General features: G+C 46.0%; 3 protein-coding genes across 9 annotated transcripts in view; 1 reads left to right on the plus strand and 2 right to left on the minus strand.

The window, feature by feature from the left end:
• Nucleotides 1-135,619: 135,619 nt before the first annotated feature.
• On the minus strand, nt 135,620-765,932 carry LOC139266646 (fibrocystin-like). The gene is given in 58 exon segments (XM_070884234.1): nt 135,620-136,164; nt 150,082-150,228; nt 168,606-168,696; nt 172,579-172,717; nt 193,366-194,419; nt 255,672-255,770; nt 257,519-257,993; nt 281,166-281,293; nt 331,711-331,756; nt 331,758-331,878; nt 337,871-338,039; nt 344,157-345,038; nt 356,932-357,087; nt 396,243-396,397; nt 399,365-399,452; nt 402,264-402,377; nt 407,501-407,638; nt 412,187-412,315; nt 413,622-413,714; nt 420,427-420,622; nt 429,296-429,473; nt 432,288-432,537; nt 442,737-442,875; nt 446,090-446,224; nt 448,786-448,891; nt 450,602-450,714; nt 452,818-452,951; nt 469,376-469,501; nt 477,538-477,732; nt 477,864-477,961; nt 481,950-482,010; nt 482,851-483,005; nt 486,143-486,350; nt 499,741-499,953; nt 568,166-568,322; nt 615,882-616,038; nt 616,233-616,458; nt 622,227-622,637; nt 629,702-629,776; nt 643,707-644,297; nt 644,415-645,329; nt 653,815-654,006; nt 661,074-661,212; nt 667,278-667,348; nt 669,688-669,960; nt 672,306-672,401; nt 674,246-674,375; nt 686,135-686,319; nt 688,606-688,763; nt 697,706-697,844; nt 708,510-708,682; nt 712,664-712,794; nt 740,841-740,930; nt 742,138-742,413; nt 760,839-760,953; nt 762,931-763,075; nt 765,417-765,518; nt 765,896-765,932. Coding segments are annotated over 58 exon segments (12,060 nt in total).
• A 294,617-nt stretch (nt 765,933-1,060,549) lies between these two features.
• Nucleotides 1,060,550-1,140,783, minus strand: eif2b4 (eukaryotic translation initiation factor 2B, subunit 4 delta). Its single transcript, XM_070885435.1, has 13 exons — nt 1,140,676-1,140,783; nt 1,138,006-1,138,037; nt 1,088,612-1,088,750; nt 1,087,364-1,087,558; nt 1,085,877-1,085,959; nt 1,082,442-1,082,533; nt 1,080,321-1,080,435; nt 1,070,315-1,070,391; nt 1,069,105-1,069,207; nt 1,065,349-1,065,476; nt 1,064,588-1,064,762; nt 1,062,852-1,063,032; nt 1,060,550-1,060,855 (listed from the first exon to the last, which is right to left on the minus strand). The coding sequence occupies exons 1-13, from the start codon at nt 1,140,740-1,140,742 to the stop codon at nt 1,060,659-1,060,661; spliced, it is 1,584 nt and encodes a 527-aa protein (XP_070741536.1). The 5' UTR covers nt 1,140,743-1,140,783; the 3' UTR covers nt 1,060,550-1,060,658.
• Nucleotides 1,140,784-1,143,237: 2,454 nt separating this feature from the next.
• Nucleotides 1,143,238-1,153,433, plus strand: part of snx17 (sorting nexin 17) — an 86,154-nt gene continuing 75,958 nt past the window's right edge. For 4 of the 7 annotated variants that reach the window (XM_070885448.1, XM_070885454.1, XM_070885452.1 and 1 more), the window contains exon 1: nt 1,143,238-1,143,575. In XM_070885448.1, the coding sequence (XP_070741549.1) occupies nt 1,143,516-1,143,575 (60 nt within the window). In that variant the 5' untranslated portion in view covers nt 1,143,238-1,143,515. The remainder of the gene's footprint in view (nt 1,143,576-1,153,433) is intronic. The other 3 variants (XM_070885447.1, XM_070885451.1, XM_070885449.1) reach the window with 3 other exon arrangements.

Genomic DNA, 1,153,433 nt, shown 5'->3' on the forward strand with positions numbered 1-1,153,433 from the left:
ATACTGCGTGCAGTTTTGGTTTTCATATTTACAAAAGGATATACTTGCTTTGGAGGCAGTTCAAAGAAGGTTCACTAAGTTGATTCCGGGGATGAGGGGGTTGGCTAATGAGGAAAGGTTGAGTAGGTTGGGCCTCTACTCACTGGAATTCAAAAGAATGTGATCATACAAGATTATGAGGGAGCTTGACAAGGTGGATACAGAGAGGATGTTTCCACTGATGGGGGAGACTAGAACTAGAGGGCACGATCTTAAAATAAGGGGCCGCCCATTTAAAACTGAGATGAGGAGAAATTTCTTCTCTCAGAGGGTTATAAATCTGTGGAATTCGCTGCCTCAGAGAGCTGTGGAAGCTGGGACATTGAATAAATTTAAGACAGAAATAGACAAATTCTTAAACGATAAGGAGATAAGGGATTATGGGGAGTGAGCAGGGAAGTGGAGCTGAATCCATGATCAGATCAGCCATGAGCTTATTGAATGGCGGAGCAGGCTCGAGAGGCCGTATAGCCTACTCCTGTTCCTATTTCTTATATTCTTATGTTCTTGTCCAGGGCCTCGGCGTGGATCTTGATGACTGGGGAGCAGTGCTGTGTGGCGAGGACAGGCTGGTGGAAGACCTAAACAGATGTTTAGCGTAAGGCCCATGATTTCGTATGCCTCAGTAAATACGTCGACTATGTCCTGGAATTCAGCCTCTGTATGTGCGCAGACGCAGGCATCGTCCGTGTTGTGTTCCTAACACAGATGAGACTGCACACAGGGAGGTTAAAGTAACAGTGACCTCAGTCTTTATTAAGACACTCCAGAGTGAGGAACAGGCCTTAGGGGGCCGCTGAAATACAGTGCTCCCAAGGGATGCTGGCATCCTTTGGGACTTCAGGGGATGCACTCCCTGGTGGCGGAACATGGAAGTGCATGCTTTACAGATACACAACATCACTCCCCGCCAAAGTCAAAGTGAAAACTATTTACAAGGTGAGGCAGTCGGGAGCCTTTCTTTCCCTGGTGGACCGCCTCGGTACAAATGTCTGTTCTGGTGTGTTGGCTGTGCCCTCGCTGGGCTGGCGTGTTGTTGGCCCTGCAGGGCTGCTGGGTGAGCCTGGCCTTGCTGGGCTGTTGGGCGTGATGGGTTCAATTTCCTGGTCCGGGGTGGTGTCGTTGATCCTTTGAGTGTGTGTTGTGGGCTCGAAAAAGGTGGTGTCTGCTGTGAGTTGTTCAGGGCAGTCTGTGAACCGCAGCCTCGTTTGGTCCAGGTGCTTTCTGAAAATTTGTCCATTGTCTAGTTTGACTACAAACACCCTACTCCCTTCTTTAGCTATCACCGTGCCCGCGATCCACTTGGGACCATGTCCATAGTTCAGCACATACACAGGGTCATTCAGATCAATTTTCCGTGACACAGTGGCGCGACCATCGTTTACATTTTGTTGCTGCCGCCTGCTCTCTACCTGATCATGCAGGTTGGGGTGAACCAGTGAGAGTCTGGTTTTAAGTGTCCTTTTTATGAGTAGCTCAGCCGGGGGCACCCCTGTGAACGAGTGGGGTCTCGTGCGGTAGCTGAGCAGTACTCGGGACAGGTGGGTTTGGAGTGAGCCTTCTGTGACTCGTTTAAGGCTCTGTTTGATGGTTTGCACTGCCCGCTCTGCCTGCCCATTGGAGGCTGGTTTAAACGGGGCCGAGGTGACATGTTTGATCCCATTGCGGGTCATGAATTCTTTAAATTCAGCACTGGTGAAACAGGGCCCGTTGTCACTGACCAGTATGTCAGGCAGGCCGTGGGTGGCAAACATGGCCCTCAGGCTTTCAATGGTGGCGGTGGTGGTACTTTCCGACATTATTTCACATTCAATCCATTTTGAAAAAGTATCCACCACCACCAGGAACATTTTACCGTTGAAATGCAAGAGCTAATCAAGTCATTCCAGTGGCGATAGGACAAGCTGTCCATTCAGGCAGACTGCCTGTTGTGGGGTAACCGCATAGTGCTACCCAAAAAGGGCAGGGAGAGGTTCATCTCGGATCTCCATAGCACACACCCGGTATAGTCTGGAGCATGGTCTGGAGGGCCAGGACCACAAACTTAGTGGTGCCTTTCTGGGCGCGTTGCTCAACTGAGCACACACGCTGCATTGCCGTACACAGGACTCAAGTAAGAGTCGATACCGGGCCACCACACGTGGGATCTGGCTATCGCCTTCATTATTACTATACTCTGGTATGTGCTGTGGAGATCCGAGATGAATGTCTCCCTGCCCTTTTTGGGTAGCACTATGCGGTTACCCCACAACAGGCAGTCTGCCTGAATGGACAGCTCGTCCTATCGCCACTGGAACGGCTTGATTAGCTTTTGCATTTCAACGGGGATGCTGACCCAGCTCCCATGCAGTACATAGTTTTTTTACTAGGGACAGCAGAGGATCTTGGCTGGTCCAAGTCCTAATCTGGCGGGCCATGACAGGTGATTTATCATTTTCAAACACGTCCATGACCATCAACAAGTCTGCGGGCTGCACCACCATCAACAAGTTTGCAGGCTGCGCCATTTCCACCCCCGTGGTGGGCAATGGTAGCCAACTGAGAGCATCCACACAGTTCTCGTTGCCTGGCCTGTGGTGGATGGTATAGTTATACGCAGATAGCACAAGTGCCCATCGTTGTATGCGTGCTGAGGCATTAGTATTTATCCACTTGTTTTCAGCGAACAGGGATATGAGGGGCTTGTGATCGGTTTCCAGCTCAAATTTGAGGCCAAACAGGTACTGATGCATTTTCTTTACCCCGAACACACACGCTAATGCCTCTTTCTCAATCATGCTGTCGGCCCTCTCGGCCTTAGACAAGCTCCTGGAAGCATAAGCGACAGGTTGCAACTTCCCCGCAACGTTAGCTTGTTGTAATACACACCCGAATCCATACGACGACGCATCACATGCTAGCACGAGTCTTTTACACAGGTTATATAATGCAAGCAGCTTGTTGGAACATAAAATGTTTCTGGCTTTCTCAAAAGCAATTACTTGTTTTTTTTCCCCATACCCAGTTCTCACCTTTACGCAATAACACATGTAGGGGCTCTAAGAAGGTCTTAACCCCGGTAGGAAGTTACCAAAATAGTTGAGGAGTCCCAGGAACGACCGCAGTTCCGTGACATTCTGTGGCCTGGGTGCGTTCCTGATCGCTTCTGTCTTGGTGTCTGTGGGTCGAATGCCGTCCGTCGCGATCTTTCTCCCCAAAAATTCCACTTCTGTTGCCATGAAGATGCATTTCGACCTCTTCAGCCGCAGCCCTATACGATCCAGTCGCTGGAGGACCTCCTCCAGGTTTTGTGGGTGCTCGACGGTGTCCTGACCCATGACCAATATGTCGTCCTGAAAAACCACCATGTGTGGTACCGACTTGAGTAGGCTCTCCATGTTTCTCTGGAAGATCGCTGCAGCCGACCAAATTCCAAACGGGCATTTGTTGTAGATAAACAGTCCCTTGTGCGTGTTGATGCAGGTGAGGCCCTTCGAAGACTCCTCCAGCTCCTGCGAGATGTAGACCGAAGTCAGGTCGAGCTTGGTGAACGTCTTGCTTCCTGTCAGCGTCGCAAATAGGTCGTCTGCCTTAGGTAGCGGGTATTGGTCCGGTAGCGAGAAACAATTAATAGTTACTTTATAATCACCACAAATCCTGACCGTGCCATCATTTTTGAGTACTGGAACAATCGGGCTGGCCCACTCGCTGAATTCCACTGGATAGATGATGCCTTCGCGTTGCAGCCTGTCCAGCTCGATTTCCACTCTCTCCCTCATCATGTGAGGTACCGGTCGCGCCTTGTGGTGAATGGGTCGTGCCTCTGGGACCAAGTGGATCCGCACCTTCACCCTGGAAAAGTTTCCAATGCCTGGCTCAAGAAGGGAAGGAAATTTGTTGAGAACCTGGGTATATGAGGCCTCATTGACATGTGATAGCGCTCGGATGTCATCCCAGTTCCAGCGGATTTTGCCCAGCCAGCTCCTTCCAAGCAGTGTGGGGCTATCGCCCGGGACAATCCAGAGTGGCAGTTCATGCACCTTGCCCTCATAGGTGACCTTGACCGTGGCGCTGCCCAGGACAGTGATAAGCTCTTTGGTGTACGTTCTCAGTTTTGTGTGGATGGGGCTCAGGGCTGGTCTGAGTGCCTTGTTGCACCACAGTCTCTCAAACATCTTTTTACTCATGATGGATTGGCTAGCGTCAGTGTCCAGTTCCATGGCTACGGGTAAGCCACGTTTAGCATTATAGGTGGACATTTCGTCAAAAATGTGTGCACCCCATATACTTCAGCATCTGCCTTCTCTCTCTGAGGCTCAAAATTGCTTTGATCCACCATGGACCGATCTTCCTCTGCCACATGGTGGTTAGCAGGTTTTGCAGAGCTTGCAGCTCATCTGCAAGCTCGTTGGAGGTGCCCCATTGTTCCACAGCTCTTGCTAACATACCCTTTGAAGCGGCATGAATAGGCTGAATGGGGGCCTCCACAATACCAACAAGGTGTGAATTGCCTTGCATTCATCCTTTGTTGCGGACTCTGAGTCATCTGGGTCACCTGAGGCCTGCTGGCAGTTGCAGATTCGTGGTTTCTGCCCTGTACATTTCTGCTCGCAAACACATTCCAGTTAATTTATGAACATTGCTCGCACTTGTGTGCTGATGAGAGATTTGTTTGGTGTTATCACTGGTGGACATAAACGCCTGTGCTATCGCAAAGGCCTCACTGAGGGTCGGTGTCTCTACAGTCAAAAGTTTTTGTAGGATGGTCTCGTGGCCAATGCCCAGTACAAAAAAGCCTCTGAGCATTTGCTCCAGGTAGCCATCAAACTCACATTGTCCTGCAAGTCACCTTAGCTCGGCGACGTAGCTCACCACTTCCTGACCTTCAGATTGCTGGTACGTATAGAACCGATACCTCACCATCAGCATGCTCTCCCTCGGGTTAAGATGCTCCCGAACCAGTGTACACAGCTCCTCATATGACTTATCTGTGGATTTCACCAGAGCCAGAAGTTTCTTCATGAGGCTGTAGGTCGGTGCCCCGCAGACCGTGAGGAGGACCGCTCTTCTTTTTGCAGCGCTTCCTTCTCCGTCCAGCTCGTTGGCTACAAAGTACTAGTCTAGCCGTTCGACATAAGCTTCCCAATCCTCACCCTCTGAGAACTTCTCCAGGATGCCCACAGTTTGCTGCTTCTTTGCATTGGATTCGTGTACTCGTCGCCAGTTGTTGTGTTCCTAATACAGATGAGACTGCACTCAGGGAGGTTAAAGTAACAGTGACCTCAGTCTTTATTAAGACACTCCAGAGTGAGTAACAGGCCTTAGGGGCCGGCTTATATGCAGTGCTGCCAAGGGATGCTGGGACCCCTTGGGATTTCAGGGGATGCGCTCCCTGGTGGCGGAACATGGGTGTGCATGCTTTATAGATACACAACAGTCCACATACTGTAGCTCGACGACAGTGGTGGATGGAATGTCAACAACCTGAAAGGTTAACTCTGTTTCTTTCTCCACAGATGCTGCCTGACCTGCTGAGCATTTCCAGCATTTTCGGTTTTTATTTCAGATTTCCGTTTTTCAGATTTCCAGCATCAGCAGTATTGTACTTTTGTATTAGATTCTCTCTTGTTGCAGATATGCAACTTATGGCACTTGTGTGCGGAGATTGTTACTTGCCACTTATCAACCCAAGCCTGTTGCATGCGGGCACAGATTGCTTCATTATCTGAGGAGTTGCAAATGGAACTGAACACTGCAATCATCAGTGAACATCCCCATTTCTGATCTTATAAGAACATAAGAAATAAGAGCAGGAGTAGGCCATTCGGCTCCTCAAGCCTGCTCTGCCATTCAATAAGATCATGAAGATCCACTTTTCTGCACTCTCATCTCACCTCTGAAATTCAGCTCTTTCACCTATGTTTGGACCGAGACTGTAATAAGGGTTGGAGCTGAGTGGTCCTGGCGGAACCCAAACTGAGTATTGGTGAGCAGGTTATTGGTGAGTAAGTGATGCTTAATAGCACTGTCGATGACACCTTCCATCACTTTACTGGTGATTGAGAGTAGGCTTATGGGGTGGTAATTTGCTTGATTGGAATAGTCCTACTACTTGTGGATAGGACGTAACTGGGCATAGAAACATAGAAACATAAAAAATAGGTGCAGGAGTAGGCCATTCGGCCCTTTTCCACTTTGATAGGTAGATGCCAGTGTTGTAACTGTACTGGAACAGCTTGGCTAGAGGCTAGCAGCTAGTTCTGGAGCACAAATCTTCAGGCCAGGATGTTGTCGGGGCTTGTAACCTTTGCTATATACAGTGCGCTCAGCCATTTCTTGATATGGAGTGAATTGAATTGGCTGAGGGAGGACTGGCATCTGTGATGGTGTGGACCTTAGGAGGAGGGTGAGATGGATCATTCATTTATACATCTTTTCCATTCCAGTCGATAGAGAGGAAATTTTGTGTGGGGAGGAAAATATATGACCCACCCCCCGCTACCACCCATTTTCTTACCAATGGGAAGAGATACAATTGACGCTTAAACTTCTGAGAGCCGAAATTGCCCCTTTCTGCCTGTGGTCACCCGAAAGCGGTGGCTATGGGTCAGTGCGGACTGGCTGACATTTGCAGCATTGCCCTGAAGAGTTTTTCCAGCGGTCTAGATATCTGCCCCACTTCCCCCACTTCTGCCCCGCTCCTGCAGATGCATCGTTAACGATGTCATCAAATCAAGCACTGCCTTGGACCCGCCTCGGAAACTAAATTCAGCTCAAATTGTCTCCAGGCTGCCTGTCGGTGCAAACGACAGGTTTTTGGGTCGGTAAGACTGCTTGCTCAAGACCGCCAGCGGCATTTAAAGGCGTGTTGCGTTTAGCAGCATTCTTGTTCGGGGAGATTATTTCAGACTTTTTCAACCATTGCAAGTAGCCTTGTTGACAGCGGGATTGAGTTATAGTGGTACAGGCTCTTCATACTCTACAAAAGAGAACTGTGATTGAGGAGGCTGGGCTTGTGGAGGAAAACTAACCGGGGTCAGTGCTGGCAGCAGAACGCCTCCTGCACATTGTGCACGCCAGGGAGGCACGTAGGAGAAGGTGACGCCGGCTCCAATGGCTGCAGAGACAGCGGGCAAGATTTATTAGACCAGAAATAATGGATCCACAAAACATACACATTATCAATTCACACCCTTGTGCATTTCCTTATAACCCCTCTTACACAAACCTATTCTGGAACTATGCCGCAGTATCTCCCCTGTGGTTGCATCATGGCTCTGGGAAGGCTGCTGTGTTTCAGATGTAGAAGGTACAGATAGGACGCCCTCGATCAGCTCTGGTCCTGGAAGGATCAGCTGCAGACTGGGCCGCATCCTCCTCAGTGCCTTCAGTCGGAAGTGGCTGTCGTAATTCCATGGTTGGCAGCAATGGCGGAGTGGCAGGTCTCGGCTTAGGACTGCTGTGATCCTGAGAAAGCACATCAGGATCCTGGTCCAATGAGCCTGCACCATTCCCCCAGGGCAGCAACTCACCATCACCACCAATCTGCTGGAGCACAGCTCGGTGGGGTAACACGATACTGGAATGTCCCTCGTGGACCGCGGTGGACCCAGCCGTGATGGCAGCAGTCAGATCTCGCATGGTATCCAGCCGAGACTGCATGAGAGCAGACACAGTCACGATGCCACCAGAGACGACAGCAGTAAGACGCTCTGTGGCCTGTTGCCCAGAGTGCATGAGAGCATTCTGAGCTTCCAGGGCAGTGGCCATCCTCTCCAGAGCAGCACTCAGATGTTCGTTCCCTCACTTTTGTGCTGTAATGGCAGCTGCCACATCGCCCACCACATGCAGCATCACAGCTGGATCCGCATGGTCTCTCTGGGAGTCCACCATCACCTGCACACTGGCAATGATGGTGCGCGCAGAGCTGGCCACATTGCAGGAGGTGGACTCCTCCATGCTCCTGACCACTTTCGACAGACTCTCGGGTACTCTTGCCATTTCCCCCAACATCTGGGAATGCATGGCCTCCACCCTTCTTTAATAAGCCCCAACATCGATGGGCTCATCTGAGTCCTTTTCAGCAGAACTCGCGTGTGGATTCACCACCCGGAAAGATGACACCCGAGGTTGCCTTGACCCTTGGCCATGCTGCAGCCTGCCAGGCCCCGGTACATCACCCAGTGCAGACCTCTCTGCTAAATCTAACTGACCCAACCGCGTAATCCAGTATCTGAGCTGGTGCGGTGAGTGTAGGAAGCAGTGACGCAGTGCTGGCAGCAGAGTTCCCCTCTTCATCATCCTCATCGGACATGCCGCCAATGTCTGCACTCAGCTCAAGGGTCTTATCCTGACTCTGGCTCGCACTCGGCTCAAGGGCCTCACTGGCTCACATTTGCCTCAATGGTGTCTGTCGGTCTTGCTCTGGTTCACAAACCGGATCTGATCTTCAATCATAAATGGCACAGGGGTCCCGTCAGGGTGAGGTAGGGCATTGCACCATGCAGCAAGCAACTTGCACACAATCATAAGCAATTAACTGGTAGGCGATTGGACTTTCAGGGAGAGTTGGCATTAAAGGAAGGCCTTCACTTACCGATGCTGCCCCCAGTGGGATCCACACTTCCACCAGCCACAGGGAATGCAACATGTGGGCCCACTAGCCGCTGCACCCTCTCTTCTATATCAGTCAGTTGCTGGATATCAGCTTCGCCCCCACCAGTCCTCTGTTGTTCCAAACGGTTGTGGGAGACCCTGGCCTGCAAAGCAAAGAAGGATTGCTGAGTAGCAGTGGCATGAGGCCTCGGCAATTAGTGCAAGTGTGTAACTCTCACATGAAAGAGACGCTCCATTGCGAGTATGCACACATAGATATACATGCCTCCCCACACAATCAAATGGAACTTCAGTGACTATATAGTGAAGGTAGGAAATAAGAGGTGAAGGAGAAGCTCGCAGATGGAAGCTCAGTAGTTGGGGGAACATATACTCACTTTCATCAGTTGAATTATGTCATCCAGCCTTTTGCGGCATTGGGTGGCGGTGCGGTCATGAATGGAGGTTCCCGATACCTCCACAGTGATCTCTCTCAATGCATTGACCAAGACGGCGTGACTGAGTCAGCCTGTGTCTGGATAGAGAGCGCGTCTCCTTCCCTCCACAGCTTGGAGCAGGGTCTCAAGTTCAACATCCGAGAAGCGGCCGGCCCTCCTTAGACCTCTTGCATTAGCCATTCCTTCGCAAGGATCAGCGACAAACTCAGTGCTCAGGGACTAGCTGCAAACCATGCCCTTTGAGAAGGCCGGGGTGCAGCTGCCTCGTTATCAGTAAATGGCCATCAGCTGAGTTTCGCGGACTAATCGGCCAGTCTGCACCCACACTACTGCAAAAAGCCCATTCCCGCCACCAATTCCGCAATGCTCCTTTTTTTTTAGCAAAATTGCTAAAGTTCCTTCTAATGGCCGCCGCATCCATTGCGCCGATAATGCACGGCAAAAGGCAATAGGTGCGCCTCGTTTTGGGTGGTGAGCAATTTTGGCCCCATGAAGCCTCCCTTTATAATTAGAACCTTTCATTCATCTGTCGAGAAAAGGAAAAGTAAGACAGGCAGGCAGAATGGTAATCTGAATAACAAACCACACTGTAAAGATTCACTCAATTCCAAAAAACCTAAACCCCAAAAAGAATGCACAGCACTACTACCCAGGACAAATGAGGAAGGTGATGCACCTACCTTTATTGCAATCATTCTTCTTTTTATACCTACCAAAATGGGGGGGGGGAAAGTTTGTTCAAAATTGTAAAATAAACAGGAATATCTTTTTTCCTTCTTTGCTGACATTTTTGGGGCTTTTTCTAAGAATGTAAGGCCCTGAAATTCCAAGGGGATTTCCCGATCTCCCACCGAAACGTCAGCAAAGCCGATGTCAGAGTGGGAGATCAGTAGAAGCCCTATGGAACCTCAGGGTCTAAATATCTGGCATGAGATTAGAGCATTTAGCTCATCAAGCTTGCTCCATTCAGAGTTTATGTATAATTGTTCTTTTATACACTTCCTAAGCACTATCAGTACCGGTTAAAATTTGGATATTTTACTCTCAGATTTATCGGGAAGACCCTGAATTACTGAACTTTTATAGTAAAAGGTTTCATAGGCACCTCATTACGACTTGTATTCATTATGAGTGAACATGGCTTGCTCACAATGGAATAATTACTATGATTTCAAAGAGATGCAGGGTTGGAAGAAACTTCCTCACTTATTCATGTTATTAAGTGCTCAATCTGGGTTATCATCTGACTGGCTGATTGGCACTATGGCAACATTTCCCTTTGATCACCCAGCCAGCATAGGCGTTTTTAACAGAGAAACACATTAATTGCCATTGTCTAGATGCAGTTGATGCTTTTCAATTTAGAACAGCTGTTAAAACAGATTGTGAACAACAGTGTAGTGGAAATAAGCATTAAGTGGGGCCGAAATTGCCCTCCGCCTGAAATGGAGTGGTTGCACCACCATGGTAATAAGATTGAAATTGCCCTTTTTTTGGTCATAAATGGAGTGGAATCTGAATTCCCGGTGGTAATGGCTGTTTTCAGTGGTGTGGTGTTTGCACTGATAAAATCCCCTCTTATCCATTTGATTCAAAACCATCTTGCTCCCTGGCCTTCTTAAAGGGCAAGTTTTGCGGCTGTGCCTTCAATTCGTCTAGACCTTTCTTTGCACAGGCTGGCCACTGCTCTGGAAGCTCAGAATGCTCCCATGCACTCTGGGCAACAGGGAGCGGAGCCTCAGATGGCTTCCAGAGTGGCTGCTGCCATGCAGTGTCAGCTGCAGGCTGCTGTTACCCAGCATCGGGCTCCGCTGCAGGCTGCCTGCTGGGCTGCTCGCCCATTATCTGCTGGAGGGGGTCGGCGAACCTGGCTCTCCTCCTTGGGGGAGGCCCTTGCTGAGAGGCTTCGTGTGCCAGCTCTCTTGCTTGCCCTCTGTGGCCATCTCCCTGGCCCTCTCCATCATGCTCCATAATGATGTCTGCAGTCCTTGCCCGCTGCCTCTGCATCCCTTTTCCCCGACGCTGCCTCCCCCTCAGTGCCTCGTTGGCATGCACAATGCACAGGAGGTGTTGGCCTGCAAGCACTGCCCCCGTCTCAAGACCCTCCACAAGCGCAGCCTCCTCGAAGTGGCCTCCCCCTTCTACAGCTGGAAGGCACCTCCAGCACTCGGCAAGCAGTGCACACTGAGGACAGCAGTGCAAATATATAGAAAACAACGGATTTTAAAAGCGGAAAAAAACTCCTCAGGCCGATTAATAATTCGACGTAGAGAGATACTTTAAAAAGAAATAAAGGTGCGAATTCACTCCAGTGGTCTCTCCCCCCCCCCCCCCCCCCCGGCCCCCAATGATCGCCCCCGCAGCCGGCATGAAATTCAGTTCCATCAACAAGCCTTTAAGAGGCTCCGGCGGTGTCCATCTGCAATGTTGCAACACCGGAAAAAAGCAATTCCTGGATCCGCCGAGTGGCCGCACGGCTTCAGAAGGGGAACCTCGTTTCCTTCCTGGGACCTCGGTGGTGCGCGGAGCAATGACGCACTGAGTGCTGTCAATCACCGCCGCGGAAGTGAAGGGGAAGAGGTGTGGTGTTGCAGACCGCTACAAGACCGCGTCAGGGAAATTGCGATGTCGGCGGATATTTGACGGGAGCTCGTTGGCCACTGGACTCTGCAGCATAGCTGTCGGGTTGAGGGGGTAAGGGCCAATTTTTAGAGGGGCATTTTCGGCCCCAATGAGTGATTTATTTCACTACTGTAAGAATAAAAGTGCTCAGTAATAAAATTGATTCTGTGTATGTATAAATGTTGAAAGTGTCGACTATACGAAAAGACAGTTGTGAAAGATTCAAAATGGAAGCTCACAGACCTCCAGCATAGTGTTTGTGTATTGTCGTAATTGGAAAACCATTAACTTAATCAAGGGATGGCTGGGCCAGTCCAGCAGACACATGGATGAGGAGAGCCAATAAGGAACTGCTGTTTTGGATCGATAATAATAGATCCAGTTTCGGGATCTGGATGAATGTTAAATAAGAGACAAGACAAATGAAATAAAGATAAAACACCGTTTACTTGAGAGAAAAGAAACATAATACAGTTTACGAAGAAAAGAGAAGTATGATAAGCTCACAAGGTTGTGAGCAACAAAGCTCACAACCTTCGACCCATCGGGATTCCGCAACGACGGCTGGTCAGGAATCTTGGGGGAACCCAGCACCACTCCCGAATCACGGTCCAAGGTGAAGTTCAAAGAGCTACTGGACAGTTCCGTTCCTTTATACTATTGAACAAACATGGGTGCATGTGGCTTATGGCCAACTCCTAACCTGTAAGGCCCCAGCTGTTCTTCCACAAAGCATGAGACCTCGAGGCGCCGATCGTCCCATAAACAAGATGGTGTGCGCATCAAGGTCTCTCTCTCTCTCTGCATCAACAACATTCCACGAGGCATGAAGCAGAAAACACACTGTAAATGTCGGAATATCATAATTAACCCTATGTGATTAACCCTATACAATACAATCCACCCTTGATATTTCGACATTCTAAGTAACATAATCGAGTTGAAGGCGTAATGCATCAGTTACATGTTGAGTATGCGCAAGCAATGCCCGCAATCTACACCAAAGAATACATACAAGCAGTAATATCAGTGATAACGCGACGAGTAAAACAACGATAGGATGTATTAACTGCTTCAAAGCGGCGGATGTTTTTGGGGACCATCCGTAAAAGATGTCCCACCAATGGTGTGCCGTAAGGTCAGTGACCGTTGTCGCAACTCTGACCAAGGTGCCTTCACTGTAACTCATAGCAACTTGCAGAGTATGAAGAGTATGCCCTCGTTTGCTCAATTCGTCAGTGACCTTTTGGTTATCTTTTAGAAATTGAGCTAAACGAGTTAGGTCTACAGTGGGAGGAAGGTTATTAATGCCTAGGACGGTGCGATGGCGCACAACATGAAAGTCACATATGGTATACACATCTTTAAAGCAAGCATTTAGAGGAGGATCTTTACGGGCGCCGTCAAGATAAATGGAATAGACACTAGTAATACAAACATGATTCTGTCCGATTTCATGTAAAATTGTATCATTGTATGGTACAAGTGTCCAAATACATGTTCCCGCTGTATGCTGTAGGGAGCATGGTTCAAACACAGGTGTGTCCGAAAGGCCATATTTGACAATCTTGAGCTTGGTGAGTTCTATTGTTAGCATCAATCCATCCACCCTTGAACTCGGGTACCCACAGATTTTGGCCATACAGGTGGGGAAGCACCATAAACTGGCACCAAATGTTAGTTTTTGTGATATTGACTATTCTCATTGTAAAGTTACACCCCTGGTCATCACAATGTGTATGTTGCATATCAGGTTTTACCCCTAGATTTCTATTGCCGAAGTGCAATATTTTGCTCCAACTATTTGCATGCCGTGACATGGCAATACATTCTAACTCGGCCCTTAATAGTTGCCGGGTTACTTCTTCAAACATGCATTGTGTGTGATGACCTAATTCTTGTTGTCGCTCGATGACACTCCCTATCTCTTGAGTAGTTTTATCTATGTGTTCCCACCGCATTACGTCCGACAGCCGACTAGAAAACATCTGTCCTGTGAGCCCTCTGTCCCATGCATTTCGTAATCGAATTGCATCTCCACTGAGTCTCCCTATCTTTTGTATTTTGTTTTGTAAGGTCTCGATATCCATAGAGTTTAATTACAAGTGTCAGACGGCTTGTCTGCATACCGGACTTGTAGTGTGAGATTTAATATGGGTGGGGATGTAAGCACAGGTGTACATGTAGAGTGTAGCCGTTGCAAATGATCCATGGGGCTCTTAGAATGCTTAACTAGACGCATTGACCAAAAGTGGCCCATAATCCCCCTACCAGTGATTACGGAAGCATTTGTACATCCATACCATAGAGACGCATTTAACTTAATTTTGTCTGACATAGTGTCATTGCTTGACGTAATGTTGCGGGCCTAACTCCTTAACCATGTGACGTTGTGCAATAACGACACATTGGAGTGCACATTGCATATCATTGTCATATCTTTTTGCCACTTGATTGATAACGTGATGTTGGCCCCCGTGCTTACTGTTAATAGCACCTATCCTGGGCCTCCCCAGTACCCGCATGCATCACAAGTGACGCTCCAGTGTCCTATAATGCAGGCTTGCCGGAAAAATTGTCTTGCGTACAATCAGTGTTAGCTAACCGCCAACCTATACGGCCATCCCATGCTGTGTTTGAGGATGGAAATAGCACAGTCACAGATAACGAGACACAGAGACTTGCCAGCACGAGTTGGTAAGTCGCCATTTTGGGCAGAATTCCTGTGGGAGGAAGCATAAGTATATTAATTCAGCCCCGTTTAGTCAATTTACCTTTGTCAACACAGAGAGGAATATCTTGACCAGTCAGGAGCACCCAATAAGTGTTTCCTTTTCCTTTCGCTAAGATTTCCCCTGCTTGTAAGGGTTTCTGGGGGTACTGCACCCACACTTTTCCTCCTTCACAAACTGTGTCCTGAGTCTGATTTTCTTTTTCAATAGTAGGGACACTAACTTTGCCTAACATGTGGCTTATGGGAGTTCCCCCCCGCAATGGTCGGTGATTCAGATTGCGCACTGCTTGTGGTAAGACCTTTAACCACCCTTGCAATGTGTTAGTGGGAGTTAATATTTTCATCTGTTGCTTAAGTAGTCCATTCATGCGTTCTATTAACACTGCAGCTTGCGGATAGTAAGGTATGTGAAACATCCAATAGATCCCGTTGTCTACCGCACTGTTGCACTGTTTGACCTGTGAAGTGTGACCCATTATCCGACTGTACTTTTGCTGGCTCACCGTAGTATGTGATTAAATTCTGCAGTCCTTTAATCGTACTTTGTTGATTCGCTTTAGTCACTGGATAAGCTATCAAAAGTCCAGAATAGGTATCAACAGCAGTGAGCAAATATTGGAACTGTTGTTGCAATGGTAAAGGTCCTACATAATCAACTTGCCATATTTGTGCTGGTTGAGTCCCTCTCTTAATATGGTTGTCATTGTACGGGAAAATGCTTCACCTTTTGACAAATTTCACAGGTGTTTATGATCTGTTTAACACCGTCCATAGTGAAATGTAACCCCCCATTTCGTGCCCATTGTGTCATACGCTGAATGCCCAAATGTCCAGATTTGTGGTGGGCCCACTTGCCTATCCCATATTCTTCCTCTTCCGCCTCTTTGACAGCCCATACCTGGGCTATATTATCAACGGTGTTATTATATTCAGAGGTCTTTTGAAGTGTTTTTCATGTGAGCGTCCACATGATATACAGTTATTTTCATCTTCTGGGCTTTGGACCATATTTGTTCCCATAGGTGCTTTCCCCACAAGTCTTTCCCAGTTATTTGCCAGTTATGTTCATGCCAGTTTCGCATCCAGCTTGCCATGCCATTGGCTACTGCCCATGAGTCAGTATATATGTGTACTTGTTGCTGTTTCTCTTCTAACGCAAGTTCTGCTAGCTGGCTGGAGCCTCCCACGCCCTCATCATGCACAATTGTCTGGGTTTTTGGATTGAAGGCAGTGGCTCGCCATCTCCGAAGGCCATTTCGCCAGACCGCTGAGCCATCTGTGAACCAGGTATGGCTACGTCCTTCAGGTGTTAACTGTTCAAAAGACACGCCCCAGGAGATCGGTGACTCTTTGGTTAAATTGACAGACGAATGCGTAAGTTCACTCTCAGCTGTTTGTGGGTATTCAGCCACATGCTCATGTAGTCGGGTGATTCCTTCTTTTCCTTTACGTGCTCTGTCTGCGATATACCATTTCCAGCGCACTATGGAACTTTGCTGCGCTCGCCCGACCTTGTGTGTCTCATTTTCTGAGAGAACCCAGGATAATATGGGTAGGTCTGGTCTTAAACTGACTTTGTCGTCCCCTGTCTGTCCTTCTGTTTCTGTTAGGGCCCAATAACATGCTAATAATTGTTTCTCACATGGGGTGTAATGAGTCGCAGCATCTGTCAATTTTCTAGACCAGAACCCTAACGGTATACGAGTGCCATGTTGAACCTGCCACAAACTCCATACTGCAGTATCATTGGTAACAGATACCTGTAGCTCAAAAGGCTTCCCAGGCACTCGCAGGGCTAGGGGTAAAGCTTGAGCTACGGCTTCTTTGGCTGCATCAAAAACCACCTGCTGTTCCTTTTCCCACTCGAGGTGGGCCTTTTTTTCGTGTTACGGCATACAGTGGTTTTACTAACATCGTGAGGTGAGGTATGTGTCTCCTCCAGTAACCCAGTAGTCCCACAAAGCGTTGTGTCTCAGTTTTATTCGTGGGGGTGGCCATTTCTTGAATTTTATTCTTCACAGGCTCAGGTACGATGCACTCACCCCGAGACCATTGGGTCCCCAGAAACTGGACAGTCTGGCTAGGGCCCTGCACCTTCTTCGGATTTATCTCCCAGCCCCTGTCTCGCATGTGTTGGACTAAAGTAGCTAGGACTTCTGACACCACTGCCTCGGTGGGACCCCTTATTAGTGCATCATCGATGGAGTGTGCCAGTGAGACATTAGGAGCCAACATGCACATGTCCAGGTCCCGGGCCACCAATCCGTGGCATAGGGTAGGGCTATGTAGGTAACCTTGAGATAGGCGTTTAAACATGTATTGCCTCCCTTCCCAAGTGAATGCAAACTGGTCCTGGGATTCTTCTGCTATTGGAATGGAGAAAAAGGCATTGGCCAGGTCGATTACCGCATACCACTCCGCACCTTCTTCAGACAGTCATTCTGTTATAGTTACTACATCTGGGACAGCGGTTGCCAGGGCAAGGGCAAATTTGTTTAGTTGTCAGTAGTCCACAGTCATCCTCCAACTTTTGTCGGGTTTCTGCACAGGCCAAACAGGGCTATTGTAGTGGGACACCGCATGTCTAATGATACCCGCCTCGAAAAGCCCTTGTATGTTTCCCCTATTTCTTTGTGTCCCCCAGGTATTCAGTACTGTTTCATAGTCACTATACGCAATGGCCATGGTATTACCACTGGTTCCCACTTTGCTTTCCCTGCAATCACAGTGATCGCCCGTATCCCGAATGAGAATCGCCCGAACGAGGTGTTGTGTGTGGTTCCCTTTAAAAGGTCCATCCCAATAATACGTTCCTTTACTGCCGATATTAAGACCGTTACCCAGCGCGGAGGCCCATTTCCCAACGCCATTCTGATAGTTGTTCGGACAGCTGGCGTTTCTGCCCCTCTGAACCCATTAATCACCATACGGGTTCCTGTGTGTTTCCTAGGATTTCCATGGATAATAGTAACTTCTGCACCTGTGTCCAGTAATGCAACATCTCTTTGTATGTTTCCCCCCGCCAATGTATCGTAATCGGAATGCGTGGCCTCAGGTCCCCGGGAGCTTGGGTTGATGTGGTTCTAACAGGGAGTACTCCCGGATCCCGGCCACACTCCTAGTCGAGGGGATTACTAGCCTTCCACAGCTCTTCTACGTTGGAGTATAGGCTAGCGGGAGGTGGTTTCTCTGCATCCGCAGACTTATCGCTATCCGACTTAGTCTCCCTTACCTCCCTCCTTTCACCCTTCCCTGTTCCTGGGACACAGTGTTGCTTCCACATAGAATACATCGCTCCTGTTGGAATTTCATAAATTTTTTCCTTGGGGACCCCTGCCTTCAGTAAAGCCGCGAACATGTCCCTCCTGAGCACATGGCAGACCTCCTGCTGAAGACCAGCCGAAACAACAGGCCATGTGTTCAGCCAGCCAGCCAGAGGAAAGTGACATATACCTTTTTATAAATAATTATTGAAACATTGTATCTGTTGTAACTAAGTAAGATCCGTAGAATAGCCGATGAATGCTGATAAATGTGCATGTGTGTGTGTTTTAATAAATTGTTCCGAATTGTTTTAAAAGAATCAGTCTTACTGTCAATTTAATACCAGATTTAGAAATCTTACAAATTGGTGGAGAATGCGGACATCTGGCGAGACAGCTTTTTGATGATTCTTTTGAACAATTGGAAATTTTAGCAGTTGCGATTCTAACCTGTGTTGCGAAGTATAATTATAAATAATTAAACGGATCGGGAGAGTTGTGTCTTCGGAGCAGTTGTCTCGATAGTTGTAACTTTTAAAATGGGAACCCACCAGTAGTTATATTCAAAAGACACAGGATGAAGTGATCGATCATGAACAGAAAGCCAACAATAAAAAGAAATGTTGATGTAGTTTATCCGGAGAAGTTGGCCCAAAAGTTCCCAATACAAGACCTAAAAGAATTAAAGGCACAGGCACGATAATTCCACAAGGGTCAACCTGTGTCCTTCGGGGAACAGGTGGCATTTATCCAGGAGAGAGTAGATAAAGGAGAGCTAAGGCCAAAACGGGCAAACAATCTCGTGGCATTCAGCGCATTTTATTGTGCCCGGAGAGATGCGGAATTAATGAGGCAGAAGGCCAAAGTGATACAAAATTTAAAAGAATTGCAAGTAAAAGAGATTCAACCAAAAGAGAGATTGAAGGTATAAAACAACAAAAGGAAGAAGGCCTCCAACTTGTGAAACAGTTAAAAGAGGGAGAAATGACAGTAGTTAAGACAAGAAATTGGTCAATTAAACCACAGTATTAGGCAATTAGAAAGAAGGGCTGAACAGGCAGCTTCATTGCTACAACAACAAAGCCTCTCAAATTTAAATGCCACAGCATCTGTTGTTGAAGCAAATGAAAACAAATTAGAGTTAAAAATATATAAATAGGAAAACTTGGGGCTCCAGTAAAGAGATAGAAAATGCTAGGGGCGCATTAAGGGACGTAATTAAGAAGCCACATAGGGAGGCAGATCACTCCCAGTGCCAACTAGAAATAGCGAGGCTAAAAAGTAAGTTGGGGAGCAGCATACATAACATAAGAACATAACAATTAGGAACAGGAGTAGGCCATCTAGCCCCTCGAGCCTGCTCCCCCATTCAACAAGATCATGGCTGATCTGGCCGTGGACTCAGCTCCATTTACCCGCCCACTCCCCGTAACCCTTAATTCCCCTATTGGTTAAAAATCTATCTATCTGTGACTTGAATACATTCAATGAGCTAGCCTCAACTGCTTCCTTGGGCAGAGAATTCCACAGACTCACAACCCTCTGGGAGAAGAAATTCCTTCTCAACTAGGTTTTAAATTGGCTCCCCCATATTTTGAGGCTGTGCCCCCAAGTTCTAGTCTCCCCGACCAGTGGAAACAACCTCTCTGCCTCTATCTTGTCTATCCCTTTCATTATTTTAAATGTTTCAATAAGATCACCCCTCATCCTTCTGAACTCCAACGAGTAAAGACCCAATCTACTCAATCTATCATCATAAGGTAACACCCTCTCATCAGGTCCTGGTATCAGCAGTAACACAGGGAGCCATAACAGAGACAGCAGAAGGAGACAAGGGGGAGACAGATTGGGAAGAGGAAGTTAGTCAGCATAATCCACTGGGTGGTGGTGCAGGATGGGATACCTTGGAGGCACAAGAGCCAATCGTAGCCATAGTAACCACTTCTTTACGATGTCGAGGAGGCGGGAGCTCAGAGCAGCGCCAGTCTGGGGATTTCGGGAGGCCTATAAAGGCCAGCAGGAGATCGAGCAGTCAGTCGAGGAGGCCTATCGGTGCAGCTGCAGCAGGAAGGAAAAAAAGAAGTAGAAAGAAATCGAAAGGTGACGTCACAGCCAAGGGGATAAGTGATTGGCTGGTGATTGGGAAGTAGTTTTGCTTTTTCTTTTCTATATCAGTAAGTAACATTTAACATTGTTGTTGCCAAATTAAGTTAATCTAAGGGTTAAGTCATGGCAGGACAGCTCGGACACGTGTTATGCTCCTTCTGTACTATGTGGGAAGTCAGGGACGCTTCCGGTGTCCCTGATGACTACGTGTGCAGGAAGTGTATCCACCTCCAGCTCCTGACAGACTGCATTGCGGCACTGGAGCTGCAGGTGGATTCACTCTGGAGCATCCACGATGCTGAGAATGACGTTAAAAGCATGTTTAGCGAGTTGGTCTCACTGCAGTTAAAGGGTACACAGCCAGGTAGTAAATGGGTGACCAACAGGAAGAGCAGTGCAAGGAAGGTAGTGCAGGGGTCCCATGCGGTCATCCCCCTGCAAAACAGATACACCGCTTTGGGTACTGTTAAGGGGGATGACTCATCAGGGGAGGGCAGCAGCAGCCAGGTTCATGGCACCGTGGGTGGCTCTGCTGCACAGGAGGGCAGAAAAAATACTGGGAGAGCTATAGTGATAGGGGGATTCGATTGTAAGGGGAATAGATAGGCGTTTCTGCGGCCGCAACCAAGACTCCAGGATGGTATGTTGCCTCTCTGGTGCAAGGGTCAAGGATGTCTCGGAGCTGGTGCAGAAAATTCTGAAAAGGGAGGGTGAACAGCCAGTTGTCGTGGTGCACATAGGTACCAACGATATAGGTAAAAAATGGGATGAGGTCCTACGATACGAATTTAGGGAGCTAGGTGCTAAATTAAAAAGTAGGACCTCAAAAGTAGTAATCTCAGGATTGCTACCAGTGCCACGTGCTAGTCAGAGTAGGAAACGCAGGATAGCCCAGATGAATACGTGGCTTGAGGAGTGGTGCAAAAGGGAGGGATTCAAATTCTTGGGACATTGGAACCGGTTCTGGGGGAGGTGGGACCAGTACAAACCGGACAGTCTGCACCTGGGCAGGACCGGAACCAATGTCCTCCGGGGAGTGTTTGCTAGTACTGTTGGGGAGGAGTGAAATTAACATGGCAGGGGGATCGGAACCAATGCAGGGAGACAGAGGGAAATAAAATGGAGGCAGAAGCAAAAGATAGAAAGGAGAATAGTAAAAGTGGAGGGCAGAGAAACCCAAGGCAAAAAACAAAAAGGGCCACAATACAGCAAAATTCTAAAGGGGCAAAGTGTGTTAAAAAGACAATCCTGAAGGCTCTGTGCCTCAAAGCGAGGAGTATTCGGAATAAGGTGGACGAATTAACTGCGCAGACAGCAGTTAACGGATATGATGTAATTGCCATCACGGAGACATGGCTCCAGGGTGACCAAGGCTGGGAACTCAACATCCAGGGGTATTCAACATTGAGGAAGGATAGGCAGAGAGGAAAAGGAGGTGGGCTGGTGTTGCTGGTTAAAGAGGAAATTAATGCAATAGTAAGGAGGGACATTAGCCTGGATGATGTGGAATCGGTATGGGTGGAGCTGCGGAATACCAAAGGGCAGAAAACGCTAGTGGGAATTGTGTACAGACCACCAAACAGTAGTAGTGAGGTTGGGGACAGCATCAAACAAGAAATAAGGGATGTGTGCAATAAAGGTACAGCAGTTATCATGGGCGACTTTAATCTACATATTGATTGGGCTAACCAACCTGGTAGCAATGCGGTGGAGGAGGATTTCCTGGTGTGTATTAGGGATGGTTTTCTCCACCAATATGTCGAGGAACCAAATAGAGAACTGGCCATCCTAGACTGTGTGATGTGTAATGAGAAGGGACTAATTCACAATCTTGTTGTGCGAGGCCCCTTGGGGAAGAGTGACCATAATATGGTAGAATTCTTAATTAAGATGGAGAGTGACGCAGTTAATTCGGAAACTAGGGTCCTGAACTTAAGGAAAGGTAACTTCGACGGTATGAGACATGAATTGGCTAGGATAGACTGAAAAGGATACTGTAAGGGTTGATGGTGGATAAGCAATGGCAAACATTTAAAGATCACATGGATGAACTTCAGCAATTGTACATCCCTGTGTGGAGTAAAAATAAATGGGGAAGGTGGCTCAACCGTGGCTAACAAGGGAAATTAAGGATAGTGTTCAAACCAAGGAAGAAGCATATAAATTGTTTAGAAAAAGTAACAAACCTGAGGACTGGGAGAAATTTAGAATTCAACAGAGGAGGACTAAGGATTTAATTAAGAGGGGGAAAATAGAGTATGAGAGGAAGCTTGCAAGGAACATAAAAGCTGACTGAAAAAGCTTCTATAAATATGTGAAGAGAAAAAGATTAGTGAAGACAAATGTAGGTCCCTTGCAGTCGGATTCAGCTGAATTTATAATGGGGAACAAAGAAATGGCAGACCAATTGAACAAATACTTTGGTTCTGTCTTCAAGAAGGATAACACAAATAACCTTCTGAATGTACTAGGGAACAGTGGGTCTAGTGAGAAGGAGGAACTGAAGGATATCCTTATTAGGCGGGAAATTGTGTTCGGGAAATTGATGGGATTGAAGGCTGATAACTCCCCGTGGCCTGATAGTCTGCATCCCAGAGTACTTAAGGAAGTGGCCCTAGAAATAGTGGATGCATTGGTGATCATTTTCCAACAGTCTATCGACTCTGGATCAGTTCCTATGGACTGGAGGGTAGCTAATGTAACACCACTTTTTAAAAAAGGAGGGAGAGAGAAAACAGGTAATTATAGACCGGTTAGCCTGACATCAATAGTGGGGAAATGTTGGAATCAATTATTAAGGATGAAATAGCAGCGCATTTGGAAAGCAGTGACAGGATCGGTCCAAGTCAGCATGGATTTATGAAAGGGAAATCATGATTGACAAATCTTCTGGAATTTTATGAAGATGTAACTAGCAGAGTGGACAAGGGAGAATGAATAGATGTGGTGTATTTGGAATTTCAAAAGGATTTTGACAAGGTCCCGCACAAGAGATTGGTTTGCAAAATCAAAGCGCATGGTATTGGGGTAATGTACTGACATGGATAGAGAACTAGTTGGCAGACAGGAAGCAGAGAGTCAGGATAAACGAGTCCTTTTCAGAATGGCAGGCTGTGACTAGTGGAGTGCCGCAGGTCTCAGTGCTGGGACCCCAGCTCTTTAAAATATACGATTTGGATGAAGGAATTGAGTGTAATATCTCCAAGTTTGCAGATGACACTAAACTGGGTGGCGGTGGGAGCTGTGAGGAGGACGCTAAGAGGCTGCAGGGTGACTTGGACAGGTTAGGTGAGTGGACAAATGCATGGCAGATGCAGTATAATGTGGATAAATGTGAGGTTATCCACTTAGGGGGCAAAAATGCAAAGGCAGAATATTATCTGAATGGCGGCAGATTAGGAAAAGGGGAGGTGCAACGAGACCTGGGTGTCATGGTTCATCAGTCATTGAAGGTTGGCATGCAGGTACAGCAGGCGGTGAAGAAGGCAAATGGTATGTTGGCCTTCATAGCTAGGGGATTTGAGTATAGGAGCAGTGAGGTCTTACTGCAGTTGTATAGCAGTTGGTGAGGTCTCACCTGGAATATTGTGTTCAGTTTTGGTCTCCTAATCTGAGGAAGGACATTCTTGCTATTGAGGGAGTGCAGCGAAGGTTCACCTGACTAATTCCAGGAATGGCTGGACTGACATATGAGGAGAGACTGGATCAACTGGGCCTTTATTCACTGGAGTTAGAAACATAGAAACATAGAAAGAAGGATGCGAGGGTATCTCATAGAAACGGATAATATTCTGATGGGACTGGACAGGTTAGATGCGGGAAGAATGTTGCCGATGTTGGGGAGGTCCAGAACCAGGGGACATAGTCTTAGGATAAGGGGTAGGCCATTTAGGACTGAGATGAGGAGAAACTTCTTCACTCAGAGAGTTGTTAACCTGTGGAATTCCCTGCCACAGAGAGTTGTTGATGTCAGTTCATTGGATATATTGAAGAGGGAGTTAGATATGGCCCTTACGGCTAAGGGGATCAAGGGTTATGGAGAGAAAGCAGGAAACGGGTTCTGAGGGAATGATCAGCCATGATCTTATTGAATGGCGGTGCAGGCTCAAAGGGCCGAATGGCCTACTCCTGCACCCATTTTCTATGTTTCTATGCTTCTAATGTGCACGGTCATATCACCAATAAGCCTACTGACTCACGGCCCATTTCTGGTGCTGACGCCACAGCATGTAGCCACGAGTTGGGGCCCATTAATGATGGGGACAACCCATTGGAAGTTAATAGGAGGTGGGCAAATTTCAGAAGGCTTCACGCCGAGTTGGAGGAAAGAGACTTAACATGAGTCCTCCTATTGGCCTGATCCAGTTCCGTAAAAGATAACCTGCCAGACGCAGTCCTCCAGCCTGCCGCAGCGGCCGATGCACTGATGACCAAGATCCAAAACCATTTAGGGATCCAAAACTTGAACTTAGTGGCTCTGTTTAATCAGATCAAGCAGCACCCAGAAGAGACCCCTTGAGCGTTCAGTAATTGCCTGTACGATATCTATCAACGTACGCAGAGCCAGGCACCCACAAATGCTACAGTAGGAAAGAATCAGGAACAATTTAAATCGATGTTCCTGACCCAACTCCACTCTTTAGTTAAAACCACCCTTGGCATAGCCATGAGGTCCACCAATCAGTGAACAGATATAGAGACCAGTGCTCAAATAGCCTGGGAGATGGTAAAAGACCAGTTAAAGGCGAAGTCACCACCCACTGCGAATAAACCAGTGTCAATGGTGGGGGGATCTCGAAACTACCCCTTTAAGGGGCGGTGCTTTAATTATAAGAAGGAAGGCCACCTAGCAAAAGACTGCAGCAGACCCAGACCAGCACCGAACCATGATGCAATGCATAGTTATCTCCCGAGGGACAAATCCAAGCCCTCTGGGACAAATCACACCGATCAGATCAATTGATTTGTGGCCACCAAATTGAGGAAGTCAAAAAGACAATTTTAAAAGTACATAGACAAGAAAGTACGTCGCTTTGTATACAAGATGGGAGACTCAGTAATGATTCCACATTATGGGAACAAGAAGTTGCCTTTGAGCCCAGGTGGTGGGGACCGCATAAAATTATAGACCGATTGAACCCCGCGGTTTATTTGATTCAGTTATCGGGGGAAAAGGGTGTTAAGTACAAGAAGTGGTTTCACATTAATCAGTTTAAAAACTGCCAAAGAGTAAATACTGCACTGATCTTGTTTACCACAGACCATGTTACGGATCCTCACGATTGTCAGGATGACACTGGTCACGACCGAAGCCGAGGGAAGATGGAGAAGTGGGAACTGCAACATGACTCACGGACATCATCAATCATCAATGTGCTTTGAGAAGCGACGGTGCACTGAAGATATGGGAAGGGGAGAGTCTCCGCTGGAGATGTTGTTGTATTATAGTAAATCCTCTACGTGTGGCCTACACCTTAAGAGGTGGGGACTAAGTCAGGCCATCCACTTTTCTCTCCCTCTCTCTCTCTCTCTAAGTTTAAAACCCATAAAAAGCAGAGCTATCAGAACCCTCTCAATGTTTATGATGTGAGTCCTGAGGAGATAACCCATATGAGCAGTCAATAAGGATATTTCCCCCTCAAGGTGGGGAATTTGTAAGAATAAAAGTGTTCAGTAATAAAATTGATTCTGTGTATGTAAAAGTGTTGAAAGTGTAGACTATACAAAAAGACAGTTTTGAAAGAGTCAAAATGGAAGCTCACAGAACTCCAGCATGGTGTTTGTGTATTGTCTTAATTGGAAAGCCATTAACTTAATCAAGGGATTGCTGGGCCAGTCCAGCAGACACATGCGTGAGGAGAGCGAGTAAGGAACTGCCCTGGAACCAAGGTCCAATCCTGAGGCTTTTGGAGGAACAATGGATTTATGGGATATAACAACCCAAGCACAGACTGCTCTATCTCTTTCCATCTCTCCTGAGCACATGGCAGACCTTCTGCTGAAGGCCAGTCGAAACAGCAGGCCATGTGTTCAACCAGCCAAAGGAAAGTGACGTATACCTTTTTATAAATCATTATTGAAACATTGTATCTGTTGTAACTAAATAAAATCCGTAGGATAGCCGATGACAGCTGATAAATGTGCATGGGTGTGTGTTTTAATAAACTGTTCCGAATTGTTTTAAAAGAATCAGTCTTACTGTCAATTTAATACCAGAGGTTTAGAAATCTTACAATATGCAATGACCATAGTTAATATGGTATTGTCAGACTCATGAGGTAAGTAAGTGTGCCAAAGTCCCGTTGTATGAAATAAGACTTTTGGTTCCATGAATACTGTTTCTGGATGCTCCATTCATCTTTGAAAACATAAATATTTTGAATGTTGTAGTGGCAGTAGCAAGTTCCAACTCCTACTCTGCTCAGATCCAATCTCATTCCTGATGCAGTGGAGAAGTGATGCTTCTTTGGCACAGGAGGAAAGGAAACATCACATTTGGAATCTTCGATGGCTCACATTTGTATTTTTCGACATTGATACTGACCTTGGCTAGCGCACTTGGCTGCAGGGGATCTTTGGCTCAGTAAGTGAACAAAACAAGGGGAAAAAGATGGTAACTTGCCTCATAATGGAAGTGCTTTTTGTTACAGTTTGTCTTCAGAAAGGATATTGCCTGTGTTGCAGAAATTCCAATATACATAGGAAAATGGTACTTAAATTGGGTGTGCAGAGAAAGTCCCTTGGTGGATGTGCAATGCCCAGAAAAGTGGCGTTTTTGCAGTATGAATATGAATTAGCTATGAAACAAACAAAATATATTGACAGTATTATTGAACAAAATAGAACCAACAATTACAATGGGGGTGAATTTCCTCATCACTTTTAGTGTATTTACGGTGCTGGATTGGTACAAGAATATTTTTTAAGTGCGGAAATTTGGGTGCCACTTGTGCACCTTTAAAATGTTTCCCATGAGTTGCCTCGTGCTTTTAGAGCTTTCTCATGATCCACTTGCTAAATTCCCACTGACGTCATTTGCATATGTCAGAGTGCGAGCCAGTGGATTCTGGGCTTGCACTACGATTGTACGCTGAGAAATGTAGACTGAGATTTGAGGCGCAGCCGATACCAGGATCAGCAGAAGACAGGAGTTGGTGAGTTTGAAGTGATTTCTGCAGCTTGGGAAAACTTTTTAAACCTTTTCTTTGGAATTGTTTTCTACAATGACCTGCACTTAATTCTGACTGCTTCTTATGGTGCCAGCGCATCAGAAGAATTTCGGATCACCCACCACTTACCCACAGTCAGGAGCAGGTATGGCATTCACTATGGGCATATTGTATGCCATTATCATGGAGGAGCAGGAGCAGCACAGGATGGAGCAAAGGAGACAAAGGCAGCATTTACTGCAAGAAGCACAACACATGTCATCACTAAAGTCTTTTCTACTGTGGAACAAAATCTATCTTTGAGACACATCAAACTAATGATACTGATGCTTAGATGGTGTTCTTGGTGGCATATTTACTGTTTTGGATGCCCCCAAAAGTTCGTCAACATCCCCTGCCTGCTACACAATAACATGCAGGGTGTGATCCTTACCAACGGATCCATTACAGACCCAATCCACGTCCGGACCGGGGTCAAACAGGGCTGCGTCATCACCCCAACCCTCTTCCCAATCTTCCTCACTGCCATGCTCCACCTCACAGTCAACTAGTGGAATTAAACTACAGAACCAGTGGGAATCTGTTCAACCTTCGCCGTCTCCAGGCCAGGTCCAAGGCCACCCCAACCTCTGTCGTCGAGCTACAGTACGTGGACTACGCCTGCATCTGTACACATACAGAGGCTGAACTTCAGGACATAGTCAATGTATTTACTGAGGTGTAGGAAAGCATAGGCCTGAGGCTAAACCTCTAAGACAAAGGTTCTCCACCAGCCTGTCCTTGCCACACAGCACTGCTCCCTCCCCACCCCCCAGCCCCCCCCCCCCCACCCCACTCATCAAGATCCATGGCGTGGCCCTGGATAACGTGGAACATTTCTCATACCTCAGGAGCCTCTTATCAAAAAGAGCAGACATTGACGATGAGATCCAACACCACCTTCAGTGCGCCAATGCAGCCTTTGGTCGCCCGAGGAAAAGTGTTCAAAGACCAGGCCCTCAAATCTGCCACCAAGCTCATGGTCTACAGGGCTGTAGTAATACCCGCCCTCCTGTATGGCTTCGAGACATGGACCATGTACAGTAGACACCAAGTTGTTGGAGAAATATCACCAACGATGTCTCTGTAAGATCATACAAATCCCCTGGGAGGCCAGACACACCAACATTAGCATCCTCGACCAGGCCAACATCCCCAGCATCGAAGCACTGACCACACTTGATCAGCCCCGCTGGGCAGGTCACATTGTCCGCATGCCAGACACGAGACTTCTAAAGCAAGCGCTCTACTCGGAACTCCTTCACAGCAAACGAGCCAAAAGTGGGGAGAGGAAAAGTTACAAGAACACCATCAAACCCTCCCTGATAAAGTGCAACATCCCCACTGACTCCTTGGAGTCCCTGGCCAAAGACCGCCCTAAGTGGAGGAAGTGCATCCATGAGGCCACTGAGCACCTCAAGTCTCATTGCCGAGTGCGTGCAGAAATCAAGCGCAGGCAGCGGAAAGAGGATGCGGCAAATCTGTCCCACCCTCCCATACCCTCAACGATTGTCTGTCCCACCTGTGACAGAGTCTGTGGCTCTCGTATTGGAATGTTCAGCCTTCTAAGGACTCATTTTAAGAGTGGAAGCAAGTCTTCCTCGATTCCAAGGGACTGCCTATGATGATGTCCTTGGTGTAATGGGTGATAATTGCAGATGCTAGATCATACCAGGACATCCCTTGAGGGTTTCCCTGATGGGCTACCATACCCGACGAAATACAAGCCAGCCAATTACCGCCCCATCTACTCTCAATCATCAGCAAAATAGTGGAAGACGTCGTCGACAATGCCAGCAATCAGTTCATAGACTGTATCCGGGATAGTTTCTTTGAACAGTATGTTGCGGAACTAACCAGGGAGCAGGCTACCTTAGATCTGGTTTTGTGTAATGAGACAGGATTAATAAATGATCTCCTAGTAAAGGATCCTCAAGGAATGAGTGACCATAACATGGTTGAGTTTCAAATTCAGTTGGAGGGTGAGAAAGTTGTATCTCAAACCAGCATACTAAGCTTAAATAAAGGAGATTACAAAGCTATGAAGGCAGAGTTGGCTAAAGTGGACTGGGAAAATAGATTACAAAGTATGGGATGGTTGATGAGCAGTGGCAGACATTTAAGGAGATATTTCATAACTCGCAACAAAAATATATCTCAATAAGAAGGAAAGACTGTAAGAGAAGGGATAACCATCTGTGGCTAACTAAGGAAATAAGGGATGGTATCAAATTAAAAACAAGGGCATACAATGTGGCCAAGACTAGTGGGAGGCCAGAGGATTGGGAAACTGTTAAAAGCCAGCAAAGAACGACTAAAATATGATAGAGAGGGAACATAATTTATGAAAGTAAACTCGCACGAAATATAAAAACAGATAGTGAGAGTTTCTACAGGTACATAAAAAGAAAAAGAGTGGCTAAAGTAAATGTTGGTCCCATAGAGGATGAGACTGGAGAATTAATAATGGAGAACAGAGAAATGGCAGAGACATTGAACAAATATTTTGTATCGGTCTTCATGGTAGATGGCATCAAAAAACATCCCAATAGTGGAGGGGCTATGGGGAGGAAGGAACTTAATATAATCACTATCACTAATGAAGTAGTACTCGGTAAAATTAATGGGACTAAAGGCAGACAAGTCCCCTGGACCTGAGGGCTTACATCCTAGGGCTTAAAAGAAGTGGCTGCAGAGATAGTGGATGCATTGGTTGTAATATACCAAAATTCCCTGGATTCTGGACGGTCCCAGCAGATTGGAAAACTGCAAATGTAATGCCCCTGTTTAAAAAGGAGACAGACAAAAAGCAGGAAATTATAAACCAGTTAGCCTAACCTCTGTCATTGGGAAAATGCTGGAATCCATTACTAAGGATGCAGTAGCGGAACATTTAGAAAAGCATAATTCAATCAAGCAGAGTCAGCATGGTTTTATGAAAGGGAAATCATGTTTGACAAATTTGCTGGAGTTCTTTGAGGATGTAACGAGCAGGGTGGATAAGGGGGAACCAGTGGACGTGGTGTATTTGGATTTCCAGAAGGCATTTGATAAGATGCCACATAAAAGGTTACTGCACAAGATAAAAGTTCATGGGGTGGGGGTAATATATTAGCATGGATAGAGGATTGACTAACAGAAAACAGAGTCGGGAAAAATGGGTCATTTTCCGGTTGGCAAAAAGTAACTAGTGGGGTGCCGCAGGGATCGGTGCTGGGGCCTCAACTATTTACAATCTATATTAATGACTTGGATGATGGGACCGAGTGTAATGTAGCCAAGTTTGCTGATTATACAAAGATGGGTGGGAGAGCAAATTATGAGGAGGACACAAAAAATCTGCAAAGGGATATAGACAGGCTAAGTGAATGGGCAAAAATTTGGCAGACAGAATATAATGTGGGAAAATGTGAGGTTATCCACTTTGGCAGAAAAAATAGAAAAGCAAATGATAATTTAAATGGAGGAAAATTGCAAAGTTCAGCAGTACAGAAGGACCTGGGGGTCCTTGTGCATGAAACACAAAAAGTTAGTATGCAGGTACAGCAAGTAATCAAGAAGGCAAATAGAATGTTGGTCTTTATTGCAAGGGGGATGGAGTATAAAAACAGAGCTGTACTGCTACAACTGTACAGGGTATTGGTGAGGCCGCACCTAGAGTACTGCATGCAGTTTTGGTCTCCGTATTTAAGAAAGGATATACTTTCATTGGAGGCTGTTCAGAGAAGGTTCACTTGGTTGATTCCGGAGATGAGAGGGTTGACTTATGAATGTAGGTTGGGCCTATACTCATTGGAGTTCAGAAGAATGAGAGGTGATCTTATTGAAACATATAAGATAATGAGGGGGCTCAGCAAGATGGATGCAGAGAGGATATTTCCACTCATAGGGGAAACTAAAACTAGGGGACATAGTCTCAGAATAAGGGGCCGTCAATTTAAAGCTGAAATGAGGAGGAATTTCTTCTCTCAGAGGGTTGTAAATCTATGGAATTCTCTGCTCCAGAGAGCTGTGGAGGCTGGGTCATTGAATGTATTTAAGGCAGAGATAGACAGAGTTTTGAGCGATAAGGGAATAAAGGGTTATGGGGAGTGGGCAGGGAAGTGGAAATGAGTCCTTGATCAGATCAGCCATGATCTTATTAAATGGTGGAGCAGGCTTGAGGAGCCAGGTGGCCTACTCCTGCTCCTATTTCTTATGTTCTTATGTTATGTTCAATCGGCATTTACCCACCAATAACCTGCTCACTGATGCACAGGTTGGGTTTTTCCAGAACCAGTCAGCCCCAGACATTATTGCAGCCCTGGACAACATGAACAAAAAAGCTGAATTCCAGAGGTGAGGTAAGAGTGACTGCCCTTGACATCAAAGCAGCATTTGATCAAATGTGGCATCAAGGAGACCTAGCAAAATTGAAGTCAATGGGGAACAGGGGGAAAACTCTCCACTGGCTGGAGTCATACCTAGCACAAAGGAAGATGGTTGTGGTGGTTGGGTGGTCAATCATTGCTGCAGGAGTTCCACAAGGCAGTGTCCTAGGCCCAACCATCTTCAGCTGCTTCATCAATGACCTTCCCTCCATCATAAAGTCAGAAGTGGGGATGTTCGTTGATGATTGCACAGTGTTCAGTTCCAATCACAACTCCTCAGATAATGAAGCAATCCATGCAGTCCTCATGCAGCAAGACCTTAATGACATTCAGGCTTGGGCTGATGTATGGCGTGAATGTTACTTGCCACTTAAGTGCCAGGCAATGACTATCTCCAACAAGCAAGTATGTAACCATCGCCCCTTGACATTTAATGGCATTACCATCGCTGAATCCCCCACCATCAACATCCTGGTGGACCCCATTGACCAGAAACTTAACTGGACCAGCCACATAAATACTGTAGCATCAAGAGCAGGTCAGAGGCTGGGTATTCTGCAGCGAGTTTCTAACCTCCTGACTCCCCAAAGCCTTTCCACCATCTATAAGGCACAAATCAGGAGTGTGATGGAATACACTACAATTGCTTAGCTGAGTGCTGCTCCAACAACACTCAAGAAACTTGACACCATCCAGGACAAAGCAGCCCACTGGATTGACACCCCATCCACCACCTTCAACATTCACTCCCTCCATCACCGACATAAGGTGGCTGCAGTGTGCACCATCTACAAAATGTGCTACAGCAACTCATCAAGGCTTCTTCAGCAGCATCTCCCAAATTTGCGAACACTATCACCTAGAATAACAAGGGCAGCAGGCGCATGGGAACACCATCACCTGAATGTTCCCTTCCAAGTTGCGCACCATCCTGACTTGGAAATATATCTCCGATCCTTCATCGTCATTGGGTGAATATCCTGGAACTCCCGCCCTAACAGCACTGTGGGAGTACCTTCACCAGAGAGCTGCAGCAGTTCAAGAAGGTGGCTCACCACCACCTTCTCAAGGGCAATTAGGGATGGGCACATCCCAGGAATGAATAAAACATTCTTTTAAATCCCATCCGTTTTTGCGATTAAAATTCCCCCGCAGAGTCTAAACTAGGAATTATAATGCAGGAAGTATAAATTAGGTTTATATCACGTACAGAAAGTGAAATAAAGATTGGGAAAGAAAGATGTGATTAAGAGAGAGAAGTAAAAGAGACCGACAGAAAAAGTAAAAACAAATATTTAAATTCTTGTATTGTTAAATCTCCAACACATTACATTCTGAAGTAATGAGACTCTAAACTTGTAAAATTAAATTTTCAAGGCTAGAGATATTGTTTGGCAGTAATTATGCTGTTAGAAAATCAGTTACACCTGAATGCACCAGTCCTAACTTTTTCTGCTCTATTTAGTGGGAAACTGGTGCGTAAGTACAGCAACTTCATGCCCTTATATGGATTTCAATGCAGAGTCTATCGGAGATATACTGTTATAGTGTAGCCTGTGGACAAACTCGAATAGCGACCTCTTGATTCCTTGTTTAACTGCGCATGTGCAGACTCCAGAAGTTGCTGTCCAATTTACTCCATAATAACAGTGAGTGCTGAAAGCCTCTCCGGTATTCTCAACACAAAATCTGGGCCATTGTATCTGTGATTGACTTAATATATCTGTGGAAGACTGAATGGCAAATTGTAGTGATCTCCTCAGTGAAAACCTGGAATGTGACCTTAAAAGCAATGGATAATGTAGTGCCTACAGTGGAGGTGAGTTGTAAGCTATGGATTGAGGTGCTGCATGTGGCATAAATCAGTGAAGGCTTTCTTCAATAAAGAGCAATCTCCACAAGCACTGTTCCAGTGACAACATGGAGGAAAACTGCAAATGTAACGCCCCTATTTAAAACAGGAGGCAGACAAAATGCAGGAACTATAGACCAGTTAGCCTAACATCTGTGATTGGGAAAATGTTGGAGTCCATTATTAATGAAGCAGTAGCAGGACATTTGGAAAAACATATTCGGTCAGGCAGAGACAGTATGGATTTATGAAATGGAAGTCATGTTTGCCAAATTTGCTGGAATTCTTTGAGGATGTAACGAATAGTGTGGATAAAGGGGAACCAGTGGATGTGGTGTATTTGGACTTCCAGAAAGCATTTGACAAGGTGCCACATGAAAGGATATGGTACAAGATAAAAGTTCACGGGGTTGGGGGTAATATATTAGCATGGATAGAGGATTGGCTAACGAACAGAAAACAGAGAGTCAGGATAAATGGTACATTCTCTGGCTGGCAACCAGTAACTAGTAGGGTGCTGCAGGGATCAGTGCTGGGAGCCCAACTATTTACAATCTATATTAACGACTTGGAAGAAGGGACTGAGTGTAACATAGCCAAGTTTGTTGATGAAACAAAGATGGGAGGGAAAGCAATGTGTGAGGAGGACACACAAAATCTACAAAAGGACATAGACAGGCTAAGTGAGTGGGCAAAAAACTGGCAGATGGAGTATAATGTTGGAAAGTGTGTGGTCATGCACTTTGGCAGAAAAAAAAAATCAAAGAGCAAGTTATTATTTAAATGGAGAAAGATTGTAAAGTGCTGCAGTACAGCAGGACCTGGGGGTACTTGTGCATGAAACACAAAAGGTTAGTATGCAGGTACAGCAAGTGATCAGGAAGGCCAATGGAATCTTGACCTTTATTGCAAAGGAAATGGAGTATAAAAGCAGGGAAGTCTTGCTACAGTTGTACAGGGTATTGGTGAGGCCACACCTGGAATACTGCGTGCAGTTTTGGTTTCCATATTTACGAAAGGATATACTTGTTTTGGAGGCAGTTCAGAGAAGGTTCACTAGGTTGATTCCAGAGATGAGGGGGTTGACTTATGAGGAAAGGTTGAGTAGGTTGGGCCTCTACTCATTGGAATTCAGAAGATTGAGAGATGATCTTATCGAAACGCATGTGAGCCTCTACCTGACTATTCTGATACGGATGTATCAGCAGGTTGGTGCCATGTATCTATGAGGCTGCCTGAGCAACTGCAACAACAACTTGCATTTATATAGCACCTTTAAAACGTCTAAAGGTGCTTCACATGAACATTATCAGGCAAAATTTGACACCGAGGCATATAAGGAGATATTAGGATAGATGACCAAATGTTTGGTCAAAAAGGTAGGTTTTAAAGAGCGTCATAAAGGAGGAGCGAGAGATAGAGAGGCGAAGAGATTTAGGAAGGGAATTCCAGAGTTTAGGGCCTAGGCAGCTGATGGTGGGGTAATGAAAATTTGGGATGCACAATAGGCCGGAATTGGAGGAGAGCAGAGATCTCGGAGGGTTGTAGGGCTGGAGAAGGTTGCAGAGATAAAACTTTAAAATCGAACATTGCCAGTTCGGGAGCTAATGTAGGTCAGCAGTAAATGCGTGAATGGGACTTGGTGCGAGTTCGGATATGAGCAACACAATTTTGGATGACCTCAAGTTTATGTAGGGTGGGAGATGGGAGGCCAACCAGGAGAGCATTGAAATAGTCTGGTTTGGAGGTAACAAAGGCATGGATGAGTGTTTCACCAGCAGATGAGCTGAGGCAGGTTTTATGGATGTGGAAATAAGTGGTCTTGGTGATGGAGCAGATATGTTGTTGGAATCTCATCTCGGGGTCAAATATAAGCTTGCAAACAGTCCAATGCTCCATTGTATCTTCCAAAAAGCAAAGACATAAGAGAATTTCCAATTGAATACCATTTTATCTCAAATGGGGGCGATGGGAATAGCAGCCCCACAGCAATAGCATAAATTCAGATGGGAAATTATTTGGCATCAACAAAAAGAACAAAACGAAACCATCGAAGTTGAGTCAGAAATAACTGAGCTGCCAATCTTACAAAACATCACTGCTGGTTTCTTTAAATGTGCCACTCCTTTTCTGCAGTGCCTAGAAACCCTGGATGTCCATTTAATATGGACAAGAGTATGATCTGGTACAAATGTGGCAAAAATGATGGAAAATGGGGCATCTGGCCTTCACAAATCATTACAGCTTCATTTGGATGGAGCCACCCAAAAATGGGTAGCTGCTTTCCCAGCCCAACCAAAATGCTGTGAGAAAATGGAGTGGGCACCAACGTGGGCAAGGTTCCAGTGGAACAGACACCCATTTTCCACTCTAGGCAGCCCATTTTATGCATCTACAAAGGCCGGCTTAGAGTGGAAAGTCCAAGCTTTTGTGTTTCTGGCACTTGCAGTTCGAGAGTGCCAACAGCAATCAAACATTTGTAATTACTTTATCTCAACTGTGTAACAAGTTTTTTTCTGGCTTGTGCAATGGTGCTAATAACATTGAGGCTGAGGCTATTTTCCATGGCATAAAACGTGCTTATTAGTTAAGCAGGCAATTTCACTTGCGGAATAAAAAATTATACATCATTTCATAGCTGTCTGCTGTGAACCCTCTCCATATCCCACGGTCATTCCTCTCAACATGATAATTCAGTGTAATGAATTTAAAAATAATGGATTTTCACATGGCTGTGGTGCTGCATTCTGGAACATGTTTCAAACCTTCCTGGAAGCTGTTCAACATAACACTGGCAGTATTTGTCCATTATTCTTCCTTTTGGGGAATTTCACTTTTACTAATGCTACTGAAGACAGACACACACATACAGACTTATTTTTTAAAAATCTAGAAAATGTTTCAAGGCTTTGCTCACAATGCACATGCTTAGCCTGCATGAACAGAATCATAGCTCTGGACAAAATATCAAATCCAAGCCTTGGTTTTTATAGAGGATGAGGCTTTCAAAAGTAATTTATTGTAAGGAAAGCACTTTGGGTATCCTTAGACAAAAGCAAAATACTGCGGATGCTAGAATCTGGACTAAAAACAGAAATTGCTGGAAATCTCAGCAGGTCAGTCAGCATCTGTGGAGAGGAGGCAGAGTTAACGTTTCGGGTCGATGACCCTTCATCAGAACCCTTGGGTAACCTTAGGTTGTGAAACGCACGATATAAATACAAGTTCTTTCTTCCTTTCTTTACCTATGAACATGTCAACATGAAATAAATAAAATATTTACAACTTTTAAGTATTAAGAGTAAAAATATATGTAGATGCTTGATGATGGCAGCTAGAACCTTGCATTGCCACAACAATGATAGAACTTGTGATCATCAGAAATGGATCTACTAACTGACCAGGAATAATTGGCTCTTGAATGAGGTACACAGGGGTTCTTATAGCATCAGTGGAATTGTTCCAATAGGAGTCAATTGAGGGGAGAATGGGAAAAGGGAGCAAATCAGATGTAAAATTAAGAAATAAAAATATTTTTCCTCTTGCACTGTACTCGGGCAAGCCAATATGCACAAGGGCAGGGACAAGACATGCTGCCCTAACGTCATCAGTTGAATGACATTATCAAATTATGTCAGGCACACTTTTCTGTCACAATATTTCCACCATACTATTTCCATCATACTATTTCCATTTTGTCTATTTGTTATACTTACCACTGAATTACCTTCTGAATTTTTTCAGGCTAAATCACAGCCCATTGATTCTATTTTTATCACCAAGGCAGACACATGAGGTCTGTGCAAATCAGGCCTCTCACTAGCCCCAATAGCCTGTCTCCTCCCCACATAATGTGACATATCCCCTCCCATTGCCCACACTCACTGGTCACATCATCCAAAAGCAGCCGAACGTTGTGACCCCAGCTGTAACTTTGGGAACTTCTCCCCAGTATTTTCACACTCTGCAACTATACTCTCCCTGTTCCCAGATGTACCATCGATTCCAGGTACCAGTAGTTGGTTTACTACTCTAAAACTTCACTATGCACCTTCCATCATTCCTAGTCTCCAGGACCTTCCTTCCATTGCTCCCAGATTCCAGAATCCACCGTTAAATACTCCTAGTCCGTGAAATTCCTCCCATATCATTCTCACTGTATTTAACACCATTTTCAAATGCTCCAACCATCCATCACTCCCATCTCAGTGGTCCAACACTGCCCAATATTGCTACACCATACCGTATTCCATAATGACCTTCTCATTACTTTCACACCCTGCTCCCAGTTCTCTCAGATCACCCTATCAGCACGACCAATCACATAATCTCTTGCCCCCATAGTACTACAGTTGGACCTCTCTGGTCTGCACCTTTGGGACCTGACTGGTGCTGGACCAGAGAATTTCCCAAACCACGGGAGGTCAACTGGTGACATAGAAACATAGAAACATAAAAATTAGGTGCAGGAGCAGGCCATTCGGCCCCTCGAGCCTGCACCCCCATTCAATAAGATCATGACTGATCATTCAACCTCAGTATCCCTTTCCTGCTTTCTCTCCATACCCCTTGATCCCTTTGGCCGTAAGGGCCATATCTAACTCCCTTTTGAATATATCTAACGAACTGGCCTCAATAACTTTCTGCGGTAGAGAATTCCACAGGTTAACCATTCTCTGGGTGAAGAAGTTTCTCCTCATCTCGGTCCTAACTGGCTTACCCCTTATTCTTAGACTGTGACCCCTGGTTCTGGAACTCCCCCAACATCGGGAACATTCTTGCTGCCTCTAACCTGTCCAATCCCATCAGAATTTTATATGTTTCTATGAGATCCCCTCTCATTCTTCTAAACTCCAGTGGATACAAGCCCAGTTGATCCAGTCTCTCTTCATGGGGCCAAGTTTTGGCCTGAGTTGCTCCTGTTTTTTTGGAGCAACTGGTTTAGAATGGAGTATCTTACAAATTTGAATTCTCGGCATTTAGTTTGCTCCAGTTCTAGTCAGTTAGAACAGTTTCACTTTGGAACAGAATTTTTTTTCAAAAGGGCGTGTCCGGCCACTTACACCTGTTTTCAAAGTTTAGGCAGTGAAAACTTACTCCAAACTAACTTAGAATGGAGTAAGTGAAGATTTTTGTACGCTCGAAAAAACCTTGTCTACACTTTAGAAAATCAGGCGTAGGTTACAAATTAGGCGTAGGGAATGGGGGTGGGGTTTAAAGGGAAGTTTACAAACATTAAACACTTCAGTTTTACAAATAAAGAGCCATCATCAATAATAAATGATAAAAAATCAATAAATCAACCAATAAATCAATTTAAAAAAATTAATAAAAAATAAAAAAATTTAAAAATCAATAAATAAAACATTTTCTACTTACCGACTGCAGCACCGGGAGTCCTCCAACAGCGTGCTGGGACAGCCCCCCTCCCCCTAGTGTGTCTCTGTCAGTGTCTCTATCTCTCTGTCTGTCTGTCTGTGTATGTGTTTCTGACAGCGAGGGGAGGGGGAGAAGGGGAGAAGGGGCGGTGGGAGGAGAAGAAGGGGAGTGGGAGGAGGGGTGGGGGGGAGAAGGGCGGTGGGGGTGGGGGGAGAGGAGGGGGTGGGGGGGAGGAGTGGGAGGAGGTGGGGGGTGAGGGGTGGGAGGAGGAGAGGAGGGGGGAGAAGGGGGTGGGGTGGGGAGAAGAGGAGGGGGAGGGGGTGGGGGGAGGAGGAGGAGGAGGGGGGAGGAGGAGGAGGAGGGGGGGAGGGGGTGGGGGGAGGAGGAGGAGGAGGGGTTGGGGGTGGGAGGAGGAGAGGAGGTGCGAGGAGAAGGGGGGAGAAAAAGGGGGAGGGGGGAGAGAGAAGGGGGGAGAAGAAGGGGGGAGAGGGGGAGAGAGAGGGGTGAGAAGAAGGGGGGAGGGGGGAGAGAGAGGGGGAGAAGGGGGAGAAGAAGGAGAGGGGGAGAAAGGGGGGAGAGAGAGGGGAGAAGGGGGGAGAAGGGGGGAGAGGGGGAGAAGGGGGGAGAAGGGAGAGGGGGTGAGGGGGAGAGAGGGGAAGGGGAGAGGGGGAGAGGTGAGAGGGGGAGGATTGGGGGATGGGGGGAAGGGAGAGGGGGAGAGGGGGGAAGGGGGAGAGGGGGGAAGGGGGAGAAGGTGGGAAGGGGTGAAGGGGAGAGGGGGGGAAGGGGGAGAGGGGGGAGGGGGAGAGGGGGAGAGGGGGGAAGAGGGAGAGGGGGAAAGGGGAAGGGGGAGGGAGGGAAGGGGAAGGGAAAGGTGGAGAGGGGGAAAGGGAAGGGGCGAAGGGGGAAGGGGGAAAGGGGGAAGGGGGAAGGGGAGAGGGGGGGAGGGGAGAGGGGGAGAAACATAGAAACATAGAAAATAGGTGCAGGAGTAGGCCATTCAGCCCTTCTAGCCTGCACCGCCATTCAATGAGTTCATGGCTGAACATGCAACTTCAGTACCCCATTCCTGCTTTCTCGCCATACCCCTTAATCCCCCGAGTAGTAAGGACTTCATCTAACTCCCTTTTGAATATATTTAGTGAATTGGCCTCAACTACTTTCTGTGGTTGAGAATTCTACAGGTTCACCACTCTCTGGGTGAAGAAGTTTCTCCTCATCTCAGTCCTAAATGGCTTACCCCTTATCCTTAGACTGTGACCCCTGGTTCTGGACTTCCCCAACATTGGGAACATTCTTCCTGCATCTAACCTGTCTAAACCCGTCAGAATTTTAAACGTTTCTATGAGGTCCCCTCTCATTTTTCTGAACTCCAGTGAATACAAGCCCAGTTGATCCAGTCTTTCTTGATAGGTCAGTCCCACCATCCCGGGAATCAGTCTGGTGAATCTTCGCTGCACTCCCTCAATAGCAAGAATGTCCTTCCTCAAGTTAGGAGATCAAAACTGTACACAATACTCCAGGTGTGGCCTCACCAAGGCCCTGTACAACTGTAGCAACACCTCCCTGCCCCTGTACTCAAATCCCCTCGCTATGAAGGCCAACATGCCATTTGCTTTCTTAACTGCCTGCTGTACCTGCATGCCAGCCTTCAATGACTGATGTACCATGACACCCAGGTCTCGTTGCACCTCCCCTTTTCCTAATCTGTCACCATTCAGATAATAGTCTGTCTCTCTGTTTTTACCACCAAAGTGGATAACCTCACATTTATCCACATTATACTTCATCTGCCATTCATTTGCCCACTCACCTAACCTATCCAAGTCACTCTGCAGCCTCATAGCATCCTCCTCGCATCTCACACTGCCACCCAACTTAGTGTCATCCGCAAATTTGGAGATACTACATTTAATCCCCCCGTCTAAATCATTAATGTACAATGTAAACAGCTGGGGCCCCAGCACTGAATCTTGCGGTACCCCACTAGTCACTGCCTGCCATTCTGAAAAGTACCCATTTACTCCTACTCTTTGCTTCCTGTCTGACAACCAGTTCTCAATCCACGTCAGCACACTACCCCCAATCCCATGTGCTTTAACTTTGCACATTAATCTCTTGTGTGGGACCTTGTTGAAAGCCTTCTGAAAGTCCAAATATACCACATCAACTGGTTCTCCTTTGTCCACTTTACTGGAAACATCCTCAAAAAATTCCAGAAGATTTGTCAAGCATGATTTCCCTTTCACAAATCCATGCTGACTTGGACCTATCATGTCACCATTTTCCAAATGCGCTGCTATGACATCCCTAATAATTGATTCCATCATTTTACCCACTACTGAGGTCAGGCTGACCGGTCTATAATTCGCTGTTTTCTCTCTCCCTCCTTTTTTAAAAAGTGGGGATACATTGGCTACCCTCCACTCGATAGGAACTGATCCAGAGTCAATGGAATGTTGGAAAATGACTGTCAATGCATCCGCTATTTCCAAGGCCACCTCCTTAAGTTCTCTGGAATGCAGTCCATCAGGCCCTGGGGATTTATTGGCCTTCAATCCCATCAATTTCCCCAACACAATTTCCCGACTAATAAATATTTCCCTCAGTTCCTCCTCCTTACTAGACCCTCTGACCCCTTTTATATCCGGAAGGTTGTTTGTGTCCTCCTTAGTGAATACCGAACCAAAGTACTTGTTCAATTGGTCTGCCATTTCTTTGTTCCCCGTTATGACTTCCCCTGATTCTGACTGCAGGGGACCTACATTTGTCTTTACTAATCTTTTTCTCTTTACATACCTATAGAAACTTTTGCAATCCGCCTTAATGTTCCTTGCAAGCTTCTTCTCGTACTCCATTTTCCCTGCCCTAATCAAACCCTTTGTCCTCCTCTGCTGAGTTCTAAATTTCTCCCAGTCCCCGGGTTCGCTGCTATTTCTGGCCAATTTGTATGCCACTTCCTTGGCTTTAATACTATCCCTGATTTCCCTAGATAGCCACGGTTGAGCCACCTTCCCTTTTTTATTTTTACGCCAGACAGGAATGTACAATTGTTGTAGTTCATCCATGCGGTCTCTAAATGTCTGCCTTTGCCCATCCACAGTCAACCCCTTAAGTATCCTTCGCCAATCTATCCTAGCCAATTCACGCCTCATACCTTCAAATTTACCCTTCTTTAAGTTCTGGACCATGGTCTCTGAATTAATTGTTTCATTCTCCATCCTAATGCAGAATTCCACCATATTATGGTCACTCTTCCCCAAGGGGCCTCGCACAATGAGATTGCTAATTAATCCGCTCTCATTACACAACACCCAGTCTAAGAAGGGGGGAGAGGGGGAGAAGAGGGGGGAGAAGAGGGGGAGAAGGGGGGGAGAATTGGGGGAGAGGGGGAGATGGGGGGAGAGGGGGAGTAGGAGAGGGGGAGAAGGAGAGGGGGGGAATGAGAGGGGGAGAAGGAGAGGGGGAGAAGGAGAGGGGGAGAAGGAGAGGGGGAGAAGGAGAGGGGGAGAGTGGGAGAAGGAGAAGGGGGGGAGAAGGGGCGAAGGAGAAGGGGAGAAGGAGAAGGGGAGAAGGAGGGAAGGGGTGAGAGAGGGGGAGGAGGGGGAGAAGGGGGAGAAGAGGGAGGAAGGGGGAGGAGAGGGGGGAAGGGGAGGAGGGGGGAGAGGGGGAGAGGGCGAGGAGAGAGGGGGAGGAGAGAGGGGGGAAGGGGAGGAGAGGGGGAAGGGGGAGAGAGGAAGTAGAGGGGGGAGGGGGGGTGGGGGAGGAGAGCGGGGAGGAGAGGGGGAGGAGAGGGGGGAAGGGGGGGGAAGGGGGGAAGGGGTGAAGGAGAGGGTGGAGAGGGGGGTAGGAGAGGTGGGAAGGGGGGCAGAGTGGGAGAAAGAGAGGGAGAGAGGGGGAGAAGGGGGGTAGAGAGAGAGGGGGAGAATGGGGGGAGAGAGGGGGAGAAGGGGGGGAGAGAGAGGAGAGAGAGAGGGGGGAGAGAGGGGGAGAGAGGGGGAGAGAGGGGGAGAGAGGGGGAGAAGGGGAGAAGAGGGGGAGAAGGGGAGAAGGGGGGAGGGGAGAAGGGGAGAAGGGGGAAGAGGAGAGGAGGGGGGAGAATGAGGGGAGAATGGGGAGTGGGGGGGAGGGGGGAGAAGGGGGGAGAGGGGAGATGGGGAGAAGGGGGGGAGATGGGGAGAAGGGAGAGAGGTGGGAAAGGGGGAGAAGGAGGCTGAACAGCCGGGCCTCAGACTTTGGGCTGGATTTACAGGTAGGTGGCGTCGGGTCTCTGGGGGTGGTCGCGGAGGTCCGGGGGGGTGGGGGGAGTAGTCGCAGAGGTCCGGGGAGGGGAAGTCGCGGCGGTCTTCGGGTGGGGGGAAGGGGGAGTCGCGGAGGGGAGGAGGAGTGGAAGTCACGAGGTCCGGGGGCGGGGGAAAGAGAGTCGTGGAGGTCGGGTCGTCGGGGGGGTCGTGGAGGTCCGGGGGGGGGATGGGGAGTCGCGGAGGTCCGGGGGGGAGTGGGGAGAAAGAGAATCGCGGAGGTCCGGGGAGGGGGGGTAGTCGCGGATGTCCGGGGAGGGGGGGGAGAGAGAGTTGCGGAGGTCGGGTCGCCGGGGGGGTCACGGAGGTCCGGGGGGAGGGGAGGAGAGTGAGTCGCGGAGGTCGGGTCGCCGGGGGAGTCGTGGAGGTCCGGGGCAGTGGGGGGGAGTCGCGGAGGTCCTGGGGGGGGGATGGAGAGAGAGAGTAGCGGAGGTCGGGTCGCCGGGGGGGGTCGTGGAGGTCCGGGGGGGTCGTCGAGGTCCGGGGGGGGAGGGGGGAGAAAGAGAGTCGTGGAGGTCCGGGAGTGGGGGGGGAGAGAGAGAGAGTAGTGGAGGTCGGGTCGCCGGGGGGGTCGTGGAGGTTCGGGGGGGAGGGGAGTCGCGGAGGTCAGGGAGGGGGGGGGGGAGTCATGGAGGTTGGGTCGCCGGGGGGGGTCACGGAGATCCGGGAGGAGGGGAGGAGAGAGAGTAGCGGAGGTCTGGGTGGGGGGTGGGGGAGCGGAGGTCGGGTCGCCGGTGGTGGGGGTGGGGGAGAGCGGGGGTTGGGTCGGGTCCGGTCGGGTGGGAGGAGCCTTATCCACGCAGTCCCAGTGAGGCCATTCGGTCAGGGCTAGGGGCTGCGTGCTTCGGGCCCCTCCCACAGTTTAGGGCGCCTGGAGCTACTGCACATGCGTGCCCACTGTAGCGCGCATGTGCAGAGGTCCGGCACTGTTTTCAGCGAAGGGACCTGGCTCCGTCCCCAACAGCTCATGCTGCACCGCGCCCAGCTCCAGAGGACCTGCAGGGAGCCGGAGAATAGGTAAGGTTTTTTTAGGTGCACCTTCTGGCGCGAAAAACAGGCGTCCAGGTCCGGACTGCGCCATTTTAGGCGCGGCCCAAAACTTGGGCGCCATATGTCAGTTCTGCTCCGATACTCAAATCCTCTAGTTATGAAGGCCAACATGCCATTTGCCTTCTTCACCGCCTGCTGTACTTGCATGCCAGATTTCAATGACTGATGTACCATGACACCCAAGTCCCATTGCACCTCCCCTTTTCCTAATCTGTCACCATTCAGATAATATTCTTTCTTCCTGTTTTTGCCACCAAAGTGGATAACCTCACATTTATCCACATTATACTGCATCTGCCATGCATTTGCCCACTCACCTAACCTATCCAAGTCACCCTGCAGCCTCTTAGCATCCAGCTCACACCGCCATCCAGCTTAGTGTCATCTGCAAACTTAGAGATATTACATTCAATTCCTTCATCTAAATCATTGATGTAGATTGTAAATAGCTGGGGTCCCAGCACTGAACCCTGCAGCACCCCACTGGTCACTGCCTACCATTCTAAAAAGGACCAGTTTATTCCGACTCTCTGCTTCCTTTCTGCCAACCAGTTCTCTATCCACATCAATTCATTACTCCCAATACCATGTGCTTTAATTTTGCACACCAATCTCTTGTGTGGGACCTTTTCAAAAGCCTTTTGTAAGTCCAAATACACCACATCCACTGGTTCTCCCTTGTATATTCTACTAATTACATCCTCAAAAAATTCTAGAAGATTTGTCAAGCATGATTTCCCTTTCATAAATCCATGCTGACTTGGACCGATCCTGTCACTGCTTTCCAAATGCGCTGCTATTTCATCTTTAATAATTGATTCCAACATTTTCCCCACAACGCGGCTGTCAACAACCCAGATGTGTTCTGCGCATGATCAACAACGCGGGACACCACCCACGCCGGGACTGATGCCAGACCAGGGATGTTTCCGGACTAAAGAGTCCCGAACTGGAGAGGTGCAACCTGTACTACATGCCTCCTATGTATCTGCAACTTGCAGCATTTCATGTATCTTGGATTTTAACCAAAGGTAAGATATACATTGAGTACATTGCTAAAAACAAAATCATAATCAAGGCCATTGATTTAGAATTTCTGTATAATTTGAATCTGAAAATAATCCTCCCAAAGAAAAGACTATCTCACTTACTCAATCACAGTAAATTATTGGTGCAGATTATATTTTACATTATATAGTGTAAAACAGAATACTTTTCAATTCATTGCACGCAACACTATGAGACCTGCTAGTATAATATAATAAATTCTTGCATATACGGCACTCTTCCCATAAGTGCAATACTTAGTTCCTGTAACACTTCCACGTTATTCTCTCTGTCACTCTTTCTCCATCAAAGTGTCAAACTGAAAGTAAAACAGCAGCAAATTAAAACTGAACAGGATATGTATAAGTCAAAAGCAAGGATATTGGCTAGAAAACTACCAATGAGAAACTATTAATGGCTTATGAAAGCAACCAATCCTGAATGAGTCGGAAGAACCCACCAATGGAACAAAGGAGATGACAAACCAATAATATTGCTAAAAATAAATTGGAATACTTTTGCGTGCCAATTTTTATTCTGTGACCTAGAAATTATTATTCAGCGAGCGATCCCTGGGCCTGAATGGATAGGCCTGAGGCACAAATAATATTGGGCCTCGGGATTCATTATCATCAAACCAGAGAATGGCGGACACCTAATGGGCATCCTCAGGCTGGAGAAGAGGACTCAAAGATCGGGTTGCTGCGAGGCCAGCAGTGGCCCTCAGTTAAGTCATTCAAGGGGACTAGGAAGGGGGACGGGCAGGAAGGGAGGTGGCGGGGTGATCAGGGGATGGAGCTGTGGCAATCGGGAGGTGGTAGATGTGGCCGGCAGTGGCCTGTGTAGTTTTAATGTGGGGTCGGGAGGAGCTGGAGCGCTCTTCCTGGCTCCACATTCAGGTAAGTATATTTTAAACACTTACCTTGTTAGTTGCAACATGCAGAGGTCCCTTTAAGGACCACCTTTTAGGCCGCATGTGGCACCTGGTTTTCCTGAACAAAGCTGGCTGGTGCCAACTGCATTCATAAAAACCCCAAATTGCCCTGTATTTGAATTTCAAAGGGCCTAATCCTTGTTTCAGGTGCAGGCCCCAGATGCCTATTTTTTGGTCTGCACCAATACGGCAGGTAGCTGGTAATCAGCGTGCACCTGGTATCTACCATATTTGAGGCATGGGAGGCAGTTTAGTGTGCAAAAATATTAGACCAAGAGAAAACTGCAAGCTTTTGTTGCTTGTTATTCCAACATTAGCTTGGATGTGCACTTAAAGTGTTGTAACCTACAGGGCTACGGACCAAGAGCTGGGAAGTGGGATTAGGTTGGATAGCTCTTGGTCGGCCGGCGCAGACACTATGCGCCAAAATGGCCTCCTTCCGTGCTGTAAATTTCTATGACTCTATGGGGCCGAAATCCATCACCTCACCGCCTGCTGCCGACTGCCACCCACTGCCGCTGACATTCCTCCTGCAGATCCGCCCAGTGCCACTTTGGAGGTGGCCTGGAGCAGGCAGGAGGGGAGAGCCACGGGAACCACCTGCTGACCTCAGCGAATGGCCGAGTGGCGCAACTGACCTCCCGCCCAGCGAGCTCCCACATTCCTGCGGGTGGGAGTCGGCGGGACTCGGCGGCAGAACAGGACCGCTGCGAGGAGGCTGGTCTGTCCCCGACGGTAAGTTTGAAGAACCTGAAAAAAAGGTAAGTGAACATTTTTTTTACATTTTTCAACAGCAACTTATCTGGATGGAGTCCCCTGAAGGTCTTCGGCTAATTTTAAAACATTTTTCCTGTTGATATTTTTTTTCAGGTCTTCGTCCCTCCGTGGGCCCGACTCCATCCTCAGCGGCACTTGGGCAGCAAGCATCTCTGCCGCCGAGAATGAGCGCTCCCTCCCACTGCCACCCAGGTTGGCGGTGTACGTTGTCCATTTGCCGCCCGCCGACCTTCGAGAGACCTCGGTGATGAATATCCCACCCAGAGTACCGTCCGGTACCTCGGCGGCCATCGGCGGCACTTTGGGCGGCACTTGGGCGGGCAGAGGCCTTGATGAAAATCGGCCCCTATGATCGGCCTTAATCCATTGATTTTAATTGAGTTAATGGCAGCTCTAAGATAATGACAATCAGAAAATCTAGGTCTTACTGTCAAGGCTCGCACATGAAGAATGGCCACATGGCTGTAGAATCTACTCCAGTGAGCTTGGGCATCTCCAGGAGAGGTGGGGAGGTGGGGGCATGATTGGAAAAAAGTTGCCCTTCTCGCCTCAGACCTGATTGAAGTCCTATCCTCATCGGTACAGCGTTCCAACTTTGTGTTCAGATAACATTTGACGAGAGACCACAAAAATGGATTTTCAGTGTTGAAACTCAGTTAGTCTTCTGCTTTTATAGCTATTTTAGCGAGGAGACATTCAACACAGCAACTCCAAACAGTGGGTTACTTTTCAAGCTTCAAAATACCTAACTCACATGACCAAAACCAGACACACATAATTTGCCTTGAAGGAAGCCACATACAAAGCTTAAATGGAGTTCCACGTCCCATACCAGGCACTTGTGCCTAATTTAAGTAAACCCTTTTTTTAATCCAGAACACTATTTAAGCAAGAACCCTTTTAGCCATAGCACACAGCACTTTGGTGGAATTAATGCCACACTCGCCCCATTTCTGGCCTAAATACCAGAGGAACATTGATTTTGTTTGATTACCAGCACAGGAAAGTGAACACATTTGCCCAGGGGAGAACATAGGACATTAGTTTTGAAGCTGCAATTTATCCTTAATTTTTTAAGTTAATTCCTACTGAGGGAATGTTCAAGATGACAGCCAGTTATCCACCAGTAATAGCCTATTTAGCAACATAAATTTAACAAATCTACATTTGCAGTTGATATTTAAGTGAAAGGGTAAACAAGGCACAGATGGAGCAGTGGAGTGCAGTGAAAAAGCAAGAAGGAGAAAAGAAAGCAAAGACAGAAGCAAAGACGAAAGAGAGAAAGGACAGGAGATCAAAGGAAGAAAGCAAAAGTAAAAAGAAAAGAGAAAAAAGAAGATAAATGGAAATCTGTGACCGGGAACACAGATCTTATTTGTTTGCAAGTCCCTGCTGAAAATGTAGAATGAACTTATTCATTAGTAAAATCACATCAGTGGCAGTTACTCCATGTTAGTGAGTTTACATGTAACAAGATCAGTAATACTCATATCAGTACACAAAGGGCTTTTCCTGTGTGATGAACGAGCTGCCTTGTGAAAGATGATAGTTTGATTGTTTTTGCACAAAACTGATCAGCATTTTAATTTCTTTCCCCAGTGTTTATTGCCAGTTGTCTGCCTTGCCCTGCTTGTAAAAACTCCACTAAATGGAAATGAATAAATGTAATTACTGTGGGTGACAGTGGCAGTCTGTGTGGTTTTTCATATCAGCCAGGCTGAAGTTAATCTAATCTGAAGTGAGTGCATGTTGCTGTGTGAAAGCACTGACATAAAGCAGCCGACTTGGCAGTGGCATGGTGGAACAGAAAGGCCCTGCTTCCCAGCACAGATCGTGTGTGATCTGATTGGCTAAAACCTTAGTCACTCATCCTGCTGTGTTTCCTGTTCCAGTTGAACCATGTGACCATGTTTTTCCTGTATCACATGGCACGGATGCAGTTTTATATTGTCTTGATAAAACTTTATTCTATACTTACCTCAGAGTGAATCTTCCAATGCTCATTTCATTTCAACTCTCAAAAATCAACTGATCTTTGATAATACTAAATCTCGAAGTTTTATTTATGTGTTTGGTCTCCCCAATGTAGAGGACACTGCATCGTGAGCAGTGAATTTTGCTATTGTATAACTAAAACTACATAGCTTTAAAAGTAGCAAATTCATATTTATAAAAATAACAGCGGTGTAATATTTACATATTTTATTTTGTTTTTGATAGTGTACAGGAAGACGTTTAAATTACACTGGAATATTTTTTCAAATACAAAGTCCATGGAGTGAGTTTCACTCATTTTTTTTTCTCAGCTAGAGTTGCAATGACTGCAGCTGCATGCTATTGAATTTTAGTTCAATATTGATGGCAAAAATTATTAAACTCCTACAGGAACAATTTTGCTAACTGATGAAAAGGCCCAAATTTTGACTAAAAATAAACACCATGGAAAAAAAAGTAGAAACTGGAAAATGGAAGTTGCATGCAAAGTTAACAAAGTTGTCATAGAAACATAGGGCCCAAGTTTCCACATGATTTGCGCCTGATTTTTAGGAGCAACTGGTGGAGAACGGACTATCTTAGAAATCGCAATTCTCCACATTTTTTTTTCTGCAGTTCTAGTCAGGTAGAACAGTTCTACTTTGGAACAGAATTTTTTCTTCAAAAGGGGGCGTGTCCGGCCACTGGCGCCTGATTTCAAAGTTTCCACAGTGAAAACGTACTCCAAACTAACTTAGAATGGAGCAAGTGAAGATTTTTGTAGAACTGAAAAAACCTGTTCAACACATTAAAAAATCAGGCACAGGTTACAAATTAGGTGTAGGGAACGAGGTGGGGGAGGAGGAAGAGTAGTCATTAAATTCTATAATAAATCCTTATTTATACTTCTACAAATATTATACAAATAAATCCAACCTGAATAAACATTTATAAGCAAAGAAAAGATTAAATAAACCATCTTCCTACCTGTGTAAAAGTGCTTCAGGCAGGCCTTTCGGGACCGAAGACTGAACGGGCCGGCCCGAGACTTCGGGCAGGGCCCGTCCCCAGCACCAGATTTACAGGTAGGTGGCGTTGGGTCGGGTCGGGGAGGTTCGGTTCGGGGGGGAGGGAGGGAGAGAGAGTGGGGGAGGGAGGGAGGGAGGGAGGGAGAGAGACGGGGGGAGGGAGGGAGGGAGAGAGAGGGGGGGAGGGGGAGGTCAGGTCGGGCAGGGGGAGGTCAGGTCGGGGAGGGGGAGGTCAGGTCGGATTCAGTCCGGGGGCAGGGGCGGGGGGGGCGGCGGGAGCGCGGGTCGGGTCGGGTCAAGTCGGGGGGGGGGGAGCGGGAGCAGGAGCGCGGGTCGGGTCAAGTCGGGGGGGGGGGCGGAGCGGGAGCGGGAGTCGGGTCGGGTCGGTTCGGGTCGGGGGGCGGGAGCGCGGGTCGGGTCGGGTCCAGTCGGCGGGGGGGGGGCGGAGCGGGAACGGGAGTCGGGTCGGGTCGGTTCGGGTCGGGGGGCGGGAGCGCGGGTCGGGTCGGGTCCAGTCGGGGGGGGGGCGGAGCGGGAGTGGGACCGGGAGTCGGGTTGGGTCCAGTCCGGGGAGGGGGGGGAGCGGGAATCGGGTCGGGTCCAGTCCGGGGGTGGGGGAGAGCGGGTGTCGGGTCCCGTCTGGAGGCGGGGGGGGAGGCGCAGGTGTCGTGTCTGGTCGGGGGTGGGGGGGGGGAAGCAGGAGCTGGCCGTGGGAGGAGCCTTATTCACGCAGCCCCAGTGAGGCCATTTGGCCAGGACTAGGGGCTGCGTGCTTCGGGCCCCACCCACACAGTTTCGGGCGCCTGGAGCGACTGCACTTGTGTGCCCACTGTAGCGCGCATGTGCAGAGGTCCCGGCATTGTTTTCAGCGCAGGGACCTGGCTCCGCCCCCCCACAGCTGTGCCAGAGGACCTGCAGGGAGGTGGAGAATATGGAGGATTTTTTTTGGCGCACTTTGTGGCGCGAAAAACGGGCGTCCAGGTCGGGATTGCGCCATTCTAGGCGCGTGTGGAAACTTGGGCCCATAGAATCATAGAAAATAGGTGCAGGAGTAGGCCATTCGGCCTTTCGAGCCTGCACCGCCATTCAATGAGTTCATGGCTGAACATGCAACTTCAGTACACCATTCCTGCTTTCTCGCCATACCCCTTGATCCCCCTAGTAGTAAGGACTTCATCTAACTTCTTTTTGAATGTATTTAGTGAATTGGCCTCAACAACTTTCTGGGGTAGAGAATTTCACAGGTTCACCACTCTCTGGGTGAAGAAGTTTCTCTTCATCTCGGTCCTAAATGGCTTACCTCTTATCCTTAGACTGTGACCCCTGGTTCTGGACTTCCCCAACATTGGGAACATTCTTCCTGCATCTAACCTGTCTAAACCCATCAGAATTTTAAACGTTTCTATAAGGTCCTCTCTCATTCTTCTGAACTCCAGTGAATACAAGCCCAGTCGATCCAGTCTTTCTTGATAGGTCAGTCCCACCATCCCGGGAATCAGTCTGGTGAATCTTCGCTGCACTCCCTCAATAGCAAGAATGTCCTTCCTCAAGTTAGGAGACCAAAACTGTACACAATACTCCAGGTGTGGCCTCACCAAGGCCCTGTACAAGTGCAGTAAGACCTCCCGGCTCCTATACTCAAATCCTCTCGCTATGAAGGCCAACATGCCATTTGCTTTCTTAACCGCCTGCTGTACCTGCATGCCAACCTTCAATGACTGATGTACCATGACACCCAGGTCTCGTTGCACCTCCCCTTTTCCTAATCTGTCACCATTCAGATAACAGTCTGTCTCTCTGTTTTTACCACCAAAGTGGATAACCTCACATTTATCCACATTATACTCTATCTGCCATGCCACGTCAAGTTGAACAGTGCTCGTGCAACACCTTTCTGCAAAAAGATAAAAATACATCAGAAGAATGTGAGATGGTTAAAATTCTGATGATTTCTTTAGAATAAAATAGAATTGGTCTAAGTTGGATTGATTTAAAATGTAATTCTTAAATCATCCTCAATATGCTCATTCTCCTAAACTTCAGTAAAGGTATAGCATCCTCCAAGGCCTCTATGTCCCTGTTGTTTTTGCTGCGACAGTGCTCTCTGAACGCTGTCTATTATTCAGAACAGTTGAAGCACTTATTGCTGGTAATCATATTTTAGCAGGAGCCTTGGGGTAGATTAGGTCTTGAAAGTGATCTTGTGAACACACATCTGGAGGCAGCCTTCCGCCTCTGAATGGCATCTCCATTCTGATTCCAGCATCACTTAGTCCAAAAAAGCAGTAATAAAATGGTACAAATCAGATTTTCAAGTAAATAACGCTGATTCAGTGCAATCAACAATGGCTGCAATGCAAACATATGAAAAGTGCTCCAAGCACTAATATGTGTCTACCCTGCATCATGTCACAAAATTCAATCTCATTTCATTTGGCTAGTACAGAAACTGTATCTGTTGATTTAGCTGCCCCTCACATCTTTTTACCACTTGTATTTAATGTAATAGTTCTGAAGCTAGCCATATAACATCATCATGGCCACACCTACTTTCCGTCCAATCCCCCTTCCAAGTGGTTCTTTGACCACAATGTTGATGATCCTCTCATTAGAAATTCCACGTAAACAATCATGATATTACAGCTCCAAAGAATGAACAATTAGGCAATTGAGCTAGTTAAACATTTACACCTGTTGTATAAATTCTGCAAATTTGTAGTAAACACATTGCTGCATTTCAATGAGTAATGTCCACACAGCAAACCCCCTGCATTGCTTTCACTACTGCCAATTACTGCCCCATTTTGATCTGAAGTGTGGAACTGATTTGTAATCAAGGCTTTTACATTTAAGGCCTTTAAGTGGTGCTCAGTCACTGAGCTAAAAGTTTTAATTAGTTCCATGATCAGAAATAAAACTCTGCTAGATCATGCCATGTGAGATAATTAGCTGGGGTGAATGTCATAGCTTACATTGCTAGTGAAGTGCCAGTCCATGTTATCTAAGTTATATTGTACATTACTTTTAATTCAACAGCACTAGTTGACTAAACTATAATTTAGCTCAACTTTTAGCAAGAAGATCCAGGACTATGAGGAGAGCATGGGGATTCGTTTTAGATTGTTTTGGTATAGACCTGGCACTCAGAAATGATGGACCGAGTGGTCTCCTTCTTTCTTGTAAACTTCTATGTTTGGCACTATACCAATCAGCAAGTACAAATCATAAAGCTAAAATGCAAAGGGCTAGAAATTCGTTTTTGGTCATAGCGGGTATTTTTCCGGCAAAAAATATTGCAGCGACTCCGCTATGATTTTGAGGCCTAACATTCATGAAAAAATGCGCCCAGTGATAAAAATCGGCATTGCACTCGGATTCGTGGTGCAAACCATAAATTTTCTGCAACTTTTCTCCGAGGCCAATACTGCTGTGAGTTGGGCCTAGGGAGGGGGGAAACCACCAAAAAATAAAATTCCAAAAAGCAAAAAATTAAAAATTACAGAACATTCACAATTACAGAACATTCTAACAAATGACTGCAAAAGAATAAAAAAATAAAAAATTTAACTTACCTTTTTTGCAGGTCATACAGGCTGTTCCAAGGGCTGCAATGCAGGTTTTTCCCGGAAGTTTTTTTCCTTATCTACGGGTGACCACTGAGCCAAATATCGTGTGAAAGCACTTTTTCCAGTCGTGCACGCCGGTGGTCCGCGCCCCTGCGGTATTTCAAAACTGTAAGCGTAAGACTTCAGGGAATTTCCCGCTGCACCGTTTTCCGCCCAAAACGGCGAAATATCGCCAAATACCCGGCGCGAGGTTGGGGAATTTCCAGCCCTATATGTCTAAAATAAGTAGTCAGCAACTTCTACTCATAAAAAGGATAGGGTAAGAACAATTTTTTAAATAACAAACATTCAATGTTGGAGTAAGGTTTATAACACATAAAATTACACATTTTACCATAGCATGATAACAGTTGGCTCAAACATTGTTTTTTGTGTCTTTGAGTATTTTCATTAATATTTTTATTTACTGAGCTTAGAATCTCTGAAAAGCATTAGTTTTACATAACTTAAGAACATAAGAATTAGGAACAGGAGTAGGCCATCTAGCCCCTCGAGCCTGCTCCCCCATTCAACAAGATCATGGCTGATCTGGCCATGGACTCAGCTCCACTTACCCACCCGCTCCCCGTAACCCTTAATTCCCTTATTGGTTAAAAATCTATCTATCTGTGACTTGAATACATTCAATGAGCTAGCCTCAACTGCTTCCTTGGGCAGAGAATTCCACAAATTTACAACCCTCTGGGAGAAGAAATTCCTTCTCAACTCGGTTTTAAATTGGCTCCCCCGTATTTTGAGGCGGTGCCCCCTAGTTCTAGTCTTCCCGACCAGTGGAAACAACCTCTCTGCCTCTATCTTGTCTATCCCTTTCATTATTTTAAATGTTTCTATAAGATCACCCCTCATCCTTCTGAACTCCAACGAGTAAAGACCCAGTCTACTCAATCTATCATCATAAGGTAACCCCCTCATCTCCGGAATCAGCCTAGTGAATCGTCTCTGTACCTCCTCCAAAGCCAGTATATCCTTCCTTAAGTAAGGTGACCAAAACTGCATGCAGTACTCCAGGTGCGGCCTTACCAATACCCTAAATAGTTGCAGCAGGACCTCTCTGCTTTTGTACTCCATCCCTCTCGCAATGAAGGCCAACATTCTATTCGCTTTCCTGATTACCTGCTGCACCTGCAAACTAACTTTTTGGGATTCATGCACAAGGACCAATTGTGCAGCAGTAGAGGCGTGTCCTGCTCAGTTGGAGCTGTGAGCAGTGAGGGAAGCAGCTAGCAACCTGTGCTCCTGCCTGGAGAGCCCTGAGACCAGCCCAGGAACAGAAGGAAGGAAGGGGCTTCACTACAACTTCTATCCAGAGGGAGAGGAGGAGAAAGCAGAAAACATTTAAACATCTTTATCATTTCTGCAAAGAGTTGGAGAGAGGGGGAAAAACCACAACAACCATCCAGTGTGGAAGGAGGGAGACTCAACAATTCTACAGGTGGGTGTGGGTGCATTTCCCCAAACAGACTTTGTTGTATCGGTGGGGGGAGGAAAGAAGACCACTGAGGGCCGGAACATCGCGGGGGGTGTGTGTGTGTGTGGTAGTGTGCGTGTTGGCCGTGCTTACAACTAGGGCCCCCCCCCACAATTGGAACCCCCCCCACCCCCCACATTTGCCTAGCCTGGGATAGCTGGAGCTACCAGGCTGAAGATTGTTATTAATCACCCAATTAAAGATCGTTAGGAGTGCCTGGTGGCTCCAGCTACCCCAGGTGAAGACATCTTCTCCCCCCACCTGAAGACCACCTCAAAGACTTTTGTGTTTTGCCATCTGGGGAGTGCACCCACCCACAGCTGCGAGGAGAGACCTGCCCTCGCAGCCCCCCCCCCTTCCCACCCCCCTCTCTCTTTTCTCTGCTACTCTGTTTCTCCCCTCTCTCTCTGAGAACCCTTTCCTTCCAAATTTAAAAAAAAAAACAATTAAGACAACTGAGCAGAGGGAGCAAGGCCTCTCCCCAATTGTCAACGAGGGGAGAGGTGCCTCGTTAAGGGCTCCTCTGCTCAGTGAACATAAGAGGCCATTAAAGACCATTAAGGCCTGTGACTTTGGGGTGGGTGTAGCCCTTAAAGGGACCCCGTGATGGCGACCCCATCCACGCCGGTGGCAGGGCCAGCAAGGACGTATGCGCAGGCGGTGTCCACATCCACGGCACCTCCTGCGCCACCCGCTGCCCTGCCACCATTCAGACTTATAACCAGGAAACACGGGGTCAAGAGCTACACTCACCCCACAATGAGCATTGAGGAGTGCGTGCGGGCGATGGCTGGGGTAGTCGGCCCCTCGGCCATTGTCGCAGCCTCCAAGATGTCTGGGAAGGCCGTGTTCTTCCTGGGGTCGGAGCGGGCGGTGTCCCTGGCCCTTGAAAAGGGGCTCACGGTGGGCGGGACGTTCCTGCCGGTGGACCCTCTCGAGGCCACCGCGCAGAGGGTCATCGTTTCAAACGTCCCGCCCTTTGTTTCCGCTGAGCTCCTCCTCCCTCACCTACAACAACTGGGGGAGGTAAGGTCAGGGATCAACCCCATACCGCTCGGCCTCAGGGAGAACAGCCTGCGCCACGTGTTCTCCTTCCGCCGCCAGCTCTTTGTCCGGCTGGCGCGGGAGGAGACGACGGAAGGTCATTTTAATGTGGTGCACGAGGGGACTGCCTACCGCGTCTTCTGGACGTCGGACGGCGTGCGGTGCCATGCCTGCAGGGAGGTGGGGCACGTTCGCAAGAACTGCCCCGCCTCCAAGGCCGCCAAACCACCGAAGGCGGCCAAGGCTGGCGCCGCCGCCACCCCTCCCCCTAGTTGCGTCCGCGTGCCGGGAGCCATGGGTGCGCGGGCATCGTCGGAGGCCTTTGTTTTCAGGGCCTCCGGCGGGGGGGAGGGAGAGCGTCCGACCGGAAAGAAGGCGCGGAAGAAGACAAAACATCAAGAGGCGGGTCCCCTCAGTGCGCCGGATAATTTGACCACCGCGCTCAGCCCAACCCCGTCACCGGCGAGCGCGGGGTGCCCCGAGCCCGTGCCCGAGCCCTTGAACAACACCACAGAGGGGCCCGGGCGCGGGCAAGAAAAGGAAAAGGGGGGGGCGGAGCGGGAGGCCTCGGCAGACATGGAGGTCTCCCTGACTCCGCGCGCCCCCAGGAACAAAAAGAGGCACCGCCCCAATGACGCGGAGGGGGAACAACATCCCTCCGCGGAGGAGTCGGTGCCCGCCGCGTGTCCCGCGTCCCCCACCAGCGCCCCCAAATTGCGCTGCAGGCGCGAGGAGTCTTTCCCCGGGGAGGGTGAGACAGTTGAGGCTGCCCAGCCTCTGCCTCCCGGGGATGGAGTGGAAGATCTGCCTGTCGTGGGGGGCGTGGGGACCGCGGAGGAATGCGTAGCCGCCGGGCCGGGCGTCCTGGGGACTGAGGCGGGCGAGGCCGAAAAGGCCGAACCTGAGCCCGCCCAGCTATTACCCAACTTCCCCCGGGAGTTGCTCGACCCGGCAGAGAATGAAACAAATAATTATGACACTGTAGATGCTGGGCCGGGGGGTGGCAGCGGGGAGGGGGAGGAACACCCACCCTCGCCCCTTACTTTGGAGCTGGAGCACTTGGAGGGCCTGGGGATTTCCTATGGCCGGGTCTCTCCTTGTTCTCCGGTTCCTGGGGCGGAGGGGGAACCCCTTCCGCTGTCATTTCCCGACCCGGCACCATTTTTAAAAGAGCCCAGTGGGGACTCCTCTGCCGACGATCCTGGGGGTGGGATCGGGGCAGTGCCAGGGCCGGTTGGAGCGGCCGGTTCATTTGCCGTACCTTGTGCGGTCGATGGGCCGGCTGCTGGCGGCCACCTCCCGGAGGAGGACGGGGACTCGGTGGGGGACGCGGGTGAAGACCTAGAGACCACCGCCAGGGAGGCGGTGGATCTGCTCGCGGCCGCCGCTGAGGCCCTCCTCGTTCCTGCAAAGGAACTCCGGGACTTTTTGGCCCAGAGCCGGGGTCGCCGCGACCAAGCCCGACTGGCCCTGGAAAAATGGTCCGAGCCGGAGCTGATCAAGGGGTCCGTCCGCGCCGCCGTTAAAACCTTGGCCGCGGGCGGGCCCTTGACAAAGGAGCAGCACCTTGAGCTGCGCGAGCTCGAGGGACTCCTCGCTGGGCTGCGGAGGGAGCGGAGTTCAACAAAAGACTTCGCTCCCTCCCCCACAATAGGTTAAGGTAGAGGTTGCACTATGCTTTTGCCATGAAGATAACCATAGCCAGCCTCAACATCAACGGCGGCAGAGGGGCACGCCGTAGATTTGACAATTTTTCGCTCCTGCGGGAGGGGAAATATGCGGTGTGCTTCCTGCAAGAAACCCACACCGTTCCGGGAGACGAAGCCACGTGGCTCCTGGAATGGCAAGGAGAGGTCCGCATGAGCCACCTCACCGCCATTTCAAGTGGGGTGGCCATCTTGCTGGGCCCGCATTTTCAGCCGGAGATCTTGGGGGTCGAGGAGCCCGTGCCAGGCCGCTTGCTGCACGTAACGGTTCGCCTGGGGGACGTGCCGCTCCATCTCGTGAACGTGTACGCCCCTCATCCCGGCCCGCAGCAGACGCGCTTCTTTGAAGAGGTGTCCGCTCTTCTTGGCTCCGTCGACGTCGGCGACTGCATTGTCCTCGGGGGGGATTTTAACTGCACCCTCGAGGCGAGGGACCGCTCCGGTGCCCCGCAGTGCATGACGGCGATGGAGAAGTTGAGGGACCTGGTCGGGTCCTTCGACTTGGTGGACGTCTGGCGAAATCTCCACCCCGACTCCAGCGCCTTTACTTGGGTGAGGCCTGGAGTTGGATGGTCTAGAGTCGACCGCCTTTACGTGTCTCGGGCGTACGTTTCCTGCGTCCCGGCGGCCTCCATGCGGCCGGTGCCGTGCTCGGACCACCACCTGGTGTGGGCGGAGCTCGCTTCGCTCCGCGCGAGGACGGGGTCCGCGTACTGGCACTTTAACAACCGGCTGCTGGAGGACGTGCGGTTCCAGGACTCGTTCCGTCGATTCTGGTCCGACTGGAGAAGGAAGCAGGGGGGCTTCCCCTCCTTGAGGCTATGGTGGGACGTGGGCAAGGCTCACGTCCGCGTCTTCTGTCAAGAGTACGCGAGGGGGTCGACCAAGAGGCGGGCGGCCAGAGTCGGGCGCCTAGAAAAAGAGGTGCTCGACCTGGAAGCCCGTCTCGGTCAAGTCGTCCAGGACCCGGCCCTGCGGACGGTGTACGAAGCGAAGAAGGCCGCGCTGAAGGACCTGCAGCTCGTCGGGTCCCGAGGCGCGTTCGTGAGGTCGCGGATCCGGTTCCTGCGGGATCTGGACCGCGGCTCCCCCTTCTTCTACTCGCTGGAAAAAAGGCAGAGTGTCCGTAAGCAGCTCTTGACGCTGCTGGCCGACGACGGCTCTCTCGTCTCGGATCCGGAGGGCGTCAACAACAGGGTCCGTGAATATTACGGGGCTCTGTTCTCTCCGGATCCGTCCAGCGAGGAAGCGCGTAGAGTTTTGTGGGAGGACCTGCCGAAGGTCAGCCCGGAGGGCGCCGAAAATCTGGAAGCTCCGCTAAGCCTGGCGGAGCTGACCGGTGCCCTCGCCCGGCTCTCGAGGGGAAAATCCCCGGGGCTGGACGGGCTGACCGTGGAGTTCCACAGGGCGTTCTGGGACGTCCTGGGGAGCGACTACGCGCGGGTCCTGGGGGAAAGTCTGGCGACCGGGGAGATGCCCCTCTCTTGGCGCAGGGCAGTCATCGTCCTGCTGCCTAAGAAGGGCGATCTCCGCCTCCTTAAGAACTGGCGCCCGGTCTCCCTCCTCAGCACGGACTACAAAATCTTCGCCAGGGCGATGTCTGCTCGCCTTGGTGCCGTGCTGGACCACATGATCCACCCCGACCAGTCATACACGGTCCCGGGCCGGACAATCCACGACAACATCCATCTGGTCCGGGACCTCATCCATTGCTCCCAGGAGGCTGGTCTGTCGGTCGCCTTCCTATCCCTCGACCAAGAGAAGGCGTTCGACAGGGTGGATCACGACTATCTGCTCGGAACTCTGCGCGCTTTCGGGTTCGGGACGCATTTCGTCGCCCGGATCCGACTTTTGTACGCCGCCGCGGAGTGTCTGATTAAGGTTAACGGGTCCTTGACGGCGCCCCTTCGCTTTAGGAGAGGGGTGCGCCAGGGATGCCCCATGTCCGGCCAGTTATACGCCGTTTGCGTGGAGCCTTTCCTGCGCCTCTTGCGGACGAGGTTGACGGGACTGGCTCTGCAAGGGCCGGGCGTGGAGGTCGTCCTCTCGGCTTACGCCGATGACGTGCTCCTCGCGGTAGAGGATCCCGCTGACCTGCGGAGGATGCGTGAGTGCCAGGAGATTTACTCGGCCGCGTCCTCCGCCAGGATCAACTGGGAGAAATGTTCCGGACTCCTGGTGGGTCAGTGGCGGGTGGACTCCCTGCCGGAGGAGCTCAGGCCTTTTGCCTGGAGCACGACCCATCTCCTCTATCTGGGAGTCTACCTTAGCCCCGACGAGGAAGCCTGGCCGGCGAACTGGCAGGAGCTGGAGGCCAAGGTCGCCGCTCGCCTAGGGCGCTGGACAGGACTGCTCCGAGTGCTGTCCTACAGGGGTCGAGCGCTAGTCATAAACCAGCTGGTGGCCGCAATGCTGTGGTACCGGCTGGTCACTTTGACCCCTCCCCCTGCGTTTGTCGCCAAGATACAGAAGAAGCTGGTGGACTTCTTCTGGAACAACAGGAAGCACTGGGTCTCTGTCGCGGTCTTGAATCTCCCGCTTGAGGAGGGCGGTCAGTCGTTGGTGTGCGTCAGCGCCCAGCTCGCGACTTTCCGTCTTCAGACCCTGCAGAGATACCTTTACGTCGAGCCCCCTCCTAGGTGGTGTGCTCTGGCGAGGTATTTCTTCCGCCAGCAGCTCGACCTCAATTATGACACGCAGCTCCTGTTTGTGAACTTGGGGGGTGCCAGGACCGCCCTCCGGGAGCTGCCTGTCTTTTACAGGGAACTCATCAGGGTCTGGAACAAAGTCTCCACCAAGCGCAGCTCTCCGCCGGCTGGAGTGGCGGCCGTCCTGCAGGAGCCGCTGCTCGGGAATCCGTACCTCCACGGCCGAGGCTTCATGTGGCGGTCGGAAGAGAGGGCTGTGGCTGGTGAGGTGACCAGGGTCAGGGACCTGCTCGATGGCGGAGGAGCGGGCTGGATGGCGCCAGTCACGCTGGCGCGGCGCCTAAATTCTGCCAACGTCCGCCGCGCGGCCGATGCCATCGAGTCGCTAAAAACAGCTCTGGGCCCTGACTCCGTTAGGTGTATCGAGGAGGCTCAAGCACGTGGGGAGATCCCGTCCGAACTGACCCCCGTCCGGACGGAATTCCTCATCGGCGCCAAACCCCGGAACCTCCCTCGGGGGCCGGCGCCTCACAACTTGAGCCGCCTCGGGGAAATCCCCTCCGTGCCTTTCAGTTCCGCGCGGAGGGGTTTCCTGTACGGGCTGCTCCTGCACACCCTCAACTTTGCCATCCTCGCCGGCCGTCCGGACACGCCATGGCGTACCATCTTGCCGTCCGGAGGAGGCGGGGGTCCCCGATGGAGGGCACTCTACGCAGGGGTCCTCCCACTATTCATCGGGGACTTGGCCTGGAGGGTGGTGCATGGAGCAGTGCCGTGCAACAAATTTTTAAGCCGGTTCACGGACTCCCAAGCCGCCTGCAATTTCTGCGGTCTGGAGGAGTCCGTGTTCCATGTTTTTATTGAATGCACAAGGTTGCAGCCCCTGTTCCACTATTTGAAGGGGCTGCTCCTGAAATTCTGGCTGCACTTCAGTCCCACTCTCCTGATCTTTGGGCACCCTGTGCGGAGGGGAGCGGGTAGGTCCGAGGGCCTCCTCGTAGGACTGCTCCTGGGCACGGCCAAGGGTGCCATCAGCCGGTCCAGGCAGCGGGCGGTCGAGGGGGTCGTTCAACCTGACTGCCTGCCTCTCTTCCGCTCTTACATCCGATCCAGGGTGTCCTTGGAGATGGAGCACGCGGTGTCCACCGGTACGCTCGCGGCCTTCCGCGAGAGGTGGGCACCGGAGGGACTGGAGTGCATCATCACGCCCGGCAACCAAATTTTAATTTGATTTTACGTTTTAAAGTTTAATTTGTTTTAATTGCCGGTGTTTTTAGTGTCCCCCTCTCCTTTTATAGGGGGCACTGGAAAAATTTGATTTTAGCGCCCCAAAAAAAAAACCAAAAACCAAAAAAAAAAAGGGGCTTGAAAATGTCTGCTGTGTCACCCAGGTCGGGTGGCACAGTTTAATGTTGTTTATGTTTTGCAGGTAGACTCCTAAAAGAGTTTCATGCACAAGGACCAATTGTGCAGCAGTAGAGGCGTGTCCTGCTCAGTTGGAGCTGTGAGCAGTGAGGGAAGCAGCTAGCAACCTGTGCTCCTGCCTGGAGAGCCCTGAGACCAGCCCAGGAATAGAAGGAAGGAAGGGGCTTCACCTACAACTTTATCCAGAGGGAGAGGAGGAGAAAGCAGAAAACTTTTACAACTTTATCATTTCTGCAAAGAGTTGGAGAGAGGGGGAAAAACCACCAACAACCATCCAGTGTGGAAGGAGGGAGACTCAACTACTCTACAGGTGGGTGTGGGTGCATTTCCCCAAACAGACTTTGTTGTATCGGTGGGGGGAGGAAAGAAGACCACTGAGGGCCGGAACATCGCGGGGGGTGTGTGTGTGTGTGGTAGTGTGCGTGGGGGCCGTGCTTACAACTAGGCCCCCCCCCACAATTGGAACCCCCCCACCCCCTCCACATTTGCCTCGCCTGGGATAGCTGGAGCTACCAGGCTGAAGATTCTTTAATCACCCAATTAGAGATCGTTTGGGATTGTGTGCCTGGTGGCTCTAGCTACCCCAGGTGAAGACGTCTTCTCCCCCCACCTGAAGACCACCCCAAAGACTGTTTTTTTGTGTGTTTTGCCATCTGGGGAGTGCACCCACCCACAGCTGCGAGGGGAGACCTGCCCTCGCAGCCCCCCCCCCTTCCCACCCCCCTCTCTCTTTCTCCGTTACCATCTGTTTCTCCCCTCTCTCTCTGAGAACCCTTTCCTTCCGAATTTTTTAAAAAACAAACAATTTAAGACAACTGAGCAGAGGGAGCAAGGCCCCTCCCCAATTGCCAACTAGGGGAGAGGTGTGCCTCATTAAGGGCTCCTCTGCTCAGTCATTATACAAGAGGCCAATTAAGACCATTAAGGCCTGTGACTTTGGGGTGGGTGTAGCCCTTAAAGGGACCCCGTGATGGCGACCCCATCCACGCCGGTGGCAGGGCCAGCAAGGACGTATGCGCAGGTGGCAACCGCTTCCACGGCCCCTCCTGCGCCACCCGCTGCCCTGCCACCATTTAGGTTAATTACGAAAAAACACGGGGTCAAGAGCTACACTCACCCCACAATGACCATCGAGGAGTGCGTGCGGGCGATGGCTGGGGTAGTCGGCCCCTCGGCCATTGTCGCAGCCTCCAAGATGTCTGGGAAGGCCGTGTTCTTCCTGGGGTCGGAGCGGGCGGTGTCCCTGGCCCTTGAAAAGGGGCTCACGGTGGGCGGGACGTTCCTGCCGGTGGACCCTCTCGAGGCCACCGCGCAGAGGGTCATCGTGTCAAACGTCCCGCCCTTTGTTTCCGCTGAGCTCCTCCTCCCTCACCTACACCAACTGGGGGAGGTAAGGTCAGGGATCAACCCCATACCGCTCGGCCTCAGGGAGAACGGCCTGCGCCACGTGTTCTCCTTCCGCCGCCAGCTCTTTGTCCGGCTGGCGCGGGAGGAGACGACGGAAGGTCATTTTAATGTGGTGCACGAGGGGACTGCCTACCGCGTCTTCTGGACGTCGGACGGCGTGCGGTGCCATGCCTGCAGGGAGGTGGGGCACGTTCGCAAGAACTGCCCCGCCTCCAAGGCCGCCAAACCACCGAAGGCGGCCAAGGCTGGCGCCGCCGCCACCCCTCCCCCTAGTTGCGTCCGCGTGCCGGGAGCCATGGGTGCGCGGGCATCGTCGGAGGCCTTTGTTTTCAGGGCCTCCGGCGGGGGGGAGGGAGAGCGTCCGACCGGAAAGAAGGCGCGGAAGAAGACAAAACATCAAGAGGCGGGTCCCCTCAGTGCGCCGGATAATTTGACCACCGCGCTCAGCCCAACCCCGTCACCGGCGAGCGCGGGGTGCCCCGAGCCCGTGCCCGAGCCCTTGAACAACACCACAGAGGGGCCCGGGCGCGGGCAAGAAAAGGAAAAGGGGGGGGCGGAGCGGGAGGCCTCGGCAGACATGGAGGTCTCCCTGACTCCGCGCGCCCCCAGGAACAAAAAGAGGCACCGCCCCAATGAGGCGGAGGGGGAACAACATCCCTCCGCGGAGGAGTCGGTGCCCGCCGCGTGTCCCGCGTCCCCCACCAGCGCCCCCAAATTGCGCTGCAGGCGCGAGGAGTCTTTCCCCGGGGAGGGTGAGACAGTTGAGGCTGCCCAGCCTCTGCCTCCCGGGGATGGAGTGGAAGATCTGCCTGTCGTGGGGGGCGTGGGGACCGCGGAGGAATGCGTAGCCGCCGGGCCGGGCGTCCCGGGGACTGAGGCGGGCGAGGCCGAAAAGGCCGAACCTGAGCCCGCCCAGCTATTACCCAACTTCCCCCGGGAGTCGCTCGACCCGGCAGAAAAACAATTTGTTGATTTTAATGAAACTGTAGATGCTGGGCCGGGGGGTGGCAGCGGGGAGGGGGAGGAACACCCACCCTCGCCCCTTACTTTGGAGCTGGAGCGCTTGGAGGGCCTGGGGATTTTCTATGGCCGGGTCTCTCCTTGTTCTCCGGTTCCTGGGGCGGAGGGGGAACCCCTTCCGCTGTCATTTCCCGACCCAGCACCATTTTTAAAAGAGCCCAGTGGGGACTCCTCTGCCGACGATCCTGGGGGTGGGATCGGGGCAGTGCCAGGGCCGGTTGGAGCGGCCGGTTCATTTGCCGTACCTTGTGCGGTCGATGGGCCGGCTGCTGGCGGCCACCTCCCGGAGGAGGACGGGGACTCGGTGGGGGACGCGGGTGAAGACCTAGAGACCACCGCCAGTGAGGCGGTGGATCTGCTCGCGGCCGCCGCTGAGGCCCTCCTCGTTCCTGCAAAGGAACTCCGGGACTTTTTGGCCCAGAGCCGGGGTCGCCGCGACCAAGCCCGACTGGCCCTGGAAAAATGGTCCGAGCCGGAGCTGATCAAGGGGTCCGTCCGCGCCGCCGTTAAAACCTTGGCCGCGGGCGGGCCCTTGACAAAGGAGCAGCACCTTGAGCTGCGCGAGCTCGAGGGACTCCTCGCTGGGCTGCGGAGGGAGCGGAGTTCAACAAAAGACTCCGCTCCCTCCCCCACAATAGGTTAAGGTAGAGGTTGCACTATGCTTTTGCCATGAAGATAACCATAGCCAGCCTCAACATCAACGGCGGCAGAGGGGCACGCCGTAGATTTGACAATTTTTCGCTCCTGCGGGAGGGGAAATATGCGGTGTGCTTCCTGCAAGAAACCCACACCGTTCCGGGAGACGAAGCCACGTGGCTCCTGGAATGGCAAGGAGAGGTCCGCATGAGCCACCTCACCGCCATTTCTAGTGGGGTGGCCATCTTGCTGGGCCCGCATTTTCAGCCGGAGATCTTGGGGGTCGAGGAGCCCGTGCCAGGCCGCTTGCTGCACGTAACGGTTCGCCTGGGGGACGTGCCGCTCCATCTCGTGAACGTGTACGCCCCTCATCCCGGCCCGCAGCAAACGCGCTTCTTTGAAGAGGTGTCCGCTCTTCTTGGCTCCGTCGACGTCGGCGACTGCATTGTCCTCGGGGGGGATTTTAACTGCACCCTCGAGGCGAGGGACCGCTCCGGTGCCCCGCAGTGCATGACGGCGATGGAGAAGTTGAGGGACCTGGTCGGGTCCTTCGACTTGGTGGACGTCTGGCGAAATCTCCACCCCGACTCCAGCGCCTTTACTTGGGTGAGGCCTGGAGTTGGATGGTCTAGAGTCGACCGCCTTTACGTGTCTCGGGCGTACGTTTCCTGCGTCCCGGCGGCCTCCATGCGGCCGGTGCCGTGTTCGGACCACCACCTGGTGTGGGCGGAGCTCGCTTCGCTCCGCGCGAGGACGGGGTCCGCGTACTGGCACTTTAACAACCGGCTGCTGGAGGACGTGCGGTTCCAGGACTCGTTCCGTCGATTCTGGTCCGACTGGAGAAGGAAGCAGGGGGGCTTCCCCTCCTTGAGGCTATGGTGGGACGTGGGCAAGGCTCACGTCCGCGTCTTCTGTCAAGAGTACGCGAGGGGGTCGACCAAGAGGCGGGCGGCCAGAGTCGGGCGCCTAGAAAAAGAGGTGCTCGACCTGGAAGCCCGTCTCGGTCAAGTCGTCCAGGACCCGGCCCTGCGGACGGTGTACGAAGCGAAGAAGGCCGCGCTGAAGGACCTGCAGCTCGTCGGGTCCCGAGGCGCGTTCGTGAGGTCGCGGATCCGGTTCCTGCGGGATCTGGACCGCGGCTCCCCCTTCTTCTACTCGCTGGAAAAAAGGCAGAGTGTCCGTAAGCAGCTCTTGACGCTGCTGGCCGACGACGGCTCTCTCGTCTCGGATCCGGAGGGCGTCAACAACAGGGTCCGTGAATATTACGGGGCTCTGTTCTCTCCGGATCCGTCCAGCGAGGAAGCGCGTAGAGTTTTGTGGGAGGACCTGCCGAAGGTCAGCCCGGAGGGCGCTGAAAATCTAGAAGCTCCGCTAAGCCTGGCGGAGCTGACCGGTGCCCTCGCCCGGCTCTCGAGGGGAAAATCCCCAGGGCTGGACGGGCTGACCGTGGAGTTCCACAGGGCGTTCTGGGACGTCCTGGGGGGCGACTACGCGCGGGTCCTGGGGGAAAGTCTGGCGACCGGGGAGATGCCCCTCTCTTGGCGCAGGGCAGTCATCGTCCTGCTGCCTAAGAAGGGCGATCTCCGCCTCCTTAAGAACTGGCGCCCGGTCTCCCTCCTCAGCACGGACTACAAAATCTTCGCCAGGGCGATGTCTGCTCGCCTTGGTGCCGTGCTGGACCACATGATCCACCCCGACCAGTCATACACGGTCCCGGGCCGGACGATCCACGACAACATCCATCTGGTCCGGGACCTCATCCATTGCTCCCAGGAGGCTGGTCTGTCGGTCGCCTTCCTATCCCTCGACCAAGAGAAGGCGTTCGACAGGGTGGATCACGACTATCTGCTCGGAACTCTGCGCGCTTTCGGGTTCGGGACGCATTTCGTCGCCCGGATCCGACTTTTGTACGCCGCCGCGGAGTGTCTGATTAAGGTTAACGGGTCCTTGACGGCGCCCCTTCGCTTTAGGAGAGGGGTGCGCCAGGGATGCCCCATGTCCGGCCAGTTATACGCCGTTTGCGTGGAGCCTTTCCTGCGCCTCTTGCGGACGAGGTTGACGGGACTGGCTCTGCAAGGGCCGGGCGTGGAGGTCGTCCTCTCGGCTTACGCCGATGACGTGCTCCTCGCGGTAGAGGATCCCGCTGACCTGCGGAGGATGCGTGAGTGCCAGGAGATTTACTCGGCCGCGTCCTCCGCCAGGATCAACTGGGAGAAATGTTCCGGACTCCTGGTGGGTCAGTGGCGGGTGGACTCCCTGCCGGAGGAGCTCAGGCCTTTTGCCTGGAGCACGACCCATCTCCTCTATCTGGGAGTCTACCTTAGCCCCGACGAGGAAGCCTGGCCGGCGAACTGGCAGGAGCTGGAGGCCAAGGTCGCCGCTCGCCTAGGGCGCTGGACAGGACTGCTCCGAGTGCTGTCCTACAGGGGTCGAGCGCTAGTCATAAACCAGCTGGTGGCCGCAATGCTGTGGTACCGGCTGGTCACTTTGACCCCTCCCCCTGCGTTTGTCGCCAAGATACAGAAGAAGCTGGTGGACTTCTTCTGGAACAACAGGAAGCACTGGGTCTCTGTCGCGGTCTTGAGTCTCCCGCTTGAGGAGGGCGGTCAGTCGTTGGTGTGCGTCAGCGCCCAGCTCGCGACTTTCCGTCTTCAGACCCTGCAGAGATACCTTTACGTCGAGCCCCCTCCTAGGTGGTGTGCTCTGGCGAGGTATTTCTTCCGCCAGCAGCTCGACCTCAATTATGACACGCAGCTCCTGTTTGTGAACTTGGGGGGTGCCAGGACCGCCCTCCGGGAGCTGCCTGTCTTTTACAGGGAACTCATCAGGGTCTGGAACAAAGTCTCCACCAAGCGCAGCTCTCCGCCGGCTGGAGTGGCGGCCGTCCTGCAGGAGCCGCTGCTCGGGAATCCGTACCTCCACGGCCGAGGCTTCATGTGGCGGTCGGAAGAGAGGGCTGTGGCTGGTGAGGTGACCAGGGTCAGGGACCTGCTCGATGGCGGAGGAGCGGGCTGGATGGCGCCAGTCACGCTGGCGCGGCGCCTAAATTCTGCCAACGTCCGCCGCGCGGCCGATGCCATCGAGTCGCTAAAAACAGCTCTGGGCCCTGACTCCGTTAGGTGTATCGAGGAGGCTCAAGCACGTGGGGAGATCCCGTCCGAACTGACCCCCGTCCGGACGGAATTCCTCATCGGCGCCAAACCCCGGAACCTCCCTCGGGGGCCGGCGCCTCACAACTTGAGCCGCCTCGGGGAAATCCCCTCCGTGCCTTTCAGTTCCGCGCGGAGGGGTTTCCTGTACGGGCTGCTCCTGCACACCCTCAACTTTGCCATCCTCGCCGGCCGTCCGGACACGCCATGGCGCACCATCTTGCCGGCCGGAGGAGGCGGGGGTCCCCGATGGAGGGCACTCTACGCAGGGGTCCTCCCACTATTCATCGGGGACTTGGCCTGGAGGGTGGTGCACGGAGCAGTGCCGTGCAACAAATTTTTAAGCCGGTTCACGGACTCCCAGGCCGCCTGCAATTTCTGCGGTCTGGAGGAGTCCGTGTTCCATGTTTTTATTGAGTGCACAAGGTTGCAGCCCCTGTTCCATTATTTGAAGGGGCTGCTCCTGAAATTCTGGCTGCACTTCAGTCCCACTCTCCTGATCTTTGGGCACCCTGTGCGGAGGGGAGCGGGTAGGTCCGAAGGCCTCCTCGTAGGACTGCTCCTGGGCACGGCCAAGGGTGCCATCAGCCGGTCCAGGCAGCGGGCGGTCGAGGGGGTCGTTCAACCTGACTGCCTGCCTCTCTTCCGCTCTTACATCCGGTCCAGGGTGTCCTTGGAGATGGAGCACGCGGTGTCCACCGGTACGCTCGCGGCCTTCCGCGAGAGGTGGGCACCGGAGGGACTGGAGTGCATCATCACGCCCGGCAACCAAATTTTAATTTGATTTTACGTTTTAAAGTTAATTTGTTTTAATTGCCGGTGCTTTTAGTGTCCCCTTCCCTTTTATAGGGGGCACTGGGGAAAAATTGTGATTTTAGTGCCCAAAAAAAAAAAAAACAAAAAAAAAAAAGAAAAAACAAAAAAAAAACACAAAAAAAGGGGGGAAAAAAATGGGCCTTGTAAATGTCTGGAGTGTCACCCAGGTCGGGTGGCACAGTTTAATGTTTATGTTTTCGCAGGTAGACTCTAAAAGAGTTTCATGCACAAGGACCAATTGTGCAGCAGTAGAGGCGTGTCCTGCTCAGTTGGAGCTGTGAGCAGTGAGGGAAGCAGCAAGCAACTTGAGCTCCTGCCTGGAGAGCCCTGAGACCAGCCCAGGAACAGAAGGAAGGAAGGGGTTTCACTACAACTTCTAACCAGAGGGAGAGGAGGAAAAAGCAGAAAACTTTAAAACAACTTCATCATTTCTGCAAGGAGTTGGAGAGAGGGGGAAAAGACCAACAATATCCAGTGTGGAAGGAGGGAGACCCAACATTCTACAGGTGGGTGTGGGTGCATTTCCCCAAACAGACTTTGTTGTATCGGTGGGGGGAGGAAAGAAGACCACTGAGGGCCGGAACATCGCGGGGGGTGTGTGTGTGTGTGGTAGTGTGCGTGGGGGCTGTGCTTACAACTAGGCCCCCCCCACAATTGGAACCCCCCCCACCCCCCACATTTGCCTAGCCTGGGATAGCTGGAGCTACCAGGCTGAAGATTGTTATTAATCACCCAATTAAAGATCGTTAGGAGTGCCTGGTGGCTCCAGCTACCCCAGGTGAAGACATCTTCTCCCCCCACCTGAAGACCACCCCAAGGACTTTTGTGTTTTTGCCATCTGGGGAGTGCACCCACCCACAGCTGCGAGGGGAGACCTGCCCTCGCAGCCCCCCCCCCTTCCCACCCCCCTCTCTCTTTCTCTGCTACTCTGTTTCTCCCCTCTCTCTCTGAGAACCCTTTCCTTCCAAATTTTAAAAAAAAACCAATTAAGACAACTGAGCAGAGGGAGCAAGGCCTCTCCCCAATTGTCAACGAGGGGAGAGGTGCCTCGTTAAGGGCTCCTCTGCTCAGTGAACATAAGAGGCCATTAAAGACCATTAAGGCCTGTGACTTTGGGGTGGGTGTAGCCCTTAAAGGGACCCCGTGATGGCGACCCCATCCACGCCGGTGGCAGGGCCAGCAAGGACGTATGCGCAGGTGGCAACCGCTTCCACAGCACCTCCTGCGCCACCCGCTGCCCTGCCACCATTTAGATTAATTACTAGAAAACACGGGGTCAAGAGCTACACTCACCCCACAATGAGCATTGAGGAGTGCGTGCGGGCGATGGCTGGGGTAGTCGGCCCCTCGGCCATTGTCGCAGCCTCCAAGATGTCTGGGAAGGCTGTTTTCTTCCTGGGGTCGGAGCGGGCGGTGTCCCTGGCCCTCGAAAAGGGGCTCACGGTGGGCGGGACGTTCCTGCCGGTGGATCCTCTCGAGGCCACCGCGCAGAGGGTCATCGTGTCGAACGTCCCGCCCTTTGTTCCCGCTGAGCTCCTCCTCCCTCACCTACAACAACTGGGGGAGGTAAGGTCAGGGATCAACCCCATACCGCTCGGCCTCAGGGAGAACAGCCTGCGCCACGTGTTCTCCTTCCGCCGCCAGCTCTTTGTCCGGCTGGCGCGGGAGGACGTGACAGAAGGGCACTTTAATGTGGTGCACGAGGGGACTGCCTACCGCGTCTTCTGGACGTCGGACGGCGTGCGGTGCCATGCCTGCAGGGAGGTGGGGCATGTTCGTAAGAACTGCCCCGCCTCCAAGGCCGCCAAACCACCGAAGGCGGCCAAGGCTGGCGCTGCCGCCACCCCTCCCCCTAGTTGCGTCCGCGTGCCGGGAGCCATGGGTGCGCGGGCATCGTCGGAGGCCTTTGTTTTCAGGGCCTCCGGCGGGGGGGAGGGAGAGCGTCCGAGCGGAAAGAAGGCGCGGAAGAAGGAGAAACATCTAGAGGCGGGTCCCCTCGGTGCGCCGGAAAGTCTGACCACCGCGCTCAGCCCAACCCAGTCACCGGCGAGCGCGGGGTGCCCCGAGCCCGTGCCCGGGCCCTTGAATACCACCACAGAGGGGCCCAGGCGCGGGCAAGAAAAGGAAAAGGGGGGGGCGGAGCGGGAGGCCTCGGCAGACATGGAGGTCTCCCTGACTCCGCGCGCCCCCAGGAACAAAAAGAGGCACCGCCCCAATGAGGCGGAGGGGGAACAACATCCCTCCGCGGAGGAGTCGGTGCCCGCCGCGTGTCCCGCGTCCCCCACCAGCGCCCCCAAATTGCGCTGCAGGCGCGAGGAGTCTTTCCCCGGGGAGGGTGAGACAGTTGAGGCTGCCCAGCCTCTGCCTCCCGGGGATGGACTGGAAGATCTGCCTGTCGTGGGGGGCGTGGGGACCGCGGAGGAATGCGTAGCCGCCGGGCCGGGCGTCCCGGGGACTGAGGCGGGCGAGGCCGAAAAGGCCGAACCTGAGCCCGCCCAGCTATTACCCAACTTCCCCCGGGAGTTGCTCGACCCGGCAGAGAATGAAACAAATAATTATGACACTGTAGATGCTGGGCCGGGGGGTGGCAGCGGGGAGGGGGAGGAACACCCACCCTCGCCCCTTACTTTGGAGCTGGAGCGCTTGGAGGGCCTGGGGATTTTCTATGGCCGGGTCTCTCCTTGTTCTCCGGTTCCTGGGGCGGAGGGGGAACCCCTTCCGCTGTCATTTCCCGACCCAGCACCATTTTTAAAAGAGCCCAGTGGGGACTCCTCTGCCGACGATCCTGGGGGTGGGATCGGGGCAGTGCCAGGGCCGGTTGGAGCGGCCGGTTCATTTGCCGTACCTTGTGCGGTCGATGGGCCGGCTGCTGGCGGCCACCTCCCGGAGGAGGACGGGGACTCGGTGGGGGACGCGGGTGAAGACCTAGAGACCACCGCCAGGGAGGCGGTGGATCTGCTCGCGGCCGCCGCTGAGGCCCTCCTCGTTCCTGCAAAGGAACTCCGGGACTTTTTGGCCCAGAGCCGGGGTCGCCGCGACCAAGCCCGACTGGCCCTGGAAAAATGGTCCGAGCCGGAGCTGATCAAGGGGTCTGTCCGCGCCGCCGTTAAAACCTTGGCCGCGGGCGGGCCCTTGACAAAGGAGCAGCACCTTGAGCTGCGCGAGCTCGAGGGACTCCTCGCTGGGCTGCGGAGGGAGCGGAGTTCAACAAAAGACTCCGCTCCCTCCCCCACAATAGGTTAAGGTAGAGGTTGCACTATGCTTTTGCCATGAAGATAACCATAGCCAGCCTCAACATCAACGGCGGCAGAGGGGCACGCCGTAGATTTGACAATTTTTCGCTCCTGCGGGAGGGGAAATATGCGGTGTGCTTCCTGCAAGAAACCCACACCGTTCCGGGAGACGAAGCCACGTGGCTCCTGGAATGGCAAGGAGAGGTCCGCATGAGCCACCTCACCGCCATTTCTAGTGGGGTGGCCATCTTGCTGGGCCCGCATTTTCAGCCGGAGATCTTGGGGGTCGAGGAGCCCGTGCCAGGCCGCTTGCTGCACGTAACGGTTCGCCTGGGGGACGTGCCGCTCCATCTCGTGAACGTGTACGCCCCTCATCCCGGCCCGCAGCAAACGCGCTTCTTTGAAGAGGTGTCCGCTCTTCTTGGCTCCGTCGACGTCGGCGACTGCATTGTCCTCGGGGGGGATTTTAACTGCACCCTCGAGGCGAGGGACCGCTCCGGTGCCCCGCAGTGCATGACGGCGATGGAGAAGTTGAGGGACCTGGTCGGGTCCTTCGACTTGGTGGACGTCTGGCGAAATCTCCACCCCGACTCCAGCGCCTTTACTTGGGTGAGGCCTGGAGTTGGATGGTCTAGAGTCGACCGCCTTTACGTGTCTCGGGCGTACGTTTCCTGCGTCCCGGCGGCCTCCATGCGGCCGGTGCCGTGTTCGGACCACCACCTGGTGTGGGCGGAGCTCGCTTCGCTCCGCGCGAGGACGGGGTCCGCGTACTGGCACTTTAACAACCGGCTGCTGGAGGACGTGCGGTTCCAGGACTCGTTCCGTCGATTCTGGTCCGACTGGAGAAGGAAGCGGGGGGGCTTCCCCTCCTTGAGGCTATGGTGGGACGTGGGCAAGGCTCACGTCCGCGTCTTCTGTCAAGAGTACGCGAGGGGGTCGACCAAGAGGCGGGCGGCCAGAGTCGGGCGCCTAGAAAAAGAGGTGCTCGACCTGGAAGCCCGTCTCGGTCAAGTCGTCCAGGACCCGGCCCTGCGGACGGTGTACGAAGCGAAGAAGGCCGCGCTGAAGGACCTGCAGCTCGTCGGGTCCCGAGGCGCGTTCGTGAGGTCGCGGATCCGGTTCCTGCGGGATCTGGACCGCGGCTCCCCCTTCTTCTACTCGCTGGAAAAAAGGCAGAGTGTCCGTAAGCAGCTCTTGACGCTGCTGGCCGACGACGGCTCTCTCGTCTCGGATCCGGAGGGCGTCAACAACAGGGTCCGTGAATATTACGGGGCTCTGTTCTCTCCGGATCCGTCCAGCGAGGAAGCGCGTAGAGTTTTGTGGGAGGACCTGCCGAAGGTCAGCCCGGAGGGCGCCGAAAATCTGGAAGCTCCGCTAAGCCTGGCGGAGCTGACCGGTGCCCTCGCCCGGCTCTCGAGGGGAAAATCCCCGGGGCTGGACGGGCTGACCGTGGAGTTCCACAGGGCGTTCTGGGACGTCCTGGGGAGCGACTACGCGCGGGTCCTGGGGGAAAGTCTGGCGACCGGGGAGATGCCCCTCTCTTGGCGCAGGGCAGTCATCGTCCTGCTGCCTAAGAAGGGCGATCTCCGCCTCCTTAAGAACTGGCGCCCGGTCTCCCTCCTCAGCACGGACTACAAAATCTTCGCCAGGGCGATGTCTGCTCGCCTTGGTGCCGTGCTGGACCACATGATTCACCCCGACCAGTCATACACGGTCCCGGGCCGGACGATCCACGACAACATCCATCTGGTCCGGGACCTCATCCATTGCTCCCAGGAGGCTGGTCTGTCGGTCGCCTTCCTATCCCTCGACCAAGAGAAGGCGTTCGACAGGGTGGATCACGACTATCTGCTCGGAACTCTGCGCGCTTTCGGGTTCGGGACGCATTTCGTCGCCCGGATCCGACTTTTGTACGCCGCCGCGGAGTGTCTGATTAAGGTTAACGGGTCCTTGACGGCGCCCCTTCGCTTTAGGAGAGGGGTGCGCCAGGGATGCCCCATGTCCGGCCAGTTATACGCCGTTTGCGTGGAGCCTTTCCTGCGCCTCTTGCGGACGAGGTTGACGGGACTGGCTCTGCAAGGGCCGGGCGTGGAGGTCGTCCTCTCGGCTTACGCCGATGACGTGCTCCTCGCGGTAGAGGATCCCGCTGACCTGCGGAGGATGCGTGAGTGCCAGGAGATTTACTCGGCCGCGTCCTCCGCCAGGATCAACTGGGAGAAATGTTCCGGACTCCTGGTGGGTCAGTGGCGGGTGGACTCCCTGCCGGAGGAGCTCAGGCCTTTTGCCTGGAGCACGACCCATCTCCTCTATCTGGGAGTCTACCTTAGCCCCGACGAGGAAGCCTGGCCGGCGAACTGGCAGGAGCTGGAGGCCAAGGTCGCCGCTCGCCTAGGGCGCTGGACAGGACTGCTCCGAGTGCTGTCCTACAGGGGTCGAGCGCTAGTCATAAACCAGCTGGTGGCCGCAATGCTGTGGTACCGGCTGGTCACTTTGACCCCTCCCCCTGCGTTTGTCGCCAAGATACAGAAGAAGCTGGTGGACTTCTTCTGGAACAACAGGAAGCACTGGGTCTCTGTCGCGGTCTTGAGTCTCCCGCTTGAGGAGGGCGGTCAGTCGTTGGTGTGCGTCAGCGCCCAGCTCGCGACTTTCCGTCTTCAGACCCTGCAGAGATACCTTTACGTCGAGCCCCCTCCTAGGTGGTGTGCTCTGGCGAGGTATTTCTTCCGCCAGCAGCTCGACCTCAATTATGACACGCAGCTCCTGTTTGTGAACTTGGGGGGTGCCAGGACCGCCCTCCGGGAGCTGCCTGTCTTTTACAGGGAACTCATCAGGGTCTGGAACAAAGTCTCCACCAAGCGCAGCTCTCCGCCGGCTGGAGTGGCGGCCGTCCTGCAGGAACCGCTGCTCGGGAATCCGTACCTCCACGGCCGAGGCTTCATGTGGCGGTCGGAAGAGAGGGCTGTGGCTGGTGAGGTGACCAGGGTCAGGGACCTGCTCGATGGCGGAGGAGCGGGCTGGATGGCGCCAGTCACGCTGGCGCGGCGCCTAAATTCTGCCAACGTCCGCCGCGCGGCCGATGCCATCGAGTCGCTAAAAACAGCTCTGGGCCCTGACTCCGTTAGGTGTATCGAGGAGGCTCAAGCACGTGGGGAGATCCCGTCCGAACTGACCCCCGTCCGGACGGAATTCCTCATCGGCGCCAAACCCCGGAACCTCCCTCGGGGACCGGCGCCTCACAACTTGAGCCGCCTCGGGGAAATCCCCTCCGTGCCTTTCAGTTCCGCGCGGAGGGGTTTCCTGTACGGGCTGCTCCTGCACACCCTCAACTTTGCCATCCTCGCCGGCCGTCCGGACACGCCATGGCGTACCATCTTGCCGTCCGGAGGAGGCGGGGGTCCCCGATGGAGGGCACTCTACGCAGGGGTCCTCCCACTATTCATCGGGGACTTGGCCTGGAGGGTGGTGCACGGAGCAGTGCCGTGCAACAAATTTTTAAGCCGGTTCACGGACTCCCAAGCCGCCTGCAATTTCTGCGGTCTGGAGGAGTCCGTGTTCCATGTTTTTATTGAATGCACAAGGTTGCAGCCCCTGTTCCACTATTTGAAGGGGCTGCTCCTGAAATTCTGGCTGCACTTCAGTCCCACTCTCCTGATCTTTGGGCACCCTGTGCGGAGGGGAGCGGGTAGGTCCGAGGGCCTCCTCGTAGGACTGCTCCTGGGCACGGCCAAGGGTGCCATCAGCCGGTCCAGGCAGCGGGCGGTCGAGGGGGTCGTTCAACCTGACTGCCTGCCTCTCTTCCGCTCTTACATCCGATCCAGGGTGTCCTTGGAGATGGAGCACGCGGTGTCCACCGGTACGCTCGCGGCCTTCCGCGAGAGGTGGGCACCGGAGGGACTGGAGTGCATCATCACGCCCGGCAACCAAATTTTAATTTGATTTTACGTTTTAAAGTTTAATTTGTTTTAATTGCCGGTGTTTTTAGTGTCCCCCTCTCCTTTTATAGGGGGCACTGGAAAAATTTGATTTTAGCGCCCCCAAAAAAAAAAAAAAAAAAAAAAAAAAAAAAAAAAAAAAAAAAAAAAAAGGGGCTTGAAAATGTCTGCTGTGTCACCCAGGTCGGGTGGCACAGTTTAATGTTGTTTATGTTTTGCAGGTAGACTCCTAAAAGAGTTTCATGCACAAGGACCAATTGTGCAGCAGTAGAGGCGTGTCCTGCTCAGTTGGAGCTGTGAGCAGTGAGGGAAGCAGCAAGCAACTTGAGCTCCTGCCTAGGGAGCCCTGAGACCAGCCCAGGAAGAGAAGGAAGGAAGGGGCTTCACCATCACTTCTATCCAGAGGGAGAGGAGGAGAACAGAAAACTTTGCAACAACTTCATCATTCTGCAAGGAGTTGGAGAGAGGGGGAAAAGACAAACAACATCCAGTGTGGAAGGAGGGAGACTCAACATTTCTACAGGTGGGTGTTGGTGCATTTCCCCAAAAGACTTTGTTGTTTCGGTGGGGGGAGGAAAGAAGACCACTGAGGGCCGGAACATCGCGGGGGGTGTGTGTGTGTGTGGTAGTGTGCGTGGGGGCTGTGCTTACAACTAGGCCCCCCCCACAATTGGAACCCCCCCCACCCCCCACATTTGCCTAGCCTGGGATAGCTGGAGCTACCAGGCTGAAGATTGTTGTTTTTCTTAAATCACCCAATTAAAGATCGTTAGGAGTGCCTGGTGGCTCCAGCTACCCCAGGTGAAGACATCTTCTCCCCGTACCTGAAGACCACCCCAAAGACTTTTGTGTTTTGCCATCTGGGGAGTGCACCCACCCACAGCTGCGAGGGGAGACCTGCCCTCGCAACCCCCCCCCCCTTCCCACCCCCCTCTCTCTTTCTCTGCTACTCTGTTTCTCCCCTCTCTCTCTGAGAGCCCTTCCTTCCAAATTTAATTTAAAAAAAAACATTTAAGACAACTGAGCAGAGGGAGCAAGGCCCCTCCCCAATTGCCAACTAGGGGAGAGGTACCTCATTAAGGGCTCCTCTGCTCAGTCAATCTACAAGAGGCCTAATAAAGACCATTAAGGCCTGTGACTTTGGGGTGGGTGTAGCCCTTAAAGGGACCCCGTGATGGCGACCCCATCCACGCCGGTGGCAGGGCCAGCAAGGTCGTATGCGCAGGCGGTGTCCACATCCACGGCACCTCCTGCGCCAGCCGCTGCCCTGCCACCTTTCAGACTAATAACAAAAAAACACGGGGTCAAGAGCTACACTCACCCCACAATGAGCATCGAGGAGTGCGTGCGGGCGATGGCTGGGGTAGTCGGCCCCTCGGCCATTGTCGCAGCCTCCAAGATGTCTGGGAAGGCCGTGTTCTTCCTGGGGTCGGAGCGGGCGGTGTCCCTGGCCCTTGAAAAGGGGCTCACGGTGGGCGGGACGTTCCTGCCGGTGGACCCTCTCGAGGCCACCGCGCAGAGGGTCATCATTTCAAACGTCCCGCCCTTTGTTCCCGCTGAGCTCCTCCTCCCTCACCTACACCAACTGGGGGAGGTAAGGTCGGGGATCAACCCCATACCGCTCGGCCTCAGGGAGAACAGCCTGCGCCACGTGTTCTCCTTCCGCCGCCAGCTCTTTGTCCGGCTGGCGCGGGAGGAGACGACGGAGGGGAACTTTAATGTGGTGCACGAGGGGACTGCCTACCGCGTCTTCTGGACGTCGGACGGCGTGCGGTGCCATGCCTGTAGGGAGGTGGGGCATGTTCGTAAGAACTGCCCCGCCTCCAAGGCCGCCAAACCACCGAAGGCGGCCAAGGCTGGCACCGCCGCCACCCCTCCCCCTAGTTGCGTCCGCGTGCCGGGAGCCATGGGTGCGCGGGCATCGTCGGAGGCCTTTGTTTTCAGGGCCTCCGGCGGGGGGGAGGGAGAGCGTCCGACCGGAAAGAAGGCGCGGAAGAAGGCGAAACATCTCGAGGCGGGTCCCCTCGGTGCGCCGGAAAGTCTGACCACCGCGCTCAGCCCAACCCAGTCACCGGCGAGCGCGGGGTGCCCCGAGCCCGTGCCCGGGCCCTTGAATACCACCACAGAGGGGCCCAGGCGCGGGCAAGAAAAGGAAAAGGGGGGGGCGGAGCGGGAGGCCTCGGCAGACATGGAGGTCTCCCTGACTCCGCGCGCCCCCAGGAACAAAAAGAGGCACCGCCCCAATGAGGCGGAGGGGGAACAACATCCCTCCGCGGAGGAGGCGGTGCCCGCCGCGTGTCCCGCGTCCCCCACCAGCGCCCCCAAATTGCGCTGCAGGCGCGAGGAGTCTTTCCCCGGGGAGGGTGAGACAGTTGAGGCTGCCCCGCCTCTGCCTCCCGGGGATGGAGTGGAAGATCTGCCTGTCGTGGGGGGCGTGGGGACCGCGGAGGAATGCGTAGCCGCCGGGCCGGGCGTCCCGGGGACTGAGGCGGGCGAGGCCGAAAAGGCCGAACCTGAGCCCGCCCAGCTATTACCCAACTTCCCCCGGGATTTGCTCGACCCGGCAGAGAATGAAACAAATAATTATGACACTGTAGATGCTGGGCCGGGGGGTGGCAGCGGGGAGGGGGAGGAACACCCACCCTCGCCCCTTACTTTGGAGCTGGAGCACTTGGAGGGCCTGGGGATTTCCTATGGCCGGGTCTCTCCTTGTTCTCCGGTTCCTGGGGCGGAGGGGGAACCCCTTCCGCTGTCATTTCCCGACCCAGCACCATTTTTAAAAGAGCCCAGTGGGGACTCCTCTGCCGACGATCCTGGGGGTGGGATCGGGGCAGTGCCAGGGCCGGTTGGAGCGGCCGGTTCATTTGCCGTACCTTGTGCGGTCGATGGGCCGGCTGCTGGCGGCCACCTCCCGGAGGAGGACGGGGACTCGGTGGGGGACGCGGGTGAAGACCTAGAGACCACCGCCAGGGAGGCGGTGGATCTGCTCGCGGCCGCCGCTGAGGCCCTCCTCGTTCCTGCAAAGGAACTCCGGGACTTTTTGGCCCAGAGCCGGGGTCGCCGCGACCAAGCCCGACTGGCCCTGGAAAAATGGTCCGAGCCGGAGCTGATCAAGGGGTCCGTCCGCGCCGCCGTTAAAACCTTGGCCGCGGGCGGGCCCTTGACAAAGGAGCAGCACCTTGAGCTGCGCGAGCTCGAGGGACTCCTCGCTGGGCTGCGGAGGGAGCGGAGTTCAACAAAAGACTCCGCTCCCTCCCCCACAATAGGTTAAGGTAGAGGTTGCACTATGCTTTTGCCATGAAGATAACCATAGCCAGCCTCAACATCAACGGCGGCAGAGGGGCACGCCGTAGATTTGACAATTTTTCGCTCCTGCGGGAGGGGAAATATGCGGTGTGCTTCCTGCAAGAAACCCACACCGTTCCGGGAGACGAAGCCACGTGGCTCCTGGAATGGCAAGGAGAGGTCCGCATGAGCCACCTCACCGCCATTTCTAGTGGGGTGGCCATCTTGCTGGGCCCGCATTTTCAGCCGGAGATCTTGGGGGTCGAGGAGCCCGTGCCAGGCCGCTTGCTGCACGTAACGGTTCGCCTGGGGGACGTGCCGCTCCATCTCGTGAACGTGTACGCCCCTCATCCCGGCCCGCAGCAAACGCGCTTCTTTGAAGAGGTGTCCGCTCTTCTTGGCTCCGTCGACGTCGGCGACTGCATTGTCCTCGGGGGGGATTTTAACTGCACCCTCGAGGCGAGGGACCGCTCCGGTGCCCCGCAGTGCATGACGGCGATGGAGAAGTTGAGGGACCTGGTCGGGTCCTTCGACTTGGTGGACGTCTGGCGAAATCTCCACCCCGACTCCAGCGCCTTTACTTGGGTGAGGCCTGGAGTTGGATGGTCTAGAGTCGACCGCCTTTACGTGTCTCGGGCGTACGTTTCCTGCGTCCCGGCGGCCTCCATGCGGCCGGTGCCGTGTTCGGACCACCACCTGGTGTGGGCGGAGCTCGCTTCGCTCCGCGCGGGGACGGGGTCCGCGTACTGGCACTTTAACAACCGGCTGCTGGAGGACGTGCGGTTCCAGGACTCGTTCCGTCGATTCTGGTCCGACTGGAGAAGGAAGCAGGGGGGCTTCCCCTCCTTGAGGCTATGGTGGGACGTGGGCAAGGCTCACGTCCGCGTCTTCTGTCAAGAGTACGCGAGGGGGTCGACCAAGAGGCGGGCGGCCAGAGTCGGGCGCCTAGAAAAAGAGGTGCTCGACCTGGAAGCCCGTCTCGGTCAAGTCGTCCAGGACCCGGCCCTGCGGACGGTGTACGAAGCGAAGAAGGCCGCGCTGAAGGACCTGCAGCTCGTCGGGTCCCGAGGCGCGTTCGTGAGGTCGCGGATCCGGTTCCTGCGGGATCTGGACCGCGGCTCCCCCTTCTTCTACTCGCTGGAAAAAAGGCAGAGTGTCCGTAAGCAGCTCTTGACGCTGCTGGCCGACGACGGCTCTCTCGTCTCGGATCCGGAGGGCGTCAACAACAGGGTCCGTGAATATTACGGGGCTCTGTTCTCTCCGGATCCGTCCAGCGAGGAAGCGCGTAGAGTTTTGTGGGAGGACCTGCCGAAGGTCGGCCCGGAGGGCGCCGAAAATCTGGAAGCTCCGCTAAGCCTGGCGGAGCTGACCGGTGCCCTCGCCCGGCTCTCGAGGGGAAAATCCCCGGGGCTGGACGGGCTGACCGTGGAGTTCCACAGGGCGTTCTGGGACGTCCTGGGGAGCGACTACGCGCGGGTCCTGGGGGAAAGTCTGGCGACCGGGGAGATGCCCCTCTCTTGGCGCAGGGCAGTCATCGTCCTGCTGCCTAAGAAGGGCGATCTCCGCCTCCTTAAGAACTGGCGCCCGGTCTCCCTCCTCAGCACGGACTACAAAATCTTCGCCAGGGCGATGTCTGCTCGCCTTGGTGCCGTGCTGGACCACATGATCCACCCCGACCAGTCATACACGGTCCCGGGCCGGACAATCCACGACAACATCCATCTGGTCCGGGACCTTATCCATTGTTCCCAGGAGGCTGGTCTGTCGGTCGCCTTCCTATCCCTCGACCAAGAGAAGGCGTTCGACAGGGTGGATCACGACTATCTGCTCGGAACTCTGCGCGCTTTCGGGTTCGGGACGCATTTCGTCGCCCGGATCCGACTTTTGTACGCCGCCGCGGAGTGTCTGATTAAGGTTAACGGGTCCTTGACGGCGCCCCTTCGCTTTAGGAGAGGGGTGCGCCAGGGATGCCCCATGTCCGGCCAGTTATACGCCGTTTGCGTGGAGCCTTTCCTGCGCCTCTTGCGGACGAGGTTGACGGGACTGGCTCTGCAAGGGCCGGGCGTGGAGGTCGTCCTCTCGGCTTACGCCGATGACGTGCTCCTCGCGGTAGAGGATCCCGCTGACCTGCGGAGGATGCGTGAGTGCCAGGAGATTTACTCGGCCGCGTCCTCCGCCAGGATCAACTGGGAGAAATGTTCCGGACTCCTGGTGGGTCAGTGGCGGGTGGACTCCCTGCCGGAGGAGCTCAGGCCTTTTGCCTGGAGCACGACCCATCTCCTCTATCTGGGAGTCTACCTTAGCCCCGACGAGGAAGCCTGGCCGGCGAACTGGCAGGAGCTGGAGGCCAAGGTCGCCGCTCGCCTAGGGCGCTGGACAGGACTGCTCCGAGTGCTGTCCTACAGGGGTCGAGCGCTAGTCATAAACCAGCTGGTGGCCGCAATGCTATGGTACCGGCTGGTCACTTTGACCCCTCCCCCTGCGTTTGTCGCCAAGATACAGAAGAAGCTGGTGGATTTCTTCTGGAACAACAGGAAGCACTGGGTCTCTGTCGCGGTCTTGAGTCTCCCGCTTGAGGAGGGCGGTCAGTCGTTGGTGTGCGTCAGCGCCCAGCTCGCGACTTTCCGTCTTCAGACCCTGCAGAGATACCTTTACGTCGAGCCCCCTCCTAGGTGGTGTGCTCTGGCGAGGTATTTCTTCCGCCAGCAGCTCGACCTCAATTATGACACGCAGCTCCTGTTTGTGAACTTGGGGGGTGCCAGGACCGCCCTCCGGGAGCTGCCTGTCTTTTACAGGGAACTCATCAGGGTCTGGAACAAAGTCTCCACCAAGCGCAGCTCTCCGCCGGCTGGAGTGGCGGCCGTCCTGCAGGAGCCGCTGCTCGGGAATCCGTACCTCCACGGCCGAGGCTTCATGTGGCGGTCGGAAGAGAGGGCTGTGGCTGGTGAGGTGACCAGGGTCAGGGACCTGCTCGATGGCGGAGGAGCGGGCTGGATGGCGCCAGTCACGCTGGCGCGGCGCCTAAATTCTGCCAACGTCCGCCACGCGGCCGATGCCATCGAGTCGCTAAAAACAGCTCTGGGCCCTGACTCCGTTAGGTGCATCGAGGAGGCTCAAGCACGTGGGGAGATCCCGTCCGAACTGACCCCCGTCCGGACGGAATTCCTCATCGGCGCCAAACCCCGGAACCTCCCTCGGGGGCCGGCGCCTCACAACTTGAGCCGCCTCGGGGAAATCCCCTCCGTGCCTTTCAGTTCCGCGCGGAGGGGTTTCCTGTACGGGCTGCTCCTGCACACCCTCAACTTTGCCATCCTCGCCGGCCGTCCGGACACGCCATGGCGTACCATCTTGCCGTCCGGAGGAGGCGGGGGTCCCCGATGGAGGGCACTCTACGCAGGGGTCCTCCCACTATTCATCGGGGACTTGGCCTGGAGGGTGGTGCACGGAGCAGTGCCGTGCAACAAATTTTTAAGCCGGTTCACGGACTCCCAGGCCGCCTGCAATTTCTGCGGTCTGGAGGAGTCCGTGTTCCATGTTTTTATTGAGTGCACGAGGTTGCAGCCCCTGTTCCATTATTTGAAGGGGCTGCTCCTGAAATTCTGGCTGCACTTCAGTCCCACCCTCCTGATCTTTGGGCACCCTGTGCGGAGGGGAGCGGGTAGGTCCGAAGGCCTCCTCGTAGGACTGCTCCTGGGCACGGCCAAGGGTGCCATCAGCCGGTCCAGGCAGCGGGCGGTCGAGGGGGTCGTTCAACCTGACTGCCTGCCTCTCTTCCGCTCTTACATCCGGTCCAGGGTGTCCTTGGAGATGGAGCACGCGGTGTCCACCGGTACGCTCGCGGCCTTCCGCGAGAGGTGGGCACCGGAGGGACTGGAGTGCATCATCACGCCCGGCAACCAAATTTTAATTTGATTTTACGTTTTAAAGTTTAATTTGTTTTAATTGCCGGTGCTTTTAGTGTCCCCTTCCCTTTTATAGGGGGCACTGGGGAAAAATTGTGATTTTAGTGCCCAAAAAAAAAAAAACCAAAAAAAAAGAAAAACACAAAAAAAAAACAAAAAAAAAGGGGGGGAAAAAAAGGGCCTTGTAAATGTCTGGAGTGTCACCCAGGTTGGGTGGCACCGTTATTGTTTTATGTTTTCACAGGTAGACTCTAAAAGAGTTTCATGCACAAGGACCAATTGTGCAGCAGTAGAGGCGTGTCCTGCTCAGTTGGAGCTGTGAGCAGTGAGGGAAGCAGCAAGCAACTTGAGCTCCTGCCTAGGGAGCCCTGAGACCAGCCCAGGAAGAGAAGGAAGGAAGGGGCTTCACCATCACTTCTATCCAGAGGGAGAGGAGGAGAACAGAAAACTTTGCAACAACTTCATCATTCTGCAAGGAGTTGGAGAGAGGGGGAAAAGACAAACAACATCCAGTGTGGAAGGAGGGAGACTCAACATTTCTACAGGTGGGTGTTGGTGCATTTCCCCAAAAGACTTTGTTGTTTCGGTGGGGGGAGGAAAGAAGACCACTGAGGGCCGGAACATCGCGGGGGGTGTGTGTGTGTGTGGTAGTGTGCGTGGGGGCTGTGCTTACAACTAGGCCCCCCCCACAATTGGAACCCCCCCCACCCCCCACATTTGCCTAGCCTGGGATAGCTGGAGCTACCAGGCTGAAGATTGTTGTTTTTCTTAAATCACCCAATTAAAGATCGTTAGGAGTGCCTGGTGGCTCCAGCTACCCCAGGTGAAGACATCTTCTCCCCGTACCTGAAGACCACCCCAAAGACTTTTGTGTTTTGCCATCTGGGGAGTGCACCCACCCACAGCTGCGAGGGGAGACCTGCCCTCGCAACCCCCCCCCCCTTCCCACCCCCCTCTCTCTTTCTCTGCTACTCTGTTTCTCCCCTCTCTCTCTGAGAGCCCTTCCTTCCAAATTTAATTTAAAAAAAAACATTTAAGACAACTGAGCAGAGGGAGCAAGGCCCCTCCCCAATTGCCAACTAGGGGAGAGGTACCTCATTAAGGGCTCCTCTGCTCAGTCAATCTACAAGAGGCCTAATAAAGACCATTAAGGCCTGTGACTTTGGGGTGGGTGTAGCCCTTAAAGGGACCCCGTGATGGCGACCCCATCCACGCCGGTGGCAGGGCCAGCAAGGTCGTATGCGCAGGCGGTGTCCACATCCACGGCACCTCCTGCGCCAGCCGCTGCCCTGCCACCTTTCAGACTAATAACAAAAAAACACGGGGTCAAGAGCTACACTCACCCCACAATGAGCATCGAGGAGTGCGTGCGGGCGATGGCTGGGGTAGTCGGCCCCTCGGCCATTGTCGCAGCCTCCAAGATGTCTGGGAAGGCCGTGTTCTTCCTGGGGTCGGAGCGGGCGGTGTCCCTGGCCCTTGAAAAGGGGCTCACGGTGGGCGGGACGTTCCTGCCGGTGGACCCTCTCGAGGCCACCGCGCAGAGGGTCATCATTTCAAACGTCCCGCCCTTTGTTCCCGCTGAGCTCCTCCTCCCTCACCTACACCAACTGGGGGAGGTAAGGTCGGGGATCAACCCCATACCGCTCGGCCTCAGGGAGAACAGCCTGCGCCACGTGTTCTCCTTCCGCCGCCAGCTCTTTGTCCGGCTGGCGCGGGAGGAGACGACGGAGGGGAACTTTAATGTGGTGCACGAGGGGACTGCCTACCGCGTCTTCTGGACGTCGGACGGCGTGCGGTGCCATGCCTGTAGGGAGGTGGGGCATGTTCGTAAGAACTGCCCCGCCTCCAAGGCCGCCAAACCACCGAAGGCGGCCAAGGCTGGCACCGCCGCCACCCCTCCCCCTAGTTGCGTCCGCGTGCCGGGAGCCATGGGTGCGCGGGCATCGTCGGAGGCCTTTGTTTTCAGGGCCTCCGGCGGGGGGGAGGGAGAGCGTCCGACCGGAAAGAAGGCGCGGAAGAAGGCGAAACATCTCGAGGCGGGTCCCCTCGGTGCGCCGGAAAGTCTGACCACCGCGCTCAGCCCAACCCAGTCACCGGCGAGCGCGGGGTGCCCCGAGCCCGTGCCCGGGCCCTTGAATACCACCACAGAGGGGCCCGGGCGCGGGCAAGAAAAGGAAAAGGGGGGGGCGGAGCGGGAGGCCTCGGCAGACATGGAGGTCTCCCTGACTCCGCGCGCCCCCAGGAACAAAAAGAGGCACCGCCCCAATGAGGCGGAGGGGGAACAACATCCCTCCGCGGAGGAGGCGGTGCCCGCCGCGTGTCCCGCGTCCCCCACCAGCGCCCCCAAATTGCGCTGCAGGCGCGAGGAGTCTTTCCCCGGGGAGGGTGAGACAGTTGAGGCTGCCCCGCCTCTGCCTCCCGGGGATGGAGTGGAAGATCTGCCTGTCGTGGGGGGCGTGGGGACCGCGGAGGAATGCGTAGCCGCCGGGCCGGGCGTCCCGGGGACTGAGGCGGGCGAGGCCGAAAAGGCCGAACCTGAGCCCGCCCAGCTATTACCCAACTTCCCCCGGGATTTGCTCGACCCGGCAGAGAATGAAACAAATAATTATGACACTGTAGATGCTGGGCCGGGGGGTGGCAGCGGGGAGGGGGAGGAACACCCACCCTCGCCCCTTACTTTGGAGCTGGAGCACTTGGAGGGCCTGGGGATTTCCTATGGCCGGGTCTCTCCTTGTTCTCCGGTTCCTGGGGCGGAGGGGGAACCCCTTCCGCTGTCATTTCCCGACCCAGCACCATTTTTAAAAGAGCCCAGTGGGGACTCCTCTGCCGACGATCCTGGGGGTGGGATCGGGGCAGTGCCAGGGCCGGTTGGAGCGGCCGGTTCATTTGCCGTACCTTGTGCGGTCGATGGGCCGGCTGCTGGCGGCCACCTCCCGGAGGAGGACGGGGACTCGGTGGGGGACGCGGGTGAAGACCTAGAGACCACCGCCAGGGAGGCGGTGGATCTGCTCGCGGCCGCCGCTGAGGCCCTCCTCGTTCCTGCAAAGGAACTCCGGGACTTTTTGGCCCAGAGCCGGGGTCGCCGCGACCAAGCCCGACTGGCCCTGGAAAAATGGTCCGAGCCGGAGCTGATCAAGGGGTCCGTCCGCGCCGCCGTTAAAACCTTGGCCGCGGGCGGGCCCTTGACAAAGGAGCAGCACCTTGAGCTGCGCGAGCTCGAGGGACTCCTCGCTGGGCTGCGGAGGGAGCGGAGTTCAACAAAAGACTCCGCTCCCTCCCCCACAATAGGTTAAGGTAGAGGTTGCACTATGCTTTTGTCATGAAGATAACCATAGCCAGCCTCAACATCAACGGCGGCAGAGGGGCACGCCGTAGATTTGACAATTTTTCGCTCCTGCGGGAGGGGAAATATGCGGTGTGCTTCCTGCAAGAAACCCACACCGTTCCGGGAGACGAAGCCACGTGGCTCCTGGAATGGCAAGGAGAGGTCCGCATGAGCCACCTCACCGCCATTTCTAGTGGGGTGGCCATCTTGCTGGGCCCGCATTTTCAGCCGGAGATCTTGGGGGTCGAGGAGCCCGTGCCAGGCCGCTTGCTGCACGTAACGGTTCGCCTGGGGGACGTGCCGCTCCATCTCGTGAACGTGTACGCCCCTCATCCCGGCCCGCAGCAAACGCGCTTCTTTGAAGAGGTGTCCGCTCTTCTTGGCTCCGTCGACGTCGGCGACTGCATTGTCCTCGGGGGGGATTTTAACTGCACCCTCGAGGCGAGGGACCGCTCCGGTGCCCCGCAGTGCATGACGGCGATGGAGAAGTTGAGGGACCTGGTCGGGTCCTTCGACTTGGTGGACGTCTGGCGAAATCTCCACCCCGACTCCAGCGCCTTTACTTGGGTGAGGCCTGGAGTTGGATGGTCTAGAGTCGACCGCCTTTACGTGTCTCGGGCGTACGTTTCCTGCGTCCCGGCGGCCTCCATGCGGCCGGTGCCGTGTTCGGACCACCACCTGGTGTGGGCGGAGCTCGCTTCGCTCCGCGCGAGGACGGGGTCCGCGTACTGGCACTTTAACAACCGGCTGCTGGAGGACGTGCGGTTCCAGGACTCGTTCCGTCGATTCTGGTCCGACTGGAGAAGGAAGCAGGGGGGCTTCCCCTCCTTGAGGCTATGGTGGGACGTGGGCAAGGCTCACGTCCGCGTCTTCTGTCAAGAGTACGCGAGGGGGTCGACCAAGAGGCGGGCGGCCAGAGTCGGGCGCCTAGAAAAAGAGGTGCTCGACCTGGAAGCCCGTCTCGGTCAAGTCGTCCAGGACCCGGCCCTGCGGACGGTGTACGAAGCGAAGAAGGCCGCGCTGAAGGACCTGCAGCTCGTCGGGTCCCGAGGCGCGTTCGTGAGGTCGCGGATCCGGTTCCTGCGGGATCTGGACCGCGGCTCCCCCTTCTTCTACTCGCTGGAAAAAAGGCAGAGTGTCCGTAAGCAGCTCTTGACGCTGCTGGCCGACGACGGCTCTCTCGTCTCGGATCCGGAGGGCGTCAACAACAGGGTCCGTGAATATTACGGGGCTCTGTTCTCTCCGGATCCGTCCAGCGAGGAAGCGCGTAGAGTTTTGTGGGAGGACCTGCCGAAGGTCAGCCCGGAGGGCGCCGAAAATCTGGAAGCTCCGCTAAGCCTGGCGGAGCTGACCGGTGCCCTCGCCCGGCTCTCGAGGGGAAAATCCCCGGGGCTGGACGGGCTGACCGTGGAGTTCCACAGGGCGTTCTGGGACGTCCTGGGGAGCGACTACGCGCGGGTCCTGGGGGAAAGTCTGGCGACCGGGGAGATGCCCCTCTCTTGGCGCAGGGCAGTCATCATCCTGCTGCCTAAGAAGGGCGATCTCCGCCTCCTTAAGAACTGGCGCCCGGTCTCCCTCCTCAGCACGGACTACAAAATCTTCGCCAGGGCGATGTCTGCTCGCCTTGGTGCCGTGCTGGACCACATGATCCACCCCGACCAGTCATACACGGTCCCGGGCCGGACGATCCACGACAACATCCATCTGGTCCGGGACCTCATCCATTGCTCCCAGGAGGCTGGTCTGTCGGTCGCCTTCCTATCCCTCGACCAAGAGAAGGCGTTCGACAGGGTGGATCACGACTATCTGCTCGGAACTCTGCGCGCTTTCGGGTTCGGGACGCATTTCGTCGCCCGGATCCGACTTTTGTACGCCGCCGCGGAGTGTCTGATTAAGGTTAACGGGTCCTTGACGGCGCCCCTTCGCTTTAGGAGAGGGGTGCGCCAGGGATGCCCCATGTCCGGCCAGTTATACGCCGTTTGCGTGGAGCCTTTCCTGCGCCTCTTGCGGACGAGGTTGACGGGACTGGCTCTGCAAGGGCCGGGCGTGGAGGTCGTCCTCTCGGCTTACGCCGATGACGTGCTCCTCGCGGTAGAGGATCCCGCTGACCTGCGGAGGATGCGTGAGTGCCAGGAGATTTACTCGGCCGCGTCCTCCGCCAGGATCAACTGGGAGAAATGTTCCGGACTCCTGGTGGGTCAGTGGCGGGTGGACTCCCTGCCGGAGGAGCTCAGGCCTTTTGCCTGGAGCACGACCCATCTCCTCTATCTGGGAGTCTACCTTAGCCCCGACGAGGAAGCCTGGCCGGCGAACTGGCAGGAGCTGGAGGCCAAGGTCGCCGCTCGCCTAGGGCGCTGGACAGGACTGCTCCGAGTGCTGTCCTACAGGGGTCGAGCGCTAGTCATAAACCAGCTGGTGGCCGCAATGCTGTGGTACCGGCTGGTCACTTTGACCCCTCCCCCTGCGTTTGTCGCCAAGATACAGAAGAAGCTGGTGGACTTCTTCTGGAACAACAGGAAGCACTGGGTCTCTGCCGCGGTCTTGAGTCTCCCGCTTGAGGAGGGCGGTCAGTCGTTGGTGTGCGTCAGCGCCCAGCTCGCGACTTTCCGTCTTCAGACCCTGCAGAGATACCTTTACGTCGAGCCCCCTCCTAGGTGGTGTGCTCTGGCGAGGTATTTCTTCCGCCAGCAGCTCGACCTCAATTATGACACGCAGCTCCTGTTTGTGAACTTGGGGGGTGCCAGGACCGCCCTCCGGGAGCTGCCTGTCTTTTACAGGGAACTCATCAGGGTCTGGAACAAAGTCTCCACCAAGCGCAGCTCTCCGCCGGCTGGAGTGGCGGCCGTCCTGCAGGAACCGCTGCTCGGGAATCCGTACCTCCACGGCCGAGGCTTCATGTGGCGGTCGGAAGAGAGGGCTGTGGCTGGTGAGGTGACCAGGGTCAGGGACCTGCTCGATGGCGGAGGAGCGAGCTGGATGGCGCCAGTCACGCTGGCGCGGCGCCTAAATTCTGCCAACGTCCGCCGCGCGGCCGATGCCATCGAGTCGCTAAAAACAGCTCTGGGCCCTGACTCCGTTAGGTGTATCGAGGAGGCTCAAGCACGTGGGGAGATCCCGTCCGAACTGACCCCCGTCCGGACGGAATTCCTCATCGGCGCCAAACCCCGGAACCTCCCTCGGGGGCCGGCGCCTCACAACTTGAGCCGCCTCGGGGAAATCCCCTCCGTGCCTTTCAGTTCCGCGCGGAGGGGTTTCCTGTACGGGCTGCTCCTGCACACCCTCAACTTTGCCATCCTCGCCGGCCGTCCGGACACGCCATGGCGTACCATCTTGCCGTCCGGAGGAGGCGGGGGTCCCCGATGGAGGGCACTCTACGCAGGGGTCCTCCCACTATTCATCGGGGACTTGGCCTGGAGGGTGGTGCACGGAGCAGTGCCGTGCAACAAATTTTTAAGCCGGTTCACGGACTCCCAGGCCGCCTGCAATTTCTGCGGTCTGGAGGAGTCCGTGTTCCATGTTTTTATGGAATGCACGAGGTTGCAGCCCCTGTTTTATTATTTGAAGGGGCTGCTCCTGAAATTCTGGCTGCACTTCAGTCCCACTCTCCTGATCTTTGGGCACCCTGTGCGGAGGGGAGCGGGTAGGTCCGAAGGCCTCCTCGTAGGACTGCTCCTGGGCACGGCCAAGGGTGCCATCAGCCGGTCCAGGCAGCGGGCGGTCGAGGGGGTCGTTCAACCTGACTGCCTGCCTCTCTTCCGCTCTTACATCCGGTCCAGGGTGTCCTTGGAGATGGAGCACGCGGTGTCCACCGGTACGCTCGCGGCCTTCCGCGAGAGGTGGGCACCGGAGGGACTGGAGTGCATCATCACGCCCGGCAACCAAATTTTAATTTGATTTTACGTTTTAAAGTTTAATTTGTTTTAATTGCCGGTGCTTTTAGTGTCCCCCTCCCCTTTTATAGGGGGCACTGGGAGAATTTGATTTTAGCGCCCCAAAAAAAAAAAAAACACAAAAAAAATAATAAAGAAAAAAGGGGCCTTGTAAATGTCTTGTGTGTGTCATCCAGGTCGGGTGGCACGGATACATGTTTTATGTTTTTGCAGGTGAACTCCAAAAAGAGTTTCATGCACAAGGACCAATTGTGCAGCAGTGGAGGCGTGTCCTGCTCAGTTGGAGCTGTGAGCAGTGAGTGGAGCAGCTTGCAACTTGAGCTCCTGCCTGGAGAGCCCTGAGACCAGCCCAGGAGGAGAAGGAAGGAAGGGGCTTCAACACAACTTTTATCCAGAGGGAGAGGAGGAAGCAGAAAACTTTTAAACAACTTTACCATTTCTGCAAGGAGTTGGAGAGAGGGGGAAAAGGCCAACAACATCCAGTGTGGAAGGAGGGAGACTCTACATTCTACAGGTGGGTGTGGGTGCATTTCCCCAAACAGACTTTGTTGTATCGGTAGGGGGAGGAAAGAAGACCACTGAGGGCCGGAACATCGCGGGGGGTGTGTGTGTGTGTGGTAGTGTGCGTGGGGGCCGTGCTTACAACTGGGCCCCCCCCCACAATTGGAACCCCCCCCACCCCCCCCACCCCCCCCACCCCCCCCACATTTGCCTAGCCTGGGATAGCTGGAGCTACCAGGCTGAAGATTCTTTAATCACCCAATTGAAGATCGTTAGGAGTGCCTGGTGGCTCCAGCTACCCCAGGTGAAGACATCTTCTCCCCCCACCTGAAGACCACCTCAAAGACTTTTGTGTTTTGCCATCTGGGGAGTGCACCCACCCACAGCTGCGAGGAGAGACCTGCCCTCGCAGCCCCCCCCCTCCTTCCCACCCCCCTCTCTCTTTTCTCTGCTACTCTGTTTCGCCCCTCTCTCTCTGAGAACCCTTTCCTTCCAAATTTAAAAAAAAAAAACAATTAAGACAACTGAGCAGAGGGAGCAAGGCCTCTCCCCAATTGTCAACGAGGGGAGAGGTGCCTCGTTAAGGGCTCCTCTGCTCAGTTAAATACACGAGGCCATTAAAGACCATTAAGGCCTGTGACTTTGGGGTGGGTGTAGCCCTTAAAGGGACCCCGTGATGGCGACCCCATCCACGCCGGTGGCAGGGCCAGCAAGGACGTATGCGCAGGTGGCAACCGCTTCCACAGCACCTCCTGCGCCACCCGCTGCCCTGCCACCATTTACACTCATAACAAAAAAACACGGGGTCAGGAGCTACACTCACCCCACAATGAGCATCGAGGAGTGCGTGCGGGCGATGGCTGGGGTAGTCGGCCCCTCGGCCATTGTCGCAGCCTCCAAGATGTCTGGGAAGGCTGTTTTCTTCCTGGGGTCGGAGCGGGCGGTGTCCCTGGCCCTCGAAAAGGGGCTCACGGTGGGCGGGACGTTCCTGCCGGTGGATCCTCTCGAGGCCACCGCGCAGGGGGTCATCGTGTCGAACGTCCCGCCCTTTGTTCCCGCTGGGCTCCTCCTCCCTCACCTACAACAACTGGGGGAGGTAAGGTCGGGGATCAACCCCATACCGCTCGGCCTCAGGGAGAACAGCCTGCGCCACGTGTTCTCCTTCCGCCGCCAGCTCTTTGTCCGGCTGGCGCGGGAGGACGTGACAGAAGGGCACTTTAATGTGGTGCACGAGGGGACTGCCTACCGCGTCTTCTGGACGTCGGACGGCGTGCGGTGCCATGCCTGCAGGGAGGTGGGGCACGTTCGCAAGAACTGCCCCGCCTCCAAGGCCGCCAAACCACCGAAGGCGGCCATAGCTGGCGCCGCCGCCACCCCTCCCCCTAGTTGCGTCCGCGTGCCGGGAGCCATGGGTGCGCGGGCATCGTCGGAGGCCTTTGTTTTCAGGGCCTCCGGCGGGGGGGAGGGAGAGCGTCCGAGCGGAAAGAAGGCGCGGAAGAAGGAGAAACATCTAGAGGCGGGTCCCCTCGGTGCGCCGGAAAGTTTGACCACCGCGCTCAGCCCAACCCAGTCACCGGCGAGCGCGGGGTGCCCCGAGCCCGTGCCCGGGCCCTTGAATAATACCACAGAGGGGCCCAGGCGCGGGCAAGAAAAGGAAAAGGGGGGGGCGGAGCGGGAGGCCTCGGCAGACATGGAGGTCTCCCTGACTCCGCGCGCCCCCAGGAACAAAAAGAGGCACCGCCCCAATGAGGCGGAGGGGGAACAACATCCCTCCGCGGAGGAGGCGGTGCCCGCCGCGTGTCCCGCGTCCCCCACCAGCGCCCCCAAATTGCGCTGCAGGCGCGAGGAGTCTTTCCCCGGGGAGGGTGAGGCAGTCGAGGCTGCCCAGCCGCTGCCTCCTGGGGAGGGCGTGGAAGATCTGCCTGTCGTGGGGGGCGTGGGGCCAGTGGAAGAATGCGTAGCCGCCGGGTCGAGCGTCCCGGGGACCGAGGCGGGCGAGGCCGAAAAGGCCGAACCTGAGCCCGCCCGGCTATTATCCAACTTCCCCCGGGAGTCGCTCGACCCGGCAGAAATACAAACAAACAACTATGACACTGTAGATGCTGGACCGGGGGGTGGCAGCGGGGAGGGGGAGGAACACCCACCCTCGCCCCTTACTTTGGAGCTGGAGCACTTGGAGGGCCTGGGGATTTCCTATGGCCGGGTCTCTCCTTGTTCTCCGGTTCCTGGGGCGGAGGGGGAACCCCTTCCGCTGTCATTTCCCGACCCAGCACCATTTTTAAAAGAGCCCAGTGGGGACTCCTCTGCCGACGATCCTGGGGGTGGGATCGGGGCAGTGCCAGGGCCGGTTGGAGCGGCCGGTTCATTTGCCGTACCTTGTGCGGTCGATGGGCTGGCTGCTGGCGGCCACCTCCCGGAGGAGGACGGGGACTCGGTGGGGGACGCGGGTGAAGACCTAGAGACCACCGCCAGTGAGGCGGTGGATCTGCTCGCGGCCGCCGCTGAGGCCCTCCTCATTCCTGCAAAGGAACTCCGGGACTTTTTGGCCCAGAGCCGGGGTCGCCGCGACCAAGCCCGACTGGCCCTGGAAAAATGGTCCGAGCCAGAGCTGATCAAGGGGTCTGTCCGCGCCGCCGTTAAAACCCTGGCCGCGGGCGGGCCCTTGACAAAGGAGCAGCACCTTGAGCTGCGCGAGCTCGAGGGACTCCTCGCTGGGCTGCGGAGGGAGCGGAGTTCAACAAAAGACTCCGCTCCCTCCCCCACAATAGGTTAAGGTAGAGGTTGCACTATGCTTTTGCCATGAAGATAACCATAGCCAGCCTCAACATCAACGGCGGCAGAGGGGCACGCCGTAGATTTGACAATTTTTCGCTCCTGCGGGAGGGGAAATATGCGGTGTGCTTCCTGCAAGAAACCCACACCGTTCCGGGAGACGAAGCCACGTGGCTCCTGGAATGGCAAGGAGAGGTCCGCATGAGCCACCTCACCGCCATTTCTAGTGGGGTGGCCATCTTGCTGGGCCCGCATTTTCAGCCGGAGATCTTGGGGGTCGAGGAGCCCGTGCCAGGCCGCTTGCTGCACGTAACGGTTCGCCTGGGGGACGTGCCGCTCCATCTCGTGAACGTGTACGCCCCTCATCCCGGCCCGCGGCAAACGCGCTTCTTTGAAGAGGTGTCCGCTCTTCTTGGCTCCGTCGACGTCGGCGACTGCATTGTCCTCGGGGGGGATTTTAACTGCACCCTCGAGGCGAGGGACCGCTCCGGTGCCCCGCAGTGCATGACGGCGATGGAGAAGTTGAGGGACCTGGTCGGGTCCTTCGACTTGGTGGACGTCTGGCGAAATCTCCACCCCGACTCCAGCGCCTTTACTTGGGTGAGGCCTGGAGTTGGATGGTCCAGAGTCGACCGCCTTTACGTGTCTCGGGCGTACGTTTCCTGCGTCCCGGCGGCCTCCATGCGGCCGGTGCCGTGTTCGGACCACCACCTGGTGTGGGCGGAGCTCGCTTCGCTCCGCGCGAGGACGGGGTCCGCGTACTGGCACTTTAACAACCGGCTGCTGGAGGACGTGCGGTTCCAGGACTCGTTCCGTCGATTCTGGTCCGACTGGAGAAGGAAGCAGGGGGGCTTCCCCTCCTTGAGGCTATGGTGGGACGTGGGCAAGGCTCACGTCCGCGTCTTCTGTCAAGAGTACGCGAGGGGGTCGACCAAGAGGCGGGCGGCCAGAGTCGGGCGCCTAGAAAAAGAGGTGCTCGACCTGGAAGCCCGTCTCGGTCAAGTCGTCCAGGACCCGGCCCTGCGGACGGTGTACGAAGCGAAGAAGGCCGCGCTGAAGGACCTGCAGCTCGTCGGGTCCCGAGGCGCGTTCGTGAGGTCGCGGATCCGGTTCCTGCGGGATCTGGACCGCGGCTCCCCCTTCTTCTACTCGCTGGAAAAAAGGCAGAGTGTCCGTAAGCAGCTCTTGACGCTGCTGGCCGACGACGGCTCTCTCGTCTCGGATCCGGAGGGCGTCAACAACAGGGTCCGTGAATATTACGGGGCTCTGTTCTCTCCGGATCCGTCCAGCGAGGAAGCGCGTAGAGTTTTGTGGGAGGACCTGCCGAAGGTCGGCCCGGAGGGCGCCGAAAATCTGGAAGCTCCGCTAAGCCTGGCGGAGCTGACCGGTGCCCTCGCCCGGCTCTCGAGGGGAAAATCCCCGGGGCTGGACGGGCTGACCGTGGAGTTCCACAGGGCGTTCTGGGACGTCCTGGGGAGCGACTACGCGCGGGTCCTGGGGGAAAGTCTGGCGACCGGGGAGATGCCCCTCTCTTGGCGCAGGGCAGTCATCGTCCTGCTGCCTAAGAAGGGCGATCTCCGCCTTCTTAAGAACTGGCGCCCGGTCTCCCTCCTCAGCACGGACTACAAAATCTTCGCCAGGGCGATGTCTGCTCGCCTTGGTGCCGTGCTGGACCACATGATCCACCCCGACCAGTCATACACGGTCCCGGGCCGGACAATCCACGATAACATCCATCTGGTCCGAGACCTCATCCATTGTTCCCAGGAGGCTGGTCTGTCGGTCGCCTTCCTATCCCTCGACCAAGAGAAGGCGTTCGACAGGGTGGATCACGACTATCTGCTCGGAACTCTGCGCGCTTTCGGGTTCGGGACGCATTTCGTCGCCCGGATCCGACTTTTGTACGCCGCCGCGGAGTGTCTGATTAAGGTTAACGGGTCCTTGACGGCGCCCCTTCGCTTTAGGAGAGGGGTGCGCCAGGGATGCCCCATGTCCGGCCAGTTATACGCCGTTTGCGTGGAGCCTTTCCTGCGCCTCTTGCGGACGAGGTTGACGGGACTGGCTCTGCAAGGGCCGGGCGTGGAGGTCGTCCTCTCGGCTTACGCCGATGACGTGCTCCTCGCGGTAGAGGATCCCGCTGACCTGCGGAGGATGCGTGAGTGCCAGGAGATTTACTCGGCCGCGTCCTCCGCCAGGATCAACTGGGAGAAATGTTCCGGACTCCTGGTGGGTCAGTGGCGGGTGGACTCCCTGCCGGAGGAGCTCAGGCCTTTTGCCTGGAGCACGACCCATCTCCTCTATCTGGGAGTCTACCTTAGCCCCGACGAGGGAGCCTGGCCGGCGAACTGGCAGGAGCTGGAGGCCAAGGTCGCCGCTCGCCTAGGGCGCTGGACAGGACTGCTCCGAGTGCTGTCCTACAGGGGTCGAGCGCTAGTCATAAACCAGCTGGTGGCCGCAATGCTGTGGTACCGGCTGGTCACTTTGACCCCTCCCCCTGCGTTTGTCGCCAAGATACAGAAGAAGCTGGTGGACTTCTTCTGGAACAACAGGAAGCACTGGGTCTCTGCCGCGGTCTTGAGTCTCCCGCTTGAGGAGGGCGGTCAGTCGTTGGTGTGCGTCAGCGCCCAGCTCGCGACTTTCCGTCTTCAGACCCTGCAGAGATACCTTTACGTCGAGCCCCCTCCTAGGTGGTGTGCTCTGGCGAGGTATTTCTTCCGCCAGCAGCTCGACCTCAATTATGACACGCAGCTCCTGTTTGTGAACTTGGGGGGTGCCAGGACCGCCCTCCGGGAGCTGCCTGTCTTTTACAGGGAACTCATCAGGGTCTGGAACAAAGTCTCCACCAAGCGCAGCTCTCCACCGGCTGGAGTGGCGGCCGTCCTGCAGGAGCCGCTGCTCGGGAATCCGTACCTCCACGGCCGAGGCTTTATGTGGCGGTCGGAAGAGAGGGCTGTGGCTGGTGAGGTGACCAGGGTCAGGGACCTGCTCGATGGCGGAGGAGCGGGCTGGATGGCGCCAGTCACGCTGGCGCGGCGCCTAAATTCTGCCAACGTCCGCCACGCGGCCGATGCCATCGAGTCGCTAAAAACAGCTCTGGGCCCTGACTCCGTTAGGTGTATCGAGGAGGCTCAGGCACGTGGGGAGATCCCGTCCGAACTGACCCCCGTCCGGACGGAATTCTTCATCGGCGCCAAACCCCGGAACCTCCCTCGGGGGCCGGCGCCTCACAACTTGAGCCGCCTCGGGGAAATCCCCTCCGTGCCTTTCAGTTCCGCGCGGAGGGGTTTCCTGTACGGGCTGCTCCTGCACACCCTCAACTTTGCCATCCTCGCCGGCCGTCCGGACACGCCATGGCGTACCATCTTGCCGTCCGGAGGAGGCGGGGGTCCCCGATGGAGGGCACTCTACGCAGGGGTCCTCCCACTATTCATCGGGGACTTGGCCTGGAGGGTGGTGCACGGAGCAGTGCCGTGCAACAAATTTTTAAGCCGGTTCACGGACTCCCAGGCCGCCTGCAATTTCTGCGGTCTGGAGGAGTCCGTGTTCCATGTTTTTATGGAGTGCACAAGGTTGCAGCCCCTGTTCCACTATTTGAAGGGGCTGCTCCTGAAATTCTGGCTGCACTTCAGTCCCACTCTCCTGATCTTTGGGCACCCTGTGCGGAGGGGAGCGGGTAGGTCCGAAGGCCTCCTCGTAGGACTGCTCCTGGGCACGGCCAAGGGTGCCATCAGCCGGTCCAGGCAGCGGGCGGTCGAGGGGGTCGTTCAACCTGACTGCCTGCCTCTCTTCCGCTCTTACATCCGGTCCAGGGTGTCCTTGGAGATGGAGCACGCGGTGTCCACCGGTACGCTCGCGGCCTTCCGCGAGAGGTGGGCACCGGAGGGACTGGAGTGCATCATCACGCCCGGCAACCAAATTTTAATTTGATTTTACGTTTTAAAGTTTAATTTGTTTTAATTGCCGGTGCTTTTAGTGTCCCCCTCTCCTTTTATAGGGGGCACTGGAAAAAGGAAAAATTTGATTTTAGTGCCCCAAAAAAAAAAAAAAAAAAAAAAAAAAAAAAAAAAAAAAAAAACCACAAAAAAAAATAAATAAAAAAGGGGCCTTGTAAATGTCTTGTGTGTGTCATCCAGGTCGGGTGGCACGGATACATGTTTTATGTTTTTGCAGTTTAACTCAAAAGAGTTTCATGCACAAGGACCCCCAGGTCCCTCTGCACCGCAGCATGTTGTAATTTCTCCCCATTCAAATAATATTCCCTTTTACTGTTTTTTTTCCAAGGTGGATGACCTCACACTTTCCGACATTGTATTCCATCTGCCAAACCTTAGCCCATTCGCTTAACCTATCTAAATCTCTTTGCAGTCTCTCTGTGTCCTCTACACAACCCGCTTTCCCACTAATCTTTGTGTCATCTGCAAATTTTGTTACACTACACTCCGTCCCCTCTTCCAGGTCATCTATGTATATTGTAAACAGTTGTGGTCCCAGCACTGATCCCTGTGGCACACCACTAACCACCGATTTCCAACCCGAAAAGGACCCATTTATCCCGACTCTCTGCTTTCTGTTCGCCAGCCAATTCTCTATCCATGCTAATACATTTCCTCTGACTCCACGTACCTCTATCTTCTGCAGTAACCTTTTGTGTGGCACCTTATCGAATGCCTTTTGGAAATCTAAATACACCACATCCATCGGTACACCTCGATCCACCATGCTTGTTATATCCTCAAAGAATTCCAGTAAATTAGTTAATCATGATTTCCCCTTCATGAATCCATGTTGCGTCTGCTTGATTGCACTATTCCTATCTAGATGGCCCGCTATTTCTTCTTTAATGATAGTTTCAAGCATTTTCCCCACTACAGATGTTAAACTAACCGGCCTATAGTTACCTGCCTTTTGTCTGCCCCCTTTTTTAAACAGAGGCATTACATTAGCTGCTTTCCAATCCGATGGTACCTCCCCAGAGTCCAGAGAATTTTGGTAGATTATAACGAATGCATCTGCTATAACTTCCGCCATCTCTTTTAATACCCTGGGATTCATCAGGACCAGGGGACTTGTCTACCTTGAGTCCCATTAGTCTGTCCAGCACTACCCCCCTAGTGATAGTGATTGTCTCAAGGTCCTCCCTTCCCACATTCCTGTGGCCTGCAATTTTTGGCATGGTTTTTGTGTCTTCCACTGTGAAGACCGAAGCAAAATAATTGTTTAAAGTCTCAGCCATTTCCACATTTCCCATTATTAAATCCCCCTTCTCATCTTCTAAACCAACATTTACTTTAGTCACTCTTTCCGTTTTATATATCTGTAAAAGCTTTTACTATCTGTTTTAATGTCTTGCGCAAGTTTATCTTCGTAATCTATCTTTCCTTTCTTTATTGCTTTTTTAGTCATTCTTTGCTGTTGTTTAAAATGTTCCCAATTTTCTAGTTTCCCACTAACCTTGGCCACCTTATATGCATTGGTCTTTGAGTTGATACTCTCTTTTAGTTCCTTGGTTATCCACGGCTGGTTATCCCTTCTCTTACCACCCTTCTTTTTCGCTGGAATATATTTTTGTTGCGCACTATGAAAGAGCTCCTTAAAAGTCCTCCACTGTTCCTCAATTGTGCCACCGTTTAGTCTGTGTTTCCAGTCTACTTTAGCCAACTCTGCCCTCATCCCACTGTAGTCCCCTTTGTTTAAGCATAGTACGCTCGTTTCTGACACAACTTCCTCACCCTCAATCTGTATTACAAATTCAACTCTACTGTGATCACTCATTCCGAGAGGATCTTTTACTAGGAGATCGTTTATTATTCCTGTCTCATTACACAGGACCAGATCTAAAATAGCTTGCTCCCTTGTAGGTTCTGTAACATACTGTTCAAAGAAACAATCCCGTATGCATTCTATAAATTCCTCCTCCAGGCTACCCTGTGCAATTTGAGTTGACCAATCGATATGTAGGTTAAAATCCCCCATGACTACTACCGTTCCTTTTTCACATGCCTCCATCATTCCCTTGATTATTGCCCGCCCCACCGTGAAGTTATTATTTGGGGCCTATAAACTACGCCCACCAGTGACTTTTTCCCCTGACTATCTCTAATCTCCACCCACAATGATTCAACATTTTGTTCATTGAGTTAATATTCTTTCCATGACTATCAGGGTCAACTAAAGACCATAACAAATTTAGTTTCCTGCAAGCTACAATTTATGGCTTATAAATTGGGCCACTTATCGCCACGAATTACTGTCGCGATACATCGAGAATTGCTGGCCGCCACTCTGGCACCGTTCTCTTGCATGGGACTTAGTGGCCGCAATTTTGCTGAGGGCCAGCAAATGCAGATACCAGAGCTGGCCCTGGAAATGTAAATGAGGAGAGGGTGACGCGTACGCCGACTTAATGTCATCTCAGCAAACTTTGACATTAATTAGTCCCCAGAGCCTATTTTTTGGTCCTGCCAGCACCACCATTTTCGGCAACTTTTAACATCCAGCCATAGTGGCACTGACAGCTTTTGTGGCGGTCAAAATTTCTCGGCCTATATGTGTCTCCACTGTGGAATAATCAAACAGAATGCATCAGTATGATTCTCTCAAGAGATAACAACTGTTAAGTATGAATAAAGAGTCTGACCAGATACTTTGAGCTCAAAGTAAAGTGTGACCTTAGTCTTTTATTACAGGTCTCCAGAGTGCCTCTCCAGCCTGTGAGGCCTCCTTAAGTACAGGTGCTCCCAAGGGATTGTGGGTCCCTTAGGACTCCAGGAGATGAGCCCACTAATAGTTACACACGGTATTTACAGGTTTACATATATAACAACACTCCCCCCCACCCAAAAGTCGATAGTGTAACTATTTACAAGGTGAGTCGATCTGGGGCCTTTCTTTCCCTGGTTGATCGTCTTGGTGCAAATGCTGGTTTTGGCGAGTCATTTGTTGGGCCCTCGCTGGGCTGCTGTGCAGCTGGCCTTGTTGGGCTGCCTGGTGTGGTGAGTCCTGCTGGGCTGCTGTGTGTGATGGGTTCTGCTTCGTGGTCAACCGCGGTTGTGTGTGTTAGGGGGTCAAAAAAGGTAGGGTCTAATGTGGGTTGCTCAGGATAATCCGTGAATCTGAGTTTGGTTTGGTCCAAGTGTTTCCTGTAGATTAATCCATTTGAAAATTTGATCCGAAACACCCTACTCCCCTCTTTGGCCACAACAGTGTCGGGAAGCCACTTGGGACCTTTTCCATAATTCAACACAAGTACAGGATCATTGAACCCAATTTCGCATGACACATTTGCGCTATCATGATATGTACTTTGTTAAAGTCGCCTGATCTCTACCTGTTTGTGTAGATCAGGGTGGACAAACGAGAGCCTTGTCTTAAGTGCCCTTTTCATGAGCGGTTCAGCGGGTGGAATCCCAGTGAGCGAGTAGGGTCTCGTGCATTAACTAAGCAGGACTCGGGATAGGTGAGTCTGCAGTGAGCCTTCAATTACCCTCTTCAAGCTCTGCTTGATTGTTTGCACTGCTCTCTCTGCCTGACCGTTGGATGCTGGTTTGAACGGGGCAGATGTAACATGTTTGATCCCATTGTGGGTCATGAACTCTTTGAACTCGGCACTGGTGAAACATGGCCCGTTGTCGCTCACAAGGACATCAGGCAGGCCGTGCGTGGCAAACATGGCCCGCAGACTTTCAGTGTGGCAGCGGACATGCTTTCCGACATTATCTCACATTCAATCCATTTGGAGTAAGCATCTACAACCACATTTTACCCAAGAACAGGCCTGCATAGTCGACATGGACCCTAGACCACGGTTTGGAGGGCCAAGACCATAAACTTAGTAACGCCTCGCTGGGTGCTTTGCTTAACTGTGAATATGTGTTACATTTGTGCACGCAGGACTCTAAGTCCACATCGATACCGGGCCACCACACGTGGGATCTGGCTATCGCTTTCATCATTACAATGCCTGGGTGAGTACTGTGGAGAACACTAATAAAAGTGTCCCTGCCCTTTTTGGGTACCACTACTCGATTACCCCACAGATGCCCGTATAGACATTTCATCTTTGTGCCGCTAGTACGGCATTATCTCTTCCTGCATTTCTAATGGGACACTAGACCAGCTCCCGTAAAGCACACAGTTTTTTACTAAGGACAGTAAGGGGTCCTGACTCGTCCAGGTTCTAATCTGTCGGGCGGTAACAGGTGATTGCTCACTCTCGAAAGCTTCCATTACCTTAACTAGATCTGCGGGCTGTGCCATTTCCACCCCCGTGGTGGGCAATGGCAGCCTACTGAGAGCAGCGGCACAGTTTTCTGTGCCTGGCCTGTGACGGATGGCATAGTTGTATGTGGACAACATGAGGGCCCGGATACGGGCCAATGCATTTGTATTTATTCCCTTACTTTCAGAAAAGAGGAATATCAGTGGCTTATGGTCAGTTTCCAATTCAAATTTGAGCCCAAACAGATATTGATGCATTTTCTTTACCCCATAAACACACGCTAACGCTTCTTTTTCAATCATGCTGTAGGCCCTCTCAGCCTTAGACAGACTTCTGGATGCTTAAGCAACTAGTTGCAATTTCCCAGATTCATTAGCTTGTTGCAATACACACTCGACACCGTATGACGACGCATCACATGCTAGTAACAAACGCTTACATGGCTCATACAACACAAGCAATTTGTTTGAGCATAAAAGTCTTCTGGCTTTTATAAAGGCATTTTCTTCACTTTTACCCCATACCCATTCATCGCCTTTACACAGTAAGGCGTGCAGTGGTTCTAACAGTGTGCTGAGACCTGGTAAGAAGTTACCAAAGTAGTTCAGGAGTCGTAGAAACGACCGCAGCTCCGTCATGTTCTGTGGCCTTGGTGCGTTCTTGATTGCCTCCGTCTTTGAATCGGTGGGCCTGATGCTGTCCGCCGCAATTCTTCTCCCCAGGAACTCCACTTCAGGTGCCAGGAAAACGCATCTCGATTGTTTTAACTGAGCCCCACGCGGTTGAGCCGACTATGAACCTCCTCCAGGTTCTGCAGATGCTTGACTGTATCCCGACCTGTAACCAAGATGTCATCCTGGAAGACCACGGTGCGCGGGACTGACTTCAGTAAGCTTTCCATGTTTCTCTGGAATATCGCCGCGGTTGATCGAATCCCAAACGGGCATCTGTTGTAAATGAAGAGACATTTGTGCTTGTTGATGCAGGTGAGGCCCTTCGATGAGTCCTCCAGCTCCTGTATCATGTCGGCCGAGGTCAAGTCCAGCTTTGTTAAAGTCTTTCCTCATGCCAGCGTCGCAAAAAGATCATCTTCCTTTGGTAGTGGGTATTGATCCTGCAGGGAGAAATGATTGATAGTTACTTTGTAATCACCATAGATTCTGACGGTACCGTCTCCCTTGAGGACAGGAACAATCGGACTGGCCGACTTGTTAAAGTCGATAGGCAAAATGATGCCCTCTCGTTGCAGCCGGTCCAGCTCGATCTGCACCCTCGCTCTCATCATGTACGGTACTGCTCTCGCCTTGTGCTGGATGGGTTGCACCCCCGGAATTCGGTGGATCTGCACTTTTGCTCCTTGGAACTTTCCGATGCCTGGTTCGAATAGTGAGGGGAAATTGTTTAAATCCTGGGTACACTAAGTGTCGTCGACGGGCAAGAGTGCTCAGACATCGTCCCAGTTCCAGTGTATCTTTCCCAGCCAGCTCCTGCCGAGCAGCGTGGGACCATTGCCTGGTACCACCCAGAGTGGTAACTTGTACACCGCTCCATCATAGGATACCTTTACAGTAGCACTGCCTATTACGGGAATCAGTTCCTTTGTGTAAGTTCTCAGTTTAGTGCGAATGGGAGTCAGGACTGGCCTTGAAGCCTTGCTGCACCACAATTTATCGAAAGTCTTTTTGCTCATAATGGACTGGCTCGTGCCCGTGTCCAGCTCCATTGACACCGGGAGTCCATTTAATTCAACCGTCAGCATTATCGGGGGACACTTTGTGGTAAATGTGTGCACCCCATATATCTCTGCCGCCTCGGTCTGAGGCTCTGGTTTATCATCATCCGCCGTGGATCTGTCCTCTTCTGCAACATGGTGGTTTGCAGGATTAGCAGGGTTTGCAGCTCGCCTGCACATATGTTGGAGGTGTCCCATTGTTCCACAGCCCTTGCAAACATATCCTTTGAAGTGACATGAATGGAAACGATGATCTCCCCTGCAGCGCCAACAAGCTGTTAATGGCCTTGCGTTCACCACCCTTGATGGTGGACTCTGAGACATCTGCGGACGTGCAGCTGCAGGCATGTGAGGCCTGCCCCCTACTTTGCGATTCGAAAACAACATTACTTTGTTCACAGTACATGTGGCAGCACTTGTGTGCTGAGAGATTTGCTTGGTATTGTCACTGGTGGCCATGAATGCCTGGGCTATCACTATGGCTTTACTCAAAGTTGGGGTCTCTACAGTTAAAAGTTTGTGAAGTATCACTTCATGGCCAATGCCAAGTACAAGGAAGTCCCTGAGCATGTGCTCCAAATGTCCTTCAAATTTGCAATGTCCTGCAAGGTATCTTAGCTCGGCGACACAGCTCACCACTTCCTGGCCTTTAGAACTTTTGTAGGTGTAGAACCGATACCTCGCCATTAGAACACTTTCCTTCAGGTTCAGATGCTCCCGGACCAGTGTGCACAAATCATCGTATGATTTCTCTGTGGGTTTCGCTGGAGCAAGCAGATTTTTTAAGAGGCCATATGTTGGTGCCCCGCAAACAGTGAGGAGAATCGCCCTTCGTTTGACAGTGTTCGCTTCTCCTTCCAGCTCGTTGGCCACAAAGTATTGGTCGAGTCGCTTCACGAAGGTTTTCCAATCATGTCCCTCCAAAAATTTCTCCAAGATGCCCACTGTTCTCTGCATCGTTGGGTTCGTCATCTGTACCTCGTCGCCAGTTGTTATGTATGAAAAAACATCTGACCAGATACTGTGAACTCTAAGTAAAGTGTGACCTTAGTCTTTTATTACAGTTCTCCAGAGTGCCTCTCCAGCCTGTGAGGCTTCCTTAAGTACAGGTGCTTCTAAGGGATTGAGGGATCCCTTGGGACACCAGGGGGTGAGCCCTCTGGTGGTTACACACGGTATTTACAGGTTTACATATATAACAACAACGTCTGTCTTTCTTCAGATTATTGCTTGTTTTTGCAAATAACTTCCAAACAAACTAAAATGATGGGAATGTAGATGTGCAAATGCTAGCTGAGGTTACATCAGGATAGTATGCTTCTCCTATTGTACCCTTTGTCATTAGTGAACCATATGATGAAACCCTCATGTTGCTCCTTTGACTGAAAGTGTCATGGGAGCTCTGTTCCTCCGCAAACCATTCTGACATCTCCTCCTTTCCTTGGCCTCTAGATGTGCCACAGCAAAAGGAAGACACAGACCATTTAGCATCCAGCAATGCCAGCACTTTGTTGCATGAACTTTCATTCATACTATCCTTCCCAAGCACCAGCCAAAGCATCTGCCAGAGTTCATAACATGGTTTCCCCAGCAGAGGCATTGATGAATATTTATTTTAATTATAACATTTCCTCACTGCTAGGGTAGTGTCTGCTGTAACTCAGTTGAAAGCACTCTTGCCTCAGAAGGCTGTGGATTCAAATCCCACTCCAGGGACTTGAGCACCAAATCTAGGCTGACACTCCAGTGCAGTGCTGAGGAAGTGCTGCACCGTTGGACGTGCCATATTTCAGATGAGGCGTTAAACCCTGTCTGCCCTCTCAGGCGGATGTAAAAGATCCTATGGCACTATTTCGAGGAAGAGCAAAGGTGTCCTGGCCAATATTTATCCCTTAACCAACATGAGAAAACAGATGATCTAGTCATTACCACATTGCTGTTTGAGGGTGCTTGTGTGCAAATTGGCTGCCATGTTGCCTACATTACAACGGTGACTACACTTCAAAACTACTTAATTGGCTGTAAAGTGCATTGGAACATCCTGAAGATTTGAAAGGTGCTATATAAATGCAAGTCTTACTTTGTTTCTAGGGAAACCCTTTTAAAGAAATTTACATGCTCCTGTTGCTGTGAGCATATCCCGAGTCTCTACATACCATGCCTTGCTGAAACTGAAAATGCCAAGCTTGAAAATGTGGAAAATGGTTATGGGGTATGGAAGGAGTAGAAGGTGAATGCTGGAGTTTGAGAAGAATGGGGAATGTTGGGATATCAGAGTGCTGGTATAGCAGTTCTGACATTGTGGAAGCATAGGGTGATGGTGCGGGAGTAGTGGGAAGGGGTGGTACTGGTGACATGGGGGTTCCAAGTCATGGTAGTACCGGGAAGGAAGTCAGGGTATGGGAGCATCAGGAGTTGTGTGGAAGCATTGGATTAAGTATGAGGGTCTGGAAGAACTGGAAGGGGTGATCTGTGGAATCTGACAGCAGTTGGGAAAGGGACAGGACTGAGACAGGTTCTTAAATATTTAAAAAACTTCAAGCCAGTTCCCACTGACAACGCAATGATCAGGGCTTAGTCCAAGGTATAAGAACATAAGAATATAGAAATAGGAGCAGGAGTAGGCCACCTGGCCCCTCGAGCCTGCTCTGCCATTTAATATCATGGCTGATCTGATCATGGACTCAGCTCCACTTCCCTGCCCGCTCCCCATAACCCTTTATTCCCTTATCGCTCAAAAATCTGTCTATCTCCGCCTTAAATATATTCAATGACCCAGCCTCCATAACTCTCTAGGGCAGAGAATTCGACAGATTTAAAACCATCTGAGAGAAGAAATTCCTCCTCATCTCAGTTTTAAATGGGCGGCCCCTTATTCTTTGCCTCCTAGTTTTAGTTTCCCCTATGAGTGGAAATATCAAATTTGTCGATCCCCTCAAAGGGGCAGAAATCCTGGCCTCCCCGGGTCCGTACAGAATTTCTACGGACCCGGGAAGGAACGGCAAAAGCTGGTTTTCAGATCCTCCGCATCTCGGGAGCGAGGACATTCGCATGAGCAAGATTGCAGGATTTACCTATATCTTGCCCAGCAAATGACGTCAAAACTCTTGTGCCTGATAAAAGCAGGTGCATAGCTTACTTTTACAGGTATAAGAGTTTTAAAACACACAAAAACATTGTAAAATCAAATTTTAAAATCACATTTTATTGTTATAAACCCTCCCCACTATGGTAAGTTTATTTTAAACCATAATTTAAAAAACCTTTTTAAAAGTCAGAACAATAGATTTTTTTTAAATACATAAATAACTTTAATTTAAATTAATAAAAATATGTTGTGCATTTTTTCTTTCTTTTATTATTAGTTGTGTGTATTTTGGGGGCTGTTTCTCATTTATAATAATGGGAATTCCAACTTACGGAGTTCCCATTATTATGAATGAGAATATACTATACCTGATTGGCTGCCCAGAGCCATGTGACTCCAGCTCCAGGCCTGCGCACGCTCCGACGTGCATGTGCTGTGATGTGCAGTCAGGGAAGGTCTCAGGACCTGGATCTCGCGTGGGCGCAGCAGCTTCAGGTAGGTGCGCTTCTTTTTTCTAGAATCCAGTCGAATGCCCAAGGGAAGGAGAAACCGGGATTTCTGGGCCATTATCTTATATGGTTCAATAAGATCACCTCTCATTCTTCTGAACTCCAACAGGAGGGAAGACTTTGGGGCTGTAGCGTCAGGACCAGTGGGAACTCAATGATCTGTTGGGGTGGGGGTGGTGCAGGTGGCAGCAGGATGGCATGGGAAACCCTTGATGGAATCCCATCCCCAACACACAAAAGCTGCATTCCTGTAAAAAATGGGAACCAACTATAGGAATCTTAAGCACTTTGAGCGCTTTTAAAAAGCATTAATAACCTATCATACTTTTTAAACTGCTCAAAGCACTTAAAAAATTTAAAACTATCTTTTGCTTCTCACAGCTAGAACTTGCACCAGGACTGAGGATTAAGAGGCGCAAACAGAGTGGGTTTAGATATTGTGGCTCTGCAAGAACACCACCACCCACCTTTGAGATGTCAGTTAGGATGACTCTCATACAGCACCACAGTGCCACCTACCTTGGAGACAGAAGAACAGAAGCTGGGGAACACAAGCAAACATAAGCAAACTGAAAAGGTGAATTCTAACATGACAGAACATGTGACAGAAAAGCATAACAGAAATGGTGCGACTGGAAAAACATGAAGGGAACAGACATGACAGTAACAGGACGTGTACACTACATGCAAGACTTTTAATATATCATGGATTGTTGGGACCAACAGTTTATCTCCTTAACCAGGATTTAAGGATTGAGAAATACACAGAGAAAGGACTGAGAAAGAGAATTAATTAGAGTGGGTGAATGCAATGTTAAATCAGGAACAGAAAGTGAAATAGAGAGGGAAAGAAAGATTAGATTAAGAGAAAAAAAAGACAGAATGGAAAAGTAAGATTAAAAAAATATATATTTGACATTTTTAAATCTCCAACAATTCACTACCTGAAGTAATGAGACGCCACACTTTTAATTGTTCACTTTCTGGGCCAAAGAGATTAATAGGCAGTCATTAACAAATATTATGTCTTTAAAAAGCTACTTACACTATTAATTACGAGACTTAACTTTCTGTGGTGAATTTAATGTTAATTAATATTTAAATGCAGCAGCTTTGTAAAATTCACAGGGAGGTTGAGGGCGATATGTTGTTTTCATAAAGCAAGCGGTGGAGCAGTGTAAAATCAACAAGCAACTTGTGGCGATTTACAATTCATGGGTATCTCTTCCTTACCACAAGTTGCTGGCCAATTTGTACAGTAATAATGACAAGCGTCATTCACACACCATTATTTTTTCAACAAATTCCAGCACAATTTTATCGTTGTGGGATGTTGGCATTATATAATTGCATTCATTATAATTATTGTTGTAGGTCAGCATAGGAAGCTAGGAGGAGTATGGAGTTGGAAGCCCGAAGTAACAAGGTCAGCGCTGTGGAAAGAAAGAAAGAAAGAAGGAAGTTGAAAGTTTATCCATGACATATTTTTACTTCTGAAAAATATTACCATTAAAACAAATTCAAATTACTTGAAATATTACAGCAGTAAATAAATTGTCATTTATTTAATGCAGTCACAGGTGCAATTGCAAAAAATCTCCTCAGCAATTACTGCCTGAAGTATTACAAATGGCTAATCTGACCCATGCTAGTATACTAAACACTGCCTGATAGTAGACCAAGGAACTTCCTGCTAGTTTACTACAACCAGCTCAACTTTAGTTAATTCAGTTAATTCAGCAACAGAAGTTTTAGAAATAATAAAGTTGGACTCACAAATTTTTGAGCTAATTGTTAAATTGGTTGGTTCATAAGTGGCAACAAATAAAAAATTCACTTATCGGTTTTATAATGGTTACTCATTGCTGCTAGGTAGATTATGCTATCTGCCCAGTAAATGGTTTTGATTAATTCACATAGTCAATAATATATTTGAGCCAATCAACATGGTTAACAGAGCCAATCACAATTTTTTGCGATACAGCCATGTTACACTTTTGAGATGTGAAGCCTTTCAGAATTGTGGCACTATGGACACACACCAGACACAATGCTTTTTAATTTCTAGTGAATCTGCTATAGTGCTCACATTAAGTGAGAAGATGCATTATTGTATAAGGACAGGAACATAAAAGCATGTATTAAGGAATGCTGGTGTGTTATTTTTAGGCTATGTATTTTTGAAGCGATTGCTAGGGTAATTTACAAATATGTCTGCAGTTCACAATCTTGGGTTAGTTTGATTGACAAGTCAATTAACAAGTTGGAGACAGAGGAGAGAACAGGCAGGCAAAGAGAGGTCAGAGCTCTGGGCAAGTAGGGCATGAATTTGGTGGGTGAACATCTGGGAGGAGCTAAGTCTGATGCCGAGAGCAAGAGCTGGGGCAGGCTTCCTGAGTCCCAAGGTTCCACAATAGCAAGAATGGACAGATTGGAGGAGAGGAAGCAGGTGAGTACCAAAGATGTCCACAGTTCATGGAAGTGGTAAAAGGATAATTAAATATAAAGGTATTTTACATTAAATTAAACTAAAACTTACTTGCTAGCAGTGGGAAATCAAAGTTATATGAATGAAAGAAAACCTATCTGCAGAGAATATGGCATATGAGAACTTGAAAGATAAATACAGAAAGTAAACAACATTTGTCTGCCGCACTAACTGGAGGATTGGAACTGGGAGACAGAGTCACCTAGCACTGGGAGGACTGGAAGGTAAGTTGAAGTATATATACCATACAGTCTACTATAGGTTAAAGTAATACCCAGGTGTGACCCAGGTTAAAGTAATACCCAGGTGTGACCCAGGTTAAAGTAATACCCAGGTGTGACCGATGTTAAAGTAATACCCAGGTGTGACCCAGGTTAAAGTAATACCCAGGTGTGACCCAGGTTAAAGTAATACCCAGGTGTGACACCTTAGGCAGGCCAGAAAGGCATGACAAAAGTAACATTACACAAAAATTATGACATTGGAATAAAATGTGAACTGAAGAGAGAGAGAGATGTGCGTATATGGCATGCAGAAAGATATTAGAATATAACTCTTTTGGTCCCCTATGAGAAGCAACTAATAAAAGTAATTGGCAGAGCACAGGCCGAGATACACTTGTACTTGTAAGTTCCAAACGTTTCTGATTGGTCATAAGTGATGTAATAGTTGGTTTTATTTATACAAGCCTCAAAATATATTAGCATACCAGACGAGCCGTCCCACTTCCTCTTGTTGCAGAAGCTCAGCTACAAACGCTAAAGCCAAACAAGTGCTTTCACATCCAAGAGAAGATAAAAAAAATCAATCAATGCATGGAAAATCTTAACATGGCTCTCTCTTTTTTAAATGATTAGAAGATGAAAGTAGTTAGCCTCATTTGCCGTGGCCCAGTGGAACATCTCTTTCACTGATACAGTTGTTATCAACAGCAATTCATTTATAGATCAAATAGCTTGACAGGTAGGACAAGCTGAGGATCACTATACTGCCTTCAGGCAGCCTGGAGCAAAGCAAGGTTTCCCTGTATGATTCCTGCTATAAGGCCTACCTGCCTCTCTCTCATCAAGACCTTTTACTCTGAGTTATAGTGTAGCAGATATAATAAAAGAAAAGAAGAGAAATCTGTTTCCATTTTGCCTAGGGCCTAATTTGGACGGAGGATTTGATTTGCCAGATTCGGTTAGTATCTGGATTGATCCACGGCGGTGCGAGGGTCGCTTAATAAAATTTACATTTCATTGCCTTACTCGACTCCAATTGCCTGTCACAAGATGAATGAGGATTTTGTTCAGAGGAGGAAATATTAAATTTAAAAGGCAGCAGTATCTCTTATTTGCAGGCCATGTTTGCAAAATGAAATCTATACTACTTCAATATTATGTTAGCCTTGTAGCAAGGATCCTTCTATTTGTATTCTTTATGACAACATCACTTGATCGATTACCAGCAGATCTTCCAGTGATCTATAACCGGCAGATACTTCAAAGTTATTAAAATGAACAAAAAAAACATGCATTATTTTTTTTTAATGTCTTACCGATAAAATTTTTTGGTTGTCCCTACATTTTTTATATTGTTTTTACTGGAAGCTCTGCATAAGGGAATCTCTGATGTGTAGTCTTTTTTTCTGTTCAATGAACAAATATTACAAAATAAACCAATGTATTTGTTGCTGTTGATTGCAATTTTCTCATGTGTTTATTGTGCCCACATGGCAAATGTTATCACAGTGACACACAGTCTAAGTAATACATAGCTACATTCTGCCTGCTGCCAAACATGGTCACTCCTATTAAGATATATGTATCAGAATATCAACAAACCAAATACATTGATATCTCAATCTACTTCCCACTTAAATAAATGCAACTTTTTACTTTCTTGTTTTGGGTAAATTGCTGTGTTTATAACAGCGTCCCTTTACTGTATCTACTGCAGCAATCACCCATTGAATGAGGAATGGCCAGTTGACTCATCAAGTCACCTCCTTCCACAGGCCATGTGCAGTCTGCCGATCATGCATTGCATCTCATCTTCTGAGGAAATGCTCTGCATAAAACCTCTCTGATTCACTGAGATAATCAGGCAAGACATCAGCACATTCCACCTTCTTCACATCTCCACTATTCACCCCTGGTCTGGTCCTGCCCACCAACATCATTGCATCCCACAGGGGATTTGATGATCATCTTCCAAATGTATGCTTACCCTCCAATCCCTTTCCCAACCAGATATTTGTCCAGCTCTTTTTTAAATGAACTAATGTCAGTAGAATGCCCTGCTTGTCATTATTCTTTGCCATCCATTAACAGATTAAATACTGGACAAAATTGAGAAATTACCTAAAGAAGTTGACGCAAACATAAGAAAGACAGATACGTGACTTAGTTTACAGTTCCAGCTACATCCCACATTGCAGATGACTCAAATACACCTGCTGGGAATATCTTAACAGCATATATCTCCAGATTTCCTCATCCATTTATACTACCATCCACAGTCATCATCATCATAAACCAGTCTCTCGGAATCGAGGAAGACTTGCTTCCATAGAAACATAGAAACATAGAAAATAGGTGCAGGAGTAGGCCATTCGGACCCTCGAGCCCGCACCGCCATTCAATGAGAACATGCAACTTCAGTACCCCATTCCTGCTTTCTCGCCATACCCCTTCATGCCCCTAGTAGTAAGGATTACATCTAACTCCTTTTTGAATGTATTTAGTGAATTGACCTCAACAACTTTCTGTGGTAGAGAATTCCACAGGTTCACCACTCTCTGGGTGAAGAAGTTTCTCCTCATCTCGGTCCTAAATGGCTTACCCTTTATCCTTAGACTGTGACCCCTGATTCTGGATTCCCCAACATTGGGAACATTCTTCCTGCATCTAACCTGTCTAAACCCGTCAGAATTTTAAACGTTTCAATGAGATCCCCTCTCATTCTTCTGAACTCCAGTGAATACAAGCCCAGTTGATCCAGTCTTTCTTGATATGTCAGTCCCGCCATCCTGGGAATCAGTCTGGTGAACCTTCGCTGCACTCCCTCAATAGCAAGAATGTCTTTCCTCAAGTTAGGAGACCAAAACTGTACACAATACTCCAGGTGTGGCCTCACCAAGGCCCTGTACAACTGTAGTAACACCTCCCTGCTCCTGTACTTAAATCCCCTCGCTATGAAGGCCAACATGCCATTTGCTTTCTTAACCGCCTGCTGTACCTGCAGCCAACCTTCAATGACTGCTGTACCATGACACCCAGGTCTCGTTGGACCTCCTCTTTTCCTAATCTGTCACCATTCAGATAATAGTCTGTCTCTCTGTTTTTACCACCAAAGTGGATAACCTCATATTTATCCACATTATACTTCATCTGCCATGCATTTGCCCACTCACCTAACCATTCCAAGTCACTCTGCAGCCTTATAGCATCCACCTCGCAGCTCACACTGCCTCCCAACTTAGTGTCATCCGCAAATTTGGAGATACTACATTTAATCCCCTCGTCTAAATCATTAATGTACAGTGTAAACAGCTGGGGCCCCAGCACAGAACCTTGCGGTACCCCACTAGTCACTGCCTGCCATTCTGAAAAGTACCTATTTACTCCTACTCTTTGCTTCCTGTCTGCCAACCAGTTCTCAATCCACGTCAGCACACTACCCCCAATCCCATGTGCTTTAACTTTGCACATTAATCTCTTGTGTGGGAACTTGTCGAAAGCCTTCTGAAAGTCCAAATACACCACATCAATTGGTTCTCCCTTGTCCAATCGACTGGAAACATCCTCAAAAAATTCCAGAAGATTTGTCAAGCATGATTTCCCTTTCACAAATCCATGCTGACTTGGACCTATCATGTCACCTCTTTCCAAATGCGCTGCTATGACATCCTTAACAATTGATTCCATCATTTTACCCACTACCGATGTCAGGCTGACCGGTCTATAATTCCCTGTTTTCTCTCTCCCTCCTTTTTTAAAAAGTGTGGTTACATTTATCTACCCTGCACTCCATAGGAACTGATCCAGAGTCTATGGAATGTTGGAAAATCACTGTCAATACATTCGCTATTTCCAAGGCCACCTCCTTAAGTACTCTGGGATGCAGACTATCAGGCCCTGGGGATTTATCGGCCTTCAATCCCATCAATTTCCCGACTAATAAGGATTTCCCTCAGTTCCTACTTCTTACTAGACACTCTGACCCTTTATATATCCGGAAGGTTGTTGTTGTCCTCCTTAGTGAATACCAAACCAAAGTACTTGTTCAATTGGTCTGCCATTTCTTTGTTCCCCATTATGACTTCCCCTGATTCTGACTGCAGGGGACCAACGTTTGTCTTTACTGACATTTTTCTCTTTACATATCTATAGAAGCTTTTGCAGTCCGTTTTAATGTTCCCTGCAAGCTTCCTCTCGTACTCTATTTTACCTGCCCTAATCAAATCCTTTGTCCTCCTCGGCTGAGTTCTAAATTTCTCCCAGTCCCCGGGTTCGCTGCTATTTCTGGCCAATTTGTATGCCACTTCCTTGGCTTTAATACTATCCCTGATTTCCCTTGATAGCCACAGTGAAGCCACCTTCCCTTTTTTATTTTTACGCCAGACAGGGTGTATAATTGTTGTAGTTCATCCATGTGGTCTCTAAATGTCTGCCATTGCTCATCCACTGTCAACCCCTTAAGTATCATTCGCCAATCTATCCTAGCCAATTCACGCCTCATACCTTCAAAGTTACCCTTCTTTAAGTTCTGGACCATGGTCTCTGAATTAACTGTTTCATTCTCCATCCTAATGTAAAATTCCACCATATTATGATCACTCTTCCTCAAGGGGCCTCGCACAACGAGATTGCTAATTAATCCTCTCTCATTGCACAACACCCAGACTAAGATGGCCTCCCTCCTAGTTGGTTCCTCGACATATTGGTCTAGAAAATCATCCCTTATACACTCCAGGAACTCCTCCTCCACCGTATTTCTTCCTGTTTGATTAGCCCAATCTTTATGCTTATTAAAATCATCCATGATAACTGCTGCACCTTTATTGCATGCATTCCTAATTTCCTGTTTGATGCCCTCCCCAACATCACTACTACTGTTTGGAGGTCTGTACACAACTCCCACTGACGTTTTTTGCCCTTTGGTGTTCTGCAGCTGCACCCATCATTCCACATCATCCAAGCTAATGTCCTTCCGAACTATTGCATTAATCTCCTCTTTAACCAGCAATGCTACCCCACCTCCTTTTCCTTTTATTTTATCCTTCCTGAATGTTGAATACCCTTGGATGTTGAGTTCCCAGCCCTGATTATCCTGGAGCCACGTCTCTGTAATCCCAATCACATCATATCTGTTAACATCTATTTGCACAGTTAATTCATCCACCTTATTACAGATACTCCTTGCATTAAGACACAAAGCCTTCAAGCTTGTTTTTTTAACACCCTTTGTCCTTTTAGAATTATGATGTAGTGTGGACCTTTTTGTTTCTTGCCTTTGTTTACTCGGCCTCCCATTATTACTTTTTACCTTTCTACCATCTGTTTCTGACTCCATATTACTTCGCCCTGTCTCGCTGCATAGGTTCCCATCCCCCTGCCATATTAGTTTAAACACTCCCGAACTGCATTCGCAAATGTTACCCCCAGGACATAAGTTCCAGTCCTGCCCAACTGCAGACCATCCCTTTTGTACAGGTCCCACTTCCCCCAGAACTGGTTCCAATGTCCCAGGAATTTGAATCTCTCCCTCTTGCACCTCTGCTCAAGCTATGTATTTATTCTAACTATCCTGCTCCCTCTACTCTGATTAGCATGTGGCACTGGTAGCAATCCAGAGATTACTACCTTTGAGGTCCTACTTTTTAATTTAACTCCTAGCTCCCTAAATTCAGCTTGTAGGACCTCTTCCTGCTTCTTACCTATATCGTTGGTACCTACATGTACCACGACAACTGGCTGTTCACCCTCCCTCTCTAGAATGCTCTGCAGCCGCTCTGAGACATCCTTGACCCTTGCACCAGGGAGGCAACATACCATCCTGGAGTCTCGGTTGCGGCCGCAGAAACTCCTATCTATTCCCCTTACAATAGAGTCCCCTATCACTATAGCTCTCCCACCCTTTTTCCCTCCCTTCTGTGCAGCAGAGCCACCCATGGTGCCATGAACCTGGCGGCTGGTGCCTTCCCCTGGTAAGTCAGCTCCCCCAACAGTATCCAAAATGGTATATCTGTTTTGGAGGGGGATAACCGCAGGGGCCTCCTGCACTACCTTCCTGCTCTTGCCTTGTCTCTTGGTCACCCATTCACTATCTGTCCTAACCCTTACCTGCGGTGTGACCAACTCACTAAATGTGATATCCACAACATTCTCAGCATCGCGCATGCTCCACAGTGAGTCCTTCCGCAGCTCAAGTGCTGTCATGCGTCCTGAAGTGAGTTATTTGGTGGTCGAACAGTCCAATACAAGAGCCACATGCTCTGTCACAGGTGGGGCAGATAGTCATTGAGGAAGGAGTTAATGGGACTGGTTTGCCACACGCTCTTTCCGCTGCCTGCGCTTGATTTCTGCATCATCTCAGCGATGAGACTCGAGGTGCTCAGCGTCCTCCCGGATGCACTTCCTCTACTTGGGGCAGTCTTTGGCCAGGGTCTCCCAGGTGTCAGAGGGGATGTTGCACTTTATCATAGAAACTAGAAACATAGAAAATAGATGCAGGAGTAGGCCATTCGGCCCTTCTAGCCTGCACCGCCATTCAATGAGTTCATGGCTGAACATGCAACTTCAGTACCCCATTCCTGCTTTCTCGCCATACCCCTTGATCCCCCTAGTAGTAAGGACTTCATCTAACTCCTTTTTGAATATATTTAGTGAATTGGCCTCAACAACTTTCTGTGGGCGAGAATTCCACAGGTTCACCAGTCTCTGGGTGAAGAAGTTCCTCCTCATCTCGGTCCTAAATGGCTTACCCCTTATCCTTAGACTGTGTCCCCTGGTTCTGGACTTCCCCAACATTGGGAACATTCTTCCTGCATCGAACCTGTCTAACCCCGTCAGAATTTTAAACGTTTCTATGAGGTCCCCTCTCATTCTTCTGAACTCCAGTGATTACAGTTGATCCAGTCTTTCTTGATAGGTCAGTCCAGCCATCCCGGGAATCAGTCTGGTGAACCTTCGCTGCACTCCCTCAATAGCAAGAATGTCCTTCCTCAGGTTAGGAGACCAAAACTGTACACAATACTCCAGGTGTGGCCTCACCAAGGCCCTGTACAACTGTAGCAACACCTCCCTGCCCCTGTACACAAATCCCATTGCTATGAAGGCCAACATGCCATTTGCTTTCTTAACCGCCTGCTGTACCTGCATGCCAACCTTCAATGATTGATGTACCATGACACCCAGGTCTTTTTGCACCTCCCCTTTTCCTAATCTGTCACCATTCAGATAATAGTCTGTCTCTCTGTTTTTACCACCAAAGTGGATAACCTCACATTTATCCACATTATACTTCATCTGCCATGCATTTGCCCACTCACCTGACCTATCCAAGTCACTCTGCAGCCTCATAGCATCCTCCTCGCAGCTCACACTGCCACCCAACTTAGTGTCATCCGCAAATTTGGAGATACTACATTTAATCCCCTCGTCTAAATCATTAATGTACAGTGTAAACAGCTGGGGCCCCAGCACAGAACCTTGCGGTACCCCACTAGTCACTGCCTGCCATTCTGAAAAGTACCCATTTACTCCTACTCTTTGCTTCCTGTCTGACAACCAGTTCTCAATCCATGTCAACACACTACCCCCAATCCCATGTGCTTTAACTTTGCACATTAATCTCTTGTGTGGGACCTTGTCAAAAGCCTTCTGAAAGTCCAAATATACCACATCAACTGATTCTCCCTTGTCCACTCTACTGGAAACATCCTCAAAAAATTCCAGAAGATTTGTCAAGCATGATTTCCCTTTCACAAATCCATGCTGACTTGGACCTATCATGTCACCTCTTTCCAAATGCACTGCTATGACATCCTTAATAATTGATTCCATCATTTTACCCACTACCGATGTCAGGCTGACCAGTCTATAATTCCCTGTTTTCTCTCTCCCTCCTTTTTTAAAAAGTGGGGTTACATTGGCTACCCTCCACTCCATAGTAACTGATCCAGAGTCAATGGAATGTTGCAAAATGACTGTCAATACATCCACTATTTTGAAGGCCACCTCCTTAAGTACTCTGGGATGCAGTCCATCAGGCCCTGGGGATTTATCGGCCTTCAATCCCATCAATTTCCCCAACACAATTTCCCGACTAATAAGGATTTCCCTCAGTTCCTCCTCCTTAGTAGACCCTCCGACCCCTTTTATATCCGGAAGGTTGTTTGTGTCCTCCTTAGTGAATACCAAACCAAAGTACTTGTTCAATTGGTCTGCCATTTCTTTGTCCCCCTTATGACTTCCCCTGATTCTGACTGCAGGGGACCTACGTTTGTCTTTTCTAACATTTTTCTCTTTACATATCTATAGACACTTTTGCAATCCATCTTAATGTTCCCTGCAAGCTTCTTCTCGTACTCCATTTTCCTTGCCCTAATCAAACCCTTTGTCCTCCTCTGCTGAATTCTAAATTTCTCCCAGTCCCCAGGTTCGCTGCTATTTCTGGCCAGTTTGTATGCCACTTCCTTGGCTTTAATACTGTCCCTGATTTCCCTTGATAGCCATGGTTGAGCCACCTTCCCTTTTTTATTTTTACGCCAGACAGGAATGTACAATTGTTGTAGTTCATCCATGCGGTCTCTAAATGTCTGCCATTGCCCATCCACAGTCAACACCTTAAGTATCATTCGCCAATCTATCCTAGCCAATTCACGCCTCATACCTTCAAAGATAGCCTTCTTTAAGTTCTGGACTATGGTCTCTGAATTAACTGTTTCATTCTCCATCCTAATGCAGAATTCCACCATATTATGGTCACTCTTCCCCAAGGGGCCTCGCACAATGAGATTGCTAATTAATCCTCTCTCATTACACAACACCCAGTCTAAGATGGCCTCCCCCCTAGTTGGTTCCTCGACAGATTGGTCTAAAAAACCATCCATTATGCACTCCAGGAAATCCTCCTCCACCGTATTGCTTCCAGTTTAGTTAGCCCAATCTATGTGCATATTAAAGTCACCCATTATAACTGCTGCACCATTATTGCATGCACCCCTAATTTCCTGTTTGATGCCCTCCCCAACATCACTACTACTGTTTGAAGGTCTGTACACAACTCCCACTCACGTTTTTTGCCCTTTGGTGTTCTGCAGCTCTACCCATATAGATTCCACATCATCCAAGCTAATGTCCTTCCTAACTATTGCCTTAATCTCCTCCTTAACCAGCAATGCTACCCTACCTCCTTTTCCTTTTATTCTATCCTGCCTGAATGTTGAATACCCCTGGATGTTGAGTTCCCAGCCCTGATCATCCTGGAGCCACGTCTCCGTAATCCCAATCACATCATATTTGTTAACATCTATTTGCACAGTTAATTCACCCACCTTATTGCGGATGCTCCTTGCATTAAGACACAAAGCCTTCAGGCTTGTTTTTTTAACACTCTTTGTCCTTTTAGAATTTTGCTGTACAATGGCCCTTTTTGTTCTTTGCCTTGGGTTTCTCTGCCCTCCACTTTTCCTCATCTCCTTTCTGTCTTTTGCTTTTGCCTCCTTTTTGTTTCCCTCTGTCTCCCTGCATTGGTTCCCATCCTCCTGCCATATTAGTTTAACTCCTCCCCAAGTTCAGGGAGGCTTTGAGGGTGTCCTTGTAACATTTCCTCTGCCCATCTTTGGCTTGTTTGCCATGAAGGAGTTCTGAGTCGAGCACGTGCTTTGGGAGTCTCGTGTCTGGCATGCGAACTATGTGGCCTGCCCAGCAGAGCTGATCAAGTGTGGTCAGTGCTTCGATGCTGGATATGTTGGCCTGGTCGAGGACACTAATGTTGGTGTGTCTGTCCTCCCATAGGATTTGTAGGATCTTACGGAGACATCGTTGGTGGTATTTTTCCAGCGACTTGAGGTGTCTACTGTCCATGGTCCATGTTTCTGAGTCATACCGGAGGGCGGGTATTACTACAGCACTGTAGACCATGAGCTTGGTGGCATCATTGACATCAACATCGCCCCAAAGCGAAGGGGGCAGCAGTAGCAGTGCCACAAAAAAGTCACTGCCGGGGCACTTAAAGACCCAGCTAAGAGAGCCCTATACAGTCAGCACCTCACTGCTAATCGAGTGTGCTTGATGACCCCGAGACGCAGAACGCCCACAGTGCTTGGTCTGCCCTCCAGGCCTCCATAACCAGTGCCTGCAAAGAGACGCTCGGTCATTCGACCAGGAAACACCAGAATTGGTTTGATGAGAATGATCAGGAGATCCAAGAGCTAATAGATCGCAAATACAGGGCATTTCTGAGCCTGAAGCAACAACCCAACTCCAGAGCAGCAAAGCAGCATTACAGACTCCTCAAGGCTGAGGTCCAATAAAAAATCTGGGAACTAAAGAACAGGTGGTGGATGGAGAATGCACAGGAGATACAGCAGCTGGCCGACAGCCATGATGTGCGAGGATTCTTCACCGCAGACAAGACCAGCTACAGTCCAAACACCCAAGGTCCCACCCCACTGCTGGCCAAGACTGGGGAAACACTCATCAAAGACAGCGAGGCAGTCAGGGCCCGCTGGTAGGAGCACTTCGAAGATCTCCTCAACCAAGACTCTGCCTTTGACTCGAGTGTTCTTGATTCCATTCCGCAGCATGCTACTCGCCACTAACTCAGTAAAACCCCAACACTGCACAAGGTAGAAAAAGCCATAAGACAGCTTCAGAACAACAAGGCTTCGGGAGCAGATGGAATCCCTGCTGAGGCACTGAAGTATCGTGGAGAGGCACGAATAAATGACCTCCTCTCTCTCATCTGGAGGGAGGAGAGCATGCCGGGAGATCTCAGAGATGCAGTGATTGTGACCATCTTTAAAAAAGGGGACAATTCCGACTGCGGCAACAGAGAGGAATCTCCCTGTTATCAGCCACTGGGAAAGTCGTCGCTAGAGTTCTCCTCAACCGTCTTCTCCCTGTGGCTGAGGAGCTCCTCCCGGGATCACAGTGTGGATTTTGTCTTCTTCGGGGCACAGCGGACATGATTTTTGCAGGGTGACAGCTGCAGGAAAAATGCAGGGAACAGCGCCAGCCCTTATACATGGCCTTCTTCGGCCTTACAAAGGCCTTTGACACTGTCAACCGCGAGGGTCTATGGAGCATCCTCCTCCGTTTCGGATGCCCCCAAAAGTACATCACCATCCACCACCCACAGTAATACCTTGACCAATATCATTTACACAAGGCTTAATTTCAAATAAATTTATCGTCTCAATCTTGACTCAAAAATGCAGAAGACTGCATTTTGGACATTTGAAAGAAAAACAAAAAGTGCTGGAAGGACTTAGCAGGTCCGTCAGAACCTGTGGAGAGAACAGATAAGTTAACCTTTCAGGTGTGAACCCTTCATAAGTTCTAGTCTTGCAATTTCAAATTTTCTGATTTTGGGTTTAAAAATACAGGTAAAATTAACTGTGAGCAAATGGATATTATTTGGTGTCAAAAATTAAACAAAATTTTTTTAAACAGAAAACTTCAGATTTAATCAACAAAACAAATTAGAAGGAACAAATACAATAATTTAAGTAAATAATAAATGCTTACAATTATCTTCTGAAAGGGTATGTTAAAAGAAGTTGATGTGCATCATTAGCTGTATTCTCAGTACCTTCAGCCTGAGTGAACTTTTCTCAGTTACCTATATACATGATGCAGCTGAATGCATCCTGTATTGATGCTGCCTATCGGTATGGAGAAATAATATAATGCACCCTGGACTATAGAGGCTAGCATCTGCCTGTGTCACACCAGAATTATAATATGCTCAATGCAATGGACAAGGTCAAGCTAAGTGTTAGCATTCTCGTCTCTGGATCAGAAGGTTGTCGGCCTCACTCCAGCACTTGAGCACTTAATCGAGTCTGTTACTTCTGTGCGGTGCTAAGGGAGCTCTGAATTATCAGACGATCCACCATCCAGATGAGACAAGGTCCCATGTGCGCACTGCCCTGGTATCACAGCAACCCTAACTGATTTCCAGGTTCACACAGGGAAAGTTCCAAGTAGGAATCCCACGAGAAAAAGGAGCCCACCATTACTGATGATGGAAAATACCGGAAGAAGGAAAGAAGAAGAGAGAAGGGAGAAGAAGAAGAACTTTAGCCTTGGCAAAGAATGAGAGCTAAAAATGTAAGTCCATTGTGTCAAAATAATTAGATATTATCCCTCCAGTTGAGCACATCACATCGGGGCCATTACCACTTCTACCCTGGTCCTTCCATCACCTTCATTGAAGTGGCCCTGGGGAACAGGAACCCTAAAAAATGTGGAAGGGATTGTTAGTCGTGGTCCTGGGGGGTGCAGAGGATGGGGTGGGGGTGGTAGACAAGGAGACAAATATTAACATCAGCGTGGGGAGGCAGTGATATAAGAACATAAGAATTAGGAGCAGGAGTAGGCCATTTGTCCCCTCGAGTATGCTCCGCCATTTAATATCATGGCTGATCTGATCATGGACTCAGCTACTCTTCCCTGCCCACTCCCCATAAACCTTTACTCCCTTATCGCTCAAAAATCTGTCTATCTCCGCCTTAAATATATTCAATGACCCAGCCTCCACAGCTCTCTGGGGCAGGGAATTCCATAGGTTTACAACCCTCTGAGAGAAGAAATTCCTCCTCATCTCAGTTTTAAATTCTGAGACTACGCCCCCTAGTTTTAGTTTCCTCTATGAGTGGAAATATCTTCTCTGCATCCACCTTGTCGAGCCTCCTCATTATCTTATTTGTTTCAATAAGATCACCTCTCATTCTTCTGAACTCCAATGAGTATAAGCCCAACCTACTCAGCTTATCTTCATAAGTCAACACCCTCATCTCCGGAATCAACCTAGTGTCCCATTTATTCTGACTCTCTGTTTTCTGTTAGTTAGCTAATCCTCTATCCATGCTAATATATTACCCCCAACTCCATGAACTTTTATCTTGCAGTAACCTTTTATGTGGCACCTTATTGAGTACCTTCTGGAAATCCAAATACACCACATCCATTGATGCCCCCTTATCCATCCTACTCGTTACATCCTCAAAGAACTCCAGCAAATTTGTCAAACATGATTTCCCTTTCAAAAAACCATGCTGACTCTGCTTGATTGAATTTATGCTTTTCCAAATGTCCCGTAATGGACTCCAGCATTTTCCCAACGACAGATGTTCGGCTAACTGGTCTATTGTTTCCTGCTTTTTGTCTGTCTCCTTTTTTAAAAAGGGGTGTTACATTTGCGGTTTTCCAATCTGCTGGGACCGCCCCAGAATCCGGGAGATTTTGGTAGATTACAACCAAAGCATCCATTATCTTTGCAGCCACTTCTTTTAAGACCCTAGGATGCAGGCAATCAGATCCAGAGGACTTGTCTGTCTTTAGTCCCATTATTTTACCGAGTACCCCTTCTTTAGTGATAGTGATTGTATTAAGTTCCTTCTCCCAATAGCCCCTTGATTATCCACTATTGGGATGTTTTATGTCTTCTACTGTGAAGACCGATACAAAATATTTGTTCAAAGCCTCTGCCATTTCCCTGTTCCCCATTATTAATTCCCCAGTCTCATCCTCTAAGGGACCAACATTTACTTTAGCCACTCTTTTCCTTTTTATGTACCTGTTACTATCTGTTTTTATATTTCATGCTCTATTTTCCCATCATTTCCACCACAATCCCAGTGGATTTAGGGTGTGATCAGGGAGGAAAATCCAGCTCTTTGTGTCATTATGCATAGTAAGCAGGGGATCCCCATGGAAACATTTTTCCCTCAATCAGTGAGCCCTTCATGGATGCTTTGAAGAAGCTTAATAAGTTTGAAGAACATTACAGAACCCTGAGATATTTCTGCCACATCTGCGCCTGCTCGTGCCATACCCTGGCTGCTGAGCATTTCTTTTTGAGTGACTAGACAGCCACCACTGAGGAGTGTAACGCCAACCATCAAGGTTCTTTTCAGTTGATCTCCGAGCCAGCCTAATCTGGAAATGAGACACTTGTATAAATTGGAGCCCCAGTAGCTGCAGGCAAAGCATTCATGAGAGAAATTGAATCTCTGTCCTCTGGACTCCCCATGGAAGCTGCTGAAGCTCTTACTTGCTCCATGTTGGACTGCAGGTGTATGATACCTTTGTACATTGCTGCAAGCATGTCACTGCTGCAAATCTGTTGTAGCTCCGACACCCTACTTGATAGGCCGGAGAAGCAACAGATGTGCAACAGTGACATCCTTGTAAGAGTAATTTGACACTTGACCAACATTCTCCCTAAGCTGCGTGGGCACGTGAGTATGTGGCTTCGCAAGGATCGGAGGTCCCGCACAGGCCGCTCACCAGCTGTTCTATTGGAAAAGATACCACGCATACATAGTTGGGTAGCAAATTTAAAGAGATCGTGCACCTAAAATTCAAATTAGAGTGGGACATTTCACATGACACATGGTAAGTGTAACATGCTTGGGAGAAACAGGTGATTTTGGACCGATATTTCCCAAAGATTTCCACCACTGGCGGGTTTTCACCGCATCATGTCTGGATCTATTGTAGACTAACTGATAGTGCTCGATTACCATGATTGGTCAATAACTGCATTGTTGTTGTATCTCACAATGTACTAGATGGATCTTGGTCTTTTTTCATCCAGCAATTCTTATGCTGCGGGGTGTTCAGAACATTCTCAAATGACTGCATGAAAGACTTTTTTCTTATTAATAAGCTTCCCAGCCCTGTAAGGTAAGAATCTGGGACCTCTGCAAGACAGAAACCTGTTGGTCTGGCCCTCCATTCAGTAGGTGTCTGTTCCTCTACTGTTGTGTCCTTCTCACTAATGCTGGGAACTTCAACAGGTTCTCATTCCTGACTGACTAAGTGAATTCCCTCGGTGAATGCATCTGACCTGGTGCAAACAGAAGTGTGTGGCAGCTGCTTGTGTGATTTCCTGATGCCCTCTGGTGCCGCTATAAAGAGAGAAAAGAAATGTGTGCTGCCATGGTGCCTGTATGAAATAGCTGGGCAAAGAGTTCCTGGACAAAGACATTCCGCACCCTGGTGCTGTTGATCAGAATGAGCATGGATCTCAGTGAGTGAGTTTGAAGGTGGAGTTAAAAGATTAATTACATACATTTGCCAATTAGTATCACAAACCAGTTTGGTTTGGTGCAGTATCATGTAAATGTTGGGTATGACATTAGGAGCATTTTCAAGTGGCAGCAACAAAGTTCGACTTGCATCATTAATGTCATAGAATCATATAAGAAAATTTCACTCATCCCATACTTTCAGTGGGGAGCTATATTTGAAGGGAGCATGTTGTTGTTTTTGGGTTCATACATAAGGTATATTTCTTTGGTTTAGTGTTAGTGACCACTCCAGTAAGTGGATCTCAAATCGTTTATGAACCAGAATATGTTTTTGCCTGCCCAGCCCCCAGGTAAATGTATCAAGGTCCCAGGATCAAACAGCGAATTCTTGCCACTGTATTCTGGACTATTATATGCTGTCACATGTCCTTGTCCTTGATGGGCATATTCAACATACACTCTATCAGACCGAGGGTCAGATTCTAAACCAAGAGATGAATTTATTTAGCATAGAACAGGTATACGAACAGTATTCATTGCAAACTGTAGCCCAGAAGTTCCGCGATCCAAAGTGAGGAGTGGGAGGGAAGAGCTGCAGTGAGGAGGACTTCTGATGGGAGTGGGGGGTGGCGGGGGGAAGTAATTTGGGCAGATTATGAATCCACTGGGTTTTCACGCCATTGAGGATAAGTACTGTTTTTTCACTCAGTAGGGTGGGTGCTTCTTATGCTTGTCCTGTTGCACCCCTGAATAATGTAAGCCTATCTGTAAGCGTTCCTAGGCTACTCCAGGAATTCCACCTAGAGTGGACCGGTGGTTCAAATACTTGAAAAATGGGAAAGGCAATTTCAACAATAAAACCCCAAAAAGGTTATTTTTATCTTGCTGCATTGATGTCAACACCTGTGCCAACTTGAAAGTGATTGTTAATCTTAATTGAAATATAATGGGACAGCACCTAAATTGACATACCCTGTAGTATTATTTTTTTGTCGAGTTGAGTCGAATATCTGGCAGCAAACCCTGAAGTTTTATTAAAGACATACTGAATAACAACTCATTTGAAAGCTCTTCATCCACCCGTGCAAGTAGGTGAGTTAAAAATAGGTTCCCATCAAATGCTGGACACTTAACTTATCACAGCTGATACAGCAGCAGTGTAGAGAAAAGCATTCAGCACACAGTGCAGTGCTGCAGGTGTGTTGCAAAGGAGGATTATTGGAACAGATTTATTATGCAGCAGTAAAGGAAAACCCTGTTGTCAAAATGAATTTAAAACTCGAGATTTATGTTACTAATATCCTTATTAGTCGGGAAATTGTGTTGGGGAAATTGCTGGGATTGAAGGCCGATAAATCCCCAGGGCCTGATGGACTGCATCCCAGAGGACTTAAGGAGGTGGCCTTGGAAATAGCGGATGCATTAACAGTCATTTTCCAACATTCCATTGAATCTGGATCAGTTCCTATCGAGTGGAGGGTAGTCAATGTAACCCCACTTTTTAAAAAAGGAGGGAGAGAGAAAACAGGGAATTATAGACTGGTCAGCCTGACCTCAGTAGTGGGTAAAATGATGAATCAATTATTAAGGATGTCATAGCAGCGCATTTGGAAAGAGATGCAAGTCAGCATGGATTTGTGAAAGGGAAATCATGCTTGACAAATCTTCTGGAATTTTTTGAGGATGTTTCCAGTAGAGTGGACAAGGGTGAACCAGTTGATGTGGTATATTTGGACTTTCAGAAGGCTTTCGACAAGGTCCCACACAAGAGATTAATGTGCAAAGTTAAAGCACATGGGATTGGGGGTAGTGTGCTGACATGGATTGAGAACTGGTTGTCAGACAGGAAGCAAAGAGTAGGAGTAAATGGGTACTTTTCAGAATGGCAGGCAGTGACTAGTGGGGTACCGCAAGGTTCTGTGCTGGGGCCCCAGCTGTTTACACTGTACATTAATGATTTAGACGAGGGGATTAAATGTAGTATCTCCAAATTTGCGGATGACACTAAGTTGGGTGGCAGTGTGAGCTGCAAGGAGGATGCTATGAGGCTGCAGAGTGACTTGGATAGGTTAGGTGAGTGGGCAAATGCATGGCAGATGAAGTATAATGTGGATAAATGTGAGGTTATCCACTTTGGTGGTAAAAACAGAGAGACAGACTATTATCTGAATGGTGACAGATTAGGAAAAGGGGAGGTGCAACAAGACCTGGGTGTCATGGTACATCAGTCATTGAAGGTTGGCATGCAGGTATAGCAGGCGGTTAAGAAAGTAAATGGCATGTTGGCCTTCATAGCGAGGGGATTTGAGTACAGGGACAGGGAGGTGTTGCTACAGTTGTACAGGGCCTTGGTGAGGCCACACCTGGAGTATTGTTTACAGTTTTGGTCTCCTAACTTGAGGAAGGACATTCTTGCTATTGAGGGAGTGCAGCGAAGGTTCACCAGACTGATTCCCGGGATGGTGGGACTGACCTATCAAGAAAGACTGGATCAACTGGGCTTGTATTCACTGGAGTTCAGAAGAATGAGAGGGGACCTCATAGAAACGTTTAAAATTCTGACGGGTTTAGACAGGTTAGATGCAGGAAGAATGTTCCCAATGTTGGGGAAGTCCAGAACCAGGGGTCACAGTCTAAGGATAAGGGGTAAGCCATTTAGAACTGAGATGAGGAGAAACTTCTTCATCCAGAGCATGGTGAACCTGTGGAATTCTCTACCACAGAAAGTTGTTGAGGCCAATTCACTAAATATATTCAAAAAGGAGTTAGATGAAGTCCTTACTACTAGGGGGATCAAGGGGTATGGCGAGAAAGCAGGAATGGGGAACTGAAGTGCATGTTCAGCCATGAAGGGCCGAATGGCCGACTCCTGCACCTATTTTCTATGTTTCTATGTTAATATACCGGACTTTGATTTTTTTGTCAGATTACAGTTACATTTCGGATTCGGGGGGCCTTATGAGTGTGAGTGATGGAAGATCTGTATCCCTCGCTGGGTTCACCCATTCAGCTCTGCTGTTTTGGGGGTGCCCTTCTTGGAGGTGAGGTTCATCCCCACAGTGGTGGAGGGTCAGAAGGAGCTCTTGCATCCCTCCTGATGCCAGCTAGCTCAGAGTAACCAAGGTCAAAGGGCTCGGGAGTAGGCCACTGGCAACGCAAGATCTGGAGAGGCCATAGGGAAGCAAAAAGGAAGAAGAAAATCAGCTGTTTATTTACACATAATTCCAAGTCAAAAATGAGGGGAGGGTTGCAGTAGCATTTCTGCACAAAGGAGAAAACATGAACATTAGTCACATAATTTCATATTTTTTAAGAAGATGTTTCAGACTGAAAGAGACAATTTCAGATCCTGGAAGTTTTCTGGCTTTTCTTTTACTATACTCTGCAAAAACAATTGATGGACAAATTTAAAAACTAGGCAATACATGACAATCCCTGGAGTTAAACACTGCAATCATTTGATTCTCTCCCGCGTGATTATTGAAAGTATATTTCAAGCAAATAACAAAATATCTGGGGTTTGAAATTGCTCGAGGGTTCTGACAGTTTCTGGCCGTAATTCCAGCAGGGGATGGGTGGAACCACTTGGAAACAGCAGAGACCCAGTCGAGCCAAGTCTCTGCCATTTCCGAGAGTTTTTGACTTGCCTGGTAAGGAGCGGAATCTCGGCCCACTCCTTACAAGGCAAACAATATCAAGGTGGTAGAGCTCAGGACAGTGACTCCGTACATTGGGAGTTCCCACTCTAGTGGCTCAGTTGGGACCCGGTGTGCCTGTGATGCTGTGGTGCAAGCGGAAACTAGTATTTCCAGGCCCTGAGTACCCGTAAAGGGACCGCTGGAGGCCGCTCAAACCACCTCCCACACCCTTCCCGCCCCCAAAAAATTGTGAAATGTACTTTTTTTGAAATCAGGTGGAGTAGGAGTGTTCTTACGGGTTCCTCCAAACAACTGTTGCTTGCTGCCCCTCTCTCGATTGCCTCCTCCCGACCCGCACGTACCTGTGGGTCTCTGTGCTGGCTGAAATTGGTTAGGCCCTGGCAGATGAGCTGTGTCAGGGTGCTTCATTGATGTCTGAAACTCTCCTGAATTATGCTGATGAAGCCTGAGGACAAATTTAGGATGGTCCTTAATATGCCCTTACTATACAGTATAAATGCACACGAGGCCCATACTTGAGAGAAGATCATTCTGTGACCAGTTATCTTTATTACCAAGACTTCAAGAGACAGACGGTGGGTGGAGCTTCCCCTTTTATACCGGAAGGTCCAGGTTAGGAGTGTCTCCCACAAGTTCGCCCCCTGTGGTCAGTGTTCTCAAGGTATACAACTTAGGTCAGCTTATATATGGGTTACAATGACAGTTGAATACATGATATCACCTCCCCCCCAAAGTCTTATTTGGATCACAGGTTAAGTCTCTCTGGTGGTTTACACTCTCTTGTAGAGCGCCTGATTTGGGGCTCCGGTTGTTGGGCGCTGGCCTTAGTGTCTGCTGTTGGCGGTGCCTCAGGCCTGTCCGGACTGCCCACAGGGACTGGGCTCTCCTCCACTTGGTTCCGGTGTTCGGTAAACTGTGGTGGAGTAAACTCTACATCGTGTTCTTCCTCTGCTTCTTCTATGGGGTTGCTGAACCTCCTTTTAGTTTGATCTATGTGTTTGCGGCAGATTTGTCCATTGGTAAGTTGAACAACCAAAACCCTATTCCCCTCTTTGGTAATCACAGTGCCTGCAAGCCATTTGGGCCCTGCAGCATAATTAAGGACAAAAACAGGGTCATTGACATCAATACATCGCGCCCTCGCATTCCTGTCATGGTAGTCACATTGTGACAGACGCCTGCTCTCAATAATTTCTTTCATGGTAGGGTGTATAAGGGGTAACCTGGTTTTGAGCGTCCTTTTCATAAGCAGCTCTGTGGGTGGAACCTGTGTGAGTGAGTGTGGTCGGGATCTATTGGTCAACAGGAGGCGTGATAAGCGGCTTTGTAGGAAACCTCCTTGGATTCTGAGCATCCCCTGTTTGATTATCTGCACTGCTTGTTCCGCCTGGCGGTTTGAGGCCGGCTTGAACGGTGCTGTTCTGACATGGTTGATTCCATTGCCTGCCATGAAGTCCTGGAATTCAGTGCTTGTGAAGCATGGGCCATTGTCGCTGACCAAGATGTTCAGTAGACCATGGGCGGTGAACATTACCCGTAGACTTTCTACCGTGGCAGAGGATGTGCTTGAATTTAAAATGGCACAATCAATCCATTTGGAGTAGGCGTCTACTACAACCAAAAACATTTTTCCCATGAAAGGACCTGCGTAGTCCACATGGATGCATGACCATGGCTTGGCGGGCCAGGACCAGTGTCTAAGGGGGGGCTTCCCTGGGTGCGTTTCACAACTGAGCACACATGTTGCACCTGCGAACACAAAGTTCCAGGTCTGCATCTATCCCCGACCACAAACGTGTGACCTGGCAATTGCCTTCATCATGACAATGCCCGGGTGCTCATTGTGAAGTTCTCTGATAAACACCTCTCTGCCCTTCTGGGGCATGACTACTCGGTTTCCCCACAGTAGGCAATCGGCCTGAATCAAGAGTTCATCTTGCACCTATGAAACGGTTTAAACTCCTCAGGGCATGCCCCGTACGTGGCTGCCCATTCAGGACACGTTTCTTAACTAAAGACAGTAGCGGGTCTTTATTTGTCCAGACTTTAATCTGACCGGCTGTCACAGGTGAGCCTTCGCTGTCGAAAGCTTCAACAGCCATGACCATCTCAGCATCATGCTCAGTTGTCCCCTCAGTGGTGGCTAGTGGGAGCCTGCTGAGTGCATCGACAGTTTTCAGTGCACGGTCTGTGCCGAATTGTGTAGTCATAGGCGGCTAACGTAAGTGCCCACTTGTGTATGCGGGCCGATGCATTCGCATTTATGGCCTTGTTATCGGCCAAAAGGGATGTTAGGGATTTGTGATCTGTCTCCAGCTCAAATTTCCTGCCATACAGGTACTGGTGCGTTTTTTTTACTGCATATACACATGCTAGCGCTTCCTTTTCTACCATCCCGTAGCCCCTTTCTGCCTGGGACAAACTTCTGGAGGCATAAGCTACTGGCTGCATCTGACCATTGGCATACACATGCTGCAACACACAACCGACCCCATAGGACGACGCATCACACGTTAAAACTAGTTTCTTACACGGGTCATATAACGTTAACAGTTTGTTGGAGCATAACAAATTGCATGCTCTATCAAAAGCCCTTTCCTGGCTGTCCCCCCAGACCCAATCACGACCTTTGCATCGGAGCACGTGTAGCAGTTCTAACAGCATGCTCAATTTGGGAAGAAAGTTGCCAAAATAGTTCAGGAGCCCCAGGAACAAAAGCAGTGCCGTCGTGTTACGGGGTCTGGGTGCTCTCTGGATCGCTTCCGTTTTGGACGCAGTAGGTCTGATCCCGTCTGCTGCTACCCTCCTCCCCAGGAATTCTACCTCTCGAGCTAAGAAGACACACTTTGCCTTTTTCAGTCGCAGCCCTACCCGGTCCAGTCTGCGTAGCACCTTCTCCAGGTTGTGGAGGTGTTCTTCAGTATCATGACCCGTGATGAGGATGTTGTCTTGAAAAACCACCGTCCTTGGAATCGACTTGAGGAGGCTTTCCATATTTCGCTGAAAGATCGCGGCGGCCGAACGAATCCCGAACGGACATCTGTTGTACTCAAACTACCCCTTGTGTGTCGTGATGGTGGTCAGCTTCTTCGACTCGCTCGCCAGCTCCTGGGTCATGTAAGCTGAGGTCAGGTCCAATTTTGAAAAAAGTTTGCCACCGGATAGCATCGCAAAGAGGTCCTCCACTCTCGATAGCGGGTACTGGTCTTGGAGTGACAACCAATTGATGGTAGCCTTGTAATTGCCACATATCCTGACCGACACATCCGCCTTGAGCACCGGCATGATCGGGCTCGCCCAGTCACTGAATGCCTTCCCTCAGCAGGCAGTCTAATTCGCATCCTATCTTTCCCCGCATCACGTACGGCACCGCTCTGGCCTTGTGGTGTACTGGCCTGGCGTCCGGGTTTATGTGAATCACTACCTTGGTCCGCATGAAAATGCCGATGCCGGGTTGAAATAAAGAGACAAATTTGTCCAGGACCTGTGAGCATGATATTCGCTCCACAGAAGAAATTGCATCGACATCGCCCCAGTTCCAGTTCATGACAGCAAGACAACTCCTCCCCAGTAGTGCGGGACCGTCCCCCGGGACAATCCAGAGTGGCAACCTGTTCTCCGAATCTTTGTGGATTATGACTACTGTGGCACTGCCTAGCACCGGAATGATCTCCTTTGTTTATGTCCGTAGCAGTGCATCAATCGGCAATAATTTTGGCCTCCTAGCCTTAGACACCCACAACCTTTCAAACTGTTTGATACTCATCAGGGACTGGCTGGCCCCCTTGTCCAGCTCTATTAATACTGGGATGCCATTGAGTAGCACTTTCATCATTATCGGTGGCGTCTTGGAATATGAACTGCATATGTGCTCCACATGAACTCACTGAACTTCAGCTTCCAGCGAGTTCCCCCAGTATTCATTTGGCCTCGTAGGGCTTACAGCGGGCCCGTCCTCCTCGTACATCAACCTGGCTGCAGGCTTCCTGCACATATGCGCCAAGTGACCACTGATGTTGCAGTTTCTGCAGGTATATTGGCAAGCTCTGGCTGGGTGTTTGCCTCCACACCTCCAGCATGAGCCGGAGGCCCTATTGTTGGAAACAAAAGGTCTATTACAAGTCGCTCGTACAAGACTGTCTCTGTAACTGTCCTTAATTGCACCATTAACAGGTGTTGATGGCCCCATTACTAGCCGCATTGTCCATTACAATGGCATGAATCGCCGTTCAGCTAGCCATTGTCTCTGTTGAATTCCCCCTTTGGGTCCGATTGCCCTTGTCTGCCGAGAGAACTGTGTGGCGCATTAACAATGTTGACTCCCTGGTCGTTTGCCGCATTTGAGCCAAGATTTTTGCCATAAATCATTCTTGTCTCTTCCTCCCCTGAGATAATTGTCTGGGCTATCAGAGCCACCGCTTCCAAGGTCAAGTCTTTGGTCTCAATCAGTTTCCTGAAAACCCCAGCATGCCCGATGCTCTTAATAAAAAAGTCTTGCAGCATCTCCGCTCTGCATGCATCTGTGAACTTACATAGGCTCGCCAGTCGCCGGAGGTCTGCCACGAAGTCTGGAACGCTTTGCCCTTCTCGCCGCCGGTGCGTGTAAAACCGATGTCTCACCAGGTGCATGCTGCTCGCCGGTTTAAGGTGTTCCCCATCAACTTACTGAGCTCTTCAAACGTCTTGTCCGCCGGCTTCTCTGGCACTAGAAGGTCCTTCATCAGGGAGTACGTTCTGGATCCACAAACCGTCAGGAGATGAGCCCTGCGTTTGTCGGCCGAATCCTGTCCCAACCATTCCTTAGTGACAAAACTTTGCTGTAGTCTCTCAATAAAATCGTCCCAATCATCACCAACACAGTACCTCTCTTCTGTGCTGCTAATGGCCATGCTCGCGTGGTTTAAATCCCAGTTTCTTGTTGCCATTAAAATGTCCTTACTATACAGTTTAAATGCACACGAGGCCCATACTTGAGAGAAGATCACTCTGTGACCAGTTACCTTTATTACCAAGACCTCAAGAGACAGACAGTGGGTGGAGCTTCCCCTTTAATACTGGAAAGTCCAGGTTAGGAGTGTTCTCAAGGTGTACAACTTAGGTTAGTTGAATACATGACAGTCCTTGCAACTCAGTATTCTAGCGGGCTCTCGCTATATATCGCCAGAATCAAACTCAGTTTGGGGCACGAATGAATTTAGGGCCTACAGTCTCAAGTGAAGTTTCAAAAATGTTGTCTCCCTTACTGGAGACTCGGGTGAACACATTCCATTGAAGAAGGGGATGTTTTAAGCTCCATTCAAATGTGCCTTTATGATGAGTCGAGCAAGAATAGCTTTGTTTTATCTATAGAAATATTAATTATTTGGACCATCCAGACCTCCTTAAAATCTTGGCAGTGGTTTTCATGACTTGTGGAATATAAACTTAGCAGCTGCTAAGTTTATTTTTCATTTTATTTTACAGTCATTTTTTCAGTCAAAAAAATCTCTAAGCGGCTGTATAAATTATTAGCTCATAATCAGGGAACATAAAACAACCCTGCACTCGAGATTTTACAGTGCACAGCAGCAATGTTTATAGAATCATAGAATGGTTACAGCACGGAAGAAGGCCATTTGGCCCATCGAGCCCGTGCCAACTCTCAACTAGCCCTACTCCCCGGCCCTGTCCCTGTAGCCCTGCAATTTTTTTTCCTTCAGATACTTATCGAACTCTCTTTTGAAAGATAAAATAGAGTCTGCCTCCACCACCCTTTCAGGCAGTGCATTCCAGATCTTAACCACTCGCTGCGTAAAAAAGTTTTTCTTCTGTCGCCTTTGGTTCTTTTGCCAATCACCTTAAATCTGTATCCTCTGGTTCTCGACCCTTCTGCCAATAGGAACAGTTTCTCTCTATCTCCTCGATCCAGACCCTGCATGATTTTGAGCACCTCCATCAAATTTCTATCAATCTTCTCTGCTCCGAAGAGAACAACCTCAGCTTCTCCAGTCAATCCATGTAACCGAAGTCCCACATTCCTGGAATCATTCTTGTAAATCTTTTCTGCACCCACTCTAAAGCCTTCACATCCTTCCTAAAGTGTCGTGCCCAGAATTGGACACAGTAGTCCAGTAGGTGCCGAACCAGTATTTTATACAGGTTCATCATAATTTCCATGTTATTTACTCTATACTTCTATTTATGAAGCCCAGGAACCCGTAAGTCTTTTTAACTGCTTTCTCAACCTGCCCTGCCACCTTCAACGATTTATGCACACATATCCCCAGGTCTCTCTGTTCGTGCACTCCCTTTAGGATTGTACCATTTAGTTTACTTATTCAATATTTACATCAATGCAACTTGTATAATAGATTAAAATATGGGATTTTTTTTATGCAGCGGAATATATAGTAACTTTTCTCCCATCATTTGCATAAACCTGTTAGTTTGAATGGTAGCATACTAAAGTAAAAGGAATATTTTGGTTTACATGTGTGCAGTATAAATAGAACGTACATTAACAGCGGGACGTTTAAAAACAATTCCTGCTCATGAAGTGGTCCTCCCTGTTCCTAATACACTCATGGGTAATTCAGACCGATGCTGCTCTGCAGGATACTTATTTTGTAAAACCACTGCTCATTAGCATACAGCTGTTTAGCATTCCCTGTGCCTGCGTAAATCTCTGGTGCACTGGCATTTCTTCAGCATGAGAGCTGAACTGTAATTTCCAGCTGATTGCCTTCCACAGGGGCATTTGTGCACTGCGGCTACAGCTTTAAATGCTCTTCCACAAATACCCAGCAATCTTCCTGTATTTTCAGCTTGTCCGTGAGCCAGTCGAAATGCTGTTTTCAACACTTCCCCGGCCAGCTATGCTTGCTAAAGTGTCATGAATGCTTATCGCTAACATTAATCAAAGCTGCGTTTAGATCTGCTGTTCTCTATTACCTTTTAAAATCAATCTCCTACAGTATTCATTGACCTGCGTCTGACATATGTGTCCATTATCAGTAAAGCTGCTGCATGGCTGCAAACATTTTGCTGAATGTGATAAAAAGAAAATCAAAGTATAATTTTAAAAATAGGCTTATGTTATCATATAACATATTTATAAAATATTTACATATATGCTGGTTAATTTTTCAACATTTTATTTCCATCATTTGAAGCCTCTTTCCTTTCCCAGGATTCACGACCAAGTCCCAGAGGCACCCTGATCCCTAGAGGTGAGGCTGAAAATATCAGAATCTGTTTCTGAAGTGTTCTCCGCCTGATGCCCAGTGTTACTGATTTCATTACACATTTCCTGGCAATGTAGCAATCTTTTATCTTTAATGCTGAAGAGCAGTAAGTCATGTCTGTCCACCTCGGCCCTTTCTGAATAACACTGCAACTGTTGGTCACTGTTAAAGGCATCCAGGTCTTTCACGCAGAGTTGCTGTGGGTCCTTCGAGCTGTACCTAGGCCTCATGTCATTATAACCCAGTGGGCATTGGCTCTCCTTTCTAACCTTTGGGCTACTTATGGCCTGCTTTTTACTGGAGCCATGTTTTCCAAAATGGCGGGATCCTGCACTTTGGTTCCCTCGGATGCCTGAGGATTCACAACTCCCAGTCAAGATGGTTTTAGAAGTCGTTTCTCCTAATTGATGCTTTCCTTTACCGCTGAACTCCCGCAGTTCCCTTGCGATATCATTAGCTGGCATTCTGTCCCATTCTCTACTGTCCTGGTAATCTGCAAGAACAACAATCCAGTTTAGTACCAATACATATTTAATATTGTGTGCTCAGTACTCAAGGTGGTTCTAATTATAGGTTATTTACTGATGCGAGGCTGATAATAGCATAGCAGGTCCATTTCTGAATTTACAGTGGATTGTTTAATGTTGAATGTTGTTGTTGTAAATCAATTATACAAGGTTAAAGTTTGATAACTTTTTAACATATTTGACTCTTGAAATCAATGCTTAAAAATAGTTTATTTATGTGCATGGCACACATTTTCAGATAGTTAAGTCCTAAAAATTCAAAATAGATATTTATGAAATATATTCAGACAAAGAATTCTATATAGTTGGAATGAAAGCAAAGTGGTTTGTTTGATAGCATTCTCTGCTTCAGTCAAAAATTACTGGAGTAAAGGTCAGAAGACATATTGATTAGCATACTGCATTTTTGCCTCAGGGACCTTGGTACAAATTCAAACCAAACGGTAAAGTGAACCTTCTCTTTGCCAGCTGTAATATTTCTTTTGAAAAATGAGTTGCGGCAGTTTCATCCCAGGTCTTGGCGACTGTGGGTCAACACCACAAAACTGCCTTCCATTCTTCACAAAGCAGTGGTGACAACTGAAGAAACAATGAGGACAAGTGATAAAGGAAATGGAAGACTCCATACTGAAATTACGACAGAGTTAAGGAACCCTCCAGTGCCTAAGCATGTAATGTAGTCTGACATTTCAGTGCAGTACTGAGGAATTGCTGAGACATTCCAGCCTAGAAATTCGATGGCACTGCGCCTATTTTATAGGTGTAAAACAGATGCCTAAGGGTCCAATATAGTACAAGGCGTGAACACGCTTATTCCACGCCAGAAGTGCACTACCGCTGTATTGGATTAGGTCTGCTCAGTAGGTTTCCAGGGTGCTCATCTGCAACCAGTAGGATTATTGCATATGCAGATCAGAAGCCTAATGCCTGCTTTAGACCCCTTTCCCAAATGGGTCTGCAAATGATCATGTTGCGCTCAGTTGTGTTTAGGCGCTCAGTGGTCCTTATAGGGATTGGTGGAGGCTGCCACCCAAAATATTGTGAAACGTGTAATGAATTTCGAGTAGCACTTGGTTGCCAGCTGGCACTCAGCTAGGTGCAAGATCTGATGTTGCGGGTGGGGAGGGGGTGTCATGGAACGGAATGGTGGGAGGGGTAAGTCTAGGACAGGGGAGGCCTAAGCTTTGCTTTTGGGTCCTCTCGGCTCCACAAACGAATGGCCTCTTCTACTTCTGATTCTCGTCTGACTTAAATTCACCTGGCATAGAAAGCCACAGCGGTTTCCTCACTCAGATTGGAGATAAAAAATCGGGCACGCCCTCAGTTCCCAATCTGCACATTTAAAGAAGGACCCTCGCCAGCTGCAAGCCAGTGCCTTTGCTGCTGCTCAGAAGAGCAGGTTGAAATTGAAAACTGAGGGATCCAAGCGGGACATCAGCGGATAAGTCATCTCGTTGATTTTAACTCGCTATCCACCGGTAGGGTTAAAATCAACACCTTCATATGAATTTGGCATACATTTGCAAAATAATTTAAAAACACTTGTTCATAAGTGATACATTTTGGTAGGAAGAACGAGGACAGGCAATAAGAACCAATTGGTACAATTTTAAAGGGGGCGGGTGCAGGAACAGAGGGATCTGAGGATGTATGTACACAAAGGTGGCAGGGCAAGCTGAGAAGGCCGTTAAAAAAAGCATATGGGATTCTTGGTTTTATTAATAGAGGAATAGGGTACAAAAACAAGGATGTCATGCTAAACCTTTATAAAACATTGGGCAAGGGCTGGATTTTCGGGTCGTTTGTGCTCCGGGTTTCGCAGGTTTTGACCCATGGCAAAAAATGGGATGGAGAGCTCTATTGCGTCCAGTTGCGATCCTCCGGTCAGGTTTTGCGATGGTGCTTAGAAGCACTCCTTGCGACACCAGCAGAAGTTTCGACTTGCACCTGACCCGTACACCCCGAAACGTGCCCCGCGATGACCGCCAGGGAAAACACAGCGGTCCAGGCCGACCGGCGCGGTGAGGTGGATAAACTGAAAAAAAGGTAAGTTCCAGTGTTTATTCTTTTATTTTTTTTTCAGCGATTTGTGTTGTAAGGGTATGGGCAATGTTTTTTGAATGTTTTTGTGAATTATTTGGTTGGGGGGGTTTCCCCTCCCAAGGCCTCTCTCGGAGCATTCCCGGCCCCGCAGTTTGTTGGTGAGGTTCCCGTTTTTGCGCCGCGAACGTCGTACAATGCCTCCCTTTGCGCTGCGGCCCAGATGACAAAAATTACTCCACACAGCGCAAACGTTAATCAGGTTATAAATTTTCCGGCCCGCCTCGCCCCGAAAACGGCAAAGCCGAAAATTCAACCCTAGTTCTGCACCAGCTGGAGTACTGTGTTCAATTCTGGGCACCACACTTTAGGAAGGTGTCAAGGCCTTCGAGAGGGTGCAGAAGAGATTTAGTAGAATGGTACCAGGGATGAAAGATTTCAGTTATGTGATGAAACATAGACATAGACATAGAAAATAGGTGCAGGAGCAGGCCATTCAGCCCTTCTAGCCTGCACCGCCATTCAATGAGTTCATGGCTGAACATGAAACTTCAGTACCCCATTCCTGCTTTCTCGCCATACCCCTTGATCCTCCGAGTAGTAAGGACTTCATCTAACTCCCTTTTGAATATATTTAGTGAATTGGCCTCAACTACTTTCTGTGGTAGAGAATTCTACAGGTTCACCACTCTCTGGGTGAAGATGTTTCTCCTCATCTCAGTCCTAAATGGCTTACCCCTTATCCTTAGACTGTGACCCCTGGTTCTGGACTTCCCCAACATTGGGAACATTCTTCCTGCATCTAACCTGTCTAAACCCGTCAGAATTTTAAACGTTTCTATGAGGTCCCCTCTCATTCTTCTGAACTCCAGTGAATACAAGCCCAGTTGATCCAGTCTTTCTTGATAGGTCAGTCCCACCATCCCTGGAATCAGTCTGGTAAATCTTCGCTGCACTCCCTCAAAAGCAAGAATGTCCTTCCTCAAGTTAGGAGACCAAAACTGTACACAATACTCCAGGTGTGGCCTCACCAAGGCCCTGTACAACTGTAGCAACACCTCCCTGCCCCTGTACTCAAATCCCCTCGCTATGAAGGCTAACATGCCATTTGCTTTCTTAACCGCCTGCTGTACCTGCATGCCAACCTTCAATGACTGATGTACCATGACACCCAGGTCTTGTTGCACCTTCCCTTTTCCTAATCTGTCACCATTCAGATAATAGTCTGTCTCTCTGTTTTTACCACCAAAGTGGATAACCTCACATTTATCCACATTATACTTCATCTGCCATTCATTTGCCCACTCACCTAACCTATCCAAGTCGCTCTGCAGCCTCATAGCATCCTCCTCGCAGCTCACACTGCCACCCAACTTAGTGTCATTCGCAAATTTGGAGATACTACATTTAATCCCCTCGTCTAAATCATTAATGTACAATATAAACAGCTGGGGCCCCAGTACAGAACCTTGCGGTACCCCACTAGTCACTGCCTGCCATTCTGAAAAGTACCCATTTACTCCTACTCTTTGCTTCCTGTCTGACAACCAGTTCTCAATCCACGTCAGCACACTACCCCCAATCCCATGTGCTTTAACTTTGCACATTAATCTCTTGTGTGGGACCTTGTCGAAAGCCTTCTGAAAGTCCAAATATACCACATCAACTGGTTCGCCTTTGTCCACTTTACTGGAAACATCCTCAAAAAATTCCAGAAGATTTGTCAAGCATGATTTCCCTTTCACAAATCCATGCTGACTTGGACCTATCATGTCATCATTTTCCAAATGCGCTGCTATGACATCCTTAATAATTGATTCCATCATTTTACCCACTACTGAGGTCAGGCTGACCGGTCTATAATTCCCTGTTTTCTCTCTCCCTCCTTTTTTAAAAAGTGGGTTTACATTGGCTACCCTCCACTCGATAGGAACTGATCCAGAGTCAATGGAATGTTGGAAAATGACTGTCAATGCATCTGCTATTTCCAAGGCCAACTCCTTAAGTACTCTGGGATGCAGTCCATCAGGCCCTGGGGATTTATCGGCCTTCAATCCCATCAATTTCCCCACACAATTTCCCGACTAATAAAGATTTCCCTCAGTTCCTCCTCCTTACTAGACCCTCTGACCCCTTTTATATCTGGAAGGTTATGAGACTGAAGAAGCTGGGTTTGTTCTTCTTAAAGCAGAGAAGGTTAAGAGGAGATTTAATAGAGGTGTTCAAAATCATGAATGGTTTTTATAGAGTAATTAAAGAGAAACTGTTTCTAGTGGCAGAAGGGTCAGTAACCAGAGGACACAGATTTAAGGCAATTGGCAAAAGAACCGTAGGCAACACAAGGAAACATTTTTATTTATACAGTGAGTTGTTGCGATCTGGAATGCACTGCCTGAAAGGGTGGAAGCAGATTCAATAGTAACATTCAAAAGAGAATTGAATAAGTACTTGAAAGGAATGAAATTACAGGGCTATGGGGAAAAAGCAGAGGAGTGGTATTAATTGAAAAGCTCTACCAGTTAGCTGGTACAGGCACGATGGGCAGAATGGCCTCCTTCTGTGCTGTATCATTCTACCATTCTAAGTCCATTTTTATGCTGTATGTTTTATACTATTATGTTACTAAGCTGCTGCACAATAGAAATTTTTAAAATCTTCAGACCATGCTGCTGTGCAATTTTTCCATTTCTTTATATTTTCATCTGACTCCAAGGGTGCTTTTACACTAAATCTGTAGCTTTGCTGCAAAGTGAAACCCATTCATCTCGATTCTGCAGTTATAGTGTAAAATCTGAACCCAGGGTTAGCGATCAATTTGAAACCAGAATGATGCACGGCGAGACTCCATGGAGGAGGGAGTCTGATTTAAGCTCCACATTGTAATATCGGTGTGAGGCTGAAACCACTTTGTGCTGTAGCTAAACGTGTTGTGTAAATGAATTCTAAGAAAAAAGGGTTTTACTTTGGAGGGTGAGTGGATTTTTCCTCACTGTCTTTATTTTCAGATTATGCAAATGTGATCCCAATAAATTTGGCTAGATTAATGATTTGGGCTATCCCAAATGAGCATTGATTAAGATACTGTACAAGCCTTTACTTAACTACCAATCATAAGCCTTCATGCCAGCTGGTAAAACATTCCAAGGAACAAAAGGAACTCCTGCTCTCTAAAAGAAAAGCTAGGCCCAAAAATGTATAAAATAAATTCACTGTCAATATACTTTTCTGTGTATCTTCATCACAGCACAGAAAGGGAAGAGTTAGTTGTCCAACAGTCAATCAAAGTGGCTGACTCCTAAGATGCCCTTGTAGGTGTCTGGAAGGTTTCTGTGGCATACAAATCGAGCACAGTGATGATCCTAACTTCCATCATTAACGCATTGCAGATGGTTAACCGCCTTCTATGACCAGATGGAATAGCTCAGATCATCATATCATCATCATCATAGGCGGACCCTTGAAACGAGGATGACTTCCTTCCACGCCAAAAACAGAACGAGTTCACAGGTGTTTTAATGAAGGGTGGAAGATGCCTGTGCGTGAATTTTTTTAACGTGGGGTGGCCGTTGCACACCAGCCACCACATGGGCTTGACAGAGTTAGGTCTTGGTCCAGTGACAAGGATTACCCAAGACAACTGGAGACCAGCTCTGCTGCACGGACCTAGTGCGCACACGTATCGCAATGTGGGCTGGCCCGTGCTGTCCCTGGGTCTCCGGCCCCAAACTCGCACCTCCCCTGGGCTCCGATCACGTCCCTCTACAGTCTCTCACCGGTCCTGCTGTACCTGCCCAGGTTCCAATCACTGACCTGGATCTTGATGACATCACTCTTCACAGCCATCGCCCTCCTGCACCAGCTCGCGTTGTACCTTGAAGTAGCCTTCACGCTGCCCATGGCCGCCGCTCGCCACTCCTTTTATGGCCCCGACCTGCTGCTGATGTTCCCTCGCAGGTCGGGGCCTTAGGTCGAGTAGCAAGGCTCTCTTGGCTCGTAGATGATGGTTTCTTCTCTCCGTTCCAGATGGAATGCTCGGTCCTTATGTCTGGAGTCGATCACATTGCGTCAACTTCACCGTCCTGTCCTCCGCCATTACACAGCTCAGATGCAGCCTCACTGGTGAGCCTAAGCCTTCTCATGCGCTGCTCTTGTGCCATGCCCATGTAGCTACCTGTTGCAATAGACCCATTAACTGGCCAGGTCTCAGTTCAATGATGAAAACAGTCAAATTCTCCAGTCACTTTCTCCCCATGCACACAACTCTACATTTTTGCTAAAATTTACAGAGAGGAATGTTGGGTTCTGGATATTACTGAAAAGATTTTGCTCATAAAGTAGAAGTATTCTGATCATAAAGGTCTTACCGATATTTGAGATGGTTGTTTATTAAACATAACAGTATTAGATTTTTACATACTGCTAGCTATTTGTATCTTTTTTTACAGCCCTTTGATACCTTCGCATCATTATATTACTGCCCCCTGTTTATTAAAAGTCTAGAGCTACAACCAAATTAGTATTTAATTTAGCTTTCCTTTCTTTTCATAATTGAATTAAGGGACTTACTACAGGGGATACAATCCACTTGACAGCAAACATCCACTGACAATGCCCCCTCCCTCAAACACACACACACAAAACTTTTCAGTGTGTAAATGCCTGAATCAGCAGCTTACTCTTCTGTCACAACTCGGCTCAATTCATTATTTATTGGGATGCACCAATCAACATTCAGCCTGTCAGCTACATTGTTGAAATGAAAGGAATCTATGTAAAGGTGCTGGGGGAAATCTGTAGTCTCCAGACATGAGTTTTCAGACTGTGGCCTGTCAGCGAACAGCAACATTCAAGGCAGACATCAGACAGAATGGACCTCTTTGATCTGAACCCTCAGCAGGGAGCTTAGATCTCTGTACAGTTTGAAAATCTAAATGAAGTTTCAAGAGATATGTGTTCAAGACCAAAAGATGGAACTCCAGGCTATAGAGGCTGTAAGGAATTAAGGTATTTCATGAAAAATAATTCATACCTATACAGTAAATCACATTCCAGCACACAAGGGACCAATCAACCAATCACATTATGTGAAATGCTTCATGTCACAGGTAGTTTTTTTCCCCCATTAAATACAAAAAATGACTTAACACTGAGACCTACGAGACTGTGGAGCATTTCACCTGTGGTGACTGGTTAAGTAACCTTTATTCAACAATGACTTGACAATAGTTTCAACACTCTTGGGACCAGATTTCCAAAACATGTCCCAGAATTTGCAACACAAGCACTTCCGTTGAGAAAATAGGTCAGTGTGAGTTACTTTCAGCAGAATTACATTAGAATTAAACTTGTGCAGTCCTGAGAAATCATTGCCTTTAAAGGTCATAAGGGCACGGCATTCACATCCCAAACAAAGCTACAAGAGAAGCTTGCAACTGGTTGGCAAGTTTCAGAAGTCAGGGGTATTTTTTTATTTATCGTCGAAGACACCCCGGAGAGGACCACCAGGGAGTCCAACAGAAATGATGTATGCAATGTAACACCAAAGAAGTAAGAATAAAAAATAGCCTCGCTGGCCTACAAATCCTTTAATAACTAGCCTTTCAGTAGTCAGCATCTATTTTACCTTCTCAAAGTAATAAAGTCCATTATGTGACACCAAACTTGTCATTATAATCTGTTATGCTGCTGGAACCCCATCATTCAGTTCAAACAGCTTTTGTTGGCCTGTAACAGATTCCATCATTGAAGCAGCTCATAGGAGGGAAGGGACCAATACAGAGTGTTAGTGCACTGTTCTTTCACTTCTAATGAAGGATTGAGATTCAGGCTCGACTACGTGACAGGCTGTCTTTCTCCCTTTACTACTCTCGCCGACCACTTTTACGGGGCACGACTAAATGTGTTCCAACAAGTACAAAATTGTCATTAAATTGTTATGTATTTATGATTATGCAATTCCTCTCCCCCATACCTGCCCCCTCCTTCCCACCCCCTTTTGAAAGACCACATGGAACAGGAGAGCAAATCAGTTTGTCTTGAAATCCTACTTGTATTTGCCACATTATAAATCTGGTGCTGTGGAGAGGAGAGAAGCAGTGAAATTTCATTTAAACATTTCTTACATTTATATCGCGGTTTTCATGTCCTCAGGAAGTTCCCAAAGCACTTCATGACAAATGAATTGCTTTTCAACTATTGTAATGCAGGCAAATACAACAGACAATTTTTACAGAGTAAGGTGTTGTTCTCATACTCTATTTATTTGTTACAGTTCACGATGGACATTACGACCCTGCGGGAGCTATTCACAGTTGCTGTGTTCATTCTGGTTCATGCCGGTTTGGGACACCATATTGGGTTGTATAAAAGCACAGTTAAGTTAAGTTACATTACTCCTGGCTCAGTTTGTCAGTTATTTACACGTACACAACATAATTTGGCGACAAGGATGACTAAAAATAACCTCCTACCCTGCCCCCCGCCCCCCCCCCCCAATCTTTCCTCTCCACACCCAGGGACCTTCCAATTCCATGGCCAAGATGGATAAAAAGTTTTTCTACGTACATCACGGCGAGTGGGTTAGACAGTGACAACGTAACACCAGCTCGCCGCCATGCAATACTTATCCACTGCCTCAGAGTCCTACAATAAAATGGTGAGCGCCCGAGAGAACTATTTTGGAACAAAGAAAAGTACCTTGATGGAGAGATCCCAATTTCATAAAAGGGGGCAAGGGAATGGTGAACCAATCAAACAGTACATCATTTCATTAACTGAACTGACCACCATGTGTAACTTTGGATCAATTACAGAGGAAATAATCAGGGATCAAATGATTGCGAAAACACCGATCCCCCACATTCAGGAACGCTTGCTATTGGAGGATGATAAATTGTCATTGGATAAAGCAACTAATTTGGCCATCCAAATTGAATCAGTGCTTTCCGATTCAAAAGTGATCAGATCCCCTGCTCCCCCTGTGCAACAGACTGCAGCTACAGCCCATGTGCAAGGCGTTCGTCCAAAGCGGAAATCACAGCAGAGACCCAGGGATAGTAATAAGCCACCCACTACAGATCGCGGGCTTAACTTTGACTATTTTAACTTTGGGGACAAATCACACTCAGCAAAGAGTCTTAACTGCCCTGCACGTGGGAAGAAATGCTCTGCATGTGGGGAAATGAGCCATTTTTCTAGTGTCTGTCGCTCATCGCAGCATATTCGACATGTGGACAACCCCGAAAGTGATGACCCCATGGTTTTCACTGTTAGTGACATTTTGCACATTGGTTCAGGCAAATTCAAGGAATGTGAGTTAAACATTGACGGCACACCCTGCTGCCTCCTCATTGACCTTGGAGCCAAAGTCTCCAAATTGAGCGAGTTTGTGTATGAAACCCACTTCACGCACTGTCAACTGCAGCCCACAACTTCCATTCTACATGCGTACTCCAACTCCAAAATTGAGGTACTTAGGGTAATATCTGTCCCGATATACTACAAGGACATAACGTTGGAGAACTAATCCTTTTATATCGCGAAGGGACGAAGCCTCATGGATGTTGATCTTTCTGACAAGCTTGGGTTCAAAGTTTACGACGCAACAGGCACACCTGTGTACACGGTAGACTTTGACAAGCAGTATCCCTCAATCTTAACAGGGTTTGGAGTGACAACAAAATTCTGCCATTGTTCCCGCGTTGACCCTTCCGTTAGACCGGTTACGCAGCGACTTTGCCATCTCCCATTCGCAGTTCGCGACCAAGTATCAGCAGAATTAACACGACTCAAATCTCAGGGAATCATTGAGAGCATCGACTCCTCACCCTGGATCTTGAACTTAGTCATTGCTTGGCATAAAAATGGGGAGATCCGCCTGTGCATCGAACTGAAAGAGGTCAACAAGGCCCTCATCCCCGACAAGTACCCTCTTCCTACCATCGGCGAACTATCTTCAGAATTCCACGGCTCAACAGTTTTTATGAAACTCGATATGTGCCACAGTTACCTGCAAATACCCCGAGCGGAGGACAGCAAACCGCTCACGGCATTCACAACGCATGATGGTCTGTATCAGTATCGACACATGCCCTACGGACTATCTTCTGCACCAAGTGCATTTCAGTAGATTGTCACTACTATGCTAGCAGACATAGAAGGAGTTCTCAATCGACTTGACGATATCGTCGTCCATGGATGGACAATGGAAGAACATGACCAGCGACTTCACACAGTTATAGCTAGACTTGCTACACATAACATTACACTTAATGCCGATAAGTGTACATTCGCTGCTGGAGAAATAAACTTTCTGGGCTACAGAGTCACAGCACAAGCTCTCAACATTGATGTGATCCAGCGAATGCAGGAGGCTACCAACGTCAAAGAACTTTCATTATTTCTCTGCATTTGCAACTTCTATCTGAAGTTCAGCCTGCACTACACACACATTGCTGAACTACTTCACAAGTTGCTGCACAGGGACATCCCTTGGGAATGGACAGAGTCCCAGCCTCAGGCATTCACCACACTTAAGGAGAAAATCACAGCCCCTCCTATCCTCGCGCACTTTGATCCGAATGCCACTACGTACGTTACCACGGATGCATCAGGCACCACCATGGATGCTGTGATCTTGCAATGGATTGACGGCCTGGAATGCCTAGTAGCCTTCGCCTCTCGCACACTCTTGTCTTCAGAACGTAAATACTCTACAGGGGAACACGAAACACTCGCTTGCATCTACGCGTGTGAACGCTGGCACATCTACCTCTATGGCAGGAAATTTACCCTCCGTATGGATCACCAAGCGCTAACTACGTTACTGGCTACAACTGGATCTGGGCACAGACCACTATGAATCAGCCGATGGTCAGATCACCTTCATCAGTATTGCTTTGATGTACAGTACATCGCTGGCAGTCACAACCACGTAACTGACATGCTCAGCCGCTCGACACCTGTTTCGGACTCTGGTGCTGACTTGTTCACAGATGACAACACATATGTCAGGTTGATCATCACTCAGTCCATCAGAAACCTTGTCTTCTGCGACAAACTCAAAACCGAATCACAAAGTGATGCTACGCTCCAGCATGTGTGTCACTTCTTCCAGACTGAGTGGCCTCCGGAAGAGCTGAAAAACTTCCACAGACTTGGTGATGAATTTTCTGTTTGGAACGATGGCTGCCAAGCTCGTGGTGATAGAGCAGTAATTCCAAAGTTGCTTCAACAGCGCATTCTCTCTTTGGCACACGATGGACACTCTGGCATTGTCCACCTGAAGCAGAGATGTCGCGATTCAGTATGGTGGCCTGGGATTGACACTCACATCAAGGAGTTTGTCTCACACTGCAAAGCATGCAGTTTGAGCGAAAAAGCCACAAACATCCGACCAGTGCCAATGAAGCCCATTCCATGGCCACAAAGACCATGGCAACAACTTCAGTTGGATATCTTCGGTCCAGTTGAAGCAGCTCCACAGCACCAGCGTTTCCTTGTTGTAGTACATGACCTGCATTCCAAATGGCCCGAAATTGCTACAACAAGTTCAGTGATCTCATCAACGATCGTCACTATTCTGCAGCATATGTTCACAAGGTGGGGCCTCCCAGAGGTCATAATCACTGACAATGGACCACAGTTTGTGTCCGACCAGTTTGCGGATTTCCTCAATCATCATGCTATCGAGCATCGCCCTACTGCTCAGTACAATCCTCAAAGCAACGGAGATGTTGAGTGATTTAACCGCGTCATCAAAGAGGGTTGAAGGTCAACCTCACAGCGGGCCAAACATTCGACGAAGCAGTTCAAACCATTCTCCGCACATACCGTTCGACAAAGCACTCGCTAACGGGACAGACACCCACTGAGTTCATGATTGGGCGGAATCTTTGCTGGCTACTGAACATTCTGAAACCTCCAGCCAAACCTAGCGTGAAGATAACCACATTCGCATCCCAGATTTCTGTTACCAACGAAAAGCGAAGTCATACACTGACACAAAATGACGCGTTCAAAAGCCCCAACTGAAGAACAGAGATTGGGTCAGCACCCAAACCGTAGTCATAAGCTTGCATCTTCACTTTCGCCTCCAAAACAGATCGGATGAGAGTTCAGCACTCACACCTATGAGTTTAATGATGGAACTCGATGGAACGCTCATAGATTGATCCCAATTCACAAGCCAACAGATCAGCAGGATGGAACCGAGGCACCATTCTGTTTCCCAACTGAAAACCTCGATCAAACACAGCAAGCTCCACGCCAGTTTCAGCGTATCAGAACAGGGCCTGGCTATCTCAAGGACTTTGTCAGTATATAGATTGTGGTTTTAAAAAGAGGAGATATATGTTATGTTCATACTCTATTTGTTTGTTACAGCTCACTGGATGGGCATTAGGATTCCACGGGAGCTATTCATAGTTGCTGTACTCATAGTAGTTCATGCCGACTTGGCACACCATTTTGAGTTATATAAAAGCACAGTTAAGTTAAGTTACATCTCTCCTGGCTCAGTTTGTCAGTTATTTATGCGTACACAACATAAAGTCCCACACACATCAAATGAGATGAATGTACAGGGCAAGGCAGCAGGAAAACTCCATGTTCTTTTTCAAATGGGATATTTCACATCCTCCTGAATAGGATTTTGATGAGCTGACATTTACTGAGCATGGAAAATGGGAGGCCAATCAGGAGAGCATTGGAATAGTTGTTGGGAAATGACATAGGCATGCATGAGATTTCAGTGAAAGATGGGTTGAGGTAGGGGTAGCAGCAGGTGATGTTATGAAGCTGGAAATAGGTGGTCTTCCTTATGGAGAAAATATAGAGTTAGAACCTCAGCTCAGGGTCAAACAGGACTCTGAGGTTGCAAGCAATCCAGTTCAGCCCGAGACAGTAGCTGGGGAGGAGGATGAAATCTTTGGCAAGGGTATAGAGTTTGTTGACAAGATGATGTCTTGGGTTTTTCCAATGCTTAACCAGAGGAAATTGCAGCTCATCCAAGACTGGAGGTCAGACAAGCAATCTGACAGCATAGATGCAGTTGGGGGATGGGGTCAAGAGGTGGTGGAGAAGTGTAGTTCATGTGGAAGCTGACCCTGCATGATATTGTCAAGGGCCAGCATGTAGATGAGAAAGCGGAGGTGGGCAAGGATGAATCCTTGGAGGACGTCTGAGGTAATAGTGTGGGGGTGGGAAGAGCAGCCATTGGTAGAGATGCTCTAACTACAGTCAGATACGTAAGAATAGAACCAAGTAAGGGCAGTCCCACTTACAGAGGAGGGGTGTTGAAGGAGGATGGTGTGGTCAACATTGCTGCATTGAAGTCAAGGAAGGATAATGCATCACAGGCACAGTCACAGAGAGTGTTATTCGGTGCTGTGGATAGAGCAGTACCTGATTGGAGGGATTCAAACAGGGAGATGTGCCCGGATCTGTGAGCTAACGTTCAAGGAAAGGGAAGGGAAGTTAGAGATAGTTTGCAAAGACAGAGAGGTGAAGGATGGTTTTATTTCTGGAAGGGGGGTGATGACAGCAGTTTTGAAAGGGACGGGGAATAAAACTGAGGAGAGGAAACTCATTTACATTTACTGGTATGTCAGATTTTCTTCCCCAAATGTAAAACACTCTGCTTCAAAGTGACATTTCACTTAAAGACCAATCCTACCACAAATAACATTCACATACATTTAGCAGATTTGTGTATTAGCCTACACTGGACTTAAACTCATGACTTGGGATGGGAGTACTCATGGGTCACTGATATGTATCTGGTTCCCCATTTAGGGTAATATTTCAGTTATCCACCTTTAAACTATGACCACCAATCTTCTCACCTGTCTCTTCTGATGTCCCAAGATCATTTTCATCCTCCTCTTCAACGCGGAGTGGGTGGATATGAGGGAGGTGATGCTGAACCCTGGTCCTGGACACTTTACTACTTTCTTCATTTTCAGTGGCATCAAACCGCTCCACCTTTACCTCTGGGTGAGAAAGATTGTTAAAGAGATAGGACTTTGACTGTCAGCTCAATAGCTAATGGAGAAAGGCATTCTTTTTATATTTATTACATATTGCAATCATTTTCTTTAAATAATCTGATGGGAAATTATAGCTCCTCAGAATACATGCTGCATGGAACAACCAACATGTACTCAGTGGGAAATGTTTCACTGAGAATGGCACTGATAATCATTCTAAAGGTTAACTATTAAGTGAAAGCTCCAAATGTGTTACTTAGATAAAGGTCACATTCTATGGATTATGATGATATAGTTCTGAAAAGTGGATGAAGTACCTAATAATGTTGCCCTGTAAGCTTGCTGTAGGAGAGATTGATAGACTGTGCTGCTTCACCATCAGAATATTCTCAATTAGTAAGAATGGGGAAATACTTTTGATTGGAGAGGCTCCCTTAAGCCTACAACTTTTGACAAGGATTCTTCTGTTCCTATAATAATTTTAGATTCAAACCAGATGTACCATTATTTTCAAAAATATGCCCTCACCCCTTCCCCACCACTTTCAGCCAGGCGGGAAAGGGTGGAGGAATCTGTTTGATTATGCAACAAGTTGGCTTTGCAATATACAGATCTAAGCCAGAAATGACTGAGTTTTGTGAAGATCCGTGTACAGACGGTTGGAGTTGTTAAGAATGTGATTTCCGTTTGTATCATAGACTCTTAAGACGTGACGTTCATTGCATATTTTACCCTATTTTCGCCATTCATTGTTTTTCTTTTCATGTTTCATGAAGGGAAATCATGTACAGAGTCAAGCTGTGCTACCCTCATGCATCTCCTTGTAACTGATGATTTAATTGGGTAATATGTGGGAACGGTTCACCTGGCTGTTATCTTGGATGCAGGATAATCCATGACACAGGAGGGTGGCACTAAAGCAGGTTAAAAATAATAGAAATAAAGGAAAATATAAATTGTAAAAAAAACATGACAAATGCTTAGTTCAATGAAATAAATTATTGTAATTGGGTGAAACTGGTAAGCATTCAGTTAACTTGTTTTTGCACGGTCCAAATGATCAAAACTACTGCTTATTCTTATAGTAATTATCATAGATTCTCTACCCTTTTGCCCAATTTTCTGCATCTTTCTGTCTTTTCTTGCAAAGCAACTAATTTCCCCCCATCTTCGAGATGCAGATGAACTGGAAATGGGGCGATGTCAATGCAATTTCTTCTGTGGAGCGAGTATCATGCTCACAGGTCCTGGACAAATTTGACTCATTATTTTAACCCGGCATTAGCACCTTCATGGCGGCCAAGGTAGTGATCCACATAAACTCGGACGCCAGGCCAGTACACCACAAGGCCAGAGCGGTGCCGTACATGATGCGAGAAAAGATAGAATGCGAATTGGACCGCCTGCTGAGGGAAAGCATCATCTCGCCAGTCGAATTCAGTGACTGGGCGAGCCCGATCGTGCCGGTGCTCAAGGCGGATGGGTTGGTCAGGATATGTGGCGATTACAAGGCCACCATCAATCGGGTGTCACTCCAAGACCAGTACCTGCTACCGAAAGCGGAGGACCTGTTTGCGACGCTGTCCGGTGGGAAAATTTTTTCAAAATTGGATCTGACCTCAGCTTACATGATCCAGGAGCTGGTGAATGAGTCGAAGAAGCTGACCACCATCACGACACACAAGGGGTAGTTTGAGTATAACAGACGTCCGTTCGGGATTTGTTCGACCGCCGTGATCTTTCAGCGAAATATGGAAAGCCTCCTCAAGTCAATTCCAAGGACGGTGGTTTTTCAAGACAACATCCTCATCACGGGTCGCGATACTGAAGAACACCTCCACAACCTGGAGGAGATGCTACGCAGACTGGACCGGGTAGGGCTGCGACTGAAAAAGGCGAAGTGCGTCTTCTTAGCTCCAGAGGTAGAATTCCTGGGGAGGTGGGCAGCAGCAGACGAGATCAGACCTACTGCGTCCAAAACGGAGGCGATCCAGAGAGCACCCAGACCCCATAACACGACGGAGCTGCATTCGTTCCTAGAGCTCCTGAACTATTTTGGTAACTTTCTTCCCAAATTGAGCACGCTGCTAGAGCCCCTTCACGTGCTCCTACACAAAGGTTGCGAATGGGTCTGGGGGGGACAGTCAGGAAAGGGCTTTTAATAGAGCACGCAATTTGTTATGTTCCAACACTCTGTTGACACTATACGACCCAAGTAAGAAACTTGTGTTAACGTGCGATGCATCGTCCTATGGTGTCGGGTGTGTGTTGCAGCATGTCAATGTCAAGAGTCAGTTACAGCCGGTAGCTTATGCCTCCAGAAGTCTGTCCCAGGCAGAAAGGGGCTATGGGATAGTAGAAAAGGAAGCGCTAGCATGTGTATATGCAGTAAAAAAAAATGCACCAGTACCTGTTTGGCAGGAAATTTGAGCTGGAGACAGATCACAAACGCCTAACGTCCCTTTTGGCCGACATCAAGGCCATAAATGCGAATGCATCGGCCCGCATACAGAGGTAGGCACTTATGTTAGCCGCCTATGACTACACAATTCGGCACAGACCGGGAACTGAAAACTGCGCTGATGCACTTAGCAGGCTCCCACTAGCCACCACTGAGGGGGCAACTGAGCATGATGCTGAGATGGTCATGGCTGTTGAAGCTTTTGAAAGTGAAGGCTTACCTGTGACAGCCGGTCAGATTAAAGTCTAGACAAATAAAGACCCGCTACTGTCTTTAGTTAAGAAATATGTCCTGAATGGGGACTGAGCAGCCACGTACGGGGCATGCCCTGAGGAATTTGAACCGTTTCATAGGCGCAAGGATGAACTCTTGATTCAGGCCAATTGCCTACTGTCGGGAAACCGAGTAGTCATGCCCCAGATGGGCAGAGAGGTATTTATCAGAGAACTTCACAATGAGCACCCGGGCATTGTCATGATAAAGGCAATTGCCAGGTCACACGTTTGGTGGCCAGGGATAGATGCAGACCTGGAACTTTGTGTTCGCAGATGCAACACATATGCTCAGCTGGGCAACACACCCAGGGAATCCCCCCTTAGCCCCTGGTCCTGGCCCGCCAAGCCATGGTCACGCATCCATGTGGACTACGCAGGTCCTTTCATGGGAAAAATGTTTTTGGTTGTAGTAGACGCCTACTCCAAATGGATTTAGTGTGCCATTTTAAATTCAAACACATCCTCTGCCACGGTAGAAAGTCTAAGGGCAATGTTCGCCGCCCATGGTCTAACCGGCTGTCTTGGTCAGCGACAATGGCCCGCGCTTCACAAGCACTGAATTCCAGGACTTCATGGCAGGCAATGGAATCAACCATTTCAGAACGGCTCCGTTCAAGCCGGCCTCAAATGTGCAGGCGGAATGAGCAGTGCAGATAATCAAACAGGGGATGCTCAGAATACAAGGGGGTTCCCTACAAAGCCGCTTATCACGCCTCCTGTTGGCCAATAGATCCCGACCACACTCGCTCACAGGGATTCCACCCGCAGAGCTGCTAATGAAAAGGACGCTCAATACCAGGTTATCTCTTATGCACCCCACCATGAAAGAAATTGTTGAGAGCAGGCGTCAGTCACAATGTGACTATCAGGCCAGCACCCAACAACTGGAGCCCCAACTCAAGCGGTCTACAAGGGAGCGTAAACCACCAGAGAGACTTAACCTGTGATCCCAATAAGACTTTGGGGAGGAGGTGATGTCACGTATTCAACTATCATTGTAACCCATGTATAAGCTGACCTAAGTTGTCCACCTTGAGAACATTGACCACAAGGGGCAAACTTGTGGGAGACACACCTAACCTGAACTTTCAGGTATAAAAGGGGAAGCTCCACCCACCTCCATCACTTGAGGTCTTGGTAATAAAGGTAACTGGTCACAGAGTGACCTTCTCTCAAGTATGGGCCTCGTGTGCATTTATACTGTATAGCAAGGCCGAGCGAATCCCAAAAGGGCATCTGTAGTATATGAACAGTCCTTTGTGCATGTTGATGCACGTCAATTTTTTTGAAGGTTCAGCCAGCTCCTGCGTCATATAAGCAGAGGTTAGATCAAGCTTGATGAACGACTTCCCCCCTGCTAGCTTTGCGAATAGGTCATCTGCTTTGGGTAGTGGATACTGGTCCTGTAACAAGACTCAGTTTATCCTGACCTTATAGTCCCCGCAGATTCTGACCGTTCCATCACTTTTCAACACTGGAACAATTGGATTGGCCCGCTCGTTGAACTCGGCTGGCAATATGATTCTCTCTCGTTGAAGTCTGTCCAGCTCTATCTCGACTTTCTCTCGCATCATATATGGAACCACTCGGGCCTTGTGATGAACAAGCCGTGCATCAGGGACTAGATGAATCTGCACTTTGGCGCCTGTGAAGTTGCCGATGCCTAGCTCAAATAACGACGGGAATTTGTTTAGCACTTGGGCACACGAGGCATCATCCACCGAAGACAGCGCTTTGATGTCGTCCCAGTTCCATCGGATCTTTCCTAGCCAGCTTCTGCCGAACAGCGTTGGGCCATCGCCTGGTACAATCCAGAGTGGTAAATCTTGCACAGTTCCATCGTATGATACCTTCACTGCCGCACTGCCAATGACTGGTATGAGCTCTTTGGTGTAAGTGCGCAGCTTTGTGTGAATCAGGCTTAGTTTTGGCCTTTGTGCCTTGTTGTCCCACAGTTTCTCAAAAGTCTTCTGTCTCATAATTGACTGATTTGCCCCTGTGTCCAATGGAAACAGGAATGCCGTTTAATTTGACTTTCAAAATTATCGGAGGGCTTTTGGTGGTGAAGGTGTGTACTCCATACACTTCCTCTTCAGCCTCAAGTTGAGTTGTCTCTTTTGCTCGTTCAGCATGATCCGCGCCACATCAGTCATCTCCTGCCGCCTCTGCCACGTGGTGAGTCGCAGCACGTTTGCACATTACTGGAGGTGCCCCATTGTTCCACAGCCCTTGCACACGTAGTGCTTGAATCGACATTGATGGGTCCGATGATTACCCCCGCAGCGCCAACATGGTGTTAATGGATTTGCATTCACGGCCCACAGCAGACTCTGAGTCATCCTAGGTCTGGCCTCTGCAGGCATGTAGGCCCTGCCATGTACAGTTCTGCCTGCTGAAGGCATTATTTTATGCACAGTATTTACCAGTGAGCTTCGATGCTGCAAAGATATCTGTTTAGTGTTATTGTTCGTGGACATGAAAGCCTGGGCTATCGTGATGGCCTTGCTCAGATCTAAGGATTCGGCAGACAGCAGTTTGCAAAGAATGACCTCGTGGCCGATTCCAAGCACGGAAAAGTCCCACAACATTTCCCCCAAAAATCCAGCAAATACGCATGGTCCCGCAAGGCATCTTAGGTCGACGACATAGCTCTCCGCGTTCTGGCCCTCAAAGCGATGGTGCCTGTAAAAGCGATACCTGGCCATTAAGATGCTCTCCTTCGGCTTGAAGTGTTCCCGAACCAGCTTGCACAATTCTGCATATGTCTTGTCTGTTGGTTTTGTCGGTGCTAGCAGATTTTTGACGAGGCCATATATCGTGGACCCACAAACGGTGAGGAGAATCGCCCTGCACTTGGCCGCGGTATCTTCCGTATCCAGCTCATTGGCCATGAAGTACTGGTCAAGACGTTCAACGAAGGCTTCCCCATCATCACCCTCAACAAATCTCTCAAGAATATCAACCGCAGCCATAACCGTGTGAAAGTTTGTGATCTGTTGCTCATCGCCAATTGTTATGTTCAGAATAACTCCACAAGGCTGGATACTGTAAGCTCAAACTGTTGTGACTTTTGTCTCTTTAATGTAACTCCAGAGTTAGGAAGCAGCATGGTAGACTACCTTTTATACCTGCTTGCCCGGGGTGTGCAGGTGACCCTTGGGTCTCCAACAGGTGTGCCGTCTAGTGGCAAGTCTTACACACTCGTAAAGTTTACATACATAACAATCATCATAAGCAGTCCCTCGGAATTGAGGAAGACTTGCTTCCATTCCTGAAGTGAGTTTGTTGGTGGCTGAACAGTCCAATACGAGAGCCACAAACTCTGTCACAGGTGAGATAGATAGTCGTTGATGGAAAGGGTAGGTGGGATTGGTTTGCCGCACGCGCCTTCCGCTGCCTGCGCTTGATTTCTGCACACGCTCGGCATTGAGACTCGAAGTGCTCAGTGCCCTCCCAGATGCACTTTCCTCATTTAGGGCGGTCTTTGGCCAGGGACTCCCAGGTGTCAGCGGGGATGTCATACTTTATCAGGGAGACTTTGAGGGTGTCCTTGTAACGTTTCTGCTGCCCACCTTTAGCTCGTTTGCCGTGAAGGAGCTCCGCGTAGAGCACTTGCTTTTGGGAGTCTTATGTCTGGCATACGAACTATGTGGCCTGCCCAGCGGAGCTGATTGAGTGTGGTCAGTGCTTCAATGCTGGGGATGTTAGCCTGGACGAGGAAGCTGATGTTGGTGCACCTGTCCTCCCAGGGGATTTGTAGGATCTTGCAGATACATCGTTGGTGATATATCTCCAGGACTTGACATGTCTACTGTACATGGTCCATGCCTCTGAGCCATACTTAAAGACCCAGCTAAGAGAGCCCTATACAGCCAGCACCTCACAGCTAACCTGATGTTCTTTGATGACCCTGAGATGCTGAATGCCCACAGCGCTTGGTCTGCCCTCCAGGCCTCCATAACCAGTGCCTGCAAAGAGACACTTGGTCACTCAACCAGAAAACACCAGGACAGGTTTAATGAGAATGATCAGAAGATCCAAGAACTAATAGATCACAAGCGCAGAGCATTTCTGAGCCTCAAGCAACAACCCAACTCGGGAGCAGCAAAGCAACATTACAGGCTGAGGTCCAACAAAAAACCCGGGACCTAAAGAACAGGTGGTGAGTGGAGAAAGCACAGGAGATACAACAATTGGCTGACAGCCATGATGTGCGAGGATTCTTATTCGCAGTCAAGGCCACCTACAGGCCAAACTCCCAAAGCCCCACCCCACAGCTGGCCAAGAACGGGGAAACACTCATCAAGGACACCGAGGCAGTCAGAGCCCACTGGAAGGAGCACTTTGAAGATCTCCTCAGTCGAGACTCTGCCTTTGACTCGAGTGTTCTCGACTCCATCCCACAGCATGTGACCCACCACCACCTCAGTGAAACCCCAACGTTGCATGAGGTAGGAAAAGCAATAAGACAGCTCAAGAACAACAAGGCTATGGGAGCGGATGGAATCCCTGCTGAGGCGTTAAAGTAATCGTTAACTTAAAGCAAAACTGACAATTAACATAATTAAAATTGACCAAGCTGCTGTCAATCAAGCACATACACAAGTACTTAATCACTATTATCCATTATTTGGCTTGGTGGATGAATAGCTTTGGGGGGTCTATTTTCCAGAATGATTTTCCGTGGGCTGGTAGTATGTAGAAACTCTCCACTCTAGCTCTTTCCATTGAGACAATGCTTTGACTGAGATAACACTTTTTTATTTCCAATGTTCTCCTCTCCAGAAGCCATTAATTCCTGTTGAGAACGATTCTACAAACTACAACTATCCTTCAATACCGTGCTCATATAGGCATTCTTAATATGTGAGCAAAGATGGTGAGTGTCACTTGATTATTCAACCATGGGATGTATCCCAAGCAAGATCAATTCTGTCTTCATCTGATACCCACATATATGCATAATCCAGCAGAGGTCCCAGAATAGCAATCAGCTGCAGTTACTTCAGGAGCTCTTTCTTTGCTCTTCCCTAGCCCAGGAGAGCTGAAGCCAACGATCGAATTCCTTTCACTTCCCTGAATGAGATCAGTTTCCTCAAAAGATGGGGATCAAACCTGGGACTTTTCTTATCTGTATGGCTCAGTTTCACAGACAACATTATACTTAACAGTGGCGATCAAGACGACACTCTCATACTGCACAAGACAAGTTGCTACAGAGCAGGTCAGTTTGTTAAATAATAAGAATTCAGCCTGTCCTTGGTTGGGTTGCTGCTGCATCCCATTTTGATTCAAAATCCTAAAAACTTGCAGATCTTGCCCAAACCCTGTCAATTGAACTGCCAGTATTAGAAGTCAAAGAGTAGGTAATGGTCAATTCAGCAGCTGACACACAGATATATACTGGAGAACACTTTAGGAAACAAAGAACATAAATGGGTAAAAATTGGCAAACTTATTAGTGTACCTTTGGGTGAAGAGATCTTGAGGCTGAGGAAATAATCAGATCCAGGACTTGAGACTGCCAAGTTAGTAAAGTTTGCCCTGCCATCTTCCATCTTTATAGTGGTGAACCCGAGAACAAGAAAAGTAAATTAGAAGGTCAAGGGAAATTACTTACCAGTGACAAAAAAAGCAGGTGTACGCCATTCTACTGTCCAATAATCCTAACTGCTATAAAGGAAGAAATCTCTACATTCGGATAGTGGACATTTTAGCACTGATATTCCAAGGCTTTGTCAGCAGTGCAAAGCCTCACATGAGGTGTGCACAGTTCGTGAAGTTGATTGCGCAAGGTCGTGTGCCCGATTTGCAGGATGCCACATTTTGTAAGGCGCAATTTGTGAAAACAGACAAAGGCTGCTCGAGCCAAGTGTGAAAGCTCATTTAAATGGGCCACTTATCTGCATTTAAGATCTGGCATATATTTCAGCTTTCTGAATTTTATCATAGAATCCCACACTGAATTTCACAAAATTGGGTCAGGGACCACTCATTGCATCCTGCTCACCTATATTGAAGGGTTGCAAAATTCGTGGGAGAACACCCCCCGTGCTTGGACTCATTGGAAAGGAAATTTAATTTGGAACTATCTACCAGAAACTTAGAGATCCTAAAGTGCACATGGAAGAAACTACGAACTTTACTCGAATTTGGGATGCTTTCAGGCAAATTGAGTCTGTGTGGACGGGGCTAAAGAACTAAAGGATAACTATCCTGCAAGGAAGCCAGTTTGAGTATTGAAGCTGTCTGGGGTATTGAAGTTGAAGTAAATTGTCTGGAGAATTATGGATACTCGAAAACCCTTCTCCCCAGGAGATATGAACATAGCAACAATTGACCCAGAGATAGCTAACCATCATCCTGATCTGGAAAAGCATTCCAGCCCATACATAATAACAATGGCACATCCAATCTGCATGAAAACCCCAAGCACAGACAGACACTGCAAATACCAAAGCTAATATTTCCATCAAGAAACAGATTTAGAAGATCGACACACCCGAGACAGGTTAACATTTTAATGAGCCCACCAAAATATGACAAAGAAATATCAAGCCTGCCAAAATTAAACTAAAAATCCAGGCTGATTTGGCACGAAGATAAGAAAAGCTCCAAAGGTATAACTGGGCCCTGCTTTTAACTAAGGGTATTCAATGCTGAGCAGAACATGCTACTGCCTCAGAAGACACTGCTAGGGATGCTTATCAGAAGGTATGCACACAGCAGCCTAGCATCATAGAGCACCAAGAAGGGAGAGAAACCACCACAGCAGTTTTAAAAAAAAAAACTGACTTCTCCAGCCTCGACGTCCTGCTATCGAAAAGGAAGGAAGAGCATCACCATCGCGGTAGCAACCGACCACAGCCAACGTGGTACCACCAAAAGCACCACGATCGACCGACTTCGAAACAAAACTCCACAAGAATCGAAAGTTTCCACTCTACAACCTAGGCCTGACTACCAACAGGTGAAAACATTATCTAAAAGAAATTTGAAACCTATTTCTAACAAAAGAAAATGGGTACTTACCCCATAAGTCCAAAACGTGCCCTACCGCCTCAGTGGACACCACCCAACTGAAGATTGCACAGTAAGAAGCCTTCTCCGATGTTCGGGGTACGGCAAGCAGAACCTACAGAATCCAGCAAACCCTGAAATCGCGAACCACCGTCAACTACCAGTAAAGGATCGGTAAGCACATCCCTGTTTGCCCTGGAGTCTAATCTAGTCAGTGTTACGTATTGGGAGGTGGGAGGTGTATTATTCACTGTAACCCCTTTGAATGTGTGATATACTGTTCTTTATTTGAGTGATTATAAGTTTGACATAATATTTTCTTGTCTTTAATAAAACCAAAGTTCTTTTGCACCAAGCCAGTTGTCTCTTGCATTTTATCACATCCCCCAAATAAATCCAGAGTCTAGAACCCAGGGAGTGGGAGCGATTCGAACCGCTCAGAAGGTCAGAGGTGAACCTGACCCCCACACCACCCCCTACAATATAAACTAGGCAAATGGCATCTGAACAAACCTGGATTGCATTAGTGAAAAGTTTCAAGCAAGGTTGTTATGGTTGCAATGTGTTCACTGCAATTTTTTTTCATTGTGATGATTTTTCTACTTCTGCATTTAAGATCTGGCATATATTTCAGCTTTCTGAATGTTATCATTGTTTCTAAACGCTCCAGTTTTCTAAGCAGCATGTTCCATCAAACAGGGCCAACTTCTTTCACTGTCCTCCACAGCAATGCCTCCAATGAGCCATTACTGAAGAAGGGAACATTTGGTGCCACCCTCGTTGCACACATATCAAGCTCCCAATTCTGTTGCTCCCTTCAGTCACCCGCGCAGCAATTTCCAGCAACTCCCCTTTGAGGGCTGCTGATTTATCCAATATTGAGATTGGCAGACAACCAGCTTTTGGGCCAGTCTCCCTGCATACATTTTCCAATGCTATTAAAGTTCAGGGAACCATGCTCTCCTCCTCTTGGTGCAGCCATGCCCACACCACAGGCAAGCATAGTCCCGATTCTGCTGGACTAGCAGGATCGTGGCGCTTTGTATTCTGGACACAACTTTCCATTCATAATATCGCATGTGGGGAAACTTCACATTAAATCAAATTGTCTCTTCCCAGCCGGCCTTCAATTAGCATTCATGAAGCATAACACAAGGCCTGAAGAGGTGACTGAGAGACACCGCTATCTTCCTTCACAACTTTTAGTACTATGGGCCAATTCAGTAGAATATACTTCCCCTTTACTATAGAATATACTGTAAGGCTTGCTGATAGTCGGCTCCCGAGGTATGGAAAATGGTCCATGTTGTCCAAGGTTGTGCCGTGGATTTTGATGACCGGCGGCCAGTGCTGTGTGGCAGGGTCAGGTTAGTGGAGGACCTTTATCTTACGGATGTTTAGTGAAAGGCCAATGCTTTTGTATGCCTCGGTGAAGATGTTGACGATGGCTGGAGTTCGGCCTCTGAATGTGCGCATATATAAGCGTTGTCCAGGTACTGTAGTTCAATGACAGAGGATGGAATGACCTTTGATCTAGCCTGGAGGTGATGTAGGTTGAACAGGTTCCCATTGGTTCTATAATTTAGTTCCACTCCAGCGAGGAGCTTATTGAGAGTGAGATGGAGCATCGCAGCAAGGAAGATCGAGAATGTTGTTGGCGCAATGACGATACCCTGCTCGACCCCAGTCCGGACGTGGATTGGCTCTGTGGTGGATCCATTGGTCAGGATCACGGCTACGGTCAGGATCGGGAGCCCACTATCAGCAAGGACAGACATCGATGACAAGGTCCAACACTGCCTCCAGTGTGCCAGCGCAGCCTTCGGTCATCTGAGGAAGAGAGTGTTTGAAGACCAGGACCTCAAATCTGGTACCAAGCTTATGGTCTACAGGTCAGTAATGATACCCGCCCTCCTATATGGCTCAGAGACATGAACCATATACTGTAGACATCTCAAAGCGCTGGAGAAGTACCACCAGCGCTGCCTTCGCAAGATCCTGCAAATCTACTGGGAGGATAGATGCAATGTTCTCACTCAGGCCAACATCCCCAGCATCGAAGCACTGACCACACTCGACCAGCTCTGTTGGGCGGGCCACATCGTCCACATGCCCGACATGAGACTCCCAAAGCAAGCATTCTACTCAGAACTCCTACATGGAAAGCAAGCCCCAGGTGGAGAGAGGAAATGTTTCAAGCACACCCTCAAAACCTCCTTGATAAAGTGCAACATCCCCACTGGCACCTGGGAATCCCTGGCCCAAAACCGCCCTAAGTGGAGGAAGAGTATCCGGGAGGGCGCTGAGCTCCTCGAGTCTCGTCGTCGAGAGTATGCAGAAATCAAGCGCAGACAGCGGAAGGAGTGTGCGACAAACCAGACTCCCCACCCACCCCTTCCCTCAACCACTGTCTGTCCCACCTGTGACAGAGACTGTAATTCCCACATTGGATTGTATAGCCACCTGAGAACTCACTTTTAGAGTGGAAGCAAGTCTTCCTGGATTTCGAGGGGCTGCCTATGATGATGATGTAAGGTTTTTAAAACCAATGCTTGAAAATCTGCTTGGATTTCCCATAACTTATAATTCACAGTATCTCAGATAAATGTGAGGTTATCCACTTTGGTGGTAAAAACAGAGAGACAGACTATTATCTGAATGGTGACAGATTAGGAAAAGGGGAGGTGCAAAGAGACCTGGGTGTCATGGTACATCAGTCATTGAAGGTTGGCATGCAGGTGCAGCAGGCGGTTAAGAAAGCAAATGGCATGTTGGCCTTCATAGCAAGGGGATTTGAGTACAGGGGCAGGGAGGTGTTGCTACAGTTGTACAGGGCATTGGTGAGGCCACACCTGGAGTATTGTGTACAGTTTTGGTCTCCTAACCTGAGGAAGGACATTCTTGCTATTGAGGGAGTGCAGCGAAGGTTCACCAGACTGATTCCCGGGATGGCGGGACTGACCTATCAAGAAAGACTGGATCAACTGGGCTTGTATTCACTGGAGTTCAGAAGAATGAGAGGGGACCTCATAGAAACATATAAAATTCTGACGGGGTTAGACAGGTTAGATGCAGGAAGAATGTTCCCAATGTTGGGGAAGTCCAGAACCAGGGGTCACAGTCTAAGGATAAGGGGTAAGCCATTTAGGACCGAGATGCGGAGGAACTTCTTCACCCAGAGAGTGGTGAACCTGTGGAATTCTCTACCACAGAAAGTTGTTGAGGCCAATTCACTAAATATATTCAAAAAGGAGTTAGATGAGGTCCTTACTGCTAGGGGGATCAAGGGGTATGGCGAGAAAGCAGGAATGGGGTACTGAAGTTGAATGTTCAGCCATGAACTCATTGAATGGCGGTGCAGGCTAGAAGGGCCGAATGGCCTACTCCTGCACCTATTTTCTATGTTTCTATGTTTCTATGTTAACAAATTTCAACTGAATCCAAAAATCTCATGCTTCATGGCAATCCATATCTCTGTCTTATTCCTTAGTTTCCATGAAAGAGTTGGTAACTTAATGAATGAGTACTCGCACCAGTGAGTATTTGTGTGTAGATCACCTCAATGTATTTAGATTTTGGCCAAATACTCAGTGAGGATAACAAACAAGAAATCTCACAGCAGACCAAATTCACTGACATCAATATAGAAGAGTGGACATGGAGAATTGGGATTTCCTTGCATTATGTAACCTCCAGAATATCCAATTCATTCTCTGAAGAACTAAATCAATGAACACTGTATGTAGAATTAATCAGCTTATCCAACTCATCACATTCCAAATAAGGCGATTCAGTCCAATTAAAATGAGACAAAAGCAGAAATGGAATTTCTACGATTCAATCAGGTTGTGCAAAATATACATTTTTTTCATTGTGTTTAATTATTTGGAGAACTTTTGTGATTATCAAGGTAGGGGATGTATGTGCTGAGGATCCAACATTTTCATGAACAAAATCTTTCCATTGATGATCTCCATTTCATAAATTGCAGGGTTGACATCCAGACCGGTCTTTATCAGAGAAAGTTTGTGACAAAATCAATTCAGTTCTACTTTCAGTTTCTTGTCTATACCCCACTGGGGCAGTGTGCTCTCTGTCTGGACAAACATAATTCAAAATATTCCATTGATCAAAATGATCTAAATAAATAAATTCCCCACTTTTAATATTAACCACGGTAGAGTAATTGTAATATTTGTTTTTTTTTAAACTGTTTATTAAGGATGACCCAGTTGGGACGATAACTCTGTAATGTATAAAATAGCTGATAATTTTTATTTTAAATGCCTTTGGATGGTTTCTCAGCACTGAAATTCTCTTTCAAGCCTAAATAAATGCATTTATTCACACTGTGTATATTTAATCTTTAATATTTTATACTAAAAATGAACACTATGCAGCTCATTAACATGAAAAGATTCTAAGAAGCTATTTAATATCCAGAGAGGTGAAACTATGATAACGTTAATGTTTTGGGGTATAGTAGAGATATAAAGAAACAGGCACAGTGGGAAATCTTTTTATCTTCATTACTCAGACAACTGACAATTCATTTAAATATTTAAAGCTCAAAACAACTAGCCTTTAGAGGTTCAATCCATATTCTGTAATCTGTCTCATGCATCCATCCTAGCAATGTGATTTTTTCATGGTGGTGTGTTATCTGTTATTATGAGAACACGCTTCACAGCTCAAGTATCAGGTTCTTGGTTCTTTTACGAAAAAAAACTGCAAGTACCAGCAATGATCATCCTTGAACTGTACATGTGCTTGTGATATATCCTGCATTCAAGATGCGAGCACTGCTGTGCTTCTGTGTTATCACATTGTGTTAACATGTTAAGCAGCATTTTAAATCATAATGGGAATAAAATTTTTCCTTTCAATACTTTTCGCAAAAATTATAGGTGTAACCACAAAACCGGAAATCCTGGTTTGCACCCACTTTTTCATTAAAATTATTTACATGAGTAATTTCACGTAAATGTGTTTTCTATATTTTTCCTTGTCTTGTTTTACACTCACATAGTAATCAATCTTATTTTTTATTTGTGTACAGGATTGCAGTGAGTGGTCTAGTGACAACGCATTTACCAATACGTGCCATAAAGCGGTAAGAGTATAGTTTCCCACATGGGGAACTCTGCACCCTGGCTGAAGCACATGGAAAGTGGAATCGGCAAGTAGAGTCCCACAATTAATGGGAAAAGTAGTATGACATGAATTAATCAGTGTTACTTCTGTATACCAATAGAAAATGCTGAAAATACTCAGCAGGTTAGGCACCATCTGTGGAGAGAGAAACAGAGTTAACATTTCAGGTTGATGACCTTTCGTCAGATGAAAGTTTGCGTTCTGACGAAGGGTCATCGACCTGAAACGTTAACTCTGTTTCTCGCTCAACAGATGCTGCCTAATTTGCTGAGATTTTCCAGCATTTTTTGTTTTTACTTCAGATTCCCAGCATCCGCAGTATTTTGCTTCTGTATTACTTTTGTATACATCCTGCCAATCAATTTATCTAGAATTAACAGCACAGAAACAGGCCATTCAGTCCAATTCGTCTGTGCCGATGTTTATGCATCACATGAGCCTCTTCCTGCCCTACTTCATCGAACCCTATCAGCATATCCTTCTATTTCTTCCTCCCTCATGTACTTGTCTAGCTTCCCCATGTATGCTATTCATCCCAACTACATGTGGTGGTGAGTTCCACATTCTAACCAGTCTCTGGGTAAAGAAGTTTCTCCTGAATTCCTTATTGGATTTATGAGTGACTATCTTATAGTTCTGGAATCCCCCCACAAATGGAAAGATCTTCTCTACGTCTACCCTAGCAAACCTCTTCATAATTTTAAAGACCTCTATTAGGTCACCCCTCAGATTTTATTACAGAATGCAGAAAAAATAGATTACTGAACAGTAGTTAATTTTAAAAATATGACCAACTTGGTCACAAAATGGGTGAGGTTTTACTGTGTGACACCCCCAAACATACGACTAACAATCATTTATAATCCTGACATTCGAAGTGTTCTGTTCAGAATGGCAGGCAGTGACTAGTGGGGTGCCGCAGGGCTCAGTGCTGGGACCCCAGCTATTTACAATATACATCAATGATTTAGATGAAGGAATTGAGAGTAATATCTCCAAGTTTGCAGATGACACTGAGCTGGCTGGTGGTGTGAACTGTGAGGAGGATGCTAAGAGGCTGCAGGTTGACTTGGACAGGTTAGGTGAGTGGGCAAATGCATGGCAGATGCAGTATAATGTGGATAAATGTGAGGTTATCCACTTTGGTGGCAAAAACAGGAAGGCAGAATATTATCTGAATGGCGGCAGCTTAGGAAAAGGGGAAGTGCAATGAGACCTGGGTGTCATGGTACATCAGTCATTGAAAGTTGGCATGCAGGTACAGCAGGCGGTGAAGAAGGCAAATGGTATGTTGGCCTTCATAGCTAGGGGACTTGAGTATAGGAGCAGGGAGGTCTTTCTGCAGTTGTACAGGGCCTTGGTGAGGCCTCACGTGGAATATTTTGTTCAGTTTTGGTCTCCTAATCTGAGGAAGGATGTTCTTGCTATTGAGGGAGTGCAGTGAAGGTTCACCAGGCTGATTCCCGGGATGGCAGGACTGACATATGAGTAGAGACTGGATCAACTGGGCCTGTATTCACTGGAGTTTAGAAGGATGAGAGGGATCTCATAGAAACATATAAAATTCTGACGGGACTGGACAGGTTAGATGCAGGAAGAATATTCCCGATGTTGGGGAAGTCCAGAACCAGGAGACACAGTCTAAGGATAAGGGGTAAGCCATTTAGGACTGAGATGAGGAGAAACTTCTTCACTCAGAGAGTTGTTAACCTGTGGAATTCTCTACTGCAGAGAGTTGTTGATGCCAGTTCATTGGATATATTCAAGAGGGAGTTAGATATGGCCCTTACAGCTAAAGGGGTATGGAGAGAAAGTAGGAAAGGGGCACTGAGGTGAATGATCAGCCATGATCTTATTGAATGGCGGTGCAGGGATCGAAGGGCCAAATGGCCTACTCCTGCACCTATTTTCTATGTTTCTATTTCCCAGTCCTGACAAAGTTTGCCCCACAAATTATTTGTAAAGGCCTTATTGGTCGGATGTGTGCAACTGATGGACATTACACTCAGTAATCCCCACACTGAATTATCACGTATTAAGGCAGTGAAACATTCACACACATACAACAGAAAGACTAAACATTAAAGCAGAAAATGCTGAAAATGCACAGCAGGTGCACCAGCATCCAAAAGAGAAAGGTCAACACCTTGGGTGTGGTGATCCGTGAACTCTTGATGAAGGTGCCATCCAAAGCATTGACCCATCTTTCTCTTTCAGATGCTGATTTATTTGCTGTGCATTTCCAAGGTTTCTGGGTTTTATTTCAGATTTCAAGCATTTGTGATTTTTTTCCTTTTAAGAGTGACATTGATTTAGTGCAGATCATTTGTAGACACTCTCAGTCAGGGATTGGTGAATAGTATGGTTGATAAAAAGTCTGGGAGTAGATTTTCCGCTTTGGGCACAATCGTTGATTCTGGTGCATATGCGGCCATTTTCAAAAGTGCCTTTCCCCCCGCCCCGAGTTTCCACTCAAACTCATTCGCGTATCGCAGAGCGCAAACTCTGCCACAGCCCAGCGCAATCAGGCAGTGTTTCAAAACGTAATATATAAAAAAAATTGCACTGAAAAATAGTCCTTGATATATTTAAGAGTGGTAACTTGGTAAAGTGTGATTACGACAGCTGAAAATGTGTTTTTTACAAAAAGTAAGCATTTTAAATCACAGTGTCAATCCACCACCTGTGCTTAACCCAATTTTAAATGACTGGAAATGACTTTAACAATATATAAAACTATTTTCTAGTTAGATTGGGGTACAGTAGTCAGTTCCTTAGTCATTTAAAAAAAAATTAGTTCAGACCTTTTAAAATGTACCTATTAGTTTCTGTGCACTCAAAAGATCCAGCTCAACTTTTGGAGCCTCCTCGAAGGCCCGCAAATGACGCAATTATCAGAAACTCCCAACGGTGATGAATTCCCCCTGGGGGCGTGGTCAGTTTTGTGTGCGGGGTCGGATTCTAGCGCAAAAGATCACGGAAACCCGAGTTGCACTGAATGCAATTTACGTTTAAAATTCTGCAATTTTTTGCGCCGATTACGCCGATACCGGAGGACTTGCACCTAAAAAACTGTGGCAATCAAGTGGAAACTCCAGGCCTAGATATAAAAGTAAAGGGGAATAAGCAACAAATAAATATTATATAATATAAAATTGGTTTCATTTCCCAACACATTATGTTGTGAATAATTCAAGAAAAATCTCCAGGTTCGCTACACATTCACCAGCTACGATTCATTTTTACCTAATGTCTATCTTAAATTGAAATGATTTTTAAAACAAAACCTGTAGTTTAAGATGTGAAATGAGGTCATTTCTTACATTAGGCTATGTAAAACAATTGTTAGTTGGCAGTCAAATATAGCAGAACCACAGGGATGCTTTACTCCAGTAGGGAATTTGGAAATATGGTCTGTTAATTCACTGGAAGCATCAGTGGTAAGCCAGTCACTATTTTACACAACAAACCTTTTAAAATGGCAGAGACTGTGGATCCTTGCAGTGATGCAGTCATGGTCCAGGGACTGGATGGATGTCCCACTGACTTCAATCTCTGTCCCTGCAAAAATAAATACTGGATTATAGCACGGAGGATGGAGGGTAACATCCTCAACACTCCTCCATCACTTTAATGTTTCAAAACAGCATGTCTAAGGAAGTTCAAGTGCCCCTCGGTGATCTGATTCCCTATTTAATGTTGTTGTTGTCATGGAGGTGCCACATTCCTGGACTTGACTGTGACAATTGAACACATTTGGTGGATTAATAACAGAACAATTCAAAGCAAACATTCACCAGTACTCAACCCCAGCTGCTATGAGGAAGCTTCCAGTAGTCATACACTCAAGTTTTCAGCAAAGGTTCTTGGGCTCATTTTGGTTTGCTTAGTGCACTAATTTGGGGCACAAACGGAGCAGTAATGGCTGTGAAATCCAACAAAATTCTTAGCTGCCTGCAACCCACCCTGTTTACGGCACGTCAAAAAAAAACTGGGGGTGGGGGTGGGGGGGGGGGGTGGGGGGGGGGGGGTTGAGATTTTTCAGCTGCAGAAAGTTTCCATCTGAACAAGGAGGACCAACAAGAATAAATTCAAATGAGGCTCTGGTGACATTATAGATGCCAGAAAAGCCATTTTGCGATCTTTGCCCTCGCTACTCCACTTCCTGTTATCCACAGATCCAAAATGGCATGTAAAGGGGCAAGCAGCTATATCGGGTATTGCTGCCAGAAGCGATTCTTGCAAGTTTTATTCTGAACTATGTATAAGTGATGTCAGCGAAGGATGTGGAGCAATGTTCCCTTTAAGCTGAGTAGTCAAGCAGCACTCTGGAGCTCCGCACAACCAGCTCACCGGCTTTTAAATGGGAAAAAACGCGCACTCAAAAAAAATGTAAGGGAACATTTGAGTGGAGGCAGAAGATTTTTTTAGCTTGAATTTCAGCTGGGAGCTAACATTTTAGATCCATGGGTTTATTGGATTTTCATCATATTTGGTCTACTGCGAGGAAAAGGGTAAAGAGGATGACGAAGAAGAAAGAGTCATTAACAGACGTGTTGGTGGACACTTGGGCCCAGAAATTGGGGTCATTTAATGACTTTTCATCCGGGCGCAGCACCGCTAACGACTCCCGCTAAATTCCGCAAGAGTTTAGCAGTGGCGGTAACCAGTAGCGCCCCGCTCCGCTGCACTGGGGATGAAAACATCATTGCCACGCACAGCAACCCATTTTGCCCCAGAACAAGAATTGGGGAGCGACCCCTGAAGTTGCACCGGGCGATGACAGCGACAGCTTCAGGGGACGTGAACGGGACTGAAGGCACTCATGGGGCACGAGTTAAAGGGGAAGTGGCGGCCATGTTCAAAAAAATGTTGGCGTTTTTCTTCGGCGCCTCATTGACGGCACCATCGCGGGGCCCGTGCCGTGATCGTTTGGCCTGGCACTCTGCTCAAGTGCTGGGCTGTTGGGATCGGACCCCCGCTCCGTAGTGGTCGATGGAAATCCAGTTCTTGCCTGCAGAGTTTACAGCTTGGGCCATTCCCTTTAATGAATGGAAGAGCCCCTCTTATGCGGCAGCGCCACCCAGCCCAGTACGTAGCACTGCATCCTGCTCCCAACCCGTCTGCTCCATACCGCCCGAGAAAGGAAGTGCAGTGCATTATTTTGTGCTCCATTTCCTTTTGGGGTCGGTAACCCAAAATTTTCGAGCAGGGCGGGACTTCCATGCCTAGCGCAGAATGTCCCACCTTCCGGATGTTATCACCACCAAATGGGACGCAAGGCAATTTCTACCTGTTGATCTTTATTCCTGACATAGGCCAAGACAAACATACCTGCATTAAGGTATCACCAACCTAGCAATGGCCATGGGAAACCTATCTTCTCAAGGTCTGGATTAGCCGAGAGGCAGCTGCTGAGCATGTCATCTGTTGTAAGAAAACCTGCGGGTTGCACGCAGCAATGAACTTGCACCTGAAGGGACAGTAAGGGCCAACTGTGACCTGAAACAGGCGTAGTGCTGTGAATTGGCACAAACATCAACTCTCCTCACAGCAGCAAATGCAGCACCACCTTGACTTTAGCAGCAGTCAAATATGGGCTGCTCAGTCACTGAGACTCATGCCTACACCCTCAACGCCCTTTCCTTTCATTTTTGCCTGACACTTCTTAATCCCCTGCTCTTTCACCCTTGGCAAAGGCTGCTGAAGCCATTTAAGGCTCTCAGGAAGCATTTGAATTTTTGTCACCCATATGTGACCCTTCCCTTTAATTGTCCCCATCCCTTTAAATGTCATTTACATTGTAATTTTCCTCTTGAACCACAATGTTGAGTTTGCACTTGGTGTTGTGAATAATTATGCAAAAGTCGTTCCAATAATTGAGTGTTATTTGCACTTGAGAGTCAGTCAAGCATCAAAGCAGTGCTAACCAAATTAGAAGTAATTTTACAGATGAAAATTAGCTCCCATATTGGAAAAGCCCTAATGTGGGCCATTTTACAACAGTTACAGCTGAGCAAGTCCTACATTACAACAGTGACTACACTTTAAAAGTACTTCATTGGCTGTATGGTGCTTTGGGATGTCCTGAGGTCGTGAAAGGAGCTATATAATTGCAAGTCTTTCTTTTTTGAAAAGAGAACAGCTACAATTTGATTGAAGAATCTTCCTCACAGCATTGTAAAGCCAATAAACTGGGAAGAGGTGCAAAGAAGAAGCTAGATAATGCAATCAATGCATAATATTTTCTGGTACTGCACTTGCTGGCTGTGATTTTCCATTCATTCTCTATACTGGGCAGAAAATCGTGGGCTGGTGAGCGTACAAGCAGAAAACTTCCATCTCGATATTGAAATACTTACATTAAGGAAGGAAGAAAGACTTGAATTTCCATAACATCCCAAAGTGCTTCTTAGCTATTGAATTACTTTTGAAGTGTAGTCACTGTACCGTAGGCAAATGCAGCATCCAATCTGCACATAGCAAGATTACACATACAGCAATGAGATGAATGACCAGTTAATCTGATTGGGTAGGGAAATCGTTGTTTGTGGCTCAGGAGAGACTGAGGCAAATGACTTCTGCAGCAGACAAGGGGGCTTGCAGTTATTTCCTCTTCTCTGTTCCAAAATTGCCATATCACAAAAGGTGGCAGGCACAGGATGAAAAGTGTAAAGAACTAACAGCATTCTGAAAGAAATATAGAAGCAGCATTCACAAAGCAAAAAACGAAGACATTTCTTAGCTATATCAGCCTATTACTTTAAAACAGATAGTGCTGGAATGACAGCTCTGGAAGCCGTAGTACCAGATATTTTTGGAGTCGGGTGTGATAGGTCTTGCCCATATTTCTGGTTCACTAGCACGCCTGGAGCACTAAGGAAAATTGGAAGTATACAAAGAAACGGCTTGCATTTACATAGTGCCTTTCATGACCTCAGGATGTCCCAAACGCTTGACAAACAGTAATGTATTTTTGAAGTGTGGTTCCTGTTGTAACGTAGTGAAAGGCGGTAGCCATTTGAACACAGCAAAGTCCAACAAACAGCAATGAGATAAATGACCAGAGTATTTTTAGAGTTGTTGGTTGTGGGATAACTGTTGGCCAGGACACAGAGTATTACCATGCATTTCTTTGAAAAGTAACTTGGGATCTTTTATATCCATCTGAGAGGGCAGAAGAGACTTTGGCTTAACGTTTCATCCTGGCAGTGCCGCACTCCCTCGGTACTATGTTGAAATGTTAGTGATTATGTGCTCAAGTTTCTTGAGTGAGGATTGAGCCCACAACATTATGACTCAGAGGTGAGAGTGCTACCATGGAACCGAGTCTGTTATCTATAGATCCGTGTTGAGTTTTCTATTAGTTTTCAATTGAACTAAAACTGTTAAACCAACACAAGGGCAGCTCAACCCTTTGTTCTACTGTTTGATGATCATTACCTCGTTATCCAGAAAAATCACCACAGGTTGTATCTGAAGCGGCTTCTCTATTTCTCCATCTGAGGGTTGTATTAGGATGTACAGTTGTTGGGGACGTACATAAACCAAGCTACTTGGTAAACTGGAGTATGAGAAGTTTCTGAAATGTAATATATCAAAGTTATTAGGATGCAGAAAATACAATGTGATTTATTTTATTGGATCACTATGGAAGTTCAAAATACATTTGATTTTTGCAACTCATAGCTCCTATCATAATCTGACTACAAGTTGAACCTCCCTTATCTGGAACCTTTGGGACCTGGCCTGTTCTGGATAAGGGATTTTTGCAGACGAAGGGTGATCATGTTAAATTGGATGGTACAGGTACTGAGCAAGGGGATATCGGGGCTGGCTGGCTTAGGGCTGGGATTGCGGCAGAGAGATCATGGTGGGGGGGCAGGGGGCGGTGGATTGCGGGGCAGGCCAGCGATTGCGGGAGTCGGCAGCGAGGAAGGACTTCAATTTGTTCATGTCGGAGTTCTATGCATGCGCCACCCGGTGGCCAGAAATGGATCTGGATGAGAGGTGGTTCCGGATAAGGGAGTTCTGAATAAGGGAGGTATTATATTGATCCTTTACTTCTCTCCTTTCCTGAATCTGGTGATTCTTTCCAAAGTACAGTTCCACATGTACTGGCAGCCCTCCGGCACTTCAACCCTATGGCCACTCTTCACATGTGAACCTACACAATGAGTGCTGCCAGGCTGTTCTACTAGGGGAGAATCACACCCAAGCCCGATCCTGTCCTCACAACTATGCTCTATGGCACTGGCCGCTGGGCACTGGTTTGCAATTGGAAGTCAGAACTTGTGCTGGTTTTTCCTTTCTAAAGCCCAGGATGCAAACAGTAGCAGCCCTGCTGCCAGCCCAGCTAGCATATCCACTCAGATCAGAAATTGAGTCCAGGACCTTCCACATTGGGATAGCTAACTGAACCAATTGTATTAAATATATTAAAACAATAATTGACCTTTACCTTATAAGCTTGTGAATGGAATATGTATTATAATGATATTTTTAATAAGTTTTTATTGAGAATTAGCCAGACTTATCATTATTTTAGAATTCAGCTTCATCTTTTGGCAAAAAAATACTGCTATGCTAAATTCTTGTAAAACTTCAAAATTTATTACTACCTAAATATTGCTTCAATAATTAATTGGCTCGAAAGTGCTTTGGAATATCCTGGGGATGTAGAAGATGCTATATAAATGTGAGTTTGTTATTTCTTAATCTTGAGCACAATAAGAATGTATGAACTGTCTGGCTGCCCTCTTTAAAGAATTTCCTTCTGTTGTGCTTTGAGTTATTTGATCACTGCTTGTTATTTTTATTGTCATTTATCCAAACATGTTTACTGCTTGTACTATTACATATGATGTGCCATCAGAGGGCACTGCTATGGGAAACTTGTACATCAGCTGTATGGTCACTGAGGTGTGCCACAAGAGGGCACTGCAGTGGGAGACTTGGTGTGCCAGGCCTAGTATAAAAGGCAGGCCACCATGTATGATCCTCACTCTGGAGTTATCAATAAAGGACTAAGGTCACTACAGTTCAAGTACAATACATTGCCTCCTGGAGTCATTATCAGGGTACCTAAAGACATAACAATTGGCGACGAGATTACGGACTTTAATGCGAAAATGGCTAACCTTGGTACGTTGCAGCAGTTCACCGATGGTGATGATTGGGATGCCTTTGTGGCAAAGCTCGACCATTTCTTCACAGCAAACGACTTGGCAGGCAATAATCCGGCCACATTGGCTGATAAGCGTAGAGCTATCCTGCTAACCAGTTGTGGGCCCACCGTCAGGGACTTGTTGGCACCAGCAAAGGCAACGACCAAGACATACGAGGAGCTTGTAACACTGATCCAAGAACAACTCAAGCTCAAAGAGAGCATCCTCACATCCAGACACCGGTTTTATACCCACCGAAGGCCAGGAAATCGCGAAATATGTTACAGACCTCAGGAGGCTGGCTGCACCGTGTGATTTTGGCGGCCACCACACCAAAGCGCTGCAGGATATCTTTTTCATCGGAATCAGCCATGAGGGCTTTCTTCACAGACTGCTATCTGTGGATACTACAGTCACACTGCAGAAGGCCACCACCATGAGCCAGGCATGGATGACCTCGACCTGCAGCTCTAGGCAGATGACTCATCCTCAGGACTCAAACCCGGAAAGTACTATACACAGAATGGTGCCTTTTAGAGGCTGGACTGTAGAACGTGAATCTTCTCAGGGGAGAGAGAACAGGCTCCCAAGTCCCTTAACTCAGTGTCCTTAACTTAGTGGGGGCTAATCGAGAAGCACCATGCTGGTGTTGCGGAGGGAATCACAGGGCTCACCAGTGCCGTTTTAAGGACTATGTGTGTAAAGGCTGCAGCACAAAGGGCCACCCCCAGCGAATGTGTAAGAGAAATATGACTCACTGTGTTGATGAAGAGTCTGCAGATGGCCATGAATCCAGCGCGGATTATGAAGCGATAGTCAGAGAGGCAGCTCAGCCCTACGATGAGGTGTATGGCATGTTTACCTGCACCACAGAATGTTCCCTGTTGAGGACGGAAGTCGAGATAAATGGCGTTCCAGTCTTCATGGAAGTGGATACAGGGGCGAGCTAGTCTGTAATGAATCAAGAAGCCTTTGAGGCACTATGCGACAATCAGGCTGAACGACCTAAGTTGGTCCCGGTTCAGGCAAAGCTGCGCACCTGCACCAATTAACTTATCCCAGTCGTTGGTAGTGCGGATGTAAAGGTACTCCATGATGGCGCGGTGCACAAGTTACCTCTGTGGATTGTTGCAGGTAATGGACCAACTCTACTTGGAAGAAGTTGGATGGAGAAGATCCAATTGGAGCTGGGAAGATTTCATCCCTCCAGCGATCGACGTCCCCCACACTCAGAGGCAAAGCAAGCCCCCACCTGAGGTTGGATCTGGCACCAGAGAGCAGACCAGCAAAGCACCCGAGGCACAGACCGCTCAGCACGACTGCGTGGAGATGATCCAGCTGAGACGACCCGAACGCACCTTCCAGGCTCCAGTGGCAGGACTCCGGAGGAAGAAAATCGGATCCAAAGGCGACTTCCCAGCCTCGGTGGCAGAACCCGGGGAGAAGAGGATCACAGCAGTCGACATCGTGGATGGAAGAAAGATGGCGCCCAAACCATGGGGTGAAGCGCTGAAGAAAAAGATGGCGGTGGCCAGACCACGAGGCGCAGCGCTGATGGAGCAATATGTGGTACCAAGTGAAGAAGAATATTGGGGTAAAGATAGCAAGGCTCTCTTAAAGGAGGCCAGCAACCCACCACACTTAAAGGGACAGGTCCACATTCTCAATCAATGTAATAGCAACTGTGAGTTAATTGTAAAGCTTGTAATTGATGATCAGAGTTTTATACATGTAATAAGCAAAGAAAAGTCGTGCGATTGTGATCGGAGCTACAGTTTATCTACAATGAGTAATGAAACGTTATGTGATGTAGGATTTCAACTGCATTCAGTTAATGTAGTGGGCAAACACCCATTGGGAGCACACAGATCCAGCGAGCTACCCAATGCTATAGCCTGCGTCCCTGGGACCAGAGTGATGCACCATGGAGTGTGGCCACAAGCAGCTAATATAGACAAGCTGCAGAGCAAGCGATCTCAGGAGGGCAACAGCACCGGTATCGATACCCTGCCCCTGATCGGCTCCACCTCTGAGGCACCTGATGGCACCAACCGCCACGAGCCTGAAAGAGCAAACTGCGCTAAGGTGCAGCCCCCGGACCCGATTGCCACCAAGGCTACACCCGGGAACAAAGGGTCACCCGCAACGGTTCTCCCAAATGGGACCGGGACCAGCCAAGATCCCAAACCCCCTGCGCACTGCCAGATGACTGCTCCTCAGGGAGCAGCAGCGACCCAGGATGCAAGGAAAGGACAGGGAGGTTACAGGGAACTGTGAACCTGCCCGACGCGAGGAGCAATGGCAAAGGCCCCGGGAGCAGGCAAATTGAGCCAACCGGGTTCCCACTGCCAGCACTGGGCACCGCGCCGCCACCAGACTATCTGGACACCACTCAGCAGTTCTGGTACTAGTTTTTCCTCACGCACCGGTGTTGACACCAATACTGATTCCAAGTATGTATTAAGTATGTACCTCACCAGTCAAATGTACTTGCCTTACAACTGTACCACAAACGTAATGATGTAAATGCAATTTTTTTTGGGAACTTGAATGTATATGAATGTAATGAGCCACCGGCATAACCTATATGTGGGGGGGAGAGAATGGAGTGGTCATGGACGCACAAACAGAAACCACCAGCAGCTCTACTGCCAATGAAACACTACCCACTCATCCAAGATGGAAGCGACCCTCCAAGGATCAATCAGATAGAGCTAAGCCCAGAGCACAGTCAATGCATGAAGGCGATTTGCACTAATGATTTGGGGAAGAGTGATGTCATGTATCCAAACATGTTTACTGCTTGTACTATTACACATGATGTGCCACCAGAGGGCACTGCAGTGGGAGACTTGTAGGTTACCTGTACAGGTGTGCCAGGCCTAGTATAAAAGGCAGGTTACCATATGTGATCCTCACTCTGGAGTTACATTAAATGGACTAAGGTCACTACAGTTCAAGTACAATACATTGCATTCTGGAGTCATTATCAGAGCATCTTAAGACATAACATTTATCTAAATCAGAAGTGTGACCACTCGGCAATACTGAGAGCAAATATTTTGTCATTGACTTTATCAACGATATGCAGTGAAAATGCTGCAAAATGGCGGGCGCTAATCAATTCAAAGCTTACTACCTGCCCACTTTTCACAACTATTTTATTGACCCCAAACTCAAAACACTCTACCCCCCATTCAACTTAACTGTTTCATTGCTAAATTACAGTTGGGCAAAGTTATATAATGCAAAGTAATTAGTTATGTTTTGTGGATAGATAAATGGAAAAGCAGCTAAAAAATATATTAATGTAAGAGATCAATTTTGGCAACCTTGAATGAACATTAAACTTAAACAATTAATGAGATTTGCACATTTTAATAAATAAACGCTCCACTCAGAAAACAATTTTTAAAAAAACTAAAGCTATTATACGATTTGTTAAAATTATTCAATTAACTTCAATTAGCTCAAAATATATTTTCACCTAATTATTTCAGTGCCTTTCTGATAATTCGACTTGGATAACATCTGAGTTGGCCTAGACTGTATCTTCATCTCCGTCTTTTAATTAAATTGTATTAAAATTACAACAGTTAAAAGCAAATTTAATTATAACTGGTTGCCCCTATCTAAAAAATGGGACTGCTATGCAACATGTCAAGGAATAGATGATGATTTTTGACAGATGTAATGATGAAAATATTAACATGCATAACACTAACATGATGATCATTATTTTATTAGCAAAATTATCATAGACTTTTCAACTCCCCTTGTTGTGAGCTCTAATCTATTTGCTGTATCAAAGAAAATAATTGAAAATAAAAAAATCTTATGCATTAATATAATTAAAATTGTTTGTTTCCACCTTCAAGATAAGCCTCATGGACTTAATGATAACCTAATTTAGCCCCTTGTTTAAAGCACTGTAATGTTATACACTTGCCATCCATCTATAACCAGTTCCCTCTCTTCCCCTTGTAACTGTTCCCACTACCTCTTTAAATGTTGCTTTCGTGGTCACTACCTGCCTCCTCAAGATTTCACTTTCTACATGCACCCATACTTGGCTACAAATACATTATAACAGGGTCTGGTTACACTCTTACCACCATCGCTGGCCCCACTCTTTTACACTTGAATTCCTCCACCAACATGAAGGACAGCTGCAATATACACATGCTAATTGTTCTGTACATTCTTAGTCATATATTCTAATCCAGCATTTGCATAATGAAATTATATTCATTACAAACAAATCAGATTTCAAATATGACCTATTTTGGAAATAGTTTAATTTTTCTATGTGACATTAGAATTCTTACAAGTGAACTTGATGTCCATTTTGCGCTATTAGTATCTTCCCATCCATCACAACGAGCAGTGCAGGATAAATATCACTGAAATTGAAAACCACAGTCTATACTTGAAGACATTCCTTTCACTAAGAAAATTCAAAATATTTATGAAACAGACTCCACTTCAAATGTAATTTTGGGAATTAACAAATATTAAGGATATATAAATTTTAAAATTGATGTTTATCTGTAGCATTGTAGTTTTAAAAGCTGATATTTATGTTATTTTCATTTTACATTTCCCTGCAAGACTTCTCAATTCCCATGTGTTAATTTAGTTGAGAGAGTGCAGCAGTTGATGTGGCTTCAATCATCCAGTGAGATACATGGTCTCCTTCAGATGGGGAAGTGAAGTATTCGTGGAATCTTGTACGATGGATAATGTTACTACCCCTTAGCTGGAAGAAACCTTTGCCTTGTCATGTCTTTCTCTAGGATGAAGTGGTCTATGTGGCCTCTATCAATTGCTCATCTGATCTAGTTCATGGGGTTTCCTACAGCGAGCAGGAATCTAATGGCCCAGTAGCTTCTTCAGCTGGAGCAATGCTATTAATTAGTAATAAAACAAAGCATGGTTGCAGCTTGTAGACAGTTTAAATAAACAACAGCTAGGGATTCTTGTCCTGGAAGTACAAGGGAGTTCTAATAGCACTCTCTTTCAAGAAAAAGCTCTAAAACTATTAACATTTGCCAACCAGAAGACACATGAGGAATAAAGCATAACAAGTCAACCATAGTTTGCCATAGACTACAATATAACTATAACATAAAAAAAATATAGCAAATAAAACTGACCCTCAAATTGAACTACCAAGTGCAGAACTTGATCCACCAATCTTCACTAAACACAAGAGGCCAGTGAAGGGGTTAAAAATATGCCTTAAACTTTGAAAAGATGAAACATATTTGGATGAGGGCATTTATAATTCTTCTGCCTAACTAATGTGAATTCAAAGCAAGATTAAAGGTGAATATTACAGTATAAGATGATATTACCATTTTTAATTTGTATTAAGGTTATGGGTCATCATATGAATTTTCTTTATAATATATCAAGCTGACACTATGCAGCAAAAATTGTAATAGATAAAAGTAAGCGAAAAGGGCACTGTCTTTTTTGGATAGGTCAATGGCAGCCAGGAGACTCACACATCCGCCTTTCATCCCATCATCATCCTTTTTTCCTATTAAATGTGGACACCCAATTAACATCTCAGCTTGGCGGACAACCTCATTTTCAGTGAATTATTGCAATTTTTTCCTTCTCTGAAATGAGAGTGATCACAATACATCATAGCATTCTGCGGATTAGCACTAATTGATTTGAGTACAGAGTGTGATGGCCTACTTATATAATCTAGCCCTTATTTGGTCCTACGAGGGACGAAGGGAATATTAGATTCCCAGGTCTGTTACCATGGCAATGAAAGTCACCTGACATCTTGTTACAAAGTGGTGAGGTTGGATTGCTTTCCCAGTGGGGTCGTCAGTAAACTGGAGTGATGTCCAAACATCATTACATGCTGCTCTGATATTAAAGCAGGGGATTAGCACCTTATTGCAGGCAACCTGGATTTGTCATTTCACCTTCATTATCTAATTTACTGCCAGTAATGTGACTGTGCCTGCGGGTAGGAAGACCTGGGCCAAAACCTAAACTTTAACCCTTCCAGTTCTCTCCTCTGAGCTTATCACAGCTATGCACCATGCAGACAGTGAGATCTGTAACTTTTTCCTTGCAAATGTGCTCAACTCTTGCTCCTCCTGATCCCTATTAAGATTTAAATAAAGCTAAATCCTTTGACTTTGAGGGGAGGGGATGGAATTAAAAAGGCAAGTCTTTCCCAAGATTTAAGTCCCATTGAGTAGCCAAGAAATTTGTCCCTGATTTTTTTTTTTGGTTCATCTTAAGCTTTAAATACACTATGGGAAACTATTTACAAACGCTTAACACATTTGTCTCAAATTCCTCTCTGCTTTTTTTAACAGCGACATTAACCAATTTATTTTAAACAGCTTAAGGCCTCTGTTAAAATAGCAGAGCAAGGAATTTCAAATGAATGCATAAGTGTTCACACCTATTTTCTCACAGTCCTGCAGCTTTCTTCAAATCAAACAACGAGTTTTCTGACAAATAAATTATTATCCTTCAAAACGATATTGGGCACCACCCATTAATTACTTTGCCTGTTACTGGCATAAAAATCAGTTTTCACTAACATGAAACCATTATTATTTTGCAAATGATTTAATTCGAACACAATAAATATATGCTTGGATTGTTTGGAAGAGATGTATTTAAAAACAGAGGTCTCTTGACACAGGAGAAATGTTTGGAATGACCTTTATGATCAGGAGTGGTATAGATTGCAAACCCATTTCATGATATGGAGCTGGGTTTATTTTTAAGAAAGACATACATCAAAATAGGTGATAGTTTTAACCTACAATGAGTGACTGTCAGTTGTAATGGCAGATCTGCGAAAGATTCAGTAAATCTGTGCTTGTCGCACCACAAGGACCATGTGATGGACTTGCTGTAAGATTGTGCTCAGATATCCGAATAATATTAACTCCATGGCGACAAAACGGAAATGTAGTTTCCATATTTATCTATGGTTGTTCAGTTTGTCCCCTCTGCTCCACTATCAACTATTTGTCTGTATTTGTGGATTCACTACCTCTTGGGGTATCCCTCTCCACCCATTGCTCTGCCCCATTTTTTGACCTCCTTCTTGGTCTTTTCCTGTATAATCTATCTGTTGCAAATATACATTGCAAGGGCTCTCCCTTGTGTACGCATTGTTAAACACATCAGTTAACATAGTTGTACATTTAAAAGCTTGTAGTTTTATATAAACCTCTCAATTTAAAAAGAACTCATGTGAAAAAAATTCAGAATCAAGATAGACAAAATCCAACATTGAAAAAAATTATACACTTTTGTTATTAAAAAAGTATTTAAACGGTGAGCATTAATGGGCCCTAATGCAGTGCTACTTTGGGTCCAAGTTTCCACCCCCTGTAAAAACGGCGCATCTCCATGAGGTGCGCCAACTTTCTAGAATAAAAAGGGCGCCGAAAAGTTACCTTCTAATTCTCCCCACTCCTCAGGATGTCTTCGGCCTTGGCATAGCGCAGCACAAGGGGTGGGGGGGTGGAGCAAGGTCCCGGCGCTGAAAACAGTGCCGGGACCTTTGCACATGCGCACTAGGTTGTGCGTGCATGTGCAGTAGTTCCTCGCTGCCCGAATCTCTGCGACGCTCTGCAGGCTGCGTTGGAAGGGCCCAAAGCACGCTGCCCCTAGCCCTGGCCGAATGAGCTCCTCGGGCATTGAAGATGTGCTTAAATAGTTATCCATGGACTTCCAAGAAACACCCACATCGATTATCGCTGGGATGATCCGATTAACTGGGAGCCCAGAAAGCAACGTCTGCCTGAGATGTCTGGGAGGGAAATCGCTGGTTTTATTGACAGACCGACTAACAAATCACCCAATGGCAAGTAAGTTGGAGGGAGGGCCCACTCACTTGCTGTGGTCGGGAGTTACACAAGCCCATGTTCAGAGTCAGTCTGTGCTCCATTCAGAAGATGGGCGCTCCGGCCACAGGTGACCAAAGATCAGTAACAGGGCAGAAAACTCGCACACAACTCCTGTTGACAGACGCAGCTTGCCCCATTTAACAAGACTATGTTCTGACTGTGAGAAAACACTCCAGGTAAGTGGCTGATATGGACTCATGACTGAAAAGCTCAGATGTGGGACCTGCCCGATATTGACAACTCTGAGCTGGACTCTAGATCCACATCTTTGAACATTCTCTGACAACCACAGATTTCGGCAAAGTAAGGAGATGACACTTCAAGACCGACCTGCGCATCCGCGGAAGCGTGCCTAGACTGAGGGAGAATCGCCCTGCTGTTATTCTGGACTGGTTGGAATTCTAAAAGTGGAATCTTGCAATCTGGAAGCACCAAATTAATAAACGCCTAAATTAATGAGCGTCTACGTACAAAGTACACCAATTCCGGTGCGTGCTCCAGTCGGCAAGGTAGGACTTCTAATTTTTAATACTTGATTTAATGTTCATTTATTGTTATTTAAAAATTATGATGTTTTCTATGCATCTTTATGGTTAAAAGTGAAGTGTTTAATGCTTTGTAAAATCCCCTAACTTCCCTCTAACTTCCCTTCCCCCCATCTCTCGCTACCTGCACCTAATTTATAAAGTGTAGGCAAGGTTTTTCTGAGCGTACAAAAATCAACACTTACTCCGTTAGTAACTTTTCGCTACCTAAACTTGCAAAACAGGCGTAAGTGGCTGGTAACGCCCCCTTTTGAAAAAAAAACATACTAATACAAAACTATTCTAACTAACTAGAACTGGAGCAAACTAAATGCCGAGAATTGCGATTTCTAAGATACTCCATACTAAACTAGTTGCTCAAAAAAAATAGGAGCAACTCAAGCCGAAACTTGGGCCTTTTGAGGGGTCATTCGCTCCCAAAGCTGCTATGGAAATTGCTAGCATGGAAGTTGCAATCTCTCTCAATTTTAATATGAAAGAGTAAGTATTTAACATTTACATAAATATATATAAAATAACTAACTTATACTATTGTAGAAAGTGACAGATTTAGTAAAGAGGCAATGCCAAGGCAAGTCATCAAGGATGACTTTAAAGTGCTTTGGAGATTGCCTGATGGCATAGTTCAAGTAAGCGCTTTTAGGATTGTTGCGGGTAGAGTTTCTGTGGAAATTCTGCAATCTGCCACCATAACTTTAGCAGAAATCTTGGACAAACAGTATAAATTTCCAATTCTCTCAGGTTTCTGCCAATCTTCCACAACAGGAGATCGAAAGAAATGCCACAAGAGTTCCAGGAGTTGTTCTTTATAAATTGTATTTCTTAATATTTTCTTCTCATCTGCCTAATTTATATTGTGGTGTAGTGACTACCTGCGGCATCCTTTACCGTTGGGATTTTCTACGCAGCATTGGTATTTAATTTTCTCACATAACTTACATTTATATAGCGAAAAGAGTCTGCAAGGTCCTTCTCAGAACAGAATGAATACAAGCTTTTGTGGAGTTCAGAGCTGACCAAAGGCAGCTTAAGCTGCCATTTCCTTGTGGTACATGAGGGAGTAATCTGTGCATCGGAGGTGTCTTTTTTAATAAGTTCTTGGGATGTGGGTGTCACTGGCAAGGCCAGCATTTATTGCCCATCCCTAATTGCCCTTGAGAAGGTGTTGGTGAGCCGCCTTCTTGAACCGCTGCAGTCGTGTGGTGAAGGTACTCTCACAGTGTTGTTAGGGAGGGAGTTCCAAGATTTTTACCCAGCAACAATGAAGGAACAGCGATATATTTCCAAGTCAGGATGGTGTGTGACTTGGAAGGGAACTTGGAGGTGATGGCTTTCCCATGCACCTGCTGTCCTTGTCCTTCTAGGTGGTAGAGGTTATGGGTTTCGGAGGTGCTGTCGAAAAAGCCTTGGGGAGTTGCTGCAGTGCATCTTGTAGATGGTATACGCTGCAGCTATGATGGTAGATGTGGTGCCAATCAAGCAGGATGCTTTGTCCTGGATGGTGTCGAGCTTCTAGAGTGTTGTGGGAGCTGCACTGTCATTGTGGAGATGAAGCACTGTCGACACACTTTGCTGATGATTGAGAGTAGACTGATGGGGCGGTAATTGGCCAGATTAGATTTGTCCCACTTTTTGTGGACAGGACATACCTGGGCAGTTTTCCACATTGTCAGGTAGATGCCAGTCTTGTAGCTGTATTGGAACAGCTTGGCTAGAGGCACGGCTAGTTCTGGAGCACAACAGCCAGGATGTTGTTGGGGCCCATAGCCTTTGCTGTATCCAGTGTGCTCAGCTGTTGATTGATATCACGTGGAGTGAATTGAATTGGCTGAATACTGGCTTCTGTCATGGTGGGGACCTCTGGAGGAGGCCAAGATGGATCATCAACTCGGCACTTCTGCTGAAGATGATTGCAAACATTTCAGCCTTATCCTTTGCACTCATGTGCTGGGCTCTGTCATCTTTAGGATGGGGATGTTCATGGAGCCTCTGCCTCCCATTAGTTGTTTAATTGCCCATCACCATTCATGACTGGATGTGGCAGGACTGCAGAACTTTGATCTGACCAGTTGGTTGTGGAATTGCTTGGATCTGTTTGACTCTGATGCCCAGTTTTGAGCTGCTTGATCTGTTCTGAATCTATCCCATTTCGCACGGGGGTAGTACCACACAACACAATGGAGTGTGTCCTCAGTGTGAAGACAGGACTTCCTCTTCACAATGTGCAGTGGTCACTGCTCCCAATATTGTCATGGACAGATGCAGCTGCTACAGGTAGATTGGTCAAGTAGTTTTTTCCTTCATGTTGATTCTCTGCCGCAGACCCACTGCCAGCTATGTCCTTCAAGACTCGGCCAGCTCAGTCAGTAGTGGTGTTATGGAGCCACTCTTTCTCTGATGGACATTGAAGTCCCCCACTCAGAATACATTCTGTGCCCTTGATACCATCAGTGCTTCCTTCATGTGGTGCTCAATCCACGTCCAGACCGGGGTCAAGCAGGGCTGCATCATCGCGCCAACCCTCTTCTCAATTTTCCTCGCTGCAATGCTCCACCTCACAGTCAACAAACCCCCCACTGGAGCGGAATTAAACTACAGAACCAGTGGGAACCTCTTCAATCTTCGTCGTCTCCAGGCCAGATCCAAGACCGTCCCAAACTCTCATCGAACTACAGTACGCGGACGACGCTTGCGTCTGCGCACAATCAGAGACTGAACTCCAAGTCATAGTCTGCATCTTCACTGAGGCGTACGAAAGCATGGGCCTTATACCAAACATCGGTAAGACAAAGGTCCTCCATCAACCTGACCCCGCCACACAGCACTGCCCCCCAGTCATCAAGATCCACGGCGCGGCCCTGGACAATGTGGACCATTTTCCATACCTCGGGAGCCTATTATCAGCAAGGGCAGACATCGACGACGAGATTCAACACCACCTCCAGTGCGCCAGTGCGCCAGCGCAGCCTTCGGCCGCCTGAGGAAAAGTTTTCGAAGATCAGGCCCTCAAATCTGGCACCGAGCTCATGGTCCACAGGGCTGTAGTGATACCCGCCTTCCTGTATGGCTCAAAGATGTGGACCATGTACAGTAGACACCTCAAATCACTGGAGAAATACCAGCAACGATGTCTCCGCAAGATCTTGCAAATCCCCTGGGAGGACAGACGCACCAACGTTAGCGTCCTCAATCAGACCAACATCTCCAGCATCGAAGCACTGACCACGCTTGACCAGCTCCGTTGGGCGGGCCACATTGTTCGCATGCCTGACACAAGACTCCCAAAGCAAGCGCTCTACTCGGAACCCGACAGGGCAAGCGCGCGCAAGGTGGCAGAAGAAATATTTCAAGGACATCCTCAAAGCCTCCTTGATAAAATGCAACATCCCCACCGACACCTGGGAATCCCTGGCCAAAGACCACCCTAGGTAGAGGAGGTACATCCGGGAGGGTGTGAGCAACTCAAGTCTCATCATTGAGAGCATGCAGAAACCAAGCGCAGGCAGCGGAAGGAACGTGCGGCAAACCAGTCCCACCCTCCCTTTCCTTCAACGACTGTCTGTCCCACCTGTGACACAGACTATAATTCCCATATTGGACTGTTCAGTCACCTAAGAACTCACTTTTAGAGTGGAAGCAAGTCTTCCTCGATTTCGAGGGACTGCCTATGATGATGATGATGATGCTCAACATGGAGGGGTACTGATTGATCAGCTAAAGAAGGGCCGTAGGTGGTAATCAGCAGGAAGTGTCCTTGCCCATACTTGACCTGAAGCCATGAAACTTCTAGGAGTCCGGAATCAATGTTGAGGATTCCCAGGGCCACTCCCTACTAAATGTATACCACAGTGCTACCACCTCTGGTGGGTCTGTCCTACCAGTGGGACAGAACATACCCAGTGATAGTGATGGAGGAGTCTGGGGCATTGGCTGAAAAGTGTGATTCTATGAGTATGACTAGATTGTGGGATAGCTCTCCCAATTTAGGCACACATCCCCAGGTGTTAATGAGGAGGATTTTGCAGGGTTGACTGGGCTGGGTGTGCCTTTGTCATGTCCGAAGCTGATGCCGCGGTCGATACCGGATCATCCATTAGATTTTATTATTCTTATTGTTTTCTGTAGCAGTTTTTTTACAACTGAATGTCTTGCCAGGCCATTTCAGAGGGCAGTTAAGAGTAAACCACATAGCTGTGGGTCTTGGGTCATGTATAGGCCAGACTAGATAAAGGTGGCAGATTTCCTTCCCTAAACAACAACAACAACTTTTATTTATATAGTGCCTTTAATGTAGTAAAACGTCCCAAGGCACTTCACAGGAGTGTTATAAGACAAAAAAATTGACACCGAGCCACACGAGGAGAAATTAGGGCAGAGGACCAAAAGCTTGTTCAAAGAGGTAGATTTTAGGGAGTGCCTTAAAGGGAGGAAAGAAAGGTAGAGAGGTGGAGAGGTTTAGACAGGAATTCCAGAGTTTAGGGACTCGGCAACAGAAAGGACATTAGTGAACCAGATGGGTTTTTACAACATCTGGTAGTTTCATGATTCCCATTAAATATATTAGCTTTTTAATCCAGAATTATTTAATTAAATTTAAATTCCCCAGCAGTCATGGTGGGATTTGACCATCTCTCCAGATCATTAGGCCAGGCCTCTAGATTACAAGCCCAGTAACATAACCACTACGCTACCATTCCCTCGAATTCCAATACATAGGATTACATGGTATAAATCACAGAAACTGGCAATTCATCCCAACCCGTCCATGCCATCATTTATGCTCCACTCGAGCCTCCTCCCTTCATAAGAACATAAGAATTAGGAACAGGAGTAGGCCATCTAGCCCCTCGAGCCTGCTCCGCCATTCAACAAGATCATGGCTGATCTGGCCGTGGACTCAGCTCCACTTACCCACCCGCTCCCCGTAATCCTTAATTCTCGTATTGGTTAAAAATCTATCTATCTGTGACTTGAATACATTCAATGAGCTAGCCTCAACTGCTTCCTTGGGCAGAGAATTCCACAGATTCACAACCTCTCTGGGAGAAGAAATTCATTCTCAGCTCGGTTTTAAATTGGCTCCCCCGTATTTTGAGGCTGTGCCCCCAAGTTCTAGTCTCCCCTACCAGTGGAAACAACCTCTCTGCCTCTATCTTGTCTATCCCTTTCATTATTTTAAATGTTTCTATAAGATCACCCCTCATCCTTCTGAACTCCAATGAGTAAAGACCCAGTCTACTCAATCTATCATCATAAGGTAACCCCCTCATCTCCGGAATCAGCCTAGTGAATCGTCTCTGTACCCCCTCCAAAGCCAGTATATCCTTCCTTAAGTAAGGTGAACAAAACTGCACGCAGTACTCCAGGTGCGGCCTCACCAATACCCTATACAGTTGCAGAAGAACCTCCCTGCTTTTGCACTCCATCCCTTTCGCAATGAAGGCCAACATTCCATTCGCCTTCCTGATTACCTGCTGCACCTCAAACTAACTTTTTGGGATTCATGCACAAGGACCCCCAGGTCCCTCTGCACCGCAGCATGTTGTCATTTCTCCCCATTCAAATAATATTCCCTTTTACTGTTTTTTTTTCCAAGGTGGATGCCCTCACACTTTCCGACATTGTATTCCATCTGCCAAACCTTAGCCCATTCGCTTAACCTAGCTAAATCTCTTTGCAGCCTCTCTGTGTCCTCTATACAACCTGCTTTCCCACTAATCTTTGTGTCATCTGCAAATTTTGTTACATTACACTCTGTCCCCTCTTCCAGGTCATCTATGTATATTGTAAACAGTTGTGGTCCCAGCACCAATCCCTGTGGCACACCACTAACCACCGATTTCCAACCCGAAAAGGACCCATTTATCCCGACTCTCTGCTTTCTGTTAGCCAGCCAATTCTCGATCCATGCTCATACATTTCCGCTGACTCTGCATACCTTTATCTTCTGCAGTAACCTTTTGTGTGACACCTTATCGAATGCCTTTTGAAAATCTAAATACACCACATCCATCGGTACACCTCTATCCACCATGCTCGTTATATCCTCAAAGAATTCCAGTAAATTAGTTAAACATGATTTCCTCTTCATGAATCCATGCTGCATCTGCTTGATTGCATTATTCCTATCTAGATGTCCCGCTATTTCTTCTTTAATGATAGTTTCAAGCATTTTCCCCACTACAGATGTTAAACTAACCGGCCTATAGTTACCTGCCTTTTGTCTTCCCCCTTTTTTAAACAGAGGCGTTACATTAGCTGCTTTCCAATCCGATGGTACCTCCCCAGAGTCCAGAGAATTTTGGTAGATTATAACGAATGCATCTGCTATAACTTCCGCCATCTCTTTTAATACCCTGGGATGCATTTCATCAGGACCAGGGGACTTGTCTACCTTGAGTCCCATTAGCCTGTCCAGCACTAACCCCCTAGTGATAGTGATTGTCTCAAGATCCTCCCTTCCCACATTCCTGTGGCCTGCAATTTTTGGCATGGTTTTTGTGTCTTCCACTGTGAAGACGGAAGCAAAATAATTATTTAAGGTCTCAGCCATTTCCACATTTCCCATTATTAAATCCCCCTTCTCATCTTCTAAGGGACCAACATTTACTTTAGTCACTCCTTTCCATTTTATATATCTGTAAAAGCTTTTACTATCCGTTTTTATGTTTTGCGCAAGTTTACCTTCGTAATCTATTTTTCCTTTCTTTATTGCTTTCTTAGTCATTCTTTGCTGTCGTTTTAAATTTTCCCAATCTTCTATTTTCCCACTAACCTTGGCCACCTTATACGCATTGGTTTTTAATTTGATACTCTCCTTTATATCCTTGGTTATCCACGGCTGGTTATCCCTTCTTTTCCGCCCTACTTTTTCACTGGAATATATTTTTGTTGCGTACTATGAAAGAGCTCCTGAAAAGTCCTCCACTGTTCCTCAATTGTGCCACCGTTTAGTCTGTGTTTCCAGTCTACTTTAGCCAACTCTGCCCTCATTCCACTGTAGTCCCCTTTGTTTAAGCATAGTACCCACGTTTGAGACACTAATTCCTCACCCTCAATCTGTATTACAAATTCAACTCTACTGTGATCACTCATTCCGAGAGGATCTTTTACTCGGAGATCGTTTATTATTCCTGTCTCATTACACAGGACCAGATCTAAGATAGCTTGCTCCCTTATAGGTTCTGTAGCATACTGTTCTAAGATACAATCCCGTATGCATTCTATGAATTCCTCCTTCAGTCTTCCCCGTGCGATTTGATTTGACCAATCGATATGTCGGTTAAAATCCCCCATGATTACTGCCGTTCCTTTTTCACATGCCTCCATTATTCCCTTGATTATTGCCCGCCCCACCGTGAAGTTATTATTTCGGGGCCTATAAACTACGCCCACCAGTGACTTTTTCCCCTTACTATCTCTAATCTCCACCCACAATGATTCAACATTTTGTTCATTAGAGCCAATATCGTCTCTCTCAACTGCCCTGATATCATCCTTTATTAACAGAGCTTTCCCACCTCCTTTCCCTTCTTGTCTATCTTCCCAAATTGTCAGATACCCCTGTATGTTTAATTCCCAGTCTTGGCCACCCTGCAACCACGTTTCTGTAATGGCCACCAAATCATACCCATTTGTAATGATTTGTGCCGTCAACTCATTTACTTTATTTCGAATGCTGCGTGCGTTTAGGTAGAGTGTTTTAATCCTAGTTTTTAAACCATGAATTTTAGTTTTGACCCCTCCTGCAGCCCCTTTATATTCAGTGGCCCTTTTTGTTTTCTGCCCTCCACTTTTACTCATCTCCTTTCTGTCTTTTGCTTTTGTCTCCTTTTTGTTTCCCTCTGTCTCACTGCATTGGTTCCCATCCCCCTGCCATATTCGTTTAACTCCTCCCCAACAGCACTAGCAAACACTCCCCCTAGAACATTGGTTCCGGTCCTGCCCAGGTGCAGACCGTCCGGTTTGTACTGTTCCCACCTCCCCCAGAACCGGTTCCAATGCCCCAGGAATTTGAATCCCTCCCTGCTGCACCACTGCTCAAGCCACGTATTCATCTGAGCTATCCTGCGATTCCTACTCTAACTAGCACGTGGCACTGGTAGCAATCCTGAGATTACTACTTTTGAGGTCCTACGTTTTAATTTAGCTCCTAGCTCCTTAAATTCGTCTCGTAGGACCTCATACCTTTTTTTACCTATATCGTTGGCACCAATGTGCACCACGACAACTGGCTGTTCACCCTTCCTTTTCAGAATGTCCTGCACCCGCTCCGAGACATCCTTGACCCTTGCACCAGGGAGGCAACATACTATCCTGGAGTCTCGGTTGCGGCTGCAGAAACGCCTATCTATTCCCCTTACAATCGAATCCCCTATCACTATCGCTCTCCCACTCTTTTTTCTGCCCTCCTGTGCAGCAGAGCCAGCCACGGTGCCATGAACTTGGCTGCTGCTGCCCTCCCCTGATGAGTCGTCCCCCTCAACAGTACTCAAAACAGTGTATCTGTTTTGCAGGGGGATGACCGCAGGGGACCCCTGCACTACCTTCCTTGCACTGCTCTTCCTGCTGGTCTTCCATTCCCTAGCTGGCTGTGGACACTTCACCTGTGATAAGACCAACTTGCTACACGTGCTACTCACGTCATTCTCAGCATCGTGGATGCTCCAGAGTGAATCCACCCTCAGCTCCAATTCCGCAACGCGATCTGTCATCTAACTCTATCTTCTTTCCTCATCTAACTCTATCAGCGTAACCCTCTATTCCATTCTCACTCATCATTAACCTCCCCTTAAATGCATCTATGCTATTCGCATCAACCACTTCCTGTGGTAGTGAATTCCACATTCTCATCACTCACTGGGGAAAGCAGTTTCTTCTGAATTCCTGACATGATTTCTTGGTGACTACCTTATATTGATGGCCTCTAGTTTTGCTCTTCCCCATAAGTGGAAACACTCTCTGTGTCTATTCTATCAAAACCTTTCATAATTTTAAAGATCTCTATTAGGTCACCCCTTCCCTTTTCAAGAGAAAGGAGACCCAACATGTTTATCCTTTCCTGATAGGTGTACCCTCGCATTTCTGGTATCATCCTTGTAAATCTTCTCTGCACCCTCTCCAGTGCCTCTATATCCTTTTTATAATATGGCGATCAGAATTGTACACAGTACTCCAAGTGTGGTCTAATCAAGGTTCGATACAAGTTTAGCATAACTTCTCTACTTTTCAACTCTATCCTTCTCGAAATAAACCCGAGTACTTGTGGTCCAAGAAAGTACTCCATGCTGGCACAGAGTCCACTTTTAGCTTTGGAATTGAAATCATCTATTTTATTTGGTGGGAAACGGTGCGGGAAGGTGTCGGCCAGTTTAGTGACAGGAATAAGTTTTTATTTGAAAAAAATGCTTCCCAGTACTGTTTGCAAACTTACTGAAACACATAAATGGTGACTTAAAAAAAATTAAAACTGCAATAATATAGCCTAAACCAAGATAGCTTTTCCTCTACTTAAGATTTTATTGTACCCATCAAGGTGAAGCCTCCAACAAGGTTCTTCAGCCCCAATTGCAAAAGGCAATCCTAACTCTACTAATGTGATATTGCCTCCACTTTTCACATTAGCCAACTTTAATGGTTGGACCTGATTTGCATCTGAAGCCTCCGTTTCCCACCCGCAGCCTGCTAAATGGAAAGGCTGGTTGGCTCTGGGCAGGTAAGCCTGCGGCACTGGGCTGCACGGAGGAGGGAGGGAGGGATCGGGTCGGAGCTGGGGAAGGCCAGATGAGGTTAGGGGGAAGGAGGATCGGTGCCTCCGGAGGATGAAGGGAGGGAGGAAGATCTTTGCTGGCCATTGGAGGTTCGTGGCCAGCCTCAGTATCATCGGTGGGGTCTGGGAAGGTGATCGGAGGCCTCGACAGGGGATCTCCGATTGCGGAGGGTGGGCTGTGCAGGGACGCTGGATCTAGGAGATAGGTAAAGGCACTTACGGCCTAGATCCAGCAGTCTCTGCCTTGCTGCAATTGTTGGCTTTTACAAGGTGTGCTACACCCGACCAGCTACAGTTAAAAACAAAATGAAGGTTAAAGAAGTGGCTTCCAGGCTCATTAAAATAGTTAAATTGACGTCCCACCTCCTGGCCATGGGTTGGCTGCCTGCTCCATTAAAACCGGAAGTGGGCGGGTTGGAGGGGGGTTCAGGTCGGGATTCAGATTTTTAGCAATTGAACTACCCCCACACTCTAAACCCACCCGTTCTTTTAGGTTAAAATTCCCCCTATTGAGATTAAGGGTCATTTTATGCTGGTAGCCAAGGCCCACCAAAAACTGGATTAGATTATTTGTTTCATCAGTGTGTGCTACATTTGAGCCCAGATCCTAAAAATAAAAGGGCACTGACTAACCCAGTGCACCATCTGCTCCCCCATAGTTTTCCTCTTCAACAGATAAATTAATTGGATTAGCCAGAACTATCAACTAATAAATTGGAAATCTTAACATCAAAGTTCACCAACTTGCACGGAGCAACTCTCAGCAACTGAAAGACGCTCCATAGGCAAGTCAGTTTATAAAGGTTTTTCTTAAGATGTGTGTATCTGGAAAATATTACACTTACATCGTTCTGTTGGTTCCAGTTGGAGGGATAGACTGGGAGACCATCACCAAGACTACCTGTAAGCCCAAACCTTTCTCCAGTTCAGCTGTCTGTTGAGCATTGACAATATCGACAGCCAAATTGTTCAATTTCTCACTTGAGAGGAGTGTAGCATTGGCATCAGTTGTATGGGACAGTGATAGCGGTGGTAGATCACTAACTTCAACAAGGACTAGACTAGAACTGCTCTTCATATATCTTATGTTTCCGTGTTTCACAGTGTTGCCGGTACCATTTCCAGTCTTGTGTAAAAACATCATCCTCTTTATTTTAGTTGCCTCAGTGTCAGTACAGGATGTCAACAATGGACACTGAAGGCTCCTTTTTAAAATGCTATCTGTGATGACACTGCTTCCATTCATCTCCTGGACTATTCGAATCTGCGCCTCTTTAATAGCCAAAATATCAATTAACTGTTTTATCAAGATATTTTTCTGTTGGGCATTAATAATTCCAGGAAGGGAAAATGCAACCTGTATGGCAACATTTGTGTGTACTTCAATAGGGCCATCTCCTATGAGTAGGATATAAAGAATATTGTCTGCATAACTGAAGTAATTAGTGCCTGGATGATCAGAATTCAGTATCTCAGATACTGAAATAGAAGAAGGTCGGACATAAGATCCTCTGTAGTATACACTGAGATGCTGTGGGATTGAGTAAAAAATAGCCACAATAGCCTTAATGTTTTTCTGATAACAAATTAGGTGAAATCTCAGGGTCTGAGGAGTCAACTCACTAAAACAGATTTTGGTGAGTTTTTGGGCAGGTACTATAAAGTAAAACACTGAAGGATCACTTAATATGTAGTTCATATATGAGCAAGTACCCAGCATTTCTGAGACACATAGGATGTCAATAAAGTCCTCAGTTGTACTTGTGACAGGGGTTAGTTTACTAGCCACAGCATCTGTATCCAAGTTTTCCATGACAACCATTACATGCTCAATTTGTTTACACAAGTATCCTTGCCAGCCACGAGTGTAAATGCACTTTCCCCATCCTCTGTAAGTACCTGAAAATACAACAAGAAAAACATAGTAATAGCATAAATAATTCTGTGATTTGCAAAATCATGTAGACAAATATGTAACTGGTTAAAGCATAATTCTGCTGAACACATAGGACTGATTTTCGGGTTTTGGGGCAAAAACGCAAGCGATACGTGAAAATTATCGTTTTCACTGTGCTAACGATTTAAGGCCTAACTTTCGGCCTTTGGAGGTGCAACGCAAAGGGAGGCACTGCACAAGTGTTCACGGCGCAAAAACGCGATCCTCGCCAACTTTAATGCAGGGCCGGGAGCGCTGTGAGGCCCTGGGACGGGGGTGGGGGGGGGGGGGGGAAATCAAAAAAACATTTCAAAAACATTTACAAGACAACTAACTAATTGCTGAAAAAAATTAAAAATAAAAACTTTAACTTACCTTTTTTGCAGATTTTCTAACTTACCGTTGCTGGCAGGGCTGTACCGACACGTTTGACCTGTCGGTGCTCGGGGCGCAGTGTACGGGTCGGGTAAATGCCAAAACTCGATCGCGAATGCAATCGGAGTCGTTGCACGTCGGCGCAACTCTCCCCGGCAGTACTTGCAAGTGTCGCCGCAAACAGGTATCCGAGGATCCCGCCCGGGCTTTGCGACCGAGTTTTCGCCGAGGAGGATCAAATCACAGTGAAAACCCAGTCGCAAACCTCTTGAAAATCCAGCCCTCTGGTCATATTTTGTTATTTTCACAATTTTTCTATCATGGAAAGGATTGTGGGATTGGGTTGATTTTAAGGGTTGTGTTTGAAACAAAATTAATTTGCACTGGTTTAAAAAGAAAGGGCACCGGCTTCAGGCACTGAACATGTGCACTGAAGCCAGATGAGTGGGAGTGGGGGTGTGGCTGGGGGGCGGGGGGGGGTGGAGGGAGGAGAAGGAGAGGTTTCCAATTTTATTGATGTGTCTACTGTCAAATGATTACAGGGAGAATTTTGACCCCCCGCCCCAAGCGGTTGATAGTAGGCACTTGGTAATGGTGGTGATGTTGAAGGTCAAGGGGAGATGATTGGCTTTCTCTTGTTCAGACTGCTTGTCCGGCAGCACTGGATGAGCAGAAATTTTCTCCAATTAAATATTGGGAAGACCGAAGCCATTGTCTTTGGTCCCCGGCACAAACTGCATTCACTAGCCATTGACTCCATCCCTCTCCTTAGCATCAATCTAAGGCTAAACCAGACTGTTTGCAACCGAGGCATCATATTTCACCCTGAATTGAGCTTCCGGCCACATATCCGCAGCATAACTAAAACTGTCTATTTCCACCTCTGGAACATTGCTCGCCTCCACCCCTGCCTCAGCTCATCCACTGCTGAAACTATCATCCATGCCTTTGTTACTATTACGTATGGAGAAAGAGTCAGATTAAACACTGTGAGCTCAAAGTAAAGTGTGACCGTAGTCTTTTATTGCAGGTCTCCAGAGTGCCTCTCCAACCTGTGAGGCCTCCTTAAATACCTGTGCTCCCAAGGGGATGAGCCCTCTGGTGGCTGTACAGAGTAAATACAAGTTTACATATATAACAGTTACCTCTAGACTTGACGATTCCAATGATGTCATTGAAAATTCGGCAGCCCGTGTCCTAACTTGCACCAAGTCCCAATCACCCATCACCCCTTCGCTGACCTACATTAGCTCCCAGTTGAGCAACGCCTCAATTTCAAAATTCTCATCCTTGTTTACAAATCCCTCCATGGCCTCGTCCCTATCTCTGTAATCTCCTCTAGCATCACAACCCCACAAGGTGTCTGCATTCCTCAAATTCTGCCCTCTTGAGCATCCCTGATTATAACTGTTCAACCATCAGTGGCCATACCTTCAGCTGCTTAGGCCCCATGCTCTGGAACTCGCTCCCTAAACCTCTCCGCTTCTCTACCTCTCTTTCCTCCTTTAAGACGCTCCTTGAAACCTACCTCTTTGACCAAGCTTTTGGTCATCTGCTGTAATTTCTTTTTATGTGGCTTGGTGTCAAATTTATTTGTTTTTTCTTATAACACTGCTGCGAAGTGCCTTGAGACATTTTACTACGTTAAAGGCTCTATATAAATAAAAGCTGTTGTTGTTGTTGTTGTTCAAGGTGGACATTATCCGGCACTTATCTGGTGCTAATGCTACCTGCCACTTGTCATTTCACAGAAACAATGGAATTGAGAAAATAACCTTTGGCTCATCAAGCTTATCGACTGTTCATATCATTGTATCATAGTCTCTTCTCCATCCTAGATTCATCAAAATTTCTGTGAGGAAATCAAATGCTCTTTAAAGGATGAGGAAAAATGGACAGTTTGATCTTCATAAATATGATCAACTGTAGCTGGTGGCAACCCAGAGAAGAATATGGCCACCTCACGTGGTCCTTTCTGTCAGTGCTCCAGTTAATGACTAATGCCATCAACAAGGTGACTGAATGTCGATTGGAGGCCTCCTGGTCTGAAAAGCAACACGAGACGTTCTTAACGGTTCTTTTCAGGACCAAAATCAAACGAGACATAGGTCTACATCTAAGTGTCAGTCACCTCAACATGGAAGGTCCCTCATCTGCAAAACATGACTACCTGACCAAGTTATTATACGAACTGAAATTAGATTTTCTCACGTTACATGAGACTTATGCTGTAGATAATAAGGAAGCACCAAAATATCATACTTCTGGATACAGGTTAACAGCGAGCCCACAGCACCCAAAACAATGTTAGTGTGACAAGAACCCTGGAACAGCTGTCCCTTGGATTTGAACTCTTCAATGCAATATGTCATCACAATAAGATTCGTGAGCTTTGATAACTTTGTGTCCTGTGACCGGAATGGACGATCCCTAATGGTGGAACGAACTGTTCTTGATGCCTTTCCACACGCCCAATAATGTGCTGTTGTCATACACATTGGTCTCTAAGATCCCTCACCACATCGCTACTCAAGCCTCTTTGGAATTTTATGATGACTAACTGGAATGGCTACATGGAAACAGTTATAAAAGTGGTTCAACAAATTCCTGCAAATACAATGAGCTATGGCACGTTTATCAACCTCTTCAAGGTGGGAAGACAAAAGAACATCGCTCGTGGGTACATGAAAGCTGACAGTCCCTGTTGCTCAGCTGAGAGTGAAGCAATTCTGGAGGAATACAAGACAATAGGTAGCCCAGTAAATTCTGCAGGACGAGTGAGATGGGCAATAGCCATGCTGATCCTACATTCCACCCACTCGAGCAGAGAAGCCTGAAGACTTCTCCGTAATCTTAGTGGTACTTAGTGGACCTGTGTGAGAACACCAGCGGCAGGTTGGGGCCTTAAAAGGAGGGAAGGTGAGCAGTCCAGGAGCAGCGTGGAGGCACACTACTTCAGGGAGCAGCGCGAGCTGGTGCAGGAGGGCGACGGCAGCGAAGAGTGACGTCAGCAAGGTCCAGGTCAGTGATTGGAACGCGGGCAGATACAGCAGGAGTGGCGAGGTCAGGGCGAAGGAGTGGTGAGAGACTGCAGAGGGACGTGATCGGGGCCCAGGGGAGGCGTGAGCTCGGGGCCAGGGGCCCAGGGGCTGCACGGACCAGCCCACACTGCGATATGTGTGCACACTAGTTCCGTGCAGCAGAGCTAGTCTCCAGTCATCTTGGGTAATCTTTGCCACAGGACCAAGACCTAGCTCTGTCAAGCCTGTGTGGTGGCTGGTGTGCAACAGCCACCACACATTTAAAAAATCCACGCACAGGAATCTTCCACCCTTGAGGATGTAGTTCGGGTCCTTCATTCGAAACACCTGTGAACTCATCCTTTTTTGGCGTGGAAGCAAGTCATCCTCGTTTCGAGGGACCGCCTATGATGATGATGAGGGACTAACCCATCCCAAAGCATGTCACAGCTGACGTCATTGCCATCCAAATACTCCTGAATTCCAAGGTCCACACAGTTCGCCATCAAAAAAGGGAAGAAATAAAAAGGACTGCTTTGCTGCCTTTCTGCCTGCCTACCAACAAGGCCAATCACCAGGAAAGAAGTGGCCAATGTTATAACACTTACCAGACCTAATTCCTGAAAAATTCTCACAGGAAATCCCGTAAACCTTAACTAACACTCTGAGAAACGTAGTTTAATTACAACAGTGCTTTATGGCAATATTCAATTCTTTTTAGAAAATAAAATACCTATTTACAACAATAAACCTTAATGAACATTAATCAACATTAGGAACCATTGCAAACCTCAGTTAAAAGTATGTAAACTTAAGAAAATGTTACAATTTTTGTCAATTTTGACAAATTTAAATAAAGATTTAACCTCTTTGAATCAATAAGTGATCACTTAGCGGCAATAACAATTCAAACACAAGGCAGTGATCGAAGACTGGGACATGACAATGATGGTCATGATCTTGCAGTAAGGCAGCTTCCTCCCCCACACCCCAGACAAAGTAGTAGAGACAGGAATTAAATTCCAGCTACTCCCTCAAGGCGCCCTGCTTGGCTAGGTGAGTCCTCATGCCAGCTGCTCGCTGCGTCGTTTTCCAGTAAACTCAGGACTGGACAGGTGTGCATAGTGAAAGGATGCTAAGCTGATGAATTGTGGGGCTGTGTTCAGTCCATGTTCACAGCGTATACTAGGACTGTCTGGCCTCCGTAAACCTCTTTGCCTCTCTCTCCTGCTTTAAGATGCTCCTTAAAATCTAAAAAGCTAGTATCAGTACTGGTGACCACGAAACTATCGGATTGTCGTAAAAACCCATCTGGTTCAGTAATGTCCTTTAGGGAAGGAAATGTGCCACCATTACCTGGTCTGGCCTATATGTGACTCCATACCCACAGCAATGTGGTTAACTCTTAACTGCCCTCAGAAATGGTCTAGTAAGCCTCTCAGTTGTAACAAAGCGCTAAGAGAAACAATAAGAAGAATAAAACTGAACAGACCACCCGGCATTGATCTAGGCACCGGCTACGGACACGACAATGGCATACCCAGCCCAGTCGACCCTACAAATTCCACCTCACCAACATCTGGGGACTTGTGCCAAAATTGGGAGAGCAGTCCCACAGACTAGTCAAGCAACAGACCGATATAATCATATTCACAGAATCATACCTTTCAGTAAATGTCCCAGACTCCTCTATCACCATCCCTGGGTATGTCCAGTTCCACTGGCATGACAGACCCACCAGTAGTGACGGCACAATGGTATACAGTCGGAGGGAGTGGCCATGGGAATTCTCAACATTAACTCTGCACCCGATGAAGTCTCCTGACTTCAGGTCAAGCATGGGCAAGGAAACATCCTACTGATTACCACCTATCGCCCTCCCTCAGCTAGTGAATCAGTACTCTTCCATGTTGAACACTACTTGGAAGAATCACTGAGAGTAGCAAGGGCACAGAATGTACTCTGGGTGGGGGACATCAATGTCCATCACCAAGAATGACAATAGCACCACGACTGACCGAGCTGGCCGAGTCCTGAAGGACATAACTGCCAGATTGAGCCTGCGGCAGATGGTGAGAAAACCAACACGAGGGGAAAACCTACTTGATTTTGTCCTCACCAATCTACCTGTCACAGATGCATCTGTCATGACAGCATTGGTAGCAGTGATCACCGCACAGTCATTGTGAAGACAAAGTCCCGTCTTCACACTGAGGACACCCTCCATCGTGTTATGTGGCACTACCACCATGCTAAATGCGATAGATTCAGAACAGATCTAACAGCTCAAGACTAGGCATCATTGAGTGTTGTGGGCCATCAGCAACAGCAGAATTGTATTCCACCACAATCTGTAAACTCAGACATAGACAAGCTAAGTGAGTGGGCAAAAATTTGGCAGATGGAGTATAATGTTGGAAAATGAGAGGTCATGCACTTTGGCAGAAAAAAAATCAAAGAGCAAGTTATTATTTAAATGGAGAAAGATTGCAAAGTGCCGCAGTACAGTGGGACCTGGGGGTACTTGTGCATGAAACACAAAAGGAGAGTATGCAGGTACAGCAAGTGATCAGGAAGGCCAATGGTATCTTGGCCTTTATTACAAAGGGGATGGAATATAAAAGCAGGGAAGTCTTGCTATAGCTATACAAGGTATTGGTGAGGCCACACCTGGAATACTACGTGCAGTTTTGGTTTCCATAATTACGAAAGGATATACTTGCTTTGGAGGCAGTTCAGAGAAGGTTCACTAGGTTGATTCTGGGGATGAGAGGGTTGACTTATCTCAGATCTTCTCTCAGAGGGCTGTAAATCTGAAATTTTCTGCCTCAGAGAGTTGTGGAAGCTGGGACATTGAATACAGTTGAGACAGAAATAGACAGTTTCTTAAACGATAAGGGGATAAGGGGTTATGGGGATCGGGCGGGGAAGTGGAGCTGAGTCCATGATCAGATCAGCCATGATCTTATTGAATGGTGGAGCAGGCTCGAGCGGCCGTATGACCTACTCCTGTTCCTGTTTCTTATGTTTTTATGTTCTTATGTTAACAGGACCAGCCACATAAATACTGTGGCAACAAGAGCGGGTCAGAGGCTGGGTATTCTACAGCGAGTGTCTCACCTCCTGACTCCCCAAAGCCTTTCCACCATCTACAAGGCACAAGTCAGGAGTGTGATGCAATACTCTCCACTTGCCTTGATGAGTGCAGCTCTAACAACACTCAAGAAGCTCAATACCATCCAAGACAAAGCAGCCCGCTTGATTGGCACACCAAGTACCACCTTAAACATTCACTCCCTCCACCGTGGCTGCAGTGTGTACCACGAAAGAAATGCACTGCAGCAACTCACCAAGGCTTCTTCGGCAGCACCTCCCAAATCCACAACCTCTACCACCTAGAAGGACAAGGGCAGCAGATGCATTGGAACACCATCACCTCCATGTTCCCTTTCCAAGTCACACACCATCCTGACTTGAAAATATATCAGCATTCCTTCATCGTTGTTGGGTTAAAATCCTGGAACTCGCTCCCTAACTGTGGGAGTAGCCTCACCACAAGGACTGCGGTGGTTCAAGAACATGCCTCACCACCATCTTCTCAAGAGTAGTTAGGGCTGGGTAATAAATGCTGGTTTTGCCAGCGACGCCCACATCCCATGAACGAATAAAAAAGAACAATGGGCCTGAATTTGCGGTCTGAGGTTTCCCGTGGGGAAATGTCTCTGATCCGCAAATAAAATGCTTGCCTACCTGGTAGTCCGGGAGGTACGGAGACTCGCGGTCCTGGGCCTCTCTGGGTACCCGCGGGTAGATGCCCACGTATCCCAGGGGCAAAGGTGGTTCGCAAGCGCCCTTGGGATCATGTGGCCTGGCCCAACGAATAAAAGAATGGAATCCCCATTCATGCTTATGTATGGAATCCCCATAAGCATGAATAGGAATACCCCCAAAAATACATGTACACATCAAATAAAATAAAAAAATACACATTTAAAATTAATTAATACGCCATTTAGTTAAATATTTTAAAAAAACATTTCATTCTTTGAAAAATAAATGTAAATGTTTTAAAGGGGCTAAAAATAACCTAACCTTATTGTAAAGGTTTTTTAATGTTTAAATGATTGAAAAAAAATAATTTCTATGTTCATTTAAACTCTTACACTCGTAAAAGCAGGCCTTACACCTGCTTTTACCAGGCGTAAGAATTTCACAGGCATTCGCTAGGCTGAAGTTGGGCAAATAGCCAACTCTCTGCCCGCAGATGCCCTTTTCCCAGGGATGCAGATGACCTGTCAAGAAAATTCTTGACAAATTGCAAGTTCCAGGTCTTTGGGCGTGAAAGCCCAGAACTTACGTGGCCCTTACGCACTTCATACGCGCCCGGCGGGAATGCAAATTATGGGCCTATGTTTTTTATGAAGTTTTTATTCATCTGTTGTAATATCTTCTTATGTGGCTCGATGTCGAAGTGTGTTTGATAACGCTCCAGTGAAGTAACTTTGAAGGCACTATATAAATGCAAGTTGTTGTTGTTGACTGCCTCTGGCTGTATCTCAGGAGGTAGATCGTGGGCTGCCTCGTGCAGCCTGCCCTGTGCAGGTAGCACCTAGGCTGCTAATGGAAGGACAGAGCCCAGGGGTCGTCTCAGCCTTCCCTCACTTTTGTCCAGGAAAGGCTGCAGTTTGCCCTTCACGAAGTTCAACGCCCTATTCCTGGAAGCTTTCTCCTATGAATCAGCAGTAATTATCTGTGAGAAGGAAATTATTGGGTGACTCTCTACTAAACAGTTGAATGAATTGATTAAAATCTTTTTGACAGAGAGTTGGCTGCTAATTAACTCTGAAACATGACATCCCCTCACATTTATCGTACTCCGCCCTAACACCTTGCAACCCCATTGAGTGTGTTCCAAATACATTCAAACCACGCTGGCAATTTACGCTGATTTACATTCAATTTTACGTTCCGGCGTAAGATAATGAGATTGGCAAGAAATTATAGCATAGCTTGACATCAGCGGAATTTCGAGTGCACATTCCGGGAATTGTCCACACATGAAATTCCAGCAATTTTTCTTCAAAATGACAATTCAATTGATAAGAGATTGAGAGCACATTCAGCCATTTCTTAAAGGTTAAATATCTTAAAGAGAAAATAATAAAAGTTGGATTTTCTGTCTGTTATAAGCACACTATCAATGTTTCTGACATTGAACGACATGAATCAGGAGAGAGAATTACAAATTACAGACCAAATACATCGGGACTCAGCTAAGACTGCTGACCTCAATTAACCTTTGACCCTTTAGATTTGTCAGAGGAGATTTTCATTTCCTTTACCTGAACTGAACCTGTGCCTCCAGGGAAGAAGAGCAGTAACTGAGACTAGTGTCTTAATGTAATGTCCTAGTTAGTTATTCTACCTCAACCAGAACGCTGGAATGATATCTCAGTGACAAAAGGATTAAGAAATTATATAGAAATAAAAATATAATGTGCATCTACATATAAAAGATATAAAAAGAGATCAATGTAAGCCAAAAACATCATGGATAAAATCATCCTGTGCACCCACTGCTCACTAAAAGTTAAAGCTTATTTTCCCTCACTCTGCCATTTGGTGTAATTACAACAAAACTTGCAATTGCTGCAGATCATTCATTAAAGGCATAATGCACTGCTATCCAAGGAGAAAAACACCAATTATTAAGGCACAGTTCTAGCTAAAATAAACCACTGGCAATATTATTTATTTTCTCTGCTTAACGTGTGCACAATAAGACACATTTGAATTATGGTTTAATAACTTCCCTCTTTGAAAGAAATGTTTATTCAAAAACTGTTCATATTTGTATGTATATTCTGCTACGTATAAATGAATGTGATTTATAGACTATTGGGATTCATTACCATTGAATGCGTTGCAATTATAAAGCAGTTTAAGCATTTTTAAGCTTTTTTTACACTAGCAACACTGAGCACAGCAACTTTTATTTTAAAGTGAATTTAATGTCCCAAAATGTTTCACAGTGCTAAAGGAGAGATTAAGACAGGTAACAAGCTTGTTGAAGGAGGCAGGTTTAAGTCAGATTGACCACCATATCTGCAGGTGCTGACACATCTGCATGGCAAAGATTGTGGGGACTTGGCTACAAAAATTCCAGATCAACATGGAACCTATTCCAGATTCATCGGCTGCAGTGACATATGTAGCCAACCTGTACTGTAGGAAGAGCATTGTAAATGGCAGGCAGGAATATTGCCAGCTTGGCCATGGACTCCATTTCCTGGATTGATTTTCTTTTCTGGCAATGTTTGTGCCAATGTGTTTCTCCACATAGAATTTATGAAGGCTTTTGAATTTTTATACCTTTCACACAACCTTTGGAGAGGAATTGGAAAATTACTATCATCAGAATTCTGTCCCCATATATTCAACCATTTATCTTTTAAATTAAAAGTGATCCAAAACTCGGCTGCCTGTGTCCTAAGTCGCATCAAGTCCCGCTCACCTATCACCTCTGTACTCACTGACCTACATTGGCTTCCGGTTAAGCAACGCCTCGATTTCAAAATTCTCATCCTTATTTTCAAATCCCTCCATGGCCTCGCCCCTCCCTATCTCTGTAATCTCCTCCAGCCCCACAACCCCTTGAAATATCTGTGCTCCTTTAATTCTGCCCTCTTGAGCATCCCTGATTATAATCGCTCAACCATTGGTGGCCGTGCCTTCTATTGCCTAGGCCCCAAGCTCTGGAATGCCCTGTCTAAACCTCTTCATCTCGCTACCTCCCATTCCTCCTTCAAGATGCTCCTTAAAACGTACATCATTGACCAAGCTTTTGGTCACCTGCCCTAATTTCTACTTATACGGCTCGTTATCAATTTTTAAAATCTCATAATACTCCTGTGAAGTGCCTTGTTAAAGGCGCTATATAAATAGAAGTTGTTGTTGTTGTTAAATTGCCTACAATGCAAAGTCAGTAGTGTAAAGCCCATTACACTTTCATCCCACCACTTTAAACCAGAAAATTCCTCCTGTTTCACTTTAAATGTTTAATAGTTGATCTGCACTGCCAATGGCCATTTTTAAAATTGTTTCTTTTTGTGTAGCTGACTCTCAGTTTTCTTCTACGCTCTAACTTTCTCTGCCTCCCACCCTGTGGCCTGAATTTTAAAACGTTGGCGAATTTTACGGGAGGGCTTGATTTGCATTGGAAACCTCTGTTTCCCACCCACAGCCAGTCAGATTGAGTGACTGGCTGGCTGGCTGGCTGCGAGTGGGTAGGCCTGTGGCACTAGGCTGCAGAGAAGAGGGAGGAAGCGATCACATGGGGGCCAGGGGCTGATGGGAGGCGGTGGGGGTGGATCTGGAGAATGATTGGTGGGACGGAGAAGCAGAGGGGGAGGTTCGTCCAGAGAATGATCGATGAGCCGGTGGAGCGGCGGACAGGGGAAGGGGGGTGGGGGGGGCTTCCGGAGAATGATTTGAGGATAGAGGAGTGATGGGGGGAGGGGAGGCAGATGCCATTGGGGGGCTGGAGGAGTATTGGGTGGGGGGGGAAGAATCGTAGGCCTGAGGGGGGGCTCGGAGGGCTCGTAAGGGCGCCTCCGATCACAGGGGGCTGCATTAGGCAGGGATGCTGCATCCAGAAGTTAAGTGTAAAGGCACTTACCTCCTGGATCCAGCAGTCCTCGTCTTCCATTTGCTGGCAGGTTTTACAAGGCCTGCAAGACCTGACCAGCCACTGTTCAATTTTAAATGGTGGTTAAATCTGAGGCATGCCAACCTCATTATAATAATGAAATAGACAATCCGCCTCCTGTGAGTGGGTTGGCTGCTCGTCCCTGTCCCACCTCTGTTAAAACTGGAAGTACGTGGGTCGGAGGGGGTTTGTGGGATTCAGATTTTTTACGCTTTGGCCGGAATTTTCAGAGTTAAGATCTGATGGGTTGGAGGCGTGAGGAAAAGTGAAAGTTGGAAAAAATGTGAATCCTAACCCGCCCACTTTCACTTTTCACTCCGGCGGGATAGGGGGGACGGGTTGCCAACCCACTGCCAAGAGGCGGGTTGGAAATTTACATATTATAATGCTCTACTTGAATCTGCTGCAGCTTTGACTGCAGGCGGCCAAGGGTCCCGGGGCTCAAGATTCCCGGTGGCTGCAACAAGCCACAGAGAGAAATCCTTGTGGGCTGGGGGGGAGCAAGAGTGCTTCCTCCCGGCCTCCCCAAGCTCCCCCACCATCAGCCTCGCCCTCCCCAGGGTCGGGGTTCAGACCCCTCTCCCCTGTTTCTGGAACACCCCTCCTGGGCTCGAACTCCCCCCCAACCATTTTGGGCCCAGCACTTACCTGTTGCTGTGGCCTCCTTCTCCGCGTTTCCCGCACGACTGGAAGTCAGCCTGTCAGTCAGTCTAACTTGTGGACGGGAAACACGCCTCTGAAGTCGTATGCATGCTGTGGAGTTAAATAGTAACCTCCGGGTTTACTATTGTCTCCAAGGTCCCCCCGCACCATGCGGTGTGACTCGGCAAAATCTAGTCCTTTAACTTCCCACCTGACCTCAAACCAACATTTCTTGGTTTTAAATCACCCCATGTATCTTTGTTGTCTTCCATTCTTTCTGCCTCCCACTTTGCCCATCTCTGTACGGCTCTCACACTCTTATTGTCATTCCTGTATCTCTTTGTTTGTCTTTGATTCTTTTTCTGTGTGTTTGCCAATCGTCCACAATGGCTTGGATTTTGTTGTCAGTGGCAAACGAACGACACTGGCCGTTCATTACATTTAAACTTGTCCACAGACTTTCTGTGGACTTTTGCACTACAACTTGTGGTTATTAGAGAGCTGAAACAGTGTGGCACCCTCTACAAGGGATCTGGGACCTGTGTGAACAGGACAAGCAATGGTGTGTCTCCTTAACCAATCAGATATAAGAATCCTTACTGAGCCACGCAGATTCTAAAGCAGGAAGTGCAAGTTAGAATATTTAATTCAATATAAAATCATGTACCTGTACTGAAAGCAAAACAAAGAGTGGGAAAGAAAAATGAGATTAAAAGAGAGAGAGATAAAAGAGTCAGAAAGTAAAAGTTTTTTAAAATTCACAATTTTTTAATATCTCCAGCAATAATTAAAATTTGAAGGAATGAGATTCCGCACTTTTAAAAGTAAATTTTCACTGGCAGAGAGGTTGTTTAGCAGTAACTAAGGCTTATCACGCTGTTAAAAATTCACTTACATTTGAATGGACCAACTTTTTCTGCCGTGTTTAGTGGGTATCCATCACACAAGCACAGCAACTTGATGCCCTTATCTGTCATCATCATCGGTAGTCCCTCGAATCGAGGATGACTTGCTTCCATGTCAAAAAGTTCACAGGTGTTTCAATGATGGACCTAAAATTCCAGGTCCGAACTAAATCTTGAAGGGTGGAAGATGCCTGTGCTTGGATTTTTTTAACGTGTGGTGACCGTTGCACACCAGCCACCACACGGGCTTGACAGAGCTAGGTCTTGGTCCAGTAGCAAGGATTAACCAAGACGACTGGAGACAAGTTCTGCTGCACGGACCTAGTGCACACACATATTGCAGTGTGGGCTGGCCCGTGCTGCTCCTGGGCCCTCACCTCTTCTGGGCCACGAACTCACGTCTCTCCTGGGCCCCAATCACGTCCCTTTACAATCTCTCACCGCTGCTTCGCCCCGACCTCGCAGTGAATGGCGAGTCTCTCGGCGAAGTACCAGTGTAGCGAAGCTTCTGGAGGAACAGGGAAACTCAGACAGCAACTTCCTGATTTCCACATTTTAGTGCTGGAAGTTGCTCTCCGATTTATTCCTTAATGATGGCGAGTGCTGATAGCCTCACTGTTATTTCTACCGCAAACTCCGGGCCATTATTTTTCTCTTCACAAGTTTATGTGTTTCTCTTTGTTTTTTTGTTATATTTCTTTCTTTTCCTTCCTCAATGGATGTCTATTAAAAAAACATAATAATGCAGATGGCCAAGACTCCCAAATAGCCATTAATTAGCAGCGCAAAATAAGTTCGACAAATCCCAAAACGTACCACAAAATTGATTCCACAGGAAAAAGATTAAAAATAAAATAATAACTCTCGTGTGCTGTTACTGACAGATTATTTTAACAGATAACATAAAAACATACTGTGGTTACATAAATAAATAAATCTGTGCATCTCATTTGATTCTGGCATTCATTATACAATTAGAAATAAATCAGATCAGTACGAGACATGTATTCAGATTAATGGTAATGTTCTGATTGCCTGCTCTCAGTGGGAAGCCTCGCCCAATGAAAGGCATAGTGGAAATTCCAATATAAGCTCTCAGTGTATGAGGCTCCCTCTGGGAGCACAAAGTTGGAAAATTAGGCCGATAATATATAAAAATCAGAAATGTCTTCTTGTGCATGGTAGTGTAGTGGTTATGTTACTGTGCTAGTAATCTAAAGGCCTGGACTAATAATCCAGAGAACGTGAGTTCATATCCCACCATGTCAGTTTGTGAATTTGAATTCAGATTTTTTTTTTAATCTGAAAATAAAAAGCTAGCATCAGTAAAAGTGACCAAGAAGCTGTTGGATTGTAGTAAATACCCAACTGGTTCACTTTGGGAATGAACATTGCTGCTCTTATCTAGTTTGGACTATATGTGACTCCAGTCCCACTCCAATGTACTTGATTCTTAACTATCCTATTAAGTGACCTAGCAAGCTGCTTATGCAACGATTACAGAAGAAGGCCCACCGCCACCTTCTCAGGGCAACTAGGGATGGGCAATAATTGCCAACCTTTCCAACGATGTCCACATTCTGAGAAGGAAGGGTTGGAGGATTTTATAATTACTGCAGTTTTTTTCCCCCTTTGTCCTGATTTCAGCCTTGGGTCGCCCAGGTCACTTGAGCTCCACCTCCTCAGGGGAATGGGCATTCCTGTTGTGCCACTGCAGGTGCAGTCACCCACCCAAATACTTAAATGATCCATATCCCCAGGATTTGTGACGGGGCAGGACGACAGATGAAACATCTGCCCCATCAAACCACCGCTCCCTCAAACTAGATTATGGGATTTCTGCCCTCTTACATTTTCAACTCCGATTCAGCTTTAACATGGTCACCATTTGAGTACTTAAGATAATTAAACAGAGTAGTTTACACCTTATAAACCTTTTAATTTTGTATAATATCAGATCAGCCATGATCTTATTGAATGGCTGAGCAGGCTTGAGGGACCAAATGGCCTACTCCTGCTCCTATTTCTTATGTATCTACTTTCAAATCTCAGAGTTGATATATGATGTATAATACCATGTTTTCAGACTGCACTGCTATTGTTATTCTTCTGGTTTTTACAGAGGATCCTTCCCAAATGCAGCACTATTTTCCCTTGGCTCCCACGAGTAGTATTATTCTGAAAGAGAGACATACTTAATATACGCAGAGGATTCTATATCCAAGTGCATTCATGTCTCCAAGTACATTCTTGTTTCTGAGCTAACGAGTGCAACCATTCAATCTTACCTAAGTTTATATTTTTGCCTAACTTTTAAGTACCACTTCAGAAATGAAGCCACAGTGCCACATTTTATTGAGTCAAGAAAACAACGTGTTTTATTTTAGCATCAACATATGTATTTTGAATAGGATACAGGCAACCAAAATGGAGGCCAAACCAATTAAAATAATTTTATACAATTGAAAGCTTGCAGTGGCAATAAAGTGAGCACAAACATGGCAGATTTGTGTGCTACATTATTGTAGAATTTCTCCTCATTTCTCTTTGCTCCATCTTCATTGTTTCAGTAAGAAACACATCTTCTACTGATAATCTTATTGAACCAGGAACTTCGATCACCTCTAAATGTAACCCAGCTGGGCTCCTGTAATCACAATGTCATTTACAATTTGCCACAAAGTGCACTCATGCAGTTAGCGAACATGCTAAAGGAGAGAGGCTTCGATATGTGAACTCGGCTTGCCAGCCTTATCTGATTACTTCCTTATGAACATCTACACAAGGGTGCTTGTAAGGGAGCTTGAAAATGAAAAAGTGAGGTCTAGTCGTAAGTGACATCCGTCATTAAGCCCAGTGGATAAGTAGCACGACCTGTCAGGGTCAGAGCCCAATCTGCCCCAGGCCGTGGTCTGAAAAGGCCAATGTGGACAGCCTCATACATTGTGAGTGACCGCTGCATATTGCGCAGTGAATGACAAAAGCTGCTCCACAGCTGTTCATATCACAGGAAATTAAAGAGACAGTAGCTCAAGCTTTATTAGTTACGTTCAAAACCATAACGGACCAAGCATAAGTGGTTGGGCTATTCAGGTTACCTGGTGAACTAAGCAATGTCAGTAATGTGTTCATAATGTATGAATTTTAATGAGTTAACTACCCAACTTGTACTGCTTCCCATTTATTATCCATAAAATACAATCGTGATTTTTCTTTTTTTTTAAGAAAACAGTTGAAAGATTGTAGACGTGTCAAAAATGCAATCAAATCTTTAAGCTACCTTCTTCGCTATCTATAATAACGAAAAACACTGAGCAGTTCCTTTCACTGTAACTAACTCTGTACTAATTACAGTGAAACAGTTATCACTTACCAACATTTAGATAGCCTGAAAGTATATTTAAGCATCTGTGCCTTATAGTTTGCTTTCTTTCCCCAATTATCTTCTGAATTTTCTCCAGAAACAGTCACAAAATTATGGATTTCTTTCCCTTAATTTCCTTTATTTGTTTGCTTTCTCTGTTCTCTCAACTCCATTACTTTTCTTCTGCACTCTTTCAAAAGATAATGCAGATAATTTTAACTTTGGGCAATAGTGTAAAACAGGCGGTATAGATTTAGCCGTCTGCTATACATCTCTCTCAATTTTAATTTCCATTGATTTCAAAGGAAATGAAAATCGAGGGAGATGTACTGTGGGCAGCTGAATCGATGTTGCCCATTTCACACTATTGTCCAAAGTCAAAATTACCCCTCAATATTTCCTCCATGTCTCTTCCAGCTACTGAGCACATTCAAACTCTGCAGCTATACTGTCCACAAACACCGCATTACAAAATAATATCCAAATGAATGGTGTCAGACATCATAATCGTAACTCGCAAGTACTGCAGAGCTAATTAGGGCAAGAATGACTAGAATGCTCACTAGATTGATACCAGCAATGCATTTTAGTTATGAAGAAAGGCTCAAAATCTAGGGCTTTTTCACTGACAAAGAGAAGGTTAGTGGGCGATCTACTAGAGGTTTCTAAAATTCTGAAACACTTTGAGAGGGTAAATAGTGAAAGATTGTTTCCAGCGGTTGACAACCCAGTAACAAGAGGCATAGAACCATTGTTATGCATAGAAAAACAAAGAGGGACGATAGAAAAGATGTTCCCATACAGAGAGGTAGGAATTGTCCCTTTGCCAAAGTGGGCTGGGCTGTGTGGAGCGCAGCAGACACCAGGCCTGATCCACTTAGGATTCCTCAGCGGCCACTGCTAATTAAAACAACATATCTATGGAGCCATGAGGAGCAGGAGTGTTCCCCCGGCTCCACACTATCTCAGTCGTGTGCCCCTCCCCCCACCACTGTCATTCTACTCCTTGTTCAGGTCTCACCTTCTGGCCACTGCCATCTAGTTAAAGTGTGCAAACTGCCAGTGGAGGAGCGACAGGCGCTGGTAGCTCGTTCAAGTAATATTAATTTCGCATGAGGCCTAATATAGGGCCATCCTCGGGTCCCCCAGTTGGGGCGCATGAACATTGCGTGACACCCATTTCAGGCCAATAACGGGCCTAAAGTATTTTCACAGCCGGTGGGTTATTAGTACACAGAATGCATTATCGCAAGTAACTATTCAGTAAATATATTTAAGGCGGAGATAGACAGATTTTTGAACGATAAGGGAGTTAAGGGATATGGGGAGCGGGCAGGGAAGTGGATTTGAGGCATAGATCATGTAAAGTCCTGATCCTGCAGTACAGACTTACACGAGGCACATGCTGAAGTCAAGGTCACTCTAGACCTGCATCTTTATTTCACAGATCTCGAGTGCTGCACTTGCCTGAGACCTGCCTTTATATACCTGTGTGGAACAGGTATGCAGTGTCTCCTGCAAGTGCACCCCTGGTGGTAAAGTATGCTTGTGGTTACAGGTCATATCTAGTTACAGTCATGGTAAGATACAGTTATATACAGTAGTGTGAGATACATGACAGATCAGATCAGCCATGATCTTATTAAATGGCGGAGCAGGCTCGAGGGGTCAAATGGCCTACTCCTGCTTTTATTTCTTATGTTTTATTCAGGCAGAGAGTACAACACAGTCCTGAAGTCATGAAGACTTGCTCCATTACAATGCCACAAGTATATCAAAGTTTAAGAGTGCAAAAGCTCCAAGAAATCGTTGCACAAGTGACTTACTCCAGTAAGTACACCATGCCATAACTTCCTTAGAATCCTGCGGCGAGCTGCTGAAACACTTGTCCAAACGATTGAAAATTAATTATAATAGCTCCACACACCCGCCCACCCAATTAAAATCAATGGTGATTGCAAATTTTCTGCATTAATGCTACTTTGATCGCCACTGCCTGTCATCGACTGTTACCGAATGGCTCAGGTATTACACATAATTATATAAAATTTTACAGCGCAGGAACAGACCATTCAGCCCATCAGGTCTTCACTTGTGTTTATCCTCCACACGAGCTCCCTCCCACCTTACTTCATCTCACCCTATCAACATATCCATTCCTTTGTAACTTATGTAGCTTCGCCTTAAATGCATCTAAGGTATAATCCCAGGAATGAGAAAAATCATGAATATGTTGGTTTTGAAATGCAGAATGTCAATGATGGAAACAAACTATATTGGAATTAACTGGCTCAAATGTTAAGTTCACACATTGCGACCACAATGAATTAAATCTAAGAAAATGCTTCAAAACTGCAGCAGGTCTGACAAAAGAAACGCCTTGCGCCGGCCGCTACTTTATCTAATGGCTTGCGCTTGAAACGAATCCTTCGTTTGTATAATTTATCACGGGTCGAGGTTACATCCCATTCACACCTCTAATTACCTATCAGTATCCCAGTAAAACGCTCAATGCCTTCTGTTTAAATTCATACCTTTTTCATCGTATTTCATGTAATTTACAAAAAAACCTCTCCCAAGTCTACAGATATATCTGCCTGAGCAACACATTCCACTTCGAAAACCTGTCTGGCGCGGTAAAGAAGTGGCTGATTAGGTGAAACTGATGTAAACTAATGGCAAAGAGCTGCGAGTCTGCCACTCGACAGCCAGGAATGGTGCCGGACGAGGGGTGGTGCCGGATCAGGGAGTCCCGGATAAGAGAGGTTCAACCTGTACCAAATAAATATGCATTACATTACTATTTAAGTTCAATTGGCTCAGAATTTGCTACAAAATAATCTTAGAAGTTTCATCAGTATATGTTTGACTGCAGGAGCTCAGCTCCATTCAGTTTCTGCCACTGATCAACAAGTATGTGACCCAGGTCAATTTCAAGCACTCGGCGTGAAAAAATATTTAATGAATGTTCCCATTGGAACATTGCTAGAGACTTTCCTCAAATTTTCATTTGCCATTTTGATGCACGTCCAGATGTGCCCCCCTCTTAGGGAAGTGTGTTAGTACCATTATGCTATCACGTTATTTACTCTTTATAAATATATCAGTAACTTATTAGTTCCATTGATTTATATTGCTACATTTCAGTTTTTTTAAATGAAGCAACAAAGACTTACATATACTGATGAAACTTCTAAGATTATTTTGTTGCAAATTCTGAGCCAATTGAACTTAAATAGTAATGTAATGCATATTTATTAGGGACAGGTTGAACCTCTCTTATTCGGGACTCGCTGATCTGGCACCACCCCTCGTCCGGCACCATTCCTGGCTGTCGGGTGGCGCATGCGCAGAACGCGGCCGGTCAGAATCCTACTCACCAATATAATCTTTCTCCTCGATCGACTGCCTTCTCCTCATCACTCTGTTGGAACTCCTGCAGCCATAGTCCTCAGGCCAGCCGCTCCTCCCCACAGCGCTCCCTCCGGGGGGGTTGGGCTGAGTCTTCGAAGCCCGCCGACTCTTCGAGGCCTGCTCAGGCCGCCGACATCCCCCCCACAAACTCAGGCGACCTTCCCTCCCCTCCTCCTCCACCCCGCCCCCCCGACCTCGGGTGACCTCCCAACCCCCCACCCCATGACCCCCCTCTTGTCCGGCAAAATCCCTCATCCAGCACAGGTCAGATCCCGAGGGTGCCGGATAAGGGCGGCTCAACCTGTATTACAGATAACTACATAAATGTTATAGCGCCGGAACAGGCCGCTCAGCCCATTAGGTCTCCACTGGTGTTTATCCTCCACACGATCCTCCTCCCACCTTATTTCATCTCACCCTATCAACATAAACATTTATTCATTTGTCCCTTATGTACTTATGTAGCTTTGCCTTAAATGCATTTATGCTAATCACATCAACCGCTCCATTTGGTAACAAGTTTGACATTCTACCCACTCTCTGAGTAAGGAAGTTCATCCTGAATTCCTTATTGGATTTATTAGTGACTATCTTATATTTATGGTCCCAAGTTTTAGATTCCCCTACAAGTAGAAACATTTTCTCTACACCTACCATATCAAACCCCTTCAAAGTTTAAAGACCTCTATTAGGTCACCTTTCAGTCTTTTCTTTTCGAGAGAAAATAGGAATGGGAAGCATTTAAAACGGTGTTCAACAGTGTCCAGGAAAAATATATTCTGCTAAAACACAAGAAGCTAAACACTAATGAGACATCATAAGGGAAGAATTGAGGTTAAGGACAGAGTACATTAAGTACATGGACAGCCGGGAAGAGCATGATAAGGGAAAATATGAAGAGATTAGGAAATAAGTCAAAAAACAATTAGAAAGGCAAAGAGGAACTATGAAATTAAATTATCATGGAACATAAAACAAAATAATAGAATATTTTACAGGCACATCAATAAAAAGAGGAAAATCGGGATGTGAATAGGGTCAGTAGGAAATGGACTGGATAATACCACAGGCAGTGATAGTGAGATGGCAGAAATAGGAAATAATTACTTTGCCTCAGTATTTACCATGGAGATAGAACAGGTGCTCATGTCATTGGATTACGAGATTAGCAATTAAATAACTGCATTTAAAATAAAAAGAGGTGATATATTAAATAAATTAATCAAAACTCAAAGAGGAAAAAAACCCTGATCCAGATGGATTACATTCGCGCATTTTAAAAGAATCTAGGGAAGAGATAGCAGAGGCATTACTATACATATATAATAATTCATTAGAAAAAGGTGTAGTGCCAGAGGACTGGTAGATAACAAACATAATACTTATATTTAAGAAGGGAGATAGAACATGTCCAGAGAACTATAGACCAGTCAGCTTAACATTGGTGGTAGGAAAAATAATGGAATTCCTACTAAAGGAGAAAATAGAAGAACATCTAGAAGCCAAAAGCATAATAATGAATAGTCAGCATGGATATCAAAAGGGAAAGTCATGCTTGACCAACCTCGTCGTATGTTCTGAAGAACTAACAGAGAGAATAGTTTCTACAAGTATGTAAAAAGGAAGAGAGTAGCAAAAGTAAATGTTGGTGCCTTAGAGGTTGAGACAGGAGAAATGATTATGGGGAATAAGGAAATGGCAGAAACGTTAAACATATATTTTGTATCTGTCTTCAGAGTGGAAGACACAAAGAACATTATTCCTAAAATGGTGAGGAACCAAAGGTCTAAAGAGGGTGAGGAACTTAAGGTAATTAATATGAGTAGAGAAAAAGTACTAGAGAAACTAATGGGACTAAAAGCCAACAAATCCCCTGGACCAGATGGCCTACATCCTAGGTGTCATGTATTCAACCAGCATTGTAACCCATGTATAATCTGACCTAAGTTGTACACTGTGAGAACAATGACCACGAGGTGGGAGACACTCCTAACCTAGACCTTCAGGTATAAAAGGGAAGCTCCACCCACCTTCATCACTTGAGTGCTAAGGAATAAAGGACAGGTCACAGACTGACCTTCTCTCAAGCATGGGCCTTGTGTGCATTCATACTGTATAGTAAGGACGTATCAATGGCGACAAGAAACTGGGATTTAAACCACGCGAGCAAGACCACTAGCAGAACGGACGAGAGGTACTGTGTTAAGGAATGGTTGGGACAGAGATTCAACATTGTTAAAGCAGCACACAGTTCTCCAGGCAGACAAGGGCAATCGGGCATGCCCCAACATGTAGTCGAACCCAGAGGGGGACTTCGACAGAGACAATGGCAAGCTGAACGGCGATTCACGCCATTGCAAGGGACAATGCGGCCAGTAATGGGGCCATCAACACCTGTTAATGGCGCACTCAAGGACAGTCACAGGGGCAGTCAGGGACAATCAACTAGCAAGGGACCTTTTGTTTCAAACAACAGCTCATGTTGGAGGCATGGAGGCACACACTCAGCCGGAGTTTGCAGAGATGAGCAAAATACCTGCAGAAATTGCAGAAATGAACGCTGGGGGAAATCGCTGGAAGCTGAAGTTCAACAAGTTCATGTGGAGCACGTTTACAGTTCATACACCAGGACGCCACCGATAATGATGAAAGTGCTCCTCAATGGCATCCCAGTATCAATGGAGCTAGACATGGGGGCCAGCCAGTCCCTGATGGGTATCAAACAGTTTGAAAAGTTGTGGGCGTCCAAGGCCAGGAGGCCAAAATTATCGCCGATTGACGCACAGCTACGAACTTACACAAAGCAGATCATTTCGGTGCTAGGCTGCGCCACAGTAGTCGTGACCCACAAAGATTCGGAGAACAGGTTGCCACTCTGGATTGTCCCGGGGACGGTCCCGCACTACTGGGGAGGAGTTGGCTTGCTATCATGAACTGGAAATGGGGCGATGTCAATGCAATTTCCTCTGTGGAGCGAGTATCATGCTCACAGATCCTGGACAAATTTGACTCATTATTTCAACCCGGCATCGGCACTTTCATGGGGCCAAGGTAGTGATTCACATAAACCCGGACGCCAGGCCAGTACAACACAAGGCCAGAGCGGTGCCGTACGTGATGCGGGAAAAGATAGAAGGCGAATTGGACCGCCTGCTGAGGGAAGGCATCATCTCGCCAGTCGAATTCAGTGACTGTGCGAGCCCGATCATGCCGGTGCTCAAGGCAGATGGGTCGGTCAGGATATGTGGCGATTACAAGGCCACCATCAATCGGGTGTCACTCCAAGACCAGTACCCGCTACCGAGAGCATTGGACCTCTTTGCGATGCTATCCGGTGGCAAACTTTTTTCAAAATTGGACCTGACCTCAGCTTACATGACCCAGGAGCTGGCGAGTGAGTCGAAGAAGCTGACCACCATCACGACACACAAGGGGTTATTTGAGTACAACAGATGTCCGCTCGGGATTCGCTCGGCCGCTGCAATCTTCCAATGAAATATGGAAAGCCTCCTCAAGTTGATTCCAGGGACGGTGGTTTTTCAGGACGACATCCTCATCACGGGTTACGATACTGAAGAACACCTCCACAACCTGGAGGAGGTGCTACGCAGGCTGGACCGGTTAGGACTGCAACTGAAAAAGGCGACGTGCGTCTTCCTAGCTCCAGAGGTAGAATTCCTGGCGATGAGGGTAGCAGCAGACGGGGTCAGCCCTACTGCGTCCAAGACAGAAGCGATCCAGAGAGCACCCAGACCCCGTAACACGACGGAGCTGCCGTTGGTTGCTGGGGCTCCTGAACTATTTTGGTAACTTTCTTCCCAAATTGAGCACGCTGCTAGAGGCGCTACACGTGCTCCTACGCAAAGGTGGCGAATGGGTCTGGGGGGACAGCCAGGAAAGCGCAGGCAATTTGTTATGTTCCAACACTCTGTTAACACTATACGACCCATGTAAGAAACTTGTGTTAACGTGCGATGCGTCGTCCTATGGTGTCGGGTGTGTGTTGCAGCATGTCAATGCCAAGGGTCAGTTACAGCCGGTAGCTTATGCCTCCAGGAGTCTGTCCCAGACAGAAAGGGTTTACGGGATGGTAGAAAAGGAGGCGCTCGCATGTGTATATGCGGTAAAGAAAATGCACCAGTACCTGTTTGGCAGGAAATTTGAGCTGGAGACAGATCACAAACCCCTAACATCCCTTTTAGCCGACAACAAGGCCATAAATGCAAACGCATCGGCCCACATACAGAGGTGGGCACTCACGTTAGCTGCCCATGACTATACAATTCGGCACAGACCTGGCACCGAAAACTGCGCCGATGCACTCAGCAGGCTCCCACTAGCCACCACTGAGGGGGTTACTGAGCATGCTGCTGAGATGGTCATGGCTGTTGAAGCTTTCGGAAGCAAAGGCTCACCCGTGACAGGCCGTCAGATTAAAGTCTGGACAAATAGAGACCCGCTATTGTCTCTGGTCAAGAAATGTGTCCTGAATGGGGACTGGGCAGCCACGTACAGGGCATGCCCTGAGGAATTTAAACCATTTCACAGGCGCAGGGATGAACTCTCGATTCAGGCCGATTGCCTACTGTGGGGAAACCGCGTAGTCATGCCCCAGATGGGCAGACAGGTGTTCATCAGAGAACTCCACAATGAGCACCCAGGCATTGTCATGATGAAGGCAATTGCCAGGTCATACATTTGGTGGCCAGGGATAGACGCAGATCTGGATCTTTGTGTTCGCAGGTGCAACACGTGTGCCCAGCTGGGCAATGCGCCCAGGGAAGCCCCCCTTAGCCCCTGGCCATGGCCCGCTAAGCCTTGGTCACGCATCCATGTGGACTATGCAGGTCCTTTCATGGGAAAAATGTTTTTTTTTGTAGTAGACGCCTACTCCAAATGGATCGAGTGTGTCATTTTAAATTCAAGCACAGTCTCTGCCACGGTAGAAAGTCTACGGGCAATGTTCGCCGCCCACGGTCTACCGGACGTCTTGGTCAGCGACAATAGCCCGTGCTTCACAAGCACTGAATTCCAGGACTTCATGGCAGGCAATGGAATTAACCATGTCAGAACGGCACTGTTCAAGCCGGCCTCAAACGGCCAGGCAGAACGAGCAGTGCAGATAATCAAACAGGGGATGCTCAGAATCTAAGGGGGTTCCCTACAAACCCGCTTATCACACCTCCTGTTGGCCTACAGATCCCGACCACACTCGCTCACAGGAGGTCCACCCGCAGAGCTGCTCATGAAAAGGACGCTCAAAACCCGGCTATCCCTTATACACCCTACCATGAAAGAAATTGTCGAGAGCAGGCCAGCCACAATATGACTACCATGACAGGAATGCGAGGGCGCGATGTATTGATGTAAATGATCCTGTTTTTGTCTTCAACTACACAGCAGGGCCCAAATGGCTCGCAGGCACTGTGATTGCCAAAGAGGGAAATAGGATTCTGGTAGTTAAACTTACCAATGGACAAATCTGCCGCAAACACATGGATCAAACAAAAAGGAGGTTCAGCAACCCCATAGAAGAAGCAGAGGAACAACACAATGTAGATTTCACTCCACCACAGGTGACTGAACACCGGAACCAAAGGGAGGAGAGCCCAATCACTGTGGGCAGTCTGGACAGGCCTGAGGCACCGCAAACAGCAGACACTCAGGCCAGCGCCCAACAACCGGAACCCCAACTCAGGCGCTCTACAAGAGAAAGTAAACCACCAGAGAGACTCAACCTGTGATCCCGATAAGACTTTGCGGGGGAGGTGATGTCATGTTTTCAACCAGCATTGTAACCCATTTATAATCTGATCTAAGTTGTACACTGTGAGAACAATGACCACTAGGCGGAAGACACTCCTAACCTGGACCTTCAGGTATAAAAGGGGAAGCTCCACCCACCTTCATCACTTGAGTGCTAAGGAATAAAGGACAGGTCACAGACTGACCTTCTCTCAAGCATGGGCCTCGTGTGCATTTATACTGTATAGTAAGGTCCTATCACGAAGGTTCGAAAGAGGTGGCTGCACAGACATTGGTTTTGATCTTGGAAAATTCCCTAGATTCTAGAACTGTCCCAGTGGATTGGAAAGTAGCAAATCTAGCACCGCTATTCAAGAAAGGAGGGAGAGAGAAAACAGGGAGCTACAGGCCAGTTAGTCTGACATCATTGTCGAGAATCCATTGTTAGGGAAGTGGTATCAGGACACGTAGAAAATCATGCGGCTGCCATGTTATTTTTATTGGTCGGCTGACTGCCAGGTCGGTCCGACAATTATGGCCGTGGGTTCAGCTGGGCCACCAAATGACAGCCTGACTCCCCCTCTTGGGTGCCAGGCTGCTGGCCAGGCCGAAATCCTTCCTGATGGCCTAGTGTTTGCCACTGAAGTGGCTGTAGAGTTCGCAGCGGCTCTCCCTTTTCACTGAAGGGGTGAGACGTTGAGTTGTGTCAGTGCAGCGCTGATGACTGGTCGGGGCGGCATACCTGCACTTCTGCCCTGCACCCGACCGGAACATCGCACCGAAGCCAAAAAAATTTCAAAATGCTGAATTTTTCCGCTATTTCCGCCCCGAAAAACTTTCAAAACCGGTGGGTGTGCCCCGTTTGGGGCGGGGCTCAATTTCGGCCCCAGGATTGTCTAAGGCCTTGATGAGGCCACAGCAGGACACAAAGAATCTACAAAGGGAAATAGACAGGCTAAGTGAGTGTGCAAAAATTTGGCAGATGGAGTATAATGTGGGAAAGTGTGAGGTTATTCACTTTGGTAGGAAAAATAAAAAAGCAAATTATTATTTAAATGGAGAGAGATTGCAAAATGCTGCAGTACAGACTGTCATGTATGTAACCACAATGTAACACCACTGTATTACTGTATGCACTCAACCTAGATGCACACCTTGACCACAAGGGGTGAACTTGTGGGAGACACTCCTTACCTGATCACACAGGTATAAAAAGGGAGGTCCCACGCAGGGTCATCGTCTTTGGAGTCCTGTGAATAAAGAGTTAAGGTCACAGAGCGACCTTGTCCCCAGAATGTGCCTCGTGTGGTTTCATACTGTCGAGTAAGGACCTTACATTGGCGACAAGTAACGGAAATTCATGACCCACGAGAATGGTCACCGGTAGCACAGAGGAACGGTACTGTGTTGGGGAGGAGTGGGTCGATTTTGTCGAGAGGCTTCAGCAAAGCTTCGTTACGAAAGATTGGCTGGGGGATGCAGCGGCCAACAAGCGAAGTGCTCAGCTTTTGACCAGCTGCGGACCAAAGACTTACGCGCTCATGAAGGACTTACTAGCACCCAAAAAGCCGGCGGACAAAACCTTTGAAGAACTTAGCAAATTGATCGGGGAGCACCTCAAACTGGCGAGTAGCATACACATGGCCCGACACAGATTCTACACCCACCGACATCATGAAGGACAGAGCATACCGGACTTCGTAGAGGACCTCCGGCATTTGGCCAGCCTCTGTAAGTTCACAGACGCCTGCAGGGGGGAGATGCTAAGGGACTTCTTTATCGAGAGTATCGGTCATGCAGGAATTTTCCGCAAATTAATTGAGGCCAAGGATTTGACCTTGGAAGCGGTGGCGTTGATGGCTCAAACTTTCATGGCGGGGAGGAAGAGACGAAAATAATATACGCGAGCAATTCTGCCTCTAACGCGGTGATGGATTAGGGAGTCAACATCATTAATGCGACTCAGAGCCCCGCAGGCAGGCAGGGGCAGTCCGAAGCAATCGACCCCAGAGCAGGACTTCAACACAGTCAATGGCAGGCTGAACGGACATTCTCGCCATCACAATGGACAATGCGGCCTGGGATGGGGCCACTGATACCCACCAATAGGGTACTTAAGAGCAGTCAAAGGGAGAGTCAGTGCGGAATGCCTGGCCATAGTCCCTTTGTTCCCAGAATGGAAACTTTAACTCATGCTGGAGGTGTGGGGGAAAACACTCAGCTAGATCTTGAAGATTTCAACATTTTGTCTGCAGGAACTGCAATCTCAGTGGCCATTTAGCTCGAATGGGCAGGAAGTCTTCAACCAGACTAATATATGAGGTGGATGGACCAGAAGAGGGTTCTTTGAGGCAGGATGACTTTTGGGGCGAATCGACGGACACTGAGGTTCAGCGGGTCCATGTGGCGAATACTCACAGTTCATAAACCAGAACGCCACCAATGATGATGAGGGTTTTATTAAACGGTATCCCTGTACGCATGGAGCTGGACACTGGGGCCAGCCAGTCACTCATGGGCGTTCAGCAATTTGAGAAGCTATCGCCACGCAAAGCCAGTAGACCAAAATTAGCATGTATTGAGACACAATTACGGACTTACACTAAAGAAATCATTCCGGTGCTAGGCAGTGCAATGTTGTCTGTCACACACAATGGGTTAGTGAATCGGCTGCCGCTCTGGATTGTCCCAGGCAATGGTCCCGCACTGTTGGGGAGGAGCTGGTTAGCCGAGATGAACTGGAAATGGGGGGATGTTCATGAAATGTCATCTGTGGAGCGAAGTTCGTGCTCACAAGTCCTACAACAATTCAATTCACTATTCCAATCTGGCGTCGGGACTTTCAAAGGCACTAAAGTAAGGATACACATCACCCCGAACGCCAGGCCAGTGCACCACAAAGCCAGAGCGGTGCCGTATGTGATGCGGGAAAAGATCGGGAGTGAATTGGACCGGCTGTTGAGAGAGGGCATCATCTCGCCTGTTGAATTCAGCGACTGGGCGAGTCTCATCGTTCCCATCCTAAAAGCGGATGGCACTGTCAGGATCAGTGGCGACTACAAGGCCACCATCAATCGGGTGTCCCTACAAGATCAATACCCGCTCCCGAAAGCTGAGGACCTCTTCACCATGCTGGCAGGCGGCAAGCTGTTCACCAAGTTGGACCTCACTTCAGCCTATATGAACCAGGAACTGGCTGACGAATCTAAACTACTGACCACCATCACCACGCACAAGGGACTGTTTGTCAAAAACAGGTGCCCGTTTGGCATTCGATCAGCGGCTGCGATTTTTCAACGAAACATGGAAAGTCTGCTTAAATCCATTCCTGGAACGATCGTATTCCAGGACGACATCCTCATCATGGGTCGAGACAACTGGAGGAGGTGCTATGCCGACTGGATCGGGTAGGCCTGTGACTCAAGAAGTCTAAATGTGTGTTTTTAGCTTCTGGGCAGGAGGGTTGCTGCAGATGGGATTCGGCCCACCGAATCCAAAACAGAGGCGATTCGTCGAGCACCCAAGCCCTGCAACACATCGGAGTTGCGTTCATTCCTGGGATTGTTGAACTATTTCAGGAACTTTCTGCCAAACTTGAGCATGTTATTGGAGCTGCTACACGTGCTCCTGCGTAAGGGTTGCGATTGGCTTTGGGGGGACTGTCAGGAGCGGGCTTTTGATTGGGCACGTAACCTACTTTGTTCAAACAAGTTGTTGGCCCTGTACGACCCCTATAAAAAATTGATTCTAACATGTGATGCATCATCCTATGGGGTTGGGTGCGTGTTGCAGCAGGGCAATGCTGAGGGTCAACTACAACCTGTGGACGGGGATATGGAATGTTCGAGAAGGAAGCGCTTGCATGTGTCTATGGTGTAAAAAAAATGTATCAGTACCTATTTGGTAGAAGGTTTGAATTAGAGAGGGACCACAAGCCATTAACATCCCTGTTGTCTGACAGCAAGGCTATCAATGCCAACGCATCAGCTCGCATACAGCAATGGGCTCTCACGCTGGCTGCTTATGACTACTCCATCCAGCAACAGCCCGGCACTCAAAATTGCGCTGTCGCGCTCAGCAGGCTTCCACTGGCCACCACTGAGGGGGCAGCGGAGCAAAGCGCCGAGATGGTCATGGCTGTTGATGCCTTTGACAGCACAGGCTCCCCCATCACAGCCTGTCGGATCAAAATCTGGACAAACAGAGATCCCCTCCTATCCCTGATTAAGAAATGTGTCCTGACTGGGGATTGGGCGTCCGCACACGGAGCATGCCCTGAGGAGGTCAGACCATTCCACAGACGGATGGATGAGCTCTCCATCCATGCCGATTGCCTACTATGGGGCAGCCGGGTAGTTATGCCCCAGAAGGGCAGGAAGGCATTCATCAGGGAACTCCACAGCGAGCACCCAGGCATTGTGCTGATGAAGGCCATTGCCCGGTCACACGTTTGGTGGCCTGGAATTGATTCAGACCTGGAACACTGTGTTCGCAAGGTGCACGACATGTGCCCAGCTGGGTAATGCCCCCAGGGAGGCCCCGTTCAGCCCGTGGCCCTGGCCATGGTCACGCAATCATGTTGACTATGCGGGCCCGTTCATGGGTAAGATGTTCCTTATTGTGGTAGATGCGTACTCGAAATGGATCGAGTGCATCATTCTAAATTCATGCACGTCATCCACCACCGTGGAAAGCCTCTGTGCGATCTTTGCAACCCATGGCTTGCCGGACATCCTGGTTAGTGATAATGGCCCATGTTTCACGAGCTACGAATTCCGAGAGTTTATGCAGGGCAATGGCATCAACCACGTCAGGACTGCGCCGTTCAAACCGGCCTCCAATTGCCAGGCGGAACGTGTGGTGCAAATCATCAAGCAAGGTATGCTCAGGATTCAAGGACCCTCCCTGCAATGCCGCCCCTATCTCGCCTCCTGCTGTCCTATAGATCCTGACCGCACTCACTCACTAGGGTCCCACCCGCAGAGCTACTAATGAAACGGACACTCAAAACTCGGTTGTCCCTCATTCACCCAGTCCTAACCAAGATAGTTGACGGCAAGCGCAAGTCACAAAACGAGTACCATGACCGTAATGCGAGGGGGAGATGTATCGAAATAAATGATCCTGTATTCGTCCTCAATCACGCCATGGGGCCCAAATGGCACGAGGGCACTGTAATTGACAAAGAGGGGAATAGGTTCATCGTGGTAAAACTCAACAATGGTCAGATATGCCGTAAGCATCTGGACCAAGTAAAAAAAAAAGGTTCAGCATCGACACGAAGGTACTTGAAGAAGCCCATGAGATGGAGCTCACCACACCGCCAGCGAACGAGCAACAAGAGCAATCAGAAGAATGCACAGTCCCTGCGGTCAGCCCGGACAGGCCGGAATCACCACAGGTGACAGACACTCACATCAGGGTCCAACAACCAGAGCCCCAACTGCGGCGCTCCACGAGAGAGCGTAGACCACCTGAAAGACTAAACCTATGATTCCAAATAAGACTTTGTGGGGGGGGGGGAGGTGATGTCATGTATGTAACCACAATGTAACACCTCTGTATTACTCTATGCACTCAACCTCGATGCACACCTTGACCACAAGGGGTGAATTTGTGGGAGACACTCCTTACCTCATCACACAGGTATAAAAAGGGAGGTCCCACGCAGGGTCATCGTCTATGGAGTCTTGTGAATAAAGAGTTAAAGTCACAGAGCGACCTTGTCCCCAGAATGTGCCTCGTGTGGTTTCATACTGTAGAGTAAGGACCTTACACAGAGGGATCTGGGGGTCCTCGTACATGAAACACAAAAAGTTAGTATGCAGGTCCAGCAAATAATTAGGAAGGCAAATGGAATGTTTGCCTTTATTGCAAGGGGGATGGCTTATGAAAGTTGGGATGTCTTGCTACAATTGTACACGGCATCGGTGAGACCACACCTGGAGTATGCATACAGTTTTGGGGGTAGAAATTGCCCCCTGCCCGAAACGATGCGCTTCCACCCTGTTTCAATGGTTTTTACCGCAGCTGCTGGTTCAGGTCAACTCTTTCACGAAATTCTGCTCTTTGGTTTTTTTTGGATCCGGAAGTCGGTGACTACACCTGAGGGGCGGAAGATGGTGATGGAGTGGATTTACCATCGCGATGACATCTTCACAGCGCCACATCACCAAGGATCTCCCTTTCACTTAAAGGGGAGCGCCTCCGTGATTTTTAAACTTCGGCCCACTGGGCCACCAGGGAGGGTTTCGGCCAGGCCAGTGGCCTGGCACCCAAGGAGGTGCCAGGCTGCCTGTTGGCGGCTCAGCCGAACCCGGGGGCATAATTGTCGATCTGACATGGCAGTCAGCTGACTAAAGTAAAAACATGGCGGCCGCCGCAATGAGCCCTCCCCTGTAAGGGAAGCCGCACTGCCGTTGCAAAAGGCCACGGCCTCACTGGATCACCGGGGAAAAGCTTGTTTTGGCACCGCGCAGTGGGCCGAAGATTTTCCAAGGAGAATGTCGTCGTCGGGGGGGGGGGTGGAGTGTAGATCGGCTGCGCGCTCGGTGATGCTGTGCTTAACACCGATCGGCAGCGGAGTGGTAAGGGGGGGAGCATCGGGGATCTGCCAGAAAAACTGGGGAGGGCAATTGGGCGAGCAGCGGCCATTCCACCAAAAGTCAGCGGCCACTCCTTTCCGAAGGCCTTAAGGAAAGGGGCAATTTCAGCCCCTTAATCTCCTTATTTAAGGAGAGATATACTTGCACGGGAAGTAGTTCAGAGAAGGTTCACTCGGTTGATTCCTGAGATGAAGGGGTTGTTTTATGAATAAAGGTTGAGCAGGTTGGGCCTATACTCATTGGAGTTTAAAAGAATGAGAGATGATCATATTGAAACATATAAGATTCTGAGAGGGCTTGACAGGATAGATGCAGAGAGGATGTTTCCCTTCGTGAGGGAATCTAGAACTAGGGGGCATAGTTTCAGAATAAGGGGTCGCCCATTTAAAATGAAGATTGTTATGTATGAATAAAGAGTCTGCCTAGATACTGTGAGCTCAAAGTAAACTGTGACCTTAGTCTTTTAATGCAGGTCTCCAGAGTGCCTCTCCAGCCTGTGAGGCCTCCTTAAGTAACGGTGCTCCCAAGGGATTGTGGGATCTGTTGGGGATGAGCCCTCTGGTGGCTACACAAGGTATTTACAGGTTTACATATATAACAACACTCCCCCCCACCGCCCAAAGTCAATAGTGCAACTATTTACAAGGTGAGTCGATCTGGGGCCTTTCTTTCCCTGGTTGATCATCTCGGTGCAACTGCTGGTTTTGGTGAATCATTTGTTGGGCTTTCACTGGGCTGCTGTGCAGCTGGCCTTGCTGGGCTTCCTGGTGTGGTGAGTCCTGCTGGACTGCTGCAGGTGATGGGTTCTGCTTCGTGGCCAACCACAGTGTCGGTTGCCACTGGTGTATATGTTGGGGGGTCAAAGAAGATAGGGTCCAATGTGGGTTGCTCTGGATAGTCCGTGAATCTGAGTTTGATTTGGTCCAAGTGTTTCCGTGAATGAGTCCATTTGAAAGTTTGACCCGAAACACCCTACTCCCGTCTTTGGCTACAATAGTGCTGGGAAGCCACTTGGGACCTTGTCCATAGTTCAACACAAATACAGGATCATTGATTTCAATTTCGCGTGACACATTTGCGCTATCATGATATGTACTTTGTTGAAGGCGCCTGCTCTCTACCTGTTCATGTAGATCAGGATGGACTAACGAGAGCCTTGTCTTAAGTGCCCTTTTCATGAACAGTTCAGCGGGTGGAATCCCAGTGAGCGAGTGGGGTCTCATGCGGTAGCTAAGCAGGACTCAGGATAGGCGAGTCTGCAGTGAGCCTTCAGTTACCCTCTTCGAGCTCTGCTTGATGGTTTGCATTGCTCTCTCTGTCTGACCATTGGATGCTGGTTTGAACGGGGCAGATGTAACATGTTTGATCCCATTACGGGTCATGAACTCTTTGAACTCGGCACTGGTGAAACATGGCCTGTTGTCGCTCACAAGGACATTAGGCAGGCCGTGCATGGCAAACATGGCCCACAGGCTTTCAATGGTGGCAGCGGACGTGCTTGTCGACATTATCTCACATTCAATCCATTAGTACGCATCTACAACCCTTCGGACCATTTTACCCAAGAACGGGCCTGCATAGTCAACATAGACCCTGGACCACGGATTGGAGGGCCAAGACCATAAACTTAGTGGCGCCTCCCTGGGCGCATTGCTTAACTGCGAGCATGTGTTACATTTGTGCACGCAGGACTCTAAGTCCGCATCGATACCGGGCCACCACACGTAGGATCTGGCTATTGCTTTCATCATTACAATGCCTGGGTGAGTACTGTGGAGATCACTGATGAAAGTGTCCCTGCCCTTCTTGGGGACCACTACCCGATGACCCCACAGAAGGCAGTCTGCCTGTATAGACATTTCACCTTTGCGCCGCTGGTACGACTTTATCTCTTTCTGCATTTCCAATGGGACACTGGACCAGCTCCCGTGAAGCACACAATTTTTTACTAGGGACAGTAAGGGGTCCTGGCTGTTCCAGGTTCTAATCTGTCGGGCTGTGACGGGTGATTGCTCACTTTCGAATACTTCCATTACCATGTATGAGTGCTTCCATTATCATCATCATCATAGGCAGTCCCTGGGAATCGAGGAAGACTTGCTTCCACTCTTAACATGAGTTTTTAGGTGACTGAACAGTCCAATATAAGAATCACAGTCCCTGTCACAGGTGGAACAGACAGTCATTGAGAGAAAGGATGGGTGGGACTGGTTTGCCGCACGCTCTTTCCGCTGCCTGCGCTTGATTTCTGCATGCTCTCGACGATGAGACTCGAGGTGTTCAGCGCCCTCCCGGATGCACTTCCTCCACTTAGTGCTGACTTTGGCCAGGGACTCCCAGGTGTCAATGGAGATGTTACACTTTATCAGGGAGGCTATGAGGGTGTCCTTGTAACGTTTCCTCTGCCCACCTTTGGCTCGTTTGCCGTGAAGGAGTTCCGAGTAGAGCAGTTGCTTTGGGAGTCTCGTGTCTGGCACGCGAACAATGTGGCCTGCCCAGTGGAGCTCATCAACTGTGGTCAGTGCTTCAATGCTGGCGATGTTGCCTGGTCGAGGACGCTAATGTTTGTGCGTCTGTCCTCCCAGAGAATTGGTAAGATCTTGCAGAGGCATTGTTGGTGGTTTCCAGCGATTTGAGGTATTTACTGTAATGTATATATATATAAAGTCTACCCACCACCAGGGGGCTCTACTGTCAGAGGTCCTCGGGTCATAGGTACACCCGTGCTGGGCCCAGTATATAACCTGAACTTCACCTTGGTATCTTCACTTCTGGAAGCCATTAAAGACTGACCAAGTTACACCTAGTCACTGGCTCACAGTACGGAGTTCATTGTATCATTTCATACACCACAACTGGTGACAAGGCAAATACGAACCCACGTAAAAGTATGGCGAGCACAGCACGATCGAGTACTGTTGGAATTTTCGAGAGATTCAATGAGGGAGAGGATTGGGGAGATTTCATAGATCGTCTTGACCAGTATTTCATGGCAAATTACCTAAACAAAGACAAGGATGCGTACAAGCGCAGGGCAGTTCTTATCACCGTCTGTGGGCCCACGATCTATGCACTCATCAAGAATCTGCTCTCACCCACTCTTCCCACAGAATAGGATTACAAAGAACTGTGTGCTCTAGTATGGGAACACCTTAAACCCACGGAAGGAATCCTCACATCCAGATATCGCTTCTATATGCACGTTCGTCAAGAAGGCCAGGACATAGCAGCATTTGTTGCTGACCTCGGACGTCTTGCAGGGCCTTGCAAAGTTGGGCTTGCGTTGGAAGACATGCTGCGTGACTTTTTCATGATTGGGGTCAACCACGAGGCGATCGTATGTAACCTGCTGGCTGCAGAGACGCTGGACCTCAGTAAGGTCATCACCATCACCCAGGCTTGCATGTCCACGCAGAAAAGCACGAAGCAGATATCGCGACAAAACAGGAACTCCACGGCAAGTACTGTGTACAAAATTGTATTGACAGCCGACAGAGCTGCACATGGCAGGGCCTACTCGACTGCGTCTGCAAGACCGGGAGCCGTTCAAAGTTCGCCATCGGGGGCCTACTCAACTGCGTATGCGAGAACGGAAGCTGCTCAAAGCCCACCATCGGGCGCAAATCCGAGCTCAACATATTGGCATTGCGGAGTCAATCACCGACCCCATTAGTGCCGCTTCAGACAGTATGTCTGCAGAGAGTGTGCAAAGATGGGGCAGCTTCAGCGGACATGTCAACAGTAGAGCAAGCGAGCTTCGGAACACCACATGGATGATGATCAATTCAGCGTGGATCTGGTGACGCAGCCCGAGGCATTTGAGAGCTCCAAGGAGGAAGTGTATAGCGTACGCGTGTTCCTAACAAAGAGCCAGCCGATAATGTGGAGGTAAAATTAAACGGCGTACCGGTCTCCATGGAATTAGACAAGGGTGTGAGTCAATCGATAATGAGCCAGAGGACTTTTGAAAAGTTGTGGGAGACCAAGGCAGAGAGACCCAAGCTGAGTCCAATAAATGCGAAGTTGCTTACCTACACCAAAGAGCTCATACCAATGATCGGTAGTGCAGCAGTAAGAGTGTCGCACGAGGGAGTGGTTCATGATCTACCATTATGGATTATCCCGGGCAACGGCCCATCGTTATTCGGCTGGAGTTGGCTCGAGAAAATAAAATGGAAATGGTACGATATCAAAGCTTTGTCATCAGCGGATGATGATTTGTGTGCTCAAGTGCTGAGCAAATTTCCCTCACTGTTTGAACCGGGAATTGGCAGCTTCAAAGGAGCCAAGGTGCAGATTCACTCTAGGCCCAGACGCAAGGCCCATCCATCACAAAGCCAGGGCTTTGAGAGAAAAGGTCAAGCTCGAATTGGACAGGCTACAATGCGAGGGTGTCATCTCACCGGTCGAAGTTAATGAATGGGCCATTGTTCCAGTGTTAAAGAGCGATGGCACAGTCAGGATTTGTGGAGACTACAAGGTCACGATCAACTGAGTTTCGAAACAAGATCAGTACCCATTACTGAAAGCTGATGACCTGTTTGCAATGCTAGCCGGGGGAAAATTGTTCACCAAACTGGATCTAACGTCGGCCTACATGACATAGGAGCTGGTTGAATCATCAAAGAAACTTACGTGCATCAACACGCAAAAGGACTATTTATTTACAACAGGTGCCCTTTTGGCATTCGTTCGGCAATGGCCATATTTCAGAGAAGCATGGAGAGCCTATTGAAATCTGTCCCCAGGACCGTGGTATTCCAAGACAACATCGTAGTCACAGGTCATGACACTGCCGAGCACCTGCACAATCTGGAAGAGGTTCTGTGTCATCTGGATAAAGTGGGACTCAGGCTGAATTGTTCGAAGTGCGTTTTCATGGCACCAGAGGTCGAATTCCTCGGACGAAAGATTGCTGCAGATGGAATCAGGCCGACAGACGCGAAAACAGAGGTCATCAAAAAAGCGCCCAGGCCCCAGAATGTGACGGAGCTGCATTCGTTCCTGGGTCTTCTCAACTACTTCGGGAACTTCTTACCTAAATTGAGCACAGTATTAGAGCCTTTGCACAAGCTGCTCAGGAAAGGAGACGACTGGGTGTGGGGTGAACTTCAGGACAGAGCCTTTGCGAAGGCTAGAAATCTGTTGTTCTCCCATAAGCTACTGGTACTGTATGACCCATGCAAGCGTCTAGTTTTGAACGGTGATGTGTCGTCCTATGGGGTCGGCTGCGTACTCCAGCAAGCCAATGAGTCGGGCAAACTACAACCAGTTGCATACGCATCTTGAAGCCTGCCCAAGGCAGAGAGAGCCTACGGCATGGTAGAGAAAGAAGCTTTAACATGTGTTTATGGGGTAAAAAAAAATGCACCAGTACCTGTTTGGGCTTCGCTTCGAGCTGGAAACCGATCACAAGCTGCTTATATCGTTGTTCTCGGAACATAAAGGTATCAATACCAACGCGTCATCCCGCATCCAGAGATGGGAGCTGACATTATCTGCCTATGATTATGTCATTCACCATAGACCAGGCACCGACAACTGCGCTCGTGCATTGAGCCGGTTACCGTTGCCCACACTGGAGGTGGAAACGCCAATGCCCACAGAGCTACTCATGGTCATGGATGCTTTTGAGAGTGAAGGGTCACCTGTTACTGCTCAACAAGTTAAGACCTGGACCAACCAGGATCCGACCCTATCAGTTGTAAAGCGCTGTGTTCTTAACGGGGACTGGTCGACCATCCCCAAGAAAATGGGTGATGAAACCAAAGTGTACAGCCATCGCAAAGATGAGCTTTCCATCCAGTCTGACTCTTTGCTGTGGGGTAATCGTGTTGTAATGCCCAAGAAAGACAGGGCAAGATTTGTATGGCAGTTACATCCCGGTATTGTCATGGCCATCGCCAGGTCCCATGTTTGGTGGCCTGGCATTGACTCGGACTTAAGAGGCGTGCGTGCATCAGTGCAGCACTTGCATGCAGTTAAGCAATGCCCCAAAGGAAGCTCCGCTCAGTCTGTGGTCATGGCCATCCAAACCGTGGTCTAGAATCCACATCGACTTTGCAGGTCCCTTCCTCGATAAAATGTTTTTTGTGGTGGTGGATGCATACTCCAAATGGATAGAATGTGTGATCATGTCATCCAGCACTTCCACTGCCACCATTGAGAACCTGAGAGCCATGTTTGCCACACATGGTCTGCCAGACATCATTGTCGGTGACAACGGACCGTGTTTCACGAGCCTAGAGTTTCAAGAGTTCATGAAATGCAACGGCATAAAACACGTGAGGTCAGCCTCGTTCAAACCACGTCCAATGGTCAAGCGGAGCGGGCAGTTCAAACTATCAAGCAGAGCCTGAAATGCATAACTCACGGTTCCTTGCAGACACGCCTGTCACGCATACTGCTCAGTTACAGGACAAGGTCACACACGCTCACCAGGGTCCCGCCTGCGGAACTATTGATGAAGAGAGGCCTCAAAGCCAGGCTCTCTCTAGTCCATCCTGACCTTAACGATCATGTCGAAACCCGACGTCAACGCCAGCACTGGTATCACGACCGCGCCGCAGTGCCACGCGACATATCTGTAAATGTCCAAATTTATGTGCTTAACCAAGGTCAACGGCCCAAATGGCTCCCGGGCAATGTTACGGATAAGGAGGGTAACCGGATGTATATGGTTAAGCTCAAGAATGGGCAGATGTGCAGGAAACACATTGATCAAATCAAGCTAAGACACACTGACGAACCGTAACAGTTGGAAGAAGACACCACGAACTTAGACAACTAACCAACTCACGTCCAGCCATCAGAAAAACCCACTGTAGTCAACGCCCAGCCCCAAGTCATCAGAGACTCGGAAAGCACTGGGATTGTACGGAGACGGTCAACCAGGGAACGAAGGGCTCCGGATTGTCTGAACTTGTAATATGGACTTGTGCCAAGAACTGGGGCGGAATGATGTAATGTATGTACATAAGGTCTGCCCAACACCAGGGGGCACTATCTAGGATCATAGGTACACTCGTGCTGGGCCCGGTATATAACCTGGACTTCACCTTTGTATCTTCACTTGTGAAAGCCATTAAAGACTGACCAGGTTACACCTGGTCGCTGGCTCACAGTATGGAGTTCATTGTATAATTTCATACACCACATCTATTATACATGGTCCGTGTCTCTGAGCCATACAGGAGGGCGAGTATTACTACAGCCCTGTAAACCATGAGCTTGGTGGCAGATTTAAAGGCCTGGTCTTCAAACACTCTTTTCCTCAGACGGTAAGCTTTTGATAGCGTAAGTACAGAGAGATTGTTTCCACTTGTGGGGAAAAGCACAACTAGAGACCATCAACATAAGATAGTCACCAAGAAATCAAATAGGGAATTCAGAAGAAACTTATTTACCCAGAGACTGGTGAGAATGTGGATCTAGTTACCACAGGTAGCAGTTGAGGCAAATAGTGTAGATGCATTTAAGGGGAGGCTACACAAGCATAAGAGGGAGAAGGAAATGGACGGTTATGCTGGCAGAGTTAGATGAGGAAAGACGGGAGGAGGCTCGAGTGGAGCATAAATGCCGGCATGGACTGGTTGGGCTGAATGGCCTGTTTCTGTGCTGTATATCCTATGTAATCCTATGTAAAAGAGCCCTAGCCTGTTCAATCTTTCCTGATAGTTGTATCCTCTCAGTTCTGGTATCATCTTGTAAATCTTTTTTGCACTTTCTTTTTTGAAATATGTAGACCATAATTTTGCACAGTACTCTAAGTATGATCTAACCAAGGTTTTACATAAGTTTAGCATAACCACTCTGCTTTTGAATTCGATTCCTCTAGAAATGAACCCCAGTGCACTTTGTTTGCACTTGTTATGGCTTTGTTAACCTGTGTTGCTACTTTAAATGATTTGTGAGGTTGTACCCCTAGATCCCTTTGGACCTCTATGCCATTTAGACTCTCATTTTCCAAGGAGTAGGTGGCCTCCTTATTCCACCTACCAAAATGGGCCATCATCATCATAGGCAGTCTATAGGCTTCCACTCTAAAAGTGAGTTCTCAGGTGGCTGTACAGTCCAATACCCGAATTACAGTCTCTGTCAGAGATGGGACAGACAGTGAAGGAAAGGGTGGGTGGGGAGCCTGGTTTGCCGCATGCTCCTTCCACTGTCTGCGCTTGATTTCTGCATACTCTCTGTGACTAGACTTAACATGCTCAGTGCCCTCCCAAATGCACTTCCTCCATTTTGGGCAGTCTTGGGCCAGGGATTCCCAGCTGCCGGTGGGGATGTTGCACTTTATCAAGGAGGCTTTGAGGGTGCCCTTGAAATGTATCCTCTGTCCACCTGGGGCTCGCTTGCTGTGTCAGAGCTCCGAGTAGAGTGCTTGCATTAGGGAGTCTCGTCTTGGGCATGCGGACGTGGACTATGTACAGCAGACAGCTCAAAGCGCTGGAGAAGTACCTTCAGCGCTGCCTCTGCAAGATCCTGCAAATCCACTGGGAGGATAGATGCACCGTCAGTGGTCTCGCTCAGGCCAACATCCCCAGCATCAAAGCACTGACCATGCTCTACCAGCTCCGTTGGGCGGGCCACATCAAAATGGACCTTTTCACATTTATCTATATTGCTATTTACATGCCCATTCTGTAAGTTTGTTGGTCTATTAAATCCTAAATAGAATACAGTTATTATGTATTAGTTCTACTGATGTTTCCTTTTACAAAAACAACTTGTATTTATATAGCACCTTTAACATAGTAAACATCCCAAGGCACTTCACAGCAGCATTATAAGACAACAACAAAACATTTGACACCGAGCCACATCAGAAGAAATTATGGCAGATGACCAAGAGCTTGGTCAAAGAGGTAGGTTTTAAGGAGCATACTAAAGAAGGAAAGAGAGGTAGAGAGGCAGAGAGGTTTAGGCCGGGAATTCCAGAGCTTAGAGCCCAGGCAGCTAATGGCATGGCCACCGATAGTTGAGCAGTTTTACTACAGTACTTTTCAAGGTGAACTGTTTTGGGAGAGAAATGTTGGGAAGTCATGCCAGTATAATGATGCATTAATGTTGCACGCCATTATTAATTCATGAAAATACCAGCAATTCAGGAGTAAAATAGATATGCCATGACTTCTGATTCTCTGAAAATTGCTGGACATAGCCTCACCAAAGTAAATAAAAGTTTGTTCTCACCGTGAGATACCCCAATGAACATAATAGTGATTGTGAAATTGCTGAATTTACGACATTATTACAAATGATTCCCGCTACAGCCATTTAGAGCTGGTAATCAATGTCCCTACAGGACCCTGGTAATGACGTGTTTTATGGTCCTCACATGACACTCAACCTTGCAGTCCCATAAAGGGTCCAATGCAGTTGTGGAGAATCACTGCAGCAGGTAGAAGATTCAAAAGACTCGTATTTACATAACGCCTTTCATGACCTCAGGAAGTCCCAAAACTCTTTACAGTTAATTAAGTACTTTTTAAGTGTAGTCATTGTTGTAATGTAGGAAATGCGGCAGCCATTTGTATAAAGCAAGCTCCCACAAACAACAATGTGATAATGACCAGATAATCTGTTTTAGTGATATTGGTTGAGGGATAAATATTGATTCGGACTCTAAGGAGAACTTCGAAATAGTAGCATGGGATCTTTTACATCCACTTGAAGAGGCAGACGGGGCTTTGGTTTAACGTCTCACCCAAAAGATGGCACCTCTGACAGTGTACCACATAGAAACATAGAAAATAGGTGCAGGAGTAAGTCATTCTGCCCTTCGAACCTACACCGCCATTCAATAAGATCATGGCTGATCATTCCCTCAGTACCCCGTTCCTGCTTTCTCGCCATATCCCTTGATCCCTTTAGCCGTAAGGGCCATATCTAACTCCCTCTTGAATATATCCAATGAACTGGCATCAACAACTCTCTGCGGCAGGGAATTCCACAGGTTAACAACTCTCTGAGTGAAGAAGTTTCTCCTCATCTCAGTCCTAAATGGCCTACCCCTTATCCTAAGACTATGTCACCTGATTCTGGACTTCCCCAACATTGGGAACATTCTTCCCGCATCCAACCTGTCCAGTCCCATCAGAATCTTATACGTTTCGATGAGATCCCCCTCTCATCCTTCTAAACTCCAGTGAATAAAGGCCCAATTGATCCAGTCTCTCCTCATATGACAGTCCAGCCATTCTGGACTGAGCTGAAGTGTCAACCTAGATTTTGTGCTCAAGTTCCACGGAGTGCGACTTGAACCCAGAACCTTCTGAATCAGAGGCGAGAGTGCTACCCATTGAGCCACAGCTGACACCTAAGTGAATTGTTCCTAAAGTTTGTTTTTATTTTTTCTGTCTTCACAGTTTTTTGTGTCAGTCTTGCCATCCACGTTCCACGATCTTTTTAGTTTTGGAAGGCAATCATTTTCAGGGTACAAAGCTGTTTCAACACTTGGAAAAGGGTCACTCACTCATTTTTAAAGAGCAAATTAGATAGATTTCTTTTGAAAAATAACATTTTGAGATACAGTATATGAATAATTTGAGCTATGTTATTTATGAATCTGTTGTATACTAATTTATAGAGATTGATTGTTAAGACTAGTCAACATACAATGATACAACGGTAATGGAATCATAGAATCATAAACTGGTTAGAGCACAGAAGGAGGCTATTCAGCCCATCGAGCCTGTGCTGGCTCTCTGCAAGAGCACTTAAGCTAGTCCCACTCCCCCACCCTTTCCCCGTAGCCCCGATTTTTTTTTTCCAATTCCCTTTTGAAAGCCAGAGATGAAGAACCTCAGTTATGTGGATAGACTGGTGAAGCTGGGGTTGTTCTCCTTAGAGGAGAGAAGGTTGAGAGGAGATTTAATAGCGGTGTTCAAAATCATGAGGGGTAGATAGAGAGAAACTTTTCCCATTGGCAGAAGGGTCGAGCACCAGAGGACATTTAAGGTAATTGGCAGAGGAACCAAATGCGACATGAGGGAAAACATTTTACACAGAAAGTGGTTATGATCTGGAATGCACTGCCTGAAAGGGTGCTGAGGCAGATTCCATTGTGGCTTTCGAAAGGGAGTTGGATAAGTACCCAAAGGGAAAAAAATTGCAGGGTTACGGAGAAAGGACAGGGGAGTGGGACCAGCTGAAGTGCTCTTGCAAAGAGCCAGCACGGGTTCGACGGGCCAAATGGCCCCCTTCTGCACTGTAACCATTCTATGATTTTATGATTCTAACAATTCCATTATCATTGTAACATGTGACTACTAGGATGGCAGACGATGATTTCGATGGATCTTGGTCTTTTTTTGTTTAGGAATCTCTATGTTGCTATGAAAGCAATGCAATGATGCATACACTGGGTTTTCCACTGTTCCTGATCATGATGGATGGGGTCACTAGTTGTATTCTTCATGAATCAAAAGTTTTACATGTCACACACCTATCCTGCCATTCATTCATTAACTTCTCACTGACCAATGCAGCAATTCCTAAACACAACTGAATTACAATATCCTCTTCTTGGAATTGTTCATTATTAATTTTTGTTACTTTTCCTTCTGGATGATTTTCCCTCTTTCTCTTAATCTACTCTCTTCTTTCCCGTCTTTCTATTCCTCTTTCTCTCTCTCTCTCTATATATATATATAGTTTGACTCTAAATCACCCCATTTCCATTTCCATCTTTCTCTCTGTTCCTTTCTCTGTCATTTACTTTCATTGGTCAGGGAGATCAACAGGAAAAGCAACCATTGGGCAGGATGTTCCCGAGGTCCCAGGTGCAACATTGACATCGCTGCACTGTTATCGGATCGACATTCCAACAAATTGTGATGTAAATATAGTCATCATCATCATAGACAGTCTCTCGGAATCGAGGAAGACTTGGTTCCACTCTTAAAAATGAGTCTTTAGGTGGCTGAACAGTCCAATACGAGAACCACAGTCCCTGTCACAGGTGGGACAGATAGTCGTTGAGGGAAAGGGAGGGTGGGACAGGTTTGCTGCACATTCTTTCCGCTGCCTGCGCTTGATTTCTGCATGCTCTCGGCGATGAGACTCGAGGTGCTCGGCGCCCTCCCAGATGCACTTCCTCCACAGGGCGGTCTTTGGACAGGAACTCCCAGGTGTTAGTGGGGATGTTGCACTTTTTCAGGGAGGTTTTCAGGGTGTCCTTGTAACGTTTCTGCTGCCCACCTTTGGCTCGTTTGCCGTGAAGGGGTTCCGAGTAGGGCGCTTGCTTTGGGAGTCTCGTGTCTGGCATGCGGACAATGTGGCTGTCCAGCGGAGCTGATCAAGTGTGTTCAGTGTTTCAATGCTGGGGTTAGATGTAGTCCTTACTAGTAGGGAGATCAAGGGGTATGGCGAGAAAGCAGGAATGGGGTACTGAAGTTGCATGTTCAGCCATGAACTCATTGAATGGCGCTGCAGGCTCAAAGGGCCGAATGGCCTACTCCTGCACCTATTTTCTATGTTTCTATGTTTCTATGGGGATGTTGGCCTGGTCGAGGATGCTAATGTTGGTGCGTCTGTCCTCCCAGGGGCTTTGTCGGATCTTGCGGAAGTATCGTTGGTGTTATTTCTCCAGCAACTTGAGGTGTCTTACTGTACATGGTCCATGTCAATATAGTGCGATGTCAAAGGTGACCATAAAAGTCCAATTAATGTCGTTGCATTTCTGGCCCCATGCCGTTGCCCTTTCCCATTGCTGCAGAGATATCCAATTGCTGTGCCATTTCGCTGCAGCATACTCCAATGCGGTCTCCAGCAAATTTTGGCATAAATTCTGAACTGGACTATTGGAAAGCACAACAATTAATCACATGGATGAAGGGACCAAGTGTAATGTAGCCAAGTTTGCTGATGATACAAAGATGGGTGGAAAAGCAAATTGTGAGGATACAACAAATCTGCAAAGGGATGTAGACAGGGCTAAGTGTAAGAATAAAAGTGTTTATTAATGATTAAAAATTGTTTCTGTGTATGTATAAATGTTAAAGCTGTAGATTATACGGAACGGCCTGTTTGTGTTGAAACAGAATGGAAGTCCACATGTTGCCAGCATGAGCTGAGTTTTGAAACAAAAGAAACAAAATGAAAACCCCCACAGAGACGCCACATGGCTTTTGTGTATTGGCTTCCAGACAGCCACCTGTGTGAGGAGAGCCAATAAAAAACTGCCCTAGAGCCAAGGTCCAATCGTGGGGCTTTTCTGAGGACAATGGCCTTGAGGAATATAAAAAACGCAAGCCAGGAACTTTTCTCTCTCTTCTCTCCCTGCTGGACCCACGGCAAAAGACCTCCTGTTGGAGACCAGCCAAATCAGCATGCTGTGTGTCCAAACCAGCCAGCAAAAGGGACGTAACGTATATCGCTTTTTATTATAACCTCATTGTATCTCTATTGTAACTAAGGTGGATCTATAGGATATTTGACCACTGCTGCTAATGTGCACATGTGTATGTTTTTAATAAACTCTTCTAATTGTTTGAAAGAATCGTCTCACTGTCAAATGTAAGCTCAGAGAGATTCAGAAATCCTACAAAATTGATGGAGAATGCCGGCAACTGACGAGACAGCTTTTTGATGATTCTTTTGAACAATTGGAAATCTCGGGAGTTATGATTCTAACCTGTGTTGCGATTATAATTGAAACAAATAAACGGACCGGGAGTTGTGTCTTAGGGGAGCAGTCGTCTCGATAGTTGTAACTGTTTAAGTGGGGTGGGTTGGAACTATTTAAGTGGGGACCCACCAGTAGTTATTTTCAAAAAGCACAGGATGAAAGGATTGGTCATGGACAGAAAGTCAACAATAAAAAGAAATGTTGAGCTAGTTTATCAGGAGAGGTTATCCAAAAAGTTCCCGATACAAGACGCAGAAGAGTTAAGGGCACAGGCACAGCATGAGGGTAGACGTGTATCATTTGGAGAGATGGTGAGAATTATACAGGAGAGGGTAGATAGGGGAGAGCTGAGATCAAAACGGGCAAACAGTCTCGTGGCATTTAGCGCTTTTTATTGTGCCAGGAGAGATGAGGAATTAATAAGGCAAGATGCCAAATTGATACAAGATTTGAAAGAATTGCAAGTAAAAGAGATTCAGTTAACAGAAAGAGAGATTGAAGGTATAAAATGAAAAGAAGGCCTACAACTTGTGAAGCAGTTAAAAGAAGGAGAAATACAGCAGTTAAGACAAGAAATTGGCCAATTAAACCACAGTATTAAGCAATTAGAAAGAGGGGCCGAACAGACAGCTTCATTGCTACAACAACAAAGTCTCTCAAACTTAAATGCCACAGCAGCCGTTGTTGAAGCAAATGAATACAAATTAGAGTTAAAAAAATATAAATTGAAAAACTTGAGGCTCCAGCAAGAGATAGAAGATGCGAGAGGTGCATGAAGGGAAGTAATTAAGAAGCCACATAGGGAAACAGATCACTCCCAGTGCCAACCAGAAATAGCGAGGCCAAAAAGTAAGTTAGGGGAGCAGCAGGCCCTGGTATCCGCAGTAACACGGGGAGCCATAACAGAGACAACAGAAGGGGAAAAGGAGGAAACAGATTGGGAAGAGGAAGGAAGTCAGTATAATCCCCAAGAGGGTGGTGTAGAATGGGATACCTTGGAGACACAAGAGCCAATCCTAGCCAGAGTAACCACTTCTTCACAACGTAATGTGCATGGCCACATCACCAGTAACCACACCGACTCACGGCCCATATCTGGTGCTGACACTACACTACGGCATGTAGCCACGAGTTGGGGCCCATTAATGATGGGGACGACCCACTGGAAGTTAATAGGAGGTGAGCAAATTTCAGGAGGGGTCACCCCGAGTTGGAAGAGAGAGACTTAACACGAATCCTTTTCTTGGCCTGTTCCACTTCCCTAAAAGATCATCTGCCAGAAGCAGTCCTCCAGCCTGCCGCAGTGGCCGATGTACTCATGACCGAGATCCTAAACCATTTAGGGATCCAAAACTTGAACTTAGTGGCTCTGCGTAATCAGATCAACCAGCGCCCAGAAGAGACCCCGAGAGCCTTCAATAATCGCCTGTATGATATCGATCAACGTACGCAGAACCAGGCACCTGCAAATGCTAAAGTGGGAAAGAATCAGGAACAATTTAAATCGATGTCCCTGACCCAACTCCACCCTTTAGTTAAAACCACCCCTGGAATAGCCATGGGGCCCACCAATCAGTGAACAGATAGAGAGACCAATGCTCAAATAGCCTGGGAGATGGTAAAAGACCAGTTAAAGAGGAAGTCACCACCAACTGCAAATAAACCAGTGTCAATGGTGGAGGGATCTCGAAACTATCCCTTTAAGGGACAGTGCTTTAATTGTAAGAAGGAAGGCCACCTATCAAAAGACTGCAGCAGACCCAGACCAGCACCGAACCATGATGCAACATGTAGATACCTCCCAAGGGACGAATCCAAGCCCTCTAAGACAGATTAAAGATTGGATAAATTGATAACCTTTATACAAACCCAGATTGTCACGGGGAGGATGCAAAATCATTTACCGGTGCACTTAATCTACAATGCACGCTCATTCCAGACCCATTCCAGGATCGACCCTATGACAGGTTCGGCCCCCAAAGATTGGTCGGATGTGGGGTTCCGATGTGATGGTAGCGGGAGACCAGTAGTCCTTGTTGCCTTAAAAGGGGGAAGACAACAGATTATGCTTATCGATACTGGCTCAGCCGTTACCATCATCCACACCCCATACCCTGAACGCCATGCAGCGACGGGCAAGGGTTATATGACCCTTAAAGGGTTTAATGGTGATACAACCACCACGTATACAGGAAAGGCCACTGAACTTCAGTTGGGAGTCCTCGCCTGTAAGGTCCCAGCACCTATGCTGATGACTACCCCCGACGGAAGGGGAATTTTAGGGATTGATGTGTTGGATCAGTATGGTGCGGTGGTAGATTATAATCAGGACTGTATTTGGATGGGATTGAGAGATAAGGCAGGAGTGATAGAAATTTCAGATGCTCACTCAGTTTTTGCTATTAAAAAGCCATCTGAGTATGACGCTCCAGGGAGCGAAAATGAAGCTGTGGCAAAACTAATTCAGGAACACCTAGCGGTGTTTGCCACATACAAGCATGATGTGGAAAAATGGCAGGCGAGGAATCTATTAAGGGACCTCCCCACTCATTCACTAAACAGTACCCCATCCCAAGGGAGAGTCAGCCTTAGATCCGAGACACCATAAAATCCCTAGTCAAGCAGTGTGTTCTTAGGACAGGCACTTTCTCGACCAATTCACCCACATGGCTGGTTAAAAAGCCTGATAGAAGTTGGCGACTGACTATTGATTACAGAAAGTTAAATTCTGTAACACCAGCTTGCTCACCAGTAGTAAGAGAAACTCCTACCATATTATCTCAAATTCCTGCTGGTTCCAAGTACTTCTCGACCCTTGATCTCGCCAATGGATTCTGGAGTATCCCTGTTAAAGGGGAAGACCAGTACAAATTTGCATTCACATTTGAGGACCAGAGCTACACCTGGACATGCCTGCCTCAGGGGTTCCACAATGCCCCCACAATATTCCACAAAAGAATGGCTGCAATTTTAAAAGACTGTTCCTGCACTACCTGCTTGCTGCAGTACGTAGACAACCTACTGCTGGCAACCGACAGCATGGAGGAGCATCTGTCCCTTTTGCACGAACTTTTGACATTGTTGGCTCAGGCGGGACTAAAGGTGAATCCCCGAGAAGCTCAATTAGTAAAAGAACGAGTCACCTTTCTAGGAGTGTCCATTTCTCCAGAGGGATCATCCCTCGACTCTCACAAGGTGGAGATAATACAGTGACTGCCATTACCCACTTCGAAAACAGCCCTACGATCATTCTTAGGTTTGGTGGGTTACCAAAGGAACTTTTCCCCTTGGCTTTGCAAAGTGTGTAAAGCCCCTGTATGATTTAATAAAACTGCAGGGTGATGACATACGCCCGGCATGGACTGATACCCACACCCAGTCTGTGGCTAAATTAAAAACTGCAGTGATACAGGCCACATTCTGATCCCTCCTGATCCCATGCAGCCCTTCCATTCGGAGGTCGGGGACACAGAACAAAGCCTCACTGCAGTTCTGTGCCAAATGTGAGCTGATCGACTACAGCCCATTGCATATGCGTCTCGAATCCTGCAGGGGGCAGAAAAGACGTATACCACATGCGCGTACCACCTACTGGCTGTCTTCTGGTCAGTATATCACCTTACCTTTATTACTGGGTTACAGGCTACAATCCTGCACAGCGGACACACACCTCTGAAACTGCTGATGAAACCTGGAGATTCGCTAGTTTCCTCGCAATGCCTCAGCAAATAGACATTGGAATTTATGGAAAGAGACATTGATACCATTTCCAAACCCACCACATTGCTGCCACAATTTGTGATCTATGAGGGGGACCCGCATGAATATCCGTTACCCCTGATTAACTTTGAGACCCATCCTGTGCAGAAAGAGTCCATACAGGGTGCCCCAGATGTCTACATCGATGGGTCCCCATATCACATTGAAGGATCCCTTCACACTGGGTATGCTGTGGTATTGCCAGAAAGAACCATCCAGCGAAGATACAACAGTCTTCACAATATGCAGAAATCGCCGCACTTCTAACTGCTGTGAAGGAAACCTCAGACAGACCCGTGAATATTTGGTCAGATAGTGTCTATGCTATAAACACCATGCTCTCCTTGCCCCATACCACAAAAATGACGATCGTAAGATAGACGGTAAGGCCCTGGTCCATGGGCTCTGGTTACACCTGCTCTGGTCATATCTTAAACAGCGATCCCAGCCTGCTTCATAGGAAAGGTAGCAGCCCATAGAAAAGGGGGTCCACATAGTGAGGGAAATTCCAGAGCAGACAGAGCAGCCAAGGACGCTGCGATTGATGGGGAGATAGAGAATATAGTTGTTGAGTCCTGCAATGCTGTTAGCAAGGCCTCCCCAACATATCACCTAGATTTAAAATCCCTGCAGCAGCAATACTGGTCATATGTTGTTGGAAGCACCTGGCATGAGGAAGGCAGACCTCTTCCTCAACCAACAGCCTGGGCTTCCAATACCATACTAGCCACTGCCCCTGACTCAGATGAGTAGTTGCTGATGTTCATAAGAAAGCCAAACGCCTGCCCGGTGATGTGTGTTCTACCAGAGATGGGTCAGGAACTGCTCTCCCTTCTTTCACTCCCACCCCACAGCAGGGCACTATTCGGCCTTGGTAACCTTCCACAGCTTGGTGGCCTTCCATGAGGGAAACAATCAACCAATACGTGGCACGATGCCTACCGTGCCTGCAACACAATCCTCCCGCATGCACTAACCGAGTCTTGCTTCAAAGCGCACCCCCACCTCAAGGGCCATGGACTCGCCTCCAGATAGACTTCATTGGACCACTTCCACAGGCACAAGGCAATTTTCAGCATGCCCTAGCGGTGGTGGATCAATTCACTAAATGGATCGAAGCATTCCCCTGCTGCTCCAACACCGCAATCACTATTGAATCATGTGTTTTGTAGGTGGAGAGTACCAGTACAAGTGGACAGCGATCAAGATTCACACTTTGCCGGTAAAATTTTTACCCACCTGCAGGAAATGTTGGGGATAAAACACAAATTACATCTTGCTCACCACCCCCAGTCGTCCGGAGGGGTCGAAAGGGGAAACATGACCCTCAAGTTAATGTTAAAAAAATTGTGCGCAGACCACCCCTCTCAATGGGCTAACATGCTGCCAATGTGCTTAATGGCAATGAGCTCCACACCTCATAGAACAACAGGGGTCTCCCCATATCAGGCCATGATGGGGAGGCTCATGAGAACACCAAGCCAGCTAAAACTAACAGGGATGAGTCCCCTGACAATGAAAACATGTAGTTCCAAGTGGCTGGAACAAGTGGTAGATCACACCGATCAGATCAATCGAGTTGTGCCCACCAAATTGGGGAAGTCAAAAAGACAAATCAAAAGGTACAAGAAAGTACGTTGCTTTAAATACGAGGTGGGAGACTCAGTAATGATTCCAAATTATGGGAAAAAGAAACATGTTGAGCCTAGATGGTGGGGACCGCATAAGATTATGGACCGATTGAACCCCGTGGTTTATTTGATTTAATTACCGGGGGAAAAGGGTGTTAAGTACAAGAAGTGGTTTCACATTAATCTGTTAAAAACTGCCAAAGAGTAAATACTGCACTGATCTTGTTTCCCACAGACCATGTTACGGATCCTCACGATTGTCAGGACGACACTGGTCACGACCGAAGCTGAGGGAAGATGGAGAAGTGGGAGCTGCAGCATGACTCACGGACATTATCAATCATCAATGTGCTTTGAAAAGCGACGGTGCACTGAAGATACGGGAAGGGGAGAATCTCCGCTGGAGATGTTATCGGGCTGTTATTAAATCTCCTACACCTTACGAGGTGGCGACCCAAGATAGGCCACCCACTTTTCTTCCTCTCCCCCCTCAAAGCTTACGATATATGAGGGGTCAATAAGGATATTTCTCCCTCAAGGTGGGGAGTTTGTAAGAATAAAATTGTTTATTAATGATTAAAAATTGATTCTGTGCATGTATAAATGTTAAAGCTGTAGATTATACGGAACGGCCTGTTTGTGTTGAAACAGAATGGAAGCCCACATGTTGCCAGCATGAGCTGAATTTTGAAACAAAAGAAACAAATGAAAACCCCCACAGAGACGCCGCATGGCTTTTGTGTATTGGCCTCTAGACAGCCACCTGTGTGAGGAGAGCCAATAAGAAACTGCCCTAGAGCCAAGGTCCAATCGTGGGGCATTTCTGAGGACAATGGCCTTGAGGAATATAAAAAACGCAAGCCAGGAACTTTTCTCTCTCTTCTCTCCCTGCTGGACCCACGGCAAAAGACTTCCTGTTGGAGACCAGCCAAATCAGCATGCTGTGTGTCCAAACCAACCAGCAAAAGGGACGTAACATATATCGCTTTTTATTATAACCTCATTGTATCTCTATTGTAACTAAGATAGATCTATAGGATATTTGATCACTGCTGCTAATGTGCACATGTGTATGTTTTGAATAAACTCTTCTAATTGTTTGAAAGAATTGTCTCACTGTCAAATGTAAGCCCAGAGAGATTCAGAAATCCTACATAAGTGAGTGGGCAAAAATTTGGCAGATGGAGTATAATGTAGGAAAATGTGAGATTATCCACTTTGGCAGAAAAAAATAATTTAAATGGAGAAAAATTGCAAAGTGCTGTAGCACAGAAGGACCTGGGGGTCCTTGCACATGAAACACAAAAAGTTAATATGCAGGTACAGCAAGTAATCAGGAAAGCAAATGAAGTGTTGGTCTTTATTGCAAAGGGGATAGAGTATAAAAGCAGAGAAGTCCTGCTACAACTTTACAGGGTATTGAAGAGGTTATGTATGCATGCTTCTTTTGTTAAATGATGTCTTTAACACTGAATATACCTTCACCCTGTACACACCTTACCTGTACACCAGAGGTTGCTGCTGCTGGAGACCTGAGGTTTACCTGCACACCGCAGGTAACCCAGTATAAAAGGGAGCTCACCTCTAGGTAGCCTCATTCGAGGTGCTGCAAATAAAGGACTACAGTCTACACAGTTTGAGTACCATACCCCTGCCTCGTGGAGTCATTAATAAGGTGCCTACATACACAATAACTGGTGACGAGGTCACGAACTACACGCACAGCATGTCGAATCTCAGCAACTTTCAGCAATTCACCGATGGGGAAGATTGGGACGCCTTTGTAGAAAGATTGGAACATTTCTTCATAGCCAACGACCTGGATGGGGACACATCGGCTACACTACCGAACAAGCGCAGGGCCATCCTGCTTAGCAGTTGTGAACTCACCATCCATTGTCTCGTCAGGGACTTGCTAGCCCCGGAGAAGACGACGACCAAGAGCTATGAGGAACTTGTAACACTTATACAGGAGCAACTAAAACCAAAAGAATGCATCCTCACAGCCAGGCACCGGTTCTACACTGACCAGCGACCTGAAGGCCAAGAAATTGCTAAGTATGCTGCACATTTAAGAAGACTGGTGATTTTGGCGACCACCTTGATGCAGCACTAAGGGACATATTTGTCATTGGAATCGGTCACGAGGGCCTCCTCCACAAATTGCTCGCGGCTGACATCACAGTCACCCTGCAGAAAGCAATTAAAGTGAGCCAGGCCTACGTGATTTCGGTCGGCGACTCCAAGCGAATACTGACCCGGGACTCTAAACCGGCGAATGCAGTGCACCGAATGGCTACTTCTCAAGGCATAAATGCTGTCCCAAGTCCCGCAACCCTGAGTCCGCCACATGGGGCAAACCGGCTGGCCCCGTGCTGGCACTGTGGAGGAAACCACAGGGCCCACCAGTGTCGCTACAAAGACTATACCTGAAAAGGCTGCAAAGGGAAAGGGCACCTTCAGAGAATGTGCAGAAAAAGCTTTACTCACCATGTCACCGAAGAGTTATCTGATCACAGATGAAGATGAAGCTGCTCAACCCCTGGAAGAAGAGTATGCAATTTATACCTGCTCCATCAAAAGTTCTCCATGGGAGATGAAAGTAGACATTGACGGAGTCCCAGTTTCAATGGAGATTGACACAGGGGCGAGCCAGTCTTTGAGATGATCTTATCGAAACATATAAGGGATAAAAGAGCGTGGAGTTCGGGAGGAGTAGCAGTTCGGGAGATCGAGGCCCTGATAAAAGGGCGCGGAGTTAGGGAGGAGGAGCAGCAGCGGAAGCGGGAGATCGAGGCCGAAGGTAAAACAAAGAAGTAAAAAGAAATTGAAGTGTGATGTCACAGCCAAGCGGGTAAGTGATTGGCTGGTGGATTAGTGAGTATTTTATCTTTTTCTTTTTCTTTTTCTTTTCTTATCAGAAGGAAACCTTTGGCACTGTTGCCGAATTAAGTTAATTTAAGGGTTAAGTCATGGCAGGAGAGCCCAGACCCATGTCATACTCCTCCTGTGCTATGTGGGAAATCAGGGACACTTCCCTGATTTCCCACATAGCACAGGAGGAGTATGACATGGGTGAGACCAGTACAAACTGGATGGTCTGTACCTGGGCAGGACCGGAACCGATGTCCAAGGGGGAGTGTTTGATAGTGCTGTTGGGGAGCGTTTAAACTAATATGGCAGGGGGATGGGAATTTATGCAGGGAGAGAAATGGAAGTAAAATGGGGGTAGAGCAAAAGATAGAAAGGAGATAAGGAAAAGTGGAGGGCAGTGAAATCAAAGGCTAAAATCAAAAAGGGCCACAGTACAACATAATTCTAAAAGGACAAAGAGTTTTAAAAAAACAAGCCTGAAGGCTCTGTGTCTCAATGCGAGGAGCATTCGTAATAAGTTGGAAGAATTAACTGCACAGATAGCTGTTAATGGGTATGATGTATTTGGGATTACGGAGACATGGCTCAAGGGTGACCAAGGCTGAATACTCAACATCCAGGGGTATTCAATAAGCAGGAAAGATAGACAGAAAGGAAAAGCAAGTGGGGTAGCGTTGCTGGTTAAAGAGGAGATTAACGCAATAGCAAGGAAGGACATTAGCTTGGATGATGTGGAATCTTGTATGGGTAGAGCTGCGGAACATCAAAGGGCAGAAAACGCTAGTGGGAGTTGTGTACAGACCACCAAACAGTAGTAGTGAGGTTGGGGATGGCGCAAACAGGAAATTAGGAATGCACGCAATAAAGGTACAGCGGTTATCATGGGTGACTTTAATCTACATATAGATTGGACGAACCAAACTGGTAGCAATAATGTGAAGGAGGATTTCCTGGAGTGTAAAAGGGATGGTTTTCTACACCAATATGTCGAGGAACCAAGTAGAGAGCTGGCCATCCTAGACTGGGTGTTATGTAATGAGAGAGGATTAATTAGCAATCTTCTTGTGAGAGGCCCCTTGAGGAAGAGTGACCATAATATGGTAGAATTCTTTATTAATATGGAGAGTGACACAGTTACTTCAGAAATTAGGGTCCTGAACTTAAAGAAAGGTAACTTCGATGGTATGAGACATGAATTGGCTAGGATAGACTGGCAAATGATACTTAAAGGGTTGACGGTGAATCGGCAATGGCAGACATTTAAAGATCACATGGATGAACTTCAATAATTGTACATCCCAGTCTGGCATAAAAATAAAATGGGGAAGGTGGCTCAACCGTGGCTAACAAGGGAAATTAGGGATAGTGTTAAAACGAAGGAAGAGACATATAAATTGGCCAGAAAAAGTAGCAAACCTGAGGACTGGTAGAAATTTAGAATTCAGCAGGGGAGATCAAAGGGTTTAATTCGAAGGGGGAAAATAAACTATGAGAGTAAGCTTGAAGGGAACATAAAGCTATGTGACGAGAAAAAGATTCGTGAAGATCAATGTCGGCCCTTTGCAGTCAGTATCAGGTGAACTTATAATGGGGAACAAAGAAATGGCAGACCAATTGAACAAATACTTTGGTTCTGTCTTCACTAAGGAAGACACAAATAACCTTCCGGAAATAGGGGACTAAGGGTCCAGCGAGGAGGAGGAACTGAAGGAAATCCTTATTAGTCAGGAAATTGTGTGAGGGAAATTGATGGGATTGAAGGCCGATAAATCCCCAGAGCCTGATAGTCTGCATCCCAGAGTACTTAAGGAAGTGGCCCTAGAAATAGTGGATGCATTGGTGATAATTTTCCAACATTCTATAGGCTCTGGATCAGTTCCTATGGATTTGAGGGTAGCTAATGTAACCCCACTTTTTAAAAAAGGAGGGAGAGAGAAAACAAGGAATTATAGACGGCTTAGCCTGACATCCGTAGTGGGGAAAATGTTGGAATCAATTATTAAAGATGTAATAGCAGCGCATTTGGAAAGCAGTGACAGGATCAGTCCAAGTCAGCATGGATTTATGAAAGAGAAATCATGCTTGACAAATCTTCTAGAATTTTTTGAGGATGTAACTGGTAGAGTGGACAAGGGAGAAACAGTGGATGTGATGCATTTGGACTTTCAAAAGGCTTTTGACAAGGTCCCACACAAGAGATTAGTGTGCACATGGTAATGGGGGCAATGTATTGATGTGGATAGAGAACTGGTTGGCAGACAGGAAGCAAAGAGTAGGAATAAACGGGTCCTTTTCAGAATGGCAGGCAGTGACTAGTGGGGTACCGCAAGTCTCAGTTCTGGGACCCCAGCTATTTACAATATAAATTAATGATTTAGGTGAAGGATTGAATGTAATATCTCCAAGTTTGCAGATGACACTAAGCTGAGTGGCGGTGTGAGCTGTGAGGAGGATGCTAAGAGGCTGCAGGGTGATTTGGACAGGTTAGGTGATTGGGCAAATGCATGGCAGGTGCAGTATAATGTTGATAAATGTGAGGTTATCCACTTTGGTGGCAAAAACATGCAGGCAGAATATTATCTGAATGGCGGCAGATTAGGAAAAGGGGAGGTGCAACGAGACCTGGATGTCATGGTACATCAGTCATTGAAAGTTGGCATGCAGGTACAGCAGGCGGTGAAGAAGCCAAATGGCATGTTGGCCTTCATAGCAAGAGGATTTGAGTATAGGAGCAGGGAGGACTTACTGCAGTTGTACAGGGCCTTGGTGAGTCCTCACCTGGAATATTGTGTACAGTTTTGGTTTCCTAATTTGAGGAAGGATGTTCTTGCTTTTGATGGAGTGCAGCGAAGGTTCACTAGACTGATTCCCGGGATGGCAGGACTGACATATGAAGAAAGATTGGATCGAATAGGCTTATATTCACTGGAAATTAGAAGAATGAAAGGGGATTTCATGGAGACATATAAAATTCTGATGGGTCTGGACAGGTTAGATGCAGGAAGAATGTTCCCGATGTTGGGGTAGTCCGGAACCAAGGATCACAGTCTAAGGATAAGGGGTAAGCCATTTAGGACCGAGATGAGGAGCAACTTCTTCACTCAGAGAATTGTGAACCTGTGGAATTCTCTACCACAGAAAGTTGTTGAGTCCAGTTCATCAGATATATTCAAAAGGGAGTTCGATGTGGCCCTTACGGCTAAAGGGATCAAGGGGTATGGAGAGAAATCAGGAATGGGGTACAGAAGTTGCATGTTCAACCATGATCATATTAAATGGTGGTGCAGGCTTGAAGGGCTGAATGGCCTACTCCTGCACCTATTTTCTATGTTTCTATGACAGGCTAAGTGAGTGGGCAAAATTTTGGCAGATGGAGTATAATGTGGGAAAATGTGAGGTTATCCACTTTGGTAGAAAAAAATAAAAAAGCTAATTATTATTTCAGCGGAGAAAAATTACAAAATGCTGTAGTACAAAGGGACCTAAGGGTCCTTTTGCATGAAACACAAAAAGTTTGCATGTAGATACAGCAAGTAATCAGGAAGGCAAATGGAATGTTGGCCTTTATTGCAAGGGGGATATAGTATAAAAGCAGAGAAGCCCTGCTACAACTGTATCGTCATCATCATCATCATAGGCAGTCCCTCGAAATCGAGGAAGACTTGCTACCACTCCTGAAGTGAGTTCTGTGGTAGCTGAACAGTCCAAGACGAGAGCCACAGACTCTGTCACAGGTGGGACAGATAGTCGTTGAGGGAAGGGGTGGGTGGGCCTGGTTTGCCGCACGCTCCTTCCGCTGCCTGTGCTTGATTTCTGCATGCTCTCGGCGTTGAGACTCGAGGTGCTCAGTGCCCTCTCGGATGCACTTCCTTCAGTTAGCGTGATCTTGGGCCAGGGACTCCCAGGTGTCAATGGGGATGTTGCACTTTATCAGGAAGGCTTTGAGGGTGTCCTTGTAGCGTTTCCGCTGCCCACCTTTGGATCGTTTGCCGTGAAGGAGCTCCAAGTAGAGCACTTGCTTTGGGAGTCTCGTGTCTGGCATGCGAACTATGTGGCCTGCCCAACGGAGCTGATCGAGTGTGGTCAGTGCTTCAATGCTGGGGATGTTGGCCTGGATGAGGACGCTGATGTTGTTGCGCCTGTCCTCCCAGGGGATTTATAGGATCTTGTGGGTATTGGTGAGGCCACACCTAGAGTACTGCATACAGTTTTGGTCTCCTTATTTAGGGAGGGATATACTTGCATTGGAGGCTGTTCAGAGTAGGTTCACTCAGTTGATTCCTGAGATGAAAGGGTTGCCTTTGAAGAGAGGTTGAGTAGGTTGGGCCTATACTCATTGGGGTTCAGAAGAATGAGAGGTGATCTTATTGAAACATATAAGATAATGAGGGGGCTCGACAAGGTAGATGCAGAGAGGATGTTTCCACTCATAGGGGAAACTAAAACGAGGGGACATCGTTTCAGAATAAGGGGTCACCCATTTAAAACTGAGATGAGGAGGAATTTTTTCTCTCGGAGGGTTGTAAATCTGTGGAATTGTCTGCCCCATGATCAGATCAGCCATGATCTTATTGAATGGCAGAGCATGCTCGGGGAGCCAAATGGCCTACTCCTGCTCCAATTCTTATGTTCTTATGTTCTTATGAGACTTTAATTGGCGTGCTTTGAATTTCACATTCCATCTGACCAGGAGCTGTCAATCGGTGTAGCCAGCCCGGTTTTCACACATAAACCATACTGTTGATGGTGCAATTGCACCGGTTTCCTTGAAACTGGAATCTGTAACTTGAGCTACCTATTTCGAAGTCTTCTGGTCCCCAACTTGTGTCAAGCTTATTTTTCTAATGCAAGGAGTGCAGCTCGTGAAGCTCTTCCCACTGATTGGAAAGGGACCATTTCACCGCATGTCCAATATTATATATGCACCAGCTCCATGCTGAATTCATCAATGCATATTGCTGACAACAGTAGTAGTGATGTTGGGGAGGGCATCAAACAGGAAATTAGGGGTGCATGCAATAAAGGTGCAGCAGTATTAATGGGTGACTTTAATATGCACATAGATTGGGCTAACCAAACTGGAAGCAATACAGTGGAGGAGGATTTCCTGGAGTGCATAAGGGATGGTTTTCTAGACCAATATGTCGAGGAACCAACTAGGGGGGAGGCCATCTTAGACTGGGTGTTGTGTAATGAGAGAGGATTAATTAGCAATCTCGTTGTGCGAGGCCCCTTGGGGAAGAGTGACCATAATATGGTGGAATTCTGCATTAGGATGGAGAATGAAACAGTTAATTCAGAGATCATGGTCCAGAACTTAAAGAAGGCTAACTTTGAAGGTATGGGGCGTGAATTGGCTAGGATAGATTGGCGAATGATACTTAAGGGGTTGACTGTGGATGGGCAATGGCAGAAATTTAGAGACCGCATGGATGAACTACAACAATTGTACATTCCTATCTGGCGTAAAAATGAAAAAGGGAAGATGGCTCAACCGTGGCTATCAAGGGAAATCAGGGATAGTATTAAAGCCAAGGAAGTGGCATACAAATTGGCCAGAAACAGCAGCGAACCCGGGGACTGGGAGAAATTTAGAACAGCAGAAGAGGACAAAGGGCGTGATTAGGGCAGGGAAAATGGAGTACGAGAAGAAGCTTGCAGGGAACATTAAGACGGATTGCAAAAGTTTCGATAGATATGTAAAGAGAAAAAGGTTAGTAAAGACAAACGTAGGTCCCCTGCAGTCAGAATCAGGGGAAGTCATAACGGGGAACAAAGAAATGGTGGACCAATTGAACAAGTACTTTGGTTCGGTATTCACAAAGGAGGACACAAACAACCTTCCGGATATAAAAGGGGTCAGATGGTCTAGTAAGGAGGAGGAACTGAGGAAATCCTTATTAGTCGGGAAATTGTGTTGGGGAAATTGATGGGATTGAAGGCCGATAAATCCCCAGGGCCTGATGGACTGCATCCCAGAGTACTTAAGGAGGTGGCCTTGGAAATAGCGGATGCATTGACAGTCATTTTCCAACATTCCATTGACTCTGGATCAGTTCCTATCGAGTGGAGGGTAGCCAATGTAACCCCACTTTTTAAAAATGGAGGGAGAGAGAAAACAGGGAATTATAGACCCGTCAGCCTGACATAGGTAGTGGGTAAAATGATGGAATCAATTATTAAGGATGTCATAGCAGCGCATTTGGAAAGAGGTGACATTATAGGTCCAAGTCAGCATGGATTTGTGAAAGGGAAATCATGCTTGACAAATCTTCTGGAATTTTTTGAGGATGTTTCCAGTAGAGTGGACAAGGGAGAACCAGTTGATGTGGTATATTTGGACTTTCAGAAGGCTTTCGACAAGGTCCCACACAAGAGATTAATGTGCAAAGTTAAAGCACATGGGATTGGGGGTAGTGTGCTGACATGGATTGAGAACTGGTTGTCAGATAGGAAGCAAAGCGTCGGAGTAAATGGGGACCTTTCAGAATGGTAGGCAGTGACTAGTGGGGTACCGCAAGGTTCTGTGCAGGGGCCCCAGCTGTTTACACTGTACATTAATGATTTAGACGAGGGGATTAAATGTAGTATCTCCAAATTTGCGGATGACACTAAGTTGGGTGGCAGTGTGAGCTGCGAGGAGGATGCTATGAGGCTGCAGAGTGACTTGGATAGGTTAGGTGAGTGGACAAATGTATGGCAGATGAAGTGTAATGTGGATAAATGTGAGGTTATCCACTTTGGCGGTAAAAACAGAGAGACAGACTATTATCTGAATGGTGACATATTAGGAAAAGGGGAGGTGCAACGAGGTCTGGGTGTCATGATACATCAGTCATTGAAGGTTAGCATGCAGGTACAGCAGGCGGTTAAGAAAGCAAATGGCATGTTAGCCTTAATAGCGAGGGGATTTGAGTACAGGGCAGGGAGTTGTTGCTACAGTTGTACAGGCCACACCTGGAGTATTGTGTACAGTTTTGGTCTCCTAACCTGAGGAAGGACATTCTTGCTATTGAGAGAGTGCAGCGAAGGTTCACCAGACTGATTCCCGGGATGGCGGGACTGACCTATCAAGAAAGACTGGATCACTGGGCTAGTATTCACTGGAGTTCAGAAGAATGAGAGGGGACCTCATAGAAACGTTTAAAATTCTGATGGGTTTAGACAGGTTAGATGCAGGAAGAATGTTCCCAATGTTGGGGAAGTCCAGAACCAGGGGTCACAGAATAAGGATAAGGGGTAAGCCGTTTAGGACCGAGATGAGGAGAAACTTCTTCACCCAGAGAGTGGTGAACCTGTGGAATTCTCTACCACAGAAAGTTGTTGAGGCCAATTCACTAAATATATTCAAAAAAGAGTTAGATGAAGTCCTTACTACTAGGGGGATCAAGGGGCATGGCGAGAAAGCAGGAATGGGGTACTGAAGTTGCATGTTCAGCCATGAACTCATTGAATGGCGGTGCAGGCTAAAAGGGCTGAATGGCCTACTCCTGCACCTATTTTCTATGTTTCTATGTTTTGGAGTCAAGCTGTGTTTTACTTCTACAAACTGTTATTGGTGCTTTGGCGTACCACCAGAACAAAAGAGTTGGCGTTGCATCAGGTTTAATATTTTCACTGTTGGACACAGAGCAGTTTTCTGTGGCAAAAAACAAGCATTACATAAATGGGTGCAGCTAGCTCAAGCTCACTGCACTACTTAAACCATATAAATTAATTAGAAAAAGAATAAAAAGTGAAAAGTTCTCTGAAATGATGGGAATGCATAGGAATACTGGATTTGAGCTGGCGTAGCCATGGATGGAAGAGAAGTAATGGATTCAGCTGGGATTGTGTTTGGAAATGTATAATTTCCTCCTTTTAACTATATTTTTTCTACTCCAATTTTTCTAATTCCACCGGTGCTGCTACATCTACATATTCTTTAATTTGGAGTCAGACTTTTTTCATAATTCACAACATTAATTTTAGATTAGAAAAGCAAGCCTTTGATTAAAGGCAGGAGAATTTTCTCTCTGAAGTGAGGCATTTTGCTTTGAGGTGCCCTACCTAGCAATTCTAGTTCAAATTAAGGAAACTCATCTAAGTTTGGTGATTCAAGCATCAACCAGTTCTCCAACCTCAACCCACAGTCATTTGAAAGTGACATTTTAACTCCTGCGCTTTCATAATTTATATTTAGTTTTAAAAAGTGAAAGCATCATTCTGCTATTGAAGAAAGATCAATTAAAGCATACTTCACTATTCATGCAATGAATATTTTAACATTAATTAAGCAGTCTTAAGTGCATTAGAATCCTGGTCTGCAGTATCGGGCTGGATATTAAGTTTGTGACGCTCTTGGAGTGGGGGGGGGGCGGAGGCGTTGATCGGGTGCAGGAAACTTAGAAGTAAGTACAGCGCGTCTGTCAGTGGCTTTTTAATCCAGCCATTGTATTAACACATGATTTCCGGGTTTCCCGACCAATTAGCAACAACGGGTGTGATGATGACCCGCATGGTCAATTTCAACTCCACTATTTAAAGAGACACTCCAAACATGTACATTGAAGCAGTTGGAGGTGGGAAGGAGAGAGAAACAATTCTTGCCATGAACGGTAGAAGGGCAAAGGCTGTGCCCGCTTCAGTGACGCCTGCCTGGATGTGTTGCTGGGAGCTGAGAGGACCCAGAGGGATATATTGTTCCCTAGCGACGGGAGGAAGAAGCCGGCTGGGGACACCAAGAAGGCATGGTTGGAGGTGGCACAAGAGGTCAGCAGCGGGACCGTGGTGCCACACTCCTGGATACAATGCAGGAAGAGTTCATTTCCAGGCAGCAACGTTTGCCTTTGGTGGTGTGTTGCCTGCATCACCTTCCACCTGCTTCGAAATTGCCTGAAGAGGCTGTGTGCCTTGTTCCCCCTGCAGGTCCAAACCTCGCTTCTGCGCAATGTTGTGCAGAGAATAGCACACCACGACCATTCTGGAGACCCTGGCTGGTGAGTAGTGAAGGGTGCCTCCAGATCTGTCCAGGCACCTGAAGCGCATCTTCAGCATGCCAACGGCTTGTTTGATGACAAACCTGGTGTTCATATGGCATTCATTATATTGCTCCTAGGCCTCATTCCTCGGGTTTCTGAGAGAGGCCATCAGCCGCGCTTTAATTGGGTATCCCTTGTTTTCGAGCAGCCAGCCAGTAACTTTGGCTCCACGGGTTTCATGAGCTTCCTGGAACTCAGCAGTGAAAGCAAGGCATGAAGACAGTGGCAACTGAAGGGGCTGATGCCATGACAGGGAAATATGCTGGTAAGTATTCAGTACTGACCTGCTTCGAGGTGCCAAGAGATCAGGAGGGTGGAGTGCTGCAGAATGAAAGCATCATGGCAGCTGCCCACACCTTGCGCACACCTGCATCAAGATCATTTTTGTGTTTGTGCACCAACTGCACATTGATGGAGTGGAAGCCCTTGGCATTGACAAACAGTCCTGGGTGATCTGTGGGTGTCTTAATTGTCACGTTGATGACGTCCTGCATCTGTGGGAAGCCAGCCAGAGCCCCAAACCCGAGTGTCTGCTCATTTTGACTGGCATCATCGCAGGAAAAGTTCAAATAATTGGCGGCATTGGCAAAGAAACCATCAGTCACCTGCCTTATGCGTTTGTGTGCCTCCGACTGCAGGATCCTGCAAATGTCTCCGGCAGAGCCCTGGAAGGATCCAAAGGCAAAAGTGTTGAGGGCAGCGGTGAATTTGACTGCATGGCAACTAGGTCTAGCTGGCAGCAGGTCTTGTTCCAGCCAGCTGAAAATGTCTGCCACCACTCGAGCATCCTCAGACACTGGTGTTCCGACATGTTGAGGAAGCTTATCCTCTGCCTGTAGACCCTATGTGCCAGATATGGCATGCTGTGAGCTGCACTTTTCTGCTGATCCCCTCTCTCCTGTGGAGCTGCAGGTCTATGAGCAGCAGGCTTCTGGTTCTGCTGCTGGTGCTGCTGAAGCTGGTGATCACCTTGGTCCTCATTTGAGGTCCAAAGTAACACAGCGTAAGCGGTACCCATGATCAGCTGATAGATCAGAGCTCCAAGTGCAGATCAGACCATAAAACTGCCAAAGTATAGATGACACCCACAAAGTGTGTAAAGTAACCTCTCAGCACAACTACTGTGAACAAGGCCTTTCACGCAAGCAGGTAAGACAACAGCTGTGAGTGCTCAGTACTTATCAGCTTATTTCCCTGGCATAGCATCAGCCCCTTCAATTGCCACCGTCTTCTCATGTTGCTTTCACTACCGAGTTCCAGGAAGCTCATGAAACCCGTGGAGGCAAAGTTAAACCCACATTAGTATCACTCTAATTGAGCGATTAACATATTGAAATTGACAACTCGTCTCTCCCGATGGGTTGCGCGCGCTGGAGTGAAATGCGCGGAAGACAGTGATTGGAGCGGCTTCCCGATGTGCTCACATTTTTCCTGGATTTCATCCTCCACCTGCACCCAAACGCATTCGCTCACCCACGTTAAAATTCCCCCCCACCCCATCATCTTTCGACCTCTGGAATGGCTGACTTTCAAACTAAAAAGATGAGCCAACAACAACAACTTGCATTTATATAGTACCTTATATGTAGAAATCTGACCCAAAGCACTTCACAGAAGCATAATCAGATAAAAATTGACACCGAACCAAAGAAGGAGATATTCGGAGGGGTGACTAAAAACTTAATCAAAGAGGTAGGTTTTAAGGAGGGTGTTAAAAGGATGAGCGAGAAGTAGGAAGGAGCTTGGACTCTTACGCTCTGATCATAGCGGAACATCTCCAGCAATGGCTTCTCTTCTCGACCTCGTGCCGTTACTTCTGGAGTCCTTCAAGGATCTATCCTCAGCCTGTTCCTCTTCCTCATCTCTTCCTCCGAGTTCAAATCCCTTCATGGCCTCACTCCCTACCTTTGCAGGCAGAAGACAGCTGAAGGCGATGGCCGCTGAGTAGGGCAAAGGGAATGTAGGATACATAAGAGGGAAGAGTTGGAGGAATGCAGAGTTCTCAGAAGGGTGTAGGGCTGGAGGAGGTTACAAAGGTAGGGAGTGAGGCTATGAAGGGATTTGAACTCGGAGGAAGGGATGGGGAAGAGGAAGGTGCCGAGGATAGAGCTTGGGGGACTCCAGAAGTAATGGCACAGGGTTGGGAAGAGAAGCCATTGCTGGAGCTGTTCTGCTACAATCGGAGGGTAAGATTGGAACCAAACAAGGTTAATCTCCTGAGCTCGTCAATTGAAAAGAGGTATTTCAGGACTTTAGAGATGAAAGGGAGGTCGTAGATGGGTCGGTAGTTTGTATAGACAGAGAGGTCAAGGGTGGGATTTTAGAGAAGGGCTGACAACTGTGGTTTTGAAAGGGAGGGCAACAGTACCTGAGGAGAGGGAATCATTAATGTCAGCTAGTATAGGAGTCAGAAAGAGTGGGAATAGGGTTCAGAGAGTAAAAGGAGGGTGCCATGGACAAGTTGAACTCGGAGATGGCATGAGAGGAGATAGGAGAGAAACTAGAGAACGATGCATTGGCCTCATAGTATTCTTGCATCCTTTGATGAAGTGTTCTGATGAAGACTAGGCCACCTGATGGCTCATCGGAGTTGTGTGTTATTTGGTTCAGAGCAGGGCTGGACCGTGAAGTACTGGGGGAAGGAACACGAGGTCGGAGATGTTCATGAAGCCTGGCAGGATGCAGCTTGTTATGCATTGAGGGGATGATGGGTAAGGTGGAGCTATGGAACAATTGGAGGGTTGGAAGGGTAAGTTTTGTGACTAAGTATTATGATTCCTTTTTTCTAAATTGTTGAATTTTCTGGTGTGACTTTTATGTTACATATTTTATTTTTAGGGCTATATAGTGGGTGGAGTGAAATGTCGTTGTGTAGGTTTTTGGGTGGAGTGCAGAGAGAAAATTGAAATCAGGGAGAATGTTTTTGTGCAATGTAATGGGTGAATAATGAAAGTAGAAAACAACTAAATGGAAAGGTTAAAAACAAAAACCTAAACACGACGAAAGAAGAAGAAAATTGACGATTCAATAAAGGTGACAGATTTAACTTGCAGGACAGGTGCAAGGAAATTTATTATGTAGGTTTGCAATTAAAATGTAACTAAATAATGTTCTCAAATTTTGTCCGCAGAAGAACACATTGTTATTTTACGTAAACACAGTAGCCCCAAAAATCCATGATAGGCTGTATCTCACTGGGAACCTCTGCCACTGAATCTACTGAACTATCCAGGGTTTGTGGAGGTTCCTTCATTTACCTTTGTCACTCGGGGTACATTGAGGACACCTGCCAACTGAAGAGGCCATGACGTCCAGACAAAGATTGCCTTGTCGGGGTGGGTATCAGATTTCATTCCCCACCCTAAACAATGTTATAAATGCCCCAGCAGCTCCCACTGTAAATGTGCAATTTTGTTTCCTCAAACTTTTGCTCCCCTTCGGAATCAACCGCCCTGGTTCGGAGCCTCAGGTTGTCAGTGAGGTACGTCTTCTCTAACCAGGGTACCTCCGCTGATACTACACTGTATCCCACTGAGGCTCAGGAAACAGGAACTGTCAGCATGGAGAGCCCTACTCCCTCCTACACCAATGGTCATGTTTGAAGTTCTGTGCCCCAACAGATTATTAACAATCCCCAATGTAAGACCAGGTGCTGGTGTCTGCAGGCCGCTTCCTTTCTGTTGGAATTACAGTGGCAGTACACTGGAAGGGCCACAGAGTTTTGAGGCCAGTGAGTATTGATAGCTTTGTTGTCTCTTGGCCCATTTATAGCAGTTTTGACAGATTGTTGCAGACTCCAAGAGCCAATTGGATTAGCAGAATATTTCCATGGGCAAAAAACAAAATTGCTCTCATCATTTCTGTTTTAATGTGATTACTTACACCAGCTGGGGGAAATTAAGGATTTTAATCAAGATCCTTTCTTCCACCAGATCGTGACAGATTTTCCATGGTTCTTTTCCCTTCTGCTATTCTTGCTATTGAGGGAGTGCAGCGAAGGTTCACCAGACTGATTCCTGGGATGGCAGAACTGACATATGAGGAGAGACCAGATCAACTGGGCCTGTATTCACTGGAGTTTAGAAGAATGAGAGGGGATCTCATAGAAACATATAAAATTCTGACGGGACTGGACAGGTTAGATGCAGGAAGAATGTTCCCGATGTTGGGGAAGTCCAGAACCAAAGGACACAGTCTAAGGATAAGGGGTAAGCCATTTAGGACTGAGATGAGGAGAAACTTCTTCACTCAGAGAGTTGTTAACCTGTGGAATTCCCTGCCGCAGAGTTGTTGATGCCAGTTCATTGAATATATTCAAGAGGGTGTTATAGATATGGCCCTTATGGCTAAAGGGATCAAGGGGTACAGAGAGAAAGCAGGAAAAGGGTACTGAGGGAATGATCTTATTGAATGGTGGTGCAGGCTCGAAGGGCCGAATGACCTACTCCTGCACCTATTTTCTATGTTTCTATGTTATTCTGCTGTAACCATTTACATCTCCTCTGAACCAATCTTTTGTTTCTATACTTACATAGAAACATAGAAAATAGGTGCAGGAGTAGGCCATTCGGCCCTTCTAGCCTGCACCGCCATTCAATGAGTTCATGGCTGAACATGCAAATTCAGTACCCCCTTCCTGCTTTCTCGCCATACCCCTTGATCCCCCTGGTAGTAAGGACTTCATCTAACTCCCTTTTGAATATATTTAGTGAATTGGCCTCAACTACTTTCTGTGGTAGAGAATTCCACAGGTTCACCACTCTCTGGGTGAAGAAGTTTCTCCTCATCTCGGTCCTAAATGGCTTACCCCTTATCCTTAGACTGTGACCCCTGGTTCTGGACTTCCCCAACATTGGGAACATTCATCCTGCATCCAACCTGTCTAAACCCGTCAGAATTTTAAACGTTTCTATGAGGTCCCCTCTCATTCTTCTGAACTCCAGTGAATACAAGCCCAGTTGATCCAGTCTTTCTTGATAGGTCAGTCCCACCATCCCGGGAATCAGTCTGGTGAACCTTCGCTGCACTCCCTCAATAGCAAGAATGTCCTTCCTCAAGTTAGGAGACCAAAACTGTACACAATACTCCAGGTGTGGCCACACCAAGGCCCTGTACAACTGTAGCAACACCTCCCTGCCCCTGTACTCAAATCCCCTCGCTATGAAATGGGATCTTTTACGTCCACTTGCGAGAGCAGACAGAGTCTCGATTTAATATTTCACCCAAAAACAACACCTCCGATCGTGCAGCACTCCCTCAGTACAGGTACTGCACTGGAGTGTCAGCCTGGATGTTTTGTGTTCAAAGTTCCGAGAGTGGGTCTTGAACCCACAATCTTCTGACTCAGAAGCAAGTTTGTTACCCATTGAGCCACAGCTGACACTCTTGTCTCAATATCACTCACATTTGTCTTGCACCATCATGACTTTTGTCAATTAATCACTCCTGTCCTCCACCTGATCGCAGACCCTTCCCTTTGTTCTTCCTCTGCTTCCCCCCCCCCGCCCCGAGCAACCCCCGCTCTCCCCCGCCCTCCACCCGGCATCCACATTCCCTGTCTCGCACCACCCCCCTCCCCGCCTCCACTTTCCCTGCCTCCCACACACCCCGCACCTTCCCCCACCCTTCCCCGCACCCCTGCCTGCTTCCAGTTTCCCTGGCTCTGCACATGTTAATCTCGAACATCTTCCAGTTCTGACGAAAGCTCATCGACCTGAAACATTAACTCGGTTTCTCTCTCTATAGATGCTGCCTGGTCAGCAGGAGTGCTTCCGGCACTTTCTGTTTTTATTCAAGGTTATTAAGGTATGGACTACAGCCCTGATTTGAACGCAGCCTACCCCATGGCAATGATTTGGACGGGGGATAGATAAAATGATGGCGGAGTGGTAGCCACTGCTTTCCCGCGCTCTGTCATTTTAGCTGTCATTATTCGGGCAGTGTGGAAGACACCACAAGTAGGCAAGGGCTGAATTAAAATGTAAAATTGACAGCTCAATGACAACACAATTTTAACATGAAAACTCTGGAGGTTGCCACAGCACCAAACCTGCCATTGTATGCTGGCAGGAGGCAGCAGAATGGGGAGATGAGGTGAAGGTAAGTGTTATTTTTTACATTTTTGTAAGGATTGCTTGTGGGCAAGGAGGAGCACGAGTGACTATCCAGGCCCTACAAGGAATCCTTTGGACACCCCATCATCGGTCTTTCCCTTTCTCACCCACCAGCTCTTTGGAGACACCACCACCCAACTCTAACCATATGCCAGGGACCATTCCCGCCTGATCCTGTGTCATTCCCAATGGGAGATAAAATGCCTGGGCCTCATGCTGAGGTGTCCATAGAAACATAGAAAATAGGTGCAGGAGTAGGCCATTTGGCCCTTCAAGCCTGCACCACCATTCAATGAGTTCATGGCTGAACATGCAACCTGCTTTCTCGCCATACCCCTTGATCCCCCTAGTAGTAAGGACTACATCTAACTCCTTTTTGAATATATTTAGTGAATTGACCTCAACAACTTTCTGTGGTAGAGAATTCCACAGGTTCACCACTCTCTGGGTGAAGAAGTTTCTCCTCATCTCGGTCCAAAATGGCTTACCCCTTATCCTTAGACTGTGACCTCTGGTTCTGGACTTCCCCAACATTGGGAACATTCTTCCTGCATCTAACCTGTCTAAACCCGTCAGAATTTTAAACGTTTCTATGAGATCCCCTCTCATTCTTCTGAAATCCAGTGAATACAAGCCCAGTTGATGCAGTATCTCTTGATATGTCAGTCCCGCCATCCCAGGAATCAGTCTGGTGAACCTTCGCTGCACTCCCTCAATAGCAAGAATGTCCTTCCTCAGGTTAGGAGACCAAAACTGTACACAATACTCCAGGTGTGGCCTCACCAAGGCCCTGTACAACTGTAGTAACACCTCCCTGCCCCTGCACTCAAATCCCCTCGCTATGAAGGCCAACATGCCATTTGCTTTCTTAACCGCCTGCTGTACCTGCATGCCAACCTTCAATGACTGATGTACCATGACACCCAGGTCTCGTTGCACCTCCCCTTTTCCTAATCTGTCACCATTCAGATAATAGTCTGTCTCTCTGTTTTTACCACCAAAGTGGATAACCTCACATTTATCCACATTATACTTCATCTGCCATGCATTTGCCCACTCACCTAACCTATCCAAGTCACTCTGCAGTCTCATAGCATCCTCCTTGCAGCTCACACTGCCACCCAACTTAGTGTCATCCGCAAATTTGGAGATACTAGATTTAATCCCCTTGTCTAACTCATTAATGTACAATGTAAACAGCTGGGGCCCCAGCACAGAACCTTGCGGTACCCCACTAGTCACTGTCTGCCATTCTGAAAAGTACCCATTTACTTCTACTCTTTGCTTCCTGTCTGTCAACCAGTTCTCAATCCATGTCAGCACACTACCCCCAATTCCATGTGCTTTAACTTTGCACATTAATCTCTTGTGTGGGACCTTGTCGAAAGTCTTCTGAAAGTCCAAATACACCACATCAACTGGTTCTCTCTTGTCCACTCTACTGGAAACATCCTCAAAGGGGACACCTGCTCACTGCGCAATCTGTCTACCCTGGACCTGCCCCAGTTAAATTCGGGCCTAACATTTTAAAATGTCTTAGTAAAGAAAATCCATTTGCTCTGTGCACCAGTGCATATGTCAGTGACTGTTTTACATTGTATTTTTTTTAAACAGATCGTCCAATTTCCACCTTAACCCATTTCAATTTGAGCAGCCAAAAATAAATATGAATTCCATTGAAAACAATAGAAATTCCTGAAATGTAGAAATAAATCAGAGGTAAATGTATATTTCTTGAAAGCTCCTCTCAATATTCATTAATGTTTAAAATTTTACAGTAAAAATATTGCCAATATGATGTGTGCTTTATAATTTGTAATATCCTTTGTAATGCCAGATCAACATAGGTAAAACATGCACATGTGCACAACTCAGTACGGTTGCTGAGCTGTCCAAATCATTGCCTGCAAAATATAGTCTCCACCTGAATTGGAAATGAATGCAGCTCTGACACACTCAGCTTTGAGAATCTGACATAATGGGATGTGAATGGGAAGTCCTGGGCACAATAAATCTGTGCCATATGTGTATATTTCCTGTCTCAGCTCCATTCAGTGAACCAGCAGAGGCCCTTTGCTTCCGTGACCCCACGCTGTGATTCTGAAACGTTTACCGTTGCCCCAGGCCTTTTGGCTTTGCAATGAGGTTGCATAAATAAATGGCTCTGACAGCAAACATCACAATAGTTGAAGTTAATGTGTGCTCACTGCAATTTTCCATATTGCAAATAAGGGAGACTAAATAGGAAAGTGATCTGTTATGAATAGGAATGTGAGATTTAGAAAGTGGTGTGAAAGGTCCCAGAGATTATTTAAATTAGGAACAAAAACAGAGAGTGTTGGAAACACTCAGTAGGTCAAGTCAGCATCTGTGGAGAGATACAGATAAGTTAACGTGTCAGTTATAACCAGTCATCAGAACAGTTATGATGAGAGATTACAACTGAAATATTTACTTGTCTGTAGATGCTGACTGACAAGCTGTGTATTTCCAGCATTTTCTGCTTTTGTTTTTTAAAATGTATTTAAATTAAGGCTGTGAGAGAACAACACAGTGGGAAGAAAACATCGAAGTCGCAGGAGGAATTAGTGAGAACCACCTCATTCGGTCACCAATAAAACTATTAGGTTCAAGAGATTGGGGGCGATTTCCCCCGACTCCTTTAGGTACAAAAGAGCCTCCAAGGTGGCAAAGATGAAATCCTGAGCTGCAATGCTGGTTTAGCCCGCGTTTAGCGCAAGACGCCATCTTGGTAAAGACTTTGAAACGAGCGCTAGGAACGGCTGCCCGGAGGCTCATTAAGGGGCTGATTGCCACTTAAATTGCCTGCTAGCACTCATTAAAGGGGCTGCACAGCATTTTCATGGCTAGCGCTTGAACTAACCCCCTTGCCTAACAGCGACCAGCTGATTGGGAGTAAACAAGTCGTTGCTGAGGATCCCGAGCACTACTTAAGGGAAGCTCACCTTTCACTGCTCACTTGTTGCTGGAAGCTTGAAGAGGTCTTTTGAGACACATCAGGAGACTTTTTGGGACACTTTATCTGGGACACTTTATTTTGAGTTTTTATCTGTTTTTTTTGCCTCTCCCAGGATATCGCATGGCTCCAGGTGGGGTGGAGTTTAAAATGTTGCGATACATGGGGCGCCGCAGTTGTGTGCGGTGGACTGGTTGGGCAAAATGCTCCTCATCTGTCCACCATTGTTCATTGTTCATAGGTTTATATGTAACCTTCAGGGCTGCTGACCGAGGGCCGTGTGGCTCTTTGTTGGCCGACACAGATACGATTGGCCGAAATGGCCTCCTTCTGCGTTATAAATTTCTATGTTTCTACTTTGTCAAGACTTCACTAATGCTCAATCAACATTTATTCTGGAGAATCTCTGAGGGCTTCACCTAAAAAGAGTAAAATCTGTGCTACTCTACCTTATTGGACACCTTATAGATATCACCAGAAGAAAGGGAGTACCTTGCCATGAGCAACTTGTTAGGGATTCCCCTTGGTCTGCAGGAGGAATGGGAGGAGGACATGAGGCCAGGCAGAACAGGACCAGCTGCTGTTGCAGGAGGGACAGGAGGGCGAGGTGGACTCCTTCCCTCCTGCAAGTACAGAATATTTCTGCTCCTCTGGAGCTCCTCCACCAGAACCTCCAGTACCGCATCCGAGAACCTGTGAGTTCTCTTCCTCAGTCCCTGAGCCATTCTGAAACCTGCCATTATGTGTCAGCCAGTGGACTCATCACCTTCAGTGGAAGTGGGTGCGTGAAGCCCACTTAGGTTGCTCTAGGAAAATTGTTTCTAAGTAACTCTTGAGTGCTAAACATGTAGGTGACTGTTTTAGCGCCTATAGACAAGTTCAAATTATGGTAATCAGCAATTAGGCCCAACATTGCGTGCTAAACCCAGACTGTGTCTTATTAGCACACCACTCATTTAGCATCTGTTTTCACCCTTTCACAAAAATAACCCCCATTATCTTCCTAGCAGTTTAACAAAGCTAACATGTAGGAAGACATCAGAAATTGGATGGACTGGACTATAAAATTTCAGACCCACCTGTCACTCATTTTCAGTTGCTGACACTATGGCCTAAGAATTATACGGACAGCAATTCTGGTGGTTGTGCCGAAATTGCATCCACTTGTGCCGTCCAACACCGAACACACATTCTCCCTGTGGAGTTTGCGGGGTCAGTGCACAAGCATTTTATTTCCATTGGGCCAGCGGTCAGAAGTAGGAACTTATAGAGACCCAACAGAACCAGATCTCCCCTATTTCCTTGAAGGTTCAGCCAGTATCCTGCCCAAGTTACGTGGGAGACTGGTAGAAGCCTCGTGGCGTGTCAGGGCTTGTAAATCCAAAGTGAAATGTGGAAGCTACTTTTGGAGAATTGCAACACAACTATGCAGAACATACAAAAACAGCAATACCATGTTATGTAAGGGACATTCGCAGTTGCATTTACTTTGAAGGGTAAGATCTACCTGAAGCAGATCAACATTAAGACTTTTCCTGAAAAATGTTAACTCAGCCCAATTTTGATCCCGACATTTACTGGGAGCTGCTGTGAAGATTTTCCCGAGTACAAATATACATATTTTCTCCCTCAATTATTGGGACTGTGATCACAGCAATTACACTGGGTTCATGCCTGCTGGTGACCTCCAATGTGAGGTGCATCTCGGGTCCCCACCTGCACCAAGAAGCCAAGAATCGCAGCAGAGGAGTTTTGCTTTTGGGGAAGGGATGGGGGGTGGGGAGGGCGGAAGAAATCAAAAAACAGCTACCTCTTGGCTGTCTTTGTAAGAAATAAAATCTGATGTTCAAAACTTCTTCAAGTATACACAGGATGGACTTCCAAACAGAATAGTGGAGAAACAGCTGGATGCTGAAATTTGGGTTTAGGATCTTTCTGCATGAACAGCCCAAACAGCCTTCCTCAGCCATAATGATCTGGTGAAACAATAAAAAACATTTTATGTTTTTTTTTTCAAATCAATTGATTTCTCAATGTAACAAGTTATTGATTGGAATGTCAGGTAAAGTAATGCAAATAGAACAACGGAGCAACTAGAAATGGATGATCTGACTTTTATTAATGATGCTCACTTATTTTTGCACTGGAGTAACTAGAGCAAAATAGTGGACCTAAAACCTAGTAATGTAGAAGGGAAACAGAGGGCTGCAGAAAATGGCTTATTGACCTCAAATGGGTGTGACAAGAATGAAGATGGTACATAATTAATATCTGTGGATTAAGGGCAAAGGCAGACCTGCACCAATGATTAAGGAAAAGGTATCTCTGGTGGAAAGAAAGGTAGCAATACTTTTGATATATATCTCTTGAGTACACCTACTAAAATCGGGAGGGCTGCAATTCAGGCGTCCATACCTGCCTTCCTGATATGTACTCATCACATGTAACTCTGCTTCAGAAGCACTAAAGTGTAAAAGTATAAAAATTAACCTCATGGTGTAATGATCATTAAAGGTTTTTGGATATTATTATGGAAAAATCAATGAAAACCTCAGTTCAGAGTATGGCTGCAGTGAAAAATGTCAAACTACTAGAAAAAAATACAAAATAAGAAAGGTAATGTTAACGTACAAAACACTGGGAATATCTCAAACACTGTCCGCTATCTACAAGGCACAAGTCAGGAGTGTGATGGAATACTCCCCACTTGCCTGGATGAGTGCAGCTCTAACAACACTCAAGAAGCTCGACACCATCCAGGACAAAGCAGCCCACTTGATTGGCACCTCATCCACAACATTAATATTCACCCCATCCACCGCAAGCGCAGCGTGGCTTCAGTGTTTACCACCTATAAGATGCACTGCAGCACCTCCAAAACCCACGACCTCTATCACCTAGAAGCACAAGGGCAACAGGCATATGGGAACACCACCACCTGCATGTTCCCCTCCAATTCACACAAAATACTGGCTTTGAAATATATCGCTGTTATTTCATAGTTGCTGGGTCAGAATCCTGGAACTCCCTCCCTAACTGCACTGTGGGAGTACCTTCACCACACGGACTGCAGCGGTTCAAAAAGGCGTCTCACCACCACCTTCTCAAGAGCAATTAGGGATGGGGCAATAAATGCTGGGCTTGCCAGTGACACCAACATCCCATGAACAAATAAAAAAACTGTGCATAATTGGTTACAAACCCATAGGAAGGATGTTAAACACGCAAAGTGAAAAAGTAGTGAGCAACTGAGATGATTCTGGGTATCAGGATCTCAGTTTTGCTGAAAGGTTAAGGGATAGTCTGTTCCTTTGGTCAGCTTGGCATTTGGCATGTGGAAAGCCATCATTGTGTTTAACATTTCCTAAACTACAGAGAAATTCATACAGATAGGATAGCAGCTGTCATTCCAAGTCTGAGTTGCCTCGCCAACTATGTGAGGATCTGCATACCTCAAATAGAGTCCTATTCATCAACCTCAAAGGCGAGGCCATGGTTCCTGCCACAGTTTCCCCAAACCACTTCTCACCTAAAATAATTTTTAGGAATTTGGTACATCATTAGTTAGGCAATGCTGTGTGGCATCAACTTCTTCCCATGAAACTGAGTCATTAGGCCTTCTATCTGTGTTACACACCCCACCTACTCTTACAACTTCCACACAGAGGGGGGCTCCTACTTCCTCCTGCCTTTTTCTTAATTTTTCAATAAATGATTCATCTGCATCCCAGACCATGGCTGATTTCTCAGAGCAGATTTCACTGAGGTAATTAATGTAATTAATGAGCCATTAGGGGAGGATGAGAAAGGAAGTAATAGTCAGCACTTACACCAAGGTAGGTCTTTCCATATATATCAGCATAACACATTTAACAAATGAGAAAGCCTGAGGAACACTGTCCGACTTATAGAATTCAACAGGCCCTTCATGTAAAATGAAAGAAGTTGTGCGTTACATTTTATACCTATAAAACATAAAGGAAGACCTCAGTTACTGGGATCAGAGGTTGCCCTCTCAACCCCAGAAATGGAGGCCTCAGGATATTAAAAATGTCTGTCACTGCAAAAAGTCTCTTTAACTAATTATACAGTGAGACTCCATCCTCTGAACAAGTTAGCTGGCAATGTTTGTCAAAAGGCTCCATCTTTCATGAATCTGATAAATGCACCAGTATGCCAACCTCCTCCAAACCATAATCAAAGCATATTAACTTTTGAGTTCTCTGACAACTAACCCAATAGGACCATTGAGGCAGCCTCAATGCCACCATGACTGATATGCCCTTCCTCTCAGAGGCTGACTCAGTGGATCCTTTTACTGATCACTCCTCCCAAAGATTTACTTCAAATAATATAAATGATTTTTTGGCAGAAATAATCATACTGAATGCTCAGTTTTTAAAAAATCTTTAAAGTAAAAATATGTGTTTACTATTTGTTTTTCATACTTTTTTTGTTAAATGCCAAAACCATTTCAAAATTAAATTAAAATAATCAGACGCATTGGTGCCCTGTATCCTGTACTTTTTGGACTGTTCTCTGCCACGTGTTTGTCCTTTGACTTCTCGTTTCTTTCTATGGGCCCAATTTTGGCCATGACTTGCATCAGTTTTTTTGGAGTAAGTTGTTTTTTCAGGCGTAAGTTAAAAAATGCCATTTTCCTGCAAAACTTTGCTCCCGAGTAAGTCAGTTAGGTTCGATTTTTTTTAGTTCATTCTTTTTTTTCAAAAGGGGGTGTTCCAAGACACTTACACCAGTTTTGGCCATTTATGCCACTTTGGCCAGCTAAAACTTACTCCAAATCGACTTAGGTCAGCGTATGTGACCAGCTCTGAAAAACCTTGCGGGCGGTTAAGAAATCGGCACATTTAAAGCACCAAGACTTACAAAGCATTAAATAAAGCACAAAAATAAGCATTCAATAACAAATAAAAAATAGAAGGAAGCTGAGGACCTGCACCAAGACTTACAAAGCATTAAACAAACCACAAAAAGTAATAAGCAATCAATCAATAACAAATAAAAAATAGAAGTCCTTTATGCCAGAATCGTTTTTTTTTTAAAGTCCCCCCCCCATCAAAACACTCTTTCTCCCCCGCACCCCCCCATCAAAACATTCTTTCTCTCCCCCCCACCCCCGCAAAACACTCTTTCCCCCCCCCCATCAAAACACTCTTTCTCCCCCCCACAAAAAAACATTCTTTCTCTCCCCCCCACCCCCGCAAAACACTCTTTCTCCCCCCCGCCCCAAAACACTCTTTCTCCCCCGCCCTCGCCCCAAAACACTCTTTCTCCCCCCCCCACAAAAAAACTTTCTTGCTCCCCCCCGCAAATCAAAACTCTCAAGCACACAACCATCAATGAATAAAAAATAAAACTGAAGTCCTACCTCGGCCCGGCAACTCGGCCGGTGCGGGAGGCCACTCAGCCGGGGATAGAGTGTGGCGAGATCGGGGCATCCCTTCAGCCGGGGAAAGGGGCTGCAAGCATCGGGTCCTGCTCACAGACCGCACGATACGCTGGGAGGGCAGGAGCATGCGCACAGACTTCACTGCGCATGCATGCAGGTGCCGGCACTGTTTTCGGCGCTGGCCTGTTGCTCCGCACCCCACTTCACAACGCACGCCACGCTGGGATTCCGGGGACTCGGAAGAGCGGCCAGAATGGGGTGACTTTTTTCCGGTGCCGTTTCCAGCGCGTGCGCCGAAAAAAGGGGTTGGGCAAAATTGAGCCCTATGTGTGGTATACGTAGTGCCAGGTCATTCACTAAATAGTTGGATGGAGTGCAATTTTTATTTAGATCATAATTGTCACAATGCCTTCAAGTAAACTATCATATAATCATTGTAGCGAGACTGTAAAAACCAAAGACTGCTTAAGCACTTTAAATCCCAATGGTTTTCTAAATCATAGGCCTTTGATATGTACCAGAGTAAGTTTGACAGATTTATGAAGAAATATTCACCAAACAGAAAGAAGATATTAAATTCTATTTCAAATGTGTCCTAATTTCACACACTTACTATATAAAGTTATGCAAAATAATTAGGCTGATTGTAGACAGTTTGCTCCTTAATAAATTATTTAAGTAGAGATTTACTACTTGGATGGCAATGCATTATATCTAATTAATTTAGTGAAGATTCCGGTTGGCAGTAATAACAGCAAAAGTACATTTAAAACCAAAATACTAATTTTGGAAAAGCTGCTAGATGTAAATGTTAAATCAGAGAGGACCACTCCACCCTTAGAACTTGATAGCTACATTACAACAGCTGATTGACGTTCATTTATCTCAGCATTTCTACCGTATTATAAAATAAATGGCACGATACAAGGGACTGAAATTGGGTATCGTCCCACAGGTGCTAATTCTTCAAGCTTTTAAAAAATTTGGCATTTGCACTCTAAGAAGGAAGTGAACTGCTTGATTTAGCTTTTCTTGGCGGGCAATCGGCCGTCGGCAGGATGGTGAATTCAGCAGCACTGCACACTGTGCCGTGCAGCGCTGCCGCATTCAAGGGTTCCTTCCCTCCCATAAAGGGAGGGGCCATCGCTGCAGGCTCTGCAAAGGAAAACCAACTTACCTGGAACATGACAGCATCCGCGATCCTGCGCGGTCAGCCCAGCACTCAAGCAAAGTGCCGGGCTGATCAAACGTGGGCAGGAATCCGCAAAAAACGCTGCAAGAGAAAAAGTACTTGTTTAAAATTTTCGTCAGCCACCCTCCGAAGCGGCCGGTAATGCCCAATGCACACCTCCTGCAACTGTCAGTGTTTTTGCCTGGCGCTGCTGCAGGGAGCAGAAGCCAATTTTGGGTCTGTGGAGCTATCGGGGCATGCACACAGCGATAACGTCACAAAATCTGGGCGAAGGAGATAGGGGCACAATGCCACAGCGCCACCACTAAATTCCCGCCGAATACAGGGGGAGTCGATTTTATCATCGCACCCAGTCACAACGCCATTTGCACCTTGGCCAAGGGCGTGAACAGGACGCACAAAGGCACCCAATTCCATCCACCTGAATCTCACTGCCATTCCCAAGTGGAGGCTAAGAATAGATTTATTGGGGAGGGGGAGGGGTGCGGGTTTAACGATGGGAAACTTTCTGGTTTCGCTTACATTCTCTCCCATCTGTAGCAGAATTTTAACTGCTGGTCCTCATTAGAATGATGCCAACCTACTTCCCATCTGGAATGGAACGGTTGCAATCCTGCGGAAATTTGGGTGGCCCACTAGTGCTCAAGTGTATGTGGAGATCCGGATTCTAACAAGTACAACTTGTATTTATATAGCGCCTTTAAACATAATAAAATGCCCCAAAGCGCTTCACAAGACTATTATAAGACAAAGAAAATTGACACCGAGCCACATAAGGAGAAATTAGGGCAGATGACCAAAAGCTTGGTCAAAGAAGTAGGTTTAAAAGAGCTTCTTAAAGGAGGAAAAAGAGGTAGTGAGGCAGAGAGGTTTAGGCAGGGAATTCCAGAGCTTAGGGCCTAGGCACAGAAGGCACAGCCGCCACTGGTTGAGTGATTATCAGGGATGCTCAGTGTTATGTTCAGAATAAATCCACAGGATTGGAAAACCGCAAATGTAACGCCCCTATTTAAAAAAGGAGGCAGACAGAAAGCAGGAAGCTATAGACCAATTAGCCTAACATCTGTTGTTGGGAAAATGCTGGAGCCCATTATTAAGAAAGCAGTAGCAGGACATTTGGAAAAGCATAATTTAGTCAAGATTTATCCAATACTTAAACTTTATTCCTTTACCTTTTCAGGATTTAGCAAGAACACAGCTGTCGTATGCAATGATTCTCTGTAAACTAATACGTCTAAAGATAATCCTCAGAACTTTCGAAGCGGTCAGGCTGCAAAGTATCTTCTCCCAACATTTGGACAGGATTTTAAAATAAATTTCAAATCTGTATTGATGAGGCATATGGATATCTCAGTGCAAACTTTAAAGTATCTTTGTTTTAAATTTCAGTAATAATTCCTTGGTCAAACATACCTGGAAAGTGTCCTTTTTCACAGTGTTCATTAAATGTCATTAATAAAAGCTGATCCAATGTCCTATAAAATCGTGATGGAAACCACCTCAGCCCAGAAGATTTGTGTGGAGCCATATTAATAACCATACTTTTTGAAGAATTAATCTACTTCTTTAATTTTTCCAATATGTTTGGCAATAATTTAGATTATAATTTTGTAAAACAAAATCTCAGAATCCATTTATATACATATATATAATGCCGAGCTTTACAAATTTTTTGTTAAGAAGATTTAGATTTGTAATGAGTTTACCCGAGGGGACTTTCCTAATGTGGCATGCTAACCGTTTCTCTGTGTTTAAACATATGCAAAAAAGCAAATTCCAACTTCTTAGGGAGTGCGGTGTTATCCTGCACTCATTCCGAGCTGTTAATGCTTTTAGTCAAAGGGTATTAAGACATTTGGCATGTTTCAAATCTAATGCTTTAATTTGGGTTTTCAAGGCTATTACCACATTTTGCTTTTTCTCTTTTATAATTACATGTGCGTGAAATTATGGAACCGCTTAGAGAGTCTCATAGCTTCTCTGTTGCTGCTGACAAGCAGATAGATTTCCCACCGACATCGCAGAAAATCTATACAGCAATAGTAATAGTGGCCCCGGTTTTAAAAGGGTGGGACGTGGGTATGGTGCACGTGAGCCCGGTAGCAAGCAGCACATTCGGGGATGTGGGAGACCCAGCTGTTTCTTCATGACTGGGCCTCATTTGATTCAATCTTCACAGAGTCCCGTCTAAACCTGGCCAGATCCACTTCCTGACCAGTGGGCAGGAGCAGGAATTTGGCGGCAAGCTGCGGCAGCCGGGGACCCGTGGGAGCCGGTACTGACCATTTGAGGGGTGGTTCTGTAGGGGGGGCGGGTCAGGGCTGGGTGCCAAGGTGGCTCTAGGGGAGATCGCCGCAGGCGATTGGGGAGAGGGCTCTGGATGCATTCGGGATGGCATGGGGGTGGGGAAGGCTGTGTTGTAAGGCCTTGAGGAGTCCTCCTGCTCCTCCTGGCCCACAAGGAAACCAAAAAATATATTTTTAAACTTACCTTGCTGTGCCCCTGCGAGACCACAATCCATCTCCCCTGACGGTTACGATAGCAAAGACTAATAATTATTACTGATCACAGGTAATGACATATTGGATTTCCTGTAGGATGCTGATATGCTTCACGACATCGGATGAGTGATTCAAATGACAAACTTTTATTTAGTGGAGTTTCATGATTGCATGTATGGATATGTGAGGGTTATGGAAGCACCTTAGTCCAAAGTGTTGCCTCGATATTTAGCAGTAGATTGCTGGGAATGGATTAAAATTCTTTCTGTGAGTTGATTTCATGACCTGTATTGAATACTGTACATTTTAAAAGGTTGCGTAACCCAAATTAAATAGTTTAAAGCTGAATATAATCCTATTTTATAACTGAATTGTGCTAATGTAGTATTGTTATGTTCAGAATAAATCCACAGGGTTGTTTTGCAAGCTCAAACTGTTGTGACTTTGGTCTCTTTATTCAGACTCCAGAGTGCAGGAGCAGTATGGTGAATCACCTTTTATACCTGCTTGCCCCAGTGTGCACAGGTGACCCATAGGTCTCCCACAGGTGTGCCCCCTAGTGGCAAGTCTTACAATTTGGTGAGGTTTACATACATACATAACATCATTCCCCCGCCAAAGTCTTATGTACAAGGTATTTGCAAGTTGAGGTGATCTGGCGCCCTGCGTCCCCGGGTCGATCGCCTGGATTGAAGTCCTGACGTGGTGGGTTTATTCTCGTGGTTGACGGCGAGGTCGATTGTGTTAGTGGGTCGCTGGGGGCCTTTCACAGTGGTTCCTGGTTATCTATAGTTCGCAGTTTGGTCTGGACCAAATGCTTTATGCATTAACCCAGTACGGTTTCACAATCAAACGCTCCATTTTTATCACACATACTCCATTCACACACTTGGCTAATACAGAGCTAGTGACCCAACTGGGCCTTGAACTTGGTCTACATCACTTATTCTGATGTCGCGTGGCGGGGCCGTGCGATCATGTACATTTCCTGCTGATAGCATACGGACGGCTCAGTTCTGAGCGATTCTATTTGGTGACTGTGTAGCACCCGGGATAACTGGGTCTGTAGGGAGTCTACCGTGACACGCGTGGTGCTTGGCTTTGTGATTTGGGCTACCTGCTCTGGATTATTGTCGCTGACTCTAAGATCTAGCAAGCCCAGGATGGCCGCAATGGCCTTGAGACTTTCAGTAGTGGTGGGAGGCCTCGTGGTCCCCGTGGATCCTAGGCCATAGTATGGGGGCCCCAGACGACCGACTGTGTGTAGCCGTCCTGCCTTGCTTTGCAACATTGGGATGGGCCTTTCATCTTTGTGACGGATAGGTACAGCAGGTGGTAAAGAAGGCAAATGGCATGTTGGCCTTCATAGCTAGGAGATTTGAGTATAGGAGCAGGGAGGTCTTACAGCAGTTGTACAGGGCCTTAGTGAGGCCTCATCTGGAATATTGTGTTCAGTTTTGGTCTCCTAATCTGAGGAAGGACGTTCTTGCTATTAAGGAAGTGCAGCGAAGGTTCACCAGACTGATTCCCGGGATGGCTGGGAAAGACTCATATGAGGAAAGACTGGATTGACTGGGCCTGTATTCACTGGAGTTTAGAAGGATGAGAGGAGATCGCATGGAAACATATAAGATTCTGAGGGGACTGGACAGGTTAGATGCGGGAAAAATGTTCCCAATGTTGGGGAAGTCCAGAACCAGGGGACATAGTCTTAGCATAAGGGGTTGGCCATTTAGGATTGAGATGAGGAGAAACTTCTTCACTCAGAGAGTTGTTAACCTGTGGAATTCCCTGCCGCAGAGAGTTGTTGATGCCAGTTCATTGGATATATTCAAGAGGGAGTTAGATATGGCCCTTACGGCTAAGGGGATCAAGGGGTATGGAGAAAAAGCCGGAAAGGGGTACTGAGGTGAATGATCAGCCATGATCTTATTGAATGGTGGTGCAGGCTTGAAGGGCCAAATGGCCTACTCCTGCACCTATTTTCTATGTTTCTATGTTTATGTTTCTATGTAACATCCCATCTAGCAGTTCACTTTTGGCAGGCAGTAACGTGGGATCATGGCTGGTCCAGGTCCTAAACTGGGAAGCCGTTACGGTTGATCCCTTGCTTTCCAGCACTTCCACGACCACGAGTGGATCTGCAGGCTGCACCACTTCGACCCTGGTGGTGGGCAACTGTAGCCAACTGAGGACATTAGTACCGTTCTCAGTGCCTGGTCCGTGGAGGATCATGTTACAGTGCAGAGACAGTGTTAGATATTCTCGAAATAACGCATCGATAATGGTGCCCCTGCTCTCCCAAAACTGTGAGAAAGGCAGCTTGTCTGACTCGAGCAAATATTGGAACACGTCTCTTTTATCCCGTGAATACAGGCTGCTGCCTTGGTTAACTTATTGGATACATGTTCAACCGTTTGGGGCTCGCCCGCTGCATTGGCTTGCTGCACAACACTCCTGACCCCGTGCGGTAACACATCACTTGCTACGAATACTTTGTTAGATACATATACAACTGGTTGGGGTTCACCCGCTACTTTGGCTTGTTATAAGGTCTCCCTGACCCCATATGATAGTACATCATTGGCCGCGAAAGACCGCTCACATGGGTTGCATAGTGCAAACAACTTATTGGAACGTAGTGGGATCCTGGCCTCATCCGCGGCCGCCCCTTTAACTTTGCCCCAAACCCAGTCATCTTCCTTGCTGGGCGACACATTCCTCCATTCCATTGTGGCGACCTCCCGTGGTCTGGACGCACTCTCGTCCTGTGGTCTGGACGCCCTCTCGTCCGTGTCTGTGATGCCAACTGCCGCGATCTTCCTCGTCAGGGATTTGGCCTCTGGCATCGGGAAGATGCATTCGGATCGTTTCGGCTGGAGTCCCACTCTGCATGGTCGTCCTGGAGCCTCTTCCATTGTCACAAAGAGGTCGTCGGCTTTGGGTGGTGGGTACGGTGCCTGCAGCGCTGCTCGGTTGATCTTTACCTCCTCGTGGTCGTGATGAGTGGCCTGTGCTTCGAGGATCTGCAAATGGATCTGCACTTCGATGCCTGGTTCAGCTGAAGATGGGAGCTTGCTCAGCCTTTGAGCGAGGGAGACGTCGTTCGCTGGCGAAGATACGCAGAGGTCTTCCCAGTTCCATTGAATCTTCCCCATCCACCTTCTACCAAACAGTGTTGGCCCATCAACTGAAACAATCCACAGTGGTAAATCGTGCACCACTCCCTTATAGAATACTCTTATGTCCGCACTACCAATAACTGGTATCAGTTCCTTGGTGCGCAGTTTTGCCTGAATCGGGATCAGCTTGGGTCGCTGTGCTTCATCACCCCACAACCTCTCGAATGCCTTCTGGCTCATAACTGATTGACTCAACCCCACGTCTAATTCCATGGAGACTGGAGTGCCGTTAAGATAAACTTTTCACATTATTGGAGGGCTTTTGGTGGTGAAGGTGTGTATCCCATATACTTCTTCTTCATCCTCAGGTTGAGTCACCTCTCCTGCTCGCTCAGCGTGATCCTCGCTGGATCGGTCGTCCTCTCCTGACTCTGCCACGTGGTGAGTCAGAGGTCATTTGCACATTCGCTGGAGGCGCCCATTGTTCCACAGCCCTTGTACACATTAGGCTTGAAACTACATTGATGAGCTCTGTGACTGCCCCCGCAGCGCCAACATGGTGCTAATGGATACGCATTCACGCCCCACGGCGGACTCTGAGTCACTCTAGGCCTAGGTCTGGCCTCTGCAGTCTTGTGGGCCCTGCCCTGTACCATTCTGCCTACTGAAAACATTATTTTATGCCCAGTACATGCCGGTGAGCTTTGATTCTGTAAAGATATCTGTTTCGTGTTATCGCTCGTGGATATGAAGGCTTGGGCTATCGTGATGGCCTTGCTCAGATCTAGGGATTCAGCAGACAGCAGTTTGCGAAGAATGACCTCGTGGCCTATTCCAAGTACGAAAAAGTCTCGCAACATTTCTCCCAAGGATCCTGCAAATTCGCACTGTCCCGCAAGGCATCTTAGGTCGGCGACAAAACTCGCCATGTTCTGGCCCTCGGAGCGATGGTGCATGTAAAAGCGATCAAGATGCTCTCCTTTGGCTTGAGGTGTTCCCTAACTGGCGTACGCAGATCTGTGTAAGACTTGTCCGCTGGTTTGATCGGTGCCAGCAAACTTTTGAGGAGGCCATATATCGAAGACCCACATACGGTGAGGAGGATCGCCCTGCGCTTGATCGCCGTCTCAGCCTTGTTCAGTTCATTGGTCACGAAGTACTGGTCGAGGTGCTCAATGAAGCTTCCCAATCATCACCCTCAACAAATCTCTCAAGAATACTAACGGCAGCCATTACCACGTGAAAGTTCGTGATCCATTACTCGTCGCCAATTTATTATGTTCAGAATAAAGCCACAGGACTGTATTGCAAGCTCAAACTGTTGTGACCTTGGTCTTTTTATTCAGACTCCAGAGTGTAGGAGCAGCATGGTGCTTGCCCCAGGTGACCCTTAGGTCTCCCACAGGTGTGCCCCCTAATGGCAAGTCTTATATTTTGGTGAGGTTTACATACATATACATACATAATACTCAGGAGGGTAGAATTCGAGGAGCACAGTTATCCCGTGAGGTTGTGGGGCTGGAGAAGATTACAAAGATGGGGAGGGGTGAGGCCAAGGAAGGATTTGAAAACAAGTATGAGAATTTTGAAAACAAGGTGTTGCTAAACCGGGAGCCAATGTAGGTCAGCGAGTACAGGGGTGATGGGTGAACGGGAATTGGTGCAAGTTAGGACACGGGCAGCCAAGTTTTGGATGACCTCAAGTTTACGAGGGAGGCCAGCCAGGTGTACGTTGGAATAATTCCATGGGGATCTCGAAGTACTGAAGAAGAGGGGGATTCTGGGACGGGAAAGACTAGATTTTATGGTTTGCTCATGGCCCCACGAAGGAAAGTAAAAAAACATACCTTGAATAGCCTGTTCTGCTTCCAATTTTTTTTTTCATTTAACTTTATCTGGTGGGTAAGCCACAGCGGCTTAGGGAGGGGTTAAAATCACAGTGATTACCATGTTGCCGCATGGCCTAGAGAAAATCCCAACTATCCTGTAATCTCCAGTATGCCTTTACCATTACGGTACAGATCACAGATTAAATCAAATTTAGAGGCAGGGACAGAAAACAAACATATGGCAAGTGAAGAAATTCATTTTGTCACTATCAGTACAATCAGAGTTTAATCTTCATGACTGGGAAAATGAATTTTCAGCTTGCCAGCATAATGGATGCGAGTGCTGTTAGCTATAACACTCTTCTACTTTTTGAATCAAGTATCAGCAGTGAGCACTTCAAAGACAGACGCAATTGTTAAAAGCTCACTTCGACTTCCATTGAGCATATTTAATCTGAATCAATATTGACCCTCCCTAATTTATTTAATTTAACCATATAAAGACAACAAATATTTTAAATTATACCATCATTTGCAAAGGTCATCAACTTAACATTACATCCGACACTGTTAAAGCCTGATCAATGGCAGTCCACAGGTGGCATCTCTATGGTATTATCATTAAAGGGTTGATCTCAGCATGAAACATAGCCCAGAGATGGATTTACTTGATGCTGCAACCAATTTGAAATGCAGAAATGCACTAGATGTGCACTGGAATTGGAGGACAGATTGAAAGACTTATCAGGTTCAGTCTTAACTGTAGGTTACCATTGCAAGCATAGCCCCCAAAAATTGTGCGTCAGAAATTGCTGTCAGAGGTTCTCCGCGAGCAGATGCCTCTGACCTTCAAAAAATCTATGCACTTACCTGATGGTCCCGGAAGTTCAGAGACTTACGATCCTGGGCCTCTACACGTAGGCCCACGTAGAGGCCCACATATTCCAGGGTCGCATGTGGTTCCCAACCAATGAAAACAGTGGGATCCCCATGCATACCTATGGGGATATCATATGTACAGAATTCCCATAAGTATGAATGGGAATACCCCCCAAATATAAGTACATTTCAAATACATTTTAAAGGGTCAGAATATTTGATTATTTATATTTAATCCTTATAACCACAACTAATTCCTTTCAAAATAATAGCATTAATTACTTTAAAAATATAAATGTACAATAAAAAAAGGCTGCTTGGCCTGTTATACTTATGCTCTTTGCAGAGCAGTTGCCATTTAAGCAAAAATTAACTCTTTCCAAATCATTCACTGTTAGCCTGCTAAGCAAAGGCAGAGGAAAGGCACAGTGAACTGATATCAAAGATTTGGACCCCAGAAGAACTTGAGAATAGCAGTGCAACTTCTATGATGTCATTTATGAATAATATGCAAGCAATATGGGCAAACATCCAAGAATTTAAAACTTTGAAATTTCTTCCCGTTACCTATTAAGGGTTATCAAACAAAACTTCAAAATATAAACTCAACCATAAAGTCTACGCTTACAACTCTGACCAGTTGCATTCCCCAGGTGACAAATCTATCACCCCTGCATCTCATTCCATATGGTATTTGGTCATTTTTGTCTGTCCTAATCTTTATAACCTTCAATTCTAGTCTTGGACAGATGTTTATTCGGCTCTTTTTATTAAAAGGAGCTATTCAACAAAATTATATCGGCTTTAGGTCAGCATATTCCATACATCATTATTTTGAGGAGAAGCGATACTTACTCTAGTCACATTTAAAATTTTCAAAATTTTAACTCATCCACAATTATGATCTAAGTTAACAACATGGCTATATCTATATTATTAAATGTTTTCAATCATTCGAAAATCTGAATTATGTTTCTCATAAACCTCATGATCATAGAAACATAGAAAATAGGTTCAGGAGTAGGCCATTTGGCCATTCGAGCCTGCACCACCATTCAATATGATCATGGCTGATCATGCAACTTCAGTACCCCATTCCTGCTGTCTCTCCATACCCCTTGATCCCTTTAGCCGTAAGGGACGCATCTAACTCCCTTTTGAATATATCGAACGAACTGGCCTCAACAACTTTCTGTGGTAGAGAATTCCACAGGTTCACAATTCTCAGAGTGAAGAAGTTTCTCCTCATCTCGGTCCTATATGGCTTATCCTGAGACTGTGATCCCTAGTTCTGGACTTCCGCAACATCGGGAACATTCTTCCTGCATCTAACCTGTCCAATCCTGTCAGAATTTTATATGTTTCTATGAGATCCCCTCTCATTCTTCTAAATTCCAGTGATTATAAGCCTAGTTGATCCAGTCTTTCTTCATGTCAGTCCTGCCATCCCGGGAATCAGTCTGGTGAACCTTCACTGCACTCCCTCAATAGCAAGAATGTCCTTTCGCAGATTAGGAGACCAAAACCGTACACAATATTCAGAGCCTCACCAATGCCCTGTACAACTGCAGTAAGACCTCCCTGCTTTTATACTCAAATCCTCTCGCTATGAAGGCCAACATGCCATTTGGCTTCTTCACCGCCTGCTGTACCTGCATGCCAACTTTCAATGACTGATGTACCATGACACCCAGGTCTCATTGCACCTCCCCTTTTCCTAATTTGTCACCATTCAGATAATATTCTGCCTTTCTGTTTTTGCCACCAAAGTGGATAACCTCACATTTATCCACATTATACTGCACCTGCCATGCATTTGCCCACTCACCTAACCTGTCCAAGTCACACTGCAGCCTCTTAGCCTCCTCCTTACTGCTCACAATGCCACCCAGCTTAGTGTCATCTGCAAACTTGGAGATATTACATTCAATTCCTTCGTCTAAATCATTAATGTATATTGTAAATAGCTGGAGTCCCAGCACTGAACCTTGCGGTACTCCACTAGTCACTGCCTGCCATTCTGAACAGGACCCGTTTATTCCTACTCTTGGCTTCCTGTCTGCCAACCAGTTCACTATCTACGTCGATACATTACCCCCAATACCATGTGCTTTAATTTTGCACAATAATCTTTTGTGTGGGACCTGGTCAAAAGCCTTTTGAAAGTGCAAATACACCTCATCCATTGGTTCTCCCTTGTCTACTCTACAGGTTACATTCTCAAAAAATTCTAGAAGATTTGTCAAGCATGATTTCCCTTTCATAAATCCATGCTGACTTGGACCAATTCTGTCACTGCTTTCCAAATGCGCTGCTATTACATCTTTAATAATTGATTCCAACATTTTCCCCACTACCGGTGTCAGGCTAACCAGTCTATAATTCCCTGTTATCTCTCTCCCTCCTTTTTTAAAAAGTGGTGTTACATTAGCTACCCTCCAATCCAAAGGAACTGATCCAAAGTCTATAGAAAGTTGGAAAATGACCACCAATGCATCCACTATTTCTAGGGCCACTTTCTTAAGTACTCTGGTATGCAGACTATCAGGCCCTGGGGATTTATTGGCCTTCAATACCATCAATTTCTCTATCACAATTTCCTGACTAATAAGGATTTCCTTCAGTTCCTCCTTCTCGCTAGTCCCTCGGTTGCCGAGTATTTCCGGAAGGTTATTTGTGTCTTCCTTAGTGAAGACAGAACCAAAGTATTTGTTCATTTGGTCTGCCATTTCTTTGTTCCCCATTATCAATTCACCTGATTCTGACTGTAAGGGACCTAGATTTGTCTTCACTAATCTTTTTCTCTTCACATATCTATAGAAGCTTTTGCAGTCAGTTTTTATGTTCCCTGCAAGCTTACTCTCCGACTCAGTTTTCCCCCTCCTAATTATACCCTTTATCCTCCTCTGCTGAATTCTAAATTTCTCCCAGTCCTCAGGTTTGCTGCTTTTTCTGGCCAAGTTATATGCCTCTTCCTTGGATTTAACACTATCCCTAATTTCCCTTGTTAGCCACAGTTGAGCCACCTTCCCCATTTTACTTTTATGCCAGACAGGGATATACAATTGTTGAAGTTCATCCATGTGATCTTTAATTGTCTGCCATTGCCTCTCCACCGTCAACCCTTTATGTAACATTTGCCAGTCTATCCTAGCCAATTCACGTCTCATACCATCGAAGTTATCTTTCTTTAAGTTCAGAACCCTAGTCTCTGAATTAACTTTCTCACTCTCCATCTTAATAAAGAGTTCTACAATATTATGGTCACTCTTCTCCAAATGGCCTCGCACAACAAGATTGCTAATTAATCCTCTCTCATTACACAACACTGTAGATGGCCAGCTCTCTACTTGGTTCCATGACATATTGGTCTAGAAAACCATCCCTTATACACTCCAGGAAATCCTCCTCCACTGTATTGTTACCAGTTTGGTTAGCCCAATCTATATGTAGATTAAAGTCACCCATGATAACTGCCGTACCTTTATTGCACGCATCCCTAATTTCCTGTTTGATGCCATCCCCAACCTCACTACTACTGTTTGGTGGTCTGTACACAACTCCCACTAGTGTTTTCTGCCCTTTGGTGTTCCACAGCTCTACCCATACAGATTCCACATCATCCAAGCTAATGTCCTTCCTTACTATTGTATTAATCTCCTCTTTAACCAGCAACGCTACCCCACCTCCTTTTCCTTTCTGTCTTTCCTTCCTGAATATTGAATACCTGGATGTTGAGTTCCCAGCCTTGGTCACCCTGGAGCCATGTCTCCGTAATTCCAATTACATCATATCCGTTAACAGCTATCTGCGCAGTTAATTCATCCACCTTATTATGAATGCTCCTCGCAAAAGAGACACAGCGCCTTCAGGCTTGTCTCTTTAACACTCTTTGTCCTTTTAGAATTATGTTGTAATGTGGCCCTTTTTGATTTTTGCCCTTGATTTCTCTGCCCTTCACTTTTCCTTATCTCCTTTCTACCTTTTGCTCCTTCCCCTATTTTACTTCCCTCTCTCTCCCTGCATAGATTCCCATCCCCCTGCCATATTAGTTTAACCCCTCCCCAACAGCACTAGCAAACACTCTCCCTAGGACATCAGTTCCTGTCCTGCCCAGGTGCAGACCATCCGGTTTGTACTGGTCCCACCTCCCCCAGAACCAGTTCCAATGTCCCAGGAATTTGAATCCCTCCCTCTTGCATCATTCCTCAAGCCACATATTCATCTTAACTAACCTGCTATTTCTACTCTGACTAGCACGTGGCACTGGTAGCAATCCTGAGGTCCTATTTTTTAATTTAACTCCTAGCTCCCTAAATTCAGCTTGTAAGACCTCATCCCATTTTTTACCTATATCTTTGGTACCTATATGCACCATGACAACTGGCTGTTCGCCCTCCCCCTCCAGAATGCCCTGCAGTCACTCCAAGACATCCTTTATCCTTGCACCAGGGAGGAAACTTACCATCCTGGAGTCTCGATTGCGGCCACAGAAACGCCTATCTATTCCCCTTACAATAGAATCCCCTACCACTATAGCTCTCCCACTCGTTTTCCTGCCCTCCTGTGCAGCAGAGCCACCCATGGTGCCATGAACTTGGCTGCTGCTGCCTTCCCCTGATGAGTCATCTCCCCCAATATTATCCAAAGTAGTATATCTGTTTGGAGGGAGATGACCGCAGGGGACCACTGCACTACCTTCCTTCCACTGCTCTTCCTGCTGGTCACCTATTCCCTATCTGCCTGTGTAACCTTTACCTGCGGTGTGACCAACTCACTAAACGTGCTATTCACGACATCCTCAGCATCCCTGATTTCCCACATAGCACAGGAGGAGCATGACATGGGTCTGGGCTCTCCTGCCATGACTTAAATTAATTCAATTTGGCAACAACACCAAAGCTTTCTTACTAATACGAAAAGAAAAAGAAAAAGATAAAATACTCATCAATCCACCAGCCAATCACTTACCCGCTTGGCTGTGATGTCACACTTTGATTTCTTTTTACTTCTTTGTTTACTTTCTGCCCCTGCTGCAGCTAGCCTCCTCCCAGCTGCTGCTCCAAGCTGCCACTGCCCTTTGTAGTCCCGCGCCCGCTCCGCTCTCGTGATGCTGGCCTCCTCCCCACTGCCCATCTGAATGTGCCCATCACAAGCTGGCAGGGGCCTCTTTAATATTTAAAAGTCGGGTTCCGATAATTTTATTTGGACTCCAATGGGATTTTTGCACCCTTTACTAAAGGCTAACAAAATCATTGCCCCCATATACAGCTACTTACTTTAAGTGGATACATCCCTTCATTTCACCAGCAGCTCATTAAAGTTTGTTGCCATATGCAATTTTCCACCTAATCCCCTTTAACAAGATCCAAGCGACGAGCTCATTGCACATTTAGTTAGGGCTGACTCCAGGGAAGTTAGCATAGCTGGAAAGTGCTAAATGCACAGAGGGCCGCTTCATCAACTTGTGGCAAGTTTTTTAACCCCTTCAATGGGCAAGGAATGATATGCCTTCTTGACTATGTTGAGAATACAAAACTGTGTGAGTGGGGAACGATCCCCACATCGGAACAGGTAGGCCTGAAGGCCGATGGGAAATGGCCTCGAGCCTCATTTAAATAAGACTGACGAGCTGCAGACACTTGTGCGAATCCCCAGGTAGCTCACCAGTGAAGCAGACATCAATTCTGGGCCATTGCGATGTCAGCCCTCATATACGTCCCTAAAGGCGGGGTTGGAGTAGACTACAGGGTTCTGGATCCACAGAAAGGGTTTTCTTTGTAATAAAATATTTTAAACATACTTTCAGTTGTTAGACATAGGGTTGTTGCAGACCCCTGAGCGGGCAACCTGCCATGCTCATCGATAACAAATTTCTCCAAGAAGACCTCCAATAGGTTTAAGGCACATAATTAACATTCAAGAGGCCTGAGACCTGTTTAATGGGACAACTAAAGAGTGGGCCCCACGAATGTAGCAGTGAGACCATGCCTGCACAGATTGAGTGCAGACCGTCCTATTGCTAATTTGGATCACCTTTAAAAAAGGTCACAGCGCATACCAATTGTCATTGCATCATATGATAAATTGACTTATATTACCAGATAAAAAGATTAGAAAAAACTACCAGCAAAATGCACATAGTGTGTATGTGCAATGTGTAGTGCTAAGAAATAAACTATTAAGTGCCGAGCGTGATGTATAGAACTGAAGAGCTGCAAAAGGCAGAACATTGACACGTTTTGGGAATTAAAGAAAACAAAGAAGAATTAAATGAAGCAATCCAGAAAAGATATGACACACATATCGCAATGCGTTTGAAAAAATTCAAGTGTGCTGTTGGCATTTTGAACTAGTCGGTAACGAAGAAAAATCTAATTTGAACACTGCAGGCAGCAAAATGAGAAAGTGTAATTTTTTTTCACCACCTACAGATTAAAATTTGATCAAGAAATTTGCTTTATAGCTTCTCATTTTGTCGCTTGCAGCATCTAAATCTAATACCTACTTGACACTGAATCCAGCTGCCTCAGTCCAAGCTCATTAGTCAAATCCATGATGTTGGAATTTATGTGGGTTGCACTGTTTTCACATCTAGTTTTCACAGTGGCACTTCCATGGTTATTTGTATCCTTTCATGTACATATACATTATGACATTGCGCGAGGGCATGTGTCAGATAGTGCTTATATGTGTCCATTTTTCAAACTGTTCATTCACTTTGTACTGCAGGCATAATTGGACTGAAGTGGCATCCCAAGTCCAGTGAAAGATCACATTATGTTCCCTCCAAGTTGATCTCAGCATGAAACATACCCCAGAGGTGGATTTACTTGATGCTGCAACCAATTTGAAATGTAGAAATGCACTAGAATTGGAGGACAGATTGAAAGACATATCAGGTTCAGTCTTAACTGTAGATTACCATTGCAAGAAGAGCCCCAAAAAATTATGTGTCAGAAATTGCTGTCGGATGCCCCCGACCTTCAAAAAAATCTATGCACTTACCTGATTGTCCCGGAAGTTCAGAGACTTACGAGCCTGGGCCTCTAAACGTAGTTCCGCGTAGAGGCCCATGTATCCCGGGGCGCATGCAGTTCCCAACCAATGAAAGCAGTGGGATCCCCATTCATACTTATGGGGATATCATATGTACGGAACTCCCATAAGTATGAATGGGAATATCCCCCAAAATATAAGTACATTTCAAATACATTTTTGAAAATCACATATTTAAAATTAATCAAAATGGCATTTTATTAAATATTTTTTTTTTTAAATAAACTTTTTGAAAAATAAATTTACATATTTTAAAGGGTCTAAAAATAAACTTATTCCACAGGTTTTTAAATGTATAAATTATTGAAAAAAATTTATTTTTCTGTCCTTTAAAAGTCTTATGCTGGTAAAAGCAGGCCTTACCAGGTGTAAGAATTTCACGGGCATTCGCTGGGCAGAAGTTAGCCCAACTGTCCGCACATGGAGACGCTTTTCCCAGGGATGCGTGCGATTTGTCAAGAAGATTATTTGCAGATCGCAAGTTCTGGGTTTTAGCACAACCGTAGCACATGCCTAAACCTGGAATTTGCACCGTCCCTCGTACATACCCATAGGGGCCACAAATTACAGCCCTATATGTTAATCTATTATTGAGTAATATGCTATTTAATACATTGTACAATATGATAATTTCTCTTATGAGGAGCACAAGGGGTATAATTTTAACCCTACCCAAAAGGGAACTGACAGTCAGGTGCCCATTTTACACCGAACCCTCCATTGACTTCAACGGAGAATAAAATCGAGCAGGGTGGCAGTCCCGGTCCGTTCAGATTCCCACCAGGCTGGGTTAGGCTAAAATTATCTTAAGGTACTCCACTCATGAAATACAGTTCACTGTACACTGATAGTGTTCTTTATGTATGTATTTACATGGACAATCAAAGACGATCCACTGACTGGGTGTTGAATGAATTACCCAGGTTTACAATTTTATTGTACTTCCAAATTCAGATACATAATTCATACACATTTTAGGATTGTAAAGAAAAAATCTTCCACCAAGTAAACTGAATGAGGTAGAAATTCCAGACTCGGCGCTACACAGCTAGCACACGCCTCAACCGAGAGGCCAGAAATCGAGCCTCATTAACACTTTCTGCGTGAGCTGCATTGCCTGTCGCCCCTCTCACCACCATGGAGGAAACAATATCCGCCCAGCGACCTCCCACTTTATTGCAACCAACAGCAGACATCTGCCAACCTGTATCGCCGTATATTGCGATTGCTAATATCGCTCAATTCTTGTTGAATTGTAAATTGGATCATGTTCTGAGTGTAATGTAGCCAAGTTTGCTGATGATACAAAGATGGGAGAAAAAGCAATGTGTGAGGAGGACACAAACAATCTGCAAAAAGGCATAAACAGGCTAAGTGAGTGGGCAAAATTTTGGCAGATGGAGTATAACGTTGGAAAGTGTGAGGTCATGCACTTTGGCAGGAAAAAAATCAAAGAGCAAGTTATTATTTAAATGGAGAAAGATTGCTAAGTGCTGCAGTACAGCAGGATCTTGGGGTACTTGTGCATGAAACACTGAAGGTTATTATGCAGGTACAGCAAGTGATCAGGAAGACCAATGGAATCTTGGCCTTTATTGCAAAGGGAATGGAGTATAAAAGCAGGGAAGTCTTGCTACAGTTATACAGGGTATTGGTGAGGCCACACCTGGAATACTGCGTACAGTTTTGGTTTCCATGTTTACAAAAGGATATACTTGCTTTGGAGGCAGTTCAGAGAAGGTTCACTAGGTTGATTCTGGAGATGAGGGGGTTGACTTATGAGGAAAGGTTGAGTAGGTTGGGCCTCTACTCATTGGAATTCAGAAGAATGAGAGGTGATCTTATCCAAATGAATAAGATTATGAGGGGGATGACAAGGTGGATGCAGAGAGGTTGGGCCCAAGTTTTGGCTCGAGTTGCTCCTATTTTTTTGGAGCTAGTTTAATATGGAGTATCTTAGAAATCGCAATTCTTGGCATTTAGTTTGCTCCAGTTCTAGTTAGTTAAAATAGTTTTGTTTAAGTACAGTTTTTTTTTCCAAAAGGGGGCGTTACCAGCCACTTATAAAGTTTAGGCAGTGAACAGTTACTCCAAACTAACTTAGAACGGAGCAAGTGTCGATTTTTGTACACTCAGAAAAACCTTGCCGACACTTTATAAACTAGGCGCAGGTAGCGAGAGATAGGAGGGGAAGGGAAGTTAGAGGGAAGTTAGGGGATTTTACAAAGCATTAAACACTTCACTTTTACCAATAAAAAGTCTCTGATGTGCGCCGTTCTAGCGGGGGTCCGAAACTTGAGCCCGATGTTTCCACTGATGGGGGAGACTAGAACGAGAGGGCATAATATTAGAATAAGGGGCCGCCCATTTAAAACAGAGATGAGGAGAAATTTCTTCTCTCAGAGGGTTGTAAATCTGTGGAATTCACTGCCTCAGAGAGCTGTAGAAGCTGGGACATTGAATAAATTTAAGACAGAAATAGACAGTTTCTTAAACGATAAGGGAATAAGGGGCTATGGGGAGCATGCAGGGAAGTAGACCTGAGTCCATGATCGGATCAGCCATGATCGTATTAAATGGCGGAGCAGGCTCGAGGGGCCGTACTCCTGCTCCTATTTCTTATGTTCTTATGTTCTTATGTTCCCAGAATGAGCACCGCCTTCTTCAGCCGACATTGGAATCAGGACTTGCTACATCCTCATGCAAATTAACTCTGGGCTACACACTCCACTCCTCCCTCACCCACAACCCCCCCCGCCCCCCCTCGTCCCCCAGTCCCCACGCTGCACTCTTCCATTGAGAACAAATGGGAAGCCAGTTGTAGGGTAGGGGTGCCTCCTGCAAATTCCCCCCCTCCTCACTAAGAGCAAATCTGAGGCCTTTGTCTCTTTCTTCCCCCACCACTCCAGGACTGGTGGAGGGAAAGGCAGCCTATCTCCCACTGAAATTATATCTTGGAATCCAACCTTGCTGAGGAAGTTTACTGACCTCGCCACCCCACCACCAACCGCCCCTCCCCCCCCACCAGCCCACTGTTCTTCTCTTCCTCCTCACCATTCCTCCCTGTTTTTCTAGTCCCCCTTCTCATTCAGTTTCCCCAAATTCCTGTTCTCTCCCCTCTCTACCTTTTCACACTCATCACCCTTCCCTCCCCTTCAGACTCCTCCTCTCCCCTATCCTCCTCATCCCTACACCCCCAACCCTCCTGACCCTTCCTTCCTTTCTTTTCACATCCCACCCACCTCTCTTATTCCCATTTCTCTGTACCCAATACAAGCAAAATATACAAACATAACTGAAACTAATCTGAGGGAAATATCCACACCTAGCATTAGCCCTGTAAAAATGGTCAAAAGGGCTAGCTCACATTTCATTCATAAAGTGATAATTAAGTAAATTTTCTTCTGCCCCACATACCATGGGTATATCAAACAGTATTGCATCACATGAAGGAAAGAGGAACAAGTGAAAAACTATTCAGATTCAAAATGTGTGCCGGGATAACTCAGCTTGTAAAAGTCTTGATTCTGAGCTGTTTGAGACCGACTCTAAAACCCCAATTTTAACCTAAGGTGGGAATCAAGCAGGTTTGGGTCGGCTGCCCAGTTTACACCACTCCTGATTTGACTGCAATGGAGCATAAATTCGGGTTTCCGATCCAAATGCGTCTCATTCTTACCAAGTGCATTCAATTAAAATCAGGATTTCAGACTTCAGCACATTACGTAGTTTGATACTCCAGTGGAGTATTGCATCATTAGAGGTGTCAACCTCAGAATAAGGTTCTGCCTACATAGATCACTATTCCCATTATATGGCACTATTCAACTCCACTTTTTGCTAAATAGGCCAAGCTGGCAAAGGAGGGGATGGTAGGTGGGTTTCACAATACCTTTTTGCTACTCTTGTCTCCAGTAAACAATAATACTATGGGAGGTGTTGCTGATTTGGGGTACAATTCTTTTCTTTTTTCTGAATCTAGATTAAGGTCTGCATTGTCCATCAGAGATGCTTGGTCCAGGCCTCACGTGGAAAAAGGAGATGGACATCATAAATATTATGGGAGTCTTGTCATAAGCCACAGCTAGAGCTGAAAAATTCAAAAGGTATAAAAGACATAAAGACCAATTTTCCTGTCCCTTGCACCATTTATGGAGCACCCGATGGGTACAAAGACCAGGGAAAAAGAGTAAGGACCCAGATCACCATATCTGCATCTCTGTAATTCTGTCCCAGGATTGCTGAGGTTTTTCTAGGTGGGGCCAGAGCTTGGGCTACACCTGCAGAAGGTGCAGTCTGGAGGGAATCATGTCAATGAGGCAAGAGGGGCATTTCCAGCTTCCTGCTTCTATGTCCAGATGCTATACTTGCTGTGTGCCTTTGTGTACAGGGATGCATAGCAAATCCTGGTGCTGAGGCCTGTACTTTGAACATCTGCTGACCAGAGGGTCCTCAGAGATCCAGAGGGCCAGGGCAAAAATCTGCAAGTGAGAGCTGCATTGCATTTCTTACCCCCTCCAAGATTTTGGGGGGAGATCTTCTGGCTGCTGATCTGCCTGGGCAGCCAGGAGGTCCATATCTCTGAGATGTGGTCCTGATTGGTTCTTTACAAACCAGCATATACCAGGTGAAATTCCCAGTCTGGGCTGAATTAGCTGGTTTCTGTTGTGGCGGCAGCAGCTGGCCTTGGTAGTTTGGGATTGGAAGATGAAAGATCACCCATTTTATGCATTAAACAAATAAGCATTCCATTACCAATGCTTTTCACCTTAGATGTGGTTAATCCGATAGCATTGGTCAAAGAAAGAGCACGAAATAACTAAAAGAAATGACTTATATATGCAGCAAAAGATTACAGGTTTTTGACATCAGAAATGTTATATTTTCAGTTATTTGCTTTGTGGGACCTTGCTGTGGGATAAACATAGTGAGAGACGATGTATGATAAACATAATGAGAAAGGAAGTATTAAGGGGTTTAGCATCTTTGAAAGTAGATAAATCGGCAGGCCCACATGAAATATATCCCAGGCTGTTAAGAGAAGCAAGGGAGGAAATAGCAGAGGCTATTTTTCAATCCTCTCTAGCTACAGGTGAGGTGCTAAAGGACTGGAGGACTGCTAACATTGTACTGTTGTTTAAAAAGGGAGAAAGGGATAGACCAAGTAATTACAGGCCAGTCAGCGTAATCTTGGTGGTGGGCAAATTGTTTGAAAAAAGCCTATGGGATCCAAGGGAAAGTGGCAAGTTAGATCCAAAATTGGCTCAGTGGTAGGAAGCAAAGGATAATGGTCAACGGATGTTTTTGTGACTGCAAAGCAGTTTCCAGTGGGGTTCCACAGGGCTCAGTATTAGGTCCCTTGCTTTTTATAGTATACATCAATGAATTATTCTTCAATGTAAGGGGCATGATTAAGAAGTTAGAAGATGATACAAAAATTGATCGTGTGGTTGATAGTGAGAAAGAAAGCTGTAGACTGCAGGAAGATATCAATGGACTGGTCAGGTAGGCAGAAAAGTAGTAAATGGAATTCAATTCAGAGAAATGTGAGACAATGCATTTGGGGAGGAATAACAAGACAAAGGAATACACAATAAATAGTAGGACACTGAGAGGAACAGAGGGACCTTGGAGTGCATGTCCACAGATCTCTGAAGGTAGCAGGACAGGTAAATAAGCTTGTTAAGAAGGCACACTGTGCTTTATTAGTCAAGGCATAGAATATGAGCAGGGAGGTTATGGCTTGAACTGTATAAAACACTAGTTAGGTTTCAGCTAACACAGTGTACGGTTCTGGTCATCACATCACAGGAAAGATGTGATTGAACTAAAGAGGGTACAGAGGAGATTTACGAGGATGTTGCCAGCACTGGAGAATGTTAGCTATGAGGAAAGATTAGATACGCTGGGGTTGTTTTCTTTGGAACAAAGGAGGCTGAGGGGTATGAAATATAGAGCTCCACCTAGTGGACTACTGCTCCACCTAGTGGACTACTGTGGTAATGCAACTACTGCTGTAAATACAATAAAAGTCACCTGGTATTGGAGCCAACTTGTAAATTCTGTGTGTTAGCGATGTCGTAAAGGATATACCACATTAGCGATGAAGGATAGGATAATTGGATTCCCTCTGCCAAACAACAGAGAGACTTTGAAAGCTTCTTTCTTTTGCAGAACAACTACAAATCCAAGGGAAATTACAAGCACACTGAGCTGAACTGTCAGAGTTCAGATGGCCAGCCCTATGGGAATAATATTGCGCTTGGGTGAGTTCCATCGCAACCGAGACATATTCGGAGCATATGTGGAGCAGATAGAAATGTTTTTCACCGCAAATGTCCCCGATGATGTCAATGTCCCCGATGATGAAAACCATAACTGGGCAATTTTAAAAAGAAAACGGGCTATTTTCCTGACTGAAGCAGGCCCCGAGTTATACGAAACACTGAAAAATGTGTTTTCTCCTGTCAAGCTAAAGGATACACAACTGAAAGAGATTCTAACCAAGTTAGAGCAGCACTACAGTCTTGAGTCCCTGGAAATTTTGCTGAAAGTTATCAGTTTGGAATACGAGATCAGTTAAATGATGAGAGTATCAGTGAGTACACTGTAGCTTTAAAAAAGCTATCCATTCACTGTCACTTCAGAAAATTTCAGGACCGAGCATTGCGTGACCGCTTTGTTTGTGGGATGAAAAATGAAGCAATCAGACGGAAGTGGTTAACAACTCCTAACTTGACTTTTGATTTGGCCTGTCAGACAGCTATTTTGATGGGTATGACCGACCAATACTCCCGAGAACTTTGAGCCATTTCCAGTCATCAGATAACCGAGCTGAATCACTTGCAGGTTAGAAGTAAAAGGCAGTTGGGCCCCAAGGTATCAGCAACTGGCAATGGTAACAGCACATTGAAGTCATGCTATCGGTGCCTGGGACAAAGTTTTCCATATGTGAAGACAGAGACTATCTTCTGCAGGAAAACTGGCCATCTTGTGAAGGCATGCTGACTGTCCTAGGGGGAGTGTTTGCTAGTGCTGTTGGGGAGGGGTTAAACTAATATGGCAGGGGGATGGGAAACTATGCAGGGAGACAGAGGGAAGTAAAATGGGGGCAGAAGCAAAAGATAGAAAGAAGAAAAGTAAAAGTGGAGGGCAGAGAAACCCAAGGCAAAAATCAAAAAGGGCCACATTACAGCAAAAGTCTAAAGGGACAAAGTGTGTTAAAAAGACAAGCTTGAAGGCTCTGTGCCTCAATGCGAGGAGTATTCGTAATAATGTGGATGAATTAACGGCGTAGGCAGCTATTAACGAATATGATATAATTGGGATTACGGAGACATGGCTCCAGGGTGACCAAGGCTGGGAACTCAACATCCAGGGTTATTCAACATTCAGGAAGGATAGACAGAAAGGAAAAGGAGGTGGGGTAGTATTGCTGGTTAAAGAGAAGATTAACACAATAGTAAGAAAGGACATTAGCTTGGATGATGTGGAATCTGTATGGGTAGAGCTGCAGAATACCAAAGGGCAGAAAACGCTAGTGGGAGTTGTGTACAGACCACCAAACAGCACGAGTGAGGTTGAGGACAGCATCAAACAAGAAATAAGGGATGTGTGCAATAAAGGTACAGCAGTTATCATGGGCGACTTTAATCTACATATAGATTGGGCTAACCAAACTGGTAACAATACGGTGGAGGAGGATTTCCTGGATGGTTTTCTAGACCAATATGTCGAGGAACCAACTAGAGGGCTGGCCATCCTAGACTGGGTGGTGTGTAATGAGAAAGGACTAATTAGCAATCTGGTTGTGCGAGGCCCCTTGGGGAAGAGTGACCATAATATGGTAGAATTCTTTATTAAGATGGAGAGTGACACAGTTAATTCAGAGAATAGGGTCCTGAACTTAAGGAAAGGTAACTTCGATGGTATGAGGCATGAATTGGCTAGAATAGACTGGCAAATGATACTTAAAGGGTTAATGGTGGATAGGCAATGGCAAACATTTAAAGATCACATGGATGAACTTCAACAATTGTATATCCCTGTCTGGAGTAAAAATAAAATGGGGAAGGTGGCTCATCCGTGGCTAACAAGGGAAATTAAGGATAGTGTTAAATCCAAGGAAGAGATATATAAATTGGCCAGAAAAAGCAGCAAACCTGAGGACTGTGAGGAATTTAGAATTCAGCAGAAGAGGACAAAGGGTTTAATTAGGAGGGGGAAAATAGAGTATGAGAGTAAGCTTGAAGGGAACATAAAAACTGACTGCAAAAGCTTCGATAGATATGTGAAGAGAAAACGATTAGTAAAGACAAATGTAGGTCCCTTGCAGTCAGAATCAGGTGAATTTATAATGGGGAACAAAGAAATGGCAGACCAATTGAACAAATACTTTGGATCTGTCTTCACAAAGGAAGACACAAATAATGTTCGAGAAATACTAGGGGACTGAGGGTCTAGCGAGAAAGAGAAACTGAAGGAAATCCTTATTCGACAGGAAATTGTGTGAGGGAAATTGATGGGATTGAAAGCCGATAAATCCCCAGGGCCTGATAGTCTGCAACCCAGAGTACTTAAGGAAGTGGCCCTAGAAATAGTGGATGCATTGGTGATAATTTTCCAACAGTCTATCGTCCTATGGACTGGAGGGCAGCTAATGTAACACCACTTTTAAAATAGGAGGGAGAGAGGAAATGGGGAATTATAGATCAGTTAGCCTGACATCAGTAATGGGAAAAATGTTGGAATCAATTATTAAAGTTGAAATAGCAGTGCATTTGTAAAGCAGTGACAGGATCAGTCCAAGTCAGCATGGATTTATGAAAGGGAAATCATGCTTGACAAATCTTTTAGAATTTTTTGAGGATGTAACTGGTATAGTGGACAAGGGAGAACCAGTGGATGTGGTGTATTTGGACTTTCAAAAGGCTTTTGACAAGGTCCCACATAAGAGATTGGTGTGCAAAATTAAAGCACATGGTATTGGGGGTAATGTATTGACGTGGATAGAGAACTGGTTGGCAGACAGGAAGCAGAGAGTCGGGATAAACAGATCCTTTTCAGAATGGCAGGCAGAAGACTAGTGGGGTGCCGCAGGGCTCAGTGCTGGGACCCCAGCTATTTACAATATACATCACTGATTTAGATGAAGGAATTGAGAGTAATATCTCCAAGTTTGCAGATGACACGAAGCTGGGTGGCGGTGCGAGCTGTGAGGAGGCTGCTAAGAGGCTGCAGGGTGACTTGAACAGGTTAGCTGAGTGGACAAATGCATGGCAGATGCAGTATAATGTGGGTAAATGTGAGGTTATCCACTTTGATGGCAAAAACATGAATGCAGAATATTATCTGAATAGCGGCAGATTGGGAAAAGCTTGGTGTTATGGTACATCAGTCATTGAAGGTTGGCATGCAGGTGCAACAGGCGGTGAAGAAGGCAAATGGCATGTTGGCCTTCACAGCTAGGGCATTTGAGTATAGGTGCAGGGAGGTCTTGCTGCAGTTGTACAGGGCCTTGGTGAGGCCTCACCTGGAATATTGTGTTGAGTTTTGGTCTCCTAATCTGAGGAAGGATGTTCTTGCTATTGAGGGAGTGCAGCGAAGGTTCACCAGACTGATTCCCAGGATGGCAGGACTGACATATGAGGAGAGACTGGATCGATTGGGCCTGTATTGACTGGAGTTTAGAAGAATGAGAGGGGATTTCATAGTAACATATAAAATTCTGACGGGACTGGACAGGTTAGATGCTAGAAGAATGTTCCCGATGTTGGGGGAATCCAGAACCAGGGGTCATAGTCTAAGGATAAAGGGTAAGCCATTTAGGACCGAGATGAGGAGAAACTTCTTCACTCAGAGAGTTGTTAACCTGTGGAATTCCCTACCGCAGAGAGTTGTTGATGCTAGTTTGTTAGATATATTCAAGAGGGAGTTGAATATGGGCCTTTCAGCTAAAGGGATCAAGGGGTATGGAGAGAAAGCAATAAAGGGGTACTGAGGCGAATGATCAGCCATGATCTTATTGAATGGTGGTGCAAGCTCGAGCGGCTGAATGGTCTACTCCTGCACCTATTTTCTATGTTTCTATGTTTCCATGAAGAGTAAACCATTGTTCAAAGTTAGGCGTAGCAATCACCAGAGACTATATAGCATTGAAGAGAAGCAGCAAGATGAGGAAGTTCTGGAGATACACATCATCAGGAACACAATGGTATCCAACAGCGTTTCATGATGTATCATCATCCAAGTAGACATTGCAGGAACCGGAATACCCATGGAAATCGACACTGGTGCATCCATGAGTATAGTACCAGAATCGCTATATCTTATCAAGTTGAGTGATTTTCTGATGGAGAAGTCGAATATAGAGCTGCAAGGCTACTCAGGAGAGCAAATCCCTGTGGTAGGATGTATCACCATACCGGTGAAATACATGGATCAGTTTCTGAGCTTGCCTCTCTTAGTAGTGTCAGGAGACAAGCCTGCCTTAATAGGTACAAATTGGTTGGGATCACTGAAGCTAGATTGAATGAGATTTTTCATGTTGAAACAAGATTTGCATCGAAGGATGATATCATCAAACAATATCCGAAGGTGTTCCTTGAAACAGGCAGTCCGATCTAAGACTTCAAGGCAAGTGTCAGAGTATAAAAGGACACGAGACCAGTTTACTGCAAGCCACGTCCCGTACCATATGCACTCAAGGAGAAAGTTGCGCAAGAGCTCAAAAGCCTAGAACATTATCTCTAAGGTAGATCTAAATAATTGGGCTATATCCATTGTTGTTGTACCTAATTCAGATGGTAATGCTGATGCTATGTCCAGGTTGCCATCCTCATCACAAATTACACCCGATAGGGAAGAAGTGTTCTATTTTTCATACATTGATGAGCTTCCAGTCACAGCTGATGAGATTGGTAGATCAACCAAATATGACCCAGTTATGTCAAAGGTGTATGATTATGTTGCAAATGTCTGGCCAAACCACGTATCAGAGAAAGATATTCATCCATACTTTGTTCGTAGAAATTAATTATCAGTGGATAAAGATTGTATCATGTGGGATGCAAGAGTGGTTATCCCAAATAAATTCAAGTCCAAATTATTAGATCTTCATAGGAAGCACTTGGGAATGTGCTTGACAAATACTTTTGCACGCAGTTACTTACGGTGGCCAGGTTTAGATAAAGATATAGAGTACATCATTAGTCAGTGTACAACATGCCAATCGGTGAGCAAGAATCCACCATCAGTACTATTGCAGCCATGGAAATGGCCTCCCAGGGTGTGGAAAAGGTTACATATAGATTTTGCTGAGCTAGAAGTACAGTTTATTGTGATTGATAGCCATTCAAAGTGGGTAGACGTGTTTCCGATGCGGAAAATAACAAGTAAACACTCGACAATTTGCGAAGATTGTTTTCTTCATATGGTCTCCCAGAATAAATTGTGTCTGATAATGGGCCGCAATTTTGTTCAGAAGAATTTGCACAGTTCATGAGCAGAAATGGTGTGAAATATACCAAGATTCCACCGTACCAGCAGAGAGCGCACAGCACAAATTGTAAAATGTGCTCTTATCAAGCAAATGTTGGATCCAAATCCAAAGAAACGGCAGTTGTCGTTGGATCACGAATTGCAAATGTTCTAATTAATATCATAATACTCCTCATACAACTACTGGTAGAACACCAGCAGAGTTGTTTCTCAAATGACTGCTGTGAACCAGGTTCTCGTTGTTAAAGCCAAACTTGGCACAGTCATTGGAAAGAAACAGTTAAGACAGAAAGAGAATCATGATAGAAGTAGAGTATGAGAGAGAAATGTGAAATTGAATCAGAAGGTTAGAGTGAAGAACCATCACCATAAATGGGTTAAAGTAGTTACCAGGAAAAATAGTGAAGATATGTGGTCCTCACACATATTTGGTCAAGATGTTTGATCATGGAAAGGTTAGGTTTGTTCACTTTGATCATATTTTACCTACAGATGTGGAAAGAGTTGAAAGTTGGAATGATTCAATTATTTCTGATGAGTCAGATAGTCTTGTTAAAAGTAGAGTACCAGTAGCAAATCCTACATCAGATGTACTAGAAACAGGTCCAAGAGAATGTCAGAATTTAAGCCTGAGTCCGAATCAGGCAGACAAACAGTCTGAAGTTGTAGAGAGTCCAAATGTAAATTAAGGGTTTCCCTTGGAGAAAAACTTTCCTCGGGCTCAGCCTAGAATGAGTCCAAGGTCGACACTAAGTTTGAAAAGTTCTGTTTGAGAGCGAAGGTATCCTCTTTGAGACAGAAAACCAGTGATTAAGTTTGATTTGTAAATATGGAAAAATAAGTCCATATCTTTTGTTGTGTATAACCATGCAAGTTATGTATGATGATTATTTGTTATGATTACTTCTTCATTATGGAGGGAGAAGTGTTATATAGAGCTCCACCTAGTGGACAACTGTGGCAATGCAGCTACTGCTGTTTGTGAGTGATGCCATAAAGGATATATCACAGGGAGACTTGATTGAGGTGCATAAAATGATGAGGGGCCTAGATAAAGTGGATAGAAAGGACCTATTTTCCCTTAGCACAGAGGTCAACAACCAGAGGGCCATACATTTCAAGTAATTGGTAGAAAGATTGGCATTGAAGTGAGGAGAACTTTCATCACCCAGAGGACGGTGAGATCTGGAACTCGCTGTCTGAAAGGGTGATAGAGGCAGAAGCACTCATCATATTTAAAAAGTACTTGGATATGCACTTGAAGTGTCATAACCTACAGGGCTGCGCACCAAGAGTTGGAAAGTGGCCGGCCGGCACAGACACAGATTCTTTCTGTGCTGTAAATTTCAAAACATTTCTAAATTGGCTGCCACCTTTGCTACATTACAAAATTGGCTACATTTCAAAAGTACTTCATTGGCTGTAAAGTGCTTTGGGATGTCCTGACGTTATGAGAGGGGCTATATAAAGTCATGTCTTGCTTTTTAATTTGAACTTTCTTTTTACAGATGCTGACTCACCGGCTGTGTATTTCCAGAATTTTCTGATTTTAGTTGCAATTTCCAGCATCCGTAGTTTTTCCTTTTTATGTTGATCTATCTTTCTCTTTCAAATGCTGACTTATCTGCTGTGTATTTCCAGCACTTTCTATTTATACTTCCTCTGGAATGGATTTTTCAGGTAATCTTTGCACAGTGACACTAACTGCACATTCCTTAGTCCAGAGCTCAAAAATCTTTATAGTCATCATAGGCAGTCCCTCGGAATCGAGGAAGACTTGCTTCCACTCTTAAAATGAGTCCTTAGGTGACTGGACTATCCAATACGAGAGCCACAGTCCCTGTCACAGGTGGGACAGATAGTCGTTGAGGGAAAGGGAGGGTGGGACAGGTTTGCCGCATGCTCTTTCCGCTGCCTGCGCTTGATTTCTGCATGCACTCGGCGATGAGACTCGAGGTGCTCAGTGCCCTCCGCTTAGGGCGATCTTTGGTCAGGGACTCCCAAGTGTCAGTGGGGATGTTACAATTTTTAAGGGCGGGTTTGAGGGTGTTCCTGTAACGTTTCCTCTGCCCACCTTTGGCTCGTTTGCCGTGAAGGAGTTCCGAGTAGAGCATTTGCTTTGGGAGTGTCGTGTCTGGCATGCGAACGCTGTGGCCTGCCCAGTGGAGCTGATCAAGTGTGGTCGGTGCTTCAATTCTGGGGATGTTGGCCTGGTCGAGGACACTAATGTTGGTGCGTCTGTCCTCCCAAGGAATTTGTAGGATCTTGCGGAGGTATCGTTGGTAGTATTTCTCCAGAGACTTGAGGTGTCTATTGTACATGGTCCACGTCTCTGAGCCATACAGGAGGGTGGGTATTATTACAGCCCTGTAGACCATGAGCTTGGTGGCAGTTTTGAGGGCCTGATCTTCAAACACTCTTTTCCTCAGGCGGCCAAAGGCTGAACTGGCGCACTGGGGGAGGTGGTGTTGAATCTCGTCATCAATGTGTGCTCTTGTTGATATGAGGCTCCCGAGGTATGGGAAATAGTCCACACTGGCCAGGGTCGTGCCGTGGATCTTGATGAATGGGGGTCACCAGCCTGTCCTCGCCACACAGCATTGCTCCCCAAGTCATCAAATCTTTGTAGAATCGCTGACTGGATACATATATCACACTTGCTGGTAAAATATAACAATACTATCGGTAAGCTTTCAAATGAAACCTTAATCTTTTTAACATAAACCAGTGCAATTTGTGTCATTTCTTCTCTCCTCAAAGTATTGACAGAAGTTTGTGCCAAAAACCTTTACATTTTTTTCTGTGTTATGACGATTGCAATTTTATTCCTTTTTTTCCTTTTTGTGTATTTAGACATCTTTGTAAAAAAAACAGTTGATCTCCCTCAGGGTAATTTTCATCAGAAATCTGGTTCACATTTACTAAATCTAAATTTTGGAAGCTACTTTTTTTCAGCTTGAAGGCAGTCGTTACCAGTTTTGGTAAGGGAACAACTGCCTTCAAATGAAAACTTCTTGGAAAATATCACTACTAATACAATTTGATGCACTTAACATATTTGATCTACTATAATATTTGCTGGTAAGCTCTTACGATAAGCTGCTTGCTGAATAATTTTGCTATTTTTGGAGATTGGTACCATCTATTTTAATTCTGCTATAAATGTTCCAATTAAAAGGGCTATTTGTTAAATTGGTAGCTGTGCCAATACAGAGTAAACCCTGGGAATGGATAAGACATAGGCTGAATGGTAGGAAACACAGATTTGTTGGAGAAGCTATGTCAAGGTGGCGGGGAATACTGAGTGGGGTGCTCAGTGCTTGGTGTTGGGACTATTACTTTCTCATGACTTAGATTCAGAAATTCAATGCAAGGTGGACACATTTGCAGATGATACCAAACTATGAGGGGTAGCGGAATTGGAAGAGCCAGATCAGAAATGACAGAATGAGTTGGATAAAGTAAGTAAGAAGGCAGAATAATAGCCAACAGTAAGGAAACATAGATGACACGTGTACTCCATAAATGGTTGAAATAGCTACGGATGAGGCTGAAAGACACCTAGTGAAAGTGCAAAGAAGACCCTTGAGACTAATCCCCATTATTAAAGGTCTGCGTTATGAGAAAACACTGGAGAAACTTGGACTTCTCAGCCATGAGAGGGGGCATCTTACAGGTGATTTATTAAGGTATATATAAAATTGTTAAGTGAATGGAAAAAGTAAACTGGAATATTATCACTTCATTGAGTTGAAGCCATTCCAACAAAATGAAACAAGTTTAACAAATAATCCTGTTTGATCCCTGGTATGTGCTGAAATTAGTTAAACTCTACGATGGTAATGGTAATCCAGGCTAAGGAAAGGTAAGAATAAACAATAAAGGTTTCCAGGGTTTCCAGTTCCTAATCGCTAACCAGTGATTCCTACTGAAAAGTGTCCGTGTGGGAACAGGGTCAGATTAGTGTGCAAAGTTAAAGCACGTGGGATTGGGGGTAGTGTGCTGACGTGGATTGAGAACTGGTTGTCAGACAGGAAGCCAAGAGTAGGAGTAAATGGGTACTTTTCAGAATGGCCAGCAGTGACTAGTGGGGTACCGCAAGGTCCTGTGCTGGGGCCCCAGCTGTTTATATTGTACATTAATGATTTAGACGAGGGGATTAAATTTAGTATCTCCAAATTTGCGGATGACACTAAGTTGGGAGGCAGTGTGAGCTGCAAGGAGGATGCTATGAGGCTGCAGAGTGACTTGGATAGGTTAGGTGAGTGGGCAAATGCATGGCAGGTGAAGTATAATGTGGATAAATGTGAGGTTATCCACTTTGGTGGTAAAAACAGACTATTATCTGAATGGTGACAGATTAGGAAAAGGGGAGGTGCAACGAGACCTGGGTGTCATGGTACATCAGTCATTGAAGGTACAGCAGGCGGTTAAGAAAGCAAATGATATGTTGGCCTTCATAGCGAGGGGATTTGAGTACAGGGGCAGGGAGGTGTTACTACAGTTGTACAGGGCCTTGGTGAGGCCACACCTGGAATATTGTGTACAGTTTTGGTCTCCTAACTTGAGGAAGGACATCCTTGCTATTGAGGGAGTGCAGCGAAGGTTCACCAGACTGATTTCCGGGATGGTGGGACTGACATATCAAGAAAGACTGGATCAACTGGGCTTGTATTCACTGGAGTTCAGAAAAATGAGAGGGGATCTCGTAGAAACGTTTAAAATTCTGACGGGTTTAGAAAGGTTGGGGAAGTCCAGAACAAGGAGTCACAATCTAAGGATAAGGGGTAAGCCATTTAGGACCGAGATGAGGAGAAACGTCTTCACCCAGAGAGTGGTGAACCTGTGGAATTCTCCACCACAGAAAGTTGTTGAGGCCAATTCACTAAATATATTCAAAAAGGAGTTAGATGTAGTCCTTAATACTAGGGGGATCAAGGGGTATGGTGAGAAAGCAGGAATGGGGTGCTGAAGTTGCATGTTCAGCCATGAACTCATTGAATGGTGGTGCAGGCTCGAAGGGCCGAATGGCCTACTCCTGCACCTATTTTCTATGTTTCTATGAGCCAGGTGGATCAAAGGCAGCTAAATGGAGATGAGGTACAAATGAGCCATGATCTGATTGAATAGCAGAACAGGCTGAAGGACTGAATGAACTACTTTTGTTCCAATGTAATGCCCGATCCCCCACCCATAATTGACTAATATACCTACACTCACTGTCTAGACTCACATAGGAAAAGTGTCTGTTCAACTGAGGTACTGGAGGATGCCAACACTTGTGAAACCAAATCCCATTATGAGACAACTACCTCAGAAGATTAAAAAAACTGGGGGAAGGGGATTGAACAAACTAGAGAGACATCTGAGAAGAGGAAAGAAATAATGCATAACTGATTCATTTCCTTTGGAGAATTGGTTTAGCTACTGCCAAATAAATCTATAAAATAATGCATACATTTTAATGCATTGCGTAAGTATTTTATTCAGTTCTACGTTGTAAGTTTGTGCTATTGTGGGGCATTCATTTAAGTCTATAAAGTAATAAGTTCGAAGCTTATTCTGTACTGTTAGAACTTTACTTTAACTTGTATGTAGATTTTTGGTTGTGAAAAGGTTATGATCATACTTGTCATGTGAATACAATCTGACAGCCGGTAGTTCATTTTAAAATATTTTCCCAGAATGTACAATGATCATTTTAAACAAGTATTGCCCGAATTCAAAATATTATTTTAGGAAAAGTAGCTCTAAATCTATTCTGCCAACACTGAAACCTTTGTTTTCTTGACTTGTAGGTTTCCTGATGGGGTCTGGATTGGCTAAGACTATAATTGCTTCCAGCCCAATATATCAACATGCTGTAATACTTGAGGATATACACTGCCTAGTTGCTTTAAAAAAAAGAGTTCAGTTATTAGGGCAAAAATTGCAATGTTCTGCTGTCAGTGCAGAGCTTCACTAGACATGAGCATGGATCAAAGATAGGCCTACACCCTGCAATCACATCTAGCTAGTAATGGAGCGTTGTAATGTCTGCCCTAATAAATTATGGAATTATCTTCCGAAATGTGAATCGAGCTGTATTTTAGGTTAAAGTCATGCAAGTAGAAAAATAAACCTATTTACAAAATCAACAAAAATAATGCTTTAGTTCAATATAAAATTCATCAGCTCTCAGAATGTTGGTTGTTCACAGTCATTGTATGACTAACACAAAAATCATACCTCGAATACACGAGGGCATCTTTTGTAAGGCGCTCACTCGAGGGGAGTGTCCATTGGAGAATCGAGTTTGAAGGTCAAGAAGATTGTGCAGTGGTCCATATATAAGTTGTTAAATATGGTGAACAATTTTTCTGGAGTATCATTGACTATTATTTTATAAATTGTGAAAACTTCAATTCGGTCCACTCAAATTATTTTCTTTTCCAAGAAATACAAACCCATAGTTCTTCAATGGTTTCTCATTACTTAATCCCAGCTATCATATAATGAAACCCCACAAAAGGAGGCCTTTCTGCTCATCATACCTGCGCCGGCTCTTTGAAACAGCTATCCAATTAGTCCCACTCCCTGCCCTTTCTCCATAGCCTTGCACATTTTTTGTCTTCAAGTATTTATCCAATACCATTTGGAAAGTTATTATTGAATCTGTTTCCACCATTCTTTTAGGCACTGCATTGCAGATCATAACAACTGGTTGCTTTAAAAAAAAGTCCTCATCTAGCCTCTGGTTCTTTTGTCAATTACCTTAAATCTGTGATTACTGATCCTTCTGCCACTGGAAACAGTTTCTTCTTATTTACTCTATCAAAACCCTTCATGAAATTGAATGGGGTATAGTATGTTAGTGGACTAGTAATCCAGAGGCAGAGACTAATGATACGGAGACATGAGTTCAAGTCCCACCACGGCTGCTGAGGAACTTGAACTTAGTTAATTAAATCAATCTGGAATTAAAAAGTTAGAATCAGTAAAGGCGATCATGAAACTACCAAACTGTCATAAAAACCCATTTGCCATTTAGGGAAGGAAATCTGCTGTCCTTACCTGGCCTGGCCTACATATGACTCACACAGCAATGTGGTTGACTCTTAACTTCCCTCTGAAATGGCCTAGCAAGCCACTCAGTTGTATAAAACCATGACAAAAAACATTATACGAAGAATAATACTAGATGGACCACCCGGCATCGACCTAGACACTGGACACGAAAAAGGCACACCCAGCCCTGTTAACCCTTCAAAGCCTTACTCACTAACATCTGGGGATACTTGTGCCAAAATTGGGAGATGCATGGGAACATCTCACCTCCAAGTTCCCCTCTGTGATATATTCTTACGATATCATTAACAACCATACTCTACAAGATGGCTCCAAACTGTTATCATGCGACTTTTCCATATATACTTTAGCAAGGCTTTTGATAAGGTCCCACATGGTAGACTGGTCATGAAGGTTAAAGCCCATGGGATACAGGGGCAAAGTGGCAAGTTGGATCCAAAATTGGCTCGGAGGTAGGAAGCAAAGGGTAATGATTGATGGATGTTTTTGTGACTGGAAGGATGTTTCCAGTGGAGTTCCTTAGGGCTCGGTACTGGGTCCCTTGCTTTTGTGGTATATATCAATGTTTTAGATTTGAATATAGGGAGTACGATTAAGAAGTTTTTAGACAACACTAAAATTGGCTGTGTGGTTGATACTGAAGAGGAAAGTTATGGGCTGCAGGAGGACATCAATGGGCAGAGCAGTGGCAAATGGAATTTAATTCAGAGAAGTGTGAGGTGATGCACTTTGGGAAGGCTAATAAGGAAAGGGTATACACATTAAGCGGTAGGACACTCAATAGTGTACATGAACAAAGGGACCTTGGAGCGCTTGTCCACAGATCCCTGAAAGTAGTAGGCCAGGTGGATAAGGTGGTTAAGAAGGCATATGGAATACTTGCCTTTATTGGCCGAGGCATAGAATATAAGAGCAGGGAGGTTGTGCTTAAATTGTAAAATACTTTGGTTAGGCCACAGCTCGAGTATTACATGTAGTTCTGGTCGCAGTATTATAGGAAGGACATGATTGCACTAGAGAGGGTGCAGAGGAGATTTACTAGGATGCTGCCTGGAATGGAGAATCTTAGTTATGCGGACAGATTGGATAGGCTGGGTTTGTTCTCATTGGAACAGAGGAGGTTGAGAGAAGACCTCATTGAGGTGTACAAAATATTGAGGGGTCTGGACATAATGGATAGTAAGGGTCTATTTCCATTGGTGGAGGGATCTATTATGAGGGGGCGTAGTTTTAAGGTAGTTGGTGGAAGGTTTAGAGGGGATTTGAGGGGGTGCTTCTTTATGCAGAGGGTTGTGGGGATCTGGAACTCGCTGCCTGGAAGAGCGGTGGATGCAGAAACCCTCACCACTTTTAAGAGATGGTTGGATGGGCACTTGAAGTGCCGTAACCTGCAGGGTCAAAGACCTGGAGCTGGCAATTGGGATTAAACTGGATGACCTTTTGTTGGATGGTGCGGATCTAATGGTAAGTACTGCAGGGAATAGAATATGGCCAGGGTGATCTCCTGGACTAGTTTCAATTACCTGGATGAGTCGGAGAGGAATTTTCCCAGATTTTTTTTCTCCATAAATTGGCCTGGGTTTTTAATCTGGTTTTTGCTTCTCCCAGGAGATCACATGGCTTCGTTTGGGGTGAAATGTAGATGTTTTCAGTATAAGGTGTGTCGCAGTTGTGTGAGGCAGACTGGTTGAGCTGGGTGCTCTTTGCCTTGCCAGCATTGTTCATAGGTTTATATGTAACCTTTAGGGCTGCTGATCAAGGGCTGTGTAGCTCTTTGTTGGCCGGCGCGGACACGATGGACCGAAATGGCCTCCTTCTGCGCTGTAAATTTCTATGTTTCTATGACCCTTTTATTGTATTTATATCAGTCGTAGCATTACATCGGTTGTCCACTAGGTGGAGCAATAGTCCACTAGGTGGAGCTCTTTTACACCCTCCAAGTCACACACCATCCTGACTTGGAAATACATTGCCGTTCCTTCTTCGTCAGTGGGTCAAAATCCTGGAACTCACTTCCAAACAGCACTGTGGGAGTACCTTCACAACAAGGACTGCAGTGGTTCAAGAAGGCGGCTCACCACCATCTTCCCAAGAGCAATTAGGATTAGGCAATAGATGCTGACCTTGCCAGGGACGCCCACATCTCTTGAACTAATAAAAAAAGTGATTTCGAACACCTCTATCAGATCTCCCCGTAACCTTCCATCCTCTAAGGAGAACAACCCCAACTTCTCTAGTCTTTCCACGTAACTGAAGTCCCGCATCCCAGGTACCATTATATTAAATCTCCTCTGCACTCTCTATAAGGCCCGGATAATCTTCCTAAAGTGCCCAGAATTGGCCACAATACTCCAGCTGGGACCTAACCACTGTTTTCTAAAGATTTAGCATAATTTCCTTGCTTTTACACTCTATGGGCCCAAATTTCCCCAGGTGTTGCTGTTTTATTTTGGAGCAACTTGATTTTTCTGGAGTATCTTTTTAGTTGCAATTCTGGCCATTTAATTTGTGCCAGTGTAAGTGAGTTAGTTAGGTTTTTTTTTAGTTTTGTTTTATTTTCAAAAGGGGGCGCTACCAGCCACTTACGCCTGTTTGGCCATTTAAGCAAGTTTAGCTAGCTAAAACTTATTCCAAACCAACTTAGGCCAGCGTAAGTGGGCACTCGTACATTCAGAAAAACCTTGTGGTGACTTAAGAAATCAGCGCAGGCAGCCAGATATGGTGGGGGGGATGGAAGGGGACTTTGCAAAGCACTAAACACCTTCACAACAACATTAAAGAAGCATAAATATATTTAAAGCACCAAGCACTAAACAAAGCAGTACATTTGCACCAAGTACTAAAAGTAATAAGCAATTAATTAACAAATAAAAAGTAGAAGGAACCCTGCACCTAAAGCACCAAGACAAAGTAATAAGCAATCAATCAATCAATAAATAACAAATAAAAAATAGAAGTCCTACCATAGGGAATGCAGCGGGCTGCCGATGAGGGAGCCCATTCGGCCAGGGCTAAGGACGGCGTGCTTCGGGCCCCCCCCACACAGCCCACAGCGCACACTCACAGATTCAGCCTGCCAGGAGCTACTGCACATGTGCGTAGACTCTAGCGTGCATGTGCAGAGGCACTGCTTTGAGCGCTGGGACCTGGCTCCGCCCCAAATCCACTGGGCCACGCTATGCCACCACCGAGGAGAGGCTGGGAGCGGCCAGAGTCGGGAGGAAGATTTTCGGCGCGCTTGGAAGTGGACAAAAGCGGCTCACCTCGGGTGAGGGCGCTAGAAAAAGGGATTGGGAAAATTTGAGCCATATGTCTCTATTTATAAGAAAGGATTTCACATGCCTTTTGAACAACCTTCTCAACTTGTCCTGCCACAATCAAAGATTTGTGTGCGAACACCCCCAGGTCTCTGTTTCTGCACCGCCTTTGAAATTGTACTATTTCGTTTATATTGTCTCTCCTCATTCTGTCTACCAAAATGAATGTATTTATCTTATTTGACTTTAGTACTGCAGCTCAGCACAAGGGCTGATGGTTTCAAAAATTTAGCCACAATAAATTGTAGCATCTGGAAATTTTGCAGGGGTTCTCTTGATCGCCCACTGTCGTTTTTGCGAAAGATCAGCGGAAACCCTGGAGATACACTGTAAATGGCCATTTGCACCGCTTCTACAGGTTACCTCTGATCTCCACCAAATCTATGGTGAGTGATTGGGAAAAGTCTGCAGAAATTCTATCCCTTGATCATTTTCTCAATCAACAGGCTGTATGACAGTTCCAACTAACATAAACTCAATCTTTTGGATCGCTGTTCTCATACTAATTACGTTACAAGGATCGATAAATTGTGTATTTATTACATAGCACCCAGTTATCTAAAAGATCCAAATTCTTCTGGATCTGATTGCAGTGTTTTGCATTATTTGCCCTGCCTCTTATTTTAATGCAAATATTGGAAAAATAGTCCTATGATACTTTGGGCTGGATTTTCGGCTCATCTGTGCCTCTGTTTGCACCCCGGAGGGGTGGTAAATGGTGTTTTTAGGCGTAACGCCGGGCGTCCAGCTTTTACTGCCCGGCCGGCAAATTCAGCTCATTGTTTGTAGTGGCACAAAAACTTACCGCCCCACCCCAGTAAACATCTGAAAAATCAGGGCATTCCCAGGGTGCAGCAGCCGGCATTGGCAGCATTTTGAAATGGAGGGATGAGGATCCTACATCGCAGGTCACATTGACTGCAACGGTAGCACACATCACGCTGCGTGAAGCTCCGACTTGAAAGTGGCAGTTTTATCTGCCATTACAGTACAAGGTGAATGAGAAAACTTAATGCGGGCATTACTAGTTCGCCAGCATATCATGCTCCATGCTATTGCCATGCAGCGTCATGCTAGAAGAAGGGTTCTTGGCTCACGGATGGGGAGAGGCCGAAGGCATCTGCGGAGGAGGGCTTACCCACCACAGGTTTACAGGCACCAACGCTTAGACCTCCAACTCTCTGAGGAGCAGTGTGTGAGAAGGCTGTGCTTTCGAAAGGAAGTGCTGACAGAGATATGCCATCTCCTACAGGCAGACCCATACCTGGACCATTCTGGAGGCAGCCTTCAATACTTCTCTCAACAGCTATCCAAATTCATTGTGGTGTGCTGCATGTTGCACAGCTTGGCCATCATGAGGGGCCAGGCATTGCCAGTGGGGATTGCAGGCCTACCTCAGGAGGAGGAGGACGATGAGGCTCCCATTGGATAGTCAAACCATCCACGGGGAGGCAGTGTGGAGATGCTGCTGGGCCAAGAGCCACACGTCGCCAGCTAGCAATGATGGAGGAAACTAAGGGATGGAGCTAATACTGGACACGCTATGTACCCCCATAAAGACACATCTCCGGTGAACATTGGAATGATACACAAGACACCAATGGCAAATGATAAATCATAAATTTTACTGCAACAAAGTAATAAAAACTCCCACCACCAAATTAAAACCTTACAATATACAATATTATGCTGCAGGGCACTAAACAACAATGAGGTTCCTTAAATCAACAATTTAAGTGGCAGTGGCAGTGGCAGGTCAGAGTGCAAAGGTAAGAGTTTGGTAAGTGGGAGAACTTTAAGGGTTAAATTGGTGTAAATTACTTGTGACAATCTCTAGTAGCTTCGAAAGGTAAAATAAGATTACAAGTTTAAGTAAAACTGCAATATTAAACAGATAGGATTCTTGTAGGTTTAAGCAGAGACAAACAAGCAAGCTAGCTTAGTTAATTGGACAGCTAGTAAAAACTGGTTCCCTAAACAGGCCAGTGGTGAGTCAGCCAGGTACAGTATAAAAAGAGGGGGCTTGGTGCAGACTTGCTTGGAGTGCAGTGGCAGGTCAGAGTGCAAAGGTAAGAGTTTGGTAAGTGGGAAAGTTTGGGCAAGTGGGAGCGGGAGGTGTTTCTTTATCTTGTTTTCCCCAACAGTGTTGACTCCCTGACCTGGGAGGAAAAGAAAAAAAAGTGTGAGGTCACAGCAAGAGGTTTGGGGATGTCAGAGCAGCCTATAAAGGCCCAGAGAGAAGGCAAAAAAGAAGTAGAAAGAAATCAAAAGGTGACGTCACAGACAAAGGGGTAAGTGATTGGCTGGTGATTGGTGAGCAGTTTTTCATTTCCTTTTCTTTATCAGTAAGTAACCTTTAGCATTATTGTTGTCAAATTAAGTTAATCTAGGGGTTAAGTCATGACAGGAGAGCTCAGACATGTGTTATGCTCCTCTTGTACTATGTGGGAAGTCAGGGATGCTTCCAGTGTCCCTGACGACTACATATGCAGGAAGTGTATCCAGCTGCAGCTCTGGACAGACTGCATTGCGGAACTGGAGCTGCGGGTGGATTCACTGGAGCATCCACGATGCTGAGAATGACGTGAATAGCATGTTTAGTGAGTTGGTCTTACCGCAGGTAAAGGTTAGACAGCCAGATAGGGGATGGGTGGCCAACCAGAAGAGTAGTGGAAGGAAGGCAGTGCAGGGGTCCCCTGCGGTCATCCCCCTACAAAACAGATACACCGCTTTGGTTACTGTTGAGGGGGAGGGCAGCAGCAGCCAAGTCCATGGCACCATAGGTGGTTCTGCTGCACAGGAGGGCAGGAAAAAGAGTGGGAGAGCTATAGTGATAGGGGATTCGATTGTAAGGGGAATAGATAGACATTTCTGCGGCCGCAACTGAGACACCAGGATGGTATGTTGCCTCCCTGGTGCAAGGGTCAAGGATGTCTCGGAGCGGGTGCAGGACATTTTGAAGGGGGAGGGTAAACAGCCAGTTGTCGTGGTGCATATAGGTACCAACGATATAGATAAAAAATGGGATGAGGTCCCACAAGACAAATTTAGGGAGCTAGGAGCTAAATTAAAAAGTAGCACCTCAAAAGTAGTAATCTCAGGATGGCTACGAGTGCCACATGCGAGTCAGAGTAGGAATCGCTGTATAACCCAGATGATTACGTGGCTTGAGGAGTGGTGCAGAAGGGAGGGATTCAAATTCCTGGGACATTGGAACCGGTTCTGGGGGAGGTGGGACCAGTACAAACCAGACGGTCTGCATCTGGGCAGGACCGGAACCAATGACTTAGGGGGAGTGTTTGCTAGTGCTGTTGGGGAGGAGTTCAACTAATATGGCAGGGGGATGGGAACCTATGCAGGGAGAGAAAGGGAAGTAGAATGGGGGCAGAAGCAAAAGATATAAAGAAGAAAAGTAAAAGTGGAGGGCAGAGAAACCCAAGGCAAAAAGCAAAAAGTGCCTCATTACAGCAAAATCCTAAAAGGGACAAAGGGTGTTAAAAAGACAAGCCTGAAGACTCTGTGCCTCAATGCGAGGAGTATTCGGAATAAGGTGGATGAATTAACTGTGCAGATAGCAGTTAACGGATATGATGTAATTGGCATCACGGAGACATGGCTCCAGGGTGACCAAGGCTGGGAACTCAACATCCAGGGGTATTCAACATTTAGGAAGGATAGACAGAAAGGAAAAGGAGGTGGTGTGGTGTTGCTGGTTAAAGAGGAAATTAATGCAATAGTAAGGAAGGACATTAATTTGGATGATGTGGAATCTGTATGGGTGGAGCTACAGAATACCAAAGGGCAGAAAACGCTAGTGGGAGTTGTGTATAGACCACCAAACAGTAGTAATGAGGATGGGGACAGCATCAAACAAGAAATTAGGGATGCGTGCAATAAAGGTACAGCAGTTATCATGGGCGACTTTAATCTACATATTGACTGGGCTAACCAAACTGGTAGCAATGCAGTGGAGGAGGATTTCCTGGAGTGTATTAGGGATGGTTTTCTGGACCAATATGTCGAGGAACCAACTAGAGGGCTGGCCATCCTCGACTGGGTAATGTGTAATGAGAAAGGACTAATTAACAAGCTTGTTGTGCGAGGCGCCTTGGGGAAGAGTGACCATAATATGGTAGAATTCTTTATTAAGTGACAGTTAATTCAGAGACTAGGGTCTTGAACTTGGGGAAAGGTAACTTCGATGGTATGAGACGTGAATTGGCTAGAATAGATTGGCGAGTAATACTTACAGGCTTGACGGTGGATAGGCAATGGCAAATATTTAAAGATCACATGGATGAACTTCAACAATTGTACATCACTTTCTGGAGTAAAAATAATACGGGGAAGATGGCTCAACCGTGGCTAACAAGGAAAATTAAGGATATTGTTAAATCCAAGGAAGAGGCATATAAATTGGCCAGAAAAAGCAGCAAACCTGAGGACTGGGAGAATTTTGTAATACAGCAGAGGAGGACAAAGGGTTTAATTAGGAGGGAGAAAATAGAGTATGAGAGGAAGCTTGCTGGGAACATAAAAACTGATTGCAAAAGATGAGTGAAAACAAACGTAGGTCCCTTGCAGTCAGATTCGGGTGAATTTATAATGGGGAACAAAGAAATGGCGGACCAGTTAAACAAATACTTTGGTTTTGTTTTCACGAAGGAAGACACAAATAACCTTCCGGAAATACAAGGGGACCACGGGTCTAGTGAGAAGGAGGAACTGAAGGATATCCTTATAAAGCGGGAAATTGTGTAAGGGAAATTGATGGGATTGAAGGCCGATAAATCCCCGGGGCCTGATAGTCTGCATTCCAGAGTACTTAAGGAAGTGGCCATAGAAATAGTGGATGCATTGGTGATCATTTTTCAACAGTCTATCGACACTGGATCAGTTCCTATGGACTGGAGGGTAGCTAATGTAACACCACTGTTTAAAAAAGGAGAGTGAGAGAACACAGGTAATTATAGACTGGTTAGCCTGACATCAGTAATGGGGAAAATGTTGGAATCAATTATTAAAGATGAAATAGCAGCGCATTTGGAAAGCAGTGACAGGATCGGTCCAAGTCAGCATGGATTTATGAAATGAAATCATGCTTGACAAATCTTCTGGAATTTTTTGAGGATGTAACCTGTAGAGTGGACAAAGGAGAACCAGTGGATGTGGTGTATTTGGACTTTCAAAAGGTCCCACACAAGAGATTGGTGTGCAAAATTAAAGCACATGGTATTAGGAGTAATGTACTGAAGCGGATAGAGAACTGGTTGGCAGACAGGAAGCAGAGAGTCAGGATAAACGGGTCCTTTTCAGAACGGCAGGCAGTGACCTAGTGGGGCTCAGTGCTGGAACCCCAGCTATTTACAATATACATTAATGATTTAGATGAAAGAATTGAGTGTAATATCCCCAAGTTTTCAGATTACACTAAACTGGGTGGCGGTCTGAGCTGTGAGGAGGATGCTAAAAGGCTGCAGGGTGACTTGGACAGGTTAGGTAAATGGGCAAATGCATGGCAGATGCAGCATAATGTGGATAAATGTGAGATTATCCACTTTGGGTGCAAAAACACGAAGGGAGAATATTATCTGAATGGCGGCAGATTAGGAAAGGGGAGGTGCAACGAGACCTGGGGGTCATGAAAGTCATTTAATGTTGGCATGCAGGTACAGTAGGCAGTGAAGAAGCTAAATGGTATGTTGGCCCTCATAGCTAGGGGATTTGAGTATAAGAACAGGGAGGTCTTACTGCAGTTGTACAGGACCTTGGTGAGGCCTCACCTGGAATATTGTGTTCAGTTTTGGTCTCCTAATCTGAGGAAGGACGTTCTTGCTATTGAGGGACTGCAGCGAAGGTTCACCAGACTGATTCCCGGGATGGCGGGACTGACATATGAGAAGCGACTGGATCAACTGGGCCTTTATACACTGGAGTTTAGAAAGAGGAGAGGGGATCTCATAAAAACTTACAAGATTCTGACGGGACTGGACAGGTTAGATGCAGGAAAAATGTTCCCAATGATGGGGAAGTCCAGAACCAGGGGACACAGTCTTAGGATAAGGGGTAGACCATTTAGGACTGAGATGAGGAGAAACTTCTTCACTCAGATTTGTTAACCTGTGGAATTCCCTACTGCAGAGAGTTGTTGATGCCAGTTCATTGGATATATTCAAGAGGGAGTTAGATATGGCCCTTATGGCTAAAGGGATTAATGGGTATGGAGAGAAAGCAGGAAAGGGGTACTGAGGGAATGATCAACCGTGATCTTATTGAATGGTGATGCAGGCTTGAAGGGTCGAATGGCCTACTCCTGCACCTATTTTCTATGTTTCTATGTTTCTAATACTTTTTATCGGCCGATTTTCGGCTCGGGTGCAAAATCCTCCCTGTGTAATGTCTGATTGCACACCCCCGATCATGGAACGACATTTTTTGATGAATTTTGCAGACGAGGCTGCAAACGTTTTCCAGGCGGTATCAGTACCGCCCCACCACCATTACCGCCCCGAAATCTCAAAAGCCGAAAATTCAGCATTGTATCTTTTCAAAATTGCAACAATCCCAAAACACACCTCATGGGTATCCAGGCCTACTAATTCCTGCATTTGGTGGCAATCTTGTGCAAGAGATCCTAAATTCTACAATGTATCCAATAATCAGATGTGAACGCACAGGTGGATGGGGCTAAAAATTAATGCAAGACAGAGGGAGGGAGCAACTGAACATTGAAAAGTTATTTTTGCATCATAATCCTCCACAGGGATCACTTCATAATTCAAGAACTGCTACTGCTGATTAGGTTCCTTGCAGAGGAAAGAAAAAATCCTGCTGGTGTCTGCAAAGGCTGTCGTCCATATGGAATTAATGACAGTTTAATGATATGTGAATAGATGCTTAACAGAAAACAATAGCAACTAATTGCCAGACTTGTGTTTCATTGCACAGGTTATTATTGTTTTATGAGCTAATAGACTATGTTTTGTAAGAAATACTAGCTGTAATTCCAATATGCTTTCAACTTGGTGAAAAAGTGTCTCCAAAAAATAAATTGCAATCTCTCAGGTCAGAAAGATCCAAATAGTAACTTGTTATATCTTGGAGATCACTTACATGTCATCTCTTTTACATATTACTTTGTATGAACTTGCATTTATATAGCACCTTATTGAACCCTCAGGATATCTCAAAACACTTTACATCTAATACCATTTTTTTCAATGTGGTGTTGTTATACAGACATGGACAGCAGTCAATTGTGCACAACATATTGTCACCTACATTCATTGAGATGAATGAATAATTAATCTGCTTCTTTTTGGTGGCGTTAGTAGAGGGAAAAATGTTTCATTTGGGTTAGGGTTAATACAGGATACCTGTCCACAGACCGGTTCTTTTGCATTCACTTGAACAGATAGATGAAGTTTTGATTTAACACCTTTCATCTGAAGACAATATTGTTGTCGATCAGTGCTATATTGACTTGTCAACCTTGATGATGTGCTCAAGTGCTCACAAGACTAGGAACTAAATATAGGATAAAATCATGTCAATGATAAGAGAGGATATAATAAGAGGTAAGCAGGCAGTGAAGACTTTATGGGTAGAATTAAGAAATAGGAAGGGATTTAAGACTGCAGTGGGAATTGTGTGTAGCCCCCCTGGTAGGAGCTGTGAAGTGCTAGAATGTATAAATGCAGAGATTAGACAAATCTGTAGTAAAGGAAGAGGAGTATTAATGTTGTATTTTTACTTTCATATAGACTGGGAAAAGCAGACTAGCACATGTCAGAATGGTAATGGATTTCTTGAGTTTGTCCCAGATAGTTTTCTGCAAAGAATTGTCCGAGAGCCAACACGGGAATGCCATATTAGATTTAGCAATGAATAATGAGTTAGATTTAGTTAACAGCCTAACGGCATGTGAACATTTATCTAATAGCGATCATAACATGATCGAGTTCAACGAAAGGGAGAAACGCAAACCAGCTACTAAGATTTTAGATTAAGGTAAGGCCGACTTCAATATGATGAGACGGAGACTGTCCACAGTAAACTGGACAAAATCTGTTAATGGGTAAAACAACAGAAGATCAGTGGGAGATGTTCAAAAAAGAATTTGTGATGCGGAACTAGTTAATACACTTAAAGGGCAAGAGCCGTAGATGACTAAAGAGGTAAGAGACAACATAAAACAAGAAAAAGCTTATAAAAATGCAAAAAATAGCACAGATTCTGGCGAATGGGAACAACACAAAGATCAGCAAAGGGTGACAAAACAGTTAGTAAGAGCTACAAAAAGGAGTATGAAAAGAAACTTACAAGGTATATCAAAATCAACATAAAATGGTTTTACAATTATATTAGGAAAAAGAGGGTGGTCAGCAGCAATACTGACCCCTTGAAAACTGCTAACAGTGATTTTGGAAAAAGATATGACGGACATCTTGAATAATTACTTTGCGTCAGTATTTACAGTAGAGGGAGAGGACAGGATGCCGGAAATCTCAAGGAAACTAATATTGAATCAGGGACAGGGACTCAACAAAATTAACATAAGTAAAATAACAGTACTGAAGCAAATAATAGCACCAAAGAGCGACAAACCCCCAGGGCCAGATGGTTTCCATCCCAGGGTTTAAAGGATGTCGATGAGCACATTGCAGATGCCCTAACGATAATCTTCCAAAGTTATCTCGATTCAGGAACCGTTTCTTTAGATTGGAAAATTGCGCATGTCACTCTGCGCCAGGGAAACCAGGGAATTACAGACCAGTTAGCCTAACATCTGTTGTCGGGAAATTAATAAAGTCTGTAATTAAGGATAGAGTGACTGAACACCTTGAACATTTTCAGCCGACCCGAGAGAGCCAGTATGGATTTGTGAAAGGTAGGTCATGTCTGACGAACCTCATAGAATCATAAAAATTTAAGACACAGAAGACGACCATTCAGCCCATTGCATCTGTGCCGGTTGAAGAAAAGCTATCCAGCCTAATCCCACTTTCCAGCTTTTGGACTGTAGCCCTGTAGGTTGCAGCACTTCAAGTGCATATCCAAGTACTTTGGCTGAATTGGCATGATATCAATGGTGCACCACATCCACCCAACACGACGGTGGAGAGACCTGAACTACTTGCAGGTTTGGTCAGCGAGCCTTATGTGGCAAATGGATGCCCCGTGCAGCCCACTGGTCTGGTGAAGAGGAATATCAGGTGGCTACCACACGCTGGCAGGCGAGACCTGCTGAGGGGGGTTGAGAATGGATGCCGGGGGTGGGGGGGTGAAGATGGGTCAGCATCAGGCCAGAAGATTTTTGAATAACCCAGTGGAGCACTCCTGCTCCTCTTAGCCTGACAAAAACCTTCTTTAAAATAACATACCTTTTGGGAGAAGCCTTCAGTGGTCCCTTTAAGGATCATCGATCAGGCATCTCAATGCTTGGAGAAAGTGGGACTGGCTTGTGTCCTGCAAGCTCCGCCCATTTCACTTTGAAAGTTGGAATGAAGTTCCTGCAACAGGCCTATGACCCTTATTTGCCTATTTAAACAGACTCCTGCCTGTTTTGGGCGAGAGTGCTGGTTTCTGTGTCTATCCACAACAAAAATAACAAATAAGTGACTTAGGGCTTTCAAGGAGTGTAAAAATATCACCAGGCAGTAAAGATTTGATTCTGCAGGGAACTTCCGCTTTAGCGCTCCAAGAGGGAAGTGGAGCATTAAATCAAGCACTACCACTTCCCTTACAGCGCTAATGGGAGTGGAAGGGGCGGTATGGGCAGAGTGCTAAGCGATGTTCGGCACAGCACTGCCATCTATACAGGCTCCTTCCCTCAAAGGACCAATGCTGCACTGAATTAATCTTCAAGTTGTGTCTGTTGGACGACAGCACCTGCACATAGCAGCCCCAAGCACTATAAGAGAGTACAGGGCTGAGCAATCACGAGGGCAATAGAAAGCAGGAGGCACCAGAATGGGGTCATAAATAAATTTTGCCCTACCTACTGGGCACTGCACACACAAGAGGGGGTGCCGGGCTGCCTGTTGGCGGCCCGGCCAAACCAGCGGCCACCATTGTCGTACCGACTGCAAAGTCGGCTGACAAAAAAAAGATGCCGGCCACAGCGCAAGGCCCTCCCCTTTAAGGACAGATGAGCCACCCCAGCCCTAGCTTGGCGACCCGCAAAGCAGTCGGTGGCATCGCCCTGCCCCAACCTCATTACCACGGGGCAATTTAAACCCTGCGGAGTGCAAAGGGGTCAGTGTGGGGCAATAAGAGGTTGGTGCGCACAGTGATGACATCATCGGCGTTTGTGCCGCCCGCCATCGGGGCGAAAACTACGGGGCACGGCGCAAAGCCGTTATCGCCATCACTATCCCAGAGGAAATTCTGCGTGGGTCGCTTCTGCCCTCTACCCTGAGCAAAAAGTCCTTATCACCCTGTTAGCAGTTCCCAGAGAGGGAATTTTGGTCCCAAACAGTTTTTTTTCTTTTCCTGTTCTCTGAATTATTTTGTTCATAACAAACCAAACATTTTTGCACCTTCATGCTTCACAAGATTTTCCTCTGCAGTGTTCATGTAAGTAGGCATTCTTTTGTGGGGGGGGAGTGAAATTGACATTTGTCCAAATCATCCTTATTTTCCTGATCTGATGGCTATGTAATTGTGATTTCCATAATAATTTAATTGGTATTTATATTTTTGCCAGCTTGCAATAGTATCAGTTTACATTGTCCATTACTCTGCTAATCCCAGCGGAATGCAATCATGGTATTGGTTTCTGATTGTCTCACTTTTCATTTTACTAAAAATGGTTTAAATGAGTCCAAATTTACAGTACCAATAGGTACAAATTAATATAATTACAAATCTTACACTTCAGTTCTTTGCTAATGGCTAGAGTTATCAATTCAGTCCTCAGAGTAAAAATCCCTGATGGCATTATTCTACAATTGCCCTCCCTGATTTTATAAGTAGCTGTGTGCAACTTACACCATAGTGCCAATTTTCAATATTAATTACAATTCCATCTTGGTATAAACATTGCCTGCAAATAATATGTTAATGTAGCTGGATACATTTCGCACCTTAATATTTGCAATCATGTAAGTAGAATCAGGGCTGAATAGCCTTCGGGAGCACTTTGCAATTACTGGGGTTATTCCCCCTTACTTGAATGATTGCTTTGACATGAGGGCCAGAATTTGGTCAACTTACCATTGGCTGCTGCCAAGTTTTCTCCATGTATTTTGGGCGCTCTCCCCTCCAAGCGAGTTTGGTCAGGTCCTCACGCCAGTGGGGAGAGAAGACCGCTGGGGAGCGTCTGCTGGCGTGCAATGCTGACAAAAGTCCTCCCGCCCGCTGAGTCCCCAATTTGGTCCAGTCAGTCCTCTACCCCAGCAGCAGAAGAGACCGCCGTGTGGAAGCAGGTCTTACCTGAATGGTAAGTATGAAGGCCTGCAAGAAAAGGTTGGTGCATTTGTTTTCTTCATTTCTTTTGCAGCGATTTTGGTGGATGGGATCCTCTGAATGTTTAGCAGCAGTTTTTTTTTCATACGGTAAATAAATTATTTTTCCCATTCCCTCCCCTCCTTGAGCCCGACTCTATCCTCGTCACTACTTTGCCAAGGATCGCATTTGCCGCCCAGAATACGACCAACCGTCCACTGCTGCCTAGAATCGGTCTGTAAGGCCCATTTTTTCCGCCGGGCAGTTTGTTCCACATTTTTCCACCAAACTTCCGCCCCGCCCAAAGTACCGTTAGGATCTTAGCGGTCTTTTCGACGGTACTTGGGCGGAACTTTGGTTTGACCAAATGCGGGCCCTCGGACTCCTCACCCAATAGCAACAAACATAAGCAAAGTAGGTAGCAAAATGTCCAATAGAAAACTACTGAGAATGTATTAAAACCACAAATCAAGCATCAGCAGTCAGCTGAATCTACTGATAAAAAGACAGGACAAGAACAACCAAGCCAATCGCTCTAGATAGTTTTCAAAATCTTGGAAAATCACGGACGTGCTGTCTATAACTTTGTTCTTCAATTTTAATAGGTGGAAATTCATAGGCGGCGTGCTCACAATTTTCCATGATGTCCATCACAAAAGCTCCACTTTGCTGTGGATTCCCCCTAATATTCTGAAAGCTACAAAATGACTACCTTTACCTTACATTCGGCTTGGGTCATTGGGGTAAATTTCCAGTCTGACGGAATCTATGCCCAGCATAGAAATCTGCCACTGACCCCTGTTGATGATCATAGGGTCACTGGAATATTATCGGGGAGTTCTCCTTCCTCCATAAAGTATCTGCCGATTTGAGAGAAAAAATGTGCTGCTTCTGCAGTGTAGCACTACCAGCAGCCTTAAAGCTGTGGATAAAATGGGGGAAACATGTTTGACTTTAATTTTTAACATAAGTTCCAGTAGGCTTGGAAAGTATGAAAATGTAAAGAATTATTCTGCTGCAAGGATCTCTGGCGTCAGGCATTGCAAGAATTCAAATGGCGTGAAATGAACCAGAGGGAATATTTTCTTCATTCGCATCGTCTTTCAATATGCTTTGAAGGAAAGAAGGCTTGACTCCATTGGACCACAGACCCAACTATAGCAGCTCTAAAGATGGGATGCTGTGAGTAATAGTGCCACAGCACCACCAATCTTTGAGGCTTTGCAGCTTGAAGTCTGAGATAAGCACACAACAGTGTCAACCACTCATCCTGGTCTCCAGCAGAGGCAAGTAAAGTTAATAGATAGGTGCAATCATGACAGAGAAGCATGACCAGACTGGTAAGGTGGAAATAGGCGTAAGAGAAAGTGTTGCAGGAAGTAGATGTGATGTTTACAGAAAATGCACTTTAAGCAAGACTTTTAATATATTATTAGTGAATCTGAAGTGACTTTGCTCACAAGAGGTCACAGTGCATGCTTTCTGTCTTATGGTCTGTGTCATTTTCATGCTGCTTTCTCTCTCTCCCTCTCTGTTCCTGTCCCTCTTTTTATCTTTTTCTGCTTCTCTTTCTATCCTGTTTTGTTTCTTCCCTCTTACTTTCTGGGAGTTTATGTCCTATTATTGGGCCCAATTTTGGCCATAACTTGCTCCAATTTTTTTGGAGTAAGTTGGTTTTTCTGGCGTAAGTTTAAAAAACACAATTTTTTCCCCAATAAACTTGCGCCAGAGTAACTCAGTTAGGTACGATTTTTTTTTAGTTGAGTTTTTTTTCCAAAAGGGGACGTTCCCAGACACTTATGCCAGTTTTGGCCATTTATGCCACTTTGGCCAGCTAAAACTTACTCCAAATTGACTTAGGTCAGCGTATGTGGCCAGCTCTGAAAAACCTTGCGGGCAGTTAAGAATTTGGCGCAGGTTAGTACATTTAAAGCACCAAGACTTAGAAAGCATTAAACAAAGCACAAAAATAAACATTCAATAATAAAAAATACAAGGAAGCTGAGAGGATCTGCACCAAGACTTACAAAGCACTAAACAAAGGCCAAAAAGTAATCAGCAATCAATCAATAACAAATAAAAAATAGAAGTCCTACCTTTATGCCAGAAACAAGTTATTTTTTAAAGTTTCCACCCCCATCAAAACACTCTCCCCTCTGCAAACCCCCCACCCCCATCAAAACTCTCCTCCTCCCCCCACCCATGCAATCAAAACTCTCCTCACTAAACAAAGCACAACCAGCAATAAATAAAAAATAAAACTCAAGTTCTACCTCGGCCCAGGAAGTCAGCGGACCGGCAGGCCGGTGCTCGCAGCCCACAGGACACGCTGGGAGGGCAAGGAGCATGCGCGCAGACTCTACTGCGCATGCGCATAGCTGCCGGCAGTGTTTTCTGCGCTGGGCTGTTGTTCCGCCCCCCACCGCCACGTTGGGACACTGGAAACTCGGCAGAGCGGGCAGGATGAGGCCACTTTTTTTCGGCATAGTTTCCAGCACGCAAAGTCGCCACATTTAGGGTAAGTGTGCCGAAAAAAGGAATTGGGGAAAATTGGGCCCTAAATCTCTTTTTTTTTGCATTTTGTTCTTCTCTCCTTCTTTTGCCTTTTCTTTCTATTTTGTTTTCTCTCTCTCTCCCCATGTCTCTGCATTAGTTCCCAACTTATCTCTAACTGCCCGCAGCTTTTCACCACTGTCCGGAGAACTCTCTTCTTCATCTCTCTCTATTTCTCTTCCATCTCTCTTATTCAAATGATCTTTCGCTCCATTTACACTCATCATCATCATAGGCAGTCCCTCGAACAAGGATGACTTGCTTCCATGAGTTGACAGGTGTTTCGATGAAGCACCCGATGTTCCAGTCCTGAACTCCAATTGAGAGAGTGGAAGAAGCCTGTGTGCAGTTTTTTTTTTTAACATGTGGTGACCGTTGCACATCAGCCACCACACAGGCTTGACAGAGCTAGGCCTTTATTCAGTGGCAAGGGTTAACCAGGACGACAGGAGACCTGCTCTGCTGCACAGACCTAGTGCGCACACATATCGCAGTGTGGGCTAGCCCTTGGCTCGTCTGGGCCCCATACCCTCATCTGTCACACCTCCGCCACGATCTCCACCATAAACATTCACCGCATCTCGCCACAAACACTCGCCACTCACCCGCCCCGACCCTCCCACTCCTCTGTACCTGGGCTCTGCCGATGTTCCTGCCTATGTGCCAAAACGGCGACCAGGGTTTTGATGACGTCACCCAGTCGCCCATCTCAAAATCATCGCATACTTGGAGCAGCTCGAGCTGGAGGTTGGAGTAGTAAGCCGCTCTGGCTCTTTTATAGCCCAACCTGCGGAGCTGTTCTCTCGCAGGTCGCGGCGGGCCTGGGACATCCATTTACACTATACTGCTTCATACTAACACTAAGCTTGCAGTGTAAATGCAGCCTAAAATATTCATTACATTTCTGACACTAGTTTGCACACAGCTATACCAATGCCCATTGTGAATAATACTTCACATTAATGTCTCACAGAAATGACAATTTTCCAAACAGACATTAAAGGTAAAAGAAATGAAATGTTTGAAGTGAAACTGATTCCTTTAAAAAATATATATATGAACTGATTTTTTTTTTCTCCTATTCACACTGCAAACATTGCAACATAGAAACTAGAAACAAAATTAAAAACCTTAAAGAATTAGATTTAAGAACCTGGCTTCGTCATTGAGCAATAGGGATTAAGAGGTTGTGAACAAATCTTGGATTTTAGCCCATGAGGGACAGTTTCACCATAAAGTGAAGCCAAGTGCTAAAATGCACCCTAATTACTAAAAGCTAGCTCAATGGGCTGCCTTATAAGATAAAGTGTTTTGCAGACATTTAATCTTATTTATAAGCCGAGGAGGACATGATAGTGTGATTAGTGATGCAACAAGGTCATCACATAACTGTTTGTCCCTGCTGCAATTTTTTTATTTTTAAGTTTTGCAATCAGTAAAATAGTGGCACAGCACCAAGCAGAGGCCCGTGGTTGTTCTCGAGATGTGAGGCTACCCAAGCATTCTGCAAGCAAAATCGCTTTTAACTTCCCTTAAAAAAATGTGTATTTACATAGTGTCTTTCACATCGCGCGGATCCCGCAAAGCACTTCAGTGCCAATTAATTACTTTTTCCAAGTAGTTTGAAGTTGTTTTTGTTATATGTAAACTTGTATTTATTCTGTACAGCCACCAGAGGGCTCATCCCCTGGAGTCCCAAGAGATCCCATAATCCCTTGGGAGCACAGGTATTTAAGGAGGCTTCACAGGTTGGAGAGGCACTTTGGAGACCTGCAATAAAAGACTAAAGTCACACTTTACTTTGAGCTCACTGTTCAGTCTGACTCTCTCATACACTACAACTAGCGACGAGATACAGATAGTGAACCCAAAGATGCAGAGAACAGTGGGCATCCTGGAGAAATTCTCGGAGGGAGATGATTAGGAAACTTTTGTGGAGCGACTCGACCAATATTTCGTGGCCAACGACCTAAATGGGGAAGAGAGCGCTGCCAAACGAAGGGCGATCCTCCTCACCATCTGTGGGGCACCAACGTATGGCCTCATGAAGAATCTGCTCATTCCAGCGAAACCCACAGAGAAATCGTAAGACGATTTGTGCACACTAGTCTGAGAGCATTTAAACCCAAAGGAAAGCGTTCTGATGGCGAGGTACCAGTTCTACAGCTACAAAAGGTCTGAAGGCCAGGAAGTGGTGAGTTATGTTGCCGAGCTAAGATGCCTTGCAGAACATTGTGAATTTGAAGGACATTTGGAGCACATGCTCAGAGACTTTTTCGTACTTGGCATTGGCCACGAAACCATATTTTGCAAACTTTTGACTACAGAGACCCCAACCTTGAGTAAGGCCATAGCGATAGCCCAGGCATTCATTGCCACCAGTGACAATACGAAGCAAATCTCTCAACACACAAGTGCTGCTACAAGTACTGTGAACAAAGTGATGTTTTCGAATCGTAAGGTACAGGGCAGATCACACATACCTGCAGCTACACGTCCGCAGATGTCAGAGTCCACCATCAAGGGTGATGAATGTAAGGCCATTAACACCTTGTTGGCACTGCGGGGGTGATCATCGTTTCCATTCATGCCGATTCAAAGAGTACATTTGCAAGGGCTGTGGAACAATGGGACACCTCCAACTAATGTGCAGGTGAGCTGCTAGTCCTGTTAAACTGCAAACCACCATGTTGCAGAGGAGGACAGACCCACAGAGGATCACGACGAACCAGAGCCTCAGATCGAGGAGGCAGAGATAGATGGGATGGACACATTCACCACGAATTGTCCCCTGATAATGCTGAATGTTGAACTATATGGACTCCCGGTATCAATGGAGCTGGACACAGGTGCGAGCCAGTCCATCATGGGCAAAAAGACTTTCGAAAGGTTGTGGTGCAACAAGGCCTCAAGGCCAGTCTTAACTCCAGTTCGCATGAAACTAAGAACTTACACAAAAGAACTGATTCTTGTAATTGGCAGTGCTACTGTAAAGGTCTCCTACGATGGAGCGATGCACAAGCTACCACTCTGGGTGGTACCGGGCGATGGTCCCACGTTGCTTGGCAGGAGCTGGCTGAGAAAGATACGCTGGAACTGGGACGACGTCCGAGCGCTCTCGCCCGCTGATGCCACTTTGTGTGCCCAGGTCTTAAACAAATTTCCTTTGCTGTTCGAACCAGGCATTGGGAAATTCCAAGGAGCATAAGTGCCTTCTAATTCCGGGGGCGCGACCCAGCCATCACAAGGCGAGAGCAATACCGTACATGATGAGAGAAAGGGTAGAGATCGAGCTAGACCGGCTGCAAAGAGAAGGCCTAATTTCCCCGATCAAGTTCAACGAGTGTGCCAGTCCTAACGTCACAGTCCTCAAGGCACCATCAGAATCTGTGGCAATTACAAAGTAACTATCAATCGTTTCTCCCTGCAGGACCAATACCCACTAACAAAGGCCAATGGCCTCTTTGCAACGCTGGCGGGAGGAAAGACGTTCACGAAGCTGGATCTGACTTCAGCCTACATGATGCAGGAACTGGAGGAATCATCGAAGGCCCTCACCTGCATCAACACACACAAAGATCTTTTTGTTTATAACAGATGCCCGTTTGGAATCCGATCGGCGGCAGTGATATTCCAGAGAAACATGGAAAGTTTACTGAAGTCGGTCCCGCACACCGTGGTCTTCCAAGACAACATCTTGGTCACAGGTCGGATTACAGTGGAGCACCTACAGAACCTGGAGGAGGTTCTTAGTCGACTCAAGTGTGTGGGGCTCAGGTTAAAATGCTCGAAGTGCATTTTCCTGGTACCTGAAGTGGAGTTCCTGGGAAAGAGGATTACCGCAGACGGCATCAGGCCCACCAACGGGAAGACGGAGGCAATCGAGAACGCACCGAGGCCACAGAACGTGACGGAGCTGCGGTCGTTTCTGGGACTCCTGAACTACTTTGGTAACTTCTTACCGGGTCTCAGCACATTGCTAGAACCACTGCATGTCTTACTATGAAAAGGGGACAAATGGGTTTGAGGCAAAAACCAAGAAAATGCCTGTGTAAAAGCGAGAAAATTGTTATGCTCAAACAAATTGTTTGTGTTGTATGATCCATGTAAGCGTTTGGTACTAGCATGTGATGCGTCGTCATATGGCGTCGGGTGTGTATTGCAACAAGCTAATGATTTCGGGAAACTGCAACCGATTGCTTATACATCCAGGAATCTGTCTAAGGCCGAGAGAGCCTACAGCATGATTGAGAAAGAAGCATTAGCGAGTGTCTGTGAGGTAAAGAAAATGCATCAATACCTGTTTGGGCTAAAATTTGAATTGTAAACTGACCCTAAGCCACTTATATCCCTGTTCTCCGAGAGTAAAGGGATAAATACCAACACATCGGCCCGCATCCAGAGATGGGCGTTCATGTTGTTCGCATACAACTACGCCATCCGCCACAGGCCAGGCACAGAAAACTGCGCCGATGCTCTCAGTAGGTTGCCATTGCCCACCATGGGGGTGGAAATGGTGCAGCCCGCAGATCTAGCCATGGTTATGGAAGCATTTGAGAGTGAGCAATCACCCATCACTGCCCGGCAGATCAAAACCTGGACAAGCCAGGACCCATTATTATCTCTAGTCAAAAGCTGTGTGCTTCACGGGAGCTGGTCCAGTGTCCCAGTGGAAAACCAGGAAGAGATAAAGCCATTCCAGCGACGCAAAGATCAAATGTCTATACAGGCAGACTGCCTTCTGTGGGGCAATTGAGTAGTGGTCCCCAAGAAGGGCAGAGATTGCCACTCACGGCTTACCCGATGTCCTGGTGAGCGACAAAGGGCCATGTTTTACCTGTGCTGAGTTCAAAGAATTCATGACCTGTACCGGGATCAAACATGTCACATCTGCCCCGTTTAAACCAGCGTCCAATGGTCAGGCAGAGAGAGCAGTGCAAATCATCAAGCAAGGCTTGAAGAAGGTAACTGAAGGCTCACTGCAGACTCGCCTATCCCGAGTTCTGCTTATCTACCGCACGAGACCCCACTCACTCACTGGGATCCCACCTGCTGAACTGATCATGAAAAGAACACTTAAGACAAGGCTGTCGTTAGTTCACCCTGATCTACATGAACAGGTAGAGAGCAGGCGGCTTCAACAAAGTACCTACCATGATAGCGCAAATGTGTCACACGAGATTGAAATCAATTATCTTGTATTTGTATTAAATTATGGACAAAGTCCCAAGTGGCTTCCCGGCACTGACGTGGCCAAAGACGGGAGCAGGGTGTTTCCGATTAAACTTTCAAATGGACTCATTCACCGGAAACACTTGGACCAAATCAAACTCAGATTTACGGACTACCCTGAGCAACCCACCTTGGACCCTATCTTTCTTGATCCCCCAACACACACACACCAGTGGCACCCGACACCATGGTTGACCACGAAGCAGAACCCATCATCCACAGCAGCCCAGCAGGGCCCAACACCCCAGGCAGCCCAGCAAGGCCAGCTGCACAGCAGCCCAGCGAGGGCCCAACAAATGATCCAACAACACCAGCTTTCACACCGAGACAATCAACCAGGGCAAGAAGGGCCCCAGATCACATTGTAAATAGTTACACTATTGACTTGGGGGGGGGGGGGGGGGAAGTGTTGTTATATATGTAAACTTATATTTACTCTGTACAGCCACCAGAGGGCTCATCCCCTGGAGTCCCAAGGGATCCCATATTCCCTTGGGAGCACAGGTATTTAAGGAGGCTTCACAGATTGGAGAGGCATCCTGGAGACCTGCAATAAAAGACTAAGGTCACACTTTACTTTGAGCTCACAGTGTTCAGTATGACTCTTTCTCCATACACTACAGTTTTGTAGGTAAGCGTGCCAGCCAATTTGCATACAGCAAAATCCCACAAACAGCAAATGAGATGTGACCAGGTTTAATGGTTTTGGTTGAGAAATAAATGTTGGCAGGACAGCGGGAGAACTCCCTACTCTTGTTCGATTAAATGCTGTGAGATCTTTTACATTAACCTGAACAGGCATTCAAGGCCTCAGTTTAACTCCTCTGAAAGATATTAGATTACAAGTATATGCTGGTTGTCAATCTTTTGACTGCAGGTAACAAATATTACTGGTGAACACTCATGTTGCTGGTGAGATGTGGGCTTCCTGATACAAAACCACTATTTTGTGGCAAGCATATAACTCAGCCACACAATGGCCATGGTTATCCTCTGTCCGCTCACCAGCCTGCGATTATCCTCCTGATATGCAAAGGTATTTGGGTGACCTTGTACACAAATGACAGAAAGTTAACATGCAGGTACAGCAAGCAATTAGGAAGGCAAATGGTACATTGGCCTTTATTACCAGGGGTTGGACTATAAGAGTAAGGAAGTCTTGCTGCAATTGTATAGGGCTTTGGTGAGACCTCGCCTGGAGTATTGTGCACAGTTTTAGTCTCCTTACCTAAGGAAGGATATACTTGTCTTAGAGGGGATACAACAAAGTTTCACTAGATTGATTCCTGGGATGAGAGGACTGTCCTATGAGGAGAGCATGAGTAGAATATATCTATATTCTCTGGAGTTTAGAAGAATGGGAGGTGATCTCATTGAAACATAAAATTCTTAGAGGGCTTGGCAGGGTAGATGCTGAGAGGTTGTTTCCCTTGGCTAGAGAGTCTAAAATTAGGGGTCATAGCCTCAGGATAAGGGGCTGGACAGGTCAGACTGAGATGAGGAGAAATTCTTCACTCAGAGGGTAGTGAATCTTTGGAATTCTCTACCCAGAGGGCTGTGGAAGCTCAAGTCATTGAGTATATTCAAGATGGAGATCGATAGATTTTTAGACATTAAGGGAATCAAGGGATAGGGTGGGAAAGTGGAGTTGTGGTATATGATCACATTGTAGAAGGTAGAAGGTCCTATTGTATGGTGGAGCAGGCTCAAGAGGCCGTATGGCCTATTCCTGCTCCTATTTCTTAAGTTCTTATGTTCTTCGTTAAAAAGAATGAGGAACAAGCACAGCTAATAAACATGCAGGTGGACAACTCCAGCCAATTTGCCTACACTGAGATTCCAGTGAAACGGAGATACAAAACAGATGTAAAACTGACACTTTTTGGCACACTCAACCCATCACCATCCTGACAAAAACAAATGTTACTGTACTTCCCATTCATTTTAATGGCATGTTTGAAATTTCAGAAGCTAAATTGGAATGGCACAATCCTCATCTAAACTATGGCCCCTGGCTCTAAAAAAAATCTATGTCTACTCCTGCAGTGAATTAGGAAAGAGGTTGAAACTTCCTAAATGTTTCAAATAATGATATTGGACACCAAGTTTTAAGTTATTTACTTTAATATAAACAATTGATTTGATTTTCTGCAATAGTGAGAATAGTTATGGGACACTGACATCCTCTTACCAAATCTCTAGTTTTTGGTTATACTAGAAAGGAAGTGTTAGATATTCTGTGCTGCTCTGAGAATGTCCTATGATGTGTGCTTTGATATTATAATTAGCTTAGGCAAGAATACACTTTCTGAAAAACTAACTACAAGTGCATCACGTAACAGGAGAATACTCGGTATTACCAGTGTACAAGCAGGATTGACTCCACCTGAAGTCTGACTGTGGGAACTGGTACTGATGAGGGAGGTGGTACTCCCATTGCACGACCATCCAGGTCCTTGAATAAAGTCTTTCTCCAACGATTGCATCCTGCCTGCAGCCACTGTAATCCTTTTCCAGCCTCATGCACACTGTAAAGTTCAAACGTTAAGAACAACTTAGAGAGAAACAATTCAAGTTCTTACTTTACATCAGTGTGCCGGCAGGTTTGTGACCTCCACTATCTGATATTTAAAAACGCCAGCCAAATGTGCTAAATGTTGTATTGTGATACAGTGCACCATTGCTCTACCAATAAACAAAACTAGTTGATAACAATCAAAGAAAATTTCAGGCCCAATCAACCTTGTCATACTGACCGATGGAAGATTTGTGACTATAACTGTCCTCCATTATGACCAATTCTCTACCTTCCCTCCAATACTGTTTATTCCTTGCTGTCATTCCATGGCCACATTTTGATGACTCAACTCAGTGGCTTTTATTCACAAGTGAAAAGAATTTGGGGCTGAAATTGTCCCATTGGCGGTAACGGGTTGAGGCAGAGGTGCCGACATTTGAGAAATTGCCCTCGTGCTTTATTGTGGCAGTGTACGCTACTGCCCCACCCATGTTTCCACCCCATCAGCCATGCGCTGACCCCTTACCAACTCGATTCCACCCCGCATGGGAAATAACCCGGCGGGAGCGGAGCGGCCGCCGATCGGTGCCCCCGACAGCTTTTCCCAGGCGGGAAGCTGCTAGTGGTTGGGCGGCACATCCGCCCTTAAATGGGAGGATGCACTGCCACGGCTGCCATTTTATTTTAATTGTCGGTTGACTCTGAAGTCGGCCTGACAATAGTGGTCACGCGTTCGGCCAGGTCGCCAACAGGCAACCTGCCACTCCCTCTTGGGTACTGGGCCGCTGACCCTGTCAAAACCTACTCTGGTGGCCAGTGGGCACCACTAAAGTTTATGCAGAGCTCGCAGCAACCCTCCCCTTTAACTGAAGGAGAGGGACGTTGCGATGCGTCAGTGCGATGCGGCATTTCCGTGTCGCGCTGACGTCATAAGCATCGCGCTGAAATGGTCAGCGGGCGCTCATGAATCCGCCCACAGTCCGTCCCGTTCCCCACCAACCTCCGCCCTGCCACAGCCCGACTTCACCGCCCCACCAGAAGAAACATTTTAAAAAGGGAAAAATCACTCCAGACAATTGGAAAATGTGAGTGCGCCCCATTTTGCTCGGAGGGTAATTTCAGCCCCTTTAAATTGAGAAAATAGAAAAACAAGCTTAGAATCAAGTGCTAGATAAAGAGAAAAAGTTCAAAAAAAGTTGCCAAGAAGAAAACTAAAGCAAACAACGTGCAATTGTGCAGATGTTGCTTGTGGATGGCTTTGCTTTACCAACAGTAAACAATCAGCACCTGATTTTATGGTGGCTGTAATGACACCTCCTAGGCAAGGTCATTTAATCATTGGCACCCATACATTTACAGAATTATCAGGGGCAGGACACGAGGTTATTAACCCATCAATAATTTGTACAGTAGTGTCATAAAACTTTATCAAGAAACTGACTGTAACATTGTGTCATCAAGAAAACATTTCCCTGCATTAAATTTCATCTGGCGCCCATCTGTCCAATCTACCAACCTAACAATATCCTCCTGACATCATTCACAGTCCTCTTCAAAGTTAATCATGCCTCGTAGATTTGCGTCAAATGCATATTTTGATATTGTGCTCCCTATACCCGGATCCAGATCATTTAGATATATGAATCAGAGCATTGTCCTAACACTGACGCTTGGGCAATATTACTTGTTACATTCTTCCAGTCTGAAACATATCCATCAATCACTGCAATCTGTTTTTGTACTCAGCTCATCTGCTGCTGAAACCCTCATCCATGTATTTGTTACCTCCAGACTTGACTATACCAACTCACCCTTGGCTGGCCTCCCCCGCTCTACCTTCCATAAACTTGAGGTCATCCAAAACTCTGCTGCCTGTATCCTAACTCGCACCAAGTCCCGTTCACCCATCACACTTGTGCTCCCTGATCTACATTGGCTCCCAGTTAAGCAATGCCTCAATTTTAAAATTCTCATCTTTGTTTCCAAATCCCTTCATGGGCTCGCCCCTCCCTATCTCTGTAACCTCCTACAGCGGCACAACTCTCCGAGATATCTGCACTCCTCGAATCCTGGTCTCTTGAACATTCCCGATTGTAATCGCTCCACCATTTGGTGGTCGTGCTATCAACTGACAAGGCCCTACGCTCCGGAATTCCCTCCCTAAACTTCTCTATCTCGCTTTCCTCCTTTAAAATGCTCCTTAAAACCAACCTCATCTGCCCAATATCTTCTTACGTGGCTTGGTGTCAAATTTTGTTTCATACCGCTCCAATGGAGCGCCTTGGGATGTTTTACTATGTTTAAGATGCTATATAAATACAAGTTATTGTTGTTGTTTTCCTATGCATGCTGCCATACTCCCTTTAAGAGAGTGCACCTTAATCTTAACAACAAGCCTCTTGTGTGGCACCTTATCAAACACCCTTTGAAAATCCATGTATATAATATCCACTATATTTCCTTTATAAATACAACCTGTTATTCCCTCAAAGAACTCTTAAAATTGTCAGACATAATTTGCCTTTTACAAATCCATGCCTTTAATTAGCCTATGTATTTCTAAGTGAGTATTAATTTTATCCCCTATGGTGGCCTGTAGAACCTTACCCACCAGCAATATTCGGCTGCCTGGTCTATAATTGTTTCTTTTATCACTTTCTGCCTTCTTTAGCAGAAGTAACTTTGGCACACCATCCATAGAGACAGTTATTTCCTCCCTGAATTCTCTCAGCATTGTAAGATACACATCATCAGGGCCCAGTGTCGATTACACTTTGAGTTCCACCAACTACTACTTCCTTACCCATAGTTACCCTATTTCATTTCTCTATTCCACTTCTACACTTTCATTTCCAGCATTATTTTATAAAATCACGGCAAAGTACTCTTTTAGTAGATCAGCAATGCCATCATTCTCCATGGGGTTTTCTTTCAGCTCTCTGATCGGCCCAAATTTTTCTTGCGCTATTCTTTCCTTTTTAATCTGTTTAAAGAATTATTTACTGTTTTCCTCGAAGTTCTCTGTGAATCTTTCTTCGGATGCTTTCTTAGCATTTCTAATCACTTTTTATACTCCACATGATTTTCTTTTGTCCTATTCGTCCTATATTTGCCATATGCTTCTTTTTAAATTTAATTTTATTTTCTCTAATTATTCATGGAACTGCAGCATTTGCTCTACCCTCTATAATGGAGCAGAACACTGCTGAGGACCAACACCAAGTTATCTAATTTTAGAAACACCAACTAAAATTAAAAAGTAAAAGATTTACATTTGTATATTGCTTTATCACATTTTGACATTCATTGTGTACAATGATTTCCCTTGAATTACTGTATAGGCAAACAAGGCAAACACTTTGGACAGAGCAGGAACCCATAAACAGCAATGAGATGAATCACCAGTATTGAGGAATGAATGTTGGCCAGGACAGAAATACACCTGATCTTCGTTTAAAAGTACCATGGGATCTAACATCCACTCAAATCAAAAAGAACAGGTAGATGGAGTTTGGTTTAATGTCTTATCCATAGGCCAACCCCTCCAACATTGAAGCAATTTCACAGTACTCCACAGGAATGGCGTATGAATCCAGTTTCAGAGGTGAGGGGATTACCAACTGAACTCAACTGACAAAAGGCTACTAAATAAGTTCACAACAATAGAAATTCAAGTTGAACTTGAAAATGGGTAAATAAAACACTGGCTGAAGGAAAGTCTATTGCTATGGCAGTAATACTAAAGTGGAGGCAGGGCAGTACTGAGCAAGTTACCTCACGGATCAATTGTAGGATTCCTACTGTTTCTAATTTACCATCAATCATTTAGATTAAGTTCACAACTGATATGGAGAGGGGGTGGTGGGGAGAGGCAGTTGGGTCAGAGGAAGCAGCCAGAGCATTATATAAGGAATCAGATTGAATCTGTAAATGGGCAGAACAGTGACAGATTAAATTTAATACAGATAAGATGCTGCATATTGGAAGAAAAATGGATAAGATACATATTCTACAAATGTTATAGGAATAGATAAACTTGAGGTTGAAAGTGATCGGGGATGTTAATCACGTCAAATAATGTTAAAGCAGCAAACATAGCAAATGTAATAATACTGCCCCCTCCACCCTCACCTCCAACAAGCACAAGGAGCTCATGGACTTCTTTCTTACTAAAATTGAGACCATCAGTTCAGCTGTCTCTGCTGCTTGCCTCCATTCCCCTAGCCCACCAAGTCAAGCTCCCCCCCATTCCCCTAGCCCACCAAGCCAAGCTCCCCCTACCCTAACCCTGAACTCGTATCTTTCTCTAGTTTCTCTCCTATCTCCCCTCATGCCCTCTCCGAACTTATCTTGTCCTTGAGATCCCATCTCCTGCTCCCTTGACCCTATTCTCACCAAACTGCTGACCACCCAACTTCAGTTCCTGGTTCCCATGCAAGCTAATAATGTTAACAGTTCCCTGTCCTCAGGAACTGTTACCTCTCTTTCAAATCTGCAGTCATCACTTCCCTTAAAAACCCACCCCCATCTCCAACCTCCCTTTTCTCTCCAAAGTCCTTGAACCTGTTGTTGCCTCCCAAATCCAATCACAGCACAGCACTGAAAAGACCCTTATCAAAGTCACAAATGACATCCTATGTGACTGTGGTAAACTATCGCATCCTCCTCCAACACCTCTGCTCCGTCATCCAGCTGGGTGGGACTGTCCTCGCCTGATTCCATTCTTACCTATCCTGTCGTAGTCAGAGAATCACCTGCAATGGTTTCTCTTCCTGATCCCACACCTTTACCTCTGGAGTCCCCCGGAAGCATCTATCCTTGGAACCCGCTCCAGTTTCTCATCTACATGCTACCCCTCGACACCAACAAAAACACGTCATCAGTTTCTACATGTACGCTGATGACACCCAGCTCTACCTCATCGCCACCACTTTCAACCCCTCCACTGCTTGATTTGTCAAGCTGCTTGTCCAACATCCAGGCCAAGATTAGCAGAAATTTCCTCCAGCTAAATATTGGGAAGACCAAAACCATTGTCTTCAGTCCCCGCCACAAACTCCGTTTCCTAGCCACTGATTCCTGACCACTTTCTAAGGCTAAACAAGACTGTTTCATAACCTTGGCATCCTATTTGACTCTGAGGTGCGCTTCCGACTACATATCCACACCATCACTAAGATCGCCTACTTCCATCTCTGTAACATCACTCATCTCTGCCCTTGCCTAAGCTCATCTGCTGCCAAAACCATCATCTAAGGCTTTTATTTCCTCTCGAGTTGACTATTCCAATGCTCTACTGGTCAGCCTCCCACCTTCCACCTGCTGTAAACTTCCATTCACCTATCACCCCTATGCTCGCTGAAACCCGGTCTGGCAACGTCTCGAATTTAAAATTCTCATCCTAGTTTTCAAATCCCTCCATGTCCTCACCCGCTCTACCTTTGTAATCTCCTCCAGCCTTACAACCCTCCCAAGATCTCCAATTCTGGCCTTTTGGGCATCACCAATTTTCATCGCTCCACCATTGGTGACCGTGCCTTCAGACATCTAGGCCCTAAGCTCTGGAATTCCCTCCCTAAACCTCTCCGCGTCTCTAGCTCTCTCTCCTCCTTTAGATGCTCCTTAAAACCTACCATTTTTGACCATGTTTTTGGTCACCTCTCCTAATATCTCTTTATGTGGCTCATTGTCAAGTTTTGCACAATATCGCTCCTGTGAAGTGCCTTGGGACATTTTTCTACTTTAAATGCAAGTTGTTGTTGTTGAACGATATCATCAGACCAATAGAATATGTGCAGATTTCCTGCGCCTGGGCGTAATGGCTCATCTGAGCACATCATATGGAAGAAAATCAAGGGGCAGCTGGTGCATGACTGTAAGAGAGTCCGTTCAATTTTCAATCCATACTTGATTATGACACTGAGGTACTCAAAGAGAAAAGGTGTTCCATTCATTTCCCAGCCCTTTCATCACCTTGAAATAGAAACATAGATAAATTGTACCTGGCTTCAGAGGAGTGAAAATAAAACTTGTTCTGTTCTTTGATGTGCAACATCCGTGTGCCTTTAGCTACAATTGGATGCATAATGCCATAATTCTGAGGGTTGGACATAAAGCAAGCATCACTGTCCTCACTGTAGCAGTTCTTCATGAACCCAGAAAATGTGACATCTAAAAAAAAATGAAACGTAATCTTAAAAAATTTAAAATGAAAGATTCTTACTCATTAATAGCTAAAAAATTCTAATATATTCATATTTTTTGATGTGTACAACTCACAGTATGAATCTCTCACCATTTTCACCATAGTTTCTGAATTTAGGTTGAATGACAAACCTTATTTTTCATATTGGACTGTAAGCTGGTTGGGGCATCTTAATTATTGGACTGGGCACATTAAATAGATCAGGCTGAAGAACAGCACATATGTGGCTCAGTTGCAGATGAAACCCATAGAACGTTCTACATCTACATTAAATCAAAAATCTTCAGTATAGTGTACGCTTCCTGGAGCCAAAAAGCCTTTGACCTTTCAATGCACTTCCACTGGAACTCCAGCAGGAGTATGGTGGAAGAGTAAGGACCCAGATACGCTTGGTTACAGTCAACCAAATAACATTAGTGGAACCACCTGGAAATCCAGGCCAAGGCTCATCGCTTGGACCCAAAGGTACAGGTAGTAATTCTTTTCAATGAATTGGAGGGGGCTATGTATATCTTCTTTCCAGGGGGACTCCAGCACTTTTACAGTGAACTGCAACCACTTCCCTCAATTTGGAAACATAAAGAACTCCCCGTGACCCATCAAACTTGGCAGGGTCAGCAACAGAGGTCGCAGACAGGCACAGCCCACAGATATTCAGCTTTTCAATTTTAAAAAGTTATTGAAGTGAAATTTAAACTGAACATTTTTAGTTACATTAAAAAAATTATAAGCTGTGTATATGAGTGAGAGAAAATATGACAGTTGGTAATTATTACACACATTGTTGATACTGGTTTCAAATTATAAATACTCTATAAACTTCAGAAAGCCGATTGTGCCGAGAAAGACAAAAGCACAACAGTGGGGCTAATTTTAACTTTTATCGTCAGGTGAAAAACAGGTGATGGCGAATTGGCAGCCCATTTTACACCTCACCCAATTTTCAGTGCCTAGATTTTGATCCTTCATTTGCAACAATACCTCTGCAACTGTTGATATGCTCAATCATTCCCCCACTTTTGTGGCCTTTGTCCCCAGCAATACCTCCACTGTCTCCCATCCAAATCATTCCCCATGGCATGGCACCCATCTTCACTCGCTCAAGTCCAAGGAGCATAGATTTCAGCATATCTAGTGCACAAGTGGTATAGCCATCAATCGGCAGATCTATCATGACCATATTACAAACAATTCCCTGTTTGCATGCCTCCAATCAAGTTTTCACCCCTCCAACAGCATCTCAACTAGCCTAACCAAAGTCATGAATGGCTCTCTGTGATTATGACCATGATCCATCCCTCCTCATTTTTCTTGACCTCTCTGCAGTTTTTGATACCATACCATCCTCCTCCAATGCCTCAATATGTTGTCCAGCTCACTAGGACTGTCCTCACTTGATTCACTCTCACCTATCCAGTCGTAGCCTAAGTATCTCAACTAATGGCTTCTCTACCCACACTGTCATGTCAGTATTTCGCAAATATCCACCTTTAGCCCCTCCTCTTCCTTATCTATATATTGGCCCCCGACTACATCATCCACAGATATGAGATGAACTGGCACATGAAAGCTGATGACACCCACCTCTACCTCTCACAACCCCTCCACCAATGCTTCATCCAATTGTGAGTAGGCCACAATTTACTTTTAAAATATCAAAGCCGTTGTCTTTGGTCCCCACCAGAAACTCTATCCTATTCCCAACCACTGTCTTAGGCAGAACCAGACTGTTTGTAACCTCAGTATCCTATATCCTCTGCATCACAATCATGAACTACTTTCAACTTTATACCATTGCCCGTCACTGCACCTGCTTCAGTTTATCTGTTAATTTGCAGGAATGGCTCTTGCACCATTATAGCAGGTGTCCTCAAAGGATCTATCCTTGACCCCCCCCCCATTTCTCAGCTACGTGCTGCCCCTCGGCGACATCATCTGAAAACACAGCATCAGTTTTCACATGTACGCTGACGACACCCAGCTCCACCTTACCACCACCTTTCTCGACCCCTCCACAGTCCCTAAATAGTCACGTGATGAGTAGAAATTTCCTCCAACTAAATATTAGGAAGATCGAAGCTGTTGTCTTCGGTCCCTGCCACAAACTCCGGTCCCTAGTCACCGACCCCATCCCTCTCTCTGGCAACTGCCTGAGGCTGAACCAGACCGTTTACAACCTTGGTGTTGTATTTGACCCCAAGATGAGCTTCTGAACACATATCCGCGCCATCACTAAGAAAGCCTATTTTCACCTTCGGAACATTTCCTGATTGCACTCCTGCCTCAGGTCATCTGCTGCTGAAACCCTCATCCATGACTTTGTTACCTCTAGACTTGACTATTCCAATGCATTCCTGGCCCGTCTCCCATATTCCATCCTCCCTAAACTTGAGGTCATCCAAAACTCTGCTACCCCTGTCCTAACTCGCACCAAGTCCCATTCACCCATCACCCCTGTGCTCACTGACCTACATTGACTCCCGATTAAGCAACGCCTCAATTTAAAAATTCTCATCCTTGCTTTCAAATCCCTCCATGGCCTCGTCCCATGGCCCTGTGTCTCAATGCGAGGAGTATTCATAATAAGGTGGATGAATTAACTGCGCAGATAGCTTTTAACAGATATGATGTAATTGGGATTACGGAGACATGGCTCCAGGGTGACCAAGGCTGGGAACACACCATCCAGAGTTATTCAATATTCAGGAAGGATAGACAGAAAGGAAAAGGAGGTGGGGTAGCAAAGCTGGTTAAAGAGGAGATTAAGGAATAGTATGGAAGGACATTAGCTTGGTTGATGTGGAATCCGTATGGGTACAACTGCGGAATACCAAAGGGCAGAAAACGCTAGTGGGAGTTGTGTACAGATCACCAAACAGTAGTAGTGAGGTTAGGGATGGCATTAAACAGGAAATTAGGGATGCGTGCAATAAAGGTACAGCAGTTATCATGGGTGACTTTAATCTACATATAGATTGGGCTAACCAAACTGGTAGCAATACGGCGGAGGAGGATTTCCTGGAGTGTATAAGGGATGGTTTTCTAGACCAATCTGTCGAGGAACCAATTAGAGAGCTGGCCATCCTAGACTGGGTGATGTGTAACGAGAAAGGAATAATTAGCAATCTTGTTGTGCGAGGCCTCTTGGGGAAGAGTGACCATAATATGGTAGAATTCTTCATTAAGATGGAAAGTGACACAGTTAATTCAGAGACGAGGGTCCTGAACTTAAAGAAAGGTAACTTCGATGATATGAGACGTGAATTGGCTAGGATAGACTGGCAAATGATACTTAAAGGGCTGACAGTGGATAGGCAATGGCAGACATTTAAAAATCACATGGATGAACTTCAACAATTGTACATCCCTGTCTGGCATAAAAATAAAACAGGGAAGGTGGCTCAACCGTAGCTAACAAAGGAAATTAAATCCAAGGAAGAGGCATATAAAATGGCCAGAAAAAGCAACAAACCAAAGGACTGGGAGAAATTTAGAATTCAGCAGAGGAGGACAAAGAGTTTAATTAGGAGGGGGAAAATAGAGTATGAGAGTAAGTTTGCAAGGAACATAAAAACTGACTGCAAATTCTTCTAGAGATATGTGAAGAGAAAAAGATTAGTGAAGACAAATGTAGGTCCCTTGCAGTCAGAATCAGGTGAATTTATAATGGGAACAAAGAAATGGTAGACCAATTGAACAAATACTTTGGTTCTGTCTTCACGAAGGAAGACACAAATAAACTTCGGGAAATACTAGGGGACCGAGGGTCTAGTGAGAAGGAGGAACTGAAGGAAATCCTTATTAGTCAACAAATTGTTTTCGGGAAATTGATGAGATTGAAGGCCGATAAATCCCCAGGGCCCGATAGTCTGCATCCCAGAGTACTTAAGGAAGTGGTCCTAGAAATAGTGGATGCATTGGTGGGCATTTTCCAACATTCTATAGACTCTAGAGCAGTTCCTATGGATTGGAAGGTAGCTAATGTAAGCCCACTCTTTTAAAAAAGGAGGGAGAGAGAAAACAGGGAATTATCGACCGGTTAGCCTGAAATCAGTGGCGGAAAATGTTGGAATCAATTATTAAAGATGTAATAGCAGTGCATTTGGAAAGCAGTGACAGGATCGGTCCAAGTCAGCATAGATTTATGAAAGGGAAATCATACTTGACAAATCTTCTAGAATTTTTTGAGGGTGTAACTAGTAGAGTGGACAAGGGAGAACCAGTGGATGTGGTGCATTTGGACTTTCTAAGGTATTTCACAAGGTCCGACACAAGAGATTAGTGTGCAAAACTAAAGCACATGGTATTGGGAGTAATGTATTGACGTGGATAGAGAACTGGTTGGCAAAGGAAGCAAAGAGTCGGAATAAACAGGTCCTTTTCAGAATGGCAGGCAGTGACTAGTCGGGTGCCGCAAGGTTCAGTGCTGGGACCCCAGCTATTTACAATATACATTAATGATTTAGATGAAGGAATTGAACGTAATATCTCCAAGTTTGCAGGTGACACTAAGCTGGGTGGCAGTGTGAGCTGTGAGGAGGGTGCTAAGAGGCTGCAGGGTGACTTGAATAGGTTGGGTGAGTGGGCAAATGCATGGCAGATGCAGTATAATGTGAATAAATATGAGGTTATCCACTTTGGTGGCAAAAACAGGAAGGCAGAATATTATCTGAATGGTGACAGATTAAGAAAAGGGGAGGTGCAACGAGACCTGGGTGTTATGGTACATCAGTCATTGAAAGTTGGCATGCAGGTACAGCAGGCGGTGAAGAAGGCAAATGGCACGTTGGCCTTCATAGCGAGAGGGTTTGAGTATAGGATTAGGGAGGTCTTACTGCAGTTGTACAGGGCATTGGTGAGGCCACACCTTGAATATTGTGTACAGTTTTGGTCTCCTAATCTGAGGAAGGACATTCTTGCTATTGAGGGAGTGCAGCGAAGTTTCGCCAGACTGATTCCGGGATGGTATGACTGACATATGAAGAAAGACTGGATCGACTCGGCTTATATTCACTGGAATTTAGAAGTATGAGAGGGGACCTCATAGAAACATATAAAATTCTGATGCGATTGGACAGGTTAGATGCAGGAAGAATGTTCCCGATGTTGGGGAAGTCCAGAACCAGGGGTCACAGTCTAAAGATAAGGGGTAAGCCATTTAGGACCGAGATGAGGGGAAACTTCTTCACTCAGTAAATTGTGAACCTGTGGATTTCTCTGCCACAGGAAGTTGTTGAGGTCAGTTCATTAGATATATTCAAAAGGGAGTTAGATGTGGCCCTTATGGCTAAAGGGATCAAGGGGTATGGAGAGAAAGCAGGAATGGGGAACTGAAGTTGTATGTTCAGCCATGATCATATTGAATGGTAGTGCAGCGCGAAGGACCGAATGGCCTAATCCTGCACTTATTTTCCATGTTCCTATGTTTCTATCTCTGCAACGTCCTCCAGCCCCACAATCCTCTAAGATATCTGCTCTCCTCTAATTCTGGCCTCCTATGCATCTCCGATTTTAATCGCTCCCCACTGGCAGCTGCACCTTCAGCTGCCAAGGCCCTAAGCTCTGGAATTCCCTCCATTAATCTCTCCACCTCAACACCTCTCTTTCCTCCTTTAAGATGCTCCTTATAACCTACCTCTTCCAATAAGCTTTTGGTCTTCTACCCTAATATCTCATGTGGTTCGGTGTCAAATTTTGTTTGATAATGCTACTGTGAAGCGCCTTGGGACGTTTTACTACATTAAAGGCGCTATAGAAGTACAAGTTGTTACTGTTGTTGAAGGTTTCAGATTAAGTCCTCCTGGCATAGAGTTTCGCGCACATGGAATGCATATCAGGAATTCAAGCACCGTACCCAGACCCGCAACCCACTCCCACAAATATGCATCCCTTGAAAGCCATGAGGATGCACGCCCAAATTACTGATCCGCACTTAATCTGGTGTCAGAGAGCTCAAGATCCAAATTTACCTCGGTGATTCTACAGCTAACATTATAACAACAACAGTGGGGATCTGAACCGCACAACTGATAGATAGCTCTGAAAGATTGGCTCTCACCAAAAGAATAATTGAAAGTGCCCACCTTCCAGTTTTGTGATGCCATGAACTGCTGAATAGCTTGCTATTTGATGCCATGGCCTATTTGGACCTTCACCTGATTTTGAAGTGAATGCTGGCCACAAAATCCCAATACGACCTTGAGATGGAGTCCTGGGAGCATGGACATTATAAGCAAGGTCACTCGTCAAAGTAGGTTTGATACGGTCTTTAAAGCAATCAAAGATTGAGCTGGTGCCAATGATCACAGACTTCTGTATCTCTATATACTTCTTCACACACTTATATTTCTGAGCTGATGCTTCATAAACCATTGGGAGGAGTCCAACCCCATTATCAACAAGTGTCACATTGCTAACGAGGACACTACTTTGAATATGAAGAAAAATACCATAATCAAAGTTCTTATAAGCCAGGAAGCCACTGATTTTAGTGCAGCATTGAAATCCATCACCCGTTTTTAGATGAACGCCATGGAGGTTTGAATGGGCCATATTACCAGACCAGGGTGGTTCTTGTTGAAAACATTGTTGACCATTAATATAGTAACCTAAACTTTTAGACCCAACCACTGCATTATTTAGAAGTTTAACATTGTCCGCCAGGTTCACTTTGATGCCAGCAACCCATTCTGCTCCATTGTCTGGCTGTCTGGTCAGCGCAATGAGGTTCCTTAGTAGAGTGTGGTTCTGACCTTCCAGATCCAGGCCATGGCCCTCGGTGTCATATATCACATTGTCACATAACAGAATACCACTGTTCGCTGCTGAGTGAACACCACAACCACAAATGTGATGAATGCTGCAGGATATCATTTCTGATCCAGGGCTGATGTTACTGAACTCTACTGCTGAATGTCCTCATTTCCCAATCCGTACAAAGTCCACATTTGAAACTTGGAGAATGCCTGTTAGACAAAACACATAGCCGGTAATTGGTGATATGGAAGAAAAAGTGCAGAAATAGGTTCACGGTAGAAAAATAAATTACAAAGAAAATGAATGAAATTTAAAATTAAGAAAAAATATTAGCCTGAAAATTGCGGCCTCTCCGGAGCTACCATTTCTATGAATGAGAATACTACATTGTGATTGGTGGTCCAGACCCACATGATCCCAGGATAAGCATACGATCCTGGAAGACATATCATTACTATCAATGGGAATACCTCTAAAATCAAATAAAACACAAACATATATGAAAAAAACATTTCACTTTTTAACAATTAATAGAAATTGCATTAAATTAAATGTTTTAGAGAAAATAATTATTTCTGTGAATTAAAAAAAAATGCTTTAATAGTGTTCAAAATAAATGTACCTTCATAGACAGGCAGTTTTTAATATAAATATATGTAATAACATTTATTTTTTCTATGTTTTAAAACTCTTATGCTGGTAAAAGTATGCTGGACTGTGCAACTAGGTCTCGGAGCGCAAGTCTACATTCCTCCGGGATCACCGGCTCTTTTCGTTAAAAAGACTTGGGTCAGAGGTGGTCAACACCATAGCAAGTAGAGATCAGCAACTTACCTCAGCAAAGCAAAGAAAATCAGAGGAGGGGGCTTAATTGAACTACCTTTGCATACCTCCTCGCAGCACATGGCTGTTGGGACATGCAGCCCAGGAGGGATTCGTAAGAGGGAAAAAGCAGCAGCAAAGCAAAATTAGCATATTAGCTAAAAAAAATCAACATGAAAAGTAGCATAAAGAAGGACTTTTAAACATGCACTGTACCATGGAATGGAAGACTGCATGTGGCATTCCCAGAAGTTGAGATCTTGATATCAGCTGATTTTCAGAAAATGCCATGTAGGAGCCAACCAATCCCCTCCCCTGCCCTGAAGATAACAACATGTGAGGAAGGGTCTTTCTACATTGCTTTTGGGTAGCTAAAGAATGGTATTGTATACTGAAAATGGTAGACTTCAATAGAGAAAAAAGTCCATGAGTGGAAAACCTAACAAATTAATGATTAGAAAGAGAAAGGGCCCGAAATTCAGTACCGCTGGAAAGTTGGTGCTCCCCCCACCTTTTTGGGCCATTAGCGCCAAAACATTTTATGGTTGGGCCACCCCAAATTCAGCTGCAAAAGTGAAAAAATGGGTTCCAGTGCTAATGAACCCTGCCAAAGTGGATTTTTCAGCGGTGTGGCTGTCTTAATTTGAGCATTATGACCACTGAAGAATTCAGCATGCAGGTAAGGGATTCCAATGAGCCAGCTGCTCCATGACCTGGTTAAAGGCCAGGGTTTGCAGCAAGGCCCTGAGGGGGGAAGGAGTTTGGAAGGAGGGCTGGTGTAAGAGGCAAGGAGAGCCAACAGGTTCTCTGATATGGAGCTGGAAACACTGATGGACAGGGTGGAGGACAGAAGGAAAATACTGTTTCCTGACGTGGGAGACCTGGCAGACCGCCAGTACATAATGCATGGAGCGAGATTGCAGGGGAGGTGTCAGGCACCTCCATATATGTGAGATCACACCCTCTCAGGAGGGTGCTGGCCAGTCTGCACCCGGCCCTTCCAGGCCCAGAGGTGTTCCAGGGAATCCTAGAAGGACAGCTGGAGGTCCAAGACAACAACCACAGCAGCCTTCCCGGACCCATGATGCAGCCACAGGGATGACAGTTAGGCATAGTGTTAGGGTAGTCACGCATAACAGGTGTTATACTGAAATCACAGGGGTGAAAAATGATTACAGTATTATTATATTGTTCTTTATGTTCTGTTTTTGCAGTGATTTGGATAATTGGATGAATCTTTATTTTCGGCATATATATCTGGCCAGGTGTTTCATTTGGGAGTGGGCAATTCTGCGTTAAGGCACTCATTGCAATGGCCATTGAACGAGGGAGCTGAAGGGTCATTTGTGGATGGGATTATCTGAAGCGAGTAGCTATGAGACGCAGTTGCACCTCCCTTGCAAGGTTGCAATGGAGACGATGCCTCCGAGCTCTGGGGCAACGGGGATCCACCTCCTCCTCTTCCTGTGCTTCCTCCTCCTCCTCAGATGGTAATGCTGGCTCGACCTCCAGCGGCTGTTCACTCATGATGGCCAGATTGTGCAGCATGCAGCAGATTATGGAGACCTGTTGAGGAGAGTACTGCAAAGTGCCACCAGAGCGGTCCAGGAACCGGAACCTCTGCTTAAGGATGCCTATGCACTGCTCGATGATGCACCTGGTAGCACAATGAACGTCATTGTATGTATGCTCTGGCGTTGTCCTGGGGTTCCGCAGTGGAATGAGCAGCCAAGTGTACAGGGGATATCCCTTGTCCCCAAGCAGCCAACCACAATCCTGATTTGGGCCTATGAAGAGGGCGGGCACACTGGTCGAGTGCAGAATGAACAAATCATGACTGCTACCTGGGTACCTCACATCAACTGCCAGGATCCAACGCTGGTGGTCACACACGAGCTGCACATTCAGCGAGTGGAAGCATTTGTGATCCCGGGGTGATAAGGTGGTGCCCTCAGCCCAACGTGTGTGCAGTCAATGGCACCCTGCACCCTCGGGAAGCCTGCTATTCGGGCAAATCTGGCCTGCTGCTCCACCTGTTTGTCCCTTGTCATCGGAAAGGAGATGTACTACACCCTTCTCCTGTAGAGTGCATCGGTCACCTGCCGGATTCATCCATGTGCTGAGAATTGTGAGATGTTGCCAATGTCTGCAGTGGCAGATTAGAAAGACCCCGTGGCATAAAAATTCATGGTGGTGACCTTGGTCTCCATGGTGAGGGCGGTTCTGAGCCTTGTTTGAGACTGCAGATCTTCTCGCAGGACAGTGCAGAGCTCCCTCAGTACTTCTGCCTGAAATCGTAGATTTCGCAGGCATTGCTCATCACTGAACTGGAGGAAGGAGAACGGAGGTCTGTAGACCCTTTGAGGGTAGGGCCTCCTTCCCCCACGTCTGCGTTGGCCACCCCCGCTGACAGCTGCCTGCTGGCCATTTCCCTGGTCCTCTATTGGTCACCTCCCCCGCAAAGTCTTATTGGGATCACAGGTTAAGTCTCTCTGGTGATTTACGCTCCCTTGTAGAGCGCCTGAGTTGGGGCTCCGGTTGTTGGGCACTGGCCTGAGTGTCTGCTGTTTGCGCTGCCTCAGGCCTGTCCGGACTACCCACAGTGACTGGGCTCTCCTCCACTTGGTTCCGGTGTTCGGTCACCTGTGGTGGAGTAAACTCTACATCGTGTTCTTCCTCTGCTTCTTCTATGGGGTTGCTGAACCTCCTTTTTGTTTGATCCACGTGTTTGCGGCAGATTTGTCCATTGGTAAGTTTAACTACCAAAACCCTATTCCCCTCTTTGGCAATCACAGTGCCCGCAAGTCATTTGGGCCCTGCAGTGGAATTAAGGAAAAAAACAGGGTCATTGACATCAATACATCGCGCCCTCGCATTCCTGTCATGGTAGTCATATTGCGACTGACGCCTGCTCTCAAAAATTTCTTTCATAGTAGGGTGCATAAGGGATAACCTGGTTTTGAACGTCCTTTTCATTAGTAGCTCTGCGGGTGGAACCCCTGAGAGCGAGTGTGGTCGAGATCTATTGGCCAACAGGAGCCATGATAAGTGGCTTTGTCGGGAACCCCCTTAGATTCTGAGCATCCTCTGTTTGATTATCTGCACTGCTCATTCTGCCTGGCCGTTTGAGGCCGACTTGAACGGTGCCTTTCTGACATGGTTGATTCCATTGCCTGCCATGAAGTCCTGGAATTCAGTGCTTGTGAAGCACGGGCCATTGTCGCTGACCAAGACATCCGGTAGACCATGGGCGGCGAACATTGCCCGTAGACTTTCTACCATGGCAGAGAATGTGCTTGAATTTAAAATGGCACACTCAATCCATTTAGAGTAGGCGTCTACTACAACCAAAAACATTTTTCCCATGAAAGGACTTGCGTAGTCCACATGGATGCGTGACCATGGCTTGACGGGCCAGGACCAGGGGTTAAGGGGGGCTTCTTTGGGTGCATTGCCCAGCTGAGCACACGTGTTGCACCTGCGAACACAAAGTTCCAGGTCTGCATCTATCCCTGACCACCAAACGTGTGACCTGGCAATTGCCTTCATCATGACAATGCCCAGGTGCTCATTGTGAAGTTCTCTGATAAACACCTCTCTGCCCATCTGGGGCATGACTACTCAGTTTCCCCACAGTAGGCAATCGGCCTGAATCGAGAGTTCATCCTTGCGCCTATGGTTTAAATTCCTCAGGGCATGCCCCATATGTGGCTGCCCAGTCCCCATTCAGGACACATTTCTTAACTAAAGACAGTAGTGGGTCCTTATTTATCCAGACTTTAATCTGACGGGCTGTCACAGGTGAGCCTTCGCTTTCGAAAGCTTCAACAGCCATGACCATCTCAGCATCATGCTCAGTTGCCCCCTCAGTGGTGCCTAGTGGGAGCCTGCTGAGTGTATCGGCGCAGTTTTCAGTGCCCGGTTTGTGCCGAATTGTGTAGTCATAGGCAGCTAACGTGAGTGCCCACCTCTGTGTGCGGGCCGATGCATTCGCATTTATGGCCTTGTTGTCAGCCAAAAGGGACGTTAGGGGTTTGTGATCTGTCTCCCGCTCAAATTTCCTGCCAAACAGGTACTGGTACATTTTTTTTTTACTGCATATACACATGCTAGCGCTTCCTTTTCTACCATCCCATAGCCCCTTTCTGCCTGGGACAGACTTCTGGAGGCATAAGCTACCGGCTGTAACTGACCATTGGCATTCACATGCTGCAACACATACCACGTAGGAGCACGTGTAGCGGCTCTAACAACGTGCTCAATTTGGGAAGAAAGTTACCAAAATAGTTCAGGAGCCCCAGGAATGAACGCAGCTCCGTCGTGTTACAGGGTCTGGGTGCTCTCTGGATCACTTCCGATTTGGACATAGTAGGTCTGATCCCATCTGCTGTTACCCTCCTCCCCAGGAATTCTACCTCTGGAGCTAAGAAGATGCACTTCGCCTTTTTCAGTCGCAGCCCTGCCCAGTCCAGTCTGCGTAGCACCTCTTCCAGGTTGTGGAGGTGTTCTTCAGTATTGCAACCCGTGATGAGGATGTCGTCTTGAAAAACCACCGTCCTTGGAATCGACTTGAGGAGGCTTTCCATATTTCGCTGAATGATCGCGGTGGCCGAACGAATCCCGAACAGACATCTGTTATACTCAAACAACCCCTTATGTGTCGTGATGGTGGTCAGCTTCTTCGACTCACTCGCCAGCTCCTGGGTCATGTAAGCTGAGGTCAGGTCCAATTTTGAAAAAAGTTTGCCACCGGACAGTGTTGCAAAGAGGTCCTCCGCTCTCGGTAGCGGGTATTGGTCTTAGAGTGACACCCGATTGATGGTGATCTTGTAATCGGCACATATCCTGACCGACCCAGCCGCCTTGAGCACCGGCACGATCGGGTTCGCTCAGTCACTGAATTCGACTGGCGAGATGATGCCTTCCCTCAGCAGGCGGTCCAATTCGCCTTCTATCTTTTCCCGCATCACATACGGCACCGCTCTGGCCTTGTGGTGTACCGACCTGGCGTCCGGGTTTATGTGGATCACTACCTTGGCCTCCATGAAGGTGCCGATGCCGGGTTAAAATAATGAGTCAAATTTGTCCAGGACCTGTGAGCATGATACTCGCTCCACAGAAGAAATTGCATTGACATCGCCCCATTTTCAGTTCATGACAGCAAGCCAACTCCTCCCCGGTAGTGCGGGACTGTCCCCCGGGACAATCCAGAGTGGCAACTCCAAAGTCCGAATCTTTTTGGGTCACGACTACTGTGGCGCTGCCTAGCACCAGAATCATCGCCTTTGAATATGTCCGTAGCTGTACGTCAATCGGCAATGGACACCCACAACCTTTCGAACTGTTTGATACTCATCAGGGACCGGCTGACCCCCATGTCTAGCTCCATTAAAACTGGGATGCCATTGAGGAGCACTTTCATCATTATCGGTGGCGTCCTGGTATATGAACTGTACATGTGCTCCACATGAACTCGCTGAACTTCAGCTTCCAGCGATTTCCCCCAGTATTCATTTGGCCTGGTAGGGCTTACATCGGGCCCGTCCTCCTCATACATCAACCTGGCTGCAGGCTTCCTGCACATATGCACCAAGTGACCGCTGACGTTGCAGTTTCTGCAGGTATATTGCTGATACCTACAAGCTCTGGCTGGGTGTTTGCCTCCACACCTCCAGCAGGAGCTGGAGGCCCCATTGTTGGAAACAAAAGATCCATTACCAGTCGATCATCTCTGACTGTCTCTGTGACTGTCCTTAAGCGCACCATTAACAGGTGTTGATGGCCCCAATACTGGCCGCATTGTCCATTGCGATGGCATGAATCGCCGTTCAGCTAGCCACTGTCTCTGTTGAATTCCCCCTTTGGGTTCGACTACATGCTGGAGCATGTCCGATTGCCCTTTTCTGCCTAGAGAACTGTGTGCCGCATTAACAATGTTGACTCCCTGGTCGTTTGCCGCATTTGAGCCAAGATTTTTGTCATACATCATTCTGGTCTCTTCCTCCCCTGAGATAAATGTCTGGGCTATCAGAGCCGCCGCTTCCAAGGTCAAGTCTTTGGTCTCAATCAGTTTCATGAAAAGCCCAGCGTGCCCAATGCCCTCAATAAAAAAGTCTCGCAGCATCTCCGCTCTGCACACATCTGGGAACTTAGATAGGCTCGCCAGTCGCCGGAGATCTGCCACGAAGTCTAGAACGCTTTGCCCTTCTCGCCACCGGTGCGTGTAAAACTGATGTCTCGCCATGTGCATCCTGCTCGCTGGTTTACGGTGTTCCTCGATCAATTTACTGAGCTCTTTGAACGTCTTCTCCGCCGGCTTCTCTGGCGCTAGAAGGTCCTTCATCAGGAAGTACGTTCTGGATTCACAAACCGTCAGGAGATGAGCCCTACGTTTGTCGGCTGAATCCTGTCCCAACCATTTCTTAGTGACAAAACTTTGCTGTAGTCTCTCAATAGTCGTCCCAATCATCACCAACACAGTACTTCTCTTCTGTGCTGCTAGTGGCCATGCTCGCGTGGTTTAAATCCCAGTTTCTCGTCGCCAATGATATGTCCTTACTATACAGTATAAATGCACACAAGGCCCATACTTGAGAGAATGTCACTCTGTGACCAGTTACCTTTATTACCAAGACCTCAAGTGATGAAGGTGGGTGGAGCTTCCCCTTTTCTACCTGAAAGTCCAGGTTAGGAGTGTCTGCCACAAGTTCTTGTGGTCAATGTGGTCAATGTTCTCAAGGTGTATAACTTAGGTCAGCTTATACATGGGTTACAATGATAGTTGAATACATGACATCTTTCTCATTCTCGGGCTCCTGTGGAGGTTCGTGCTGGAAAGCTCCTCTCCCAGTATTTGCAGGAGGTGGTGCGGGGACAGTGTCTCTCACCCTACTCCTGATGCCATCTCCCTCCTGGCCACTCTCTCTACCTGCAGGTCTGTGTACATCTGCATGCCCTTTTCTCTGTTGTGCAGCCATGGCTGCTGTCTCCCTTACCCGCAGCTTTTCTGCACAATGCTGATGGTGACGCCTTCTTCTGCATGCCGCCCGACTTCTGACCAGGTGTACCAGGTGTCACCCTCCCAACACTCCTCCCATCCTCAGGGTGATCCCTGCCAAGAAGGTCTTTGCAGCCCACAATGAGGCCTATAGGCCACCACTAACACTCAGACCTGAAAGTTGCACAAAAGTCTGTGAAAACTTCTGAGCAGCACTCAGCAGGTTTAATGGAGCCAAAACAATTACAAACTATTTAGCACAAGAACCGGACCTGATCGTAGCAAACCTCCAGCGATGACACGTTTGTGCACCGACTGGAAAACCTCGTGGGGGCACTGCCGGGAAAAATCCTATCTTTTTAATCGCTGAATTTTGTTGTAGTAGCCGTTTTTCAGCAGCCCGCATGCTGCTGAGGTCACCGCGCCGTTTCCGGCAGGAAATGCACACCACTCAAATCCCGCCACCCTCCCACCCTCCCACCCTCCCACCCCCCGCCCCCCTGCCACGAGCTGAATATGGCTCAGGGAGGGAAAAACACCCGACCGTCGCAGCCAATCGATTTGTCGATCGGCCACCAAACGGCCCTTCGGGGAAGGTGAATTTCGGCCCCAAAAACTATAAAAGGAAGCCCATGAAAAAGTCTGAAGGAAAGGAAAGTTCATACAAATTTTGACTCGACTACGACTGACTGGATGAAATACAAACAGGAACAATTGAATTGGTGGGGCAGGGAGGGTGAAGACACATGGCACCAATAGCTTCCTTCTCTGAAATCCACTAGCTCCATTAGAATGACCTTATTCCACTGCAATTTTAAATGATTTTTCCTTCATAAGTAGGCTGCCACATACTATCGCAGGATAGCGCAGATGAATATGTGGCTTGAGCAGTGGTGCAGCAGGGAGGGATTCAAATTCCTGGGGCATTGGAACCGGTTCTGGGGGAGGTGGGACCAGTACAAACGACGGTCTGCACCTGGGCAGGACCGGAACCAATGTCCTAGGGGGAGTGTTTGCTAGTGCTGTTGGGGAGGAGTTAAACTAATATGGCAGGGGGATGGGAACCAATGCAGGGAGACAGAGGGAAACAAAAAGGAGGCAAAAGCAAAAAACAGAAAGGAGATGAGGAAAAGTGGAGGGAAGAGAAACCCAAGGCAAAGAACAAAAAGGGCCACTGTACAGCAAAATTCTAAAAGGACAAAGGGTGTTAAAAAAACAAGCCTGAAGACTTTGTGTCTTAATGCAAGGAGTATCCGCAATAAGGTGGATGAATTAACTGTGCAAATAGATGTTAACAAATATGATGTGATTGGGATTACGGAGACGTGGCTCCAGGATGGTCAGGGCTGGGAACTCAACATCCAGGGGTATTCAACATTCAGGAAAGATAGAATAAAAGGAAAAGGAGGTGGGGTAGCATTGCTGGTTAAGGAGGAAATTAAGGCAATAGTTCGGAAGGACATTAGCTTGGATGATGTGGAATCTATATGGGTAGAGCTGCAGAATACCAAAGGGCAAAAAACGTTAGTGGGAGTTGTGTACAGACCTCCAAACAGTAGTAGTGATGTTGGGGAGGGCATCAAACATGAAATTAGGGGTGCGTGCAGTAAAGGTGCAGCAGTTATAATGGGTGACTTTAATATGCACATAGATTGGGCTAACCAAACTGGAAGCAATACGCTGGAGGAGGATTTCCTGGAGTGCATAAGGGATGTTTTTTTAGACCAATATGTCGAGGAACCAACTAGGGGGGAGGCCATCTTAGACTGGGTGTTATGTAATGAGAGAGGATTAATTAGCAATCTCGTTGTGCAAAGCCCCTTGGGGAAGAGTGACCATAATATGGTGGAATTCTGCATTAGGATGGAGAATGAAACAGTTAATTCAGAGACCATGGTCCAGAACTTAAAGAAGGGTAACTTTGAAGGTATGAGGCGTGAATTGGCTATGATAGATTGGCGAATGATACTGAAGGGGTTGACTGTGGATGGGCAATGGCAGACATTTAGAGACCGCATAGATGAACTACAACAATTGTACATTCCTGTCTGGCGTAAAAATAAAAAAGGGAAGGTGGCTCAACCATGGCTATCAAGGGAAATCAGGGATAGTATTAAAGCCAAGGAAGTGGCATACAAATTGGCCAGAAATAGCAGCGAACCCGGGGACTGGGAGAAATTTAGAACTCAGCAGAGGAGGACAAAGGGTTTGATTAGGGCAAGGAAAATGGAGTACGAGAAGAAGCTTGCAGGGAACATTAAGACGGATTGCAAAAGTTTCTATAGATATGTAAAGAGAAAAAGGTTAGTAAAGACAAACGTAGATCCCCTGCAGTCAGAATCAGGGGAAGCCATAACGGGGAATAAAGAAATGCAGACCAATTGAACAAGTACTTTGGTTCGGTATTCACTAAGGAGGACACAAACAACCTTCCGGATATAAAAGGGGTCGGAGGGTCTAGTAAGGAGGAGGAACTGAGGGAAATCCTTATTAGTCGGGAAATTGTGTTGGGGAAATTGATGGGATTGAAGGCCGATAAATCCCCAGGGCCTGATGGACTGCATCCAAGAGTACTTAAGAAGGTGGCCTTGGAAATAGTGGATGCATTGACAGTCATTTTCCAACATTCCATTGACGCTGGATCAGTTCCTATGGAGTGGAGGGTAGCCAATGTAACCTCACTTTTAAAAAAAAGGAGGGAGAGAGATAACAGGGAATTATAGACTGGTCAGCCTGACATCGGTAGTGGGTAAAATGATGAAATCAATTATTAAGGATGTCATAGCAGTGCATTTGGAAAGAGGTGATATGATAGGTCCAAGTCAGCATGGATTTGTGAAAGGGAAATCATGCTTGACAAATCTTCTGGAATTTTTTGAGGATGTTTCCAGTAGAGTGGACAAGGGAGAACCAGTTGATGTGGTATATTTGGACTTTCAGAAGGCTTTCGACAAGGTCCCACACAAGAGATTAATGTGCAAAGTTAAAGCACATGGGATTGGGGGTAGTGTGCTGACATGGATTGAGAACTGGTTGTCAGACAGGAAGCAAAGAGTAGGAGTAAATGGGTACTTTTCAGAATGGCAGGCAGTGACTAGTGGGGTACCGCAAGGTTCTGTGCTGGGGCCCCAGCTGTTTACACTGTACATTAATGATTTAGATGAGGGGATTAAATGTAGTATCTCCAAATTTGCGGATGACACTAAGTTGGGTGGCAGTGTGAGCTGCGAGGAGGATGCTATGAGGCTGCAGAGCGACTTGTATAGGTTAGGTGAGTGGGCAAATGCATGGCAGATGAAGTATAATGTGGATAAATGTGAGGTTATCCACTTTGGTGGTAAAAACAGAGAGACAGACTATTATCTGAATGGTGACAGATTAGGAAAAGGGGAGGTGCAAAGAGACCTGGGTGTCATGTTACATCAGTCATTGAAGGTTGGCATGCAGGTACAGCAGGCGGTTAAGAAAGCAAATGGCATGTTGGCCTTCATAGCGAGGGAATTTGAGTACAGGGGCAGGGAGGTGTTGCTACAGTTGTACAGGGCCTTGGTGAGGCCATACCTGGAGTATTGTGTACAGTTTTGGTCTCGTAACCTGAGGAAGGACATTCTTGCTATTGAGGGAGTGCAGCAGAGGTTCACCAGACTGACTCCCGGGATGGTGGGACTGACCTATCAAGAAAGACTGGATCAACTGGGCTTGTATTCACTGGAGTTCAGAAGAATGAGAGGGGACCTCATAGAAACATTTAAAATTCTGACGGGGTTAGACAGGTTAGATACAGGAAGAATGTTCCCAATGTTGGGGAAGTCCAGAACCAGGGGCACAGTCTAAGGATAAGGGGTAAGCCATTTAGGACCGAGATGAGGAGGAATTTCTTCACCTGGAGAGTGGTGAACCTGTGGAATTCTCTACCACGGAAAGTTGTTGAGGCCAATTCACTAAATATATTCAAAAAGGAGTTAGATGAAGTCCTTACTACTAGGGGGATCAAGGGGTATGGTGAGAAAGCAGGAATGAGGTACTGAAGTTGCATGTTCAGCCATGAACTCATTGAATGGCGGTGCAGGCTAGAAGGGCCGAATGGCCTACTCCTGCACCTATTTTCTATGTTTCTATCACAATATCACAAGGAGGTTTTATAACTAAGTTGCTCACGTTACCTGGTTCTATATTGTGACCTGTTTGTTAACATGAAGTAGTCTAACTGGCAATATGGCTATAATGCATTGTATGCAACAAGCAGTTGAATGCAATTGTGAAGAAATTAATAAAACCCATACCTGAGAACAGTTCCCCACTTGTCGCGTTTCTCTTTTGCCCAACAATGATCCAGGCGATACAATCCCCATCGGCTGTGATTTTAACATTTCTAGTCAGCAGGCCAACTTCTGCAGCCAGACTAATGTGGTGACCCTCATCAAGCACATGCGAACTGCCTGTGGAAGAGAACCACGAAATTATGGATTTAGTACTATGGCTTAGATACTGGCAGCAATCTTAAGCTGCCTATAATGTTTTCAATCTAACAAAAATGAGCAGAAATTCTAATGTGTGTCATATCTGCTTTATTATAGGTGGAATTTCCTCATTTTTGGCTTAGGTTTGAATGCGAGAAGCAAGTTAACAAACATCGCATAAAACGGCCCAATAAACTTGTTAATTAGGGTTGTGGGATGTTTCAATTAAAGTGAGCTATACTAGAGTTTCTGATCACTTAAATGGCCTGTACACATTTAAGTTTTACTAAATCCTTTGGCATGATGCAACTTCTTGTCCATAAACTTGTCCACAAACAAATTCCTGGGACATTGGAACCAGTTCTGGGGGAGGTGGGACCTGTACAAAAGGGACGGTCTGCAGTTGGGCAGGACTGGAACTGATATCCTGGGGGTAACATTTGCTAATGTAGTTCGGGAGTGTTTAAACTAATATGGCAGGGAGGTGGGAACCTGTGCAGCGAGATAGGGTGAAGTAATATGGAGTCAGAAACAGATGGTAGAAAGGTAAAAAGCAATAGTGGAAGGCCGAGTAAACAAAGGCAAGAAACAAAAAGGGCCACACTACATCATAATTCTAAAAGGACAAAGGGTGTTAAAAAAACAAGCCTGAAGGCTTTGTGTCTTAATGCAAGGAGTATCCGTAATAAGGTGGATGAATTAACTGTGCAAATAGATGTTAACAGATATGATGTGATTGGGATTACAGAGATGTGGCTCCAGGATGACCAGGGCTGGGAACTCAACATCCAAGGGTATTCAACATTCAGGAAGGATAGAATAAAAGGAAAAGGAGGTGGGGTAGCATTGCTGGTCAAAGAGGAGATTAATGCAATAGTTAGGAAGGACATTAGCTTGGATGATGTGGAATCTATATGGGTAGAGCTGCAGAACACCAAAGGGCAAAAAACGTTAGTGGGAGTTGTGTATAGACCTCCAAACAGTAGTAGTGATGTTGGGGAGCGCATCAAACAGGAAATTAGGGGTGCATGCAATAAAGGTGCAGCAGTTATCATGGGTGACTTCAATATGCATATAGATTGGGCTAACCAAACTGGAAGCAATACGGTGGAGGAAGATTTCCTGGAGTGCATAAGGGATGTTTTTTTAGTCCAATAGGTCGAGGAACCAACTAGGGGGGAGGCCATCTTAGACTGGGTGTTGTGTAATGAGAGAGGATTAATTAGCAATCTCGTTGTGCGAGGCCCCTTGGGGAAGAGTGATCATAATATGGTGGAATTCTACATTAGGATGAAGAATGAAACAGTTAATTCAGAGACTATGGTCCAGAACTTAAAGAAGGGTAACTTTGAAGGCATGAGGCGTGAATTGGCTAGGATAGATTGGCGAATGATACTTAAGGGGTTGACAGTGGATAGGCAATGGCAGACATTTAAAGACCACATGGATGAACTACAACAATTGTACATCCCTGTCTGGCGTAAAAATAAAAAAGGGAAGGTGGCTCAACCATGGCTATCAAGGGAAATCAGGGATAGTATTAAAGCCAAGGAAGTGGCATACAAATTGGCCAGAAATAGCAATGAACCCGGGGACTGGGAGAAATTTAGAACTCAGCAGAGGAGGACAAAAGGTTTGATTCGGGCAGGGTAAATAGAGTACGAGAGGAAGCTTGCAGGGAACATTAAAATGGACTGCAAAAGCTTCTATAGATATGTAAAGAGAAAAAGGTTAGCAAAGACAAACGTAGTTCCCCTGCAGTCAGAATCAGGGGAAGCCATAACGGGGAATAAAGAAATGGCAGACCAATTGAACAAGTACTTTGGTTCGGTATTCACTAAGAAGGACACAAACAACCTTCCGGATATAAAAGGGGTCAGAGGGTCTAGTAAGAAGGAGGAATTGAGGGAAATCCTTATTAGTCGGGAAATTGTGTTGGGGAAATTGATGGGATTGAAGGCCGATAAATCCCCAAGGCCTGATGGTCTGCATCCCGGAGTACTTTAGGAGCTGGCCTTGGAAATAGCGGATGCATTGACAGTAATTTTCCAACATTCCATTGACTCTGGATCAGTTCCTAAGGAGTGGAGGGTAGCCAATATAACCACACTTTTTAAAAAAGGAGGGAGAGAGAAAACAGGGAATTATAGACCGGTCAGCCTGACATCGGTAATGGGTAAAATGATGGAATCAATTATTAGGGATGTCATAGCAGCGCAGTTGGAAAGAGGTAACATGATAGGTCCAAGTCAGCATGGATTTGTGAAAGGGAAATCATGCTTGATAAATCTTCTGGAATTTTTTGAGGATGTTTCCAGTAGAGTGGACAAGGGAGAACCAGTTGATGTGGTGTATTTGGACTTTCAGAAGGCTTTCGACAAGGTTCCACACAAGAGATTAATGTGCAAAGTTAAAGCACATGGGATTGGGGGTAGTGTGCTGACATGGATTGAGAACTGGTTGTCAGACAGGAAGCAAAGAGTAGGAGTAAATGGGTACTTTTCAGAATGGCCAGCAGTGACTAGTGGGGTCCCGCAAGGTTCTGTGCGGGGGCCCCAGCTGTTTACATTGTACATTAATGATTTAGACGAGGGGATTAAATGTAGTATCACTAAATTTGCGGATGACACTAAGTTGGGTGGCAGTGTGAGCTGCGAGGAGGATGCTATGAGGCTGCAGAGTGACTTGGATAGGTTAGGTGAGTGGTCGTCATACATGATTGAGCGATCTGGATGGCCCTTTTTAAATCCAACTCCTCCACCACCAGAAGTTTGCACAGGATCACCTCGCGTCTGCCTGAGAGTGGGGCATCTCCAGTGCAAGTGACCGATAACAAAGAAGTCCCCCAGCATGTCTGCCAACACCGTCCCGAACTTGCACGGTCCCGCTAGACGTCTCAGGTTGGCAACGAATTCCGCCGCACTCTGGCCCTCTGATCGAACGTGTGTATATCACCTGTATCTCGAGATGATGTTGCCGTCATCTGGTTTGAGGTGCTCCCGTACCAATGTACACAACTCCTCGTACGTTTTCCCTGTTGGATCACTAGGATGAGTAGATTTTTTATCAGATCGTAGATCTTTGAACCGCACACAGTGAGGAACACGGCCCAGCATCGATCTGCATCATCGACCCCCTTCATTTTGTTGGCCATGAAGTACTGGTTCAAACAGCTCACAAAGTCTGCCCAATCTTCTCCCTCCACAAATCGATCTAAAAATCCAATCGTGCTCATTTTGCAAACAAAGGTTCTTGTATTCTCGTCGCCAAATGTTCTGTATGCAATAAAGGTTCAAACTGAGTGCTGTTTAACTCAGCAAGGTACAACCTTGCTTTTGCTTTATTTCGGCTCAAAGTGTCTCACTCACAAAATGGCTGGCCTTTTATACCGGAGTAGCACCATGTGCGTGCTGCTCAGTGGCCTCCAACAATGACGCCATCTGGTGGCTACAAACAGAATGTGCATAGATGACAGTAATATTGGAGTTGAAAGGTGTGTCCCTTCATCCTGTGAGGATTTGACTGTTTCTTTGTTTTTCTCAAAAGATTTTGAAAGAAACTGGAGATTGAATTTAAGAGCTTTATTTTAGACAAGTAACAAATAAAAGTCAATTTTCTATTATGAACTGCTCAAACAGATGAGATTTGTGATCAGCTGCACTTTGGGATTAGCAGCACCTGCAATTGTGATTTCCTTATTGATGGTTGGAAAACAAAATAAACAGATTTGGAGCAATTTTGACCCAACCTGCCTGTGGAAACTGGGCGGTGAGCAGTTAAAATTGCCCAGGTCACTTACCTGCCCTGGAGCCACAGACTGCTGACCTTCTGCACTTTTCACCTGCTCAACCAAGCAGGCAGCAGGAACACCCACCCAGAGCCACAGGGGTCCTTTTTAACATTTGCATATTGTGTCTGGATGACATCATCGGGACCCAACTGCAATTCTTCGTCAGCAGGCTGAGCGGGAAGCAGCAATGAGTTTTCCGTCAGTGCAACCCAGTGAGAAAGTGGATCGGGGCCACTTCTCTTGTGGGGCCAGGGGGAGCAGGACCCCACTGTGGGCCAGGGGGAGCAGGACCCCACTGTGGGCCAGGGGGAGCAGGGCCCCACTGTGGGCCAGGGGGAGCAGGACCCCACTGTGGGCCAGGGGGAGCAGGGCCCCACTGTGGGGTGAGGGGGAGCAGGACCGCACTGTGGGGCCAGGGGGAGCAGGACCCCACTGTGGGGTGAGGGGGAGCAGGACCGCACTGTGGGGCCAGGGGGAGCAGGACCCCACTGTGGGCCAGGGGGAGCAGGGTCCCACTGTGGGCCAGGGGGAGCAGGACACCACTGTGGGCCAGGGGGAGCAGGGTCCCACTGTGGGCCAGGGGGAGCAGGACCCCACTGTGGGGCCAGGGGGAGCAGGACCCCACTGTGGGCCAGGGGGAGCAGGACCCCACTGTGGGCCAGGGGGAGCAGGGCCCCACTGTGGGCCAGGGGGAGCAGGACCCCACTGTGGGCCAGGGGGAGCAGGGCCCCACTGTGGGGTGAGGGGGAGCAGGACCGCACTGTGGGGCCAGGGGGAGCAGGACCCCACTGTGGGCCAGGGGGAGCAGGGTCCCACTGTGGGCCAGGGGGAGCAGGACACCACTGTGGGCCAGGGGGAGCAGGGTCCCACTGTGGGCCAGGGGGAGCAGGACCCCACTGTGGGGCCAGGGGGAGCAAGACCCCACTGTGGGCCAGGGGGAGCAAAGTCCCACTGTGGGCCAGGGGGAGCAGGGTCCCACTGTGGAGCTCGGGGAGCAGGAACCCACTGTGGGCCAGGGGGAGCAGGACCCCATTGTGGGCCAGGGGGAGCAGGACCCCACTGTGGGCCAGGGGGAGCAAGACCCCACTGTGGGGCCAGGGGGAGCAGGAACCCACTGTGGGGCCAGGGGGAGCAGGGCCCCACTGTGGGCCAGGGGAAGCAGGGTCCCACTGTGGGCCAGGGGGAGCAGGACCCCACTGTGGGGCCAGGGGGAGCAGGGTCCCACTGTGGGCCAGGGGGAGCAGGACCCCATTGTGGGCCAGGGGGAGCAGGACCCCACTGTGGGCCAGGGGGAGCAGGACACCACTGTGGGGCCAGGGGGAGCAGGGTCCCACTGTGGGCCAGGGGGAGCAGGACCCCACTGTGGGGCCAGGGGGAGCAGGACCCCACTGTGGGGCCAGGGGGAGCAGGACACCACTGTGGGGCCAGGGGGAGCAGGACCCCACTGTGGGGCCAGGGGGAGCAGGACCCCACTGTGGGGCCAGGGGGAGCAGGACACCACTGTGGGGCCAGGGGGAGCAGGACCCCACTGTGGGGCCAGGGGGAGCAGGACCCTACAGGGAAAGCTTAGATCTCCCCATACTGCGATCTTGTCCTCGGCCCCAATCACAGGAACTCCTGTGGGACGGTCTGGCATTCGATCCTGCCACTTCCCTGCTGTCAGAGGGCGAACTCGAGGCTGTGCAATTTTCCCCATTTCACGCCCAGAACATGTGAGAAGTAAATATATTATTGCAGGCTGTATAAATCAGTAAACTTAGTAATTGTACACTAAAAGCTGCCCGTGATTTTCAATACATTCATTTTAAGGAGGAGTAAATGACCCATAAATAATTAAAAAGATGGAACGTAAAGACAGGGGGGTAGTAATTAACTGCTGCTCGAAACGGGTTGCACCTACCGCTTCTGATGTGGTTTCACCGCCGCTGTGGATGAGGTGGCCTCCTGCATGAAATTCAGCTCTTTAGCAATTTTTTTTGGAGCGGGCCGTATATTCAGGGCAGAAGTGCGGCGGTGAGCTCTCTAAAGGGGCAGATGTGGAGGCGGCACTTAAAGGGGAGAGCCTTCACCATTTTAAAATTTTGTTCCATTGGGCCACCAGGGAGGGTTTCAGCCGGGCCAGCAGCCTGGCACACAAGAGGGGTGCCAGACTGCCTGTTGGCGGCCCAGCCAAACCTGGGGGCATAATTGTCAACCTGACCTGGCAGTCAGCCGACAAAAAAAAAACATGTGACGTCCCCGGCACTGTGCCCTCCCCTTGCATGAACGCCGCACAGCCATGTCGCACACGCTGCAAACACAGTGCACTACCAGAAAAAGCTATCGGGGGCACCGCGCAGCGGGACGAAGATTTTTTCAGGTGAATTTAGATGGAGGTGCGGGAGATCGGCAGTGCGCACTTTGATTACGCACTTAGGCGAGGTTGGCAGCAGCGGGGCGGAAGTGGAGACCGGCAGATAAACTACCGAGGAAAGTTTCGTGAGCACCGTCCATTCGACGCCAAATCGGCAGCCATTCGGCTCCGCCTCTTGGCCACCACTTTCCGATAGTAAGAGGCCTTTGCGGGAGGCTGAATTTCGGCCCCAGGAACTGATGATGATGGGGAAAGTATTCGAGGATGCAAAAAGTGCTGTAAAATGGGTCATGGAGGTGACTGATGCGCAGGAATGCAGTGGGACGGCAGCACTGTTTGAATCCCATTCTCCTGAGCCCCTGTCTCCCACAAGGTTACTAGACTCTACTCCCCCTCCAATAATGCCAGATCCCCCACCGCCACCCCCAATAATGCTACACTCTGCTGCAATGCTCTGAGATACTATCAACAGTCCTACTGTACCCAAGGACCTTCCTGCCACTCATAGATCCTGGAACTACCACAGTGCTCAAATGCCCCTAGGTCACATGCCCAGTAGTTCTTGTCCTCATGATCATTCACAATTCTTCCTTATTCTGAGACTCCCTCCGCAGTTCTCTCAGATTCCAGGAGACCCTCTCCCAGTAGTTTCAACCTGCATTATTGCCTCTCCAATGTTTCTGGAATCTACCTCCCATTGTTCTCAGATGATGTGATGCCCACCAAATATTGTTGAATCAAATACCCATTCCAAGACCATGTCCCCAATTCTGATAAGTCAGTGTGCCTAGTAATACTACTTGGCATAACATGCATGTTCTTATAAGGCTTCCCACTAACTGTGGGGCAACCTACAAGACTAATTCTGAGCATAAACAAGAGAAACCTAAAGATGCCATGCTGCCTGCATAACATAGAAACATAGAAAATAGGTGCAGGAGCAGGCCATTTGTGCCTTTGAACCTGCACAACCATTCAATATGATCATGGCTGATCATGCAACTTCAGTACCCCACTCCTGCCTTCTCTCCTTACCCCCTGATCCCCTTAGCCATAAGGGCCACATCTAACTCCCTTTTGAATATATCCAACAAACTGGACTCAACAACTTTCTGTGGTAGAGAAATCCATAGGTTAACAATTCTCTGGATGAAGAAGTTTCTCTTCATCTTGGTCCTATATGGCTTACCCATTATCCTTAGACTGTGACCCCTGGTTCTGGACTTCCCCAACATCGGGAACATTCTTCCTGCATCAAACCTCTCCAATCCCATCAGAATTTTATATGTTTCCATGAGATCCCCTCTCATTCTTCTAAATTCCAGTGAATATAAGCCTAGTTGATCCAGTCTTTCTTCATATGTTCGTCCTGCTATCCCGGGAATCAGTCTGGTGAACCTTCGCTGCACTCCCTCATAGCAAGAACGTCTCTTTTTTTACTTATTTTCATTTCCTTATCAATAGGGAACCTTTGACATTGTTGCCAAATTAAGCTAAGTCATGGCAGGAGAGCCCAGAACCATGTCATCCTCCTCCTGTGCTATGTGGGAGGTCAGGGACGCTCCCAGTGTCCCTGACAACTACATGTGGGGGAAGTGCATCCAGCTGCAGCTCCTGACAGACCGCATTGTGGCACTGGAGCTGCACATGGATTCACTCTGGAGCATCTGTGAAGCTGAGGATGTTGTGAATAGCACATTTAATGAGTTGGTCACACCGCAGGTAAAGGTTACTCAGGCAGGTAGGGAACGGGTGACCATCAGGCAGAGCCATGGAAGGAAGGTAGTGCAGGGGTCCCCTGCAGTCATCCTCCTCCAAAACAGATACACCACCTTGGGTGCTGTTGGGAGGGATGACTCATCAGGGGAGGGCAGCAGCAGCCAAGTTCATGGCATCATGGGTGGTTCTGCTGCACAGGAGGGCAGGAAAAAGAGTGGGAGAGCTATAGTGGTAGGGGATTCTCTTGTAAGGGGAATAGATAGACATTTCTGCAGCCACAAACAAGACTCCAGGATGGTCTGTTGTCTCCTTGGTGCAAGGGTCAAGATGTCTCGGAGCGGCTGCAGTGCATTCTGGAGGGGGAGGGTGAACAGCCAGTTGTCGTGGTGCATATAGGTTCCAACGATATAGGTAAAAAATGGGATGAGGTCCTACAAGTTGAATTTAGGAAGCTAGGAGTTAAATGAAAAAGCACAACCTCAAAGGTAGTAATCTTAGGATTGCTACCAGTGCCACATGCTAGTCAGAGTAGAAATAGCAGGATAGCTAAAATGAATACGTGGCTTGAGGAGTGGTGCAGGAGGGAGGGATTCAAATTCCTGGGACATTGGAATCGGTTCTGGGGGAGTTGGGACCAGTACAAACTGAAAGGTCTGCACCTGTGCAGGACCAGAACCAATGTCCTAGGGGGAGTGTTTGCTAGTGCTGTTGGGGAGGGTTAAACTAATATGGCAGGGGGTTGGGAACCTATGCAGGTAGACAGAGGGAAGTAAAATGGGAGCAGAAGCAAAAGATAGAAAGGAGAAAAGTAAAAGTGGAGGGCAGAGAAACCCAAGGCCAAAATCAAAATGGGGAACATTACAGCAAAATTCTAAAGGGACAAAGTGTGTTGAAAAAAAAGCCTGAAGGCTCTGTGCCTCAATGCGAGGAGTATTCGTAATAAGGTGGAGGAATTAACTGTGCAGGCGGCTATTAATGAATGATATAATTGGTATTACAGAGACATGGCTCCAGGGTGACCAAGGCTGGGAACTCAACATCCAGAGGTATTCACCATTCAGGAAGGATAGACAGAAAGGAAAAGGAGGTGGAGCAACATTGCTGGTTAAAGAGGAAATTAACGTAATAGTAAGGAAGGACATTAGCTTGGATGATGTGGAATCTGTGTGGGTAGAGCTGCGGAATACCAAAGGGCAGAAAACGCTAGTGGGAGCTGTGTACAGACCACCAAACAGTAGTAGTGTGGTTGGGGACAGCATCAAACAAGAAATTAGGGATGCGTGCAATAAAGTTATCATGGGTGACTTTAATCTACATATAGACTGGGCTAACCAAACTGGTAGCAATACGGTGGAGGAAGATTTCCTTGTGTGTATAAGGGATGGTTTTCTAGACCAATATGTCGAGGAACCAACTGGATAGCTGGCCATCCTAGACTGGGTGTTGTGTAATGAGGGAGGATTAATTAGCATTCGTGTTGTGCGAGGCCCCTTGGGGAAGAGTGACCATAATATGGTAGAATTCTTCATTAAGATGGAGAGTGACACAGTTAATTCAGAGACTAGGGTCCTGAACTTAAAGAAAGGTAACTTCAATGGTATGAGACATGAATTGACTCGGATAGACATAAATAAGCCAGAAAAAGCAGCAAACCTGAGGTCTGGGAGAAATTTAGAATTCAGCAGAGGAGGCCAAAGGGTTTAATTAGGAGGGGGAAAATAGAGTATGAAAGGAAGCTTGCTGGGTACATGAAAAATGACTGTAAAACCTTCTATAGATATGTGAAGAGAAAAAGATTAGTGAAGACAAACGTAGGTCCTTTGCAGTCAGAATCAGGTGAATTTATAATGTGGAACAAAGAAATGGCGGACCAATTGAACAAATATTTTGGTTCTGTCTTCACGAAGGAAGACATAAATAACCTTCCAGAAATACTAGGGGACTGAGGGTCTAGTGAGAAGGAGGAACTGAAGGAAATCCTTATTAGTCAGGAAATTGTGTTCGGGAAATTGATGGGTTTGAATTAAGCCCCCAGGTCCTGATGGTCTGCATCCCAGGGTACTTAAGGAAGTGGCCCTAGAAATAGTGGATGCATTGGTGATCATTTTTCAGCAGTCTATCGACTCTATGGACTGGATGGTAGCTAATGTAACACCACTTTTTAAGAAAGGAGGGAGACAGAAAAGGAGGAATTATAGATCGGTTAGTCTGACATCAGTAGTGGGGAAAATGTTGGAATCATGAAATGTTGGTATTAAAGATGGAATAACAGATCATTTGGAAAGCAGTGACAGGATCGGTCCAAGTCGGCATGGATTTATGAAATGGAAATCATGCTTGACAAATCTTCTGGAATTTTTTAAGGATGTAACTGGTAGAGTGGACAAGGGAGAACCAGTGGATGTGGTGTATTTGGACTTTCAAAAGGCTTTTGAAAAGGTCCCACACAAGAGATTGGTGTGAAAAGTTAAAGCACATTGTACTGGGGGTAAAGTATTGATGTGGATAGAGAACTGGTTGGCAGACAGGAAGCAGAGAGTCCGGATAAATGGGTCCTTTTCAGAATGGCAGGCAGTGGATAGTGGGGTGCCGCAGGGCTCAGTGCTGGCACCCCAGCTATTTACAATATATATCAATGATATAGATGAAGGAATTGAGTGTAATATCTCCAGGTTTGCAGAGGACACTAAGCTGGGTGGCGGTGTAAGCTGTTAAGAGGATGCTAAGAGGCTGGAGGGTGACTTGGACAAGTTAGGTGAGTGGGCAAATGCATAGCAGATGCAGTATAATGTGACGTTATCCATTTTGGTGTCAAAAACACAAAAGCTGAATATTATCTGAATGGCGGCAGATTAGGAAAAGGGAAGGTGCAACGAGACCTGGGTGTCATGGTACATCAGGCATTGAAAGTTGACATGCAGGTACAGCAGGCGGTGAAGAAGGCAAATGGCATGTTGGCCTTCATAGCTAGGGGATTTGAGTATAGGAGCAGGGAGGTCTTATTGCAGTTGTACAGGGCCTTGGTGAGGCCTCACCTGGAATACTGTGTTCAGTTTTGGTCTCCTAATCTGAGGAAGGACGTTCTTGCTATTGAGGGAGTGCAGCGAAGGTTCACCAGACAGATTCCCGGGATGGCAGGAGTTTAGAAGGATGAGAAGGGATCTCATAGAAACATATAAAATTCTGACGGGACTGGACAGGTTAGATGCAGGAAGAATGTTCCCGATGTTAGGGAAGTCCAGAACCAAGGGACACAGTCTAAGGATAAGATTTAGGACCGAGATGAGGAGAAACTTCTTCACTCAGAGAGTTGTTAACCTGTGGAATTCTCTACCTCAGAGAGTTGTTCATGCCAGTTCATCAGATATATTCAAGAGGGAGTTAGATATGGCCCTTACGGCTAAAGGGATCAAGGGATATGGAGAGAAAGCAGGAAAGGGGTACTGAGGTGAATGATCAGCCATAATCTTATTGAATGGTGGTGCAGGCTCGAAGGGCCGAATGGCCTACTCCTGCACCTATTTTTTTTGTTTCTATGAATCCTTCCTCAGATTAGGAGACCAAAACTGTACACAATACTCAAGGTGTGGTCTCAACAAAGCCCTGTACAACTGCAGCAAGACCTCCCTGCTCCTATGTTCAAATCCCCTCACAATGAAGGCCAACGTGCCATTTGCTTTCTCAACTGCCTGCTGTACCTGCATGCCTACTTTCAATGACTGATGTACCATGACATCCAGGTCTCGTTGCACCTCCCCTTTTACCAATCTGTCACCATTCAGATAATAATGTCTTCCTGTTTTTGCCATCAAAGTGGATAACCTCACACTTATCCACATTATACTGCATCTGCCATGCATTTGCCCACTCACCTAACCTGTCCAAGTCACCCTGCAGCCTCTTAGCTTCCTCCTCACAGCTCAGACTGCCACCCAGCTTAGTGTCATTTGTAAACTTGGAGATATTACATTCAATTCCTTCATCTAAATCATTAATATATATTGTAAATAGCTGGGATCCCAACACTGGACCTTGCGGTACCCCACTAGTCACTGTCTGCCATTCTGAAAAGGACCTGTTTATTCGCACTCTTTACTTCCTGTTTGCCAACCAGTTCTCTATCCACGTCAATACATTACCCCCAATCCCATGTGCCTTAATTTTGCACACTAATCTCTTGTGTGGGACCTTGTCAAAGGCCTTTTGAAAGTCCAAATACATCACATCCACTGGTTCTCCCTTATCCACTCTACTAGTTACATCCTCAAAAAATTCCAGAAGATTTGTCAAGCATGAATTCCCTTTCATAAATCCATGCTGACTTGGATCGATTCTGTCACTGCTTTCTAAATGCGCTGCTATTACATCTTTAATAATTGATTCCAGCATTTTCCCCACTACCGATGTCAGGCTAACCGGTCTATAATTACCCATTTTCTCTCTCCCTCTCTTTTTTTTAAAGTGGTGTTACATTAGCTACCCTCCAATCCATAGGAACCGATCCAGAGTCCATGGAATGTTGGAAAATGACCACTAATGCATCTACTATTTCTAGGGCCACCTCCTTAAGTACTCCAGGATGCAGACTATCAGGCCCTGGGGATTTATCGGCCTTCAATCCCATCAATTTCCCTTACACCATTTCCTGACTAATAAGGATTTCCCTCAGTTCCCTCAGTTCTTCCTTCTCGCTCAACCCTCGGTCCCCTAGTATTTTCGGGAGCGCGGAGTAATCACACATCACGATCCCCGTGCCCAATTTCAGTGGCTATCAAATTTAACCCCCATTGTCTTGTTTAAAAGTTCTTGTGATGGATGAAGCCCACGATGTTAAGTTACATCCTTACAAAAATGGCAAGATTTCACAATTCTATTTATCCTTGTAGCATAACTGCAAGTGGATATTTTAACAAATCTTCCTACATTAATCCCTTAAGCAGTAAATAACCTTTGTAACAATCATAAAGTGCTCTTGTTTTCTATTAAGTCGCATCTGTAAATGTTTTTTTTAAATTAAATCCATTTTATTTCTAAAGCGTAATTGTTTTCAGTTATCCTGCTAATTGACATCAGCAGGCTACAGCCTGATTTGAGTGGCATGAGCAAGCAACACAACAAACATCATTGTCCACGAGCAGAGATTTTTGCTTGCCAAGCAGATGAAGGCCTCCCTTGGTTCTTTAGTTAATTTATACCAAATGGATAATGAAACAAATATTTACTTCAATTTTCAGACTTTAATTGGTAAATTATTATCCCTGAGGTTATAGACATGATTTTCATCTTACAGTCAAGAATAAGCAATTCATTCAGATTTCAATTTACTCTGTGGAGAAAATTGACAATCAATAATTTGTTCATTGTTCAGTGACTGTTGATTTGCCTTTACCCATTAGAAACAGAATTGTATTTGTCCCAATTTTCTTTGTCAAATAGGACCTTAATGCAGGAGAGAGAGGAGACTCTCATTCCATCTGTCTGGGCTGGATTCCAACCCAGTTCTTTGAGGTGAAAGGACAAATGTTAACCTTTGTCCTTTGTGCGTCACAATTGTCAAAGTCGCTCTCTTTTACTTTGTGAGCTCCGTTTTGATTTTGCTAGATTAAGGTGAAGCATGTCACGAATATTTCAGGTCAGGGGTTAAATAATTCTGCTGATATGGGGCTCATCCATGCAGACCAGGAAGGTACCACATTTTACACCCAATTTTTAAAAAATACTAATAAAAAGATGATTGCATACCTTTTTTAAAAATATTCCACTGCAGGGGAGAGGATGCAGTAAACATTGCAGAGAGAAAAAAAACAAAGGATAAAAAGAGAAAGGAGAAACAATAAAACAGAGAGGGAATCACTAAAGGGGGAATTTTAACTGGCAGCGGATTTCGGGGAAGGTAGCATGACTCATCATTCTGAGGTCCGGTGGATTTTAACTACCAGGCCTCAGTGACATATGATTGATGGGCTGACCGCCGTGATCGCTTCAGTGACGGGAAAGATTGGTGGGCAGCCCTCCCACTTGCGGGGCTAGTTAATGTATAAATGTACCTCTTAAAGGGAGGCTGCATTCACATCATTGACATTGGTATCTGCATTTGCTGGAAATATCTCAATCAAGAAGCATCTGATATGCTTACGGACGTCCTACATCAGATGGAAAAAATGCTAAAGCAGAACATTAAACAAGCTTGGAAGTGCCAAAGGCAGTCAATGCTCGGAGGATCACCTTCAGGACCTGGACACAATGCAGGGAAAGGTTCAATGGCCTGACCAGAGCGGCAAAGGAGAGTACGTCTTTAAATCACCATTTCTCTGCATTTCACCTAGTGACCCACCAGTTTTCCCCAGCACTCTGCTCACCTCTCTCTCTGCACCCATCCTTCTCCACCAATCGCAAGGGGATACTTCCTCCTCATTCCAATCACACACTGACCTGTTTTTTGCTGCCTTCACAGCAGGCACTAACAGTGCAAAACAATGAATTCCACTGGTGACTCATTTCTAGCTTCACAGTCCACCCATTCTCTTTCCACTGAACACCTCCCTATCTTGGTTGCACTTTGCTTCTTCTCCCTCTCTGCATACACGCTATATAAAGAAGCCCCATACATATGCACATCCTTTTGCAATAGCTACTCACTAAAAGATGTCTCACAACACAAAGAGAAGCAGGAGACCAGCTAACATCCAAGCCCCTAGCGAGATGGAGCAGCTATGGAGCTGATCGGCCCATCAAGAGAAAGGAAAGCCCTGCTGAACCACAGCCCCATGGGAGTGGCAGTGGTGCAACGGGAGTGGCACAGGTTGCCCACTCTCAGGATGTGAGCACATCTGCTCCCTCACCACCTCCGTAACCAACGCCCAATATGAAGTCATAAAATTACCTTGGACAGACTGCCCCGGCAGCAGCAGTCTGCAATTGGGCCCTTACCCGCTCAAGCACCCAGAAATTCTCAATTGAATAAACAGCAGCCTTCCACCAGCCATGGTGATGCCAATGGGGGAGCATTTCATAGTAGTAGTAGGATTGGTTAAAAAAAACATTGAAGAAAGTCACTTTAAGTTGACACTTCGGTGAGAAATTATGTCAAGTATGTTATAGACATTAAAGATTTCATCTTTTCACATTTGGAGCTCTTGTCTGAAGTTTGGTTTCATAACATGTTATTAGTTTGCTTTGAATTGATGCCATATATGACAGTTGGCTCAATTGATTCAAAGTTCTTTATTGAAGGGTTGAAAGAGTTGCAAGGTTCATCATGCACTGCTCCCCAGTCAGATCAGGAAACTCACTCTGGGCCTGTGCACCCTACTGACTGGGTGTTGTGTATGCAATAACTCAATAGATTGAATGCTGTAAACTAACGCAGGGTACAAACCTGGCTCTACTTTATTAGGGCCCAAAGTGAATACATTACAAGATGGCTGACCTTTTATACCTGGGCTGCACACACGTGCGTATAGCCCAATGACCTCCGACAGTGGTGCCACCTGGTGGCTAGTAAACCCAAGCGTGACAATATCCCCCTTTAAGATATTAGTAACAGCTTTTTTACAAATTGAGACGGTCCGGGGCTTTTCCGCTCCCGAGTTGATCATCTCAGTTCAACTCCAGCCTTGGGCGAGCGTTCTGAGTCTGTTATGACTGGGGGCTGGGTAGCCGATCTGATGGGAGTGGCAATGACCATGTCAGGGATTGAAAGTCCAGATTCACTGATGACAGCGGAGTCCTCGAATGACTGAGGGTAGGTTGGTTGGTCACTGATTGTGTCTTCCTCAGACTGTTTCGGTTAATCCATGTGCCGCAGCTTTATCTGATCAACATGTTTCCTGCATGTTTGCACATTCTTGAGTTTAACGATAAACAATCTGTTACCCTCCTTGGCCATAACAGTACCGGCGATCCACTTGGGACCTTGACCATTATTCAGTACATACACAGGATCATTGATAGAAATGTCACGTGACATAGTAGCGCGATCATGATACCCTTGCAGTCTTTGACGTCTGTATTCGACACGATTAATTAAATCAGGGTGGACAAGAGAGAGCCTGGTCTTGAGACCTCTCTTCATCAATAGTTCAGCAGGGGAGACCCCGGTAAGTGTATAGGGTCTTGTCCTGTAACTAAGCAATATGCGTGACAAGTGAGTTTTCAGTAAACCTTGAGTTACACATTTCATACACTGCTTGATGGTTTGGACATCACGCTCTGCTTGTCCATTGGATGCGGGTTTGAATGGTGCTGACCTCACATGTTTGATACCATTGAGTTTCATGAACTCTTGAAACTCCATACTGGTGAAGCAAGATCTGTTGTCGCTTACAACGATGTCAGGCAGACCATGCATAGCAAACATGACACGAAGGCTCTCAATGGTAGCTGTGGATGTGCTGGATGACATGATTGTACACTCTATCCATTTGGAATAAGCATCCACCACAACGAAGAACATCTTTCCCAGGAAGGGACCTGCAAAGTCGACGTGGATCCTGGACCATGGTTTAGATGGCGACGACCACAGAATCAGCGGCGATTCTGCTGGTGCTTTACTAAGCTGCATACAAGTGTTACATTGATGCACACATGATTCCAGATCAAGATCAGAGTCAATTCCAGGTCACCATTCATGAGACCTGGCAATAGCTTTCATCATGACAATACCGGGATGCGTGCTATGTAGATCATGCAAGATTTCTCCCTGCCTTTCTTGGGCATAACAATACGATTACCCCACAGTATACAATCTGATTAAATGGATAGTTCGTCTTTGCGACAGATATAAGGTTTGGTCTCCTCACACATTTGCTTGGGTATGGCAGACCTGTTGTATATCTGTAAAGCATGCACTCCCATGTTCCGCCACCAGGGAGCTCATCCCCGGAAGTCCCAAGGGATCCCAGCATCCCTTGGGAGCACTTTATATAAGCCGGCTCCTAAGACCTGTTCCTCACTCTGGAGTGTCTTATTAAAGACTGAGGTCACTGTTACTTTAACCTCCCTGTGTGCAGCCTCATCTGTGTTAGGAACACAAAAACTGGTGATGAGAACACGAATCCAACGCAAAGATGCAGCAAACTGTGGGCATCCTGGTGAAGTTCTCGGAGGGTGAGGACTGGGAAGCCTATGTCGAACGGCTTGACCAGTACTTTGTAGCCAACGAGCTGGACGGAGAAGGAAGCGGTGCAAAAAGGAGAGCGGTCCTCCTCACAGTCTGCGGGGCACCGACCTACAGCCTCATGAAGAATCTTATGGCTCCGGTGAAACCCACAGATAAGTCATATGAGGAGCTATGTACACTGGTTCGGGAGCATCTTAACCCGAGGGAGAGTGTGCTGATGGCGAGGTATCGGTTCTACACGTGCCAGCGATCTGAAGGTTAGGAAGTGGCGAGCTACGTCGCCGAGCTAAGGCGACTTGCAGGACAATGTGAGTTTGATGGCTACCTGGAGCAAATGCTCAGAGACTTTTTTGTACTGGGCACTGGCCACGAGACCATCCTACAAGAATTTTTGACTGGAGAGACACTGACCCTCAGTAAGGTCATTGCAATAGCATAGGCGTTTATGTCCACCAGTGATAACACCAAACAAATCTCTCAGCACACAAGTGCTAGCAATGTTCATAAATTAACTGGAACTGTGCTTGCAAGCAGAAATGTACAGGGCAGAACTCATGAGTCTGCAACTGCCAGCAGGCCTCAGGTGACCCAGATGACTCAGAGTCCCCAACAAAGGATGAATGCAAGGCAATTCACACCTTGTTGGCGTTGTGGAGGCTTCCATTCAGCCTATTCATGCCGCTTCAAAGGGTATATTTGCAAGAGCTGTGGAACAATGGGGCACCTCCAACAAGCTTGCAAACGAGCTGCAGGCTCTGCTAACTACCACGTGGCAGAGGAAGATCGGTCCATGGTGGATCAAAGCAATTTTGAGCCTCAGAGGTAGATGCTGAAGTACACGGCATGCACACATTTTTGACGAAATGTCCACCTATAATGCTAAACGTAAAATTGAATGGCTTATCCGTAGCCATGAAACTAGACACTGGTGCTAGCCAATCCATCATGAGTAAAAAGATGTTTGAGAGACTGTGGTGCAATAGGGCATTCAGACCAGCCCTGAGCCCCATCCACATGAAACTGAGAACATAACCGAAGAGCTTATCACTGTCCTGGACAGCGCCATGGTCAAGGTCACCTACGAGGGCACGGTGCACGAAATGCCACTCTGATTGTCCCGGGCGATGGCCCCACACTGCTTGGAAGGAGCTGGCTGGGCAAAATCCGCTGGAACTGGGATGACATCCGAGCGCTATCACATGTCGATGAGGCCTCATGTACCCAGGTTCTTAACAAATTTCCTTCCCTTTTTGAGCCAGGCATTCGAAACTTTTCCGGGGTGAAGGTGCGGATCCACTTGGTCCCAGAGGCACGACCCATTCACCACAAGGCGCGAGCGGTACCTCACATGATGAGGGAGAGCGTGGAAATCGAGCTGGACAGGCTGCAATGCGAGGGCATCGTCTCCCCAGTGGAAATCAGTGAGTGGGCCAGCCCGATTGTTCCAGTACTCAAAAGTGATGGCACGGTCAGGATTTGCGGCGATTATAAAATAACTATTAATTGTTCTCGCTATAGGACCAATACCTGCTACCTAAGACAGACGACCTATTTCCGATGCTGGCAGGAGGCAAGACGTTCGCCAAGCTCGACCTGACTTCGGTCTACATGACGCAGGAGCAGGAGCAGTCTTCCAAGGGCCTCACCTGAATCAGCACGCACAAGGGACTGTTCAACTACAACAGATGCCCATTTGGAATTCGGTCGGCTGCAGCGATCTTCCAGAGAAACATGGAAAGCCTGCTCAAGTCGCTACCACGCACGGTGATCTTTCAGGACGACATATTGGTCACGGGTTGGGACACTGCCGAGCACCTACAAAACTTGGAGGAAGTCCTCCAACGACTGGATCGTGTAGGGCTGCGGCTGAAGAGGTCGAAATGCGTCCTCATGGCAACAGAAGTGGAGAGAAAGATCGTGGCGGACGGCATTTGGCCACAGACACCAAGGCAGAGGCTATCAGGATTGTGCCCAGGCCACAGAACGTCACGGAGCTGCAGTCATTCCTGGGACTCCTCAACTATTTTGGTAACTTCCTACTGGGGTTAAGCACCCTTTTAGAGCCCCTACATGTGTTCTTGCGCAAAGGTGAGAACTGGGTATGGGGAAAAAAACAAGTAATTGCTTTTGAGAAAGCCAGAAACATTTTATGCTCCAACAAGCTGCTTGTATTATATAACCCGTGTAAAAGACGTGTGCTAGCATGTGACGCGTCGTCGTACGGAGTCGGTTGTGTATTACAACAAGCTAACGTTGCGGGGAAGTTGCAACCTGTCGCCTATGCTTCCAGGAGCTTGTCTAACGCCGAGTGGGCCTATAGCATGATTGAGAAAGAGGCATTAGCGTGTGTGTTTGGGGTAAAGAAAATGCATCAGTACCTGTTTGGCCTCAAATTTGAGCTGGAAACCGATCACAAGTTCCACACATCCCTGTTCGCTGAAAACAAGGGGATAAATACTAATGCCTCAGCCCACATACAAAGGTGGGCACTCGCGCTATCAGCGTATAACTATACCATCCGCCACAGGCCAGGCACCGAGAACTGTGTGGATGCTCTCAGTCGGCTACCATTGCCCACCACGGGGGTGGAAATGGTGCAGCCTGCAAACTTGTTGATGGTGGCGCAGCCCGCAGACTTGGTGATGGTCATGGAAGTGTTTGCAAATGCTAAATCACCTGTCACGGCCCACCAGATTAGGACTTGGACCAGCCAAGATCCTCTGCTGTCCCGAGTAAACAACTGTGTACTGCATGGGAGCTGGGCCAGCATCCCCGTTGAAATGCAAGAGCCAATCATGCCTTTCCAGCGGCGAAAGGACGAGCTGTCCATTCAGGCAGACTGCCTGTTGTGGGGTAACCTCGTAGTGCTATCAAGAAAGGGCAATTGATGTTCATCTCGGATCTCCACAGCACACACCCGGGTATAGTAATGATGAAAGCGATAGCCAGATCCCACGTGTGGTGGCCCGTATCGACTCTGACTTAGAGTCCTGTGTATGGCAATGCAGCGTATGTGCTCAGTTGAGCAACGCGCCCAGAGAGGCACCGCTAAGTTTGTAGTCCTGGCCCTCCAGACCATGGTCAAGGATCCATGTCGACTATGCGGGCCCGTTTCTCAGTAAAATGTTCTTGGTGGTGGTAGATGCTTTTTCAAAATGGATTGAATGTGAAATAATGTCGGGAAGCATCACCACCTCACCATTAAAAGCCTGAGGGCTATGTTTGACACCCACGGCTTGCCTGACATACTGGTCAGTGACAACGGGCCATGTTTCACCAGTGCTGAATTTAAAGAATTCATGAACTGAAATGTGATCAAACATGTCACCTCGGCCCCGTTTAATCCAACCTCCAATGGGCAGGCAGAGCGAGCAGTACAACAATCAAACAGAGCCTTAAACGAGTCACAGAAGGCCCACTCCAAACCCGCCTGTCCCGAGTATTGCTCAGCTACCGCACGGGACCCCACTCACTCACAAGGGTGCCCCCGGCTGAGCTACTCATGAAAAGGACACTTAAAACCAGACTCTCGCTGGTTTACCCCAACCTGCATGATCAGGTAGAGAGCAAGCGGCAGCAACAAAATGTAAACGATGGTCGCGCCACTGTGTCACGGGAAATTGATCTGAATGACCCTGTGTATGTGCTAAACTATGGACACGGCCCAAGTGGATCGCGGGCACGGTGATAGCTAAAGAAGGGAATAGGGTATTTGTAGTCAAACTAGACAATGGACAAATTTGCAGAAAGTACCTGGACCAAACGAGGCTGCAGTTCACAGACTGCCCTGAACAACCCACAGCAGACACCACCTTTTTCGAGCCCACAACACACACCCAAAGGATCAACGACATCACGTCGGACCAGGAAATCGAACCCATCACGCCCAACAGCCCAGCAAGGCCAGGCTCACCTAGCAGCCCTGCAGGGCTAAAAACTCGCAAGCCCAGCGAGGGCACAGCCAACACACAAGAACAGACATTTGTACCGAGGCGGTCCACCAGGGAAAGAAAGGCTCCCGACCACCTCATCTAGTAAATAGTTTTCACTTTGACTTTGTGGGGCGGAGTGATGTTGTGTATCTGTAAAGCATGCACTCCTATGTTCCGCCACCAGGGAGCACATCCCCTGAAGTCCCAAGGGATCCCAGCATCCCTTGGGAGCACTGTATATAAGCCGGCCCCTAAGGCCTGTTCCTCACTCTGGAGTGTCTTATTAAAGACTGAGGTCACTGTTACTTTAACCTCCCTGTGTGCAGCCTCATCGGTATTAGGAACACAATAAGACCAATCATCTCTAAGGACACAACGTTTCACAACCGATAATATCGGGTCCTGGCTGATCCAGGTCTTAACTTGTTGGGCTGTGACAGGGGTTCCTTCATTTTCAAAAGCGTCGATGTCTAACAGTAGATCTGCCGGTTGTGGCATTTCCAACTCCGGTGTAGGCTACGGCAGAGGGCTCAATGCATCGGCACAATTCTCAGTGCCAGGTATACGGCGAATTACATAATCATAGGCAGATAATGTCAGCGCCCACCACAGGATGCGGGACGATGCATTGGTATTAATAATTTTGTTTTCCGAAAACAATGAAATGAGTGGCTTGTGATCTGTTTCCAGTTCAAACCGAAGACCAAACAGGTACTGATGCATCTTTTTAACCCCATACACACAGGCTAATGCTTCTTTCTCTATAATGCTGTTGGCTCTTTCCGCTTTTGACAAACTTTTTGAAGCATAACAGGTTGTAATTTGCCCGACTCATTAGTTTGTTGGAGCACGCCATCAACTCCATATGACGAAGCATCACAGGCCAATACTTACACAGATCATAATGTATCAGCAGCTTGTTAGAGCAAAGCAGATTAGTAGCTTTCTCAAAAGCTCCATCTTGAGACGCACCCCAAACCCAGTTGTTGCCTTTTCTTAGCAGCATGTGCAGTGGCTCTAATAAGGTGCTCAATCTAGGTAAGAAATTACTGAAGTAGTTGAGTAGACCAAGGAACGAAAGCAGCTCCGTCACATTCTGAGGCTTGGGTGCATTTTCGATGGTCTTGGTTTTTGAATCCGTTGTCCTGATACCGTCAGCAGCAATTTTCCTCCCCAGGAATTCGACTTCCGGTGCCATGAAGACACACTTCAAGCATTTCAGTCTGAGTCCCACTTTGTCTAGATGATGTAGAATCTCTTCCAGGTTGTTCAGATATTTGGCGGAATCACGACCTGTGACCTGGATGTCATCATGGAACACGATGGTTCTGGGGACGGACTTCAGTAGACTCTCCATGTTCCTCTGAAATATGGCTGCAGCCGAGCGAATTCCAAAAGGGCACCTGTTGTAGATAAACAGTCCTTTAATGAGTGTTGATGCACATAAGTTTCTTCGACGTATCGACCAGCTCCTGTGTCATGTAGGCCGACGTCAGATCCAGTTTTGTGAACGACTTCCTCCCGGCTAGCGTTGCAAACAGGTCATCAGCCTTCGGTAACGGGTATTGATCCTGTTTTGAAACTCTTGATCGTAACCTTGTTGTCTCCACAAATCCTGACAGTGCCATCACTCTTCAACATGGGAACAATGGGGCAAGCCCATTTATTAAATTCGACCGTTGATAAGATCCCTTCATGCTGGAGTCTGTCCAGTTCAATTTTGACCTTCTCCATCATGTACGGAACTGCCCGAGCTTTATGATGGATGGGTCTTGCATCCGAGTCCACGTGGATCTGCACCTTGGCTCCCGTGAAATTGCCGATGCCTGGTTCAAACAGTGAGGGGAGCTTGCTCAGCACTTGAGCACATGGAGTATCCTCCGATGACAACAACGCTTTGATCTCGTTCCAGTTCCATTTGATTTTGTTTCTAACCAGTTCCTGCCGAACAGCATTGGACCATTGCCTGGAAAAATCCATAACGGTAAATCGTGAACCACACCATCATACGACACCTTGATTACTGCACTGCCAATCACCGTTATGAGATCTTTCATGTACGTACGCAATTTGGCATTGACTGGATTCAGCTTATGCCTCACAGTCTTAGTATCCCACAGCCTGTCGAATGTCCTCTGGCTCACTATTGATTGACTCGCACCCATGTCCAATTCCATCGATACCGGCACACCATTAAGTTTTACATTAATCATTATCGGTTGGCTCTTTGTTAGGAATGAATACAGTCCATACACTTCCTCCTCTCATATTTTGGATTGCATATCCGGATCCGCGCTAGACTGATCATCATCATCCACATGGTGTGTCGCAACACGCTTGCTCAGTTGCGGACACATGCGCTGGAGATGCCCCACTCTCGAACAGCCATTACAAATATACTGTTTAAACTGACACTGATGATGCCGATGATTTCCCCCACAATGCCAACACGGTGATATCGGATTCATTCCCGTTGGCGGACTTTGAGTAGCCACAGGTTTCTCGTACGCAGTTGGGTAGGCCCTGCCATATGCAGCTCTGCCAAACGACGATACTATCTTGTTTATAGTACTTGCCGAGTTCCGATTTTTCAGTGATATCTGCTTTAAGTTTTTGTCCGTCGTCATGCATGATTGGGCAATCGTGATGGCCTTGCTCAAATCCAGCATCTCCGCCACCAGTAGCTTATGCAGGATCACCTCTTGGCTGATGCCGATTACAACGAAGTCCCGCAGCATGTCTGCCAATGCAGTTTCGAACTGACACGGTCCAGCTAGACATCTTAGGTCGGCAACAAATTCCGATACATCCTGGTCCTCAGAACGAACGTGCATATAGAATCGATATACACAATGTATCATAGTCCTTGTCTGTTGGACTTAAGGGCGAGAGGAGATTCTTTATGAGTCCATAGATTTTCGGACTGCAAACCGTGAGGAGGACCGCCCAGCACCGAACTGCGTCTGCCTCTTTCTCTATTTTGCTGGCCACGAAGTACTGGTTCAAGCGGGCTACCATGTCTGCCCAATCTTCTCCCTCCACGAGTCGCTCCAGAATTCCAATTGTGCTCATTTTTGCATGCGAAGGTTTTGTTACCTCGTCGCCAAATGTTGTGTACGCAATAACTGAATAGACTGAATGCTGTAAACTCTGAACAGGTAAAAACCTGGCTCTGCTTTATTCGGGCCCAAAGTGATTACATTACAAGATGGCTGGCTTTTTATACCTGGGCCGCACACAGGTGCGCACAGCCCAATAGCCTCCGACAGTGGCGCCACTTGGTGGCTAGTAAACCCAAACATACATACATGACACTGGGTAAGGTTTTTTTCGAGCAGACCCCCGCCACCGCCTCGCCTGTTTTCTCTTCAAAGGCCCAACTGTTGCTCTTTGTGGCAGGGCAGCCTGCTGTGGCTCCAGCTCCTATTGCTCTTCATCCTCTTCATGCAATCAAGTAGCAAGAATGAACCCCATAATAATCTGAGTGTGTGCAAGCAGAATAAATGTCGAAGAAATGCAATCTCCAAGATAAACTTCGCTGTGTAAATCCGAACACAATAACAGATACTTGTGATCTGACTGCTTTTAGCGGAGTACCCCTTTAAATGCAGCTTCCAAAGGCCCTTTCAATACCAATCCTTCGAGCTTTTACTCAACGGGTACAGTGCTGTGCAGAACTTTCACTTTTACATGTTAAAATTGCATCGGGTTTCTAATGAGATCATAGGATTCTGATCTGCATGAACTGACAAGGCTCCTGCCCACTTCCGGCAGGTATTTTGGACACATAACAACATTGTGCAGTTAAAATGGAGGCAGGCAGAAATCAAGCGGAAACAGGGTGGTAAGTCTCCTGATACTCCACCAGCGCCCCATTCCCCTGGGGAAGGGTAGTTAACATTTCCCCTTAAATATACTGATACAAATACCAAGAGCACACAAAGAAAGTTGTAGGAGTGGAAACATACATGTTGGAAAAGGAAAATATTAACACAGATCCGTAATTCACAGACCTGATCAAACCAGGATATTGATTGAAAAATTCGAATACTGGGGAGAGAGCCTACAGAAGGGACAGGCATAACAAAGCCTGTTAGCAGTGGCAGTATGGCTGAGAGTGAACACAGTATCTTTGGAAATAATAATGATGGATGGTAAAGGTAAGAAATTAATAATTATTGTTATAGACTTGCTGAATATGAGCAGGGGAAGGGAATTTCTTTTTCAGACCAAGCCGGTCTATAAAAAGGCCAGGATATTATTGATTGGGGAGTTCCAATTACCTAGATAGTGATCAGGAAATGAACAATGGACAAACCAGAGAGAAATGCATGTTTCTAGGAATGGTGCAGGAATACTTCCTGTTAAAATAGCCAAAACAATCAGAAGCTATTCTGGATCTGATCTTTAATAATGATCGAGGTATGGTAGATAATGTGGAAATAAGGGAGCATCTAGAATTAAATGATCAAAATAACATTAGACTGAAATGCTCATGAGTATGCAAAAAAAAGGAACATAAAAATATCAGATTTTGAAGAGCAGACTATGGGCCCAAGTTTGCCCAGGGGTTGCTCCATTTTTTTGGAGCAACTAGATTTTTTTGGAGTATTTTAAAAATCGCAATTCTGCCCATTTAATTTGCTCCAGTGTAAGTGAGTTAGTTAGGTTCTTTTTCAGTTTTGTTTTTTTTTCAAAAGGGGACGTTACTAGCCACTTACGCCTGTTTTGGCCATTTAAGCAAGTTTAGACAGCTAAAAGTTACTCCAAACTAACTTAGGGCAGCGTATGTGGCCACTTTTGGCCGCACAGAAAAACCTTGCAGTGAGCTAAAAAATCAGCGCGAGTACATCTAAAGCACCAAAAACAAATAAAAATACAAGGAAGCCTTGTACAATCAGAGGACCTGCACCTAGCACCAAGACTTATAAAGCACAAAACAACTACATTAAAAATGGTTGGTAAACTTGCAAATACATTATCGCAACTACTGTAAATAAGAGTTCCAGCCAAACTATTTTACAGAATTCATTTTGAAGGCAGATGAAGAGTAAACTTGAATGTAAATCAAACAAGAATTTAGGACTACATAATCAATCAATCAATAAATAAATAAACAAATAAAAAATAGAAACATTAGAAACATAGAAACATAGAAAATAGGTGCAGGAGTAGGCCATTCGGCCCTTCGAGCCTGCACCACCATTCAATAAGATCATGGCTGATCATTCACCTCAGTACCCCTTTCCTGCTTTCTCTCCATACCACTTGATCCCTTTAGCCGTCAGGGTCATATCTAACTCCCTCTTGAATATATCGAACAAACTGGCATCAACAACTCTCTGCGGTAGAGAATTCCAGAGGTTAACAACTCTCTGAGTGAAGAAGTTTCTCCTCATCTCAGTCCTAAATGGCTTACCCCTTATCCTTAGACTGTGACCCCTGGTTCTGCACTTCCCCAACATTGGGAACATTCTTCCTGTATCTAACCTGTCCAGTCCCGTCAGAATTTTATATGTTTCTATGAGATCCCCTCTCATTCTTCTAAACTCCAGTGAATACAGGCCCAGTCGATCCAGTCTCTCCTCATATGTCAGTCCTGTCATCCCGGGAATCAGTCTGGTGAACCTTCGCTGCACTCCCTCAATAGCAAGAACGTCATTCCTCAGATTAGGAGACCAAAACTGAACACAATATTCCAGGTCCTATCTTCCTACCTTCAGCAAAGCTTTACTACAGAAAAACATCAGCAGCTGGGTGCCGATGAGGGAGCCCATTCGGCCAGGGCTAGAGGCGGTAAGACGCATACCGGGACGCTAGGGTCAACACGGCATCGGTAAGTGGAGGGGGGAGTGGGGTGGAGGCTGAACGCGGCATATGGGGGGTGGGTGACAAAGGACCAGCTCAGGTGGGCTGGTCATCTGGTCCCAATGCCTGGTACAAGACAACCCAAGAAGGTATTCTACAATGATTCGAATCTCGGTTACTGCTCTCATTGTGGTCAGTTCAAAAGATATATGGTTTGTCAAAAGACCGATCATAAAAATGTGGCATCCCAGCTGACACATGGGAGTAAGCTGCTAATGACCGGAACATTGATAAAAGATGATTCACAAAGGCACAACAAAGCTTTAAGCAAGTCGTATCTGTTATGTATGCAACACATTGTAACCAGCATTCTACCACTACCATCTGTTGGAGTCCCAAGGGATCCCAGCATCCCTTGGGAGCACTGCATATAAGCAGGTCTCCCATGCTGTGCCAGCACTCTGGAGTCAGAATAAAGAGACTAAGGTCACACATATTCAAGTCTACAGTACTCAGTCATATTGCTTTATTTGAGACATAACAACTTGCGACAAGTAATAGATAATGAACCATCACACGAAATGCAGAGAACTGTTGGTATCCTGGAGAAATTCTAAGAAGGGGACGATTGGGAAGCCTTTGTGGAGCGACTTGATCAATACTTCGTGGCCAACGAGCTGGAAGGGAATGAGAACGCTGCCAAATGAAGGGCGATCCTCCTCACCGTCTGCGGGGCAACAACCTATGGCCTCATGAAGAATCTTCTTGCTCCGGTGAAACCAATAACCAAATCGTATGACGAACTGTGTACGCTGGTCCGGGAGCACCTTAACCCGAAGGATAGCGTTCTGATGGCAAAGTATCGATTTTATCGATGTCAACGGCCTGAAGGCCAGGAAGTAGCAAGCTACATCGCTGAACTAAGGCGCCTTGTAGGACATTGCGAATTCGATGGATTCCTGGAGCAAATGCTAAGAGACTTTTTTGTGCTTGGCATTGGCCATGAGGTTATCCTTCGCAAACTATTAACTGTTGAAATACTGAACCTGAACAAAACCATAACAATAGCCCAGGCATTTACGTCCACCAGCGATAACACCAAACAAATTTCACAGCATAAAGATGCATCGGCAAGTACTGTACACAAAGTAACGTCATTTTCAGGCAGGAATGCATATGGCAGAACATACACGCCTGCAGTTGCACGACCTCAGATGATTCAGAGTCTGCAAACAAGTGTGAATGCGAGGCAATTAACACCTTGTTGGCACTGCAGAGGTGATCATCGAGCCCATCAATGCCGCTTCAAACACTACGGGCCCAAGTTTCAGGACGCGCCTAAAATAGCGCAGCCCAGACCTGGATGCCCGTTTTTCACGCCAGAAAGTGCTCCAAAAAAAACTTACCTATTCTCCGGCTCCCTGCAGGTCTTCTGCAGCCGGGCGGGGTGCAGCACGAGCTGTTGGGGGCGGAGCCAGGTCCCTGCGCTGAAAACAGTGCCGGGACCTCTGCACATGCGCGCTACAGTGGGCGCGCATGTGCAGTAGCTCCAGGCGCCCAAAACTGTGGGAGGGGCCCAAAGCACGCAGCCCCTAGCCCTGGCCGAATGGCCTCACTGGGGACTGGGGCTGCGTGAATAAGGCTCCCCCCCCCCCCCCCGGTGACCCGACCTCCGCGACCCTCTCCTCCCACCTCCCTCCCCCCCCGGACCTCCGCGACACTCTCTCTCCCCTCACCACCCCGGACCTCCGCGACTCTCTCCCCACCCACCCCCCGGACCTCTGCAACTCTCCCCCACCACCCCCAACCTCCGTGACTCTCTCTCACCCCCCCCCGACCTCCGCGACCCCCCCCCGAGACCCGACGCCACCTACCTGTAAATCTAGCCCGAGGTCTTGGGCCCGGCCGTTCAGCCTCCTTCTCTCTCTCCCCCCCCACTCTCCTTCCCTCCCTCCCTCCTCTCTCCTTCCCTCCCTCCCTCCTCTCTCCTTCACTACCTCCCTCCTCTCTCCTCCCCTCCCTCTCCTCTCCTTCCCTCCTTCCCTCCTCTCTCCTTCCCTCCCTCCCTCCTCTCTCCTTCCCTCCCTCCCTCCTCTCTCCTTCCCTCCCTCCCTCCTTCCTCCCTCCCTCCTCTCTCCTTCCCTCCCTCTCCTCTCCTTCCCTCCCTCCTCTCTCCTTCCCTCCCTCCCTCCTCTCTCCTTCCCTCCCTCCCTACATTCTCTCTCCTTCTCTCCCTCTCCCCCCCTACATCCTCTCTCCTTCTCTCCCTCTCCCCCCCTACATCCTCTCTCCTTCTCCCCCTCTCCCCCCCTTCTCCCCATCCAAAAAAGCAGTAGCAACTCAGGCCGAAACTTGGGCCCAATGCGTGCAAAGGCTGTGGAACAACGGGACACCTCCAACAAATGTGCAGACGAGCTGCAAACTCTGCAAACCACCACGTTGCAGAGGAAGACCGATCCATGGCAGATCAAACTGAACTAGAGACTCGAACTGAGGAGACAGAAGTGTATGGGGTACACACCTTGACCACAAAATATTCACCGATCATGTTAAATGTTGAACCGAACGAAATGCCAGTATCCATGAAATTGGAAACAGGTGCGAGTCAGTCTATCATGAGCAAAAAGGTCTTCGAGAGGCTGTGGTGCAACAAGGCACAAAGGCCCAAGCTGAGCCCTATTCATACCAAGCTGAGAACTTACACTTAAGAGCTGATCCCTGTAATTGACAGCGCAGCAGTAAAAGTCTCCTATGATGGAGCGGTGCACGAACTACCACTATGGATTGTACCAGGAGATGGCCCCACACTGTTCGGCAGAAGCTGGCTGGGAAAAATCTGCTGGAACAGGGATGACATCCGAGCACTTTCGTCCGTCGACGACACTTCATGTGCCCAGGTTTTGAGCAAGTTCCCATCATTGTTTGAGCCACGCATCGGAAATTTCTCTGGGGCGAAGGTGCAGATCCACTTGGTACCCGGTACACGACCCGTCCATCACAAGGCACATGCGGTGCCATACATGATGCGAGAGAAAGTGGAGATCGAGCTGAATAGGCTACAACGAGAGGGCATCATCATGCCAGTTGAGTTCAATGAGTGGGCCAGTCCAATTGTTCCAGTTCTCAAGGGCGATGGCACGGTCAGAATTTGTGGGGACTATAAAGTAATGATTAACCGTTTTTTGTTGCAGGACCAGTACCTGCTACCCAAGGCAGACGACCTATTCGCAATGCTGGCAGGAGGAAAGACGTTCATCAAGTTGAACCTGACCTCGGCCTACATGACGCAGGAGCTGGCGGAATCTTCGAACGGCCTCACCTGCATCAACACGCACAAAGGTCTGTTCATCTACAATAGATGCTCGTTTGGGATTCCATTGGCCGCAGCTATTTTTCAAAGGAACATGGAGAGTCTGCTAAAGTCGTTTCGCGCGCCGTGGTTTTCCAGGACGACATATTGATCACAGGTCGGGACACCATCGAACACTTGCAGAACCTGGAAGAGGTTCTAAGTCGGCTATATTGTGTGGGACTCAGGTTGAAACGCTCGAAGCGTGTTTTCCTGGCGCCAGAGGTCGAGTTCTTAGGGAGAAGAATCGCGGCAGATGGCATCAGACCCACCGAAGCCAAGATGGAGGCCATTAAGAACGCGCTGAGACCACAGATCATGACGGGGCAACAATCGTTCCTGGGACTCCTCAGTTATTTTGTTAATTTCCTACCCAGGTTAAACACCTTGTTAGAACCTCTATATATATTGCTACGCAAGGGAGATGACTGGGTATGGGGGAAGTCACAAGAGACTGCTTTTCAGAAAGTCAGAAATCTGTTATGTTCCAACAAACTGCTTGTTCTGTATGAAAATCAGGCGTAGGTTACAAATTAGGCGTAGGGAATGGGGGGGGGGGGTTTAAAGGGAAGTTTACAAACATTAAACACTTCAGTTTTACAAATAAAGAGCCATCATCAATAATAAATGATAAATACATCAATAAATCAACCAATAAATCAATCAAAAAAAATTAATAAAAAATAAAAAAATGTTAGTGCTAGCTTGTGATGCGTCTTCGTATGGGGTCGGGTGTGTGTTACAACAAGCAAACGAATCGGGAACATTGCGACCAGTGGCTTATGCATCCAGGAGTTTGCCCAAGACTGAAAGGGCTTACAGCATGATTGAAAAAGAAGCTCTGGCATGCATTTATGGGGTGAAAGAAATGCACCAGTATCTGTTTGGGCTTAAGTTTGAGGTAGAAACTGACCATGTGTGGTGGCCCGGCATCCACTCAGATTTGGAGTCTTGTGTGCGCCAATGCAACACTTGCTCTCAACTGAACAATGCACCCAGGGAGGCACTGCGAAATTTGTGGTCATGGCCCTCCAAACCGTGGTCTAGGATCCACGTTGACTTCACTAGCCCGTTTCTAGGCAAAATGTTTTTGGTTGTTGTGGATGCTTATTCAAAATGGATTGATGTGTGTAATAATGTCTGTAAGCACGTCCACTGCCACCATCGAAAGCCTACGAGCCATGTTTGCCACGCACGGCCTGCCTGATGTCCTTGTCAGCGCCAATGGGCCGTGCTTCACCAGCGCTGAATTCAAGGAATTCATGACCCACAATGGGATCAAACACGTCACATCTGCCCCGTTCAAGTCCGCATCCAATGGCCAGGCAGAACGGGCAGTCCAAACCATCAAGCAAAGCTTGAAACGTGTGTCGGAAGGCTCCCTGCAGACCCGCCTATCCCGAGTCCTGCTCACCTCACCGGGGTTCCCCCTGCCAAGCTGCTTATGAAAAGGGCTCTCAAAACAAGGCACTCTCTAGTCCACCTTGATCTCCATGATCATGTTGAGGACAGGCGGCATCAATAAAGCATGTACCATGATCGCGCAAATTTGTCACACGATATTGAAGTCAATGACCCTGTTTTTGTACTCAACTATGAACATGGTCCCAAATGGCTTGCTGGCACTGTCATAGCCAAAGAAGGGAGTAGGGTGTTTGAGGTCAAACTTGCAAATGGACTAACTTGCAGAAAGCATTTGGACCAAATCAAACTGCGATTCACAGACAGCCACGAGCAACCTGAAGAGGACACCACCAACTTCGACCCTCCGATACACACACAAGTGGCAACCGACATCACGGTTGAACACGAAGCTGAACCCATCATCCCCAGCAGTCCAGCAAGGCCAGCTACATAGCAGCCCAGCGAAGGCCCAACCAACTCACATGCACCTATGTTTGTACCGAGATGATCGACTAGGGAGCGGAAAGCCCCAGATCGTCTCACCCTGTAAATAAGTGTATTTTGAATTTGTGGGGGGAGTGATGTTATGTATGCACACCTTGTAACCAGCATTCTACTACCACCAGAGGGTGCATCTGTTGGAGTCCCAAGGGATCCCAGTATTCCTTGGGAGCACTGCATATAAGCAGGCCTCCCATGCTGTACCGGCACTCTGGAGTCAGAATAAAGAGACTAAGGTCACACTTACTCAAGTCTACAGTACTCAGTCACATTGCTTTATTTGAGACATAACAGTATCCAGCTAGCTGAAGAAAAGAAAAATCAAATCAAAAGAATAAGATTAGCCATCGGGGGGCGGGGTGGAGGCTGAACACGGCAGGGAAAGCCGATGAGGGAGCCCATTCGGCCAGGGCTAGGGCGGCGTGCTTCGGGCTCCTCCCACACAGCCTGCAGAGATTATGGGGGCGAGGAGCTACTGCACATGTGTTTGGTCCCCCACTGCTTGTGCTGCACGACGCCAAGGGCCTGCAACATTCCAGCAGCAGCGAGATTACCGAGGTAAGTTTTAGGCGCAGTTTTTCTTCTACAAAGTCGACGCAACTCATGGAGGTGTGCCATTCTAAGCGGGGAGGCAAACTTGGGCCTTTGAAAGGACAATTTTCAAAATGTGTTCGCCTTCTATGGGCCTCCAGCGGGAGATGGTGTGTGCGATTCCAGTGATTATTTGTTTAGTAAAACTAATGAATGGAAATAGGTGGAGAGAGCACATATGATTTTCCAAGAAGAATTTGGAAAATTGGTCCATGACAGAATGCAAAATGAGTTGAAAATGTAAGCTAAAACAGAATAATAGTTGAGAGATCTATAACAAAAAAGTGAGAGGTATTTAAAGAAATGCTGGTGTGGCTCTAATCATAATTCATTCTGGTCAAAGGAAAACAGTTTAAAAGGACAACAGAGGCGAATGTCATTAAATATAGATATCAAAGTGTATTTTTTTCTGTTTGCTATTGTTGGCAAAAAAATTAGGCATACTTTATACTTATATTTAAAAAGATCCCTCATCTTGATAAGCACAGATCCCATCTCTTCATCAGCTATACTTTCATCCACTTGTTTCATTAAATTGTTTTAAAATCATATGCCAAAAACAGAATATTTTAATGTTCACCCCATTAACAGTGGTGCACTGTGTTCACACTTCTGTGAAAAGGGCAGGAAGATGGTAAAATAATTCCTCATAAATGTTGCAATCACCATTCTTCAAATGAAGCTGTACTCCATGAGTCCCATGTACAAGGCAAGATAAACACTCAGAAGAATCAAATACGTCTGTCCCTTTAAGATACTTTTTGGATGAATACCATTTGACCTTCCCTTGCTGTGTGTCTGATTTGCCCAGTAGGATCTTTCTCCTTACTCATCTTAAGTAGAGTATAACTGAATGAAAAAGAATCATTGTTGTGCCTCAAGTGCTGTCAACTGAAATTTGAAAGACTTTTCAGTGACATGGGGATTACATGCCTTTGTGCTGCCTCTCACAACTTAACAAAGATGTCTCTGTGCACTTCCAGGGAATTGCTCCTTTAACACTGATACTGGGTGTCAGTATTTCCACTCTGCAATTCCAGTTAAAGTGCAGCAACAGCACGATAAAAGCACGCTGGAAGTTTTAATTAAATCACCGCTGTTATACTCACATGGCACCTCTAGCATGTAATTCACATTAGTATAAAATTCAATGTTCATAATTACCCTCAGTACTGGCATCAGTGTTGATGCAAATTCTGGAAATGAATCGAATCCTTCTTTTCCCAATCTCAGGGGAACAGTGGCACAACAACAATTCTTCTCCATTCAGTTATACTCCTCATACATTAGGTACAGCGATGCTACTGGGCAATACAGAGATGTAACAAGGGAAGATCACATGACTTGCAGCTGCCAAGTTCCCTTAAAGGAGCAACTGGCCCTGAGATGATGGGCTCAATTTTCCCCAATGCCTTTTTTTGGTGTATTGCCAGAGTTATGTTATTTTGGCCCTGACTACTCCAAAAAAGTAACTTGCAAGTTTCCCAGTTATTTTTTGACATTGGCACCATGCAGCCTGTCCTTCAACTTCAGTAGGTGGAGCCTAATGTTCACCCTTCTGCGCATGCGCAAAAAAAAATATGTTTTTGACGTGTCTACTAAGGGCACGCATGTCAAGTACATCTCCCGGTTTGCATTGACCATTTTTAAAGAGCCAGTTGTGTGTGAGAACTTTCATTCTCAGTGGAAAAATTGGAGCTGCAATACAATATGCAACGCGGTTCAAGGACCAAGAATTTCTTACAGGATGGAGGCACTAGTTACTGTCATTAAGGCCAGATGGCACGAGCTGGACACCAGCAGAGGTCACATAAAAGTTTCATCAAAAGAAATGAAGAAACGCTGGAACCAACTTGCAGAAGATTACTGTGCAATGGTGACCACCCCGAGGTCTGTAGGTCAGTGCAAAAAGAAGTGGCAGGACCTTGGTCAAGTAGTTAGTGTAAGTAATATTTTCATTTATTGCAATTGTAAATGTGATCATCTGTATATGTCTCACCCAGCAGAAAGACACCCTCTCTAAAAAGTTATATTTTCACCTTTGCAGAGGAAGGTGGCATACAACAAAAGGGAAAGAACTCGAACAGGAGGAGGCCCGGCAAATCTGCACCCACTGACACCCTTGGAAGACAGGATCAGTGCTTTGAGAAAAGCAACCACCACTGCACAAGCTGGGCCCACACTCGACTCCTACAAATTCAACAGTCTGGCTTTGCTAAATGTTAAGTACTGCGCGGGCTAGCAATGCTTCGGTTCATGGGGATATCTCCGTCAGCTACGCTTCAGTTGATGCAATGTGCTATCATTCATCGTGGTCCTTGAAATGAGCCTGCTGCCTGCACTGTGTGAACCTACTCATGTCACCCACCCTGCCCCCTCCTCTGCTGCTAACCATTTGTCTGTTCTGTTATATTTTGCAGAACTTGAGGCCAACCCTGACGAGGCTGAAGCTGATGCAGAAGAAGATTCAGACACAGACGAGCCTAAAGAGGAGAACATCTTCCAATCCCACCTTCCAGAGCAAGAGCATGAGGGTGAGGGGGAGGAGGAGGGGATGAATGAAGCCCCCACTCTTGTACTCACTCTGGAGGAGGTGCAGGTGCCGCCCATTGAGGTGCCAGGCCCTTTCCTGAGTGGTACGAGTGTTGGGACATTCCATGGCTTCACACAGTCCGAGGCTGCGATCCCAGTGGGTGGCAGTGAGGCACACCCAGGGCCCCACCATCCAAGGCTGCGGGTCCCAGTGGGATGCAGCGAGCCACACCCAGGGTGAGGAGGGGAAGAAGAGTTTGAAAGCGCTCTCCTGAGGTGCAGGATGTAACAGATGTGATTCAGATGATGGCAGTGAGTGCGGAGAGCATTGACCTTACGCGATCACTCCTGGACACCATCAGTGGGGTGGGTGATAAGGTATCGGGACTGTCGGGAGAATTAACAACACTCTCATGAGAAATGGGAACACTGTCCAGTCACATGAGGGAGGGAATGTCGCAGGCAGTTGCTACACCATCGGCGAACATGAGGGAGGGAATGTTGGAAGTAGTTGAGACACTGTCAGGGCACATGAGGGAGGGAATGTCAGATTTAGCTGCTGCAATAAGGGAACATACCCAGACCCCGCGCCCATTAACAGAATCAACTGCCACTCCCACTCCAATCCCCAGACCAACCTCTGAAGAGGCCCAAGCCGGGCCTTCCACATTAGCGTTTGCCCATCAAGAAGTGCGCATTACCCAAGATGCTCAAAAGAATAAGCTTGGTAACAACCCGAGAAACACTGCGCCACCGCCTGCGGGCAAGGGTGGAGTCAATAAGATCAAGAGCAGCAGGCGGTCTTGGAATAAGGTGGAGGAGAGATGGGTGAAGCTTTTCTTTGCTGCTGTTGTTGTTGTTATCATTATTGTTGTTACTGTACTAACTGTTCTTAAATTAAAAGTTTTTTATAAGTTATGTAAATTTACAAATTTTAAAGTTTATAAGTGATCTTAAAGTTTGTAAGTGATCTTAGAGTTTGTAAGCATTCTTAACTGAAAACTTTAAAGTTTGATACAAGAATATTTTTATCAAAGTTAAGTAAAGTACAAACAAGCATTAAACTTTTGAATAAAATATATTTTAAATTATAACTGAATCATTTCCATTATTTGTTCCATTTTTAATACAACTTTTTGAACGAAAGAAGAATCATTTCCATAATTTGTTCCATTAATACAACACAACATTACGGAACAGTTCCAAACAGTAAACATGGTCCATTTGGAATCGTTGCCGCTGAGCATTCAGGCAGCAAAGCATTCACTGATGAACTGCTGATGCGAGGCCCGAGCAATTATTAAAGGGGCACGACAGCCCGCCCTCCTCCGCCATCGTGCTCCGGGTTCAGGTAGTTGCATGGCTTCCTCCTACTCCTCCTCCTCCTCATTATCATCTGCATCTTCCTCCTCAACATCAGCCATTCTCACCTCAGATGGGTCTGCTGCCTCATGATAGCTAAGTTAAGCAGCATGCAGCACACAACAGTGAACTGACCGACAATCTCAGGGAAGTATTGCAAGTAGCCTTCAGAATGGTCCAGGCATCGGAAACGCTGTTTCAAGATGTCAATGGTACTCTCTATTATGCTGCGCGTCGCAATGTGTGTCATGTTGTATTCCCGTTTAGCTTCCGAAGGGGCGTCATGAGCCAGGTGGCGAAGCCGTACCCTTTGTCTCCCAGCAGCCAGCTCTGTCCTTCTGGCTGCTGCTGAAACATGGCAGATATAATGCTCTCGCATAGGATGAACACATCATGGGTGCTCCCAGGGTATCTCGCATCAACTGACAAGATGCGATACATGCCGTCATAAACGAACTGCAAATTCATGGAGTGGAAGCCTTTTCTGTTCCTACACATCTCGGAATCCTCCACAGGTGCTCGCAAGGGGATGTGGGTACAATCAATGCAGCCCTGTACCTTTGGGAAGCCAGCAATCCTGGAGAAGCCCACAGCCCTCTCATGCATTGTCTGGGTAGTCATGGGGAACTTTATGTAGTCATTCCACCGGGCATCTAGAGCAGCAGTCACCTGCCGAATGCAGATATGTGTGACAGGTTGAGAAATGGCGAACACATCCCCAGTTGTGGCCTGGAATGATAAGATGCATAAAATGAAAGTTCAGCTGGGCAGTTCAGCTGGACCTCATGGCCAATGCCACCACAAAAAAGTCTCTTAGCATTTGTTCAAGGAATCTATCGAATTCGCAATGTCCTGCAAGGCGCCTTAGTTTGGCAACGTAGCTCGCCACTTCCTGGTCTTCAGACCGTTGACACGTGTAGAACCGATACCTTGCCATCAGAGCGCTTTCCTTTGGATTTAGGTGCTCCCGGACCAGCGTACACAGTTCTTCATAGGATTTGGTTGTTGGTTTCACCGTAGCTAGAAGATTCTTCATGAGGCCATAGGTTGTTGCCCCACACTCGTCCTCTTTCAGCTCGTTGGCCACGAAGTATTGGTCGAGTCGCTCCACGAAGGCCTCCCAATTGTCCCCTTCTGAGAATTTCTCCAGGATACCAACAGTTCTTTGCATTTTTGTGTGGTTGTTCGTTATCTCGTCGCCAATTTTTACGCTCATAATAAAGTGATGCAACTGAGTACTGTATGCAATGAGTAACTGTGACCTTAGCTCCTTTAATTAAACTCCAGAGTGCTGGTACAGCATGGGAGGCCTGCTTATATACCGTACTCCTAAGAGATGCTGGGATCCCTTGGGACTCCAACAGGTAGGCCCACTGGTGGTGGTATGATACAGGTTGCCAAGGGTTACATGCATAACACTACCCTTTCCTTAGTTACTCTCTTACATCTTAGGGTTTTCCTTAATTTTACTGGCCAAGAATTTCTCGTGCTCTCTCTTAGCATTCCTAATATCCTTTTTAATTTTGCTTTTAACTTTCTATATTTCTCTATAGATTCTAAAGTATTTAGCCGCTGGTATATGACATAAGAGTCCCTTTTTTTCTTAATCCTCCCCTGTAAGTCCCTAGACATCCAGAGGGCTCTAGAATTATTTTTCCCAGCCTTTTTCTTTTAGGGCACATGTTTGGCCTGAGCCTTCCGGATCTCCTCCTTGAATGCCTCCCACTGTTCCGACACTGATTTACCCACAAGTAGCTGTTTCCAGTCCACTATGGCCAAATCACTCCTTAACTTAGCAAAATTAGCTTTTCCCCAATTCAGATCTTTTATTCCAGACCTATTCTTGTCCTTATCCATAACTAACTTGAATCTGACTGAATTATGGTCACTTGCACCCAAGTGCTCTCCCACTAATACCCCTTCAACCTGCCCAACTTCATTCCCCAAAACTAAATCCAAGACCGCCCCCTCTCCTGTTGGGCTTGCTACATCCCGACTAAAAAAGTTCTCTTGAATGCATTTCAAGAATTCCGCACCCTCTATACCCTTCGCACAAAATTTGTCCCAATCAATATTTGGATAGTTAAAATCCATTACTATTACTACCTTATGGTTTTATGGGCCCTTACTTTAAATGGGTTTGTACCTGAGTGAAAATAGTGGGAGAAAGAAAATGGATATGAATGCATTAATCACTCATATGATATCACATTGTAATTTCAAGCCTATTTACAATCTTTTACCACAACTAATATTCCACTAATGCTTTTTCTATCTGTACTTGCAATCTCCTGCTCCAAAATGGAGTTGCTCATTTTATGTGAGTACTTACCATGTGACTTCATCAATGGTGAGGTCACTGAATTAAGTCAAAGAAAAATATGTCTCTTCTTCCCCCACCCCCTGCCCTCCCTCACAATATCATCAACCTGCTAAACATATTGGTTAAAAGAAATGTGAAAATCTATTTTGCGTCACTAATAGCAAACAGGGCAATGAAGTACTGAAGTTTCTCTTCAAGCTTTACTTGGTGGCATACCAGCAGGTGCAGTTGGAGAGAACTATAACAAGATTAAATGTCTCACAAATTGGATTCTGCGGGCACAGAAAGAATGACTGGTAGAATCTGCTTCGTTAGATCTAGGCTCAATACTTCAGACCTGAATTCATACCAATGTGTCGGTGTGATAGACACTCTCGCAGTTGAATGTTTTGACCTTGGACATCTCTCATTGTGACAGACTCCGTTTCATGAGGGTCATATGAAGAGGGAGTTATGACAATATTGTCCCCAAGATGCCAACCAACATCATCCTCCAAAACAATCCTGTTCAGTGAAAGAAAGAAGAATAGCCTTACTGTCATGGATTGTAAAGAGATTTCCTTTATAGTTGCAGCATATCTCAGTCAGAACCAGGTCATGCCAGGTACAATTTTATTTTGAGTCCTTTTCAAACAAACACACTACAGTTATCACCAAAGGAACATTGGTTGTGGGGGTCAGAGCTCGAAACAAGCAGCTGAACATTCATAAAATTAAATTAAATTAGAGCATTAGGGGGCATCATCCTGGATACTTCGTGATTTGAGTCCAAAAATATTTTGTGTTGTTTGTGTAGCACTTTCAGCCTTTGGCATAGTCAAATTGATTCCTTTGAGTAATGAAAGACCTTGATCGTTTTCAAAATACATACCTCTTTTCTATAAAAAATAATCAGTAGATTTGTAATGATGCTGCTTATAAAGTAAAACCGCTGAGCTACAGAAACCTAATTACAGGTTTAATAATTCAAAGCATTATTGAAATAAATTAACAGTTATCAAAGCTCATTGATTCTACACTATTGATTTAAAATGTATTTTTTGGCAAATACTTATGTCCAGTGAGGCAGTGGTATCAGTGCTTGGACTGAGAAGGCCAACAACATCACAGCAAAACATCGGTTAACGTAGCAAAGGGGAGCAAAGGGCATCAAGCAGGTGTAATCCGACTTGGGGAGATGGCCAGAAGCATGGTCAAAGATATTACAAGTTGCTAGAGTTTAGAAAGAGAATCGCAGAGTGCAGGGACACGATGACTGATAGCTCTGAGGGGGGACGATTCACGGTCAGAAGACTGAAACCTGAAAGCTTGGATATAGGGCTTGAAGTGATTGAAAAAGCTTAGGAGGGGCGTCACCATGGATTTGTTAAGGAAGACGAGCACTTAAAAATCAATACATTAGGATACAGGGAGCCAGTGGCAGTCAATAAAATCAGGGTTAAATGTGAACAAGACATTATGTAGAATAGGATGAAGCAGAGTTTTGGACAAGTTGGAATTTATGCAGGGTGGAACTCAGGGAAGGACAGCATAGCTAGTTCTAGTCAGAGAGACTAGAACTAGGGGGCACAGCCTCAAAATATGGGGGAGCCAATTTAAAACCGAGTTGAGAAGGAATTTCTTCTCCCAGAGGGTTGTGAATCTGTGGAATTCTCTGCCCAAGGAAGCAGTTAAGGCTAGCTCATTGAATGTATTCAAATCACAGATAGATAGATTTTTAACCAATAAGGGAATTAAGGGTTATGGGGAGTGGGTGGGTAAGTGGAGCTGAGTCCACGGCCAGATCAGCCGTGATCTTGTTGGGTGGCGGAGCAGGCTCGAGGGGCTAGATGGCCTACTCCTGTTCCTAATTCTTATGTTCTTATGTTCTTATTAATGTTGAGGAAGTCCAGAACCAGGGGTCACAGTCTAAGGATAAGGGGTAAGCCATTTAGGACCGAGATGAGGAGAAACTTCTTCACCCAGAGAGTGGTGAACCTATGGAATTCTCTACCACAGAAAGTTGTTGAGGCCAATTCACTAAATATATTCAAAAAGGAGTTAGATGTAGTCCTTACTACTAGGGGGATCAAGGTGTATGGCGAGAAAGCAGGAATGGGGTACTGAAGTTGCATGTTCAGCCATGAACTCATTGAATGGTGGTGCAGGCTTGAAGGGCCGAATGGCCTACTCCTGCACCTATTTTCTATGTTTCTATGTTTCTATGTTTCTATTAGAAGATCGAGTCTGGAAGTGGAAAATGGTTCAAGAGATGATAGCGTGAGGCATGGATGGAGAGAGACAATCGGCTCTATTTTCGCCACCATTAGGCACCATTCTTTTGCAGTCTGCTGATTTCAATGGAGCAATGATTTTGCAATTTTGCTCGAAGTTTCTATACTGGTGGCGACGGTCAGCGCCAGTTTGTTGTAGGCAAGAATTTTGGCGCAGGTCTGGTTGAAAACTGATATTTGGCTCTTTAACCGATTTTGGCCGACCATGATTTATTTCAGCACAGCGCACACTGGCCAAAAACACCACAAAAAAAAACATCTGTTAAGTTAAGGAACGAGGCAATAAGCATACAAAATAAAATACTTTTTTTTTCATAGGGAACTCTTTTTGGAGCAAGGAAACAAGATTTCCGGACCGAAAGGACTGCTGCCCCCAATTTCCTCCCCCACCCCCTCGCTGGACCTGCTGCAATCCCGGGCCGAAACGGCTGCTCCCCCCGCTGCTCCCCCTGCGAGCAGGAAGGCCATTCGGCCTGAGATTGTAGCGGGTCCAGCCCGGGGATGGGGGGGGGGGGGGTGGAGCAAATGCCGCGGATCCAGCCGGGGGGGAGCGGTGGCAGCGGGTCCAGCGGGGGGAAAGGTCCTTTGTGGCCCTTTCGGCAGCAGTGGGGTACCAACCTTTCGGGGGAGCAGGCTTCAGCTTGCTTCAGCGTCTCTAGTTGCCCTGGCAACTTCAGCTTTTCGCGCATGCCCAGAGAGGGGCCGATAGTGGTTGGGAAACCTGGAAGCAAGTTCAGCACGTCTGTCAGTGGCTTCTTAAACTCAGCCACCTCATTATCATTTTACTTCCAGGTTTCCCATCCAATTAGTGTCAACGGGCGTGATGTGGTCCCGCATGACGCGGATGCCATGGGTAAATAGAGCTGAGAATGAAATGAAATCGAAAGAAAAAAGCATTCGCGAAGTATATAAACAATAAAGCAGAGGATGACAAAAAGAAATATGACAAGCTTAAGGAAAGACAATTAGGAAGGCAAAAAAAAATGAAATGAAAATATGTAAAGAACATATAAAGAAATAGTAAAATATTCTATACGCACATAAGTAACAAGAAGAGAATTAAGGTAGGGACAGGACCACCAAGGGATGAGCAATGTATTGAAATCGCACTCATTTTAAAGAAGCTAAAGAAGCTTGTGATTAAATTGCATGAGGTTTTGCAATAATACCGTATCCCATTCCCACCCCTCTCCACTACCTCTCATTTCCAGGTGACACATCAGATCCAAGATGAGTCCAGGATTGTGTGGGATAAGAGCTGTTGATCTGTAACTTCCCATAAACATCTGGGCAAAAAAAAAGTACGGAACGTATCATAATACTTTCCAATTCAGAACATAAAAATTAGATTTAACTGCTCTATAATGAGGACAAAAAAGCTCCTAACTGAAATAAGTTGGGCATTCTTCTGTCTCAGCTATAGTTAAAACAATAATCAAAATATCTAAATAAGCATGCTGACGTGATTCTTGGTTAATGTTGCAAATTTAGTAAAATTGGAATAAATGAAACCACCTTTTTGATGAGTTCTATTCATTCTGCTTTTACAAAATGGTCATCATACTAAAAATGTTGTCATATGTCAACGGCAAAATACCGCAGGCCCAAAAACATTCAAGCCTCCTGCCAATTTTCTTACTCCTCCCTGGCAATTTTACTATCACTCATTCTAGTTGTCACTTCTTCCAATCAAACATAAAGCAGCATACTTCAAAACAATGTCCTGTTGTGCATAGGCTCCAGCATGTTACACGTACATACCAAATGTGTGCGCATGTGTGTGCATGCACACACACATGGCATCCCAATACAGGGCAAAAATTATTAAGAGTACCACCTGAAATTAAAATTTATAAGGGAGGAGCAAAAGAAACAGTCATCATGAAAATAGCAAAACCACTGTGAAGGACAATCAATCAGTCATAACAGTACAAGATGCAGATGAATTGGCAGCAGCCATGCTCATATCCATCCTACTCACTAAAGAGGATTAACTTCATGGAAATGTATTTGGCAAACAAATCCACATTTACAATCTGATTTGCATAACTGCAACATCGGGGCTAAAATTCAAGCCTCGCCGGGTGCGTACGAAATGCGCACGGACCCGACGAGGCCTCGCAAAAGCTGGTTTTCGGGGTGCAATGCGCATGCGCCGAAAACCGGCTTTTCCAATCTGTCAAGATTTCTCTTGATAGATCCTCCGCATCCCTGGGAGAAGGACATCTGCGCTGGAGAGATTAGGCTATTTGCGAATGTCTTTCAAACTCTTACGCCTGGTAAAAGCAGGCACATAGCCTACTTTTGCAGCATAAGAGTTTTAAAACATATAAAAATTACATTTAAATACACAGTTTTATAGTAAAAACCCTGACCATTAAGGTAAGTTTATTTTAAACCCTATTAAGACACATTTTTTTTTTAATTCCAAAAAATATTTTTTTTCTAAAACATTTAATTAAGTTTAATTTCAATTAATTTTAAATATGTGAGGTGTTTTTTAAAATTTATTATGTAGTGTTTCTTGTTTTAGGGGTTTATTCTCATTGATAACAATGGAAACTCCTAAAATCAGTGTTCCCATTATTATCAATGAGAATACTGCAGAGTGATTGGTTGTCCAGGCCTACGTGACTCCAGCATTTTCACTCATACGGGAAGTCCTGGCCCTGTACGCTGCACATGGAATGAAGGCCTCTGACCGGAATCCAAGGCGCCTCCGCAACCATCAGGTTTTTTCGTTAAAAAATGTTGGGTCGGAGGCGTTCATCGGAAGGAAGCCTCCGACTGGGATTTTAGGCCCATCATTTGTGTTGCACTGCCACTATAGTCTCAGCCACTTTGACTCAATGATCCCTGCTGATTTTTCCAGCAACAGTTGTGATGACCCCACAGATTTCTCTGCACAGAACTCTAGTCAGCCAAGTTGTGACCAAAGAGTTTTTACCCAACATAATTAGTGAATCAGTTGTGCTGTCATCGTTGTTCCGAGGAGTGGCAGTAAGAGTTATGGACAGGGGGAAAGTGGGAAGGAATGCCTTCAGCCCTGCCTTGCCCTTCCCCTCCACTCCACTCCACTCCCCTCCACTGCCCTGCCCTGCTGGCCTTTAGATGTGGTGGGCGGGGAAGCTGCAGCTGCCAGCAGGTTCAGGGAAAGAGAAATAGAACTTGAGCAGGAAGCCAGCAGGAGACCTCATTGCCTCATTTTGCTCAATTTTCTGGCAAGATAAATAAAATATTGAGTGGGTCACGAATACATTTCCTGTTAATGCTGTGAGTATAAAGAGGCAATGATTCAAAAAGAACTGAAAACAAAAGTTGATCTGATTCATTGTAGATGAAGATGATGTGGCACATAGGACAGCACAATATCAAAATGGTCAACAGGCAAAAAACCATCATGGTCAATTAATTATTCTTTTCCAGCGAGTCATGAGGAGAATTATCGAGGTATTTACTTCAATTTCTTATTTTTAATTTCCCCAGCAAAGACATTAAAAGCATAAAGCATTTTTTACAAAGAACATAAGAATTAGGAACAGGAGTAGGCCATCTAGCCCCTCGAGCCTGCTCCACCATTCAACAAGATCATGGCTGATCTGGCCGTGGACTCAGCTCCACTTACCCGCCCGTTCCCCGTAACCCTTAATTCCCTTATTGGTTAAAAATCTATCTATCAGTGATTTGAATACATTCAATGAGCTAGCCTCAACTGCTTCCTTGGGCAGAGAATTCCACAGATTCACAACCCTCTGGGAGAAGAAATTCCTTCTCAACTCGGTTTAATTCAAGATTCTCCCTTTTACATTTCAGAGCAGAATTTCTACTGTGCCAGTCTTAATTACATTCTCATTCCCATTTCTTCATTATTTTGTATCTTTTTGAATAGAGATTTGCAAGGTGAACCCATTTTCCAACTTAATAGAGGAGATCTTCTTTCATTGTGTTTGAACGAGAATCAAATCAAAGCTAAATGTTGAGACAAAAATGCGATACGTCAGCCCCCATTCTTCAGAAAACATCTAATTAAGAATGACTGCAGACATAAAAATGTACACTCAAGCAAATGTACTATTTTTTCAGTAAGTACAAAGTACCTATAGTTCCAGCCTCTACATTAATTCCATTCAGGCGATCACAGCCACCAGCTGCAGAGGTCTTGAGTTTAATCTGCATCTTCTGATTACTTTGCGGTGCATTCTGAGAGTTCCCTGTATTTTAAATAACATTTCGGAATAAATTATAACACTTTCAAAATAAAATAAAGCTGTCGAAAAATAAAGTATTTCCGCTTTGGAGGCAATTGACAATCCGGACACAAATTGCATTCGTTTTCTGAATTGAACTTTTTGCTCAAGTTCCCGCTCAAACTCATTTGCATATTGCCAAATGCAAAATCTTCCATGAACTAGCGCAATCGGGCAGCGTTTTAGAACATAATTGTTTATTTCTGTTTTCTTGCATTAAAAAATATTTCTTAATTTATGTAAGAGTGACAACCTGGTGCCATTTTATTACTACAGCTGATAATGGGTTTATCACAAAAAATAAGCACTTTTAATCAGTGACTAGTCTACCACCTGTGAGTAACCTGACTTTAAATAACTGAAAATGATTTTTAAAAACTATACAAAACCATTTGCTAGCCATATTGGTGTGCCGTAGTTGGTTTCTTAGTAAATAAATATGTGTTAATATTTAAAAGATTTTAAAAGGTGACTAGTAGCGTCATTGCACCTAAAAAATAACTTAATTTTTTAAGCCTACTCGAAGGCCTACAAATGGATGCAATGAGCGGAAACTTGCCATGGTGATTCATTGGATCTGGAGGCCTGGCCAGTTTTGTGAGTGGGGCTGGCTTCCAGCACGATGTTTTTTGAACCAACGCAAAAGATCGCGGAATTTCGATTTGCGCTGAACTTAATCTGCACTTGAAATTCCGCAATCATTTGCACCGGTTTTGCTGATTTGGGGTGAATGACACTGGAAAAACCAGAGCAACCGAGCAGGAATTCTACCCCTATGAATAAATCTATCTACTGAAAGACTATTTTGATCCTTCAAGTTAGAATTTTGCTGATTGAAATAGGATTGCAACTTTTTGATGTAACCGTTCATACTAAAGGCAGGAGAAGCGGACGAGAGGGTCATGAGACGGAAAGCCAGGCCCTGCCTCTCCTCTCCCCAGCCAGCATTTATATTGGTGGGTGGGGATGGTGCAGCCAGCAGCCGTTCCAGTGGGTTCAGGGAAAGAGAAATAGACCTTGGGTCAAGGAGGCCACAGGAGGCCTCACCGCCTGAATATGTCCCATTTTCTGCCACCATCCCACTAAATTTCAGGCAAGATCACATCCAAGGATTTATCCAGCCCACAGAGTTAAATACAAAAGCAAAATACTGCAGATGCTAGAAATCTGAAATAATAACTGAATGTGCTGGAAATACTCAACAGATCAGGCAGCATCTGTGGTGAGAAACAGAGTTAGCATTTCAGGTCGATGACCTTTCGTCAGAACAGACTTATATATTCTCTGAAGAATTAAAGGACTAGTAAAATCTTTTTTACAATGTTGATGAATAGTTATATTGGGCCCAAATTTGCCCAGGAGTTGCTCCGTTTTTTTTTGGAGCAACTTGATTTTTCTGGAGTATCTTAAAATCCCGATTCTGCACATTCAATTTGCGCCAGTGTAAATGAGATAGGATTTTTTTTCAGTTTAGTTTTTTTTTCAAAAGGGGGCGTTACCAGCCACCTATGCCCGTTTTGGCCATTTAAGCCAGTTTGGACAGCTAGTAGTTGCTCCAAACTAACTTAGGTCAGCGTATGTGGCCACTTGTGGCTGCACAGAAAACCCTTGTGGAGAGTTAAGAAATCAGCGCAGGTAGGTACTTAATGACTTGACTAAAGAATGTGAATAGGATCAAACAGCTATACAGAATTGACAAACTTCGCAAAGGTAATTTACTATACAACATATGCATAAGGACAAAATAGGCCTGGAATAAAAGTTCCGAATTGGGAAAAAGCTAATTTTGCTAAGTTAAGGAGTGATTTGGCCTTGGTGGACTGGAAACAGCTACTTGTGGGTAAATCAGTGTCGGAACAGTGGGAGGCATTTAAGGAGGTGATCTGGAAGGCTCAGGCCAAGGATATGCTCTTAAAGAAAAAGGCTGGGAAAATAATTCTAGAGCCCCCTGGATATCTAGGGACTTACAGGGGAGGATTAAGAATAAAGGGATGCTTATGTCATATATCAACGGCTAAATACTACAGAATCTTTAGAGGATATAGAAAGTTAAGAGGCAAAATTAAAAAGGATATTAGGAATGCTAAGAGAGAGCATGAGAAATTCTTGGCCAGTAAAATTAAGGGAAATCCTAAGATGCTCTTTAAATATATAAAGAATAAGAGGGTAACTAAAGAAAGGGTAGGGCCTATTAGAGACCATGAGGGTAACCTTTGTGTGGAGACGGAAGATGTTCGGAGAGTTCTTAATGAATACTTTGCATCTGTTTTCACAAAGGAAAGGAGCGATGCAGATACTGCTATCGAGGAGGAATGTGATATTCTGGATGAAATAAATATAGTGAGAGAGGAAGTATTAAGGGGTTTAGCAGCTTTGAAAGTAGATAAGTACCCAGGCCCGGATGAAATGCATCCCAGGCTGTTGAGAGAAGTAAAAGAGGAAATAGCAGGGGCCTTGACCATCAATTTCCAGTCCTCTTTGGATCTGGGCATGGTGCCGGAGGATTGGAGGACTGCTAATGTAGTAGCCTTGTTTACGAAGGCCGAGTAATTACAAAACTATCAGCCTAACTTCTGTGGTGGGATAATGATTGGAAAAAATCCAGAAAGACAGGATAAATCTGCATTTGGAAAGGCAAGGATTAATTAGGCACAGTCAGTACGGATTTGTCAAGGGAAGATCGTGTTTGACTAACCTGATTGAATTTTTTGAGGAGGTAACCAAGGGGGTCGGTGAAGGCAGTTCATACGATGTAGTATATATGGACTTTAGCAAGGCTTTTGATAAGGTCCCACATGGTAGACTGGTCATGAAGGTTAAAGCCCATGGGCAAAGTGGCAAGTTGGATCCAAAATTGGCTCGGAGGTAGGAAGCAAAGGATAATGATTGATGGATGTTTTTGTGACTGGAAGGATGTTTCCAGTGGGGTTCCGCAGGGCTCATAACTGGATCCCTTGCTTTTTGTGATACATATCAATGATTTAGATTTGAATATAGGGAGTATGATTAAGAAGTTTGCAGACAACACTAAAATTGGCTGTGTGGTTGATAATGAAGAGGAAAGTCATGGGCTGCAAAGGATATCGATCTACTGGTCAGTTGGGCAGAGCAGTGGTAAATGGAATTTAATTCAGAGAAGTGTGAGGTGATGCACTTTGGGAGGGCAAGTAAGGAAAGGGCATACACATTAAGCGGTAAGCCACTTAATAGTGTACATGAACAAAGGGACCTTGGAGTATTTGTCTACAGATCCCTGAAAGTGGCAGGCCAGGTGGATCAGGTGGTTAAGAAGGCATACGGAATGCTTGCCTTTATTGGCCGAGGTATAGAAATAAGAGCAGGGAGGTTATGCTTAAATTATATAATACTTTGGTTAGGCCACAGCTGGAGCACTGCGTGCAGCTCTGGTCACTGTATTATCGGAAGGACATGATTGCACTAGAGAGGGTGCAGAGGAGATTTACTAGGATGCTGTCTGGAATTGAGAATCTTAGTTATGAGGACAGATTGGCTAGGCTGGGTTTGTTCTCATTGGAACAGAGGAGGTCGAGAGGAGACCTCATCAAGGTGTACAAAATATTGAGGGGCCTGGACATAGTGGATAGTAAGGGTCTATTTCCATTGGTGGAGGGGTCTATTACGAGGGGGCATAGTTTTAAGGTGGTTGATGGAAGGTTTAGAGGGGATTTGAGGGGGGGCTTCTTTACGCAGAGGGTTGTGGGCATCTGGAACTCGCTGCCTGGAAGAGTGGTGGATGCAAAAACCCTCAGCACTTTTAAGAGATGGTTGGATGGGCACTTAAAGTGCAGTAACCTGCAGGGTTACAGACCTAGAGCTGGTAATTGGGATTAGACTGGATGACCTTTTGTTGGACGGTGCAGATATACGGCCAGGGTGATCTCCTGGACTAGTTTCGATCGGCTGGATGGGTCAGAGAGGAATTTTCCCAGATTTTTTTCTCCCTAAATTGGCCTGGATTTTTATCTGATTTTTGCCTCTCCCAGGAGATCACATGGCTCCGGTTGGGGTGGAGTGTAGAACGTTTCAGTATAAGGGGTGTCACAGTTGTGTGAGGCAGACTGGTTGGGCTGGGTGCTCTTTGCCTTTCCATCATAGGTTTATATGTAACCTTTAGGGCTGCTGACCAAGGGTTGTGTGGCTCTTTGTCAGCCGACGCATACACAATGGGCCGAAATGGCCTCCTTCTGCGCTGTAAATTTCTATGTTTCTATGTTAGCAGAAGCATTCATGCAAGCTTAAACTACAAAAATAAAAGAAGTAAACAGACAAAACATATTTGCATAATTTTTTCAATATATCCAAATAAAAAATAGAAGTACCTCCTGCTCGTAGGAAAGTATTTTCATCAACAGGGTTAAGGAAAGTCTTGAGTAAGCTCATTAAAATTACTGGCTACACAGTTATCATACCCTCCCCCCACCCCGCACCCTACCATCAAAACTCTCCTCTCTCCTCCCCCCCCATCAAAACTCTCCTCTCTTCTCCCTGCCCAATCAAAACTCTCCTCCTTCCGCCCTCCCCCCATCAAAATTCCTCTCTCCTCCCCCCAGATCAAAACTCTCCTCCTCCCCCCGCCCCGATCAAAACTCTTCCCGGCCACCCCCGGATCAAAGTCTTCCCGCACCAACCTGTTTCTTGTAGCACTCGGCGTGGGAAGGCAGCGGCCGGCCTGTGCGGCAGGCCACTCGGCCCGGGATAGGGGCGGGACGCGTTGGGTCCCACGCTGCAGGCACGCATCATCACAATCATGGGATGAGCTACTGCGCATGCGCAAACGCTCTACTGCGCATGCGGACAGCTGCCGGCATTCTTTTAGGTGCAGGGCCCTAGCTCCACCCCCCAATGGACTCGCCACGCCGCGCCAAGCCCCGGGAGAGTCGGCAGAGGAGCCAGAATCTGGGGACATCTTTTTGGCACCGTTTGATCGTAGGAAGCCAGCGCATCTCACGTGAGTGTGCCGAAAAAAACGGATGGGCCACATTTGGGCCCATTATATTAGTATTGAAATAGCCTTCCATTCTGCTTTTATGAGCCATCTATATCCAAAGTGTACTTTCCCTACTTACCGATAATTAGCTCGCCTCCCAACAGTACAATGCATTGGACGTAGAGGGCATTGCTCCTATTGATAGGGAATTCCAGTTTTCCCAGGATATAGAGACCTCTGAGAGGTGGGAGATCCACATCCACCAGGATTGTTCTACCTGAGGAAGTGAAGGTAGTTACATATTGACTTAGTTATCAAATTGTCTAATCAAATGTCACTACTGGGATACTGGAAGCCTTATTGCACCATGGTGTACAGTGTCAGGGGTCTAAATTCCTCAGTTTTCCAACCCTCATGCCATTCCGACAGCGTTCAGCAACAACACACATGAGTGAGAGGCATGAGGACTAAAGTACAGTTGCCCTCGGGCCTCATAAGAATAAATGGTACTGTGAGCACCAATAAGGCATCCTGACGCACTTGCCTGTCAGGGCCTTACGTATTTCTTCCCCCCACCCCTGCCAATTATTATTCAGTTCTTCTTCTATTATCCCGCTGGAGTGCACATATGAAGATGTTGGACAAGGACAGGATTGGACTTGGCTATATCCTCCCAGTCAAATAGCCTACTGACCCCCACTGTTTCGGCTGATGATTTGGACAGATACTGGAGGCTACTGCTTCCTATAGGGCCAGATGACATCGTGAGTCAGTGCCTTCAGTAAACAGGAATCAAACCTCAAACACTGCATCAGTGTATTTGTGGAATTTCACACACAGGGATAAATTTCCTTGGGGTTTTCCAGCTCGTCTAGAGTAACTTCAGCAAAAGAATTGTGGAAATCTCAGGAAAATGGCATGAAAGTCATTTTCACCATTCTTCCGGAGTTTCGCAGATCTTCCACCAACGCTGCGGCAGTTGATTGGGAGAATCCCCGTGAAAATTCACGCCCATGCCAGTTTAAAAGAATACCGAATGTTCTTAAATCTAAAAGTTATGATCAGGAGAATGGCTCAACTGCTAAAGCAGCAAATAGCTGAGCCATTAAGACCAACAAAGTCCCAAGTTCAATCTCTTGTCAGCATTGCTTTCTGATCAAACTGGGGCAACATTGTAATATTACAATCAGGTTAAACAGCTTCGGAAAATGCATCAGGGCACCCACTCCTGGTTATTATCCAGTAATCTCTGTTGGACACAGAGTGTGAGACAGAATCAAGTATGGCTGCGATTCCCCCTCGAGGTTAAATAACCTAACTACACTCACTGCTGTGCCTCGCACATGAATAATGACCACGTGAGAGAGATACCTATGGGCAACCAGCCTTCCGGCTGGAGTTAAGTCATACCCAGCAAGGAATCAGCCTTCTCAGTGATGGAGAAGGAAAGGGGGTGAAACTGGCAGAAAGAAGAAAAATATCTGAATAGAACGAACTGTGCAGTGGCAAATTTCAAAGCTCAGTGAATATCTATTTTTATTGTGGAAGAACCTAAAAACTTTACGAGGATGAATCAACTCGTTCAGTTCAAGTTTTCTTTGTTTGTGGGGGGGCGGCGGCCGGGGGGGGGGAGAATGTTGAAATTAGTAGAATATCTGAATCTTGGGTTCATTCCTACCCATCACTGAACATATATCAACAGGTTTTATGTCCAAGTTTTGACTTAAGACAAGACACCCCCACCTAGTGGTCCAAATGATAATGGATACATTTCATGAATAGTCTTAAGTTTCATTTAGTGCTAGTTTTTGAAACTTTAAGTATGAACTGAGAAGCTTGACTGCTATCAGTCAACTGCTATGCAACATTAAACCCGTGTCTTATTGAACTTTTCCCTAGTAGCAGGACTTTCAGTCTTCAATATGTGAGTTAGATTTGATAAACTGGATGTATCTTACCTTTTCATTGCTCTTGTAAAATTTTCCTGTTCCGATTCTATTTCCAAGTAAATGCAGTTGAGTGATGAGAGAGTGGGTAATTGAGCTGTTTCAGATATATCGGGGTGACGGTAGATAAGAACAGATTCAGAGAGAGAATGTAAAAGTCTGCCATTTGTAATCAGCTTCTAAATGTAATGTTATAAATGTTACAAGGCACAGAGGATAGTGAATGGGGTAATTGTGCAGGGAGCAGAGAGGGAATCGGGGCTAATCTTTTGTTGCCCCATCTCCAAGCCATGGAGTGTATGACTGAGGAATTGCCAATTATTTCCTGGTGTTTGCAAAGATCATTTGGATCAATTCAGAATAAAAGAAGGATCTCCATCTAAGAAGTTAATCTATTTATTTTTTTTGTCATCAGTTGCTGGTGGCCCTCTTGTGTATTTTCAATTTTTATTTCAGGTTTTCAGCATTTGCATTTTTAGTCAGGAATCAGATCCATTACCACTCCCACCGGAGACCACTTAAGAGTCAGATTCACCAGACCTGAATAGATGGAAACTATTAAACCACCACTGGGAAGAAAAACAAAGCGCAATTAAAATATACCTAGTTTTGCATCACAGTAGCAACATATGCCAGTATGGCAGTAACCACTACTGCCAATGAATCAAATGGCTCCTCAAGGTTTTCATGCCACCATTTTGATAGAGTGCATCTGAATCTGCACTGGTCTGAACTTGCTACTTTCACAGGAATCCAAATCAATATTAGCCCAATAGCACAGTGTAAAGAAAACTGTATAACTACTGAGTCAAATGCAGCTATTTCAGCCTCAAGACTCGCAATAACTCTCACTGCTGCTGTTCCCATGGACACGTGCATCCGTGACAGCTAGATTGGTGAGGACAAGGTCAAGAAGCTTATTCCCACTAAGCTAACTGAAATAGAGATAAAAATAAAGATTCTGACTGCTGTAAATCTGAAATAAAACAAGAAGATGCTGGAAACACACAGCAGGCCTATCAACATTTGAAAGTGAAAGGTGGAAAAAAATGTTGCTTTTTGGGTGGGGAATTTTCATCGGTTGTGAAGGATCTGCTGTATATTTTTCAGCATTTCTTCTTTATATGAGTCTTTATAAAGTCTGGAGGGTTGGGACTGTTATGTATGCAACCCTATGTAACCTGTATCTTACCGCCACCAGAGGGCGTACCTGTTGGAGTCCCAAGGGATCCCAGCATCCCTTGGGAGCACTGTATATAAGCAGGTCTCCCATGCTGTACCAACAACTCTGGAGTTAGAATAAAGGAACTAAGGTCACACTTACTCACGTCTACAGTACTCAGTTACATTACTTTATTATGAACATAACAGGGACTTCCTAACATTTAATTATAGGTACAAATGAAAGTATCACACAAAAGGTTACACTCAGAGCATACTTCAATTGATTGATTTTGAATTTGCATAGAACATTCTGCATTTGATACAAGAATAGTGATTAATATTTCCCCCAAACTGTTTTAAAATTCTGTATGATACGTTTCATTAAAACATGCATATATTTCAGTAGATTTTGGGAGAAGAAACCCACAGCAAACTTGCTTGACTTTCAAAATTTGAACCACACATAAATTCCCCTATCGGGCTCCCGTACCTGTTTTTATTTGCTGATTCGGTTCAGTAGAATTTTGGAAGCTGAATGAAAACTGCTAAATTAAATAAACGTTTTTTTTTCCCAGTTTGGGAGAAATAGTAATCACATCTCTTATGTTTTTTTAAAATTTGTGATTTCCTTCACTTAAACGATGTTGCAATCAACATTGATTTGGAATTTTAATAATCCTGCTAAGTGACTTAATGTAATCACTTATGTGATACATTTTAAAGAAGGGCCCGAAATTCATTGACATACCGTCCACTACTGCTCATTTACTGCCGAGAAATACAAGTTTAATCAAAAAACAGGTGCCTACCGCTGACATAGCACTCGGAGGTAGATTCATAATTGACATAATGCCGGGCGGTGTGCACAGCGTCCGCCCATGTAGTACCACCCACATACCTCCCAAAGGTGCAAGTTTCATGACATACCTCTGGCATACCGCCGGAACTACATACTGTCCTAGAGAAGATGCTGTAAGTGGATCTTAAGTGGGCACTATGTACACAGAGCTGACAGGTATAATTGTTTCACACAAGTGTGGCATGTTTGATATTACACAGATCTTTATAGTTCTCCACAGTTTGATGTATTTTTTAATGGATTGGTTTTCTGATATGTTCTCGTGTTAGCCAATTTGAACAGCAATATAACCACTGAGTCTGGAAATTGTGTGTGTGTTCACTCGAGTGATCTTATTTTATAAATGGTCTAATAAAGCGTTAGTCACTCCTTTATTACTCTCTCACCCCCAGTCTCCCCCCACCCCCTCCCCCACAGCAATCTCTCTCTCACCCCCCCCCCCACCCAACCCACACAGCAATCTCTCTCTCACCCCCCACCCACCCCACACAGCAATCTCAGGTCTGCAGTCTCTGGCCTCTCGTCAGTGCTTCTCAGGGGGGCAGAGCTTGACAGCTGCGCGCCTGCGCACAACTCGGGAGTCGGAAGGTCTCCTCCACCCGTCATCGCCCACTGCACTTCGAGGAAAGCGGGGTGAATCTCCCACCCACTCGGCCCCAGAGGTACCGGGCGGTAAACAAACAAGCACCACCAAAAAATGGACAGAACTTAGCTTTCATCAATTTCGGCCCCAAAATGTTTTCACTTAAATTTCAGTATGAAAAAAATAATATCTGCTTCAATTAAAGTATTTTAATTGTGAGTAACTTTTTTTCTGGGTACAATTATACTTGATATATAATATTCTAGAACATACCTGGCAATACAATGACATCATCTTCAGGTGCAGGCACAGTGTGGTTGTATCCGCCCCAACCTTCTGCGACTCCCTCCCAGGACAAGGATGAGGACCACGTGGAAATGCTCACAGAGGGATTAGATGGACCTGTTAAGTAAATATACCATTACAAGTAGAATGTATCTGTTTTTGAGTAACTCTCATAATCTATGCAAACCAGAAAAGAATAAGGATTCCTATGCTACTGAGACCAAGGAAATGCTGCCTGTGTAAAATAATGTGGAGATGGGGAGGCAAATAAATGATCTGGAGTTTTCTTCAGTGCCAATTGGAGCCAGAAAGAAATTGTATAAAAACTTGCCCTCAGGGGAATAAATAAATAGTTAATTTTATTAATGTTAGGGAAGCCTTGCTTGGTCAGTGCAGAAACAGGGTGGATAAACCAAATAGTCTTTTTCATTCTATACTTCCTTATGTTTTTTTAGGTACAATGATCCAGAAGCAACAGGCACAGTGAATCTTGCCAACAGACTAGAAAGACTGGTGCCCCATAGAACCATAGATGTTTCAACATAATTTGGCTCTTTGCTAGAGCAATCTATAACTAATCCCACTGCCCTACTGTCTCTCATTGCCATGTATCTTCCTTTGCTTCAAACGTTTATCTATTCTTCCTTTAACAGATATAATGATGTCCACCTCAACTATTGCCTTTGGCAAAGCATTCCATGCTCTTGACAATTCTCTCCATATAGGTATTACTCCTAACCTTTCTACTTGTTGTCTTGATGACAATTGTCAATTGGATCCCAAATCATGAATTTTAAAAGTTTGCCCACAACTGCTGTTTGATTAACTGGATTATACTTATCTGGTTTGTCCTCCTCACTCTCTTGAGCAGAGGTGTCTACCATGGCTACCCTATCATCTGTCCTTGCAATTTGCATATCTAAAGAATATTTGCATATCTAATGAACCCAAACACCATTAGCACCCTGCAGCTATTATCACTAGACTAGAAATCTGATCAGAGTATGCCATAGGTCAGATATACTGCAGAGCTCCCTTTGCATTAAGCGCCTTTGGGACGTTTTACTACAAAGAAGGCGCTATTTAAATGCATGTTGCTGTTGTTGTACATTTCTCTGGCAATTAAGATAAAGATCTTCCTTTGCTTCAAACGTTTATCTGTTCTTCCTTTAACAGATATAATGATGTCCACCTCAACTAAAAGATCATTTAAAAAGTATATTTGTTCTCGGGATGTGAGTGACCCTGGCAAGGCCACATTTATTGCCCTCCTAGCCCCAAAGGTGGCATTGGGACTTCTCCTAGTGGTGATAATGCTCCCATAATGTTAAGCCTTTGCTAAATGTAATAGTTTTGATCTCTTTCACTGAGGTTACTGAATTAGTACCAATGAGCCTCCAGTACTAAAGCACATGTTACATACCCGGCTCAGTTGAAGCAGAAGATGGTGTCGGTGTGATCGGTTTCACAATTTTTTCTGCTTTAAAAGCCACATTGATTCTCCCTACCCCAGCAACTGAAAAAAAAAACCAAGGTACTTTCAGTCCAGAAATAGATAAAAACACAAGAGCAGTTTTCAGATTTTGGAAGGGTACATAGCAACAAGATGAGTCCAATCCAGGATTTGTGAAAACAGACATAATGGTAGAAGAATTCATTTCTCGACAGTTCCAATTCCGTTTCAACAAGTTAAATCTGATTCTGTGCTTGGTTTGAGGAGGTGGAGCATAAAGATGTCGGGAGGTACAGGGGATAGTAAAATACATTCAAAAACAATAGCGCACAGCGGACATTGCATAGTAAAGGACACCTCGCGTGTGCAGTCACCTAGGATCACAATTACAGTATGAGAATGGACATCTCATACTACAACCACCACCAGTACTACATGTAATTTCATACGCCATCCTCTTTGGTGAGCTCCTGACTTAGGTGCAGGCTAGGCTTGGAGCTTTTCTAAATGACTGAAATTGTCTGACCTCATTTTAAAAAAAAAAGCACAAGTTCAGACTGTGCAGAATTCAGCGAGTGCTGCGCTCCCCTCCTGGATCCTCTGCTGTCTAGATTGAAAAGTCTACACTTCTGCTTTCTTTAAGAAATTGTACAGTCACATCGGAACTGCTTCCATAGTAGAACAAGACTGAGGCATTGGATGGAATAAATAATTATAAATAAAAGGATTTAAAAAAAATGTTTTAAACTGCTCATCACAAAGGTGGAATAGTAATCACTGCTCCCGAAGATATTTTCAGTAGTCAAAGAAAACTGGCCCACTACTGAGCAGAAATTTAAAATATCAGATATTAACATGTCATAAGAATAAGTATTTGATTGATAATTATATTTTTATCTGGCAGTAAATCCTTATTAAATACACAGGGTAAAACTGCACTTATTGTGTATTGGCCAGTATATCGTCACAATACAGCTTTGCTAAATAATTCATAGAAAGTCAAGGCAACCTTATAACAGAGCAGGACGCTTTTCCAGAAAGCAGTAACTAATATGAATTTATTGCGATTAATTAAGAATCAATGCCTTTCTATTGACTTCCTTCCACACACCACAGTTGTCCTCAAATCTTCTGTAATCATAAAGTGAAAGGTCAAAAGTAAAATGACCTCCGACAGAATGTACAATCTGAACATCCTCTGAGCACAAGCAGCTGCTGGACCCCTACCGCCAGCTGAAAGTGTTAAAAATCTGCTTATGAATAAAAAAAAACGGAATCTGTCAGTGTGGGGAGCCCAGGCCCATTCCCCATACAGAATTATTGCTCTCAGTGCAGCTGCAATTTTGTGTTTCCATTGTAAGTGGGTTCCTCCCCTTAGCCAGCCCCCTACAAGTGTTCTTTGTTACGATGGAGTCAAGCGATTATACGGTTTCCCGCTAGAGTAACGTACCCAGCTGCCTAACTCCTGACACACGAACAACAGGGCCTGCGTCTGCAAGACGGGAGTTTAACATGCCAAACCTTTTGCATAAGTCAAGTGGGAACAAATGATGCTTTATCAGCCTGCTGACAAGGCAGTCCACCCTCTCTTTGATGTGGCGACTACTCGCTGTCTTTAACAGCTTTTCTTTTCAGCCTTAATACTCATCCCTTTTTTGATATGCTCCATGCTCATTATCTTTGCCCCATTTCAGGTCTTTTGATTGAAAGCTGGCTCAACAGTTACCAGGAGGCCAATAAGAAGAAGTGGCTCCATGTCGTCAGGCCTACAAGAAAGGCCTTTCTTGTGTGGTGGCCTAAATCTGGACCAAAGTCAACAGAGATGCCTTGTTCTTTGAGGCAGATAGGGGCCTAAGCGTGAAATTATTAATTTGGCTCTAACTACAGACTGTGAAGTCAGCAGATGAAGGCCGAATCCACAGCAATAATCACATGGTTCTCCAAAACCTCAATGGTACTTCTGTGAGAAACATTATTTAAAGAAAAATGACTAGTTTATTTTTAAAACCTTATTCAAAATGAAATGATCTAACCCTAATGTCATGTGGAAGTACGTTCCTTGTTTAAATAAGTACGGCATAGTGTAAAAGTTATGACATGCACAGGGGTGTATGCATCTGAGCGAGAACATGTTGTCTTAATTTTCTCCCTGTCAATAGCCTGCTTAATTGTTAGCCAGTATAATATATGTAAGTTTGATATATATTTTTCTGCTTCATTTATTCTCTTATGCGATACCTGCATCCAAATTACATATAAATGCTGAGGAGGTTAAACTAATTGTCCATTAACCTCTTTAATCATTCATTCTGTAATTATTTTCAAATGAGAGTTGCCTGTTAGTTCCTATAGCAAATAAAGGAAGAAAACTATTGTATCTGAGAGGCTAAACTTTAGGTACATGTTACACATTAGTAAACTCTGAAAAACAAATTTGTAAATAATCTGGGGGAAAAAAAATCATAGCACTGATTTTATAACTGAGATTTGTTCCAATCATGTCGCTTTATTGCAATGTTTATTTACTTTGGATCAGTTGAATTATTCCAATGGCTTGTGCATGATGAGAAAAGTGCAAAGCACAGTGATTGCTAGTTTCCTAGATAATTCACCTTTGGAATTTTTTAAAAACTATTTAGAACAGTGTATCCGGGGCATTTTTAATTTTTATAATCTTTGGGACTGATGGTCTCCCAATTTATTTTTCTATTCCTGCATCCACTTGTATAATCATTGATTTGTCAATGACTGAAAACGACCCTTTCTTGTCGTGGTGCAGGATGTTGGTCTTTTCATGTACTGCGCCACAGCTTCGTCGGTTGCCAGTTTGAGATTGACAGTTCCAACAATGCGAGTCCCTGAAATGTACCAAGATGTCTGGGAGACGAAGACAAAGAGCAGGAGCAGGCCACCAGAGGTCATCATACCTCTTTTTTTGCCAGAAAATGTTATCTCACACAGGGGAACTTAAAAAGGAGGAAAATAATTAAAAGTACTATCTTGGCAGCTGCGGCCTTTCAGCAGCAGTTTGATAGTGTCATAATACTGCTTGTAAAATGTGAGAACAAAACACTGTGAAGGAAACTGAAAGCAGAAGACAGTAAAGCTTTGTTCAAAGAGGCATTTTTCTAAACAGCTATGGGATAAATTCTATTGTTTTCGGTTTGAGACAAAAATGCATTTGCTGTACTTTGGACAACATAAAAGTATTGTTCCAAATGTAAATAAACAGCTCACTTTCTCTCCAATTGTACTGCTGCTTGACCCAAGCAAGGCAAGCAACGGACAAAGGAAAAATATAGAGGGACTTTACAAAACAAATTTTTAAATGTGAAATGCCACAAGAGCTGTTCTGAATCCCTGCCCCAATATATCATTGGAAAATTCTAGGTTTATGTTTCAAAGATTTTTTGATCTATCCCAGGAGGGACACAGATCTGGCCATGTACCGAATAAATCTGTTTAATTATTTATTCTGGACCTGTATCTATGTTAAAAGAGAGTTATTGTCATTCTCTGCACCTGTATTTACATTCAAAGAGTTATTGTCGTCATCTCTGGGGAGATATTCTGTATGGTAGGAATTAAAACAGTCTCCATATACATGCCCATTGCAGTTGCAAACTAACTGTAATGAGAATGTCTTAAAGATAGTGCCATGCTGTGCAAGGCTACAGCTGTTTAGCAACACTATCAAAATAATCCCTAATCTGTATCTCCAAAAATGTGGCGGGACTTGTTTGCCACAGAGCTGTGGAACACCAGGGTCAGAAAACATGTTTATTCCTGTGCATCAAACACCACTCAATGACCAATGTGTATTGTTTGCCATGCTGCGTAGTCCTGTTGCTGTGACATTTAAAAGACCACTTGGATAATGTGCAGGTGCTACATCACTGCTTTTATGTTGTATGTAAAAAGAATCGAGCCCTGACTCGGAAAATTAGAGTACTGAATAGCGCTGTTCTAGTTTATATTTTCTTAGTTTATTAATTTCATAAGACTGTGGCAGAAGGTAGGAAAAGAAAATAAAATGCTTCCTTTAACTCCCTTTTAACACATGCAGCTATTTCTCCTGGGGTACCAGAATAGTACCAATTAGGTGTAAACGTACACCAAAAGTATTTTTAAATGCCTATTTCAATATGTACCTAAAGACACATAAATCTGCATTCTAGCTCTGATTAACATACATCATTAGTGACCTGGGGCAAAGACTAGCTAACAGTGTACGGTTCACTCCTACACAGTGAAAGTTGTAAGGGAAAAGTATTTATTAACTAAATGATAAACTCGCAAAAGAGTGCAATTATTCTAATTCATGATTATGGGGCAGATTGTAACTCCTGGGAAAGAGTTTCCTGCAACATACGTTTGGTGGGTTACACTCCTTGCATGATTTTCTATCCATGGAGCCCTAGTTCATAACATTCAACCCATGATCGTCTCTTCCATACAATAAAGGCAACTTGCATATTGCAGAAACTATGCTTTAAATGTAGCATTAATAAAATATGCAAATTTTAGGTTATCACGATAATCACATAATTAGCATATCCAGTATCCCATTCAAATATAACACAATTAGATGCAATATCCATTCTTAGTCAGTGGAAAAAAAATCGAGCCTAATGATTTTTAAACTATTTGTAAAAATGGGCAATAGTTTACTTTGAAACATTTTTATTCTTTCTCCTGAAATGTTGATTTGCTGTGCAGGCAAAACACAACCATAGATAATAGAGACCTGCCAGGTGCCTACTGTGTCATTGCCATTTTTGCAATAGTGACATTTTTGGAGCAGTTAATACAAAACTTTGTGAAAAGATTGTTTACAGAATTCTGTGAATGGTGTCACACTGTATTGCATTTCCAAAGCGATGAGACTATAGGATACAGCAAGTAATCAGGAAGGCAAATGGAATGTTGGCCTTTATTGCAAGGGGGATAGAGTATAAAAGCAGAGAAGTCCTGCTACAACTGTACAGGGTATTGGTGAGGCTACACCTGGAGTACTGCATACAGTTTTGGTCTCTGTATTTAAGGAAGGATATACTTGCATTGGAGGCTGTTCAGAGAAGGTTCACTAGGTTGATTTCGGAGATGAGAGGATTGACTTATGAAGATAGTTTGAGTAGGTTGGGTCTATACTCATTGAAGTTCAGAAGAATGAGAGATGATCTTATCGAAACATATAAGACAATGAGGGGGCTCGACAAGGTGGATGCAGAGAGGATATTTCCACTCATAGGGGAAACTAAAACTAGAGGACATAGTCTCAGAATAAGAGGCCGTCCATTTAAAACTGAGATGAGGAGGAATTTCTTCTCTCAGAGGGTTTTAAATCTGTGGAATTCTCTGCCCCAGAGAGCTGTGGAGGCTGGGTCATTGAATATATTTAAGGCGGAGATAGACAGATTTTTGAGCAATAAGGGATTAAAGTGTTATTGTGAGCAGGCAGGAAAGTGGAACTGAGTCCATGATCAGATCAGCCATGATCTTATTAAATGGCGGAGCAGGTTCGAGGTTCCAGGTGGCCTATTCCTGCTCCTATTTCTTATGTTCTTATCAGATTTATTTTACGTATACTGAGTTACTAATCTTAATTTCCTGTTAGAAAGAGGGATGAGCAAAACCTAGGTACTTCCTAACAGGGAGGGAGAATTGTAGGGAGAAGACACCTCCTACAGGTCTTTATCAAGAGCAGAATTGGCAATGGTCTGATGGCAGGTCAATTGCCTGCCCTCTAAACTGAAGTGTAATATGGTATCACAGAGATAACTAGAAAAGGAAAATGTGGAAAATAATTTACAAAAAATTTTTTTTAATAAAAATGTTAGCAATAAAGGATTAGATATTTGACTTCAATGGTCACAATATGAAATGTCTTTTTTCAACCAGAATGCGGGGACAGATTACAAAAGAACATTAGAACATAAGAAATAGGAGCAGGAGTAGGCCATTTGACCCTTCGACCCTGTTCCGCCATTCAATAAGATTATGGCTAATCTGGTCTTGGCCTCAACTCCACTTTCCTGCCTGCTCCCCCTAACCCTTGACTCCCTTATCATTCAAAAATCTGTCTACCTCCACCTTAAATATATTAAACGACCCAGTCTCCACAGCTCCCTGGGGTAGAGAATTCCAAAGATTGATGCCTCTCTGAGCGAAGAAATTCCTCCTCATGTCCGTTTTAAATGGGGGACCCCTTATTCTGAAACTATGCCCCCTAGTTCTAGTTTCCCCTACGAGGAGATATATTCTCTCTTCATCTACCCTGTCAAGACCCCTCAGAATCTTATATGTTTCAATAAGGTCACCACTCATTCTTCTAAACTCCAACGAATTTAGGCCCAACCTGCTCAACCTTTCTTCATAAGACAACCCAGCCACAGAATGCTTCATGTTTGAGGTCAATACTAATAGGAAGTGAAATTTTATATAGTTCCTTTCTCTCCCAGTCTCCAGTTCTCTCTCGTATGACCTTGATTTTTCTCATCCACCCAAAATAAAACACGTCCTGCTACTAATATGGGGGAACAGCTCGCAAAACATGTTCAGAGAAGAAAAAGACTGTTATAGTTGAAGTTTTAATCCAATCCTTTGAATTTTACTTTAAGGTTCTGCTGCTGAAACTACAAATTACCCACAATTTTATGACTTTATGACTATTCAGAGCATCCACTATTTTTGATAGCATTATGTTTAACACACAATAAAAAACAGGAAATCATAATATTTTAGATAATGTATTAAAAACTCATACTTCACTCACCCAGGTATGTGATTGTCTTTCCACTGCTGTTAAAGAACCAATCACAAGCACTGTTATTGGCTGGTGAAGGCAGAGACTGAAGTGATTGTCCTCTAATTTTTCCACAACTTACTGTCACACTGAGGGAAGGGGGAAGACTTTGATGTTGTATAAGGAGATAGTTTCCAGGACCGAAGTTGTCAAAGGTTGCTGAATACTGAAATGTGTTTAAAAAAAGTACAGAATATATGTAAATAAACACATGCATGTAATGCAATATTAATTTTAAAACCTAACAAATATTGTTATACTGTTTACTAAAGAATCTTTAGATTAGTGAGTAATAAAGGTTTTCTCTCTTTGAAAAGTAAAGCTTCCTGTATTATGTATTCTGCAACCCAACTCTGGGACCCCCAGTCAATATCATTTTCCTCGGTAAAGATTAGCAGTCCAATTTATGCTACTGTTTAGAGCTCCACTGCTATCATTTGCTACAAGTATCATATGTCATAACTTCAATTTCCTTCAGGTACATACTAGGGTCATCAAGCAAACCTCAGCTTTTTTAGTTGGAACAAGGGATCTATTTTGATTATCAGGCACGCTGGTCAGTTAACCGCACCAGTGGCGAAGAGGCCCTCATGATTTAGAGGCCCTAGCCTCATTATAATCAGGCAGCGAGCTGTGTTGCACCAAACTGGCGTCACGGTACAGCTCACCAGATTTAAGCCTCAAAATCAGGCTGGGGCGGCAGCTAGCAAGATAAGTTGCGGGGGTGGGGGAGTCGCCGTCACTGAGGGTGGTGGTCCCAGGACGCCAACAACCTAGATTGTTTTTGCGGGCCTCGGAGGAGCAGTGCTGCACTGCTGGGACCCACTTTTGGCGGGCTTCTTCGGTTCCATCGCCCGTGGAACTGGTCAGAACCTGTGCACACCCTGACCAGGTTCCACCAAAAAATGGCAATTGGGGTCCTATTTATGTCACAGGACCCAGGTGCACTGATGCTATTGATGGTAGAAAACAGTCCAATAAAAAGCCTATCTGGTACCATTGGTGAGAAAAATCCACTGCTATGCAAACACACAAAACAAATCTAGCCCAACATATCCCTGACATTGTGTCTGCCGATTAGCACTAAAATGTTAAGTGTCTGGTTTACAATATTAGCTAGGGCTGGATTTTCGGTCCTGCGCATTTCGGGGTGGTAATGGTGGCTGGGCGGTTAAGTTTTGCGCCAGGAACAGTTTGCGCCTCAGTCAGAAACATTCATCAGTTGGGCCCTGAGTGTGGGGTAGAGCATTAAGGGAGGCATTACACACCACTCTTAGGGCGCTAGGCCGGCTGAGCAACTGAAAATCCAAAGCTAAACATTCAGCCTCAGAGCAATGTAAGAGAAGCCTGAGGGGAAAAAGAAATCTGAAAAAAAAGCACCAAAAATATTCCCAATAAATAACTCACGCCACCACAACATAAATCGCAAAGAAAAAAAGCAATCACACTTACCTGAGGTTGACAATACTTACCTCACTGCAGCCGCTACAGCTCGGATCGCACGCTTTCCTAACAAAATGCTCTGTGTCCCATTGAAACCAGCACCGAAAGTCCCAGCAGGATGCTGGAAGCTGGCTGCCCATCCGGAAGTGCTTACCGCCACCATTGCCGCCCCTATGGGGCGCTAACAGGGGTGGCAGAAGACTGAAAATCCAGCCCTAGTTGTACATTTAAATATTTCTCTTTATTTTAGTGGCCACAGAAAAAAAATTGCAGTCAAAGATTTTCCTCTAAAACTATTGCTGATAAAAACTCTGTGAGACCTACTTTAAAGATCAACATTTAACAAAAGTAGGATCAATGCATCAAGACAAAAAATTGGGCAGATTATAATTCACTCCAGTTAGCTGGACTGTCGTGGGACTAAACAAAGCAACTTTCTCTTGAGTAGCTAACCTCTTTCGTTCTGCATCCAGCAAGAATATTGCTTCTTTTAGACAATGTTCAGTTCTCATAGTTCCTAAAATTGTGGGGTTTTCTTTAAAGCCAACATTTTAAACTGATCATCAAGTTGAGTGTCCCATCTGCACATAACTCATAACATTCTCAAACAAACATTGGTATGCTTTTATTCGGGACTAAACAACTCCAAGCTTATTTCAGCCTCTGCAGCCTGAAGACTTTAAAAACAATGAATATCTGTGAAATACTAACAGTATGTTTTTATTCTGGGCAACTTAGTCCTTTGAGGACAAAAGCTCGAATTTCTCAACTTGACTCATTTCTCAGATCTACCTGGGATTCAACTGAAAAGTAGGATCTGTGGGACATTGGTCTATGAGATGGGCCATTCTGCCCCTTGATTAGAAGAAAGTGACGGAAGTCCAACGATACAGATGACACTAAGCTGGGTGGCAGTGTGAGTTGTGAGGAGGATGCTAAGAGGCTACAGGGTGACTTGGACAGGTTAGGTGAGTAGGCAAATGCATGGCAGATGCAGTATAATGTAGATAAATGTGAGGTTATCCACTTTGGTGGCAAAAACAGGAAGGCAGATTATTAGCTGAATGGTGACAGATTAGTAAAAGGGGAGGTGCAATGAGACCTGGATGTCATGGTACATCAGTCACTGAAGGTAAGCATGCAGGTACAGCAGGCAGTAAAGAAAGCAAATGGCAGGTTGGCCTTCATAGCGAGAGGATTTGAGTATAGGAGCAGGGAGGTCTTACTGCAGTTGTGGGCTTTGGTGAGACCACACCTTGAGCATTGTGTGCAGTTTTGGTCTCCTAATCTGAGGAAGGACATGCTTGCTATTGAGGGAGTGCAGCAAAGGTTCACCAGACTTATTCTCAGGATGGCAGGACTGACATATGAAAAAAGACTGGATCGACTAGGCTTATATTCACTGGAAGTTAGAAGAATGAGAGAGGATTTCATAGAAGCATATAAAATTCTGACGGGATTGGACAGGTTAGATGCAGGAAGAATGTTCCCGATGTTGGGGAAGTCCAGAACCAGGGGTCACAGTCTAAGGATAATGGGTAAGACATCTAGGACCGGGATGAGGAGAAACTTTTTCACCCAGAGAATTGTGAACCTGTGGAATTCTCTACCACAGAAAGTTGTTGAGTCCAGTTCGTTGGATATGTTCAAAAGGGAGTTAGATGTGGCCCTTATGGCTAAAGGGATCTGGGGGTATGGAGAGAAAGCAGGAGTGGGGTACTGAAGTTGCATGATCAGCCATGATCATATTGAATGGTGGTGCAGGCTCGAAGGGCCGAATGGCATGCTCCTGCACCTATTTTCTATGTTTCTATGATACATTCTTTCCCACTCATGTTTATTATCAGCTCAGTGAAACATTTAATCAATAGAGCAATAGCAGGCACTTGAGAAAAAAACAATGGACTTTGCCCATCACATCCCACAACCAGCAAGCCTATGTCGGTTGTCTGTGGGATGGAAGCATGAGGAAATCCTCACCTCTACTTGCTCCATATTCCTCATCGATTGCAATTGTGTAAAGCTAAAGTACAATGTAGGAAAATTATCGTGTTTGATTAAAATGAACAAAAGAAAAGAACCATTAATCTGAACCATACCAGAACCCTACTCGGCAGTTTTTCACTAAATGTCTGCCTTTGTATAAGGTTATGTCAACCTCCACAGAATGTACTGTAAGGTATGAAAATCATTCACATGATTCTGCCTCACACATAGCATTGAAAGAAAGCAGAGTAAGTTGATCAAGAGCAAATCAAGAAGCATTTGGAATAAGAGTTTCTTTTTATCAAGAAGCAGCAAAGAGCTGATTGTTTCAGTGAACAACAATAGCAAAATGAGGAGCCCAGGAGCTGTAGAAGCCTTGAACTGAGACCTCACATCATCATCATAGGCAGTCGCTCAAAATCGAAGAAGACTTGCTTCCACTCCAAAGGTGAGTTCTCAGGTGACTGAACAGTTCAATATGGGAATTACAGTCTCTGTCACAGGTGGGACAGTGGTTGAAGGAAAGGGTGGGTAGGGAGTCTGGTTTGCCGCACGCTCCTTCCGCTGCCTGCGCTTGTTTTCTGCAGGCACTCGATGATGAGACTCGAGGTGCTCAGCACCCTCCCGAATGCTCTTCCTCCACCTAGGCCGATCATCAGCCAGGGATTCCCAGGTGTCGGTGGGATTGTTGCACTTCATCAAGGAGGCTTTGAGGGTGTCCTTGAAGTGTTTCCTCTGCCTACCTGGGGCTTGCTTGCCGTGTGGTATTCCAAGTAGAGCACTTGTTTTGGGAGTCTTGTGTCAGGCATGTGAACAATGTGGCCCGCCAAACGGAGCTGGTCGAGTGTGGTCAGTGCTTCGAAGCAGGGGATGTTGGCCTGATCGAGAACACTGACGTTGGTGCGTCTGTCCTCCCAGGGGATTTGCAGGATCTTGCGGCGATATCGCTAGTGGTATTTTACCAGCGATTTGAGGTGTCTACTGTATATGTCCATGTCTCTGAGCCATACAGGAGGGCAGGTATCACTACAGCCCTGTAGACCATAAGTTTGGTGCCAGATTTGAGGGCTTGATCTTCGAACACTCTCTTCCTCAGGCGGCCGAAGGCTGCGCTGGCGCACTGGAGGGGGTGTTCAACCTTGTCGTTGATGTCTGCCCTTGCTGATAGTAGGCTCGCGAGGTATGGTCCACGTTGTCCAGGGCTGCGCCATGGATCTTGATGACTGGGGGGCAGTGCTGTGTGGTGGGGTCAGGTTGGTGGAGGACCTTTGTCTTACGAATGTTTAGTGTAAGGCCCATGCTTTCGTACGTTTCAGTGAAGATGTGTCACCCTGTTGGTGTCAGGCTCCTAGATCCTAAAACAGCATGGGCTCAAATTTCCCCAACCCCTTTTTCTGGCGCCCTCACCCGAGGTGAGCCGCTTTTGTCCGTCTCTAAGCGCGCTGAAAATCTTCCTCCCGATTCTGGCTGTCCCCCGGCCTCTCCTTGGTGGTGGCGTAGCAGTGGATTGGGGGCGGAGCCAGGTCCCACGCTGAAAACAGTGCCGGGACCTCTGCACATGCGCACTAGAGTCTGCACGCATGTGCAATAGCTCCTGACAAGCTGAATCTGTGAGTACGCGCTGCACCCTGCATGAGAGGGGCCCGAAGCACGCCGTCCCTAGCCCTGGCCGAATGGACTCCCTCATCGGTGGCCCGCTGCGTTCCCTAAGGTAGGACTTCTATTTTTTATTTGTTATTTATTGATTGATTGATTGCTTATTACTTTGTCTTGATTCTTTAGGTGCAGGGTTCCTTCTATTTTGTATTCGTTAATTAATTGCTTATTACTTTTTGTGCTTGGTGCAAATGTACTGCTTTGTTTTGCGACCGCTCCCGTTCCCTTCCCTCCCCTATCACCAGTGGATGTGGTGTATTTGGACTTTAAAAAAGGCTTTTGACAAGGTCCCACACAAGAGATTGGTGTGCAAAATTAAAGCACATGGTATTGGGGGAAATGTACTGACGTGTTTAGAGAACTGGTTGGCAGACAGGAAGTAGAGAGTCGGGATAAACGGGTCATTTTCAGAATGGCAGGCAGTGACTAGTGGGGTGCCACAGGGCTCAGTGCTGGGACTCCAGCTACTTACAATATACATTAATGATTTAGATGAAGGAATTGAGTGTATAGATGAAGGAATTGAGTGTAATATCTCCAAGTTTGCAGATGACACTAAGCTAGTTGGCGGTGTGAGCTGTGAGGGGGACGCTAAGAGGCTGCAGGGTGACCTGGACAGGTTAGGTGAGTGGGCAAATTCATGACAGATGCAGTATAATGTGAATAAATGTGAAGTTATCCACTTTGGGGGCAAAAACACGAAGGCAGAATATTATCCGAATGGCAGCAGATTAGGAAAAGGGGAGGTGCAACGAGAACTGGGTGTCATGGTACATCAGTCATTTAAAGTTGGCATGCAGGTACAGCAGGCGGTGAAGAAGGCAAATGGTATATTGGCCTTCATAGCTAGGGAATTTGAGTATAGGAGCAGGGAGGTCTTACTGCAGTTGTACAGGGCCTTGGTGAGGCCTCACCTGGAATACTGTGTTCAGTTTTGGTCTCCTAATCTGAGGAAGGACGTTCTTGCTATTGAGGGAGTGCAGCGAAGATTCACCAGACTGATTCCCGGGATGGTAGGACTGACACATGAGGAGAGACAGGATTGACTGGGCCTGTATTCACTGGAGTTTAGAAGAATGAGAGGGGATCTCATAGAAATATATAAAATTCTGACGGGACTGGACAGGTTAGATGCAGGAAGAATGTTCCAGATGTTGGGGAAGTCCAAAACCAGGGGACACAGTCTAAGGATAAGGGGTAAGCCATTTAGGACTGAGATGAGGAGAAACTTCTTCACTCAGAGAGTTGTTAACCTGTGGAATTCCCTACCGCAGAGGGATGACGATGCCAGTTCATTGGATATATTCAAGAGGGAGTTAGATATGGCCCTTACGGCTAAAGCGATCAAGGGGTATGGAGAGAAAGCAGGAAAGGTGAATGATCAGCCATGATCTTATTGAATGGTGGTGCAGGCTCGAAGGGCCGAATGGCCTACTCCTGCACCTATTTTCTATGTTTCTATGTTTCTATCCCTGCCCTACTATCCGCCGATATACTAATGTGCGCTGCGTTCTTCACTGCCCGCAATGTTTTTCAGAGCTGCCCACATACGCTGACCTAAGTCGATTTGGAGTAAGTTTTAGCTGGCCAAAGTGGCATACATGGCCAAAACTGGCGTAAGTGACTGGGAACGCCCCCTGTTGAAAAAAAGCTGAACTAAAAAAAAATCATACTCTAAGTTACTCTGGAGCAAGTTTATTGGGGAAATGGCATTTTTCAACTTGCGGTAGAAAAACCAACTTACTCCACAAAAATTGGAGCAAGAGAACAGAACATCAAATTTGAAGGACAATAGTAGGTGGATTTTCAACTTATGCCCAAAACAGGAGTTCAGTCAGTGTAGCGGCCGTGTAATGCAACCAGGACCAGCATTAGGTAGCCCAAACCAGTTTTGGGCATTGTTTGACTACAACCAGTGAGTTGTAGGTGCCAAATGTGAATTCTGCTGCAGCTCACCGATTGTGGTAAAGTGGGAAATCGTGCAGCTCCTATAATGAGCTGGCCCACTGGCCCCACAAAAATAAAAGATAAAGAGGCTTGGGGCCCTTTTGTGGAGGGGACACTCGAAGTCCCTTTAAGGACCAATGGTTAGGCCGCCCACCGCCTGGTACAAACAATCGGAGTGTGCATTGTCAAATGAAGTCCTATGTTGGCAAAGAGCTCAGATTTTGCCATTTAAATTAAAATTGCTTCTAGCAGATCTCGGAATTCCAAGCAGTGGGCAAGGTTCCCCCTCAATTTTCCACTGCTAGCCGCCTATTTTCCAGGTGAAGAACAGGAAGGCAACAGTTTCAATTCACCCTCATAGTCACACAAATTTGGATTCAATTCGAATCACTTTGACTTTTGTAGAACTTGTTTCATAAAATGTCCCTTTTAAAATATATCAAGTCATTTTCAGTATTTTTCCATCCCTTAGGGCAACTGCTAGCTTTCATCTCTAGATGGTACCTCAATACTAAACAGTCAGATATATGTATAATATATATATATAAAATGATCTATTCTTGTAAGATCCCTAGTTAATATTAAATCAGTGCTCTGGTATTCTAGCATAAAAAAAAGAATTGATATTTAACGACTCCAGGATGTCCAAAACTGCTGCACAGCCATTACACTGGTAGGCTCCAATTAACTGCGGTAATCCCGCTGGGAACCCACAATGCATATGCAATGAGCCAGGAAAATGGATTGGGGCTGGGATTGATGGGATTGGGGCAGGGATTGAGGGGTGGGCAGAAATGCCGCCTCACTGGAACTCCGCCCTTAAATGGAGAATCTCCTCTTCCATGATTCACAATTAACTCATTGTGAGAGATACCTGGGAACATCCAATAACGTGGTAGTGAACTAACGCGCTGAGCACCTCGAGTCTCGTCGCTGAGAGCATGCAGGAAACAAGCACAGGCAGCGGAAGGAGTGTGCGATAAACCAGGCTCCCCACCCACCCTTTCCTTCAACCACTGTCTGTCCCACCTGCGACAGAGACTGTAATTCCCATATTTGACTGTGCAGTCATCTGAGAATTCACTTTTAGAGTGGAAGCAAGTCTTCCTCAATTTCGAGGGACTGCCTATGATGATGATGAATCCCTAGAGAAGGTGAATTGCCTGTATTTGCTTATTTTAGCAAAAAAAAAGACCAAAGTAAAAATGTATAATATATTGCTATTTAGTCACGTTTAACATTTGGCTAGAATGAACAAGAATATAAATTTCACCTTTTGCAGTCTCGAATAAGAATACATCCATTCGAGGCCCCATTGCTTAATAGTAGTGTGACTTCATCATTGCATCCCTGAAGGAGCAGCTTTTGGACCTGTTAAAATCCAGTGGAGCCTGAAGCTATCAGAGTCTTAACATTGAACAGAAGGTCTGTTGCCTGCATTTGTTAGTGGGTGGGGAACAGTAACCACTTATCGCCTTATTTCTGTAGTAGCGTTCAAGTTAGTGATGTTAGGTTTGGAATGCACTAAGAAAAAATCAGGTAAAAGCCTAGATTTGGTTTCAAGTTCAAACTCTTTCTTAAGCAACAGCATGGGATAGATTTGCACCTTTGTCACCTGATCAGTTATTTAGCAGAGCGAATCAAGGGCCTCAGAATCATCCAGGGTATATAAATGGTGGAAGATTACTGCCCAGGCGGTGAAGAGGAAAACCAACTCCACCTCGTTCACTGTCCCATAAATGTAGTTAAGGATCTTTGTTGAGGAAAGAAACTGGTAATAAAATCATATTTTTATACTGTAACTTACCTGCAGTTTATTGCTGAACACAAAATTGCTGAATACTACTGTGTAGGTCTCCATATCTAACAAGAGTGCCATCCAACCATACCAATTGGATAATGTATCATCAACATAATTCACAGTAGTTGACTGGTTCTTGCTGTTGGTTAATGTCATCTTATATTGTTGTTTGGGTGCCTTTCCTCTGTTTTTAAATGTTAAAAAAAAGTAATTTTCTCAGATTCCTCATCCACACAAATAATTATTTTCCATTATATATCATTTCCAAAGCTTTTTAAAATAATTTTAAAATGCAATTAAGATTTTTTTTCCTGTGCTTTTGGCATCTCACCATCCATTTTGGAGCTGGTCCCACATCATCAAATATTAGAATCTGACTGTCTAACATAAAGGAGTTATATATCAAGCTAATCAAAACATAGAACAATTTGTTTTAACCTCATCACATCACTGAAGCAACCAGGTCAAACCTATGTTTTTTTAAAAATACACCAGCCCCTCTAATCGTTTGATGAATTATTTTTCTGCCAGTGCACCATCTCCGCACTGAGTGTGGACCTCCTTAAAGGGGAGGGCCCAATACCGTGCCAGCAATGGAAACATTTTTGCTGGCCGACTTGCCAATCGGCTGGCAAAATACTGCCCCAGGGTTCGGCCGGGTCGCCAACAGGGTGCCAGGCCACTGGCCCAGCCAAAACCCTCCTTGATGGTCAAAGATAAAAAATGATAGAACCTCTCCCCTTTAACGGAGGGGAGAGAGCATGATGACGCACACAGGCTGTGACGTCACCACGATTCCACCACTGATTGACAGCAGCGGAGGCCCCATCTGACCCATTTTCAGCCAGTCAGCCTGGCTTTCATTCTAAGGCCTGTCTCCATTACGAGTCATTTCCTGTGGGACTTTGAATGGCTCTACCTACCGTACCAAGGATTCCAGCAGTAAGTATCACTCTAAAAAGCATAGGTGCACCAGCTTTACCCCATGAACTCACACTCTCTTGATTATTCATCGAGGCCTCTGGATTACTAATCCAGTAACATAACCACTACACTACTGTACTATGCTGTGGAATTTGGTAAAACTGCATGAGCTCACATAGCTTTTGAATATTTTTATTAAAACAAATAAGAATAGTTCCTGTATTTACTAAACACAGCTGCACACTTCATTTAGATTCCCTGCAAGGCATTCTCCAAAATCTACCTAAAATAATAGATGGCCTAACTGTTTCAAAAGTGACATTATTAACCTGTTGTAATTTTTAACTAGTGCATGGAGCATAAAACAGAGGAACCTCAAGTAGGGGAGGAAAATAAAAAGGACCATTCTCAGATTCAGCTGCAAGAAAGAGAATGGGAATCTGATTTGATGGTGTGATGTGTGCTTGCCATTAGCTGAAAAGGACAATGTTGGATTTGAGGGTCAATCTAGATAAAGCACTTGAATCAATCAACTATTAATACTTGAATGGGCCAGTCAAACTTTCTCACATTCTATAATGTTTCAAATCTGCTGGCATTTTATAAACAACATGATCAAAAAACAATTGCCTCTCACCAGAGACTAACACCAATCATGACAAATCATCCTATATCTCACTTCAAATCATCATTTTGCTGCTAACTATTGACAGTAGAAAATCTTGCAAGCAAGTTACATATAATTAAAACTTCAGCTACAATCACCATGTTGGTCCATATAACTTGGGACTAACTATAAGCTGTACGCAGAAGCAGCCAAATGAGCACATTAACTGCAAGGTTTCCATGACTCATCTTACATGAACATTGCATGACAATATTCCATCAGTATGCTGTTATGAAATAAAAAGTTGTTGCATAGTTCTCAAATTGGTGCATTTCAATAATTAAATTTTTTTTTTTAATTGTGTAACTATTATATTGCTTGTCAAAAGGATAAACATGTAGATTTATTGCAACTGTTCATTTCTTTAACTTTTTCCATCGCTGATTTATGTTGTGCAGATTACAGACTTGGATGAGAATGGTATGAATGAAATCTTAGCTCCTCATATATCCGCTGGGTGTCACGGTGCTAACTATAACAAACATAAAGGCTTGAACCAAAACTTAACAGCAACCAGATTAAGAGAAGACATCAAAGATTTCCAACAGTCTCTAAAAAAGTCATTTGTTTTAATAATTTGAAACTGCTGGAAAGTTTTTTTTTAATCGCGTCCCTGGACAGTTGTTCCAAATGTGTACTCCTGGCATTGAGCCTCACTGATCAGGAATGCATGGCAGGAAATCACAGGCATGCTTCCATGATTTTCTGTCCATTAAATTGAATGGGCAGAAAATCATACCCGTGATTTTTCGCTATGTGCTTCAGGTGGATGAGGCTGCACACCAGCAGCACATATTGGGAAAATCAGTCCTCATGTGCTCTTTATTTTGTCCACCATTCATGTAACTTAAGATTGAAATAAGTAATAGGACAGCAATTTATTTTGAACCTGATATTACAATCATATAATACATTAATACTCCAGGTAAATTTTTCATCCACTACTTTTCACATGTATAGCAGCAGTTTAGGCTTCAAGGCTTTTTTTGGAGACATGAATGCCAGTTACTGATACAGCTTGGATATGGCAATAAATGCTTCACGGCAATGGACTAAATTGAAACAATTACTGGCACCAAACCGTGTTTACCATAGTTGTGCTCTAAGTGGGAGTCTTAGCTTCCAAATGGCAATTACGCCTGTGTAACTGTCTAAAGTGTCTTAACATCCAAAAGTCCTGAAAATAACTTCCAGACATGTCCTTCTTTTTCTTGTATTACATAAATGATATGCAAATACTGTATTTCATAAAACAGTAAAAATTGTGAGTTTCTTAAGATCTTAAAATGAATGTTAGCTTGCCTCCACTATGACAGCTGCCTGATTTAACAGGTCTAATCTTACAATATTCCTGTTAACACAATCAGATCTTTGTGCTTGGTACTCCTCCCCATCTCCCATACTTACAGGCCAATGGACATTCGATGAACTGAGAAGCTCATTTTACAGACACTGCCACCAACTGCTGGCTGACTGAAGTTTGCATGTTCCTGGCAGGATGCAGGGAGTGTACCCATGGTAGGAAGAATCCAGTTTCCTTCAGTTTCAGACAGCGATCCATCCAGATCCCTGAGTATGGCAGCATGTGGGAATGGGAAAGCAACTCGATTGGGTGAATTCATGAAAAAGAGCCGTTGAACTTTGATGGTGAACCCACCTGAAAAAAAGAGGTCGAAGTTCAAACATAACCAAAATTGCATTACTATTACTGTATAGTGAAGCTAATAAATATAAAGGGTTATGTTGCAATCCCTCACTATTAGCAAAGGTAGCCATACTTGAAGGGAGCACAGGTCAGAGACAGAGATACAACATTGTAGCCCCGATTCTCCAGCCTGCACTTCTTGCAATCGCATGATTACCCCTTTCTCCTGTATTTATTTTTTATATCACATTATCAGTGACAAGTCCTCAAAGAGAAAAGACCTAAAATAGCCAAAGACTTAGTTATGGTCTGGCCCCGGGGAGGGAACGGGTGCGTGTGTTTGTGATGGGGGGGTGGACCCCAGAAATACCAGGAACGTGGAGATTATTTTTTAATCCATTCCCCGCTCGGCAGCCAGTCAAATTGACAACCGGGATACATTGCATGTTGGTGGGGGCGTCAGACTGGCAGTCAGGAGGGAGATACCTGCTGGATCTGGCTGCTCCCTCCTCCCTTTAGCTGCTGGGAAACCCAGCCAGCCGGTGTAAAATTTAACTGGCTGCCAACATATCAGGAATGGAGTCTCTTTTACATATTATAATCACGGAGTCACCTCTCCGGAATGGTTATTCGGACACCCCCAAGCCCACTGCGGTTAAATCAGAAGTGCGTGCGTTCGTGGCGGGTTGGAATCAGGTTTTGCAAATTTGCCGATTTAACCCCCTCCAACCATCTTCCCCCTGCCACCCCCCCAACTCTCCCATCATAGGGGGGCTAAAATTCCCCCCCGATATCAGACATTAGAGATAGATTAAGGTCCACAAGGATATTACAAAATTAAAATATAATCAAAAACACAGTTACTTTGAAAAAAGAATAGAAATCTTGAGAAAGCAATATTATTTATAATAATTAACTCCACTATTGGTATTTCAATATTTATGTATAAATCTAATCCTTTCTTTCCAAATTGGTAATATTTGCATTATACAAATGATCGTATAAGATAATAAAAGTTTCCCTTAAACGTGGGGATCGGGCTTCAAATGCAGCTCAGGATTATGAAATAAATCTCTCTTTTTCTATTGCTATAAAAGTGGAAAAGTCACCTGATCCAATGAGATGCATCCCAGGTTGCTGAGGGAAGCAAGGGTGGAAATTGCGGAGGTTCTAACCACAGTTTTCCAATCCTCCTTGGATAGGGGAGTGGTGCCAGAGGATTCTATTCAAAAAAGGGAAGAGGGATAAACCTGATAACTACAGGTCACTCAGTCTAACATTGCTGATGGGGATACATTTAGAAACTGTAGTCTGGGACTAAATGAATTGTCACTTGCACAGACATGGGTTAATAAATGACAGCCAGCATGGATTTGTTAAAGGCAAATCATGTCTGATAAACTTCCTGAGTTCTTTAATGAAGTAACAGAGAGGGTTGATGAGGGTATTGTGTATATGGACTTTCAAAAGCTGTGTGAAAAAAGAATCACATAATACATTTGTAAGCAAAATTGAAGCCCATTTGTTTGAAGGGACAGTGGCAGTGTGGATACAAAATTGGCTGAGACAGAAGACAGGGAGGTGTGATGAATGGTTGTTTTTCAGATTGTTGGGAAGTACACCGTGGTGTCCCCCAGGGGTCAATATTAGGACCACTGCTTTTTTGATATATATTAATGAGCTAAACTAGGCTATACAGGATATAATTTCAAAATTTGCAGATAACATGAAACTCAGAAATGTAGTACACAGTGAGGAGGAGAGTAGAAGATTTCAGGAGGACATTGACAGACTGATGAAATGGCCAGACACATGGCAGATGAGATTTAATGCAAAGAAGTGTGAAGTGATGCATTTTGGAAGGAAGAATGAGGAGTGGCAAAATAAACCAAGTAGTAAACAGAGAGACCTGGGGACTCACATATACAAATCTTTGAAGGTTGCAGGACAATTGAGACAGCTGTTTAAAAAAGGCATATGTGATCCTTGGATTTATAAATAGAGGCTACAAAAGCAAGGAAGTTATGGGGTTAAACCTTTATAAAACTCTGGCTAGGCTTCAGCAAGAGTATTGTGTCCAATTCTGGGAACCACACTCGAGGAAGGATGTCAATGCCTTGGAGTGGATGCAGAGGAGATTTACTCGAACGGTGTAAAGTCCTTACACAACACCACAAATCCACACGAGGCACATTCTATGGACAAGGTCACTCTGTGACCTGAACCTTTATTCACAGAAGTGATGGCCCTGCGTAGGACCTCCCTTTATATACCTGGATGACCAGGTGAGGAGTGTCTCCCTCAAGTTCACCCCCTTTGGTCAATGTGTGCATTTCTCAAGTATATACAGTATTGCAGTGTTGTTACATGAAGGTTGCATACATGACATCACCTCCCCCAATGTCTTATTGGGATCACAAGTTAAGTTGTTCAGGTGGTCTGCGCTCCCTCGTGGAGCGCCGCAGTTGGGGCTCTGGCTGTGGAGCCTTGGCCTGCGTGTCTGTCACCTGTGGTGATTCCGGCCTGTCCGGGCTGACCGCAGGGACTGTGCATGCTGCTGAATGTTCTTGTTGCTCGTTCAACTGGCGGTGGTATGAATACCATCTCATGATCTTTCTCAGGTTCCTCAGAGTCAATGCTGAACCTTTTTTTTTTTACTTGGTCCAGATGCTTGCGGCATATCTAGCTATTGTTAAGTTTAACCACGATAACCTTATTCCCCTCTTTGTCTATTACAGTACCCTCAAGCCATTTGGGCCCCAAAGCGCGATGAAGAACAAATACGGGGTCACCAATTTCTATACATCTCCCCCTTGAATTACGGTCATGGTACTCATTTTGGGACTGGCGCTTGCCTTCAACAATGTCAGACAAGACAGGATGAATGAGGGACAGCCGAGTTTTGTGTGTACGTTTCATAAGGAGCTCCGTGGGCGGGACCCCCGTGAGCGAGTGCGGTCGGGACCTATAGGCCAGCAGGAGGCGCGATAGGCGGCATTGAAGGGAGGGTCCTTGAATCCGGAGCATGCCTTGTTTTATGATTTGGACCACAAGTTCCGCCTGGCCATTGGAGGCCGGCTTGAACAGTGCTGTCCTGACATGGTTGATGCCATTACCCGACATGAACTCCCAGAATTCGTAGCTAGTAAAACATGGGCCATTATTGCTAACAAGGATGTCCGGCAAACAGTGGGTCGAAAAGACCGCACATGGACTCTCCACAGTGGTGGAAGTCGTGCACGAATTCAAAATGATGCACTCGATCCATTTCGAGTACGCATCAACCACAATGAGAAACATTTTCCCCATGAACGGACCCGCGTAGTCGACGTGAATGTGTGACCATGGCCTGGTGGGCCAGGGCCATGGGCTGAGCGGGGCCTCCCTGGGGTCATTTCCCAGCTGAGCACACGTCGTGCACCTGCGAACGCAGTGTTCCAGGTCTGAATCAATTCCCAGCCACCAAACGTGTGACCGGGCAATGGCCTTCATCAGCACGATGCCTGGGTGCTCGCTGTGGAGTTCTCTGATGAAAGCTTCTCTGTCCCTCTGGGGCACGACTACCCGGCTGCCCCATAGTAGGCAGTCGGCTTGGATGGAGATCTCATCCATCCGCCTGTGAAACGGTCTGACCTCCTCAGGGCATGCTCCGTGTGCGGGCGCCCAATCCCCAGTCAGGACACATTTCTCAATCAAGGATAGGAGGGGATCTCTGTTGGTCCAGATTTTGATCTGGCGGGCTGTGATGGGGGAGCCTGCACTGTCAAAGGCACCAACGGCCATGACCATCTCAGTGCTTTGCTCCACTGCCCCCTCAGTGGTGGCTAGTGGAAGCCTGCTGAGTGCGTCAGCGCAATTTTCAGTGCACGGCTGGTGACGGATGGTGTAGTCATATGCAGCCAGCGTGAGAGCCCATCACTGTATGTGAGCTGACGCATTGGCATTGACAGCCTTGCTGTCTGACAACAGGGATGTTAACGGCTTGAGGTCCGTTTCTAATTTGAACCTCCTTCCAAAAAGGTACTGGTGCATCTTTTTCACCCCATAGACACATGCGAGTGCTTCCTTCTCAACCATCCCATATCCACGTTCTGCTTGAGAGCGCGACCTGGAGGCATAAGCCACAGGTTGGAGTTGCCCCTCAGCATTGTACTGCTGCAACACACACCCAACCCCATAGGACGATGCATCAAATGTCAGAACCAATTTCTTACAGGGGTTGTACAGGGTCAATAACTTATTTGAACAGAGTAGGTTACGCGCCCGATTGAAAGCCCGTTCTTGACAGTCCCCCGAAAATCAATCGCAACTCTTGCGCAGGAACACGTGTAGCAGCTCAAAAATGTGCTTAAGTTCGGCAGAAAGTTCCCAAAATAGTTCAAGAGCCTCAGAAATGAACACAACTCCGATGTGTTGCAGGGCCTGGGCACTCGTCGAATCACCTCCGTTTTGGATTCGGTAGGCCGAATCCCGTCTGCAGCAACCCTCCTGCCCAGAAACTGACTTCGGGAGCCAAAAACACACACTTAGGTTTCTTGAGTCGCAAGCCTACCCGGTCCAGTCGGCGTAGCACCTCCTCCAGGTTGTGGAGGTGTTCCTCGGTGTCCCGACCCATGATGAGGACATCGTCCTGGAATACGATCGTTCCAGGAATGGATTTGAGCAGGCTTTCCATGTTTCTTTGAAATGCCAAACGGGCACCTGTTGTAAACAAACAGTCCCTTGTGCGTGGTGATTGTGGTCAGTAGTTTGGATTAATCGGCCAGTTCTTGGGTCATGTAGGCTGAAGTGAGGTCCAACTTGGTGAACAGCTTGCCAACCGGCAGTGTGGCAAAAAGATCCTCCGCTCTCGGAAGCGGGTATTGGTCTTGTAGGGAGGGACACCCGGTTAATAGTGGCCTTGTAGTCGCCACAGATCCTGACCGAGCCATCCACTTTTAGGATGGGAACAATGGGGCTCGCCCAGTCGCTGAATTCAATGGGCGAGATGATGCCCTCTCTCAGCAAACGGTCCAATTCGCTTTCAATTTTCTCCCGCATCACATACGGCACAGCTCTGGCTTTGTGGTGCACTGGTCTGGCATCCAGCGTGATGCGAATCACTAATTTGGTACCTTTGAACATCCCGACGCCGGGTTGGAATAGCGACTCAAATTGCTGTAGGACCTGTGAGCATGAACTTCGCTCCACAGATGACACTGCGTGCACATCCCCCCATTTCCAGTTCATCTCAGCTAACCAGCTCCTCCCCAACAGTGCGGGGCCATTGCCCGGGACAATCCAGAGTGGCAGCCAGTTCACTGATCCATTGTGTGTGACAGCTAACGTTGCACTGCCTAGCACTGGAATGATTTCTTTGGTGTACGTCCATAATTGAGTCTCAATGCGTTCTAGTTTGGGTCTGCTGGCTTTGAGTGGCCATAGCTTTTCGAATTGTTGAACGCTCATGAGTGACTGGCTGGCCCCCGTGTCCAGCTCCATGCATACCGGGATGCCGTTTAATAGGACCTTCATCATCATAGGTGGCGTTTTGGTATATGAGCTGTGAATGTTTGCCACATGAACCCGCTGAACCTCAGCATCCATTGATTTGCCCCAAGCGTCATCCTGCCTCGCAGACCCCTCTTCTGGTCCATCCGCCTTGTAAATTAGCCTGGTCGCAGGCTTCCTGCACATTCTCGCTAAATGGCCACTGAGGTTACAATTTCTGCAGGCGAACTGTTGAAACCTGCAATTCCTGGCAGCATGTCTGCCCCCACACCTCCAGCATGAACTGAGAGTCCCATTGTTGTGAACAAAAGAGCTGTTACCAGGCATTCCTCGCTGATTGTCCCTTTGACTGCTCTTGAGCACCCTGTTAGTGGGTGTCAATGGCTCCATCCCAGAATGCATTGTCCACTGGGATGGCGTAAATGTCCGTTCAGCCTGCCATTGTCTGTGTTGAAAACCTGTTCTGGGGTCTATTGCTGCCTGGGGTGTGTCGAACTGCCCTTGCCTGCCTGCTGGGCTCTGAGTCGCGTTTATGATATTGACCCCCTGATCCATCGCCACGTTGGAGTCAGGGTTACGTGCGTATATTATCTTGGTTTCCTCCTCCCCTGCCATAAAAGTTTGAGCCAGCAACGCCGCCGCTTCCAAGGTCAAGTCCTTGGTCTTGATTAACTTTCTGAAAATCCCGGCATGAGCGACGCCCTCAATAAAGAAATCCCTTAGCATTTCCCCCCAGCAGACGAATGTGAACTTACAGAGGCTGGCCAAGCGCCGGAGGTCCACAACGAAGTCCGGTATGCTCTATCCTTCCCAACGTCAATGGGTATAAAATCTGTGTCGGGCCATTTGTATGCTACTCGCCGGTTTGAGGTGCTCACTGATTAGCTTGCTGAGCTCTTCAAAGGTTTTGTCCGCCAGTTTCTCGCGTGTTAGCAGGTCTTTCATGAGCGCGTAAGTCTCAGATCCACAGCTGGTAGTAGATGAGCCCTTCGCTTGTCGGCCACTGCATCTCACAGCCAGTCCTTCATGACAAAGCTCTGCTGAAGCCTCTCAATGAAATCGTCCCAGTCCTCACCAACACAGTACTGTTCCTCTGTGCTACCGGTGGCTATTCCCGTAGGTCGTTGATTCTCGTTTCTCGTCGCCACTGTAAAGTCCTTACACAATACCACAAATCCGCACGAGGCACATTCTATGGACAAGGTCACTCTGTGACCTGCACCTTTATTCACAGGACCAAGAAGAGATTACCCTGTGTGGGACCTCCCTTTATATACCTGGATGACCAGGTGAGGAGTGTCTCCTACAAGTTCACCCCCTGTGGTCAATGTGTGCATTTCTCAAGTATATACAGTATTGCAGTGTTGTTACATGAAGGTTACATACATGACAAATGGTATCAGGGATGAGCGACTTCAGCTTTTGTGGAGAGAATAGAGAAGCTAGGATTGTTCTCTTTAGAGCAGAGAAGGATAAGAGGAGCTTTAATGGAGGTGTCCAAAATTTTCAGGGGTTTTGATAGTGTGCTTAGGGAGAAACTGTTTCCAGTTTCAGAAGGGTCGGTAACCAAAGCACACAGATTTAAGGTAATTGCCAAGCGAACCAGAGGCAGGAGGAGGAGAATCTTATTTACTCAGCGAGTTACGCTCTGGAATGCCCTGCCTGAAAGTGTGGTGGAAGCAGAGTCAATCGTAACTTTCAAAAGGGAACAGGATAAATATTCAAAAAGGAAAAATTTGCAGGTTTAAGGGGAATACATGTGATGGTGGGATAGCACTTTCAAAGAGCTGGCACAGGCACAATTGGCTGAATGGCATCCTTTGGTGCTGTATGATTCTATGATAAAGGCCAATATGAAACCAGTTTGGGCCAATTCCACTCCAAGTCATTGTAGATGAGAATTCACCGCATAAAACTGCCCAGCTATAGCATTGGGTTTCTATGTAAATATGGATGTGTCACAGATCAAGCCAGATAGATTTATTCCTCTTCTCTGACCAGCTACTTCCCAGTCGCCTTCTTCCAGAGTGACTGAGTGAGTGGGGATTAGTACAAGACAAGATATGGGCAAAGTATTGGACAAGTTAGAGTTTGTTGAGGGTAGAGGTTAGAAGCCTGTCGAGTTAGAGATAATGAAAGCTGACTTCCACCTCAACCTGACCCCAATCATCCTTAAAGAATGAATGTGGACTGCCAGCAGCATATCACATGGCCCAATATAAACATCTCCACCTTGAATGTATCGAAGTGCTCCAGTAGTCCAGCTTAAAATGAATTTCAGAAATTAAATATAAACTCTCAACATTATTTTTTTTTAAATGATTGTGTTTTATATACACAATACTGTATGTCTGGCCATTTGGTGGTATTTATTCCACTCGTGAGACTGAACTGTTTAATTTACTAGTGAATTTATTGCTTCTGAAGTCAGCCACACTTTTAATAAGGACCATATCAAATTGCTTTGACATTTATTTCTAAATGATTTAAGCCACGTTGTCACAAAATATTGGAACTGGTGAAATAAATCTAAAATTATTGGAATCATTTGAACAAGTTTAACATCACTGGTAATCTTACTCATTTTGTTTGTAATAGTTTCTATAGCCTTTTTAAAAAAGCATAACAAGCAAAGCTAGAAATTTGCAACAACAACTTAAAGCCATTTAGTGCCTTTAATGTAACGAGATGTCCCAAGGCAGTTCACAGTTCAATGTCAGACCCAAAGAGGATTAGAAATTAGTGGTGGCGGCTGAGCCTTTTAAAAATGGAGCTTGGTCATTCAGGAGTGAAATCAGGAAGCACTTTTCACACAAAGGGTAGTGGAAATCTAGAACCCTGTCCCACAACTGGCTGAGGATGCTAGGCCAAGTGAAATGTTCAGACCGAAATTGATAGATTTTTGTTAAGTAAGGGTATAAAGGGAGATGGAACAAAGGTGCGAAAATGGAGCTGAGGTACATGTCAGCCATGATCTGAATGAATGGAGGAACAGGTTCAAGGGGATAAATAGTCTATGTCTGTTCCTATGTTCCTTTTCAAGGTGGAGATGTATGTAGCAAGAGAGAGGAATACAGCGAGACAATTCCAGAGGGTAGGGATGACCTGACTGATGCTCTGCTACCACAGTAGGGTGGAGGCAATGGGAATGCTCCTCAGAGCCAAGTTGGAGAAGTGGAGGGTATGAGATGAAATGTAGGACGGAAGGAGATTGGAGAGAGAGGGGAGAGTAAGACCATGGGTGGATTTGAAGATAAGGCTGAGAACTTTGAACAATAGAGGAGATTTTAACAGGAGGGTGGGATTGGTGTTTAGGAGGCCCAAAGTGGCTGGCACACCCAGAATTTCAAAAGGAAGTGAGGTCCGACTGATATTAATTGCCAAGCCTCATTTTAATATTTGAAATTGTGTCTGCCACCCTCAAAGAATCCGACCAAAGAATAAAAAACATTACTTACCTTGGCCTCTTCTGGACTCTGCTGAAACCTGCCAGGTTTCTCTGGCGGCTTTGACACTCTGCACCCCCTAGTCATCGTAAAAATCAATTCACCCCCAATGAGTTTACGAAGTGTGAGCCTTGGGTGGCTGTGAGGAAAAATCAAGTCTGAAGGAGAGGGAAGAAAATTCACAGAGAAAAGGGGGCAGAAAAAATGGATCATTCTTTTAAAGAAATGTGGAGATGCAGTGTCCTGGAAAACAAAAGGAGTCAAGTTGCAAAAATGCCAGGTGGAGGAAGGTTGAATGCTGAGGTCATTTATATTGAAACTCTTTGTTTGGCAATTCACATACGCTTAGATAACAAAATAGTGCAGCACTATGGAGCATTACTAAGGCAGAGGAGTGGTAGGACATGGGTTTATTCCCATACGACGTGAAGAAATTCCTCCTCATCTCTATCTTAAATGGCCTATCCCTTATCCTGAGATTGTGCCCCCTAGTTCTAGACACTCCAGCCAGGGGAACAACCTCTCAGTATCTACCCTGTCAATCCCCTTCAGAATCTTGTATGTTTCAATGAGATCACCTCTCATTCTTCTAAACTCCAGAGAGTACAGGCCCATTCTACACTCCGACACAATCTCTCATCATCTGGCCTAAACTGCACCTAACAGGAATATGCAGTAAGAAGCCTGGGAGTAGGAAGACAGCCCGCCCGCTTGACCCATTGTAGTAAAACATGTTGCATGAAAAGACTTACGGATGCCAAGGAGGAGAAACCATTAAAATAAGAAAAACATCTTCAGTATGAAATTACCTGCATTACCACTGTGGTTTAATATAACTATACATTAAAAATCTAGCACACAGCAGTTTAACTTTAACAGTCACACATTGGCATATTATCTGACTATCCAAAAGCAATGCCACACAAGATCATAGAATCAAAGAAATTTATGGCACAGACGGAGGCCATTTGATCCATCGTGTCTATGCCAAGATTATCTTGGCTATCATTAAATAAGTTTATAAAAACTTCAAATGATCAAGCTGAGATTACTGAAGTCTCTGAGTTTGGTAACCAATGATTTTATTTTTATAGAAACAATTTAGCAGACTTTTATTAAATGTAGTGACATATCTTTGGATTATTCCGACCCCTGTCCCCTCTTGCTGCAGGAGATGGTACAGTTTTATTGTATTCTTTGTGCTCCTATATGAACAGGATCACTGCAAATGAGTTGGTAAAATTCAAAACCAATGAAACTCTCCAGATTCCTTACCTTGTCTGGTACTGCACCCAGAACATGTGACTATCGCCCTGTAGCTTCCACGGTCAAAGTTAGCATATGTTGTATTGGAAATCAAAAGCCCACTGCATCGCTTAGGAGTTTTTATGCCTGCTGACATACACCCGGTGTCCTGTTCAATAGGAACAGACGATTCCTTTGAGCTTAGAAGCAAATGTGTCCCACACATAAATGTGTGCTGCAGTATTGTGTCCGGATTATATTAGTGTCAATATAATTGAGCTAATATCACTACAGAATTATGATAATGACTCAATTCCTCCCTCCCAGTTTGTCCACGAGCACTGATGTTGAGTATATGGTATTTAATAATATTCAAAATGAAGGATGTGACAACTGATTTCTTTGTCTATACAGTAGTTCATTTCCAATGTCCTCATTGCTGGCTTGCCATCCTCCACCCTCAACAAAAGGCAGCTGGTCTAAAACTCCTCCACAGTATTCAGGTGCACACTATGTGCCACGTGGCCATCACCCCCAACCTCACAAACCTACAATGGCTCCATAGTCCCCAATGCAGTGAATTTAAACTCCTCGGGCCCGAGTTTGATGAATCTTAAGTTCCGCCCAAGTACAGTCGAAAGGATCGCTGATCGAAAGGATGGGTGGAAGTTTGGTGAAAAACCGCCCAGTGGAAAAAATGGGCCTTACATGCTGATTCTGGGTGGCAGCAGGTGGTAGGTCACGTTCTGTGTAGCAAATGCGATCCTCGACAAAGTAACGCCGAGGATAGAGTCGGGCCCAGGGAGGGGGGAGTGGCAAAAATAACAAATTTGCAAAACATTAAAAAAAAACTACTAGAAATACTTCAGAGGACCCCATCAACCAAAATCCCTGCAAAAGAAATAAAGAATACAAGTTTAGGTAAGACCTGCTGCCATGCGGCGATCTCTTGTGCTGCTGGAGCGGAGGACTGCCCGGACCAATCTCGGGAGGGAGCGGGCGAGAGGACTTTAGTGAGCATTACACGCCAGCAGACACTCCCCAGTGGTCTTCTCTCCCCGCCTGACCAAGCTCGCTCGGAGGGGAGAGCGCCCAGAAAACATCGAGACCGCCGAGAAAACTCAGTGGCAGCCGGCGTTATGTCGACCAAACTTAGGCCCGAGCATCTTCAAATCTTTCCACACCTCATTTCTGCAATATTTCCAGATTATGGGCTGGATTTTCCGGTCCCTTGCGCTCTGGGTTTCGCCCCGGAGCAGCACGAAAGGCGGGATTGAGGTCTCAGGTGCCCGCCGCGTGCCTCCAGTCAGGTTTTGTGGTGGCGCTGAGCAGCACTGCCAGGAAGAGCTGTGCCGGGTGTGCAACGCCCCTGATTGTGACACCGGCGTGAGTTTTGATTCTTACCTGATCCATCCGCACTGAAGTATGCCTGCAGCGACCGCCTGGGAAATCAGAGTGGTCCAGCCATGCCGGCGGTGGAGAGGACGGTAAAGTATTACAAAAGTAAGTGCGAGTGTTTTTTGTTTTACATTTTTGTGCAATTTGTATTGCAGTGGTGTGGGCAATGTTTTAGGGGTTTGTTTAGTTTTCCCTGCCCCCTGCCATCCAGGCCTTTCTTAGAACATAACATAAGAACATAAGAATTAGGAACAGGAGTAGGCCATCTAGCCCCTCGAGCCTGCTCCGCCATTCAACAAGATCATGGCTGATCTGGCCGTGGACTCAGCTCCACTTACCCGCCCGCTCCCCATAACCCTTAATTCCCTTATTGGTTAAAAATCTATCTATCTATGATTTGAATACATTCAATGAGCTAGCCTCAACTGCTTCCTTGGTCAGAGAATTCCACAGATTCACAACCCTCTGGGAGAAGAAATTCCTTCTCAACTCGGTTTTAAATTGGCTCCTCCGTATTTTGAGGCTGTGCCCCCGAGTTCTAGTCTCCCCGACCAGTGGAAACAACCTCTCTGCCTCTATCTTGTCTATCCCTTTCATTATTTTAAATGTTTCTATAAGATCACCCCTCATCCTTCTGAACTCCAACGAGTAAAGACCCAGTCTACTCAATCTATCATCATAAGGTACCCTCTCATCTCCGGAATCAGCCTTTCTTGCACCAAGGAAGGTGTACAACGCCTCCCTTAGTGCTGCACCCCCTGACGCAGGGCCCAGATGCCCAAACTTAAATACTAAAGAGCAAACTATTCCCGGCCGCTAACTGTCCTGCCCTGCCCTGCCGCCACTATCACCCTGAAAACAGAAAAGACGAAACTCCTGCGCCCTTTGGTCCTCCAATTCAAATCCTTTGTGCATCATTGCTCCTCTTCACTCCAGCAGTGCCTTCAGTTCCCTCAGTCCCACTCCAGAACTTCTTCTCCTCTCTACCTCTTTCTGCACCTTTGAAAACCTTCAACCACCATGCCTTGATGTCTGATTCTTCTATTTTTTTCTGAAGCTTCGTGAAATTTGACAGAGATTGAGGTGATTCAAAGGCATATAAACATAAGTTTGGGTCAGATCATACATGTTTGTTTCTTTTTCTGAAGATATAATCAAACAAATTCTAGAGTCTTTCTGTTATACTCACTTTGGACCTGGTTTACACGGAGCTGTACATTTAGTTGATGATTGTGTGCATTTCTTTTTCTGAATGCTTTTGGATCTACATTTTTATTCCAAATGGTTGTTTTTGCAACAGCTCTGACAGGCTGCATCCTTGGCAATGTAAACAGCAGAGTCTGGATATTACAGCATTAGATTTGCTTCTATTTTTATTCTATGATTTATTTTTTGTTTGGGTTATCATCACTGAAGCACTGTTAACAAAGTGGTTCTGTTTTCACTATTCTTTACTGCACGTTTGTTGGTAACATCATTATAGATCTGTGATAACTTACGAAAATATAGAAGCATAAAAGGCCATTTGGTCATGAAGCCCATTCCCTCAACAGGCCATTTACAATTTGGCCTATTGTGGACTTTATTGAACAAGCTTACTCCAAACAGAGCTGACTAATTCACAAGTAAAACCTCAAGATAATATAGCTTCATGAAACGTCATCCTGTGCCCTGAAGGTAACTAGTAAAACCCCAGAAAATGAAGCAAATATTGGAACTGACATCAGTCAACCAGAAACAATACGCAAATAGCATTCCTTTGATTCAATTAACACTGGGTTCTATACAGCATTTGATCAACCATGTTTATATTTATGCTTGTAATTTTCAACGGATTTAATCAGCACTGCATCAACAGTTTTCACCAAATACTTGTTTCACAGTTCCCAAGTCAGAATTCTCAAACAAATAAATTGGTTATGAAGTGTTCTTGTTGTTTTCAAAAAATAAACTTAAATATAATTAATACGGAACATTAATCTCACCTGGTTGCTGAGATGTCCTGCCACTAAACTGTCAGAGATAAAGCTGTTACTTCGAATTTCCACCAAATCAATCCCAAATTCCTTGCAGGAATATACGCAGAATCTTCTTAGTTCAATATTACCGCTGTTGAACACCTATAAAATCGAATGTGAAAAACAAACGTGTAAAAAGAACGGTTTGGCTTCCAAGAACTACATCAACTAGAAACCCATAGCGGGGAGAAATTCTGCAGCATCCCATTCGGGGCACGAACTTTTAAAAGTAGAAAAAAATGAGCCATAGGCACTAGCCTTTTTCTACTAAAAAAAATTTGGGGTTAGCGCTCCAGGAAAGAAGTGGAGTGCTAAATCAGGCACACCACTTTGTTCCTGGAGCGCAAGAGGCAGCAGGCTGGGCGGAAGGTGTGGAGCGTTGCACACTGGGGCGTGCAGCACTGTCGCGTTTGAAAGGCTCCTTCCCTCCCTTCAGGGAAGGGCCATCGTTATAGGCTCTGCAAAAGAAAAAAACTTACCTGGACGCGAACAACAGCCGCAATCTGGCCGGATCAGCTGATGCACTGCAGCAGAGTGCCAGGCTGATCGATCGCGGGCACGAACCAGCAATAAAGCCTGAAAGACAGGGTTTTAAATTTTCCTCACTGACCTTGGCCACCTCGCCTTTAAGCATCGCCCCCGAAGCACCCGGCCTCCTGATGAACCCCTCCTGCAGCTGCCTGTGTTTTTGCTCGGCGATGCTGCAGGGAGCAGACCTCAAATTTAGGTCTGTGGTACTACCGGGCCGATGCGCACGGCGATGATATCATGATCTCCAGGCGAAGGAGATCGGGGTACAACGCCGAACCGCTGCCGCAAACCTCCCACCAAATATGGCGGAAGCTGATGTTATCGCCATGCCCGGTTTGGTACCAGGTTACCTGCACGTTATTCCTCCCCCCCCGACCTCCCCACCCCCGAAGGCGATAACAGGAGGTACTAAGAAGGCCAATTTCTAGGCCATAATGTTCAACTGTATCAGTTAATAATGGGGAAAAACAATTTACATAGCTCCATATATAAGAACATATTAGAATTATACAGCAAGTTGTTCAGCGTCTATAAAGAGGAAATAAGGTTATGACATTTTGGCTGTGTTAGAGTTCTGAACTCTTCATCATGAATGATAGATTCATCAAACATCTTTTCTTTCAACAGATGTTGATTGACCTGCTGCTTATTTCCAGCATTTTCTGTTTTTATTTCAGATTTCCAGCATTTGCATTTGTTTTTTTTTTCCTTTTTATTCTACATAGCTTTGCAAGTTCATTGTAGTTCAGTTTTAAAAATGTAGTTCATTTGTGAGTTGAAGAAAACATTCTTAAAACAAACAGAAGTAAAATGGAAGGAAAATATTCAATGTAACAGTTTCGCCCTTCCCCACCCCCAACCAAATGGAGCGTACGACACCGCTAGCCTTGTGGTATGATAAAGGTCCCCATAAATGAGGCTTAAGTTATACCCAGCCTTGTGACTGGACATGTTATTGTATCACATGGCTGACTGACAACTTCTAACATTTGTAATGTTTCCAATGGAAAAAAAATCTGTTTATTTTTGTACTTTTCACAGCCTGAGAAAATTGATTCAGACGCTCTTGAACTCGTGATGTTATACCTGTGAATCTATGATTTTTATTTCTGCAGCTATTCGCTCATACAAATGTTACTGGTTCAGGTTTTAACAAATCTAATTGAGTTTAGGAAGGCAATATTGACATAAGCTGTAGAAATCAAATATTTCTGCGAAACCCTGTCTGGATACATATCCCACTGTGAGGAGGAAACAGAAATATATTTCCAAGTAAAGAACTTTGGATGTTATCTAATTTCCTCACAAACAATATTTTTCATTGTGGGTAGAAATGATGACTTATAAATGACTCTTATTGCTTCAACTGATCGTTCCACAATCTGGTTGGAAATCTGACGTAGGTTTTGCACACGTTGACACTCGGCATCAAAGAACATCATCAGAGATGGCCATTGAATATGGAAAAAGTACAGTTAAATTTAAAAATTTTAATCTCATCAAAGCCATATTGTTGGACCACAGTGGGAAAATAAACAGCGTCAAAAAAAATTTTTGGGGTGATTGGGGAAAATGACAGAACTAACAATTTCCAACAAACATAAAAGAGAACCAACAGTGCAGCCTAGGAAACAGCATTTGAATTATGTGGGATCATGTCTTGATGTTCTGAAATTCTTAAAAGAACAGAGGTCTTGTTTATTCCACTCTGTTTATGTTTGTTTGTTACCTATTTTAAAATGGACTAGTTACTAATGACAAGGCAGTGCATACGGCGCAACGTCCCTATTGCGAAGGGTAGCATTGAGGACAACAGAGAATGACACAAAATCAACACTAAATAATGGTGCTGGTAACTTTGATGATGGCTTCATATTCCACTCACCCCCTCTCCTTATGAATGCGACACAAGCAGTATAAACTACTGCAAATGGGTGGGGGATATGAAGTGAAAGCAGAGAAGGGTGTGGAGCATAAACACCAGCATGGATCTGTCGGGCTGAATGGCCAGTTTCCGTGCTGTAAATACTTTGTAAAAATAATTCTGCAGCAACATGCAGACATCAAAAGTTCAATCCCCAGTGTTATGTTGGGCAGCCCCTCTTGGTGACAAAGTTGGCCTCCATCCTTACCTGAGCTCCTCCTTGGTTCTTCCAAGCAATAAAAGTTTGGAATATTGCTGGAGAGGGAGAGCTGCCAGCCTGAGGATTGTACTCTGGATACACCCACAGACCATACCTGAGAAAATAAATCATCATGTTTTTAATACACAAGGTGGCTCACCACCACCTTCTCAAGAGCAACTAGGGATGGGAAACAAATGCTGGCCTTGCTAGCGACATTCCTATCCCAAGCATGAATAATTTTTTTTTTACTTCCTGGATTGGAAGAGATTATTCCAGTCCACTTGCTGTGACACAAAAATAGAAATATTGATCAAACCATGCTCTGGACTAGATTTTCCGCCACAATCCCACCTGAAACCCGGACAGGATCGTGACAGGACAAAACGTGTTGCGAGGCCTAACATTGCCTCTCTGCCTGCATCTAAATTTCCATCTACCTAGCACTGCCGAAACTGCCCCTGATCATCCCTTCCCCATCTGTTGCATGCAAATAATGACAGGGTGGCTGATACGTCGTTACTATACAGTATAAATGCACACGAGGCCCATGCTTGAGAGGTCAGTCTGTGACCTGTCCTTTATTTCTTAGCACTCAAGTGATGAAGGTGGGTGGAGCTTCCCCTTTTATACCTGAAGGTCCAGGTTAGGAGTGTCTCCCACCTAGTGGTCATTGTTCTCACAGTGTACAACTTAGGTCAGATTATACATGGGTTACAATGCTGGTTGAATACATGACAGGGTGGCAAAATCCAGATTCCCGGTAGAACCTCTTGCTGGCCAACCCTGTTAGCTCTGCACGCCAGAACTGCCAGGAGAAGCTTGGATAGCAGCGGGAAGCCGCCAAAATATCGAGATGGAGGAAGAGGGCCTAGAAATGGGCCTAGAAGCTTCTTAATCAAATTTGGCTCCAAAGACTAACCTCTGTAGGCCTCGGTCTTGGCCGAGACCCAGAATAATTCAACTGGATTCTACTTTGGGACTCTTTTGCCCCTTTGAATCTTCTTCCATCTTATTTTGCTTAAATCAGCTGAATATCAATGAGCATTTAGAATTGATTTTTCACAGATTCTGATGGAGTAATTTTAGGAAGCCCGTGCCCTAACACAGAGGTTCACCCTCAAGGAGCACCTATCAGGGATTTGAGCACCTTCTCCCCACAATCTCCCACGCATTAAAAACTGGAAAATCATTGGGGTCACATGCTCAAATTTGTAAAGTGCACCAAATTCAGGTAAATTTAAGAGCCAGGGGTGTCAATTTATAAAAACACCCCCTCATAAGTTGTTATTATCTGTATGTCCACTTCCTGCAGAATTTACTATTTAGCTTTGGTTTGGGAGACCAAAGAATCAGGATTTCGTGTCTGGAACCAATTTTAAAATGAAAAAATGTGTGACTTATCTGCATCTAACTAGATCAACCAGAAGCTAAAATCTTACTGTGTCAGAATAAGTAAAGGGAACTCTCAATTATCCAACAATTTCTATTATGCACCAGGAATTCCCCCTCCACAATGGTACATGGTAAATAATAGAATGATTGGATAAATAGCACCACTTGCATTGTTGAAAGCACTGTGGCTTTAGAAAATTGATTCCATTATTTGATGTGCACAAAATTTTAGTTTATCATTCCTACTGAGGGAGGAATAATGCAGTTATTTAGGACGGCACACTTGTTGACTGCCTGCCACCCCTGCACCACTCCCCCATCCAACAGACCAATTGTTCTGAGCCGTTAGCCCTATCCAGTCAATGTATTTTCTACCTTGTGGTTCCTCTGCAGTAGAAATAGCTGTCAGTTAGTTTGCTTTAGGAATTACCTGAGGCAAGAGTGAGCTGTGTTCCTGCTGAAGGAGTCCAGTGGAGCCTGGGAAGATCCCCCTGGGGGCAGGTGATAAAAAAATCCATAACCGCTGGTGCACACTTCGTTATTCTGTTTGAAAGAAAACTTAAAAATCTTCATTAAATAGGTACCGAGCAATAAAACTCTCGTATTGACAATAGCTCATTTACACGTTGTCCATTTGTTCTAAAAGGCATTTCAAAAGTTGTTTCCAGAGATGATAGTATTTAGATGATGCCATGTAAATTCAGCTCCCCTTCACTGTTATATTTAATACCCTTTTACCCAGTCAGATGGCTCAGTGCATCAGTTCCATATTAGCATTAGAGTTTATTTTATTGGATAGGAGAATAAACCATACCCTCAGTAATATATTTAAAAGAAACTCAGGCAATTAAAGTTGCATTATTGCATTCTAATTTGTCTTGTGAGACTTTGCCAGCTTTGGAGACGGATGTACATGCAGTAATTGAACTGGTGACACAATAACGTCATCAGAGCACCTATCATATCCAACCATGAAAATGTTTAAACAAAACCAAACCCTGGAAAATAAGCAACACAGGTATTATATAATGCCTTACTGCAGTACTACTATGCTTGCCACACACAGTGCAAACTTAATGCCAGCTGTTAATGAGACAAAGTTTCAGCTGTGTTTTGGGGCCAGGTTATTCCTAACACAGCCAGAGACACAGGCTGCCCAAAAGCAACCCAATGTAGCAGCAACAACTCCATAATTGGGTACAGTTTTGGAATCCAAAAGGACATCAGTCTACTGGAAAAGGTCAAGAGAAGAGCAATAAGGATAATTCTAGTACTGAAACAGGATTGCACAACTAAATGTGTTCCGATTGAAGAAAAAACAACTGAGAAAGATCATAATCCAAGTCTTTAAATGATGAAAGGTGCAAATAATGTAGATGTAACTAAATTATTTAACTTGAGCTGTAACAGCATACAGCATACAGCATACAAGTACAAAATGGACTAGCCCCAAGTGAAACACAAGTTTTTTTTGTTCTTCACCATATTAAAAGCGCAGGCTGAGTACATTTGTTTCTCATCAGTTGGAGTTAATGCTGTCAATTAATTCATTTAAAATAGAGCTGGGCAGGGGAGTTAGTGGCACAGTGATAAAAACATGCTACCTTCACCTCTGGAATCTGGATCCAAATCCAGCTAAGACTGATGGTAAATTTTCCTCCTTGCTATTGTATAATTCCTACATGAAATTAGCTTCAATAATCCCAATCAGGTTTAAGTGGGCATGAGTGTACAGTATAAGAGATTCATGCAAATATGCACTAAAATTGGCAGTTTCACTTTGGGCAATATCTGGTGTGAACTATCACTGAAGAACCTTTGAAGTGTTGTTATTGTTATAATGTAGGGAAACACAGCAGTCAAGGTCCCACAAACAGCAACAAGATAAGTGACAAGATAATCCATTTTAATGATGTTGGTTGAGGGATAAATAATGGTCAGGAGAGATTTAGAGAGAACTCCCCTGCTCTTCTTCGAATAGTGCCATGGAATATTTTATGTCTGGCTGAGAAAGCAGACATAGCTTTGGTTTAATGTCTCATCTGAAAGACAACATCTCTGGTAATGCAGCACTCCCTCAGTACTGCACTGAAGTGTCAGTCTGGATTATGTGTTCAAGTCTCTGGAGTGGGGCTTGAACCCCATAACTTTCAGACTCAGAGGCGAGAGTCTATCAATAGGCCCAGAATGACACAATGCACATCTGTGCATGGGCCTGTATGCTGTGTTGGAGGGAAAATTACATCTAAAATCATAAAACGATATAGCACAGAAGGAGGCCATTTTGCCCATTGTGCCTGTGCTGGCTCTTTGAAAGAGCTATCCAATTAGTCTGACTCCTCCCTCTCTTTCCCCACAGTTCTGCAAATGTTTCCTTTTTTTAAATATATATCCAATTCCCTTTCGAAAGTTATTATTGAATTTGCTTCCACCACCTTTTCCACATTATAATAACTCACTGCATATTTTTTTTCTCATGTCGCCTCTGGTTCTTTTACCAATTACCTTAAATCTATGTCTTCTGGTTACCGACCCTCTGCCACGGGAAATAGTTTCTCCTTATTTACTCTATCAAAACCCTTCAAGATTTTCAACACCTCTATCAAAATGGGAGGAAGGAAATAATAACTCGTGAGCCAAACATACCTCAATGAAATTGGTGGGTGCTTGAATATAGAAACCAGCTGGAGACACTGATTCGATATTGGAGAGTCCGTCAGTGCCACTGATCCCAATCACTGTGTTATTCACTATTTTGTTCCCTTTCTCCTCACTGACCTCTGGAACAACACAAATATAACACCACTGTACAATCAATTCCTGTTAGGGCAGAAACCAAGCTTTACTCATTTGAATTCTTTAAACAAACATGTGCCACTATTTTCATAGGCCTCGATATTAACACACTTCCACCACCCATGATGGGCGGGAGAGGTTCTGGGGGGGAGGGGGGGGTTAAAGAGTTAAATACGGGGAATGCACCTCCAAGGAATGCGCTCTATTTTACGGCAGCAGGTAGCAGGGCATTCGAGTGTCCTGCCGTGGAAAGGAGCGACACTTCATTAACATATTTAAATCAGACTCTCACAGTGCAATTGGGAGCCCAATTTAAATTTGACTCTTGCTGCACAGGTTTCCCAGGGGTCGGGAAACCCACCAATGAGCTGCCGGCTCCATAAGGTAAGTGCCTTTTTAGGAATCCTTGTGGGCCAGGAGGAACAGCAGTGCTCCCACCCCATGCCCCTCAAGGAAATCTTCAACCTCCCCCAGCCTCAGTCACCAGCCTCCCCGATGGCTGACCTCTCTCCACCATCCTAATCATGGCCTTTTTCCTCCTCTCCCGATTGTCAGAAACCATCCCCAAGAGCCCCCAGCTGTGGCCTCCTGCCGCTGGTGTTTCAGTCCAGCTGCCAGCCAGGCTGTCAATTTGGCCGGCTGCCAGGCGGGAAATGGAAGTAAAACATTTTAATGAGGTCTTGCCATTACATTTTGCAGGAGCCCCATGTCGCCGGCCTTGACAGGTTCTTTGGCCATTTTCACCAAGTGGAATAGAAAAAGTCAATACTGAGCACTATTTCAAGCTAAACCACAAATGAAGGGCAGACAGTAACTGGTAAATGGCAAGTTCAGGACCATTGGCAGGGCTGCCAACAAAGAGCGATTAATACTGAAATGCACTTCCATGATGGTTAATGGAGTCAGTTAGATGGTGTGATGGAGAATTATAGGTTTCTATGGTCGGATGAGCCTTGTCTGCCATCTTTGTGAACAGCAAATGCAATGAAAGCACCAGCGCGTGTACTGCATTACAAAACTTCAATTGTAAACAAAATTATTTTATTGTGCTTCTGAAGGCGTTAGGTTAATAATTGAGTAGTGCAGTGAAAGACAACACATTCACTATATTGTGTGTGATGTTCATCATCTTTTTTCCTCACGTGCTCCTAGTTCACACCTTCTCTAAACACTTTCAGTGAGTAGGGATAAACGGGTCAGTTTCTGGTTGGCAAACAGTGACTAGTGGGGTGCCGCAGGGATCGGTGCTGGGGCCTCAACTATTTACAATCCATATTAATGACTTGGATGAAGAGACCGAGTGTAATGTAACCAAGTTTGCTGATGATACAAAGATTGGTGGGAAAGCAAATTGTGAGGAGGACACAAAAAATCTGCAAAGGGATAAAGAGAGACTAGGTGAGTGGGCAAAAATTTGGCAGATGGAGTATAATGTGGGAAAATGTGAGGCTATCTACTTTGGCAGAAAAAATAGAAAAGCAAATGATAATTTAAATGAAGAAAAATTCCAAAGTGCTGCACTACAGAAGGACTTGGGAGTCCTTGTGCATGAAACACAAAACGTTAGTATGCAGGTACAGCAAGTAATCAGGAAGGCAAATGGAATATTGGCCTTTATTGCAAGTGGAATAGAGTATAAAAGCAGAGAAGTCCTGCTACAACTGTACAGGGTATTGGTGAGGCCACACCTATAGGCGTAAGGTGTGCAGTTTTGGTCTCCGTATTTAAGGAAGGATATACTTGCCTTTGAGGCTGTTCAGAGAAGGTTCACTAGGTTGATTCTGGAGATGAGGGGGTTGACTTATGAAGATAGGTTAAGCCTATACTCATTGGAGTTCAGAAGAATAAGAGGTGAACTTATCGAAACATATAAGATAATGAGGGGGCTCGACAAGATGGATGCAGAGAGGATAATTCCACTCATAGGGGAAACTAAAACTAGGGGCATAGTCTCATAATAAGGTGCCGCCCATTTAAAACTGAGATGAGAAGGAATTTCTTCTCTCAGAGGGTTGTAAATCTATGGAATTCTCTGCCCCAGAGAGCTGTGGAGGTTGGGTCATTGAATAGATTTAAGGCGAAGATAGACAGATTTTTGAGCGATAAGGGATTAAAGTGTTATGGGGAGCGGGCAGGGAAGTGGAACTGAGTTAATGATCAGAACAGCCATGATCTTATTGAATGGCAGAGCAGGCTCGAGGGGCCAAATGGCCTATTCCTGCTCCTTTTTCTTATGATCTGTTCTGATGTTTCTTCATAGAAACATAGAAACATAGAAAATAGGTGCAGGAGTAGGCCATTCGGCCCGTCGAGCCTGCACCACTATTCAATAAGATCATGGCTAATCATTCACCTCAGTAACCTTCTCCTCCATATCCCCTGATCCCTTTAGCCGTAAGGGCAATATCCAACTCCCTCTTGAATATATCTAACGAACTGGCATCAACAACTCTCTGCGGAAGAGAATTCCACAGGTTAACAACTCTGAGTGAAGAAGTTTCTCCTCATCTCAGTCCTAAATGGCTTACCCCTTAACCTTAGACTGTGACCCCTGGTTCTGGACTCCCCCAACATCGGGAACATTCTACCTGCATCTAACCTGTCCAGTCCCGTCAGAATTTTATATGTTTCTATGAGATCCCCTCTGATTCTTTTAAACTCCAGTGAATACAGGCCCAGTCAATCCAATATGTCAGCCCTGCCATCCCGGAATTCAGTCTGGTGAATCTTCGCTGCAGTCCCTCAATAGCAAGAACGTCCTTCCTCAGATTAGGAGACCAAAACTGAACACAATATTCCAGGTGAGGCCTCACCAAGGCCCTGTACAGCTGCAGCAAAACCTCCCTGCTCCAATACTCAAATCCCCTAGCTATGAAGGCCAACATGCCATTTGCCGCCTTCACCGACTGCTGTATCTGTATGCCAACCTTCAATGACTGATGAACCATGACACCCAGGTCTCAGTGCACCTCCCTTTTTCCCAATCTGCCGCCATTCAGATAATATTCTGCCTTCATGTTTTTGCCACCAAAGTGGATAACGTCACATTTATCTACATTATACTGCATCTGCCATGCATTTGCCCACTCACCTAACGTGCCCAAATCACCCTGCACCCTCTTAGCACCCTCCTCACAGCTCACACCGCCACCCAGCTTAGTGTCATGTGCAAACTTGGAGATATTACTCTCAATTCCTTCATCTAAATCATTGATGTATATTGTAAAGAGCTGGGGTCCCAGCACTGAGCCCTGCGGTACCCCACTAGTCACTGCCTGCCATTCTGAAAAGGACCCATTTATCCTGACTCTCTGCTTCCTGTCTGCCAACCAGTTCTCTATCCACATCAATACATTAGCCCCAATACCATGTGCTTTAATTTTGCACACTAATCTCTTATGTGGGACCTTGTCAAAAGCCTTTTGAAAGTCCAAATACACCACATCCACTGGTTCTCCCTTGTCCACTCTACTGGTTACATCCTCAAAAAATTCTAGAAGATTTGTCAAGCATGATTTCCCTTTCATAAATCTATGCTGACTTGGACCGATCCTGTCACTGCTTTCCAAATGCGCTGCTATTTCATCTTTAGTAATTGATTCCAACATTTTCCCCGCTACTGATGTCAGGCTAACCGGACTATAATTCCCTGTTTTCTCTCTCCCTCCAGTCCATAGGAACCGAACCAGAGTTGATAGACTGTTGGAAATGATCACCAATGCATCCATTATTTCTAGGGCCACTTGTTTAAGTACTCTGGGATGCAGACTATCAGGCCCTCGGGATTTATCGGCCTTCAATCCCATCAATTTCGCAAACACAATTTCCTGGTTCCAGGTGCGTGGAGAGGCCAGCCGGTGCAGCTGCAGCAGGGAGGCAAAAAAGAGTAGAAAGAAATCGAAAGCCAAGGGGGTAAATGATTGGCTGGTGATTGGTGAGTAGTTTTTCTTTTTTTTTTATCAGTAAATAACCTTTTAACATTGTTGTTGCTCCATTAAGTTAATCCAAGGGTTAAGTCATGGCAGGCGAGCTCAGACACGTGTTATGCTCCTCCGGTACTATGTGGGAACTCAGGGACGCTTCCGGTGTCCCTGACGACTACGTGTGCGGGAAGTGCATCTGCCTGCAGATCCTGACAGACCGCATTGCGGTACTGGAGCTGCGGGTGGATTCATTCTGGAGCATCCACGATGCTGGGAATGATGTGAATAGCACGTTTAGCAAGTTGGTCACACCGCAGCCAGATAGGGAATGGGTGACCAACAGGAAGAGCAGTGCAAGGAAGGTAGAGCAGGGGTCCCCTGCGGTCATCCCCCTGCAAAACTGATACACCGCTTTGGGTATTGTTGAGGGGGATGACTCATCAGGGGAAGGCAGCAGCAGCCAAGTTCATGGCACCATGGGTGGCTCTGCTGCACAGGAGGGCAGGAAAAAGAGTGGGAGAGCAATACTGATAGGGGATTCAATTGTAAGGGGAATAGATAGGTGTTTCTGCGGCCGCAATCGAGACTCCAGGATGGTATGTTGCCTCCCTGTTGCAAGGTTCAAGGATGTTTCGGAGCGGGTGCTGGACATTCTGAAAAGGGAGGATGAACAGCCAATTGTCGTGGTGCATATAGGTACCAAAGATATAGGTAAAAAATGGGATGAGGTCCTACGAGACGAATTTAGGGAGATAGGAGCTAAATTAAAAAGTAGGACCTCAAAAGTAGTAATCTCAGGATTGCTACCAGTGCCACGTACTAGTCAGAGTAGGAATCGTAGGATAGCTCAGATGAATACATGGCTTGAGGAGTGGTGCAGAAGGGAGGGATTCAAATTCCTCGGACGTTGGAACCGAACGGTCTGCACCTGGGCAGGACCGGAACCAATGTCCAAGGGGGAGTGTTTGCTAGTGCTGTTGGGGAGGAGTTAAACTAATATGGCAGGGGGTTGGGATCCTAAACAGGGAGGCAGAGGGAAAAGATAGAAAGGAGAATAGTAAAAGTGGAGGGCAGAGAAACCCAAGGCAAAAATAAAAAGGGCCACATTACAGCAAATTTCTAAAGGAGCAAAGTGTGTTAAAAAGACAAGCCTGAAGGCTCTGTGCCTCAATGCGAGGAGTATTCGGAAGAAAGGTGGACGAATTAACTGTGCAGATAGTAGTTAATGGATATGATGTCGTTTGCATCACGGAGGCATGACTCCAGGGTGACCAAGGCTGGGAACTCAACATCCAGGGGTATTCAACATTTAGAAAGGATAGACAGAAAGGAAAGGAGGCGGGGTGGTGTTACTGGTTAAAGAGGAAATTAATGCAATAATAAGGAAGGACATTGGTTTGGATGTGGAATCGGTATGGGTGGAGCTACGGAATACCAAAGGGCAGAAAACGCTAGTGTGAGTTGTGTACAGACCACCAAACAGTAGTAGTGAGGGTGGGGACAGCATCAAACAAGAGATAAGGGATGTGTGCAATAAAGGTACAGCAGTTATCGTGGGCGACTTTAATTTACATATAGATTGGGCGAACCAAACTAGTAGCAATGCGGTGGAGGAGGATTTCCTGGAGTGTATTAGGGATGGTTTTCTAGACCAGTATATCGAGGAACCAACTAGAGAGCTGGCCATCCCAGACTGGGTGATGAGTAAAGAGAAGGGACGAATTAGCAATCTTGTTGTGCAAAGCCCCTTGGGGAAGCGTGACCATAATATGGTAGAATTCTTTATTAAGATGGAGAGTGACACGGTTAAATCAGAAACTAGGGTCCTGAACTTAACGAAAGCTAACTTCGACGGCATGCGGCGTGAATTGGCTAGATTAGACTGGCAAATGATACTTAAAGGGTTGACGGTGGATAGGCAATGCCAAACATTTATAGATCACATGGATGAATTTTAACAATTGTACATCCCTGTCTGGAGTAAAAATAAAACAGGTAAGGTGGTTCAACCGTGGCTAACAAGGGAAATTAAGGATAGTGTTAGATCCAAGGAAGAGACATATAAATTGGCCAGAAAAAGCAGCAAACCAGAGGACTGGGAGAAATTTAGAATTCAGCAGAGGAGGGCAAAGGGGTTAATTAGGAGGGGGAAAATAGAGTACGAGAGGAAGCTTTCCGGGAACATAAAAATGACTGCAAAAGCTTCTATAGATATGTGAAGAGAAAAAGATTAGTGAAGACAAACATAGGTCCCTTGCAGTCGAACTCAGGTGAATTTATAATGGGGAACAAAGAAATGGCAGACCAATTGAACAAATACTTTGGTTCTGTCTTCACAAAGGAAGACACAAATAGCCTTCCGGATGTACTAGGGGACCGAGAGTCTAGTGAGAAGGAGGAATTGAAGGATATCCTAATTTGTGGGAAATTGTGTTCGGGAAATTGATGGGATTGAAGGCTGATAAAACCCCGGGGCCTGATTGTCTGCATCGCAGAGTACTTAAGAAAGTGGCCCTAGAAATAGTGGATGCATTGGTGATCATTTTCCAACAGTCTATCGACTCTGGAGCAGTTCCTATGGACTGGAGGGTAGCTAATGTAACACCACTTTTTAAAAAAGGAGGGAGAGAGAAAATGGGCAATTATAGACCAGCTAGCCTGACATCAGGAGTGGGGAAAATGTTGGAATCAATTATTAAGGATGAAATAGCAGCGCATTTGGAAAGCAGTGACAGGATCGGTCCAAGTCAGCATGGATTTATGAAAGGGAAATCATGCTTGACAAATCTTCTGGAATTTTTTGAGGATGTAACTAGTTGAGTGGACAAGGGAGAACCAGTGGATGTGGTGTGTTTGGACTTTCGAAAGGCCTTTGACAAGTTCCCACATAAGAGATTGGTGTGCAAAATCAAAGCACATGGTTTTGGGGGTAATGTACTGGTGTGGATACAGAATTGGTTGGCAGACAGGAAGCAGAGCATTGGGATAAACGGATCCTTTTTAAAATAGGAGGCAGTGATTAGTGGAGTGCCGCAGGGCTCAGTGCTGGGACCCCAGCTCTTTACAATATACATCAATGATTTGGATGAAGGAATTGAGAGTAATATCTCCAAGTGTGCAGATGACACTAAACTGGGTGGCAGTGTGAGCTGTGAGGAGGGTGCTAAGATGGTGCAGGGTGACTTGGATGGGTTAGGTGAGTGGGCAAATGTATGGCAGATGTAATATAATGTGGATAAATGTGAGGTTATCCACTTTGGTGGCAAAAACACGAAGGCAGAATATTATCTGAATGGCGGCAGATTGGGAAAAGGGGAGGTGCAACGAGACCTGGGTGTCATGGTTCATCAGTCATTGAAAGTTGGCATGCAGGTATAGCAGGCGGTGAAGAAGGCAAATGGCATGTTGGCCTTTATAGCTAGGGGATTTGAGTATAGGAGCAGGGAGGTCTTACTGCAGTTGTACAGGGCCTTGGTGAGGCCTCACCTAGAATATTGTGTTCAGTTTTGGTCTCCTAATCTGAGGAAGGACGTTCTTACTATTGAAGGAGTCCAGCAAAGCTTCACCAGACTGATTCTAGGGATGGTTGGACTGACATATGAGGAGAGATTGGATCAACTGGGCCTTTATACACTGGAGTTTAGAAGGATGAGAAGGGATCTCATAGAAACGTATAAGATTCTGACGGGATGGGACAGGTTAGATGCGGGAAGAATGTTCCCGATGTTGGGGAAGTCCAGAACCAGGGGACACAGTCTTAGGATAAGGGGTAGGCCATTTAGGACTGAGATGAGGAGAAACTTCTTCACTCAGAGAGTTGTTAACCTGTGGAATTCCCTGCCGCAGCGAGTTTTTGATGTCAATGCATTGGATGTATTCAAGAGGGAGTTGGATATGGCCATTACGGCTAAAGGGATCAAGGTGTATGGAGAGAAAGCGGGAAAGGGATACTGAGATGAATGATCAGCCATGATCTTATTGAATGGTGGTGCAGGCTCGAAGGGCCAAATGGCCTACTCCTGCACCTAGTTTCTATGTTTCTGACTAATAAGGATTTCCTTCAGTTCCTCCTTCTCGCTTGACCCTTGGTCCCCTAGTATCTCCGGAACGTTATTTGTGTCTTCCTTCGTGAAGACAGAACCAAAGTATTTGTTCAATTGGTCTGCCATTTCTTTGTTCCCCATTATACATTCACCTGATCCTGACTGCAAAAGACCTACATTTGTCTTCATTAATCCTTTTCTCTTCACATATCTATAGAAGCTTTTGCAGTCAGTTTTTATGTTCCCAGCAAACTTCCTCTCATCCTCTATTTTCCCCCTCCTAATTAAACCCTTTGTCCTCCTCTGCTGAATTCTAAATTTCTTCCAGTCCTCAGGTTTGCTGCTTTTTCTGGCCAATTTATATGCCTCTTCCTTGGATTTAACACTATCCCTAATTTCCCTTGTTAGCCACGGTTGAGCCATCTTCCATGTTTTATTTTTACTCCAGACAGGGATGCACAATTGTTGAAGTTCATCCATGTACTCTTTAAATGTTTGGCATTGCCTATCCACCGTCAACCCTTTAAGTATCATTCACCAGTCTATTCTAGCCAATTCACGTCTCATACCATCGAAATTACCTTTCCTTAAGTTCAGGAACCTAGTCCCTGAATTAATTCTGTCACTCTCCATCTTAATAAAGAATTCTACCATATTATGGTCACTCTTCCCCAAGAGGCCTCACACAACAAGATTGCTAATTATTCCTTTCTCGTTACACATCACCCAGTCTAGGATGGCCAGCCCTCTAGTTGGTTCCTCGACATATTGATCTAGAAAACCGTCCCTAATACACTACAGGAAATCCTCCTTCACCGCATTGCTACCAGTTTGGTTAGCCCAATCTATATGTAGATTGGTCATCTAACTGTTGAAATCTATTTCTAGTACTGGAGGATTAGTGGTTAAAGAAGGGATAGGCTGTAGCATTGAAGGACCTGTCAATCAGCACCCTGAAGTGTGTCAGGCTCACAACAGGCATGTATACCAAAGCCCCTCACAGTTTGTTTCTGGTCTCCAAATCGAGCCAATTGTTCTTATTTGGAAGGCACTGCCTGTATGAATGGTGGAAGCAGATGCAATAGCAACTTTCAAAAGGGAACTGGAGAAATGCTTGAAGGGGAAAAAAATAGCAGGGCTATGGGGAAGTGGGATTAATTCGAACGGAGTGACTGCTGCCAACAAAACGAAAGCTAACCAGAAGCTACGCAGAAGAATTCTGTGCATAAATGTTAAAAACCAATGTAACTTTTAATTTTTACTATCTTCAGTTCGGCAGTAGATTACTTTGCCCCGACGCATAAATGTTAATTTTCCCCCTCGGCTCAGTTCGGCCAGAGCAATCTCTTTTCCCCACCCCCTCAGCTCCATTTTCTCTTGCTCGGCAGCGCATTCAACTTTAAATTTTTATTTTCTTCTCTTGATGCAGCTCAGTTCAGCAGTCGTGATCAAACTATTAATTTTTATTTTCTTCCAGTGTGGCAGCAATGATCTCATTTCCCCACTCCTTCCCCTCCTTTCTGTTTCGCCAATCTGTGCGAAGTCCGATGGAAACAACCAAAGAACCAATGGAACTGCACATGTACAACTACTTTACTTCATTGGCAGCAGTCGCGTCCTGATTGGAAAGCTCTACCAAAGAGCTGGCAGGGACACGATGGGCCGAATGGCCTCCTTCTATGCTGAAAGATTATATAGCCGGGATTTTGCTCACCTTGGCGGGTCCATGGCCGGTCGTGGCTCCGCTGTCGGTTCCATCCGGCTGCCTAAAATGAGTTTACACTGATAGGACTTGTTAAACATGCACAGCACCTTTCCCAGCCCAATTAGAGGGAGCAGGTCTGGTGATGTCATTCATGATGTGTCATCAGCCAGTTTCCTTAAAAGGGGCCATGGCCAAACATTTGACATTTGTGCTGTCAGTGTTCTACAGCATTGAAGTGCTGCAAATATTGACAACCACTGCACAGTGGTGCAGGGCTGCAGTCAGGTTCTCCCATGCTTATGGAGGGAGTCAGAGCATGCAGGGAGGTTCTCCTCCCTTCCCATGTGCAGAAGAGACCTCCCCAGGAGACCAACACAGTCTGGGTGCACATTGCACAGGAGCTCACAAGCAAGAATGTCGTCAGGAGCACCTGGGTGCAGTGGCACAAACCTTTCAATTATCTCATTAGATCATAAAAGATTAGTACAAAGCCACACTCACCTTCATTCTGCTGTGCCTCTCATCACATCCCCATCACTCTGCCTTCTCTACCCTACTCCTGCATGTTCTTACTCACACCAACTTACCTTGCACCTCCACCTATCTACATTATTACATCCCCATCTCACTAAGCACCCCTGACACTCACCCTCATCCTAGTGCCCCCACCTAGGCATCCTAGGCATCCCCACTGACACCTGGGAGTCTCTGGTCAAAGACCGCCCTAAGTGGAGGAAGTGCATCCGGGAGGGCATTGAGTGCCTCGTGTCTCGTCACCGAGAGCATGCAGAAAACAAGCGCAGGCAGCGGAAAGAATGTGCGGCAAACCTGTCCCACCCACCCCTTCCCTCAACGACTATCTGTCCCACCTGTGGCAGGGACTGTGGCTCTCGTATTGGACTGTTCAGCCACCTAAGGACTCATTTTAGAGTTCCGAGGGATTGCCTATGATGATGATGAGTGCAATCATACCAACTAATGACACACAAATGTAGCCACTTGGGTGTTTTATCCAATGTTCATGTAAAGTTTCTGTTAATGTGCTGTCAAACATTGAAACCTTTATTTTCAACACTTTCCATTCTTGGACAGATTTGTATGCACCTTTGGAAGTGGCTTAGTGAGTTGTAGTGAATGATGAGACATAACGGTACCCTCCACAATGGTGGTGAGTTTGAAAGGAATGGCTTGGGCATTGTAGGAATGCTTTATGGTGTTGATGTGGGGTGGAGCCAACCTGGTATAACATGTGGTAGCCAGGGGGTACAGCATCAAGTGAAGTAAATCTGGCCATAGTGAGGCCATCCCTAGCCTCTCCGGCAGCAATGTGTTTGGGTGTTGATGCCTTCCATTCTGTGATTGCGGAGAAGGTTGGTGTTGTTGATGCTGCTAGTGTGCCTGGTGCTGCTGTTGTTGGGGATGATCGGGTTCGGATTCTGAGGACCAAGGTGAGACAGTATAAAGGTCATCCATGTTGATGGAATAGATGGCAGGTAAACTAGAGATGAGAGAAGCATTCTGTCAATGGTGAGAGCGTTCTTCCAATGAGGTGAGAGTGGATGAAGAGTGGCAAGCCGGCATAATCTGTGCTGGAAATGGACTGAGAAAGAGTTTGTGGATGAGGAAAGTGATGATCTGTCAGGTGGGAGCTTTTACTGTACATTTGAAGCTGTCAAGTAATCAGCTGGAGCAATGGCCACTGAACTCCCACCTCAGGTTGACAGACATGGTCCCTGAACAGCGCAGTTCCCGTGGTCATAAAGTTAAAATTAAAAAGTAAGTTAGTGAGATTATAATGAGTTTAATTGGGGCCCCCGCTGCTGCCCAACAGGTCTGCTCAGCACTGACAGACCTAACATTGGGAAAAGTGTGTGGCGACGTGTTCCCAACCCGCTGTCAAAAAAAAGCATTCCCACCTGACCCGCCACCAATCCCGCTCGCTAACACACCGGAAAATTCTGGCCATACTGTGGAATTTACACCCACCCATTAAATTTTGGTTTGCCTAATCTGTAATGTGCACTCTCTCCTACTAGGAGCACAGCCACCTACCCAAGTATGGTGTTCCTGGGGTCAAAGCCAAAGCATGCGCAGAAATATTCCTAGAGTTTAACTAACTAACACCACTCAGTTTACCAGAGCTTACCATTGCTTGTCCAATTTGGACGTACTTCTCATTGAGGAACTGGCTTGCCGGGTTCACTGGACAAGGTGTATAATAAGTTATTATAGAAGTAAAAATGAAACAAACAGAAAAAGATGATCTGAATATGCAAATTGAGTTTTCGCAATCTTTTGCACTTGTTTAAAAAAAATCATCACGCTAGAAGCCAACCCTGACCACAACAGTGGTCATGTCGCCAGGTGAATTAATCACCACAGGGAGTTTCCGCTAATTGCGCTCGTTTGCAAGCCTTCAAACAGACTCTACAAATTAAGCTGTATCTTTTGGGCGCAAGAACATCAATAGAAATGTTTTAAAAGCTTTTGAATATATATAGTTTTTAATTTACTAAGAAAGTGACTACTGTATCCCAATATAACCAGCAAATGGTTCTGTATAAAGTCACATTCAGTAATTTAAAATGGGTGGTGGATTGATACTGTGATTAAAATGCTTTTTTTTTGAGGTAAACATTTTTAGCTGTATTGATCAAACTGCACCAAGTTACCATTATTAAATTTATCAAGGAATATTTTAAATTTGTTTTTAAAAACTAAGTTATATAACATAGCCCAAATGCGCTGGTTCATGGCAGATTTTGTGTTTGGCGATATGAAAATGAGTTTGAGTGGAAATTTGACAATAAAAAAACACTTTTCAAAACGGGTGCAATTTTCGGAGTAATTTGCGCCGGAATCGCCATTGCACCCAAAGTGGAAACTCTACCCTTTATCAATAACATATGGGGCTGAAAATCTGGTGGATGAGAAGAGTATAGAGTGAACGGATTACACATTGGGATTCAGAAATTGGCCCAGATCCTGGACCCACAACATTTCTGCCCATTTAAGTTCTGTTTAAGGAACAGCCAAGTCTTCTTCCCACTCCACCGCCTCCCCCCACCCCCGCCCAATCTCACCCCACGGCAATGTATTTGGCACAAGTTTGATAGAGTGCCATTACACATTTGCAAGGCCCAATGAAACTTAAAGGGGGCCGAAATTGCCCCTTTTTTTAAGAGCAGTTACCAGTAATGGGGCGTGAAATGAGTTTGCATCCAGTCATGGCAGACTGTCCGACGATCGGGACATTGCCCTCTTGATATTTTGAAGTGCAGAACCTGACCGCCCCGCTCCTATGTGAACGACGGTAGTGACGTCATAACAGCGCCCGCCTGGTCCCTGCCCGGAAGCAATGTTGCCCTCAAAACATCTTTCCACAGCTTGACGGTGCCCCCGACAGCTTCGGGGAACCTGCAAGTGGCTGGGCAGTGCATCTGCCGTTAAAGAGGGCAGCCGCGGACGCCATTTGAATGTAGTTGTCGGCTGACTTTGTGATTGGCCCAACAATGGCGGCCACGGGTTCGGCCGAAGCCCTCACTGATGGCCCAGTGGGCGCCAAGTAGCCTCACAATGTCGCTCCCCTTTAAGTGAAGGGGAGGGACATAGCGAAATGTCAGCGCGAAATGACACGTCTGCATCAAGCGGATGTGCTCAGCGCAGAGCTGACGACACCGCCCGCCTGTCTTACCGCCACTGCAAACCTCCCACCAAAGTTAGCGGGAGTCGTTCATCTCGCCGCGCCCGGTCGGTAAGTGGTTAGCATCCAGTTATCACCCCCCCCACCCCCGGAGGTGATAACGGGAGGCACTAAGGAGGCCAATTTCTAGGCCCAAGTATTCGCACCAGAAAACTAAGGAGGAAGGGAGAAGGAAGATTTTTGGACTGTGGGATGCTTCAGCACAAGTGACTATAGAGGTAGAGAATAGAACATAATTTAAAAGGAAACATAATTTAATTATTTGAAAAAGAATTAAATAAAAAGATCTGGGGGAGGTGGGGGTGGAAATCGGGTACAGGAGAGGGCCTGAATGGCCTCCTCCAGTGCTGTAATTTATCTCTTTCTATGAAAGCTCTCCTTTATTGAGTCTGAGTCGAGAGAGTTTTTTAAAATTTATTCCTAGGATGCAGGCACCATTGGCAAGGCCAGCATTTATTGCCCATCCCTAATTGCCCTTGAGAAGGTGGTGGTGAGCCATCTTATTGAACTGCTGCAGTCCGTGATACATCTTTGTAGCAGTTTGGTACAACTGAGTGGCTTGTTCGGACATTTCAGAGTGCAGTTAAGAGTGGTTTAGAAATGTTGGTGCTGAGCTGAGTTTAGGATGATGTGAGAAATGCCCCAAACACTGGCCTTTGTGAAATCTCTCGTTTCCATGATGGCTAGTTTTGTGTGTAATGTCCAAGTACAGATCAGCTCTCACTGAGGCTCTCAGTTCATTGTCACTTTCACACAGAACCTGAGTCTAAACCAGGGTCCAGGGAGATAGGAGGAAGATGTGGCCTGTCAAAAGTGGCATACACTGTGGAGCCTGACTGCACCTTGTGTAGTGCAGGGGGATATTGGCTATAGTTACAGGGTGAATATCAGCAGGTTATAGGGTTACTACTAGTTAGAGATAGGATATCGGAGGTGGCGTTACATCTATTTCTACCAGTTACACATAGACTATCAGTGAATTATTGCATTATGGTTGGTTGTAAGAGAAATCAAAATATTAGCAGTATTATGTTATTGATGCAATTTCAGTGAGTTACTATTGGTTACTAGTGGAACCAAAATTCCTCCCACCAGTTTCTCCCCTGTGAATCCCATCCCCCACCTGCCATTTCCCCCTCTTCCCCACCCTCGGTTTCCCCTCTTCCCGGCCCTCGGATTCCCCTCTTCCCCACCCTCGGTTTCCCCTCTTCCCCACCCTCGGTTTCCCCTCTTCCCCACCCTCGGTTTCCCCTCTTCCCGGCCCTCGGTTTCCCCTCTTCCCGGCCCTCGGTTTCCCCTCTTCCCGGCCCTCGGTTTCCCCTCTTCCCGGCCCTCGGTTTCCCCTCTTCCCCACCCTCGGTTTCCCCTCTTCCCCACCCTCGGTTTCCCCTCTTCCCCACCCTCGGTTTCCCCTCTTCCCGGCCCTCGGTTTCCCCTCTTCCCGGCCCTCGGTTTCCCCTCTTCCCCACCCTCGGTTTCCCCTCTTCCCCGGCCCTCGGTTTCCCCTCTTCCCGGCCCTCGGATTCCCCTCTTCCCCGCCCTCGGTTTCCCCTCTTCCCCACCCTCGGTTTCCCCTCTTCCCCGGCCCTCGGTTTCCCCTCTGCCCGGCCCTCGGTTTCCCCCCTGCCCCGCCCTCGGTTTCCCCTCTTCCCCACCCTCGGATTCCCCTCTTCCCCGCCCTCGGATTCCCCTCTTCCCGGCCCTCGGTTTCCCCTCTTCCCGGCCCTCGGTTTCCCCTCTTCCCCACCCTCGGTTTCCCCTCTTCCCCGGCCCTCGGTTTCCCCTCTGCCCGGCCCTCGGTTTCCCCTCTTCCCCACCCTCGGTTTCCCCTATTCCCCGGCCCTCGGTTTCCCCTCTGCCCGGCCCTCGGTTTCCCCTCTGCCCGGCCCTCGGTTTCCCCTCTTCCCCACCCTCGGATTCCCCTCTTCCCCGCCCTCGGTTTCCCCTCTTCCCCGCCCTCGGTTTCCCCTCTTCCCCGCCCTCGGTTTCCCCTCTTCCCCACCCTCGGTTTCCCCTCTTCCCCGGCCCTCGGTTTCCCCTCTGCCCGGCCCTCGGTTTCCCCTCTTTGCCTGCTTGCACGTTTCCTGTTTCTCAGAACTTTTTACACAACAGCTGTTGGCGCGAACCCATGAGCAAAGATACATGATCAGCTGACACATGGCCAGACATCACATGATCAAACCTCCAGGAAGATCTCCAACTTGAGTTGGCAACACAACACATCACACATGCGCTGGCAGAGCAGGACTCCTGAAAATTCGGACCCTGTGTCTCAAAGATCACACACCATTTACATTGCTCTTATTAAAGAAGAAAACAATACTACAAATAAGTACCATCTCTGATAATGGTTTATCTCTGTTAATTGTTTGCCTATAGACTATCTCTTGAGATAATGAGACCTCATATAAAGCTTGTCCATCTCCCATCATTGGAATCAGATTTTACAGCTCTCGGATAAAAACTGGAAAATAAACCCTGGCCTCGGGCAGTTTCTAAAGAGATTGATAAATACTGATCTCAGTGCTGTAAGATAGACACATTGCAAATGGATCTTCTTCCTTCACTCAGCTGTGTCTGTTCCAGGTTATGCCTCTGCTAATAACTAGAAATACAGCTGTGTAAATGGGAGCAATTAAAAAATATAAAAACAAGTAATGAAATCCCTTCAGACCAGGGAGATACTCTATGAATATGTTCCCATCAGTAGCCGTCCCCTTTAATAATGACATTGGATTAAGTACCCACTCTGTAAGTCCATGTTGTGAGTTTTTTCGAATAGTTCCAAAGTGAAGTTAAAACAAGAAAGCTAGAAGCTGAAACAAATGGCTTATTAACTGTTTGGATGGTATCAAAGATAACGTGAGCAGAATAACTGACTGATGGTTGTGCATCAGTCATTCAGCACTGCAACATCAGCTACATGCTCCATTCATCAGACTGTACATCAAGCTCTGAATCTCCTGACTGTCCTGTATCACCATCTGACTGATACTCCCAATTATGTTTGAAGTGCATAATGTAACTAACTTACTGAGCAGGATGCCATGGCCTAAAATGTTAAACAGCACATTCTTCTCCACTCTCAGATCGGATATGCTGTTCAGACCAATCCCTCTGCCAAATGAATCCCATATGGAGCATCCACGGATATATGAATCTGTAGGAGAAAAGAGTGACGCTATTCATTGCTTAATAGTGGACCATTGCGGTGGGGTGGCGGGGAGTAACTACAGCTGTTGTCCGGAGTTTAAGCCCCAGTCAAGTCTCGTCAAATCTGCCAGTCACGGGCACATTGAGTTTTATTTAATCTCAGGTGGATCAGTTAGTCGTGTACTTCTCTTCAGGGAGGAGGGGCCCAGAAAAGGAACTCCCGACTCTTCTGTAAAATCCCAAACACATTGGCACAAAAGCATGACTGAAACACATTCAAATAAAGGCATTCATGTTAATTTAGCTGCGAAGAATTATTTTGTAAATAAGCAATTTACTACGCACACCGACACATAAAGAATTAAAACAAATTTCACTCAATGTAGGTATCAAGAGATAAAAGAGCATCAGGTAAAAGGAATGCATTAGAGAACTAACCTCAGCTTGAATTTTTATTTCAACTCAAACTGATCCCCAGTCTGTTGAACTTGAAGCCACTCCAATCACCAAAGTCACATGCATTTGTATTTAACTAATAAAAACTTTAAACCTGCAGTCCCAGAACTTGCAAACATTTTCTGTTCTGTTTTGTTATAAAATGTATATATCTATATATATATTCTTATGCCAATGATTGGAAAAACTGTTCTGAAGGCTGATTTCAAATCCACATGAACATTGTTGAACTTGTTGGGAACAGCATGGGACTGACACTAATTTCCCCTCCCACCTCGTGCAATCTAAATAATAATGTCGTCATGGGGATTGGCTGCACTGAAGGTTTCAAGGATCAGTGATAATGTTTGAGTGTGGTCCTTGTTTTAAAATGCACTGGGGTGCTGTACTGGCAGGTCCAGGAATGTTTCAACCAGCCGTGTGAAGGTCAAGATCAAATGCAGGTTTCTGGTACAACATCTCGTGCAAATAGAGGCACTGTTCACGTATCTAGGTCCCTGTACAATCGATATATGTTTGCACAGGAAGTGCGCACTTTTCACGCAAAATATTTGCAATGCCATTGTGCCACCCAGTCAGCTCTCCTTGTTGCAGCAAGATTATTTATAAACAGTTTCATGGAAGTAATTTAGTTTGCATTTAAGAGACCAGCACTGGCTATCATTTTGTATGCACTGTGCAACATGTGTACACACACTTCAGGATCACAAATGTGTGTGTATTTCACCCATACCATCGTTGTTCTAAACATAGTCTACACGAGACTATGTTACTGAAACACAGTGCATTATTTTTCAGTAAAGCCCTCGCTCTTTATTGGATGGCCCAATTTATAACCACCTCTGCTTTGTGTCATGATTAGCAGATATATGCAAATTAATACTTTCTACTCCATTCGGAGATCACCTTGTACAAAAAGTAGGTACTGTATAACATTCATTGGGGCCAGAGTGGTCTCCTGGACTAGTTTTGATCATCTAAAGCGGATCAGAGAGGAATTTTCCAGATACTTTGGGTTCCCACAGTGGCCTGGATTTTTTGCCTCTCTCAGGAGATCACATGGTTTTGACTGGAGGGGGCTCTATATATTGTGATACACAAGCCATCACAATGTGTGGAACAGGCTGAATAGAGGAGAGGGCCTTTTCTTGTCAGTCATTGTTCGTATTATCAGAAATAGCCTGACCTTCCATCCTGTATGTACAAATGAACAAATGACCACTTATCCAGTTTAAAGCCGATGCATTAACAGCGACTTGTATACAAGCTATACAATGCCAGATAGCTAGCGATACCCTGTCAACTGTATGTGTACAGGGATTGATACAACACCATAAATTAACTGATGCAGCTCAACGGCATGATAGGGGAATTCTGCATGGTCCGATTCCTGGCCCAGAGCCTTTCTTGACAGGAGCTTGGATCTGAGAATCGGGTGCGAAAATCAGAGTACCTGATTCACACCACATCCTACTAATTCAATTTAATGGCTGGAGAATCAGGAGCACTGCTGTGTGGTAGGTGTGCTGACCTTCCCATCCCATTCTCGGATCCGTGCTCCCAAAACGCTGCGCTCAACACCCAGAACACAAACTTGTGGGTGTGGAGCGCAGCATGTTGGGAGCACAGTACAGAGAATGGTTTACCCTCGTATCTCGATTATATATAAAATACCACATTTACTACAGTAACCCGTCAAATCTCTAGGGGCTTCGAGAGGGCAATAATAATGTGCTGTAGATTTTCTGTAACAAAAGAAAAATCTACACAGTTCGCCACAATTTACAATCCATCAGGCATTTGAATATACCTCAACTACACAGCATCTGGGACAGATAACCTGACAAAGATCTGGTGCACATGTGATTCTGCAGAACCTTTTTTGCCCCCACCTATTCATTATTGGATGCAGGCCTAGAACAACTGGTGAAATATGCATAGACAAATGACAGACAGCAGCAAAACTGCACAACTCTGATCAGCGTTGCTCCTTTATAATGCTGGCACCAGCGGTCATTTTCCCGGCTTCACTGCAGGATCAGTGCTTCACCATGTGATAAATATCTATGTGAAAGATGCTTTCCACCCGAATTGTTTCCCTCAGAACAGAAGTCACCGCCACGAATATTCAGTCCTGCTCGGGGATTACAGGAGAGCCCCTGTGACTGCATGACCTGCTCTTTAAGTTTTGACATCTGAGAAAGAAATGCTGGTTGCCACGGTGACATCACGCACAAACCGGGCAGGTTGCAGGGCGAGCAGCGATAGAATGGATCAAACTATCCATTGGAACAACTTCAAAACAAAATAGTTTGAGTCACTATTGTTGCTGGCACTGCTCGTATTAGTAGCGAGTGCCAGTTTCAACAAAAAAAAACATATGCAGGGACTTCTATTTTATTTGTAATTAAGATGGAAAAGAAAAGCATGAGTACTATTATGTGGCATAGGTCATTCAAATGGTACCAGTACGAACCCAACAGAATGCATGGTGACTCGGCAGAGAGGCATAGAATGGTTACAGCACAAAAGGCCATTCGGCTCGTTGAGCCTGTGCCAGCTCTCTGCAAGAACACCTCAGCTGGGCCAGTCAGACTGCTACATATCCAGGGAGCAGATTTGTGCCTGCGATACCCCATGTGGAGGGTTTGTGATCTGAATTCTGCTACTCTGGACACAATTTCTGACCTTTATTCACCCTTGCATAAAAAAATAGAGTTGCATGCCCGCACCATTTGCTCCAATCTAGAGAGGATGCATCTTTAAAAATATGCTACGGTTCTACCAAACATCACATGCCCAAAGTTTACAGGGAAGTATACAGTGGCCATAAGTGTTACTCACATTAAAGAATTCCAGGACTTGAACGGACAGAAATCTGATGCCTTCACATAAAAAAATACTTTTGCCTAAAATCACTTGAGGCTCAGCAGGTAAACAGTGTGCTAAATAGTGTCTCAATCCCCGTGGGCTGAGGGGTTGGGGTGGAGGGGGCTGGGGGAAGGAGGGAGAGGGGGGTGAGGGGAGGGGGTGTTGGGGAGGGGAGGGGAGAGGAGAGGGATATATAGAAATCCTGAGTTCCTACTCCTATTGATGATCACTGCTGAAAAGTGCACATGTTGACATGGAGTCGGGCCAGAACTGGGCTTGACTTTGATGTTGTTCACCATCCAAAACCCTGCTCATACTCACTGTCTAGGCTCACACATAAAGAACGACCACTTGAAAAGAGGTGCTGACAGTGCTGCAGGTGCCTCACAAATTGCACATCATCATACGAGCCACTTCTTTTAGGAAGAAAAAGGAGTTGTGAATACAGGAAAAGGAAAGAAATTAAAGAAAATACTTTTATCTGTTTTTAATCTTTGCACAGATAAAAAGAGTAATTTTTCAATTTGGTGATGCTGGCACGGAGTCACAGCCACTGGCAGCAAGAAATTGGAAAATTGCCCTCAATATCTTGGCATATATGGCTATTACCATGGGCATTCTGGGATAGGTAGGTAGAGTTAGATTACCACAGGGACTAGTTGAGGTGAATGGTATAAATGCATTTAAGGGGAGGCGAGATAAGCATATGAGAGAGAAGGGAATAGAGGGTTATGCTGATAAAGTTAGATGAGGAAGGATAGGAGTAGCATAAACGCCGGCATGGACTGGTTGGGCCGAATGGCCTGTTTCTGTGTTGTATATTTTATGTAAAAATTAATTTCCAATTTTCCAATTTTTAAATGAGAGTACATTTCAGGCTGACTAGATATTTGTGAAAGGAAGTCTCTAATTTATTTTATCATTCTGACACATGTTTAAAATGGCCGGGGTAGAGCTCCAGTCATGTGCTCAAATAGTGTCTAAATCGGGAGGAGTGGATTTGAAACACAAACAAGGAAGCTCCTTTGTTGTAATTTGGGCCTAAATTATCTGCTGGGCTGAAATTCCTGCCCTGGACTTACTACAGGTTTAACAATAGCAGAGCATTGCCAGCTTGTCTTTAGATTGTTTGATTCTGCCAGTTTATGGCAATTAAACCTGGCAGTAATAAATACAATCAGCAATTACTACCAGCAGTAACCACACCACCAGCTGAGAGAAAATAGCAGTGAGCTACTTGAGACACAATGCGCTTTCTGCCGGCCCATCAGCACACATGTCTAGTGTACAGGTACAAAAAGTAATCAAAAAGGCTAATGAATCGCAAAGAGGCTGGAATACAAAGGGTAGAAAATGGTGCTTCAGTTGTACAGAGTCTGGAGTACTGTGTTAAGTTTTGGGCACTGAACCTCAGGAACGATATAGTGGACTTGGAGAAGTACAGAGCAGTTTCACCAGAATGATACCAAGGCTAAAAGGGTTAAATTATGAGGACAGATTAATTAAACTTGGCTTGTATTCCCTTGAGTTTAGAAGTTTGAATTAGAATCAAGGTGTTTAAAATGTTATAAAGGATCCAATAGGTTAAATGCAGAGAAACTATTTCCTCTGGTGGGGGAATCTAGAACAAGGAGACAGATTAGTGTTAAGCTGTTCAGGAGTGAAATCTGTAAGCACTTTTTCACACAAAGGATAGTGGAAATCTGGAACTCTCACCCCAATAGGAACATAAGAACAAAAGAAATAGGAACGGGAGTAGGCCCCTCAGCCCCTCGAGCCTGCTCCGCCATTCAATAAGATCATGGCTGATCTGATCATGGACTCAGCTCCACTTCCCCGCCCGCTCCCCATAACCTCTTATCCCCTTATCATTTAAGAAACTGTCTATTACTGTCTTAAATTTATTCAATGTCCCAGCTTCCACAGCTCTCTCAGGCAGCGAATTCCACAGATTTACAACCCTCTGAGAGAAGAGATTTCTCCTGATCTCAGTTTTAAATGGGCGGCCCCTTATTCTAAGATCATGCCCTCTAGTTCTAGTCTCCCCCATCAGTGGAAACATTATCTCTGCATCCACCTTGTCAAGCCCCCTCATAATCTTATACATTTCGATAAGATCACCTCTCATTCTTCTGAATTCCAATGCGAAGAGGCCCAATCTACTCAACCTTTCCTCATAAGTCAACCCCCTCATCTCCAGAATCAACCGAGTGAACCTTCTCTGAACTGCCTCCAAAACAAGTATATCCTTTTATAAATATGGAAACCAAAACTGCAAGCAGTATTCCAGGTGTGGCCTCACCAATACCCTGTAAAACTGTAGCAAGACTTCCCTGCTTTTATACTCTATCCCCTTTGCAATAAAGGCCAAGATTCCATTGGCCTTCCTGATCATTTGCTGTACCTGCATACTAACCTTTTGTGTTTCATGCACAAGTACCCAGGTCCCGCTGTACTGCAGCACTTTGTAATCTTTCTCCATTTAAATAATAACTTGCTCTTTGATTTTTTTTCTGCCAAAGTGCATGATTTCACACTTTCCATACTCCATCTGCCAAATTTTTGCCCGCTCACTTAGCCTGTCTATGTCTTTTTGCAGATTTTTTGTGTCCTCCTCACACATTGCTTTTCCTCCCATCTTTGTATCGTCAGCAAACTTGGCTACGTTACACTCAGTCCCTTCTTCCAAGTCGTTAATATAGATTGTAAATAGTTGGGGTCCCAGCACTGATCTCTGCGGCACCCCACTAGTTGCTGGTTGCCAACCAGAGAATGAACCATTTATCCCGACTCTCTGTTTTCTGTTCATTTGCCAATCCTCTATCCATGCTGATATATTACCCCCAACCCCATGAACTTTTATCTTATGCAATAACCTTTTATGTGGCACCTTGTCAAATGCCTTCTGGAAGTCCAAATACACCACCATCCACTGGTTCCCCTTTATCCACCCTGTTTGTTACATCCTCAAAGAATTCCAGCAAATTTGTCAAACATGACTTCCCCTTCATAAATCCATGTTGACTCTGCCTGACTGAATTTAGCTTTTCCAAATGTCCTGCTACTGCTAAAGGCAGTGGACGCTGAGTCAATTGAAATTTCAAGACTGAGATTGATTGATTTTTGTTCAGTAAGGATATTAAGGGATATGGAGCAAAGGTGGGTAAATGGGGTTGAGGTACAAATCAAACATGATCTAATTGAATGGTGGAACAGACTTGAGGGGCTGAATGGCCCACTGCTGTTCCTATGCCTGCAGTGCATATTTGAGAGGAGGAATTAAGCTCTAGCATGGATGCCAGATTCAAATAGCCCACTTGTAGAGCAGTGTGATTGTAAAACATACTGCTGTAGAATAGAGGGACATCTCCAACTTGAACTACACTGTTGGCCTTGCACAACAGCTGTTTATATAACATGCACAAGAGAGTGAATGTCCACGTTATATATTGGAAAAAAAGACTGCCTTCACCTCTTTCTGTCACCTGGTGATGGCCACAGGAAATCCAAACCAGAATCACAAAACTTAGCAACAAAAATAAACAGAAAGAAGCTAAATGAAAGACAAAATATACAGCTGGTCTGTTCAGTGCTAATCAGTTGAGGGGTTCACAAGGCTTTATAAACACCCAAGATTTGATTTAGGTGTGAAGGCTAGGATAACCCCATCAACTGGGTTACAGACATATTAGCTATTCAACACCAGCTATCGTTTTGCATAGGGATTGTCCCAATCTCGCACTGCAACCACAGGAGATCGGGAGAAACCCCAGAGAAATGACATAAACAGCCTTTTTCATCCGTTTCTCCAAGAGTTTCACTGATCTCCCACTGGTCACGGCAGGGGATCGGGAGAACCCCTGTGGAAATCTGAGGTTAATATGTTTAACAGCATACCTTCAAAAGCATTAAGATTAAATTACAGATAACAACTGTTAAGGTAATGAGCTTTTCAAGTAGGTGGGCAATGGGTAGCAAACCAGAGCTGCCTGTCACCTCAATCTATCTGCCACTAAGGGACTGATTAACCAGACTTGGAAAAGGATCCTAATCTGAACAGGCTCGACAAAGGGGAAACATAGCTAAACTGTCCAGTTGTCCAGGACTACAACACCTCCTTTCAGCTATTTGGAAAGCAGCGCTTACACCAGACAAGTCAGGAGAGGTCTGTAGCATGGAACAGAGCCCCCTCTCGGCTCTTAGAAGGAGGACAGATTGAAATGACAGGCTTCATGTCTGGGAGATAAAGCAAGAATAATTAAATTGGGAGCAATAAGTTACGTGCAAGCCAAAAACATTAGTTTTGTGTTTGATGGCGTACATTTTTTCACTTTCTCCTCAGCCGATAGTCTCTGAGTGATTCATCACTGACAGCTAAGGTGTGACCCATTGCCACTGCCTCTCTAAGCCAGCTAACTAAGAGGTTCCAACCAGCAGCCAAGGAGACTCATCTTCCAATTTTCCTTCCTCCTGAGTGGAAAGGTGCTTGGCCTCTGCTTGACATTTCCCAATATTGGGATATTCATCAACCCACTGACACCAAGGTTCAGACATCTGGTGCAGCACCATGGCACCAAAGTACTCCAACAAGTTGAGTCAGAAATCATTTCAAGGAAAATATCATTGACGAGGAGAGTCAGGAAAAGTGTCACTGTAAATATAAAAAGAAAAAGACACAAAAAAGGCTAGCTAAGATTTATTGATATTGTGCCATACCATTCATACTGGCATCGCCAGCAAAGTTCAAAGCGTAGACGTGTCTGTGAAATGCTTGTCCAACATGTTGGAACTCTATGCCTTCCAGGCAAATTATTGTCTGCTCTAATTGAAAGGCTCGTACAATGATTGTAGCTCCCAGCTCCAAAGCACCCAAAACATGCTGACTCCTTCCGTACAGACACCCATTATCAACTGAAACAAAGAAATTTTTTAATATCAATTTTAATAGCTGCATTATCTTGAAAGCACAGAGTTGATCACTGTAATCAAGAAATTGAAGCAAGAGAAATAAAGTAATCAGAAGTCCCAATGCTGATTGTTACCCCTGGACCTTCTGCTCGAAGTGTGGATCTGTAGATGGCAGATACAAAGAGGATCAGGCTTAGCTGTAATGCCCCCATAGTCGAATAGCCTCCTGACACTAACACGGCAATTTTAACTCTTTCCAGATAGCATGAGAGGAGCTGGGGGAGGAACCGTTAAAATGGAGCGCCTTCATTTCACGCTCCCTTCCACCGAGCTGAGTTTTAATGCCGTTGGTTTGGGCAGCAGATGAGATGCCTGGTGGACTCCGGTGTGAGCTTCATTAATAAATGCAAATCGGATCTTAACCCAGTCCTGAGCGACTCACACACCACGGCCACCCCGCCAGCTAAAGCCAGCAAGGCCACTGAGGGTAAAGTAAAAACATATTTCATTTGTGGGGCCCAGAGGAATAGGAATGCCGCTGCAAGACTCGCAGGAAAATAGGGCCCTCTGATGTCCCAAGCTCCCCCCCAACCCCCTCTCCTCTCCTCAGCCACGAGACCCTTGCAATACCCCCACTTCACCGGACTGCCCTCGCTGCCACCAACCTCCTCCTGGTACCTGCCGGAACCGGCCTAAGTGGCCATTCTTAATGTGTCCGCCTGGCAGTCAAAGTTTGATTTTAACGGCCAGCCTCTGGGCTGTCTGATCTTCGGCCCCTCCCGCCGACCAGCCACCGGTAACAGCAGAGCAACTAACCAGCGGCACCAAATGAGACCCGGCCATTAAAATCGGCCTGGTCTCTGACTCAACCTCCCACATAGGATTGCCGTCCTCTCCAGCTGGCTTCCCGCCGGGAGTTAAAATCAGCCCTTGACCGTCAGGCTCACACAGTAAGATGGCGCCTGGCACCGTGGGACAGTACCCCAGGAAGGAGTTAATGTTTTCAGGAGAGGAGCAGAGGACAATGGCAGAAAAAAACTAAGGATATAAAATAAATCAAGAGCACAACAAGTTAACAATTGCAGCGCAAGCACACACCCTTCCCCCTGCTCCCGGGCACTGCAAACCCCCTCGGACCAGTAATAACGATCGATTAGGAGGATTAAAAATAGTACACTGAAGCCCTTTTAACCCTCAATTAACTCGTCAAAGCATTGGTGGTGACAACCCTGGCTGCAGTTTCTATTTATATAACAAGGTAAGGATTAAGGTCAGCTATTTGAAAGCAAAAATGTTGATTGAAGCTGGATATTATCTTTTTCTTCTTTTGTGGCTATAATAATCCAGGACACCTGACAGCACTAAAAGGTATGAAAGCAGCAATATAAGGCATCTGAGTTCTGATTAGAATCAGACCCAATTTCACTATGTATTGTGTACTGTGTCATCTGGGAACAACACAACTTGCAAACTGCTGGCAAGTAACGTAAATGCTGTACTGACATCTAGTGGTGGATATTAGGGGCTGCATAACACTGATCTGCCCTGGAACCTGTTAAGTCAGATAAAAGTCTTCTCGCCACATAGTTGCAATGCAGAACTCTCAGTACCACACTCCACCCTACCAAAACCTACCAATGGAGTAGTGGCAATGTCTAGTCCACAAGGTTCAACAAATCAAAGCCAGCAGCCATACTTGCATAACTTGTTTAAATATGAACAGGGCCTGCAGGACGCCAAGGCACAGGGGGCTGTAAGCCTTCATTAGATCCAGAGATTTGTTAGGCTGGAGATCGGACTTCCTACTATACGTATTTTCCTACTTATCTGCCAGATTTTCAACTCAAAATTTGTGCCAGTCTGGAATCCCCTTTTTCTCTACCAAATAATGATTGAAAAACACTGTACAAGATTAAGCAGACCACAGCACCGAACACAAAAAGCACAGCTACACAATAATTAAACATGCAGTTTAGAAAATTGACAGTGATGATTAAAATATTTGGCTCAGTTGCTTAAGTTGGTAAGCAACTAAACCATACAGAGCAGAAAGGTTTCACGTCCAATCCCCGTCCTGTACTGAATTAGCCGATAGCCAGGACAATGAATGGTGCATTCCTATTTGCCTCACTGTCCTGGTTTAGGCTGTGGAAAAATTGACCAGCATTCCCATTTCTGATCGCTAATCGGCAACCCATGCTGGAAGTGTAATGCTGTGGACTTAGGACAAGGACAGAAACTTGCTGGGCTTGATACACCCATGGTAAAATCACACTCACTGTCGGGGCTCCGACATGAAAACAATCACTTGGCGAACTACCAAAGGGCGACTGGTGCCCATGGAACAGGACCCGGCAACGAGTCAATACCTTCAGAAAAGCAACTGGGAAAAGGTTTTTTTAAATGAGCAAATAAAGCAGAAAGCAAGATGCCCTTTGAAGGGGTATTTATCTGGTGTCTAAGATCCAAATTTAACCATCTCCTTGAAAGGTAGTTATACAGTTTATAATAATGTAGTAAGTTTCTAACATTAGAAAGCAGCCTAGGGCCCTATCAGCTCTTTATATAATAGTTACGGAGTTTGATGCTGAAGTGCCACGACTCCTCCCCGATAAATGCAGAAACATTACCACTCGCTCTCTATGTGCCAGAAACTCCATCTGGGTCACAGATTTCGCCTCTTCCATTAAAAAGAGTGCAACTTTGTAAATGTTGGCACAGACTTTGCAATAAACCCAGTTTTCCTTTAGCCAATACTCAACTGTATTTTTCTGATTATAAGTGAGATGGATGTCGCTTAGCACTGTCACTTTAAGTGTAATATGGACACCAGCAGCAATATGCCACGGGAATGGGAATGTATTCATTGGGCAACATCTGTTCAGGGAGGCGGACTCTTGATGTCTTTGTGTCGCCAAAGAAAACGCAATCTAAGGAGGTTTGGTGCCACTATCTTTAGGACTACCTCCAGTATTCCATGGAAATAAAGGTCTAGGACTCCGTAAAATTTATTGGTGTCCCACTGATGAGCTTTCAGCATTTAACAGGGGATGCCTTAAGCCTTAATATTGCAGCGCAATGAACATCTGACTATGGAAACCACATACTGGAGAATCTGAAGTATCAGATGGGGCACCTTTGACAGTGGATTACCAATATATTTATTACACATTATAGTATCAACATCAGTATTTATCTCAAAGTCAAACAACTGGATTCACAACTTCACTAATTTAGCCATCACACATGCTGATGGTTTTAAAAAGCCATGGATTCTGACCAATGGAACATAAGATCTGGCAATCACATGTTTCTTACAAACTCAGTGTCTATTTAAAGAAACAAATTCCATTTAAAATAGAAAGAATGCATTTCAAATTGATGGAAAATGCAGTGGGTTACAAAAATGTTAAATAATGGCTTATTGATGGGACAAATCTTATGTTCAGTCAGCCTTTGATAACAATGCATAATTTGATTCATTGAGATCAATTTCATAAATCACGACATTGTGATGTCTAATCACTGTCGACCGATTACTGAAAGACAGACAAGTGACATTCAGTGGCTACAAAAGTCCGTGAGTACAAAAGAGGAAATTTCTCCTCATCTATTATTTTGCTAGAATTATCCACTCAGAATTACAACCACTCAGTCAAGAGTAAGATAGATCTTAGACTCTCATTCAACATCGAAAAGCTTTTAAAAGAAATAATTATTATAGCCAGATTTGATCGAGGTCTGAAACAAGTAAAACTAAAATAATAAAATGAGGCGGGGGAATAGAAAGAAAAGATTATCCGGAAGAAAGAAAAGATAAGGCAAGTTAAAGTGAAATGTTTAAACTGTGTTTTGGTTGTCTATGATGGTTACTAAAGGAATACTGCTCCTAATGTTGAAATAGTTTTATTATTGTAATATTACTGTTTATTGCATGGTCACAGTGCATGAACTGAAACCGTACAAAATTAGGGCCAGGGAGACAGAGATTTCTCTGGATCTGTCAGCAGCCAAAGATAATGGCCCAGAAATTCCTGCTTCCTGGGTCCATACGGAGTGTGTACGGACCCGGGAAGGCATTGTAAAAGTCGGTTTTCAGCGCACAATGAGCATGTGCTGAAAACCAGCTTTTCCGATCTGCCAAGCTGGAGCTGGAGCTTGACAGATCCAACGCATCTCCACATCCAAGATATTCGCATGGGCAAGATTGTGGGATTTACCCATATCGTGCCCAGCAGATGTCCTGAAAACTCTTGCGCCTGAGAAAAGCATGTGCATAGCCTACTTTTGCAGGCAGAAGAGTTTTAAAATACACAAAAACATTATAAAATAACATTTCAAAAACAAATTTTATTGTGAAAAACCCTCCTCACTATGGAAAGTTTATTTTAAACCATAATTAAAAACACGTTTTAAAATATCAGAAAAATATATATTTTTTATAATACATAAATAACTTTAATTTAAATTAATAAAAATATGTGGTGTACTTTTTCTATTTTTTATTAGAGTTTTGTGTGGTTGGGGGGGTTTCTCATTCATAATAATGGAAACTCCAACATACGGAGTTCCCATTATTATGAATGAGAACATACTTTACCGGATTGGCTGCCCAGAGCCATGTGACTCCAGCTCCAGCCCTGCGCACGTCCAGACATGCATGTGCTCCAATATGCAGTCAGTGGAGGCCTCACGACTGGGAACAGGTAGGTGCGCATTTTTAACTTTTTCCCTCGATCACCTGCGGGAAGCAGCCGACAGGGATTTCTGGGCCAATAAATGCCAAAGAGATTGGTAAAATGTTAAAAATAGAACAAAATATTAATACCAGGAATGAGAGGTTTATAGGTATGAAGAAACAAAAAAGGCTGCATGTGTTCCAAACAATTGTCATGATTATTTGGTATATCCTGGATATTTTTTTATTCCAACCAATCTCATTAGGTCTCATTGAAATGAGTGGGCAGCTTGACATGTATTGAATGGCTAACTCCTTTGTTGAATTTGTGATCAGGTGATGACTGTCCTGTTACTATTAATTGATTGTTTGATGATTGTGTCCACTTTAATCACTGCCAAAGGAATGCGGTGCATGATTTTTTAAACTCGGCCTCTGCTTACTGCTGAGTCCTGCCTCTCCGCACAGCTGCAGGTGCCTCGATCTTTCTGCTGTGAGATTGCCTCTGATGACGATGTTTCTGCTGAGTAAAGCCACAGTGGCGTGGACTGCAACTCTCTCCCCATTCAACCATCGCTCATTGTAGCTGTGTGAAAATCTGGAGAAGGAAAGGTACACAATAAAAACAAATTCATTACTTCAATACATTATGAAAGAAAATCACGGACTCACTCCAATCAGCATCTGTTATGAAATGTCCTTATTAATTAATTAGTGAATAAGTGATATCTGGTGTGATTAAGTAGATGTACATGATTGCTTTGGAGTATAGTTAAAAAAACACTTTAAGTAGGAACAGTGTAAAAATCACACTCACGACATTAATGCTGACTAGCTGGGAGAGAAAAGAATTGCCTGTACACATAATTTATACACTGGACTTTATGGTAGGTGATGGAGTGTAGGAAGTGTGAGACCAATTTTCATCCTTAATTCTTTCAGCTCCCTGGCATAACACCAGCAATTAGAGCAATACTAATATTTATGGATTTGTCTGCATTGTATGTGGTTTTAGTTCTCAGAATTAAAAACACAAAGTCAAAACAGAACAGAATTCTAGAAGTTACATCACAGAAAGAAGTGGGCCTGCCTGTCGTGCCTGTGCCAGTGGTGGCTTCTCAACTACAGCTATCTTCTCCAATCTTGTGTATTTTCTCCTTTTCCAATATCCTTTTGTATTCTTCCTTATCCAGTATTTAAATAATGTCTTAATGACCACTTTTGATAACCCATTCCATGTTCTAATGACCCTTTGTGTAAATAATGTCTCCAACTTCCGACTTCATCCTTCCAATGACAATCCTCAGATGCACTTCCTTGTTAACAATTCACCAACCAGTGCAAACAAGTTTTCTCCATTTAACCTTCTCAAAACCTTTTGTAATTTTGAAAACCTTTCCTTTGTTCCAGTAAAAAACTATGGGCCCAAATTTGATCGCCCTACCGCCGGCTGCCGCTGATCGCCACTCTCCCCTCCGTGCGAGATTGCTGAGGCCCTCACGCCAGCGGTTTGGAAGGACCGCTGGGGGAGCATCCGCTGGCATACGGCGCCGAAAATGTCCTCCCGCCCACTCCCACCCGAGATTCATCCGAGCGGTCCTCCGCTCCTGCAGGAGAAAAGACCGCCGCGTAGAAGCAGGTCTTACCTGGACGGTAGGTATGAAGACCTGCAAGAAAAGGTTAGTGAGATGTTTTTCTTTAATTCTTTTGCAGCGATTTTGTTTGAAAGCGTCCTCCGAAGGTTATGTCATGTTTTGTTTTTCATTCGTTGAATTTTTTGGGGGGGGGGTTTCCCGCTCCCTGGGCCCGACTCCAGCCTCGGCATACTTTGTCGAGGATTGCATTTGCCGCTCAGAATTCAACCTACTGCCTGCTACTGCCCACAATCGGCGTGTAATGCCCATTTTTTCCGCCGGGTGTTTTTTTTCCCATTTTTTTCACCAAGCTTCAGCCCAAAGTACCGTCAGGATCTTAGCGGTCTTTTTTACGGTAAATGGGCAGAACTTGGCTTTGATCAAATTCGGACCCCATGCTTGTTCTAGTTTTTCTTCATAACTATAAACATAATTCCTGGGATCATTTCATTCATTCTTCACTGTACCCTTGCCATGACTCTGAGCTCTGTCCTTAAGTGGGGGGCCCTCGACTGGTTTGCCAAACTCCAACTGTGGCCTAACATATATCTTGTACAAATTCAACATCACATCTTTACTTTTATATTCACTACCTCTACGTGTAAAAGGCAGAATCTCTCTTTTATAGCTTTTTCTACCAGGAGTCTCACCTTGAAATATCTACATACCTCCATCCGAGATCACTCAAATTCGTCCCCTCTATTAAGAATCTTACCATTTGGAGAATACTACCTTTCACTGCCCTTTTTCACAAAATGTCCTACTTCACATTTCTCTGCATTTGCCCACCTACTGACATATTTACATTCTCCTGCAACCTTCTACATTCCTCTTCACAGGTTGCCACGCCTTTCATTTGATATCATCAGCAAAGTTCAATTCAATGCCTTTTGTGCCCATCTCCATGATACGTCATTATCTAAACTTCACACATAACTGTGGCGAAAGCATCCATGACACACCATACTTCATTTTGAAATTATGATTGCAATGTTAAGCCAAAGTTTTGAAATTCAAAGTCCTCTGTGCCACATAAGAACATCAGAATATCTGGATCCCATCCCTCCTACACACATGCACAAAAATACATCTCACTGTTCACTGAGTTCCCTATGAATGACGTGAGATTACAATTCCATTGTATTATGAGTCTTGCCAACTACCACAATGGAATCATTATCTCAGGCCCTGGGTACAAGAACATAACAGTTCTTACTGACTGGGGAGAACAGAGAAACTCCAGTTCTATCCCTGTCACCATTTTACAGTGAAGAACATCCATTGAGCACAAAAACCAGAGGACATTTAACAGGAAACGATAAATCAATATCACAGAGTCAGTTTTAAAAGACTTACCTTACAAATCACAGGATATTGAATCAAAATGGTTTCCAACTAATTATTTCATAAAATTAATTTCAATTATATTGTACTATTCTCTCAACATTCCTCACAAATTAAGTTTTGTATGTATAATAAAACTCTTGTATTGATTACTGTCCACAGATTATCTAAGCAAAAGTATGGGTTGAAATGGCAATGGGAGATTTTGTTCATAATGGACTTTAACTGTGGCATCTGCAGGGTTATAGCAGCTGGTTATGTGGGCCATATGATACCATCCATACTGACCCTACACAAGATATCCTGCACCTGGCATTCATCTGCCTCTGGTAAGAAAATATTCATTACCTAGGCTGAATTCAAATACAGGACGGTAAAGTGTGCTTGGGAAGAGAAAGCATATCCCATCTTTTGAAATACAAAATGAAACTGTTGCTATTTCAATAAAATAAATTAAGATCTAAACATACTGAAGCTATTTACTTTAATGGCATCCATTGATCTTGTAGCTATTGACGTACACCTTGAATTAACGAATCTGACATAAGGATGGAAAACTTCATGTCTGATGCCCTTGTTGCATCATTGCAAAAAATTAGAAAAAAGTTTTTTTTTTAAACTGCGTATCGCAGAGAGCCCAGAGCCCTGTGGAGCTGCTGGCAATTGTTGAAGGTTTAGTCTATTTGTATCAGCAATAATGTATTGTAATTCACCTAAAGGTAAACACCTTGCTGAAGATAAATTAAGAATATTGTACCTGAGTGGAGGGTGGAAGATGATTCCAGTATCATTCACAGTCTCCACAGTTACAACCTCCTCCATCTCGCCAGAGTCTCTAAACTCAGTGCCGCTGATTACGATTCTGTCTCCATGATGCCAGTCCACAGGCCTTGCCAGCTGCACACTGGTATCATTTACCTCTGCAGATGTTTTAAGGTATGTGACACTCACCTCAGGGATTAAACCTGGGACACAAGAAAACAAATCATATATTTAATAAATGTGGAACTGTGTGCATACATTGATCATGTCCTTTTTCCCTCCAACATTCTCCCTCACAGACATCAATTCATGCTGTTGTACATTTGCATTGGCTCCAACAGCCCTCCAATACATTCCTTGAGGTACCATTCTTCACATATGAACCTAGACATTGAGTGCGAACAGGCTATACTACCTTGAGGATGTCACAGCCAAGCCTGATCATGTCTTCCCCCAAACTCCACACATACCCTTTCCAGCGGTCACTGGTTAGTTGGCAGCAGCAGGATCCTGACTGCTTCCGCCACTGATTCCCAGCTCAATGGCACTGAGGCTAATCTCAATACTACCTCCCTGACTGAGATGGTTGAATAGCCTTACTGTTGTAATACAGTGTCAGTATTTAAACCAGTGCCATAGTGCATGAGCTTAAAATATACTAAACCCATTGGCTCAGACTGACTAGAGCTTTATTGAACCCGCTGGAAGTGTAAGAATGTTTTTTCAATAACAATATTCCCTGGTTCGCAGTTGTGCCTTTGCTATTATATATATTTATACAAAATGTATTGCACTGCCGGGTGTGTTTCATAAGAATCTGAGTGGTCTCACAAGTGAAATAAGCCCAGTAATTTACTGTTATCACTATGATATTCTAGTTATTATACACTGTTGCTAGTTAAGCCTTTGATCTTTTATTTGTTAGATTTTATGGTTCAATTTTGCTGTTGTGACATTAAAGGTTGTAGTTCCCATGGTAACAGGACTTCAGGGTCTCTCTTAAGACCATAAGAAAGTCTACAATGAGAAAGGCCATTGAGCCAATCAAGCTTTCTCGACCAAGAATCGGTGTCTCAGGCACCTCCCCCCAGCAGCACCATCCTTCGATTCCCGACTTTAAGGATCATTACATTCCTTCTCCCATCTCCTCAGGACAAAACAAGAATCAGCCACTGCCCTGACAGAGATTGCTGTTTCCTGTTCTTATGACATCAAAGTGCAGTGATGGACAGCTTTCTGAATGGAGTGTGTTGTGTGAAACATTTATTAGTTGCCCAGCTAAATGCAGAGGTTGCAGTTTGGCTAGAGATGTGAGTATTTTCATATGAATTTTATTTGTATCTCCTACTAGAAAAACAATGAATGTATTTTAACATGGCATCTGGATATCAAGGATAAGGGGTATGGAGAGAAAGCAGGAAAGGGGTACTGAGGTTGAATGATCAGCCATGATCATATTGAATGGCGGTGCAGGCTCGAAGGGCTGAATGGCCTACTCCTGCACCTAATTTCTATGTTTCTATGTTAATATAAGTTCTGAGGAAAGGTGAAGAATTTTGACTCATTGTTAACAAAGAACAAATGGGAGAAAATGGAGATATACATATTTTTTCGCCGTCCTCTCTTTTTCTCTCTCTCTGCATCTCTTTTGTTCTCTGTCTCCCCATCCCTCTCACTCTTTCTCTCAACAACACCTTATATTTAATTACCACCTTTAATGTAGTAAAACATCCCAAGGCGCTTCACAGGAGTGTTACAAGTCACAAATTTGACACCGAGCCACATAAGCAGAAATTATGGCAGATGATCAAAAGCTTCGTCAAAGAGGTAGGTTTTAAGGAGCGTCTTAAAAGAGGAAAGAGAGGCAGTGAGGCGGAGAGGTTCATGGAGGGAATTCTAGAGCTGAAGGCATAGCCACTGATGGTTGAGCGATTATAATCAGATATGCTCAAGAGGACAGAATTTAAGTCGCACAGATATCTCGAGGAGTTGTGGGGCTGGAAGAGATTACAGAGATGGGGGGGGGGGGGGCGAGGCCATGGAGGAATTTGTAAACAAGAATGAGAATTTTGAAATCCAGGTGTTGTTTACCGGGAACCAACGAAGGTCAGCGAACACCAGGGGTGATGGGACGATGCAAGTTAGGACACAGGCAGCCAAGTTTTGGATGACCTCAAGTTTACGTAGGGTAGAATGTGGGAGGCCAGCCAGGAATGCATTGGAATAGTTAAGTCTCTCTCTCTTTCTCCATCCCGCTCTCTCCATTTCTTCTAGTTGAGCTCTAATGATCATCTGCCTGGTTTTGGATTGGGCTGGCTGGAAATGTCTCAAATCTAAATTGGAAAGCAAAAGTTTGGTTTTAAAATAGTAATACATTTTTCTCGACTTCTATGTCATGTGATGTGAAATGAATTTTCATAAGCAGCAAAGAAAATATCAGAATTCCACCCACTGTCCCTATCCCACCTTCACAGAAGTCAATGTCCAGGGCATTTAGAGAGTTAGCATGTTCTGAATGGTGGGAGAGCATCTCTCTAATTCAACAGTTACTCTTCACCCTGTTATTCATCTGACCAGAACATTTGAAAAAAAATCAATGCAATAACATAAGAAGAATTGGTGCCTGATATAAGTTTAGCAGTGCTGAGTTAATGTGGGACTAGGAGTGCACAGTGATGCTGTGTATCGTGATGATAAGGTACAGGTATTTATTTTTTATTTAGTTATTTTTTTTTAACGTGCATAAATAGGTAAACTGCATATATTTATGACTATCACTTCCACCTAATAGCCGAACCTCGACTCGGCTTGGCCCTGCTCCATCAGCCTCACTGCCTGAAGGATCATTGTGCTGTATTTTGTCCTTTTTGTTTTCAGTGCCTCATGCATCACCCGGGTGGAGAGCGCACTAGCAATCAGCATGCTCACTGACAGCTACTGCTCACAAAAGAATTAGATTCAAAACTGAATAAAACCACTTTACAAAATTAACAGTAGGTACATATATTAAAAAAAATAACCAATACCCTAGTGAACTGTGAAAATAACATTAATGGATGTATGACAAATTTTATTAAGACACCCCCCTCTGGGACTGAATCAAGGTATGTAGTTGTTACAGGAGCATTCCTTCAGAAACAGGCTGCCAGACATTCATATTGCTATTACAGCGATCCAGAGGCAAACCTCGGGCATAATTCAATGGAGTCACTCTTACTGTGGCGACTACTACATTTGTGTTATGTGAGGAAAAAGTCTGACAAATGCAGGGATCGTGAATTATTCATGAGGGCATCACACTATGGATATCTAGCAGTGACTACAAAGCAGTAATCTAATGGAGAGATTCAGATTATATCATATAGCACAAGACAAAGCTCAAGCAATTTATAAACATCATTGGAATCCCCAAGATACCCTCCAGAGTATTTTTTTTATATATCGATACACTGTTCTGTAAATTTAGTGAGTGATTTGATCCAGTTTTGGGTTCAGTCTGCTCACCAAATGCAGCTGTTAGCGTAGTATAGATGCATTTAAGGGGAGGTTAGGCAAGCATATGAGGGAGAAGGAAATGGAGGGTTATGCTGATAGATTTAGATGAGGAAAGATGGGAGGAGGCTTGAGTGGAGCATAAACGCCGGCATGGACTGGTTGGGTTGAATGGCATGTTTCTGTGTCATATATCCTATGTAGTATGGACAATCGGAGTCGGTGAACTCATCATACCAGTGACTTGTGGGGCAGCGAACACAGAAAAGCCAAGATGTAACATGCTGAACGTCTAAGCAGCATGGGTCATGGGCAGCGAACAGATGAAGTCAGAAGTGTCTGTCACAAGCACAGGCAGAATATTTTTACATAAAAAATAGGAGCAGGAGTAGGCCATTTGGCCCCTCGAGCCTGCTCCACCAATCAATAAATTCATGGCTGATCTAATCCTGGCCTCAACTCCACTTCCCCGCCCACTCCCCATAACCCTTGACTCCTTTATCATTCAAAAATCTGTCTATCTCCGCCTTAAATATATTCAATGACCCAGCCTCCACAGCTCTCTGGGATAGAGAATTTCAAAGATTCACAACCCTCTGAGAGAAGAAATTCCTCCTCATTTCTGTTTTAAATGGGTGACTCCTTATTCTAAAACTATGCCCCCTAGTTCTAGTTTCCCCCATGAGGGGAAACATCCTCTCTGTATCGACCCTGTCAAGCCCCCTCAGAATCCTATGTGTTTCAATAAGATCACCTCTCATTCTTCTAAACTCCACGGAGTATAGGCCCAACCTGTTCAACCTTTCTTCATTTGACAACCGCTTCATCTAGGAATCAACCTCATGAACCTTCTCTGTACTGCCTCCAATGCAAGTATATCCTTCCTTAAATAAGGAGACGACAACTGTACGCAGTACTCCAGGTGTGGTCTTACCAAATCCCTGTACAGTTGGAGCAGGATTTCCCTTCTTTTATACTCCATCCCACTTGCAATAAAGGCCAGCATTCCATTTGTTTTTCTGATTACTTGCTGTGCCTGCATACTAACTTTAGGCTACGGTAAACTCGATCCTTTCATCCAAATCATTAATAAAGATTGTAAATAGTTGAGGCCCGAGCACTGATCCCTGTGGCACCCCACTAGTTACAGTTTGCCAACGTGAAAATGACCCATTTATCCCGACTCTCTGTTTTCTGTTATTTAGCCAATCCTCTATCCATGCTAACATATTACCGCCAACCCCATGAGCTCTTATCTTGTGCAGTAACCTTTTGTGTGGCACCTTATCGAATGCTTTCTGGAAATCCAAATATACGACATCAACTGGTTCTCCTTTATCCAGTCTGCTCATTACATCCTCAAAGAACTCCAGCAGGTTTGTCAAACATGATTTCCCTTTCATAAAACCATGCTGACTCTGCTTGACTGCATTATGATTTTTTAAATGTCCTGCTATTACTCCCAGTATTTTCCCAATGACAGATATTAGGCTAACTGGTCCATAGTTTCCTGCTTTTTGTCTTCCTCCTTTCTTAAAGGGATGTGTTACATTTGCGGTTTTCCAGTCTGCTGGGACCTCTTCAGAATTCAGGGAATTTTGATAGAGTATAACCAATGCATCCATTATCTCTGCAACCACTTCTTTTAAGCTCCCCTCCCACAATAGTTCCTTGATTATCAATTATTGGGATGTTTTTAGTGTCCTCTACCGTGAAGACTGATACAAAATATTGAATCAATGTCTCTGCCGTTTCCCTGTTTCCCATTATTAATTCTCCAATCCCATCCTCTAAGGGACCACTGTTTACTTTAGCAACTCGTTTCCTTTTTATATACCTGTAGAAGCTCTTACTGTCTGTTTTTATATTTCTTGCAAGTTTACTCTCATATGCTATCTTCTCTGTCATTATCATTTTTTTAGTCATCCTTTGCTGGTTTCTAACAATTTCCCAATCGTCTGGCCTTCCACTATCCTTCGCAACATTGTATGCCTTTGTTTTCAATTTGATACCATCCTTTACTTCCTTAGTTAGCCACGGATGGTTCATCCTTCTCTTAGCATCTTTATTTCTTTATTTACACATCAAAGCTTTCTTTCTTTGAATACCTTACAACAATCACAGAGCCCTGCACCTATTGTTCACCTCAACCCCACTCTAACCCAACATGGCCACACTTTAATCAGGCACAAAATCTTAATAAGCCCCTGCATTGAGTTTCTGCCTTTATTTCATGGTTATGTCGGCCTAGCAAACCTGTGGAACTGGTTTTATTGCCAGCAGAATTCCAGTCCTACCCTTACAACCCACAAAATCTCAATTTATAAATAGCTGCTTGATAAGTGTGGACTATTTTTAAATAATTTTTACCATCTCCACTAAATGGCCTCATGTTGTGCTCTGAGAGTCCTGTACCATTGAAGTCAAAACTGTAGCTATGTCGTGATGGGAGAGGCATTGTAAAAAAAAAACACTTCACAAAACAAGATCCAAACTCCAGATTCCAACCATCATTAAAACTACCGCAGAAAGCTGACAACACACCCACTCTCCATATTCTAATTGCTTGGTTCCCCTTTCCAAGCCACAGTGGTAACTATTTCACAGGATTAAAGAGAGGAAAAGAAGCAGAAACAAGGCACTACATTTGACATAGAGACATCATTGGTTGTGAAAATTGACCCACAATAGAACTCTTTTAAAATTAACTATTTGTATTTCTATTAACAGTTCTTCTAACATCTCTTTCATACTTCTGGACAGAATACAAGAACAACCTTGTTCGTTCATAGGTGCCAGGAAGGGTAAATGAGGCTGGGACTCATTTAAGAAAGAGTTATCTGCTGTGATGGGAAGATGGTAGGATTGGTAGCCTGGAAGGATGAAGTCTAATGAGCTGAAGAGCCGTCTCCATCCAGACTGATTTGTTGATCCTATGGGATCATCCTTCTGTAACCTCTAACCTCCAAGCTTTCTCCACTTTGCAATCATTTTGATTTATCTCTTTATTATTGCTACAATGATAGTCAGGGTAGGGGAGCCTGATGGCTATGTTACTGGACTAGTAATCCAGGGGACTGGACTAATGAGTCGGAGACATGAGTTCAAATCCCACCATGACAGCTGGGGAATTTAATTTCAGTTAATTAAATAAATCTGGAATTAGTAATGGTGACCATGAAACTACTGGATTGTCAGTAAAACCCATCTAGTTCACTAATGTCCTTCAGGGAAGGAAATCTGCTGTCGTTACCTGGTCTGGCCTATATGTGACTCGAGACCCACAGCAATGTGGTTGACTCTTAACTGCCCTCTGAAATGGCCTACTGATATGACAAAGTCACCACAAGGACTGCAGTGGTTCAAGCAGACGGCTCACCACCACCTTCTCGAGGACAATTTGGGATGGGCAATAAATGCTGGTCTTGCTGGCAACGCCCACAGTCCCGTGAACACATTTTTTTTTTTTAATTGTTCCTCATTACTTCCCTTTCTTGTTTCTCTTAAGCTCCAAAACTTCTTCCTTGTTGCATCGAAACCTAAGCTCATCATACTGTCTCCCAATCAAAATCATAATTAGCAAGACCTCAAAATTGTACATCCTCCAAATTTCTCCCATCCACCTGTCAGAACCCAAGCTTGCTGTCACCTGAGCTCTACTGCTTTATTTACCTCGTCTTCTCTCTTACTCACTTTTTAGTAATGTGGCCATGACGTTTCACCTTTGGTTTCTTGAATCAAAAACAGAAACTTTACTCAAACCATCAGTGGACACTGATGGTTAGAAAGAGCCAAAAACTTGTATTAAAGGGTAGATTTTGCAATATTGTGCTCTCGGAGCAGAGCTCTGCACACTGGGAGTTCATATCAAGAAATCAGGCATGAACATCATCAGGCCCAAAGGATCATTTTTAATGGATGGAAACATCCTGCGAGGACCACCGACCTCAGCACCCAACCGTGCTCAACTCACGAGACACACAGCTCCACATCAGCACCGCAAATCTGGCCCAAATGTCTCCGAGTTGGATAATTATGGCAAGGCTAAATTTTTCACAGATGCAAGTTTAGAAACAGTCATAAAAACAGAAAGAATATCACTCTCACCAAAAGAAGAAATGACATTTAGAAATGGATACAGATTGTATTTTCTAATATTGCTAACGTCTAAGTTTTTCAGAAGCTGTGGGTGTATTAACAGGCAATTACTTAATCCAGAAGCTTGTTTTGAGGTAAACTGGCTGCTTGAAGCAGGTGGCTGCCTAACAACAGTGACCATGAGGCCAAGGTTTCAGTATGTTTAATAAAACACAAAGTTTGTGAAGATCAGAAGTTAGCTGAGAAAGTGCTCAATTTACAGTTTCCTTGACTCAAAACAATTCTCAATAAGCAGTCACATGAAAAAATTCTTGTTAGCCTGTCTCACGTTACAAAAGCCACTGATGTGCGTTGACATAAATCATTACTTTCTTCACAATTTCTTTTTCATTTAAAAGGGTAAAATGGATGTTTCGACAGAACTATCAACTTGGATTTTCCACAGAACTGGTCAACGTCCTTCTGAGAGAGCCCTTCTGCATCCAGACCACGACATTGATAAATTTCCTCCTCTAAACAAATCAATAAAACTCTCTCTATCTACTCTAAGCTGCACTGCTCCAGCAGGGCTGGTAATTACATTGTCAAACTACTGTTTCACCCTGATTGACTGTAACCCTCTTTCCTAGCTGGCATTTGATTGGCAGCTAGTTTATGCTGCTTCTCGCTGATTGGCAGCTGTTTTAACTAATGCCAAAGGCAACAGTTAAATTCCCCAATCTGTAACGGCCATCCGAGCCAGCTCTGTCACTCACAAAGAATTCTGGGAACCTCTGTCATATTAACATATCAAAGTGATTGTCTGACAAGCTGGCCATGGGTCTTTGTAATCAACTTTAACTCAGGCACTGCTGTGGAATGTTCCGGGACTTTTCCACAAAAACATATTCAAGTGAAGTTTGAAATACAGCTGAAATGTTTTAACATTATTTACTTAATGATTTTCTTTTGTGATAGCAAAAACAAAAAAAAAGTTAGCATGAATTATTGTTTTCATTACAGAGTCCCAGAGGGCTTGTGTCAATTTGAACTAAATTAAAAGCAGCCATTAGAAAAAAAACTTTGCTCTCTCACACAGTTTTGACGAACATTATTAACCCATTAAGTGTAGATCAACTTGCGTTCCTTTAAAGGTTTAAAGCAACTATGTCGCAAAATACTTCTTGCTTGCAAATATTTTAAATATTGTCATTTCAAAATCAATATCTGTCTTAGAGCATTTCAAAATTAGGAATCCATTTGTGGTTTTTGCATTAATTGAAATTTTGGAGGATTGTCTCAAGATATTATCACTACAAAAGCTGTGATAGACTAGTATTACTACAGCCATCTTTGATTTTAGCACACACATTCATTTTGCTGTGGTAATACTTTGTTCTACTGCACTTTTCACACTAAACCCCTGCAAATATATAACCTTAAATGAACGATTTCACCTTCGGACAGTAGTTTGGTGAATTCCTGTCTGTTTTCCATTCATTCTTAATTTACTTGGAATTTTGAATCAGTAAAGTTTTCTTGTTACAATGTTAATATATTATTGCATAAAAAAAGCATCCTACTCAAATGATTTGAAGCAACGGCTAAAATTAATTCTTTCCACACTAAAGTATGTATCGCATCTTAAGTGCAGACGTAATGAAGGCTTTCTTTCTGAAAATAAACAGACAGTTATTGTAACATTGATGGGAAGTATCTAATAATAAAGGCTACTGAGAGTGAGCAGGATTAGAATAAGCGACTTAGAAGAAAAGATAATTAACTTATATTGTGCCTTTCACAACCTCACGGTTGCATAATATGCTTCATAGCTAATGCAGTACTTTTGAAGTGTAGTCACTGTCTCAATGCAGCAGGGTTTCCAATGAGATTTTTTAAATTCATTCATGGAATGTGGGCTTTGCTGTCAAGGCCAGCATTTATTGCCCATCCCTAATTATCCTTGAGAAGGTGGTGGTGAGCCACTTTCTTGAACCGCTGCAGTTTCTGTGGTTAGGTGTAAGGGAGGGAGTTTGAGGATTCAGCAACAATTAAGGTACGGCGATAATGAACAGATAATCTGTTTTATTGATAGTTGATTAATAAACATTAGCCAGGACTCCCCTGGGAGAGCTTCCCTGTTCTTCTGCAAAATAGTGCCATGGGATCATTTAGATCCACCCGAGAGGGCAGACTTGGCTTAACATCTCTTTCCACCTCCAACAGTATAGCACTCCCTTGATACTGCACTCAAGTACCAGCCTAGATTATGTGTTTAAGTCTCTGGAATGTGGCTTGAAGCCACGATTTTCTAACTGAAGAACCAAGAATGCTACCATTGAGCCAAGGCTGACACCTTCGATGGAGAAAATTATTTGATGATTCCATGATTCAGTGAACTGCAGCTTGACTTGGTCAGACATATATGTTCATTATCATCTTCATCGGCAGTCCCTCGAAATCGAGAAAGACTTGCTTCCACTCTAAAAGTGAGTTCTTAGGTGACTGAACAGTCCAATACAGGACTCTGTCACAGGTGGGACAGATAGTCGTTGAAGGAAAGGGTGGGTGGGACTAGTTTGCCGCACGCTCCTTCCACTGCCTGCGCTTGTTTTCTGCAGGCTCTCGGTGACGAGACTCAAGGTGCTCAGCACCCTCCCGGATGCTCTTCCTCCACTTTCCTCCAATGATGAGGCACTACCTTTTTACCTATTTACATTTGCAGCACAAGAATTGTCTCAAAGCCCAGGGAATATCCACTGCAATAAAGTGTAGTTTCTTTGGGACACCATCTTGTTTTAATATTAGTTTCCTTTCCTGGTGTACATAACCTTCAGTTTGGGACCAGACTTTCAGCTGATCCCAATTACAATGCACAACATGAATTTGTTTGCTCCACTGCTGCTGCCTGGTCAGGTTCATTTCACTATGCCACTTCCAAACCATCGGCAAGTCACAAATGAGTGAAAACAGGCTTCTGTAAACAGCTCTCTCAAATGCCCACTGGTTTTCTGCCCAGTGCACCTGTTGTGACTGTGATTTGATAACATCTAATAAACATACTGCTCTGGAGGGACATCTGTGTGCATACTATGCGCCATTCAGGGCAAGAGCACCACATTGAATTTACTTTTCTATGTCAACTGTGCAATATGTATGATGTTAGACATCAAAAGTAAAGGGAAATTTTATTTTACCAACCTACCTCAGTATAATAGCTGAATTGTGATTTATTATGCACAGCTCTGGTAGGGGCCTGAAAATTGAGGTTTGTTGTCCGCATCACTACCAGATATCTCTCAAAGTTCAGTTCACTCCACTCCACACCACTCCAACAGAGCCCTCCGAGCTTGGGCTACTACATATCAGCAAGGTCCTCACATTCGGGATAGTATTACAGAGCAGGAATCAAACAGGTGGGAGCGAAGGGGAGCGTGAGGGCCTTTTAGTGGTGGTTGCCCAGCGACAACTTTAGAATCTCAAGCGGAGCGGGCTTGGCTCGTGCAATATTGAATTTCAGCGAAGGGACCTAAAACATAAATGTAAGGGGCCAAATGATTTAGGTGACCGCCAGAGACATTTAAAAAATTGCCCGACCCATTATCGGGATATACCTCTTTCAGGGGTCTTTTGGGCATAGGATGTTGGTCTTTAAAATTTCCCCTCGTTGCGCCCATTTAAATGGTGTAACAATGTCCAATTTCTACTCCTAGATGTTGCCTAGTAAACTCAGAAAAGTCTGGGGGCTGAAATTGCCCCGCACCTCGATTGGGGGCGGTAACCTTCTGGGACCGGGACTTTTATTGCCCAGCCTGGAATTCCCGTGCCCAGCGTGGAATTGGGCTGTGCGCCCCTGAAACAAGGTGGAGCACTGTCTCAGGCACTCCACTTCGTTGGAGGGGCACTCCCTGGGTGGAGTCCAGTGCTGCGCTGAAGAGGCCAGCGCTAGGCAGAAGCATCACCTAGCGGTGACGTGCTACAATGCTCCTCCCCTTCAGTTAAAGAGGAGGACCGCTGTGCACTCTGCAGGCCCTTTGGTGGCTGCCACTAGGCCACCAGGGAGGCACTCGACCGGGCCAGCTCCCAAAAGGGAGTGCCAGGCTGCATGATGGCGGCTTGGTCCAGGCGAAGGCCGCTATTGTACAATAAAATGGTGGCCTGCGGCGCACACGGCCTCCCCTTTAAAGGGCATCCCCGGTGGCAGATGTCGGCTAGCTTCGCGCCCCACAGGGCACAAAGGGATTGGCGTGGGGCACAAAGGGGTCAGCTTGCATTGCAATTATGTTGCGCGCTGGCTTGGGGAGCTAATCGCAGGGCGCGGCGTTACCGGCACATTGCCCCCAAAACCGCCAGGGAAATTTCACCTGCGGTGCTACTGCCAGCCGTCCCCAGACGAAAGTGCCTGGAGGTGCTAATGGAGAGCAAAAGAGGCCAATTTCGGCAACTGGGTCTTCCTGCATTGGCAAACTTAATGCCCGCACTCTGACACACTTCTGCTGATGGAGTGGCCTACTCAGATTTTCTGGCCCAGTTGTTTTGAGGAACCAGCAGATGCCTGGATGATGGAATCTGAAATCACTGATTTTTTTTTTGATACAGACCATACGTATCCAGGCAATTAGAGATACCAGTGTGTCAGCACACCATTAACACCTTGATATCATGACAATACACCTCCACATGACAAAATAAATCAAATTAAATGAGGTATAATGGAATCATGCTCAGTGATTCTATTCCACTTTGTGTAGTCAGGGTGTATGATAACTGTGAAAGTGCATTTCACAGCAAAACTCCATTCAGGAAGGCAGAATAATGCCAAGGAACTGAATGGAGAAGTTCTACCGACTTGAGCTATATGCACTGCAAGTAGAATTCAAACAGTCTCATCATCAAACTTGTGTTTGTTCATTCCATTTTTCATTTTAAAATGAAATTCAGGTCGAAGGAGAAGGACTCAATGATTTAGAATGATGATAGAAAGAGCAGTCTTAAAAATCCTTGGGAGAGGTCCCAACTTTCAACTTTTGCAGAATTCTTGATTGCTACTCTTACATAAGGGCATTTAAATGGAGAAAAATATATTTGGTTAAGAATAAAATATGAGATTGTTTGGTGTTCAGTGTGCATTCTAACTCAACAACTTATATTTATATAGCGCCTTTAACATAATAAAACATCCCAAGGTGCTTCACAGGAGTATTTATTAACAAAAATAGACACAGAGCCATATAAAGAGAGAATAGGGCAGATGCCCAAAGGTTTTAAGGAACGTCTTTAAGGAGGAAAGAGAAATGGGGAGGCAGAGAGTTTTAGGGAGGGAATTAGAGAGCTTGGGACCTAGGCAGCTGAAGGCACAGCCGCCAATGGTGGAACGATTAAAATCGGGGATGTTCAAAAGGCCAAAATAGGCAGAGCACAGAGGTCTAGGAGGATTATAGGGCTGGACAAGATTACACAGATATGGAGGGGCGAGGTCATGGAGGAATTTGAAAACAAGGATGAGAATTTTACAATTGAGGCGTTGCTTAACTGGGAGCTAATGTAGGTCAGCGAGCACAGGGGTGATGGGTGAATGGGACTTGATGCAAGTTAGGACACGGGCTGCCAAGTTTTAAATTATCTCAAGTTTATGGAGGGTAGAACTAGGAAGGCCAGCCAGGAGAGCATTGGAATAGTCAAGCCTAAAGGTGATAAAGGCATGGATGTGGGTTTCAGTAGCAAATAAGTTGAGGTAAGAGCAGAAGCGGGCAATATTATGAAGCTGGAAATGGGCAGTCTTAGTGATAGAACGGATATGAGGTAGGAAGCTCAATTCATGGTCAAATATGACACCAACATTGCAAACAGACTTGGACAGCCTCAAACAGTTGCAAGAGAAGCAAATCAATAGCAATGTAGACATGGCATCACACTGCTAGGATCTGCTTACCTCATTACAATGAGTCTCTCTCTACCAGCAATACTTACTCAATCACATGGAGTTCTAGTTGTATATAATTAACCATTGAAATGGTAACATACCATGTAGTAAAAGGGTAGCATTGCAAACTGCTAGAAACTTGACTCCATACGGCCAAATTTCAGGAGTGTGACTGCTTCCATAGAGGATAATCTCTGCCTTGGCTCTAAATGGAGTGTTGGGCGTGCCAATCTGTAGCTCTCCATCATCTGACACCAAGATGTAGTGGGCCTGGAGTTTCATGGGTTCATTGTCGAGAAAGAAAAGTTTCCCGCCTACAAATGGAAAAAGATCATATTGCTTGGTCAGAGTAAAATAATTATAGACCCAGAAATTGCAGTCGGAGGCTTCCCGCGGGCGGATGCCTCTGACCTGAAAGATTTCTACAAACTTCGCTGGTGGTCCGGGAGGTTCGGAGACTTATGGTCCTGGGCCTTTACGTGAAGGCCTGCGTAGAGGCCCACGTATCCCAGGGAGGTAGGCACTTCGCACGCGTCCCTGGGATCACGTGGGCCAGCCCAACCAATCAAAGTAGGGGTATTCCCATTCATACTTGTGGTGAATTCCGTTTGTGCAGAATCATCATAAGTATGAATGGGAATACCCCCAAAAATACACACTTAAAATAAATGTAAAAAAATAACATATTTAAAATTAATCAAAATGGAATTTAATTATTTAAAACAAAAATTTAATTTTGAAAAATAAATTTACATATTTTAAAGTGTTTAAAAATAAACTTACCTTATTTCTCAGGTTTTCAAATGTTTAAATTATTGAAAAAAATTTACTTTTCTGTCCTTTAAAAGTCTTACGCTTTTATCAGTCGTAAAAATTTCAAGGGCATTTGCTGGGCAGACATTGGGCAAATAGCCCAACTCTCCGCCCAGTGGAGGCCCTTTACTTACGGATGCGTGCGATCTGTCAAGATCACAAGTTCCGGGTTTAGGCGCATGCGCAGTGCATGTCTAAACCAGGAACTTCCCGTGCCCTTACGGGTGCTTGCGCACTTTGCACGCCCCCATAGGGGCCGCAAATTCAGGGCCATAGTTTGTCACAGATTCTCATTATAATCAAAGCAAAAGAATTTGATTCATCCCAAACTGAGTCAATCCAAGAGATAGTTAAAAACAGATCTAGCAATTACCCCCAAATTCTCCTGATGGTTCTGGATTACAGGTCTTCAAGCAACAGATGACATAGCGTCCCATTTATACCCCCCTACCCTATCAAGCGAGGAAAGTGCAGATTTCTGACTTACCGACGCGCAGAAAAATCCAGCGGACGAACTTGGCCTGGTTTGCGCCTCCTGTTAGCGCATGCGGAGGACGGTAGCGAACACTAATGGGCTCCTGACGGGCGCAGCGAATTCAACAATGCCCACGAACTTCCCGGGTGGTTCTGCGCTGGCACTAAGATTTACCGTCTCGGTCCCGAGTGCCCCGTTGATCGTGACTTCATCTGCTGCGTAGCGCCCGTTACCGCCCCAGATCAGAAATTCACTCTCGCCCCCTGCCTGACAACACCGGCAGGAAGTGCAGGTGGATGGCCACTGGAGGAACGGTATTTAAAGGCATCAACATCCAGTTTATTTGCTGTCGGCAAAGAATGCTACCTTGTCAGTTTGAGAGAGGAAAAGTGCCGTTTTGAGCGATTTAATCGTTTTTCACTTTCATGAGTCTTCTGCCTCATAAAAATTATTCAGTATCATTCAGGTGAGATTTAAAAGTGCAACATTTCCATCCGAAAATGGGGGCTGCAAGATTCCAAAATTCGTGGAAAACCCCCCCTCCCCTGCCCCCCAGTGTTTGGACTCACTGAAAAGGAAATTCGATTTGGGACTATTAGACAGAAAGTTTGGGATCCTAAAAAGCTACGAGTTTTAACCAAGTTTGGGATTTTAAAAAGCATGTTGGGTCTGTGAGGATAAAGGCTGCAAGTCCAGGGGATGGGATCGACCTCTGTAAAGCCAGTTTGGATATTGGAGTTAATCAAATTGTCTGGGGAACTGTTTAACCTCAGTCAGCTTCCCAGAAAACATTAGGATTTAAACAATCGACCACGGAAGAAACATTATCCACCCCACCCATAGGACCCAAATGTCACATACATATTCCAACACCTTTTCAACAGGCATAGAAATATCTGGCTTGGGCCAGACTTTCCGAAGCAAAAGCAGTGCTATCACAGAGCTCAGCCACTTCCTGCAACCAAACCTCCAGCCTCAGACCATCATCATCATAGGCAGTCTCTTGAAATCAAGGAAGACTTACTTCCACTCTAAAAGTGAGTTCTTAGGTGACTGAACAGTCCAATATGGGAATTACAGTCTCTGTCACAGGTGGGACAGACAGTCTTTAGGGAAAAGGGTGGGTGGGGAGTCTGGTTTGCCGCATGCTCCTTCCGCTGCATGCGCTTTTTTTCTGCATGCTCTCGGCGACAAGACTCGAGGTGCTCAGCACCCTCCCAGATGTTCTTCCTCCACTAAGGGCGGTCTTTGGCCAAGGACTCCCAGGTGTCAGTGTGGATGTTGCATTTTATCATGGAGGCTTTGAGGGTGTCCTTGAAATGCTTCCTCTGCTTCCTCTGGGGCTCGCTTGCCGTGTAGGAGTTCCGAATAGAGCGCTTGCTTTGGGAGTCTTGTGTCAGGCATGCAAAAAATGTGGCCCGCCCAATGGAGCTGGACAAGTGTGGTCAGTGCTTCAATGCTGGGGATGTTGGCCTGATCGAGAACACTAATGTTGGTGCGTCTGTCCTCCCAGGGGATTTGCAGGATCTTGTGGAGACATCGTTGATGGTATTTCTCCAGCGATTTGAGGTGTCGACTGTTCATGGTCCACGTCTCTGAGCCATACAGGAGGGTGGGTATCACTACAGCCCTGTAGACCATAAGCTTGGTGCCAGATTTGAGGGCCTGATCTTCGAACACTCTCTTTCTCAGGCGGCCGAAAGCTGCGCTGGCACACTGGAGGCAGTGTTGAGCCTCATCATCGAAGTCTGCCCTTGCCGATAATAGGCTCCAGAGGTATGGAAAGTGGTTCATGTTGTCCAGGGTCACGCCGTGGATCAAGTCCACATACGGCCCAAGCATCCAAGGCCCCATCACACTGCTGGCCAAGAATGGGGAGACACTCATCAAGGACACCAAGGCAGTCAGGACCTGCTGGAAGGAGCACTTCGAAGATCTCCTTAACCGAGACTCTGCCTTTGACACGAGTGTCCTCAACTCCATCCTGTAGCATGCTACCCACCACCATCTCAGCAAAACCCCAGCCCTGCACAAGGTAGAAAAGGCCATCCGTCAGCTCAAGAACAATAAGGCATCGGGAGCGGATGGAATCCTCGCTGAGGCACTAAAATGGAGAAGCCCCATTGGCATGAATGCAGGACCTCATCTCTCTCGTCTGGAAGGAGGAGAGCATGCCCGGAGATCTCAGAGATATATAATCGTGACTATCTTTAAAAAAGGGGACAAGTCCGACTGCGGCAACTACAGAGGAATCTCCCTGTTATCAGCCACTGGGAAGGTCATCGCTAGAATCCTCCTCAAACCAGGGTGACCAAGGCTCTCTCTGTGGCAGTGTACAACAAGAGACATATCTAACATATCCCCATCTATTGCTGCATCTGCGAGGTCACAGAGGCTCTGGACAGAAGGAGGAGGAAACACATTTCCTGCCCCATCACCAGAGAGAAGCAGCAAAAGCATGCATGTGGCTTTGCCAGGATAGCGGACTTCCCCATGGGATAGGGTGCTATTGACTGCATCCATGTCACTTTGTGGGCACCGCATAACAATCCTGAGGTATTCCGTAACCGCAAAGGCTACCACTCACTGAGTGTGCAGTTGGTCTGCGTCACACACAGTGAATCCACACCGTCAATGCCCGCTATCCTGGCAGCTCCCACGATGCTTTCATCCTGCAGCAGACCGATGTGCCAGCTCTGTTCCAACCACCACATCAAGCTCACAGCTGGCTGCTGGGAGATAACAGCTATCCGCTCTCCACCTGGCTCAAGGCTCCCTTCCGCAACCCCAACAATCCTGCCGAGCACTCGTATAATGACAGCCATAATTGCCACCAGGAACATCACTGAGCAGATCATCGGAGTGCTCAATAAATGGTTCCATTGCCTTGACCGCTCGGGAGGAGCCCTGCAGTGCTCGGCTGAGCAGGTGTCCCTTTTCATCATCGACTGCTGCAAGCTGCATAATTTGGCCATCATGAGGTCGCAGCCATAGCCACCAGGCATAGCTGCACCACCTCAGGAGGAGGAAGAGGGAGACAAGGAGGATGAGAATGAGGAGGAGGAGGAACAGGAGCATGAACAGCAGTGAGGGAGGAGGCAGCCACTCAATCGGCCTTGTGGAAGGGTGGTCTATGACTGCCTCATCAGACTTCGATTGCAATGAATTCGAGGCCACTTCCCGGTTGCTCAGCACGTCCCCATCATTCCATTAATTTCTCATTCCATATCACAGCGCAAAGCTGAAATGAGACACAGCACCAAATCCGCCACATTGTATAAATAAATGTATCCAAACTCAGGAACTGCATATATAAACAATATTAACTAATCATCCTTGTGCAAACTTACTTCCCCTCATTACAGTGCCTTTTCCTACTCTACTGCTCCTACATAGTGTCTCCCCAGTGGCTGCAGCAGGGCCGGTGGAAGGCTGCTGAGTGTCAATGCCAGAGACTACAGATGGCCTTGCAGGACGCCCTCGACCAGCTCTGGGCCTGGAAGGCCTCAGCTGTAGACTGCATCACCTCAGGATGAGCAGCAGCAGTCTGGGTTGGCTGTATGACAGGCAGCGACTAGTGCAATGGCGGAGTGGCAGTGCTGGGATCAAGATGCTGTCATCCAGAGAGAGGACAGCAGGTTCCTGCTCCACTGACCCATTACCACTCCTCCGGAGCAACATCTCTGCATCCCCACCAATCTGCTGGAGCACAGATTGGTGGCCTGCTGCCACACCATGAGATCCCCGATGGACGTAGTGGACCCAGCGACGATGACAGCAGTCACTGTCTGCGTGGCATCCAGCTGAGACTGCGTGAGAGCAGTCTGAGACTCGATGTCACCAACCATTGTCTGCATTACAACACTAAGATGTTGCATGGCTTCTGCCTGCAAAAGAAGCTGCCATATCGCCCATGACACGTGTCATGAGGTCTGGATCCACACGGTCTCTCTGGGAGTCCACAATCTTCTGCAGGGTGGAAATGTTGGGCCCCATGGTGTGTGCAGAATTCTGTGCAATGTTGGAGGCCGACTCCTCCACGCACCTTACCATGGCCGAGAGGCTCTTGGGCACCCTTGCCATTGCACCTATCATCTCGGAGTGCATGCCCATGACCCTCTTGTGAACACCTCCCCATCGAGGTCCTCATCTGAGTCCTATGCAGCAGAACTCACGTGTGAGCTCTGTCTCTGAGGAGCTGGCTCCCAAGCTACCCTTTCCCCTTGGCCTTGCTGCAGCCCGCTCATCCCTGGTGCATCACCCAGTGCAGACCCCTCTACTAAACTTGCCTCGAAAGATCGCATAGTCCCAGTAACTGAGGTGGTGCCTGCGGGTGAGAGATGCAGTGATGCGGTGCTTTGCTTCTCTTCCTTTTCTTCTTCCTCACTCTCACTACGAGGCTCAGGGATAGGCTGCACATCCGGTTGCTGATTATCTGAAAGCATAAAGGCACAGGACTCGCGTTAACATGATGGCAGGGGGGCAGGAAGGGAGCAAGGACTGCACTCAGTTTCAGGAGCTGGAAAGTGAGAAAGGCTTCTGGTGTGAGGGGGAAGTGGGATGAGAGAAGGAGAGGGGATGAAGATACCGTTGTTGTCTCCAAGGGGGTTGATGTTGCAAAAGGCCACAGCGCCCACCACCTGATGCCCAATGAGATGCAGCACTCACTCCTCAAGGTTTGTAAGGTGCTGGAGCTGCGCATCAACCTCGCCTGTTCTCTGCTGCTCCCTCCAATTGTGGGCCATCTTGGCATGCAAGAGAAATGAATGTGTGTGAGTGAGAGTGAAGCTGTGTGTTTGAGAGATGTATTATGTCTGCAATGCACTTATGAATGACTCCACAAGGCAATGTGTTGTACTCAAACTGTTGTGACCTTGGTCCTTTATTTGTAACTCCAGAATGAGGCACAAGCATGGGGGCAGCCTTTTATACTGGGCCCTGTACATCTATGCAGGTGACCCTCAGGTCTCCTACCGCAGTGCCCTCTGGTGGACAGCCTCTGCCACAGGGGCAGGAAACCCTGGTCTCCACCAGTTGCACCCTCTAGTGGTACCAGCATAGTATATACAGTGTAAACCTTATTGATAGTACATCAGGTAGTAAGTCTCCATCTTGTGCAACTATACAGTGACTACACAGAGAGTCTGCATATATAACATTACTTTCCCCCAAGTCCTTTGTGCCGATTACCTTTGCACTATGTGCTTTGGCTTAGCTCTCCACAAACTTAAGTGCCAATAACACTTGCACCGTGGCTGTGCTTTGGCTTGACTCTCTCGTGTTAAACTCCAAGTCCTTTTGCCACAAAGTTAAGTAGTGGTTATCAGTTTGGATGGTTTGATGATGTATTGGAGGTTCCAGTGGGTTCTGGGTGTGAGCCATGTGTGTGTCGTGTCCATGGCTACATACATCCATTTACTACCCCCGCCCCCCTCTCCCCCAGCCCCCCCACAGCGAGATCATGCAGCAGGCCCATTACATTAACATACAGGATCAGACACAGTGCAAGTACAAAGAAAGGAAGTTACAGTTTGTATCATGACACTTTGGTTCAATGACTTACATTCATTACTATTATGTATGAAGAAAGAGTCAGACTGAATACTGTGAGCTCAAAGTAAAAGTGTCACCTTAGTCTTTTATTGCAGGTCTCCATAGTGCTTCTCCAACCTGTGTGACCTCCTTAAATACCTGTGCTCCCAAGTGATTATGGGATCCCTTGGGACTCCAGTGGATGAGCCCTCTGGTGGCAGTACATAGTATATACAAGTTCACATATATAAGAGTTACGTTTTGCGGTTGTACGCCAGGATTAGGTAGATTGGGTAGATTGCATTCATGGTTCAGTCATGGTAAGTATAGGTAGCAGTACAGGTAGCAGTCATGGTAGCAGTGCAGGTATGTGAGGACGCAGGTTCCAGAGCAACTGGACGGGGTCCTAGTCGTCTGATAGAGGCACTGCGCCCCCTGCTAGTGGGGCGGGCTTGGTTCGCACATCGAGCCAGGACTCAGGGCCTTTGTCGTTGTCTAGAGGTGGGCAAAGCCACAGATGTGTGTGGCCTCCCTGTCATCCTTTGAGGGCTGCAGAATCTTCTGCCTGCTCTCTAATGGTTTTGGGAACCTGGCTGTTCCAGGTCCCGTTTGGGGAACTCATTGGTTCTGACCTTTCGCTCCCGGACATGGCCGAGGTAGTGACTGGGTCTGGGGGCTGCACCGTCTCCACCCGGGTGGTGGGCAACGGCGGCCGACTGTGTGTATTGGCGCTGTTTTCATTTCCAGGTCCGTGGCGAATAGTGCCATCGGGTGCCTGCAGCATGGGATTGACCTGGGGCAGGGTATCAGGATCAATGACTCCACCCTCCTGAGGTCGCTGGCCTATAACTTGTGGGGACACCTGGGGCAGGGCACCAGGATCAGCGCCTTTACCCTCCCGAATTCGCTCGCTTGCTACATTTGGGGACACTCTATTCCCGACATCTCGCAACAACATTTTGTTCTTGTAAAGTCCTGTCCCTGCAGTACAGACTTACACGAGGCACATGCTGAAGTCAAGGTCACTCTGGACCTGCACCTTTATTTCACAGCTCTCGAGTGCCACACTTGCCTGAGACCTGCCTTTATATGTGTGGAACAGGTATGCAGTGTCTCCTGCAAGTGTACCCCTGGTGGTAAAGTATGCTTGTGGTTACAGGTCATATCTAGTTACAGTCATGTATAGCATGGTAAGATACAGTTATATACAGTCGTGTGAGATACATGAAAGTTTTTAACATTAGGACTGGTACCAACATCTCGCAACAACATTTTGTTCACAATCTTAATCGGTTCATTACATTGATTGCCATGCATACAATGTCTCTTTAAGTTCAGTTGGTTGCAGGTCTCCTGTAAGAGAACCCTGCTGTATTTACCCCAATCAAATCCTTTGTTAGACGCCACGTGTTGGTCCCTCAGCGTTGTACTTCGTGATATGGCCGCGGCCATCTTTTTTTTTTCAGCCATACTGCACCTCGCTGCAGCAGGGACGCCATCTTGCCTCTGTCCTCGAGATCGACTCCCTTGATCCTTCTCTCCTGCGATTATGCCACAAAAGCTGGAAGAGTGCCTGAGAATTCGATCTTCCTCCCCAGGAGTCCTGCCACTGGAGCCGGGAAGGTACTTTTAGGTAGTTCCGGTCGGATCATTGCCACGCAGTCGTGATGGACGGTCTGTGCCTCGGGTGCTGTGCTGGTCTGTTCTCTGGTGCTTGGCCCAAGCGAGGGTGAGGTTTTGCTCTGCCTCTGAATACAGGGGACATTGATTGCTGGAGTGAAGAGGTCTTCCCATTTCCACTGGATCTTCCCCATCCACCTTCTTCCGAGTAGTGTTGGACCATCACCTGCAACAATCCACAGAGGTAATTTGTGTACCACGCCATTATGGATTACACTTCCATCCGCACTACCAAGGACTGGGATTAGCTCCTTGTTGCAGGTGCGTAACTTTTCCTGTACTGGAACCAGCTCGGGTCGTTTTTCATTCCATAGCCTCTCAAAGGCATCCTGGCTCATCACTGACTGGCTCGCTCCCGTGTCCACTTCCATGAAGGCTGGAATGCCGTTTATCTCGACTTCCATCTTTACTGGAGGACAATCGGTGATGCAGGTATACACTCCATACACTTCTTCTTGGGGCTGAGCTGCCTCTCTGGCCAAATCATCATACTCCCCACTGGATTCAAAGTCATCTACCAACTCCTCTGCTAGGCGGTGAGTCATATTTATTTTACACATACACTGGAGGTGGCCCTTCATGTTACAGGCTTTGCATACGTACTCAGCAAACCGACACTGGTGAGCCCTATGGTTTCCTCCGCAACACCAGCTTGGTGCTACTCGATTGGCACCCCTCGGCGGACTCTGAGTTCTGGAACCCTGAGGTCTGTGTTCTCTGCCCTGGGCAGAGCCACGTTCTACAGTCTTGCCTGTGAAAGGCACCATTTTGTGTACAATACTTGCCGGGTTTGAGTCCACAGGATGAATAATTTGCTTGGTGCTGCAGGTTGAGGTCATGAACTCTTGACTGATGCTGATGGCCTTCTGCAGGTTGATTGTGTTGTTGACAGATAATAGCCGTTCATGGCCTTGTCAGGGACTTGCTAGCGAAAACGTTCGCGGAACTCGTAACTCTGATACAGGAACAGCTTAAGCCAAAAGAGTGCACCCTAAAAGCTAGACACCATTTCTACACCGTTTCTCCGGCGGCCCGAAGGCCAAGAAATTGCAAAATATGCTGCAGACCTGAGACGATTGGCTGCACCGTGTGATTTTGACAACCACCTCACCGAAGCATCGAGGGACATCTTCGTTATTGGAATCGGCCACGAAGGCCTCCACCACAGGCTGCTCTCTGCAGGCACCACGGTCACCCTGCAGAAAGCAATTAATGTGAGCCAAGCATTCATGGCCTCGGTCTGCAATTCCAGAAGGATGATGACTCAACCCCAGGACTCCAACACGGCAAGTACAGTGAACCGAATGGTGCCTTTCAGAGGCAAGACTGTGACCCCGAGCCCAGCAACCCTGAGTCCGCCACAGGGGGCCAACCGGCCAGCCCCATGCTGGCGCTGTGGAGGAAATTACAGAGCCCACCAATGCAGATACAGAGATTATACTTGCAAAGGCTGTAACACTAAAGGCCATCTACAGCGAATGTGTAAAAGAAATTTTACTCATCGAGTCGCTGAAGAGTTGGCCGATCACCCGGGCTGCAGCACTGATGAAGATGAAGGGAGAGTCCAGGAGGCAGCTCAGTCCCAGGAAGAGGTGTACAGAGTGTTTACCTGCTCCACCGAGAGATCCCCATTGAAGATAGAAGTTGAAATCAACGGTGTTCCAGTCTCGATGGAGGTCGACACAGGGGCGAGCCAATCACTGATGAACCAGGCGGCCTTCGAGAAACTCTAGGACAACCCTATCAAACAACCTAAAATGCTACCAATCCAGGCGAAGCTGCTCACCTACACAAATGACATCATCCCAGTCGGTGGCAGTGTGGATGTCCAGGTGTCCTACAGCGGCGCGATGCACAAGCTACCTTTGTAGATCGTTGCTGGGGATAGTCCAACGCTGCTAGAAAGAAGTTGGATGAAGCAAATCTAAATCTGTTGGAGCTGGGAAAGCTTCCAGGCCCCGGCGATCGACGTCCTAGGTGTCCCCAAATTTGGATCCATCACAGCACCTGAAGATCCTACCGTCCAGCTTGACTGCGCGGCGACGACACAGACCGCACTAACCAACGGCAAGGTGATCCAACCCGAACGGGCAGAACACACCTTCCGGGCCGTGGTAGGACTCAGAAGGGAGAAGATCAATGCAGTAGGTGTTTCCCCAGCTTCAGTGGCAGAACCTGGGGAGAGAAGGATCACCGCAGCTGCCTCGATGAGAATGAAAAGATGGCGCCCGCACCACGAGGCGAAGTGCCTGAAATCAAGATGGCCGCGACCAGACCACGAGGGGCAGTGTTGAGGGAACAACACGTGATACCGAGCAGTGAACCGGATTGGGGTAAAGATTGCAAGGCTCTCTTAAAGGAGACCGACGACTCAGAACAATTAAAGGGACAGTTCCATTCTTTGTACAGCGATGCCGGTGATACTAATGTGAGACATGTAATTAATAAATGCAAGTATTTAACTGTACCGTTGAACAGCGATGCTGGTAGGATACGTGGTAAAGGTGTAATTGATGAACACAAGTATCTAAATGTAACATTGTACAGCGATGTTGGTAATATACAGGGAAAATATGTAATTGATAGTAAAGATGTAATTAACAAATGTGAACTCGTACCTGAGAGCGATCGGAGCCAATGTGTCATGAATGTAAACGATGGAATAATGTGTGATGCCGGGTTCAAGATGCAGGCTGACAAAATCAAGGGCAATCTCCTGTTTGAAACACCCAGGTCCAGCGGGCTACACAATTATGTAGCCTGCGCCTCCGGGACCAAGGTGATGCCCCAGGGAGTGTGACCACACACAGTGGTAGCTTACCCACTCCAGAGCCAGCTATCAGCGGACGGCACAGGCACCACTACTGGCACCCTGCCCCAGATCAGCCCTATCCTTCTGACCACCAGGGCCAGTACCTGGAGCAAAAGGTTAGTGTAAAGTCCTGTCCTCTCAGTACAGATTCAGACGAGGCATGAAGTGAAGTCAAGGTCACTCTGGACCTGCACCTTTATTTCACAGCTCTGGAATGCTGCACTTGCCTGAGACCTGTGCTTATATACCTGTCTCTTGCAAGTGCAAGCCTGGTGGTAAGGTATGCTGGTGGTTACAGGTCATATCTTATTACAGTCATGTATAGCATGTTGGAATACAGTTACATATAATAATGTAAGATACATGACATCACCCTCCCCCAAGGTCTTATTGTCTTTATAAGTTCAGTCTCTCAGGTGGTCTATGCTCTCGTGTCTGAGTTGTGGTTCAGTTGTTTGCCTTGGTGTCTGTTTTTCTTTGGGTGTGGTTGCTGGTATCTCGCCTGGGCTGTCTGTTGGGATTGCCCTTTCCTCAGGTTGTTCCCTCTGTCTGTCCACCAGGTGTGGTGCGAGTTCCACATTGTAGTCTGCCTCTGGTTCCGCAGTGCTGTTGGTAAATCTGCTTTTGACTTGGTCTACATGCCTCCAGCAGGTTTTGCCATTGTCCATTTGTACTACCAGTAGCCTGTTTCCTTCCTGGCCCGTTACTGTCCCTGCAAGCCATTTGGGACCCCTGCCATAGTTTAGTACAAACACTTTGTCCCCTATCTCATTCCATCTCCCCCTCGAATTTCTGTCATGGTACTCAGTCAGCTTATGGCGCTTTGCCTCAACGATTTTGTGCATGTCTGGGAGGATTAATGAGAGCCTTGTTTTTAAAGTCCTTTTCATCAACAGTTGCGCGGGGGGGATCCCAGTCAGTGAGTGCGGACGAGATCTGTATGCCAGCAGCAGTCGCGACAGGCGACCCTGCAGCATGGGACCTTGGATTTTAAGCATGCCTTGTTTAATGATTTGCACTGCTCTCTCCGCCTGGCCGTTGGAGGTCGGCTTGAACGGTGCCGTCTTAACGTGATTTATGCCGTGGTCAATTATAAATTCTTGGAATTCTGCGCTGGTGAAGCATGGACCATTGTCACTGACTAATATGTCAGGGATTCCGTGCGTTGCAAACATGGTTGCGAGGCTCTCCACAGTGGTGGAGGTTGTGCTCGAGTTTAAAATGGTGCATTCGATCCACTTTGAAAATGCATCTACAACTACGAGGAACATTTTGCCCATGAATGGGCCCGCAGAGTCTATGTGCACCCGCGACCACGGTTTGGTAGGCTAGGGCCAGGGGCTCAGTGGAGCCTCCCTGGGGGCATTGCTGAGTTGGGCACAAATGGTGCACCTTCGGATGCAGAGCTCCAAGTCCACATCAATACCAGGCCACCAGACGTGGGATCTGGCTATGGCCTTCATGAGAACAATCCCCGGGTGCTCGCGGTGGAGCTCCCGGACAAATGCCTCTCTGCCTCGCAGAGGCATGACTACTCGGCTGCCCCACATCAGGCAGTCTGCTTGTAGTGATAGCTCATGCATGCACCTGTGAAATGGTTTTAATTCCTCGGGGCAGGCATCGCGAGCCTCTGCCCAGTCACCGGTTAGGACACATCTTTTTACTAAGGATAACGTGGGGTCGCTGGCCATCCAGGCTCTGATTTGGCGAGCCATCATGGGCGAACCTGTGGACTCAAAGGCATTGATTGCCATGACTATCTCACAGTCCTGTTCGTCAGACCCATCCGTGGTCGCCAGGGGTAGCCTGCTGAGCGCGTTGGCACAGTTGTCTGTGCCTGGTCTGTGCCTTATGGTATAGTCGTAGGACGCCAGCATGAGTGCCCACCGTTGAATTCGCACCGAAGCGTTGGCATTTATTGCCTTGCTCTCGGATAGGAGGGACGTGAGGGGCTTGTGGTTGGTTTCTAATGCGAATTTGGCCCCGAAAAGGTAGTGGTGCATCTTTTTGACACCGTACACGCACGTGAGTGCCTCCTTCTCTACCATTCCATACCTGCGTTCCGCCCGCGAAGGTGACCTGGAGGCATAAGCTATGGGTTGTAATTTGCCCGCACTATTGACATATTGCAAAATGCACCCGACCCCATATGCTGACGCATCGCATGTGAGAACTAGCTTTTTACCTGGATCAAAGTCAAAACACTGTTGGAACACAGAAGGTTGCGTGCCATATTGAAGGCGCGTTCCTGGGCATCCCCCCAAAACCAATCGCACCTGAGTAGCATGTGGAGAGGCTCCAGCAGCGTGCTTAAGTTCTTCATAAAGTTCCCAAAGTAATTGAGTAGCCCGAAAAAGGCGCGCAGTTCTGAGACATTCCGGGGCCTGGGTGCCAGGCGAATTGCTTCTGTTTTGGACCCTGTTGGGCGGATTCCATCAGCGGCAATCCTTCTGCCCAAAAATTCAACCTCGGGTGCGAGAAACAGGCACTTGGATTTCTTGACTCGTCACCCTACCCGATCCAACCGCTTTAGTACTTCCTCCAAATTACGGAGATGGGAATCGGTGTCCCTGCCCGTGATAAGTATGTCGTCTTGAAATACAACAGTCCCCGGGATGGACTTGAGCAGACTCTCCATGTTGCGCTGGAATATGGCAGCTGCCGACCTGATGCCGAATGGGCATCGATTGTACATGAAAAGGCCTCGATGTGTGTTGATGGTGGTGAGTAGCTTGGATTCCTCGGTCAATTCTTGGGTCATATACGCAGATGTGAGGTCTAATTTTGAGAAAAGTTTACCTCCAGCCAATGTGGCAAATAAGTCCTCCGCTCTGGGCAGCGGGTACTGGTCCTGTAGGGAGACTCTGTTTATGGTAAATTTGTAGTCCCCACAGATTCGTACGGATCCATCAGGCTTCATGACTGGGACGATGGGACTTGCCCAGTCGCTAAATTCCACAGGTGATATAATGCCTTCCCGCAGAAGCCTGTCTAGTTCGTGTTCAATCTTTTCCCTCATCACATAGGGTACAGCTCTGGCCTTGTGATGGACCGGTCTAGCATCCTGTGTGATGTAGATTTTGACTTTGGCCCCTTTGAAAGTGCCCACACCTGGCTGAAAGAGATGTTCAAATCGCTTTATAACTGTTGAGCAGGAGGTCCGTTCCTCTAATGACATGGCATGGACATCATCCCATTTCCAGTTTAGTTTTGCCAGCCAGCTTCTCCCCAGCAGTGCTGGGGGGGTCTCTGGGGACAATCCACAGGGGAAGTCGGTTCACTGTCTCTTTGTGTGTGACAGAGCATGGCGCTGCCGAGGACTGGTACGATTTCTTTGGTATAGGTCCTTAGTTTGGTGTCGACTCTTGTGAGTTTTGGTCTGTCTCTTTTATGCGGCCACAGTTGTTCAAATTGTTGAGCGCCCAAGAGATTTTGACTCGCTCCCGTATCCAGCTCCATGTTGACAGATATCCCGTTGCGTAGGACCCTCATCATTATAGGAGGCTTCCTGTCGTAGGAGCAGCGGCCATTGATCGTGTTGACCCGCTGTACATCAGTGTCCCGGGTACTGTCCCCACCGTCTTCTGGTCCGCTTTCCGACCCATCCGATTCATATACCAGCCGAGCTGCCGTTTTTTTGCACATGCGGTCCAAATACCCTGTATATTCACAGTTCCTGCAAACAGCCTGCTGAAATCGACATCCCCTTGATGAGTGCCCACCCCAACACCTCCAGCACAGACCGCTTGCAAAGAATGAGCTGCGTCTGGCTGATCTCTCTTGAGCTTCTCTCAGTTTGTAGTTGATTGTTCTCATTGTGGGTTGATCAGCCGTTCCTGTGGCCCTTGATGGCTTCTGTTGCTACTGCTTGCTGTCGAAAGCCTGTTCTGCTGGTTTTGTCTGTGTGTGGGGGTAGCAGCTTTTCTAATGCTGTGAACTCCTTGTTCCTTTATTTTGTTAATTGTCATACCTGCATTGTAAATCAACCTCGTTTCTTCTTCCCCTGCCAAGAATGTCTGTGCAACCAGTGTTGCTGCCTCTAAGGTCGGGTTCTTGGTCTCTCTGAGCTTTTGGAATATGCCTGCGTGGCCTATTCCTTCAATTAAAAAGTCTCTCAGCATTTCTCTCCTCAGTTCATCAGAGAACTCACATAAACTAGCCAACCTCCTAAGTTCCGCCACGAAGTCGGGTATGCTCTGGCCCACACAGCGTCTGCAGTTGTAGAACCTGTTTCTGGCCATGTGTAGGCTGCTCGCTGGCTTCAGGTGCTCTCTTACCAGTGTGCTCAATTCTTCAAACGACTTGCTTGCTGGTTTCTCAGGTGCCAACAGATCCTTCATTAAAGCGTATGTTTTCGAGCCACAGCTGGTCAAGAGATGGGCTCTTCTCTTGTCTGCCGTATCGTCGCCTAACCAGTCTTTGGTTACAAAGCTTTGCTGGAGCCTTTCTATAAAGTCCTCCCAATTGTCTCCCGCATTGTACTTTTCATCTGATCTGTTGTTCGCCATTCTGTGGATTCTGTAATCCCGTAACCCGTCACCACTGTAAAGTCCTGTCCCCTCGGTACAGATTCACACGAGGCATGTAGTGAAGTCAAGGTCACTCTGGACCTGCACCTTTTATTTCACAGCTCTGGAATGCTGCACTTGCCTGAGACCTGTGCTTATATACCTGTCTCTTGCAAGTGCACTCCCAGTGGTAAGGTATGCTGGTGGTTACAGGTCATATCTTATTACAGTCATGTATTGAATGTTGGGATACAGTTATATATAATAATGTAAGATACATGACAGTTAGCACCCTCCAGCCCTCCCGAGGAGACCTGGGATGACCAGACTCCCACTACCGCTGAAGGGCAGCAGGGCCCTGCAGCCCTCAAAGGAGGACAGGGAGGCCACACATTCCTGTGGCTCTGCCCACCACTAGGCAACGACAAAGGCCCTGAGATCCAGCCAAGTGAGCGATCCGAGCCCACCCAGCTGGCAGGGGGCGCAGCGCTGCCATCAGACAACCTGGACACAGTCCGGTCACTCTGGAACTAGTGTCCTCACCAACATGCACCTACGCCCCAGGGGCAAGACTGTAATACCACATATAATGTACTTGTTCCACTACTGCTAAATCCAAACAATCATGGATCCAATCCTAATTTTTGTACATGTATGTAAATGCAACTGTCGAGCCACACACATGGTCTATGCATGGGGGGTGGGGGGGGGAATGGGGGTATGTAGCCATGGACACATGGATCACACCCAGAACCCACTTAAACCCTCACTTCAACCTCCAACCGTCCACTGTGACCATTTCCCAATGTTGTGGCAATAAGGACATGGGGGTCCACAGGAAGAGAGCCATTCCCAAGCACAGACAAAGTGCAAGAGCTTTGGGCACTCAAGTCGAGGGCCAGAGCACCCAGTGCAAAGGCCAGTGGCACAAGACTTACGGGGGAGTGATGTTGTGTATGTATATACCCTGTACACTCAATGTAAAGTTACATAAGACCAGTGAATGTATCTCTACACTGTATACAATATGCCTGTACCACCAGGGGGTGCAACAGGTGGAGACCTAGAGGTCACCTGTACACCGCAGGTAACCAGATATAAAATGGAGCCCTCCTTATTGTAACCTCATTTAGGAGCTGCAATAAATGAACTAAGGTCACAACAGTTCAAGTGCAATACCTTACCTCATGGAGTCATTACTAGAGTGCCTGCAAACACTACACACAAGGTGCCGCAAGTCTCCTGAGGTCGGCAGCAAATTTTGCAATCTCCTGGCCCTCAGGTCTGTGGTGATTGTAGAATCTGTGCCTGGCCGTGAGGATGCTCTGTTTTGGTTTTAGTTGGCCGCGAATTTGTTCAGTCAGCTCATTGTATGTCTTATCCTTGGCCTTCGTGGGTGCCAGCAAGTTCCTGATGAGGCGGTGGACCTCAGGCCCACAACTGGTCAGCAGTATAGCCTTGCGCTTCTCCGCCAATGTGTCCGTCTCCCCTGCCAGGTCGTTTGCCACAAAATATTGCTTGAGCCTTTCCGTGAAGGCATCCCAATCATCACCCTCTGCAAAATCTTTTGGTGTGCCAAAGGTAGCCATACTCACATGAAAGTCTGTATTCTCGTCGCCAGTTGTTATGGCTGTCATGCACTTATGAATGACTCCACAAGGCAATGTGTTGAAACTGTAGTGACCTTGATCCTTTATTTGTAACTCCAGAGTGAGGCACAAACACGGTGGGCAGCCTTTTATACTGTGCCCTGCACACCTATGCAGCTGACCCTCAGGTCTCTCACCGCAGTGCCCTCTGGTGGACAGCCTCTGCCACAGGGACAGGAAACCCCAGTCTCCACCAGTTGCACCCTCTAGTGGTACCAGCATAGTATATACACAGTGTAAACCTTCTTGATAGGTCATCAGGTGACAAGTCTCCATCTTATGCAACTATACAGTAACTACACAGAGAATAAAACTATAGTCTGCATATATAACAAGATGTGCCTGCCATAGTTGCATATGTGTAATTGTAGGCAAGGCTTGAGATATGGATGTGAGTTTGAGTAGGTACAGCTGCTTGGTAGGTGAGTAGTGGGGGGTCTGGTGGTTTGTGCAGTGTGTATGTTCAGATGCTGATATGTAGGTTGATATGAAGCATGTACTCACCCTGACCACCGGAGTGAGGTCGTTGAATTTTTTCCGGCACTGTGTCAGGCTCCTCACAGCCACATGCTAGCCGAGACCTCCTGGGCCACCTCCCTCCACATTGCACTGAAGACCTGCAGCAATGGTCTCTTTCCAGTGACCAGAAACAGCATGCCCTCCTTCGTTCCACTCCTGCGACAAATGCGTGGTCACTGAAATGGTGAGCTCGCTCCCTGGGAGTGGGATTAGCCATGACGAACATTGGATTCAGTTGGTTGCAGGTTGCCTTCACAGCCAGAAATGTTGATAATGAGGATCTCCCCTTTAAGAACTGGAAGGAGCCAGTGTGAAGGATCATTCCTGATTGTATTGCACCTGAAATTCATTATCGTTCTGCTGGTGGATCCCCTGTAGAGCCCTACCGAGGTCATTAGTGCTTGATTTAGCACTCCAGTTCTTTCCTGGAGCGCTAACAGCCAATTTAGTGTAAGCTCAGAATCACGGGGTGCTATCGAATTTCTAGTCCCTCAGACCTTCCCAATCTGTGAAGTGCATACCTATATGTAGGAAACGAACAATTTCCGTGATGCTTCACTGCAAGTCCAACCAATCTAGCCTCTTCCACATCCTTCCCCACCTCTTCAAAACATATGAGTGTGCTGCTCGTATCGCTGCATATATAGTGGCCATTTAATTAGGGATAATTTGGGGGCAGAAGCTGAAGAAAATGTAGCAAGAATGTTGGCCACACCCACTGAAACCTATTTAAATATGGTGGGTCAGGGACTGGGTGGGTGTTACATAGGAATGGCGGATTTGAGAAGAGTCTGGTGCAATTTTTTGAGGCCGATTTGATACAGTAATTCTACATAGGATTACATAGGATATACGGCACAGAAACATGCCATTTGGCCCAACCAGTCCATGCCGGCGTTTACGCTCCACTCAAGCCTCCTCGCGTCTTTCCTTATCTAAATATATTAGTGTAACCCTCCATTCCCTTCTCCCTCATATGCTTATCTAGCCTCCCCTTAAATGCATCTATACTATTCGCTTCAACCACTCCCTGTGGTAGCGAGTTCCACATTCTCAACACTCTTCGGGTAAAGAAATTTCTTCTGAATTCCCTCTTGGATTTCTTGGTGACTATCTCATATTGAAGGCCTCCAGTTATGCTCTTCCCCACAAGTGGAAACATTCTCTCTGTATCTACTCTATCAAAACCTTTCATAATTTTAAAGACCTCTATTACGTCACTCCCTCAGCCTTCTTTTTTGCTTCTTTTACTCAGTTTAGTGCCCCAAACCTGCCTGAAAACATAATTCAAAGCAAATTACAGGCCAACGTCTGATGACCATACTATAAGGATTTAAATTGCATTTCTAACTCCAAATCATTTTATGTAAATCAGAAACAGTAATCGTCCCAGCACCGATCTATGAGGTGCTCTACTGAATCTATCTCCCCGGCCCAATATCACACCTCTAACTTGGGCCTGCTGCTTCCTCTCTGTTATCTGTTTCCAAGTTTTACCTGGAATGCTCATTACCTTCATCTTGTGTAACAGCTTTTCATGTGGAACTTTATGAAATGCTTTCTGGGAATCTGAATATACTACATCAAGTGCCTCACCAATTTCATTTGGGATGTCATGCTCAGAAAATTCAAAGAGATGGATCAGGCATTATCTGCCCTTTCTTATATTATGTGGGTTGCCATTTACTAAGCTATTTCAATATAGATCTTCCTCAACTTCATTCCGAGTGATCAATTCTATCATTTTGACAGTTACCAATATAATGGCTCTATAGTTACCGGGGTTTGTTTAAACACCTTTCTTGAAAATGGATACCATGTTGGCTTGTGTCCAATCCAATGGGGTCTCCCTTGCCCAGTAATAACTATTTCCTGAATTACCTCATCATTCTTCTCATTCAATTTAGTAGTGTCCAACACTTTAGCTTTCTCAATAAATGTCTCTGCAATTATGATTACTTTGAAAGAAACTGGGAAGTCCAATCTCCCATCAGAATGTTTACAGCTTGTCAGTTTAACATCATTTTTGAATGGTTTATTAGATTATCAATCGTCGATGTGTGGCTATCCCTGGAAAGCTGCATTGTCATTTAATTTGTGAAATTCATTTTTAAGTCATGTTTCTGTGCAACACTTTGGACAAAATTAGATTTATTGTCTGAGATTATGTTGTCCCATATCTTTCAATTTGCCAGAAGTCAGAATGAATAATTAGGGTGCAGCTGAATCGAATATTTGTCCAGTGGGATGGGCCATCTGAAGAATCCTCAGAGACAAAGTCACATGTATCTGGCTTGTCATTGTACAATGTAGAGCTGGTTCTGTGGTCCCAGGTTCCAAGTGGGGGAAGCCACACTCGAAGGGAGTGCAGGTTGGAGCTAGGACACAACACCGAATCCGTGATTCTCCAACCCCGTGCTTCCTGCAGGGGAATGAAACAAAATGGATAGCTCATTCCGAGAGCCAGTATGATGGGCTGTACAGCTGGCTTCTATGCTGTAAAATTCTATGTTTGAAGATAATATCAGTCACAATTCCAGCATAACTTTGGCAGAGGATCGACAGAAACTCTACAGAAAAGGCATAAGTCACGATTTAAGCTATATCTCCAGGGTTTCCACTGATCTTTGTAAATATAGATGTGTTGCTAGTTGAACATAGGTGCATGAGGTAAAAGGTTTCAACTCGCAAATTCACATGACATATTTGGCTTAGATTCCGAAATGAAAGGAACTGGTCCCGAAAAAGCCGGATTGAAGTCCATACATAACCCTTATATGGAAAGTAATATGGAAAGGGCAAAGTAATATGGAGTCAGAAACAGATGGTCGAAAGGTAAAAAGCAATAGTGGAAGGCCGAGTCAACAAAGGCAAGAAACAAAAAGGGCCACACGACATCATAATTCTGAAAGGACAAAGGGTGTTAAGAAAACAAGCCTGAAGACTTTGTGTCTTAATGAAAGTCGTATCCGTAATAAGGTGGATGAATTAACTGTGCAAATAGATGTTAACAGATATGATGTGATTGGGATTACAGAGGCGTGGCTCCAGGATGATCAGGGCTGGGAACTCAGCATCCAAGGGTATTCGACATTCAGGAAGGATAGAATAAAAGGAAAAGGAGGTGGGGTAGCATTGCTGGTTAAAGAGGAGATTAATGCAATAGTTCAGAAGGACATTAGCTTGGATGATGTGGAATCTATATGGGTAGAGCTGCAGAACACCAAAGGGCAAAAAACGTTAGTGGGAGTTGTGTACAGACCTCCAAACAGTAGTAGTGATGTTGGGGAAGGCATCAAACAGGAAATTAGGGGTGCATGCAATAAAGGTGCAGCAGTTATCATAGGTGACTTTAAGATGCATATAGATTGGGCTAACCAAACTGGAAGCAATACAGCGGGGGAGGATTTCCTGGAGTGCATAAGGGATAGTTTTCTAGACCAATATGTCACGGAACCAACTGGGGGGAGGCCATCTTAGACTGGGTGTTGTGTAATGAGAAGGGATTAATTATCAATCTCGTTGTGCGAGGCCCCTTGGGGAAGAGTGACCATAATATGGTGGAATTCTACATTAGGATGGAGAATGAAACAGTTAATTCAGAGACCATGGTCCAGAACGTAAAGAAGGGTAACTTTGAAGGTATGAGGCGTGAATTGGCCAGGATAGATTGGCGAATGATACTTAAGGGGTTGACAGTGGATGGGCAATGGCAGACATTTAGAGGCCACATGGATGAACTACAACAATTGTACATCCCTGTCTGGTGTAAAAATAAAAAAGGGAAGGTGGCTCAACCATGGCTATCAAGGGAAATCAGGGATAGTATTAAAGACAAGGAAGTGGGATACAAATTGGCCAGAAATAGCAGCAAACCTGGGGACTGGGAGAAATTTAGAACTCAGCAGAAGAGGACAAAGGGTTTGATTAGGGCAGGGAAAATAGAGTACGAGAGGAAGCTTGCAGGGAACATTAAGACGGACTGCAAAAACTTCTTTAGATATGTAAAGAGAAAAAGGTTAGTAAAGACAAACGTAGGTCCCCTGCAGTCAGAATCAGGGGAAGTCATAACGGGGAACAAAAAAATGGCAGACCACTTGAACAAGTACTTTGGTTCGGTATTCACTAAGAAGGACACAAACAACCTTCTGGATATAAAAGGGGTCAGAGGGTCTAGTAAGGAGGAGGAACTGAGGGAAATCCTTATTAGTTGGGAAATTGTGTTGGGGAAATTGATGGGATTGAAGGCTGATAAATCCCCAGGGCCTGATGGACTGCATCCCAGAGTATTTAAGGAGGTGGCCTTGGAAATAGCAGATGCATTGACAGTAATTTCCAACATTCCATAGACTCTGGATCAGTTCCTATGGAGTGGAGCGTAGCCAATATAACCCCACTTTTTAAAAAAGGAGGGAGAGAAAGCAGGGAATTATCGACCGGTCAGCTTGACATCCGTAGTGGGTAAAATGATGGAATCAATTATTAAGGATGTCATAGCAGCGCATTTGGAAAGAGGTGACATAATAGGTCCAAGTCAGCATGGATTTATGAAAGGGAAATCATGCTTGACAAATCTTCTGGAATTTTTTGAGGATGTTTCCAGTAGAGTGGACAAGGGAGAACCAGTTGATGTGGTATATTTGGACTTTCAGAAGGCTTTCGACAAGGTCCCACACAAGAGATTAATGTGCAAAGTTAAAGCACATGGGATTGGGGGTAGTGTGCTGACATGCTTTGAGAACTGGTTGGCAGACAGGAAGCAAAGAGTAGGAGTAAATGAGTACTTTTCAGAAGGCAGGCAGTGACTAGTAGGGTACCGCAAGGTTCTGTGCTGGGGTCCCGGTTGTTTACATTGTACATTAATGATTTAGACAAGAGGATTAAATGTAGTATCTCCAAATTTGCGGATGACACTAAGTTGGGTGGCAGTGTGAGCTGCGAGGAGGAATGCTATGAGGATGCAGAGTGACTTGGATAGGTTAGGTGAGTGGGCAAATGCATGGCAGTTGAAGTATAATGTGGATAAATGTGAGGTTATCCACTTTGGTGGTAAAAACAGAGAGACAGACTATTATCTGAATGGTGACAGATTAGGAAAAGGGGAGGTGCAACGAGACCTGGGTGTCATGGTACATCAGTCATTGAAGGTTGGCATGCAGGTACAGCAGGCGGTTAAGAAAGCAAATGGCATGTTGGCCTTCATAGCGAGGGGATTTGAGTACAGGGGCAGAGAGGTGTTACTACAGTTGTACAGGGCCTTGGTGAGGCCACACCTGGAGTATTGTGTACAGTTTTGCTCTCCTAAGGAAGGACATTCTTGCTATTGAGGGAGTGCAGCGAAGGTTCACCAGACTGATTCCCGGGATGGTGGGACTGACCTATCAAGAAAGACTGGATCAACTGGGCTTGTATTCACTGGAGTTCAGAAGAATGAGAGGGGACCTCATAGAAACGTTTAAAATTCTGATTGGTTTAGATGCAGGAAGAATGTTCCCAATGTTGGGGAAGTCCAGAACCAGGGGTCACAGTCTAAGGATAAGGTGTAAGCCATTTAGGACCGAGATGAGGAGAAACTTCTTCACCCAGAGAGTGGTGAACCTGTGGAATTCTCTACCACAGAAAGTTGTTGAGGCCAATTCACTAAATATATTCAAAAAGGAGTTAGATGTAGTCCTTACTACTCGGGGGATCAAGGGGTATGGCGAGAAAGCAGGAATGGGGTACTGAAGTTGCATGTTCAGCCATGAACTCATTGAATGGTGGTGCAGGCTCGAAGGGCCGAATGACCTACTCCTGCATCTATTTTCTATGTTTCTATGTTTCTATATTCAATTTAAAATGTCTGTAACTTTTTCAACAGGAGAAATATTTTTGGTTTGAAAGGCACAGCTACAGTCGGCTCTAAAATGCCTCACTGCTCTGACTGCTCCCTCCACCCCCACCAGGACTACCACAGACCATTTCCCACCTGCTGCACGTAAATGTTGGCTGGAGGCGGACTCTGGCTTCTTCACCTTCTCAATTATCCCCAGCTACTGCTGCTCACCCACGACCTCCTGACGGAAGGTGGCAGTAGGCTTGGAGTAGCTTCGGGAAGGTCCAAACATTCTTTAAATAGTCAGAAAGGCCCCATGGAGGCTTCCTCTCCTTCCATTTCTGCCCCAAAATCTCACTTGTGTAGGCTTTAATCCTAACCAAGAAGGAATTTGCCATTTTTTCTTTGCAATGCATCTGCCCCTTTAAGTTCCCTGGCTGCCTCTTTAGATATTTTCTGCAGTATACACTACCAGGATTTTCCTCAATTGCACTATGGCTCTGTAGTTACCTGGGTTTGTTTAAGCACCTTTCTTGAAAATGGATACCATTTTGGCTTGCGTCCAATCCAATGGGGCCTCCCTTGCCCACTAATAACTATGTCCGGAATTACCTCTTGGTGGTGGGAATTGCGCCAGGAACCCGACATGCATACGAAATGTCCGCCAGCCCAGAAAACTGAGTCGAGGTTGCAGCAGTGTCAGAATGCTAGCAAAAAGAAGAGAACCCAGCCCTAAACTCTCACCTTCAACACTCACATCTACTTTTAGTAATTCTTAAATTAAACACTGCTGCACACTGTGCTTCAGGTTTTCTTTTGTTCCAATAACAGTCGTCGAATTCTGCTTGAGTTATGACAATACCTTGTACTGCTGTTGGTCACATTGTGTTGGTGTTCTCTGTCGGCATGTATGAAGAGGTAATGGACGCAGTATAACATTAAGATTAAACTAAAGGATCCCGGAAAACCTAGCAGTGCCGAAAGTTCAGCTGATGTTATTTCCAACCATTCGAATTTCCTCGTCATAAAACTGTCGCAAATCCTTACATATTAGGGACAGGCTTCATTACCAATGCTAATGAAGCATGCATCTAGCAGACCCGCTGAGATTTTATTAAATACCGCCTTGCTGTTCAAGGGTGGGGGGAGAGAGCCTGAAAATTCTGCCCACCTCAAATCCACTTAGGTGATGCTTCTCCAAATTCAAATGGCAATAAATCAATCTCTCTGGCATTAATCACCATTTGAATTCAGCAATGCGGGACCCACATAAGTGCTCTGTATAGCAGTTATGCTTCATGCAGGCAATATAATTATTATAACTCGCGAGATTTCCAGGGAGAAAACAAACATGCTTCCAAAAGTGATGCCAGGACAGAGGAGAGCAAATGGAAAGAAATGCCCACAAATTTGAATTTCACTGGCGAGTGCCTGTGTCATCATGACCGCGTTTCGGGCACTGCTAGAACAAGGGACAGAGGAAATGTCTGACTTATGATAGGAGCATACTGGAAGCCCCGTAGATTTTTCGGGGCCCATAATTTACAGCTAGGGTGTAGACAATGTATAACGGCGTTATTTAGTTGTTGGGTCTAAATCGGTACCTACTTTTAATCTGTTAAACACAGATTTTCGTCTTGCATGGCAGGGGCCGAGAAAGCTGACAAACCATCTGATCCTCGAGTCATTTTAACTCCAGGGTCCCATCTGCATGAGAGCCATGACACCAGTTTCTTGCTCAAACCCATTAGTTGGCTGGTGGGCAGGAATGGGATTTCGGGCAGCAGGTGAACGTCACCGAGGACCCGAAGGAATGGCCCCCAGCAGTTGGGTAAATGGGGAGATGTCGGGGGGGGGGGGGCATTGCAGTCGGGGGAGGGGAAAGGAAGCATGGGCATGGGAAGACCAAGGTTTCCTTTTCTGGCCCCAGATCCTCTTGCCGACAGGTTGTCCTTGTGGCGGAGCCATGTTTGTTAATATTATAGCCTGTAGAAATGCAGTGGGATCAAGTTGGTGCAAGTCACTGCCCGTATTTTAACTGCCCACCTGCCCAGTTTCTGTTGGGCGGGCAAGGTTAAAATCAGGCCATTAGATTCTAATAGCTACTGACAGGCAAACTCTTAAATTGCATTTGCTGGATACTTTCTGGTGTACTGTTAAAAAGTGAGTGAATGCGTTTGGGTAAGTTGCAAATTGTCCTCTCCTTGGGCAGTTCATTTTTTGAGGTGAGTACCTTCGACAGACTAAGAAAAATGCATTTTTTCAAGCCTACAACTAGTCTCTGGCGAAATCTTTAAAAAAGAGGATTGATCCAGAAGAGGCCAATTTGTAATTTATTTAAATATATTCACTCAACAGCACATCAAACCAATGCACCAGCAAAAACCCAGTAAACTCAATTATCACTAATCTGTAGTTTCTTCCATGTTATAAAAGCCTCCATTTATAGAGTGCCTTTAATGTAAAGAATGTCCCTAGGCACTTCACAAATAGGCATAAGGAAAGCAGATGCTGAGCCAGGAAGAGATCAATTAGAAGGGGTAACAAACTTCGTTGAAAAAAATGAGTTCTATGGGTTTTATTTAAAAGTTGGAGAAAGAGGTGGAGAGGTTTAGTGAGGGAATTTCAGATAATATACCCTCGTAGTCATTGTTCATTTAAAACTGAAATGATTCGGGAGAGCTTCGAACATGCTCTGACAACAGGTGGGAAATTGTGAGAAAAAAATGAATTCTCATAGTCGTGCCAAGAGCGAAAGGCCACAAGGGCAAGAAATCAGGTGGAAAATACAGCACAAAAATCACACCATAACAGAGTGGAAATAATTTATATTATCTCCCTCCCTCCTCTTGTAACATTTCCTTGTTCGTCAGAATTTGAGATAATTTAAGATTTAATCTCAATGTTTTGTTTCTATTAATTCAATACATCATCAGAGTTAATCTACTGTTAAATAGGTGAGATATTCCAGCTGTTACATTTCAGTTGCAGATATAGTGACAGCCACATAAGATATTGTATTAGTAAACCAATTTTCATTATAACACAGTCGCATTGTAGAGAAAAGAAACACTGACGGGCATAACTTTCCAGTAGCTGGAATGTGCCAAGACCTTTTCAACAAGTAGGCTAGTTACTGTAACCAAAACCCTCTCAACATTTTACATTTAATTTAGTGTATACCATAGTTATGATGTACAATGAAATGTATTGAAATAAAAATAAACTCACAAATCATTTCTATTTTGATTGATTTAAAATGTAACATGGTATTTTTGTAGACGCTCATGACATTAAAATTAAACAGAGTTCAGTCTGGGCCACCACTTGTTATTTTTCAGATGGGGTGTTTCATCTGAAAAGCATGTTTCTGAGTACCTTGTCCATCCAAGCATTACATAAACAGGCTTCAATTGTAGAAGTGACAGGAGACCTGTTTTTGTTTTCATGAAACTTCCTGTGTGGAAATATTCAAACAAAGTCTATGTTATTTTTCTAATCTTTGAACTCAATTTTATTTTTGTTGGTTTTCAGTTGGGTCAGGGAGAAAATAAAGAGTTATTCTCACATTAATAAACTAATGTTAATCAACCATTCAAACTGAAGCCTTTTTAGTTCCTGCCTACCAATTTAACTGAAGTTGAAAAGGATGGCATGAGAGAAAACGAGGGGAAGGGAAGAGGAGGAATAGAGTTATAGCTGCTGTATGTGGATAGAAGTGAAATACAGAAAGAGATATTGGACAAACACGATATTAAGAACAGGAACATGGTTGAAATGCAATGTTTAAAATAATTCTCTCCCCTTCCTGTTAAATGCTCTGTGAGTAAACTTGATCTGTTTGAATCCTGCTAACAGTCTTTGACTTGGATTCAACCTTTCTCATCCAGCAATAATCCAACTGGAATTCCTTTTTTTATATTTCAGCTCAGCTAAATCAAATAAACACTCCCTAAAGTGTCTATTTTTAGTAAAAACAAACACACACTCGGGTATCTACAACGATGCCAAATTGAAACGGCTATGTAACCACTTCTAAAATCAGAATATCCAATCTGGGCTAGTTTGCGTGAGTGACTCTTTTCAGAAAGTTTGAAATGTGCTGTTAAAGAAGGCGAACCTGAATAGCCATATAATACAAAATGTTGAAAAGAGATATATTAGTGTACTGGTGTTGTTCCCATGTTTTGCGTTTTAACACAGCTGATAAGCACACCTGGGAAATATGCATTTTATGCAGAATCCCTCCACAGTGACATCATGACACCATTTTTCCTGTATATTGTGAAATGGGAGGGATGGATATATCACTTTATATTTTATTTTTTGGTTACTAGCCACAGATTAGTATCTTGACAGAATATATTTTGAACTCATTTGCCCTCGCCCGTCCTCCGATAAGGTCACCTTACAACATTCCTTCAAAATGTGGATGTAAGTTAAGCAATTTGGGCTACTACAGGCCCAAAGTTAAGATAGCTCTGCTGTTGACCACCGAGCTAATTTAAGACCATTCCTGTGCAGCACCCATTTTTCCTTCCTATGTGCAGTACTTCACATTCATCATTATTAAACTTCATCTGCCACTGTTTGTCCTACTGCATATTTTATCCAACTCATTCTATAATTTCTGAGCTGCCTTCTCTGATTACACTGCCCCTCCTAGTTCGGTATCAACAGCAAATTTGATGAATCTGCATTGGTTCTGAATCTGGTTTATTATGTAAATTAGAAACCGTAGTGATCCCAACACCCAGCCCTAGGGCCACCCCACTCAGGAGCTCCCCCTTCCCTGATATAACTCTTCTCGCAAGTATCATTTTCTACGCTTCACCCAACTTCTTATCCATTCCCAGAGTTTACCACAAATCTCCTTTGAGTTTAATCAATAACCATTCTTTTGAACCTTGCAAAATGCCTTTTAGATGTTTAGGTACACCATGTCATAGAGCTTTCCATAATCCATTTGGGTTGTTACTTCCTCAAAGACACTAAAGGAGGTTGGTCAGAAGGACTTTCCCCTCCTGAAACCATGTTGACTGCTGTTCACTAGATTATCCTTTTACAAGTACAGATAATCCTCAAGTTTACCCCTGATAATCGATATCATTATTTTACATAAAATAGAGGTAAGACTAATGAGTCTGTAGTCGCCTGACTGATTTGTCACCCTTTTTGAATATAGGCACCATGCTGCCTGTTTCCAATCTACTTCTATCTCTCTAGTATCCATTTACACCCTCATAATGATTGCAGGGCCTTACAAATTGCCTCCACTCTCTCTCAACACTGAAATAACTACCATCTATACCTGGTGATCAGTTTGCTTTCAGACTTTTAGCTTGTTTAGGATTTCCATCTCATTTAAATTGATAAATTGATATATTAGAAATTATATAAAAGAAGTTTAAAGAAACTTAGGAGTCATTGTAGACTTGGCACTCAACATGTCCAATTAAGGCAAAGCAGCAATCAACAAAGCCAACATAATGCGTGAGCTACATAACCAATACAGTACAACACAATGAAGTCAAACCGTACAGTAGTCTGATCAGACCAAATCTTGAATACTGCATCCAGTGTAGCCACCAAGACAAAAGGGAGAAATTCAAGCACGGTTTTCCGTGCATGGTTTGGAGAGGGCATTATTAAGAGCAGCGATGTTGAAAATCGCAGATTGTGTGGCAATTCAGGCGTTGCACGCTGATTGACATCATGATCTGGATCAATTAAATATGTGAATTGAGCGCAGGCCATGGCAGCACTGCCGACCTGCCCAAAATGTTGGCCGTTGTGTTCTGCACTGGAAGCGGACGGAAGCGAGGTGGACGCCATTTTTTCTTCCAAACTGGCCTTAACGGCCAACACTAACAGCTCCAATTTCCTGGCCAAAGAGTGGTCAACACATGGGATGCACTTCCGGATAGAGTAGTGGAGATTTAAATAAACCCTGCAATCATTTACAAAACAATTGAATGCTACAGTTGGGTCACTTCAGAGTTGTTTTGGACAGATGGTGTGAATACTTCCTCAAATGCATTTGTCTTGCGAAAACATGGATTCCAATAACTGGATACCATCTTAATAATTTTAAAATTCTAATTAAAAATTATTTTCACATTTCTGAACATATTTCTCCTCCTCCCACCTCCCATTCACTTTAGTGGGCAGAAGCTTAAGGGTTGATGAATGCAGAAGTGGTAAACCCTGGCCAGTGTGATAGTAGTAGACTGGTATGAACAGTGTCTATGTATTAACTATGGGAACATAGTTACAGTGCTCAGTTAAACAGCAAAGTATCCTTACCTCTGAGGCTGTCTTGCCCCCATTTAAAACAATTTCAGCCAAAGTCCTTCAAAGATGGACTAATGGCGCCTCACATAATGTTGGATAACATCAAACTGCCCTACAAATTTATACTATTTTGGCATTATCGCTCACAAGACGTTGCCTTGGAATAACTGTGTTTCTGAAATCATTTACAGAATATCAGCGGTTGGCATATTTCTTATTTTAATTAGAGCTTGGAATTTACAACTTTGATCAACAACTTCTGATTTAGTCATCCAATATAGGCTCCATAACTGTTTTGACAAAAGAGCACGCCGTGGGTCAACATGTCATCATATTCTCTGCCCTGTGGTAAAGACACAATAATATATTTTCCAGTCTTGTGTATATTCCCGATGATGCACAATGTCACAGTTTCTCCGTATCAGTATGTGTGCAAATCTTGCAGTTATACATAACAGATTAGTTCTTTATCTTTGGTTTTGACAATGCAACTTAATCTATTCGAAGAAATGGTATCAGTTTCAAGCAAACCGCTTAAATGGGTAACGATGGATTATCATTTTTATCTCACTTTGTAACCTGCAGTCTGTTCTGTGTATTGTCACACATGTCATATTATTTCTATGGCCAGTGAAATTGGCAAGAACATCTCAAACAGTAAAATATATTTCAGCAAAGGACAAGCCAATTGCTTGACTGGCTACCTCCTTTCACGTTATTAGTTGTGTTGCTGGATTAAAAACAAGTGGACAGAAGTATCACCAGTTTAGTTCGTATAACATTGGTACTTTGTTATAATTTCACCTAGGATTTTGTTTCTTCACCTGAGGGTGATTAACCTTTCGGTGGAAAAATAAAGCCTTCATAGAAACCACACAAAGTAACACTACTGAGTGAAATACAGCCTTTTGTATTACGTTACACTAACACTGTAAGCAGATTAATGGCTGCATTAAAATAGCAGATAGAGTAACAGCATACAATAAGTATTTGTCTGCCAATATTGGCAACAGTAATTATTTAGACTCACATACACACAGTGCCCAAGTAAGGATGTGCTGCAGAGAAGCTGTTTTAAATAGATTTGACACTGACTATATGAAGAGACATTAAATACTGTTGCAATTACCATATAGGTCCTTTAAAGGATAACATGGGTGAAAATATTATGGAATAATTAAGAAACAGAAACAACAAATGCATAAAATAAATTCTGCACATCAGGCTTCACAAATGAAGATTGTGGACAAATTCCAGTTTGAGTCAATCAGCCGTAGGAATTGATAACTATAATAGAGATCAATGAACTGAGTTAAAAAGAAACTCAAAACATAGAGGGCTGGATTTTCGGTTTTGCTCATTTCAGGGCAGTAATGGCGGTGGGGCGGTAAAGTTGGCACCCGTAAACAGTTTGCGCCTCAGTCAGCAAAATTCGGCAGCAGGGGCCCGAGAGTGGGTTGGAGCGCGAAGGGAGGCATTGCACGCCTCTCTTAGGGTCAGGGTTAGGGCGCTAGGCCAACTGAGCAAGCGAAAATCCCAAGCTAAACAGCCGGTCTCAGAGCATTCTAAGAGAGGCCTGGGGAGAAAAGAAAACCTGAAAAAAAACACCAACAACATTCTCAATAAATAACTCACACCACCACAACATAAATCGCAATAAAAATATAATAAAAAACAATCACAAAACTGAGGTCGACATTACTTACCTCATTGCAGCCGCTACACCTCAGACCGCCCGCTTTCACAGGCGGTCCCAGCGCAGCGCTCTACGCAGTGCTGCGGATTGGGCGGGAGACAAAAATTGAGCCGTGTCGCAATCAGGGACGTTGCACACTGGCTTGCCTCTTCCAGACGCAAATACTCCGCACCCCGCCGAAACCGGCCTCGCAATTCCCGACAGGGCGCTGGAAGCTGGCCGTCCGCCTAGAAGAGCTTACCGCCGTCATTGACACCCCTCCGGGACAAAAACAGAGGCTGCAGCAAGCCAAAAATCCAGCCCTTTAAATATCTACAGGTCAACTTGCATCAGATGCAATGAAACCTAGAAGCTTCAGAGAAAAGAAAAATAGGAAAGGATTGTGAATCTTTGGGATTCTCTAGCCCAGAGGGTAGTGGATACGAGTCATTGAGTATATTCAAGACAGAGATCGATAGATATTTGGATACTAAGGGAATCAGGGGATATGGAGATCGGGTAGGACAGTGGAGTTGAAGTCGAAGATCAGCCATGATATTATTGAATGGCGGAGCAGGCTCAAGGGTCCAAATGGCCTACTTCTGCTCCTATTTCTTATGTTCTTATGAACAACATGTTTCGGGCTTCTTAAATACAATATCTGTACTTAAGTATTAATGTACAGTTGATACATTCCTGATACCAAAAAAGGAAGTGAGGTGTGTTATACTCATAATAAATGGTGAGACTGAGTACTGTGTGTAATGAGCAAGTGTGACCTTTGCTCCTTTATTAAGGTTCCAGAGTGCAGGTACCTCGTGGGTGGCCTGCTTATATACTGTGCTCCCAAGGGATGCTGGGATCATTTGGGACTCCAACAGGTAGGCCCTCTGGTGGTCAGGTGTAATGCAAGTTACAAAGGGTTAAATACATAACAGTGTGAATCAAGGAAATATTGTTCTAAGGAATGCTGCTAATATTCATCTAAAAACAAGAAGTCATAAAGGGAAGCCATTAAGCAGTAGGTTGTGCCTCACAAATCTCCTGGAATTCTTTGAGTGAGTAGGTAAATAAGTTAGTGGACAAGACCCATTCAATGAATATATTACAGCTGGAATTCAGAAGGCATTTGACCATGTTCTGAATTAGATTAATTTTTAAAGTTAAGTCTCATGGAATTAATGGAAAATTAATTTGTTGTACTGAATATTGACTTAGCATTAGAAAAAAAGGTAATAAATAGGGGAACCAATAACTAGACTTCTGTTCTGGATCACCTGCTATTTACAGTATATTTCTGGTATGATAAAATTTACTGATGACACTATAGCATTTATATAATGACTTGTCATATTGCTCAAAAACACCCTAAAGTTCTTCACATAGAATGGCACTGGTAACGTCACTGGAAATGTGTAAAAAACGCTGCTTAATTTCCATTATTATTGTGGTATAGGCAAACACAGCATTCACAAGACTCTAAAAATGACAGTTGGAGATGGAGAGACTGAGCTCGCAGATAGCTGATGACAACAATTACAAATATCTCTGGTACCTATATGCTGACTTTATTTTATCAACGACTGATCTATAAGAAGATTGAGTATGATGATTGTCAAGATTGTGACTTTGCCACGACTAAATCATAATCCTTTCATTTGACTTCCAGGGCCTTCACAGGCACAACAAGTGCTGCAGCACATCTAGGAGGATGATTCCTCAGAGGACCTCATTCCTTCTGAGGGTGCACCGTCACAGAACGTACAGCTATCAGTGCAATTACTCGCACATCAGTGGGTCCACTGAGAGAGTTAGTTGGGTTTTCACCTAATGATTCACACCTCACAAGTGCATACGAGGAGACACTGGTGGCATGGACAGCTGTGGAAAGTCCAATTCAGTGGGCGCAATCCTCTCTAAGTTCTGTTCAGCTGGACACAGATGCTAAACCCCTGGGGCTATTGTTAAGAAGGAGAATGCGAGAGGTGCATCGGAAATGTAGCCAGTTACTGACAGACAAGCTCGCACAATCTTCACAATAGTGGAGAGGATGGAGGAGTCCACACACAATCGTTAGTGGATTGGTGGCACATGGAAGGACTGCAATGGAGAGAGTGGCTGCCTCCAAGGAACTTCAAGTACGGCTCTCAAATGTCTCCATGCAGACCATGACCATAGCCCTGCAGGAGATGTCTGCTGCCTTAAATAGGATGACAGATAGTATCCATGCACTTATAAGGCACCACTGATCTTCACTATGCTTGTCTGCAGCAGAGCGGTAGGATTGATGTGGCACTAGCCCAGGAGACAGAGAATTTGAAAAGGGATATGGAAGTGGGAACTCCAATCAAAGAGCTCCCACTTCTCACCTATTGCCCCCCACTCGCCCTCAGCTAGTACCCGACATGCTGCCTCATCTCCCAATGACCGAGTCTGCCCCTGTACAGGAGCAGGTGGAGCAGTCTTTGATGGGGCCCACAGGGACTCCAAAGCCCAGAGGGCAAAGGCCAAAAGCATCTCAGCAGTTAGGGTAGGGATCCGAGCAGCCTGCCTCTACTGCTGCTGAAACTACACGGGACAAACCCCATAGAAGCGGTAGGAAGGGCCAACTGAAGAAATTGTAATTCACCAAGAGTATGTACATGGGTGTTTGACAAAATGTTATGTTGTTAGGTTTCCTTTTTTTATAATGCTACAAAAATGTATTGATTAGCACCACTTCCACATCTTGTCCATTATTGCATCCTGAGGGCCAACTTGCACTTTCACTTGTTTCATGATGAATGTAATTACATGATGGGACCCATTGGGTGGATATGCAATGGTTGGATGTGTGGTTGAAGGACAGTTTAGTCCAAACTGTTGGTTGCGGGGGGGCGGCAAGTGGAGACCAGTGCACAGTGCTGCTGAGGTGTCTGCTTCTTTAGCACCCCAGGAAGGAAATGGAGCACTCCACTTCCTTCCGGGAGTGTTAACCCGAATTTCTGGAGAGAGGCAAGACTTCAGCGCCTAGTACTGAGTCTCGCGCCTCCCAACTATTACCGCCCCCAAACGGGCCAATAACGGATTTCACCCCCTTAGCTCCTAAAAGTGGATGGGTTGTGGTCAGACAAGATGTTAAAACTTTAAAAATCACAAACCTGACCTCCAACCTCCAACCTCCAACCTCCCTGCTTTTTGGGTTACCGGAGGCAGGACAAGGGGTGGGCAGCCAACCCGCTCACAGGAAGATGGTTGGCCAATTAAATATTTTAATAAGTCTGGCAGCCTCTAATTCAGGTTGAACCCTGGTTGGCTGGATTTTCGAAGCCTCGGGTAACCCAGCAGCTTCAGGGAGGTGAGTACATCTTCGGGGAAGAAGGTAAGTGCTTAGCCCCGGTCCCCCAAGCTCCTCCCCATTTGACCACCGCCCCCATACAACCCACACCTGGAGTCCTCCCTGCTTGACTAGAAACTAAGTCTGTCAATCAGGCCGACTTCCGGGCAGAGTACCTGTCAAAGCAAAACTGCACATGTTGCATGCAGGGAAACCCAAACCTCCACCATCTACCCCTGCCTACGCAGCCCGCCCCTGTCAGGATCCAGCCCGAGGTTTCTGTTTATCCACACCTTTCAGTGTCTTTCCATTAAATGAATACTCCCATTCCTTGTTTTCTTTAACCAAAATGTAATACCTCACACTTATCCACAGTAAATGACATCTACCCATTCCACTAACATGCCTATGTCTACCCATTCCTGAAGTCTTTTACTGTCCTTCTCACTGTTTGCTAAACTCCCTTAATTTGTGTCATCAGCAAATTTCAAGATTGTTCCCCCATGTCCGGGTCTAAATCATCACTTCAATCTTGCTCCAACCCGAGCAGCGACCATTTACCCTTACTCTTAGTTTCGTATCAGCAACCAATATTTTATCCCTGCTGTTACATCTCCTAATACCTTACCCCTGAATCGTTCCTAACAAGCCTCTTGTGAGACACCTTATCAAACACTTTCTGAAAATCTATATAAACTAAAACTTTGCATTCCTTTTATCTATCCAATTAATCACCTCTTCAAAAAAAAACTATTCAATTTGGCAAGGACAACTTGCCTTTAAAAAATCCATGTTGGCTGCTCTTGATTAATGCAGGCATTTCTAAATGCTCACTAATTTGATCTTGAATTATGGGCCTAGAAATTGGGGAACACTGGAAACATGCCAGGAACATTGGCAGCCAAGGATAATGGCCACCGGCTGAGAGAGCGCAGGCAGTAATTTGGTATTGCCTGCTCATTATCATCAGCGTGGCAGTGATTTTCTAGTGCAATGCACTTTTTGCAGTGCTAATCTCAGGAGGAGGTCAAAGTTCACCTCTGCCTCCCATTTGCAGTATTGGGGAGCGGGGGAGAAAGGAGTGAGCCGAACAGTCGCCATACGTGCTCCAAAAATACTCGCTGCCGGCCGATGTTTAGCGATTTTTTAATTGTTTGTGACATGAATGCAGATAAAAGATATCTTATCAGAGATCATCTTCAATCATTGCAATGGAATTCATCCATGGATTTACTGACACACAAACACTGTAGGCCTCCCGGAAAGCTGCCAGAAAATGCACCACAGCATCCCCCGCCCACTGCCCCCCGCCACTGATGGACAAAAAATTTAAGTTTAAAAGAAGAACCTTGGCAAAGGAGGCGTTTGAAGTTCCAGCATCCACCCTCACAAGTCCTGCCAGACTCCTCATGGCCGTTAAAGCTGCTGAAAGATCTTTTAGTGGCAACACTCACTGGTGCGATTTAACGCAGGTGGCAATGCGAACAAAGAACTCCAAAATGGATGAGCTGGCGTCAACTTTGCGTTACATGCTGATTGACATCACACTCCACCTCATTACAATAATCTCGCCAATAGCAGGCGATGGCAACTCTGCCGATAATAGCAGTGGCCACCGCGGGACCCGCCACCACCGGCTGTTTATTTTCACCATTTCATGGCGGTAATAGGTGGCGCAAACCACCCAAATTTCTAGGCCATGGACTTTAGAACTTTAGAAGTGTTTGCCCACAAACATACATTCATCCTCCACAATTAGATTCCCTTTTCTCTTTGACTCACTGAAGTGAGTCTATGAGGTGCAAAATGTGTATGGATTAAAGGAAGAAGCAGGCTTAGGGAGTCAAATTGCCTTTTCGCCTTCCATATTTTCTTAATTTTTCTTTACAATTTGATATTATGATATTATCCTCTTCTTTTTAGCTTCTCCATAAATTTTTCCCCGGTTAGGTACTCATATAGGAGATGGCAAATACCATGATATTAAAACGTAGCTATGATAACACAGCCTGCTGATGTATATGGGGGATTCATTGCTTGTAGCAATACATCTAACTCAGGGCTCCTTTAAGATTATTTGACAGCATCAGCTTTAGAGAAATTCACATAACATTTATTTTCTATCAGATTATGAGTCTGTCAAGATATTTGTGAATTAACTACCTCCTGGTCTATGTGTTTTTTTCAACAAACCATTATTAATAATATGATATAAATAGCCTGCATTAAGCAGTGACGGAACCAGACAACACACATTAGCGGTCAGAGTACATTGTGAAGAACTGATTCCTATTCATTTCTTTGCACATTTTCTGGCAATCTAGTATCACGGTCAAAACTCAGACCTTGGGGAACATTCAATTGACAGGGATTTCTAGTTAAAAGTATTTGTTTGTCAGGAATGAACAATACTGAATAGGGTGTTAGTTTTGACAGAAATATACAGTTCTACAGTATTGAATAAAGCAGGATTGTCTAAATTCTTTGTAATACTTTTAAAGAAAGAGTGTCACCATCAATACTTTTTTTAACAACCATTTACAAAGAATTAGTTAAAGGATGTTAACAGTGAATTCTGATGACATTCATTAGATTAATTGGCTGGGAAGAGCTCTTGAGGTCAACAGTGTGTGAACATGTAATTAAAATATACAGTGAAATATTGGCCCTGAAATTCCGATGACCCGGGTCAGTACGAAGTTTCTACGGACCCAGGAATGCTTCGGAAAAGCCGAGTTCCAATACGCAATGCGCATGCGCTGAAAACCGGCTTTTCCGATCTGTCAAGTTTCTGGCTTGACAGATCTCACGCATATCGGGAGCGAGGACACTTGCAGGGCAAGATTTCCGATATTTACGCATAGCTTGCCCAGCAAATGTCCTCAAAAATCTTGCGCTTGAAAAAGCAGGCGTATAGCCTACTTTTACAGACGCAAGTGTTTAAAAATACACAAAAACATTTTAAAATAAAGTTATAAAAACACATTTTATTGTTTAAAAACCCTCCCTACTACGGTAAGTTTATTTTAAGGCATCTTTAAAAAAAGTCAGGAAAATATTTTTTTTATAAGAACTTTAATTTAAATGATTCTTAAATATGTCGTGTATTTTTCTATTTTTTATTGATTTTTTTGTGTGTTTGGGGGGGCGGGTTTCTCATTCATAATAATGGGAACTCCAACTTACGGAGTTCCCAGTATTATGAATGAGAAAATACTGTACCTTGATTGGCTACCCAGAGCCATGTGACTCCAGCTCCAGCCCTGCGCACGTCCTGACGTGCAGGCGCTCCGATGCGTAGGAGTGAAGACCTCAGGTTCGGAAGTTCGAACGTGCGCAGCAGGAACAAATAGTGCGCATCTTTTTTAACCTTTTCAGTCGATTGCCCGCGGGAAGTCCTCGATCGGAATTTCAGGCCCAATGAGTTTGCCAAAGCACCCTGAGTTAATAACTGTACTTGGTAATAATTCAGCTTCCTCACACTCCAAGCCACTTTCTACGATACAATCATCTACACTCGGGTCAAAATTCAATACCGTCAATTTGAGACGGTGTCACCGCCTGAGTGCCGATTTTTCCGCCAGACGTTAAGTGCAGGCTCAAACTGCCAAATTCAGTTTTTACGCTCAAAGATGAAAGAAAAGCGCTAAAAAGTGGCATTACACACTCATCCTCGGGAGGAAGCTCAGGATGCCTACTCAATTTCGGAATGGGCGGCTGCAACCATGCTAGGAAAAAAAATAGGAAGAAAAGGGAAGAGAAAGAAATAACTGAAACTTTTCCAATCCACACACACACTTAAAGCTAATGCAAACATGCAGAAATAAATAAAGAGAAAAACTTACCTTCCTTTCTGAGTGATTCCACCTGAGAAACACTCTTTATCCACCACTTTTTTAGGCTGTATGGGCGCCTGCTTGTACAGCAGCCATACAAAGCAAATATCGCGACACAGGCGTCAAAGAGATATTGTACGCTGGATGATGTCACCACTGTTATATATGTAAACCTGTAAATGCCTTGTGTAGCCATCAGAGGGCTCATCCCCTGGAGTCCCAAGGGATCCCTCAATCCCTTGGGAGCACCTGCACTTAAGGAGGCCTCACAGGCTGGAGAGGCACTCTGGAGACCTGCAATAAAAGACTAAGGTCACACTTTATTTTGAGCTCACAGAGTCTAGTCAGACTCTTTATTCATACATAACAACTGGTGACGAGATACAAATGACGAACCCAAAGATGCAGAGAACAGTGGGCATCCTGGAGAAATTTTCGGAGGGACATGATTGGGAAACCTTTGTGGAGCAACTCAACTAATACTTCATGGCCAACGAGGTGGAAGGAGAAGCGAACGTTGCCAAGCGAAGGGCGATTCTCCTCACCGTCTGCGGGGCACCAACGTATGGCCTCATGAAAAATCTGCTTGCTCCAGGGAAACCCACAGAGAAATCGTACGACGATTTGTGCACACTGGTCTGGGAGCATTTGAACCCAACGGAAAGTGTTCTGATGGCGAGGTACCGGTTCTACACCTACAAAAGGTCTGAAGGCCAGGAAGTGGCGAGCTATGTCACTGAGCTGAGACGCCTTGCAGGACATTGCGAATTTGAAGGACATTTGGAGCACATACTCAGGGACTTCTTTGTACTTGGCATTGGCCATGAAGTAATACTTCGCAAACTTTTGACTGTAGAGAGCCCAACCTTGAGTAAAGCCATAGCGATAGCCCAGGCATTCATTGCCACCAGTGACAATACTAAGCAAATCTCTCAGCACACGAGTGCTGCTACAAGTACTGTGAACAAAGTGATATTGTTTTCAAATCACAACGTACAGTGCAGGCCCCACATGCCTGCGCTGCACGTCCACAGATGTCTCAGAGTCCACCATCAAGGGTGATGAATGCAAGGCTATTAATACCTTGTTGGTGCTGCGGGGGTGATCATCGTTTCCATTCATCCCGCTTTAAAGGATACGTTTGCAAGGGCTGTGGAATAATGGGACACCTCCAATGTATGTGCAGGCGAGCTGCAAACCCTGCTAATCTTGCAAACCACCATGTTGCAGAGGAGGACAGATCCACAATGGATCACGACAAACCAGAGCCTCAGACCAAGGAGGCAGAGGTATATGGGGTGCACACATTTACCACAAAGTGTCCCCCAATAATGCTGACGGTTGAATTAAATGGACTCCTGGTGTCAATGGAGCTGGACACGGGCGCGAGCCAGTCCATTATGAACAAAAAGACTTTAAATAAATTGTGGTGCAGCAAGGCCTCAAGGCGAGTCCTGACTCCCATTCACACTAAACTAAGAACTTACACAAAAGAACTGATTCTGTAATCGGCGGTGCTACTGTAAAGGTCTCCTACGATGGAGCGGTGCACAAGCTACCACTCTGGGTGGTACCGGGCGATGGTCCCACGCTGCTCGGCAGGAGCTGGCTGGGAAAGATACGTTGGAACTGGGACGACGTCCAAGCGCTCTCGTCCGTTGATGATACTTCGTGTGCCCAGCTCTTAAACAAGTTCCCCTCGCTGTTCGAACCAGGCATCGGGAAGTTCCAAGGAGCAAAATACAGATCCACCTAATTCCAGGGGTGCGACCCATCCATCACAAGGCGAGAGCAGTACCGTACATGATGAGAGAGAGGGTAGAGATTGAGCTAGAGCGGCTGCAACGAGACGGCATCATTTCGCCGATCGAGTTCAGTGAGTGGGCCAGTCAGATTGTTCCAGTCCTCAAGGGAGACAGCACCATCAGAATCTGTGGTAATTACAAAGTAACTATCAATTGTTTCTCCCTGCAGGATCAATACCCACTGCCAAAGGCTGACGACCTTTTTGTGACGCTGGCGGGAGGAAAGACGTTCACAAAGCTGGATTGAGCTCGGCCTACATGACGCAGGAGCTGGAGGGATCATCGAAGGGCCTCACCTGCATTAACACGCACAAAGGTCTCTTCATTTACAACAGGTGCCCGTTTTGGATTCGATCAGCCACAGCGATATTCCAGAGAAACATGGAAAGCTTACTGAAGTCAGTCCCACGCAGGGTGGTCTTCCAGGACGACATCTTGGTTACAGGTCGGGACACAGTCGAGCATCTGCAGAACCCGGAGGAGATTCTCAGTCGACTCAACCGCATGGGGTTCAGATTAAAATGCTTGAAGTGCGTTTTCCAGGTGCCTGAAGTGGAGTTCCTGGGGTGAAGAATCGCGGCAGACGGCATCAGGCCCACCGATTCGAAGACAGAGGCAATCGAGAACAAACCGAGGCCACAGAACGTGACGGAGCTGCGGTTGTTTCTCGGACTCCTGAACTACTTTGGTAACTTCTTACCGGGTCTCAGCACACTGTTAAAACCACTGCACGCCTTACTGCATAAAGGAGGCGAATGGGTATGAAGTAAAAGCAAAGAAAATGTCTTTGTAAAAGCGAGAAAATTGTTATGCTCAAACAAATTGCTTGTGTTGTATGATCCATGTAAGTGTTTGGTACTAGCATGTGATGCGTCATTGTACGGGGTCGGGTGTGTATTGCAACAAGCTAATGGCTTCAGGAAACTGCAATCGGTTGTTTATGCATCCAGAAGTATGTCGAAGGCTGAGAGGGCCGACAGCAGGATTGAAAAAGAAGTGTTAATATGTGTTTATGGGGTAAAGAAAATGCATCAATATCTGTTTGGGCTAAAATTTGAAGTGGAAACTGACCATAAGCCACTGATATCCCTTTTTTCTGAAAGTAAGGGGATAAATACGAATGCTTCGGCCCGCATCCAGAGATGGGTGCTCACGTTGTCCGCATGCAACTATGCAAATACGATGCTCTCAGTAGGCTGCCATTGCCCACCACTGGGGTGGAAATGGCACAGCCCGCAGATTTAGTCATGGTAATGGAAGCATTCGAGTGTGAGCAATTACCCGTCACAGCCCGACAGATTAGAACCTGGAACAGCCAGGACCCCTTACTGTCCCTCGTAAAAAACTGTGTGCTTCACGGGAGCTGGTCCAGTGTCCCATTGGAAATGCAGGAAGAGATAAAGCCGTACCAGCGTCGCAAAGATGAAATGTCTATACAGGCAGACTGCCTTCTATGGGGCAATCGGGTAGTGGTCCCCAAGAAGGGGAGGGACACTTTCATCTGTGATCTCCACAGTACTCACCCAGGCATTGTAATGATGAAAGCGATAGCCAGGTCCCACGTGTGGTGGCCCGGTATTGATGCAGACTTAGAGTCCTGCGTGCACAAATGTAACACATGCTCGCAGTTAAGCAATGCACCCAGGGAGGCACCACTAAGTTTATGGTCTTGGCCCTCCAAACCGTGGTCCAGGGTCCATGTTGACTATGCAGGCCTGTTTTTGGGTAAAATGTTCCTAGTGGTTGTCGATGCGTACTCCAAATGGATTGAATGTGAGATAATGTCGGCAAGCACGTCGGCTGCCACCACTGAAAGGCTGCGGGCCATGTTTGCCACACACAGCCTGCCTGATGTCCTTGTGAGCAACAACGGGCCATGTTTCACCAGTGCCAAGTTCAAAGAGTTCATGACCCGTAATGGGATCAAACATGTTACATCTGCCCTGTTCAAACCAGCATCCAATGGTCAGGCAGAGAGAGCAGTGCAAAGCATCAAGTAGAGCTTGAAGAGGGTAACTGAAGGCTCACTGCAGACTCGTCTATCCTGAGTCCTGCTTAGTTACCGCACGAGACCCCACTTGCTCACTGGGATTCTACCCGCTGAACTGCTCTTGAAAAGGGCACTTAAGACAAGGCTCTCGTTGGTCCACTCTGATCTACATGAAGAGGTAGAGAGCAGGCGGCTTCAACAAAGTACATATCATGATAGCGCAAATGTGTCAAGCGAAATTGAAATCAATGATCCTGTAATTGTATTGAATTATGGATAAGGTCCCAAGTGACTTCCTGGCACTGTTCTGGCCAAAGAGGGGAGTAGGGCGTTTTGGGTCAAACTTTCAAATGGACTCATCTACCGGAAACACTTGGACCAGATCAAGCTCAGATTCACGTTCTATCCTGAGCAACCCACTTTGGACCCTACCTTCTTTGACCCCCCCAACATACACACCAGTGGCAGCCGACACCGCGGTTGACCACGAAGCAGAACCCACCATATGCAGCAGCCCAGCAGGACTCACCAATCAGGCAGCCCAGCAAGGCCAGCTGCAGAGCAGCCCAGCGAGGGCCCAACAAACAATTCACCAAAACCAGCATTTGCACCGAGACGATCAACCAGGGAAAGAATGGCCCCAGATCGACTCACCTTGTAAACTTTGGGGGGAGTGTGTTGTTATATATGTAAAACTGTAAATACCTTGCGTAGCCATCAGAGGGCTCAGCCCCTGGAGTCCCAAGGGATCCCACAATCCCTTGGGAGCACCTGTATTTAAGGAGGCCTTACAGGCTGGGGAGGCACTCTGGAGACCCGCAATAAAAGACAACGGTCACACTTTACTTTGAGCTCACAGTGTCTAGTCAGACTCTTTATTCATAAAGAACAACCACGCGGGTAGCGTTAGCCGGCACAGCATTGCCTCTTGGCGCCTCTGCCAAAGAGCCTGCTAAATTTCAGCCGGGGCGTGGATGCTGCTTAACGACGACAATAGGCCTTTGCTGCCCACCGCTGGCGGTAACGAGCAGGGTCCACAACAGAATTTCGACCCTTCAGTCTTCAAACAAAACTGTTTTCAAAATAAAGAAAAGATATCAAAATTAAAATATTTTCCTAACTTGTTAATTTTGTACGAATTGAGAAAGTGTCACATTAAAAGAACACAATGCAATTTTCACCTTCTGTAAAACAAAGTTGTTGGGTATCGTGGGTATTCAGCTTCCCGAGCAATATGAAAATCTTTAGTAATATAAAGTTGACTATAACTCAACATGTTAAAAGTAAGAAACATGTATCTGTATCAAATATTGCATGTAACAAAATGTTTTGTGATGTGAATGAAAACCATTAATCGCGCCATCAGCTGCTGATGTTTGTGCATAGATTTCATGAATCAATAAAATATAAATGTTCATCTACGAAGGAGCAGAGGAAAAGGTGAAAAGACATATTCAGGTTGTGACATACAATCCAATTTAGAAACATGAAGGTCGGCAATTGTATAATGAATATAGAACTAAAACTACCTCAAAAGGTTGAGTCTGAGAGAAAAGTCATACAGTGAAGATGAAATGAATTTTACAATACGGTATACTTTTTCATCTTCCCTTGTCATATCATTTCATTGCTAATTTTTTCCTAATCCTTTTTTGTTTGTTTTTTATTCTGTTCCTTTTTCAACCCCTGCCCCTTATTTCTGTCAAGTTTTTAAAAAATATTCATGTATCCAAACATTCTTATTTCTTTACTTTAATTCTTCTTCCTTCGTTTCTAGTGTACATCTTCTAACTTATTTCTTTACATTCTGTTACACCTTCACTTGTTTTTCAAATGTATTTTCCACTTATGCTTTCAATTTATTTTTCTTGCCTTTATTTTTTAATCACCTTTCTTTGTTTCTCTCTCGTGATTCTTTAACTTTTTCTGCCCTTCCCATCAAATTCTCATCATCCCCAAAGAACCCTTCCACTTAACAAACTCAGGCAGAATCTGCAGTATTGGAGTCCCTCTCTGATGAGGCAGCTACAGTATCAGATCCGAGAGGCACTTCAAAAGATACCAACTTTCAGTGTTCAGGCTTCTAATGAATAACGTGGGTGATCCCATCCATATATTGAGGCTTAATTTTGTAGAAATGCCCTGTTCAGCATGCTTCCACCTTATTATCAAATTGAATCTGCAGTGGTTGGAGCCACGCTAATACAAACAGCAGTCATCTGACTCGTGCACTGCCGCCTGTTAATTAGCACGGCTCCAACTCTACAGATTTAATTTGCTAATTTGGAAAATATGTCCCGAGATGAATGTTATACACAAAAAACACCAGGGTCCTTAAATATGAGTAAGGTCAAAGTTACATTAATTGCTAAAGAGTTGCATAACCTTTCAGGGACTCAGAATAAAACTAAGTTCAAATTAAAGCATGCTTTTTCAATCTAACACAGAGTTCCCATCTATATCAATATCGGCACACCTAAGACTTGAACATTTATTGAAGAGGTTGGACCACATTTATCTTAAGCCCGACTCAAGCTTTAATATAACAACAGAAGCAACGACAATTTCCAATTTTTTTAGTGCCTTTAGAACCTACCTCTTTGGCCAAGCTTTTGGTCATCTGCCCGACTATCTCCTTATGTGGCTCGGTGTCAAATGTTATTTTATAACGCTCCTGTGAAGTGCCTTGGGATATTTTACTATGTTAAAGGCACCATGTAAATCCAAGTTATTGTTGTTGTAGAACATAAAAAATGTCCCAAAGTGCTTCATGGGGCGGCCTACAGAAAACAAACAAGTCAGAAGAGGGTAGATTAGGAGGGGGTGACCAAAAGCTTGGTCAGAAAGATGGGTTTTAACACATTTTTAAAGGAGAAGACAGATTTGGAGAGGTTTAGGGAGAGAATTCCAGAACAGTAGGATTCAGGCGATTGAACGATATGCTACCATGATGGAGCGAAGGAAGCCCAGGGTGAGAATATACAAAAAAATAACAGAAAGGAAAAGACCGACTGGTCTATGGTGCCTGTCCCACACAATTGTGATGTCTTGTGCAGCACTATATATGCACTGACCACCCACCTGGAATCCATGTAATCTCATGGGAGAAGCAGGAAACCAGATAAAAAGGGATAGCAAGGTGGAGTCATTTAGGCAGTGAGTTGTAAAGAATGTGATTAAGATGGCGGAAAGCTCTACCACTGAAGATTGAGTGAAGAGAGGGGAAGTGCATAGGAGGCCAGAGTTAGAAAAGCAGAGGGCATGTGCTCACGTGCAGGATTGGAAGAGGTGAGGCCTGTGCCATGAGGTGGACCACAGAGTCGAGATGGTGAAAATGGATGGAGTGGGTGACCCTGTTGGCACCATGGAAAGGTCGAGGGGGATGAGAAGGGTTAATGGATGTATATATTGGTTAATGCATTGCTACAGCCAGATGCCTGGCCTGTGCTGACCCCGTCCCCTCTGAAGCAGGAAAGAACTATTTCTTATGATGCCGTGAATATATATTTAGTTAAACTGTACCTGTAACACCTACAATGGAAATTAAGTTTAATGCCAACAGAACTATGAAGCGAGCCTAGCAAATAAAAAGAACAGCCAACTGCCCAATGCAGCCTGGGAGTTCAGATTCAATCGCTTCAACTCACCTGCCCCAGGTGGGCAAGTTCAGTTGGTTCTCAACTAAGGTGGGAGGCTGTATGTGAATGTGGTCTTCCAAATCTGTGGCGGGGAGAGTGGCAATATTATTATTCAGGGAATATCATTCAAATCTCGCCTCCCTAATGAGGGAACAGCACTGGTATCAGTTGTGGAGAAGACTGATACAAAATGTGCTTTTATGATAGCTGGTGGATGATGAATGGCAAACTGGCCTTAAAAGGAGAGAAAATTGAAAGGAGAGAAAAAAACTTAAGAGTAAAACAAGAGAAGCTGGCCTGCAACTCAACTTATACAAGCTGTTAATCATGCTCAGTGAAATACCTTTGCATACATACTGCAATCAAATAAAATTAATATCTCAATTTTTAAAATGAGCAAGAAATGGCAAAATAAATTAGAATAAGAAACAAGACAGGGGTATTTGATGTTGTGAAAATAACTGTATTAAAATATCTAATGCTTATCTTAATGAGCTAGGCAATTAGGCTCTAGCCTGGGGCCAGGAAATTTCCTTAAGTGAAAACATTCTAAGATAAAATAAATCCAAAGTCAAACTGAAACCTCCAGAATTTTGTACAAACAAACCACGAGATGACAAATGCCCATATAAACACTGGACCACCCGCTGCGGACACACAGAGGCCCCCCTGATCCAAGGGCGGCTGGCACTCGCAGTTTACACCGGAGAATTTCTGCACTTTGTTAGCAAAGGGGCCATGTGAATTTTTGTGGCTGTTCACAAACACAAAGATTACGAGCACGTTGGGTGGGCACCGGTCAAACACAAAGAAAAGACAAAGATAAAATTGTACACTCACTACCTACCCAGTGCCTGACTGACAGCAACAGCAGAAAGAAGTAAAAGGCTTGTAAATGGTTTGGTGGTGTCACCAGTTATACTGCAGTTACCAGACTTAGGCAGTACCAACAACAATGTGCATTTATATAGCATCTTTAACATAGTAAAATGTTCTAATGGACTTCACAAATGCACTCAATTTATTCTGCCTTACTGGGACTCCGATTCTCTTTGCTACGAGATCGCTCCATTCCGAGTATGAGTGAGTACATGCATGCACAGGGGTCAAAATTTAAATGTTTAGAGAATAAGAACAAAGTTGTCTCAACAGGCCAGAATTTTCTGACGTCCATGCGGGCAGGATTGGAGGCGGGTCATGAATGAAAGTTGAAATAACTTGGAGCAGGTCGGGAACCTGCCATCATCCCGCCCCCACGTGTCTTTTCCTCGTGCACGTTTGCCAGCGCGGTGGTGACTCGAACGGCAGAGGCAGCAGAGGTAATTTACATCATAATTAGGTACTTGTCAGACCCTTAAGCATCTTTTTAACCCTACTTTTCAAATTTCCCTGGGTGACCACTAGAATCACGCAGCTCGGGTATGACGTCTGTGAACCTGAGGCGGAAGTTGAGTGGCCATTGATTCAGCTCATTAGTGCACAGCATGAAAAGTACAATAAAAACTCCCACCTGACATCTGGTTACTTTCCTAAGGCAGATGCTGTTGCTGAGTGTATTATCAGCACAGATTTAGCTTTCTAGAGGTTGCAAGTGTTTCCAGCAAAGTCGGATCCACTGTCACCTCATTGGTATAACCTATCACACCATTGACAACTTGCTCCTCTGATATCTACTTGACCTGCCATCTATTACATCAGCATAGATGCCATTTCTATTGTCTCACCTTGGTCCTCAGAATTGGACCACGATGAGCCCCAACACCTACAACAACAGGTATACCAGCAGCATCAACAACAACACCACCAACCTTCTCCTCAACCACCTGATGCTGCACAGGACAGAGGGCTTCCACTCCCACAATGTGCAGCTGGTCTGTAACCATAGGAAGATCATCATATGTGTGATTATCTTCATGTATCATGAAGATAAGTTTGAGTGAGACTGATGGAATGAGTGTAAGGAATGGATGGGTTACATCTTTGGAGGGTGTGAGGTGTCAATGCCAAATGACCTGCTTGTGTGTTGTTAGTTGGTATGATTGCATTAGGATGAGGGTGAGTGTGAGGGGTGGTTAGTCAGATGGGGATGTGATAATGTGGATAGCGAGGGATGAATGGACATGCAAGGTATGTTGGTGGTAGTAATGACGTACAGGAGTAGGCTTGGGAAGGCAGAGTGATGGGGCTGTGATAATGTGGATACAGGGAGAGGGATGGGTGGCAGTGCAAGGTATGTTGGTGTGAGTAATGACGTACAGGAGTAAACTTGGGAAGGCAGAGTAATAGGGATGTGATGAGAGGCAAAGCAGGATGACATTGAGTGTGGCTTTGCACTCACCTTTTCTGATCTAATGAGATCATTGAAATGTTTCCGGCACTGCACAACATCCCTGCTATTGACCTCTGCTATTTGGAGCCAGGCTCCTTTGGTCTGCTGGGGAGGTCTTTTCCACCCATCATAAGGGAAGAGAATCTCCCTGCATGCTCTGACTCCCTCCATCTGACTCCCTCCATATGCTTATGGAGGGAGTCATCTGAGAATCTGGATGCAGCCCTCTGCCTCTGTGCAGTCATGTTTCCAAAGCTTAACAACACTCAAATGTTCCAATACAGTGCCTGCACAATCCTAGATGAACCTTCAAATGCAATGTGGCCATGACTCCTTTACATATCCCGGCTGAAAACGCGTTATCGATGACGTCATCAGACCCGCACCATTTAATAGGGCCATGTAACGCGCAGGGCTGCCTTAATAGGCGCCATTAAGGGAAAGTCGATCTCAGGAGTGGAATGAAATGAGCAACAGGGTCGCGACCTGCCACGCCAACCGCCCGCACCTGACCGGCCCAGGTACAGAAAATTCCGGTCTCAGAATGAATTGGGGGGGTGGGGAAAGATATCCAAGTGCCTTTTCAATACCACCAAATGGGGTGAGACTACACCTCTCACACTGCTTCTCTCCTAGGTCTGTTTGGGCCCTGATTCCAAATATATACAGATACTACAACAAGGGAGCATAGCCTGAAAATTAGAACAGGGCCATTCAGCAATGATGTTATGAAGCACTTCTTCATGTAAAGGGTAGTGGAAACCTGGAACTCTCTCTGCCTCAAAGCTGTTGAGACTTGGTCAATTGAAAATTTCAAAACTGAGATTTTGTTAGGTTAGGGTATTAAGGGTCACAGAACCAAGGCGGGTAAACAGAGTTAAGATACAGATTAGCCATGATCACTCTGAATGGCGGAACAGACTTGATGGGCTGAATGGCCTACTCCTGTTCCTATGTTCGTACAACTTTAGCATCACTGTGGAAAAGCATATGGCAGTTCAGTCCAACCACCAAAAGAAATGTGATTGTTACTTCTTTACAAAAGGAGTCCCCCAAATAGAGGATTGCAGTAATCCTGAAAGCATTATTCGTTACATTTGCTGAGTTAACCTTTGCAAAACTGCCATTTCTTAATTGATGTAAACATTTAAAATGTTACACTCAACTCTAGGCTGTTTTGCCCCAAAGGAACTCATCCCTTTAAAAAGCAATACCTGTCACAGCATGACAGTTCAGCACATTGAACCGCAGATGGTAAGATATGAGTTTGTGCAGCAAGTCTCAGTCATTAGTCAAACTATTTGGGAGAGGCACCAAGGAGAGGTGTGGTGTTTCCCCAAAGGCAAGCAAGAAATTTGTGTTTTAATAAATAGAGGGCAAGTGAACCAACCATCATCTTATGTATCTCCTCGTAGCTACTGTGTTGTGGAAAAATTAATGACCTGCTAACAAAATTGTATGTTTCAAAGCCACATGTTACCACAATTTCATTAGCAAATGATTAATTATGGAGAAATCAGGCATCCTCCCGTTTTTCATTAAAACAGAAATTTCACCCTCACGGCTAGTTAAGCTTAATTTCCTCAGCATCAAGATGGTTTCATTTCTTCTCTGTCTTGTAATGCATTGTGAGTGGGATGTGGAGTTTATGAATAAAACCCCCTTCTACTCAGCCCCATCAATCTGCCTCAGCTCCAACTTCAAAAAAGCAGCCCTTACTACCCCAGTCTTATACTTTTTCCATACTGAGCGATTCTGCCAATTATTGCCAAATTAAGAACACTATTTTGTGCTAGAAGTTATGCCCACTGCGAACGGGATTCAAACTGCCCTAACGCATTTGACAAAAGATCTTTACAATAAGCAAACAGTGGAGAATTCTGGTCTGGATTTGAAGCAGGTCCCACAGCTGAAAGGCCAATGTTTAACCCACTGCATAGAGTATTTTGTTTATTTTTTTTATTTATTCCTGGGATGTGGGCATCGTTGGCAAGGCCAGCATTTATTGCCCATCCCTAATTGCTCTTGTGAAGGTGGTGTTGAGCCGCCTTAAATAATAAAATAAGGCACATTTATATAGCGCCTTTCATGACCACCAGACATCTCAAAGTGCTTTACAGCCAATTAAGTGCTTTTTGAAGCGTAGTCACTGTTGTAATGTGGGAAACGCAGCAGCCAATTTGTGCACAAGAAGCTCCCACAAACAAAAATGTGATGATGGCCAGATCTGTTTTTTTATTATGTTGTTTGAGAGATAAATATTGGCCAGGACATCAGGGATCACTCCCTGCTCTTCTTCAAAATATTGCCACTGGATCTTTTACATCCACCTGAGAGAGCAGATTTAACATCTCATCCGAAAGACAGCACCTTGACAGTGCAGCACTCGCTCAGCACTGCACTGGAGTGTCAGCCTAGATTTATATGCTCATGTCCCTGGAGTGGGACTTGAACCCACAACCTTCTGACTCAGAGGCAAGTGTGCTACCCACTGAGTCACAGCTGACACAGCCTTTTTGAACCACTGCAGTTATGGTGAAGGTGCTCCCACAGTGCTGTTATGGAGGGAGTTCCAAGATTTTGACCCAGCAACAATGAAGGAACGGCAATATATTTCCAAGTCAGGATGGTGTGTAACTTAGCAGAGAACTTGCAGGTGATGGTATTCCCATGCACCTGTTGTCCTTCTAGGTGGTAGAGGTCGCAGGTTTGGGAGGTGCTGTCAAAGAAGCCTTGGTGAGTTGCTGCAGTGCATCTTGTGGATGGTACACACTGTAGCCACAGTGCGCAGGTGACGGAGGGAGTGAATGTTTAATATAGATATATAATAAAAACAAGATATTTTGTGCTATGTGGAAGGTTGGGTTTATTTTGATGAGCGTGTGAGAGTGGGTGTAATGAGTTAGGAAGTTAGAGCATAGTGCTCAAGTGGTAGACTTGGAGGGCGGCAACCCCTTTTGCACCACACCCTCATTTATTTTGCTGTCGCTTTGCTAACTGCTCATTTTGCGCTACTGACAATGATTAATTTCACCTCCTTATTTTCAAAGGGGTTGGGCTCATGTTGGAGTTTGTTATACAAGTGTAAAGTTGAATAGGTGATGGGAGGATGGCAGCATTGCTTCTAATACTGCTTCCACATTCAGGTAAGTCAATCCTTTCTTTAAACTTATCTTTTTAGAGCAGCCTCCAGCTGCCATTCAAAGATGCTGGTTTGGTTGCTTTAGGCCCGATATCCCTCCCTCAGCCCATCTGCTGCTAAAACCTCTTATCCCATTTACCCTCATCCATGCTTTTGTAACCTTGAGACTCAACCATTCCAACACTCTCCTGGCCGGCTTCTTATCTTCAACTGTCCATAAACTTGAGCTCATCTAAACTCTGCTGCCCATAATCTCGCACTCATCACCCCTGTTCTCACTGATCTACATTGGTCCCTGAATGTCTCTATTTTAAAATTCTCACCCTTGTGTTCACATCCCTCCATGGCCTCACCTCTCCCTCTCTCTATAATCTCCTCCGGCCCTATAATCCTCCAAGAACACGACCCTCCTCCATACTCTTGTGCATCCCTGACTTCCTTCGCCCCACCATTAGTGGCTGTGCCTTCTGTTGCCTCGGGCCTACGCTCCCGAATTCACTCCCTAAATCTCTACCACTCCCCTCCTTTAAGAAGTTCCTTAATACCTACCTCTTTGACCAAGCTTTTAGTCACTTATTCTTCTTTGGCTTATTATCAATTTTTGTCTGATTACTTACCTGTGAAATGCCTTGGGATGTTTTACTCCATTAAAAGTGCTATATAAATGCAAGTTGTTGTTGAGAAAACAGATTGCAGTATGTGCGGTGCCTGCTGCAATTAATCACAATCCTATTTCGCAAAAGTGCCTAAAACGAACATTAGGACCTTCATTTTCAAGGGAAATGGGCATAACGCTAGTTTCAGGTAGACCTTGGATGACTCTGTGGTGACTTAACAAAAAAGCACACGATATTCCCCCGATGCAAATCGAGCACACACCATATTGGACCTTCAGTGTCTGAAAAACAGCCACAGAACAATCACATTTCTAGAACCCCATTTGCAAATCCTAAATCTTTCTGTTCAACTATTTAACTGTTCAGGTCAATCTGCAGAATCAAAAGAGAAGCTAAACCATTTCCTGCACTTTGTGTATCAACATGGGCCAACGAATGCACCACAGTAAATGTCCTGCAGTAAAGCTGGCTTTGTGGGTAAATGCATTGCCGAGTATGACATTAAACAATAAACATCACTTGGGTTTTGTTACATATGTGGACTTGTAGTTACTCTTTACAGCCACCAGAGGGCTCATCCCCTGGAGTCCCAAGAGATCTCATAATCCCTTGGGAGCACAGGTATTTAAGGAGGCTTCACACGTTGGAGAGGCACTCTGGAGACCTGCAATAAAAGACTAAGGTCACACTTTACTTTGAGCTCACAGTGTTCAGTCTGACTCTTTCTCCACACACAACAACTGGCGATGAGATACAGATAGCGAACCCAAAGATGCAGAGAACAGTGGGCATCCTGGAGAAATTTTCGGAGGGAGATGATTAGGAAACTTTTGTGGAGAGACTCGACCAATACTTTGTGGCCAACAAGCTGGAAGGGGACGAGAACCATCTGTGGGGCACCAACGTATGGCCTCATGAAGAATCTGCTCATTCCAACGAAACCCACGGAGAAATCATACGATGATTCGGGCACACTGAGCATTTAAACCCGAAGGAAAGCGTACTGATGGCGAGGTACCAGTTCTACACCTACAAAAGGTCTGAAGGTCAGGAAGTAGTGAGTTATGTCGCTTAGCTGAGACACCTTGCAAGACATTGCGAATTTGAAGGACATTTGGAGCACATGCTCAGAGACTTTTTCGTACTTGGCATTGGCCACTAAACCATACTTAGCAAACTTTTGATTGTAGAGACCCCAACCTTGAGTAAGGCCATAGCGATAGCCCAGGCGTTCATTGCCACCACTGACAATACGAAGCAAATCTCTCAGCACACAATTGCTGCTACAAGTAATGTGAACAAAGTGATATTGTTTTCGAATCGTAACGTACAGGGCAGGTCACACATACCTGCAGCTGCACGTCTGCAGGTGACTCAGAGTCCACCATCAAGGGTGATGAATGCAAGGCCATTAACACCTTATTGACACTGCGGGGGTGATCATCGTTTCCATTCATGCCGATTCAAAGAGTACGTTTGCAAGGGCTGTGGAATAATGGGACAGGCGAGCTGCAAAGCCTGTTAAACCTGCAAACCACCATGTTGCAGAGGAGGACAGATCCACGGAGGATCACGGCAAACCAGAGCCTCCGATAGAGGAGGCAGAGGTACATGGGGTGCACACATTCACCACGAATTGTTCCCCGATAATGCTGAATATTGAACTAAATGGACTCCCGGTGTCAATGGAGCTGGACACGGGCACGAGCCACTCCATCATGGGCAAAAAGACTTTCAAAAGGTTGTGGTGCAACAAGGCCTCAAGGCCAGTTCGCTCAAAACTAAGAACTTACACAAAAGAACTGATTCCTGTAATCGGCAGTGCTACCGTAAAGATCTCCTACGATGGAGTGGTGCACAAGCTACCACACTGGGTGGTACCGGGCGATGGTCCCACGCTGCTCGGTAGGAGCTGGTTGGGAAAGATACGCTGGAACTGGGATGACGTCCGAGCGCTATCACCTGCTGACGACACTTCGTGTGCCCAGGTCTTAAACAAATTTCCTTCGCTGTTCGAACCAGGTATCGGAAAATTCCAAGGAGCAAAAGTGCAGATCCACCTAATTCTGGGGACGCGACCCATCCATCACAAGGTGAGAGCAGTACCATACATGATGAGAGAAAGGGTAGAGATTGAGCTAGACCGGCGACAAAGAGAGGGCATCATTTCACCGATCGAGTTCAGCGAGTGGGCTAGTCCTATTGTCCCAGTCCTCAAGGGAGACTGCACTGTCAGAATCTGTGGCGATTACAAAGTAACTATCAATCGTTTCTCTCTGCAGGACCAATACCCACAACCAAAGGCCAATGACCTCTTTGCAACGCTGGTGGGAGGAAAGACGTTCACAAAGCTGGATCTGACTTTAGCCTACATGATGCAGGAACTGGAGGAATCATCGAAGGCCCTCACCTGCATCAACACGCATAAAGGTCTTTTTGTTTATAACAGATGCCCATTTGGAATCTGATCAGCGGCGGCGATATTCCAGAGAAACATGGAAACCTTACTGAAGTCGGTCCCACACACTGTGGTCTTCCAGGATGATATCTTGGTCACAGGTCGGAACATAGTCGAGCACCTGCAGAATCTGGAGGAAGTTCTTAGTCGACTCAACCGCGTGAGGCTCAGGTTAAAAAGCTCGAAGTGCGTTTTCCTGGTGCCTGAAGTGGAGTTCCTGGGAAAGAGGATTGCGGCGGATGACATCAAGCCCACCAACGTGAAGACGGAGGCAATCGAGAACGCACCGAGGCCACAGAATCTGACGGAGCTGGGACTCTTGAACTACTTTGGTAACTTCTTACCAGGTCTCAGCACCCTGTTAGAACCACTACACGTCTTACTATAAAAAGGGGGCGAATGGGTTCGGGGCAAAAGCCAAGAAAATGCCTTTGTAAAAGCAAGAAAATTGTTATTCTCAAACAAATTGCTTGTGTTGTATGATCCATGTAAGCGTTTGGTACTAGCATGTGATGCATCATCATATGCCATCGTGTGTATTGCAACAAGCTAATGATTTCGTGAAACTGCAACTGGTTGCTTATGCATCCAGGAGTCTGTCTAAGGCTGAGAGAGCGTACAGAATGATTGAAAAAGAAGCATTAGTATGTGTTTATAGGGTAAAGAAAATGTATTAATACCTGTTTGGGCTAAAATTCAAATTGGAAACTGACCATAAGCCACTTATATCCCTGTTTTCCGAGAGTAAAGGGATAAATACCAACGCATCGGCCCGCATCCAGAGTTGGGCGCTCATGTTGTCCGCATTTAACTACACCATCCGCCACAGGCCAGGCACAGAAAACTGTGCCGATTTGCTCTCAGTAGGCTGTCATTGCCCACCACGGGGGTGGAAATGGTGCAGCCTGCAGATCCAGCCATGGATATGGAAGCATTTGAGAGTGAGCAATCACCCGTCACTGCCCGGCAGATCAAAACCTGGACAAGCCAGGACCCCTTATTATCTCTAGTCAAAAGCTGTGTGCTTCACGGGAGCTGGTCCAGTGTCCCATTGGAAATGCAGGAAGAGATAAAGCCGTTCCAGTGGCGCAAAGATGAAATGTCTATACAGGCAGACTGCCTTCTGTGGGGCAATTGAGTAGTGGTCCCCAAGAAGGGCAGAGACACCTTCACCAATGACCTCCACAGTATCTGTCGACTATGCAGGCCCGTTCTTGGGTAAAATGTTCCTTGTGGTTGTAGATGTGGATTCAATGTGAGATAATGTCGGCTAGCACGTCCGCTGCCACTACTGAAAGTCTGCGGGCCATGTTTGCCACTCACGGCTTACCCGATGTCCTGGTGAGCGACAACGGGCCATGTTTTACCAGTGCTGAGATCAAAGAATTCATGACCCGTAATGGGATCAAACATGTCACATCTGCCCCATTTAAACCAGCGTCCAATAGTCAGGCAGAGAGAGCAGTGCAAGCCATCAAGCAAGGCTTGAAGAAGGTAACTGAAGGCTCACTGCAGACTCGCCTATCCCGAGTCCTGCTTAGCTACCGCAGGAGACCCCACTCAATCACTGGGATCCCACCTGCTGAACTGCTCATGAAAAGACAAGGCTCTTGTTAGTTCACCTTGATCTACATGAACAGGTAGAGAGCAGGTGACTTCAACAAAGTGTATACCATGATAGCGCAAATGTGTCACGCGTGATTGAAATCAATGATCCTGTATTTGTATTAAATTATGGACAAGGTCCCAAGTGGCTTCCTGGCACTGTCGTGGCCAAAGAGGGGAGCAGGGTGTTTCGGGTCAAACTTTCAAATGGACTCATTCACCGGAAACGCTTGGACCAAATCAGATTCACGGACTATCCTGAGCAACCCACCTTGGACCCCACGGTTGACCCCGAAGCAGAACCCATCATCCACAGCAGCCCTGCAGGGCCCAACACATCAGGCAGCCCAACAAGGCCAGCTGCACAGCAGCCCGGCGAGGGCCCAACAAATGATTTAACAACACCAGCTTTCACACCGAGATGATCAACCAGGGCAAGGGCCCCAGATTGACTCACATTGTAAATAGTTACACTATTGACTTTGCGGGGGAGTATTGTTATATATGTATGTACTCTGTACAGCCACCAGATGGCTCATCTCCTGGTGTCCCAAGGGATCCCATAATCCCTTGGGAGCACAGGTATTTAAGGAGGCTTCACACGTTGGAGAGGCACTCTGGAGACCTGCAATAAAAGACTAACGTCACACTTTACTTTAAGCTCATAGTGTTCGATCTGACTCCTTCTCCATACACAACAGGTTTGATCACCTGTGATAAGTTAGTTAGCCTCAGTCAGAGCAGCAGTAGCAGTATTGTAATTGGCCTCAGTTTGCATGGGTTCAGAAGAAGAGAATCAGCCACAGTTCCCTGACCAATGCATTTGTCAGATGAGGACAAGATCAGGTTCTGCTGCAATGCTCCCAACAGTCGAATAGCCTGTCCACACTCCTTGTCTACACTCATGCCTCGCTACAGAGAATGAACAGCTCTTAGGAAAAATACCAATCGCACTGATAGTATAATTGGAATCATCTGCCAACATAAGCCATTGACTTCAGAAGGGAAACGGAATAAAAGTGGAACAACAAATAGATTTAAAAAATGGGAAGATTCATTGCAAAAGATCACAGTCTGGCAAATCTACTGCTGAAGCCTGCTGTGGCAATCATCATGGTACAATCACAGTAAAGTTTTTTAAGTTTAATTCTTTTTCCTAAAATCGGACCCCACTCTAACGTTTCTGCCTTAAGGTCATGCAAAGAACAATAAATAAAACATCAGGTCATATTTTGACTTTGCAAGATAGTGTAACATGGGTCGGCAGGCAGTTTTATGGGCCCGAAACTGGTGAAAACCAAGTTCCGCCCATGTACTGTCCAAAGGACCACTCAGATCCTGACGGTACTTTGGCAGAAGTTTCATAGAAAAATCTAGGAAAGACCGCCCGGTAGTCTCTGGGCGGTAGGTCCCATTTTTGGTGGCAAATGCAATCCTCGGCAAAGTACCGCCGAGGATTGAGTCGAACCCAGGGAGGGGGGAACTGATGAAATAAAAACATTAAAAAACCCACTACAAATCCTTCAAGGGAACCCCATCCACCTGAATCCCTGCAAAAAAAATTAAGAAAAGAAGTGAACTAACCTTTTTTTGCAGGTGTTCATACTTACCGTTCAGGTAAGACCTGCCTCCATGTGGCTGCTCTTTCCCCTGCTGGAGTGGAGGACTGCCCAGACCAAACTGGCAGCTCGGCAGGTGGGAGGACTCCTGTGGGCGTTTCACGCCGGCAGATGTCAGCGGACAGTACGCAGCGGTCTTCCCTGCCCGCCGGCAGAAGGACTCCATCAAACTCGCTCGGAGGGGAGGCCGCCCAGAAACCAGGGTGACCGCCGAGAAAACTTGGCGGCAGTGGATGGTAAGTCCACCAATTTTGGGCCCCATATCTTTATCGATTTTTATTTATGTTGACGTCAATGAAAGAGAAGTAAAACGGGGTGCAGATTCGCTATCACCCGTTTTACGCTATCAAACAAAGTCAAAATTTACCCCATCCAGTGCAAAAAACAGTTTAAATGGAGACCAACCAGCTCTTGTAGTGGTATCAAAGGAAGGCTATCAATTCATGCTTCTACAATAAAAACCATTCACTGTTAGAACTATTTGTCATCTAGTTGTGGGACCCAACCTGCGAAGTTTCCATTCAGCGACATATATATTTATTTTTCTGACAAGTAGGAGAAAGAGGTAATCATTTTTCAAAAGAATAGAAGGGGAGAGAATTCACAATAAATGTTATTTCCCAAGAGGGAATGTTTAAGACTTATAAGAAGTTTATGAAAATGAAATGCTATTAGGCTCAGCAAACACGTCCCTTGTCAACTAACTTACCCACTTTCTCAACAATATCCCTCACTCCTTTTTTCACAGCAACACGTGTAGTCATCTCCTAAAACTTCTTAAACTGTTTGCTTCAGTGATCTTCTCCAATAACTTATTCCACAGATTTATTGCCCTTTGGGTGAAAAAGTTCTGTATTACTTGCCTTTTTACTATAATTTTTAATTTGTGTCCTCTGGTATTTGAATCCTTCATCGCAGTGAATAATGTAAGGATTGGCTTTGTCAATCCCCTATATACTCTTCAGAATTTCGAATGAATTAGCTTCAAGTCTTCCCTTTTTCAAAAAAACCAAAACCCATCTTCCTTAAAATTTGCTCAAAACTTAGATTCTTGATACTTGGATTCATCTTATTGGGTCACCTCTGTATCCACTCAAGGGCGATAATGATGACCATTTTGCTACAATGACCAGAAATCTGTAGTATCTTACTCAAGATGGATAAGAACCAACCATCTTTTATAAAAGTAGGCTTTGTGATCTTTAACATTAACAGTAGGATTCTCTATAATCAAAGGCATGGAAATGATAATTATTCACCAAGAATAATTACTCAAGTCCTTAAGCTATTAATATCTAATGAGCATCGTGGCCGTGCACAACACCTCCTTGGAATAATTCATGACATTTTAAAGTGATTTAGATAAGACACAATTGGCGAGTGTTATTATCCCACTCACTGAAATGAACTGTTGATGTGTATTACATGGGTGCTGCACATACCATGCTTACATTTCATAACAGGGTTCACTCTGTACAGAATCTCAGTATTCCAATGAAACTAGCTGCAGGGGCGAGAGGGACGGAGGAAAATGTTGCATAGCTTGTTCAGCCCTACCATATTCTGAAACAGGAGTTCAAATCAATTTACTATGAATCTAATCAAATTTATTCTAGTAACACACAAGTTTGATCTCCTGTGGCATTGCTCAGGAGTAGTCGGAGAGGATATGTAAATTTAAATGGGTATGATTTAGATAAGATAATGGATATGGTTAATTGAAGTAGGATGATGATATAACAGATACAGTTTATAAGGATAGGATTACGTAATGTAGCAGATAATGAGTGGGAGGGTTATCAGAAAATTGGTGGAGTAATGCCTGTGATTTTCCATCCATTGACATTGATATATTATAATGGATGTATACTTCAGATTCTGATGCGAATAAATGGAATGTAGAATAAAAATAAATAAATTATGGTAAAAATAGATTATATGTATAAAGACGTACATATAAAAATGAAAATATAATTAATTTGCTTTATAATTTAGATGTAAGTGTAAGTTTATGGTGTCTGAATGTCGTAATCACTGTGGTTTGTTTTGCTAGCCATTTTTTACTTCAATAAAGGCGGCTGATTTAACGTTTTGTTTTGTATCCTATCTCTGCAAAAGTTTTGTGTTACTTCTCATTGGTTCGTTCTTATTGGGCATGTAAATTTGTTTTTCATTTGAGTCTATGTTGCACCTTATTGGATTTTTCTGTATTGCCCCTATTTCATCTGTTTTGTAATGGTTTTGGATTAGTTTGGTATTCTCATCATGTTTTGTGTAATTGATTTCTTTTTTATCACATACTTGGTGAAAAAAATTGCTTTTGATTATTTCTGCTCCCTACATGCATTACAATCTTTTTGTCTGGTGTACGCTATTCACTTATCTCCATTTAGTCCCTACTGAGTTCTCTTTTGACCAGCTGTTATTTCAGATCATTTGAGGTTGGTTTATGAGCCCGTGTATTAGAGCTGGCTTGAAGTGTGGAGGAAGGTTGGTGGGCATAGATTCAGGTGGGTAGTTAGCGCAGGGCAGCAGGGAAGGGGTTGGATGGGCAGTGGACAGGCAGTCAGTGGGTAGGGAACTGAAATAGGCTGGCATGATCTGCAGTTAAGGAGTCGGCAGGCAGCCAGTGCCAGATAAGGTGGGGTGGAGTAGAAACGAGTCCCAAGTACTGTTCTCAGGGAGAAGAGTAGATGAGCAGCCAATGAGGGAGAAGAAAAAGCGAGATCTGGAAAGAGTCAAGTAGGACATCAGAGAGAGAAGGAGTCGGGCAGGGGTCAGCCAAGAGAAAGAGTGGGGCAACTGCCAGGAGGAGGAGAATCCTGGAGACAGGAAGATCATTTGTTAAACAGTGCTGAGATGTTGAAACTTTGAGGGTAGAGACTGCAGTTAGAGGAAGAGAAGACAGTGGCAATGATGGAGAAACTGATGTCCCAGATGTCCAATAGAAATTAAGTCTTGGGGTAAAAGTTGCTAGAGACATTTAGCAGAGAAATAGGGCAATTTAATGGGCAAGGTGAAATATTTGTCGGAAATTATTCATGTTTTTACATATTTGTTATGTTATATGTTAGTAGTATATATGTTAGTAGTTAGTAGTATGTAAATGCTGAGAGGCGGTTTCCCCTGGCTGGAGACTCTAGAATTAAGGGGCATTGTCTCAGGATAAGGGATCGGCCATTTAGGACTGAGATGAGGAGAAATCTCTTCACTCAGATGGTTGTGAATCTTTGGAATTCTCTACCCGAGAGGGCTGTGGATCCTCAGTCGATGAGTATATTCAAGATTGAGAGCAGGCACTAAGGCAATCAAGGGATATGGGGATAGAACGGGAAAATGGAGTTGATGTCGAAGTTCAGCCATGACCTTATTGAATGGCGGTGCAGGTTCGAGGGACCATATCGCCCAGTCATGTTCCTATTTCTTATGTTCTTACATTCACCTCTGTCTAATCGATGAGCTGAAGGACAAAAATGGAAGTCGAAACGAATTTGTAAAGCATTTTGTGTGATATGATTGGTCCAGGCTTTGTTCTTCTGAGTTGTCATAGCTACAGTCATGATTCAGTAAAAGGAATGCCCCAAGATTGTCATAAGTCAAGATGTGTGAAATCAAAATGTGACACAGGATGTGTGACCCTAGGTGGACACATTCTCCAAATTGCACTTTATGGCCCCAAGTTTCTCCTTTTTAGGAGCAACTGGTGTAGAACGGAGTATCTTAGAAATCGGAATTCTCGCCATTTAGTTTGCTCCAGTTCTAGTCAGTTAGAACAGTTTCACTTTGGAACAGAATTTTTTTTTCAAAAAGAGGCGTGTCCGGCCACTTACGCCTGTTTTCAAAGTTTTGTCAGTGAAAACTTACTCCAAACTGACTTAGAATGGAGTAAGTGAAGATTTTTGTACGCTCGAAAAAACCTTGTCTACACTTTAGAAAATCAGGCGTAGGTTACAAATCAGGCATAGGGAATGGGAGGGGGGAGGGGGGTTTAAAGGGAAGTTTACAAACATTAAACACTTCAGTTTTACAAATAAAGAGCCATCATCAATAATAAATGATAAAAACATCAATAAATCAACCAATAAATAAATAATTAAGAAATATTTTTTTTTAAATCAATAAATAAAACATTTTCTACTTACCGACTGCAGCACCGGGAGCCCTCCAACAGCATGCTGGGATCCCCCCCCCCCCCCCAGTGTGTCTCTGTCAGTGTCTCTATCTCTCTGTCTGTCTGTATGTGTCTCTCATTCTCTGTCTGTCAGTGTCTGTGTTTCTGACAGCGAGGGGAGGGGAGGAGGGGGGTAGAGGGAGAGAAGGGGGAGGGATGGGGGAGGGGGGGGAGTAGGGGAAGGGGGGAGGAGGAGGAAAAGGGGGAAGAAAAAGAGGGGGGAAAGGAGATGGGGGGGGAAAGGAGATGGGTGGGGGGGTGAAAGGAGAAAGGGGAGGGAGGCTGAACGGGCCGGGCCCGAGACTTCGGGCAGGGCCCGTCCCCAGCACCAGATTTACAGGTAGGTGGCGTTGGGTCGGGTCGGGGGGAGTGTGGGTCGGGGTCGGGGGGGTGGTGGGAGGGAGGTCGGTTCAGTTCGGATCGGGGGGAGGGAGGGAGAGGGAGGTCAGGTCGGGGGGAGGGAGGTCAGGTCGGGTCCAGTCGGGGGGGGGGGGGCGAAGCAGGAGTCGGGTCGGGTCTAGTCCGGGGGGTCGGTTCGGGTCGGATCCGGGGGCGGGGGGGGAAGCGGGAGTCAGTGTCGGGGTCGGGGTCAGGGTCGGGGTCGGGGTCTGGTCCGGTCCAGGGGCAGGGGGGGAGGTGGGGGGGAAGCGGGAGTCGGGTCGGTGTTGGGTCCGGTCCGGAGGCGGGAAGCGGGAGTCGGGTCGGGAGGAAGCAGGAGCTGGCCGTGGGAGAAGCCTTATTCATGCAGTCCCAGTGAGACCATTCGGCCAGGGCTAGGGGCTGCGTGCTTCAGCCCCTCCCACACAGTTTCGGGCGCCTGGAGCTACTGCACATGTGCACCCACTGTAGCGCGCAAGTGCAGAGGTCCCGGCACTGTTTTCAGCGCAGGGACCTGGCTCCGTCCCCTACAGCTTGTGCTGCGCTGCGCCAAGCTGCAAACAACCTGCAGGGAGCTGGAGAATCTGGAAGTTTTTTTTAGGCGCACTTTGTGACGCGAAAAACGGGCGTCCAGGTCGGGACTGCGCCGTTCTAGGCGCGGCTCGAAACTTGGGCCCTATATATTTAAACTGGTATGGTGCGTCTATCCTAGAAATTTAAATATATAAAATGGGAGTTCGAGGTCGTGCTGTTTTGTAATCATGGTCAATAAGTCAAATTATGTTTGAAAACACAGCATGAAAGGATTTTTACAGGTGTCTTGGGGAACAACTCCCTGCTTTAGTCTGTTTTTCTTTGGCTTTGATTATTATTATTATAAGTTCCTTCACCGATTTTATCTGAATTTTTAGCTCTTATATTTTAAAGCTAAGGATATCAGGCAAGATGCCAGGCAAGATATACCAGGGATCATAGAAACATAGAAACATAGAAAATAGGTGCAGGAGTAGGTCATTCGGCCCTTCGAGCCTGCACCACAATTCAATAAGATCATGGCTGAACATTCACCTCAGTACTCCTTTCCTGTTTTCTCTCCATACCCCTTGATCCCTTTCGCCATAAGGGCCATATCTAACTCCCTCTTGAATATAGCCAATGAACTGGCATCAACGACTCTCTATGGTTGGGAATTCCATAGGTTAACAACTCTCTGAGTGAAGAAGTTTCTCCTCATCTCAGTCCTAAATGGCTTACCCCTTACTCTTAGGACTGTGTCCTCTGGTTCTGGACTTCCCCAACATCAGGAACATTCTTCCTGCATCTAATCTGTCCAGTCCCATCAGAATTTTATATGTTTCTATGAGATCCTCTCTCATCCTTCTAAACTCCAATGTATAAAGGGACAGTTGATCCAGTCTCTCCTCATACGTCAGTCTGGCCATCCCGGGAATCAGTCTGGTGAACCTTCGCTGCACTCCCTCAACAGCAAGAACGTCCTTCCTCAGATTAGAACACCAAAACTGAACACAACATTCCAGGTGAGGCCTCACCAAGGCCCCGTACAACTGCAGTAAGACTCCCTGCTCCTATACTCAAATTCCCTAGCTATGAAGGCCAACATACCATTTGCCTTCTTCACTTCCTGCTGTACCTACATGCCAAATTTCAATGACTGATGTACCATGACACCCAGGTCTCGTTGCACCTCCCCTTTTCCTAATCTGCCGCCATTCAGATAATATTCTGCCTTCGAGTTTTTGCCCCCAAAGTGGATAATCTCACATTTATCACATTATACTGCATCTGCCATGCATTTGCCCACTCACCTAACCTATCCAAGTCACCCTGCAGCTGCTTACTGTCCTCCTCACAGCTCACACCGCCATCCAGCTTAGTGTCATCTGCAAACTTGGAGATATTACACTCAATTCCTTCATCTAAATCATTAATGTATATTGTAAATAGCCGGGGTCCCAGCACTGAGCCCTGCGGCACCCCACTAGTCACTGCCTGCCATTCTGAAAAGGACCCGTTTATCCAGACTCTCTGCTTCCTGTCTGCCAACCAGTTCTCTATCCACTTCAGTACATTACCCCCAATACCATGTGCTTTAATTTTGCACACCAATCTCTTGTGTGGGACCTTGTCAAAAGCCTTTTGAAAGTCCAAATGCACCACATCCACTGGTTCTCCCTTGTCCACTCTACTGGTTACATCCTCAAAAAATTCCAGAAGATTTGTCAAGCATGATTTCCCTTTCATAAATCCATGCTGACTTGGACCGATCCTGTCATTGCTTTCCAAATGCGCTGCTATTTCATCTTTAGTAATTGATTCCAACATTTTCCCCACTACTGATGTCAGGCTAACCGGTCTATAATTCCCCGTTTTCTCTCTCCCTCCTTTTTTAAAAAGTGGTGTTACATTAGCTACCCTCCAGTCCATAGGAACTGATCCAGAGTCAATAGACTGTTGGAAAATGACCACCAATGCATCCACTATTTCTAGGGCCACTTCCTTAAGTACTCTGGGATGCAGACTATCAGGCACTTGGGTTTTATCGGCCCTGAATCCCATCAATTTCCCTAACACAATTTCCCGCCTAATAAGGATTTCCTTCAGTTCCTCCTTCTCACTAGACCTTCAGTCCCCTAGTATTTCCAGAAGGTTATTTGTGTCTTCCTTCGTGGTGGGGGTCGGAGAGGGAGGTTTCTGGTGGGGTGTCTGGGGGAGGGGATGTCTCTGGTGGGGGACTCTGGAGGGGGGAGATTCTCGGGGGGAGGGAGAGGCCTTTGGGGGGGTTCTGGGGGGGGACCCTTGAGGAGGGTCAATCGGGGGGGGACCCTCGGGGGGACTGTGGAGGCAGGTTCTGGATTTGGTAGCGTGGTGGGGGAGGGGGGTGGTGTCCTGAGACTTGGCAGCATGGGAGAGCAGGTTGTGAAGTTTAACAACATTGAAGGGTACCTTGAGTTTGCAGCATTGCAATGGGTGTTGTATTTAACAGCATGAAAGGGAAATCCTATGATTCAGTAATACTGAGATGGTGCCAAGAAAGTGTCCTAGAGCTTGCTGCCACTTTTGAATTTTTTCTACCCGAGTTTTTTTCTCCTCTCCTTTTTTTGTCCACAGTTCTTTTCTTGTCTGGCTTCATTATTACGTAATTTTTATGTTTTCTGAACTGAGAGTTTTTCTTAATTCTATTTGCTGGCACTTTCTGCCTACTGGAGCTTTTATTTTTCCTCTCTACTTTCATGCTATTTACCTTAAACAGTTATTTTTTTTCTTCTGTTAGATATTGAGCTGCCCCATGATGGGGATGGAGCAGGGGTTGCCTGAAATGGGAAAGCTGCTGGAAAAGGAATGCAGACCACTAGAAGACTCGTAGCCTTGGGTATGTGTTGAGAATGGGACAAAAAAATAATTTCAGTATTTTTGAAATCTTAAAAATGACTTTGTGCCAATCGTCAGACACTTGGGCCAGCAGGACCAGTGGAGAATGCAGATTTGCTTGCAACCGGAGCACCAGAAATTGAAACCAAAAGGGATAAAAGAGGTCCGTAAATATAGAGACCATCACACCTGTGTGTGTGGACCTCTGGATCAGTAACCATGCATGTTTGGTGGTGCACTGATTAAAGGCAAAACCAAAGGCTATAATCCGCAATGATATGAGTCACAAATGAATTCCTTTGCTCCACGTCAATTTAATGTGACTAATTTTTCACATCGTCTGTTGAATAGGATTACAGCAATAATGACAGCATTTGTTCAGCTCAAAAAAAAGTCCAATATGATGTTCGCCCGCTTTTGAAGACTGCACAGAGGACATATGGAAGCATAGAATAAATTCCAGTAGCTTAAAAAATTATTATCGGAGAGTATTTGCTATTCATTCTCTCAGGCACATTGCTGAAGGCTTATAGGAACATAGGAACAGGAGTAGGCCATTCAGTCCCTCGAGCCTGTTGCACCATTCAATGAGATCATGGTTGATCTGTGATCTAACTCCATATACCTGCCTTTGGCCCATATCGCTTAGCTTGCTCTCAAGGTTAAGATAGACATTCTCAAAGGTATTGGGCTGGAATTCCCCATGAGAGTGATCTGAGATAAGCTAGAGTAAGAAGACCAGAAGAGTCCAAGAAATGTATCAGTTCCCATTCATTTGAATATATCTCAAGCTATGGATGCTGACATATCCTGGTGTTCTTATTTAGGATTTTTACTTCAATGAGGAAATAATGCTAAGATCTGCCTTTTCCACAGGTCCAGATCCACAACATTCAAACTGGACAAACGAGAGAGTAAGCACTTTAAGCACAAATAGAAATGGTGTTATCTGGGCTTTGTTGGCCAAATTGACAGGACTCATGGTCTATGGGCTGTGGTTTAGACACTCCATAGCAAGGTGAAGAGTAAAGCTCTCTCCACTCTATTCAGCAATGTGCCTTAACCCCAACTTCAAAAGACTATCCATCACTGCTGCAATGTGACACTTTTATTTCCTGCTACAGCCATCTTTATAATGCTTATATGTGCAAAATTATAGATAGATTTGTTCCTTAAAGCCAACCATAATCATGAGATCACAAGGCAATTACAGATCAGGAAAGCCATTTTAACCTAGTTTGCTTCACCCACCCAGAGGTCCTAAATGCCCAACTCTTATTTCTTAAACTATTTCAGTGTTTTCAACTCCACTACTCTTCCTGGGAGTCTGTTCCATGTATTGATCACTCTTTGTGTGAAGAAGAATTCCTTAATATCAATCTTAAATTTACCTTTCTGGTTTGAACCTGTGTCTCCATTCGATGAACTACCCTACTTACCTCTGGAAGATCTCCTCTTAGATGCTTCCTTTCTACAATGATAAGTCCAATTTTCTACAGTCTTTCTTCATAGCTCGACCTTTGACATTATGGATCAGACTCGTGGCTCATCTCTGCACTAATTCTACTGCTTTATTCTCTGGATGCACCATGCAAATGTGTGGTCTGACCAGAACACTATACAGCTTGGTCACATTTTGTTTGACATATATCCTTCTATTTTAACTGTGTAGCTCAGCATTTCATTGACTTTGTTGGATGCGGTTCCATATTGATCAGATATGTTGAGAATCACACAGAGGGCCCACAGGGCCTTGGTTTAACATTTCATCTGAAAGACAGCACCTCTGACAGTACAGCACTGCACTGGAATATCATCTGAGATTTTGTAATCAAGTCTCTTTCATGAGACTTGAACTCACCACCTTCTGATTCGGATGCAAGAGTGCTACCACTGAGCCACAGCTGACACCAGGTGGCTAGAAAGAGGAACACAAGTAGTTCTGCAGCATGTGCTGACTAGGTACACAGGCATTTTATGGACATAGGGACTTGTTAAGGTGAGACCTATTTTGTGTGAAGCTCATGAAAGCCCCTTTAAAATATATCCAAACAGAAGTGTTAAGGCAATGCCATGCAGCAAAAGTACTTTGTCAAAAAGTGTATTTTCATTTTGAAACAAAGCTTTGGCAAGGACTAGTTAAACACCTAATGATTGTTAGATCCAAGCTTTAGGTTCATCCATTCTCTACAGCGCTGAAGGGAATCACTGATGCCATTATAATAATGAAAACCACAAAAGGTCATTTCTTTTAAAAACATATTTGGAACTAGACTGTTGTCTGTAATCTCTATGAAACAAAAAAAATAAAAAATAAAATGTTTAATCCTTTTTAAATAATAAATGAAGTCAGGCTGTTCATGGTGTAGCTCTCAATACTGTGAGCCCATCCACTGTGGGCTCAATACAAGTTCAGAGGTTGACATAAACAGCGTATTAATCTTATGGAAACAACCTGACCTTTGACATGCAGGAAGTAAAGCACACTGGTGTTGGTATCTAGTAGCAGCGTCTGGCCATTCCCCACTGTAACATTGTCTCCATCTTGTGGTGGATATCCCATAAGCCAGCTGGAATTCTGAGACCAGTGCCCGCAAAAGCGAACAGAGAAATTACTCTAAAAAGGAACAAAAAGTCGGAAATTAGTGTGTGCAGTTTACTCCATCCTACCATTGCCTGCTTACAAGTAGGTAATTACAAATGAACCAAAGGCTCAATTTTCCCATAGCCTTTGACCCTTGGCAAAGGTAATTTAGTAATTTCTACATCAAAGTACAGGGGCACAATGTATTACTTTATTCAGAGAATAAACTACTCTCACTAATTTCTGAAATTGTACTTTATAATTATATCATTAGAAAGTTACCAAAATCAGTATTGCAGCTGCTATGTTTAATTTCACTATTTTGAAATCTCAGTACACAGTTAATTGAGTAATAAGGAAAAAGTGCAAGTATCCCCATGAGGAGCTGAAAGTTCTTATTTCTGATGTCACTGGCATCCAAGACCACCTATTTGGGAGTCAGAGAGAGTGTAAAAGAGTGCAAAAGAATGTGAGATAGAGTGTGAGACAAAGAGAAACAAATCTGTCAAATAATAAGCCTGGTCATTCATCCAAGGAAATCGATAATAACCATCAGTCAAAAGTTAAGGTGGCCTGAAGTAGTAGAAGAATGATACAACAGGCCATATTAGCATGGCCTGAATGAGGACCACCTGCCCAAGGAGACGAGCGACAACAAGAGGCTCTTTATCCTCTGCAGCATTTATTAAAGGGATTATTTTATATCTGACATTGCAGTTAACTTGCTTATTCACTGGTATAAAAGCAGGTTCCCATTCTAGTTCATAAATCACAGAATGATACAGCACAGAAGGAGGCCATTCGGCCCATCGTGCCTGTGCCAGCTCTTTAAAAGAACTGTGTAATTAGTTCCACTCATAAGAACATAAGAAATAGGAGCAGGAGTAGGCCATACGGCTCTTCTAGCCTGCTCCGTCATTTAATACGATCATGGCTGATCCGATCATGGACTCAGGTCCACTTCCCTGCCCGCTCCCCATAACCCCTTATTCCCTTATTGGTTAAGAAACTGTCTATCTCTGCCTTAAATTTATTCAATGACCCAGCTTCCACAGCTCTCTGAGACAGATTTACAACCCTCAAAAAAGAAATTTCTCCTCATCTCAGTTTTAAATGGGCGGCCCCTTATTCTAAGATTATACCCTCTAGTTCTAGTCTCCGCCATCAGTGGAAACAGCCTCTCTGCATCAACCTTGTCAAGCCCCCTCATAATCTTATATGTTTCGATAAGATCACCTCTCATTCTTCTGAATTCCAATGAGTAGAGGCCCAACCTACTCAACCTTTCCTCATAAGTCAACCCCCTCATCTCCGGAATCAATCTAGTGAACCTTCTCTGAACTGCCACCAAAGCAAGTATATCCTTTCTTAAACAAAAGCAAAATACTGCGAATGCTGGAAACTGGAATAAAAACAGAAAATGCTGGAAATCTCAGCAGGTCAGGCAGCATCTGTGGAGAGGAAGGAGAGTTAACGTTTTAGGTCGATGACCCTTCGTCAGAACTGGAGAGTGTTCGAAAAGAACAGATTCTTAACAAGCACTGAAAGCAGGAGGGGAAGAAAGAACAAAAGGGAAGGTCTGTGATATGTTGGAAGACAAGAGAGATTAGAGAGATAAAAGGGATGATGGACCAAATTCAAATGCTAATGCCAGAAGTTATAAAAACAGTAGTCGAGATAGGGTGTGAATGGTGGGATTATGACCAACTGCCATCGGAGCCAAGGAGAAAAAAAGAAAGTAACCGGCTCTGAGAGGGGGGCGGTGGGGTAGGGAAAAGGAGCCAAAGATTGGCAGCGGTTAAACACTAACATTTTTGAACTCGATGTTGAGACCAAAAGGCTGTAAAGTGCCTAAACGAAAGATGAAATGGTGTTCCTCGAGCTTGCGTTGAGCTTCATTGGAACAGTGTAGGAGACTGAGGGCGGAGGGGACAGAGTGGGAATGGAGTGGAGAATTAAAGTGACAAGCGACTGGAAGCTCAAGGTCACACTTGCGGACTGAACGGAGGTGCAAAGTAGTCACCCAATCTACGCTTGGTCTCCCCAATGTAGAGGAGATCACATCGTGAGCAGCGAATATAATATACGAAATTAAAAGAAGTATAAGTAAATCGCTGTTTCACCTGGAAGGAATATTTGGGGTCCTGGATAGTGGGAAGGGAAGAGGTAAAATGGCACATGTTGCATCTCCTGCACTTGCACAGAATGGTGCCGTGGGAAGGGGAGGGGGTGCTGAGGATGACTACGGAATGGATCAGGGTGTCGCGGAGGGAGCAGTCCTTTTGAATGCTGAGAGGGGAGGGGAGAGGAAGATGTGATTGGTGGTAGGATCATGCTGGAGGTGGCAGAAATGACGGAGTAGATCCGTTGAATGTAGAGGCTGGTGGGGTGAAAGTTGAGCACAAGGGGATCCCTGTCATGGTTCTGAGAGGGAGGGAAAGGAGCGAGAGCAGAGGTGCGGGAAATAGAACAGACATGGCCGACAGGCATGTTAACCACGGCGGAGGGGAATTCTCTGTTGAAGAAAAAGGAAGACATGTCAGAGGCACTAGTGTGAAAGGTGGCATCGTCAGAGCAGATGCGACGGAATGGAGAAACTGGGAGAATGGAATGGAGTCCTTACAGGATGCGGAGTGGGAGGAAGTGTAGTCCAGGTAGCTGTAGGAGTCAGTGGGTTTATAGTGGATACTGGTCGAAAGCCTATCCCCAGAGATGGAGAAGTTGAGGAAGGGAAGGGAAGAGTCGGAGATGGACCAAGTAAAGGTGAGGGAAGGGTGGAAACTGGATGCAAAGTGAATGAAATTTTCAAGTTCAGGGCGCGAGCAGGAAACAGCACCGATACAGTCATCAATGTACCAAAAAAAGAGGTGAGGGAGGGGACCCGAGTAGGATTGGAACAAAGAATGTTCCACGTATCCCACGAAAAGGCAGGCATAGCTAGGACCCATGCGGGTTCTCATAGCAACACCTTTATTTGGAGGAAGTGAGTTGAGTTGAAGGAGAAGTTGTTCAATGTGAGAACAAGTTCAGCCAGGCAGAGGAGGGTGATGGTGGATGGGGACTGATTGGGCCTCTGCTCGAGGAAGAAGCGGAGCATCCTCAGGCCATCCTGCTGGGGGATGGAGGTGTAGAGGGATTGGACGTCCATAGTGAAAAGGAGATGGTTGGGGCCGGGAAACTGGAAACTGTTAAAGTGGCGGAGGGCATCGGAGGAGTCATGGATGTAGGTGGGAAGAGAGTGGACAAGGGGAGAAAAAAATAGAGTCAAGATCGGAAGAAATACGTTCTGTGGACCTCTCTATCCTCGGTCTCCTACACTGTTCCAACGAAGCTCAAGGTATAGCACCTCCTCTTTCGTTTAGGCACTTTATGGCCTTCTGGACTCAACATCGAGTTCAACAATTTCAGTGTGTAACCGCTGCTAATCTTTCGCCATACAGCCCCTCGAGCCTGCTCCGTCATTTAATACGATCATGGCTGATCCGATCATGGATTCAGGTCACTTCCCTGCCCGTTCCCCGTAACCCCTTATTGGTTAAGAAACTGTCTATCTCTGTCTGAAATTTATTCAATGACCCAGCTTCCACAGCTCTCTGAGCCAGCGAATTCCACAGATTTACAACCCTCTGAGAGAAGAAATTCCTCCTCATCTCAGTTTTAAATGGCCGGCCCCTTATTCTAAGATTTTGTGCCAACAGCTCATCTACTTTGTTCTGAATGCTGCGTGCATTCAGATAAATAGCTTTTAAATGTATTTTCTAATCATTTTCTCCTGCTATGGCCGCTGCTCTTTCCCTATAACCCAGCATTTTTTTCCTTTTCAAGTATTTATCCAATTCCATTTTGAAAGTTATTATTGAATCTGTTTCCACCACTTTTTCAGGCCGTGCATTCCAGATTATAACAACTTGCTATGCAAATATTGTTTTCCTCATGCCACCTCTGTTTCTTTTGCCAATTTCCTTAAATCTGGGCTCTCTGCTTGCTGACCCTTTTGTCACTGGAAACAGATTTTCCTTATTTACTCTTATCAATGCCCCTCAAAATTTTGAACACTTTTATCAAATCTCCCCTTAACCTTCTCTGTTTTAAGGATAATAACCCCAGTTTATCTAGTCTCCCCATGTAACTGAAGTCTTTCATCCCTGGTACCATTCTAGTAAATCACCTCTGCACCCTACCTAAGGCCCTGACATCCTTGTGTGGTGCCCAGAATTGGCTACAATACTGAACCTAACTAGTGTTTTATAAAGGTTTGGCATTAACTTTCTTGCTGTATTCTGAGCCAAGGAACAATATGCCTTTTTAACAGCCTTCTCAACTTGATCTTCCACCTTCAAAGACTTGTGTACATATACTCTCTGTTCCTGCAACCCCTTTAAACTGGTACCGTTTAGTTTATATTGCCTTTCCTTATTTTTCCTACCAAAATAAATCACTTCACACTTCTCTGTGTTAAATTTAATCTGCCCATTTCACCAATCTATATCCTCATGAAGTCTGTTACGATTCTCCTCACTATTTACTACATTTCCGAGTTTCGTGTCATCTGCAGACTTTGAAATTATTTCCTGTATATTCAAGTCCAGGTCATGAATGTATATCAAAAAGAGCAGTGGTCCCATCACCGATCCCTTGGGGATACCACTGTATACTTCCCTCCGGACTGAAAAACAACCGTTCTTTTCTACTTCTTTGCTTTCTGTCTCTTAGCCAGTTTCATATCCACGCTACCACTGCCCCTTGAGTTCCACGGGCTTCAATTTTGCTAACGTCTATTATGTGGTACTTTATCAAATGCGTTTTGAAAGTCCATATGCACAAGATTAACCGCACTACCCTCATCAACCCTCTCCGTTGCTTCATTAAAGAACTCGATCAAGTTAGTCAAACACAATTTGCCTTTAACAAATCCATGCTGACTTTCACTTATTAATCCATATTTTTCCAAATGCCAATTAATTTTGTCCCAGGTCAATGTCTCTAAAAGTTTCCCTGCCACCGATGTTAGGCTGATTGGCCTGTGGTTGCCGGGTTTATCCTTCCCCCCATTTTTGAACATGGGTGTAACATTTGCAATCCTCCAGTACGCTGGCACCACTCCCATATCTAAAGGAGAATTGGAAGATTGTGACCAGAGCCTCTGCAATTTCCACCCTTACTTCCCTCAGCAACCGAGGATGAATCCCATTCGAACCGGGTGACTTTTCTACTTTGAGCACTGCCAACATTTTAAATACCTCCTCTTTATCTATTTTTATCCTAAGCAATTTCTCTACTATCTCCTCCTTTACTGTGACATTGGCAGCATCCTCTTCTTTAGTGAAGACAGATGCAAAGAACTAATTTAGTAACTCAGGCATGCCCTCTGCCTCCATAAGATCTCTTTTTTTGGTCCCTAATTGGCCCCACCATTCCTTTGACTACTCTTTTACTATTTATATCTTTATAAAAGACTTTTGGGTTTCCTTTTATGTTACCCGCTAATCTAATCTCATACACTCTCTTGCCCCTCTTATTTCTTTTTCATTTCTCCCCTGTACTTTTTGTATTCAGCTTGGTACTCAACAGAATTATGAACTCGACATTTATCATAAGCTTCTTTTTTCTGTTTCATTTTAATCGCTGTACCTTGAGTCTGACAGCTGAAAGAGTTTGGTTTCAGCCTTTCTGAAAGACTAAAATTTGTCAAAAGTTTTGTTTGCTCTGCTAAGCACTTTTCAAGGAACTAGATGTCATACCTCTGCAACCTGATGAGATGAGCAGTTACCCAAGGTACTCAATAGATACTAAATGCTAAATATCTCCCAAATTGGTTATTTGAAAAGTATAGATATTAAAGTCCAAATCTGGTGTGATACTGAATTTGCACAAGATACTGATATGACCACAGTTGGAGTATTAGGGCTGATTCTACCCTCCCACACAACTGGAAGAGAGTGGCACTTATAGAGAGTGCACCACGGCAAATCACGGGTGCAGAGCCCATGATTTTTCATCCATTCATTTTAGCTGCTGAAAGCCATGGGCTGAGTGCCTGCGATTTCCCACAATGCATCTTGTCAAAGTTTTGGATGATAAACAGTGAAAGATTATTTCTCTCCACAGATGTTGCTAGACCCGTTGAGGTATCCAACATTTTCTCCTTTTATTCCAGATTCCAGCATCCGCAGTATTTTGCTTCAAGGTTATTTCTGCTTTTTGGACAATCAGTAACAATGGGGCATAGACTGAGGATCAGAACTAGAGAATGAAGAGAGAAGTTAGAAGAATTTCACTAGAGAATTTAATTTGTTTTTACCACAACTGGCTACTGACGCAAAAACTAAAGCATCATTTAAAATGGAATTAAATAGGTATTTGGAAAGGAAGATTATAAAAAGATACAGGGAAAGAGCAAGTTTATAAAATTAGAGTTTGTAACTCCAGTTGAAGAGCTAGCCTTGGCACAGGCTCAATGGAAAAAGTAGTCTCTTGATCTTTATGAATCTAATTTTACAAGTAGTTTGACTATATTGGGTGCAGCGATGCAATATCTTTATCTGTCTATGAATCCTAAGTGGGATGATGATTTAGGTTTACCCAGCCTTTATAAATTATATTGTTCTACATTGAAGAATACAGTCACAGTAACCACCAAATAAATTCATGCCTAATAATGCTGTAGAGTAAGTGAATAATTCAGTTAAATTAAACATACAGTCACTGTTACTTTTAGAAAGAAAGAATATGTATTCATATAGCACCTTTTCACATCTCTCAGGAAAATTCCGAAGTAGCTTACATAATATTAAATACAAGTTGAACCTCCCTTATCTGGAACCCTCAGGATCTGGCCTGTTCCGGATAAGGGATTTTTCTGGACGAGAGGTGGTCATATTAAATTGGATGGTACAGGTACTGAGCAAGGGGACATCGGGGCTGGCTGGCTTGGGGCTGGGATTGCGGCAGAGAGATCATGGGGTGGGGCAGTGGATCACGGGGTCAGGCCAGCGATTGTGGGAGTCGGCAATGAAGTGTAGTCACTCAACAGGTAAATGGAGCAACCATTTTGCACACAGCAGGGTCTCACAAGGAGCTGTTTTGTTCATTTGTTTTTGCTAGCTGAGTTGGTTGAGAATTCCTGATTCCTAGCTTTTCTTCCCCACTGCTTCCCTCGACCCCAACACTGCCTCTGTGCTGTCAGATCTGAGTCATGGATGAGTAAATTGTCTTCTTACTGAACGTCAGAAAGACCAAATACATTGTTTTTAACCTTTCCCATAAACTTGGTTCGGTTGCCATTAGCTCCATTCCCCTCCACAAAATAGCGCTTCTCCAACCCTAATTTACACCCACTGCTGCTGAAAGCCCTAGCTACATTTTTGTCACCTCTAGACTCAACTTCTCTAATATCCTCCTTGCTAAATGCCCATCCTCCTCCCTCCATAAACTCCAACTTGTTCAAAGCTCAGTTGTCCACATCATGTTCTGCACTAATCCTGCTAGCCTAGCACTCACATCCTTCCTTTAACAAGGATATTGAATTTAATCTCCTCCTGCTCCAACCTTATCTCTGCAACCTCCTCCAATCTTACCTAGCTCTTACACCCTTCAGTCCTTTGAGTCTGTTCTTTTGCACATCCTGCCCTTGTTTTGACCCATCATTGATTGAAGAGTCAGTCTTCAACAACCTCAGTTCTACTGCCTGTATACTTTAAAAACTTCTTAAAGCCCATCTTTTTGACCAAGCTTCCAGTTAGCTATCCTAAATCTCCTAAATTGGCTCATTGCTCATTTCTTTATTCGTTTTATCTTTACTTTCTCTTTCTCTCTTTACCCTTCCCCTACTCAACCCCAACCAAGTAAAGTGCCTTCAGATATTTTCTATATTAAAGTTGCCATATAAATCCCATTGTTTTTTATTGCTGAGAGAAGAATTGTCACCAAGAAACCAAGTGTACTTCCATGGAATCCTTTAAACATGACTAACCTACCAGATTAAGTTTTGGTTTATCATCTCATTCAAAGGATAGCACCTCTTGCCAACACTCCATCAGTACTGTACTAAAGTGTCCCCCTAGATAATGTGCTTAGATACTGCTGTGGGGCTTACTGGCACATCCTTCTGACGCAGAGTCAGGAGTGCGAGCAACTGACCCCAGCTGATTCTTTTCTATATACTTTGACCAAAGGAAAATGTCAGTTTGGTTTGCATGACACTGACTATGAACACAGTATTCTAAAGGAGATGCTGACAACTTTGGCCGGGGCACAAAGTGCGCAGTAGTGAATTGGCCTGCCGTTATACAACCCAACCAATTTTCCTTTGCTGATATCACTCAGAAACAACATGCATCATATTATCATACCATGTGTTAAATCACGAACAGCAAAGAATGCAAAAAAAATTACATTATGGGCAAATATTTCGATGTTCATTTGCTAATATGAAAAATCCAAAGGAAAAGAATAATTACATTTACTGAAATATTTTTATGTAGGTGTTTTATTTGTGGTTATTGAAATGACTTTCCATTAACACTAAGTATTATTAGCTTGGTTCACTCTCCTCTGAGTCAGAAGGTTGTGGCTTCAATTTCCAGTCCAGGACTGAGTATACAATGTAGGATGGCACTTCTGCATAGTATTAAGGGAATGCTGCACTGTCACAGTATTAACAGAAGTTGTATCTTCCTGTTCAAGGGGACATTAAAAACTGTAATGGTTCTATATTCTTGAAGAATGATATCAAATTAATTCAAGAGTCAATTTTCATTCAAAGTAATCTTGTGAATTCTTAAATTGTTAAATAAAGAGGAACAATACTGGAACTTTAAGGAATAAATGATTAAATCAGAGACTATAAAGTTGATATAAAGTGTGACAGTTTTTAGTGCAGTCAAATGTAGTAGAATGAAAGGGAGGTTCCATTATGCATTTTGTTCTCAATGTTCAGTACACAATGCACCAGAAGGCATGCTAAATGTACATTACAATATTGAATAATAGCAACTATGGATAATAATATGAATGGGAAAACTTGGCACAAATGATGGAAGATATAACTTGAAAAGTAGCGATTAGCACCAGTGGTGGGTAAATTGTTATTCAGGTAGATTGGCACCAGTGGGGAATGGATGAGCAGACAGATGAAGGGTCATCGGCCGGAAATATTAACTCTGCTTCTCTCCACAGATGCTGCCTGACCCGCTGAGATTTCCAGCATTTTCTGTTTTTATTTCAAATTCCAGCATCCGCGGTATTTTGCTTTTGTATAGATTAATAGATGGCTAGCAATTAGTTACAAGGACGTTATTGAATCTCAGAGTTCTGAAGAAGTCAAACTGCAAGGATAAAACTCAAGTAATTTATAATGTCATCCCAATTGTAATTGATGTCATGTACCTGATGGTCATTTAAAAAAATTATGTCCCATTTATTATTTCTAGCTGGTTAGAGGTGATTGTGTTTGAGTTACTGCTTTTCACTGTTTTCAGTTAGGACGAAAAGTTGTTCGAAATGATGTAGGTAAAAAAATGAGAGATAAGAAAGGGGTTGGACCATAGCATTACATGATCTCTGATATCAAATATCAGGGATAGTTAAGTAACAGAGCTCAGGAAAAGCTTAGTATATGGAACATATTATAGACGACCTCCTAGATTCTAACATATATAAGTATATTATTTACAAATTACTATACTGGAAACTAACTGCAAAATAACGTGATATCCTGGCACCTGTCATGTCTCAACTTATCTTCCTCGCTCCTTCATATCCTATTACAGAACTCACAACATCAAATCCCACCTGCCTATGTGATACTGCCCTTTCACTACTAAATTGATCATTTTCATTCATAGTTTATGTGACTGTGTATGAAACTGACTGAAGTTCAAAAGACTATGGACTAGACTTTCCACTTTTGTGCAAATCAGCCAAAAATGGCCATTATTTCCAGCATGGGCGGTAAATATGGGTTTTCAGATCACTGGATTATCGCCCATTGTCAAAACCCTTACTTTGCATTTTTTTAAATGAGCGTTACCGCGAGAGATCTGAAGTGGGCGCTGTTCTTAGCAACGGCATGGCAACACTAGTTTCCCGCATTTCAGGAGGTCAGGGGTCATCATTACATGCGCATAAGAGGAGACAGAGAGAGAGAGAGCAGAGAGGGAGTGAAGGCGTGTGTGGGTGTGGTGTGGGTGCTTATTTGGCTGTTTCGGGAGATAGGAGGGAGAATTTCGACCTTAATACAGAATTGAGAGCAAAAATTTAGCTGTTACCAGCAAGATATTTTCGCTAATTTAGTGTCTACAATGGAGGGAATGGAGGAGGCGACACAGCACGCTGTGGAGACTGATGCTGGCAAGAGCACTGAGCTGGGAGAGAAACAATTGTGAGGACAAAAGAGAGCGAGAAAATTCTCGGATGAGGCAAATGCCTTCCTCATGCAAGAGATCGAGTCACGCTGGGGCCAAATGACACAGGGAAGCTGTTGTGTATGCAATAACTGTTAGACTCCAAGTACTGTTTAACTCCAAGAGGTATGACCTTGGCTCTGCTTTATTAAGGCCCAAAAGTACAGACATGACAATAGCCCCTCTGAGATATTAACAGTCTTTTACAAATTGAGATGGTCCGGTGTTTTACACTCCCGGGTTGACCATCTCAGTTCAACTCCAGCCTTGGGTGAGTGTTCAGAGTCTGTTGTGACTGGTGGCTGGGTGGCTGACCTGGTGGGAGTGGCAATGGCCATGTCAGGGATTGAAAGTCCATTTTCATTGAACATGTCAGTGATTGAAAGTCCCAATTCATTGATGACCACTGAGTCCTCTGATGACTGGGGGTAGGTTGGTTGGTCGTTCATTGCCTCTTCCTCCGACTGTTCCAGTTCGTCTGTATGCTGCAGCTTTGTCTGATCCATATGTTTCCTGCATGTTTACCCATTTTTGAGCTTGACAATAAATACTCTGTTGCCCTCCTTGGCCATGACAGTACCAGCGATCCACTTGGGACCCTGACCATAATTCAGAACATAGACAGGATCATTTACAGAAATATCACGTGACACAGCTGCGAGATCGTAATACCCTTGCCTTTGTTTTCTATATTCAACATGATTATTCAAGTCAGGGTGTACAAGAGATAGCTTGGTCTTAAAACCTCTCTTCATCATTAGTTCAGCAGGCGAGACCCCGGTAAGCGTGTGTGGTGTCCTGTAACTAAGCAGTATGCATGACAGGCGGGTCTGCAGTGACCCTTGGGTTACTCACTTTATACTCTGCTTTATGATTTGGACAGCACGTTTTCTTGCCCATTGGATGCAGGTTTGAACGGTGCTGACCTTACATGTTTGATACCACTGAGTTTCATGAACTCTTGAAACTCCTGACTGGTGAAGCATGATCCATTGGTCGCTAAGCAGATGATATGTCGCGAACATGACACTGAGATTCTCAATGATAACTGTGGATGTGCTGGATGACATAATTATACACTCTATCCACTTTGAATATGCATCCACCACAATTAAAAACATCTTCCCCAGGAAGGGACCTGAAAAGTCTATGTGGATCCTGGACCATGGTTTGGATGGAAATGACCACAGACTCAGTGACGATTCCACTGGTGCTTTGCTGAGCTGCATGCAAGTGTTGCACTGATGCACACATGATTCCAGCTCAGAGTCAATTCCCGACCATCATACATGAGACTTGGCAATGGCTTTCATCATAACAATGACGGGATGTGTGCTATGTAGCTCACGTACAAATTTCTCTCTCCCTTTCTTGGGCATAACAACATGATTGCCCCACAGTGTACAATACGACTGAATAGGCAGTTCGTCTTTGCGACGAATGTAAGGTTTGGTCTCCTCACACATTTGCTTGGGTATGGCAGACCAATCACCTTTGAGAATGCAACTCATCACCACCGATAAAATCGGGTCCTGGCTGGTCCAGGTCTTAATTTGTTGAGCCGTGACAGAGGTTCTTTCATTCTCAAAAACATCTATAACTAACAATAGGTCCGCCGGTTGTGGCGTTTCCACCTCCGGTGTGGGCAACGGCAGATGGCTCAAAGAATCGGCACAATTCTCGGTGCCAGGTCTATGGCGAATGACATAATCATAAGCGGATAATGTCAGCGCCCATCTCTGGATGCGGGATGAAGATTGGTATTGATACCTTTGTTTCACAGCAGTGTGGCGGCATACCACTCCAGGGAGCAGCACGTGCTGGAGCAGGAGAGCAACGGCAATGAAGAGTGATGTCATCAAGATCCAGGTCAGTGATTGGAACGTGGGCAGGTACTGCAGGAGTGGCGAAGTTGGGGCGAAGGACCGGCGAGAGGCACGAGTTCGGAGCCCAGAAGAGGCGAGGACCCAGGGGCAGCATGGGCCAGCCCACACTGCGATATGTGTGCACACTAGGTCCGTGCAGCAGAGCAGGTCTCCAGTCATCTTGGTTAATCCTTGCCACTGGACCAAGACCTACCTCTGTCAAGCCCATGTGGTGGCTGGTGTGCAACAGTCACCACACGTTAAAAAAATCCAAGCACAGGCATCTTCCGCACTTCAAGATTTAGTTCGGACCTGGAATTTTAGGTCCATCATTGAAAGACCTGTGAATGTTTTGACGTGGAAGCAAGTCATCCTCGATTCGAGGGACTGCCTATGATGATTTATTTTCAGAGAACAGTGAAATGAGCGGCTTGTGATCTGTCTTGAGTTCAAACCGAAGGCCACACAGTAACTGATGCATCTTTTTAACCCCATACACACAGGCTAGTGCTCTTTCTCTACCATGCTGTAGGCTCTTCCTGCTTTAGACAAACATTTTGAAGCATAAGTGACTGGTTGAAGTTTATCCGACTCATTAACTTGATGGAGTACGCAACCAATTCCATATGACAAAGCATCACAGGCCAATACTAAACGTTTACATGGGTCATAATGTACCAGCAGCTTGTTAGAGCAAAGCAGATTAGTGGCTTTCTCAAAAGCTCTGACTTGAGATGCACTCCACACCCAGTTGTCGTCTTTTGTTAGCAGCATGTGCAGTGATTCTAATAAGTTGCTCAATTTAGGTAGGAAGTTACCGAAGTAGTTGAGTAGACACAGGAATGAATGCAGCTCCGTCACATTCTGCGGCTTGGGTGCATTCTTGATGGCCTTGGTTTTCGCGTCCGTGGGCCTGATGCCTTCAGCAGCAATTTTCCTCCCCAGGAATTCGACCTCTGGTGCCATGAAGATGCACGTCGAGCATTTCAGTCTGCGTCCCACTTTGTCCAGACGATGTAGAACCTCTTCTAGGTTGTTCAGATGTTCCTCGGAGTCACGACCTGTGATCAGGATGTCATCTTGGAACACGATGGTTCTGGGAATGGACTTCAGTAAACTCTCCATGTTCCTCTGAAATATTGCTGCAGCTGAGCGAATTCCAAAAGCGCACCTGTGATAAATAAACAGTCCTTTATGCGTTTTAATGCACGTAAGTCTCTTTGACGACTCGACCAACTCCTGTGTCATGTAGGCCGATGTCAAGTCCAGTTTGGTGAACGACTTCCCCCCAGCTAGCGTTGCAAACAAGTCATCAGCCTTTGATAATGGGTACTGATCCTGTTTCGAAATCCTGTTGATCGTAACCTTGTAGGCTCCACAGATTCGGACTGTGCCATCGCTTTTCAGCACAGGAACAATGGGGCTGGCCCATTCATTAAATTCAACCGGTGATATGATCCCTTCACGCTGGAGTCTGTCCAGTTCGATTTCGACCTTCTCCCTCATCATATACGGAACTGCCCGAGCTTTATGATGGATGGGTCTTGCATCCTAGTCCACGTGAATCTGCACCTTGGCTCCCGTGAAGTTGCCGATGCCTGATTCGAACAGCGAGGGGAACTTGCTTAGGACTTGGGCACATGTATCTTTTTCCGACGACAACGCCTTAATGTCGTTCCAATCGCATCTGATTTCTTCAAGCCAGTTCCTGCCGAACAGCATTGGGCCATTGCCTGGGACAATCCATAATGGTAACTCGTAAACCACACCGTCATACGACACTTTAATTGTGGCACTGCCAATCACCGTTGTGAGTTCTTTGGTGTACGTGTGCAACTTGGCATTGACTGGACTCAGCCTGGGCCTCACAGCCTTAGTATCCCACAGCGTGTCGAATGCCCTCTGGCTCATCATCGATTGACTCGCCCCCGTGTCCAGTTCCATCGATACTGGCACCCCATTAAATTATCGGTTTGCTCTTAGTTAGGAACGAGTACAGTTCATACACTTCCTCCTCTGGTATCTCGGATTGCGTATCCGGATCTGTACTAGTCTGACCATCATCCTCCACATGGTGTGTTGCAGCACGCTTGTTCATCTGCGGACACTTGCGCTGGAGATGCCCCACTCTCAAACATCCTTTGCAACTATATTGCCTAAATCGGCACTGCTGATGCCGGTGATAATCCCCACAACGCCAACATGGAGAAATCGGATGCATTCCCACTGGTGGACTTTGGGCAGCCACAGGTTTTGCGTACGCACTCGGGTAGGCCCTGCCATGTGCCGCTGTGCCGAACACCAAATTAATCATATTTACAGTACTTGCCGAGTTTTGATTTTTCACTAATATCTGCATTAGACATCTATCCGTCGTCATGTATAACTGAGCGATCATGATGGCCCTGTTCAAGTCCAACGTCTCCACCGCCAGTAGTTTATGCAGGATCACCTCATGGTTGATGCCGATTACAAAGAAGTCCCGCAGCATGTCTGCCAACACAGCCCCGAACTTACACGGTCCCGCTAGATGTCTCAGGTCGGCAATGAATTCCGCCACATTCTGGCCCACTGAGCGAATGTACGTGTAAAATCAGTATCTCGAGATGATGATGCCTTCATCTGGCTTAAGGTGGTCCTGTACCAGTGTACACAATTCTTCATACGTCTTCTCTGTTGGACTCACAGGCAGGAGTAGATTCTTTATCAGACCATAAATTTTTGGACCACAAACCGTGAGGAACACCACCTGGCGGCAATCTGCGTCGTCGACCTCCTCCATTTTGTTGGTCACGAAGAACTGGCTCAAACGGCTCACAAAGTCTGCCCAATCTTCTTCTTCCACAAATTGCTCCAACAATCCAATTGTGCTCATTTTTGCATGCAAAGGTTCTTGTTGCCTCGTCGCCAAATGTTGTTTTTGCAATAACTGTTAGACTGAGTACTGTTTAACTCCAAGAGGTATGACCTTGGCTCTGCTTTATTAAGGCCCAAAAGTTCATACATGACAGAAGCCCACCCCAAAGGCTTACCAGAAGATATGGGCCGAGATAGCCGAGGTGATCTCGTCGGCAACCAACAAGGTGCGTGAGGGCAACCAATGCCGCAAGCGATGGAACGATGTTCTTGCTATTGAGGGAGTGCAGCGGAGGTTCACCAGACTGATTCCTGGGATGGCAGGACTGACATATGAGGAGAGACTGGATCGAATGGGCCTGTGTTCACTGGAGTTTAGAAGGATGAGCGGGGATCTCATAGAAACATATAAAATTCTGACGAGACTGGACAGGTTAGATACAGGAAGAATGTTCCCGATGTTGGGCAAGTCCAGAACCAGGGGACACAGTCTTAGGATAAGGGGTAGGCCATTTAGGACTGAGATGAGGAGGAACTTCTTCACTCAGAGAGTTGTTAACCTATGGAATTCCCTACCGCAGAGAGTTGTTGATGCCAGTTCATTGGATGTATTCAAGAGGGAGTTAGATATGGCCCTTGCGGCTAAAGGGATCAAGGGATATGGAGAAAAAGCAGGAACAGGGTACTGAGGGAATGATCAGCCATGATCTTATTGAATGGTGGTGCAGGCTTGAAGGGCAGGATGGCCTACTCCTGCACCTATTTTCTATGTTTCTATGACCTTGTTGGATCCGCAAGAGTATTACATTTATTTACATGTACTTATATATTTATATAATTTGATTTGTAAGTGTAATGAGTGATTAAAATCAGATGTGAGGTCTTTCACTTTTACCAGGAATGTTGTACTCCAAGCCTGCGTTCACGGTGTACGTCTTTAGGTAAAGAATAATAATTATCATAATAATCATGATTACATCTGTTTGCTTATGTGTTGTATCAGTCTCTGTGACAGTACCTAGCAATGATATCACGCAATTATCTCATGCCATGTTGTCCTGTTGTTACCTTTCACAGAAGAAGGTTTCAATTAAGGCCGAGCAGAGGCGAATGGGTGGGAGGCCACCAGTCATCATCGACATCACCGATATTGAGGAGCGGGTGTTGGCACTAGAGGGGACCCACCCCTGATCGGCCACGCAAGCAGCTGCAGAACCTGAAGTGATGCCATGTGAATAAAGTATACACCATTGCGTGATATAAAGTCATTAGATGCCACACCCACTCATATCTGAACAATAATATATGATAGATGATTGCTAAAATTATTCTCTACATAATGCTGGCCTCATGAGAATCATTGCAATGCAGAATGTGTTGATGGTCATGAAATGTGATGTCTGTGAAGATTTTGAGAGCAGTGGTGCGTTTATCGTGCATATGCTGTGTGTAGCGCTGGACTCACCTTGTCACCCTAGCAGCCCCTTCTCCTCTAATAACCTCATTTGTGTTTTGAAGCTCAGCCAGCAGCGTGTCCTCAGGCAAGAACACCAAGCGCAGAAGCTGAGGGTGCGGGACCGGACTCACCAGACATTCCTCCATCTGGTGCTGAGGAGCATCGATTCTCGCCCGTGGATCTGCTGGGTCCCTTCTCTCCAGATGACAGTGTGGACTTTGAGGAGCCTGCATCGCCAGGCTTCATAACGCATTCGACCCCAATGCCATCTGGTGATCCTGCGGCCATTCACACCTCCACTGTGGACGTACCGGGCCCAAGCACCCCGCGGAGGTTTTCTAAACGTGGCAGGTCTGCTCCATGAGCGGCAGATCTGAGCAGCGACATGGTAGACCTGTCCAGGAGAACTGTTGACATAGGTCCGCAGATTCTCCAGGCAATGGAGGGCATATCCCGACTGCTGGCCAGCATGTCCAGCACCATGACGGAGTATGTTCCATGGATGGCGGAGACCTGGAGGCGATAGCCAGGAACACTGGTGGCAGAGGCCTCCCAGTGGTCCCGGAGCGCGGCACTGCACTCCAAGATGCCGCACCCCCATTGCCAGTGACACATGCGAGCCAGGAGGAACATCTTGCTTTGGCTCGGAGAAGGTTACCACCTCGGGACCCTCCTCTCCCATATCCGTGCAACCACTGGGTCTGCCTTCATCCCCCCAATGATGCAGCCCGTGAGGAGCTCCTCAGCCAGGCGGCATGGCGTCAGGCGGGGAAGGAGTAGAGGTGGGGAGAAGGGGGGTGGGAGGGGAAGGAAATTGAGGTGCATGTCTGTAGGTGATGGCTTTGTAATATTTCCATCTTGGTGTATCAAATTTGTTGTAAGGTCTGGGGTACGGGGGGCAGGGGGCCACCTTGTTGGTTTGCATTTGTGTTCTGTTTGCTGGAAATGTTGACCATTTGATTGATGTCAATGTTATAAATGTGTTATGAGGTGAGGTGGGGTGTTTTTGACAGTTATACTTATGATTTCACACAAATGGTCAGATTAAATGTTTTTTATTTAACATAACCTTGTTGCGCATTTTCTCAGATAGTTGCACCGTTACACACTGGTGATTTCTTAACATGAAAGGGTATAATTAAACTTAACTTGAATCAACAAACTTTAACTGGCACCAAGGTGATGCCCACCAATGATGTCTGAGCTGCACACATAGCAGTGTGTCAGCTTTGTAAATAACAGCAATGTTCTTTCAGGCAAAGCGCTCATTTATGAGCTGCTGACGTAAGAGTCTTGCAGCTATGTAGCCACCACAGGCCCTTTCCTGCGGTCTGGAGGGGGGCGTGGGCATGGTTGCATAGTCAGCCTGATTGTCTGGCCCGAGGACAGCGTCCACCTCCTCTTCCTCTCTCTCCTGAGGTGGACCATCAGTCCCTTCTGGCAATTCTTGTCCCCTCCTGATAGACAAGTTGTGCAGCATGGAGCACACGACCACGAATTGAGCTACCTGATCAGGGTGGTATTGGAGCTCCCCTCCTGAGTGGTCCAGGCATCTAAAGCGCTGCTCAAGCACACCAATGGTTTTTTAGACCACATTGTGTGTGGCTCTGCGGCTCTCATTGTATCGCTTCTCGGCTTCCGTGTGGGTGTCACGCAGGGGCGTCATCAGCCAGGTGATGAGGCCATATCCTTTGTCACCAATCATCCAGCATTGACCTTGTGGCTGACTGGGTATATGTCAGATACAGCGCTCTTCCACAGGATGTGAGCAACATGGATGCTGCCTGGAAATTTGGCATTCAATGCCACAATTATCTGGTTGTGGTCGACAATGCATTGCACCTTCAGGGAGTGAAATCCTTTTCGGTTCTGAAAAATTTCTGCTTTCTGAAAAGGTGCCCGCATGGCAATGTGCATACAGTCGATTGCTCCCTGCACCCTTGAGGAAGTTAGCAATTCAGTAGAATCCTAGAGCCTTCTCAGTCTGAGCCTCCGTGGTCATAGGGAAGCTGATAAAGTCCATCCTATAGGGCTTCAGTGACCTGTCTAATGCAGCAACGTGTGGCATGCTGGGATATAGCGCAAATGTCGCCAGCGGAGGCCTGAAAGGAACCGGACGCGTAGAACGAAAGTGCCACAGTCACCTTGACCTCGATTGACAGTGCGGTCCTGATGGTGCTGGCAGGCTGTAGATCCGTCCTGATGAGCTGGCATAACCTCTTTGTGGAAGCGCAGGCTCCGAACGTAGGTGTGCTTGGATAAGTTGAGGTAAGACTGCTTCTCCCTGTAAGTGCAGGGGGTGTAATGTCCGGTCCTCCTCATCGTCTTAGATTGGGCACATAATGCTGTCGAATATATCTTCTGCCATCTCTACTCTGCAGCATCTGTGTTGTCATCAAGACAGGCTGAGAAATGGCTGGCCCCATTCCAATAACTATCAGTATAATACCGATTGTTCATAAGCATTAACTGTCCCCTCTAAGACATCTAAAGTAAATTCCAATCTGACACAGTATGAAAAGATGTTTGTTCAGATGTTCACATCACCTTAAAAGACCTCCAGAGTACATCCAAACTCTCCCGAAGTTGAAGCAGAACAGCCTTTTAAATAATGCGATCTGCGATTTAGAAAATGGCGTCCATACCGCTGTGATTAGTTCAGGTCAGTGCAACTTTTTCACAGCGGTTTTGTCGGCGAACGATAATGTTGGTGAGATGTGTGTGAGATGCCGAAAGTAACTCTGGACGATTTTCTGGGCGTTAGTTTCGGCAAATGTGATCTTTACGACAAAACACAGTGGCCGGGCGGGTATTATTAAATCTCGCCGTTAATTACATGCTGAAAGTAACACTGGGTGATATTGTGGGCGTTGGTTTCGCCCATTCTGATCTTTCTGCCCAAAAAAAGTGGTCGGGCGGTATTATTTATTATCGGCGTTAAGTATATGCCAAAAGTAACGCTCAGCGATAAGTGACCGAGAAATGGGCATTACTTTCCATTTTGGGCTAAATGGGCGATATATGGGCGTTACACCTCATTTCAGCATTAAAATGGACGTTAAGTGGGTGGTATGCATGCAAAAATAATGGAAAGTCTAGCCCTAAGTAAAGTCAATTTTGTTTTTTTACTTATTAACAACATTTAATATAAATGGTCTGGTTTATCTTTTAAAACACAAACCAGTTTAACATCTAATGGATGAATAATCCATAGTTATTGCACACTGATGACATGCATTGAGCCTCCAGTATTGAGTGGGAGCAACAGTAAATAAGAATCCAAAAGGGGACAACAAAGAGGCAAAAAAGTAGTGGAAGGTACAACGTTTAAGGAAAAGCTTAAGATACAATCCTATTGGGCTTCAGTACAAACTTTAAATTAATTGTCTGCATATAGCCCCTTGAAAATGTTATTATATTCTTGTATCCTCCTATATAGGTCATTGTGGTATTTAAGGATACAGTTATACAACAACAACAACTTGTATTTATATAGCGCCTTTAACGTAGTGAAACAGAAGTATTATGAGATAAAAAATTTGACACCGAATTGCATAAGTAGAAACTAGCGCAGGTGACCAAAAGCTTGGTCGAAGAGATAGGTTTTAAGGAGCATCTTGAAGGAGGAAAGAGAGGTAGAGAGGTGGAGAGGTTTAGGCAGGGAATTCCAGAGCTTAGGGCCGAGGAAACCAAAGGCACGGCCACCAATGGTGGAGTGATTATAATCAGGGATGCTCAAGGGGGCAGAATTAAAGGAGTGCAGACAGCTCGAGGGTGTGTGGGGCTGAAGAAGATTACAGAGATAGGGAGGGGAGAGGCCATGGAGGGATTTGAAAATAAGAATGAGAATTTTGAAATCTTGGCATTGCTTAACCAGGAGCCAATGTAGGTCAGTGAGCACAGGGGTGATGAATGAGCGGGACTTGGTGTGAGTTAGGACACGGGCAGCCAAGTTTTAGATCACTTCTAGTTTACGTAGGGTAGAATTAGGGAGGCCAGCCAGGAGTGCGTTGGAATAGCCAAATCGAGAGGTAACAAATACGATGAAGTTAGCTTTACACAAACACTAAAGTTGTAATATAAATCCACAGTCAAGACTCAGCCTGAATCCAGAGGGAAGGTTCCCTGGAGGAGGTAATCTCAAGCTGTTTGATTTTGTCAAGAGGTGCGTGGTGTGTAATTCCGGTCTCAATGAACTTCCTTGAACTTCCTAGCCCCTTTTTAAATTCACCTAGAATAATTTAAATGTATAGCCAATATAAACACTGCTGTCCGTGCCTTCTAAACATTTAAATATTAACTGCTGGGAGAGCAGCTCTCCGCAGTTGCATGTGTGCACGTGTGTGTATCTCTGCATGCACGGAGCTCTCTCTTGGGTAGAAGAATCAGGATTCCAGCCAGACTGTGCAAATGAGGTGCTGCCTTGCTGGAACCCTTGATGCAGACAGTGGTGTGAGAGTATTAATGCAGCATCAGTGCTGCATTTTCCACATGTTACACATCGCATCATTTCAAATCGTCATTTCCTGACACTTTTCATAAATGCCCTAACCTGCATTGCTGTATATACTTTGTGTTTTTTCCCTTTGCATGAGAAATTCAGCAATACAAGGGTTAAATTATACTCCTTGTTATAAAAGTTAAAGTGCGCCGTTTTGTAGCTTCCTCTCTGCATTCACAACATAGCCTGAGGACTATCCTGCTGAAGGGAAGTAATTTAGCTTATCCTATTCTACAGGCCCGACAGCTGCTTTTATTTTTTGTGGGGTCTTTTCCTCATTTAGTGCAACAAAGATTGTCCTCATAGCTTGACCTTCTAAATGACTGCAGGGCAATGCCCTGATGCAAGTAAATAGATAACACACTCTATCTGAGATTTACAAATCATTGGAAAGTGCTGGGGTTGATAGTGGCATCAATCGAAGTTTGACACAGGCTTAGGTCACCCATCCATCTCACTAAAATGCCTGTGGTTACTAAAGGAAGACACCTTCTTTACCAGTGAAGAACTACATTGATGAGAAATGCAGTACTTATTAGTTGACAAGACCCCCAGCTTTCCCAAGACGTACCGTATCTGAGAGTGTCTTAATTCCAAAGGCACTATCCCATTGTAAGACTATCCCAGAAGGGCAGGAGTCACACAATTTCAATGTAGCAAATACTTCAAGTTTGTGGATAGAAATAGGACAAGATACTGAAATAGACTGACTCACCACCACCAATAGTTTACGAAGGCAGTCTCCCCATGCACTTCTCTATCATGACAGAATTGGTTCCAAAAATATGGGAGTTTGATAAAAACAAAAACCCTTTGAAAATTTTAAAACCAGCTCTGTGCTGATTTGGAAACTGAGGATGCAATGAAAAAAAAGCAGAGCTTTCCAAAGCAGTTTTCAAAACTTTGTGTGTGTGAGTTTGTGAGTGTGTGAGTTTGTGCGTGTACGGGGGAATTTAATAGACATTACAGCAGCTACTATTAAATGGCTTGCATGATTAATATGCTGAAGGAAGACTTTTCAAACTGTGTCATGTATATTAAAACAAAGAAGTGCCTTCTTTCTCCCATAATCACACTTCCACATTTTCTTCCCTGAATTTACAGAAACAGGCCATTCAGCCCAACAGGTCTATGTCGGTGTTTATGCTCCACATGAGCCTCCACCCACCCTACTTTATCTAACCCCATAAGCATATCCTTGTATTCCTTTCTCCCTCGTGTTTTCGAGCTTCCCTTTAAATGCTTCTGTGCTATTCAGCTCAACTACTCCTTGTGGTGGTGAGTTCCACATTCTCACTACTCTCTGGGTAAAGAAGATTCTCCTGAAATCCCCATTCAGCAATATCTCTTGTTCCACAAATGCTGAACTTCAATTTTCCTTTTGCAAATAGGAACTCAAAATATGAAGATATATAAAAAGGTATTTTGTTTGTTCACCAGAGCGAGTGTAATTAGAAATAGTGGAAATCCTGACTGATTAGCACATTTCCCCTGCATTACATTATAACGCCAATCTCTGCTATGTTTTCAAAACCTTCCTACACTTAAAACACATTTTTTAATCTCCAATTTTCTTCTGGCTGTCACCATATTTTTCAGTCAATTGAAATCCCATTGGATTGGAAGATTGGAAGATTGGAACAGTGGGTCAATTCTTTGCATCAAAACAGATAAAAGCTGATAAAGGAGTATTCTGACTGGCAGCACCTGCAGCTCAACAACCCCTGGTCAAATAACCATGTCTGAGGTGCCGTAAGGGTTAATATGTCTCGACTAGCCTGTCAAATAACACATTACCTTATCATTTATTTTGGTTACCAACATCATCAGCTCCATGCTTAGTTTCCAATATCAAATGCAAAATAAAGCACAGCAGTTAATTCTGCCGAAAAAAAGTATATAAGCTTCAATCAACACTGGCCATTGTTTGCATGAAAATAGGTAACAAATATATTGACCAATATGCGTTTTATTGGCTGGTTCTGTCACCTAACTTTATCACTATGCTAATTCACTATGCTAATTCATGTTGACTGAATGTAATCATTTATAACTTATCAAATAAACCTGCCATATTGAAAATTGTGGGCATTGAAATGTTGAAGGAGCAAAATAAGTCAACAGCAGATGACAACTTTATGTAAATAGGAACCCACAATAAAACAAAATGATACATTTGACCCCTATGTTGTTTACATAGCATGTCCAGTCGTTTTGATTCAACACTGCATTGTTCAGAAAACGTGAGCAATTTTGAAATATCACAAACAAAGATTTTGTTTTGAATAAAATCCAAAAACAGTTATAAACTTAGCTCTCATTAAACCTGGAGGTGTAACAAATAATCCTCTAAAGAACACGGCATAAAATCTTTATCATTGGGCCATAATTTGCGGCCCCTACGGGCACATATGAGGTGTGCAAGTTCCGGGCTTAGGCATGCGCTGCACATGCGCTAAAACCCGGGACTTGCAATCTGTCAAGAATCACACACATCCCTGGGAGAAGGGCCTACGCAGGCAGAGATTTGGGCTATTTGCCCAACTTCTGCCCAGTAAATGCCCGCAAAATATTTATGCCTGGTAAAAGCAGGCGTTACCAATGTAAGAGTTTTAAAAAATAGAAAAAAATGTTTTCAATCATTTATACATTAAAAACCCTGTGCAATAAGGTAAATTTATTTAAGCCCCATTGAAAAATGTTTTTAAGATTTTTGTTTTAAATATTTCTTTAAATGCTATTTTAATTCATTTTTAATATGTAATATATTTTAATTTATTTGCTGTGTAGATGTATTTTTTATGTGATCCCCATTCATGCTTATGGGAGCTCCACACATACGGAATCCTCATAAGCATGAATGGGGATTCTCTTCTTTGAGTGGTTGGACAAGCCCATGTGGGCCTATGTGTAGAGGCCTAGGAACGCAAGTCCCCGAACCTCCAGGACCATCAGGTAAGTTCATAGATTTTTTGCAGGTCAGAGGCCTCCACCTGCAAATTCAGCCCCAATATTTTCTTTTAAAAAGTTTGATCCAGATCATCAGGCCAGATATTTCATTGAGACTTTGAGAACTGGAGCAACATTTCAACAAGTGGTCTTGAAACTGCTTCATTTTTTTCCAATTACACATCAAAGATGTTTATTAATATTTTGTGTATATAATGCTTAACAGTCTCTGCCTGAATAAAGCATCTGAGACCACCAGAGAACTGTTTAGTCAGCTAGCATTTGGAGGTTTATGATCAGAGCTCAGTTGTAGCTGTGCAGATAGTAATATGCAAGAATGTAATGTAATTCGAGTCTGTGCACCTGTACAGGTCAAAACAACTGGCAGTCCAAATAGTAATAATATTACTGAAAAGCCTCAAAAACCTCACATTAGAAGAACAATTTTGGTGCAAAGGCTGCATTCAGCTATTTGTCAAATGAATTCACTGGAATGACAAGGAACATGGGGATCCCCTTCCATTGTGTCCGTTATAATGCATTGGGGTCAATGTTTACAGTCTATGCACAAACTGAATATAGGCCAGCACTTATTTCTGAAGAGACCATGAACACTGAAGCTCTCTGCCACCCCCTGCCCGCGCCCCCCACACCCCCACCACTCTCCCCCTCCACCAATGGTTCTTTGTGACAAATTTAATGGAGATTTTTGAAGAAGCTATCGATTAGATAGATAAAGGGAATTTGGTAAATGTAGTGGATATGGATTTTCAGAAGTCATTCAATAAGGCGTTTCACAGGAGACTTGTTACAAAAGTTCAAGCATACTGTATAAGATGCAGCTGAAGAGAAAGCTAGTTGACAGAGAGGGAAAATTGTTTGGGTTAGTGGTGTTACTCAGTTCAGAGTTGGGTTGGAAGTGGTGTACCCAGTGTTTCTCACTCTCTCTCTATATATATAACATTGGACTATGTTCCATTGGCATAGGGAACACAAGATATTTGCTGATGGTGTTCAACTAAGGATGATTTGGCAAATACCAAGAACTGTAAAAGACTTCAGAAAAAGATAGGTTAACAGCATGGACAGATGGGTGGCATATGCAATTCAATGTGGACTGGTGTGAGGCAATATATTTTGGAGGCAAAAGTAAGGAATGGGACTGAAAAGTGTGGATGTTAGACATAGGGGCTCAAATATACAACTCCTTGGAAGTGTGATTGTCAGTAGATAAGCTATAAATAAGACAACTTGGCATTTTTGAAATGTAAAAAGAAAGAAACAAGTTGCATTTATAGAGCGCCTTTCATAACCTCAGGATGTCCCAAAGTATATACAGTATTTTTGAAGTGTAGTCACTATTGTAATGTAGGGAAACATGGCAGCCAATATGCACACTGCAAGGTCCCAGAAACAGCAATGAGATAATAACCAGATAATCTGTTTTAATAATATTGGTTGAGGGATGAATATTGACCAAGACACCAGGCAAAACCCTTAAAATAGTGCCATGGGGTCTTTTACATTCACCTGAGAGGACAGACAAGGGCCTCTGCTTTATGGCTCATCTGAAAGATAGCACTTCCTACAGTAATCTCTCAGTGCTACACCGGTGTGTCAGTCTAGATTATGTGCTCAAGTCCCTGGAGTGGGACTTGAACCCTTGTCCTTCTGACTCAGAGGCGAGAGTGCTACCACTGAGCCAAGGCCAACAACTGACAAACGTGGGACAAGAGCAAGATGATAGATTTGTACCAGGCCAGAGTTAGAGTATTGTGGGCAGTTTTGAACACCCCATTATGGAAAGGACATCAAAGACATAGAAAGCAAATAGGATAGATTCACCAGAATGACGCTAAGGATGAGAAAGTATACTTTCAGGAGCAAGGAAATTGCATATGTATTCCTGGGAGTGGCCCCTCTCTTCCCCTGAGAAGAGACTTGAGATGCAAGGGGGTCAAGTTTCATGAGGTTTATCCCAATCTCCCATCATAACTTCAGCAGGCAAACACAGGGTTGTCAGAAAATGGAATGCTTTACCACAGGAAACCTTTGAGGCAAAGACCGCTACATCTTTTAAAAGAACAGAAAATCATTTGAACGAAAGAAGGGTTATGGGGAAAACACAGGGCAGTGGGATTCATTTGGATTGCTCTAGCCATGAGATGCCACTGACAAGATGAGCTAAATAGAAACATAGAAACATAGAAAATAGGTGCAGGAGTAGGCCATTTGGTCCTTTGAGCTTGCACCACCATTCGATAAGATCATGGCTGATCATTCCCTCAGTACCCCTTTCCTGCTATCTCTCCATACCCCTTGATCTCTTTAGCCGTAAGGGCCATATCTAACTCCCTCTTGAATATATCCAATGAATTGGCATTAACAACTCTCTGCGGCAGGGAATTCTACAGGTTAACAACTCTCTGAGTGAAGAAGTTTCTCCTCATCTCAGTCCTAATGGCCTACCCCTTCTCCTAAGACTGTGTCCCCTGATTCTGGACTTCCCCAACATCGGGAACAATCTATCCGCATCTAACCTGTCCAATCCCATCAGAATCTTATACGTTTCTATGAGATCCCCTCTCATTCTTCTAAGCTCCATACTTCTAAACTCCAATGTATAAAGGGACAGTTGATCCAGTCTCTCCTCATACGTCAGTCTGGCCATCCCGGGAATCAGTCTGGTGAACCTTCACTGCACTCCCTCAATAGCAAGAACATCCTTCCTCAGATTAGGAGACCAAAACTGAACACAATATTCCAGGTATGGCCTCACCAAGGCCCTGTACAACTGCAATAAGACCTCCCTGCTCCTATACTCAAATCCTCTCGCTATGAAAGCCAACATGCCATTTGCCTTCTTTACCGCCTGCTGCACCTGTATGCCAACTTTCAATGACTGATGAACCATGACACCCAGGTCTCGTTGCATCTCCCCTTTTCCTAATCTGCCACCATTCAGATAATAGTCTGTCTTCGCATTTTTGCCCCCAAAGTGGATAACCTCACATTTATCCACATTATACTGCATCTGCCATGCATTTGCCCACTCAGCTAACCTGTCTAAGTCACCCTGCAGCCTCTTAGCGTCCCCCTCACAGCTCACACCGCCACCCAGCTTAGTGTCATCTGCAAACTTGGAGATATTACACTCAATTCCTTCATCTAAATCATTAATGTATATTGTAAATAGCTGGATTCCCAGCACTGGACCTTGCGATGCCCCACTAGTCACTGCCTGCCATTCTGAAAAGGACCCGTTTATCCAGACTCTTTGCTTCCTGTCTGCCAACCAGTTCTCTATCCACATCAGTATATTACCCCCAATACCATGTGCTTTAATTTTGCACACCAATCTCTTGTGTGGGACCTTGTCAAAAGCCTTTTGAAAGTCCAAATACACCACATCCACTGGTTCGCCCTTGTCCACTCTACTAGTTACATCCTCAAAGAATTCCAGAAGATTTGCCTCCACTACCTCACCAATCTCCCCATTATTTTAGGCGTGAGCTGAAACGGTGTTTTTCAGCAAGTTATTCCACCATGGGCAATGGTTCATAATCAATCTGGATGCTGTCCTAATCTGATGCCCACATTCCAGCCGGGGTTACTAGACAGTGAGCAGGAGCAGAAACATTAGTGGTTGTCCATTTTATTCCCCTTCTGTGCTGCAATCTTCTTTGCCACTGTGAAACTAGAAGTAAGAAGGTGTGGGAGCAGCTCAGAATGGCTCTCAAATTTTGTTCCAAACTTTGAAGTATGTGGCTTCTGCTCAGTGGCTTCCCAGTGTATGTTATAGTTGCAAACCATACTTCTTAAAAAATGTTCGTCTACTTAAGGGAAAAGGGAAGAGAGTGATACGGGGGCAGGGTGGGAAGGCATAACTATGCTGGGAGGAGGCTTGTGTCGAGTAAAAACACCGGCATAAACCAGTTGGGCCGAATGAGCTGTTTCTGTGCTGAAGATTCTTAATAGTTATACATAATTCTTCGCCCAGTTTTAACCTGGGACTGGAATGCAGCAGGCAGAGGCTGGAGGAGCACAGCAGTGCCTATGATGGGGCCAACATGAAGCCCGGGCAATTTTTACTCCTGAACCTTATTTAAATCTCCCAACGTTGTCGCTCGCCTCAAGCCAGTGGGGATGACATGGCCGGTGGGCAGAAGTAGTGTCCGACCGCCATTTTAACCCTCTGTTCCCACCAGGCGGGCAGGGTTAAAGTTGGAGCAAACGTCTTAAAATATGTTTAAAATTGAAATAACAAATGGTGAAAAGTGAGTTTTTGGCTAGTTATTAAATACACCATTAATCCTCTAAAGCAAAGAACAAAAAACTGCTGCCAATAAATGTTAAGGTTAATTTAGTCCAAAGGCAGCAGTTGCTGGGTAAACAGAATCTTCAGGTGTTGCGATCGAACATAACAGCCACTGAAATAGTGCCAGAAAAATATATATTTGGGCTATTAAAGTTTCAACATTAAACGTTTTTCTGCATAATACAGAAACATACTGAAAAGGGGATAGTCAGCTCAGCTAAAGGCTTCACTTGCTAGCAGCAGATCAGATTATTTCTCCCCTTGTGGTTTTTTGCACGCCAAGAATGAGCCTCATTTTACAAATACTCACTTTGCATTCATTACACTTGTAAAAAAAAGTGATTTATATTTCTTTGCAGGTAAAGAACAATGGCTATTGGCATTTCCACCAAGTTTATCTTCAATTATTGTGCTACAAACAAAATAATCCCATCGTGAAGGCAAAGACTTACTAAAGTACGGTTCCAGAGGTGTCACGAGCCCTCCACTACCTCACCAATCTCCCCATTATTTTAGGTGTGAGCTGAGACGGTGTGTTTCAGCAAGTTATTCCACCATGGGCAATAGTTCACAATCAATCTGGATACTGTCCTAATCTGATGCCCACATTCCAGCAGGGGTTACTGGACAGTGAACAGGAGCAGAAACATTAGTGGTTTTCCATTTTATTCCCCTTTCCCTTGGGATACTTAGGGATTGTACTACCCCTACTACAATGTCATCTGAGACTAGCTAATTCAGCTCAGAACAGGGATCTCCCTGGTCTGTATGGCTCATGGTGCATTTACGCACTGAGCCATCAGGGAAACTAAACAACCTATCTTGTGCAATGACCCAATGCAAATATTAGCACTGATGAATGAATACAGTCCCCATTGCTTACAGCAGGCATGTTGATGTTTAAGCGATTTGCCCGTATAGGCAGTGGATGGTAGAACAAGTAGCGGGAATTCATCAAGCAGCTGTGTGACTAACTGCACCTGTCCTCTGTCTGTAACAACTGGGAAAATAGTGAAGAAATGTCTGGATGTGCAATTCCCAAACCACAATTCCATGTTCTACCCATTTTTTCTAATGAAGAGCCACAGTTCCAGTCAATCACTTGCTGAGCGACCATTTTCAGGAATACAGGGACCAAGGCGTATGTTTGCAATTTCCCTGCTCCTGACTTCAATCGTGCAACTGTAGGACTAAAAGTACTGTTAAGTTTCTACTTATTACAGCTATTTCACTGCATGGAAGCTCATGGAAATGACCTTTTATCCAACCGAATGGGAGAGGACTGAAGTGGCAGAGCAAGAAAAGAAAGCAATATGACACAATGGGCCAGATTTTCGAGAGCTCTGCGACCGGGTTTTTGCCGCTGTACTGTTTCTGTCAGAGTGCAGCGTAAGGCGAGTGATGACTCTGATTCTCCAGCTAGCTTCAACACTACACCAAGAAATATGGCTAAAGGTCAAAGCTTCAGAATCCAAATCCTTTAATAAATGCAGTGTAAAACTGTTGGCAAAGAATAAAAACAGATCTAGAATTCTTGAAATACAACAAGAACAATTGAATAAAACAGCAATAAAGAGAAGTTACTTATCTCTTACTGTACATCAAAGATAAAATACAATAATTGCAGAATGATTGGAGAAGGAGAAGTTACTTACTTAACTTCACTTCTAGGAAGGTTCACAAATGCAGAAGATCTGTTGCTGATTAACAAAAGTTAAAGATAGTTCTAGCTAAAATAGATGCTGCTCCATACTGCTGGCTTTGTTTCTCTTTCTCATTCTCTTTCTGGCTGTCTGTGTCTAATCGGAAAACACCACCTAGTGGTGGGAAAATGGTAAGACAGCATACGGTGGCTCCAATCAGTCAAGAAGCACACAATCCATCACACACCCCATCAAAAAATAACAAGGATTGACATTTTTACGAGTTAGAGTTCAGTTCCTCTTAGTTCGTGGGATGGCTTTGAGGTGGGCATCATCTGTATGAGTACAAGTTCAGTCTCGGGTAGCTGCGACGCGCGCTATCGCTGCAGACCATACCATCCACCTTTCGTATCCTTCCATCATCGGTGGGGTGGGACTTGGATGCACATGCAAGTGGCCAGTCGTTCCGGGGAAGTATTTCCTGCCGGAGGAGAATGAAATCCCCAACAGAGGCGTCTCGTTTGTCTTGTGTCAAGGTTGCCAGCTCTGCAGGTTCTTCTTCCGCCATCGAATCCTGAGTTGTTCTGCAGTTAGTTGGGCCCATCGCCGTTGTCGTCGTCCATACAGATCCGGTTGCACGAAGTTGCCAGCTGGTACGTGGAGGGGCTGAGTTTTTGGAGCCATGAGCAAGGCGGGAGTGAGTGTCTGAGGTTCATTGTTGAGGCGTGGAGGGAACTCTGAGTTTCTCTCCAAGTTAAGGTGAGCACCTTCTGTCATGATCTTAACTGAGTGTTGGTGTCGGATGGACATGGCCTTCGGTGACTGAAGGATAGTATGGTTGATGGAGGAATGGATTTTCTCATTTGCCCCGCTTGGGCACTGTACAGAAACTGTACAGCCTAGGTTCCTCTCCGCCCGTTGTGAGACTCCCTGATCTTGAGGGGCTCAGGGCAGTTTTTTCCAATGAGGAGGATGATGAGTGCATCGTCTCTCAGCTCAGGTATCCTTTTCGCCACTGACCTGAGGTGGAAGAACTTCTCGTAGAAATCAGGACATGGGATCTCGCTCTGTCTCCAGGGATGTGTGCATTCCCGAGGATGGTAGGCAGCTGTTCGGTCTTTCCATCTGCTGCTTCAACAACCAGACCGCTTGATCATCTCCCATCCACCGTGATTAAGTCTCCACTGCACGTGGAAAGCTTGTAGGAAAAAACTAGGCCTAGGAGGTTTAGAGCGTCGAAGATTTCGGGGTCCCCAAAACAGGCATTAGATTGGTCGCCCAGCACCACGTAGCCAAGGATTCGTTTCGCGGAATGATCGCTGTGGTAGATTCAGCATAGATCTCACAACAAGATCATGCGGAAGGGCAAGCCAGGTATCTGGTGCACTTTGTGTTGGCCTGTATGACCTGTGGCTCGTTTATTGGCCTCTTGTGGCGAGTCTCCCTGCCGTGGGTCTCCCCGCCGTGGGTGTCCCTGCCATTCTGTCTTGGCATCGCATGCATGAAGGAGGCATGCTCTGTGCCTTGGCATTTCTTGCAATGCATCTTGCATTCTGTGGTGGTCGTCACACCTGAAACACAGGCTGTTGGCTTTGCAGAATTCTCTTCATTCTTGAACTGGCTTTCAGTTGAAAGCGATGGAATCCGATAGATGATAAGAACATAAGAACATAACAAATAGGAACAGGAGTAGGCCATACGGCCCCTCGAGCCTGCTCCAAATAAGATCATGGCTGATCTGATCATGGACTCAGCTCTGCTTCCCCGCCTGCTCCCCATAACCCCTGATCCCCTCATTCCTCAAGAAACTGTCTATTTCTGTCTTAAATTTATTCAATGTCCCAGCTTCCACAGCTCTCCGAGGCAGCAAATTCCACAGATTTACAACCCACTGAGAGAAGAAATTCCTCCTCATCTCTGTTTTAAATGGGCGGCCCCTTATTCTAAGATCATGCCCTCCAGTTCTAGTCTCCCCCATCAGTGGAAACATCCTCTCTGCATCCACCTTGTCAAGCCCCCTGACATGTCCTTACTATACAGTATAAATGCATACAAGGCCCATACTTGAGAGAAGGTCACTCTGTGACCAGTTACCTTTATTACCATGACCTCAAGTAATGAAGGTGGGTGGAGCTTCCCCTTTTATACCTGAAAGTCCAGGTTAGGAGTGTCTCCCACAAGTTGACCCCTTGTGGTCAATGTTCACAAGGTGCACAACTTAGATCAGTTTATACATGGGTTACAATGATAGTTGAATACATGACCATCACCTCCCCCCCAAAGTTATTGGGATCACAGGTTAAGTCTCTCTGGTGGTTTACGCTCCTTTGTAGAGCACCTGAGTTGGGACTCCAGTTGGTGTGCGCTGACCTGAGTGTCTGCTGTTTGCGGTGCCTCAGGCCTGTCCGGACTGCCCACAGTGACTGGGCTCTCCTCCACTTAGTTCCGGTGTTTGGTCACCTGTGATGGAGTAAACTCTATGCTGTGTTCTTCCTCTGCTTCTTCCATGGGGTTGCTGGATCTCCTTTTAGTTTGATCCATGTGTTTGCAGCAGATTTGTCCATTGGTAAGTTTAACTACCAAAACCCTATTCCCCTCTTTGGCAATCACAGTGCCTGCAAGCCATTTGGGCCCTGCAGCGTAATTAAGGACATAAACAGGGTAATTGACATCAATACATTGCGCCCTCGCATTCCTGTCATGGTAGTCACATTGTGACTGATGCCTGCTCTCAACAATTTCTTTCAAAGTGGGGTGTATAAGCGATAACGTGGTTTTGAGCATCCTTTTCATTAGCAGCTCTGCGGTTGTGACCCCTGTGAGCGAGTGTGGACGGGATCTATCGGCCAACAGGAGGCGTGATAAGCGGCTTTGTAGGGAACCCCCTTGGATTCTGAACATCCCCTGTTTGATTATCTGCACTGCTCGTTCCGCCTGGCCGTTTGAGGCCGGCTTGAACAGTGCCGTTCTGACATGGTTGATTCCATTGCCTGCCATGAAGTCCTGGAATTTAGTGCTTGTGAAGCACGGGCCATTGTCGCTGACCAAGACATCCAGTAGACCATGGGCGGCGAACATTGCCCATAGGCTTTCTACCGTGGCAGAGGATGTGCTTGAATTTAAAATGGCACACTCAATCCATTTGGAGTAGGCGTCTACTACAACCAAAAACATTTTTCCCATGAAAGGACCTGCGTAGTCCACATGGATGCGTGACCATGGCTTGGCGGGCCAGGAGCTAAGGGGGGCTTCCCTGGGTGCGTTGCCCCGCTGAGCACATGTGTTGCACCTGCAAACACAAAGTTCCAGGTCTGCATCTATCCCTGGCAACCAAACGTGTGACCTGGCAATTGCCTTCATCATGACAATGCCCGGGTGCTCATTGTGAAGTTATCTGATAAACACCTCTCTGCCCATCTGGGGCATGACTACTCGGTTTCCCCACAATAGGCAATCAGCCCGAATCGAGAGTTCATCCTTGCGCCTATGAAACAGTTTAAATTCCTCAGGGCATGCCCCATACGTGGCTGCCCAGTCCCCATTCAGGACACATTTCTTAACTAAAGACAGTAGCGGGTCTTTATTTGTTCAGACTTTAATCTGACTGGATGTCACAGGTGAGCCTTCGCTTTCAAAAGCTTCAACAGCCATGACCATCTCAGCATCATGCTCAGTTGCCCCCTCAGTGGTGGCTTGTGGGAGCCTGCTGAGTGCATCGGCGCAGTTTTCAGTGCCCGGTCTGTGCCGAATTGTGTACTCATAGGCGGCTAACGTGAGTGCCCACTTCTGTATGTGGGCCGATGAATTCGCATTTATGGCCTTGTTGTCAGCCAAAAGTAACGTTAAGGGTTTGTGATCTGTCTCCAGCTCAAATTTCCTGCCAAACAGGTACTGGTGCATTTTTTTTACTGTATATACACATGCTAGCGCTTCCCTTTCTACCATCCTGTAGCCCCTTTCTGCCTGGGACAGACTTCTGGAAGCATAAGCTACCGGCTGTAACTGACTATTGGCATTCACATGCTGCAACACACACCCGACCCCATAGGACGACGCATCACACGTTAAAACAAGTTTCTTACACGGGTCATATAACGTTAACAGTTTGTTGGAGCATAACAAATTGCGTGCTCTATTAAAAGCTCTTTCCTGGCAGTTCCCCCAGACCCAATCGCGACCTTTGCATAGGAGCACATGTGGCGGCTCTAACAGCATGCTCAATTTGGGAAGAATGTTACCAAAATAGTTCAGGAGCCCCAGGAACGAACGCAGCTCCAGCGTGTTACAGGGTCTCAGTGCTCTCTGGATCACTTCCGATTTGGACACAGTAGGTCTGATCCCGTCTGCTGCTACCCTCCTCCCCAGGAATTTTACCTCTGGAGCTAAGAAGACGCACTTCGCCTTTTTCAGTCGCAGCCCTACCCGGTTCAGTCTGTGTAGCACCTCCTCCAGGTTGTGGAGGTGTTCTTCAGTATCGCGACCCGTGATGAGGATGTCGTCTTGAAAAACCACCGTCCTTGGAATCGACTTGAGGAGGCGTTCCATATTTCGCTGAAAGATCGCGGTGGCCGAACGAATCCCGAACGGACATCTGTTATACTCAAACAACCCCTTGTGTGTCATGATGGTGGTCAGCTTCTTCGACTCACTCACCAGCTCCTGGGTCATGTAAGCTGAGGTCAGTTCCAATGTTGAAAAAAGTTTGCCACCGGATATCGTCGCAAAGAGATCCTCCGCTCTCGGTAGCGGGTACTGGTCTTGGAGTGACACCCGAGTGATGGTGGCCTTGTAATCGGTACATATCCTGACCGACCCATCCGCCTTGAGCATCGGCACGATTGGGCTCGCCCAGTCACTGAATTCGACTGGTGAGATGATGCCTTCCCTCAGCAGGCGATCCCATTCACATTCTATCTTTTCCCGCATCATGTACGGCACTGCTCTGGCCTTGTGGTGTACTGGCCTGGTGTCCGGGTTTATGTGAATCACTACCTTGGCTACTACTACGGAAGTGCCGATGCCGGGTTGAAATAATGAGTCAAATTTGTCCAGGACCTGTGAGCATGATATTCGCTCCACAGAAGAAATTGCATTGACATCGCCACATTTCCAGTTCGTGACAGCAAGCCAACTCTTGCCCAGTAGAGCGGGACCGTCCCCCGGGACAATCCAGAGTGGCAACCTGTTCTCCGAATATTTGTGGGTCACGACTACCGTGGCACTGCCTAGCACCAGAATCATCTCCTTTGTATATGCCCGTAGCTGTGCATCAATTGGCAATAATTTTGGCCTCCTGGCCTTGGACACCCACAACCTTTTGAACTGTTTGATACTCATCAGGGACTGGCTGGCCCCCATGTCTAGCTCCATTAATACTGGGATGCCATTGAGGAGCACTTTCATCATTATCGGTGGCGTCCTGGTATATGAACTGTATATGTGCTCTACATGAACTCGCTGAACTTCAGCTTCCAGCGATTTCCCCCAGCATTCATTTGACCTCGTAGGGCTTACATCGGGCCCGTCCTCCTCATACATCAACCTGGCTGCAGGCTTCCTGCACATATGCGCCAAGTGACATCTGATGTTGCAGTTTCTGCAGGTATATTGCTGATACCTGCAAGCTCTGGCTGGGTGTTTGCCTCCACACCTCCAGCATGAGCTGGAGGCCCCGTTGTTGGATACAAAAGGTCCATTACCAGTCGCTCGTCTCTGACTGTCTCTGTAACTGTCCTTAATCGTACCATTAACAGGTGTTGATGGATCCATTACTGGCCGCATTGTCCATTACGATGGCATGAATTGCTGTTCAGCGAGCCATTGTCTCTGTTGAATTTCCCCTTTGGGTTCGACTACATGCTGAGGCATGTCCGATTGCCCTTGTCTGCCGAGAGAACTTTGTGCCACGTTAACAATGTTGACTCCCTGGTCGTTTGCCGCATTTGAGCCAAGATTTTTGTCATACATCATTCTGGTCTCTTCTTTCCATGAGATAAATGTCTGGGCTATCAGAGCCGCCGCTTCCAAGGTCAAGTCTTTGGTCTCAATCAGTTTCCTGAAAACCCCAGCATGCCCGATGCCCTCAATAAAAATTCTCACAACATCTCGCTCTGCATGCATCTGGGAACTTACATAGGCTCGTCAGTCGCCGGAGATCTGCCACGAAGTCTGGAACACTTTGCCCTTCTTGCCGCGGTGCGTGTAAAACCGGTGTCTCGCCATGTGCATGTTGCTCGCCGGTTTAAGGTGTTCCCCGATCAACTTACTGAGCTCTTTGAACATCTTGTCCACCGGCTTCTCTGGTGCTAGAAGGTCCTTCATCAGTGAGTACGTTCTGGATCCACAAACCGTCAGGAGATGAGCCCTGCATTTGTCGGACGAATCCTGTCCCAACCATTCCTTAGTGACAAAACTTTGCTGTAGTCTCTCAATAAAGTCGTCCCAATCATCACCAACACAGTACCTCTCTTCTGTGCTGCTAGTGGCCGTGCTCGGGTGGTTTAAATCCCAGTTTCTCGTCGCCAATGATATGTCCTTACAATACAATATAAATGCACATGAGGCCCATACTTGAGAGAAGTCACTCTGTGACCAGTTACCTTTATTACCAAGATCTCAAGTGATGAAGGTGGGTGGAGCTTCCCCTTTTATACCTGAAAGTCCAGGTTCGGAGTGTCTCCCACAAGTTGACCCCTTGTGGTCAATGTTCTCAAGGTGTACAACTTAGGTCAGCTTATACATGGGTTACAATGATAGTTGAATACACGATACCCCCTCATAATTTTATACGTTTCGATAAGATCACCTCTCATTCTTCTGAACTCCAATGAGTAGAGGCCCAACCTATTCAACCTTTCCTCATAAGTCAACCCCCTCATCCCCGGAATCAACCTAGTGAACCTTCTCTGAACTGCCTCCAAAGCAAGTATAGCCTTTCGTAAATATGTAAAACAAAACTGCATGCAGTATTCCAGGTGTGACTTCACCAATACCTTGTATAGCTGTAGCAAGACTTCCCTGCTTTTATACTCCATCTCCTTTGCAATAAAGGCCAAGATACCATTGACCTTCCTGATCACTTGCTGTACCTGCATACTATCTTTTTGTGTTTTATGCACAAGTATCCCCAGGTCCCGCTGTACTGCGGCACTTTGCAATCTTTCTCCATTTAAATAATAACTGGCTCTTTGATTTTTTTCTGCCAAAATGCATAACCTCACACTTTCCAACATTATACTCCATCTGCCAAATTTTTGCCCACTCACTTAGCCTGTCTATGTCCTTTTGCAGATTTTTTGTGTCCTCCTTACACATTGCTTTTCCTCCCATCTTTGTAACGTCAGCAAACTTGGCTACGTTACACTCAGTCCCTTCTTCCAAGTCGTTAGATTGTAAATAGTTGCGGTCCCAGCACTGATCCCTGCGGCACCCCATTAGTTGCAGGTTGCCAACCAGAGAATGAACATGTTATCCCTACTCTCTGTTTTCTGTTAGTTAGCCAATCCTCTATCTATGCTAATATATTACCCCCAACCCCGTGAACTTTTATCTTGTGCAGTATCCTTTTATGTGGCACCTTGTTAAATGCCTTCTGGAAGTCCAAATACACCACATCCACTGGTTGCCCTTTATCCACCCTGTTTGTAACATCCTCAAAGAACTCCAGCAAATTTGTCAAACATGACTTTCCCTCCATAAATCCATGCTGACTCTGCCTGACCGAATTTTGCTTATCCAAATGTCCTGCTACTGCTTCTTTAATAATGGACTCCAACATTTTCCCAACCATACATGTTAGGCTAACTGGTCTATAGTTTCCTGCTTTTTGTCTGCCTCCTTTTTTAAATAGGGGCATTACATTTGCAGTTTTCCAATCTGATGGAACCTCCCCAGAATCCTGAGAATTTTGGTAAATTACAACCAATGCATCCACTATCCGTGCTGCTACTAGTCTTAAGACCCTAGGATGCAAGTCATCAGGTCCAGGGGATTTATCTGCCTTTAGTCCCATTATCTTACTGAGTACAAACCTCCTTAGTGATTGTGAATGTGTTAAGTTCTTCCCCCTCTATAGCCCTTTGACTATCCACTGTTAGAATATTGTTAGTGTCCTGACCGTAAAGACTGATACAAAATATTTGTTCAGAATTACTGCCATCTCCATGTTCCCCATTACTAGTTCCCCGGTCTCGTCGTCTAAGGGACCAACACTTACTTTAGCCACTCTTTTCCTTTTTATATACCTATAGAAACTCTTGCTATCTGTTTTTATATTTTGTGCTAGTTTACGTCATGGTAGAGGCATATCTCCGATGCTAGCAGCGTGGGCGCTAACTTCGTGGGTGTATATGTTGCCAAGACACGAAGGGAAGAGCTGGGGCTTCTGTTTCTTCCTGCCTTCTCTGAGGTTGGCTGACGGACCTGGCTTAATGTGTAAAGGTCGAGGTTGCTGTGCTGTCTGGCTTCGTTTTTCAGCAATTTAGCCAGCACGGCGAAAGGAGAGTAGTTGGCGTTATCGGTCTTATGCGCTTCCTGCATGCATTGCGTATGAAGGTGGGGAGTTTTTCGAGCATCGGATGAAGATAGTGGGGGTAGTTAAGCAGCCACAAGTCGGGCAAGTCGTCCAGCTGTGCTGCGATGTCTGTGCACAATTCGGCAAGTTTGAGAAATTTGTGGCCTTCGTCTGCCCTGAACTTCAGAAAGCTGTCAAGCTTTTGAAGGACGGATGTTGTAATCCTCGCCTTGTTACCAAAACTCTCTTCGAGTTCCTTCCATGCTTCCTGGTAGGCCGTTTCAGGGTCCGCAATGTACCGGTGCCGAAACCTGTCTACCCGTATCCTGACCTTCCCTTTTGTGAACATGGCAAGAAAGGTAAGCTTCTGCGTGGCTGGGGTCATGACCTGGTCTATTATGGTTTTGAATGCGTAGCGCCATGGCTGAAACATGATATGGTCCCCACCATAGACATCGGGCTCGTATGCAGGCTGGCGCTGACAAGCGGGAGCGTCGGACATGTCCTTTGTCAGGTTGAGGAATGGATCGCTCTTGTTGGCTGTCAGCTCAAGAGGACGGAGGTTGGAGTCATTCAGTGCTATGCCGCTGGCTGGTGGGACAGCTGTTGGTCCTGTTACGGCTGGCTGAAATATCGGGGCCGCTGTCCGAAGCCGGATTGCAGAGGCAGACTTAACTGATGTGTCTACGAGGTGGCGAAATTGCGAGGCATGGTTGTTTGAGGTCTGTTCTAGTGAGGTTTGGGCCCAAGGCCTCTTGCTTGGCTTGTTGCATCTCCTCTACCCTTGATTGCTGTACGGCGGGGGTTTTTCTGGCTTGAAGTATCTCGAGGTCCGCCTTAGCCTCCGCTCCTGCCATTTTCGACTCGGTCGTTTGTCTCGCTATGACCTCTTCAAAGTCTGCGTTCTTGGCAGCAGCGGCGTCGGCTCGAGCGTTAATCCAGGTAGTCTGACTTGAGGATGATATTCTTGAGCTCCTTGTCGAGTGTCCCGACCGTCTACTGATGCTCAACCGTGATTGTAGGTCCACGGTGTGGAACCGCTCCGTCATGTGGGTGAAGGCGATGTTTGTGACTTGACGGTTCTCTCGTAAGATTGATTCAGTTTGTTGGGCATCTTCCTTGAATGCTCCCGTTTTATCTAGGCAGATCCACGGTGATGCGTTCACAATAAAGAATGAAACTGAGTACTGTGTACAATAAGCAAGTGTGACCTTAGCTCTGTTAATAAGATTCCAGAGTGCAGGTACCTCGTGGGTGGCCTGCTTATCTACCGTGCTCCCAAGGGATCCCAGCATCCCTTGGGACTCCAACAGGTAGGCCCTCTGGTGGTAGTGTAATACAGGTTGCAGGAGGTTAAATACATGACATCACTGCCCCGTAAAATCAATAGTACACTTATTTACAAAGTGAGGCGATCTGGGGCATTTCACTCCCTTGTCGATCGTCTCTGTACAAATGCGGGTAATTCAAAGGTTGTGGGTGAATTGGTCAGTTCTTCACAGAGCTGCTGGGGATGGTGAGTTCGGCTTCGTGGTCAACCATGATATCAGTTGCCACTTGTGTGCGTGTGTGTTGGAGGGTCAAAATTGGTGGTGTCTTCTTCGGGTTGTTCATAGCTGTTGGTGAACTGCAATTTGATTTGGTCCAAATGTTTTCTGCACGTTAGTCCATTGGCCAATTTGACCTGAAACATCCTACTCCCCTCTTTGGCTATGACGGTGCTAGCGAGCCATTTGGGACCATGTCCATAAATGAGTACAAATACAGGGTCCTTGATCTCAATATCGCGTGACAAATTTGCGCGGTCATGGTGCACACTTTGTTGATGCCGTCTGCCCTCCACGTGATCATGGAGATCAGGGTGGACAAGAGAGAGCCTTGTTTTGAGCGCCCTTTTCATGAGCAGCTCGGCTGGGGGAACCCCGGTGAGTGAGTGGGGTCTGGTGCAGTGGCTGAGCAGCACTCGGGATAGTCGGGTCTGCAGGGAGCCTTCCGACATGCATTTCAAGCTTTGCTTGATGGTCTGAACTGCCCGTTCTGCCTGGCCATTGGATGCGGGTTTGAACGGGCAGTTGTGACGTGCTTGATCCCATTGCGGGTCATGAATTCCTTGAATACAGCACTGGTGAAACATGCCCCATTGTCGATGATTAGGACATCAGGCAGGCCGTGCGTGGCAAACATGGCTCGTAGGCTTTCAATAGTGGCCATGGACGTGCTTACAGACATTATTGCACATTCAATCCATTTTGAGTAAGCATCCACAACAACCAAGAACATTTTGCCTAGAAATGGGCCTGCATAGTACACGTGGATTCTCGACCACAGTTTGGAGGGCCACGACCACAAACTTAGCAGTGCCTCCCTGGGTGCATTGCTCAGCTGAGAGCAAGTGTTGCACTGTCGCACGCATGACTCTCAATCTGAGTCAGTGCAGGGCCACCACAATGCCTGGGTGGATGCTGTGCATTTCACAAATGAACATATCTCTGCCTTTCTTGGGCAAGACCACACAATTGCCCCACAACAGACAGTCCGCCTGCAGGGACATTTCATCTTTGCGCCTGTGGAACGGCTTAATTGCCTCCTGCATCTCCGCTGGGACGCTTGACCAGCTCCCATGGAGGACACAGTTTTTTACCAAGGACAGTAAAGGATCCTGGCTGGTTCAGGTCCTCATCTGGCGGGCCACAAAGGGGGACTTTTCATTTTCGAATGTATCCATTACCTTGAGCAAGTCCGCTGGCTGTGCCATTTCCACCCCGGTGGTGGGCAATGGCAGCCGACTGAGAGCATCTGCGCAGTTCTCTGTACCCGGTCTGTGGCGGATTACATAGTTGTATGCCGACAGCGTGAGTGCCCATCTTTGGATGCGGGCAGAGGCATTGGTGTTAATCCCTTTGCTCTCAGAGAACAGCGATATGAGCGGCTTGTGGTCAGTTTCAAGCTCAAACTTGAGGCCAAATAAATACTGGTGCATTTTCTTTACCCCGTAAACACATGCCAGAGCCTCTTTTTCAATCATGCTGTAGGCCCTTTCGGCTTGGACAAACTCCTGGACGCATAAGCGACCGGTTGCAAAATCCCCGATTCGTTAGCCTGTTGTAACACATACCCGACCCCGCATGACGACGCATCGCAAGCGAGCACTAATCATTTACAAGGGTTATACAAGACAAGAAGTTTGTTAGAACACAACAGATTCCTGGCTTACTTAAAGGCAGCCTCTTGTGAAATCGCCCATACCCAGTCATCTCCCTTGTGCAGTAGCGCATGTAGGGGTTCTAGCAGGGTGCTTAACCCGGGTAGGAAATTACCGAAATAGTTAAGGAGTCCCAGGAACGACCACAGCTCCGTCACGTTCTATGGTCTCAGCGTTTTCTTGATGGCCTCCAGCTTGGCGTCGGTGGGTCTGATGCCATCTGCTGCGATTCTTCTTCCCAAGAACTCGACCTCCTGCACCAGGAAAACACACTTCGAGCATTTCGACCTGAGTCTCACGTGATCCAACTGACTAAGAACTTCTTCCAGATTCTTCAAGTGCTCAATGGTGTCCCAACCTGTAACCAGTATGTCGTTCTGGAAAACCACGGTGCGAGGAACCGACTTTAGCAGGCTCTCCATGTTTCGTTGGAAGATTGCCACGGCCGACCGAATCCCGAACGGGCATCTGTTATAGATGAACAGACTTTTGTGCGTGTTGATGCAGATGAGGCCTTTCGAAGATTCCTCCAGCTCCTGCGTCATGTAGACCAAGGTCAGGGTGAACGTCTTTCCTCCAGCCAGGTCACAAATAGGTCGTCTGCCTTGGGTAGCGGGTACTGGTCCTGTAGCGAAAAACGGTTAATCGTTACTTTATAGTCCCCACAAATACTGACCGGGACGTCCTCTTTAAGTACCGGGACAATCGGACTGGCCCACTCGTTGAATTTCACTGGCGCGATGATCCCTTCTCGCTGCAGCCTGTAAATCTCAATTTCCACTTTCTCACGTATCATATATAATACCGCCCGTGTCTTGTGGTGGATGGGTCGCGTACCGGGAACCAAATGGATCTGCACTTTCGCCCCCGAGAAGCTTCCAATGCCTGGTTCAAACAACGATGGAAATCTGCTCAGAACCTGCGCACATGAGGCGTCGTCAACGGACTAAAGTGCTCGGATGTCATCCCAGTTCCAGTCGATGTTTCCCAGCCAGCTTCTGCCTAACAATGTGGGGCCATCCCCTGGCACAATCCACAACAGGAGTTTGTGTACTGCTTCATCATAGGAGACTTTGACTTCTGCACTGCTAATTACAGGGATCAGTTCCTTGGTGTAAGTCATTAGTTTGGTGTGAATGGGGCTGAGCTTGGGCCTGTGTGCCTTGTTGCCCCACAGCCTGTCGATGGCCTTTTTACTCATTATGGTCTGACTCGCCCCCGTGTCCAGTTCCTTAGATACTGGAATTCCATTCAGTTCAACTTTCAACATTATTGGTGGACATTTCGTGGTGAATGTGTGTACCCCGTACACTTCTGCCTCCTCGGTACGAGACTCCAATTCAGCCTGATTCACAGTGGATCGATCTTCCTCTGCAACGTGGTGGTTTGCGGGGTTTGTAGCTCACCTGCATATCCGCTGGAGGTGTCCCATTGTTCTGCAACCGTTGCACGCATAGTGCTTGAAGCGGCATTGATGGGGCTGATGATCACCTCCACAGCGCCAACAAGGTGTTAACTGCCTCACATTAACGATTGATGGCGGACTCTGGGTTATCTTAGGTCATGCAGCAGCATGTTCTGCCATGTATATTCCTGCTCTAAAACGACATTACTTTGTGCACAGTACTGGCCGAAACTGCTTTACGTTGCGAAATCTGTTTGGTGTTGTCACTGGTGGACATAAATGCCTGGGCTATCGTAATGGTTTTACTTAGATTCGGAGTTTCAACAATCAACAGTTTGCGAAGGATTACCTCATGGCCAATGTCCAGTACAAAAAACTCTCTCAGCATTTGTTCTAGGAATCCTCAAATTCGCAATGTCCTGCGAGGCGCCTTAGTTTGGCGACATAGCTCGCCACTTCCTGGCCCTCCGACCGTTGACACGTGTGGAACCGATATCTCACCATCAAAACGATTTCCTTAAGATTTAGGTGCTCCTGGACCAATTCTTCATAGGACTTAGCTGTTGGTTTTGCCAGAGCTAGGAGATTCTTCATGGGGCCATAGGTTGTTGCCCCACAGACAGTTAGAAGGATCGCCCTTCATTTGGCAGCGTTCTCGTCCCCTTCCAGCTCATTGGCCACAAAGTATTGGTCAAGTCTCTCCATGAACGCCTCCCAATCATCCCCTTCTGAGAACTTCTCCGGGATACCAATTGTTCTTTGCATTTTCATGCGGTTGTTCGTTACCTCGTCGCCAATTGATGCGTTCACAATAAAGGATGAAACTGAGTATTATGTACAATGAGCAAGTGTGAGCTCCTTTAATAAGATTGCAGAGTGCAGGTACCTCGTGGGTGGCCTGCTTATATACTGTGCTCCCAACGGATGCTGGGATCACTTGGGACTCCAAAGGTAGGCCCTCTGGTGGTAGTGTAATACAGATTGCAAGGGGTTAATTACATGACATACATCATTGTTGAGTGCTTTTAGGGTGGGCTGCCTCTCTCTCCATGATCGACTCGGAGGGTCTGGCTCACGGGCAAAGATCTCTTCGAGCTCTGAGCGCAGAGTTTCCTCGTGGAGGGAATTTGCATGGTCGGGAATGCCTGACATAATGATCTTCTGCCAAGTGACCTGAGCGATTACTCGGGGTAATTCGTAAGTCGTGTATCACAGTTATTTTTACTGTACTGTTTCTGTCAGAGTGCAGCATATGGTGAGCGATAACTCTGATACTCCAGCTAGCTTCAACACTTCACCAAGAAATATAGAGCTATTTCACTGCAAGGAAGCTCATGGAAATGACCTTTTATCCAACCGAATGGGAGAGGACCAAAGTGGCAGAGCAAGAAAGAAAAGCGATATGACACAATGGGCCGGATTTTGAGAACTTTGGGATCGGGTTTTTGCCGCTGTACTGTTTCTGTCCGAGTGCAGCGTAAGGTGAGTGATAACTCTGATTCTCCAGCTAGCTTCAACACTACACCAAGAAATATGGCTAAAGGTCAAAGCTTCAGAATCCAAATCCTTTAATAAATGCAGTGTAAAACTGTTGGCAAAGAATAAAGACAGATCTAGAATTCTTGTAATATAACAGGAACAATCGAATAAAACAGCAATAAAAAGAAGTTACTTATCTCTTACTGTACATCAAAGATAAAATACAATAATGCCAGAATGATTGGATAAGGAGAAGTTACTTACGTAACTGTAGTTCTAGGAAGTATCACAAATACAAAAGATCCGTTTCTGATTAACAAAAGTTAAAGATAGTTCTAGCTAAAATGGGTGCTACTTCATGCTGCTGGCTTTGTTTTTCGTTCTCTTTATCTTTCTGGCTGCCTGTGTCCAATCGGAAAACACCACCTAGTGGCGGGAAAATGATAATACAGCATACGGTGGCTCCAATCAATCAAGAAGCACCACAGTCCATCACAGCCGCGATGTTACTCTTGAAAACCTGATTGTAATGCCCAGGCGGGATGTTCGGGTACCTGTTTGCGGCAGCGCTTCCATGTACTGCTGGGGAGCGGTGCGCCGATGTGCAACAACGCGGATTGCATTTGCGACCAACTTTCAGCACTCTCCCTACCCACACGCCGCGCCCAGAATAGCGACAGGCCAAACCTGCCAGCCCTGCCAGCAGGGGTAAGTATGAAAACCTGCAAAAAAGTTAAGTTAAAGTATGGATTTTTAATTTTTTTTGCAGCGATTATTTAGTTAAGGGTCTTGGTAATGTTTTTGGAATATTTTGGAATGTTTTTGAAATATTTGGGGGAATTTTTTTTTCCACCTCCCAAGGCCTCTCTCGCAGCGCACCCGGCCCCAGACTAAAATTGCTGAAACTCACGTTTTGCGCCACGAATGCTTGTGCAATGCTCCCTTACCAACGCAGACGTAAAGGCCAAAAGTTCAGCCTAAAAATGGTAGCACAGCAAAAACGGTAAGTTTCACGTATCGCTAACATTTTCACCGAAAAACCCCAAAATCCGGCCCAATATACCCAACATAGCCTGCCTGCTTACTATGTTCTAAGCTGCAGCTTTGTAATCGACTCCTAGGGCACTGGCAAACGATTATTACCACTTGCCCGATATAGGCGACTGCCTGCGATAAGCGTGGACCGAGTAAGTGGTGGGGACTGTACTTGGAAGTTAACTGAAATATATATTTCCTTCATCCTTCTACTCCACTTTTCTGGCTGAAATGCTGGGACAGAACGGCACTTGTAATCACAGAACTGTAAGAAAGCAGTGCTGGAGATGACTGAGTTGAGAAGCCCATCTACATTTTAAATACTGAAGTAAATTCTTGAGGCTTGCAGCCTAGTACCAATATGTTGCAGATGCAGCAATATCTGTAATGCTGAGCTGAGCCCAGAAAAGCATTTTTTTAAATTACCTAAATTTACCATTGGTGCACTCCCTATGCCTCATCAATGTAAAGCTGCATGTTCCTATACTGTCCACAACTACCAAATACAGATATCTTGTGCAGCTGTTAATGGGCACTGAAATATGACACTTTGTTGGTGTGGCACTAAATGGCATTAGTGCCACAATCCAGAGTGTGCGCTTTCCATCAGCAACACACTGGTATGTACTAGCAAAAGGTCCGCGGTTATTGACCTCAATCTCTAACCTTCCAAGCCAGTCCTGTCTTGTGTGAACTCCTAGTGGTGGCAATGGCAAACTGCAGCCACAGTTCACCCAGCAGCTCCAGCCCTCCGTGGGTGTTAAGGATTACGGAACCAAGGCGGGTAGATGAGTTAAGATACAGATCAGCCACAATCTAATTAAATGTCGGAAGAGGCTCAAGGGGCTGAAACCATTCACCAATTCCCTAATCCATAAAAGCAAATGTGAAGATACAGGTGCAACTTCCCGAATCCGCAACTCCGAAAACCGAACATTTTTGAGGCACCGAGATGGCGACATCAGGCAGCAAGGTACGAGGAAACTGGTAAAAATCACAGCGCCGGGGAATTGGCGGACAGCGAGGAGTGAAGGATCGGCGAGTGGAGGATCAGTGGGAATTGGCGAGGAGTGGAGGAGCGGCGGGAATCGGCAAGGAGTGGAAGAACGGCGGGAATCGGCGAGCTGCGAGGTCCGAAATCCGGCAAAACCCGAAATCCGGCATGGATTCGGTCGAGGATTATGGATTCCAGACGATTGATTTTCTTGTTTGAAATCCAGAAAAACCCAAAAACTGGCACACACTCGGACCTGAGGATTCTGGATTTCGGACGTTGTACCTGTATTCTGAAATAGTCAAAACATCATTATAATCTCTCAATGATTTTTTCCAGGTCACCACTGAATTGTCACAGAGGAATTGTCTCAGACTCTGACAATAAAAACCTCAGATTAAAAAGAGCTTTTTTAGGTGCCTTGTTAAGTTTCAAGTCATGATCTTGTGAAACCTCGCATACTTTTAATAAAATAGTGTTACCAGTCTAACTATGCAACAGTTTTCCCAAAGGTACCAAGGCTGTAGTGTTTTGAAATAGCTGAAAGAAACAATGCCATGTTTAATGAAACATTCATCATCCAGTGTAAAATTAGGATCACGATAAGTTCTTATAAAATGGTATGATTCACCTTTTTACAGAGCTAGAGTGTGAAATCAATCAGAAAATAGCCATTTATGCAGCTTTGATACCGTACTGTAAACTGAACTGGTCAGAATATTCAAACTCAATTTTATCATCCATAACAATATTATAGCAGAGGACAGCATTTCAGTATGCTCATCAAAATGATTTGCGTTTGTCACTTCCCTTAAAATAAAGCAATTCCAACATGTCTTGAAAAAGGAAAGGTTTACAGAGGAAATCGATATTAAGGGCCTATATGGTTTGACTCCTGAGCAAACCTTGTTCGCACCTGTAACAGTTTGTGACAGTGTAAGGGTTAGCTAATAGGCTCTGTGACATTATGGTACCTGGATGTTTTGTCCCCAACGTTCCAATGTCTCTGTTATCTTCACTGTAACCGGCTCTGGCTGTCGAAACACCTCACACTCTATCACTGCCTTCATCGCCATGGAGACATTGCAGGAGCCATTATAGATGAGAACTTCATCTTTTTCTACTTTAGGGCTGAAATGAGAGGGGAGGTTAAATGGGGTGCCATCAATCTTAATGAAATGCAATTATTGTTGCACTTATTAATCATCACAAGCCATTTGCTCGTGGCTACTCCAAGATGCAATTTGTCAAACTTTGTAAATTTCTCTAATTTCATGCCTTTTTTTTCTCTCTACTTCAGATTGTTATTTTTTGTTGGAGCTTACCTGAGGAAGAGGCCGGCGATGATTGCTCGAGATGAAACGGCAGCTATGCTAATGTTCTCTGTTGAAGCGCAGATGGCATAATCGCAGGCAGACATGAAGGCCCCCGGTAACGTAGACGCCTGAGTGCCCGCTCGAATTGCGATATCACACAGTATGTACGGGGCGCTGGTAGCATTGCAGCTGTTGTCCTCAGACGCCGCCAGACTACACAGAGTTACCAACGATGCTGACATAAAGGCAAAATATTGCAGTTACCACTTTTTAATACCAAGTAACATCGTCACAAAAGTTGCTCTTGAAGGAAATCACTTTGAAGAGAAATTGTTCCTATGAAAATTTTGTATTTCCACTAGTATATATGATCCAACAACCTTTTTCTTTAAACAGGACAAAGATTATAGTTAACTACAAGGAAAAGCTCTTAAAGTCAAATCACCAGCATACCTGATCATGCACAGTTTTCACCTGTATGTCTGGCAGAATTCTTTATTATGATGGAGTGTGACACAGTTAATTCAAAGACCATGGTCCTGAACTTAAGGAAAGGTAACTTCGATGGTATGAGACATTAATTGGCTAGGATAGACTGGCGAATGATACTTGAAGGGTTGATGGTGGATAGGCAATGGCAAACATTTAAAGATCACATGGATGAACTTCAACAATTGTACATCCCTGTCTGGAGTAAAAATAAAACAGGGAAAGTGGCTCAACCGTGGCTAACAAGGGAAATTAAGGATAGTGTTAAATTCAAGGAAGGGGCAAACAAATTTGCCAGAAACAGCAGCAAACCTGAGGACTGGGAGAAATTTAGAATTCAGCAGAGGAGGACAAAGGGTTTAATTAGGAGGGGGAAAATAGATTATGAGAGGAAGCTTGCTGGGAATATAAAAACTGACTGCAAAAGCTTCTATAGATATGTGAAGAGAAAAAGATTAGTGAAGACAAACGTAGGTCCCTTGCAGTCAGAATCAGGTAAATTTATAATGGGGAACAAAGAAATGGCAGACCAGTTGAACAAATACTTTGGTTCATGAAGGAAGACACAAATAACCTTCTGGAAATACTAGGGGACCGAGGGTCTAGTGAGAAGGAGGAACTGAAGGAAATCCTTATCAGGCGGGAAATTGTGTTCGGGAAATTGATGGAATTGAAGGTCGATAAATCCCCAGGGCCTGATAGTCTGCATCCCAGAGTACTTAAGGAAGTGGCCCTTGAAATAGTGGATGCATTGGTGATCATTTTCCAACAGTCTATCGACTCTGGATCAGTTATTATGGACTGGAGGGTAGCTAATGTAACACCACTTTTTAAAAAAGGAGGGAGAGAAAACGGGTAATTATAGACCGGTTAGTCTGACATCAGTAGTGGGGAAAATGTTGTAATCAATTATTAAAGATGAAATAGCAGCACATTTAGAAAGTAGTGACAAGATCGGACCAAGTCAGCATGGATTTATGAAAGGGAAATCATGCTTGACAAATCTTCTAGAATTTTTTGAGGATGTAACTAGTAGAGTGGACAAGGGAGAACCAGTGGATGTGGTGTATTTGGACTTTCAAAAGGCTTTTGACTAGGTCCCACACAAGAGATTGGTGAGCAAATTTAAAGCACATGGTATTGGGGGTAATGTACTGACGTGGATAGAGAACTGGTTGGCAGACAGGAAGCAGAGATTCGGGATAAACGGATCCTTTTCAGAATGGCAGGCAGTGACTAGTGGAGTGCCGCAGGGCTCAGTGCTGGGACCCCAGCTATTTACAATATACATTAATGATTTAGATGAAGGAATTGAGTGTAATATCTCCAAGTTTGCAGATGACACTAAGCTAGGTGGCGTTGTGAGCTGTGAGGAGGATATTTTAAGAGGCTGCAGAGTGACTTGGACAGGTTAGGTGAGTGGGCAAATGCATGGCAGATGCAGTATAATGTGGATAAATGTGAGGTTATCCACTTTGGTGGCAAAAACACGAAGGCAGAATATTATCTGAATGGCGGCAGATTAGGAAAAAAGGAGGTGCAACGAGACCTTGGTGTCATGGTTCATCAGTCATTGAAAGTGGGCATGCAGGTACAGCAGGCGGTGAAGAAGAAAAATGGTATGTTGGCCTTCATAGCTAGGGGATTTGAGTATAGGAGCAGGGAGATCTTACTGCAGTTGTACAGGGCCTTGGTGAGGCCTCAGCTGGAATATTGTGTTCAGTTTTGGTTTCCTAATCTGAGGAAGGACGTTCTTGCTATTGAGGGAGCACAGCGAAGGTTCACCAGACTGATTCCCGGGATGGCAGGACTGACTGGATTGACTGGGCCTGTATTCACTGGAGTTTAGAAGGATGGGAGAGGATCTCATAGAAACATATAAATTGCCGACGGGGCTGGACAGGTTAGATGCAGGAAGAATGTTCCCGATGTTGGGGAAGTCCAGAACCAGGGGACATAGTCTAAGGATAAGGGGTAAGCCATTTAGGACTGAGATGAGGAGAAACTTCTTCACTCAGAGAGTTGTTCACCTGTGAAATTCTCTACAGCAGAGAGTTGTTGATGCCAGTTCGTTGGATATATTCAAGAGAGAGTTAGATATGGCCCTTACGGCTAAAGGGATCAAGGGGTATGGAGAGAAAACAGGAAAGGGGTACTGAGATGAATGGATCAGCCATGATCTTATTGAATGGTGGTGCAGGCTGGAAGGGCCTAATGGCCTACTCCTGCACCTATTTTCTATGTTTCTATGTTTCTATGTCGGACGTTACCACCTCACCATGATAGGATTATTACTTTAAGCTTGACTCTGTAAACTTAGGCCAGAATATGTGCCAAAAGGCTGCTCTTGATTGGAATTTAGAAGCAATTATTTAGCCTTAACAGAGCGGGCATCATTTTAACTTAACCCGCCCGGGTTAAGGGTAACGAGACAACAGAAAGTAGAGTGGGATGTGGTGTATAATGGGCGTATAATGGGCAGCTCATCTGACATTGCCTATTTTACACCATCACTGAGAGAAAAATTACCCCCAGAGTGTCTGAAACAAATCTGTTCCCACTTGAGGAAGTTTCTCTTCAAAGTATATTATTGAATTGTGCTTTTGGGAACCATATTTGATTTCATAATTCTGTTAAATGTTAACAACAGCCTCAACTTTCACTGCTACAAATAGTATTCTTATTATGGTGTCCGTACTAATGCAAAGGGTCTGAGTTCTACAATGGTGGTTGACTGTGAGCTGACCTGTAATGTGACATTTTTTCCCAGTAATCAACCCACAATTACCATCCAATAAACATGAAGTGATTACGCCACAATCAATAATCCTTCAGTATTGGTGTCATCAGCCATCAATGACATATTAAATGACAGAATCAAGAATTATTTTGTGCAAGTTCTTTTGTATTCAATAAAGTGATCAAAAAGTGGTCAATTAAGTTTTTTTTTACTGTTGAAAATGCAAACTGAATCACCCGTCTTTGTGTCAAATGCATTTAATACCATGGTCATTACAGCTACAAGAGCAACCAATCTGATTGGGTCATCCATCACTTAACACCACAATGTCAACTTGTTCTGATTTTATCAGCTTTTTGCTGCAGTTCTTTTAAAAAAAATCTATGATAGAAAAATGACATCAAAGACTTTCTCATTAAAGGCCATTGCGTCATTCCACCAAACAGCTTTTGGGCATTTGCTGAGTGTCTGAATTAGCCTGGAAATAATAACACAAATATAATGTCGCACATTAGCAATACAAACTCTGGCAGCCAGCCGGCAGCTCTAAACAAACTCAGAGAATGAAAGATGGATGAATCACTACGGGATTCATCAAGGAGATATTTTGGAAGAACCCAGCCAGTGCTAATTGTAAGTTGATGAGTTTGGGAGAAAGGAACAAAGGAGTTCCTTCACAAAATCCATCCTGGAAGCAACGGTCATTGACTTTCTGTATTCTCCCAAATTATGACATTCTGGCCATGTGAATACAGAATATGAGGACATCACATTGAAAGAGTCTGCAAAGTATACATTTTTGCTTACATGCAAAAACATAGATCAATCTCCAACCCTCAAAGTGGAATTCATACTAATGCTACATCTCCAGTCAGGGCTAGAAATTCGGCTCGGTAGCGCCTGATTTTTCGACGCTACATGTGTTGTTTTGTGTCCAAAATGGTGTTTGTGCCATGCACGCACGCTTCTGGTGTGGGCCGCACCGGACAATCCATTTTGGTGAAGTCGTTTGCATCGACGCAGAGAGCATGCGCCTGAAGAATGCAGAATAGGCAGATCATGACATCAATCAGTGTGCAGCGTTGATTTAATGCTAGCATTGCCATTTACAACCTCACCACTGTAGCTGATGCCCTCCCTCACTGTCCCACAGCTGAACTTCTGGTCAGTAACTGGAAGGACCACCCACCAGCGTTGTTTAAAGGGATCATCACCTGCTTTCAAGTTTATTGCTGATTGATTTCTACTGGCTCTTGGTGATTTTGTAGAGGTGTTTCTTGGTTTGGTATCTTATTTGAAGTTGCTGAAGTGTCCAGGCAGGTTACTTCAAGGCTTCCGCTCAGACCAGTTGCTCCCAGACATGGGCGCTACAGTTTGTATTCCCCTTGGCTTGCAGCATGAGAATGAGCAGACTCAACACAGAGGAGGAGGACAAACTGCTCGAAGAGGGAGGAGGGGGAGAAGGGCTCTCAGCAGGAGGCCATATCCACCCAGGGTCTGCAGGGTACACTTTTCCGACCTCAACCTCAGCGAGGAATAGTGCATGTGACGTTTCCCCTTCACTAAGGAGGTGCTCACTGAAATCTGCCACCTCTTGCAGGCAGACCTGCAACCTCAGAGCAGCACAAGACAGCATTCTCAGTGACTATCAAAGTGACCGTGGCCATGAATTTTTATGCATCGGGCTCCTTCCAGGCTGGATCAGTTGACATTTGCAACATCTCACAGTTTGCCGTTGTAAAAGGGAGGTCACTGAGGCGATGTATGCAAAGAGAGGTGAATACATTACATTCTCTCTTGTCAGAGAGAAGCAGGCAGAGAGAGCATACGGCTTCGCCGGGATAGCAGGGTTCCCCATATTGCAGGGTGACATTGACTGCACACATGTTGCTTTGCGGGCGGCGCATGTGAACTAGGAGATGTACCACAACCAGAAGGAATTCCACTCTCTTACTGTCCAGCTGCTGTGTGACCATATTCAGCACATCATGCAAAGCAATGTTCGGTATCTTGGCAGCAGCCATGATGCCTTCAGTTTGCAGTATCATCTGCATTTGAGCCACCACTACAGAGGATGGCTATTGGGAGACAAGAGCTATCTACTGACCACCCGGCTCATGACTCCGGTGCGCACCCCAAGCACACGTGGCCAGTATGCATATAACGAAAGCCATGCTGCCACATGGAATATGATCAAGCAGACCACTGGCATGCTGAAACAATGCTTTCACTGCCTGGACTGCTCTGGAGGAGCACTGCAGTACTTTCCATAGCAAGTCTCAAGTTTTGTCGTGGTCTGCTGCATGCTCCACAACCTCACCATCATGAGGGCACAAACCTTGTCAGCAGGCATATGGAGACCAGTTGAGAAGGTAGAGGAGGAAAAGGAGGAAAAGGAGAAGGAGGAATAGGAGGAGGAGGAATAGGAGGAGGAAGCAACCAACACAGTCTCTTTTTTCCTGGGCTGTCCGTGATTGACTCATCCATCTGCAGTACCAGTGAACGCAACCCCAATTCCTCATTCACCACCTTACCTTCCCTCTCTTACTGACCATCCAGCATCCTCTTGGCCACAATGCTACAATAAAAGCCACCACAAAATAAGTATTCCAAACCAAATTTATAAATAAAAACATTCCAACATTCCATCAAAAGTCAACCAATCACCTTATGTATTCACTTAGTGCCTGTCTTCCGTGTATCTTTGCCTGCCCAAGTGCTCCAATGCAGTGCTACCCCAATGACTGCAGCATGGCTGGTGGAAGGCTACTAACTTTCAGTGGGGAGACTGCAGATGGCCTTGCAGAACAACCTCGAGCAGTTGTGGGCATCAGTCTGCACCACCTTGGCCTGGGCGGCAGCAGTCCGAGCTGGTTGGCTGACAGGCAACAGCAAAGGCATTGGCGGAATCATGGGAGGACAAATGCTGTCATCCTGAGAGCGGACAGCAGATTGATCCTTCACGGAACCACTGCCACTCCCCCAGGGTGGCTCCTCAGCAATCCTAGTAATCTGTTGGAGGAGAGGTTGCTGGAGTGCTGTAACACCCTGCAAGCCCCTTTCAACAATGGTAACCGCAGCCATGATGGCAGTAGTCTGTGCTTGCTTGGCAACAAGCTGAGCTTGCATGACTTCAGTCTGAGCTTGCACTGCAGCACTCAGACGTTGGGTGGTTTCTGCTTGTGCTGCAATGGATGCTAAGACTTGAGAATTGCCACAAGTTGCTGGATGATTTGTACTGCTCGCCAATAGCGTCACGGAAACAGCATCTTGGCCTCAACCTCCCGGTGAATTTCATGTAGTTGCTACATTTGCACATCAATTGTCCATTAAACTCACCGCAGAAAGTTAAGTCTCGTAATTAATACCTTAATTACTCATTTAATGATGTGATAATTGTTTTTGATTGCCTAGAGAGTAAACAATAGGAATTTAATTCCTTCAGGTAATGAATTGTTGTTAGAGATTGTAAAAGTTTCAAATTTTAAATTGAACATTTCTTTTATTACTTTTCCTCTCTCTCTCTTTTCTCTCTCTCTCGTAATTCAATCTTTCTTTCCCTCTCTTTATTTCTCTATCTGTACCTGATTTGACATTGAATTCACCCATTCTAATTCACCCTCCTTCTCAGTCCTTCCTCTGTTTATTTCTCAATCCTTAACTCTCATTGGTTGAGGAGTTACACTGTTGGTCCTGTCGTTCACCAAGGTCCCAGATGCCCTGTTGCCCTCGCTGCTGTGTTATCATCGCACACTTCCAGCAACTTACAGGACAAAACATTTTGAGCTGAAGGATGCAGGAAAACGCCTAGGCCACTCCAGAAAATTTTGGCCCACTGTATTTTGCACTTGTCATATTTCTTTTAAAGTAAAATGTGCCTCCAACCCCAAAGTGATCTGAGTTAGCCTAAACCCAGATTTTTGGAATTGAGCTCCAAATGACTCAATTTTTATTTTTATTTTTATCTGTAATAATGTTCCCCAGTAATAAAAACAATCTAGTTAATACGAGTCATATGTGATGGCAACTGACATGAGTAAACACAAGAACACAAGAAATAGGAGCAGGAGTAGGCCATTTGACCCCTCGAGATTGCTCCGTCATTTAATAAGATCATGGCTGATCTGATCATGGACTCAGTTCCACTTCCCTGCCTGCTCCCCATAACCCTTTACTTCCTTATCGCTCAAAAATCTGTCTTTCTCTGCCTTCAATATAGTCAACGGCCCAGCCTCCACAGCTGTCTGGGGCAGAGAATTCCACAGATTTATAACCCTCTGAAAGAGTAAATTAATTAATAACTCTTTTATGGGCTGCAGCAACAAAACAGAGAAACGTCACCTTAAAGCACCATCTCCGCTGTTTACGTTTCTCCTGACCAATAACCCCCATTGCTAAAAATGGGGGAATCTGGTTTGACTAGCGATCTGGTGGAAACTCAAGACCCATGAAAAAGGTGGATCTTCAGAGTCTCAGGAGGTCAGCTCAATTATGTTAATGAGCACCATTGGCTGTAGTTAACTGCCCCCATTAATGTAAAAGCACTTCGAGATGCTACTGATCCACATCTTTTGTGATAAAGAATTTAGCCACCCGCTCTCAGTTAAGATAGCAGACTTGTGACTCAGGACTAGAAGAAACGGCACAATGGGAGACCCCAAAACACAAAAAAGAAAGATTTGCATTTATATAGCGCCTTTCACGATCACTAGACATCTCAAAGCCCTTTACAGCCAATGAAGTACTTTTGGAATGTAGCCGCTGTTGTAATGTAGGAAAGCACGGCAACCAATTTGCACACTGCAAGCTCCCACAAACAGCAATGTAATAATGACCAGATAATCTGTTTTAGTGATGTTGGTTGAGGGATAAATATTGGCCAGGACACCGGGGATAACTCCCTTGCTCTTCTTCGAAATAGTGCCATGGGATCTTTTACGTCCACCCGAGAGAGCAGACGGGGCCTTGGTTTAACGTTTTATCTGAAAGACAGAACCTCCGACAGTGCAGCGCTCCCTCAGCACTGCACTGGAGTGTCAGCCTAGATTTATGTACTCAAGTCCCTGGAGTGGAATTATGAACCCACAACCTTCTGACTCAGAGGCGAGAGTGCTACCCACTGAACCACAGCTGACATAAGAATTACAAAAATTGCAATGGAGGTCAAAAGGCAAAGAAAACAGACAGCAAGAATCAGACAGTGAAGGTTTTGCATGATCAAACTATAAGAGGTTTTCTCATTTTAAAAATGAAGCTTCAAATATGAAATACATTGACATTTTAAGATTTTAACAAATAAAGTTCCAAATTTCCAGCGATTTTGATACAGGTTTATTCTTTATCTAATGAATTTACTATTAATAACCTTTCTTGGTCATGAGAAAGAAGAGCCACCATCAGCTTTTATCTCTACCTTTATTCAAGTGTTGCGTGAGTGTGTGTGTGTGTGTGTGTACTGCCACCTAGTGATAGATAACAGCACAAAGCAAATTCTGACAAAGCACAGCTAAGTTATGGAGGAGCCGTCACTCAGTCAAGTTCAAAACATTTCCAAAAAAATGTAACCATCAGAACCCTCAGCAATATTAGTGAAGTATGCAAGGTTTCAGTACAGATCAATCTACACATGCAGAGAGAGAGAGAGATGACATAAGAATATAAGAATAAAGAAATAGGAGCAGAAGTAGGCCATAAGGCCCCTCGAGCCTGCTCCTCCATTTAATACGATCATGGCTGATCCGATCATGGATCAGTCGAGGAGGCGGGAGCTCGGAGCAGCGCGAGTCCGGGGTCGGCGAGAGGCCTATAAAGGCCAGCGGGAGCTCGGAGCAGCGCGAGTCCGGGGTCGGCGAGAGGCGTACCGGTGCAGCTACAGGGAGAAGGCAAAAAAAAACAAAGGTGACGTCACAGCCTAGGGGGTAAGTGATTGGCTGGTGATTGGTGAGTAGTTTTTCTTTTTCTTCTTATATTGGTCAGTAACTTTTAACATTGTTATTACCAGTTTAAGTGTATCTAAGGGTTAAGACATGGCAGGAGAGCTCGGTCGGGTGTTATGCTCCTCCTGTACCATGTGGGAACTCAGGGACACTTCCGGTGTCCCTGACGACTATGTGTGCGGGAAGTGTATCCGCCTCCAGCTCCTGACGGTCCGCGTTACGGAATTGGAGCTGAAGGTGGATTCACTCTGGAGCATCCACGATGCTGAGAATGACGTGAGTATCACGTGTAGTGAGTTGGTCTTACCGCAGGGAAAGGGTCCACAGCCAGATAGGGAATGGAAGACCAGCAGGAAGAGTAGAGCAAGGAAGGTAGTGCAGGGGTCCCCTGCGGTCATCCCCCTGCAAAACAGATACACCGCTTTGGGTACTGTTGAGGGGAATGACTCATCAGGGGAGGGCAGCAGCAGCCAAGTTCATGGCACCGTGGCTGGCTCTGCTGCACAGGAGGGCAAGAAAAAGAGTGGGAGAGCGATAGTGATAGGGGATTCAATTGTGAGGGGAATAGATAGGCGTTTCTGCGGCCGCAACCGAGACTCCAGGATGGTATGTTGCCTCCCTGGTGCAAGGGTCAAGGATGTCTCGGAGCGGGTGCAGGACATTCTGAAATGGGAGGGAGAACAGCCAGTTGTCGTGGTGCACATTGGTACCAACGACATAGGCAAAAAAAGGGATGAGGTCCTACGAAACGAATTTAAGGAGCTAGGAGCTAAATTAAAAAGTAGGACCTCAAAAGTAGTAATCTCGGGATTGCTACCAGTGCCACGTGATAGTCAGAGTAGGAATCGCAGGATAGCGCAGATGAATACGTGGCTTGAGCAGTGGTGCAGCAGGGAGGGATTCAAATTCCTGGGGCATTGGGACCGGTTCTGGGGGAGGTGGGACCAGTACAAACCGGACGGTCTGCACCTGGGCAGGACTGGAACCAATGTCCTCGGGGGAGTGTTTGCTAGTGCTGTTGGGGAGGATTTAAACTAATATGGCAGGGGGATGGGAACCAATGCAGGGAGACAGAGGGAAACAAAAAGGAGCCAAAAGCAAAAGACAGAAAGGAGATGAGGAAAAGTGTAGGGCAGAGAAACCCAAGGCAAAGAACAAAAAGGGCCACTGTACAGCAAAATTCTAAAAGGACAAAGGGTGTTAATAAAACAAGCCTGAAGGCTTTGTGTCTTAATGCAAGGAGTATCCGCAATAAGGTGGATGAATTAATTGTGCAAATAGATGTTAACAAATATGATGTGATTGGGATTACGGAGACGTGGCTCCAGGATGATCAGGGCTGGGAACTCAACATTCAGGGGTATTCAACATTCAGGAAGGATAGAATAAAAGGAAAAGGAGGTGGGGTAGCATTGCTGGTTAAAGAGGAGATTAATGCAATAGTTAGGAAAGACATTAGCTTGGATGATGTGGAATCTATATGGGTAGAGCTGCAGAACACCAAAGGGCAAAAAACGTTAGTAGGAGTTGTGTACAGACCTCCAAACAGTAATAGGGATGTTGGGGAGGGCATCAAACAGGAAATTAGGGGTGCATGCAATAAAGGTGTAGCAGTTATAATGGGTGACTTTAATATGCACATAGATTGGGCTAGCCAAACTGGAAGCAATACGGTGGAGGAGGATTTCCTGGAGTGCATAAGGGATGGTTTTCTAGACCAATATGTTGAGGAACCAACTAGGGGGGAGGCCATCTTAGACTGGGTGTTGTGTAATGAGAGAGGATTAATTAGCAATCTCATTGTGCGAGGCCCCTTGGGGAAGAGTGACCATAATATGGTGGAATTCTGCATTAGGATGGAGAATGAAACAGTAAATTCAGAGACCATGGTCCAGAACTTAAAGAAGGGTAACTTTGAAGGTATGAGGCGAGAATTGGCTAGGATAGATTGGCGAATGATACTTAGGGGGTTGACTGTGGATGGGCAATGGCAGACATTTAGAGACCGCATGGATGAAGTACAACAATTGTACATTCCTGTCTGGCGTAAAAATAAAAAGGGGAAGGTGGCTCAACCGTGGCTATCTAGGGAAATCAGGGATAGTATTAAAGCCAAGGAAGTGGCATACAAATTGGCCAGAAATAGCAGCGAACCTGGGGACTGGGAGAAATTTAGAACTCAGCAGAGGAGGACAAAGGGTTTGATTAAGACAGGGAAAATGGAGTACGAGAAGAAGCTTGCAGGGAACATTAAGGCGGATTGCAAAAGTTTCTATAGGTATGTAAAGAGAAAAAGGTTGGTGAAGACAAACGTAGGTCCCCTGCAGTCAGAATCAGGGGAAGTCATAACGGGGAACAAAGAAATGGCGGATCAATTGAACAAGTACTTTGGTTCGGTATTCACTAAGGAGGATACAAACAACCTTCCGGATATAAAAGGGGTCAGAGGGTCTAGTAAGGAAGAGGAACTGAGGGAAATCTTTATTAGTCGGGAAATTGTGTTGGGGAAATTGATGGGATTGAAGGCAGATAAATCCCCAGGGCCTGATGGCCTGCATCCTAGAGTACTTAAGGAGGTGGCCTTGGAAATAGCGGATGCATTGACAGTCATTTTCCAACATTCCATTGACTCTGGATCAGTTCCTATGGAGTGGAGGGTAGCCAATGTAACCCCACTTTTTAAAAAAGGAGGGAGAGAGAAAACAGGGAATTATAGACCGGTCAGCCTGACCTCAGTAGTGGGTAAAATGATGGAATCAATTATTAAGGATGTCATAGCAGTGCATCTGGAAAATGGTGACATGATAGGTCCAAGTCAGCATGGATTTGTGAAAGGGAAATCATGCTTGACAAATCTTCTGGAATTTTTTGAGGATGTTTCCAGTAAAGTGGACAAAGGAGAACCAGTTGATGTGGTATATTTGGACTTTCAGAAGGCTTTCGACAAGGTCCCACACAAGAGATTAATGTGCAAAGTTAAAGCACATGGGATTGGGGGTAGTGTGCTGACGTGGATTGAGAACTGGTTGTCAGACAGGAAGCAAAGAGTAGGAGTAAACGGGTACTTTTCAGAATGGCAGGCAGTGACTAGTGGAGTGCCGCAAGGTTCTGTGCTGGGGCCCCAGCTGTTTACATTGTACATTAATGATTTAGACGAGGGGATTAAATGCAGTATCTCCAAATTTGCGGATGATACTAAGTTGGGTGGCAGTGTGAGCTGCGAGGAGGATGCTATTAGGCTGCAGAGTGACTTGGATAGGTTAGGTGAGTGGGCAAATGCATGGCAGATGAAGTATAATGTGGATAAATGTGAGGTTATCCACTTTGGTGGTAAAAACAGAGAGACAGACTATTATCTGAATGGTGACAGATTAGGAAAAGGGAAGGTGCAACGAGACCTGGGTGTCATGGTACATCAGTCATTGAAGGTTGGCATGCAGGTACAGCAGGCGGTTAAGAAAGCAAATGGCATGTTGGCCTTCATAGCGAGGGGATTTGAATACAGGGGCAGGGAGGTGTTGCTACAGTTGTACAGGGCCTTGGTGAGGCCACACCTGGAGTATTGTGTACAGTTTTGGTCTCCTAACTTGAGGAAGGACATTCTTGCTATTGAGGGAGTGCAGCGAAGGTTCACCAGACTGATTCCCGGGATGGCGGGACTGACCTATCAAGAAAGATTGGATCAATTGGGCTTGTATTCACTGGAGTTCAGAAGAATGAGAGGGGACCTCATAGAAACGTTTAAAATTCTGACGGGTTTAGACAGGTTAGATGCAGAAAGAATGTTCCCAATGTTGGGGAAGTCCAGAACCAGGGGTCACAGTCTGAGGATAAGGGGTAAGCCATTTAGGACCGAGATGAGGAGAAACTTCTTCACCCAGAGAGTGGTGAACCTGTGGAATTCTCTACCACAGAAAGTAGTTGAGGCCAATTCACTAAATATATTCAAAAGGGAGTTAGATGAAGTCCTTACTACTCGGGGGATCAAGGGTTATGGCGAGAAAGCAGGAAGGGGGTACTGAAGTTTCATGTTCAGCCATGAACTCATTGAATGGCGGTGCAGGCTAGAAGGGCTGAATGGCCTGCTCCTGCACCTATTTTCTATGTTTCTATGTTTCTATGTTTCCCTGCCCTCTCCCCATAACCCCTTATTCCCTGCACTTAGTGAGTTTACAGCAAAGAAGTGTTTGCTCACCATCCTATACTCTCTCAGTAAAGACCAGCGTATGATGTGGAGAACTAATAGGCAAATGAAAAGTTAAAAGCCAGAAGAAAAAATACAGATGACTTTTCTTTTCTAAAGTGTCACTAACCATTGAGAGGCTGGGTTACACAGGTGAGTACAGTTGTCGACGGATCAGATGAGATGTCACAAGGGGCTCCACACACTGTTTGAAGGAGAAATCCCAGTTCCTTGTATTGTCACTTGACCTCCGTCAAGACAGCCTACAACAAAGCATAGTTGGATAACTTGTTTTCAGATCATTGTTACAATTTGATTTGAATAAATGGATTTGAATTCGATTATTATATTGCAAAAGCCTGATGGCTGATTTTAACCCTACTCACCCGGCAGAAACTGGGCAGATGGGCAGTTAAAATGCCCCTGGGTAGTTACCTCCCCTGAAGCCAACGGGAGCTGAACATCCGGAATTTTTATTGCAGGCGTCAATGACAGCCCAAAACCAGCTGAGTCCTTTTAAAGAAATGCATGTTGGGTCCCGATGAGGTCATCGGGACACGAGTATAATTTTTATTCGTAGGCCTGAGCGGGAAGCGGCAGTGAGTTTACCCGCAAGCCCTACCCACCGAGGAACCAGATCAGGGCCAGAATATATGTTTACAAAAGCAAAATATTGCTGATGCTGGAATCTGAAATAAAAACAGAAAATGCTGGAAATACTCAGCTGGTCAGGCAGCATCTGTGGAGAGAGAAACAGAGTAAACGTTTCAGGTTGATGACCTTTCGTGACAAAGGATCGTCATCCTGAAAGGTTAACCTTGTTTCTCTCTTCGCAGATGCTGCCTAACCTGCTGAGTATTTCCAGCATTTTCTGTTTTTATATAAGTTTACATTTTTTTTTGTGAACTTGTGGGGCCAGGATGAGAAGCAGCAGTGCCCCTCCATACCCCACAAGGCAATCTTAGATCTCCCTTGTCACGATTGCTGCCCCTTCCTCCCCCACCGCTGCCGACTGGCAGGATCCATCCGGTTTCGTCCGGCAGCCAATTCCGCGAATGTACCTGGTCCTGACGGGCAGTCTCCGGGACACGCATTATTGCACCGTCTCTCACCATGCATGGCTGGGAAGTCGACTGGGGGCATTGAAATGAGGCCCGGGAGGGTAAAATAGCTTGGGCCACATTTTTGCTGCAGCAAGTGAGTTTTACAATTTCATCAGATCTTCCCTACTGAAAACTGGTTAGAATCGAGACCCAGGTCTTTTCTGACCAGTTCAATCTAACCCTGTTGCTGGACCACGTTTGGCTGATTGTGAAACAATATTGGGGAACTAACGTGTTAACAGAATCTGAAAAGTGAATGTTGCAGATGAGATTTTTCTACCTCAAGGGTAAATCCTATCAGGGGACGGGTCTTTTACATATGATTTTTAAATTCAAAAATGTACAATTTTTATAACAGAGTCTAGACGGCTAATTGTTTAGCTAATTGTAAATCTATTGGTGATTTTTTAATAAATTAGATGGAGGATGATATATTATACATTGGAGTATTGAAAAGGAAGAACAATTCTTCTCTTGTGCTTCCAACGTACACTGCGAGCTTATATTGTGGAACTACGCACAGCCAGCCCATCATTTTCTCTCCATTAATTTTAATGGACTGCAGAAGTGGAATTTTTACCCCAACCTGCATTTAAAACAATAAAAGATTCAGTGCTGCCACATTAGTTCAGACCCCATTTCCTCCTTTCTGCTTCACTCCCCAAGGCAAAAGCAGGGTGTAAAATATGAAAAAGATTTTTTCTCATGGCAAATCCTATTTGTGTCATGAAATGGAATTCACGCAGAGTTTGGCTCGGAGGCAGGAATTTATGAGAACCCTGGCCAAAGAGATCAGAACTTACATTTCTTCAACTGAACTTGAAGCTGTGCTATCCATTCAGAATTATCTTGTGGATGGTTCCGCTCCAAGAGGTTGGTAATCCCGCTCATCAGTGCCCAAAGCACAACCTACTTCGTACCCAATGCATAGTACTGCATCGTAATGTGCAACTGGAGACTTTCCAGCACTGCGAGCATGCTCACCTACACCTTGGGCAACAGTGTAAAACGGGTGATAGTGAGTTCGCAGCCCGCTTTACATCTCTCCTGATTTTTATTTTCATTGACTTCAACAGAGGAGATGTAAAACAGGCTGCTGACTTGCTATCGCCCATATTGCACTATTGCACAAGTCTGTGGGCTCAATATTGCCCAGTCATTTGCGCCCTTTTTTTGGCGCGTGCCGCTTTTTTGGCGTATGTTTTTAAATTAAAGTTTCCCCAAGGAATCTGCGCCAGCGTAACTGAGTTAGATACGATTTTTTAGGTTAGTTTTCTTTGATGCCATAGGAGGCATTACCTCATGTCTGCGCCAGTTTTTATCATTTTTCAAAGTTTGCCCCAAAAAAATTTCTCCTAGGTCGGTGTATCTGATCACGCCCGAAAAACCTTCTGGTGAGTTCAGAAAAAGCAACGCACATTGAGAAATCAGCGCAGAAAGACGCCATTGTTTTTCATCAAACTTTTGGAGGGAGTCAAGAACACTTTAAATATGCATTAGATATATAAAGATGAAAATGTTTTACCTTATAACGGAGTAGATGGAAGTTTGATGGAATTCTGAAGTTTTCATTTCCTTTAAACATACACGCCACCACCAAACGTCTGCAAACAGGTCTGGAGGGTCAGAGCATCGGCCGGCAGAATCGGCCCTGTGCCCTGACACAGAGGCTCGGGGCTCGGCTGTAAAACAAGCCGGAGGAGGGCGCGGTGAGCTGGCAATCGGAAGAAATCACAAGACTGCACTAGGCATCAAATGAGCCCGGGGGGGTTGGGGGGGGGTGTGGGGGGGGTTCTGTTCCCGATCACTGTGCTTGCTCAGACCTGGTTGTGGTCCATATAGACCTTGGAGAGAGAGAACAAAAAACCTGTCCTGCCTGCCTGCCTGCCATTTTGAGCTTCTTGCAAAGGTAAAATTTAAGCATGGGGGGGGCAATATTGACAATGCCATACCTTGTGTGAGCCTTTTACATCATGGTGCTGTGGAGGAGTCAATTGATTCGCCGTCATCACATGAGGAACCTCAGAGCCCATAGGGTGCTGGGAAGGAGGCCTTACCCACATCGGGTATATCGAGACAGGCATTCGTACTTGCACCTGAGTGCTGCAGACTGTGTCAGAAGGCTGCGTTTCCGCAAAGAAGTTGTAACTGAGATCTGTGAGTTGGTGAAAGCAAACCTGCAACCTAGAAGTGTCAGGAGGACTGCTTTGTCAGTTGAAGTGAAGGTTACAGTTGCACTTTCATTCTATGCATCCAGATCCTTCCAAGCTACAACCGGGGATGTGTGCACGATTTTTCAACATGTCTGCATTTGCCAGGTGACTGCTGCACTATATGCCCAGAGGAATGACTACATAAAGTTCCCCATGATCGCTCAGGCAATGCATGACAGGGCTGTGGGCTTCTCCAGGATTGCTGGCTGCCCAAAGGTACAGGGCTGCATTCATTGTACCCACATTGCCTTGCGAGCAACTTTGTAGGATTCCGAGATGTACAGAACAGAAAAGGCTTCCACTCCATTAATGTACAGCTCGTGTGTGACGACATGCATTGCATCATGTCAGTAGATGCAAGATACCCTGGGAGCACCCATGATGCATTCATCCTATGCGAGAGCATTATATCTGCCATGTTTCAGCAGCAGCCAGAAGGGCAGAGCTGGCTCGCCTCCTGGCTCATGATGCCCTTACGCGTAACCCGGACGGAAGCTGACCGGGAATACAACATGTCGCACACTGTGACACACAGCATCATAGAGAGCACCATTGGCTTCTTGAAACAGCGTTTCTGATGCCTGGACCATTCTGGAGGTTACTTGCAATACTCCCCTGAGATTGTCAGTCAGTTCACTGTTTTGTGTGCTGCATAACTTAGCCACCATGAGGCAGCAGCAGCTGGTAGTAGAAGACCTACCTGCGGTGAGAGTGGCTGATGATAATGATAAGGAAGATGCAGATGACGAGGAGGAGGATGAGCTCAAGGAAGCCATGCAACTATCTGAACCCGGGGCATTATGGCAGAGGAGGGCGGGCTGTGGTGCCCCTTTAACAATTGCTCAATTGCGCCTGCAGCTCATCCTTGAATGCTTTGCTGCCTGAAGGCTCAGTGGCAACTATTCCACATGGAACATTTTTACTGTTTGGACCTGTTCCATAATGTTGTGTTGTGATAATGGAACAAATGATGGAAATAATTCTTGCTTACTTCAAAAGTTGTGTCAATAATCGAACAAATAATGGAAATGATTCAGTTATAATTTAAAATATATTTTATTCAAAAGTTAAACAAACATTTGTACTTAACTTAATTTTAATAAAAAATATTCTTGTATCAAACTTTAAAGTTCAGTTAAAATCACTTACAAACTTTACGAACACCTAAAAACTTTAAGATCACTTACTAACTTTAAACTTGTAAATTTACATAAATTACAAAAAACTTTTAATTTGAGAACAACAGTTACAACAATAACAACAATAATAACAACAACAGCAGCAAAGAAAGGCTGCACCCATCTCTCCTCCACCTTATTCTAAGACTGCCCACCACGCTTGGTCTTGGTGAGTCCACCACTCCTGCCCGCAGGCAGTGACGCATCGTTTCGCGGTTGGTACCAAGCTTATTCTTTTGAACATCTCAGGTATTGCGCATCTGTTGAGGGGGGCGGGGGGCAATGTGGAGGGCCCGGCTTGGGGCTTTTCAGAGGCTGGTCTGGGGATTGGAGTGGGAGTGGCAGTGTCAATGGGCGCGGGGTCTGGGCATGTTCCCTTATTGCAGCAGCTAACTCCAACATGCCCTCCCTCATGCGCCGTGACAGTGTCTTAACGACCTTCAACATTCCCTCCCTCATGTTCACTGACATGATTTCAGCTGGCTAAGATACGCCCTCACTCATGGCCCTGGACAACATTCCCATTTCTAGTGAGAGTGTTGTTACATCTCCTGACAGTCCAGATACCTCAACACCCACCCCACTGATGGTGTCCAGGAGTGATCGCGTAAGGTCAATGCTCTCCGCACTCATTGCCATCATCTGAACCACATCTGTTGGATCTTGCACCTCAGGAGAGGGCTGTCGAGCTCTCTTTCCGCTCCTCACCCTGGATGTGCCTTGCTGCATCCCACCACTGGGATCCGAAGCCTGGGACAGTGGGGCCATGGATGTGCCTTGCTGCATCCCTCTAGGACCCGCAACCTCGGAAGGTAGGGCCCTGGTTGTGCCTCGCTGCACCTCACTAGAATCTCCAGTCTCAGACGGTGGGAAACCATGGAAGATACCACCAACACTCAAATCACTCATCATCGAAGGGGCAAGCAACTCAATGGGTGGCAGCTGCACCTCCTCCAAAGTGAGTACAAGAGATGGGGCTTCATCTATCCCCTTCCCGCTTCCCCTCCCCCTCACCCCCATGCTCTTGGTCTGGAAGGTGGGAATGGAAAATGTTCTCCTCTTCAGTCTCATCCTCGTCTGAATATTCTTCTGCATCATCAGGGTTGGCCTCAACTTCTGCAAAATATAACAGAACAAACAAATGGTTAGCAGCAGAGGAGGGGGCTGGGTGGGTGGCATGAGTAGGTTCACACAGCGCAGGCAGCAGGCTGATTTGAAGGACCATGATGAATGATAGCACAATGCATCAACCGAAGCGTAACTGACGGAGACATCCCCAGGAATCGAAGCATGGCTAGCCTGCACAGTATTTAACATTTAGCAAAGCCAGGTTGTGAAATTTGCAGGACTTACCCTCTCCTTCGAGTATGGATCCAACTTGTGCAGTGGTGGTTGCTTTTCTCCAGGCAGGACCCATCAATGCAGAGACCCTGTCTTCCAAGGGTGTCAGTGGATGCAGATTTGCCGGGCCTCCTCCTGTTAGATTTCTTTCCCTTTTGTTATGTGCCACCTTCCTCTGCAAAGATGAAAATACAACTTTTTAGAGAGGGTGTTGTTCAGCTGGGTGGAACATATACACCTGATCACATTTGTATTACAATTGCAATTGCATTGAATGAATGAAAATGTTACTTACACTATCTACTTGACCAAGGTCCTGCCACTTCTTTTTGCACTGGCCTCCAGACCTTGGGGTGTGTGGAAAGATAGAAAAAGAGCAACCATAGATTGCAAGGCTTGCTGGGACATTATATTCGGTCAACCTAAGAATTAGAGCTTACTTCAGCAACTATACCAAACAAGCTGTCAGCAGTTGAAACCACGGGTTGCATTACCTCACGGCAGCTAAGGTCATCTGTCTTCTCTGTCTAATTATAATCACAATAAGGATGTGTAAACCAAAAAAACAGACAGTGTGTACAGGGGGCAAGGAGAGGTTAGCCCAAAATAAGGAAAAGGTAGCTAAGACAAGTAACCATTGGATAACACTGATGAGGTAATTAAATTAACTGCTAGACTCTGCACTATTACAAAAAAAGGAGGAACCATCACATATGATAGGAATTGTTTAGTTGGGTGTATAAATATTCCAAAATTTCTGTAGATTGTCGGAGTTGGTACCCTAAGCCTTTGATAGGGCACTCTCCCCTTGTATACAAGTAAAAATAAACTAACAATCTGACGATCTGCTTGTGTTAAGAGTCTTACCTTGAATCGGTGTCTTCGACAGAATTTATTGGAGGTTCCACCGAGATTGCTTACTATTTGCCGGTGAGTAAACGGACAAGAACACGATGACTCTACAGGGAAGGACTCTAACTGGCCAGTCATCGGTGACATTTTTGTTACTAAAGGAGCCCTTCCTTGGAGAGAGCGTGAGTGTAGTCTGTTTGTCTCGGCAAAAGTACTGCGATCGTAGGACTCATTTCAGGATTGAGTTAAATTTTTGTAATCACTTCCTCTTTCAGCTTGACAGTAAGAGGGGACAGATTCCGAAAAGCAAAAAAATTCAGCACTGAAGCGGGCCGGCAGATTGTAAAGGGGGGAAGGTAAGAAAAGACGTCATTAAAAGGTCCCTGTTTCTTGTGTGATAGAAACAAATACCCTTGTGTGATAGGGAGAAATAAGATAGGACGCGATCCTTGTGTGATAGGATCATAGAAATTATCCTTGTGTGATAGGATAAGTCATCCTTGTGTGATAGGATGAGGACCCTTGTTTGATGGGGTCATTTAGAATAAGTTAAGGACTCAGTCTGTAGGGGCGTACAATGCAGACGAAGAATTGATTATTTGTTTAGTTAAAGCATAAGGATTATGATCTGTGCACCCCTTTGGGTTTTAGCGTTTTTATCGTCTTCATAATATTGTTATGTGCGTCACTTGTCTATGAGCTCTCAGGAAGACATAACAGGGGAGGTTGTGTTTCAGAAACGTATAAATTGGTTGAGACAGAACAGTGATCGGTTGATTAGCAGTGAGTGACTCGTGTCCAACTCATATCTCAAACACCCAGACTGAGCCCGAATTAAGAACCCAAATGGGTCACGTGACGGCCAGGTGAATTGGGCGTGGGGAACTCGGTTGGAGCGAGAGGACTGTGATACGGAGAACTGTGATATCTCAACCAGTTAAATATGGGTGCCGGAGCAAGCAAGGGCACACCAGCCTTTTTTTATGCTCCAGAATTGTGGTCAGTCTTCAATTGATCACCTAAAAAAAAATGGGTAAAGTGGACTAAGGGTGAAAACAGGCCATTTCCACCCGATGGTTCATTTAATTTAGAGAGAACAACATGTAGAGGAGTGTCTTATAAACAGAGACCCAGGGGAAAAAGAAAGTAATAAAAAAAAAGGCCTGGGTTCCGATTCTTCGAGCCCACGTAAAATTAACAGAGGAAGTAAATCAATATGAAAGAAAAGGGAAAAAAAAAGAAGAAACCTTATAGTGATGTATATGGATCCAAAATGTAGAGCTGACCGAACAATAAGCTTTGTTGAATGAAGAGAGACTTTTGTGAATGTCTGTTTCTGAGTGAGAGTACTTGTGTGATTTTGACTGCGGAATGAATGAAAGCCTGTTTGGGAACCGGGGAAGTTGTCGGTTTGTTTTAGCTCCACCCACTTTTTCAAACAGAGTGAAGTTTTTTTTTAAACCCTTCATAGTGTTGTCCTGTATGTGGGAAGTTTAAGAGTGTGAACCTTATAAAATTACATTTTAAGTTAGAAACGAAGATGTGGATTTATTCGGATGATAAGTTACGGAGCTAGGAAATGAATAAAGGATAGGTTTGTTGAGCAAAAGATTTTTTTAAAACCCTGCGTGGTCTGAAAAGTGAAGTTGTAATGCATTTTTTTTTTCAAAAGGCTGCGTGGTCTCTTGAGGCTACAGGCTGGGGGAGTACACTCCCATTGCCCTTTGTGTAAAACCTTGACGCGAAAGCTTCTAGCCCAGTAAATAGATTTTAAATAAAAGATTGGCAGTACAGTATCCGAATTGGGATTTTGAGATATTTCAGGTGATTCTCCTTGATAAACATTTTGGTTGTATTGGAGAAATCTTGGGTTTGGAAGGCTTTTTAATAAAATTACACAACTACTGAGTCAGGAGCTGAAGCTTAAAAGGTTGTAATTTATGAGACACTGTATCATAAAATTGAAGTTACAGAGCAAAATATTGGAGTTTTTGATGTTCAGCTTCTAAACCAGGAGTTGGGCACACAATTATAAAACTTTGCATTCTGTGATCTGTGAATCACTATAAGCATAAATGAGAAGTCCAATTTAAAAAAAAAACAGTATTACCATATTTGACATTTTGTAATCCAACAATAGATACAAATACAAAAGGGGGGTGGCAGATTATATTTTGGCAACTTGGTATGCACCAGGTATTTCGGCAATTGCAAAACAAATCTGTGAAAATTGTGTTACCTGTCAGACAATGAATCCAGGTAAAACGGAAAAGGTAGACTCTGCCTCCCACCCAAATCCAATGGGGCCTTTTGTAAATTTGCAAATGGATTTTATTGAATTACCCCCATGCATGGGATTTAAGTATGTATTAGTAATTATAGATGTATTTTCTAAATGGGTTGAAGCTTTTCCATGTAAAAAGAATGACACAACTACTGTCGCTAAGCATTTGTTAAAATAAATTGTGCCACGATTTGGCATACCTGTACAACTCTCAAGTGACAATGGGTCACATTTTACTGGGACAGTTGTGAAAGAAATGTGTCGAGCGTTACAAATCGACCAACATTTCCACTGCAGTTATCACCCACAGTCAGCTGGATTGGTGGAGAGATACAACGGAATGTTGAAGAATAAACTAGCAAAGTTATGTGATGAGACTGGACTCAAATGGCAGTAATGGTAATGCGATCAGCAACAAGTAGAACGACAAGATTATCACCACATGAAATCGTCATGGGACGTCCCCAACGTTTGTCTTTTTCTGCACCGTTTACTGCTAAACAAATGGATGTCCACAAAATGGAAGAAAATATGCTAAACTATTGCATTGCTTTAACAAAATGTATTTCTAGCTTTCATTCCCAGGTAAAGGAAGCCCAAATTGATCCTGCCGAAGGAAGATGCCATAGCTTGGAGCCTGGCGTGAAGGTGTTCAAGAGGAAAAATAGTCTTCACCCAAGGTTTGTCTGTCCATTCCAGATCCTGTTGACCACCAATACTGCCGTGAAGATAAAGGAGAGACCAACATGGATCCACGCCTCACACTGCAAAAGAGCTCCAGGACACGAGGAAGAGGAATCACCAACCCCATCAGTAAAGGGAAATGGACATTAGGTCTATGTTTCCTTGTGACACTTATAATACCTGTAATGCCCGAATTGCAAGTAAACACCTTCTTGTATATGTCCCACAAATACGCTATGGAAAACAACAAAGAAGGAGGTTGTTGTATATGTACCCAAACCCCTCTCCACTCTAAGGGAGAGATTCCTCTTAGACCTATCCCACTTAATCTGTCAGAAGTAGTAGAATGGTATATCTACCAGAACGGCACACGCCAATTCCCTAGGATGATAAGAGCTGTGTCTGTGGTAGTATACCCACCATCGGGCGACGAGAAGATGATGGAATCCTCTAGTTTATTATTTTACCCCATATCTGCAGAGCCCTGGAAAAAGGTGGGATATTGTCTGAATACCTTTGAAGGGTGGTACCAACCGAGGTAAGACCACTCCCAACAGCCACCCTTCCTCACCCTTACCAGGGCCACAGGTATGGGAAGGCCACCGGTGACAATATGTTTAGTAAGGAACTTGACCAGGGGAATATTTGTAGGCATGAGTCGGTGCGAGTATAATTTTACAGTGATGGGTACTCCTGACGAGTTTCCCCTTTATACGTCCTCTCAGTTTTATGGTTGCACATTGAATGTCCCATACGCCAACCAGATAGGTACTTTCAACTATTCCCTGGTATCCGCAGGGTTTGATGTGGATAAAACCACCTCATACAATGGAACATACTTTGCTTGTGGCCACAAGGCCTACCCCTGGTTGCCAAGGGGCTGGACAGGATCATGTTACCTGGCATATGTGGTACCATACATTCGTCACTTATCCTCTCTAGCAAATCGCCCGCATTATCGATCCAGACGAGCCATCACAGAAACACAACGATTCTTTTCTATCCTTGTTCCCCCTCTAGGGGTAGTATTTGCCATAAGAGAAATAAGAAAAGTGGTTAGAATATTAGAAGAGGTAGAAAACGACACTGCAGAAGCTATAAGCGGATTAAATGATGAGATGGTGGCTATAAGAACAGTAGCTTTGCAAAATAGAATGGCTCTAGACTATCTGCTGGCAGAAAAGGGTGGAACATGTCCACTAATGGGGTCCGAGTGTTGCACGTACATTCCTGACAATTCTGAGGAAATAGGTAACTTAGTGGACCACATCCGGAAGGAAGTTGAAAAGTTAAAGAAACCAGGTTCCTGGGGCATGTTTGATTGGGCAGGTGGATTGGGCCTATAGGTCAAACCATAGTACAAGGGCTGATCATATTCCTGGTCATTATCTTTGCTCTATATTTGGTATTTGTCCTGTTAAAATGCTGCTGTGCGCGACTAGGGGCTACAGCCGTACCAGCGGGGGCGACCACCATGATGGTAGCCACAACCCCAGAAGCCTCAGAGAAGGCAGAAACCATGGAGATGGAGAGACTCTGTAAAATTCAGTTGGACTAAAAGTTATTGTCCCTATAGGGACAAAAGGGAGGAATGTGGAAAGATAGAAAAAGAGCAACCATAGATTGCAAGGCTTGCTGAGACATTATATTTGGTCAACCTAAGAATTAGAGCTTACTTCAGCAACTATACCAAACAAGCTGTCAGCAGTTGAAACCACGGGTTGCATTACCTCACGGCAGCTAAGGTCATCTGTCTTCTCTGTCTAATTATAATCACAATAAGGATGTGTAAACCAAAAAAAACAGACAGTGTGTACAGGGAGCAAGGAGAGGTTAGCTCAAAATAAGGAAAGGGTAGCTAAGACAAGTAACCATTGGATAACACTGATGAGGTAATTAAATTAACTGCTAGACTGCACTATTACAAAAAAAAGAGGAACCATCACATATGATAGGAGTTGTTTAGTTGGGTGTATAAATATTCCAAAATTTCTGTAGATTGTTGGAGTTGGTGCCCTAAGCCTTTGACTAGGGCACTCTCCCCTTGTATACAAGTAAAAATAAACTAACAATCTGACGGTCTGCTTGAATCGGTGTCTTCGACAGGTGGTCACCATTGCACAGTAATCTTCTGCAAGTTGGTTTCAGCGTTTCTTCATTTTTTGGGGTGGAACTTTTATGTGATCTCTGCTGGTGTCCAGCTCGTGCCATCTGGCCTCAATCACAGTAACTAGTGCCTCCACTTCATCCTGTAAGAAATTCTTGGTCCTTGCACCGCGTTGTGTCTTGTATTGCAGCTCTGATTTTTCCCATGATAATTACAGTTCTCACATAGCACTCAACGTTCTCACACACACAACTGGCTCTTTAAAAATGGCCAATTGCAGACCGGGAACTGTATTGCGCATGCGCGCCCATAGGAATCACGTCAAAACGTCCTTTTTTTTTGTCGCAGATGTGCAGAAGGTGCGGCATCGTTTTTTCGGCGCAGACAGCAGGCTTCAACTCCAGAGGCGCTGCTTAAGCACTCCAATGGTTTTCTCCACGATATTGCGAGTGGCTCTATGACTCTTGTTGTATCGCTTCTCGGCTTCAATGTGGGTGTCACGCAGGGGCATCATCAGCCAGGTGGCGAGGTCATATCCTTTGTCACCAAGCATCCAGCATTGACCTTGTGCTGATCGTTAAACGTCAGATACAGTGCTCTCATGCAGGATGTGAGCATCATGGATGCTGCCCAGAAATTTAGCATTCACTGCCATTATAATTTGCTGGTGGTCGACAACAAGTTGCACATTCAGGGAGTGGAGTCCCTTGCGGTTCCTGAAAAGCTCAGGATCCTGAAAAGGTGCCGATGTGCGTACAGTCTATTGCTCCCTGCACCTTGGGGAAGTTAGCAATTCGGTAGAATCCTAAAGCCCTCTCAGTCTGCGCCTCCCTGGTCATAGGGAAGCTGATAAAGTCCATCCTGCATGTGTACAGGGCTTCAGTGACCTGTCTAATGCAGCAATGTGTGACATGCTGAGACAGACTGCAAATGTCGCCAGCCGAGGCCTGAAAAGAACCCGACGCGTAGAACGACAGTGCATGGTGACTTTGACCTCGATGGACAGTGCAGTACTGATGGTGCTGGCAGGCTGCAGATCTCCCCTTATGAGCTGGCATACCTCAGCGATAACCTCTTTGTGGAAGCGCAGTCTCCGAAGGCAGATGGTGTCAGGAAAGTTGAGGTAAGACTGTTTCTCCCTGTACTTGCGGGGGGTGTAATGTCTGGTCCTCTTCATCAGCCTGGCACATCTTACATTGGGCACATAATGCCTTGGAGCGTACATTCTGCCATCTTGAGTCTGCAGAATGTAATTTGTCATCAAAAGAGGGTGAGAAAGGACAGGCCCCATTGCAATAGCTATCTGTTTTCCACCGATTGGTCACAAAGAATGAATGTCCCAACGAAGACATCTATTAAATTCCAATCGTTCACAGTATGATAAAGATGTTTGTTCAGATGTTCACATCAACTCCAAAGACCTCCAGAGTACATCTGAACTCCCCCGAGGTTGAAGCAGAGCAGTCTTTTAAATGATGCGACATGTGATTTAGAACATAGCGCCAACACCGCTGTGATTCATTCAGAACAGTTCCACTTTTTCTGAGCGGTGTTTTGGGCAAGCGATATTGTGGGCGAGATGTGTGCGAGGTGATGAAAGTGACACTGAGCGATCTCCTGGGCGTTAGTTTCGGCAAATGTGATCTTTATGACAAAAAAAAGTGGGCGGTCGGTATTATTGAATCTCGGCGTTAATTATGTGCGGAAACTAACGGTGGGCGATATTATAGGCATTGATTTCGCCCATTCTGATGATTCCGCACAAAAAAAGTGGGCGAGCAGTATTATTTTTTTCCCGGCGTTACGCACATGGGGACAGTAACGCTCAGTGATAAGTGTCTGAAAAATGGGCGTCAGTTTCAATTTTGTGGCTAAATGGGCAATATCTGGGCGTCATACGTCATTTCAGCAGTAAAATGAATGTTAAGTGGGAGTTATGCATGCAAAAAAAGTGGATCATCTAGCCCATGATCTTGCAACCCAAACCTGGGAGCCACCTCCAGGACAAGAACAGCTCTGTCAATGATTGTGAAGGTAATGGTTGTATTTAACTTTTACATAACGGTTCATTTCAGGCGACTATGGGAGAGGTCTGCTACATCTCCCAAACTTCAGCACACACTTGCGCCTGGCAGATCACAGATGCCTTGTTCGCAAGTCTCAGTTTCTATTTGGAAAATATCCTGCATCATGAAAGTACTCTCCACTTCTACCAATGTGGCTGGATTCCCAAGAGCAGCATCGACTGAACTCATGTGGCCCTACAAACCCTTACCCTTAAAAGCCATTTCATTCTTGAGCAGAAAGGACTACCACTGCAGGATTGTGTATTGCAATCTTTTACATTCAATATAAATGTGGATGTTTACTTACCAAAACTTGGGTGGATGGAGGTAATTGTAAGTTCAATCATAATCATCAGACTGGAGGAGGCCCATCCCTTGAGGACATCAAAACCTTTCACCTGATATTCACCTGCGGGAAGCAAGGGAATCTGACAATTAAAAGTAGAGGAATTAGATGTCAAGTTCATACAAATATTCTCACCAATTAAAATATGTACTTTCCGCATATCTGAGGAGAAACCAGAGGCATTCAAGGACAAAGCTGAGTTTTCAAGGGGCATCAACCAAAGCAGAATTGGAGTGTAGTCTTCTATGTAGTATATTTCATTGTTCAAAAAGTATACTCCATCAATTTCCACGGTTACATTTGCTGTCCCATTTCCTGGTGGAACAATACAGAGAACTGTTCTGTAACTGATGTTAGCAATTATGCAGTTGTCATTGCCTATTCTTACAACTGAGGGCACAGCCTTTCCCATCAGGGCAATTCCTTCTATTGTCAGTTGTCCTCCTCCATGCATCCCAAACCTATTAGGGTAAAGGTTCAGTATTTGTGGAATTACAATAAATGTTCCAGAATTGTTGACAAAACATGCTCGTCCTCTCTCGCAGATAAAAACTGAAATGTTGTGAGTACCAGGAAAAAGATAAGCATCCAGCTTACATTCCACAAGCCCTTCATTCACCAAAATCACATCACAGTTACTTCCATCATCCACTTAAACATCAATATCACTGGTTACATTTGTCAAGTGTTGGCCACTTAAGAGCAAGGTGAGAAATGCATTGTTAAATATAACAGTCACACTGTCCAGAACAGGTGTCCATTCTTCACTGATGCTGACAGAACACTTCCCGTCACATACACTGGTCATTAAGTTTACAACAGCAGTGACATTTAGGCTCTGGTGTGCATTGGACGACTGGCCAAAGACCTCAGTGGTTCTGATATCACATATAATTGCACTATAATTGGCACTCTGTACTTCACAAGTGTGTTTAGCTCCTAAAGGCACTTCAACAGAACCTCGAGAAGACTGTAGGGCAAAACCTGATATGGTTAACAATGTTCCACCACAAAATGAACCATATGATGGTGAGATGCTGCTAATTGCAGGTAGAACTGTGTAGTCTTTGATTTCTGACAATATTATGGCATATCCCAGCTTGCTGTGTAGAACTCTGATTGGGAAACTCCCTGCCTCCAGCTCCTCTAATTCTAAGGTGCAGTTCAGTGAGCTGCCATCTGTGACCTCTAAGGTCTGAAGCTCACAATGGGAATCCCCCCAAAAAACAGTAGAATTTTCTAAATCAGTTCCTTCTAAGTTGAGCACAATATTTCCACTTGCAGTTTCTATGGTAATGTTGGATATTTGAGGTGTTGAGTTGCTTTGGTAGCTGTACACAAAGGAATTACTATGGTTGTCGAGTAGTAGCCTATTTTCAGATGAAATGTTACTCATTGTAACTGTCACAGTAGCCCGAAGAACCTCGGGATCTCCATTAAGTCTGTTTGTAACTGGTGGGATCCAGCATTCGATCCTCTCCTCAGTTGAGTTTATGATGTCACAGACCGATGAATTTAGGAGAACAGTAGTCAGCGATGAATTAGCACTGAATCCATGCCCACTTATTATAAGGATTGTTCCACCTATCCAAACAACAAAACAAATAAAACAAACATCAGAGTAAATCCTATCAGTAGGTTACAAATACATAGCATGGCTATGATACAATATTACAGCTATCCAGAAATTGTGACACCATAACGTAAATAAAAAGGTGTAATTAAACCAAATTATACGAAACCAGATTTAGACTTTCCCACTGACACAATATTAGTTGTCCCAACATTGTGTGATATTCCTTTCTGCTACAATTAAAAGGTTTAGAAACGTAGGTGCAGGAGTAGGCCATTCGGCCCTTTGAGCCTGCACCACCATTCAATAAGATCATGGCTGTTAATGTAGATGAAAATAGAGTTCAAACGAGAATTTCCCTATCACTTTTTCTGCATTCATTGTCACCATTGAAAAAACAGAAAGGAACTAGCAGAAGCAGAAAAAAGATGCCATTTCTTTTCATTCATTCTCGAGATATGGGCATCGCTAGCAAGGCCAGTATTTATTGCTCACCCTTAATTTCCCTTGAGAAGATGGTATTGGGCTTTTTCTTGAACCCCTACAGTCCATGTGCTGAAGGGACATCCACAGTGCTCTTAGATAGGGAATTCCCGTATTTTGACCCAGCAACAGTGAAGGGATGACAATCTATTTCCAAGTCAGCATGGTGTGTGTCTTGGAGGTGATGGTGTTCTCAGGCAACTGCTGCCCTTGTCGTTCTAGCTGGTGTAGGTCGCGGGTTTGGGAGGTGCTGTCGAAGAAGCCTTGGCAAGTTGTTGCAGTGCATCCTGTAGATAGTACACACTGCAGCCACAGTGCCTTGGTGATAGAGGGAGTGAATGTTTAAGGTGGTGGCTGGGGTGCCAATCAAGCAGATTGCTTTGTCCTGGATGGTGTCGAGCTTCTTGAATTTTGCTGAGCTGCACTCATCCAGTTCCATCACACTCCTGACTTATGATGGAGAGGCTTTAGTGAGTCAGGAGTTGAGCCACCAATAAGAATAAGGACCGCAAGAGCATCTGATCACCATCAACTCCAAGTTCCCCTCCAAGATACACACTATTTCGACTCGGACATATATCGCTGTTCCTTTAGCGTTGCTGGGTCAAAATTCTGAAACTCCCTACTTAAGAGTATTGTGAGTATACCTTCACGCATGGCCTGCGTCAGTTCAAGAAGAAGGCTCACCACCAACAACAACAACAACTACTTATATTTATAAGCACATTTAAGGTAGTAAAACAGCCTAATACACTTCACAAGAGCAATATCAATAAAAAAACATTTTTGGCACTGAGCCACAAAAAAGAGATATCAGGACAAATGACCAAAAGTTTAATCAAAGAGGTAGGTTTTAAGGAGCTTCTTAAAAGAGAGAGAGGGAGAAAGGTGGAGAGGTTTAGGGGGGGAATTCCAGAGCTTAGAGCCAAGGCAGCAGAAAGCATGGCTACCAAAGGTGGAGCGATTAAAATCGGGAATGCACAAGATGCCAGAATTGGAAGGCCGCAGAGATCTTGGAGAGTTGTAGGGCTGGAGGAGACTACAGAAATAGGGAGGGGGCAAGGCCATGGAGGGATTTGAAAATAAGGATGAGAATATTAAATTTGAGGCATTGTCGGACCGGGAGCCAATGAAGGTCAGCAAGCATCGGGGTGATAGGGGAACGAGCTTTGGATAAGCACAAGTTTATAGAGGGTGGAAGATGTGAGGCTGGCCAGGAGAGCATTGGAATAGTCAAGCCTAGAGGTAACAAAGGCATAGATGAGGTTTTCAACAGCAGATGAATTGAGTCAAATGATGTTACGGAGGTGGAAATAGGCAGTCTTGGTGATGGGGTCGGAAGCTCCTCTCGGGGTAAAACACAACACCAAGGTTACTCAGCTTAAGACAGTTGCCAGGGATGGAAACTTTGGCCAGTGAATGGATTTTGTGGTGGGGACGAAAGTCAATGGCTTCAGTCTTCCCAATATTTAGTTGGAGGAAATTTCTGCTCATGCAATATAGGATGTCGGACAAATAGTGTGACAAATCAGAGACAGAGGACGGGTCCAAAGAGGTGATGATGAGATAGAGCTGAGTGTCGTCGGCATAACTGTGCAACCTGATGTTGTGTTTTCAGATGATATTGCTGAGGGGTAACATGTAGATGAGAAATTGAAAGGGCCCAAGCATAGATCCTTGGGGGACACCAGAGGCAATGGTGTGGGAGCAGGAAGAGAAGCCATTGCATGATTGTCTGGCTATGATTAGATATATAAGAATGGAACCAAGCTAGAGCAGTTCCACCCAGTTGGACGATGGTGGAGAGACGTTGGAGGAGAGTAGTGTGGTCAACTGTGTCGAAGGCTGCAGATAGTTTGAGAAGGATGAGGAGGTATAGGTTATCACAGTCACAGTCACAAAGAATGTCATTTGTGACTTTGAAAAGGGCTGTTTCAGTACTGTAGCCTGCCTGTAAACCTGATTAGAGGGATTCAAACATGGAATTGCAGGAAAAAAGGGCATAGATTTGGGAAGTGAAAATACGTTCAAGGAGTTTGGAAAAAAAAAGGGAGGTTGGTGATGGGGCGGTAGCTAGCATGAACAGAGGGGTCAAGGGTGTTTGTTTTCAGGAGAGGGGTGATGACAGCAGATTTGATGGGGGGACAGTACCTGAGGAGAGATAACCGCTAACAAAATCAGCTAACATGGGGCCCAGCAAGAGTTGAGTGGTCAAACGTTTAGTCGGAATAGGATCGAGCGAGCAGGAGGTGAGTCTCGTGGACAAGATGAAGTTAGAGACAGCAGTGCAGGAGATGGGATAGAAACTAGAGAAAGATATGAGTTCAAGGCTAGGGCAGTGGAGAACATTTGGGGAAATTTGTCCCGATGGGATAGGGAAACAAGGGATGACCAATAAATGACAGCCTGACCAGCGATACCCAAAATTCTAAAGGGGCAAAGTGTGTTAAAAAGACAAGCCTGAAGGCTCTGTGCCTCAATGCGAGGAGTATTCGGAATAAGGTGGATCAATTAACTGCGCAGACAGCAGTTAATGGATTTGATGTCATTGGCATCACGGAGACTTGGCTCCAGGGTGACCAAGGCTGGGAACTCAACATCCAGGAGAATTCAACATTTAGGAAGGATAGGCAGAGAGGAAAAGGAGGCGGGTGACGGTCTGGTTAAAGAGGAAATTAATGCAATAGTAAGGAGGGACATTAGCCTGGATGATGTAGAATCGGTATGGGTGGAGCTGCGGAATTTCAAAGGGCAGAAAACGCTAGTGGGAGGTGTGTACAGGCCACCAAACAGTAGTAGTCAGGTTGGGGGCAGCATCAAACAAGAAATAAGGGATGTGTGCAATAAAGGTACAGCAGTTATCATGGGCGACTTTAATCTACATATTGATTGGGCTAACCAAACTGGTAGCAATACGGTGAAAGAGGATTTCCTGGAGTGTATTAGGGTTGGTTTTCTCGACCAATATGTCGAGGAACCAATTAGAGAGCAGGCCATCCTAGATTGGGTGATGTGTAATGAGAAGGGACTAATCAGCAATCTTGTTCTGCGAGGCCACTTGGGGAAGAGTGATCATAATATGGTAGAATTCTTTATTAAGATGGAGAGTGACACAGTTAAATCAGAAACTAGGGTCCTGAATTTAAGGAAAGGTAACTTCGATGGTATGAGGTGTGAATTGGCTAGAATAGAATATCAAAGGATACTTAAAGGGTTGACGGTGGATAAGCAATGGCAAACATTTAATGATCACATGGATGAACTTCAGCAATTGTACATCCCTGTCTGGAGTAAAAATAAAACGGGGAAGGTGGCTCAACCATGGCTAACAAGGGAAATTAAGGATAGTGTTAAAGCCAAGGAAGAGGCATATAAATTGGCTAAAAAAAGTAGCAAACCTGAGGACTGGGAGAAATTTAGAATTCAACAGAGGAGGACTAAGGGTTTAATTAAGAGGGGGAAAATAGAGTATGAGAGGAAGCTTGCAGGGAACATAAAAACGGACTGCAAAAGCTTCTATAAATATGTAAAGAGAAAAAGATTAGTGAAGACAAACGTAGGTCCCTTGCAGTCAGATTCAGGTGAATTTATAATGGGGACAAAGAAATGGCAGACCAATTGAACCAATACTTCAGTTCTGTCTTCACGAAGGAATGTATTAGGGAACAGTGGGTCTAGTGAAAAGGAGGAACTGAAGGATATCCTTATTAGGCGGGAAATTGTGTTCGGGAAATTGATGGGATTGAAGGCCGATAAATCCCCAGAGCCTGATAGTCTGCATCCCAGAGTACTTAAGGAAGTGGCCCTAGAAATAGTGGATGCATTGGTGATCATTTTCCAACAGTCTATCGACTCTGGATCAGTTCCTATGGATTGGAGGGTAGCTAATGTAACACCACTTTTTAAAAAAGGAGGGAGAGAGAAAATGTGTAATTATATACCGGCTAGCCTGACATCAGTAGTGGGGAAAATGCTGGAATCAATCATTAAGGATGAAATAGCAGCGCATTTGGAAAGCAGTGACAGGATCGGACCAAGTCAGCATGGATTTATGAAAGGGAAATCATGCTTGACAAATCTTCTGGAATTTTTTGAGGATGTAACTAGCAGAGTGGACAAGGGAGATGTGGTGTATTTGGACTTTCAAAAGGCTTTTGACTAGGCCCCACACAAGAGATTGGTGTGCAAAATTAAAGCGCATGGTATTGGGGCTAATGTATTGACATGGATAGAGAACTGGTTGGCAGACAGAAAGTAGAGAGTCGGGATAAACGGGTCCTTTTCAGAATGGCAGGCAGTGACTAGTGGAGTGCCGCAGGGCTCAGTGCTGGGACCCCAGCTCTTTACAATATACATTAACGATTTAGATGAAGGAATTTGAGTGTAATATCTCCAAGTTTGCAGATGACACTAAACTGGGTGGTGGTGTGAGCTGTGTTGAGGATGCTGAGAGGCTGTAGGGTGACTTGGACAGGTGAGGTGAGTGGGCAAATGCATGACAGATGCAGTATAATGTGCATAAATGTGAGGTTAGTGTGCTGACGTGGATTGAGAACTGGTTGTCAGACAGGAAGCAAAGAGTAGGAGTAAATGGATACTTTTCAGAATGGCAGGCAGTGACTAGTGGGGTGCCGCAAGGTTCTGTGCTGGGGCCCCAGCTGTTTACATTGTACATTAATGATTTAGACGAGGGGATTAAATGCAGTATCTCCAAATTTGCGGATGACACTAAGTTGGGTGGCAGTGTGAGCTGCGAGGAGGATGCTGTGAGGCTGCAGAGCGACTTGGATAGGTTAGGTGAGTGGGCAAATGCATGGCAGATGAAGTATAATGTGGATAAATGTGAGGTTATCCACTTTGATGGTAAAAACAGAGAGACAGACTATTATCTGAATGGTGACAGATTAGGAAAAGGGGAGGTGCAAAGAGACCTGGGTGTCATGGTACATCAGTCATTGAAGGTTGGCATGCAGGTGCAGCAGGCGGTTAAGAAAGCAAATGGCATGTTGGCCTTCATAGCAAGGGGATTTGAGTACAGGGGCAGGGAGGTGTTGCTACAGTTGTACAGGGCATTGGTGAGGCCACACCTGGAGTATTGTGTACAGTTTTGGTCTCCTAACCTGAGGAAGGACATTCTTGCTATTGAGGGAGTGCAGCGAAGGTTCACCAGACTGATTCCCGGGACTGACCTATCAAGAAAGACTGGATCAACTGGGCTTGTATTCACTGGAGTTCAGAAGAATGAGAGGGGACCTCATAGAAACATTTAAAATTCTGACGGGGTTAGACAGGTTAGATGCAGGAAGAATGTTCCCAATGTTGGGGAAGTCCAGAACCAGAGGTCACAGTCTAAGGATAAGGGGTAAGCCATTTAGGACCGAGATGCGGAGGAACTTCTTCACCCAGAGAGTGGTGAACCTGTGGAATTCTCTACCACAGAAAGTTGTTGAGGCCAATTCACTAAATATATTCAAAAAGGAGTTAGATGAGGTCCTTACTACTAGGGGGATCAAGGGGTATGGCGAGAAAGCAGGAATGGGGTACTGAAGTTGAATGTTCAGCCATGAACTCATTGAATGGCGGTGCAGGCTAGAAGGGCCGAATGGCCTACTCCTGCACCTATTTTCTATGTTTCTATGTTTCTATGTTTCCTCCTCTTCCTCTCTCTCCTGAGGTGGACCGACAGTCCCTTCTGGCAATTCTTGTCCCCTCCTGATAGACAAGTTGTGCAGCATGCAGCACACCACCACAAATTGAGCTACCTGCTTAGAGTGATATTGTAGCTCACCTCCTGAGTGGTCCAGGCATCTAAAGCGCTGCTAAATCATTCCAATGCTATTCTCGACGATATTGCGTGTGGCTCTGAGGCTCTCGTATCACTTCTCGGCTTCTGTGTGGGTATTACGCAGGGGGGTCATCAGCCAGGTGGCGAGCCCATATCCTTTGTCACCAAGCATCTAGCATTGACCTTGTGGCTAACTGATAAACAAGTCAGATACAGCGCTCTCACGAAGGATGTGAGCATCATGGATGCTGCCCAGAAATTTTGCATTCACTGCCATTATAATTTGCTGGTGGTTGACAACGAGTTGCACATTCAGGGAGTGGAATCCTTTTCAGTTCCAAAAAACCTCTGCATCCTGAAAAGGTGCCCGCATGGTGATTTGCATACAGTCTATTGCTCCCTGCAACATGGGGAAGTTTGCAATTCTGGAGCATCCTAGAGCCCTCTCAGTCTGAGCCTCCCTGGTCATAGGGAAGCTGATAAAGTCCATCCTACGTGCGTAAAAGGCTTCAGTCACTTGTCGAATGCAGCAATGTGTGTCATGCTGAGATATAGCGCAAATGTCGCCAGCTGAGGCCTGGAAGGAACCCAATGCGTAGAAGACAAGTGCCGCATTGACCTTGAGCTCAACGGACAGTGCGGTCCTGATGGTGCTGGCAGGCTGCACATCTCCCTGATGAGCTGGCATATCTCACTTATAACCTCTTTCCGGAAGCGCAGTCTCCTAAGGCACGTGTTATCAGACAAGTTCAGGTAAGACCGCTTCTCCCTGTAAATGCGTGGGGTGTAAGGTCTCGCCCTCCTCATCAGTCTGGCATGTCTTTGATTGGGCACATAATGCTGTTGAATATACCTTCTGCCATATGTAGTCTGCATCATGTGCGTAGTCATCAAGACAGGCTGAGAAATTACAGGCCCTATTACAATAACTCTCAGTATTATACATATTGTTCACAAACAATAAATTTACCTACTAAGACACCTAAAATAAATTCAAATCGTCCACAGTAAGATAAGATGGTTGCTCAGATGTTCAAATCACCTTAAAAGACCTCCAGAGTACATCAAAACTCCCCAGAAGTTGGAGCAGCCTTTTATATGAACCAACCTCCGGTTTACAAAATGGCGTCCATACCACTAGGTTTAGTTCAGGTGAGACCAACTTTTTCTCAGCGGCTTTTTCGGCGATATGTGGGCGAGGTGACGAAAGTAACGCTCGTCGATATTATGGGCGTTAGTTTTGGCCATTCTGATCTTTACGACAAAAAAAAGTGGGGGGCAGTATTATTAAATCTCAGCGTTAATTACATGCTGAAAGTAATGCTCAGCGATATAATGGGCGTTAATTTCACCCATTCTGATCTTTAAGCCAAAAAAAAGTGGGCAGGCGGTATTATTATTTCTCGCCGTTAAGTACATGCTGAAAATAACGCTGGGTGATAAGTGAGCGATAAGTGGCCGTTAGTTTCCATTTTGTGCCTAAATGGGCGATATCTGGGTGTTACACCACATCTCAGCGTTAAAATGGATGTTAAGTGGGCGGTATCGATGCAAAAAAAGTGGAAAGTCTAGCCCATAGTATCCAACTGACTGGATATTTTGAACGTAATAAGGTGGTTCGTCACTGCTAAATTAAGCTGTTACTTAGTACAGTCTTACTCGTGTGTACAGGTTATGCAAGTCTTTTAAGTCTTTTCACTAGTAATGTAAAGACCATGGTCGCATTGCCTGTCTATGTACTGGATATAGATTACATATGTGTGACTTAACATCAAATTATTTGCATGCTTAAATCAAAGGAAAATGAAAATATTGTAAGGAAAAAAATGTAGAACTCTTTTTTCAAATTAGAGTTCACCCACTCTACTCCATGGAATTAAAATGTGTGGATGGATAGCCTTTATGGAAATAATGTTATCGTGTATGTACGTTTGGGATCACTAGCCACTAGATGGCATCACTGTTGGAGGCCATTGGGCTGCACACACGTGAGTGCAGCCCAAGTATAAAAGGCCAGCCATTTTGTACATACGCACTTTGGGCCTTAATAAAGCAGAGCCAAGGTCATACCTCTTGGAGTTAAACAGTACTCAGTCTAACAGTTATTGCATACACAACAAATGTATTTGTAGATGTGCTTGAAAGTAAATGCAACCATTTACATTGCTTCCAAAAAGTTTTACAGTGGAGTGTACAGTGCTATTCTCCACCAAACTTTACTCACCTACTACTGTTAATGTTTATACCATTGATGGACACAGAGATGTTGTACAAGCCTGGCGGAAGTGCTGGGAGCAACACAATGATGCCCTCGGCAGTCTGCTCTTTGACAGTTGTCTCAGCATCATGAACTTTGACCCCAATGTCAGCTCCAGTATAAATTGAAAGATTTGATATTTCAATAAAAAGTACCTGATCACCTTTAAAAAAAAGTAGGAAAAGTGTGAGTTTTACAAAGAGAAATTGAGTGGCCAAGAAACAGTATTGTCCAGTTATATATTTTACCGAAAAAGACACCAAATACAATTCCAAGAAAGATATTTAAATTATAATCTTCTTTGCTCTAATGCAACGAGCTTCTATATTCTCACAGCTCAGTAAATCTCTATTGTTATTACTTAATCTCATATTTATTGCCCATCCCTAGTCGCCTTGAGAAGTTGGTGGTGGGTCTTCTCCTTGAACTGCAGTCCCTGTGGTGATGGTTTTCCCACAATGGTGCAAGGTAGGGAATTCCAGTGTATTTACCTCGTGACGATGACGGAATAGTTCCAAGTCAGGATGATGCATTGGTACTTGCAGGTGATGGTGTTCGTGTGGCATTGCTGCTCTTGTTCTTCACAATGGTAGAGATCACGGGGCTGCAAAGTGCTGTGCTGCAGCTAGTACATAATACAGCAAAGTGCACCAAAGGTGGAGGGAGTAGACATTGATTTCAGTGCCAGAGATGCTAATCAAGCAGACTTAGCTGTCCTGAATGATATTGAGCTTCTTGAGTTTTTTTGTGCCTGCACCCATCTAGATGAGTGGTGAGTATTCTACACTCCTGAGCCTATAGATGGTGAAAGAATTTTAAAGGATCAGGAGGTGAGCTACACACCACAGAGTATCCAGCTTCTGCCCTTCTGTTGTAGTCATAACCAGTCAAAGTTCTGGGTAATGGTTATCCCCAGGATATTGATGGTGGGAGATTTAGCAATGTTGATGTCTTTGGAAGTCAGGGAAAAGTTATGTTAGCTGCCACTTGTCAGCCCAAGCCTGAATGTTATCCAGGTCGTATCGGAGGCTGGCATGGGTTTCTTCATTATCGAATGAGTTGTGAATGGAGTGGGACATTTTAGAATCATTTATTTTGAACTGCACTTGCCCATTCCCTCCAGTATCTAATAGCTTTGTATCCAGTTTTATGGTGGTCTACTCCATTAAGTCTATTTGTTCATTTTCTTGATGATTTTGGAGGAGGAAGTTAATAATCTGAGAAGCTTATTTTTGAGTTCATAAAGGTAGTTTTGTCCACCAGAGGAATTCACATTGTTAAGTCCTGACTCTAATGTACTGACTCACACGAGACACATGCTGAAGTCAAGGTCACTCAGGACCTGCACCTTTAATTCCAGCTCTCCAGTGCTGGACTTGCCTGAGACCTCCCTTTATATATCTCAGTGGGACAGGTATGGAGTGTCTCCTGCAAGTGCACCCCTGGTGGTAAGATATGCTTATTGTTACAGGTCATATCCAGTTACAGTCATGTATAGCATGGTAAGATACAGTTATATACAGTAATGTGAGATACATGACATCACACTCCCCCAAGGTCTTATTGCCTTTATACATTCAGTCTCTCAGGTGGTCTGCGCTCTCGCATGGAGCGTCTTAGTTGTGGTTCAGTTGTTCGCCTTGGTGCCTGTTTCTCGTTCGGTGTGATTGCTGGTATCTCACCTGGGCTGTCTGTTAAGACTACCCTTTCCTCAGGTTGTTCCACCTGTCTGTCCACCAGGTGTGGTGTGAGTTCCACATTGTAGTCTGCCTCTGGTTCTTCAGTGTTATCAGTGAATCTACTTTTTACTTGGTCTACATGCCTCCGGCAGGTTTGGCCATTGTCCATTTGTCCAACCAGTAGCCTGTTTCCCTCTTTGTCTGTTACTGTCCCTGCAAGCCATTTGGGACCCCGGCCATAGTTTAGCACAAACACTTTGTCACCTATCTCATTCCACCTCCTCCTCGAATTTTGGTCATGGTATTCAGTTAGCTTTTGACGCTTAGCCTCAACAATTTCATGCAGGTCTGGGAGGATTAACGAGAGCCCGGTCTTTAAGGTTCGTTTCATCAATAGTTGTGTGCGGGAACCCCAGTCAACAAATGCGGACGAGATCTGTATGCCAGCAGCAGTCGCGATAGGCGGCTCTGCAGAGTGGGACCTTGGATTCTGAGCATGCCTTGTTTAATGATCTGCACTGCTCGCTCAACCTGGCCATTGGAGGCCGGCTTGAAAGGTGCCGTCTTAACGTGATTTATACCGTGGTCAACTATAAAATCTTGAAATTCTGCGCTGGTGAAGCACGGACCATTATCACTGACCAATATGTCAGGAATGCCGTGCGTTGCAAACATGGTTCTCAGGCTCTCCACAGTGGTGGAGGTGGTGCTCGAGTTTAAAATGGTGCACTCGATCCATTTTGAAAATGCATCAACGACTACGAGGAACATTTTGCCCATGAATGGGCCCGCATAGTATACAGTTTGGTGGGCCAGGGCCAGGGACTTAGGGGGGCCTCCCTGGGGGCATTACTGAGTTGGGCACAAATGGTGCACCGACGGACACAGAGCTCCAAGTCCGCGTCAATGCCAGGCCACCAGACATGAGATCTGGCTATGGCCTTCATAAGGACGATCCCCGGGTACTCGCGATGGAGCTCCCAGACAAACGCCTCCCTGCCTCGTAAGGTCATAACTACTCGGCTGCCCTACATCAGGCAGTCTGCCTGTAGTGAGAGTTCATGCATGCACCTATGGAAGGGTTTGACCTCCTCGGGGCAGGCATCGTGAGGCTCTGCCCAGTCACCAGTTAAAACGCATCTTTTAACTAGAGATAACGTGGGGTCGCTGGTCATCCAGGCCCTAATTTGGCGAGCTGTCATGGGCGAACCTGTGGATTCAAAGGCCTTGATTGCCATGACCGTCTCACAGTCCTTTTCGTCGGACCCTTCTATGGTCGCCAGGGGTAGCCTGCTAAGCGCGTCAGCACAATTGTCTGTGCCTGGTCTGTGCCTTATCGTGTAGTCGTAAGCCGCCAGCTTGAGTGCCCACTGCTGAATGCGCGCCGAGGCGTTGGCATTGATTGCCTTGCACTCGGATAGTAGGGTCGTGAGGGGTTTGTGGTCAGTTTCTAATGCAAACTTGGCCCCGAAAAGATATTGGTACATCTTTTTGACACCGTAAACGCACGCGAGCGCCTCCTTCTCAACCATACCGTACCCGCGCTCCACCCGCGAAAGTGACCTGGAGGCATAAGCAATGGGCTGCAATTTACCCGCATCATTGACGTGCTGTAAAATGCACCTGACCCCGTACGCTGATGCATCACACGTAAGGACTAACTTTTTACCTGGGTCAAAAAAGTCTAAAACATTCTTGGAACATAGAAGGTTGCGTGCCTTATTGAAGGCGCGTTCTTGGGCGTCCCCCCAAAATCAATCACACCCCTTTCTGAGTAGCACGTGGAGAGGCTCCAGCAGCGTGCTCAAGTTCTGCATAGAGTTCCCAAAGTAATTGAGTAGCCCGAGAAAGGCGCGCAGTTCCGAGACATTCCCGGGCCTGGGTGCCAGGCGCATTGCTTCGGTTTTGGACTCTGTTGGGCGGATTCCCTCAGCGGCAATCCTTCTGCCCAAAAATTCAACCTCAGGCACAAGAAACAGACACTTGGATTTCTTAACTCTTAGGCCTACCCGATCCAATCGACTTAGTACTTCCTCAAGATTGTAGAGATGAGAGTCGGTGTCCCTGCCCGTGATGAGTATGTCATCTTGAAACACAACCGTCCCCGGGATGGACTTGAGTAGACTCTTCATGTTGCGCTGGAATATAGCAGCTGCTGACCTGATGCCGAATGGGCATCGATTGTACACAAAAAGGCCTCGATGTGTGTTGATGGTGGTGAGTAGCTTAGACTCTTCGGTCAGTTCTTGCGTCATATATGCAGATGTGAGGTCAAGTTTCGAGAAAAGTTTTCCTCCAGCCAATGTGGCAAATAAGTCCTCCGCTCTGGGCAGCGGATGTTGGTCTTGTAGGGAGACTCTGTTTATGGTAGACTTGTAATCCCCACAGATTCGCACGGATCCATCAGGCTTCATGACGGGGACGATTGGGCTTGCCCAGTCGCTGAATTCCACGGGAGAAATTATGCCTTCCCGCAGAAGCCGGTCCAGTTCGTTTTCAATCTTTTCCCTCATCACATAAGGCACAACTCTAGCCTTGTGATGGATCGGTCTAGCATTTTGTGTGATGTAGATTTTAACTTTAGCCCCTTTGAAGGTGCCCACACCTGGCTGAAAGAGATGTTTAAAACGGCTTAGAACTGTTGAGCAGGAGGTCCGTTCCTCTGATGACATGGCGTGAACATCATCCCATTTCCAATTAAGTTCTGCTAGCCAGCTTCTCCCCAACAGGGCTGGGAGATCCCCGGGGACAATCCACAGGGAAAGTTGGTTCACTGTCCCTTTGTGTGTGACTGAGAGCATGGCGCTGCCAAGGACTGGGACGATTTCTTTAGTATAGGTCCTTAGTTTGGTGTCGATCTTTGTGAGTTTTGGTCTGTTGCTTTTGTGTGGCCACAGCTGTTCAAATTGTTGAACGCTCATGAGGGATTGACTGGCCCCCGTGTCCAGTTCCATGTTGATGGGTATCCCGTTGAGTAGAACCCTCATCATAATTGGAGGCATCTTGGTGTAAGAACAGTGGACATTGATCGTGTTAACCCACTGTACCTCAGCGTCCCGTGCACTGTTCCAACCATCTTCTGGTCCGCTTTCCGACCCTTCCGATTCGTATACCAGCTGAGCTGCTGTTTTTCTGCACATGCGAGCCAGATGCCCTGTGTAGTTGCAGTTTCTGCAAATGGCATGCTGAAATTAACACACCCTGGTTGAGTGCCTTCCCCCACATCTCCAACTCAGACCGTTTCCATTGTTTCCGAAGGATGAACTGCGTCTGGCTGATCTCCCTTGAGCTTCTCTCAATCTGTTGTTGATTGCTCGCATTGTGGGTTGATGAGGTGTGATCGGCCGTTCATGTGGCCCTTGATTTTGATGGCTTCTGGCGCCACTATCTGCTGTTGAAGGTCTGCTCTCCTGCCTTTGTCTGTGTGTGGGGATAGCGGTTTGTTTCACAATGTGAACCCCTTGTTCCGATGCCTTATTGGTTGCCGTACCCGAAGTATAGATCAGCCTCGTTTCTTCTTCACCTGCCAAGAACATATGTGCGACCAGTGCTGCTGCCTCTAGAGTCAAGTTCTTAGTCTCTATAAGCTTTCGGAATATGCCTGCATGGCCTATTCCTTCAATAAAAAAGTCTCTCAGTACTTCTCTCCTTAGTTCATAGGGGAACTCACATGAACTAGCCAGCCTCCGAAGTTCCGCCACGAAGTCAGGTATGCTTTGGCCCACACAGTGTCTGTAGTTGTAAAACCTGTGTCTGGCCATGTGTAGGCTGCTCGCTGGCTTCAGGTGGTCTCTCACCAGTGTGCTCAACTCCTCAAATGACTTGCTTGCTGGTTTCTCGGGTGCCAGCAGGTCTTTCATTAAAGCGTATGTTTTCGAGCCACAGCTGGTCAAGAAATGGGCTCTTCTCTTGTTTGCCTTATCGTTGCCCAGCCAGTCTTTGGTCACAAAGCTTTGCTGGAGCCTTTCTATAAAGTCATCCTGATTGTCTCCAGCACTGTATTTCTCATCTGAGCTGTTGGTAGCCATTCTGTGGATTCTGTGACCCCGTAACTCGTCGTCACTGTTAAGTCCTGACTCTAATGTACTGACTCACACGAGACACATGCTGAAGTCAAGGTCACTCAGGACCTGCACCTTTAATTCCAGCTCTCCAGTGCTGCACTTGCCTGAGACCTCCCTTTATATACCTCAGTGGGACAGGTATGGAGTGTCTCCTGCAAGTGCACCCCTGGTGGTAAGATATGCTTATTGTTACAGGTCATATCCAGTTACAGTCATGTATAGCATGGTAAGATACAGTTATATACAGTAATGTGAGATACATAACACACATCACTGATAATTAATACTGGTATCTCTGCTGGTCTTATCTCGTTGTAATGTGGTTTGTATATTTTTAGATTCAATCTATCCAAAACCCAAATCAATCCAAATCTCATGGCTGAAGTAAACTGGGATTGAGCATTTGTTCCCAGTAGGCACAAGGGTTAAGAATTATTGGGTGAATCCCAATTGCAAGTTATTATGTGGCATTTTCCACACTGTAGTTTTGCTTGTGCAGTTGAAATTTTTAGACTGTAGCACTCATGTCCAAGAACTAAAAGCTACACTTGCATGGATGAGCCAGTGAGTTTCAAACAGAGTACAAACTAACATAAACTGGAAAAATGCAAATCAATCTGAATTTGTGCAAGTCAATCTCTGAATGACACTTCAGAGGTCAATGCTAAACTCCACAAACTGCTCACACAACAAACACAGACTGGTACAAACAACAAGGGTGAAATGGCCACGTTATTCTTCTGATAGTAACCGTATTCAACAAAGGGGATACTCTTTAAAACTGTACCATGGCAGAATATTAACTTTCTATATTGAGGTGTGATTGAACATCTGAAAAGGAGTTAATGAAGCGTATCTAGAATCATGATAGAGCCACATATTTCAGAAGTGACTAATTTGTGTGCTGGTAAAGTTTCATATGCTTTATGAAAATACATTGAGGCGCAACCCTACTCCCCACATTCAACCCCTGTGAGTTTTGTCATTAAAATTCACAAACAGTACATTTAGACCACGAACTTAATTCTGTTCTGGTGCTCTTATTACAGTTATACAATGTCAGTATTGATCTCTCACTCTGCAGTAAGGACAATAATTCAAAGTATTGCCTGGGACCGAAGGGGCACTCTCTTCGTGAAAAAGTGTTTGGCAAAGATTAATTTTGTTTATTTCTACAAATATGGCATTAAAATGCATCATGAGTAACATGCACATGATGTCACTGTGGGGAAAAAGCTACACTTCGTCTTTTCCCACCACAGCCAAAAGTGTCAAATAACTTGTCAGGAAGCGGGGGCAGTTTTAACATCTAAACCCGTAACACACCTACAGCATTTTTTATTCTTTTTCACAAAATTACAAGAAATAATTAGGCAAAGAATTATTTTGTCAGGAGACACAAATAAAGGAAATATATAACACGGCTTGTGCTTTTTGTTAGCAAAGGACAGAAATTCACGGTTCACAGTCAAAAACAAAGGCCGCACCTGCTATGTTGCTGTAGTTCCTGCTGAGAGACAAAATAACTGGGTTGAGGGCTGGGTCATAGCTGAAAGCACATGGTAAAATTGTTGTTTCATTTCCAACCATAACACTAATATTCACAAAACCATCCTCCAACTGCCGCTGAAAGAAATGCAGAACATGGTTAGATCAGATAACTGTGCTGACTGCCATGTGTCCAGTACTGGTCTGCAGTGAATTCAATATTGAGCATATGGGCTCCATTTTCCCCAGTGATTTGAGCCATTTATTTGGCGCGCGCCGCTTTTTTTGGTGTGTTTCCCCAAGGAATCTGCGGCAGCATAACTGAGTTCGTTACGATTTTTTTGTCAATTATGGAAGTGTGTCCCCCCAAAATTTCTCCTACGTCACCGTATCTGACCACTCCCAAAAAACCTTCTGATGAGTTAAGAAAAACCAGCGCACATTAAAAAATCAGCGCAGAAAGACGCCATTGTTTCTCAGCAAAGTTTTGGAGGGAGTCAAGAAGACTTAAATACACATAATAAAGATTTTTTTTTACCTTATAACACAGTAAATGGAAGTGTGATGGAATTCTGCAACTTTTCATATTCTTTCAACTGACACACCATCACTGAACGTCTGCAAACAGGGCTCGAGGGTCGGAGCATCAGCCGGCAGAATCGGTCCCGCGCCCAGACACAGGGGCTCGTAGCTCAGCAGCAAAAGAAGCCTGGGGGGCGGGTGGGGTGGGGGGTGGGGGGGGCTGTGGAAGGTGATCGGAAGGCATCAGAAGCTTGCATTATCCATCAAATCAAGCCCGGGTGGGTGGGGAACTGTGGAAGGCGATCGGAAGGCATCACAAGACTGCACTACTCATCAAATGTAGCCCGGGGAGTTGGGGGGCGGTGAGGTGGTTATGAGGGGTTCTCGATCACTGCACCTGCTCAGACCTGGATGTGGTCCATACAGACCTGTGGGGAGACAGAGCAAAAACCTTGTCCTGCCTGCCTGCCGTTTTGAGCTTCTTGCAAAGGCAAAATTTAAGCATGGGGGCAATACTGACAATGCTATACCTCATGCGCGCCTTCTGTATGATGGTGCTGTGGAGGAGACAATGGATTCGACGTCGTTGCATGACGAACCTCAGAGCACATAGGATGATGGGCAGGAGGCCTTGCCCACGTCGGTTATATCGAGATAGGTGTTCGTACCTGCAGCTGCATGATGCAGACTGTGTCAGAAGGCTGCGTTTCCACAAAGAAGTTGTAACTGAGATCGGTGAGTTGGTGAAAGCAGTTCTGCAACCTAGAAGCGTCAGGAGCATTGCTTTGTCAGTTGAAGTGAAGGTTACAGCTGCACTTTCATTCTATACATCCGGATCCTTCCAAGCTACAACTGGGGATGTGTGCACCATTTTTCAACATGTCTGCATTCGGCTGCTGCACTATATGCCCAGAGGAATGACGACATAAAGTTCCCTATATCTGCCCAGGCAATGCATGACAGGGCTGTGGGCTTCTCCAGGATTGCAGGCTTCCCAAAGGTACAGGGATGCATTGATTGTACCCACATCGCCTTGCGAGCATCTTTGGAGGATTCCAAGATGTACAGGATCAGAAAAGGCTTCCACTCCATTAATGTGCAGCTCATGTGTGATGACATGCTTCGCATCATGTCAGTTGATGCAAGACACCCTAGGAGCACCCATGATGTGTTCATCCTACGCGAGAGCATTATATCTGCCATCTTTCAGCAGCAGCCAGAAGGGCAGACAAATAGTTAGCAGCAGACGAGAGGACATAGTGGGTGGCATGAGTAGGCTAACATAGCACAGGCAGCAGGCTGATTTGAAGGACCATGATGAATGATAGCACAATGCATCAACTGAAGCGTAGCTGACGGAGACATCCCCATGAATTGAAGCATGGCTAGCCTGCGCAGTACTTAACATTTAGCAAAGCCAGACTGTGGAATTTGCAGGACCTACCCTGTCCCTCAAGCGTGGGCCCAATTTGTGCAGTGGTGGTTGTTTTTCTCCAGGTAGGTACCATCAAAGGAGCGACCCTGTCTTCCAAGGATGTCAGTGGATGCAGATTTGCCAGGCCTCCTCCTGTTCAAGTTCTTTCCCTTTTGTTGTGTGCCACTTTCCTCTGCAAAGATGAAAATATAACTTTTTAGAGAGGGTGTCTTTCAGCTGGGTGGGACATAAACATATGGTCAGATTTACAATTGCAATTCATTGAAAAATGAAAATATTACTTACACTAACTACTTGACCAAGTTTCTGCCACTTCTTTTTGCACTGGCCTCCAGACCTTGGGGTGGTCACCATTGCACAGTAATCTTCTGCAAGTTGGTTTCAGCATTTCTTCATTTCTTTGGGTGGAACTTTTATGTGACCTCTGCTGGTATACAGCTCCTGCCATTTGCCCTCAATCACAGTAACTAGTGCCTCCATTTCATCCTGTAAGAAATTCTGTGTCCTTGTGCCATGTTGCATCTTGTATTTTTGCAGCGCGACAGCTACCAGAAAAATGCAGGGAGCAGCGCCAGCCCTTATACATGGCCTACTTCAACCTTACAAAGGCCTTTGACACTGTCAACTGCGAGAGTATATGGAGCGTCCTCCTCCATTTCGGATGCCCCCAAAAGTTTGTCACCATCCTCCGCCTGCTCCATGACGACATGCAGGCCATGATCCTTACCAACGGATTCATCACAGACCCAATCTACATCCGGACCGGGGTCAAACAGGACTGAGCCATCACCCAAACCCTCTTCTCAATCTTCCTCGCCACCATCTCAACCTCACTGTCAACAAGCTCCCTGCTGGAGTGGAACTAAACTACAGAACCAGTGGGAACCGGTTTGCCGTCTCCAGGCCAGATCCAAGACCACCCCAACCTCTGTCATCGAGCTACAGTACGCGGACAATGCCTGCGTCTGTGCACATAGAGGCTGAACTCCAGGACATAGTCGACATATTTACTGAGGCGTACGAAAGCATGGGCCTTACGCTAAACATTAGTAAAACAAAGGTCCTCCACCAGCCTGCCCTCACCATACACTACCCCCCCAGTCATCAAGATCCACGGCGTGGCCCTAGATAATGTGGACCACTTCCCATATCTCGGGAGCCTCCTATCAACAAGAACAGGCATTGACGACGAGATCCAACACCACCTCCAGTGCGCCAGTGCGGCCATCGTCCACCTGAGGAAAAGAGTGCTTGAAGACCAGGCCCTCAAAACTGCCACCAAGCTCATGGTCTACAGGGCTGTAGTAATTCCCGTCCTCCTGTATGGCTCAGAGACGTGGACCATGGACAGTAGACACCTCAAGTCGCTGGAGAAATACCACCAACGATGTCTCTGTAAGATCCTACTGTAAGCACCAACATTAGCATCCTCGACCAGGCCAACATCCCCAGCATTGAAGCACTGACCACACTTGATCAGCTCCGCTGGTCAGGCCACATAGTTAGCATGCATGACAAGAGATTCCCAAAGTAAGTGTTCTACTCGGAACTCCTTCACGGCAAATGAGCCAAAAGTGGACAGCGGAAGCATTACAAGGACACCCTCAAAGCCTCCCTGATAAAGTGCGACATCCCCACTGACACCTGGGAGTCCCTGGCCCAAGACCGCCCCAAGTGGAGGAAGTGCATCTGGGAGGGCGCTGAGCACCTCGAGTCTCAACGCCGAACACATGCAGAAATCAAGCAGAGGCAGCGGAAAGAGTGTGCGGCAAACCTGTCCCACCCACCCCTTCCCTCAACGACTATCTGTCCCACCTGTGACAGAGTCTGTGGCTCTCATATTGGACTGTTCAGCCACCTAAGAACTTGTTAAGAGTGGAAGCAAGTCTTCCTCGATTCCGAGCGACTACCTATGATAATGATTGCAGCACTGATTTTTCGAATGATAATTACAGTTCTCACACAGCACTCAATGGTCTCACACACACAACTGGCTCTTTAAAAATGGGCGATTCAAGACTGGGAGCTGTACTGCTCATGCGCGCCCATAGGAATCATGTGCAGAAGGGGCGGCATCGTTGTTTCGGTGCAGACAGTAGGCTCCACCCTCCGTGGCTACTGGACAAGCTGCGTGGTGCCAATTTTGAAAAATACAGCGGGGAAACTTGCGACAAATATTTTTGGAGTAGTTCTGGCCTAGAAAAATGGACATAGCTCTGGCAATACGCCCAAAAAAGGCTTTGAGCAAAATTGAGCCCAATATCTTGGAATTGAACCTGCAGCATGTTATTGTTATTTAGAATATATAATTCTTACCTCTCTTGATCCACCATGAGATACAGTTCCACATTTCTGCAATGTGTCAGTGTGTTCTGCAATGCCTTATCCTAGTGCCCATTTTTCACATGTGATCTTTGGGAATAAGCACTGGTATGATATTCAACTGTGGTGGCCACTCAGTCAAACCAAATGCTCTCCTCACCCAGTGTCCTTGTGTGTGCACTTTTCCAGCAGAGGTCATTGGATAACGATCAGCTATTGACTGCTTACTGAGTGATATCAATGAGCATTAGGTGCGCTCCAGTACCATAGTCAAGTGGACATTCTTGACATCTGAACCTAGACAGTGAGTGTCAATGGCCTTTTCACCCACAGGGGACATCACAGCCAAGCTATATATGCCAGGAGTATCGTCGCAGCAGTGGTGTTCTGGGAAGGGGGAACCTCCTCCCACTGCCCCTCCAACAGTGCTGAATCCTGACCTAGTTTCCTGGGTCGAGACTCATCACCCATACGTGGCTGACTATGAAGGAAACATTGCAATAAACAAAAATAAATAGAGACAAGCCAAAAGAATAAGGAAACTGAGATGGATAAGCATGTTGTGCCCTGTATACAAATTTGAACACTTCTACATATGTATAACAATCGGTCTTAAATGACCCCCTTTGTTGGTGCTGTACATTCAATCCAGCTTGAGTTGCTTCTGGTCCTGTTCACCACACAGGGTTGGGAACCAAACCACACAAAACTGAGTGGATCCAGACCAGTACCAATGAGAGTGACTGGTATCCCACCTGCAAAGACCCCATTGTTAAATATATTTTGTGGGTGAAAATGACCCATTTTGCATTTGCATTGATCATCAACATTGCAAACAAAACAAAAGTAACAGCAGCAAAATGTAGACATACGGTCCTGTCTACTGAAGTCAATGGGAAAAAAATTGGGTGTGGTGAAAAACAGGTTGTTGATTAGTACCGTCCATTTTGCACTACTGAAAAAAGACCAATTATATCCCCTTCATCTCTCGTCATCATCTTCCCACCGCAATGCAGCCAAGATCAAGATCTCAGTGGTGAGGCAGATCGAAGTTTCAAGTCCACATTTCCACAACTCTGTAATACTGTTGGCACTGGTGCTCCAACACAGTTTGCCACCATGCTACTGTAGCCATCCCATCTGTATAATATGTAATACCTATATTTAAGAAGGGTGATAGAACAAGTCCAGGGAATTATAGACCAGTCAGCTTAACATCAGTGGTAAGAAAAATAATGGAATCACTAGTAAAGGTGCAAATAGAAGAACATCTAGAAACCAAAAAATATAATAATGAATACTCAGCATGGATTTCAAAAGGGAAAGTCGTGCTTGACCAACATTATTGAATTTTTTGAAGAGGTAACAGAGAGAGTAGACAATGGTAATGCAGTAGATGTAATTTATCTAGATTGTCTACAGCATCGACAGGACCTCGAAGCTTTAAGGAACGGTAAGGCTAACCAACAGCACGATGTACCATGAAGGTGGTACATGCCACAAAGTGTTGCCTGTCAGCCTGTTCCTCATTTACTGTTTATCCATGCCAAACCAACACACAAATCATCAGCTTTCGTCATTTCTGGCACAATTACTACTGAATGGTGTTAGATTTTCATCTCAATATTTTTGCATTAAATCTGGGGCCTATTGAAGTCAAGATCCACCCCAGTATGTATTTTTTCCACTTTGAAATCAATCAGATGGACTACTATGATCCTTTCCAGTCCTGTACATTGTTGTGTTTCAATTAATTATCACGCTCTCAACACAGTTGACAATTGATGCATCACCACCAAAGTTCTGAAAAGTTGTATGTGGGTTCTATTTATTTGTGGAGACTCTTCTATATAACGAGGATATTGTGGCCAATCCTTTCACTTGATCTGTCAAAATGGCATCCTTGGGCAGACACATTTAATACCATCAGCATCCACCACAAATATTTTTCCCTTTTCAGCTTCATGATGTGAAGCAATAATGCTCCATTCAGTTCTGAAGGTGGTAGATAATATGGGCTGACAACTGTTATAAGTTGCTTTTTCCATTTCTTTTTTGTGCTCATTAGGGTGAAAAATGTCAGCATTCAGGAATAGAGAACTTTTCCACTTTATGCATCAGTGTCAAGAATCTCACACGTCAAATATATGCATGAGTTAAATATGTGGGACTAGGTTTCAGGAATTAGCACTGTGCCCTGCAGAGCTTTAGTTGGCAGAAGTGCATATCAGGATTTTGAGCACAGTAGTCAGTGCACCACACCGTAGATAATTTTTGCTCCAGTCACATGACCCTCTGCAGCAGGTGTGCTGATTTGTAAAATCTACCCTTCCTTCGCTGTGCTGCACAAATGTGCCTCAGTGCCAATGTCAGAATATCTCCGACACGAGATGCTGTGGCTTCTCTGAGAAGCTGCCTATGTGTCAACTTGAACCAAGTTATGGGAAGTGTGTGCTATGAATTTGCATTCATTCGAAGTGAAATTGCCTAAGTTCAGCAGATTGGAAAACTGCAAATGTAACGTCCCTATTTAAAAAAGGAGGCAGACAAAAAGCAGGAAACTATAGACCAGTTAGCCTAACATCTGTGCTTGGGAAAATGTTGGAGTCCATTATTAAAGAAGCAGTAGCAGGACATTTGGAAAAGCAAAATTCAGTCAGGCAGAGTCAGCCTGGATTTATGAAGGGGAAGTCATGTTTGACAAAGTTGCTGGAGTTCTTTGAGGATGTAACGAACAGGGTGAATAAAGGGGAACCAGTGGATGTGATGTATTTGGACTTCCAGAAGGCATTTGACAAGGTGCCACATAAAAGGATACTGCACAAGATAAAAGTTCACGGGGTTGGGGGGAATATATTACCATGGATAGAGGATTGGCTAACTAACAGAAAACAGAGAGTAGGGATAACGTGTTCATTCTCTGTTTGGCAACCAGTAACTAGTGGGGTGCTGCAGGGATCAGTGCTGGGACCCCAACTATTTACAATCTATATTAACGATTTGGAAGCAGGGCTGAGTGTAATATAGCCAAGTTTGCTGACGATACAAAGATGGGAGGAAAAGCAATGTGTGAGGAGGACACACAAAATCTGCAAAAAGAACATAGGCAGGCTAAGTGAGTGGGCAAAAATTTGGCAGGTGGAGTATAATGTTGGAAAATGTGAGGTCATGCACTTTGGCAGAAAAAATCAAAGAGCAAGTTATTATTTAAATGGAGAAAGATTGCAAAGTGCCGCAGTACAGTGGGACCTGGGGATACTTGTGCATGAAACACAAAAGGATAGTATGCAGGTACAGCAAGTGATCAGGAAGGCCAATGGTACCTTGGCCTTTATTGAAAAAGGGATGGAGAATAAAAGCAAGGAAGTATTGCTACAGCTATTTCAGGTATTGGTGAGGCCACACCTGGAATACTGCGTGCAGTTTTGGTTTCCATATTTACGAAAGGATATACTTGCTTTGGAGGCAGTTCAGACAAGGTTCATTAGGTTGATTCTGGGGATGAGGGGTTTGACTTATGAGGAAAGGTTGAGTAGGTTGGGCCTCTTCTCATTGGAATTCAGAAGAATGAGAAATGATCTTATCGAAATGTATAAGATTATGAGGGGGCTTGACAAGGTGGATGCAGAGAGGATGTTTCCACTGATGAGGGAGGCTAGAACTAGAGGGCATGATCTTAGAATAAGAGGCCGCCCATTTAAAACTGAGATGAGGAGAAATTTCTTCTCTCAGAGGGCTGTAAATCTGTGGAATTCGCTGCCTCAGAGAGCTGTGGAAGCTGGGACATTGAATAAATTTAAGACAGAAATAGATAGTTTCTTAAATAACATGGGGATAAGGGGTTATGAGGAACGGGCGGGGAAGTGGAGCTGAGTCCATGATCAGATCAGCCATGATCTTATTGAATGGCGGAGCAGGCTCAAGGGGCCGTATGGCCTACTCCTGTTCCTATTTCTTATGTTCTTATATTCTTATGATGTCATATAGAGACCTTCTGAAGAAAGAGTAACCTCTAACTGAGCTGGATTTAAACCCTGTCCTAGTAGTGAAAGGGCATTGTGTTCATCCATTTGTGCTAATCTAATGATTTTTGTGTGAGGTTTATTTATTAGTGTGACCTCTCATTCTAAAGTAATTCAGAGAAAATGAGCATTTTTGCATGTTATAATCTATTCCCTATAACATCAGGAACAATATAAAAATAAGGAAATGACTTACAGACTTACAGTAGCAACAGAATTACTGCTGTAACTGAGACTGTTTCATAACGGTAGAATGTGTTACATTATTATTTGCACTGAGAGTTAATCTCATGTAAGATTATTTCTACATACCGATTTCTGAGCTTGAAGAGGGTTGTATACCCAAAAGCTTGGGTCTCACTGTCACGTACAGCTTAGTCCCATCAGCACTCATTGCATAACCATCCGGAAGTACCAGCACATTTAAAGAATACAGTCCCACTGGAAGCTCGGCCCTGGTACAGCTGATCTGTGTTCTGTTGGCACGACCCACAACACACCTTGATTGGCCAACAAAGACCTTCACTGCTGAAGTGTTTTCAGATAAATCTGACCCTTCAATCAGAATATGGATCTGTCCTATCTCTACATTGAAAACAAAAATAATTGAAAGAATTAATAAATGTAATTGTCAAATGTGCTATATACAGTCAATAATTAATATGGATACAGATGTGATATGATAACCTAACTTTTATGAAGTTAATAATGGGGATAGTAATGCTGTAGAATCATTATCATCATCATCATAGGCAGTCCCTCAGAATCGAGGAAGACTTGCTTCCACTCTTGAAATGAATCCTTAGGTGGTTGAACAGTCCAATACGAGAGCCAGTCCTTGCCACAGGTGGGACAGATAGACGTTGAGGGTAAGGGAGGGTGGGATTGATTTGCCGCATGCTCCTTCCGCTGCCTGCGCTTGATTTCTGCACGCTCTCGGGGATGAGACTCGAGGTGCTCAGCGCCCTCCCGGATGCACTTCCTCCATTTAGGGTGGTCTTTGGCCAGGGACTCCCAGGTGTTGGTGGGGATGTTGCACTTTATCAGGGAGGCTTTGCGGGTATCCTTGTAACGTTTCCTCTGCCCACTTTTGGCTCGTTTGCCGTGAAGGAATTCCGAGTAGAGCATTGCTTTGGGAGCCTCGTGTCTGGCATGCGGACAATGTGGCCTGCACAGCGGAGCTGATGAATTATATATGTCATTATATATATGATCATTATATATGTGTACTAATGATACACATTGTAATGTATTTGCTTCATGGGTTCTTTGTTTAAGAATTCACAGCTACACATTTGGTGTAAAAAACTAGCTGGTTTATTAGTAAAGGTTTAACAATCAGCTGAACCTGACTAGTTCATCCACCAGGTTCACAACAGCATGCCTCATCATGGAGAATCTGGACTGAATTAACTGGGGTTTTATTGAGTCTTGTGAGCATCCTGTGACTGGCTAAGCCACTCACAGTGCAACAGCTCCACAAACCTGTGGGCAGGTGAAACCCAAATGTGACTAGTTCAGATGTATTACTTAATGTCTGATTTATTTTTCATTGTGATGCTAATAAAGAACATATCACTTCAAATAAAACTGTTTTTGTCTATGTTGTTTGATAAACCTGGGAACAGAGATTTTGTGTAGGTCTCGACATTCATATCACATCCAAGGAATACACCTTACTCAAAATATCTCATCCCAGGCAGTTTTGCACTCGCAGCTTTAAAGCATCAAATATAATAACAAGGGGCAAGTAGAGCACACTTGTAAGTATGCAAATATCTGTCTCTGTAAGAATTGGTAATATGTGACAAGTTTGTAAAATAATGCTCCACTTTAAAGATAGATGTATGTGGATGTATATCTCCATCGGTCTCTGTACAGGACAATGGCACTGCATTATTAATGAAATACTATTCCCAAGAAGCTGTCAGAAATATTCGCAGGTCTATCTATGGCCTCTGTTTCTGGAGAAATCTGATGGCTGGTTCCTATTTTATGAGCAACAAAAGCCTCTTGTTCATTCTGTCTTCACACATTTGGGTATTTTTACCTAATTTGCTGCTATTCAGGGGAGGTTACGGTGCTTTGCTGCAATTAAGAATTTATAATTTGATGCTTTTTTAAAATGTTACTCCTCCAGCTAAAATATCTTGGACCTCCATCAATTTGATATTTGGATCTAGATACAACTGCACACACGCACACACTTTTGAATGTCTAAGAAAGAGGATAATTTATTACCAGAAGTGAGCACTCCATGCACCTGTTTTAAAATTTCCCAGGTGGCAGATCCAATTAAATGTGAATATGTGTGAGGTATTACATTTTGGGAGAAAAATAGAGGGAGAAACGCAAGTGGGGAAAACAGAATAAGGATTAGAGGTAAAAAGAAAACCACAAATGCTGGAAATCTGAAATGAAACAGGAAATACAGAAAATTCATAGCAGGTATGTTTAATGTTTGAGATGTAACCCTTCATCAGAACAACTAATGAAGGTTATAATCTGAAATGTTAACCTATTCTTTCTCTTGCAGATGTTTATTGGCCTTTGATGTATTTCTAATATTTTATTTTTATGTTAGGAAATAAGGATTTTTATTTGGTTTCTTTTCTGAAGAAAAAACATATACAAATTTTTAACTTGTCAGGATTTGATGCTTTTGGATTTCACGTATATCATTAGCAGCAAAAAAAAAGGAACACAGATACTGAGCAAAAATGACATGGTATCTGCTGCAAAAAAATGTGTTTGTTTAATTCTGATAACCTGGTTAATATTAAAACCGCTAGGCCTTGGCCTCAGTCTTTGAAATAGTTGCGTAGTTACAGACTGTAGCAAACACAATAGCAAGTCACCTAATTCCAAGCCAAGATTTAATCAAAATTCTATGGGGCCTTTTTGATAGGCCACAACAAGCTGATCCTTACCAATCCAACTCCTAACATCAACAAGAGGGGTTGAGTTTTGATGGTACTGAAAAGTACAGGATCCTGAACAGCTGGCTGGGATGCCGTTCACATGTGCTGTCACCGAAGAAAAATTTGGGAGCGTGATTACAATTTTTATAAGCTATGTAAAAACATCTTTATTAATCATTAAAATGACCTGGTGGGAGGACTTGGTTTCCCATCCGGAATTTCCCACATAGGTGGGTGAAGAATCGGAGCTTCCTCACATTAAGGGAGAGAACAATATAAATAGGGCCTGCTCTCATGCATCTATACCTAGCCAGGTCAAGATAGGATAATTGGAGAGGCCCTCTCTGCTGGGAAGTGGCTTAGCGAAACCTACCAAGGAACAGGAAATACGTGTTAAAATGGAAAGAAAAAATAATCCTAAATAGACTTACTAATTTCAATGCTCTTCCAAATTAACAGCAAAGTTTTTGATTCTGAAAACTGGCCCCTTCTTAAACCAATATTATTTAAAAGATAAATGGGGCCCTGGCTCTTGGCTCCCTCTATCTCAGAGCTGGACAGGAACAGTACACCTGAAATGTACTGCATCTGTCCAGGTTCAGCATTATTTCCTGTCCCAGACTTTTAACATGGCCCGAAGGCACCTGCGATGAAGGTTGGCTCCCCAGCTGGGATTTGTGCCTAAAGATCAGGCAGAAAATTTGAGCGCAGCTGCACACCAGGTTTTGGTGATTATGCCACATGGCTGCTGTCCTGAGTGCCTCAAGACATCGTGGGGCAGGGAGCAATGAGAAGTGCACCTACTGCCATCAAGGACATTCATGGTGTTCCCAGGACCCCACAGCCCCTTTGGTCAATGGTCCCAAGCCCCATAGCCAGTTTTCTGGAGCCTTCCTCCACTTGGGCATGCTACAGGTGTTTGCACAAAAAGGTGAGGCAGAAGGGCTGGGAACACCACCTCCTACTCTACTGCACACTAATGCTGAGTCTGTGCAGGTACACGTCCAACTTCACCTGCCCCCCCCCCCCCCCCCACAAGGCTTTAGAGTCTCAAGGCAAAGTGAAACTGATCGCCACCCCTTTTTTCCTGATCTTTTGCACATGCAAAATGAAACTTTCCCATGGACAAGAATCAAACAAATTGACTCCGAAATCGAAACACACAACAAGCAATTCAATGGTAAATCTATATTGCCCCTGGAGTTGTCAAATCTATGGTCCATCTGGGCGACTGACTTACAAGTTTTATGTTGAAAAGACAGTTATAGTTGCTTTTCATAATGTAAAGCATTTATTGCAGTGCTAATGTAAGTTATTAAATCAGCAAGCTAAATAATATTAATCAAATCCACCATTAAACTGATGGAATCGGCTCGGAAGTCAATGGAATATATAATCAGACGAGGTGTAAAATGTGAAGCTGATCCGATCCCGTCAGTTTCCCACCAGGTGGATTAGGTTAAGGATCCATCCTTTGTAATCCTCTCCAGAAAATACTGAACTGAGGAGAGAAGCAATGTAATGGAGCAAGTAGCCATTAAAAAAAGAATAACGGATAATGAAGAATAATTACAGGACACAAATCTCATAGTGGGGTTCAGATGATGTTTATAACTAAACAAATTCGGCTTAACAGAAGAAAAATGAAAAAAAAAATGAACTGAAAGAGAAAATATGAGAAATTAACTTTAATTCTAAACAGATCCAAGCTTATCCATACTCACCTTATGCCTCAACTACAAAAATTGGCCACATTTTTAGCCTTATTTGGTCTGATTCCCACAGTTTAGCACGGTAAAATAATGTAAGAGCATTTAAGTCATAGTGGACTTTTATTATAACACATACGTATGAAGAAATTGGTTATAAGTAGCATATTCACCTCCATAATACTTCTTCATTCAGCAATATTACTTCAGAAGTATGGAAATAAGTAGGAGCAATGTTGCAACTCACCTGTGTGAAGTTATTGGCTGTTGCAAGCATATCACCAAATATTGGTCCAATGAAGACACCACCATCATATACCACTCATGCTTTAATGGCAGGGTTGAGGCCTGTGATATTTTCATTAGTAGCCTAAAATGAGTTGAAATAACCCAAGATGAGATGCATAAACAGATCAACATTCAAGTCACAAATGCTCCAAGCTTGCCTTAGTTAAATGATTACACTCATTCAATTACTTTCAAATTATTCAAGCTATATCCTTACAGTTGTTAATGGGAAAAGCTGAATGGAAGACTGACAATGGGAAGAGTGCTATGGAAACTGGCGGGCAAACAAGCTTGATGTTGAGATCTTTCAGCACTTATGGCTAACATAGTTACAATAACTGAGGGACCAGTTTTCCCATTTAGATCCATGAAGTCAACATCTCATTGATATGTGACCCCACTTTGACTGACTGATTTTTCAGCAACTTTTGTTCTCTATAACTTCTTCCAGATCTACAATTCCTTACTCCCATACTTCCTGTTCTTGACATTGGCCTCTTGTGTATCCACTCCTTTCATCCCACAATTGGTGGCTGTGCCTTCAGTCACCTCGGTCCACTCCCTGGAACACCCCGCCTACTCTCTCTCTGGTTGGCTTGGTGTTGGTTTCCTTAAACTTCTGTGAAGTGCCTTGTGACATGCATTCTGAGTGCTCCATAATTCCTCGCCTGTCCACATAACTTGCAGGAAGCAAGCTTATAAAATCTTTCCTGTAATCAATGCAAAACGTGTAAATATGTTTATGTGGATGATCTTATCCTAACAAAACAAGTCGTAAATAAAATACAATGCTATTTTGAAGTTGCCACAATTTAAATTCTTCAAACACTGCCTCATTAAACAGAATGCAGTGATGTTCACTATTCCTTAATTCATAAATTTCAGCCTAGCAAACCTGAATGACAGACATCTTTTTAATATCTAATGCTGTTTTTTTGTTGCTAATTTTAGACCTTGCTTGGGAGCAGAGCGGCTCATTTTTTTCTTAGATTTGTATAGTTAAAAAGATGAGTGATTTAGAGCAGCAAGCTAGCACTGTGCTATCCCTCTGTCTTTTCCGTTAAAACATTAACTAGTCTCTGTGAGGCCTCCTAATGTATGTTCTAGCTAATCTCATCACCAGACAAATACAAAGTTCTTTTGGAATGTTGGGAGTATCTCTTCTGCCCAGTGTTGTTCGTGTATAAATGCTTGATATTCTCGTACAAATTTGAGCTCCTGTGCTAAAAAGCACTTAAAACAGGTTAATACCTGCATTAAAAATAGCTCTGAGGAACTTAGTGCAAGCGTTCAAATAGGAATAATTCTAGTTGGAAAGTTTACCATTTGGTCTTTAAGCTGAGGGAATGTTTTGGCCTGGACTGACCAGAGTTCAAATACATTTAATTTAAAACTTTTGGGAATACAAGTCCATTGTTCAGTGTTGTAATTAAATCAATAACTATTTATTTTAAATGAGTAAAGACAGAACAAAGTTGAATTTTTGTAGCACCAATCTAAGGTACCAAACTTCACAACCAATGAAATACTTTTGAATTGTAGTCACTGCTGTAATTTCCACACAGTAAGGTTCCAGAATAGGTTTTGGTAGTGGCAGTTGAGGGTTAAATGCTGGGCTGAACACTGGAAGAACTCTCCTGCTCTTCAAATAGTGCCATCTTTTACATCCACGCAAGAGGGTAGACAGGCCTCGGTTTAAGTGTCAGCCTAGATTATGTGCTCAAGTCTCTGGAGTGGGGTTTGAATCTACGACACTCTAACTCAGAGATCAAAGTACTACCTCTGAATGAAGACAAGTTAGTTTGAGGAATTTCACCCAAATGCATGAATCGACTTGATAAAAAATACCATACAGAAGAACTTCTAACCTAAATGTATGACATAATACCACTTAATGGATGACATTAATGCCACTAAAATGGATGGGGTCCTCACTTTAAAGTGTTATATGAGGCAATTTTGTTTATGGGGTATACAATCATGCAATCAACAATGCAATATCACATCATTAATACCACCTACCTGAAACTATTCAATTTTTGATAAAGAACAAGACAATTTTTGCAACAAAATAAATAAAATCTGTGCAGTAGACAGACTTTAAAGGGTAAGTTCAATGATCCAGTGATTCCAGTGAGGTCAGGAGTTCACAGGGAGTGCAAGTGCATAGCAGGAATTGAAGGTGCACAGCCTGTTATTATTCCATGGAAACAGCCCTCTTATCTCTACATTTCTTTGACCCCTTTCACCGACCGGGATAGTTTTGTTTTCTTTAAACGTACACTTAAATGAAAGCTTTCTTTGTTTCTGGTGTGAGTAAAGGCTAAAGTACCATAGAAAGATAAAAGAATTGATTAAAGCAGAAGCAGCTTCTCCATTTATAGTTATAATTATTAACTGTTTTTATGCTAGAACTAAGTACAAATGACTTCCTGGAATGTACTTAAATGTAGAAAAGAATGCCTCCCTTCTGTTCCTGGGAGGGATATTTGCAAGGTGATCTTTTACGATTTTCTACAACTGACAAAATAAGCAGACCAACCAACACAAAGCACACAGGCCGAGATCTCCCGTTGCTGTCTGCTCACTGTTATAGCATAAAGGAGGCAGCTGGTAGTAGAAAATGGGCAAGGATGATAGGATGTCCTGTGGCTGGTATAGGGAATGACTACCTTACACTGGCAGGTTATTCATGTAATATACGTGTGGGGGTGGGACCATTCTGCAGTTATCAAAATTACCCTTATTCTGTTTCATTCAAAACATTTGGGAATAGTAATCCACTGTTTATTGATGCAACTAAGTTTATAACTGTTTATTTGAAATGAGTAATGACTGAAGAAATAAAGAACAAACTTTAATTTATGTAACACCTTTCACAATCCTAGGACATTCCAAAACACTGCACAACCAATTTTTGAATTGTAATCACCGCTGTAATGTAGTAATGCTGTAATGTAATGTGGGAATGCTGTAATGTAATGTAGTAATGCTGTAATGTAATGTAGTAATGCTGTAATGTAATGTAGGAATGCTGTAATGTAATGTCAAGCCCGTGTGGTGGCTGGTGTGCAACGGCCACCACACATAAAAAAAGTCCACGCACAGGCATCTTCCACCCTTGAAGATGTGGTTCGGATCCTTCATTCGAAACACCTGTGAACTCATCCTTTTTTGGTGTGGAAGCAAGTCATCCTCGTTTCGAGGGACTGCCTATAAAATGACAGTAGGAAACATGGCAGCCAATTTGTACACAGCATAGTCCCAGATACAATGGGCCTTAATTTGCAGCCCCTATGGGTGCGTACAAGGAGCGCACGTGCCAGTAGGGACCCGCAAGTTCCGCGTTTTCGTGCACAAAGCGCATGCACAAAAACCCGGAACATGCGATCTGTTAAAGGGTATCCGCAGGCGGAATGTTGGGCTATTTGCCCAACTTCTGCCCAGCGAAATCCCATGAAATTCTTACGGCGCAAGGCCTGCTTTTACCAGCATAAGAGTTTAAAAGAATATGAAAATAATATTTTTTTCAATCATTTATACATTACAAACCCTGTGCATTACAAAGGTAAGTTTATTTTTACCCCCGTTAAAACATGTACATTTATTTTTCAAAAAAAATTTTTGTTTTAAATAGTATTAATTAATTTTAAATGTCATTTTTTAATTTATTTGATGTCTGCATGTATTTTTGGGGGTACATACGGAATCCTCAGAAGCATGAATAGGGATTCCCTTCTTTTAATGGTTGGGCTGGCCCACGTGATACCAGGAGCATTTGCGAACCACATGCTCCCCTGAGATATATGGGCCTCTACCAGTGTGTATCCGGAGAGGCCCAGGACCACAAATCTCCGTACCACCAGGTACGCGGGCATTTTATTTGGGGATTGGAGACACTTCCCCACATGAAGCCTCTCTACCTTTCTTTCCTCCTTCACGACGCTCCTTAAAATCTACTTCTTTAACCAAGCTTTTGGTCACCTGCGCTAATTTCTACTTATACGACTTGGTGCCAAATTGTTTTCTCTCATAATACTCCTGTGAAGCACTATGTTTCACTATGTTAAAGGTGCTATATAAATACAAGTTGTTGGTGTTGTTAGCACCTCCGGCAAGACACTTTTCACCCGGGGGATGGAGGGCGCTACCGCCTCCCGGGAAATTGCCCGGGAGTGGGCCGTCATCGCCATGCGCAACTCCTCACAGCCCCGCACCAATCCCTTAATGCCTCATGGGGGAAATTGCCCTGTGGGCCATGCGGCTGGCGGATATCCGCTCTTGGCGCGCTCCTTAAACGGAAGTCGCCAGCACCCCGGGCCACCATCTTTTTTGGTCTGTCGACTCTTGGGTCGGCTCAATGATAGCGGCCCTAGCATGGACTGGGCAGCCTTTGTGCAGCCCGGCACTCCGTCTTGGGTGCCAGGTTGCAGGCCCGGTCGCACACTGCTCTGGTGGCCCAGTGGAGGCCATCAGAGGCTTTGCAAAGTGCACAGTGGCCCTCCCCTTTAAAGGAGCATCTGCAGAGCGCTTCCTTCAGCGCAGCAGTTGCACCCTGGTTACCACCCCCAAAGGAAGTGGAGCACGTGAGATTGCGCTCCGCTTCCTTTGAGGGGTGGTAAAGGAAATTCCCCGGAGGGGGGCGGGACTTTGCCACCGAGCGCAGAATGTGCCCACCCCAGAGGTTACCACCCCCAATCGGCTTGCAATTTCACCCGCGGGGTATTAAGGGGTCGGCGTGGGATGGTGAGGAGTCGCCGCGCACAGCGATGACATCATTGGCGGTTGGCCGGCGGCATAGAAACATAGAAACATAGAAAATAGATGCAGGAGTAGGCCATTCGGCCCTTCGAGCCTGCACCGTCATTCAATGAGTTCATGGCTGAACATGCAACTTCAGTTGGGTGGGTATGGGTCAGTAACTTTATATAATATGGGTTGGTATGGGTCGGTAACTGCGGGACACGGCACTGCGATGGCACGGCCTCCGCAAACACCCGGGTCATTTCACGGGAGGCGATAGTGCCCCCCTCCCCCGGATGAAAAGTGTCTTCCCAGGGCTATAAAAAGGGGACATTTCACCCCCTGGATATCAACAGCATTTGAAACGATATCTAAAACGTGACAGTAACCATTCAGGTCTAAACTGCACCCAGATTAGCTTTTAGGATGACATAGTCCCTTAAGCAGCCAAATCAGAATCATGCATACGTAATCTTCTATGATTATCCAATAAAATATAGAAGACTATTTTATCGATCCTGATTTATGCAGCTCATGATACTGTACTAAAGTTGGAATTTTACATCTAACTCAAAGAGGAATTCAAAGTTTTGGAATGTGTTCAGAAGTTTGTAACAAGTGAAAAACAGAAACAAACATAAAGAGCAAACTATTGAGTGACCCAGTGCTGGTCTTAGATTATTTTTAGTAACACTGTAGAAAAAAACATACACAATTGTAGACTCTCCAGACTTCAGATGGGTTCTATTTGTTGTAATATGGCTGTTCCAGGAACCACAATTGTCCAGAAATCTTGATGAAACTAATGACATAACTCCTTTAAATTAATAGCAACAACCATGGGTATGCATACTCTGTGTTTGTACAGCAACAGAAGGATTCAGACCTGTTGCCAATACTAAGAGGATGCAGTTGGAAGAGGTATATGCTGTTGCCTCGGAAACCAGGATTGGCCTCAGTAGCAGCCACTGTGGTAACTGAAGCCTTGGGCAAGGAGTCAGTGGTTGCTAAGGAGCAAATTATGGACAGAATACCTTTATACTAAAATTATATTTTATTGAAACTTCCCTAATCATGGACCATAATCGGCAGAATAGGATTTTATCAATTTCACTTCTGAAAAGTTTTTTGGGATGATTTGATTTTTCAGATTGCAGCAAAGATGCACAATGGTACTTTTAGCATGCAATTGTTGTTTCTGCATAGTGCAAAGGAATATGTGTTGTTTTGTCTTTTTACTTCTGTTCAACTTTTGTCTTTTTTTCATTCTTTTAGCTTTTCTCCGAATATAGTCTATCTCCTCCCCCTCCCTCATGTTTGCTTTGTCACTCTGATTCTCAGACAGTCAAATGTTAATCATTAATTTTCAAAAACCAACTGCAGGTAATGTTGGCCAAAGACAGCTTACTCTCACAGTCAGTTCATTCACTGTGTGGTTAGACCGTGTGGTGCTCCTCATCTGTATCCTGGAATATTTGAGTGCATCTTTTTATATATATTGGGTGATATAACAAAAGCTATAGCAAAATATAACCGTGACAAGAACAGATGTCTTGTGAAATTAATGCTGGTGGTTGGTGACAGCACACAAGGAATGGAACATTTGTGCTTGAACGCCAAGGGGCAACTCTCAGCACCTTTCAGTGGCCTAATACATGATCTCAGTTCAGCAAGTGATGGTTAAAGGGAAACTATCACAAAGTGATAAGTACTAGAAATTTGAAATCCTTATTCCTACATTCATGCAGCTTTTTATTTCCATCAATTCCGCATTGCAACAATCATATTCAACCTCATGGAACCTTGTATTCAACCATTTTAGAAAAATGAAGTTGACTTAGGTCAAGACATGCATTTCAACAGCATCCGCTCCGTATCATTGGGGACAATTACACTCGTCTGACAAGGAGAAGACAGGATCTTGGTAATATTTGACATCCTACCTGAAGTCAATGGAAATAAAAATCACGAGAAATGTAACATGTGCTGCAAATTTGCAATCACCCATTGTACATTATCGCACAGTCTAAACCATCTCCAATGGTATTGAAGATAGTTTGCATGCAGAGACATCTGGTAATCATTCGCATAAAATTTGCATTGCTGCACCCTCTTCAGGTGGAGATACCAGAAAAACCATAAATAAAGTTTGTGGGCCTTACGATTCAACAGCAAAATGGGAACAAAGGATTAGCATCCATTTTACTTCTGCATTGCATCTATTTTTGTGGCTATTTGGTGCAAGGCAGAGGAAATTCAGCCCTGTTAGCTCAAACATACATTTAGTATTTAGTAAAAAGCAAAAGAAAACCCCCAAAACAGAGAATGCACAGCAGTTTGATCAATATCTGAGAGATATTTTCGTGCAGGGCCTGAAATATTAGCCTTTGTTTTTTTTCAAATGCTGCCTGATCCGCTGTGCATTTATGACATTTTCTGTTTTAATTTCAAACAACAACAACTTGCACTTTTATATTGTCTTTCATGAATCAAAACACCTAAGGAGCCTTGGAAGATCATCACAGGCCCCAAGCAGCAAGTGGGAGGGAATTAGAGTGGCTTTCAAAGGTGGGGAGAGCAGAAGACAGGTGGAGTGGTTTAAGGAGACAATTCCAGAGTATGGGGATATGATTGCTGATGGACCCACTGTCATGTATTCAACCAGCATTGTGACCCATGTATAATCTGACCTAAGTTGTGCACTGTGAGAACAATGACCACTAGATGGGAGACACTCCTAACCTGGACCTTCAGGTATAAAAGGGGAAGCTCCACCCACCTTCATCACTTGAGTGCTAAGGAATAAAGGACAGGTCACAGACTGACCTTCTCTCAAGCATGGGCCTCATGTGCATTTATACTGTATAGTAAGGACGTATCAAATGGCGATGAGAAACTGGGATTTAAACCACGCGAGCATGGCCACAAGCAGAACAGACGAGAGGTACTGTGTTAAGGAATGGTTGGGACAGAGATTCAACATTGTTAAAGCAGCACACAATTCTCCAGGCAGACAAGGGCAGTCGGGCATGCCCCAACATGTAGTCGAGCCCAGAGGGGGAGTTCGACAGAGACAATGGCAAGCTGAACGGCGATTCACACCATTGCAAGGGACAATGCGGCCAGTAATGGGGCCATCAACACCTGTTAATGGCGCATTCAAGGACAGTCACAGGGGCAGTCAGGGACGATCGACTGGCAAGGGACCTTTTGTTTCAAACAACAGCTCATGTTGGAGGCGTGGAGGCACACACTCAGCCGGAGTTTGCAGAGATGAGCAAAATAACTGCAGAAATTGCAGAAGTGAACGCTGGGGGAAATCGCTGGAAGCTTAAGTTCAGCGAGTTCATGTGGAGCACGTATACAGTTCATACACCAGGACGCCACCGATAATGATGAAAGTGCTCCTCAATGGCATCCCAGTATCAATGGAGCTAGACACGGGGGACAGCCAGTCCCTGATGGGTATCAAACAGTTCGAAAAGTTGTGGGCATCCAAAGCCAGGAGGCCAAAATTATCGCCGATTGACGCACAGCTACGAACTTAAACAAAGCAGATCATTCCGGTGCTAGGCAGCGCCACGGTAGTCGTGACCCACAAAGATTCGGAGAACAGGTTGCCACTCTGGATTGTCCCAGGGGACAGTCCCGCACTACTGGGGAGGAGTTGGCTTGCTGTCATGAACTGGAAATGGGGCGATGTCAATGCAATTTCCTCTGTGGAGCGAGTATCATGCTCACAGATCCTGGACAAATTTGACTCATTATTTCAACCCGGCATCGGCACTTTCATGGGGGCCAAGGTAGTGATTCACATAAACCCAGATGCCAGGCCAGTACACCACAAGGCCAGAGCGGTGCCGTACGTGATGCGGGAAAAGATAGAAGGCGAATTGGACCACCTGCTGAGGGAAGGCATCATCTCGCCAGTCAAATTCAGTGACTGGGCGAGCCCGATCGTGCCGGTACTCAAGGCGGATGGGTCGGTCAGGATATGTGGTGATTACAAGGCCACCATCAATCGGGTGTCACTCCAAGACCAGTACCCGTTACCGAGAGCGGAGGACCTCTTTGCAACACTATCCGGTGGCAAACTTTTTTCAAAATTGGACCTGACCTCAGCTTACATGACCCAGGAGCTGGCGAGTGAGTCGAAGAAGCTGACCACCATCACGCACACAAGGGGTTGTTTGAGTACAACAGATGTCCGTTCGGGATTCGCTCGGCCGCCGAAATATGGAAAGCCTCCTCAAGTCGATTCCAGGGACGGTGGTTTTTCAGGACGACATCCTCATCACGGGTTACGATACTGAAGAACACCTCCACAACCTGGAGGAGGTGCTACACAGACTGGACCGGTTAGGACTGCAACTGAAAAAGGCGAAGTGCGTCTTCCTAGCTCCAGAGGTAGAATTCCTGGGGATGAGGGTAGCAGCAGACGGGATCAGCACTACCGTGTCCAAGACGGAAGCGATCCAGAGAGCACCCAGACCCCGTAACATGACGGAGCTGCGTTCGTTCCTGGGGCTCCTGAACTATTTTGGTAACTTTCTTCCCAAATTGAGCACGCTGCTAGAGCCGCCACACATGCTCCTATGCAAAGGTCACGAATGGTTCTGGGGGGACAGCCAGGAAAGGGCTTTTAATAGAGCACACAATTTGTTATGTTCCAACACTCTGTTAACACTGTACGACCCATGTAAAAAACTTGTGTTAACGTGCGATGCATCGTCCTATGGTGTCGGCTGTGTGTTGCAGCATGTCAATGTCAAGGGTCAGTTACAGCCGGTAGCTTATGCCTCCAGGAGTCTGTCCCAGGCAGAAAGGGGTTACGGGATGGTAGAAAAGGAGGCACTCGCATGTGTATATGCTGTAAAGAAAATGCACCAGTACCTGTTTGGCAGGAAACTTGAGCTGGAGACAGATCACAAACCCCTAACGTCCCTTTTGGCCGACAACAAAGCCATAAATTCAAACGCATCGGCCCGCATACAGAGGTGGGCACTCACGTCAGCCGCCTATGACTATACAATTCGGCACAGACCGGGCACCGAAAACTGCGCCAATGCACTCAGCAGGCTCCCACTAGCCACCACTGAGGGGCTACCGAGCATGCTGCTGAGATGGTCATGGCTGTCGAAGCTTTCGGAAGCGAAGGCTCACCCGTGACAGCCCGTCAGATTAAAGTCTAGACAAATAGAGACCCGCTATTGTCTCTAGTCAAGAAATGTGTCCTGAATGGGGACTGGGCAGCCACGTACAGGGCATGCCCTGAGGAATTTAAACCATTTCACAGGCGCAGGGATGAACTCTCGATTCAGGTCGATTGCCTACTGTGGGGAAACCGCGTAGTCATGCGCCAGATGGGCAGAGAGGTGTTCATCAGAGAACTCCACAATGAGCACCCGGGCATTTTCATGATGAAGGCAATTGCCAGGTCACACGTTTGGTGGCCAGGGATAGACACAGATCTGGAACTTTGTGTTCGCAGGTGCAACACGTGTGCCCAGCTGGGCAATGCGCCCAGGGAAGCCCCCTTAGTCCCTGGCCATGGCCCGCCAAGCCTTGGTCACACATCCATGTGGACTACGCAGGTCCTTTCATGGGAAAAATGTTTTTGGTTGTAGTAGACGCCTACTCCAAATGGATCGAGTGTGTCAATTTAAATTCAAGCACATCCTCTGCCACGGTAGAAAGTCTACGGGAAATGTTCGCCGCCCACGGTCTACCAGACGTCTTGATCAGCGACAATGGCCCGTGCTTCACAAGCATTCCAGGACTTCATGGCAGGCAATGGAATTAACCATGTCAGAACGGCACCGTTCAAGCCGGCCTCAAACGGCCAGGCAGAACGAGCAGTGCAGATAATCAAACAGGGGATGCTCAGAATCCAAGGGGGTTCCCTACAAACCTGCTTATCATGTCTCCTGTTGGCCTATAGATCCAGAACACACTCGCTCACAGGGGTTCCACCTGCAGAGCTGCTAATGAAAAGGACGCTCAAAACCCGGCTATCCCTTATACACCCCACCATGAAAGAAATTGTCGAGAGCAGGCACAAGCCACAACATGACTACCATGACAGAAATGCGAGGGCGCGATGTATTGATGTAAATGATCCTGTTTTTGTCCTCAACTACGCTGCACGGCCCAAATGGCTCGCAGGCACTGTGATTGCCAAAGAGGGAAATAGGATTCTGGTAGTTAAACTTACCAATGGACAAATCTGCCGCAAACATGTGGATCAAACAAAAAGGAGGTACAGCAACCCCATAGAAGAAGCAGAGGAAGAACACGATGTAGAGTTCACTCCACCACAGGTGACCGAACACCGGAACCAAAGGGAGGAGAGCCCAATCACTGTGGGCAGTATGGATAGGCCTGAGGCACCGCAAACAGCAGACACTCAGGCCAGCGCCCAACAACCGGAGCCCCAACTCAGGCGCTCTACAAGAGAGCATAAACCACCAGAGAGACTCAACCTGTGATCCCAATAAGACTTTGGGGGGGGGGAGGTGATGTCATGTATTCGACCAGCATTGTAACCCATGTATAATCTGACCTAAGTTGTACACTGTGAGAACAATGACCACTAGGTGGGAGACACTCCTAACCTGGACCTTCAGGTATAAAAGGGGAAGCTCCACCCACCTTCATCACTTGAGTGCTAAGGAATAAAGGACAGGTCACAGATTGGCCTTCTCTCAAGCGTGGGCCTCGTGTGCATTTATACTGTATAGTAAGGATGTATCACCCACCACCAATCTTAGAACAATGGAAGAGGGAGCACATGGTTGTCTAAAGTCGGAAGACTGGAGAATGCATGCTGGGACAGAATTGGAAAAACTGTACAGGTAAAGAAGAGCGAGGGTTTTGGAGATAAGGACAGGAACTTTGTGGATGAGTTTGGAGCAGGGGCATCAGTAGAATGGGAGTACAAAGACACAACAGATTTGACAAGCACCAATAGAGTCCTGAACAAGTTGGAGTCAATATAAGGTAGAGCTCGAGAGGCTGACGAGGAGGCCAACATATAATTCAAGCCAAGTGGTGATAAAGCATGGATGTGCATACTTATATGTTCGTGGATAAACATACATGTATTAGATTTGGCAGGTCACCAGTAGTATTGGGCCATGTTAGTGTCCAGATATTTTGATAGCAGGTATTGAAGTCTTTTGTGACAGTGAAGTCACTGGTGTTGAAGTACTGAGCTATGTAGTTATTTGAATTTGTCCTCAGAAGATTCCGGAGCCTGTGCGAAGAGACATTCACTGGAATCCCTGTGAAAGAATTCAAACATAGTCAATATGAAAACATCAGTACATCATTCATTCACAGAGCAACTTTTGACACTTTATTGAATACTCCTTAGAAAATTCTCTCAACAAGTGGTAATATTCATTAAAGTCTCTAGATCATTTAGAAAAGCCATATTGGTTAGATATATCTGAGAAAATGCATAATAGACTATGGAGTGTGAAGATTATTCATGGAGTGAGCCATCACTTAATCCATGAACACCAATTACACAATAGAATAATATAGGCACACATTTAATTTTAAATTTAACTCCCTTTATGTAAATTTCATTCTTAGGCTCTTCTCTGTATATTAAAAATATATCATGAATCTGTTGGCAAAAAAAATCTGTATTATTTGCCATCATTATACTTTTTTTAATTAATTTTCATGTGGGCACTCTATTTTTCCCTGAGGCAAAATGGCATCAAGAGATGGAGTTATAGGAACAGTTGCTGAGGAATTTTGCCTGCTTCAAGTAGCTCTGGGTCCCTTGATATTTAACAGGTCTTGGGGATATTTCCTTGGAATAATACAGAAGTATCTGCGAATACCTTTGTTCATTCAATGTTTCTCACAGTGAAACAGGCTTCCATATTTTAAATAGGATGCTTATTTTATCTATTCTAACAAAACATTTCCAACAAACAGAATTTTCTCCTTACACAAAGTACGGTTTTATATAGTTTCAAATTATTTCTGCACTTTCAGTGGAAACAGCACTTGTAGCGAACCCAATTTGGGAAATGGAGGCCATGCAACCCGTAATTTTCCATTCATCAAAATGGAAATGATTCACTCCTGTGATTGCCTGAGAATCACTCCCTGTCATCATCTATAGGTGCCAAAATGCGGAATCACCCCCTTAAATGTGCTCAGCTAGAATCATCATAGGCAGTCCCTCGAAATCGAGGAAGACTTGCTTCCACTCTAAAAGTCAGTTCTCAGGTGACTGTACAGTCCAATATGGGTAGTACAGTCTCAGTCACAGGTGGGACAGACAGTCATTGAAGGAAAGGGTGGGTGGGGAGTCTGGTTTGCCGCACGCTCCTTCTGCTGCCTGCGCTTGTTTTCTGCACGCGCTCAGCGACGAGACTTGAGGTGCTCAGCGCGCTCCCGGATGCTCCTCCTCCACTTAGAGTGGTCATTGGCCAGAGATTCCCATGTGCCAGTAGAGATGTTGCATTTTATCAAGGAGGCTTTGAGGGCGTCCTTGAAATGATTCCTCTGCCTACCTGGGGATCGCTTGCCGTGTAGGAGTTCCAAGTAGAGCGCTTGCTTTGGGAATCTTGTTGTGGGCATGCGGACCATATGGCCCACCCAACGGAGCTGGTCGAGTGTGTTCAGTGCTTCGATGCTGGGGATGTTGGCCTGATCGAGAACAATGACGTTGGTGCGTCTGTCCTCCCAGGGGATTTGCAGGATCTTGCAGAGACATCATTGGTGATATTTCTGCAGAGATTTGAGATGTCTACTGTATATGGTCCATGTCTCTGAGCCATACAGGAGGACGGGTATCACTACAGCTCTGTAGACCATAAGCTTGGTGTTCAGCTAGAATACTGGTCAAATAACAGCAGAAAACTCTTGCTCACGAAGCACAAGCCCTAAAATCTCTGGGAAGAGTCTTAACAGTGAATAACTCAGCTGTCTGCCCAGAGGATTTTACAAGAAAAGAGAACTGATATTTTCAAAAGTAAGACTCTTTGGCTGATACAGCAGTGCACAATGTATCCGAGAGGAGACGGTAAATGGAAGCTATGTGATCCTCCACAGGAAGTGGGAGAAAAATGAGTGGATGAGCCACCCTAGCAGCCAGTACCGTGACACACATCCGAATATCTAACGTTAAACTAACATTAGCAGAGGCTGAGGGTCAAATCGTCATCTTGTCAGAGAATGTTGAATAGTACAGAAATACTTTCACAAAAGGCAATGAGAAGAGAATACTTTATAACAGAGGGAGTCTCAACCCCAAAATAAAACCAATATGTCTAACAAAACATGAGTTTTTAAAAAACATTTATGGTTAATAATTTTATTGTAAATATAAGTTCCACCACTGGTAGCTCAGGGAAAGATCTTTCATTTAAAATATCTCATGGTTCTTTATGGAGAATTAAGGGTAAAGAAATGACCAAGTATTTCATAATAATTGCACACTAAAAAGCACCAATAATTTACTAATACTCTTTGGCTGCAATAATTAATCAATGCTTTATCACAGATAACAACTTCTATTCAATGATTTAAAAAAAAAACCTTACTTGGAATTATAACACCTAGCAGATGAATCCTGAAGACTCCTCCAAGAGGGGGAGTTGCACTCTGAATCCTTTGAACTGTGATATTTATGGAATTCCACCCTACAAACTTGGCATAGTCACTGTTTGGGTGTGTAGAACCTTCGGCTAAAAAGGCATCTCTGTAACAGGAGAACTATGTATGAGGACTGCTGTACTATTGATTCAGATTAATAGTTGTAATGGACTGCAGTGACTGAGAGGTGCAATGGATTGGCAGCTATTCCTTCACCTCTGGGACCTGCATTTGAATCACAAGACCACAATGAAACCACAGACAAGCACAAGATCGTTAATATACTAAATTATTATTTTTCTGAGATATCCACTGGGGAAGCCATGAGCAACATGCCCTTCTTGAGTAGTGGTTACCCAAATAGCATTAACAACTTCAATATAAATGTAGCAGAAATCTGAAACAAGCTAAAAAGGCTCAAAACAAATAAAGCCCCAGAGACGGATTGTATTTATCTCAGAGTACTAAAAGAGACAAGGCAACAGATGTGTGGGGTACTGACACTCATCCTGATAAACACTGGGGAGGTCCCAGTAAATTGGAAACAAGCTATCATGGCACCTGCCTATTTGCAAAAGAGGTAAAAAAATTAGACACAAGCAAGTAACGAGCCATTATTCTTACCTTAATACAAGATAAAATAATCAAATCAATTATTTGAGGATCAGCTGCACAACGAATATCTAGCAAAGAGCAACCAATTATAAAGACTCAAGAGATGGGGACGCTCCTGCCTGATCAACCTCCTCGACAGTTTTGAGGACATGACATTCCCAGTGGACTGCAGAAGGCCCTGTGACAAAGTGCACCTTGACTTCCACAGAGCATTCCACAAAATCCCACACAAATGGCTGCTAGAAAGTTCAAAACCAGGGGGATTCAGGGTAAAAAATTTGGAGCAGTTAAGAAATTGATTAATGGGTAGATAGCAGTGAATGCCAGTGAAAGCATGTTATGTTGAGGTGAGAGGAGCTGCTGCGTGTGCTGTCCCAGGAATTGATATTTAGACCCCAATCTTACTAATTTACATTGATGGGTATTCAGAAACTCAATGCAAATTGGTCATATCTGCAGATAATATCAAACTGGGATGGGTAATTGAATTGAAGAAGTAATATGAGCAAAATATGATAGTGGGAGAACAACAGTAGATGAAAGTTAATGTGGACATGTGTAAAGTACTTCAGGAAGGAAGACAAATGGATGATGTAAGTACTCCATGAATGGTCTTAAAATAGCAATGGTTGATGTGGAAAGAGATTTGTTATGTATTAATTCTTGGGGGTCACCAGACACCAGAGGGCACCGTGATCGGAGGTCATCGGGAGGTCATGTGGCATGTGTGCTTGGTCACTTGTATATAAGCTGTGTGTCTTTGTCAAGCTGGCACTCTTGGGCTGGAATAAAGATGGATCAGGTTGCACCTGAGTGAGTTTACAGTAACCAAACTCTTGAGTCATTACAATTGGCGACGGGGTAATTTAAGAACCTTCGCATGCACAATGGACACGGTTGGAATCCTGGAGCGATTTTGTGGAGTATTTTGTGGCCAACGGCATGGAGGCAGAGGCCTACGCAGTTAAGTGCAGGGCAGTTCTCCTCACCGTTTGTGGTCCAAAAATTTACAACCTCATGAGGAATCTTCTCTCGCCTGTACGTCCGGCGGAAAAAGGGTACAAGGAATTGTGTACATTGGTGGGTAACCACCTGAAGCCAAAAGAGGGGATCATCATGTCACGCTACCGTTTCTGTCATGTATTCAACCAGCATTGTAACCCATGTATAAACTGACCTAAGTTGTACACCGTGAGAACACTGACCACTTGGTGGGAGACACTCCTAACCTGGACCTTCAGGTATAAAAGGGGAAGCTCCACCCACCTTCATCACTTGAGTGCTAAGGAATAAAGGACAGGTCACAGACTGTCCTTTCTCTCAAGCCTGGGCCTCGTGTGCATTTATACTGTGTAGTAAGGACGTATCAATGATACCCATCAGGGACTGGCTGGCACCCGTGTCTAACTCCATTGATACTGGGATGCCATTGAGAAGCACTTTCATCATTATCGGTGGTGTCCTGGTGTATGAACTGTATACGTGCTCCACATGAACTCGCTGAACTGCAGCTTCCAGCGATTTCCCCCAGTGTCCATTTCTGCAATTTCTGCAGGTATTTTGCTCATCTCTGCAAACTCCGGCTGAATGTATGCCTCCACGCCTCCAGCATGAGTTGCGATTTGAAACAAAAGGTCCCTTGCCAGTCGATCGTCCCTGACTGCCCCTGTTATTGTCCTTGAGTGCACCATTAACAGGTGTTGATGGCCCCATTACTGGCCGCATTGTCCCTTGCAATGGGGTGAATCGCCGTTCAGCTTGCCATTGTCTCTGTCGAACTCCCCCTCTGGGTTCGACTACATGTTGGGGCATGCCCGATTGCCCTTGTCTGCCTGGAGAACTGTGTGCTGCTTTAACAATGTTGAATCTCTGTCCCAACCATTCCTTAACACAGTAACTCTCGTCTGTTCTGCTAGTGGCCATGCTCGCGTGGTTTAAATCCCAGTTTCTTGTCGCCATTGATACGTCCTTACTACACAGTATAAATGCACACGAGGCCCAGGCTTGAGAGAAGGTCAGTCTGTGACCTGTCCTTTATTCCTTAGCACTCAAGTGATGAAGGTGGGTGGAGCTTCCCCTTTTATGCCTGAAGATCCAGGTTAGGAGTGTCTCCCACCTAGTGGTCAGTGTTCTCACGGTATACAATTTAGGTCAGTTTATACATGGGTTACAATGCTGGTTGAATACATGAGAGTTTCTACATGCATGTTCGTGCTGAGGGCCAGGAAGTGTCAGGATTTGTCGCCGATCTGCGACATCTTGCTGAGCCGTGTAAGTTCGGGAACATGCTGGAAGACATGCTGCGTGATGTTTTCATGATAGGCATCAAGCATGATGCGATCTCAGGAAGCTGTTGGCTGCGGAGACGCTGGATTTGAAAAAGACCATCGTGACTGCCCAGGCATGCATGATGACGGATGATAATTTGAGGCGGATATCATTGACGAGTTGGAGTTCCACGGCAAATACTGTAAACAAGTTGGCATCGTCTTCGGGCAGAGCTGCTTATGTGAAACCTGCCGCTGCTCAGAGCCCGCCAACTGGTTCGAACCAGATTTCACCCTGTTGGTGTTGTGGGGGCAATCAAAGGCCTCATCAGTGTCGGTTTCGACAATACTCATGTAATGGATGTTCCAAAGTGGGGCATCTTCACAGGATGTGTCCACAACGGAGCAAGGGTGGTGCAGCTCACCACGTGGTTGATGAGGACCAGTTCAGTGATGGGCCGGATATGCAACCCGAGGAGGAAGTGAATGGACTGTATTCGTTCCTGAGCAAGAGCCAGCCGATAGTCGTTAATGTGAAGCTGAATGGCGTGCCTGTATCAATGGAGCTGGACATGGGTGCGAGCCAGTCGATAATGAGCCAAAGGACATTCGACAAGCTGTGGGACACTAAGGCTGCGAAACCGAAGCTGAGTCCAGTCAATGCCAGGTTGCGTACTTACACTAAGGAACTCATACCAGTGCTCAGCAGTGCAGCAATCAAGGTGTCATATGACGGTGTGGTTCACGAGCTACCATTGTGGATCATCCCAGGTAATGGTCTAATGCTGTTCAGCAGGAATTGGCTTGATAAAATCAAGCTGAACTGGAATGATGTCAAGATGTTGTCCTCAGTGGATAATACTTCGAGTGCTCAAGTATTGAAAAAGTTTCCTTCTTTGTTTGAACTGGGCATTGGCAATTTTATGGGAGCCAAGGTGCAGATTCACCTGGACTCCAATGCAAAGCCTGTCTATCACAAAGCTCAGTCTGTTCCGTACATGATGAGGGAGAAGGCTGAAATTGAGCTTGACAGGCTCCAACGTGAAGGGATCATATCACCGGTCGAGTTTAACGAGTGGGCTAGTCCCATTGTTCCTGTGTTGAAGAGTGATGGCACTGTCAGGATTTGTGGAGACGACAAGGTTATGATTAACCGATTTTTGAAACAGGATCAGTATCCGTTACCGAGGCCTGATGACCTGTTCGCCATGCTAGCTGGTGGAAAGTCGTTCACAAAACTGGATCTGACGTCATCGTATATGACACAGGAGCTTGTCGACACTTCGAAGAAACTCACCTGCATCAACACCCATAAAGGACTGTTCGTCTACAACAGGTGTCCTTTTGGGATTCGTTTGGCTGCAGCCATATTTCGGAGGAATATGGAGAGTTTACTGAAGTCTGTTCCGAGAACTGTCATGTTTCAAGATGACATTCTGGTCACAGGTCGCGACACTTCTGAACAGCTGAACAATTTTGAAGAAGTCCTACAGCATCTGGACAAAGTGGGACTCAGGCTGAAACGCTCGAAGTATGTATTCATGGCACTTGAAGTCAAATTCCTCGGAAGGAAGATTGCTGCTGATGGCATCAGGCCCACTGATTCGAAAACCGAGGCCATCAAAAATGCACCCTGGCCTCAGAATGTGACGGAGCTGCGTTCATTCCTTGGGCTACTCAATTTCTTACCCAGATTGAGCACTTTATTAAAGTCACTGCATGTTTTACTAAGAAAAGGCGACAACTGGGTCTGGGGTGCATCTCAAGATAGAACCTTTGAGAAAGCCAAGAATCTGCTATGTTCAAACAAGTTGCTTGTTCATTATGATCCATGTAAGCATCTTGTATTGGTCTGTGATGCTTCATCATATGGGGTTGGCTGCGTACTCCAACAAGCAAATGAATCAGGAAAGCTACAACCTATTATGTATGCTTCGAGAAGTCTGTCTCAAGCAGAAAGAGCTTACAGTATGGTAGAGAAAGAAGCTTTGGCCTGTGTGTGCACCAGTACCTGTTTGGTCTTCGTTTTGAACTAGAAACGGATCACAAGCCACTCATTTCATTGCTTGCAGAAAACAAAGGTATTAATACCAATGCATCGTCCCTTATTCAAAGGTGGGCACTGACAATGTCTGCCTACGATTACGTCATCCGTCATAGACCTGGTACTGAGAATGGTGTCGATGCACTGAGTCATCTGCCCTTACCCACAACTGAGATGGAGACGCCTCAACCTGCAGATCTACTGTTAGTAATGGATGCTTTGAGAATGAAGCCCCTGTCACTGCTCAACAAGTTTGGATCTGGACCAGCCATGACCCTATTTTATCAGTTGTGAAACGGTGTGTACTCAGTGATGATTGGTCTGCCATACCTATGGAGATGCGTGAGGAGACCAAACCTTACAACCGTCACAAGGATGAGCTGTCCATTCAGTCAGACTGTTTACTGTGGGGTAATCGTGTAATCTTGCCTAAGAAAGGTAGAGAAAAATTTGTACGTGAACTTCATAGCACTCATCCTAGTATTGTCATGATGAAGTCCATTGCTAGATCTCATGTATGGTGGCCTGGAATTGAATCTGATCTGGAATCATGCGTGCATCAATGCAATACTTTAATGCAGCTAAGTAAAGTACCAGCGGAATCTCCGCTGAGTCTTTGGTCGTGGCCATCCAAACCATGGTCGAGGATACACATCGATTTTGCAGGCCCATTCCTAGGAAAGATGTTTTTTGTCGTAGTGGATGCATATTTTAAGTGGATGGAGTGTGTTCTTATGTCATCCAGCACGTCTACAGTTACTATTGAGAGCCTTCATATCATATTTGCTACTCATGGTTTGACTGACATTGTTGTGAGCAACAACGGATCTTGCTTCACAAGTCTTGAGTTCCAGGAGTTCATGAAACTCAATGGCATCAGACATGTGAGATCAGCTCCATTCAAGTCTGCTTCTAATGGTCAAGCAAAGCGTGCTGTTCAAACGATCAAGCAAAGTTTGAAACGTGTAACTCAGGGTTCACTGCCGAGACCGTTGTCATGTATATTGCTCAGTTACAGGTCAAGACCTCATATGCTTACTGGGGTTCCTCCTGCTGAACGACTGATGAAGAGAAATCTCAAGACCAGGCTTTCTCTTGTTCATCCTGATTTGAATGATCATGTTAAAAACAGACATCAAAGTCAGCAATGGTGTCATGATCGTGTTGCCGTGTCACGTGACATCTCGGTCAACGATCCAGTTTATGTACTGAACTATGGTCAAGGTCCAAAGTGGATCGCCGGCACTGTTACAGCCAAGGATGGTAACAGAGTGTTTATTGTCATGCTCAAGAATGGGCAAACATGCAGGAAACACCTTGACCAGGTTAAACTGCGGCACACGGATGAACTGGAACCGAGTGAGGAAGATGCAATCAGTGACCAACCAACCATTGTTCATTCTTCAGAGGACTCTGCTGACATTACTGACTCTGAACCTTCAGTCTCTGATGTGGTCATGACCACTCCCATCAGATCGGCTACTCAGCCCTCAGTCTCAACGGACTCAGAACGCTCGCCCAGAGCCAAAGTTGAACTGAGATCATCAACTATGAGAAGAAAGCCCCAGATCGTCTTAATTTGTAAAAAGACTGTTGTTAAGATTTTAAAAGGGAGATGTTTTTATGTATTAATGCTTGGGGGTCACCAGACACCAGAGGGCGCTGTGGTCGGAGGTCATCGGGCTGTACGCATGTGGCATGTGTGCTTGGTCACCTGTATATAAGCCGTGTCAAGCTGGCACTCTTGGGCTGAAATAAAGATGGATCAAGTTGCACCTGAGTGAGATTACAGTACTCAGCCTCTTGAGTCATTGCAAGAAGGTCTTTTTAGACTCAACACTAAATGTACCCAACCAATGCAAAGCAGCAGAAAAAGCCAATAGGATGTTGAACTACATAGTTAAAACACCATTGTACAATTCAGAAGAACTATGGTTAAATTGTATAGGGCTCTGATCTGATAATATTTGGTCACTGATGGGACATTCATTCCCTGGAGGCAGAGAGAAGCCATGAGGCTGATCCCAGGTATCTGAAATATAGAAAAGACTGGAGAAACTTGGACTTTTTAGTCGTGAAAGGGGACAGCCGTGAGGTGAACTCATTGGGATAGACAATATGGTAACAGTATAGAAAAGGTGGATCTGGAAAATTACTTCAAATTAAACCTTTGAGTCCAGGACAAGGGACACAGGTTAATGCAAGTAAAAGACAATTTAGAATGGACATTAGGAAATTTGTCACGCAAAGCGTGATCAATACATGGAATCAACACTTGGGTAGAGAAAGAGGGTCAAAAACCCCGCAAACTTAAAAAAAAAAATTGGGTGCTGTGATGGAAGGACTGTAGGGTCTTTTAGGAGGGATAAATAAAGATGGGCTGATTGCTCTTCCTTGTCCATATTGATCTTGTGATCTTGTGAATGCATAACTGTTTGCTATCAATTCCCAACCTCACTTAGAAAGGTCTCAAGGTTGGCTAGTATGGTAAGTTGAAATATCACTCTATTGTGCTCGTGGGTGCTCTTCTGAATGTAGTGATAAAGCATATTGTTGTGACAGTATAGCAAAAGCTACGTTCCACATCTAACCTATGATCACTTAAGGCTAAAACTGAATAGAAAAGCTAGAACATGTTATATATCAGAAAAGCCTGGGATTTTGCACATTTGCAATTAACACTGTAACTATTCACTCACAATCCTGATGGAAGGCTATCTGGGATTAAAATAACAATATCCTAATTAAGAAGAATGTTAAAAAATATGTATATATTTGAAACAATAATTATTACACAGATGTTTTTACAAGTAGGTCTCCAGCACGATTGACACAAAATGGCACCTTTCCTGTTAAAAAATGTTCTCCTTTCTATTGCTAATATCCATCACCAATGAGCACAAACATTTAAAAAACAGATAATCTTCCTGTTTGTACTTTACTACATTGGATAGTATTTTAACCACTGACTGCATTGACCACATGGCCAGAATTTTCCCCTAAAAAAACGAGTGGGTTTGGAGCATGGGGGCAGTTAAATTATAAAAAATGGGATTCCCGATCTGAACCCGCCTCAAACACGCACACTTCTGATTTTAACGGAAGCTGGTCGGGGGCAGAACGGGCTTGGTTGACCAACCCGCTCCCAAAGGGGCGGTACGTCAGTTTAAATATTATAATGAGGCTGAAAGCTTCTTTGGTCACCTTCATTTTGAATTTAACTGCCAGTGGACAGGTTTCACACAATTTGTGAAACTTGGCAGGTAAACCAAGGCGGGGATTGCTACATCCAGGAGATAAGTGGCTTTATACCTACCTCCTGGATCCACAGTCCCTAACTAAACCCACCCCACACCCCACCCCACGCGATTGGAGACCCCACCCGAGCCTTCAATCGCCACCCCAAGCCTCCGATCACCACCATGAGGCATTCCCTCAACCCCATCGATGATGATAAGGCCGGCCACAATCTTCCCGATTCTCTCCCCCCAATACTAATCCCCAGCCGATCCTCCCCCCTGCCGATCCCAGACCCCATACCCCGGTGATACCTGAGCCAGCCGATCCCCAAGCCAGTCATTTCCCTAATCCCCACCATGATTCCTGAGCCAGCCAATTTCCGACCCCCACCCTCGCAATCCACGACCCCACTCCTCATGATCCCCGACCACGACCACTAGGGGGTCCGATCCTTGACCCTGGAGGGTTCTGATCCCTGATCCTGGGGAGGAGGTCCGATCCTGGTGGGGGTGGGGTTGTATGGTGGGAGGGGCAGGGGGTCTGATGCTGGGGGAACTTGGAGAGCTGGAAGGAAGCACTCCTTCCCAAGGCCGGGGAAACCTGGCCGGCTGCAGCCAGACCTACGAAACAGGTTAAATCCGGGCTTCCAGCCTCATTGATGTATTTAAAATGCCAAACTGCCTGTTGGGAGCGGGTTGGCTGCCCGCCAGTTGTCCTGTCTGGGTAAAAGCCAGAAGTGGGCAGGTTGGAGCAACCTTCCCAACACGCTTTCATTTCTTGCCCATTTAACCCCCCCACCCACTCTCCTTGTTCAAATTCCCCCCTTTGTTTTAGCTCTGCATATGTTGCTCTAAAACAAATGTCACATCGATATTGTCTCACCCAAGTGTGATCAGAGGGAGTCCAGTTCCACATTTGGCCACCAGTAAGGTTAGGCTGTAACTCTGCGCTGACCCAATTACTTTCACGGTTTGCATAAGGTTCCCACCAGGCCGAGCTGGTCTGGGATCGACTGGAAATACTGGAGCGGAAGAAAAGATTAAAACTCATATTTGATATTCATATATGTGAAAAGATCTCGGGGCCGAAATTGCCCACCGCCTGAAACAAGTCGCACCTTCCATTTTTGAAGTGTTCCGGCCGCCTCAATGCGTGGGGCAGCCAAACCGGTGAAATTCAGCACATCGTGCGTTTTTTGGATTGGGGCAGAAGTGGCCTCATCATCGGGCGGGGCATTGGCCATGAAGTAATACTTTGCAAACTTTTGACTGTAGAGACCCCAACCTTGAGTAAAGCCACAGCGATAACCCAGGTGTTCATCGCCACCAATGACAATACCAAACAAATCTCTCAGCACACAAGTGCTGCTACAAGTACTGTGAACAAAGTAACGTTGTTTTTGAATCGTAACATATGGGGCAGGCCTCACGTGCCTGCAGCTGCATGTCCACAGATGTCTCAGAGTCCACCATCAAGGGTGGTGAATGTAAGGCCATTAACACCTTGTTGGCTCTGTGGGGGTGATCATCGTTTCCATTCATGCCGCTTCAAAGGGTACATTTTCAAGGGCTGTGGAACAATGGGACACCTCCAACGTATGTACAGGCAAGCTGCAAACCCTGCTAATCCTGCAAACCACCATGTTGCAGAGGAGGACAGATCCACGGTGGATCATGACAAACCAGAGCCTCAGACCGAGGAGGCAGAGGTATTTGGGGTGCACACATTTATCACAAAGTGTCCCCGATAATGCTGAAGGTTGAATTAAATGGACTCCCGGTGTCAATGGAGCCGGACACGGGCGCGAGACAGTACATTATGAGCAAAAAGACTTTCGATAAATTGTGGTGCAGCAAGGCCTCAAGGCCAGTCCTGACTCCCATTCGTACTAAACTGAGAACATACATAAAGGAACTGATTCCCGTAATCGGCAGTGCTAATATAAAGGTCTCCTACGATGGAGCGGTGCACAAGTTACCACTCTGGGTGGTACCGGGCGATGGTCCCACGCTGCTTGGCAGGAGCTGGCTGGGGAAGATACGCTGGAACTGGGACGACGTCCGAGCGCTCTTGTCCGTCGATGACACTTCATGTGCCCAGGTCCTAAACAAGTTCCTCTCGCTGTTCGAACCAGGCATTGGGAAGTTCCAAGGAGCAAAAGTGCAGATCCACCTAATTCCAGGGGCGCGTCCCATCCATCACAAGGTGAGAGCGGTAACGTACATGATGAGAGAGAGGGTGGAGATCGAGCTGGACCGGCTGCAATGAGAGGGCATCATTTCACCGATCAAATTCAATGAGTGGACCAGTCCGATTGTGCCAGTCCTCAAAAGAGATGGCACCATCAGAATCTGTGGTGATTACAAAGTAACTATCAATCGTTTCTCCCTGCAGGATCAATACCCGCTTCCAAAGGCAGAAGACCTATTTGCGTCACTGGCGGGAGGAAAAACGTTCACAAAGCTGGACTTGACCTCAGTCTACATGATGCAAGAGCTGGAGGAATCATCGAAGGGCCTCACCTGCATCAACACCCATTTGGGATTCGATCAGCCACGGCGATATTCCAGAGAAACATAGAAAGTTTACTGAAGTCAGTTCTGCGCACCGTGGTCTTCCAGGACGACATCTTGGTGACAGGTCGGGACACAGTCATGCATCTGCAGAACTTGGAGGAGGTTCTTAGTCGACTCAACCGCGTGGGGCTCAGGTTAGAACGCTCGAAGTGCGTTTTCCTGGCGCCTGAAGTGGAGTTCCTGGGGAGAAGAATCGCGGTGGACGGCATCGGGCCCACCGATTCAAAGACGGAGGCAATCGAGAACATAACGAGACATGACGGAGCTGCGGTCGTTTCTAGGATTCCTGAACTACTTTGGTAACTTCTTACCGGGTCTTAGCACAGTTAGAACCACTGCACTCTTTACTGCGTAAAGGAGATGAATGGGTATGTGGTAAAAGCCAAGAAAATGCTTTTGTAAAAGCTAGAAAACTGTTTTGTTCAAACAAATTGCCTGTGTTGTATGATCCATGTAAGCGTTTGCTACTAGCATGTGATGCGTCGTCATACAGTGTCGGGTGTGTATTGCAACAAGCTAATGAATGTGGGAAATTGCCACCGGTTGCTTATGCATCCAGAAGTCTGTCTAAGGCTGAAAGGGCCTACAGCATGATTGGAAAAGAAGCGTTAGCGTGTGTTTATGGGGTAAAGAAAATGCATCAATATCTGTTTGGGCTCAAATTTGAATTGGAAACCGACCATAAGCCTCTGATATCCCTCTTTTCTGAAAGTAAGGGGATAAATATAAATGCATCGGCCCGCATCCAGATATGGGCGCTCATGTTGTCCGCATACAACTACGCCATCCGCCACAGGCCAGGCACAGAAAACTGTGCTGATGCTCTCAGTAGGCTACCATTGCTGACCACTGGGGTGGAGATGGCACAGCCTGCAGATTTAGTTATGGTAATGGAAGCATTCGAGAGTGAGCAATCACCTGTTACCGCCCGACAGATTAGAACCTGGACGAGCCAGGACCTCTTACTGTCCTTAGTAAAAAACTGTGTGCTCCACGAGAGTTGGTCTAGTGTCCTGTTAGAAATGCAGGAAGAAATAAAGCCGTACCAGCGGCGCAAAGATGAAATGTCTATACAGGCAGACTGCCTCCTATGGGGTAATCGGGTAGTGGTACTAAAAAAGGGCAGGGACACTTTCATCAGTGATCTCCACAGCATCCACCCAGGCATCATAATGATGAAAGCGATAGCCAGATGTGGTGGCCCTGTATTGATGCAGACTTAGAGTCCTGCGTGCACAAATGTAACGCATGTTCACAGTTAAGCAATGCACCCAGGGAGGCGCCGCTAAGTTTATGGGTCTTGGCCCACCAAACCGTGGTCCAGGGTCCATGTTAACTAAGCAGGCCCGTTCTTGGTGTTCCTAGTGGTTGTAGATGCGTACTCCAAATGGATTGAATGTGAGATAATGTCGGTAAGTAAGTCCACTGCCACCATTGAAAGCCTGCGGGCTATGTTTGCCACGCACGACCTACCTAACGTCCTTGTGAGTGACAATGGGCCGTGCTTCACCAGTGCCGAGTTCAAAGAGTTCATGACCTGCAATAAGATCAAACATGTCACATCTGCCCTGTTTAAACCAGTGTCAATGGTCAAGCAGAGAGAGCAGTGCAAACAACCAAGCAGAGCTTGAAGAGGATAACTGAAGGCTCACTGCAGACTCACCTATCCCAAGTCCTGCTTAGTTACCGCACAAGACCCCACATGCTCACTGGTGTTCCCTCCACTGAACTGCTCATGAAAAGGGCACTTAAGACAAGGCTCTCGTTAGTCCACCCTGATCTACACGAACAGATAAAGAGCAGGCGGCTTCAACAGAATATATATCATGATCACGCAAATGTGTCACGCGTAATGATCCTGTATTTGTGTTGAACTATGGACAAGGTCCCAAGTGGCTTCCAGGCACTGTCGTGGCCAAAGAGGGGAGCAGGGTGTTTCTGGTCAAACTTTCAAATGGGCTCACCTACAGGAAACACTTGGACCAAAGCAAACTCAGATTCACAGACTATCCAGAGCAACCCACAATAGACTCTACCTTTTTTAACCCTCCAACACACACACAACCAGTGACAACCGACCCAGCGGTTGTCCACGAAGCAGAACCCATCACCCGCAGCAGCCCAGCAGGACTCACCACACCCCGCAGCCCAGCAAGACCAGCTGCACAGCAGCCCAGCGAGAGCCCAACAAATGATTCACCAAAACCAGCATTTGCACCGAGGCAATCAACCAGGGAAAGGAAGGCCCCAGATCGACTCACATTGTAATTTGTTACACTATTAACTTTGGCGGGGGCGGGCGGGGGAGTGTTGTTATATATGTATATTTGTAAATGTCTTGTTTAACCACCAGAAGGCTCATCCCCTGGAATTGCAAGGGATCCCACAATCCCTTGGGAGCACCTGTACATAAGGAGGCCTCACAGGCTGGAGAGGCACTGTGAGATCTGTAATAAAGGACTACGGTCACACCTTACTTTGAGTTCACAGTCTCTGGTCAGACTCTTTATTTAATACATATACTGGACAAAATGGATTGTTCATTCTAAACCATCCAAATTAGGTCATTTTTTTGAATTTACTAAAATTTGCTCAACTTGGACCTTTCGATTTTTCATTCAATGTGGAGTTCACCCCTAGTGCAGCACTGCACTAAAAACTATTTACATATAGATCACAAAATTTGTTTTATAAAATTACAAATGTATTTCTTTGCCTTTGAAGAGGTAGGTTTCCTGGCTAAGGATGAATAATTGGTAATCTGAATGAACAATAATCACTTTAAAATATAGCCTTGTGCTTACAGAAGATAAATATCCAATTTCTACAAACCATTTGAAGTTGGAGAAATTGGAAAACATTGACCTTGATATTTAGGGGGAGGGGGGGAGGGAGCATGGGGCGGGTGTCCGCGACCAGGAAACCTGGAAATACCGGGAAGGGGGAGGTCCTGCTGAATTTAATGGCAGAATATTTATATGCTCTTTCCTGCCTGGCTGTCGGATGGGAAGGCCTGCGGTAGAAGGTCGCACCAGGGGCCCGCTGGGGATGACCCACAACGATCGGAGAAGGTCGAGGGTTGGTGCGGTGGTGGGGAGGGATAGTGGCTCAGACATAACAGTGAGGAGTGAGGTTGGGAGAGATAGCAGGGGGAGAAATCGTTGGGGGGGATAGATCACGGGGAGAAGGAGATTGTGTGTGGTGGCTGAAGATCGCGGGGCAGGGAGGAAGAGATCACAGCAGAAGGTTTGCTGGAGGGGCCGGCTCCTCGTGGTCCACAGGCAGTGCTGGAAAGGTAGTTACCCGCTGGATCTGGCAGCTCCCACCGTCCTTCAGTTACCGGGTTTGCCGAGCCCTGGAAGACCTGGCCCGCAGCCATTATACAATTACTGACCCATCCCTCCCGAGCCGCTTACTCGGTGCCAAACCTGCTGTGGTTAAGCCGGAAGTGGATGCGTTTGCGGTGGGTTGGATTTGGGTTTCATATTTTTAACAATTTAACACCCCCCCCCCCCGCCCCCCCACCACTGCCCCAACTCTCTCCTGCCCATCATGGAGGAATTAAAATCCCCACGCCCACCCCACCCGCACCATCTTTAGAGAAATCACTTAAATACAAACTTAAATAATTTTTAGAAATGTTCTCCAAGCGCACCTTGATCTCAGAATGATACAGCACAGAAGGAGACCATTCGACCCATCATACCTGTGCCTTATTTTAAGGCTAATTCAATTACATAGGATTACATAGGATATACAACACAGAAACAAGCCATTCAGCCCAACCAGTCCATGCTGGCAATTATGCTCCACTCAAGCCTCCTCCTGTCTTTCACCATCTAACCCTATCAGCATAACCCTCTATTCCCTTTTCCCTCATATGTTTATTTAACCGCCCCTGAAATGCATCTATACCATTTGCTTCAACCACTCCCTGTGGTAATGAGTTCCACATTCTCACCATTCTCTGGGTACACAAGTATCTTCTGAATTCCTTATTTGAATTCTTGGTGACTATCTTATACTGATGGCCTCTAGTTATGCTCTACCCAACAAGTGGAAACATTCTCTCTGTATCGATTCTATCAAAATTTTTCATAATTTTAAATACCTCTATTAGATCACCCTTCAGCCTTCTCTTTTCAAGGGAAAAGAGAATGTTCATCCTTTCCTGATAGGTGTACTCTCGCATTTCTGGTACTATCTTTGTAAATCTTCTCTGCACCCTCTCCAGTGCCTCTATTTATAATATGGCAACCAGAATTGCACACAGTACTCCAAATGTGAGCTAACCAAAGTTTGATATTTTTATACTCATAATAAATGGTCAGACCAAGTACTGTGTGTAATGAGCAAGTGTGATCTTAGCTCCTTTATTGTAGTTCCAGAATGCAGGTGCCTCGTGGGTAGCCTGCTTATATACTGTGCTCCCAAGGGATGCTGGGATCCCTTGGGACTCCAACAGGTAGGCCCTCTGGTGGACAGGTGTGATGCAGGTTACGAAGGGTTAAATACTGTGAAGCCAACAGTACACTTATTTACAAGGTGAGACGATCTGGGGCTTTGCGCTCCCTTGTCGATCGTCTCGGTACAAATGCGGGTGTGGGTGGGTTGGTCAGTTCTTCACTGGGCTGTTGGGCAGCCGGCCTTGCCGGGCTGCTGGGGATGATGAGTTTGGTTTCATGGTCAACTATGATGTCAGTTGCCACTTGTGTGTGTGTTGGAAGGTCAAAGTTGGTGGTGTCCTCTTCAGGTTGTACGTAGCTGTTGGTGAACCATAGTTTAATTTAGTCCAGTGTTTTCTGTGCGTTTGTCCATTGGTCAGTTTGACCTGAAACATCCTACTCCCCTCTTTGGCTGGGACCGTGCCAGCGAGCCATTAGGGACCATGTCCATAATTGAGCACAAACACAGGATCATTGATCTCAATATCGCGTGACAAGTTTGCGCGGTCATGGTACACACTGTATTGATGTCGCTTGTCCTCCACATGATCATGTAGATCAGGGTGGAACAGAAAGAGCCTTGTTTTAAGTGCCCTTTTCATGAGCAGCTCGGCTGGGGGAATCCCTGTGAGTGAGTGAGGTCTGGTGCAGTAGCTGAGCAGTACTCGGGACAACCGGGTCTGCAGGGAGCATTCCAACACACATTTCAAGCTTTGCTTGATGGTCTGAACTGCCTGTTCTCCCTGGCAGTTGGATGCGGGCTTGAACAACGCAGATGTGACATGTTTGATCCCATTGCGGGTCATGAATTCGTTGAATTCGGCACTGGTGAAGCACGGCCCATTGTCACTGACTAGGACATCAGGCAGGCCGTGCATGGCAAACATGGCTCGTAGACTTTCAATGGTGGCCGTGGACGTGCTTACAGACATTATTGCACATTCAATCTACTTTGAGTAAACATCCACGACAACCAAAAACATTATGCCTAGGAATAGGCCTGCATAGTCTACATGGATCCTCGACCACAATTTGGATGGCCAGGACCACAAACTTAGCGGTGCCTCTCTGGGTGCATTGCTCAACTGAGAGCCAGTGTTGCACTAGCGCACACCATGACTCTAAATCTGAGTCGATGCCTGGCCACCACACGTGGGATCTGACTATGGCTTTCATCATTACGATGCCTGGGTGGATGCTGTGCAGTTCGCAAATGAATGTGTCTCTGCCTTTCTTGGGCAAGACTACGCGATTGCCCCACAAAAGACAGTCCGCCTGTAGGGACATTTCATCTTTGCGTCTGTGGAATGGCTTAATCGCTTCCTGCATCTCCACTGGGACACTGGATCAGCTCCCATGGAGGACACAGTTTTTTTTACCAGGGACAGTAAAGGATCCTGGCTGGTCCAGGTCCTGATCTGGCAGGCCGTAACGGGGGATTTCTTGTTCTCAAATGCCTCCGTTACCATGAGCAAGTCTGCTGGCTGTGCCATTTCCATCGCGGTGGTGGGCAATGGTAGCCAACTGAGAGCATCTGCGCAGTCCTCTGTGCCCGGTCTGTGGCGGATTACATAGTTGTATGCCGACAGCGTGAGCACCATCTTTGGATGCGGGCAGAGGCATTGGTATTGATCCCTTTGCTCTCCGAGAATAGCGATATGAGCGGCTTGTGGTCAGTTTCAAGCTCGAACTTGAGGCCAAACAAGCGTTGGTGCATTTTTTTTTACCCCGTAAATGCATGCCAGAGCCTCTTTTTCAACCGTGCTGTAGGCCCTTTCGGCCTTGGACAAACTCCTGGGTGCATACGCAACTGGTTGCAAAATTCCCGATTCATTAGCTTGTTGGAGCACACACCCGACCCCGTATGACGACGCATCGCAAGCTAACACTAATTGTTTACATGGGTTATACAGGACAAACAGTTTGTTAAAACACAGTAAATTTCTGGCTTTCTTAAAGGCAGCCTTTGTGAATTCCCCCAAACCCAGTCGTCTCCCTTGCGCAGTAGCGCATGCAGGGGTTCTAGCAGGGTGCTTAACCCAGGTAGGAAATTACCGAAGTAGTTAAGGAGTCCCAGGAATGACCCCAGTTCCGTCACATTCTGTGGTTGCGGCGTGTTCTTGATGGCCTCCGTCCTGGCGTCGGTGGGTCTGATGCTGTCTGCTGCAATTCTCCTTCCTAAGAATTCGACGTCCTGTGCCAGGAAAACACACTTCGAGCATTTCAACCTGAGCCCCAAGCGATCTAAACGACAAAGAATCTCCTCCAGATTCTTCAAGTGCTCCATGGTGTCCTGACCCGTAACCAATATGTCGTCCTGGAAGACCACTGTGCAAGGAACCGACTTTAGCAGGCTCTCCATGTTCCACTGGAAGATCGCTGCGGCTGACTGAATCCTGAACAGGCACCGGTTGTAAATAAACAGACCTTTGTGCATGTTGATGCAGGTGAGGCCTATCAAAGACTCCTCCAGCTCCTGTGTCATGAAGGCCGAGGTCAGGTCCAGCTTGGTGAGCATCTTCCCTCCAGCCAGGGTCGCAAATAGGTTGTCTGCCTTGGGGAATGGGTACTGGTCCTGCAATGAAAAATGGTTAATCGTTACTTTATAATCTCCGCAAATTCTAACCTTCCGGTCCTCCTTGAGTATCGGAACAATCGGACTGGCCCAGTCATTGAATTACACCGGCGCGATGATGCCTTCACGTTGCAGTCTGTCCAGCTCGATTTCCACTTCTTCACGCATCATGTACGGTACCGCCCGAGCCTTGTGGTGGATGGGTCGCTTACCGGGAACCAAATGGATCTGCACTTTCGCCCCTGAGAAGCTTCCAATGCCTGGCTCAAATAACGAAGGGAATTTGCTTATAACCCGGGTACATGCAGTGTCATCGACTGACAAGAGGGCTCGGATGTCATCCCAGTTCCAGCGGATTTTCCCCAGCCAGCTTCTGCCAAACAATGTGGGGCCATCCCCTGGCACAATCCATAGCGGGAGTTTGTGTACTGCTCCATCATAGGGGACTTTGACTTCAGCTCTTCCAATTACAGGGATTAGTTCCTTTGTGTAAGTTGTTAGTTTGGTGTGAATGGGGCTGAGCTTGGTCCTGTGTGCCTTCTTCCCCCACAGCCTGTCGAAGGCCATTTTACTCATTATGGACTGGCTTGCCCCCGTGTCCAGCTCCATAGACGTTGGAATACCGTTCAGTTCAACTTTCAACATTATTGGTGGGCATTTCGTTGTGAACGTGTGTACCCCGTACACCTCTGCCTCCTCCGTATGGGTCTCCAATTCCGTCTGATCCACTATGGACCGATCTTCCTCTGCAACGTGGTGGTTTGCAGGGTTTGCAGGATTTGCAGCTCGCTTGCACATACGTTGGAGGTGTCCCATTGTTCTGCAGCCATTGCACACATAGTGCTTAAAGCGGCATTGATGGGGTCGATGATCACCCCTGCAGCGCCAACAGGGTGTTAACTGCCTCGCATTAACAGATGATGGTGGACTCTGGGTCAATTGAAGTCAGGCCACAGTAGCCGGCATGTACGTTTTGCTATGTACATTTCTGCTCAAAACCGATGTTACTTTATGCACAGTACTGGCCGAAACTTCTTTGTTCTGCGAAATCTGTTTGGTGTTGTCGCTGGTGGACATAAATGTCTGGGCTATCGTTATGGCTTTACTCAGATTCGGAGTTTCTACAGTTAACAGTTTGCGAAGGATTGTCTCACGTCCGATGCCCAGCACAAAAAAGTCTCTGAGCATTTGTTCTAGGAATCACTCAAACTCACAATGTCCTGCAAGGCGCCTTAGTTCGACGATGTAGCTCGCCATTCCTGGCCCTCCGATCGTTGACACGTGTAGAACTGATATCTCACCATCAAAACACTTTCCTTAGAATTTAGGTGCTCCCGGACCAGCGTACACAGTTCTTCGTAAGATTTCTCTGTTGGTTTAGCCGGGGCCACAGATTTTTCATGAGGTTATAGGTTGTTGCCCCACAGACAGTTAGGAGGATCGCCCTTCTTTTGGTCGCGTTCTCGTCCCCTTCCAGCTCGTTGGCTACGAAGTATTGGTTGAGTCTCTCCATGAAGGCTTCCCAATCGTCACCCTCTGAGAACTTCTCCAGGATGCCGACTGTTCTTTGCATCTTCACGCCGTTGTTCGTTATCTTGTCGCCAATTGTTATACTCATAATAAATGCTCAGACCGAGTACTGTGTGTAATGAGCAAGTGTGACCTTAGCTCCTTTATTGTAGTTCTAGAGTGCAGGTACCTCGTGGGTGGCCTGCTTATACACTGTGCTCCCAAGAGATGCTGGGATCCCTTGGGTCTCCAACAGGTAGGCCCTCTGGTGGACAGGTGTGATGCAGTTTACAAGGGGTTAAATACATAACAGATACAAGTTCAGCAGAACTCCACTACTTTTCAATTTTATCCCTCCAGAAATAAACCCTAGTGCTTGGTTTACTTTTTTTGTGGCCTTGTTAACCTGTGTCGATACTTTTAGTGATTTGTGTATTTGTATTCAAAGATCCCGTTGCTCCTCTACCCCATTTTAATTTCTTTTTTTCCAAGTAATATGTTACCTCTCTATTTGCTCATTTACTAATTTGCTAATACTTGCTTATTTATACCAAACTTTGGGGCCATTGAAGTTTACTCACCCTTTATATTTGTATTAGTGATAATCACTTCATCCACAAAGATCCAATCATCTTCAGCCCCCGAGATTAAATCAATTTGTTCTACAAACATTGGAGCATCTTTCATTTGGTCTTGGAGGATGGCTGAGTTGTCCAGGCAGCTATTCCAAAGATCCACGCATACAAACTTCCAGCTGAAACAGCAAAATGGGGAGTGGAAACCTTCAAAAAAGTATGTAGCAGTCTGCCGTACCTTTTACAACCAATCGAAAGTACTGACCTGAAGTAGATTTTGGTCTAAGCCCATTTTCGGGCCCAGATTCGGCATTACATGACGAGCGTTCACCCCAACTGAGAGGTCCAATATGCAATGAAAATAGATCATTAGGCCTCAACAGCAGACTCAGTGTAAGCTGCTGTACTCACCTCTGCGCCCAAGCAAAGAGATCAATGTCGGGCTGCCTGCCTCACCAGCAATGGCCCTCGGGTAATTCCCTAGGGGGGAGGGAGGGGGTCTGGTGCAAGCCAAGGGAGTGGCACCAATCGCAATTCCTATGGAGTCAGAGCAGCACTCCTGCTTCTCCTGACTCCACAGCAACGTTTTTTGAAAGAAATAATTTGAACTTTCCTTTTGTTGGCAGCCACTGAAGAATCCTGATCGCAGCAAGCCTGAAGGCTGCTTCGCTCAACACCAGCAAATTTCTGGATGGGGTCATTCAACAGGTGTTAGATCCCAATTTACACATTTAAGGGACTTAAGGCCTGTCTCAGGCATAAGCGCAGACTGTCCCACTGCTAAATTGATATGCTTTTCACCCATTTCACTCCTGAAAAACAGGTGCAACATAGAAACATAGAAAATACGGCCCTTCAAGCCTGCACTGCCATTCAATAAGATCATGGCTGATCATTCCCTCAGTACCCCATTCCTGCTTTCTCTCCATACCCCTTGATCCCTTTAGCCGTAAGGGTCATATCTAACTCCCTCTTGAATATATCCAATGAACTGGCATCAAAAACTCTCTGCAGCAGGAAATTCCACAGGTTAACAATTCTCTGAGTGAAGAAGTTTCTCCTCATCTCAGTCCTAAATGGTCTACCCCTTATCCTAAGACTGTCCAATGGTTCTGGACTTCCCCAACATCGGGAACATTCTACCCGCATCTAACCTGTCCAGTCCCGTCAGCATCTTATATGGTTCTATGAGATCCCCTCTCATCCTTCTAAACTCCAATGTATAAAGGCCCAGTTGATCCAGTCTCTCCTCATATGTCAGTCCTGCCATCCCGGGAATCAGTCTGGTGAACCTTCGCTGCACTCCCTCAATAGCAAGAATGTCCTTCCTCAGATTAGGAGATCAAAACTGAACACAATATTCCAGGTGAGGCCTCACCAAGGCCCTGTCCAACTGCAGTAAGACCTCCCTGCTCCTATACTCAAATCCCCTAGCTATGAAGGCCAACATACCATTTGCCTTCTTCACCGCTTGCTGTACCTGTATGCCAACTTTCAATGACTGATGAACCATGACACCCAGGTCTCATTGCACCTTCCCTTTTCCTAATCTGCCGCCGTTCAGATAATATTCTGTCTTTGCGTTTTTGCCCCCAAAGTGGATAACCTCACATTTATACCAACACACACCAATTTCTATCTTTCTTCTCAATACTTATCATAGGGATCTCAGTTTTTATTAAAACTCAAATCTGAAAATAATATTCCAAAAAGTTAGCATTGTAGCTGATGAAACAATTCCTGCAGGGTGAGCATAGTGCAACATTCAAATTGGTCGATACACAGTGCAGTCTTTAGAACAGAACCTGAACTGTGCCTGCAAAGCTCTCCACTTACTCTGCAAATACCTTACAAGAGCAATACCTTCTTTTGATCATTATCCTACAATATAACTGGTCTTCTACTTAGTCACAAGATGTCTTTAAAATCGTGAGGGGAGATTTTCCTGGTCTTACAACTAGTTGTACTATATCATAAGAACATAAAAACATAAAAAAATAAAAGCAGGAGAAGGCCATTTGGTCCCTCGAGCCTGCTCCGCCATTCAATAAGTTCAGAGCTGATCTGATCATGGACTCAGCTCCACTTCCCTGACCGCTCCCCATAACCCTTTACTCCCTTATCGCTCAAAAATCTGTCTATCTCCATCTTAAATATAGTCAATGACCCAGCCTCCACAGCACTCTGGGCTGAGAATTCCATAGATTTGCAACCCTCTGAGAGAAGAAGTTTCTCCTTACTCAGTTTTAAATGGACGGCCCCTTATTCTAAGACTATGTCCCCTAGTTTTAATTTCCTCTATGAGTGGAAATATCGTCTCTGCATCCACCTTGTCGAACCCCCTCATTATCTTATAAATTTCAATAAAATCACCTCTCATTCTTCTGAACTCCAATGTGTATAGGCCCAACCTACTCAACCTCTCCTCATAAGTCAACCCTCTCATCTCCGGAATCAACCCAGTGAACTTTCTCTGAACAGCCTCCAATGCAAGTATATCCTTCCTTAAATACGGAGACCAAAACTGGACGCAGTACTCCAGGTGTGGCCTCACCAATACCCTGTCCAGTTGTAGCAGGACTTCTCTGCTTTTATACTCTATCCCCCTTGCAATAAAGGCCAACATTTCATTTGCCTTCCTGATTACTTGCTGTACCTGCATACTAACTTTTTGTTATCATCTCGGTGTAGTTAATTCAGGACCATCAGGTAGATTGGAGTGCGCACACATTAGGGGGCCACCACATTTTCCATCCATTTAAACTAATGAACAAAAAATAGGTGGGCTTCCTTCTGGACATGTGCTCAAAGCTGCCCAATTTCCCAGTATTCACTGCACCCAGACAACCCAATACATCCAGGTACAGGACCAGGAAAATCTTCCTTCTGGCCATCTTGCTAGTTTATTGGGTAAATGTACCACATAATGTAGTACAAGCCACTAAAACGAGAAAGATCTCAGGTTTCAGTCCCTGGTCTCTGCTGTGTCAGTTAATCTCAACCAGGTAGCAGTGAGATGCTAACAATTAGGCACAGTGTCCCGACGTTAGGCAAGGAGAACAACTCCCACTCCTGGTCGCTGTCCTTTCCCCTGCTGGGAATTGTACGTGTGCACACTATGAATGAGGGCAGGACGGGCCCTGGGTGTGATAACCCCATGATCAAGTAATCCACCAATACTGCCTGTTTGGACACACACATGAAGAATGGCCCTTGATTGCTTGAACTCACAGAAGTGTTGTACAACATGAATCATTGACTTCAGGAGAGGACAGAGAGGAGGATAAAAATTAGGGAAAACAGGATTGACAACAAATTTGTTGCATTAAATGCAAAGTTATTCCTTTTTTTTTAAATACACTGTGCTCACACTCCAAATTGTATCAGTTTAATGCGGGTCAGTTGATCAGAACCAATATCAGTCCATGGAAAAAAAGCTCAGCATATTGTTTGACACTGGAGGTTGCTTTGTGATTTCTGCGATCAAAATTAAATGGCTGCAGGAGGAAGTTCACTTTCAAGAAAAAGGTAACAGAGACTAATTTTTTTTTCGGTGGTGGTGGTGGTGGTGGGGGTGTGTTATTTAAGTGGTGATAATAAGATCTTGCATTTCTGTCGGGTTCTCCCAATCCCCTGCTGTAACTTAGGCTGGGGATTGGTGGAAACCCCTGAGAAACCACATAAAAGGCCATTTTTAGTCGTGGACACTATTTCCCAGGGGAGGTACCATCGGTTTCCCACCAGAGCCCTCCCCTCCATGCCCCCCTCGCAGGGGATTCCAGTATCTAAGCTTACCTGCAAAACTCCACAGTAAGGTGATACGGCACCTTTAATATCAGGTCTGAATCTAACTCTATATCATATATGTTTGTGACAGCTAGCCCGCCCCTCCATACCCAACTAGCTGCTTTATTAATATTTATTACCATCAATTACTGGATGATTTTAACTCTGCATGGCTTCAGGGTACAATATTAATATTAAACAGAATTCAACTTAAGCTTATTTATGGTGCAATAATGGAAATATTTACATATTATTGGACTGTGGGGGATGGATAGCAGCATCGTCTAGAGACTAGTCAGTTTTCCTGTCACAGTAGAGCCTTCAGCCTTGCATACTTAGTAACATCCCCTCCCTCTGGCGACTGAGTTCCTTACCTAGCAGGACTGGTGTTGTCAGGGTTCCATACACAAGTGATGTTGCTCCTAACACTCTGAAACAATCTGTTGCTGTGGGTCAGGGTCACTATGAAGCCACCTGTTATATAGCCTTTGTATCCAAAGCAGACCTGTTTGAAATAGCCAAACAAATGATTAGCTGCAACACCAAAACCAATGCTGGTAACAGTCACCATGGCTCATACTAGAGCCGTATCAGCGACAGTAAGTGGTACTTAAACAACAGTAATCGAACACAAGGCTCTCCGCATATTGCAACATTTGAATATTAGTGGCCTCCTTGCATTTCTTTTAGTCCAGTATATTTGTGCCATTGGTCAAGGGAAGTTGAACGTTTTCTAAAAGAAGCACATAACATGTTGGAAATGCACACCAGTTCAGTCAGTATCTTAAAGAGATAAGTTACAACATTTCAGATGTAATCAGATAGGTGCATATTTCCAGTATTTACAGATTTGTTTTCTTTAATTCGAAGTTTATGCTGTTTTATAAACACAGCAGCACTATAGCACAAAACACACAATGGGCCTGAAATTCCGGCCTTCCCAGGTCCGTACAGACCCAGCAAGGCATCGCAAAAGCCGGTTTTCAGTGCGCAATGCGCATGTGCCAAAAGCCAGCTTTTCTAATCTGTCTAGTTCTGGCTTGATAGATCCAATGCACCTTGGGGAGAAGGACATTTGCATGGGCAAGATTGCACTATTTGCCCATCTCTTGCCCAGCGAATATGCTTAAAACTCTTGCGCCTGATAAAATCAGGTGCATAGCCTACTTTTACCAGCATAAAAGTTTTAAAACCTATAAAAAACATATAAAAATAAAATTTTAAAACACATGTTATGTTAAAAAAAAACCCTGCCCGCTAAGGTAAGTTTATTTTAAACCCTAATTACAAAACTTTAAAAAGAATCGGAAAAATATTTATTCTTCTAATACATTTATTAACTTTCATTTAAATTAATGTTAAATATGTGGGGTGTTTATTAATTTTTAATTTGTGTTTAGGTGTTTGGGGGAGGGGGGGGTTTATCATTCATAATAATGAGAACTCCTACTTACGGAGTTCCCATTATTATGAATGAGAATACTTTACCTTGATTGGGTGTCCAGGCCCACATGACTCCAGCTCCATCTCTACTTACGTTCAGAAGTGCACGCGCTCCGATGCGGATGCAGAAGAGGCCTAAAACCGCAATCGCTGGTGGGCGCCCGAGTAAAAGGTAAGTACGCATCCTTTCTCTTCTTTTCAGGCGACTGTCTGCGGGTAGCCCAGAACCGGGATTTCAGGGCCAGTGCATTATTCTCCTGGTAAGATACAGTTGTGTGTAACCTAACCTGTTCCTTTAAAGCTATAAAGTCCATTGTTGTGAGCTCAATTATCAGCTAAGCATATCCTGAGTTCAATTTGTGTTATTGTTTTCTCTGGGTAGATTGGCAACTGCTATAAGTCCACAGCTCCTCACTGAGGATAGAAAAAAACAGCAGGTTGTCTTTGTATTTATACTCTATTTTAATTGTGACACAGAAATTTGCATGCGTGACAAAATGAGATAAATATATATATACACACACGTGCACATGCACATATATACATACTTTTCTCATATTGAAAACAGTAGGTAGGTAACATTAGTCTTTCCAGTAACTATTACACCTGTAGGTGATGCTGTGATGGGGTATCCCAAGATTAAAATTTAACATTCTATCATTTCAAAATACCTACAAAGATAAAAGGGTTGATTTTAAGCTACTGTGTTTCAAAGCCTGCCCACAATGCACATCTACAGTAATGCATCTACTGGGTTCCTGAGGACTAATTAAATGATAACCCTGATAACAGGGCATCTAGGTGATTAAATCAGAGTAACGTCCTATTCATCGGATTCACGCCATTTTAACAGGGGCATTTCAGACAACATGTGAAGCCCTTCACCCAGGTAGGTGAAGGCCTCGTTGAAATGTGAAAGTCAGTGAGCTGATGACATTTCAGACCCTGTTGACATTTTAGCTTGTCGCAGCGCGTTCGGTGCTCGGTATCAGCCTCCCTGAAACACCAACCGTCACGGAGCACAAGGAAAGCTTGGGCCTCCCCTGCCCCAAGTTTCCATCCCAACCATGATAGCCTCATGCCTCCCCCATCCACTCACCTGACTGCCGCAGACTGTTCCCACGGGTCCTCGGCTGCAGCCTCCTGCTGCACTCACCCAACTCCCACACTCCAGCTTCATATCATTGATACCGGCTTCGGGCGAGAGTCAGGCCTGGGAATTAAAATGTACCGGGCCTCATGACGCTCTCCCCACCAGTCCCACCCTCACTCTTCATCCCCAGATAAAATCATGGCTCAACGTGTCCATGGGAGCTGTCACTGTGTTTCAAACCCAGCCCACCATGAACCTTTACAGTAATGCTTGTACTGGGCTCCAGAGGATTAGTTAAATGATAATCATAGGTTGATTACATTATGTCTGAGTGACAGTCTGTTAGCAACTTTAAAACTAAATATTTTCAATGGAATTTGTTGGATGGACATGGATTTCCCGTCCAACTATCAGAGGGGCCCAGAGGGTTGGAAGCCACTTTCAGTGGCATCTCTCCACCCTCGCCACTTTTCAGGGCCCAAAATCAGGACTAGGGGCATGGAAGGCCCGCTCATCATTCCCGCTCTCATTTCTAACAAGAATGAAAGAAGGTTCTCCCCACCCACCAAGTCGATGGAATTCCCATCATAAAAGAGGGAACCATACTATCATCTTCCCTGCCACCCCCCTTCTCCTGATGGCACTTAGTTTGACTCCGCCCTATGCAATGCCATGGGTAGTGTACAACTAATTCCTGAGACTGCCTCTACACATGCAGGATGAGCACTGTCACTTCATGAAATTGGTGGAATGAGCTGAGATAAAAGTTTTGGCCTATGATTTTTCAGGTATAGCCATCAAGAGATATTGAGCACGTTTATAGTTCCTGCGGAGCTGCGAGGATTCAGAGGGTGAGTCATCAATGTTTGCTTTCATGGGCTTCCCAGCAGCCAGCTATATACTAGCCAGCCTAGCAACACTGACAACAGCCTGGGAGCATGTCACCAGCAAGATTGACTCTTCTGAGATTTGGCATGTGGCCACTTGGGCGGGGGGGGGGGGTGGTGGTGAGAATTGAAATGCAAACAGAGGAGCAAGAGATCTTAAAACAGATGGGTAATAAGGAATATTTGATGAGGTACCAATTTAATCTTCATACATTCAGTGGCACTTATTCAATAGGAATAATTGTATAAATGGAAGGTTCTAATCACTTTGAGGGCTTCCGAATACAGTAGTTGGATATAAAGAAAGAAAGACTGAAATTTATATCGCGTCTTTCACGACAACTGGACATCCCAAAGTGCTTTACAGCCATTGAAGTACTTTATGGAGTGTAGTCACTGTTGCAATGTAGGAAATGTGGCAGCCAAGTTACGCACAGCAAGCTCCCACAAACAGCAATATGATAATGACCACATAATCTGTTTTTGTAATGTTGATTGACAGATAAATAGTGGCCAGGACACCAGGGATAATTCCCCTGCTCTTCTTTGAAATAGTGCCATGAGATCTTTTACGTCCACCTGAGAGGGCGGACGGGGCCTCGGTTTAAGATCTCATCCAAAAGACGGCACCTCTGACAGTGCAGCACTCCTCAACATTGCACTGGATACTGATGTAGCAAAGGTGGTGATTTTCCTCTCTGCCCGAGTGCTACTCACATGCGTGTATTTTGTGACATCATATCTGCTGCCTGAGGCTTAAGTGGCCTGTAGAAGGTGTTGTGGATTGTAAACACTGAACCTTCCACAATAGGGCTCCGTCCAGCTCACACGGTGTCCTTCAGTGCCAGGGTCTGCCGTTCCTGGTTGGACAACAAACTCCAAGTTAATAAAAAGTTATTTTTTAAAGGGGGGTACAACATGGGGAATAAAATACGGTGATTATAATATAATGATATAATATAATACAACAAAATATTTTCGAATAGTATTGTGCCAAGAAGAAATCCCTTTGATGATCTGTGTTAAACCAAAGGCAAATATCTTCGAAGAGTTGCTTCATCTCTAACTCAAGGACGGTGCATTTAGATTTGTGCAAAACAGATTGTTTTTATTCTGATTACTTTTAGAGTTCAGGAAGATGGTGTTGCAGAGGAATAGCAAAAGAAGTATTAAACTGCTGAACATAAGTAGTTAATGGTAACCTGTTAGAAACAGGCACAATAGGGGAGCTTTCCAGGAAAATCAGATAGCACTTTAACACACCCAGTTTGTCTGATATTTGTTGCATCCAGGTGATCCAGCATGGCAGGCTGCAAAGCCAAGAAAACCTCCCTTCATTTTTATTTGTATAGGTAACATCCTTCAACAAACAAAGTAGATTATTCCACACAAAAGATTATTTGCAAATATTAAAGCACAAGGAATGAAAGGTAACCTTGTGATATGGGTTTATAAATAGTTTGGAGGTAGGAGGCAAAGAATAGGCATTCTCTGATTGGCAGGATGTGGCAAGGGGTGTTCCCCAGGGATCTGTGCTGGGGCCTCAACTTTTCAAAAACTTTTTTTAAAAAGGTCATTGACCTGAAACGTTAACTCTGTCTCTCTCTCTCTCCACAAATGCTGCCTGACCTGCTTAGTACTTCCAGCATTTTCTGTTTTTATTTCAGATTTCCAGCATCCGCAGTATTTGCTTTTGAATAAGGATTCTCTGATTGGCAGAATGTGATAAGTCGTGTTCGCCAGAGATCTGTACTGGAGCCTAACCTTTTCACCATATATATCTATTAATAACTTGGATGAAAGAATAAAGAGTTACATTTCCACGTTTGCAGATAGCACTAACTTGGGTGGCATGGTAAGTTGGGTGGATGAGAGCAGTAAGTCACAAAGGAACTGCCTTCAGTTTTGGGCACTGTACCTCAGGAAGGATATATTAGCCTTGCAAGGGGCGACAGCTCCGATTCACCAGAATTATACCAGATCTTAAAAGGTTTAATTATGAGGAGAAGTTGTATAAACTTGGGCCGTAATTTTCACAGGTAAGAATGGGTGGGATGGAGGCGAGAGGGGAAGTGAAAGCTGTAAAAATGTAAACCCTGACCCTAACCTGTCTCCAACCCGTCCACTTTCACCTTTCACTCAGGAGGGACGGGAGGGAGGGAGGGGTCGGGCTGCCAACCCGCTGCCAGGAGGTAGGTTGGCAACTTAAATATGATAATGAAGCCTGCACTTTAATCTGCCGTGCAGGTTTTACTGCAGGCGGCCGGGGATATCGGGGCTCGTGATTCCTGATAGCTGCAACAAGGTGGCCTCAACTTCAGGGAGCAATCCTAGTGGGCCAGGAGGAGCAGGAGTGCTTCCCTGGCAGCCCCACAAGCTCCTCCACTGTAACGTATGCACCCCTGAGTATGCTCACAGGTTTGGAGAGCTGTTGAGGTGTACGTCGGCACCCAGCTTGCGACTTTCCATCTTCAGACCCTGCAGAGATACCTTTACGTCGAGCCCCCTCCTAGGTGGCGTGCGCTGGCGACGTATTTCTTCCGCCAGCAGCGCGGCCTCAATTATGACATGCAGCTCCTGTTCGTGAGCCTGGGGGAACGTCAGGACCGCTTTCCAGGGGCTGCCTGTCTTTTACCAGGAATTCATCAGGGTCTGGAACAGAGTTGCCACCAAGCGCAGCTCTGCACCGTCTGGAGTGGCGGCTGTCCTGCAGGAGCCGCTGCTCGGGAATCCGTACCTCCAAGACCGAGGTTTCAGGTGGCAGGCGGACGAGAGGACTGTGGCTGGCGAGGTGACCAGGGTCAGGGACCTGCTCGATGGCGGAAGAGCGGGCTGGATGATGCCAGATGTGCTGGCACGGTGCCTAAATTGGGCCGACATCCGCCGCGCGGCCGATGCCATCAAGTCGCTAAAAACAGCGCTGGGCCCTGACTCCGTTAGGTGTGTCGAGGAGGCTCAAACATGTGGGGAGATCCCGTCCGAACTGACCCCTGTCCGGACGGAATTCCTCATCGGCGCTAAACCCCGGAACCTCCCTCGGGAGCCGGCGCCTCACAACTTGACCCGCCTCGGGGAAATCCCCTCCGTGCATTTCAGTTCAGTGCGGAGGGGTTTCCTGTATGGGCTGCTCCTGCAAACTCTCAATTTTGCCATCCTCGCCTGCCGTCCGGACATGTCATGGCGTACCATCTTGCCATTCGGAGGAGGCGGGGGTCCCCGATGGAGTGCACTCTAGGCGGGAGTCCTCCCACTATTTATTGGGGACTTGGCCTGGAGGTTGGTGTACGGAGCAGTCCCGTGCAACACATTTTTATGTTGGTTCATGGGCTCCCAGGCCGCCTGCAATTTTTGCGGTCTGGAGGAGTCCGTGTTCCATGTTTTTATTGAATGTGCGAGGTTGCAGCCCCTGTTCCACTATTTAAAGGGGCTGCTCCTGAAATTCTGGCTGCACTTCAGTCCCACACTCCTGATCTTTGGGCACCCTGTGCGGAGAGGAGTGGGTAGGTCCGAAGGTCTCCTCGTAGGACTGCTCCTGGGCACGGCCAAGGGTACCATCAGCCGGTCCAGGCAGCGGGCGGTCGAGGGGTTTGTTCAGCCCGACTGCCTGCCTCTCTTCCGTGCGTACATCCGGGCCAGGGTGTCCTTGGAGATGGAACACGCGGTGTCCACCGGTACGCTCGCGGCCTTCCGCGAGAGGTGGACGCCGGAGGGACTGGAGTGCATCATCACCCCCAGCAACCAAATTTTAATTTTATTTTACATGTTTTAAAGTTTAATTTGTTTTTATTGTCGGGTTTTAGTGTCCCCCTTCCCTTTTATAGGGGGCACTTGTAAAATTTATGGTTTTAGTGCCCAAAAAAAAAACACAAAGAGAAAACACAAAAAAAACACAAAAAACCCCACAAAAAAACCCAAAAAAGGGCTTCGAAAAGTGTTTCGAGTGTCCCCCAGATCAGGGGGCGCTTGATTTAACTGTTTAATTTTGTTTCACAACTAAAAGAGTTGTAGAGCTGTTGAGGCAGTCAGGCATTGGTGTGCGTCGGCACCCAGCTTGCGACTTTCCGTCTTCAGACCCTGCAGAGATACCTTTACGTCGAGCCCCCTCCTAGGTGGCGTGCGCTGGCGACGTATTTCTTCCGCCAGCAGTACAGCCTCAATTATGACACGCAGCTCCTGCGTTTGTGAGCCTGGGGGGTGTCAGGACCACCGTGCAGGGGCTGCCTGTCTTTTACCAGGAACTCATCAGGATCTGGAACAGGTGCGCCATCAAACGCAGCTCTGCACCGTCTGGAGTGGCAGCTGTCCTGCAAGAGCCGCTAATCAGGAATCCGTACCTTCACGACCACGGTTTCAGGTGACAGTCGGACAAGAGGGCTGTGGCTGGCGAGGTGACCAGGGTCAGGGACCTGCTCGATGGCGGAGGAGCGGGCTGGATGACGCCAGATGTGCTGGCACGGTGCCTAAACTGGGCCGACGTCCGCCGCGTGGCCAATGCCATCGAGTCGCTAAAAACAGCTCTGGGCCCTGACTCTGTTAGCTGTGTCGAGGAGGCTAAAGCACGTGGGGAGATCCCGTCCGAACTGACCCCCGTCTGGGCGGAATTCCTCATCGGCGCCAAGCCTTGAAACCTCCCTCGGAAGCCGGCGTCTCACAACTTGGGGAAATCCCCTCCGTGCCTTTCAGTTCTGCGCGGAGGGGTTTCCTGTACGGGCTGCTCCTGCACACTCTCCACCTTGCCATCCTCGTCTGCCGTCCGGACACACCATGGCGTACCATCTTGCCGTCCGGAGGAGGCGGGGATCCCCGATGGAGTGCACTCTAGGCAGGAGTCCTCCCACTATTTATTGGGGACTTGGCCCGGAGGGTGGTGCATGGAACAGTCCTGTACAATAAATTTTTAAGCCGGTTCACGGGCTCCCAGGCCACCTGCAATTTCTGGAGGAGTCCGTGTTCCATGTTTTTATGGAATGTGCGAGGTTGCAGCCCCTATTCCACTATTTAAAGGGGCTGCTCCTCAAATTCGGGTTGCACTTCAGTCCCACACTCCTGATCTTTGAGCACCCTCTGCGGAGGGGAGCGAGTAGATCCGAGTGTCCCCCCAGTCAGGGGCACTTGTATAATTTGCCTCTCGGAGCCCGAAAAAAAACACAAAAAAAACCCACAAAAAAAAAACAACAAAAAAAAAACCAAAAAAGGGCACTTGAAAAATGTTTGGAGTGTCCCCCCTTTCATCAGGGGGCACTTGATTTAATTGGTTAATTTGGTACAACCAAAAGAGTTGTCCAGCTTTTGAGTTGTGAGTGGCTTAGCAAGTCACATGATATTCACAAGACTCAATAAAATCCCAGCAAGTTGCGTTAAGGAGATCCACGATGAGGCAGGTGGTTGTGAGCCTGGCGGATGAACTGATAACGTGCAGTGTGATTGTTAAACATTTTCTAATAAACCAACTAGTTTTTAATACCAATGTGTTCCTATAAATCTTTTAATTAAAGAACCCATGAAGCAAATACATTACACCCACCATCAGCCTGCCCCTCCCCAAGATCGGAGATCAGATCCCCACCACCAGGATCGTGACTCAGCTCCAGGGTCGGGGATCGGATCCCCCGGGATTGTGACTCAACCTCGGGGGTTGGGGATTGGACCTGTTATGGATGAAGAAAAGAGTCAGACTGAATACTGTGAGCTCAAAGTAATGTGTGACTGTAGTCTTTTATTGCAGGTCTCCAGAGTGCCTCTCCAACCTGTGAGGCCTCCTTAAATACCTGTGCTCCCAAGGGATTCTTGGATCCCTTGGGACTCCAGGGGATGAGCCCTCTGGTGGCTGTACAGAGTATATACAAGTTTACATATATAACAACACTCCCCGCCAAAGTCAACAGTGTAACGATTTACAAGGTGAGTCAATCTGGGGCCCTTCTTGCCCTGGTTGATCGTCTCGGGGCAATTGCTGGTATTGGTGAATCGTCTGTTGGGCCTTCGCTGGACTGCTGTGCAGCTGGCCTTGCTGGGCTGCCTAAGTCCTGCTGGGCCGCTGTGGATGATGGGTCAGCTGCTGTGTCGGTTGCCACTGGTGTGTCTTGGGGGATCAAGAAGGTAGGGTCCAAGGTGGGTTGCTCAGGATAGTCCGCGAATCTGAGTTTGATTTGGTCCAAATGTTTCCGGTGAATGAGTCCATTTGAAAGTTTGACCCGAAACACCCTGCTCCCCTCTTTGACCACAGCAGTGCTGGGAAGCCACTTGGGACCTTGTCCATAATTCAATACAAATACAGAATCATTGACTTCAACCTCGCGTGATACATTTGCGCTATCATGGTATGTACTTTGTTGAAGCCACCTGCTCTCTACCTGTTCATGTAGATCAGGGTGAACTAACGAGAGCCTTGTCTTAAGTGCTCTTTTCATGAGCAGTTCAGCAGGTGGGATCCCAGTGAGCGAGTGGGGTCTTGTGCGGTAGCTAAGCAGGACTCGGGATAGGCGAGTCTGCAGTGAGCCTTCAGATACCCTCTTCAAGCCTTGCTTGATGGTTTGCACTGCTCTCTCTGCCTGACAATTGGATGCTGGTTTAAATGGGACCGATGTGACATGTTTGATCCCGTTGCGGGTCATGAATTCTTTGAACTCAGCACTAGTAAAACACGGCCCGTTGTCACTCACCCGGACATCGGGTAGCCCGTGCGTGGCAAATATGGCCCGCAGGCTTTCAGTGGTGGCAGCGGACGTGCGAGCCGACATTATCTCACATTCAATCCATTTGGAGTATGCATCAACAACCACAAGGAACATTTTACCCAAGAACGGGCCCGCATAGTCGACATGGACCCTAGACCACAGTTTGAAGGACCAAGTCATTAAAATTAGTGGCGCCTCCCTGGGTGCATCGATACCGGGCCACCATATATGGGATCTGGCTATCGCTTTCATCATTACGATGCCTAGGTGGGTGCTGTGGAGGTCACAGCTGAAGGTGTTTCTGTCCTTCTTGGGAACCGCTACCTGATTTCCCCACAGAAGGCAGTCTGCCTGGATAGACATTTCATCTTTGCGACGCTGGAACGGTTTTATCTCTTCCTGCATTTCCACTGGGACACACAGTTTTTGACTAGGGACAGTAAGGGGTCCTGGCTCGTCCAGGTTCTAATCTGTCAGGCTGTGACGGGTTATTGCTCACTCTCAAATGCTTCCATAACTATGACTAAATCTGCGGGCTACGCCATTTTCACCCCCGTGGTGGGCAATGGCAGCTACTGAGAGCATCGGCACTGTTTTCTGTGCCTGGCCTGTGGCAGATGGCGTAGTTGTATGCGGACAACGTGTGCGCCCATCTCTGGATGTGGGCCGATGCATTAGTATTTATCCTCTTAATCTCGGAAAACAGGGATATCAGTGGCTTATGGTCAGTTTACAATTCAAATTATAGCCCGAACAGATATTGATGCATTTTCTTTACCCCATAGACACACGCTAACGCTTCTTTTTCAATTATGCTGTAAGCTCTCTCAGCATTAGACAGACTCCTGGATGCATGCACAACCAGTTGCAGTTTCCCAAAATCATTAGCTTGTTGCAATACACATCCGACATATGACAACGCATCACATGTTAGTACCAAACGCTTACATGGATCATACAACACAAGCAATTTGTTTGAGCATAACAATTTTCTAGCTTTTACAAAGGCATTTTCTTAGCTTTTGCCCCATACCCATACGTCCCCTTTACGTAGTAAGGTGTGTAATGGTTCTAACAGTGTGCTGAGACCCAGTAAGAAGTTACCAAAGTTGTTCAGGAGTCCTAGAAACGACTGCAGCTCCGTTATGTTCTGTGGCCTCGGTGCGTTCTCAATTGCCTCAGTCTTCGAAACGGTGGGCCTGATGCCATTCACCGCGATCCTCCTCCCCAGGAACTTCACTTCAGGCGCCAGAAAAACGTACTTCGAGCATTTTAACCTGAGCCCCACGCTGTTGAACCTCCAGGTTCTGCAGATGCTCGACTGTGTCCCGACCTGTAATCAAGATATCGTCCTGGAAGACCACCGTGAGCAGGACCGACTTCAGTAAGCTTTCCATGTTTCTCTGCAATATCGCTGCTGCTGAATTCCAAACGGGCATCTGTTGTAAATGAAGAGACCTTTGTGCATGTTGATGCAGGTGAGGCCCTTCGATGATTCCTCCAGCTCCTGTATCATGTAGGCTAAAGTCAGATCCAGCTTCATGAACGTCTTTCCTTCCACCAGCATTGCAAAGAGGTCATCGGCCTTTGGTAATGGGTATTGGTCCTGCAGGGAGAAATGATTGATAGTTACTTTGTAATCGCCACAGATTCTGTCGGTGCCATCTCCCTTAAGGACTGGGACAATCGGACTAGCCCATTCTTTGAAGTCGATCGGTGAAATGATGCCCTCTCTTTGTCGCCGGTCTAGCTCGATCTCTACCCTTTCTCTCATCATGTACGGTACTGCTCTCGCCTTGTGATGAATGGGTCGCGCCCCCGGAATCAGGTAGATCTGCATTTTTGCTCCTTGGAATTTCCCAATGCCAGGTTCGAACAACGAAGGGAACTTGTTTAAGACCTGGGCACACGAAGTGTCGTCAGTGGGCGATAGCGCTCGGACGTCATCCCAGTTCCAGCGTATCTTTCCCAGCCAGCTCCCGCCGAGCAACGTGTGACTATCTCCCGGTACCACTCAGAGTGGTAGTTTGTGCACCGCTCCATTGCAGGAGACCTTTACGGTAGCACTGCCGATTACGGGAATCAGTTCCTTTGTGTAAGTTCTTAGTTTCGGCGAATTGGAGTTAAGACCGGCCTTGAGGCCTTACTGCACCACAATTTTTCGAATGTCTTTTTGCTCATTATGGACTGGCTTGTGCCCGTGTCCAGCTCCATTGACACCGGGAGTCCATTTAGTTCCACATTCAGCATTATCGGGGGACACTTTGTGGTGAATGTATGCACCCCATGTACCTCTGCCTCCTCGGTCTGAGGCTCTGGTTCGTCGTGATCCGCCATGGATCTGTCCTCCTCTGCAACATGGTGCTTTGCAGGATTAACAGGATTTGCAGCTCGTCTGCACATTCGTTGGAGGTGTCCCATTGTTCCACAGCCCTTGCAAACGTACCCTTTGAATCGGCATGAATGGAAATGATGATCACCACCCACAGCGCCAACAAAATGTTAATGGCCTTGCAGTCATCACCCTTGATGGTGGACTCTGAGACATCTGCGGAAATACAGCTGCAGGCATGTGTGACCTGCTCTGTACGTTGCGATTTGAAAACAATATCACTTTGTTCACAGTACTTGTAGCAGCACTTGTGTGCTGAGAGATTTGCTTCGTATTGTCACTGGTGGCAATGAACGCCTGGGCTATCGCTGTGGCCTTACACAAGGTTGGGGTCTCTACAGTCAAAAGTTTGCGAAGTATGGTTTCGTGGCCAATGCCAAGTACGAAAAGGTCTCTGAGCATGTGTTCTAAATGTCCTTCAAATTCGCAATGTCCTGCAAGGCATCTTAGCTCGGCCTTCAGACCTTTTGTAGGTGTAGAACCGGTACCTCACCATCAGAAAGCTTTCCTTCGGGTTCAAATGCTCCTGGGCCAGTGTGCACAAATCATCGTATGACTTCTCCGTGGGTTTCTCTGGGGTAAGCAGATTTTCATGAGGCCATACGTTGGTGCCCCGCAGACGGTGAGGAGAATCGCCCATCATTTGACAGCGTTCTCTTCCCCATCCAGCTCATTGGCTACGAAGAATTGGTCGAGTTGCTCCACAAAGGTTTCCCAATCATTTCCTCCGAAAATTTCTCTAGGATGCCCACTGTTCTCTGCATCTTTGGGTTCGCTATCTGTATCTCATCGCCAGTTGTTATGTATGAAGAAAAGAGTCAGACTGAATACTGTGAGCTCAAAGTAAAGTGTGACCTTAGTCTTTTATTATAGGTCTCCAGAGTGCTTCTCCAACCTCCTTAAATACCTGTGCTCCCAAGGGATTCTGGGATCCCTTAGGACTCCAGTGGGTGAGCCCTCTGGTGGCTGTACAGAGTATATAGAAGTTTACAAATATAACAGGACCCTCTCGAGAGGATCGAACCCCCTTCCCCATGGCTTGTAACAGTCCCTCCAGAGGGATTGGATTCCTCGGGGGAAAAAACCTTTTATTAAAAAAAAATTCCCAAAACATTGCCCACGCCACAACACAAACCGTTAAAAAAAATTAAAAGAAAAACACTCGCACTTACTTTTTCAGCATATTAGCTTCCTCACCATCGCCGGCATGGTTGGACCACCCTGATTTCCCAGGCGGTCATTGCGAGGTGCGATTCCAGGTGTACGGGTCAGGTTCGAGTCAAGACTACTGCCGGTGTCGCAATGAGAGGCACTGCACACCCGATGCAGCTCTCCCCGGCGGTGCTACTCAGCATCGCCGCAAAACCAGACCCGAATCTCCCAACCGGACGCAGGAGACCTCGCCACTCCATTTCACACCGCTCCGGGGCAAGATCCATGCGCAAAGAACCGGAAAGCCCAGACCCTAATCTTTGATCCAATTTTCTGTTTGTGGGTCTTTCTGTGCGTAACTTGGCTGCCCCATTTATCTACATAATGGTGACTACATTTCAAAAAAGTAATGGACGCATTTAGTGACAACAGTAGCTGGCAATTGTGGTTTTCTGCAGGCAATGCAGAGTTAACTATGCAGATGTCACTCAGATTTCACTCAATGCCCAGGACTAATAATCTATCCTTAACACCTTAACCCTGAAGTGAATGAAGAGTAACATCGGGCCATGTGTGCAATGGGAATCTGAACTAAACTGGTCCATTTCCGCCCAGTGGGTTAAACTGAAATGATCCCCTGATAATGTTAGTCAAGCAACCTACCAAAACAAGCCGAAACAATTTGAATTAGGCACAATTTACATCTGTTCACCCTGTCTTCCCTTTCCCCCATTCTCTAAGTTCTATTTTAATTAACTGTAAAGTTACTGTTCTCCACTTATCCACTTTATCTTTTCTACACTTTAGGGTAGAAATTGCCCTCCGCCCGAAAAGGGGCACACCCTCCATTTTTAAAAGTTTTTCTCTGCTGCAAACCAACAGAGATGCCGTCGATAATAGGCACTTTGAAGTTTTTTTGGCTCAGGGCGGAATGTGTGGCGGGTGCAGGGCGGAAATGCTCTTGCAGTGGGTCTGCCGCTCCGACCAATCACTGCATCCAATTCAGTGACAAACACTGAGCCACCAGGGAGGGTTTCGGCCAGGCCAGTGGCCTGGCACCCAAGAGCATAATTGTCGGACCGACCTGGCAGTCAGCCGGCAAAAAAAACTAACATGGTGGCTGCGGCAGTCGCCCTCCCCTTTAAGGGCAGCCGGGCCACCATGCTACAAAGAGTGCACAGGCACAAAAAGCTATCGGGGGCACCGACTGGCGGCAGGGCCGCTCCCGCGGGGCAATACCAGGAAAAGGGGCCATTTCCTGAGGGGCAATTTAGCGAGGGGGTCCTCAACAGTCGGTAAAGGGTCAGCGCGAGCATGCTGCGGCAGGAAAATGGGTGGAGTGGTCCCGGGCACAGCTCCAAAACTCACAAAGAGCAATTTACAAAATGGTGGCCCCTCTGGGGAGAGTCGGCGGCCATTCCATGCCACTCCATGGCCACCACTTTCAGGCGGCCAGAGGCCTTAGCAGGAGGGGCAATTTTGGCCCCTTTGCCTCTTTTAAAAACTAAAGACACTTTAATTTCATTGATTCCCATCATCTGTTTTGGTGGGAGCAACTTTTTTTTTAAAATTGGGTTCTCATTGGCTATAAAACTGACTCCAAAAGCTATGTGCTTAGCCAATCAAAAATCCACAACGTGTGGATTGGCATCATCACATCAGAGGCACAGCCAGTGAAACGTCTGTTCCATGTTAATAATCAAAAGAGGAAGAGCTGCCAGTCAATGAGTCAACTCATTAGTGGCTCACAGAATGAAGCGCACGCCCAAGCTCTCTGGTAATCTGATCTTTGGCCCAGTTAATTATGGGTTAATTGTAGGTCAAAACTGATTAAATGTGAAACCAGTTATTATGATGTCTTTTTTCGAGAAATTATACAAAGCTTTCTAGGTTAAGTTTCACGTACATACCTTGTTCAAATCCGGCTTGAAGAAAGACGACAGCCAAAGAGGAATTGTTCTTACAGTTCACGGATAAAATCTGCTCAACTGCTGACAAGAGCTGAGTTTAGACAACAATAAAATGCCATAAATAATCATGGTAATAAAAATAAAACACAAACCTGTACTGATTTCTGTATTACTATGTCAATACACTATCTCAGGAAGGGTAAAAGGAACCTAATGAATCTCACTGTTTTAAATCTGTTGCAGTTCTGAAATATTTGTGGCAGTTACGTTGTAAACAATTGAATCTCAGTGGGTTTGAAGGCACTTCTACCATTTTATGGGGGTTCCTAGGTGAGCAGTATTTATAAGAACATAAGAACATAAGAAATAGGAGCAGGAATCGGTCACCTGGCCCCTCGAGCCTGTTCAAATGGAGACCAACTCAATCCCGATTATCTTTACTTCCTACCACCAAATTAAAACCTATTAGGGGTTGGAGACCCGTAATAAAGAGGAAGAAGCCTGGCTTCAAGCCCTCCGTTTTAAACAAAGACCTGAAGGCAGCTGACAAGTCCCAAGAAAATGTCATATCTCTGATGCTACTAGGTGTTCAGGAGTTCCCCTGCTTTATATTAGAGTGCAGAAGGAGAACTATTTATCTGCTGTTTACCAAGGGGGAACAGAGGAGTTCTCCCAGTGTCCTTGTCAACATTTCCAACCAACACCACAAAAACAGATGATCTGCAAATCTAGTTAATTGGTTGTGGGATCTTGCTCTGTACAATTGGCTGTTGTGTTTCCTACATTGCAACAGTGACTACACTTCAAAAGTATATTGTTGGCTGTGGAGTACTTTGGGACAACCTGAGGGCATGAAAGGCACCATGTAAAGGCAAGTTATTTCTATTAATTTAAACAAGGTAAAACTGCCCTTGCTTTCAACTTAGCATTACAGAGGTACCATGAGGGAACATACTACAAACTATCACTTTTTTCTTAGAAAATGTAGGCGAGCCATCCGACCATGGGATAAAAACTCCTTGGCCCAGTGGCAGAGCCTGGGTGGAAGTGGGATGAAAGAAGCTCAGTGAACATCAACATACTTGTTTACTGGTCAAAAGCAAGGAGGTTATGATGAACCTGTATAAAACACTGGTTCAGCCTCAACTGGAGTATTGTGTCCAATTCTGGGCACCGCACTTTATGAAGGATGTGAAGGCTTTAGAGAGGGTGCAGAAAAGATTTACAACAATGGTTCCAGGAATGAGGGACTTCAGTTACATGCATAGACTGGAGAAGCTGCGGTTGTTCACCTTAGAGCAGAGAAGGTTGAGAGAAGATTTGATCGAGGTGTTCAAAATCATGAGGGGTCTGGGCAGAGTAGATAGAGAGAAACTGTTCATATTGGTGGAAGGGTCGAGAACCAAAGGACACAGATTTAAGGTGATTGGCAGAAGAACCAAAGAAGACATGAGGGAAAACTTTTTACACATCAAGGGATTACCATCTGGAATTATGGAATTATAGAATCAATGGGCTAGACTTTCCACTCAGATCGCTAGGGCCCAGAAAATGGGCGATGTTCCAGCCTTGGCAGTGTGTTAGCCTTCATGACCATTGGAACATCGCCCATATTTAGGATCGCGAATTTCAGCTCAACGATAGCCCAGCGATATGAAACGGGCCCAGCGATAGCCCAGTGATGGGAAACATGCAAAGCCATAGCCCAGCGATGTGAAACAGGCGAAGCCATAGCCCAGCGATGTGAAACAGGCGAAGCCATAGCCCAGCGATGTGAAACAGGCGAAGCCATAGCCCAGTGATGTGAAACATGCGAAGCCATAGCCCAGCGATGTGAAACAGGCGAAGCCATAGCCCAGCGATGTGAAACAGGCGAAGCCATAGCCCAGCGATATGAAACATGCGAAGCCATAGCCCAGCGATGTGAAACATGCGAAGCCATAGCCCAGCGATGGGAAACAGGCGAAGCCATAGCCCAGCGATGTGAAACATGCGAAGCCATAGCCCAGCGATGGGAAACAGGCGAAGCCATAGCCCAGCGATGGGAAACAGGCGAAGCCATAGCCCAGCGATGTGAAACGGGTGTAGCAATAGCCCAGCGGGAGGTCAGGTGTCATCCACACATGCACAGAAGGCAAAGGGAGGGGGAAAGAGAGAGAGAGAGAGAGAGGATAGAGAGAGGAGGAAAGCAGAGTGAGAGAGATCAGAATAAAGAGATAAAGAGATTTTAAAAAAGAGAGCGATAAGGCGAAAAAGAGAAAATGTCTTCATCAGACAGTAGTATGCATGATGTGGAGCGGGGGTAGGAGGAGAGCAAAGCCCTTTTCGGACGAGGCGAACGAGGCCCTCGTCCAAGAGGTGCACTCCCGGTGGGTCCAATTAACCCGGGATGGGCATGGGAAACCTCTAGCCCGGGCCTACAGAAACATTTTGGGGCAAGATCGTAGATGGTTTTGTCAGCGTCCCATGAGGCGAGGGGGTCTGACCATTGCCGGAAGCGCTGGAACAGCCTGGTTGCTTCGGCAAGAGTAAGTATAGATTTTATATTGTAACAATGCAAATTCAAATTATAATTATAAATCTCCTGGATTGAATTTAAGCTTGTTATTCTTATATATATATTACACATATTTCCTGCTAATATCTGGACAGGGCTATGAACCTGCGCCCTTTTTAAGTCTCTCTGGCTGCTGTCACTTACACAGTGACCCAGCCTGGACTGGGGGAGAGCTGCCCTGGGACACTGTCTGCCCTGGGACACTTTGGGACATTAGTTCCTGTCATTGCTGAGTTCACCAGCTATCCTGATTCCCATCACCCCCGGGGGCCCTTCAACGGAGATTGTAGTCGAGAGAGATGTTTGTGTCAAGCATTAGATCCTAAACATGATCTTTGTTAAAACCATGCATCAATTGTGGATAAAAACCCTATTAGTATATAACGTTGGAGACTGCTGTCTTTCCATGATAGTACCTAGTTAGTTAGCTTATGCCATGCACTTTTCACGTTTGCAGAAGTAGTTAGTGAAGAATCGGGCTGAGTGCAGGCGCACTGGAGGAGGCCCTGCCCAGCTAACTCTGCTCACGGAGTTGGAGGAACAGACTGCAGCACTGGTCGGAGACCACAGTCGCTCGGCCACCCGTGGTGAGGCAGAGCCCTCGCTTGTGTCACGTGGGTAATGTATCAAGCAGTATTAAAGTAATGTAACATCATTTCATTATAATATACAAATGATGCCATGTTATGCATGTAGCTATCCTGATTCCCATGCAGCCTCTGTGCTACTCTCAGGTTGACAACATAAGAGCTGAGAGCAGGAGCAGGCCATCTGGCCTTATATCCCCTTCTCTATCCGCTCCCTATAAACATTCACTCCCTTATCATTTAGCTGTCTTTTTCCAACTGATCTAGCCTCCGCAGCTCTCTGGGTCACTGAATTTCAAATTAGATTTACCACCCTATGTACTACCGTGTGATGCGTTATTATGTAACGTCTCTGGTCTCATTTATTGTAGTACTGCTTCGTATGCCAACACAAAGCAGTGCAAGAATGTGTACCCTTACACTCTGATAAGCTCAATAAGCTCAATTATGTTTTGCAGGTCCACCAACACCCATGCTCAGCGAGGCGATGCAGGAAACCCTCCTCCTTCAGCTGCATGTAACCCTCACCACGGGAGGGGAGGAAGAACAGAGCAGCGAACAAGAGGAGGAGGGTACCCTAATGGAATTGGAGGAGGATGCTCCTCCGATGACCATCACCATGGCTGATGTGGGACCTGAGGCCACTTTGTCGTTTTCGACTGAAGAGGTAGCAGGACCAAGCGGCGTGCAGCCAGCGACACCAAGGCGTTTAACAGTGCACATGCTGACCCCATGGGGGTCCGCTCAGCGAGGTCAGCACACACCTCCTCTGGCCAATTGGATTTAAGGGCTTGACCAGACTGTGCGAGGAGAGAGTTGCGATTAGTCGCGAGCATCTCCAGGCATTCGTGGTATTCACGAGAGACATGTCCCAGGTGTGTGCTTTGCAAGCAGAGATTTTGCAGCAGATGCTCTTGGAGATGCATGCACAGACCGCCTCCATCGATGCCTTATGGCATGCGTAGCTGGTGGGACACGGCACTGAACCCCAAGGTGCCTCTGTCACACACACCACGAGCACCAGCACACAAGCGAGTCACTCGGAAAGTGATGCCCCAGCTTCGTCTCCCCCTCTAACAGGCGATCGCGCCACCATCACCCCCACCACGGCAGGAAGTCTTGCCATTGCCCGCTACACACCAGCTTCGTCTCGGTACCCGGGGACCAAAACGGGGTGGGGTTAAGATGCGGGCGGGTACAGAATCTGGAGGGAAACGTGGCCACAGGTAGGGAGGGGGGTGTTTTATTGTTGTTAAATATTGTTGCATTTTCTATTGTTGTTGCTGTTTTTTAAATTTATTGTTGGGAGATTGTTGGGGGTGGGGGTAGGGAGGGGGGGTGGGTTTGTTACCATTGAAAAATCTAGTTAAATTGTTAAATTATTAAAATGTTTTATTGAATTTTACAATTGTTGTGCAGTGTCTTCTAATAACGTAAGTTAAGGTAAAACATAGAAGCATAGAAACATAGAAAATAGGTGCAGGAGCAGGCCATTCGGCCCTTCGAGCCTGCACCACCATTCAATGTAATCATGGCTGAACATGCAACTTCAGTACCCCACTCCTGCTTTCTCTCCATACCCGCTGATCCCTTTAGCAATAAGGGCCACATCTAACTCCCTTTTGAATATATCCAACGAACAGAACTCAACAACTTTCTGTGGTAGAGAATTCCGTAGGTTCACAATCCTCTGGATGAAAAAGTTTTTCCTCATCTCAGTCTGAAATGGCTTACCCCTTATAACTAGACTGTGACCCCTGGTTCTAGACTTCCCCAACATCGGGAACATTCTTCCTGCATTTAACCTGTCCAATCCTGTCAGAATTTTATATGTTTCTATGAGATCCCCTCTCATTGTTCTAAATTCCAGTGAATATAAGCCTAGACGATCCAGTCTTTCTTCATATGTCAGTCCTGCCATCCCGGGAATCAGTCTGGTGAACCTTTGCTGCACTCCCTCAAGAGCAAGAATGTCCTTCCTCAGATTAGGAGACCAAAACTGCATAGAATGCTCAAGGTGTGGTCTCACGAAGGTCCTGTACAGCTGCAGCAAGATCTCCCTGCTCATATACTCAAATCCTCTCGCTATGAAGGCCAACATACCATTTGCTTTCTTTACTGCCTGCTGTACCTGCATGACTATTTTCAATGCCTGATGTACCATGACACCCAGGTCTTGTTGCACCTCCACTTTTACTAATCTGTTACCATTCAGAAAATAATCTGCCTTCCTGTTTTTTCCACCAAAGTGGATAACCTCACATTTATCCACATTATACTGCATATGCCATGCATTTGCCCACTCACCTAACCTGTCCAAGTCACTCTGCAGCCTCTTAGCATCCTCCTCACAGCTCACACCGCCACCCAGTTTAGTGTCATCTGCAAACTTGATATTACATTCAATTCCTTCATCTAAATCATTAATGTATATTGTAACTAGCTGGGGTCCCAACTAGTGCAGCACCCCACAAGTCACTGCCTGCCATTCTGAAAACGACCCGTTTATTCCCACTCTTTGCTTCCTGTCTGCCAACCAGTTCTCTATCCACATCAATACATTACCCCCAATCCCATGTGCCTTAATTTTGCACACTAATCTCTTGTCAAAAGCCTTTTGAAAGTCCAAATACACCACATCCACTGGTTCTCCCTTGTCCACTCTACTAGTTACATCCTCAAAAAATTCTAGAAGGTTTGTCAAGCATGATTTCTCTTTCATAAATCCATGCTGACTTGGACCGATCTTGTCACTGCTTTCCAAATGTGCTGCTATTTCATCTTTACTAATTGATTCTAACATTTTCCCCACTACTGATGTCAGGCTAACTGGTCTATAATTACCGATTTTCTCTCTACCTCCTTTTTTAAAAAGTGGTGTTACATTAGCTATCCTCCAGTCCATAGGAACTGATCCAGAGTCGATAGACTGTTGGAAAATGATCACCAATGCATCCACTATTTCAAGGGCCACTTCCTTAAGTACTCTGGGATGCAGACTATCAGGCCCTGGGGATTTATCGGCCTTCAATCCCATCAATTTCCCTAACACAATTTCTCAACTAATAAGGATTTCCTTCAGTTCCTCCTTCTCACTAGACCCTCGGTCCCCTAGTATTTCCGAAAGGTTATTTGTGTCTTCCTTCGTGAAGACAAAACCAAAGTATTTGTCCAACTGGTCTACCATTTCTTTGTTCCCCATTATAAATTCACCCTGATTCTGACTGCAAGGGACCTACGTTTGTCTTCACTAATCTTTTTCTCTTCACATATCTATAGAAGCTTTTGCAGTCAGTTTTTATGTTCCCAGCAAGCTTCCTCTCAAATTCTATGTTCCCCCTCCTAATTAAACCCTTTGTCCTCCTCTTCTGAATTCTAAATTTCTCCCAGTCCTCCGATTTGCTGCTTTTTCTGGCCAATTTATATGTCTCACCCTTGGATTTAACACTAACCTTAATTTCCATTGTTAGCCATGGTTGAGCCACCTTCCCCGTTTTATTTTTACTCCAGAAAGGGATGTACAATTGTTGAAGTTCATCCATGTGATCTTTAAATGTTTGCCATTGCCTATCCACCGTCAACTCCTTAAGTATCATTCGCCAGTCTGTTCTAGCCAATTCACATCACATACCATCGAAGTTAACTTTCCGTAAGTTCAGGACCCGAGGCTCTAAATTAATTGTGTCGCTCTCCATCTTAATAGAGAATTCTACCATATTATGGTCACTCTTCCCCAAGGGGCCTCGCACAACAAGATTGCTAATTTGTCCTTTCTCATTATACATCACCCAGTCTAGGATGGCCAGCTCTATAGTTGGTTCCTTGACATATTGGTCTCGAAAACCATCCCTAATACACTCCAGGAAATCCTCCTCGACCATATTTCTTCCAGTTTGGTTAGCCCAATCTATATGTAGATTAAAGTCGCCCATGATAACTGCTGTACCTTTATTGCACACATCCCTAATTTCTTGTTTGATGCTGTCCCCAACCTCACTACTACTGTTTGGTGGTCTGTACTCCCACTAGCGTTTTCTGCCCTTTGGTATTCCGCAGCTCCACCCATACAGATTCCACATCCTCCAAGCTAATGTCCTTCCTTACTATTGCGTTAATTTCGTCTTTAATGAGCAACGCTGCACCACCTCCTTTTCGTTTCTGTCTATCCTTTCTGAATGTTGAATACCCCTGGATGTTGAGTTTCCAGCCTTGGTCACCCTCGAACCATGTCTCCGTGATGTCAATTATATCATATTCGTTAATTGCTGCCTGCGCAGTTAATTCGTCCACCTTATTCCAAATACACCTCGCATTGAGGCACAGAGTCTTGAGGCTTGCCTTTTTAACACACTTTGCCCCTTTAGAATTTTGCTGTAACGTGGCCCTTTTTGATTTTTGCCTTGGGTTTCTCTGCCCTCCACTTTTACTTTTCTTCTTTCTATCTTTTGCTTCTGCCCCCATTTTATTTCCCTCTGTCTCCCTGCATAGGTTCCCATCCCCCTGCCATATGTGGAGAGTGTGTGTGGCATATCTGTCAGTATCTGGCTAAGTTGCTGATGCACCTTTATCATTCTCCTTCTCAATGATGGCCCACGGTGTTCAGCATCTGTGCCCAGCTGAGCAGAGCTTGGAGAGGATTGCGTCCCAATGGGACTCTCCACAGCTGTCCCTGCCACAGTGTCTGTCCGTGCGCACTTGTGTCGTGTGAATCACCAGGTGAAAACCTAACTAACTCTCTGACTGGACCCATCAATCCCGGCTTGTTTAAACATCACTCCTGTCTTCTTTTTGTTATATTCGTCCACCGAGAAAATATTAAGTAATTTCAGATTATACAGACTTGTGACCAGCAACATTTCACTAAATATGTCAGCATTCAATCCCAAAATCTAAAGCAAATCAACCAGTCCATTTTTTAAAGGATCAACCATTTGGAAATTTTATTAATGTGAGTGATTCTTACTGGTTGGGTAGTTAAACTCAAAGTCATTTTTCACAAGCAGAATATTTTAACCTTGTGTTCATTTTTATTAATATATTTTCATATACGGTATGCATTAAAAATCCATGTCAGTTTGGCTTATGAGTGATTAAACCAATACCCACGGCATAGTAATTCACTCTGTTATACTGTTTACATTGTAATTGTACACTGTGCTGTGAAACAGCCACATAATGTTCAGGCTAGCTCCCATTATGGTGATTAATGATGGTTTTATTTATCACTCAGATCATGAAAAGGAGATTTTTCTTTAATTAAACTTAAACTACATTGTATATCTACGATGGTAAACTCTAACGGGTTGGAATTATGTTGTGCCGATGTTTTAACATGTTCAAATTAAATTTCTTTGTTTGCTTGTTAACTCAGATGGGATCATTATTTTATTATTGATCTCACTTAGCATGATTTCAACTCGCAAGCCCTTTCTACTACATATTAAGTGGAGGTGGACTAGGCAGCAATACCTAACTGTTTCATCTCATTAAGGCTCTCAAGAATTCCATATTCTAAAGTGCAAGTTACAGGATAGAGATAGCATTTTAAACAGAGAGGTCCGGAAGTTCCGGGTTCTGGGAAGTACATTTCTGCAACATGATGTCCGCAGGACCAGTTGGAATTGGTGGTGGCAGCTGGATCTCAGCCATTGCTACTGTACACCGGGAACAGCTGGGAGTTAGTTGGGCCTGGGGGAGGGTGGAAGCTCCAAAATTCAGTCTGCTTCAGCAGTGCAATTGATCGCACTCGTCACACTGCCTGAAGAAAGCAAGAGCAATTCTTAAAAATGTTAAATGAAGCTTCCCAAACCCCACATGTTTGCTTTCACTGTGACAAGGTGCCAGAGCAAAAATCATTCCGCTCAGCCTGTAGCGGGTAGTTGAGTAGCATTCACAATGTCGTGTTTTCCATCTCACCTTGGGGTGGGGTTTGCGGGTGCTGCGTGGGTGGGTTCAGGGGCACTATGCGGGTAGATTAGGGGGTGCTACGTGGGCGGCCACTGGGGCCACCGGGGCTAAGGGGAGCTGTGACCACAGCCCATCACCGAGACGGAAAGCCAGGCTGCACAATGGTAATTGCAACCACAATCAGCTGATGGACACGCCCCCATCAAGGACACCGAGGCTGTCAGGGCCCGATGGAAGGAGAACTTTGAAGATCTCCTCAATCAAGACTCTGCCTTTGACGCGAGTGTTCTCGATTACATCCCGCAGCATGCCACCCGCCACCAACTCAGTGAGACTCCAACGTTTCACGAGGTTGGCAAAGCCATAAAACAGCTTAAGAATAACAAGGCTACGGGTGCGGATGGAATCCCTGCTGAGGCACTAAAGTATGGCGGAGAGGCACTGTTGGCGCGGATGCATGACCTCATCTCTCTCATCTGGCGGGAGGAGAGCATGCCGGGAGATCTCAGAGATGCAGTGATTGTGACCATTTTTAAAAAGGGGGACAAGTCCGACTGCGGCAACTACAGGGGAATCTCCCTGCTATCAGCCATGGGAAAGTTGTCGCTCGAGTTCTCCTCAATCGTCTTCTTCTTGTGGCCGAGGAGCTCCTCCCGGAATCACAGTGTGGATTTCGTCCCCTACGGGGCACAACGGACATGATCTTTGCCACGTGCCAGTTGCAGAAAAAATGCAGGGAGCAGTGCCAGCCCTTATACATGTTTTTTTTTGATCTTACAAAAGCCTTTGACACTGTCAACCGTGAGGGTCTATGGAGCGTCCTCCTCCATTTCGGATGCCCTCAAAAGTTTGTCAACATCCTTTGCCTGCTTCACGATGACATGCAGGCAATGATCCTTACCAAAGGATCCATTGCAGACCCAATCCACGTCCGGACCGGGGTTAAACAGGGCTGCGTTATCGCTCCAACCCTCTTCTCAATCTTCCTCGCCGCCATGCTCCACCTCACAATCAACAAGCTCCCCGCTGGAATGGAATTAAACTACAGAACCAGTGGGAAGCTGTTTAACCTACGCCGCCTCCAGGCCAGGTCCAAGATCACCCCAACCTCTGTCATTAAGCTGCAGTATGCGGACGATGCCTGCGTCTGTGCGCATTCAGAGGCTGAACTCCAGGATTTAGTCAATATTTTCACTGAGGCATATGAAAGCATGGGCCTTACGCAGACGCAGCATGGATTCATGAAGGGGAAATCATGTTTAACTAATTTACTGGAATTCTTTGAGGATATAACGAGCATGGTGGATAGAGGTGTACTGATGGATGTGGTGTATTTAGATTTCCAAAAGGCATTCGATAAGGTGCCACTCAAAAGGTTACTGCAGAAGATAGAGGTACGCGGAGTCAGAGGAAATGTATTAGCATGGATAGAGAATTGGCTGGCAAACAGAAAGCAGAGAGTCGGGATAAATGGGTCCTTTTCGGGTTGGAAATCGGTGGTTAGTGTTGTGCCACAGGGATCAGTGCTGGGACCACAACTGTTTACAATATACATAGATGACCTGGAGGAGGGGACAGAGTGTAGTGTAACAAAATTTGCAGATGACACAAAGATTAGTGGGAAAGCGGATTGTGTAGAGGACAGAGAGAGGCTGCAAAGAGATTTGGATATGTTAAGCGGATGGGCTAAGGTTTGGCAGATGGAATACAATGTCGGAAAGTGTGAGGTCATCCACCTTGGGAAAAAACACAGTAAAAGGGAATATTATTTGAATGAGGAGAAATTACAACATGCTGAGGTGCAGAGGGACGGGGGTCCTTGTGCATGAATCCCAAAAAGTTAGTTTGCAGGTGCAGCAGGTAATCAGGAAGGCGAATGGAATGTTGGCCTTCATTGTGAGAGGGATGGAGTACAAATGCAAGGAGGTCCTGCTGCAACTGTATAAGGTATTGGTGAGGCCGCACCTGGAGTACTGCGTGCAGTTTTGGTCACCTTACTTAAGGAAGGATATATTGGCTTTGGAGGGGGTACAGAGACGATTCACTAGACTGATTCTGGAGATGAGGGGGTTACCTTATGATGATAGATTGAGTTGACTGGGTCTTTACTCATTGGAGTTCAGAAGGATGAGGGGTGATCTTATAGAAATATTTAAAATAATGAAAGGGATAGACAAGATAGAGGCAGAGAGGTTGTTTCCACTGGTAGGGGAGACTAGAACTAGGGGGCACAGCCTCAAAATACGGGGGAGCCAATTTAAAACCGAGTTGAGAAGGAATTTCTTCTCCCAGAGGGTTGTGAATCTGTGGAATTCTCTGCCCAAGGAAGCAGTTGAGGCTAGCTCATTGAATGTACTCAAGTCACAGATGGATAGATTTTTAACCAATAAGGGAATTAAGGGTTACGGGGAGCGGGCGGGTAAATGGAGCTGAGTCCACGGCCAGATCAGCCATGATCTTGTTGAATGGCGGAGCAGGCTCGAGGGGCTAGATGGCCTACTCCTGTTCCTAATTCTTATGTTCTTATGTTCTGACGCTTAACTTCTGTAAGAAAAAGATCCTTCACCAGCCTGTCATCACCGTTCGGCACTGCCCTACAATCATCAAGATCCACGGCACGGCCCTGGACAACGTGGACCATTTCCCATATCTCGGGAGCCTCTTATCAACAAAGGCAGATGTTGATGCGGAGATTCAGTATTGCCTCCAGTGCGCCAGCGCAGCCTTTGGCCGCCTGCCGAAAAGAGTGTTTGAAGACCAGGCCCTCAAATTTACCACCAAACTCATGGTCTACAGGGCTGTAGTAATACCCGCCCTCCTGTTGGGTCTGAGGCATGGACGATGTACAGAAGGTACCTCAAGTCACTGGAGATATATCACCAACAATGTCTCCACAAGATCCTGAAAATCTCCTGGGAGGACAGGCGCACCAACATCAGTGTCCTCGACCAGGATAACATCCCCAGTATTGAAGCACTGACCACACTTGATCAGCTTCGTTGGGCAGGCCACATAGTACGCATGCCAGATACGAGACTCCCAAAGCAAATGCTTTATGCGGAGCTCCTTCATGGTAAATGAGCCAAAGGAAGACAGCGGAAACGTTATAAGGACACCCTCAAAGCCTCTCTGGTAAGGACACCTGGGACACCCTGGCCGCAGACCGCCTGAGGTGGAGAAAGTCCATCCGGGAGGGTGTTTAGCTCTTTGAGGCTCGACGCAAGGAGCATGAAGAGGCCAGGCGCAGGCAGCGGAAGGAGCGCGCGGCAAACCAGCCCTACCGACCCCTTCCCCTGATGAATGTGTGTCCCACCTGCAACAGGGTCTGTGGCTCTCGTATCAGACTGTTCAGCCATCAAAGAACTCACTTTGGGAGTGGAAGCAAGTCTTCCTCGATTCCAAGAGACTGCTTATGATGATGATGAGCATTCATAGGGGTGAAGACTGATGCGAAGGATCATTTAACACCACTGCCATACCTTGGCAGTCCATACGAATCTATCCTAAGACATCTTTAAATGTCCCTGTACAATCTTTACTGATCCTTTGACTCCTAACGTAGCTTAAAAGGCATTTGCCATTGCTACGGCAATTGTCTAACTAACTTTTTCTCCATTAATCACTTAGCTGTTTTCATTTCTCTTAATTGTGCTCAATATTTCTCTCTGTTCTCCCGTGAACTATATTCATTTCATCTGTAAAATAATGTTTGCTTAATTCTAATTTGTCCTTGCACATAACTAATTAGCCATTTTGGGTTTTGTTTTGCCCCGTGCCTTTTTTTAAAAATTGCTTGAGACATTCATGCTATATTGGAAAGGAGTCAAACGTAAAAGCTGATGCATTTCGATTGACGCTCAGCAATTACTGCTACCATTCTAAGGTACAAAAGTTGTGAGAAATGACAGCCGTGAATTCTCAGTTCATATAATTCCACTGCACCCACCTGAGCAGCAGTAGCATTGGCTGGTATAAAGTTGCTGGATACATTTTCCCAAGTCAGGCTAATCCATCCTATACCAGTCATACTCAGCCTCTGCAAAACAAAAATCCCACACTTGTTACCGTTCTACTCCTGAGGTTCAAATTAGAGAAACAAGTGCAAGACGATGGTGTTATTGTCACTGGGGCGGCAGGGGGGGGAGGGGGGGCAAGGGAGGGGGGGTGGCGGTGGGGGGAATCAATTTTCTCAGCTCTCCTAAACTTGCTGGGTTAAAGACCTGTTGGAGTTCGCCTCACTGCTTCCTGACTGCTCTCCATCACTTCACCCTTCAGATTATTCTTCGTACTGTGAATCTATACCATGAGTATTAATGAGCTATTCAACCTTGGATGGTACCAAAGCTGGACCTATTCCCATCTGTTTTCCAATTCCCATGTAGCTAAACTTCATGTTGATTTATAGTCTGTCACAAAATAAAATTTGGGGCTAAATTAATTATCCTAACATGGCCCTACAGCATCATCCCCTCCCAATTGCTCCCCCCATCCTCCCAATCTCAATCCCATAGAGTTAGAATTAGCACTGTGCAACTGGAGGGATGTGAGGAAAAGGCTGAGTATGCTTTATTTACCGACTTTTTAAAAAATCCTCCTCCTTTCAAAGAAAACCTCATGAATCATGGTAATTGTCAGAAACATCCTGACCTAGGTTGTCTGCAGGCCTCAATGTAGGCCTCAATGACTAAGATTTAATTCAGCTACTCGATTTCTGCTATTTTAATTAAAATAATTTATTACTCCTTTCGAACATTAAATGGGCATGATGATACAACCGGACAAAGATATAAAGCAGCATGATCAGCCTAAGTCAAATCCAAACCTTTGCCAACTCAATTTTGGTTGTACTGTAACTCAATTTTTAAATTCTCAAATATCATAACTGTGTATACATTGACATTTCTGAATAAGCAGTTACACTTAACAATGCTAGGGGGCAGAAACCCTATTGTCACAGAGTAACTGCTTTGCATTTGCCTAATTTGTCATCTACTTACTGGATATTATTTTCAAACTGTACATGCTCATATTTTGCCTTGAGGTGTACAATACCATTTCTGCCACTTATGTAAATTTTAGGACAATATTATCTTGCTTCAGCTCTCAGAAGAGGTACTTAAAGAATACATGGATGAATACATTGACCGACCTTTCGCTTGCTGTCTATCCCTGTGGATGCAATCAAAATAAGAGCTATTGCATAGTCTGTCAAATACAGTATTATGAAATACACATCAACTTACCTGTATTTCTGGAAGCCAGTCCACTCTGACTCGAATCTCCTGTCTCTCCCTGTAGTATGTATTTATTACCTCTGGATTTAACCAAGTATTATGCAGCTGTATGCCAACTTTCATTTCTGTGGTAAGGGTCTTCCCACAATACATTGCTTCCATGTAATACTTCCTTCCTCCACTCAGTTGAACTTTCTCGGATTTCTGCTGCCACTCTTCACCCCAGTTGCATTCCCACTTATCTGCCCACTTGGAGATAGCACTTGGGATGGAGGCAATCTTCACCTTCAAAGAAAAACATCAACACTGATCAAAGTATGAAGGTGGCACAAATTTCAGCTTATTAATCCAAAGAACCTTGCTTTACCAAAGCTATGGGAATTCTTCTTCAAACCAAAAATAATGCCAGCTTTTGTTTTATTCTTAATTGGTACTATTTTGATTTGATTTGCTTTGTGGCTCATGTCAGCTGTGACTCAGTGGGTAGCACATATGCACTCTGAGTCAGAAAGTTGTGGATGCAACTCCTGCTCCAGAGACTTGAGCACATAATTCTAGACTGACACTCCAGTGCAGTACTGAGGGAGCGCTGCACTGTCGGAGGTGCCATCTTTCGGATGAAATGTTAAACCGAGGCCCTGTCTGCTCCAGGTGGACTTAAAAGATCCCATGGCACTATTTCGAAAAAGAGCAGGGGAGTTATCCCCAGTGTCCTGGCCAATATTTATCCCTCAATCAACATAACAAAAACAGATTATCTGGTCATTATCTGGGAACTTGGCGCGTTTCCCACATTACAACAGTGACTACACTCCGAAAGTACTTCATTGGCTGTAAAGCGCTGAGATGTCCAGTGATCGTGAAAGGTGCTATTTAAATGCAAGTCTTTCTTTCTTTGTGTGTAATATATATTACAAATGCGGATGCATGGTTTCTGATGAGAAAGATTAATATTCAAACAGCAGTATTTAGAGATATTTGCATCGATGTAATAGGTTATGACTCCCATTGCGCCCACATTATAGGATCACAGGACAGAATTTGTAGAGTTGAGGCCAGGGAGAAAGTATGATAGGTGCTATTCACACTGCTTGCACTGGCAGCACAGACAGACTGATTACCATTCTGCTTGTGTGTCTGCTTTGAAATTAGGGTGACACTTACCTGTCTAGATTATGTAAGGTGACCAAGAATGTACAACGTATGGCATGAAATAGAAGGTTTATGGCTATAAAACACTGCTTTTGACAACCTCATGCCTTTTAAATTGATTTATTGCGACAGATTGTTCTGCTTGTGTTTCACCAGCCATTTGTGTTCTACCTCCATATTGGTATTTGTTTAGAACAAGGATTAAAATAGGATATTCCAAATAGAGTTAATCTTAGAAAATGGCCCTATGACATAGCACGTCAGAGACTGTACAACTACTTTATTTTCATATTTTAAAATCCTTCCACATTAAGATTTTCGCTTGAAAGACAGTAGACACCAAAATGCTGGTAAGCGCCCTAACTAAAGGGGCCGAAACCCGAACCAAGAGTAATTCCGTCGGTGCGACAGACGGACTGGCTCAGTAAAGTCAGCCTCGCGGCTTATCAGAATAGATCAGGTGAGCTGCAGGTGCTGATCATAAGTCCCGATGCAGCTCACCTGTCGGGTCATCCTAAATTTGCCCCACACATAGGCCCCGTGGTAAGTCTGGGGGAGGGTGGGGCAATTGAGGGGGGGGGGTGGGGGTGAGGGTGAGGGTAAAGATAGGCCGACAGCAGGCTGCAGTTGTTTTTGTGGAGCCAGGAGGAACACTCCTGCTCCTTCCACCTCTACAAAATACAAGAATTTTTAGATTTCTGGGGCTGTTTTTTGACTGGCCTCCAGTGGTCCCTAGTTAGGTTGCTCAAGATCCGGAAAAGCCAGTAAGGTCTTGCGATGTGCAAGCTCTGACTCGGGTAAAACAATTTAACAATTCAGGCCTGAAATGAATGCAGATGCCCCATTTCAATATTGATATTAGATCTCCCCTCATTTCAGGTGGCTGACGCTGTCGCTTAGAAAAGGCCCCGACCAATTTAGCAGTGGCTGAGGCGCACATGTAGGTCGGGTGTGGGCCTCTGCCCTGTTAAATTGGTTAACATTGTGCCCATTTTAGAGCCATAAGATGGGCACAGCAATGTTGAATTTAGACCCCAAAGTGTCAACAAATGGACATTTTTCTAGGGGTGCACAGTAACAGGTGCTCCCCCCATCACCACCCCCTCCCCCACCCCCACCAGAAAATACGTCTTGCGCTTTCAATACTTATATCCCTCTCCGGGTATTTCTAAACTCACTGCTATCAGAAAACACACCTATATATTGTTTTACTGCAATAAAACTGGTCGGATGTGGAATATACCTGCAGCTCATGTAATGAGAAGACTGTGTCCCATCGAACCCTCTCTGTAACTCCATATGTTGCAGGCCTATTTTCAGGGCTGTTTTTGAGTTGTTGACAGTGTTGATGCTGCGTTGCCTTTTTGAAGGTATTAGTCAGCTTTGGCTATTTTGGTTTAGGTTGACATGTTTGTCTTTCCTCTCTGAAAGTTGTTAAGAATCCTAAGAAAAATAAATCTTGCCGGCTGCTGTTAGGATTTCAATCCTTAGCAGAATAATGAAGATGGAATCTAATTAGGTGACCACTATCACTCATTTTCCATTTCTTGGTGCAGCCATTACCACCTCTCATTACTATAACTGCGTGTAGAAAATAAAGCAGCAACATAGCAACACGGAAGAAAAAATGTTAATCTGTGCACAGAATTGCATTAATTTAATGGGTCAGGTATATCTGAACCAAAAGTGCACAAAGTGAATAAAGTTCAGGTATCTTACAAACTAAACTGAATTTTTCGCCTTCAAATTATTGAAATCAGGGTCACCTCTTCTTCCTAATTATGACTAAGAATGACATTTAGTCCCATAAGTTTTAGAAGTTTAATGATGATAAAAGACAAGTGACAAAATTCTAAACTTCAATTGATAGCATTGAAGATGAGCCGAAAAATAATTTTGGATGAACAACTCTTGAAAGAACATAGGAACAGGAGTAGGCCATTCAGCCCCTCAAGACTTATCTGCCTTTTGATAGGATCATGTCTGATCGGTACCTGAACCCCATTTATCCATCTTTGCTCCATATCCTTTGCTAATGTTACCCAACAAAAATCTAGTTCCACTACCCTTTGTGTGAAAAAAATGCTCTTATTTCATTCCCAAATGGCCTCTAATTTTAGGATTATATCCTCTTGTTCTGGATTCCACCACCCAGAGGAAATAGTTTCTCTGCATCTACCCTATAAAATCCTTTTTTTCATTTTAAACCCCTCGATTAGATCACTCGTCAACCTTCCAAATTCAAGGGAATAAAAAGCAAGTTGAAGCAACCTCCCCTCATAACTTAACCCTCGAAGCCTTGGTATTATTCTGGTGAATCTGCATTCTGCTCCTTCCAAGGCTAATATATATTTCCTGAGGTTGGGTGCCCAAACACAGTACTCCAGATGTGGTCTGATGGAAGGTCTGTACAACTAAAGCATCACTTCCTAATTTTTCAATTGCAGGTCCCTATGAGATATAAGCCAACCTTCCGTTAGCTTTTGTGATTACTCTTTGTACCTGTGCACAAGTGATTTATGTATCTGGATATCCAAAATTCCTTGCTCATCCACACCTCCTAGTCTCTTGCCATTAAGAACATATTCCAATTTGTCTTTCTCGGACCCAGAATGGATAACCTCATGCTTCCCAACTACATCTGCCATAGTTTTGCCCACCCACTTTTTTTTTCAATATTTGTTCCTGGGATGTGGCCATCATTGGCAAGGCCAGCATTTATTGCCCATCCCTAATTGCCCTTGAGAAGGTGATGGGGAACCACTGTATAATTCTTTGTAACGGTTTGGTACAACTGAGTTGCTTGCTAGGCCATTTATGAGGGCAGGTAAGAATCAACTACACTGCTGGAGTCACATATAGGCCAGACAAGGTAAGGATGGCAGATTTCCCTCCTTAAAGGACTTTTATGACAATCCTGCTTGGAAAGACTTAACTTCCAAGGAATTTGGAGGGAGAAATTGGGTGCATTTGCACCTCCCGTTCGCACCACCAGGGCATTAACAGGGCACAAATGACTGTGTGACCAGGCGCGGCACCGCTAATGATTCCTGTTAAATTCCACGGGAGTTTAGCGGCTGCACTACGCCTTTGTGCCCCGATCTTCTGCGCCCAGAGATCGTGATGTCATTGCTGTACGCATCGCCCTGTTAGAGCCCCGACATCTATATTGGGTTTCGCCCCCTGAAGCTGCGCCAGGCGATAACAGGGACAGCTTCAGGGACGTGGAGCCGGCGGCCGGCCGCTACAAGGGCGAAAATTAAAGGGAGGTACGCGGCTGCTGATGAAAAAAACCTCCCGTTTCACTTCCCGCTCCGGTGCCGCTTTGGTCGTGGAGTCAGTGCTGCAATCGCTCAGCCCGGCACTCTGCTCCCCGGTGGTCCAGGAAGGTGGGTTCCCATTATACAGAGTACGCAGCTTGGGCCCTTCCCTTCAATTCAAGAAAGAGCCCCTTGTACACGGCAGTGCTACACAGTCCAATGCATAGCACTGCGAAGCCGTGCGACCCACTCCCACCCCAGGAAGCAAGTGGAGCACTTAACTTAGCGCTCCACTTCATTTCGGGGCAGTAACCTCAATTTATCGCAAGAGGAGAGACTTCAGTGCCTGGCGCAATGTCTCGTGTCTCATGAGTGTTACCGCCACCAATTTCTAGGCCTTAATCTTTTACCATGTTGTATCAAGGACATACTCACAATACTACAGATTTAGTGATATGTTACAGACTAAGACCATACCAGCTTAACCAGAAGGGCCAAAACAGAACTGGTCTATACTTGCTTAAAGCAAACCATAGTCTTACAAAAGTAAGAGTGCAGCTCATTTATTGAGATTTAATCATCTAATTGTAAAATTATCATAGTAAATATCCCTTAGCAAAATTAGATCTTCAATTTTTTTGAAGCAAATCCTTCATAATCCTCCAAGACAATTTAAAATTATTTATTCTTTATGACACTTAGAATCCAGCTGGATTATTGTGTCCAATTCTGGGCACCACACTTTAGAAAGGATGTGAAGGCTTTGGAGAAAGTACAGAAGATATTTACTCGAATTGCTGCAGGCATGAGGGATTATAGTTACATAGACTGGAGAAGCTGGAGTTGTTCTCCTTAGAGCAGAGAAGTCAAAGAGGAGATTTGATAGAGGTGTTCAAAATCATGAAGGCATAGATGGAGTAACTAAAGAGAAAGGGGTGGTGTTATGTCTCGAATAAAGAATCTGACCAGATACTGTAGGCTCAAAGTAAAGTGTGACCGTAGTCCTTTATTACAGGTCTCCAGAGTCTCTCTCCAGCCTGTGACACCTTCTTATATGCAGGTGCTCCCAAGGGATTGTGGGATTCCTTGGGACTCCAGGAGATGAGCCCTCTGGGTGGTTAAACAAGGTATTTACAGGTTTACATATATAACAACACTCCTCCACAAAGTCAATAGTGTAACCAGTTACAATGTGAGTCGATCTGGGCCTTCCTTTCCCTGGTTGATCGTCTCGGTGCAAATGCTGGTTTTGGTGAGTCGTTTGATGGGCCCTCGCTGGGTTGCTGCGCAGCTGGTCTTGCAGGACTGCTGGGTGCGGTTAGTGCTGCTGGGCTGCTGCAGGTGATGGGTTCTGCTTCGTGGTCAACCATTGGGTCGGTTGCCACTTGTGTGTGTGTTGGAGGATCGAAAAAGGTAGAGGCTATTGTGGGTTGTTCTGGATAGTCCGTGAATCTGAGTTTGGTTTGGTCCAAGTGTTTTCTGCAGGTGAGTCTATTTGAAAGTTTGAGCAGAAACACCTTGCTCCCCTCTTTGGCCACAACAGTGCCGGGAAGCCACTTGGGATCTTGTCCATAGTTCAACACAACTACAGGATCATTGATCTCGATTCCGCGTGACACATTTGCGCGATCATGATATGTATTCTGTTGAAGCTGACTGCTCTCTATCTGTTTGTGTCGATCAGGATGGACTAATGAGAGCCTTGTCTTAAATGCCCTTTTCATGAGCAGTTCAGCAGTGGGAACCCAAGTGAGCGAGTGGGGTCTTGTGCGGCAACTAAACAGGACTCGGGATAGGCGAGTCTGCAGTGAGCCTTCAGTTACCCTCTTCAAACCGGACGGTCTGCATCTGGGCAGGACCGGAACCAATGTCCTAAGGGGACTGTTTGCTAGTGCTGTTGGGGAGGGGGTCAACTAATATCACAGGGGGATGGAAACCTATGCAGGGAGAGAGAGGGACGTAGAATGGGGACAGAAGTAAAAGACAGAAAGAAGAAAAGTAAAAGTGGAGGGCAGAGAAACCCAAGGCAAAAATCAAATAGGGCCACATTACAGCAAAATTCTAAAAGGGCAAAGTGTAAACCTCAGAAGGCAAGGACAAAAATTCCTGAGCCTTTGTTCCTTGTATTAAAAAGAAAAGCCTGGAGGCTCTGTGCCTCAATGCGAGGAGTATTCATAATAAGGTGGACAAATTAAATGCACAGGCAGCAATTAATGAATATGATATAATTGGCATCACGGAGACATGGCTCCAGGGTAACTAAGGCTGGGAACTCAACATCCAGGGGTATTCAACATTCAGGAAGGATAGACAGAAAGGAAAAGGAGGTGGGATGGCGTTGCTGGTTAAAGACGAAATTAACGCAAAAGTAAGGAAGGACATTAGCTTGGATGATGTGGAATCTGTATGGGTGGAGCTGCGGAACACGAAAGGGCAGAAAATGCTTGTGGGAGTTGTGTACAGACCACCAAACAGTAATAGTGAGGTTGGGGACAGCATCAAACAAGAAATTATGGATGTGTGCAATAAAGGTACAGCAGTTATCATGGGCGACTTTAATCTACATATAGATTGGGCTAACCAAACTGGCAGCAATACGGTGGAGGAAGATTTCCTGAAGTGTATTAGGGATGGTTTTCTAGACCAATATGTCAAGGAACCAACTAGAGGGCTGGCCATCCTAGACTGGGTGATATGTAATGAGAAGGGACTAATTAGAAATCTTGTTGTGCGAGGCCCCTTGGGGAAGAGTAACCATAATATGGTAGAATTCTTTATTAAGATGGAGAGTGACACAATTAATTCAGAGACTAGGGTCCTGAACTTAAGGAAAGGTAACTTCGATGGTATGAGATGTGAATTGGCTAGAACAGACCGGCGAGTGATACTTAAAGGGTTGACGGTGGATAGGCAATGGCAAACATTTAAAAATCACATGGATGAACTTCAACAATTATACATCCCTATCTGGAGTAAAAATAAAACAGGGAAGGTGGCTCAACCGTGTCTAACAAGGGAAATTAAGGATAGTGTTAAATCCAAGGAAGAGGCATATAAATTGGCCAGAAAAAGCAGCAAAGCTGAGGACTGGAAAAAATTTAGAATTCAGCAGAGGAGGACAAAGGGTTTAATTAGGAGGGGGGAAAATAGAGTACGAGAGGAAGTTTGCCAGGAACATCAAAACCGACTGCAAAAGCTTCTATAGATATGTGAAGAGAAAAAGATTAGTGAAGACAAACATAGGTCCCTTGCAGTCAGATTCAAGTGAATTTATAATGGGGAACAAAGAAATGGCAGACTAGTTGAACAAATACTTTGGTTCTGTCTTCACGAAGGAAGACACAAATAACCTTCTGGAAATACTAGGGGACCGAGGGTCTAGTGAGAAGGAAGAACTGAAGGAAATCCTTATTAGGCGGGAAATTGTGTTAGGGAAATTGATGTGATTGAAGGCCGATAAATCCCCGGGGCCTGATAGTCTGCATCCCAGAGTACTTAAGGAAGTGGCCCTAGAAATAGTGGATGCATTGGTGATCATTTTCCAACAGTCTATCACTCTGGATCAGTTCCTATGGACTGGAGGGTAGCTAATGCAACACCACTTTTTTAAAAAGGAGGGAGAGAGACAATGGAGAATTATAGACTGGTTATCCTGACATCGTAGTGGGGAAAATGTTGGAATCAATTATTAAAGATGAAATAGCAGCGCATTTGGAAAGCAATGACAAGATCGGTCCAAGTCAGCATGGATTTATGAAAGGGAAATCATGCTTGACAATTCTTCTGGAATTTTTTGAGGATGTAACTAGTAGCGTGGACAAGGGAGAACCAGTGGATGTGGTGTATTTGGACTTTCAAAAGGCTTTTGACAAGGTCCCACACAAGAGGTTGCTGTGCAAAATCAAAGCACATGGTATTGGGGGTAATGTACTGATGTGGATAGAGAACTGGTTGGCAGACTGGAAGAAGATAGTCGGGTTAAACGGGTCCTTTTCAGAATGGCAGGCAGTGACTACTGGGGTGCCAAGGGCTCAGTGCTGGGACCCCAGCTATTTACAATATACATTAATGGTTTAAATTAAGGAATTGAGTGTAATATCTCCAAGTTTGCAGATGACACTAAGCTGGGTGGCATTTGGCCCTTCAAGCCTGCACCGCCATTCAATAAGATCATGGCTGATCATTCCTTCAGTACCCCTTTCCTGCTTTCTCTCCATATCCCTTGATCCTCTTAACCGTAAGGGCCATATCTAACTCCCTCTTGAATATATCCAGTGAACTGTCATCAACAACTCTCTGTGGCAGGGAATTCCACAGGTTAACAACTCTCTGAGTGAAGAAGTTTCTCCTCATCTCAGTCCTAAATGGCCTAACCCTTATCCTAAGACTATGTCCCCTGGTTCTGGATTTCCCCAACATCAGGAACATTCTTCCCGCATGTAACCTGTCCAGTCCCGTCAGAATCTTAGATGTTTCTATGAGATCCCCTCTCATCCTTCTCAACTCCATTGAATAAAGGGCCAGTTGATCCAATCTTTCCTCATATGACAGCACAGCCATCCCTGGAATCAGTCTGGTGAACCTTCGCTGCACTCCCTCAATAGCAAGAACGTCCTTCCTCAGATTAGGAGACCAAAACTGAACACAATATTCCAGGTGAGGCCTCACCAAGGCCCTGTACAACTGCATTAAGACTTCCCTGCTTTTATATTCAAATCCCCTAGCTATGAAGGCCAACATACCACTGGCCTTCTTTACCGCCTGCTGTACCTGCATGCCCAATTTCAGTGACTGATGTACCATGACACCCAGGTCTCATTGCACCTCCCCTTTTCCTAGTCTGCCGCCATTCAGATAATATTCTGACTTCGTGTTTTTGCCCCCAAAATGGATAACCTCACATTTATCCACATTATACTGCATCTGCCATGCATTTGCCCACTCACCTAACCTGTCCAAGTCACCCTGCAGCCTCTTAGCATCCTCCTCACAGCTCACACCACCACCCAGCTTAAAGTCATCTGCAAACTTGGAGATATTACACTCAATTCCTTCACCCAAATCATTAATGTATATTGTAAAGAGCTGAGGTCCCAGCACTGAGCCCTGCGGCACTCCACTAGTCACTGCCTGCCATTCCGAAAAGGCCCCGTTTATCCCGACTCTCTGCTTCTAGTCTGCCAACCAGTTCCCTATCCACGTCAGTATATTACCCCCAATACCATGTGCTTTGATTTTGCACAACAATCTCTTGTGCGGGACCTTGTCAAAAGCCTTTTGAAAGTCCAAATACACCACATCCACTGGTTCTCCCTTGTCCACTCTGCTAGTTACATCCTCAAAAAATTCCAGAAGATTTGTCAAGCATGATTTCCCTTTCATAAATCCATGCTGACTTGGTCCGATCCTGTCACTGCTTTCCAAATGCGCTGCTATTTCATCCTTCATGATTGATTCCAACATTTTCCCCATTACTGATGTCAAGCTAACTGGTCTATAATTACCCATTTTCTCTCTCCCTCCTTTTTTAAAAAGTGGTGTTACATTAGCTACCCTCCAGTCCATGGGAACAGATCCAGAGTTGATAGATTGTTGGAAAATGATCACCAATGCATCCACTATTTCTAGGGCCACTTCCTTGAGCACTCTGGAATGCAGACTATCAGGCCCCGGGGATTATTGGCCTTCAATCCCAACAATTTCCCGAACACAATTTCCCAACTAATAAGAATATCCTTCAGTTCTTCCTCCTCACGAGACCCACTGTCCCTGAGTACCTTCGGAAGGTTATTTGTATCTTCCTTCGTGAAGACAGAACCGAAGTATTGGTTCAATTAGTCTGCCATTTCTTTGTTCCCCATTATAAATTCACCTGAATCCAATTGCAAGGGACCTACGTTTGTCTTTACTAATCTTTTTCTCTTCACATATTTATAGAAGCTTTTGCAGTCAGTTTGTATATTCCCTGCAAGCTTCCTCTCATACTCTATTTTCCCCCTCTTAATTAAACCCTTGGTCCTCCTCTATTGAATTCTAAATTTCTCCCAGTCCTCAGGTTTGTTGCTTTTTCTAGCTAAATTATATGACTCTTCCTTGGCTTTAACACTATCCTTAATTTCCTTTGTTAGCCATGGTTGAGCCATCTTCCCAATTTTATTTTTACTCCAGACAGGGATGTACATTTGCTGAAGTTCATCCATGTGATCTTTAAATGTTTGCCATTGCTTATCCACCGTCAACCCTTTGAGTATCATTTGCCAGTCTATTCTATCCAATTCACGCCTCATACCGTCGAAGTTACCTTTCCTTAAGTTCAGGACCCTAGTTTCCGAATTAAACTTGTCGCTCTCCATCTTAATAAGGAATTCTACCATATTATGGTCACTTTTCCCTAAGGGGCCTCGTACAACAAGATTGCTTATTAGTCCCTTCTCATTACACATCACCCAATCTAGGATGGCCAGCTCCTTGGTTGGTTCCTCGACATATTGGTCTCGAAAACCATCCCTAATATACTCCAGGAAATCCTCCTCGACCAGTTTGGTTAGCCCAATCTATATGAAGATTAAAGTCGCCCATGCTTACTGCTGTACCTTTTTTGCACACATCCCTTATTTTTTGTTTGATGCTGTCCCCAACCTCACTACTACTATTTAGTGATCTATACACAACTCCCACTCATGTTTTCTGCCCTTTGGAATTCCGCAGCTCCACCCATACCGATTCCACATCATCCAAGCTAATGTCCTTCCTTACAATTGCATTGATTTCATCTTTAACCAGCAACGCCACTCCGCCTCCTTTTCCTTTCTGTCTATCCTTCCTAAATGCTGAATACCCCTGGATGTTGAGTTCCCAGCCTTGGTCCCCCTGGAGCCATGTCTCCGTGATGCCAATCACATCGTATCCATTAACTGCTATCTGCGCAGTTAATTCATCCACCTTATTCCGAATACTCCTCGCATTGAGGCACAGAGCCTTCAGGCTTGTTTTTTTAACACACTTTGCCCCTTTAGAATTTTGCTGTAATGTGGCCCTTTTTGGTTTTTGCCTTGGGTTTTTCTGCCCTCCACTTTTACTATTCTCCTTTCTATATTTTGCTTCTGACTCCATTTTATTTCCCTCTGTCTCCCTGCATAGGTTCCCATCCCCTTGCCATATTAGTTTAACTCCTCCCCAACAGCACTAGCAAACACTCCCCCTATAACATTGGTTCCGGTCCTGCCCAGGTGCATACCGTCCGGTTTGTACTGGTCCCACCTCTTCCAGAACCGGTTCCAAGTCCCAGGAATTTGAATCCCTCCCTTCTGCACCACTCCTCAAGCCACGTATTCATCTGAGCTATCCTGTGATTCCTACTCTGACTAGCATGTGGCACTGGTCGTAATCCTGAGATTACTACTTTTGAGGTCCTACTTTTAATTTAGCTCCTAGCTCCCTAAATTCGTTTCGTAGGACCTCATCCCGTTTTTTAACTATATCGTATGCACCACGACAACTGGCTGTTCACGCTCCATTTTCAGAATGTCCTGCACCTACTCCGAGACATCCTTGACCCTTGCAGCAGGGAGGCAACATACCATCCTGGAGTCTTGGTTGCGGCCGCAGAAACGCCTATCTATTCCCCTTACAATTGAATCCCCTATCACTATTGCTCTCCCACTCTTTTTCCTGCCCTCCTGTGCAGCCACCCATGGTGCCATGAACTTGGCTGCTGCAGCCCTCCCCTGATGAGTCATCCCCCTCAACAGTACGCAAAGCGGTGTCTCTATTTTGCAGGGGGATGACCGCAGGGGACTCCTGCACTACCTTCCTTGCTCTACTCTTCCTGTTGGTCACCCATTCCTTATCTGGCTGTATACCTTTTACCTGCCGTGTGACCAACTCACTAAACGTGCTATTCACGTCATTCTCAGCATCGTAGATGCTCCAGAGTGAATCCACCTGCAGCTCCAGTGCCGCAATGCGGTCCGTCAGGAGCTGCAGCCGGATACACTTCCCGCACACGTAGTCGTCAGGAAGACTGGAAGCATCCCTGAGTTCCCATATAGTACAGGAGCCGCAAAACACGTGTCCGAGCTCTCCTGCCATGACTTAACCCTTAGATACACTTAAATTGGCAACAACAATGTTAAAAGTTTACTTACTGATATCGAAAATAAAAAGAAAAACTACTTACCAATCACCAGCCAATCTCTTAACCCCTTGGCTGTGATGTCACCTTTCGTTTTCTTTCTACTTCTTTTTTGCCTTCTCCCTCTAGCTGCACAAGCCTCTCCACGCACCTCCTCGACGCTGGGCCCCTGACTCCCTGCTGTGCCTTTTATAGGCCTCTCGCCGAAGTCCCGACTGCCTCTCCACGCACCTCCTCGACGCTGGGCCCCAGACTCCCTGATGTGCCTTTTATAGGCCTCTCGCCGAAGTCCCGACTGCCTCTCCATGCACCTCCTCGATGCTGCTCCCTGGACTCCCTGCTGTGCCTTTATAGGCCTCTCGCTGAAGTTCCGACTGCCTCTCCAGGCACCTCCTCAAGAGCATTTGCACAGTTTTCTGTGCCTGGCCTGTGGCGGATGGCGTAGTTGTATGCGGACAACGTGAGCGCCCATCTCTGGATGTGGGCCGATGCATTGGTATACATCCCTTTACTCTCAGAGAACAGGGATATAAGTGGTTTATGGTCAGTTTCCAATTCGAATTTTAGCCCAAACAGGTATCGATGCATTTTCTTTACCTCATAAACATATGCTAACGCTTCTTTTTCGATCATGCTGTAGGCTCTCTCAGCCTTAGACAGACTTCTGGACACATAAGCAACCGGTTGCAATTTCCTAGATTCATTAGCTTGTTGCAATACACACCCGACACAGTACGATGACGCATCACATGCTAGTACCAAACACTTACATGGATCATACAACACAAGCAAGTTGTTTGAGCATAACAGTTTCCTAGCTTTCTCAAAGGCATTTTCTTGGCTTTTACCCCATACCCATTCATCTCCTTTACACAGTAAAGAGTGCAGTGGTTCTAACAATGTGCTAAGACCCGGTAAGAAGTTACCAAAGTAGTTCAGGAATCCTAGAAACAACCGCAGCTCCGTCACGTTCTGTGATCTGGGTGCGTTCTTCATTGCCTCCGTCTTCGAATCGGTGGGCCTGATGCCGTCCGCCGCGATTCTTCTCCCCAGGAACTCCACTTCAGGTGCCAGGAAAAAGCACTTTGGGCATTTTAACCTGAGCCCCACATGATTAAGCCGACTAAGAAACCTCCTCCAGGTTCTGCAGGTGCTCGACGGTGTCTCGACCTGTAACCAAGATGTCGTCCTGGAAGACCACGGTGTGTGTTGATGCAGGTGAGGCCCTTTGATGATTCCTCCAGCTCCTGCATCATGTAGGCCGAGGTCAAGTCCAGCTTCGTGAACGTCTTTCCTCCCGCCAGCGTCGCAAATAGGTCTTCTGCCTTTGGTAGCTGGTATTGATCCTGCAGGGAGAAATGATTGATAGTTACTTTGTAATCACCACAGATTCTGATGGTGCCATTTTCCTTGAGGACTAGAACAATCGGACTACCCCACTCGTTGAATTCAATCGGCGAAATGATGCCTTCTCGTTGCAGCTGGTCCAGCTTGATCTCCACCCTCTCGCTCATCATGTATGGTACCGCTCTCACCTTGTGATGGATGGGGCGTACCTCCGGAATCAAGTGGATCTGCACTTTTGCTCTTTGGAATTTCCAGATACCTGGTTCGAACAGCGAGGGGAACTTGTTTAGGACCTGGGCACATGAAGTTTCGTTGATGGACGAGAGCGCTCGGACATCATCCCAGTTTCAGCATATCTTTCCCAGCCAGCTCCTGCCGAACAGCGTGGGGCCATCGGCCAGTACCACCCAGAGTGTAAATTGTGCACCACTCCATCGTAGACCTTTACAGTAGCACTGCCGATTACGGGAATCAGTTCCTTTGTGTACGTTCTCAGTTTAGTACGAATGGCAGTCAGAACTGGCCTTGAGGCCTTGCTGCACCACAATTTATCAAAAGTCTTTTTGCTCATTAGAGACTGGCTCGCATCCGTGTCCAGCTCCATTGACACCGGGAGTCCATTTAGTTCAACCTTCAGCATTATCGCGGGACACTTTGTGGTCCCCATATACCTCTGCCTCCTCAGTCTGAGGCTCTGGTTCATCGTGATCCACTGTGGATCTGTCCTCCTCTGCAACATGGTGGTTTGCAGGATTAGCAGGGTTTGCAGCTCGCCTGCACATACGTTGGAGGTGTCCCATTGTTCCACAGCCCTTGCAAACGTATCCTTTGAAGCAGCATGAATGAAACCGATGATCACCTCTGCAGCGCCAACAAGGTGTTAATGGCCTTGCATTTACCACCCTTGATGGTGGACTCTGAGACATCTGCAGACGTGCAGCTGCAGGCATGTGAGTCCTGCCCTGTAGGTTACGATTCGAAAACAACATTACTTTGTTCACAGTACTTGCAGCAGCTCGTGTGCTGAGATATTTGTTTGGTATTGTCACTGGTGATGATGAATGCCTGGGCTATCGCTATGGCTTTACTCAAGGTTGGGCTCTCTACAGTCAAAAGTTTGCGAAGTATTACTTCATGGCCAATGCCAAGTACAAAGAAGTTCCTGAGCATGTTCTCCAAGTGTCCTTCAAATTCGCAATATCCTGCAAGGCGCCTTAGCTCAGCAATGTAGCTCGCCACTTCCTGGCCTTCAAACCTCTTGTATGTGTAGAACCGGTATCTCGCCATCAGAAAGCTTTCCTTCGGGTTTAGATCCGGACCAGTATGCACAAATCATCGTACGACTTCTCTGTGGGTTTCACTGGAGTGAGCAGATTTTTTATGAGGTCATACGTTGGTGCAAACGGTGAGGAGGATCGCCCTTCGTTTGGCAACGTTCGCTTCTCCTCCCAGGTCACTGGCCACGAAGTATTGGTCGAGTTGCTCCACGAAGGTTTCCCAATCATCTCCCTCTGAAAATTTCTCCAAGATGCTTATGGTTCTCTGCATTGTTGCGGTGGGGTTCGTCATCTGTATCTCGTCGCCAGTTGTTATGTCTTGAATAAAGAATCTGACCAGATACTGTGAGCTCAAAGTAATGTGTGACCGTAGTCCTTTATTACAGGTCTCCAGAGTCTCTCTCCAGCCTGTGAGACCTCCTTATGTACAGGTGCTCCCAATGGATTGTGGGATCCCTTGAGACTCCAGGGGATGAGCCCTCTGGTGGTTAAACAAGGTATTTACAGGTTTACATATATAACAGATGGAAATTCGGTTTGAGGCTAATTAGGGCACTAATGGTGGCGGGCAATGGTTTGCGTCTGCAGCCACAAAATTCAGCAGCTGGGCCCTGAGTGTGAGGCGGAGCACAAAGGCAGGCGTTCCACACCTCTCTTATTGCACTGGGCCGGCAGAGCAACATAAAATTCTGAGTTAAAGAGCCGGCCTCGGAGCACACTAAGAGAGGCTTCCCTGGGGGAAAGAAATTGTCAAAAAAAAGCACAAAAAAACATTCCCAATACCTTGCTCACCCCACATAAACCTAAATCGCAAAAAGAAAAAAAGAAAAACAATCACACTTACCTCATGTATTCATTCCTTCCCTCACCGCCGCCAGAACAGCTCGGACCGCCCGCTTTCCCAGACGGTCCCACAAGGGAACGCTACAGGGCGCTACAGGGTCAGTGCCAACCAAAAATCATTGCGATACCAAAACCGAGGGCGTTGTACACTGGCTCGTGCTCCCGGGTGGTACTGGTCAATGCCGCCTGTACTGGCACACTGAATGTGCCCTATGGCGCGAATGCCGGTGCTTGTGGCTCCAAACCACTTGAGCGCCCCTGTTCCGACCTTTTCCAGGGGACTTAACCCATTGAATTTCTACCCCAAACTGTTTCCAATGGCTGAAGGGTCGTTAACAAGAGCACACAGATTTAAGGTAATTGGCAAAAGAACCCGAGGCGACATGAGGATAACCTTTTTTATGCAACGACTGGTTAGAATTTGGAAAGCACTGCCTGATAGGGTACTGGAGGCAGACTCAATAGGAGCTGTCTATAGCCTTTAACACAGCTGACCACCCTATCCTTCTCCAACATCTCTCCACCGTCGCCCAGCTGGGTGGAATTGCACTCGCCTGGTTCCATTCTTATCAATCTTATCGTAGCCAGAGAATCACCTGCAATGGCCCGGCCCCGCATTGTTACCTCTGGTGTCCGCCAAGGATCTATCCTTGGCCCCCTCCTAATTCTCATCTACATGCTGTCCCTTGGCGACAAGATCTGAAAAAACAGCATCAGTTTCCCCATATATGCTGATGACAGCCAGCCCAACCTTACCACCACATCTCTCGACCCCTCCACAGTTTCTAAATTGTCAGACGGCTTTCCGACATCCAGTTCTGGATGAGTAGAAATGCTCTCCCATTAAATATTGGGGGAAACCGAAGCCATTATTTTTGCTCCCCGCCACAAAGTTCGTTCCCTAGCCATTGACTCCATCCCTTTCCCGAACATATGTCTGAGGCTAAACCACACTGTTTCCAACCTTGGTGTCATATATTTGACCTTGGAATGAGCTTCTGACCACATACCCGCAGCATAACTAAGACCGCCTATTTCCATCTCAGTAACATCGCACTTACCTCAGCTCATCAGCTGTTGAAACCCTCATCCATGCCTTTGTTACCTCTAGGCTTGACTATTCCAACATACTCCTGGCTGGCTTTTCACATTCTACACTTCATAAACTTGAGGTCATCCAAAACCGTGTATTAACTCGCACCAAGTTCCGTTCACCCATCACCCCTGTGCTCACTGACCTAATATTGGCTCCCAGTTAAGCAAGGCCTCAATTGCAATTGTCCCATCCTTGTTTTCAAATCCCTCCACGGTCTTGTCCCTCCCAATCTCTGTAATCTCCTCCAGCCCATCCCCCCCCCCCCCCCCGGAGATGTCCGTGCTCCTCTAATTCTGCCCTCTTGAGCATTCCTGATTCTAATCGCTCAACGATTGGTGGCCATGCCTTCTGTTGCTTGGGCCCTAAGCTCTGGAACTCCCTGCCTAAACCTCTCTACCTCTCCACCTTGCTTTCCTCCTTCAAGATGCTCCTTAAAACCTATCTCTTTGTCTGCCCTAATTTCTCCTTTAATGGCTCGGTGTCAATTTTTTGGTTTTATAATACTCCTGTGAAGCTATATAAATACAGGTTGTTGTTTTGTTGAATCTATGGCCTAGAAATTCGTGTCTTTTGCGCCCTGGGAGGCGCTAACAGGACGCAAACGTCTTTTCGCCCGGGCACGGCATCACTAACGACTCCCGCAGAATCGACAGCAGTAACCTGTCGCGCCCCACTCCACCAGTAATGACCACACCAGCGCCCCGGACCCTAAATTAAATGCCAGCGACAGCTTCAGGGGATGTGAACCAGGTGTTAGGCCGCTCGGGTAAGCGATAGTTAAAGGGGAGGTGCATTGGTTTAAAAAAAAATTTGTCCAATGTTTTGCTATGCCCCGTGGGAGCTTTGAATGCGGGATCTGCGCCACATTCGGTCAGCCTGGCACTCTCTTTGAGTGCTGGGCTGTTGGCATGGCACCCCCGCTTCCCGGTGCTCCAAGTAGGCCCATTTTTGTAATGCAGAGGTTGTAGCTTGATTAGGGAAGAGCCCCTCCTACGTGGCAGTGCTTCACGGGCCCAGTGCGTAGCAGTGTGCCACGCTCCGGGAGCACCCCAAAAATGAAGTGCAGCGCTTCATTTTGCGCTCCATTTCCTTTCAGTGACGGTAACCCCAATTTCTCGTGAGAGGCGAGACTTCTGCGCCTGGCCAATGAAGTACTTTTTGAGGTGTTGTCACTGTTGTAATGTAGAAAACGTGGCAGCCAATTTGCGCACAGCAAGTTCCCACAAACAGCAATGTATTAATGACCAGATAATCTGTTTTTGTGATGTTGATTAAGGGGTAAATATTGGCCAGGACACTGGGATAACTCCCCTGCTCTTCTTCAAAATAGTGTCATGGGATTTCTTACATCCACCTGAGAGGGCAGACTGGACCTCGATTTAACATCTCATCTGAAAGACGGCACCTCCGACAGCCCCAGCATTCACTCAGCACTGCACTGGAGTGTCACTGGAGAGCCACAGCTGACACTGTCATTTGGGCAAAAGACAATCAAGTAGTGGCTATGGTCTATAATTGGTGAGATTAAATATTCAGGATTTGGAAGTAGAATTGGCATTTAGTCCAAATGTATGAAACTTGAGCTGTCCGTTCACTCTCACCTTTTCTGTGGCATCTTCTGACTGGCTGAGGTAGAGTTCAGCCTTTCCATATGCCTGGATCCAGAATGTGTAGTTATTGGTATCTGGTGCCACAAAATATCCACGCAACCGTGCACTGTATTAGAATCAGATGATAATGATGAGATTCAGCTACATTCATTTCCTGTACACACTTCTTTTGATGGAGTTTATTTATAAATAGGAAATTTGTAAAGTCTACTATGTGCAACCTGGCCATCTGCAATTCGAACAATTGCTTTTTTTTGTCATGCTCAATCTCTGCCCATTTCATCCCATACCAGAACACTTCTCATTAGTTTCTTGACAAGCTGTCTTAGAGTTGTAAAATATCAAATAGGAGCCCTCCTCATCATATTCCTAACTGGGGAAAGCGTGCATGAAGCTAAGTGACTGACATAGGATGCCTGATAAAGATCCTCAGTTAAATGAGTTCGAGATTCTCAATCCTTTTTCTAATGGACAAAAACCCTAAATGTGATACTGAAAGGCATGGATGTACCAGTTTCACTGAGAGCGATCACATGTTTAAGACATTAGACTGGTGTAAAGGGGGAAGATATTATGGGGCCGAAATTCAGGGTCCGGATAAGGCCCGTTACCGCCGGTTTGTGGCCGCCACGTTGCAGTCTATTGGACGCCACGACCAAAATTCAGCTCGGGGATTTTTCGGTCTGTCCCCACTTCCGTCCCGTTGCTGCCGACCGCCACAAGCGCATCATCAAAGCATGCACCGCCGCTATCCCACACCTCCATTGCAATCCGCCTCAAATTTACCTCCAAAAACCTTTGCTCTGCCACGTGGTGCCCCCGACAGCTTTCTCTGTCGGGGGCACCTTGTTCTGTGTGTGTGCAACATGGCAGCATGGAGGCTCTTCAAGGGGAGGGCGCACTGCCGCAGCCGCCATGTTGTTTTTGCCGGGCGACTTCCCGATCAGCCGGAGAATTATTGCCCTGAATTCGGCCGGGCCACTAACAGGGTGCCAGGCCACTGGCCTGGCCGAAACCCTCCCCGGTGGTCCAGTGGCCGAACCTACAGAATCGCCGATTCTCTCCCCTTTAAACGAGGGGAGAAATGTGGTGATGCACATGTGCACTGACTTCACCACCGCTCCACCGCTGAGTGACAGCGGCAGAGACTTGGTCCCACCCCAACTTCCGCCCTCACCAGCTGCACTTCCGCCCCCATAATGACCAGCTTCCAGTCCGACGCAAATAAAACTTCAAAGTGCAGAAAATCGCTCAGAAGGCCGTCTCATCGCACCCAGCGGTGAAAACAGGCAAAAATATCGTCGGTGCACCAGGTTTCTGCCAGGCCTGAATTTCAGCCCCTATTAACATGTTGGGTGTTCCGGCATATATGTCAAATCTTCATACATAGAGCTCAGCTGGATAATTAGCTTTCAAAGAAATCCAATCACCATCAGAGGCAGTCCCTCGGAATCGAGGAAGACTCGCTTCCACTCTAAAAATGAGTCCTTAGGTGGCTGAACAGTCCAATACAGGAACCACAGTCCCTGTCACAGGTGGGACAGATAGTCGTTGAGGGGCAGGGTGGAAAATAAGGTTGAGGGAAATGAGAAATCCAATAAGGAAAATGCAACTACTTAATTATAACACTGAGGTGGCAAATTATATTATTATAATAACAGCAAAAGAAAATGGCTATTAATGTATTCTTTCCACCCGGATTGCACCAATGATGCTGAGAACAGGACAATATGTAGCCAGAAAACCCCCACTAAAAGTGGTGTTTGTGCATGTATAGTGCACAACCTTTTTTTAATTGGAAAGACAAATCACCCGATTCGAAATTGGGCCTTAAGTCAGCTTGATTTTTGTTGATAAATCCAAGACGGTTCAGTTCGGTCTTATTCAGATTTTGCATTTTACTTTGGACCTCAATCCTACTGGGTATGCTTGAAATGGTTGAAATGGAGTATTGATCAATTTTCCACCACTCTCGTACCATACATTGATAAATTTACATGAATAACAGATTGACGAACAATATAAAATTTTAAATTCATAATTGTCATTGCACAGCCTAATCTGTGCAGTGCACAGCACATACCTGAAAGACCTCACTATTTCTGTCGGGAAATGCTGTGGACTGCTGGCATTCGGTACAAACTGCCAGCTGTATCCACGCATAGCTTCAGTCAGGTTACCACCAAGCTCCGCATTGTCCCACATCTCAAACAGAAGACCCCGGTTTCCTGCAATAAAACCAAACATTACATTAGGACGCATGTATGTGTTGTAACTGGGAACAACCATAATGAAGTGTTTTAAGAGGCAAAAAAGAAAAAAAACTTTGCTTGTTTTTAGTTTATGGTATAAAGTTGTATTGTCCTTTTGTATGTTTAGTGTCACATTGGTGACGAACATGCCAAAAACCTGTACGTCATCTTGCTGTTGGTACCTCAGAAAGAATTACCAAATAAGACAATCTCAGACCTCTGATTGAGGGCATCAAGTTCAGAGCTATCTGACATCTGCACCTGTCAGTCATGACAGTCGTTAATTGAATATATGCAACAATTTGCATTTATATAGTGCCTTTATCATAAAACATGTTAGATTTTAACTTTTTTAGTCTAGATATTTTTCTCAGGTTTAGTTTCTCTTGCTTTTTACAAACTGGAGTTTGCCCTTACCTATCCAATATCTAAATAATTCTTAGTCAACCCAGGGGTTGAACAGAAAGCCCTCAACACTGTATGTCACATTACTGTATGTACCACATGACCTCAGGTGATCTTCCTCAACTTTACTAGGTGGTAAAATAAACACTTCATTGGACCATGGCATAGGTTATATACTGCCACAGATTTATTAACCACTAAATGGATAAGTGATCATAGGCAGTCCCTCAAAATCGAGGAAGACTTGCTTCCACTCTAAAAGTGAGTTCTCAGGTAACTGTACAGTCCAATATGGGAATTACAGTCTCTATCACAGGTGGGACAGACAGTCGTTGAAGGAAAGGGTGAGTGGGGAGTCTGGTTTGCCGCACGCTCCTTCCGCTGCCTGCGCTTGTTTTCTGCTTGTTCTCGGCGACGAGACTCAAGGTGCTCAGCGCCTCCCCGGATGCTCTTCCTCCACTTAGGGCGGTCTTTGGCCGGAGTGAACAGAAGCTGTGACACACTGTGGATTAACAGTAGTTACAGACAATCCCACTTCAGAAGATAGAAAGTAACAGACAAGTCTGCCATGCTAAAGTGCCATGTGAGCTTGACCTGACACAAGGTGCCACTAAATATTAATCTTTATGTGATAGTTTGTTGCTGATCATCCGTGGAGTCTCTCTAGTCGATCTACCGCTCTCGAATGACTTCAGATGGAATGTTCAATTGAAACAAGACAGGCTGAGAAATACTTTCAAAATTTGACCAGGACAAGAAATTGGAAAACTCAAAAGAGCTGCCAATCAAACATGTATTTGAACTGAGTGCCTTGGCCCTTCCCTTGGATACCAGACCAAAGTGGAGGAGAATTTCCACAAGGTTCTCCCGATCTCTTGCTGTAACATCGGTGGAAGATTGGTAAAACTCCAGAGAAAAGGTATAGATGGTTAAAAACATATGATGCTGTTTCTCCAGGGTTTCTGCCTTTCTTCCACTGAAGTTACGGCAGGAGATCAGGAAAATCCCGTAGTGATTCTACAGCAATGGTTATATTCTATGATCATTTCCTGCGAGTGAACCTGATTCTAAACTGTGTAATAATAAATGTGCTGTAAAGGAAGTAGTTAACCTGAAATTCATTATCATCCAGCAACAAATTGTACCTGGATGAGGCCTCATCGATCCTGTTGAATGTTGATTGGATCCTGTTGTGCAGACTATTTCTGTCGAACTGTACCTTGTTTTTGTACAGGGAGTTCCTGTAACAGTAAAAGCAAAGTCCTGAGCCTGCTGAAAGAAGATTTTGTTGAAGATTGTGCTGAGTAAAGCCCTTTGTGAGAATGAATTCATGGATAATATGAATCTAAAAAGGCTGGCGTATAATAATGCAAGGAAGGACATATAGGACAATTTGGAGTGTGAAAGATCACAAAGATTAAAAGGGGTAGAATATGAAATAGGACAATGCAAACTTGGGACAACTCAAGGGATTAATATCTTTGATATCAGACATTGAAGTGGTCTCGTGTTTGTTGGTGGGAGATTTAAGATAACATGTTATAATGGAGTGATTTGTTCATGTCTCTGGAGTGGGGTTGGTCTCCTATTTGAAAGCAAGATTTTTAAAGTTTGTACTACGTTGTAATAAATAAATTAAAAGCTTTATTAAAAATCAGTTCAATGTGAATTATTTTCCATCTACCGCTGCAGATTTACAGATAAACAGTCGAATGCGTGCTCAGAGATTAACAATTTTATCTAATGTTTCTCATGAAGCTAATCATGGGCTGAATTAACCCTTTCAACATCCATTTCCACATTAATACTAAAGGATGGTAGCTGTAAAAGAGACGAAACAGAGTATACTCCCCAGCAGTATCACTGCCTATCTTTATAAACATAAAAACAAAGTAAGGTAATGTACAGTTACCTGCAACAGTGACAGTGAGGAGATCATTGAAGAAGTTTCCTGTGATGGTGATTTCAGTCCCTCCTGCCAAACTCCCAGACACTGGATTAACTGGCAGGATTTCTACATTTAAAAAATAAAGAAGCAAAGTCCAACAGTTTGGAGGTCCAGCCAGATGGTTTATTTAGCAACCAGCAACACTCTGAAAGCTGTTAAGCAATTGAGTGATCACTGATTCAGACTACTCCATTTATATAAACTGTTATGTGAAAGTGTAACCTCCTTGGTTGCAGTACTAATTGGAGATTAGCAAACTGATCTCAAAGCTACTGTCATTATTGTGAAAGTCCAAGCCATCACTTTCCTATGGTCCCATTAGGACAAATACAAACGCAGGGCTCAACTTTCCCCAGTTATCTGCGCCGTTTTTTTGGAGCATTCCATTTTTTGTAGCCTAAGTTTCCCCAAAGTTTCTGCACCAGTGTAACTCAGTTAGTTACGATATTTTCTTTTGTGTCTATCGAGACAGGCGTTCATACCTGCACCTGAGTAATGCAGACTGTGAGAAGGCTGCGTTTCCGCAAAGAAGTTGTAACCGAGATCTGTGAGTTAGTAAAAGCAGACCTGCAACCTAGAAGCGTCAGGAGGACTGCTTTGTCAGTTGAAGTAAAGGTTACAGCTGCACTTTCATTTTATGCACTTGGATCATTCCAGGCCACAAATCGAGGGCTGTCCGCCACTTCTCAACATGCAACACTTATCTGCATTCGGCAGGTGACTGCTGCACTATATGCCCAGAGGAGGCGGCCGTGTCTGAGGCAATGGGTGAGACGCACTCCAGGTCCCTTCGGCCAGCCGACCTGACCCAGCCTCACACTCCAGGTCCCTTCGGCCAGAGGGCCTGACCCAGCCTCACACTCCGGGTCCCTTCGGCCAGCCGGCCTGACCCAGCCTCACACTCCGGGTCCCTTCGGCCAGCTGACCCGGCCCAGCCTCACACTCCGGGTCCCTTCTACCAGCCGGCCCGGCCCAGCCTCACACTCCGGGTCCCTTCGGCCAGAGGGCCCGGCCCAGCCTCACACTCCGGGTCCCTTCGGCCAGCTGACCCGGCCCAGCCTCACACTCCGGGTCCCTTCGGCCAGAGGGCCCGGCCCAGCCTCACACTCCGAGTCCCTTCGGCCAGAGGGCCCGGCCCAGCCTCACACTCCAGGTCCCTTCGGCCAGAGGGCCCGGCCCAGCCTCAGACTCCGGGTCCCTTCGGCCAGCCGGCCCGACCCAGCCTCACACTCCGGGTCCCTTCGGCCAGCCGGCCTGACCCAGCCTCACACTCCGAGTCCCTTCGGCCAGAGGGCCCGGCCCAGCCTCACACTCCAGGTCCCTTCGGCCAGAGGGCCCGGCCCAGCCTCACACTCCAGGTCCCTTCGGCCAGAGGGCCCGGCCCAGCCTCACACTCCGGGTCCCTTCGGCCAGCTGACCCGGCCCAGCCTCACACTCCGGGTCCCTTCGGCCAGAGGGCCCGGCCCAGCCTCACACACTGGGTCACTTCGGCCAGAGGGCCCGGCCCAGCCTCACACTCCGGGTCCCTTCGGCCAGCCGGCCTGACCCAGCCTCACACTCCGAGTCCCTTCTACCAGCCGGCCCGGCCCAGGCTCACACTCCAGGTCCCTTCGGCCAGAGGGCCTGACCCAGCCTCACACTCCGGGTCCCTTCTACCAGCCGGCCTGACCCAGGCTCACACTCCAGGTCCCTTCGGCCAGAGGGCCTGACCCAGCCTCACACTCCGGGTCCCTTCTACCAGCCGGCCTGACCCAGCCTCACACTCCAGGTCCCTTCGGCCAGCTGGCCTGACCCAGCCTCACACTCCGAGTCCCTTCGGCCAGCCGGCCTGACCCAGCCTCACACTCCGAGTCCCTTCGGCCAGAGGGCCCGGCCCAGCCTCACACTCCGAGTCCCTTCGGCCAGAGGGCCCGGCCCAGCCTCACACTCCGAGTCCCTTCGGCCAGAGGGCCCGGCCCAGCCTCACACTCTGGGTCCCTTCGGCCAGCCGGCCTGACCCAGCCTCACACTCCGAGTCCCTTCGGCCAGAGCGCCCGGCCCAGCCACACACTCTGGGTCCCTTCGGCCAGCCGGCCTGACCCAGCCTCACACTCCAGGTCCCTTCGGCCAGCCGGCCTGACCCAGCCTTACACTCCGAGTCCCTTCGGCCAGAGGGCCCGGCCCAGCCTCACACTCCGAGTCCCTTCGGCCAGAGGGCCCGGCCCAGCCTTACACTCTGGGTCCCTTCGGCCAGCCGGCCTGACCCAGCCTCACACTCCAGGTCCCTTCGGCCAGCCGGCCTGACCCAGCCTCACATTCCGAGTCCCTTCGGCCAGAGGGCCCGGCCCAGCCTCACACTCCGAGTCCCTTCGGCCAGCCTGCCCGGCCCAGCCTCGCACTCTGGGTCCCTTCGGCCAGCCGGCCCGGCCCAGCCTCACACTCTGGGTCCAACGACAGGCTGTACCTGTCCGAGGTCGCTAGCGGTGAACACTAACTTTTAAACAACTTGATTTACATTTTAGTCTTTTTCATCAACTTTTAACCAACTCTTAATCTATTTATTAAACCTGCAATCAAACGGTGTAACTTTTTAAAAAATAATTTGGAAATACATTTAAACTCTTAAACTTTTAAAACAACTTGGAAACCTTTGAGGAAATTTTTAACCTTGGAAGAAACTCTCCAAATCATCCCTTGGAACCCCAGCAGACAGCTGACCTTCCCAATGCCTGCCCCCCAACCAAGCCTCGGGCCAGCCACCATCAATGGTGCTACTCAGCGTCGAGCTTGCGGCCAACACCTTGCCGTAGGCAATTAGGTTAATACAGCAGTGCCTGGTCTCCAGTTGTCTTGGACCCCCTTACCACTGGACCAAGACCTTGCTCAGCTAAGCTCGTGTGGTGGCCGGTGTGCAGCGGCCACTCCACGTTAAAAGAACTCACGCACAGGCATCTTCCACTTCGTTAATATGAAGGTCGGGACCTGGAATGTCAGGACCCTTGTGGATAATTCCAACAGCAACAGGCCGGAACGCCACACCGCCGTAGTTGCCCGGGAACTTAGACATTGGTGCAAACATTGCTGGCCTTCCCGTGCCCGCCAGGTCTCAGTTAGGGCGGTGATGTCAATGTTTTGACATTGACATCGCGCCCTAACCAAGACCCGGAGGGCATGGGAAGGCCAGCTCAAGGAACATGGTGGAGGTTACACCTTTTTCTGGAAAGGAAAACCAGAGGAAGAATGCCGCCTTCATGGAGTCGGCTTCGCCGTCAAAAATGAACTGGTCGACCACCTCAAAGACTCCCCCTGCGGGATTAACGGACGCCTCATGACTCTTTGCCTTACCCTATCCTGGAACCAATGCGCCACAGTCATCAGTGTGTACGCCCCAACACATGATGCAATGGATGAGGCTAAAGAGGGTTTTATTCCAACCTTGAGACATCCCTGTCCCGCGTCCCCATGGGCGACAAATTGATCCTCCTCGGTGACTTTAATGCCAGGATCGGCAAAGACACAACCCTCTGGGGAGATGTGATTAGCAGAGAGAGGGTAGGGAAAGCCAACTCCAGCCGTACCCTGCTCCTGACAAAATGTCTAGAACATGAACTCCTCATCACCAACACCCTGTTCCGCCAGAGAGACAAATACAAGGCATCGTGGCAACACCCTCGCTCCAAACACTGGCACCTGCTCGACTATGTCATCATCCGAGCCAGGGATCGCAAGGATGTGCGCATCACCCGCGCCAAGACAGGAGCTGACGACTGCTGGATGGACCATCACCTAATCCAATCCATCATCGATATTAACATAGCCCCAAAGCAGAGGGGACAGCAGAAGCAGTGCTGCAAAAAAGTTAATGCCGGGGCACTTAAAGACCCAGCTAAGAGAGCCCTACACAGCCAGCGCCTCACAGCTAACCTGGCGTGCCTTGATGAGCCTGAGATGCTGAATGCCCACAGCGCTTGGTCTGCCCTCCAGGCCTCCATAACCAGTGCCTGTGAAGAGACACTTGGTCACTCAACCAGAAAACACCAGGACTGGTTTGATGAAAATGATCAGGAGATCCAAGAACTAATAGATTGTAAGCGCAGAGCATTTCTGAGCCTCAAGCAACAACCCAACTCGGGAGCTACAAAGCAACGTTGCAGACGGCTCAAGGCTGAGGTCCAACAAAAAAGCCGGGACCTAAAGAACAGGTGGTGGATGGAGAAAGCACAGGAGATACAACAACTAGCCGACAGCCACGATATGCGAGGATTCTTCACTGCAGTCAAGGCCACCTACGGTCCAAACTCCCAAGGCCCTCCTCTCACTCCTAACTAAGAACGGGGAAACACTCATCAAGGACACCGAGGTTGTCAGGGCCCGCTGGAAGGAGCACTTTGAAGATCTCCTCAATCGAGACTCTGCCTTTGACTCGAGTGTTCTCAACTTCATCCCACATCATGCAACCCGCCACCACCTCAGTGAAACCCCAACGTACGAGGTAGGCAAAGACATAAAACAGCTCAAGAATAACAAGGCTATGGGTGCCGATGGAATTCCTGCTGAGGCGCTAAAGTATGGCGGAGAGCCACTGTTGGCGCGGATACATGACCTCATCTCTCTCATTTGGAGGGAGGAGAGTATGCCGGGAGATCTCAGAGATGCAGTGATTGTGACCATCTTTAAAAAGGGGGACAAGTCCGACTGCGGCTATTACAGGGGAATCTCCCTGCTATCAGCCACTGGGAAAGTTGTCGCTAGAGTTCTCCTCAATCGTCTTCTCCCTGTGGCCGAGGAGCTCCTCCCGGAATCACAGTGCGGATTTTGTCCCCAACGGGGCACAACGGACATGATCTTTGCAGCGCGACAGCTGCAGGAAAAATGCAGGGAGCAGCGCCAGCCCTTATACATGGCCTTTTTCGATCTTACAAAGGCCTTTGACACTGTCAACCGCGAGGGTCTATGGAGCGTCCTCCTCCGTTTTGGATGCCCCAAAAGTTTATCAAGCTGTTTAACCTACGCCGCCTCCAGGCCCGGTGCAAAATCATCCCAACCTCTGTCGTTGAGGTACAGTACGCAAACGATGCCTGCGTCTGCGCACATTCTGAGGCTGAACTCCAGGATATAGTCGATGTATTCATCGAGGCATATGAAAATGTTCAGCCATGAACTCATTGAATGGCGGTGCAGGCTAGAAGGGCCGAATGGCCTACTCCTGCACCTATTTTCTATGTTTTATGTTTCTAAAACATGGGTCTTACGCTTCACATCTGTAAAACAAAGGACCTTCACCAGCCTGTCCTCACCGCTCAGCACTGTCCCCCAGTCATCAAGATTCATGGCGTGGCCCTGGACAACGTGGACCACTTCCCATACCTCAGGAGCCTCTTATCAACAAAGACAGACATTGATGCGGAGATTCAACATCGCCTCCAGTGTGCCAGTGCAGACTTTGGCTGCCTGAGGAAAAGAGTGTTCGAAGACCTGACCCTCAAATCTACCACCAAGCTCATGGTCAACAGAGCTGTAGTAATACCCACCCGCCTGTACGGATCAGAGGCATGGACGATGTACAGAAGATACCTCAAGTCGCTGGAGATATATCACCAATGATGTCTCCGCAAGATCCTGCAAATTCCCTGGGAGGACAGACGCACCAACATCAGTGTCCTCACCTAGGCTAACATCCCCAGCACTGACCACACTCGATCAGCTTCGCTGGGCAGGCCATGTAGTTCGCATGCCAGACACGACACTCCCAAAGCAATTGCTCTACGCGGAGCTCCTTCACGGCAAACGAGCCAAAAGTGGGCAGTGGAAACGTTACAAGGACAACCTCAAAGCCTGCCTGGTAAAGTGCGACATCACCACTGACCCCTGGGAGTCCCCGGCCAAAGACTGCCCTAGGTGGAGAAAGTGCATCCGGGAGGGCGTTGAGCTCTTCGAATCTCAACGCCGTGAGCGTGAAGAGGTCAGGCGCAGGCAGCGGAAGGAGCGTGCGGCAAATCAGTCCCACCCCGCCCCGACGAATGTCTGTCCCACCTGTGAGAAAGTCTCTGGCACTCGTATTGGACTGTTCAGCCACCAAAGGATTCACTTTGGAAGAAAGTCTTCCTCGATTCCGAGGGACTGCCATGATGATGATAATGATGATGATGCCCGGAGGAATGACTGCATAAAGTTCCCCATGATCACCCAGGCATGCGTGACAGGGCTATGGGCTTTTCCAGGATTGCTGGCTTCCCAAAGGTACAGGGCTGCATTGATTGTACCCACATCGCCTTGCGAGCACCTTTGGAGTATTCCGAGATGTACAGCAACAGAAAAGGCTTCCACTCCGTGAATGTACAGCTCATCTGTGACGACATGCATCACATCATGTCAGTTGATGCAAGATACTTTGGGAGCACCATGATGTGTTCATCCTACGTGAAGGAGGTGCAAAATTCACAAGAACCCCCCAGTGTTGGGCTCATTCGAAAGGAAATTTAATTTGGGACTATCTACCGAAAAGTTTGGAACTCTAAAGTGCTTACGGAAGAAACTACAAACTTCAATAGAATGTTGTATTTTTAAAAGACAAATTCAAGGCTGTGGGCGGGCCTAAGGAATTAGCAGGAGACAGTCTGATTAAGTGAGGTTACCTGGGTGTGAGGACTCAGTTAACCTGTCTGGAGGAATGAGTATTTCTCCTGTTCCTGCTCCTGTTCACCGATGAGGGGGAGGAGCATTGCCCACTGCTGGCTGAGCTGCTGGAGCTGCTGAAAGAAGAGGGATTTAAAGTAAAAACCCCAAGAAGGCACAGATCAGCCTGAAGGAAGTAAAATTCCTGGGACTGGCTGTGCGTGCTGGAGAGAGAGCCATTGACAAAGCTAGAAGGGAAGCAGTGCAGAAGTTACCCACCCCCAACACAGTAACAGTAGTAAGATCTTTTCTAGGACGAACCGGGTACTGCAGAGATTTCACTGAGAATTATGCAGCCACCACAGTTCCTCTGCTCCGACTCCTACACAAGGGAGTGGAGTGGGATTGGGACAAAGGTTGCAAGGCAGCATTTATCCAACTCAAGAAAAGCCTGCAGACCGCGCCATAGATGGGGATAAAGAGTTTTTCCTGGAGGTAGCAGCCAGTGGGGACAGCCTGAGTGCAGTACTGCTCCAAGAGCGGCACGGCCGGCTGAGACCAGTGGTCTACTCCTCCAGGATACTCACGGATGTGGAGAAGGGATCCTCCAACTGTGAGCGGCACCTCCTAGCCACTCACTGGGCTGCGAAAACATCACTGATCTTCACAGGGGATCCCCTATCACACTCCTTACCCACCATATCCCAAATGCTCCTGGATGGGAGAATCAAGGACGGGACAGTGAGCAGTGCCCGCATTGCTCGGTGGACCGTGCTCCTCTCTCAAATGAACCTAAGGGTAAAGAGTCTCTGCGAGCCAAGACTCGCAGCCAACATGATTTGTCCAGGGACAGCCCACCGGTGTTCCATAGAAGGGGTATGGGAAATTGACATAGGCTTTCGGGCTGGGTTACACCCCACAAGCCAAGAGATCTATGTGGACAGTTCAAGCACTGTATCTGCGGGTGAACCACTCACAGGCTGCGGAGTTTATGATCCTGAGGCAGGCATTGCCCTGGCGATTAAACTCCCCAGTACTATGGGCGCCCAGCACGCTGAACTGTCTGTGGTGGGGTACGTAGTCACACATCCCGAAGAATTCCCTACCCCATACACGATTTGCTCGGACAGTATGTTCATATGCAATTCATGTACGGAGTACCTGGCTATTTGGTCCCGCCGCGGATACACATCCACAGACGGGAGACCCCTTGCAATTAAGCCCCTGGTGGAAAAGTTCATGAAAGCAGTCGGGAAGGAAGGGAATATCTACATACACAAGGTGAGGGCACATTCCACCACTGAACCCTGTAGCGAGGGAAACCAGCAGGCTGACATGTTGGCCAAGCAGGGGGCCCGCACAGGCAAGCTCTGGGATCCGTACATCCCAGGACCCATCGCAGCAGTCAGGGGCAGGATAGGGACGGCAGGGAAGGCAGGGAAGGCAGGGATAGCTCTGCCCCCGGACCTAAAACCGGTCCAAACCTAAGACCCCGTTCTCAAAACTGTCCTCAACACGCTAGCTAAAGGGGAAAGGGTAGACGGCCCGTACGACACCGCAGCAATTGCCATTAAAGAAGGCATGCTGTTCAGGAGGGAGCAATGGGTAATACCGCAACAACACCAGAGAGAATTCCTCGAGCTGGCCCACGAGGGTCCAGGAGCAGGACACCCGGACCTGAGACCACTTGGCAATGAGTGGAACAGGCAGAGTGGTGGTCAGGACTCAGGGAAGACGTCCGCGAGTTCTGCACTGGCTGTCTCGTGTGCGCGGCCAACAACCCCGACCCCCAGAAAAGAATGGTGTCTATGGGACATATCAGGAGGGTAGAGGGACCCTTGCAGTCGATCCAAATTGAATACATCGGGCCCCTACCGACTGCCCAGGGAGGTTACAAGTACTGCCTAGTATTGGTGGATGTATTCACCAAATGGGTGGAAGCCTACCCATGCCGAACAGCCACTGCTCTGGGAACAGCCAGGATCCTGGTCAGAGAAGTGATCTCTCGATGGGGGCTACCACAATACGTGGAATCTGACCAAGGGAGTCACTTCACCGGGCAGGTGATGCAGGAGAGCCTTAAGGTACTCGGCATCAAAGGGAAATGGCATGTCGCCACAACCCGCAGTCACCCGGGCCTGTGGAGCGTTTAAACTGCACCATCAAAGAAAGGCTACGCAAAGAGACAGGGTACTCACCCAAAGGGTGGGTAGAAATCCTACCACTGGTCCTCATGGGGTTCCAGGCCAGCCAGTCAAAGAGCATGGGGTACTCCCCGTACGAGCTCATGACCGGCGGAGCCATGCGAACCCCCGCCCATGTGTTAGCCCCGGTACTCACAGAAGGTCAGCTTAGGGAAGTGAACCGGGACAGCTTTGTCAGGAATCTGTTTGAACATCTTAAACAGATTCACTGGCAGGCTGCTAACAACATGGGAAAACAGCATCGGAGCAACCGACTGCCGCTAGAACTCCGCAAACACCATGAGCGGGAGATAGGGGACCAGGTTATGGTGAGAAACTACGCTAGAGTAGGGGTCTTTGAGGCACTGTACATGGGACCGTACCACATTGTCGACAAGGCAAGCCCCATGATCTGTGCCATAAAATTGCCCCGCCGAACAAAGTGGTTCCACATAAATCAGTGCAAATTTTTCAACCCAGGGGCAGCAGCTAAACGTAACGGACAGCCAAAAATTGAAAACCGCACTAAAGACAGGGACCCCCCAGCCAACATCCCCCGACTGTGGAAATCCCACAGGGGACGTGGCAGACCCACAGACTGCACCTAGAGGGGCGGTGGACTGTGTTACTGGAAGAGCTGTTCCCCCAATCATTTGGGACTTGGACACACCCCCAGCAGCCGGAGCCTTAAGAAGGACTCCCCGCACACCACGGCCAAAGACACCGTGGACACCAGTGCTCCAATTTAAATGGTTCAGCCCCGGGAAAGGGACCAGCTACAAAAGGGCACCTAAGGTCAGAGACCAGCCTGCAAGCAGGGACACCCAGTCGGTAGCCTCGGGCAATGAGGGACCCTCCGAGGAGATAGCGGTGGACCAGCCACCAAGTGAGAGTCTCCAGCCCATAGCCCTCGACCAGGCAGAACCCCCAGGGGAAGAGACTAACCAGGCAGCCACCCCCAAAGGAGCTGCAGCATCGGAGGGGACGTTCCCCCGATAGTGTGGCACTCTAACCCACATCCGGTCAGGACACTCCGGGTCCGGTGGTGCAGACCGACCTATTACCGACCTCGCTGGACCCCCAGCGGAAGAAGAAGAAAAAAGAAACAAGGCAGGAATTAACCTGGCCACCCGAAGACGGGTGGCAGATGTACATATATAGTACAATATGGATTTAAGAATGTTTAGTGCATAATTTAGAGTAGTGTAAGATTATCTGTGTAATGATAAGTGTGTATGTATCAGTTACTAGGGTAAGGAAAAGAATCTACCTGTGCAGCTATTAAAAGAGGCACAGGTCGGGTAATCCCCGGGAGTAAGAAGAATCTACCGGTACAACTATTAAAGATAACAAACAAAATGGCTGTGAAATAAAAGTTAGAAGCAGACAGCAGTACACAAGGAACTGAATAAGACAGCCAGTCAAGTAAAGACTATAAGCCCAAATTAGAACTCGATCACCTTTGTCAAACCAGAGAGCTTTCTCAGGGCTAGACAATCTGTTTTATGTGCCCCTACAGGAAAGAGAGCAGCATGAGAAGGATCCTGTTCCTGCTCACCCTGATAAGGATGAGCAGCAGCGACCGAGGAGACGTGGAAGAATCCCTCATTTACGGGTGTTCAGGAGGGAGAGCACCGATCGTAACCGCCGGGGGTGGCCCCCGAGACGTGGAAGAACTCGCCGTTTACGCCCACGAGGGAAGATGGCCAGGGTGGCTGGGATCTAATTCTACCCGCTACTCCAGCCAGGAAGGTTTTACCTATGGGGAGGCCTCAGTTCCATGCCCCTGGATGCGGATCATCGCTGCCCGAGTCAGTGTTACAGAGGGAAAGCGTGTGTGTTTGACTTGCAAAGGAAACATTTCCCTGGGAAGATGGTGGTGGCTCAGAAAACTCAGCAAGGATGCATGGGACCAGGAATCGGCTTGGGAAAGACTTGGTAATGATACGTACCGCACCATCACAGGGTCATGGGGAGGAGTAAAAGTGTGTTGGGATAAATGGTGGGAATCCAAACAAGGAATTTATGTTTGCATGTGGGGATCAGAGAATATTTGTCCCGCAGGCATATTGATCGCCTTCGCCAGGCAATGGCAAGATGTAGGGGAAGGGATGGGGTGGGATCCTAGTCTACACGGGTGCGCGGTCCCACACTCCCCACTCCCAATTAACGCCACCGAACTAAGGGTACATATTAAGAAACCCCTACGCACAACCCCGCCAATACGCACAGTAATAGAAAGGTGTCCTACCAGCACCAAGGGACTTGGAAATGGATTAATATTGGTACCGACCGAAAAGGTGTTATACCAGGGGGTATAAAATTATGCAGTAGCTTCAGTAATATTAAACCTTACCGAGGTACACTTACTTGCATGGTGTCCGAAGGAGACAGAGCTGCTATACCAGGCCCTACTCAAAGACAGTGTTTAAAAAATCTTATGAGTTAGACTTTGGAAATGTAGACAAAGCAGACCTATACACCCGAAACGCTAGGGACACCATGGGCTTGGGGAGACCTAGAAGGGGAATCATAAACAATGTTTTCACTACCTACAATACAGCATCCTCTGTAATAAATAGCCGAGATGACATAGAACTGCAAACAGAGATAAACAGTTTAAAGAACCAATTGAGGAAAATCCCGAATCAGGAGAATACAGTAGTAGGTTCAGAACTACACGAGGACCAGGCTATGACTGTCCATTTAAAAGAAATAGTGGCTGAGCTGGAAAAACATGCATAGACAGTGAATGCACCCTTACGGGAGGATAGAAACGCTTCAGACCAGGCTGCACAGAACGAGGTGAGCCTATTGTATGGGGCATGGTTGTTGGGCGAAGGCCACAACAACCTGGAGGATTTAAAACAAGGTGTAGTCCCCTCTTGGATCAGGAACAAGCACCTCGCAGCCCTCCACCCGTATAGCAATTCACTGAGCCCGTGCCAGCTCTGCCCAGCCTCTGAAGCCTACCCTGTCCCAGTAGACTGTCGGAAATCTAACCACACTATTATGGAGATAGTATTAAGGAATCCGGTCATGGGTGGGACAGCCCGACCCGCACCGGTATACCGGGTGGAGAACATTGGAGTTATTCAGGGAGGTGCACACATTCGTTTCGCAGCGGTCATAAAGTGGGAGCACACTGTAACGGGTACTGACCTCTCCGGCTGCCAGAGCCGGGGTGCACACGTAATACTGTGTCCCCAGTACTTGAGTGCCCGTTCAAAGTCACATTGTGGGTTTAAAGCTGCTGGTGCACAGCCTATTAACTGCACCATGGAAGTAATGGCACAGGACCATGTCCCTCCACAGGTAACATACATAGAGGGTGGGCCATATTGTGTCACCACCAGTGCGCCCCACTACCAACATGGACACTTCTGGTGTCCGGTAAGTAACAGCAGTTTTTGCTTCAAACCTGAGGCATCAGTTCAAGTGGCCCAGGAACAGATTGGCCCCATTCCTGAGCCCTCCACTGTCCTCCAGGTATATTCAACATTCAGGAAGGATAGAATAAAAGGAAAAGGAGGTGGGGTAGCATTGCTGGTTAAGGAGGAGATTAATGCAATAGTTAGGAAGGACATTAGCTTGGATGATGTGGAATCTATATGGGTAGAGCTGCAGAACACCAAAGGGCAGAAAACGTTAGTGGGAGTTGTGTACAGACCTCCAAACAGTAGTAGTGATGTTGGGGAGGGCATCAAACAGGAAATTAGGGGTGCATGCAATAAGGGTGCAGCAGTTATAATGGGTGACTTTAATATGCACATAGATTGGGCTAACCAAACTGGAAGCAATACGGTGGAGGAGGATTTCCTGAAGTGCATAAGGGATGGTTTTCTAGACCAATATGTCGAGGAACCAACTAGGAAGAGGCCATCTTAGACTGGGTGTTGTGTAATGAGAGAGGATTAATTAGCAATCTTGTTGTGCGAGGCCCCTTGGGGAAGAGTAACCATAATATGGTGGAATTCTGCATTAGGATGGAGAATGAAACAGTTAATTCAGAGACCATGGTCCAGAACCTAAAGAAGGGTAACTTTGAAGGTATGAGGTGTGAATTGGCTAGGATAGATTGGCGAATGATACTTAAGGGGTTGACTGTGGATGGGCAATGGCAGACATTTAGAGACCGCATGGATGAACTACAACAATTGTACATTCCTGTCTGGCGTAAAAATAAAAAAGGGAAGGTGGCTCAACTGTGGCTATCAAGGGAAATCAGGGAGAGTATTAAAGCCAAGGAAGTGGCATACAAATTGGCTAGAAATAGCAGCGAACCCGGGGACTGGGAGAAATTTAGAACTCAGCAGAGGAGGACAAAGCGTTTGATTAGGGCAGGGAAAAAGGAGTACGAGAAGAAGCTTGCAGGGAACATTAAGACGGATTGCAAAAGTTTCTGTAGATATGTAAAGAGAAAAAGGTTAGTAAAGACAAACGTAAGTCCCCTGCAGTCAGAATCAGGGGAAGTCATAACGGGGAACAAAGAAATGGCGGACCAATTGAACAAGTGCTTTGGTTCGGTATTCACTAAGGAGGACACAAACAACCTTCCGGATATAAAAGGGGTCAGAGGGTCTAGTAAGGAGGAGGAGCTGAGGGAAATCCTTATTAGTCGGGAAATTGTGTTGGGGAAATTGATGGGATTGAAGGCCAATAAATCCCCAGGGCCTGATGGTCTGTATCCCAGAGTACTTAAGGAGGTGGCCTTGGAAATAGCAGATGCATTGACAGTCATTTTCCAACATTCCATTGACTCTGGATCAGTTCCTATCGAGTGGAGGGTAGCCAATGTAACCCCACTTTTTAAAAAAGGAGGGAGAGAGAAAACAGGGAATTATAGACCGGTCAGCCTGACATCGGTAGTGGGTAAAATAATGGAATCAATTATTAAGGATGTCATAGCAGCGCATTTGGAAAGAGGTGACATGATAGGTCCAAGTTAGCATGGATTTGTGAAAGGGAAATCATGCTTGACAAATCTTCTGGAATTTTTTGAGGATGTTTCCAGTAGAGTGGACAAGGAAGAACCAGTTGATGTGGTATATTTGGACTTTCAGAAGGCTTTCGACAAGGTCCCACACAAGAGATTAATGTGCAAAGTTAAAGCACATGGGATTGGGGGTAGTGTGCTGACATGGATTGAGAACTGGTTGGCAGACAGGAAGCAAAGAGTAGGAGTAAATGGGGACTTTTCAGAATGGCAGGCAGTGACTAGTGGGGTACCGCAAGGTTCTGTGCTGGGGCCCCAGCTGTTTACACTGTACCTTAATGATTTAGACGAGGGGATTAAATGTAGTATCTCCAAATTTGCGGATGACACTAAGTTGGGTGGCAGTGTGAGCTGTGAGGAGGATGCTATGAGGCTGCAGAGTGACTTGGATAGGTTAGGTGAGTGGGCAAATGCATGGCAGATGAAGTATAATGTGGATAAATGTGAGGTTATCCACTTTGGTGGTAAAAACAGAGAGACAGACTATTATCTGAATGGCGACAGATTAGGAAAAGGGGAGGTGCAACAAGACCTGGGTGTCATGGTACATCAGTCATTGAAGGTTGGCATGCAGGTACAGCAGGCGGTTAAAAAAGCAAATGGTATGTTGGCCTTCATAGCGAGGGGATTTGAGTACAGGGGCAGGGAGGTGTTACTACAGTTGTACAGGGCCTTGGTGAGGCCACACCTGGAGTATTGTGTACAGTTTTGGTCTCCTAACTTGAGGAAGGACATTCTTGCTATTGAGGGAGTGCAGCGAAGGTTCACCAGACTGATTCCCGGGATGGCGGGACTGACCTATCAAGAAAGATTGGATCAACTGGGCTTGTATTCACTGGAGTTCAGAAGAATGAGAGGAGACCTCATAGAAACATTTAAAATTCTGATGGGTTTAGACAGGTTAGATGCAGGAAGAATGTTCCCAATGTTGGGGAAGTCCAGAACCAGGGGTCACAGTCTAAGGAAAAGGGGTAAGCCATTTAGGGCCGAGATGAGGAGGAATTTCTTCACCCAGAGAGTGGTGAACCTGTGGAATTCTCCACCACAGAAAGGTGTTGAGGCCAATTCACTAAATATATTCAAAAAGGAGTTAGATGAAGTCCTTATTACTAGGGGGATCAAGGGGTATGGCGAGAAAGCAGGAATGGGGTACTGAAGTTGTATGTTCAGCCATGAACTCATTGAATGGCGGTGCAGGCTGAAGCGGCCGAATGGCCTACTCCTGCACCTATTTTCTATGTTTCTATGTCCACCTCACTGTGAAGGAAAACATTTCCAACCTGCAGGATTATGTTGTACATTTTGGCTATGCAATTCCCTCTCTACCCGAACATCTTACCGCTCTGCCAAAAGCTGTAATTATCTCACAAAAACACTTCTACACTCTTGAACAAAAAACAATTGAGATAGGGAAAAAGATTCTCGAGATCACTATTCCGCCTTTGTGGGACCTTTTCAGAAACATAGATGTCCCAGTCTGGATCCGAATCGCTTCCCATACTTTAATTATCTGTGAACTCGCGATTATACTTTACTTATGGTGTCTCACTTGCCGAGTGAAACGCAGAGGCTGTCAGGTCCGGCACCAAAGGGTGCTGTATGCTCCTTGGCCGAACTTGGGAATCGCGCAAGGAGGGGTGACACCATACTGCCATGTTTAATTTGTGTTTGATTGTACATGCTGTAAACCACAAGATCTCGAGTGTTGTCAGAGTGTTACTCAAAATGTTTTGACTATGTACCTTTATTTTACAGAACTTTAAATGTGTTTATGTGTTTGACTATGTGCTTTTACCTTACTTTACTTAAAGTTGTGTTTGACTGTTTACCATTATTTAAGTGTGAAAAACCAAATTAAAGAGGGACGTCATACCCCCTTTATGCTATAACCGAACTGTAACGACTGTATTCCCCTGTAAATTGCATTGCATTTCAACGGGGGATGCAGAGTACTGTTTAGCTAGTATAAATGCAGGGAAGGTTGACTCACAGGAGCAGGAATTTTGCTTACATTGATTGACACTCAGGAGTGTGGCGTGTCAACAGGGGGGACTGAAGGAGGTGCAAAATTCAGAAGAATCGCATCCCTCCCCTCCCCCCCCCCGCCCCGCACCCCCCCCGCTAGCGTTTGGGCTCATTCAAAAGGAAATTTAATTTGGGACTATCCACCAAAATGTTTGGAACTCTAAAGTACTTACGGAAGAAACTACGAACTTTAATAGAATTTTGTATTTTTAAAAGACAAATTCAAGGCTGTGGGCGGGCCTAAGGAACTAGCAGGAGACAGTCTGATTAATGAGGCTACCTGGGTGTGAGGACTAAGTTAACCTGTCTGGAGGAATGAGTATTTGAGAAGCCTTCTCCACAAGAGACATTAACATACCCATCACCATGCGTCTGGAAAACCATTTCAGCATATACATCACAAAGAGGCCCAATCCAGCCTGTATGTGAAAACTAAGCACAAAAGGACATTGCAATTATCAAACTAATATGTCCATCAGGAAACAGTTTTCGAACATCAACTTACCCAAAACATATCAACTTTTAACGAGCCCGCTAAAATATTACAAAGAAGAGCCAAGCCCGCCAAATTTATACAAAGGATTCTGCACAGATTTGGCACCAAGATTAGAACCACCGAAATCGTATAACTGGCCCCTGTTTCCAACAGAGGGTATGACACACTTTGCCATACAACTGAGACCAAGCTAATGTCATCAAGACAAGGAGAGAAACCAACGTGATAGTTGTAAGCTAACTTCTCCAGCCTTGAAGTCCTGAAGGAAGGAAGAACATCACCATCGCGGCAGCAACCGACCACAATCAATGTGATATCAACAGAAAACCACAGCGATCGACCAAACTCGAACAAAACTCCAATGGGAAAAAACCCAAGAATCGAAAAGTTTCCACTCTACAATCTAATCCTGACCTACCAACGGGTAAAACATTACCTAAAAGACTGTAGAAACCTATTTCTAACCAAAGAAAATGGGTACTTACCCCATAGATCCAAAACGCGCCTTACCGCATTAGCGGACTCAACCCAACTGAATATTACGCAGCAAGAAGGCTTCTCCGACATTCGGGGTACGGCAAGCTGATCCTACCGCATCCAGCGAACCCCGAAACCACGATCTACCGTTAACTGTCAAAAGGATTGGTAAGCATAGTCTCTGTCTGCCTTGGAGTCTAACCTAGCTAGAATTAGGTATTGGGAGGTGGGAGATATAATTTTACTGTAACCCCCTTTGAATATATCGTGTATGGTTCTTTATTAGAGTGATTCTAAGTTTGACCCTGTACCTTTCCTTGTATTGTCCCTTATTAAAACCATTGTAAGTTTGGCCTTGTATTCTCTTACTACAGTAATAAGCTTGTATTTCCTTGGCTGTAATAAAAACAAAGTTCTTTTGCATCAAACCAGTGTTCTTTTCACTTTTGTCACACCCCCCAAATAAATCCAGAGTCTCGAACCCAAGGGAATGGGAGCGATTCAAACAGCCCAAGTTGGTCAGAAGGGAACCTGACCCCCCCCCCTTATAGAGACCACCCCTTTACATACGCGAGAGCGCTCTATCTGCCATGTTTCAACAGCAGCCAGAAGGGCAGAGCTGGTTGCCGGGAGACAAAGGGTACGACCTCGCCACCTGGCTCATGACACCCCTATGTGTAACCCGGACGGAAGCTGATCAGGAATACAACATTTCACACATTGTGACACGCAGCATAATAGAGAGGACCATTGGCATCTTGAAGCAGCGTTTCCGATGCCTGGACCATTCTGGAGGCTACTTGCAATACTCCCCTAAGATTATCGGTCAGTTCACTGTTGTGTGCTGCATACTGCATAACCTAGCCATCATAAGGCAGCAGCAGCTGGTAGTAGAAGACCCACCTGAGGTGAGGGTGGCTGATGATGAAGAGGAAGATGTCGATGACGAGGAGGAGGAGGAGGAGGAGGAGGAAGCCATGTAACTACCTCAACCCAGAGCGTGGCAGCAGAGGAAGGCGGTCCGTCGTGCCCCTTTAACGATTGCTCAAGCCTTGCGCCAGCAGCTCATCCGTGAATGCTTTGCTGCCTGAAGGCACAGCGGCAACTATTCCAAATGTTCATTGTTTACTGTTTAGACCTGTTCTGTAATGTTGTGTTGTGTTAATGGAACAAATAATGGAAATGATTCTTCTTTAGTTCAAAAAGATGTGTTAATAATGGAACAAATAATGGAAATGATTCAGTTATAATTTAAAATATATTTTATTCAAAAGTTTAACAAATACTTGTTTGTACTTAACATAACTTAATTAAAACATTCTTGCATCAAACTTTAAAGTTTTCAGTTATGATCACTTACAAACTTTAAGATCACTTAATAACTTTAAGATCACTTATAAACTTTTAAACTTGTAAATTTACATCATTTACAAAAAACTTTCAATGTGAGAACAGTTACAACAGTAACAATAATGATAACAACAACAACAGCAGCAAACAAAGGCTGCACCCCTCTCTTCTTCACCTTATTCTGAGACCGCCCGCTGCGCTTGGTTTTGGTGACTCCACCCCTGCCCGCAGGCGGTGGCACGGCGTTTCTTGGGTTGGTACCAAGCTTATTCTTTCGAGCATCTCGGGTAATGCGCACTTCTTGTTGGGGGGGCATGGGCAGGCGTTAATGTGGAAGGCCCGGCTTGGGCCTCTTCAGAGGCTGGTCTGGGGAATGGAATGGGAGTGGCAGTCGATTCTATCAATGGCCGTGGGGTCTGGGCGTGTTCCCTTATTGCAGCAGCTAACTCCAATATTCCCTCCCTCATGTGCTCTGATATGGTTTCAACTACCTGCAACATTCCCTCCCTCATATTCGCCGAACGCATATCAGCTACCTGCGACATTCCCTCTCTCATGTTCAACAACAGTGTCTCAACTACCTGCAACATTCCCTCCCTCATGTGCACCGACATTGTATCAGCTGTGTGTGACATTCCCTCCCTCATGTGCCCGGACAGTGTTCCCATTTCTCGTGAGAGTGTTGTTACTTCTCCCGATAGTCCCGATACCTCATCACCCACCCCACTGATGGTGTCCAGGAGTGATCGCATAAGGTCAATGCTCTCCGCACTCTTTGCCATCATCTGAAACACATCTATTAGATCCTGCACCTCAGGAGAGCACTGTCAAGCTCTCCTTCCCCTCCTCACCCTGGGTGTGGCTCACTGCATCCCACTGGGACCCGTAACCTCGGACGGTGGGGCCCTGGTGTGGCTCGCTGCATCCCACTGGGACCCACAGCCTCGGACGGTGGGGCCCTGGTGTGGCTCGCTGCATCCCACTGGGACCCGTAACCTCGGACGGTGGGGCCCTGGTGTGGCTTGCTGCATCCCACTGGAACCCCTAGCCGCGGACTGTGAGAAACTATGGAATGTCCCAACACTCGTACCACTCAAGAAAGAGGCTGGCAACTCAATGGGCGGCACCTGCACTTCCTCCAGAGTCAGTACAAGAGTGGGGGTTTCATCCTCCTCCACCTCCTGCCATGCTCTTGGTCTGGAAGGTGGGATTGGAAGATGTTCTCCTCTTCAGGCTCGTCTGCATCTGAATTTTCTTCTGCATCGGCTTCAGCCTCGTCAGGGTTGGCCTCAAGTTCTGTAAAATATAACAGAATAAACAAATGGTTAGCAGCAGAGGAGGGGCAGTGTCTCATGAGTAGGCTCACACTGCGCAGGCAGCAGGCTCATTTGAAGGACCACGATGAATGATAGCATATTGCATCAACCAAAACATAGCTGATAGAGACATCCCCATGAACCGAAGCATGGCTAGCCTGCGCAGTACTTGTCGGGGTGGTGTGTGGGGTCAGGTTCACCTCTGACCTTTTGAGCGGTTCGAATCGCTCCCACTCCCTGGGTTCTAGACTTTGGATTTATTTTGGGGATGTGACAAAGTGCAAGAGACAATTGTTTTGGTGCAAAGAACTTCGATTGTATTATAGACAAGAAAAGTACAATGTTAAGCTTGAAATAACTAGAATAAAAACACTTCACCACACATTCAAAGGGGGTTACAGAAAATACTGCACCTCCCACCTCCCAATGCCTAACTCTGACCAGGTTAAACTCCGGGGCAAACAGGGATTATGTTCACCAATCCTTTATTATCCGTTGGCGGTGGTTCACGATTTCAGGGTTCGCTGGACACTGTAGGTTTTGCTTGCCATACCCCGAACATCACAGAGGACTTCTGACTGCGTAGTCTTTAGTTGGGTGGTGTCCGCTGATGCAGTATGGCACATATTGGACTTGTGGGGTGAGTATCCACTTTCTTCCGTTAGAAATAGTGCGTTAAAAAGGCAAGCCTGAAGGCTCTGTACCTGCATGCCAAACATCAGTCATTGAAGGTTGGCATGCAGGTACAGCAGGCGGTTAAGAAAGTAAATGGCATGTTGGCCTTCATAACGAGGGGATTTGAGTACAGGGGCAGGGAGGTGTTACTACAGTTGTACAGGGCCTTGGTGAGGCCACACCTGGAGTGTTGTGTACAGTTTTGGTCTCCTAACTTGAGGAAGGACATTCTTGCTATTGAGGGAGTGCAGCGAAGGTTCACCAGACTGATTCCCAGGATGGCGGGACTGACATATCAAGAAAGATTGGATCAACTGGGCTTGTATTCACTGGAGTTCAGAAGAATGAGAGGGGATCTCATCGAAACGTTTAAAATTCTGACGGGTTTAGACAGGTTAGATGCAGGAAGAATGCAGGGGAAGTCCAGAACCAGGGGTCACAGTCTAAGGATAAGAGGTAAGCCATTTAGGACCGAGATGAGGAGAAACTTCTTCACCCAGAGAGTGGTGAACCTGTGGAATTCTCTACCACAGAAAGTTGTTGAGGCCAATTCATTAAATATATTCAAAAAGGAGTTAGATGTAGTCCTTACTACTAGGGGGATCAAGGAGTATGGCGAGAAAGCAGGAATGGGGTAATGAAGTTTCATGTTCAGCCATGTACTCATTGAATGGCGGTGCAGGCTCGAAGGGCCGAATGGCCTACTCCTGCACCTATTTTCTATGTTTCTATGTTTCTATGTAAAGTCTTTTCAGGTAATGTTTCACCTGTTGGTAGCTAGGACTAGATTGTAGAGTGGAAACTTTCGAATCTTCGGTTTCTTCTTGAGGAGTTTTGGTTTCAGAATTGGTCGATCGTGGTGCTTTCGACGTTACCACGTTAGTTGTGGTCAGTTGTTGTCGCGATGGTGATGTCCGAAGTCACTGGGATCTGCTTTCTACCGTGATGATGTTCTTCCTTCGTCTTTCGGTAGTAGGGCAGTGTGGCCCAGGAGTGTCGTCGAGGTTGAAGATGTTGGTGCTCAGAAGAGCTGCATAAACTGTTGCGGTGGTCTTTCTCCATCCTTCCCCTCTTCAAATAAATGAATGTCTGCTCGTTCTCTCGCCTCCCTTTTTTCCATTAAAAACCGGGCCCCAGTTACACTTTTGGAGCCGTCCTAATCTACGTGCCAAATCAGCCATGATTCTTTGTTTTAATTTTGGTGGGCTCGATATCTCTCTCATATTTTGGCAGGCCCCTTAAGGGTAACCTATCTCAGATGTGCTGATCATTTTGAATTTGTTTCTCGATCGGGAAAAATTAGCTTTGATATTTGCAATGTCTTCCTAGGCCTGGGTTTCCATGCGGGCTGGATGGGTCATTATCATTATGTATGCACTGGATGGGTTTCCTGCTCAGAGTGATGGCTGGCTATTTCTGGGTTGATTGTTGCTATGTTAATGTCTCCCAGGGAGAAGGGTTTTTGAGTTTACAATTCCCCAGACAATTTGTTTACCCCAGACAGCTTCAATACCCAAAACTGATTTCTTTGAAGGATAGTTATCCTTTAGTTTTCAGTCCTTCCCACACGGACCCAATCGGCCTTGTAAAAATCCCAAATTCGATAAAAACGCATAGTTTCTTCCATGTGCACTTTAGGATCCCAAACTTTCTGATTGACAGTTCCACATTAAATTCCCTTTCCAATGAGTCCAAACACTGGGGGGGGGGCGGGGTGGGGGGGTGGGGGCTCCCATGAATTTTGCAATCCTACATACTTAACATTTAGCAAAGCCAGAATGTGGAATTTGCAGGACTTACCCTCTCCCTCGCGTGTGGGCCCAGTTTGTGCAGTGGTGGTTGCCTTTCTCCAGGCAGGACCCGTCAAAGCAGCGACCCTGTCTTCCAAGTGTGTCAGTGGGTGCAGATTTGCCGGGCCTCCTCCTGTTCGAGTTCTTTCCCTTTTGTTGTCTGCAAAGTTGAAAATATAACTTTTTAGAGAGGGTGTCTTTCTGCTGGATGGGGCATACAGATAGTCACATTTGCAGTTACAATTCCAGTATATAAATGAAAATATTACTTACACTAACTACTTGACCAAGGTCCTGCCACTTCTTTTTGCACTGGCCTCCAGACCTCGGGGTGGTCACCATTGCAGAGTAATCTTCTGCAAGTTGGTTCCAGCGTTTCTTCATTTCTTTTGGTGAAACTTTTATGTGACCTCTGCTGGTGTCCAGCTCATGCCATCTGGCCTCAATTACAGTAACTAGTGCCTCCACTTCGTCCTGTGAGAAATTCTTGCTCCTTGAGCCACGTTGCATATTTTATTGCAGCTCCGATTTTTCCACTGAGAATTAAAGTTCTCAACACAAATAGCTCTTTAAAAATGGCCAAATGCAGACTGGGAGCTGCACTGGGCATGCGCACCTTTAGCAGTCATGTAAAAAATTTCTTTTTTTTTCCATGCATGCGCAAAAGTGGGGACATCGTTTTTTTCGGCGCAGACATTAGGCCCCACCCTCCCAAAGCTAAAGGACAGGCTGCGCAGTGCCAATTTCAAAACTTAGAATGGGGAAACTTGCAAGTTATTTTTTTGGAGTAGTCAGTGCCAAAAAAAAGTGGCGTAACTCTTGTAATACGCCAAAAAACGGCATTGGGGAAAATTGAGCCTGCAGTCCTGTTTTTTCTCACGACTAATTCAGAATTCTTAATGCACATTTAAATCTGCCAGTTTAGAAGAAATATTTTCTCTGGTTTTAACACGCCTACACTGGAGGAGAGCAGTGACCTGGTATAAATAGCAGAATATCTGGGACAGCTGGATTTTCCCTCATTATCCCGTTATTTACATTCATTCACCCTCTGGGGACGGGCACTTCTACTGGAATTTGGCATGTAATTTAGAAGGAGTGTAACCCTATGCCCCAAATTCAATTCCCCTACACTGGCACTTCACCACTTTTGCCCAGAAAATATCAGAAGGTATTCTTTAAAAGATACATAGAGGCTATTGATAAGATTAACCATCTTCAAGAAAAAAATGTGTTTATTCCTCCCCATTAATTCTAATGTTAAAAAAACATATTCCTGTTTCTTTCAGAAAATGGAATATTCAAGGGTTTACTGAAGAGTAATTTTTTACCTCAATATTTTATTACTTTACACCGAGATCACCAGGCTCATAACAAATCAGCATGTAGCATTTTTTTTGAAGAATTGGATTAAAATCCAAGCAGTTTATACATCTGCATCCCTAAAAGTGCATGCAGTCCCTGTATTAAGATTAGTCTGCTATTCATTCTTATCACTTGCCAGAATGTTATTCCCAGTGCCTTAAGCTGCGTAGGCCTAAGCTCTGGAATTCCCTCCCTAAACCACTCCACCTCTCTACCTCTCTTTACTCTTTTAAGATGCTCCTACAAACATACCTTTGACCAAGCTTTTGGTCATCTGTTCTAATATCTCCTTACAAAAACAAAATACTGCGAATGCTGGAAATCGGAAATAAAAACAGAAAATGCTGGAAATATTCAGCAGGTCAGGCAGCATCTGTGGAGAGCGAAGGTCATCGACCTGAAACGGTAACTCTGTTTCTCTCTCCAAAGATGCTGCCTGACCTGCTGAGTATTTCCAGCATTTTCTGTTCTCGTATCTCCTGATGTGGTTCGGTATCAAATTTTATTTCATGATGCTCCTGTGAAGGAAGCACCTTGGGATGTTTTACTACGTTACAGGCGATATATAAATACGTTTTTATTGTATAAATATAACTTGTTATTGAATTAAAAGGACACTCAACAGAATTGCCATTGTAATTGCCACTGAAATTATCTATTTTAAAGTGTGAATCAATCAATACGAAACTTGTTAAAAGACTGAATAAATATTTAAAATGTTTGATGAAAATGTTTAACGGTATTGCCAGGAATGTCGGTGGAAGATTGCCGTAAAACCCCAGATAGACACATAAATGTGCTTCCTGCCATTCTTCCCACGAACCTAAGCAACTGATCAGGAGAACCCCCAAGGAAATTCCCTGCATTTTCAAGGGTTCCAAAATTGTGGTCCCAGGCAGTCATCTGAAAAACTTTGCAATAACAATGATTTTTGTTCAGTGTTCAAAATTCAAAGCAAATCATCCCACCAGTGACATGGGCCAGATCTCTCAGACAGCTGTTGCCAGAGGCGGCAGCATCACAAAGAAGCCACCTTCCCTACCTATGAAAGGGCAGGTAAGAAAACCAGTCCTCTGCACTGCTCCTTCACCACCTACCTTCTTGCTTGCAAGCCAAAAAAATGTAGGTTAAATTGCCTTTAAACGACAACAAATAAGACTTACCAGGGTGGGTCTGATACAGGAAAAGTTCTTGCTTGGCACTTATACGCCAGGCATCTTTATCAATCATTGACCTATAATAAAATGCAATTGCATGTTTAAAGCTGCTGCATCACTTCCTCTTGGTTTATGTAACTGAAGTATATCACCAACCCTCCAGTTCACCATGGTTATCCAACACAAATAAAAATCACCTTGGCAGGACTAATGCTGGAACTGGATATCTGAGAGAGTTTAAAGGGGTCATTTTGCAACTATGTTCTGTTAGCAGGGAGCCGAGCTCATCAGCAGGACAAATCAGAAATTCAGGTGCACCCTGCACACAATTTTCTAATCATGTCCAGACCAGGCAAGCAGCCACAAAAAATAATACAATTATTTAATAAATTTATCTTGATTTGTCCCTTACGCAAAGGGTTAAAGGAGACATGGCTGGGGTTTGGGGGGAGTGCTAAAGTCAGATCTGAAATGTCTTTAACTTCTAGTTCAACTACTCACATTGGAAAATAATATTAACATTAAAATACCAAAGGAACATGGAGCCGTTATTGCTCTTACAAGTGCAGACTGGAAGCTGGGTACGCCCAGGCCTCAACCCCATGTCCAGTGGGCAATAAATTAATCACAGAACAGAAAATTCCCCTCACCCCCTCCCAAGCCACTCTCACTTACCTTCCTTTGTTAAACACGGAAAAACTAACGTTCTGAGAACCTATAATTAAAAAAGCAACATAAGAACACAGGAATGGAAGGAAATACAGGACCCGCAGAATTCCGCAGTCCATCTGGCCAGTCCTGAATAGTAATACCCGTAAATAGCCCATTCCCTCAAAAATCTACCCAATTCTCTCAAAGGTTTCCACACTGTCTGGGTTAGATCTTGACTTTGTGTGACAGTGGAAAACAGGTGATAGCGAGTCGGCAGCCGTTTTACATCTTTCCCAATTTTTATTGCCATTGAAGACATGGACTGCAAAATAGCCATCACCCATTTTACACAGATCTACCGCTCTGTGTCCACTGTCTCCCAGAACAATCCACTCCACACATTTGCCACTCTGTCTAAAGTAGTTAAACCTGAACTGGCTGTGCCTCTCCCCTCTTCTAAGCTTGAACCCATGTCCCCTGGATCTCGAGTTTGTGACAATCTCAAACATATCATTCGGGTTCATTTTGTATATTCCCTTAAGAATCTTGAATCCTTCAAAGAAACGTGGAGGATCTACTGTCAACATCAACAATAAGTACACTAGCAATATCATTATTTTAAACCACATTTGTACTCTAAGTATGTTTGATATTTTTTTAAGCCTCATTATTAATACCAACCAATGTAGCTGCCCTCTATGCAGCACTGGAGAGTTCCAGTTCCAAAATATATTTGTGCGGGGTACCTGCAGAATAAAGGAGAGTTCATTGGGTTTCATATTTTACAAACATGCAGAGATAGAAATTCGTCTTCGGCAGTGGCATAAAACAGGCGCTATCGGATCTGTAGCCCATTATACGCAGTGCCTGAGATTCAGTTCCGTTGCAGTCAATGGAACGGACTATCAGGTGCTGTGTGTAATGGGCGGCAAACCCAACACCGCCCGTTTTACACCACCGACCGAGACAAATATCTACCCCATTGAGTTTCATCTAACTCCAACATTGAAAATAATTTCCATGGGCTGGTTTCATATGCCAACAAGGCTGAGTGGTTGCTATGAATATAATTTAGTGAAGAAGCACAATGTTAATAGCTGTCTTGAAACTGAGAACGAGCATAAAATAGTAAATATTCTTCCTAACCACTTCCTCCAAGTATTCACAAGGGAGGATATGAGCAACATGCTCTCTCCAAACAAAGATATCCCAAACATAATCAATAGCGTCACCATATATAATTGATGGAAGTTCTTGGCAGGCTAAATGGGCTCAAAGCACATAAATCCCCAGGGATCGATGATATGTATCCCAGACTGCTGACAGAGACCAGAGAGGAAATCAGTTATGTCTATATTAGTGTAGAGGTGTGGGGAGTGGGGTGGTGGGGAGGGTGTGGGGAACGGGGCAGTGGGGAGGGTGTGGGGAACGGGGCAGTGGGGAGGGTGTGGGGAGTGGGGCGGTGGGGAGAGTGTGGAGAGTGGGGCCGTGGGGAGGGTGTGGGGAGTGGGGCCGTGGGGAGGGTGTGGGGAGTGGGGCCGTGGGGAGGGTGTGGGGAGTGGGGCCGTGGGGAGGGTGTGGGGAGTGGGGCCACGGGGAGGGTGTGGGGAGTGGGGCCGTAGGGAGGGTGTGGGGAGTGGGGTGGTGGGGAGGATGTGGGGAGTGGGGCAGTGGGGAGGGTGTGGGGAGTGGGGCCACGGGGAGGGTGTGGGGAGTGGGGCAGTGGGGAAGGTGTGGGGAGTGGGGCAGTGGGGAGGGTGTGGGGAGTGGGGCCACGGGGAGGGTGTGGGGAGTGGGGCAGTGGGGAAGGTGTGGGGAGTGGGACGGTGGGGAGGGTGTGGGGAGTGGGGCGGTGGGGAGGGTGTGGGGAGTGGGGCCACGGGGAGGGTGTGGGGAGTGGGGCAGTGGGGAGGATGTGGGGAGTGGGGCGGTGGGGAAGGTGTGGGGAGTGGGGAAGTGGGGAGGGTGTGGGGAGTGGGGCGGTGGGGAGGGTGTGGGGAGTGGGGCCACGGGGAGGGTGTGGGGAGTGGGGCCGTGGGGAGGGTGTGGGGAGTGGAGCCGTGGGGAGGATATGGGGAGTGGGGCAGTGGGGAGGGTGTGGGGAGTGGGGCTGTGGGGAGGGTGTGGGGAGTGGGGCCGTGGGGAGGGTGTGGGGAGTGGGGCCGTGGGGAGGGTGTGGGGAGTGGGGCCACGGGGAGGGTGTGGGGAGTGGGGCCGTAGGGAGGGTGTGGGGAGTGGGGTGGTGGGGATGATGTGGGGAGTGGGGCAGTGGGGAGGGTGTGGGGAGTGGGGCCACGGGGAGGGTGTGGGGAGTGGGGCCACGGGGAGGGTGTGGGGAGTGGGGCAGTGGGGAAGGTGTGGGGAGTGGGGCAGTGGGGAGAGTGTGGGGAGTGGGGCCACGAGGAGAATGGGGGGAGTGGGGCAGTGGGGAAGGTGTGGGGAGTGGGGCAGTGGGGAGGGTGTGGGGAGTGGGGCCACGGGGAGGGTGTGGGGAGTGGGGCAGTGGGGAAGGTGTGGGGAGTGGGGCCACGAGGAGTGTGTGGGGAGTGGGGCAGTGGGGAAGGTGTGGGGAGTGGGACGGTGGGGAGGGTGTGGGGAGTAGGGCGGTGGGGAGGGTGTGGGGAGTGGGGCCACGGGGAGGGTGTGGGGAGTGGGGCGGTGGGGAGGGTGTGGGGAGTGGGGCTGTGGGGAGGGTGTGGGGAGTGGGGCCGTGGGGAGGGTGTAGGGAGTGGGGCCACGGGGAGGGTGTGGGGAGTGGGGCCGTGGGGAGGGTGTGGGGAGTGGGGCCACGGGGAGGGTGTGGGGAGTGGGGCCGTAGGGAGGGTGTGGGGAGTGGGGTGGTGGGGATGATGTGGGGAGTGGGGCAGTGGGGAGGGTGTGGGGAGTGGGGCCACGGGGAGGGTGTGGGGAGTGGGGCAGTGGGGAAGGTGTGGGGAGTGGGGCAGTGGGGAGGGTGTTGGGAGTGGGGCGGTGGGGAGGGTGTGGGGAGTGGGGCCACGGGGAGGGTGTGGGGAGTGGGGCAGTGGGGAGGATGTGGGGAGTGGGGCGGTGGGGAAGGTGTGGGGAGTGGGGCGGTGGGGAGGGTGTGGGGAGTGGGGCGGTGGGGAGGGTGTGGGGAGTGGGGCCACGGGGAGGGTGTGGGGAGTGGGGCAGTGGGGAGGATGTGGGGAGTAGGGCGGTGGGGAAGGTGTGGGGAGTGGGGCGGTGGGGAGTGTGTGGGGAGTGGGGCCACGGGGAGGGTGTGGGGAGTGGGGCAGTGGGGAGGGTGTGGGGAGTGAGGCGGTGAGTGGGTGTGGGGAGTGGGGCGGTGGGGAGGGTGTGGGGAGTGGGGCCACGAGGAGGGTGTGGGGAGTGGGGCAGTGGGGAAGATGTGGGGAATGGGACGGTGGGGAGGGTGTGGGGAGTGGGGCGGTGGGGAGGGTGTGGGGAGTGGGGCCACGGGGAGGGTGTGGGGAGTGGGGCCGTGGGGAGGGTGTGGGGAGTGGGGCCACGGGGAGGGTGTGGGGAGTGGGGCCGTAGGGAGGGTGTGGGGAGTGGGGTGGTGGGGATGATGTGGGGAGTGGGGCAGTGGGGAGGGTGTGGGGAGTGGGGCCACGGGGAGGGTGTGGGGAGTGGGGCAGTGGGGAAGGTGTGGGGAGTGGGGCAGTGGGGAGGGTGTTGGGAGTGGGGCGGTGGGGAGGGTGTGGGGAGTGGGGCCACGGGGAGGGTGTGGGGAGTGGGGCGGTGGGGAAGGTGTGGGGAGTGGGGCGGTGGGGAGGGTGTGGGGAGTGGGGCGGTGGGGAGGGTGTGGGGAGTGGGGCCACGGGGAGGGTGTGGGGAGTGGGGCAGTGGGGAGGATGTGGGGAGTAGGGCGGTGGGGAAGGTGTGGGGAGTGGGGCGGTGGGGAGTGTGTGGGGAGTGGGGCCACGGGGAGGGTGTGGGGAGTGGGGCAGTGGGGAGGGTGTGGGGAGTGAGGCGGTGAGTGGGTGTGGGGAGTGGGGCGGTGGGGAGGGTGTGGGGAGTGGGGCCACGAGGAGGGTGTGGGGAGTGGGGCAGTGGGGAAGATGTGGGGAATGGGACGGTGGGGAGGGTGTGGGGAGTGGGGCGGTGGGGAGGGTGTGGGGAGTGGGGCCACGGGGAGGGTGTGGGGAGTGGGGCAGTGGGGAGGATGTGGGGAGTGGGGCGGTGGGGAAGGTGTGGGGAGTGGGGCGGTGGGGAGGGTGTGGGGAGTGGGGCGGTGGGGAGGGTGTGGGGAGTAGGGCCATGGGGAGGGTGTGGGGAGTGGGGCAGTGGGGAGGATGTGGGGTGTAGGGCGGTGGGGAAGGTGTGGGGAGTGGGGCGGTGGGGAGGGTGTGGGGAGTGGGGCCACGGGGAGGGTGTGGGGAGTGGGGCAGTGGGGAGTGTGTGGGGAGTGAGGCGGTGAGTGGGTGTGGGGAGTGGGGCGGTGGGGAGGGTGTGGGGAGTGGGGCCACGAGGAGGGTGTGGGGAGTGGGGCAGTGGGGAAGGTGTGGGGAGTGGGACGGTGGGGAGGGTGTGGGGAGTGGGGCGGTGGGGAGGGTGTGGGGAGTGGGGCCACGGGGAGGGTGTGGGGAGTGGGGCAGTGGGGAGGATGTGGGGAGTGGGGCGGTGGGGAAGGTGTGGGGAGTGGGGCGGTGGGGAGTGTGTGGGGAGTGGGGCCACGGGGAGGGTGTGGGGAGTGGGGCCGTGGGGAGGGTGTGGGGAGTGGCGCTATGGGGAGTGTGTGGGGAGGGTGTGAGGAGCAGGGTGATGGAGAGGGTGTGGGGTGCGGGGGGGGTGAGGGGAGTGGGGCAGTGGGGAAGGTGTGGGGAGTGGGGCCACGAGGAGGATGTGGGGAGTGGGGCAGTGGGGAAGGTGTGGGGAGTGGGACGGTGGGGAGGGTGTGGGGAGTGGGGCGGTGGGGAGGGTGTGGGGAGTGGGGCCACGGGGAGGATGTGGGGAGTGGGGCAGTGGGGAAGGTGTGGGGAGTGGGACGGTGGGGAGGGTGTGGGGAGTGGGGCGGTGGGGAGGGTGTGGGGAGTGGGGCCACGGGGAGGGTGTGGGGAGTGGGGGGTGGGGAGGGTGTGGGGAGTGGGGCCACGGGGAGGGTGTGGGGAGTGGGGCAGTGGGGAGGATGTGGGGAGTGGGGCGGTGGGGAAGGTGTGGGGAGTGGGGCGGTGGGGAGGGTGTGGGGAGTGCGGCGGTGGGGAGGGTGTGGGGAGTGGGGCCACGGGGAGGGTGTGGGGAGTGGGGCAGTGGGGAAGGTGTGGGGAGTGGGACGGTGGGGAGGGTGTGGGGAGTGGGGCCACGGGGAGGGTGTGGGGAGTGGGGCGGTGGGGAGGGTGTGGGGAGTGGGGCCACGGGGAGGGTGTGGGGAGTGGGGCGGTGGGGAGGGTGTGGGGAGTGGGGCCACGGGGAGGGTGTGAGGAGTGGGGCAGTGGGGAGGATGTGGGGAGTAGGGCGGTGGGGAAGGTGTGGGGAGTGGGGCCATGAGGAGGGTGTGGGGAGTGGGGCAGTGGGGAAGGTGTGGGGAGTGGGACGGTGGGGAGGGTGTGGGGAGTGGGGCCACGGGGAGGGTGTGGGGAGTGGGGCGGTGGGGAGGGTGTGGGGAGTGGGGCCACGGGGAGGGTGTGGGGAGTGGGGCGGTGGGGAGGGTGTGGGGAGTGGGGCCACGGGGAGGGTGTGAGGAGTGGGGCAGTGGGGAGGATGTGGGGAGTAGGGCGGTGGGGAAGGTGTGGGGAGTGGGGCGGTGGGGAGTGTGTGGGGAGTGGGGCCACGGGGAGGGTGTGGGGAGTGGGGCGGTGGGGAGGGTGTGGGGAGTGGGGCCACGGGGAGGGTGTGGGGAGTGGGGCAGTGGGGAGGGTGTGGGGAGTGAGGCGGTGAGTGGGTGTGGGGAGTGGGGCGGTGGGGAGGTGTGGGGAGTGGGGCCACGAGGAGAGTGTGGGGAGTGGGGCAGTGGGGAAGGTGTGGGGAGTGGGACGGTGGGGAGGGTGTGGGGAGTGGGGCGGTGGGGAGGGTGTGGGGAGTGGGGCCACGGGGAGGGTGTGGGGAGTGGGGCAGTGGGGAGGATGTGGGGAGTGGGGCGGTGGGGAAGGTGTGGGGAGTGGGGCGGTGGGGAGTGTGTGGGGAGTGGGGCCACGGGGAGGGTGTGGGGAGTGGGGCCGTGGGGAGGGTGTGGGGAGTGGCGCTATGGGGAGTGTGTGGGGAGGGTGTGAGGAGCAGGGTGATGGAGAGGGTGTGGGGTGCGGGGGGGGTGAGGGGAGTGGGGCAGTGGGGAAGGTGTGGGGAGTGGGGCCACGAGGAGGATGTGGGGAGTGGGGCAGTGGGGAAGGTGTGGGGAGTGGGACGGTGGGGAGGGTGTGGGGAGTGGGGCGGTGGGGAGGGTGTGGGGAGTGGGGCAGTGGGGAAGGTGTGGGGAGTGGGACGGTGGGGAGGGTGTGGGGAGTGGGGCGGTGGGGAGGGTGTGGGGAGTGGGGCCACGGGGAGGGTGTGGGGAGTGGGGGGGTGGGGAGGGTGTGGGGAGTGGGGCCACGGGGAGGGTGTGGGGAGTGGGGCAGTGGGGAGGATGTGGGGAGTGGGGCGGTGGGGAAGGTGTGGGGAGTGGGGCGGTGGGGAGGGTGTGGGGAGTGGGGCGGTGGGGAGGGTGTGGGGAGTGGGGCCACGGGGAGGGTGTGGGGAGTGGGGCAGTGGGGAGGATGTGGGGAGTGGGGCGGTGGGGAAGGTGTGGGGAGTGGGGCGGTGGGGAGGGTGTGGGGAGTGGGGCCACGGGGAGGGTGTGGGGAGTGCGGCAGTGGGGAAGGTGTGGGGAGTGGGGCAGTGGGGAGGGTGTGGGGAGTGGGGCCACGGGGAGGGTGTGGGGAGTGGGGCAGTGGGGAGGATGTGGGGAGTGGGGCCACGGGGAGGGTGTGAGGAGTGGGGCAGTGGGGAGGATGTGGGGAGTGGAGTGGTGGGGAAGGTGTGGGGAGTGGGGCGGTGGGGAGGGTGTGGGGAGTGGGGCAGTGGGGAGGGTGTGGGGAGTGGGGCCACGGGGAGGGTGTGGGGAGTGGGGCAGTGGGGAGGATGTGGGGAGTGGGGCGGTGGGGAAGGTGTGGGGAGTGGGGCGGTTGGGAGGGTGTGGGGAATGGGGCCACGGGGAGAGTGTGGGGAGTGGGGCCGTGGGGAGGGTGTGGGGAGTGGGGCCATGGGGAGGATATGGGGAGTGGGGCAGTGGGGAGGGTGTGGGGAGTGGGGCTGTGGGGAGGGTGTGGGGAGTGGGGCCGTGGGGAGGGTGTGGGGAGTGGGGCCGTGGGGAGGGTGTGGGGAGTGGGGCCACGGGGAGGGTGTGGGGAGTGGAGCCGTAGGGAGGGTGTGGGGAGTGGGGTGGTGGGGATGATGTGGGGAGTGGGGCAGTGGGGAGGGTGTGGGGAGTGGGGCCACGGGGAGGATGTGGGGAGTGGGGCAGTGGGAAAGGTGTGGGGAGTGGGGCAGTGGGGAGGGTGTGGGGAGTGGGGCCACGGGGAGGGTGTGGGGAGTGGGGCAGTGGGGAGGGTGTGGGGAGTGAGGCGGTGAGTGGGTGTGGGGAGTGGGGCGGTGGAGAGGGTGTGGGGAGTGGGGCCACGAGGAGGGTGTGGGGAGTGGGGCAGTGGGGAAGGTGTGGGGAGTGGGACGGTGGGGAGGGTGTGGGGAGTGGGGCGGTGGGGAGGGTGTGGGGAGTGGGGCGGTGGGGAGGGTGTGGGGAGTGGGGTCACGGGGAGGGTGTGGGGAGTGGGGCAGTGGGGAGGATGTGGGGAGTGGGGCGGTGGGGAAGGTGTGGGGAGTGGGGTGGTGGGGAGTGTGTGGGGAGTGGGGCCACGGGGAGGGTGTGGGGAGTGGGGCCGTGGGGAAGGTGTGGGGAGTGGGGCTATGGGGAGTGTGTGGGGAGGGTGTGAGGAGCAGGGTGATGGAGAGGGTGTGGGGTGCGGGGGGGGTGAGGGGAGGGTGTGGGGAGGGTGTGAGCAGCGGGATGATGGGGATGATGTGGGGAGTGCGGCCGTGGGGAGGGTATGGGGAGGGTGTGGGGAAGGTGTGGGGAGGGTGTGGGGAGTTGGGCAGTGGGGAGGGTGTGGGGAGCGGGGCGGTGGGGAGAGTGTAGGGAGTGGGGTGGTGGGGAGGATGTGGGGAGTGGGGCGGTGGGGAAGGTGTGGGGAGTGTGTGGGGAGGGTGTGGGGAGTGGGGCCACGGGGAGGGTGTGGGGTGCGGGGAGGGATGAGGGGAGGGTGTGGGGAGTGGGGCTTGGGGAGCAGGGGGGGTGAGGGGAGGGGCGGTGTGAAGGTTGTGGAGAGTGGGGCTGTAGGGAGGGTGTGGGGAGGATGTGAGTAGCGAGATGATGGTGAGGGTGTGTGGAGGATGTGAGTAGCGAGATGATGGTGAGGGTGTGGGGAGGATGTGAGTAGCGGGATGATGGGGAGGGTGTGCGGAGTGGGGCAGTGGGGAGTACTGAGTTTGGTGCATCAAAGCTTGGTGTTGAGACCACTACTGTTTCCAGTTTAGATAAACGACCTGGATTCAGAAACTCAATGAAAAGTGGTCACCAATTGATTACCAATCTGTGTGGGACAGGAGAATTGGAAGAGCATTCCCCAAAGTTGCAAAATGAGACGGACAAGCTATGTAAGTGAGCAGAACAATGGCAGATGATACTCAATGCAAAAAAGTGTAAAGGTTTACATGTCAAAAAGAAATAAAATAGATGACAATCCAATGACATTACTTTTCCGGTCATATAGCCAGCATAATTAATTAATTCTTTTTAAAAATTAAAGCTGACCCAAGTCATTAAGATGCAACATATGCAGCAGAGTTCTCGTGGTTGCTCATTCCTTCCTTTCCTCCTATGCACAGTCGACCAAGAGGAGCTAATACAAAGCACTCCCACTTTAGGTAAAATTAGACATCCATTTTCTGATGTGCCTAAGCACTGCAGAAATTTTCATCGTCAATATCGCATTTGCACAGGAAATGATGAGCACTTACATGGCAAAATATTTTGAGAGCATTTTTTTCCCAGACTGAATAATGGAGGAAAACTTTCCTGCCCAGTCTCTTTTTTATAAATTTGTCCTTATTTTGCATACGGTCATATGAAAATGAAAGCAATCAAAATGAGTTCCAGGAGGCATCAGTGACCATGAGACATATCATCAACATCTCAAATTATCTTTTGTACACAGCAACCTTAGCCCCAGCCAGCAACTGTTGCGGATAATATTTTTTCAATATTTGCATTTTAATCAAGGAGATAATGCAAGATAAAAAATGAGGGAGATAATACTGCTCTTACACTTGCAGATACATTTTAAGGGAAACCCATTTTACACTTGCACAAGCTTTATCACTGTCATTAGTGACCACAGGAAAATATACCTCCTTATCTTTTAAATCTTTATCTCTCCGGTAAGTATACAGAATATAAATTTCTATATGTTTCACATTATGTACATCCTGTTTGCATTTAACATGTTTTATTACGGAAAAATTAAATTCACTGTAAGCAGGTAAGGAGTTGGTTGAAAAGTCACAGTAGTCCACAAGGAGATGTGGCAGTCAGGCATTCTATAGCAAACTAATGAACTACTTACACAATCTTGTGTTTTTTATTTACCAATGAGCAGACAGTTTTTAGTGCATCTCTCTGTGATTCCAGGATTATGAGCCTGAAAGATAGATATCAGTTATTAGAAACAGTTTTCTTTCATTTTACGGCAGATGAGCTAAGAGCACAGATGACACTTGGGAGTATGACATTATAGCCATTACAGAAACATGGCTGAAACATAGAAACTGTGGGCCCAAGTTTCGAGCCGCGCCTAAATCGGCGCAGCCCCAAGCTGGAAGCCCGTTTTTCACGCTGGAAAGTGTGCCGAAAAAAAACTCCGATATTCTCCAGCTCCTCGGAGGTCTTCAGCAGCTTGGCGCGGCGCGCACAAAACAGCGGGGGGGGGCGGAGCCAGACACTCGCGCCGATTCTACAAGCAGTGGGGGACGAGCCTAATTTAAATAAGGCAACGTCGTGGCGGCAACCCTGCGCGTGCGCGTTGGAGCGTGCGCGCAAGCGCAGTGGGAAATAAACATTGGCACTCAGCCATTTTTAAAGGGACTAGAGGAAAAGTGAAGATTTGTCTCGTGGACCCCTGGAAAAACTGGTGATTTAATTTTAGTGATATTTTTGTGTGTGAAGGAGCGCTTTTAGCAGCACTGTTGAATAAATCACCTGCTGAAATCAGTGAGTGCAGCTTTTCACTGCTAAACTTGCAGAACAGGTGCTGCATTGGTGCATGCAAATTAAGGACTGTGTGTTTTGAGAAATAAGAGTGCCAATTCAACTTTGCAATGGATCAACGTCCACCAAGAACAAACAATTTCTTGCATGAAGAAGTGGAGATATTAGTCAACGTAATTGAGCAGAGATGGCAGGAGCTAGATACCAGCAACAGAGGTCGCATAAAAGTGCCACCAAAAGAAATGAAGAAACGCTGGAACCAAGTTGCAGAAGATTACTGCGCAGTGGTGCATACCAGGAGATCTGGAAGCCAGTGTAAAAAGAAATGGCACGACCTTGGTCAAGTAGTTAGTGTAAGTAATATTTTCCATTTTTAATGTAACTGTCATGTATTCAACCAGCATTGTAACCCATGTATAATCTGACCTAAGTTGTGCACTGTGAGAACAATGACCACTAGGTGGTGAACATGTGGGAGACACTCCGAACCTGGACCTTCAGATATAAAAGGGGAAGCTCCACCCACTTCCTGCACTTGAGTGCTAAGGAATAAAGGACAGGTCACAGACTGACCTTCTCTCAAGCATGTGCCTCGTGTGCATTTATACTGTATAGTAAGGACGTATTAGTAACCGTAATTGTAACCTGGCTATCTGTATGTCCCACCTTGCAGACTGACACACTCTGTAAAAAGTTATATTTTACTCTTTGCAGAAGAAATTGGCCCACAACAAAAGGAAGGCAACTCGAACAGGAGGAGGCACGCCCAATCTGCATCCACTGACACCCTTGGAACAAAGGGTAGCTGCTATGATGAGTCGTGCATGGAGAAAAGCAATCAGTACAGCACAAGCTGGGCCCGCACACGAGGAAGAGGGTAAGTCCTGAAAATGGAACTTGGCCCTTTAAATCAACCTGCTGCCAGGCCTGCTATGTGTGAGAGTACTCATGCTACCCATCCGGCCCCCTGCCTTGCTGTTAAACATTTGACTGTTCTGATGTATTTTGCAGAACATCATGATGATGATGATGCTGCTGCTGCTGCTGCCAACCCTGAGGATCCTGAGGGTACAGAACAAGGACCAGTACAACCAGCTGCGGACGAACCAGACTGGATGATGGCAGCGATGACTGAAATGTCTGCAGGGAAGAGCTTCCAATTTAATGTTTATGAGCCCCCATCAAGGGGCATCAGAGTTTCAACCCTGAGCATAGGTTTCGGTTCTACCTTCCATGGTTTTGATTCCGATGTTGCAGGTCCCAGTGGTGCTGCTGGTGTAATGCAGCAGTTTACAGTCAGTGCACCACCGTCTGAGCTGCGCCTCCCACTCGCATAGGTTCTGGTTCCACCTTCCATGGTTTTGATTCCGGCGTTGCGGGTCCCAGTGTTGCTGCTGATATCATGGAGCAGTTTATATCCATTCACCCACCATCCCAACCCACGGCTCGCACTTGAGTGTTGCCATCTGGAACACCGAGCGTCCTACCATCCCAGCCCGAGCCTCTCTCTCTAGTACTACCATCTGCAACACAGAGCGTCCCACCATCCCAGCCCGAGCCTCTCCCTCTAGTTCTGCCATCTGGAACACCGAGCGTTCCACCATCCTTGCCTGTGCTTCCCTGTGTAGTGGTGCTGCTTGCAACACCGACCGTCCCACCGTCCATGCCCTTGCCTCCCAGTGTAGTGGTGGCACGAGGCAGACCCAGGCAGAGAAGGAGATTGGAGACATTCTCTCCTGAGATGCAGAGTGCAACAGATGCGGCTCAGGTTGTGGCATTGGGTATGGAGACCAATGAGCTTACCCGATCACTCATCGGTAGCGTCAGTGCAGTGGGTGAAGAGTTGACGGTCCTGACGGGAGAAATAGCAGTAATGACACGGGAATTTAGGGAGGGAATGTCCGAGGGAGTGCAATCGACGGCACAAGCTGTCAGGGAGGGCATGCAAATTACGGCACAGGCCATCAGGGAGGGCCTGGTTGAGGTAGCTGCTGCAATAATAAGGGCACACAGCCCAGCCAATCAAATGACACCCCCATGAAGAAGTGAACATTCACTGAGATATGGATGAGAGATGGTTGCAGCCTTTCTTTGCTGCTTTTGTTCTTGTTCTTGATGTAGCTGTAGTAGCGTTTTTCAAATTGAAATTGTTTTGTAAGTTTTGTAACTTTACAACTTATAAGTGATCTTAGGGTTTTTAAGTGATCTTATAGTGTAAGTGCACTCACATTCTGTAACTTATTTAATTTTGCATCTAAAAAGTGATCTTGAAGTTTAAATGATCCTAAGAGTGTAAGATTTTTCACATTGAGGTTGTTTTGTAACTTTTGTAACTTTACAAGTTTATAAGTGATCTTAAAGTTTTTAAGTGATCTTCAAGAGTCATATTACAAAGTATAGTTTGATACAACAAATATTTTATTACAGTGACGTTAACTTTTCAATAAAATATTTTTTCATTAAAACTGTTTCATGTTCCATTAACACAACACAACGTAGGAACAACTGCAAAGAATAAACATGTCCATGCGCAACAGTGGTCGCAGAGCCCTCAGGCATCAGTAATTGAAGCGTTTACGGATGAGCTGCTGGCGCAAGGCTCGAGCAATCGTTAAAGGGGCACGATGGACGGCCCTCCTCTGACCTTGTGCTCCGGCATCAGGCACTTACATGCTTTCCTGATCGTCGTCATCATCCACATCCTGCTGTTCCGTAATATTATCATCATGCACTGGACCCTCACGTAGATCTTCTGGTTCCACTACCAGCTCCTGCTGCCTCATGATGGCTAAGTTATGAAGCATGCAGCACACAACAGTGAAGTGACCAACAATCTGAGGAGAGTATAGCAAGTGTCTTCCAGAATGGTCCGGGCATCGGAATCGCTGTTTCAATGTGCCAATGGTCCTCTCAATGATGCTGTGCGTCGCAATGTGCGCCATGTTGTATTGACGGTCAGCTTCTGTCCATATCACGCGTAGGGGTGTCATGAGCCAGGTGGCCAGGCCGTACCCTTTGTCTCCCAGTAGCCAGCTCTGCCCTTCTGGCTGCTGCTCAAACATGTCAGATAGAACGCTGTCGCGTAGGATGAACGCATCGTGGGTGCTGCCAGGGTATCTCGCATCATAGAAACATAGAAACATAGAAAATAGGTGCAGGAGTAGGCCATTCGGCCCTTCTAGCCTGCACCGCCATTCAATGAGTTCATGGCTGAACATTCAACTTCAGTACCCCATTCCTGCTTTCTCACCATACCCCTTGATCCCCCTAGTAGTAAGGACCTCATCTAACTCCTTTTTGAATATATTTAGTGAATTGGCCTCAACAACTTTCTGTGGTAGAGAATTCCACAGGTTCACCACTCTCTGGGTGAAGAAGTTCCTCCGCATCTCGGTCCTAAATGGCTTACCCCTTATCCTTAGACTGTGACCTCTGGTTCTGGACTTCCCCAACATTGGGAACATTCTTCCTGCATCTAACCTGTCTAACCCCGTCAGAATTTTAAATGTTTCTATGAGGTCCCCTCTCATTCTTCTGAACTCCAGTGAATACAAGCCCAGTTGATCCAGTCTTTCTTGATAGGTCAGTCCCGCCATCCCGGGAAACAGTCTGGTGAACCTTCGCTGCACTCCCTCAATAGCAAGAATGTCCTTCCTCAGGTTAGGAGACCAAAACTGTACACAATACTCCAGGTGTGGCCTCACCAATGCCCTGTACAACTGTAGCAACACCTCCCTGCCCCTGTACTCAAATCCCCTTGCTATGAAGGCCAACATGCCATTTGCTTTCTTAACCGCCTGCTGCACCTGCATGCCAACCTTCAATGACTGATGTACCATGACACCCAGGTCTCTTTGCACCTCCCCTTTTCCTAATCTGTCACCATTCAGATAATAGTCTGTCTCTCTGTTTTTACCACCAAAGTGGATAACCTCACATTTATCCACATTATACTTCATCTGCCATGCATTTGCCCACTCACCTAACCTATCCAAGTCGCTCTGCAGCCTCACAGCATCCTCCTCGCAGCTCACACTGCCACCCAACTTAGTGTCATCCGCAAATTTGGAGATACTACATTTAATCCCCTCATCTAAATCATTAATATACATTGTAAACAGCTGGGGCCCCAGCACAGAACCTTGCGGTACCCCACTAGTCACTGCCTGCCATTCTGAAAAGTACCCATTTACTCCTACTCTTTGCTTCCTGTCTGACAACCAGTTCTCAATCCATGTCAGCACACTACCCCCAATCCCATGTGCTCTAACTTTGCACATCAATCTCTTGTGTGGGACCTTGTCGAACGCCTTCTGAAAGTCCAAATATACCACATCAACTGGTTCTCCCTTATCCACTCTACTGGAAACATCCTCAAAAAATTCCAGAAGATTTGTCAAGCATGATTTCCCTTTCACAAATCCATGCTGACTTGGACCTATCATGTCACCTCTTTCCAAATGCACTGCTATGACATCCTTAATAATTGATTCCATCATTTTACCCACTACCGATGTCAGGCTGATCGGTCTATAATTCCCTGTTTTCTCTCTCCCTCCTTTTTTAAAAAGTGGGGTTACATTGGCTACCCTCCACTCCATAGGAACTGATCCAGAGTCAATGGAATGTTGGAAAATGACTGTCAACGCATCCACTATTTCCAAGGCCACCTCCTTAAGTACTCTGGGATGCAGTCCATCAGGCCCTGGGGATTTATCGGCCTTCAATCCCATCAATTTCCCCAACACAATTTCCCGGCTAATAAGGATTTCCCTCAGTTCCTCCTCCTTACTAGACCCCCCGATCCCTTTTATAACCGGAAGGTTGTTCATGTCCTCCTTCGTGAATACCGAACCAAAGTACTTGTTCAATTGGTCCGCCATTTCTTTGTTCCCCGTTATGACTTCCCCTGATTCTGACTGCAGGGGACCTACGTTTGTCTTTACTAACCTTTTTCTCTTTACATATCTATAGAAACTTTTGCAATCCGTCTTAATGTTCCCTGCAAGCTTCTTCTCATACTCCATTTTCCCTGCCCTAATCAAACCCTTTGTCCTCCTCTGCTGAGTTCTAAATTTCTCCCAGTCCCCAGGTTCGCTGCTATTTCTGGCCAATTTTTATGCCACTTCCTTGGCTTTAATACTATCCCTGATTTCCCTTGATAGCCACGGTTGAGCCACCTTCCCTTTTTTATTTTTATGCCAGACAGGAATGTACAATTGTTGTAGTTCATCCATGCGGTCTCTAAATGTCTGCCATTGCCCATCCACAGTCAACCCCTTAAGTATCATTCGCCAATCCATCCCAGCCAATTCACGCCTCATACCTTCAAAGTTAGCCTTCTTTAAGTTCTGGACCATGGTCTCTGAATTAACTGTTTCATTCTCTATCCCAATGCAGAATTCCACCATATTATGGTCACTCTTCCCCAAGGGGCCTCGCACAACAAGACTGCTAATTAATCCTCTCTCATTACATAACACCCAGTCTAAGATGGCCTCCCCCCTAGTTGGTTCCTCGACATATTGGTCTAAAAAAACCATCCCTTATGCACTCCAGGAAATCCTCCTCCACCGTATTGCTTCCAGTTTGGTTAGCCCAATCTATGTGCATATTAAAGTCACCCATTATAACTGCTGCATCTTTATTGCACGCACCCCTAATTTCCTGTTTGATGCCCTCCCCAACATCACTACTACTGTTTGGAGGTCTGTACACAACTCCCACTAACGTTTTTTGCCCTTTGGTGTTCTGCAGCTCTACCCATATAGATTCCACATCATCCAAGCTAATGTCCTTCCTAACTATTGCCTTAATCTCCTCCTTAACCAGCAATGCTACCCCACCTCCTTTTCCTTTTATTCTATCCTTCCTGAATGTTGAATACCCCTGGATATTGAGTTCCGAGCCCTGATCATCCTGGAGCCACGTCTCCGTAATCCCAATCACATCATATTTGTTAACATCTATTTGCACAGTTAATTCATCCACCTTATTGCGGATACTCCTTGCATTAAGACACAAAGCCTTTAGGCTTGTTTTTTTAACACCCTCTGTCCTTTTAGAATTTTGCTGTACAGTGGCCCTTTTTGTTCTTTGCCTTTGGTTTCTCTGCCCTCCACTTTTCCTCATCTCCTTTCTGTCTTGATGCGCTGCTTGTCGTCACACACGAGCTACACATTGATAGAGTGGAAACCTTTCCTATTTCGGTACTGCTCAGATTCCTCCACAGGTGCTCGCAAGGCTATGTGGGTACAATCAATGCAGCACTGTACCTTTGGGAAGCCAGCAATCCTGAAGAAGCCCACAGCCCTCTCATGCATTGCTTGTGCGGTCATTGGGAAATTGATGAAGTCATTCGTTCACGCATACAGTGCAGCCGTGACCTGGTAAATGCAGGCATGTATTGCACGTTGAGAGATGGCACACACATCTACAGTTGTAGCCTGAAACGATCCCGAGGCATAGAAAGAAAGTGCAGCTGTTACCTTCACTGCAACAGACAGGGCAGTTGGCATTCTGCTTCTGGGCTGCAAATCTGCTCTCGGCATATCACAGATCTCAGCGACAACTTTTTTGCGGAAACACAGCCTTTTGGCACAATCAGCCTTGCTCATGTCCAGGTACGAGCACCTGGCTCGATATTGTCGACGTGGGTAAGGTCTCCTGCCCATCAACCTACGGGCTATGGCGTTCCTGGTGTGGTGAGCTCTAATCAATTCTCCCCTATGCAGTGAATTGATGGCAAACCATTGCATAATACTTGGTGTTGACAATGCAGCGCACATTCTGCAAATTTAAGTTTAAAAGTGTCTATGTGGCTGCCTCTCCCTGTCCAAATGGCCTCAGTCCCCCTCACAGCTCAAAGGCTGCTTGCTGTGTCTTTGCTTGCCGTCCAGCCACTGACGCCGCCCCTATCGCGTGGCCGAATGGCCCCAGTCCCCTTCGCAGCTCGAAGGCTGCTTGTTGTTTCTTCAGCTGCCGTCCAGCCACTGATGGAAGGAAGGCCTGCCTGAAGCACCGCAAGCTCGAAGGCTGCTTGTTGTTTCTTCAGCTGCCATCCAGCCACTGATGGAAGGAAGGCCTGCCTGAAGCACCGCAAGCTCGAAGGCTGCTTGCTGCCGCTGTCGGGCTGCCGTTGAGACACTGATGCCACCCCTGTCTCCAACATGGAAGGCCTGCCTGAAGCACCGCAGCTCGAAGGCTGCTGCTGCTTCTCACAGGTAGGAACATGGAATATTTAATCTTTGCTTTCTTTTTAAATTTTTATTCAGATTGGATCTTTATTTGTATAAGTATGAATGCTGAATGATTGTACAATTTAATTACTTCCCTTCCACCCCCTCCCCCGCCCCACCTTGTTCCCTATGCCTAATTTGTAACCTACGCCTGATTTGTAAAGTGTAGGCAAGGTTTTTTCAAGCATACAAAAATCTTCACTTACTCCATTCTAAATTAGTTTGGAGTAAGTTTTCACTGCCTAAACTTTGAAAACAGGCGTAAGTGGCCGGACACGCCCCCTTTTAAAAATAAAATTCTGTTCCAAAGTGAAACTGTGCCAACTGACTAGAACTGGAGCAAACTAAATGCCGAGAATTGCAATTTCTAAGATACTCCATTCTAAACCAGTTGCTCTAAAAAAAACAGGAGCAACTCAGGCCGAAACTTGGCCCCATAGAAACATAGAAAATAGGTGCAGGAGTAGACCATTCGGCCCTTCGAGCCTGCACCACCATTCAATAAGATCATGGCTGATCATTCACCTCAGTACCCCTTTCCTGCTTTCTCTCCATACCCCTTGATCCCTTTAGCCGTAAGGGCCATATCTAACTCCCCCTTGAATATATCCAATGAACTGGCATCAACAGCTCTCTGCGGTAGGGAATTCCACAAGTTAACAACTCTCTGAGTGAAGAAGTTTCTCCTCATCTCAGTCCTAAATGGCTTACCCCTAATCCATAGACTATGTCCCCTGGTTCTGGACTTCCCCAACATCGGGAACATTCTTCCTGCATCTAACCTGTCCAGTCCTGTCAGAGGAGCAGGTTTGGCAGATCAATATTCCTGGCTACAAGATTTTTAGATAAGATTGATGTTATGTATGTATTTATGTTATGTATGCTTTATTAGGGCCCAATGTGATTACATTACATGATGGCTTGCCTTTTCTACCTTTGCCGCACACACGTGCGTATAGCCCAATGACCTCCAACAGTGGTGCCACCTGGTGGCTAGTAACCCCAAGCATACATACATGACAATATCCCCCTTTAAGATATTAGTGACAGTCTGTTTACAAATTGAGGCGGTCCGGGGCTTTTCCGCTCCCGAGTTGATCGTCTCAGTTCAACTCCAGCCTTGGGCGAGTGTTCTGAGTCTGTGTTAGCGTTAGTGTTTTCTCAGAAGAATCACTCAACACTCAGAGTCGGTTCCAATGCTGATGCAGCTTTTATTACGCTCAGCGGGGAGGAAACACTCAGGACCGTATCCAGGTTTCTCTCCATAGAACAAAGGGTTACATGCACCTTTATATGTTTCACAACAGTTACAAAACAGTTTACTACAACTACACAGCCCATCACGGCTGGACACAAGCCAATCACAACGATTATAGATTGCATATAGGTTCTTTTAACCCAATAGAATTCCGCTATTATCCCGGGAACCATATGTTCGGTTATTGTCAGCTTGGGCTGATCGATGACTTTATAGGTTCTCTCCCTAGTTCTTTCATCTGGGAGAAATAATTGGTTTATAACCTTGTTTACAGGAGATGGTTTCCCTCTTATCTTTCTTCCTGGGGAATTAATTGGTTTATGACCTGGTTCACAGGAGATGGTTTCCTTCTTATCTCTGTCTTCCCGCATCCCAGGCATTCCTACAGTGGGCCTCACAGGGTTATTGCTTGGTCATTGAACGTTCATCAGTTCACAGCTTGACTACCTGATTTCCCATCATGCCTGGGCAGCCATTTTATGTGTGTGTCCACTTTAAACTTATATGCGTTTAGATATATCTAGCAGGTGCCTAATGCCTAGTATTCTGGTATATTCTAAAGGTGCCTACCTCCTACAACAACTCCCCCTTTCGGTAAAGGGACTAGTCCTAGTCCCCTTTTAACCGACCATTCGACCTTTATTAGATTTTGTGCACGGCCCGGTACTCCCTGCCTCAACGTGCTGGCCAGTCACGCTGTTTCAGGAGTCCCGGTTGTTTAAATCGAATTGACAAAGGCCAAATCCTCCTGCCCCCTTATAAAACAGGCTTGTTTAGTATCCGGGGAACGGTGATTTGTCCGTCTTCGTTGTGCGTGGTGTCTGCATGCCTGGCAGGCCATTACGCCCCATGTTATTGCTAAGATCAATTGTATCCCGACCAGTATATGTGAAATTATTCGAATCCATGGGTGGATGTTCACATTTATTCCCCAGTCCCAGACCTTTCTCCACCAACTCTGACTTTGTAAGTCTACCTCGGTATCTTCTTCCAGTACTTTGATTTTAGTTTGCAGTTGGTGATATAGTTTTACAGATTGACCCACTCTGAGCCTCAACTCTCGTAATACTTCGGTTAGATGTGGGATAGGGACCTGCTCTGGCTCGTCATAATCCTGTAAATGATCATGGAGCTGATCGGTTACCTCGATAACTTCGGACTTCCGGCGCCTAACCTGGGTGATATGCGCTTGCCCGATCGCGACAGGTCGTAGTGGTGTAAAGCAAAAGTTTGGCTGCGGTATAGGGCACTGCAGGTCATTATACCGGTATGAACGCTCTGTGGTAGAGACGCAGTATCTTCCCCTCCCTCCGTAGCCTGCCCTCGCGAAGTGCATGTGTGCGGGCACTATTTCTAGTACACACCCGTCGGTTCGGTTAAACCCGCACTCGTCTCGCTCCCCTCTGCCCACCGGGTGAGGACATACTGTGATTTCCCCCTTTTGCTTGCAATCTGCTAGGGAAATCCCGGTAAGTATGTTGTTTCGACGAACGGCAGAGGTGGTGGTCAGGTAGTAGCGTATGGAGACATTTTCCCGTATTATTCCGATATTCTCTCGTTGGTATGGGGGAACGGCCCTGAGTCCGGCGTGACTATAGGGATCATCAGGACTGTCCCTATCCCGGTAGTCCTACCCATCTGGCAATCTGGAATTGCTGGGTATACTCTGGTCAGTCCCTTCAGAGTACAATTATCCAGTGTCCCCCTTTGGTTAGCCAACTGAGCTAAATCTTCCTGTTCTCTATCAATGAGGTGATTGATGGTTCTGGCGTGAGCTTCCAGGACTGAGATGCCATCCAGCTGGATTTTGGCACCCTCCTTTCCTAGGTTGGCTTGGTCTTCCTGGTTTTGCTCCACCCTCTCCAATAACCCCTTCATCACCCCTCTAAGCTGTTCCACCCTCTCATTTAATCCTTGTATGTCTATCGAGTTCACTACGGAGGTCCCTGTATTGAAAACGGTAGCAACATCATTAACTATTTCCCTCTTCATCCTGGGGGCTAACCCCTGTCCCCGGAACCTACTGGCACCCATTGCATCGGCAGCCTGCTGCATTACAACTTTACTTAATACATTGTACATCTTCCTTGACTGTTCTGTACAGTATTCTGGCATCTGGATGCCTGAAATATTGATCAGAACAGGCACAATTTCATGTCTAACATTATCATACAACAGTTCCCCCTCGCTGTACATTACAATCCCATTCTCTGGTCCCTTCGTAGTTATGGGGCAAGGCAGTTCCTCGGGCAATGTAGTGATTCTTATGGGGCGCGGTGTCGGAGGGGGTGAGAAACATACATACAATGATATTGCAGCCGCCCCCGCCTCCTCGTAATACCCACACAGCCCCATTCCCTTCTTGCAGATGACTGATTGCTGGGATTGTCCCGGAGGCGCGCAAATTATGCCGAAAGTACATTCATCAGGCCCTTTGACATCCCTCCGTTTAATGCATCTGCTCCTTATACCCGTGGAGCACTGTACACATACTCTTATTCTTATTAGGATTCTTATTAGGATTCACTTGTAACCATGCATTAAAATAAGTCCTGTCCTTGCTCCAGTCCTTGGCTGCTGGGATGCACATTCCGTCCGTTAAATTAAACAAGACTCCATAGTTCATATAGTTGTTTATTTCCAGCGTGCTCTGCTGTCCGTCGGTGTTGCCCAGGGTACGTGCATGTCGCAGGGCTATCCATATTACGAGTAGCGCCGTTCGTATTCCCATTCCGGTAAGTATTATCTGTAATTTTAAACAGACGGCCTGGTCGTCACCAGGGGTTAAGTTTTTTGCTCTACGAGTGTCCCTGTCACCCTGCAAAATCAGAAGGACAAGGTTATAATCGAACCATTTCGAGCTGAATCTGTAGGGCGTGCGCCCGTGTCTTTACCCACTTAAATATTACCCAAACTCCTATGACCAAGGCCAAAGCTATTCCTCCAAACATCGCTGTCTGCTTTACCATTAGGTTGGGTTTGTGGACTACACCTACCCACCGTGGGGTACATTGGCTCTATTGCCAGAGGTGATGGTGCTATGGCTGCGCACTGCACTATCCGTCTAGTCCTGTTATCTCTTCCAGCCTGTTTATCTTAGCTTTTTTAACTCTTCAATTTGTTTTATTGAATATCTATTTCTTTATTGTATCAGGCAAGTATTATTACATAAGCTAGTTCTGTTTTTATTTTTGTTTCCTCTGTTAGGTGAGTCTTTTTTTTTTCCTATTAAGAAATCCAAATTAATAATGTTCAGTATAAAACGGCTGTCAATGGAAAGGGTTAACTCCTTTCCAGGTTTGTAAGAAGACCTGATGTCATTACGTGACTTCACGTAATCATCTGAAAAAAAAAGTCTTTGTGCCTTCAAAACTGGCTTCGAAATTAGGAATCCGTTAAAAACAGCATAAATTATTAGAGTAAACTCCAATGTTTTCTTAACTTCTAATTCAAGTACTTGCCAAAGAATTTTTTTTTTAAATTGTTTTAAAACAAGACCACACATACAATAGCAATTTTGTTTACTGAAATTCAATTCTGTATTTTTTTAATTTCTCTCTTTCTCCTCGTTATCTTCAAAACCCTCCTGCTTGTTTAGACTGTTCGGGACATTTTTGATAAACACTGTCCATTTTGGAAATCTTTTCAAACTGCATTGAAACTTTTTCATAATTGAAAATTCGAATCCATGTAGAGTGTTTTTTACTTATTCCAATTTTGTTTTCTCTTCTAATTAAACCAATATCTTTTTCACAGCAAACATCAACTAGTATTTAGTAAGTTATGTCTTTTTCCATTTAGTCCGTTACATCTTTTTTTCCTTTCTTCAAATTTTACACGGAGGGTTCGTAACTCCATAAAGTTGTTAATTTAAAATCATTTGTTTACTTTCAAAGTGGCGTCTTTATCTTTTTCTTTTTCTCCATAACTGGAATGGAGTCCAGCTTTGAGAGTTTGAGTGTTGCCTTTCGTTATCTCAAAATGCTCCAGTTTCAAAGTCGTTACTAAAGCTTGCTGTTTTTTAACATTTTCCAAAAGTTCCTTTTACACCTTCGCAGATAGCTCGCCACTTGCCCAGGAGTTTGACCTGATCAGATTTAATTTAATCTTTTTCTTTTTTTTTTTAAATCCACCTCAGTATTTCCTGTGCCTTCTCTGAATATCTCAAAATCCCAATTCAAACTTTGTAATTTCAATCTTTATTTAAAACTTTTTTTTTTTAGAAGCTCTTTTTTTTTTAAAGCATTCTTTATCTCATTCCGAGACTAAATTTATGTCTTTCAACCCAATCAATCATTGCATGTTTTCTTTCGGCAAGTAAGTGAGCATGTCAAATAAATATTTTGCTCAACAAACCTATTCTTTCTTTGTTTATTTTCCTAGCTCCGTAACTTATCATCCGAATAAATCCACACCTGCGTTTCTAACTTAAATGTCTTAAAACTTCCCACATACAGGACAACATTACAAAGGGTTAAAAAAAGACTTTCACTCTGTTTCTAAAATAAACAGACACTTGCATTCCTCTTCCAACCAGGCTTTCGGAACATGAAAACATAAAAAAAATTCATTCTGCAGTCAAAAATCACACAGACACTTCTCACTCAACGATCAGACATTTACAACAGTCTCTCTTCTTGTTTTGGCCGGCTCTATTTTTGGATCCATGACCTTTCAGGGAATTCGTAGTTTTATCTAAATAATTCCTCACATAACTAATTCCTGAGGATTCCACCCTGCTTTAATCATTTTTTCAATTAGCTTCTTTTGTTTTTCCGCCAGGTGGCGGGTAAGCGACACTTCTGGTCCCCACTCGAGTTTACTTGTTTTCATGGCCATTCCTGGGTAGGACTAGTACCGTTAGGAATCTACTCTCAGAGGTCCGCTTTCTTTCTAGCGCGACTTGTAGTAAACTGTCTCTTGGCTACTGTCAGGTCACAAGTTCTGCTGTTACACAAACTTATACAATTCTTAAAAACGCGTTTAAGCAATTCCCGCAGTGCTCTACGTATCCTTAACGACTACCTACCACCGCTCAGCCCGTTGGTCCGACCCTGTTCACAGGTTTGGATTCCGTTAGCCGCTGTACACCGCTTGGTTCTACCCCGGGGTATTTCAAATTACACTACTGGGTCCGGAAGATGTCTCTCGGTATCACGATCCCACGGTCTAAGTGTGTTCCCTACGCCTACTTGGTTCCTGGCCGTCACGTGGGACAAAAGTCCTCTTAATTCAGGCTCAGGCTAGGCGTTTGAGATATTAGACCGTCTCCTCATGTCGATCAACCAGCTTCCACCTTCCGCACCCTTTATACTTAAAAATAGTTTTTTTTTTTACTCACCCGGGTTTTTTCCAAGGGCGTCCAGCGACTCCGGGAAATCCTGCCGACTACGCCATTGTTAGCGTTAGTGTTTTCTCAGAAGAATCACTCAACACTCAGAGTCGGTTCCAATGCTGATGCAGCTTTTATTACGCTCAACGGGGAGGAAACACTCAGGACCGTATCCAGGTTTCTCTCCACAGAACAAAGGGTTACATGCACCTTTATATGTTTCACAACAGTTACAAAACAGTTTACTACAGCTACACAGCCCATCACGGCTGGACACAAGCCAATCACAACGATTATAGATTGCATATAGGTTCTTTTAACCCAATAGAATTCCCCTATTATCCCGGGAACCATATGTTCGGTTATTGTCAGCTTGGGCTGATCGATGACTTTATAGGTTCTCTCCCTAGTTCTTTCATCTGGGAGAAATAATTGGTTTATAACCTTGTTTACAGGAGATGGTTTCCCTCTTATCTTTCTTCCTGGGGAATTAATTGGTTTATGACCTGGTTCACAGGAGATGGTTTCCTTCTTATCTCTGTCTTCCCGCATCCCAGGCATTCCTACAGTGGGCCTCACAGGGTTATTGCTTGGTCATTGAACATTCATCAGTTCACAGCTTGACTACCTGATTTCCCATCATGCCTGGGCAGCCATTTTATGTGTGTGTCCACTTTAAACTTATATGCGTTTAGATATATCTAGCAGGTGCCTAATGCCTAGTATTCTGGTATATTCTAAAGGTGCCTACCTCCTACAACAGTCTGTTATGACTGGGGGCTGGATAGCCGATCTGATGGGAGTGGCAATGGCCATGTCAGGGATTGAAAGTCCAGATTCATTGATGACAGTGGAGTTCTCTGATGACTGAGGGTAGGTTGGTTGGTCACTGATAGTATCTTACTCAGACTGTTCCGGTTAATCCATGTGCCGCAGCTTTATCTGATCAACATGTTTCCTGCATGTTTGCACATTCTTGAGCTTGACGATAAACACTCTGTTACCCTCCTTGGCGTAACAGTACTGGCAATCCACTTGGGACCTTGACCATAATTTAGTACATGCACAGGATCGTTACAGAAATATCGCGTGACACAGCAGTGCGATCATGCTACTACTGCTGACTTTGACGTCTGTATTCAACATGATCATTCAAATCAGGGTGGACAAGAGAGAACTTGGTCTTGAGACCTCTCTTCATCAATAGTTCAGTAAGGGGGTCCTTGGTAAGCCTGTGGGGTCCTGTAACTCGCTTGCATGACAAGCGAGTCTGCAGTGAACCTTGAGTTACAAGTTTCATACTCTGCTTGATGGTTTGGACATCATGATCTGCTTGACCATTAGATGTGGGTTTGAATGGTGCTGACCTCACATGTTTGATACCATTGAGTTTCATGAACTCTTAAAACTCCAGACTAGTGAAGCAAGGTCAATTGTCGCTTACGACGTTGTCGGGCAGACCATGAGTGGCAAACATGACACGAAGGCTCTCAATGGATGTACTGGATGACATGATTATACATGGAATATGCATTCACCACAACTAAAAACATCTTTCCCAGGAAGGGAGCTGCAAAGTCGATGTGGATCCTGGACCATGGTTTAGATGGCCACGACCACAGACTCAGTGGCGATTCCGCTGGTGCTTTTCTGAGCTGCATGCAAGTGTTCTACTGATGCACACATGATGCCAGATAAGAGTCAATTCCAGGCCACCATCCATGAGACCTGGCAATGACTTTCATCATGACAATACCGGGATGAGTGCTATGTAGGTCATGTACAGATTTTTCTCTGCCTTTCTGAGGCATAACATCACAATTAGCCCACAGTAAACAATCTGACTGAATGGATAGTTCGTCTTTGCGACGGTTGTAAGGTTTGGTCTCATCACCCCTTTGCTTGGGTATGGCAGACCAATCACCACTAAGGACACAATGTTTCACAACCGATAATATCGGGTCCTGGTTAACTTGTTGAGCTGTGACAGGGGTTCCTTCACTTTCAAAAACATCCATAACTAACAGTAGGTCTGCAGATTGTGGCGTCCCCACCTCCGGTGTGGGCAATGGCAGATGGCTCAGTGCATCAGCACAATTCTCGGTGCCAGGTCTATGGTGAATGATATAATCATAGGCAGATAGTGTCAGCGCCCATCTCTGGATGCGGGACGATGCATTGGTATTTATATCTTTGTTTTCCGAAAACAATGAAATGAGTGGCTTGTGATCTGTTTCCTGTTCAAACCAAAGACCAAACAGGTACTGATGCATCTTTTTAACCCCATACACACAGGCTAATGCTTCTTTTTCAACCATGCTGTAGGCTCTTTCCACCTTTGACAAACTTTTAGAAGCATACGCAACAGGTTGTAGTTGACCCGACTCATTAGCTTGTTGGAGTACACAACCAACTCCATATGATGAAGCATCACAGGCCAATACTAGATGTTTACACAGATCATAATGTACCAGCAGCTTGTTAGATCAAAGCAGATTAGTAGCTTTCTCAAAAGTTCCATCTTGAGACACACCCCAAACCCAGTTGTCGCCTTTTCTTAGCAGCATGTGCAGTGGTTCTAATGAAGTGCTCAATCTAGGTCGGAAATTACCGAAGTAGTTGAGTAGACCAAGGAACAAACACAGCTCCGTCACATTCTGAGGCTTGGGTGCATTTTTGATGGCCTTGATTTTCGAGTGCGTAGGCCTGATGCCATCAGCAGCAATTTTCCTCCCAGGAATTCAACTTCTGGTGCCAGGAAGAACGTTTCAGTCCGAGTCCCTCTTTGACCAACCGATGTAGAACCTCTTCCAGGTTGTTCAGATGTTCGGAAGTGTCACGACCTGTGACCAAGACGTCATCTTGGAACATGACGGTTCTAGGGACGGACTTCAGTAGACTCTCCATGTTCCTCTGAAATATGGCTGACATGTTGCAGATAAACAGTCCTTTATGAGTGTTGATGTAAGTAAGTTTCTTCGACGTCTCGACCAGCTCCTGTGTCATGTAGGCCGTTATCAGATCCAGTTTAATGAATGACTTCCCCCCGACTAGTGTTGCAACAGATCATCAGCCTTCGGTAATGGATATTGATCCTGTTTCTCGGTTGATCGTAATCTTGTAGTCTCCACAAATCCTGACAGTGCCATCACTCTTCAACACAGGAACAATGGGGCTGGCCCATTCGTTAAATTTGACCGGTGATATGACCCCTTTACGCTGGAGTCTGTCCAGTTCGATTTCGACCTTCTCCCTCATCATGTACGGAACCGCCCGAGCTTTATGATGGACGGGTCTTACATCCGAGTCCATGTGGATCTGCCCCTTGGCTCCCGTGAAATTGCCAATGCCTGGTTCAAACAGCGAGGGGAACTTGCTCAACACTTGAGTACATGGAGTATCATCCTCCGACGACAACGCTTTGATATTGTTCCAATTCCTTTTGATTTTTTCTAGCCAATTTCTGCTGAACAGCGTTGGACCATTGCCTGGAACAATCCATACCGGTAAATCATGACCTGCACCATTATACGACACCTTGACTACTGCACTGCCAATCACCGTTATGAGTTCTTTAGTGTACGTATGCAACTTGGCATTGACTGGACTCAGCTTAGGCGACACAGCCTTAGTATCCCACAGCTTGTCGAATGTCCTCTGGCTCATTATTCATTGACTCGCACCCGTGTCCAATTCCCTCGGTACCGGCACACCTTTAAGTTTCACATTAATAATTATCGGTTGGCTCTTTGTTAGGAACGAATACAATCCATACACTTCCTCCTCTGCATATCCGGATCCGCACTATACTGGTCATCATCCTCCATGTGGTGTGTCGCAGCACGCTTGCTCAGTTGTGGATACATGCGCTGGAGATGCCCCAGTCTCAAACAGCCTTTACAAATGTACTGTTTAAACAGACACTGATGAGGCTGATGATTGCCCCCACAACACCAACACGGTGAAATCGAATTCATTCCCGTTGGCAGACTTTGGGCAGCCACAGGTTTCGCATACACAGTCGAGTAGGCCCTGCCATATGCAGCTCTGCCGAACAATGATACAATCTTGTTTACAGTACTTGCCAAGTTCCGATTTTTTGATGATACCTGCTTTAAGTTTTTGTCCGTCGTCCAGCATGCTTGGGCAATCATGATGGCCTTGTTTAAATCCAGCGCCTCCGCCGCCAGTAGCTTACATAGGATCACCTCGTGGTTGATGCCGATTACAAAGACGTCCTGCAGCATGTCTCCCAACGCGTTTTTGAACTTACACGGTCCAGCTAGACGTCTTAGATCGGCAACGAATTCCGACACATCCTGGCCCTCAGAACGAACGAGCTTGTAGAATCGATGTCGTGAGAAGATGAAGCCTTCTTCTGGTTTGAGATGGTCACGTACCAGAGCACACAATTGCTCATAGTCCTTGGCCATTAGATTTGCAGACGAGAGAAGATTCTTTATGAGTCCATAGATTTTCGGACCGCAAACCATGAGGAAGACCGCCCTGCACCTAACTGCATCAGTGGGTTCCTCCATTTTGTTGGCCACAAAGTACTGGTCCAGGCGAGCTACAAAATCTGCCCAGTCCTCTCCCTCCACGACTCTCTCCAGAATTACAATTGTGCTCATTTTTGCATGCGAAGGTTCTTATGTTACCTCGTCGCCAAATGTTATGCATGTAATAACTCGATAGACTGAATACTGTAAACTAACACAGGTACAAACCTGGCTTGCTTTATTAGGGCCCAAAATGATTATATTATATGATGGCTTGCCTTTTATACCTGGGCCGCACACACGTGCGTACAGCCCAATGACCTCCGACAGTGGCGCCACCTGGTGGCTAGAAACTCCAAGCATACATACATGACAATAGAGAGGGGGGTTAAAAAGGGGAGGGGTCATGGTACTGATTAAAGAAACTATTACAGCAGTCAGGAGGGATGATATGTTAGAGGGATCATCAAATGAGGCCATATGGGTCGAATTGAAAAATAAAAAAAGGGGTGATCACACTGCTGGGCATGTATTATAGACCCCCAAACAGTGGGAGGGAGATAGAGGAGCAAATATGTAGGCAAATTGCTGTGAAGTCCAAAATCCATAGGGTAGTAATAGCAGGGGATTTTAACTATCCATATATTGATTGGGACAAATTTAGTGTGAAGGGGATAGAGGGTGCGGAATTCTTTAAATGCATTTAAGAGAACTTTTTTAGTCAGTATGTAGCAAGCCCAACATGAGTGGGGCGGTCTTGTATTAGTTTGGGGAATGAAGCTGGGCAGGTTGAAGGAGTATTAGTGGGAGAGAACTTGGGTGCCAGTGACCATAATTCAGTAAGATTCAAGTTGGTTATAGATAAGGACAAGGATAGGCCTGGAATAAAAGTCCTGAACTACAACAATTGTACATTCCTGTCTGGCATAAAAATAAAAAAGGGAAGGTGGCTCAACCGTGGCTATCAAGGGAAATTAGGGATAGTATTAAAGCCAAGGAAGTGGCATACAAATTGGCCAGAAATAGCAGCGAATCCGGGGACTGGGAGAAATTTAGAACTCAGCAGAGGAGGACAAAGGGTTTAATTAGGGCAGGGAAAATGGAGTACGAGAAGAAGCTTGCAGGGAACATTAAGGCGGATTGCAAAAGTTTCTATAGGTATGTAAAGAGAAAAAGGTTAGTAAAGACAAACGTAGGTCCCCTGCAGTCAGAATCAGGGGAAGTCATAACGGGGAACAAAGAAATGACAGACCAATTGAACAAGTACTTTGGTTCGGTATTCACTAAGGAGGACACCAACAACCTTCCGGATATAAAAGGGGTCAGAGGGTCTAGTAAAGAGGAGGAACTGAGGGAAATCTTTATTAGTCGGGAAATTGTGTTGGGGAAATTGATGGGATTGAAGGCCGATAAATCCCCAGGGCCTGATGGACTGCATCCCAGAGTACTTAAGGAGGTGGCCTTGGAAATAGCGGATGCATTGACAGTCATTGACTCTGGATCAGTTCCTATCAAGTGGAGGGTAGCCAATGTAACCCCACTTTTTAAAAAAGGAGGGAGAGAGAAAACAGGGAATTATAGACCGGTCAGCCTGACCTCAGTAGTGGATAAAATAATGGAATCAATTATCAAGGATGTCATAGCAGTGCATTTGGAAAATGGTGACATGATAGGTCCAAGTCAGCATGGATTTGTGAAAGGGAAATCATACTTGACAAACCTTCTGGAATTTTTTGAGGATGTTTCCAGTAAAGTGGACAAGGGAGAACCAGTTGATGTGGTATATTTGGACTTTCAGAAGGCTTTCGACAAGGTCCCACACAAGAGATTAATGTGCAAAGTTAAAGCACGTGGGATTGGGGGTAGTGTGCTGACATGAATTGAGAACTGGTTGTCAGACAGGAAGCAAAGAGTAGGAGTAAATGGGTACTTTTCAGAATGGCAGGCAGTGACTCGTGGGGTACCGCAAGGTTCTGTGCTGGGGCCCCAGCTGTTTACATTGTACATTAATGATTTAGACGAGGGGATTAAATGTAGTATCTCCAAATTTGCGGATGACACTAAGTTGGGTGGCAGTGTGAGCTGCGAGGAGGATGCTATGAGGCTGCAGAGTGACTTGGATAGGTTAGGTGAGTGGGCAAATGCATGGCAGATGAAGTATAATGTGGATAAATGTGAGGTTATCCACTTTGGTGGTAAAAACAGAGAGACAGACTATTATCTGAATGGTGACAGATTAGGAAAAGGGGAGGTGCAATGAGACCTGGGTGTCATGGTACATCAGTCATTGAAGGTCGGCATGCAGGTACAGCAGGTGGTTAAGAAAGCAAATGGCATGTTGGCCTTCATAGCGAGGGGATTTGAGTACAGGGGCAGGGAGGTGTTGCTACAGTTGTACAGGGCCTTGGTGAGGCCACATCTGGAGTATTGTGTACAGTTTTGGTCTCCTAACTTGAGGAAGGACATTCTTGCTATTGAGGGAGTGCAGCGAAGATTCACCACACTGATTCCCGGGATGGTGGGACTGACCTATCAAGAAAGACTGGATCAACTGGGCTTGTATTCATTGGAGTTCAGAAAAATGAGAGGGGACATCATAGAAACGTTTAAAATTCTGATGGGTTTAGACAGGTTAGATGCAGGAAGAATGTTCCCAATGTTGGGGAAGTCCAGAACCAGGGGTCACAGTCTAAGGATAAGGGGTAAGCCATTTAGGACCGAGATGAGGAGAAACTTCTTCACCCAGAGAGTGGTGAACCTGTGGAATTCTCTACCACAGAAAGTAGTTGAGGCCAATTCACTAAATATATTCAAAAGGGAGTTAGATGAAGTCCTTACTACTCGGGGGATCAAGGGGTATGGCGAGAAAGCAGGAAGGGGGTACTGAAGTTGCATGTTCAGCCATGAACTCATTGAATGGCGGTGCAGGCTAGAAGGGCTGAATGGCCTACTCCTGCACCTATTTTCTATGTTTCTATGTTTCTATGAATTGGGGAAAAGCTAATTTTCCTAAGTTAAGGAGTGATTTGGCCATAGCAGACTGGAAACAACTACTTGTGGGTGCCGGAACAGTGGGAGGCATTCAAGGAGGAGATCCGGAAGGCTCAGGCCAAATATATGCCCTTAAAGAAAAAGGCTGAGAAAAATAATTCTAGAGTCCCCTAAATATCTATGGACTTACAGGGGAGGATTAAGAAAAAAAGGGACGCTTATTTCATATACCAACAGCTAAATACGATAGAATCTTTAGAGGAATATGGAAAGTTAAGAGGCAAATTTAAAAAGGATATTAGGAATGCTAAGAGCATGAGAAATTCTTGGCCAGTAAAATTAAGGAAAACCCTAAGATGTTCTATAATATATTAAGAGTAAGAGGGTAACTAAAGAAAGGGTAGGGCCTATTAGAGACCATGAGGGTAATCTTTGTGTGGAAGCGGAAGATGTTGGTAGGGTTTTTAACAAATACTTTGCATCTGTTTTCACAAAGGAAAGGGGCAATGCAGATACTGCTATCGAGGAGGAGTATGATATTCTGGATAAAATAAATATAGTGAGAGAGGAAGTATTAAGGGGTTAGCAGCTTTGAAAGTAGATAAGTCCCCAGGCCCAAATGAAATGCATCCCAGTTGAGAGAAGTAAAAGAGGAAATAGCATTTTCCAGTCCTCTTTGGATCTGGGCATGGTGCCAGAGGATTGGAGGACTGCTAATGAAGTACCCTTGTTTAAGAAGGGAGAAAGGGATAGGCCAAGTCATTACAGGCCTGTCAGTCTAACCTCAGTGGTGGGAAAATTATTGTAAACAATCCTGACAGACAGGATAAATCTACATTTGGAAAGGCAAGGATTAATTAGGGACAGACAGCACGGATTTGTTAAGGGAAGACCGTGTTTGACTAACCTGATTGGATTTTTTGAGGAGTAACCAAGAGGGTCGATGAGGGTAGTGCATACGATGTAGTATATATGAACTTTAGCAAGGCTTTTGATAAGGTCCACATGGTAGACTGGTCATGAAGGTTAAAGCCCATGAGATACAGGGCAAAGTGGCAAGTTAGATCCAAAATTGGCTTGGAAGTAAGAAGCAAAGGATAACGATTGATGGATGTTTTTGTGACTGGAAGGAGATTTCCAGTGAGGTTCTACAGGACTCAGTACTGGGTCCCTTGCTTTTTGTGGTATATATCAATGATTTAGATTTGAATATAGGGAATATGATTAAGAAATTTGCAGACGACACTAAATTGGCTGTGTGGTTGATAATGAACAGGAAAGTCATGGTCTGCAGGAGGATATAAATTTACTGGTCATGTGGGCAGAGCAGTGGCAAATGGAATTTAATTCAGAGAAGTGTGAGGTGATACACTTTGGGAGGGCTAATAAGGAAAGGGTATACAGATTAAGCGGTAGGTCACTTAATAGTGCAGATGAACAAAGGGACCTTGGAATGCTTGTCCACAGATCCCTGAAAGTAGCAGGCCAGGTGGATAAAGTGGTTAAGAAGGCATATGGAATGCTTGCCTTTATTGGCCGAGGCATAGAATATAAGAGCAGGGAGGTTATGCTTAAATTGTATAATACTTTGGTTAGGCCACAGCTGGAGTACTGCATGCAGTTCTGGTCGCAGTATTATAGGAAGGACGTGATTGCACTAGAGAGGGTGCAGAGGAGATTTACTAGGATGCTGCCTGGAAAGGAGAATCTTAGTTATGAGGACAGATTGAATAGGCTGGGTTTGTTCTCATTGGAACAGAGGAGATTGAGAGGAGATCTCATTGAGGTGTACAAAATATTGAGGGGCCTGGACATAGTGGATAGTAAGGGCCTATTTCCATTGGTGGAGGGGTATATTACGAGGGGGCATAGTTTTAAGATGGTTGGTGGAAGGTATAGAGGGGATTTGAGGGGGAGGGGTTCTTTACGCAGAGGGTTGTGGGGATCTAGAACTCACTGCCTGGAAGAGTGGTGGATGCAGAAACCCTCACCACTTTTAAGAGATGGTTGGATAGGCACAGGGTTGCAGACCTAGAGCTGGTAATTGGGATTAGATTGGATGACTTTTTATTGGATGGCGCAGATATAATGGTAAACATAGAAACATAGAAACATAGAAAATAGGAGCAGGAGCAAGTCATTTGGCCCTTGGAGCCTGCACCACCATTCAATGTGATCATGGCTGATCATGCAACTTCAGTACCCACTCCCGCCTTCTCTCCATACTCCCTGAGTCCCTTAGCTGTAAGGGCCATATCTAACTCCCTCTTGAATATATCCAATGAACTGGTAGAGAATTCCACAGGTTCACCACTCTCTGGGTGAAAAAGTTTCTCCTCATTTCGGTCCTATATGGCTTACCCCTTATCCTTAGACTGTGACCCCTGGTTCTGGGCTTCCCCAAGTTCGGGAACATTCTTCCTGCATCTAACCTGTCCAATCCCATCAGAATTTTATACGTTTCTATGAGATCCCTCTCATTCTTCTAAATTCTAGTGAGTGTAAACCTAGCCGATCCAGTCTTTCTTCATATGTCAGTCCTGCCATCCCGGGAATTAGTCTGGTGAGCCTTCGCTCCACTCCCTCTATAGCAAGAATATCCTTCCACAGATTATGAGACCAAAACTGTGCATAATACTCAAGGTGTGGTCTCACTAAGGCCCTGTACAACTGCAGTAAGACCTCCTTGCTCCTATACTCAAATCCTCTCGCTATGAAGGCCAGCATGCCATTTGCTTTCTTTACTGCCTGCTGTACCTGCATGCCTACCTTCAGTGACTGATGCACCGTGACACCCAGGTCACATTGCACCACTCCTTTTCCTAATCTGCCACCATTCAGATAATATTCTGCCTTCCTGTTTTTGCCAAAACCTCACATTTATCCACATTATACTGCATCTGCCACACATTTACCCATTCACCTAACCTGTCCAAGTCACCCTGCAGCCTATTAGCATCCTCCTCACAGCTCACACTGCCACACAGCTTAGTGTCATCTGTAAACTTGGAGATATTACGTTAAATTCCTTCATCCAAATCATTAATGTATATTGTAAATAGCTGGGGTCCCAGCACTGAACCTTGCAGCACCCCACTGCCTGCCATTCTGAAAAGGACCCGTTTATTCCCATTCTTTGCTTCCTGTCTGCCAACCAGTTCTCTATCCATGTCAATACATTATCCCCAATACCATGTGCCTTAATTTTGCACACTAATCTCTTGTGTGGGATCTTGTCAAATGCCTTTTGAAAGTCCAAATCCATAACATCCACTGGTTCTCCCTTATCCACTCTACCAGTTACATCTTCCAAAAACTTGAGAAGATTTGTCAAGCATGATTTCCCTTTCATAAATCCATGCTGACTTGGACCCATCCTGTCACTGCTTTCCAAATGTGCTGCTATTACATCTTTAATAATTGATTCCAGCATTTTCCCACTACCGATGTCAGGCTAACCGGTCCATAATTCCCTGTTTTCTCTCTCCCTCCTTTTTTAAAAAGTGGGGTACATTAGCTACCCTCCAATCCATAGGAACTGATCCAGAGTCCATGGAATTTTGGAAAGTGATCACCAATGCATCCACTATTTCTAGGGTCACTTCCTAAAGTACTCTGGCATGCAGACTATCAGGCCCTGGGGATTTATCGGCCTTCAGTCCCATCAGTTTCCCTAACCCATTTCCTGACTAATAACGATTTCCCTCAGTTCCTCCTTCTCGCTAGACCCTCAGTCCCCTAGTATTTTTGGGAGTTTATTCATATCTTCCTTACTGAAGACAAAAAAAATATTTGTTCAATTGGTCTGCCATTTCCTTGTTCCCCATTATGAATTCACCTGATTCTTACTGCAAGGGACCTACATTAGTCTTCACTAATCTTTTTCTCTTCACATATTTATAGAAGCTTTTGCAGTCAGTTTTTATGTTCCCTGCAAGCTTACTCTCATACTCTATTTTCCCCATCCTAATTAAACCACTAGTCCTCCTCTGCTGAATTCTAAATTTCGCCCAGTCCTCAGGTATTGCAAGGAATAGAATATGGCCGGGGTGATCTCCCGGACTAGTTTCAATTGCCTGAATGGGTCGGAGAGGAATTTTCCCAGATTTTTTCTCCCTAAATTGGCCTGGGTTTTTATCTGTTTTTTGCCTCTCCCAGGAAACCACATGGCTCCGGTTGGGGTGGAGTGTAGAATGTTTCAGTATAAGGGGTGTCGCAGTTGTGTGAGGCGGACTGGTTGGGCTGGGTGTTCTTTGCCTTTCCGTCATTATTCATAGGTTTCTATGTAATCTTTAGGGCTGCTGACCAAGGGCCATGTGGCTCTTTGACGGCCGGCGTGGACCCAATAGGCCGAAATGGCCTCCTTCTGAGTTGTAACTTTCTATGTTTCTATGTGTTATGTATGTAAACATTGTAACTGTGTAAGACTTGCCACCAGCGGGCGCAACTGTTGCAGGCCCAAGGGTCACCTGCACACCTCATGCAAGGGAGTATAAAAGGTTGTCTGCCATGCTGCTTCAGCACTCTGGAGTTGTATTAAATATACTAAGGTCACATCAGTATTAGCTCACAGTACTCAGTCTTGTGGAGTTCTTCCATACTTAACAGTTGGCGACGAGTAACAGATTACGAACTTTCACGCGGTCATGGCTGCCATTGGTATTTTAGAGAGATTTGTAGAGGGTGATGATTGGGAAGCCTTCGTTGAGCATCTCGACCAGTACTTCATGGCCAACGAGCTGGATGGGGACGATAAAGCGATCAAACGCAGGGCGATTCTCCTCACCGTGTGTGGATCCACAATATACAGCCTCATCAAGAATCTGCTAGCACCGGAGAAACCAGCGGAGAAGACATATATAGAGTTGTGTACGCTGGTTCGGAACCACCTCAAGCCGAAGAAGAGCATCTTAATTACCGGACCCGACTCCACTTACTCACTGGGGATCCCCCTGCAGAATTGTTAATGAAGAGAGCACTCAAAACCAGGCTCTCCCGAGTCCACCCGGATTTAAATATTCATGTGGAAACCCGGCATCACCGGCAAAACATGTACCACGATCACGCAGCTGTATCGTGTGACATTGATGTTAACGACCCTATCTTTGTCCTTAATTATGGTCATGGTCCTAAATGGGTCACTGGCACTGTCTTGGCAAAGGAGGGGAATAGTGTGTTTATAGTCATAAGAACATAAGAATTAGGAACAGGAGTAGGCCATCTAGCCCCTTGAGCCTGCTCCGCCATTCAACAAGATCATGGCTGATCTGGCCGTGGACTCAGCTCCACTTACCTGCCCGATCCCCATAACCCTTAATTCCCTTATTGGTTAAAAATCTATCTATCTGTGATTTGAATACATTCAATGAGCTAGCCTCAACTGCTTCCTTGGGCAGAGAATGCCACAGATTCACAACCCTCTGGGAGAAGAAATTCCTTCTCAACTCGGTTTTAAATTGGCTCCCCCGTATTTTGAGGCTGTGCCCCCTAGTTCTAGTCTCCCCGACCAGTGGAAACAACCTCTCTGCCTCTATCTTATCTATCCCTTTCATTATTTTAAATGTTTCCATAAGATCACCCCTCATCCTTCTGAACTCCAACGAGTAAAGACCCAGTCTACTCAATCTATCATCATCAGGTAACCCCCTCATCTCCGGAATCAGCCTAGTGAATCGTCTCTGTACCCCCTCCAAAGCTAGTATATCCTTCCTTAAGTAAGGTGACCAAAACTGCACGCAGTACTCCAGGTGCGGCCTCACCAATACCCTGTACAGTTGCAGCAGGACCTCCCTGCTTTTGTACTCTATCCCTCTTGCAATAGTCAAACTATTGAATGGACAAACGTGCAGAAAGCATTTGGATCAGACCAAACTGCGATTCACCGACAAGCAGGAACAACCTGAAAAGGACATCACCATCATCGATCCACCAACACACACCCAACCAGCAATCGACCTCGCTGACAATCAAGAGGATGAACCCACCATTCCCAACAGTCCTGTCAGACCAGCCGCGCCGCAGTGCAGCAATGGTCCGACCAACTCACCCATGCCAGAGTTTGAACTCAGACGATCAACCAGGGAGCGTAGGGCCCCGGATCATCTCAACTTGTAAATAATTTGTGTCAAAGGTTTTGGGGGGTGGGGGGGAGTGATGTTATGTATGTAAGCATTGTCACTGTGTAAGACTTGCCACCAGAGGACGCAACTGTTGGAGGCCCAAGGGTCACCTGCACACCTCGTACAAGGGTTGTCTGCCATGCTGCTTAGACACTCTGGAGTTGTATTAAAGAGACTAAGGTCACATCAGTTTTAGCTCACAGTTCTCAGTCTTGTGGAGTTCCTCCATACTTAACACTATGTTTATGCACATTTATCTAAATATAAAGTAGGATTGTTTGAGGTGTCCAGCTCACCACTGGGGTGTTCACACCACAGACTATGCCTTAGCCAAGAAGCCAAGAGAACAACAGGCCTGTGGCATCATCATTCTTAATCTGATTGCGAGATCTAGAAGTGTGGTTCAGGGTAACTAGGATCATCAAGATAACAGCTAGAAGTTCTTCTGCTGATTTCTCCATGTGAATAGCAAATTCTCATAGAATTTATACAACAGTGGAATTTGCTGGGGGTTAATCAATATATCAAATGTAATGAAAGTCACTGTTTGAAAGCCAATCCCAAATATGAAGGCAAGTCCACCTACCACAGTTGAATTAAATGTTGCCAGCTTTCAGCCAAGTTACTATGATGGAAGGAAATATGATGTGAATCATTCCATCCTGTACTCAGTGTGCACCCTCCCAAGCAAACACAGAGAGGTGTTGGTGCGACTTCATTCCCTGCTCTCCCAGGTGACAGGCAAAACTCATGGGGAAAACAATGAGGGAAATGGAATGAAAATAAAATGAAATTACCCATCAATCTGCTCCACATTGAACTCATAAGTTTCAAATCTTCTTGTATAGATCCACCCATAAACCTGGAGAATTGTTCATGTGTAACACAATGGGTAATTGTGGTTATTATAAGAACATAAGAATTAGGAGCAGGAGTAGGCCATGCGACCCTTCGACTCTGCCCACCATTCAATAAGATCATAGTTGATCTTCAACTTTGACCTCGATTCCACTTTCCCACCTGATCCCCTTACCCCTTGATTTCCCTACAGTCCAAGCATCTATCTAAGCCTTGAATATACTCAACGACTCAGCATTGTCAAAGATCTTCATCAAGAGATTCAACAGGGGAAAGAGAATAATATTCAGTGCCTACCCCCCAATTTAGGTGAATAAACTTCTCCTTTAATTCCATATTCACAGCAGTATTTTGAATGTTTTCATTCGAATAACTGACACTAGTGTTAACATATCAACAGCATGGTCAAAAACTTCATTTTACATTAATTCTTCATAATGATTCAAATGATTGTTCAGCAGTGTGATTAAAATGTTCAGCAACTCACTAAAACCATGTCTCACTCATGTTTGACACTATGGTTTTTTCTACTATACCTGGCATTCCAGAAGAAGGGTTCACTTGGTAAATAACTGGCATGTTCCTTGAAGTAAACTGAACAGAAAAGAAATATCAGTGAACACTTAATAAATCTGGTTATTTTATGGACAGCCTAAATATGTATTTCCTTCATTCTATCATTCAGAGAGCTTTATGAAAACATTGTTGTAAAGGTATACTTTCAAAGTATTGAGGCTAATAGCTTCCTCTTTGTATTAGGTTTAATAAATCCATCAACATACTTCAAAACAACAAGGATGAGTTTTGAGTTTTCATCCCAGGGGATTTGCCCACACCTCAGATGCAAAGATCAGGGAAAAGGGGGCGGAGACCCATTATACTGGATCTCCACCCCCTTTACATTGTCCCTGGATTTTGGGGGCTTCTTCAGCAGGACGGAACTGGGCCTCATGGTTGACAGTGTCAAAGGCCTTTGTGAGATTAAAGAAGGCCATGTACAAGGGATGGTGCTGTTCCCTGCATTTCTATTGTAGTTGTCACGTCGTGAAGATCATGTCCTTTGTACCTCTTAGTGGACGGAATCCGCATTGTGACACTGGGTGGAGCTCTCCAGCCATAGGGAGAAGACGGTTGAGGAGGATTATAGCAATGACTTTCCCAGTGGCCGACAGCAGGGAGATTCCTCTGTAGTTGCCGCAGTCGGACGTCCCCTTTTTTGAAGATGGTCATGATTACGGCATCTCTGAGATCTCCCGGCATGCTCTCCTCCCTCCAGATAAGAGAGATGAAGTCATGCATTCATGCCAATAGTGCTTCTCTGACATACTTTAGTGCCTCGGCGAGGATTCCATCAGCTCCTGATGCCTTGCTCTTCTTGAGCTAGCAGATGGCCTTTTCTACCTCGTGCAGGGCTCGGGTTTTGCTGAGATGGTAGCGGGCAGCATGCTGTGGGATGGAGTCAAGGACACTCAACCACGAGACTCCGAAAGCAAGCGCTCTACTCGGAACTCCTACACAGCAAGCGAGCCCCAGATGGGCAGAGGAAACATTTCAAGGACACCCTCAAAGTCTCGTTGATAAAGTGCATCGTCCCCACCAGCACCTGGGAGTCCCTGGCCCAAGACCGCCCTAAGTGGAGGAAGAGCATCCAGAGGGCACCTCGAGTCTCATCGCCAAGAGCAAGCAGAAACCAAACTCAGACAGCGGAAGGAGCATATGGCAAACCAGACTCCCCACCCACCCGTTCCTTCAACCACTGTCTGTGCCACCTGTAATTCCCATATCGGACTGTACATCATAGGCAGTCATCATAGGCAGTCCCTCGAAATCGAGGAAGACTTGCTTCCACTCTAAAAGTGAGTTTTCAGCTCACTGAACAGTCCAATACGGGAATTACAGTGGACAGAGACTCGTTGAAGGAAAAGATGGGTGGGACTGGTTTGCCGCACACGCCTTCCGCTGCCTGCGCTTGTTTTCTGCATGCTCTCGGCTCCAAGACTCGAAGTGCTCAGCACCCTCCCAGATGTACTTCCTCCAATTAGGGCGGTCTTTGGCCAGGGACTCCCAGGTGTCGGTGGGGATGTTGCATTTTGTCAACAAGGCTTTGAGGATGTCCTTGAAATGTTTCCTCTGCCCACCTAGAGCTCGCTTGCCGTGTAGGGTTTCCGAGTAGAGCACTTGCTTTGTGAGTCTTGTGTCAGGCATGCAAACAATGCGGCCCGCCCAACAGAGCTGGTCAAGTGTGGTCAGTGCTTCGATGCTGGGGATGTTGGCCTGAGCGAGGACTCTAACGTCCCGGTCTGGCCTATATGTGACTCCAGACCCACAGTCACCTGAGAACTCACTTTTAGAGTGGAAGCAAGTTTTCCTTGATTTCGAGGGGCTGCCTATGTTAATGATGACGATGAAGGAACTGGGCCTGCACCTGAAATAGGCATAGCCCCACCTCATCGATGCATATGAGGTAGGACAGGATGCTCCCAGTCCTTCCGCCTCCCTTTTTAGCAGCACTGGCCCACACACATTGGCAAACCGTGAAAAGTGGCTTTGAGCTTGCAACAGAAACCCTCCCCCTCATACCAGCAGATCTCCAGCAGCAGCCAGCAGGTTCCCAGGCTGGCTCCAATTTCTTCCCCAGTTTTCCATTGCTAGGCCCTGCAAGGTAGCTGACACTTCAGCTATGCTGCTCCTGACCCCCCTCGGGACAGAAGGGAACCAGGAGAATCAGCCCCCAACTAATATAGCAGAAATTACTGGGACTCATATTTTTATTATTAATCCAACACTGTGAGCTGTGCATGTCACAACTGTGACTTCACCCAGAGAGAATATGGGAATGGTAGCAGAGTTACTAGACTAGTAATCCAGAGGCCTGGACTAATTGTCCGGAGACATGAGTTCAAATCTCACTACTGTAGCTGGGGAATTTAAATTCAGTTAATTAAATACATCTGGAATTAAAAGCTAGTATCAGTAATGGTGACCATAAAACTACTGAATTGTTGTAAAAACCCACCTGGTTCACTGGTGTCCTTTCGGGAAGAAAATCTGCCGTTCTTACCAGGTCTGGCCTATATGTGACTCCAGACCCACAGCAATGTGGTTGACACTTAACTGCCCTCTGAAATGGCAGTTTTACCAAACTCAGTTGTACCAAATTGCTACAAAGATGTATACTACTTCACCACATGGGTCTGCAGCCGTTCAAGAAGGTGGCTCACCACTACCTTTTCAAGGACAATTAGGGATGGGCAATAAATGCTGACCTTGCCAGCAATCTCCAGATCCCATGAACGAATAAAAAAAAAGAAATAAGAACATAAGAGCATAACAATTAGGAACAGGAGTAGGCCATCTAGCCCCTCGAGCCTACTCCGCCATTCAACAAGATCATGGCTGATCTGGCTGTGGACTCAGCTCCACTTACCCGCCCGCTCCCCGTAACCCTTAATTCCCTTATTGGTTAAAAATCTATCTATCTGTGATTTGAATACATTCAATGAGCTAGCCTCAACTGCTTCCTTGGGCAAAGAATTCCACAGATTCACAACTCTCTGGGAGAAGAAATTCCTTCTCAACTCAGTTTTAAATTGGCTCCCCCGTATTTTGAGGCTGTGCCCCCAAATTCTAGCCTCCCTGACCAGTGGAAACAACCTCTCTGCCTCTATCTTGTCAATCCCTTTCATTATTTTAAATGTTTCTATAAGATCACCCCTCATCCTTCTGAACTCCAAGTAAAGACCCAGTCTACTCAATCTATCATCATAAGGTAATATATCATCATAAGGTAATCCTCTCATCTCCGGAATCAGCCTAGTGAATCGTCTCTGCAAAGCTAGTATATCCTTCCTTAAGTAAGGTGACCAAAACTGCACGCAGTACTCCAGGTGCATATTTACTGATGTGACACAGCTTTGCAGGAAAAACTGGGGCTTCCAGACAAGCAAGTATTACCAAACTAAATCACAGCAAAACATGACAAGAGTATTTGTAAGTCAAGTTTATTCAAGTGTTTTGTGCTCGTGGGCTGCAATTGTGCATACCACAGTGCTTCGGGCCTCATTTAAATTCATTAATCTGCAAGTTTCTGATACTAACAGACCTTGCTGTATTTATTAACCAATGATGCATGAGCACAAAGGATAGCCTTTACCAACACTTGAGGCCCACAAAATTCAAACAGTACAAACCAGCAAATAAGAAACGTCCGACTAACTCTGCACTCTAAGAAGGAAGTTGGTCTCAAATGGAGCGCCGGTCCCGATTGCGGTTTCTCTCTTGGAAGCATGGGATCATGGAATTATCCCTTACAAGCCCTTCTGAGTTACCTGTATTTTGAGAAATAGATTGCTAGGTCTTGGGGAAGAGGGCACAGTTTGAACACCCCTGCAATAAGTGGCACTACTTTAGGATCTCCATGGGTTTGTGCATTTTGTATTTTCTAATAGTTGTGTAACGTAAATAAAAAGGACACATGACCTTGCTTCAGCAAGTGGGATGAAATGCAATTCATAATGTTTATGATCAAGTTCTTAATTATAAATGTAATGTTAAAGAAATCATATCCCAGTTTCCCTGACATGAATTTTGTGTATAAGGCACATTGTTCAAGAGGGTAGTTTCTCAATACCACATTGAAGGATTCATTCCAACTAGAGTTAATCTATAACTGAACAAACAACTTCTACTCCTGGTCCTTCCCTCCCTTCCCAGGTGATCGAGAATTACCCAGTGAACATGTTATATTAGTGCAGAGACAAGGGCGCCGAGACTACAGGGAAACTTTTACAAGCAAATGCTGTGAGGGGAAAAAAACAACAAAGGGCAAAAATGAGTGAGGAGAAATTATAAAATAGAGAAGGAAAAGCTCCATTTTTTTATACAAATGACAAGGCCACGCAAAACAAGTTGGCAGAATTGGGAGCATACATGCTGAGGGAAAAGTTCAGTGTAATAGGAATAGGTTAAACCAGGACATTGGGGGTCATTTTAACCACCAAAAAGGAGTGGGTTGGGGTCCATTTAGATATCAAACTTTTTAAAATCCCAAATCCGACTCCAACCTGCCCACATCTGGGTTTAACAGAGGCAAAACATGGGTGGACCTACTCCCAGGAGACAGGTTGGCTATTTATATATTATAATGAAGCTGGGAGCCTCACTTTTAAACTGTCTTACAGCTTTAACCCTGGCCGGCCGGGTTTCCCAGGCCACGGGAAACCCAGCAACTGAAGGGGGGTGAGAGTAGCTTTAGGAAAAGGTAAGTGCCTTTACAGAACTGCTTATGGGTCAGCAGGAGTGCTTCAGGAATCGGGACCCCACTTTGGATCGTAACCCACACACAATCCCACTACCAGCAATGGACTCCTTACCTGCTCCTGTGGCCTCCTCTGCAGCATTTCCGCCCGACTGGGAACCAAGCCTGTCAATCAGGCTACTTCCCGGCGGAGATCCTGTTGAAAAAATCGACGCACGCTGTGGAGTCAAACTTCCACAGCATGTGACCCAACCGAAACTCCGCCTCCGCTCAGAAAAGCTGCTCCTGTTAATATTGGGGTGATTCATTGGAAGATGGTTGCATATTTTACATTATACTGCCTGCAGAGGGAAAGAAAATAGAGTGCCGAGGCCTACTACCAGATGCCTATCAATAAGAGCATCACCAGAAATTGTACTACTCTTTCCCACCCCCCAAGTGGGGAACTCACCCACTTGAGCCTTGTCTGCCCCACTACATTTAGATGTGGCCGGAATGTAGAATAATTCTTGATCCTGGAAATTGGGTCTCAGTCATAGTGCCAGGCAGAAGCACCTTGGGAAGGAAAACCAGTCCAAAATGATCAACATATAGAACCAATAGATTGAAGAAGATTAAACAAAGCAGGTGGGTAAGTGGCAATATGGATTAGTGAGGTTATAGACAGAAGTCTAATGCAATTTAGACAATGTAGATTGAGGTTGTAATGTTTGTAAATCCACCCTGTGGAGGTATTGTGTTACTGCACCAAAGAAGCAACATGCTTCCGGGGACTTCTGGGAAGATCTGCCATTTTAAAGACTCATGTGAAGTGTGCTCTGTAGAAATACTACAATGGTGGCGAGAATGGGATATTTCAGAAAATATAAAGCTGAAATTTTTGTTGGTGAAGGATTCAGCCAGCAGACAGAGAGACTTTGGAAGCTTCTCTGTTTTGAAACAGCTACAAAATCTGAGGTAAAATACAAGCACACTGTCTGAACTGCAGAGTCGAAATGGCTGCACCCACAGGAGTGATGGGTCATTTAGGTGAATATAAATGTGACCAGGAAAGGTTCAAAGCATATGTGGATTGGCTAGAAAAGTATTTCACTGCAAATAACATAATCTAAGTTCCCGCAGAACCGTGCAGTGTTGGAACGGGAAAGAGCTATTTTCTTATCTGAAGCGGGACCGGAGTTGTTTGAAAGGCTGATAAATTTGCTTGTGCCTGCCGAGCCAAAGGACACAATGCTTAAAGAGATTTCAACTAAGTTGGAGCAGCACTACAACCCCGTAGCGTTAAAAATTGCTGAAAGCTATCGTTTCGGTATACGAAATCAAAAGGCTGATGAGATATCAGTGAGTACATTGTAGCTTTAAAAAAGCTATCTATTCACTGTCATTTCTGAACTTTTCAAAACCAAGCATTGCAGGACCATTTTATTTGTGGGATGAAAAATTATGCGATAAGAAGTTATTGACAACGCCTGACTTGACTTTTGATATTGCTTGTCAGACGGCGAGGTCGATAGGAATGGCCGACCAATATTCCCAAGAATTTCATAATAATTACAGTCATCAGACAACCGAGGTGAATCACCTGCAGGTTCAAAGTAAAAGGCAGTGGGGGTCCAAAGTTACAGAAACTGGAAATTGTAACAAAGCATTGAAGTCGTGCCATCGGTGCCTGGGACAACACATTGCTCAAAGTTGTCCATATGTGAAGGCAGACTATTTCTTCTGCAGAAAGACGGGGCATCTTGTGAAGGCATGCCAACTGAAGGGTAAACTAGCTTTCAAAGCTATGAGTCCAGCTTTCAAAGCTATGAGTAGAAATCCCCAGAGACTACATAGCATGGAAGAACAACAACAGGACGAGATTAGAGTTGAACATCATCAGGAGCATGAGGTTAACGGACAGTGATTCGAAAAGTATCAAAATCCAATTAGATGTTGCGAGATTCAAGATACCAATGAAAATCGACACAGGTGCATCTGTGAGTGTAGTTCCAGAGTCGCTGTACCTCGACAAATTGCGTGATTTCCCATTGGAGAAATCCAAGATGGAGCTGCGCAGCTACTCAGGAGAGAACATTCCTGTGGTAGGTTGTATCACCGTACCAATGAAATGCAAGGATCAATTTCAGAACTTGCCTCTAATAGTAATGAAAGGAGACAAGCCTGCCTTACTAGGAAGAAATTGGTTGAGATCACTGAAGCTGGATTGGAATGAGATTTTCCGTGTTGAAATAAGATTTGCATCAACGGATGATGTTATCAAGAGTTATCTGAAGGTGTTCTGCGAAACGGGCAGTCCGATCCAAGGCTTCAAGGCGAGTGTCAGGGTACAGAAGGATGCTAGATCGGTTTACTACAAGCCACGTTCTACACCATATGCACTCAAGGAGAAAGTTAAGCAAGAACTCAAAAGATTAGAGACTGAGAACATTATTTGTAAGATAGAGCAATGTAATTGGGCTGCACCCATTGTTGTTGTACCTAAGTCCGATGGTAAGGTAAGATTGTGTGGTGATTATAAAGTAACCGTAAACCAGGTTCTAAAGGGTAATGTCCCCAATACATTGCCGAATATAGAAGATTTGTTCACAACACTGACATGTAGTCAGATTTTCTCAAAACTGGATCTTATGAATGCCTACTTACAGCTTGAGCTAGATGAGGAGTCCAAGTCATGTTTGACTATAAATACTCATCTAGGCCAATTTAATAGGCTACCATTTGGAGTGTCTTCCACCCCTGCCATATTCCAAGGGGTGATGAACCAGATTTTGCAAGATATTGACGGGGTAGTATGTTACTTGGATGACATACTAATTTAAGCACAAAATAGGTAAATTCATAATAACATATTGAATGAAGTCCTCAAACGGAAGTGTGAGTTATTTCAAAACTCAGTGGAGTACTTAGGGTACAGAGTAGACAAAGATGGTTTACATCCAACCATGGGAAAACTGGATGCAATCAGAAATGCACCCACTCCCAAGAATGTCACTGAACTTCAATCATTTTTGGGTCTTTTGAATTATTATGGGAAGTTCCTACCAAATATAGCGACAGTGTTCCATCCACTGAATGAACAATTGAAAAAACAGGTCCATTGGAAGTGGTCAAAAGAATCCGATACAGCATTCAAGGAGTTTAAAAGAAAATTGGTAGAGAGCACCATGTTCGTTCACTATGACATATCTCAGGAGATCAAGCTAGCATGTGATGCCTCTCCTTATGGAGTTGGGGCAGTAATCTCTCATGTATCAAGTAGTGGGGAGGAGAGACCAATTGCTTTTGCTTCATGCACTCTCAGTGCCAGTGAAAGTAATTATGCGCAAATTGAAAGGGAAGCTTTGACATTAATTTTTATGGTCAAGAAGTTCCACAAATACTTGGATGGTCGTAAGTTTACCATCGTTACTGACCATAAGCACCTGACAGCAATCCTTCATCCAAAGTCCCCAGATCCAACATTAGCTGCAGCCTGAATGCAGAGATGGGCTTTGATTTTGTCAGCATATACATATGATATTGAATACAGATGATCAGCTGATAACAGTAATGCTGATGCAATGTCTAGATTGCCTTCCCCATCAGAAGTTACACCCAATAGGGAAAAAGTGTTCTATTTTTCATACATTGATGAACTGCCAATCACAGCTGAAGAGATTGGTAGAGCAATGAAACGTGACCCAATAATGTATGATGACAAAGCTGTATGATTATATTGTAAATGGCTGGCCAAACCAGGTAACAGATAAAGATATTCATCCATTCTTCATTTGTAGGAATGAATTATCAGTCGATAAAGATTGTATCATGTGGGGTGCACGAGTGGTTATACCAAATAAATTCAGGTCCAAACTATTAGGAGACCTCCATGACCAGCACCTGGGAATGTGCTTGACCAAGAGTTTTGCATGTAGTTACTTATGGTGGCCAGGTCTTGATAAAGATATAGAGTACATCGTGAGTCAGTGTACGACATGTCAATCGGTAAGCAAGCAATCACCATCAGTACCATTATAGCCATGGAAATGGCCTCACAGGGTGTGGCAAAGGCTACATATCGATTTTGCTGAGCTAGAAGGACAACAATTGTTCATTGTGATTGATAGCCATTCGAAGTGGGTCGAGGTGTTTCCAATGTGGAAAATAACAACAAGTAAAACATTAGATATTGTGCAAAGTTTATTTTCTTCATTTGGCCTCCCAGAAGAAATTGTTTCTGATAATGGACCACAATTTTGTTCAGAAGAATTTGCACAGTTCATGAGCAAAAATGGTGTGAAACATACCAAGGTTCCACCATACCACCCTGCTTCAAATGGTGTAGCAGAGTGCACTGTACAAATTGTAAAACGTGCCCTCATAAAACAAATGTTGGATCGAAATCCAAAAAAACAATAATTATCATTGGATCACAAATTGGCTAATTTTCTAATTACGTATCGTAATACTATTCACACAACTACTGGTAGAACACCAGCAGCGTTGTTTCTCAAACGACAGCCACGAACCAGATTCTCATTGTTAAAACCAAATTTGGCACAGTCCACAGAAGAGACACAATTAAGACAGAAAGAGAATCATGATAGAGGTAGAGTAAAAGAGAGACGTATGAAATTAAATCAGAAGGTGAGAGCGAAGAACCATCACCATAAATGGGTAAAGTGGTTACCAGGAAGAGTGGTGAAAATATGTGGTCCTCACACATATTTGGTCCAGATGTTTGATAATGGACAGGTTAGGTTTGTTCACATTGATCATATTTTACCCACAGACGTGGAAGTAGTTGAAGGTGGGAATGATTCAATTATTTCTGACTCATCAAATAGTTTTGATACACCAGTAGCATATCCAACATCGAGTGTACTGGAAAAAAAATCCAAGAGAAAATCAGAACTTAAGTCTGAGTCCGAGTCAGGAAACCCAACAGTATGAAGTTAGAGTGAATTCAAATCGAAATCAAGGGCAACCCTTGAAGGAAAACTTTCCTCAGGATCAGCCTCGAATGAGTTTAAATTCAACACCATATTTGGAAGGTTCTGTTAGAAACATAGAAAATACATGCAGGAGTCAGCCATTCGACCCTTTCAACCTGCACCACCATTCAATATGATCATGGCTGATCGTTTATGCAACTTTAGTACCACATTCCTGCTTTCTCTCTATACCCCTTGATCCCTTTAGCCATAAGGGCCACATCTAACTCTCTTTTGAATATATCTAATGAACTGGCCCCAACAACTTTCTGTGGTACAGAATTCCACAGGTTCAAAACTCTGAGTGAAGAAGTTTCTCCTCATCTCAGTCCTAAATGGCCTACCCCTTACCCTTAGACTGTGACCCCTGGTTCTGTACTTCCCCAACATCAGGAACATTCTTCCTGCATCTAACCTGTCCAATCCCATCAGAATTTTATATATTTCTATGAGATCTCCTCTCATTTTTCTAAATTTCAGTGAATATAAGCCGAGTCGATCCAGTCTTTCTTCATATGTCAGTCCTGCCATCCCAGGAATCAGTCTGATGAACCTTCGCTGCACTCCCTAAATAGCAAGAATGTCCTTCCTCAGATTAGGAGACCAAAACTGTACACAATATTCAAGGTGTGGCCTCACCAAGACCCTGTACAACTGCAGTAAGACCTCCCTGCTCCTATACTCAAATCCTCTCACTATGAAGGCCAACATGCCATTTGCCTTCTTCACCGCCTGCTGTACCTGCATGCCAACTTTCAATGACTGATGAACCATGACACCCAGGTCTCGTTGCATCTCCCCCTTTCCTAATCTGTCACCATTCAGATAATAGTCTGCCTTCCTGTTTTTGCCACCAAAGTGGATAACCTCACATTTATCTACATTATACTGCATCTGCCATGCATTTGCCCACTCACCTGACCTGTCCAAGTCACTCTGCAGCCTCTTAGCATCCTCCTCATGTTCCTCACAGCTCACACTGCCACCCAGCTTAGTGTCATCTGCAAACTTGGAGATATTACATTCAATTCCTTCCTCTAAATCATTAATATATATTGTAAATAGCTGGGGTCCCAGCACTGAACCTTGTGGTACCCCACTGCATGCCATTCTGAAAAGGACCCGTTTATTCTTACTCTTTGTTTCCTTTCTGCCAACCAGTTCTCCATCCATGTCAATACATTACCCCCAATACCATGTGCTTTAATTTTGTACACCAATCTCTTGTGTGGGACCTTGACAAAAGCCTTTTGAAAGTCCAAATACACCACATCCACTGGTTCTCCCTTATCCACTCTACTAGTTACATCCTCAAAAAATTATGGAAGATTTGTCAAGCATGATTTCCCTTTCATAAATCCATGCTGACTTGGACCTATCCTGTCACTGCTTTCCAAATGCGCTGCTGTTGCATCTTTAATTATTGATTCCAACATTTTCCCCACGACCGATTTCAGGCTAACCGGTCTATAATTCCCTGTTTTCTCTCCCTCCTTTTTTTCAAAAGTAGGGTTGCATTAGCTACCCTCCAATCCATAGGAACTGATCCAGAGTCTATAGAATATTGGAAAATGATCACCAATGCATCCACTATTTCGAGGGCCACTTCCTTAAGTACTCTGGGATGCAGACTATCAGGCCCTGGGGATTTATCGGCCTTCAGTCCCATCAATTTCCCTAACACAATTTGCTGACTAATAAGGATTTCCTTCAGTTCCTGCTTCTTGCAAGTCCCTCTGTCCCCTAGTATTTCCGGAAGGTTATTTGTGTCTTCCTTAGTAAAGACAGAACCAAAGTATTTGTTCAATTGGTCTGCCATTTCTTTGTTCCCCATTATAAATTTACCTGATTCTGACTGCAATGGACCTACATTTGTTTTCACTAATCTTTTTCTCTTCACATATCTATATAAGCTTTTACAGTCATTTATGTTCCCTGCAAGCTTACTTTCATACTCTATTTTCCCCCTCCTAATTAAACCCTTTGTCCTCCTCTGCTGAATTCTAAATTTCTCCCAGTCCTCAGGTTTGCTGCTTTTTCTGGCCAATTTTTGCCTCTTCCTTCGATTTAACACTATCCCTAATTTCCCTTGTTAGCCACGGTTGAGCCACCTTCCCCATTTTATTTTTATGCCAGACAGGAATATACAATTGTTGAAGTTCATCCATGTGATCTTTAAATGTTTACCATTGCCTATCCACCGTCAATCCTTTAAGTGTCATTTGCCAGTCTATCCTAGCCAATTCACGTCTCATACGATCAAAGTTACCTTTCTTTAAGTTCAGGACTCTAGTCTCTGAATTAACTGTGTCACTCTCCATCTTAATGAAGAATTCTACCATATTATGGTCACTCTTCCCCCAAGGGGGCCTCGCACAACAAGAATGCTAATTAATCCTCTCTCGTTCGAGAGCGAAGTTATCCTTTTCAATACAGAAAACAAGTGGTTAAGCTTAATTTGTAAATATGGCAAAATAAGTCCATATCCTTTGTTATGTATAAACATGCAAGTTATGTATGATGATTGTTGTTATAATAACTTCTTCATTAAGGAGGGAGAAGTATAATGTCTGTAACTCCATCCTGTGGACATATTGTGTTACTGCGCCAGAGTGTTTAATAAAGAAGCAACAGGCTTCCGGAGACGACCGGGAAGATCTGCCATTTTAAAGACTCATGTGAAGTGTGCTCAGTAAAAATACTACAGAGGTCAAGAATAATAAAGGAAAAAAGGTCATTATTAGGTATTGCTATAGACCTCCTGGACAGGAGAGGTGAGTAAACCTTCTGCAGAAGGTTTGGAAAAAAGCCAAGACATTAGTCATAGTGAAATGTCACTTGCTTAGATATTAGCCGTGGTTTTCTGCTTCTGCACTCACTGTCTACCCATTCACTTCAGTGGACCGGAAATCTCAGGCTGGCAAGCACCAGAGCAAAAAATCCCAAACATTGACTGAAACCAGCAGAGCAAAAATTAAAGAGTGCGCATTTCTCGAGGTGGTCTCGGATTATTTCTTTATTCAGCCTGTTAAACAGCCAAAGCAGATGCCGCTCTTCAGGATCCAATCTTTAGTCATTATTTATTCAGAAAATGCTATTTTGGGATACAGTATATGAGTAATTGGACACATGACATGTGATAAGTCTAGCGTGCTTGGGAGGAACTGGTGACTTTGGACCTATGGTTCACAAAGCTCTCCACCACTGGGGTTTTGCTCGCCTCATGTCTGTTGTAGACTAATTGACAGAGATTGATTGGTATGATTTATCAACAATTCCGAACATAGGAACAGGAACAGGCCATTCAGCCCCTCAAGACATCAATTAGATCATAAGAACATAAGAAATAGGAGCAGGAGTGGCCATACGGCCCCTCGAGTCTGCTCCACCATTCAATAAAATCATGGCTGATCTGATCATGGACTCAGCTCCAATTCCCCGCCCGCTCACCACAACCCTTTATCCCTTATTGTTTAGGAAACTGTCTATTTCTGTCTTAAATTTATTCAATGTCCCAGCTTCCACAGCTCTCTGAGGCAGCGAATTCCACAAATTTACAACACTCTGAGAGAAAAAATTTCACCTCATCTCTGTTTTAAATGGGCGGCCCCTTATTCTAAGATCATGCCCACTGAGTCTCCCCCATCAGTGGAAACATCCTCTCTGCATCCACCTTGTCAAGCCCCCTCATAATCTTAAACGTTTCAATAAGATCACCTCTCACTCTTCTGAATTCCAATGAGTAGAGGCCCAACCTACTCAACCTTCCCTCATAAGTCAACCCCCTCATCCCCGGAATCAACCTAGTGAACCTTCTCTGAACTGCCTCCAAAACAAGTATATCCTTTCGTAAATATGGAAACAAAAATGCATGCAGTATTCCAGGTGTGGCCCCACCAATACCTTATATAGCTGGAGCAAGACTTCCCTGCTTTTATACTCCATCCCCTTTGCAATAAGAGCCAAGATACCATTGGCCTTTCTGATCACTTGCTGTACCTGCATACTATCCTTTTGTGTTTCATGCACAAGTACCCCCAGGTCCTGCTGTACTGCAGCACTTTACAATCTTTCTCCATTTAAATAATAACTTGCTCTTTGATTTTTTTCTGCCAAAGTGCATGACCTCACACTTTCCAACATGATACTCCATCTGCCAAATTTTTGCCCACTCACTTAGCCTGTCTATGTCCTTTTGTAGATTTTGTGTGTCCTCCTCACACATTGCTTTTCCTCCCATCTTTGGTATCGTCAGCAAACTTGGCTACGTTACACTCAGTTCCTTCTTCCAAGTCATTGATATAGATTGTAAATAGTTGGAGTGCCAGCACTGATCCCATCGGCACCCCACTATTTACTGGTTGCCAACCAGAACATGAACCATTTATCCCGACTCTCTGTTTTCTGTTAATTGGCCAATCCTCTCTCCATGCTAATATATTACCCCCAACCCCGTGAACTTTTATCTTGTGCAGTAACCTTATCAAATGCCTTCTGGAAGTCCAAATACACCACATCCACTGGTTCCCCTTTATCCACCTTGTTTATTACATCCTCAAAGAACTCCAGCAAATTTGTCAAACATGACTTCTTCTTCATAAATCCATGCTGACTCTGCCTGACTGAATTTTGCTTTTCCAAATGTCCTGCTACTGCTTCTTTAATAATGGACTCCAACATTTTCCCAACCACAGATGTTAGGCTAACTGGTCCATAGTTTCCTGCTTTTTGTCTGCCTCCTTTTTTAAACAGGGGCGTTACATTTGCAGTTTTCCAATCTGCTGGGACCTCCCCAGAATCCGGGGAATTTTGGTAAATTACAACCAAAGCATCCACAATCACTGACGTTACTTCTCTTAAGACTCTAGAATGCAAGCCATCAGGTCCAGGAGATTTATTTGCCTTTAGTCCCATTATCTTACTGAGTACCACCTCCTTAGTGATTGTGATTGTGTTAAGTTCCTCCCCCTTTGTAGCCCCTAGACAATCCACTGTCGGAATATTGTTAGTGTCCTTTACCGTAAAAACTAATACAAAATATTTGTTCAGAGTTTCTGCCATCTCCAAGTTCCCCATTACTAATTCCCCAGTCACGTCCTCGAAGGGACCAACATTTACTTTAGCCACTCTTTTCCTTTTAATATATATATAGAAACTCTTGCTATTTGTTTTTATATTTTGTGCTGTTTACTTTCATAGTCTATCTTCCCTTTCTTAATCATTTTTTAGTCATTCTTTGCTGGCTTTTAAAAGTTTCCCAGTCATCTGTCTTTCCACTAGTTTTGGCGACTTTGTATGCCCTTGTTTTTAATTGGATACCGTCCTTTATTTCTTTCGTTAGCCACGGATGGCTATCTTTTCTCTTACACCCTTTCCTACTCACTGGAATACATTTTCCTTGAGAATTGTGAAATATCTCCTTAAATGTACACCACTGTTCATCAACCGTCCTACACTTTAATCTATTTTCCTCCTCCACTTTACCCAACTCTGTCCTCATACCTTCATAGTCTCCTTTATTTAAGCTTAGTACGCTGGTTAAAGATCCAACTTTCGCACCCTCCATCTAAATTTGAAATTCAATCATGCTGTGATCAGTCACTCCGAGTGGATCCTTTACTAGGAGATTGTTTATTAATCCCGTCTCATTACACTGAACCAGATCTAAGATAACCTGCCCCCTGGTTAGTTATGTTACATACTGCTCAATGAACCCATCGCTTACGTGCTCTCTGAACACCTCCTCAAGGTTACTGTTGTGTATCTGTAAAGCATGCACTCCCATGTTCCGCCACCAGGGAGCACATCCCCTGAAGTCCCAAGGGATCCGATCATCCCTTGGGAGCACTATATATAAGCCGGCCCCTAAGACCTGTTCCTCACTCTGGAGTGTCTTAATAAAGACTGAGGTCACTGTTACTTTAACCTCCCTGTGTGCAGTCTCATCTGTGTTAGGAACACAATAACTGGCGACGAGTGCACGAATCCAACGCAAAGATGCAGCAAACTGTGGGCATCCTGGAGAAGTTCTCAGAGGGCGAGGACTTGGAAGCCTATGTCGAATGGCTAGATCAGTACTTTGTAGCCAACGAGCTGGACGGAGAAGGAAGCGCTGCAAAAAGGAGAGCGGTCCTCCTCACAGTCTGCGGGGTACCGACCTACAGCCTCATGAAGAATCTTCTGGCTCCGGTGAAACCCACAGAGAAGTTGTGTACACTGGTTCAGGAGCATCTTAGCCCATGGGAGAGCGTGCTGATGGCGAGGTATCGGTTCTATACGTACCAGCGATCTGAAGGTCAGGAAGTGGCGAGCTACGTCGCCAATCTAAGGCGACTTGCAGGACAATGTGAGTTTGATGGCTACCTGAAGCAAATGCTCAGAGACTTTTTTGTACTGGGCATTGGCCACGAGACCATCCTGCGAAAACTTTTGACTGTCGAGACACCGACCCTCAGTAAGGCCATTGCGATAGCACAGGCGTTTATGTCCACCAGTGATAGCACCAAACAAATCTCTCAGCACACAAGTGCTAGCAATATTCATAAATTAACTGGAACTGTGATTGCGAGCAGAAATGTACAGGGCAGAAACCACAAGTCTGCAACTGCCAGCAGGCCTCAGGTGACCCAGATGACTCAGAGACCACAACAAAGGATGAATGCAAGGCAATTCACACCTTGTTGGCATTGTGAAGGCTTCCACTCAGCCTATTCATGCCGCTTCAAAGGTTATGTTTCCAACAGCTGTGGAACAATGGGGCACCTCCAACAAACTTGCAGATGAGCTGCAAGCTCTGCAAAACCTGCGAACCACCACATGGCAGAGGAAGATCGGTCCATGGTGGATCAAAGCAATTTCGAGCCTCAGAGAGAGGAGGCAGATGCTGAAGTACACGGGTGCACACATTTTTGATGAAATGTCCACCTATAATGCTAAATGTAAAATTGAATGGCTTACCCGTAGATATGGAACTGGACACTGGCGCTAGCCAATCCATCATGAGTAAAAAGATGTTTGAGAGACTGTGGTGCAACAAGGCACTCAGACCAGCACTGAGCCCCATCCACATGAAAATGAGAACGTACACCAAAGAGTTTATCACTATCCTGGCCAGCGCCATGGTCAAGGTCACCTTTGAGGGCACGGTGCACGAACTGCCACTCTGGATTGTCCCGGGCGATGGCCCCACACTGCTTGGAAGGAGCTGGCTGGGCAAAATCCGCTGGAACTGGGATGACATCCGAGTGCTATCACATGTCAATGAGGCCTCATGTACCCAGGTTCTTAACAAATTTCCTTCCCTTTTTGAGCCAGGCATTGGAAAATTTTCCGGGCGAAGGTGCGGATCCACTTGGTCCCAGAGGCACGACCCATTCATCACAAGGCGCGAGCGGCACCTCACATGATGAGGGAGAGAGTGGAAATGGAGCTGGACAGGCTGCAACTCGAGGGCATCATCTCTCCAGTGGAATTCAGCGAGTGGGCCAGCCCGATTGTTCCAGTACTCAAAAGTGATGGCACGGTCAGGATTTGCGGCGATTATAAAGTAACTATTAATCGTTTCTCGCTACAGGACCAATACCCGCTACCAAAGACAGACGACCTATTTGCGACGCTGACAGGAGGCAAGATGTTCACCAAGCTTGACCTGACTTCAGCCTACATGAAGCAGGAGCTGGAGGAGTCTTCGAAGGGCCTCACCTGCATCAACACGCACAAGGGACTGTTCATCTACAACAGATGCCCGTTTGGATTTCGGTCGGCTGCAGCGATCTTCCAGAGAAATATGGAGAGCTTACTCAAGTTGGTACCATGCACGGTAGTTTTTCAGGACGACATATTGGTCACGGGTCGGGACACCGTCGAGCACCTATAAAACCTGGAAGAGGTCCTCCAGCGATCGCGTAGGACTGCAGCTGAAGAGGTCGAAATGCGTTTTCATGGCAACAGAAGTGGAGTTTTTGGGGAGAAAGATCGCGGCGGATGGCATTCAGCCCACAGACGCCAAGACAGAGGCTATCAGGAACGTGCCCAGGCCACAGAACGTCACGGAGCTGTGGTCATTCCTGGGACTCCTCAACTATTTTGGTAACTTCCTACCAGGGTTAAGCACCCTCTTAGAGCCCCTACATGTGTTATTGCGTAAAGGTGCGAACTGGGTATGGGGGAAAAAAACAAGTAATTGCTTTTGAGAAAGCCAGTAACATTTTATGCTCCAACAAGCTGCTTATATTGTATAACCCCTGTAAAAGACTCATGCTAGCATGTGATGCATCGTCGTACGGAGTCAGGTGTGTATTACAACAAGCTAATGTTGCGGGGAAGTTGCAACCTGTCGTCTATGCTTCCAGGAGCTTGTCGAAGGCCGAAAGGGCCTACAGCATGATTGAGGAAGAGGCAGTAGCGTGTGTGTTCGGGGTAAAGAAAACCCATCAGTACCTGTTTGGCCTCAAATTTGAGCTGGAAACCGATCACAAGCCCCTCATATCCCTGTTTGCTGAAAACAAGGGGATAAATACTAATGCCTCAGCCCGCATACAAAGGTGGGCACTCGCGCTATCAGCATATAACTATACCATCCGTCACAGGCCAGGCACCGAGAACTCTCAGTCGGCCACCATTGCCCACCACGAGGGTGGAAATGGCGCAGCCTGCAAACTTGTTGATGGTGGCGCAGCCCGCAGATTTGTTGATGGTCATGGAAGTGTTTGAAAATGATAAATCACCTGTCACGGCCTGCCAGATTAGGACTTGGACCAGCCAAGATCCTCTGCTGTCCCTAGAAAAAAACTGTGTACTGCATGGGAGCTGGGCCAGCATCCCCGTTGAAATGCAAGAGCTATTCAAGCCATTCCAGCGGCAAAAGGACCAGCTGTCTATTCAGGCAGACTGCCTGTTGTGGGGTAACTGCGTAGTGCTACCCAAAAAGGGCAGGGAGACATTCATCTCGGATCTCCACAGCACACACCCAGGTATAGTAATGATGAAAGCAATAGCCAGATCCCACGTGTGGTGGCCCAGTATCGACTCTGATTTAGAGTCCTGTGTACGGCAATGCAGCGTGTGTGCTCAGTTGAGCAATGTGCCCAGAGAGGCACCACTAAGGTTGTGGTCCTGGCCCTCCAGACCATGGTCGAGGATCCATGTCGACTATGCAGGCCCGTTTCTCGGTAAAATGTTCCTGGTGGTGGTTGATGCTTTTTCAAAATGGATTGAATGTGAAATAATGTCGGGAAGCACTGCCACCACCACCATTGAAAGCCTGAGGGCCATGTTTGCCACCCACGGCCTGCCTGACATACTGGTCAGTGACAACGGGCCATGTTTCACCAGTGTCGAATTTAAAGAATTCATGATCCGCAATGGGATCAAACATGTCACCTCGGCCCTATTTAAACCAGCCTCCAATGGGCAGGCAGAGCGGGCAGTACAAACCATCAAACAGAGCCTTAAACGAGTCATAGAAGGCTCACTCCAAACCCGCCTGTCCCAAGTACTGCTCAGCTATCGCACGAGACCCCACTCGCTCACAGGGGTGCCCCCGGCTGAGCTACTCATGCTACACTTAAAACCAGACTCTCGCTGGTTCACCCCAACCTGCATGATCAGGTAGAGAGCAGGCGGCAGCAACAAAATGTAAACGATGATCGCGCCACTGTGTCATGGGAAATTGATCTGAATGACCCTGTGCATGTGCTAAACTATGGACATGGTCCCAAGTGGATCGCAGGCACGGTGATAGCTAAAGAAGGGAGTAGGGTGTTTGTAGTCAAACTAGACAATGGACAAATTTGCAGAAAGCACCTGTACCAAACGAGGCTGCGGTTCACAGACTGCCCTGAACAACCCACAGTAGACACCATCTTTTTCGAGCCCACAATACACACCCAAAGGATCACGACACCACACTGGACCAGGAAATCGAACCCATCACGCCCAACAGCCCAGCAAGGCCTGGCTCACCTCGCAGCCCTGCAAGGCCAACAACACGCCAGCCCAGCGACGGCACAGCCAACACAACAGAACAGACATTTGTACCGAGGTGGTCCACCAGGGAAAGAAAGGCTCCCGACCGCCTCACCTTGTAAATAGTTTTCACTTTGACTTTGGCGGGGGGGGGGAGTGATGTTGTGTATCTGTAAAACATGCACTCCCATGTTGCGCCACCAAGGAGCGCATCCCCTGAAGTCCCAAGGGATCCCAGCATCTCTTGGGAGCACTGTATATAAGCCAGCCCCTAAGGCCTGTTCCTCACTCTGGAGTGTCTTAATAAAGACTGAGGTCACTGTTACTTTAACCTCCCTGTGTGTAGTCTCAACTGTGTTAGGAACACAACAGCTACCCTGACCAATTTGATTTGTCCAATCACCCATGATTATTGCTGTTCCCTTTTTCCAAGCCGCCACAATTTCCTGGTTTATTCTCGGACCAACAGAGTTGCTACTGTTAGGGGGCCTATAGACTACGCCCACCAGTGACTTTTTCCCCTTATTGTTCCTTATCTCCACCCAAACTGTTTCAACATCCTGATCATTTGAGCCAATATCATTTCTTACTATTGCAGTGATTCCATCCTTTATCAATAGAGCTACCCCAACTTTTTTTCCTTTCTGTCTGTCCTTCTGGATTGTCAAGTACCCCTGAATATTTATTTCCCAGTTCTGGTCACCTTGCAACCACGTCTCTGTAATGGCTATCAGATCATACCCATTTGTCTCAATTTGTGCCATCGACTCATCTATTTTGTTACAAATGCTACGTGCATTTAGACAAAGTGCCTTTAAGTTTGGTTTTTTTACCCTTTTTTCCTACTTGTTTCCTCTCTCCTTCAAACTCACTTTCTTTATTTTTGCTTTCTAATTCCAACTTTACTCCTCTCCCTACTGAATCTATTTTTAGGTTCCCATCCCCCTGCCAAGCTATTTTAAACCCTCCCCAGCAGCACAAGCATACCTCCCGCGAGGATATTGGTCCCGGCTCTGTTGAGGTGCAATCCGTCCGGCTTGTACAGGTCCCACCTCCCCCAGAAGCAGTCCCAATGCCTCAGGAAACTAATGCCCTCCCGCCTACACCATCTCTCCAGCCACGTATTCATCTGCTCTATCCTCCTATTTCCGTACTCACTAGCTCGAGGCACTGGGAGTAATCCGGAGATTACTACTTTGAGGTCCTGCTTTTTAATCTCTCTCCTAGCTCCCTAAACTCTGCCGCAGGATCTCATCCCTCTTCCTACCTATGTCATTGGTACCGATGTGGACCACAATCTATGGCTGTTTACCCTCTCCCCCCAGAATACCCTGCAGCCGTTCAGTGACATCCTTGGCACCAGGGAGGCAACATAGCATCCTGGAGTTAGGTCTGCAGCTGCAGAAACGCCTGTCTGCTCCCCTGACTATTGAATCCTCTACCACTATAGCTCTTCCATTCTTCTTCCCCCACCAGCCCCCGCCCCCCTTTGTGGCTGAGCCACCCGTGGTGCCGTGGACTTGGCTCTGGCTGCACTCCCCAGAGCCACCATCGCCCCCACCGGTACTCAGAACAGAGTACCGGTTGGAGAGCAAGTTGGACTCAGTGGACTCCTGCACTACCTGCCTAGTCCTCCTCTTCTGTCTGACGGTCACCCACTCCCTCTCTGCCTGCACACTCTTAAGCTGTGAGGTGACCGCCTCTAGAAACGTCTATCCACGTTGCTCTCTGTCTCGCGGATGCACCAAAACATGGAGCTCGAGATCGTGCAACTGGAGACACCTCCCGCACACATGGTCGCCCCGGATGTGCAATCCATGGGACTGAGCTGCCCTGCCATGGTTGATGGTTGATCTGCATCGCTGTAACATGCAATGGGTAGAAGGTGAACTAGATGGATCTTGGTCTTTTATCATCCAGCAATTCCAGTGTTCCTAATTTCATTATGGTACACAAGCTCGTTTAGCACAAGGACTGCAGTGAGTCAAGAAGGCAGCTCACCAGCACTTTCTCAAAGGCACTGGCTGGCCTTGCCAGCGACACCCGCATACCGGAAAGAATTAAAAAATAGAGAAGCATTTGCATTATAGTGATCATTGTAAGATGAGAAATTATTATGACAGTGTGTGAAAAGGACAGTGACACAAAATATATAGACACTCTAGTAATATTCCAGCTAAAGAATGAGAGAGTTTCCTGAATTTTTACCTGAAATGTACACTTGTCACTACATCCTCTCCCTCCTGTATAGTTAACCATCTGTCCACCAGTAATCAGTTCTATGTTGTACACCCCTTCTTGCCATGATGGCCTGCAATAAAATTAAACTTTCTTATTCACAGAATTAACTTTGATCTACACAAGGGGTGAAATTACCTGCAAAATTAGCCAATACAAATAAGAAATACTTATAACGAACATTTGGTTACATCACAGAAGGGGTACGGCAATCAGGGATTTTTTGGATGGAAAATTGTTCTCAGGCTGCAGGTGATGCTGGCAAGGCCACATTTATTGCCCATCCCTAGTAGTTACCTGAGAAAGTGATGGTGGTCTGTCTTCTCCTTGATCTGCTGCAGTCCTTGTGGTGATTGTGCTCCACAGTGGTGAAAGGTACAGAATTCCAGGGGCTTGACCCGGCAGCAATGAGGAAATGGCGATATATATCCAAGGCAGCTTGGTGTGTGACTTCCGCAGGTTTGTTAAAGTTTCTCAGTTGGGATGGAATAGTGAATTAACACACCTGGTGCACCCCTGGTGGTAAGGTATGCTTATTGTTACAGGTCATATCCAGTTACAGTCATGTATAGCATGGTAAGATACAGTTATATACAGTAATGTGAGATACATGACACAAACTGAGATGATTGTTTCTCTAACTGATGGTTGTAAAGTCTTAGATGAAATTAATTTACACAATCTTAATTTAGCTTCCAATTAGCAAAGACACATAGCACAAAACTGTCCATAATTTGTAGCTTATGGACAAATTCCGCTCAAACATGGCTGGCACAGTGTATGGAAAAGTGAAATTGGTGCATCAGAGATGCTGTTCTGAGGTTGGAACTAAAGCACCTTGCTTCGTCATTGTATAAAATATGGAAAATATTCCACTCCCCATTCTATTTTATCTTGATAAGGACAAAACATCGTCAAAAAGCAAAACATTTTGAAAGATATGCTCATATTAGCCATAGCTGATATTTGATATCGAGTCACAGTAATAAAAATCCATGAGAGTAACATTTATGGGGGGAGAAATTCACTATCGCCCCGTTTGGGGCGTTAATTTTTAAAAGTTTGAAAAGTTAGCACCTAACGCTTTCAAACTTTTAAAACATTCACCATTTGTGCTCCAAGAAGGAAGTGGAGCGCTAAATCAAACATTCCACTTCCCCCTTGGAGCACAATCGGCAGCAGGCAGGGCAGTGAGTTCAGCAGCGCTGCACACTGGGCCATGCAGTGCTACCACGTTCACAGGCTCTTCTCTCCCTTAAAGGGAAGGTCCATCACTGCAGGCTCTGCAATATAAAAAGTATCTACCTGGACCACAAAGGCAGCTGCGATCCTGTACAATCAGGCCGGCACTCAAGCAGAGTGCCAGGCTGATCGATCACTGGCCGGAGGACCAGGCCATGCTGCCTTGGATATATATCGCCATTTCCTCATTGATCGCTGGCAGGAACCCACGAAAAAACTGGAACAAGGGGAGTTTTTTTTACTTACTTCAGCCAGCTCACCTTTAAGAATTACCCCCAAAGCGGCCGGCCGCCCGATGCACGCCTCCTGCAACTGTCTGTGTTTTCTATCGGCACTGCCGGGGCGATGGGCAAAGGAGATCAGGGCGCAATGCCATGGCGCCGCCGCAGAACTCCTGCCAACTATGGCAGGAGTCGATGTCAGCGCCGCGCCTGGACGCAAAGCCACTTGTGACCCGTTAGCGCCCCCTGGTGGTGCATAGGCACCTAATTTTGCCCCACATGGTTTTCAAAATGTTAATGTTTAAAATTTGAGATAATTAAATGAGTTTGTGAACATTTATGCAATAAAGATTTAGTATTACTGAGGAATGAAACGAAGCTTGATGAAAGCAGTATGCAGTGTGATTGGACTTGTCACAATATGGCTCCAAATAGGATCACAGAAACAAGAGTGAACTTTTATCATTGTAAAGGGATTTGTGCTATTCAACATTTGTCTGCAATTAGGCTGCAGTGATATTGCCACCTTTGCATCTATGCAAAGCGGTTTTGGGTATACAGCAACACAAAAGTGTCAGTGCAGCTCAGGAAGCAAGTTTGCCATCTGTCTTCCAAGTGCATTAAAGTAAGAGATACAAGTTGACCTTTTGCAAGTAGTCTGACACTATTCTGGTTTCACACCCATGAAAGTAAAACTGCAGCCCTTTGCAGTTTCTAACCCCGTTTCCCGCCCCCCCCGACCCCCCAACCCCCACCTGTTTTAGCAGTACCCAGATGTTCCACTGGATCCCTCAGAGATTGGGACTCAATTTGCGGCCAGAGGCTTCCACGGGTGGATACCTCTCAACGGCGAAAAATCGACAAACCCACCTGATGGTTCTGGATCCACAGAGACTTGCGTACTTGGGCTTCTAAGTGTAGACGTGCGTAAAGACCCAAGTATCCCAGGGGGGGCAGGTGCCCCTGGGATCACGTGGGCCAGCCCAACCAATGAAAGAAGGAGAAACCCCATCAGCATGAATAGGCATTACATAAAAAAACACATTAACATATCAAATAAATTTAAAAAGTACATATTTAAAATGAATTAAAATACAATATAATTAAACATTTAAAACAAAAATGTAATTTCTAACGTTAGGCACAAAGCTGATCCTCTCAGCCATACTCTCCCAACATTAAAAATTAGCCCCCCCCTGTACATCTATACATAAATGGACACAGAGGGCTTCTTTGTTGCTACTGTCAATGTGACATGCAGTCACGAGTATAACTCAGCCTTGCGATCTGTACATCACAATACAGTCTGGTCTAGTGAATTATATTCTAATGTATACATTTAAATCCAGGCACACATTTTGCAATATAAACAATTAAATGAGCATAGTACCTTGTCCTACATTTTATCACAGATAATCGTGAATAAACTGGGAAGCCATCGCACGCAATCCTGGGAGCTGAAGTTTTTACCAGATGAAGGTCCCACTGAAAGTTATTGGTATCTGACTGCATGGAGTCCAAACCTGCAATAAGGCAACACAATCAACAGGGACAAATAAAATCTCAACCTTGGACTGAAGGGAAGTTAAGTACTCACCATACCAGGAAGTGATTTCTGCTATTATTAGGAATAATTCTTAGTGAACATTATTGTAAAGGAGAGATCTGAGTGGCATATTAATGCATAGCAAAAATCCATATTCCTGTAAAGACTTTGACCAATAACAATATAATGTGAGCTCTTAAGCAGTCACCATTGGCTTGTGTTTGCTTTTTTCTATCTGCCATTGATGGTAACGAACATTTCAGAGAAAGTCCCGTGCGCATTTCCTGGTCTGTGTGAGTTAGTTAATCTCAGCTGGGTCAGTAGTGCGAGCATTATGTGTGGCTTCAGACCCCCAAGATAAGAGGAAAGAAACGGCTTCTGATCACTAGTCAGTTACAATTGCTAAAAAGTATGTGAATAGGATCAGGTTTTACTTTTGTTACCCGAGTGATCAAATAGCTTGCTGACATTCACTGGCTAACATGCACATGAATAGCACAAGGCAGAGAGCTGAAAGCATTCAGGGAGCTGAGCCCCTGAATGAGATACTGCTTCAGTAGAAGAGGGCATTTTCTATTGGATTAGAAAACAAAGAGATAATTAAAGAACACTACATTTATTAGCTCTTTGTCCACTATTCCAGTTAAAAATATACTGGAACATTCATTATAACAATAGTGGAAACTAACAAAGCATTAGTATTTCTTTCTGTAAGTGATATTGGTTTTTAATAAAAACCTGTGAGCATGAAACCACTGTTCCCATCAATGGTGATGAGTTTCCCTCTCCCCATGACCTCAGTCAGTTTATCCAGTCAGTAGCTGAGTCCCTCATGCACAAGTTCAATCAGAGGACATGACAAACACAATCTGCCAGCCATATCCTCACTACCCTAGTTACAATGTGTTTTTGATGGGCCAAATGTCCTTGTCTCATTTAATGTTATTTGGCATGTTAACTCCTGCCACCTCCTTAATGCCATACACCAAACACAATGCCTGTAATCTTTTGACTACTGAAAGAACCTGCTCTCTTCCATAATGACTACCCTTCTCCCCAATGAAACATTTGGAAAACGGATTTCTATATTTATTTTTAAATATTAAAGTTTTGATATGCCATTCGGACAATGCAATGAAACAAGCAACATTGTATTCTATTCATATTATAATCATTTGTTCTGTATAATAGGTGTTGTGACAATCGTGAGATATTTAATTGACTAGAATACTTTTACCTTCTCGTCAGTGTGATCCATGTTCCTCCGGCAATGCTGCCTTCTCTTGGACTAATACTCAGCTTCACAGTAACAACTACAGTGCAAGAATCAATTATGAGGGAAAGTGGAAATGGTTTTGAAAGTCAATGGTACAAACATTTGCCTATTTTTGATTATCAGGCAGAATTTATGTGTTACCAGAATAACAGTAGAAATAGAAAGTTTGAACAATTTTCAATAGTAATAGAGCGTTCACCTCACTGGTTCATAATGTTTAGCGGACCTATTTACTTTAAAGGGTTGAATTTTCGCCACCATTCTGTGCTGTTTTTTTGGCGTACATTGTTTTTTTTAAGAGGAGACTAAAATCTGCAAGTTTCCACAAAATTTCTGTGCCATTCTAAAGTACTTACGTCTGATTTTTTTAGTTCCTGATTTCTTGACATCACTGGGGACGGAACCTGCCGGGTGCTCCATTTCTGGCCATTTAAGTGAGTTTGGCCAAGTACGATTTTTTCAAAAACGGCATGCTGCACCCTTCTGAAAAACCTTACGTACACTTCAGAAAATCAGCGCAGAGAAGACGCCATTGCTTTAGCCGAGCTGAAGACATGGCACGGGGGGGGGGGGCGGAGGGCCATTTGACCCGGGATAGCAGTGGCACCAGGGACGGGGGGCCATTTGACCCGGGATAGCAGCGACACCAGGGGCGGGGGGCCATTTGACCCGGGATAGCAGCGGCACCAGGGGCAGGGCGGGCCATTTGACCTGGGACAGCAGCGGCACCAGGGGCAGGGGGGGGCATTTGACCTGGGACAGCAGCGGCACCAGGGGCAGGGGGGGCCATTTGACCTGGGACAGCAGCGGCACCAGGGGCCATTTGACCTGGGACAGCAGCGGCACCAGGGGCGGGGGGCCATTTGACCCAGAACAGCAGTGGCACCATGGGCGGGGGGCCATTTGACCCTGGATAGCAGCGACACCAGGGGCGGGGGGCCACTTGACCCGGGACAGCAGCGGCACCAGGGGCAGAGAGCCATTTGACCCGGGATAGCAGTGGCACCAAGGGCAGTGGGGGCCATTTGACCCGGGATAGCAGCAACACCGGGAGCAGGGGGGGCCATTTGACCCGGGATAGCAGTGGCGCATTCAGCCTGGGATAGGAGCAGCATCGGGGGTTCCTTTTGGCACGAGATAGCAGTGGCACCAGCGGGGGGCGGACAGCCATTCGGCCCGGGATAGGAGCAGAGCACCAGGGGTTCCTTTTGGCATGGAAGAGCAGCAGCACCGGGGCTCTGCAATTGCTTATGTCTTGCTGCATCTTGTATGTTTCACTTTCCAGACTCAGCCCTTCAGTGCGTCCCTCATTACCCTGGCAACCTCAGTTTTTGGCATAGACCTTTAGCTCCACCCACAGGGCTTAAGAACAATCTGCACCGCTCCAAATTCCAAGTTTATTCCGGCGAAACTTGGAACTTTTTTTTTGGCGCAGTCGGCCACTAAAAAAAAATCGGACGAACCTGCGCCAAAAATCAGCCAAGTGGAAAATTGAGCCCATTATTGACATAGTTTAAGCAAGTACTTTATTATACCTAGGTTTAATATACATGTAGGCTTTCCAAACTTGACTGCCTTCCATTTGCTCTCTCTAGAGCATGGTCCACAAGAGTTAAGAACTTAGTGGATTACCATGATAGAGACGTCATGGTGAATGAAACATATGAAATCAAATTAAGCATGAAAAAGCCCCAAAAAGTTACAGCTCAGTTACCTTGTAATATTTTTTCTATAATTAAGAATCCAGTTTACTAAATCACAGCTCAAATAATAACTCAGTGCAAGATTCCTATCTAAAAATTAATCTCTATATATTAAAAACTGAGGATGTTTGGGACAAGAAAAAGGCCATTTAGCCTTCAAGTCTGTTTCATCCTGACTCTATATCTGATTATTTGGCCATGGAGGTGGGGTAGCATTGCTGGTTAAGGAGCAAATTAAGGCAATAGTTCGGAAGGACATTAGCTTGGATGATGTGGAATCTATGTGGGTAGAGCTGCAGAACACCAAAGGACAGAAAACGTTAGTGGGAGTTGTGTACAGACCTCCAAACAGTAGTAGTGATGTTGGGGAGGGCATCAAACATGAAATTAGGGGTGCGTGCAATAAAGGTGCAGCAGTTATAATGGGTGACTTTAATATGCACATAGATTGGGTTAACCAAACTGGAAGCAATACGGTAGAGGAGGATTTCCTGGAGTGCATAAGGGATGGTTTTTTAGACCAATATGTCGAGGAACCAACTAGGGGGGAGGCCATCTTAGACTGGGTGTTGTGTAATGAGAGAGGATTAATTAGCAATCTCGTTGTGCGAGGCCCCTTGGGGAAGAGTAACCATAATATGGTGGAATTCTGCATTAGGATGGAGAATGAAACAGTTAATTCAGAGACCATGGTCCAGAACTTAAAGAAGGGTAACTTTGAAGGTATGAGGCGTGAATTGGCTAGGATAGATTGGCGAATAATACTGAAGGGGTTGACTGTGGATGGGCAATGGCAGACATTTAGAGACCGCATGGATGAACTACAACAATTGTACATTCCTGTCTGTCGTAAAAATAAAAAAGGGAAGGTGGCTCGACCGTGGCTATCAAGGGAAATCAGGGATAGCATTAAAGCCAAGGAAGTGGCATACAAATTGGCCAGAAATAGCAGCGAACCCGGGGACTGGGAGAAATTTAGAACTCAGCAGAGGAGGACAAAGGGTTTGATTAGGGCAGGGAAAATGGAGTACGAGAAGAAGCTTGCAGGGAACATTAAGACGGATTGCAAAAGTTTCTATAGATATGTAAAGAGAAAAAGGTTAGTAAAGACAAACGTAGGTCCCCTGCAGTCAGAATCAGGGGAAGTCATAACGGGGAACAAAGAAATAGCGGACCAATTGAACAAGTACTTTGGTTCGGTATTCACTGAGGAGGACACAAACAACCTTCCGGATATAAAAGGGGTCGGAGGGTCTAGTAAGGAGGAGGAACTGAGGGAAATCCTTATTAGTCGGGAAATTGTGTTGGGGAAATTAATGGGATTGAAGGCCGATAAATCCCCAGGGCCTGATGGACTGCATCCCAGAGTACTTAAGGAGATGGCCTTGGAAATAGTGGATGCATTGACAGTCATTTTCCAACATTCCATTGACTCTGGATCAGTTCCTATGGAGTGGAGGGTAGCCAATGTAACCCCACTTTTTAAAAAAGGAGGGAGAGAGAAAACAGGGAATTATAGACCGGTCAGCCTGACATCGGTAGTGGGTAAAATGATGGAATCAATTATTAAGGATGTCATAGCAGTGCATTTGGAAAGAGGTAATATGATAGGTCCAAGTCAGCATGGATTTGTGAAAGGGAAATCATGCTTGACAAATCTTCTGGAATTTTTTGAGGATGTTTCCAGTAGAGTGGACAAGGGAGAACCAGTTGATGTGGTATATTTGGACTTTCAGAAGGCTTTCGACAAGGTCCCACACAAGAGATTAATGTGCAAAGTTAAAGCACATGGGATTGGGGGTAGTGTGCTGACATGGATTGAGAACTGGTTGTCAGACAGGAAGCAAAGAGTAGGAGTAAATGGGGACTTTTCAGAATGGCAGGCAGTGACTAGTGGGGTACCGCAAGGTTCTGTGCTGGCGCCCCAGCTGTTTACATTGTACATTAATGATTTAGACGAGGGGATTAAATGTAGTATCTCCAAATTTGCGGATGACATTAAGTTGGGTGGCAGTGTGAGCTGCAAGGAGGATTCTATGAGGCTGCAGAGCGACTTGGATAGGTTAGGTGAGTGGGCAAATGCATGGCAGATGAAGTATAATGTGGATAAATGTGAGGTTATCCACTTTGGTGGTAAAAACAGAGAGACAGACTATTATCTGAATGGTGACAGATTAGGAAAAGGGGAGGTGCAAAGAGACCTGGGTGTCATGGTACATCAGTCATTGAAGGTTGGCATGCAGGTACAGCAGGCGGTTAAGAAAGCAAATGGCATGTTGGCCTTCGTAGCGGGGGATTTGAGTACAGGGGCAGGGAGGTGTTGCTACAATTGTACAGGGCCTTGGTGAGGCTTCACCTGGAGTATTGTGTACAGTTTTGGTCTCCTAACCTGAGGAAGGACATTCTTGCTATTGAGGGAGTGCAGCGAAGGTTCACCAGACTGATTCCCGGGATGGCGGGACTGACCTATCAAGAAAGACTGGATCAACTGGGCTTGTATTCACTGGAGTTCAGAAGAATGAGAGGGGACCTCATAGAAACGTTTAAAATTCTGACGGGGTTAGACAGGTTAGATGCAGGAAGAATGTTCCCAATGTTGGGGAAGTCCAGAACCAGGGGACACAGTCTAAGGATAAGGGGGAAGCCATTTAGGACCGAGATGAGGAGGAATTTCTTCACCCAGAGAGTGGTGAACCTGTGGAATTCTCGACCACAGAAAGTTGTTGAGGCCAATTCACTAAATATATTCAAAAAGGAGTTAGATGAAGTCCTTACTACTAGGGGAATCAAGGGGTATGGTGAGAAAGCAGGAATGGGGTACTGAAGTTGCATGTTCAGCCATGAACTCATTGAATGGCGGTGCAGGCTAGAAGGGCCGAATGGCCTACTCCTGCACCTATTTTCTATGTTTCTCTGTTTCTATGTTTCTCAACTACCGGTTGATCCTCTACACTAAGAAAGACTGACTTACTGTTATTTATACATCTATAGCCCCCAACCTCAACAAAGTTGATTGTCAGGCGGGGCATGGATGATGAGTTGGTTAGAGCACTGTGCTTTCCCCACTGGGACGTGTGTTTAAATCCAGCCCAGACTAATGGGATAAAAGTATCCTCTCGCTGCAGTTGTAAGGTTCCCATATGTAATGGGTTTGGCCATTCCCAACTCAATTTCTAGTGGCATTGGTTAATAGCACAGAACTTCCCTCAGCTTGGACCAAATTTGTAGTAAATTGGCAAGCTCCTTCTGAGAAGCCACAAGACTGGCTTGTGCAAGAAACAACATCACATTGGTGTAGAATGGAGTGCTCACCTGAAGCTGGAGGTTGGGGCAGCAGGATGTTGGTAAGCCAAGCTGTTGGGACAGAATAGAGAGTTTATGCTGTACCAGACCTGAGTGTGTTTGAAGCTGTGCCAAAATAGAAAAGTTCTCCAATACCTTTCACTAAAATATTCATAATAAACTTCCACAGAATTGATCTACAACATGTGACAAAGATTATTAGTAGAATCAGTGGTATTCCACAATCAATTTGTTTTAGATGTATTTTTAATTCAATATTTCTTACTAAAAGTATTATACTGATTGATTGATCATTTCAAAGCAAAGTTGGATAAACGTTAAATGCTATTTCATAATAGACCATCCAATTTGAGTAATTAAAAAAGTTGCTCACAAAATCTAGCTCTTTATCAATTTACAGCATCAAGTTTGGGTGGCTATTAAATTCCTTACTCAAATACATCCTTACCTGGTTTACAAAGCAGTCCAATATTTAGAAGGAACAGAGCATTGTAAAGATTTTTCATTTCTCGAGCTCACTGTATCGTATTTTGGAGGATATGACAATGGATTTTAACTATTATAATTCCACCTCATTGCATTTTCATTTCCCTGAAATAAGAAAAGGAAATATAAATAGGAAATATCACTGCGACAAGAATACATGCATTTTAAGAGAAACCCATAACTAAAATGCCATGAGCAAAATAACTGTTGGGACTGACTCTCTTCATTGTTCCTAGTGTAAGCAAAATTAATTCTGGAAATAAGTGTATTTTGATTACTTATGGAAAATTATTTATGGCAAGTGAAAAATACATTTTAATGAGTTAAAAATAAAGTACTTGTGGCAAATAAACCTTAAAATGTTTTCCCATTGCATATATACATGCAGTTATTTGGAGACTGCTATGTGAGCAGAACAGCCATTCATTGGTTTGGAGCTTCACAAGACAAGCTGATTGCAGAAGACCTGTCCTAACATCACCAGCCATACAGCTACAGACCATGACATCCTAAAGCAAGACTACTTCTCCGAGACCCACAGGAAAAATCTCACCCACGACACCCTTCCGAAACACACCCCCGATCTTCCCGGGCAGCAGCCAATCAGCTGCCTATTTATGCCTGTGTCAGGCATGCAACTGGCCGATGAAATGTTAATGAGGCCCAGCCATTAAAATTGACCGAACCTCCCACGGTTACTTCTAGGTGGGACATCCTGCGCTTTTAATCTACTTTCTGCCCGGCTGTTATAATCCCACTACAGTCTTTTCCATTTCATCATCGTCATCACTTTCTGATTTATTTATTAAGATCATTTTCAATTCAGCTGACAAATTTTCTATTAGCTTCTTTTGAAAATCTCCTATGCGAAACATTATCAAATGATTTCTGAAAATCCAAATAATTACATCCAGTGGCGAGCCCTTTATTGTTACAACAACGTGCATTTATAAAAATCTTCCAAGGCACTTCACAAAGGCGTAAGAAAAAAGTTGGATGCTGAGCCAAAAGAGGAAATATTTGGAGAGGGTAAAAGAGGTGGTTTTAAGGAGAGTCTTAAAGAAGGAGAGGGAGGTGGAAACATGGAGGGTGAATTCCAGGGTGTGGGGCCTAAGCGACTGAACGCAAATGCAAAGGATGGGAGGATGCCAAGTAAAAAAGAAAAAAAAGAAAGACTTGCATTTATGTAGTGTCTTTCACAATCACTGGACGTCCCTAAATGTTTTACAGCCAATTAAGTACTTTTTGAAATGTAGTCACGAATGTAATGTAGGAAATGCAGCAGACAATTTATACACAAGCTCCCACAAACAGCAATATGATAATTACCAGATAATCTATTTTAGTTATGTTGATTGAGGGATAAATATTTGCCAAGACACCAGGGATAACTCCCTGCTCTTCTTTGATGTAGTACCATGGGATCTTTTACATCCATCTGAGAGAGCAGATGGAGCCTCAGTTCAACAGCTCATCTGAAAGATGGTACCTTTGACAGTACAGCACTCCCTCAGCACTGTACTGGAGTGCCAGCCTAGATTATGGTGCTAAAGTCGGATTTGAACCCATAACCTGCTAATTCAAAGGGGACAGTGTTACCAACTGAGCCACAGCTGACACTTAGCAGAAGGAAGAAGCCAAAGTCAGTGGAATGGAGAGGATGTGAGGCACTGTAGTGGTGGAAAACACTACCAAGATAGGAATAGAGAGGCCATGGAGGGGTATAAACAAGAGGATTGTCATGTATCTTACATTATTATATATAACTGTATCCTCACATGCTATATATGACTGTAATAAAATATGACCTGTAACCACCAGCATACCTTACCACCAGGGGTGCACTTACAAGAGACAGGTATATAAGGGCAGGTTTCAGGCAAGTGCAGCATTCCAGAGCTGTGAAATAAAGGTGCAGGTCCAGAGTGACCTTGACTTCACTACATGCCTCGTGTGAATCTGTACTGAGGAGACAGGACTTTACAGTGGTGACGGGTTACGGGATTACAGAATCCACAGAATGGCGAACAACGGATCAGATGAAAAGTACAATGCGGGAGACAATTGGGAGGACTTTATAGAAAGGCTCCAGCAAAACTTTGTAACCAAAGACTGGTTAGGCGACGATAAGGCAGACAAGAGAAGAGCCCATCTCTTGATCAGCTGTGGCTCGAAAACATACGCTTTAATGAAGGATCTGTTGGCACCCGAGAAACCAGCAAGCAAGTCGTTTGAAGAATTGAGCACACTGGTAAGAGACCACCTGAAGCCAGCGAGCAGCCTACACATGGCCAGACACAGGTTCTACAACTACAGACGCTGTGTGGGCTAGAGCATACCCGACTTCGTGGCGGAACTTCGGAGGTTGGCTAGTTTATGTGAGTTCTCCGATGAACTGAGGAGAGAAATGCTGAGAGACTTTTTCATTGAAGGAACAGGCCACGCAGGCATATTCCGAAAGCTCATAGAGACCAAGAACCTGACCTTAGAGGCAGCAGCACTGGTTGCACAGACATTCTTGGTAGGGGAAGAAGAAACGAGGTTGATTTATAATGCAGGAAACAACTAACGAAATATTGGAACAAGAAGTTCACAGCACTAAACAAGCTGCTACCCCCACACACAGACAAAACCAGAAGAACAGGTTCTCGACAACAGGCAGAAGGCATCAAGGGCCACAGGAACGGCTGTTCACACCTCATCAACCCACAATGCGAGCAATCAAGTACAAACTGAGAGAAGCTCAAGAGAGATCAGCCAGACGCAGCTCATTCTTTGGAAACTCTTTGAACAATGGAACAGGTCTGTGCTGAAGGTGTGGGGGTGGGCACTTGGCAAGGGGATGTTGATTTCAGCAGGCTGTTTGCAGAAATTGTGAATATACAGAGCATTTGGCTCGCATGTGCAAAAAAATGGCAGCTCGGCTGGTATACGAATTGGATGGGTCGGAAAGCAAACCAGAAGATGGTGGGGACAGTACCCGGGACACCGATGTACAGCGGGTCAACATGATCAATGGCCGCTGCTTCTACAACAGAACGCCTCCTATAATGATGAGGGTCCTACTCAACGGGATATCTGTCAACATGGAGCTGGATACGGGAGCGAGTCAATCTCTCATGGGCGCTCAACAATTTGAACAACTGTAGCCGCATAAAAGAGACAGACCAAAACTCACAAGGGTCGACACCACACTAAGGACCTATGCCAAAGAAATTGTACCAGTCCTCGGCAGGGCCATGCTCTCTGTCACACACAAAGGGACAGTGAACCGACTTCCCCTGTGGATTGTCCCCGGAGACCCCCCAGCACTGCTGGGGAGAAGCTGGCTGGCAAAACTAAACTGGAAATGGGATGATGTCCATGCCATGTCATTAGAGGAACGGACCTCCTGCTCAACAGTTATAAAGCGATTTGAACATCTCTTTCAGCCAGGTGTGGGCACTTTCAAAGGCGCCAAAGTCAAAATCTACATCACACAGGATGCTAGACCAGTCCATCACAAGGCCAGAGCTGTACCCGAAGTGATGAGGGAAAAGATTGAACACGAACTAGACAGGCTTCTGCGGGAAGGCATTATATCACCTGTGGAATTTAGCGACTGGGCAAGTCCCATCATCCCAGTCATGAAGCCTGATGGATCCGTACGAATCTGTGGGGACTACAAATCTACCATAAACAGAGTCTCCCTACAGGACCAGTACCCGCTGCCCAGAGCGGAGGACTTATTTGCCACATTGGCTGGAGGTAAACTTTTCTCAAAATTAGACCTCACATCTGCGTATATGACGCAAGAATTGACCGAGGAATCCAAGCTACTCACCACCATCAACACACATCGAGGCCTTTTCATGTACAATCGATGCCCATTCGGCTTCAGGTCAGCAGCTGCCATATTCCAGCGCAACATGGAGAGTATGCTCAAGTCCATCCTGGGAACGGTTGTATTTCAAGACGACATACTTATCACGGGCAAGGACACCGACTCCCATCTCCGTAATTTGGAGGAAGTACTAAAGCGGTTGGACCGGGTAGGCCTACGAGTCAAGAAATCCAAGTCCCTGTTTCTCGCACCCGAGGTTGAATTTTTGGGCAGAAGGATTGCTGCTGATGGAATCCGCCCAACAGAGTCCAAAATAGAAGCGATTCGCCTGGCACCCAGGCCCCGGAATGTCTCAGAACTCGGGCTACTCAATTACTTTGGAAACTTTATGCAGAACTTAAGCACGCTGCTGGAGCCTCTCCAAGTGCTACTCAGAAAGCGGTGCGATTGGTTTTGGGGGGACACCCAGGAATGCGCCTTCAATAAGGCACGCAACCTTCTGTGTTCCAATAGTGTTTTGACTTTCTTTGACCCAGGTAAAAAGCTAGTTCTCACATGCGATGCGTCAGCGTATGGGGTCGGGTGTGTTTTGCAACTTGTCAATAGTGCAGACAAATTACAACCCATAGCTTATGCCTCCAGGTCACTTTCGCGGGCGGAGCGCGGGTACGGAATGGTAGAGAAAGAGGCACTCGCGTGCGTGTACGGTGTCAAAAAGATGCACCAATACCTTTTCAGGGCCAAGTTCGCGTTAGAAACCAACCACAAGCCCCTCATGTCCCTCCTATCCGAGAGCAAGGCAATAAACGCCAACGCCTCGGCGCGAATTCAACGGTGGGCACTCATGCTGACGTCCTACGACTATACCATAAGGCACAGACCAGGCACAGACAACTGTGCCAACGCGCTCAGCAGGCTACCCCTGGCGACCACGGAAGGGTCTGACGAGCAGGACTGTGAGATAGTCATGGCAATCAATGCCTTTGAGTCCACAGGTTCGCCCATGACGGCTCGCCAAAACAGAGCCTGGACGGCCAGCGACCCCACATTATCCTTAGTAAAAAGATGTGTCCTAACCGGTGACTGGGCAGAGGCTCGCAATGCCTGCCCCGAGGAATTAAAACCCTTTCACAGGCGCATGCATGAGCTATCACTACAAGCAGACTGCCTGATGTGGGGCAGCCGAGTAGTCAGGCCTCTGCGAGGCAGAGAGGCATTTGTCCGGGAGCTCCACCGCGAGCACCCAGGGATCGTTCTCATGAAGGCCATAGCCAGATCCCACGTCTGGTGGCCTGGTATTGACGCGGACCTGGAGCTCTGCGTCCGAAGGTGCACCATTTGTGCCCGACTCAGTAATGCCCCCAGGGAGGCTCCACTGAGCCCCTGGCCCTGGCCTACCAAACCGTGGTCGCGGGTGCGCATAGACTATGCGGGCCCATTCATGGGCAAAATGGTCCTCTCAGTTGTAGAAGCATTTTCAAAGTGGATCGAATGCACCATTTTAAACTCGAGCACAACCTCCACCACTGTGGAGAGCCTCGCAACCAGGTTTGCAACGCACGGAATCCTTGACATATTGGTCATTGACAATGGTCCGTGCTTCACCAGCGCAGAATTCCAAGAATTTATAATTGACCACGGCATAAATCACGTCAAGACGGCACCGTTCAAGCCGGCCTCCAACGGCCAGGTGGAGAGAGCAGTGCAAATCAATAAACAAGGCATGCTTAAAACCCAAGGTCCCACGCTGCAGGGTCACCTGTCGCGACTGCTGCTGGCATACAGATCTCGTCCGCACTCATTGACTGGGATCCCCCTGCGCAACTGTTGATGAAAAGGACTTTAAAAACAAGGCTCTCATTAATCCTCCCAGACATGCACGAAATCGTTGAGGCAAAGCGCCGTAAGCTGACTGAGTACCATGACAGAAATTCGAGAGGGAGATGGAATAAGATAGGAGACAAAATGTTTGTACTAAACTATGGCAGGGGTCCCAAATGGCTTGCAGGGACAGTAACGGGCAAGGAAGGAAACAGGCTACTAGTAGAACAAATGGACAATGGCAAAACCTGCCGGAGACATGTAGACCAAGTCAAAAGCAGATTTACCAACAACACTGCGGAACCAAAGGCAGACTACAATGTGGAACTCGCACCACATCTGGTGGACAGACAGAGGGAACAACCTGAGGAAAGGGCAATCCCAACAGACAGCCCAGGCAAGTCAACAACAATCACACCGATCGAAACAGACAGCCCAGGCGAGATACCAGCAACCACACCCAAAGAAAAACAGACACCAAGGCAAACAACTGAACCACAACTCAGACGCTCCACGCGAGAGCATAGACCACCTGAGAGACTGAATCTATAAAGACAATAAGACCTTGGGGGAGGGTGATGTCATGTATCTTACATTATTATATATAACTGTATCCTAACATGCTATACATGACTGTAATAAGATATGACCTGTAATCACCAGCATACCTTACCAGGGGTGCACTTGCAAGAGACAGGTATATAAGGGCAGGTCTCAGGCAAGTGCAGCATTCCAGAGCTGTGAAATAAAGGTGCAGGTCCAGAGTGACCTTGACTTCACTACATGCCTCATGTGAATCTGAACTGAGGAGACAGGACTTTGCAAGGATGAGAATTGTAAACTTGGACCAGTAGCCATAGTGGGTGAGTGAGGACAGAGGTGATGGGGAAGCTAGACTTCATGTGGGGTAAGGTACGGGCAGCAGAATTTTAGATGAGGTGGTGTTTATGGAGGGTAGAGGATGGGAGACTGACCAGGAGAACATTGGAATAGTTGAACCTGGAGGTGACATAGCTACCTCATTAAAAAGTACCAGTAGATTCACAACACATGATCTATTGCTTATAAAACTATTTGGTTTCTGCATTGTTTAGGTGAATGTGAATAACATTCTGTGAAAGCAGTTCCCTTACTGTGAACCTAAATCATTAATAATGTCCAGACTCCTGCCTCGCCCCTTTTTCAAATATTAACATATCTCCCACTCCTTTTGTTCACTTAGTAAATCTTTGAAATATTAACTACATTTTGGTTTATTTCCTTCCTCTTTTTCTTGAGCATTTGGGTGCATCCCATCTGATCCAAACGCCATTTCATTTTTGAGATTCTGTATCACATGTGTTTTATTGATCTGCATATAGATTCTTGAGTTAAAGTGATCCATGCTGTAAAATATAATTTATCATGTGATTTCCTGATCCTCCGCAATATTTCTATTCGATTTCTCTCTCAAGCAACTTATCTGAGTCTAACACTGTCTACCTCGAATACAACTGAAAAACAGCTGCAGTCTTCTTTCTGCTGTTAATCCACATTTCGATTGTCGGCTTACCCCTTCTCATACTCTGTAACTTTCAACTGCTTTTTGTCTTTGTTACCCCCAAAAGTATCATCCAGAGCCTTGCTCATTTCTTGAGGACTCTCGTGTCCAGATGACCTAAGGTTAAATAAGAGATTCTGATGGGACTGTGACGAGGGTAAAATATTATGCCCATGGTTTCTTAATTTTGTTTCACTGTTTGTTACTTTAAATAGTTTAAATGTCATAATCAAAATGGAAGTTGTGTGTTCATTTGTAACCCATGTAAGAGGTCAAGCTGTCTACAGGAACTGTGATGAGTATAAAGTATCCTTAATATGCAACAAAATAAAATGCTGGAAACACTCAACAGGTCCATCAGTATTAGTGGGGAGAGCAAAAAAATGAACAGCCTGGATATCAACTGCCATGGGAAACTACGCTGGTGAGTTAATTTCCCGCCTGTCCTGTGGCAGGATGAGGCCCGGCCAATTGTAATGGAGAGCCTCAATTAAATCCCGCTCGCCAACTTCCCACCCGTGGGAAGTTAATGGGAAGCAATGGGAAATCGAGTAGTGCAGAGGCCCCCCAGCGACACCAACAAAGGATCAACTGCTGCAGCTGTATTGGGAAGGGACGGGCAACTCCACAGCAGGGGAGGCCTAAGCTTTCCTTGTCAGGCCCGGAGCAGCAGGAGTGCTCCTCCTGGCCTCACAAGGAAAGTTAAAAAAACGTACCTGTTTGGGTTGCTTCTGGCCCCGACCCTCTTCCCCGCTGTCGTCAGCTGGCATGAAAGCCACTGCCGCTCCCACTCAGGCCGTCCACTTAAAATTGCAGGCGGGTCCCAGTGATGCTATCGGGACATGGTATGGATATGGTAAAAAGGACCCCACCTGTTTGGGTGGTTGTCCTCAGTAGAGCAGGTTATAATTGGCAACAATCAGCTCCTCGTATCTCCAGGGTGGGAAAGTAATCTGGCCGATTTTAACTGCCCACCTTCCTAGATTCTCAACATTTTAAATCTAAGTTTATCTTTCATTTTTTTCCAGTTCTTCTGTCCTCTCCACAGATGCTGCTGTTTCTGTTTCATACTTTCTTTTTTTTTGTTGCTTTTTTTATCCTTAATTTACAAAGTCATTAAGGGTAAATGATCTGCAAAATCCTCTTCATGTAATCTAGACAAAAGGCTGCTCTTGTCTAGATCCACAGAAAAAAGTTTCCCTCCACAACGTGTCAATTTCCATAGGTGACACCATTTCGACAGATAGCTGTGGGATAGAAATAGCATGGCTGATTGGAATACTGTACCAGAAAAATCTTGGAGCTGAAGTTGTACACACAAAATGTTAAGCATGTAAGTTAAATCATATGGTGCTGTGCTGTGCCAGTGTGCATACTATGTATATATATATATATATATAGTAGCAAGAAAACATATTACTTCCTCCTCACATGCCAACCATCTAAATATATAAAAAGAACACATTACATTATTATCGATTTCGAAATCATGCCAAGTTCTTGACCTTGTGCAATGGTTAACAGGATTTTATGGATGATTAGCTACAAACCAGAAATGACTATAATTAATAATCCTGCTAAGGGGCGAGAGGGGTTGTTATTTCGGCTCTGGAGCTCAAGTGCAAAAAGTTAAATACTATAATCTGTCACCGCTACTTAAAACATTTCAAAACCTTGCATATCATCATCATCGACATAGGCAGTCCCTCGGAATCGAGGAAAACTTGCTTCCACTCTTAACATGAGTTCTTAGGTGGCTGAACAGGACCTTGCATATGGAGACTTGATAAACACAGTTTTGCCCTTAAAATTCAATTTTATATATCACAAATTTACAATGTAAATCAAAATACATTTAACATTTATTGTTGATTTTTGATATTGTGTTGTTTCCTCTCTGATGCTCCCAGTATCAACAACAAACACTCCTGGGTTCGGAATAGTATTGGCCAAATGTAAAGTAAGGTTCCCTCTGCTCTTCTCAGTAAAGCACCTTAACCTTAACCAATGAAAAGGAACAACAACTTTATATAGCACCGGTAACGTAGAAAAACGTCCCAATGCATAAGGAAAATGGACACTGAGCCAAAGGAGGAAAGATTCGGAGTAACCAAAAGTTTGATCAAAGAGGTGGATTTTACGAAGGGTCTTAAAGCAGGAGAGGGAGTTGGTGAGGCTGTGAGGTTTAGAAAGGCAACTCCAGAGATAGGAACCTTGGCAACTAAAAGCATGGCAGGCAGTGATAGGATAAAGGGAGGGAGGATACTCAAGAGGTCAGAGGAAGAGAGTCAGCATATAGGAGGTTAAAGAGACAGGGAGGAGAAAAGACATGGAAGGTTTTAGAGACAACAACCTTAAATTGGAGGCATTGGGGTCCGGAACCCAATATAGGTCAGCAAAGATGTGGGTGATCGGTGTGCAGGACTTGATGGGGGATAGCATATAGGCAGCAGATTTCTGGACAAGTTGGAGTTTATGGAGGTTGGAGTATGGGAGGCCCACAAGAGTATCAAAGAAGTTGAATCTGAAGGTGACAATGGCATGTATGAGGAGCAACTGTATCGCATCAGTGTGAATATTTAGATTTCACAAATCAGCCATCTTCATGGACTATAGTAGAAATAGTGGATGCATGGTGATCATTTTCCAACATTCTATTGACTCTGGATCAGTCCCTATGGACTGGAGGGTAGCTAATGTAACACCACTTTTTTAAAAAGGAGGGGGAGAGAAAACAGGGAATTATAGACCGGTTAGCCTGACATCGGTGGTGGGGAAAATGTTGGAATCAATTATTAAAGATGAAATAGCAGAGCATTGGAAAGCAGTGACAGGATCGGTCCAAGTCAGCATAGATTTATGAAAGGGAAATCTTGTTTGACAAATCTTCTGGAATTTTTTGAGGATGTAACTAATAGAGTGGATATGGGAGAACCAGTGGATGTGGTGTATTTGGACTTTCAAAAAGCTTTTAACAAGGTCCCACACAAGAGATTAGTGTGCAAAATTAAAGCACATTGTATTGGGGGTAATGTACTGACGTGGATAGAGAACTGGTTGGCAAACAGGAAGCAGAGTGTCGGAATAAATGGGTCCTTTTCAGAATGGCAGACAGTGACTAGTGGGGTGCCGCAGGGTTCAGTGCTGGGACCCCAGCTATTTACAATATACATTAATGATTTAGATAAAGGAATTGAATGTAATAGCTCCAAGTTTGCAGATGACACTAAGCTGGGTGGCGGTGTGAGCTGTGAGAAGGATGCTAAGAGGCTGCAGGGGGACTTGGACAGGTTAGGTGAGTGGGCAAATGCATGGCAGATGCAGTATAATGTGGATAAATGTGAGGTTATCCACTTTGGGGGCAAAAACAGGAAAGCAGAATATTATCTGAATGGTGACAGATTAGGAAAAGGGGAGGTGAAACGAGACCTGGGTGTCATGGTACATCAGTCATTGAAAGTTGGCAAGCAGGTACAGCAGGCGGTGAAGAATGCAAATGGCATGTTGGCCTGCATAGTTAGAGGATTTGAGTATAGGAGCAAGGAGGTCTTACTGCAGTTGTACAGGGCCTTGGTGAGGCCACACCTGAAATATTGTGTTCAGTTTTGGTCTCCTAATCTGAGGAAGGACGTTCTTGCTATTGAGGGAGTGCAGCGAAGGTTCACCAGACTGATTCCCGGGATGGCAGGACTGACATATGAGGAGATACTGGATCGACTGGGCTTGTATTCACTGGAGTTCAGAAGAATGAGAGGGGATCTCATAGAAACATATAAAATTCTGACGGGACTGGACAGGTTAGAGGCAGGAAGAATGTTCCTGATGCTGGGGAAGTCCAGAACCAGGGATCACAGTCTAAGGATAAGGGGTAAGCCATTTAGGACCAAGATGAGGAGAAGCTTCTTCACTCAGAGAGTTGTTAAACTGTAGAATTGTCGACCGCAGAAAGTTGTTAAGGCCAGTTTGTTAGATAAATTCAAAAGGGAGTTAGATATGGCCCTTACGGCTAAAGGGATCAAGGCGTATATGGAGAAAGCAGGAAAGGGGTACTGAGGTGAATGATCAGCCATGATCTTATTGAATGGTGGTGTGGGCTCAAAGGGCCGAATGACCTATTCCTGCACCTAATTTCTATATATCTAGGTTTCTATGTTTATAAATGAAGTTGCAGGTTGATGCTAATCTATGCTGAATTAAGGTCATTTTGAGTTCTGGATCCATGTATACCAGGAATTGGGTATAGACTACCCAAATTCATCTTATTTGGTACACTCACAGCTAGCACAGAGAGAGATTTTTACCTCATCGATATGTTTAATTTACAGTATATATTTAGATACCTTACCATCAGATAAATGTAAAACTTGATTTTTAAACATTGGAATCGGCCATGAGGGCCTTCTTCATAAGCTACTGTCGGCGGATACCACAGTCACACTGCAGAAGGCCATCTCTGTGAGCCAGTCTTTCATGACCTCAACCTGTGACTCTAGGCAGATGTCTCACCCTCAGGACTCAAACCCGGCAAGTACTGTGCACAGAGTGATGCCATTCAGGAGCTGGACAGTAGAACGCGAATCCTCTCAGGGAAGAGAGAACAGACCCCCGAGTCCCTTAACTCAGAGTCCGCCGAGGTGGGCTAATCGAGTAGCAGCATGCTGGCGTTGCGGAGGAAATCACAGGGCTCACCAGTGCCATTTTAAAGACTATGTATGCAAAGGCTGCAGCACAAAGGGCCACCTCCAGTGAATGTGTAAGAGAAATAGGACTCACTGTGTCGATGAGAAGTCCACTGAAGGTCATGAATCCAGCATGGATTATGAATTGTTAGACAGAGAGGCAGCCCAGTCCCACGGGGAGGTACACAGCAGGTTTACCTGCACCATCATGTGTTCCCCGCTGAAGATGGAAGTCGAGATAGAGGGAGTTCCAGTCTTCATGGAAGTGGACACGGGGGCGAGCCAGTCAGTGATGAATCAAGGAGCCTTTGAGAGGCTATGGGATAATCCGGCTGAACGACCCGAGTTGGCCCCGGTTCAGGCAAAGCTGCGCACCTACACCAATGAAATCATCCCAGTCGTCGGTCGTGTGAATGTAAAGGTACTCCACGATGGCGCGGTACACAAGTTACCTCTGTGGATTGTTGTAGGTGATGGACCAACGCTGCTCGACAGAAGGTGAATGGAGAAGATCCAGTGGAAGTGGGAAGACTTCACCCCTCCAGCGATCGACGTCCTCCGCGCTCAGAGGCAAAGCAAGTCCTCACCTGAGGGTGGACCCAGCACCAATGAACTGACCAGCACGGCAGCCGAGACACAAACCGCTCAGCACGACTGCATGGAGATAATACAGCTGGGACAACCCGAACGCACCTTCCAGGCTCCAGTGGCAGGACTCAGGAGGGAGAAAATCAGATCCAGCCGCAACTTCCCAACTGCGGAGGCAGAACCCGGGGAGAAGAGAATTGCCGCAGTTGACATCATGGAAGAAGAAAAGATGGCATCCGCAGCACGAGGTGATGCGCTGAAGATAAAGATGGCCACAATCAGACCACAAGGTGCAGCACTGATGGAGCAACACATGGCACCAAACGGAGAAGCGATTGGGGTAAAGCAAGCAAGGCTCTCTTAAAGGAGACCTACAACCCACTACAATTAAAGGGACAGTTCCATACATTTAAGCAATATAACACTAATTGTAAGTTAGAGACTAAAGGTGTAACGGATTATGTAAAGCGTGTAACTGACCATGTAAAATGTGTAACGGATAATCGGAATTGTATACATGCAACCAGCGACTCAACCTGTGATCCCAATAAGACTTTCGGTGGGAGGTGATGTCATGTATTCAACTATCATTGTAACCCATGTATAATCTGACCGAAGATGTACACTGTGAGAACAATGACCACTAGGTGGTGAAAGTGTGGGAGACACTCCTAACCTGGACCTTCAGATATAAATGGGGAAGCTCCACCCACTTCTTGCACTTGAGTGCTAAGGAATAAAGGACAGGTCACAGACTGACCTTCTCTCAAGCATGGGCCTCGTGTGCATTTATACTGTATAGTAAGGACGTATCACATCATAAGCAAGGAAAGGCTGTGTGATGCAGGATTCCCACTGCATGCAGCCAATGCAGCGGACAGACACCCATAGGGTGCACACAGGTCCAGCAAGGTACCCAATGCTGTAACCTGCAAACCGGGGACCAGAGTCAGGCATCATGAAGTGTGGCCACAAGCAGCCAACACACACGTCCTGCTGAGGTCGCTTGCTTTGCAGCTCAACGGCAATGGTAGTGATACCATGCCCTGGGTCGGCTCCATCTCTCAGGTAACCGATGGCATCAACTGCTACGAGTCTGAAAGAGTAGACTGCACCAAAGCCATACCCCTAGATTTAGGGTCACCCACCACTGTTCCCCCAGAGGAAACTAGCATCAGCCAGGATTTCAAACCAAGCGATGCTCAGGCCAGTGAGCTAGCAGTTCCCTGTGCACTGCTAGATGACAGCTCCTCAGGGAGCAGCTGGGACTCAGGGCATAAAGGACGGGGGCGGGGTCACAGACATCTGTAAACCTGCCTGATGCTAGGAACCACAGCAACAGCTCTGAGAGCAGGCTATGCAAGCCAACCAGCTCCCCACTGCCAGCACCGGGCACTGAGCAGCCACCAGACTGCAGTTCCGGAACTAGCTCGTCCTCACGCACCAGTCAACCACAAAACAAACGCAAAACCCACTTACCTGAACTTGAATGAGCATGAATGTTAGGAGCCCCCGCCACACCAATGTGGGAAGGCAGGAGAATGGAGTGGTCAGGAACATACACACACACACACACACAGTAACCACCAGCAAGCTACTGCACCTACCCAAGGTTGAGCTGGCCTGCCAGAGGTCTAACAGACAAAACCCATATAGAGCTAAGCGCAGAGCACAGTTAATGCAGGGGTGATTTGCACTGAGGTTTAAGGGGGGAGTGATGTCATGTATCCTACATGGCTACTATTGGTACTATCTTAAGGTTTGCCAGCAGAGGGCACAGCAGTGGGAGACTCGTAGGTTACCTGTACAGGTGTGCCTGGCCTAGTATAAAAGCCAGGCCACCAGGTGTGATCCTCACTCTGGAGTTAACTAATAAACGTCTAAGGTCACTACAGTTCAAGTACAAAACACTGCCTCGTGGAGTCATTGTTAGTGCATCTAAGGACACAAAAAACACCTTGCTCCGCCAGACAGACAATTATAAGGCATCGTGGTAACAACCTCACTCCAAACATTGGCAGCTGCTCGACTATGTCATCGTTCATGCCAGGGATCGCAAGGATGTGCGCATCACCCGCGCCATGACAAGAGCTGACGACTGCTGCAGGGACCACCACCTAATCCGTTCTGTTATGTATGCAACACCATGTAACTAGCATTCTACCGCCACCAGAGGGTGCATCTGTTGGAGTCCCAAGGGATCCCAGCATCCCTTGGGAGCACTGTATATAAGCAGGCCTCCCATGCTATACCTGCACTCTGGAGTCAGAATAAAGAGACTTAGGTCACACTTACTCAAGTCTACAGTACTCAGTCACATTGCTTTATTTGAGATGTAACAACTGGCGACGAGTAATAGTTAATGAACCATCACGCGAAAATGCAGAGAACTGTCGGTATCCTGGAGAAATTCTCAGAAGGTGACGATTGGGAAGCCTTCGTGGAGCAACTCGACCAATACTTCATGGCCAACGAGCTGGAAGGAAATGTGAACGCTGCCAAACGAAGGGCGATCCTCCTCACCGTCTGCGGGGCAATAACCTATGGCCTCATGAAGAATCTTCTTGTTCCGGTGAAACCAACAACCAAATCATATGAAGGACTGTGTACGCTGGTCCGCGAGCACCTAAATCCAAAGGAGAGCGTTCTGATGGCAAGGTATCAATTTTATACATGTCAACGATCTGAAGGCCAGGAAGTGGCGATCTACGTCACCGAACTAAGGCGCCTTGCAGGACATTGCGAATTTGATGGATTCCTGGAGCAAATGCTCAGAGACTTTTTTGTGCTTGGCATTGGCCATGAGGTTATCCTTCTCAAACTATTGACTGTTGAAACACTGAACCTGAGCAAAGCCATAACGATAGCCCAGGAATTTATGTCCATTAGCGATAACACCAAACAAATTTCGCAGCATAAAGATGCATCGGCAAGTACTGTACACAAAATAACGTCATTTTCAGGCAAGAATGCATATGGCAGAACGTACATGCCTGCAGCTACACGACCTCAGATGACTCAGAGTCTGCCATCAAGCGTTAATGTGAGGCAATTAACATCTTGTTGGCGCTGCGGCGGTGATCATCGAGCCCATCAATGCTGTTTCAAACACTATGCATGCAAAGGCTGTGGAACAACGGGACACCTCTAGCAAATGTGCAGACGAGCTGCAAACCTTGTAAATCACCGTGTTGCAGAGGAAGACCGATCCATGGCGGAGAGGTACTATTGGCACGAATGTTTGACCTCATTTCTCTCATCTGGAAGGAGGAGAGCATGCCGGAAGATCTCAGAGATGCAGTAATCGTGACCATCTTTAAGAAGGGGGGGCAAGTCCGACTGCGGCAACTACAAAGGAAACTCCCTGTTATCAGCCAATGGAAACGTCATCGCTAGAATCCACCTCAACCATCTTCTCCCTGTGGTTGAGGAGCTCTTCTCGAAGTCAGTGTACGGATTTCGTCCACTACAGGGTACATGATTTTTACAGCGTGACAGCTGCAAGAAAAATGCAGGCAACAGCACCAACCCTTGTACATGGCCTTCTTTAACCTTACAAAGGCCTTTGACACTGTCAACCGCGAGGGACTATGGAACATCCTCCTCCGTTTCGGCTGCCCCCAAAAGTTTGTCACCATCCTCCGCCTCCTCCACAACGACATGCAGGCCGTGATCCTGACCAACTGATCCATCACAGACTCAACCCTCGTCCGGACCGTGGTCAAGCAGGGCTGCATCATCGCACCAACCCACTTCTCGATCTTCCTCACTGCAATGCTCCACCTCACACTCAACAAGCTCCCCACTGGAGTGGAATTAAACTACAGAATCAGTGGGAACCTGTTCAACAGTCGTCATCTTCAGGCCAGGTCCAAGACCGTCCCAACCTCTGTCGTCGAACTACAGTATGCGGATGACGCTTGCGTCTGCGCACATTCAGAGACTGAATTCCAAGCCAGAGTCAACATTTTCACTGGGGCATACGAAAGCATGGGCCTTACACTAAACATCCATAAGACAAAGGTCCTCCACCAACCTGACCCCGCCACACAGCACTGCCCCCCCAGTCATCAAGATCCATGGCATGGCCCTGGACAACGTGGACCACTTTCCATACCTCGGGAGCCTATTATCAGCAAGGGCAGACACCAACGACGAGGTTCAACACTGCCTCCAGTGGGCCACCTCAGCCTTCGGCCACCTGAGGAAAAGTGTTCAAAGATCAAGCACTCAAATCAGCCACCAAGCTCATAGTCTACAGGGCTGTAGTGATATCCGCCCTCCTGTATGGCTCAGAGACATGGCTCATATACAGTAGACACCTCAAATCGCTGGAGAAATACCACCTTTCCATGTTTCCACAAGATCCTGCAAATCCCCTGGGAGGACAGACGCACCAACATTACCAATGTGGCCAAAATCCCCAGCATCGAAGCACTGACCACACTCGACCAGCGCCGTTGGGCAGGCCACATTGTTCGCATGCCTGACACTAAACTTCCAAAGCAAGCGCTCTACTCGGAACTCCTACACGGCAAGTGAGCCCAAAGTGGGCAGAGGAAACATTTCAAGGAAACCCTCAAAGCCTCCTTGATAAAATGCAACATCCCACCGACACTTGGGAGTCCCTGGCCAAAGACTGTCCTAAGTGGAGGAATTGCATCCAGGAGGATGCTGAGCACCTCAAGTCTCGTCGCCGAGAGCATACAGAAAACAAGCGCAGACAGCGGAAGGAGCATGCAGCAAACCAGTCCCACCCACCCTATCCTTCAACGATTGTCTGTCCCACTGTAATGTATATAATGACTCGAAAGACTCTGTTACCCTCCATGCTGTAACAGTACCGGCGATCCACTTTGGACCATGACCATAATTCAGCACATATTCATAAACTGGATCATTGACAGAGATGTCACGCGACACAGCAGCACAATCATGATACCGTTGCTGATTTTGACGTCTGCTTTCAACATGATCATTCAAATCAGATGGACAAGAGAAAGCTTAGTCTTAAGACTTCTCTGCATCAGTAGTTCAGCAGGGGAGACCCCGGTAAGCGTGTGAGGTCTTGTCCTGTAACTAAGCAATATACATGACAAATGAATCTGCAGTGAACCCTGAGACACAGCTTTCATTCTTTGCTTGATCGTTTGAACTGCACACTCTGCTTGACCATTAGATGCGGGTTTGAATGGTGCTGACCTCACATGTTTGATACCATTGAATTTCATGAACTCTTGAAACTCAAGACTTGTGAAGCAAGATCCATTGTCGCTCACAACAATGTCAGGCAAACCATGAGTAGCAAACATAAGAACATAAGAATTAGGAACAGGAGTAGGCCATCTCGCCCCTCGAGCCTGCTCTGCCATTCAATAAGATCATGGCTGATCTGGCTGTGGACTCAGCTCCACTTACCCGCCCTCTCCCCGTAACCCTTAATTCCCTTATTGGTTAAAAAACATGACACGAAGACTCTCAATAGTAGCTGTGGATGTACTGGATGACATAATAATAGACTCTATCCACTTTGAATATGCATCCACCACAACAAAAAACATCTTTCCCAGGAAAGGGCCCGCAAAATCGATGTGTATCCTCGACCATGGTTTATATGGCCATGAACAAAGACTCAGCGGAGATTCCACTGGTACTTCACTTAGCTGCATGCAAATATTGCAGTGATGCACACATGATTCCAGATCAGAGTCAATTCCAGGCCACCAAACATGAGCCATGGCAATGGCTTTCATCATGACAATACCAGGATGAGGACTAGGTAGTTCACATACAAATTTTTCTCTGCCTTTCTTAGGCATAACAACACGATTGCCCCATAGTAGACAATCGGACTGAATGGATAGTTCACCTTTGCGACGGTTGTAAGGTTTGGTCTCATCACACATTCCCATAGGTATTGCAGACCAATCACCACTGAGGACACAACATTTCACAACCGATAAAATAGGATCATGGCTGGTCCAGATCCTCACTTGTTGAGCAGTGACAGGAGTTCCTTCACTCTCAACAGCATCCATTACTGACAGTAAATCTGCAGGTTGAGGCGTCTCCACTTCAGGGCCCCAAGTTTCCAAATGATTTGCTCCTGATTTTTAGGAGCAACTGGTGTAGAACGGAGTATCTTAGAAATCGGAATTCTCGTCATTTAGTTTGCTCCAGTTCTAGTCAGTTAGAACAGTTTCACTTTGGAACAGAATTTTCTTTTCAAAAGGGGGCGTGTCCGGCCACTTACGCCTGTTTTCAAAGTTTCGTCAGTGAAAACTTACTCCAAACTAACTTAGAATGGAGTAAGTGAAGATTTTTGTACGCTCGAAAAAACCTTGTCTACACTTTAGAAAATCAGGCATAGGTTACAAATCTGGCGTAGGGAATGGTGGGAGGGGGGTTTAAAGGGAAGTTTACAAACATTAAACACTTCAGTTTTACAAATAAAGAGCCATCATCAATAATAAATACATCAATAAATCAACCAATAAATCAATCAAAAAAAATTAATAAGAAATAATGTTTCTTTAAATCAATAAATAAAACATTTTCTACTTACCGACTGCAGCACCGGGAGCCCTCCAACAGCATGCTGGGATGCCCCCCCCCAGTGTGTCTCTGTCAGTGTCTCTATCTCTCTGTCTGTCTCTGTGTGTCTCTCATTCTCTGTCTGTCAGTGTCTGTGTTTCTGACAGCGAGGGGAGGGGGAGGAGGGGGGTAGAGGGAGAGAGGGGGGAGAAGGGGGAGGGGGAGAAGGGGGAGGGAGAGAAGGGGATAAAGGGGAGAAGGGGGATAAAGGAGATGGGGGAAAGGAGATGGGGGAAAGGAGATGGGGGGAAGGAGATAAGGAGATGGGGGGGAAGGAGTTAAGGAGATGGGGGGGAAGGAGATGGGGGGGAAGGAGATGGCGGGGGGAAGGAGATGGCGGGGGGAAGGAGATGGCGGGGGGAAGGAGATGGCGGGGGGAAGGAGATGGGGGGGCGAAGGAGATGGGGGGGGAAGGAGATGGGGTGGGGGGGGGAAAGGAGAAGGGGGAGGGAGGCTGAATGGGCCGGGCCAGAGTCTTCGGGCAGGGCCCGTCCCAACACCAGATTTACAGGTAGGTGGCGTTGGGTCGGGTCGGGGGAGGGAGGGAGAGGGGACAGGAATTGAGAGGTAGGTCAGGTCGGGGGGAGGGAGGTCAGGTCGGGGGGAGGGAGGTCAGGTCGGATCCAGTCCGGGGGGGGTGGGGGAAGCGGGAGTCGGGTCCGGTCCAGTCCGGGGGTGCGGGGCGGGGGGAGAAGCGGGAGTCGGGTCGGGTCCGGAGGCGGGGGGGGGGGGGGGGAAGCGGGAGTCGGGTCCGGTCTGGGGGCAGGGGGGAAGCGGGAGTCAGGTCGGGTCCTGAGGCGGGGGGGGGGGGGGGGAAGCGGGAGTCGGGTCCGATGGGGGGGGGGGGCGGAAGCAGGAGTCGGGTCGGTGTCGGGTCCGGTCCAGAGGCGGGAAGCAGGACTCGAGTCGGGTCGGGAGGAAGCAGGAGCTGGCCGTGGGAGGAGCCTTATTCACGCAGCCCCAGTGAGGCCATTCGGCCAGGGCTAGGGGCTGCGTACTTCGGGCCCCTCCCACACAGTTTCGGGCGCCTGGAGCTACTGCACTTGCGCGTCCACTGTAGCGCGCAAGTGCAGAGGTCCCGGCACTGTTTTCAGCGCAGGGACCTAGCTCCGCCCCCTACAGCTCATGATGCGCTGCGCCGAGGGCCAGAAGACCTGCAGGGAGGTGGAGAATCTGGAGGTTTTTTTTAGGCGCACTTTGTGACGAGAAAAACGGGTGTCCAGGTCGGGACTGCGCCGTTCTAGGCGCGGCTCGAAACTTGGGCCCCAGGTGTGGGCAACGGCAGACGACTCAGTCCATCGGCACAATTCTCAGTGCCAGGTCTATGAAAAATAACATCATCATAGGCAGACAATGTCAATGCCCACTTCTGGATATGGGATGATGCATTGGTATTAATATCTTTGTTTTCCGAAAACAATGAAATGAGTGGCTTGTGATCTGTTTCGAATTCAAAACGAAGACCAAACAGGTATTGATGCATCTTTTTGACCCCATACACACAGGCCAAAGCTTCTTTTTGCTACCATGCTGTAAGATCTTTTCGCCTTTGACAAACTTTTCGAGGCATACGCAACAGATTGTAGCTTACCCGACTCATTTGCTTGTTGGAGTACACAGATAACCCCATATGATGAAGAATCACAAGCCAATACAAGACGCTTACACGGATCATAGTGAACAAGCAGCTTGTTCGAACAGAGCAGATTCTTGGCTTTTTCAAAAGGTCCATCTTGAGATACACCCCAGACCCAGTTGTCGTCTTTTCTGAACAGCATGTGCAGTGGCTCTAATAAAGTGCTTAATCTGGGTAAGAAATTACCGAAGTAGTTGAGTAGCCCAAGGAATGAATGCAGCTCCGTCACATTCTGAGGTCTGGGTGCATTTTTGATGTCCTGCGTTTTTGAATCAGTGGGCCTGATGCCATCAGCAGCAATCTTCCTCCCCAGGAATTCAACTTCAGGTGTCATGAAGACACACTTCAGCAGTGTCACGACCTGTGACCAGAATGTCATCGTGAAACACGACGGTTCTAGGAACGGACTTCAGCAGACTCTCCATGTTCCTCTGAAATATGGCTGCAGCCGAACGGATTCCAAAAGGACACCTGTTGTAGACATGGGTGTTGATGCAGGTGAGTTTCTTTGAAGTGTCGACAAGCTCCTGTGTCATATAGGCTGACGTCAGATCCAGCTTAGTGAATGACTTTCCACCAACTAGCAAGGCGAACAGGTCATCAGCCTTCAGTAGCGGCTACTGATCCTGTTTCAAAAATCGGTTAATCGTAACCTTGTAGTCTCCATAGATCCTGACAGTGCCATCACTTTTTAACACAGGAACGATAGGACTGGCCCATTCATTAAATTCGACCGGGAGTCTGTCAAGCTTATTTTCGACCTTCTCCCTCATCATGTACGGAACAGACCGAGCTTTATGATAGACAGGTCTGGCATCAGAATCCAGGTGAATCTGCACCTTGGCTCCAGTAAAATTGCCAATGCCCGGTTCAAACAAAAAAGGAAATTTCTTCAGCACTTGAGCACACAAAGTGTCATCCACCGAGGACAACACTTTGATATCATTCCAGTTCCACTTGATTATCGCAAGCTAATTTCTGCCAAACAGCATTGAACCTTTGCCTGGGATGATCCATAATGGTAAATCATGAACTCCACCATCATACGACATCTTGACTACTGCACTGCCAATCACCGGTATGAGCTCCTTAGTGTAAGTATGCAACTTGGCATTGACTGGACTCAGCTTAGGCTTCACAGCCTCAGTGTCCCACAGCTTGTCGAATGTCCTTTGGCTCATTATCGACTGACTCGCACCCGTGTCCAGCTCCATTGATACAGGCACATGATTCAGCTTCACATTAACCATTATCGGTTGGCTCGGTACGAATACAGGCCGTACACTTCCTCCTCGGGTATCTTGGGTTGCATATCCAGGCCAGCACTGGACTGGCCATCATCATCAATGTGATGAACAGCAGCACGCTTGCTCAATTGTGGGCACATTCACTGAAGATGCCCCACTTTCGAACAGTCTTTATAGATGTACTGTTTAAACCGACACTGATGAGACCGATGATTGCCCACACAATGCCAACAGGATGAAATCGGATTCGTACCAGTTGTCGGACTTTGAGCTGCTACAGGTTTCACATAAGCAGTCGAGTAGGCCCTGTCATAAGCAGCTCTGCCAGACGACGACACAATCTTGTTTACAGTACTTGCCGTGGAGCTCCGAATCTTCGATGATATCTGCCTTAAATTATCATCAGTCGGCATGCATGCCTGGGCAATCGCAATAGCCTTGCTCAAATCCAGTGTTTCTGCAGCCAATAATTTCCGAAGGATCACATCATGGTTGATGCCTATCACGAAGAAATCTCACAGCATGTCTTCCAATGTGTTATGTATTGTCCAGGTACAGTAATTGTATAAGTACAATGGTGTGCCACAGAGGGCGCTGTGGTGGGAGACCTGAAAGGACCTGCAAGACAGAGTATAAAAGGCTGCCCACAACACCTGAGAGGCACTCTGGAGTTACACAATAAAGGACTCAGGTCACAGCAGTTACTACAACACCAGACTGTGTGGAGTCATACATACATCACATTGGCGACAAGGACACGGACGAACTTCACGCAACCATGGCTACTCTGGGCTCGTTAAAGGATTTTACGGTGGGAAATGATTGGGAGGCCTTTACGGAAAGGCTCGAGTACTACTTCACAGCAAACGACCTGACGGGGAACACTGACGCACTGAGAGAGAAGCGTAAGGCGATATTGCTTTCCAGTTGTGGAGATGAGGTTTACTGTTTCGTCAGAGATTTGCTGGCACCCGAGAGCGCCAGGGACAAGTCATATGAGGAGCTGATCGCACTCATTCGTGACCAACTTAAACCGAAGGAGAGCATCCTCACGGCCAGCCACAAATTCTACCACCATTGCAGACCTGAGGGCCAGGATGTCACCAAATATGCTGCAGACCTCAGGAGGCTCGCGGTGCCATGTGACTTTGGCACACACCTTGACGAGGCGTTGTGAGACGTTTTTGTTATGGGGATTGGACATGAGGGTCTCCTTCACAGGGTGCGAGCCACTGAACCTACAGTCACCCTGAAGCAAGCCATCACCATCAGCAGGGCATTTATGACCTCGACTTGCAGCACCAAGTAGATGTTCTACACAGTCTCGAGCCCGGCAGGCAGTGTCCACAGGATAGCGCCCACCACGGACAAAACTGCAGAACTGCAGACAGCATGGATCTCGGGGTCCTGGAACTCAGAGTCCGCCTGACTCACTGTGTGGCTGAGGAGATGGTGGAGGGTCCATTTTCCAGCGAGGAGCAGGCAGAAGAAGATGAGGCGTTTGGACTGTATACGTGTACCGACGGTTCGGCCCCGGTGACTACGGGAGTCAAGATTAACGGAGTCCCAGTGAGATTGGAAGTAGATACTGGATCGGGTCCATCGTTGATGAGTCAGGAAACTTTTGAGAAACTGCGGGTTAACCCAGCTGCACGACCCAAGCTGGTCCCGGTCACGGCGAAGCTGCGTACCTACACCAAGGAACTGATACTTGTTCTTGGCAGAGCGGAGGTGCAGGTATCTCACGGGGGCGAGATGCACGGTTTATCTTTGTGGGTCATTGTGGGCGATGGGCCGACGCTTCTCGGCAGGAGGTGGATAGGAAAGGTCCGTGGGAGCTGGGAAGACTTCATTCCTCCACAGACCGCTGTCCCCTGGGTTCCCAAAGAGCAGCGCCGACCGAGCTGGAGGAGAAAGAAGCCGTTCAATCTGCAGCCTCAGCCTCCACAGACGAGCAGACCCTGGAAGAGCAGTCTTGTAGGTGCGGGCCAATCGCTGGGGTGCGGGCCGGCGGGGCGCTGCAGGCGATGAGCGGGAGGTCCATCAATGGCTGACAAATCCGGGGGGCCCACGCAGAGGAAAGGTCAGGCGGCGGTAGCGGCTATGGTGGTGGCGGCTATGGCGGCCGCAGGAGAGGCAGCAAGGACAGTGATAGGAGCGGAGGCTACAGTGGCGGCTGGTGTAACTCTGGAGAATACGAGCCAGAGCGGCGGATGCAGCAGCAATTACAGAGGCCGCCCTCACAAGGACTATGACTGATCGAGTCCAGGGAGCCACTTCTGCCAGAGTCAAGATAAGTGCTCTGGGTCGTTTTTCTTCTTTCTTTCTTCTCTGTTCCTTCTTCGCCAGTGAGCTCAAGATGGTGGTGAGACTCGTGGCAACAGAGCTCTGCAGACAAAGGCCAGCAGAGCAACTAAAATGATGGCGCCCAGTGAAAGCCTCATGGGAAACACAAGATGGCGTCTTAAAAGGGAAATGCACCCGGGAGTCTTAAAAGGGCCTTACACTGTTGGCGGTCCCCACAAAGAGACTTTTGTAAGGCAAGAGCAAGTCTAAGTGAGCTATGTGAATGCAGGATGACAGATTTATGATAAGAGTTAATATTTTAATGCTGAATGGTTACTGTGTTTAAAATAATGGATCCGTGACTAACATGACTAATGGACTAATGCGATTTTCGATTTATGTGATTCATACAATGGTTCAGCGGCTGCAGATGAGCCACCAAGGCAACTACTTTCTGAGAACAGAGGCAACGCACCAGTTGCGATACCCTGTCTCAGCGCAGCCCATTACCTCGGGCAAAAAGGGGCTGTATACTGCCACCGTACCTCACCCAGAGGAGCTGGGATTAAATAACTGTTCAGTGTACCTGCAACCTTTCGACATAACATCTGTACCACATAATATATGTACCATACAAATGTACTGTCTATGTCTACCTGCTTGCTGTTGGAGGTTATACTCGTGTACTTTATCACCCATGTAAGGACTGCAAATATCACATGCTTGCACCGGATCACAAGCATAATCTCTACATGGGGGAGAAGAGGGAAGTGGATGGTCATGGACTCTCACTCACAAATCAACCAGGACGAACAAGGCCGAGGTCACCGGCAATGGCTTTTGGAACTGGGGGGGGGAAGTGAGATGTTATGTATTGTCCAGGTACATTAAATGTATAAGTACAATGATGCGCCACAGAGGGCACTGTGGTGGGAGACCTGAAAGTACTTGCTAGACAGAGTATAAAAGGCTGCCCACCACACCTGAGAGGCACTCTGGAGTTACACAATAAAGGACTAAGGTCACAGCAGTTACTACAACACCAGACTGTGTGGAGTTCGTGATTTGAGTGCTACATACATCACACAATGCGTTTCCGAACTTACACAGCTCAGTTAGACGTCTTAGGTCGGTGACAAATCCCGTCACATCCTGGTCTCGGCATGAACATGTATATAGAAGCGATAGCATGAGAAGATGATCCCCTCTTTTGGCTTGAAATGTTCACACACCAGAGTGCCCAAATCCCCATACTCTTTGTCCATTGGACGTACAGGCGAGAGAAGATTCTTTATGAGGCCATAAATATTTGGACCACAAACGGTGAGGAGAACCGTCCTGTGCCTATGTGTGTCACCAGCTTCCTCCATTTTGTTGGCCACGAAATACTGATCCAGCCGGTTGATAAAATCCGCCCAATCCTCGCCATCCACGAACCTCTCCAGAATTCCAATGGTGTCCATTGTTCATACGAAGGTTCTTAAGTTACCTCGTCGCCAAATGTCTCAAAAGACTTCTTACTGTAAACTCACTCAGGTGCAAACCTGGATCAACTTTATTTGCACCCACAGGGCCCATGCACACGTGTGTATAGCCCGATGACCTCTGACAGTGGCGCCCCCTGGTGTCTATTGACCCCAAGCATCAATACTTAACACCCACCTGTGACAGAGACTGTAATTCCCATATTGGACTGTTCAGTCATCTAAGAACTCACGTTTAGAGTGGAAGCAAGTCTTCCTTGATTTCAAGGGACTGCCTATGATGATCTTTCAGCCATGTCTCAATAATACCTATATCGTACTACCAAATGTCAATCTGTGCTCTCAGCTCAGCTGCCTTATTTCCTATACTTGCATTGAAGTAGATACAATTAATGAGGTTTTTAGATTAGAAATTAGTAAGTTAAGGGGAAGAAACTGTTTCCATCATGGCAAAATATATTTTCTGAAGTGCAAATGTAATAAGAACATAAGAATTTGGAGCAGGAGTAGGCCATACGGCCCCTCGAGCCTGCTCCACCATACAATAGGATCATGGTTGATCTTCGATCTCAACTTCACTTTCCCGCCCTATCCCCATATCCCTTAATTACCTTGGAATCCAAAAATGTATCCATGTCAGCCTTGAATATCCTCAACGATTCAGTATCCACAGCCGTTTGGGGTAGAAAATTCAAAAGATTTACAACCCTCTGAGTCAAGAAATTCCTCCTCATCTCAGTCTTAAATGGCCAACCCCTTATCCTGAGATTGTGACCACGAGTTCGAGACTCTCCAGCCAGGGAAACTCTCATGTATTCAACTATCATTGTAACCCATGTATAAGCTGACCGAAGTTGTACACATTGAGAACATTGACCACAAGGGGGTGAACTTGTGGGAGACACTCCTAACCTGGACTTTCAGGTATAAAAGGGGAAGCAATGATATGTCCTTACTATACAGTATAAATGCACACGAGGCCCATACTTGAGAGAAGGTCACTCTGTGATCAGTTACCTTTATTACCAAGACCTCAAGTGATGAAGGTGGGTGGAGCTTCCCCTTTTATACCTGGAAGTCCAGGTTAGGAGTGTCTCCCACAAGTTCACCCCCTTGTGGTCAATGTTTTCAAGGTGTACAACTTAGGTCAGTTTATACATGGGTTACAATGATAGTTGAACACATGACATCACCTCCCCCCAAAGTCTTATTGGGATCATAGGTTAAGTCTCTCTGGTGGTTTACGCTCCCTTGTAGAGCGCCTGAGTTGGGGCTCCAGTTGTTGGGCGCTGGCCTGAGTGTCTGCTGTTTGCAGTGCCTCAGGCCTGTCCGGACTGCCCACAGTGACTGGGCTCTCCTCCACTTGGTTCCGGTGTTCGGTCACCTGTGGTGGAGTAAACTCTACGTCGTGTTCTTCCTCTGCTTCTTCTATGGGATTGCTGAACTTCCTTTTAGTTTGATCCACGGGTTTGCAGCAGATTTGTCCATTGGTAAGTTTAACTACCTCTTTGGCAATCACAGTGCTTGCAAGCCATTTTAGCCCTGCAGTGTAATTAAGGACAAAACCAGGGTCATTTTCATCAATACATCGCGCCCTCGCATTCCTGTCATGGTAGTCACATTGTGACTGACACCTGCTCTCAACAATTTCTTTCACAGTGGGGTGGTATAAGGGATAACCTGGTTTTGAGCGTCCTTTTCATTAGCAGCTCTGCGGGTGGAACCCCTGTGAGCGAGTGTGGTCGGGATCTATTGGCCAACAGGAAGCGTGATAAGCGGCTTTGTGGGGAACCCTCTTGGATTCTGAGCAGCCTCTGTTTGATTATCTACACTGCTCGTTCCGCCTGGCCGTTTGAGGCCGGCTTGAACTGTGCCGTTCTGACATGGTTGATTCCATTGCCTGCCATGAAGTCCTGGAATTCAGTGCTTGTGAAACATGGGCCATTGTCGCTGACCAAGACATCTGGTAGTCCATGGGCGGCAAAGATTGCCCGTAGACTTTCTACTGTGGCAGAGGATGTGCTTGAATTTAAAATGGCACACTCAATCCATTTGGAGTAGGCGTCAACTACAACCAAAAACATTTTTCCCATGAAAGGACCTGCATAGTCCACATGAATGCGTGACCATGGCTTGCCGGGCCAGGACCAGGGGCTAAGGGGGGCTTTCTTGGGTGCGTTGCCCAGTTGAGCACACGTGTTGCACCTGCGAATGTTCCAGGTCTGCATCTATCCCTGGCCACCAAACGTGTGACCTGGCAATTGCCTTCATCATGACAATGCCCGGGTGCTCATTGTGAAGTTCTCTGATAAACACCTCTCTGCCCATCTGGGGCATAACTACTCGGTTTCCCCACAGTAGGCAATCGGCCTGAATCAAGAGTTCATCCTTGCGCCTATGAAACGGTTTGAATTCCTCGGGGCATGCCCTCTACGTGGCTGCCCAGTCCCCATTCAGGACATATCTCTTAACTAAAGAGAATAGCAGATCTTCATCTGTCCAGACTTTAATCTGACGGGCTGTCACCAACCCATCCGCCTTGAGCACCGGCACAATCGGGCTCGCCCAGTCACTAAATTCGACTGGCGAGATGATGCCTTCCCTAACAAGGTGGTCCAATTCACATTCTATCTTTTCCCGCATCACGTACGGCACCGCTCTGGCCTTGTGGTGTACTAGCCTGGCGTCCGGGTTTATGTGAATCACTACCTTGGCCTCCATGAAAGTGCCGATGCTGGGTTGAAATAATGAGTCAAATTTGTCCAGGACCTGTGAGCATGATACTCGGTCCACAGAAGAAATTGCATTGACATCGCCCCAGTTCCAGTTCATGACAGCAAGCCAACTCCTCCCCAGTAATGTGGGACCGTCCCCCGGGACAATCCAGAGTGGCAACCTGTTCTCGGAATCTTTGTGGGTCACGACTACCGTGGCGCTGCCTAGCACCGGAATGATCCCCTTTGTATATGTCCGTAGCTGTGCGTCAATCAGCGATAATTTGGCCTCCTGGCCTTGGACACCCACAACCTTGTGAACTGTTTGATACTCATCAGGGACTGGCTGGCCCCCGTGTCTAGCTCCATTAATACTGGGATGCCATTGAGGAGCACTTTCATCATTATCGGTGGCGTCCTGGTATATGAACTGTGTATATGCTCCACATGAACTCGCTGAACTTCAGTTTCCAGCGATTTCCCCCAGTATTCATTTGGCCTCGTAGGGTTTACATCGGGCCCGTCCTCCTCGTACATCAACCTGGCTGCAGGCTTCCTGCACATACGCACCAAGTGATCGCTGACATTGCAGTTTCTGCAGGTATATTGCTGATACCTGCAAGCTCTGGCTAGGTGTTTGCCTCCACACCTCCAGCATGAGCTGAAGGCCCCGTTGTTGGAGACAAAAGCTCCATTACCAGTCGATTGTCTCTGACTGTCTCTGTAACTGTCCTTAAGCGCACCATTAACAGGTGTTGATGGCCCCATTACTGGCCGCATTGTCCATTGCGATGGCATGAATCACCGTTCAGCTAGCCATTATCTCTGTTGAATTCCCCCTTTGTATTCGACTACATGCTGGGGCATGTCTGATTGCCCTTGTCTGCCTAGAGAACTGTGTGCCGCGTGAACAATGTTGACTCCCTGGTAGTTTGCCGCATTTGAGCCAAGATTTTTGTCATACATCATTCTGGTCTCTTCTTCCCCCGAGATAAATGTCTGGGCTATCAGAGCTGCCGCTTCCAAGGTCAAGTCTTTGGTGTCAATCAGTTTCCTGAAAACCCCAGCGTGCCCGATGTCCTCAATAAAAAAGTCTCGCAGCATCTCCGCTCTGTGTGCATCTGGGAACTTACATAGGCTCGCCAGTCACCGGAGATCAGCCACGAAGTCTGGAATGCTTTGCCCTTCTCGCCGCCGCTGCATGGAAAACCGGTGTCTCGCCATGTGCATGCTGCTCACCGGCTTAAGGTGTTCCCTGATCAACTTACTGAGCTCTTCGAACATCTTGTCCGCTGGCTTCTCTGGTGCCAGAAGGTCCTTCATCAGGGAGTACAAACCGTCAGGAGATGAGCTCTGCATTTGTCGGCCGAATCCTGTCCCAACCATTCCTTAGTGACAAAATAGTGACAAAACTTTGCTGTAGTCTCTCAATAAGGTCATCCCAATCATCACCAACACAGTACCTCTCTTCTGTGCTGCTAGTGGCCATGCTCACGTGGTTTGAATCCCAGTTTCTCGTCACCAATGGTATGTCCTTAGTATACAGTATAAATGTACACGATGCCCATACTTGAGAGAAGGTCACTCTGTGACCAGTTACCTTTATTACCAAGACCTCAAGTGATGAAGGTGGGTGGAGCTTCCCCTTTTGTACCTGAAAGTCCAGGTTAGGAGTGTCTCCCACAAGTTCACCCCCTTGTGGTCAATGTTCTCAAGGTGTACAACTTAGGTCAGTTTACACATGGGTTACAATGATAGTTGAATACATGACAGAAACAACCTCTCAGCATCTACCCTGTCAATCCCCCTCAGAATTTTGTATGTTTCAAAGAGATCACCTCTCATTCTTCTAAACTCCACAGAGTATAGCCCAATCTACTCAATCTCTCCTCATAGGACAACCCTGTCATTCCAGGAATCAATCTAGTGAACCTTCGTTGCACCGCATAATTACTTGACATATTAATGTATATGAAATGCTATATTGACACATTTAAAATGAACAGATTAATAATTTTAAAATAATAGTAACTTCAGGCTAACAACGGGCTAAAGTACTAGTTAGTAATTATACAGTACGATCTCAATGTTTTATGCTTCTGCATGTCCATGCAACCACAATTCTTTACTCATGCGATTTTTGTTGTCAACATTATCCTATTATTGGAAAAGCGGATTTGGTGTTAAGCACGTCATTTGAATGCACACGCAGAGTTAGGTTCCCAACTGACACATGCCATTAACACATATTTCTGCTGCACAAAATCATTTTTTTATAGCATTAAATCATTATTTTATATTTTAAAGAGGCACCAACATAATGAAAGGTGCTCTGGGACATTTCTGAGCGATGTTATAAGATGCTACACAAATACAAGTCTTACTTAAATCATGCCCAGTTGAGAAGGAATTTCTTCTCCCAGAGAGTTGTGAATCTGTGGAATTCTCTGCCCAAGGAAGCAGTTGAGGCTAGCTCATTGAATGTATTCAAATCACAGTTAGATAGATTTTTAACCAATAAGGAAATTAAGGGTTATGGGGAGCGGGCGGGTAAGTGGAACTGAGTCCACGGCCAGATCAGCCATGATCTTGTTGAATGGCGGAGCAGGCTCGAGGGGCTAGATGGCCTACTCCTGTTCCTAATTCTTATGTTCTTATGAAAAAGCATTGGTGGACCTTTTTGTTTGGTAAGGGTGGAAAGAGTCGGTGTCATTTTTATCAGGTGGAAATGACATGCAAGTGACTATAGGATGATGCACTGGACATGATCTAAGAAAGGCTTGTATTTGTGCAGCATCTTATAACATCTCTCAGAAATGTCCCAGAGCACTTTACATGTTGGAAGGCTCCCTGCAGACCCGGTTGTCCCGAGTACTGCTCAGCTACTGCACCAGACCTCACTCACTCACAGGGATTCCCCCAGCCGAGCTGCTCATGAAAAGGGCGCTTAAAACAAGGCTCTTTCTGAACCCACCCTGATCTACATGATCATGTGGAGGACAAGCGACATCAACAGAGTTTGTACCATGATCGCGCAAACTTGTCACGCGATATTGAGATCAATGATCCTGTGTTTGTGCTCAATTATGGACATGGTCCAAAATGGCTCGCTGGCACGGTCACAGCCAAAGAGGGGAGTAGGGTATTTCAGGTCAAACTGACCAATGGACAAACGCACAGAAAACACTTGGACCAAATTAAACTGCGGTTCACCAACAGCTATGTACAACCTGAAGAGGACACCATCAACTTTGACCCTCCAACACACACACAAGTGGCAACTGACATCACAGTTGACCACGAAACCGAACTCATCATCCCCAGCAGCCCGGCACGGCCGGCTGCCCAACAGCCCAGTGAAGAACTGACCAACCCACCCACACCAGCATTTGTATCGAGACGATCGACAAGGGAGCGCAAAGCCCCAGATCTTCTCACTTTGTAAATAAGTGTATTGTTGACTTCATGGGGGAGTGATGTTATGTATTTAACCCTTTGTAACCTGCATCACACCTGTCCACCACAGGGCCTTCCTGTTGGGAGTCCCAAGGGATCCCAGCATCCCTTGGGAGCACAGTATACAAGCAGGCCACCCACGAGGTACCTGCAGTCTGGAACTACAATAACAGAGCTAAGGTCACACTTGCTCATTACACACAGTACTCGGTCTGACCATTTATTATGAGTATAACAGTAACTTTCCCCCTCACTATATCACGTCACACATGGTCCTCAAGGACAGTCTCCCACATAGTAAAAATCTGGGACTGACTCCTTCAAAAGGCAAACGGACCCGATCGCAGCAAAACTCCAGTAGTGTCGCATTCGTGCACCGACTGGAAAACTTCGCAGGGGCACTGCCGGGAAAAATCCTACCCTTTTATTCCTGAATATCGCTTATCATGGCTGCTTTTCAGCAACCTGCATGCTGCTGAGGTCACAGCTGCAAACCTTCCTTCACCGCGGCTTCACCCCGCCATTTCCAGCGGAAGTGCGCATCGCTGGAATCCCCCCCGAGCTGAATATGGCTCGGGGAGGGAAAAATACCTGACTGCGGCAGCCGATCGATCGGCCACCCAAACCACGTGATAGCCGTCCCTTCAGGGATGGTGAATTTCGGTCCCCAAAACTGTACGCAGTACTCCAGGTGTGGCGTCACCAATACCCTGTACAGTTGTAGCAGGACCTCTCTGCTTTTATACTCTATCCCCCTTGCAATAAAGGCCAATATTCCATTTGCCTTCCTGATTAGTTGCTGTACCTGCATACTAATTTTTTGTGTTTCATGCACAAGGACCCCCAGGTCCCGCTGTACTGCAGCATTTTGTAATTTCTCTCCATTTAAATAATAATTAGCTTTTTTATTTTTCTTGCCAAAGTGGACAACCTCACACTTTCCCACATTATACTCCATCTGCCAAATTTTTGCCCACTCATTTATCCTCTCTATATCCCTTTGCAGATTTTTTGTGTCCTCCTCACAACTTGTTTTCCCACCCATCTTTGTATCATCAGCAAACTTGGCTACAATACACTCGGTCCCTTCATCCAAATCATTAATATAGATTGTAAATACTTGAGGCCCCAGCACTTATCTCCTGAATCCTTTACACTTACCTCCTGAATCCAGGGTTCCTACCTATCCCACCCCTTGCTATTGGAGACTCACCCTCCCATGAGGCCTCTGATCATCTTCCCAGACACTCCTTCCCCCCACCCACCCCCCCGACCAATGATCGTCAGACCGGCCCCATGCTTTCCCCCCACCCCCGATGCCTGACCCCGATGCTTCCCTGCCTCTTCCCAATCATCCTGCTTCATTTCTTCCATTCCCCTCCCCCCCACCCCGATCCTCCAGCCCCAATCCATTCTTCCCTCCCTCCCCCACTGATGCTCTGGCCCCGACCCTCTCTCCCCCACCTTTATCCTCCTCCGGCCAACCTCAGCCCCATTTGATTCCTCCTCCCTCCTCTCTGCAGCCTAGTGCTGCAAGCCTACTCCCCTGCAGCCAGCCAACTTCGCCATCTGGTTGGCTGTGAGTGCAAAGCAGAGGCTTCCCACGTCAATCAGGCCCTGCCTTTAATGTCATAATAAACCTGATCTCCCGGGTTTCCCAACCGCATCGGAGTCCTCCACCCCAACTCGCCTTCCCCTTTAATACTCATTCCCGGAACTCGGTTTCACATCTCATCTGAAGGCTGACATTTTCACAGTGCTGCACCCCCTCAGTGTTGCACTGAACTCTCCACATGGCAACCCATGGATCACATGCAGCCCTCAAATCCTTGCAATCTGTCTTTTGAAACTCAGCTCCGGCCCCGATCTTCCCTCCTTCCCCCCAATCCTCCGGCCCCGATCCATTCTTCATTCTTCCCCAATCCTCTGGGCCCCAATCTTCCCTGTCCCCTCTCAATGCTCCGGCCTCGATCCATTCTTGCGCTTATAATTCTTATTTATTGGTTTATTGTGGCTGAATTTTGTGATCTGGAATTTGGGAAAGACCTGTTCTTAGCACTGTCGCCTTATTATTGAATAAATCTTAAATAAGAACATCAAGATAAAGTAAATCGGAACATGAACTTAAACATTATACGTGGCCCCTGAAGCTTTATAATATGTCCCTCTCAGGCCCACAAAACCAAAAGCTTGGGTAGCCCATGGCATAGATTATGTACTCAAGTCTCAGCTTTCTGATTCAGAATCAAGAATGTTACCAGCTGAGCCTAGCTTACAAACACACAGAAATACGCTTACAATACAGGCATCTTTTTCATGAAGATGGTGCCCCTTTAATTATGTTGGACTAGAAACAACTCATTAAAAATAGCAGCTCTTGCCCATTTCACTCCTGCTGCTCAAGGAGAATTAAAGTGCCTCAAGGTGACTATTGCTGGAGATACAGAATTCCTGGGAGGAACCAACCTCCACATGATATGGATCCATACCTCTCAGTCTCCACACATCTTGTGCAGCAGTCCTCAGTTCTGGCACAAGTTTGTTTCACTTTCTCCCCACGATATACCAAATGTTCCGCATCATCTCCATTAGATGTTTTTTTTTGTGTCTTTTATCCCTGAAAAATAGTGGATTCAGATGCTGTCTACATTGTTTCGTTCATTCCTTCTGTCATCACTCAGCGGTGAGCTCCAACAAAAACACAGAAGTGTTATCTCGCACAAATTAACTTCAGCATGAATTTGTGTATTTAAAGCCGAGGGAAATGTGTGCGACACATTTTTGTCATGTACTTCTCGATAGGCGTAAAGAGCTGCCCAATTATTTGCTCATTCCAAGAAGTTATTTCCATTATATTGCTAATGAGAACCCAGCATCTCACACGGTGTGCACAGAAGCAGATTTACCACTAGGCTGGGCCACTTTAGAAGCAAACAAGTTTACAGCATGAAAAGTTTACAGAATGGCGTCGTATCTGTGCCAGTTCTTTCCAAAGTAATCTTACTGTCCCACTCACTCCCCGTACACCATAACTGCAACTCAGTGGCTAGCACACTTGCCTCTGAATCAAAAGGTTGTGGGTTCAAGTCCCACTCCAAGGACTTGAGCATAAAACAATCTAGGCTGACACTCCAGTGCAGTGCTGTCGGAGGTGCCGTCTTTCGGTTGAGACGTTAAACCGAGGTCCTGTCTGCTCTCTCAAGTGGATGTAAAAGATCCCATGGCACTATTTCAAAGAAGAGCAGGGGAGTTATCCCCGGTGTCCTGGCCAATATTTATCCCTCAATCAACAGAACAAAAAAACAGATTATCTGGTCATTATCACATTGCTGTTTGTGGGAGCTTGCTGTGCACAAATTGGCTGCCGCATTTCCTACATTACAACAGTGACCAGTGACTACACTCCAAAAGTAAATAATTGGCTATAAAGCGCTTTGAGACATCTGGTGGCTGTGAAAGGCGCTATATAAATCCAAGTCTTTCTTTCTGATACCTCTGCTTCAAATAATCAAATGAAAAAATGCAATGGTGTCGGTTTCAAATACTCACTGTGGAAAAGCATCCCATGCTCCAACAACTTTCTAGGTAAAGATATTGCTCAGAATCTCTCTTCTTACTCCTTGGGACAATTTTAAATTGATTAACCCTTGTCGCTGACTCCTCAACCAGAGGAAACTTTCTCGCCCTATTCACCATATCAAAACCCTTTATAATTTAAAAAAAACTTTATTCAAGTCCCTCTTAGCTTCCTCTGTTCTTTTGGATATAGTCCAGAATCTCATGTCTCTCTTCATAACTATAGTTTCTCATTCCTCGTATCATCTTGGTGAATCTATACTGTACACTCACACACACTGGCTACCATCAGCAACTAAGAACACAGGAATTGGAGTGGGCTATTCTATTCCTCGAGCCTGCTCTGACATTTTGTTAGCCATGGTGACTTATTTTAATCCCAGTTCTCTGTCTTTTCTCCATATAAGGAAATGATTTGTATATATATAGTACCTTTCAGAATTTCAGGATGTCCTAAAGCAATTCACAATTAAAGTAGTCACTGTTGTAATCTAGGCAAACATGACAGCTAATTTGCACAAATCATCATAGGCAGTCTCTCGGAATCGAGGAAAACTTGCTTCCACTCTGGAAGCAATACGGTGGAGGAGGATTTCCTGGAGTGCATAAGGAAGGGTTTTCTAGAACAATATGTCGAGGAACCAACTAGGGGGGAGGCCATCTTAGACTGGGTGTTGTGTAATGAGAGGGGATTAATTAGCAATCTCGTTGTGCGAGGCCCGTTGGGGAAGAGTGACCATAATATGGTGGAATTCTACATTAGGATGGAGAATGAAACAGTTAATTCAGAGACCATGGTCCAGAACTTAAAGAAGGGTAACTTTGAAGGTATGAGGCATGAATTGGCTAGGATAGATTGGCGAATGATACTTAAGGGGTTGACTGAGGATAGGCAATGGCAGACATTTAGAGACCGCATGGATGAACTATAACAATTATATATCCCTGTCTGGCGTAAAAATAAAAAAGGGAAGGTGGCTCAACTGTGGCTATCAAGGGAAATCAGGGATAGCATTAAAGCCAAGGAAGTGGCATACAAATTGGCCAGAAATAGCAGCGAACCCGGGGACGAGGAGAAATTTAGAACTCAGCAGAGGAGGACAAAGGGTTTGATTAGGGCAGGGAAAATAGAGTATGAGAGGAAGCTTGCAGGGAACATTAAGACGGAATGCAAAAGCTTCTATAGATATGTAAAGAGAAAAAGGTTAGTAAAGACAAACATAGGTCCCCTGCAGTCAGAATCAGGGGAAGTCATAACGGGGAATAAAGAAATGGCAGACCAATTGAACAAGTACTTTGGTTCGGTATTCACTAAGGAGGACACAAACAACCTTCCAGATATAAAAGGGGTCAGAGGGTCTAGTAAGAAGGAGGAACTGAAGGAAATCCTTATTAGTCGGGAAATTGTGTTGCAGAAATTGATGGGATTGAAGGCCGATAAATCCCCAGGGCCTGATGGACTGCATCCCAGAATACTTAAGGAGGTGGCCTTGGAAATAGCGGATGCATTGACAGTCATTTTCCAACACTCCATAGACACTGCATCAGGTCCTATGGAGTGGAGGGTAGCCAATGTAAACCCACTTTTTAAAAAAGGAGGGAGAGAGAAAACAGGTCAGCCTGACATCGGTAGTGGGTAAAATGATGGATTCAATTATTAAGGATGTCATAGCAGCGCATTTGGAAAGAGGTGACATGATAGGTCCAAGTCAGCATGGATTTGTGAAAGGGAAATCATGTTTGACAAATCTTCTGGAATTTTTTGAGGGTGTTTCCAGTAGAGTGGACAAGGGAGAACCAGTTGATGTGGTGTATTTGGACTTTCAGAAGGCTTTCGACAAGGTCCCACACAAGAGATTAATGTGCAAAGTTAAAGCACATGGGATTGGGGGTAGTGTGCTGACATGGATTGAGAACTGGTTGGCAGACAGGAAGCAAAGAGTAGGAGTAAATGGGTACTTTTCAGAATGGCAGGTGGTGACTAGTGGGGTACCGCAAGGTTCTGTGCTGGGGCCCCAGCTGTTTACACTGTACATTAATGATTTAGACGAGGGGATTAAATGTAGTATCTCCAAATTTGCGGATGACACTAAGTTGGGTGGCAGTGTGAGCTGCGAGGAGGATGCTATGAGGCTGCAGAGTGACTTGGATAGGTTTGGTGAGTGGGCAAATGCATGGCAGATGAAGTATAATGTGGATAAATGTGAGGTTATCCACTGTGGTGGTAAAAACAGAGAAACAGACTATTATCTGAATGGTGACAGATTAGGAAAAGGGGAGGTGCAAAGAGACCTGGGTGTCATGGTACATCAGTCATTGAAGGTTGGCATGCAGGTACAGCAGGCGGTTAAGAAAGCAAATGGCATGTTGGCCTTCATAGCGAGGGGATTTTAGTACAGGGGCAGGGAGGTGTTGCTACAGTTGTACAGGGCCTTGGTGAGGCCACACCTGGAGTATTGTGTACAGTTATGGTCTCCTAACCTGAGGAAGAACATTCTTGCTATTGAGGGAGTGCAGCGAAGGTTCACCAGACTGATTCCCGGGATGGCGGGACTGACCTATCAAGAAAGACTGGATCAACTGGGCTTGTATTCACTGGAGTTCAGAAGAATGAGAGGGGACCTCATAGAAACGTTTAAAATTCTGATGGGGTGAGACAGGTTAGATGCAGGAAGAATGTTCCCAATGTTGGGGAAGTCCAGAACCAGGGGATACAGTCTCAGGATAAGGGGTAAGCCATTTAGGACCGAGATGAGGAGGAATTTCTTCACCCAGAGAGTGGTGAACCTGTGGAATTCTCTACCACAGAAAGTTGTTGAGGCCAGTTCACTGAATATATTCAAAAAGGAGTTAGATGTAGTCCTTACTACTAGGGGGATCAAGGGGTATGGTGAGAAAGCAGGAATGGGGTACTGAAGTTGCATGTTCAGCCATGAACTCATTGAATGGCGGTGCAGGCTAGAAGGGCCGAATGGCCTACTCCTGCACCTCTTTTCTATGTTTCATAGTGAGGGGATTTGAGTACAGGGGCAGGGAGGTGTTACTACAGTTGTACAGGGCCTTGGTGAGGCCACACCTGGAGTATTGTGTACAGTTTTGGTCTCCTAACTTGAGGAAGGACATTCTTGTGATTGAGGGAGTGCAGCGAAGGTTCACCAGACTGATTCCCGGGATGGCGGGACTGACATATCAAGAAAGACTGGATCAACTGGGCTTGTATTCACTGGAGTTCAGAAGAACGAGAGGGGATCTCATTGAAACGTTTAAAATTCTGACGGGTTTAGAGAGGTTAGATGCAGGAAGCATGTTCCCAATGTTGGGGAAGTCCAGAACCAGGGGACACAGTCTAAGGATAAGGGGTAGCCATTTAGGACCAAGATGAGGAGAAACTTCTTCACCCAGAGAGTGGTGAACCTGTGGAATTTTCGACCACAGAAAGTAGTTGAGGCCAATTCACTAAATATATTCAAAAAGGGAGTTAGATGTAGTCCTTACTACTAGGGGGATCAAGGGGTATGGTGAGAAAGCAGGAATGGGGTACTGAAGTTGCATGTTCAGCCATTAACTCATTGAATGGCGGTGCAGGCTCGAAGGGCCGAATGGCCTACTCCTGCACCTATTTTCTATGTTTCTATGTTTCTTAGCATGAGTTCTTAGGTGGCTGAACAGTCCAATACGAGAACCACTGTTTCTGTCACAGGTGGGGCAGATAGTCGTTGAGGGAAAGGGTGGGCAGGGAACCTGGTTTGCCCTTCCGCTCCTTCCGCTGCCTGGGCTTGATTTCTGCATGCTCTCGGCGACGATACTCGAGGAGCTCAGTGCCCTCCCGAATGCACTTCCTCCACTTAGGGCGGTCTATGGCCAGGGACTCCCAGGTGCAGTGGGGATGTCGCACTTTATCAGGGAGGCTTTGAGGGTGTCCTTGTAACATTTCCTCTGCCCGCCTTTGGCTCGAAGCAAGGTCCCACAAACAACAATGAGATAAATAACCAGATTTATGGTTTTGGTTGAGGAATGAATGCTGGCCATGACATAAGATCAGGGATCTTTTACGTCCACCTGAGAGGGCAAACGAAGCCTTGGTTTGGTGTCTCATCCGAAAGACGACACCTCTGACAATGCAGTTCTCCCTCAGTGCTACATTGGTCAGCCAAGATTACATGTTCAAGTTTCGAGAGTGCGTTGATCTTCTGACTCAGAGACGAGAGTGTTACCTTTGAGCCAAGGTTGATACATATCCCTTAATACCTTTACTCCCCAAGTATTAAACCCTTTTAACTGCTGAACTTGTGTCCAATAGCAACAGCACCATCTAGGCACAAATATAACATATTATCGTGACCACAGGTATAAACTTTAATATACGTCAATCTGATGGATATACTAAAATTGATAGCAGACATGCCGGAATGATTTGTCTAATGGTTTCTCTCAGACACAAGAAAGAGCACAGAGACATATCAAAGCTTCAAACTTACTTAGAAACAACATGAAACAAAACCACAACAAACTGTTGAAACAGCTATTCACCGACACGCTTACTGATTTATGAGGTGATACACTTGTGCAGTGTTATACTGGAGCTGGCACAATGCCACCTCACAACAAAACTACTTTGTGGAGGTCTCACTCCAGCTGGCTTGAAGAAGTGTGGAAGGGGAGATTTATAGTAACTTTTAATGCCACACTTTGGAACATTATGATGTTAACATGACGCTTAAGAGTCCACTGTAACAGACTTATAATGAAACTAAACTTGCTATAGTGATTCTTATTTCCCAAGGTAACATTTTCAGGAGCCCTTGCCACTAATGCCTTAAAGTACTGAAACATGGCGAATGGCTCATTCCTGAAATCCGCCAAAAACAATGTACAATGTAATTCAGTTGAACGCAGGTGCAGAATTGAGGCCAATGCAAATCAAACACTCCCTCTGCCCCCTTCTCTGGTTGGTTTCACAAAATCAGATTAATGTCTGTGTGCTGGGCTGCAGACATGAACAGTTGAACGGTGTGATAGTTATCAAAACTTGATTAAGAAATAATTTGTGGTTAATTTCTAGGAAAATCTGTGCCTAATATGTATAGGACGTAACTGAAATAACATAAAGGCTTGAGTGTTTAATAAATCAGTAACATTTCAAAGGGTTCTGACGATATCAAACTGTGATGTGAAACTCTTATGGTTTATCAGAAGCAAGTAAGCCTTGGGTGCAGTAATTTATCTATTATTTCAGCATAAGTATACAAAATATATGTTACAAAAAATATCTGGTCCAGAATTACTTGCAGCTTATTCACTGCAATAGAATTTATATTCATGCACAGCAGAAAATCATCTGTGACCCCTGCGCCTGAATGGATATGCCGGAGGTACAGGTGATGTGGAAGAAAACGATCTATGTCCTATTTTAAAGGAAAGGGTTAAGTTCACTTTTTGCTGATTTTGTAGAATTAGTGGAGCTAGAAAAACACCCACACTTCTCTGCCTTGAAACAAAGAATGTTGTAAATACATGATTATCTGGTATGTGTATGAGTTTCCAGATACCCTACTTATCAGGATACGGACAGGGAGAAACTATGCAAGAACAGATAAAGTGTGCCTCCTGGAATGACCTTTGTATTTACAGGATGTATGATTAATGTTCATGTGTGGTGTTTTAGATAAAGTTCCTGCTTTGATTGTATAAATATAGAGCGGGTTTGCTTGTAAAACTCAGAGTTTTGCCTCAGTGCGGACTGAGCGGACTCTCCGAGATATCTTGTTAGAAAATAAAATTCTCTCGAAGTGCGATTCTGAAAGTCTCCGCCTGAGTTAATTTAAGCTAAAATTTCCTCGACAGGTGATATTGGGCTTCCGGCCTCATTATCATCAAGCTGGCGAGCAATGGACTCCGAATGAGCTTCTGCAGGCAGCTCACCGGAGGACTCAAAGATTGGGTCGCTAGGTCGCCACCAGCGGCCCTCATGTACATCATTAAAGGGACCACGTGGTGGGCAGAGTCAGCAACCGGGAAAGGGAAGACTGGGAAGGAGGGCGATCAAGAGGAAGGGTAGCCTTGTAATCCCCGCATTCTGGAATTCCCGAAATTCCCTCCCTAAACCCTCTCCACCTCCCCTCTCTTCCTTTAAGATCCTCCTTAAAACCCAGCTCTTATTTTTGATCTCCATCCTAATATCTCCTCCTTTGGCTCGGCTTCTTTTTTTTTGATTAAGCCTCTGTGAAGTGCTTTGTGACATTAAAGGCACTGTATAAATGCAAGTTGTTGTTGTGTCATTGCAGATAGTAATGGATGTCAAATTGCTGTGACGGAATCGCATAACTTCACCCGAAATGCTATAGTACGATGTGAATTGGACGTCAGTGATGTCGATTTTCCTCTTCAATTCATATTACAAGAGAAATAGCAGATTTTGTATATACAGTCTATATATTTAAAGCACATTTTTAATTATCTAGTGACAAATTGCAAGCAGAAGACCTTAACATACTTGAAATGTACCTTCAATGTGAATAAACTCCACCTATAGTCCTTTTGTCCTTCAAACCCTATCCTCAGGTCTATGAGGTGACACATATAACTGATAATGTATGGAAGCTAGTGAAGTTGTGTCTTGCCTGGGAGGACCTCCCAAATGATGGACATTTTATTACAATTACAGGTAATAACCCAACCCCAACATTTTATTGGATATTTTTGTACAAGATGCACACTGTTGTTTTATTATTTTGTTTAACTAGCTACTGTGTCTTAATAAAACAAAACTGCTTTGTTTGTACTGACATTTTATTGAAATTAACTCTGCATAAAGCACATAGCTGTAACACTATATACAAACACAATGACAAATTCAGTCAGGATATATATCTCAGGAGAAATGATTGAGGTGTTTCAATTTCTTTCACAAAACTTCACTAAACAAGGCACTTACTTGAACTTTGTTCCAGAGTTTTTAATTTTCCTTCTTTTCTCTCCTGATGTGAAACTTGCCGAGACTGAATGCTTACAGATTATACAAGCTTTTAAAATCCTTCTTTATTAGAAATAGTTTGTTGAGCTTTTTCAGTCCAAACTCAGCGGCTGGTCATTGCAAATTCAAGATGACGCAGCCAACTAGTTTTTGGACTGGGAGCTGCACAGAGAACAGCGCTTGTAAAATAAAAGTCCCTCTTTCTTAAAGGGAAGGTGTTCCTATTGCAAGTCGTAGGCATAGATGGGCTCAGTGGAAAGGGTTCTTTTTCAAAGTAAAAGAATGCTGGGGAAGAATACTCAAATATTTTGCACCAAAAATAGATCGTAAAAAGGGACCAAATAAATTCCATTAATACTTACAAAATTCTTGTTGCCATTGGAATAAAAGATTTTAAAAACTGGTGAATAGATTAATCTTTCATTTTGCATCCAATTACATCATAAATCACAAAACTCAGAAATCCTGCTCCTGCCTGTCAATCAGCTGTCACTTCCCACCTGATTCGGGTGGGAGACTGATGGAGCCGATGCAGATGAGACAAAATCTCCTACGCGACATGCTATGGATCCCCACCCACACAGCTTACAGCCAGGAGCTAAATCGGCCCTTTTATGTATCTTTGGGTACAAAGAAACCATGAAACAAGAAAAGGCCATTCAGACCATCAAATCTACCCCTTCCACTGACCCGCTACAATTTAGCATGTCCAGGAAAGCTCAGCATAGGTATGCTCTAATTTCCAAAGGTAATGAAACAATTCTTCAGGATATTAATCTATCGCTGCCCTCCACTATTCAACCATGCATTTAATCATTCATTGATGCAGTTAAGCTGATAAGTACATGAGGAAGAAAGAAATAGAAGAATATGTTAATAGGGTGAGATAAAGTAAAATGGGAGGAGGTGGGCATGGAGCATAAACACCGGCATAGACCTGTTGGGCTGAATGGCCTGTGTTGTGTTGTGTTCTGTGTTGTAAAATTATGTGTAATTCTATTTTATGTAATCATAGTCAGTTGTTCTCCACAGTTAACTCTCTCCCACCTTACAAAAATATTGATTCATTGGAGAGGAAAGGCATCATTAGGTAGGATCTTCCATAGGATCAAGTCCTTGCACATTTGGAACATGACTCTTCTGAAAGCCAGTCTGTGGGAGTGTCAGGACATTATTAAATTCCACATTGACTAACATGCCACAAAATCTGACCGTTTTGTAAATTATGTGAATAAATAATATGCATATAAGTGTTTTTGAAACCCTTTTTATATTTACTCAATTGAAAGGCATTCTTTTCTATTTAATTGTCTTTTAAAAACATTTATATAATGAGTATAACTGCAGTTTTCTTTAAGAAAAGGTAAGAATTTATGTCAGTTACTGTACAAATAAACAGCTATTTCAGTGGACTAACAAGAGAACTAACAAGTGAATTTAAGTACAAGTTAAATGTTCTACCTTACTAAATAAACAATCTATATATTTATTTGTGAATTTAATTTGGTAATTTGATTAAATACTTTCAAAATTCTTGTACGTATCCAATACTATCTTTTCTTCCCATATAGGTTTATGTTGCCATTTTATGTACAGCATAAAAGATCAATTGATGCAATACGTTGGTGTCAGAACATGCTGCATTCCAGAGTAGTAGAATGTAGGAACAATTCACCACACAGAGTCCTGCAATCAGACAATTCAGTAGAAGATGACACCAAATGGAGAGCAGACAGCTTCCCCGAGGAAGGCAAAGGCATTAGCTCAAGGCAGTTTGGGATGTTCTGGTGTCTGATTAGAGAGACAAAGGGAAAAGCCTTGGAGCTGCTTTCCTGGTCTAATTTCTCAGCCAGGAAATAGTGCCTGATATGAAGGAGACGGGAGGAAAATAAAGGAGGAAATAATCTTAAAAGTTACAGACAATTTCATTCCACTGCTGATTAGAATAGGCCAGAAAGGAATTCAGTTCTATAGATCACTACTGATTTGATATAAATGTTTATTACCCAGTCCTATTTGCAAAGTTTTGCCATATGTACACTTTGTTATGTTATTTTTTGTCACAAGTTAGATGCCAATTTTTGGCACTCAATGCATAATGTAGTTAAAATTGCAACATCATTTTAGTAGAAATCTGTATTACTGCAATTTCCCTGTTAAATCTCAAAAAATTCAGAGGAAACATAGTTATCCATGCCATACTATTAGTTTTTTTTAATTATTTTATTGGAAGAGTTTGTATATTAATAAAACCAACATCAATACAATGACCAAAGAACAGGGCATTAAACAGTAAGTGTCTGAGATACTCAGCAATTACTTTGCAAAAAAAGGTAAAATAGGCAACTTGAAGATGACAATAAATCAAAGTAATCAACCCTGGCATTATAATTAGATTTAATACTTACGTAACACATTTAATGCAACAAAACTTCACAAAGCACTTCATAAAGGTGAAAAAGAAGCAGCGAATGTTGAATGCAGGAAGATTGTTTGGAGTGATAACTGAAAACAAGATTGAAGTGGTTGGTTTTAAAGAGGTTTCTGAAGGAAAGGATAGAGGTAGCAAGGCAGAGCAACTTGTGTAGGATGTTCCGGAGCATGGAACTGAAACGACTGAAGGCTCTGCAACTGATATTAGGGCAAAGAGTAGAGAGGTGCAAAGGAGGTCAGAACTTAAGTAGTCGGAACCACATCCAGGAATATGCTGCTGAAGAACGGTCATTTTCGGGTTGGCAAACAGTGACTAGTGGGGTGCCGCAGGGTTTGGTGCTGGGTCCTCAACTATTTACAATCTATATTAATGACTTGGATGAAGGGACCTAGGGCTCGACTTTCTATTTGAGATTGATGGGCTAGCGCCCATATAGCGCCCAAAAAGGCAGGCTATCGCCCATTTCGCTTAAAAAGTGGAAAGTTGGGCTGGAACATCGCCAAAAAATTGCCGGCCCAACTTTCGTGTCACATCACTGAGGTGATCGCCCACACATCGCCCAGCACAACTTTCGGCACATCACTCACACATCGCCGGGCTGATCGCTCACCGAGAAGATCACTGGACATTGCTGGAGAAAAGCTGCTCTTACCTGGCATTCCCCACAGAACTCGGCACAACGGACGCCATTTTGGACATCGGAGGAAACGAGAGGCTGCTTAAAGAAGGGGTTTATAATTTGTGAGTTATTTAAGGGCCTTTAAGTTATTGATTGATCCACTCACAGCTATATTTATATTTATTTTAGTACAAAGGGCATTTATAGCAATGGTGATAGTGATGGGGGTCTGTAACTTTTCTACCATTACTTGTAAATGCTCACATGCTGGAGTCTGAAGTTGGGTTTAGTGAAGGGCCCAGTCAAAGAGGTGGCAGACTAATGCAGAGGTGGAAGAGGAGAACGTAAACCTGACGAACTTACAGGGAAAAGCAATCCTACCTCAACTTGTCTGATAACACGTGCCTCAGGAGGCTCCGCTTCCGAAAGGAGGTCATCGATGAGACATGCCAGCTCATCAAGGGAGATCTGCAGCCTAACAGCACCTTCAGGACCGCACTGCCCGTTGAGGTAAAGGTGATTATGGCACTATCATTCTACGCATCGGGCTCCTTTCAGGCTTCAGCTGGCGACATCTGTATTATCTCTCAGCACACCACACATTGCTCCATTCGACAGGTGACTGAAGCCCTTTACGCTCGCAGGATGGACTTTATAAGCTTCCTTATGACCAGGAAGGCACAGACCAGGAGGGCTTTGGGTTTCTTCAGAATAGCAAACTTCCCCAAGGTGCAGGAAGCAATAGACTGCACGAACATCGCCCTGAAAGCACCTTTACAGAATGCGGAGGTGTTTCTTAACTGAAAGGGATTCCACTCCCTGAATGTGCAGCTCGTTGTCGACCACAACCAAATAATCATGGCAGTAAATGCTAAACTTCCAGGCAACATCCATGATGCGCACATCCTGCGTGAGAGCGCTGTCTCTGACCTGTAACAGTCAGCCACAAGGTCATGGTTGGATGCTGGGGGATAATGGATATGGCCTTGCCAGCTGGATCATGACCCCCCTGCGTAATCCCCAGACAGAAGCCGAGAAGCATGACAACGAAAGCCAGATAGCCACACGCAATATCGTCGAAAACACAATTGGAGTGCTGAAGCAGCGCTTCAGATGCCTGGACCACTCTGGAGGCAGCCGACAACACCACCCAGACCAGGTCGCTGAGTTTATTGTGGTGTGCTGCATGTTACATAACCTCGTTATAAGGAGAGGACAACAATTGCCAGATGGGGCTGCTGGTCCACCTCAGGAAGGAGTGGAAGCGGAAGAGGCAGACGAGGAGGAGGAGAAGGTTGGTGAGGATCTCGAGGAGGACCATCAGCCTGGCGATGAATCCATGGTCCCACCCCTCCCCCCACCCCCAACCCCCGCAAGACAGGGAAAACCCTGTGGGAGTTACGCGGCTGCAAAGCTGTTGCATCAGCAGCTCATAAATGAACGCTTTGCATGAACTTACATTGGGGACAGTCACAGTTACTGTTACGTTTCAGTTGCAGTTGAGTTACGTTTCATCCTTGCCTGGTCTGGCCTGGCCATTGATTTCCAACAGTTGTATTCATGTTTAACCTTACCTTACATTATTAGAAGACACTGTACAACAACTGTAAAGTGAAATGAAATTTCTTAATGATTTAACAAAATTTGAATAATTTTTAAATGTAACACCCACCCCCTCCCCCACCCCCAACAGTGAACCAACAATAAATTGAAAAAACAACAATAATGAACAATATGACAACAATAACAAGAACAACAACATTAACAGTAAAACAACAATAAAGCATCCCTCTCTCTACCTGCGGCCACATTTCCCTCCAGGTCCTGTACCCCCCGGTGTCTTAATCTCACCTACCCGTTTTGGTCCCCGGGCACCGAGACGCGTTTGGCATGCAGCAGGCGATGGCAAGACTTCCTGCCATTGGGGGGGGGGGGCGGAGGGGGTGACAGTGACTCGATCGGCTCTTGGGATGTTGGAGGGGAAGATGAAGCTGGGGAACCGCCTTCCGAGTCAGAAGGAAACGCTTCCTCCTGACTCGCTTATGTGCTGGTGCTGGTGGTTTGTGCTGCGGCACCTTGGGGTGCAGTGCCGTGTTCCGCCACTATCGCATGCTGCAAGGCATCGATGGAGGCGGTCGTCGTACGCATCGCCCGGATCATCTGCTGCGTATCCTCCAAACTGCGAGCAAACGCCCGGGACATGTCCCTCATGTAAACCACAAACACCTGGAGGAGCTCGCGACTTATCACTACACTCTCCATACACAGTCTGATCAAGCCCTCGATGCAATCGGCCAGAGCAGGCGTGTGCTGACCTCGCTGACTCGACCTCCGTGGGGTCGGCGTGAGCACTAACATGTGCCGTGGCATCGCTGGCTGCAAGCCGCTTGGTCCCGCTACCTCTTCTGTCGAAGTCGCCGTTGTGGCTGCAGATCCCACAGATGATTGTTCCACTTCAGCGGTGCTCCGGACATCCTCCTCCATTTTGATTAATTCCTCCTCCTCCTGCTCTGTTGTCTCCATGTCATCCTCATCTCCTTCTTCCTCCTCCCCACCCGTGGTGAGGACCACCGTCAAAGTTGATGGTTTCATTTGAGGTTCCGGTTGCGCCTCACTGCGCATTGGTGTTGTGGGATCTGCAAAACACAATTGAGCTTATTAGAACGGAAGGCTACACATTCTTGTGCTGCGCTGGCATACGAAGGAGGAGCAGCACTACTAAAATAAATGAGACCAAGAGACGTTACATAATAACACATCACACGGTAGTGCATATTGCGGTAAATCCAACTTCAAATTCAGTGACCCAGAGAGCTGCGGAGGTTGGATCAGTCGGAGAAAGACAGAATGATAAGGGAGTGAATGCTTATGGGGAGCTGATAGAGAAGGGGACATAAGGCTCGATGGCCTGCTCCTGCTCTCATCTCTTATGTTGTCAACCTGAGAATAGCACAGAGGCTGCATGGGAATCAGGATAGCTACATGCATAACATGACATCATTTGTATATTATAATGAAATGACGTTACATTACTTTAACACTGCTTGATACATTACTCACATGACACAAGCGAGGGCTCTGCCTCACCACGGGTGGCCAAGCGACTGTGGTCTCCGACCAGTGCCACTGCCCGTTCCTCCAACTCTGTGAGAAGAGTTAGCTGGGCAGGGCCTCCTCCGATGCACCTGCACTCAGCCCGATTCTTTGATGACCTCTGCTGTAAACGTGAAAAAAGCATGGCATAAGTTAATTGACTCGGTACTATCATGGAAAGACAGCAGTCTCCAACGGGATATGCTAATCGGGTTTTATCCACAATTGATGCATGGTTATAACAAAGATCGTGTTTAGGATCTAATGTTTGACACAAACATCTCTCTCGGCTACAATCTCCATTGAAGGGCCCCTGGGGGTATTGGGAATCAGAATAGCTGGTGAACTCGGCAATGACAGGAACCAAAGTATCCCAGGGCAGACAGTGAGCAAGGGCAGCTCTCCCCCAGTCCAGGCTGGGTCACTGTGTAAATGACAGCAGCCAGAGAGACTTACAAAAGGCGTAAGTTCATAGCCCTGTACAGACCTTAGTGGGGAATATATGTAAGAATAACAATCTTAATTTCAAACTTTAATTTCACTGGTCGGACCCCCTCGCCTTGTAGGACGCAGACGAGACAACGTCGGTGATTTCGCCCAAAATCTTTCGGTATGCCCGGGGTGGAGGTTTCCCACTCCCACTCCAGGTTAAGTGGGCCCACCGGGAGTGGATCTCCTGCACCAGCGCCTCATTGGCCTCATCACTAAAGGGTTTTGCCCTTTTCCTCCCCCACCTCCACATCATGCATATTGTCAGAATCAGATACTTCCATTCAAAATTCATCTATATATCTATTTTATTTGTCAAATTGCTCTTTACTCTCTTCTTTCTGTCTCTGCTTTCCTCTCCTCTCTCTATTCTCTCTCTCTCTCCCCCCCACCCCCTCCCGTTTGCCTTCTGCGCATGCGTGGATGATCTCTGAACTCCCGAATCGCAGGAAAACCTGTTTACCAAAAAATATATATAATAATAAATAAATAACGCATGTGCAGAAGGCCGTTGCTAGGAAAGCCTTGCCTTCCACATCGCTGAGGCCCGTTTCGCATCGCTAGAGCCCGTTTCACATCGCTAGGACCCGTTTCACATCGCTAGGGCCCGTTTCACATCGCTAGGGCTATCGCCCCCCAAAAAATGCCGCAATCACAATCCCAAAAATGGGCGATGTTCCAGAGATCATGAAGGCTGAAACATTGCCTATTTTATGGGCACAAGCGATCTAAGTGGGAAGTCTAGCCCCAAGTGTAATGTAGCCAAGCTTACTGATGATACAAAAATGGGTTGGAAAGCAAATTGTGAGGAGGTCACAAAAAATCTGCAAAGCGATATAGACAGGTTAAGTGAGTGGGCAAAAATTTGGCAGATGGAGTATAATGTGGGAAAATGTGAGGTTATCCACTTTGGGAAAAATAATAGAAAAGCAAATTATAATTTAAATGGAGAAAAATTGCAAAGTGCTTCAGTACAGAGGGACCTGGGGGTCCTGGTGCATGAAACACAAAAAGTTAGTATGCAGGTACAGCAAGTAATCAGGAAGGTAAATGGAATGTTGGCTTTTATTGCAAGGGGGTTAGAGTATAAAACCAGAGAAGTCCTGCTACAACTTTACAAGGTATTGGTGAGGCCACACCTGGAGTCCTGCGTACAGTTTTGGTCTCCTTATTTAAGGAAGGATATACTTGCATTGGAGACTGTTTAGAGAAGGTTCACTAGGTTGATTCTGGAGATGAGGGGGTTGACTTATGAGGATAGGTTGAGTAGGTTGGGCCTATACACATTGGAGTTCAGAAGAAAGAGAGGTGATCTTATTGAAACTCATAAGATAATGAGGGGCTCGACAAGGTGGAAGCAGAGAGTATATTTCCACTCATAGGGGAAACTAAAACTAGGGGACATAGTCTTAGAATAAGGGGTCGCCCATTTAAAACTGAGATGAGGAGAAATTTCTTCTCTCAGAGGGTTGTAAATCTATAGAATTCTCTGCCCCAGAGAGCTGTGGAGGCTGGGTCATTGAATATATTTAAGGTGAGATAGACAGATTTTTGAGGGATAAGGGAGCAAAGGGTCATGGGGAAAGGGCAGGGAAGTGGAGTTGAGTCCATGATCAGATCAGCCATGATCTTATTGAATGGCGGAGCAGGCTCGAGGGGCCAAATGGCATACTCCTGCTCCTATTTCTTATGTTCTTATGTATGTTCTTAAGAAGGTTGCAGAGGTGAACTAATGAAGGGATTTGTGGGGGATGACAAGGATCTTGAAATTGATGCTTAGGCAAATAAAGTGTCGAAGGCAGAGGTGATGAGATCGACTACAGAATAGGATGTGGGTAGTGAAGATTTTGACAATTTGTAAATTGTAAGGGATAGAACAAGGGGTAGAGCTAGAAAGGAGAGCATTGGATGTAGGTGACAAGGACATGGATAAACATTTCTGAAGCAGTAGGGGTGAGGTAAGGGCAGAGATGAGCAATGTTGTGGAGGCTGAATCGTTGAATCATTGAATTGTAAAGCACCGAAGAAACCCATTTGGCTCATCACATGGTTCCAGCTCACTGAAAAAGTTGTGTCTTTTTATCTTTGGTACATGGGTTGAGTCCAGCCCAACTAATGGAATGAATGAGGTGGATGCTGTTCAAGGCTGCACTATCGAACAGATAGGGTGAGCACTGATACCTTTTCACACCCTTCTTTTGTGTATGGTCAGATAAAAGTCTTTCCATGAAATAACTTTAGATAGTCTGAAGTTCTGAACTCTATTATATAAATACGACTCAAAGAAAGATAGGTGGTTAGACTCTTCTGCGAATTATGTTTTGGACAGTTGTCAACATCCTGAGCACTTATGGTAACTGGAAGTCAACTATACTGGGAAAATATATATTTTTTAATGGTTAAAATTCTCTTGATGCGGAATGGTTTTGTAGTTTGTTGAATGCCCCCTTGTAGTATACATCTGCAATGTACAGACATATAGCTTCCTACTCAAATATCCTATATATTTTCACAGTCTCAGCTATGACATCAAGAGAAAGCAAAGTGCTTCCTCCAGGGAATAAAATAATCAGAGAGCAAGTTAGTGATCCCATTCACTTCCCATTAGCTGCTAAGAAAGAAGCATTGAAACGAATCACCGACTGACCCGTTTAACCCAGATTCGGTTTGATGGTGCAAGGGGGAAGTATGAAATAAGTTACCAAAAGAAAAATTTATCTTCAACTTATATCCATGCCCTTTATACTTCAGTTTTTCCATCAGCATAATCCTTTCCATTTCCAGGGCAGCATTAACTTAGTTTGAACTGCTCTCTTTATAGTTAGCTAAATATCGCCTCCTAGTGGCAGCCTTTCAGCATATATGAAAGATTAGCCTGGAAATCCCAGCCTCCCCGGGTCCATACAAACTTTCTACGGACTCGGAAAAGCATTGGAAAAGCCAATTTTTAGCGCACAATGCGCATGCGCTGGAGCTTGACAGATCTCGCGCATATCGGGAGCGAGGACATTTGCATGGGCAAGATTGCAGTATTTACCCATATCTTGCCCAGAAAATGTCCTCAAAATTCTTGCGCCTGATAAAAGCAGGCGCATAGCTTACTTTTACAGCTGTAAGAGTTTAAAAACATACAAAAATATAATTAAATTAAATTTAAAAAACACATATTATTTTTTAAAACCCTGCCCACCACGTTATTTTTAACCATAATTTAAAAAACTTTTTAAAAACTCGGGGAAAAAAATTTCTCTCACTTTAGTTTCAATTAATTTTAATTATGTGAGATGTGTTTTTTATTGTTTATTACGTGTTTAATGTCTTTGGTTTTTTTCTCATTAATAGCAATGAGAACTCGTAGATACGGAGTTCTCATTGCTATTAATGAGAAAGCTGTGGAATACAGTACCTGATTGGCTGAGCAGTCACACGTGACTGCACCTTCTGCGTGGGAACCTGGAGGATGGCAGCCCCCACAGTGTGTCTCTATCAGTGTCTCTATCTCTCTGTCTGTCAGTGTGTGTCTCTCACTCTCTGTCTGTCAGTGTTTCTGACAGCGAGGGGAGGGGGAGGAGGGGGGTAGAGGGAGAGAGGGGGGAGCAGAGGGAGGGAAGGGGGAGGGATGGGGAGAAGGGGGAGGGATGGTGGAGAAGGGGGCAGGATGGGGGAGAAGGGGGAGAATGGGGAGGGATGGGGGAGGGATGGGGGAGGGATGGGGAGGGATGGGGGAGAAGGGAGAGAAGGGGAAGGGATGGGGAGAAGGGGGTGGGATGGGGAGAAGGGGGAGGGGGGGAGAGAAGGGGGAGAAGGGAGAAGGGGGGAGAAGGAAGAAGGGGGAGGGGGGAGAAGGAAGAAGGGGGGAGGGGGGGAGAAGGGAGAAGGGGGAGAAGGGAGAAGGGGGAGGAGGGAGAAGGGGGAGGAGGGAGAAGGGGGAGGGGGAGAATGGGGGAGGAGGAGAGAAGGGGGGAGGGGGAGAAGGGGGACGGCGGGGATGGGGGAGAAGGGGGAGGGAGGAGCGGTGATGGGGGGGAGGAGAAGGGGGAGGAGGAGGAGGAGGGGGGAGGAGAAGGGGGAGGGGGGAGGAGAAGGGGAGGGGGGGAGAAGGGGGAGAAGGGCAGGGAGGAGAATGGAGGGGAAAGGAGATGACGGGGGGGTGAAGGAGAAGGGGGAGGGAGGCTGAACAGGCCGGGCCCGAGACTTCGGGCAGGGCCCGTCCCCAGCACCAGATTTAAAGATAGGTGGCGTTGGGTCGGGTCGGGGGGAGCACGGGTGGGGGGGGTGGTGGGAGGGAGGTCGGTTTGGTTCGGGTCGGGGGCAGGGAGGGGGGGGGGAAGCGGGAGTCGGGTCGGGTCCGGTCCAGGGGGAAGCGGGAGTCGAGTCGGGGCGGGAGGAAGCAGGAGCTGTCCGTGGGAGGAGCCTTATTCACGCAGCCCCAGTGAGGCCATTCGGCCAGGGCTAGGGGCTGCGTGCTTCGGCCCCTCCCACACAGTTTTGGGCGCCTGGAGCTACTGCACATGCGCACCAACTGTAGCGCGCATGTGCAGAGGTCCCGGCACTGTTTTCAGCGCAGGGACCTGGCTCCGCCCCCTACAGCTCGTGCTGCGCTACACCGAGCTGCAAACGACCTGCAGGGAGCTGGAGAATCTGGAGGGTTTTTTTAGGCGCACATTGTGGCGTGAAAAATGGGCGTCCAGGTCGGGACTGCGCCGTTCTAAGCGCGGCTCGAAACTTGGGCCCATAGAAACATAGAAAATAGGTGCAGAAGTAGGCCATCTAGCCCCTCGAGCCTGCTCCACCATTCAACAAGATCATGGCTGATCTGGCCGTGGACTCGGCTCCACTTACCCGCCCGCTCCCCAGAAATAGCAGCGAACCTGGGGACTGGGAGAAATTTAGAACTCAGCAGAGGAGGACAAAGGGTTTGATTAGGACAGGGAAAATGGAGTACGAGAAGAAGCTTGCAGGGAACATTAAGGCGGATTGCAAAAGTTTCTATAGGTATGTAAAGAGAAAAAGGTTGGTGAAGACAAACGTAGGTCCCCTGCAGTCAGAATCAGGGGAAGTCATAACGGGGAACAAAGAAATGGCGGATCAATTGAACAAGTACTTTGGTTCGGTATTCACTAAGGAGGATACAAACAACCTTCCGGATATAAAAGGGGTCAGAGGGTCTAGTAAGGAAGAGGAACTGAGGGAAATCTTTATTAGTCGGGAAATTGTGTTGGGGAAATTGATGGGATTGAAGGCAGATAAATCCCCAGGGCCTGATGGCCTGCATCCTAGAGTACTTAAGGAGGTGGCCTTGGAAATAGCGGATGCATTGACAGTCATTTTCCAACATTCCATTGACTCTGGATCAGTTCCTATGGAGTGGAGGGTAGCCAATGTAACCCCACTTTTTAAAAAAGGAGGGAGAGAGAAAACAGGGAATTATAGACCGGTCAGCCTGACCTCAGTAGTGGGTAAAATGATGGAATCAATTATTAAGGATGTCATAGCAGTGCATCTGGAAAATGGTGACATGATAGGTCCAAGTCAGCATGGATTTGTGAAAGGGAAATCATGCTTGACAAATCTTCTGGAATTTTTTGAGGATGTTTCCAGTAAAGTGGACAAAGGAGAACCAGTTGATGTGGTATATTTGGACTTTCAGAAGGCTTTCGACAAGGTCCCACACAAGAGATTAATGTGCAAAGTTAAAGCACATGGGATTGGGGGTAGTGTGCTGACGTGGATTGAGAACTGGTTGTCAGACAGGAAGCAAAGAGTAGGAGTAAACGGGTACTTTTCAGAATGGCAGGCAGTGACTAGTGGAGTGCCGCAAGGTTCTGTGCTGGGGCCCCAGCTGTTTACATTGTACATTAATGATTTAGACGAGGGGATTAAATGCAGTATCTCCAAATTTGCGGATGATACTAAGTTGGGTGGCAGTGTGAGCTGCGAGGAGGATGCTATTAGGCTGCAGAGTGACTTGGATAGGTTAGGTGAGTGGGCAAATGCATGGCAGATGAAGTATAATGTGGATAAATGTGAGGTTATCCACTTTGGTGGTAAAAACAGAGAGACAGACTATTATCTGAATGGTGACAGATTAGGAAAAGGGAAGGTGCAACGAGACCTGGGTGTCATGGTACATCAGTCATTGAAGGTTGGCATGCAGGTACAGCAGGCGGTTAAGAAAGCAAATGGCATGTTGGCCTTCATAGCGAGGGGATTTGAATACAGGGGCAGGGAGGTGTTGCTACAGTTGTACAGGGCCTTGGTGAGGCCACACCTGGAGTATTGTGTACAGTTTTGGTCTCCTAACTTGAGGAAGGACATTCTTGCTATTGAGGGAGTGCAGCGAAGGTTCACCAGACTGATTCCCGGGATGGCGGGACTGACCTATCAAGAAAGATTGGATCAATTGGGCTTGTATTCACTGGAGTTCAGAAGAATGAGAGGGGACCTCATAGAAACGTTTAAAATTCTGACGGGTTTAGACAGGTTCGATGCAGAAAGAATGTTCCCAATGTTGGGGAAGTCCAGAACCAGGGGTCACAGTCTGAGGATAAGGGGTAAGCCATTTAGGACCGAGTTGAGGAGAAACTTCTTCACCCAGAGAGTGGTGAACCTGTGGAATTCTCTACCACAGAAAGTAGTTGAGGCCAATTCACTAAATATATTCAAAAGGGAGTTAGATGAAGTCCTTACTACTCGGGGGATCAAGGGTTATGGCGAGAAAGCGGGAAGGGGGTACTGAAGTTTCATGTTCAGCCATGAACTCATTGAATGGCGGTGCAGGCTAGAAGGGCTGAATGGCCTGCTCCTGCACCTATTTTCTATGTTTCTATGTTTCTATGTAACCCTTAATTCCCTTATTGGTTAAAAATCTATCTATCTATGATTTGAATACATTCAATGAGCTAGCCTCAACTGCTTCCACAGATTCACAACCCTCTGGGAGAAGAAATTCCTTCTCAACTCGGTTTTAAATTGGCTCCCCCGTATTTTGAGGCTGTGCACCCTAGTTCTAGTCTCCCTGACCAGTGGAAACAATCTCTCTGCCTCTATCTTGTCTATCCCTTTCATTATTTTAAATATTTCTATAAGATCACCCCTCATCCTTCGGAACTCTAACGAGTAAAGACCCAGTCTACTCAATCTATCATCATAAGGTAACCCCCTCATCTCCTGAATCAGCCTAGTGAATCGTCTCTGTACCCCCTCCAAAGCTAGTATATCCTTCCTTAAGTAAGATGACCAAAACTGCACGCAGTACTCCAGGTGCGGCCTCACCAATACCCTGTTCAGTTGCAGCAAGACCTCCCTGCTTTTGTACTCCATCCCTCTCGCAATGAAGGCCAACATTCCATTCACCTTCCTGATTATCTGCTGCACCTGCAAACTAACTTTTAGGGATTCATGCACAAGGACCCCCAGGTCCCTCTGCACTACAGCATGTTGTAATTTCTCCCCATTCAAATAATATTCCCTTTTACTGTTTTTTTTTCCAAGGTGGGTGACCTCACATTTTCCGACATTGTATTCCATCTGCCAAACCTTAGCCCATTCACTTAACCTAGCTAATTCTCTTTGCAGTCTCTCTGTGTCCTCTACACAACCCGCTTTCCCACTAATCTTTGTGTCATCTGCAAATTTTGTTACACTACACTCTGTCTCCTCTTCCAGGTCATCTATGTATAGTGTAAACAGTTGTGGTCCGAGCACCAATCCCTGTGGCACACCAATAACCACCGATTTCCAACCCAAAAAGGACCCATTTATCCCGACTCTCTGCTCTCTGTTAGCCAGCATATTCTCTATCCATGCTAATACATTTCCTCTGACTCCGCGTACCTTTATCTTCTGCAGTAACCTTTTGTGTAGCACCTTATCGAATGCCTTTTGGAAATCTAAATATGCCACATCCATCGGTACACCTCTATCCACCATGCTCGTTATATCCTCAGTACCTCTTTCTTGCTTTCTCACCATACCCCTTGATCCCCTTAACCGTAAGAGCCATATCTAACTCCCTCTTGAATATATCCAGTGAACTGGCATCAACAACTCTCTGTGGCAGGGAATTCCACAGGTTAACAACTCTCTGAGTGAAGAAGTTTCTCCTCATCTCAGTCCTAAATGGCCTACCCCTTATCCTAAGACTATGTCCCCTCGTTCTGGACTTCCCCAACATCGGGAACATTCTTCCCGCATGTAACCTGTCCAGCCCCGTCAGAATCTTAGATGTTTCTATGAGATCCCCTCTCATCCTTCTCAACTCCAGTGAATAAAGGCCCAGTTGATCCAATCTCTCCTCATATGACAGCCCAGCCATCCCTGGAATCAGTCTGGTGAACCTTCGCTGCACTTCCTCAATAGCAAGAACATCCTTCCTCAGATTAGGAGACCAAAACTGAACACAATATTCCAGGTGAGGCCTCACTAAGGCCCTGTACAACTGCATTAAGACTTCCCTGCTTTTATATTTCATCCTTCATGATCGATTCCAACATTTTCCCCACTACTGATGTCAAGCTAACCGGTCTATAATTGCCCATTTTCTCTCTCCCTCCTTTTTTAAAAAGTGGAGTTACATTAGCTACTCTCCAGTCCATGGGAACTGACCCAGAGTCAATAGACTGTTGGAAAATGATCACCAATGCATCCACTATTTCTAGGGACACTTCCTTGAGCACTCTGGGATGCAGACTATCAGGTCCCAGGGATTTATCGGCCTTCAATCCCATCAATTTCCCTAACACAATTTCCCGCCTAATAAGGATATCCTTCAGTTCCTCCTTCTCACTAGACCCCTAGTCCCCTAGTACCTTTGGTAGGTTATTTGCATTTTACTTTGTGAAGACAGAACCGAAGTATTGGTTCAATTGGTCTGCCATTTCTTTGTTCCCCATTATAATTTCACCTGAATCCGACTGCAAAGGACCTACGTTTGTCTTTACTAATCTTTTTCTCTTCACATATTTATAGAAGCTTTTGCAGTCAGTTTTTATATTCCCTGCAAGCTTCCTCTCGTACTCTATTTTCCCCTTAATTAAACCCTTAATCCTGCTCTGTTGAATTCTAAATTTCTCCCAGTCCTCAGGTTTGTTGCTTTTTCGAGCCAATTTATATGCCTCTTCCTTGGCTTTAACACTGTCTTAATTTGCTTTGTTTGTCATGGTTGAGCCACCTTCCCTGTTTTATTTTTACTCCAGACAGGGATGTACATTTGCTGAAGTTCATCCAGGTGATCTTTAAATGTTTGCCATTGCTTATCCACCGTCAACCCTTTAAGTATCCTTTGCCAGTCTATCCTAGCCAATTCACGCCTCATACCATCGAAGTTACCTTTCCTTAAGTTCAGGACTCGAGTTTCCGAATTAACTTTGTCACTTTCCATCTTAATAAGGAATTCTACCATATTATGGTCACTTTTTCCCAAATGGCCTCGCACAACAAGATTGCTAATTAGTCCTTTCTCATTACACATCGCCCAGTCTAGGATGACCAGCTCCCTGGTTGGTTCCTCGACATATTGATCGAGAAAACCATCCCTAATACACTCCAGGAAATCCTCCTCCACCGCATTGCTACCAGTTAGGTTCGTCCAATCAATGTGTAGATTAAAGTCGCTCATGATTACTGCTGTACCTTTATTGCACACATCCCTTATTTCTTGTTTGATGCTGTCCCCAATCTCACTACTACTATTTGGTGGTCTATAGACAACTCCCACTAGCGTTTTCTGCCCTTTGGAATTCCGCAGCTCCACCCAAACCGATTCCACATCATCCAGGCTAATGTCCTTCCTTACAATTGCATTGATTTCATCTTTAGCCACCCCGCCTCCTTTTCCTTTCTGTCTATCCTTCCTAAATGCTGAATACCCTTGGATGTTGAGTTCCCAGCCTTGGTCCCCCTGGAGCCATGTCTCCGTGATGCCAATCACATCATATCCATTAACTGCTATCTGCGCAGTTAATTCATCCACCTTATTCCGAGTACTCCTCACATTGGGGCACAGAGCCTTCAGGCTTGTTTTTTCAACACACTTTGCCCCTTTAGAATTTTGCTGTAGTGTGGCCCTTTTTGTTTTTTGCCTTGGTTTGTTCTGCCCTCCACTTTTACTATTCTCCTTTCTATATTTTGCTTCTGACTCCATTTTATTTCTCTCTGTCTCCCTGCGTAGGTTCCCATCCCCTGCCATATTAGTTTAACAATTGGGAAGGCATCCAGTTCAGGAACTGGTGAAGACCATGTCTCCCTTGATCAAGCAATTAAACAATTCTTTTCTTCACATCAGGCCTGTGTTGAGTGTCTTTGTCATACTCCACATCAAATGGTGTAGTCGGCAGGATGCACCCAGGCGAAAGACAGACGGACGTTTGCAGACCATTACGAGTGAGTATATATTTTAAATACCACTTATAAATCTGATGTAATCTGCTGCGAAACATGTCGGTCGCCTGAGGTGTCCGAACTTGTGAGTGATATGTCCTTACTAGACAATATAAATGCACACGAGGCCCATACTTGAGAAAAGGTCACTCTGTGACCAGTTACCTTTATTACCAAGACCTCAAGTGATGAAAGTGGGTGGAGTTTCCCCTTTTATACCTAAAAGTCCAGGTTAGGAGTGTCTCCCATAAGTTCACCCCCTTGTGGTCAATGTTCTCAAGGTGTACAACTTATGTCAGCTTATACATGGGTTACAATGATAGTTGAATACATGACAGTGAGAAAGGTCTGTAATGGTGTAAAAGACTTGAGAGTAGTTAAGAGGTCACAATAGTAATTATCAAAGTAGGATCGGCTTCGTAGGTTTGTAATTGCAGACCCTAGGTTCGAGAAATCCAGGTTAAAGGGGCAATGAACCGACATTGCCAAACATAGATGGCGTGCAAAGATATGCTAGATAGTGGGTGGAAGGTTCACTGAGCAGGTATTTTGCTGACGACCATAGAAAATTTATAGTTACTATGTTAAGTGATGGATGGGATCCCAAAGAAGACCCTGCAAAACAAAAATTATGGTGGGAGAAACAAAAATATAAAAAGACGGCCAAAGCGGGTTTGATGGTGGTCAATCAATGTTTGAAATATAAGGCCATGGCCAGGCCTCAGCTAGAAGAATTACATAGGTTAAGGATAGAAGTAAGTAGTTTAAAACAGCAGACGGAGAGATACTTTGGACCCCTATGCAAAGACCAGGACAACGAGATAGACAGTGACAAATGACGTGCCCCGTCCGATGAGAAAATAGTCCCAACTGCCCCGAAAGGGGACAGCAGTGACGACGAAGCTGAAACCTCCGTCACACCAGTGACAGTGACAGTAGGAGGTCCCAATGCAGAGGCACACCTTCACCCCCCTGGAAAAACAGGGCATACTTAAAGATTTGGGTGTAATAAAACCTTGCAACAGAAACATAGAGTTTTGGAAGTCCCTGCAAGAAATGTATGACATTCATGATATGCATGAACGGAACGGTTCATTAACTAGTAATTAGCAAAGTACCCATGTGACAAATAGAATACCCTGGCACAAAATTTTAGGGATAGGACCTGGGTTCCCAATGTAAATGCCACCCAGGCCGCAAGGCAGGCTACATACGACAGATTCAAGACCGCCGTGCAGACTGTCTTGGGACCATCAAGCCCAATTGGGGCCTTATAATGTTGGTAAAACAAAAGAAAAATGAGAATAGTAATGAATATGGAGAGCAGTTATGAACAGCATATCAGGAATCGTCAGGTCAGGCCAACCCAGACCGGAACGATATCGCCTTCTGTAAAATGTTTAAAGATGGGTTGTCAGCAGAGCATCAGAAAATTCTCAAAATGAGGGTGATATCAGCCAATAGGTACGATGGATTGGTACAATGGGCATGTCAGGTAGATAGCGAGACAACAAAACAGATAAAGACTGAGGTGGTGGCCGTGAGAGTGGGGAATAGTCAGGAGTGTTATAATTGTGGAAAGGTGGGACATCGAAAAAGCGAGTGTAGGTTATCCCCACAGAAATTCCGGAACTGCGGCAGAACTGGCCATCCCAAGGACCATTGCTGGGCAAAGGGGGGGCGGGGCAGGAAGGACAGGGACCAGATAAGGAAACCCCACGGGCTAACCTAACCAAAGCGATAAGGCAACAACTACTCCAGGCCTTGAAGGAACTGGGGCGTGATTGAAGGTCAGCGGCCCCCCTACGGAGTGAAGGTGACCCGCGTATTCATGTGACAGCAGTGTTAGGAGGCCGGCAGTGTGATAAGTTAGTGGATACTGCGGCAGCGGTCTCTATTACAGACATCCCCTTAAACCAGAGGCAATGACTGCCGTAAAACAAATCATAAAGGAGTTATTAAATAATGGGATACTTAGAGAAGTGGAAGGAACTACCAACTCCCCGGTGAGGCCAGTAAAGAAGCAAAACGGGTCATACAGGCTGACCATTGACTACACAGCTTTGAATAAGGTAACCCCATTGTGGCAAGCCCCACTACCATATTTACTGGGTTGAAGCCCGAACACCAGGTGTTCACAGTACTAGACATAGCAAACGGCTTTTGATCCATACCGCTGGCAAAGGAATCCCAGGATAAATTTGCCTTTACGGTGTGTATACTTGGATGCGGATCCCACAAGGATTCCACAATAGTCCGGCAATATTTCATCGAACCATGAGTCGAGCCATAGAAAAAGTGGACCTAACACCATACAGAAGTACGAAACTGCAGTATGTAGACGACCTGTTGTAAGCCTCAGGAGATAAAAGGGGACACACATATGCACTTATAGAGGTCCTAGAAGCCTTACGAGAAGCGGGATTTAAGGTAAACCCCAAAAAGGCACAGATTGGACAAGCCGCAGTACAGTACTTAGGACACGAGATCTCCCAAGACATTTGGACAATGTCCAAGGATAGGAAAGAAGCCATTAGAATCATGCCCCGTCCAAAAACAGTCCGAGAGTGTGCAAGGTACTGGGACTCTTTAACGACTGCAGGAATTTTATACCCAACTTCGCAGCAATTGGTAAAAGGGGGAAAACCATCCCTAGAAACCATAGAATGGGGTACCGAGCAAGAGACGGCATATGGAAATCTGAAGGAGGCCCTAATGTCTGCCCCAGGATTGGGACTCCCGAATATGAACATCCGTTTCCACGTTTACTGTGAGAACCAAGAAGGCTTTTATGGAGCCGTGGTAACACAAATGCACGGGGACAGAATGAGACCCATAGCTTACTATTCAACCCAACAATCACCAGTAGCCGCGGCCTTGTCCAGATACGTGGCTGCAGTAGACTGCACCACATGGGCAGTCAAGGTCAGCGAACCTGTCGTGATGACAGGCAAAATTGTCCTACACACCAAACACACTCTGGTAGAAATGTTGAATACTGGAAAGCTCCGGACCGTCTCTAATGTCCGCCGAGCGAAGTGGGAAGCCGTTTTACTGCCCCACGGTGAATCGGTAAAGATAGTCAGAGACACCGGAGGAAACCCGGCAGAAGGAATCCTCACTAGGGGGGAGCCCCACGAGTGTAACGCATTAGAATGGGAAGATTCCCCAGGGAATGTAAGTGAGGTAGCTCTCGAAAACCCAGACCTCACATTGTATGTGGACGGATCCCGACGGTTTGTCAACGGCCACCCACGTACGGGATGGGCGGTATTAAACCAGCATCTTGAGGTAGTGATGCAGGAAGCGCTGGACGGAGGCCTTCCGGCCCAAGTAGCAGAATTAACCGCACTGATGGAAGCCTTATTACTGGCAGAGGGAAAGACAGTGAATATATATAAAGATAGCAGATATGCCTTTGGGGTAGTACATGGACTACATGGTAGCATGAGGAAGGAGAGGGTTTGTTACCTCTGGAAACGAGGCCATCAAACACGATGAACGTATAAAATTACTATTAGAAGCAGCCAGCAAACCAGCTAAAGCAGCAGTGATAAAGGTAAAGGCCCATCAACGAGTAGTGGACGAAATACAGCGTGGAAATAAGGCTCCGGCAATGCCGCCCGAGAAGCAGCCACATCCTCAGACATAAAAATAGAGTCAGTCTGTAGCATTACCACAGAGGAGGACATAAACATCATTAAACTACATGCAGATACGAACGAGGAAGAAAGAGCAGAAAACCGAGAGGAAGGGAGGATCACCTGGTATAGACTCCGTGTGGAGAACGGACGGCAAGGTGTTGGCCCCTTCCTGCATTTGTCAAATGATCATGGAGTTACACCACGGCATTAACCATGCCGGGCGTAACGCCATGATATCCAATATCTCACGGGATTGGTGGTGGCCGGGAATTGGGCGCGACTTTGCTAAACTTTGTCAGCACTGTGTTACGTGTGCCCAACATAATCCGGGAAAAGCAATAAAAATAAGGATGGCACACCAACCCCGCCCACGAGGACCATGGGAAAACATACAGATTGATTTTACTGGGCCCCGAATAAACTCCAGGGGAAGGAAGTACTGCTTGGTGATTATTGACCAGTTTACAAGGTGGGTGGAAGCATTCACCACCCGCAATTGCACCGCAACCACAGTAGCCCATATACTAGTGGAAGAGGTAATTCCGAGTTGGGGAATTCCCATTCAGATAGATTCGGACTAAGGGACTCATTTCACAGGAAAGGTAATGAAGGTAACTTGTAAAATACTGAACATTAAGCAGAAATTCCACATCCCATACCATCCCCAGAGTTTGGGAATGGTAGAAAGAATGAATAGAACCCTCAAAACCTCCCTGAGTAAAGCAATCCAGGGACCCAGACAGGCATGGCCGGAACTCCGGCCCACCATGTTGATTAGACTGCGTGCTACACCGAACTGCACAACAGGACTCACCTCTGAGAAACAAATGACTGGATGAGCAATGAAACTCTCTGAGGGAATAGTTACAGGAGGAGTAGAGTTAGGACCTTTACGCGATAGAATTAGGAAGTATGTGATGGAACTGAGTAGGCAGTTGAAAGGTATGCAACAGGAAGTGCGAGATAAGCAAGAAGAGGAAGACGAGGATAAAGGAACAAAACCCCTGGCGGTAGTACCTGAGGTGGGGGCAAGGGTAATGGTTAGGGTGTTACCAGAAAAACCTGGATTCGCCCCTCGATGGAGTGGACCCTATGAGGTACTGATTAGCGGAGACACATGTGCATGCATAAATATGAAAAGTGGGGGCAGGTGGAAACACTGGTCTCAACTGAAAGAATATAAGGGACCTGACCAATGACTGACCCCAAATTTGTACCAATATACCTCTCTGAATGGTATGCAGAGCCATACGACAGTTGGGTAAATAGATTAGTAGGCGGACTAATAGGAGAAATGTGTATCATATTTGTAATGTTAAGCATAGTCGTTGTGATAATCTGGCTGTGGGAGAGGACCCATGAGAGGAATAGGAATGGCCAAGTGGAGATGGTAAGGCTCTGACCCCAGTATGGGCTGCCCAGATTGTGTTCCCCCAAACAGGTTATTGGCCTTGTTGGGCCTGCTGGGACTGGCCGGAGGAACAGAATACACGGTGATGCTATCCAACAGATACGACAGCGAGAGTATGATCCCCGAGTTGAAAAGGGGATCACACACTACTTCAGGAACCAGAAGAAATAATGGGGCCAAGTTTCGGCCTGACTTGCTCCTGTTTTTTTGGAGCAACTGGTTTAGATGGAGTATCTTAGAAATTGCAATTCTCGGCATTTAGTTTGCTCCAGTTCTAGTCAGTTAGAACAGTTTCAGTTGGAACAGATTTTCTTTTTCAAAAGGGGGCGTGTCCGGCCACTTACGCCCGTTTTGAAAGCTTAGGCAGTGAAAACATACTCCAAACTAACTTAGAATGGAGTAAGTGTAAATTTTTGTATGCTCAGAAAAACCTTGCCTACACTTAGAAAATCAGGCGTAGGTTACAAATCAGGGGTTTAAAGGGAAGTTTACAAACATTAAACACTTCAGTTTTACAAATAAAGAGCCATCATCAATAATAAATGATAAATACATCAATAAATCAACCAATAAATCAATCAAAAAAAATTGATAAAAAATTAAAAAAATTAAAAAATCAATAAATAAAACATTTTCTACTTACTGACTGCAGCACCGGGAGTCCTCCAACAGCGTGCTGGGACGGCCCCCCCTAGTGTGTCTCTGTCAGTGTCTCTATCTCTCTGTCTGTCTGCGTGTGTGTCTCTCACTCTCTGTCAGTGTCTGTGTTTCTGACAGCGAGGGAAGGGGGTGGAGGGGAGGGGGTGGGGGAGGGGGAGGAGGGAGGGTGGGGGGAGAGAGGGGGAGGAGGGAGGTAGAGGGGTTGGGGAGAGGTAGAGGGGGGGTGGGGGAGGAGGAGGAGAGGGGGGTGGGAGAAGAAGGAGGAGAGGGGGGAGAGGGTGGGGGGAAAGAGAGAGGGAAGGAGGGGGGGAAGGAGAGAGTGAAGGAGAGAGGGAAGGGGAGGGGAGGGAGGGGAAGGGAAGAAGAGGGGACTGGAGGGAAGGAGAGGAGAGGAGAGGGGGAGAGAGAGAGAGAGAATGGGCCGGGCCCAAGACTTCGGGCTGGATTTTCAGGTAGGTGGCGTCTGGTGTCGGGTGTCGGGGAAGGGGGGTCGTCTCGGAAATCGGGGGGGGGGGGGTCACGAAGATCGGGGGAGTCGCGGAGATCGGGGGGGTCGCGGGGGGGAGTCGCGGAGGTCGGGGGGAGTGGCGGAGGTCGGGGGGGGAGTCGCGGAGGGGAGTCACCGAGGTCGGGGGGGCGGGAAGTCGCGGAGGGGAGTCGCCGAGGTCGGGGAGGGGAGAGTCGCGGAGGTTGGGTCGCCGGGGGGGGGGGAGCGGAGGTCGGGTGGGGAGCGGAGGTCGGGTCGCCAGGGAGCAGGGGGAGCGGAGGTCGGGTCGCTGGGGCGGAGGGGGGAGCGGAGGTCGGGTCAGGGGGTGGGGGGGGAGGTCGGGTCGGGTCAGGTCCGGGGGTTGTGGGGGGGGGGAGAGCGGGAGTCAAGTCGGGTCAGGTCCGGTCGGGAGTGGGAGGTGAGCCTTATCCACGCAGCCCAGTGAGGCCATTCAGCCAGGGCTAGGGGCTGCGTGCCTCGGGCCCCTCCCACAGTTTTGGGCGCCTGGAGCTACTGCACATGCGCGCCCACTGTAGCGCGCATGTGCAGAGGTCCCAGCACTGTTTTCAGCACAGGGACCTGGCTCCACCCCCCACAGCTCGTGCTGCACCGCACCCAGCTCCAGAGGGCCTGCAGGGAGCCAGAGAATTGTTGAGTTTTTTTTAGGCGCACTTTGTGGCGCGAAAAACGGGCGTCCAGGAACGGCGTGGCCCGAAACTTGGGCCCAATGTTGGGAGTGTCACCCTAATTCTCACCCCGTCTATAGAGGATCAGAGGGTGAGGATGGGCTGGAAGGTAGGGTGTGATCCGGGACATAAGTTGCTAGATTGTCCATGGATAACAAAGACCGAAAGTGGGGGGGGACAAACCACCTATAAAGAGCTCGCGTGCCTGAATAATAGGGCAGATTGGGCAGCACTTGGATGTTGGAGCTCAGAAATAACCCCTATACCCACGCCAGAACTCCAAATCCCCCACCACCAGATTGTCCTCAAACAGAGGAAGGGGCAAATGGAGGGCTGGTGATAAAGAAGACAAAGGAAAAGATACACTTTGGAATACACCAGAAGATAATCACGATATTTTTATATCTGACCGATCTAATGATCCCCTGTTTCTGCAGGTCAAAAACAATAAGCATGTATAACAATCTGACTCTGCGGGCCTTAGATGGACCCGAGTCCAAGACCCTGAGGTTTATCACATTAAAAGGGAAGGTGAGACGAAAAAGGGAGATATTAGAAATGATGGGCGTGGGATATGTGGCGGGCATAGCCACAGTAAACGCTATAGATCTCCAGATGGTAGAAGAACAAGTTGACACACTCACCCAAACACTAAGAGTGCTGGGATCCCAGCTCGTTACAATATACATTAATGATTTAGACGAAGGAATTGAGTGTAATATCTCCAAGTTTGCAGATGACACTAAGCTGGGTGGCGGTGTGAGCTGTGAGGAAGACACTAAGAGACTGCAGGATGACTTGGACAGGTTAGGTGAGTGGGCAAATACATGGCAGATGCAGTATAATGTGGATAAATGTGAGGTTATCCACTTTGGGGACAAAAACATGAAGGCAGAATATTATCTGAATGGCGGCAGATTAGGAAAAGGGGAGGTGCAATGAGACCTGGGTGTCATGGTACATCAGTCATTGAAAGTTGGCGTGCAGGTACAGCAGGTGGCGAAGAAGGCAAATGGTATGTTGACCTTCATAGCTAGGGGATTTGAGTATAGGAGCAGGGAGGTCTTACTGCAGTTGTACAGAGCCTTGGTGAGGCCCCACCTGGAATGTTCCCGATCTTAGGATAAGGGGTAGGCCATTTAGGACTGAGATGAGGAGAAACTTCTTCATTCAAAGAGTTGTTAACCTGTGGAATTCCCTACCGCAGAGAGTTGTTGATGCCAGTTCATTGGATCTATTCAAGAGGCAGTTAGATATGGCCCTTATGGCTAAAGGGATCAAGGGGTATGGAGAGAAAGCAGGAAAGGGGTACTGAGGGAATGATCAGACATGATCTTATTGAAGGGTGGTGCAGGCTCGAAAGGTTGAATGGCCTACTCCTGCACCTATTTTCTATGTTTCTGTTTCTAAGAGGGTTGCTGGAAAGGGGAAATGATAATGAGAAAATGCAGGCCCAATTGGGAGATGGGGCCGAACGAGAATTATTACAAGTGGCCCACACACTAAGGGATAATGCCAAGATAATTAACTTAATAAATGCGAACCAAAAGTACAATAGCGGAAGCAGACGAAACACCACAGTATGCGCTGGATATGGAGCATGGATGATAAGTACAGTAGAACATAACTTAGAACAGCTACAAAATGGGGAGGTCCCAGATTGGATAACCAATGATGTATTCAGGGAATGGACCTTGAGAAAAAAGGAAACAGATGCCTGTGAAATCAGGCGAAACAGCCATGTATGGGTTCCTAAAACTAAATGTGTAACTGGTCATCAGAATATAATCGGATTTGTACTGTCAATACCACAATATGATGTGACCAAGGGAAACCTCCTGTATAAAGTTGACAATATGGGAGAAATAGGAAACCAAACACAGGTCAGATACCACATCTGCACCAATATGTTATTAAGAAGGGAGATGATACCAAGGGTGTGTGCATTAAAGATTGTTATAAAAATAACCAGGTTGTTTTGTGCCGAGAACATCCCAAATTTGATCAAGATGACTATGGATATAACCGCACAGAAGGATGTGTCCTGAGCAAAACCCCGCTGATGCTGGATTTCGAGACAACAGCAGCACCACGAAGTAACAGGCAATGGTGTGTTAGCACCACAACCACTAATATGACTGTGGGAGGAGTAACACACTGCCCCATCACAACTACCGACTTTTGCCTTACGACCAGAGAAAAGGTTAATATTCAGGGACATATTATAAACCCAGAATTAAAAGAAGAAACTATCAGTGGAATGGTGGTAGACACTATAAAGACGGGGTATGAAGGCTTCGAAGAGCCTCAGGGAAAACCTATTCCCAAACTAAGTGAGGAACAGACAGCATTGGAGAAGAGTGTCCTTGAACAACGACAAAAATACATCATCCTGATGAAAGAGCTGCAAAAGGACACAAAGAAAGTGCTGGCCAATCAACCCTGGTATACACAACTATGGGATTTTGGACAATGTTCATGTACACCCTTGGATAAGAATTATGTCACATATCTTAGTGATAGTGCTGATGTTGGTTTTATTTATGTTACTGTTTGAATGGTGCGTTAGATGTAGGAGGAGAAGGATAAAAGCACTGGTAAAAGCCGCTCATAAATACGAAAGGAAGCCTTCGCTGAAAGTAGGTAACAGGGGAGATGAACCAAACCAAATGAATACCTGATATGAGTCGCATCGCCTGATCAACAAAATTGGGGCGGGAGACACACGAGTCTAGTGAGGTAAAAGAATTGGTCACGGTGGGTTAACAGAATAACCATGTGACCAAAGTGGGGATTGAAGTGGGAATTAAAGAGTTAAACACATTTTAGATTCGGAAGGCAAAAACACAATTTGCTAATGTGGCAGAATTAACAGGTGCAACTGTAGGACAATGGTACAGTTCCTGTTATTCAGAGTTAAGGTCACAGGCCTAGGAAGTGGCTTCCTGTTGTATTCAGAATTTAGAAATAAATTCCTGTTAGTGGCAGGAGGCAGGATGCAGGAGACATATGTTCATACCCAAGGAGGATATGAAACAATTAACAAAGTTGAAATTAAACAATCTGTGGCAAAGCAAAAAAAATTATCACACGTTGAAAAGACTGACCAATGATAATGTAAATGATGACGTTGCAAAGAATTTTGTATAAAAGAAGCAGCTCCTAATGTGTTCGACAAGAACAGTTGGGAAGGCATCCAGTTAAGGATGTCATGGCAGCTGCCATGTCAACCATGGCACGCGCTATCAGCTCTGGGACCCCACTGTCGCTCATTGAGGCCGTTTCCCGGTCTAGACGGGCAAGGATGTGCTCAGTGGATTGCTGAGAGGTGCAGCCCATGCATGAGGTGGCCTCCGCCACACTCACAGCAAGTGCATTCACGCTCCGTGGCACACTCCCCAATGCACCCATAATCACATGGTGCATCTGCAATGACTCCCTGGACAGAGCCTCCGAATCCAGGTCCTCATCTGCCTGACTGTGAGCAGGACTCCTGGGCTGACTTACCCTCTGGAGAGCTGGTCCTCGAGTTTCTCCTCACACAGCGTTTTGCTGCAGGCCACTGGGTCCAGGAGCAGCAGCATCCGTAAAGCCCCTGAAGTTGGTGATGTCCATCACCGAGCTGGTGTCCCCACTCATGGGCACTGGGGTCGAGTCCCAGTCTGCCGCCACAGACGTCTCGATATCCTCCTCATCCTCCCCCTCGTGTAGGATGCCGGCTGATGGGCAGGCTGCAGCTCATTTGGTTCATAATCTGTAAGCACAAAGCAACACAAGTGGGGGTAATAGTTGGGGAGGGTGTGAGGAAGGCATGGAGCGGGCATCGTTATTTTGCAGATATATGTTGTAAAGCATGTGGGATCAAGGGTGCTGCTGGTGTGAAACAGCTGTCTGTAGTAAGTGACTCACTACTGATGTCGCGAGGTGTGAATGTCTGCATCTCAGTCTGCATGGCAGCTCACGGTGGATGTTTAAAAGGTGGAGTCTGGGCACAAGGAGGTATGAGTAAGTATGAGGCTGAAGACCTGTGACCGCATATGGAGCGTTAAATAGTGTTGCTGGTGTCCTCAGGCTGAGTCGGGCGCTAGAAGGTAGGTGAGGCATGTTTGGAAAGGCTATAGAGAGCATTGAGGGTGTGTACAGCAATGTGTAGCATGGCCTGGCACACATGGAGAAGTTGTGGGCAGTGTCAAGTAGTGAGGCTCACATGAAGGCATTTCAAGGATAATGTAACAGGTACTCACCCTGATAACCCTAGTCAGGTCATTGAATTTCTTGCGACATTGAATTGCGGTCCTCAGCACAATGTCGCGGACAGAAACGTGTTGTGCAACCTCCCTCCTCAGCCTTCTGAATGCTCTGGGGGACAGCCTTATTCCTCCATCAGGTAGCAGGACATTTTGGCGCCATTCAACGGCCTCCAGCAATGCCTCAAGGGCTGTGGTCGAAAAGCGGTGCGCTCATTGTCTGCCTGCCTGCGCATCCATCCTCCCGCTCTCAGGTGAATGACAATCTTCAACTGCGCATGCGCTTACTTGATTTGCCGGGCCTTTAAGAGCCGGCTTTTCCCACAAACTGATTTGGAGTTCTGCGCATGTGTAATGGGCCCATAGAATTTATCGACCAAACTTTTGTTATGGCCGCCCCCCCCCCCCCCCCCCCCCAGCTCTGGTGTGCAACGGCTGATTTATCGCCCCTGTCAGCTCTTCCACCGATTCTGCCGAATTTCTGGGCAGAGGGTGCAAACCAATTCAAGGGCTAAAATTACCGTTCCACCTGTCCGAATTTCTCCCCCCAAAACTTGAGTACATAATCCTGGTTGACGTTGGTATAGCACTAGGGGAGTGCTGCGTTATCAGAGTTGCTGTCTTTTAATAGAGACTTTAAACCAAAGAGTAGGGAGTTCTCCTGGTTTCTTGGCCAAATTACTCCCTCAAGCAAAATCACTATTTGTCTTGTTAATGTTTCTGGTTCCTTGCTCTGTGCCTAATGGCTGCTGGATTTACCCACACTGCAACAACTGCACAACTGTACACAAAGTATTTCTGAGCGGTGTGATGAGACTCGAATTCGGTGCAACTTCTTTTTTAGGATTGCTTTCAGGAATTTTGTGTAACTTGTTAATTTTCACCCACTAGCTTCCCAAGTTAGCCCTTGCTTTGAATTTCGGTGGCTGATGTTCACCCTTATTATAGCAAGATACCAATCAGAAAAGTGTGAAGTGATACATTTTGGTAGAAAGAATGAGGAGAGGAAATATAAACTAAAGGATGCAATCCTAAAGTGTGTGCATGAACAGAGAGGCCTGGGGGTATATGTGCACAAATCATTGAAGGTAGCAGGGCAGGTTGAGATAGCAGTTTAAAAAAGCCTACGGAATCCTGGGCTTCATGAATAGAGGTATAGAGTACAAAAGCGTAGAAATTATGATGAACATGTATAAAACATTGGTTCGGCCTCAGTTGGATTACTGTGTCCAATTTCGGGCATTGACTTTAGGAAGGATGTGAAGGCCTTAGAGAGGGTGCAGAAAAGATTTACGAGAATAATTCCAGGGATGAGGGACTTCAGTTACATGCATAGACTGGAGAAACTGGGATTGTTCTCCTTCTAGCAGAGAAGATTATGAGGAGATTTGATAGAGGTGTTCAAAATCATGCAGGGTCTGGACAGAGTAGATAGAAAGAAACTGTTCCTATTGGCAGAAGGTTGGAGAGCCAGAGGACACAGATTTAAGGTGATTGGCAAAAGAACCAAAAGTGACACAAGATAAACCTTTTTTACGCAGCGAGTGGTTAGGATCTGGAATGCACTGCCTGAACGGGAGGTGGAGGCAGACTCTATCGCAGCTTTCTAAAGGGAGTTGGATAAGTACCTGAAAGAAAAGAAATTGCAGGGCTACGGAGAAAAGGTGGAGGAGTGGGACTGGCTGAGGTGCTCTTGCTGCAGAGAGCCGGCACAGGCTCAACAGGCCGAATAACCTTCTTCGGTGCTGTAACCATTCTATGATTCTATGGAAACTTTTGTGGTTATTTTGCCAGAAGGAAAGAAAAGCTGGCATTAGTTCTGGCACCTGCCATATTGTAAGTGGAGCATAGAATCCATAACATCATGTTTAGGAACAAGTTAACCTCTCACGACCTTCCTGAACAATACCTTCTATACAAATATGACTGAAGAATAGGTAGGTATTTTCCCTTACAAAATAAGAGTAGAACCAAGGATAGCTATCAGGACAATTGGAGTAAAATGCTACTTATGAAAAATATACACCTGGAGAATTTAAGTGTTCTTAACTTTTCCCAATAACAGTATGGTCCTAGTTTAGTTCTAATTATATGATCTTCTGGTCACCTTTGCACCCCAGCCCAGTTGTGGTCCAGCTGGCTTGAAGGCCCAAATGGCCTACTCCTATTTCTTATGTTCTTTGGAAGCTGGCATTAGCTTCTGGTGGTTATTGTTAAAGATTGCATTATTCCATAATTTTATGTTTTATAGTATGGAAAGTGCCACACAAACAATAGGTCAACCCGACAAAGCCTGGTTGTCAGAGTAACACCTTTAAAACAGCTATGTTATGCAGTTCTTTAACTATTTTAAACACGATTGACAACATTTAAGAGCAAGATATTTCACTTATTCCTCAAATATAAACTGGGGGAGAAATTGGCTTGGTTTGTGCCTCCTGTTAGTGCCTGGGGGAGGGGGGGGGAGGCGGTAACAGAGCATGAAGGGGATACCGACCAGGCATGGCGAAATCAGCAACGCACATGAACTTCCCTGGCGTTTGCCGCTGGTGCTCTCTTACGCCCCAGAGATCGTGACATCATCCAGTGCGCAGTGCCCCATTACCATCCCGGATGAAATATTCGCTCCCGCCCCCTGCAGCATCGCCAGGCATCAATAATGGCAGCTGCAGGAGGCGCTGTCACCTCCGCTGACTGCTTGGGAAGCGCTAATTAAAGGCAGTGGTGATCAGGTAGGCCCATTCTGGTGCCTCCTGATTTCCTTTGCCCCCACAATTGCTCAGCCCTATTAGAGTACTTGGGGCTGCTATGTACGTAGCACAGGTGCCGTGGCCCTACACAGTCAGCAGTAAAACTCATTCACCCCAGCATTGACCCTTTCCTTTAAGGGGACGTAGGAGCCTGTACAGATGGCAGCATTGCACTGAGCATTGCTCAGCGCTCTGCCGATACCACCCCTTTCACTCCCTTTAGCGCTCTAAGGGAAGTGGTAGTGCTTGATTTAGTGTTCCATTTCCCTCTTAGAACACGAAAGCGGAAGTTCCCATCAGCTGCAAATCTTGTTCGCCTGCCGATAATTTTGCACTCCCTGAAAAGTTATCTCCCCAAACGGGGCGCTGCGCAATTTCTAGCCCGAAGACTTTAAATCAGAGCCATATGTGCCTACTACAATATGTGTGCATTGAAACTTTACCCCTGCTCTTGGTGACCTTGCAGTTGAAGGCTAATTTCTGCCTTGTTTTTCCCCACTGTGAAAATATTCCCTGACCATTTGTCAAGTTCTATGGGTGGTGGATACAAACCCAGTTGGTGACATATTCCTATATTTATTTTCTAGTGTATGGCTTGTGGGAGGGAAGGGAGAGGTGGGGGTGGGGGGTGGCGGGGGTTGTGTGACTGAGCTGAATATCGCTACCATCCTGTCGAATAATTCTAAAATAATTGATGTTGCTGCGTAAGTACAACACACTTCTATTTGGTTTCTGAGCTGTGGCTCTGAAGTTTCCAACCAGCACATCTGCATTAGCAACCAGTTAATTTCTTGCAGGGTTCAAGAGACTGATTTCCTCCTTCTATTCGTGTTCTGCTGCGATTGGTTTCTTCCAAACTCACAAACAGCAGCAATTACTGAGGATGCAGCGTGGGACAAGTGCAGCATTTCCACGTGTTTATAAACTGTTTTTATCCTACACAAACAATTCTTCTGTTCAAGGACATAACAGACCATTGAAAAAGCTATATCACTGCCCCTCCCACTCCAGCCAGCATATGTCTGAACATTATTCAGGGCTCAAGGTTTTGGAGATGCCACTTTTAGAATTCACAACACATGTCCAAGTGTTTTTCTTTCAACATTTTGTACAGGTCAATGTGGAATAAAATAATAGAACTGATTATCTGAAATATGGATCCACCACAAAATATTGACCAGTTTGTACTCTTACTCTTTGCCTCTTTGTTTCATTTTTGCAATATTTTCAGGTATAGTTTTTTCAACTCTATATTAAAGAAAAACAAAGAGCCAGAACATCTGTTGGGGGGGATGACTCATCAGGGGAAGGCAGCAGCAGCCAAGTTCATGGCACGTGGCTGGCTCTGTTGCACAGAAGGGCAGGAAACAGAGTGGGAGAGCGATAGTGATAGGGGATTCAATGGTGAGGGGAATAGATCAGCGTGACGACAACAAGCTGTGAGTTCCCTTTTATACTGGGTTACCTGCCGTGTGCAGGCAACCCCTAGGTCTCCAGCAGCAGCACCCTCTGGTGTACCGGTAAGGTGTGTACAGTATAAGGGTACATTCAATGTGGCATAACAGTGTTACAGACATCACACAGTAAACAGGCATGCATACACAACAGTGGATGCATATTCAAAGTGGATAGAGTGTATAATCATGTCATCCAGCACAACCACAGCTACCATTGAGAATCTCAGTGTCATGTTTGTGACACATGGTTTGCCTGGCATCGTTGTTAGCGACAACGGATCGTGCTTCACCAGTCAGGAGTTTCAAGAGTTCATGAAAATCAATGGTATCAAACATGTAACAAAGAAGTAGAAAGAAACAGAAAGGTGATGTCACAGCCTAGGGGGTAAGTGATTGGCTGGTGATTGGTGAGTAGTTTTTCTTTTTCTTTTTTATATTAGTCAGTAACTTTTAACATTATTGTTGCCAATTTAAGTGTATCAAAGGGTTAAGTCATGGCAGGAGAGCTCAGTCGGGTGTTATGCTCCTCCAGTACCATGTGGGAACTCAGGGACACTTCCGGTGTCCCTGACGACTATGTGTGCAGGAAGTGTATCCACCTCCAGCTCCTGACGGTCCGCGTTGTGGAGTTGGAGCTGAGGGTGGATTCACTCTGGAGCATCCACGATGCTGAGAATGACGTGAGTAGCACGTGCAGTGAGTTGGTCTTACCGCAGGAGAAGGGTCCACAGCCAGATAGGGAATGGAAGACCAGCAGGAAGAGTAGTGCAAGGAAGGTAGTGCAGGGGTCCCCTGTGGTCATCCCCCTGCAAAACAGATACACCGCTTTGAGTACTGTTGGGGGGGGATGACTCATCAGGGGAGGGCAGCAGCAGCCAAGTTCATGGCACCGTGGCTGGCTCTGTTGCACAGAAGGGCAGGAAAAAGAGTGGGAGAGCGATAGTGATAGGGGATTCAATGGTGAGGGGAATAGATAGGTGTTTCTGCGGCCGCAATCGAGACTCCAGGATGTTATGTTGCCTCCCTGGTGCAAGGGTCAAGGATGTCTCGGAGCGGGTGCAGGACATTCTGAAAAGGGAGGGAGAACAGCCAGTTGTTGTGGTGCACATTGGTACCAACGACATAGGTTAAAAAAAAAGGGATGAGGTCCTACGAAACGAATTGAAGGAGCTAGGAGCTAAATTAAAAAGTAGGACCTCAAAAGTAGTAATCTCAGGATTGCTACCAGTGCCACGTGCTAGTCAGAGTAGGAATCGCAGGATAGCACAGATGAATACGTGGCTTGAGCAGTGGTGCAGCAGGGAGGGATTCAAATTCCTGGGGCATTGGAACCGGTTCTGGGGGAGGTGGGACCAGTACAAACCGGACGGTCTGTACCTGGGCAGGACCGGAACCAATGTCCTAGGGGGAGTGTTTGCTAGTGCTGTTGGGGAGGAGTTAAACTAATATGGCAGGGGGATGGGAACTAATGCAGGGAGACAGAGGGAGACAAAAAAGAGGCAAAAGCAAAAGACAGAAAGGAGATGAGGAAAAGTGGAGGGCAGAGAAACCCAAGGCAAAGAACAAAAAGGGCCACTATACAGCAAAATTCTAAAAGGACAAAGGGTGTTAAAAAACAAGCCTGAAGGCTTTGTGTCTTAATGCAAGGAGTATCCGCAATAAGGTGGATGAATTAACTGTGCAAATAGATGTTAACAAATATGATGTGATTGGGATTACGGAGACGTGGCTCCAGGATGATCAGGGTTGGGAATTCAACATCCAGGGGTATTCAACATTCAAGAAGGATAGAATAAAAGGAAAAGGAGGTGGGGTAGCATTGCTGGTTAAAGAGGAGATTAATGCAATAGTTAGGAAGGACATTAGCTTGGATGAAGTGGAATCTATATGGGTAGAGCTGCAGAACACCAAAGGGCAAAAATCGTTAGTGGGAGTTGTGTACAGACCTCCAAACAGTAGTAGTGATGTTGGGGAGGGTATCAAACAGGAAATTAGGGGTGCCTGCAATGAAGGTGCAACAGTTATAATGGGTGACTTTAATATGCACATAGATTGGGCGAGCCAAACTGGAAGCAATACGGTGGAGGAGTGCATAAGGGATAGTTTTCCAGACCAATATGTCGAGGAACCAACTAGGGAGGAGGCCATCTTAGACTGGGTGTTGTGTAATGAGAGAGGATTAATTAGCAATCTCGTTGTGCGAGGTCCCTTGGGGAAGAGTGACCATAATATGGTGGAATTCTGCATTAGGATGGAGAATGAAACAGTTAATTCAGAGACCATGGTCCAGAACATAAAGAAGGGTAACTTTGAAGGTATGAGGCGTGAATTGGCTAGGATAGATTGGTGAATGATACTTAAGGGGTTGACTGTGGATGGGCAATGGCAGACATTTAGAGACCGCATGGATGAACTACAACAATTGTATATTGCTGTCTGGCAAAAAAATAAAAAAGGGAAGGTGGCTCAACCGTGGCTATCAAGGGAAATCAGGGATAGTATTAAAGCCAAGGAAGTGGCATACAAATTGGCCAGAAATAGCAGCGAACCCGGGGACTGGGAGAAATTTAGAACTCAGCAGAGGAGGACAAAGGGTTTGATTAGGGCAGAGAAAATGGAGTACGAGAAGAAGCTTGCAGGGACATTAAGGCGGATTGCAAAAGTTTCTATAGGTATGTAAAGAGAAAAAGGTTAGTAAAGACAAATGTCGGTCCCCTGCAGTCAGAATCAGGGTAAGTCATAACGGGGAACAAAGAAATGGCAGACCAATTGAACAAGTACTTTGGTTCGGTATTCACTAAGGAGGACACCAACAACCTTCCGGATATAAAAGGGGTCAGAGGGTCTAGTAAGGAGGAGGAACTGAGGGAAATCTTTATTAGTCGGGAAATTGTGTTGGGGAAATTGATGGGATTGAAGGCCAATAAATCCCCAGGGCCTGATGGACTGCATCCCAGAGTACTTAAGGAGGTGGCCTTGGAAATAGCAGATGCATTGACAGTCATTTTCCAACATTCCATTGACTCTGGATCAGTTCCTATCGAGTGGAGGGTAGCCAATGTAACCCCACTTTTTAAAAAAGGAGGGAGAGAGAAAACATGGAATTATAGACCGGTCAGCCTGACCTCAGTAGTGGGTAAAATGATGGAATCAATTATTAAGGATGTCACAGCAGCGCATTTGGAAAAAGGTGACAGGATAGGTCCAAGTTAGCATGGATTTGTGAAAGGGAAATCATGCTTGACAAATCTTCTGGAATTATTTGAGGATGTTTCCAGTAAAGTGGACAAGGGCGAACCAGGTGATGTGGTATATTTGGACTTTCAGAAGGCGTTCGACAAGGTCCCACACAAGAGATTAATGTGCAAAGTTAAAGCACATGGGATTGGGGGTAGTGTGCTGACGTGGATTGAGAACTGGTTGTCAGACAGGAAGCAAAGAGTAGGAGTAAATGGGTACTTTTCAGAATGGCAGGCAGTGACTAGTGGGGTACCGCAAGGTTCTGTGCTGGGGCCCCAGCTGTTTACATTGTACATTAATGATTTAGACGAGGGGATTAAATGTAGTATCTCCAAATTTGCGGATGACACTAAGTTGGGTGGCAGTGTGAGCTGTGAGGAGGATGCTATGAGGCTGCAGAGTGACTTGGATAGGTTAGGTGAGTGGGCAAATGCATGGCAGATGAAGTATAATGTGGATAAATGTGAGGTTATCCACTTTGGTGGTAAAAACAGAGAGACAGACTATTATCTGAATGGTGACAGATTAGGAAAAGGGGAGGTGCAACGAGACCTGGGTGTCATGGTACATCAGTCATTGAAGGTTGGCATGCAGGTACAGCAGGCGGTTAAGAAAGCAAATGGCATGTTGGCCTTCATAGCGAGCGGATTTGAGTCCAGGGGCAGGGAGGTGTTGCTACAGTTGTACAGGGCCTTGGTGAGGCCACACCTAGAGTATTGTGTACAGTTTTGGTCTCCTAACTTGAGGAAGGACATTCTTGCTATTGAGGGAGTGCAGCGAAGATTCACCAGACTGATTCCCGGGATGGTGGGACTGACTTATCAAGAAAGACTGGATCAACTGGGCTTGTATTCACTGGAGTTCAGAAGAATGAGAGGGGACCTCATAGAAACGTTTAAAATTCTGACAGGTTTGGACAGGTTGGATGCAGGAAGAATGTTCCCAATGTTGGGGAAGTCCAGAACCAGGGGTCACAGTCTAAGGATAAGGGGTAAGCCATTTAGGACCGAGATGAGGAGAAACTTCTTCACCCAGAGAGTGGTGAACCTGTGGAATTCTCTACCACAGAAAGTAGTTGTGGCCAAATCACTAAATATATTCAAAAGGGAGTTAGATGATGTCCTTACTACTAGGGGGATCAAAGGGTTATGGCGAGAAAGCGGGAAGGGGGTACTGAAGTTGCATGTTCAGCCATGAACTCATTGAATGGCGGTGCAGGCTGGAAGGGCCGAATGGCCTACTCCTGCACCTATTTTCTATGTTTCTATGTTTCTATCACTCAGCAGAATATACAAATAAAGCTTTAAATGCCCTTTAATCCTTCTGTTAAAGTACTGAACGGATAACTGATGGGACATGCCGTAATCTTCCTTTTATTCAGTTGATTAACTTTGAGTTTTCTGTCAATTTACTGTTGAAATCAAAAATAAATTATCGCGGTCAATTTTTTGATAGTTTGATGCTTTTTTTCCTGCATTTTGGAATGCACTGTGATGGAGCCTTAATCTCAGAATTATTGGAGGAACTATACTGCACTGACTCGTCTTTGAAATGTCTTCTGTTCTTAATGATCAGTATCAAACTTGCTTAGTATCAAACCCATCTAGTGCAGCACCTGGAAACAACATTAAGTAAATCCCCGATGACCATCTACCATTTGCAATACCATTTGACTCACTTATAAGAAAACCAAACAAACCACAGCATGGTTGTTAAGCTCCTAAACTCAGCTGTTCTCAAACTGTACACATTTAGTTAGCTAAGCAATCACCAGACATAAGGTGGAAGCTAATACTTCATTGTAATTGAATGGATTCACTGAAATATTTCTCGAAAAAAATGGCCATAGAAAAACCGAGCCGCACATTCCAGAGAGAAACACAAATATGCTTTCTTCACATTACAAGCTGGAACTCTCCATCACAGAGCAACGCATATTTCACGACATTTGGCAGCAGATTTGTTATGTATGTATGTAAACCTCACCAAAATGTAAGACTTGCCACTAGGGGGCACACCTGTGGGAGACCTAAGGGTCACCTGTGCACCCTGGGGCAAGCAGGTATAAAAGGTGATTCACCATGCTGCTTCTCCACTCTGAAGTCTGAATAAAGAGACCAAGGTCACAACAGTTTGAGCTTGCGATATAGTCCTGTGGATTTATTCTGAACAGAACAAATTGGCGACGAGTAACGGATCACGAACTTTCACGTGATAATGGCTGCCATTGGTATTCTTGAGAGATTTGTTGAGAGTGATGATTGGGAAGCTTCGTTGAGCACCTCGACCAGTACTTCGTGACCAATGAACTGGACAAGGCTGAGACGGCGATCAAGTGCAGGGTGATTCTCCTCACCGTATGTGGGTCTTCGATATATGACCTCCTCAAAAATTTGCTGGTACCAGTCAAACCAATGGACAAGTCTTACACAGAGCTGTGTACGCTTGTTAGGGAACACCTCGAGCCAAAGGAGAGCATCTTGATGGCCAGGTATCGCTTTTACACGCACCATCGTGTAAAAGCAATTCCGAGAGCCAGAATGTGGCGAGCTTTGTTGCCGACCTAAGACGCCTTGCGGCACAGTGCGAATTTGCAGGATTCTTGGGGGAAATGTTGCGGGACATTTTCATGCTTGGAATTGGCCACGAAGTCATTCTTCGCAAACTGCTGTCTGCCGAATCCCGAGATCTGAGCAAGGCCATCACGACCACGAGAAGGTGAAGATCAACTGAGCAGCAGTACAGGCACGGTACCCACCACCCAAAGGCTCCAGGTTGACCTTGCAGAGTGGGACTCCGGCCAAAACAATCCGAATGCGTCTCCCCGATGCCACAGGCCAAATCTCCGGGGGGGAAGATCGTGGCAGTCGGCATCACGGACACGGACAAGAGGGCGTCCAGACCACGGGACGAGAGTGTGTCCAGACCATGGGATGAGAGTGCGTCCAGACCACGGGATGAAGGTGCATCCAGACCACGGGACAAGAGAGCATCCAGACCACGGGAAGAGAGAGTGTCCCGACCACGAGAGGTCGCCGCAACTAAGCGGAGGGATGTATCGCCCAGCAAGGAAGATGACTGGATTTGGGGCAAAGGTAAAGGGGTGACCGCTGAGAAGGCCAGGAATCCACTACGTTCCAATAAGTTGTTTGCACTATGCAACCCATGTGAGAGGTCTTTCGCAGCCAATGATGTACTATTATATGGGGTCGGGTGGACCTTACAACAAGCCAAAGTAGCGGGTGAACACTAACCGGTCATATATGTATCTGACAAAGTACTTGTAACAAGTGATGTGTTATCACACGGGGTCGGGTGTGTTGTACAGCAAGCCAAAGTAGCGGGCAAGCCCCAACAAGTTGTATATGTATCTAACAAAGTACTTGTAGCAAGTGATGTGTTACCGCACGGGATCGTGAGTGTTGTGCAGCAAGCCAAAGTAGCAGGCGAGCCCCAAACAGTTGGACATGTAGCCAATAAGTTAACCGAGGCAGTAGCCTATATTCATGGGACAAAAGAGACGTACCAAAGAGTGTCCTATCTTTGCTTGAGTCAGAAAAGCTGCCCATCCCACAGTTTTGGGAAAGTAGAGGCACCAATATCAATGCATTGTTTCGAGAATGTCTAACACTGTCTGTGCACTGTAACATGATCCTCCACAGGCCAGACACTGAGAGTGGCACTAAAGCTCTCAGTTGGCTACCGTTGCCCACCATCGGGGTGGAAACAGCGCAGCCTGCAGACCCATTCATGGTCATGGAAATGCTCGAAAGCTAGGGGTCAACCGTAACGGCGCCCCAGCTTAGGACCTGGACCAGCCAGGATCCCTCGTTACCGCCTGCCAAAGGTGAACTGCCAGACGGGATGTTGCAACCTATTCGTCACAAAGACGAAAGGGCCATCCCAACGTTGCAAAGTAAGGCAGGGCGGCTATGCACAGTTGGTGGTCCGGGGCCCCCATACTATGGCCCAGGATCCACGGGGACCACGAGACCTCTCGCCACTACCGAAAGTCGCAAGGCCATTACGGCCATCCTGGGCTTGCTAGACCTCAGGGTCAGCGACAATAGCCCAGAGCGGGTAGCCCAATCACAAAGCCAAGCACCATGTGTGTCACGGTAGACTCACTACAGACCCGGCTATCCCGGGTGCTACGCAGTAACCAAACAGAATCACTCAGAACCGAGCTGTCCGTATGCTATCAGCAGAGAATGTACCATGATCGCACGGCCCCTCCATGCGACATCAGAATAAGTGATGTAGACCATGTTCAGCGCCCCAGTTGAGCCACTAGCCAAGGGGAGGGAAATGGAGTGTGTGTGATGAAAACGGAGCATTTGATTGTGAAACCATGTACTGGGCTAATGCATAAAGCATTTGGTCCAGACCAAACTGCAAACTACAGATAACCAGAAAACACTGTGAAAGGACCTGGCCCCCAGCGACCCACTAACACAATCGACCTCGCCGTCAACCCCGAAAATAAACCCACCACGTCAGGACTTCAACCCAGGCGATCGACCCGGGGACGCAGGGCGCCAGATCACCTCAACTTGCAAATAACTTGTACATAAGACTTTGGGAGGGGAATGATGTTATGTATGTTTGTAACTTCACCAAAATGTAAGACTTGCACTAGGGGGCACACCTGTGGGAGATCTAAGGGTCACCTGTGCACCCTGGGGCAAGCAGGTCTAAAAGATGATTCACCATGCCGCTTCTCCACTCTGGAGTCTGAATAAAGAGATCAAAGTCACAACAATTTGAATTTGCAAAACAGCCCTGTGGATTTATTCTGAACATAACAATACTGTATTAGCACAATTCAGTTATAAAATAGGATTATATTCAGCTTTAAACTATTTAATTTGGGTTATGCAACATTTTAAAATGTACAGTATTCCATACAGGTCATGAAATCAATTCACAGAAAGAATGTTAATCCCTTCCCAGCAATCTACTGCTAAATATTGGACTAAGGTGCTTCCATAACCCTCACATATCCATACATGCAATCATGAAACTCCACTAAATAAATGTTTGTCATTTGAATCACTCATCCGATGTTGTGGGGCATATCAGCATCCTATAGGAAATCCAATATGTAATTTCCTGTGATCAGTAATAATTATTAGTCAGGGGAGACGGATTGTGGTCTCGCAGGGGCACAGTAAGGTAAGTTTAAAAATACATTTTTTGGTTTCCTTGTGGGTCAGGAGGAGCAGGAGGACTCCTCAAGGCCTTACAACACAGCCTTCCCCACCCCCATGCCATCCCGAATGCATCCAGAGCCCTCTCCCCAATCGCCTGCGGTGATCTCCCCTAGAGCCACCTTGGCACCCAGCCCTGACCCGCCCCCCCTACAGAACCACCCCTCAAATGGTCAGTACCGGCTCCCACGGGTCCCCGGCTGCCGCAGCTTGCCGCCAAATTCCTGCTCGTGCCCACTGGTCAGGAAGTGGATCTGGCCAGGTTTAGACGGGACTCTGTGAAGATTGAATCAAATGAGGCCCAGTCATGAAGAACAGCTGGGTCTCCCACATCCCCGAATGTGCTGCTTGCTACCGGGCTCACGTGCACCATACCCACGTCCCACCCTTTTAAAACCGGGGCCACTATTACTATTGCTGTATAGATTTTCTGCGATGTCGGTGGGAAATCTATCTGCTTGTCAACAGCAACAGAGAAGCTATGAGACTCTCTAAGCGGTTCCATAATTTCACGCACATGTAATTATAAAAGAGAAAAAGCAAAATGTGGTAATAGCCTTGAAAACCCAAATTAAAGCATTAGATTTGAAACATACCAAATGTCTTAATACCCTTTGACTAAAAGCATTAACAGCTCGGAATGAGTGCAGGATAACACCGCACTCCCTAAGAAGTTGGAATTTGCTTTTTTGCATATGTTTAAACACAGAGAAACGGTTAGCATGCCACATTAGGAAAGTCCCCTAGGGTAAACTCATTACAAATCTAAATCTTCTTAACAAAAAATTTGTAAGAATCCAGGGAATTTTGGGAGATTACAACCAATGCATCCACTATCTCTGCAGCCACTTCTTTTCAGACCCTACGATGCAAGCCATCAGGTCCAGGGTACTTGTCCACCTTTAGTCCCATTATTTCAACAGGGCTGGAACTCCAGGAGATGTGAGCTAAAGGCACATGCTGTCACCGTTACTGTTACATTAGAATAAATTGTCCTAACTATTAGAATACATCACGACACTGAGGAAGTGAAGCCTAGAGGAAGAAGGGCATAACATCTCTTTGTATGATGATGATATCTTAATATTTCTGTCCAATATTTAGGATGACATCTTTTGTTATGAAAGCATTTTGTAATATTTAAGAATAAGAGATCAACTAGCCAATGGTTTGGCTATCTTTAAAAGCTGCTTATCTTGAGGATAATTTACTGCAGTCCAGAAATTCTGCCAGGGGATGCCAATGTATGAAAGCTTAGCACATTTATCTGAAATTCCTCTTTTTGCTATTTTAGTGTAGGCTTTAACTCATTGGAGTACATGTTGCCTTTGTGCAACAGTGCAAGAGGGGTGATAGCAAGTCGGCAACCCGTTTTACATCTCTCCCGATTTTTATTTCCATCGAATTCAACGGCAATAAAAATCAAGAGAGATATAAAACGGGCTGCGGACTCGCTATCGATTACACTATCATGCAAAGTCAAGATCTATCCCACAGTTAAATGGGTTAATGCCTCCATTAATATAGCAGGGAGAGAAATTCAGACAAATGTGTTAAGCTTTGGTATACTAATATCCCATGGTTGAATCTCAGGCCCTTGTCTTTTAAACCGTCTCTGCACTTATTAACTTAATTGGTTTCTAAAAAATAGGAATAAGGTAATGTATTTAAATTGAACCTCTACAGTTAAGAAAATAGAAAATGATCTTACATGGTAGACTAGATTCCCACTGCCATTGTGGGAGATAGTGATGTTGAAGATGTCTATTATAGCTAAAATTAATTATGTTTTTCTATGTTACCTTTGTAATTCTCCTATAATTTGTTTAAGAGAATGCATGCATTGTTCAAGATGTTTCTCTGGGGAACTATTAAACCAAGATTGAGTATGGCAAAGATACAGCAAGATCGAACAAGAGGTCGGATGTGACTGCCAGATCCATTGATGTACTGTATATCATTTGGATTTCGACAGCTTCTATTATGGATATATCCTCCAGCAGTCATAAACCAAGCCGGCTGATAATTGAGGAAAGTATGGCTAAACCATTTGGTCCTAGGCTCCTTGCTTTGTAAATCAGTGCTATTTGGAAAGCAGCATAATCCAATTTTGTATATTGCATGCAAAGTCTTTTAAAGAATTTAATTAGCTCACAGGTTGCAATTTTAGTCTCACATGTGACAGTTCAAGATGGGGCAACTTGGCTATTCAGGTTGGATGTGTTCCAATAGACTAGCAGCAATGTAAAGGCAAACGCATTTTTAATATTAATGATTTTTATTCTGTGGAAATTACATTTGAAGACAACCTGTGCATAATTCAAAATGTGATTGTTTTGAATGTTGAAAAGGAAATTGCATTGCATCTAAAATTTACAAGTTTCTCATGGACAGAACCACCAAACTTACATAATGTCTAACTATTCTTTTGTTCTAACGATCAGAATATCATTAATCTGAAGAGACGAATGACAATCTGCAGTAAAATAAAATTGTCTGACCCCAACTCTAGATTGAGGTTGATACTGCTCAAAGCAATAAAATAGATATCACTCACCACATTATACGCTTTGGAAAATGAGCTCAAAATCTGATTATGGAGCTCCCCTGATGTACTGGCAGGTGTGCTACAAAGTCCAATACGCTCCAGATTCATTCTTTACTCCATGTTGAGTTAACGAATCTCAGCCAGGGTGGCAGGTCGCGGGGTTACAATTGTCCACACTGCACCTGGCCTCGGAAGGAAAAACAACTAGCAGGGTTTCCACTCCTCATCACCACCCAGTGACCTCAGCTAGAAAGTGCTGTCATGAACATTGGGTGAGGACTGGGCTAAAGTATGATCCCTCAATGTGACATAGCTTCTGGTACACTTTGCCAAGGACCACACATTATACACATGAAAAACGGCCACTGAGGCTATGAAGTTGCTGTGTATTAAACTGGAAAAAAGAAACAAAAGCTGGAAACAAAAATGAGATGCAGCAGATTTTTTAGCACCTGTAAAATTGTACTCCAATATCATTCATTGTCTTCAAGAAGGGGATACAAAAGAGGAGGATTTTTGGGGAGAAATAAATTAAAAGACAAATCTGATTCCTACTATTGGCAATGTGGGGAAGGAATTGATGCATTCGTTCATTTTATATAGGTCTGCCCTCTGGTGGCAGAGCTGTGGTAAAACTGCATTCTGTCACACAAAATTGTGGCGTATGTACTTACATTTTCAATTGTTTAAACAGTCGAGTATCAAAATGTGTCTGGCAACTTCTAATGTAACATCAAAGTGCTCACTATCACACACCCTGTATTATGGAGAGTCGTAGATGTAAACTTTGCAAGATTGTGAGGCCGCTTCTCCCGCAACCCACGTGACCGAATGCAATCTCAGATTCTGCTGAGAGCTTCCACCCGAACCCTGAAGCATTCTTTCTTGTTCAAGTGCTGTCAGGTCTGCTGTGTATTTCCAGTATTTCCTGTCTTTTATTTCAGATTTCCAGTTTTTGTTTCTTTTTTCCAGTTTAATGCACAGCAACTTCATAGTGTCAGTCCAGCCATCCGAGAGGTGAAGCTAGGGGCGAGCCAGTCTCTTCACCCAGAGCACATTAGGGAAAATTGGTGAGGGCATCACTCCAAGCCTCTGCCCTGCCCCTGTACAACCTGGAGGGCAGCTCAGGAGCAGCACTGCAGAGGTCTGGAATGGGAGGATCTCAGTGTTTTTGTCTTCATAACAGCAACGAAACAACAACTTGCATCTCTATAGCATCTTTAATATAGTACAACGTCCAAGCCATTTCACAGGAGCATTATCAAACAAAATTTGACACCGAGCCACATAAGGCCCAATGACCTTAAAGAAGAAAAGAGAGGCAGAGAGGTTTAGGGAGGGCATTCAAGAACTTAGGGCTGAGACAGCTGAAGACACGGCCACTGCATATCAAGGAACCTTTGGAACCACATGTCAAGTTTAAAGATAAATTCCAATTAATTTGCATATATTTCAAGTTGCTGATACTATCAGATTGGATGTATCCACCAATAAGGCAGTAGCACTAAGAACAGTCCTTTCCAAACTCTTTAGCTCGGATACCCACATTCTGCTGGGAAATAGTTGCATATTGGTGAGGACGAGGTCAAGTATGTTATTTTTAATGAAAATGTACTTATAATCTGTTCCTGTAAATAAAGCACCATGTACTGCATTCATCTGTATCGTGCTATCTGTAATGTGATTTGTAATGTACCTTGAAAAGTAATGTAACATCCTTTGACAATTTTTAATGAATAAAGTATATTTTTGAAACAAAAAAAAATTTGCTCGCGTTGATTATGTCACCTCCTGTCACAAGTCCAATCTGGCAACTATTTCCTTCACGACTTAGTCAGCTCAGCCCATATGTGGACCCAGTACAATGGCACGCAACTATGTGGTCGATTAATACAAAAAAACTCTGCTCTGCTATGATCATCATCATAGGCAGTCCCTTGGAATCGAGGAAGACTTGCTTCCACTCTTAACATGAGTTCTTAGGTGGCTGTACAGTCCAATATGAGAACCACAATCTCTGTCACAGGTGGGACAGATAGTCGTTGAGGGAAGGAGTGGGTGGGACTGGTTTGCCGCACACTCTTTCCGTAGCCAGCGCTTCATTTCTGCATGCTCTTGGCGACGAGACTTGAGGAGCTCAGTGCCCTCCCGGATGAACTTCCTCCACTTAGGCCAGGGAGTCTTTGGCCAGAGACTCCCAGATGTCAGTGAGGATGTTGCACTTTATCAGGGAGGCTTTGAGGGTGTCCTTGTAACGTTTCCGCTGCCCATCTTTGGCTCGTTTGCCGTGAAGGAGTTCCGAGTAGAGCGTTTGCTTTGGGAGTCTCGTGTCTGGCATGCAAACTATGTGGCCTGCCCAGCAGAGCTGATCAAGTGTAGTTAGTGCTTCAATGCTGGGGATGTTGGCCTTGTCGAGGACGCTAATGTTGGTGCGTCTGTCCTTCCAGGGGATTTGTAGGATCTTGGGGAGACATCGCTGGTGGTATTTCTCCAGCGACTTGAGGTGTCTACTGTATATGGTCTAAGTTTCTGAGCCATTCTGCAGCATGCTACCCACCACCACCTCAATAAGACCTCAACACTGCAGGAGGTAGAAAAAGCCATAAGACAGCTAAAAAACAAGGCTATGGGAGCGGATGGAATCCCTGAAGTATGGCGGAGAGGCACTGATGGTGCGAATACATGACCTCATCTCTCTCATCTGGAGGGAGGAGAGCATGCCGGGAGATCTAAGAGATGCAGTGATCGTGACTATCTTCATAAAAGGGGACAAGTCCAACTGCGGCAACTACAGAGGAATCTCCCTGCTATCAGCCATTGGGAAAGTCGTTGCTAGAGTCCTCCTCAACCTTCTTCTCCCTGTAGCCGAGGAGCTCCTCCCGGAGTCACAGTGCGGATTTCGTCCCCTACGGGGTACAATGGACATGATTCTTGCAGCGCGACAGCTGCAGGAAAAATGCAGGGAACAGCGCCAGCCCTTAGACATGGCCTTCTTCTATGAACCAGGCTTCTCTCTCTTGCCTCTCAGCTCCATATATCCCTCACAACTCAGTTGCTCTAAGGCTTTCTTTCTCCCCCCCCAGCTGTACTGATAAAACTAGGCAGAACTTCAGTGTAAGAACATATCATTGCAAATAATACCTGTCGGTATGCGGTATCATTGTAAAACTGTAGCTGTACTCAGTGAGCCCATCCCAAAGACAGGTGTAAGATTTCCAAATCTCTGGCATTAAATTGACAGCAAGACTAATTCTTTTAAAACACTTTGGAATAAGTTTATGAAACACACAAAAATGCAAATAGCATATCAAACACAACAGCAGTCGATTAGTATCTTACGGACTCTACTTAATTACAACAGGTACGATGATGTTACAATAAAAAAAGGTATAAAAAGGTATACTTTATTTCCCTCTGACAAAGCACAAGCACATGGCATTCGTCCTGACTTCTGCTGTGGAGGGAGGTTCCTGCTTTGCCATGTGCTAAGGAGAAAAGACAAGAAGAGACTCAACAATCTTTGGCTTGCGTTTTTATGCCTCTTAAGGCCACAGTTTCGAAGAAAGCCTCAGGATTGGGTCTTGGTTCCAGGGCCGTTCCAGATTGGCTTCTCCTCATACATGTGTCTGTCTGGAGGGCCGGTGCCATTCCTTGGTTAGGTTAATGGCTTTCCAATTAACATCTTTTCTAGTTTGGTGAGTTTCAAAGCCCTGCTTCCTTTGTAACTTGAGCTCAGCCCAGCCAGGAGACTGTTTTTTTGCATAATCTACACTTTTAACATTTATATTTATATATACAGAATCAATTTTATCAGTACTACACAAAGTTATAGTTACTGTGGTGCTATGATTTCTGTTGTTTGTTGTAATACATATTCCGTAGACTCACCAAGATGTCACCAGCGGCCCATGTGAGCAGTGAGTAAAATGAATAAGGGTCCAGCCCTTTCCTCAGTGGGCTCAGAAAGACAAGGCTAGGTCCACAGTTACAATAAACACCTTTTAATTATTCTCAGGATATGTGACTATCCGCTTTATCAATTTTAGATCAAAATAACCGCAGTCATGAAAAAATGAAATTAATCAATGCATCTAGTTCCAGATCAGCGAGACTACCCTTTTACATAGTTATATCACCAAGTTATATTAATAAATTAATGCCAAGTGTGAACGGGTTATTCCTAGTCTTGGATAAAAAACAGGAGTTTGAATAGAACACATCATATTTTCAGCCTTTGAAATATCGTTAAGGATATATCCCAGCTCCTGAGGTCAAATGAATTGTGCACTTAACACTCCGAGCCACCAGGCATTAACCTTGAAGCTTCTGCTGCTTTGCATTTTTTAAAGCTTGGAGTGTTTCTAGGTACTGTAAAAGTAGCAACTCTGAAAAGTGAACCTAAAAAATCCCGCAGTCAGAAGTCCTGCTCCCCTCTCCCACTCCTCAATTGCCTGCCTCCATCTCATCCATTTGCCAAGTACATCGGTCCGGTTACATTGAAGAAATGAGACAGTTCCCAACAGGTTTACTACCTGAATAATATATGTGAAGAAAATAAACAAACTCTGCATATATCTCATTGTTTCTGAAGAACAATCTTGGTGCAGTTTTTCCTACCTTTTTCTCTCCACTTCCCTCAACCGGAAAAGTCTAGAAGAGGGAAAGAAAATAGCTGAAACCATGAGGGATCTCACAAGGAGTGAGATGAAGAAACTGCTCTAAGCAGTGAGAGGGCATTCAGGGAATTATAGTTCAAATGGTAGGTGCAGAGAAGGTGAGCGAGGACTGGCGGGTAACACTTAGGGCTAGAAATTCGGGTTTAGCGATTTTGCCCGTATTTGGGCGATAATCGCGGCGGAATTTTTTTTACCACCAGGATATCGTTATCGCTGGATGTCGCAAAATTCGTGAAACACTGACCAGCCTTGCACGAGTGAATTTGTGCATTGGAGCTGAAATTTGCGATCAAAAAAAAGGAAAAAAACAGGCCTTCTGCACATCCGCCGGGAGCAGCTGCGCACAGGCGGTGGTCCACCCCTGACATTGCCATTAACGGAGCTGGAGCAGCGCATGGCAGGTCTGATCAGTGTCTCAGGGAAGTCAACTACCCGTGGGATGCTGATCCCCTGTTCGAAACTGAGGGCAAGTCCTGCAAAATCCCCGGACTGGGTTGGGGCAATGTGATGCAGTGTCTGTGAGCTACATATAATGGAGTAGCGCCAGTCCTTCAAATGAGCCTGTGTTATGTGACCTCCTCATGTCACCCTGTCCACTCCCCTGCTGCTAACCACTCATCTGTTGTTTTCTATTTCCAGATCAGGAGACGCCACATCCGCCAATGGAAGCCTCCACCTCAGCCCATCGTGTGGGGATGACGAAGACCGAGGACGAGGAACCTCCACGGGAGGAGGAAACTCATGAAGCTATTCCGGGGGGGTGGGGGTTGGGGGGGGGGGGGGCGATGCCATCAACACCTCTTTTAGCTGCGGCCAGTAGCTCTGACGAGGAAGAAACATTCTCAGGCTTTGGCCAATCCGAGGCCACGGGTCCAAGTGGTGTGCAACAACGCACTCCCAGGGTTGAATTCCGTATGCCGTCTCTCCAGAGGGTGAGTCGATAAAACCGGTCTGCTGACAGAGAGGCAGGCACACACCTGGACATGGAGAGCATGCAGTTCAGCCAACAGCTCCTGGAGGTCTTGGGTGGTTTTCCCGCAAGCATTCCAGCACTATCTGCAGACATGAGGGAGGGCATGTCGCAGATTGTCACTGCAACCCGCGAGAACACCGAGGCTGGCAATGGATCGCGCAATTGATGGTCTCGATCTTTGACACTACAGTCCACAGTGTCACACCCAGACTGACATCACCTGTGAGTATTGAAGCTGAGCAAGAGCTTTGCCACTCAGAAGCCAGGCCTGCCATACCCCGAGCTTCTCCAGGGGATCCACACATGGTGTCTCCATTGTCTATCCCTCCAATACAGCAGGACTCTGGCTGTATTGTTGCACGACATCTTGTTACCACCTCAGGTAGGGTCATGACGCGAGGGAGGGGGTTAGGATGAGGGGGATGAGGGGGCAGAGGGGGGTGGAGGAGGAGGGGCCACAGGTAAAAGATGTTAAGTGTTCTTTCATTGTTTTGTTGCTCTTTTGTTGCTGTTGCTATTTTATAAAAGTTTTTAAAGTTTCCTAATTTTGTTAAGTTATAAAAGTTCACAATAATGTTTAATACATTTTATTCCAGTTTCCACATTACGTTTACAATGTTTAATAAATCTTATTCAAGTTACTCTATGTTTAATAAATTCTTTTGTTCACCTTAACCATTCCTGTGTAGTGTCTCATTTGCAGAATAAGAGAGGGGCTAGTCAACGTGGTGGGATAGAGTGGCCAAGCAACGATGAAACATGCCGTTCACTGTTCCAGCAAAGCTGCTGACGTAAGGCTTTTGCAGTGGCCTCCCCTGAGGTGGTGGTGGTTAGGGTGGTGGCATGAGTTAAGTGCCAGGCTCCTCGTCCTCCTCCTTGTCCTCCTCCTCGTCCTCCTCCTCCTCGTTCTCCTCATGGTCCTCTTCCTCCTCCTCCCTCTTTCCTGAGGTGGTCCTGCAGTCCCCATTGGCAAATCCTGCCCCCTCATGATGGCTAGGTTGTGTAGCACGCAGTTCAACACAATGAACTCGGAGACTTGCTGAGGGGAGTATTGCAGGCAGCCTCCAGAGTGGTCCAGGCATCAGAAGCGTTGCTGGAGCACTCCAATTGTCTTTTCGACGATGTTGCGTGTGGCTATATGACTGTCATTATAGCGATGCTCGGCTTCTGTCAGGCGGTTCCGGAGGGGGGTCATGAGCCAGGTGGTGAGGCCGTAACCTTTGTCCCCCAGCAGCCAGCTCTGGCCTTGGGCTGACACTCAAACAGGCCTGAGACAGTGCTATCACGCAAGATGAAAGCATTCACTGGAAATTGGGCATTTACTGCCATGAGGCGCTGAGTATGGTCGCAAACTATCTGTACGTTCAGGGAGAAGAATCCCTTTCGGTTTCGATAAACCTCTGGATTGAGGAAAGGTGCTCACAGAGCGATGTGCATACAGTCAATGGCACCCTGGACCTTGAGGAAGCCAGCCATTCGTCCAAGCTCTCTCATTCTGGGCCTCCCTGGTCACTCGGAACTTTATGAAGTCCATTCTGTGTACGTACAGTGCAGTACCTGGCGAATGTAGCGATGTGTGCGAGATGGAGCATATGTCCCCTGCTGATACCTGAAAGGAGCCAGAGGCATAGAAGGCAAGTGCCGCAGTCACCATCACCTCGACGAGTAGTGCAGTCCTGTTCCTGCTGGTAGGCTGTAGGTCTGCCTTTATGAGCTGGCATATCTCTGTGACCACCTCCTTTCGGAAGCACAGCCTTCGAACGCACTGTGCCTCAGAGCTGCAGGTATGAGCGCCGTTCCCTGTAAACTCGTGGGGGGTAAGGCCTCCTTCCCATACATGTGCGACCTCTTCGATTACGCTCAAAATGCTCTTAAACAAGCTTTCTTCCAGCTCGATGCTGCATAGAAAAAGCAGCCAGGAATAATGGCAGAGATATTTTAGCCCCCATTCTTTTAAATGTCCTTAAATAGCCTAAAAAACGAATTCCGAACTCACATAAAGCTCACTGTGTAAAACGCAGCCTGCCCTCCAAATCCTTTTATGCACTGAACTTCTGCTCCGTTTTTCAAGATGACGCCGTTAGCACCGAGTGCCCCCTGGATCCGACCTGGTAAGACTTGATTTTTTTCGGACGTGTTTTTTGGGCGGGCGGTAAAAATGGTGATATTGGTGAATTTTCCGCCCCCAGCGATAGCAACGCCAATTGACATCATACAAATGGCTAAAAAGGCGGACAGCGATATTTTTTAGTGCAATCGCAAAACCGCTACCGAATTTTCCGCCCAGGTGCTAAATTTTGTGCAACCAGTTTAGCGCCAAAAAATAAACTTTTTCAGCTTCACCATGGCGATAAAGGGGCGCAAACCTGTCGAATTTCTAGCCCCCTTGGACTTTGGTTGGTTCCAGTCTTCGATTAAAACTGTACAATACAATGCTTCTGTCCATAATGAAGGGTAACCAATTACCAGGCAACAGAAAATAGCTCTGGCACTATTTTTGTTGTCATGAACAGTCTTAATTGAGCATAATTATGCATTTTACACTAAGCTGGGCTCAAGGATCTGCATTCCTATTTATTTTAGATAATTTATTGTTTTCTGAAAACACCTGCCAGACTACGTGAATCAGCACATACCATCCAGGAACAGGACTGCAGGATTACTGATACTGGTATACCCTAGCATCTGTGTAAATGGGGCAACTTGCAGAGGTAAATGGAAGCTGCTCAATTTTTTCATCAGGAACTAGTCGATCTCCTGCGACATAGAAACATAGAAACATAGAAACATAGAAAATAGGTGCAGGAGTAGGTCATTCGGCCCTTCGAGCCTGCACCGCCATTCAATGAGTTCATGGCTGAACATGCAACTTCAGTACCCCATTCCTGCTTTCTCGCCATACCCCTTGATCCCCCTAGTAGTAAGGGCTACATCTAACTCCTTTTTGAATATATTTAGTGAATTGGCCTCAACAACTTTCTGTGGTAGAGAATTCCACAGGTTTACCACTCTCTGGGTGAAGAAGTTTCTCCTCATCTCGGTCCTAAATGGATTACCCCTTATCCTTAGACTGTGACCCCTGGTTCTGGACTTCCCCAACATTGGGAACATTCTTCCTGCATCTAACCTCTCTAAACCTGTCAGAATTTTAAACGTTTCTATGAGATCCCCTCTCATTCTTCTGAACTCCAGTGAATACAAGCCCAATTTATCCAGACTTTCTTGATATGTCAGTCCCGCCATCCCGGGAATCAGTCTGGTGAACCTTCGCTGCACTCCCTCAATAGCAAGAATGTCCTTCCTCAAGTTAGGAGACCAAAACTGTACACAATACTCCAGGTGTGGCCTCACCAAGGCCCTGTACAACTGTAGTAACACCTCCCTGCCCCTGTACTCAAATCCCCTCGTTATGAAGGCCAACATGCCATTTGCTTTCTTAACCGCCTGCTGTACCTGCATGCCAACCTTCAATGATTGATGTACCATGACACCCAGGTCTCGTTGCACCTCCCCTTTTCCTAATCTGTCACCATTCAGATAATAGTCTGTCTCTCTGTTTTTACCACCAAAGTGGATAACCTCACATTTATCCACATTATAATTCATCTGCCATTATTTGCCCACTTACCTAACTTATCCAAGTCACTCTGCAGCTTCATAGCATCCTCCTCGCAGCTCACACTGCCACCCAACTTAGTGTCATCCGCAAATTTGGAGATACTACATTTAATCCCCTCATCTAAATCATTAATGTACAATGTAAACAGCTGGGGCCCCAGCACAGAACCTTGCGGTACCCCACGAGTCACTGCCTGCCATTCTGAAAAGTACCCATTTACTCCTACTCTTTGCTTCCTGTCTGCCAACCAGTTTGCAATCCACGTCAGCACACTATCCCCAATCCCATGTGCTTTAACTTTGCACATTAATCTCTTGTGTGGGACCTTGTCGAAAGCCTTCTGAAAATCCAAATACACCACATCAACTGGTTCTCCCTTGCCACTCGACTGGAAACATCCTCAAAAAATTCCAGAATATTTGTCAAGCATGATTTCTCTTTCACAAATCCATGCTGACTTGGACCTATCCTGTCACCTCTTTCCAAATGCGCTGCTATGACATCCTTAATAATTGAATCCATCATTTTACCCACTACCGATGTCAGGCTGACCAGTCTATAATTCCCTGTTTTCTCTCTCCCTCCTTTTTTAAAAGGTGGAGTTACATTGGCTACCCTCCACTCCATAGGAACTGATCCAGAGTCTATGGAATGTTGGAAAATGACTGTCAATGCATCCGCTATTTCCAAGGCCACCTCCTTAAGTACTCTGGGATGCAGACCATCAGGCCCTGGGGATTTATCGGCCTTCAATCCCATCAATTTCCCCAACACAATTTTCCGACTAATAAGGATTTCCCTCAGTTCTTCCTTCTTACTAGATCCTCTGACCCCTTTTATATCCGGAAGGTTGTTTGTGTCCTCTTTAGTGAATACTGAACCAAAGTACTTGTTCAATTGGTCTGCCATTTCTTTGTTCCCCGTTATGACTTCCCCTGATTCTGACTGCAGGGGACCTACGCTTGTCTTTACTAACCTTTTTCTCTTTACATATCTATAGAAGCTTTTGCAGTCCGTCTTAATGTTCCCTGCAAGCTTCCTCTCGTACTCTATTTTCCCTGCCCAAATCATTGCAGATGTCTCCAAGTGTACTCTTTAGCTGGAGTTGGGTTATAAGATGGGAGAGCCAATGGAACAGGATGTCTAGAAGTAAGATTTTTAAGGAGATATTTCTCTGCAGTACAGACTGAGAAAGTGGGAAATGCAAAACTAAGGCACTATAGCGCCTCCGATGGCAGAATTGTATAAGTACAGTGTGATGACCTTGCATGGACAATTTCTATTATACATGTGGGCATAGGAATTTATAATGGTAAAACGTGATACAAATGTGCGACAACAGGAAGCAATACTTTGCAGACAGGAAGTGTGCGGAGATGCAAGGTTTGTAATGTATGTTCCAGTGGTCTAACTTATCATGTTCCTTTTTTTAGTACTGTACTCCTGTAATCGGGCTCTGGTCACAAGGCAGAATTTCCCAATGATAGTTCCTTCCTGGATTAAAATATAATACTGGACAATAGAAGCTGCCTGTAATATGTATCAGATTGGCTGATGGTTCTAGTCGAGCACAAGGAAAGATTAAGAATCATTACAAGCTTCACATCCTCTGAAATTTCTCACATGTTTGCGGATCAGTTTTATAAAGTCCAGCCGTGTTCTGCCAGGCAAATAAAAAGTGCAGGATTGGAGGCATGGTTTAAATTTCAGTTTTCTCTGTGGAATAAGAGAGTGGGGAAACCTACCATAAAATCCAGAGCATAAACTTAAGTCACCGCACCATTATGTTCCGAGCAAAGTGACCGATGCACCAGTGTGACTTGTATAATAGGTTGGTTTGTATTACAGAATAAATAAAACAAAATGGGCAGAGATTCCAGAGCATCAATAACATAAGAGTCCATGTTTGTGACTAGTCCGTGTCTTTTTTCTGATGATGAGTTTTGTCATTAATCAGAGAGATAGACGATAGAGAGAAGCGATATTCCACTCTCCCTCCATTGGTTTCTGGGTGGAACTGCAGTGATTGGGGTGGAAAATTGACCAGGTCGGGTTCTGCCACACTTCCAACCATTTGTCCGTCCATTGAATTTCCCACCAGTGATCTTCAATATGCACACCCTGTATTGGCAGGTGTATCGAAATTATATTCAAATGACGGAAAGTTATCATATTTTCTGTCATTTAACCCCTAACGATGCTGCATGCCTGTTGGTTCCTGGCAACCAGTGTTGCTATTGGTGATGCAAGGCATAAAAATGTAAAAGGCCCAAAAGCCGACTCAATTGATTACTAATTTCTGAGTGATCAATTGCATAGTTTGTGGTACAAAAATTCAAAAAAAAGGCGAAAAATTAAGTTTAAAGTGAGGAAATTAATTTTGGGCCACAAAAAGCCAAAAATGTACACATAGGGAGTGATTTTCAACTTATCGCATGAGGGAAGTAACCTAGCAGAGTAAATTGCCCATCTGTTGTAGAACCTGTCCAATTTTCATGCACTGATATCAATTGGATGAAAATCAGGCAGGTTCTACAACAGACGGAAGATCCACTCCACCGGGTGATCACCCATGTGGCTGCTCCACCAGATGATCACCCATGCAGCCACTCCATCGGGTGACCACCCATGCAGCTGCTCCACTGGGTGACCACCCAAACATCTGCTCCGCCAGGAGAGCACCCAAGTGGTTGAGTTGAAAATGATCCCCAGTATTTCGCTGGAGAATTTCCATTAATCTTTTCAGCCACACTGTATAGTAAATTAGAATGATACATCGGAGACGAATAAGGCCCATTGGTATCAGGTTTGTACTGAAATCATTGCAAACATGATGTATCTGCAAATGCTGCAAAAACAGCAAAGAATAATGGTAGTCAAAAATAATCACTTCCTCCCGAACAAAAAAGGTGAAAAAGGGTAATGTCATGCATTTTGGTCTGTTTTCTAAATGTAGTCCCAAACCTCATTATTTGAAAATTATGCTTAAAAATGACCTTTATTCCAATAGATGTCCATTTGTTTGCGCAGGAAGCTATTTTGAAACTAACTTATAACTTGTTCCAGTTTCTGACTTGGGAAAATAGCCCAAAGCATGAATATTCAGGAACGCCATCTGAAATTTCGGAAAAACTCGTGGCAGATGATTTGAATATGAAACAACAGTGATCTTGCAAGACCTATATTTTGAAAATAGGGAGGACAAACAAGAGGGAAAAAATCAACATGAGGAAACTATCTGGACTCACACACAAAACTGTAAAAGGTAGTGGAAATATTTTGAAAATAGGACCTCAGAGACAAAGGTGGGGGGAGGGAGATTTTCATCTTCCCACCATCTCATTCATGCAGATAAAAATTTAAAGAAAAATATCCGACTTGCTGTCTGAGGCCCACCTGACTCGATTTTCAAAATGGATGGCCAGCGTTTTTCAGGTCAAAATGGAGCAAAGACTTCAGAGCTATGGTTTTTGTTGGCATTTAGTCAATGATTTGTCATTGGGCTGACTATTTGCATTACCATTGGCAGCCACTTCCCCACACTGCTGCCGTGCAAATTGCCATGGTAGCCGGTGACCATCGCTGCAACAACGACAACTTGTATTTATATAGTGCCTTTAATGTAGTAAAACGTCCCAAGGCGCTTCACAGGAGCACTATCAATCAAAATTTGACACCAAGCCACATAAGGAGATATTAAGACAGATGGCCAAAGGCGTAGGTGTTAAGGAGCGTCTTAAAAGAGGAAAGAGAGGTAGAGAGACAGAGTGATTTACGGAGGGAATTCCAGAGCTTTGGGCCTCAACAGCTTAAGGCACAGCCACCGATGATGGAGTGAGTAAAATTGTGGATGTGTAAGAGGCCAGATTTGGAGGAGAGAAGATATCAAGGAAGGTTATAGGGCTGGAGGAGGTTATAGGGAGGGGTGAGATCATGGAGGGATTTGAAAACAAGGATACGAACATAAGAACATAAGAAATAGGAACAGGAGTAGTCCATACGGCCCCTCGAGCCTGCTCCGCCATTCAACAAGATCTTGGCTGATCTGATCATGGACTCAGCTCCACTTCCCTGCCTGCTCCCCATAACCCCTTATCGTTTAAGAATCTGTCTATTTCTGTCTTAAATTTATTCAATGTCCCAGCTTCCACAGCTCTCTGAGGCAGTGAAGTCCAGATTTACAACCCTCTGAAAGAAGAAATTTCTCCTCATCTCAGTTTTAAATGGGCGGCCCCTTATTCTAAGATCATGCCCCCTAGTTCTAGTCTCCCCTATCAGTGGAAACATCCTCTCTGCATCCACCTTGTCAAGCCCCCTCATAATCTTATAAGTTTCGATAAGATCACCTCTCATTCTTCTGAATTCCAATGAGTAGAGACCCAACCTACTCAGCCTTTCCTCATAAGTCAACGCCCTCATCCCTGGAATCAGCCTAGTGAACCTTCTCTGAACTGCCTCCAAAGCAAGTATATCCTTTCACAAATATGGAAACTTAACTGCACGCAGTATTCCAGGTGTGGCCTCACCAATACCCTATATAACTGTACCAAAGCTTCCTTGCTTTTATACTCCATCCCCTTTGCAATAAAGGCTAAGATTAATTGGCCTTGCTGCTGTACCTACATACTATCCTTTTGTGTTTCATGCACAAGTAGCCACTAAGTGCCGCTGCACTGCAGCACTTTGCAATCTTTCTCCATTTAAATAATAACTTGCTCTTTGATTTTTTCTGCCAAAGTGCATGACCTCACACTTTCCAACATTATACTCCATCTGCCAAATTTCTGCCCACTCACTTAGCCTGTCTATGTCCTTTTGCAGATTTTTTGTGTCCTCCTCTCACATTGCTTTTCCTCCCATCTTTGTATCATCAGCAAACTTGGCTACATTACACTCAGTCCCTTCTTCCAAGTCGTTAATATATATTGTAAATAGTTTGGGTCCCAGTACTGATTCCTGCGGCACCCCACTAGTTACTGATTGCCAACCAGAGAATGAACCATTTCTCCCAACTCTCTGATTTCTGAGAGTTAGCCAATCCTCTATCCATGCTAATATATTACCCCCAACTCCGTGAACTTTTATCTTGTGCAGTAACCTTTTATGTGGCACCTTGTCAAATGCCTTCTGGAAGTCCTAATACACCACATCCACTGGTTCCCCTTTATCCACCCTGATGGGAATTTTAAAATCAAGACGTTGCTCAACTGGGGCCAATGTAGGTCAACAAGCACAGGGGTGATGGGTGAACCGAAATTGACATTGGTAAAAAAAAAAACTCCTTCATGCTGCTGTCCTGCTCCAACAACATCTCCACAATGTCATTTGAAAATCTGGGGTGGGGTGGGGTCGTGGCTGCAATCATCCTCTCTTTTGTGCTTGAAAAATCAGGTGGAAAGTTCACCTACCAGAAAGTGCACTTCTCCTTTCAGAGGTACAGGTTGCCTTTAAATAGCAGCAGCCCCAACAGATTTATCACTCACACCACCCCCAAACAGCACTGGCTGTTCACCGTGAATATTAAAATGAGGTCCGACCGCAAATATGATTTGGGCCTCCCACTGATGTCATTGGGTGGGTATAATGTACACACAATGGCCCTGAAATTCCAGTTGGAGACTTCTTTCGGCCGAAGGCCTCCGTCCGGAGAATTTTTAGGAAATTATCTGGTGGCCCCACAGCCACCTGGGATTCTGGTGGGGAGGCCTTTTCTTCCCGCGCTGCAGAGTGCGCTCCCGTCCTCCAGGTTCCCACACAGAAGGTACAGTCACGTGTGACTGCTCAACCAATCAAGTAAAGTATTCTCATTAATAGCAATGAGAATTCAGTATCTGTGAGTTCTCATTGCTATTAATGAGGAAAAAAAACAACATACTAAACACCATAATAAAAAATAAAAAAATACACCTCACATAATTAAAATTAATTGAAATTAAAGTTAATAAATGTCTTAGAAAAATATATTTTTCCGATTATTTTTTAAATTTTGTAATTAGGATTTAAAATAAACTTACCTTAGAGGGTAGGGTTTTTAACAGAAAAATGTGGTTTTAAATTTTATTTTTATATGTTTTAGAACTCTTACACTGATAAAAGTAGGCACAAGAGTTTTAAGGGGCAAGAGATGAGCAAAAACTGCATTCTTGCCCATGCGAATGTCCTTGCTGTCAAGATGCGTGCATGCGCCAGGCCCGTGCGGACCCAGAGATTTCAGGGCCAAATCGCCCCAATGTTTTCAGGTTTCTTTTGGAATTCTAAGAGAATTCTTAGTTAACCAAACCTAGACATTGGAGCTAAGATAGGGTGCTGAATACTAGAGGTAAAGAATGTTTACCACAATTTCTGAGTCAAGCTTACACGCCATTTAAAAGAGCACAAATAACAGCTAAAGGCCACTGAGCTGATGAATTTGTCACATCTTTGACAAGAGATTATTTGCTATAAACAAACCTAATTTTACTTTGCTCCAATCCTCAACTGCAGAAGATTGTCTCGTTCTTTTGGCCTCTCAGCAAGATTGGCAATTTAGTGCCATCTTAATACCAAACTATCGGCAACTTTGTGCTGTCTTGGGCTACCAAATCCAATTTCACAAAAGACCCTGATAACCAACAGGAGGAAATTGTTATTCCATCGCTCGGGCCTGGTTTTAAACCCAAGTCCCAAAAAATTAAAGGTGACTGTTTTAACTCACTGCTACCCAGTGCTCCCCAACCACATTGAACTAGTGTTTATTTAAATATTCATGATAATTGTTCACCCAAATATTTGCAAATAGCCTTGAAAGAAATTCAACAAACAGAATACAAAGGTTGCAAAATGTTTCCAGAGCATTATATTTTAAGCATCTTTTCGTCATTGAGCACGCTGATATTATTTGGCTCAAACAATGGCCCCGCAGTATGCTCCGCCGGGCCCTGCAGCATAAAAGATGTCGTATATAAATCGGTTGACCTCATTAAAAGGAGCCACCCCGTTAAGAGCATCTGTCAGTTGCAACATAACTAACATGGCTAAAGACTTGCATTGGCACAAATAACATTTTGAAGACACAATATTAAACTTGATTTTTTTTTAAATGGAATATGGCTCCTGGTACGTTCCCCATTTGTAAAACATCCCAGGTTGAGATGGGAGCAGTCCCCACCCCACAGCCTGACTCTATCTCAAGTGCACTGGGTAGGTCAGGGTCCGGCACAATAAACTCATTGTTCAAATCAGTCATTATACTTGACTCTGGACAACTATGAAGGGCAGTACAGCTATGTGTACGCTAGAAGAAAACATATTTACCATCAGAAGATATGAGGGCAAGTGAAATACATGTGTATTTTTTTTTTAAGTACCTTTAGTTAAAAAAATTTATTCACCAAGTGTCAACACCTGTACAAGAAAAGAAAAATAGAAAAAGTCACTCGACATTGAAATGCTAGTCACACAATTTATAATTCTTTTTAAGTATGTCAATAAAGTCACTGATGTAACAGGAAGCTTGCATCAGACCCATGCTGAATCATTTGGCAACCTGTGAGAAACAATTTTAGCAAATTCATTCTCAGAATAATACATGAAGAAATGTTCATCACTTTTCTCAACTCCAAAATAACATCAATTAAAAAGTTGCTTTTTTTCCAGGATAGTAACCATATACACTCAAACTACAACTAGCCCTCAGTACTGACATGGCCCGGACTGTGGCCCCTTTGATCTGGGATTTTCAGGATAGCTGAGAGCAAGAATCAATGAAAATAGGCTCCACAGCAGTACACACCAGAACTCAGCTTTCAATATTCACTTTTCAACATTTGTTGAAAGCTTTACGTAAAACTGTAAGAAGCATGGAACACCTCCATTCAGTCGGCAAGCGTGACCCTGAGCTTCCGGTCTGTGACCTCTCTGTCCTTCACCTCCTACACTGTTCCAATAAAGCGCAATGCAAGCTCGAGGAACAGCACCTCATTTTTCGATTAGGCACTTTACAGCCTTCCAGACTCAACATTGAGTTCAACAATTTCAGATCATAACTACTCCTCCCATTTTTTCAGACAGCAGCTGTTGGTAATGATTCTGTTGTGGTCAATTACCACTCCTTTAGACCCATCTTTTGCTGCTCTACTTGTCCCATTACCAGCCCCTTTTGCATTGCACCATCATCCCTGTCATGTATGTAACCATTATGTAACAATACTGCAATACTGTATATATGTAAGAAATGCACACCTTGACCACAGTGGGTGAACTTGTGGGAGACACTCCTCACCTGGTCACCCAGATATATAAAGCGAGGTCCCACGCAGGGTCATCACTTCTTGATCCTGTGAATAAAGGTTCAGGTCATGGAGTGACCTTGTCCATAGAATGTGCCTCGTGTGGATTTGTGGTATTGTGTGAGGACTTTACATTGGCGACGAGAAACGGGAATCAACGACCCACGAGAATGGCCACCGGCAGCACAGATGAACGGTACTGTGTTGGTGAGGACTGGACGATTTCATTGAGAGGCTCCAGCAGAGTTTTGTCACGAAGGACTGGCTGGGAGACGCAGCGGCCGACAAGCGAAGGGCTCATCTGCTGACCAGCTGTGGACCTAAGACTTACGTGCTCATGAAAGACCTGCTCGCACTCAAGAAGCCGGCGGACAAAACATTTGAAGAGCTCAGCAAACTAATCGGTGAGCACCTCAAACCGGCGAGCAGCGTACACATGGCCCGACACAGATTCTATACCCACCGATGTCGGGAAGGACAGAGCATACCGGATTTCGCTGCGGACCTCCGGTGCTTGGCCAGCCTCTGTAAGTTCACAGACGCCTGCAGGGGGGAGATGCTAAGGGATTTCTTTATTGAGGGCATTGGTCATGCTGGGATTTTCAGAAAGCTAATTGAAACCAAGGACTTGACCTTGGAAGCAGCGGCGTTGATGGCTCAGACTTTTAAGGTGGGGGAGGATGAAACCAACATAATATACGCACGCATTTTTGCCTGGATCAGGGAGTCAATATCATAAATGCGACACAGAGCCCCGCAGGCAGGCAAGGGCAGTTCGACACACCCCAGGCAGCAATAGACCCAAGAGTAAGTCTCCAACAGAGACAATGGCAGGATGAACAGATATTTACGCCCCCCCTCCAGTGAATAATGCGGCCCGGGATGGGGCCATTGACACCACTAACAGGTTGCTCAAGAGCAGTCAAAGGGACAATCAGTGAGGAATGCCTTGTAACAGCTCTTTTGTTCACAACAATGGGAATCTCAGCTCATGCTGGAGGTATGGGGGCAGACATCCTGCCAGGACTTGCAGGTTTCAACAGTTCGTCTGCAGAAATTGTAATCTCAGTGGCCATTTAGCCATAATGTGCAGAAAGCCTGTAACCAGGCTAATATACGAGGCAGATGAACCAGAAGAGGGGTCTGCGAGGCAGGATGATGCTTGGGGCAAATCAATGGACGCTGAAGTTCAGCGGGTTCATGTGGCAAACAATCACAGCTCATATACCAAAACGCCACCTATGATGACGAAAGTCTTATTAAACGGCATCCCTGTACACATGGAGCTGGACACGGGGGCCAGCCAGTCACTCATGAGTGTTCAACAATTCACAAAGCTGTGGCCACTCAAAGCTAGCAGACCCAAACTAGAATGTATTGAGACGCAATTACGGATGTACACCAAAGAAATCATTCCAGTGCTAGGCAGTGCAATGTTGGCGGTCACACACAATGGATCGGTGAATCGGCTGCCACTCTGGATTGTCCCGGGCAATGGTCCCACACTATTGGGGAGGAGCTGGTAAGCTGAGATGAACTGGAAATGGGGGGATGTGCACGCCATGTCATCTGTGGAGTGAGGTTCATGCTCATAGGTCCTACAGCAATTGGAGTCACTATTTCAACCTGGCGTCGGAACGTTCAAAGGTACCAAAGTAGTGATACACATCACCCCGGACGCCAGACCAGTGCACCACAAAGCCAGAGCTGTGCCGTATGTGATGCCGGAGAAAATTGAGAGTGAGTTGGACCGGTTGCTGAGAGAGGGCATCATCTCGCCCATTGAATTCATCGACTGGGCGAGCCCCATTGTTCCCGTCCTAAAAGCGGATGGCTCAGTCAGGATCTGTGGCGACTACAAGGCCACTATCAACCGGGTGTCCCTACAAGACCAATACCCGCTCCCGAGAGCGGAGGACCTTTTTGCCACGCTGGCAGGTGGCAAGCTGTTCACCAAGTTGGACCTCACTTCAGCCTACATGACCCAAGAACTGGCCGACGAATCTAAACTACTGACCACCATCACCACGCACAAGGGACTGTTTACAACAGGTGTCCGTTTGGCATTTGGTCAGCGGCCGCGATTTTTCAAAGAAACATGGAAAGCCTGCTCAAATCCATTCCCGGAACGATCGTATTTCAGGACGACATCCTCATCTACGGTCGTGGCACCGAGGAACACCTCCACAACCTGGAGGAGGTGCTACGCCGACTGGACCGGGTAGGCCTTCGACTCAAGAAGTCAAAGTGTGTGTTTTTGGCCTCCGAGGTCGAGTTTCTGGGCAGGAGGGTTGCTGCAGACAGGATTCGGCCTACCGAATCCAAAACGGAGGCGATTCGATGAGCGCCCAGGCCCTGCAACACATCGGAGTTGCGTTTATTTCTTGGACTCTTGAACTATTTCGGGAACTTTCTGCTGAACTTAAGCACATTGTTGGAGCCACTGCACGTGCTCCTGCGTAAGGGTTGCAATTGGGTTTGCGGGGACTGTTAGGAACGGGCTTTCAATCGGGTGCGGAACCTACTTTGTTCAAATAAGTTGTTGACCCTGTACGACCCCCGTAAGAAATTGGTTCTGACGTGTGATGCATCGTCCTATGGGGTTGGGTGCATGTTGCAGCAGGGTAACGCTGAGGGTCAACTACAACCTGTGGCTTATGCCTCCAGGTCGCTCTCTCAAGCTGAACGAGGATATGGGATGTCTGAGAAGGAAGCACTCGCATGTGTCTATGGGGTGAAAAAGATGCATCAGTACCTTTTTGGCAGGAGGTTCAAATTAGAAACGGACCACAAGCCGTTAACATCCCTGCTGTCAGACAGCAAGGCCGTCAATGTCAATGCATCAGCTCGCATATAGCGATGGGCTCTCACGCTAGCTGCGTATGACGACACCATCCGGCACCGGCCCGGCACCGAAAACTGCGCTGACGCGCTCAGCAGGCTTCCACTGGCCACCACCCATCACAGCCCACCAGATCAAAATCTGGACCAAGAGAGATCCCCTCCTATCCTTGATTAAGAAATGTGTCCTGACTGGGGATTGGGCGCCCACACACGAAGCATGCCCTGAGGAGGTCAGACCCTTTCACAGACGGATGGATGAGCTCTCCATCCAAGCCGACTGCCTACTATGGAGCAGCCCGGTAGTCATGCCCCAGAAGGGAAGGGAAGCATTCATCAGGGAACTCCACAGCGAGCACCCAGGCATCGTGCTATTGAAAGCCAATGGCCAGTCACATGTATGGTGACCGGGAATTGATTCAGACCTGGAACACTGTGTTCGCAGGTGCACGATGTGTGCCCAGCTAGGTAATGCCCCCAGGGAGGCCCCACTCAGCCCGTGACCCTGGCCCACCAGGCCAGGGTCACGTATTCACGTAGACTACGCAGGTCCGCTCATGGGAAATATGTTTCTCAGTGTGGTTGATGCGTACTCGAAATGGATCGATTGCCTCATTTTGAATTCGTGTACGACATCCACCACTGTGGAGAGTCTGCGCGTGGTCTTTGCGACCCACGGCTTGCCGGACATCCTTGTTAGCAATAATGGCCCATGTTTCACAAGCTACGAATTCCAGGAGTTCATGTCAGGTAATGGCATTAACCATGTCAGGACAGCACCGTTCAAGCTGGCCTCCAATGGCCAGGCGGAACGTGCGGTCCAAATCATATAACAAGGCATGCTCGGGATTCAAGGACCCTCCCTTCAATGCCACCTATCGCGCCTCCTGCTGGCCTATAGGTCCCGACCGCACTCGCTCACGGGGGTCCCGCCCGCGAAACTACTCATGAAACGAACACTCAAAACTCGGCTGTCCCTCATTCATCCAGTCCTGTCCAACATTGTTGAGGGCAAGCACCAGTCCCAAAATGAGTACCATAACTGAAATTCAAGGGTGAGATGTATAGAAATTGATGACCCCGTATTTGTTCTCAATCACGCTTTGGGACCCAAATGGCTTGAGGGTACTGTAATGGACAAAGAGGGGAATAGGGTCATAGTGGTTAAACTTAACAATGGGCAGATATGCCGCAAGCATCTGGACCAAGTAAAAAAAAGGTTCAGCATGGACACTGAGGAACCTGAGGAAGATCATGAGATGGTATTCACACCACCGCCAGTGAACGAGCAACAAGAACATTCATGCACAGTCCCTGCGGTCAGCCCGGACAGGCCGGAATCACCACAGACATACCAAGGCTCAATAACCAGAGTTCCAACTGCGGCGCTCCACGAGAGAGCACAGACCACCTGAGAGATTTAACCTATGATCCCAATAAGATGTTGAAGGGGAGGTGATGTCATGTATGTAACCTTTATGTAACAACACTGCAATACTGTATATACGTAAGAAATGCACACCTTGACCACAGGTGGTGAACTTGTGGGAGACACTCCTCACCTGGTCATCCAGGTATATAAAGGGAGGTCCCATGCAGAGTCATCACTTCTTGGTCCTGTGAATAAAGGTTCAGGTCATGGAGTGACCTTGTCTATAGAATGTGCCTCGTGTGGATTTGTGGTATTGTGTAAGGACTTTACAATCCCTTTTATCATTTAATCTCTCCTGCTTTCCACCCTGTCACAGACCTTCCCTTTTGTTCTTTCCTCCCCTCTTCCCTTTCCCCTTTCCCTGCCCCCACACATGCTTAAAACCTGTTACATCTCTAACCTTTTCCAGCTCTGATGAAAGATCATTAACCTGAAAAAAAAACTCTGTGGGGCCAAAATTCAGGGTCTCGATAAGGCCCCGTTACTGCTGGAATGCGGCGGCTAGGCGACGGAATACAATGGCCGCCAATTTCTGGTCGAATGGCCACCGCCAGCCAAATTCAGCAGGGGGATTTTTCTGGCAGTCCCCACTTCCACCCCGCCGCTGCCGAGCGGCCGTAAATGCATTATCAGTGAACACACTGCCGGGACCTCCCACCTCCGGCGATATTCAGAGCAAAAATCTAATGCTCGCCGAGCGGTGCCCCCGACAGCTTTTTCTGTAGGTGCACCTTTCATTCCCTCTATGAGCCCTGGCTGCGCGGCAGCCATTAAAGGTGTTATGTATGTAATAACTCGATAGACTGAATACTGTAAACTAACACAGGCACAAACCTGGCTCTGCTTTATTAGGGCCCAAAGTGATTACATTACATGATGGCTTGCCTTTTATACCTGGGCTGCGCACACATGCGTACAGCCTAATGACCTCCAACAGTGGCGCCACGTGCTGGCTAGTAATACCAAGCATACATGCATGACAATATCCCCCTTTAAGGTATTAGTAACAGTCTGTTTACAAATTGAGACGGTCCAAGCTTTCCACTCCCAAGTTGATCATCTCAGTTCTTCAACTCCAGCTTTGAGCGAGCGTTCTGAGTCTGTTATGACTGGGGGCTGGGTAGCCGATCTGATGGGAGTGGCAATGACCATGTCAGGGATTGAAAGTCCAGATTCATTGATGACAGCGGAGTCCTCTGATGACTGAGGGTGGGTTGGTTGGTCACTGATTATGTCTTCCTCAGACTGATCCGGTTCATCTGATCAACATGTTTCCTGCATGTTTGCCCATTCTTGAGCTTGACGATAAACATTCTGTTACCCTCCTTGGCTGCAACAGTACTGGCGATCGACTTGGGATCTTGACCATAAATTAGTCCATACACAGGATCATTAACAGAAATGTCGCGTGACACAGCAGCACGATCATGATAACACTACTGACTTTGACATCTGTTTTCAACATGATCATTCAAGTCAGGGTGGACAAGAGAGAACTTGGTCTTGAGACCTCTCTTCATCAATAGTTCAGCAGGGGAGACCCCGGTAAGCGTATGGGGTCTTGTCCTGTAACTAAGCAATATGCATGACAAGCAAGTCTGCAGTGAACCTTGAGTTACACGTTTCATACTCCACTTGATGGTTTGGACAGCACGCTCTGCTTGACCATTAGATGCAGGTTTGAATGGTGCTGACCTCTCATGTTTGATACTATTGAGTTTCATGAACTCTTGAAACTCCAGACTAGTGAAGCAAGGTCCGTTGTCACTTACAACGATGTTGGGCACACCATGAGTGGCAAACATGACATGAAGGTTCTCAATGGTAGCTGTGGATGTACTGGATGACATGATTATACACTCTTTCCACTTGGAATATGCATCCATCACAACTAAAAACATCTTTCCCAAGAAGGGCCCTGCAAAGTCGATGTGGATCCTGGACCATGGTTTAGATGGCCACAACCACAGACTCAGCGGCGATTCGGCCGGTGCTTTACTTAGCTGCATGCAAATGTTGCACTGATGCACACATGATTCCAGCTCATAGTCAATTACAGGCCACCATACATGAGACCTGGCAATGGCTTTCATCATGACAATACCAGGATGAGTGCTATGTAGATCATGTATAAATATCTCTCTGCCTTTCTTAAGCATAACAACACAATTACCCCACAGTAAACAATCTGACTGAATGGATAGTTCGTCTTTGCGATGGTTGTAAGGTTTGGTCTCATCACCCATTTGCTTGGGTATGGCAGACCAATCACCACTAAGGACACAACGTTTCACAACCGATAATATCGGGTCCTGGATGGTCCAGGTCTTAACTTGTTGAGCCGTGACAGGGGTTCCTTTACTTTCAAACGCGTCCATAACTAACAGTAGGTCTGCAGGTTGTGGCTTCTCCACCTGCAGTGTGGGCAACGGCAGACGGCTCAGTGTATCTGCACAATTCTCGGTGCCAGGTCTATAGCGAATGACATAATCATAAGTGTAGTGTATGTAGGCACCTTTAGTAATGACTCCACGAGGCAGGGTATGATACTTAAACTGTGTAGACCTGTAGTCCTTTATTTGCAGCTCCTCGAGTGAGGACACCAAGCTGTGAGCTCCTCTATATACTGGGTTACCTGGTAACCCTTAGGTCTCCAACAGCAGCACCCTTTGGTGTACAGGTAAGGTATGTACAGTGTAAGGGTACATTCAGTGTTGCATAACAGTGTTACAGACATCACACAGTAAACAGGCATACATATATAACAACACTCCCCACTAAGCATTTTTTATATCCTTATTGTCATGACCTAGGGAGGTGATCAGTGGTGTACTATGGGAGGTTGTGGCGAGGGTTGTGTGGGTGCCAGGTGTGATCCCTGTGCTTCAGGCTAGCCTCATACGTTTCCCCTCCCTCACACATAGACCATGTGAGTGTCATTGTTGTGGGATCCCTCGGGAAGGTAGCCACAGCAGCAGTAGGTAGGGTGCATACACTTTGATGTGGGTAGTTGTGGGGTGGTGGGCAGGGACACAGGACTGGGTGGGCTCCTTGTCCACCAATTGGGATGAGGGTCAGGTCATCCCAGGGTTTGCCAGGGAAGCTGGAGGGTATTGGCCTCATGCTCCTGGTGTTGGCCCTGGTGGCCAGGGGTTGTAGGGCTGTTCTGGTGTAGGTTGTCATTGGTGGTGGCTGGGCTGCCCATTGACCACTATCCCTGTAGTAGGTCTGCTCCCACTGCCTGTGTGTGTGTCCTGCAAGGGGCATCACATTCGTTCCAAAGGTCCAGGCTACATGGTCAGGTAGCCTGCTGGACCTGGGGGTCTCCCACAGGGGGATTCCATTGGCATCAGCATGGTCCCTGTAGGACCCAATGTCCTTTGGCAGTGTCCTACCGGTATACATGACACCTTGGCTCTGATCACACATAGTCGAGCCTAAATTATACATTACAGCATTTGCATCACTTTTGGGTGTCCTGGTCTCACAAGACATGATTACATTAGGCATTTCTAACTTCCAATCATTATTGTTAAGCATAATCAACTTGTTCTTAACCTTACTGACACCTGCATTTATCTCATTAATCACATTAGTTAAACCAGCATCACAATTCATGGTTGCATTGTATACATTTTCATACTTACACTCTTTAATTGCATCTTTAGCTTTAAAGTCCTTGTACTCAAATAGTTGAAACTGTCCGTTTAAATTTCTTTGATTACCGGTCACCTTTAAGAGAGCCTCCAATCCAATTGGCCGCTCAGTGACACATGTCTCTCCTCCAACGCTGCCCCTCGTGGTATGGCCGCAGCCATTTTGATTACAGGTTCTGCTCCTCGTGGTGCGGCAGCCATCTTCTGGCTCTCCTGCAGGTAGGCTGTGGTGCTCTTTTCTTCCACAGTTTCGACCCTGGACATCAGGAATCCATTTCTTTCATCGATGTTCACCTCTGGGAGTGCTGCCTTGGCCCGGAAAGTGGAGTTTGGATCCTCGATCCTGGAGATTTCGCCATGGTGTTCTGGAGTCGTCGCCGCACCGTCGAGCTGGATAGTGGAACCTCCTGATGCAGCGATGGACCCATGTTCAAGGTTGATTGTCAGAGCCCAGAGGCCTGGGAGCAGTTTCGTTTGGACAGGATATAGTTGTGGTCGGTTGGCGGGATTCATCCAAAGTTCTTCAAAGGTCGTTTGGCTCATCGCAGACTGGCTCGCCCCTGTGTAGCTCTCCAAAGAAACTGGGACCCCATCGATGTCTACTTTCATTGCCCACGGAGAACTTTTGGCGAAGCTTTTCTTCCAGGGGTTGAACAACTTCATCTTCATCTGTATCGGAGCCCCGGTGATCAGCCAACTCATCTGAGACGTGGTGAGTACAGCTTTTTTTGCACATCCTTTGAAGGTGCCCTTTCTCTTTGCATGCATAGTCTTTGTAGCAGCACTGGTGGGCCATGTGGTTTCCTCCACAGCGTCAGCACAGGGCCATCCAGTTTGCCCATGTGGCAGACTCAGGGTTGCGGGACTCGGGGCAGCGTTTCTGCCCTTAGATGTGTCCATGCAGTGCATTCCTTTCGTCGGTTTAGAGTCCCTTCGTGCTTCATTTAGGTGGTCACCAAAGTCGCACGGTGCAGCCAGTTTCCTTAAGTGTTCCAATCTTTCTACAAGAGCGTTCCAATCTTCCCCATCGGTAAATTGCTGAAAGATGCTGAGATTCAACATGCTGAGCGTGTGGCTCGTGACCTCGTATGTGTATGTAGGCACCTTTAATAAGGTGCAGGTGTGCAGGGGCAGTGTGCAGGTAACCCTTAGGTCTCCAACAGCAGCACCCACTGGTGTACAGGTAAGGTGTGTACAATGTAAGGGCACATTCAGTGTTGCATAACAGTGGTACAGACATCACACAGTAAATAGGCATGCATATCCAACAACAGGCAGATAATGTCAGCACCCACCTCTGGATGCGGGATGATGCATTGGTATTTATACCTTTGTTTTCCGAAAACAATGAAATGACTGGCTTGTGATCTGTTTCCAGTTCAAACCGAAGACCAAACAGGTACTGATGCATTTTTTAACCCCATACACACAGGCTAATGCTTCTTTTTCTACCATGCTGTAGGCTCTTTGACAAACCTTTAGACGCAACATATTATAGTTTACCCGACTGATTAGCTTGTTGGAGCACGCAACCAACTGCATATGACGAAGCATCACAGGTCAATACTAGACGCTTACATGGATCATAATGTACCAGCAGCTTGTCAGAGCAAGCAGATTAGCAGCTTTCTCAAAAGCTCTCCTTTGAGATGCACCCCAAACCCAATTGTCGCCTTTTCTTAGCAGCACGTGCAGTGGCTCTAATGAAGTGCTCAATCTAGATCGGAAATTACCAAAGTAGTTGAGTGGACCAAGGAATGAATGCAGCTCCGTCATATTCTGAGGCTTGGGTGCATTTTTGACGTCATCGGTTTTCGAGTCCGTAGGCCTGATGCCGTCAGCAGCAATTTTCCTCCCCTGGAATTTGACCTCTGGTGCCATGAAGACGCACATCGAACGTTTCAGTCTGAGTCCCACTTTGTCCAGACAATGTAGAACCTCTTCCAGGTTGTTCAGATGTTCGGAGGTGTCACGACCTGTGACCAGGATATCATCTTGGAACGCGATGGTTCTAGGGATGGATTTTAGTAGATTCTCCATGTTCCTCTGAAATCTGGCTGCAGCCGAGCGAATTCTGAAAGGACACCTGTTGTAGATAACCAGTCCTTTATGAGTGTTGATGCACGCAAGTTTCTTCGATGTCTCGACCAGCTCCTGTGTCATGTAGGCCGACGTCAGATCCAGTTTAGTGAACCACTTCCCCCCGGCTAGCGTTGCAAACAGGTCATCAGCCTTCAGTAACGGGTATTGATCCAGTTTCAAAACTCCGTTGATCGTAACCTTGTAGTCTCCACAAATCCTGACAGTGCCATCACTCTTCAATGGGGTTAGCCCATTCGTTAAATTCGACCTGTGTTATGATTCCTTCACGTTGGAGTCTGTCCAGTTCGATTTCGGCCTTATCCCTCATTATGTATGGAACCGCCCAAGCTTTATGATGGATGGGTCTTGCATCTGAGTCCACGTGGATCTGCACCTTGGCTCCCGTGAAATTGCCGATGCCTGATTCAAACAGCGAGGGGAACTTGCTCAGCACTTGAGCACATGGCGTATCATCCTCTGATGACAACACTTTAATATTGTTCCAATTCCATTTGATTTTTTCTAGCCAATTCCTGCCGAACAGCGTTGGACCATTTCCTGGAACAATCCATAATGGTAAATCATAAACCACACCATCTTATGACACCATGACTACTGCACTGCCAATCACCATTGTGAGTTCTTTCGTGTACGTACGCAACTTGGCATTGACTGGACTCAGCTTAGGCGACACAGCCTTAGTATCCCACAGCTTGTCGAATGTCCTCTGGCTCATTATTGATTGACTCGTACCCGTGTCCAATTCCATCGGTACCGGCACACCGTTAAGTTTCACATTAATCATTATCGGTTGGCTCTTTGTTAGGAACGAATACAGTCCCATACACTTCCTCCTCTGGTATCTTGGATTGCATATCCGGATCCGCGCTATACTGGTGTGTCGCAGCACGCTTGCTCAGTTGCGGACACCTGTGCTGGAAATGCCCCAGTCTCGAACAGTCTTTACAAATGTACTGTTCAAACCGACACTGATGAGGCCGATGATTGCCCCCACAACGCCAACACGGTGAAATCGCATTCATTCCCGTTGGCGGACTTTGGGCAGCCACAGGTTTCGCATAGGCAGCCGAGTAGGCCCTGCCATATGCAGCTCTGCCAAATGATGATACAATCTTATTTACAGTACTTGCCGAGTTCCGATTTTTCGATTATATCTGCTTCAAGTTTTTGTCCGTCGTCATGCATTCCTGGGTAATTGTGATGGCCTTGCTTAAATCCAGCGTCTTTGCCGCCAATAGCTTACGTAGGATCACCTCGTGGTTGATGCGGATTACAAATAAGTCCCGCAGCATGTCTCCCAACGCGTTTTCGAACTTACACGGTACAGCTAGACAATTCCTGACCCTCAGAACGAAAGTGCTTGTAAAATCGATATAGTGAGATGATGATGCCTTCTTCTGGTTTGAGATGGTCACGTACCAGAGCACACAATTCATCATAGTCCTCGTCTGTTGGACTTGCAGGCGAGAGAAGATTCTTTATGAGTCCATAGATTTTCGGACTGCAAACCGTGAGGAAGACCGCCCTGCACCTAACTGCGTCAGTGGGTTTCTCCATTTTGTTGGCCACGAAGTACTGGTCCAGGCGAGCTACAAAATCTGCCCAGTCCTCTCCCTCCACGAATCTCTCCAGAATTCCAATTGTGCTTATTTTTGCATGCGAAGGTTCTTAAGTTACCTCGTCGCCAAATGTTATGTATGTAATAACTCGATCGACTGAATACTGTAAACTAACACAGGTACAAACCTGGCTCTGCTTCATTAGGGCTCAAAGTGATTACATTACATGATGGCGTGCCTTTTTATACCTGGGCCGCACACACATGCGTACAGCCCAATGACCTCCAACAGTGGCGCCACCTAGTAGCTAGTAAATCCAAGCATACATACATGACAAAAGGCAAGGGCCCAATGCCACCGCCGCCATTTTTTTTTTGCCGGCCGACTTCCACGTCTGCCGGATTATTGTGCAGCCTGGTTCGGCCGGGCCGCCAACAGGCAGCTTGGCTCCCCCTCTTGTGTGCCAGGCCGCTGGCCCAGCCGAAACCCTCCCTGCTGGCCCAGTGGCCGATCCTATAGTTTCACTGATTCTCTCCCCTTTAACGAAGGGGAGATATGTGGTGACGCAGATGCGCAATGACAGCACCACTGCTCCGTTGCTGAGTGACAGTGGTGGAGAATCTGTTCCGCTTCCACTTCCGCCCCTCACCAGCACTTCCCACCGCACTTCCGCCCCCATTATTACTGACTTCCAGTCCACACGAAAAAAAATCATAAAGACCTGGGACTAGAATCTCCACTTTTGTGCTTATCGCCCAAAAAGGGGCGTGAGCGTTAAAAAAGGATTTTCATATTGCCGGCTTCTCACCCATTTTCAAAACACCTAGTTTACATTTTTGAAAATGGGCGTTACCGCGAGCGATATCAAATGGGTGATAGCGTTAAATTTCTTTGACCTTCTGCGGTAAAGTATGGCCATCCTAAGCAATGGCATGGCAACGCTCGATTCCCGTGATTCAGGAGATCAAGGGTCATCATGACATGCGCAGAAGAGGAGACAGAGAGAGAGGGAGCTCATAGGTACTGCAAGCGTGTGTGGCTGTGGTGTGTGCTTGTTTGGTTGTTGTGGGAGGAACGACGGAGATTCACGAGCACCAAGAACATAGTTGGCACTGAGTTTTTGTCGAACAAATAAGATATAACATGGAAGGGGTGGAGGAGGCCCTGGAACTGGTAGCCAGGAACACTGGTGGCAGAGGGCTCCAAGTGGTCCCGGAATGCCACACTGCACCCCAAGGTAACGCACCCCCATTGCCAACCACACATGACAGCCAGCAGCAACATCTTGTTTATAGCTCAGAACACATTCCAACCTTGGAACTGTCCTCTCCCGTATCCGTCCAAGCAGCACTTCAGCTGTCACCGCCACCCGACCCCCCCCCCCCCAATGAATCAGCGACTGAGGACCTCCTCGGCCAGGCGGCTTGAAGTCAGGAGGGGAAGGGGAAGGGGTAGAGGTGGGGAGGAGAAGCTGGGGTGGGGGGGGGGGGAGGAGTTTGGTTTGTACAGAAATACTTATGATTTCAGACTAATGTTCGGTTTAAATGTTTTTTATTTAACAAAACCTTGTAGCACATTGGCTCAGATAGCTGCACCATTACACGCTGGTGATTCCTTAACCTCAAAGGGTATAATTACACTTTACTTCAATCAACTTAAACTTTAACTGTCACCAAGGTGATGCCCACCATTGATGTATGACCTGCACACACAGCAGAGTGTCAGCCTTGTAAATAACACCAACATTCTTTCAGGCAAAGCGATCATTGATGAGCTCCTGACATAAAGCTCTTGCAGCTATCATGCCACCATGGACCCTTTCATGCGGTCTACAGGGGTGTGGGGGCATGGCTTCAGCGTCAGCCTGATTGTCTGGGCCGATGTCAGCGTCCGCCTTCTCGTCCTCCTCTTCCTCTCTCTGGTGAGTTGGATTGTCAGACTCATCAGGCAAGTCTTGTCACATCCTGATAGCCAAGTTGTGTAGCATGGAGCACACCACCATGAATTGAGCTAACTTATCAGGGTGGTATTGGAGCTCGCCTCCTGAGTGGTCCAGGTATCTAAAGCATTGCTTCAGCACTCCAATGGTTTTCTCCACAATATTGCGAGTTGCTCTGTGGCTCTCGTTATATCGCCTCTCAGCCTCGGTGTGGGTGTCACGCAGGGGGGGTCAGCAGCCAGGTGACGAGGCCATATCCTTTGTCCCCAAGCATCCAGCTTTGACCTTGTGGCTGATTGTTAGGATGTGAGCATCATAGATGCTGCCCGGAAATTGAGCATTCACTGCCAATATAATTTGCTGGTGGTCGACAACCAGTTGAATATTCAGGGAGTGGAATCCCTTGCGGTTCCTGAAAACCTCAGCATTCTGAAAAGGTGCCCGCATCGCAATGTGCGCACAGTCTATTGCTCCCTGCACCTTGGGGAATTTTGAAATTCTGGAGAATCCTCGAGCCCTCTCACTCTGTACCTCCCTGGTCATAGAGAAGGTGATCAAGTCCCTCCTGCGTGCATACAGGGCTTCAGTGACCTGTCTAATGCAGCGATGTGTGGCATGCTGAGAAAGTCCACAAATGTCGCCAGCTATGGCCTGAAAAGAACCCGAGGCATAGAACAACAGTGCCGTGGTGACTTTTACCTCGACGGACAGTGCAGTACTGATGTTGCTGGCAGGCTGCAGATCTGCCCTTATCAGCTGGCATACCTCAGTGATAACCTCTTTGTGGAAGCGCAGACTCCGAAGGCAGGTGGTGTCGGGCAAGTTGAGATAAGATTGCTTCTCTCTGTACTTGCGGGGCGTGTCTGGTCTTCCTCATCTGTCTGTCACTTCTTACATTGGGCACATAATGCAGTGGAGCATTCCTCTGGCAATATCGAGTCTGCTGTATGTATTTGGTCACCAAAGGAGGGTGAGAAAGGACAGGCCCCTCTCTGTTTTTCACCGATTGCTCACAAACAAGGAATGTCCCGACAAACACACCTCTTCAATTCCAATCGATCACAGTGTGGTCAAGATGTTTTTAAGAGATGTTCACATCAACTCCAACAACCTGCAGAGTACATCCGAACTCCGCCGAGGTTGAAGCACAGCAGCCTTTTAAATGACGTGACATGTGATCTGGAACATAAGAACATAAGAATTAGGAACAGGAGTAGGCCATCTCGCCCCTCGAGCCTGCTCCGCCATTCAACAAGATCATGGCTGATCTGGCCGTGGACTCAGCTCCACTTACCCGCCCTCTCCCCGTAACCCTTAATTCCCTTATTGGTTAAAAATCTATCTATATGTGACTTGAATACATTCAATGAGCTAGCCTCAACTGCTTCCTTGGGCAGAGAATTCCACAGATTCACAACCCTCTGGGAGAAGAAATTCCTTCTCAACTCGGTTTTAAATTGACTCCCCCGTATTTTGAGGCTGTGCCCCCTAGTTCTAGCCTCCCCTACCAGTGAAAACAACCTCTCTGCTTCTATCTTGTCTATCCCTTTCATTATTTTAAATGTTTCTATAAGATCACCCCTCATCCTTCTGAACTCCAACGAGTAAAGACCCAGTCTACTCAATCTATCATCTTCAGGTAACCCCCTCATCTCCGGAATCAGCCTAGTGAATCGTCTCTGTACCCACTCCAAAGCCAGTATATCCTTCCTTAAGTAAGATGACCAAAACTGCACGCAGTACTCCAGCTGCGGCCTTACCAATACCCTATACAGTTGCAGCAGGACCTCCCTGCTTTTGTACTCCATCCCTCTCGCAATGAAAGCCAACATTCCATTCGCCTTCCTGATTACTGCTGCACCTGCAAACTAACTTTTTGGGATTCATGCACAAGGACCCCCAGGTCCCTCTGCATCTCAGCATGTTGTAATTTCTCCCCATTCAATGGCGTCCATAACGCTGTGATTTGTTCCAGTTATTTCCACTTTTTCTGGGCGTTTTTTTGGGCGAGCGATATTGTAGGAGGTGCATGTGCGAGATGGTGAAATTGACGATGGCCAATCTCCATGGCCGCTAGTTTGGGTAAATATGCTCTTTACAACAAAAAACAGTGTGCGGGCGTTAATATTGAATCTCAGTGTTAATTCCATGCGGAAAGTAATTCTGGGTGATATTATGGGCGTTGAATTCACCCATTCTGCTGATTCCGGCCAAAAAATGTGAGTGGCTGGTAATATTTTTTCTTGCCGTTAAGCACATGGGGAAAGTAACGCTCGGCGATAAGTTTCCGAAAAATGCCCGCCAGTTTCCATTTTGTGCCAAAATGGGCGATATATGGGCGTTATACGTCATTTCAGCGGTAAAATGGGTGTTAAGTTGGTGTTAAGCATGCAAAAAAAGTGGAGGTTCTCGCCCCTGATTATCGATCATGAGTCGACCTCTTCCGAGACGGTGGTAAAAGCACTTCAAAGACGGTGAGTGTGCCAGCTTGCTGGCTGGTTTGAATTTCGGCCCCTGTATCTCTCTCCACAGATGCTGCCTGACCTGATGAGAATTTCCAGCATTTGCTGTGCTTATATTATATAAGAAGCACATGATGGTTGTAATTTTATGAAAACAGACATGTAAAAGGGTATGTAAAAATGGTGACCAAATAAAAGTTAGGTTATAAAAACAATAAATGTGTTTTAAAATGAAATGCATTCTTAATCCTTTGACGCAAAAATGTTTACTCAATATCACAATGGCAATTCAGCTTATAGTGCTTGGGGAAGAAAACCAGGTGTAGAACTTCACAACCAACTGGAGTCATGGCTTCTGACGCAGTGTCACTCGGGCTCACAGAGCATTTCCCTAACTCAGTTTATTTCTACAGGTAACGAAAAGTTACCCGAATATTCAAAACAACCACAATTGTTTGTCAAAGGAACAAATTCTCATCTTAACTTCGAATGATTCTAATTTCACCCATGCTCATGACTAGTGTAGTATTTTTTATATTTTCTGGCAGACACCTTGGCAACGTCATACTTCATCCTCCTATCAAAAAATAAATAATGGTGGATCTCAGAAAATCAGATGTAGTGACTGTATCCTTCCTGCAGTGTTTGTATCCTTCCTGCGCTGATTGCCTGCACTCAGTTTAGTAGACATAGGCAATTAAAAAAAATTTAAACATACAATTACATGTATGTTAACTCAACTTGCTCCATTACGTACAAAATCACTGACCCAAGCAAACTTTTTGTCATGCAGGTCATGCACTCACTTTGAAAGTCCACTAAGAACAGCACAGTCTTTAACTTTCACCAGAAAATGCCTTGTTTGAAGTGTCTCTTTTCCCCAATGTGATGTCTTGGTAAACCATTCTATTCTTCTCCAACTCCTCTCCACCAACTGGGTGGGACTGCACTTGCCTTGTTCCATTCTTATCCATCTAATCGTAGCCAGAGAATCACCTGCAATGACTTATTTTCCCGCTCCCACATCAGTACCTCTGGTGTCCCCCAAGGATCTATCCTTGGCCCCCTCCTATTTCTTATCTACATGTTGCCCCTTGGCGACATTATCTGAAAACACAGCATCAGTTTACACATGTACGCTGATGACACCTAGCTCTACCTCACTACCACTTCTTTCGACCCCTCCACGGCCTCTAAATTGTCAGACTGCTTGTCCGACCTGGATGAGCAGAAATTTTCTCCAATTGAATATTGGGAAGACCGAAGCCATTGTTTTCGGTCCCCGCCACAAACTCCGTTCCCTAGCCACTGACTCCATCCCTCTCCCCAACTTCTGTCTGAGGCTGAACCAGACTGTTCGCAGCCTTGGTGTCATATTTGATCCTGAAATGAGCTTTCGGCCACATACCCACAGCCTAACTAAGACCGCCTAGTTCCACCTCCGTAACATCTCCCGTCTCCGCCCTTGCCTCAGCACATCCACTGTTGAAGCCCTCATCCATGACTTTGTTATCTCTCGACTTCACTATTCCAATGCACTCCTGGCTGGGACAAGAAGTGCCTTGGGACGTTTCACTACATTAAAGGCGCTATATAAATGCAAGTTGCTGTTGTTGTTATAATGGCAAACAATCACCTCATACAGAGATCAGACAGCAAGCTCAATGTCAGAAGTCTTAAACCACTGTCATTTAAAGAGAGCAATCAGGAACAAAATACTTGTTTGGCTATTACAGAATCTTAGCTTTCCGGCACTGTGTAACCCAAAGTAGAGCAGAACTAATTGTGGTTGCGGCTCCCAGAATTCGAAGGAACAGCCACAAGGGGAAGGCACCCTGCAAAAGGTTCAAATTAAAGCATTATTTTAAACATTTCTATTTTGTCACCCACTCACAATCCTGCAGCTCAAAATATCTTTCACACTTTGCAACAGGCAACTTTTGCTTTTTTCCTACCAGAAAACAAATAATGATGGATATCAGACAATCAGATACTGAGTTTATTTCACTCCTGGAATGACTGTCTACACCCATCTCTCTAATATAAATATATAATTACATGAATAAAATAATTATTAATATAGCCGCACCCAATCTTTGGAGATCACTGTCTCATTTAAATGTAATCCTCTTTTTCCTCTTGCATTATAAAATTATGGCTTGTGATTGTGACATTACTACAAGAGGAATATATAACTGCTCGTCAATTAGTTGCTCTTTGCTGCTTTCTTGTCAAGAAGTGTATGGGAAAAGGCCAAAGAGCAGGTGCAAAGGTCTGGATAGCCTCTTTGGGCCAGACTTTCGGCTTCATTGTCGGCGATTTTCTCGGCGTTACAGCTGGTTTTTCGCCTGGCAAGAGTTTCCAGGTAAGTTTTTGAACGTTATCGCCCACATCTGAAGTTGCCCACTGGGACCAGACTGCCCACGTGCAACGCCAAGATCCGTCAGGGCGTAAGTTTGTGCTCAACCGCCAACGTCCAGATTTCACAGAGCGGTAAGGGGGGGACCCTACAAAGAAAGGTAAGTTAAAGGTTATTTAATTATTTTTTTTTTATTTTACCATGGCGATTAGGGTTATAACTGTCTTGGAAATGCTTTGTATGTGTTTATTTTTTTTTATGATAATTTTTTTCTTTAAGTTTTCCCCCCTCCATAGGCCCAACTGCAGCCTTAGCCTAAATCTTTGTACTTACCATCCAATTTGGTAACAACCGCCCATTTGGCTAACTTTGCACTTACCCGCCGAGAAAACTGCTGAGAATGAGTGTGCAATGCCCATTTTTTTTGCCGGGCGATCAGTTCTACTTACCTTTATCCTCAAAATGGAAATTCTCGCCTGCCTTTTTCGGCGAGTGTTAGAGATCTTTCTCAGCGGTCAATCGGCCATTGAGGGCCTTTATGGAAAGTCTGGCCCTTTGTGTTGGTAAAATTCTATGGGACAGCTTTTCCTGTTCCTGTACATATTAGATTGCTTTGTAAGAGTGCAGAGAAGAAAACTGGGCAGGGAAGAACACACATCTGAAATGCTCACCTGACTAAGTACCCATACTAGCGGGTTATACTGGAGCACTGGAACAATTCTGGTTCATCTGATTCACATCGGGAATATTCTGAGCATAATTCACCTGAAACAACAAAATGAACTGAGACACAAAATCTGATGAACAGCTTAATTTAATTATGGTATTCACTGCTAGAGGCTTGCAGTGGTTCAGGATCTGGGAGCAGATTTATAAAGACTGCAAGTTAGACTGTGATATTATGTCACTGGATTATGCTGCATGCCAGAAACATGTACATGGCCTGATCAGCAATGAGAATTCAATCCAACAATAAATTGTCAGGGTTCAGAAATTATCACACATGGTCTTATAGTAAATTCAATGCTTAGTAGCAGAAACGTTTATTTAATAAGTTGCATTTAGGTAGTGTCTTTCACATCCCAGGATGTCCCAAAGTGTTTCACGGTCAATGAATTACTTTTAAGGTGCAGTCGCTATTATGTAGGCAAGTGTGGCAACACATTTGTGCACAGCAAGGACCCGCAAACAGCAAATCAGATAAGTGACCAGTTGGTCTGTTTTGGTCAAGGGAGAAATGTTGCCAGCACCTCAGCAGAATAAACCTGTTTTTTTTACCCCATGACAGAAAGAAAGGTGGCTATACCATGATTCATGATGGACAAAAATGCTTCATTATCATCACACACAACTCTCTACCCCACCCCGAACAAAAAATAACATTTTCATGAAGTTTTCACTTACTTCATAAAGATGGTGACCATTTAAATGGGTTCAGTAGAGCTGTTGCAAGAGTTTTTCTGTCCTTGGCCTGTCCATTTTTCTGGTTTTAAGCACGCATTTCTCCAGGCAGCAACCATTCCAGGGCAATGTACTGTCAGTCACAAAACACTGACACAAAGCAACATTCATTTTATTCAGCATCATTGCAGACATTCTCTCAGAATCAACATACCAGGATTGAAACAGGTTGCAAATCTAAAGTGCTTCTCTTTCTAACAGACTGTTATCTTACAGGTTGCCAAGTTCAGAAATGGCCTTTTGCAATGTGCATTTCCCCTTCAGTTAACTTTAAATGTCCAGACTAGAAGTTACCTGCAGCACCATTGGTCAGGTTATCTTCAGATTCAGAAAGGATCATTCGATTTTAAATGACCAGCTTGGATCTAAAGTTTAAATACTGGGCAGTATTTTATATAAATACAAGTTGTTGTTGTAAAAATGTCCCAGGCTGCTTCCTGTGCTGGGAGAGCAGGATCACAGTATGTCCGAATATTCCAAATACGGCCTCCCCAGTGATTAGTAGATAATTAGGAATAAGTTATTATTATTTGATGCACCAAAACAAAAAGAAGTTCACGATAGAAGATTTGGATCTTTTAAGGAGCACAATTTCCTGAAGAAATGCCAGAAGCTTTGAATAAAATGTACCAAAATTCTTTTAAATATAAAAATTGTGCCAGGGAGCTGAAGGATAGCCTTTTCAAAAAAGAGAAAGAAGTAAGCCATAAAGTTATCGGTCAGTCAGTCTTACTTCAGTTGTTGGTAAATTACTAGAGTCTGTAATACAGGATGAAATTATTCAGCGCTTGAGAAACACGAGATAATCAAGGTCAGTCAATGCAGGTTATGCTTGACCAACCTTACGAAAATCTTCAAAGAAATAAAAATGGATGTGGTTTATCTGGATTTTGAAAAAAGCATTTCACAATGTACGACATAAGAGACTATGCCAAAGATAACAGCACATTGAATTAAGAGGCATGTGACTTTTGCATCTAAAGGGATACAATACGAAAGAGAGGAGGCAGTATTGAACCTGTATACAATTGGACTACTGTGTGCAGTTTTGGAAGGGTATAAAAGCAATGGAAAAGGTCCACTCAGGTTCAGCAGGAAGTTACTAGGAATGAGGGGTTACAGTTGTAAAGAGAGAAGAATTTAGGGTTTTTCTTACTAGAGCTGAGAAGATTAAACGGGGACCTCACAGGAATAGTCAAGGTTATAATAACTGTCATGTATGTAGACCATGTATACGAACTGTATAGTCACATAAGGTGTGCCACCAGAGGGCACTGCGGTGGGAGACCTGAGGGTTACCTGCATAGGTGTGCAGCGTCCAGTATAAAAGGCTGCCCACCGTGCTTGTGCCTTACTCTGGAGTTACAATAAATGGGTCGGAGGTCACAACAGCTCAAGTACAATACTAGACCTCGTGGAGTCATTCATAAGAGTATTAAAGACATAACAACTGAAGACAAGATTACGAACTTTCACGCAAAAATGACTAATGTGGTACATTAGAAAATTTCTCAGAGGGTGAAGATTGGCTCGACCAATATTTCGTAGCAAAAGATCTGGTAGGCGATGATTCGGCCACACTGGTAGATAAGCGCAGCGCTATCCTGTTGATCAGTTGTGAGCCCACGGTCTATAGCCTCGTCAGGGACTTGCTTGCACCAGAGAAAACAACAATCAAGTCATACGAGGAGCTGAAAGTGCTAATTCGGGACCAACTCAAACTGAAGGAAAGCATCCTCATGGCCAGGCATCGATTTTATACACACCATCGCCCCGAGGGCCAGGAAATTGTGAAGTACACTGTCCGACCTCAGGAGGCTGGCAGGACCGTGTGAATTCGACGCATCCCTCACCAATGCGTAGCAGGATGTCTTCGTAATTGGCATCGGTCATGAAGCCCTTCTTCACAGGCTACTGTCTGCCGAAACCACCGTCACTCTGCAGAAGGCCATCAGCATCAGCCAGGCGTTCATGACCTCAAGCTGCAGCTCCAAGCAGATGATGACTCACTCTCAGGACTCAAACCCAGCAAGTACTTTAAATAGAATGGTGCCTTTCACAGGCAGAACTGTTGAACGTGAATCTGCCCGGGGCAGAGCGTACAAGCCCCCGATTCCTTTAACTCAGAGTCTGCCGAGGGTTGCAAATGTAAGTTGAGTAGCACCATGCTGGCGTTACGGAGGGAATCACAGGGCTCATCAGTGTCGCTTCAGAGACTATGTGTGCAAAGGCTGCAGCACAAAGAGCCACCTCCAATGAATGTGCAAAAGAGCTGTGACTCACCACATGGAAGAGGAGTCAGCAGATGGCTGTGAATCCAGCGCGGATTACGAGGAGGTGACTAGAGAGGCAGCTCAGTCCCAGGACGAAGTGTATGGAGTATATACCTGCACAACAGATTGTCCTCCAGTGATAATGGAAGTCGAGATAAATGACGTTCCAGTCTTCATGGAAGTGGACATGGGGGTGAGTCAGTCAGTAATGAGACAGGAAGCCTTTGAGAGGCTATGGAACGATCAAGCTGAACGACCCAAGCTGGTCCCAGTTCAGGCAAGGCTGCGCACCTACACCAAGGAACTATTATCAGTTGTTGGTAGTGCGGATGTAAGCGTATTCCATGATGGCACGGTGCACAATTTACCATTGTGGATTGTTTCAGGTGATGGACCAATGCTACTTGGAAGAAGATGGATGGGGAAGATTCATTGGAACTGGGAAGACTTCATCCCTCCAGCGATCGACGTCCCCCGTGCTCAGAGGGAGAACAAGCCCCCACCTTCGGTTGGACCAGGCACCGGAGAGCAGATCTGCGCAGCCCCCGAGGCACAGACCACTCATCACGGCTGCGTGGCGATGATCGGCCGAGACGACCCGAACGCACCTTCCCGGTTTCAGTGGCAGGACTTCTGGGGAGGAAGATTGGATCCGAGGGCGCCTTCCCAGCTTCAGTGGCAGAATCCCTGGGAAAGAAGATCACAGCAGTTGACATCATGGACAGGGAAAAGATGGCATCCAAACCACGAGGTGCAGCGCTAATGAAGCAACTTCCACGCAAGGAAGACGATTGGGGTAAAAGTAGTAAGGCCATTTTAAAGGAGGCCAGCAACCCGCCATTTTTGAATGAACTGCTTGAAATTGGTAACCAATGTAAAAGTCCAGCTGAAACGAGCAAAATGTTGTTGAGCGATGTCGGGTGCAAATTGAATCAGCCAATGTAGTGGGCGAACACCTAACGGTCATATACAGGTCCAGCGGGCTACCCAATGCTGTAGCCTGCATCCCCGGGACCAGAACAATGTATCATAAAGTGTCCCCATAGCTGACAGAAGTAGACAAGCCGCAGAGTAAACAATCCCCGGAGAACAGAGGCACCAGTCGCGAAACCCTGCCTCAGATCGGTTTAGCTTTGCAGGCACCCGAAGGCATGAACCGCCCCGGGCCAGAAACAGTAAACTGCACCTATGCTCGCAGTCGGCTACCGTCGCCCACCATCCGGGTGGAAAAGGCGCAGCCCACAAACCCACTCGCCACTATGGCAATGCCCAAGAACGAAGGGTCACCCACAACGGTTCCTCCGAATGCGACCTGGACCAGCCAGGATCCCAAACTAGAGTGCGCTCACAACGGTGCCCTCAAGGAAAGCGAGTTAGCAGTCCCCTGCGAACTGCTAGACAAGACGAGGCAGCCCCATTGTCGCTTAGACGAAACGCTCACTCGCTCAGACCGTTTCGCAGGGAGGTCACAGACACATCAACTATCTTTGGGCCTGCCCGACACTAGGAGTAACGGCAAGAGCCCTGAGCTCCGGCAACTCGAGCAAAATGAGCTCACTTCGCCCACAGACCCACTAGCATGGGGCGCTGCATCGCCACCAGATGACCCGGATCTCATCTGGCCATGCTGGAACTAGACTGTCCTTGTGTACCTGTACTGATATACCTGTACTGATCATGTAAATGTACCACACAAAAAGAAATGCAACAAATGTACCAAGATGTAAATGTAAAACCCATATGATGAACTTGAATGCAACTTGCATGTAACGGGCCATTAGCCTGATCTCTATGTGGGCGGGGGGGTGGGTGGAGGAGAATGGAGTAGTCATGGACACACAACTAAAAATTACTGGGACCTCCACTGGCAACAAATCTCACTACCAACCCACCAAGCTAGAAGCAACCAACCAATGGTCAACCAGGAAGAGCAAAGCCCAGGTCACCGTCAATGTATGAGTCAATTTGCATTAAAGACTTGGGGGGAAGTGATGTCATGTATGTAGACCATGTATACTAACTGTATAGTCACATAAGGTGTGCCACCAGAGGGCACTGCGGTGGGAAACCTGAGGGTCACCTGCATAGGTGTGCAGCGTCCAGTATAAAAGGCTGCCCACCATGCTTGTGCCTCATTCTGGAGTTACAATAAATGGGACGGAGGTCACAACAGCTCAAGTACAATACTAAACCTCATGGAGTCATTCATAAGAGTATTAAAGACATAACAATAAACTTAACTGGTTTTAGAATGTTTTTATTGATAGGTGTAACAAGAAGATACAAATATAAGATAATCTCAAAAAAGATTTAAAGGGGAAACTAGAAGAAATGTCTTTACTCAGGGGGGTTAGAATATGTAAATCTCTGCATCAAACTGTCGATGCGGGGTCCATAAATTATTTTAAAAAGAAAGTATATCATTCACTGAGAAAGAGGAAAATTAAAGATCCCGAGGCGCGAGCGGGATTAGACCAAGTGGCTCATGTGGAAAGAACAGCAGCAGACTTTGCGGTGCTAAATATCCTATTTCTATCCTGTAACATTCTATGAGCTAGAAATTTGTTCTTCAGCGAAAACAGTATTTTTATCTTTTTCGCTTCGCTATCGTTGGTAGGCTGAATATTCAGCCTTTAATTTTCACAGCGGTAAAAATCGGCATTGCACAATGATTCGCAGCGCAAACCGTGAATTTTGGCACTTTAGTCCGAGGCCGATACCGCGACAAGAGAGACCTTGGGAGAGAGGCAAAACACCCCCAAAAAATTGGGAAAAAAATTTCACAAAACATTTACACGACACTTATCTATTGAATCGCTGAAAAATAATTTAAAAATAAAAACTTTAACTTACCTTTTTTACAGGCCATCATACTTACCGCTGCTGGCGGGGTTGCACGACAGGTTTCACCCTGTCAGTATTCTGAGTGCAGAACACGGGTGCGGAGAGAGTCAAATTTGGGGCGAAAACGCTATTTCGGGTCTTGCACGGCGGCGCTCCTCTCCCTAACGGTACGTGGAAAGCACTACCGCAAAAAGGTGCCCAAAGTTCCCGCCAACCGGTTTTTCGCCAAATATGGTGAAATATCGGCAAAAGCCCATAACTTTGCCACTCGCTTTAGAATTAACTGCATCAAAACAAAGAAATCCATCACTATGTTAGGAATTGGATATAATTAATTCAATCACATAGCCCTATTTAAAATAGCAAATGGATAAATTAGCTCTGAAATTTAACATTTATTGCCCAATATAAACGTGCTTGAACAAGTTTGAATTGCTATTTGGTGCAAATTTGGCCCACCTCCTGCAGGTGGTTAGTATTGTGTTCCTAACACAGATGAGGCTGCATACAGGGAGGTTAAAGTAACAGTGACCTCAGTCTTTAATAAGACACTCCAGAGTGAGGAACAGGCCTTCGGGGCCGGCTTATATACAGTGCTCTCAAGGGATGCTGGGATCCCTTGGGACTTCAGGGGATGAGCTCCCTGGTGGTGGAAAATGGGAGTGCATGCTTTACAGATACACAACATCACTCCCCGCCCCCTAAGTCAAAGTGAAAACTATTTACAAGATGAGGCGGTCGGGAGCCTTTCTTTCCCTGATGGACCGGCTCGGTACAAATGTCTGTTCTGGTGTGTTGGCTGTGCCCTCGCTGGGCTGGCATGTTATTGGCCCTGTAGGGCTGTTGGGTGAGCCTGGTCTTGCTGGGCTGTTGGGCGTGATAGGTTTGATTTCCTGGTCCGGCGTAGTGTCGTTGATCCTTTGGGTGTGTGTTCTGGGCTCGAAAAAGGTGGTGTCTGCTGTGGGTTGTTCAGGGCAGTCTGTGAACCGCAGCCTCGTTTGGTCCAGGTGCTTTCTGCAAATTTGTCCATTGTCTAGTTTGACTACAAACACCCTATTCCCTTCTTTAGCTATCACTGTGCCCGCGATCCACTTGGGACCATGTCCATAGTTTAGCACATACACAGTCTCATTCAGATCAATTTCCCGTGACACAGTGGTGCAACCATCGTTTACACTTTGTTGCTGCCGCCTGCTCTCTACCTGATCATGCAGGTTGGGGTGAACCAGCGAGAGTCTGGTTTTAAGTGTCCTTTTCATGAGTAGCTCAGCCGGGGGAACCCCTATGAGCGAGTGGGGTCTCGTGCGGTAGCTGAGCAGTACTCGGGGCTGGCGGGTTTGGAGTGGGCCTTCTGTGACTCATTTAAGGCTCTGTTTGATGGTTTGTACTGCCCGCTCTGCCTGCCCATTGGAGGCTGGTTTAAACGGGGCCGAGGTGACATGTTTGATCCCATTGTGGGTCATGAATTCTTTAAATTCGGCACTCGTGAAACATGGCCCATTGTCACTGGCCAGTATGTCAGGCAGGCTGTGGGAGGCAAACATGGCCCTCAGGCTTGCAATGGTGATGGTGGCGGTGCTTCCCGACATTATTTCACATTCAATCCATTTTGAAAAAGCATCCACCACCACCAAGAACATTTTACCGAGAAACGGGCCAGCATATTCGACATGGACCCTCGACCATGGTCTGGAGGGCCAGGACCACAAACTTAGTGGTGCCTCTCTAGGGGCGTTGCTCAATTGAGCACACACGCTGCATTGCCGTACACAGGACTCGAAGTCAGAGTCGATACCAGGCCACCACACGTGGGATCTGGCTATCACTTTCATCATTACTATACCCGGGTGTGCACTGTGGAGATCCGAGATGAACGTCTCCCTGCCCTTTTTTGGTAGCACTACGCGGTTACCCCACAACAGGCAGTCTGCCTGAATGGACAGCTCATTCTTTCGCTGCTGGAACAGCTTGATTGGCTCTTGCATTTCAACGGGGATGCTGACCCAGTTCCCATGCAGTACACATTTTTTTACTTCGGACAGCAGAGGATCTTGGCTGGTCCAAGTCCTAATCTGGCAGGCCGTGACCAATATGTCGTCCTGAAAGACCACCGTGTGTGGTACCAACTTGAGTAGGCTCTCCATGTTTCTCTGGAAGATCGCTACAGCCGACCGAATTCCAAACGGGCATCTGTTGTAGATAAACAATCCCTTGTGCGTGTTGATGCAGGTGAGACCCTTCGAAGACTCCTCCAGCTCCTGCGTCATGTAGGCCGAAGTCAGGTCGAGCTTGGTGAACGTCTTGCCTCCTGCCAGCGTCGCAAATAGGTCGTCTGCCTTAGGTAGCGTGTATTGGTTCTGTAGCGAGAAACGATTAATAGTTACTTTATAATCGCCGCAAATCCTGACCGTGCCATCACTTTTGAGTGCTGGAACAATCGGGCTGGCCCACTCGCTGAATTCCACTGGGGAGATGATGCCCTCACGTTGCAGCCTGTCCAGCTCGATTTCCACTCTCTCCCTCATCATGTGAGGTACCGCTCGCGCCTTGTGGTGAATGGGACCAAGTGGATCCGCACCTTCGGCCCGGAAAAGTTTCCAATGCCTGGCTCAAAAAGGGCAGGAAATTTGTTAAGAACCTGGGTACATGAGGCATCATTGACATGTGATAGCGCTCGGATCCCAGTTCCAGCGGATTTTGCCCAGCCAGCTCCTTCCAAGCAGTGTGGGGCCATCGCTGGGGACAATCCAGAGTGACAGTTTGTGCACCGTGCCCTCATAGGTGACCTTGACCATGGCGCTGCCCAGGACAGTGATAAGCTCTTTGGTGTACGTTCTCAGTTTCGTGTGGATGGGGCTCAGGGCTGGTCTGAATGCCTTGTTGCACCACAGTCTTTCAAACATCTTTTTACTCATGATGGATTGGCTAGCGCCAGTGTCCAGTTGCATGGCTACAGGTAAGCCATTCAATTTTACGTTTAGCATTATAGGACATTTAATCGAAAATGTGTGCACCCAGTGTACTTCAGCATCTGCCTCCTCTCTCTGAGGCTCGAAATTGCTTTGATCCACCATGGACCGATCTTCCTCTGCCACATGATGTTTAGCAGGTTTTGCAGAGCTTGCAGCTCGTTTGCAAGCTCATTGGAGGTGCCCCATTGTTCCACAGCTCTTGCAAACATATCCTTTGAAGCGGCATGAATAGGCTGAATGGAAGCCTCCACAACGCCAACAAGGTGTGAATTGCCTTGCGTTCATCCTTTATTGGGGACTCTGAGTCATCTGATTCACCCGAGACCTGCTGGCAGTTGCAGATTCGTGGGTTCTGCCCTGTACATTTCTGCTCGCAAACACAGTTCCAGTTAATTTATGAACATTGCTAGCACTTGTGTGCTGAGAGATTTGTTTGGTGTTATCACTGGTGGACATAAACGCCTGTGCTATCGCAATGGCCTTACTGAGGGTCGGTGTCTCTACAGTCAAAAGTTTTCATAGGATGGTCTCGTGGCCAATGCTCAGTACAAAAAAATCTCTGAGCATTTGCTCCAGGTAACCATCAAACTCAGATTGTCCTGCAAATCGCCTCAGCTCGGCAACATAGCTCGCCACTTCCTGACCTTCAGATCGCTGGCACGTGTAGAACTGATAACTCGCTATCAGCACGCTCTCCCTCAGGTTAAGATGCTCCCGAACCAGTGTACACAACTCCTCATATGACTTATTTGTGGGTTTCACCGGAGCCAGAAGATTCGTCATGAGGCTGTAGGTCGGTGCCCCGCAGACTGAGAGGAGGATCGCTCTTCTTTTTGCACCGCTTCCTTCTCCGTCCAGCTCATTGGCTACAAAGTACTGGTCTAGCCATTCGACATCGGCTTCCCAGTCCTCACCCTCCGAGAACTTCTCCAGGATGCCCACAGTTTGCTGCATCTTTGCGTTGGATTCGTATTCTCGTCACCAGTTATTGTGTCCCTAACACAGATGAGGCTGCACACAGGGAGGTTAAAGTAACAGTGACCTCAGTCTTTAATAAGACATGCCAGAGTGAGGAACAGGACTTAGGGGCCGCCTTATATACAGTGCTTCCAAGGGATGCTGGGACCCCTTGGACTTCAGGGAATGAGCTCCCTGGTGGTGGAACATGGGAGTGCATGCTTTACAAATACACAACAGTTAGGTTTGAATGTTGGAGCACACAGTCCCAGGGTGTGTCAATAAAATGGCCCTAAACTGGTCAACACATTTCTCTTCCTCCCCCATTTTTCCCATGAGACAGGTCATTGTTGATCGATGTCATTAGAAATTACACTTTTTAAAAGAGTCCAAGAGTTTAAATGGGGCAGCAGTACCAATCTTTGACATTTTACAAGCTAAGGTGAGCAGAGCTATGTGGTCTCCAGTCAGCGGTTTCAGAAGTACAATGGACTTTTCACCTTGCTGGTGACCTTTCTCTTCACTCTTCCTCTTTTGATGCCTGCAGTTTAGTCTTTGTGAAGCTTTTGCTTACAGGGTGAAAGCAAGGCTGGTAATCTGGAAGAAAACCAGGGGAAATACTCAAAGCATAGTGGGCAGGCAAAAAAGTGAGAATAGAAGGGGTAAGAAAGAGTATGAAAAAGACTGGCAATTAACAAAAAGAGTAAGGGCAAGGTCTTTTATAAATGCAAGAGGATAATTAATGAAAGAGTGAGGCCATTACGAGATGAAGAAGGCAGCATTATTTAGTGGAGAATAAAGGAATACTAGAGTTAACTCAGTGGTAAAACTCTTACCTCTGAGTCAGAATGTTGTGAGTTCATGCCAAAGCCTTTGAGCACAAAATCTGGCACTTAAATTCAGTACTGTGGGAGTGCTACACTATTGGAGGTGCCACCTTTCAGATGAGATGTTAAACCGAGGCCTCAGCACCGATCCCTGCAGCAGTCTACGAGTTACTGTTTGCCAACCGAAAAATAACACTTTTATCCTGACTCTCTGTTTTCTGTTCGTTAGCCAATCCTTTATCCATGCTAATATATTATCCCCAACTCCGTGAACTTTTATCTTGTGCAGTAACCTTTTATATGGCACCTTATCGAATGCCTTCTGGAAATCCAAATACACCACATCCACTGGTTCCCCCTTATCCACCCTGCTTGTTACATCCTCAAAGAACTCCAGCAAATTTGTCAAACATGATTTCCCTTTCGTAAAACCATGCTAACTCTGCTTGATTGAATTTTGCTTTTCTAAATTTCCTGCTACTGCTTCTTTAATAATGGACTCCAGCATTTTCCCAACAACAGATGTCAGGCTAATTGGTCTATAGCTGCCTGCTTTCTGTCTACCTCTTTTTTAAATAGAGGCGTTACATTTGTGGTTTTCCAATCTGGGACCTCCCCAGAATTCAGAGAATTTTGGTAGATTACAACCAATGCATCCACTATCTCAGCAGCCACTTAATTTAGGACCCTAGGATGCAAGCCGTCAGGTCCAGGGGATTTTAATGTCTTTAGTCCCATTATTTTACCAAGTACTACTTCTTTAGTGATACTCCTCCTTCTTTATAGCCCTTGATTATCCACTATTTGGATGTTTTTAGTGTCTTCTGCCATGAAGACCGATACAAAATATTTGTTCAAAGTCTCTGCCATTTCCCTGTTCCCCATTATTAATTCCCCCGTCTCAACCTCTAGGGGACCAACATTTACTTTAACCACTCTTTTCCTTTTTATGTACCTGTAGAAACTCTTACTATCTGTTTTTATATTCTGTGCTGGTTGACTTTCATAATCTATCTTCCCTCGCTTTATTATTTTTTTGGTCATTCTTTGCTGGCTTTTAAAAGTTTTCCAATCCTCTGGCCTCTCACTAGTCCTGGCCACATTGTATGCCCTTGTTTTCAATTTGGTACCATCCCTTATTTCCTTAGTTAGCCACAGATGGTTATCCCTTCTCTTACAGTCTTTCCTACTCATTGGTATATATTTTTGTTGAGAGTTATGAAATATCTCCTTAAATGTCTGCCACTGCTCATCAACCGTCCCATACTTTAATCTATTAATAATTGGCTAACTAACAGAAAACAGAGTCTGGTTAAATGGGTCATTTTCAGATTGGCAAACTTTAACTAATGGGGTGCTACAGGGATCAGTGCTTGGATCCCAACTATTTACAATCTATATTAATGACTTGGATGAAAGGACCAAGTGTAATGTAGCCAAATTTGCTGATAATACAAAGATAGGTGGGAAAGCAAATTGTGAGGAGGACACAAAGAATCTGCAAAGGGATATAGATAGGCTAAGTGAGTGGGAAAAAATTTGGCAGATATAGTATAATGTGAGAAAATGTGAGGTTATCCACTTTGGTAGGAAAAATAAAAAAACAAATTATTATTTAAATGGGGAGAATTACAAAACGCTGAGGTACAGAGGGATCTGGGGATCCTTGTACATGAAACACAAAAAGTTAGCATGCACGTACTGCAAGTATTTAGGAAGGCAAGTGGAATGTTGGCCTTAATTGCAAGGGGGATGGAGTATAAAAGTAGGGAAGTCCTGCAAGTACAAGGCATTGGTGAGACCACATCTGGAGTACTGCATACAGTTTTGGTCTTATTTAAGGAGGGATATACTTGCATTGGTGGCAGTTCAGAGAAGGTTCACGAGATTGATTCCTGAGATGAAGGGGTTGTCTCATGAAGAAAGGTTGAGCAGGTTGGGCCTATACTCATTCTAGTTAGAAGAATGAGAGGTGATCTTATTGAAACGTATAAGATTCTGAGGGGTCTTGACAGGGTAGATGCAGTGAGGATGTTTCCCCTTGTGGGAGAATCTAAAACTTGGGGGCATAGTGTCAGAATAAGGGGTCGCACATTTAACATGGTAATGGGGAGAAATTTCTTCTCTGAGGGTCGTGAATCGTTGGAATTCTCTACCCCAGAGAGCTGTAGAGGCTGGGTCATTGAACATATTTAAGGTGGAAATAGACAGATTTTTGAATGATAAAGATATCAAGGGTTATGGGGAGCGGGCAGGGAAGTGGAACTGAGCCCAAGATCAAATCAGCCATGATCTTATTGAATGGCGGGGCAGGCTCGAGGGACCAAATGGCCTACTCCTGCTCCTATTTCTTTTGAGACCAAAACTGTCCACAATACTCCAGGTGCGGTCTCACCAGGACCCTCTTTAATTGCAGTAAGACGTCTTTACTCTTAAACTCAAACCCTCTTGTAATATAAATGCAAGTTCTTTCAATCTTTCTTTACTTAAACATTTTTCCTTCGTATTTCCAGAGGAAAGTCTACAGGAACCCTTAATTGGTATAAATGTTTTTAAAGAATCTGTATTAAAAGTGTTAATGGAACTTATAAACTAATATTCAATCGGCCTGTTTCTTCTATACTGCAGGATAGTGAGTGATGAAATAGCAGAAGTAAGAAGTTAGGGATGTAACAGGTTTTTAAGTAAGTCCAAGGGCAGGGAAAGGGGGGAGGAGAGGAAAGAATAAAATGGAAGATCTGTGGGTGGCAGGCAGGAGTGATTAAAAGACAAATGGGCTGAAATTACCCCCTCTATAAGCTCTAAGAGGCGGGGATGGAGCGGAGAGGTCTTACCGACCGACCCATCCGAAATTGCCCCCAGGCCGGAAGCGGCAAAAATGGGTTACCACACCGCCCATTTTCCCAACGCTTTGGGCACACGCCGACCCCTTACTGACCAGCAACAACCCACTTTTCGACACCCACGGGAAATTGGCCCGTGTGGAATTGCCCCGCGACAAGTAAAGAAACAAAATTGAGTCTAGATGAGGTGTCAATGGGAATGGCAGAATCATAAACAGCTGCCATGTGAAAAAAACAGGGGCAGAGATTATGTTCTGAAATTTTTTAACTCGATATTGAGTCCCGAAGGCTGTAACATGCCTAATCGAAAGATGAGATGCTGTTCCTCGAGCTTGGAACAGTGTAAGAGGCTGAGGGAAATAGTTCTTTCCTATTCACTCTATCAAGACCCTTCATAATTTTATCCACCTCAATTAAATTTCCCCTCAGCCTCCTCTGTTCCAAAGAAATTCCAAGTCCTGGCAACATCCTCATAAATCTCCTCTGTACTCTCTCTAGTGCAATCACATCTTTCCTGTAATGTGGTGATGAGAACTGTCGCAGTACTCGAGCTGTGGCCTAACTAGTGTTTTATACATTTCTAGCATAACCTCCCTGCTCTTATATTGTATGCTCAGCAAATAAAAGAAAGTATCCCATTTGTCTTCTTAACCACCTTATCTATCTGTCCTGCTACCTTCAGGGAGTTGTGGACATGCACTCCAAAATTCCTCTGTTCCTCTACACTTCTCAATATCCCACCATTTTTGTGTATTCCCTTACCTTGTTGCCCTCTCCAAATGCATTCCCTCATACTTCTCCAGACTGAAGTCTATTTGTTACTTTTCTGCCCATCTGACCAGTCCATTGATATCTTCCTGCAGTCTGCAGCTTTCTTCCTCATTATCAACAACAAGGCCAATTTTTGAATCATTAGCAAACTTCTTAATCATGCCCCATAGGTTGAAATCTAAATCATTGATATATACACCTTAAAAAGAAAGAGACCTGGTACTGAGCTCTGCGGAACACCACTGGAAACAGCTTTCCAGTCAAAAAACACCCTGCCTCTGAGCCAAATTTAGATCCAGCTTACCACTTTCCCTTGGTTCCCATGGGCTTTTATTTTTCTGACCAGTTTGCCATGTCAAAAGCCTTGCTAAAATCCAAAAAGACTTCATCAAATGCACTAGGCTTATCGACCCTCCTTGTTACCTCCTCAAAAAACTTAATCTTGTTAGACAGACACGACCTTCCTTCAACAAATTTATGCTGACTTTCCTTGATTAATCCGTGTCTTTCTAAATGACGATTAATACTGTCCCTCAGAATTTTTTCCAATAATTTGCCCACCATTGAGGTTAGGCTGACTGGCCTGCAATTACTCAGTCGATCTTTTTCTCCCTTTTAAACAACAGTACAATGTTAGCAGTCCTCCAGTCCTCCGGCACCATGCCTGTAGCAGAGAGGATTAGAAAATAATGGTCAGAGTCTCTGCTATTTCCTCTTTTGCTTCTCTTAACAGCCTGGGATACATTTCATGGGGGCCTGGCAATTTATCTACTTTCAAAGATGCTAAGCACCTTAATATTTCCTCTCTCACTATGTTGATCCCATCTAATATTTCACACTCCTTCTCCTTAACTACAATGTCTGCATTGGCCCTCTCTTTTGTGAAGACAAATGCAGCGTACAGGTTGGACCTTTCTGGTCCGGGCCTCTCTGATCCGGAAACATCCGTGGTTCGGCATTAGTCCCGGTTTCCCGTGCTTCCTGGCTCTCAGTGTTCTGTGCTATGGAAATGCTGCTTTGCGTGGGTGGTGTCTCGGTTTCCCGAATAAATGTGGCTGGGAGATTTCTGCACAGAGAGAGAGTGAGGCCCGAGTTTCGCAGCCTGAGCTGGAGTGTGGCGGAGGCGTTCAGGATGCCAGGCACTGTCTGCAGGTACCGGTAAGCCTAGGCTAGGCGTGACCTCCTGTGGTTTGGAAAATTCTCTGTTTCGGCACTGGTCAGGTCCCGAGGGCGCCAGACCACAGAGGTCCAACCTGTGTTCATTAAGAACCATACCCACGTCTTCTGTCTCCACACACAGGTTACCTTTTTAATTTCTAATAGGCCCTACTCTTTCCTTAGTTATCTTCTTACTCTTTATGTATTTATAAAACATCTTTGGGTTTTTCTTGATTTTACTTGCCAATATTTTTTCATGTTATGTCTTTGTTTCCGAATTGCTGCTGTTTTACAGCAGAGCAGTACAACAACATGAACAGCATGCGGTTCTAATATACAGAGGTGAAAGGGATCAGAGCTGCTTGTACTACACATTGGCCCTGAAATTCCGATGTCCCCAGGTCCGTACGAAGTTTGTACAGATCCAGGAAGGCATCGGAAAAGCTGGTTTGGGCGCGCAATGCGCATGCACTGAAAACCGGCTTTTCCGATCAGTCAAGTTTCTGGCTTGACAGATCATCCGCAGACCGGGAGCGAGGACATTTGTAAGTGCAAATTTGCGACATTTACGCATACAAATGTCCTCAAAAATCTTGCACCTGAAAAAGCAGGCGCATAGCCTACTTTTACAGGTGCACGTGCTTTAAAAAACACAAAAACATATAAAAATCAAGTTATGAAACCATATTTTATCATTAAAAACTCTCCCCACAACGGTAAGTTTATTTATTTTTACTTTTTTAAAAGTTGTGAAAATATATATATTTTTAAGACATTAATAACTTTAATTTAAATGAATGTAGTGTATATTTTCTATTTTTTTTATTAGTGTTTTGGGTGTTTGGAGTTCTGTTTTGGATGTTTGGGCTGCTTCTCTATCAATGTAATAGGAGCTTAGGACCTCACGGAATTCCTATAACTATGATTCCTTACCTGATTGGCTGCCCAGAGTCATGTGACTCCAGCTCTAGGCCTGCACACATCACGACGTGCACGCGCTGAGAATCGCAGTCGAAGGAGGTCTCAGCATCGGAAAGTCGAACGTGGGCAGCAGCTGAAGGTAGGTGCGTATTTTTTTCTCTGAAATGCCTGCGGGAAGGACAAAACGGAATTTCAGGGCCAATATGTCACTGCTATGTTTTCGGTACGACCTCACAAACAAACAGCTTTAAGGTGGCTGATAACTTCAGGAAGCTAGTCAGGTGACTCCCTCTTTATTGTTGTAAACAGCAATGGCTGCAATGCCACAGTAGTCCACTTGGTGGAGCTATATATATTACACTTCTCACTCCTTAATGAAGAAGTAATTATAACAAAAAGTCTTCATACATAACTTACATGGTTATACATAACAAAGATATGGATTTATTTGCCATATTTACAAATCAAGCTTAACCAATTGTTTTCTGTTTCGAAGAGGATACCTTCGCTCTCAAACAGAACCGTCCAAACATGGTGTCGAACTTAGACTCATTCGAGGTTGATCCTGAGGAAAGTTTTCTTCCAAGGGATACCCTTGATTTACATTTGAACTCTCTACAACTTCAGACTGTTTGTCTGCCTGACTCGGACTCAGAATTAAATTCTGACTTTCTCTTGGACTTGTTTCTAGTACATTTGATGTAGGATATGGTACTGGGACTCTACTTGTATCAAAACTATCTGATGAGTCAGAAATAATTGAATCATTCTGACCTTCAACTCCTTCCACATCTACAGGTAAAATATGATCAATGTGAACAAACCTAACCTGTCCATGATCAAACATCTTGACCACATATGTGTGAGGACCACATATCTTCACCACTCGTCCTGGTAACCACTTAACCATTTATGGTGATGGTTCTTCACTCTCACCTTCTGATTTAATTTCACACCTCTCTTTTACTCTACCTCTATCATGATTCTCTTTCTGTCTTAATTGTTTCTCTCCTACGGACTGTGCCAAGTTTGGTTTTAACACCTCGACCCACTTCGAATGGCTATCAATCACAATGAACAATTGTTGTCCTTCTATCTCAGCAAAACCAATACGTAACCTTTGCCACACCCTGGGAGGCCATTTCCATGGCTGTAATGGTACTGATGGTGGTTTCTTGCTTACCGATTGACATGTCGTACACTGACTCACGATGTATTCTATATCTTTATCTAGACCTGGCCACCATAAGTAACTGCATGCAAAACTCTTGGTCAAGCACATTCCCAGGTGCTGGTCATGAAGATCTCCTCATCATTTGGACCTGAATTTATTTGGTATAACCACTCTTGCACCCCACATGATGCAATCTTTATTGACTGATAATTCATTCCTACGAATGAAGAATGGATGAATATCTTTGTCTGTTACTTGGTTTGGCCGGTCATTTGCGATGTAATCTTAATCCTTTGACATAATTAGGTCACGTTTGGTTGGCTACCAATCTTTTCAGCTGTGACTGGCAGTTCATCAATGTATGAAAAATAGAACATCTCTTCCCTATTGGGTGTAACTTGTGATGGGGAAGGCAATCTAGACATAGCATCAGCATTACTGTGATCAGCTGATCATCTATACTTAATGTCATACGTATATGCTGACAAAATTAAAGCCCATCTCTGCATTCAGGCTGCAGCTAATGTTGGAACTGGGGACTTGTGATGGAGGATTGCTGTCAGGAGCTTATGATCTGTGACGATGGTAAACTTACGACCATACAAGTATTTGTGGAACTTCTTGACCCCAAAAATTAATGCCAAAGCTTCCCTTTCAATTTGCACATAATTGCACTCACTGGCACTGAGGGTGCATGAAGCAAAAACAATTGGTCTCTCCTCCCCACTATGTAATACATGAGAGATCACTGTCCCAACTCCATATGGAGAGGCGTCACATGCTAGCTTGATCTCCTGAGATAAGTCATAGTGAACTAACATGGTGCTCTCTACCAATTGGCTTTTACACTCCTTGAATGCTGTGTCGCATTCTTCTGACCACTTCCAATGGACCTGTTTTTTTTCAATAGTTCATTCAATGGATTTAACACTGTAGCCAAATTTGGTAGGAACTTCCCATAATAGTTCAAAAGACCCAAAAATAATCGATGTTCAGTGACATTCTTGGTGCATTTCTGATTGCATCCAACTTTCCCTTAGTTGGATGTAAGCCATTTTTGTCTACTCTGTGCCCTAAGTACTCCACTGAGTTTTGAAATAAACTCACACTTGCGAGCAGTCATTCATACTCTGTGTTTCTCTAGCCATTTGAGGACCTCATTCAATATGTTATTATGAATTTGCCTATTTGGTGCTGAAATTAGTATGTCATCTAAATAACAAACTATCCCTTCAATGCCTTGCAAAATCTGGTTCATCATCCCTTGAAATATGGCGGAGGTGGAAGACACTCTAAATGGTAGTCTATTAAATTGATATAGGCCAAGATGAGTATTTATAGTCAAGTATGACTTGGATTCCTCATCTGGTTCAAGTTGTAAGTAGGCATTCGTAAGATCCAACTTTGAGAAGATCTGACATAGAAACATAGAAACATAGAAAATAAGTGCAGGAGTCGGCCATTCGGCCCTTCGAGCCTGCACCATCATTCAATAAGATCATGGCTAATCATTCCTTCAGTACCCCTTTCCTGCTTTCTCTCCATACCCCTTGATCCCCTCAACCGTAAGGGCCATATCTAACTCCCTCTTGAATATATCCAGTGAACTGGCATCAACAACTCTCTGCAGCAGGGAATTCCACAGGTTAACAACTCTCTGAGTGAAGAAGTTTCTCCTCATCTCAGTCCTAAATGGCCTACCCCTTATCCTAAGACTATGTCCCCTGGTTCTGGACTTCCCCAACAATCCTGTCCAGTCCCGTCAGAATCTTATATGTTTCTATGAGATCCTCTCTCATCCTTCGAAACTCCAGTGAATAAAAGCCCAGTTGATCCAGTCTCTCCTCATATGACAGCCCAGCCATCCCTGGAATCAGTCTGGTGAACCTTCGCTGCACTCCCTCAATAGCAAGAACGTCCTTCCACAGACTAGGAGACCAAAACTGAACACAATATTCCAGGTGAGGCCTCACCAAGGCCCTGTACAACTGCATTAAGACCTCCCTGCTTCTATATTCAAATCCCCTAGCTATGAAGGCCAACATACCATTTGCCTTCTTTACCGCCTTCTGCACCTGCGTGCCCACTTTCAGTGACTAATGGACCATGACACCCAGGTCTCGTTGTAGCTCCCCTTTTCCTAGCCTGCCACCATTCAGATAATATTCTGCCTTCGTATTTTTGCCCCCAAAATGGATAACCTCACAGTTATCCACATTATACTGCATCTGCCATGTATTTGCCCACTCACCTAACCTGTCCAAGTCACCTTGCAGCCTCTTAGCGTCCTCCTCACAGCTCACACCACCACCCAGTTTAGTGTCATCCACAAATTTGGAGATATTACACTCTATTCCTTCACCTAAATCGTTAATGTACATTGTAAAGAGCTGGGGTCCCAGCACTGAGCCCTGCAGCACTCCACTGGTCACTGCCTGCCATTCTGAAAAGGACACGTTTATCCTGACTCTCTGCTTCCTGTCTGCCAACCAGTTCCCTATTCACGTCCATATATTGCCCCTAATACCATGTGCTTTGATTTTGCACACCAATCTCTTGTGCGGGACCTTGTCAAAAGCCTTTTGAAAGTCCAAATACACCACATCCACTGGTTCTCACTTGTCCACTCTGCCAGTTACATCCTCAAAAAATTCCAGAAGATTCGTCAAGCATGATTTCCCTTTCATAAATCCATGCTGACTTGGTCCGATCCTGTCACTGCTTTCCAAATGCGCTGCTATTTCATCCTTAATGATTGATTCCAACACTTTCCCCACTACTGATGTCAGGCTAACCGGTCTATAATTATCCGTTTTTTTTCTCCCTCCTTTTTTAAAAAGTGGTGTTACATTAGCTACCCTCCAGTCCATAGGAACTGATCCAGAGTCAATAGACTGTTGGAAAATGATCACCTGTCAGTGTTGTGAACAAATCTCCTACATTAGGCAATGTATTGGGGAGATTACCCTCTAGAACCTGGTTTACGGTTACTTTATAATCACCACACAACTTTACCTTACCATCGGACTTAGGTACAACAACAATGGGTGCAGCCCAATTACATTGATCTATCTTGGAGATAATGTTCTCAGTCTCTAGTCTTTTGAGTTCTTGCTCAACTTTCTCCTTGAGTGCATATGGTACGGGATGTGACTTGCAGTAAACTGGTCTAGCGTCCTTCTGTACTCTGACACTCGCTTTGAAGCCTTGAATTGGACTGCCTGTTTTGCAGAACACCTTCGGAGACAGAGGGAGAGCGAGGCCCATAAAAGGGCGGCAGTCAGGAGAGCAGCTCAACAAAGGGAGAACGAGGCCCATAAAAGGGTGGCAGTCGGGAGAGCAGCTCAACAGAGGGAGAGCAGGTTCAGTTTCAAAAGGCAAAAAAGTAGAAAGAAATTGAGTATGACGTCACAGCCAAGCGGGTAAGTGATTGGCTGGTCGAGTGGTGAGAAGTTTTTCTTTTTTCTTTATCTTTTCCTTTTCTTATCAGTAAGAAACCTTTGGTGTTGTTACTAAATAGGTTAATTTAAGGGTTAAGTCATGGCAGGAGAGCCCAGAGACGTGTAATGCTCCTCCTGTGCTATGCGGGAAATCAGGGACACTTCTAGTGTCCCTGACAACTACATGTGCAGGAAGTGTACCCAACTGCTGCTCCTGACAGACCACATTGCAGCACTGGAGCTGCGGATGGATTCACCTTGGAGCATCCACGATGCTGAGGATGTCATGAATAGCACATTTAGTGAGTTGGTCACACCGCAGCCAGATAGGGAATGGGTGACCATCACGCAGAGCAGTGGAAGAAAGGTGGTGCAGGGGTCCCCTGCAGTCATCTCCCTCCAAAACAGATATACAGTTTTGGGTACTGTTGGGGGAGATGGCTCATCAGGGGAAGGCAGCAGCAGCAGCCAAATCCATGGCACCAGGGGTGGCTCTGCTGCACAGGAGGGCAGGAAAAACAGTTGGAGAGCTATACTGATAGGCGATTATATTGTAAGCGGAAAAGATACGCATTTCTGCGGCCACAAACGAGACTCTAGGACGGTATGTTGCCTCCCTGATGCAAGGGTCAAGGATGTCTCGGCATGGCTACAACGCATTCTGGAGGGGGAGGGTGAACAATCAGCTGTCATTGTACATATAGGTACCAACGATATAGGTAAAAAAATGTGATGAAGTCCGACAAGCTGAATTTAGGGAGCTTGGAGTTAAATTAAAAAGTAGGACCTCAAAGGTAGTAATCTCAGGATTGCTCCCAGTTCCATGTGCTATTCAGAGTAGGAATTTCAGGATAGCTCAGATGAAAATGTGGCTTGAGGAATGGGGCAAGAGGGAGGGATTCAAATTCCTGGGACATTGGAACTGGTTCTGGGGGAGGTGGGACCAGTACAAACTGGACAGTCTGCACCTGGCCAGGACTGGAACTGATGTCCTAGGTGGAGTGTTTGGTAGTGCTGTTGGGGACGGTTTAAACTAAAATGGCAGGAGGATGAGAATCTATGCAGGGAGGCAGAGGGAAGTAAAAAGGGTGCAGAAGCAAAAGGTAGGAAGGAGAAAAGCAAGAGTGGAGAGCAGAGAAATCAAGGGCAAAAATTAAAAAGGGCCACATCACAACATAATTCTAAAAGGACAAAGAGTGTTAAAAAAAACAAGCCTGAAGGCTCTTAGTCTCAATGCGAGGAGCATCCGTAATAAGGTGGATGAATTGGCTGCGCAGATAGCTGTTAACGGGATGTAATTGGGATTACAGAGACGTGGCTCCAGGGTAACCAAGGCTGGGAACTCAACATCCAGGGGTATTCAATATTCAGGTTGGACAGACAGGAAAGAAAAGGAGGTGGGGTAGCATTACTGGTTAAAGAGGAGATTAACGCAACAGTAAAGAAGGACATTAGTGTGGATGATGTGGAGTCTATATGGGTAGAACTATGAAACACCAAAGGGCAGAAAATGTTAGTGGGAGTTGTGTACAGACCACCAAACAGTAGTAGGGAGGTTAGGGATGGCATCAAACAGGAAATTAGGGATGCGTGCAATAAGGGTACAGCAGTTATCATGGGTGACTTTAATCTACATATTGATTGGGCTAACCAAACTGGTAGCAATACGATGGAGGAGGATTTCCTGGAGTGTATAAGGGATGGGTTTCTAGACCAATATTTCAAGGAATCAACTAGAGAGCAGGCCATCCCAGATTGGGTCTTGTGTAGCGAGAGAGGATTAATTAGCAATCTGGTCGTGCGGGACCCCTTGGGGAAGAGTGACCATAATATGGTTTATTCTTCATTAAGATGGAAAGTGACACAGTTAATTCAGAGACTAGGGTCCTGAAAGAAAATTTTGATGGCATGAGATGAGAATTGGCTAGGATAGACTGGGGAATGATACTTAAAGGGTTGACGGTGGATAGGCAATGGCAGATATTTAAATATCACATGGATGAACTACAACAATTGTACATCCCTGTGTAGCGTAAGAATAAAAAAAGGAAGGTGGCTGAACCGTGGCTAACAAGGGAAATTACGGAGTGTTAAATCCAAGGAAGAGGCATATAAATTGGCCAAAAAAGCAGCAAACCTGAGGACTGGGAGAAATTTAGAATTCAGCAGAGGAGGACAAAGGGTTTAATTAGGAGGGGGGAAATAGAATATGAGAGTACGCTTGCAGGGAACATAAAAACTGACTGCAAAAGCTTTTATAGATATGTGAAGAGAAAAAGATTAGTGAAGACAAATGTAGGTCCCTTGCAGTTAGAATCAGGTGAATTCATAATGGGAAACAAGGAAATGGCAGATCAATTGAACATACTTTCGTTCTGTCTTCACTAAGGAAGACACGAATAACCTCCCGAAAATATTAGGGGACCGAGGGTCTAGCGAGAAGGGGGAACTGAGGGAAATCCTTATTTGTCAGGAAATGGTGTTAGGGAAATTGAAGGGACTGAAGGCCGATAAATCACCAGGGCCTGAAAGTCTACATCCCAGAGTACTTAAGGAAGTGGCCTAGAAATAGTAGATGCATTGGTGGTCATTTTCCAACATTCCATTCTGGTTCAGTTCCTATGGATTGGATGTTAGCTAATGTAACCCCACTTTTTAAAAAAGGAGGGAGAGAGAAAACAGGGAATTATAGACCGGTTAGCCTGACATCGGTAGTGGGGAAAATGCTGGAATCAATTAATAAAGATGTAGTAGCAGCGCATTTGGAAAGCAGTCAGCATGGATTTAAGAAATGGAAAGGCTCTGTGCCTCAATGCGAGAAGTATTCGCAATAAGATGGACGAATTAACTGCACAGGCAGCAATTAGCGAATATGATATAATTGGCATCACGGAGACATGGCTCCAGGGTGACCAAGGCTGGGAACTCAACATCCAGGGGTATTCAACATTCAGGAAGGATAGACAGAAAGGAAAATGAGGTGGGGTGGTGTTGCTGGTTAAAGAGGAAATTAACGCAATAGTAAGGAAGGACATTAGCTTGGATGATGTGGAATCGATATGGGTAGAGCTACGGAATACCAAGGGGCAGAAAACGCTAGTGGGAGTTGTGTACAGACCACCAAACAGTAGTAGTGAAGTTGGGGACAGCATGAAACAAAATTAGGGATGCTTGCAATAAAGGTAAAGCAGTTATCATGGGCAACTTTAATCTACATATAGATTGGGTTAACTAATGCGGTGGGGAGGAGGATGTCCTGGAGTGTATTAGGGATGGTTTTCCAGACCAATTTTTTGAGGAACCAACAAGAGGGCTGGCCATCCTAGACTGGGTCATGTGTAATGAGAAAGGACTGATTAGCAATCTTGTTGTGCGAGGCCCCTTGTGGAAGAGTGACCATAATATGGTTGAATTCTTTATTTAAGATGGAGAGTGACACAGTTAATTCAGAGACTAGGGTCCTGAACTTAAGGAAAGGTAACTTCGATGGTATGAGACGTGAATTGGCTAGAATAGACTGGTGAATGATACTTAAAGGGTTGACGGTGGATAGGCAGTGGCAAACATTTAAAGATCACATGGATGAACGTCAACAATTCTACATCCCTGTCTGCAGTAAAAAATAAAAATGGGGAAGGTAGCTCAGCCATGGCTAACAAGGGAAATTAAGGAAGAGGCATATAAATTGGCCAGAAAAAGCAGCAAACCTGAGGACTGGGAGAATTTTATAATTCAGTAGAGGAGGACAAAGGGTTTAATTAGGAGGGGGAAAATAGAGTATGAGAGGAAGCTTGTTGGGAACATAAAAACTGACTGTAAAAGCTTCTATAGATATGTGAAGAGCAAAAAATTAGTGAAGCCAAACGTAGGTCCCTTGCAGTCAAATTCAGGTGAATTTATAATGGGGAACAAAGAAATGGCAGACCAGTTGAACAAATACTTTGGTTCTGTCTTCAAGAAGGAAGACACAAATAACCTTTCGGAAATACTAGGGGACCGAAGGTCTAGTGAGAACGAGGAACTGAAGGAAATCCTTATTCGGTGGGAAATTGGTGGGATTTAAGGCCGATAAATCCCCAGGGCCTGATAGTCTGTATCCAAGAGTACTTAAGGAAATGGCCCTAGAAATAAGTGGATGCATTGGTAATCATTTTCCAACAGTCTATCGACTCAGTTTCTATGGCCTGGAGGGTAGCTAATGTAACACCACTTTTTAAAAAAGGAGGGAGAAAGAAAACAGGGAATTATAGACCTGTTAGCCTGACATCAGTAGTGGGGAAAATGTTGTAATCAATTATTAAAGATGAAATAGCAGCGCATTTGGAAAGCAGTGACAGGATCGGTCCAAGTCAGCATGGATTTATGAAAAGGAAATCATGCTTGACAAATCTTTTGGAATTTTTTGAGGATGTAACTGGTAGAGTGGACAAGTGAGAACCAGTGGATGTGGTGTTTTTGGACTTTCAAAAGAACATATAAGAACATAAGAATTAGGAACAGGAGTAGGCCATCTAGCCCCTCGAGCCTGCTCCGCCACTCAACAAGATCATGGCTGATCTGGCCGTGGACTCAGCTCCACTTACCCGCCCGCTCCCCTGAACCCTTAATTCCCTTATTGGTTAAAAATCGATCTATCTGTGATTTGAATATATTCAATGAGCTAGCCTCAACTGCTTCCCTGGGCAGAGAAGTCCACAGATTCACAACCCTCTGGGAGAAGAAATTCCTTCTCAACTCGGTTTTAAATTGGCTCCCCCGTATTTTGAGGCTGTGCCCCCTAGTTCTCGTCTGCCCGACCAGTGGAAACAACCTCTCTGCCTCTATCTTGTCTATCCCTTTTATTAATTTAAATGTTTCTATAAGATCACCCCTCATCCTTCTGAACTCCAACGAGTAAAAACCCAGTCTACTCAATCTATCATCATAAGGTAACCCCCTCATCTCCGGAATCAGCCTAGTGAATCGTCTCTGTAACCCCTCCAAAGCTAGTATATCCTCCCTTAAGTAAGGTGACCAAAACTGCACACAGTACTCCAGGTGTGGCCTCACCAATACCCTGTACAGTTGCAGCAGGACCTCCCTGCTTTTGTACTCCACCCTCTCGCAATGAAGGCCAACATTCCATTCGCCTTTCTGATTACCTGCTGCACCTGCAAACTAACTTTTTGGGATTCATGCACAAGGACCCCCAGATCCCTCTGCACCGCAGCATGTTGTAATTTCTCCCCATTCAAGTAATATTCCCTTTTACTGTTTTTTTTTCCCCAAGGTGGATGACCTCACATTTTCCGACATTGTATTCCATCTGCCAAACCTTAGCCCATTCGCTTAACGTATCTAAATTTCTTTGCAGCCTCTCCGTGTCCTCAACACAACCCGCTTTCCGACTAATCTTTGTGTCATCTTCAAATTTTGTTACACTACACTCTGTCCCTTCTTAGAAACATAGAAACATAGAAAATAGGTGCAGGAGTAGGCCATTCGGCCCTTCTAGCCTGCACCGCCATTCAATGAGTTCATGGCTGAACATGCAACTTCAGTACCCCATTCCTGCTTTCTCGCCATCCCCCTTGATCCCCCAAGTAGTAAGGACTTCATCTAACTCCTTCTTGAATATATTTAGTGAATTGGCCTCAACAACTTTCTGTGGTAGAGAATTCCACAGGTTCACCACTCTCTGGATGAAAAAGTTTCTCCTCATCTCGGTCCTAAATGGCTTACCCCTTATCCTTAGACTGTGACCCCCTGGTTCTGGACTTCCCCAACATTGGGAACATTCTTCCTGCATCTAACCTGTCTGAACCCATCAGAATTTTAAACGTTTCTATGAGGTCCCCTCTCATTCTTCTGAACTCCAGTGAATACAAGCCCAGTTGATCCAGTCTTTCTTGATAGGTCAGTCCTGCCATCCCGGGAATCAGTCTGGTGAACCTTCGCTGCACTCCCTCAATAGCAAGAATGTCCTTCCTCAAGTTAGGAGACCAAAACTGTACACAATACTCCAGGTGTGGCCTCACCAAGGCCCTGTACAACTGTAGCAACACCTCCCTGCCCCTGTACTCAAATCCCCTCGCTATGAAGGCCAACATGCCATTTGCTTTCTTAACCGCCTGCTGTACCTGCATGCCAACCTTCAAATGACTGATGTACTATGACACCCAGGTCTCGTTGCACCTCCCCTTTTCTAATCTATCACCATTCAGATAATAGTCTGTCTCTGTTTTTACCACCAAAGTGGATAACCTCACATTTATCCACATTATACTTCATCTGCCATGCATTTGCCCACTCACCTAACCTATCCAAGTCACTCTGCAGCCTCATAGCATCTTCCTCGCAGCTCACACTGCCACCCAACTTAGTGTCATCCGCAAATTTGGAGATACTACATTTAATCCCCTCGTCTAATTCATTAATGTACAGTGTAAACAGCTGGGGTCCCAGCACAGAACCTTGCGGTACCCCACTAGTCACTGCCTGCCATTCTGAAAAGTACCCATTTACTCCTACTCTTTGCTTCCTGTCTGACAACCAGTTCTCAATCCATGTCAGCACACTACCCCCAATCCCATGTGCTTTAACTTTGCACATTAATCTCTTGTGTGGGACCTTGTCGAAAGCCTTCTGAAAGTCCAAATATACCACATCAACTGGTTCCCCCTTGTCCACTCTACTGGAAACATCCTCAAAAAATTCCAGAAGATTTGTCAAGCATGATTTCCCTTTCACAAATCCATGCTAACTTGGACCTATCATGTCACCTCTTTCCAAATGCACTGCTATGACATCCTTAATAATTGATTCCATCATTTTACCCACTACTGAGGTCAGGCTGACCGGTCTATAACTCCGTGTTTTCTCTTTCCCTCCTTTTTTAAAAAAATGACCTCTTCCAGGTCATCTATGTATATTGTAAACAGTTGTGTTCCCAGCACCGATCTCTGTGGCACACCACTAACCACCGATTTCCAACCTAAAAAGGACCCATTTATCCCGACTCTCTGCTTCCTGTTAGCCAGCCAATTCTCGATCCATGCTAATACATTTCCTCTGACTCCGCGTACCTTTATCTTCTGCAGTAACCTTTTGTGTGGCACCTTATCGAATGCCTTTTGGAAATCTAAATACACCACATCCATCGGTACACCTCTATCCACCATGCTCGTTATATCCTCAAAGAATTCCAGTAAATTAGTTAAACATGATTTCCCCTTCATGAATCCATGTTACATATGCTTGATTGCACTATTCCGATCTAGATGTCCCGCTATTTCTTCCTTAATGATAGTTTCAAGCATTTCCCCCACTACAGATGTTAAACTAACCAGCCTATAGTTACCTGCCTTTTGTCTGCCCCCTTTTTAAAAATGAGGCGTTACATTAGCTGCTTTCCAATCCGATGGCACCTCCCCAGAGTCCAGAGAATTTTGGTAGATTATAACGACTGCATCTGCTATAACTTCCGCCATCTCTTTTAATACCCTGGGATGCATTTCATCAGGACCAGGGGACTTGTCTACCTTGAGTACCATTAGCCTGTCCAGCACTAGTGATAGTGATTATCTCAAGGTCCTCCCGTGACCGGCAATTTTTGGCATGGTTTTTGTGTCTTCCACTGTGAAGACCGAAGCAAAATAATTGTTTAAGGTCTCAGCCATTTCCACATTTCCCATTATTAAATCCCCCTTCTCATCTTCTAAGGGACCAACATTTACTTTCGTCACTCTTTTCCGTTTTATGTATCGGTAAAAGCTTTTACTATCTGTTTTTATGTTTTGCGCAAATTTACTTTTGAAATCTATCTTTCCTTTCTTTATTGCTTTCTTCGTCATTTTGACAAAAGGCTTTTGACAAGGTCCCACACAGGTGATTGGTGTGCAAAATTAAAGAACATGGTATTGAGGGCAATGTACTGACGTGGATCGAGAACTGGTTGGCAGACCGGAAGCAGAGAGTCGGGATAAACGGGTCCTTTTCAGAATGGCAGGCAGTGACTAGTGGTGTGCCGCAGGGCTCAATGCTGGGACCCCAGCTATTTACAATATACATTCATGATTTAGATGAAGGAATTGAGAGTAATATCTTCAAGTTTGCAGATGACAATAAGCTGAGTGGTGGTGTGAGCTGTGAGGAGGACGCTAAGAGGCTGCAGGGTGACTTGAACAGGTTAGGTGAGTGGGCAAACGCATGACAGATGCAGTATAATGTGGATAAATGTGAGGTTATCCACTTTGGTGGCAAAAACACAAAGGCAGAATATTATCTCAATGGCGGCAGATTAGGAAAAGGGGAGGTGCAACGAGACCTGGTTGTCATGGTACATCAGTCATTGAAAGTTGGCATGCGGGTACAGCAGGCGGTGAAGGCGGCAAATGGTATGTTGGCCTTCATAGCTAGGAGATTTGAGTATAGGAGCAGGGAGGTCTTACTGCAGTTGTGCAGGGCCTTGGTGAGGCCTCACCTGGAATATTGTGTTCAGTTTTGTTCTTCTAGTCTGAGGAAGGATGTTCTTGCTATTGAGGTATTGCAGCGAAGATTCACCAGACTGATTCCTGGGATGGCAGGATTGACATATTAGGAGCGACTGGATCGACTGGGCCTGTATTCACTTGAGTTTCGAAGAATGAAAGGGAATTTCATAGAAACATATAAAATTCTGATGGGACTGGACAGATTAGATGCAGGAAGAATGTTCCCGATGTTGGGGAAGCCCAGAACCAGGGGACATAGTCTAAGGACAAGGGTTAATCCATTTAGGACTGAGATGAAGAGAAACTTCTTCACTCAGAGAGTTGTTAACCTGTGGAATTCCCTACCGCAGAGAGTTGTTGATGTCAGTTCATTGGATCTATTCAAGAGGGAGTTAGATATGGTCCTTATTGCTCAAGGGATCAAGGGGTATGGAGAGAAAGCAGTAAAGGGATACTGAGGTGAAGATCAGTCGAAGGGCCGGATGGCCTACTCCTGCACCTATTTTCTATGTTTCTATGCAACTAGTAGAGTGGATAAGGGAGAACCAGTGGATGTGGTGTATTTGGACTTTCAAAAGGCTTTTGACAAGGTCCCACACAAGAGATTAGTGTGCAAAATTAAGGCACATGGTATTGGGGGTAATGTATTGACGTGGATAGAGAACTGGTTGGCAGACAGGAAGTAAAGTGTGGGAATAAACGGGTCCTTTTCAGAATGGCAGGCAGTGACTAGTGGGGTGCCGCAGGATTCAGTGCTGGGACCCCAGCTATTTACAGTATACATTAATGATTTAGACGAAGGAATTGAATGTAATATCTTCAAGTTTGCAGATGACACTAAGCTGGGGTGCGAGGAGGATGCTAAGAGGCTGCAGGGGGACTCGGGCAGGTTAGGTGAATGGGCAAATGCATGACAGATGCAGTATAATGTGGATAAATGTGAGGTTATCCACTTTGGTGGCAAAAACAGGAAGGCAGATTATTATCTGAATGGTGACAGATTAGTAAGAGGGGAGGTGCAATGAGGCCTGGGTGTCATGGTACATCAGTCATTGAAGGTAGGCATGCAGGTACAGCAAGCAGTAAAGAAAGCAAATGGCATGCTGGCCTTCATATCGAGGGTATTAGGAGCAGGGAGGTCTTACTGCATTTGTACAGGGCCTTGGTGAGACCACACCTCGAGTATTGTGTGCAGTTTTGGTCTCCTAATCTGGGGAAGGACGTGCTTGCTATTGAGGGAGTGCAGAGAAGGTTCACCAGACTGATTCCCGGGATGGCAGGACTGACATATGAGGAGAGATTGGATCAACTGGGCCTTACAAGTAATGGTAGAGACTATCAATATCACTATTGCTATAAATGCCCTTTGTACTAAAATAAATATAAATATAAATGTGAGTGGATCAATCAGTAACTAAGGCCCTTTAATAACAGGACTGACCTATCAAGAAAGACTGGATCAACTGGGCTTGTATTCACTGGAGTTCAGAAGAATGAGAGGGGACCTCATAGAAACATATAAAATTCTGACGGGGTTAGACAGGTTAGATGCAGGAAGAATGTTCCCAATGTTGGGGAAGTCCAGAACCAGGGGTCACAGTCTAAGGATAAGGGGTAAGCCATTTAGGACCGAGATGCGGAGGAACTTCTTCACCCAGAGAGTGGTGAACCTGTGGAATTCTCTACCACAGAAAGTTGTTGAGGCCAATTCACTAAATATATTCAAAAAGGAGTTAGATGAGGTCCTTACTGCTAGGGGGATCAAGGGGTATGGCGAGAAAGCAGGAATGGGGTACTGAAGTTGAATGTTCAGCCATGAACTCATTGAATGGCGGTGCAGGCTAGAAGGGCCGAATGGCCTACTCCTGCACCTATTTTCTATGTTTCTATCTATGTAACTCACAAAGTAGAAGCCTCTTAAGCAGCCTCTCACTTCCTCCAACATTCAAAATGGCGTTGGTAGTGCCGAGTTCTGTGAGGAATGTCAGGTAAGAGCAGCTTTTCTCCAGCGATGTCCAGTGATCTTCTCGCTGAGTGATCAGCCCGGCGATGTGTGGGCGATGTGCCGCAATTTGCACTGGGCGATGACCTCAGCGATGTGACATGAAAGTTGGGCCGGCAATTTTTCGGCGATGTTCCAGCCGAATTTTCCACTTTTCAAGTCTGCCTTTTTGGGGCAATAAATGGGCGCTAGCCCAGCGATCTCAAGTGGAAAGTCTAGCCCTATCTGTCACAGGTGGGGCAGACAGTGGTTGAAGGGGCAGGTGGATGGGGTGCTTGGGTTGTCCTTCCACTGTTTGCGCTTGGCTTCCACTTGCTCCCGGCGAAGAGACTCTAAGTGTTCAGCACCTTCCTGGATACTTCTGCTCCACTTTGAGTGGTCTTGGGCCAGGGATTTCCAGGTGGCAGTGGGGATGTTGTACTTTTTCAAGGAGGCTTTGAGGGTATCCTTGAAGCATTTCCTCTGCCAACCTAGGGCTCTCTTGCCTTGTCGGCACTCCGAGTAGAGCGCTTGCTTTGGGAGTCTCATATCGGGCATGTGGACGATGTGGCCTGTCCAAGCATGCTCAGAGCTGTTCGAGCATGGTCAATGCTTCTGTTGTATATGCAATAACTGTTAGACTGAGAACGGTCTAACTCTAAGAGGTATGACCTTGGCTCTGCTTTATTAAGGCCCAAAGTGACTAATATACAAAATGCCTGGCCTTTTATACTTGGGCTGCACACACGTGCGTGCAGCCCAATTGCCTCCAACAGTGATGCCATCTAGTGGCTAGTGATCCCAAAAGTACATACATGACAATAACCCCCCTCTGAGATATTATCACAGTCTTTTACAAATTGAGATGGTCCGGTGTTTTATGTTCCCAGGTTGACCGTCTCAGTTCAACTCCAGTCTTGGGTGAGTGTTCAGAGTCTGTTGTGACTGGTGGCTGGATGGCTGACCTGGTGGGAGTGGCAATGGCCATGTCAGGGATAGCTTGATCCCTTAAGACCTCTCTTCATCATTAGTTCAGCAGGCGAGACCCCGGTAAGTGTGTGTGGTCTTGTCCTGTAACTAAGCAGTATGCATGACAGGCGAGTTACTCACTTCATGCTCTGCTTTATGATTTGGGCAGCATATTCTGCTTGCCCATTGGAAGCAGGTTTGAACGGTGCTGACTTTACATGTTTGATACCATTGAGTTTCATGAACACTTGAACCTCCTGACTGGTGAAGCACGATCCGTTGTCACTAACAACGATGTCAGGCAGACCATGTGTCGCCAACATGACACGAAGATTCTTAATGGTAGCTGTGGATGTGCTGGATGACATGATTATACAATCTATCCACTTTGAATATGCATCCACCATAACTATAAACATCTTCCCCAGGAAGGGAACTGCAAAGTCTATGTGGATCCTGGACCATGGTTTGGATGGCCACGACCACAGACTCAGCGACGATTCCGCTGGTGCTTTGCTGAGCTGTATGCAAGTGTTGCACTGATGCACACATGATTCCAGCTCAGAGTCAATTCCCAGCCACCATACGTGAGACCTAGTGATGGCTTTCATCATTACAATGCCGGGATGTGTGCTATGTAGCTCACATACAAATTTCTCTCTCCCTTTCTTGGGCATAACAATATGATTGCCCCACAGTATACAATCTGACTGAATAGACAGTTCGTCTTTACGATGAATGTAAGGTTTGGGTATGGCAGACCAATCACCTTTGAGGATGTAACTCTTCACCATTGATAAAATCAGGTGCTGGCTGGTCCAGGTCTTAACTTGTTGAGCCATGACAGGGGTTCTTTCACTCTCAAAAGCATCCATAACTAACAATAGGTCCACCGGTTGTGGCGTTTCCACCTCTGGTGTGGGCAACGGCAGACAGCTCAAAGCATTGGCATAATTCTCGGTGCCAGGTCTATGGCGAATTACATAATCATAAGCGGATAATGTCAGCGCCCACTGCTGGATGCGGGATGAAGCATTGGTATTGATACCTTTGTTTTCAGAGAACAGTGAAATGAGCAGCTTGTGACCAGTTCAAACCGAAGGCCACACAGTAACTGATGCATCTTTGTAACCCCATACACACAGGCTAGTGCTTCTTTCTCTACCATGCTGTAGGCTCTTTCTGCTTTAGACAAACTTTTTGAAGCATACGCGACTGGTTGAAGTTTACCCGACTCATTAGCTTGTTGGAGTACGCAACCAATTCCATATGACGAAGCATCACAAGCCAATACTAAATGTTTACATGGGTCATAATGTACCAGCAGCTTGTTAGAGCAAAGCAGATTAGTAGCTTTCTCAAAAGCTCTGTCTTGAGACGCACCCCACACTCAGTTGTCGCCTTTTCTTGACAGCATGTGCAGTGGTTCTAATAAGGTGCTCAATTTAGATAGGAAGTTACCGAAGTAGTTGAGTAGACCCAGGAATGAACACAGCTCCGACACATTCTGTGGCTTGGGTGCATTCTTGATGGCCTTGGTCTGTGGGCCTGACGCCGTCAGCAGCAATTTTCCTCCCCAGGAATTCGACCTCTGGTGCCAGAAAGACGCACTTCAAGCATTTCAGTCTGAGTCCCACTTTGTACAGACGATGTAGAACCTCTTCCAGGTTGTTCAGATGTTCCTCAGAGTCATGACCTGTGTTCAGATGTCATCTTGAAACACGACAGTTCTGGGAACAGACTTCAGTAGACTCTCCATGTTCCTCTGAAATATTGCTGCAGCCGAGCGAATTCCAAAAGGGCATCTGTGATAAATAAACAGTCATATATGTGTGATAATGCACATAAGTCTCTTCGACGGCGACGTCTCGATCAGCTCCTGTATCTTGTAGGCTGAGGTCAAGTCCAGTTTGATGAACGATTTCCCTCCGGCTAGTGTTGCAAACAAGTCATCAGCCTTCGGTAACGGGTACTGATCCTGTTTCAAAACCCTGTTGATCGTAGCCTTATAGTCTCCACAGATTGCTGGCCCATTCATTAAATTCAACCGATGATATGATCCCTTCACACTGGAGTATGTCCAACAATCCAATTGTGCTCATTTTTGCAGACAAAACTTCTTGTTGCCTCGTCGCCAATTGTTGTGTATGCAATAACTGTTAGACTGAGTACTGTTAAACTCCAAGAGGTCTGACCTTGTCTCTGCTTTATTAAGACCCAAAGTGACTAATATACAAAACGGCTGACCTTTTATACTTGGGCTGCACACACGTGCATGTAGTCCAATGGCTTCCAACAGTGACGCCATCGAGTGGCTAGTGATTCCAAAAGCTTCAATGCTGGGATTGTGGGCCTGAGCAAGAACAATGACATTGGAGCGCCTGTCCTACCAATGGATTTGCAGGATCTTGCGGAGACAGCATTGGTGGTATTTTTCCAGTGCTTTGAGGTGCCTGCTGTACATGATCCATGTTGCTGAAGCATATAGGAGTGCGGGTATCACTACTGCTCTGCAGAACAAATTCGGCTGCCCTCAATAGTTTGTCACCATTCTCCGCTTGCTTCACGATGACATGCAAGCCATGATCCTGACCAATGAATCCACCACAGACCCAATCCACATACGGACCGGGGGCAGGCAAGACTGTGTCATTGCACCAACGCTCTTGCATCGAAACATAGAAACATAGAAAATAGGTACAGGAGTAAACCATTCAGCCCTTCGAGCCTGCACCTCCATTCGATCTTCCTTGCTGCAATGCTTCATCTCGCCCTCAGTAAGCGCATGGATTCTTTAGCGCAGTCAAGACCACCTACGGCCCAAGCACCCAAGGCCCTACCCCACTGCAGGCCAAGAACGTAGAAGTACTCATCAAGGACAGAGAGGCAGTCAGTGCCTGCTGGAAGCAAACATATAAACACAGAGAATAGGTGCAGGAGTAGGCCATTCGGCCCTTCGAACCTGCACCACCATTCAATATGATCATGGCTGATCATGCAACTTCAGTACCCCATTCCTGCTTTCTCTCCATACCCCTTGATCTCTTGAGCCGTAAGGGCCACATCTGACTCCCTTTTGAATATATCTAACAAACTGGCCTCAACAACTTTCTGTGGTGGAGAATTCTGCAGGTTCACAATTCTCTGAGTGAAGAAGTTTCTCCTCATCTCAGTCCCAAATGGCTTAACCCTTATCCTTAGACTGTGACCCCTGGTTCTGGACTTCCACAACATCGGGATCTTTTTCCTGCATCTAACCTGTCCAATCCCGTCAGAATTTTATATGTTTCTATGAGATCCCCTCTCATTCTTCTAAATTCCAGTGAAGAAAAGCCCAGTCGATCCAGTCTCTCCTCATATGTCAGTCCTGCCATCCCGGGAATCAGTCTGGTGAACCTTCGCTGCACTCCCTCAATATCAAGAATGTCCTTCCTCAGATTAGGAAACCAAAACTGAACGCAATATTCCAGGTGAGGCCTCACCAAGGCCCTGTACAACTGCAGTAAGACCTCCCTGCTCCTATACTCAAATCCCCGAGTTATGAAGGCCAATGTACCATTTGCCTTCTTCACCACCTGCTGTACCTGCATGCCAAATTTCAATGACTGATACACCATGACATCCAGGTCTCGTTGCACCTCCCCTTTTCCTAATCTGCCGCCATTCAGATAATATTCTGCTTGCGTGTTTTTGCCCCCAAAGTGGATAACCTCACATTTATCCACATTATACTGCATCTGCCATGCATTTGCCCACTCACCTAACCTGTCCAAGTCACCCTGCAGCCTCTTAGCATCCTTCTCACAACTCACACCACCACCCAGCTTAGTGTCATCTGCAAACTTCGAGATATTGCACTCAATTCCTTCATCTAAATCATTAATGTATATTGTAACTAGCTGGAGTACCAACACTGAGCCCTGCGGCACACCACTAGTCACTGCCCACTATTCTAAAAATAATCCGTTTATCCCGACTCTCGATTTCCTGTCTGCCAACCAATTCTCTATCCATGTCAGTACATTACCCCCAATACCATGTGCTTTAATTTTGCACATCAATCTCTTGTGCGGGATCTTGTCAAAAGCCTTTTGATAGTCTAAATACACCACATCCACTGGTTCTCCCTTGTCCACTCTACGAGTTACATCCTCAAAAAATTCCAGAAGATTTGTCAAGCATGATTTCCCTTTCAAAATTCATGCTGACTTGGACCGATCCTGTCACTGCTTTCCAAAGGCATTGCTATTTCATCTTTAATAATTGATTCCAACATTTTCCCCACTACTGATGTCAGGCCAACCGGTCTATAATAACCTGTTTTCTCTCTCCTTTCTTTTTTAAAAAGTGGTATTACATTAGCTACCCTCCAGTCCATAGAAACTGATCCAGAGTCAATAGACTGTTGGAAAATGATCACCAATGCATCACTATTTCTAGGGCTACATCCTTAAGTACTCTGGGATGCAGACTATCAGGCCCCGGGGATTTATCGGCCTTCAAATCCATCAATTTCCCGAACACAATTTCCCGCCGAATAAGGATTTCCTTCAGTTCCTCTTTCTCTCCAGACTCTTGGTCCCCTAGTATTTCCGGAAGGTTATTTGTGTCTTCCTTCGTGAAGACAGAAACAAAGTATTTGTTCAACTGGCCTGCCATTTCTTTGTTCCTCATTATAAATTCACCTGAATCTGAATGCAAGGGACCTACATTTATCTTCACTAATCTTTTTCTCTTCACATATTTATAGAAGCTTTCGAAGTCAGTTTTTATGTTCCCAGCAAGCTTCCTCTCATACTCTATTTTCCCCCTTATAATTAAACCCTTTGTCCTCCTCTGCTGAATTCTAAATTTTTCTCGGTCCTCAGGTTTGCTACTTTTTCTGGCCAATTTATTATATGCCTCTTCCTTGGATTTAACACTATCCGTAATTTCCCTTGTTAGCCACAGTTGAGCCACCTTCCCCGTTTTATTTTTTACTGCAGACAGGGATGTAACAAGGAAACATAGAAAATAGGTGCAGGAGTCGGCCATTTGGCCCTTCGAGCTTGCACCGCCATTCAATAAGATCATTCCCTCAGTACCCCTTTCCTGCTTTCTCTCCATACACCTTGATCTGTTTAGCCATAAGGGCCATATCTAACTCCCTCTTGAATATATCAAATGAACTGGCATCAACAACTCTCTGCGGCAGAGAATTCCACAGGTTAACAGCTCTCTGAGTGAAGAGGTTTCTCCTCATCTTAGTTCTAAATGGTCTATCCCTTATCCTAAGACTATGTCCCCTGGTTCTGGACTTCCTCAACATCGGGAACATTCTTCCTGCATCTAACCTTTCCAGTCGTGTCAGAATCGTGTACGTTTCTATGAAATCCCCTCTCATCCTTCTAAACTCCAGTGAATAAAGGCCCAGTTGATCCAGCCTTTCCTCATATGTCAGTCCAGCCATCACTGAAATCCGTCTGGTGAACCTTCGCTGCACTGCCTCAATAGCAAGAACGTCCTTCCTCAGATTGGGAGACCAAAACTGAGCACAATATTCCAGGTGAGGCCTCACCAAGGCCCTGTACAACTGCAGTGAGATCTCCCTGCTCCTACACTCAAATCCCCTAGCTATGAAGGCCAACATACCATTTGCCTTCTTCACCACCTGCTGTACCTGCATGCCAACTTTCAATGACTGATGAACCATGACACTCAGGTCTCATTGCACCTCCTCTTTTCCTAATCTACCGCCATTCAGATAAAATTCTGCCTTCGTGTTTTTGCCCCCAAAATGGAACACCTCACATTTATCCACATTATACTGCATCTGCCATGCATTTGCCCACTCGCCAAACCTGTCCAAGTCACTCTGCAGCCTCTTAGCATCCTCCTCACAGCTCACACCGCCACCCAGTTTAGTGTCATCTGCAAACTTGGAGATATTACACTCAATTCCTTCATTTAAATCGTTAATGTACATTGTAAAGAACTGGGGTCCCAGCACTGAGCCCTGCAGCACTCCACTAGTCACTGCCTGCCATTCTGAAAAGGACCCGTTAATCCCGACTCTCTACTTCCTGTCTGCCAACCAGTTCTCTATCCATGTCAGTACATTACCCCCAATAACATGTGCTTTGATTTTGCACACCAATCTCTTGTGCGGGACCTTGTCAAAAGCCTTTTGAAAGTCCAAATACACCACATCCACTGGTTCTCCCTAGTCCACTCTGCTAGTTACATCCTCAAAAAATTCTAGAAGATTAGTCAAGCATGATTTCCCTTTCATAAATCCATGCTGACTTGGACCGATCCTGTCACTGCTTTCCAAATGCACTGCTATTTCATCCTTAATGATTGATTCCAACATTTTCCCCACGACTGATGTCAGACGAACCAGTCTATAATTACCCGTTTTCTCTCTCCCTCCTTTTTTAAAAAGTGGTGTTATATTAACTACCCTCCAGCCCATAGGAACTGATCCAGAGTCGATAGACTGTTGGAAAATGATCACCAATGCATCCACTATTTCTAGGGCCACTTCCTTAAGTACTCTGGGATGCAGACTATCAGGCTGCGAGGATTTATCGGCCTTCAATCCCATCAATTTCCCTAACACAATTTTCCGCCTAATAAGGATATCCTGCAGTTCCCCCTTCTCACTAGACCCACTGTCCCCTCGTACATCCGGAAGGATATTTGTGTCTTCCTTCGTGAAAACAGAACCAAAGTATTTGTTCAATTGGTCTGCCATTTCTTTGTTCCCCATTAGAAATTCATCTGAGCCCGACTGCAAGTGACCTATGTTTGTCTTCACTAATTTTTTTCTCTTCGCATATTTATAGAAGCTTTTGCAGTCAGTTTTTATGTTCCCTGCAAGCTTCGTCTCGTACTCTATTTTCCCCCCATTAATTTAACCCTTAATCCTCCTTTGTTGAATTCTAAATTTCTCCCAGTCCTCAGGTTTGTTGCTTTTTCTAGCCAATTTATATGCCTCTTCCTTGGTTTTAACACTATCCTTAATTTCCCTTGTTAGCCATGGTTGAGCCATCTTCCCTGTTTTATTTTTACTCCAGACAGGGATGTACAATTGTTGAAGTTCATCCATGTGATCGTTAAATGTTTGCCATTGCTTATCCACCGTCGACCCTTTGAGTATCCTTTGCCAGTGTATTCCAGCCAATTCACGCCTCATACCGTCGAAGTTACCTTTCCTTAAGTTCAGGACGCTAGTTTCCGAATTAACTGTGTCACTCTCCATCTTAATAAAGAATTCTACTATATTGTCACTCTTCCCAAAGGGGCCTCGCACAACAAGAATGCTAATTAGTCCCTTCTCATTACACATCATCCGGTCTAGGATGGCCAGCTTTCTCCTTGGTTCCTCGACATATTGGTCTAGAAAACCATCCCTTATACACTCCAGGAAATCCTCCTCCACAGTATTGCTACCAGTTTGGTTAGCCCAATCAATATGTAGATTAAAGTCGCCAATGATAACTGCTGTACTTTTATTGCATACATCCCTTATTTCTTGTTTGATGCTGTCCCCAGGCTCACTACTACTGTTTGGTGGTCTGTGCACAACTCCCACTAGCATTTTCTGCCCTTTGGTATTCTGCAGCTCCACCCATACCGATTCCACATCATCCAGGCTAATGTCCCTCCTTACTGTTGCATTAATTTCCTCTTTAACCAGCAACGCCACCCCGCCTCCTTTTCCTCTCTGTCTATCCTTCCTAAATGTTGTATACCCCTGGATGTTGAGTTCCCAGCCTTGGTCACCCTGGAGCCATGTCTCCGTGATGCCAATTGAATCATATCCGTTAACTGCTATCTGCGCAGTTAATTCGTCCACCTTATTCCGAATACTCCTCACATTGAGGCATAGAGTCTTCAGGCTTGTCTTTTTAACACACTTTGCCCCTTTAGAATTTTGCTGTAATGTGGCCCTTTTTGTTTTTTGCCTTGGGTTTCTCTGCCCTCCACTTTTCCTATTCTTCTTTCTATCTTTTGCTTCTGCCTCCATTTTATTTCCCTCTGTCTCCCTGCATAGGTTCCCATCCCCCTGCCATGTTAGTTTAACTCCTCCCCAACAGCACTAGCAAGCACTCCCCCTAGGACATTGGTTCCGGTCCTGCCCAGGTGCAGACTGTCTGGTTTGTATTCTGGTCCCACCTCCCCCAGAACCAGTTCCAACATCCCAGGAATTTGAATCCCTCCCTGCTGCACCACTCCTTAAGCCACGTATTCATCTGAGCTATCCTGCGATTCCTACTCTGACTAGCACGTGGCACTGGTAGCAATCCTGAGATTATTACTTTTGAGGTCCTACTTTTTAATTTAGCTCCTAGCTCCCTAAATTTGTCTCGTAGGACCTCATCCCGTTTTTTACCTATATCATTGGTACCTATATTCACCACGACAACTGGCTGTTCGCCCTCCCTTTTCAGAATGTCCTGCACCCGCTCCGAGACATCCTTGACCCTTGCACCAGGGAGGCAACATACCATCCTGGAGTCTCGGTTGCAGCCACAGAAATGCCGATCTATTCCCCTTACAATCGAATTCCCGATCACTATAGTTCTCCCACTCTTTTTCCTGCCCTCCTGTGCAGCAGAGCCACCCACGGTGCCATGAACTTTGCTGCTGCTGAACTCCCCTGATGAGTCATCCCCCTCAACAGTATCCAAAGCGGTGTATTTGTTTTGCAGGGGGATGACCGCAGGGGACCCCTGTACTCCCTTCCTTGCACTGCTCTTCCTATTGGTCACCCATCCCCTATCTGGCTGTGTACCTTTTATCTGCGGTAAGACCAACTCGCTAACTGTTCTATTCACATCATTCTCAGCATCATGGATGCTCCAGAGCGAATCTACCCGCAGCTCCAGTGCCATAATGTGGTCTGTCAGGAGCTGGAGATGGATACACTTCCCGCACACGTAATCGTCAGGGACACCGGAAGCGTCCCTGACTTCCCACATAGTACAGGAGGAGCATAACACGTGTCCGAGCTCTCCTGCCATGACTTAACCCCTAGATAAACTTAAATTGGCAACAACAATGCTAAATTTTACTTACTGATAAAGAAAAGAAGTAAGGAAAGCTACTCACCAATCACCAGCCAATCACTTGTCCCCTTGGTTGTGTCGTCATCTTTCGATTTTTTTCTACTTCTTTTTTGCCTGCTGCAACTGCACCGGCTGGCCTCTTGTAGGCCTCCCGACTCTGCTGCTCCGCCTCTCCGATGCTTCCTCGACCTCCTGCTGGCGCCTCCCGACTGATGGGCCTCCTGTAGGCCTCCCGACTCTGCTGCTCTGCCTCTCTGACGCCTCCTCGACCTCCCGCTAGCGCCTCCCGACTGATGGGCCTCCTGTAGGCCTCCCAACTCTGCTGCTCCGCAACAATTGTTGAAGTTCATCTATGTGATCTTTAACTGTTTGCCATTGTCTAACCAACGTCAACCCTTTTAGTGTCATTTGCCAGTCTATTCTAGCCAATTCACGTCTCATACCATAGAAGTTATCTTTCCTTAAGTTCAGGACTCTAATCTCTGAATTAACTGTGTCACTCTCCAACTTAATAAAGAATTCTACCATATTATGGTCACTCTTCTCCAAGGGGCCTCGCACAACAAGATTGCTAATTAATCCTTTCTCATTACACATTACCCAATCTAGGATGGCCAGCCCTCTAGTTGGTCCCTCGACATATTGATCTAGAAAACTATCCCTAATATACTCCAGGAAATCCTCATCCACCTTATTGCTACCAGTTTGGTTATGTGTGGATTAAAGTCGCCCATGATAACTGCTGTACCTTTATTGCACGCATCCCTAATTTCTTGTTTGATGCTGTCCCCAACCTCACTACTACTGTTTGGTGATCTGTATACGACTCCCACTAGTGTTTTCTGCCCTTTGGTATTCTGCAGCTCCACCCATCCAGATTCCACATCATCCAAGCTAATGTCCTTCTTTACTATTGCGTTAATTTCCTCTTTAACCAGCAACGCTACCCCACTCTTTTTCCTTTCCGTCTATCCTTCCTGAATGTTGAATACCCCTGGATGTTGAGTTCCCAGCCTTGGTCACCCTGGAGCCATGTCTCCGTGATGCCAATTATATCATATTCATTCATTGCTGCCTGTGCAGTTAATCCACCTTATTACAAATACTCCTCGCATTCAGGCACAGAACCTTCAGGCTTGTCTTTTTAACACACTTTGCCCCTTTAGAATTTTGCTGTAATGTGGCCCTTTTTGATTTTTGCGTTGGGTTTCTCTGCCCTCCACTTTTACTTTTCTTCTTTCTATCTTTTACTTCTGCCCCCATTCTACTTCCCTCTGTCTCCCTGCATAGGTTCCCATCCCCCTTCCATATTAGTTTAACCCCTCCCCAACACCACTAGCAAACACTCCCCTTAGTACATTGGTTCTGGTCCTGCCCAGGTGCAGACCCTCCGGTTTGTACTGGTCCCACCTCCACCAGACTGATGTACCATGACACCCAGGTCTCGCTGCAATGACTGATGTACCATGACACCCAGGTCTCGTTGCACCTCCCCTTTTCCTAATCTGTCACCATTCAGATATTATTCTGCCTTCCTGTTTTTGCCATCAAAGTGAATAACCTCACATTTATTTACATTATACTGCATCTGTCATGCATTTGCCCACTCATCTAACCTGTCGAAGTCACCCTGTAGCCTCTTGGCATCCTCCTCACAGCTCACACTGCCATCCAGCTTAGTGTCATCTGCAAACTTGGAGATATTACATTTAATTCCTTTGTCTAAATCATTAATGTATATTGTAAATAGCTAGGGTCCCAGCACTGAACCTTGCGGTACCCCACTCGTCACTGCCTGCCAATCTGAAAAGGACCCGTTTATTCCTACTCTTTGCTTCCTGTCTGCCTTTATGAAAGTCCAAACACACCACATCCACTGGTTCTCCCTTGTCCACTCTACTAGTTACATGCTCAAAAAATTTCAGAACATTTGTCAAGCATGATTTCCCTTTCATAAATCCATGCTGACTTGGACCGATCCTGTCACTGCTTTCCAAATGCGCTGCTATCACATCTTTAATAATTGTTTCCAACATGTCAGGCTAACCGATCTATAATTCCATGTTTTCTTTTTTAAAAAGTGGGGTTACATTAGCTACCCTCCCATCCATAGGAACTGATCCAGAGTCTATAGAATGTTGGAAAATGACCACCAACGCAGCCACTATTTCTAGAGCCACTTCCTTAAGTACTCTGAGATGCAGACTATCAGGTCCCGGGGATTTGTCGGCCTTCAATCCCATCAATTTCCCTAACACAATTTCCCGCCTAATAAGGATTTCCTTCAGTTCCTCCTTCTCGCTAGACCCTCGATCCCCTCGTATTACCGGGGCACTTTGAATATCTCCTTAACCGAGACTCTATCTTCGACGTGAGTGTCCTCTACTCCATCCCGCAGCAAGCTACCTGCCACCACCTCAGCATAACCCCAGCCCGGCATGAGGTTGAAAAGGCCACCTGACAATTGAAGGAAATACGATGAATTAGTGTCAAATTAGATACAGAAAGAGAAATAAAGAGATGGAAAGAAAAAGTATGGATTAAGAGAAAGAAACAAAAAAGATACAAAAAGGAAAAGTAAGAAAAACATTAAAAGAACAAGCAGAACAAGAGGGCATTGTAACCTAGTTGTGTTTGCGAATTGCTGCATTGGTCCCTGAGAAGTTAATGAGTGAATGGCAGGACAGGTGTGGGAAATGTTACAAACTTTCTTTACCCATGAAGTATAGAACCAGCGAACCTGTCCATCATGATCAGGAACAATGGAACACCCAGTGGATTCGCCATTGCACTGCCTTCATAGGACTTGCTGGACGAAAAAAAGATCAAGGTCCATCTCGTTCACCTTCTGCCATCCTGGTAGTCACATGATACAATGATAATAGAGTTGTTGACTAATCATAGCAATCAATCGCTATCAATTAAAGAAAAAAAACGAAAGACTTACATTTATATAGCGCCTTTCACAACCACCGGATGTCTCAAAGCCCTTTACAGCCAATGAAGTACTTTTGGAGTGTAGTCACTATTATAATGTGCGGCAGACAATTTGTACACAGCAAACTCCCACAAACAGCAATGTGATAATGACCAGATAATCTCTTTTTGTTCTAGAAACATAGAAATTTACAGCACAGAAGGAGGCCATTTCAGCCCATCGTGTCCGTACCGGCCGACAAAGAGCCACACGGCCCTTGGTCAGCAGCCCTAAAGGTTACTTATAAATCTATGAACAATGATAGAAAGGCAAAGAGCACCCAGCCCAACCAGTCCGCCTCACCACAACTGCGACACCCCTCATACTAAAACATTCTACACTCCGCCCCAACCGGAGCTATGCGATCTCCAGATGGCAAAAACCAGATAAAAACCCAGGCCAATTTAGGAAGAAAAAATCTGGAAAAATTCTTCTCCGAAAAATATTGGCCAGAACACCAGGGATAACTCCCTGATCTTCTTCGAAATAGTACACCTGAGAGGGCAGACGGGGCCTCGGTTTAACATCTCATCTGAAAGATGGCACCTCTGACAGTGGAGTGTCAGCCTAGATTTATGTGCTCAAGTTCCTGGAGTGGGATTTGAACCCACTACCTTCTGACTCAGAGGTGAGTGTACTACCCACTGAGGCACAGCTGACACACTCAGTCTGCATTCAATTAGTCAACATAAGGAAAGGTGGTGGCGAGCTTTGAGAACCATAGGTCCAAAGTCATATTTTACTCCCATGGATAGTACACTGACAACATGTCATGTCTCAAATTACTCATATGCTGTATCCCAAAATGTTATTTCTAAAAACAATCTATCTAATTTGCATTTCTGAGTGTCAAAATAGCTTTGCGTCCTGAAATGATTACCATCCGACATTAACAGGAATGTGGTTGGCAAAACTGAAACAGAAGTACTGCCAAAGCAGATAAGAAGTTTTAAAAAACCTATAGGAACAATTCACTACCTGCTGGAGTAAGACTCCACAACTTCATCCTTGAACAGAGGCCCAACCAGTCCCCATCCACCACCACACTCCTCCGCCTGGCTGAACTTGTTCTCACATTTGAACAACTTCCCCTTTGACGCCACTCACTTCCTCCAAATTAAAGGTGTTGCTATAGGAACCCCCATGGGTCCTAGCTGTGCCTGCCTTTTTGTGAGATATGTGGAACATTCTTTGTTCCAGTCCTACTCAGGTCCCCTCCTTCACCTCTTTTTCCAGTATATTGATAACTTTATTGATGCTGCTTCCTGCTCTCGCCCTGAACTCGGAAATTTCATTCACTTTGCTTCCAATTTCTACCCTTCCCTCAGCTTCACATGGTCCATCTCTGACTCTTCCCTTCCCGTCCCTTCCTCGACTTCTCTGTCTCCAGTTTTGGGGATAGACCATTGACAAAAATTCACTTTAAGCCTACTGACTCCCACAGCTACCTGACTACACTTCCTCCCACCCTGCTTCCTGTAAGGGTTCCATTCCATTCTCCCAGTTTCTCCATCAACGTCGCATCTATTCTGAGGACGCCACCTTCCATACTAGTGCTTCCGATATGTCTTCCTTTTTCCTCAACGGAGATTGACATGGCACTCAACCGTGTCCCATTTATTTCCCACACTTCTGCTCTCACCCCTTCCCCTCCCTCCCAGAATCGCGATAGGGTTCCCTTCTCCTCACCTTTCACCCCACCAGCCTCCACGTTCAACAGATCATCCTCCACCATTTTCGCCACCTCCAGCATGATCCCACCACCAAACACATCGTCCCCTCCCTTCCCCTTTCAGCATTCCAAAGGGACTGCTCCCTCGGCGACACCCTGGTCCACTCCTCAATCACCACCAGCACCCTCTCCCCTTCTCACGGCACCTTCCCGTGCAAGTGCAGGAGATGCAGCATCTGCCCTTTTACCTCCACCCTTCCCACTGTCCAGGGCCCAAAACATTCCTTCCAGGTGAAACAGTGATTTACTTGTATTTCTTTCTTTCAATTTAATATACCATATTCGCTGCTCATGATGTGATCTCCTCAACATTGGGGAGACCAAACACAGATTGCGTGACCACTGTGCAGAACACCTTCATTCAGTCCGTAAGCGTAACGCCAAGATTCCGGTCGCCAGTTGTAAGAGAAATTTGGCATTAGGAGTACCAGCGGGACAAGGGTTAAAGTGCTTGTTCCTGCAATGGCCCATAAGGAGATAAAAGGCCCCTCGTCGGCCTTGTACCAAGGCTCCAGAAGTTATCAATTCAATAATATTCCGACAGGATACGATGTGAGAACCTAAACAGACATTGATAAGACCTTGCGAAGAGGCTCGAGGCGACTCACAGGCACCAAGGAAATGTATAACAAATTCCGACCTAATGAAGTCATTCTAGTCACGGCCTAAAGCGGTCACGAGGGTCTTGGCCTGTCAATCCAAAGTAGCACGAATAAGGTAGTCCAATTGGAGAAGTAGCACTGATAAGGTAGTTCAATTAGAAATCTAGAGAGGTCTTGTCCGGGAACAGAGGGGTTTTGAAATGTATAAGAGTTGTATGATTGTGCTGTTCAGGGAGCATCTCCACTCACAGACTGTGATAAGAGGTGTTCCCGGACGTTCGTAATAAAGATCGTTATACTTTGCCATCCATCTCTGTCTGCTAACTTCGAGAATTGCTACGTGGGCTGGGGCGAGCGTCGACCTTCTATATCAGTGGGCCCGCTCATGGGAGAGGAAGCCTTCCCATCTCCCCCTTACATTTGGCGCTGCGAGCAGGGTGCGGACTTCCCGAACGGAACAATGACCCAGCTGTTGGGGTGAGTATGTTTTAATTTACCACCTTCAAGTTAGAGCTGTGGCATTGTAAACCGCAAGGGAAGGACATCCGTACAAAAGAACCATCTGTAGTGAGTCCCGGAGGGACGGAGACGGAGGACAAGGACGATCTAGGGGTAAAAGTGGGTCAAAAGGTGCATCCTAAAATGCGCGCGTGGAGGTAGCACGGCAGTGCGAGGGTACGACGCATGGGAAGATATAGAGAGAGAGGGAGGTCTATTGACCCGAAGCGGTACGAGCACACGCTGCTGGGACGAGAGAACGGCAGTGCGATCAGGGTACGACGCAAGGGAAGATATAGAGGGAGAGAGAGGTCTATTGACCCGAAGCGATACGAGCGCACGGTGCTGGGACGAGAGAGAGAGAGAGGGAATAGAGACAACGTCCCTGAGCAGTGACAGGATATATTGACCTAAAGCGTGCAGTGGTACGAGTGCACGGCCCCAAGGGAAGACATATAAATAGTGTCCTGCATACCTGACACGAATTTAAGGGAGTATCCAAGACCCTCATAGCCCGAAGATGGGTAACACGGCTAGTAAAAAGGCGAATAAAACCAATCAGTAATTGTAACTTGCGTAATTACGTAAGGCCATAAAAAAGCTGATAATGACTATCTTAGTGACAAATGGATCCAAAATTAGAACTGGCCAACCAATTAATAAGCTTTGTTGAATGAATGTCTGTCGTTGAGTGAGAGTCCCTGTGTGATTTTTTGACTGCGGAATGAACTTTTCATGTTTTCCAAACAGAGTGAAAGTTTTTTAACCCTTTGTAGTGTTGTCCTGAATGTGGGAAGTTTTAAGACATTTTAAGTTAGAAACGCAGGTGTGGATTTATTCGGTAAGTTATGTTTGCGATGGAAAAAGACATACTAGTTGATATCGGCTGTGAAAAGAATTGGTTTAATTGGGAAAAAAAATAATTTGAAGAGGTAAAAGACACTCTCCATTGATGGACGTTGTTTATCAAGAAAAGTCCCGAACAGTCTAAACAAAATAGCTATTAAAAATGTGTGGTCTCGTTTTAAATCAATTTTTTAAAAAAGAGAATTTTTCAGATGATTACGTGAAGTCACGTAATGACATCAGGCTTTCTTACAAACCTGTAAAGGAGTTAACCCTTTCCATTGACAGCTGTTTTATACTGGACATTATTAATTTGGATTTCTAAATAGAATAAAAAAGGCTCACCTGACAGATAGAGGAAATGGTGGGATAGTCAGAATAAAAATAAAAACAGAACTAGCCTATGTAATAATACTCGCCTGATACAAATAAAAGAAAGATACTCAAACAAAACAGAACTAGCTGGTCAAGAGTTAAAGGCGAAGATAAATAAGCTGGAAGAGATTTTTTTTTAAATGTGACCAGACGGATAGTGCAGTGCGCAGCCATAGCACCATCACCGATGGCAATAGAGCCCACGGTGGGCAAGTGTAGTCCACAAACCCAACCGAACCCTCACCTCCGATTTCACAGAGTGACCTCGACATGCATGGATAAAAGATGAGTAGACCAGAACCTAACACCTGGTGACGACCAGGCTATCTGTTTAAAATTTGCAGATAAAACACTCACCGAGATGGGACCGCAGCGGCTACTTCAACCCTGGAGACTCAGGATACTGGGGACCTTGAGGCCCATGCAGGCACTGGATAATACAGATGGACTACGAGAGATATAGCACACGCAGGAAAGACACAACTAGATGAACTAGCTTTGTTTAATTTAACTGCCGAAATATGCATCCCAGCAGCCAAGGACTGGAGCAAGGACAGAACTTATTTTAATGCATGGCTATGTATAGTGTATTAAGTAAGGTTGTAATGCAGCAGGCTGCCGATGCTATGGGCGCCAGTATGGGGAAGGGCGCAGAAATCCAACTGGATGGAATTTCAGTTCTAGAAGCTCATGCCTGGGCGGACGAAGCTGCAAAACAAGCAGCCAAATCCACCCCGCAAGAGAAACAGAAGGGTGGGAACAGAACGGAGCAAAAAGGGGGGCGGATGGAATGTGAAGCCCTACCACTGCCCCAACAACCACCCTGGGGACAACAACTCTTCCCAGCACAACCACGCAAGTCCCCCCATAAGCCTGTCCATAAAGACTGAAGCCAAAGGGGGGCTAGTAATAAAAGAATCTAAAGAAAGGATATAATTAGGATGCGTCAGCGACTACTTAACCTAAATCTAATGGCTATTATTCTTCCTAGCTTCTGTGGGAATGAGACTATAAATCTGTGCCAGAATCTAACTCAGAGAATCCTTGAAGGCCCGGAATCCACAACCATGAGATTCAATACCAGAAAAGGGATAGAACGAGGTCGAACGAAGAGGGATATACTGGAAATGCTGGGCATGGGTTACGCTGCGGGACTTGCAACAGTGAATGCCATAGACCTGTATGCAATAGACGATAGGGTCAATACCTTGACGCAAATCTTGAGGGGTGTGCTGGGGAGGGACATGGATAACCAAGTCCTACAAGCGCGGTTGGGAGATGGCGCGGAAGGGGAACTGTTACAGGTGGCCCATACCTTGCAGAAACATGCCAAGACAATAAATTTGATCCATGCAATGGGAAACGCTATAAGTAAACGATTACAAGCTGAGATGCCAAGACAATAAATTTGATCCATGCAATGGGAAACGCTATAAGTAAACGATTACAAGCTGAGATAGTTTGCTCCGGGTATGGGGCCTGGATATTAAGTGAGGTACAACATAACTTGGAGCAACTCCAAAATGGGGACATATCAGATTGGATCCCAAACAGTATACTTAACAATTGGACTCTCGATAAAAAGGTGAATAACACATGCGAGGTACGAAGGAATAGCCACGCATGGGTGCCAAAATTCAGATGTATTACTAGCCGAGTGAATATGATTGGATTTGTGTTGTCCATACCACAGTATGATGTAACAAAGGGAGACTCCTTAAACCAGATTGATAATATCGGTGAAATGAGAAACCAAACTCGGTTGCGTTACCATCAGCCTGCCAGATGGGCGATTAAAGTTAACAATAGTACCAGAGGCATTGCCATAACCGACTGCTATAAAAATAACCAAGTGGTTTTATGTCGAGGTACGCCACGAATGACGAATGATGAGTGCGGATTCCACCAGATAAACGGATGTATGCTTGACAAACCTTCTGGAAATTTTTGAGGATGTTTCCAGTAAAGTGGACAAGGGAGAACCAGTTGATGTGGTATATTTGGACTTTCAGAAGGCTTTCGACAAGATCCCACACAAGAGATTAATGTGCAAAGTTAAAGCACATGGAATTGGGGGTAGTGTGCTGACGTGGATTGAGAACTGGTGGTCAGACAGGAAGCAAAGAGTAGGAGTAAATGGGTACTTTTCAGAATGGCAGGCAGTGACTAGTGGGGCACCGCAAGGTTCTGTGCTGGGGCCCCAGCTGTTTACATTGTACATTAATGATTTAGACGAGGGGATTAAATGTAGTATCTCCAAATTTGCGGATGACACTAAGTTGGGTGGCAGTGTGAGCTGCGAGGAGGATGCTATGAGGCTGCAGAGTGACTTGGATAGGTTAGGTGAGTGGGCAAATGCATGGCAGATGAAGTATAATGTGGATAAATGTGAGGTTATCCACTTTGGTGGTAAAAACAGAGAGACAGACTATTATCTGAATGGTGACAGATTAGGAAAAGGGGAGGTGCAACGAGACCTGGGTGTCATGGTACATCAGTCATTTGAAGGTTGGCATGCAGGTACAGCAGGCGGTTAAGAAAGCAAATGGCATGTTGGCCTTCATAGCGAGGGGATTTGAGTACAGGGGCAGGGAGGTGTTGCTACAGTTGTACAGGGCCTTGGTGAGGCCACACCTGGAGTATTGTGTACAGTTTTGGTCTCCTAACTTGAGGAAGGACATTCTTGCTATTGAGGGAGTGCAGCGAAGATTCACCAGACTGATTCCCGGGATAGTGGGACTGACCTATCAAGAAAGACTGGATCGACTGGGCTTGTATTCACTGGAGTTCAGAAGAATGAGAGGGGACCTCATAGAAACGTTTAAAATTCTGATGGGTTCAGACAGGTTAGATGCAGGAAGAATGTTCCCAATGTTGGGGAAGTCCAGAACCAGGGGTCACAGTCTAAGGATAAGGGGTAAGTCATTTATGACCGAGATGAGGAGAAACTTCTTCACCCAGAGAGTGGTGAACCTGTGGAATTCTCTACCACAGAAAGTTGTTGAGGCCAATTCACTAAATATATTCAAAAGGGAGTTAGATGAAGTCCTTACTACTCGGGGGATCAAGGGGTATGGCGAGAAAGCAGGAATGGGGTACTGAAGTTGTATGTTCAGCCATGAACTCATTGAATGGCGGTGCAGGCTAGAAGGGCTGAATGGCCTACTCCTGCACCTTGTTTCTATGTTTCTATGCTGAGTATCACTCCTCTTGAACACGACCTGGAAACCATCGCTGCCCTGCAAGGGAACGGAGAGTGGTGCATGAGCACGGGGGCAGCCAACTTAACCAATACCGGAATTAAATGAGGAACAATTACGTCTGGTGCAAGGAATCCAGAATCAAAGATGACAGTATATCCGGCTGATGGAAGAAATAGACAACTTACAGAGAGACACTAACGCAATGCTGGCTGATCAGCCCTGGTACTCAAAGCTGTGGGACATTGTACTTGATAATCAAATTCACCCATGGATAAAAATAATATCACATGTACTTATAGTAATACAGGGCCTGGTTCTGATGGTCATGATGGGATTAACATGTGCACGAATTAAACAGGTCAAACGATACGTCAGGGCACGCACTATGATTAAGGCCATAAGGGATGAAAATTTAAGTAGTCCTACAGGAAGGACTTACCTTGTATAACTCTGTGGGAAGGTTTCAGGAGGTCCCGAAGCTTGGGAGATGACCACCCAGGTGAACGAACCTATCTGTAACTCGCCTACAGGGAGATAGTTATTGGGAAATATGGCCAGCTTGGCGTATAGCCAAGGGCCAAAAGGGGGGAATTGTAAGAGAAATTTGGCATTAGGGGTACCAGCGGGACAAGGGTTAAAGTGCTGGTTCCTGCAATGGCCCATAAGGAGGTAAAAAGCCCCTCGTCGGCCTTGTACCAAGGCTCCAGAAGTTATCAATTCAATAATATTCCGACAGGATACGATGTGAGAACCTAAACAGACATTGATAAGACCTTGCGAAGAGGCTCGAGGCGACTCACAGGCACCAAGGAAATGTATAACAAATTCCGACCTAATGAAGTCATTCTCGTCACGGCCTAAAGCGGTCACGAGGGTCTTGGCCTGTCAATCCAAAGTAGCACGAATAAGGTAGTCCAATTGGAGAAGTAGCACTGATAAGGTAGTTCAATTAGAAATCTAAAGAGGTCTTGTCCGGGAACAGAGGGGTTTTGAAATGTTTCAGAGTTGTATGATTGTGCTGTTCAGGGAGCATCTCCACTCACAGGCGACTGTGATAAGAGGTGTTCCCGGACGTTCGTAATAAAGATCGTTATACTTTGCCATCTGTCTCTGTCTGCTAACTTCGAGAATTGCTACGTGGGCTGGGGCGAGCGTCGACCCTCCATATCAGTGGAAGCCTTTCCATCTCCCCCTTACACCAGTCACTTTAATTCCCCGCTCTACTCGCACTCTGACCTCTCCGTCCTTGGACTCCTGCACTGTTCCAATGAAGCTCAACGTAAGCATGAGGAACAGCACGTCATCTTTCATTTAGGCACTTTACAGCCTTCTGGACTTAACATTGAGTTCAACAATTTCAGACCGTAACCCCTGCCCCTATTTGTCTTTTCTTTTTTTCTGCTTTTTTCTGTTTTTTCTCTCTTGATGATTCTGCCATTTCCATTTACACCCTATCTAGACGATTCGTTTGTTTACCATCTCCTGTTGCCTTGCACCATTATTCCTTTTGTCTCTTCATCTCTTCTGCCTTCCACCCTATCACAGACCTTCCCTTTTGTTCTTTCCTCCCCTCCCCCGTTTCCCTGCCCCTACACTTGCTTAAAAACCTGTGACATCGCTAACATTTTCCAGTTCTGACGAAGGGTCATCGACCTGAAACGTTAACTGTGTTTCTCTCGCCAAAGATGCTGCCTGAGCTGCTGAGTATTTCTCGTATTTTCTGATTTTATTTCAGATTTCCAGCATCCATTGTATTTTGCTTTTGTTCCACAGCTCCATTGTTCCCTTTCTGGGCCTCCAGGTTTTAGTGTCATGTCAGGACCATAAATCACATCATTACTAGGGACCCTTTGACATGGTTGCGGCGACATTAATTCAAATTAATAGTGTAAATCCAACAATTTCATGACTTGCAATTAATATCAATGGGGAGACTCATTGGAAGGTTGCAATTTTTCAGTTTTATCGATGCAAATGGCTGAAATCGGCCAATACTTTGTGGAGAATCAGAACTCAGCGTATCTCTTTGCCACAAATTGTTAGATTTTTTTCATAAAATCATAGAAATTTACAGCACGGTAGGAGGCCATTTCAGCACAGCGTATGCATGCCAGCTAACAAAGAGCTATCCAGCCTAATCCCCCTTTCCAGCTCTTGGTCCGTAGCTCTGTCGGTTACGGTACTTCAAGTGCACATCCAAGTACTTTTTAAGTGCGGTGAGGGTTTCTGTCTCTACCACCCTTTCAGGCAGTGAGTTCCAGACTCCTACCACTTTCTTGTTGAAAATATTTCTCCTCAAATCCCCTCTAAACCTCCAACCAATTACTTTAAATCTATGCCCCCTGGTTGTTGACCCCTCTGCTAAGGGAAATAGGTCCATCCTATCCACTCTATCTAGGGCCTTCATAATTTTATACACCTCAATAAGGTCTTCCCTCAGCCTTGTCTGTTCCAAAGAAAACAAACCCAGCCTATCCAAACTTTCCTCATAACTAAAATTCTCCAGTTCAGGCAACATCCTCATGAATCTGATCTTTACCCTCTCTAGTGGAAGCACATCTTTCCTGTAATGTGGTGACCAGAACTGCGCACAGTACTCCAGTTGTGGCCTAACTTGGCTTTATACAGTTCAAGCATAACCTCCTTGCTCTTGTACTCTATGCCTCGGCAAATAAAGGCAAGCATTCCGTATGCCTTCTCAACTACCTTATCCACCTGGCCTGCTACTTTCTGGGATCTGTGGACATGCACTCCAAGGTTTGTTCCTCTACACTTCTCAGAGTCCTACCATTTAATGTGTATTCCCTTGCCTCGTTAGCCCTCCCCAAATGCATTACCTCACAATTCTCCGGATTGAATTCCATTTGCCACTGTTCTGCCCAACTGACCAGTTTATTGATATCGACCTGCAATCTACAGCTTTCTTCTTCATTATCAACCGCACAGCCAATCTTTGTATCATCTGCAAACTTCTTCATCATACCCCGACATTCAAGTCTAAATCATTGATATACACCACAAAAAGCGAGGGGCCTAGTACTGAGCCCTGCGGAACCCCACTGGAAACATCCTTCCAGTCACAAAACAACCATCAACCATTACCTTTTGCTTCCTGCCTCTGAGCCAATTTTGGATCCAACTTGCCACTTTGCTCTGGATCCCATGGACTTTTACTTTTGTGACCAGTCTGCCATGTGGGACCTTATCAAAAACTTTACTAAAATCGATATACATTACATCAACTGCACTACCCTTAATGTCCCTCCTTGTTACCTCCTCAAAAAACTCAGTCAGACACGACCTTCCCTAAACAAATCCATGCTGACTGTCCTTGATTAAACCGTGTCTTTCTAAATGAAAATTTATCCTGTCCCTCAGAATTTTTCCCAATAATTTAATCACAATTGAGGTTAGGCTGACTGGCCTGGAATTACTCGGTCTATCCCTTTCTCCCCTTTTAAACAAAGGTACAACATTAGCAGTCCTCCAGTCCTCTGGCACCACACTTGTAGTCAGAGAGGATTGGAAAATGATGGTCAGAGTCTCTGCTATTTCCTCTTTTGCTTCTCTTAATGCCCTTATTTACTTAGATTCGACTGGCATAAATGGTGACGACAAGGTTATTTGCTTTAGTAAACCAGAACAGTTTATTAAACACACACAGCATACATTATTTGTCTTTGTATACAAGTTTGCTGAGGATACAAAGATGGGAGGAAAAGCAATGTGTGAAGAGGACACAAAAAATCCACAAAAGGACATAGACAGGCTAAGTTAGTGGGCAAAAATTTGGCAAATGGAGTATAATGTTGGAAAGTGTGAGGTCATGCACTTTGGCAAAAAAATCAAGAGCAAGTTATTATTTAAATAGAGAAAGATTGCAAAGTGCTGCAATACAGTGGGACCTGGGGGTACTTGTGCATGAAACACAAAAGGATAGTATGCAGGTACAGCAATTGATCAGGAAGGCCAATGGTATCTTGGCTTTATTGCAAAGGGGATGGAGTATAAAAGCAAGGAAGTCTTGCTACAGCTATATAAGGTATTGGAGAGGCCACACCTGGAATACTGCGTGCAGTTTTGTTTTCCATATTTACGAAAGGACATACTTGCTTTGGAGGCAGTTCAGAGAAGGTTCTCTAGGTTGATTCCGGGGATGAGGGGGTTGAATATGAGGAAAGGTTGAGTAGGTTGGGCCTCTACTCATTGGAATTCAGAAGAATGAGAGGTGATCTTATCGAAACTAATAAGATTATGAGAGGGCTTGACAAGGTGGATGCAGAGAGGATGTTTCCATTGATAGGGGAGACTAGAACTAGAGGGCATGATCTTAGAATAAGGGCCGCCCATTTAAAACTGAGATGAGGAGAAAATTCTTCTCTCAGAGGGTTGTAAATCTGTGGAACTCGCTGCCTCAGAGAGCTGTGGAAGCTGGGACATTGAATAAATTTAAGACAGAAATAGACAGTTTCTTAAACGATAAGAGGACAAGGGGTTATGGGGAGTGGACGGGGAAGTGGAGCTAAGTCCATGATCAGATCAACCATGATCTGATTGAATGGCAGAGCAGGCTCGAGGGGCCATATGGCCTACTCCTGTTCCTATTTCTTATGTTCTTATGATCTTATTATACAAACTTGGACAGTAATGACTTGGTAAAAACACAAGTTTTACTTCCTGTACAACCAAGGACGACAGAACGCGGTGATGTGGGATGCCCCACTGGTCACCCTCTCTTCTTCCTTCCTTGAATTTGTCTCCTCTGTGTGGTGAGGGATCTAAAAGTTAACTTTCTTACACCTTTCTTCAATATACAATCGTCACATACCTCATTGATGGCTGTCTGGACGTCACCTTGTTCCGTTGATGGTTGAATTATCATGTTCCAATCTCATGATCTGGTTCCATCTGCTCTGTCATTTGTGACTGTGTTTCTCAGACAGAAAGCATTAACTAGCGAATACATTTACAGTGGTCGACTCTGTAAGGCCATCAACAATCTGGCATTGAAGACAGGGCCTTTGTTTAAAGCCATCAACAAAACTGGTCCTGGTATTGTGCCTTTTGTGTCTTACAGACATAACGCATGAACTAACGAGTATGTTTATAATGGTCCCAGTGGCTGATAGAAACATAGAAACATAGAAAATAGGTGCAGGAGTAGGCCATTCCGCCCTTCGAGTCTGCACCACCATTCAATAAGATCATGGCTGATCATTCCTTCAGTACCCCTTTCCTGCTTTCTCTCCATACCCCTTGATCCCTTTAGCCGTAAGGGCCATATCTAACTCCCTCTTGAATATATCCAATGAACTAGCATTAACAACTTAATGCGGCAGGGAATTCCACAGGTTAACAACTCTCTGAGTGAAGAAGTTTCTCCTCATCTCATTCCTAAATGGTCTACCCCTTATCCTAAGACTGTGTCCCCTGGTTCTGGACTTCCCCAACATGGGGAACATTCTTCCCGCATCTAACCTGTCCAGTCCCGTCAGAATCTTATATGTTTCTATGAGATCCCCTCTCATCCTTCTAAACTCCAGTGTATAAAGGTCCAGTTGATCCAGTCTCTCCTCATATGTCAGTCCAGCCATCCCTGGTGAACTTTCGCTGTACTCCCTCAATAGCAAGAACGTCCTTCCTCAGATTAGGAGACCAAAACTGAACACAATATTCCAGGTGGGGCCTCACCAAGGCCCTGTACAACTGCAGTAAGATTTCCCTGCTCCTATACTCAAATCCCCTTGCTATGAAGGCCAACATACCATTTGCCTTCTTCACCGCCTGCTGTACTGCATGCCAACTTTCAATGACTGATGAACCATGACACCCAGGTCTCGCTGCACCTCCCCTTTTCCTAATCTGCCACCATTCAGATAGTATTCTGCCTTTGTGTTTTTGTCCCCAAAGTGGATAACCTCACACTTATCCACATTATACTGCATCTGCCATGTATTTGCCCACTCGCCTAACCTGTCCAAGTCACCCTGCAGCCTCTTAGCGTCCTCCTCACAGCTCACACCACCACCCTGGGAGATTACTCTGTAGTTGCCGCAGTTGGACTTGTCCCCTTTTTTAAAGATGGTCACGATCACTGCATCTCTAAGATCTCCCGGCATGCTCTCCTCCCTCCAGATGAGAGAGATGAGATCATGTATTCGCGCCAGCAGTGCCTCTCCGCCATACTTCAGTGCCTCAGCAGGGATTCCATCCGTTCCCGTCGCCTTGTTATTTTTTAGCTGTCTTATGGCTTTTTCTACCTCGTGCAGTGTTGGGGTCCCATTGAGGTGGTGGCAGGTAGCATGCTGCGGAATGGAGTCGAGAACACTCAAATTAAAGGCAGAGACTCTATTGAGGAGAGCTTCGAAGTGCTCCTTCCAGCGGGCCCTGACTGCATCAGTGTCCTTGACGAGTGTTTCCCCATTCTTGGCTAGCAGGTGGCCTTGACCTCTGTCGTCAAGCTACAGTACGCGGACGACGACTGGGTCTGTGCACACAGAGGCTGAACTCCAGAACATAGTCGACGTATTTACTGAGGTGTACGAAAGCATGGGCCTTACACTAAACATCAGTAAGACAAAGGTCCTCCACCAGCCTGTCCTCACCGCACAGCACTGCCCCCCAGACATCAAGATCTACGGCGTGGCCCTGGACAACACGGACCACTTCCCTTATCTCGGGAGCCTCCTATCAACAAGAGTAGGCATTGACGACAAGATCCAACACTGCCTCCAGTGCGTCAGCGCAGCCTTCGGCTGCCTGAGGAAAAGAGTGTTTGAAGACCAGCCCCTCAAAACTGTCACCAAGTTCACAGTCTATAGGGTCGTAATAATACCCACCCTCCTGTATGACTCAGAGACGTGGACCATGTACCGTAGACACCTCAAGTCGCTGGAGAAATACCACCAGCGATGTCTCTGCAAGATCCTGCAAATCCCCTGGGAGGACAGACGCACCAACGTTAGTGTCCTCGATCAGGCCAACATCCCCAGCATTGAAGCACTGACCACACTCGACCAGTTCTGTTGGGCGGGCCACATTGTTCGCATGCCTGACACAAGACTCCCAAAGCAAGTGCTCTATTCGGAACTCCTACACAGCAAGCGAGTCCATGGTGGGCAGAGGAACCGTTTCAAGGACACCCTCAAAGCCTCCTTGATAAAATGCCACTGACACCTGGGAGTCCCTGGCCAAAGATCGCCCTACGTGGAGGAAATGGATCCGGGAGGGCGCTGAGCACCTCGAGTTTCATCGCCGAGAGAAAGCAGAAAGCAAGCGCAGGCAGCGGAAGGAGCATGCGGCAAACCAGACTCCCCACCCACCCTCTCCCTCAACGACTGTCTGTCCCACCTGTGACAGAGACTGTAATTCCCATGTTCAGTCACCTAAGAACTCATTTTTAGAGTGGAAGCAAGACTTCCTCGATTTTGAAGGACGGCTTATGATGATGAGCCCTCCCCAAATGCATTACCTCACACTTCTCAGGGTTGAATTCAATTTGCCACTGTTCTGCCCACCTGACCAATTCATTGATATCTTCCTGTAGTCCACAGCTTTCTTCTTCATTATCAACCACAGAGCCGATTTTAGTATCATCTGCAAACTTCACTTAGTTTTTACAAACTAATAGTGGCGAGCGCCATTAATTAACCAGTATTTTCCATTAATTTCTGGCCCATTGTCATTTATGCATCGTGGCAACACCAAAGTGACAATACAATTTCTGATTCAGGTCCTCACCTAACTCTGTCACAGGAGGCAAAGAGACTTATACTGTTCACTACAAAACTAGCTGGATCCAATTGATATTCTGTGATACATTTTTGCAGTTATTTTATTACCCTTTTTAATACCCTGGCATCACACACGATGCACACACGGTCAGTCATAGCTAACGGAACAATTCCGGAGATACTACCCTCAAACAGAGTATTTAAAATGACAGACCAATAACCTCAGTGTTGCTACTGCTCTTATTCATTATATTAAATTCAATATATTCCAGGAAAATATGCACTTAAACCATTATATGGCATTACCCATTTCCTGCGTTATTAATTCATTCGTTTAAATCGCTCCAACAATGCTGACAGCAGTGACAGATGTATAAGCAACCTGTAGTTATAAAGCTCAAAATACTCTCTGGCCAGGACCACAGGACAAAATCTATAGTTGCTCTGCTGGGTGTTTTTTCAATAATCCATGGACTGGACACCCTCCTTCTGCCTGTAATTTTGATGATTCTATAAGCGGACAGAGTATGAAAATATCACATACAAAACAAACATTACACGTTACTGAAATTCTACTCACAACATTGCACCTCTGTCACCCATTCTAGATCATTCATTATAGCTTTAGTCCTGAATAATTAAAAAAAATAAGTCCAGTGCTGACAATTTCTCAACTGTAAAATCCAGTGAAAGTGTGAAGTTAGTGAACAGCAGTACTCCAATGCTACCACTGGAGGGCAAAACTCTATTTGCATTTTGCTCAGTTGCTCAAACCAAGAACCACAGCCATCATCATCATAGGCAGTCCCTTGGAATCGAGGAAGACTTGCTTCCACTCTTAGCATGAGTTCTTAGGTGGCTGTACAGTCCAATACGAGAACCACAATCTCTGTCACAGGTGGGACAGATAGTCGTAGAGGGAAAGAGAGGGCAGGGAGCCTGATTTGCTGCACACTCCTTCCACTGCCTGCACTTGATTTCTGCAATGCTTTCCAAACCACTGTACATGGTGTAATTCAGATGCATTAATCAGTACTTATTCCATTAACACGCTCTTTATAGAACAGCTCTTTTTTTCCCAATTGCTCTCTGATGCGATGACAACATCAAGGCCACATTCATCGCCCATGATGTAGTTGCAGCTTCCCTTGAATCGCTACAATCCTTCTAGTGATGGTGCCCCCAAGTGACCCAGTGGTGATTAAACAATGTTGGTATATATCCAAGTCAGGATGGTGTGTGATTTGGAAGTGATAGCATTCCCAGGATTTTGCTGCTTTCTTGTCCTTCACAGTAGTAGAGGTCACAGGGTTACAAACATACCAAAAAGACCGACAGGAAAACATGTGTTGATCCATCCAGCCTGTCCCATACAGTTGTGATGCCTTGTATACTCTGGGAACAGAAGATCTCCGAATATCTAACCTAGTTCTGCCTATACAAAACTTCAGAGTGTTTAAGAACCTAGGGATGTGAGCCATCAGGCCCAGGGCACTTGTCCACCATTCGTCTCACTATGTTATCGAGTACTTTTTCTTTCGTGAAAGTGATTGTTTTAAGTTCCTCTCTCCCTATAGCCTCTTGATTATCCACTATTGCGAAGTTTTTAGTGCCTTCTACCGTGAAGATCAATACAAAATATTTGTTCAAAGTCTCTGCCATTTCCCTATTTTCCATTATTAATTCCTTAGTCTTATCGTCTAAGGGACCAACGTTTACTTTAGCTATTCTCGTCCTTTTTATATAGCTGTAGAAACTCTATCTGTTTTTATATTTCTTGCTAGTTTAATTTCATAATCTATCTTCTCCCTTTTTATTATTTCTGCCATTTCTCTGTCATTACCACAAGAGCAGGCATCGACGACGAGATCCAACACCGCCTCCAATGCACCAGTGCAGCCTTCGGTCACCTGAGGAAAAGAGTCTTTGAAGACCAAGCCCTCAAAACTGCCACCAGGCTCATGGTCTACAGAGCTGTAGTAATACCTGCCCTCCTATATGGCTCAGAGAATGGACCATGTACAGTAAACACCTCAAGTCGCTGGAACAATATCACCAACGATGTCTCCCCAAGATCCTACAAATCCCCTGGGAGGACAGACGCACCAACATCAGCATCCTCGTCCAGGCTAACATCCCCAGCATTGAAGCACTGACCACACTTGATCAGCTCCGCTGGGCAGGCCACATAGTTCGCATGCCAGACACGAGACTTCCAAAGAAAGTGCGCTACTCGGAGCTCCTTCACGGCAAACAAGCCAAAGGTGGGCAGCGGAAACGTTACAAGGACACTCTCAAAGCCTCCCTGATAAAGTGCGACATCTCCACTGACACCTGGGAGTCCCTGGCCAAAGACCGCCCTAAGTGGAGGAAGTGCATCTGGGAGGGCGCTGAGCACCTCGAGTCTCAACGCTGAGAGCATGCAAAAATCAAGCACAGGCAGCGGAAAGAGCGTGCGGCAAACCAGTCCCACCCATTCCTTCCCTTATCTGTCCCACCTGTGACAGAGTCTGTGGCTCCCGCATTGGACTGTTCAGTCACCAAAGAACTCACTTCAGGAGTGGAAGCAAGTCTTCCTCGATTCCGAGGGACTGCCTATGATGATGAAATGATGACCTGTGAATTTATCTTGCTCATCTGTTAGTGACCCTATCCCTACTTTAATTTTACTTTTATTATTTATGTGTCTATAGAACACATTATAATTGATTTTTATATTCCATGATAATTTGATTTCATAATTTCTCTTTGCCTTCTTAACTTCTCGCCTCAGTTTTTTGTATTACTTTTGTCCTCCTCACTTTTAGTATCTAAGTACTTACTATGTCTTTTTCTTTAGATTAAATGTTTCCTTTAGTTCTTTATTCATCCACAGTGCCCCATAATTAGCTTACTTACTTGCGTTTTTTAGCAGAATACATTTCTGTTGAATTCTATTGATTACCCTTTTAAAGATTTCTCTGTTTTTCTGTCTTTGTTTTTGAAGGATTTCTCCCAGTTTACTTTCTGTAGTTGCGCCCTCATTTCCTCATAATTTGCTCTTTTCCAATCGACTACCTTTGTTTTGGTCACTCTCAATTCTAATCTTGAAGCATATTATGTTGTGATCAATACTATCAAGATGCTCTCCTACTCTTCCTTCTATCGAATCCAGTTCTGATGAAAGGTCATCGACCTGAAATGTTTTCTCTGTTTCTCTCTCCACAGATTCTGCCTGACCTGCTGAGTATTCCCAGCATTTTCTGTTTTTATTTCAGATTTCTAGCATCCGCAGTATTTTGCTTTTGTAATAGACTTTATGAATCTTGAAAATGGTTTGAGAATTGGAAGCTATATATTTAAACAAAAAATACACTCGGGCCTTGTGTGGACTGCACCAGCAGCTGTCTCAGGCAGCCCTCTCAAGCTCCTCTATTGTTCAGTAGGTAAACACGCTGCATGGTGTGGTACAGAAGCCTTACAAACCATGAAGCTCGGTGATGCATGAGCTGATTGCAGACAGGGTGGTGGTGGGATGCTATAATTGGCAGATTCCAAAAACACAAAACAAAAAATTCTGTACCGCAGAGAGCTGTGGATGCTCAGTCCTTGAGTGTATTCAAGATAGAGATCGATAGATTTTTGGACGCTAGTGAAATTAAGGGATATGGGGATCAGGTGGGACAGTGGAGTTGAGGTTGAAAATCAGCCATGATCTTGCTAATGATGGAGCAGGTTCGAAGGGCCGTATGGTCTACTCCTGCTCATTCTTATGTAACAGAATTCCCAGTAATTACAGAACAGAAAGCAACAAATTAAAAACATTGCCAAGTCTTTCAGTACACAGGGAATTAGGGGATCAATATCAGTTTTATTCTAAAAGAAGTATTATATGCATACTGTGCATCGTCTCTGACATAATATCAGAGCTATGATTCTGGTTTAAATAAATTTTGCGGAATACATGTTTAAAAAAAATAAACAACTCTATATGTTAAAATAGGATTTGCAATCTTAGCCCTGCTCTCACTTATTTGGAATTAATCAGTTTGGTTTAAAAATATGATCCATCTTGTCATTGTTGTATAGCACTTAAAAATATACACAGCTCCATTTGTTTAAAATAATTTGCAATCGGACTAACACTTATGAGTTACAAATCTCATTCTTAACATTTCCCTCTCGACAGCTCTGCAATGTGTTCAGCTTTGTCATAAAAAATCTCACTTCAAATGCTGAAAAACCTACCTATACCTGATGAATATCTGCCTTGGTCAGCAGTGAACAAAAGCAGAAACGTAAATCTACTAAGGTGAAGTTGGAAATAGCAGCACCTCCCTTCAGCAATTATCAATCCTTAGACTCATTCACTCAGATTGAAGTACACAGCTTTGATCATGTGACATAGAAATCATAATCACTTTGTTAGCATTTCAACAAGTCCAACAAGAAAGTCTTTGTTGAAATCTGTTACCATTCAGAACATTGCTGTCATCTGTTGGCAAAGAAGGTTAACCCCTCCCATTTAAAAGCTGCGTTCATGTTAACCTTTTTAAAAGTAAATTTGGCCAACATTCCATTTGCCTTCCTGATTACTTGCTGCACCTGCATACTAACTTTTTGTGTTTCATGCACAAGGACCCCCAGGTCCCTCTGTACTACAATACTTCGCAATTTTTCTCCATTTAAATTGTAATTTGCTTTTCTATTTTTTCTGCCCAAGTGGATTTCCCCACATTGTATTCCATCTACCAAATTTTTGCCCACTTACTTAGCCTGTCTATATCCCTTTGCAGATTTGTTGTGTCCTCCTCACAATTTGCTTTCCCACTCATCTTTGTATCATCAGCTACATTACACTCAGTCCCTTCATCCAAGTCACTAATATAGATTGTAAATAGTTGAGGACTCAGTCACTGTTTGCCAACCGGAAAATTACCCATTTATCCCGACTCTCTGTTTTGTTAGTTAGTCAATCCTCTATCTATGCTAATATATTACCCCCAACCCTGTGAAATTTAATCTTGTGCAGTAACCTTTTATGTGGCACCTTATCGAATGCCTTCTGGAAATCCAATTACACCATATCCACTGGTTCCACCTTATCCACCCTGCTCATTACATCCTCAAAGAACTCCAGAAAATTTGTCAAACGTGATCTTTTAAGTTGGCTGACCCCCATAGGCATAGTAAGGCCCCAATTTTGCACATCACTGGGCACCATTTTTTCGGTGCCCAGTGAATTTTTTGCCGCCAAAGCTCAGTCCAAAGATTCCCCAGTGTCGGGGCACTGACGTCTACTACTAGCGCCAGAATGTTTGGCGCTGGTGTACCTGTAAAAGGTTCTGCATCATTTCTTTACATAAGGCAAACTTTCCCCACCAACAACATTTTTAAAACCGGTGCAGAGACCCTAGGAACACCATAGGAAAAACCCTTAAGAGAATCTGTGCTGGCCTGCTGCTATCCCTGGCCAAAGGGACTTCCAATTAGCTTACAATTAAATTCTAATGCAATTTAAAAACCAAATTTTAACTATAAGCAGGTATAAAATTAAAAAAAAATAAAAACGTACCCATACTGATGCTCCTGCGATGAAAAACGATGACAAAAAAAAAAAATCCATTGATGTTCTCACGGCCCAAAATACTCCAAATAGTTGAAGGAAAACATTAATAAAGTTCCAAAAATGAAGAATCAGCATACCAATCCTCTTCTTCTTCTGGGATTCAGTACAGCCTTCTCCTCACTTTCCTGGATGTCGAATGACGCCGCTGCTCGCCCAGGCCAAAGGTCTGCACACAAAGGACAGTGCAAGACACCCCAGGCTCAAAGGCAAGCAGCAGTGATCTCTATTAAAGATGGAACATTAAATTGAAAAGAAAATAATCCCACCACAAATCTTTTAGGTTTTTATGGAGTGTTGGAGTGCTCAAGTGGAAAATATATAATTTATATTAAATGTTACCACCACAAATCTTTTAAGTTTTAAAGGAGTGTTGGAGTGCTTAGATGGACATAGCCTTATGTTTATTAAATATTCCCACCACAAATCTTGTATCTTTAAATAGAGTTTCAGAGTGTTGGAGTGCTTAGGTGAACAATAAGACTAAGCTGTTCATGGATCCAGACTTTGTGAGGGTCACTGATTTACGCACCATGGTACTTTGTTGCATGCATCGGTGATCCAGAACAAGGCAGGATCCATGAACACCTTAGTACTGGAACCTGCCCCTGTATCATTCAAACCAATAGGTTGCAAGGGATGAAGCCATTTTACATTTTCAGTCCGGTTATCCTGTAGAATACAGAAATAAAAAAATGAAGTGCAGGAGTCAGATTAAAAGTCCAAAATTAAAATGTTTATTAAGCATTTGTACAGCATAGTTGTAATTAGCTTGACTTTACTTACGCTTAAATCTTCATAACTTTAAAAACTTGTGAACGAAGCTGTATTTCCTGTGAAACTACCTCTGCCGCCAATGGATTCTCAGTGGTGATCCTCAGTCCCCGCGAGCTGTTTTTTTAATACTTTCTACTGCGCATGTGCAAATGGGTCTTTTTTTGCGTGCATGTGCAGCATGCAATGGGATTACGGGAAAAAGTTTTTTTATTGAAGTGGGTTAAAAAAAAATTTTAAATCGCATGTGCTGTGCTATTTCAGCGCACATTGGAGGCTCCGCCCTGCAGCATTGGATCGGGTAGTGCCAGCGCCAGAGGGTGCGCATATGGTGAGGAAACTATGCTTTTTTATTTTCAGGACTGAGGGGCCTAAAAAAAACTGGCATCCAGGTAAGTTGTCATTTTTCTTCTTTAGGGAAAATTGGGGCCGAAGTGAGTGCGAAAGAAAAGGCACAAGCGTTTGCAACCATCCTCAGCCAAAAGTGCCAAGTGGATGATCCATCTCGGTCTCCTCCTGAGGTCCCCACCATCACACAAGCCAGTCTTCAGCCAATTTGATTCATTCCACATGGCTGAACGCACTGGATACAGCAAAGGCTATGGGCCCCAACAACATCCCAGCTGTAGGGCTGAAGACTTGTGCTCCAGAACTAGCCACACCTCCAGCCAAGCTGTTCCAGTACAGCTACAACACTGGCATCTACCCGACAATGTGAAAAATTGCCCAGGTATGTCCTGTCCACAAAAAGCTAGACAAATCCAATCCAGCCAATTATCACCCCATCAGTCTACTCTCAATCAACAGCACGTAAGGTGGCATTGACAGTGCTATCAAGCGGCCCTTACTCACCAATAATCTGCTCACCAATACTCAGTTTGAGTTCTGCCAGGACCACTCGGCTCCAGACCTCATTACAGCCTTGGGCCAAACATGGACAAAAGAGCTGAATTCCAGAAGTGAGGTGAGAGTGACTGCCCTTGACATCAAGACAGCATTTGACCCGAGTGTGGCATCAAGGAGCCCTAGTAAATGTTGTGTATAGAAGAATTCCACAAGGATGAGTACTGTGAGCTAAACTTAGTGTGACCTTAGTCTTCTTTATTACAACTCCAGAGTGTTTAAACAACATGGCAGCCAACCTTTTATACTGGCCCTGCACGTGTGTGCAGGTGACCATTAGGACTCCAACAGTCGCGCCTTCTGGTGGCAAGTATTACATGGTTATATACATAACATCACTTCCCCTGCCCCCAAAGTCTTCGGTACAAGTTATTTACCAAGTTGAGGCGATCCGGAGCCCTTTGCTCCCTGGTTGATCGTCTAAGTTCAAATCCTGGCGCGTGAGTTGGTCGGACCATTGCTGCACTACACCGCAGCTGGTCTGACCGGACTGTCAGGAACAGTGGGTTCATCCTCGTGATTGACAGCGAGGTCGATTGCTGGTTGGGTGTGTGTTAGTGGATCGTCGATGGTGATGTCCTCTTCAAGTCATTCCTGGTTGTCAGTAAATTGCAATTTGATCTGGTCTAAATGCTTTCTGCACGTTTGGCCATTTAACAGTTTGATTATAAACACCCTATTCCTTTCCTTTGCCAAAACCGTGCCAACAACCCACTTGGGACCATGACCATAATTCAGGACAAACACAGGGTCGTTAACATCAATGTCACGTGAAACAGCCGCGCGATCGTGGTACATGTTCTGCCAGTGTCGCCGGGTTTCCACGTGATCATTGAGATCCGGGTGGACTAGGGAGAGCCTGGTTTTGAGGGCTCTCTTCATTAACAATTTTGCCGGGGGAGCCCTGGTGAGCGAGTGGGGTCGCATCCAGTAACTGAGCAGAATGCGAGACAAGTGGGTCTGCAGGGAGCCGTCCGTCATGCGTTTCATGCTCTGCTTAATTGTTTGGACTGCCCACTCCGCTTGACCGTTAGACACAGGCTTAAACGGAGCAGACCTGACATGCTTGATGCCATTGCGGGTCATAAACTCATTAAATTCCGAGCTGCTGAAACACGATCCATTGTCACTGACAAGGACGTTGGGCAAGCCATGGGTGGCGATCATGGCCCGGAGGCTTTCAATGGTAGCTGTGGACGTGCTGGATGACATGATTATGCATTCAATCCATTTGGAGTAAGTGTCCACAACTACTAAAAACATCTTTCCTAGAAAGGGTCCGGAAAAATCTACGTGGATCCTGGACCACGGTTTGGAACGCCATGGCCACAGACTCAGTGGAGCCTCCCTTGGTGCATTGCTCAGTTGCGAGCAAGTGTTGCACTGATGCACGCATGACTCCAAGTCCGAGTCAATGCCAGGCCACCAAACATGCGACCTGGTAATTGCCTTCATCATGACAATGCCTGGGTGGGTACTGTGTCGGTCATGTATAAATGTTTCCCTGCCTTTTTTTTGGCAAAACCACACGATTACCCATGAGACAATCCGACTGGACATTTCATCTTTGCATCGGTGAAATGGTTTAATTTCATCTTGCATTTCCCCAGGAACGGCCGACTCGTTCCCATTTAGGACGCAACTCTTTACTAATGATAGCACAGGATCCTGACTGGTCCAGGTCCTGATCTGGCGAGCTGTGATGGGTGACCCCTCGCTCTCAAAAGCATCCATGACCAGTAGCAAGTCTGCAGGCTGCGCCATTTCAACCCAGTGGTGGGCAATGGTAGCCGGCTGAGAGCATCGGCACAGTTTTCAGTGCCTGGTCTGTGGCGGATAACATAGTCATAAACGGATAATGTTAGTGCCCATCTTTGGATGCGGGGCAAAGCATTGGTATTTATGCTTTTGTTCTCTGAAAACAGCAAAATGAGTGGCTTGTGGTCAATTTCAAGCTCAAACCCAAGTCCAAATAGATATTGGTGCATTTTCTTAACCCCGTATACACATGCTAACGCCTTTTTCTTGATCATACTAAGGCTCTCTCAGCCTCAGACAGACTTCTCGATACCTAATCTGAGGAAGGACGTTCTTGCTTTTGAGGGAGTGCAGCAAAGGCTCACCAGACTGATTCCCAGGATGGCAGGACTGACATATGAGGAGACTTGATCAACTGGACCTGTATTCACTGGAGTTTAGAAGGAGAGGGGATCTCATAGAAACATATAAAATTCTAACGGGACTGGACGGGTTAGATGCAGGAAAAGTGTTCTCGATGTTGGGGAAGTCCAGAACCAGGGCTCATAGTCTAAGGATAGGGGTAAGCCATTTAGAACTGAGATGAGGAGAAACTTCTTCACTTAGAGAGTTGTTAACCTGTGGAATTCCCTACCACAGAGAGTTGTTGATGTCAGTTCATTGGATATATTCAAGGAGCTAGATATGGCCCTTACGGCTAAAGGGATCAAGGGGTATGGAGAGAAAGCAGGAAAGGGGTACTGAGGTGAATGATCAGCCATGATCTTATTGAATGGTGGTGCAGGCTCGAAGGGCCGAATGGCCTACTCCTGCACCTATTTTCTATGTATGCAACTGGTTGGAGGTTGCCCGATACATTGGTTTGCTGTAACACACAGCCAACCCCGTATGATGAGGTGTCACAAGCTAGCACTAAACGTTTACAAGGGTCATAGTGTACAAGTAACTTATTTGAACATCGCAGGTTCCTGGCCTTCTCAAAGACTGTGTCTTGAGATTTGCACCCAAACCCAGTTGTCACCCTTACATAGCAACATGTGCAACAGTGCCAGCAAAGTGCTTAAACCGGGTAGAAAGTTACCAAAATAGTTGAGGCGTCCCAAGAACGAACGTAGCTCCGTCACATTCTGTGGTCTGGGTGCATTCTTGATGGCCTCTGTTTTTGAGGCCGTGGGCCTGATGCCGTCTGCTGCAATCTTTCTCCCCAAAAATTCGACTTCTGGCGCCAGGAAAACACACTTGGAGCATTTCAGCCTGAGTCCCACTCTGTCTAGTCAACTTAGAACCTCTTCCAGGTTGTGCAGGTGTTTGGTGGTGTCATAACCAGTGATCAGGATGTCGTCTTGAAGCACAACGGTGCGCGGAACAGATTTCAGCAAACTCTCCATGTTTCTCTGGAAAATGGCTGCAGCCGAGCGAATCCCGAAAGGACACCTGTGGTATATAAACAGCCCTTTGTGTGTGTTGATGCACGCCAGTCTTTTCGAAGATTCAGCCAACTCCTGTGTCATGTAGGCAGAGGTTATGTCCAACTTGGTGAATGACTTGCCCCCCGCTAACATTGCGAACAGGCCTTCCGCCTTGGGCAGCGAGTACTGGTCCTGTAGTGAGACTCGGTTAATCGTTACCTTGTAGTCTCCGCAGATTCTGACCGTGCCATCGCTTTTCAACACCGGAACAATTGGACTTGCCCACTCGTTGAACTCGACTGGTGATATGATTCCTTCGCGTTGGAGTCTGTCCAGTTCGATCTCGACTTTCTCCCTCATCATGTGCGGAACCGCCCAAGCCTTGTGATGGACTGGCCGTGCATCGGGGCCTCGATGGATCTGTACCTTGGTGCCTGTGAAGTTGCCGATGCCTGGTTCGAATAACGAGGGAAACTTGCTCAGCGCTTGAGCACATGAGGTGTCATCCACTGAAGATAATGCTTTGATATTGTTCCAATTCCATCTAATCTTTTCTAGCCAGTTTCTGCTGAACAGCGTTGGGCTATTGCCTGGAACAATCCACAGTGATAGGTCATGCACAGCTCCATCACATGATAGCTTCACTGCCGCACTTCCAATGACTGGTATGAGCTCTTTGGTGTAGGTATGCAGCTTTGCATTAATCGGGCTCAGTTTGGCCCTTTGTGCTTTATTGCCCCACAGTTTCTCGAAAGCCTTCTGGCTCATTATTGACTGACTCGCACCCGTATCCAACTCCATGGATACTAGAACTCCATTTAATTTGACTTTCAGCATTATAGGAGGGCTCTTGATGGTGAAGGTATGTACCCCATACACTTCTTCCTTGGGTCGAGTTGCCTGTGCTGCGTGATCCGCACCGGATCGATCATCCTCTGTCACATGGTATGTTGCAGCACGTTTGCACATTCGCTGGAGGTGTCCCGTCGTTGTTCAGCCTTTGCACACATAGTGCTTGAATCGACATTGATGGATCCGATGATTACCCCCGCAGCGCCAACGCGGTGCTAATGGATTCATATTCACCCCCGATGGCAGACTCTGAGTCATCGCAGGCCTTGTAGCCGCAGACGTATAGGCCCTGCCATATGCAGTTCGGCCTGCTAGTGGCATCATTTTATGCACAGTACTTGCCAGTGAACTTCGATGTTGAGAAGATATCTGTTTGGTGTTATCATCCATGGCCATGCATGCCTGGGCGATCACGATGGCCTTGCTCAGGTCAAGGGTTTCAGCAGCCAGTAGTTTTCGAAAAATGACCTCGCCGTTGATGCCCAGCATGAAAAAGTTCCGGAGCATTTGCCCCAAGGCAGGTCCAAAATCGCAAGGTCCCGCGAGGCTTCTTAGATCGGTGACATAATCCAACATGCCCTGGCCCCCGGAGTAATGGTGCGTGTAAAAGCGCTATCTGGCCATGAGGATACTCTCCTTCAGCTTGAGGTGGTCCCGAACCAGCGTGCACAACTCTGTATATTCCTTCTCCGTTGGTTTTATCGGTGCGAGCAGATTCTTGATGAGGCCATATATTTTAGTGAGGAGAACCGCCCTGTGCTTGGCCTTGTTAGTGTCTCCTTCCAGCTCATTGGCCACGAAGTATTGGTCGAGACGCTCAATGAAGGCTTCCCAATCATCACCCTCTACAAATCTCTCCAATATTCCAACGGCAGCCATGGTTGCATGAAGGTTCGTATTGTTACTCGTCGCCAATTGTTGTGTATGGAAGAACCACGAGGCTGAGTACTGTGAGCTAAACTTAGTGTGACCATAGTCTTCTTTATTACAACTCCAGAGTGCCTAAACAACATGGCATCCAACCTTCTATACTGGCCCTGCAAGTGTGTGCAGGTGACCATTAGGACTCCAACAGTCACGCCCTCTGGTGGCAAGTATTAACCATAGTTACATACATAACAGTAAAATTGAAGTCAATGGGAATCGGGGAAAAACTCCACCGGCTGGAGTCATACCTAGCACAAAGGAAGATAGTTGTGATTGTTGGCAATGTTCTCTAATTTTCTTTGGGCCGCCTGGCCTCATTAACAGGCTGCGCGGCCCATTCAATATTCCGTGCATGCGTAGTTTTTTCCAATTAAAAGCTGGTGAGCTGGCTGCACAGGAACTCCAGAACGCTGCCCAGCCATACAGCTTAAAGGGAACATTGGTTCCCAACACTTCAACACCACTTCCTAAACACACAACCGTTGCCACATAGAAGGACAAGGGCAGCATGAGAACACCAGCACTTTGAAGTTACACACCATCCTGACTTGGAAATATATCGCCGTTCCTTCGTCGTCGCTGTGTCAAAATTCTGGAAGTCCCTACCTAACAGTGGGAGCACCTTCATCACACGGACTGCAGCGGTTCAAGAAGACGGCTCACCACTATCTTCTCAAAGGGCAATTAGGGATCGGCAATAAATGTTGGCCTTGCCCGCGATGCCCACATCCCAGGAATTAATTTTTTTAAAGTAGGAAAATAAAATTTCGGGAATTGCAAACCAGTTCCTAGTGGCAACAGGTCTTAACCACAAAGCTGCCTAATTCCAAATGAATTGGAATTGCAATAATAAGTCTCACAAAATGGAAACTGGAAATATTACACTTGTGTTGTCAGGATGGTTTTTTAATGTAGGGGGTTAAGGCACATTTGTTGCAGCAGAGGAAAAGCTCCAACCAACATCTGACCTGGGAATCTTTGACACCGATACCAGGTACTAAAAATGGAAAAGTGTTCGACTTCCAAATACGAACCTTCAGCAGCACAAAGAATTAATTAGCATCGCACCTTTCAATACAACACCCTTAATGTTTCACCCTGTGAGAACACTATAACAATCCTAACCATCTACATAATCCCCTTTCCCCATATTACCACAGAAGTGAGAACAGCTTCCACATGTAGGCTGACAACACTCAGCTTTATCTCTTCACCACCTCACTCAAACCTTCCACTGCCTCGGTGCTCTCAGAATCTTGTTCAATAACCAGTCACTGATAAACTGTAGTTCCTCCACTTAAACATTGCGACAACTGAAGCTGATGTCTTTGACTCCCATCACAAACTCAGTACCCTCGCTACCAATTTTCGATCTCGGTGCCTTATTTGACCGAGCTAAGATTTCAATCCCATATCCTCTCCATCAGAAAGTCTGCCGATCCACCTCTGTAATATTGCCGGGTTCCACTCCATCTCAGCCCATCTGCCGCTGAAACCATCTTCCATGCCTTTGTCAGCTCCAGACATGACTATTCCAATGCTCTCCTGGCTGGGCTCCCATCCTTCATCAACTTCAGTGCATTCAAATCTTCTGCCTGACTCCTATTCTGTACCCGGTCTCACTCACCTATTACGTTGAGGAAGAGTTCATAGAGTATATCCGGGAGAGTTTCGTTGAACAGTCCATTGCGGAACCAACCAGGGAGCAGGCTATCTTAGATCTGGTACTGTGTAATGTGACAGGATTAATAAATGATCTCGTAGTAAAGGATCTCTAGGAATGGGTGACCATAACATAGTTGAATTTCAAATTCAGTTGGAGGTGAGAAAGTTGGTTCTAAAACCAGTCTCCTAAGCTTAAATAAAGGAGACTACAAAGGTATGAGTGCAGAGATGGCTAAAGTGGACTGGGAAAATAGATTAAAGTATGGGACGGTTGATGAGCAGTGGCAGACAGTTAAGGAGATATTTCATAACTCGCATGACAAATATATCCCAATGAGAAGGAAAGACTGTAAGAGAAGGGATAACCATCCATGGCTAGCTAAGGAAATAAGGGATAGTATCAAATTGAAATCAAGGGCAAACAATGTGGCCAAGAATAGTGAGAGGCCAGAGGATTGGGAAACTTTTAAAAGCCAGCAAAGAACGACTAAAAAAATGATAGAGAGGGTAGATAATGAAAGTAAACTAGCATGAAATATAAAAACAGATAGTAAGACTTTCTTACTACAGGTGCATAAAAAGGAAGAGAGAGGCTAAAGTAAATGTTGGGCCCCTAGAGGATAAGACTGGGGAATTAATAATGGAGAACAGGGAAATCGCAGAGACTTTGAACAAATATTTTGTATCGGTTTTCATGGTGGAAGATACTAAAAACATCCCAATAGTGGACATTCAAGGGGCTAATGGAGGGAGGAACTTAATACAATCACTATCACTAATGAAGTAGTATTCGGTTAAAATAATGGGACTAAAGTCGGACAAGTCCCCTGGACCTGATGGCTTACATCCTAGGGTCTTAAAAGAAGTGGCGGCAGAGATAGTGAATGCATTGGTTGCAATCTACCAAAAGTCCCTGGATTCTGGGGAGGTCCCAGCGGATTGGAAAACTGCAAATGTAACGCCCCGAATTAAAAAAGGCAGACAAAAAGCAGGAAACTATAGACAAGTTAGCCTAACATCTGTCATTGGGAAAATGCTTGAGTCCATTATTAAGGAAGCAGTAACGGGACATTTGGAAAAGCATAATTCAATCAAGCAGTCAACGTGGTTTTATGAAAGGGAAATCATGTTTTACAAATTTGCTGATGTTCTTTGAGGATGTAACGAGCAGGGTGGATAAGGGGGAATCAGTGGATGTGGTGTATTTGGATTTCTAGAAGGCATTCGATAAGATGCCATATAAAAGGTTACTGCACAAGACAAAAGTTCACGGGGTTGGGGGTAATATATTAGCATGGAGAGAGGATTGACTAACTGACAGAAAACAAAGAGTTGGGATAAATGGATCATTTTCCGGTTGGCAAACAGTGACTATTGGGGTGCCGCAGGGATTGGTGCTGGTCCTCAACTATTTACAATCTATATTAATGACTTGGATAAAGGGACTGAGTGTAATATAGCCAATTTTGCTGATGATACAAAGATGGGTGGGAAAGCAAATTGTGAGGAGGACACAAAAAATCTGCAAAATGTTATAGACAGGCTAAGTGAGTGGGCAAAAATTTGGTAGATGGAGTATAATGTGGGAAAATGTGAGGTTATCCACTTTGGCAGAAAAAATAAAAAAGCAAATTATTATTTAAATGGAGAAAAATTGCAAAGTGTTGCAGTACAGAGGGACCTGGGGGTCCTTGTGCATGAAACACAAAAAGTTAGTATGCAGGTACAGCAAGTAATCAGGAAGGCAAATGGAATGTTGGCTTTTATTGCAAGGGGGATAGAGTATAAAAGCAGAGAAGTTCTGCTCCAACTGTACAGGGTATTGATGAGGCCACACCTAGAGTACTGCGTACAGTTTTCGTCTCCATATTTAAGGATATACTTGCATTGGAGGCTGTTCAGAGAAGGTTCACTAGGTTGATTCTGGATATGAGGGGGTTGACTTATGAAGATAGGTTGGGCCTATACACATAGGAGTTCAGAAACATAGAAGATAATGAGGGAGCTCATGGATGCAGAGAGGATATTTCCACTCATAGGGGAAACTAACACTAGGGGACATAGTCTCAGAATAAGGGGCCGCCCATTTAAAACTGAGATGAGGAGGAATTTCTTCTCTCAGAGGGTTGCAAATCTATGGAATTCTCTGCCCCAGAGAGCTGTGGAGGCTGGGTCATTGAATATATTTAAGGCAGAGATAGACATATTTTTGAACGATAAGGGAATAAAGGGTTATGGGAAGCGGGCAGGGAAGTGGAGCTGAGTCCATGATCAGATCGGCCATGATCTTATTAAATGGCGGAGCAGGCTCGAGGGCCAGGTGATCTACTTCTGCTCCTATTTCTTATGTACTCCTTGCTGACCTACATTGTCACCCAATCTTCCAAACATCAACTCAATAGTTCTCATTCACTTGTTTCAATTATATTGTGGCTTCACCTCTCACAATCCCTAACCCCCTCGTAAACGTTGTTACTCATTAGATTGTCTTTTGTGAACATCCCTTTCCTTCACCCCACCATTGGTCACTGTGCCTTCAGCCAACTAGTCCCCATGCTGGGGGATTTCTACCTAAACTCCTGTGTCTTGCCACCTCCCTCCTTAAAACCTAAGTCTTTGACTAAGCTTTTGGTTACCCCTCTTAATAGCTCCTTCTTTGGTACGGTGTCCATTTTTGTCTAATTAAAACAGAAAATGTTGGCAATCTCAGCGGGTCAGGCAGCATCTGTGGAGAGAAAAACAGTGTTAACGTTTCGAGTCGATGACCCTTTGTCAGCACTGGCGAATGTTCGAAAAGCACACATTCTTAAGAGGCACTGAAAGGGGGAGAGGAAGAAAGAATAAAACAGAAGGTCTGTGATTGGGTCGAAGGCAGGAGAGATTAGCAAACACGAGAAGGGAAACAGAAAGCAAAGAAGATGAACAAGGTAAAAGAGACAAACGGAAATCCTGTCTGAGGGACGAGCAGAACTTTTTTCAAGATGGGCATTCCTAGAAGAGAAGTGGCAGTGAATTAAACACTAATACAAAAGCAAAATACTGCGGATGCTGGAATCTGAAATAAAAACTAAAAATGCTGGAAATCTCAGCAAGTCAGGAGAGAAAAACAGAGTTAACGTTTTGAGTCAATGATCCTTCGTCAGCATTGGCGAATGTTTGAAAAGAACATTCTTAAGAAGCACTGAAAGGGGGAGGGGAAGAAAGAACAAAAGGGAAGGTCTGTGATAGGCTGGAAGGCAGGAGAGCTGAGCAAACACGAGAAGGGAAACAGAAAGCAAAAATGAACAAGGTAAGCCTCTGTGAAGCCCCTTGGGATATTTTTCTGTGTTAAAGATGTTATATAAATGCAAGTTTTTGTGATTGTACTGTTTAATGGGGATGAGTTACTCACCTAATGCAGCTCTCACATACCTCCCAGTGGCCAGTTAAAAAGCTAAACGTATAGAAGGGTTGGAGCATGTCTCCAGTGTGTTTTCTCAGCCAAAGACTTGAGACTCTCAACTAATGATTTTAGCACCAACTCTCTCGACAGGTTTTATGGGGGTGGGGGTCATTTGGGAGAAGGTGTTATGAGTATATTCAGTAGGCACAATCATGTTGAAATAAATGTCTTCAATTCAACAAACTGCTTAATCTTCTCATGGTCTTTCCACAGAAGCAACTGAGAATGAACCAAACTACTTATTTTATTATTACATGCCAGAGAAAACTTGAATACATTGCAAGTACAGTTACTATTGTCCATAGCAATTCATCAGATGGTTTTTCAGCATCCTACTACTCCACATTCTTTACACGCAGTACTACTGGTACTGATGTACAGGGGATCATTCCCAAGTCTGTGATTACCAAATCAACAAAGTCAGGCGGTGTAACGTCATATACCAGGTTAAGAAGGTGCAGCTTGGAATTTGAGTGCCAGTTCTTCAGAGGAGTATTTCCATTTCGGGTCACCAAAAGGTCATCAGGGTCATCTGCAATAGACCATTTTGAAAATTTATTTTGTTACTGTTAACTTACACCTATTGCAAAGAGCCGGCACAGGTTTGACAGGCTGAATGGCCACCTTCTGTGCTGTAACCATTCTATAATTGTACTTCATTGGCTGTAAAGCATTTTGAGATGTCCCAAGATTGTGAAAGGCTAAATCAATGCAAGTCTTTCATAGAAACATAGAAAATAGGTGCAGGAGTAGGCCATTCAGCCCCTCGAGCCTGTACCACCATTCAATATGGCCTACTGCTTTCTTTGCATGTTAACACAAGAATACCAGATTGCCACAGTGCTTTAATCACATGAAATATCAATTTCACACTGAAAAATCAGCGCTACTATTTTATCCTGCTAAATCCATACTGCACTGTACGTGTCAAGGTACAACTGGCCTCTCAGCAGTGTGGCAAAGATAACCTGTTCTGCCACAACAGGTCTTCTATTTTCCCACAGAAAATTCCAGAGAAGATTGAGCAGCCACAGTAATGCAAGACCAAACTTTAGTGTCCTGAGTCTCAACTGGCTGGGGAAAAAAACCTTTGGAGTCACTTTCAGCCAAGAGCCAATTTTTCCAATGTTGCTCCTACCTCCAAAATGGACATTGGAACTTGGTCGGCAAAGGAAAGCAGATAAGTATTTTAATACTATAGATAGATACAAGGTAAAATGAAGTTAGAGTAATAAATATAGCAGAGGAAAACAATGGAAAGGAATAGGCGCTAGACAAGGCGAGTATAAATGTGTACCTTTAGGGGCCGATATTGCCCTCCGCCCCAAACAGGGTGCACCTACCGTTTTCGAAGGGTTCCATCCACCCAATGCATGGGGCGGACAATCCGGAGAAATTCAGATCGTGGTGGGTTTTTTTTGGAGCGGGGCGGAAGAGGTATCATCATCTGGGCAGAAGTGAGGTTGAGTTGGAGTGGCCGCCACTAGCGGGGCGGAAGTGGGGATGGGTCGGAGTGGGCCAGCAGCCTGGCACCCAAGAGGGGGATGCCAGGCTGCCTGTTGGCGGCCTGGCTGAACCTGCAGTCGGCCGACAATGAAAAAATAAAGTGGAGTCGCTGGCAGTGAACCCCTCTCCTTTAAGGGCAGCTATGCTGCCCAGTCATAGAAAGGGTACCGACAGCAAAAGCAATCAATGGCAGCCACCGGTGGTGGTGCCGCTCCCGCGGGGCAATTTTCGAAAGGGTCAATTTCGGGAAGGGGTCTCTGCTGATCGGTCAGGGGTCGATGCGTGCACGTCGAGGCGGGAAAACGGGCCTACACCGCTCCAAAACTGAAGGAGGGCAATATCTAAAATGGCAGCCCCTCCGCGGAGACTCGGCGGCCAATCCGCACCAACCTGTGGCCGCTGCTTTCAGGCAGCCATGGGCCTTATAGAGAGGGGCAATTTCGGTCCCTTAATTGTGTTAATTTTAGTTATAAAAGGATAATAGTTCACCACTAAAGCTATTTCTGATAGAGCAGCTAAACTATCGTATTATTAGGGCTTGTTTTAGCATCAGCAGAGCTGAAAACTTAGTAAAAAAAAACTGTCATCCAAACAGTTTGGTCTGAATTTCAAACAGTGAAAGGGCACAACAGCAGACTTATTTTGATGCTCGGGAACTACTTTAAGTGTGTGAATGTGCGGTAACCCACAAAATACAACTTGAAGCAGAGTATATACCATAACAGACAAAACTATAGAAACAGAAACAGAAAGCGGTTCAACATTATTATATTTCAGTACAGGAGGAAATATTTTGCGTGGAAAATCACTCCTTCATAAATGATTCCGACATTATTCATTTTAATTTATCGTTCTATGTTCAGTTACAGTTTTCAAGTGAACAGTTAGGGGTCTGTTTTTTTCCACAAACACTTGTGATGAAGGTCATATTAGTGTGAATATCCATATCATATGCATGAAGCCCTCTGCTTCATTCAAAATAATAATTATTGTTTAAAAGAATAAAAAAACATGAAACTTACCCAGTTCATTCGATACAAATGAATCTGTCTGAACTCTTTCACAAAACTTGTGTGTTTCACAGCACACCAGGACTGGTACATTGTATGCTTTGGCCACAAGTGCTATCTGAGATGTTCCCACACGTGACATCACATAGCCGTTAGCCAGAAGAGCGTGTGCTCCCAGGAATACCTTAGAAACCTGTGTGGAAAATTACATTGAATGCTTCAATGCAAACCTAGGGAATAACTAAACACCCCTTCAAAAGGTAAAACATACATCATCAGCTCAATTAATTACTTGCCGTACAAGAAAGGCCGATGCAAGGACTTTTTGGGCACTACTAAAAGCTTGAACAACCCTTTTCAGTCACCAAAAACTGGGCAGCTAATTTAGACCATACCATTTCTTCCACAATTTCAGATCCCTGATATGCATTTTAAAGATGGTAGAAAACTGTGAAAGTTGATCCAGCAGTCTCAATATTGCTGCTATTATTAGTGTCAGTCGCGGCTCAGTTGGTAGCATCCTCACCTCTGAGTCAGAATATTGTGCGTTCAATTCCCACTCCAAACACTTGTGCACAAAATTCTCGGCTGACACTCCAGTGCAGTACTGAGGGAGTGCTGCACGGTCTGAGGTGCCGTCTTTCAGATGAGATGCTAAACCGAGGCCCTGTCATCTTTCTTGGGTGGACATAAAAGAACCCATAGCACTATTTTGAAGAAGAGCAGGGGAGTTGTCCCCGGTGACCGGGACAATATTTATCCCTCAAACAACATCACAAAAAAAAATGATTATCAGGTCATTATCACATTGCTGTTCTTGGGAGCTTGCTGTGCACAAATTGTCTGCCGCGTTTGCTACAATGCAACAGTGACTACACTTCAAAAGTACTTAATTGGCTGTAAAGTGCTTTGGGATGTCCGGTGCTTGTGAAAGGTGCTATATAAATGCAAGTCTTTCTTTTGCTTTTTAAATTTATGCTAATTGACCTGTCATGGCATTACTTACAAATAAAATTTGAAAAATAAATTCTCTCTCTGCTTGTCTTCCTCTCTAATTCCACATTTCTTTCCCTGTCTTCTACTGTGTGACCCATTTTTCTCCTTGCCTGGCTCTCAGCTACTTTCTCACTCCCTTTTTCTACAAGGCTCTCTGTTCCACACTCTGTGTTTCTTACTTTCTTTGTATATATGTATATATCAATTTCTGTGCACCTCTCCCTCGATATATTTCATAGATTTTATCTGCCTTTCTCTGCCTGGCTCTTTCATTCTAACTCTCTGTACATTTTTCACTGCTCAAAGAGACCCAGAGCTAAACAGAAGGCTCCAAACATCTTATAGCCTCATAAGTGAGGGTGTCTTTTCTGGCTATGAAGTCACAGCCTAGTGGTGCATCAGCCTCATCTTCATACTTCCTTCAGAATAGTCCAACCAGCAAAACAACACTTGGGGCCCTCAAGAGAAACTCCCGAGAAGCTACTGATGGGAAATTAGAATAAGTCATAGAAGCGAAGATCTCACCAACCCATACCCAAACAATGTCATTTGCACTCAAACAACCAAACTGGATAAAATAAAACAAAGTATTTTCTAGACGTACACTTCCCTATGAACCTAAGTACTGAAGTGAAAAAAATAATTATTTGATTTTCAAAACAGGTCTCTAATGACAGGACATCTGAAGCAGAAGAGGTAGTCACCTTTTGAGGGATAAACAAACAGTTATTAAAGGAAATTTACAAACACACCTCAGGCAGAATATAGGAAACAGCACTAATCAGAACATAGGTGCAGCGAATCCCATTCCGTACTAGTCTCCGCAGTGTCTCTCTTCCTTCCAGTTTGGGCCGGCTGTCCACCACTACAACCTTGAACTTTTTTCTCTTGTGGGCATCACAAAGGATGAAGCTCACTAAAGAAGAGCTGAGAAAGAAGAAAATAAAATGTGATCTCTTCAGAAATAAATCATAAATTTGGGGCATTGTGCTATAATTTACAATTCAGATACTGCAGAACATGATACACAGGCACAATGGCCGAATGGCCTCCTTCTGTGCTGTATCATTCTACGATTCTACAATTTACTCTGTCATTTTCAAGAAAGTTTGACTAACTTTGCTCAGATAAAATGATCTTGCTCGATATTCCCAATTTGCACAGTAAAAGCTCCCCTCATCTCAGACATTTTGCCCCGCTCAATGCTAGCCCATCTCCCAAAAAGGTGCTGAACTATTCCCAGGTTGTTTATGCTACTCAGCCACTAAAACTAATGCTCAGTGACATGGAGTAGGATGTTCATCTAAGTGTATACTATACACACTAAAGTGTGCAAGTGTCAAAAAACACACAGGCTGATACGAACAGAAATTCTTTTAAAACTCAGACCAGTTTTTTAATTTACCTTTTTAATTTCCTGCAATTTTTCTTGTAGCTACTGTGTTATAGTACGAAATAAACACCGATGAGGGACCAATGATTCAAACAACTCAACATTTATAATATAACTTACCATCCATACACCAGAATTACATCATCATCATTAATTTTCTCAAAAGCTGATTTGGATATGGCTTCGGCAGCCAGGTGAATCTTCTCTTTTACGTATTTATCTATACAATCTAATAGCTCTGCCTTTGCCTAGAAGTAATACAAAAGATCATGTTATAGATATTTGCTTTTTTAAATATTCAAGACAGAGTAGAAGAAACAATAAATCCTACATAAAGAGTAATCAGATACTGCAGCAATAACTGCTCCTGAACTGCCAACAAAAAGCAAATGGCAGTATCTGTGCAGCCCATCCAGAACCTAGTGCAAAAATATATCAAAAGCAAACAGACAAAATTTGGACATTGGAAGCAACCATTCTATTAAAAAAAGGGAATGAGGCACCAAACCACCTCAGCAGAAAGAGCGGGATCCTGCACTGTGATGTCATGCCACAAGGTAGCTCAGACTGGACTCAGGTAAAATGGTGATAGAGCAACTGTCCCAAACTCAAGGGCGCTCCTTACTTGAAAAACATATTCCAAACAAAGATTGAAACATTCAACTAGGTGAACAAAAGTTGGAATAGTGTTACAGGAAGAGCGACTAGGCTTTCAAACTTTTCCTGATTAAAGTCGAGAATATATATTTACTTTGAATATGTGATCTGCCAGGTCCAGGCTGACTGAGTAGTCTGGTGCCAGAGGGCACATACAGGAGAAGACTGATAAAATCAGCCCAGTGATGAGCTTGATGGGCTGAATGGCCTTCCCACTCATTTGAACTGATCTTTGCAACAGAAAGTTCCCATGACCTGCCTGTGGTCAAAGGGTTTACATTTGCTTTATGTAAACAAATTAGAAAAACTAAGGAAACACATGTTTTCTCCATTGTATAAATGGATCACTACCTGGGAACTATTGATTACTCCTACATTGTACTGTCAAGGCCTACTGATGGTTTCAATATTATATCAGCCAGCACTCTAAAGATTTTACTACAATGGATAAATCTCGACTGAAACACTCTACTGAAATGAGATAAAGGCTAGTTAAACAGTCACCTAATGAAATTACATATTTGCTGCTAAATTCCTCAGAAAATAGTGGTAGTTCTATAAATATAACAGTGTTTTCTGTTCACTGACTACACTTTTCAAATTATTATTTTAACTTAATGGCCTGGATTTTGCAGTATGCTCATACCGTCCTTGAAATATACCGTCCTTGAAGTATACCGCAAGTTCAGGATTTCCGCATGTGCTTGCACTAAATAAGAACATAAGGAATAGGAGGAGGAGCAAGCCATTTGACCCCTCGAGCCATTCAATAAGATCATGGCTGATCTGATCCTGGCCTCAACTCCACTTCCCCGCCCGCTCCCCATAACTCTTGACTCCCTTATTGCTCAAAAATCTGTCTATCTCCACCTTAAATATATTCAATGACCCAGCCTCCACAGCTCTCTGGGGTGGACAATTCCAAAGATTCACGACCCTCAGAGAAGAAATTCCTCCTCATTTCCGTTTTAAATAGGTGACCCCTTATTCTGAAACCATGCCCCCTAGTTCTAGATTTCCCCACGAGGGAAAACATCCTCTCTGCATCTAGCCTGTCAAGCCCCCTCAGAATCTTATACATTTCAATAGAAACACTATACTCTATTTTACTTTGTTAAATTCTGAATATTAAATTGATTGCTAATGAAAAAATATCCTTCAGAAACTCAGAAGGCCAGACAGATAGAAAGTATTCATTTTAATTACCTGGGAAGTTGGAATAAGAAAGTGAAATAAAGTGGATATCTATCAGATTTCTGTAACCAATTCTATCCTTTCAACTGAAAAATGAACAACATAACCAACAATATTTTGCATCTATAACAAGGAAAACAGATTAATCGATTATCAGTCTAAATAAGGTCTGATTAACATATTTTAATCCTGAAAATTAACATTAAATATATAGCTGGGAATCTCTTTCTGAAGCAGGAGTGTTAGACCTTTAAACAGAAAGTTGTATACATCGGGACTAATAAATTGTGAGTTTGGATGAAAAAATAAAGCAAAATGCTGATATATGAAATAAGTCCAAGTACCAGTTTAATTCAAAGTTTGTAAAAGTTTTAGAGGAGTTTTACTTTTTTTTTTAAGAAGTTTTTAATAGTTAATTTCAATGGAAGAGAGAGAGAAGTTTCTGTGGGCGTGGCTTAGTTTTGACAGCTTTTGTGGATTTGCCTTCCCTTATGCATAGGCTGCATGCTGCGCTCCTGGCCTCCCTGATGTCGTACACAACTCTGCAGCTCCAAAGAACAAGTCTCCATCTGGGCCTCGCACAAGATAAGTTCGTATTATTTTCAAAGGTCAGCGGCATAGCTACGGAATACACCACCGACCGCAATTTTTGGGCCAAAAATTAGATTTAATGGGGAAGTTATTTTAACTATATCACATGCAAAATAGGTAATTTAAATGGATGCAAGAAGTAAAGGTGCTGGATTCAAAGTCCTGTTCAGCTATCCTAACAAGAGCCTGTGATCTATGCGACAGTTGTGATTTATTACCCTGAAAATCACATGAAAGATAGTTTCTTCTTTCTTCGAACCTGTATCCCTCCCATGCCGATTTCTTAGCAGAAGAAGTCAGAGTATAAGGCCCACACTAAATCAAGGAAGAAGTAAAAATCATTATTTGTTGAACTTTTGCAGATGTCAGAAAGATGTAGATTCTTTGCCAATGACATTCAGCCAATGATTTCTTTTCTATTCTTATGAAAGACCCATTACTCACAAGTTAGGTTGAGCCAAGTATCTTACAAAGCTCTTTATCAAAAGAGTGAAAAAGCTTGGATCAGGCTGCTGCCATGAAGTATTCCAGTGAGAGGCTTAAACCGTTTTAGCAAGGACATGTTGATTCTGGAACTCTGTATGTACTCGCAGTGTGAAAATTCACTGAGGGCTGACAATTGGGCCTATAGTTTACTTGTGTGAATCAGTACTGAAATAGGAACTGGACATTAAGGGCTGGACTTTCGGCCCCTGTTAGCGCCCCCAGGGCACCAATGACGGCGGGAGGCACTTCCGGGCGGGCGGCCAGCTTCTAGCGCCCTGCCAGGACTTTCGGTGCCGGTTTCAGCGGGGCGCGGAGCATTTCCACCCAGAAGAGGCGAGCCGATGTGCAATGCCCCTGGTTGCAACAAGGCTTGATTTTGGTTGCCGCCCGATCCGTATGCCCTACTGCGTGCCCTGGTGGAAACATCTGTGAATGCGGACGGTCCAATCTGAGTGGCTGCAGTGAGGTAAGTTATGTCGATCTCAGGTAAGTGCAATTGCTTTTTTGCGATTTATGTTGTGGTGGCATGAGTTAGCTACTGGGAATGTTTTTGATGGGTTTTTTTCAGGCGTTTTCTTTCCCCTGCAGCACTGTTGTAGCACTGTTTCGCTTGGAATTTTCAGTTGCTTAGTCTGCCTACCGCCTTAAGAGAGATGTGTAATGCCTCCCTTTGCACTCGGCCCCGCACTCAGGGCCCAGCTGATGAATTTTGCTGACTGAGGCACAACCTTTACCTCCCTGCCGTCATTACTGCCCCGAAATGAGCAGAACCGAAAATCCAGCCCCAAGTTCCTATTGAATTTTTCTTTTTTCTTCCCCTTTTGAAGTTAAACTACATTATGTCTTAGATACAAAAAAAATCTCTTGTTGTTATTTCTGGAATTCCAGTAAAGTACCCAAGTTCCTCAAAAAAATGCATCACACCGAAGTATAAAACTGTGCTCTTACCTCGTCCTCTCTCATGCTTCTGGCAATATTTGAGATTTCCTTCTTTATGAACTTTATAGCATTGCCCATACTTGCTGAGAGTGGGCGGCACTGATTCAAAAAACTAGAAGACATGAACAATACATTAACAAAACTATATCCTTAAACTAATGAACAGAAAACACAGAAACTCTGTTCATTAGCTTGAGTATTATTTTTAACCAAGACTATGTTCAATGATTGGTGTGATGCTGCAGCCACCAGATAGAGACTGTAATTCCCGTATTGGAAGCAAGTTTTTCTCGATTTCGAGGGACACATTATTATCCGATGATAGCCTAGATAGGCATGGAGAGACAATTAATGCATGTTGCTATTATAAAGAACTATTGGATTACCAAACGGCTCTGTGGGCAAAAGCATACTTTGCTTGATTTGTTGAAGGAACTTTGTGTAAGTAGGCTTCAACTCACCACAGAGGCAGTGTGATTTGTGCTACTTGCTGTAATCTATAGTCTAACTCCACCATAGGCATGGTCCTGTTACTTCAGTCCTTGCCATTTATCCTCCAGGATTACTGTGCATATGCTACAGTATGGGGAGAGTACCCTGGAGTGCTAAAGAGGGTAACCCTTGTTACATCCACCTCATTCAACAAAAAATCCACTTTGCCAGCGCGGTGCCACTCCCATCACTTTTCCCCAAACTCTATATTGTGTCACCACATTGGATTTCTTTTTTCACTTGATCTTTGCAGGGCACTTTTTGGTCCTCACTCCAGCCTTGGCACAGGCATCCAATGATTCAAATACCTCTGAAGCTTTCTAAAAGCTTTAAGAATTTTTGCCCATGTATTCACTTACCATTAAGTGGATGTATCCTTTTAAATTTCATCTACATCGTGAAAATTGTGCAGGCAGGACACTACACTGATTAGAAATCTGATTAGATTTACACTAGAACTTAGCAATGCATTAGGAAATAAGCATGCACACTACTGTTCAATACTGTGAAATATATAAACGGATATCTGTTATTTGCACACAGAACTACACATGCACACGGACACACCTGTAAAATTGTAGTGCCGGGCCATGACTGAAAAAATGTAAACTAAGAGAAGTTTGGCACTAGAAACCATTTCATGTTATACAGAAAACATTTTGTTCTTGCTATACTTAGCACACACTAGTTAAAGAGTGCTCAATGACTAAAATAAATAGAGAAATACCTGATATCTGGTTTCAGTTTGTTGACCAAGTCCCTTGACAACTCTTCATTCGGTGGAGTTGAGTAATCGTGGATGACCTGCAGCAGGGAGGAAAAGCTAGTTACAATTTTTGTTTGACAAGAGTGACATCAGACACAAATAGGAGATTAGCCACTGTTGGCATCACACAATGGTCACAATTTCAAAATCTGTAATATTCAAAAACTACAGACAGAAAGCAGGAAATATAGACCAGTTAGCCTAACATGTGTCATTGGGAAAATGCTGGAGTCCATTATTAAGGAAGCAGTAGCGGGACATTTGGAAAAGCATGATTCAATCAAGCAGAGTCACCATGGTTTTATGAAGGGGAAATCATGTTTGACAAATTTGCTGGAGTTCTTTGAGGATGCAACGAGCAGGGTGATTAAGGGGAAGCAGTGGATGTGGTGTATTTGATTTCCAGAAGGCATTCGATAAGGCGTCACATAAAAGGTTACTTACTGCAAAAAGTTCACTGGGTTGGGGGTAATATATTAGCATAGATAGAGGATTGGCTAACTAACAGGACACAGAGAGTCGGGATAAATGGGTCATTTTCCGGTTGGCAAACAGTAAAATAATGGGGTGCCGCAGGGATCGGTGCTGGGTCCTCAACTATTTACAATCTATATTAATGACTTGGATGAAGGGACTGAGAGCAATGTAGCCAAGTTTGCTGATGATACAAAGATGGGAGGGAAAGCATATTGTGAGGAGGACACAAAAAATCTGCAAAGGTATATAGACAGGCTAAGAGAGTGGCCAAAAATTTGGCAAATGGAGTATAATGTCAGAAAATGTGAGGTTATCCACTTTGGTAGAAAAAATAAAAAACAAATTATAATTTAAATGGGAGAAAAATTTCAAAATGCTTCAGTACAGAGGGCTCTGGGGGTCCTTGTGCATGAAACACAAAAAGTTAGTATGCAGATACAGCAAGTAGTCAGGAAGACAAATGGAATGCTGGCCTTTATTGCAAGGGGGATAGAGTATAAAAGCAGAGAAGTCCTGCTGCAACTGTAAAGGGTATTAGTGAGGCTACGCCTGGAATACTGCGTGCAGTTTTGGTCTCTGTATTTAAGGGAGGATATTCTTGCATTGGAAGCTGTTCAGAGAAGGTTCGCTAGATTGATTCTGGAGATGAGAGGGTTGATTTACGAAAATAGGTTGAGTAGGTTGGGACTATACTCATTGGAGTTCAGAAGAATGAGAGGGGATCTTATCGAAACATATAAGATAATGAGGGGGCTCGACAAGTTGGATGCAGAGAGGATATTTCCACTCACAGGGGAAACTAAAACTGGGGGCATAGTTTCAGAATAAGGGGCCGCCAACTTAAAACTGAGATGAAAAGAAATCTTTAAATGGCAAACATTTAAAGATGACATGGATGAACTTCAGCAATTGTACATCCCTGTCTTGGGTAAAAATAAAACAGGGAAGGTGGCTCAACCATGGCTAACAGGAAAATTAAGGATAGTGTTAAAGCCAAGGAAGAGACATATAAATTGGCTAGAAAAAGCAACAAACCTGAGGACTGGGAGAAATTTAAATTTCAACAGAGGAAGACAAAGGGTTTAATTAAGAGGGGGAAAATAAAGTATGAGAGGAAGCATGCAGGGAACATAAAAACTGACTGCAAAAGCTTCTATAAATATGTGAAGAGAAAAAGATTAGTGAAGACAAACATAGGTCCCTTGCAGTCGGATTCAGGTGAATTTCTAATGGGGAACAAAGAACTAGCAGACCAATTGAACAAATACTTCGGTTCTGTCTTACATAAGAACATAAGAATTAGGAACAGGAATACGCATCTAGCCCCTCGAGCCTGCTTAACAAGATCATGGCTGATCTGGCCGTGGACTCAGCTCCACTTACCTGCCCACTCCCCATAACCCTTAATTCCCTTATTGGTTACAAATCTATCTATCTGTGATTTGAATACATTCAATGAGCTAGCCTCAACTGCTTCCTTGGGCAGTGAATTCCACAGATTCACAACCCTCTGGGAGAAGAAATTCCTTCTCAACTCGGTTTTAAATTGGCTCCCCTGCATTTTGAGGCTGTGCACCCTAGTTCTAGTCTCCCCGACCAGTGGAAACAACCTCTCTGCCTCTATCTTGTCTATCCCTTTCATTATTTTAAATGTTTCTATAAGATCATCCCTCATCCTTCTGAACTCCAACGAGTAAAGACCCAGTCTACTCAATCTATCATCATAAGGTAACCCCCTCATCTCTGGAATCAGCCAAGTGGGAATCGTCTCTGTACCCCCTCCAAAGCTAGTATATCCTTCCTTAAGTAAGGTGACCAAAACTGCACGCAGTACTCCAGGTGCGGCCTCACCAATACCCTATACAGTTGCAGCAGGACCTCCCTGCTTTCGTACTCCATCCCTCTCGCAATGAAGGCCAGCATTCCATTCGCCTTCCTGATTACCTGCTGCACCTGCAAAGCAAACTAACTTTTTGGGATTCATACACAAGGACCCCCAGGTCCCTCTGCACCGCAGCATGTTGTAATTTCTCCCCATTCAAATAATATTCCCTTTTACTGTTTTTTTTCCCAAGGTGGATGACCTCACATTTTCCGACATTGTATTCCATCTGCCAAACCTTAGCCCATTCGCTTAACCTATCTAAATCTCTTTGTAGCCTCTGTGTCCTCGACACAACCCGCTTTCCCACTAATCTTTGTGTCATCTGCAAATTTTGTTACACTGCACTCTGTCTTCTCTTCCAGGCCATCTATGTATATTGTAAACAGTTGTGGTCCCAGCACCGATCCCTGTGGCACACCACTAACCACCGATTTCCAACCCGAAAAGGACCCATTTATCCCGACTCTCTGCTTTCTGTTAGCCAGCTAATTCTCTATCCATGCTAATACATTTCCTCTGACTCCGCGTACCTTTATCTTCTGCAGTAACCTTTTGTGTGGCACCTTATCGAATGCCTTTTGGAAATCTAAATACACCTCTATCCACCATGCTCGTTATATTCTCAAAGAATTCCAGTAAATTAGTTAAACATGATTTCCCCTTCATGAAACCATGCTGAGTCTGCTTGATTGCACTATTCCTATCTAGATGTCCCGCTATTTCTTCCTTAATGATAGCTTCAAGCATTTTCCCCACTACAGATGTTAAACTAACCGGCCTATAGTTGCCTTTTGCCTGCCCCCTTTTTAAAACAGAGGCGTTACATTAGCTGCTTTCCAATCCGATGGTATCTCCCCAGAGTCCAAAGAATTTTGATAGATTATAACGAATGCATCTGCTATAACTTCCGCCATCTCTTTTAATACCCTGGGATGCATTTCATCAGGACCAGGGGACTTGTCTACCTTGAGATCCATTAGCCTGTCCAGCACTACCCCCCTAGTGATAGTGATTATCTCAAGGTACCCCCTTCCCACATTCCCGTGACCAGCAATTTTTGACATGGTTTTTGTGTCTTCCACTGTGAAGACTGAAGCAAAATAATTGTTTAAGGTTCACGAAGGAAGACACAAATAACCTTCCGAATGTACTAGGGGACAGTGGGTCTAGTGAAAAGGAGGAATTGAAGGATATCCTTATTAGGCGGGAAATTGATGGGATTGAAGGCAGATAAATCCCCGGGGCCTAATAGTCTGCATCCCAGAGTACTTAAGGAAGTGGCCCTAGAAATAGTGGATGCAGTGGTGATCATTTTCCAACAGTCTATCGACTCTGGATCAGTTTCTATGGACTGGAGGGTAGCGAATGTAACACCACTTTTTTAAAAAAAGGAGGGAGAGAAAATGGGTAATTATAGACCGGTTAGCATGACATCAGTAGTGGGGAAAATGTTGGAATCAATCATTAAGGATGAAATAGCAGCGCATTTGGAAAGCAGTGACAGGATTGGACCAAGTCAGCATGGATTTATGAAAGGGAAATCATGCTTGATGAATCTTTCGGAATTTTTTTGAGGATGTAACTAGCAGAGCGGACAAGGGAGAACCGGTGGATGTGGTGTATTTGGGCTTTCAAAAGGCTTTTGACAAGGTCCCGCACAAGAGATTGGTGTGCAAAATCAAAGCACATGGTATTGGGGGTAATGTACTGATGTGGACAGAGAACTGGTTGGCAGACAGGAAGCAGAGAGTCGGGATAAACTGGTCCTTTTCAGAATGGCAGGCAGTGACTAGTGGAGTGCCGCAGGACTCAGTGCTGGGACCCAGCTCTTTACAATATATATATTAACGATTTAGATGAAGGAATTGAGTGTAATATCTCCAAGTTTGCGGATGACACTAAACTGGGTGGTGGTGTGAGCTCTGAGGAGGACGCTAAGAGGTTGCAGGGTGACTTGGACAGGTAAGGTGAGTGGGCAAATGCATAGCAGATGCATTATAATGTGGATAAATGTGAGGTTATCCACTTTGGGGGCAAAAACACGAAGGCAGAATATTATCTGAATGGCGGCAGATTAGGAAAAGGGGAGGTGCAACGAGATTTGGGTGTCATGGTTCATCAGTCACTGAAAGTGGGCATGCAGGTACAGCAGGCGATGAAGGCGGCAAATGGTATGTTGGCCTTCATAGCTTGGGGATTTGAGTATAGGAGCAGGGAGGTCTTACTGCAGTTGTACAGGCCCTTAGTGAGGCCTCACCTGGAATATTGTGTTCAGTTTTGGTCTCCTAATCTGAGGAAGGACGTTCTTGCTATTGAGGGAGTGCAGCGAAGGTTCACCAGACTGTCATATGAGGAGAGACTGGATCAACTGGGCCTTTATTCAGTGGAGTTTAGAAGGATGAGATGGGATCTCATAGAAATGTATAAGATTCTGACGGGACTGGACAGGTTAGATGCAGGAAGAATGTTCCCGATGTTGGGGAAGTCCAGAACCAGGGGACATAGGCTTAGGATAAGGGGTAGACCATTTCGGACTGAGATGAGGAGAAACTTCTTCACTCAGTGAGTTGTTAACCTATGGAATTCCCTGCCGCAGAGAGTTGTTGATGCCAGTTCATTGGATATATTCAAGAGGGAGTTAGATATGGCCCTTACGGCTAAAGGGATCAAGGGGTATGGAGCGAAAACAGGAAAGGGATACCGAGGGAATGATGAGCCATGATCTTATTGAATGGCGGTGCAGGCTTGAAGGGCCGAATGTCCTATTCCTGCACCTATGTTCTATGTTTCTATGTTTCTTCTCTCAGAGGGTTGGAAATCTGTGGAATTCGCTGCCCCAGAGAGCTGTGGAGGCTGGGTCATTGAATATATTTAAGACGGAGAACACAGATTTTTGAGCGATAAGGGAATAAAGGGTTCTGGGGAGCGGGCAAGGAAGCGGAACTGAGTCCATGATCAGATCAGCCATGATCTTATTAAATGGTGGAGCAGGCTCAAGGGGTCAAATGGCCTACTCCTGCTCATATTTCTTGTGTTCTTGTGTACCTGAAGGCATAAGCAAAATACTGCGAATGCTGGAAATCTGAAATAAAAACAAAAAGCGCTGGAAATATTCAGCAGGTCAGGCTAACCTGCTGTGTATGTCCAGCATTTTCTGTTTTTATTCCTCAAGGCACAACTACTTTTATCAGAAATAATGTGGTGGAATAAATACAAATATACATAAAATCATTCAGGGTATTTTTCTGGGATTGATGCATTTTTGTTCCTAGATACGGCCAATGATATAGAATGATGTTATTCACTTTGTTTTTGCATTAGTACGGACTAATTTATGTTTATGTCCTCACAGTACAAGTCTGCTAGCAGTTTGCCATTGATGAGAAGTGACAGGATAGTGCTGTGCTTTTCTTTCTCAGCTCAGAAGAGCTGCATATTTTCCAAAGCTACATATTTGTATATGTTCAGCTTTGGGTCTCATTTCAAGAGCAAATGATTGGCCAGCACAGCTCCAGTATCAATATTAATCATATAAACTAATACAAATATTGTTCGGGCAGGGCCTATGTTTTTACTAGTTGTACCCCAAATAAAAGTTAATGTAATCCAGTAACATTTCATCTTAATGATTTTTATTTATGCTGTGTGTCCTTCAACCTTTGGTCCAAGTCCAAATCAGACAAGAGGGATGAAAGTCTCCTCAATGATATAATGGGTAAAGAGACTGTTGAGTGTAACAATGAACAATATAAATAAGGTCTCAAGTTCAAATCCTGGCCTGTGCTGAGTTAGCTAAACCAGTTGGGAAACTACTGCAGGCCTAAGCTAGGAAAGGGACAAATAAATAAATCAGCCAGGGTCTTGTTCTTGATTGCTATCAGTTGACTCCTGCTTAAAGTGCACATGGATGGCTGTTTCTCAAGAAAATGATCAATTTCAATTGTAATCGCCTCCATGACCAAACAACCCGTGACACACACATTTACTCGCATTTCCCCAAGCCTCTCACTTCCTTGGCTATTTATACACTCTGTTTCTTTAATGCCTTAATGCTTCTGTCCAGAACTTGACCCGAGATCATTCTATTCATGATTCTTCCGTGGGTCTGATTTTATATTAAATATATATATTTATTATATCCCTCTACTTTTCTGATTCTATGAATATGTCTGTCCACCTCTTGAAATGTTCTGTTCCTCTGTCTGCCTCTTTCCCCCATTCAGCTTTATTGATGTCCCTTTTCCTTGTTTTTGATCAGGTATTTAGTAAGATCACTTTTACATCTACATCTCTTTTCTCAGCTGTAACTGCATCACATTCTACATGGATTCTGGCTCAAATTTCACCTTTGTTGTTTCACATCTACACACAACATAAGAACTAGGAGCAGGAGTAGGCCATTTGGCCCCTCGAGTCTGTTCCGCCATTCAATAAGATCATGGCTGATCTGATCCTGGCCTCAACTCCACTTCCCCGCCCGCTCCCCATAACCCTTGACTTCCTTATCATTCAAAAATCTATATATCTCCACCTTAAATATATTCGAAGACCCAGCCTCCACAGCTCTCTGGGGTCGACAATTCCAAAGATTCACAACCCTCAGAGAAGAAATTCCTCCTCATTTCTGTTTTAAATGGACGACCTCTTATTTTGAAACTATGCCCTCTAGTTCTAGATTCCCCCATGAAGGGAAACATCCTCTCTGCATCTATCCTATCGAGCCCCCTCAAAATCTTATGTTTCAATAAGATCACCTCTCATTCTTCTAAACTCCAAGGAGTATAGGCCCAACCTTTCTTCATATGACAACCCCTTCATCTCAGGAATCAACCGAGTGAACCTTCTCTGAAGTACCTCCAATGGTAGTATATCCTTCCTTAAATAAGGAGACCAAAACTGTACGCAGTACTCCAGGTGAGGTATTATCAATGCCCTGTACAATTGGAGTAGGACGTCCCTACTTTTATGCTCCATCCCCTTTGCAATAAAGGCCAGCATTCCATTTGCCTTCCTGATTACTTGCTGTACCTGCATGCTAACTTTTTGCATTTCATGCACAAGAACCTCCAAATCTCTCACAATAGCCAATATCTTTGTGATGAGCAACGCACTTTCAATCACTGATCTCCCCACTTCTCGAAATCTTCTGACCTTCTTTTCTCCAACACTAAATGATCTGTCCCAAGCTTCATACTCAATGCTTCCACCGCAACAGATTCCAAGCTCTTCTTCTGCTGCCTTTCCCGATTTTCTTTTTTGGCCAGGGAGACTGCCATCATGTATCTGACCCTTTCTTCTCTCTCCAGCCTTTCTTATCCTCCTAGACGCTTCTCAATGGTCTCATATCTCTTGATCATTTCATCAAGAACTGCCAAAATTTCAGCCATCTCAGTTTCTCCACTCCTCTTTAACTTATCTCCCTCTGAACTGACTCCATTTCTTCAGTTTTAACACCTATATCATCAAACCAGCTGACAAACAGGATGTGTAGTTGTACAGAGAAAGGATCTCTATCGCACTGAGGCCGAATGTCAACTCTCTGGTGACTCCTCCCAGTTCCCTCTTGATCTACATCAAGCCATTATTTCCCAGACTCTGGCCAATCTCATCTGTTCTAGAATGCTTCGCCCCGCAGCCTCTAACTTCAGATTCCATACCCTGTACAGCCTATTTCTAACTACTTCCTAAGATACACAAATAGGATTCTTGTGGTAGACTGTATGCTTCAGCTCGCTCCTGTCCCACCAAATTAATTTCCTCTTATCCTGACACTCTTCTTTCCTCCTGGTCCAATCTATACCCATTTACATCCATAGCTGTTCCGTTTCCCTCTGCCACTTCAACAATTTCAGAGTCTCCGACCCAAATCGTCTTCTGTTCACTATGGATGCACAGTCCCACTACAAATCCATCCTTCACCAGGGCCCTCCTCTTCTTCCTTGAACAGTAGCTCAACCAGTTTTCATCCACCGCCACGCTCTTCCACTTGCCTGAACTTGCGGTCACCGTGACAGCTTCTCTTTTAACACTCATTTCTTCTGGACAAAAGGTGTCACAATGGCAACTTGCATGGGTCCCAGCATAACCTGTCTTTTGGTACTGTACGTTCAACACTTTGTTCTCGTCCTCCTCTTATGCGACATTGGTGTGTTCTGATCTTGAGAAGTTTATTAACTATCCTTACCGTTTCCATTCATTTCACAACTGCAGTTGGTCTACCTTTGAGTCCTCCCTTCCCTTCAAAATTTCTGTCTCTGTCACTGTGTCTATTTCTGGCAATGCACTTTCCATTGACATTTATTACATGCCCATTGATGCCCACAACTAACTTCAGAATCGGCCAACAATTAAAATAAAATGGCGACCGCAACAATGCAACCTCCCCTTTTAGGGCGGATGCACCGCCCAGCCACTTGCAGCTTCCCATTGGGAAAAGCTGTCGGGGGCACCGAGTGGTGGCGGCTCCGCTCCTGCGGAGCAATTTCCCTCGTGGGGCGGAAAGGAGTCGCCGCTGGGCTGTAAGAGGTCGGCGCATGCCCGACGGGGCAGGAACACGAATGTGGCGGAAACCCTTTTCCGCCGCCCCCAACTCGGGGGCAATTTCGTATGGGTTGGACCATCTGCCTGCCGCCGGTCGGAAAGGCCTTACCGCCCCATTACCGCCTCTTAGAGGACCTTAAAGAGGGGGGACATTTTGGCCCCAAGGACTACACCCCATTATCCGAGTTCCTCCACCTCCATTGAATGTGCCACACCAGAGCTTCTGAAAAGTCCTTCTTTTTCCTCAGCTAAGGATTCCCTTCTGATGCGGGAAACAGCATATTTTCCCTCCCCTTTTTCTGATTGGATTAATATGCTAATATGCCTCTTATTTTTCAAGTTTTGAAGAAATGTTAACTTATCTGTTCTCGCTACAGGTGCTGACTACTAACCTGTTGTCTTTCTCGATCATTTTCTGTTTCTGTTTCAGAATTCCAGTATCTGCAGCTTGAATTTTTTTTTAAACTTGAAAAAAATTAACACTTGGGCAAAGTACGAAAGGATTGCCGGTACCCGTGAAACTGTATCCAAGCAAAAATTAATGCCTTCAGTAGAGGAAGGGAGAAAGCTGGTGAAAACAAACACAATTATACTCTCCCTGACAACTAGCTACACTCCCAAGTTAGAAGAAACTGCATTTTGAACAGACAGGAATCCACAGAATTGAAGAGCACAACTGACACAAACAAAAAGAAGCCTCATCCGACAGTCATGAGGATAAAGCATGAGTAGTGGAAATGTTTTAGATGTAGATATGTTGTCAGAATGGCATAGATGGAGCTCTGCAGTAAATCTATCCAATACAAGGGACAATTTGTCACTCTGAGAATCTACTCTAAGGCTGAAATTGTTCTGCACATCTACACAAAAGAAGAAATAACTTCATTTCCAAGCTCAGAAACTTGAAGGCTACACCATTTTGGTACAGCTCACAGCTATCTCATCTCAGAAAGCCACTAATAGAGACAAAAAAAAAAGGCAAAACTATGTCTTTGGTGGCCCATTCATTATTACTATTGGTGCTTTCTCTTCTGGAGCAGGTAGAACCACCACTATATTCCATACCTGTTTAAAGGCGTGTAGTAATGCTATACATCGTGCGTTGGATCCTGTGATAATGCCCTGAGAGTACTGCAATCCTAGACGTACAATAGCAGGGTGAAGCACAGTCGAGGGGATGCTACACACAATAAAAGAAAAGAAATAGGGGTGCAAGTGTCAACTACGGACGAGAACAGTGTTATAATTAAGCAATGAGCTGAAGACCTGCATGTAATCTGACATTTTACTATGCCAGCAAAGATAATTGCTAAAAGATGACCAGTATGGTAAAAACCGCAATATTAAAATTATAATTAGTACCCTGTTGATTGATGCAAAAATAAATGTTGACAGTGGTTGATTCAATAATATCTAAATATCTTTAAATTAGCAAGTAAACCACGAAACAGTTTTCAAACTTTGCTGAAACTCAATGACAATAGACAGAATCTTTATCCAGCTACATAGAGCATGTGATTAAAATTTTGAAAGGATGTACCTGAGGTCTACAACTCTGCCCAAGTAATAACTTTCTGACAACCAAGTCAAGCTACAATATGTCCAAAGCACCAATCCAACCTCCAGGAAGCATTAAAACATGGGTTCACATTTTCAATATCAAATTACAAAGTCAGCTATGCCACTATAAAGGAAACCCGGAGAGGAGTCTGGCTGCTTCCTCACAGGGATGATTGGCTGCTTTCATGCATCTCCTTTTAATCAGTTTCACAGCTATACTGGCATGGTGAACCCAATTTCTTTTCCACACATGGTAGCCACAGAGACCAATTTGCATAAGAACATAAGAATTAGGAATAGGAGTAGGCCATCTAGCCCCTCGAGCCTGCTCCGCCATTCAACAAGATCATGGCTGATCTGGCCGTGGACTCAGCTCCACTTACCCGCCCGCTCCCCATAACCCTTAATTCCCTTATTGGTTAAAATTGCAGAAAGGGAATTAAATAATTAAAAGGCAGAGTGTTACATGCTGTAGGACTCGGTATTGGCTGGTGGATATTCTCATGCTTACATCCCAGAAATTACATCGAAAATGCTTCATGAAAATATACAAACTTTATACAGCGTTTCAATTGAAAATAATAACATACCCTGCCAAGGGGGCTCTTTTGTAACAATGTGATTATCGGCACGAACATTTTTGTGTTCTGCGCAGGCACGTGATTGGCCATGCCCCTTTTGGCACATGAGTGCAATTGGCCACACCCCTTTTGGCATATGTGCGCGATCGGCCATGCCCCTTTTGACCCACACACTATGCCCCACCGATGGCGGGCGGGGAGGGATTCAGGAACTTGTTGGTGGAGAAGGTGGAAGGTCATGAATCCGTGGGGGAGGAACTTGAGCAGGTGGGAGATGGCCAGGAACCGGGGGGAGGGAGTGGGGGAGGAAGGTCAGGAACTTGAGCAGGGGGAGAAGGACAGGCACTCGGGTAAAGGTGGGGAGGGGGGGTGGGGGGGGGGGAGCGGGGGGGAGAGAAGGTCAGAAACTTGAGTGGGAGGAGGTCAGAAACTTGGGTGGGAGGAGGTCAGAAACTTGGGTGGGAGGAGGTCAGAAACTTGGGTGGGAGGAGGTCAGAAACTTGGGTGGGGAAGGTCAGAAACTTGGGCAGTGAGGTCAGGAACTTAAGTGGTGGGAGCAGGAACTTGTTTGGGGAGGGGGGGGGGGGGGGGTGGTGGGAGAAGGTCTTAATCCGCGAGGGTGAGCCCTGTCTGTTCCAAGTGAGCTCTGTTCTGTCTGAAGTAGACAGTCAGAATGGCTTGAATTACACTGATTACGTAGGCAGGGAGGATCTAATTACACATTCCTGGGGGTGTCCTATCCTCCAACGGGATCAATCAGTAATCAGGACGTCATCCAAGGGGACCAATCAGTGCTTTAGGTGTTGCAAATAAACATGTCCCTTTTGTGATGCTCAGAAGTCATATGTTTGAAGCAGCCTTTTGAATGCAAATTAACTCCAATCATATTATAAATGGGGATCCATAACAGAGACATTTTGGGAAGGGGGGAGTATGTCTAAGACATTATACTTGCAAGCAGATTTTTCATGGATTCAACTCAACCAAAATAATTTCTGGTACTACACTCAACAATAAAACCATATATTAAAACAAATCTACTTACGTCAGCTGTTGAGTCAGTGGCATTTTGCGGCTGTATTGGTGCAAATGTAAAAAGAGAATGACTTTGCTGCCATAATCTTGCCTAAGTGGAACCTATAATAAACAACAGAGATATTTCAAGTATCAGTTGATGAAGTAAAATGTATTATTTTAATAAACTTCGTATCAAACCAAACCCAACACACCAATACTTCCAATAAGAATACCAACCTACAGATAGAATTTTGCACTTTCTTTACAGGTACAATACTTCAACTGAACTATTTGGAACACAAATTTTTGTGTTCCTGAAGTATGAACATTTTTTTTCTCAAAATATCTATAACTTACATGAATATTGTGGTATATTGAACTGCCTGTGTTTTCATACCCTGGCGGAATATACACCACCACTGCACCAAGCAAGAATGTCACTGACTTCAAAATTTAAATCAAATGTATTCTTTTAGATGTCTTCAAGAAAGCTGTATAGTGGTAAAATCCCACAAACATTCAACAAATAAAGTGTGTGGGAACTCTTATTGGTGAGCTTAGTGCCATGTTTTTTTAGATTACATTCACTCATTCAAAATGCACATGTTAAAAGTAAATCATCAAATTTGCTTTTTTATAAAAAATTGCTTTTGATAACTAGTCTGTTCTTGGTCCTTCTAAAAGCATCTGGTCTCTGGAAATAGTATGAACAGTACCAAGATCAACAGGATAACAAACATACGCTATTTATTTATCCACACAGAACTTGAAATGGAATATCTATTGAAATCAGACACAGTACAGACAACCACACAGGAAAAATCATTGTCCTTCTGCAATAACTTTATATAATTACTTGGGAGGGGAAGGGGAAAGCAAACACAGAGCTAAAATTGCTACACTTTGACTGCACTTGGGGATGAATGCTGTACATGAGGACGTCAATTCTACTCTGATACGATTAGAGAGGGAGACCCAAATAACAATGAAACAGAAACTAGCCCCAAAGATACTTAATGTATGCAACACACGATTACTGTGAAGGTTGAGAAATAATTTGCCAAGTACACTAATTATTCCATGATTGATTGTTCATGAGTCTATGATTGTGTGAGAAAGGAGCAATCTGTGAAGCAACAGGAAACTGCTGGGATATATTTTGATTTACAAGCCAATGAAGCAGCATGGAAGCTTTTTTTCATCTTCCTGTATCACAGATTCATAGTCAGCACTCAGTCAGAACAATTTATGCATTTCACTTGGGGTACAGCTGGGAATGTCAAAGTCAAATTTCATCAGTGTAATACTAGTGGGGAAACAAAAGGCCCAGTGAACCAGTAAAAAGTTTGTCTTTCCACTTCATAAAATTGCTGGAAATCTTGTTTTAGGCCTCACCACATGTCACGTGAGTGAGACTCAGGAGCTTCCAGACCTCTATCCATGTTGCTACTGAGCCCTCAAAAGGCTCCCTACTGCTTTCCAAACCCTTATTTGAATTACTGCAATAGCACAAGAGCTATCACAGCTATGAAGAAGGTTATTAATATAATGGGGTAGAGATTGCGGTCGGGGGCTTCCCGCGGGCAAATGCCTCCGACTTGCAAATAATCTAGGAATTTACCTGGTGGTCTGAGAGGTTCGTAGATTCGTGCTCCTGGGCCTCTCAGAGTACGAACCTACATGAGTATGAATGTGTATTTCCTTCTTTTATTGGTTGGGCTGGCCCATGTGATCCCAGGGGCGTTTGCAAACCGCATGTGCCCCTGGGATACGTGGGCCTCTACTTTTTGTTTCTTTACTTGTCCAATTACCACCCCTTTTGCTTTGCACCATCAACCCCTTTGTCACTTAATCACTCCTATCTTTTCACCCTATCAAAGACCTTCCCTTTTGTACTTTCCTCTCCTCCACCACTTCTCCCGCCCTGCCCTGCCCTGCCACGCCCCCTTCCTGCCCCAAACTGTTAAATCTTTAGCTTCTTCCAGTTCTGATGAAAGGTCATCGACCTGAAACGTTAACCCTGTTTCTCTCTCCACAGATGCTGCCTGACCGGCTGAGTATTTCCAGCATTTTCTGTTTTATTCTGAATACAGTGAAGCTGGGGATAAGTGACATTAATTTGGCCAGCCAGAAACTCAACTTTAGTACTAGCTGAAAAAATAAAGGTGATCTGGATATGTGCATAAACTACAGGGATCTGGTTTTATGTATTGAATTTTACTCTTGGATAATGTAGCTCTATTTGAACAATTCTCACCTGAACCATGCATTTATGCTGTCAACTCACAAAATAACCCATTAAAAGCCTAACCCCAAAGCAGGAAAACAAACGATTAGCACACAGTTTCAAACCTTAAACTTGGGGCCCTTTTTAAAGCAATCTGTTGAATGAGCCTGTAAGAGATAGTCACAACTATACTTAGTATTGCACCAGCAATACCAATCACACATTGATCAGTTTTAGTCCCAAATCAAGTTGAATGCAAATCCTTGCATCATTCAGGTCCAAAATATTAATAGAGCACTAAGCTTAGACCTACAAAATAAGTGGTGGACTCCTCACTACAGTGGTCATGATTTTGTTCTAAAATAGATTAGAACACATATGCCAACACATACAGGGTAACTACGCCACAAAGCAGTAAAATTTAGCTTTGTGCTTCTGATTCTCCGCAAGGCAAGTTCTTGAACTTTCTCAATAATTCCCTAGTGGGAGAGGAATAGAAAGAAAATAGATGTGCATTGCTCATTTGAGATCTTTAAATAACAGAATTGACAGGATCTGGGAGCGATCAAGCATATGTTATCATGTGGTGATCCAGGAAACCATACAGGAGCAAGGAAGAAAAACTTAAAAATCTGATGATTTTTTCAAAAATCCACAAACACAAGTTCAGATATATTTTTCCAGATTTCTCTTACTTTGTGGTATCAAATCTCAAGTAATAATGCTCCACAGAACATCAGAGGCACTCAAAAACCAGACCTGAAGGTCAATATATTGTGCCTGTTTTAAAAGCCTACAGGCTGTCTCAAATATTGTGAGTAAAGAAGCCAAATAAATATTTGTGGCAGCAGTTTTACTATTTTGGGGCGTTAACAAAATGGTACTAGAATTGAGGCATCACAAAACAAACACACAACCAAAAGTGATTTTCAGTGAAGGTCACTGCAGAGGCAGCTCAGCAATGCAGCATGCTGAAATACTAACACATGTACAATGAACAGGAAGTCATGCCTGTCATTCTCCCACATGGAATTAGAGTGTTGAAAATGTATAGATTAAAAATCATAAATAGGTCAACCCTGGTCATCCTTACACCCCTCTTTTGACAAGAGACCTGGGGAGCTGTATGTGGGAAAACCTGACTGAGATAAAGACTATTTAAAAATAGAAAATGCAAAAATAATCAAAACATTTAATTTATTATTACAACCGGGAGTCTTCAGTCTCAAACAATACCTGTTGCCGCTCCAGTTTTTTGGCCAGTTTTTTAAGAGCCGCAGGATCATCTGCCTGAACATGATCTGGGAGTCTTTTTACGACTGTGGAGATAGAATGCAGACGAGTTTCTCATTACTCTGGAGAGTGACAACAGAACGAAATAATAACAGTATAATATACATTAAGTTCTCAATTCCTTTAAAAGCCTGCTTTCAAACTTCAAAACAGTCCCTGTTGTATTCTTCTATGAGTCAAGTTATATTTAGCAATGACAATCAGCACAGTTTTCCTCAGCAAGACGACAGAACACAATATAAAGGTGTGGTGATGGCAGATAGAGTGGTAATATAATCTCAGATTTGGGGTAAAGCCCACAAACCACTTGAGCTACGCTTCTTTTACTGTGGATTTATAGCAGTAATTAGGCTGGCCAGTTCAAATTGATAAGAACTCTCATCAGGTGCCATCGGACGCACAATAGCTTTCCACTGCAATGTTTTTATAAAAATATAGCAAATATAATAGGCTGCTTATTGCACTATACTTGATTTAATGGCCATTAAAGTTAATGGTACTAGATATCGAATGTTGTATTATATTAAAGACATTTAAATAGAATGGTTTTGAACGGATGAAATCAAAAGTGCAAAATGAAACAGAACTGCTCACTTACCCACTAAACCATTTAGGTATGTAAAACATGGAGGGACGGTGAGCACTGTATCCAACTATTTCAACAGTATAAGTTAGAAATTATTCCAATGTTGGCGAACAGTTTTCAATGACCGAAAATGCTGGAAATCTCAGCGGGTCAGGCAGCCTTTGTGGAGAGAAGCAGAGTTAACGTTTCGAGTTGATGAACCATCGTCAGAAGTGGCGAATGTTCGAAATGAACACATTTTTAAGGAGCACTGAAAGGGGGAGGGGAGGAAAGAACAAAAGGGAAGAACAAAAAGAACCGTGGAATGGAACAGTGTGTTGTGGAGGGAGCGGTCCCTTCGGAATGCTGGGCGGGGGGGGGGGCGGGGGGGGGAGATGTGATTGGTGGTGGGATCACGTTGGAGGTGGCCGAAATGGCGGAGGATGATCCGTTGAACGTAGAGGCTGGTGGGGTGAAAGGTGAGGACAAGGGGAACCCTGTCATGGTTCTGAGAGGGAGGGAAAGGGGTTCAATTCAGCCCATCATTCCCTTTTATCTCTCAAATCTCTCCTGTCTTCCACCCTATCACCGACCTACCCTTTTGTTCTTTCCTCCCCTCCCCCTTTCAGTGTCCCTTAAGAATGTATTCATTTCGAACATTCGCCAGTTCTGGCGAAGGGTCATCGACCCTAAACGTTAACTCTGCTTCTCTCCACAGATGCTGCCTGACCAGCTGAGATTACCAGCATTTTCTGCTTTTATTTCAGATTCCAGCATCCGCAGTATTTTGCTTTTGTATAAGTTTGCAATTACCTCCGGTTTCTTCCTTTTTTTCAGCCCCACCCCACTTATTGTGATTTCTTACCTTGCTGAGGCTCACTGGGTACAGGCTTTGTCTTCACTGAAGCAGCAGGTTGGCTCTGGTCAGACTTCTTGGATTGTTTTGCACGGTCTTCTTGCTTTGCTTTCCGCTCAGCTCGAAGTTCAGCTTTGCTTTTTCCAGCTGAACCTTTTTCACTGCTGGCAGGTGTGTCACCTGATGCTGCATTTGCTGTTGATGCTAAAACAAAGGAGAACAGAGGCCAAAGTTAATCAGAATTTGCTAAAGTTCACTTCAGCTTTTCAAACTTCAGTCAGTGAAAAACTAAAAACAGCACGTCAGTGGTAAGTAACCATCCCTCCCACAGTAGTTAGAGGCATTTTTTCCAGACTGGATCGTAAAACACCACTGGCAGGTCTCCCATGATCCAAACTAAATAAGCACCAGTGTACAAAGTGGTCTTAAAAAAGGGAAAAAATTGAATCCACTTACTTCTTCTACAATTGTAAAACCAAAATTAAACTGATCCTGATATTCATTACCAGGGTAGTAGCCTTCCAGAGAGCTCATTTCACTACAGACTCTCTCTTCTGTCCGCCCTACCTCAAACTTTTTATCTGCTCTTTTAGGTTGCTACACATGCTATTCCAGTGTCAACATGACTAACAATCAACTTACTCCCCAGTCTCTAACAACGTTGGCTGCCAAGTAGTAAGAGTGCATGTGTGTGCCCCAACATGACTCACCCTTGTTTTTTCTCTTTCCTCCTCCTCCTGGAAAGGAAGGGAAAGGGATAGGAAAACACAATCTCAATTTAATGGCTCCTTCTCATGGCAGTGTAGAGTATTGACTCACCAGGTGCTGAGTTATGGGTATGAACTTCAATCCTCCTGCTCTGTGACACAGTTAGTCACTAATTACGGCTCAAGAACAATAGACTACAAAGGCTTTAGTCTTTTTAAAAATTCTTTTACACGGAGGTACTTCACTTTTGCGGATATGCAAATACAAGATGTTGACGGTTGTGAACACGTGTACTTTAAAAAAAACACTCAGCATTTCCTGTTAGTGTAACAAAATTGCAAAGTTAAGAAATCTTCGATAGACTTGCAATGGTAGATTTTACAAACATGCCCTCCCACCTCAAAGCTTCTCACACTAGTATTTTAAGCACCACAGTTGACCTGTGCGAGTTTAATGCCATTGATGAATGGAAGGAAGGAAAACTTGTTAACCTAAGATTGCGTGCAAAAATAAATTAGCAGTGAGAGGGGAAGAGAGAACGCAGTTTACCTTTCTGCTGTTGTTGCTGTTTCTTTGGGCCATCTGCCGAAAAAGAATTCCCAACATCTTCCTTCCTGTTTTTCTTGAGCTGTTTCTTCTGCTTCCTCAATCGCTGCTTTTCTTCCTTGGAGAGCTCTGGTCCTTCTAACTACCAGAGAAAAATACATCCTTTATGTAGTTTATATTGCATCAAATTTGTTCAGAAAAAGAGTCTAGTTTGTATAACGTAGGAAAATCTCCAACAAAGAACTATAATCAGAGCTGAGTCTCGGACTTAATCCTCTAAATTACCAGAATATAACGACCAAACAGTAGAAAACTGCAAGTTTCCCAGTTGGAAAAGTAAACAATTCTTACTAATTATGTATATTGGGGATAAAATATTCTCAGAGAAACAACAGTAAAAAAATGCAATGTCATCCAAGGTTGCCTATAACTGTGCATCATTCATCAAACTATCAGAAGATATCAATAATGTAAAGCAGTGCATAAGCAACATGCAACAAACACATACATTAACTTTGAAACATTTGCAAAGCATGTTTATAAAAATGAACATTAAAAGATAGTTGTTTTCTTAATTGTTGAGTTTTTAAAGTTCCTTCATGTTCTGTGAAGGTATTATACGTCCAGGCACAAATTCACATATTTTATGGAGTCATTCACTGAGACATTTTACAAAGTCATTGTATAGCTAGGTGTACATGAACACACTGAGTGTACATCCTCAAACATAGTTGGAGTCACTGAACACCCTGACTGCACGTCGAGGAATGCATCACATCAGACCAAAAATACTCCAGTTTTAAACAATGTTGTTATATATTGTTACAAAATTCCAGAAATATGCCACGTTATTTAAACTTAATACTGAACTCAAATAAACTGATGTTGCAAAAATGTTGTTTCATTTTAATACTAGCTTTAAATAATTATTTCCACCATAGGATGTCTGATTGTGGGGGTGTTTGTGTATGTTCAAAGGGACCTTTAAGATCAGTTTTTGCCAATATTGCCCGATAAATTCGGGGGTGGCTGTTGATGGTGAAAATTGGAGAAAAGGCAGATTATTTCTCATTCTGTTCTTACCAAAATCAGATCTGGAGATATGAGCACATCACATCCATAATGTCAGAACACTTAGTGAAAAGTCCTGATAATAACTTCAGATACAGAAACATAGAAAATAGCTGCAGGAGTAGGCCATTCGGCCCTTCGAGCATGCACCACCATTCAATGAGTTCATGGCTGAACATGCAACTTCAGTACCCCATTCCTGCTTTCTCGCCATACCCCTTGATCCCCCAAGTAGTAAGGACTATATCTAACTCCTTTTTGAATATATTTAGTGAATTGGCCTCAACAACTTTCTGTGGCAGAGAATTCCACAGGTTCATCACTCTTTGGGTGAAGAAGTTTCTCCTCATCTCAGTCCTAAATGGCTTACCCCTTATCCTTAGACTGTGACCCCTGGTTCTGGACTTCCCCAACATTGGGAACATTCTTCCTGCCTCTAACCTGTCTAAACCCATCAGAATTTTAAACGTTTCTATGAGGTCCCCTCTCATTCTTTTGAACTCCAGTGAATACTAGCCCAGTTGATCCAGTCTTTCTTGATATGTCAGTCCCGCCATCCCGGGAATCAGTCTGGTGAACCTTCGCTGCACTCCCTCAATAGCAAGAATGTCCTTCCTCAAGTTAGGAGACAAAAACTGTACACAATACTCCAGGTGTGGCCTCACCAAGGCCCTGTACAACTGTAGCAATACTTCCCTGCCCCTGTACTCAAATCCCCTCGCTATGAAGGCCAACATGCCATTTGCTTTCTTAACCGCCTGCAGTACCTGCATGCCAACCTTCAATGACTGATGTACCATGACACCCAGGTCTCGTTGCACCTCCCCTTTTCCTAATCTGTCACCATTCAGATAATAGTCTGTCTCTCTGTTTTTACCACCAAAGTGGATAACCTCACATTTATCCACATTATACTTCATCTGCCGTGCATTTGCCCACTCACCTAACCTATCCAAGTCACTCTGCAGCCTAATAGCATCCTCCTCGCAGCTCACACTGCCACCCAACTTAGTGTCATCCGCAAATTTGGAGATACTACATTTAATCCCCTCGTCCAAATCATTAATGTACAATGTAAACAGCTGGGACCCCAGCACAGAACCTTGCGGTACCCCACTAGTCACTGCCTGCCACTCTGAAAAGTACCCATTTACTCCTACTCTTTGCTTCCTGTCTGACAACCAGTTCTCAATCCATGTCAGCACACTACCCCCAATCCCATGTGCTTTAACTTTGCACATTAATCTCTTGTGTGGGACCTTGTCGAAAGCCTTCTGAAAGTCCAAATATACCACATTAACTGGTTCTCCCTTGTCCACTCTACTGGAAACATCCTCAAAAAATTCCAGAAGATTTGTCAAGCATGATTTCTCTTTCACAAATCCATGCTAACTTGGACCTATCATGTCACCTCTTTTCAAATGCGCTGCTATGACATCCTTAATAATTGATTCCATCATTTTACCCACTACTGATGTCAGGCTGACGGGTCGAAAATTCCCTGTTTTCTTTCTCCCTCCTTTTTTAAAAAGTGGGGTTACATTGGCTACCCTCCACTCCAGAGGAACTGATCCAGAGTCTATGGAATGTTGGAAAATGACTGTCAATGCATCCGCTATTTCCAAGGCCACCTCCTTAAGTACTCTGGGATGCAGTCCATCAGGCCCTGGGGATTTATCGGCCTTCAATCCCATCAATTTCCCCAACACAATTTCCCGACTAATAAGGATTTCCCTCAGTTCCTCCTCCTTACTGGACCCTCTGACTCCTTTTATATCCGGAAGGTTGTTTGTGTCCTCCTTCGTGAATACCGAACCAAAGTACTTGTTCAATTGGTCTGCCATTTCTTTGTTTCCCATTATGACTTCCCCTGATTCTGACTGCAGGGGACCTACGTTTGTCTTTACTAACCTTTTCCTCTTCACATATCGATAGAAACTTTTGCAGTCCGTCTTAATGTTCCCTGCAAGCTTCCTCTCGTACTCTATTTTCACTGCCCTAATCAAATCCTTTGTCCTCCTCTGCTCAGTTCTAAATTTCTCCCGGTCCCCAGGGGTTCACTGCTATTTCTGGCCAGTTTGTATGCCACTTCCTTGGCTTTAATACTATCCCTGATTTCCCTTGATAGTCACGGTTGAGCCATCTTCCCTTTTTTATTTTTATGCCAGACAGGGATGTACAATTGTTGTAGTTCATCCATGCGGTCTCTAAATGTCTGCCATTGCCCATCCACAGTCAACCCCTTCAGTATCATTCGCCAATCTATCCTAGCCAATTCACACCTCATACCTTCAAAGTTACCCTTCTTTAAGTTCTGGACCATGGTCTCTGAATTAACTGTTTCATTCTCCATCCTAATGTAGAATTCCACCATATTATGGTCACTCTGCCCCAAGGGGCCTCGCACAACGAGATTGCTAATTAATCCTCTCTCATTACACAGCACCCAGTCTAAGATGGCCTCCCCCCTAGTTGGTTCCTCGACATATTGGTCTAGAAAACCATCCCTTATGCACCCCAGGAAATCCTCCTCCACTGTATTGCTTCCAGTTTGGTTAGCCCAATCTATATGCATATTAAAGTCACCCATGATAACTGCTGCACCTTTATTGCTTGCACCCCTAATTTCCTGTTTGATGCCCTCCCCAACATCACTACTACTGTTTGGAGGTCTGTACACAACTCCCACTAACGTTTTTTGCCCTTTGGTGTTCTGCAGCTCTATCCATATAGGGCCCAAGTTTCCACATGATTTGCGCCTGATTTTTAGGAGCAACTTAGAAATCGCAATTCTCCACATTTTTTTTTCTGCAGTTCTAGTCAGGTGGAACAGTTCTACTTTGGAACAGAATTTTTTCTTCAAAAGGGGGCGTGTCCGGCCACTGACTCCTGATTTGAAAGTTTCCACAGTGAAAACGTACTCCAAACTAAAGTAGAATGGAGCAAGTGAAGATTTTTGTAGAACTGAAAAAACCTGTTCTGCACATTAAAAAATCAGGCGCAGGTTACAAATTAGGCGTCCAGAACGAGGTTGGGGGGGGGGGGGAAGGGAAGTCATTAAATTCTATAATAAATCCTTATTTATACTTATACAAATATTATACAAATAAATCCAACCTGAATAAACATTTATAAGCAAAGAAAAGATTAAATAAACCATCTTCCTACCTGTGTGAAAGTGCTTCAGGCAGGCCTTTCGGGACCGAAGGCTGAACGGGCCGGCACGAGACTTCGGGCAGGGCCCGTCCCCAGCACCAGATTTACAGGTAGGTGGCGTTGGGTTGGGTCGGGTCGGGTCGGGTCGGGGGGGGGGGGGGGGAGGGAGAGAGAGGGGGGGAGAGAGGGAGGGAGAGAGAGGGGGGGAGAGAGAGGGGAGGGGGGAGAGAGAGAGAGAGGGGGAGGGGGGGGAGGTCAGGTCGGATCCAGTCCGGGAGCGGGAGTCGAGTCGGGTCCAGTCGGGGAGGCGGGAGCGCGGGTCGTGTCGGGTCCAGTCGGGGAGGCGGGAGCGCGGGTCGTGTCGGGTCCAGTCGGGGAGGCGTGGGTCGGGTCGGGTCGGGTCCAGTCGGGGGGGCGGGGAGCGGGAACAGGAGCGCGGGTCGGGTCGAGTCGGGGAGCGGGAACAGGAGCGCGGGTCGGGTCGGGGGGGGGGGGGGCGCGGGTGTCGGGTCTGGTCTAGAGGCGGGGGGGGGGGCGGGGAGCGGGTGTCGGGTCTGGTCTCGTCTGCAGGCGGGGGGGGGGGGGGGGGGAGGAGCGGGTGTCGGGTCTGGTCGGGGGGGGGGGGGGAAGCAGGAGCTGGCCGTGGGAGGAGCCTTATTCACGGAGCCCCAGTGAGGCCATTCAGCCAGGGCTAGGGGCTGCATGCTTCGGGCCCCTCCCACACAGTACTGCACTTGCGTGCCCACTGTAGCGCGCATGTGCAGAGATCCCGGCACTGTTTTCAGCGCAGGGACCTGGCTCCGCCCCCCTACAGCTCGGGCTGGCTGTGCCGAGGGCCAGAGGACCTGCAAGTAGGTGGAGAATAACGAGGATTTTTTTCGGCGCACTTTGTTGTGTGAAAAACGGGCGTCCAGGTCGGGACTGCGCCGTTCTAGGCGCGTGTGGAAACTTGGGCCCATAGATTCCACATCATCCAAGCTAATGTCCTTCCTAACTGTTGCATTAATCTCCTCTTTAACCAGCAATGCTACCCCACCTCCTTTTCCTTTTATTCTATCCTCCCTGAATGTTGAATAACCATGGATGTTGAGTTCCCAGCCCTGATCATCCTGGAGCCACGTCTCCGTAATCCCAATCACATCATATCCATTAACATCTATTTGCACAGTTAATTCATCCATCTTATTACGGATACTCCTTGCATTAAGACACAAAGCCATCAGGCTTGTTTTTTTAACACCCTTTGTCCTTTTAGAATTTTACAGGTATTAACAAAACAGAAACACTGCATACAATCACAATATACTGTTCATAGCACAGACTACAAAATTACAACATGCTGCGGTGCAGAGGGACCTGGGGGTCCTTGTGTATGAATCCCAAAAAGTTAGTTTGCAGGTGCAGCAGGTAATCAGGAAGGCGAATGTAATGTTGGCCTTCATTGCGAGAGGGATGGAGTACAAAAGCAGGGAGGTCCTGCTGCAACTGTATAGGGTATTGGTGAGGCCGCACCTGGAGTACTGCGTGCAGTTTTGGTCACCTTACTTAAGGAAGGATGTACTAGCTTTGGAGGGGGTAGAGACGATTCACTAGGCTGATTCCAGAGATGAGGGGGTTACCTTATGATGATAGATTGAGTAGACTGGGTCTTTACTCGTTGGAGTTCAGAAGGATGAGGGGTGATCTTATAGAAACATTTAAAATAATGAAAGGGATAGACAAGATAGAGGCAGAGAGGTTGTTTCCACTGGTCGGGGAGACTAGAACTAGGGGGCACAGCCTCAAAATACGGGGGAGCCAATTTAAAACCGAGTTGAGAAGGAATTTCTTCTCCCAGAGGATTGTGAATCTGTGGAATTCTCTGCCCAAGGAAGCAGTTGAGACTAGCTCATTGAATGTATTCAAGTCACAGAGAGATAGATTTTTAACCAATAAGGGAATTAAGGGTTACGGGGAGCGGGCGAGTAAGTGGAGCTGAGTCCACGGCCAGATCAGCCATGATCTTGTTAAATGCCGGAGCAGGCTCGAGGGGCTAGATGGCCTACTCCTGTTCCTAATTCTTATGTTCTTATGTTCTTATGTAAAACTTAGCATCAATTATTTCATATTTGTCAAGACTTCAAAAATATTTTGGAGCTGTCATTGAGGCTAATAAAAGTGCTGTTTGTGAACTATGTAACCAATTGAGTGTCGTCATTTAGCATAACTGTGCCGAGTTAGTCTGTAATGGATCCATTGGTAAGGATCACAGCCTGCATGTTGTCGTGGAGCAGGCAGAGGATAGTGACGAACTTTTGGGGGAATCCGAAATGGAGGAGGACGCACCATCGACCCTCGCGGTTGACGGTGTCAAAGGCCTTTGAAAGGTCGAAGAAGGGCTGGTGCTATTCCCTGCACTTTTCCTGTAGCTGTCGTGCTGCAAAAGTCATGTCCGTTGTGCCCCATAGGGGACGAAATCTGCACTGTGACTCCGCGAAGAGCTCCTCAGCCACAGGGAGAAGACGGTTGAGGAGGACTCTCGTGACGACATTCCCAGTGGCTGATAACAGGGAGATTCCTCTGTTGTTACCGCAGTCGGACTTATCCCCTTTTTTAAAGATGGTCACGATCATTGCATCTCGTGATCCTTACCAATGAATCCATTACAGACCCAATCCACATCCGGACCGGGGTCAAACAGGGCTGCACCATCGCCCCAACCCTCTTCTCAATCTTCCTCGCTGCCATGCTCCACCTCATAGCCGACAAGCTCCCCACTGGAGTGGAACTAAACTACAAAACCAGTGGGAAGCTGTTCAACCTTCGCCGTCTCCAGGGCAAGTCCAAGACCACCCCAACCTCTGACATCGAGCTACATTACGCGGACGACGCCTGTGTCTGCGCACATACAGAGGCTGAACTCCAGGACATAGTTGGCATATTTACTGAAGCGTACGAAAGCATGGGCCTTACACTAAACATTAGCAAGACAAAGGTCCTCCACCAGCCTGTCCTTACCACACAGCACTATCCCCCAGTCATCAAAATCGACGGCGCGCCCTGGACAAGGTGGACCACTTCCCATATCTCAGGAGCATCCTATCAACAAGAGCAGGCAGTGATGACGAGATTCAACACCGCCTCCAATGCTCCAGTGCAGCCTTCGGCCGCCTTAGGAAAAGAGTGTTTGAAGACCAGGCCCTTAAAACTGCCACCAAGCTCAGGGTCTGCAGGGTTGTAGTAATACCCGCCCTCCAGTATGGCTCAGAAACATGGACCATGTACAGTGGACACCTCAAGTCGCTGGAGAAATACCACCAATGATGTCTCCACAAGATCCTACAAATCCCTTGGGAGGACAGACGCACCAACATTAGCGTCCTCGACGAGGCCAACATCCCCAGCATCGAAGCACTGGCCACACTTGATCAGCTCCGCTGGGCAGTCCACATAATTCGCATGCCAGACACGAGACTCCCAAAGCAAGCACTCTACTCAGAACTCCTTCACGGCAACGAGCCAAAGGTGTGCTGCGGAAACGTTACAAGGACACCCTCAAAGCCTCCTGATAAATTGCAACATCCCCACTGACACCTGGGAGTCCCTGTCCAAAGACCACCCTAAGTGGAGGAAGTGCATCCGGGAGGGTGCTGAGCACCTCGAGTCTCGTCGCTGAGAGCGTGCAGAAATCAAGTGCAGGCAGCGGAAAGAGTGTGCGGCAAATCAGTACCACCCACCCACCCACCCTTCCCTCAACGACTATCTGCCCCACCTGTGACAGAGACTGTGGATCTCGTATTGGACTGTGCAGCCACCTAAGAACTCATGTTAAGAGTGGAAGCAAGTCTTCCTCGATTCCGAGGGACTGCCTATGATGATGCCTAGTTAGTTTCTTAAATACAAACAGAAAATACTGGAAAATAACATGTCAGGCAGTATCTGTGGAGAGAGAAACAGAGTTAACAGCACCAATAATTACGAGGAGGGCAAAAACGGCAGGGGACTACACCGAGGCTGGGGAAGTGCAAGTCGAGCCGAATTTAACAGTAGGACTTCATTATCATTTTTTTCTTCTGTTTACCGCCTGGCAACTGGCCAAATTTAGACCTCTGGTTCAGAGCCTGCTCACTTTTCCCACCTCGATCTCAAATGGTCAAAAGAACAATATACTATTTCTGCACACATTTCACTTGCAAAATAACCTGTTTTCAACAACTCTTTTTAATCATACTTTTTTTTTATACAAGTACACAATGTTAAAATTGAGATTAAAAACATAGCATTAAAATTGACATTCTTCCAAAAATCATTTCAAGACATTGAAAATTATTTTCTTGCAGCCAGCACCAGTAAAAAAGAAATCACGAAAGTCTGCTCGCAGTGTTTACCAAAAATAAATAATGCAGTCACTATCGAGTGAAATTCTGCACTGCTGAAGATGAGGTATGTTAGTCCTGGGAAATGGAACACTTTTCCGTTCTTAATAACATACATCAGCATCAAACACTCAAGTCAACAATTATATAAACAAAACAGTTCCATCTGCCCCAACATCAAAAGTGCATCTGAATTTTATTTTACCAAACCGGATATCTTCATGGCTTATCAGATAGGAGTAAATTTTAAAAAGCAAGGCTCTCGTCAGAGAGTCTCAATCAATAGGACCAAGAGTACACCTAATTTTCTAATCATGGTTCCCATTGCGTATGACTCTAAGTTGGAAACTGCATCACACAAAATTTACTTGACAGTATCAAATTATGGGCCGTTTTGAACTGTCGATCGGGGCCCTTTAGGAATAGTTTTGACTTGAAAATGAAAACGAAAATGCAAGAGTCCTCGGGCTGGATTTTCGAGTTTCGGGATTTTTGAGCGAAAATTACCGTTTTCGCTGCGTTACCAATATTAGGCCGAACTTTTGGCCTTTGGAGTCTGCGCTAGCATCGCAAAGAGAGACGTTTATTTGCAGCGCAAATCACAAGTTTCGACAACTTTAGTGCGGGGTCATTTATGCTGCAAGAGGGACCTTGGGAGGGGAAAAAAAATTCAAAAAACATTCAAACAACATTACCAAGACCCTTAGTCAACAAATCGCTGCAAAAAAAATTAATAAAAACTTTAACTTACCTTTTTTGCAGGTTTTCTAACTTGCCGCTGCTGGCAGGGCTGAAAATGTCATACTACAGACCAAAACAGGTTGCAGTTCATTTTTGGTGATGTAAGGTTGTAGTTTTGGTTTACATGTGAAACCGAATGGCTGTTCTGGGCGTGGCGTATGTGTCGGGAGAGTGCCGAAACTTGGACAGTAATCCGTGTTGTTACACGTCCGGCGCAGCTCTCCCCAGCAGTACTTCCCATCGCCGCCACAAACAAGGAGCCGAGGATCCCTCCCAGGCTTTGCGACCGGGTTTTCACTGCGGAAGGTCAAAACACGGCGAAAACCCGGTCGCAATCCACCCGAAAATCCAACCCTAATCTACTGCACTATTCATTCCCAAAGGAAGAAGTGAGTTTATTGGAGCTGACTTGGGTGAGCTTTGCTAGATGCCACCAGCAGTATACTGTTATACATGTTTCACATGTAAACCAAAACTACAACCTTACATCACCAAAAATGAACTGCAACCTGTTTTGGTCTATAGTATGACATTTTGAGAAAACCTCTAAACAGGCATGAATGAAAAACATGGATAATGCACCTACAATAGAAGTTCTCTCTCATTGGTGACTACTGTAAGAACTCAATATGTAATTTTGGCTGGTTGGCCAGTTCATCCAACATTAACTAGTATGTTCCTCTGCCTGCTGTCAATCCTGTCAAAATTCATGGAAACCAAAATAAACGTGAAACTGTTGCAACATCTCAATCACTTCAAACTGGTCTCTGGTTGGCAAGATGGCCTCAGAACAAATCAGTCAACTCGCAATGCATCCAGTATCTCTGCAGCCACTTCTTTTAGGATTCTAGGATACAAGCCATCATGTCCAGGGGACTTGTCTACCTTTACTCCCATTAGTCTGCCTAGTACTTTTTCTCTAGTGATTGTGACTGTTTTAAGTTCCTCCATCCCTATAGCCCCTTGATTATCTATTATTGGGATGCTTTTAGTGTCTTCTACAATGAAGACCGATACAAAATATTTGTTCAAAGTTTCTGCCATTTCCCTGCTTCCCATTAATAATTCTCGATTCTCAACCTCTAAGTGATCAACATTTACTTTAGCTACTCTCTTCCTTTTTATATACCTGTCGAAACTTACTGTCTGTTTTTATATTTCTTGCTAGTTTACTCTCATACTCTATCTTCTCTCTTTATTTTTTTTTAGTCATCCTTTGCTGGTTTCCAAAAATTTCCCAATTCTCTGGCCTACCACTAATCTTCGCAACATTGTAAGCCTTTGTTTTCAATTTGATAGCATCTTTTATAACTTCCTTAGTTAGCCACGGATGGCTCATCCTTCTCTTAGTCTTTCTTTCTCACTGGAATATATCTTTGTTGAGAGTTATAAAATATCTCCTTAAATGTCTGCCACTGCTTACCTACCATCTTATCCATTAATCTATTTTCCGAGTCCACTTGAGCCAACTCTGTCTTCATACTTTTGTAATTGCCTTCAAGAATGATAATTACCTCCTTACCTGAAAAAATGGTAACGGAATCACTAGAAGCCAAAATGGAATTGATTATGATTGGACAGATGATGCACTACCTCAAGCACGAAGAAGATCAGTCCGCCTTTTTTCTATAATGATAGAAAACTATCTTTAGCCATGAATATTCAGTCCTTGATCTATGTAATGATAATTAGCTACCCTGGTGCAAATAAGTGTTCTAGTTGGATCAAAGAGCTAATAAAAAAGTAGAATCTCAAGAAAGTGCAGCCTTAATCATCACTTTTGGCAACCGCAGTGCTCTACAAAGCTGATACCACATTCCTGTTTGGCAGGCTGCAAGGAAAGAAGTGATTTATTGCTTCTGTGTTAGTCCAAAAACACACATTTCAATAGACTCAGGGCTAAAAATTCAGGTGCGCTCTGTTTGGGACGGTAACACTTGCGAGGCACGAGACTTTGCGCCAGGCGCAGAAGTCTCGTCTCTCACGAAAAATTGGGGTCACCGACTCCAAAAGGAAGTGGAGTGCTAAATCAAGCGCACCACTTCCTTTCTGGGGCGGTAGCGGGATGGACGCCTCGGGAGTGGGGCACACGGATCAGCAGCCCTACGCACTGGGCCGTGTTGTGCTGTCGCGTTGGAGGGGCTCTTCCCTGAATTAAAGGGAAAGGCTCAAGCTTCATACTCTACAGGGATACTGCGCGAACAACCCGGCACTCAAGCAGAGTGCCGAGCTGACTGATCACAGCACAGACCCTGCGTCCAAAGCAGCAATGGGGCGAACAAGACAATCGGACATTTTTTTTTTTAGGAACAGCCGACCACCTGCCCTTTAACTTGTCGGCCTGCAAGCGCTTCCCCTGAAGCTGTCGCACTCATTGTCCGGCACAGCTTTGGGGGGTGACACCCAATTTAGGGTCCAGGTGCTGTGCACTATGATGATGTCACGATCTCCGGGTGCAAGAGATTGAGGCATAACGCCGTAGCGCTGCCGCTAAACTCCCACCGAATTTAGTGGGAGTCGATAGCGGCGCCTCAACCGGTCGCAAAGTCATTTGACCCGCAAATTACCCGAAATTCTCCCCCTCAATGTCTTGCGGTACCTTGTCAAAAGTTTTTGGGAAGTCTAATCAGACAATGTTTACTGGGCTCCCTCATCCACTATCATGGTGACGTCTTCAAAAAATATCAAATTTGTAAGACATGACCTTTTTCAGAAGCCATGTTGAATGTCCCCAATATGTCTGTCTCTAGGGATGTAGTCACAAAATGCATCCCTAATGATTCCCTCAAGCAGCTTTCCTGTTACTGATGTCAAACGAATGGGTCTATTGTTACCCAGGTGCGCATTGACTCCTTTTTTTAAAAAGGTGGGGAGTACATTAGCCTCCCTCCAGTCTAAGGAAACCATCCCAGAGTGCATTGAGCTATTAAAAATACAAGCAAAGGGCTCACACAGCACATGTCCCATCTCCCTGAAGACTCTTGGATGGATGGCATCCGGCTGGTATAAATGGGATAATAAAAATACATTTGTTTAGTGTTTCACACAATCATCTCAATCGAAACCAGGCTTGGTTGTGAGTTTCCTAAAGCTCAGACTGTAACTGAATTAAATGATTTTCAAAAAGATTAAATTGGACAAATGCCAATTATTCCATCAACATAAAGAATCAAAACACAATGTAATATTGTTAGCAGCACCACATTACAGCAAATGCATTTAACAGCTGGAAAATTAGTCAGCAGTATTACATAGTTTACTCTGGCCATTCGCCATTCATTATATTTTTTTTCTTTTAGTTTGGTTATGGAAAAAGAGCATAATCTATCCAGAATGTTTGCATCAAAAATATGATTTTTTTTTCCTGATGTGACACCTTGGAATCACAAAATACTAGTTTATGGCAATTATGGATGAAAGCAAAAGTTGCATGCCTGTACACCAAGGGCTTTACTCGCAACCATGCCAGCTGTAGTACTGAAGACTACTGCTCCAGAACTAGCCGCGCCTCTAGGCAAGCTGTTCAAGTACAGCTACAACACCGGAATCTATCCAACAAAGTAGAAAATTACACAGGTATATCCTGTCAACAAAAAGCAGGACAAATCCATTCTGGCCCATTACCATTCCATTAGCGTACGCTCATTCATCAGTACACTGATGGAAGGTGTCATCGACAGTGCTATCAAGCAGCACTTACCAATAACCTGCTCACCGATGCTCAGTTTGGGTTCTGCCAGGACAACTCTGCTCCAGATCTCATTACAGTCTTGGTCCAAACATGTAAAAAGATCTGAATTCCAGAGGTGAGGTGAGAGTGACTGCCCTTGACATTAATGCAGAATTCGACCAAGTGTGGCATCAAAGTAAAATTGAAGTCAATCGGAATCAGGGGGGAAACTCTCCAGTGGCTGGAGTCATACCTCGTACAAAAGAGTACGGCTGTGGTTGTTGGAGGCCAATTGTCTCAGCCCCAAGACATCGCTGCAGGAGTTCCTTAGGGCAGTGTCCTAGACCCAAGCATCTTCGGCTGCTTCATCAATGACCTTCCCTCCATCATAGGGCCGAGATGGGGATGTTCACTGGTGATTGCATAGAGTTCAGTTCCAATCACAATTCCTCAAATAATGAAGCAGTCCGTACCCACATGCAGCAAGACGTTGACAACACCCTGGCTTGGGCTGCGAAGTGACAAGTAACATTCACAGTGTCAGAAAATGAACATCTCCAACAAGAGAGTCCAACTATCTCCATGACATTCATGGCATTGTCTTTGTCGAAGAGTGTAGCTCCAGCAACATTCGAGAAGCTCGAGGAAAAAGCTGCCCGCTTGAACAGCACTCCATCCAGCATCTTCAACATTCACTTCCTCCACCACCAGCACAACAAAGCTGCAGTGTGTACCATTCACAAGATGCACTGCAGCAACTCACCAAGGTTTCTTCGGCAACGCCTCCCAACCATCGATATCTACACCTAGAAGGACAAAGGCCACATGCGCGTGGGAATGCCACCGCCTCCAAGTTCCCCTCTAAGTCACACACAATCCCGACTTGGAAATATTTCGACGCTCCTTCATCGTTGCTGGGTCAAAATCCTGCAACACCCTACCCAACAGCACCACATGGACTGCAGTGGTTTGAAAAGACGGTTCACCGCCACCTTCTCATGGGAATTAGGAATGGGCAATAAATGCTGGTCTTGCCAGCGATGCCCACATCGAGGAATGGAAAAAAAAGACAGCGAGCATTAGGGAAAGAAAACCAATTTATTTTTATACCATTATGTTATACCATTATATCTTAAATTTCATGCAAGTTTATCACGGATATTGATCCTAAACCTTGATATCAATTTGCGCTAATTGTCAATAGGTTACATTTAATGATTTTTCTCCCAAATCTTTCCAATTTTCTTGATCTACAAGGCAGAAGAGTGTAACTTTGAGACAGAATAAAAACGTGCTTTAATTATTGGTTTTACGAGTGTTCCCAGCCAATCAATTTTACACTGGACATACCTGTAACTTAATCAATATTTAGATAAAGGATGCTGAGCTTTTTATCTCTTTTGTCTCCCTGAACAGCAAATTGCTTTGAGAGGTCTGATTGTATTTGAGGAATATCAAAGCACATAGGTTGACAAAGAAAATCTATAAAATTAGTTAAAATTATACACAAAGTAAAATAAATCTAGGTCCGCATCAACTTGTCTTACTCTGCTAAGATTAGTCACTCATTCACCGACAAATACATTAATAGAAACATAGAAGCATAGAAAATAGGTGCAGGAGTAGGCCGTTCAGCCCTTCAAGCCTGCACCGCCATTCAATAAGATCATGGCTGATCATTCCCATCCTGCTTTCGCTCCATACCCCTTGACCCCCTTAGCCGTAAGGGCCATATCTAACTCCCTCTTGAATATATCCAATGATCTGGCATCAACAACTCTCTGCGGCAGGGAATTCCATAGGTTAACAACTCTCTGAGTGAAGAAGTTTCTCCTCATCTCAGTCCGAAATGGCCTACCCCTTATCCTAAGACTATGTCCCCTGGTTGTGGACTTCCCCAACATCGGGAACATTCTTCCCACATCTAACCTGTCCAGTCCCGTCAGAATCTTATACGTTTCTATGAGATCCCCTCTCATCCTTCTAAACTCCAGTGAATAAAGGCCCAGTTGATCCAGTCTCTCCTCATATGACAGCCCAGCCATCCCTGGAATCAGTCTGGTGAACCTGCGCTGCACTCCCTCAATAGCAAGAACGTCCTTCCTCAGATTAGGAGACCAAAACTGAACACAATATTCCAGGTGAGGCCTCACTAAGGCTCTGTACAACTGCAGTTAGACCTCCCTGCTCCTATACTCAAATCCCCTAGCTATGAAGGCCAACATACCATTTGCCTTCTTCACCGCCTGCTGTACCTGCATGCCCACTTTCAGTGACTGATGAACCATGACACCCAGGTCTCGTTGCACCTCCCCTTTTCCTAATCTGCTGCCATTCAGATAATATTCTGCCTTCGTGTTTTTGCCCCCAAAATGGATAACCTCACATTTATCCACATTATACTTCATCTGCCATGCATTTGCCCACTCACCTAACCTGTCCAAGTCACCCTGCAGCCTCTTAGCGTCCTCCTCACAGCTCACACGGCCACCTAGTTTAGTGTCATCCGCAAACTTGGAGATATTACACTCAATTCCTTCATCTAAATCGTTAATGTATATTGTAAAGAGCTGAGGTCCCAGCACTGAGCCCTGCGGCACTCCAATAGTCGCTACCTGCCATTCTGAAAAGGACCCGCTTATCCCAACTCTCTGCTTCCTGTCTGCCAACCAGTTCTCTATCCACGTCAGTACATTACCCCCAATACCATGTGCTTTGATTTTGCACACCAATCTCTTGTGCGGGACCTTGTCAAACGTCTTTTGAAAGTCCAAATACACCACATCCACTGGTTCTCCCTAGTCCACTCTGCTAGTTACATCCTCAAAAAATTCCAGAAGATTCATCAAGCATGATTTCTCTTTTCATAAATCCATGCAGACTTGGTCCAATCCTGTCACTGCTTTCCAAATGCGCTGCTATTTCATCCTTAATGATTGATTCCAACATTTTCCCTGATGTCAGGCTAGCCGGTATATAATTACCCATTTTCTCTCTCCCTCCTTTTTTAAAAAGTGGTGTTACATTAGCTACCCTCCAGTCCATAGGAACTGATCCAGAGTCAATAGACTGTTGGAAAATGATCACCAATGCATCCACTATTTCTAGGGCCACTTCCTTAAGTACTCTGGGATGCAGACCATCAGGCCCCAGGGATTTATCAGCCTTTAATTTCCCTAACACAATTTCCCACCTGATAAGGATATCCTTCAGTTCCTCCTTCTCACTAGACCTACTGTCCCCTAGTACATTCAGGTGGTTATTTGTGTCTTTCTTCGTGAAGATAGAACCGAAGTATTTGTTCAATTGGTCTGCCATTTCTTTGTTCCCCATTATAAATTCACCTGAATCTGACTGCAAGGGACCGACGTTTGTCTTTACTAATCTTTTTCTCTTCACATATTTATAGAAGTTTTTGCAGTTAGTTTTTATGTTCCCTGCAAGCTTCCTTTCGTACTCTATTTTCCCCCTCTTAATTAAACCCTTAGTCTTCCTCTGTTGAATTCTAAATTTCTCCCAGTCCTCAGGTTTGTTGCTTTTTCTCGCCAAATTATATGCCTCTTCCTTGGATTTAACACTATCCTTAATTTCCCTTGTTAGCCATGGTTGAGCCACCTTCCCTGTTTTATTTTTACTCCAGACAGGGATGTACGATTGCTGAAGTTCATCCATGTGATCTTTAAATGTTTGCCATTGCTTATCCACCATCAACCCTTAAGTATCCTTTGCCAGTCTATTCTAGCCAATTCACGCCTCATACCATCGAAGTTACCTTTCCTTAAGTTCAGGACCCTAGTTTCCGAATTAACTGTGTCACTCTCCATCTTAATAAAGAATTCTACCATATTATGGTCACTCTTCCCCAAGGGGCCTCGCACAATTAGATTGCTAATTAGTCCCTTCTCATTACACATCACCCAGTCTAGGATGGCCAGCTCTCTAGTTGGTTCCTCGACATATTGGTCTAGAAAACCATCCCTAATACACTCCAGGAAATCCTCCTGCACTGCATTGTTACCAGTTTGGTTAGCCCAATGAATATGTCGATTAAAGTCGCCCATGATAACTGCTGTACCTTTATTGCACACATCCCTTATTTCTTGTTTGATGCTGTCCCCAACCTCACTACTACTGTTTGGTGGTCTGTACACAACTCCCACTAGCGTTTTCTGCCCTTTGGAATTCCACAGCTCCACCCATACCAATTCCACATCATCCAGGCTAATGTCCCTCCTTACTATTGCATTAATTTCCTCTTTAACCAGCAACGCCACCCCACCTCCTTTCCCTTTCTGTCTATCCTTCCTAAATGCTGAATACCCTTGGCTGTTGAGCTCCCAGCCTTGGTCACCCTGGAGCCATGTCTCCGTGATGCCAATTACATCATACCCGTTAACTGCTATCTGCGCAGTTAATTCGTCCACCTTATTCCGAATACTCCTCACATTGAGGCACAGAGCCTTCAGGCTTGTCTTTTTAACACACTTTGCCCCTTTTAATTCAATTCAGACTACAGATGGATGCGTGCGTGCACCATGTAATTATTTTCACATCTATACTTGTGTGACCTATATTCATATTAGAACATGTCTACACACAGTTCTATTGGTACACAATGAAGGTGCAATGGAGCAGAAGTGAAGACTGTTCTCTAAATGCACATTAATATTCATTCCTCAACCCCATCATGGGAGAAATAACCCAGCTGAGAGCCCACTCCACTGCAGCTCCCTTAACAAATACTTTTCTTTTTAAATAAACTGATCAAAATCCGACGCCATGTTTCGATGTTTTGGGAAGCTGGTTTGGGTTATAACCAAATTAACAAATTACCCTCACGCTCAAAGCAATGTACAGCATAATAAGTGTTTGGCAGTGCATCCACTTGATAAGAAATGTTTGAACACTGTCTGTTTACATTTTGTCTTGCCAACCAGCATCTCACATCAATTTAGATTTCATCTTAATCAACAGCAATGCTGCAACCTATCTCTGAACCGCAAGAACACTCCCATTCCCATTCTGTAAACTTTTAAACTTCTCAGCCCAGTAGCTGCAGAGTAAATACATTCTTACAGCCCCACTTCAAGTTCAATGAGATTTTTCATCCTCAACCTGAAACAGAAAGCCTTTTTGGATTCATGAGGCCCCTTGTCTCTTGTGTCACTGGATGCTTAGCATGTATGAAATTTCTACAGATCAACAGCTCGGGTGAACTGACACATTATATACAGAGAATGAAGCAAAACAAAAACAGGCTTTAATGGGTTTTGTGAAAGAACTCTTTACCCAGCATCCAATAGTGGTAGAGAAACTACTCAATCTCTGAGATTGAATGCTTGCATGGCTCTATCCCAGGGATCGAGCAGTTTCTCTACCACTATGGATGCTGGATAAAGAACCAATTCTATTGAAATTTTTTTTTTTTTTTTTTACAGTACATATAATGACCATTCTGAAAATAAAGACACCTGCAAAAAGACAGCTGATTCCAGTCCCTAAGATGTCTGTAATTTATCGGGTTCACTTTATTTTCAAATGCTCAAAATGGGAACAGAATAGACAAAATAGAGACAAGATCCACAACTAGCCCAGTTAAGGATTCTCCAAATTAGTTCCTGAATTTGACCACCGGACAAGGACATCTGCTGAATATAAAGTTTCAACTGTGGCTTTATAATAACCACCAAAACTGGAATCTAGGACCTCTGCCATAGAGGCTCATCTTCAGTGCAGCCCTTCTGCATGAAGGACTGTCGGGACATGGTCTGCTGCCGCCAAAAAATGGAAACAACACTGAAGTGCGCAAATTATTTATTATTTGGGGGAGGGTGTGGTTAATGATATAAAATGGATGAATTGTGATTATTTTTCCTGTTTCATGGAGAAAAACCAAAACTTGACACTGACTATCCAAGATTCCTAAAGCACAATCTGTATCATCATCCCAGCAAACCCCTCAATCCTTGCTAATCAAGAAGTGAGAAGAGTAACCCTGATTCAATGCAGAGTGTAGCAGGATATGCCAGGAGCAGCGTCAGATATGCCCTAAAATGAGGTACAAACCTACTGAGGGGGTCCTACCTGAAGGCTAAACACCAAAAGCAGCAGGATATAGATAAAGCTAAGTGGTCCCACAACCAATGGATCAATTCAAAGTTCTGTAGCCCTACCACATCTAGTTTAAAATGGTGATGGGCAACTAGCTGGAGGAAGAGGTTGCACAAAAATCCCCATCTTCAGCGACCAGGGGGCCCAGCATGTGAGCAGAAGGCTAAAGTGTTTTCAGCCAAAAGTGCTGAGTTGACAATTCAACTTGGCTTCCTCCAGTGATCCCAACTATCATAGATGCCACATCTAGACAATTTAGTTCATTCCACATGACGTTAAGCAGCTAAGTATACTATGAGACTTGACAACATTCTGTCTAAAGTGCTGAAGACCTGTGCACCAGGGCTAGCCACTCCCCTTGCCAAGTTGTCCCAGGACAGCAATAAGACTGGCATCTACCCGACAATGTGAAGATTGCTTCGAAATGTCCTACAGACAAAAAACGGGAGAAATCTAATCAAGCAAATTGCTGCCCTATAAGCCTCCTTGCAATCCTCAATAATTGACGGAAGGGGTCATTAATAGTGACATCAAATGACACCTACTCACCAATAACCTGCTCATTAATAATCAGTTCGGAATCCGCCAGAACCACTCAGCTTCAGACCTTGTCACAGGCTTAATTCAGAAATGAAAGCAAAATGAATGCCAAGGGAGAAGTAAAAGTAGCTACCCTCAACACATCAAGGCAACATTTAACCTCAGTATGGCACTGAGAAGGCTTAGCAAAACTAAGGTCAATGGGAGAGGTCAAAGGAAAAATGCTTTAGTTGCTGAAGTCATATCTAAAGAAAAGGAAGAGGGTTTTGGTCATCACAAGGGAACGCAGTCCGACTATCTTCACTTGCTTCATGAAATAAATTTCCATTAGTCATAAGGTCAGAAGTGGGCATGTTGGTGTTCAGTCCCATTCATAACTCCTCTTATAAAAAAGCAGCCAATGCCAGCCTACGTTAGAACCTGAGTAACATATAGGCTTGACCTGACAAGTAGCAGGAAAATACCATATACGTACCAGGCAATGAACATCTTGAACTTCAACAGTACCATCATCGTCAAATTACCCTCCACCCCCCATCAACACCTTGGGGGTCACCACTGAACAGAAGCTGAACTGGACCGCCCATATCAACATAGTGGTACAGGTTGTACCTCTCCAGTCCAGGACTCTCTAATCCAGAAACATCCGTAGTTTGGCATCAGGCCCGGTGTGGTTGGTGTCCTGGTTTTCTGCGCTGTTCAGTGAGGTAAGTGGGCCGGGCAAAGAAAGGGAAGGGCAGGCATGAGGGAGAGGAAGGTTTAAAAAAAAGTGCACCAAACCAGCACGGAGAGAGAGCGAGGCCCGAGTTGCACAGCCTGAGCCGGAGCGTGGCGGTTCCAGGCTGTTGGTCCCAACCAAGTCCCACCCTGCGATTGGATTGAATAGATTTGTGTATGCGCACAAAAAACGCACAAATCCAGCTTTGGGGTCGGGACCCGACAGTCGCCTCCATTTTGTTTTGAACTGCCTGGAGCTGGGGAGGGGGGGAGGGAGGGGTGGAGACACGACCTTAAAAAAAAAGAGTAGCAAACCAGCACGGAGAGAGAGTGTGAGGCCCGAATTTCGTAGCTGGAGCGTGGCGGAGGCATTCAGGAGCTCGCGTGCTGTCATCAGTTACCGCTAAGCCTAGTCTCGGTGTGACATCCCATAGTTCGGAAAACTCTCTGTTCTGGCACGTGTCAGGTCCCGAGGGTGCCGGATCAGAGAGGTCCAATCTGTACAACAGAGGACAGTGGCTGGGTTCCCTGCGATAAGTGGCTCACCTCCTGACCCTCAGTCTCTCCACCATCCACAAGGCTCAAGTCAGAATGTGACGGAACATTCACCACTCACTTGGATGGGTGAAGTTCAGGACAGAGAGCAGTTTGCTTGATCAGTGTTCTTACCACTAGACCTAATATCCACTGCTCCAACACCAGTGCACTGTGGCTGCAAAATGTATGATTTGCATAATGCAGCAATTCACCAAGGTTACTTCAACAGCACCTCCATCCCCATGATTTCTACAACTTCCAGTTGTGTTCCTAATTTGCAATTATGCCAAGAATCAAGAATGGAAACTTTGTGTTTCTGGACGCATATTTTGCCTAACGGAAGGGGTAAATTGTGACGGGCCAGATATGTGAAAGCTCAGCCTGCTCATGGCCAGAATAAAATGGTATCCCCAGCACTCTGACTCTGAAGGCATGGAACAAAACCATATACACCATCTCATTTACATTACAGAACCATCTCTCACATTTATGTTTATGTGAGAACAGTATTCTCACATAAACAGAATACAGAACTACTGTTGATGGTTAAAACACCAGTTATAACAACAAATGCTTTCAAGATACCTCGATTTGACTACAGCTATTTGGTCTCGATAGAAATTGGTTAAACTACTGTTTTCTGTTTAACAGGTTCACGCCCATTTAATGGGCTCAATTTTCCCCAGTTATCTGCGCCGTTTTTTTGGAGTAAATTAAAATCTCCAAGTTTCTGCGCCAGCGTAACTCAATTAGCTACGGTTTTTTAGGGTTACGATATTTTTGCCAGTTTTTCACATTTAAGCAAGTTTGGCCAACTTACATTTTTCCCAGGACAGCGTATGTGACCACTCCCAAAAAATCTTCTGGGCACTTAAGAAAAAGCAGCAGACATTAAAAAATCGGCGCAGAAAGTCGCCATTGTTTTTAGGCGAAGTTTTGGAGGGAATCAAGGCAAAGAATATGCATCATTGAATGCCTAGCTTCCCGTTTTAAGCAAGCCTATTGCGCTTGCGCAGACCAGGGTGTGGTCCATACTAGGGCGTCCATCTTGGGAAGAGAGAGAGGAAAGAAGGTGTGAGTGCTTTGTTCTGCTGTTTTGAGCTTCTTGCAAAGCTACAATTAAATTATGGGGGCAATATGGACAATGCCATACCTCGTGCAAGCCTTCTGCATGATTGTGCTGTGGAGGAGGAGATTGATTAGACATCATCACCTGAGGAACCTCAGAGCATATAGGATGATGGGCAGGAGGCCTTACCCACATCGGGTATATCGAGACAGGAATTCATACCTGCACCTGAGTGATGCAGAGAAGTTGTAATCGAGGTCTGTGAGTTAATAAAAGCAGACCTGCACCTTGGAAGCGTCAGGACAACTGCTTTGTCAGCTGAAGTAAAGGTTGCAACTGCACTTTCATTTTATGCATCTGGATCGTTCCAGGCCACAACTGGGCACGTGCGCGCCATTTCTCAACATGCAACACATATCTGCATTCGGCAGGTGACTGCTGTACTATATGCCCGGAGGAATGACTACATAAAGTTCCCCATGACTGCCCAGGAAATGCGTGATAGGGCTGTGGGCTTCTCCAGGATTGCTGGCTTTCCAAAGGTACAGGGCTGCATTGATTGTACCCATATCGCCTTGCTAGTATCTTTGAAGGATTCCGAGATATACAGGAACAGAAAAGGCTTCCACTCCGTGAATGTGCAGCTCGTCGGTGACGACATGCATCGTATCATGGCAGTTGATGCGAGATATCGTGGGACCACCAATGATGCGTTCATCCTATGCGAGAGCGCTATCTCTGCCATGTTTCAACAGCAGCCAGAAGGGCCGAGCTGGCTGCGGGGGGACAAAGGGTACGGCCTCGCCCCCTACGCATAACCCGAACGGAAACTGAGCGGGAATACAAATGTCACACATTGCGATGCGAAGCATAATAGAAAGGACCACTGGCATCTTGAAGCAGCGTTTCCGATGCATTGACCATTCCGGAGGCTACTTGCAATACACCAGAGATTGTCGGTCAGTTCACTGTTGTCTGCTGCATGCGGCACAACTTAGCCATCACGAGGCAGCAGCAGCTGGTAACAGAAGACCCACCTGAGGTGAGAGTGGCTGATGATGAGGAGGAAGATGCAGATGATGATGAGGAGGAGGAGGACGAGGAAGCCATGCGACTACCTGAACCCGGAGCACAATGGCGGAAGAGAGCGGCCAGTTATGCCCCTCTAACAATTGCTTGAGTCTTGCGTCAGTAGCTCATCCGTGAACGCTTTGCTGCCTGAAGGCTCAGCGGCAACTATTCCAAATGGACTATGTTTACTGCTTGGACCTGTTCCGTAATGTTGTGTTGTGTTAATGGAACAAATGATGGAAATTATTCTTCTTTAGTTCAAAAAGTTGTGTTAATAATGGAACAAATAATGTAAATGATTTAGTTAGAATTTAAAATATATTTTATTCAAAAGTTTAACACATCTTAAATAAAAAGATTCTTGTATCAAACTTTAGTTTTCAGTTAAGATTACTTACAAATTTTAAGATCACTTACAAACTATAAGATCACTGATTAAACTTTTAAACTTGTAAATTTACATCACTTACAAAAAACTTTTAATTTGAGAATAATTACAATAGTAATAAGAACAACAGCAGCAGTATACAAAGGCTGCACCCATCTATCTTTCCACCTTATTCTAAGACCGCCCGCTGCGCTTAGTCTTGGTGACTCCAACCCTGCCCGCAAGCGGTGGCACAGCGTTTCTCGGGTTGGTACCAAGCTTATTCACAGAAACATAGCAACATTGAAAATAGGTGCAGGAGTGGGCCATTCGGCCCTTCGAGCCTGCACCACCATTCAATAACATCACGGCTGATCATTCACCTCAGTACCCCTTCCTGCTTTCTCTCCATACACTTGATCCCTTTAGCCATAAGGCCATATCTAACGCCCTCTTGAATATATCTAACGAACTGGCATCAACAACTCTCTGCGGTAGAGAATTCCACAGGTTAACAACTCTCTGAGTGAAGACGTTTCTCCTCAACTCAGTCCTAAATGGCTTACCCCTTATCCTTAGACTGTGACCCCTGGTTCTGGACTCCCCCAACATCGGGAACATTCTTCCTGCATCTAACCTGTCCAGTCCCGTCAGAATTTTGTACATTTCTATGAGATCCCCGAAATTCCAGTGAATACAGGCCCAGTTGATCCAGTCTCTCCTCATATGTCAATCCTGCCATCGTGGGAATCAGTCTGGTGGACCTTCGCTGCACTCCCTCAATAGCAAGAAAGTCCTTTCTCAGATTAGGAGACCAAAATGGAACACAATATTCCAGGTGAGGCCTCACCAAGGCCCTGTACAACTGCAGTAAGACCTCCCTGCTCCTACACTCAAATCCCCTTGCTATGAAGGCCAACAAGCTAGTTGCCTTCTTCACCGCCTGCTGCACCTGCATGCCAACCTTCAATGACTGATGTACCATGACACCCGGGTCTCGTAGGACCTCCCCTTTTCCTAATCTGCCGCCATTCAGATAATATTCTGCCTTCATGTTTTTGCCACCAAAATGGATAACCTCACATTTATCCACATTATTCTGCATCTGCCATGCATTTGCCCACTCACCTAACTTATCCAAGTCACCCTGCAGCCTCTTAGCATCCTCCTCACAGCTCACACGGCCACCCAGCTTATTGTCATCTGCAAACTTGAAGATATTACTCTCAATTCCTTCATCTAAATCATTGATGTATATTGTAAAAAGCTGGGGTCCCAGCACTGAGCCCTGCGGCACCCCACTAGTCACTGCCTGCCATTCTGAAAAGGACCCGTTTATCCCGACTCTCTGCTTCCTGTCTGCCAACCAGTTCTCTATCCACGTCAATACATTACTCCCAATACCATGTGCTTTAATTTTGCACAAAAATATCTTGTGTGGGACCTTGTCAAAAGCCTTTTGAAAGTTCAAATACACCACATCCACTGGTTTTCCCTTGTCCACTCTACTGGTTATATCCTCAAGAAATTCTAGAAGGTTTCTCAAGCATGATTTCCCTTTCATAAATCCATGCTGACTTGGACCGATCCTGTCACTGCTTTCCAAATACGCTGCTATTTCATCTTTAATAACTGATTCCAACATTTTCCCTACTACTGGTGTCAGGCTAACCGGTCTTTAATTTCCCGTTTTCTCTCCCTCCTTTTTTAAAAAGTGGTGTTACATTAGCTACCCTCCAGTCCATAGGAACTGATCCTAGGGCCACTTCCTTAAGTACTCTGGGATGCAGACTATCAGGCCCTGGGGATTTATCGGCCTTCAATTCCATCAATTTCCCGAACATAATTTCCTGACTAATAAGAATTTCCTTCAGTTCCTCCTTCTCGGTCGACCTTCGGTCCCAAAGTATTTCCGGAAGGTTATTTGTGTCTTCCTTCGTGAAGACAGAACCAAAGTATTTGTTCAATTGGTCTGCCATTTCTTTGTTCCCCATTATAAATTTACCTGATTCTGACTGCAAGGGACCTACGTTTGTCTTTCGAGCATCTCGGGTAATGTGCACTTCTTGATGGGGGGGGGTGTGGGCCACCGGAAATGTGGAAGGCCCGTCTTGGGCTTGGGCCTCTTCAGAGGTTGGTCTGGGGATTGGAGTGGGAGTGGCAGTTGATTCTGTCAATGGCCATGGGTTCTGGGCGTGTTTCCTTATTGCAGCAGTTACCTCCGACATTCCCTCCCTCATGTGCCCCGACAGCATCTCAACTACCTGCGACATTCTCTCCCTCATGTTCACCGACAGTGTATCAGCTACCTGCGACAGTCCATCCCTAACGTGTCCTGACAGTGTTCCCATTTTTCGCGAGAGTGGTGTTACTTCTCCCGACAGTTCCGATACCTCATCATCCACCCCATTGATGGTGTCCAGGAGTGATCACGTAAGGTTAATGCTCTCCCCACTCATTGCCATCATCTGAACCACATCTGTTACATCCTGCACCTAAGGAGAGTGCTGCTGAGCTCTCCTTTCCCTCCTCACCCTGGGTGTGGCTCGCTGCATCCCATTGGGACTCGCAGCCTCAGATGGTGGGGCCCTGGGTGTGGCTTGCTGCACCGCACTAGAACCCACAGTCTCGGACTGTGTGAAACCATGGAATGTCCCAACACTCGTACCACTCAGGAAAGGGGCTAGCACCTCAATAGGTGGCACCAGCACCTCCTCCAGAGTGAGTACAACAGTCGGGGCTTCATCCGCCCCCTCTCCCTCACCCTCATGCTCTTGGTCTGGAAGGTGGGATTGGAAGATGTTCTCCTCTTCAGGCTCGTCTGCATCTGAATCTGCTTCTGCATCAACTTCAGCCTCATCGGGGTCGGCCTCAAGTTCTGCAAAATATAACAGAACAGGCAAATGGTTAGTCGCAGAGGAGGGGCAGGGTGGCATGAGTCGGCTCACACAGCACAGGCAGCAGGCTCATTTGAAGGACCATGATGAATGATAGCACCTTGCATCAACTGAAGCATAGCTGACGGAGACATCCCCATGAACTGAAGCATGGCTAGCTCGCATAGTACTTAACCTTTAGCAAAGCCAGAATGTGAAATTTGCAGGACTTACCCCTCTCCCTTGAATGTGGGCCCAGCTTGTGCAGTGGTGATTGCTTTTCTCCAATTAGGACCCATCAAAGCAGAGACCCTGTCTTCCAAGGGTGTCAGTGGGTGTAGATTTGCCGGGCCTCCTCCTGTTCAAGTTCTCTCTCTTTTGTTGTGTGCCACCTTCCTCTGCAAAGATGAAAATATAACTTTTTAGAGAGGGTGTCTTTCTGCTGGGTGGGACATACAGAGGGTCACATTTACAATTGCAATTCCAGTGAATAAATGAAAATATTACTTACACTAACTACTTGCCACTTCTTTTTGCACTGGCCTCCGGACCTCGGGGTGGTCACCATTGCACAGTAATCTTCGGCAAGTTGCTTCCAGCGATTCTTCATTTCTTTTGGTGAAACTTTTATGTGACCTCTGCTGGTGTCCAGCTCGTGCCATCTGGCCTCAATCACAGTAACTAGTGCCTCCACTTCTGAGAAATTCTTGGTCCTTGAGCCGCGTTGCATATTGTAGCTCTGATTTTTTCCACTGAGAATTAATATTCTCACACAGTTGTCACACACAACTGGCTCTTTAAAAATGGCTGAATGCAAACCGTAAGCTGTACTGGGCATGCGCACCCATAGCAGTCACGTAAAAAACTTCCATTTTTTTCCCGCACATGCGCAGAAGGGGGAGCATCCTTTTTTTGGCGCAGACATTAGGTTCCACCCTCCGAAGCTAAAGGACAGGCTGCGCATGCCAATTTCAAAAATTAGAATGGGGAAACTTTCAAGTTATTTTTCTGGAGTAGTCGGGGCCAAAAAAAAACGGGTGTAACTCTTGAAATACGCCAAAAAATAGCATTGGGGAAAATTGAGCCCTATGTTATGTGCACAATAGATACAGGATGATTATATCTGCTGCTTGGCCCGTCTCCACATGCTCTCACCATAATCATGAGTCTGCTATGTCATAGCTTATCAAACGACTTTTGAAAATCCAAATATATTATATCTACTGCATTACCCTTGGCTACTCTTGCTGTTACTTCTTCAATTAATTCAATAAGGTTAGTCAAGCATGACCATCTCTTTTTAAATCCATGCTGAATACTCTTTATTTATATTTTTGGCTTCTAGCTGTTTTTCTATTACATCTTTGAGTAAAGATTCGATTATCTTTCCGACCACCGATGTTAATATAACTGGTCTATCATTCCTTGGACTTGTTCTATCTCCCTTTTTAAATATAGGGATCACATTAGCTGTCTGCCAGGCCTCTGCCACTATTTCCTTTTCTAATTAATTTATATATATATGTAATAGTACCTCTACTAGCTCTTCATTAACTGATTTTAATATGCATGGATGCAATCCATCTGTATTGTTTTATTCCCTCTAAGGTTGATTAGTCTGTCAACTATCTTCCCCCCTTTCTATCTTAAGTGTTTTTACATCTTTTTTGATCTCTTCTTCGAATGTCATTGCCACCATGTTAGTCTCCCTGGTAAATATCAAGGCAAAGTAATTATGTAATATTCATCCATGGTGTTTCATTAGTGACTAGTTTGTTCTTTTTTTTTTGCGGAATATATTTCTCCTGAACTCTATTGTTCATCTTTTAAATGTTGCCCACTGCTGTTCTATCGCGTTGGCTGTCATTTTTTTTCCAGTTTACCTTCCCTAGTTTCATTCTTATCCCCTCAAAATTAGCTTTATCCAATCTATAACTTTGGTCTTTGTCTTATGTCTTTCCCAATCATTATTTTAAACCTTATTATATTGTGATTGCTTTTGCCTCGATGTTCACTTCTGCTTCTCTTATCTGCAGTGGTCCATTTCCCATTACTAGATACAGCAGTGATTGGTCTCTTGTTGAGCTTATAGTACTGGGTCAGAAAGGAGCCCTGAACACACTGTAAATCTCTATTCCCTTTTCCTCTTTACCTACTTCTTCTTGCCAGTTTAAATGGGGGTAGTTGAAATCTTCCATTATTATTATTCTATGACTTATACACATTTCATAAATTTGCTTACATATTTCATCCTCCACTTGCCTTTCACTATTAGGTGGTCTGTAGAATACCCTTATTAGCGTGGTCACTCTCGTCTTCTCTTTCATCTCAATCCATATGGATTCTGTTTCTATCTTAATGTCAGTTATGTCCCTTCTCTTGACTGTCACATTGCCAAGCTACAGCATATAGATAAGCAAAAGGATATAACCTTGGGGCACACCCAAGGTGACTGCAACCATGGAACTAGAAGCCATTGAGGAGATTAACCAATTACATTGGTACAGATAGGATTAAAACCAGGACAGGGTGATGTCCCAGAGGTGGCCTATAGGATAAAGGAGGATAGAATGATCAACTGCATCAAAAACAGCATAAAAGTTGAAAGATAGACTGAAAAGAAAAGGAGGTGGGGTAGCGTTGCTGGTTAAAGAGATGATTAACGCAACAGTAAGGAAGGACATTGGCGTGGATGAGGTGGAATCTGTATGAGTAGAGCTGCGGAACACCAAAGGGCAGAAAACGCTAGTGGGAGTTATGTACAGACCACCAAACAGTCATAGGGCCCAGGTTTCGGGCCGCGCCGAGAACGGCGCAGCCCCGACCTGGACGCCCATTTTTCGCGCCACAAAGTGCGCCTGAAAAAAACTTCCAGATTCACCGGCCCCCTGCTGGTCCTCTGGCCCTCGGCGCGGCGCAGCACAAGCTGTAGGGGGCGGAGCTAGGTCCCTGCGCTGAAAACAGTGCCAGGACCTCTGCACATGTGCGCTACAGTGGGCGCGCAAGTGCAGTAGCTCCAGGCGCCCGAAACTGTGTGGGAGGGGCCCGAAGCACGCAGCCCCTAGCCCTGGCCGAATGGCCTCACTGGGGCTGTGTGAATAAGGCTCCTCCCACGCCCAGCTCCTGCTTCCTCCGGACCCGACCCGACTCCCGCTCCCATCCCCCCCCACCGGACCGCCCACCCCCCACCCCCCCACCTCCACTTCCCCCGCTCCCGACCTTCCCCCCCACTCCCCGACCGACCTCCGCTCCCGACCAATCTGCCACCCACCCACCCACCCCCCCGACTCCGCCCCGACCCGCACTCCCGACCCCCCCGGACCCGACGCCACCTACCTGTCAATCCGGTAAGTCTAAGCTCGAAGTCTTGGGCCCAGCCTCCCTCTCCTTTCTTTCTTTCTCTCTCTCTCTCTCTCTCTCTCTCCCTTCCTCTCTTCCCCCCTCCCCCCCTCCCTTCTCTCACCCCCCCTCCTCCCTCCCTCCCTTCTCTTCCCCCCCTCTCCTCCCTCCTTTCTCACCCCCCGCCCCTCCCTGCCTTCTCACCCCCCCGTCCCTTCTCAACCCCCCTCCCCTCCCTCCCTCCCTTCTCAACCCCCTCTCCTCCCTCCCTCAACCCCCTCCCCTCCCTCCCTCCATTCTCAACCCCCTCCCCTCCCTTCCTTCTCAACCCCCCTCCTCTCCCTCACTTATCACCCCCCTCCCCGCCCACCCCCTCTTCCCCACTCCACCACCCCTCCACCCCCCTCCCTTCCACCCCCTCTCCCCAACCTCCCCCTCCCTTCCACCCCCTCTCCTCCACCCCTCGCTGTCAGAAACACAGACACTGACAGACAGAGAGTGAGAGACAGACAGACAGAGAGATAGAGACACTGACAGAGACACACTGGGCGGGGCATCCCAGCACGCTGTTGGAGGGCTCCCGGTGCTGCAGTCGGTAAGTAGAAAATGTTTTATTTATTGATTTAAAAAAAAATTATTTCTTATTAATTTTTTTTGATTGGTTTATTGGTTGATTTATTGATGTTTTTATTATTTATTATTGATGATGGCTCTTTATTTGTAAAACTGAAATGTTTAATGTTTGTAAACTTCCCTTTAAACCCCCCCCCCCCTATTCCCTATGCCTGATTTGTAACCTACGCCTGATTTTCTAAAGTGTAGACAAGGTTTTTTTGAGCGTACAAAAATCTTCACTTTCTCCATTCTAAGTTAGTTTGGAGTAAGTTTTCACTGCCGAAACTTTGAAAACAGGCGTAAGTGGCCGGACACGCCCCCTTTTGAAAAAAAAATTCTGTTCCAAAGTGAAACTGTTCTAACTGACGAGAACTGGAGCAAACTAAATGCCGAGAATTTGAATTCCTAAGATACTCCGTTCGACACCAGTTGCTCCAAAAAAATCAGGAGCAACTGAGGCCGAAACTTGGGCCCAAAGTGAGGTTGGGGATGGCATCAAACAGGAAATTATGGATGCGTGCATTAAAGATACAGCAGTTATCATGGGTGACTTTAGTCTACATATGGATTGGGCTAAACAAACTGGTAGCAATACGGTGGAGGAGGATTTCCTGGAGTGTATAAAGGGTGATTTTCTAGACCAATATGTTGAGGAACCAACTAGAGAGCTCCCATCCTAGACTGGGTGTTGTGTAATAAGAGAAGATTAATTAGCAATCTTGTTGTGCGAGGCCCCTTGGGGAAGAGTGACCATAATATGGTAGAATTCTTTATTAAGATGGAGCGTGACACAGTTAATTCAGAGACTAGAGTCCTGAACTTAAAGAAAGGTAACTTTGACGGTGTGAGATGTGAATTGGCTCGGATAGACTGGCGAATGATACTTAAAGGGTTGACGGTGGATAGGCAATGGCAGACATTTAAAGATCACATGGATGAACTTCAACAATTGTACATCTGTGTCTGGCATAAAAATAAAACGGGGAAGGTGGCTCAACCGTGGCTTACAAGGGAAATTAGGGATAATGTTAAATCCAAGGAATAGGCATATAAATTGGCCAAAAAAAGCAGCAACCCTGAGGACTTGGAGAAATTTAGAATTCAGCAGAGGAGGACAAAGGGTTTAATTAGGAGGGGGAAAATATAATATGAGAGTAAGCTTGCAGGGAACATAAAAGCTTCTACAGATATGTGAAGAGAAAAAGATTTGTGAAGACAAATGTAGGTCCCTTGCAGTCAGAATCATGTGAATTTATAATGGGGAACAAAGAAATGGCAGACCAACTGAACAAATACTTTGGTTCTGTCTTCACGAAGGAAGACACAAATAACCTTCCGGAAATACTAGGGGACCGAGGGTCTAGCGAGAAGGAGGAACTAAAGGAAATCCTTATTAATCAGCAAATTGTGTTAGGGAAATTGATGCGATTGAAGGCCGATAAATCCCCAGGGCCTGATAGTCTGCATCCCAGAGTACTTAAGGAAGTGGCCCTAGAAATAGTGGATGGATTGGTGGTCATTTTCCAACATTCTATAGACGCTCGATCAGTTCCTTTCAACTGGAGGGTAGCTCATGTAACACCACTTTTTATGAAAGGAGGGAGAGAGAAAACAGGGAATTATAGACCTGTCAGCCTGACATCAGTGGTGGGGAAAATGTTGGAATCAATTATTAAATATGTAATAGCAGCGCATTTGGAAATCAGTGACAGGATCGGTCCAAGTCAGTATGGATTTATGAAAGGGAAATCATGCTTGACAAATCTTCTAGTATTTTTTGAGGATGTAACTAGTAGAGTGGACAAGGGAGGTCAGTGGATGTGGTGTATTTAGACTTTCACCATGCTTTTGACAAAGTCCCACACAAGAGAGTAGTGTGCAAAATTAAAGCAGATGATATTGGGGGTGATGTAATGACGTGGATAGAGAACTGGTTGGCAGACAGGAAGCAAGGAGTAGGAATAAACGGGTCCTTTTCAGAATGGCGGGCAGTAACTAGTGGGGTACCGCAAGGTTCAGTGCTGAGACCCCAGCTATTTACAATATACATTAATGATTTAGACGAAGGACTTGAATGTAATATCTCCAAGTTTGCAGATGACACTAAGCTGAGTGGCAGTGTGAACTGTGAGGAGGATGCTAAGAGTGACTTGGGCAGGTTACGTGAGTGGGCAAATACATCAAATACATGGCAGATGCGGTATGATGTAGAGAAATGTGAGGTTATCCACTTTGGTGGTAAAAACAGAGAGACAGACTATTATCTGAATGGTGACAGATTAGGAAAAGGAGAGGTGCAACGAGACCTGGGTGTCATGGTACATCAGTCATTGAAGGTTGGCATGCAGGTACAGCAGGCGATTAAGAAAGTAAATGGCATGTTGGCCTTCATAGCGAGGGGATTTGAGTACAGGGGCAGGGAGGTGTTGCTTCAGTTGTACAGGGCCTTGGTGAGGCCACACCTGGAGTATTGTGTACAGTTTTGGTCTCCTAACTTGAGGAAGGACATTCTTGCTATTGAGGGAGTGCAGCGAAGGTTCACCAGACTGATTCCCGGGATGGTGGGACTGACCTATCAAGAAAGACTGGATCAACTGGGCTTGTATTCACTGGAGTTCAGAAGAATGAGAGGGGACCTCATAGAAACGTTTAAAATTCTGACGGGTTTAGACAGGTTAGATGCAGGAAGAATGTTCCCAATGTTGGGGAAGTCCAGAACCAGGGGTCACAGTCTAAGGATAAGGGGTAAGCCATTTAGGACCGAGATGAGGAAAACTTCTTCACTCAGAGTTATGAGCATGTGGCATTCTCTACCACAGAAAGTTGTTGAGGCCAGTTCATTAGCTATATTCAAAAGGGAGTTAGATGTGGCCCTTACGGCAAAAGGGATCAAGGAATGCCAGCGAATTCCACAGATCCACAACCCTCTGAGAGAAGGAATTTCTCCTCATCTCAGTTTTAAGTGGGCGGCCCCTTATTCTAAGATTATGCCCTCTAGTTCTAGTCTGCCCTCTCAGTGGAAACATCTTCTCTACAACCACCTTGTCAAGCCCCCTCATAATCTTATACATTTCGATAAGATCACCTCTCATTCTTCTGAATTCCAATGAGTAGAGGCCCAACCTAATCAACCTTTCCTCATAAGTCAACCCCCTCATCTCCGGAATCAACCTTGTGAACCTTCTCTGAACTGCCTCCAAAGCAAGTATATCCTTTTATAAATATGGAAACCAAAACTGCATGCAGTATTCCAGGTGTGGCCTCACCAATATCCTGTATAGCTCCCTTTAAGGAAACCGATTGTTGACGCATCATCAAATGATATCATCAGACTCGCTTCCTTTTAATTGGCCGGGAACCTCGCAGGGTGGGCTTAACAAACGCCACCAGGGGAAAGTCGTGGGGGAAGCTGACATGGAAACAGGAGCGGCATTTGAATCTGCCCCCGACGTCCCCTGCTTCGGTCGGGGAAATCATGGCCTGAGTGTCTGCGGTTGAAAATCTTCCCCGACCGCCCCCCCGCTTAACACACATCTGTTGCAACTTTGCCTGCCCTTTACAAGGCTAGTGATGTCGGAGGCAGTGGCACCAACATCAGGCGGTGGGATTTCCTGTGGGGGTGTAATCAAGAAGTTACATTGAAAATTTTGCGAACCCGACACCCATTTCCTGCCAATCTGATTAGTATAGAACGAAACGCAATAATGGGCGAAAACAAGCGGAGATCGGCGTAAACAATTGCCGCACAAGGGAAGCGCCAAACGCACATCTTGTATTGCTTTTTTAAGTATGTAACTGTCATTCATGCAAGTTAGGCACAGTATGTTTAACAACATGCAAGCATGGAAGCTTCTTAATTTTTAATGTGACTTATACTGATGCCATGAAAATGCTTTCAAGGAACCGGAACATTGGAACGGGAGTAGGCCATTCAATCTCACGAGCCTGTCTGCCGAATAGAAATATAGTGCAGGCCTCAGTGAGGATATATTAAAAAATATCACCAAAAAAAAAAATCGCAAAAGTACACCAGAAAAATGACTTTCCTGCTGCACCACAACACAGTGCAGTTTAGGAGGTGGGCCCGCTGTCAAAATGGCCCCGAATGACAACGGGGCAGGATCCCGCTCTGAACCCGCCTCCGTGTCAGTTTTTCTGTTGTCAGGTCTGCAATCCACGAAGCGGTGGACCACTTCATTAAGGTAGTTAACAGGTAGTTTAGTACTATTTAAGAGGATCAAAAGCAGGCACTTACAATTCTACCAACTTTTGGACAGGTTTGCCTTCCCTCAGGGAACATGCCAGGTAAGCGGAGTTGGGTTCCCAGTGACTCACTATTGCTTTATCAAGTTGACAGCTGCAGAAGTGGTGTATGGCCCAGGAGAGGCGAGGACCCAGGGGCAGCACGGGCCAACCCACACTGCGATATGTGTGTGCGTTAGGTCCGTGTAGCAGAGCAGATCTCCAGTCGTCCTGGTTAACCCTTGCCACTGGATAAAGACCTAGCTCTGTCAAGCCCATGTGGTGGTTGGTGTGCAACGGTCACCACACGTTAAAAAAATCCACGCACAGGCATCTTCAATCCCCTCAATTGGAGTTCAGGACTGGAACATCGGGTCCTTCATCGAAACACCCGTGAACTTGTGGAAGCAAGTCATCCTTGTTCGAGGGACCGCCTATGATCATGACCCTGTATAGCTGTAGCAAGACTTCCCTGCTTTTATACTCCATCCCCTTTGTAATAAAGGCCAAGATACCATTGGCCTTCCTGATCACTTGCTGTACCTGCAGACTATCCTTTTGTGTTTCATGCACCAGTACCCCCAGGTCCCGCTGTACTGCAGCACTTTGCAATCTTTCTCCATTTAAATAATAACTTGCTCTTTGATTTTTTCTGCCAAAGTGCATGACCTCACACTTTCCAACATTATACTCAATCTGCCAAATTTTTGCCCACTCACTAAGCCTGTCTATGTCCTTTTACAGATTTTTTGTGTCCTCCTCACACATTGCTTTTCCTCCCATCTTTGTATCGTCAGCAAACCTGGCTATGTTACACTCGGTCCCTTCTTCCAAGTCGTTAATATATATTGTAAATAGTTGGGGTCCCAACACTGATCCCTGTGACACCCCACTGGTTACTGATTGTCAACCCAAGAATGAACCATTTATCCCGACACTCTGTTTTCTGTTAGTTAGCCAATCCTCTATCCATGCTTAATATATTACCCCCAACCCTGTGAACATTTATCTTGTGCCCCCTTTTATGTGGCACAATGCCTTCTGCAAGTCCAAATACACCACATCCACTGGTTCCCCTTTATCCACCCTGTTTGTCGCATCCTCAAAGAATTCCAGCAAATTTGTCAAACATGACTTCCCCTTCATAAATCCAAGTGATGGGTGTGGAGTTGATACTTCTGAGTACTTCATATCTTCAAACAATTAGAAGTCAACTCTACTAATGCAACTATTTGATAAGTAAATAGAATGTGAAATTGCAAAACAATTTTCTTTCTGAGCACATTATATTCATAAATATTTTAGCTATTTGTTTCTACCTACTTTAAAAATCCTAACAAGTTGCCGTATTTATCTGCTGCATGACTTGATACTATGATTTACTAAATACAGGAACAATATCAAACATGTTAATGTAGATAATCTTAAATGATTTAAAAGCATGCAAGAAACCTTCTTAACACAAATTACTAACATTCCATAGTGGGCTCCTGATAACTGAACAAAGAGCTGCTGAAAACAAGCTGTTTACTTAAACGGAAAAATTTCAAAAGGAGGAAAGGAAAAGTACTTTAAGTATAATTCTTTCCCCACAGAGAGCACGCACTCACCCATTTGCAGCATCTCCGCCTTGAAAGGAGAAATTCCCACTTGTACTCTTTAAGATCTACTCTGCTGCAGGCAATCGGAACACAAAGTGTGCCAACAGCCGCCCGAAAACATTCACAGAGATAAATATATCACAAACCATGCGGTGAGTTTTTCATCAGTAACAAGAACTTGTATGAACTTGTATTTATAAAGTGCCTTTAACATCATAAAAACTGTCTCAGGACTTTTCACAAAATCGAAATAAAAAGAGGAAATAGATGACCAGCTAGGAAGGCAAAGATTAGGAAGGATGACAAAGTTTAGTCGAAAAAAATTTTTTTGAAAGTGGAGTGAGATTGAAGGTTTAAGGAAATATGTCCAGCCAGACGGCTGATGGCTCCATCACTAACTGTCGGGTGAAGGGAGGTAGAGATACACAAATCAGATGATTTGCACTTGTAGGATTGAGTATGGTGAAGGTTGCAGAGATAGAAGAAGGTACTGCCATGGAAAGCTAAATGGGAGACATTAAGTCAGCCCATGAAAGGGACAAGATATGTGGTTTATTTTGTTTTTCCCATTTTTTCAGGAAGAGAAGTAATAGTGAGTTAACTAGATGAAATTTGATATGACTGTTACTTTGTATGTTCACTTGCTTTCTGTGAAATAAAGCAGCTCAATGATTCATATCTGGTCTCGTCTGACCATGGTGTTTATCCACTCACCTTTGACAAGACAAGAAAAGAGCAGGAATGCATATGTGAAAGACGCAAAATCAGTTCACATCAAAAGGGGATCCTATTGTTATAGGGACTAACTATTTGTACTGCACTTTTTTTTGACAGACCGGCGTCCATCCAGTCCAGACACACACCCCCACCTCCCCGCCCGTACAGCACTTTTTTGACATACAGGCAACAAGCCTGCCCATGCCAAGCCCCGCCCACGCCTCCCATCATTCTGTCCACGTGGTGCCGAGAAGCAGGACCTGAGACTTCGCTGATCCCCTTGCCGACTCGCACCCCCAGCACTCACGAGGTTCAACTCTCCGACTCCCTCTTGCCTTTCCCCCCAGGATTCGCAAGGCGCGACGAGGGGCGGGGGGGTGAGAGAGAGGCTGGGGGGGGGGGGGGGGGGGGGAGAGAGAGGCTGGGGGAGGGGGAAAAGAGAGAGAGGCTGGGGGGAGTGGGAGAGAGGCTGGGGGGGGGAGGGGGGAGGGAGAGGCTGAGGGGGGGGGGAGAGGCTGGGGGGGTGGAGAGAGAGGCGGGGGGGAGAGGCTTGGGGGGGTGGTGGAGAGAGAGGCTGGGGGGGGATGGAGAGAGAGGCTGCGGGGGGGGATGGAGAGAGAGGCTGGGGGGGGAATGGAGAGAGAGACTGGGGGGGGAATGGAGAGAGAGGCTGGGGGGGGGGATGGAGAGAGAGGCGCGGGGGGGGAATGGAGAGGCTGGGGGGGGAGAAGAGAGAGGCTGGGGGGGGGGGAGAGAGAAGAGAGAGGCTGGGGGGGGGGGAAGAGAGAAGAGAGAGGATGGGGGGGGGAGAAGAGAGAGGCTGGGGGGGGGAGGCTTGGGGGGGGGGAAGAGAGAGGCTGGGGGGGGGGGGGAAGAGAGAGGCTGGGGGGGGGGAAGAGAGAGAGGCTGGGGGGGGGAAGAAAGAGAGGCTGGGGGGGGGGGAAAGAGAGGCTGGGGGGGGGGAAGAGAGGCTGGGGGGAGGAGAGAGGCTGGGGGGGAGGAGAGAGGCTGGGGGGGAGGAGAGAGGCTGGGGGGGAGGAGAGAGGCTGGGGGGGAGGAGAGAGGCTGGGGGGGAGGAGAGAGGCTGGGGGGGAGGAGAGAGGCTGGGGGGGAGGAGAGAGGCTGGGGGGGAGGAGAGAGGCTGGGGGGGAGGAGAGAGGCTGGGGGGGAGGAGAGAGGCTGGGGGGGAGGAGAGAGGCTGGGGGGGAGGAGAGAGGCTGGGGGGGAGGAGAGAGGCTGGGGGGGAGGAGAGAGGCTGGGGGGGAGGAGAGAGGCTGGGGGGGAGGAGAGAGGCTGGGGGGGAGGAGAGAGGCTGGGGGGGAGGAGAGAGGCTGGGGGGGAGGAGAGAGGCTGGGGGGGAGGAGAGAGGCTGGGGGGGAGGAGAGAGGCTGGGGGGGACAAGAGAGGCTGGGGGGGACAAGAGAGGCTGGGGGGGACAAGAGAGGCTGGGGGGGGGGAATCGAGGCTAGGGGGAGCAAAGGGAGGCAAGGGTAAGGTATGGGGGGGGGGGAAAGAGAGGCTTGGGTGGGGGGAGGACCGGGTGGGGTGGGGGAAAGAGAGGCTGGGTGGGGTGGGGGGTGTGGCTGGGGTGGGAGGCGAAGGAGAGGCTGGGGTGGGGGCGGGGCGAAAAGTGGGTGGGTTGGGGGGGGGGGGAAGAGTGGATGGTGGAGTGGCTGGTAGAGGCTGGGGGGGAGGGGGAGAGGCTGGGGGGGGGGGAGGGGGAGAGGCTGGGGGGGGGGAGGGGGAGAGGGGGAGAGGCTGGGGGCGGAGGGGGAGAGGCTGGGGGGGGGAGGGGCGAGAAAGGCTGGGGGGAGAAAGTCTTGGGGGGGGAGGGGAGCGAGAGAGAGGCTAGGGGGAGAAAGAGAGAGAGATAGAGAGAGGCTGGAGGGAGGGAGGGAGAGAGAGAGAGAGACGGGTGGAAGGGTGGGTGATAGGAGGGGAGAAAGGGAACTCAGGAAAGACGGATCACGTTCTTCCAACCCCCTACAAGGGACATCTTGGAGTGGATGATATCCAGAAGTCACAACACTGTCACTATTCATTTCATATCCAATAAACCTGTTAACAATCCATACACAATGCCCAGCTGGGGCGGGGGAGGACCCATTTGCACTTGGGTAAGGCACTTTGGCTGGGGGAGGCATGCACTTGGACTGGAGTAAGGCACTTCAGCTGGGGCAGGCATGCAATTGCACTGGGGTATGGGACTTTGGCTGGGGGAGGCATACACTTGGAGTGGGGTAAGGCACTTCGGCTGGGGGAGGCATGCACTTCGACTGGGTGGGGGAAGGCAGTTCAGCTAAAGGAGGGATGCACTTGGACTCGGGAACGGGACTTCGGCTGGCGGGGGGAAATACTTGGACTGGGGTTAAGGCAGTTCGGCTGGGGAAGGCATGCACTTGGACTGAGGGAGGCACTTTCGCTGGGGTACGGGACTTCAGCTGGCCCTTGCTGTCTTCTTGGGAGCTCTGTCCTCTCGCTTCAAAAAGTCAAAGTGGATCGAGTTACAATTTGCAAACTCAGTGAGACCTTGGGATGGGTGGATCCAGTGACACATTCCTGTGGAACTTCAGGGTGTGTCTTATCCTCCAAAGAGTCCTATCAGAAATAAGGGATGGAGCCTGTTGGCCATTTTTGCAGCACAAATAAACGCATATATTATTATGCCCCTGGGTGTGCTATCATGCAGTACAGGCACATTCCGAAACATTCAGACCATTTTGAGGAACAATGTTGAACCCGAGAGAATATCAACAGCAGACCCAAAACTTGTTACATCACACAAACAGTCTGACAGCATAGGTGTGGTCGACAGGTTGAGGGAAGTAGTGGAGAGATAGAGTTATGAGTTAGACTGATAGGAAAGCATGTAACTAAGCAAGAGAGGAAACTAAAGACAGAACCTTGGAGAAATGCCAAGGTGACAGGTGAGGGAAGAGAAACCATTCCAGAGCTGTATTGGATGAGTCGAAATAAAGCCATGCAAGGGCAGTCCCATGCAACTGCACTATGTCGGAGAGGCAATGGAGAGAAATGATGTGCTAACTGTGTCAAATGCTGTCGAGAAATCAAGGAGGGATAACTCACAACAGTAACAGCCACATTGTGACTTTAACTAGGGTTGTTTCAGTGCTATGCAAAATGGGGATTGGAGGGTTTTGAACAGATTACATTCTGCAAGTAAATATGGAAAATCCATCGTCAAAGCAAGTTTTTTTTATTCATTCACAGAATGTAGGCGTCGCTGGCATGGCCAGCATTTATTGCTCATCCCTAAGTACCCTTGAGCAAGTACCATTCTTAGCAAGTTGCACCTGTCTCTGCCGCAATTATTTCAAGAGTAGCACTTTATATTCCTCTACTTGCATATCAGTTGACACACAATATTCATTGGACCAGAATATGCTGATAAAATAATAATGTGTGAACGACGCACGCCGTTATTAATGTGCAAATCGGTCAACAACTTGTGGCGAGGAAGAGATACCCCGTGAATTGCCACAGGTCGCTATTTGATTTGCGCTGTTCCGGCATTAACTTCGCGAAAATGGCATCTCACCCATAACCAACCCTTGAGTTTCATGAAGTTGCTGTATTTAAACATTAATTGCCCATTAAACTTGCCACAGAAAGTGAAGTCTAGTAATTAATAGTGCAAGTACCCTTTTAACGATATGGTAATTAATGATGGTTCACTGTCCCAGAAAGTGAACAATTAATAGCGTGGAGACTCACCCCTTCAGGCAGTGAATTGTTGCTGGAGATTTTAAGAATGTAAAATTTTAATTTTTGTTCTTACTTTTCCTTTCTGTCTCTTTTCTCTCTTACTCTCAATCCAATCTGTTTACCCTCTCTGTTTCTCTTTCTGTACTTGATTTAACATTGAATTCACCCACTCTAATTCATCCTCCTTCTCAGTCCTTTCTCTGTTTAAATCTCAATCTTTAAATCTTATTGATTAAAGAGACACACTGTTGGACCCGTTGTTCACCAAGGTTCCTGTTGCCCTGGCCACGCCATTATCAGCTCGGACAACCAGGGCTGTGAGATGCCTCGCTCCAGCAAATTTCGACTGATTAACACTGCTCTGGTACTCTTAATTGGGATCATCATCATCATAGGCAGTCCCTCGGAGTCAAGGATGACTTGCTTCCATACTAGAAATTAGTTCTCAGGTGACTGAAGAATTCAATGTGGGACCGACAGTCTCTGTCTGTCACAGGTGAGGCAAATAGTGGTTGAAGGAACAGGTGGGTGGGGTGCCTGGGTTGCCAAGCACTCCTTCCGCTGTCGACACTTGGCTTCAGCTTGCTTTCAGAGAAGAGATTCAAGGTGTTCAGCGCCTTCCCAGATGCTTTACCTCCACTTTAGGTGGTCTTGGGCCAGGGATTCCCAGATGTCAATGGGAATGTTACATTTTTTCAAGGAGGCTTTGAGGGTTGTCCTTGAAGCATTTCCTCTGCCCACCTGGGGCTCGCTTGCCGTGTCGGAGCTCCGAGTAGGGCGCTTGTTTTGGGAGTCTCGTGCCAGGCATGCGGACGACGTGGCCCGTCCAGCAGAGCTAATCGAGCGTGGTCAGTGCTTTGATGCTGGGGATATTGGCTGGAGGGAGGACACTGAAGTTGTTGTGCCTATCCTGCCAATTGATTTGCAGGATCTTGCAGAAGCTGCGTTGGTGGTACTTATCCAGTGTTTTAAGGTGCCTGCTGTACATCGTCCATGTCTCTGAGCCATATAGGAGGACGGGTATCATAAGAACATAAGAAATAGGAGGAGTAGGCCATACGGCCCCTCGAGCCTGTTCCGCCATTTAATAATATCATGGCTGATCTGATCATGGACTCAGCTCCACTTCCCCGCCCGGTCCCCATAACACCTTATGGTTTAAGAAACTGTCTATTTTTGTCTTAAATTTATTCAATGTCCCAGCTTCCACAGCTCTCTGCGGCAGCGAATTCCACAGATTAACAACCCTCAGAGAAGAAATTTCTCCTCATCTCTGTTTTAAATGGGCGGCCCCTTATTCTAAGATCATGCCCTCTAGTTCGAGTCTCCCCCATCAATGGAAACATCCTCTCTGTATCCACCTTGTCAAGCCTCCTCATAATCTTATACGTTTCGATACGGTGACCTCTCATTCTTCTGAATTCCAATGATTGGAGGCCCAACCTAGTCAACCTATCCTCATAAGTCAACCCCCTCATCCCCAGAACCGAGTGAACCTTGTCTGAACTGCCTCCAAAGCAAGTATATCCTTTCGTAAATATGGAAACCAAAACTGCACGCAGTATTCCAGGTGTGGTCTCACCAATAACTTATATAGCTGTATCAAGACTTCCCTGCTTTTATACTCCATCCCTTTTGCAATAAAGGCCAAGATACCATTGGCCATCCTGATCACTTGCTGTACCTGCATACTATCCTTTTGTGTTTCATGTATAAGTACCCCCAGGTCCCGCTGTACTGCGGCACTTTGCAATCTTTCTCCATTTAAATAATAACTTGCTCTTTGATTTTTACTGCCAAAGTGCATGACCTCACATTTTCCAACATTATATTCCATTTGCCAAATTTTTGCCCACTCATTTAGCCTGTCTATGTCCGAGAAACATAGAAACATAGAAAATAGGTGCAGGAGTAGGTCATTCGGCCCTTCTAGCCTGCACCGCCATTCAATGAGTTCATGGCTGAACATTCAACTTCAGTACCCCATTCCTGCTTTCTCGCCATACCCCTTGATCCCCCTAGTAGTAAGGACCTCATCTAACTCCTTTTTGAATATATTTAGTGAATTGGCCTCAACAACTTTCTGTGGTAGAGAATTCCACAGGTTCACCACTCTCTGGGTGAAGATGTTCCTCCTCATCTCTGTCCTAAATGTCTTACCCCTTATCCTTAGACTGTGACCCCTGGTTCTGGACTTCCCCAACATTGGGAATATTCTTCCTGCATCTAACCTGTCTAAACCCATCAGAATTTTAAACGTTTCTATGAGGTCCCCTCTCATTCTTCTGAACTCCAGTGAATACAAGCCCAGTTGATCCAGTCTTTCTTGATAGGTCAGTCCCGCCATCCCGGGAATCAGTCTGGTGAACCTTCGCTGCACTCCATCAATAGCAAGAATGTCCTTCCTCAGGTTTGGAGACCAAAACTGTACACAATACTCCAGGTGTGGCCTCACCAAGGCCCTGTACAACTGTAGCAACACCTCCCTGCCCCTGTACTCAAATCCCCTTGCTATGAAGGCCAACATGCCATTTGCTTTCTTAACCGCCTGCTGTACCTGCATGCCAACCTTCAATGACTGATGTACCATGACACCCAGGTCTCGTTGTACCTCCCCTTTTCCTAATCTGTCACCATTCAGATAATAGTCTGTCTCTCTGTTTTTACCACCAAAGTGGATAACCTCACATTTATCCACATTATACTTCATCTGCCATGCATTTGCCCACTCACCTGACCTATCCAAGTCGCTCTGCAGCCTCATAGCATCCTCCTCGCAGCTCACACTGCCACCTAACTTAGTGTCATCCGCAAATTTGGAGATACTACATTTAATCCCCTCGTCTAAATCATTAATGTACAGTGTAAACAGCTGGGGCCCCAGCACAGAACCTTGCGGTACCCCACTAGTCACCGCCTGCCATTCTGAAAAGTACCCATTTACTCCTACTCTTTGCTTCCTGTCTGACAACCAGTTCTCAATCCATGGCAGCACACTACCCCCAATCCCATGTGCTCTAACTTTGCACATTAATCTCTTGTGTGGGACCTTGTCGAAAGCCTTCTGAAAGTCCAAATATACCACATCAACAGGTTCTCCCTTGTCCACTCTACTGGAAACATCCTCAAAAAATTCCAGAAGATTTGTCAAGCATGATTTCCCTTTCACAAATCCATGCTGACTTGGACCTATCATGTCACCTCTTGCCAAATGCGCTGCTATGACATCCTTAATAATTGATTCCATCATCTTACCCACGACCGATGTCAGGCTTACCGGTCTATAATTCCCTGTTTTCTCTCTCCCTCTTTTTTCAAAAAGTGGGGTTACATTGGCTACCCTCCACTCGATAGGAACTGATCCAGAGTCAATGGAATGTTGGAAAATGACTGTCAATGCATCTGCTATTTCCAAGGCCACCTCCTTAAGTACTCTGGGATGCAGTCCATCAGACCCTGGGGATTTATCGGCCTTCAATCCCATTAATTTCCCTAACACAATTTCCCGACTAATAAGGATTTCCCTCAGTTCCTCCTCCTTACTAGACCCTCTGACCCTTCTTATATCCGGAAGGTTGTTAGTGTCCTCCTTAGTGAATACGGAACCAAAGTACTTGTTCAATTGGTCCGCCATTTCTTTGTACCCCGTTATGACTTCCCCTGATTCTGACTGCAGGGGAACTACGTTTGTCTTTACTAACCTTTTTCTCTTTACATATCTATAGAAACCTTTGCAATCCATCTTAAGGTTCCCTGCAAGCTTCTTCTCATACTCCATTTTCCCTGCCCTAATCAAACCTTTTGTCCTCCTCTGAGTTCTAAATTTCTCCCAGTCTCCGGGTTCACTGCTATTTCTGGCCAATTTGTATGCCACTTCCTTGGCTTTAATACTATCCCTGATTTCCCTTGATAGCCACGGTTGATCCACCTTCCCTTTTTTATTTTTACGACAGACAGGAATGTACAATTGTTGTAATTCATCCATGCGGTCTCTAAATGTCTGCCATTGCCCATCCACAGTCAACCCCTTAAGTATCATTCGCCAATCAATCCTAGCTAATTCACGCCTCATAATTTCAAAGTTACCCTTCTTTCAGTTCTGGACCATGGTCTCTGAATTAACTGTTTCATTCTCCATCCTAATGCAGAATTCCACCATATTATGGTCACTCTTCCCCAAGGGGCCTTATTGCTAATTAATCCTCTCTCATTACACAACACCCAGTCTAAGATGGCCTCCCCCCTAGTTGGTTCCTCGACATATTGGTCTAGAAAACCATCCCTTTTATATTCAAAAAGGAGTTAGATGAGGTCCTTACTACTAGGGGGATCAAGGGGTATGGCGAGAAAGCAGGAATGGGGTACTGAAGTTGAATGTTCAGCCATGAACTCATTGAATGGCGGTGCAGGCTAGAAGGGCCGAATGGCCTACTCCTGCACCTATTTTCTATGTTTCTATGTTATGCACTCCAGGAAATCCTCCTCCACCGTATTGCTTCCAGTTTGGTTAGCCCAATCTATGTGCATATTAAAGTCACCCATTATAACTGCTGCACCCTTATTGCATGCACCCCTAATTTCCTGTTTGATGCCCTCCCCAACATTACTGCTACTGTTTGGAGGTCTGTACACAACTCCCACTAACGTTTTTTGCCCTTTGGTGTTCTGCAGTTCTACCCATATAGATTCCACATCATCCAAGCTAATGTCCATTCTAACTATTGCATTCATCTCTTCTTCAACCAGCAATACTACCCCACCTCCTTTTCCTTTTATTCTATCCTACCTGAATGTTGAATACCCCTGGATGTTGAGTTCCCAGCCCTGATCATCCTGGAGCCACGTCTCCGTAATCCCAATCACATCATATTTGTTAACATCTATTTGCACAGTTAATTCATCCACCTTATTACGGATACTCCTTGCATTAAGACACAAAGCCTTCAGGCTTGTTTTTTTTAACACCCTTTTTCCTTTTAGAATTTTGCTGATTTTTTGTGTCCTCACACATTGCTTTTCCTCCCATCTTTGTATCGTCAGCAAACTTGGCTATATTACACACAGTTCCTTTTTCCAAGTCGTTTATATAGATTGTAAATAGTTGGGGTCCCAACACTGATCCCTGCGGCACCCCACTAGTTACTGGTTGCCAACCAGAGAATGAACCATTTATCCCGACTCTCTGTTTTCTGTTAGTTAGCCAATCATCTATCCATGCTAACATATTACCCCGAACCCCATGAACTTTTATCTTGTGCAGTAACCTTTTATGTGGCACCTTGTCAAATGCCTTCTGGAAGTCCACTACTCTGTAGACCATGAGTTTGGTGCCGGGTTTGAGGTCCTGGTCTTCAAACACTCTCTTCCTCAGGCAACCAAAGGCTGCACTGGCATACTGAAGGCGGTGTTGGACCTAGTCGGCAATGTCTGCCCTTGTTGGCAGTAGGCTCCCAAGGTATGGAAAATGGTCCACGTTGTCCAAGGCCTTGTCGTGGATTTTGATAACCGGGGGGTGGGGGGGCAGTGCTGTGTGGCGGGGGCAGATTGGTAGAGGACCTTTGTCTTACGGATGTTTAGTGTAAGGCCCATGCTGTTGTACATCTCGGTGAAGGTGTTGACGATGGCTTTGAGTTTGGCCTCCAAGAGTGCGCAGACGCAGGCAGTGTCTGCGTACTGTAATTCAATGACGGAGGATGGGACGACCTTGGATCTGGCCTGGAGGCGGCGGAGATTGAACAGATTCCCGTTTGTATTGTAATTTAGCTCCATTCCAGTGGGGAGCTTGCTGAGGGTGAGTTGGAGCATTGCAGCAAGGAAGATCGAAAAGAGCGTTGGTGCGATGACACAACCTTGCTTGACCCCGGTCTGAACGTGGAATGGGTCTGTGGTGGATCCGTTGGTCAGAATCATGGCTTGCACGTCTTTGTGGAGCAGGCGGAGATTGGTGACAAACTTTTGAGGGCAGCCGAATCTGAGGAGGATGCTCCAGAATCCCTCACAATTGACAGTGTCGAAGGCTTTTGTGAGGTCGAAGAAAGCCATGTACAAGGGTTGGTGCTGTTCCCTGCATTTCTCTTGTATCTGCCACGCGTTGAAGATCATGTCCATTGTGCTCCTTAGTGAGCGGAATCCGCATTGCGACTCTGGGAGGAGCTCTTCAGCCACAGGAAGGCGGCCCACTTGTAAACACCTCCTTCGATTCATCTCCAATCAGAGAAGTAAGTAATTTCATCACGGATTAGTGCAAGAGAAGTACTTTTAATGTAAAATGCTTCTATCAGTTTTCAAAACACAGAATATCACTCCCAAGATTTCCTTTTTCTTTATTTTGTCGTAGTATTGTGGTGACCCATGACATTCTGGATATTGAGCTGGGCAGTGATCTACATCCAACATTGTCTGTCCAATCCAAGAACTGGAGAGCAATTCAAGCGGTGAATGGAGACCAATAACGAATAGTTGAGTTTTGTTCGATAACCATGTTCAGTTACCAATTAACTAAAGACAGACTTGGGTACAATGTGACCAGGCTTTTTCTGACCATAACATGGCAGGTCACCACAATTTTTTTTAAAGAAAATCTTCTCTCATAACAGCAATAATTCTTATATTTTTAAGACTGATAAAAGCGCTTCACATTAAAAATACATTTATTATTCCCGTTAACAATTGCCAATATTGTATTCGCCAATGATGGAATTACTTTCTTCTCTTTTTGCACATCACTGCTATTTATAGAAGTTCAAAATGGGAGAGCACATTTTCAATATTGGAATTTAGTTAATGAAAATTTTAATGAAGTTAATTCTTTGAATTTGTTTGTCTTACGATCTCGAGCTTTGAAAGTCACGTACCACATGACCACTTATCATCACAAATTACAGGCTTCATGTTGATCAAAAGATACCTGCAGTTGGGGGAGGACTACTTTATCTCATCTATCCAGACCAAACCCATGACAACAGCCAACAGTTTCATAAATTTTTCCATGATCAAAGTACCTGTATCTCTGTTAAGACAGTGCCCGAAGGCAAATTAAACAACCTACGTTTTTGTCTCTTTATGGGCTAAGTGTATACATTGACACCATAGCCTACCCACAAAAGAACCTGGGATTAAAATGGATCCATAAATGTACTGCAAAAATGGCCAACAGGCTCCACCTCTTATTTCTGATTGGTCCCTTTGGAGGATAAGCCACAACCTAAAGTTTTACAGGAATGTGTCCCTGGATTCGCCCATCCCAAGGTCTCACTGACTTTGCAAATTGTAACTCAATCCACTTTGACTTCCTGAAGCGAAAGAGGACAGAGCTCCCCAGAAGACAGCAACTGAACTGCCTTCCCCAGCCAAAGTGCCTTACCCCAGTCCAAGTGTATGCCTCCCTCAGCCAAGGTGCTTTACCCCAGTCCAAGTACTTCCCTCCCCCCAGCCAGTCCCGTACCCCAGTCCAAGTACTTTCCTCCCCCAACCAAAGTGCCTCCCCCAACCAAAGTCCCGTATCCCAGTGCAAATGCATGCCTGCCCCTGTCGAGGTGACTCACCCAAGCACATGTGTATCCTCCGTCCACCGCCCAATACATGGGGCTTTATGTATGGATTAACATGTTTATTGGGTATGAAGTGAATAGTGACAGTGTCGTGAATTCTGGATATCATCCACTCCAACGATGTCCCTTTAGGGGGTTGGAAGAACGTGATCTGTCTTTCCTGAGTTCCCTCTCTCCCCTCCGATTCCCGCCGCCCCCGCGTGTCTCTCTCTCCCGCCCCCAAGGCCCTCCGACTCTCCCTCCGGCCGGCCGCCCGCCGCCACCCACGGTCTCTCGGGACTCGCAACTCAGTGGGAGGATTGGGGCCCGATCGGAGGCTTGGGGCTCGCAGCTCAGCGGGAGGCCCAGTCGGCCGGAGAAGCAGGCTCGCGGAGGAGCAGCATCCCGCCGTCATCGGGCACAGGCCGGCTGGGGGTGGGGAGAGAGAGAGAGAGAGAGTCGGAACCTCGGGTCCTGTTTCTGGCACCATGTTGGGGGGGGCGAGCTTGTCGCCTGCCGGTCAAAAAAATGCAGTACGGGCGGGGGAGGGGGCTGGACAGACACCTGTCTGTCAAAAAAAAGTGCAGCACAAATAGTTAGTCCCTAAATGTAATACTTCAACCCCAATCGCCAAAAACTGGACTTTCAAAATAGCAATCAGTCAAACGCAGTGTGACGGCTCACTAATGGGAAATATAATGGAAAATATCAAAGCAGCCATCCATTCTTGTAAAATTATCTACAATCATTTAAAATTATTAAATAAAGAAAAGGGTATGCAAAGAAAGAGAATATCCAGTTTACACCAGTTCTGAGGATGACCTTTTTTTAAACTTTGTCACAAGCTTTCGTTACTTATATGAAACAGGATTGTATGCTGATGGGAAAAAAATCTGGAACTACAACTCTATATGCGTAGCATTTAATCAGTGACTTTCTGTACATTAAATTTGTCTTTATGTAAACTTCTTATTTTGTCAAAAGAACCCAAACATTTAGCTTAGTTTTTGCGAGTAATAAATATATAAAATGTATTAACACAAATAATCTTTCTGAATTCAGTGTTACCAATGTTAAAAAAAAATTGAAGTTTGAAACAAAATTATCATAGCAGATGCAATGTATCCATTTTGTCAGAGTAATAACTAATCTGCGTGTTTCTGTGTTTAGTCAGGTGACAAGAAAAATATCCAAACAGATGGGAGGAGCTTTAAGAAAGAAATCTCCAATTTAATTTAGGTTTTTTCCCCCGGTTCGGAACAAGTCAGGGTAAATGGAATTAATTGTAAGCCTTGCTACAGATGGATGTTAAATGAACTATGAAAACCAAAAAAAGTCAGAACCTACCTTTTGTTGGATGACTTTCTTACCCTCGCCATCTAAAATATACAAACACAAATTAAGTAAAAAGATTCATTATTATGCACTTTTTGTACATAAAACAACATAGGTCATTTTTACTGGCCTTTATGAGTGTGTGGTTTTGTCCTGATTTTCAGAAACCAAACCAGTGCCAACTATTTATGATTCATGGAAAGCAGCGATTTAAAGTCAAGCAAGATAAGGGATGTCAATGTTAGGGTTCCCTGCCTAAACCTCTCTGCCTTTCTTTCCTCCTTCGAGACGCTCCTTAAAACCGACCTCTTTGACCAAGCCTGCCCTAATTTCTCCTTATGTGACTCGGTGTCAAATCTTTTGTCTTATAATACTCCTGTGAGATGCCTTGGGACGTTTCATTACATTAAAGGCGCTATAAATACAAGTTGTTGTATAATTTGTTCATTTTATTCTGTTTGTTAGTCCGTCCACCCCATATTTTGTTCATAAGCATAGCAAAAATAAGCGAAAAAAAACCCAGCAAAGTTTGTTCCAAAATTTGAAAACGGGTACTGATATGGGTACAGTAATGTAGTGGTTATGATACTGGAGTATAAATCCATAGGCCTGGACTAATAATTCAAACTTCAAATTTAATTCTGGTAGTTTCAGAATTTGAATTTAGTTTTAGAAAAAAAAAATGACTGTTAATGGCCCTCTGAAGTACCTTAGCAAGCCACTCAGTTGTATAAAAAAATCACTACCTATCATTCAAGAAGGCAACCCACCACCACTTTCTCAGGGCAACCAAGGATGGACAATAAATGTGAGCCTGCCAGCAACATCCACATACCAAGAATGAATAAAGAAGAAAAATGCCCATTGCATTAGAGGACAGTATCAAGTAGCAGTTGTTTTAGTAATAGACAGTTGACAGCAACTTTTCACTGGGTGGTATCAGCAGGGAGTTCTGGAAAGATAGGTAGATTTTGGAAATATTGCAAAACCTTAGGGATGTGACAAGATGTTTGAGATACAACAGATATACCAGTTTCAACCAGCTGTTTTAATAATCATCAATAATTACACTTTATTAGATATTAGGAACTATAATGTAACTGAGGTAGTCTAGCAGCTATATCAGATAACCCAAGTTGGAATTCAGATTTCAAAAGGCACTTGTAAAAGGCATCAGTGTATGTAACCTATACATCATAGATGAATGTGTGCACACTTTTCACCTTGAGGTAGCTATTGTAGCATGAGGTGGAATAAGCAAGAAAAATAAGAGCTTTGTAACTAGTGATGCTGAAGAAGCCAAACCCAGGTCCCAAAGCAATGGGAGGAAGCAGATCTTCAACTAGGACATAAGCCAAAGAATATTGTTACAATGTTAAATTTTATTGACGTCATGGATTTCATGAGGGCAGTTTGTAATTTCAGGTACATGAAATAGATCATCTGAAGAGTTGTAATGTCACAAGCTGGATTAGTATTACATTTTCTCATATTAATATATAAAAAAATCAATGAAAATTCTAAGAACATATTTAAGTTCTGCAATGGACCCATATATTTATTGATACAAGTGACTGTTTTTGAATCCCATATCTTTAAACAGATCTGAAAGACTGAATATTTCCTATTGTGAAATAAAACCATTAAGAAAAACAAAAAATCTTTAATGTGAAACTTGATTCTGACAATTAAATTACTTCACCATGTTATCCAAAGTTAACTTCCTTTACCTACAAGTTAGTGATGGGAGAACCGTCTAGATGGGGATCCCATCAGTACCCTACTAGCATGTGGTCTGCACTCCTGGTGTTGTCCTGCCATTTTCTTCCACCAGACACATGGGCCTGCTCCACTTTTGTCTGTTTTTCATACTTCTCTCCACCAAACTATGCTGCTTCAACTATTCACACATTTTTGGGGCCTCGTATACGTATTTTGTTTCTCTAATTTCTCTCATCATGCTTCCTTTTGTCTTGTGGTATTATTAATTGTCATTTAACCATTTCCCGTTCTCTACCTAATCACCTTACAGGTCACTCGTGTATGTGGTTTTTCTTTTCCCCCTTATTTTCCTTCTTGTAAGTTTTTACAGTTTGGACGAATGGTTATGCCTGAAACGTTAACTTTTTCCCTCTTTTACCACATATGCCGCCTAGCCAACTGAGATTTTGCAGCGTTTTCTGTTTTCTCGCTGAAAATATCTGGACTGAATTGCACAAATTGCCCTGCTCACCAAAGACAACAGGGTAAACGGACTTCGGAAAGATAATTTGGAGGAAAGGATTGTTTTTAAAGTACATATTAAAATCACATGGCAGTCCCAATAAAGCCTCAATCACATGTCAGTCCCAAGAAACCGTCAACCAATACTTTCTGTCAATGGAACCTTTTGAATTAAACTGTAAGGCAGGAAGATGATTAACAATCATACACAGCATCGAGCGAAGGGGCTGTATTAACGACTTGTTTCACACTGCCGTCCAAAATTTTGCAAAAACTGGAGGACAGGAGAGACTCGGTGAAGCACCATACTCTCCGTCGCGGGAATTACATCAACTTCCGGTGATAGAACGACATCAGGCCACAAAACAGTAGCACTTGTTTTACAACAAATCAGGCCGATCCTTTAATTGTAATCCTTCCCTTCTCCTGAATGAATGATTGGGGCAATTAGAATCTTACCCGGAGCCGAGCTTCCGCTGCCCGGAGCCCCGAGCTGCCCAGGACTCGTTCCATCTCCTTCAGACATTCTGCACACTATCTGCCGCTACTACTGCGCCTGCGCACGTTCGCTGCTCCCCTCATTGAGATCAGAATAAAAGTGAAAGCAGGGGGAAGATGGACACAATTCAATGTGCATCAGCATCGTTGTATCATTTAGTTGAATATCATTCAGCAGTATATCATTAACTCAACATCAAAAAGACTGCAATATCATATAACCTGTCCCAATTATTTCCCCAGTTATTTTGTCTTTTGATGTTTATTTTCTGTCAGTTAGAGTGATTGATCTCAATTTCACTTCTTGAGATTTAGACTTAGTTCTGTTTCTAATAGGCATTTTATGTAGATAATAGTTGAGCTACAAGGCTAAGGAAATTTATTTTTGCCCAAATGTAAGAAAAAAGAACACTCATCCTAATGACTGGCAAGACATTGTAATCCTTCAGTGTACTGAGCTTTGCAATTCACAAACACATAATCCCAAACCTATCAAATTTCAGGAGAATCTAAACGCAAATAGAACCATAGAGCCAAACATATTTACAGCAAGGGAAGCCATTCGGTCCTTTGTGACTGCCAGTTCTTTGCTAGAGTAATCCAAAACTAATCCCACTGCACCGGTATTCTCCATAGACCTGTATATTTTTCTGTTTCAAATAGTTATCTACTTTCATCTACGGGACTGGACAGGTTAGATGCGGGAAGAATGTTCCCGATGTTGGGGAAGTCCACAACCAGGGGACACAGTCTTAGGATAAGGGGTAGGCCATTTAGAACTGAGATGAGGAGAAATTTCTTTACTCAGAGAGTTGTTAACCTGTGGAATTCCCTGCCGCAGAGAATTGTTGATGCCAGTTCATTGGATATATTCAAGAGGGAGTTAGATATGGCCCTTACGGCTAAAGAGATCAAGGGGTATGGAGAGAAAACAGGAAAGGGGTACTAAGGGAATGATCAGCCATGATCTTATTGAATGGTGGTGGAGGCTCGAAGGGCCGAATAGCCTACTCCTGCACCTATTTTCTATGTTTCTATGTTTCTCTTGAAAGATGTAATGGTCTTTGCCTCAACTATTGCTCGAGGAAAACATTGCATGCTTGAACTCTTGTGTGAAGAAATGTTGCTCTGTATACTTAGTGGCAATTTTAAATTGATGACACCTTGTCACTGACTTCCTAAGAAAATAGACTTTCTCTACTCACCCTATCAAAATTCATAATAATTTATTTTTAAAATCTCTTCTGTACCTCTTTAACTTTCTCTGCTTCAGATCATGTTTATTCAACCTAAAAATAGTTACTGTAAAGCAAGAATAAACCAGACTTAGCCAAATTACACAAAGCTCTCTTAAGTCAACCATCTATTTCCAAAGTTGTTCAAAAATAATTTAAAATAAATCGCTGGAAATCAGTAATGAGCTAATTCTAACCAGTCTCTGGCTAAGTAAATCAGACACCACCCCACCCCACCTACATCCATGAGTATAACTGCATCAGCCCCATTGTAAATCCATTGCTGTTACAAACTCTGCCCTTGCTCCCGAATATTGATCACAATTGTTGTGACTAGTTGTTAATACCCAGGCACCAAAAATATACTCCTGTCACTTTAGACCTCTAAACGTCTGTGTGTGTGTGGTGGGGAATATCTGTGTGTTAGAGAGGGGTGCCTGTGTGTGTGTTGGGGGTGTTTTGGTGCTGGTGGTGTGGTGAGGGATATCTGTGTGTGTTAGAGAGAGGGGCATGTGTGTGTGTGAGCGTTGAGGGGGTTGCAGGGAGGGGTGTCTGTGTGTTTGGAGGGAGAGGATGTGTGTGTTGGGGAGGGGAGGGGATGTGTGTGTTGGGAGGAGGAGGAGTGTGTGTTGGGGGAGGGGTGTGTGTGTATTTTGGAGGGAGGGAGATGTGTGTGTCTGTGTGTTGGAGGGAGGAGTGGCTGTGTGTTGGAGGAAGAGGATGTGTGTGTTGGGGAGGGGAGGGGATGTGTATGTTGGGAGGAGTGTGTGTTGGGGGAGGTGTGTGCGTGTATTGGGGGGGGAGGGGTGTGTGTTTGTGTGCTGGAGGGAGGAGGAGGGTGATAATGTTCACAATTGCGATTTGCTCCCAACCCCAGCATCAATAATTCTCACCTGGGAGCGGACTATGTATTCGCTAGGTGTGTGCATTGACGCCAGATTTGAGCGTATACAATCAATGTTTGGACCCGCACACAGGCTGTTTACCTTGCGAGTCTCAGCGAGTAAACACGCGTGACCATTGTTGGGAAAGGGGAAGGTCAGGATCAGAATATCAGCACCGAAATTAATAACAACGAATATACTTCTGCTAAAACACTTCATTTGTGCTCACTATTTAGATTGAAGAGAACAACTTTTAAAATGATCCTTTTGGCTTTGAAAAGCACTGGTTTGTCACCGTCCAACGACACCACCCCCCCGCCATCTCGAGATTTAATAACGCCCAAAACTGTGTGCAATCGCACTCGCGTGGATCAGACTACTATACTTTAGGAGGGGGGGGGGGATGATGATGATGATGGTTGTTGTGATCAGAGTGGGTTAAGACGAGATTGCCAGCCCCGCGGCCGACCGCCCACCCGCTAATATTGCAGCAGTGAGGCGAGCGGCGACTGACGGTTGGAGCGCGAGTGTGCGGCTGCGTTGGTCCGGTGGCTGCGAGCCGTGAGCGAGGCCGAACCCCGCCCACCACCCCGCGCTTACAAGATGGCGGGCGGTGGTTGGTGAGTTGTCCTCTCGTGCTGCCTTCGGAAACTTTTCTCCAGAAGTTTCTCCCGGGGTCACTATGCATTTCTCCATCCCCGAGACCGAGGTGCTGAGCGGGGACAACGGCTCCACGTACGTGGTGAGTAATATTGGAGAAGGAAGGAAAGAAGCCGCCGGTATCTGGCCCCGGGGTAAGGGGAGGGAGGGGGAAGCGTTTCCCTCCCAGATTGGTGTGGGTGCAAGTCAGGGTGGGACGTGTAGCCGAGCCCCGGGCTTTGCTCGGCGGCTGGGGCCGCTGCGGTAACTGGGGCAGGTTCACGGGTCCGTGTCTCTGCAGGTCCGGTCTCGTAATAAGCACGGGGTTGTGCTCAACGTGTCCTCTCCCTTCCCGCCCTCTCTTTCTCCGGAGGTTCACCGCTGTTTGTAATCCCCCTTCACTTTCCGAGGTGTTTATTTCTGCGGCCCGGGTTAACATTACTCTGACACAATGTTAATGTCTCCCATTAAACCAACACTTGCGGACACGTCGGAAGGTGAGGAAGGAGATTACGAAACTGGCGCAAACAGCAGCCAAACTCCCCGGCTTACCGCCCTCCCCCCCCCCTAAGCGTCCATTATACTACTTTACACCTCTGTTAATACGCATTGGGCTGTGTTCTAAGTTAAAGGCAAGTTGCTAGTTGCCAAATCAATAGCTTGAGGCAATCCCGCTGAATCTGCACAAGTGCGTTAGTCAGCCCGCACAGTGAGCACTGTAGTCAGGTCTGGTGACTGAAATGCGAAGGGACCGTCTGAGCCTTGGCAGTGGTATTTAAAAAAAAAAACTTATAGTTTATCCCCAGTGTCAGAGCAGTGACTTGAGGTTCGCTACTGAGATGGGACCTTTACCGTATAAGGTATGAAGTAGAATAGGAACGGTTAATTGGGAGCAGAATTTCAGATTAACTTACGAGTTCAGGATAAGAATATAAGAAATAGGAGCAGGACTATGTAATTCGGCCCCTCGAGCCTGCTCTGCCATTCAATAAGATCATCTCCTCAACTCCACCTTCCTGCACTATCCCCAAATCCCTTGATTCCCTTAATCAAAAATCTATCGATCTTGGTCTTGAATATACTCAAAGACTGAACATCCACAGCCCTCTAGGGTAGAAAATTTCAAAGATTCCTCACCCTCTGAGTGAAGATGTTTCTCCTCATGTCAATCCTAAATGGTTGACACCTTATTCTGAGACTGTGACCCCTGGTTCTAGACTATCCGCATCTACCCTGTCAAGCCCTGTAGGAATGTTGTACGTTTCAATGCGATCACCTCGCATTCTTCTAAACTCGAGAATATAGGCCTCGTCTACTCAATCTCCCTGCCCCCCCCCCCCCCCCAAATTCCAGGTATCAGTCTGGTGAAGATGTCCAGAAGCACTTTAAGTAAATAATTATTATCTGAAACTATCACATTATTCAAGGTGCCATTGGATGCTATGAACATAGGCTTCTAAGTTAGGATAGTCCAAATAAGATAAATCAAGCTGAGGTGTTTCCCCCCTCTTATTTCTTCTGATCTAATTTAACTCTACAGATTTATGTATATAGTAGATCGATATTTGAAGGGGTAGCGGTATAGTTCAGCTGAGGCTCAGTTGTCGCCCCTGAATCAGAAAGTTGTGAGTTCAAGTTCCGCTCCAGAGTTTTGAGCATAAAAATCTAGTACAGTACTGGGGGGGTGCTGCACTGTTGGAGGTGCTGTCTTTCAGATGAGACGTTAAACCGAGGCTCCGTCTGCTCTCGGGTGGACGTAAAAGATCCCGTGGCACTATTTCGAGGAAGAGCAGGGGAGTTAACCCCTGTGTCCTGGCCAATATTTATCACTCAATCAACATCACTAAAACAGATTATCTGGTCATTATCGCATTGCTGTTTGTGGGAGCTTGCTGTGTGCAATTTGGCTGCTGCATTTCCTATATTACAACAGTTACTATACTCTCAAATACTTCATTGGCTGTAAAGTGCTTTGAGATGTCCAGTGGTCATGAAAGGCACCATACAAATGCAAGTCCTTATTCAATAGTTCAAAAATTAGACAAGCTAATCCAGTCTGTAGGGAATTTTGTTTAACATTAAAAGAAAGAAATTTACATAGCGCCTTTCATGACCTCAGGGCATACCAAAGTACTTCACTGCCAATTAACTACCTTTTTAAATTGTAGTCTCTATTTTAATGTATGCCACAAAGTTCCACAAAAAGCAATGTGATAATGGCCAGATAATCTGTGTGATGTTGGTTGAGGGTTAAATATTGGCTAGGACACCAAAAGAACTCCCCTACTCTTCCAGCAATGCCATGGGATCTTTTAACGTCCACCTGATGCGGGACCTCGATTTAATGTCTCATCCAAAAGATGACTCCTCCAATAGTGCAGCGATTCCCTCAGTACTGCACTGGACTGTTGGTCTAGATTATTTGCTCAAGTGGGATTTGAACCCACAACCTTCTGACTCTGAGGCGCGAGTGCTACAGTGTGATATTGGAGTTGATCAGATCCCATTGTGTGTGACTACATTTGACTTCTGGCTGTGCTAAATGCTAGCTGGTTGAAGTAATAGTTGTGCTTTTGAGTTCCTTTCTATTTATACAAAAATATGTTCAAATTCAGAAAATACTTACAATGATTTGAAATTTGGCTGTGATCTGGAGAACAAATTATCATATACAGACAGCCACTGTATAAGTGCTGCCTTGAATACATGTCTTGTTTAATGAGAATTTTTGAACTGGCCTCTCATTCACAAACACATTGTTTGCATCTACAATTCCCAAAGCAGTTGCAAGTGGGCTTCCCTCATAGTTTTGGTTAAACTGCAGCTATGTTACTGCATTGCAACAGTGACTACGCTCCCAAGAACTTCATTGGCTGTAAAGCGTTTTGAGATGTCCGGTGATCATGAAATGTAGCCATTTAATTTCTGATTTTGAAGAGGAGCTTTATTTTATTGGGATGTGGGCAATGCTGGCAAAGCACCATTTATTGCTCATCCCGAGGTGCCATTCGGACATTAAGGGCTGGAACTTAATTGGCTTAGCGCTCTCGAGGGGTGCTAACAGGCTGCTAAACACCAACTGTCCGAGTGCTGGGTTATGACAGACTGTCGCAAACTTCATTGCTGGTTTAGTAGCAGTGTTGCCATTTAGCACTCTAGTGCCACCCATTTGGTGACATCACGTGCGTTCAACAACTTAGCAGCACGTTCAATAACTTGACTGTTTTCGTCTGTAATGCCAGGCGCTACACCTCACAGGGAACGGAGGTGCTGCAAAGAGGAAACCGGGGTGATATCTGAAGGATTGAATAGTTAAGTGTTCAGATTGCACTTTATTTACAGTTACTTGCCTTTCTAACCTCTAGAAGACTGTTAACGTTTCTTCCATTTCATAGAAACATAGGCCCCAAGTTTCCACATGATTTGCTCCTGATTTTTAGGAGTAACTGGTGGAGAACGGAGTATCTTCAAAATCGGAATTCTCCACATTTAAGTTTTCTGCAGTTCTAGTCAGGTAGAACAGTTTCACTTTTGAACAGAATTTTTTTTGAAAAGGGGGCGTGTCCGGCCTGATTTGAAAGTTTCCACAGTGAAAACGTACTCCAAACTAACTTAGAATGGAGCAAGTGAAGATTTTTGTACGCTTGAAAAAACCTTGTCTACACATTAAAAAATCAGGCGCAGGTTACAAATTAGGCGTTGGGAACGAGGGGGGAGGGGGGGGGGGAGAAAGAGAGGGAAGTCATTAAATTCTACAATCAATCCTTAGTTATACTTGTACAAATATTATACAAATAAATCCAACCTGAATAAAAATTTATAAGCAAAGAAAAGATTAAATAAACCATGTTCCTACTGGTGTGAAAGTCTTTCAGGCAGCGGTGTGGCGTCGGTCCCGACGGCAGGGGCAAGAAGCAGCAAGCAGCCTCAGTGCTGATCATGGAAGGACAATGTGGTTTTATTAAAAAATTTTAAAAATTGAACAGCTACAAAGAATTTAAATAGTCTCAAACAAGTGCATGTGTCCTGTTTATCACAGTCTATCTTTAATTACAGAATGAGTGGTGGAGATTGAAACGGTAACGAGTTGTAAAGGCTGAATTAAAATGCACAGTTGCTGCAGTAACACTGGTTAAAGAGCCAACATTAATTTAGCAGTGCTGCTAAAGCACTCCCTCACACACAGAAATATCAAGAAAATTAAAATGCAAGCCTTTGCAAGGGTTCAATAAACACATTTTCACTTTTTCTGCAGCACTTTTAAAAATGGCCGAGTGCCAATGTTTACTTCAGACTGCGCGTGCGCAGGGTTGCCGGCACCAAAAAAACTCATTTAAATTATACCCGCCCCCTCCTTACAAAATCGGCGCGAGTGGTAGGCTCTGCTCCCTGTGCGCCGCGCCAAGCAGACATCGAGCTGCAAGGAGCTCGAGAATACCACGGTTTTTTTTCGGCGCGAAAAACAGGCGCCCAGCTTTGAGGGGCGCCTTTTTTGCCGTGTGTGCAAACTTGGGGCCATAGAAAATAGGTGCAGGAGTAGGCCATTCGGTCCTTCGAGCCGGCATCGCCATTCAATAAGATCATGGCTGATCATTCACTTCAGTACCCCTTTCCTGCTTTCGCTCCATACCCCTTGATCCCTTTAGCTGTAAGGGCCATATCTAACTCTCTCTTGAATATATCCAATGAATTGCCATCAACAGCTCTCTGCAGTAGGGAATTCCACAGGTTAACATCTGAGTAAAGAAGTTTCTCCTCATCTCAGTCCTAAATGGCTTGCCCCTTATCGTTAGATTATGTCCCCTGGTTCTGGACTTCCCCAATATTGGGAACATTCTTCCTGCATCTAACCTGTTCAGTCCTGTCAGAATTTTATGTTTTTATGAGATCCCCTCACATCCTTCTAAACGCCAGTGAATACAGGCCCAGTCGATCTTGTCTCTCCTCATATGTCAGTCCTGCCATCCCAGGAATCAGTCTGGTGAACCTTCGCTGCATTCCCCAATAACAAGAATGTCCTTCCTCAAATTAGGAGACCAAAACTGAACACGATATTCCAGATGAGGCCTCACCAAGGTCTTGTACAACTGCAGTAAGACCTCCCTGCTCCTATACTCAAATCCCCTAGCTTTCAAGGCCAAAATACCTGCTGTACCTGCATGCCAACTTTCAACGACTGATGTACCATGTCACCCAGGTCTCGTTGCACCTCCCCTTTCCTAATCTGCTGCCATTCAGATAATATTCTGCCTTTGTGTTTTTGCCACCAAAGTGGATAGATAACCTCATATTTATCCACATTACACTGCATCTGCCACACGTTTGCCTACTCCCCTAACCTGTCCAAGTCCCCTGCAGCCTTTTCGCGTCCTCACAGCTCACACCACCGCCCAGCTTAGTATAATCTGCAAACTTGGAGATATTACCCAATTCCCTCATCCAAATCATTAATGTATATTGTAAAGAGCTGGGGTTCCAGCACTGAGCCCTGCGGCACCCCACTAGTCACTGCCTGCCATTCTGAAAAGGACCCGTTTATCCCGACACTCTGTTTCCTGTCTGCCAACCAGTTCTCTATCCACGTCAGTACACTACCTCCAATACCATGTGCTTTAATTTTACACACCAATCTCTTGTGTGGGACCTTGTCAAAAGCCTTTTGAAAGTCCAAATACACTACATCCACTGGTTCTTCTTTGTCCACTCTACAGGTTACATCCTCAAAAAAAATTCTAGAAGATTTGTCAAGCAGGATTTCCCTTTCATAAATCCATGCTGAGTTGGACCGATCCTGTCACTGCTTTCCAAATGTGCTGCTATTTCATCTTTAATTGATTCCAACATTTTCCACACTACAGATGTCAGGCTAACCGGTCTATAATTACCTGCTTTCTCTCTCTCCTCCTTTCTTAAAAAGTGGTGTTACATTAGCTACCCTCCAGTCCATAGGAACTGATTCAGAGTCGATAGACTGTTGGAAAATTATCACCAATGCATCCACGATTTCTAGGGCCACTTCCTTAAGTACTCTGGGATTCGGGCCCCGGGGATTTATTGGCCTTCAATCCCATCAATTTCCCGAGCACAATTTCCCGCCTTATAAGGATATCCTTCAGTTCTTCCTTACTAGACCTTCGGTCCCCCAGTATTTCCGGAAGGTTATTTGTGTCTTCCTTCGTGAAGACAGAACCAAAGTATTTCTTTGTTCCCCGTTATAAATTCATCTGAATCTGACTGCAAGGGACCTATGTTTGTTTTCACTAATCTTTTTCTCTTCACGTATCTATAGAAGCTTTTGCAGTCGGTTTTGATGTTGCTGGCAAACTTCCTCTCGTACTCCATTTCCCCCTCCTAATTAAATCCTTTGTCCTCCTCTGCTGTATTATAAAATTCTCCCAGTCCTCAGGTTTGCTGCTGTTTCTGGCTACTTTATATGCCTCTTCCTTGGATTTAACACTATCCTTAATTTCTTTTGTTAGCCGCGGTTGAGCCACCTTCCCTGTTTTATTTTTACTCCAGACCGGGATGTACAATTGTTGAAGTTCATCTACGTGACCTTTAAATGTTTACCATTGCCTATCCATCGTCAACCCTTTAAGTATCACTCAGTCTATTCTAGCCAATTTGCGTCTTAACCATCAAAGTTACCTTTCCTTAAGTTCAGGACCCTAGTCTCTGAATTAACTGTATCACTCTCTATCTTAATAAAGAATTCTACCATATTATGGTCATTCTTCCCCAAGGGTCCTTGCGCAACAAGATTGCTAATTAGCCCTTTCTCATTCCACATCACCCAGTCTAGGATGGCCAGCTCACTAATTGGTTCCTCGACATATTGGTCTAGAAAACCATCCCTAATACACTCCAGGAAATCCTCCTCCACTGCATTGCTACCAGTTTTGTTAGCCCAATCAATATGTAGATTAAAGTCACCTATGATGACTGCTGTACCTTTATTGGACACATCCCTAATTTCTTATTTGATGCCCCCAACCTCACTACTACTGTGTGGTGGTCTGTACACGACTCCCACTAGTGTTTGGTATTCTGTAGCTCCACCCATATCGATTCCACATCATCCAAGCTAATGTCCTTCCTTACTATTGCATTAATTTCCTCTTTAACCAGCAGTGCCACCCCACCTCCTTTTCCTTTCTGTCTATCCTTCCTGAATATTGAATACCCCTGGATGTTGAGTTCCCAGCCTTGGTCACCCTGGAGCCATGTCTCCATGATGCAAATTATATCATATCCGTTAACTGCTATCTGCGCAGTTAATTCATCCACCTTATTCCGAATACTCCTCGCATTGAGGCACAGAGCCTTCAGGCTTGTCTTTTTAACACACTTTGCCCCTTTAGAATTTTGCTGTAATGTAGCCCTTTTTGATTTTTGCCTTGGGTTTCTCTGCCCTCCATTTTTACTTTTCTTCTTTCTATCTTTTACTTCTGCCCCCATTCTACTTCCTTGTGTCTCCCTGCATAGGTTCCCATTCCTCTGCCATATTAGTTTAACTCTTCCCCAACAGCACTAGCAAATACTCCCCCGAGGACATTGGTCCTAGGTGCAGACTGTCTGGTTTGTACTGGCCCCACCTCCCCCAGAACCAGTTCCAATGTCCCAAGAATTTGAATCCCTCCCTTCTGCACCACTCCTCAAGCCACATATTCATCTGAGCTATCCTGCAATTCCTACTAGCACGTGGCACTGGTAACAATCCTGAGGTAACTACTTTTGAGGTCCTACTTTTTAAACTTAGCTCCTAGCACCCTAAATTCATCTTGTAGGACCTCATCCTGTTTTTTTTTTACCTATATGCACCACGACAACAGGCTGTTCACCCTCCCCCTTCAAAATGCCTTGCACCCCTCATTGTAGTTTTTGCCTGGTCCACCTCTTTAGGCGCTAGGATCCTAGCGCCTCAACTTCAGTAGTGCTGCTGCCCTGTTGGCACCCTAAGAGGAGTGTGGAACACTTCCCTTAGCGCTCCACTCATTGGGCGCTAAAAATGACTATCCCGGTTGGAAGTGGTAAACATTGCCCGGCGCTAAAATTAGCCACCAGATGGTGTCACCGCCTCAAACACCAGTTATACTGAATTTTTAGCCTTAAGTGTCTACCACATGGTGTGGAGCGGTGTCACACGGAGGCCAGAGTTGTTGGACGTGGCAGGATCCCTTTCCTGAAGGACATTAGTGGTTTCTTGCAATCCACTCGCTTTCGTGGTAAATTTCTGATAACCCAATTCAATTCCACAACTTGCTGTGGTGTGATTTGACTGTTTATCTTGGGGTTTCAAGGTTGATCATCCAAAATCCAGAATGATCCGGACTCCGGACCGATTGGTGCCAGGGTCGTCCGGAATACGTAAAATGTTCCAGAATCCGAACCTGCTGACATCGGGTCCCCGCCGCTGCCTGACCTCGGGCCTCACCTCGCTGCCGCTGACCGTACCCTGCCGCCGCTCGCCTCGCCCCACTCTCTGCCGCTGACCGTACCCTGCCACCGCTCACCTCGCCCCACTTGCTGCTGCTGCCGTACCCTGCCGCCACTTGCCTCACCCCACTCGGGGCCTCCTCACCGGCCCACCCCATCATCTCCTGGGTGGCGGCAGGGCCCTCCGGTCCCCCTTTCTGACGTTCCGAAATCCGGAAATACCCAAACCTGGGTTCGGGTGTTTCTGGTTTCGTGACATCAGACATTCCAAAGTCTGGAAAAAAATGAAAACCGGCTCGGCCTTGGTCCTGAGGTTGCCGGATTCGGGGCGCTCAACCTGTACCATGGCAAGGCTACTGCCCCTTCTCAATTTAGTATCTGAATTTTCAGTATTTTAAGTTTTATGTTTGTCATTTGATGGGCATTATATGATTTGCATAAGTTCACTATGCAAGAAACCCCCAAGGGTGTAAAAACACTTAGAAAAATGTTCAAGCAGTATCTTATGTAGTCCTAAAGTAATACTTTTGCTTGGGAATATCTGCTGCCTTGATATCAACAAATGGTGTGAAATTAACTTCTGTCCATTCTTCCTGAGGGCTTTTTGGGCTCTCACTTAAGAGTTGCATTAGTGCACCTTCAGCTCAGCCAGTTTTGTGACAGTCCATCCTTCCAACTGCTGGCTCTGGGTTTGTGATGGTGATACATAAGAACATAAGAATTAGGAACAGGAGTAGGCCATCTTGCCCCTCGAGCCTGCTCCGCCATTAAACAAGATCATGGCTGATCTGGCCATGGACTCAGCTCCACTAACCCGCCCTCTCCCCGTAACCCTTAATTCCCTTATTGGTTAAAAATCTATCTGTGACTTGAGCACATTCAATGAGCTAGCCTCAACTGCTTCCTTGAGCAGAGAATTCCACAGATTCTTTGAGGATATAACGAGCATGGTGGATAGAGGTGTACCGATGGATGTGGTGTATTTAGATTTCCAAAAGGCATTTGATAAGGTGCCACACAAAAGGTTACTGCAGAAGATAGAGGTACGCGGCGTCAGAGGAAATGTATTAGCATGGATAGAGAATTGGCTGGCGAACAGAAAGCAGAGAGTTGGGATAAATGGGTCCTTTTCGGGTTGGAAATTGGTGGTTAGTGGTGTGCCACAGGGATCGGTGCTGGGACCACAACTGTTTACAATATACATAGATGACCTGGAAGAGGGTACAGAGTGTAATGCAACAAAATTTGCAGATGACACAAAGATTAGTGGGAAAGCGGGTTGTGTGGAGATTTGGATAGGTGAAGCGCATGGGCTAAGGTTTGGCAGATGGAATACAATGTCGGAAAGTGTGAGGTCATCCACCTTGGGGGGGGGGGGGGGAGGAAACAGTAAAAGGGAAGATTATTTGAATGGGGAGAAATTACAACATGCTGCGGTGCAGAGGGACCTGGGGGTCCTTGTGCATGAAACTCTTTTTGGAAAAATTCATGGGTAAACTGAGGGCTCGTCCGGGATTTGAACCCG

This window comes from Pristiophorus japonicus, chromosome 7, assembly GCF_044704955.1.
Source record: "Pristiophorus japonicus isolate sPriJap1 chromosome 7, sPriJap1.hap1, whole genome shotgun sequence".
Classification (NCBI taxonomy): Eukaryota; Metazoa; Chordata; class Chondrichthyes; family Pristiophoridae; genus Pristiophorus; species Pristiophorus japonicus.

Excerpts from the sequence above, each read along its gene's own strand:
- eif2b4 (XM_070885435.1), bottom strand. The coding sequence starts at position 1,140,742 with ATGTCTGAAGGAGATGGAACGAGTCCTGGGCAGCTCGGGGCTCCGGGC. Across the intron at positions 1,138,038-1,140,675 it reads CAGCGGAAGCTCGGCTCCGG|ATGGCGAGGGTAAGAAAGTC; the intron begins GTAAGATTCTAA and ends TGTATATTTTAG. Across the intron at positions 1,063,033-1,064,587 it reads TTTCCTATATTCTGCCTGAG|GTTTCTAAGGTATTCCTGGG; the intron begins GTGTGTTTGTAA and ends TTTTCCACACAG.